The 1,095,711-nt window shown below is 43.8% G+C and overlaps 9 protein-coding genes and 6 long non-coding RNA genes across 50 annotated transcripts in view; 7 read left to right on the top strand and 8 right to left on the bottom strand.

Annotated features, from left to right (window-relative positions):
- Positions 1-105,015: 105,015 nt before the first annotated feature.
- Positions 105,016-135,548, bottom strand: LOC120409577. 5 transcript variants are annotated; one of them, XR_005601354.1, is made up of 6 exons: positions 130,862-131,307; positions 109,736-109,889; positions 109,159-109,219; positions 108,926-109,055; positions 108,240-108,467; positions 105,016-105,891 (listed from the first exon to the last, which is right to left on the bottom strand). It is a non-coding gene; the product is annotated as an uncharacterized LOC120409577 (long non-coding RNA). The 5 variants fall into 5 exon arrangements; XR_005601355.1 differs by lacking the exon at positions 109,736-109,889; XR_005601356.1 differs by lacking the exons at positions 109,159-109,219; positions 109,736-109,889; positions 130,862-131,307 and adding an exon at positions 135,431-135,548.
- On the top strand, positions 107,092-111,385 carry TRH (thyrotropin releasing hormone). Its single transcript, XM_039547919.1, has 3 exons — positions 107,092-107,274; positions 108,329-108,540; positions 109,803-111,385. Exons 2-3 carry the CDS (start codon positions 108,351-108,353, stop codon positions 110,396-110,398), a joined length of 786 nt encoding a protein of 261 aa, XP_039403853.1. The 5' UTR covers positions 107,092-107,274; positions 108,329-108,350; the 3' UTR covers positions 110,399-111,385.
- RBSN (rabenosyn, RAB effector) lies at positions 135,516-159,893 on the top strand. Of its 3 annotated transcripts, none has more exons than XM_039547916.1 (12): positions 135,516-135,653; positions 137,666-137,981; positions 143,146-143,289; positions 144,660-144,760; positions 145,533-145,578; positions 145,693-145,854; positions 147,074-147,315; positions 148,344-148,414; positions 151,065-151,151; positions 153,696-153,798; positions 154,446-154,550; positions 156,100-159,893. In XM_039547916.1, exons 2-12 carry the CDS (start codon positions 137,819-137,821, stop codon positions 157,246-157,248), a joined length of 2,373 nt encoding a protein of 790 aa, XP_039403850.1. In that variant the 5' UTR covers positions 135,516-135,653; positions 137,666-137,818; the 3' UTR covers positions 157,249-159,893. The 3 variants fall into 3 exon arrangements, with proteins under 3 accessions (XP_039403850.1, XP_039403852.1, XP_039403851.1); XM_039547918.1 differs by having other exon boundaries at positions 145,693-145,873; positions 147,141-147,315; XM_039547917.1 differs by lacking the exon at positions 135,516-135,653 and adding an exon at positions 135,870-135,947.
- A 2,741-nt stretch (positions 159,894-162,634) lies between these two features.
- On the bottom strand, positions 162,635-166,101 carry MRPS25 (mitochondrial ribosomal protein S25). The gene is made up of 4 exons (XM_039546360.1): positions 165,619-166,101; positions 165,260-165,366; positions 164,335-164,422; positions 162,635-163,069 (listed from the first exon to the last, which is right to left on the bottom strand). Exons 1-4 carry the CDS (start codon positions 165,750-165,752, stop codon positions 162,877-162,879), a joined length of 522 nt encoding a protein of 173 aa, XP_039402294.1. The 5' UTR covers positions 165,753-166,101; the 3' UTR covers positions 162,635-162,876.
- Positions 166,102-172,122: 6,021 nt separating this feature from the next.
- Positions 172,123-239,350, bottom strand: NR2C2 (nuclear receptor subfamily 2 group C member 2). Of its 7 annotated transcripts, XM_039482235.1 has the most exons (18): positions 239,045-239,350; positions 225,310-225,393; positions 209,454-209,564; positions 204,595-204,795; positions 202,079-202,181; positions 200,412-200,591; positions 197,694-197,841; positions 195,819-195,912; positions 194,609-194,742; positions 192,864-193,041; positions 191,638-191,759; positions 191,009-191,148; positions 189,568-189,656; positions 187,630-187,648; positions 186,537-186,674; positions 184,224-184,329; positions 182,462-182,664; positions 172,123-178,948 (listed from the first exon to the last, which is right to left on the bottom strand). In XM_039482235.1, the coding sequence occupies exons 2-17, from the start codon at positions 225,367-225,369 to the stop codon at positions 182,490-182,492; spliced, it is 1,998 nt and encodes a 665-aa protein (XP_039338169.1). In that variant the 5' UTR covers positions 225,370-225,393; positions 239,045-239,350; the 3' UTR covers positions 172,123-178,948; positions 182,462-182,489. The 7 variants fall into 7 exon arrangements, 6 of the variants coding, with proteins under 6 accessions (XP_039338169.1, XP_039338168.1, XP_039338171.1 ...); XM_039482234.1 differs by having other exon boundaries at positions 172,123-182,664; XM_039482237.1 differs by lacking the exon at positions 225,310-225,393 and having other exon boundaries at positions 172,123-182,664.
- Positions 190,704-201,100, top strand: LOC120369216. The gene is made up of 3 exons (XR_005583003.1): positions 190,704-190,801; positions 194,866-194,916; positions 200,805-201,100. It is a non-coding gene; the product is annotated as an uncharacterized LOC120369216 (long non-coding RNA).
- Positions 238,245-267,887, top strand: LOC120369215. Its single transcript, XR_005583002.1, has 4 exons — positions 238,245-239,015; positions 239,635-239,755; positions 263,972-264,072; positions 267,741-267,887. It is a non-coding gene; the product is annotated as an uncharacterized LOC120369215 (long non-coding RNA).
- FGD5 (FYVE, RhoGEF and PH domain containing 5) lies at positions 255,292-408,339 on the bottom strand. Of its 3 annotated transcripts, none has more exons than XM_039482230.1 (21): positions 408,006-408,339; positions 390,510-393,522; positions 343,958-344,087; positions 330,533-330,591; positions 330,388-330,418; positions 310,814-310,965; positions 308,603-308,759; positions 301,990-302,077; positions 298,959-299,009; positions 296,652-296,710; positions 288,134-288,205; positions 286,483-286,551; positions 277,597-277,680; positions 276,420-276,499; positions 267,649-267,748; positions 266,096-266,233; positions 264,015-264,117; positions 262,651-262,781; positions 260,606-260,734; positions 258,339-258,487; positions 255,292-257,481 (listed from the first exon to the last, which is right to left on the bottom strand). In XM_039482230.1, exons 1-21 carry the CDS (start codon positions 408,016-408,018, stop codon positions 257,445-257,447), a joined length of 4,845 nt encoding a protein of 1,614 aa, XP_039338164.1. In that variant the 5' UTR covers positions 408,019-408,339; the 3' UTR covers positions 255,292-257,444. The 3 variants fall into 3 exon arrangements, with proteins under 3 accessions (XP_039338164.1, XP_039338167.1, XP_039338165.1); XM_039482233.1 differs by having other exon boundaries at positions 260,615-260,734; XM_039482231.1 differs by having other exon boundaries at positions 301,990-302,074.
- Positions 408,340-505,995: 97,656 nt separating this feature from the next.
- Positions 505,996-563,220, bottom strand: C7H3orf20 (chromosome 7 C3orf20 homolog). 14 transcript variants are annotated; one of them, XM_039546772.1, is made up of 19 exons: positions 561,812-563,220; positions 560,705-560,792; positions 559,373-559,522; positions 557,700-558,176; positions 556,464-556,574; positions 555,602-555,724; positions 554,584-554,686; positions 552,762-552,953; positions 548,858-549,010; positions 545,679-545,799; positions 544,338-544,469; positions 536,117-536,240; positions 534,584-534,842; positions 533,143-533,455; positions 532,152-532,241; positions 530,765-530,881; positions 521,556-521,698; positions 509,042-509,167; positions 505,996-506,268 (listed from the first exon to the last, which is right to left on the bottom strand). In XM_039546772.1, exons 4-19 carry the CDS (start codon positions 558,136-558,138, stop codon positions 506,148-506,150), a joined length of 2,667 nt encoding a protein of 888 aa, XP_039402706.1. In that variant the 5' UTR covers positions 558,139-558,176; positions 559,373-559,522; positions 560,705-560,792; positions 561,812-563,220; the 3' UTR covers positions 505,996-506,147. The 14 variants fall into 14 exon arrangements, 12 of the variants coding, with proteins under 12 accessions (XP_039402706.1, XP_039402707.1, XP_039402704.1 ...); XM_039546773.1 differs by having other exon boundaries at positions 559,373-559,515; XM_039546770.1 differs by lacking the exon at positions 559,373-559,522.
- A 1,403-nt stretch (positions 563,221-564,623) lies between these two features.
- CCDC174 (coiled-coil domain containing 174) lies at positions 564,624-584,857 on the bottom strand. Of its 2 annotated transcripts, none has more exons than XM_039546783.1 (11): positions 584,699-584,857; positions 580,897-581,001; positions 579,470-579,570; positions 578,177-578,235; positions 576,723-576,903; positions 573,906-574,001; positions 572,487-572,623; positions 571,976-572,070; positions 570,870-571,017; positions 569,134-569,283; positions 564,624-565,137 (listed from the first exon to the last, which is right to left on the bottom strand). In XM_039546783.1, the coding sequence occupies exons 1-11, from the start codon at positions 584,738-584,740 to the stop codon at positions 564,863-564,865; spliced, it is 1,389 nt and encodes a 462-aa protein (XP_039402717.1). In that variant the 5' UTR covers positions 584,741-584,857; the 3' UTR covers positions 564,624-564,862. The 2 variants fall into 2 exon arrangements, with proteins under 2 accessions (XP_039402717.1, XP_039402716.1); XM_039546782.1 differs by having other exon boundaries at positions 569,134-569,286; positions 584,699-584,856.
- Positions 582,911-605,189, top strand: LOC120409174. The gene is made up of 2 exons (XR_005601176.1): positions 582,911-583,156; positions 603,958-605,189. It is a non-coding gene; the product is annotated as an uncharacterized LOC120409174 (long non-coding RNA).
- On the bottom strand, positions 591,890-653,590 carry LOC120409175. Its single transcript, XR_005601177.1, has 6 exons — positions 653,345-653,590; positions 650,469-650,518; positions 630,353-630,437; positions 602,258-602,335; positions 593,772-593,821; positions 591,890-592,031 (listed from the first exon to the last, which is right to left on the bottom strand). It is a non-coding gene; the product is annotated as an uncharacterized LOC120409175 (long non-coding RNA).
- GRIP2 (glutamate receptor interacting protein 2) lies at positions 613,265-1,076,814 on the top strand. 5 transcript variants are annotated; one of them, XM_039546764.1, is made up of 25 exons: positions 905,192-905,463; positions 910,735-910,966; positions 995,091-995,171; positions 1,001,393-1,001,528; positions 1,002,419-1,002,564; positions 1,004,685-1,004,771; positions 1,005,088-1,005,163; positions 1,005,615-1,005,760; positions 1,016,879-1,017,026; positions 1,017,831-1,018,000; positions 1,024,189-1,024,314; positions 1,024,969-1,025,121; positions 1,025,759-1,025,945; positions 1,033,198-1,033,343; positions 1,033,969-1,034,049; positions 1,042,491-1,042,557; positions 1,044,202-1,044,347; positions 1,044,641-1,044,785; positions 1,050,511-1,050,650; positions 1,054,414-1,054,590; positions 1,060,527-1,060,680; positions 1,064,114-1,064,234; positions 1,068,940-1,069,179; positions 1,071,738-1,071,884; positions 1,074,470-1,076,814. In XM_039546764.1, the coding sequence occupies exons 2-25, from the start codon at positions 910,774-910,776 to the stop codon at positions 1,074,662-1,074,664; spliced, it is 3,408 nt and encodes a 1,135-aa protein (XP_039402698.1). In that variant the 5' UTR covers positions 905,192-905,463; positions 910,735-910,773; the 3' UTR covers positions 1,074,665-1,076,814. The 5 variants fall into 5 exon arrangements, with proteins under 5 accessions (XP_039402700.1, XP_039402698.1, XP_039402697.1 ...); XM_039546763.1 differs by having other exon boundaries at positions 905,193-905,463; positions 1,064,111-1,064,234; positions 1,074,470-1,076,811; XM_039546766.1 differs by lacking the exons at positions 905,192-905,463; positions 910,735-910,966 and adding an exon at positions 613,265-614,334 and having other exon boundaries at positions 1,064,111-1,064,234; positions 1,074,470-1,076,809.
- On the top strand, positions 777,073-788,295 carry LOC120409176. Its single transcript, XR_005601178.1, has 3 exons — positions 777,073-777,173; positions 787,238-787,342; positions 788,229-788,295. It is a non-coding gene; the product is annotated as an uncharacterized LOC120409176 (long non-coding RNA).
- Positions 1,076,815-1,083,095: 6,281 nt separating the features above from the next.
- The window catches only part of LOC120409279 (sodium- and chloride-dependent taurine transporter), a 72,595-nt gene continuing 59,979 nt past the window's right edge, over positions 1,083,096-1,095,711 (bottom strand). For all 4 annotated transcript variants that reach the window (XM_039547052.1, XM_039547053.1, XM_039547051.1 and 1 more), the window contains 4 exons: positions 1,094,649-1,094,751; positions 1,093,472-1,093,572; positions 1,091,904-1,092,074; positions 1,083,096-1,089,433 (listed from right to left, as the gene is read on the bottom strand). In XM_039547052.1, the coding sequence (XP_039402986.1) occupies positions 1,089,293-1,089,433; positions 1,091,904-1,092,074; positions 1,093,472-1,093,572; positions 1,094,649-1,094,751 (516 nt within the window). In that variant the 3' untranslated portion in view covers positions 1,083,096-1,089,292. The remainder of the gene's footprint in view (positions 1,089,434-1,091,903; positions 1,092,075-1,093,471; positions 1,093,573-1,094,648; positions 1,094,752-1,095,711) is intronic.

Raw genomic sequence — 1,095,711 nt, 5'->3', positions numbered from 1 at the left:
AGCTGGCTAGATCATTGGGCTCAGCAGGTAGTGCTCAATGGTTCGATGTCTAGTTGGCAGCCGGTATCAAGCAGAGTGTCCAAGGGGTTGGTCCTGCAGCCAATTTTGTTCAACATCTTTATTAATGATCTGGATGATGGGATGGATTGCACCCTCAGCAAGTTTGCAGATGACACTAAGCTGGAAGGAGAGGTAGATAAACTGTACGGTAGGGTAAGGGTCTGGAGTGACCGAGACAAATTGGAGGATCGGGCCAAAAGAAATCTGATGAGGTTCAACAAGGACAAGTGCAAAGTCCTGCACTTAGGATGGAAGAATCCCATGTACTGCTACAGGCTGGGGATCAACTGGTTAAGCAGCAGTTCTGCAGAAAAGGACCTAGGGGTTACAGTGGACGAGAAGCTGGTTATGAGTCAACAGTGTGCCCTTGCTGCCAAGAAGGCTAACAGCATATTGGGCTGCATTAGTAGGAGCATTGCCAGTAGATTGAGGGAAGTGATTATCCCCCTCTATTTGGCACTGGTGAGTCCACATCTGGAGTATTGCATCCAGTTTTGGGTCCCCCCACTACAGAAAGGATGTGGACAAATTGGAAAGAGTCCAGCAGAGGGCAACAAAAATTATTAGGGAGCTGGGGGAGAGATTGAGAGAAGAGACGTCTGCAGAAGAGTGAGAAGGGATTTGATAGCAGTCTTCAACTACCTGAAGGGGGATTCCAAAGAGGATGGAGCTAGGCTGTTCTCAGTGGTGGCAGATGACAGAACAAGAAGCAATGGTCTCAAGTTGCAGTGGGGGAGGTCTAGGTTGGATATTAGGAAAAACTTTCACTAGGAGTGTGGTGAAGCACTGGAATGGGTAACCTAGGGAGATGGTGGAATCTCCATCCTTAGAGGTTTTTAAGGCCCGGCTTTACAAAGCCCTGGCTGGGATGATATAGTTGGTGTTGGTCCTGCTTTGAGCAGGGGGTTGGACTAGATGACCTCCTGAGGTCTCTTCCAACCCTGATATTCTACTATTCTATGAGGGGTTTGGGATACAGGAGGTGGCTCCAGGCTGGGGCGGGAGATGGTGAGGGGTGCAGGCTCCAGGTGGCGCTTACCTCAGTAGGCTCCCTGGAAGCGGCAATATGTCGTTCGGCTCCTAGGTGCAGGGGAAGCCAGGTGGCTCTGCGCGCTGCCTCCACCCACAGGCACCACCTCCCAATGGGAGCTGCGGAGCTGGCGTTGCGGGCAGCGTGCAGAGCCCCCCTTGCCATCCATCCACTGAAGAGACTGCAGGTACTTGCCGGCCGTTTCCAGGGAGCTGCACAGAGCCAGGTAGGGAGCCTGCCAGCCCCGTGCCAACTGGACTTCTAATGGCCTCATCAGCGGTGCTGACTGGAGCCACCAGGATCCCCTTTCAACCAGGTGTTCTGGTTGAAAATTGGACATTTGTCAACCCTACCCAGAGCATCATCAACTCCTGCAGCTGCAAATGACCCCAATACTCCCAGGCACCTTAGCAGAAGTAAGGTTTAAATCAGTTGAAGCTTTTCTGGAGGGGTGACACAGACAGGAACAGGGAACACACATAGGCACATATGGTTTCAATCTTTATTCAAGATAACCCAGAAGTGACAGGGATTAGTCTGCACTATTTTTGGGCGGGGTGGGGATGAGATCTTCAACGTTAACCCGAAGTGCCTACCAGCATGGTTTTTATGCTTTTGCTGGGGGAGGAGGGTATATATGGCAGTTTACATTGAAACAGTTCAATAGCTGTCTCTTGTCTCTGCTGCCCTCGTCCAGCTAGGCTGAAGATCTTGATTTAGGCAGCTGAGGGCAGTCCCTGAAATACAGTGAACCATCTGCTCTCTGGACAGCCTCCTTTTTAGATGAGACGGGTGTTATATTTGGAAGAGAAGGAAGAATAAGAGGCAGCAGATACAGGAGAAAGTAACTTCAAGTACTGTGCTCTCCAGTAAATGGACAGTGTGCTCAAAGGTGTAGTGCATAACCCATCTATTTTGTGGGTTTCTGAAAGGCCGTAACTGCTCAATGTAAGCACTAATCAAGCTGGAAAGCAGAAGACCCACAAAATCCTTGTATGTAGCCCAGTCACTTGCATTACTGCTTCCTAGATCATATGGTTATGCTGGAAGGTGTTAATGGCTGCTATTAATCACAGGTCTGAAGCTGATGGGTGTGCTAAGGGTGTGCAGTAGGGCTGGATGGTTAGTGGTGGCGATGCTGGGAGCTGGGGATGGGACAGCTGCCACCAGAGCAGCCAGCAACCCTAAGGTCCCTAGGAGGAAATGGGGAGCCTGGGCAAATAAATTATGTAGTCTGATTTCCATCAGGAGCCAAACAGGCCCCACACAGCCTGGCCCAGAGGACTACATCTTAGTGCTAGCTTTGCCTTATCCCTGCTTCTTTATTTTTGTGTTGAGTACACCTCAGCTGGAATAGAGAATCAGGCCTAGTGAATGAATTTGGCCTATGGTAGCTTGCCCTAGGTGTTTTAGCTCTGGTACTTTGCTTCTACTCCCCTTCTTGTGATGTGAGATCCTTCTGCGGTGGGAACAGCATTATTAATGCTGTACAATAGACCCCACCAGCAGGGTGTACTGATTAGAAGGATACACGGATCAAACAATGTACCTTTTAGAAAAGACGGAAGCAACATGGTGGATTTGTTTCAAGACAATGCCACAGATCAGAACCCAACAGAGATTACATTCAGCTGATCTGTGACATTATCCAATGTGACTGTGCCAGTGTATTTTTAGAAGTTGTAGCCCTTTGTGTGGAAGCTGATTTGATGAAAAAAGTGGCCTTGATCTGTGTTTGTCTGATGCAATTAATGTAGTAATGGTGGAAAAGTCTGAAATTTATACAATGACTCATTAAAAATAATACCCATCTCTTTTGACGTTAACATTCATATTTCCTCTTAAATCACATGTATTAATCTATGCTGGCCAATATTCCTCCCTCTACTCGTCTTCCTCTGTCCCTCCTCCCTCCCCCCACCAAATCACAGCAGGCCAGTATAGCTGGAGGCAAAAAGAGAACTCTGATTATGCTATGTTAGGGTGTGGAGAGTGGCATGAACTGCATTTTGAATTTAAGCACTGCCAGCTGAATTTATAGTCACAGGAGGACCAGCAAGAACATGGATCCTGACATGCTAAAAGAACCTAAAGGCAGTAAAGAAAAAAATCTGAGGATCCTTTCACGCTAAAGCTAATAACCACCATTGACAATGGCACTGCTGAGCTGTGGACTGAATTATATGGTGGGTGTTTCACCCTTTAATAGCACCTCATTAATGCTCCATTAAATGGAGTGGCCAGTTTCAGTAGTCAAAGGACATCTTATGCTTCTTCATAAATGATTAGTCCTCTTAAGGTTCCCTGCTGTGTACTGCATGAGGATTTGAAGGATCTAGAGAAGTGGTTCTCAACCAGGGTACGTGTACCCAGTACGCAGAGGTCTTCCAGGAGGTACATCAACTCATCTAGCTATTTGCCTAGTTTTACAACAAGCTACCTAAAAAGCACTAGTGAAGTCAGCACAAACTAAAATTTCACATAATGGCTTGTTTATACTGTTCGATATACTATACACTGAAATGTAAGTACAGTATTTATATTTATATGGTAAAAATGAGAAAGTAAGCAATAGTGTGCTGTGACAATTTTATATTTTTATGTCTGATTTTGTAAGCAAGTAGTTTTTAAGTGAGGTGAAACTTGGGGGTACGCAAGACAAATTAGACTCCTTAAAGGGGTACAGTAGTCTGGAAAAATTGAGAGCCACTGATCTAGAGCTGATGTCAAGTAACTTATGGACAAAAGGTAGGTGTTTTTGTTTTATTTTGTTGTTTTCCTGTATTGTTTTTAGAAACAAGAATGTTTTAATCATGTTTTAAAACATCCGTGTAAACTATTTATGGGGCTATAAACATCTCTCTTTGGCAATGAAATCCCAAACACTAGGATCCTGTGTCTGTGCATAAGAACCAGAGAGTGAAACTGTTGGGTCCAGTTTCATTGCCTAAAACTAGAGGAATACACAAAGTAAACAAACAACATAAGTGGTGAGACGCAGATATGATTTTTTGTTATGGCTGTATTTATCATTTCATAAGAAATAAACCATTCAATAGCTTATTGATGTCAGACCCCAGGTAGGCATTAGTTTGGCTTTTTATATAAGAATAACAACATCACTAACAACCCTGTTAAAAATGCAAAAGCTCCCAGATCATTTGTGGTTTTTAATTATTATGCAAAAATGACAAACCAGGCATCCAAGCAAGTAATTACAACATGACTATACCCTATATAAAGGGATCACATATTGCATGTTTTGGCATAGTTACTTATGTTTTAAAAGAGGTCAAAAACAGCATCTGTGAAGAAGTAGTACATTTATAAATACGTATGACTGATTTTAAATATTTAGCTTCAGTACTTAGTAATCATTTTTGAGTAATATATGGATGACATTTCATATATGTTCTATTTTATAGAGCTTCTTATACTACACCCATAATATATATATATTAATTTATTGGCCTGATTTTCAGAGCTACTGAAGTCAATGGAAACACCTTTGAAAAATCACCCATTCATGTGTATGAACATACACACATGCACGCACAGTTCAGATTTTTAGACCTGCATGTGTATAAATGTGTATAAGGAGCCACATCCTTAAACAATCCTCCTTTTTAGGAAACCATCCAAAAGTATCCATGTAAAAGAGTTCAAGGGCACCAACTGGCCTCCGGTAATCGAGTGGTTAACATAAAACCAGATTCCCCCCTCTCCTTACATAGGTGCATAGGAGAGTGGGCTGGAGCATTGATTCACCATTGCCCTGCACTTTGTGTAATCATTTATACCAGGGCAAAATTAATGTAAGAGATTATTCTGATTTGGTAGCACTCTGCATTGGTGTAAATAACTGTCCAAGGTGTCAGGCAATATTGAATTAAGCCTGTAAGGGGATCTGCTTGGGAAACAGGTGGGAGAATGCCTTTGGAAGGTCTGGTCTGCACAACCAGTGATGGGTCTGGCTTGAGCCCAAAGCTGGGAAGTTTCCTTTTCTGCTACTTACTTGGCTTCCTAGAAGAAAACACCTCACTGACTAACTATTCTTTTTGCTGCTGAATCATTACACTAACCTGCAATCCACAAATGTAGTGAGCACAATTCTGCTTAACCTCTATCAGGCCACCCCCCCTGATAAAGGCAAGTCGGTAACGGGGGTAACTTTGTTAACCAGGCCCTTCAGTAAGATGAGTGTCCCTGTACTTGTTGGGATCCATCCTCACTCCTTTTTTCCTCTGGAGACTTTGCTGCTGTTCACTATCCTTCTTTTAACTAGACTTTTATATGTGCTTCTTTACATCTGAAGTTGCTGAGAAGAGCCTGAGCAGTAGATGGTAGACTGGGACTTGAAATCTCTCATCAGTAACCTAACCAAGAGCTACTGTTAATGTAATGTGTTGATAAATTGCATTCAAATCAAACCTTAGTTCTTTAGTCACTATAAAAACTAGCACTGGATGGCTGCTGGGCTATGGTTTGAAGGCTCCAACATGCATCAGCTGTATTGCCAGAAATGGTGACTGAGATGAAATCCATTGCACAAACCTGGGGACCTGAACTCTACCAAACTTTGGAAGTAGAGGGGTTTGAAATCAAGACAGTGACCCTGAGTTCCTCCCTCTTTAACTCATCTATATTATGACTCATTGACAGAAATACCAAGGCCAGGTCACTACAAACTTACATTGGTATAACCCAGGGGTCCCCAATGCGGTGCCCTTGGGCACCATGGCGCCCACGGGGGCATCTAACTGCGCCCGTGTCCTGGCTGGAGGTTGAGCATCCACTGAAATGCCGCTGAATTTTGGTGGCGACACCTTTGGATGATGCTGCTTGCCACCGACAAGCGGCGTCATCCAGAGGCGTCGCTGCCAAAATTCAGCGGCATTTCAGCGGATGCTCGACCGCTGCCATGGTCCTTCATCTGGCGCCCGCCAGATGAAGAAGGTTGGGGACCACTGGTATAACTACATTGCTCGGGGGGGTGAAAAATCCACACAGCCCTGAGCGATGCAGTTATGGCAACTAGACCCCCAGTATAGACAGCGCTGTGTTAACAAGAGGGCTTCTCCTGCTGACATAGCTACCATCTCTTGGGGAAGTGGATTAACTATGCCAATGGGAGAAGCTTTCCCATCAGTGTAGTAGTGTCTTCATGGAAGTGCTGCTGCAGGGTTTTAAATATAGACCTGCCCCAAGAACTGCATCAAAACAGAACTAATGCTTAGGGGATTGGGAAATTCCTTTGCCCTGGTGAAGTCTGGTCTGTTCTCTTGGCTATGCTTTTGAAGTGTGTGTGATAAAGGATACAGGAGATATGTTCTTGAATTTTGCCTTAGCAGGCAACTAATAAATGGCAATTAGTCATTTCATTTAGCTGCTCAGTCAGTGTTTACTTTGTATGGAAGAGACCCGATAAGGACTATACACACAGCATAGTACAACCCAAGGAAATACAAAATCACCTAACAGGATTTATCAGAGCTTGTGAATGGAGTCTCTTCTGGATTGCATTTAGATGTACCTGGAACAGATAATAGTGCTTAAATAGTCTATGTCAGTGTATTCTTCTCAAATCTTTGCTTTGGCTTCTTACCCCAGTTCACCTCTTCCTTCCCTTCCCTTCAAGGGATATTGAGAGAACAGTAGAGATGGGGACTGACCCTACTGCATGCTTTGATGAAGCAAAGCTTATCGAATCTGGAGCTTGCTTTGCTAGCTCAGTGGTATTTGGGCACCTCAGAGTCTCTCCACTTTTCCCTCCCCAACTCCTTTACCACGCAGCAGCATGTTGAAAAATCCTGGAGAAAAAACACACAGATATCTGGTACAAACCAACCTCCTGCCAGCACCCACATTGGTCTCATCCTTACAGCCACGCCACCTTGGGCTGTGATCTCATCAGATCTCCCAAACTCGGTGAAGAACTTTATCAACACTTAATTGGGAGACGTCTAAGGAAAACAGAGGCTGCAGGAAGTAATACGGATGCCTCAGCAGATGGCACTCTTCCTTCAGAGTCAAGACAGAATCAGTGCCTAATCCTTGTGCGTGGGGGTGCTGTGTTGTTTGCGGTGGTGTTTTATTTCTCATGCAAAAGACAGAGGTCTTGATGCTGGCAAATAATATAGATTCCCTGGGAACTGGGCCATTAGTTTTTGTTCCTTGGTTTAAATCCAACTGAGTTAGTACATTTGGTCTCTGTACATCCCCCTGTGGTTTCAATTGGATTCCGCTTTTTGTCCATGATTGTTGTGTAGTTTTGCTGTGTGCTATTAAACAACTGCTACTTTCCACCCCAGAGATGGTTGCATTTCAGAGGTTCATATATGTGTGTCTCTCCTCCCACTGTTCCTTTCCTTATTTACACCACTAAATTCTGCAATGCAAGCATGTGGGTTACACGTGCAATTATCCTAAAGTCCCACACAATATTTGGACATATATAAATAGACAGTTCTGGTAATTTGTTTATACAAATATGTAACATACATGCACAAAGTTAGGCACGCAGTTGCATTCTGATTTTTTTTTAAATGTTAGATGCACGATTGCACATGTAAAGCTTGTCAGGCAAAATGTGTTTCATTATCACCCTTCCTTGATAGATTCCATCCCTAGCCGCATTTGCTCAAGTGTAGGCGGGGACAATATCTGTTCTTTTAAAATTAAAAATAAAGCAGCACAGTTAGCCTTGTTAGCAAACACAATGCCCATCACTTGAGCATATTTTTTTTTTTACTTCCGTCACTCTCATTCCAGCAAAAATGTCAGCAGTCATAATAATGCTGCTTTTGTTATCATGGCAGGAACAAAAAGTGCTGTGCAGCAAAGCTTACCATTACAAAAAAAGAAATGAGTCCTGCAGGGTTTAACTGAAAATGGGCCAGCAACTGAGAAAGTATAAAAAGCAGGAGGAGGGTCAGAAGTTCACTAAGAGGATTTTCAGAAATGTGCATGCAATAATCTCACTTTAACGGCAAAACCACACCCGGTAATTGGGTAAATCTGGAGAGACTAGATAATACGAGAGCCAAGGTTTTTTTGAGACTTTTCCACTATAAGCTAGTGATGAGCCAGCTTCAAAAGGGACCCAAAATATAGACCCAATAATCACAGATGTTTGAACTAGAGCAGGAAAGGGCAAACTACAGCCCATGGGTCGGATCCTGCCCATGAGGGCTTTCAATCCAGCCCGCGGGATTGCCAGCCCCATGGCACAGCAGGTCTATGGCTGGCCCCGCGCCGCTCCCAGAAGCGGCTGGCACCACGTCCCTGCGGCCCCTGGGGGTGGGAGGGCAGAGGGCTCCGTGCGCTGTCCTCGCCTGTAGGCACCGCCCCCTGCAGCTCCCATTGGCCGGGAACAGGGAACCGCGGCCAGTGGGAGCTTTGGAGGGTGGTACCTGCAGGCGACGGCAGTGCACAGTGGAGCCACCTGCCCCACCCCACCCCCAGGAGCCACTGCTGGACATGCTGGCCACTCTCTGGGAGTGGCATGGGGCTAAGGCAGGCTCCCCTGCTCTAGTTCAAACAGGCTCCCATGCCGCTCAAGGTATGCAGTGCCAGGCTGGAGCCCGCACCCCAACCCTCTGGCCTGAGCCCCCGGCCGCACCCCGCACCTCTCCTGCACCCCAACCTCCTGCCCTGAGCCCCCCTCCTGCACCCCGCACTCCTCCTGCACCCTGACCCCTTGCCCTGAACCCCACCAGCACCCCACACCCCTCCTACATCCCAACCCCCTGCCCTGAGCCCCCCCCTCCTGCACCCTACACTCCTCCTGCATCCCAACCCCTTGCCCTGAACCCCCTGCCACACCCCACACTGCCTCGCAGACCCCAATCCCCTGCCCTAGCCCTACATTCATGGCCCTTCATACAGCTTCCACACCCAGATGTGGCCCTCAAGCTAAAAAGTTGCCCACCCCTGAACTAGAGGGTGATCCAAGCAAGTAGGAGTCAGATCCAGATGTGAACTTTGAACCTCTTTAACGGATTAGCCCAAAATTCCAGAATCCAAATGCACCCAAACTTTGGGGATACTCAGATCCATATTGATCTGGACCTGAACTTTACAGCTGGCCTTTCTCTCTATAATTATAGAATCTCAGAAATGCAGGGCTAGAAGGGACGTAGGGAGGTCATCTAGTCCAGCCCCCCATACTGAGGCAGAACGACGTAAATCTAAATCATCTTTGACAGGTGTTTGTCTAATCTGTTCTTAAAAACCTCCAATTATAAGGATTTCACAATGTCCTTGGTAACCTATTTGAGTACCTAACTATCCTTATAGTTAGAAAGTTTTTTCCTAATATCTAACCTAAGGGCTTGGCTACACTTCCGAGTTAGAACGCATTTAAGCAGCCCTGGGCACCCTAACTCATGATGCATCCACACTGGCAAGGCATGAAGAGCTCCCGGACTCCGTGGCTGTAGCGCTCCTGGTAATCCACTTCCACAAGAGGCATAACGCTTGCTGTGCCCTGGCTGGAGTGCCGTGGCGCCAGTGTGGACGCCCTGGTCTATTAATGCACTCTGACTGGCCTCCAAAAGTGTCCCACAATTCCTGTCTAGCCACTCTGGTCATCACTTTGAACTCTACTGCCCTGCCCTCAGGTGACCAACTGTCAGACCCGCCCTTTAAATTATCTGGGAATTTTGAAAATCTCCTTCCTGTTTGCTCAGCAAGGTGTGGAGTCCTCTGGACTCTCTCTCCAGTTTGTCCCCATCTTTCCAGCTGAGGCCTCACCAGTGCTGAGTAGAGTGGAAAATTACCTCCCATCCCTTACACATGACAATCCTGTTAATACACCCTAGAATGATATTAACTTTTTTTTTTGCACCTGCATCACATTGTTGACATACTCAATTTGTGATCCCACTATAACTCTCAGCACATTTTTAACAGTTCTACCACCTACCCGGGTATTCCCTGTGTTGTAGTTGTACCTTTGAATTTTTCCTTCCTAAGTGTAGCATTTTGTACTTGTCTTTATTGAATTTCATCTTGTTGCTTTCAGACCAATTCTCCAATTTATCAAGGTTACTTTGAATTTTAATCCTGTCCTCCAAAGTGCAACCCCTCCCAGCTTGGTGTCATCCACAAATTTTATAAGCATGCTTTTGACTCCCTTATCCAAGTCATTAATGAAAACATTGACTAAGACCAGATACAGGACTGACCCCTGCAGGCGGGGCTGAGCAAGAGCAGGGGCTTTGGGGAAGGGGTGGAGGTGGGGCTAGGGCGCAGTAGGAGCGGGAAGAGGCGAGGCGGAGCAGGGGTGAGGGCCATGCGGAAGAGGCAGAGGGGCTGGAGCAGCACGCAGCTGCGTAGGGCACCAGGAAATGTGGTGCCCCAAATTTCCTGGTGCCCTATGCAGCTGTGTACTTTGCGTATGGGTAGGGACGGCCCTGCCAGGACCAAGCCCTGGGGCAGTCCACTTGATACCAACTTGCAACTAGCAGGGCCGGCTCCAGCTTTTTTGCCACCCCAAGCGGCGGAAAAAGAAAGAAAAGAAAAAGAAAAACCCGATTGAGCTGCCACCGAAGTGCCGCCAAAGAGGAAGACGGAGTGAAGGGCCCGCCACCGAATTGCTGCCGAAGACTGAAGCGGAACGATTGAGCTGCCACCGAAATGCCAACGACGACGACCCGGACTTGCCGTCCCAACAACGGACGGACTGACGCCCCTTTCTATTGGCTGCCCCAGGCACTTGCTTCCTTCGCTGGTGCCTGGAGCCGGCCCTGCCAACTAGACATCAAGCCGTTGATCACTACCCGTTGAGCCCGATGATCTAGCCAGCTTTCTATCCACCTTATAATCCAGTCATCCAATCCATACTTTTTAAGCTTGCTGGCAAAAATACTATGGGAGACCGTATCAAAAACTTTGCTAAAGTCAAGATATATCATGTCCACTGCTTTCCTCATATCTACATAGCCAGTTATCTCATCATAGAAGGCAATCAGGTTGGTCAGGCATGACTTGCCCTTGGTGAATCCATGTTGACCGTTCCTGATCACCTTCCTCTCCTCCAAGTGCTTCAAAATGGTTTCCTTGAGGATCTGCTCCATGATTTTTCCAGGGACTGGGGTGAGGCTGACTGGTCTGTAGTTCCCCGGGTTCTCCTTCTTCCCTTTTTTAAAGATGGGCACTATATTTGCTCTTTCAAGGTGTCAAAGTTAAGCTGATTGGTCTATAATTCCCCGTGTTTTCCTTTCCCCCCTTAAAGATAGGTACTATGTTTGGCTTTCTCCAGTCCTCTAGGACCTCACCTGCCCTCTGAGTTCTCAAATATAATTGCTAATGGTTCAGAAGGTGCATGTTCAGTCCTTTCTGGAAATCAGGCCCCTCTCTGGAGTCTCAAGTTGGGGCACCTAAAATCATTACACAATTTTGAAAATTTAGGCTAGATTTTTAACATTTATTTTAAAGGTTTCTATTGGCCATGGACTTTCTAAGCCTTAGAGCAACAATAAACCCTATTTTAAAATAACGGTATGTTTGGTGTTTTAAAGCAATCGCAGGTGGAAGAGAATACCAAAACCACTATTGTGGCTTGTCAAAAGCACTTGTAAAGGAAAAGCTTCTATGCTCTGTTTGCTGGCATCATTGTTTGCCTGAGCCCTGCCTCCCCTCCCTCACCCCCAGCAGGGCTGGCATCGCCACTTGCCCCCCTCCCCTCTAGCACGTTCCTCCACACCCCACTTTTTTGACAAAAGTGGGTATTTGTCCCATTTGTTGTTACCAACTTGATCAAAAAAAGCCAGGACGGCTGGGACAGGGTCAAAAAAGGGACTGACCTGGCCAAAACAGGAGGTATGGTCACCTACACTTCCAAGACCTCCCTGCTTTAGGAGGGAGGGATTTCCATAGGTAGAATTATACAAACAGTGCTCCCTCCAATCTTGCCCTGCAAATACCAAGCTCCAGCAACCTATTCCCTCTGATCTCTGAAGACAAGATGGTTGATTGGGGCCTTGGAGCTTTTGCAGCCAGTACTTAAAAGACTCTAAAAGTTTCCAGTCAAAGCTTTGAGAGCCAGATTTTCAAAGCCAGCCATGTGCAGTTGCATGCATAGATTTGTGAAGGGCTTATTGTCACGTGCAAGTGCCCTGTGCCCAACGGGTGTGCAAAAATACGTGATTATGTGCGCTGACTGATTCTCTGTTTATATAACCTGCACAGTCCTAACTGTGAAAACCTGGCCTTGGATATATTTAGTCAGTCTATGTATTTTGGCCGGGGCAGGTGCTGGCAGTACAGCTCACTGGTTAGAACTGGAGCTGGGGGCCAAAGTTGAAGTTGGAAACCAGAGCCAAGGGTCACAGCAAGAATCAGGAACCAGAGGCAGGGACCAGGAAGGGAACATAAGGCTGGGGCAGGACAGGAACAAGGCAGGGACAAGAGCAATCACAGCTGCAGGCAGAAGCATTGAGCAGCTGGTGAGTGGCTGCAGCTGCTGAGCTTAAAAGCAGGCCTCCCTTTGGCCAATCAGGTGATCCTACCACAACCCAGCTGACCTTGTTAATCAACCTGGAGGCTAGCCTGACTAGTTCCCAGGCTCAGCGGAAAGTGCTCAATCTTGACACATTTCCTTCCTTCCTTCTCCTTCCCTTCCCCTCCCCTCCTCTCCCAGGTAACTTCCATCATTCTTCTCAGATATGCCTGATTATTCCCTTTGCTTCACTGAAGGAGACCAGACATGTATTTCTGTTCTTCAAGGAAGATCATGTTATGGGGGACGAAAGAATTAGAAATGGTTAACAAAATGGCTTCCAGAAGAAATGCACTGAGGGTGATTCATGTGGCCAGTCACGATGAACCTGGGCCTAGCTTAATAAGGTTGAGACCACGACAGAGCTGATCCAGGCTGGACACTTAGAGCAATTGAGACACCAGGGCAGGTTTGCCTAAGAGGTTAATTCTTCTCTCAGCAGAGCTTTGCTTACAGGAGGAAAGTGAGCTAATTAATGCATTGTTAAACACCACTTAGTACCAGCTAGAGAAAGGAAGTGGGGTTTTAAAACATGTTAGACATTCATGGTTTAACAAGGTTGGTGTGTATATATACATATCTGTGCATCCTGTCTTCCACAAGAAGAGAGATGTCAGACCCACAGAAACAGGTTTCTTTTGTATAGCACCCTACTACCTCATTTAGCAGGATTGTTCATTTTGTTAACCAGGGGGAGTGGTTTCTTATGGAGCTGAGGTTTGCAAGTTGCTGGCAGTCTGCAGTTAGGTGATGATCCTGGTGTCTGATGGACTGGTACTTACACTGCAATTCCTCTCTATGGTGATGTGAGTTACTATGCAGGCACAAAGGGAGAACACATGCCCAGAGAGGAAACATTCCAGTTTGTTTTGAATCTTCTCCTTGATGAAGCAGAAAACCCCACGGAACAAGACAAAAACCAGGCTGTGGCTGTGCTGTATTTAGTTCTGTTCATGCTCCAGAACTCCCAGAGGACATTGCAAATATGGTAAATTAAATCTGATTTTCATGCAGTTTTGCATGCATGCCGGAAAGTAGGAGCAGGGATTGGGGGAGGCATTTATTTCCTTTGAATACTATTGGACCTTATGTAACCCCTAAGCCATTCTGAAATGCTCAGTCAGTTTCAACATGATTGTTAGGAGATGCTATAGGGGCTCCCTCTGGTGGATAATGATACATAAAACTGTTCATAGAGATTTTTCTAACTGTAAAGCACTAAACCAGGGATTGGATTTCACTCTGAAGAATTGACTGTCCCATGGAAAAGCTCTCACTGGGACCTGAACTAGACTCTTAATGAGCAACATCTAATAAAAAACAATAGGGTAACAATGGTGCAACATAGCAAAATATCTCCCATACCATATGAACCAGGATGGAACCAGCCTGGATCAATTCCACCTCTTCCAAATCTTCCTCCAGAGCCAAACAGAACCCACCCATACCCTTCCCAATTTCCCCTGACTCTGTAGCTTTTATGGAGCCTCATCCTGTCTAGGCATCCATTCAAGGTGTTTTACAAGCCCTACACGAATCCCTCCACTCCCACTGCACAGGTCGCCTGCACCAAACCTATTTACTCCAGCTTTGTTCAGGGGACTGAGTTTCAGATCTTGGAGATGTAACTAGGCTCTGCACAAACAGGGGCCAATGAGTCAACACAAGCACATTATAAGTGATGCAAAGCCTGGCTGGTAACACATGCAAGTGAGCCAACAATGGGATGGATCTGCCCTAGTATAACTCAGGATCCTGGCTACTGTATTATGTACCAATTGCAGATTATTAAACATGGAAGCTGGCAAACGAATCCAGTACCCATTGCAATCACTGATTCTGGAAAACACAGTCTACGCACCAGGCATAGCCTGAGAAGGCTGGGGTCCTGCTTTGTCACTAACTGGTGTTTTTTTTTAATAGTGCCAACCTGCCTGGAGCTGTGACACTCAGATGAGAAGTATGTAAGCTAAAGAAGTTTTTTTTAAAATGTAGGAACTGCAAATTCACCACACTTTCTAGAAATGCTCTGTCAATGTGGCCCATTAGTTCTAGAGTGAATCTGTAATCTACGACAGGTTTCAGAGTAGCAGCCGTGTGAGTCTGTATCCACAAAAAGAACAGGAGGACTTGTGGCACCTTAGAGACTAACAAATTTATTTGAGCCTAAGCTTTCGTGGGTTACAGCCCACTTCATCTGATGCATGCAGTGGAAAATACAGTAGGAAGATATAAATACACACACACACACACACACACACACAGAGAACATGAAACAATAGGTGTTACCATACACGCTCTAACGAGAGTGATCAGTTAAGGTGAGCTATTACCAGCAGGAGAGGAAAAAAACGTTTTGCAGTAGTAATCAAAATGGTCCATTTGCAGCAGTTGACAAGAAGGTGAGAAGAACGGGGGGCAGGGGGGAGGGAAATAAACATGGGGAACCCACGAAAGCTTATGCTCAAATAAATTGTTAGTCTAAGGTGCCACAAGTACTCCTGTTCTTTTTGTAATCTATGAGTGTCTCTACTGGAAAAACATAGCTAAAAGAAGCATCATTCTATTTCCTTCATCCTCTCACCAATGCTTAATATCCAGAGAGACATGCAGTGGTCTCCTGCTAAGTTACTAAGTGCCACTACAAAGGGCCTGGGTGGTCTCAATCAAGCCAGAGCACAGTAATGTGGTGAGATCATGTTTTCTTTCATCAAAAAGCAAAACTTATGTGGTTGCAAAAGAAAGAGAGGGAAGCCAAAGGAAGCATAGAATGCTCTAGTCAGTCAGGAAATCTCTGGATGCTAGTTAACATGGGTAAACTTGAAGCTGACTTTTCAAAAGTCAGTGGTAGGAAGTGGACAGTGGTGGGTTTACAGCAGACAGAACTGCAAGGTTTTTGGTATTCTGAAGTGAGAAGCTATTGAGTAGCCGGAAGCCAGAGCTAGCCCAGAGCAAAGTGGTAGGAAATAGCAGACTGATAAAGTGGGAGGATTCTTGGCTCATAACTCAGAATTCCACCAATTGTAACTGTCCTTTCCTGGGTACTGGTTGCCTCGGACTTCTGAGAATGCCTCCTTAGCAGCTCACATAATCCCTGGATACCAGGGTGATGGATGAGCCTGGTGTAAATGCCTGGAATGATAGAAAAATGCCAGAACTGAAAGTTCTCAAATTTAGGGGAAGCTCAGACACAAATCTGGAGCCAGACTTCGTAGCTGGCCCTCTGTTGCTATAATTGGTTCAGTCAAAACTCTGGCTATGACAATATTCCTGAACTTTGGTCTGAACTTTACTTCTCATGCCTACTCTACCAATGTGCTATCCCCAAACTGTCATATGAATTAGACCCACCTGATGTGCAACAAAAGACTACTGCACTTCAGTGCACTCCAAAGACAGTGAAACCCTACATGTTACCCATGTTGAAGTCTTTTGCAACAAGGTTTATGCAAACAGACTTCCCCCAAATGCTGCCAACCTTTGCTTCCATTATTCTTGAATTCAGAAGCTGCCTTCCATTCCAGAAAAAACATTTCTTCTCAGCTCTTCTTCTCTTTGTTATTTCTAATGCTTTGGACAGCTGAACAGGACCTGAGAAGCAGGAACAACCAACCAGCTTCCATTACCAGATAGTCTCTGAGCTCTGACCTTGATGTCAGAGGACCAGGAAAGTGTCCTGGTGCCTGGTGTGACTCTGAGAAGCTACTGTGATTTGAAGTGCCTTTAAAAAGGTACAATCCATCTTGCCTTAATGTATTAAAAGCACTTAATCCCAGCTGGGGTATATCAGAGCAATAGAGTATCCCCAGTTGGGTACTAGAGGAGCTGTAATTTGATTTTCTGGCCCCTGTGGCTAAACTGCTGCAGCTTTGCTCTTGTGGTCCAGAAATCCTAGGAAGCCTTCAATGAAATTATAGCCTGTAATACCCAGAAGGGTGCACTTTACTTCCTGGATAATGGTATAATGCAATAGCATGCTGAAAAATAATGCACTTTTATTTTAAAAGTCTCTTGTGAGAGCTCCAGCCCTGCCATTAAAATTAATAAAATAAAAGTGATTAATATAATTAACTAAATATGTAGCCCTTTCCATCTGAGGATCTCCTAACAAGTAAAGCTCATAGCATGCATGTAACTTACAAGGGAGGAAAAGATGATTAGCCCCATTTTACAGATGGGGACCCTGAGGCACCGAGTGAACAGCCTACTGTGTTATTGACTTCAAGGGGTTATTTGTGTCTTACTCATAGGGCCCTACTCCTACAGTTTATTAAGGTGCTACTATTATGCAGCCCCTCACACCTGAGATTCTGACTCTGCTACCTTAAAGAAGCAGAGAACATATCAAGAGTCAACTAGTGCCCAACAAAACTAGTATAGCTCTTACAGATGCCTGGCATCACCTGGTCAGTCTTGTACTTGCTCTGACAGATGTCTTTTGTGCTAAGAGCAGCTGGGCTTGATTCTTTGCTGCTGTAAATCCATTGCCTTCAGCAGAGTTACGCCAGCAGAGATCAAGTCACTTACAGTCACCACATTAGAGAATAAGGAAGGCCAGTATGGATTTGCCATGCTCATGTTTCTTTCCATGGCCAGTGGAAAAGAGTAAAGGTGGCTAAGATCTTTTTTTATTTTTTTGGCATCCTAAACCCAGTGAAGCTCTGCCTCATGCTGTCATGATGGTGGCATCGGTGAATGGCTACTGCAAAGTAAATTATTAGCATTACTGGCTTCCTGCTGCTCAAATGGCAACATCCCAAGCAGCGTTGCTTATTTAGAAATTAAAGCCAGTTTGCCTCAATGAAAAAAAAACTCCTTGTATCGCTAGATAAAGTGTTAATGCTCATCATGGCATCCCAGCATTGGGGCCTGCCTTCCCTCATCTCTGCGTTCTCGTAGCATTCACTTCATAATGGACTAAGTCCTCATCCAAATGAAAGTAAAGGCAAAACTCCCATTGATTTTAATAGGACCAGGACTGGATCCAATATATTGGAATGAGCAATTGAACCTACAGTGGTGCGTTGCAGACCTTCCAAGTCTCTGTCCCCCAAGAAAAGCTTAGGTTGTCTGTAATGTAACAGACTTTATATATTTCAAAGGAACTGGGGAGCTGGGAGGAAATACAGCTGCACAGTACTTCTCCCTGATGCTGATATGCCTTAGCAACCACAGTATTTTCCTAAGAGAAGAGGAGGCAGACTCATCCCAGGGGAAGTTTAAAACTGGACTGAAGCAAACACTGGAAGGCATAGGTGCTGGAACTAGGGGTGCTGGGGGTCCTGCTGCACCCCCTGGCTTAAAGTAGTAACAACAACTCAAAATACATGGTTTCCGCCTTCAGCACCCCTACTATAAAAATAGTTCCAGCACCACTGAAAGAAGGAGACGGGTCTGAACCAATACGTGCCTCAGTTCCATTGTAGCTCTTCAGCAGCGCACCTAGCTGCACCTCCTGCTGCTTCCGTTGTGTGGCCCCTGGTGGCTACTGCAGTGGGCACTCTGGGGCTTGCTGCCATCCCTCCATACACCAACTTGGGAGGGTGAACAACTCCCTGCTGAAAAAAAAGACCTCTATACTTCTTGCCTCCATCACCCCTCCTGGGTGGGCGGGGGTCTCCAGATGTAATGGGGTCAGCTGCCTCCCTAACTGCTCTTCATAGTGGGCTCTGCAGCACCCTGCCTCCATTCCTGGTGCTGGACCTCTCACATACTCACAAGAGACATCCACAAATGCAATAACAGCCCTTTTGGGGATCTGGTTTATTAATACGAAGTTCAAAATAAACACAAGAGTCTTTTACTTGGGCCATAAACTGGCACCTCTTCTCTCTAAGGTGCTGCCTTTTCAGACACAAGGCCTGTCCTGCCTTCTTTGTCTTATGCCAGCAAAAAAAGCAGAAAGTCCAGCCAGGACCTTCTACCCAGCCACAACTCCCTCCCTCAGGACCAGTGCCAGAGACTCTTTCTGCAGCTTGCCACTGCAGCCCCCTTTCCTTGGACATCGACAGGCCCCACCTCAAGCCTGGTTTAGTTACGGGGCCATCTGTGACTACGTGACTTACTCCATTTCTCTCCACCTGAGGAGACATATCAGCTGTGCCACAACTTTTGAATATCTGGCCCTTATTTAGGTGCCCAACTGGGAACTGAGCTATTCTGCCCCCATTGTGGGAGCTGAGATTGACAATTTGGCCCTGAGCATCTTTGGAAATCTCACCCCCCGTAGGGCTGCAAGGGAAGGGAAGGTTCCTTGTTCCCTCCTTCCTCTCTTGAGCACTTGCACAGAGTGTGCCAATATGTAGCTGTCAAAGGGTTGGTCTCCAGGGCTCTCCCAGGGGCGTGAGTGGGCTCTGAACTCACCCAGCCTTGGGTCTTCAATCTCGAGACAGTTGACATTGCAGGTCTGGTTGTGGGAGACTCCACCCTCCGGCTGAGGGCATTGGGAGTCCAGCCCTTCCTGGGCTGTCAAAGATCCAAAGTGGGAAAAAAAATTGAACTTCCACAAGCCCACAGAGAATAAGTCTCTCTTCCTCCAGGAAACTGCTGGCAGGCTATAGCCCTGCACAGTGATTATATGCGAGTTACTGGTAACAGTTCTAAAGTATTCATCCAACACCAGGTCCAGCTTCCCCTCAGGGGACTCTGATAGGCAGCGGGCATGGAAGCAACCACTGCTCTCCTCTTCAGGAGCTGAGGGTTGAAGTCTCGCTCTCCTCCCAGGTCTGCCATGACGCACCTTTGCAGAGGTGGCAGGTCAGGGCTGCTCAAACCCAGAGCAGTTCATTAGCTCTTGCCTGGCCAGTTTGAGTTTTATCACAGGAGCCCACTGTGTCCCTAGGATAAGAAGAATTATTTCCAGGATTTGGTTGTAAGATTTTGGTTGATGATCCCATCCCTTTTGTATAAAAGCCCTTTGCATCCCGGCTATTCCTTCACCCCTCTTTTTCCTGATTCATTTAATTCCTATGTCTCTCTGTATGTACATATACGGGGGGGAGAGAGGAATAGAAAGAACAAGGGACCAGGGCTAGCCTGGGAAGCAAAGAGCTTTCATGCCACGTCCACGGAAGGTGCCAATAATGCAGTGGGAGTTGCACTTATGGGTGAAATTGGCCCCCTGTTTTTCAGTAGAATGCCTGGGTCCAAACCCATGCCTGGTGGAACTCCATTTACAGCAATAGAGTTCCACCAGGGAGCAATTGTATCGCTAAGAACTAGGTCTACTTTTATTATTTGATTTATAATAGTCCCTGGAGGCACCGATCTAGACCAGGGGCCCATCGCGCTATACAAACAGGAGGGGCTGTCTAAACAGTGGGTGCTATTGTTTTCACAGGGAAAAAGAAATCTCCCCTCTGTGCTAAACCAAGTCATTAGCAGAAGAGAAAAAGAGGTCAATCTTCAGTTCTGAAGAATTATTACTCTTACTGTGTACATCTCCAGGAGGAGGGAAACTATCTATCATGTACCTGTTCTCTTCTTCTTGGCACATTAAGTAGGTTAACTTCCCCATAATCAATGGGACAAATGCAACCTGGATGTAACTCTGGTCTCCAATGGAGTTACGCTGTGGATGGATTTGGCCTAGCGTGTCCCATTTTTTGTAGCATCCTGTAAACATGCAGGACTCACCCCTGCAGCACCTCCTGTTGGTCATCCTTGGGAATTAACTCATTTTCCAGCCAGGAGCACCCTCTGCAGGCCAATGATTCACTACCGGCCCCCAAGTCCCTCCCTGGACCCTGGTGCCCTTTTAACTGGGGTGTTGCCCCCTGGCAGTCTCCCACCAATCTGGGTCTCCCTTCCCTGGGGAACCCTCAACCCACTATCCCCACTTTGCCTCAATTTTGGCTACTGCCCAGTCACCATCTAGCCCCCGTTCACTGGGGCAGACTGCAGTATCAGCCACTCATCATAGGCAAAGGGGTTTGTACCTGCTGCCTTTGCCTACCCCTTGGGCTGCCCCCTGCAATCCCCAGTACCTCTTGGCCTTATGATAGGCCACAGCCTGGGGCTTTCCAGGTAGGAGCTCCCCAGCTCCTCTGCCTTTCCCCAGCACTGCTCCACTCAGGTACCCTCTCTCTAGCTCCCTACAGCCAGGCCCTTCTCCCTCTACAGGCAGAGGGAGACTGTTTGCTCCTGGCTTCCCTGGCCTTTTTATCCAGGCCAGCTGTGTCCTGATTAGGGTGTGGCCCCGCTGCAGCCACTTCCCCAATCAACCTGGGTTTTACCTTGCCCTCTGTAGGGCTTTTCCAACCCCTTCCAGGCTGAAGTGGGTGATCACCCCGCTACACTCCCACTAACTAGGACAATTGGTTGTAGATAGCTCTGCTTACTTGTAAGCCTTCCTGTATACGTGTGTGCCAACAGAGTGGGTAATGAAGTCTCACAAGACATGTGACCATATCATATGATACTGGAATCCATCTTTAACCTGGTGCTTTTCCATTTAGAAGGAGGGGTGGGAACCCAGAGAGAGAGAAAGGATTCCCGCCTTGTGCCAAAGCTATAAAAGGGGGTGGAACAGAACAAAGGAGTCCCAGGCATGTGGAATCCCCTGCTTTTCACCTAAGATGCCTGCTGGAACTAACGAGGACTGTTCCCGGGGAAAGGATTGGGCCTAGACTAGGAAGGAGTCTCGTCTGTGAAAGAAGCTTATTGGAACATCTGTGAGGGTGAGATTTTACCTGTAATCAGTTTCTTAATGTATTAGGCTTAGACTGTGTTTTGTTTTGATTTGCTTGGTAATTTACTTTGTTCTGTCTGTTATTACTTGGAACCACTTAAATCCTACTTTTTATACTTAATACAATCACTTTTGTTTATTAATTAACCCAGAGTAAGTGATTAATACATGGGGGAACAAACAGCTGTGCATCTCTCTCTATCAGTGTGATATAGGGCAGACAATTTATGAGCTTATCCTGTATAAGCTTTATACAGAGTAAAATGGATTTATTCGGGGGTTGGATCCCATTGGGTGCTGGAGACAGGAGTACTTGCTGAGCTGTTTTCAATCAAGTCTGCAGCTTTGGGGGCGTGGTTCAGACCCTGGGTCTATGTTGCAACAGGCCAGAGTGTCTGGCTCAATATGACAGGGTTCTGGACCCCCAAACTGGCAAAGAAAATGGGCTCAGAGGTAGTTTCAGCACATCAGGTGCCAGTCCCAAATGGGTCTCTGTGACTGAACCTGTAACAGCTGGGTTTGGAAATGGGGCTTTTCTATTGTAGACTAGGCCTGGAATGAGTATTTGGGGCATGCCCACATTAGCCGGTTCATTCAAGTTACAAAGACCATGCAGATAAGTATGGTCTGTTGTGTTTAATTCATGTTAGTTAACATGATGCTTTACCCCAGGGCTCACATGGCCTTTATGGTGCATACTGGAAACAGTTTTCCAAGCAAATTGTGAGTTGTCCATGTCTTGGAGCCTTTGTGTGACTAAAAGCATTATCTGGCCCTCTCTGTGTTTGGACGACTCCAGAAATTTCCCTTGCCGGGGCAAAGCCTACTTACTGGCACTTATTGATAACCTCACTCCCTTTTAGAAGCTCCATCATCTGGAACAATTTTTAAGGTCATAACTAGGCAGATATTAGAATGACGGAGAGACACTCACGCACACACACAGATGCACACTGACAGGGAGATAAGAGGGGGGAAAAATTATATTCCCTTCCCTATCAGGAGAAAGATTGAAGGTGCAGGCTGAGGAGCAGTCAGACGAAGAAAACAAGAGTGACAGACAACTGGAAACAAGCAAATCAGTGCCTCAGAGAGATACGGTTGCAGGGGTGGGGAAAAGGGTGAAGTAGATGCTAAGTCCATTGGGCTTCAAAGTTTACAAAAACATTACCAGGGCATGTTTCTCTGGTAAAGTTTTTTGGTATGACCCAAATTCCCCCATCCCACCCTCTTTCTTTTCAGTGACATGAGCCAGATTCGTATCTTAGTTGCAACAATGTAAATCTGGAATCACACCATGGAGTGACTTCAGATTGACACCAGCGCAAATGAGATCAGCACCATTGGTCTATTGTCCTGCCCTCCTCCCCAATACCACCCTCCTGGGCCAGAGCAATGAGACTAGTGTGCTAATTCCAAAGCTATGACATGCTCTGTGGTGGTCACCCAGCCCTACTCTGACTGCAGTAACCCTGGGACAGGCTCTCTCTTTACTGGGTGCTTTGGCTTGGAAATGGGACATTTTACTGCTTTGTAAACTATTTACATCCATCCAAGCTTCTCACATTCTTGGTAGTGAAACGGAGACATTACTAAGAAGCTTTCTGCTCACACAGGGTCTGATCTGGTGAAGTGCTGAGCACATGACCCCCATTCAGCTCAGCATCCTGCAGGAGGCACTCAGCCTCTGCATGCCCAGCTGTGGTGTTGGCATAGCAACAACTTCCTGACCCAAGGCTGGGCATGGTCCCTTCTGATAACAGGCTGCCCAGAGGAGGCTCTTGTTATGTTAAACAAGGGAAATGCATTGTTAACCTGCATGATGACACGGTTTCTTCAGGCCTGGCTCGGAAGGTGCTGAGTGCTGTCCAGTCCCATTGAACTTGAGAGCTCTCAGCTCTGCTCAGGATCAGGCCTTTCTGTAATTTTTACCCAGGATTCTAGAGTTCTGCAGCTGTCCCAGTCTGCCATTCTGTGCATCTGGCTTCATGATGACCAGCCTCATTCTGCTTCTGAGTACAAACATTGCCCTGAATCTCTCACACTGCCCAGTGCTTTTCATACCCATTTGATATTGTTTTAAGGTGACTAATCTGGCCTGGTTTAGAATATGAGGGGCATTTCCTAAAATTAACGGATAGTACTTCACACTTCCCATGTTAATGCACTCTTCAGAGATGGGGAAACAGCATTTCCCCCCATTTTAAAGACTGGAAAACTGAGGCTGAGAGAGGCAAAGGGCCCAATCCTGCAAAGTGCTGAGCTCTTCAAATCCCAGTGAAAATTTCTGGGGCCTAGTTCTGAACTCCCATACATTGGCTTCAGGGCCATCCCTAGGGGGGTTCAGGGCCTGGGACAAATCAGCACCTTCCAGCTTGGGGCCCCCACTCTGCATCGGCAGCTGGGCCGGATCCAGCCTGGTGCTGGGCTGCTTGCTGCTGCTGGCAGTTGCTGGCGCCTACCGTGGGGCTATTGTTGGCCATAGCGCCACAGTGGCTCAGGGCTCTGGCCGGGGTCGGGGACTGGCTGCACTGAAACATGGGCGGCAGAGCCCTGGGCATAGAGGGCGGCAGCCGTGACCCCGGGGGTGCTGCAGCACCCCCCGCACTCCTAGTTCCCACGCTTATGTCTTCTGGGACCGACTGCCCTGGCCAATTGCACCGGCCTGCGGGGGCCCCCAAAGCATGGGGATCCAGAGTGGTTGCCCTGATTCGCCCTACCCAAGGGACTGCTCTGACTGGCTTGAGTAACTCCACTCCAGTAGAGTTAATCCTGATTTCACAGGTGTACATGAGGTCAGAATTAACCACTGGAATCACTCCCGCCCCCTCCTCCCCCCAGTGAAAAGATGATGATTGTAGGGCTGGATAAGCAATTTGAAAAAAAAAAACAGCTTTCCAAATCACTGGAGAAAGTGCCACCTGCTGCTAAAATACTGCCCTTTATATCTGTATTAAATTATAACCTGGAGAATAAGTTATTTGTATTTCTATTACAGTACTGCTTGGAGTCCCTTGCTGAGACTGAGACCCCATTGTGTGATAGTATCTTTCCCAAAGAGTCTAACTAGACAAGACAGATGAAGGGTTGGTGGGGACAGAGGCACAGAGAGGTGAAGTGACTTGCCCAAGGTCATAAAGCATACCAGTGGCAGAGCTGTGAACTAGCTCCAGGTCTGAGTTCCAGTCCAGCAGATCCAGTGCTAGGCATAAGCAGACTAAGCGTTTGGTTAGGGCCCTGATCAGCTCAAGGGGGCTCCCTATTTGCTTTCTTAGTATGTGTTGGGGGGAGGGGAATATTCCCACTTAGGCCCCCAATGGGCTAGCACCAACCTCTATAGTCCAGTGTCACATCCATTGGACCATACTGCCCTTCCATAGTGCAACGGAATTCCTACAGTCTATATTCTTCAGTAAATGTTTCCATGTTCATAGAAGAATACATGCAGAGGTGTAAATCCCAAACAACTGTGGGATCATTCAGAGGCTCTTCATTTTAAGTGTGCAATTCCTGATGGACTAAAGGCTATCAGGGCCTTATCCTCTGAGGTGCAGAGCACCCTCCACTGGTCTATATTAATGTAAATTAGTGTACATTTGACAAGTCTTACGTGGTGTAGAAATCTCGCAGACGTCACCGTTGAGAGGCTTTGCAGTTTGCAATCCAAACACTGAGCATTTTGTTAATGGGTGAGAAACACAAAGTGATTTCTGGTCTAATTTCACTGCACATGCTGAGCAAGCTGCCAAAAATAAACAAAAATCAAGAATGCGGAGAAGTCAAGTCGTCTGCAAAAATTCTTTCTGTTCAGACAGGAACATAGATAAGAATTTGATAAAGCATACAATTGTCAGCTTGGCAATATCCTTGTAGCTTTCCATGGTCTCCCACACGGTACCACACAAGCTACGGAGCTGCCCATCTTGCATCATTTCCACAATGATGTACCCAGGAAATTCAAACCTTGAATTTCTTTCTTTCTGATTTCAGAATGTGCACACAAGTGATCGGATTTTCAAAAGCGCTTAGCATTGGCCTAATACTGCTCCCATAGAAGTCAATGGGAGTTTTATCACTGAGTTCAGTGAGAGGAGATTTAGGCCAGATCTACACATCAAACTTACATCAGTACAACGACTTCCCTCAGGGATGTGACAGATCCACACCCCTGAGCAACACAGTTATACCGACCTAACCCCCGCTGTCAACAGCGCTACGTTGGCAGGCAGGGCCAGTTCTAGCTTTTTTGCCGCCCCAAGCAAAAAACAACAACAACAAAAACCAAAAAACCCAACCTCCTACTGCCTGCCAGACTGCTGAAAGGGAAAAAAAAAAAAAGGCAGCCGCAGGGAGCGCGTGGAGGGCGGTCAAGGCGGCTCGCAGGGGGGTGAAGGGCGGCACTGCAGCCCGCTCGCAGCCGGGCGAGAGGGGCTTCCCCCTCCGGCCTTGGGGTGCTTCTCCAGCCCGGGCAGGCAGAGCCCCTGGGGGCTGCAGGAGGTGCTGGCTCAGCCGCTCCTTTAAAGGCAGCTCGGCCGGGACGGGCTCAGAGCGGCGCGGGAGGCGGAGGCCGGTGCAGGCGACAGGGAGTGGCATGTCCTGGGGAGCCCAGCGGTATGGTAAGTGGCGGGGATCGCTAGTTCCTGTCCCCCAGGCCGGGGTCTGTGCCTCAGCTGGGCTGGGACTGGCGGAGTGCGGGGAGCCGGCCGGGGGCTCCGGAGCTGTGGACCGGGCTGCCAAAGCAAAAAAAAAGAACCACGGCAGGGCAGCCGGAATGTGCTGCCCCAAGATTGGCCGGAATGCCGCCCCTTACAATGTGCCACCCCTGGCACGTGCTTTCTCATCTGGTGCCTGGAGCCAGCCCTGTTGGCAGGAGACATTCTCTCGCCGACATAGCTACCGCTGCTCGTTGGAAGTGGTTTAATTATGCCAACCGGAGAGCTCTCTCCTGTCGGCATAGAGCGGCTAGCCGGGACACCTTACAGCGGTACGGCTTCACTGCTGTAAGGTCTGTAGTGTAGATGTAGCCTTAGATTAATGCTGGGCTCTTTTGAAACTCCCACATTAGTAGTGCCCCCTCCAATACTTAAAATACAGCAATCCACAATTACAGTGAAATCTGACAACCACACAGGCCATCCTAATCCATTCCCATTCCAATATATCACCAACAACATATCCCCCATCTTACCCTTTCCCCAAATCCTTGAGGGAAACAACAAACACACAGAAAACCTCAGACACTCCAAAGCAAAGAGATTGCAAGGAGTCTGCAAGGTCAGAATCTGACACTTCCCCTTCTGCACAACTTCAAGTGTGTGTGTGTGTGTGTGTGAGCTTCATGCTGCATTTATCCTCTACATCAGAGAGAGGAATGACACTTTGCAAGCACAGGGAGGCAGCAGTGTCACAGATACGACTTTATGTTTTGCAGTAAAGACAGCAAAACTTCATCTCTGCCCAGTGGTATCTCATTCACCAGTACACTCTGGCTCTGATGATGGGTTTACAGCTGCTTTGCACTGGTGCTAAACTGGCTGATGAAACCAGGTTTATGGTTGGTGTGCATTGCCTGGGTGATGCAAGACAGCCAGAACATACCATCAAACCTAGCTCATTTAGTATACATTATAATTATTGACAGGTTACACACTGACCATTTCTTTGTGCTTCCCCTTTGGAGCTCAGAAGTTGCTGCACAGTCTGTGTTACATGGTTAGGTCCCTCAACTATCTCCATCCCTGTCCAACTCATCGGTCCAAGCCAGGGACTGCTCTACAAAAGGGCCTGTCAGGATGCAGGTGGTGCTTGATTTTCACTCACCACCTTATTCTTGGCCCTGTTATAGATTCCTAGGTCTATATGCTCCTGAATCCCAGCTGCATGATGCAAGGGGAGCAATTCTGCAGTGAGCCCATGTAAATGGGGAATAGGGCTAAGTGACATAATTTCCCCTTGGATTATGATGTCTGGGGCTGGATTCTCAGATGGAATAAATCAGTGCAACTCTACTTGGCCCATTATTGTTAATCAGACAGTCTCTCTGGGGTGGGGGGAATGGGGTAGACAGACACTGTACAGGCCTCCTTCCCTGGAGTTCATCTTGTTGCTGTAATGTGATACACAGCTACATTACAGCTAATGCCAAGTAATCAAAGGTGAACAGAGAACCCATCAATTTGACCTTGTGCAAGTGATTCTCATGCAGCAGTGAATCACTCAGCCTGATCACTGTCTGTTTTCAGCTCAGAGACTTCACTGCCATGAGCATACCTCACTATAGTCTCTTGTTCTAACAACTACCAGTGCTAGATCACACTTTGGCATGTGTCCGAGGAGAGGGCTGGGGAAGTCGGGGGGAGGGGAGACACTCAGGGAAGCCAGGGAGGGGTCATTTGGTGGGTATGGGGCTGTGTGTGGAGCAGATGTGCAGGCAGGTATGTCAGGAATGAGAGGAGGGGCTTGGGATAGTGAAGAGGGGCCTTATCTAAACCAATCTCGCCCCAAAATAGATTCAGGGGCTGAGTAGAGGTTTAGGTCAGTCAATAATCAATAAACAAGCCAACCGTTATTAATACCTTACAGTTCTACAGTGATTTCCATCTAAAAGTTCTTTACAAAATTAAATGCAAATTATCCCCCGGGATCCCTTTATTTGCCACTAAAATGCAGCGCGTCTGGGGCTGGAAACGGAAGCAGCAGGCCTTAGATTTAATTAGAGATGCTTGAACTGGTTCACGGAACAGACTGCAAAGGACAGACTTGTACGGAGCATTTTCTAATTGTTTCTGAGAGACTCCTGAGTGCGTAGGCTTCACTCTGGCTGTATCTATATGAGCTGAATATTCAGTGTTTGTCCCAGAGCACATGGCACCATAGGCGCCAACTTTCCCCGGCGCTGGTGGGTGCTTGCGCCCCTCCCGCCCCCAGCTCTGCCCCGACTTCACCCTTTCCCTGCCCCTGCCCCGCCCCCGTTCCAACCCCTTCCCCAAAGTCCCCACCCCAACTCCACCCCCTCCCTGCCCCATTGGACCCCTTCCCCAAATCCCCGGCCTGGCCCTGCCTCTTCCCCCAAGTGCGCTCCCTCCCAGCTGCCTGAAACAGCTGTTTCACGGTGCCAGCGCTGGGAGCTAGGGGGAAAAAGCGGGCATGCGGCGCGCTCAGGGGAGGAGGCAGAGCGGAGGCGGAGGTGAGCTGGGCAGGAGGGCAGGGAGCTGCCGGTGGGTGCTGAACACCCACCAATTTTTCCCTGTGGGTGCTCCAGCCTTGGAGCACCCACAGAGTTGGCACCTATGCATGGCACACTGAACGTGTGCTGAAAGCCCATGTTGCCTGCTCAGTGTACTGCCCATTTTAACTGAGTGTGTGGGGGAAGGTGATGGGCTGGTGGCTGTAGGGGGCAGTTTTAGGCACAGCCTCTGGCATGTATAACAGAATGTTGCTGAGGCAGAGAACAGATCAAGCTAAAGAAGTGGTGCTGATACAAGTTAGGCTGCAAAATTCAGATGTGGATCAAAACTTCTAAGTTTAGTGTGTTCAGATCCAGGACTGTAATTAAATTTAGAATTCTACAGACACTGACGGATCACTTCACCTTTCTTTGGCTCAGATTTCCCATGTGTGAACTGACAATAATAATATTTACCTTTGTAAAACATTTAGAGACCCTTGGATGAAAGGTACTAGAGACATGTCAGGTATTACTATAATAGCATGAGAAAGGTTATGCCCCTGCTATTTCCAGGCTTAGCAGAAGCAAGAAATGGCCAGAAATTTCATGCTAATAAGATTTGTAAGCCAATTTTACAGACCCAGTTTGATCCAGGTTGATTGGAGAAATGCCAAGTTTTAGGGCACTTATCAGAACCAAAGTGAGGTTGAAACTGAGAGGTGACGTCTGCAAGATGATGTAAGTTAGATCCCCTAGCACTAATGTAAACCCCCTTTAATCTACTCCCATCAATTTACCAATACGAGTGTATCTAAGTTAGTGTAGCATCATAGGTTCATAGACTTTAGGGCTAGAAGGAACCATTAGGATCATCAAGCCTGCCTTCCTTCATGACAAAGCCAAATAATTGTACCAAGTAATTTCTGCATCAAGCCACAGCTGCTGGCTGAACTAGGGCATATTTTCATAAGGATATCCAATCTCGACTTAAAGACTTCCAGGTGGTGGAGAATCCACTACCTCCCTAGGTAAGTTGTACTAATGGTTAATTACCTAAAATGTTAAAAAATTGCACCTTATTTTTTAGTCTGAAAATGTCTAGCTTCTGCTTCTGGCCACCGGTATGCAAGGTCATGCCGCTCAGAGGATGCCATTTTATAGAGCACACCACATGGAGGATGTCATTGTGTGATGTGACACTGGCGGGGGTGGAGCGGCACGCTCTGCAAAACAGCATCCTCCATGCGGGTGACATTAGGCATTAGGGACTGATCTGATTCCCCTCTTATTACACTAGTGTAAACCTTATTGCCTGGAGTAGATCTGCTGAATTCAAGTGTAGAGCCAGTGTAAGTGACAGGAGAATCAGGCCTGGTCTACACTACGTGTTTATACCGAATTTAGCAGCGTTAAACCGATTTAACCCTGCACCCGTCCACACAACGAAGCCCTTTATATCGATATAAAGGGCTCTTAAAACTGATTTCTGTACTCCTCCCCAATGAGAGTAGCGCTGAAATCGGTATTGCCATGTCAGATTAGGGTTAGTGTGGCCGCAATTCGATGGTATTGGTCTCCGGGCGGTATCCCACAGTGCACCATTGTGACCGCTTTGGAAAGCAATCTGAACTCTGATGCACTGGCCAGGTAGACAGGAAAAGCCCCATGAACTTTTGAATTTCATTTCCTGCTTGCCCAGCGTGGAGCACTGATCAGCATGGGTGGCCATGCAGTCCCAAATCCAAAAAGAGCTCCAGCATGGACCGTACGGGAGATACTGGATCTGATCGCTGTATGGGGAGACAAATCTGTTCTATCAGAGCTCCGTTCCAGAAGATGAAATGCCAAAGCATTTGAAAAAATCTCCAGGCTATGATAGACAGAGGCCACAGCAGGGACTCAACACAGTGCTGTGTGACAAGCATAATGGAAAGCCAAAGAATCAAATTGATGCTCATGGAGGGAAGGAGGGGAGACTGAGGACTCCAGCTATCCCACAGTTCCTGCAGTTTCCGAAAAGCATTTGCATTCTTGGCTGAGCTCCCAATGCCTGAAGGGTCAAAAACATTGTCGCCAGTGGTTCAGGGAATATGTCATCAATTTACCCGCCCCCCTCAAAGAAAAGGGGAAAAAATCGTTTCTCGCCTCTTTTCAATGTCACCATATGTCTACTGGATGCTGCTGGTAGACGGGGTGCTGCAGTGCTAAACAGCAGCATCCTCTCCCCTCCCCTCCCCGGTTGCAGACGGTATGGTACAAAATGACTGATAGCCATCCTCGTCATCATTCTGTGAGTGCTCCTGGCTGGCCTCGGTGAGGTTGGCTGGGAGCACCTGGGCAAAAATGGGAATGACTCCTGGTCATTCCCTTCTTTAAGCTTTGTGTCCTGGAGATTCAGTCCTGGCAGATGGTGCAATAGGGCTGGTAACTGTCCTCATCATAGCAGCTGGAGGCTGAGCTCCTCTCCCCCCGCCCCCTTTCATGTCTAATGGAGATTCTGGACTATCATAGCAGCGGGAGGCTGTGCTCCTCTCCCCCCCACATCCTTTAATGAGTAATGGAGATGTCCTGCCTGGAATATCATAGCAGCTGGAGGCTGCCTCCCTTGCATTTTATCTCACTAAAAAGTCAGTGTTTCTTATTCCTGCATTCTTTATTACTTCATCACACAAATGGGGGGATAACTGCCAGGAGGGGTGTGGGAGGAGGGAAGCAGCGGGTGGGGTAGTTGCAGGGGCACCCCCTAGAATGGCATGCAGCTCATCATTTCTGCAGGATCTCTGGGGCTCTGACCCAGAGCGGCTGTGCTCTCTGGTTCTCTAGTACACTTGCCCCATATTCTAGGCAGGACTGACTCTATTTTTAGACAAAACATAAAGAAGAGAATGACCTGGGAAGTCATTCCCATTTTTGTCCATGCGCCCCCGGCTGACCTCAGCGAGGCCAGCCAGGAGCACCCATGACAGCAGCAGACGGTACAATATGACTGGTAACCGTCATCACCAATTTCCAAAGCAGCAGATGGTGCAATAGGGCTGGTAACCATCTCTGCTACCTTGCAAAGGCAAATGAATGCTGCTGTGTAGCACTACAATACCGCGTCTGTCAGCAGCATCCAGTACACATATGGTGACAGTGAAAAAAGGCTAAACGGGCTCCATGGTTACCATGCGATGGTGTCTGCCACGGCAATCCAGGGAAAAAGGGCGCGAAATGATTGTCTGCCGTTGCTTTCACGGAGGAAGGATTGAGTGACGACATTTACCCAGAATCACCCGCGACACTGTTTTTGCTCCATCATGCATTGTGATCTCAACCCAGAATTCCAATGGGCGGGGGAGACTGTGGGAACTATGGGATAGCTAAGGGATAGCTACCCACAATGCAACGCTCTGCAAATTGACGCTAGCCTCGGTACATGGACGCACACCGCCGAATTAATGTGCTTAGTGTGGCCGCGTGCACTCGACTTTATACAATCTGTTTTACAAAACCGGTTTATGTAAAATCGGAATAATCCCGTAGTGTAGACATACCCTCAGAGGTGATGTGCAAGGGGTGGTGGTGTAAGTTACACATGGGTCGATAAATGTGAGTCTCAGTAAATAAGACTACATGAGTTTAGAAGGTGATCAAGTTGGTGCAGCAAACACTTGGAGGGGCCCACAAGAAGATTCAAGTTATGCTAGCTCAGATTCCCTTAAGACTTGCTTCTGAACAGTGCCCTCAGACTTTCTGAGGCTTGCTACTTTAAACGCTTGTGCCACTGAGCTCACCCTGTTAATGTAAAACAGCTGCATCCTTTGGGGCATTCTGCTCATTATTTCTTCATGGTAGCTGAATAGCAGCCTCTCTCTCTTTGCATTGTTTGCACGCAGCTCACAGACTGCATAAGTTTGATGTAGTGGAAAATCAAATCTCCTAGTTTTAATATTATAAAAAGATGTTTTCTATTCTAATAGTGATGGGATCTATATATCCCACCCAGGCAGTCAAAGCATCAGGAGATTGTTCAGGACTATAGCAGGAGTAAGATTATATAACCTATGTAATTAGACTGTTTTTAATTATACAGGTGGCCCTTACTTATCAATTTGTGACTCCCAGGCTCTGTAATTAATCTTTCAGAGTGTCACTGCTCATGACACATCATTATCTCGTATTGTTTCAATGAACCTCCTACGAATTCCATATTTCCCCCCTTCAGATATTTATATAAATCTGAAAGTGAATATTATTCTGTATCATCTCTTTGGACCTCGACTCATCTTCTGCAGCCAGGAGAGACCCAAACATCTTCCCATGTGCTTTTGGGGAAGGGAAGAATGCTGGAATCCAGATTTAACTGCTTGTGGTGGGGAGAAATGTAACAGTGGAGAACTGCTCCTGACCATGTTGCTGGCATATGACCTTCTTAGCTTTGACTCATGCCATGTGACTTAGGCCAGGAAAAACAATTGGTCTTTTACCAGCCCTCATTATAGAAATTCATAATTTCTGCAGGGTTTTTCTCTCTGCTGCCATGAAATACACACCTCTACCCCGATATGACACTGTCCTCGGGAGCCAAAAAATCTTACCGCGTTATAGGTGAAACCGCGTTATATCGAACTTGCTTTGATCCACCGGAGTGCGCAGCCCCGCCCCACCGGAGCACTGCTTTACCACGTTATATCCGAATTCGTGTTATATCAGGTTGCGTTATATCGGGGTAGAGGTGTATTTATTTTCATGTTCTCAGGGCAGACCCAGGTATTTCTGCAATCTCTTGAGTGGTAAGAATATTTGAGTGAGGTGATCAAATAAATCATCACCTACATTTTTGACCTGTTTTCAACATAATTTAGTTTTCAACAGTTATTCTTAAATATAGGGCCAGATCCTGAGCTGGTGTCAAACTGACATGGCTTCATGGACTACAGCCTTTCCTACACACAAGAGCAGTATTGCTTTAACTACCTTGGTATAGTTAAAGTGATACCGTAGGGTGGACGCAGTTTATCAGTATAAATGTGCTCTGCAGGAGTAAGGTAGACCAGTATATCTTTATACCAGTGTAACTACAGCTGCACTAGATGTAGTGGTATAAACATGTTGGCTTAAAAAAATCAGACCCTAAATGGCAGTTATACTTGTACAAAAACTGTGTTTAGGCCACCAATTATGGATGTGGTTCACAATGTGGCATCATTTCTGAAGTGAAGCGGTATCACCCAGTTCCAGAAATAATTTACAATTAGCCTGGACAGAGCACTCAAAGGTATGCTGTAGGTAACAATCCTGCACTGGTCCCTAGTGGATGTGACTTGTTTTCTGCTTCTAATTTCTATGATACAATTCATTGAAAAATTATGAAAAGGTTATTTTTATGTTACTGGCAAAATAATCCCAAACCTTCTTGTACACTGTACTCTTACTGGCATCCTGGTGCCACCACACCACCATTCAGCATCTAACATATTGACCCGGTCTATCCTTAAAATTTATATGGTCAGTAGTATGAAAAAAACCACACCTCTTACTGATGTATTTATGCCGACAAACCTGCCAGTGTAGACCCAGTTGTGCTGACAGAAAAGTGCTTCTGTTGGCATAGCTAATGTAATTTGGTGCGGACAGAACCACCTCCTTCTGTCAGTGTAGGCTGCATCTACACTAGGGGACTATGCTGGCATAGGTTCTGTGGTGTAGACATAGCAACAGGAAGAGCCCTGAGATGCTTACAGCCTGACAAGACAAAGGTGGGAGAGGTGAAGTGACACATAGTCAAACCTTTTGATACCTGTGTCAGTGACATGGGCCCAGTCTTGCTGTTTGTGCCCCCAAAACTCCCACTGAAGCCAATGAGTGTTGAGGGCATAAGGAATGAAGGATTGGATCCAAACTCAATGATATATTTGCTTCCCAATCCTGCCCTCTCCCCATCCCTGCTGCATAAGCTTTATAGAAGGAGAAGATAAGAACAAAGAATGGAAACCTAACAAAGTCAGAACTAACACTGAAGAGGGAAACCTGCATGGAGAGATAATTAAAGAAAGATAATAATTAACGTGAGGAAAGTCATTAGCGGAGCTGCAGCAATCAAAGAGAGGGCAGGAAAATGGCTGAAATAATAGAGTATGAGAACAGAGAGAAACAGAAGGAAATTAGAGTGGAAAGAAGCCACACCGATGACAGCAGAGATGGGACAATTTGCTAAATGAGAATCTGAAACTGATTTTGGAACAGCCCGGAGTTAGGAGGAAGGGTTGGGGTTTGGTTAAGGCAGAGATGGAAGTTTGGGCCCAGATATGGGTTTGCTTTTTGGAGTTTCAGGATGACTGTATCTAGGGTTTGGATTCAAGGCTATCTTCAGGTGACACCATAAAGATTCAGTGGGAAAGGTACACACAGAAGGTAGACAGTTACTAATCAAGGGAGCTTGTTAACTGGCAGAATGTTAACAGGGCTGCAGATACTGATGAAGGGGCCATGGGCAAATTCCTGCTTTGTCCAACAGAAGTCGGTCCAATAAAAGGTATTATCTCATCCACCTTGCCTTGTCCATATGCATTTACATAATGAGGCTGCAAATGCTGCAGGCTAAAACTTCCATCCCAAAATTCACACATTTCATTCAGATCACATGAGAGACCATGGAAATTCAACACATTGCCCTGCTGCAAAACTATTTATTTGAACCAAACTGATAAGTTTGTTCCAAGCTACTTGAGAAGGGAAAGCAAGGGAGGCTTTTCAATCTACCGTCATCATGGGAGCCAGGTGAAACTAAAGGACTTTTTCCCCTGTATGAAGCCATCTCGGCTTCTTCCCAGCACTACGTCTGGCGTACAAGGACACTGAAGGAAAATCTTGTAGCCCAAACATGGGGGACCATGTGAAGTTGATAATGAATCTCATTATGGATGAAGATTGGGTCCAGAGCACACTGGGTCCCAGCTGAGACCTAAATGAATGTGAGGCGGCTGGCAGCATTCTCACCTCCGCTGCATATTATTCCCCCAAGTTCTTGATGAACAACAGATGACTAGTAGCTGCCAAGGCATCACTGGAACACGCAGTGGGGGGCAGGAGAAAGAATATCGATCCGGTTACCAGAATTGTGAGCAGGGTTTGCTTTTGCAAGAACAGGGGATCAATACCAAAAATGAGAGCTTGGCAGGAGTGACTTGGTGGCCCAATGAATTCATCTCGTTGCTAGTAATCAAGACTAAACTCCCCTTTTCCCAGGCTGCATGTGGAGATGAAAGTTTATGGGATGGGTCGTAAGGGGCAGATGGATTTAAATATGTGACTACAGCTTGATCAGTTGTGTTTCTCAGAGGCTCAGCATACTCTTGCTTCACCAGGAATACAGGAAGGCAACGTATACAGCTCAATTACCAGTTCAATTTCCTGCTGCAAGCATCTTTATTCAACCAAAAGGTGACGGTATTCCATAGTAGCAGTCGACTGCACAGTGTGGTGTTTGGGGGCCATTGCTAGATGGAGAGATACTGAAATTGCAAAATTTGGGGCTCCTTTTGAAGAAATTAGTGGCTCTTTTGAAATGCAAGCCCTTGCTTAGCCAGTCAGTTTGTGGTCTTTATTATGAGATGCTCAGGACACCTGTGTCCCTACTCTGTTCATTCCAGATTTGTATGTGGATGAAGAATTCACACACAGATAACAGAAGCAAAATACAAGCCTACATTACCCATAAAAAACAAAATTACTGCGCCTCTTTATTTGCATTGGGGTAGCACCTAGATGCCCCAGTCAAGGTTCCTGGCCCCATTGTGCCAGGCATTGTACACCCATGTAATAAAAAGACAGTCCCTGCCCCCAAAGTTTACAACGTCTGCATATGATGAGGCACAGCAGCTGCCTATAACACACGAGGACAAGGCAACAGTGAAACAATTGTGATTAGCATAATAAGCAGCAGTCCCAGCATACCAACTGTCTAGCCAGCAACCCTAAGAAAGTCTCCCTCCCCATCCTCTTTTTTAAAAACAGAACTTGAAGTTTATCTGATATCTCAGCATTAGAGGCCTGCTTCCAAGAGGTAGTCAGCTGACTTCAGTGCTGTACTTCTCAGGATCAGGCCCTAATGTAACAAAGCCATTTGCTGCACATTTACCTGGATAGATTTGCATACGCACCACTGGAACTACAACCTGATCCTTCACTGCATAAAACCTATGGTCCTAGTGCCTACCTGGCCGTGTAGCAAGTCCCTTATCTTCCCACTGGGCAAGGGTAGCATTATGCACACAAATGACTCCGTGCAAAAGGGAAAGGGACTCTAATATTGACTAGAGCTGGGCAATTCTTTTTTGGCAAATACCAAATCTGCCAAAAAATTTCTTTGGGGAGTCCTGAAAACTACTCAGGAGTGCAGACTGAATTGGTGGAATAGTTACAGGTGATTTTTTTGTTGTTGTTGGACATTTCATTTTGAAATGTTTCAAACCAGTGTTTCCAAAGCGAAATGTTGGTTCGAAATGAATCAACTTTGGAAAGTTAGTTGTGACCCAAATGAAATTTGGAGTGGGGTGAGAGGTGTCATTTTCTCAAGAAAAACTGAAAATATTCAGTTTTGGTTCAAAAACTAACCAAATTTATGGATGATTTTTCAGCTTAAAAAAACAACCCAGTTATTCACACCTCTTTAGGACTGATGCTGTTTCAAGAGGCCAAACTTCCGTTGACCCAAAAGGACTCACTCGCTTAAAACCAGGTATTTGTCCAGCTTTAGCCCAGACACATCATTTTGTTCCTTTGTTACTTTTGAACATTTTTTCTTCTCTAATGACTAAGCCAGGGCTTGATGCTAAATATCACATGTGATAGGCATGAGAATAGCTCCTTGCAGACCTCAGAGGAGCACTGGGTGTTGAAACTAGGTCTCTGCTATACACATCTGAAAGTACTCATGAGAGGACTCATCTCTGCTGGCAGCTTTTGAAACCAGATGGTCCTGTGACCCATTCTGATACCCACACATGCAACAAGAGTGACCTTGAGAGAACACATGGGTTTGGTAGGACACCTTGAAAGTGCAGGGAATCTGCAGGTTAAGGTTTCATATGCAGTTGAGCAGAGCACAGAAGTAGCTTAGAGACAGCACAGTGATAACGGGCATTGGAGGGTCCTCATCTGCACTTTCCTATGGAGCTGTCGCTGCCGTGAGAGGGGGTAGTTGCAGAGAACAAAGGGCCTCCTCTATTTCGGGAGGTGGGGCTCTGAATTGCAAGGCGTGGAACAGCCTGACAGGCTAATGCAGGGGTTCTCAAACTGGGGGTCAGGACCCCTCAAGGGGTTGCAAGGTCATTACATGGGGGGGTCGCGAGCTGTCAACCTCCACCCCAAACCCCACTTGCCTCCAGCAATTATAATGGTGTTAAATATATTTAAAAGTGTTTTTAATTTATAAGGGGGGTTGCACTCAGAGGCTTGCGATATGAAAGGGGATGCCAGTGAAGAAGTTTGAGACCCACTGGACTAACGCTTACAGCAGGCTGTCATTGCTGTATCATGTAATGTTTAAATACAAATAATTTCCGTGTTAAATACCAGCTGTGCCTTAATAAGAACAATTTACTAAGCCTCGGTCACTCTCTCTAGCCTTGTCTATGAGTAGAGAAATTTGGCATCCTAATCCCCACTTTGTCCCTCCAATAGTCCTGTCACACCCCTCACATCCATGTACAAAAATGCTCCCCACAGCGCACAGATGAGCACACCACTGGTTGGATTAGCCTTTCTTTGAGCAGATGTGGTGTACTTCAGGTGTCTAGGGTAGATGCAGCCTTCATGTTTTGCACATGATTTTGCTGGGAGAATTCCTAATAGTCTTTCCTCTAAGAAGATACAAATTATTCCTGGACTGAGAATTAAAACTCCTGCAGGCTCAGTGCGGGAGAGCTCAGACTGACTGCAACACAGCAGGGTGCCCCCCCAACCTCCTCCCCCATATTGTTCAAAGGCAAAAATGGGGCTCTGGGTGCTCCCATGGTTTTCTAGATAATGGGCAGTAAGGAGATTTTTTTAAATGACATCTCATTTATATGCTGCAGGAAGTGGTGTTGGTAATATATTTGTATGCACTGATATGCTATAAACTATGGTTAAGAGTCTCCAAAATAAATGGGTGCCTAAAGTTAGGTTTTTAAGTCCCCACTTAGGCTTCTAAACAAGTGATCTGGTTTTCCATGGACTTCAGTGAGAGTTTTGCCTGAATAAGGGCTGAGTAAAAAGTGAGCAAGTCAAACCCAGAAGTCATTATTTTTAATCTTTATTCTCTTTCCCTTCACTTCATCATAGCTTCAGCCTCGGATGTCGGGAGGGGAAGGGGATTTTTATTTTGGAGCTATAAAGTCCTAAAATAATATACAGGAAGCTGTGACCTCAACAAGAGCAGCAAGAGTAAGTACAGTGGGGCTATAAGTCTGGTCGGAGATAATTGCTATCTGATTGGATGTTAGTCCATTCTGAGCTAGCGAATCACCACATGATCTTGGGCAAGGCTTGAGTGGCAGTCCATAGAGCAGAAGCCTCATGTACCAGCACGTGCTCTGAGCTGCCCTAGGGGAACTAATTAGGAACACCAGTGAGTACGTCACAATCATGACTAAAATTCGTGGCTCTACAAGCAATTTTTGTATGGGCTAACTCCAAAAAGGTGCTGGGCACCCACTTCTCCCATTAGCCCAGAGGCTGGTTTCAGCTACACCAATGCAGACCTGGAGAAATATCTCAGCTAACTGCATGACCGAACAGGGCTGTTCGCTGAACATCCCGTGTGGTCTTGACGTTGATTTAACAAGCAGAGTTGTATCAAAATGCTGCAGAGTCAGGTAGAGCCAGTACTCGCTGTTCCAGTGGGCGTGTCTCTTGGAAGATATAGGAGTGTCCATATTCAGAAGGAGATTTGAGAAGAGCTACTAAAAAATAAAGGCACCGTACTGTAATGACCTGGCCAGAAGTGCTGGCCAAAATTGAAATTACTCACGGTGCTGTGAAAATACATTGCAGCGAACACGCGTGCACATACCCCACTGCTCTTCTCTCTTCTGTACAGAATCAGAATGGCTCAGCTGTTTGTCACATGCCTGATACTTGAAAGAACAAGGAGTGTGTCTCCTTTAGTTCAAGGGGCTTTTGGCGTCAGGGGCGGCTCTAGACATTTCGCCTCCCCAAGCACGGCGGCATGCTGCGGGGGGCGCTCTACCTGTTGCCGGTCCCGCAGCTCCGGTGGACGCGGAAGGTCCACCGGAGCCACAGGACCAGCGGACCCTCCGCAAGCATGCCACTGAAGGCTGCCTGCCTGCCGCCCTCCCGGCGACCAGCAGAGCGCCCCCCCGCGGCATGCCGCCCCAAGCACGCGCTTGGCGTGCTGGGGCCTGGAGCCACCCCTGTTTGGAGTAGTGGAATCCTGGCTTCAACCCCACTGTCCCTGCAAGTTTTTGAGTGGCCACCGTGTGCAGGAGAGAGACAACCATGAACTCCTAGCTAGCTCTGGATTTGTAACAAGATATTCTTCATGCCTGAGGGGGCCAGGTAGCCAGAATACCTGATGCAGAGACAGCATGAACTTGATCAAAATCAGACTCGGTTATTCGTCATCATATAGTTATAGCTATTAGTGCTCAGCAGAGGCAGGTAGGAAAATGTTTGATTAGGGGATGCTACATCTTGCCAGTTTTCTTCTCCCCGTTTCCCCCCCACAAAAAAGCTAGTAAGGTAAATATGCTGCAAAATTCCTAATTCCCTCTAGCTTTGCTTCACAATGACTCATTTTTCATGATGCAGTGATTATATAGAGATCCACACACACGCATAGAGTCCAAGAAGATTTAGACGACCATCATTTTCCCAAAGTACTTAACAGTGCGAGGACCTTCTTAGTTTAGTTTAAGATGCTTTATGGAACCAGCAGCTATGTGTACATAAAGAACTGGTGTATTATATAATAGGAATCCATCAACAAAACCCGAGACACACAGACATGGCATTTTGTGCCTTTGTTTTAGAAGGTTAACTGCTAAAATGCTCATGCTCCAGAAAAGAAGCCTTCTCTCTCATTGATTTAATCAAATGTTGAGAGAACAATATGAAAGTCTTTCTTGGTTTCATATTAAGAAGCATCAGGAGCTTTTCTGCTCCATATGAAGTGTCACTGGATCTGTCCATTAAGGGCTGAAAGGAGACACATCTTCATTCTTTTCACGGAATGGTTAGGTTCCAGCCTGCAGAAGTAATGCATTGTGTACAAACAGAAGGTATGTTAATTGGGCTCATAATGAGGTAACATTAAAAGCATCTGTTGGTCATGTTCCCCTGAGTGCATTATTCAGTCAGTCAGAGGGAAGATGCATTAGTGATGTCCTGCTTTACTGTAACTTCCAAAGTGGAATGGAGAAGTAAGTTAGCAAACAAGCCGTAGTTCTTGCTGTGTACTCCAAATGATTTCTTGATTATTCTGGGCCTCACTTTCAGACAAGGGGCTTTTGGCCCTGTTGCAGGAGGCTGGAACAATTTTTATAGTGGGGTTGCTGAGAGCCATGGCACCAAACCATAAACCCTTTATATAATGGAAACCACTCCAAGCTGGGGCGGGGGGCCGGGGGCTAGTTCCAGCACCTATGACTTGTTACATCATTTTGTGGCTACCAGTATTTTCTGCCTGCAGTGGATTGCGGGCTTAACCAATAGTACTTAGGTGCCCAACTGACTAGCAGGTACAAGAGGTAATTAGACCTCTAACTCCTAATACTTGCACCTAGAGTTCATTTTGGGTGCAGAGATGTGCCTGTGAAAAGAGAGGCTGGATTGAGGCCCTGCTGAAAATCAGGTTGCGAGGAGTGGATGCCAGCACTGGAAAGCTAGCCAGGATCTATGTACAGCATTGCATAGTGCACTAGGTGCATTATGTAAGGCGTTTGCTATTCTAAGCATAGAGTAGAAGGTGTTAGTTTTGACCTACCAAGCCCTAAACTGCAGGCCATGACATGCCACCCTCCCTCCTACCCAAGGCTCTCTCTCTCTCTCTCTCTCCTGCTGTACTGCTGCAGATGCAATCCACAGTGGCATCGAAGCTGGCTCTCCCTTTCTACAAAGGAGAGGGGTGGCTTACAGGACATTCTCCATAAAGTCCACTCTCCTGTGGAATGCTCCTTCTTGTGGCCCAGAAGAGCTGGAATCTGTGGAGCTCTGGGACATGGTGCAAAAAACTTTGATCAGTCATTCAAGGAGGGCTGAGGCTGCTATGGGTAGGATTTGTGTAGGTCTGATAGGAAATTCCTACATGGCAGTGAGGAAAATACTAATGCTGTTGTGCTTTTTATGTGTTTTTAAAGTAAATAAAATCAGAAAGCATCAGGTATTGGGCACTGCTGTAGGCAGGATACTGGATCTGATGGACCGTTGGTCTAAGCTGGTTTTGTAGAGCAAAATGTGTGCTGTGGGCTGTGAGGATATCCAGTCGCTTCCATACAAATTCTTTTGCAATCTCTCTCCCTGCAAGTGTATTTGTATGCCCCATTCGCCTCTCAGCAAGGCTTGCACAGCTTGTCCTATTATCTACTTGATTAATAAGGGAACTTTGTAATTAAAGCTGAAAGACAGACTCTTGGCCCACCAAATAAAACAAAACAACAAAAAAGAAAATCCAATTTTATAGCCTGGCAGAAAGTTTGTTCCAGTGAAGTTTGCATTTTCTATTGCAGGTCAAAGAGCTGTCAATAGGACATGAACACTAATTACGGGAAATGCAGCACTGGCTGGACACTGACCAAAAATTGCAGTTACCATTGAGTGAAGCAGAGAGAGATGAAGCTTATCATATAGGCATTATAAATAGTATTTTATGAATGGATATCAGTTTAGATTGCAAGCTTTTGGGGGGCACATATTGCTATATTTATGCAACACCAATAGGATGCCAGCTTGGCTGGCCCATATATGCTACTGCCATGAATTATATGAAACACAGCATTGAAGGTAGGACTGTGACGTTATTGATATAAATTGGGACCATATAGAACATGGGTTGCAACCAAGGTCCTGTAGTGGCACCAAATCTTAGGTAAAGGGGGTCATATAAGGTGTCTAAGACCAGGTTATGGGTTGCTGGTTATGATTATGCTGTCTGTGTGCATGTATCATTTTTAGTTGAAGTTATGAATATTGGCTCTATGCTGTCTGTATTTCAAATTGGTGCTGTGCTTCTGGGAAACATCCCAGACAAGTTGGTGTTAGCTCTGCTTAGCCTGCTTGATGGCCCATTAAGGACCATCAGCTACACAATTGACCCATGGAGAGAAGGCAGAGACGCCTTGTGACTCAGCAAAGTATGCAGGGACTGGCCCATGTGACTCCAGACTCCATTTTGCTGTAATTTTCCACAGTAAGGACAAAGAGGTTCTTACACCTGGAAGAGCCTATATAAGGCTGATGCCTCATCTCCATCTTGTCTTCAATCCTGCTTCTTACCTCTGGAGGGACTTTGCTACAAGCTGAAGCTCTGCACAAAGGACTGATGACCCATCCCAGCGGGGGATGTTCTCCAGAGACTTGATTTGAACCTGCAGTTTATGCCATCACTGCTACAAGCCTGAACTACATCATTACTGTATGTAATTGATTCCATTTAGCCAGTTCTAGCTCTCATTTCTACCTTTTTCCCTTTATGAATAAACCTTTAGATTTTAGATTCTAAAGGATTGGCAACAGCATGATTTGTGGTAAGATCTGATGTGTATATTGACCTGGGTCTGGGGCTTGATTCTTTGGAATCGAGAGAACCTTTTTCTTTATTGGGGTGTTGGTTTTCATAACCATTCCTCCCCAGGACGAGTGGCACTAGTGGTGATACTGGGAGACTGGAGTGTCTAAGGAAATTGCTTATGTGACTTGTGGTTAGCCAGTGGGGTGAAACCAGAGTCCTTTTTGTCTGGCTGGTTTGGTTTGCCTTAGAGAACTTCATGACTGCAGCTCCCTACATCCCCCAACATACCAGGTGCAGCATGGTGTATAGCATTAGCCCTACCACCCCACGACTGACAACATGGAGAACAATAGCTACACACACATCTGCCTGTGAAAACCACAGGTTGCTGTATGTGTAGCAACAGCCTACAACATTATAGTAGGTTTTAGGCTCATGGATATAAATGGTCACTGTTGACTTACATTTTTACTTGGAGTTTTAAAGTATGGTTTGCCCTGTTACACTATCGGTAAAAGTTTTTTAATTTTGTGTGTTTATTGCCTGTTTCTTTGCACACAATAAAGTTCTATCTCAGAGTGTCCTTATTAATTTCCACCAAGCATTACAGAGTTCATAGTGGGAGGCAAAGACCCACAAATATTTAATCTCAATAAGGACACATGCAAGATACTTCCATAAAAGCATCAGACAACACTATTGGGGCTGACTGTTCAAATAGTCTTTTAAGGCTTTCCTCAGCAACATAGTTCTGCATAGGGCTCTTCTAATAGCTCTTGTGTCTGGCTGTTCAAATTCAGCAGGCAGACGGTCCACTTTGTCCCTCCATCCTGGCGGCAGCTTTCCCCGCTTTGCCTCACTGATATTATGCAGTACACATCATGCAGCTATGCCATGGGGATGTTTTTCTCACTGAGCTCTAATCGAGTGAGCAAACAGTGCCAGCATCCCTTCACTCTACTAAAAGCACATTCAACCCTCATTCTGCCCCTGCTGAGCTGGTAGGTGAATCTTTTGTTGGCATTGTTGAGAAGCCAGTGTATGGCATCGTGAGCCAGGCGAGCAAGGGATAGGCTGGGTCCTTGAGAATCGCTACTGGCATTTACACATCGCCAGTGGTAATCTGCTGGTCAGGGAAGAATGTCTCTGCTTGCAGCTTTTTGAGACATTCTAAGCATCGTGCACATTCCCTGAGCAGCCCACGTGGATCGTCCCTGGTGATCCACTAGTGCTTACATAACCATGGAAAAGTCTCCCTTGATGTTGGTGTACTGAGTGGCAAGGTAGGCTGGTGCCAGAATAGGACATGAATGCTGTCTATCATGCCACTGCAGTTTGGGAACCCCATTGCTGCAAATCCATTATTTCTTGTACATTACAGGGAGTCACAGCCCTGAGCAGCAGGAGACACTTAATGCTCGTATACACTTGGATAGCATTCCCCTCTTTCCCCCCAGCTATGGATTTTTCAACTCCAAACCGGTTGCCCACTGACTGACAGCAGTCCAGCATTGCAAGCTTCCGGAGAGTGATTGCCACTTTCTCCTTCACTGTCAATGAAGCTCTCATTTTGGTGCTCCCTATATGGGAGATCTGGGGTGAGCCCAGCACACAGATCCAGGAATATGGTCTTTTGCATCCAAAAGTTCTGCAGCCACTGCTCGTCACCCCAAGCCTGCATTACGATGGAATCCCACCAATCAGTGCTTGTTTCTCAGGCCTTCAAGTGGCAACCCACTATATGGAGCTGCTCCATGAATTCCAGCAGCAATCAAGCATTTTTTTTTCAGTTATTGTGCTTGCAGATCTTCTGCATCGCAATCCCGACTGTAGTACTACTCAGCCAAGCTCTGTAAATACAGGAGAATCATGTGTCCTGTGTTAGCAACACTCATGAGAATTGTGCTGAGTTCTGCAGGATCCACTCTTGTGTCAGAGAGATGGTGGAGGCTGAAAAGTACCACCTGGGACTGTAGGCGTTTTAAAAAATTATGGGATGTGAAAAATATTATGGGTTAGAAAAAGTAGCAAGGAGAGAACTTGACCCCTGGCTTCCAGAAATGCCATAGTGAATTGCTGTTCTCCCACAAAACTACACAAATGTCCCACACGGCATTGAGCCAGATGGTGGCATGGAGCACATTGGGATACCTACCTGTGGTACACGTACATTGACGTAGCCACTCCTGGTGAGTGTATGCAGTGCCGATGCAAGCACCCAAGCGTGCGGGTGCCCAAGCAATATAAAAACATTGATGCTGGAAGCCATTGTAACTTGCATGGGCCAAACTTTGTCATGTAGCTATGGCAAAAAGCAGCAAAGAGAGCAAAGCTTTCCTATTTGTGAGGAATTAAACTTATCTAAATTAAATGCAGGATCGCTAATGAAACAATAATATTTATTACACACTTCATCACCTCCCCATGGTTAAATATAATTGAGTTACGTTCTGACTAACTGCAACCAGCATGTTAAGAACACGGCAAAGCTGCCCCTTCTCCCAATGGTTCTGCAAGACACACCAGCCGCAGTTAATTAAATAAACAGTTGGAAATGTCTTTTAATCAGCAAGTAACAATCCAGGGCTCTTGTACTTATTAATAAGGAAAAATGCAATTCATTGAAATCCTGGAATTATGGGGCCAGAGTCTGGTCTCAATGACACCTGGGTAAATGCAGAACAAATCCACTGGGCTGATGCTTCAGGCCTGCTCCTGGCATCCTTTACACCTGTGCAAAGGGGCTGTAACCCTATCCAATCAATAGTTCTGGGTATTTCAAATTGCGGCTCCTTTGTGCCACTTTGCCAGTGGAAAGGGGCTGTAAACGCAGCAGAGCTGGTAACTGGGGAATTCCCCAGTGTAACAGGAATTTAACAGTGCCTTTCTTCCTCACCTCGGTGCAAGGAGCGTGGCCTGATGTAAGGGTGTATGTCTGGGACACTGCTGCAGTCTGGCTATTTCCCAGAACAAACTCCCTGGGACCACAGGCTGCTGGTCACAAGTTAGAGTAGCAGCTGGAGGCAGGAGGGGAGAAAGAGATGTGTCAGTGTAGCCCCTGGCTGGCCCCAGAATAGAAGGAACACAGAGGAGGAGTGAAACCACCTTCCTCACCTCTATTCCTGCTTTAAGAGCAGATAGTCACCATTTCCATCTACTGGCAGACAGACTGCATGCCTGCAGCCGGCCTCCATGCCTGTAGCCAGCCTCCTAGGCCCCGTCAATAAGCCATGTTGGTAATGAGATTCTTCCACAAATTTCTTATACAAGCCCTTTAACACCTGGCTGCTTTGTTTCCAGTGCCAATCACACTGTTGTCACAGATACCGCCACCTTCCCTGCCCCCCCTTCAGAAAGGGGAAAGGTTGTGGTCAGACAGGTAATCACCAATTCATATTTCAGAAAGTGCCCTTGGCAGGTGGTCTTTAAAAATTAATGGGCTGGTTGTCGGTCTCCATTGTATCTCCAATGTAGCGCTATTCACAGGCTGACAGTTCTTGGTAGTTTAGTCATCTCAACCTGGACACATCTCTGTGACCCACACCCACCCAGGCCACTCAGCGCTTATTCTCCTGCTCCCCGACACATGTCTCTGGAAAAAAGTTAATCCTTTGAGACCAAGCCCTGGTCTACCCTTAATTTAGCTTGACACAGCTACCTCGCTCACACCCCTGAGTGCCGTAGTTAAGCCGATCTAACCTCTGGTGTAGCTGCAACTAGGTCAACAGAAGAATTCTTTCATCGCCCTAGCTATTGCCGCTCAGGGAAGTGACTTAACTACGGTGACAGAAAAATCCCTTCCATCAATGTACGAAGTGTCTACACTACGGTGGTACAGCGGCAGCGCACCTGTAGTGCAGACAAGCCCTAAGTAGATAGCAACACACAAGTAAGTGGGTGAGCTGAGTCACACGTAATTTTAATAATACAGTCATTTCCAATGTTCTCCACAAATAACTAACCACTGCAGCATCTGACCCTGCAGATTTGGTAGGAGCTGAGCATGTTTACATGGTGTCTCCATTTTAACCCCTCGCTCTCCAGCTTCATGGCACTTCAATGTGCCTCCCAAGATGTGGCATAATATGTCCAGAAATTCCCCATCACATATACTGCTCAAGGTTATTAATTTGTTATTGTTGCCTGGGCTCCCAGGGGAGCCGCACTGAGGTTACTTAATTAGGGGAAATTGCAAAGAATGGGGCAGACAATCCCTAAATCTGGTGGTCATTCCAGTACTTGGATCCACCAAGCTAGCCTCAAACAGCTTTTATAATACCTTACTGGTTACCCAGAAGCCAAAACACAGTTCCCTTAAAGCAGCCTAGCCTTAGGCCTCCATCCAGACACCCAAGTCAAATATGATGAGGACTACTGAAAATCTTATTCATCATATAAGAAAGTTTTACCAATCCCAAAGGATCGGACAAAATTCCTCCCAAATACGCGCCTACAGCAGTTCTTATTAACTAAAATTAAATGTATTAAAAAAGAAAAAAGAGAGAGAGAGTATTGTTTAAAAGATCAGTATACATACAGGCACGAGCAGAGTTTTGAGATCAGTTTCATAGTAGAGATGGTGAGCTTTGTAGTTGCAAAGAGTTCTTTCAGAATTAGTCCATAGGTTATAATCCAATGTTCATATTCAGAGTGATCTAGGTGGGACTGGAGATCTCAGTTTTAGGACTCAAGCTTCCCCTGGGTAAAGCATTAAGCAGGTTTGAGATAAAAAGGATCAGGACCCAAGAGACCTTTATACAGTTCCAAGTCTTCTCTTGATAGCATGGAGTCGTTAGGTGAACAATAGGCAATCATGGAAACTTTGAAGTAGACCTATTTCCTAAGCATCATCGGTAATTAGCTATATGGATTAACATAAGACAATGACCTGTTTTCCACCATTCGCAGGTAATTTGCTATATACTTCAAAGAGAGATGAAGACAGTGATATCACTATATTTACAGTTCATTTAAATGTTAAGATCTTCTTTTGATCTCTGAATTAACAGAATACAAGCATAGACAGGAACTGTTTAATTACATTGTTAACCTCTAAGAATATATACAAAACCACAAACATTATCTAATAATATGTCCCCAGAGGTTGAATTTGGGGTATTTATCCTAAAGGATGCTTAACCCTTTCTGGCCACATGTCACAGTTATTTTAATGTTATTTTTGCTATTCCTGGATGAAAGAGATTCTTTCACCGTAAGAGATGCCCAAAGGATAAAGATCTCCCAAGCTATGCTTTCCAGACTAATCAGAGTACCCTGGCCATGGTCACAGGTCTGCTGTCTGGCCAGACGATAGATGAAAACCACTTTCCACTTCACCTGATTAGTGGAATAAATTAGAAAGGCAGAGAGCTCTTGTTTTCAAATCTTGCAAGGGAAGAAGAGAGACTTAATTTAGAGACATCTTGTACTGTCAGGAACAGCTAAGTGATCATTGATTTTTTTCCAGTGTTAAGGTTTGTGTGTGTCGCTTTAGAAAAATGGAAATGTTCATTATGTGTGTTCTCTCATTATTCCCAGATCAGATGCAGTGTTTGTGTCAGATGTACTGGGTAGAACACACCAGACTGAAGAGGCTGGGCCTGAACTCTCAGTCACACTGATGTAAGATAGGAGTATCTTCACTGAATCCTGGTGTCAAACCTGTGTGTGTGAGAGGAGGATCAGGTGCAGTCATTTTGCAAGTTCCAAGGCAGGAGAATCATGCCCTGTATCTGCTTTCTCGTATGGAAACTTCACTTCTCATCTCTTATTTTGTTGTTCTCAGCTTACAGTGAAGGCCCTTCTGACTGGAACTATCTGACTGCTCTTTGTGGATGGTAAAAGATAACCATGGTAAGATTTTTGGGAAAACCAGGATCTAATTTTGAAGTCTGCAGAGCAGCTCTCTTAAAACTAGCTCTAAAATGATATAGGGGTTGCCATTGTCTCCTGAGACTCTGGAAGTTTGTACCAAAATGCTCAGACATGTTTACTTCCCAAATTATAATATGGAAGTAATTAGTTTTTTAAATGAGAGGAAATTACAGATTATTTTTAGAGTGTTTTCCTCTAGAACATAACAGGGCAGGAAGTGTCAGGTTGTGTTTCCACATTCATAATAAACAACTGTATTAACAATGTACTTCCTACCTCTTTGCTACTGTGTTTATAATTCCCTGAAATTCAGAGTGCACTGAATGGCAGTGAAAACTGTAGGGCAACTGGGATGAGGTACTCTCACCAGGGACATGTAGCAGCATTACCCCTACAAGTTCCTAGCTAGTCATGCATTTCTGTAGACGTGTCTTTAGTTTGCTTGTTAAAGACAGCGCCTCACTTCCCAACAATCTTAAATTCTGGAAAACTTCATATCAGAGACAAAGTGCCCTTTCTCTGTATGATGGGACAAAACTACCATCCCAGAGCCAGACACCCCTGGATTTTGGAAGTGTTTCAGAGGTGGAGTTGGATCAAACTGCTGTGGTTTGGGACCTCTCCCCACTAAAATTGTTGGAAGGTAAAATGGCTCTTTTTAGAGGAAAAGCTTTCAAGTGAGCCATTGTGGTCTAGTGAATCAGGCAACTAGACTAGGAATCAGGCTACCTGCATTCTGTTCTTGGCTCTTCTACTGGGTGATCTCAAGTAACTCACTTCATCTTTCTGTGCCTCAGTTTCCTCATCTGTAAACTAAGGATAATGGCATTTACCTGCCTTTGTAAAGCACCTTGAGATCTATAGATAAATATGATTGTAAGAGCTCAGCTTATCCTGCCCAATGCTCCATGCCTCAGTCAATGGTCCTTATAGAGGTTTGGATTCACCCCTGCGGCGCCTCCTGCTTGTGACTTCTGGGAATTAGCTCAGTTGCAGCTCTGGAGCGCCCTCTGCAGGCTGATGATCTGCCTGTCCTCTGGCCCCCAAGTCCCTCCCTGGACCCAGTGCCCTTTTACCTGAGGTGCTGCCCCCTGGCAGTAACCCCTTTCTCTCTGGGTTTCCCCTCCCCAGGGAAACCCCCACCCTCTATCCCCACCTTGCCTCAGTATAAGGCTACTGCCAGTCATCATGTAGCCTCAGACCCTGGGGCAAGCTGCAGTATCAGCCTACACGTCACTGGCAAGGAGGGTTTGGACCTGCTGCCTTGGCCTACCCCTGGGCTGCCCTCTGCAACCCCCAGTACTTAGCCCAATGCTAGGCCACAGCCTGGGTCTTTCCAGGCTGGAGCTCCCCAGCTCCTCTGCCTTTTCCCAGCCCTGCTTTGCTCAAGTACCTCATGTCTAGCTCCCTGCAGCCAGGCCCTTCTCCCTCTACAGGCAAAGGGAGACTTTGCTCCTGGCTTCCCTGGCCTTCTTATAAGGCCCTGTTGCTCACTTTGGGGCGTGGCCCCAGCTGCAGCCACTTCCCCAAATCAGCCAGGGTTTTACCTTGCCCTCTGCAGGGCTTTTCCAACCCCTTCCAGGCTGGAGCGGATGGTCACCCCATTACAGTCCTCCACAGGGTTGTTTGCTACACTGATGTTTTTGACTCTCCACTAGAGGTTTCCTCTTCCAGGCATAACAAAGACCAACCAGCAACAACCAGACAGGGGCAGGCTTTCAGCACTCCCACTATTAAAAGTGTTCAAGCACCACTGCCAAGGAGTCAGCTAATGAAAGAGCCACCTGCTCAGACCTTGCCTACCTACTTCGCTGTTTCCTAAGGACTACTTCCTACCCTGCCCAGAAGGCCCTTTCCTTAGACCTCAGCATTCTCTCTTAACTCCTTCCTAAACTTTCCACAGGCTGAAGCTCTTGTGACTCCATTTCCAGACCACCAGTGTAGCTATTGTCCAGCCCCCTGCCCACCACAACTCTAGCCTTTCTGACTATACCTGAGCCAAGAGCTTTGCCTTATATAGTCCACACTTGCAGCCATGTGATCCCCTGTCACTTGACCCTTCAGTCATGTGACCCACTTGAAGGCAAACTCTAGCCTTAAAGGGCTATGGACCTGTAACAAGTGGGCTGCCCATACCTGCCCTGGCCTGAGTACAGTCTGCGTTGTTCTTTGAAATGATAGTTTGTATTTAACAATTATATTCTTTTTACTCAAGCATTTGTTCTGTGTCTGTATAGTGTCCAGCATCATGAGGGTCTAGTCAGTACCGCAATGCAAATAAATAATAATTTCAGAACACAAAAGCCAAAGCCTGCTGTATGCTACACCCTGCCACTTTCTGATCTGCTCCCTGCAGACCAAAGCCCCCACAAGCTGCTGTTTGTTCTGAGCAACCACACCCCACCACTTGACTCAACAGTGACAGATGCTCCACACACAACAAATGTGAGAGGAGATGTTGAGGTGGGTATAATTCTGCCATTCAACATTCTGAAGTTCTTACAGTGCAACATCCTCATCTTTGCTACAAACATACTTCTTTGGTCCTAGAGAAATGTTACGCCTTTAAGAGCACTCTATTTTTGGATAATACAGTCCTTAGAATTCAAAGCTATTAGAGGGTGGCAGGTGATAATGGAATCTTTTCTTTCAAGTTCTGATATTTCTTGTCATCTTTATCTAATTTCCTCTTCCTTCCCTTTGGAAGCGTGACTACATTATTGAGAACACAGATCAGAACTTGCTACAAAATGATTTGTGTATGAAAAGAGCTGTATGCTAATGTTCTGCCAATATCAGTCCACGTATTCCAGTTGTTTTCACATTAGCAGCATCCATACAAGACAAGAATAGTGATCAGCAACTCTCATTGGTATGTCAAAATCACGCTCCTTCTTACTGGGCTCAGGAGCATGGCAAGGGGTTACAGACCCTTTCACCATGTGTTTGCTAGTCTGAATCCAGCATGGGTTGGTAATGATCAACACTGAACATCTAATGGCTCTTTGGTGGTCTTGGTTAAGTGTGTTAGGTGCTACAGTGGGCAAATGTCCACCTCACAGTGAAGATCCTTGCTATCAATCTCAGCAGAGATATAGCTCTTATTAGAAAATAGTTAGGACCTTTATTCATATGGAGTAGTACCTTACTCCACAAATGGTCAAGTTTATTTCAGTGAGCCTATCTGCAGAGTAAGGTGCTGCTCAGCATGAATAATGGAATCAGAGACTGTGTATTCATATGGTGCTTGACAAACATAGATAACACCGATGCTGTGCCTCAAAAAGCTTAAAAGGACTGTGGAAGAATGAGCATGTCCTTTCACTCAGGTGTGAGGAGGGAAAGCTACTCAGGTTACGGGCTTGTGTGATATTATTATTCATGTCTTCCAAATACCTTACAACGTTTCTTTAAGTTCACCTTTAAAGATTTAAGAGGAATGCAACTTATTACTTCATTCTTTAAAACAAAAGAGCCAGACATCAACTGTCTGGTGAACCTAGTGTTCCAGTCAGTATATGTGGAGAATAATTGTTACTCTAGATAAGAGAATGTGACAAGGAAACTGGTCAGATTATGGTTTTTCTGAGTTTAACCTCTTTACTGTAGTCCTTTCCCTCTTTTCCTTGTCCCTGACACTTACTTATACTGAGGGATCTCACTGGAAAAGAGATTTTACCCTATGTGATACATCAACTCTTTAATAAAAATACTCAGAGCCCAATTTGATCCGTACTGATTTAAGTATCCATCTATTTAGTTCTTATAATGTATGCAGTGGTGTTGTAGCTGTGTTAGTCCCATGCCATTAGAGAGACAAGGTTGGTGAGGTAGTATTGTTTATTGGATCAACTTCTGATGGTGAGAGAGACAAGCTTTCCAGCTTACACAGAGCTCCTCTCAGGGGGTCACAGCTAAATACAAGGGGGAACCGATTTTTTAGCATAAGTAATTAACACATATTTCAAGGGATGTTCAAGGAGAAGTGGCCCATTAATAGCTCTCCAGTCTCAGAGGGAGAAGCCGAAGGGTGGGGTTAGTGGGTTATAGAAACTGTTGTAATAAGCCATAAATCCAGTGTGTCTATTCAGTCCGTTATTTTTAGTGTCTAGCAAAGTTATGAATTTAAGTGCCCAGCCTCATCTTTTGAAGGTGTTGTGAAGGTTTCTTTTGACAAGGACAAAGATGTCAGATATGGAGTGAAGTGTTCACCCACCGGTGATATGGTCTTTTTGTCTTTTATTATTTTTCTGTGTGAGTTCATCCAAGAGCATAGTGAATGTCTCATTTCGCTCCACAGTGTTGTTAATTATCAGAGGGGTAGCAGTGTTAGTCTGGATCTGTAAAAGCAACAAAGAATCCTGTGGCACCTTATAGACTAACAGACGTTTTGCAGCATGAGCTTTCGTGGGTGAATACCCACTTCTTCGGATGCAAGTGGTGGAAATTTCCAGGGGCAGGTTTATATATGCAAGCAAGAAGCAAGCTAGAGATAACGAGGTTAGTTCAATCAGGGAGGATGAGGCCCTGTTCTAGCAGTTGAGGTGTGAAAACCAAGGGAGGAGAAACTGGTTCTGTAATTGGCAAGCCATTCACAGTCTTTGTTTAATCCTGAGCTGATGGTGTCAAATTTGCAGATGAACTGGAGCTCAGCAGTTTCTCTTTGAAGTCTGGTCCTGAAGTTTTTGCTGCAGGATGGCCACCTTAAGATCTGCTATTGTGTGGCCAGGAGGTTGAAGTGTTCTCCTACAGGTTTTTGTATATTGCCATTCCTAATATCTGATTTGTGTCCATTTATCCTTTTCCTTAGAGACTGTCCAGTTTGGCCGATGTACATAGCAGAGGGGCATTGCTGGCATATGATGGCATATATTACATTGGTGGACGTGCAGGTGAATGAACCGGTGATGGTGTGGCTGATCTGGTTAGGTCCTATGATGGTGTTGCTGGTGTAGATATGTGGGCAGAGTTGGCATCGAGGTTTGTTGCATGGGTTGGTTCCTGAGCTAGAGTTACTATGGTGCGGTGTGCAGTTACTGGTGAGAATATGCTTCAGGTTGGCAGGTTGTCTGTGGGCGAGGACTGGCCTGCCACCCAAGGCCTGTGAAAGTGTGGGATCATTCTCCAGGATGGGTTGTAGATCCCTGATGATGCGCTGGAGGGGTTTTAGCTGGGGACTGTATGTGATGGCCAGTGGAGTCCTGTTGGTTTCTTTCTTGGGTTTGTCTTGCAGTAGGAGGCTTCTGGGTACACGTCTGGCTCTGTTGATCTGTCTCCTTATTTCCTCGTGCGGGTACTGTAGTTTTGAGAATGCTTGGTGGAGATTTTGTAGGTGTTGGTCTCTGTCTGTGGGGTTAGAGCAGATGCGGTTGTACCTCAGTGCTTGGCTGTAGACAATGGATCTTGTGGTGTGCCTGGGATGGAAGCTGGAGGCATGAAGGTAGGCATAGCGGTCGGTAGGTTTTCGGTATAGGGTGGTGTTAATGTGTCCATCAATTATTTGCACCGTAGTGTCTAGGAAGTGGACCTCCCGTGTAGATTGGTCCAGGCTGAGGTTGATGGTGGGGTGGAAGCTGTTGAAATCATGGTGGAATTTTTCCAGAGTCTCTTTCCCATGGGTCCAGATGATGAAGATGTCATCAATGTAGCATAGGTAGAGAAGGGGCGTGAGTGGACGGGAGCTGAGGAAGCGTTGTTCCAGGTCAGCCATAAAAATATTGGCATATTGTGGGGCCATGCGGGTGCCCATAGCAGTGCCACTGATCTGGAGATATATATTGTCATCAAATTTGAAATAGTTGTGTCTGAGGATAAAGGCACAGAGCTCAGCAACCAGTTGTGCTGTGGCATCATCAGGGATACTGTTCTCAAAACTACAGTACCCGCACGAGGAAATAAGGAGACAGATCAACAGAGCCAGACGTGTACCCAGAAGCCTCCTACTGCAAGACAAACCCAAGAAAGAAACCAACAGGACTCCACTGGCCATCACATACAGTCCCCAGCTAAAACCCCTCCAGCGCATCATCAGGGATCTACAACCCATCCTGGAGAATGATCCCACACTTTCACAGGCCTTGGGTGGCAGGCCAGTCCTCGCCCACAGACAACCTGCCAACCTGAAGCATATTCTCACCAGTAACTGCACACCGCACCATAGTAACTCTAGCTCAGGAACCAACCCATGCAACAAACCTCGATGCCAACTCTGCCCACATATCTACACCAGCAACACCATCATAGGACCTAACCAGATCAGCCACACCATCACCGGTTCATTCACCTGCACGTCCACCAATGTAATATATGCCATCATATGCCAGCAATGCCCTCTGCTATGTACATCGCCAAACTGGACAGTCTCTAAGGAAAAGGATAAATGGACACAAATCAGATATTAGGAATGGCAATATACAAAACCTGTAGGAGAACACTTCAACCTCCTGGCCACACAATAGCAGATCTTAAGGTGGCCATCCTGCAGCAAAAAACTTCAGGACCAGACTTCAAAGAGAAACTGCTGAGCTCCAGTTCATCTGCAAATTTGACACCATCAGCTCAGGATTAAACAAAGACTGTGAATGGCTTGCCAATTACAGAACCAGTTTCTCCTCCCTTGGTTTTCACACCTCAACTGCTAGAACAGGGCCTCATCCTCCCTGATTGAACTAACCTCGTTATCTCTAGCTTGCTTCTTGCTTGCATATATAAACCTGCCCCTGGAAATTTCCACCACTTGCATCCGACGAAGTGGGTATTCACCCACGAAAGCTCATGCTGCAAAACGTCTGTTAGTCTATAAGGTGCCACAGGATTCTTTGTTGCTTTTAGTGTTGTTAATGAGGCACTTAGCGCACTGGATGAGGGATACCACATATTCTGATGGGCATGTGTAGAACCCATGGATTATGAAAGGAGTGTTGGGGAGTTATGTCTACAGGTTTTGCACCACGACACACCAACTCAAAGTGGCACCAGACCTTGCGAGAACTACAGATGCAGACACTGGATGTATAGCTTATTACAACAATCTATAAACCATTAACCCTCCCCACCACCTTTTATTTCCACCCTTATGACTGGAGAGGTGTTAATGGGCTGCTTCACCTTGAATAGTCCCTTGAAATACGTGTTAACTACTTATGCTAAACAGTCTGTTCCACCTTGCATTTAGCTGTGACACACTGATTACATTTCCTAGACCTGAAGAAGAGCTCCATACAAGCTTGGAAACTTGTCTCTCTCACCAAAAGAAGCTGGTCCAATAAAAGATATTACTTCATGCACTTTGTCTTTCTAGTTCTTATAATGGCAGCCATCACTTATAGTATCTAAGCCAGTGGTTTTCAAACTTTTTTTTCTGGGGACCCAGCTGAAGAAAATTGTTGATGCCTGAGACCCAACAGAGCTGGGGATGAGGGGTTTGGGGTGTGGGAGAGACTCTGGGCTGGGGCAGGAGGTTGGGGTGCAGGAGGGTGTCAGGGATCTGGGCTGGAGGTGCAGGCTCTGGGGTAGGGCCAGGGATGAGGGGTTTAGGGTGCAGGAAGGGGTTCTGGGTTGGGGGCGCTCAGGGCTGGGGCAGAGGATTGGGGTGTGGGGTTGGGGCGCAGACTTACCTCTAGCGGCTCCTGGTCAGCAGCACAGCCAGGGTGCAGAGGCAGGCTTCCCACCTGTCCTAGCACCGTGGACTGCGCTGCGTCTGAAGCAGCCAGCAGCAGGTCTGGCTCCTAGGCGGAGGCATGCAAGCAGCTCCACCTGGCTCTCCAGGAGTAGACCTCAAGTCTTTTAGTTCCCAAACCTCTACTTACACCTACAGGCCAAAATTGCTGCTCTAATGGGCATTTAAGAATAGCCTTTGGCCTACTCTTGTTTTCAGCAACATGTAAAAGAAGACATGTTCCCAGGCTTGTACTTGAAACACAAATGGCTGTTTTTGGGACCCATACTTGTTCCCCTATACCTTTTCCTGGAGGTAGTTAGATCCAGTATTTTGGAGGACCCTGTTATAAGATGAGTCCAACCACAGATTAAGGCTTAATCTCTAACCACCCTTAAATCTAGAGGAAGTAGGATCCAGAACTTTGGTTCTGATTCATCTCTAATGTGATCAAAGAGAAACACCAGCTGTAGTGTTGCAAATACCTTCACTGCCTCAGCCATTAAGCAGACCGTTATGAAAATGTTTACTGATCTGCTATATTTTCACCCCATTTTTCATTCTTGTCGGCAAGACTAAGGCCACATCTACACTATCCGCCGGATCGGCGGGTAGTAATCTATCGGGGATTGATTTATCGTGTCTCGTCTAGACATGATAAATCAATTCCCGAATCGACACCCGTACTCCACCTCAGCAGGAAGAGTAAGTGGAGTCGACAGGGGAGCCATGGCGGTCGACTTGATGCCGTGAGGACAGCCAGGTAAGTCAAACTAAGATACTTCGACTTCAGCTACACGAATAGCATAGTTGAAGTTGCGTAGCTTAGATCGATATCCCCCCCGCCAAGTATAGACCAGCCCTCACTGTATGAGATGTTTTCACAGTCTTGGAGGTGTATGTGAACTAAAGTTAATTGCTTTGGGCCATCTTCTTGGCCATTCCAGAGGTGGTCTCAGCACAGCTTGGCAAGGGGGTGTGCAAATGTGGCTTTAAGACACCTTTATGTCCCCCTATGATCTTGGCCTGTCCAAGCACAATGAATTATGGCTGGCTGCCTACAGCCTCTGGACTCACTTAAGCAGCTGGGGATCAGTGTGGCATTGGGAGAATCTCTGGCCATGTCTCCCAAGCTGCGGGCCAGGAAAGAGTGTGGCATAGGAGCTCTATGCCCCCTAGAGTTTCCCCCGCGCTGAAGGAAGCTTCCACCTGGCAGGTGAGGCAGAATCATGTTGAAGCATGGCACAGCAGCCATAGAGGGCAGCCATGATCTGGCCCTTTTTTCTAACAGTCTGACACCTATTGACTCGTCACACACACAACGTTGCAAACTGGCTTGGATGATTTCCTACAAACTTATAAAACTATTGCCTGCTTTGAGACACAGTAGGTGACTGTTCAGACCAAAACAAGTGTCATTTGACATGGCTGTTGAGGGGAAGGTCACTAATGGTACTTGGATAGGTAGTTGGTTGAAGCCATATCACAGATTGGCTATTGGCAGCTTCATAAAGCAGAAACATCAGGAACAAATGCTGCTTCAATCAGAGCAAGAAAGAGACCAGGGATTATATTTGTTTGAAATACTCTGCTCCTTCTGAAAGGGTTAACAGTCTGTACTAGCCAGCTAGCGTATTGCTTTTCTGGCTGACGCAAATGAAGGAGATGCTACCTTGTCCCCTCCTGTCTTGTCTCGGCAAGATAATCAAGTTGGAGGAACATTTGGCATACACAGTCCATAGCAGCCACTGCTTCCTAATAACAAAACCAAGCTATTTCCTGATCATCTAATAAACACCTTCCCTGGGAGATCAGACAGCAGAAAGTTTGTCCTGTCTCTTTGGAGGAACAATAGAATGGACCCATTTGAACATTTTCCAATATACCCCATCTGCAAAGGAAAAAGATTGTTACAGACTTTTGCCCCTACCTTCCCAAGTTCGGAACAAAAGAATCAGCAAAACAGCGACAGCAAGTGAGCTGGTATTGAGCTCAGTGGAAGTTCCACTCAGAGCTGGGTGGGACATGCCTTTGAAGTGTCCAGCAGGGGGCACGGTCAGAGACAGGATGCCAGACTACAAGTGCTTCTGACCTGTTCCACATTAGTAGGTCTGGTAGTTTCGATGTTCCTGTCAGAGAAACAATGCAGCAGCAAAGGTGAGGGAGGAATGACTATGGCCCAAGTGGCTTCAACACATCTTTCTCCATGCATCAGAGAGACTTTTATTACTCTGTCTCTCAGCATGGGAGTCTGATGATCAGCCACATAGGAAAGAACTTGTGTTTCTTCACTAAGGGAGGGCAGGAAGAGTGAAATAAGGAGGTTGGAAAGAAGGAGGAGGAGTGGGAAATACACTATAGTAAACAGGGAATATATGCTGTAGGGAACAATCCTCTAGTAGGTCTTCCCTTCTCTAACCTCCTTGATTCTGGGACACAGCACCTTCTAAGACAGGACTGACACTACAGCAGAACAGTGATGTGACCCTGGTCAACATTTTCAGATGTAGCCACTGATTTTGGGTGCCAAACTTAAGACACCAGGACTCTGAGTTTCAGAAAGCGATGAACAATGGGCACTAGCATCTCTGAAAATCCTGGCCAAGGTTTTCTCAAGTTGGGCACCCAAAATCAGTGTGATCACTTCTGAAACCCTTGCATGCCACACTATAGTAACAACAAGCGCTCCAATAATGAGAACTGCCTACTATACACAGCACCTGTTTTATCAGGATTCTCTACAATGTCTCTCTCACTAGGATGACGGAATGATTACCATCAGCATTCTGTTTCGCTTGCTTCATCACCTTAATGCTGCTCCAGACAAATCCTAGATCTGTGCTATTCCACCCCACAAAAATGATGAGTGCTGGTGTGATGAAGCAGGGGTTTTTCCTGTTGTTTTCAATGGTTTGCATGCAGAAGGCATGGGGCTCAGTTTCCCTGTGTTTAACAAGGTGATGGGAGAGGGGGTTTGTTATTACAGAGGGCCAGCGAATAGCCTGGAGAATGGATACCCCATTGACTGGTGACCTGCCTGGAGAATGGATATCTCAGTGACTGGTGACCGGGAGGCCGAGCTTGGAAGTCACAGCCGGTTCTGGCCAGTGGGAGGACAATGGGCTGCGGAAAGAGGACCATGCCTGACCAGCTGGTTCCAGCCAGAGGGGAAACAAAGGATGGATGAGAGAAGAGGCTGAGAGGAGAGTAGGCCCAGGCGGCCTGTTTATCTGGGACAGAAGACAAAGGACAGAGGTGGGACTTGGGGGAGGAGATATCAGATGCCCAGCTGGGAAGTAGGGGGGCTTAGAACTGGAGAGCGAGAGCAGGCAGAGCCCACCTGAAAACAGGGGAGACTTAGATGTGCTGTGCTGAGGGAGGCCAGGCCTGAGGGCCCTGAGAGTTTCCTATGCTGCGTTCAGACACTCAATAAACCCTTCTGTTTTACACTGGCTGAGAGTCACTCTGGTCTAGAGATCAGAGCTGCATTATTCCCTCTGGGTGGGGAGGCCCTGGGGGTCCAGAGCAAGTGGACTTCCTGAGGGGGCCCACGGTGGGAAACAGGTGTGCTGAAGGCTCAGAGAGGTGCAGTTCCAGGAGGTGGAGCGGCCTACGGCTTAACCCCTGAAACAGAGTGGACCCCCAGGAAGGACTGTTGCACTGAAGGAGGTTCCTCTCAGGGACTATACAGAGCCTAGAGAGAGCATGAGTCCTGTGAGTCCATGACAGATAGTCAATTTGCCATAATCCTCCCTCTCCTGACCTGATGTAAGGTTACTGTGCTACCCCTTGAAAATGTCTAGCTCATGACTGCACATTTACAGATGAAAACTCTCTTTGTTACAGGTAAATACTTCTAATTTCCACTGCCACTTAATACTACTACTTAGCTCTTATATAGCACTTCTCATCAGATCTCAAAGCCAATTAAAAGAACGTTTCCTTGCAATCACACTGATTGAGGCAGCATAGTCCAATGACAGGTCAATGTCAGGATTCCTAAGTTCAATTCCTGGCTTTGCCATTAACTTGCAATGTAACTTTGGGCAAGTCACTAACCTCTATGCTTAAGTTTCCCCATCTATAAAATGGGGATTATAGTGTTTACCACCTGCTTAGAGAAGGCACTTGGGGATCTATGGCTAGATAGGCTTATGTAAGTGCTAAGTATTATCATTCTATTATTATTGATTATGTATTTTTATTATTATAGTGCCCAGAGACCCCTCTGGGCTTGGCATTGTACAAACATTGAAAGAGATGGTCCCTGCACCAAAGAACTTACTATCTAAATAGACAACCAAAGGCTGGTAGAATAGGGAGCTATCTACCCATTTCTATCTGGCTGTATCTCTAAATCTGTATTGTTTTTTACCATTGAAAATAACACAAACCTACACTGTTTTTTTAACTGTTAAAGTAACACTAAACAATGACATTTACAGAGAAAATCTAAGCCGGAACATGATTTGCAGTACAGAGAAACAGCCTGTTAGCTGAATTTCGTGGTGCACTCAGCTGCCTGTAATTTCACTGAATGTGTATGGGATTTTCCAGTCCCCTCTCCCCCGCTTCTCTTTAACAACAAATGTACAATTTAAAACTCAACATAGCAGACAGCTGCGTGGGGCATGTTAGGTAACTAAATTACAGGAGGAGTCCACTCATGTTACAAGTAAGAGGTTTGCTGCGCAACAAGTGATATGTATGACTCAGACTAACAAGAATCTGATTTGTTTGGGGCTTTTTTAGTGGTGCAGATAAAGAAATGCAGTTTTGGGGGACCCTGTCGTATTTTGCCATGTCTGTGGTCCAAACACTGCATAGTTGCCAATCCCGGGCATTCAGGATGATTTCTATATATTCCTGCCTTGGTTATGGATATGTGCCTTAAGACAAGGCCAAGTGCCAGGACGAGACTCATTATAAATAGTAGTTATGAGGAACATGTTGCATGTATAGACTCTCTCTGCAGGATGAGATAACAGAGCTGCTCCTTCAGCTTGCTGGACAGAGGCCTTCAGAGCTTGAAATCCAGTGCCTCACTTTGATGCTTTTGGATGCACATATGGTGCATGATCCTTACAGCACAAAGTTTGTTGGAAAGAATCCAACACTGGCCATGGATGGATAGCCTAGAATACGACTTAATAGGGATTTTCCATCTCAAATGTCCACTAAAGTCAATGGGAGTCATGGGGACTCAACACTTCTCTGGATGAAACTCTGTTTCTATACAACTGCAATGACAGCAGCTCCCCCTTTTCCCCACGGCGGTGAGACTCAGGATACAGGTCAACTCACTCAGGCTTTCAGGGCTCATGCCTCACAGGGTTAAAAACAGCAGTGTAGATTTTCCTACTAGGGATGGAGCCTGGCCCCTGAAACACTGTGAAAGGGAGAGTATCAGAACTTGGGATCCAGCCTGAATGGGAACGTCTACACTGCTATTTTTAGCTCCATAGCGTGAGCCCCGTGAGCCCAAGTCAGTTGGCCTGGGCTCAGACTCACTGCTGTCCGAGGAGGAATTCAGAGCCTGTCTCCCCTGCTGAAGAAGTGAGAGATTCATGAATTCAACACAACACAGTTATTAGAGAAGTGGTTGGCTTCAGTCACTTTATGTTCTAGTCTTATTTTATCTCATTAGTTAATCGATAACACTCCATCGGGGTTGGGACACTGGGGTAATCAATCCAGGCATGCATAATCAGTACTTGAATTGAGTTCCAGCGTGACTCATTAAGCGATGGAAGTAAATTAATGTCTTAGAATGCTCCAATCCCAGCCACAGGCTCTGCTGAATAAAGCTGCTGGAAAGCTTGGTATTAAAAATCATTTTTTAAAAAACAGAAAATATCTGTTTTTGTCAAAATGGAAACTTCTGTCTGAAGTGTCCATTTTTGATAATTTTTCAAAATCTTGAAAACTGAAAATTTTCAGTTTATGGCAACTGAAAACCAAAATTTTTTGAAACTGAATCATAGAAGATTAGGGTTGGAAGTGACCTCAGAAGGTCATCTAGTCCAACCCCCTGCTCAAAGCAGGACCAATCCCCAGATAGATTTTTACCCCAGTTCCCTAAATGGCCCCCTCAAGGATTGAACTCACAACCCTGGGTTTAGCAGGCCAATGCTCAAACCACTGAGCTATCCCTCCTCAGTTTTCAGCAAAATTTCATCCCGTCAGGCAAAAAATTGGGGTCTTATTGAAACAGGAAAATGTTTTAGCATAAATGACTATTAGTTCAAAAGGTTGTACCAAAAAGTGCATTATCCACTAATTGTTATTCACAATTCACTTATTTACAAGCTTTCAGTCATCCAGGCAGTGAGCAGAAACAATCCCATGTGATTTAAGTGACAACCACACAGGTCAAAGAGCAAGCAGTGAATAGCAAACAGCTTGTGAGCAAGCCATAGTTTGAAAACTATTTGACCAAATATTTCTGACTTAGCTGTCAATAAACCACCTCCTCACAGTGACTTATACATACAAACATAAATCAAATAAATAAATAAACCTAGCAAGTAATCAAGCTCTCTCTCCTACAGGTTGGGATGGAAGAAAGATAGTTATTTCTATTTTAAGATACTTGGGTGGAGCTCAGATAGTTTGGTGATAATCATTATATAAACCCCTAGGTGTTTCTCTATGTGGGGAAAAAGGCGTGCACAAGCTAACCTGCACTAACCTGCACTAAGGCCTTGTCTATATGCAGACTTAATGTGAAGCAAACTGGAGTGTAAATATATCATGAAATATGCTGCTGAGCACTAAGTTGCCATGCGGCAGGCTAGCGCAGTGTACAGTCACATCCTGGCTTGCCATGCACAAGGCCTGTGTGTGGACAAGCCCTTGACACTCTTACTCCACACGAAGAGTGCCTTTTATGCACTTACACACAATACACTGTGCATTAAGCTAAAGCGCACAGAGGCACTTTTAGTGTAGAGTAAGTGTCCGCACAGGGAGTTAGTGTAGAGTAGCTAGCACACTTCAAATTCACACACTAGCTTACTTCACATTAACTTCCCAGTGTAGACACAGACACACTTTAGTTAGCTAGCTCTTATTTAGACCAATGCATAGGTGCCGACTCTGTGGGTGCTCTGGGACTGGAGCACCCACGGGGAAAAATTAGCGGGTGCTTGGCACCCACCAGCAGTCAAGCTCCCCCTGCCTCCTCCCTCCCTCCCAAGAGTGCTGCATCTCCGCTCCTCCCCCTACTTCCCAGCGCTTCCCGCCCCCTGCCACCTAACGGCTGTTTGGCGGCGCTTAGGATTTCCCGGAGGGAGGAGGAGCGGGGATGTGGCACACACAGGGGAGGAGGTGGAGAAGGGGCGGGGACTTGGGGGAAAGGGGAGGAATTTGGGGAAGGGGTGGAATGGGACAGGAGGAGGCTGGTGCAGGGGTGGGAAGACACAGGAGGGTCAAGCACCCACTGGGCAGAGGGGAAGTCGGCACCTATGGACCAATGTAAATCAATAATAACTGCACTGAACGGTGATGTAAAAGAAATCAGAATGGGCCCCCTAGAGAAAGAACCAACAACTAAGTCTGATTCTCAGTTTCACTAGGGCTCATTTACACCCCTTTAGGAGCTTGTCTACACTTGAACCGCTACAGCGACACAGCAGCAGCACTGCTATAGTGCTTCAGTGTAGACTCTACCAATGCCAACAGGAAGGATTCTCCCATTAGCGTAAGTAATCCACCTTCCCTAGAGGTGGTAGCTAAGTCAATGGACGAATTCTTTTGTCAATCTAGCATAGTTTACTCCAAGGGTTAGATCAGCTTAAGTACGCTGCACAGAGGTGTGGATTTTTTTACACTCCTGAGCAATGTAGAGCGGGCAACCTAACTTTTTAGTATAGACCAGACCCATGAGCAGAAAGGTATCAAATGTGTGCAAGTAGAATTTAACCCCACTTTAAAGTACGTTTACATGGCCAGAGTGATATAACCGGGCGTTAATGTAAATGTGAATAAAGACCCATGATTGTGATGTTTTCAGAGAACATATTCACAGTAAATAAACCTAGTATTTTCACGGTGGGCAGGCTTCATGAAACCAGCCACCATTTTTCCTGAAGAGATTAGTGCCACATTAATCTCAGCTAATGAAGTAGGGTAAACCAAGTGGTAAAATTTACATGCAGTGTAATGAAACTTCTTAGATGGGACACCTCACTCCATTTGATTTTAGATTAACAGGAATCATACGCAGTCTGAAATTACATATGGATTCCTTACAAGACTAGGGAGATTTCCCTCCTACAGTCTCTAGGGATTGGCAGGATTTGAACCGAGGGCTACACAGAAATCAACATCCTCACACTGCCACCTGGCTGCAGCTGTAACCTAGCCACTCCCTGCGACCCACAATCCACAGAGGATGAATGCCACAGGAAGTTCCACCTCAACTGATCTGACTGACGGTGGTCTTAGTGATCCCTGATTGGCCGCTAAATCCTATATAAGCCCATGAGATGTATCAGGAAGTATCCAGCCAACAATGTGGATCCCTAACTAGTTGCCATGACTGCCCTGGTTCTCAACTCCCATTACTGACCTTGGATTCTGACTCCCAATTGACCCCTGGAATCCTGATACCTGGTATTGACCCTGAGGCCTGATTCCTTACTCTGTTTCCAGCTCTGACTCTTGTCTTAATTCCTGACTCTAACTCCAGTTTTGTCCTCAGCTTGATTCTTGACCCTGATACAGGCTGTGACCCCTGCCTTCAATTCCTGCCTCCCAAGATCCGGCCACTAGTCCTGCTTACCTTTGTCCAGAATCCTGACACAGTCTGGATGAGAAGAGTGCTCAGCAATATGGTGGTAGGTGTTGTGACTGCACCTTGTGATCCATGGACATGACCACACTCAGCAGCACTAGGTGGCTGGAGTGAGAAGTTTGCTTTGGTGGCTTTCTCATGGGATATTTGGCAATAGCCCACCTGCCTCAATTTCCTGGTGTAGCATCTACCTGCCAAGAAGGCCAAGTCTATGTTAGACTCTTAGCATGTTGGCACACAGTTGTCAACAATTGTTCTAAGTGATGTGATGCTGGGCATGGTTTCTCTGTCCTACATTGACCAGGAAACGATCCCACTTTGGCTTTTAGGCACAGTATTCACTATAGCACCTTCTTTATTCTACATCCTCTAGACAACAGGGGAGTTGGGGGATGAGTTGCACTGAAGACAAACACTAAATATGGTGGTAAAGATGGAAATATCTGTTTCATATGAGTGTCTTTAAGACATTAAAGGTTGGCTATTCATTTCAGGGTGCAGTCTGACGTTTTGTTGAAGGTTTTGACAGCTGATGTTGGTTCACAGAAAATAGTGAAACACCTTGTAACCACAAATCCATCATTTCAACATCAGGCCAGGCATCTGTCAGAGTTACTGCTGTCAAACAGGCCTGCTTGGCCATGTCAGTCATTTTATTCATCAGTTTATTCCCAAGATACCTCTTTTGCCGAGCCTCAAAGAAATGGATTATACAACTGAGTTTAAAAAGGCCAACACCAATCAAATAATTGTAAAATACATCTGTGTATCATGAGCCAGGATAGAACAAAACATGGCAGTCTCCAACATATTGGAATTGATGAGAGCACAGGGCAATCATATTGATGTTTATAGCACCAGAGTAGTTAGGGGGTTTCTTTGACACATTGTTGGGATACATCAGAAACACAGAATGATAAACCCAGTAGAGCAAAACATCACTCAAGTGTTTGAGAAGCACAGAGAGGAAACAGGATGAACATGGAAAGAAAAGATACCACTTTGGTATATAGGTTCTCTCTTTTCTGAGACATCCCACATGGGGAAGTAGTTGGGGAGGAAAGAATTAGATCAGACGCAAGCTTCACTTCTGGGAAAATCACTGGAATCAGTTCCCAAGGGCATACATTTTCTGTAAATGCTCAACCCAGAACCTTAGTTTGGTGAGTTTTTTAAAGAAAGATACACCAAAAATTCGGACGGAGCCATGCTTCATTTAAATAATGTTTTAGAGAAGACTGACCTGCAGTATGCAGAGCAATCACAGGGCAGACTGACACCTGGGCTCTGTTTGAGATGAGTAACACTGACCCATGATGGGACAGAGCATCTTCCACCATGAGGTTGCAGGTTCCAGTGAGCTGGTAGTGAGAAAGAGCTCCAGCGCTGCTCTGTGGCCAGGCTGAAATGAGTTGGTGGGGAGAGTGTGGCTGTTACAAGACTCACCATCCCAGAGCATCCCCTCCCAGCATAGCATGGTATTGGAGATGCTCTTTGCCCTACTCCAGCCATAGGTATGACCTGGCCCTCTGGCTGAGCCGCTTGAGAGCATTCAATCCCTTCCAGGGTAACAGAGTCTTTTAGATAAAGCCAAATAAAAGCCCTAAACAAAGGACTCCTCAGACCAGCTGGGCTCCATTTTCAGCTCCCCTTATAGGAGGGCCCTAGTTGAAATGGCCTGTCTCACAGCCCACCAACTGGAATCTGGTCTCTTGTCCTCCTATTGGTTTCATCCAGGCCCATCCTCCTACATAGGACTCAGGCAGGGGCGGCTCTAGCTTTTTTGCTGCCCCAAGCACGGCAGTCAGGCAGCCTTCAGCGGCTTGTCTGAGGGAGGTCCGCGGTCAAGCGGATTCGGCGGCTTGCCTGTGGGAGGTCTGCCAGTCCCGCGGCTTCAGCGTACCTGCCGCCGAATTGCCGCCGAATCTGCGGGACTGGCAGACCTCCCGCAGGCAAGATGCTGAAGGCTGCCTCACTGCCGCCCTCGCAGGGACCGGCAGGGCGCCCCCCGTGGCTTGCTGCCTCAGGCACACGTTTGGAGCGCTGGTGCCCAGAGCCGCCGATGGACTCAGGCCAATCATGGTCCTCAGTCAGCTCCTGGCCTCAACCAGGCTTCCTGCCCCCATGTAGGAGCAGCCTGTCTGCACTCCTCCCCAGCCAGCCCTCCGCTACTGGTCTTTCTTCCTCTGAAGTCCGATGCCCATCACAGGTGTAGCAGGGCAGGGCAGGGCTAATTGAACAGGGCTGACTGATTCCACACCTCCTGGCCCTTAAAGGAGCAGGTCATCCTGTTCCAGGGACTCAGTGAATTTCTTAGTGGGTGGGTATCTACATCACCCAAAAATTCACCATCCCAATAATACCCTTTATTGCCAATCAAGCAATACCCTTTATTGCCAATCAGCGGTGAGGCCTATGGCTGAATGGGTATAACGAGTGAGCCACCATCTCATCAGCCCTAGAAGAAGCCAGGTGAGGGATGTTGCATATAAGCAGGAGTTGTTTTGGGAAAACTTAGCTACACTCAAACATTGACCTTGTGGCACAGACATGCAAATGAAGAAAAAATAGATTTTAGTGGAGTTATTCCAGACTTACAGCAGCATAGCTGAGAGCAGAATTTAGTCCCTGGTCTTAACCATTAAAGATGCAGTTGGAAAGGATGCAATAAGTGGTAAAATATGACTGATTTCTTGTTAAAGTATTGAGTTGTCTATGGTTTTAATTTTCAGATTAAGGCCCCTCTATGTAATTCTGAAGGTCACCTAGAAAAGGGAAAAGGCCAAAGAATTCTTAATTAAAACCATCTACAATGCCAATGAAATTGAATTTGCATAAGGCTATCGAAAAAAGGAACCTAGGTTCAAATGTATGCAGTATTTCCATCCTTTGTTAAAGTTAACAAGGCCCCCAGGCCCTTCACAATGCAGTCCCAGAGGCTGACCTGATGTGATGTGGTAGTTATCTGCCCGAATCCATTGGAATGACTGGGTACACCTCTAGATTTGCGTAAAGATAGACTAATACTGGGCACAATGTGAATGTCAATGAGAATTCTGCTCCCTCTTCTGCATGTTTTGCTCCTTTGCCTTCTCCCTTGTGTATAAATTACACGTATTAATGTGGAAACACAAGGGGAGCAGCCTACTCTTCAGCAGGCTTAGCATCCAGCACATACATTTTAGCAGCATGGAGTATAATAGCGAATATGGAATATAATTCCTTCTTCCTGACTTTTTTTTTTTTTAACTTCTACTACTTTACCAAGGCAACGAGAGGAAACAGGAAAACACAACAAATGTGGAAAAACACCAAAGCAGTAAAAAGACAAACTGAAAACAAAATGAAAAAAAAAATATACATATAAAAAGAGACTGAATTTCTCATGATGTGATTTTAATGAAAAACTAAAAATGTGGGGGGAAAATCATGATTTATTATAAAAAATATGTTGTGGACATTTTTTTTAAATATTGCAGCAACCTTCATCGAACCCCCAAACGGGATCCCCATCTAGAAGCAAAAAGCACCGCCCCAGCTATGGGGTGAACACAGAATGCCAGCCATAGCCCTAATGAGGGGACACCAGTAGAATCCTAACCCTAACCCCAGCACAGAGCCAACATCTGGTCCCTAACCTAACCCCAGCCCAGGACCCCAATGAAGCCTCAATCCTAGTCCACAGCCTCTACCCAACCCCACCCTAGCCTGAGGCTCCCAGCCAGCCCCAGCCCTCACTCAGGACCCCCACACAACCCCAACTCTAACCCTAGCCCACAGCCTCCACTCAACTTCAACCACAATTGTAGCCTGTGGCCCACACCCAGCCCCGACCCTAACCCATAAATCCTATTAAAACAAACCCTGTTCCTCCTGTGGGGGCCTAAAGTAAAAGTAAAATAAAAAGCCCTTTGCTAATCTTGGGGTGTAATATTGTTGTTGTAACCTCCTAAGCCAGGCAAACAACATCCATGACAAAAGCCAGAAAGTCTGTAACAAAACAATAATTTAGGAAGTTTTCATCTGTGCCTCAGTTTTCCCAATGGGCACATTTGTGTTGTTCTTTTTCTTTCCCTCTTGCTTTGTTAACAGGACAAAGCAGTAATAGCAAAAGCCCAGGGACACCGCAAACAGGAGTGGTGAAACTGCTCTTGCTGCTTCAAGCCTGTAAAATTCGTCAGGGCAAGATCATGTATGTACGGTGGCACATATCTATGGGCATCCTCGGGTGTCCGACACTTTTGTCCTCCTTTGTTAATTTTACCAGTGTCCAAAATTGGCCCTGGTTTAAAAAAAAAAAAAAAGGTCAATTATCCATTGATGGGGGTGGGGGGGAATTGTGGCTTAGCATCCTAAAAATGTGGCATCACGTGTTATCTGGGATTGGGTGGTCCATCGTAACGTGTAAAAGGTGGCTCCCTCCAATAACATGGCTAAGTGGTAAGTGCTAACTACATCTTCTATCAGCACATATGGATTATAGGCAGCTCTGGCCTATAAAGCCCCCTCAAATGTGTTAAAAAAGGCTGCTTTTATAAGGTGGATCAACACATCTGCTGGGAAGGGGAGGCATCAAAATATGCCCCCAATAAGGCCCATGTGTTTACCAATCCCTCTGCATGTGTTTGGAGGGCCACTTACCCCAGTGTGCCCCTCAATTTGCTATTAAAATCACAAACAAAATTTCTCAGTGCATTGGACCGCCGTTCTGCAACAAACTGTTAACGTTTCTAACTATGTTGTGTTTAATTTTTCATAAATAACACCCAATGTGATTCTGCCATTGGCACACACCCAAGAGCAGCTTTCAGTATTCCAGACAAATGCCGCCTCCTTCACAGTGTTACAACACACGTTTAACCAGGAGAAAGCTGCGTTTGCCACTGCTACTCGAGTGGGGTATCTATGCCAACAAAAAAATGTGTTATGCTATGTAACTAATAAAGCCAAAAGTCATCATTGCCTACTGTATGCACTTGTTGCTGTTCTAACAATCGTGTGTATGCTGTATTGCTGTTTAGGTAAAAAAACAATAGTAACCCTTGACACCGTATCGGGGGGAGAATAAAAACCTAAGTGGTGATCCCTCCCAACAAAATGTTGATTCAGGGTCAAGGGGAAGAATGTCACAACCCAATAGCCCCCTCCCCTCAGGGAGTCCCCTGGGAAGGCAGATCAGCATTGTATATTGTTAATGCTGTTGCTAGCATCGCAAAGCATCTTGGGGAGGGTCAAAGGTGTGTGAGGCCGAGGGAAGAAAAAGAAAGAAAAAAGCAGAAAATGGGTTAATTCAACAATGCAGCTAGCAAGCTCAGTCCGAAGATAAGAAGCTAACTCCAGCCCAAGGCCGGCTGCTACCTGCCAAGACAGAAGGGGGGAAGTCCAACCCCCCAACCAGCCATGAGAAAAGGAAGTTGTTGAACAAAGTGCAGGGGCCGGGAAAAGGAGACAGATGGCGAAGTCCAGCCAGGAACAAACAAAACTGTTTCATGGCCCTGAAACCAGGTGTTTTGGGAAAGCTGAAGAAACCATGGAAGGCCGGTTTGGACTGCCACAGAGGGCACCAGGACCAGAGGTCCCCAAACAGAGCACACCTCCCCGCCCATCCCGAGGAGCCAGGACTTAAAACCATCCTGAGAGCTGGAGCAATTTGGAGAGCACAGCAGGTTCTTGCACAGCCTGAGCCCAGGACAGCACTCCTGTCCACCTTCCCCACCCCCTCTTCTTCTGACGTTACACCCAGACTTGGTCCCCAGCTGGCCGCCCAGGCCCTCACCCTTGCTCAGGGCCCCCAGCCAGCTTTGACCCTAACCCTCACCTGAGGCTAGCTGCCAGCCCCAACGCTAACCCTAGGCCAAGGCCCCATGCCGGTCCCAACTGTCTCTGAGGGTATGTCTACACTGCAGTACAACACCCATGGATGGCTTGTGTCAGCTGGGTAGAGCTATGGGGCTATACATACAATTGCAGTGTAGATATTTGGGCTAGGGCTGGAGCCCAGCTCTGTGGGGGGGTCTCGCCCCAGGCTCCATCCTGAGCCTGAATGTCTACACTGCAATTTTATAGCCACACAGCTCAAGCCCAAGTAAGCTAGCTCAGGCCAGCTGTGGGTATTGCATTGCAGAGTAGACATACCCTGAGTTATGCCTGGGATGGTGCATCTTATGAGTGATCTTTCTCAGGACCAAAGGCACAAGCTAGCCATTAGTCATTTAGATCTGTGCAATATACGTGTTAAATCCTACCTGTCTGATTTAGTAGCATTCTACACAGCTGTGGCTACACAGTGTGAAAGGCAATGGAAAGTCAGGTCCATTGTTTCCCAAAGCTGCTGGGAAGTAGACTGTTTGTGGATACGTATCCTGTGATATCAGCATCCTTGCAGAGTAAATGGAAACATTATGGCACACAAGACCACAGTAGGCAAATCACATGCTATTTTAAAGCAGAATCTCAAAAGTGAAACAAATAATGAAAGAGATGGCTCTTATTTATATTGGTGTAAATCTGGAATACTCCCTTAACTGCAATGGATTTACACAGGTGTAAGTGAGATCAGGATCTGGACCAGTGTCTTTCTAGCTTTAGCTAGACTGGTGACCACCTGTGACTACAAAGCCCCCCAGGAAAGCTAGTTTATTTAAAGACTCTGTCTCTGTTGTTGTCTTGTTCTCCTGTCCTGTTTGTTGGTTATCCCAGACTGTGAGCTTTCTGGGGCAGGGTCTACCTTTGCGATATTTGTTTGTATAGTGCGTAGCACCCTGGGACCTGGATACCCGATTAGAGTCATGAAGTGCTGCTGCTATAACAACAACGTTAGAAGTGTGCTAAATATTTCTGTTACTTTACAGCTTGCAAGGTCTGAATGCTATTTTTGTTGGCTTTTTTAATTACGTCTCATTAATTTTAGAGGGCCCATGTCTCCACTCCATCATCAACATCCTGAGCTTTTCACTTAATAGCGCTAGTTATTGCCTCGTGTTTGAAAAAATGTTCAGCACAGCTAAAGGAACATAAACAGTTTCAGTCTCTTTGTATGTCTACCTGAGCATACTAAAGCAATGAAAGTTGTCTCTGAATTCCCTGCTGGCTCTGCTTCAAGCTGGATAAGTCACTTGAGGCCCATCCATAGCAACGCACACAGAGAAAAATCAAACCAAATGAAATGAGATTAAGGGACTGATGATAGCTCAGGGGCATGAATTGGAAAAGCTAGTCCTCTAGGCCTGGAGGCTGGGGCTTAATATAGGAGCCTTACATGTGTGACTCAGACACCCCTGTCTTTAATGACATCTGCAACGTTAACTAGATGATCCTGTAGCTCTTTGCTCCTTTGAGTGCTAGTTTTCTTTCTAACACAGCTTGGGAATTGATTGCTGAGGTCACCCAAAGTGTTTGTCATTTAAACCAGCGATCGTTCGATAACCTATTATTTTCAATCAGGGCTACACTAAATTCTCATTGTTTTTTGTTTTGGCTTCACCCAGGAGAACTGATGCCACAATTGGTTTCATTACTGAGGTATGTAATAGACTCTAGTGTGGGCTGGAATGAAAAAAAATAAGCCAGACCCTGGGGCAGAATAGACCAACAGGTTCTCTCTTCAGCTTCGTTTGTGTAGAAAGGGAGGCCCCTTGGTATTAGGTCTCCCCTTCTTGGTTTTTTCTCCTGGCTGTGTACAAATGAAAATGGGGTTACAGAAGAGATGGAGATTCGTGAAGGACGAAGGGTTTTCACCCTGCCCGCTATTGAGAGCTGACATGGTTTGCCCCAGTTAAATCCCTGGCTCTTCCCCCCAGGAGTGCATTCAGATTCCACTCCCCTGCTGCTGCTGCTGCTCCCCTTCCCTGTACAGTGAGAGCCCCGCCCCTGCATCCTGAGTCTGGTACTATTCAATATTTTCATTCATGACTTGGATAATGAAGTGGAAAATATGTTTATAAAAATTTCAGATGACACCAAGCTAGGAGTGTTTGCAAGCATTTTGAAAGCCAGGATTAGAAGTCAAAATGACCTGAATTGATCTGAAATCAACAAGATGAAATTCAATAAAGAGAAGGCTAAATACTAAATTTAAGATGGAAAAATCAAATGCACAAATTCAAAATGGGAATAACTGGCTAGGCAGTAATACTGAAAAGGATCTGGGGGTTGTAGTGCATCACAAATTGAATATGAGTCAACAATGTGATGCAGTTGCAAGACAGGCTAATATCATTTTGGGATGTATTAACAGAAGTGTCGTGTGTAACACATGGGAGGTAATTGTCCCATTCTGTTTGCACTGGTGAGGCCTCAGCTGGAGTAGTGTCCAGTCCTGGGCACCACACTTTAAGAAAGATGGGGACAAATTGGAGAGAGTCCAGAGGAGAGCAACAAACATGACAAAAGGTTTAGAAAACCTGAGCTATGAAGAAAGGTTAAAAAAACTGGCCCTGATTAGTCTTGAGAAAAGAATGATGGGTCTTCAAATACATTAAGAGCGGTTATAAAGAGAACATGATAAACTGTTCTCCATGTTCACTGGAGGTAGGACAAGAAGCAATGGGCTTAATCTGCAGCAATGGAGATTTAGGTTAAATATTAGGAAAAACTTTCCAGCTACAAGGGTAGTTAAGCTGTGGAATAGTTTTCCATGGGAGGTTGTGGAATCCCAATCACTGTAGGTTTTTAAGAACAGTTTGGACAAACAGCAGCCAGCAAGGATGGTCTAGATTTACTTGGTCCTGCCTTAATGCAGGAGGCTGGACTTAATGATGTCTCCAGGTACCTTCCAGCTCTACATTTCTAAGATTTTATGATAGTGCTGGCAATTGTGCAATGCTGTACATAGGATGAGGATCAATTAACACCCTGAAGCATGAGATTTGATGACTCCCATCTTAGCCTTTATCGATACTGATCCATAAAGATACTGGCCCTTTAAAAAAAATCCAGATCACAATCGATAACTCAGTGGACCAGTCTCCACAAAGCTGGCACAGGGAGGTGTAAATGCCATCTCTCTTTGCTAGCTGATCCATCTTTGACCTGGGGTGGAGAAACACAAGACCAGTAGAGATGCCATGGCTGCCCATACTCTGGGTTTCTTCCTAGGGAAGTTATGGGGGGCTGCCATGCACCCTTCCCAGCAAGTACTACCCGCGTTTGGGTGAAGTGGGCCTCCTGTAGGTTCCCTGGCAGAGAGAAGGTTGGATCCACATTCCAGTTCTACAGACACCTTCCTTGATGGACTTTCTACCTTGCGCACCTGGGTTTCTCCTGACGGAAGCCAGAGCTGAACCTGGCCCAGAGACTTTAGGAAATGGTGCCTCAGAATTGCCCTTGAGAGGGTATGATTATTTTGGTGCACCATTGGCTACCGCGCGGTTCAGCCGGGACTGCTTCTACTACATTGACCCATCAATCACCTTGTGAATTGGTTGTGATTTGGAGGAATTACCTCCCCTCTGCCCCATTTTAAAGAGCCGCTGCAAAGTCACAAACCCGAACTGTAATACAAGTCACTTTATTTTCTCCCTCATATCCCAAATAAAGGCATATTTGATGTTTGTAAACGGAAACAATTTTTAAAAAAATAACCAATCCAATCTCTTCTAGAACACCAGTCTCTCATATAAACAGCTAACGCACTGATCTTAGGGATGCCAGCGAAGCATCGTGGAAGCTGGTTAACAGTCTAAATAAAGTGGCTGAATGTTTAAGAAGCTCTTTTACAGAGAATCAGTCTGAAATAACAAACTCAGTCATCTTGAGCAAACACACTACTGAGCTTTAAGAAATGCAGGGGGACATTGAAAGCAGAGGTGTCAATAGCTTGCTGAAAAGAAGGGAACAGAGTGTCGAGTCTATTAGATGAAATTGAAGATATTTCAGTTGACATGAGGTGTGATGCCAGGAAGGCACATTGCAATTTCAAGTAATGGAGATGTCAGTTATCTTGTGCATGCAAATAATTCAGACAGAGATATATTATCATCTCCAGCCTTTTCCGGAGGGTCAGCACTGACACTGGCATTTGTGGAAAACTAAGGCAGCACCATAGGAGAAAACACCACCACAGGTATTTGGACAACAGAAAACTGCTTTTTTAAAGTGGTGGGAAAATACCCATCTAGCCTGTGTGCATATGGTGTTACCTATAATTTGGAGGTATGACCTGAGGTGAACTCCTCTTAGGCTATTAGGAGGTAAAGATCATGCCATCTGCTATGTTTGCCATAAGATTTCCACTTTCAGCTATGGCTGCTACAGGGAGCTCTGCTCTTGAGATCACTGGAAGTGCATAAAAATGTCTGCCTTCTGACAAATGAATACAGTACATCATAGAACAGGCTAACGGCAGTTAAGATGGAAGGGCTAGTTTGTTTGACAATCCTGAAGATCCCCTGCTGTGAAGTCTTGCAGGATGCAAGAGATGATTTGTTTCTAGCTCCTGCAATATGAATTACCACAGGTCTTTTAAGTGGTATAGTCAGTTCTCATTTGTCAAAATACTTCCCCAGCCTCCCTCAAGAAATCAAGTCTATGCTAATGTCATATTATATGACTGATTTTCAGGCACCATCGTATTAGAAATGTCATAATACCAAGAAAGAAAGAAAATAGTATTTATTGTGTTTTTCTGGATTTGGGAGTTGACATTTTAACATGTGTTATGATAGAAATTCAGAAGTTCAATGCTACTTTGGTAATATTTCTCAATATCATCAAGTGAATAAGAGATCAAGAGCTCCAGTCACTGGGCCACACCTGTACATTTCACTTAGGTTGCAGAAAGGAGAAGGCTAGAAATAGCAAGTAAAAAAGCTACATTGATTCAAGTAAGCCTGCTCAATTGTCAGCCTGCAACACCTAAGAGAGGTGAGGTGAGGAATGGCACACTGCCTAATGGTTAGAGCACAGAACTGGGAGTCAGGATTCCTGAGTTCTTATTCTGGCTCCGCCACTGACTCGTGCAAGTCAGTTAACCTCTCCTGTGCCTTATTTTTCTCATCTGTCAAACAGATGATAGTTCTTAGCTCCCTCGTAGGGTCTTGGGAAGCTTTATTTCTCAACATCTTTCAAGGGTTTTGAGATTAAAAGGCCCTGTTTGAGCCCCACGTATCATATTATTACATCTACACTAAGACCAGTCTTCCTCTTTTACCATATCTGTGCTGAACATATTTATTTTGCTAACACTCAAAGTAAAATATTAAGTGTACAGCCATTAAGCATTCAGACAGCATCCTGTGAGTCCACTGATGCTAATGAACCTACTGGGCATTAATATGCTTCCACTATCTTCTTCCATTATAATGCAGCACACAGCATTTCTAAAGTCTTTCTCTAGGTAATGAAAACCATTTTGCATTTCTAACGCTCTCATTAAAAATGCAGCATTGTTCTGCACTCATACAACCACAGTCTGAGAAACATGTTTCAAATGTAGAAGTGTGTCAGGCTCGGTTTCTGGCATTCATTAGACAGAGTTTGCCAGGGATATTATTTGGCATCTTAACAGTTGCTCACAGATCAACTCAAATTTAATTCTGCCTGTTTGGATGAACATAATAATTAATTTCTTAATGCCCACTTAATAGGTTTGTCAGGACATCCTGCCCCATTGCCTGTTTTGTGTGGTTTTGTTATGACTGATAATTACAAACAAGCTTCTTTAGACGACAAATAATTTGTCGATGTAACCTTTCTATTGTTTTTTTCTCTCCTTGTAAATGAGCACACTCATTCGATTGCTATGTAATTACTTTGTAACGGCCACCAGGCAATTGAAGCTGAAGGAATGGTCACCTGATGGTGACTGCTGCCTTTCCTAGGTGGTAGCCACTTTTCCACAGTTTGAGAGTCTGGTGATGCAAGTGGCTCTCATAGGGTAATAATAAGAGTGTTTCTTATGCCTCATTTCCACCCCGTCCAGAGTGCAGCCGGTCTCAGCATTGAGCCCATACTGATCGGAGCACTGCATGTAGATGCTACAATATGGTTTCCTTCTGGTGTGGGCAGCAGAAGGGAAGCTTCCACTGATTGGGAATTGGTCCTGCTTTGAGCAGGGGGTTGGACTAGATGACCTCCTGAGGTCCGTTCCAACCCTGATATTCTATGATTCTATGATCTGTTCATGTGCTCCACTTCCCTGAAGAATTTATGTTAAATAACTGCAAGTCACACTGTGACATCAGGGTCTGAAAAAGTGACAACATCTGCCAGATGCTGTTGTGCTTCATGCTGCCTAATATATTGTGAAAAATATCCTCAAGTTTGCTGTTATTTAAATTCAGAGGAATCCAAACTCTCAAGCAAATCAGAGTTGAGTTGATTAGAGAGAGGTGAAAAACCAAAAGGACCTTAGCCTGATTAATGATTGATAATGCAGTAATTATTCAGTTTATGCAAATGAGATGCTTATAAGATATGATGGATGAATATTCTTTCACTCCATCATGGTAATCGGATAAGAAACCACCTGGAAAAATGTCTAAAGCAAAGAAATAAGCCCTAACGGCTGAGTCCCAGAGAAACGCTGGCATTTGATTTATAGGAATTTTGCTCTTATTCTGATGTGTGGAGCAGACATGCAGACAAAGGGGGCAACATAAATATCAGAACTAGAAGCAATTAGAACTGTTTTAAACAACCGTGATCTGGACCCACTCCTGCAACTCCCATTGAGCCATACTAATGCGACTGCTTGCATCAGTGCTGTTCCACGGTTGCAGAATTGGGCCTTAGTTGGCTACTATCAGCAAGGTGAGTCTGATTCTTCTCTGGCACTGGTTTTACATAGGTGTCACACCATTCACTTCACCAGCTTTTCTCCTGACTCATAGTGGTGAGAGGAGAATCACCCCAGCAGCACTGTTATAAGATTCCACAGAACTGTGGATAGTATTTCTGGTTGACTAGCCAGCTTTTTCTTATAAAGAAGTGTTGCAACCTGCCTGGCACATACTATACCTCGGCCCTCCAAGCAGAGGCAATCCAGGCTCTAGGGGCATACCCCCAAGGGCTCCACCCCCACACAGCAGCCTGGGGGCACCCTCCCACACAGGAGAGTCATGTGTGTCACCCACTTATCCCCCCATAAGAGCAGTACACCCCTCACTTCTCATGTAGCAAGGAGGGGCCAACCTTCTAGAAAAGCGATGGCAGTGGCATGGGGCTCCTTTTGCCCCATAGGAGCAGCAGCAGGGGGACCCCCTATCCTTCACCATACAGTCATAATGTACAGCTAGGTTCCCCCAAATCCTTACCCCAGCAGCTAGACTGCATCAGGCTGGACTGAGTGGGCCAGCTGGACTCTCCTCCAGCTGCCATGCACAGTCCTGTACGGGGATGGTGTTGGTGGGACAGTTGGTTGGGACGGAGTTGTAGAGTGGTGGGACTCGGCGTGCTACACCCCATAAAGGGGCGTGGGGCAATTCACCCCATTCTGTGCTATTGGCTCAGGCAGGCATCACTGCACTGCTCACACTTGGTTCGTGTTTTCAAGCTTTTTTCCCCATAAAGCTGAGGCCCAGAAACTTGGGTGTGTGTTTTCTTTTTTGTTTTTTTTTTAAAAAGCGATTTAAGCACAAGGCCCCAGGAACATGGCCCTGTAGTGCCCATGTCTTCAATCCAGCCCTAGCCTCGTAGGGAAGATAAGTACTGCCACTTGGGATATATCGCAAATGATTGCCCAATTCAACACCTCGGCAGGTACTGCACGGCCCGGCGACCAGTGCCTGACAACTCAGCCAAGATGTCTTTTCTGTTTGGTGCCGGGCCGACAATGAGTAGGATGCATGCGTGGATTTAAAAGGAATAGTAAATAACAGACACTATCTTTATATCAAGCCTGCTAATCCTTTCCCTTTCTCTGTGTGTGGGGGGAGCATTGCTGAATTTTGGGGTGTTCACTGTCTACACCAGTTCTCAACTTTTTTCCTTTCTGAGCGCCGCCCTCCCCTCCCCCAACATGCTATAAAAACTCCACGGCCCACCTGTGCCACAACTGTTTTTCTGCATATAAAAGCCAGGGCCGGTGTTCGAGGGTATCAAACACGTCAATTGCCTGGAGTCCCATGCCACAAGGGTCCCATGGGGCTTCGGCTTTCTGTCCTGGGCCCCAGCAAGTCTAATTCCGGCCCTGCTTGATGGACCCCCTGAAACCTGCTCACAGCCCCGGACTCCTGGTTGAGAACCACTGGTCTAGAACCACATGTTGCAGTGTGGGCCCCTCTTTCCTAAAAAAATAATCTGGTGGGTTTTAAATTTGATATGTAGAACCTTGTCCAAAGTTTTCCAGCAAATTTGCAGGGCAGGTAATTTGTGAGGGGTCCTTTTTGACACAAGCAGAGTGCAGCTATTACTAACAATCTCACCTCAACTTCCTTAGGGGTGGTTTTTCTCTAGGCAGCAGCTTACCCCATTAGGTCATGTCTACTGCCTCAGTTCCCCCTTCTTGAATCCCCATAAATGTATAAACCCCAACATCACATAACGTTTCTTTCCTCCCCATATGGGGTCTGCTTTATTAGACACACACCAAAGTATAAGCAGTTGCTCTTCATAGAGACTGTGGGGGGTGGGGGGAAAAGAGTGTCACAAATAGTCCATTCCTTGTGCCCCATAAGGCTTAGTCCTTTCTCTTTGGAGATGGTCTCACAAGCCCTTCTGGCTCTGTCATCAAAGAGCCCTCTGCTTGGTTCACATAGTCACTCATCTCTGCAGGTCTTTCTGCGGCCAAGCCCCTTTTAGACTCTATAATCCATCAGCCCTTTGCCTGGCTACTTGGAAGACCCACACTTGGACTTCCACCCACCTAGTGTATGTTGAGCACCACATCCAAAGTCCTTCCCCAACCCTGGGTCTCCCTGATCACCACCCTTCAGTGCCTAAGATACAGGAAGCTTTATGTGTGGCTTCCTGTAAGGCACGTGCTTGCTGGTAGTCATGTGTTCTGTGTGTAGAGCTCTCAGCTTTAAAGGACCAGTGTTTTTAACAGGTATTCTGAGGCATGCACTCAGGAACCAGTTTTCTCATACATGGGATAACTAGCATGAGTCAGTCAGTGAAGTTACACTCATATGAAACTGGTGTCAGTGAGAAGAAAATAGGGTCCTTTATCTAACCTGAAAACTGATAGTTTGACTGCAATACCCATATTTGCTGAAAGTAACACAGATGATGCTCAGATTCCCTGGAGTTTTCCAAGATGCTTCTTCATCATTGCTAAATTCTCAAGCTCTAGATTTCTATTATACTGTGACTCTAATCAAAAGTTTAATTATATTTCCATCTGATTCCACAAGGCAAAGTATCTCTTGGTGGGCTCCTTTCCTTCATCCCCTAACAAAGAAAAAAGGCTTCACGATCGCTATTGGAAAATTGAAGGTGGAATGGGAATACTGTATTCATTCAGTTAAGTTTCACATTGCTGCATGACTGGCTAATACAGCCTTTGCAGGCAGGCACTGAATTCAAAGCTAGAATGGTGGCGGTGGGGTGTGTGTGCAGAGAACAATTAGAGGGGTTGTTTTTCTGGCAGCTTAAATGGAAAGGGCACAGTTGAATCTTGGGATATTCAATCAGGAGATTGTGCATTTCATTTCTGATACAATGGTTAGTATTATGTGACTTGCCTCTAGGGTGACCAGACAGCAAATGTGAAAAATCGGGACAGGGGGTTTGGGGTAATAGGAGCTTATATAAGAAAAAGACTCAAAAATCGGGACTGTCCCTATAAAATCAGGACATCTGGTCACCCTACTTGCCTCTTGTCACAGATCTGGCAAACAGGTTTATTTTATTGCTAATGCACATTCTGGCTCGTATTAGATTCAAGAGAGAAGTTTAAGCATTCAGTTATATGCACACACATTTAAACCTACCTGATTGTTGAGATCAAGGTGAGAACAAATGGCATATTCTGATTTACACTGTAACAGAAATCAGCATCTAATCTATATCTCAGGTTTATATAAGTCACCTTTTCCTATGGTATCTAAGTATAGAGGATATGGTACCTGGCCCATGGCATGAAATCTTTGTAAAAGGAAATTTCAGTGCAAGATGCACTGACTGTCTGGGTGATCACAAGTCTTTGACTCTCTCTCCCACATCCACACCCACACACAGAGAGTGTGTGTGTGTTCCATTCAGGGAACTGCAAACACCGGGAGATAAAACCTTTGGGGAAAGATTTGGGAGTGCAGTGTCACCTTACCAGCAGTTTGCTTCCCTATCTGCCACATTGATTATTAAGGAACCCAAATAAACAAAGGACAATGGCCAGGTCCCGCTCTTCTTGGGGGAGAGCTCCATATAGCCAGGGCCGGCTCCAGCTTTTCTGCCACCCCAACCAGAAAAAGAGAGCAGGGGCACTTCGGCGGCGGGTCCTCCCTCTCTTCCTCTTCAGCGGCAATTCAGCGGCAGCTCAAAGAGGAAAAGAGGGAATGAGGGACCCACTGCCGAATTCCCGAAGACCCAGATGTGCCGCCCCTTTGAATTGGCACCTGCTTCCTTCGCTGGTGCCTGGAGCTGGCCCTGCATATAGCCCTTCAACTCCGGCAATGCTTTGCAGCTCAAGAAAGTAAACACAGACCAATAAAATTACATGGTTGTAAAGGATCCTTGTCTGAGGCTTTTCCTCCACACTGTGAGGGGTTCCCCCTGCACCATAGTAAATCCACCTCCCCCAGGGGTGGTAGCTGGACCGATAGAAGAATTCTTCCATCTGCCTAGTGCTGACTACACAGGGATGTAGGTCAGCTTAACTACCTCACTCCAGAGTGTGGATTTTTCACTCCTCTGAGTGATGTAGCTGGGTCAATCACATTTTCCAGCCTAGACCAGCCCTGAAAGGATAAAAGCCACTCATTGTACAGCTGAGACTGTCCTCCTTTCATTTCTCTTGCCCTGGCCCATTGTCTCAGTGAATACGCCTCAGCTGGCTGTCTTTTCACCCAAGCTGGCTGGTGGGTGTAAGCTGCAGATGGAGGACTCCTGGGTGTAAGACCCTCCCTGAAGACCAAACTCTGCCTCCAAAACCAAACCTTGTTGTTTCCCCTCTTGAGGGGCTTTGAAGCTTTTTGAGGTTGCTGCTGGTCCTTGTCCAGAAACCAAATATTTTCTATAATGGGGGATACAGGCTTTAACCCTTATAATTTCCCCAAACATCCCTCTGGCATGCCTCTCCCTGAAACTGCAAGGAAAAGGAATGGGGTCTCTGCCTGCATATACCAGGAGATTCACAATCAGTCTGTTTCAGAGAAATAAAGGAGAAAAGGAAAAGAAAAAAAAACCCGTGGGAGCTAGAACAAAGACAAACATCTGGGAGCCAGATCTCCAGCTGGGGTAAATCTAATGTACACACATCTATGCTGAAGATCTGGCCTCTGGTTCCTAATTTCTCACTCACTTCTTTCTGGAAGTCTCGAACACATACTCTGGGCCAAATTTAGTGCAAAGATACGTGACTTCCCTGGGAGCTGTATCCGCTTACAGCAGTGGTTAATATGATCACCGGAGAGGAGTCTGGTCAACGCTGTTAGCCTTTCACAGACTTGACAAAGGGCTACGCCATGTCAATTATCCAGATGAACAGAGGATTTACTTTGCACTTGCCTCTCAGATATCAGCTTGGAATTCAGGCAACGAGTAGTGCTGGTAACAGAGTATTTCTGAACTGCAGGTTAATCAGTAAAAAAACCACTTCTGAGACTTTCTCCAGCCCTTAATTTTTCACCCATTCATGCCATTCTCTTCTTATCTTTATTTTAGAAGCCAAACTCCTCCCTGGTGTAACTGCACTGAAACTATTACTCAGCTTTATCCCCAGCTTGGTCTGGAATTTGAAGTCAGTGGACTTACCCCAGGGAAGGATTTGGTGTCCTGGGTTCCTAAATGTTACTGGTGTCAATTTGAATGAAGTGGGACTTATTACCACCCAAAATCCATGGTGGTGTATTGTACCTGCCTAAATGAGTTCTCTTTGCAAGTTCAGATTTATTTCAGAAGCCTCTCAGCTTCACAAAACTATCTGGCATTTTTCTCAGCAACATTATAGAGAAAGTTTCTTTTATGAACAGAAATCAACTTCTTTGGATTTTTTTTCATTTCACAGCAGATAATATTTAAAATGGAGTGGGCAGTCACTTCATGAGTCATTGGTTTATCTGAGTCATTTGAAGCATGGAGGGTAGCAAGGAGACTGAGATACTTTTATGTAGCAGGGAAGTGAAATAAGCAAATATCTTTAGCAACCCCTAGTTTGAGATACCTAGTGAATTGGAATAATACAGAAAGTTCATCCATTTTACAGGGCTGCAGTTAGGGGGAGATTTCCAAAGTACAAAGATACTGTAGCTTGGTGTTTTTAATGCACACTTATTTTTCCACTTGAGCTTCCATAAATTAGTTTAGAAGCCAGTGAAGTGACTCTGAATTTACATCCGTGCAAATGAGAGCAGAATTTGACTCATTCAGTATAACAGAGCTCAGCTCCCATTTAGACACCCAATAAGGGGAAGATATTTCAAAAGGCCTTTGCTGCCATTCTGCTCCTATGTTCAGATTTTCAAAAGAGTAAGCACCCAAGATAAAGAGCACTTTGAAAATCTGGCCACTTATCGTGGTGCCTAAACTGGAGCTGAGATCTTTGCAAAATCTACTGCTATAAGTGCAGATTTCATGGGGGTGGGGTTTTGTTTGTTTGTTTTTGGCAGGGGGAGTAGAGTAGGGGGAGGTACTGTCACTTTGCCATTGGCCTGGGTGACTACCGGTATGTACCACTAGCGTTTGCTTGGTATATAGTATTGATATGTTATTGCAGATAACTTAACGATTATACTTGGTCCAGAAAGAAACAATATGTAACCAGGATCCTGGGCTAGAAGTCAAATTAAACTAATAATTTATTTTGTAATAGTAGTTATAAGCTCCCTACCACTACATCACTAACACTGTAATGAAATGGCCCACAGCTACCATATAAGTGAAGAACACTTAAGAACCTTGCAATGTAAATTGTAACCCACTACTGAATGAGCACATTATGCTTAGCATGATTGTCAAAGCTGAACTCCTGTCTACAGGCCAAGGAACCTCATCAGTAACTCAGAGTCAGCTTTACGACTAGCTCAGATCTTCTGTACCACCATGAAGCTACTGAGCACCCTGCTACTTCCAAAGTCCCAGGATGTGGTGATTGCAAAGCTTACATCCCCTTGACTTTAATTAGTTTCATACATTTTCTGTGTGAAATTCTCCATGCAACCCCCCATGCTTCTAATGCGCTTTCCAAAGGACGTCCATTTATTAAGGAAATGTTGGACTAAATTCGTGAACTCCACTGAGGAAGTCAATTGGGTTGCATGAATTTGGCCCTTTAACTTCAATGTATCCATACAACGGCATAAATAGAGGATGTTCAATTTTGTGTGTCCTGCAGTTTATTCTCCCATGCAGTCTCCACACCCAAAAAACTACCGGCCTGCGGCATAGTCAAGTCACTAGTCTCAGAAGGGGAAACGTTGCTGCAGTGCTTGCCAGCAAAATATCCCACACAAATTTGTGTCTTTATGTTCTGCAATTTTCTATTTTACAATAGGCCCCTGGAAACTCCTCTTGTCATGTTCGGAAGGAGGCCTGTTTTTCAAGTGGGTGGCAGAATAATGCATTAAAAAAAAAAAACCCTTTCAAATCTGTAACCATCTTTTCCCACCAAGAAAAAACAGAGCTTCCCTCATGCTTGGACTTTGGTATTTTACATGTTACTGGACCTGACCTTCCCCCTAAAGGGCTTTGAATTTGTATTTTCCAGTGAATTTAGTTATAAGTGACCCTAGTTCCAAGCCCCTGTGCAAGGTCTGAATAGATCCTGCCCAAAAGGCCACCTTGCAGCCACTGTGGTCATAGCCTCTGGGACTGCAAGTTGTCTGGTGAATCTGCATAGTTGATCCTCCACTGCCAACACCCTACACATCACTTACCCAACTGCTGTCCTGCTTCTAGAACCTCTGTGGGCCAGGAAGGGTGGAGCTCCTCTGGGCTTTCTACAACAGCCTGCCCCACCCCTTAGCAGGCAATGAAACTGCACTGGTTCTGCTGCATTCCAGCCTTTTGAAAGGTTGCCTGGTCTGCTCAACATGCTCCTCAACTTCACTCCAACCACCACAACATTCCCCCGCCAAAGCATGGCTGGAAACCTCATTTGCAAGCATTTGGCCACCTTTCCATGGGTATTAGCAGAACCCAACTCCACCCCCACTAACATAAACAATCCCATTGACCCATAGAATCATTAGGGTTGGAAGAGACCTCAGGAGATCATCTAGTTCAACCCCCTGCTCAAAGCAGGACCAATCCCCAAATGGCCCCCTCAAGGATTGAACTCACAACCCTCGGTTTAGCAGGTCCATGCTCAAACCACTGAGCTATCCCTTCCCCCTCCCAGCTATTTTTTCTCCCCCTCCCATACTCGGCTCCCAGCAAATAACCCACTCAGCAGCCAGCCTCACCAGTCCCCCACACAACCATTAAACCCAACACCAGCCCCCACCCAGCAGTCAATATCCCTACCAGTCCCAAACCCAGCCCTCCACCATTCACCACCTCCATCCCCACCCTGCAGTACCCAAAAACATCTAATTATTTCTTGAAATTCCACAAGCATTGTCACAAAGGATTATGAGATATTCTTGGTTGCAGGGAAAAAAAACATTGAGAACCATTGGTCTAAACAACAATGCAAATTCCACATTAATTCCATTTCCCCTTCTCTAGCATAAGCCCTTTGTAACCTGGAGCCCAAGTACATTACTACTTTCAGTGTTTCTTCAGCAAACCCTATGATCACTTTACATAATGTTTGTGCCCTGTCACTTAGTGCACTAACTGATCATTCAAGCCCATCTCTCCTTCGTCCAGTTGTCACAGCAACATTTCTCCTATCAGCAAAACACTTTAAGGAGATACCTTAGGCCTTTGTTCACAAGTGGGGCCTAGGCAACCTTCCACAGAAGACAAATAACTGAGGGTCAGAAGCATTTCACCTGAACCTAAAATATGAGGTTGGGTTTGGGCTCGCACAGGAATTTCAACCCGAGCGATGCTATATGAAAATCACTGACCCAGGGCCTCATCCTGAGCAGTGCTGAGTGTCTTCAGTTCCCACTAAAGTCAATGGGAGAAGAAGATGCACAAAATGTCTCAGAAGATGCTCAGTGCCTTGTGGGATTGGGCCACCAAGGAGCAATTCATTCAGTGATTTCAAACAGAGCTGAAGCTAGGAGACAGCTTGACAGTTTCATAGCTTGTAATCCTGTCAAGATTAAGGATCCCAGTGGCTCCTCCAGGTTGCACTTTCAGAGAAAACAGCATGGCCAGGGATTCGGGGAAGTAATGTGGGAAAGGAGCCAAGTGTGAAGAAAGCATCATACGAATAATGAATAAAAACGAGACACTTAATAGGATCCCAAAGTGATTTGACCACTGTATCAGATTGCCTTCACCCACCAATAAACTGGAGCTGCTGTTTAACAGGTCTCAGCAACAGTACGTGACAGGTTAGCACAGATCATACCTGCACAGATAGGTAGCTAGATGGCCGCGTGCCATAACCTGCATCTGAATGCAATATTGCTTATGAAAAACTGTGGCTAGTAATCCCACCGCTCTCCTGATATGAGCAAATCACTTCTCTCTGTGCTTTGATTCCCTCCCACCCTTTGTCTGTTTTCTCCGATTATATTTTTCAGGGCAAAAGCGGTCTCATGTGTTTGTACAGCATCTAGCACAATGGGTTCTTGGTTGGACCCTCTATGTGCTGTCATTATAATGATAATAATCCAAGTATTTCTAATAATGGGGCCATAAATGCATTAGCTTCATTCCACAGGGCAAAGTTTCAATGTCTGTGCAGGGGGTTACCTGTGTGGCTCTACCAGACTGTAACCCTATGGCTAAGTCTCCTTACAGCTGTTTGAAAACATACCGGTGTTACATGACATTGTTACTAGTTTGGATTACCACCCCCTCCCCGGCCCCCCACTGATCACAGAAACCATAATATGTTTAATACAGACAGAGGGGACACATTCACTTCTCACCGTCTGGAATTTTTCTACCAGGTTATACTGCACCTGCAACTAATTCCAAGGTATTTGGCTTGTTCTTTCTGTATTGTGTTTGTCACAGAATCTCGATTCACTGCATGGATAGGACATCACGCATCACAACTGTCTTTTTCAATAAGCATAAGCTTGAATGAAAAATTATATCGCCTGGGTATCTTTGGAGATAATCTAGTTATTTAATCTCCCGTGCGATGTTGCCAGCTGACATTTGTAAGGAAATAAACAGTTCATGTGACTTGGTGGGCAAAACATCTGGGGTATTTGTGTGTTTTATTTTGATTATATTTTCAGCATCTGCCTTTTAGAGGACTATAAAGCCCAGGTGCTCCTGACAGCATGTAGTACTTGAAAGCTCCTAGGTGTGGTGCAGGGTGATCCAGAATAGCCAGAGGACAAGGGACTCAAACCAAGCTCATTTAGTAAGAATACCACCTAACTTCTATATTGTGCTTTTGATCAATAGATCTCAATGTGCTTTACAAAGAAAGTCAGTATTATCCCTATCTTATAGATGGGGAAACTGAGGCACAAAGCTGGGAAGTGACTTGTCCAAGGACCAACAAGTAGACCACTGGCAGAGGTGGGAATAGAACCCAAGTCTCTATCCTGAGCCCTAGTTCAGTACACTATCTATTAGGCACCACTGCCTCCCTAATGCCCCTAGCTTCACCCAGCTACAATCCTGGTCCCTCTGCTGGGGTCCATTCTGCCAGCTTTTGACCATCTGGGGAAAAAAAACCCACACACAATAGGGGAATTCTGGGTGCCCACAATTCATTGCACCATTAGACCTGAGACATAATAGGGCCAAGCAAAATCCAAAATTGAAGCCTATGAATTTGCTGTGCAGCACGGTGGCCAAAAAACCACCTCATTTTAGAACTGCACCGATAGCGGCACTGCAGCACTGGGAGGCAATTGTCACCTGAGACAGCATCTGGAATACTGTGTTCAGTTTACTAGAAAGATATTGAAATATTTTATGCGTGTTGAACAAAAACCTGAGAACAGTCTGTAAATATTAGAACAGTGTAAATACCAAGGACTGAGATGAATTATTGAGGGTGAAACACAGATATAAAACTTGGGGTAATAAGAAATTAAAAAATAGAAAATGAGAGAGGGTTGGTTTTTTGGTACCTAGGTTCAGCTGAAATTTTTAGCACCGTGGAAGAGATGCAACCATTCTTTACTTCCCCTTTGTGGAGATGAAGTCACTTGAAAATTTTTTGGAGGGGGTGTGTGTCTTGAACTCTTATTGTCGTAACCCATCATCCCTTGGTAGTAACCTAGCCACCTTACTATCCGCTCCCAGTAACTGCCATTGCCTTCGGTTATGTCCCCTAGCACAACCCAAGAGCTTCCTTCTAGACCTTTGCTCTAATGTTTCAACCACACTGTCCTCTTCTTAAAACTTCTTCAGCTTTATGAACCTATCGTGCAAAGAACGTACCCTCTGTTTTCCCTGCTTAATGAGGGGGAGTGGAAGAGGAAGTAGAAGTATATTCCTTCCTGACTTGATAGAGTGGTAAAAATTCCAAATTACAGGCCACATTGCAGGGTAGCAATGAGCAATAGGGTGAATGGGCCTGTACATCAGACTATGTATCTGGAAGCCAATGTGGGTGGGGCGTCGCACCCAGTCATTTAAAAGAAAAGACAGTGGAGATCTAGTAAATAGACTATTCAGCCTTTACCTTCAGCCCCCTCCATAGAAATTGTCCTAGACTGTGTCTTAAACCATAGATAATCTTTTCTATTCAGTAAAAGAAGGAAATGGAAAAGCCAGATTTCCTTAGGCAGCTCCCCTGAAAGACCTTCCTTTCAGTCTATGGAAATCTTTGCCGATACAGAATTACTTTGCTCAATAGCTGGCCCCCATTCCAAATGGAATGAGATTCTACGGAAGATGGAGTTATTGCTTTTCAATAGGGGAGGGGAAAAAAAAAAGGCACGAGCAATCCTGGAAGGGCAGTAAAATTTACTCTGATGTTGGCTCAGAGATAATTTTTTATTCAAATGACAGAAAGATGCCTTTTCTATGTAGTGATGTTAATGAAGTACTAACGGCACCTGTTTATTAGGTAATCCACCGCATTTCCATAATTTCCCCATGCAATAAGATTTGTGCTCTACTTATTCAATTTAAACAAGGAAAGGCTCAGAAATAATCACAGATTATTGGTGAGAGCTTCCGAAAGGATTTAAAAAACAGTCGATCAACTTCCTGTTTCTGATGAGGCATTTTCTCTCAAAATGCAAAAGTGTCATGTTACATTTTTCACTGATAGGTACAGAAATATAAAGTTGAACACCCTGCCTGGTGGCCTTTCTAGAATACATTTCTAGAATTCCCAGATTTTATTTTGCACTGTACTGTGAATGAGAACTGTAAGCCTGATGCCCAGCGAGGGATTGGGAAGGGATGTAATGGGCACCAACACAAAGAAAGCATGCAACACATTCTTGGGAGCCAAGAAACATGTTTTATAGCAATCTGCTTTAAACAAAGATGACTGGAGATAGAGTGGTTAAAGTTTGTGGAGTTAACAGATTCTCCATGATAATGTTCATTATCCATCTTTGTTTCTATGGGTCCGTACATAACCCCAACGAGACTACTTTTGGAGTAAGGTTGTACTCATGAGGTATATGCGGAACAGGGTCTACCCCTGTGATATCTTAGTTGACCAGTCAACAGATGCTTTGATATTTAATAGTTACTGTAATTGGAGCTCACTTACAGGACCCATATTTAGCTATCTGGGTTGGTACAGTGCCAGTGGAAATCCATCAGTATTGGTATTCTGGTCTGTTTTGCTTATAACAAGAATCGTGTTAGATTAGTCATAACTCCCTGAAGCCATTCCACAGCAATTCACACTGTTCTTCTTAGGCCAAGATTACTGTACAATTCATAGTGAGAGGAAGGCTAAATTGGAGCATAATTAAATATAAATGTTCTCTTTGCATTCTTCTTAAATCAAACCTGAAACCCAGACCCTCCGCGCTTCTGATACCCATTCATCCACTACCTTGGAAATAACAATGATTAATAATGCTTTGCATTTCTCTAGCTTCCATCTGAAGATTTCAAAGCACTTTACAGACATTGACATAATCATGCCCTCATCGGATAGATCTAATTATTCTACTTTTCGAGAGAGAACACAAAACTCAGAGCTTACGGGCTAGCTCTGTCTTCCACTGAAGTTGAGGAGAAGGCTCCCATTGACTTCAATGGCAGTTGGATCATCTCCTTGGGTCACAGAGTTCAGTAACTGGGAGAGCTGGGAATAGAACCTAGGGCTCCTGACTCCCAGCCTCCCAGCTCAGTGCTTTATACAGCTGCACAAGTTTGCATCACAAAACCACTCTTCTGTAGCTTTTAACTCTACCTTTCTATTCAAGGTCAGCACTAGTTACTTGTGGACACTATGACCACAAGAGAAGCCCATGTTCCAAGGCCCCCCAAATGGAAGCAGGGATTAAAGTGGGCAGACATGCAGAATGCCTTGAGGAATCACCACTCAGCGGCTACAGTTTGGCTCCCGCCTCTGTCTCCCCACAGGAGTTTGAAAGGAAAAGCCAGAGTTCAGCCCTAGCCCATCAGTGCAGTTCATTTTGTAGTGGAGGTTTTTAAAAGACCGCTTCGCACAATACAGCATTGTGTGCATCGCTGCGAAGTTCCTAGGAGCCCACAAATATATCACAGCAGTCATTACTGCATGTTTCTAAACACCCGATAATAAATACATTTCTGGACTTACGGTCTCCTCAGCCTGCCTTGCTGGTCACACACCCATCTTCCCCTTCTCAGAGGGTCAGACTGTTGAGTGGGATGTCCAGTATTTGACTGATGGAAAGAGGCTTAATTATAATCTCTATTTCCAAATAGCAGCTGAGTGCCCCTTACTTCTCAGTTCATTTTGTTGGCCCCCACATAAGAGCCCCCAGTGAAGTCAGTGAAAGAAACTTATTGTTATTATGTAGCCTCAGGAAATTATTTTGAAGACGTAAATGATGTGAAGGTCCCTGTCATTATGCACATTGCAAGTCAGGACGAAATTGTGCTTTACTTGCACAAAGGGCTGGGTTTTTAGAAGTCCCCTAGTCTCTTTGTTGTGTGGTGACCTTCATCCAAATTACAGGGAATGGTGAGCTAGAGAGCCGTTTTACATGAAGTGCATCATGTGAAATCTCCGATCGCATTAGCCAGATAATTAACTCAACCCCTCAGAGAAGGGGCTGTTCTAATACAAAGACCCAGTGAACTTCTCCTGCTAAAAGCCTCCTTACAGACACATTTTGTATATGCCAACATAAGCAACAATAATACAAGGTTATTAGCAATATCTAAGGTGTAGCTTTTCCCAGACAGTTAATGGCCCCCATTCCTCAGTCTTACCACAGCTGAGGGTTGATTTTTAAAACAACCTCCAGTTGTGCAGGCACCATTACTTGTGGGCGCAAATTATAGTATGTGGATGTCTAACTATTATTTGTTGTACTCACAGATCCGGTAGTAAGATGTCTAACTATTATCTAAAGTTGATCAAAGAGTAAAAAAAAAAAAGAAAAAACCACCCACCATACTGGTGTTCGAATATTTTGACAATAAAATCTCCGAGTTGATGATTCTGCCATTTGCATGGCTATATTAGTTGCTATTCTAGAGTAGACCCATGATCAAATACTAAGTCAATAGGGGCCAGATAGGCAGGTAGATTAGATAGCCAGCCAGCCACCTGGAATTCATTAAAATGGTCACAAATCTTGATAGTTTTCTGAATTTTAATACAAATGGTTATTGTCTGAAAACTCATCCTGGAAGGTGTGTAAGTCTCTGTTCACTGAGAACGTGCATTAAATGTATCAGACACCCAATCAGAGAGCAAAAAGCTGCCTTCATTCTGCCAGCGACACCTGCTTGTTCACTTCAACGAGCTCCTTTGTGCTTTCTCCCATGCCTTCCCTTATGGAGGAGAAGAACTCCCGATCAAAATTCAGACCCCTCCTTAAAACCTGCCTCTATTCTGATGCCTATGAAACAATTCCATATGGCACTGATGAGGCTGGTCATGACCTGGGACTACTGAGACCTCTGAAATGACACATTTATGCAAAACTTCAAGAGATTTACGGTTACCTTGTCATCTCACTTACTCTGTCTGTTTCATCCACTTGTTGCATCTTGTCATACTCCTAGATTGTGAGCTCTTCCAGGCAGGAGGTGTCTTTGTTTTACTCGTGCATACAGCACCAAGCACAATAGAGTTCTGATCCCTGATTGGGGCCTGCAGGCACTTTTGCAATACAAATGAATGATATTAATAGCAATTAACATTCATTTTAGGGTGATGAACCTCACAGCCTGGGCCATGACTGATGAATAATCAAAGCAAACTGTCAGTAAAGGATTGGGACAAATAGTTCAGTGTCTACTTAGAATAACGAATATATTTGTAGAAAATAGGGATCAGTTCCTGGACAATTCATTAATCATAAAAAGGGGTTACTTGTAACAAACGTTATTTAGGGTGAATAGTTCAATCACATTGGTACCTGAAAACAAAACTGTGCCTCCAGAACTGGACCCCTGCTCGAGGCCCCTTTATAAATATGACTTTCTGCTTGCACTTCCTCTGCTTTAAGCTGAACTTAGATTAATTACTGCTATTTACATATTCAGGCACTAGAGCAACCAGCCTGCTTGTCTGGTTCTCTCATTAGCCCTGTTTCTCTTTCATATTGGATCCAGGTGGATAACCAGACATAAATGCATATAGCAACGACAACAACAAAACCCATTTAAACTACATCCTTTAGCAAGGATTTAGGGCACTATTTTGAATAATCTGTATAAATTAATAGCAGCTGACAGCAACTGAAAGCAGCAACAAACGATTCTTTATTTTTAAATTTAAAAGCTGCCATGAACGAACTGTCCAATTTTCAAGAGGAAGTCATTCTACAGTCAATCTTGAAGAGATCTGAAGGCCCAGACCCCTGAGCTCCTTACTCAGTTTATATTCATTGTCTCTCAGACACACTTCCATTGAAGTCCTTTCTCTCTCGTTTGATAGACTATGATGTGCACTACCACTGCAAGAGTTCTTTAGTCTTCCAGGGAGGATTTTTTTTTTGTTTAGTAACATGAACACAGTGTTCCAAGATGTGCAAGTGTATCCTGAGATCTTCCTCACATCCAATGACATTTGGGGGAAGTATCTCTGCTCCCATCCTTTCAGCTCTGCCAGCATAATTAGGATGTGTCAGCATCCAGGGTAAAATAATTCATCCACATGACTTAAAGTAGCACAAAAGAAAATGAGCTAATATGTTACACTTGTAAGGAGTGCACTGTTTAAGGGAAATAGCAACATCCAACATGCCAGCCCAGACTTGTCCTATACAAGGTATGAGACAAACAGTATGAATCAGAAAATCCTACCTGCTTGTCATTTAAAAGCAAGCTGGAAACCTGCCTTTTCCATCATTCATAAATCAAATCTCTCCATTATTCTGCTACCTTCCTGCACCATGAGTTTATCCACAGCTCAGCAGTAACTTCTTTACAAGGCATACTGAACTCTTGAAATTTGCTTTTTCCTATGACTAATTCCCTGTTTGGAATTGAGTAAGGATCTCTTGACTGCTGCACCATCATTAACAGCAGTGATGAGACCACAGGATGGACAGCTGTTGCTTTTGGTGCCCAGTGGTATTGGGTTCTGCCTTTTCTATTTCATTAAGCAACCCTGTTTGGTTTGAAACATGGTGGATGGGCATTGGACAATTTATTCTGCCATCCAAGCTCATAAAAATGTCCTTTCTGAAGATGATCATTCTCTCTCTTTGTGGTGCATTCACAGCCCCATTTTACTGGAATCCTATAAAAATGACCTTGCATAAACATGGCAGAGTTAATTACAGAATAAAGAAACATTACAGTGAGATCCGCTGAGATCTTTAATTCTGAACCACTGCTACCCCAGAAGGAACAAACTGTGAGTTAAACTGACTCTTAAGTATACAATTAATCCTGTCAAGTGCTGACTTCATAATGTGCTGTTTAGTATTGAAAAGTCTGTCAGCGAACTGATATGTGGGATTAATGTCATAAAGCCTTGGTTTTGCTTTCTCATTAAACTGTAAATCAGTTTAGCTGATATAAGTGACATGTTGCTGAAAGGGAGTATAAATAAATGCAGTTCTGAACTGTATGGAAGTTTTTTCCTCGCTTCCAAGTACAATAGACTTCTCTGCTCTTTATGGATCTAAATTGTTAAGGGGATTTGTTTGCAATCCAGGTGGAATTTGCTCAGTAATTCTATTAAGAACTTCCCTGCTCATAAATTAATGCCCTCATCTCATTCAGTACCAGTCCTATTCATTAGCCAAGCCAGAATATCTACTCTCTGCCTATATTAAGTTTCCTCAAAGGGATTCCTATTAGTTTCAAGGAATTCAAGATATTAAGCTTGTAGCTTTGCAAACATGAAAGTGTCCAAAACTCTCAGGCTGGCAGCTATCGAATTAGGTTGTATCATTCCTGTCGAAGAAAAACTCAGTTCTTGCTTTTTGTTTGGGTGCAGCAAAATCAAATACTTTATTATTTCTCCAGTAATTACAATGGAGGGAGAGAGTGCCATAGGACACAGGGTCGCCCCAGTCCTGGACAGGTCTCTCAACTGGTAAACAATCACAGCAAGCCTTTATACCTTTGTTACAGACAATTTTTAGCAATAATACAGACAGTAAAAAGCAACAACTACATTTTGTTTATACATAGCAGAAAGGCTTATCTTATTTGTCTCAGTTCTAAGAAAAAGCAAGCCTGCATTTTGGTTAGTGATTGCAAGGTCGTAATAACTTTGTACACAGTTCTTGTCCTGTCGCCTCGCACTATCTTTGCTTCTACAAGTCTCACGTCATTAGGGTTACAGTATGGCCTGACTCTTGCTAACTGACTGACACGCATTAAAATCCCCTTCAAATCCTTATTGAAGCTTTCCCTGCTTCCACATTCCTATCGTCTCTGAAGAACGAGGCAGCAACTGAAAGATTTCACAGTTAGGACCTCTGCTGGGCTTTTGTTCTTCTGTGACATTTACAGTTCAGTGGGATTCAGTATTAGCCATCAGAACTTGTAGGGATGTTCAGTAGCATGAATCAGTAATAACGTTCCCAAAGACTTTTGCTTTTCCTCATGCCTGATGATGTGTTTGCCCCCTCCTCACACTGGTTGTGAGCAAGAGGTGACCAGACACCCTCCTCCTAAGGGATCAAGAAACTCTGCAAGGTTCGCTCTGCAAAAGATTCCAATGAATCCACCCCCTCCAGTCTTTAGGGGGTACATCTAGACAAACAGCATTAACTCCTAATCAGATTTCCACTCCGTGATCCACTGGGGAGGATGCCATGGTGTCCATTTGGCCCTTGGCTCCAAACCCATCTGCCCCAACCCCTGCCCTCCAAATTCCACTGAGGGAGTTCTATGGGGTGAAGGAACAGTGTTTTAGACCTGCGGTTCTCCTCTAGAAGGATAATATGCTGAATCTCACTTCTGAGATGACCTAGTCCTGTGATTGTCTTTGTTTTCAAAGGAATGAAAGATTTTTCCACTTTCTCGATGGCAGCTCAGTTGCATAGGGTGGTCTGGCTTGTGGTCTTGGCATTGGCATTAAAATGCCAAACAGATCATTTTGTCCTTGTAGAGATTTCACTTGTATGCCCATGTGGGATTTAACAAGCTCACGGTTTTATTGGTCTGCAAGTGATGATCCTTCAGTTCTAAATGGTGGGGAAAGGATGCAGAAAACATGTCTTAGAAGAGGATTCTTCCATATTTATCCAGACAAAATGACTATTTTGTGTAGCATTTGCCTGCTCAGAGGTGTTAGCCCGTGTTTCAGTCACACTGAAACACTGGCCTCCCATAAGCTAATTGTTAAACTATGGAACCAGGAACTTTTTTTTGGCATCTGAGTAAACTCTTCAAGGGGCTCCAGAACCAGCTTCTATTCCTGACATCTGAGAGCTTGTGGGTTAACTGGCAACTAGAGATGGGCCCATATTCAGTGGTGATTAAGGCAGGATCCACAAATCCAGACCTTGAACTAGGCAGGGGCTCATAAATCCAGAAAAGTTGGCATCAGATGATGGTGGTGAGCCTCCTCACCGCCATCAGAGAGGATGTGGAAGCAGAAGGGATGGCAAGGAATGCCACAAGCATGTATTAAGTTGGAGGCCCTTTGATTTGTTTTCTGCGTGGGAGGGAAGGGCAGGAATTCGAAGGGCCCCACAGAAACCAAAGCCCTCCTGTTGTATTGGATCAGGACCCCATTTCATCTTAATCCACACTCTGTATACATGGTCATGTTAATTGCCAAATACTCATAGGCAATCCAGTCACATGACCTAACTCAGCAGCTACCCAGAGGCGTGTGAGTCAGGCCTCACGTCCTGAGCCAGAAACAAAACCAATAATCTCCTGCCAGGGTTTGAACCCAGTAGCTGCATGAGCATTCAGCACCATGGACAGAGCCTGAGGCTAGAACAAGAATAGAGACAAGGAAGACACGCTCTCTCCTCAGTTTCATAGATTTGCCCTCCCCAGCTAAGTATTCTTATTTATTATTTCCCAGTTTTCTGGTGTACCTGAAATGAAGCCAGGTGGGATATGGCACATTCTGCTGAGATCTCTGCCGCAGTGCTCATAGCTGGGCAAACCTGTTACACAGGGGCCCAGTTATGCAGCTTCTGCTTATGACTTCATTGAGGCAGGCTTGCACAAAGTGACTTCATACATAACTAGGTCCATTGGTGTTTTAATCTGCATTAGCTAGACACATTTTAATAGCACAGATGGGCTTCCAGATCAGGGCAGATCACTTGACCGCGTGGTCTGGAATCTTGCCTCTTGCAATGACCAGTATCTGATGTTTCAGTAATGTATGCCTAGCACACCTCTGATGCTACACAAATAAAGATAGAGGAGGAAGAAGGTGAAGCCACCCTCCCATGACAACAAAAATGCACCTGGATAACTGTGCAATGTAATATCCTGGGCAAGGAAAATCCTCTCCCCCTTGCCTACAGAATGACCAGTTTACATTCTGACACCTGAGAATTTATATTTTGGATGCATTGCCCCATGTGTCAGAGAAAGAGGCAGCTGTTCATGAACTGTGCATGACAGCAGTCTTCCTCATTGTCTCCCTGATTAGTCCCAGTCAAGGAGCAAATTAGAAGGGGAGATTTAACTTAAAAACAATTTCAGATTCTCCTGGGGGAGAGAAAGAGAGAGAGGGGGGGTCTGATTTTCCTCTCATTCATGCTCATGAAGCCCCACTTACTGCAATGGATTTACACCAGTGCAAGAAAAAAAAAGACTCCAGAGAACAACCCACTCTTGCTGCCATTTTGAAATGGTGAAACAGCATCTGGGTAACCGAGACAATACAATCATTTCAAGGGACAGGAAGCTAGATTTAGTGATCAGTGATAATTTGTATCTACTACAAGGAATGACATGCTATAAATATCTAAGACGGATATGTCTCTCCAGCTTACAGATGGAAGCAATGGCACGTAGATACTATTTTTAAGTAGAAAAGCACAGGTCTTTTTGATTCATTATGAAATATTTGTCACGGTGAATGGGGGAATTCTGCCAAACTGTAAGTGATCAGAGTGGAGAAGGGGCTCCTGGATTCTGTTCCCAACTCTTCTACTGAAAGGATGTGTGAAGTTGGGCAAATCACTTAAACTCTCTGTTCCATTTTACTAAGCATCACACACTCTGGCAGGCTGCACATTAATTTCATGCGACAATTTTTTATTCAACAGTTCAATAAAAGAAGAGCAGTTTCCATAGCAACTGTTACATTACATGATCCCCCTAGGAACTGCTATCTCAAATCAGACCAACAGTCTATCTAGGTCAGTAGCCCATCTCCAGCAGTGGCCAATAATCCACAATGGACAATTCTTCAATAATCTGCCCAGGGAGAAGTTTCTTCCTAACTCCAGGCAGTCAGCAGTTGATTTAAACCCTCATGCTTCATGGTATATGTCCCTTAAATTCATAAATCACTGAATCATATCACAGCAAGATAATGCTGGTATGATAGCAGATATGCCTCTGTGCAACCCCAAGGCTCCAGAGGGCAACACCCAGCACCAAATGTGGCCCTGTAATTTCAGAAAAACAGCTCCCTAAAATCATAGGTTCAAAATGATCATGAGTAATTGTGCAGAGAGTATTATCACTACTAATAAATTCAACCTCCAGACATCTTTTACATGACTGAAAGATCAGTTTCAGGAGAAAATTTAATACAGCAAAGGCTGGGTGATACAATAAATTAGTATATGAAAAAAGACTATTTGCCACAGGTCAGACAGCAAAAGTATTGTTAATAAAACAAAAGTCCTTTGGAAATGTTTAAATATAAGCATCCCCCTTTAAAGAAGTTCATTAAAAGCTATGCTATGCTTTTTAACACAATCATACACAGCACTAATTGCCTAGAAAGTCACTGAAAGAGTCTGATTCTCAGCCTGTATAAATTGGCATAGCTCCATTGAAATAAAATGATCCATTGAAAAAATCGATGGAGCGACACATTTTACACTACTAGAAGATCTCTGCTCAGCGGTGCACCAGGAAGGCAGGATCATACCCCTTTTAACTGGTTTCTCTGAGGGGATCCCTTTATTTAAGCTCTAGCTGGACACATTTTATTAATGATAAATGAAACTGACCTCCTTCTTCACCCCTCACTGCACAATTAGTCACATTATCTTTGAACTGATGCATTTAGGGAGTGTCTTTTTGAAAGGATGGCTGTAAAAAGGAAATGTGGGGCCCCAGGCTGTTGAATTTCACCCCACACAACCCCACTGAAGTTATGCGCCTGACTCTTGGGCCTAAAACAGTCAGAAAGTCAGCAACCAGCCCCCTGAGGAGTCTCTCGGGCTAAAGGGAATTTCTGGCAGCACAGTGCCAGTGTAGCAGCACAATGCCATGCCCCTCCTATCAGCATAAAGGGCATTCCCAGGAGCAAATGGGCACGGCTGGGGCATCCTTGCCTCCTGCAATCCCTGGCTGCTGGAACATTAACTCCTCTAAACTTCCTGAGGTATCAAGGCACGTGTTTTTTTTCCGATGCCATTCTCTCAGTGTGAATCCCAGATCAGCTTGCACCTGCGTGGCCTGGTGGGAAGGATTCCTGCTGTCTTCTCCTCGGCATTCCATTTGTCACACTGCACACTCTAACCATATGTGGTACATGGGTGCAACCCTGTGGTATGAACACATTAAATCACAGCCCCCCCTTGCTGGGTGTTGTGATGGGAGCTCTGAGCATGAGCCTGGAACTGCAGCTCACCTGGGGTGGAGGACATCTGACATCTCAAGTAATCCATGTGCTTGGCCAGAGAGGAGGGGAGCATTGTTGCTGGTGCAGCTATATAGCACCTTCTGCTGGTGACTTTGTAGATTACATTTAACTTCTGACAGACAGACACATATCCCATTGCCTGAGCCAGGAGGAAGGGACAAGATAGATGCCATTAGGAAGGTAGGATCACATTAAAAACATCAGGAAGATGAAGTCTAGGAATGAAGGGCTGGGCTGTGGCCTAATGCCACAAGTGCTGAAAAAATACAACCAATGAATTGTTCAACAATGTTTATGGTACAAATAAATGTTTACACAGAACTAAAGGCTCCTAGGCCAGATCCTCAGCTGGGGTAAATCATCGTAGCTCCATTGACTTCAACTTGGTACTTTGTGATTCAGCAGCTAACCACTACTTTGAAAGATTACAATCCAGTTGCTTTTGAAAGCCTTAAAAGGACTGGAGAACAAGACTAAAATGATTGAGAAAAGGTGATGAACTGAAGGGGGTGGGGGAAAGCTATACCAAGGTGAGATTAGGAATCCATTCAGAATTACTGAAGCCTTCAGACACATGACAAAAACATCCTCATCTTTTTAATTTGGAAAGCATGCTTGGCTTCAGGGGCTTATCAGGACAGCCTTGCTGGAAGCCAGCAGCTCAGCTGAATGTTTAACAGCACGGCTGTTGTGTTTACTTTTATAAAGGCCTGTATGAAACAAATGCAATTCTTCCTCCCTCTTCCCCTCTGGCCCCGTTTAATTTACTAATTAGTAAAATTACTTCTTTAATTCCGTGGTGGTATCATAGGACATCTTGTTGCTTTGGCTATGGCCAGCACACAAATGGAAGATAGGGTATAAAACATTAGGGCCTGATTCTCCATTGACCTGCACCTTATGTAGTCATTTACTCCTGTACAAAGTGAGGGTAAGGCACGGCCATTTGCACTGGATGGTGTTTTACACTCACTTTGCATTCATTTTGTGCTAATGCAAATGACTGCACAAGGAGCATAACAATGGAGAATCTGGCCTGTTAATCTTTCCAGGGCCATCCACTTTTGATTAAAGTCAATGTAACCCGATACAGACGAAGGAACTAGAAGTTATAGGGGACAGCACTGGATGGAGAGTGGGTGAACAGATCCTCCACAGATTCCAGACTGTATCAGTGCCTTTAGAGCCCTGGCCAGAGCTTTCTCTGAGGCTGGAGCTCCTGCTGCAACTAAGTGGCTTAGTTGCAGCAGGAGCTCCAGCCTCAGAGAAAGCTCTGGCCAGGGCTCTAAAGGCACTGATACAGTCTGGAATCTTGCTCCTGAATCTGGTGTTCTTGCTCCTGAATGCAGAGAACACCATATTTCAGAATTGAAAGAGAAGACTGATCTGTCCCAAGAACGGAGTTCTCTTTCCAGCTGACACGTGTAATGTTTCAACACCACAAAGAGCTGCCTGTGGAAGACACATAGCATCATCCCTGTTGCATGGCCATTACACCGTAACGTCAGAATTAAAGCCTTATGTAGCTCCAAAAGCTTAAGTCTTAGCTATCACATCATCTCCAGAGAGCCAAGGAACACATTATATTGACCTGCCACATCTTAAGTGAACAAATGAGATTCTATTTACCCCAGGACAAAAGACATTCGTGTGGAGAACAGAGTTTTAATATCAAGTTATTAGTTTTTCCATGAGCTAATCCGGTGTGCATGTGTTCATGGAAGCTGTCTGAACTTCTTGGTTTCAGTAGAATGCTGGAGTATCCTTGGCTAGATGAATCTGAAAATATTTCAAATACCCCCTCAGAGAGAAATCCCCCCAAAGAAAAGTGAGCTAACATAGGCCCAGGCTGTAGCTTTAAGACACTGTTGATATTGCACGAGGGGCTACACGGTGGCAGCTGTTCCCAGAAGCATTGTGTGTGAGGTCGTTCAATGCCTCTGGGAGCACTGGGCAAACATGGAGCAGAGATGCCCTTGCGTCTCCCCTCACCATTTGCCATTCAGCTCTCTCCAGTCCTTTCTCACCCCCCTTGGGCAGTCTTGCTGCATTGGGGGTGGGGTGGGGCTAGGCACAATCTAACCCATGGTGCATGGCTCTTCTGTGGGGATTTGGAAGAAGTAGCTGACAAGATGACCAAAGATGGTTATGAAATTTACCACACTGGGCATGGAAATGCTGCACCTCATGCTGAACTTGACTGAACTAAACAATCTACAGCCATACACTTGATTGCACAGAGGCTGTTCTATTGATGGCTCCCGTGCTGCCAGAGGCTCACTGTCATCTGCATTGTTCTAGGTCATTTGGGTTTCTGACCTTCCCTTTTCTAGAACATTTTCTTAATATTATTTTCATGCTTCCTTCCTCACACTTTCCAACTAGCAAATGCAGATTCCCTGCTCCCAGGCCCAGCTCATGGGACAGAAGCCCCCGCAAAGTCTCTGCTCCACTGCTTTCCTTCCTTGTGTGGTAAAGCATAGAATTTGTTCCCTAGCTCTTTTCCCTGGCTGACTGCAGCAGCAGAGAGAGAAAATAGTGTAGGGCCAGTCTAACTGTGGGTTGTGCTTTTTGTCTTGAAAAAAAGAACAAACTTTCCCAGGGCTAAATGTTCTGTCCCAGGTGAGGGCTGCATGTGATAATCTTGAATACAGAAGAATCAGTGCTGTTCTGCTGCATGTTGAGGAGCTGAGTGCAGAAAAGTTTTGATAGGGGCCTCACTAACCCTGGGAACATGACTGTCTAGGGTATTTATAGTGCATCCACCACAGTACTAGCTCAGGGATGTGCTCACCAGCAGGAATCTCCACCATGGACCTACACAGTGAGAGGTTTAGAGTCTGGCCAGTGGATGAATAGCTAAATAGGAGGTGCACCGTGGTCCCCATATGCTATTGCAGCCCCTAGAAAAGGAAAAGATAGTCAGTTGCTTCATGACCAACCTCTGATCTGAGGGGGTGGAAGGAGGATATTTGAGGGCCAGATCACCAGCTGGTGCAAATTGGTACAAATGCCATTGACTTCAAGGGAGCTACACCACTTTACATCATCTCCAGCTCTGTGTGGTTCCCCTCGGCACAGCTCATGTGCTCAGGAAAGGCTACATCAGATGAGATGGTCCATTTAGTCCAGTATCCTGCCTTCCAACAGTGGTCAATGATGCTTCAGAGAAAGGGGCAATTATGGGCAATAAACTGCTCATTGGGACAGAGAGTTCCTGGGGCACCCAGGACTGTGAGTTACCTTGTTACCCCCTGCCTCCAGTGTGAGGGAGTCTTACCTGTGCCTGGCTGGGTGTCACCTCCCTCCCACCAGGGGCCTTTCCACCACTGACTCAAGCACTCTCCTCAGGGCTATGCCAGCCCAACTTGGCTTTGCAGGTTAACAGGTGCACCCCAGTCCCTGTGTCCTTTTGAATTATTCCCCTGTGATATCCAGCTTCTCACAGAAATCCCAGATCCTCTGTCCCCACAGGTGCAGTGTACCTCAGTTTACCAGTTTTACCTTAAACCACCACTCCTGTAAACCACACAGCACTTGTGAGCACTTAAATAATCCTCCTTCTGTTTTATGATATGTCCCAATTTAACGACAATTGGTTACGATACTACAAAGTCACAAAATGCAAACCTAGGTCCTACCTACACGTATCAATGGTTACCTTGCCTGTCTAACAAAGTAGGGTTTCCCCCTAAAGTGAAACCAACCAGCTCTGCAATGGACTGAACAAGACCCAGATTCATGAAACCACCCCTGCTCCACAAGGGGCTTCGTCAGTCGATACAGAGTGCTTCTCCCTCCTCTGGGTTATACTGAGCACAGCCTTTTGTTTCTATTCACAGACCTGGCAAACCCGTCTTCTTGTAAAGTTCCTTTTTCCAAAACATTCAAGTGGTTTTGATTGTGTGCAGTTGCCTCTGATGGTTTTCCACTGAAAGTCTTAGTATTGGGCAAGCCTAAAATTTAGCATTGTATTGCATCACCAGCTAACCCCCCCTCTGCTCGAATGGACCATCACTGAGCCATTAACCCCTTGTGACTAATTTTTACTCCATTATCACCTATGTGTACGTCTCACAAGGATTATGAATCTTGACAAGTCACGAGCTTTCTGTAGATCTCTTACATGTTTCTTTTTATGGAGAAATGTCCTGAGAGACACATTTGGTGCAGTGAGTTTGTAAGGGTTGAGGTGAGAGCTGTTTGCAAGGAACAGGGGACCTTTTGCCGAGGGAACTTTACTACAGTGGATGGTTTATACCCTGAAGCATGAGGATTTACATCCCTTATACATTTTTCACCTAACTACCTCAAGGACCAGGATCTGGCCCTCATTAAAAGTGGCAGAATTTTAAAAGAATCAGATAATTCAAATACATAGAAGGAAACAACACAATAGGAACACAAAGGGCGAGATTTACAAAGGGCTGAGGATCTTTAGTCTAAAGACCTAGTTGGAAGATAGGATACTGGCCAAAGACTCCCATTGACTTTTATGGGCTATGGATCAGGCCTGTGGTTGAGTAAACTTGAATCTAAGCTATACATAATTAGATATTTATTGCTCTTCAACAAGCACCTCTCTGAAATAACTGAAGGCTCTTAAAAACCTAACACAGCATTCTGCAGCTTTCTGAAAAGCTCTAACACTTTTCTGAAAATCACCTGCCCTATGAATTTAGTCTGTGCTAGAGACTCTGCCGTTTTTGATGGGATTTCTTTATTATTTACGGTCAGAAATATAACTGCTTAGTTACAGTAAAGTAGCCTGATGATATTTGAATCTAATTTCTTTGCAATATTGACCCTGTAGATCTTGGGTCATGTTGTCTGTTATACTGCAAGCAATGTTGACAGATTCTTAGATTAGAGATGACAGCAGCTTTATAGTGCTGTGAATCTGTTTGGTTTATAAGGCATCTTTATCGCTGCTCAGGCTTCCTTAAGGAAAAGGATTTTGATCCCAATAAGAAGGAAAAAAATGCTCATTTTAAGATAGTTTTTTGTAAAGAATTTATTTAAACAATAGTCTAAATCCAGAGACACTCCATGGAGTGAAGTTACTCCAGATTTACACTTGTGTCAATGAAATAGGATTTGACGCTCAGATTTTCACTCCTGTAACTAAGATCAGACATGACTGCATATGTTGTATCTCATTCATTCCTGAAGATAACTTTAGATAGCAAGCCAAAAGTCAACCGGTGACTGCAATCCCTCATAGAAGAGTCCTTGGATGAAATTCTGGCTCCATTGAAACCAATTCAGTGGAGCCAGGATTTTACCCCTAGAGAATTTAACAGATAGTTATAACCTCTCTGTAGGTTTTTTGATCCATCATTTAGAGTTTAATAGAAAATTCTGCAAAAAAGCTACAGAAAAGTTCTCTTTTAAATTCAATTCAATGGGCATTATGGTAATTTCTATAGAAAGCTATTGGCTTCATCCATATTTGGTTCTATAGGATTTTTCCATTAGGGATTCACATGCCAAATGCTGCCTTTTCTCTCCCAGATCCAAGGCCCAAAAGACAGTGGAACTGGTACAATTGTGCTACTAAGTCAAGGGCCAGCTCACACACCAGGGATTCCCGATCCCAAATATACACCTCAGACGATGCTCCACATGGATTCCATTCACAAATTAGTTGGAGTAGCAACAAATACAATTTTGTAGGGCCAGATCAGGACCAGGTGACCTCTGCACATGTCTGATATGGACTTAAATCCGGTGCATTGTAATAATGTCCAGTACACCTTCTGATCCTGGTTTCAGGATAGCACCCTGGAGAACAGTTAAATGCTAGTGGCAGATGCAGGAAAGGGACAGCAGCATCCATGCAGATCTGGCGGCTGGTTTCTGTCAGCAACTACTACAGAGAGAAAACAACTTTATCATTAAACTCTTTGATAACAGTACAGAGAAACAATATGCAAGGCCCATTCTGTGTTTGTGACAATGTGTTAATTCATGGGAATTCAGAAGAATGTTAATTTTACTTGGTTCCATCCCTTCATTTGAAAAACTCAAATTAATAACTTGGAGTCAAAGCCTAAAAACCAATATGCCTTTGAGTAATTCTTACTCATATGAGTAACCCCACTGAGGTGAACAGGACCACTACTCTCAGTAAAGATTACTCACAAGAATAAGGATTTTGAAAGAGCTAGCCCTTTCTTTGCACCCTACTGGGACTTAATTAGCTGTGTGTGTTTTAGAGTCAATTGTTAATCTTCTTGGGTCTATTTGCTGGTGGTAGGGATAGGACTAAAAGCCTTAGAAAAAGATATATCCCTCCCCCGCCCTTCCCCAAATACCTTTCTGTCTGACCTCTTTAAAAAAAAAAAAAAGTCAGGTTCAACTAGTGATGCTCTAATTTACATTTTTCCTTGAGACTTCTTTATATTCTTGTACTTAATTTTTAATACAGTCCATTAACTTTCCAAGTTTGGCTCTCTGGTATATATGTTGACCAGTACTATGTGGAAATATTTTAAAATAGATAAATTCTTTAGAGAGGAATTATTGCCAGTTATAATAATAAAAAATACATAAGTGCTTTATGTAGCATTTTGAGATCCATTGCTATGCCTTATAAATTCTAGCATATGAACAGCGTCTCTAAGAAAAGAAGATGGAATTAGGAGTTAAATAGAGTTTTTGTAGCCACTCAGGATATTGTGTCAGATTCTCAGCTGGTATAAATCTAGCCCTGTGTGCTCCTTCCCCACCCCCATGGTTTTGTTTCCTTAGCATGGTAAATTACCTGTCCCTTTGCCTTTACTCTGCACTGCTTGCTTAATATAAAGGCATAGGAGCATCTCAGTTTAAGCAGGGGAGAAAAAAAATAAAGCAGCTCCTTTCTGTGATGCATAAGATCCAGTATAATCCCCTTAGGGGATGAAAAATAGCAGCATTTGGAGTCCAGGGCTAATACAAGGGGGTTGGCAACAACTGTCAATTTTAAAGTACGTCCAAAACTCAGATCTCTGACATCAATGAAAAAAAAAAAAAAAGCTACCTCAACTAAATTAGCTCAAAGCTATTTGCATAATGGGTCCAGAGGCGGCACAATATAAGTAGGGAGGCACTAGCCATCCAAAGAGAACTTCGCACCCGTTCTATTGGATACTGCAAGTGTCTGTAGTAAAGAAGGAAAACTCTGAAGCTCAGATGTGCAAATACATCTAAAGAAGGAATGAACTGAAGATCCTCTTGGGAGAAAGATCAACCAAACCCACAAAACACAATCCAGGTAATTTATACATTTTTAAGCTGCCTACTTTAACTTTTCTTCTTAAGATTGTACTGGACAGCATAGCATTCCTCAGCATGCCACTGTTAGAGCCACTATTCAAGGATTTTGTCAGAGTAATAGAAGCCTGCCATTAAGAGAGTTAACACTTGTTTTCTGTTTAGAAACTGGTGTATTGTCTTCTAAAACTTTTAGTAGAGAGGGTGTATTCCTTTCATTGAACAAGTCTGCTAGGGATGTTATTTAGCTAAATGGGATGTATAGTAACATAGGTTTCAGAAATGAACTTCACTGCTTGGTAAATAAATGATCAGAACTTAGAGAAAATGTACTAGGTGCTTCAGAAGTTCCAGAGACAGATCAGCGCAAATGTAGATACTATTTTTATGCATGTGCGTTGTAAAATGTGATATTCTTTGACTTGACCAGAAAGTGGTAGGTGCTTTCCAAACACAGTAGACCCTGACCTAAGAGTGCACAATTCTCTCTCTCTCACACACACACACCCTATTTTGTGTGTGTACCCACAAGAAGGAAAACTCAGTTGCTTATTTAAGGTGGATTTCTAACTAAAGGCAGAACAAAACTGTGCTGCAAACCCTGGGATTATTTTAAAGCAGTCCTTTAGTTTAACAGAGGGAGTTATTTAATGAAAGCCGTCCTTGGGGCAGGTGTACGTACATGTGTAAAATACAAAACAATATGCTAACAGTTTCAAAAGGGAAGACTAGAATAGTCTGATCAAGAGATATTAAAAATGCTAAATGTATATGACATTTAAAACCCAAATAGCTGTTCTGTACAGAAAGTGAACTAGCCCTCGACATTACTTACAAAGAATTTACAAATTCTTTGGAGCACATCAAAACAAAGTGAGAGAGAGGTCAGAAAAATTAAAAGGGACAGGAAATAATTTCCACGAGACACTCCAGTCTCTGCGGCAGCTCAGAGCACTTTGTACTTACCCAGGCTTCTTCCTGAGTTACTGGGTACGCTGTAATTGTTGTTGGTTTTGTTCCATTGCTCTCCCCTGTCCTTTACTTTCCCATGAAAGCTGCAGGAACTCCTCTCCCACAATGACATCCATCCGGCTGCTGCTGCTCTCCCTAACTCTCTCCAGTGTCTGTGTCAGTCTGGGGCAGCCCATTCCAGAGGCAAACGAGAATGGAGATAGAAGCCATTTGGATGACATCCTGCAAAGGGCAGAAAGCATCATCCTTCGGTCTATCCTCAAGAAAGCAGAAGAGGAGGAAGAGACTAATAAAGGTAGACGTGACATTGGTGCTGTTAGCACGCTACTTAGAGGGCGATCTTTAATTTCATTGTGCTTAGTTCCTAGGGTCTATTTTTCTTTCCTGAGAATAATAAATAAAAGGGGGGAAGAGTTAGGCCAGCTGTGACACAGAGAAATCAGGAAAAGAGGTTTTCTTCCCTAGGGAGCTTTACTAGCCTGGGAACTGCTGCACCAGATCAGACCAATGCTCCACCTAGCCTGGCATCCTGTAGAAGATGCTTCAGAAGGGATGATAGAATCACTGTGATGAACTTGCCTGTAGAGAAGGTTCCTGCAGGGGCAGCTCTAAAGTTAAAACAAGGCAAGCATATTCTCAGCTACTCCCTCCTTGTCACCTGGACATCAGATGCTCCTTACCACTCACACTCCCCCTGTCGGACAGCAAGGGGTCAAATTTCCATGGAGTGCCCAGGCTGCCTCTGGCAACATCTCACAAATCCTCTGCTCCCAGCAGCCACAGCAGCAGAAGCTGGCCCTGATCGGAAGCCTGTGGAAGAAAAGGTGCAGGTAGCTGCAGATCCTGTTGCCGGAAGCAAAGGGAGAAGGGAGCTGGCCCTAGAAAGCCCACCCCCACCTTCCTAGAAACTTACTTTTCTTTTTTTAAATGAAAGGGGAGATTCTCAGGTAGTCACATGAATCCAGGAGCTGGGGCTTTAAGAAAAGGTATAAATATTGCAAGACATGCAATAAAAATCATAAGAACTGGCTGCACTGAGTCCCCAAACTTTCAAGATGTCCTTTACTCCCCTGCCTCTACCTGCCACTCAGCCCTACCACCTCCCCTGGCATGCAGCTCCTGCCCTGTACCCACCTCTGCTGGCACTGCAACTAAGCGCCTCCCCCTGCCCCTGCGCATGCATCCTCCAGCCCCTGGCCTGACTCTACAGCAGCCCCCTTTCCCAAATTTCTATGGAGCAATGCTCTAGAATAGCGTATTGGGTCCTATCATTGGATTCCCTCCCAATTCTTTTCCAGACTGGATTTTTTTTTTCTTTCAAACCATCCTTGCTGAAATGATCATATGTCAGTCTGCACTTGGCTACCCCGTCCAGAGTAACCCCATTCCAGTCCACAGAGTTGCTCTAGGTTTACAGTGGTGTGACTGGGAGTGGCATATAACCCTATGCTCCCTCCAGAGCTATAATAAATATACCCCAGGGAGCTCACAGTTCAGCTTCCAGATGAATAATGATAATCACGAAAGTTCATTAACGCTGGTCATTTCCTTGGACAGAACCAAGCGCTCCTCAGCCAGACTGGTTTTCCAAAAGACAACACCCTGGGAAGAGATTTCCCAGTGACCTAGAGAAGAGGCAGCACCCTGGGAAAAGGGAAGATGAGGAAGAAGTGTCTTATGGAGAAACTCAGAAGAGACAACATCCAGGGAAAAGAGAGGAAGACGATGACCTTGGCAGCGACATGGAGCTGCAGAAGAGACAGCATCCTGGCAGGAGGTCACTGTGGGACCAGTATGTTGATATCCCTAGCACCCAACTGGCCTATCTGAATGAACTATCCAAAAGGCAACACCCAGGCAAGAGGTCTCTGATTTACAACAAGCGTCAGCATCCTGGCAAGAGGAGCTGGGATGACAAGCTGGATCTGGGCGACCAAGACATGGAGAAACGCCAGCACCCTGGAAGAAGATACATGGATTCTGAAAGCCCAGATTATGATGCCCCCTGTGACCTCCAGGATTCCTTCAACTGTAGCAAAGGCAGCTTCTTGTTCGAGTTACTAGATAATGTCAACAACGGCAGAGTAGAAGAGAAGCGGCAGCATCCTGGGAGGAGGTTTGCTTGGGAAGGTGAGGCAGGAGCAGAGGAGTGAGAAAGGGCGATTGCATTGGCCATCATTTACATTTGATTCAGTGTGATCTGCCAGGCCACTTAAAGTTCTGTTCATCCCCCCCCCCCTCCCCGCTGCTGCTGACCTGCCATATGAGTAACTCCTTAGAAATAAAGCTAAAGTCCCCGAGGATTAAAGCCCTGATTCAGCCAGATACTTAGGCATGTGCATGGTCCCACTGAAGTCAATGGCACATCTCACATATTTAAAGTTAAGGATGTGCTAACTTTGCTGACTCAGGGGCACTAGGCTTAATGCTGCCAAGTGCTGAGTGCCTTCAACTCCCACCAACATGGAAATTGAGGGTGCTCAGTATCTTACAGGATCAGGCTTACAGGATCACCAATTGTATCCCCTGAGGACTAGAATGGCCCCGTTATATGAGTTCAGGATACTAGATGATGAAGCAGAATAATTACATGGCTCTTCTTATGCAAGTGACAACAAGTGAATACAAGTGAATTTACAGAGAGGGAGAGAACAACATATGAAGTGATTTCAAAATGAAATTTAACAGGGTTTTACTTTTAAATAATACATTAGTGAAACATGTATGCTTATGCACTTCAGCCTATTCTGATAATAAATATTAATTCCTGGGCAGAGAGAGACTATGCGCGTATGTAACAGACTGGATGTTTAGCTTTAAACCTTGCCTTCAAACAAACGACTCAAAACCAAACAATATTTCATTTAGAAAACTACAGAACAAGGACATTTAACGTGTCATAACAATTCAACAAGTTGAGAAGAGCCGTGTGTGTGACTACATAGTAGGGTCCTCTAATCAATACATCTACATTTCAGTCATTTGATTTGAAACCGATGTCTTCTCTTTATTAGATAGCGACATTTTAAATTGCAACAAGCAGGCATTTTCTCCATAGGAGAATTTTTGTTGTTCTTCTAATTAAGTTTCTCCCCCTCCCCATAAAAAAATGTTTTCACTTTATGTGGTCTACAGATTCTGCAAGGTGTTTATTTAGCATGAACAATTAATAAATATCAATAGTCAATCCCATTGTAACTTCGGGTGTCCTTTATGGTTGTGCAAATGCAATTCAATAACATGAAAAATATCAAGTCCTCTTGAGTTTAAATTAATACGAAAAATATTTTTCTAGGAATCATTATCTTGCATCCTGGTGGTTACTACATGTTTGTATATAGAACTATTTTGCTATTGAAGTGGAAGGCTGATTTGTACAAAAGATAGTACAGTCCCTTTTGAAACCTTCTACTTGTGTATTATAATAAAGATATGCATCTGGAATAAACCCACAAGCATCCTTGTTACACAGCTGCACAATGAACTTTGGTTATTTGAGTCTGAGACTTGTACACAAAAGGATGTTTTAGTCTGAGTCAGACTGGTTCTACATAACATAAGAAATTTTATTTCTTTGGTACGTGTACAGGTTGAACCTTGAAACTTCGGTCAATCTGTGCAGCATGGGTATGTGTCTATACAAAGACACCCTCTCATGCCAGTGACAAGAGATGGAGTAGCTCACCATTCTTTAATGCTTGGACAACACTTAATGCTCTGCGCTTAGTAACCAGTTACACAGGTGTAACTAAGATTGGAATCTGACCTGGTTACTGCAACTGCATGAACAGATTGTGCATTTGAACACACACATCTCACATTAGATATCTAAACAGTCATTTGCACATGTACCTACAAATAGTTGTATGTGTGTTTGTGGTGACATGCAAATTGGCCTGCAATGCACACCACCCTAGGTTTATTATTAAAATCAGACACTGCGCAACTCACCTACTTCACAGTGTATCAGCAGCAGAGCAAAGAATTATTTCAGTTTTGGTACTAGAAGTGCTGACTCCATATTTCCTGGCCTTACCTCTAGATACACTGATTTTCTTGATCAATAGACATTTATCAAGTGATGCTGAGGTCATCTGCTATGTTAGAAGTAGTAGCACTATTGTCAGTATAGCCCTTGGCTTTTAAAAAAAATCTGTTTTTTCAAAGCAGATTTATCCTACTTGATTAATCTGATCAAAATATTTTAATACAAAACTTCCATCCTATAACGTAGTGTTCCTTTTCATAGGATTCCTATGATATAGCTTTTTTTCCCCCTGAAGAACTTCACTGCTTAGACATGTCGGTGGTGCCATATGGGTGTGTTACCCTGGAGAGAAATAATTAGCAATCTTAGCAAGTGTCACTGAAGTTAGAGGTTCCCAAGGCGACCCACATGCAATGTGGTCAATCAAGCAATTTGCATCTTTGGAGATAATTTGTCCTGTTATATGCCTGTGATGACTGGCAGGCATCAATTACTGGCAATGACTTTCTAATTAACAACTGGCGAGTAAATCCTCAAAGCAGATAGATGGGTACATCTTGTACACTTCGACATCCATTGGCATACTTTGTGCATCTGATGCCTTTTAAAGGAGGTATTTCTCATTTTGTAATGGAAGAAAGGAATTAGTTTAAAGACATTTTCTTGTGCATTATTCCATGCATCATTTCCGATTAATCAGGCTTTTTAAAACAGGGAGAACCCTAAAGATATGACATGTGACCACCAACATGTGCCTTAACAAGTGCAAAATAAAGAAATGGGGCTAGAATGTTTTTCATAATTTCAGGAATAGACAAACATTCCATAGCAGCAAACAAAACACAACAGAGTCCCACAAGATGGGGACCCTTGTGAATCTACTCCAAGAACGCTGAAGGAAGAACATGCAAGAAGCCAAAGTTTGGGTGAAAAAAAATAGGCTGATGTAGTTCTGCAGCTGTGGAGCCTTAGGGAAATTATCTGCTGGTCAAAATTATTTACACACAGCTACAAGGTAAGGTGCTAACCGCGAATGAAGATAAGAGGGCACAGTCAGAAAGTCAGACATCATGAAAAATACTTTACCTCTATTACTAAGAGCATTGCAGATCATTAAAAAGGTAAAGAGTTTAAAAATCCAATTTACTCTTCATTCTGGATACTTTTTGGTTTTGCACTTTTCTCTCAGAGGCGAGAATGAAAAATCAGCAATTCAGTTTCACTTTTTTCTACGATTGGTTTTTATTTCAGGATTTCAGCACTATCAGGGGGATGCTTATTTGTTTAAAGAAAACCACCACCTCCGTTAGATTTCCTTTTTAAAGGAATTATTTCTGTCAGCATTAGATTTTGTAAAAGCTTCTTTTTGGGGGGGAAAGAGGGGGTGTATAAATTTTAGGCCAAATCTGAGCTGACAATGTTTTACATTCAATCAAGTTTAGCACATCTTTTTTGTGACTGCAATTTTTTATAATTGGCATGAACTTTGTAATGAAGTGCTGCTAGCGTTGAACTAAGCCAGGCTTAATGTAAGCAGAATGAGATGTTAGGAAATCTTCCCTCACACAGTTCTGCCAGTACACCTCAATCATTAGCCACAGCTAGGGCAGGCTGGAAAACAATTCCATTTTGCAAACAAATGTTGAGGTTTCAAAAAAAAAATCTCTGTTCCATGGTGGCACAAAACCAAAACCTTTAGAATTTTGTCATGAAAAACAGATACCGAGACACCCCAGAATAGCTAATAGCCTGTTAGTGCACTTACAGAAGTGGAAGATCCCGTCCAAGGCCCTGCTGTGCCATGAAATAGCATTTTTCAATACGAAAAAAGTTTCACATTTTTTTTGACCAGCTCTTTCCACAACACTCCATCTGCTCCAGTGCCGGGCCCCTGAAAAGCTCTGGAACAGCTCCTGAAAAAAGGGATGCTCAAGCAGAGACTAAACCCAGCTGAACCTGCTGGTAAACAGGGAGTGCTTTAACCTGGTGGTCTAGTCAAAACTGGGGTCAGTCACGGGATTCCACTCAGGAAAGCGCACGTCACTGGCAAGACAGTTTGAGTGTGTCTACACCAGTGGTTCTCAAACAGTGGGTCGGGAGCCCAAAGTGGGTCGCGACCCCTTTTTAATGGGGTCACCAGGGCTGGCTTAGACTTGCTGGGGCTCATGGCCAAAGCCCAAGCCCGAGCGCTTCAGCTCTGGGGAGCAGGGCGCAGGTTACAGGCCCCCTGCCTGGGGCCGAAGCCCTCGGGCTTCGGCTACGACCCCCTGGCCTGTGGCAGTGGGGCTTTGGCTTTGCCCAAGCCACTCCCTCCCCAGGTGGCGGGGCTTGGGTGGGCTCAGACGTCACTCCCCCCTTCTGGGGTCCCATAGTAATTTTTGTTGTCAGAAGGGAGTTGCAGTGCAATGAAGTTTGTGAACCCCAGTCTACACTTTGAGCTGGAGGTGTGCATTCCAGTTCAGGGAGACAGACCTGGGCTAGCGCGTGCTAAACAGAGTGTAGCTGTGGCCGCATGAGGGGCTAGTCTCCCTAGTGTGGCGGACAGGTACGTATAGGGAAGGCTAGCCCTCCTGCCACTCCACCTTCACTGCGTTTTTAGTGCACTAGCTTGATCAGAGCTAGTGTGTGTGTGTCTCCTCTCCTGAGGCTGGAATTCACACCTCCAACTTGAAGGAGAGAGATCACGGCTGCAGCTCACCCTGAACTGTAACAGTAGTACAGTCCCATTTGAAATGCTCTTCCCAATGTCTGATATCAGCTGTGAAGTGCGCAGGTTGGATGATGAAACATGAGGTAATATTAGAGAGGAGCCTGAATCAGAGCTCCGGATCTGAAAATCCACAAACTTTGTTGGGAAGGGGGTGGTTTGGAGTGAGATCCGAACTCTGCACTTCAGTATAATTGCTAAATAGTATTTTTTCAGTTACATAACAACCTTCATCCCATACATATACAAGCATCATTGAACCTATTGCTGAAGTGCAGCTACCTCTGAGGTGCAGGGTGGCAGCTACTCTCAAGCCTGGTCTACACTAGGCGTTTAAATCGGTTTTAGGAGCGTAAAACCGATTTAACGCCACAACCGTCCACACTAGGAGGCACCTTATATCGATTTTAATGGCTCTTTAAACCGGTTTCTGTACTCCTCCCTAACGAGAGGAGTAACGCTAGTATCAGTATTACCATATCGGATTAGGGTTAGTGTGGCCGCTGATCGACGGTATTGGCCTCCGGGCGGTATCCCACAGTACACCACTGACCGCTCTGGACAGCAATCTGAACTCGGATGCAGTGGCCAGGTAGACAGGAAAAGCCCCGCGAACTTTTGAATATTTCCTGTTTGCCCAGCATGGAGCTCCGATCAGCACGTGTGGCGATGCAGTTAAAAATCAAAATAAAGAAAGAGCTCCCGCATGGACCATGCGGACGTGATCGCTGTAAGGGCAGGCAAATCTGTTCTATCAGCGCCCGTTACAGAAGACGAATTCAAAATCATTTTTTAAAATCTCCAGAAAGACGCCATAGCAGGGCTCAGCGCACTGCCGCGCGTGACAAGTAACGGAAAGCCAAAGAATCAAATGGACGCTCATGGACTGGAGGACTCAAGCTATCCCACAGTTCCTGCAGTCTCCAGCATTTGCATTCTTGGCTGAGCTCCAAATGCTTCTAGGGTCAAACACCGTGTCCGCGGTGGGTCAGGGCATAGCTCGGCAATTTATGCACCCCCACCCACCCCAGAAGTGAAAGGGAAAACAATCCTCTCTTGACTCTTTAACATGTCACCCTATCTTTACTGAATGCTGCAGATAGATGCGATGCTGCAGCACTCAACACCAACATCCTTGCTCCCCCTGCTATGGGTGGCTGATGGTGCAATATGACTGGTACCCGTCCTCATCATCAGCCTATTGGCACATGGGGCAGTGCAAAAGGACTGGTAACCATGCCGACTAGCATCAGTTAGGTCAATCAAGGGCGCCTGGCCCTAATTTTTCCTGGCAGATGGTGCAGTATGGCTGATAACCATCGTCGTCATAGCAACAGGGGGCTGAGCTCCTTCATGTGTAAAGAAAAGATTCAATTGCCCCTGGACTAGCAGAGGGATGCTGGGCTCCTCTCCTCCACACTCCTTACTGTCCTGTCTGGACTATCATAGCAGCTGGAGGCTGCCTTCCACTCATTTCTCACTAACAAGTCAGTGTGTCTTATTCCTGCATTCTTTATTACTTCATCACACAAGTGGGGGGACAATGCTACAGTAGCCCAGGAAGGCTGGGGGAAGAACGGAATCAACAGGTGGGGTTGTTGCAGGAGCACCTGTGAATAGCATACAGCTCATAATTTCTGCTGGATCTGACACAGAGCAGCTGTGCTCTCTGGTTCTATGATACAGTAGTTCTCAGTACACTTGCCCAAATTCTAGACAGGACTGATTCTATTTTTAGATACCAAAAGGAGGGATTGACTCAGGAGTCATTCCCTGGCTAAGAACAGCCAGCACTTATGACAGCAACAGATGGAGCAGTGCAAAGGACTGGTAACCATGCCCATCTTTTACCAATTTATGGATTGGTAGATGGTGAAGTATGGCTGATGACCATCTCTGCTGTCATGCAAAAGCAAAAGCATGCTGCTGTGTAGCGCTGCTGAATCGCCTCTGTCAGCGGCATCTAGTACACATACGGTGACAGTCACAAAAGGCAAAACAGGCTCCATGATTGCCATGCTATGGCATCTGCCAGGGCAATCCAGGGAATGCTTGTCTGCCGTTGCTTTCCCAGAGGAAGGAGTGACTGACGACATTTACCCAGAACCAATGATTTTTGCCCCATCAGGCACTGGGATCTCAACCCGGAAATGCCAAGGGGCGGGGAGGCTGCGGGAACTATGGGATAGATAGCTACCCACAGTGCAACGCTCAGAAATCGCCGATTTAATGTGTTTAGTGTGGCCGCGCGCACTCGATTTTATAAAATCTGTTTTACAAAACCAGTTTATGCAAATTTGGAATAGTCCCGTAGTGTAGACATACCCTCAGCTCTTAGTGGGGGAGGAATTTGGCCAGGACCTTGGGGCAGAACCCTATTCTTATGAGAGATCTAATCACCACGCACAGCAGATGGACCCAAGTTTATCAGGTCTCACCAGAAAAGACACAGAATGCAGCTTCTCAGCCTTGAAAGGCTGCAAGTCTGACTGCACCCTGGTGGCCCCATCGAGTCTATGTATTTCAAATCTGATACTGCAGGCACTAGGCTAGCCCTCCAGGTGACAGTGTTTAATAACGCAAACAACAGAGCACGTAGGGACAGAGATGGAAGTGTCAGTAGAGAGTACCAAAGATTGTGGCAAGCCTGAGAAGAGAGCTCAGCAGGCAGAGTTGGGACACTATTAATCTCCTCCATATGCGTTTGTATAATTGCAGGGTAGTGGTTGAGTCAGTGAGATCTTTAACTGTCGGGCCACTGCACACGCATGATTATTTCTAATAATGTCAACCTTGGCTCAGTGAACCTCGTTCCCTTTGAAAAGGCTCAGAAATCCAGTCAGAACTATGGCTTGGGAAAAATAAACCCTGAACTCTAGTATCAGCTTCTCAAGAAGGCAAGAATATATCCTGATATCCACACCAGCTCTTGGTTAGGACCCAAATTTAGTGGCCATATTGGGTACTGAGCACTTCTCAAAATCTGGCCCTTCTTTAGGTGCCTAATTAGGAGCTGAGCTCTTTCGAAAATATAGCCCCAGCCAGTGCGGGGTGCTGAGCCCTTGACAATCTGACCCAGAGACATTCCTCTCTCAGTATAAACCCAATATGCCCTATGAGTATGAAGAGACTCGTGTTCCCATGGTGTGAGTGTCAGGAAATGTTCTCACCTTCTTGAGTAGCTGAGGCTAGAGATCAGGGTTTATTTTTCCAAAGCCATAGTTCTGACTGGATTTCTGAGCCCTGGTCTACACTGGGGGTGGGCGTGGGGAGGGGAAATCGATCTGAGTTATGCAACTTCAGCTATGTGAATAATGTAGCTTAGATCAACTTACCATGGTGTCTTCACCGCAGTGAGTCGACTGCTGCGGCTCCCCCGTCGACTCTGCCTGCGCCTCTCACAGCGCTGGAGTACAGGAGTTGACAGGAGAGCACTCGAGAGGTCGATTTATCAATGAGCCAGGGCCAACATCATTAGAAATAATCATACGTGTGCTGTAACCGGACAGTTAGAGCTCACTGACTCACCACTAACCTGCAATCTGGCCCTGAGCTCTTTGGAAAAAAATCTTACCCGCACTGAGCTCATGCAGAGGGCAGCTGGGGCAGAAAAGCAAATAGTGACTAAGTCACCCTCATACCTTCCTTGACCCTTGTCTGGCTGGGGGAGAAGGGGTGCAAAGCAGCCCATAGTACAAATTAGGGCTGCTCTAACATGCACCAGTTAGAATAATCCCTTAAGGACTGTTCTGCCGGCCAAGAATTAGTGGAGTGTACCACACTCTGGTCCTGCCCCCTTCTCACCCTTTGCTTATCTCCTACTCTGGGAGGGGAGACAGGAGGCACCGACAAAGCCTGCAATGCTGACTTTATTCTAGTCCAGGTTTCTCCCATGCTTGTGGAGCCCTTTGGGCTGGTTTCAGGTCCCTTTGCACTTGCCAAATTTGACCCATATTATTTCTTCTGCTTTTTGCATCACTCAGTTTATGCTACTACCTCTCTTCCCTGCATGCCCTCATGCTCTATGAGAACAGCCACTATGCTGCTTATAACATAGCTATTGCCTGTGTTGTCTCACTATATATCTTATAAAGGCTAGACCTGTGACTGTGTTTGATAATGAACTTGCTTCAGTCACTCACACAGATCTGCTCTCTATTCTCCAGCTGGCTTCTCTTCTTAATGTCCCTGCTCATAAGTTTGGCACTGTTGGCTCAAGAGCCTTTCATGAATAGCCTGCAATTGCTTTTCTGCCTCAGACTCTCTCTATCCAAATCTCTTCCATAAATGTCTCTTCTCACTTGTGTCTTCAATTCTTTCCCCCTCTGCTGTCATTTCTTATTTCACTTAAGCGGTATTATTAAACTCTGTAAAGCTGTTCAGAGGATACAATTTGCATGAAGGGCACTAGGCAAAATAAAGCTATATTTGAGTGTCCTGCTTAAATCCACTCAGGATTGTCTTTTTCTGAACTATAAAAAAGGAATTTAGCAAATGGTGCAAAGCCACTGGGAAGAGCACAACACTAATTTGCTGATGTAAGCGACTCCCATGGAAGCTGGCACCATGGGTGGCAAGGGGATTGAACCCTGTTAGTTATTTGGGGTCATGCTCTATATGCACTCCATGCACTAGGATGGGGTGGGCAAACTTTGTGGCCCGAGGGCCACATCTGGGTGTGGAAATTGTATGGCGGGCCATGAATGCTCACAAAAGTGGGGGTTGGGGAGTGTGTGGGGGTGAAGGCTTCACTTGGGGGTGCAGGTTCTGGGGTGGGGCTTGGGATGAGAGGTTGGGGGTGCTGGAGGATGTGCCGGGCTGGGACCAAGGGGTTCGGAGAGTAGGATCAGAGCTGGGGTGCAGGAGAGCGTCAGGGGTGCAGGCTCCAGGCAGCGCTTACCTCAAGCAGCTTCTGGAAGCAGCAGCAGCATGTCCCCCCTCTGACTCCTACGTGGAGGTGTGGCCAGGGGGCTCTGTGCATTGCCCCGTCCACAGGTGCCACCCTTGCAGCTCCCATTGGCCACAGCTGCCAGCCAATGGGAGCTGCAGGGGCAGTGTGCGGCACCCCCTGGCTGCCCCTATGCATAGGAGGTGGAGCGGGGACATGCCGCTGCTTCTGGAGCCATGAGGAGCCACAGCACAGGCAGAGCAGGGCAAGCCCCCAACCCCACTCCCCAGGTGGAGCTTGAGGGCTAGATTAAAATGTCTGAAGGGCTGGATGCGGCCCCCGAGCCGTAGTTTGCCAACCCCTGCACTAGGAACTGCAGACTCCAGCCCTGGATCAGACTCTAACCCTCCCCCCTCTCAGGGGTTCAGAGCCCAGGCTACAGCCTGTTACTTTTAGCCCCATAGCCCCACAAGCCAGAGTCAATTGACCCAGGCTTTGAGACACAGAGTCATGGGTTTTTTTTTGCAGCATAGACATACCCCATGAAACTACAGGTTCTGAAGTGTTTGCAGGATCAGGGCTTTCAGTTGTAAGCACCTGTGATAAATAAAGTGTGTGGGTGTGTGTGGTGGGGGGGAGCTCCCTTTTGATGGGCACCCAGCCAGCCAGTTGGCTGTAAAATCCCTCTTGGTAGCTGTTCTCTACTTGCTTTACATGTAAAGGGTTAAAATGTCCCCTAAGTAAAGAAAAAAAAAGTGGGCACCTGACCAAAAAGAGCTAATGGGAAGGCTAGAGCTTTTTAAAATTGGGAAAGAAACTTTCCTTTTGTCTGTTCTCTCTGGGCTGCAGGGACACGGAACAGCAATGCTATAAGCAGGAATGCTGTGTAAGGTTGAACCAGGTATGAAAAATTATCTTCCATACCTAGAAGGAATCATTTGGATAGGGAATGTTTAGATCGGTTTATTTCGGCTTGTGGGTCTCCGCTGTGCTAACCCCAGATGCTTTTGTTTGCTTGTAACCTTTAAGCTGAACCCCCAAGAAAGCTATTTTGGGTGCTTAATTTTATTAAAAACAAAAAGGAAAAAAATACACCTTTTTTAAGAACAGGATTGGATTTTTGGTGTCCTAAGAGGTTTGTGCATATGCTGTTTGATTAGCTGATGGCAACAGCTAATTTCCTTTGTTTTCTTTCTCAGCTCTTCCCCAGGGGGCAGGGGGTGAAAGGGCTTGAGGGTACCCCACAGGGAGGAATTCCCAAGTGCTCCTTCTTGGTTCAAGGGTTTTTTTTAGCATTTGGGTGGTGGCAGCGTTTACCAAGCCAAGGTCAGAGAGAAGCTGTAACCTTGGGAGTTTAATACAAGCCTGGAGTAGCAAGTATTAATTTTTGAATCCCTGCGGGCCCCCGCCTTCTGCACTCGAAGTGACAGAGTAGGAATTCAGCCTTGAAAGCACCTTAAATCCGTGTTTGGGTTTTTTATTTGCCTACAAACCAGTGGCATTTTAGGAATAATAGTTATAATTCTCACTCCAATGCTCAAAGTCAGTGGGAATTTTTCCATTGCCTTCACTGGGCATTGGATTAGATCCATGATCAGAATATGTGACCTGGAACAATAATGCAATGTCATATGTCCAGCAGTAACAAGAACGTTTACAATTCAGAGTTGCAGAGCTAAGCAACTCCGCTAAAGTTTCACATTCCAGAATCATCACCAACTACTGAAGCATAAAGGAGTTTGATTCCCCAGCAGCATCCCTTACAAACTTCTCCAACGTGGGTTGTTTTTTGGCTGGGGGGAGATGGGGACAAGCTGCATAATTAATACCTCTCAACACATTGTAAACCTCTCTCATCCCTAAAGCCATGCCCCTCCACCCTCCTGAGCATGATGCTGTGACAAATGCTCAACCTCCATTTTATATCATTATAATTACCATTGGCTGAGCATTTCATAGGGACATGCGGTCCCAACAAAACCCTTTATTATTATTTTGTAAATGGCACTCAAACTCCTTGAGCTGATGAAACAACATCAACAAAGCTAGAAGGCATTGCTCACCCAGTGACTCACTCTGCAAAAATTACATTGCCAACTGCACTTTTGAAGTCATACACCAGTGGTCTCCAACATTTTTAAACACAAGATCCTTTTTTTGAATTTAAGTGCAACCCAGGATCTACCTCAAAGAAAATGTAGAAATAACAGTAATCACACAAACCCAAATGCTCCCTGCCCTGCCCCTTCTGAGGCTCCGCCCTGCTCCCTCCATCCCCCCTCCCTATGTCGCTCACTCTCCCCTCCTCTCACTTGCTTTCATCAGGCTGGGACAGGGGGTTGGGGTGCAGGCGGGGGTGGGCTCTGGGCTGGGGCTGAGCTGAGCAGTTTGGAGTGTGGGAGGGGCTCTGAGCTGAGCCTGGGGCAGAGGGTTGGGGTGCAGGCTCTAGGAGGGAGTTTGGGTACAGGAGTGGGCTCAGGGCTGTGGCAGGGGGTTGGAGTGTGGGAGGGGTGCAGGCTCCAGCCAGGCACTGTTTACTCAGGCAGCTCCCGGGCGGCGGCACAGCAGGGCTAAGGCAGGCTCCCTGCCTCCCCTGGCCCCGGACCACTCCTGGAAGCAGCTGGCATGTCTGGCAGCTGCTCCTGGGGGGAGAGGGGCAGATGGCTCCGTCCGCTGCCCCTGTCCGCAGACACCGCCTCTGCAGCTCCCATTGGCCATGGTTCCCCATTCCTGGCCAATGGGAGCCGTGGAGGCGGTGCCTGCAGGCGAGGGCAGTGAACAGAGACCCCCTTGCACCCCAGGAGCCACTGCCGTACATGTTGGTTGCTTCTGGGAGCAGCGTGGGGCCATGGCAGGCAGGAAGTCTGCCTTAGCCCTGTTATGCCATTGGACTGTTAGTGACTGATCTCCGGGTTTGGCTGCAGGAGGGTTGGCAACCCTAGACTGAGACCGAGATCATCTGTCAGAGGCTCCACGACTGACCAGTCAATTGCAATCTACTGGTTGGTGATCACTGAGTTAGACCATTCTAATGAACAACTCCCTGCTCCAGAGCAGTCAAATGGAGGCACCACACACCAGAAGTGCTGAGGCAGAATCAAGTTCTACTATAACCAGTGACAGTGCACAGAGAGGATGCAAAGAGAAAGTCAGCTTGTTCTTAAGGAATAGAAATGTGGCAGGCTAGAGGTGGATGGAGTTTACTCTGCATGGGACAATGTCTGCAGCGAGTTATGAGGGAGGATTGGAGACTGAAGGTTCCACCAAGCTCTCAAATGGAATCCCTATGAAAAGAGTTGGAAGGGGAAAGGTCTCTGAGACGGTGGGGGTACTGTACTGTACTCAGGGCTGCACTGTAACTCAGACTGGGGAAGGGTATTTCTGGATTCCATAAAGCCATTCAGGTCTGTTTCTCTTGATAAAAACCGTTGCTGTCTAAAGAGCTCAAGAAGAAAACTAGGAAAAAACAACTTGCTGACAGAATCCCCGTTTGTGGCTGAGCAGGTAGCAGCTCACTTGGAACATAAAAGATCAGACGCGGTAGAGATGGAAATGTCTTAGAGGATAGATTCTGTCCACCTGCGTAGACTAGACACAGCCCCCGACATGTCAGATATTAAACAGTTTGACTGATCTTAATCAGAAGGCCAAGAGCATATTTCAGTCACTGAGGCCCGGACTGGCACTTTGCAGTCTAGCTCAAGTAAGGCGTAGCACATACGGTGTAGCTGTGCTGTCCCAGGACTAGGATGGGGAGCAAACTGTGACTCAGGAGAGCTGCTCCTGATTTACGCTGGTGTGAGATCAGAATTAGGCCTTACATCCCAAAGCACGATTCAGGGGAAATGGAGGAGTCTCTCCTGGGTTTGCATCAGAAGAATGGGAAACTCCTCTTTCAAGGCTTTGATACTAAACACTATACTAGCCCCATGTTCACTCAGAACTGGGCCCAGGCTTGTGACCCACAGCAGATCTCTTGACAAAACTGAGTTTGTAATGAAACCCCAAACCAACCAAACCCCCATGTCTTTGGAGTTTTGCTGGACCTCTGAAAAAACCAAGGGCCTGACCCCCCGCTGACATCAATCAGTGCAGTGAGTCAAATGGAGCTATGCTGATTAACATCAGCTGCGGTTCTGGCCCCAAGTTAACAACAACTAAACAAACAGCTCTGTATAACTGTTTCTTCTTCAGGTGTTTGTTTGTGTGTGGAGGGGGAGGGGGCGGGGAGGGGGAGATTCACATTCGTGAGCAACATCAACATTGAAGGAAACAGCAAACACACAGAAGGTGAATCACGTTCCTGCTGACCAACAAAAGACAAGACTCCCACTTCCCTCCCTTGAGCTAAATAGGACCTCCCTTAGATGCTGATTCAGCAGTCCTAATACCTACTGCTGAACTGGGGCCTTAACTGCTAGTTAGGTCCTCCAACCTCTTTGCCGGCCCTGCCTCTAGAGGGCGACAGCCTTCTCCCTCTCATATACACAAAGCCAAAGTGTCACAGAGGGTCAAAACCAAACTGCAAAGTTTCCTGTGTGCATTGGAGCAATGAAGGCTCTCAGGAAAGAGTGGAGATTTGGTCCTAATAGGGTGATGAGATGTCCCGATTTTATAGGGACAGTCCTAATATTCAGAGCTTTGTCTTATAACAGGCACCTATTACCTCCACCTCCTGTCCCAATTTTTCACACTTGATATTTGGTCACCCTAAGTCCTAATAAATGAAGAGTCCTACATGCAGTGCGAGCACTGCTACAAAACGGAGCGGACATAAGCCAGCATCCATACCCATCACATCAAAAGGAGTTAGCTTATTCTCATCTGCCTAATGCTGTCCTAGCTGCGTATGTTCAGTTAGCCCAGCACTTGGGGGCTACAGGGACAGTGTGGGATTAGGACTGGGGAGTTGAGATGGAGGCAACTTGATTTTAAGACATTGTCTACAACATAAAAAGACAACATAGGACACACCAAGTAACCATTTGACTAATTTATGAAGCTGAGGCTATGTGAGATTATTGCCAAAGCTACTGTAAGAAGACGAAAGAGAAAGATCAAAGAGAAATGAAAGTTATAATCATACTTTTATGAAAGCTCTCAAAGTAGGCGCAGTCAAGGCAAAATGTAAGCGTATCACTTGAACAAGCTCTTTTGATGAGGAGATTGTGTTGAAAGTGACAGCAATAACGGTCTGCGAGAAATAGAAATTGATCACTGTCAGGCAGGTAGCTCCTTTTGTCTAGCAGTAAGTTGATAACCAAGGTGCAATCTGCATGTTGTTTTTAGATATGTTGCTCTCAACATTTGAGCTGGTCGCTGCGCTAATCAGTATGGAAAAGATGACAAGTAGGGCTAATGGAGACAGCTGAACCAAACCCCCAAGTCCCAAGACTCCCAAATACAGGTTTGTTTGGGATCTGAACAGGGGTCCTGAGCTAGAACTGAATTGTGCACCTTGGTCGCCCCTCTAATTATTACTTTCAATAAAATATAATGATAAATATAGTCAAATGATATTATTTGTGGATTCTGAATCTTCCTCTGCTCCCCTCCTTCACATACATCTCAGCCTCCTTTAAAGTACACCTCTACCCTGATATAACGCGGCCCGATATAACACGAATTTGGATATAATGTGGTAAAGCGGTGCTCTGTGTGTGTGTGGGGGGGGGGCTGCGCACTCCAGTGGATCAAAGCAAGTTCAATATAACACGGTTTCACCTATAACACGGTAAGATTTTTTGGCTCTCGAGGACAGCGTTATATCGGGGTAGAGGTGTACCAACATTCCACTGCAACATTGGTACAGCGGTAGGGACGGGGGAGCCAGGGTACATCTACGCCGCAATAAAACACCTGTGGCTGGCCCGGGTCAGCTGACTTGGGCTCACAGGGTTCGGACTGTGGGGCTATAAAAATGGCAGTGTCGCTATTTGGGCTCAGGCTGAAGCATGAGCTCTGGGACCCTGTGAGTAGAGAGGGTCCCAGAGCCCAGGCTCCAGCCCAAGCCCAAACATCTACACTGCAATTTTATAGCCCTGAAGCCCGATCCCTGTGAGCCAGAGTCAGCGGACACAGGCCAGTGGTGGGTGTTTTACTGCAGTGTAGACATACCCCCCCGATTCTTCTAGCAGCATGGGAAGGGTCAGCTCACACAAAGATGTGAGCCAGGTAAGTTACTTTGCCCCACATGCCGGGAATGTTAGACAACACTGAAGCACTTAATAGGCAAATCATTCAAACGAAGTTTGACAAGTTTTTAGTTGCAGCTCCTACAAACCATCATGCTGTCACTTTTGACAGATGACTCTTCAAACAGCAGAAGAATTATGGAGTCCTTCCCACACCGAGCAAGCAGACCATTTTGCTTTGTATAAAAATGTTTACAATAACCAGCTCCAGTTTATTGAGCATGTGTTAAAAGGCACTTGCAAGCTACACAGATCATCATCAAGGAGCATCTCCACTTTAAATCTTAACTCTCTTTTAATGGGATTAGATTCTGTGTAATTTAGCATCCTAAATACCACAGAGAATATTAAAACAAGGCAAATAACATGACTACACCTAGGTGGGATATATTTCTAGTGTGTTTGTGTCACAATTACCAGACTAACTGCATCTTTGACCCCTCAGTCTCAATCCTCTCTAGCAGCCACATGTCTCTTGGTGGAAGCACATGATTCTCCGTCTCTCAGACTGGGCCCTGAGTTGAGGTCCCCTATGTATCAACCAGGATTAGATTTATGTGCAGACACTGCTATTCTGTTCCCTCTGAAAGTAATGACAATGATAATTACTGACCAAACAGCCTCTTGGAAGCCCAGTATTAGTTATTTAGAACTAAAGCATTCCAGAGAAAACAGATCATAAACAATAAAGCAGCCTATTGGCACACCTGATTGCCAGCTAGGGATCTATCCACCTTCCACATGGGGATACTGCAATGACTAATTCCCTTTCAGAAAGTTTCTCTTTATGTCTCTTTATGTCAGTCTGTCTCCCTGTCAGAGCTGGGTGCACTTTGGTGGTGGGTCCCGCTTCGGCGGTAATTCGGCCCCAGAGCGGAAGGACCCCCCGCTGGCGAAGACCGGGAGCGGAAGAAGCTCCGGGGGCCTTGGAGCGAGTGAAGGACCCCACTCATGGGGGCCCCTCAGGCCTGGGGCAAATTGCCCTTGCCCCAGGGCAGCCCTGGGCTCCCTTATGCTAACTCAGGGCTTTTCTAAACTACAGAGCCTTTGCTGGTACAGCTGTATCTGCAAAGCCCCCTACTGGAGATGCAGCATACAAACAACTTTGACCTTGGGGATTTTGCAGACATAGTTATGTAGGCGAGATGTATTTAATACACACACACACACCCTATCTGACATACCTATGCCAGCAAAAAACTTAGTCATAAGCATGGTCAGCCCTACGCTCTTGGGTCTACCGAAACCATAGAGTGTTAGTGAGTCTGAACAAGTGCAAGGCAGCCAAAATCTATTCTCATTTATGCCAGTCTAAGACCAATCTCCACTGACTGCAATAGAGTTACGCAAGTGTAAATAGAGCCAGAATTTACACTTGGGGGTCTAACACACCACTTTACAGATCACAACTGAATTTGGCCTACCAATTTTATCCTAGTTGTTACCTATACAATTCTCAGTATAATATATCTTTGTAGTTACAGGACCAGTATCAACAGTCATGTAAAGCAGTGGCTCTCAATTTTTCCAGACTATTGCACCCCTTTCAGGAATTTGATTCGTCTTGCATACTCCCAAGTTTCATCTCACTTAAAAACTATTTGCTTACAAAATCAGACCTAAAAATACAAGTGTCACAGCACACTATTATGGAAATATTACATACTTACTCATTTTTTACCATATAATTATAAAATAAATCAATTGGAATATAAATATTATACTTTCATTTCAGTATATCATTTATAGAGCAGTATGAACAAGTCATTGTCTGCATGAAGTTTTAGTTTCTACTGACTTCGCTAGTGCTTTTTATTTAGCCTGTTGTAAAACTAGGCAAATATGCAGATGGGTTGATGTACCCCCTAGAAGGCCCCTGCGTATCTCTAGAGGTACATGTACCTCGATTGAGAACCACTCATGTAAAGGAGTCTGTGTACTTGATGAAAGGCTCCAAAATCAGGACAGAAGTTCAATGACATGCACACTAACAGACTTTAATTTTAAAACTACTAGGAAAAGAAAAATTTCTGTCTAGAATGACTGACACATTGTGGCTTTTTATCTCTAATTCAAACAGATTCATTAAGAGGTTCTCTCATAATCTCAGTTATACTGGTGGAAACCATAAAAACTGGAGCTTTGGCTAGTAAGCCATACATAGTAGAGACCAGTTCTTTGAAAAATCTTTGGTTTCAGACTGGGAGACACGGCATGCTCCTTCCCAGAGGATGGGTTTGGTTTGAATGTTTGCAGTGAATTGGATGCCTGCAGAAGCAGGGAACTGATTACACAGACTTAGGCTGGGGATAATGCAGATAGCTGTCATGCACAGTTACCTCTGGGTATATACTTCAGTCCCGGTCAGTAACAGTCCAGCTATTCCATTTCTGGGCTCCGTACACTGCTTTGTCAATGCAGTTAGCTCCTGATGTGTACCACGCCCACCATAAACCTGTGTAATTAGTTCCCGGCCCCATTTATAGCAGATATTAGACAATCCCATGAATAATCTACTATCTTTTTAATCTCTAACCATCCTGACTACTTTTTACAACAAGCCTTTTAAAGTATTTAACATTGCCAGCAGTTGATTTACCTGTTGGTAAAGTATTGGAGAAGGATAGAGTTAAAGCAAACCATTTGCTGCTCTCTGATTGTCACATCCTCTGGAAAATCTAATAGTAAAAGTACTAGACTGCAAGGATGATTTTGAGTCTGGTGCTCTAACTAGACAAGCCAGGTTATCTCACGTACTCCATAAATAATGAAAGCCAACATTAACAGTTAAGCAGAACAACATGCAGTGAAATGTTCTCTATGTAGTTGTGCACCAGGCATTAGGCTATTTTAGATGTGCCTATTCCGCCATCTGGTGGCATTTACAAATCATATCATAGGCGGCCTCTGCATTTTCTTCACCTACTTCCATGTATACACCCATGTTAATTTAAAATTCTACTCCTGATAGGTTACTTTGACTTTTAATTCCACAGAAAACATCCCCAGTTCTGCCCTCCAATATTTTCTCTCTTCTCCCACATTCCCAAGTTATTTCACTCTTCTCTACTTTTCTCTTCACATCCAAACTTCACTCACAGATTGTTCAGATCACAGCTCTTAAGCCATCCTAGTGCTTTTTAAGCCCTTCCAGAAATTCTAGCCTCCCTTGGACAGTTATTTTGAGACACCTCTTTGTATGAGAGATGAGTCTTTCACTGGCTCAGACGTACATATAAAGTGGGCTGGGCCAAGCAAAACAGTGGGGTAACAGGGTTATAACTGAGAATCAGCACTTTGATTCCACCTGAGAGTTCCCAGTGCAGCAAGGCAGCTTAGCACCCCTCCACCAGCACAAAGCTGCCTGTCCTAAAGCTAGCTAACCCAGACGAAGGAGGCTCCCCCCCAGAACAGGGGGACATTTGGATGGCATAGAGCCACCATTCCCTCTCTGCATCCTGGTGATCCCAAGCTGCCACTACTACTTAGATCAGCCTCCACATTGCTTTAATTTGTACCTGGGGACTAGTCCAACTCCAGGGTAGAGCAGCCCAGAATCAGAACACAAAGGTGACTTAAAAATCAACTTTTCATCCCCACCCCTTTGCCTCCAACTTGTATCAAGCACTCTTGAGTCAAGCTTCAGGATACAGTTCCTAGTATTCTGGAATGTCTATGTTCATATCACAGAATAAATACAGCGGACAAACAAATTCATGGACACCTAGGACTTCAGGATTGCTGTCAGGTTCTGCTGCATTGCTTCTGTGTTATACAGACAGAATTCAGATCCTCCTGTGCCAGAAATATAGGCCCCATACCATTTATGCTAAAGCTATTGCTATGTACCATTAGATTAGCTGTTAGAAATATAGGGCCTATAACACACCGCTGAGCAGTTCTGCTGCCATCCAGTAGAGGATGGCCACACACATATACTACGCAGTTTATTCCAATAGCTTTAAAACAGCAAATTGAGCCTCAATATATCCATAGAAGACACAAACCATAAAGGAATTTTTTTTCGTACACCATGAAAAAAGAAAACAGCTCCACAATTAATATCAAGTACCCTGGGGAGGGTGATGAAAAGTCTAAATGATGGAACTGGCATCTGTGGGAATTCAAATTCACTTCAGCATAATTGAGCATCATCCCAGACATAGCTAGCCAGAGTGGGGCCAAAATGGACAGTGAGGGTCAGATTCCCAGCTTGTATGTCCCTACCCACGAAGAACTTGACAATGGCAAATCCAGTCTGAGTATCCAGTTATGAGAACCAACGTGCCAGATCCAAACCCCACCAAACATCTAATTCCAAAATTGGATCCAAATTCTTGCATCCTGAGACCATCTCTTGTTCACATGATTGTTAGTGTATCGTGGTGACTTTAATGAGAGTGATGCTAACTTAAGTGAGGTCTGTGCCCTGTAGCTAGTACTGCAGGAACAAACAATTTCTGTTGTAACAATGAAAAAAGGACTGCATTTACACAGACTGTCGTTTTCCTCACCCAGTGACTCACTGTCTGCATAAATGCCTTGTGCTGCCTAGTATAAATTTAGATAATACCAAGATCTCTCCCCTGGGAGAGTGATAATCAAATCCACTTTGTCTACTTCACTGGAATATTTAACATGTAGTTAGGAAGCTAGGATTTACTGGACTGAGATGTCACTTGTGAGGTAAAATTATCTCTGGCAGAGGCACACCACCATTGGCTTATTCCAGCATGGCACTGGTCTGTCAGAAGGCCATCATTCTACCTCTTTGTGGGTTTTCTATTACTGTTTGAGTGCCCCGAAGTGGGTTAGATGCTTGTCAGGGTACTCACTCACCACCAGTAGCACCTCTTCCTGGCTGTTCTGGGAATTCTCTCTTTCAGGTCCGACACCTTCACTTGCAGACTCTTCCCCGTTGTCTTCTCTCTCACTCTGAAGTCCCACTCTCGCTCCAGGAGCTATGGCCAGGTCACTGTGTGACTTCCCCTTCTGGAGTATAGCGTCTCACTGTACCTGTTGTCCAGACAATACCACTCCACCGGGGGCTAGTAGGAGAACCCAGGCCTACCCACCACTCCAGATTCCAGCCCAGTGACCCTAACACACAGTCAAGGTCTGCTCAGTCCCCAGCCTTGCTGCTCTCCCCCAGGCTGCTTCCTACTTGCTTCCCATAGGCTTTCTTCTCCATCCTTCTCTCTGTGGGTATGCCCTTCCCTCAGGGCTAGGCTCACAGGGTCTTACTCTTTCTGTGGATTTCCTCTAATGCACAAAGGTGGCTACAGACTTTCTTAATGCAATCACCTTTCTACTGTCAACTTACTGACTTTATACCAGTCCCTCCTATTCCTCTTCAGCTGGGTTCCATCTCCAATCAGTCCTTCAGTCCCCAGCTCTTCCCCAGGGACAGTCTAATAGGTTACCGGTAATTACCCTAATTTACAAGCTCTGCCCTGTGTGTGGTGGACACCCCCATCCCAGTGCCTTACAGAAACAAGTAAAGGCATGCTTCCTGCCCCAGAGAGGTTACAATCTAATGTCTCTACCCTCTAAATTGATCAGTACAGGCTGACCCTTGCCAGGTAGAACAAGTCACAGGACTGCGGCCTCAGAGCTCAAATCTGCAAATGCTCAGGCTGGTGACTAACATACCTCATTGTTTGCAGAGAAAGATGCTAACTACAGATGTGAAACAACAAGTGAGGTCAGTAAACAACTGTCAGGGAAAGGGAGAGGTGGGGAAAAGGTCATAGTAATAAAATCAGATATTTACTCATCTAGGCCTGATCCTGAAACTGGACCTGCAGATAGTAGCATGACAAATAAGCTAGTTAAAGAGTTCTCCAAATTGATCCCATTTTCATTCTCATTCTTTTAATTTCTTCCTTTCCCTTACATATGGCCCCTAGGCACCTGGGTAAAGAGCACCCTAAAAATCCTTAGATAAATAGATAAGCAGCTATACAGGATGAAAAACCGATAAGCAGTGAAGTTGGATGTCCTCCAAATTTGTTGTTATACTTAAATTAATTGTCATGTCTTGCTTCAGTGCAGCAATTTACTGTTTCCCTCTTTCCAGTCCATATGGGCTGAGGCTTTTTCTTATGTTTTAAAATAAAACCAGTAAAATTGTTTTTCAAAAACGTTCAGGTTCTTAAGAGTTTTTGATCAGTGTGCCCTCTTAGCATTAAAAAAAAATCAAACACCCTTTTAAAAATCAGCTAAAAGTTTATTATATACAATAAAATATGCTAACAGCATGGGGGAGCAGTATCTGACTGGAGCAATTCTTTCTTTTACAGCACCATAAAAATCTCTCCTCTGCTTTTCAGAGCAAATGGGTTTTGAGACTGCACTTTCCATGCTAAACAGGAAAGTGACCGTAACTAGGATTCTGCATTCATTTTCTTGGCTGTTTGATTTTCTGTACATAATTGAACCAAGATTGCATTGTTTTGAAAAGGGGAGAGTAATGGATACAAGAAAGAAAGTGGATATTTAAAAATTCAACTAGTTTGGTTATTTATAACATTCAGTTATTCCTGCAGCTAAATCAGATCAGTTCTGAGCCTTCAATTTTCCTTTAGGCCAGGGGTAGGCAACCTATGGCACATGTGCTGAAGGCAGCACGTAAGCTGATTTTCAGTGGCACTCACACTGCCCAGATCCTGGCCAGAGGTCTGGGGGACTCTGTATTTTAATTTAATTTTAAATGAAGCTTCTTAAACATTTTAAAAACCTTATTTGCTTTACATACAACAATAGTTTAGTTATATATTATAGGCTTATAGAAAGAGACCTTCTAAAAATGTTAACATATTACTGGCACACAAAACCTTAAATTAGAGTGACTAAATGAAGACTCAGCACACTACTTCTGAAAGGTTGCTGACCCCTGCTTTAGGCTTTTGTAAGATTGTAGTTGTCCAACAGCAAAATGGGCTAAATTCAGTGACACAAAAGATGCTGCTTACCATTTGCACTGATTTTGGGCCCCATGTGGACCACTGAAAATGCCCCTGTACTCCACACATCTTTCCTTTTCAAGTTCTTGTGAAACATTCATTGGGAAAGGGGAAGGAGCCAGATAGTGAGATTGTATTTGCCAGAAGGGCAGTACATTCAGCCCCTAAACCAGGGGTTCTCAATCTGAGGGTTGGGACCCCTCAAGGGGTCACAAGGTTATTACGGGGGGGAGGGGGTCACAAGCTGTCAGCCTCCATCCTAAAGCCTGTTTTGCCTCCAGCATTTATAATGGTATTAAATACATAAAAATGTTTTTAATTTATAAGGGGGTCACACTCAGAGGCTTCATATGTGAAAGAAGTCACCAGTAAAAAAGTTTGAGAGCCATTGCCCTAAACCTATAGATGGCTTGAGATCTGTGACTCACAGGGTATCTGTCACTACCACATGTATCCTACTGCCTGGCCAGTTCCCACAATCTCATGGTCACAAACACACATCAAATTATCCTTTCACCAAGGTGCATATTTATTCTTTTCTTACAAATTATCTTGCAGGCTTACAGCAAGGCAACCCATATATCCCACCTTCAGAACTTTACCCTCTGAGCCCTCAGTTACTTCCTGTTCCTCCGACTTATATCCTTTCATCACCTCATTAACCCACTGATTACCATCCAGGTGCTCACAATTCCCCAACAGAAAGTGTATAATAGCCTCCAGTTGGGACTGCAGCCTTTTTCAGGCTACAGCAGTGTCAGTGGTCAGGGTGCTGCTGATAGTGCTCTGGCACACTAGGACACTGACAGAGCCCAGGGCCCTCTTTGGAACCATGCTGCTCTGTAGTCCCTAAGGGCCACTACCACAATCCATTCCCAGTGAGGGATTCATGTGGTAGAGGGGGACACTGTTCAGTGGCACAATTCCAATGCTGCAGTTACTCCACTGTACTATAGATACTTACTACAGTAATAGGAGGGGCTTTTCCTTCACTGTAGTAAATCCACCCACTCAAGAGGCAGTAGCTAAATTGATAGAAGAAGAAGAAGAATCATGTTTATTACTGTAGTGCCTAAGGACTAGGGTGACCAGACAGCAAGTGTGAAAAATCGGGACAGGGGGTGAGGGGTGATAGGAGCCTGTACAAGAAAAAGACCCCAAAATCAGGACAGTCCCTATAAAATTGGGACATTTGGTCACCCTACTAAGGACCAACCATGAATGGGGCCCTATTAGGCTTGGTACTGTACAGAGTAGCAGCCAGTCCCTGCCCTATAGAGTTTACAACTTAAAAACATACAAGACAGACACAGGTTTACATGATCATGTACTATTTTTCCACACGTGTATTAGCAGTTAGAACCCAGGAACTTCAGATCTACAGCAGACCTCTTCCACTTGAGAAAAGGTGGTAACTGGTATCAGAAAAGGGACATGACACACACCTTGCCGGTGGTTTACACAACCATTTGTGAGGGAGCAGTGAAAATTTGGTACTGGGACTCCTGGGTTTTACTACTGGCTCTGGGAGTAGAGTGTGGTCTAGTGGACCACACAGTCAAGCATTTCACTTTGACATACTTTCTTTGAATCATAGAATATTAGGGTTGGAAGGGACCTCAGGAGGTCATCTAGTCCAACCCCCTGCTCAAAGCAGGACCAAACCCCAGAATGACAGAGTGGCTCAGAGAATGAGACTTGGATCTGTTATGTTAGCAACCTTGGTTGTTTCCCGTATGCTCAGTAATAAGGCTGTGAATTGCAGAATTATTACCTGCAGTCAGTGGAAGAGGTAAGTCTAGAATTTATGATCTCCTGCCAACTATACCTAGGTTATAGGATATTTCAGGTGGGAATCTCTATCTCACACTCCCATCCTCACCACCATGGCCATCAAAGCTACTCCAAAGGGGGAAGGGGGGTGAGCAAGACGCTACGCTTTTGATCTTAGCTCCAAGGAGCCGAGAAGCGATTGCCAACACTTGCAATTTTATCTCCACTCTTGTGATACGTAGTATTTTGCGTAGTACCCCAGCTCCGGGAGTTATGTTGCCAACTCTCACAATTTTATCACAAGCCTTGAGGTATACAGTGTTCTGCTTACAGCCCCAACTTGTGAAGACAATTGATTAGGAGAGAATCTCAGCTCTCATTTAAATAAGAACAGTACGTCCCCAGCCCTCAGGGTTGCAGAGACAAGCATGAAAACGTGACTGGAATGTACCCTAAAGGCTTGGGAACCAGAAAGCAACCACCCCTGCCCTTCCCCAGTGTTAATACTGGAGATAGGGGTCTGAAATTGCCACTTTCACAAGGATCACAGCCCCAAGGCTCCCCTTCTCTCCCTAGCCTGCCCCTGCTCATAGCCCAGGGGACTCCCTGCCCCCTCCCTTCCAGCCCTGGCTCTGGTCTGCTGCAAGCCTCCCCCTCTCCCAGCATTTACTCCTCCTCGATCCATGACTCGACGCTCGGCAGCGCCTCCTCGGCCGGACCCCGCCCCGATGTCCCGGATGAACCCGCCTCACTCCCTCATCGCTGGCTCGGCGCTCGTCCTGCCGGATCCCGGGCCTTAGCCCCTAGCGCAGCCAGGCGCGGCTGGGCCGCGGCTCCTTCAGTCCCGCGCGGTCGGGAGCCGCCAGCTGCCGCTACCCCGCCTGGGAGCCGAGGTGAGACCCGCCCCGGGCTGGGCTCCGAGCCCCCCCCAGCTCCCACCCGCGGGGCTGGGCTCCCTGTCAGGCGGGGCGGAGCCCCTGTCCGCACCCCGCTTGGGGCGCGCGCGCCTCTGCCCTGCGCCCCTGCGTCCTCGCTCGCGGGAGTGGGCGGGGCCGAGTAACGGCTGCCGGGCCCCAGAGCAGCGGGGTGGGAGGGGAGCCCCCCGGGGCCGTGGGGCGAGCTGGGGGCCGTACTCGGGGGGGTGCTGACGGTGTTGCCGATGCGCGGCGGGGAGCGCCCCGGTGCCGGTGAGTCAGGGCTGAACCCGCTCCCCAGGGCGGCGGCTGCAGGTCTCGTAGGCGGTCACTGGCCGAGATCCCTGGCGCGTTTCATGCCCGTCAGGCCGTTCCAGTTTGGGTAGCTGCATGGCCACTTTAAATCCCCATCACGCACCCGGTTAGGTGTAGCACTCCTCCCTCCCTCCCTCTCACAGACTCTGTGCTGTGCACCGCTCCACCCGAGAGGTGGCTGCATTTTAAACCTATTGTGGCGTTTGGATGCCTACACTGTTCTGGGAATGAACGGTGTTATAGACAAGTGAGATGATAGTTTTAAAGCAGCTTTCTCATGTATCAAGATGTGACTATCCGAGATAGGAGGTGATGAGAGCATTAGGAAGAAATTCTAACAGCTGAGAGCCAACTAATGGCATGGCAATATCTGGGACAAAGCAATGTAATGTACAGGCGGGGACATAAACAGAAACTAAATTACACAGTAGGAAGGAGTTAGAATCAGATAAAGAATAATAGATTAGCCCTTTCTTGAACACAGTGAAGCAGGCCAGGAAGTTATACTACAAACACATGGTGGACCAGATCTGCCTCCTTCCTGGGAGCAGACCCTCAACCAGGCTCCCATTTAGGTGTACCTACCTTTCTGAACTGTTCTTTTCCCCAATAAAGATCCTTCACTGTGCTCCTCAGCTGTTCAGTACATTGTCTGGCTTGGTGTCACAGATCAGGGCAACAGCAGGTATATTTCCCCTCTGTGATCCAGCAAAAGCACCCCACTCTCAGGCTCCATACCCCTGGCTGACACCTCTTTTGCTTGGAGACACGTCTCTGTCCCTTCTCGGGGTATTTCAGTGCTGAACAGCTTCCTAAGTACATCCTACGAAACCCACTTCACATCAATTGTCCCAAACGGGTCTTTACATTAGTCATTCTCCTAGAAAATTTACATACAATCACAACACATAAATAATTGCTTTTTTAATACAATGGATCCCAAAGATATTAAACTTAATTAAGATTTAACTTAATTCATTATGGTGTATCCAGGAAATTGCCATCTGTCACATTTGATATTGCAAAAAATATTTACCAGAATGCTTCCAGCATTCCAAGCATTCTGGCCATGCTCACATAATTTTATTTCCTTTAGCATTCCTTGCCATTCTTCATAGAAGTTTTCTTCCCAAGTGAAAGAGCTTATGAGAAACTTGTGTGTTGCACCAAAGTATTGCCTGAAGGAAGGGTCCACTTTTTCCAACCACAAAATACTTGAGGATCCTGTGTGATATGAAGAGGTGAAGTAGTGATTTAGTTCAGTGGTTCTCAACCAGAAGTATGTGTACCCCTAGGGGTATGCAGAGCTCTTCCAGGTGGTATATCAGCTCATTTAGATATTTGCCTAGTTTTACAGTAAGCTACATAAAACGCACTAGCAAAGTCAGGACAAAATAAATTTCATATAGATAATGACTGCTGTGACACTTTTGTATTTTTATGTCTGAGTTTGTAAGCAAGTAGTTTTTAAGCAAGGTGAAACTTGGGGGATGCAAGACAAATCAGAGTCCTGAAAAGGGTACAGTAGTCTGGAAAGGTTGAGAGCCACTGATTTAGTCCCTTCAGTCCTCTGTGGAGCAGTGTTGTAGGCTATAACTGGATTATTAAAAGATCAGAGAGAGTTACTGAGTTAAACTGTTCATCCTGTTTAAAACTGCTCTGTGGATCTCTTTCAGAGTGCTGTTTTGCACAAGCTACAAGGGACGATGGCACTTTCTCTTCATTAGCTCAGTTGTTTCATCAGACATAATGCTACTGAACAGCATATTGCTGTTCCACTGCTGCTAAGACTCGGGGGACAACAGTCTCCCACGAGTGAACAAAACACCATGGCATCAAACTACCCTCCTCCATTTGATGACCCTGTGGAAGTGAGAGAGGGTTTTCTGTGTCCACTGTGCCTGAAGGATCTGCAGTCTTTCTATCAGCTTCAGTCTCACTATGAAGAAGAACACTCAAGTGAGGACAGAGATGTCAAAGGACAACTCAGAAGTAAGAGTCATGACAGCAGCTTTAACTTCTGCTCTGTAAAATTCCATACAGTGAAAAATGTTTGTTGTACTACAGACTCCTAAAAGTGTCTCATCTATAAGTTTCACTTCCGTAAAATATTAATTAAAATGAGTTAGAAGTAGGGTTGGTTTATGTGTAAATGGATTTAGGCCGAAGATAATTACTGTACAATTTCCAACAGAAAGCTTCAACAATGTTTTCTACCTTGGTTGCCTAACGTTAGGCACCTAAATAAGTGGCTTGATTTTCAGATGCCTAATTTTACACACCCAATTAGCAGTTATCCTTGTAACTTCCCTGGGCATAATGTCAAAAATAGACTGTGGATTTGTCAGCTGACTACGATGTGGATGCCTTGAACTTGTCAATGACACCCCTTAATTGCTGGGTGCCTTGACTGTATTTATACTGGATTTCTGTGCTGTTTAGATAATCATACTTTTCCATTTTTGTGATGATAAAAGATTGTTCTTAGCTTTTTATTCATACACACTTTCATTTTATGTGTAGAGTAAAATGTGCAGAAACAGTCTTTTGAGTGTTTTTCTGGAAAGTCGCTTAATTGTTTTTCCTTAATTTTGAATTTTTATCATTTTTAACTATAATTGACAGTGCTGCTTAAAAGGATACTTTGAGATTAAAAGCCATATATCCAAACAATCTTTTTTATTTAAAAACATTGCTTATGTTACTCTTAGACCATGTTAGATTATTAAAATTCAGTTTTATAAATCTAATTTACTTTTCACCACTTCAGCTGCTCATTGGCGTTTAGCCATTCACCCATTTTGGACAATTAAAGTAGACTGGTCAGTTTCACTCTCGGGGGTTCTCCTGCACTAGCACAATGCTGTAGTATTGGAATTGCAAGCACCACACTGGAATATTTAAACCAAAACAACAATATTATTTTCATTGGTTTAAGAAAAAGAGAACTTGCGTTAGGTTTTTCCTAACTGTTTTTTGTTTTTAAACTAAACACCTGCATTTTGGGTTCTGCTACCTCAGTAGTGTCTCTTCAATTGAAAATATAATAGTCTCACTTTTTCAAAAATTTCTTTAATTTGCATTTTTAAGGATGTTGTTTTTATCTGCCTACTTGTCATAGTTATTCATGTCAAGCCATATCCAGTAAAACTCACCCTAGCATAGAAAACAACAAAATTGCTTTTATATTAACTGGGGGAGTAGTATTCAGACTTCACGTCAGAAATATTTCTAAGTGATTTCTTGCTGAGTTCAAAGTGTCCTAAATGCGGGTGGATAAGACGATCATTTATATATGCTTTTACTTGGGCCTGTGTTAATGTACTATGTTTTTTTTTAATTTAAACTTGTATTTGTTTTTATTGTGGGGGGAGATGAAGTGGGTGTGAAAGAGCCCTATCTCTGATAGTCATGAGGAATCCATACTTTTTCTTGTTTCTGTCCCACCCTCAAAGTCCCCAGGGTACCCTGCAGCTCCCAGTCGACGTGCTGAAGTCATGGAGGTCTCGGGAAGTCACAGATTCTGTGGCTTACATGACCTCTGTGAGAAATTTTTTGCCTTACCTGTGAGATCAAGAATGAGAGGGGAGATGGTTTGCACAATAGGAAATGGATGGAGGAGATGTGTCTATGCCATTATGACTGAAAGGAGAAGTGGTCCATGAGATAAATCTCTAAACCAGATTGATATCCTCACTCACATTGAGTAGTACCTTACTCCTCAGGTAGCCCTTTTGATTGAGTAGATTTTAATTGAGATGATGTGGGTAACTGATAACAATGAGGAAAAGTGCAGCAGGTTTCCAATTTGCATGTATCCCGTGACACATTAATGTACGTGTTAAACTTTTTATGACAAATGATAGAAAAATTATGTGATTGCATGGTATTATCTTTAGTAGATACTGTATGGCAACTATTGAAGTGCATTATAATGTCACTGTTCACTTTTCATATATTACTTGTGACAGATTTGTATCCTACAGTATTCTTTAGAAACTGCCAGATATTAGCTTGATAGTAAATAGATATTTTTAAACATCGACTTTACTGGAAATTCACAGCACAAGAGACTGGAAAGCCTTTAATAAAGGCTTTGTACAACAAATGTAACAAAAGCTATTTACATAAGGTGGTGTAAATCAAGGCTGTTCCTGTAGGGTGGTGTACATCAGTTATGCCAGTGGTGAAGCTACTAAACCTATGACCTGAAGGTTAAATCTGGCCAAACAGAAACTAAGTTTCCCTCCCTTCACAGACAAAGAAATAAATAGTGGCTGTAGAAGAGCTGCTGGTGGTGCTAACTCAGGCCCAGATTTGGGTTATCTCTCTACAAAGGTATCAGAGTAGCAAAGACTAAGATGCTAATGTGATTGTACAGCATCTATCATGATGTTGTCCTGGTCCATGACTATGGTTCCTAGCGCTTTGGTAATATAAATAATAATTTAATAACCACTTTAGTGGTACTGACCTGCTTCCAACATTTTAAAAAGTGCCCTCTAGTGTACTGTTTTAAAAGACCTATAAAGAGCTGTGATCCACTAAGGCAGGGATTCTCAAACTTCATTGCACTGCAATCTCTTTATGACAACAAAAATTACTACATAACCCCAGGAGGGCCTGAGCCCACCCAAGCACCATGGGGGAGGGCAGGTAAAGACAGCCCACCACCCCGGGCAGGGGGGTCAAAGCGCAAGAACTTCAGCCCCAGGCAAGGGACCTGTAACTTGAGCCTTGCCACCCAGGGCTGAAGCCCTCAGGCTTAAGCTTCTGCCCTGTGTGGTGGGGCTCAGGCTTCGGCTCTAGGCCCCAGCAAGTCTAAGACAGCCCTGGTTACCCCATTAGCTTGGGACTTCTTGTAGAGCCTTTCCCCTGAGGGTTTCAAATGTCTTTATAAACAGAATTAATAAACATTGATATTAGCCACATGATGGCTCTGGCTGATGCTTAAATAATTCTGGATGACTTAAGGGAAATAATCTTTAGTTTGTATAATTTTTAAATTTAAAAAGTGGCCTGTCTCTACAAGAGATGGTAGTGCAGATGTGTGTAGTTTGGAGTGGCTGTGGTTGTGCATTTAGAATGAGCTACTCCCTGTGCCCTACAAACAAAACAAAAACCAAAACTGCTAAAAACAAAACAACAAAACCTTTGGGGCTAAAATTTGAAACTGTAATTTCTTAGTTTTCTCTTTCACTTCATAGTTATCAAGTATTCTATCCAGAAAATGTCCTAGAAAAGTTCACTCTGTTTTCTGAACAGTAATTGTGATAAACTGGAGACTGTCTCATCTTAAAATGTGAAACAGGGATTTTACTCCTAATTTTAAGTGAAAGTATCAGCATAACCTTAATTATAGAATTGCTACTAATGCACATCTGTAATATGCTCATAGTAATTGTTGGACTAATGACTAGTTCCTCCTACAGCATAGGTGGTGGTTGGAAAGTTAAGGTTGGCTCTTGTCTATCAAGAGTTGTCATAAAAACAGTATAACCGCCTAGTAGCCCCGATTTTTCTAGAGGAAAGTCTTGGGTGTCAGGACTTCTGGGCTATGTTCCTAACTCTGCAACTGATTCTGTGAGCCTACGTGAAACTAATCCTCTGTGCCTCAATTTAACCATCTATCAAATGGGGCTAATCATACCTGTGACCTCAGCCCACAGCTGTTGTGAGTCTTAATGTTTGTATAAAGTGCTTTGAGATCCTTGGAAGCAAGGTGCTTTAGAAGAGCAAAATATAATTATTGTTAACTGGTGGATAAATGTGATACTTGTTCTGTTTAAAACAGTATACGTGGGAGGGTCTGCAGCCAATTCACTGCAGATGTGAGCTGGTGCTTGTGAACCGTAACTTCCTCAGAACAGGCTGCTTACCTGCCCTCTAATAACTGCTAAATGAATCAGACTTGTGTTATGTTTTTAAAATGTTCTCATATCTAGTACTTTGTCCAGTGTTTTAATTTCACAGATTGCTTGAAAAATAAGTCTTTGTCAGGGTACACTGTATTCCTGTGAGCTGCTGATAATTGGGAAGATGGCACATTAGTATTCCCACCAGGTTGAGCCAAGTAAGAGTATTTGACCCATATTATCATAGTACTTACAGTGCTTTTCAACTTCAGAGCTTTTTGCATTCAGCTGATTAATTCTCATAACATCCCCATGAGTCAGTAGCTAAGTATTTCCATATCTCTACAGAGGGGGGAGCCGAAACAGAATACTAAAATGCCTTGGCCAATATCTCAGGGGCAAGTGTGGCAATAGGGATGAAGACTCAGGAGTTTGACTCCCCGTCCTTTGTTTGGTCCACTAGACCATGCCCCTCTCTCAGTAATACTCATCTCATGTGAAATAGTCTGGTACAATGCATTAATATTTAAAATATGTTCACTACAGGTGAGTCTCATCTTACGCGGGGGTTCCGTTCCGCGGTTAGCGCGTAAAGCAAAAACCGCGTATAGTCAAAATTACATTGAGTTGAATGGTGGGCGGAATCGCCCGCACTACAGGTACAGTATTAAAATTGTTATTTTTCTCTTTTTTGTTTTGTTTTTGCCGACCGCGTAAAGCTGAAATTGTTCATGTTAAAGGCGCGTAAGATGCGACAGACCTGAAGATAATATGAAGATGATAAGGCATTTGCTGATCATTGTTTTGTGGCTTTCCTTAGGGTGGGGTCAGTAAATTGACTGTGGACAGGGTTCCCTTTCTTGGAGCTCAATCCTGTGAAGTGTTGAGTAACCTCAGCTCCCAGAGAAATTACTGGGAATTGAGAGGTGCTCAGCACTTGCAAGGTGTGTACCGCCCTGCAGGATTGGACCCCTGCAATGATGCGTCAGTCAACAGTTCACTATTTTAGATTAATTTCTTTGCATAATTTTCTGGCATAAAACGCTGGTGCTTAGCACCTGTAACTCCAGTTTGTCAACAGGAGATGTGAATGCTAAACATCTCCTTATGTCCAGCCTCACCACTGTCTGACATGTGTAGGGGGATGCTTTCTGGTTCTAGACACCAGGCCAGCTTATTTTTATGATGGAGGAAAAATATTGTTTTAAAGGAAATTGGATAAATGAGCAGATGAAGTTTATAGTGGCTTCAAATGACAAGTGTTCAGAGACTGACTGCTTAGTGTTTGATCTGTTTTTCAGATCTAGTCCAAAAGGCCAAAAAAGCAAAGAAGAAGCTATTGAAACAAGGAGGAGATGACCGAACTGATACTGGGGCTCAGGAGCGATACGAGTCTTTCAGCTATGGTGGAGTAGATCCATACATGTGGGAACCCCAAGAACTGGGTAAGAAAACAGGAAAGCCATGTGTAGTAGGACAGATTTTCTGTTAACTTGCACTCAGTACAATCCAGTTGATTTCAGTGGAGTTACACAGATTGTAAGTCTACATAGAATTTGGTCCACTGTGTAGAGATCTGATGCCTTGTGTATTGTTTTATCATCTATATGCAGGCTCTTGGGTAACATTTTAGAAAATAGATGTGTTACTTTATGTCCCTGAGCCACTTAAGTATGAATTCAGGTTCTGATTTTCTCAATATTTCTGTATTGCTTGGGTTTAAGTTGGGGGGGGAGGTGTTGTTAGAGACAGGCCTGCTTGGCAAAGTTCAGGTCCATATCAAGACTTCTTTAAAGTTCAAGGGTGTCTTTTGTGTACCTCTGTCTACTTCTAATATCATTATTGGAGATTGCCTCTTACCCTGTATCCTGTTGTTATGGTTACAGTTTTCAGGGGCATTTTTGCTGTTGGGTCCTGGGATGAAATCCCACAGGACTGGTGGCAGATCTACACCTCTAGAACTCAGTCCCTTTGGTCTGCCAAAGCCTAAGTGGGTGAGCTTCGTGGTGTATTGTATTGTTCAGTTAGGCTTTGAGTGTTTTACTATTCAGCAGCAAGAGAGACCTATATTTTGTATGTGGTTATTGGCTTGCACTAGTATGAGGAGGTGAAGCGACAGATGCTGTTATATATTTATAAACAAATATTTGTAGTGTAACCGCAGCATTGATTTCTTGCTCCATCAATTGTGTTGCAGGAAAAAAAGTCATTACTTCATGATTTCCATATATCAGAGAATAAAATATGAACCAGAAGAAGCATCTTGAGCAGTGTTGAATTGCACTTTTCTTGAAGTGATTAAGCAGTTTTGATTTCTCTTATGTATTTGCAGTCGGATTTTAAAACACTCGAAGAGAAAAAAAGGAAATTAGAAATCTGAAAGAGGAATTGCAGTTGCATTTTTAATATCCGTTTGACAGCTTTAGTCCCAATTCCAGTGGTAGTCAACAAATAAAAAGGAAGTAACTCTTACATTTAGTAAGCTGTTGCTGACTGGTAATTGAGGGATCAAGAGTAATAGCAAGAGGGTTTTTTTTTTTTTGTTGCTTTTGCTGTCTTAAAATAATGCTTGTAATTTTAGTGGTTGAAATAATGTGCTCTGTTTATCACTAAAGCCAGCCTGCAGATAAGAGGTTTAATCTACAATTATACTGAAAGCAGTGTTGTTAAAATATAGGATTCCAATCTGTCTTTAAACTTCCATTTGAACCTGAGAAGCAAACAGTAAAAAGAGATTAAAGTTTCCTTTAAACTGACATTTACAAGGTCATGTGACTGAATCTGGAGACTGTCTTAATCTGTCTTTTCTGACCAGGTGCCATGAGGAGCCATCTTTCTGATTTCAAGAAACACCGAGCAGCTAGGATTGATCATTATGTTGTTGAAGTCAATAAATTAATAATCAGGTTAGAGAAGGTAAATTTGTTACTTCTTGATTATTCCTGCGAATGTTTAGAAGACTTGATGTAAAATCTTGTTTGAATCTGTAAAGTGCACAATTTGTGTAATGCCCAAGTTGTTTCAGAAATGTTGGAGGTTTAACCATAAATATTTTATCTCCCATACATTCTCCTTTTTGGCTCTCATTTTCTTGGGTGTCCTGGGCTTGGCCTGGTCCTGTACTAAGAGCTCCATTTTCAATTTGAGTTAATGCCCCTATTCCATGTTGCCCCTTACACTTCTAAGAACTTCTACTTCTCAGTGGGCCAAGCACCATCTCTTTACTGTTTTCTTCTAGTTTTGAAGTGCTAAGCCCCTCCCTCATACTGTCTGCTTCATATTTTTGCACCAAATCTTTTATTATTTATATTCTATTGTGGACCCTGTCTCGTAGGTCTACTTTACTTGTATCTTTTCGTAGATAGAGTGATGATGGGTGCTCTAGGAAAAATATGCAAGATATTGTAAGCAATCTGTTGTATTCATCGAAGTTAGTGTGAGCTCCTCAGGTGGTCAGGCACCTGGCTTACCTGTGTCATGTGCTGTTTACACTAGTGTTGCTGTAGAAATAATGGGAAAGTACAGGGAGGTTGCTGTAAAGGACAGATTACTTTTTTAGTACATAAGAGAATGCTGTCAAGGGTGAGAGGTTTAAGCTGTTAAAAATGCCATTCTTGAGGCCTGTAAATATTATCTTATGAGAAGCATGCAATTGACCTGACTAACTCCTCTGTGTTTCCTTTGCCAGCTTACGTCATTTGACAGAACAAATACAGAGTCAGCTAAAATAAGAGGTTGGTACAAGCTTACATCAAACTAACTTTGCTTATGTTTCACACCAGCTGATAAATGGATTTCATGGTGGTTCTAAGGTGAAGTGGGGTTTTTTTGTGTTTCCCTATGAACAGCTATAGAGAAGTCTGTTGTGCCTTGGGTCAATGATCAGGATGTACCATTCTGCCCAGACTGTGGCAACAAGTTCAGCATTCGGAACAGACGTCACCACTGCCGCCTCTGTGGGTCTATCATGTGCAAGAAGTGTATGGAGCTTGTCAGCCTTCCGTTGGCGAGTGAGTACAGTGGGCAGATGTGAGTTACTCCTGTCGTCCTCTCTTTGAGAACACCAACTAAAGGGGTTCAGCTTTTTCCATCTGAGCTGCTTCTGTCTGTTTTCATCAAAGATTCCTGTCTATGATTCTCCAGTTGGGTTACCCAGTTCCCAGGATTTCCCAGTGTGATGCAGTTGAATTTTTTAATGTTGGCATTTTTCATTTCTGTAGCATCTTTCCAAGGAGCTCAAAGTGCTTTATAAACATTAATGAATTCAGCCTTACTGCAGGCTAGATAAGTATTAGACCCAGGTAAACAGAACTAGAATTCAGATCTCTTGGTTCCTAGCGATATGCTCTGACAGCTACACCATGCCTTCTCCTAGCAGCCGTAGCACCTGGTAGCTTTGAATAGACAAGACAAATTGTTGCTGCAGCCCTTATACGCTGGTCTGCTAGCACTAATGACTATTTAAGAGCAGTGGGAAGAAGACAGATGGATAGTGCTATGAAGTGGTCAGCTATCAAGTCTGTAATGAACCCACTAGCCCTACTGTGAGAAAAATACTATCCTCCCTTTTACGAATTAAATGTGGATTAGTTCACAAAATTACTTGATTAACATTGGTCTTGATCATACAGTCATTTTAATTTATTCTCCTCTATGTCTTCAGGCACATGTCATATAGTTCCAGAGAGGAGCTGTGATGCCCCATAATGCTGGCTAATTATTAATATAAAAATAATCTTGGTAATTGTTAATTGTATATGCGAGTTTTACAACGTAAGATCCTCATCTATCTGATTAGCCGCTTGCTAATCTAATAAATTGCTTGCTTACAAAGGGGTGTAGGACATCCCAATAGCTAGTTCCTGCTTCCCTAACAAGGTATTTTCCTCTCTGAAATTTAAAGAACATGTCTGTCTATTTAGTCCCAATGAGAGACTGGAAATATTCATTCCCTTCTGCAGTGGTTCTCAAACTTGTACTGGTGATCCCTTTCACACAGCAAGCCTCTGAGTGCGACCCCCCCCCAATACATTAAAAACATTTTTTTTTATATTTAACACTATTATAGATGCTGGAGGTGAAGCAGGGCTTGGGGTGGAGGCTGGCAGCTTGTGACCCCCCCCCCACATAATAACCTTGTGACCCTCTGAGGGGTCACGACCCCCAGACTGAGAACCCCTGGCCTTCTGGGTATTATAGAATCATTTTGTTTGTGTGTGTGGTTTCCAGGCAAACTCACCAGTGCCAGCAAAGAGGCCCTGGCCTCTCATACCAGTCCAAACTCCTCTCCTAATAGTATCCATGGCTCCCGTCGTGGCAGCATTAGCAGTGTAAGCAGCGTGAGCTCAGTTCTGGATGAGAAGGACGATGACAGAATCCGCTGCTGTAGGCACTGTAAAGACACCCTACTCAAAAGAGAGCAACAGATTGATGAGAGAGAATACACACCGGATATTGTGAAACTCTATGAGGTAAAATAAAACCTATTACTTGTTCAGGGTGGGTGTGGAGGATGGCATGGAACTATATGTAGGCAATGCTCACACTTGGTCCCTGCCTTATCTCCCTCATCTGACTTCCCTTATCTGTGGACCATTCATTGTTCATCACTCCAGGAAAATGGAATACAGGATGGTGTTGTCTGTCCAGTAGCTGGGATATAAATGTATGTAGGGCTGTATAATAATTGGTTCCTTCTCCCTAGCCTGATGAAGAAGCATCTCACTTTGTGACCTGTTTTATCTCTAGTCATCTGGAGACAATAGTTCTGAGGTGACTCCCAAATTCTGCTCTTCCGCAGCTGGTTTGCTCATAAAATGCATTTTAAAAGAAGTTTGTATGTGCGTATTTGTGCGTCTGCACTACATTAATGGAGTGTACACAATCTATGCCATTTGCTTTTAACTGTTTCTTGTATGGGGGCTGGAGGGCAGTTGGACAGGATGTCTGAGGAAATTAGTAATAGGCTATAACTGGAGCCTTTCACTTCTAGGTTATGGGTTCAAACACAATCCAAGCCAATAGTGACTGAAAGTCATAATCTGATGGCTCTTTGGTGGTGTCTGTGAAATGGATTGATGGGTTTTAGCCATGGGGAACGGAACTAGATGTCAGTATCACATGTTAGCACTAATTGGTCCTCTTGTCAGCAATCTCAGTAGAGAGGCCAAGGACTGAAGAAGTTTTGACAACAGATATACCCCCTCAGCCCTAGAAATGGTCCCTGAACTTGGTTCAGTAGTGGGGCAGTGTAGGGGAGCTTGCTGTGCTACTGCACATGCTGAATTTGTTGTGTGGATAAATAGAGGACCTCATTGTCCTAGGTAATCAATTTGACAGCATTCATCAGCACTAAACTCTTACATGCATGTGCACATGCGCCAGATGAAAGGTTTATGCTGTCCAAATGTCTGTTTTTTTGTGTGAGGAGGGTATGTGTATAGCTAATATAGGAGAACTGCATTGTAATCTCTTGATTTTTATTGATTGATTAAACAAGAAACTCCGACTTTGCATGGAGAAGGTTGACCAGAAGGCTCCAGAATACATAAAGATGGCAGAATCATTAAAGTAAGCCTGTGTGATTTTCTTGCATGTGTTTTTCACGTAAAAAGCTGTTTTTAATACAAAGTCTACAGTAATTAAAACTGGCAACCTGTTCTCTATTTAGATTTGAGGACAGCCAAATATTAGACACTGAGATTTCATTATAGCCATATATTAGAGACAGCTCAGTGACTGAAGCTAAACTAGTAAATGTGAATGTCCTAAATTATTAAAGCATATCTTAGAGTTGGCAGGTTTCATCTTTGGCTCAATTCTGGTAAGATTTCAGATGACAGTCTGAAATGTCTGAAGCTAAATATAAATATCTCATCTAGGTGGCCTGGAGAGATACTTTGGTATATCATGTCAGTGTACAGTGTTTTAAACTGTAACATGTTTGTGGAAATGAGGGGAGGGTGTTAGGTAGAGGGTTTGAATTGGTGAATGTTTATTATGAAGTATGAGTGAAATTCTGGCCCTATTTAAGTCAGTGGTCAGAATTTCATCTGAGAAGTCTGCATAATACTTTACAGACAAGTACAATAGACTCTATCCCAAAGGGCTTTGACTCTAGGCTAGCTGTGGCAAAGGAAAAGATTCACTACTGTGTAAGAGGAGGTCTACACAGTGTATGGTCAGTATTAGGACATGAGTTATTTAATTGAGTAACAAAGGGTTCAGGGAATGACAGTGCATTTTTTATTTACAAAGCATTGGGTCAGCATTGGAAATTGAGCTGAAAAGAAACGTTTTAAGTTGGGTTCTGAAGGAGGAGAAGGAAGCTGCATGGCAAATGGATTCAGGGAGACTATTCCAGTGACAGGGCAAAGTGGGGTATTAAGTAGGGTTCCCCTTTCAATGATTTGACCTCACGTTATCTGGTCTAGTACGTTATCTTGAACTGCTCTGAAGACTTTGGAGGATCATTAGTGCAGATAACTGGGTGAACATTTCAGGGTTTTGCCCCCCAGATAAAGTGCTGCTACAAAGGAAGTCATCTTTTTTACTCTATTGTCTTTATCTTTGTGAAGAGCATTGGGATCCTCAGGGTATAGAACTACAAAGTGTGATGATTATAATCACCCTCTCCCTACTTACTACTATAAAATTCCAAAAGCCAAATGAATTAATTTATCATACTAATAGGCACTTCCAGGAGCTCCTCTTGGGACATATTCTCTCATTCAGATTGACTTATTTTGTGTATCTGTTGTCATGCTTAGACTCCTCACAAGGCTATATTTGTATTCTCTGGTGGCACATATTAAATGTAAAGTATAGCATAAGACCTCACTAACTTGTGCTAATGACTGAGAGACCCATTTCAGATCCTAGAATTTTTGCAAATTAGCGAATAATTTCACAAACTCTGACATTCAAGGCTACCACATCACTATGTGTGCTCAGTTTGTTTATTGTGGCAAGAGTATTATATGGCAATAGCACCCAAAATATTGTAGGCACTTTCCAAACAGAGTGATAGAAATTTAATTATTTATACTAATATACAAACTAAACATTTAAGTCTAATTTAAAAAAATAAGAGTTTCAGTAATGAGATCTCACTACCACACTTTGCTATTACATCTGAACAGAAAATTGGTGCAAGACTAAATTTTTTACGGTTGTGGATTAGTGAAGTGCGATATGATACCACAGTACAGTCTGTAGTACTATGTCCATCACTAAATGAAATGTCAAATGTGTTACAATGACAGTTATTTTGAGATTCAATTATTAAAAAAGGCATGTTAGCATTTGTATGCATCTTTTTAAAAAGCTATTTGCTTTTTTAATACAAGGTCTACAGGGAAGAAAATGGGCAGTATGTTGTTTGAGACTTTATTACAGCAAAATGTTAAGTACACAGTTCAATTGCTGAAGCTAAATGTAAATGTCCTAAATTACTAAAGCATATCTCAGAATTAACAGGGCTCATCCTTTCCTTGATTCTGGTTGGTTTTTCAGATGCTGTTTGAAATGTCTATGAGATTTGTGTTATGTTGGATCATTTGATATAAAATTAATTCAGAATTGTGTAGTCACTTTTTTTTCGGGCGGGGGGAGAGATAATGTGCAAGATATGAAAATGGGTGGCGGGACCCTTCATTCTTACAAATCCTTACTGATTATATTTTGTTCAATAAATATAAAAAGCAAGATGGTAGGAAACTATGGTCTATTTATGTTTATCATTTCTTCATGCTGATTGATAATTGTCCTGATTTCTGACCAACTCAAGGAGAGGATAGCTTTGGTATCACTGTGTTACTTCAGTTTAACAAAATAAACAAATATGCCATTAACTGTATGTGCACGCGCGCGCACACTAAATTCACAAGACATTACACACAAAGATACAGGCAGAAGAAGAACTGCTGTATTAAAATATAGGTACTATACATGAGTTCATAAAATCATATAGTAAACTCTTCTGTGAAATGTTAGCATTCACAAATTAACCATTGTCTTCCCTTTTGCAAATAAGAAATTTGTTTTCACTTATGAGTTTAACATATAACATTCACCCTGAAATCTTATTGGCTGCAGTAGACTTTTTATCTGACAGAAGAGATAAGAAATATTAAAAGGCCTCCTGTTAATTTTTACTATTGCATAGATTTCTGGCAGGACATAACTTAGTGTAAATGAAGATGTTTTCTTTCTTTCTTAGTGCTGGGGAGACAACCTACAATCTTGAACATGCTAATGACCTGAGGGTGGAGGTGCAGAAAGTGTATGAGTTAATAGATGCTTTAAGGTAAAGAACAAACTGTTGATTGAGAGATTTCTGTAACTATTTAGTGGATGGGCTAAACTAGAGAGACAATGTCTGAAATTGAAATGTACTGTACTTAATTTAATCAGACATAGAAAAACGAAAAATCACCTCTTCTAATAGAGTGTGAGTGAGAATATGAAAAAACAAACCAAAAAAGCAATCATGCTAGGTCATGAATCCGCTATGTGCACAGCACCCCTGTCTACATAAAAGGATACAGTCAACTTCATTCTCAACTTTCAAAAACAAGTTTAAATAGATAGTATTCCTGTCCTCCCTGTCAATATTTTGTAGTTTTACAGGCTCACTTGCTAATTTTGTAAGAATATTTGTTTCCTCTCTTACTGTATGAGATCCACTCACATGGGAAATTAACTATAATGAAAGTGACTATACATAAAGTGCTGCCAAACGCATGAATTAAGCAAATTGAACAATATTTTTCAGTAATCTTAGGTATTAGTAATTAGGGCTGTCGATCAATCGCAGATAACTCACACGATTAACTAAAAAAAATTAATCATGATTTTAAAAAAAGTAATAGCAATTTTAATCTCACTTTAAACATTAGAATACCTATTGAAATGTATTAAATATTTGTGGATGTTTTTCTACGTTTTCAAATATATTGATTTCAGTTACAACACAGAATACAAAGTGTACAGTGCTCACTTAATATTATTTTTATTACAAATATTTACACTGTCAAAATGATAAAAGAAATAGTATTTTTCAATTCACCTGGTACAATATCATAATGCAATCTCTTTACCATGAAAGTGCAACTTACAAATGTAGATTTTGTTGTTGTTACATAACTGCACTCAAAACAATGTAAAACTTTAGAGCCTACAAGTCCACTCAGTCCTACTTCTTGTTCAGGCAATCACTAAGGCAAACAAGTTTGTTTACATTTACTGGAGATAATGCTGCTGGCTTTGTATATCCATCACCTGAAAGTGAGAATATGCGTTTGTATGGCACTTTTGTAGCTGGCATTGCCAGATATGCTAAACATTCATATGCCCCTTCATGCTTCAGCCACCATTCCAGAGGACATGCTTCCATGCTGATGATGCTCGTTAAAAAAATAATGCATTAATTAAATTTGTGACTGAACTCCTTGGGGAAGGATAGTATGTCTCCTTCTGCTTTACCTGCATTCTGCCATTTATTTCATGTTATAGCAGTCTCGGATGATGACCCAGCGTGTTGTTCGTTTTAAGAACACTTTCACTGCAGATTTGACAAAATGCAAAGAAGATACCAATGTGAGATTTCTAGAGATCGCTTTAGCACTTGACCCAAGGTTTAAGAATCTGAAGTGCCTTCCAAAATCTGAGAGGGACGAGGTGTGGCGCATGCTTTCAGAAGTCTTAAAAGAGAAACACTCCGATGTGGAATCTACAGAACCCGAACCATCAAAAAAGAAAATCAACTTTCTGCTGGTGGCATCGGACTCAGATGATGAAAGTGAACATGTGTTGGTCTGCGCTGCTTTGGATCATTATCGAGCAGAACCCCTCATTAGCATGGATGCATGTCTTCTAGAATGGTGGTTGAAACATGAAGGGACTTATGAATCTTTAGCACATCTGGCATGTAAATATCTTGCAACGCCGACTACAACAGTGACATGTGAACACCTGTTCTCACTTTCAGGTGACATTGTAAACAAGAAGTGAGCAGCATTATCTCCTGCAAATGTAAACAAACTTGTTTGTCTGAGTGACTGAACAAGAAGTAGGACTGAGTGGACTTGTAGGCTCTAAAGTTTTACATTGTTTTATTTTTGAATACAGTTGTGGGTTTTTTTGTACATAATTCTACATTTGTAAGTTCAACTTTCATGATAAAAAGAATGAGGAGTACTTGTGGCACCTTAGAGACTAACAAATTTATTTGAGCATAAGCTTTCGTGGGCTAAAACCCACTTCATCGGATGCATGCAGTGGAAAATACAATAGGAAGATATATATACAGAGAGGACATGAAAAAATGGGTGTTGCCATACTAACTATAACTGTATTTTCCACTGCATGCATCCGATGAAATGGGTTTTAGCCCACGAAAGCTTATGCTCAGATAAATTTGTTAGTCTCTAAGATGTCACAAGTACTCCTAGTCTTTTTGCTGATACAGACTAACACGGCTACCACTCTGAAACCTTTCATGATAGAGATTCTATTGCAGTACTTGTCTGAGGTAAATTTAAAAATACTATTTCCTTTGTTTTTTATAGCACAAATATTTGTAATAAAAAATAAATGAGTACTGTGAAATTTGAAAATGTGGAAAACATCCTAAAATATTTAAATAAATGCTATTATATTATTGTTTAACAATGTGATAATTTTTTTTAACTGCTTGACAGCCCTAGTCGTAATATAGTAACAAAAATCATGCGTCTGTCTGAATGTAGGTTGACAGTGTTTCTCTCTGACACCTGGATCTTGTTTTGAATTTTTCTTACTCTGGGCCCTTATTTTTGTACTAATTCACTGTATGCGTATTCTGATTCAGTAAGAAGATTTTGACTCTAGGCTTGAATGAAGAGCCTCAACCTCATCCCAAAACTCTACAACTTCAGAGAATGATTAGATACTCAGCTACCCTTTTTGTACAGGTAAACAAAGCCTGAGTTGTACGTATGTGAATCTTCTGCTGTGTTCTCTTCAAAAGCAAAAATTGGAACCATGACTAGACTCAAATTATTTATTGGAGAAGAATAACTTTTCAGGCTATTTAAATGGTGAATATCCTGCAGTCTGACCTGATGAGCCTTTTAAGGCTTTCCCTTGGCATGAAGATAACTTGTATTGGAGACCTAGTACTGTACGCTTGTGCAATGTGTTTAAATGCCCTTCTTGAAATGACAGCATACTCTGCACATCTAGTTTCACCAATTTTTGCTTATTAATATTTTAAGTATCAATATATAGGAAACTAATTTTTTTTATTTTGTAAGTTAAACTTTTCAGACTTTTTCATTAATTCTGAGGAGATATTAGACTAAAATGTGTGCTCCAGAGACCGATTATTTCAGAGTAGTGTATATTCTTACCTAGCTGTGCTTTCATTATTTTCCTGAGCATTAAGTTGCTGCAGGGAAACTTTTTTTTCCTGTTGAACATTGGTTTGTGGTAGTTGAGAAACTGGATCTCAGTAAGGCACTAGATCACCTTACTGTTTTAATTGAGTTTCTGTTTTTGAGTAGGCTAAAAACCTGCAGTTTGTTAGCAGTGTTATTTTACTATTTATACTCTTCTCTAGGAAAAATTGTTGGGTCTGATGTCCCTGCCAACCAAAGACAAGTATGAAGAACTGAAAGAGAAAAGAAAACAAGAGATTAATAGAAAACTGCACATGGAAAGACAGGTGAAGATGTGGATCTAGCTTTAGCTGTGTTAGGGCCTATTCCTGCAGTCACTCATGTGTATGTAGTTACTCATTTAGTACTCCATTGTGCCTCCATGTATGTAACTGTTTGCAGCACTGGACTTTGTGTCTCATTTAGCCTGTCAGGAATTGGCCCTGTGGAATGAGGTTGTGGTATTCCCTGGAGGGAGACAGGGCATGTCTTGTGAGGAGAAAGGAGTCATTAGCAAAGAGGGGGCTGGGCTGGGTATGTCTTGGGGTAGGAGTAGAGGGAGGAATGAGAATCCTTTTCTTCAATTAGTGCATTTCCCTGAGGGAGGACACATTTGCCCTCTGTTCTCAGATTTAATGTATATTGTTATAAGATTTCTGTAGGTTTCATTATATTTATGACCCCTTTAAATTAATACTGTGTGATATTCCATTACAAGAGCGTCTGTTAGAGACAGGCTTGGTCAGTTTAATACCCAAATCAAGTTAGGATTGCTCTTTGCACAGTCTCATCAGGCACATTTTTCAGTAAGTGCACACAAGCTTCAGCGAAGAGGATGACAGTTGTATACTTGATATATAACACTACTACTAGTGTAGCGCAGGAGAGGGTTTATGTAGGCAGCTCTGGTGGGATTTGTGAAACTACTAATAAACTCAAGGAAAAAAACATCCAGTTATTGTTAGGAATTCAGGCATCTTCTGAAGTGTGATGATTGCTTCTCTCTGGGATGTGCTCATGTTGTGAGTTTGGGTGGGCACATGGTTGTATGATTCAGAAGTATCTCCATGTAATTGGCCTTCTGAACTCATTGCAAATATCTCAAATAACTGAACTATGGGTTGTTTTTAAGGATGGTAAGAGGTATTTTAACCCCCTCTACTAACAGGCTATTACTGTTTGAGGAATAGTGTATTCTGCATAATACAAATACTGCCCCAGGCATAACTACAGGACAGAAGGTTTGTAGCAACCGGATCTTAGTTTTTGGGTGGAAATTATATGTGTAGATTTTAAATTGGGGCTCTGAGTCTTGTCTTGTTTGATCAACACAGAACACAAGGATGACACCAAGACAAGCCACTTCACATTAATATCTTATTTGAGCCCTGTATATTCCTCCTGTTGTAGTAGAAATGGGTAAAAAATCTGTTATGTTGCTCCTATAATCGAAATAATCTGAGTCACAAAACAAAATAGTGCAGTAATCCTCCCTTTTTGAGAGACTTGTGCATATCGTCCAGTTCTGAAATGGACACTGTCAACTTTTTAAAATTACTTTAAACAAATATTTCATTTCGGACGGAACAACCTTCGAATAGCGCACACTGAATTTTTTAAAATTGGGTTTTCTTGCTCCTTTGATGTTTGAGCTTTTTCAGTAAAGGGGAAACTGACTTGATACAAATGCTGTCAACTGCACAAAATAACCAAAAAAGTGACTAACTCTTTTCAGTTATAATAATCTCAGGTGTTGGAACCATATAGGTACAAAAATTTCAGGCAAAAATGGGAGTTTAAGCTGATGGGTCTCCTTTTAAATCTTGTCTCTGCTAGGCAACACTTGAAACGCAAAGAAGACTGGAGGAAAAGCAGAAAGATTTGGTTTCCCGATCCACAGGTGCACCCAATGGTGAGGTTCCTTATCCAAAAAGAGTCTCAGTAAAGAAATCTGAAGGTTGGTTACCTACATCCAGCTTACCTCGCCAAAGGGAAATAGCTGACCCACTTCTTCAGCAGATTGACAATATTACATCCTTTATTAAGCAAGCAAAGGCAGCTAATCGGTTAGATGAGGTCCGTATGTTGCAAGAGAACCTGCGACAGCTTCAAGATGAATATGATCAGCAGCAGACTCTGAAAGCTATTGAGCTTTCTAAAAGGCAGGCAGAGGAGGAAGAGATGCAGAGGGAGCAGCTTCAGGTCCTTCGTGAGAAGGAGTGGGAAAGGGAGCAACACAAAGCAGTGTCTCAACACTCAAGGACACGTTCTCTAGACTTCAGAGAAGTGAAGCAGCACCAGCATGAATCTGGAAAAGAAAACTTGAACCAGATAGCACAGTCTTTGGACTTAGATACCACTCAGATCAAAAGCAGCCCAAGTTCTAAAACACCATCTCCAGATGCTGTCCAGAAACAGGTAACTAAAGAGAATTCAGTCTTCCCAATCAAACCCAGAGAAGCCCCACAGTACATCAGGGAGACAGACCAAAATCAGACAGTGTTGCTAAACCCTTTTGAAGATGAGGCAGATACTAGTCCAGTAGAAAACGACCCTGCTGATACATTGGCTGGAGACAGTTCTCAGGTGGTTTCTTTGCCCACCAAAGCCCGGCAGAGGGATAAAAAAGAATATAATCCATTTGAAGATGATGAGGAAGATCAGCAAACAAATGGGGCAACTGTTTGTGCTCCAAATCCCTTTGAAGATAATGGAAATCCATTTCAAAAGCCTGTGAATGATCAGAATTCTGGTAATCCATCTGAAGGGTTGTCTTCTACCAATCCGTTTGAAGTTGATGATAATGAAATCTCAGGAGAGGACATTATAGAAGAAGAACTCCTTCTCCAACAGATTGATAATATCAAGGCTTATATTTTTGATGCCAAACATAGCGGACGGATGGATGAGGTGGAGGTACTGACAGAGAACTTAAAGGAACTTAAGCGCACATTAGCAAAGCAGAAAGAGAAATCCAAGTGCTGAAGCAATATGTCCACGTAAAAATAACTTTATAGTCCACTGTTAATGCTGGAGGATGGAGCAGATTAAATTTAAAAATAAGGAGCACAGGTTACAAGAGGGAATGATGAGAAGAATCTTGAATTTTGTGCAATGCACTTTCATTTAGGTGTTTCCACTACTATTCGGATTTGGAGAACAAAACTGATTATTCTAATACTATGATATTATTCTCAAACATGTTTAATAATATGAACTTTGTCACAACAACATTTTTTAAATTGTTTATCATCACATGCTTATTTCTGGGCAAAATGGGAAAGTGCTAATAGGGAAATAGATGATTCAAAAATATCTGCGATGATGCAGACATCAGTCTGCCATCTTTCCTTCTTCCTTTAGTTTTGTTGCAATAGTAAAGGTCAGCCTTTAAAACTGGACTTCCATTAATAAGTGACCAACATTCTTTTCTAAAATTTTTGTGCATCAGATGTTTCCCCTGAAAATGACATAGTGCAAGTTGTTATAGGCTAGTTCAACTGCCTTACAATGCTACTAGAAAGTACTGTTCAAAAGCAGGCTGCTATGATTCTTTGAGCTGCAGAATATAAAAGCTACAGGTCAATTTGTGCAATGCAAATATGTAAAGGGATATTTAGGGATTTAAAAACAAATTTGATAACTGATCTCATAGGTGGTGTTTGGGAATTTTTTTTAATTAAAAAGCCTTGCATGCTGCCATTTCATTTCCCCATACTTTTTTTTTTTTTTTAAAGCTGCTGCCATTGCCCTGGCCATAAATTGCAGAATAAAAGTAGTGAGGGGTCTGAGCTGTGTTCAGAGGTGAATTGTTTTTATAAAAACAAACATCTAACTCCCTCTTTCCAAGGAAGGAAGTGGCAGTACCACTGCAAAATCAAATATTAGGGAAAACCATCCAATTTCTAATTCCTTTTTTGGAACCTGCACATTCCTTTGTAAACTCTGGGTGACAGAATGATCATGTGTGTGTTATTTGTGAGACTGGAACCCTGTTTACATAGCACTTAGGGAACAGAAATTTTGTTTGCAATGGAAAAGCTGAAAAGCCACTAAACTGGAATTTTGTGAAAAAGTTGAAGGATAAAGTTTGTGTCTGTATAATGCCCTTCAGCACTTCAGTTTACTACTTGATTCACTTCCTTTAAAAGATCGTGAATCTACATCAATGAATCAAACTTTATGTAAGGCAATCAAAGGTTGGATGTGTTTTAAGCTCCAAGTATGAACCTTTGTTAGGATCCACATGAATGAAGGCCATCACTTTTGAAGTGTGAGTGCTCAAAGTTGGTCACCTAAATCTTGATTTGGGTACCAGAATTTGCTTCAATGTGCCTGCATCTCTGAAAAATCAAGCCCTTCTTGTTTTCTAAATCTAGATTTAGGTGCTTAGCTTTAGGCACCCATGTTTGAAAGTTTTGGCCTAACTGTGTGTATAATTTTAGATGAAATAGAGCAAATGGTTAAAACAGACCATGCAAATTTTATTGATCAGTGAATATGAAAATGCAAAGTCTTATGTGACAGAACAGTCTTTGTAGTTTTGCCTAAATAAGTTACTTATGCCATTTTTTTAAATCTCAAGAGGCATAAGTAACATTACTGCCTGAAAGTCAAAAGTAGGCTCTTTAAGCTTTTTCATTCTGAGTAAAAGCACAGGGCGTAATGCATACCTTCTCATAAATATATAAAATTTCCTTTAGTGACTTTAAATAGTAACTGATTAGATAAATCAATTGTGATTTAAAGCAGTCACATGTGGAGGGTCCCGTGTTTCCTTTTTAAATGGCTAGTAGCACCCAGAGCTTGCTGCTGCAAACTAAGCATTTACTGGTTGTATTATTTAAAAGAAGATCCTTGAATATTAATACCATAAGACTCTCCCTAATCAGAGCTCATTTAGCCCTTTACCTGTGCTGTCCACTGGGTAAAATCCACCGGGACTAATGGTCTTGCAGAAATATCAGGAACCTCAGGTTGTGGGGAGGTGTATCATGGCACCTCTTGAAAAATGCACTACAAGGGGTGCTAGCACCAGATTAATTAAGGCAGGTGAGATGCATGTCCCTGTAGCTCTGAGATTAGTCAAGGCATGGAACTGTTTACATTTTAAAAGCATAACAATTTAGCAGTTATTCATTTAAGGCAAAACTGTTTCCTGTACCAAACCAGAACTGGCTCCTCGGCCACAATCCAAAATTTATTTTGCTGTCAACTTAAGAGTAAAAAATGGTTCAGTGGCTTCAGCTTTTTACATTGGGAGGCGAGGGGAGAAAGTGTGTTCCTTTGTTGGAAATATCCTGCATTGTTTGTGTTTTACAGTCTAATTAATACACTAAAGTATATGTATCGTACATGTAACAATGTATTTTTACAAGCAGATAAGATGCTAGTGTACCTCATGAGCTCAATCAATGTTAAATGTGATAGACTAGAACTCTTAACAGCAAAGGTGATCTCCAAAGTGAAAACCTTGTATCTGTATGTGGACTGCTGTGGAGATGACATTATAAAGCAGAATGAAGACATCTTATTGTCAAATAACTAGCATTGACATTTGTTAATAACCTTGCATGCACTACTCTATACTGAAAATTTGTAAAGAAATAAAATAACATGTTTATTTTGGGGTCTGTGTGTGCAGTAGTTGGAAAATGCTTTTAAATGTTGGTCTAAAGCCCAATAGGATGTGACGGGCCAACGTTAAGTGTGCAGTAACAGGGGAACTTTAATATAGTGCCATTATAGTAATTTTCTTTTGGGGGCATATCGAACCGCTTTAAGATGTGCAGCTTCACACTTATCCCCCCCTTTCCTCTCATGTCCTGACTAGTCAAACTGAGTGATTCTTCCACTTCACAGCACATTGAAACCAAAATAAATTCCTGCTTGTGGGTTATGCTGTCATGCAGCAACATTCAGCAGGACATGGGTGTTGATACAAGTTTGGTGAAAACTGATTGGTGGAGTCTACATATAGCTCAATCTTTGTTTTAAGTAGAAGACTTTAGGGAATAGATTCAGGGGTGAAAGTGGGCCGGTACTGGCCTGCATACAGCCCACATTAAAGCGCTGCGGCGGTGGCACTTTGTCACTGCCCCTTCCATGTCGGTGGCCCTGCCGGTGGGGACCCTACTGTCAGGGCCACCGACGGGGGAGGCAAAAGGGGCAACTGCCCTGGGGCTGGCGATTTAAAAGGGCCCAGGGCTTCAGCGGCCAGAGCCCCAGCCCCTTTTAAATTGCCACTGGAGGCTTGAGTGGCAGGGGCCAGGCAGTGCGGATGGGCTGGCTGGGGGAGGCTGACCTCTTCCAGGGGCTGGAGCCGGCCCCATACTGGTAAGAATTTAATATTACTTTCACCCCTGAATAGGTTTAATCTTTTAAAACTGGCCTGTATTAGTCTGCAATTCATTTCTTGCAACGCTGTTGCTCACAATACCAGAGCACATCTTAGACCCATTTCAAAATATCAGACTTGTTTGTTAACATACTGGATACTACCAATAGCTACTGAGTACCTCTTCCTTATACATGTAGGATCTTATCTATCAGTTGATATGGGAACTGTATTTTCTCAACCCAGAGTGGTGGTATCTGAGTGGACAAGGTAAAATACACCTCCCCCACCCACCCTGCTTGACTAAAGTTTGAAAATCCATCCTAAGGCTACTTACTTTAGTAAATAAATATAATCACTTTCACCCTGGGAGTAGGGAAAAGTATATTGGGCGGTTAGGCGCATGATAATCTTACAAGGTTCCCTGTATTTAGTTACCTGCAGTGTAACTTGTTTTCTTTCAAAACTCTCAAATCTGTTTCTGCTGCTTCTTGCCTTTCACATAGAATCACAGAACTTGAAGGACCTCAAGAGGTCATCTAGTCCAGTCCCCTGCACTCAAGGCAGGATTAAGTATTATTTAGACCATCTCTGACAGGGGTTTGTCCAACCTGCTCTTAAAAATCCCCAATGGTAAGAGATTCCACAACCTCCCTAGGCAATTTATACCACTGCTGAACCACTCTGACAGGAAGTTTTTCTTAATGTCCAACCTAAACCTCCCTCGCTGCAATTTAAGCCTATTGCTCCTTATCCTAAACTCAGAGGTTAAGAAAAATAATTTTTCTTCCTCCCCCTTGTAACAACCTTCTATGTACTTGAAAACTGTTCTCATGTCCCTCCCCCATCTTCTTTTCTCCAGACTAAACCTTTTTTTTTTTTTTCAATCTTCCCTTATAGGTCATGGTTTCTAGACCTTTAATCATTTTTATTGCTCTTCTCTGGACTTTCTCCAGTTTGTCCCCATCTTTCCTGAAATGTGTTGCCCAGAACTGGACCCCATACTCCATCTGAGGCCTAATCAGCACGGAGTAGAGCAGAACTGATTGCTCCTTCCTAAGTGGAGTACTTTGCATTTGTCCTTATTTAATTTCATCTTATTTACTTCAGACCATTTCTCCAGTGTGACCAGATCATTTTGAATGTTAATCCTATCCTCCAAAGTGCTTGCAACCCCTCCCAGCTTGGTATTGTCCACACACTTTGTAAGTTTACTCTGTAGGCCATTATCTAAATCATTGATGAAGATATTGAACAGAACCACTCCCTGCAGGACCCCACTCATTATGCCTTTCCAGCATGACTGAACCACTGATAACTACTCTCTGGGAATGATTTTCCAGCCAGTTATGCACCCACCTTATAGTAGCTCCATCTAGGTTGTATTTCTCTAGTTTGTTTGAGAAGGTCACGCAAGACGTATCAAAAGCCTTACTAAAGGCAAGATATACTACATCTACCGCTTCCCTATTTGTTCTTGACAAATCCATGCTGTTATCACCTTATCTTCTAGGTGTTTGCAAACTGATTGTTTAATTATTTGTTCCATTATCTTTCCAGGTATAGAAGTTGTCCTTATTTCCCTTTTTATAGATGGGTACTATATTTGCCCTTTTCCAATCTTCTGGAATGTCTCCTGTCATCCACATATTGAACCTTCTCTTTCACCAGCATCCTGTGCTCCCTTCTCCCATTACATGTAAGCTCCATCTCATGTCATCAATTCACTTCTCCTCCCCTCAAAGTGAATTACAAGAGCTGGCTTCTTTTGGTTCTGCTTCTTTGTGGAACTATTACCAGGGACAAGTAGATGTTTATAAGGTTATAGTCCCATTTTACAGTTGGGGAAATTGAGGCAGAACTATTGGGGCATCTCACCCTTCAGTTACAGTGCCTACTCAGAGTATATAGTTCTTTGATTAAAGGTAGATGAACCTGAGACAGGCCACTCCCTCTTATATATAAACAATTCAGCATACAAGGCTGAGAGGAAGCTTTGCTGGACAGGAGAATTTACCAAAAAATAGAATAAGCTGAAATTTTAAAAAGATTTATTTAAAAATATTTTCTTCCACTTGTCTGAGTAACCAACATTAATGGGTCCAACCATATCTACGAAAAGACCTCTTGTGAATCAAGGACTTTCATCTAATAACATGGACCAGTTTTTTTGGGCTGTTGGGAGAGGCTATGAAGTCTACCTCAGTTGCTGAAGCACCTTGTATCCTATGTCTGTCTGCACTTGGAACATCAGCAGAATTGCCTGATCTGTTAAATCAGGGTGTGGCGTTTTCCTTCATGGCAGCTTTATATTTGCCAGTCATCTCTTTAGGCAGCGGTACTAGACCAGGGCAGGGAATCTGGCCTTCAATTTCACACATACATTCACGCAGGTGATATTTTTTGGGTCCAAAGGTTGCAGGATGATAGAGCTTCTTTTTCTCTTGCTCCTCTTTTTGTAGTGTTTCCCTGGAAGAGGAAAAACAATTAGCTGTTAAGAAGGCTGTATCTCTTCCTCCCTTCCACCTGCCCCCCCCCCTAAAAAAGACTGGTGATGCATTTTTTTCATACACCAAAATTTCAAAGGGCAGCATCTCACATAGCTAGCAGCCAAACCACCTTTCCAGGACTGACTTGTAGAAAGAATTCTCATTCACTTATCTTGGAGCAGCTTTAGTTTGTCAATAGCACATTTCTCTCAGCCACAGGGGGGCGATCAAGTCCCCTTTCTTCTAAACCAGTGGTAGATCAACTCATCTAGATATTTGCCTAGTTTTACAACAGGCTACATAAAAAGCACTAGTGAAGTGAGTACAAATATTTCATAGACAATGATTTGTTTATTCTGCTCTGTATACCATACACTGAAATGTAAGTACAATATTCCAAATGATTTTATAATATGGTTAAAAATGAGAAAGTCAGCATTTTTCAGTAACAGCGTGCTGTGATATACTTATAGACTTTAAGGTCAGACGGGACCATTATGATCATCTAGTCTGACCTCCTGCACAATGCAGGCCACAGAATCTCACCCACCCACTCCTGTGACAAACCCCTAACCTATGTCTGAGTTATTGAAGTCCTCAATTTGTGGTTTGAAGACCTCAAGCTGCAGAGAATCCTCCAGCAAGTGACCCGTGCCCCATGCTGCAGAGGAAGGCGAAAAACCTCCAGGGCCTCTGCCAATCTGCCCTGGAGGAAAATTCCTTCCCGATCCCAAATATGGCGATCAGTTAAACTCTGAGCATGTGGGCAAGACTCACCAGCCAGCACCCAGGAAAGAATTCTCTGTAGTAACTCAGATCCCACCCCATCTAACATCCCATCACAGACCACTGGGCATACTTACCTGCTGATAATCAAAGATCAGTTGCCAAATGAATTGCCAAAGTTAGGCTATCCCATCATACTATCCCCTCCATAAACTTATCAAGCGTAGTCTTAAAGCCGGATGTGTCTTTTGCCCTCACTACTCCCCTTGGAAGGCTGTTCCAGAATTTCACTTGTATTTTTATGTCTGATTTTGTAAGTGAGGTGAAACTTGGGGGTACACAAGACAAACCAGACTCTTCCAAGGGGCACAATAGTTGGGAAAGGTTGAGAACCACTGTTCTAAATCTCCTGGTTTGAGAGGCCCTGTCCACTTTCAACCCATCAGCTAGTGCTGTGACATTACAGTTCTATCAGAGACGAGACAATGACTTCTCAGGTTGTGAAGTATGTTTACTTACTCGCTTTTACCCAAGATTTTTTTAACATGCTCCACTATCTCTTTGTTGCTTTTATCTTCCACATCAACCAAGACTTGCTCTCCACTGTCTGTAGAGGAAAGAGGTACAGAATAGGTACCAACAGGTGACTACCATTTTGCATTAGACAGAGTAAATATAGGAAGGTGTAAAGCACCAGCAAGACCGTCCCAAGCAGCACAATGCGCTACCTGTTTCTTGGTCAGTAACCTCTTTCGTATGCAGCTTGCAAGGGTGCAAGCTAAACTGTAAAAGGCATTTTGGGGTGGGTGTTGCTGGTAAAACTCAGTTCCTTGTAAATATTATTCCTTTTCACAGATAGGGCAGAGCTAGGAACATAAACCAGGTCCTCCAAATCCCAATCTAATGCACTATCCACTAGGCCACACTGCCGCCCAATAAATGGATCTCATGACCAGAAAGCCATGTGGGAAGCCACAGCCCTAATCCATCAATCCCACCTATTCCTATGGGCTCGTAAAAGAGAGCCACTAGACGGCTTTACAGATGCAGTGCATGTATGGTGGGAGGTCCTTATTAAGATTACCCTTGTAGTAGACTGTTACTGTTCTGCAGAACAAACCCCTACAGCTTAAAATAGTGACACTGAAGTGCAGTGCGCAGGGAACACTGTAGAGTTTCTTTTAAATATCAGCACAATGGGTGAGCCAGCAAGTCTGTTAGAGCACCCACTAGTTGTATAAGGTGCCTCAGGTCTTTGCTCTCTCGGCCCTTTTAAAGGGTGAGGCTGCAGTCACCCTACCATAAAAAGTCCTTGGCAGTGGCACCCCCTGAGAATCACAGTCCGTAGAAGGCGGCTAGGGCACCCAGTAGCTTGTGGGAGAGGAGAATCTGCTCCGTTGATTTGGGGGGCGGGTGCCCAGCACTCCAAGATAAAGGCACTTACCTAAATAGAACCGGAGAAAGGGCGAAGGGGTCATGTTCTTGAACATCATGATCTGGACCCAGGGGTTTTTGTACTGAATCTGAGGGATGTTGAAAAACACAAATTTCCTAGGAGGGGAAAGAAAGCCGGAGTCTCTCTTAGCGAGCAAGTCAGTGTAAACGCACACAGCCCTTCTGAGGCCGGCAGCAACATCTACCCCCCCGCACAGACAGAGCAATTCACAGCCGGGGTGCGGTGCCCCAGGGACTGGGGGGGGGGAAGCTCTGAATCCCCCCGGGCTGCGCTCACCTGGTCCCCACCCCAGGGCCGGCGGCGGGCTACCCGGAGCGGGCTGGCGAGGTCCCCGCCGCTGCACTCACCTGGCCCCCTCGCTCAGCTCCCCCCTGGTGTTGTAGTTCACAGTCATCACCTTCACCGCGCTCTTGAAGACGAGCTCCCCCTGGGCCAGGTACTGCAGGGTCCTGCGGATGGGGAACCGGCCCTTCATCGGCATGGCTGCAGCTGGCAGGGGGCTCCCTCGGGCACAGCCGCTCAGCCCCGCAGCCCCCAACGCACGGGGGGGATTCGGCTGCAGGGCCCGGCAGGAAGCGGGCGGAAACACGTGCTCTCCGCCCCTGTCGCGGAGCGCTACGGGAGACGTAGTTCGGCTGCCCCAGGCGGGGGAAGCGTAGCTAGGCGATTTGCAGGTGCAATGGGGGGAAGAGGAACAGTGTGTGCGTGAGAGAAGGGAAATAATGCGGGGACCGGGCGATAGGGAGGGAGGAAGAATAAAAGAATTAGGGGGATGGTGGGTAGAGAGGGGGCAGCCCTAGGAGAAGGCTGCAGTCTGAGTCTCCTCCCTGGCTCTCCTAGGCATCTGTTTGCTTAATGTGGTGACCGGATACTGCTGCTTAACTGTTTGCTGTGGGATTGATTCAGCTGCCTGTTCGTATTAACATCACCTCTCATCAGTATTGTTTAGGTCACCAGGTGGGCCTCCATTGAATTAACCCCAGGAGGAAATTGAGTTGGTGGCCTTAAAAATACTGAAAAAAAACATTATCCAGCCTGGTACATGGGCAGCAGAGTTCCCCAGCTGCTGGAGTGAAGAAATTCCATGAGACTTCAGCTTTGTTTCTTCCTTTTGTTTTTTTTCCAGTTTTTTTAAAGTAAGCTTTTAGTCCTCTTGGGTGTGAATAAAAGCTTGAAAATGAAATTTGTGCATCTAAGTGCTCAGAAATCAGAAGGCAAATAAAGAGCCTAAAATTTATGATTTTAAACAAATCTTGTTACTTTTGAGCTATTGGTAGGACTATTGTGTGTGTGTGCTTGACTCATGATTTTAGAAAAGCTGGACTTGGCAATACTGATTTACTAGTATAGTTGTTAGGGTTCAGTAATTATTACTAGCAGTGGGTTGAAGAAAGGTGACTATAATCAGTGAAAACCACTGAAACATCAAGACCTTGTTTTAGAAGCCAACGGCATAAACCAATGACAGGTTATGCATGGATGTAGTTAACACACTTGTTTATGGGGAGGTGATCTGTGATTAAAGTCAGGACTTCTGGGTTCAATTCCTCTCTCTGCTACTTACTAATTAGGTGTATGAACTGTTGAAACCACAGCTACTCTGTGCCCATTTCTCTACTTGCTTAGCTTGTGTGGTTGTGATCTACCTGTTTCATAACACACTTTGCAGTTATGTAGCACTTTTTGTCCAATCATTTTGAAGTATTACTAATGTCTAGTAGTTTAACTGTCAAAATTGGTGTGGAAAGGGGTTTTATTCAATGTTATTTACACAATATGAACTTGAGGATTGATACCCTGATCCAGGAACATTTCCATAGTTGTGGGCTACTGTTGAATACACAACAGTATTTGTGTATTCCACCTTTTTGCCTGCAGTGACTGTGCTACCAATATGATTACAAGCATTTACATGCTATTACAGTATGTGTTCCCTTTGCATGGTTTAGAGTAACAGTAATTTTCCCAACTGAGGAGCATGTACTTCCTACTTCTATCCAGCACTGAGCATTAACCTTAGAAAACAGAGCTGGGAAAACCCTGCCATCAGGCGAAGTGCCAAGAGATTCCAGAGCCTGCAATTAAGGGAAAGCTGAAATGAACAAGTTTATTATGTGCTAAATGTGGCCAACAGTCTATTTCTAGCAAACTCCAACTGAAAGGGCATGATAGTGAGAACACCCTGACCTCTGCTCCCATGAACTTGATACTTGGGCCAGATAGCTGAAAAATTCCAGTTCAACATGGGAAATTATGAGAACTTTATCTAAAGCCGTTGAAGGTTAAGAGACCAGCACCTTGAATGTCTGCTGTGTGGATTGCTAGTCAGTGAAGAGTTGAGCACAGAAGTTGTGAGTAGGACAAACAAGCAGGACTGTACATAAAGTGAGCAGTAGCAGTATTTTTCACAAGCTGAAGCTTCTGAGTTGCCCTCAGCATAGCAGTCCAGCTTTGAATAACAAAGATACAGATGACTGTGGCTAGATCTACCTTGGAAAAAAGGAAGCAATATCTTGGCCAGCATAAGACAGATGATGGGGTTTCTAGCTTCTGCTGCTATTTGGGTTTGTATAAACAGAGTAAAGTCTGCAGAATCACTTGAGATTGAGACCCATTTTATAAATGGCTGGGCAGATGCCTTCAACTAAGGAAGTGGTTATTGACTTCCCCAGGTCAATCAGCAATTCACAGACTGAGCCTGAACTAAAAACCTGTCTTTTATCCATGTCCCTGTCTTTGTCAGATATTGAAAAAGAGAAAGGAAACAGCTCCATTGCCATATGAAGAAACAGACATGGAGCTGAGGGTCCTCTGCATATTGATTACCCCACAGACCATAAGCACCTCACAACCTGCCTATGTCTGTCCTGCTATTTTTTGAAGTGTTTTGAGATGTTAGCATGAAAGATGCTATATAAAGTCAAATCCCTTTCTATATGTCAATAGCGATTATGAGCAACTAAATTTGCTATTATGCTAATCCATTACGGACAAGTTGGTTTAGGCTTAGAGGAAGAAAGCAGAGAACACTGATACATACACAATATTTTGCAAAGATTAGACTAATTCTCTGCTTACAATGTAAATAAGGCAAATACAAGACTTGGGATCACAGCACAGGAGAGGAAGGATGTGGAATTATTTATGAGGAGATATAGCTTTAAGAGAGTTGGAAGAGAAATCTGAAGGAAAGAAAAGCCAGTTTGCAGCTGATGTCAAGTACAGTGTCCCAAGCATACCATGACAGAAGGCATGCAGTTGAATGGGAAAGGATGAGATGATAGAGACAGGAGTAAGGGAAAACTAGAGAGAATTAAAGAGAAATGAAAGCTGAGATAAATGTAAAATCAAGATTATGTAGGGCCTTGTAAATGAGGCTGAAGAGCTTGAATTTTATGGAAAGCCAAAGGGCAGATCAATGGAGGAGTTAACTTGGTTGGAGCAGAGGAATAGGGAAATTATTCTGGAAGCAGTGAGACCACTCAGTAAAAAGTAATAATCAAGGCAAGAGATGGATCAGGTTTCAGACAAGGATTTAGCAATGGTTATATTACAAAAGGGGAGAAATTTGAATATATTAAAGAATATGTTGACTCAGAATTTGTAAGGTGGACATAGATACCATAGTATGAAAGCCAACATAGGCAGAAGTGACAGGAGTTAAAGAGATGGGAATTTGGAGAGAAGGGAGTCGAAGAGGGCACTGGGTATATGGATCAAGAGGAAAGTGAGGTTGCTGTTCAGTTTGAAAAAAATGTCAGTTTTTGCTGTTTTCTATCATTCGCTTGTGTGTCCCCTTCATAATAATGTCCTATTGATGCAAATTGGATTTTGAATACATGCAAGAGTCCAGATTTTGCATTTCATTTCTCCCTTGCATTCATATGGCCACAAAAGGCTCAAACGCAGCTTGTTGAATTTGTTCTTTTTTGAAATATCTGACACTTATTTTTGTTAGTGGCAAAACATACACCTCTGTCAAATATGAAGAATGAATTTTGTGCTCATAAAAGTGGGGGACCAATTATACTTGCAAGCCCAAGAAAAATCTTGGAGTCTTTGTGGATAGTTCTCTGAAAACATCTGCTCAATGTGCAGCAGCAGTCAAAAAACTAACACAATATTAGGAATCATTAACAAAGGGATAGGTGATAAGACAGAAAATATCATGATGCCACTATCTGAATCCATGGTACACCAACACCTTGACTACTGCCTGGTTATCCCATCTCAAAAAAAGATACATTAGAATTGGAAAAAGTACAGAGAAGGGCAACAAAAATGATTGGGGTATAGAACAGCTTCCATACAAGGCGAGATTAAAAAGACTGGAACTATTCATCTTAGAAAAAGAGACAACTAAGGGGGGATATGGTAGAGGTCTATAAAATCATGAATGATAAGGAGAAGGTGAATAAGGAAGTGTCATTTACCCCTCCACATAAGACAAGAACCAGCGCTCACCCAATGAAATTAATAGGCAGCAGGTTTAAAACAAACAAAAGGAAGTAATTCTTCATACAACTCATTACCAGGGGATGTTGTGACAGCCAAAAGAATTAGATAATTGCATGGAAGATAGGTCCATCAATGGCCATTAGCCAATATGGTAAGGGATACTAGCTCATGCTCTGAGTGTCTCTAAACCTTCAACTGCCAGAAGCTGGGAGTGTATGACAGGGATCACTTGATAACTGCCCTGTTCTGTTTATTCCCTCTGCAGCATCTGGCATTGGCCACTGTGTGAAGAGATGATACTGGGCTAGGTGGACCATTGGTCTGACCCAGAATGCCAATTCTTATGTTCCTAAGGTTAAATATAACTCTCAATAAATAATCTTGTATGCTTTCAGATGGGAACTCTGAAAAGCCACAGAAAGATGAATATCTTTAGTGTCAAATTTTGCTCAACTTGCTCATAGGCACGAGTAAGGTGAAGAGGATTTTGGCCTTTTTAGACTAGTTTAAATGACCACTCCAAAAGGATACTTTTATCCAATGGGGAGAAACTATCAAATTGTTTCTTTCTGAAGACAGGCATGATGCTGGTAAGATAAGTGCCAGCCTGGCCAAGGCCATAGGTGTTAGCTAAGAACAGACAAACCCATAGCTAAAAACCAGACCAGGTCACCTGTGTGTTAGTTTTGTTCAAAACAGGTATTAGTCTTATAAGAATATATTTAGTGTTTAGACTCTATGAAATGTTTCTAAGTTGCCGCATCCATTAATCTTACTTGTAATGTCTGTATTCCATGCTACAATATAGAAGTTTGTTTTATAATTGTAAAAATGTCCGCTCTGAACTTATGAATTCAGATGAGAAGAGTGGCTTCCCCCATCCATCCAGGAGGACTATCAAAATATAAGTGGGCCATTGTAGGACAAAAACTTTGTTGATTGTCCCATCCACCCATGGAGAAGTATGTGTAGAAGGCATCATCTCACTGGTGTGAATGCTGGAAGAGGAAAAGAATAATAACTAACATGAAGGTTTTTCATCACTTTGCTGTTTGGACTCTCACAAGGGCTGGAGCTAAGAAATAAAAAGGAGAGATTCCCAGGGTTGACCCGGATTAAATCCTAAAAGGACATTCAATGCTGACAGATAACTACATCTCTGTCAGCTTTCAAATCATAGACAAACTCATTTGTGCATATATGCTGGCTTGCTTTAACCTGTAAATAACTCTCTGATTTCTTTCAACTAGTTAATAAACCTTTAGCTAGTTTGTTGCAGGGTGTGGATACAGGCATTGTCTTTGTTGTGAGATGTAAGGCACAAATTGAACTGGGATAAGTGACTGGTCTCTTGGGACTGGAAGCAACCTGAATATTTTGTGATTTTTGGTGTAAGTGACCACTGAGTAGCAAGATAGACTAGAGAGCCTAAGGGGACTGTCTGTGACTCTCTGGTAAGACTGTTACAGTGATCTAGGAGCTAACACTTGTTACTGGGTTGGTGAAATCTAATTATAAAACATACCAGCAGTTTGGAGTGTCTGCCCTAAGGTTATCACTCACGGTTGTGAGCCACTCCTGATAGCGTGACAACAGGGAAGCAGGTAAAACTGAAATTTTGGCATGGATGTGAAATGATCACCTGTGATTCAAGAAAAAAATATAGCATTTATAAAAATCAAAGATACATTTAAGTTTGTAATTCACTTTAATAGTATAAACCTCATTTAGGTAGTAGTATTAAGCCACAACAATATAATGCCACATTTAAACAGCATTTAATAAAATGCATAAGCTAATTCATGCACTGCAATACTCTATATACAAACACAACAATGCAAATTTCTCTTCATGACTGAAGACACTGATTAGATATAAAATTCAGATTAAAAAACTCATGCTATTATTTTTAAATGCCATCACATATACAAAGCTGATTTCACAAAGAAGCTGTGAGAAAGCAACAGCTTTAACAGGTTTTAAACCTAAAATTAATGTAATGGCATAAACAACAGTTTTCTAAACAATGAAGAAGAGAGGGTTACAAAAAATATCCCAAGGAACTATAGTAGACAATTCCTTTTGTACAGATGGGGTATTTTTGTAAGAGCTCACAGCTCATAGGTATGCCAAATATATACAATTATACAATGAAAAATGTGCAGTTTTTCAGTTATAAAAGTGTTTGAACACTGGCTTACAATATATTTTAAAGAACAGAAGGATTATAGGAAAAAATTCCAGAACTTGAACTTAATTTCATGGATGATAAAAAAAAACAGCTCTATAAATAACACACTTTTCTAAAGCATAGTCCCACCTCTAACTTGAAATCTATTAATTCCCCTTTTTAAAATCTAAATTGTAAAACAAACTCTTTAAATGGATCTGTACCTGCTTAGCAGTAATAGATGTTTCTAGGAACAGATTTTTATGTGCAATGAGCCAATTACTGAGAGGTGCAGAGCACCTGCAATGGGAATTGAAGCTGCTCAGCGCTTCTCAGAATTTGGCTGTCTCTGAACACTACAGGAAGCTGATTTCACATCTTGTAGTTCCTGCAAGATAGTACATAACATATTTCATCCATATTTATATTTAAGCACATTTTGTCTTTCAAAAGAGAAAAAATTCAAACCTGTGAGTTCCATAACCCTTCAGTCTTAGAATATGGGCATTATTTTTTAAATTCACAGTTTAATTATTATTCTTTGAAATGGCTGCAATGCTGATCAACACCCCAATCCATTTCTTAACCTTAAAACATTTTATTGAAAAAAAACAACAAACCTTTAAAGACATTAAGGTTGCCATTCTATTTGCAACAGAAAAGCAAGAATATTCAAACAATATGATTGTCATGACACCAAAGGAAGGGCCAACTTATGCAAGAAATTCTCCCATTGATTTAAATGGGCATTTTACATGCAGAAGGCCTCAAAAATTGGGCTTGAAATGTTAAAAAGATGGGTGTTTAACAAAGTCAATATTTGAAACAAAGTCTACATATGTTTATTAAACAGTATGGCAAAAAGGAACACATTCTTAGTATTCTTCACAGCAAAGACTTTACATCCAAGGCCCTGATCCTGCAAAAGCTTACGCATGTGAGGCGTTCCCCTTGACTTCAGATGGCAATGGGAGTTGAGCACATGGAGTGCTCAAAGATTTGGGCCCAGGATATGTACAAAATTATTCTAAGGGAGAATATTTTAACCACTTAAGTTACTGAAAGGTCTTTAGATCTTGTTAATTTTCCTTTCAGCTAACTTGGATTTACATAAAAAGTCTTGTGCAAAAATAATTACATTAACCTCAGAACAAAATGAATTTCAGAAATTCTTTGTGATAGAGTTCAGTGCTTCTCATGTTTTTATCAGTAATAATATAATTGTTCAGTTTTCTGAGCATTTAATTTCCATAACTGGATGTTACTTGCATAGCTAACTGAAGTTGTTTTATTTTTTAAACTATTGAAGAAAACATTAAAAACTGAATCTCATATGGACAATTTTGTTGCCTTACCTATCTCTGACTGATCATTTTCTTCAGTCTGGTTTCCACTGATCTCTATTTTTATAGAAATAGAGCATGTGAGAGGACTGTTTCAGCACACTCCTCTCAGCCCTTCTGCGATAGAAACAAGGAATACAGTGTAGAGGAATGTAGTCTAATTCTGGGGCTTACTCTAATTTAAATTTCCATATAATCGGATAATTTAGCATACTGATTATTAAAAAAATGGACATTTTACACCACAAAGGTGGGAGGCATTGTCAATGCAGAGGAGGATCGGAATATTGTACAGGACGATCCGGATGACCTCGAGGACTGGAGTGACAGAAATGGGATGAAATTAAATAATACAAAATGCAATGTCATGCACTTAGGGACGACTAATGATAAGAATTTCTGCAACAAGCTAAGAGCTCATCAGTTGTAAGCGACAGAGGAAGTGTGAGACATGAGTGTATGGGCTGATCACAGGATGACTATGAGCCACCAATGTGATATTGCTGTGCAAAAGGCAAATGCAATCCTAGGATGTATCAGGCGAAGCATTTCCAGTAGAAATAGAGACGTATTTATACTACTGTACAAGGCACTGGTAAGGCCTCCTTTGGAATATTGTGTACAATTCTGGTCACCCAGGTTAAAAAATGATTAATTATAAGTTCAAACTGGTACAGAGAAGAGCTACTAGGATGATCAGAGGAATGGAGGGCCTCTCTTATGAGAAAAGACTGGAATATGATTACTTCCCATAAATACATTAAGGCAGTTAATTCTGGCAAGGGGGCGGGCGGTGAAGACCTATTTAAGCTCATGAACAATGTTGGCACTAGAAAAAATTGACATAAACTGGCCCTGAACAAATTCGGGCTAGAAATTAGAAGAAAGTTTCTAACCATCAGTGGGGTGAGGCTCTGGAACATCCTTCCAATATGAGTTGTGGGGGCAAACAACTTCATTGCTTTTAAGAGAGAACTGGACAAATTGTTGAGTGCAGCTTCAGGGTTGCTTCTGATGGTAGGGGGCAGGACTCAGTAGCTCTGGAGCTCATTTCCAGTTTATGTCTCATGTTCCTAAAATCTCATGCTTCAGGATTTCAGCTACCCACCTGCAGAGAGGAAGGGATTCCGTCCCACAATGTATTCTGGGTGGCTTTTTTAATGTCTTTCCTCTGAAGCATCCGGGATGGCCATGGCTGGAGATGGGACATTGGGCAGGGTGGGTCAGGGCTCTGAGGAGGCACTGATCATCTCTGTCTCAGGTGCTCGGGGTCTAATTGATTGCCATAGGTGGGATCAGGAAGGAATTTCCCCCCAGGACAGACTGGCAGAAACCTCTGGGTTTCTTTGCCTCCTTCTGTGGCATGCGGATGCACATTGCTTGCCAGGATTATCTGTGTATATCTCACTAAATCATTTCCCTGCCACTGCAGGGGCCTCAGGCACTTGTGCACCTTACTCCCTCCTATTTGCCTATGATACACGATAGTTTAGTTTCCTGTGGGCTGTAATACTTTGGTCTAATTTCGGTTGTTGGATTTAGTGTGCGGGTGCTGGATGATGATGTTGGCCTGTGACATACAGTAGGTCAGATTAGATGATCTGGTGATCCCTTCTGGTCTTAAACTGTATGACATGACTGTTATGGTCTTGTTGTTGAAGATTTTAGAAATGACATTTATTGCACCATGCATTGCATTCTGCCTTTTACTTTATTCTGGGGGGTATAGTTCAAAGATATATGGCAGCCTTTCTTCTAATTAGCCACTAATGGAGACTTAAAGAAATCACTTTAAAACTTTACAAATAGATCTCTCTCAGAGGGCTAGAAAAAGCCCCACTGCATCTATCAAGAATATAAGAGAATATTTACTATTTTTATTTTATGTTTTCCCTTGGGAATTGTAGATTCTACTAACTCTCAATTGGATGGCTCCTACCAGCCATCAGAAAAGGCTGAGAAAATAACGTGAAAACCTCAAATGACAGATTTTTTAAAAAAGCACTGCGGACAAAGTGTCAAATTCAGCCTTGGTTTAGAAACAGGTAGAACTCTACTAAAGTTAAGGGAGATGATCCTGCTTACGGCAGGGCCAAGTCTGGACCAAGAAATTAAAATTAGGAAGGCCCTGATTAGCAACCCAATCATAAACTTTCTTTTAACATATAAAAATGTATGAATACATGGCTACATATATGTACATATACATACACACTTTATATACACTGTACATAATATATTACACAGAGCTAGATATGAATACATTCAAACACACATACATACAGCTATGTACATATGCATTAGCTACATGAATGAGCTCTATTACTAAACATGCAGAAATATACAATGGTAGAAGGCACAAAGAAATATTAAAAAAAACTATATTAAAAAAAATGGGGGAGGAAAATCATGAATTTAAAGATCACAGTAATCCATTTTCAAAGCCTTCACATAACCCAAATAGTAAGTTAGACATTGGGAAATATGGAACACTGTGATATACTTACATGGATATTTTCTATGATAAATACAGTACAGATTTCACAATAAATAGAGAGCCCTACAATAAGGAAATTATAGGCAATAGTGCTTTCCAATTCCAATATATTTGACTTTTTAAAAATTTTGTATGTGTATTCCATTTTAACTTCCATCTTCATTAAGGCTAACATTTTAATTGTTTACAAAATAATTTCACATTTAATACTGATAACCATTAAGGTGGGTTTATATCACACAGGCTAAAAAGGGGATTAGAGCATCCTTAGTAAAAAAACAAACAAACGTAGCCTTATTTCTAAGGGGCTTGACAGTCCTATAAAAGACACCTTTCAATTGACACAGCAATTTCAGAATTAAAGGGGGAATGTCAAACACCTTTTTAAAATAGTTGTTGATTTTTCACTCCTCGATCTTTATAAGGCCCTCTTGCAAATTTGAAAGTAACATTTCTATTATTACTCAGTTTATCTTTCTGTATCTGGTAACTCTGACCTTCCCCCTCTCCCGTTTTGTATGAAGTAGAAGCCAACATAGCTTCTTTTGCTGGCTCTATCTGTGTACAAAGATGTATTGTGACCGCAGATGTTCTCTGCTATGCTGTGTAAGTCTATGCTTACACAGGGAGCCAACCATGATAGCTGCAGTGCTGCTGCTATCAGGTGGGTCTGGTGCACTCCTGGAACTAAATTCGGAGATGTACCTGAGGCTACTTGGTGCTTTTCTTCCAATCTCTCTGCTTTTTCAAGGGTAAGAGAGGAGGAAGGAAAAACAAACCCACACACCCTTTTTTAAATTTTCCAGATAAGGACTGAAAGAGAAAAATGTCAAATCAAATTAAGGAAAATAAAACAAAATTAAAAAGAAAATCCTTTACCTATAGGGAGATTTGAACCTTCAAATACTTGCTGATAAATCTGCATTTTAAGCCTTGGGGCAGTATTGTTATGGCATGTAGTTAGATGTCTCCCTGTGTATGGGCAGACATCCCCCAATACCAGCAGTGAGCAGCTGAGGCCATGATTGGAACTATGATATCTGTTAATTTCTTGTTTATGTCAGTGGTGCCTTAAATGTAATTGAGAATGGCAGTGATGTCAGCACAGTTCTGAGAATCTAGTGTGTTAAAAGGTTTGCTTGAAGCGTGTGTGTACACATACCAATGCTAACTCCTGAATTGTCTGATATGGATTGGGTGCCCCATCCCTTTTGCTATTGCAGAAGGGCTTTTCTGATCTCCACTTGCTATAGGTGACTCTTTAGACAGACAGGCCCCCCTCTTCCTGGCTGAAATCCATTCACAGGGGCATTGTCAGTCAGTTCTTTAAGCTAGGTAGTGCTTTTAAAATTCTTCCCTGATTAAAAATGTCAGTCAGTCAGGGAAAGATCCTAATTACCACTCCTTCCCATATAGAGGTTGAGGTGGGAGAATATTCTGAAAATGTTCAGTGTTTCCTAACATCATTTCAACAACCCCATTCGATACACCTGACAATGAAAAGGGTGCAGTTTTCAGCATTATACAACCTCCACCAAAGAAAAAACATCTCATAATAAGGACATGCTAGGGATTGGTTAGCCCCTTGTGCAGCTTAGGACCCTTATGGGTTTTGCAACATTGGGAAATCATCAGAGCGAAGCGGTGCTCTGGCCAAGCCTCCTCCTACCCCAATATACCCCAGAACATACCCAGTGCCAAAGGCTTCTATGGGGGGCAGAGCAACCCAGCTCGATTCCTGGCACAGAATCCCCCTTGAGCCAATGCTATTCATTAACGGACTTTATGCCTGCCCTACAGTCCATTTGTGTCAGGAATTACAGTGCAAGGGGGTTGTAGGTCAATGATGAGTCTTGCCAAAAATGTGACTACACAGCCAGCCAAAACTTCCATTGGCCAGCAGTCAGTTTTCTGCTGCATGGGGCCGTTATAATCTAAACATTGTCTACATTCTAACAGTTTTAAGATGAGTCAAAATCTGGGTCTGTGTGTCCCATCTAAAGATTTGGACTCTGATTCTCCTTTCCCTTCCACCAGTTTTACATCAGAATAACACCATTGGCTTCCAAGAGTGATTTCTAATTTACAAATAGTGGAAGTGAAAGGAAAATAATCTAATCTTAATCCTGCTTGCAGTCTAACAAGTCAGTGTGACTAAGGAGAATTACTTTTATTTAGATTTTTAAAATATGCCTGTTTGTTTTAGGTGCATATACAGTAAAAACTATTACAAATCTTATAAAAATAGCCCAAATGTTGCATACCCAAATTAACCCTTCATAACTGTCAATAACCATTCCTTTATACCCACATACAAACTCCAAACTCACATCTTTCTTCAAAGAATGGGAAAACAGGCCTCACATCATACCCTGATAGTCAACAGACTTGGGAGTTATTATCACTTATTGCATTCCAAACAATTTCAGCCAACACAGAATTTCAGTTTTTGTATGAACTAAATCTTACTGCTATATACGGATGGTCAAGCTTGATTCACCATGACACTTCTACTGAGTTAAATACTCTTTACTTTTAAAAGCAGCACAATGAGATTTTAGCAGGTTTTGAAGAAGGGTTAATTTTGAGGCACTAGCAGGAACTTTACCTGGATGCAAGGTTTTCTAGAATTACCATCAGGCTATGGTACTTTGGCTCCTCATTTTGTCAGGTCACATCTGGCCACACAATTAGGTTTGTAAAAGTAAGTTTTTACCAAGTTTAAGACCAACACAAATATTTCCAATAATTCTGTGGTTGCTATTTCAAAAGAAAAACAAACAAAAATATTCCCAATCTATATTTACAATACAAAAGTGCAGTCTTGTGCTTAGAGAGGAGAAACTTAAAGCGCAATTGACTAGAAACCAAAGTGAACCAGACTAGTCTATTCTCATTGTCCAATCCTTAAGAAATAGAAAGAGTACACAAACAAGCCAATAAATGGCAGAAAATAATTTACACTTGCAATACGCTTTCAGTTTTAAGAATCACATGCATTATTAGTAACATAGGCAAGGAAATTACCATTTGAACATATGGAATCAGGTCCTATGTGGCAGCCTAACTGTGAAGAGTGTTGGTCAGTGGTGTGCAAAGATGACGGAAAGCTCACCTTTGCACTCCTATGATCTTGGGAGCTGCTGTGTGCAGGCCATTCCCCCTGTGCTATGTTGAAACAGCACGTGAGTTGCAATGGCCACAAGGAACTGAAAAGACAGCCAATGATTAGCATAATGCAGGAGCAACTTGGTCATGCTCCATTTTCCCCAGACATGCCTTTTTCCCTTGCTATCCCAGTCACAGGTGGCTGGAATGGCACAAGAACCCCTAAATCAGCTCCATCCCTCCGGTAGATCAGCCTTATATTAGGATGGTCCTTCTGGAGCCAGTTAAGATGGCTCCACAGCTAGATGACCTCAGTGGTTTGGTGCAAAAAAGCCATACCACAATAGAGTTTGGCCTATAATTTTAAATAGGACAATAATATTTTAAGTGCCTCTTTTACAGCATCTCTCTCTCTCTCCAGCATACCAATTCATTGGCTCAGTGTTAATGGTAGCTCTTGAGCAGCATGTGAAAAAGAAGCATGAAGCTTATTATCCACACTTTTCCTATTATCTATAACTTGTATTCAAATAGCTGAGACCCTGAATATCTCCTAAACTGTGGGATCCACCATCTGCTGTCCAAATTTCTACCATCTAAACTGTTTGTGTTAAAATCAAAACAACATATGATTATAGAAAACATTCTTTTTTATTAATGACATGGGAGCTACGTTAGCTCGGCTCTGACAAACCATGTCAATGACGCTACACGAACAGAGTCTTCATAGTTTAAAGGTGGTAATTTGAGGGTTTTAAAATAAAAGTGTAATTATGGAACTGCTTCACTCTATCCATTAAGTACATTTACACTTTAAAAAAATAAATCCTAAGTATGGGCTCGATTGCAATACCCATACTCACACTCAGTAGCATTTTACTCTACATAAAGTCTTCCTGAAGTCCATGAAACTACTTGCAGAATAAGGTACGAACAGTATAGTCCTATGTTTGTAGGATGCATTCTATACATGTTAACAGAGCTGTGCAAAAATTCATCATTTTTGATTTATGAAATTTTATGCATAAATGTTAGCAGTTTCATGTGATTTTACTCCACAGCTTAGTTTTATGTGGGTTTCCTTTTTCAAAATGGCTATTTTCACAATGAAAAAACAAACACAATTTTTTGCACATTTTCAACAGAGAAGCCATTTTTACTCAAGCCTGGGCTCATCTTTACCAGCAAATGAGACCCTTTACTTGAGAAATGTACATGTCCAACAACATTTTTCATTAAAACGGTCTCAAGTTTATAATAAAATCTGGAAAAATGTTGATTTACAGTGGTTTACTATACTTTTTGTTTATGAATATTTCACACTCCTCTAAAATGCTTACTTGACTGTTTTAATTATTTTTACTATACAAGTGATTAAATATCACCTGCTAATCTTTTGCCATAAGCTCCCCCCCACAAAAAACAGTTCAATGTGCACTCTATATTTTTAAATAAACAAGCAAAACAGTAAACCTTTAACATTCACTTTTGCACAAAAATGGCCATAACTTTTCTTTGAAATTCTGTTTCCAACAGAACAACCTTGTATGTTAAAATTCAGGCCACAACTAATTTCTAAGGCCAGGTAGTAAACCATTAAAACAGGGGTTTTATATCAGAAGTGCTGACACAAGCCTATAACTAGTGACACTATAATATAATGGTAAGGCTTAGGTCTGCATTCCAGTTGGCCTAAGGACGTTCAAAATATAGGGCCTCTTGTCACTTTTAAAGAAATGACAAACTTAATTTACTATAATAAAAGCCTAGGAAGATGTTGCAGTATTGCAGATGTCTGCCTTTACATTGTACTCTGTCTATACCACTCTTCTTGAGAACCAAGATTTCTGAACTTTATAAAGATGGAGATGCTATTTGAGTTTAATGTACATAGGAGCTAAAATTACATAGCCTCACTTATCAGAATGAGTGTTACAAATGAGAGCCTTACAATAAGGGTGAATTGTACCAAGACAGGACTTACTAATACATTAGCAAGGAGTTGCTCAAAATCCTTTGGCTATAGTTCAGACCCTTTAGAGACAAAAACCTAGCCTGCTGGAATGTTTCTAAATCAATGCCAATACCAGAAACAAAAAAGTGCTGAATTCATTATTTATGTTTTTATCACACACAAGTAGAAAATGACACTGCCATGTAAATTCATTAAAGTAATTAATGAATGTATGTAATAAGCAAGAATCAGCTTAATGCAGCTATAACTCTTCTGACAAAATGCTTTTTTATGAATTTTGATTGTTTAAAATATTCAGTGTTAATATTAATAAATTATACTAAAATAAATGCAATATTATCAGGAACAGGTGAATCCTATAAAACAACTTGATAGGTTACTACCCAAGATAAAAACAAAGATTGTTAGTATTCTAACTCCAAACAATCATCATTAACTGTAACTGCACATGAATGAATATAAAAAACCCAGCTGACACTCCAATTTAGAACTGGGTCAGAACGGGTAGGGAGCACTGCAAAGACAGGATGCTCAGTCCCTGGGAAAGGAAGAGAATCTCATATTCTGCACATATCCCTTAGCTGACAGCAGCATTCTGGGCTCTAACAAAGTCACAATCATCCCCTTTGGCTCCTAGGATGGTGAGGGTCATTTAGGGCTGCAGACAGAAGGAATGAATTTGGAAATATAAAAAGTATACACAGAGCCTAGGAGTGCATGACTTTATCTGAAAGGATTGCTTCCCTGCCAGTTAATGACTGCTTTCCCCCATGATTGATTTCCCCCACAACCAAAAGTCATCCTGTTGGAATAACATCTATCATGACTGTGTAAACATCTATGCCAGGCTGGAATTGAAACTTTCAGGAATCTGAAAGTTTCATTATTACTATGGCAAGAAATTGGTATTCTGCCTTCCAATTTGGGCAATTTCGGTAGCATTTATTAATGCTGCTAATTATACTATAGTTATTATGATTATGTCAAATAAACCTCATTTTCACTAATTTAGCAGAGTTTAGTGCTAACAGTGTAGAAATTTGCTTTAAATTTCCACTTTACCATTAAATGCATAACATTATTAATAGCAATTTTTTGTAGTATAAATGATTGTCTCCTATAGCCTTCACAGAAATTACTAGCATTTTGACCAAAAACATATGCAATTTTCCATTTGCCCTGCTCATAAGTAAAATGTTGATGACATTATCGCTTTGACAAGAAGTGCTTAGAAAGTGCTATCATCATTATACCCTGGTAATTATTAGATATTAATTCCAAGGACAAATTTAAATATATACATACTGTTCTTCTTTTAGCAATTTTTAATACTAATCTCTGACATTATAAAACTCTATTTTTGCCCATTGATAATTTCTAAATACAAAGCATGTTAAAAGTATATTCAGTAATCTACAGCCTTTTGAATGAAAGGCATCAAAACACTCCTTGTGGCAGAAAAGGGTCCTAGCTGGAGGTGTCTTAATAGCTTTTTATACTTTGTCACTGGAAATAAATAGTCAAGGAGCAGTCTGGTAGGAAACAGGTAACATGTTGGAAATATTTGTACATACCAAAATGTCATTTTTTTTCAACTTATTTATCTTAATTGTGTAGTTACTTGTTTAACTAAAATTACTTTGATCCATCAAGATGCATTGTTCCGACTATGCAGACGTGCCAGTTATTTGACCATTATACTCTGCTGTTTCCATTTTGAGGATGTATGGGATTATGCTGTCAATCGGAACATTTCCTATGAGGCCAGTAAAAAAAAGTTCCTCTGTAATACTAGAGCTCATCAGTCTAAGTGCTGGCAGGCGAACTAGAATCCGGGCTAACCTGGAAAAGAAGTTCAGGAGATTATGAAAAGGTATAATGCAAATAAATCTAAACTACTGTGCTGCTAAAGAGCTGGGCCTGCTTTTATTATTAAAGAAACTCATGAGTGAGAAGAAAGGCAATTTATGTTATTTTAGCTTTTCTGAAAAGAATGTCTATGCTTATTCTTCCACTTTGCAAATTAAATGAAAAATGCACAGTTCTTTAAGTCTACTGTCTTTGAAATTCCCAGTGTTTTATGGCTAAAGACAATGTCTCATACTGAGTAATGAGGACATTTTCACATTTTTAAGAGCAAAATGCTTAATTAGTTTAAATAATCTATATGGCATCACTCTCAGTTGCCTAGCAACTTGTTAATCAAAAACCAGATAGCAAGAGAGGCATGAGTATGTATAAAAAAGGAAGCAGAAATATCTGAAAAGAAAGGGGAATTTTGAAGGGTCTGTTGCTCCCACTTATGCTAGTCCCAAACCCCATGTTTTGTTAATGTGTACAGACAGTGACTAAAATATACAGAAGCTAACCTTATACCACCACTGACATTTTAAAAGCAGTTTTACTTTACAGTAATTCTGTAGCATATCTACCGTGTTTAAATAGCAGGATCACATGACCAAAAAAAATCAAAATAAATTAGTTTCTTGATGAAATTATTTAAAGTATATAAACAGCAGAGCCCTCTAGTAATAAAACGAGAGACTTATTGATGGTTCATGGCTAGCTGTGGAAAACATTCTATGTAGAACCAATTCTGCTAACACAGGTACATTTGTAAAGGGACTGAAGTCTGGCATCCCTTTTTGTAGCCATAAATTTGAATACTTTCCTCTACCTGATTTATGCCTGCAGTCAATTATTTAGAAGTGCAAGTATTCTGAATTCACCCACAAGTGAACAGGAGGGTGCCAACTGCCCTCACAAAAATGGAGGCCAGTCTTTGGGAAATTTGGCCCTTTATGAATTTCCCTTCCCTCATTCTTTATTAAGAAGTATCACTGCATGGGAGAAGATTTTTATTTTTCAGTGGCGCAATTCACTTCACAGGGATAAAGCCAAAGTAATTAGGAAACAAAGGAAATGCTGTGCAACTAACATTTCAGACAAATGTCCTTGGAAATTAAAAAATGGAGGAAAAAACCAAAAACATAGGTAGGTACAATTTCTTCTAATTCCCCATATAAATCTTGGTTTTCATGTTGGTAGTTTGCAGATGCATGAAATTTCCCATACATAATCTGTTAAACTTTAAAAGGACAGGAATTGGTTCTGCCCTTTTATGGTCTCAGACTATTTGGCTCTTCTAACTTAAAAATAATAACCTCCTCCAACACTCCCTCCCACAAACCTACACCAGTCTCTCTAAAATTAAAAAAATTGCAGACAGTCAATCCTGCTCCTTGCCCTGTTTAAACTAAACCTGTCTGCTTTTATAAATGTGCAAATGAGGGCCTCAATCTTTTATCTGAGTCCCCACAAAACTAAATTTAACAACATTCTTATGTCTTTATGCTGCAACCATTGCTCACGGAATTATTCAGGGTATCAAAAATAAATACCTATAAGTATCTTCCGGATAGGTTTTTTGGACATAGTCTTGCAACTCCATCTGTGCCTTCTCTTGGAATTTTTCTATTTGGCTTGAACTTGTCAGACCAGGGTGATCTAAAGAAAGAAAACATTTCCAAATGTCTATGGTTTCATCATAAAATAAGACCTGAGTACTTACAAAGAATCTTCCACTTAATTTCATTCAACTCTTCCTCTTGGGTACCATGGTTGATATGATCGTTGCAGTAAGGAGTACCTCATTAAATCTCAATAAATCATTCTGAGATTATGTGCATTATTTTCAAAGACATTAGTATATGTTATTAAATGAATTATTTGCAAATTAATGTATTAGACACAATGCATAATGTTATCATTTATGTACCCATGCTTAACTAATATGATTTTGTTATGAGTTGTGTGTAATATGAACAGACATTGCTCATTAATATATAGGCTGATGTTGTAATTGTACTTTCTGCTCACTGTTGGTCCTGTAATACGTGTATTTGGCTAAAATTTCATTCCTGGCTTTAGAATTAGTGCATTCACTTTTCCTTCTGCAGCTGGCTGTGCCCACAGAACTGGAAGCACATAAATTCTGAGTGCACACCTGCTATCAATGGGTCCAATCAGGCTACAGAGTGGACAGGTTTTGAGGGCATAATCATTTGTTTCTGCTCCTTCTCATTTCAAATGGGTTTCCCCCCTCTGTTGTTTGAACTCACTAGGCAGAGTAATCAATTTCTTGCTTTCAACATTTTGACTTCCAAACCTCCACCGGTTTGTGTTGTCACAATTCCAGATGCTTTCAGCTCCTCACTGAGCAGTCAAATGATCAGAAGGGCAGAAAATGCCATATGTGTGGCTATGCAAAAACTTCTTCAGTGATAGGTTCATAGGGCCACAAGTGTCATGTTCCTTCTTGCTCTCTCTTAAAAAGGACTAGAGCAGGCTTATGCCTGGAGTCTTTCTCCTCCCACATCAGCTAGAAGCATCTCTTACAGTGTGGCCTAGTGGACAGAGACTGAACTAGGACTCAGAGACCTGGGTTCTATTTCTGCTCTGCCAACAGCTTGTTGGGTGATCTTGGGCAAGTCACTTCACTTGCCTGTGGTGCAATTTCCCCATCTGTAAAATGGGGATAATGAAACTTACCTCCTTGTAAAGAACTTTGAGATCTGCTCATGAAAAGCTCATAGATAAGAGCTAAGTATTACTATAACTATAGAAAAACCCAAGGCACAGTCTGTGAGAAATTCCCCAAAGCAATAGGCCAAGACTGTAAATTAATCTAATTTAAACAAGATTTATTAAGAGTACATAGAGAAAATATTAAAGCAAAAGAAAAGGCTTGCATGACATCCCTACTCTGAATACTTTGTAAAACTCAGTGAGGTAGTTAGAATTAGTTACAGTGAAAATAAAAGTAAACACCCTACATTTCTAAGAGAGAGCTTCCTTCTCACTCAGCCTGTCAGCACTTCTTATCTACCCTTTCAATGTCCCGGGAACGTTTAACTTCCCTTTCCCTGCCTGATCATAACTTTGTACTTTGATATGCCTATGGATACCCGACAAAGGTGTCCTCTCTGAGGAAATCCTCAGATCTCATTCACAATGTCCATTGTATATTTTTTAGTTATCAGCTCTTATGCTCATTGTCCTTATTAATAAATTGGTGGGGCGAGGGATATTGTGTTTATTGGAGGATGTATCTAAACCATAGTAGACTTTCAACTCACATTATAGCCAGAGGATATATTTCCCCATACCATTCTTACCATTAATTATATTCCATATTAAACGAAATGTGACAAATTCCCAGTCATCTGTCACACATGCCTACTCCCAATCCTGACATGACCCATCCACAGAGGAGGGATTGGAAATTGATAGCACAGCTTTATGCAACTCAGGGATCCCCTTACACAAGATAATCCCCAGCTGCACTATTAGAGCAGCTTTCAGGCTTTGTGCTGTCAGAGTATCACAAAGCAGCTTGGGAAAGGGCTGGGGGACTGAGAATCTGGCCTTTAAATATATGTAAGTACGTATAAAATATGTGGAATTTCTGGAGCCTTAAATCAATTACATTTGGTGCCCCAAAAGTTATTTTTTAAAAGGGGTTATTGATGCTAAAGTCTTATGGTGCTGTGAGATATTTTATGAACAACTCAGTAGAACAGTCTCTTCGTCACTGGATATTTGGTTCTCTTTAAAATCTCCTGGTGCCAAAAGATTAATATTTTGTAAGTTCAGCATCTGAACTCCAGTTAGAAACACGGGAAGGTCATTATAATGGTTGCCAAATGCCTTACCAGGGCTAAAGAGGACTATAGCTTTAAGGTATGCATATTCATATCCATCAATATCAAGCTTGGCCATGCTGTTACAGAACTCCTGAAGTTTCCAGATGTGTTCCATGACTTGCTTTATTCTGTCTCCGGAAAGCTTATCTACAAACAGACATTACACACTCTCTTAAGAGAGTTCAAATACATTTGAAAAATTAACAAAACGAACACCCATCCCCTTTATAGGAATAGATCAAATGAAATTTTAAACCTTCTGAATTGTACTATAAACTTTTTTTAACCATATAAAAATATATTGTGCATGAATTAATACTCATGGAAGTGAGGACTGAGGATCTAATAAACTGGAGTCAGGCCCAGTACTGGCAAACATAATGCAATATTTTTCCACAAAGGTCTGCCAATATATCTAAACCCTAACCAGCAACACCCATGTTATTCCAGTGATGGGCCTCTCCGAAGCAGAATGTGCTGAATGGTGCTATAAATTAAACTGGGGCTCTGAGGAGGTGAACAAAAGTGAGAGATTAGGTGCAGACTATCGAATTACCTTATTGTAACTTGTGACCCAATCGGGAGTCAGTCTGGCTGTCCAGAAGTGAAAGGCTAATGCAATATGACCGTGCCACCTTTTTCCATATCTGTTCCTTTAGAAATAAACTGTTTGTTCACTGTAGTATGTACCCTTTCCCCCTCTTGTGGAGTAGAATTAACTCTGTAACACAGGTTGATCCCTCAGCCTTTCATATTACCATGTCCTTTGTGTTGGCTTCATCTCCTTTCTGTTTAAAAATGTTTAAAAGTGCTATACCAATTATGAATTTTCTGAAGTTCCATAGTTTTAGTTGAGCCCTAAGAGGAGATATATGAGGGGCACTTTGTTTCAGGAAGCATTAGCTAAAAAGGGAAGAAAAGACTCCTACTTTGATAAGAAAATGAGAAACAGTTTTCCTTTTCCTCCTCCCCTGGCTGCATATCTGAAGACCAGTCAAAGAAATATGACAGATAGAAACATAAGATTATATTAAGACAGCTATCTGGACACATGATTTCCATTAATTAACTTCATCAAATTAAGTCAGATCAAGAAACCTACCACGTATCAAACTTTTCAGCTGAAAAAATACAAATTAAAATAACGTTACTCCATGTATGACTTCTAATACTTATATTTCATATCATTATAACTTAAGTATTATTGCCATCATCTGTACTGCTAATGGCTGCATAGATTTGCTTAGCCCTGTGTGTCCTAAAATGGATTTTTTATGTAATTTAGGATTACTGTATATATTTTATGCAACCACAATAAAAAAATTGAAAAGAAAAACCTAGACATTTTTACATAATGTCTTGAAAATGAGAATGAAAATATAATACAATTTCTAAGATAGATAAACTTTGATTCTTGTATTGTGATTATTCAGGGTGATGCAGGTGCTATCACATTTTTTAAATGTATGGGAAACAATAGTGGAAAAAGTACACAGGGAAAACAGCTGGAATTCTAGACTTTCCCAGAATGGTTACAATACTCAATCTTCCTAGATAAATTTCTAGTGTTTTGTCTTCACCATTTTAAAATAATAGTAAAAAACTTAACTTGATACCCTTACATCAGAACCTTGGAGTGACATAACATGACCTTATATAGAGCCAAATCCTCTTCTCAGTGCAAATCCCAAGTAACAAGGCTAGGTACTGAGGAGGTCTGGAAGGGTCAGGGCTGACGACGAAATTCTTTTCACTCAGGCTATGGAATGGTAATGCCATTTTATGGCTCCTGCAGCTGCTGTAACCTCCAACCCCTTGCAGGGCAGTAACCTAAACCTTCATCTTCAAGCCCCACTCCACTCTCAGATGCAGAGGAAACCTGAAGGGCACACTCTTGAGGGAATGCAGGGTATTCAAGCTCCCCTCCATGGCCTCTTCACATCATGCCCCTCTCCCTGTGCACTAAAGCAGGGGTTCTCAACCTTTTTCTTTCTGAGGCCCCCACAACATGATATAAAAAGTTCACGGCCCACCTGTGCCACAACACAACAACTGGTTTTCTGCATATAAAAGCCAGGACCAGTGGTAGTGGGGTAGCAAGCAGGGCAATTGCCTGGGGCCCCATGGCACAGGACCCCCCGCCCCCATGAAGCTAAGTTGCTCAGGCTTTGGCTTCAGCCCCAGGTGGCAGGGCTCAGGGTCCTGGGCTTCAGCCCCATGCAGTAGAGCTTAGGCTTTCTGCCCTGGGCCCCAGCGAGTCTAATGCTGGCCCTGCTTGGAGGACCCCCAGAAACCTGCTCGTGGCCCCCGAGGGGGCCCTGGACCCCTGCTTGAGAACCACTGCAGTAGAGCTGCTGCTGTAGACAGTTTGTAAGCTATGGCTGTCATTTTATTATTAAGAAATTAAATTGACAGAATTTAAAAATCATATGACAGATTCTGTGCTCAGCTTCCAAGAAGCACCCATGGAAGGCACAGCCCAGGGAGAGGAGTGGCAAAGGTGGCTTTAATACAGTGTTTTACTGCCTAGATTCTGAACTGGCTGGTGGCAAGAGTGGCTCCTGGAATATATTAGAACAGCCTCAGGAGCTGCTCTAATTTACAGCAGCTACTTCAGAGCTGCAACTGCAGTTGACCTCTGCAGCTCCTGTATCCTCCTCATGGATGAGAGGGAGGGAAGGGAAAAAAAAAATGTCTGGTGAACACAGTCACAGATCCTTTGGTTTTGCTTCTCCATCATCCCCTCAAAACCCCATGATGTGCTAGAATCTAATATAGAGCACACAGAATCCTGACCCCTTTGTGTGTTGCCCTCACATTAACAGTGGAATTACATCAGTTCCATTGTATCTAAAGGCTCTCCACACCATGGAAGAATCCTTCCAAGAAAAATTATGATTATTAATGAGGGTAAATCATTTGAGGTTTGCCTATCCTTAACTGTGACTATTTTCTGCAGTCACCTGGAAATTTAAACTGTTTTCATGGTTTGGTATTTACTCAGTCTATGTAGATTTTAAAAATGTATTTATCTTTGTACCTTCATCCTGGTACTAATCCTTGCTAGTTTCATGACATATGTAGTATTCTGTAATTTTCTGGCTACATATACGTCTGGTTCTTCTACTTCTGTAAGTAAAGATAAATTGTATTTGCAGACTTCAGGCTGTCACTACTGATTTTTTTTTCTACAGACAAAATAATTTCCCGCATTTATAAAAAAAGAAAAAGTTACCCATATCAATCATATTAATTTGCATAATCCTCCCTGTAAAAAAGCCAATTGTACCAGATCATCCTCCATTCTAGAGATAAAAATTAGCAGGTTAACACCGAATCAAAAAAGATACCTATCTTCTTAATGACGCAAGAGGCAGTTTGTTTTGAGCTTTTTTATATAACTTTGTGACACAGCCATTAATTAAATATTTATATTTTGGTAGTGTGATATACTTGTAATTATTGTGCAGTGATGGTCAGCAACTATTTCAAAAGTGTAACTGTAAACAATTTGGTGTGTGTGTGTGTGTGTGTGTGTGTTGGAGGTGATGAAACATTCCAAGAAAACTGCCCACATGAAATTCTAGGATGGGAGGAAAATTCTATGGTGTGCACTCTACAGTGCTTCCTTTGAATTCTTCTGTTGGGTGGGCAGGATTTCAGCCCATATCTTCAGAAATCTGCTGGACACAGAAGACCATCTATGCTAAAACCCTGTATCAGCACACTCTAGTGCCCTTCTAAGCTTCCTGGACTCCTGTTCTGCCTCTGCACTGCCAGGGACCCCGAATGGGGGCTTTGTTTGGAACTCTCCATAAGAGCAGTTCACAGAAAAGTTAATGTAGCTTCGAGATGCATCAGCTTTTTTTGTAGACACTCAGATGGATAAAAGAGAGGAAGGAGAGATATTGTGTGTGTCCCCTCTAGTCTGGGCCCCACCCCATGCACTGATCTCTAGGGCTATGTCTTCACTACCATGGTAAGTCGACCTATACTGTGCAACTCCACCTACATGAATAACGTAGCTGGAGTCGACATATCTTAGGTCGAGTTACTGCGGGGTCTACACTGCAGGGGGTTGACAGGAGAAACTCTCCGGTCCGGTCGATCGTCTGGGGTAGAGTACAGAGATTGACTGGAGAGTGATCTGCTGTCGATTTGGCTTGTCTTCACTAGACCCACTAAATCGACCACCGGTGGATCGATCTCAGAGCGTGGATCCTGGCTGTAGCGTAGATGTAGCCTAGAACTACGGAGAGCTCTTTGTGAAGTTGGTAAGATTGACTCATACATCCTGTTGAGGAATAATGGAGGGTTCCTTCCTTCTGTGTTTGGATCTCAGGGGGAACAATACCTGTTCCTCCTTGGAATATACTTTGTAAAAAAAAAATGTACAGACACAAGTTTTTAACTCTTTACTGCTGAAAGTAGCACATGCCTGCCTAACATGTACCTAATACCTAGCATGACCTAACACGTACCTTCCTGTATGCTGTTCTGCAGGTGGTTGACGATAGCTGCTAGGATAGTAGATAGGCTCATCACCTGGGCACATTGTGCTAGGCCTAAGGTAAATAGCTCATTCCAGCAGGCACGAACTAGGCTTGTGTTACAGTCCTGTCTATAAAGACACAAATCAAACAAACAATTCTAGCACGTATTAAACTCATGTTGGTATTATCCTATAGGTCTGACGTGTAAAATTATGGTTATAAATTATAATGATAGTATATTCTAGTCACCGTAGTAACACACAGATATTGACAAATAACAGAAATTAGAAAAAAACAGCAACAAAAGTGCTTGGGGCTGGATGCATTGGCTATGAGAAACGATCTATGCCAAGTTATATGTCCAAAAATAAGTTGCTTGCTTTTGACTCAATTTCACAATACAGCCTCATGACCCACTATAATGCCAAGTATTATCATCATCAGTCATCTTGTTTTTCATATTCTTCAAAATGTAGAAAAATGCTATATAGTCTCTATACATTTTAAACAATTTATTATAAACTAATTAATTAATTTTATCTTTTAAAAATCAACACAGTTGCAAAATGTTCAGCTTAATACTTAAATAATGACTCAATAGAAAAATATTCACTTACCCAAGTGCTTGAAAAGCAGGGATGGATCTAGCCCAGTGCATTGAGAGGAAAAGCAGTCGTGATGCCGACTCACAGATGTAATGTACATTAAGGTATTCTGGCATTGGACTAGGCATTGTTAGCTGCACGGAAATAAGAGTACAGTATAGTCTGTACAGGTCAGACATAAATCAATGTTTATTATGAATGAAATAAACTTGAATAAAAACATGCAATCTGCATTCAGAAACTTTTGCTGAAAATTGCCATTTATCATGGAGTTAGATTAGTAAAACTTCAGCACATAACTCAGTAGTAGTGGTAAGAAGAACAGGCTGGGAATGGGGAGGTGTGAAAGGAATAGTATGGGAAACCAAATGGGATGGTTACTGTAAAAGTACTTAAATATTAATTCAACAACACTTATCCTTGAATTTTCATTACTGCGTGCAGCATCATTAGCTTCACAATTACTATAAAATGGATGAGAATCAGATCTTAAACTAAGTGCAATTCTTTAAAATTACAACTCATTTAAAATCTATATTATTCTGGGAAAGCCATGCCATATGAATCTACACTTGCAAAAAACACAATTTTACTTGAAGTACACAGATTAGCTTTCCTATACATTGCTTATTTCACTAGCTTGATGATTTTTATCTGCTTAAAGGAAATGTACTTTGCCAGCAAGAAGGAACATCCTTACTGGTTTCTCCCATACAATATATCTAAAAGATGTGCTTGCTCAAATTCACTTGAAGATACAGCTGCTTCTAAGTGCAATCCTTTCTGCAATTCCGTAACAACAGTTCGCCAAATGATGACCATCAAGAACATAGTTGTAATCCTTAAAAAATGGCCCAAATTTCAACATCCTTGATGTGAGGATGCCTCAAACAACCGAAGTCGAGAGTTCAAAATATTTAGTAACAATGTATATGAATTACACATTTGATATTATTTGTTATATTTAACACTACAAGTGATTCACAGTAGTACTATATGTAAATCTAAAACAAACATCATCCCACTGTCAACTGACAGGTCCCAAGGGGAGTGCATATGCAGTGCTCCAGGATACAGAGTGCAAGGGAAATGTGGAAATATTTTATTATGTCCTTAACAACAATAGCTAGTATACTAGACAATACTGACTATGGCAAAATACAACGATAAAGAAAAACACAATACTAAAATTATTCCAAGTTATGTCTTTGCGAAAAGATATTTGATGAAGCACCCACCTTAAATGTGACATGTGTATCTGTAAGCAGGGGTCCTTCCACTTCAATGATTGGTGTTGACTGATCTCTGCTGATTACGTGAATATTCCCTCCTCCTGTAGGATCCATCCCATCTGCCAAGTTCTGAGCTACTGTGCCATCTGTGGTATTAAGTGCTTTAGCTAAAGTATCAAATGCCCTGCAAATAAATGAAGAAACAATACAAGTTTATTTCCTTATAACCATTAACAAATTTGGAGTAGAGGGCAAATCAAACACTACAAGTTCTTCCATCTAGAAGATAAGCCAGAAACTTTTTTGGCACAGATTCTGGGCCAGATTCTCCAATACACTCTGTTCTTTTGCTCTGCTCAGGCAGTGTGAAGGGGCCAGGTAGGTTCTGGCCATATATGTCTGATGGAAAATTCCCTTGCAGGGGGGAATTCTCCCCTGGCATAAGCCCTGCACCAGCTGCTCTTTCTTATTCTAGTAACGGTGGCTCCTGCACTGCTCACCCACCTTCCTCTTTCTTACCTTGAGGCTTCATTACAAAGATCCTCCACTGGCATAAGGTCTCTTGGGGATGTTATGGGAATGGCATATATTTAAGCAGTCCCTAGGCTTCTTTCTAACTAAAACTGCAGCTAGGCCAGTGCAAAATCAGGAAAATGCAACCAGCTCCTTGAGGTTACCCCACAACTCCACTCCCATAATGACCGGAGCTCAGACTTTGAGGAGAATTGAGCCCATTTCATACTCATATTCACATTATGGTATTTCATAATACTGTTATGCAACTATTTTCCAAGCAATCTGTTTACACATTAACTATTTATTCCTTGGGACCAGATTTAAAAAGTATAAAGTTGGTATCAGCAGAAGCAGCCAGGTGCTCTGCACTTTTAAAAATCAGTTAGCTTATTTAGGAGTCTAAAGATAGCTTTTATTTTTAAAAATCTTAACCTAGGAACCTATATGGAAAAGATGGGATAGAACTGCTTTAAAATCCAACTTTTTCCTGTTTTCATACATTAGCATTACATATTACCATTTTTCAGGGAAAAAAACAATTAAAAAAATGGAGCTGCAAGATTTTACTTCCCTGTTTCCTGATTTTGAAATAAACAAGAAATTGAGATGATAACTTTGGAGAGCTGGGCTTCAAATTCTGCCTTGGATTGCCATAAAAGACAAGGTTTGTTGATGTCAACCTAATCCCAATTTTTTCCACATTACAAATCACGTCAGCCTTGTCTTAGGGAAAATTTAAGAGTAAATCTGGAGACATTAAAGGCCAGGACTGAAGTTCATGACAATTGTGTGGGAGAAGCTTGCACACCATCTGCCTGTACTATACTTGACACAGCACTGTAGCTATTATTTCCTTACTTTCACAAACACTAAACAAACATGCACACTCAAAGTAAAAAACTGAAATAACACAAAACTGTTACCGATTTTCAACATTTTTGAAGAAAAGATATTTTTGTGTCACAAACCAGTTATCTTTTCCTGTAACTTATTAAATATCAAATACAGCCCTGCTTTATTATACTGCATTTGTTACTAAATAGGGGAGAGCATCTATAACAGTAAAATGAATGAAAAGAGTTCTTCAGAGTAGCAGAAGTTCAAGTCAATAGCAGCAGCCAAACATGGACCATTAACAAAATTATACAGTGAGTTAAAAAGGTCATTACTAGTGTGGCATGAACCTATAATGTATAGGTTCGCCTTCCAAATAAGCTGCCAAAGTAAATTCATACCGAGTGATCTCGCTTGCAGATTGATCCTCTTGTTGGATTTCAGAAGTATCTCCATTATTAAGTGACTCACTGAGGCTGGCAAGGGATGTTACAACATTTGCCAGTGTTCCTAAAGCACCCTGACTTGTCTCAGCCTACAAAGAAAGAAACCATATTAATGGATCAAAATTATATATAGTTAGGTGAAATGCTATATGTAATGTAATCACTTCATAATTATTAAATCCTCTGTATCTCCTTCTTCTGTTCTCACATAGGTTTCACTTCCTCCTGAATATCCACAGTGAGGGACGGTGGTTGACATTTGGGTAAGGATGATCATTAAATTCTCCAAAACCTTCCCTCCTGACTTCTGGTGTGTTTTTTTGTGATGGATCAACTACAGGGTTATCAACCTAAATTCATGCATAATTATATCTGGGGAAAAAAAGTATGTCCCCCTGAATCAGGTATGTTGAAGATGGAAAAGATCTTCTAGATCAGTGGTTCCCAAACTAGGGCCACCGCTTGTTCAGGGAAAGCCCCTGGAGGGCTGGGCTGGTTTGTTTACCTGCCGTGTCTGCAGGTTCAGCCGATTGCGGCTCCCACTGGCTGCGGTTTGCTGCTCCAGGCCAATGGGGGCTGCAGGAAGGGCGGCCAGCACGTCCCTCGGCCTGCACCGCTTCCTGCAGCCCCTATTGGACTGGAGTGGCAAACTGCGGCCAGTGGGAGCCGCGATCAGCTGAACCTGCGGACGCGGCAGGTAAACAAACCGGCCAGTCCGCCAGGGGCTTTCCCTGAACAAGTGGCGGCCCTAGTTTGAGAACCACTGTTCTAGATCATCCATTCTGTCTCTCCCAAAATATAGGATTTGTTTCAGCACACAGTGGTATTATCACCTCAAACTACATGTTACAGAAAGGCAACAACAACCTCAGGGCTGCCTGCAGCAGCCTCCCCACTCCATCTTCCTCCTCAGGGGACAATAATCAGTGAGTGAATCTCCACAGACAGAACCACTAGGCCCGCCCTCCTTTCCACTTGTGGCACTGTGGAGGTCTCTCCAATTTCTAATGCCCTCTACCCCTTTGCAGTAGGACAGCAACCGTTTGGCCGAGGTAAGGACCTTTTGTGACTGCAAAGGGATCAGAAAGATTTCTTTTTAAAAATATACCCAAAATAATTTAGTAAATAAAATGTAAGATTTGTAATAAAATGAAAGGAATATTACCTTGGAGTCTGTAGCTAGCAGGACTGTACCATCATCCCGTATCAATGGCTGCTGAATATTCACAAGCATTCCTGGATCAAGAAGACCTGTTGACCTGTTCAGACATATAAAGAATCTAAGAGTGAACCTATTTCAGTGCAGTATAATGAGGATTACTCTTATTGGGCTTTCCATTTTGTGATGTTTAGAATTTATCCATCAGAATTTGGTCCTGATGAAAACTATTTCCAAAAATTTGTGTCCTGGAAGAAACTGTACTTTAACTGGAGGGGTGGTGATTTTGCCACTGCAAATGAATGCCTTTCTTTCTTTTGCTAAAGTGCTGGTGATTTGTCAACCTGATTTTCCTCTCATTAGTTTTTTGATTTGATTTCTTCTGTCATGCTGGCAGGTGTCGTCTTCTTTATTACAACCAGTAAGCCATTATTAGCTATGTAAATTTGCATGGAACTTTCCAGAGGATCATGCCCCAAGTAAATGGCATTCCAAGTGAGACAGGGCAAAGACACATCTGATGAAGAAGTGAGGTAAAGAAAGAACAATGTTTACATAAAACCACATATCCCAATTTTACTTAAACTTTGTCCTTCTCTTTCCATGCCTCTTGTCTAATGTTCTTTCTCCCTTTTCCATACCTAACTTAGGGCCTGATCTGTGAAGTGCTTTGTAGTCAATAAGTATAATTATGATGTATTTGTTATTTATATAGCATGATAGGTTTGCATGGCACAATATAGATCAGGGGTAGACAACCTATGGCATGGGTGCCGAAGGCGGCATGCGAGCTGATTTTCAGTGGCACTCACACTGCCTGGGTCCTGGCCACTGGTCCGGAGGGCTCTGCATTTTATTTAATGTTAAATGAAGCTTCTTAAACATTTTAAAAACTTTATTTACTTTACATACAACAATAGTTTAGTTATATATTATAGACTTATAGAAAGAGACCTTCTAAGAACCTTAAAATGTATTAATGGCACGCGAAACCTTAAATTAGAGTGAATGAATAAAGACTCGGCATACCACTTCTGAAAGGTTGCCGACCCCTGATATAGGTGAATAATGCATGACAGATTCAGGCCTCAGGGAGTTTATCATCTCAGGGCCTGGCATTGAAATGGTAAACTCCTTGAGGCAGGAACTTGTCATGCATTATTCAACTGTGTTATGTCATGGAAATGTATGGTTCTATATAAATAACAAATACATGATATATTAATAATAATAGCTATTGATTATAATGTGGTTATTAGAGTTGTGAAGGAGAACATATCTTGCATGTGCCACAGAAAAAAAATATAAAAGAACAAAATGTGTTTGACCGCAGTATTTATCAGACACTTTGTTTCACACATAACACAAATGCAAATATTTAGCAGCAAATTTTCAAGGAGTTTCCAGTCCAGCCTTCCAAACTGCTATGGCATTTTTTTTTTGACGTCATTGCATATGTGCATCAAATATTCAGACTCCTAAATGCCTCAATTCTTATTGCAAATACTATCTGCACATATTAATTGTGATCTAGAACACACAAAACTTGTACCAGAAAAAATTGTGCATACAATTGTGTCTACTTTTGAAAATACGGCCTTTAAGCTAGATAGCTATTTTCTATCTATGTTAGGATATATAGTATTCATTACTATTGTATACAAATGTATTTCCATGCCCATTTGTTTGGAGATATCTGAACCCTCAAAGAATAACCACCATCATGTAAGAAGGAAACTTCCATTCTAGAATTTAAAAAGAGGCCATACTTTTGGGGCCTGATCCTACATCCCCCTGGAGTCCATTGTTTATAAAACTGACTCCACAAGACTCTAGTCTAACGGCATGTTAAACAGACCCATTTTACACCTAAAAACTTACCGGGCACCATCTTTATCTGCTACAAATGTTGGTGTTGCTATGAGAGGGCTTCTTAGGTCTTTCCTGATATAGATTTTTTCAGTTGAAGCTGCACAGTTGGTTGGTTTCTCCCGTTGTACATCAAAGGGCTTTCTTTCACTCTGAACCGCTTCATCAGAATAGAAAAATACAGATTTGAAAGGAAATAATTAATCCAAAAACTAAAGTAAAGGAAAATCTTAAAGCAGGATTTCAGTTTGCATGAAATGTGTTGGTTCATTTCAGTTCAATGCAATATTGGAAATTCAGTATGATAACTGAAGAGACATAGGCCCCAGTGTTGCAATGCACTTAATCACATGTTTATTAAGTAAGAAATCAATGGGACTAATCATAGTCTTAAGTGTTTTGTGGGATTGGGGTGAGAGCTTGCTACTGCATTGCATTTAACCAAGTTAAGCATTCAGGAAGAAATGTTTTCACACTACGATTCTGAGGAAAGGAATATGTAGATTGTAGACCAATGGTATTTCTTGAACATTTTATTTAAAAAAATCAATGCTAAAATTCATAGTAGGCAGACTAAGAGGAAATGTTTGCACTGCTATATGGCAGAAAAGCATTTAATGTCTAGGCACAGTGGAGCTGTAAATGATTTAAAGATAATGCACACATCTAGCCAGTTAAGATGGTCTAGTGGGCTCCTAAAAAACTCTCTCCAGGATTAAAAATACCCCCCGTTTTAAAGTGTAGGGAAAAAGGCTTATTGTTCAAGGTTCTAAAAGGGATATGGATGACTCTCAAGCAAAAGAATCAGAAAACAACATTAATGTTGTGATTTTAAAGAAAATGAAAATTATTCCCCTGTAATATTGGGTCATCATAGTTGAGTGGACTATGCATGGGACTGGCAGCCAGGAACTCCTGCCACTAATTTGCAGTGTGGCTTTGGGCAAGTCATTTAACTATATGGTGCTCACTTGAAACATTTTCTCAAAAATTGGGATATTAAAACTAATATTCTTCGCAAGGGTGTTGTGAGAATTAGTTAATGTTTGTACAACACTATATATACAGATAGTGCACAATATAAAATATAAAGCATTATATAAGTACAGCGCAATACTCTAGTATTATTGTACCAGTCATACATTCATACAGCAATCAGCTGTAAAGCAGTTCTTCTTCATGGACACATGAATCTAACTTTCCTCCACCTAGCCTTCCCACCTTAACAAAAATAAAATTTAGAAATAAAAAAAAAATTCCCCACTGACTGGGGACGGAGAGAAAATTATCCTAATGTTTGTTAGCAATCATAAGGCCCAGAAACTAGGTTATGAACATGATATAAATACTGTACCTTGTATAGAAAGGATTTGCTGTACTGTTTATTAACATTGGATTAAGATCAATGATTGCCAGTGCAAATAATTCACACTTATTAACCAGAAGCTTGATCCAGTGTCCACTGAAATCAATGGGAGTCTTTTCAACTGATCGTAATGGACCCTGGATCAACCTCTAGAAATGCAGCAGCATCTGCAGTTTGCCACTAAAAGTGGCATTGGGACATTTTAAACTGCCAGCTCAAAAGAGCCCTACAGTTGGCACAGCTGGCCATGGGAGGCCCATCCCAAGGTAGAAGGATCCTGTTATGGTGTATAGCTAGCATAATAGCTTCTCTGCCACCAGTGTCTGGCATTGCCAGTGACAGAGGGCATTGCCAGTGATAAGGCAGTGGCTGGTGCTTCTCTGTGCCCCAGAGATCCCAGATGGTGTAACAGCTCTTTAGGCCCACTGGCAGGCAGAGAAATTCAGAGCAGTTTTCAGATTGTTCTAATGTATATGGAGGGGGAGACTGGCACACAACTAGCCCAGGACTAAGAGAACATAATAAAATAATCCCAAACTTGTAAAGAAGGTATTGGAATAAGATTTGCAATGAATATAAAATGTAGCTTTATGTCTTTTTTTTTTAATAAAACAAATTTGGGGTAAGTACAGTGTTACGCAATAGTATGCCACAAAGGTAGAGAACATTGCACCTCATCTCACAGAACATAATATGCCTTATTTAATGGGAAATCTGCGATTTATGGTACATTATTCTATAACAGGAGAAATAAACCCCAAATCTGACAGCAAAACAAATCTATCCATACACAAGAAGTTATTCTAAAATGAGGCCAGAGAGTTTCAGAAGGAACCAGTACATCATCTAGTCTGACCTCCTGTATATCACAAGCCACCAACACCACCCAACATTCACACACTAAACCCAACAACCAAAACTAGACCAAAACATTACAACCCACAGGAAACTACACAAACATGTGTCACAGGCAGAAAATAGGAGTGTCATTCTCCATTACAAACACTGTGCTTGTAAAATGCACTAAAAGTGAGGCTCTATATATCCCTTCTTAGGGGATGTGATATAATATCACATGTAAGAGATTGATTTCAAAGTTATTCATCGCTGTAGCTTGAACTTCCTCTACAAAAGTAACCAAATAACAGGTTTAGAAAAGAAAAATGTGAAGCAGACATTTGGGATGACAAAAACTCCAACAAAGATACTTCTTGATCTGTATTCAAGAAAGTACTGCAGATATCTTAGAACTTGGTGTTTCACATGGACAGAGATAGAAAACTGAAAATATATTTAACTGTACCAATCATCTACATATTTATTACTTGGTAGACAAAGTATCAATTTGGGTAATGAACACTCACATTCCATTTTCATGCCCATCTCTAGGCATTTCTTAAGCCTACAAAACTGGCAACGATTCCGATGGTGTTTATTGATGATACAGTCCTGGTTGCTACGACAACTGTAGGTCAAATTCTTTCTTACACTCCTTTTAAAGAAACCTTTGCATCCCTCGCAACTGACAGCACCATAGTGACGACCTAAAGGAAAAGGGAATGCATGTGCAGCTCGGTTACCACAAGGAAATGATTTATATTTTTAATACCGACATTTTATTTATAGCAGGAAGGGCCTATTGACAAATCACACCTTGATTTGTTTTATATTCCTGTTTATTCCTCATATCTGCAGGCACTGATGGTGAAAGCACTATTCTAGTCTGATGTCATAGTTTTGTTTTGCGTTTCTTTCAGGAGATCCTCCAGGATCAGCCCATTTCCCACCATTCGCGAAGAGTATGCATAATAGCAACACCCACTTCAGCCCAGGACTAATTGTTCCTCTTGGAGTCCATCAGTGTAGCTACATAATTGCTAATGAAGTCACATGCATGGATACAAAATATATAAAGGATATTACATGCAAAAACAACATTAACATTAGAATTGCAAGTCAATCACTCAAAACATAGGAAATTCCAGAATAAACGTTGTCTAGGTGACATTAATTCAGACCCTTTTGCGTATGCATTATGATACTGCCTTTAATTACATGATCACATACTACTTTTTTCACAGGACCCCACCTCATTTAGTGCGTTGAATGGATGGAAAGTGCTCACTGACCAGTTGAGCAAACTCCCTGCACTGTACTCTCAGCTCAAGCTTGCCCAGGAAATGAAAGAGCATTGGACCCCAAACTTACTCTCAGGGACAGGAGTGTGTGGTCAGGCCTAATGTTTGGAGCCATGGAGGTAGCCAGACCTGCAGGTTAGACTGGAGCCAAGCTAGAGTCAAGGATCAGGATTACAGGATTCACTGAGGCCATAGTTAAGAGCAGAGCTGATGGTCAGTGACAGGAATCAAAAGCCGAATGCTAGAGCCAATGGGTGACCCAGAGATGTGGTCAGGAAGCCAGGGGTGCCAAGGATGGAGAAAGGCAGGTGCTGAAGCTGTCATAATAGCAGGCTGGGTAGGAAGCAGGAACATGCACAGCTGTGGACGTGGAACATGTCGAGCACCCAGCGAGCTCTGTTGCTGTGTTAAATAATAGGTAGCTACTCCCCTGCACCAATCAAGAAGCGCAATCAATAATGCAGCTTCCCCCCCTCCCCTACCCCACTAGGATCAGCTGTGTCTAGTGTGTTGCTAGGACACTGACCATGCTGCAGCTGGCTCCCTGACACTTGCACCCCTCACATTGTGTTGTTGCTAGCGGGTCAAAAGTGAACCTTTTCTTGCCAGTATTGGAGTTCAGACTAGTATTGGTTCAAGGAGGGTTTAACTAGTGTGATACCAAGCACAACTTGCTATAATTGAGGTCAAGTATCATGTCATTTAACTTACTTGTTCACAATTATATTCAAACCACAAGTATACCAGCCATAGGCAGTGATAGCCAACACATTTTTGTACTGTAAATTCATCCTCTTTTGACCGAGTCTCAATTGCTATTCTCAATATACATAAACACATCGTCACTCCATCTTTACTAGTAACATGTCTGTTACAAGAGTATATTTGCTTACCTGACGCTTTATCGCCACAAACAACACAATATTCTACTACTTGTGGTCGCTGGACATCAGCTTTACCCAACAAACGTTCCACTGAAGCAGAGTCTGTCACAATCTAAAACAAAATGCCAGAACAGTTAAGGTGTTGCTTTGATATATCACATCAAATCAAGCTCTAAAGAGATTTCATATTCAGATCAACTGATTGGCTAAGCATTGCTAACTCTTGCAGGTTAGTACTTGCAATAGAAGTTGTAAATCTTTTGTAAATCCCATTAGGCACCTAAATACCTTTATAAATCTGCCCCTAAATTTAGTCTGGAAGCCTGGTTTAGGCAGAGGCCTGTTGCAGTTTGGAAAGACAGAGTCCAGTCTGGGAGTTTAGCTTAGGCAGAGGCCTGATCCAGAACTGAAAGATTTATTCCTGATTGGGGCTCATCTTAAGCAGAGACCTGCATTAGCCTTCAAAGACTGGGGGCTTGTCTACATAGAAAAGTTATTGCAGAATAAAGAAATTTAAGTGTAATAGCTATACTGGAATAACTTCCCCATAAAGGTACTTTTATTCTGAAATAAGAGTGCCTTTTTCCAGTTTATCTTAATCAACTTCCAAAGTGGATTAAACTAAATCAGAAAAAGGAATTTATATCTTTTAAAATAATATCTGAGTTTTTTTCTGCTCCTCCTGTTTCACTGAATTTGAGCCTCTGATGCCATTCACATAGGTAGATCACTGTGTGACAATGCACTTCACCTCAGGAGCAAATATTATCATTTAGATAGCTAACTGGTCACTTGGCGTTGTAAATCAGATAGCTAAACATCTAACTGCTAATACTCATACCTGCAATAAAGTGTAAGTAAAAAAAAAAAAGAAGGTACAAATTTTGTGGACACAAATTTTGCTCACCAAAGGGAACACAGCCTTCTGAAAATATAAGACTGTCCAGTTTTGTTTTAAAGTTACTACTCCTCGTTTTAGACACCATAAACAAAGTATATCCACTAGTTTTGTAGTTCCTATGAAAACAGAGGGCCAGATCGTCAGTTGGCATAAATCAGCATTGCTTTATTGACTTCAATGGAGCTATGTTGGTTTACAGCAGCTGAAGACCTGGCCCACAATGTTTTGTGCACCTCACATTAGCTCTATTTCATTCACGCTCCTTTTAGAGCAGTGGTGGCCAACCTGCGGCCCGCAAGCGGCCCGTCATGGTAATCCGCTGGCAGGAGGTGAGACAGTTTGTTTACATTGACCGTCCGCAGGCATGGCTGCCCGCAGCTCCCAGTAACCACGGTTTGCCGTTCTCAGCCAATGGGAGCTGCGGGAAACGGCAGCCAGCATATCCCTCTGGCTTGCGCTACTTCTCGCAGCTCCCATTGGCCAAGAATGGTGAACCCTGGTCACTGGGAGCTGCAGGTGGCTGTGCCTGCGGATGGTCAATGTAAATAAACCGTCTCATGGCCTGCCAATGGATTACCCCGACGGGCAGTGTGCGGCCCACAGGCCACAGGTTGCCCACCACTGTTTTAGAACTTTGTGGATATCATTCAATGATGCGAACATACAAACAAGAATGCTTGGCAAGACAAAGTGCTATATGAAAGGAAGTTAAATAATGCAATAATATAAAATTCTGTTCAGTTCAAAATACAGGATGAAAATAGTCCATCCTTAATCCTTTGCATACCAATAAATCAGAGGCAGGATTAAACCTAAAAGAGAAGAAAAGGGAGGAGAGGGGAAAGGAAGAGAGAGTGGAAGGAGGGAAGTGGGGGAGTATAATCCAATAAACTCATAATTCTTTCATGGTATCAACAAGGAAGTTAATCCTGACAAAATTAAACTCACTGACAAAGTTTTTAAAAAACTTTTAAAAAACAGCTTTAAATTAATTATGTTTATTAATTTAAAAAATTAAACTTCCAATGACATCCAGGACTCAGGTTATACTAGCACAGTGCTTGCTTTTATTGGCTTTTATTAACTGGGGCATAGAATCAGTGTATTATATGTTGCAGACCATTGTAGTACTGGAAAGAAACAAGGTCTCATCTTTAAATATTCACTTACAGTTCATGTTAACTCCTATGAATTATTGTTTATTTTGGTACAATGTTTCCATTGTTTTTGTGCTGAATATAACATGATTATTTTTGTTTCTTTTATGGGTCTGTCTGTATTTTAATGCCCAAATCATCCCATTAAATACAGACACTAAATAAAATTATGATTCAAAACAGGTTTTCAGCTTCAAAATTATGTACACAGAAAGTTTAGCTTTTAGAAAACTATCAGAATTTCTAGGGGTTTAGAGCTATTATACAATTAAATAAAAAGAACAGGAGTACTTGTGGGACCTTAGAGACTAACACATTTATTTGAGCATAAGTCTCTAAGGTGCCACAAGTACTCCTGTTCTTTTTGCGGATACAGACTAACACGGTTGCTACTCTGAAACCATACAATTAAATCTATTTAAATAAAAAATTGAAGCAGGATAGCCTGTTTTAATTATTGTATTTACCTGAATTCTGCCTGGTACAATGTTGTCAGTGGTAGTAAAGATAAGTTGCTTGGCATTAGATGTTTCAGGTGCTGCCAATATCACCTTTCCTGTTCCAGTTCCATCTGGACTGGTCAAGATAAACTGTTGCTTTGGAGACACTGATGAGTCCACTGCTGTAACTATCTGGATTTTCTGTCCTGTTTGCTGATCTGTCACAATCTGCAACAAATGTTGAAGGATTTCATAATATACGATTTAACATTCTAAAATCTTTGGTTCTATCTCAGAATTATATCTTATTACCTGATAATGGCTCTTCACTGCCTTGCAACTTACATAGTCATTTATACTTGTGCAAAATAAGTGTAAATGATGACACAAAGTGCAAGGCAGTGGAATCAGGCCTTTATGTATACATAGTGCTTCTGCAGAGAAGGGTACTTGTGGAATGGGAAGCATTGGTGATATGAAAGGTGAGGAAGTAGCTGGACTATGGTAAATCACATTAAACAGGTCAAGAAGGAATCTCTCTAAGGGTAGGTCCATACTTACCTGCCGGGTCGACGCGGAGAGTTCGACTTTTCGGAGTTCGAACTATCGCATCTAATCTAGATGCGATAGTTCAAACTCCGAACGCACTCCCGTCGACTCCGGAACTCCACCACTGCGAACGGCGGTGGCGGAGTTGATGGGGGAGCCGCGGAGTTCGATCCCGCGGCGTCTGGACAGGAAGGAAATTCGAACTAAGGTAGTTCAACTTCAGCTACGCTATTCGCGTAGCTGAAGTCGCGTACCTTAGTTCGACCCCCCCACCCTGTAGTGTAGACCAGGCCTAATATGTAAACAGTGAGGTGGCAAAATTTGCAGATGATACAAAATTACTTAAGATAGTTAAGACCCAGGCAGACTGTAAAGAGCTACAAAAGGATTTCTCAAAAGTAGGTGACTGAGCAACAAAATGGCAGATGAAATTTAATGTTGATAAATGCAAAGTAATGCACATTGGAAAGCATAATCCCAACTATACATATAAAATGATGGGGTCTAAATTAGCTGTTACCACTCAAGAAAGAGATCTTGGCGTCATTGTGGATAGTTCTCTGAAAACATCCACTTAATGTGCAGCAGCACTCAAAAAAGCAAACAGAATGCTGGGAATAATTAAGAAAGGGATAGCTAATAGGACAGAAAATATTATGTTGCCTCCTTATAAATCCATCCATATAAATACTGTGTGCAGATGTGGTCACCTCATCTCAAAAAAGATATATTGGATTTGGAAAAGGTTCAGAAAAGGGTAACAAAAATGATTAGAGGTATGGAATGACTTCCGTATGAGGACAGATTAATAAGACTGGGACTTTTCAGCTTGGAAAAGAGATGGCTAAGGGGAGATCTGATTGAGATCTATAAAATCATGACTGGTGTAGAGAAAATAGATAAGGAAGTGTTGTTTACTACTTATCATAACTCAAGAACTAGGGGTCACCAAATTAAATTAATAGGCAGCAGGTTTAAAACAAATAAAAGGAAATATTTCTTCAAACAACGCACAGTCAACCTGTGGAGCTCCTTGCCAGAGGATGTTGCGAAGGTCAAGACCATAACAAGGTTAAAAAAAGAACTAGATAAATTCATGGAGGATAGGTCCATCAATGGCTATTAGCCAGGATGGGCAGGAACAGTGTCTCTGGCCTGTTTGCCAGAAGCTGGGAATGAGCAACAGGGGATGGATCAATGGATGATTACCTGTTCTGTTCATTCCCTCTGGGGCACCTGTCATTGGCCACTGTCGGAAGACAGGATACTGGGCTAGATGGACCTTTGGTCTGACCCAGTAGGGCCATTCTTATGTTCTTATGTGATCCAGATAGTATAAAATGAATACCAATGAAATATAATGACCCAAGGTTCTTATGTTCACCTAAGTGAAAAATATGTAACATTGTACAAGGCTATGTATGACCAAGCACATATCCATTACACATACACAGAAAATCTAATCTGATATCATCATAAAGTTTCCTCACTTAAAGAATTAAAAGTGAAAGTAAAAATACTTTGGAAAACTCTATGAGGTCAAACTCATCCATTCTGAAAAAGGGAAACGTATTAGTAAACTGTGAAACTAGCCTCTTCTGGTCAATACTAGAGACAGAGAGGCAAGGTGAGTCAGGTAATATCTTTTTATTGGACCAACTTTTGCTGGTGAGAGAGACAAGTTTTTCAGCAAACATAACTCTTCTTTGGGTCTGGGAAAGTACTCTGAGTGTCAGAGCTAAATGCAAGGTGGAACAGATTGTTTAGCATAAGTAGTTAGCATATTTTCTAAGGGACCATTACAGGTAGAGTGGCCCGTTAACATCTCTGCAGCCATAGGACAAAAAGAGGAGGTTAGTGGGCTAGAGATTGTTGTAATAAACCATAAATCCAGTGTCTCTGTTGAGTCCATCATTTTTAGTGTCTAGCAGAGTTATGAATTTAAGCGCTCAGGCTTGTCTTTTTGTGTTGTGCACACAATACTAGAGACAGAAAATGAAAAGCATTCCACCTCATGACTATAGCTGAGATTTCTTCTATTTTGGTTAAAAATAAATACCAATTTCAAAATATTTTGTGTGTGTGTAGTTAATTTACAGTTAAGGCTTCTGTGCTAATCTGACCACTTGTGTAAATAAAGTTTCGTAGCTCAGAACACATAATCCTTATCGAATAAACATTAAAAAAAAATCTAAGCATTTGGAACAGCCAATTATGATAATTAAGGAGCTCACTAGGCAAAAGATCTCTGGGCTATCTTGCTGCTCCACAGAATTCCTACTGGCCATCACAGTGTTTTATATTGAAAATCTTAGCTGGTAGCATGAAGTCACACTGAAATCTTGTCTATGGGGTCAAGACTGATACCTCTATGATGTTGCCTGTAAATTTTTTTTACAGAGATCGGAATTGTTCTTTTCCCATTCCAGTATTCTCCCTCAGCATGGACTGGTGGTTCCTTTAGAAGCAGTAGAGGTATGAGGAACAAGATTAATTGTTCTGCCCACGTGGGCCAAAACTAAAGCTATGCTGGGAGGAGCTGCACTATGAACTTCAGAATGTCCTAGTATTCTTCAGTCATACATGTTGAGGAAATATAAATCTTATGATGAGGTGGTGAGATATATGCTGATATTGTAGATCTGCTAGGTAAAAATGGTTTTTTGCTATTGTTACTTAACCAGAAATATGTCTGCAAAGGAGAATCCTTCCATAGTGATAGAATCTAGAGAGTAAGGCTAGGTCTACACTGGGGGGGAGGGTCGACCTAAGATACACAACTTCAGAGCTGAAGTCGGTGTATCTTAGATCAATGTACCTGGCCGTGAGGACGGCGGCGAGTTGACCGCTGCCGCTCCCCCATTGACTCCGCTTCCGCCTCTCGCCGCAGTGGAATTCCAGAGTCGACGGCAGAGTGATTGGGGATCGATTATATCGCATCTACACTACACGTGATAAATCGATCCCAGATAGATCGATCACTACCCGCCGATCCGGCAGGTAGTGTAGTCGTATCCTAAGACAGTGAAGAGGCATAAATTGTCTGAATTTTCCTTTCCTAGATTTAGAGGGAATATATAGGCAAAAACTGCAGGTAAAATATATATATATATACACACACCACAGGACAACTCTCAGTGCCTATCTACAAATGACAATCACAGAATCACAGATTCTAGAAATGTAGGGCTGGAAGGGACCTTAAGAAGTCATCAAGTACTACCCTCTGCACTGGGGCAGGACCAAGTAAACCTAGACCATCCCTGACCTAGACTAAGTGTTTGTTCAACCTATTCTGAAAAACTCCCAAAGATGGGGATTCCACAACCTCTCTTGGAAGCCTATTTCAGACCTTAACTACCCTTTTACTTGGAAAGTTTTTCCTAATATCTAACTTACATATCCTTTGCTGCAGATAAAACCCATTATTTCTTGTCTTCCATCAGTGGACATGGAGAGCAACTGATCACAGTACTCTTTATAACATATTTGAAGTCTGTTATCAGGTCCCCCCATAGTTTTCTTTTCTCAAGACTAAATAATTGCCAGTTTTTTTTAATGTTTCCAAACAGGTCAGGTTTCTAAACTTTTTAATCAGTTTTGTCGCTCTCCTCTAGACTGTTCCCAATTTCTCCACATCTTTCCTAAAATGTAGCACCTAGAACTGGACGTGTTACTCCAGCTGAGGCATCACCAATGCTGAGCAGAACAGGACAATTACCTCCCATGTCTTACATACAACACTCTTGTTAATATTTCCCAGAATATTAGCCTTTTTCTCAAGTGCATCACATTGTTGACTTATACTCAGTCTGTAAAAGCAGCAGAGTCCTGTGGCACCTTATAGACTAACAGACGTATTGGAGCATGAGCTTTCGTGGGTGAATACCCACTTTGTCGGATGCATGTTAGTCTATAAGGTGCCACAGGACTCTGCTGCTTTTACGGATCCAGACTAACACGGCTACCCCTCTGATACTATACTCAATGTGTGATCCACTATAACCTCCAGATCCTTTTCATCAGTATTATCACATACCTAGTTGTTCCCCATTTTGTAATTGTGCATTTGACTGTTCCTTCCTAAGTGAAGTAATTTGCACTTGATCTTTATTGAATTTCATCTTGCTGAATGCATACCAATTCTCAATTTTGTAGAGGTCATTTTGAATTCTAATCACTGAAAGGACCTCTGTGATATCTGGTACATTAAAAACAAGAGCTCACTATAGTTTTCAAACATATTGTACATGGCTATGCACTGGACAATAACTGAATGATGTTTGCTTTCATAATAAGGGCCCCACTGACTGAGTTATTTAAATTAAAGATTTTACCTGAATGCGCTGTGGTGAAGCTACAGAAGAGTCTGTAGAGATAATTTGGATGCGTTGAGAGGGGCTGGTCATCACTGGAGATTCAGATAATGATGTCTGAACAGTCTGTACCTGTAAATAACAAGATAGAAATTTCACTTCATGTACTGTTATAGTGGATATTTTTTATCTTAAACATTATACAACTCCATCATGGATGTGAGACTTATCAGAAAAGGTTTCAGTAGCTAAAACACACTAGTATCTGCTTCCACTGAATTGTCAGAATATGTTTTTGTTCGAAAGAATGAATCTATTATACTACAGAACAATCACTGTATAATTAGACTTGGCAGAATTCAATTTTTATTTTTTATTATTTTGATGGATAATATCAATGTTTATTTTTAAGTATTTTTCTACTCTTATCTACTTTAATTTTCCCAGTTGTGCAAAATTATGGATATTAAGCATTTTTTCAATTTTATCTATTTACATTTTCACAGTTGCAGGAAATTATGGGCAGGTCAGAAAATTATTTAATGACAATAGACACTGAGAGTCAAAAAGTTAAAGCTGTATAACCACTAAAACAGAAATTGTCAACTTCATATGTCAACATATACAATGTAAAATAATACCCTTAAATCAAACTATTAAGTTGTCAAGCAGCATTTTTCTTACTTTGTCTATCAGTAAGTTTCTGTTAATATCAATTGAAATTTTTTTCATCGGTTTGTATGTGTACTGTGTGAAATTGATGTTTACCGACAGTTACTAGTAAAAATCTAATCTTTCCAAGTCTAGGTATAATATTACTTGATCATGCTTCTCAGAAGAGGAATACAATTTAAACAGTGTGGTCACTATTACTGAAATGAAAAAAACATATGTTTTTTCAACGTCCAGTTATTTACTTGATAAATCTTTTTTTTGCTTCTTTTTAAAATAAAGCTTTTCAACATATTAGTAATGATATTTTGTACTAATATATCACCTTTCATCTGAGGATCTTAAAATGTTTTATGAACAATGAAGTCCAAAATTTTCAGACTTGTTTGCCAAAAATTAGACTCCTTAATCAATACTCAGGCTCCTAACTAAAAGTGGCCTACTTTCCGGAGGCCTGAGTGCCTGACTCTCCCATTGATTTCAGTGGGAATGGCTGAGTGTTCAGCATCTAATAAATTTAAGGCTTTTAGTTAGGTGCCTGAATATGGATTTAGATGCTTAATTTTAGGCAAACAAGTTTGAAAGTATTGGCTATGATCCTACATTAACCCTTTGGAGATAGGCAAGTATTGTTACTTTTATTTTACAGATGGTGAAAGCTGGGCATACAGAGGTTAGTGACCTGCAGAGTGCAGAGTTTTGAGACCACTGCTCTATCCACTAGACCAGGGGTTCTCAAACTGGGGGTCGGGACCCCTCAGGGGGTCACGAGGTTATTACATGGGGGGTCACGAGCTGTCAATCTCCACCCCAAACCCTGCTTTGCATCCAGCATTTATAATGATGTTAAATATATTTGAAAGTGTTTTTAATTTATAAGGGGGGGAGGGGTTGCACTCAGAGGCTTGCTATGTGAAAGGGGTCACCGGTACAAAGGTTTGAGAACCACTGTACTAGACCATGCTTTTAAAGCCACCCTCTCCAGCGTTGGAGATGGAAAAGAAAGACCTTTCTGTCTCAGATTCCATTCCTCCATCCTACCTTTTGTTATGTAGCTCCAAAATATTCTTGGGAGCCAGGAGGTGTCTCGACTCTTAGCCTGGACCTAAATAAAAAGGTATTTAGGGGTAAAGGAGGAGAATGTTCTGGGGCCGTCCATATGCCTTGAATCTGCCCAAACTGGCATTTACCCCTTTTATTTTCCTGATCTTATGTGGTCAATCCAAAGTCTCTCATAATATCTAGTTAAACTATGTAGCCTCCTTGGAATAAGTGGCAGCCTCATTTTCCAAGCTGTTGTGAGAGCAATTTTCAACTGCAGTGAGTGTTATTTAGACATTTATTTACAGTACAGTAGTGTTTGGATAAGCAATTCTATAAAAATGGTTTAGTGAAGTTTGAATTTTATTGTTTGCTCAATATGCAAGTGTAAAAAGTTGTTTTTTAAACTAATTATCGGTGCTGCAGACTTAGACCTACCTTCCTGCATATCATCACCAGAAATTAATAATAGGCAGCCAATTTATCTCCTTAGTTAAACATTTAATTACTATTATCCTCAGTGAGGGTTTCACAGATGTAACGGAGGGTAAAAATTGACCCTCCAATTGGAATTCAGTTAACAATTCTGTTGGTGTGCAAAACAAACAGATACCATCTCCCTCTACAATACCTGTCTGCATTGGCCCTGCTGCAGGACTAACAGGTGTAAAATGCAGCATAAGTCTATTTTGTCACGTTAGTAAGCAGATCTGACTCTGGATACATGCAGGAAGCAGATCAGTTTCATAACAAGTGCTATTTTTACAGTTAATTTTCAGAGCAGAAACTGATTTTAAATACAGTTGTTTGAGGCTGAAGGATGCCCCATGGATGCTTAGGAAGTGCAGCTGTCTCCATCCCTGGAAGACTCTAGATATACTGGAATCAGACTCTAGGAATTTTGTGACCATCAGAAGGATATGTAGGATTTAGGATATTGGTGGCAGAATATCCCATAGAAGATTTTGAGGGTGAGGGCTTTAACTGAAGTAAGAGTGAATGAAAGATGTTGGCTTGACAATCTTGAAGACTTCTATTAGTCCACAGAACTTATACAGCACAGGCAATGCAAATTTGCACATGTACAACTCGGTCAATTGTGATTAAACCCCAACTCAGAGGAACCATCACAACAGGAAAGTTCAGTCTCCATGTCCTATTTAATCTTCACCCTTGTTGATGCAACTGCCAACAACAGGAAACAATCAGTACTGGTTATTTGAGGTAGACACTTTTCCACAAGGAAACAGACAAAGGCCTCCAAATGGATTTCACAAAGGCCACTTAAGAGGCTATCTGATGATAATGACTTTCAGTCACAATCAACTTACAGATAAAAGGTTTCAGAGTAGCAGCCATGTTAGTCTGTATCCGCAAAAAGAACAGGAGTACTTGTGGCACCCAGTTCTCCCACTGGTTTTTGAATGTTATGACACAAATCTGACATCAGGAATCATAACATTCAAAACCCAGTGGGAGAACACTTCAACCTCTCTAGCCACTCAGTGACAGACTTGAAGGTGGCAATTTTGCAACAAAAAAACTTCAAAAACAGACTCCAAAGAGAGACTGCTGAACTCGAATTAATATGCAAATTAGATACAATTAACTTAGGTTTAAACAGAGACTGGGAATGGTTGGGTCATTATACTAATTGAATCTATTTCCCTATGTTAAGTTCTCCTCACACCTTCTATGGGTCATCTCAATTATCACTTCAAAAGTTTTTTTTCTCCTGCTGATGATAGCTCATCTCAATTGATTAGACTCTTCCTGTTGGTATGCATACTTCCACCGTTCCATGTTCTCTGTATGTATAAATATCTCCTGTCTGTGTGTTCCATTCTATGCATCCGAAGAAGTGAGCTGTAGCCCGCGAAAGCTTATGATGAAATAAATTTGTTAGTCTCTAAGGTGCCACAAGTACTCCTGTTCTTTTTACAGATAAAAGGTGCTGTATGCCATTACTAATCCCCAGAGCCATCCAACACTCTGTTTGTTTTTGTTAAGATTTGCTTCAGTTCTAGGGACCACCAGGGCCTTTTAAAAACCACCTTACTTAATCTCACTTGGCTCATTTATATCTAAATATGAACTGGGCCTAGTATATAATTCCTCACTATTTGGAAGATGCTGTAGAAACATTTTCAAGCCTATTTGTGTTTAAGCCCAAATAACATTCACAGCCATTGTGTATCTATTATATATACTGTATATAATTCAGGACCTGGCCCTACAAACCTTCCACACAAAAGATGCCATATGAAATCAATGGGAATTCTACACTTGGATGGCTTGCAGGATTGAATCCCTTGGCTTACAGTTAGTGTAAAATATTTCAGGTTAAAATACTTTAAGTAAAAAATTTCAAAAATTCCTTTAGCTAGTTCCAAATTATAGAAAATTTCAGCACAAACATTACATATACTTATTTGTGCTGCATTCACTAAAAATGGCTCTATTTTACATTTAAATTTTGCAGGTCAATAATTCATGATGTGGACAAATGCCTTTGCCTATTCTCAGAAAATTTAAAACAACGGTGAAAATATGATTAGAAAATCACATATCATGAATGTGCAACAATATTTTTCACAAAAAAAATCTTAAAATATCGTTAACATATAGATTTTATATAGATGTGAGGCCATTGCTTTCATATTAAAGATTGTAACAACTTCTCAAGATAAATTAATATAATTTTAATTAGTTAATAAATATTTACACAACAGAATGTAGTAGCTCCAGAGGTGTCATTACAATCTGTCAAATCTGTCAATAGTCTGCAACATGGTTACTTTTTTCAGTCACATGTTTTCTTGAGAGTAATTATTATTGTTATTGATTCATTTTATCTTTTTGTAGAAAAACTGACAATATATTTTATATACATGGCATAATTTGAATAACTAATACTGTAAATTATTATTACAGATGATACAAAATGACAATTTATTTTTAAAAATCCCCTTTAATCTACAAATTAAACAGTCAGTTAGGGAACTCAGATACTAAGGTGATATGGGCCATAGAAATAGACAAGATAGACAACCATAATAAGTATATCATACTTAACTTAAATAATAAGGCTTACAGAAGATTCCAGTTTCTGCCATATCTATTTATTTTAAACCAATGAGGCACAATTGGCCACAACTCTGCCCTTCTGATAGCTGTTCTTTCATCTTAATTAATTAAAAGTTTGGGATTCCTAGTTAAGTCTATCCCGATATTAAATGACACCTGTCACAAACATTATCACATAGATTTTGAATTGTAGATTAACTCAGAATCATATGTCAGTCCGTCCCTTCTTCTAATAAAATTCTATAAATTATGGGGTTTCTTAAACAGTCTTTAAACACACATTTATACTGTCCTGAGGTAAGAGTCTGTAATGCTGTATTTACAGTGCATGACTGATACTAACGGCTTCATATTAGCAATGCTGAATGGAAATGTCTTTTCTGGAAATCTTCAAGAGAATAATTAAACACTATTTTTGTAGTTTTGGGACTTGTTCTTGGATTCACTATCTCCCTGAATGATCTTATTTGGAGATAAAACCATTGATTTTCCAAACTGAAATATATGAATCTATTCAATTTAAGTGATGACGACAGGTCCAAAAGCAGCAAGCTTACAAATTTTACCAATCAATCCCAGAAGTACCTGTTGATCAAAGTTTGCATTGCTGGAGAACAGTTAACTATGCACCTAGTCATAAACTAAGTTTGTATAGAAAGTCTTAACCTTCTGTGACTTTTTGTGGTTAACACAAAGAATTAGCTTAGCTACTCTATGATTTAAACAAAAGAAAAGAACTTAAGGCACAAGTCAGACATTACTGTATAATATCTCGAGACAAACCTGTTAAAATAAACATTACTATTAACTGAATCATGCAGTTTCACTCTTTCGTGCTTGTAGTGCTAGGTAATACTGTGTAGTGTAGAAGTCAAATCCAATAAACTAAATCATGAAACAGCAAGACAGTACCTCATATAATTATCTTTCATACATACATACACCTCTACCCTGTTATAACGCCACCCAATAGAACACAAATTCGGATATAAAGCGGTAAAGCAGCGCTGGGGGGGAGGAGGGGCTGCGCGCGCCGATGGATCAAATAAAATTCGATATAACGCGGTTTCACCTATAACGTGGTAAGATCTTTTGGCTCCCGAGGACAGCGTTATATCGAGGTAGAGGTGTACATAGATTCCAATGGCACAAAATTGTAGGAAGGATAAATCAATTAGTAGGATCTCTCAATCACTGGCAGATATAGTATATCCTATAGCTAAAAACAAGATGTCTGACCAACAAAAAATTAACTGTTAGTATCAGAAGGCTACTGGAAGATCTAATTTAACTGTAATTTCCTTATCCTGCGTGCCAAGTCAGTAACTGAGATCCACACATTTTAAAAGACCTATTTTTTAGTTGTTAGGATCTTTTAGCTGTTTCATCCTCACCTGTGGAAGGGCTAATCTTTTTTGAAGTATTTTAATTATCTTAGACCACAAAAGCACCTGGAGTCTACTCTTGCCCTGATGTATGGGGATTTGCAGAGGCATGCATGAAATAATGTCACTATGCAAACAGGAACTAGAGTATAACTCCCCTGTAAACTCTTTGGGGCAGGGGCAGTTTTTGTGTTCTGTATTGTATAATGCACAGCAGACCATCTCACCTATTCACCATCAACACATAATTTGCCTGTGGGATTGTTTATATGAAAAAGCAACATTAGTGAGTATTTATGGGAATTATTTTTAACTATTTTAAAGAAAATTCAACAGATGGCAACAAGGAGAAAGCTAGTACAACATGATCAGCCAGGTGTCCACCTATAAGAGTTCTGTAGACCACTGGTGGACCACATTTTGAGAACCATTGCATAAGTGATGTACTGATGTGTCATTTTCATTTTTCTTCAGAAACTGAAAAATATTTATGCACCTAAATTGATTAACCTGAAAAACAAAACACTATTTGGTCCCAAAAGCTTATGCTGAAAAAATGTATGCTGTATCAATAAAGGATATATTGCATATTTTGTTTACTTAATTGCTGTCTGAATGTGTATCTTATATTTTAGGATTCTCTTTATGTCCTTATTAATGTACAGCTTCTTAAGGCTCATCTATATGATGCCATATGAAATAACGATCATTTTATATGCCTCAACTGCTGAATATTTCAGGTGCATCTACAGAACACACTTGCCGTGCTACGGAATATACCAGACACCTCTTACCATTCCACTGATTTCAATGAAATGTTAATGGTTGACAGCAGAACAGCATGTGTACTGGAGAATCAGAAGCACGAAAGGTTAGTTTTTCTGAAATAATCAAATTGTAGGATTGAGAAAAGATCCAGCAGCTTCCTATAGTAAAGCTTAGTTTCTCCCCTAACCATTACCACACACATACAAAGAATTAGAATGTATAACACTAAAATGCTGTATTACCACCCTAACCAATTAGCTATAACTATACAAGTTTTAAATATTTAATTGAAAAAAAAATACAACTCTAAAAATATATAACTTTTTTGAATGGATTTAAGTAATGTTACTATCAGAAACTGTCCAGCTTCTCTTCATATGGCTATTACGCAAAAATGTTTTTTCTACCATATTTGGCTGTAAGTAGAATTCAGCTTATATGAGAAAAATATTCTCAACAAAGAAGGTCTGTGAATATTTATTTGAGACAAATAACAGTTTTGCTTGATATTAAGTTTATTTTTAAGATGTGAGATCATAACTAGCATTCACTATTCAAATTTATAGACATCACACACACTGTGGAACTTGTACCACATGTTTAAAGCAGCCACAATGGAAGCTGTATAAACTGTAAGCAAAAATCTAATCCACCAACTTTAAGTACGGTAGGTATAATCTATTATGCAAAGAATGAAAATGAGTTTAAAAAAATCAAGGACTTCTATTTTTTGTCATTTTAAAAGAAAGACTTCTAATTAGTTGATAATTTATCAGTAGATGATAAAATAAACAAAACAGGCCTTAAGTTGTAAGAAACTTCAACATACTCAATTTTAAACATGTTTAATCAATAACTATTTAAAAGTAATCATTAAATATTTTAACTAACATTTGCTCTGAAATTAATCCATTTGCTAAATAAAAGGCCTTTTCAAAAATAGATTTCTTTAAGCAAAATTATTGAATATACATAGTTCAAAAGAAGATAGAAAATCTGCTTCAATAACCTTTGTATTGTTTGCTTCCTGGCGCTCCCTAGCTATATTTTGTACAGACTCTAGTACTTACAGTGTCAAATCCTTCCTGCAGCTTTTTTACATTTTTCCTCAGCAAACCTCTCAGGCCAAAACAATCCAACAAGAATACAGAGGTCAATTACAATCTATTCACAGAATTTGCATCCAGGGTCCATTAGTGAAGATTCCAATCACTGAAACCAGACAGAATTGTTTAAAAATGCCCTCTCTGTGACCCTGCTCCTCTGAAGGTCAAGTGTACTATCACTCCCTGTAACCAAGGAAGCAGAATCGACGTGTTCCTGCTGTTTTGCCAGCTGCTGAAGCAGTTTGTCTAATAATACGATTAATTTCATCTGGGGGAAGATGTACCCAGGTTACAAAGCTTTCTCCCCTGTTTCTCTTCCTCAGTCCCCAAACTTGCTACCTCTCCTTAAGGCAGCAAAAGAGAATTCTCTGAGAAAAGAGTTTGCCCTGCTCTTGAATTATTTTCAAATCAGTAAATGGAAAAGGAAAACCACCATGTTCCCCGTGGAGCATCTTTATCTTTACAGTTCATTAAGCTAATGTATTTAAAGGAGCATGGGCCTCTCTAAATTCCTATGTGCCACTCACACATGTAGTAATGTAATCAGTCTTATTACATATTAGACTTAATATATTAAATACATGATGCATGTGAGAAAGTTATGATTCATTATTTTAATTCCCTGACAAAACATTTGGATCAGACTACAGTGAAATCTGGCAAATTAATGCAACACCACCCTATTAATAATATATTTTTTTTAAATATCAGCAAGGAGGAAATTTTTTTTTTGCCCTCATAATATGAACTACACTTGGGGGATGAGGGGAAGCTGAAATCTTTGAAAAGTTTTATGACAATGAATTTCATTACAGTGAATTTCCATTACACAAGCTTATGTAACAACTACATGACTTACCTGACTTTAAGTAAAACTAATATTTTATTTCTACTTCAAGGACTCCTAACCTGAGTATTGAAATGAGCTCACTGTTAAAATTAGGCCCTTTTCACAACAGTGAGAAAATACTGAAGATACAATTTATGTACTGTGTAACATTATGAATTTGGAAAGGTTAAAAATTATAGGCAACATCTATAGAATAATTTCTTCTTACTCATTATAGGTGCATATTTGCAACACAGATCCAACGGCAATATTTAGTCAACAAATCTATGTCCAGATTCAGAAAGGTATTTAAATACATGCCTAAATTTATACACGCAAGTAGTTCTACTGAAGTCAATTGTAATACTCATGTGCTTAAAGTGTGATGCATACTTAAATACCATGTTGAACTGGGCCTTAATGTGTCTACCTCGCTAAGGGAAGTGTTGTGTAGATAGTTTTATGATGTCTGACTGGCAGATGCCTTTCAACTGCAGGTCACCAGTTGGAATCCAACCCAACTCCATAGGGATAAAAAATATTTTTCTCTTCTCACTGAGGAATAGCTTTAGATAACTGTCGTGAAAAGACCATTCTGGATCTTTGTAAAAAGGTCGGAAATGTCAAATGCAGCATCAGGGACAAAGTGCCCTCAAAGCAGGATGCCAGCTGTGCAACCAAGTCTAACTGTGTTCAGATCACAATTGTAGTCCCATCTTTTTGATAAACTCGCCTTCCCCTCTCAACAACATCCTTCATAAACTTAACACAGAAAAAAAATGGAAACTGCTTGGAAACTGTGAATTCTTTACATAACTATGTTTGTCTTTTGCATTCCTAGGTGACAGGTGCCTAAAAAATACAATAGGAAGGTTATAGTGAGAAAAGTACATAATTTACTTCGTTAAAGGCTTATTGAGGACAACTTAGAAATATTTTTCTAAGCAGAATTAATCAGTATGTTGGTTTTCTTTTTGATATACAGCTACAATAGCAAGCCATGCATGATTTTATAAGACATGATAATATGTCAACTCTAGCCTCTGTAGAGAGAACTTAGATAAACAGCAGCCTCAGCCTCAAACTAACAAACATGTCTGGGTATGGCAATTATTCCTCCTTTCCTTACAAACAAAAGGAGGATGAGATTTAAAGAGTCATGGTTTGGGAATATGAGAAATACTCCTACAATCTATTGTCCACAACAAACGTATATATATTATACAGGACTTATTTGAATAGAGACAAGCATTAAATGTGTTCAAACATAAATAATGTTTAGAATACCTCAAACATCTACCTTAATTTTTCATATGTAATACCCAAGATTACTGTTTCACAATCAGTATTATTTAATTTACCAAGTCACCTTTGTCATTTAAATCTAGACTGCACAATGCACTATTAAAACCTACAAATAAGGCATAATCCTACACTGGTCTGATGATGGACTAAATTATGTACCTCTCTCCCCCCCATTTCAATGTTTGAGTCTATAAATTGAATTCATTGGGTACATAAGAATGGCCATACTGGGTCAGACCAATGGTCCATCTAGCCCTGTATATATTGTCTTCCGACAGTGACCGATGGCAGGTGCTTCAGAGGGAATGAATAGAACTGGCAATCATTAAGTGACCTATCCTCCTGTTGTCCATTCCCAGCTTCTGGCAAACAGAGTCTAGGGACACTCAGAGCATGGTGTTCCATTCCTGCCCATCCTAGCTAATAGCCATTGATGAACCTATCCTCCATGAACTTATCTAGTTCTTTTTTAAACCCTGTTATTGTTTTGGCCTTCACAACATCCCCTAGCAACAAGTTCCACAGGTAGACTGTGCGTTGTGTGAAGAAGTATTTTCTTTTGTTTGTTGTAAACCTGCTGCCTATTAATTGGGTAACCTCTAATTCATGTGTTATGTGAAGCAGTAAAAAATATTTCCATAATCACTTTCTCCACAGCAGTCAAGATTTTATAGATCTCTATCATATCCCCTCTTAGTAATCTCTTTTCCAAGCTGAAAAGTCCCAGGCTTTTTCATCTCTCCTCATATGGAAGCTGTTCCATACCCCTAATAATTTTTGCTGCTCTTCTCTGTATCTTTTCCATTCTAATGTATCTTTTTTGAGATGGGACAAACAAATCTGCATGCAGTATACAAACTGTAAAATACTAAAGAAAGGATTTTAATCTTTCTCCCCCGTCCCCTTCCCACTACATATTAGGAACGTCCATATAAGGTAATCATGACTAGAATGTGGAACTAAAATTGACCGCTTTAAATATTTGAAAACTGCTAGAAAAACCAGTCAGCAACAAAAGGACTAGTTACTTGTATTCAAATTTGCATAAAAAGAAACCTAGATTGCCCAAATTCATTTCATGACTGTTACATCCTTTGAAAGTAACAAGATTTCTTCATAGTTGCACAGTTGCATACCTAGTTCATATGTTAATTCACCAATGTGAGTTGCCCATAATTTTATGTACATGTAGCCATATAGAGATATATTTAGATATATATTTATCTCAGTTTGCAAATGTGACTGAAAGTTCATTTTCCAAAGTTATAACTCCACATATTTATACACTGAACCTTCAATCCTTTTTTTCAATAGTTTATTACCAGTCAGCTCATTGCAAAGGCAAACAACTACATTGATTATGAGAACATTATTTGAGAAATATGTTGAAAGAATAAATCAATAGTCAATATAGTTAATGGATTTTTGAGTTCATGCTTTTTCACAGAAATCGCTACAGATATTTTTGCTCATGCCAGTTGTCACGGAGTCCCCAGGTGATGCTTTGGAACTGCTCCCCACAAAGCCAGTCAGGACTTTGGGGAGCCTCCTCTCCCTTGGAGCAGACTGTCTTCAGGGCAAGAAGCTCACGTGGCTTCACCTTCCTGGGTCTGACTTTGGAGCATTCAGCATATGCCCCTCCGTGTGCTTCCCACAGTGAGTCCGCCCTGGCGGGGTCCTAGGGAAGCCAGAGGATCCTGCACACACCCCCACTTCGCAGTCAGACGTGACTCTTAGCCAGCCAGTAAAAACAGAGGTTTATTAGATGACAGGAACACGGTCTAAAACAGAGCTTGTAGGTACAGAGAACGGGACCCCTCAGCAGGGTCCATTTTGGGGCCCAGCGAGCCAGACAACCCCGTCTGCACTCACTTCCCATCCCCAGCCAGCTTCAAACTGAAACCCCCTCCAGCCCCTCCTTCTCTGCTGAGTTCCTTTCTCAGGCCAGAAGGTCACCTGACCTCTTTGTTCTCCCACACCTTTAGCATCCCCTTGCAGGGAGGAAGGGCCTGGGCCATAAGTTGCCAGGAGACAGAGTGTCGGCCAGAAACTGAGGCACCCACACAGTATTCAGAGGAAACATTAAGGACAGTCCCACTTCATCACACCATTTAGTGTTTCAGATTTAAGGAGAGGAGCATTTGCTTTATAAGCATCACTAAAGATCAAAAGTAATTGTATTTCTTAAATACAGTGATCAATCTCTCTTAATTTGTCATAATCTAGATATGAGCAATGTTAGTGCAAAAGAGATTCTTATAAAAGTTAAAGTAGGAAATAATTACAGCAAACCCGGACTAAATATATCCAACTGTTCCACAGGAATTTACAATATTTTACAAACTTACTCTTGCAAAATGTACAGCTTACAGTAAATATTTAATTGGAACAGTTATAAAGTTCTATATTCAAAAACATTACTGCTTAAATTAGATCTTAGATTTTACAATTTGGCAGGTAAGCAGGCAAAGGAGGAGCTAATGCTACTCTGACCTCATAGAATCACAGAATCATAGAATATCAGGGTTGGAAGAGACCTCAGGAGGTCATCTAGTCCAACCCCCCGCTCAAAGCAGGACCAATTCCCAACTAAATCATCCCAGCCAGGGCTTTGTCAAGCCTGACCTTAAAAACCTCTAAGGAAGGAGATTCCACCACCTCCCTAGGTAACCCATTCCAGTGCTTCACCACCCTCCTAGTGAAAAAGTTTTACCTAATAGCCAACCTAAACCTCCCCCACTGCAACTTGAGACCGTTACTCCTTGTTCTCCCTCTACTGTGATGCAGAAGGACAGCTAGTGAGCAGTTAGAACAGGGTAAGGGACAATATCAGCAACTGCTCATAGTGCTCCTTGCTCCCATTAGAGCTGGTCCTGAGACTTCAGGGAAAGAGGTGGGAGGCACTGCCCTCTACCTCCAGTCCAGAGTGACAGGCCTGATTGAAACACTTCAATTTAAAAATTGCAGGGCACAGTTCAGAAAACACACTTTCATACAAATTTTCTTCTTAACGGACTTGCTCTCAAGGGCTGAAGTTGAAGCCTCAAGTGGTCCCTCAGCTACAAATTGGACACTACTAGTGTATAGCATACTCAGAGTACAAGATAAAACTTTGAGAAAAGTAGTGGTAGTAGTTTATACACGAAGGATAAAATGTAAATGACATTTTGCAAAAGCTGCTCAGAATGTGAAACAACTGCTGACATTTCCTTTCTTGGGCATAGCTGTTCTCTGTACTCCAAGCTAATGAATTCTGAGTAAAACCAACTGAATAACACCTCAAGGTGTAAGTACTGACACGAAGTGTCATTCCATCTCATCCAGCTGGAAGTAGAAAGTTGGAGAAATGGAACAAGCAATAAAGAAAGAAAGGAAAAAAGATAAGCAGTGAACTTTTAACTACTCAGTAGAAGAAACCATCACAGGAGCTGCTTTAGAAAATCATTCTTAAAACAAGAACTGATTCCATGTTTTTCACTTATTCTGAGTACACAAAATACAAACGGTATTGGGATATAGTGTCATTAATGGCCATGTTGGAGCAATAATTCAGAGAGACAATAAAACCTGACAAATTACTGCACAGGAGAGAAAAACACAGCACTGCTAACTCTTTCCTTACAGGACAACCTAATGTTTGCTGCTTGACATCTAGGTCCCCAGTAAACCCATGTGCAACATAGGCAGCAATCAGTTTGAAGAATTACTGTATATATAACTAAAAATGCCAGTATTTGCATTAAATTATCTTGTTCATAACTGACCATTTAAAAGTCATATCTTAGGATTCAGTATATGATTAATGGCTATATTTCCCTTCGCCCAATTCAATTTTCCTTGATGAAATATCTGGCTTATGAAGAAAGCTCTCATTTTTTAAGGCCAATGCCAAATTTTTACACTACCCCAAACCAATTAATCATTTCCCTTCTTGCCAAGAAACTACTATGAATACAAATACACAGATCTAATATATTTCAAAAAGATTAGTCATTTATTAAACTGGACTAAAAATATATCTGACTTAGAAAGACACACAGCAGTAAGCCAATCTTTTATAACAAAGATGGCTCAAGATTTAAAAGCAACGTTGTCTCCTTAAGAATTAACAGATGTTGTGACCATGTTGTTTTTTAATAAATATTTTTTCCATGAACAAAAATATCATGGTGTTATGCATCAGACAATCACATAATTTAAGGAGGAATCGAATAGTGTAAAGAGAGGAAGCCCTAGTTACCCACCGGCCAGGAAGAAATCACAGAGCTTCACATGCTCTTGGGAAGGACCGAGCTCTCCAGTGGCAAGATACAACCATCACATTATGTTACCACGGTGCATTTCCTGCACGAGGAATTACAAATGTCATATATTTTATGTGCCTTAGATGTGATTATAGCATCACCATTCATACTAAAATAGTTAAGGGTTTGCCTGTCTTTCCATTACACATTTTTTGGGGGGGCTCTTCTAGGACTAGTTTGTAAAAATTAATTCTGGGGTGAAATTTGCTTGTATAACACCTGAAAGAGCAAAATAAAACAAAACAAAAATTATATTTGTCAGTTTCTAAGGTGCAATTTTAGTTTGTTCTTTAAACAGTCCTTAAAAGTGATTCTACTGTACTTTGCAGCCCTTAGTCCAGATTGTGGCTTAATCACTGTTGCCATAAAATATATTTTAAAATGAACAAATTAATATTTCTTTGTAGAACAAAGTTATTGGATATAAAAATGTATTTGCAAATCCTTTTCTGAAAGTATTTTTGCCTGTGGATTTACCTCAGACACGCAGCTCTCACATTAGTCCACCAAACTGAGTATCTTCAAGGTGTAATTACAGTTCACTGGGTCAGAGATCTATGAACTAAAATCTCTAACATGGCCTTGATTATGGAGATGTCACAAACTATTGAGTACAGATAATTTACAAAATTCCTTAATTATGTAATTATATGATAGGCTGTAGTAACTCTCAAGAATATTAAGCCAAGCAAAACACCCACAAACCCTATACAGTTAAGGACATGATTAAAATTAGCAAACTAAAAGAAATATGTAGGTTATCTTCTATTTCCATAATAAAGTGCATTTTCAGTGCTGAGAAGCTGATTTAGACATTTTAGCCTTCTACTGTCCAAGTTATGGTGAACATAAGTAAGGCCATTAATTAATGTTACCTTAAAACTGTTTTTGTGCTTTTATACATATATACTTGGGACAAAAATCCAAACTATGATTCACAAGATTCTCACTACTGCATGTTCACCATATTCACGATGTACTATAGGTGGTACTTGAAACATAGTTCAAGATTTAAATGCCATATCAACTAAAGAGTAGAAACCCTTATTTATTAAACTATGTCACTCACATGCATTGGTTTTCTCATATCTTTTATTTCAAATTATGAGAATTATAAAATAGGCAAAAGAACCAAATTTCTATGTAGGTCACAGGTGAATTTCTTGTTTTACACATCTAATATGGAATCCACTAGAATGAAGTAATGTGACTGAAACAAATATTGGCTACATTTCTTACATGTTCTCATGTAAAATAATTACTGTTCTATATTTACCTTCTGCTTCATTTCTGATCAGCTGTAAACAATGGAAAACACTGATATATTTTTTTCTTTCAAAATCAAGTGTGCCAGCTACTGTAGTATCATCTGCCACTCACCTCAGCCACCTGCTGTGTCTCCACTATCTGCTGAGCCAGCACTTCCATATTGGTTGCCATGGTGAAGCAAGATCATTAGAGAACCTGTTTGGAAAGATGCCAGCAACTTCCATCAGGCAAAGAAAATTAGACTTTTTGTCACTGTTATTAATTAAAATTAAATCTGTGGTGCAGCTTTATATGAATTTACACCACTGCCAAATACATCTGACAAATAAGAAAGCAGTGCACATATTCCCTGCAAATATGGGAATACTGTTTTCAAGACCCAGATCTTCTAAAATCATAAGCAAAAAATATAATTTTACCTTGTAATATTAATCCACAAAATATTTGTACTCCACCATTTAAAAACTGGCAATTAAGAGATCTCTATTTTGAAAAATGACATAGGACAAATTTGAACGTCAACTATTGGTCCAATTTGTGGAATTCACAATTCTTAAAAAAGCTTTAATTAACTCCTAGAGTGTGAGGTGAGGAAAAAAATACACTTAAAATGAAAAGCTTCTATGTCTTGCTGTGCTGGACAAGGATGTGGCTACCAGAGGAAGGTATTTGAGCAAATTCTTATTGAACTCTTTTGCCAGACTACCATTATCACCTGTGTTTTTGTCACAATCCTGCATTGGCAACAAAATGGCCTAGAATATCTAATTCATCTTTTCAATCTTTAACTTCTATGTTATATTTTACAATGATACTATGATACCATTATAACTGTGAGAAGGAAACTCTGTAAAGGGGTTACTTCCTATGACTGGTGAATGTAACTGCAAGTTAATTCTCTGACAAACCCACAAAGAAAAACAAGATGTAAAACAAAAAGAAGGGATTAATGACCAGAAGACAAATATGTCCAGAAAAATTTAAAACTATGGTCCTTAATATGGTTTGGTTTCTCCATTCCTATTTCAAATTAAGGAGTCTTTTGTGCCCTCTCTGCAAACGTTAACAACTGAAACAATCTATTTAAAAATGATTATATTAAAAACTTTGCATGATCAGCCCTAGAAAGTTAAGTACCAGTGAAAGCCAATGATGGCCATTGGCCAATGTTCTGGCAAAACGTGCTTGATAATGCTAAGATAACCAACTCCTCTCTTTCTTGCAATAGCCATATTAGACAGACTCGCTACTTGTCTGTAATCATTTTTAGTCCCAATTTGCTACTAAAATGGTTGCAAACCCTAACCTAAATAACCATTTAAAAGGTCAAAATATTCACCTTGAGCTTTAAGTTTTGCACATCGATTTTAAAGAAACTGGAGGAATGGCAAATGGATATTTAAGGACAAATAAAAATGTTCCACTTTTCTAGTAATATTTTGTACCATGTCTTCACAGACAATCACAACACATCTTAGTGAAGCATGAAATTGACTAGGAGTAGTAAAAATCCCTGGTAGAGCAGGGAAGCTAGGAATGTGAAAATAAACATTTCTGATTTTTCATCTTAAGTCATTTTTAGAGAAAGCCATGACCTTAATTTCAGTGGACTCTTCCTGGGGGGAGACGGTCGGGAGAGGGGGGAGACGGTCGGGAGAGGTCCTAGTGCTCTCCACGCCAAATTTTCACATTGGGAGTGAGGACAACAAGATAACAACAGATATAGCCAGAGGGGGGCGGTTACATGTAAGGAAGAGGGGGGGGACAGATACTAGATCTACAAGTCATACTGGAAGTACTGTGTCTCTACCGAGTTGGGTGAAAAGAGTGAGAGGAGCCCAACAGGAAAAATTAGGATGTTTGTTCACCAATGCGAGAAGCTTAGGTAACAAAATGGAGGAACTGGAGCTCCTGGTCCGGGAATTGAAACCGGATATCGTAGGAATAACAGAAACATGGTGGAACGGTAGCCATGACTGGAGTACAGGTATGGAAGGGTATGTGCTGTTTAGGAAAGACCGATGCAAAGGTAAAGGTGGGGGAGTAGCACTGTATATCAATAATGAGGTGAAATGTAATGAGATAACTAGCACTGCAATGGACAATACAGAGTCTGTTTGGGCAATGGTCACATTGGGGAAGAAAACTACCAGAGCCTCACCCGGGATAGTGATTGGGGTGTGCTATAGACCGCCAGGATCTAGCTTAGAGATGGATAGAGAGCTCTTTAATGTTTTTAAGGAGGTAAACACTAATAGGAACTGCTTGATCATGGGGGACTTTAACTTCCCGGATATAGATTGGGAAACAAATGCTAGTAATAATAATAGGGCTCAGCTTTTCCTAGACGTGATAGCTAATGAATTCCTTCATCAAGTGGTTGCTGAACCGAGGGGATGCCATTTTAGATTTGATTTTGGTGAGTAACGAGGACCTTGTTGAGGACATTGTTGTAGGGGACAACCTTGGCTCGAGTGATCATGAGCTAATTCGTTTCCAAATAAATGGGAGGATAATCAATAGTGCATCTGAGACTAGGGTGTATGATTTCAAAAGGGCTAATTTTACTAAATTAAGGCGACTAGTTAGGAAGTGGACTGGGCTAACATATTTAGGGATCTAAGGGCAGATGACGCCTGGGGTTACTTCAGGTTGAAGTTGCAGGAGTTGTCAGAGGCATGTATCCCGAGAAGGGGGAAACGCGTCAGGTAGCAGTTTTAGACCGAGCTGGATGAGCAAGCGTCTTAGAGGGTCATTAAGAAAAAACAGAAAGCGTACCAGGAGTGGAAAATGGGAGGGATCAGCAAAGAAACCTACCTTATTGAGGTCAGAGGGTGCAGGGAAGCTGTGAGAAAGGCAAAGCGACGAGTGGAGATGGACCTGATTAAAACCAATAGCAACGGTTTTTAGCCATATAAATAGGAAGCAAACCAAGAAAGAAGCAGTGGGACCGCTTAAAACTGTAAACGGAGTGGAGATTAGGGATAATCTTGGACTGGCACAATATCTGAACGAATAGTTTGCCTCGGTCTTTAATGAGGCTAATGAAGGGCTAAGGAATAGTGATAGAGGACCGATGGGAATGAAGATGTGGGGGTAGACATTATGGTATCTGAGGTAGAAGCCAAACTTGAACAGCTTAACGGAAGTAAATCGGGGGCCCGGATAATCTTCATCCTAGAATGTTAAGGAATTGGCGAGGATATTGCTAGCCCGTTAGCGATAATCTTTAATAAATCCTAAATTCGGGATTGTACCGACTGACTGGAGATTAGCTAATGTAGTTCCTATATTCAAGAAGGGGAAAAAGTGACCGGGAATTATAGGCCTGTTAGTCTAACATCTGTAGTATGCAAAGTCATGGAAAAATCTTAAAAGAGAGAGTGGTTCCGGAGCATGAGGCCGATGGCAACTGGGATAGATTACAGCATGGATTTACGAAGGGTAGATCGTGCCAAACCAACCTGATCTCCTTCTTTGAGAAAGTAACAGATTTTTTAGACAAGGGAAATGCGGTGGATCTAATATATCTGGATTTCAGTAAGGCGTTTGATACGGTACCGCATGAAGAATTACTGGTTAAATTGGAAAAGATGGGGATCGAAATGAAAATCCAGAGGTGGATAAGGAGCTGGTTAAAGGGGAGACTGCAGAGGGTAGTATTGAAGGGGAACTGTCCGGTTGGAGGTGACCAGTGGAGTTCCTCAAGGCTCGGTTTTGGGTCCGATTTTATTCAATCTATTTATTGCTGACCTGGGAACCAAGAGTAGGAGTGGGCTGATAAAGTTTGCGGATGACACCAAGTTGGGGGGTATTGCCAATTCGGAAGAGGATCGGGATATTCTCCAGGAGATTTAGATGACCTTGTAAACTGGAGTATTAGTAACAGGATGAAATTCAATAGTGAGAAGTGTAAGGTTATGCATTTAGGGATGTCTAACAAGAACTTTAGTTATAAGCTGGGGACGCACCAGTTGGAAGTAACGGAGGAGGAGAAGGACCTAGGAGTCCTGGTTGATCGAGGATGACTATGAGTAGGCAATGTGATGTGGAAAAGCTAATGCGGTCTTGGGTTGCATTAGGCGAGGTATTTCTAGTAGGGATAAGGAGGTGCTAGTCCCGTTATATAAGAGACCTCATTTGGAGTATTGTGTGCAGTTTTGGTCTCCCATGTTTAAGAAGGATGAATTCAAACTCGAACGGGTACAAAGAAGGGCCACTAGAATGATCCGAGGAATGGAAGGCCTTTCGTATGAAAGGAGACTTGAGGAGCTCGGTTTGTTTTCCTTAACCAAAAGAAGGATAAGAGGAGATATGATTACACTCTTTAAATATATCAGAGGATAAATACCAGGAAGGAGAAGAATTATTTCAGCTCAGTGCTAATGTGGACACGAGGACAAACGGATATAAACTGTCAGTCAGGAAATTCAGGCTTGAAATTAGACGGTTTCTAACCATCTGGGGAGTGCAATACTGGAACAGCCTACCGAGGGAAACAGTGGGGGCGAAGGATCTCCATGACTTTAAGATTAAGCTAGATAAGTTTATGGAGGGGATGGTATGATAGGATAACGGGCTTAGTCAATAGGTCAATTAAGTGCCACACTGGTAAATAGTACAATGGGTCAATGGTATGATATAACCTTTTCCAGAGGGTTTGGCTGGAGAGTCTTGCCCGCATGCTCGGGGTTCAGCTGACCGCCATATTTGGGGTCGGGAAGGAATTTTCCTCCAGGGAAGATTGGCAATGGCCCTGGAGGTTTTTCGCCTTCCTCCGAAGCATGGGGCAGGGGTCGCTTGCTAAGGAGTGGGTGGATCGGCTTATGTGGCCTGCATCTTGCAGGAGGTCAGACTAGATGATCATAATGGTCCCTTCTGATCTTGAATTCTATGATTCTATGATTCTATGATCAGTTTAATTCCTCAAACTAGATGCCAGCCTCTATGTGGAAAAGTGGTGACAAGTCAATTACTATCCCAACAGAAGATACCACTAGAACTTACTGTAACTGCATGTTAGTATTTACATTATGAATTATAAATTGTTGTTGCATCATTTTATTGTAGCATTATGATGATTTAGGTTGTTAAATAAAATGCTGAATTATATACCAGTGGAGCTTGCTAATATAATAGGCATACAATATTATGATGTAAATAGATGGCGGGATTGGGACAGGGATTTAAATAACTTCCTGATGAAAAGAGAAACAGACCTCTTAAACATACCAAATTATAACTGGTTATGTTAATATTGCATTTGCAGTATATGCAAAAGTCTAGTAGCCAAAGGAAAATGTGTTGATTGCATGAGGGCATTGGGACCTGCTGATACTATGAATTAGATGACAGTTGTTTGCAACAGTAGCAGCTGAATATTGTGCAGCAGTAAGCTTAGAAAAGAATAAATTATGTTCAGCACCATTTTGGCTAGCCATTGTTAAACACTGGTGAGCAGTGCCTATCAATGGTCAGCTGAAACAGCTGACTAAAGTTTGTCCTTTTCAACACATTCCAAGTGGCATCATGGACTTATTAAAGTCTATGGGAGCTTTGCCACTGATTTCAATGGGGCCATCTTTAAATGGTCTCCTCCTCTTTACCAGTGATTTGTAAGAGTACAGTCATTTCAGTGTTCAGAGCTTTATCTGTGCATCTCCTGTTAAGCATTAAATGAAACTGCACAGCTGAAGACCTGCTCATCAAGAATTTAATTTACATTTTAGGATTTGGGATCCACCTTCTCCTGTTCCTGTGGATTTTTGAATTCACTCCCACAGTGTTGTATATTATTATTTAATATATATATTACAGTAGTGAGAAAAAGCCTAAGCCAGGTTGGGCCCCATTATGCTATGGACTGTACAATAAATATTATAATGCTACTATATAAATCCATGGTACACCCATACCATGAATACTGCATGCAGTTCTGGTCATCCCATCTCAAAAAAATATATATATTAGAATTCACTTATTCCTAACTCACATTCACCACACTATTTGTGATTTAATAGACCTCTATTATATCCCGCTTCAGTCATCTCTTTTCTAAGCTGAACAGTCCCAGTCTTTGCAATCTTTCCTCATATGGAAGCTGTTCCATACTCCCTAATCATTTTTGTTACCCTTCTCTGTACTCTTTCCAATTTTAATATACTTTTTTTGAGAGGGAGTGACCGGAACTGCATGCAGTATTCAAGATATGGTTGTACCGTGGATTTATATAATGGCATTATGATATTTTCTATCTTATTATCTATCCCAGAGGTTCTCAAACTGTGGTCCGCAGACCACCAGTGGTCCATGAGTTCCATTCAGGTGGTCCACAGCTAGTTCCCTCTAAGGTGCATGCAGGCATGGCTCCACAAATTAGGTGCCTGTACCCTGGAGAAGACACACATGTAAGGTGAGGTGGTGGCCTTGGGGGGAATAGGGGGTAGGTGGGAGGGGGAAGTGGGGTGAGAAGAGGGGGTGGGGGGAATTTGGGATGTGCAGGGCTGTGGAGGCCAGAGAAAGCGGTGACTTTTCCCATTGGGCTGTGGCTACTGTGAAGAGGCGGCTCTCCTTCCCAGCCTCAGCTCTGTGGCTGCTGTGGTGAGGGAGAAACCTCCCGCCTTCCCAGCTCCAGCTCGGGAGCTGCCACGGCAGGGGAGAGAGGGCACATCCATTGCATTAGAAAGGTAGGACTACTGATATTAAAATATGAGTTGTGTGCTTTTATTTGTAGAACAAAAAAACTTTTATTATTACCGTGTTTACTCATTCATACGCTGAATATTTTTGGTAAAAAAGTGACGCATCAAAGAGGGGGCGTTGGCTTATAAACAGGTCTACACCAAAATTTGATGATTTTAAACTCTATGGAATCATTGAATTGAATATCTAATACATTGTCGTTTTGTTTACCTGGAACGTCTGCAGGCATGGAGCCCCTCAGCTCCCTGTGGCTGCAGTTCACATTCCCAGCCAATGGGAGCTGCGGGAAGTGGCGTGCCACTTCCTACAGCTCCCGTTGGCTGGGAACAACAAACTGCAGCCACTGGGAGCTGAGGAGCTCCATGCCTGCAGACACTGCAGGTAAACAAAACGTCCAGGCCTGCTAGAGGCTTACCCTAATGGGCCAGGACCCAAAGTCTGCCAACCCCTGGAATACAAGATCAGCTTATGAAAGGGTGTCATGGAGTTTGGGGGAGACAAGGCCCTGCACTCCTGGCTTCCTGCTATTCACCGTGACTCTCAGCCAGACAGCAGAACCGGTGGTTTATTAGATGACAGAAACACAGTCCAAACCAGAGCTTGTAAGCATAAACAGGACCCCTTAGTCAGGTCCTTCTGGGGGGTAGGGAGCTTAGACCCCAACCTTGGGGTTCCCTCCAATTCCCCAGTCAGCCCAAGACTGAAAACCTCCCTCCAGCAGTCTCACTCCCCCTCGCTCCACCAGCCTTTGTCCAGTTTCCTGGGCAAAGGTGTCAACTGGCCCAACCCCGCTCCTGGCTCAGGTTACAGGCTCAGGTATGGTCCCTCAAGTGAAGTCACCCACTGCTATCCCAGCCCCCATGCAGACAGTCCCAGTAAAACTAGACGACATTCCCAGGTCAATCCGCCCGCTCCCTACTGCGTCACCAAGGGTCATACAGTTTTTGCTATTTTTACCTAACCATCTTGGGGGTTCGGCTTATAAACAAACGGGCTAATGAACGAGTATATACGGTAAGTTTTTTTTATATAGCGCTTTTATCCAAAGCACTTTACAACAGTTAGCTCACCGTACAAACAACATTTGGAAAGATCATTAAGTGGTCTGCCGAGACCCTCAGCAATTTTCAAGTGGTCTATGAAAAAGAAGTTTGAGAACCACTGAATATCCCTTTCTAATACTGTTTCTGCTTTTTTTTGCCTGTTGTTTCACACTGAGCAGATGTTTTCAGAGAACTATCTATGATGATACCAAGACCTCTTTCTTCAGTGGTAATGGCTAATTTAGGCCCCCTCATTTTGTATGTATATTTGGGATTATGTTTTCCATTACTTTGCACTTGACATTGAATTTCATCTGCAATTTTCTTGTCCAGTCATGTACTTTTGTGAGATCCCTTTGTAACTCTTCACACTCAGCTTTGGACTCAACTATCTTGAGTAATTTTATATCATCAAATTACACTACCTCACTGTTCACCTATTTTTCCAGATCATTTATCAATATGTTGAACAACACTGATCCCAGTACAGCTCCTTGGGGAACCCTGCTATTTACCTGTCTCCACTGTGAAACTAACCATTTATTTCTACTCTTTGTTTCCCATCCTTTAACCAATTATGGATCCATGAGAAGACCTTCCCTCTTACCCCATGACTGCCTATTTTGATCAAGAGTCTTTGATGAGAGACCTTGTCAAAGGCTTTCTGAAAGTCCAAATATACTATATCCACTGGATAACCCTTGTCCACATGTTTGTTGACCCCTTCAAATAATTCTAATAGATTGGTGATGCATGATTTTCCTTTACAACAGCTGTGTTGACTCTTCCCCAATAAATTATGTTCATCAATGTATCTGATAACTCTGTTCTTTATTACAGTTTCAACCAATTTGCCTGGCACTGAAATTAGACTTACTGGCCTGTAATTACCAGCTCTGCCTCTGGAGCCTTTTTTAAAATTGGGCCCTGTTCCCAATTTCAGCCCAAGCAGGGGAATTTTGGGGGAGGGAAGAAGGGATGTAATTTCCAAGGCCGATGGCAGTGGTAGGCCTTGCAGTAAGGAATGTCAGAAAGGAATGTTATGAGGTATAAGCAATCCTTTCCTCAGAACAGGGAGCAAATAGGGAAAGAATGTGAGTCTCCCTTCTGAGAAAGGGAGAGAGAGACTAGGAAACGGGCAAGAGCTGTGAGTCTCTCCAGTTGACGGACCTGGGAAAGCGTGGGATGGGTTTTTGAAAAAAGTGGTGACAATGCCCAATAAAAGACCTATAAAGACAGCCAGACACATGAGTAAGGGACCCTTAGGAGGGAGTGTTGCTTTAGCAAAACAGTCAAAAAGTAAGCCATATCTTGAGAGGGGAATAAAGGAACTGTGGCAATCTAGGCCCAAAGCTGGAGCTTGCAAAAGGAGAGCATGAATAACCCTTTGAGAGACCAAATAGGCAGCATTGCTGATAGATCCTGGAAAGAGAATATACATAATCCATTGAAGGAGGGCTCAGACCCAGAGAAAGGTTGGGCAAGGTGTTGTTATTCTTTGGGAGGAGAGAAGACTGATAGATCCATGGAGGATTCTGAATCAAGGAAGAGTCTAGATGAAGCCTTTGGACTTTTATTATCCTGAAGGGGTGAAGTATTTTTGACTTAGCCAGAGGGCTAAACTATCTTTCTAACAAGGGAGAGAAAATGGGGCCGCAACTGAAGCAATGAGACAGTAAGCAATAAGTCCTCCTGAAGCCTGACCCTCTTTTTCCTGTTCCAATTATCATACTGTCATCAGTAGAAAGAAGAAAGAAAGTAGAAAGATAAAAATATTATCTCATTACAATAGCTACAGAACATCTTAAAACATGTTTGGAATCACTGAATGCAGTGTGGATTACACTGATTTATTTTCAACACAGAGCAACTTAACTTCTCAACTTATGTACAAGTGAACTATACCACTGGTTATGGTTTCTTTTGAATTAGAAAAGACAACACAATCCATTGGATAGTATATAAAACTGTCTAACTGGGACACCTGTCTTAGATAATACTAAATGAGATCAAACTTAAAAATTGTGTGTGCTGATACTGACTTCTATAAATAAATGGAAAAATTCAAGCAATTGTTAATAAACAACAATAAGGTTAAACACAGTCAATCTCTATGCAGACTTTTGTTTATTATCCTATAATCTTTATTTTGACCATTCTGGATCTATATATTAGTTGAAGGCTGCAGTTTTGTTCATCTTTATCTTAACTAGCAAGGACATAAGATTTTTCTAAGAACATTTAAAATCCATGTTTATATGTTTTCCTTCCATACCAAATATTAAGCAGAGAGAGGCTTAACTCAAGACCTTGTATCTAAACACCAGATTTGGCTAAGAGTTTGCAGCTCAAATCCTTCTCTAAAATGGACAGAATCTGAACACTAAATCTGTACATTCCAAAACTAGGGGAAATTTTAATTCAGATTTGCATCTGGGATTGTGTGTAGCTAATTATGAAGATAGAGTTTAGATACAAGGTTTTGTTTCAGGCCGATTTGTACAATTAAGTACATCTGGAAACATGTTCCACTAGGTTGGTAAGATATACATGTTACCGCTTGATAATCCATTGAAAATCTGCTGCTGACATATGCACAGTGTCCAGCAGCATTTGATATAGTTAATTCAAACAAAAGTATTAGAAAGGCATTAGTTCTGATATTTGTTTTCACATAATTAATTTAGGGAAATCTTCTGACTTGAACAGAACATTTATTAATGTTTCATGGTGTTAAGTTAATCGTAGCTTATGATCTTTTTCAATCAATTTGAACAACTATCCATCATAGACTCTTTTATAAAAGAAACTTTAAAGGTTTGTCAGAAAAAAAAGTTAAGATATATATGGGATGGGGTTTTCCATCAGAGAAAATGTCACAGAAAAAAGAGGATTTAAGATACACCAGATTTGCCAGCACACTGAAGATGTTATTTTCTGGCAGACACTGAGTTTCAGTAATAGTAATAAATAAGTAATAATATCTAGTTTTTATATAGAGCAAAGCAAGGATGGTATCATTATCCCCATTTCATAGATGGGTAAACAGAGACACAGAGCAAGAGGTGAAGTGACTTGCCCAAGGTCACTCTGAAGGCCAATGGCAGAGCTAAGAATAGAAACCAGATCTGCTGAGTTCAAGTTCAGAGACCTACCACTAGACTATACTGCCTACAGCTATGTGATCATTTGCATATACATAAATGGGTGTCTAGCAAGTACATGAGTACAAATCCCAGACTCATGCATGGACATGGCTCGGTGAATATTTACATAGCCATATGCATGCATACAAATTGTTGTCTATCAAATGCATGAGTACAAATGCCTGATTCGTGAACACACATTGTTAGTTACGTATTTACACAGTCATACGCATGGTACTTGCATCTAGTCAAGAATACGTGAACGTGTGGTTACCTAGTTACTCAAAAGTTGCAGATTTTCAGAAATAATTGATTTTTGAACGTCAATTTTGCTGAAGCTTTCCTTTAAAAAAAAAATCTCTAGATTATGTGCAGTTGGAAAACTGTTTTTTTAAACTAGGCAGCATTATCTAGTAAACTGAACATGAATGTGAACACTAGGTACTCCTAAATCATAATCCTGGCTCTGGCATTGGCATTGTGTGACCTTGGGTAAATTATTTAACATCATTACATCCAATTCTGGAACCCATACTTAGGACCCATCTACAAGAAGACTTGTGCATGGCAAGCACAGGCATAAATCTACAGTGCACTAACCTGCCACGCCCTAAATTGTCATGTGGATTCTGCTACCATGCACTAAAATTTCCACAGTATACTTGGAGAACTGTATCAGCAGCACTTGCTAAATGGGGATAAATGCCTCATCTCCCTACATTGTGCTCTATTATTTTACTGGGAACAAGCTAGTCATATTTAAAATAATTTGCATATTGACACCAAAAATGTGACCACCTGTATCAAAATTCTATCAGAAAAATGCATTTATCCAACACAAAGAAAAAAATCCTTATGGAGTAAATGCTACCAAATTAATAAATGTCATTGTTGAAAGACATAAATGTCAAAATACATTAGTTTTAGAAAATAAGAATAATAATGTGGTAAGTTGCACGTGCAAATAATGATTTTGCATGTTAATATGACAAAATACTTGACATAATACAAAACAAAGCCAAAAATAAGACAGGTTTTCTGTTAAAACCATACAGTATTTGTATTTCTCAGAATTGTCTTTTAGTTCTCCATTTTTTCCCCAGGCTGTTCAATTTGTACATATAAGTTTACAAACCATTTCCACCAGGACATTTAACATCTTTAGCTCAGGAGGAACAGATATTAATATGTACTCATCGCATTTTTTTAGTTTTGTAACAAATATGAAAGACCCCGAATACCAGATACCCCATTCAGCAACAAATTCTTCAAGGCACCCTGGGCTTGTGTTTCATGGGATGCAATCTCTCTCATGCCTCCCCTCTCCTTATTAGTTTTTTTAATCATATAGTGGAGATTCCTGGTGCCTTTTGTATTTTATAAAAAAATTAACAGCTAAATAAAACAAGTCATCAAGAAGTGTGTATATTGAATAAATAGCTCATTCCCTACCCCTTCCATTTTCATAGTCAACAGTTGTGTGACACCCTTCATTGTGACAGATCCAAATGTACTTTGCAAAATGCTGTGCATAAAAGTACATCACTCTAATGCTGTCTCAACAGAGGTGGAAGAAACAGCCACCTAATTACACAGCAAAGGACACAGGGTTGACCAAAAACTTAGTGTAAAATTTGTTCTACGAAAAATGCAAATCTTTAGTCTCAGAAGAAAGCAGTGACAAAGCACTCAGGTGAAATACTCCATTTATTCCACTGGGTGGAAGTGAAGCTGTGTGATTTCAGGGAGGAAGGACACATAGTCCAACAGTGCTGGGATCCGAACTTGTAGGTCCCAACAGACCTGATGCTCAGGTCACAAACTATCCAGGAGGACAGACCATCACGGTTCTCCTCAGTTAGACTGGGGAGTCGAGGTTGAAAGCCTGCAGTGGAACACAGTTACTCCAGGAGCCAGCTACTTCACTACTTAGGGCAGGAAGAAAATAACTGGCAGTGCTGGACCCAGGGAAGGGGCATACTAGTTAGGCAGGACCAGAGCGCAGCTCTCTTCCCGTTGGTCACTATACTCGTGCACCCCGCAGGCCAATGCTGGGCGCCGCAATCCCAGCCCTTCCCACGCCCCCTCACTTGAGCCGTCTAGAGCGCGTCTTCGCCCTATGCCCATGGAAACCACGCCTCCCTTTCCCGCCTCCTCTCCCAACCAATCGGCTCATTTTAGAGGCAAAACTGCCCAGCCCCAAAGAGCGGATTGGCTAACGGGTGTGCCAATTAGCCCACCTGGCCCGCCTCCCGTCTAAGAAGAAAAACACTCGAGGGACGCGGAAAAGCACAAGATGGCGGTGCTGGCAGACGGCCAAGTCCCAGGCAGCGCCGCCGCCATTAGACCCTCCCTCCCCTCCGGTGTGCTCTCTGTCGAGCTCTGAAGGGCCTGGCCACGGCTGTGGGGGAGCGGCCGGTAAGATGGCGGCGGTCTCGGCCCCGTATGCAAAGTACCCACCGCCCCCTCCCCTCCGCCCTCCCGGTGGCAAAGGTAAAAGGGTCGGGTTCAAGCCGCCGCCTCCGCCCGCTCAGACTCCATCTTCCCTGTGTGTGTCCGGGGTTTCTCTACAGCGCGGCCGGACCCCTTCTCCCGCAGCCACCCAGCCCGCCCGGACAGCAAGTTGCTCGCACGAACGCCAGACCGGCTCGGAACCTCGGCGGGCCCGACTCCGCCGAGCGGCTCCGGAGCGGACTCCGACTCGATCGGCCCAGCTGCTCCCAGAGACCCTTTCAGGGAGCCACCTGTGAGCCCACCCAGACCTGGGCACGGCCGGCTCTCCGCTACCACCGAGACCCGGAATCCGAACCAGGGTGCCCGCGAAGCCGGGCCCCAGCCGCTTAAAGCGCGCGTGCTCTTTTCCCAGGGGCGGCCTGGCCCGGCCGCGATCCCGCCGCCCGGCCCCGTTAAGATCAGCCGGCGCGGGGTATTTTGATTTAGAAAAAAACAGTTTACCTCAGGCTTTGGCGCCAAACGTGCCCCGACGGTGACCCGGGTCCAACCGGGCCTGTTAGGCAGCGGTGCTGGGCGACGGGCCCGAGAGGGCGGGGGGTAGGGGGGGGCTCGGGTAGTGTTATTTGTTAGTGGGGGGGGTTGTTTTGGTTTTGTGCCGTGCCCCTGTGAAAGGTCAGAGTTCGTGACCCCGCCCGCCGCTGCTGCCGCCTGGGAGCGTTTCCCCGCTTCCTCTTCCCAGCCCCACGCCGGCCACAGCCCCCTCCTCCAGCCGCCTCGCGGGGCGGGGCCGGGGGACGGCAGCGGCGGGGAGGGGCTACCTGAGCGCCTGGATGGAACGTTCCCACACCAACGTTCCAGCCGGCCCCGGGGGCTGGATAGGCGCTTTCCCGCCCCCCTTCTGTCGCCTCTCCCCGGCCTTGCTGGAGACGGGGAAGGAGCGGCGCGGAGTGTGTGGTATGCGGTGCTTCCAGCGCACTCGTGCTGCTGGAGAGGTGGCTCAGACTGTGGAAAGCTGCGTGTGTCAAACTCCCCATTTGTTGTTTGGTTGGGGTGGGCAGATGCATTCATTCCTCCAGTTACTGTTGTGGCAGGGAGAGCATCCGAGGAGACGTCCTAGACGTGAAGATCACCCTTATCACCTTGGTGTGAGGAGAAACCCTTTATCCCAGACTGGTACTGTGGGCAGTCATGGTTTACCTCCTGACCCATAAGGTTTGTGTGTACTCTGCTACTTCGAGATAACTGGTTGTCTATGAACTTAAGGTGGGCTATGTGTTTGTAAAGGCCAATGTGGATGCGTCCCAAAGCTTTCCTGTGGTGTCTGCATAGCAATCAGAGGTGTGACTGCAGCATGAGTAGGCATAGTCAAGATACCTTTAGTCTAGGGGCCTGGTCTACACTAGGAAATTAGGTCAGTATAACTGCGTGTCAGTAAGGAGTGTGAAAAATCCACACCTGTGAGTGACACAGTTAAACTTGAACTAACCGCCAGTGTAGACAGCGCTAGGTCGATGGGAAAATTCTTCCGTTGACATAGCTACTGCCTCTGGGGGGAGGTGAATTACCTATGCCAATGGGAGAACCCCTCCTGTCTATGTAGGCAGTGTCTTCACTGAAACACAGCAGCGTTTTATGCGTAGACCAGCCCTAACAGGCATACCAGTAGCAGTGAAGCTGCAGCAGCACAGTCTTCAGTGTAGACAGTGTAAGCCTACCAGGGATGCTTGGTACTAGTTACTGAAACAGCTAGCCTGCACTGAAACCTGTGCTGTCATGGCTTCACTGCTATTGGACTCCTGCTGGCAACATTGTCCCTTGTGATATCCCCAGACAACTTCAGAAGGCATCTCTTGAGGACTCTCCTTGAATTCAGTTCTTTCTTTGAGGGGGGATTAGCTGAGTGGTTTGTGCATTGGCCTGCTAAACGCAGGGTTGTGAGTTCAATCCTTAAGGGGGCCATTTAGGGATCTGGGGCAAAAATCTGTCTGGGGATTGGCCCTCCTTTGAGCAGGGGGTCGGACTAGATGACCTCCTGAGGTCCCTTACAACCCTGATAGTCTATGATTCTATGAACGTTAACTAGTTAGCATATGTCTAAATGAGTATGAGTTAACTGTGTAGATGTACTTCCATGCTGTGTCTTCACCAGTAAAAAGGTGTGCCTTTTACAATGAGGAGCTCTATATTGGAAAATACACTTTCTTTCTTTATACATACATACATACTAGTGAAAACAGTTGAAGAGGGAGATGCCCTGTGCTTTTACTCAGCATAGTTTGCTCATGAAACCTTAAAAAGCTATGTCTTTGCAGCCAGAAAAGGTGTAAATTACAGTGAGAGATCTCTTTAAAATCGTAGTGGAGACAAGGCACATGTAGTTTTTTACTTCAGTGAAGAGAGGCTAATACTCTTGATTCACATAAGGATGGCCGCACTGGGTCAGACAAAAGGTCCATCTAGCCCAGTATCCTGTCTTTTGAAAGTGGCTGATGACAGGTGCTCCAGAGGGAATGAACAGAGCAGGTAATCATCAAGTGATCCATGCCCTGTCGCCCATTCCCAACTTATGGCAAACAGAGGCTAGGGACACCATCCTTGCCCATCCTGGCTAAAAGTCATTGATGGACCTATCCTCCACGAATTTATCTATTTTTTTCAACCCTGTTATAGTCTTGGCCTTCACAACATTCTCTGGCAAGGAGTTCCACAGGTTGACTGTGCATTGTGTGAGGAAATACTTTATTTTGTTTGTTTTAAACTTGCTGCCTATTAATTTCATTTGGTGGCCCTTAGCTCTTGTGTTACGAGGAGTAAACATTTCCTCATTTACTTTATAAACCACTTTCAAATCCCCCTTTAATCGTGTCTTTTCTAAGATGAAAAGTCCCAGTCTTGTTAATTTCTCCTCATGGCAGCTGTTCCATACCCCAAATCATTTTTGTTTCCCTTTTCTGAACCTTTTCCAAGTCCAATATATCTTTTTTGAGATGGGGCGACCACATCTGCACACAGTATTTAAGACATGGGCATACCATTGATTTATATAGAGGGAATATATTTTCTGTCTTCTTATCTATCCCTTTCTTAATGATTCACAACATTCTGTTCACTTTTTTTGACTGCTTCTGCACATTGAGGTGATGTTTTCAGAGAAACTATCCACAATGACTCCAAGATCTCTTTCTTGAGTGGTAACAGCTAATTTAGTCCCCATCATTTTATATGTATAGTTGGGATTATGTTTTCCAATGTGCATTACTTTGCATTTATCAACATTGAATTTCATCTGCCATTTTGTTGCCCAGTCACCCAGTTTTGAGAGATCCTTTTGTAGCTCTTCGCAGTCTGCCTGGGACTTAAGTATCTTGAGTAGTTTTGTATCATCTGCAAATTTTGCCACCTCACTGTTTACCGCTTTTTTCCAGATCATTTATGAATATGCACAGGACTGGTCCCAGTACAGACCCCTGGGGGATACCACTATTTACTTCTCTCCATTCTGAAAACTGACCATTTATTCCTACCCTTTGTTTCCTATATTTTAACTAGCTACCAGTCCATGAGAGGACCTTCCCTCTTATCCCATGACCGCTTACTTTCCATAAAAGCCTTTGGTGATGGACCTTGTCAAAGGCTTTCTAAAAATCTAAGTACACTATATCCACTAGATCCCCCTTGTCCACATGCTTGTTGACCCCCTCAAAGAATTCTAGTAGATTGCTGAGGCATAATTCCCCTTTACAAAAACCATGTTGAGTATTCCCCAACAAATTATGTTCATCTAGGTGTCTGACAATTTTGTTCTTTACTATATTTTTCAACCAGTTTGCCTGGTACTGAAGTCAGGTTTACCGGTCTGTAATTGCCAGGGTCTCCTCTGGAGCCCTTTTAAAAAATTGGCATCATATTAGCTATCCTCCAGTCATTTGGTACAGAAGCAGATTTAAATGATAGGTTACTGACGACAGTTAGGAGTCCTGCAATTTCACATTTGAGTTCCTTTAGAATTCTTGGGTGAACACCATCTGGTCCTGGTGACTTATTACTGTTTAGTTTATCAATTTCTTCCAAAACCTCCTCAAAACACATTAGAACCATGTGTCTAGGTAAGACTCCTGGATTAACAGTTTACTCTATTTCTATTCACCCACTTCTTTCCTCCCTTTACCAAATCTTGGCTGTCATAGCAGAAAGGCATCTTGTGTATAGACCTAGTCTCTGAATACACACATAAAAGTAAAGTCTTCAAAAACTAGTCAGTGTATTTATGTAATGCATTTTTATAAATGTTTTGTAACTGCTTCAAGTTGGGTTGTCTCTTTTCTGGGGGTGAAGAGGGTTTAATGAGGGGAGAGGGTATTTTTCATTGTATGAAGTATTTTAGTTATGATGGAAAAGCTTTATTAGAGGCCTGTCACATGAGAGAATTACACACATTTTAATACATTAGCTCAGAAACTGATTAAGTTAAATTGGTGCAGTCACTGTGTTGGACACTTTTATTTTGGTTGGAGTGTCTTATTGATTTAGCTCAAGTTGATTTCTTTTACTGTATTGTACTGTGTTGCTGTCTACTACTGTCTCATTGTTTCCTTGTTACTTCCCCCTTGGTCTTTATATATCAATATGTTATCTCTTGGCCTATACTTAAATTGGTGCAGGGACTCTCTTCCCCTTCTCCCCCATCAGCTTTCCTGTTTCTGCACTGCCTAGCACAAGGGAGTCCTGTTCTATGACCACAGGTCCTGAGGTCTACAGTAATACAGAAATAATAAGTGTTCTGCTTTACTATATTGTCAGCACCTTGGCCTTGTAGTTAGGAAGGTTGCTCCCTAAAACATACATACCAAAACCACAAGATTCTTGTTTGACTGCCTTTAAGCATTCTGCCTGTTCTTTTATGCTTAACAGTGCACCAAAGCCATGCTCCTCAGACTCATAACTGCAGCTTTTACTTGGGGAAAACTCTCGCTTAAGGCAGTGGAAGGTACAATGGGTAGCCTTTACTCTAATGAGTGTATCTTAAAACCCACACACACCTTGTTGTTTTTCATGTAAACCATGGCAAATTCAAATGTTTGGTTACCCTTTTTATTAGCTATTGTTATCTAACAATAGAAGAGGAAAAATAAGACTAAAATCATTTTGTCTTTTGGTAAAAGTGAGTTAAATTGTTTTGTCTGTGGTGTTAAGTTTCACTTCAGTATTTGTCATTCAACTAAGTATGGACTTTTATTCAATGGGAGGCAGTTTCCAAGGTGATGAAAATTACAAACTATAAATTATAGATGTTATTGATTGATAGAGTTTTTGCTGCAAAGATTGCTTTTTTCAAAGCATTTAACAAAAATATTTTCCTTGCTCCACCAATTAAATCGGAGATCAATGTTGGGTGGGATTTCTAATATTCTGTTGAATTATTAACCGGTTGGGGGTCTGATCACAGTTTAGCAGACATTCTATTAAACTTTTTTTTCTTGTCCACGAGCAGGGCTATAAACACCCCCATCTCAGGATATTTACTGTATTGAAAATTTTATCCGCCATTGTATTTTCTTAAATAACTTCTAAGGTGTGTGAAAGTCTTAATTAATAAACTCATAAGTAATAAGTAAGGGATATTTGTCACAGTGGGATGTTGCTTTTTTATTTACAAATTTGTCAAATCAACATATTAAGCAAATGTTATTTTCTCCTCAGTCTTTACATGCAACAAACAATTCTGTTCTTCAAAAAAAAAATTGTAACTAAGGTATAAGAACAATATTCTTTGATAATGTCAGTATCACATGAAAAGAAACAGTAGAATCTTGCTAATTCATATTAATCAGTTTGAGATGCTTTGCTAAATAGTTTACATTAAGGAGACTTAAAGGGACTATGGAAACTTTTTTGTTTATGTAAGAAAAAAAAATCTTCCACAATATGAGAACACGGTGTCACTCAGCTAAATTAATATTTGTATCAGTATAGAAATCTTACCCCACTATGGCCCTGAATGGGTCACAACACTATGGGCTAGGTATGGATGATGCGCACACAGTGTAGTGACTATACAGCAAGGGCTCTCAACCTTTCCAGACTACTGTACCCCTTTCAGGAGTCTGATTTGTCTTGCATACTCCCAAGTTTCACCTCACTTTAAAAACTACTTGCTTAGAAAAATACAAAAGTGTCCCAGCACACTATTACTGAAAAATTGTTTACTTTCTCATTTTTACCTTATAAAATAAATCAATTGGAATATAAACATTGTACTTCCATTTCAGTGTATAGTAGTATATAGAGCAGTATAAACAATCACTGTCTGCTTGAAATTTTGTTTTGTACTGACTTTGCTAGTGCTTTTTATGTAGCCTGTTGTAAAACTACGCAAATATCTAGATGAGTTGATGTACTCCCTAGAAGACCTCTGCGTACCCCCAGGGGTACACATACCACTGCCATAGAGCATCTGTACACCACTGATAGTAGGTTGGTTCCCCCTGCAGGTGTGGCTGAGTGCACTGCCTGTTTAAGAGGTGCACTTGTGGTAACAGAGGTCATATATTTAAACAGTGCAGATGTTTTTCCTAAAAGTTGAATATGACCTGTAGTAAGTAAATTAATAATCGTATTTGGTACGAAAAGGTTTAATCAAATCTCATGTTTCAGGGTTTAAACTAATACAGTGTCCATAAGGTCATATCTTACTGCATTGTACAATTGAGTATACATGCATTTCATTAATTTTTTATTTAATTTTAAATCCGAAGGTCAGGGCAACTATCAGAGGCAGGATATTGAACTTGAGCTAATGTGTTGAAGCAAATTCTCATGTAGCTTTGAATTTTGTAAATGATTGAATGAACTACTAATACTGCTTGAGGGCACAGAAGACCAAAACACATCTTTAAACCATTTCTGTTTATCAGATAAATATTATGAGACTGATACTGGAAATGAATATGTAATAAACTTATTGTGGAAAATTATATGCCATACTAAACAAGTCTGAAGGCATTATAATAAAGAATATGTTCTGGACAGTCAGTTGAAAGAAAACTGAATAGGAACTATTTAATATTGTCTTGCACAAAATATTCTAGCAGTGGTTACAATACAATATCTGTCAGAATGGAGCTAAATCTCTTGAACAAATAGAACTTGTGAAATTGGAGATACCGTCTGTAGAATTGCACATTTCACTACAAGCCGAGTTTTGTCTCTGTTGGACACAGTGGTATATTAAAAACTTTATAGGGTAGTTCCATTGTCTCTTTGCTACTTGAGACAATTTGTGTTGCCGTATATTTAAAAAACAAAAAGGTAATTGAAATGTGATAATAGCAGTAGCTGAGCTAGTTCTAAAGACCTAATGGTTGAAGAAAGTCTGACAATTCAGTTACTTTAGGGTACATCATAGCCATATCATACAATAGAATGCTTACAGGTAGAGATTGTTTAATGAAAAAATCCCTGCAGAATTTGTCAGTAATTAGGAAAGATTAATCAAATAGACACTCATACAGCTGCAGTGTATATATATTATATTTGTCCTCAGAACATGCTGACTTTATGCCAAATGTCCTATGCAGTACTAAGCTTTATATTTTATACATCTCATTGATAGTGTTCCATTATTGCCTATTGTTCCTTCTTACTCCTGCTGTACTGCTGCAATAACATCTCAGGTAAAAAGTAAAGTGACACCCATTATTATCTCCAGGCTGTTAGTCAATGACAAGGAACAACTTTTAGCCAAAATTTGTTACTTGTGATGTAATACTTTATTGCAGATATCATTCAATGCTTTGAAACTAGCCATACCACCTAGTGTGTCAACAATATTTGTAGGAATATTTTTTGGAGTTCTTTGTAAAATTCAAAATGGCCAATTGGTATGTTGACTACACAACAGTAGGTGTCACAGGAGTGAGGGATATACAGCACTGCAAACTTAATTTGGTCCCCTCGTGCATATGTATTACTGATAGTCTTTTGTTCAATGTTTCTTCCACAGGACCTTTTTCTCATTCAGTGCACAGGATATATTGTGCTAATTCAGTGATTTTCAACCTTTTTTGTCATTTGTGGGCCCACAGAAAATTTTGAATGGAGGTACAGACCCCTTTGGAAATCTTAAACATGTGTGGGTCTACAGACCACAGGTTGAAAACTACTGTGATGATTGAATGGGTAATTTCTAAGTATGCCTTCAGTGAGAGAAGGGGTCATGTGGAAAAAGTAGTATGTGATCATATAATGAAAGATTTATCACAGTGCATTTTCATAGGCAAATTATGGCTTTACAGTTGACTTTAATGCAGGCACTTCCTGACTTCTGAGTGCCTGACAGTGCAGCCATAACATTCTTTTACTGTAGTTTTTTTGGTTACTTTTTGAAAAAACAAGATAGTTAAGCAAAAATTAATTCTATTATGTGAAACCATATAAATCTCTGTATAAGTCACCAGCAAATTTGGAACCTTTAATACCACAGCACAGACTTCTACCAATTGAAATAACAGAGTAACTGATGATGGTGGCAGTAGGCTATTATCTTTTAAGTGGGCAAGGCACTAGAGGTGGATGGCACATACATTTTGCTAGTGGGTTTCAAAGACGTTTGTTTAAAGCAGGGGAATTTTGTGACTTAACAATTCTGGATTCTGTTTGAGGCTTGGAGGGGAACGTGCTCTAGTCTAGTGGCGATAGGTCCTCTGTCCCTGTTTTCCTCCTCTTCCTTGTTTTCCCCTGTATTTGTATTATTCTTCCAGCCTACACACCCTTTAGCTTGTCCTACTGTCTGCCCATGGTGTTTACCATTCTTCATTTGAGTTAGGATGCTTTCTTTTTCCACTGCAGGAGGAACATTAAGCGCAGAAAAAAATCTCCTTCCTTTCATTTCTGATGCCTGATGCCAAAATGTCCCCTCAATGAAGTGGTTGTAATGATTATTTAACATGGCAAAATATGAGTTTTCCTTAGCCTCTTTCTCAGAACGGTCTAAACAGTTTTTCGTGAAACTTCCTAAATTCCAAAAAACAAAACCGTTTTTAGAATGAGGCAGATGTTTAGTATGGAAAATTTCAGCCTAAATGGTTTAAGTTGGGCAAAGCTCTAAGTAACTGAAAACAGGCTGTTATAATGAAAAGTGTTAGGCAACCCTTTCTATAGACCAGGGGTCGGCAACCTTCCAGAAGTGGTGTGCCAAGTCTTCATTTATTCACTCTGATTTAAGGTTTTGTGTGCCAGTAATACATTTTAATGCTTTTAGAAGGTCTCTTTCTATAAGTCTATAATATAAACTATTGTTGTATGTAAAGTAAATAAGGTTTTTAAAATGTTTAAAACTTCATTTAAAATTAAATTAAAATGCATCAGCCTGTCTTGACGTACTGCAAATGATTGGGGAATGCTTATGTTCTTATTGAACTCTAGCATTCTCAGTTTGCATAGATTCATGAAAGGCATTCATTGTCTATTTTGTGTGTGTGTGTGTATATATGTGTGTGTGTGTGTGTGTATATGTGTGTGTGTGTGTGTGTGTGTGTGTGTGTATACACACACACACACACACACACACCAGTATCCTAATTATTCAGTAATTTCTTTATTGCTTTTCCCTCTTCATTACACCAATAATACTATTTGAGTAGACTTGAAAAAAGATTTGTCTATAATTTGCATGGATTGCTCTAGATAATTTGTCTTTTAGTTGCTGGGACAACTTGATCAAATTAATTTATTATCTTGATTGTCTGCTAGCACCTTAAAACAAACTTTGTTTACTGGGAGAAGAAGATTGTAGCTTCTCTGTGTGTATTTTCTGTAGATCTGAAATCAGTGTTTTTGACAGTAAAAAGTATGTAACGGATTGACATGGTGTGATATACCTAGGTGTTCAATTCATACCTAGGTGTTCAAAGGGGCAGTTCTCAGTGTGGAACAACAGGTCATCAGAAACACAAGAAGTGAGCCAATAATGCCATTTTGGTTAATCTTTACATATCTCTGTATGTATACATATACACTTTGAAGAACTATCAAGGTGTGCATATGCAAAAATAAAATGTTTGTGGGACTATTGTTATATGCCTTTTTCCCCTCATCCCTTCCCTATGTGTCGTCTCATTGTGTCACATCTTCTATTTAGATTATAGATGCTCTGGGGGAGAGACCACGTCTTTGTACGTCTTCTGTGATGCATCTACTATACTTGTGGGCACTATAAAAAATAAACACAACAGTACAAGGGGTTTCTAGATTTATAGATTAAGGACAGAAGCCACCTTTGTAATCATCTAGTCCACTGGTTCTCAAACTTTTGTACTGGTGACCCCTTTCACATAGCAAGCCTCTGAGTGTGGACCCCCCCCAATTAAAAAACACTTTTTTGTGTATTTAACACCATTATAATTGCTGGAAGCAAAGTGGGGTTTGGGGTGGAGGCTGACAGCTTGCAACCCCTCCATGACCCCCTGAGGGGTCCTGATCCCCAGTTTGCGATCCCCTGATCTAGTCTGACTTCCTGCATAAAACGGTAGAATTTCACCCAGCAATTCCTGTCTCAGTCCCATAATTTCTGGATCTTTATCACTCTAGTTTAAGAAGAAAAGGAAGGAGCAGTTGTATCAGATATTGGATTATGGCACTCATAGTACAATTGGACAATTCTATTTTTATTAAACTGATTTGTTTTCTAAGAATATTTGGGAAAGGAAAAGGCAATATTGATGGTAGACTAAAGACTTCTCGTTACAAGGAATAACAGCTGACAGTATTCCTGGAGCTTGTAGATCTGCTACAGAATTGATCCAATATTAATTTGAATTCTGTTTTTTAAACCAAATATTAAATAGTCATATTAAGCAAACCCTAAACGGTTTCAGAACTGCTTTCTTAACAAAGAAAAAATAAACTTATTGGGAAGAGAACATGATGCTAGGGCGCTGACTCAACTCTCATTGAAGCCAGTAAGGATATATCCGTGGTTGGCCTGGGTCAGCTAAGTTGGGCTTGGGCTGCAGGGCTGTACAATTGCTGTGTAGAGGTTGGGCTGCAGCCGGAGCTCCGGGACCCTGTGAGGGGAGAGGGTCCTAGAGCCTGGGCTGCAGCTGCAGCACACATGTCTACACAGCAATTTTTAACTCTGTGAGCCTGAGTTAGCTAACCTCAGCAAGCCACGGTCATGCTATGCAGGTTTTTTTTTATTCCAGTGTAGACCTACCCGAAGAGTCTTTCCATTGGCTTCAGTAGGCTTTGGATGAGGCGGTAGATCTTGTTACTATCTTCTTTGCTAGCCATGGGAGTGAGGTTCTTATTTCTAAACAAATCTTTGCTCTTTGTCAGTATGTTACAGTGAGCTGCATTTTTGAAGTGAAATACCACAAGCAATAGTGTGGAAATAATTGTTCCCTCTTGTTGTAATTTCTTGTATCATGAGAGATTTTTTTGTAATACGTTTAGTGCTTGTTAATGATCTATTATCATCCCTAGAAACTAAATTCCTTTGTCTACAGAAATGGTAAACCAAAAGCACCAGCAGTGCAACTTTTTAGTCACTGTCCATTCAGTGTACCCCAACACTCACCTGCATATATGACCTCTCAGCATGACAAACTCATTTGAGACGATGCAGTACTTTTATTCTGTTGGGAGTGTCAGTGTGGGGTTCAAATTATTTCCAGTTCCTGTGGTTCATTCATTATGAGGGCACTGTCTGTTAGCAACTTGATTACAACAATAGTGCATTTTCTGATTGATCTGGCCCCTTTTCAACTAGTAAGATAAAAGGCTGTGTAAAGTGTTATCAGTTTATTTAAGATGTCCATATAATTCCTTTTAAAATTGATGTCCATTTTCGTGGTCTGGGCATGTTAACGAGGGAGAAAAGGACATAAAAATGAAAGGAAAACAGTGGAGAAATGTATCCCATGAATAAAAGTCCTAAAGCAATCTTCGTCACAGAGCATAGCTCCAACACTCACTTACCAACGTGTGAACAGGGCTACAAACTCTGATTTTTAAAAGTCTCATTTGCAAAACATAGTGGTGATATTAGAAATGGTTGGAAAACAACACTTCCTTTTCATGACCACTTTTAAGGCCTTGAAACTTGTTTTCATTCTATAGTGGGATGGAAACAAAACTTAAATGTTTTTATGAAACACAATTGTGTCAGAAGTCAGGGTTGGGGTGTTTTGTTTTTTGTTTTTTTTTGGTGGTGGTGGTGGTTGTGATGGTGGTTGTTTAAATTCAGGTCTCTTTAACATCATCCTGGACCTAAGAAACCTCATTGAAAACGTAGTCAAAATTTGTCTCCATGAAATTTTTTGGCTTTGCGAAAACATCTTTTTCATCAAAATAGGCTTTTGTTAAAAAAAATTCTGACTAGCTCTACTGTGAATTAGGTATAGTACGTAGAAGGTTCACATGATGCCCAATCAATACGGCTTGTCTTCCCACCAGTAAGTATTGTATCCTCTCCACCCGTGGTTTAGGAACCATTCTGTGTATAGTGCTTAATCTTGCTTTCTTATGATCCTTTATGCTAATATAGGTTATATGCCATATACACTTACACCCCTTCTAATTATGGTCCACTGAAAAGTCATATTAATTGGTGTGAATTTTGATGCCTAACATAATACGGAGTATTTTGTCATCCTTTTCATAAAGGTTAGTACTAACATTGGCTTAGTTTTTCAGTGCAAGATACAGATTTCATAAGGGTTACAGCGGAGAATTAATAGACACCTTGTCAGACCATTACTGTTTAGGAAGGAGGTGCAGCTCATAAAATCTGCTCAGGTAAACTGCATGCAGGGCAAAAAGAAGCTTGATGTCTGCAATTAAATTATCTCTCCCAAAATCACACCCAACACATGTTTGACTGCTGTACTAAAATAAACTGTCAAATATTACAGAGTCCCTTACTCCCCCTCCCCAGCACCCAACCACACCAGATGAACCCCATCCTGCAGTTTCATGTGTATTTTTAAAAATTCCCAGTAGTTTCCTAGAGATTGCTGAGATTAAGGGCTTGATCTTGCAGCACTTACACATGAGAATAGCTTCACTCATGTGAGTAGTTCCATGGTTTTTATATGTGAATATAGTTACATACATAGAGAGTTTGGAAGTTCAGGATCTACTGGCTTTAGATCCTGGGCTGAGTACAGAGCCTTGGTTCTATCAAGGTAGTCACAAGTGAAAGAAGATTTTAGTAGTCTCAGTATAAAGTCCAGATGACATTTGTTCACATTACCTCATTCTTTACCCTATTCCACATGCAGTTTGGAAGTGGGCTAAAAAGAGGACTGTTGTTCTAATAATTTGGTGTTGCAGATAAGCACCCCGAGTTGCACTGGCAGATTTAACCCCCTGCGCTTTGACATTTCATTTTCATGAGCATTAAAATTCACCCAAGATTCTAGTTCTTTGTATGCTGCCCCAGTTTGTGGGGTCTGTAGTAGCCCCTAGGGGGATCCCTGGGGCAGGAGCAACATATGTTTAGTGTACATAGTTCTACTGTACCCCTACCCATACATCCCATTGTACAGGCAAGCCAGAACCAGATCAGGCATATCGGTGATTGGACTGCAAAGCTGTGGGGAGTCTGCCGTAAGTTAAACAGCCTCTGAAACTGTTGTAATTTGTCCCAGGGCTGCACTGATGCCGGGAGCAGTCCACAAACGTGGCTTAAGGCCATTTTGTTCTTAATCAGTGACACTGGTGGTATTCCTGTGATACAATTCACATAACTCTGTAATTTGTTCTTCATTTGGGCTCTTTTTAAATAGGGATGCAAATGGGACTGCTTGTGGAGTAGTGCTGTTCACCTTAAGCAAAGCTATCTGAATCTATCCCAATGTTAATATATATGGCATAGCATGAGTCCTGGGGAGTGGTAGCCAGTAATAATCTAAGAGAAGGGATTTATGAGAAGGTGTACATATTTACAGATATGTACATATCAACAGTGTTAGTGCCAAGAGGAAGGAGAATAGCTTCAAAGCAACAAGAAAAAGTGCTGAGCTAGACGCACAAGTGGCTTATATAATTTGGCATGGAAAAAACTGAAGAGGATTTTAAAAAAAGTTTTATGTGGGCACATACTGCAAGATGTAGGTAAAAAGACTGCTTGTTATAGCAGTTAAAATGTCTTTCAGCAGTTAACAAAGCAAACAGAATGTTGGACTAAATCACTGGAATGACATCAGATCACTGCCACTGACAAAGTGTCTGATGTATTGGGCACAGTTTTGGGTGCCTTATTACAAGAACTATAATAGCAACATTTGAAAAGGTACAAAAGAGAATAACTGGTGATAGAGATTATAACAAAGTGGAGACAGTTATTATCCACAAGGAAATCAGGAGGGACATAACTGAGATGTATGTAACTTAGAGGGGCATAGAGGCAGCAGAGGCCAAACCAAGGTTTTAAATGCCTCTGTTCTGAGATGATGCACCTTTTTGTAAAAGGGATTTACCAACACTAATCCCAGTCTGGATTACTGGTTTAACTCAAATTAAGGTCATTTCTGCCTGCTGTATAAGTGTGCGTGAGACTCGGTCCAGTAGGGATAAAGAGTTAGACTGAAATTGAATGAAATCTTCCCCTTCCTTTTTGTCTGTCTGTACTAAAACGGTCTTTTACATCCATGCCCAAAGTGCTGGTGATAGGTGGGAGGCGGTTCTCTAGAGGGAACAGAGTCCTGCGAAATATAGACTAAACGTGGTTACAGCATTATGTTAAGATCTCTTTCTACTTGAAGACCTCTCCTACCAACTTCAGACTTGATGTACCCCTCTCCACCCTAACACTCATGCTACATTGTCTCAGTTTGCTACAAACATGTCTTTTTTGGAATGCAGGTGACATTGGGAGTTTTAAAGGAAATGCCTTCACAGGATCATTCAGGGATCTGACTGTGAGCAAAAATTCAGCCTTGTAGATTGAATGATTTTGAGAAGTACTTAAAGGTGTGTGCTGGTTTCTTTCTGAAACTGCTTTGAAGTTAGCTGTCAAATGTATAAAAGCCCCAGATTTGAAGACTTGAGCTGTTGCTTTCTTTTTATTTTGTTTTCCCATTGCCCTTATTCAAGCATTATATTCCAGTGTAGGCATGTGAATATGTGGCAATACTCCATCCTTGGTAGGCTGAACTGTCACTTCTGTTACATTTGTGTTGGGCAAAGGAACACAAAGATGAATATTTCCATTCCATTTCTTCCCTTCCTAATGAAGGGATTACTCAAATTTGAGGTGCAGACTTTGAGCCAAATCACTTAGCATTCATGAAATAAGATTAAGAGCAATTTACTCTGTAATCTGCAGGAAAGGAAAGATCTCATATCAGAGAAACAAATACTATGTGCCTTTTGATGACTCTGTCTATGCATATAATTTCGTCAGTAGTAGTAAAATGCTTTAAAACTGATGGATGTATTCCCTGATAACAATTTGCAGCCGGTCTGACTGCACTGAATGCAGGCTACCTTAGAAATAACACTCTGCTCTGAAGATGATTACTTTTAGAAAGTGTAGAGCACCTGCCTTTTGAAAAGTAGGACCTATTAAGGTGTCTCCATTCAGGCACCCAATCATTATTTTTGAAAAATTAGGCTCTGGTGGTAGCCTTTTTCCCCATTTCCCGAGCACCACTACTGTCCTGGAGCTGAGCTATCCTATCATAGGTACTTATAGGCTCCCTATTATGATAGTATGAGAACACTTCACAATCTTTAATGTGTTTATCCTCAACACCCCTATGAGTAAGGTCCTACCAAATTCATGGTCCATTTTGTTCAATTTCATGATGGATTTTAAAAATAGTTTCCCAGTTTCAGATGTTTACATCTGAAACTTCACAGTGTTGTAACTGTGGGGGTCCTAACCAAAAAGGGGATTTTAAAGCCGTTGTAGGAGGGTCGTGGGATTGACACCCTCACTTCTGCGCTGCTTTCAGAGCTGGGCCTTTGAAGGCAGCAGCCATGGAGCTTCCTGCAGCCAGGGAAGGTACCCAGAGGTGGGTCTGATATTCTCCCCCCCCGGTGAGTGGTTGTGCAGGGAAAGAGGAAGTCCCATTCCTCACCAGACCCAGTAGGACTAGTAATTAGAGCCCAGTGCATGGTAGGAGCCCCTGGCTGGGGTACCCCAAACCCTGCCTCTCCTACTTCCCTACAATAGCTAGATTTCATGGGGGAGATTTGATTTCGCAGTCCAGGGTGCATTTTTCACAGCCATGGATTTGGGTAGCACCCTACCTGTGAGGTAGGGAAGTGCTGTAATCCTCATTTTACAGATGGAAAATGTAGTCAGAGGCTAATGTGACTTGCCCAAGGTCACATAGGAAGTCTATGGCAAAGCAGGGACTTGAACCCAGTTCTCTCATGTCCTAACTAGGGTGACCAGATAGCAAGTGTAAAAAATTGGGGCAGGGGGGCTGATAGGCCTCTATATAAGAAAAAGCCCCAATTATCGGGACTGTCCCTATAAAATCGGGATATCTGGTCACCCTAGTCCTAACTAATATCCTAACTATTGGACCCATCCTTCGTTCTCTCCTTTTCAAAATTGGTGGTATTGGAGATTCCCATTTTTAGAGATTTGGACACAACAGCCTCAAAGTAAGTGCTAGTTAATACCATAGGAGTGTATGAAATGCTAAGGTGGAAAAAGGAAGAAAATAATAATGTACTAATTAATAAAAATGTAAAGGAAAAACCAGTGAAAGTGGAATTGTATGTTGCTTTTTAATTTTTCCACGTTACTTAAAACAAGAAGTTTAATAGCACTGTATTTTTTTACAACAAAATATTTTCATGTATTCATTTCCTGTCAGTTACTGAAAACTTCATACAAGTCACCAAGGCCCAGATCGTTTAAGGTAGTTAGGGGCCTAATTTCCATTGATTTCAGTGAGAGAGTTAGGTGCCTAAATACCTTTTTGAGGATCTGGGCCTAAATGTCAGCACCTAAATGTTCATAATACTGTTATTTGTAGCACAGTTTTTTTGAAACCTTGGTTAGTGATTTAAATTTGTTATACTTTGTATTTAACATTCTTTGTTTTTGTCAGTGCAAATCCAACAAATGATTTTTAAAGGGAAAAAAATTAAAACAAAAGAAAACATTTACAGTCTAATGGAAGCAAGGCCATAGTTGTAACACAAAATGTACAGAGTTAACATTGGAGTTTACCCACTTATAAGATAATACAAAAGCTTTATTCTTTTTATAATTAATTCCTCTTTGCATATGACTGTGCTTTATGCAACAGAGTATCAGATATTGAGATGTATCAACAAAACTACACCACTGCATTGCACTGATAGATTAGGTCCATATTTGATTTTTTTAAACTTGTAATTATTTTTTCAAATGGTGAACAGAACTGACTATTTAGTTTCACCTGAATACATTTTGTAAACTTTTAAAAAATATGGACAATTCTAACCAGTCACCATTTGAACCAGAAATTCAGGTTTTGATTCAAATTACAGAAGAAAAATATAAAAAATGCTAGTAATAAACATTTTCCCCTGAAAACATATTTTAATGTAAGTAAATCTTTGATTGTTGTATTTTATACAAAGATCTACTTTAACCATAACTGCCATTCTATTCCTCAGTCTAGTATTAGGAGAAGTGTATGACATTAAATCATTTTATTACAATATTTATAACATTGCTTTTTTCTCTTTATATTAAAAAAAAAAAAACCTCAACCTATAGGGCTAAATCCTCAGCTGGTGTAAATCAGCATAGCTCCATTGACTTCAGTGGAGCTATGTTGATGTACAGCACCTGGGGATCTGCACAGTAGCATTTAGCCACAGGAATTCCAAAGCACTTTGACAGACCATGTTCGGACAAGTGTTTTTCAGCCAGCCAGCATATCTATTACTATATGCTGGTAACAGGAATTAAAGTTTTGATGACATTTATCATAAGTTATCAAAGCAGTAACAACATGGCTTTTTTAAAATAAGATTCTATCAAATATTTAAATAATTAACACTAAGTCAACCGGTGTCAAATGAAAACTGTCTTAAGGCTTACAATAAATTAAAATATCCTTTGGATTTCAGTCAGATACAATCTACAGGGGAAAACGGTATTCAGCATGTGGGTTTGGAGAGCTACCGCAGTGCATTTTAAAGTACTGTAGTGGTAAGAAATGAAACTTAAATAAATTATACAGTGATTTATGAAAAATTATAAATTGGTAAGTAATCACCCTGGATCCTAGCCATTAGAGTACTGGCAGACCATACGTAGTGCATTGCATGTATTTGTTCATTGTCTGTGGAAGCAATTTAATGTATGCAGTGCATGACTTCATGCTGGCACTTGTTAATGGACTGGTGGTAAATCAGTCCACAAAATTCCTTGGAAACACTGAAAAAAATGAAGCTGTAATACAATAAAACAATAAAGTGCTTTAAATGAGAATCTATGGTTTACTGCATTTTCTTATTTCATGATAGACACCAAAACCAACAAAATGAAAGTTGATAGTTCTCTAGGGTAAATAAAACTGAGCCTGTTACTTACAGTCAGCCAGTACTTCCATGTGAGTTCAGAAATAATTTGTATCTATTTCTTGTCTTGATGTTAAAACTTAATTTACTGTGGGATTATGGGAGTGAATTATAGCGCAGGTTGAACTCGCACAGACAAAGAGGACTATGAATATTCTGTATTTTAAAGTTTTCAACTTGCCAAAAAAAGTGGATTTAAAATGAAGGAAGCAAAAGAAAGATAGCAATCTGGAAACAGTCATATCCAGTGTGTGTATAGCCAGAGTGTTTGAAATACACTACTCAGCTTCTTGAAACAGAAATGGGCTGATGGGAATGTAGAGAAATCTGAGAGTTTATTCCAAGTCCTCTTGATTGATTACTGCTATAATATGGTTGCTTCTTCCATGGCTTCAATCCACCTGAAAAAGAAAAAAGTAGAGGAGCCAGATTTTATTTTGTGGATCAAGCCAATGCATATTAAAAACACAGGGCGCAGAGAAGACTGTATTGCATATAATAGCTGCGTCTAAGGAGGAAATTTAGATTGGTGATTAGAACAGGGTCCTGAGAGCCAGGACTCCTAGATTTCATTCTCAGCTTTGCCACTGACGTACTGTGTAATCTTGGACTGTCTGAGAGTGGGTGTTGAGAGAGATGAGACCATGCAAATTGGGGGAAGAGAAACAAACCTCCATAACCACCCACTCTCCTGCCTGTATATTTTAAGGCATCATCATTTTATCATTAGTTCCATGACTTTATTGTGCAGCAATAGTAATAAAGCATGTGAAGTATAGAAAATGTTCATTAAAGATCAAACTTGAGTCAAATACACTGGATTAATATGGCTATCCTTATAATCACATCTGACAGATTGCTACATGTGGATCTATGAATCTGAGCTTCTGTGGTTGCACCTATTCAAAGAAGTGAAATCTCCATCTTGCCAAGATGAAGTAATTTCTACCTGATGCTTTAATGCCATCCAGGCAGTTGTATATAATTGGCTCTTATTAGCATATCCAAAGATGCTTCAGTTTTATCTGTAAAAGCAGCAAGGAGTCCTGTGGCACCTTACAGACTAACAGACGTTTTGGAGCATGAGCTTTTGTGGGTGAATACCCACTTCATCGAATGCATGTGTTATCAGTTTTATCTGTAGCTGAGGTGCATTCAAAAGGAAAGGAAATGGGAAGAGGCATGTTAGAGTGAAGAGTGCTGCTTACATTATACTCATTCATGGATTAGTATGTAATTGCAATTCCACACGCAGTACCTCTGTGCTGAATTGTTATCCTCCGTGCGGAAGCTATAAAACAAGGTTTGCTTGTGGTAAAGATGGAAAACTGCATCCGTGCTTCCATCTTCCTTTTCTGGGGCAACTGTGAAACCCAGCAAAGGCAGACTCTCTGTGGCGACCTTATCCTAAAATCAATGTGGAGGGGGAAATACACTTTAGAAGGAGCACTTCAGAATGGGCTGCAGTCTGGGGCAAGGGATGTCTTCCCAGAATCTACAGTGCCTGATAGGGCTACCAGGAGCTTCTGCAATAATAGTATTAGAAATGAATAATCTAGTGCTGGATTGAAAATCCTAGAGAATTGTTGTTTAGTTACTAGGTGCAGCCTTGGCAGCAGCAGTGCAAGCATCTCTCACACATTGCTCTGCCAAAACCCTGAACTCAGAGAACCCCTGCTGAGATGGAATTCTCCATATCCATTCAGCCCTCTTTAGACTACTAACAGGAGGTTCTAATTTAGTACTAGTGGCTTATGTGGATCAGACTTAGTTCATGAATCTATAGGCCACGGAAGATCTGATGGGAACAATATCCGGTTACTATTATCTTTTGGCTAAGTTTGTATCAAGGGTATAGAGATGAAAGATCCTATATTTTACTACCCGTCCCCTAAGCCATTTACTGTGTATCACCTGTGTTTGGTGGCATCCGACTCCCCCTCCCTCCACAGCCCCAGCAGTTTTTTAACAGACTCATTTTCACGGTCTCACACAGCATGCTTGCTTCTAATGACACCACTTTACAATTTATGAGTTGGTAATGCAATTCATTGTTAATTTACTCCCAAGAAACATCCATGAATTTCACTTGCCAGATCTGGAGTTCACTGTACAAGTGGAATAAAGAAAAACAATAAGCCTTAATTGAATTGCAGTTTAACTGTTACTGATGGCTGCAATTTTGGTCCCTATACCTCTATTACGGTAATGTTGGGGTTTTGGTCTTTGTCTTTTTAGATTAGTTTAGTTTATCTGTTTAAGATATTACCAAGGTGAAGCATACAATGCAGTTAGGTACCCGCTGCTCTTTCACATCTCAAGAGGGGTTATCACTAACACCACGTGCAACTCTTTAAGTTTAGTGGAGTTGTCCACCCCATGAGAGGCAGGACTTCGTTCTCCGGGCCTGATTTTTCTGATGAGCTAAGCTCAGACAGCTCCAGCTGAAGTCAGTGGGAGCTGTATGTTGCCTGCAGTTCTGAAAATCAAGCTCAAGATGTTTTATTTTAACCCTAGAGGAAATCTAGGCTAACAGATAAAACAGAAGAATGGGTGTCAACTTTACTGTAGTTCTAGTCCTTGATCTGCCCTGACTTGGTTTGTGACCTTGGTCAAGTAATGCAACCTCTTCATATCTCAGTGCCATCTATTTATAGGTGATGATAATACTTCCCTACCTCTCAGGTATGATAAGTTTAAATAGTTAATGTTTGCAAAGTGCTTTGAAGATTTAAAATGCCAAGTAGTAGTATTACAGTTGCTTGTGGTCTGAGCTCTGTATCTTTCATTCTGCAAAAGTGGCTCTGTTTCAGGGCTTTCAGTTATAAAGCCCATCAGTCAGATCACCCTTGCATCTTCTTTTTCTACAATGGAGGTGCAGCTGGTAGCCACCCTTCCTTTTCACAGGGAGGAGGGGCCTGCAGAGGCTGCTCAGATCAATATGGAGCATGGCATACTCCCCCCTCTATTCTTCACCAGCTGCATCTCCATATTGAAGTTCATAGCTGCAGTCTAATCCCATGGGCATATCCAGTCTACCCCGGTGAAATTGGGGCAGTTCACTAGTTCCTGGAAAGTTGCCCTTTTGAACTTTGATTGGGCAAAGTTTGGGACTTCCTTTCTTTAGAAAGAGCTCTTATTTATGTAACAGTTCTCAGCTACTATCTCAAAACATATAGGTAGTGCACCAGAGAAAAGTCAAAGAGGATTTTAAGTCTTTATATTTTGATCTGCAATAGGTTCCTGACAGATTAAACCAGGCCTCTTGTAACTGAGCATTTATAATCAGCATGAAATGTAACAAATGTACTGAGGCTAAGGAATTTGGAAAGCAGGCCATCCAGGAGTGGGGCTGGGATTCCAGTCCTGGGGCAACATAACATATTGAGGTGATATAATGCCACTGCATCAACACAAGCTATTTCTGAAAAGAACGACTACACAAGAACTTGTAAGTACACCCCTCAAATTGCATTTGTCACATGTAAGGAGTGGGAAATTCTGTCACGTCAGGGCAGGCAGTACCTCACTTGCCGTGTAGGTGTAGAGGACTTTGCCTTTGATAACAAACCAGAGCTTCTTCCAGTGCCTTTTGCCTCTCTTACACCTGCTGAGATAGCCACTGATAGATGATCCCTCTCCTGAAGCTGCCACCTGTATAGGGGATAATCAAGGGATCCATGACATCAAATGCTTTTTCCCCTCCAAAGCAGCAAGCATGCCATAAACAAGGCCCATTTTTTTTAAAAACTACATAGATATTCCTGTTTCCTTAAGAATATAATCAAGGAGTGAATAAAAAAAAGAGATGGCATGAATCTGAGAGTAATGTAAACACAAGAATGCTATTCTGCATAAGAGCATAGCAGTATTTATCTTAGGCCAAATACTGTTCTCACTGACACTAAAGAAGCCAATTAAGTTATTCTGGAAGCCAAGTCATTGAAGCCATTTGCTTTATACTGGTGCCCTAGAGAAATTGAATTTGTTCCCTTTTCCTTGCCTTGTTTTTATATATTCAAGGGTGCATGTTTCCAGAAGGAAGGATAGTGTTATGGCTAAAGCAGAAGGGATATGGGTTCTGTTGGCTTGACAATGGATTTGTGGTGTGCACTTGGGTGGGCCACCTCTCTAATACTCAGATTCATCTGTGAATACTCCTTTCCTCAGTATTATTAAATAATTGCCACCCTGGAGTAAGGGAAGAAGTGATGAAGCTTAATTCATTAGTGTTTGTAAAGATTTTTGAGATCGGTGGGTGAAAGGTGCTATAGAACTGCAACAAGGTGTATACATGATTAATTATAATAATGCTGACATCTGAATAAAAGCAAAGCGTCAACTAGGGGAAGTGACTTGAAAATCAGCCTTTGATAACAGACACAATAGGGGAATTAACTGTATTTATTATAATGTTCTGTAGCAGGGTGGAGCATGAGAAAGTCCACCATACCCCATGTAAGTCAACTGGGAATGGTTTTGGGATCAAGATTGTTATAGAAAGCTTCATTTTAATAAATGTGTGCTGCCACCTTGTGGTTAAAGAGGCAATCTCTATTTTTCATAAATAAATGGAGCTGAAATGTTACTTCTCTAACTTGGTCATTGGTTTATGAAGTATCTTCCATGAATGTTTTACATACTGTGTTTGTACATTTATCCCTGTTTCAATTCATCACAAAGTTATGAGAGTTCCTTCCTTTCACAGAAGTTAACTACATGCACAGCACAAGGTCCAGATCATGATCTCACTGAAATCAGTTAACTGAAGTTAAATTCCCTGGATCGGGCCCTACATGTTTAGTTGGGTAGACAGCATGGATAGTCAGAGGATATTAATGTAGTCAGATTTTGAATCTGATGCTTAGTTTCAGAAGGGAAAATAATATATTTGGGTGAAATCAGGGCTCCACTGAAGTCAATGGGAGTTTTCCCATTAACTTCAGTAGGGTCAGGATTTCATCCATTTATTTCAGATAGGCTAGGGTGAGCTACAGGCAACACAATTAAACAGTTGCATTCACCAATTGCTTTGAAAGGGCTAGCTTTTACCTCCCCCACCCACAACTCACGCTGACTGGATTCAAACGTAGTTAGTTCGATTGAAATCCATGGGGCCACATTGGAAATAAGGATTGTAGTAAGGCCACAGAACAACTGCTGGATGGCAGTGACTTCTGGTCAATACTAAACTCCTGTATTCAAACTAGTGACTTCTGTAACCCATCACTCTGATGCTTCCCCTGAGCTTGTTGTTAGACCTTCTGGGGTTGATGTAGATGTTAAGATTTAATTTAAATTATTGGGAAAATGAAGGTTAAATGCTCAGCTGACTTGGTCTTAATAGGATGCAGAAACTATAGTGATAGCATCCGATCTTGAAGTGTTTTGTATTTTGCCCTGTTACACTGAGTAAAATGTAATCTCATGATACAGAGGATCTAGACAGTGGGCTGATCCTGCAGCATATCGAACAAATTCTAAACAATGAGAGTGAAAGCTACTGTAGTGCCAACACACAGTCCTCTCAGGCTAGTTCCTTGCCTTTTCTCAGGCAGCGTTGGTCCTACCTCCATAAGAGCAGAAGGGATCTTCTTTTGTTTCTTGAAGGATGAGTAGTGAATATTGTGGAAGACGGAGGAGAAGGCACTGCCTGAAAACCTGGATGAAGTTGGAGGGAAGCTCACACTTACTGGCCGCTCTACAATATTAGGAGAAATAGGAAGTGGGAAAGAATGGATTAACTGGTGCAAACCCTTAGGTTAAGTCTACAACAATAGATGTTATCCAGGCTAATGCAAATAGGGATAAGAAAATGCAATGCCTAACCTATAGTTGCTTAATCTTCCTTTAGCTATTTTCTATCAAACTCCCAGGTTAAGTCTGGTTAGCAGAATTACTGTTCAATGAACTTTATGGCATTGTATGGTGGAAGCATCCCTACAAATACATACAGCTTGTATGGAAGATAATCAGGAAAATAATTGTGTTATGTTGTGTTCTCACACTTAATGACCTTTCAAGAGCATTGATCATGTGTCTCTGCCATCTGTGCACTCTACTTATTCTGATTGCTTCCTGGGCCACCAATAGTTTCATTTTGGCGATGTTCTTTCAAGCCTGAATGTGTCTCCACTGTGTTCTGAGAACAGAAGACAATTTATTCCATCTCCGGGACATACTCTATCAAGAAACCCTATAGCCCTATCAGCGAAGACACTATTGTACCAGTCAGTGCCATCACCTGAGTTACAATCCTTCTGAGTCTCACCTGTGTCAATACATGTCACCTGGAAAATCTGAATGGAGCACAGCCCTGAGTCAGTACAGCCTTGAGTTGTCACGTGGCTCAGTCCACTCTGACAGGTTCAGAGCATGTCTTCCTTCACTAAGCAATAACAGTGCATGTCTGCTATGCTGTTAAAACTGGTGTGTGGATCTCTTTAACCAAGAAGAAAAAACTAAATTGCACCTGTCCCTAGTGCCTAAGCCCTTAACAAAAAGGCTCTTGCCTATAAGTTGTCCATACATTTGACCTTAGCCCTGCACAATGGGAAATGCTAACTCCTTGCACTGAGGCAGATAGTTGTCGATAGCTTCTTTGTTTTTAAGCCATTGCTTTGCTTTCATTAGCACTTCACTGGAAATTACAGGGAAGGTGCTGTTAGCTGTAAACAGCAAGATCGTACCAAGTATTATTGCTTATTATTCTAGTGCATCAAGAGGTCACAGGAAGAATTTGAGGTTCCAGCTCACTAAAAGCTGCTCAGCCATCATGCAGCCTGCTATTTCCCCAGAGCTTGCATTTGTATCACTCTTAATACAGCTCATATCTCTGTCTGAAGGAGAAATTCCCTGTAATGAAGCAGACCCTTCTCTCTTCATATGCAGGTAGCATTTTCATTCAACTCATCAAGGAATGAAGAGGACTCACCTCTTTTTCTCAGTTCCGAGTAGCAGCCGTCACAGACTTTTGCTAGTCGGTCTTTGAGGTACGTCAGGGGATGTTTATTTCTTGAACAATTTCGACATACAATCTGCCACAGAAAGGATAGATATGTATATATGTACATTTCCCCATACCAGTGTACATTACCAAACAGATTCTCTGGGCTGGTTGGCAGGGGAAGAGGCAGAATGGGCCAAATTTGGCTCTTGGCTAGACCAGTATGAATAAGGATTACTCCCCTGATTTTAATCATAATTACTCTAGATTTCTATCATTGTAACTCGGAGCAAAATTTAGCCCAATACATTTAATTGCCACTTCATTGTTCTCCTTCAGTTCTCACCTTAAAATTCTCCTTTAGCACGATGTCTACAAAAAGCTTGACAATGGTTAGGCTGCTAGTGTGGCAAGACCACGGTCTATCATGCCGACCCACGTATACTCCCCTGCCGGTTTGTCAGCATTCATCTGTTGTGCCTTGTCTTATACCTAGAGTGTAAGTTCTTTGGGACAGGGATTGTCTTTTTGTTCTCTGTTTACACGGCGCTTAGCACAATGGGGACCTAGTCCATGACTGGATGTCCTAGCTGCTACAATAATATAAAAATTAATAAGCATAATTGTACAATAGTCTTATGGTTGTCTCCATGGGGATGACACATTCCCTGATATAAAAATTCATGCTCGCCATGGTACCATTAAACTGGAGTTGATCATGCTGTTAATAGCTTCGTTTTCAGAAGTGGATTGGCATGTCATACTACCACTCTGCAGGCAGAGGCAGAGAAGTATTTTGTTTGTGAAACTGAAGGATCATTGAACTAGGATTAGATTTTTAGTGGGACAGGAATTTAAAATTAAAATCCAGATTAAAACTGACATAGTGGAACATTAACTGAAATTGAAAGGTGGCAAATTTAAAACTGATAAAAAGAAATGCTTTTTCATACAAGGCATAGAGCCTGTGAAGCTCAATGCCAGAAACTATCACTGAGGCTAAGAGCTAAACTAGATTCAGAATAGGATTGTGGCTATCCAGAATTTATAACAGAAAGAATTAACACAAGAACCAAGAACACTGAAAGATATAAACCCGCATGTTTCAGGGCATCAACCAACCAGTAACTAATGGGGGTTAGGAAGAAATGATCTCTGGGGGCAGATTATCAAATAAGAGCCACTGCAGTTTCTTGTACTTTCCTCTGAAGTAGCTGGTGCTGGCCACTGTCAGAGACGGGATACTGGATTAGATGGACCACTGGTCTGATCCAGTCTGGCAATTCCCATGCATCACTCACGTGTGAAGTGATTTAAGAACAATGGCCATAGAGACTAGGAGCTTTGTGTATCTACATTCCCAAAGCTTTGGAGCTTTCCATATCTAAAATGTAACTCAGCAACTGGAAAACTGTAGTCTGATTGCTGCATTGCCCCAGTGCTACCCACATGTCCCATTTGAAAGCTATGTTCAGCAATGTATAACCCATGACCCTTTCATTTGGTTGAGTACCTAGTCTTTAGGATTAGTTTGCCACTCAGCAGAATCTTAATATTGTTCCAATCAAAGTCACTAAGGGTATGTCCAGACTACCCGCCAGATCGGCGGGTAGCGATCAATCTATCAGGGATCGATATATAGTGTCTTGTCTAGACACGATATATCAATCCCCAAATGTGCTCCCGTTGACTCTGGAACTCCACCAGGGCGAGCGGCGGAAGTGGAGTCGATGGGGGAGCCATGGCCGTCGATCCTGCGCCATGAGGACGAGAGGGAAGTCAAAATAAGATACATCGACTTCAGCTACGCTATTCCTGTAGCTGAAGTTGCGTATCTTACATTGACCCCGCTCAGTGTAGACCAGCCCTAACAATCTGAATGCTTAATTCTCATTTGCAAAGCTCTACTGGCAGTCTTTGTGAGGAGTCAGATTCTCTTCTCTGTATGCAGGTGCAACTGTGCTGAAGTCAGTGCAGTTGCAGCTAGTGTAATGAAGAGGAGAACTTGTCCCAGAGGCTTTCCCTACTGTTGATGAGTCTGAGTGAAGCTGAATTTATGTGACACTTACCTTCCCACATGCATGGCAATGATGGCGTCTCAGAGTGAGGGTAAAATCAGAGCCGCAGTTCATGCACATCATGACATGGGACACAGGTACCAAGGTTGGAGGCCTCTCACCCAAGGATATTCCCAGCCTTTCCCTTAACTTAAAACAAAAAGTGAAGAAATATCCAGATTTCCAGAGCATACCCAGTTCTGCTAATGCAACTCCCACCTTACCTGCAGCAATATCTGCTGAACTGCGCTCGCCTTTCCCCACCCCCATTTCTGCCAATCTACCTCGTTCTTGGCACACAATCCCTGTTATTCCAGTCCTGGGCTCCACTTTCATTCTGAAGGATCCCAAAGTGTTCCACAAACTCTACATGCAGCAGCACTGAGATGCAGTCAATTCTGGGGTGGAAGGTGATCACAACTACTACACAGCATATGATATAACAGCAGAGCCCCCATCTGCAGCTGGTATAAATTGGTTCAGATCCACTGAAGTCAATGGAGCTGTACTGGTTTACATTAGTTGAACATCTAGCATCTATGTGCAATTTTGGCTGAGACCACCTAGGCATACTCATATTCTTATTACAAGACTCATGGACAGTTTAATATCCAGGAAGAGTAGATGTTTTTTAGGTCTCAGTCAAAAAATTCCTCATCCCCACCATACGCTGCATGGCACTCAATATATCAACCTCAGAATGAAGAAGGCTACGTTGACTATTGTGCTGGCCACTATCTTTTGGGATGGTTTTATGACCAGTGGCAGGGACTGTTTAGAAGTCACCAAACTCCTTTCACTTGTAACTCAGACCATGATTTGGACCCAGATCTCCACGGAAGACAGTGGAGTTACTCTGAATGAATGGGACCCAAATCTGGCCCACATTTTTTATTACCGTTCGGCACTCAAACTGCTTTGCTGTTTACCCATATTTGCACAAGTCTGTTACCCCACCTAGGTAGGTTTGGTATGGAGAGAATTAGACTCATGCAGGAAGAAGGAAAAGAGAATTCAGCCTGAGCAAAACTCTTTTGGATCTGATTCTCCTCTCATGCTGGTATAGACAGGAATAACTCTATTGAAGTCAATGGAGTTGCACCAGTATAAACTGATCGTTAGGTCTCAGTCAGGCCCTTTTGCTGCGGGCTTTAGTGGTGGTGAGTTAATGATCCTTTGTGATATAATTGTGACAAAACCATTTCTGATGGCTCAAATGGCTTTCTTACAGTCATCTGCGAGGCATACACTTATTTTTTGATAGCATCTAGGATGGTAGCCATACAGGGCTAAATCTGGTTAGTGTTACTCCAGCAAAACTCCCACTGACTTAAATGAAACCCACAGTATGAATTGGAATTGCAACATGTTTAAAATTCCAGTAGCGGCCACAGCAGGCTGAATATTAAACACAAGTACTGTGGTGACCTTTGTCATTTAGCCCTAGCATGGTGATTTATATAAAAATAATCAGAATACTCTGCCATTAGGAACTTTTTCCTTTTCCCTTTTTTAACTCTTTAGATGGCTTTGCATCCTCTTAGGCAATCAGGACTCATTCTTACCTCAATACTGTTGTGAAAGGTAGATGCATTTGGAGCTTTGTAGTCATCTGGAATGGTTCTGCTGATGCAGCTATACCACTCGTCCCTTTCAGAGCATGAACTGTGGAATGAAATACAGCAACACAATCAATGCCATGACCTTCAGTGATTGAATCAAGAGGCTTCTGGATCAAGGGAGAAGGCTCCAATCTACTGACATTTTGCTTCTCCCATCAACATGTTGAATTATTAATTCTTTGGCCAAGAACAAAATTAAATGTTGGACTTCTGATATTTATGATTGGATTGATGATACCTAGGATGCTTGATACATTATGAACATGACTGGGATGGCTAAAATGCAGTCTGGCCATATCTGGCCCACAGATTTTCCAATGTGGCTCAAGGCCACTCTTACTGTAATATGGAGATTCCAGCCTAAACCACAGGTGGCAGCATTCAATGCTGCTTCTTTCATCTCTGTGCTTGCCACTCAGAAAGCAAGAGAATTGCATCCCAGGGCATGTAACCTCTGCTTGGGTTGCTCAGATCAAGGTAAAGTATTTCATGTTGATACTTGTCACCTCTGTGTTAGCTGCTTAGGTAAAGAGGGAGAATTGCATGTTGGGACATATCTATATTAAAAATGAGACTGGTTTCAGTTTATTCCATTTCAGGCAAATTAGATACTGCCCTCAAGAAACTGGCAAGATGCCAATGTGACATTTTGTTAGAGAAATTTTGCGTTCCCCTGGATTGGAGAAGCTACCAGAATGCAATCCTGTGATTCTTTAAAGTGGCCACTAGATGTCACCCTTGCACCATCAAAACAAGCTGGTAGTGCATTTATCCGCCATCCAGCTCTCCTGCCAATCTCCCAGGTCCTGAACTGAGATTCTGCTGATTCCAGAAATGAAACTTGGAGCTTAACGTGTGTTGTCTTGCATACACAAAATCCCCATTTAGCCACCTTCCCTGTATCAGTTAGTTTTCCTGCAGGGACTCAAAGTTGCTCACCATCTCAAGCTGAGATAGGAGTAGTGACTTGACTGAGGTTCACCGGTATACCAGTGTGTGCAGGGAAGAATACCACTGTGCCAGGCTATGTAGCAGCTGTGTGTGTGGACCCCTCCCTGAATCCTGTCTGTACTATGACTTCCCAGTTCGGACCACTCTTTCTAAATTCTATAAACATCAAATTAATTTCCAAAAGCCAACAGGGAAGCCAACAGTTCCATGCAGGTTGAGGCAAGGGAATGCTGTACTTCATTCTCCATTGTAAATGGTGCCACCTTCCAGTTACATCAGGTGTAAATTCCAAGTGTGAACTTGGGTCAGAGCAGTCTGTCCTCCACAAGCTGTCCCAGGCATTTACATTAAAGCTAAGCGCTCTTCCCACTGGGGATCCCTTTAAAATTAGTAGTGGCATTAATGCCAGCTGCTGCTGAGCTGTGATTTCCTCTGACTGTGTCCAAGAAGGCCAATGAACAAGACATCTGAGAACAATTTGTCTTTTATAATCTTAAAAAAACTCAACCATGGAAGCACATGAGTTGATCAATGACCTCTGGTTTAGAGTCCCTGCACCCCGTGAGCAAGCACTCATCTGTGAAAAACACCAGCCTCTGTAAAACTTAACGACCCTGTTGGAACAAAGAGGGTCTGGGACAGGTGTATAATGCACACTGGTCTTGAATTAGCTGCTGCATGACAAAGAATTGCAATATTGTACATTACCTCATTGCCAACACTTACAGGACTATTCAGTCCCTTCTACTAGTGAAAGCCAACTCTGCTCCCTTCCCCCCAAAATTTCACTGCCAGTGCAGTTTTTGTGGGAAATATGACTGGTTTGAATGGAAAGCATATTAAGCCTAAGATGCCTAGAATTCCCAACCTATGAGCTCAGAGGTTCTCAAACTATGGAGGCGCGGAAATGTGTCAAGGGAGGCGTGAGCTGTGTGCCTTTTTTTTTTTAAAAAGAGCTCCGGCTGTCAGCCCCCAGTGGCTGGGGCTTGGGGAGAAGGGCCGTGCACACCCAGGAGGTGGAGGGAGAGGATAAAGGGGACAGCTGGAGCCCTGCTACCTGAGTTTGGGCTGCCTTCCCCCCTCCCCCCTCCCAATCCTTCACTGGGAGGCAGCCTGGGCTCAGGCTCTCCTTCCTTCCCTCTCTCTCAGTCTCTCACCTGGAAGTGGTGGCAGGGTTTCGGTTGTCAGCCCCGGGGTGGCAGCAGCAGCACAGAGGTAAAGGTGGCAATGGGGTGCTCAGTCTGTGAACAGTGATATTGACAAATACCACTTTTCACATTGCCGCCGTTGCGCTTGGCTCTGCCTGCAGAGCTGGACAGTGCTATATGTACTTGTGTAACGGGTGGGAGGAAGGGGCATAAACAACTACAGACACAAAGAAGGGGGACACAATCAAACAAATTTGAGAACGACTGTACTAGCCAAATGAAGACCCACAAGGCTGTAGTTATGTCCCCAGTCTCCAAAAGGTCAGTGGAAGTGGCACCAACATAGGGTTAACCTCCTGAGCTGGGTAAATCATGGATTTGTCAGTTCCTTGGCAATTTTGAAAAGTCCCTAAAACATTTGTATTGGGTCAAACAAAACGTTTTATTTCAACAACATTAAAACATTTTGTTTCAATTTGACCAATTTGTGAGGTGTTTGCATTTAAAATTTAATACGAAAGGAAATTTAAAAACGAAAAGTCATTTCAAAGCACAAAAAAACAAAACATTTCAATTTTTTAAAACAATCAATTTGGTGAAATTGACACAAATTTGCAAAACACTTTGAGGTTGCTTAAAATGCATTCTTCATCAAAAAGTGTTGTGGATGAAAATTTCCCCCTCCTTCTGTCAACCTCTCATTTGCCATAAAATTCTAGCCATTTGAGGTTCAAGACCTGGCTTTAAAAATAATAAAAGCATGGCTGACTTAATGGTGTGAATTAAAGTCATTTTGGCAAGGACAGCTGATTAGGGATGATCTGTCAATAAAAGCCTAATCTCCAACAGGCCCTTACCACCTACTCTTCACTCCATTAAACATCTCTAGGCAATAATCACAGACTGTTATAGTGTCTAAGTGTGAGGATAACACATGGCTGCTGGCTTGTAAAATGAATTATGTCAATTGGCACTGACCTGATCCCAATTAACTAGCTCACTGGTTGTATGAAGGATCAAAGGGATTTTTGCTGAAGTTTTGGAGGCTGTGAACAGCTCAGAGTGCACAACCCACAAACTTCAGTATTGTCACACTAGGCAGCGGAAAAGATTTTGGGGGTCTAGCCAAGGTGACACATCATTTACTCTTACAGTAAGCTTAGTCTAACAGAAAACAGAAGGTCAAATGTCACTACACTGTCACTGACTGCAGGGGATACCTGTGCAGCAAAGAAACTGGCCTGGAATAGGCAAGGTATGCATTCAAATTTGTTTGGTATGAAAATATGGGGATGGAATGATCCCGTGGGATTGGAAGTGATTCAAAACTAATTTTTCATGAAGATTCTTGGTCTTTCAAATAATACTCCAGTTGCTCTTCTTAGAGCAGGACAGGCATGAATTCTAGTCTGTCCAAAGTGCAGTACAGTAATATTAACGTTTGGCTTTGCATTCAGCATGCATCCACAGTGTTTGTCAAGGTTAAGCTTAGAGAAACAGCTCAGTAGGGCTTTCTCATGTAATTTCCTTGATTAGAGTCTATTCAATATTGTTTGCATTTTTTAGGTTTCTCAGATTTGGAAATGATTTGATATAAATTTAAAAATGTGAAATTAATGTGTAATTAAATAGAGGATATTAGCAAGCAAACGGATATGGCGGTTGTTTCTATGTCAAAAACATCACCTTCGTCCCCCTTGTTAAAAAGGGTATGCCAGATATTTAGATAGTTTGTTGTAATAACATGTTAAGGAGGGCCTTTGCAGCTCTCCATTTCCAATCCATGCAGACAGTTTTCCTAGAAGGTTGATATGCTGGCACTGAGAAAGCCACTGCCTTTGTCCATGTGGCTCAGGGCAGTTGAACGACCTACCCCACTATTTATTACACTGTAATTATGTTGCCACTTGAGGTCAAAAGGGCTTTCTGTGTTTTTACCCCAGATGCCTTTTTCTATGGTCTCTCAGGGCAGGTCCATACTCACCGCGTGGGTCGACGCGGTGAGTTCGACTTCTCGGAGTTCGAACTATCGCGTCTAATCAAGACGCGATAGTTCGAACTCCCCGCGCGCTCCGGTCGACTCCGGAACTCCACCACCGCAAACGGCGGTGGCGGAGTTGACCTTGGAGCCGCGGAGTTCGACCCCGCCGCGTCTGGACGGGTAAGTAAGTCGAACTAGGGTACTTCGAGTTCAGCTACGCTATTCGCGTAGCTGAACTTGCGTACCCTAGTTCGACCCCCGCCCTTAGTGTAGACCAGGCCTCAGAAAACAGAGTATTTATTAGGAACAGACATAGTACCTGTGATCCAAGAGATTGCCCTATTTGCATGGTCAGCCGCTAAAATAAGGAAAATGGCACAGTGATTATGTATGGTTTATTAGTTTATGTATTTTTAAATCTATATTTACATGTATTTTTGTATTTTATAATTATGGATTTAATTTTCAGTTTTATTTGAATATACTTTTGCTTTCTGTATATTGGCCTATGGCTAAGTCACTATTAGTAAAAGCTTGACTTGGTCTGGAATAGGATTCTGTCACTGATTGTAATGCCACTGCAGCCTTTCTGTATCATTGTACTGTGACTGCATTCTCACTTGGCTTTCTTAGGGTGTGTCTACACTGCAATTGGAAGTGTGATTGTAGCATTCATGAGCGCCAATAGTCGTGAAGCCGTGACCGCACAGGCTAGCTGCTTGAATGAGTACTGGGTGGGCTTGTACAGCTGCTTCATTGCTATCAGTATGTGAGCTAGCTAGATTAAAGCTAGCATGGATATGTCCACATGTGCTGCAATGCCTTGCCTTCCCCCCAAACGGCAGTATAGACATAACCTTATTTAGGTTTCATATGGGTACCACCTGCTTACGATTCTGTCTGAAGAAGAGGATTCTGAAATGTGTGTAAAGGTATAGCAGCATCCATCTCTTCTCTGCAAGGGCTGCATGCTCAGTACGATCACCTGCTCCCTGTAAGCCAAAGAATTATGCTCTCTGGGTGGGACATTTTCAGTGGTAGATGCAAGTGCTTGCCACTGCCATCTTTTCATACAGCAGTGCTGTATGAACCAGAACCACAGGTCCTGCTTATCATCATTTTAGTGCCTTTTCTGTGGTCTTGGTCTTTGCTGCTTATGCCATGTTCTCTGTTCATCTATGTGTATTTCTTGCCTCATCCAAGTGCAAAGGCCTTAAGGGCTGGCAGCTGATAATTGGCCCTTGTCAGGGGCTTGTATCAACCCAGAAACAATGGAAGTCATGTTACCTCAGGGAGGTCCAAAGCCTCCTGGCATTCCCTAGTGCCCTGTGGAGTGCACCCGTGGTGCCATCTCTTAGGAGAGTGTAGCATGTTCTCCCATCTGTGGTCAGTTCTGTCAGCCAGAGTAGAGAGGAAGTGGGGCAATAGCCAGGCTCCCTCTCTGCTCCCTAGAGGTGACTTGTGCCCTAGGGCAGGGGTGGGCAAACTTTTTGGCCTGAGGGACGCATCGGGTTTCAGAAATTGTATGGAGGGCCGGTTAGGGGAGGCTGTGCCTCCCCAAACAGCCAGGCATGGCCTGGCCCCTGCCCCCTATCTGACCCCCCCCTGCTTCTCGGCCCCTGATGGCCCCCCAGGACCCTATCCCCTTCCACCCCTCCTGTCTGTCCCCTAACCACCCCCAGAACCCCACCCCTAACTGCTCCCCGCCGCCCCATCCAACCCCCCCCTTCCTGACTGCCCCCCGGGACCCCTGCCTCATCCAACCACCCCTTCGCCCTGTCCCCTGACTGCCCCCAGAACCCCCGTCCCTGACTGCCCCCACCCCTATCCACCCCCCTGGCCCCTGACCACCCCCCTGTCCTCTATCCAACCCCCCTCCACCATTCCCTGCACCAGGACAGGCAGCCGTGCCGCCCGGCTGGAGCCAGCCACGCAGCACAGAGACTGGGTCAGGCCGGGCTCTGAAGCTGCACTGCCCCAGGAGCTCACAGCCCCGCCACCCAGAGCATTGCGCTGGTGGAGGAGCGAGTGAGCTGAGGCTGCAGAGGAGGGGGAACAGCGGGGGAGGGGTCGGGGGCAAGCCTCTCAGGCAAGGAGCTCAGGGGCCGGGCAGAGCAGTCCCGCAGGCCGTAGTTTGCCCACCTCTGCCCTAGGGTGTGTTAGCAGGGACTTCACTTATGGTTGGCCCTTCAGTGAACAGCACAAGGAGGGAGAGGCTCCTTGTACTTGTGACTGACCCCTGTGAAAGAGCACTATCTACCTATAGTACCCAAAGGGCAGCCTCTCCGCTTCAAGCCCTAATTTCACACATGACTCTCACTGGAGTCACTGGCTCAGCCTTTACAAGAGCACCAACTGCATGTCAGCACAAAAAGAACAATGGAGAATCCAGGCCAGGATTGCCAACTTTCTACTCACACAAAACCAAACACCCTTGCCCCACCCATTCTCCGAGGCCCTGTCCCCACTCACTCCATTCCCGCCCCCCCCCGTCGCTCACTCTCCCCACCCTCACTCACTCGCTCATTTTCCCTGGGCTGGCTCGGGGTGGAGGCTCTGGGGTGGGGCCAGAAATGAGGGGTTCAGTGTGCGGAAGGGGGCTCTGGGCTGAGGCAGCGGGTTGGCATGCAGGAGGAGGTGAGGGCTCCGGCTGGGGGTGCAGGCTCTGGGGTGGGGCTGAGGGGTTCAGAGGGTGGGAGGGGGCTCTGGCTCAGGCAGTGGTTTGGGATGTGGGGGGGGGTGAGGGCTCCGGCTGGGGGTGCAGGCTCTGGGTTGGGGCTGGAGATGAGAGGTTTGGGGTGTAGGAGGATGCTTTGGACTGGGACTGAAGGGTTCTGAGGGCAAGAGGGGGATCAGGGCTGGGGCAGGGGGTTGGGGCATGGGATGAGGTCAGGGGTGCAGGATCCGGGCAGCGCTTATCTGAGGCAGCTCCTGAAAGCAGCGACGTGTCCCCCATCCCTGGTGGGGCCAGGGATGAGGGGCTTGGGGATCAGGAGGGGGCTCCGGGCGAGGGCTGGGGGTTCAGAGGGTGGGAGGGGGTTCTGGGCTTAGGCAGTGGGTTGGGATGTGGGGGGGTGTGAGGGCTCCAGCTGGGGGTGCAGGCTCTGGGGTGGGGCTGGAGATGAGGGGTTGGGGCATAGGAGGATGCTCTGGGCTATGTGGAGGCGCAGCCAGGTAGCTGGAGGAGGGACATGCTGCTGCTTCTGGGAACTGCGCAGAGCCACAGCAGGTGGGGAACCTGCCTTAGCCCCACTGTGTCACCGACTGGACTTTTAATGGCCTGGTCAGCAGTGCTGACCGGAGCCACCAGGGTCCCTTTTTGACTGGACATTCCAGTCGAAAACTGAACACCTGGCAACCCTAATTCCAGGCAAAGCTCTCAGTATGCTCCAAAGTAAATCTCTGCCTTTACACATGGACTTCATCTGCATTAGAACTTCTCTACACTAAGGCAGTAGGTGTCTAGTTATTTAGCCAACACAAATCCATATACCTCCTGCTTTTTTTTTTTAAACTGACAGTGGGTAGTGCAGATGCACCCTTTGGACCCTAAGGGGCACTGGATGGGCATCCAATACTGATAATAAAAGTACCAGACATCTTATTACTTAGTGTGAAAAGATACTAAATTCAAGGGCTTTGGCAGAGTTCTGAGCATTGGGCGCAGATGACATATGTTCCTTATAAGAGAAGGATTTAGATTTCAAAGTGTGTTGAAAAGAAATCACCCTCCCAGTCTATTAGGTTGGTTCCAGTGTGCATGCCATGCATGCTGTGCTTCCAGCCATACTGTAGGTGGAGACTTGAGATGGGAACTTCAGTTCTCAAAACTTTGATAACCGCATCAGCGCGATCAACTGTCACCGAGACTAAATTATTTTAATTTTAAACAATGTATCTGAAAATCATACACTGCCCCTTTTTTGTTGTTGTCTCTCTTGTTGACACCTTTGGAATTAAAACCAAGAAGAACACGGTATACTCTCTCCTCCTGCTCAGAAATTAATGTACAAATTCTCGCTGCTGTCAGCATGTGATCACAAGACAGAGAATGCCCTCCCTGACTGTGATCCGTACCAACTTTGTCCAAACTCATTAGGAAAATTCCTTTTAACAAAAAGACCTCATTACATCGTCAGTAAAGTTTAATTTCTGTTTTAACTGTCATTTAAGTACCTTTAAATGCCTTTAAATCTATGGCGTGGAATTAGCTAATTACTATTTTTCATTAGCCCTTGGGTAACCCCAGTGATGTGAACTGACAAGTAAAATTATAAAGGGGAAGCAGACAAAGCTGGATTCTCAGCGTGACAGGGAAAAAGTTGTAAAAGATCAAGGAAGAAGGCTCAGACTTATTAGAAATGGATTTTCTACTCTGCTCAAAATCTTATCAAGTGCTGAGTCCCAGCTTTTTACTCATTATAAGTGTTGAATTAGTTGTGTCTTATGAGCCTTACATTGAAATGAATGCCCTCTTTATAATCAAGCACTTGGCCATTATCTATCACAATTGTATAGATTGAAATGGAGTTTAAAAACAGTGGGACACCAATTAAGTCTTGGACAGTGGTTGGACTGGTCTAGAGATATAGCTAAAATAAACACCCTCTGCCATGGCTGGTATGAGAGAATACCTTGCTGACAGGGTCAGGCAGTGTTCAGCGTATTCAATCTTCAGGACGTTTTGGGCTTTTTCTGTCACTGGGCGGCTGACCTAGAAACAAATGACACGTAAATGAAGGACAGACCGATTTAAACCATCTATGGTCAGCACATGGTAAAACTCTTGATGCACAGGGATCTGTGAAACTCCAACAGTTTGAGTGTTAACCATCAAAGTCTAGTACTCATGATGTTCTCAGTTGCTAAGAGGCTAGTGGGGACAAGGTAGTGGGCAGCCCAGCACAATGTGACAGTGGGGTGCAGGGTCAGTTGCACTGGTCCTGGTGGGATTTTTGGTCCATATTATTGCCAATTTGGGGTGTGTTCCATGTATAGATACTATGGTGATGTCTTGGATATAGAGACAGGTATAGCCAGAGTTTGTGTTTGGCCCATTATAAAGATAGGGGACAAAATTTGTGTTCAGATTTAGATTTAAATAAACCCAAACTTAGTGGGTGTTCAGGTCTGGTGTCCTGTTACCCCTGACAGGTCTGAGCCTTCTTTCCTCTCAGCTGTGGCATCTTCTCACAACTGTTCCCTAGATGAACATCCCGATCTCATTCCATCTCAAGTACAGAACCCACACCCAACCCCCCGCTCTCCAGCCTGATTCCAAACTCAGCCTCCAACATGCCAGGTGGAATACCGAAAACACAGGGAATCTCCAACTAATCATTTCAGCCTTGGTCTAGCAGGGTGGTCTGCCCCATAGGCTGAAGGGGATGGACGTGAAAGCTCCCGGAGAAGGGAATGACATGAGTGTGAATTTTTAGGAGGTGCTAAAACCCTGGTTAGTATATTGTAGGGAACAGGGAGAGGGAAAAGGACTAGATGGGATGTCTTTTCACAGAAGCTAAAGAGGGAAAAGTCATGATCAGATAGTAACTTTGAGTTTGGTTTGCTTTATTCATCACCAGCCCAAATGAGGCAGTCATGATAACCTGCAACCTTTTAGATATTCTTTTATTTGTGTACTTTATATTTTCCTCTTTAATTCCTGGAACACGCAAGGGACTCATTAGATAAAATGCCCTTTTTCCTTTCAGTCATCTGGAAAGGAGACATAAACTGGCAAAGCATTAACAAGGCAGCCAGTAAGCCCCAAATAAACTTTAATGCCAGGTTGTTGTCTGAACTAAGCATTACCCTCATGCCGGACACAGCCAAGGTGTTCTTCAGTCGGTATTTGCCATCCTTCTGGGGATACGTGTACAGCAGAATATCATTCATCTATGTGAAGAGAAAGGCAAAATCAATAATTTGCAATATGTCTTGCAAGCCTAACCATTATTCTTGGGTGGGAGGGAAGCCCAGAGCCAGCAGTGACTTAACGAATTGCATGAATTGTTACTAAAGACAGGGATGAGCCACGAAATTCAGATCCAGATCCAAACTTCTACAAAGCTCCAGAGTGTTTAGCTTTTGGTTCAGACACATTTCGACTGTTGTTAATTACTAAGTGCTCAGTGTAGGTGGAATGGCTGTTTGTGTTAAGGGAAAGGCTACAGATGGTCTGAATGCACCATCTCAGCACATACACATCCCGGCTAACCCCTTTCGAACCTGCGGCTCTGGAGCTCTTGCCATTGCACATACACATTAGTACTCAGAACTTGGAGAAACTTTGGCATCCACCATCAGAGAAATCTTGAGAGACTGGGTGCAAGAGGCTCGGGTAGGGTGACCAGACAGCAAGTGTGAAAAATTGGGACGGGGGTGGAGGGGTAATAGGTGCCTATATAAGAAAAAGCTCCAAAAGTCAGGACTGTCCCTATAAAATCAGGACATCTGGTCACCCTAGGCTCGGGAAAGGCCATGGAGATGCCATCCAGTAGTATTGAAAATGTTATCCTTCACACTGAGCCGTGAACAACCTTGCATTATCTCCCCAATGAAATGTGATGAGGGCTGGGCCTTGGCATGTACAGACCCCACAGAATCAGATGGTCTTCCATTCTCTGCGGCCCTTCAGTGAAAACAGTGAAATGTGGGTGTAAGTTGCAATGATCTTGGGGAAGGTGCCAGAAACCCTACTGTGATATTTTCCAAGGCCCTACTGTGGTCTGACTTAACCCTACAAGCATTATCTTCAACAGACCACCATATCACTGAGTGCTTGTGCTGCATCTGATATACACCAAAGGGCTGAGAGAGCTCTTTTCCATTTATGAGAAAAATCCATCTGCTTCTTAAAGTCCCATCTTCCTGCCTGGAACTTGTTGGTTTATAAAATAGCTTCATACAAAAAGGGACAAATTCATCCCTGGTGTAACTCTGCCAGGCTCAATGGATCTAGATTTGAACCCTGCTGACCCCCTTCCTGATCACGAGGATGTCATTGGCACTGGACATCACGAGAAGTTGAGCTGCCACCTAGTCATTTCCTTTGCTGGGCCCTAAATGTTTTTCTGTCCTCCTCTGCTTCCACCAATGCCTTGCCTGAAAAAATGGAACCTTTGGGACCCTCTGAATGTTTTCTTAGAAGGTTGTGGTTCAGCTTTCTTGCAGAGACAGAACAGTTTCTAGTGGCTAGAGAAGGGAGACTTGGAGTTAGGACTCGTAGGGTGAAATCCTGGCTACACTGAAGTCAATGGCAAAGATCCCATTGACTTCAAAGGGGTCAGGAGTTCACCTGTGGGTTCTGTTCTTGGTGCTGCCACTGTCTGACTTTGGACAAGTCTGTGCCTCAGTTACTCATCTTTAAAATGGGGTGCCTACATCCCAGTGATGAGGCTTAATTCATTAGTATTTGTAAAGCTCTTTGAGATCCTCAGACGAAAAGTATTATTATTACATTGAAACTATAACTCTGAGAAGGAAGAAAAGTCTCAAGCTGTAGTCTCTCTATTCTGAAGTGAAGTGTTTACTCCTCTAATGGTATAACAATAGAATTTCCATAGAACTGGGTGACAAATGGCTTGTCATGGAGTTTTTATACCATTTACTTATTGCTTCATAAATTACCATCTGTGCTAACATTAATCTAATCAGCGCAGTGACACCTGCACTGTACTGATCATATTATGATTCTCAGTTTAACCGGGGCTGTGCTAGCTACAGAGAGGAATTCATCACAGCCTATTGGAAATTGGGGATCAGAGAGGTTAAGGGAGGTAAACCTATCAAACTGTTCATTGAAAAGCAGCTGGAATAAACTATTGTTTGCTTGATCTCACTGGAGGGATGAGCTTTTTAACTGAAGTTAGTATCAGCTGGGATGGCAGCAATTGCTAAAAAAAAGAAACAAACGCTTGTTTTTTTTATCATCATCTGAAAATGACCTCGATTCTCTTCTGTTTACTTTCACCTCCACCTGGAGATTCTGCCAGAGAGTTGGGGGATGAAAGCATCCCTTGAATTTTCAAAGGTTACTGGATTACAGAAGAAAGCAGTCTCCTCCTTTGCCAGTTAACAGTGCCACATACTTCGGGGTGATTCCAAACCACAGAAAAGGCAGCGAATGAAGGGCACTAAATCACACAAACACAAAAATCTCATAAAAAACATAGGATCTTCCTAGCATGAACTGCTGTGCCTCATTGGCTGCAAACCCTGTTTATTTTATTTATAAAAAAATATTTAAAAAAAAACCCAAGTGCATACTGTTACCATGGCAGCTCTGATTAGTATCCCAAGATTTTATTAATCATTGATGATGGCTTTGTTTTGTAATTGCCCACTGGAGGTGGAGTTTGTTTTTCCTTCTGTTTTGCCATGCTGCACAGAGGAGAAATGTGGCTCCAATCTCTTATAAGGTCCCACTAGCAATGACTCCTTGCAATGAAATTAGGATGAATATTTCATTGTTTGCCAGGAGAGGGATGCTATGTAAAAGAGGCACAGAGGCGCTGCCCTGCCTGCTGCTTTCCCTGGCTGTCTACACTAGAGAATTGAATTGCGGGTAAATGAATTGGTTGGCTAGTACTAGTCTTAGTACCAGCAGTCCAGTGGTCCATAGTAGCCGGAGTATTTCAGTTGTAGCTTTGCCTTTTGTCCCATGTACGCTTTTCTACACCATTGCAGTTGCCCTGCCCACTGGGTACCTATCCCTGCACAGCTTCTCGAAGTGGCCTCTGAAAGGTAATGAAAGACCTTCTGGCAGCCTTCAGGAATCCCAGGGGAATTGTGGTAGCGGAGATCAAACTGCTCCAATCCCTTGGAAAATCCTGGCTGCTGACTCCATTTCCTAGGCCTTTTCTCAAAATGTAGGCCAGAATGAATGTGCTCAGCTCTCACTCCTTGCTTGGTTTCCAGAAACTCCAGCCATATGTTTGATTGTCCTAAGGATTTTACAGTATTTTTCCTCTATGGGCCCTATATTGCTTCCATTTATGTGAATGGTAAAACTCCTATTGACTTGATTTCTACTGAAATTTTGAAAACCAGTTGTTGGGCGTCTGAGGCAAGGAGGTGGAGGCTCTTCTGGCAGTGGCTGTGATGAGCCAGAGACCAAGACTAGCAGCTGATGGAGTTTTTGTTATAATAGTGAGGCACCATCTGCTCCAGCATAGCCAACTTCGTGCAGTACCCGAGGGTGATAGTCACCAGGTGGAGCACAGGTTTTGGGTCCTGACGACAACTGCATATTGGTGGAGTAAGTTGTTCTCAAGACTTGGGATGAACAGAAGTAACTATATAAGCTGAAGGAGAGCTAGCCTCAATACTGCAGTGCCAGACCACAAGGACAAAAACTTCCAGAAAAAAAGAGAGTCCTGTGCAAATTGGCTGCCTTGGATAGTTACTAGTCAGTTGGGCACCAGTTTGGGATCAGGAAGTCCACAGTGAATGCAACTGTCATGGAGGTTTGCATGGCAATACATACTGTATTGTAGGGGTGTGAGATTAAGGAGAGTCAGTGCCAGAGATCACTGAGGGATTTAAATGTCTGTGGTTCTTGAACTGCACAGGAGATATTGATGGAACCAGTATTTCTATTCTGTGCCCCTCAATACATACGCACACTCCACAAATACATTCCCTGCTCTAACTCTTCTCCCTCGGTTCCTTTCATCACAGTCCCTTCTAAGTGTGATGTGAACCCAATAACATTTGAGTTCACACTGAATTTCCAAACCTATGATTCAAAATTAGGCCTGACAAATTCACCCACCCCTAATACTAACTACATCCAGTGCATTTATTCTCCAGAAACTTCTGCCACACATTTGATTGTCCTAAGTTTGTTCTCTAAGAGCCCTATACTGCTCCCAATTCAGTCAATGATAAAACTCTTATTAACTTCAAGGGTGCAGGCTCACTTCTCAGAATCCTGCTAAACTCCAGCCTGGTTGTCTGGAGTGTTGAACAAAATCTCCCAGTCAATGGCAGCTTCCCCCGCCTCACGTCCAACACAAGCAGCTTTTGTAGAGAAATTCTTGGAAACGTGAGATAAGAGATAGTGTCTGAGTCGAAGAGTCCTGTAGTCGGGGGGCGATTAGGAGGCCTGCCAAGCTTCAGCGGCCCATTCTGTGCTCTCTGCAAAGAGGCTCCAACATCCGTGTAAACAGAGACTGGACTCAGGAAACAGGCGCCCAGCAAAACACACCAAACATCCTGCCAGGAAACACCAGATTCAACAATACCATCGGCCTACACAAGACAGCCAGCTCAGTAGCCTCGCAATACACACAACAGACATTCATCAACTTACGCAGGTTTACACACCTGCATAAAATACATGCATGTACATGCCACACACTTGCTTATACACACACACAGAACCACACATTACAGACCTATGCCCCACATGTGAACACAAATACACACAACACCAAGACTTACTCAAAGCGTGATTTGAAACACATGAGGCATGGCACACATACACACACCATTTTAACAGCATGTTCTAACCACAACTTGAGTTTGATTTATTTCTAGGGTAAATTGGGGGATAAAATCCCTTCTCAGGCTTTTGCTCCAGCATGTGCTTTCTGGGAGAGGTTCTCCAAAGCACTCAGCTTTGGCCAGGGCCGGCTCCAGGGTTTTTGCTGCCCCAAGCAGCAAAAAGGAAAAAAAAAAAGCCGTGATCACGATCTGCAGCTCTACCACCGCTGCTTCAGTCTTCGGCTGCAATTCAGTGGCTGGTCCTTCGCTCTGAGAGGGAGTGAGGGACCTGCCGCCAAAGACCCGGACGTGCCGCCCCTCACTGTTGGCCACCCCAAGCAGCTGCTTGCTGAGCTGGTGCCTGGAGCCGTCCCTCGCTTTGGCCTAACTTGATGTCAATGGGAGCAGAATTAGGCCTCTCCCGAGCACTTCTGAAATCCAATCCTTTCTTCCGATTTTTTTTTTTTTTTTAGGTCTATTCAGACACATTTACTTATTTCACCCAAACAAAATCAAAGCAAAACCCAAATCACACGTATCCCATTTTAATGCACTTTTTGGCATAGCAATTGACACATTAGGGTCCATAAAAAATCCGCAAAGGATCTGAAAATTACGTTTTGGAAAACATGTCAGGCCAAATCCTGGTCCCCCTGGAGTTTTGCCAGCAACTTCAATAGGATTAGGATATCACCCTTAGAAGATTTGTCAGGGTTTTGAATGAATGATGATTTTAAAATCTAGGCTTTCCCCTCCTTTGGGAGAGTATTAAGTTATTTTTTCTAGTACAGTTAGAAGTCAAATCCAGAGGATTCCGAAGCTGGAATAGCTGGGGCTGCTGGAGGTCAGAATTGAGATGGACCCCTGAGCCAGGGCCTCAGGACTGCTATTGCAGGGTCCTGCAGGTCAAGGATGAAGTGCATTGGCAGAGCCAAGTGTAATATGGATACATGTCCAGTGCTGGTGGTTGGATGGGGTGCTGCAGGCCAGGATTGCTTGCACTGGCAGAGATGTACGGTACGGGCAGGGCCGGCGCTTCCATTTAGGCGACCTAGGCAGTCGCCTAGGGCGCCAGGATTTGAGGGGGGGGGCGGCATTTTGCCGGGAGGGCGGCAGGCGGCTCCGGTGGACCTCCCGCAGGTGTGCCTGCGGAGGGTCCGCTGGTCCCGTGGCTCCGGTGGAGCATCCGCAGGCACGCCTGCGGCAGGTCCACCGGAGCCGCGGGACTGGCGGCGAAATGGGTAGAGCTGGCCCTGCGCCTAGGGCGCCAAAAACCTTGGTGACGCTCCTGGGTACGGGTTCAGGGCTCATATAGGAGGTGTGCTCAATATCAAGAATTAGATAAGTGCCAGAGCTGTGCAGCAGTCTCCTTCCTGGTTTAACAGGACAAATAGTCCAATAAGCACACTCCCTGAGTGACTGACAGATTCTGCAGTATTACTGGGGACAGGGAGATAATGCAAACACATTCAGAGTTTAACATGAGAGTTACTTTATTTTGCAATCATTTCCCCCTTTTTCATGGGCTACAACAGTGGTTCTCAACCTATTTACCATCGTGGGCTGCATATGCAGCTCTCTATGTGTTATATGGGCTGCAGTCACACCATATATATATTACCTGTATGGCCCTGAGGATGTCACATGGGCCGCAGCTATGTGCTGACTGGGCTGCAAGTGGCCCATGGGCCACAGGTTGAGAACCACTGGGCTACACAATGTAATATCTCCATCTGCCAAGGGATTATTTCACTCCCTGCAGCTGACACCCAGCTTTGAGCAGCAGAATCTTTAGATGAAGCGTGATATTGTTCCTCAACTGGTAGTTGCCACCACAAAGCCGCCTAATAATAAATTTACACTTATTTCAGTGCTTCGTTCATGTTGGTAGTATTTTCTGCCTCTGTGACTTTCAAGCTGAGGATAAGCTTTCAAGTATATCTTATTTGAAACTTGGCTCAGCTTACCTTTCCCCATGAGTTTAAATTACTCTCCTATCCCTGTTTATTACTTAAACTAGATTTTCTCTCTATCTGATTCCTGCTCCTCCTGTTTGGTCCTGTAGTTCAGCCGTAATAGTAATAGCCACAGATTCTGATGGTGGAATTGTGACCATATGAATATCATGGCAGTCTGCTCAAATTCTGTCCACAATTCCAAAATCCACCCACAGCACCAAAACAGTTAGCTATTTCTGCTAAAATAATCAGCAGTAAAACAATTAACAATATCAACATTCACACTGGCATCAGTAGGTTTCAGAGTTAACCACCATAGAGCTGGATGGGTCACTTTCTTAAGGCCTAATCTTGGTCCAGTTGAAATCAATGGCAATTTTGCCACAGGCAGTAGTGCTATTGTTTCAGATTGTCCAGGAAGATTCAATAAAAGAGCACTGCAGTGATATCACATCATGAAGATTTTGGCTAGACCCATTACTTCCAATACATAAAAGTCTGAGTTTTGCAGAAATCAATGAGGCCATCAAAGAAGCATAAGGGCAGCACGGTGTCCCACACAAAATCAATCAAGCCTCTCATGATGAAGCAGGCAGAGAAGCTGAGCACTGAGCAAGGAAGTTTTTTCACATAACTATGAAATAATAATCAGAAGAGGAAATATGAAGAATCCATGGCAAAGTATGTGACTTTGGTATAAGTATTCTCTTATTTTAATATTTGCCCCAGTGTAAATTTCCCTGTTCAAGATTTAGAAAATCTGCAGAAAATACAGTATTTTAAGCATTTGTTCCATGACTTTAAATTAAATTTTGCAACACAGTATTGTAATAACACTACTCAGTATTTCTATGGCACATTTCCTTTGAGGATCTCAAGAACTTTTCAGTCATCAATAAATTAAGCATCACAAGCCCTTAGAAAGCAAGTAAGTATCATTATCCCCAGGGTATACAGGGGTTAAATCAGATGCTGAAAGGCAAAATTATTTGCCTATAATTATGGAGTGAACTAGCTGCAGATCTGAGAATAGAACCCAGAAGTCTTGATCCCCAGATCTCTGCTCTAGCCATTAGCCAATACTACCTAATACAAAGGAAAATCATTAATGTTAAAAAAACCACCACAACAAAAAACACATTAGAAAAGATGTTGGGGCAGCAGTTCCTCTAGCCAAATGTGCAGAGATGCTATGTTTCCAGAAGAAAGAATGTGCCACAGACAACAGATATAACTAGATACCATACACTCATGCACAAATGGAGAACTGGGACTAGAACTCACATCCTTGAGCTCCAAAAACAAGGCTCTACTTCTTGAGCCAAAATAATTTTTTTAAGCTCTTGCTAGTAGTGGCTTCCTTATCCTCCCTGTTGGTCAGACACTAGGGACCAAATTTCCAAAAGAGCTCAGGGGCGGATTTTCAAGTTCTTAGTTCCCCCAATTAGAGTCTGGTTTTCAGCACCCAGCCTTTCACAGGGTGATTGGCCCTTTAAGGGGAGATGGGTCCAGCTCCACCTATGACACCCTTAGCTCACCTTCCATGGTGGAGAAAAAGAGCAGTCATGGGGCAGACAGATCATGTAGCTAAGTCTGGCCTTCTGGTGTGGAGATAAGACAGAAACTTGTGGAGAAAAGGGAGACTCTAAGTAGGAAGGCCTGAGAGTCACTGCTTGGTAGAGAGCAGGGAGGGTCTCAGAGGAGCCCAGGAGGGCCTGAGGGGTGAGAGCAAAGCCCAAAGCGTAGGTTGAAGAGTGTCTGAAGTTCCTCCTGACCGACCCTCAGGCCGGAGGGGCTGTGCCCAGCTTGGGACTGGGGGTGGAAGACTCTTGTGTGTGTGTTTTGGACTTGAATACCCTGAAAAGGGTGAACTCTTTTCTTTAATGGCTTAGCTGGAAGGTCAAATCACTGGAGCAACCAAACCAGGCTGGAAGATTGGGAGAGTCAACCTGAGGAGAAACTGAATTAACTGTTAGCCCAAAGTCAGAGCCACTTTCATTATGCTGAGCTCTTCTGAAATTCTGGTGCCAGTTGTAGGTGCTGAACCCTTCTGAAAATTACATCCTAGAAGTCAACATCTCACTCATTGACACATGCCAATACGTTACGTCACCAGGGCTATTTAAATTACCTGGCAGCCCCAATATGCACAAGCTCAGCTGTAGTTCAGGGCCATATTCAGTCTCGTTAGTAGTCATGGAAACCCATGATATGATATGAGAAAGGCAACAAACCAATGAAATATCCTTACCAAGAACAAATGCCGAGGATGCCTGTTTTTCCCGGACACTTTCATCAGCGTTCCCTCTTTCAGAAACTCCTGAGGGAAGAAACAGGGGCATCAGTATCATTATTGAGAACACCAAACACCTCTCAAAGTGAACGGAGGGAATTAAATGCTTTTGCCTTTACTGGAAGAGATTCTAACACTCCTGTCTCTCTAGCCTGATCCTCCTCATGATAATAAGGTCTATTCATTATTCAGATCAGTCTTATCTGTCCTGGATCAGCCAATTGTCAGTGTTGCAACTTTTTACCATTATTTTCATATCAGTACTATACATTTGTCAGAGACAGGGCAGTTTCTTGCTTACTTCGCTTCCCCACTATCCGCTGTGTTTATACAGAAATGACTCTGTCAAGGGTAATGGAGTCAACATTTAACGGACTCCGAGAAAAGGACATTCACCTTTTAAATATCCCCTACAATGAGAATGAACCAACAAACACCAGGTGAACATGGGCTGCAAGAGTATTAGAATCACAGCATATATGCAAACACACACATAGACAATAGACTCTCTCTCTCTCCTTATATAATTATTATTATTTATGCAGCACCACAGATACATATGGCCCTTCTCACACCAGTCAAGACAATGGATTAGATTCTGATCTCAGTAACTCGAGAGTAGATCTAGAGTAACTCCGTTGAGTCAATGGAATTAATATAGATTTACACTGCTGTACATGAGATCAGAATCTGACCTAGTATGCCCTTCCAGAATAATTTACAGAACGGCCAAATCCTGCAAATCTCATGCGTTAGGGATGGTAAAATCAGGCCCCAAGTTAAAACATTACCTAGCGTGGTAGAGGAAAAGGTAGATGAGGTCTGCAATGGTGAGATTCTGCGGTTCCTTAGGTTAGTAGTGTGAACATTTTGAAAGTTGCATAAAGTTTTTGTTTTAAGATGTTGTTATACTGAAGGGAAGTTTCATGTTTGTAGGGCTCAAGAAAGGAAGATTAAGCTGAGGGATAGGGGAGGGAAGCTGAACTGTGCAGGCTTAAAAGTGAGGACAAGCAACTTGAATCTGATGTGGAAGACAAGGCAAAGCTAGTGAAGAGATACTTAGGTACAGTGTGTGTGTGTCTGTATGTGATACAGACACTTCTATTTCTGTATCACTTATAAATTATATATTACTTGAAAAATACCTCTGGGGAATGAGAAGAATAACAATAATGAAAACAAGTCATTTCCCCTCATTCCAAGCTCTTCACCCAGCCAAATACAACTGCAAAGCTCCGAGGCCGACAGTCTGTACTTGCCAGCACTTGAGAACTTTAAACATGGACATTATGGGGAAAATGATAGCGACTCTAATGAAATACACTGTACCGGTGAGCTTTGGGGACAGCTACAGCGGGAAACTGATTGCTCCTTTGCTTAGAAAATAGGGGCTGCTCTGTCACTCCTAACAAGAGACACTTGGCATGTCTGTCTCAGTGCTGGCAGAGTGAAGGCCTTTTACATAAACCAGGGCTTCAACTCTTATCGGAATGGCCCAGTAAACAACACCTGTAGACATGAGGGCTGAAATCTCGCCATCCACCCAGACAGAAATAAAGCTGGTGGAAAACAATGTCCTTATCAGAGGAGATCCGTCTGCAGCACTCACCCTTCCTGGCTGGAGGAGGTCGCTTTGCCCCCTGACACTGTGCTCAATGTGTACCAGCTTCTGCAAGTTTTCCTGAGGGAGAGAAAGAGAGTTTAGGAGGTGGGATGGTGATTGTTCTTTAGACAAGCAGACGTACCCTTCCCTCACTCCCCACCAAGAGATAACATTGACATTAAACAGTTTGGAGTCAAAGCAGAGACACCCAGACAAGGTTGGGCCAAATGGGATATTAGGACCAGATTGACCTACTGGGGCCTAACAGTTTTGTGGGGCTTTATCGAGCTGCTTCCCCACCTATGGTTGGGTTGCCATACATCTGTCTGTCCATGATACTCCTACTTGCTGCTTCCTATCCCCACACAGTGCCCATTACTGATCACAGAATCATAGAAGATTAGGGCTGGAAGAGACCTCAGGAGGTCCAAGCAGAACTAATCCCAGCCAGGGCTTTGTCAAGCTGGGCCTTAAAAACCTCTAAGAATGGAGAGTCCACCACTTCCCTAGGTAACCCATTTCAGTGCTTCACTACCCTCCTAGTGAAATATTTTTTCCCCCAATATCCAACCTAGACCTCCCCCACTGCAACTTGAGACCATTGTTCCTTGTTCTGTCATCTGCCACCAGTGAGAATAGCCGAGCTCCATCCTCTCTGGAACCCCCCCTTTGGGTAGCTGAAGGCTGCTATCAAATCCCTTCTCACTATTCCCTTCTGCAGACTAAATAAGCCCAGTTCCCTCAGCCTCTCCTCATAAGTCATGTGCCCCAACCTCCTAATCATTTTTGTTGCCCTCTGCTGGACTGTCTCTAATTTGTCCACATCCTTTCTGTAGTGGGGGCCCCAAACCTGGACATAATACTCCAGATGTGGCCTCACCAGTGCCAAATACAGGGGAATAATCACTTCCCTCGATCTGCTGGCAATGCTCCTACTAATGCAGCCCAATATGCTGTTAGTCTTCTTGGCAGCAAGGGCACACTGTTGACTCATATCCAGCTTCTCATCCACTGTAATCCCCAGGTCCTTTTCTGCAGAACTGCCGTTTAGCCAGTTGGTCTCCAACCTGTAGCAGTGCATGGGAATCTTCTGTCCTAAGTGCAGGACTCTGCACTTGTCTTGATGAACCTCATCAGATTTCTTTTGGCCCAATCCTCCAATTTGTCTAGGTCACTCTGAATCCTATCCCTACCCTCCAGTGTATCTATCTCTCTCCCCAGCTTAGTGTCATCTGCGAACTTGATGAGGGTGCAATCCATCCCATCATCCAGTTAATTAATGAAGATGTTGAACAAAACCAGCCCCAGGACCGACCCCTGGGGCACTCTGCTTGATACCGGCTGCCAACTAGACATCGAGCCATTGATCACTACCCATTGAGCCCGACAATCTAGCCAGCTTTCTATCCACTCTATAGTCCATAGATTCATTAGGCTCTGTAGTGACATTCTTCCTCCCCGATCCAGGAAGTGAGGAGCTGGAGGCAAAGTATGCTGCTCCCCTCCCCCGTAAATACACCCTCTAAGGGCCCACACATTGCTGTCTCCTTTTACCAAATAGCTGCTCTTGCTGAGGTGACAAGGGTAATTGAAAGCACGTCTTTACACTTTAGAACCTTTCTAGGATTATCTGGGGTTTTACATTCAGGATTAATAGATTTGTACCAGGGGTCTGAAAGGTTAACTAGCGAGCACAGTCCTTCCTTTCAAAAGCCTGGCAAAGATCAGGAATCTCATTACCAAAGTCTGATACTGTTAACTGCTTACCTGGCCTGAGCAGCACAGGCACAATAAATGAGTGCCAGCAAGTTGTGTCAACTTAGCACCCAGCATGGTATGTACAATGAATCTAACCAAAACAATGTTCCCATTAAAGGAACGATATCAATCAGAAGGCACCTATTTATGCTGGGGGAAGGGAAGAGGTTTTAATTACACCTCTACCCCGATATAACGCGACCCGATATAACACGAATTCAGGTATAACACGGTAAAGCAATGCTCCAGGGGGGCGGGGCTGTGCGCTCCGGTGGATCAAAGCAAGTTCAATATAACGCAGTTTCACCTATAACATGGTAAGATTTTTTGGCTCCCGAGGACAGCGTTATATCGGGGTAGAGGTGTATTGTCATTACTTTGACAACTTTGATAAAGAGTCTCTATCAGCATCTCAGGTCTCCTCTCTGTTATAGGGTGACACTCCACCCTCCCCAGTCCCTTTTTATTTGGCAAATGGTACTGTTGATATCCTGGATACCAAGAGATCTGGATGACAAACTCAGGCAATTTAGTTAGGATTTCTTCTGATCACTATTGCAGTTGGAGACCAAAAGAAGCTGCCCAGCAGTGGCAATGGGACCTCACTGGGCTACATTCAGGACAGGTGTCTAAAACTGAGGACTGTGCTGCCTGTAATAAACTGTAGAGGTTTAAAGGGTAATACAGCCCTTTCTTAGCTCAGAGTAGTGAATGTTTCTTAGAGCAGTAGGTTCCTCTAATACTGTGTGACAGTGGTCTACTTTGAGCTTCTGTTTGTGCATGTGTAAAATGCAAATATTTTCGTACCTCACATGAGTGCTGTGGGGCTAATTAATATTTGTAAAGTGTTTTGAAATCCTGGGATAAAAGTTGCTAGAGGAAAAGGTGCTAGAGTATTGTTACCGTTAAAGAAAATGCTAATAAATTAATTCTTGCTGTTCCATAGAAAACATAGGCTGTAATTCAATGCTCCTGTCAGATTTGGAAGTGTAGTATGATGTGTTAGTACCAACAGGACTCTCCCTCCTATCCCAAGTCTAAATTATAGTCTAGGAATTCATCCAGGTACATGTCAAGTTATTAATACTGTATTCTGAATGACTCTGTTGAGTCTGTTCCGTAATTAGAGTCAGCTGCTAACTGCTTTGCATTGATAATCTATGAAAGAGAAGAAGGAGCTGCGGATTTGTGTGTGCTTGTATATGAGTGGGTTACGATAGCGGGAATACAGCTTCCAAGACCAGCAATTTGACTCTCATGAAACCTGCCCCTCAAGAAAATGAAGTGCATTTACAGAGGTTGGGGAAGGAGGAAATTGTGTTTAATCTCTTCCAGGTCACTGCTTTAACACTATGATATTATTATTGCGATAATAATACAATAAAAATAAAGTGCAAAAGTCAATATGGAAGTTTAGAGGAAATGGTTCTGAAATAAACTCTTAATCAGCAAAAATTATACAGTCCACCACTTCTGTAAAGCCCAAAGAATCTCCAGATGCTGTGCAAACTATGGCCCAGATTCTCTGCTGTGCCCTCCAGGGGAGGAAGTGGGGGAGTGGTGGCATTAGAGAGCCAGTTGCATAGGAACTGAATCTATGCTTCAAAGTATGGAAGAGTTCACCTTTCTGGTGCTATTTTTCAGATGAAGGTGTAGCTTCTGCAGAATTTGAATGTGTCATGGAGGTCACGTACATACACTAATTGGGCCAAATGTGTGACACTGTTGTACTAAGGCAGGGGCAGGCAAACTTTTTGGCCTGAGGGCCGCATTGGGTTTTGGAAATTGTATGGAGGGTTTTTTAGGGGAGGGGGTCGTGGCCTGGCCCCCACCCACTATCCACCCCCCTGGGACTCCTGCCTCATCCAACCCCCCCTGTTCTCTGATGCCCACCCCCAGGACCCCTGCCCCATCCAACCACCCCTTCTCCCTGTCCCCTGACTGCCCTGGGAACCCCGGTCCCTGACTGCCCCTCATTAGCCCATCCAACCCCCCACCCCTCATTCCTGACTGCCCCCCGAGACCCCTGCCCCCATTCAACCCCTGGTCCCCACCCTCTGACCTCCCCGACCCCTATCCACACCCCTGCCCCCTGATCATCCCCTGCAAACTCCCCTGCCCTCTATCCAACCCCCCCTGCTCCCTGTCCCCTTACCACACTGCCTGCAGCACTGGTGGCTGGTGGCACTACAGCCGCACCGCCCGGCTGGAGCCAGCTATGTTGTCGCCAGCGTGCAGCACAGAGACCGGGTCAGGCCGGGCTCTGCAGCTGCGCTGCCCCAGGAGCTCCCAGCCCCGCCACCCAGATCATTGCGCTGGTGGCGGAGTGAGCTGAGGCTGCGGGGGAGGGGGAACATCAGGGGAGGGGCCGGGGGTGAGCCTCGTGGGCCAGGAGCTCAGGGGCCGGGCAGGAGGGTCCCACGGGCCGGATGTGGCCCGCAGGCCGTAGTTTGCCCACCTCTGAACAAGGGGATAACAGAGATTTGTTCCCAGATAGATGGCAAAGAAGGAGGAATAAACTTTAAAACAAAGAAGTGGAAATGGACTCACACCAAACATCACATATCCAAACATCCCCGAACTTTGGGATGTTCGGAATCAGATCAGAATTTTGCAAATGGCCTCTATCTGTGGTACTGGTAATCAGGGCAAACCAAAACCCTAGATCCTAAAACTACTTATCCAATTCTCATGGCTGGAGTCCATCTCTGCATTAACAGAGAAACCTGCTTAGGGCATATAGCAAAAAAAATGTTTGGATCAGTTCTGATCCTCTGGAATGCTACAGAGGTTTTAATACTGGCTTCAGGGGGAGCTGGATTAGAGTCTCAGTTTTTTCCCCTAGCACTGCTCACAGCGGCTCTGCTAAGGCAGCTTTTCCCCTTTGGAAACATAGGAACAGTTTTATCTGCTGCCTATCCCTCTGCTGTACAAACATTAAAAGTTGTGGCAGAGCAAAAATGTATTGGTCTCGATCCGTGAGGAAAGTGTCACTGAAATCTGTGCCGTAAAACAGCTGGCGAAAATGCTGGCTGTGTTTATTGCCTTGGTGCACATATCAGAGACACGACTTTTAAACCTGAGCATGAGAGCTTGCCAGATGTGAGGAAAAGTTAACATTCTTGGCTCCAAGAACTCATGTGCTGCAAACAGCTGCTTCCACTTTTCCTCTGAACAAAACATGAAGGTTTCATTTTTAAAAAATGAAAGACAATTCTTACCAAAGGCTCTCATTCCTCATGCTGGCAGAGCACCGAGAGAATCCCTAGGCCAGCAGGTGACAAGTACGTTGCTGCGGCAGCCCCAAAGGGGTGGATCTCATGCCCCATAGCTTCTGCCTAAATCCATCCATTTTGTCAGCTTTAAAATCATGTCTGAAAATAAACCCTTTCTCAAAAGCATTTGTTTGATACTTTAATTCACATCATTCTCCTCTTCCTTTCCATATTGATGCCACGATGTTTGTCTATTTTGCTCATCTTTTGGATTGTGCGTTTTATGAAGCAGGGCCGCCCGGGGGCGGGGGGGGGGGCAAGAGGCCCCGGGCCCCACAGGGGCCCCCACGAGAGTTTTTCGGGGCCCCTGGAGCGGGGTCCTTCACTCACTCTGGGGGGCCCAGAAAACTCTTGCAGGGCCGGGCCCAGGAGCTTCTTCCGCTCCCGGTCTTCGCCGGTGAGGGGTCCTTCCGCTCTGGGGCGGAAGGACCCCCCCACTGGTGAATTACCGCCGAAGTGGGACCCGCCGCCAAAGTTCAGCTCGGTCTTCGGCGGTAATTCGGCGGCGGGGGGCTCTTCCATTCCGGGACCCGCTGCCGAAGTGCCCCGAAGACCCGCAGTGGGGGCCCCCCCGCCGCTGAATTACTGCCGAAGACCGGGCTCCACTTTGGCGGCAGGTCCCGCTTCGGCGGTAATTCGGTGGCGGGGGGGCCCCTGCCGCGGGTCTTCGGGGCACTTCGGCGGCAGGTCCCGGAACGGAAGGGCCCCCCGCCGCCGAAAATCCTCTGGGCGGCCCTGTCATGAAGTATGAATGATTGTCATCATGGTCATCATTATTATTATTTAGCTTACTGAAGAGAAGGGTAAGAGGTGATTTGATGGCAGTATATAATTACCTGCTCAGGGAAAAGGTATCTGGTACTAATGGGTTCTTTGTCTAGCAGACAAAGGCGTAACAAGATCCCAAGGCTGGAAGTTAAAGTCAGTGAAGTTCAAATGGGACATAAAATGTGTTTTACAGGGAGGGTAAATATGCATTGGAACAGCTTCCCCAGGGATATGATTAGGGCCCTACCAAATTCACGGTCCATTTTGGTCAATTTCATGGCCACAGGATTTTAAAAATGGTAAATTTCATGATTTCAGCTATTGAAATCTGAAATTTCACAGTGTTGTAATTGTAGGGATCCTGACCCATAAAGGAGTTATGGGGGGTGGGGTCACAAGATTATTGTGTGTGGGGAGGGTTGCGGTACTGCTTCTAGCCTTATTTCTGAGCTGCTGCTGGGCAGCTGGAGGGCACTGGCTGCTGGCCGGGAGCCCAGCTCTGAAGGCAGAGCCACCGCCAGCAGCAGCAGCACAGAAGTAAGGCTGGCATGGTATGATATTGCCACTCTTACTTCTGCGCTGCTGCCTGCAGAGCTAGACCCTCAGTCAGCAGCTGCCACTCTTCAGACACCCAGCTCTGAAGACAGCAGCGCAGAAGTAAAGATGCCATGGTATCATATTGCCACCCTTACTTCTGTGCTGCTGCTGGCGGGGCACTGCCTTCAGAGCTGGGCACCTGGCCAACAGCTGCCGCTTTCCGGATGCCCAGCTCTGAAGGCAACACTGAAGTAAGGGTGGCAATACCGCAACCCCCCAGCAACTCCCTTTTGAGTCAGGACCCCCAGTTTGAGAAACACTGGTCTCCCGGTGAAATCTGTACAGTATAGTGTAAAAGCGCACAAAAGACCATATTTCACAGGAGGAGACCTAATTTCACAGTCCGTGATGTGTTTTTCATGGCTGTGAATTTGGTAAGACCATAGATATGATACATTCCTTGTCACTTGAAGTCTTTACATTCAGATTAGAGGCTTCCTAAAAGAAATGCTTCATTTCAGTCACAAGGTATACAGAAGGTCAGAATGGTCACTGGCCTGAAAATCTACATATTATTTATAATAAAATAATAATAATAAATAATAATATTTGAATGGTCAGTGTAGAGATCAGAGTGCCTTGGTGAGAGAAGGAGCATATGCTTCATAAATAATATTATTAATATTTTATGTTGTTTTTTGAAGGTATTTCTAAGGCAATGTTTCAAGGCACTGTAGAAAACTGTGGTGCTTTTAGCTGTCTCTTTGGGTTAAATTCTGTCTCTTGTGCTTTAGCTAAAGTCAATGGGATTGAGAACACAGAACATGAATCCAGGGATAGCAATTAACTCAGAACATGCATCCATGGATAGCATTTAGCCCCAGATAAAATTATATAAGATAAAAATGGCTGGTATAATTGCAGTATAGAGAACCACAGTGGGACTCCACTGGAACCGGTGGGAAAGTACTAATTACCAATAACTCGAGTGGAACTTGTTCCATTGTTATAAAACCAATATATGCAAGGTCAGAATCAAGCCCAGTACGTCCTGTATTCTGAACTTGATATTGCTTCTTACTAATGTAAATAGCAAATCTCCTATTGACTTAAATGGAAACAGGATTTTGCTTTCTGTGAACAAATGGCTAGAACAGTTATCTGCAGACTATCTTCACTAACATCCTGGGGCTCTAATCTCCAGTCACAGGGTGCTAGTAACCCACACTGACCTCAATGGGGGCTGCTGAGTGCTCTGCACTTTTGAAGATCAGATCATTTAAGATATCTAAATCTGTATTTAGACACCTAATCCTATATTTGAAAATCTTGTCCAACTGTACTGGATTGTGGTCTACATGAGAGTAAATCAGGAGTAACTCCTCTGAAGTCAATGGAATTATACACTAGTAAAAGCGTATAACCCACGTAAGGGTATGTCTACACAGTAAAAGCTGTACACGGATGTTAACCCTGATTCTGAACTCACTAAGGGTATGTCTACACAGCAAGAGTTGTGCATGGGCTAACCTACCAGCGCTAGCTTGGAGCAGCCAGCTCAGGTAACAATAGCAGTAAAGACAGCACAACCCAGGCTTCAGATCTGGCTAGCGAGCCAAATCCATACCCAGGGTCCATGCCAGGCTTCTACTACCTGCACTGAAGCCCACACTGTGCTGTCTTCACTGCTATTGTTACCTATGCTGGCTGGTCCAAGCTAGCGCTGGTAGGTTAGCCCATGCACAACTCTTGCTGTGTAGACATACCCTTAGTGAGTTCAGAATCAGGGTTAACATCCGTAGGCGCAAGATCAGACCAATGATATCTTCAACTAAGGTTACATACCTATATACATCCCAGATTGGAAGCAGAGTCCATGAAATTTCCAGTGTCCCACTCACTCATTCCTTAGTGTACAATATTAACACACCCACAGCCAAGGAGAAAACAAAAATTGTGCACTGACTAATTGTGCAAACTATACTGAAGTCAGTGGAGTTACTCTAGATTTACTCCAGTATAAACAAGAGCAGAATTTAACTCATGGAACCTAGATCTGGAGCATACCATGGAGTACTTACCCTCGGCTAAAGGGATCTGGGTTTCTGGGATAGTACAGTGGGGTGCCACATACTCCTCAGCAAACTCACAGAGAAGACAGTACCAATCATCAAATCACAACTCACCCCTTGCTGCATGCTGTCGTTGGCTCGGTCCGTAATTTCAGAGACAATGAGTAAGGCAGCTGAGGGGTGAAGCAACACAGAAAGGCACAAAGCACATGAAAGGTTAGAAAAAGCAACCTATATCCCACCTTTTTATAAATATATCTTTTAAAGAAATGCATTGGCTAAGTTGCATTGGCACCTTCTGGGGCAAGCTGCCCTTAATAACTAGGATCCCAAACAGTCCTACTTGCTTTCCACATCGGGTCCCCTCTTTCCTTCCCTTTGTCTCCCTCTTGCTATAATACCATGAGTCAAGCTTGCCCCAAACAAGAAAGCTCATGGGACCATCTTTAGGTGCTTTGGAATTTCACCAAATCATCTTGTGACATATCTTCCAGTAGCAGTTTTTTGTAAGCATGACAGTTTATCTTTATCTTATGGCTAGTGCTTTAAATGGTGGGCCAAGTTCTGCTTTCAGTTATATATAGGGTCAGTTAAGAGTAACCCAATTCATTTCAACTGATTTATTCCAGGTTCACACTGGATGTGCTGAGAACAGTATTTGCTTGATTAATATAACATTAGCCTTGATCCCCCTGTGACCTCATACTGACTTCAATGGGAGTAGCCCACGAAGATTATTCCAAAGCAACTAGAAGGCCCTATCATGATAGGTGCTGAGCACCTCATTGGTTCTTTATTTTGAACAAGCTGATTTTGATATGTTGTCTCTCAAGTGTATGTGTGCTGGTCAGAGCTCAAGGAACAAGTACACCGCTACCTCGATATAACGCCACCCGATATAACACAAATTTGGATATAACGCGGTAAAGCAGCGCTCAGGGGGAGGGGGGAGGGCACACTCTGGTGCATCAAAGCAAGTTCAATATAACACGGTTTCATCTCTAACGTGGTAAGATTTTTTGGCTCCCAAGGACAGCGTTATATCGAGGTAGAGGTGTATAGACCAAGCCTTCTTGCTGATTCCAGACCTCTGCAGCATCAGCACCAGTGTAAAACAATGGTGAGCTGCAAGTTCATTCTGGGTAATGGCATGCAAATAAACACATAAGCCATCCCATTTTGCTTCAGAAGTATCATACCCAGCATGGGTATGCCAAGACTGGATTAGGATTTAGCTGGTGGCTGAGCTCTGGGAATGAACCAAAAAGTTTGAGCTAGGCTTGTGTGTGCACTCAGTTCTCTTTCTGTAGGCTCTGCATGCCGGAGCTATAGGAATTCCCCAAATCTTAACCTCCAGATCTTTACTGCATGTGCTTGTGAAATAGCAAGGGACCGTCAGAAACTGTGCTCTGCTCTCGTTCTAGAGTTGGATATGAACCAATCCTTAATCAACCAAATCCAGATCGGGATTAAAATTCTCTGGCTAGCACAATGTGCTGAGCCCAAACAATTCAGAACTTCATGAATTATTTAAATCTGGGATTGAATCCCAGTTCTGTGGCTCATGCTTGCTTTTATTTATTCACAGGCTGAGAAGGCAAGGTAGGAGGCAGACAACAGCAGTCTGACTTCCCTCTTACTTGCCCTGCACATGACCTCAAACCTGCTTTGAAAGGTTGCCTCCTCCTCCTTCCTCACAGTAGTAGAAGGTGGGTCAAGTTTCCGTGTTAATGTGACCATAGGCCTCTGATGCTGAGCAGAAACGACCGACTGGCAGCTGAATTAGAATTTGAACTTCCATTTCAGTGAGAAGACCCTGCCTCAGGCCATTCCACATGAAATACGGAAACAGGACAGAATGCAGCTTTACATTGTGCCTTTCACACTCATTGTGCCTGAGTTTGATCTTACTTACACCATTTATACACTGCTATAAACTCCATTCCCTCCAGTGGAGTTACTCTTGATTTACACTAAGAGAACAGTGAGACCCATGCAACCTGAGATCACTCTGTACTAATGAACACAGCATCACTCTGGCCAATATTTTCTCCTATTAGAAAAATCAAACCGCTTAATTTTTTATCCAGAAGTTTCAGATTTTTTTTAGCAGATTTGGTCATTCTGAATGTATGACTGGTCAGACACAGACTGCTCTGATACCATTGGGAGTTGAGGGTCATGCAATAAATTGTTGTATTAATAATTAATATACTTGGCCCTGTATAAACCCAAAAATGTATGGTCTCTGCTCAAAGAGTTTATACTGGAGAGGCAATCTCCCCTAAATTAGCAGTGAGACCTCAGATCAGACCTATGCCATCGCAGTCTGGGCTTCATTCACACATTCCTGGGACAGATCTCACTGCTAGTTATTTATAATACTAAATAAAAGTTTCTCTTCTACCCATTTGAAATTACCTTGTGTGTCTTCATACTCTGCAGAGTCAGGACAAAGGTTATTCAAGTAATCTGTAGGAAACAATCAGATATAGAACATCCAGTAAATTCCCAGATAATTAAAGAGTTTGGTTTGACTAGTTGAAACACACAACTGTAATACCCCATAACCCTTTACTCTTTTATAAAATCACCTATATGGGAAACAAAGGGAGGTCTGGACAGATTTAATTTCCTTCCAAAATTAAACCTGGCTTTTTTTTAAACCGAGTTTTGTTTTGATATTTTGGGCTCATTCAAATCTGAGATTCAAAGCAAAGACTGTCAGGTGTAAAACCTCATGAACTGGAACTAACTAAAATGTTTCTCAGCCAAGAGAAGCTGCTGAGTGTGACACAGTTTGATTAATAAATGGTCTTCTGATGAATGTTTTCTATTTTCACATTTGAATGCAAGGTACTAGATAGAATGACTGTTTTTCCTATATTAATAGGAAAAGGGACATAGTACAATTCAATATTTCTCAATGTTCCAGTAACATAGAGAATTTAAGTAATGATCACAGGAGCTAAATTAAAATTTGAAAATAGATTCTGTAAACTATATATAATAGGAATCTTACTTAGAGGCCAATCTTGCAAACCTTTACTCACTCAAACAGTTCCATTGGCTTCAGTAGGGCTACTCATGAGAGTCGGGGTATTTCTCTCTCTCTCTAGTTCCTTATGTGACCCTCATCACTGCAGTATCTGGGTGCTTTTATTTATTAAATCCCAATCCTGAAAATATTTACTCTTTTAAATTAGCTCTTTGATTAATGCAAGCCCCCAAATGTCACATTTGAGAATCAGGTCTATATCCCAAAGTGCAACATGGATCATGGAACCCCCCAGTCCTCAGTCTCCCCCACTCATGTGAGTTCACTTCTTCCAGGCCCTCCCATACCTCTTAACTGTACTGGTCTCTCATCTGGATTCTGCAAGGTTAAGAGGAGTCTGCTATTGTGCCTTTCAAAGCCTAGTCTGGCAGGGAGGTAATGTGTGGTGTTGGCATGCCGTATTTAGGTTTCCCTTTCCCAGCTGCATGCTCTGCACTTGGCTAGAGACATTTAACTAATGTGGGCAACTCCTTTTGGCTGTAGCACAGTAACTGGCAACCAGTGTTGAGATTAAATACCTTTCCTTATCTGGGTAGAAACAGCTAGTTGTGAACATAAGAGCCGGTGTATTTTATTTTTCACACTGTGCAGAGAAATTGAATGACTGTACCTTAGCAAACCCTGCCTGTCCTATCATCTGAGGGCATCTGCTAGCATCCATGGACTTCTCTAAACCTAGATGAACTGCTGCAGCCACCCATTGTTTAGAATGTCTTGCAATGCCTATACAATACCTTGTATCTGCATGCAACAGCCATCCTAGGTGATTTACAAGCATTGGTTATACCAGGTGGCTGCAATGCCCGGAACAAAGACTATCTCATGTCTGGGTGTACCAGTGCTATCTACAATACTATCTCCTGAGTGTGAATGGGAATCCACAAGCATTGCAGCTGCACTGCTTCTCCTAACTTTGTCTGACAATGAAGTTCCTCGTGTTTGGTAACCGCCCTAAAACTCTCAGCAATAGTGCTGGCTCCCATAGGATTAAGTGCACCTGAAGTCCCAGAATATACTGTGGTGGTAAGGGGCACTGTGTGTGTGGACACACCAAATCCATTCTATCAGAACAGTGTTGCTGTATGGATGCACGTAACCTCTATAAGGACAAAGCATGACAGCTAAATGTCACATACAACTGTTGTTCCTTGAAAGGCTCCATCGCCTGGTATAGATATACCCAGAGAGGGAAGCAAGTCAGTCCAAAATATCCTCCTACTGGTATGTAGTGCTCACTTGAGTCACTGTTACTAAAAAAGCAGAAACAGCTGTGAAAAATGAGTTGCATCTTTGATCAATGTGTTTGGAGCAAGATGAAACTGCTGCTAATCTGTGCTGTGAATAAAATTTCAGACAATCCCTTTGTTCTGCTGCATTTATAGGAGTCCCCTCTAATATGCTCTTCCTTTTATCAGCTGTTGAGTATGGGAGGGGTTTGCTGCTTCCTTCTCACTGTCCCATACTTAGGTCATCTCCCATCTTTCCCCACCCACACACATACGTATACCCAATATGGTTCTTTATCTTTACATCTAATGATCTCTGGTTTCCTGTGATTCCATCTGATGTACTGATCTGCCCCCACTTCTGCTGTGCTGTGCTGTAACATCCCTCCCTAACCAATTCACTGCTGTTCCCTTGTAGGGAGCCTCAATATCCTAATCCAGTGCACTGAGTGTTCATGACATGTTGCTGGGTCCTATCCCTGTTGGAACGGCTGCTCCTCCCACAAACTACAGCTTTGGCTGGAGCGGATTAGCAGTGGGCAGGATGAGAAGGAGCAGCCACAAGGAGCCAGAATCTCAGGGGACATTCTTGAGGAGAAAAAGAGCATTCCACAGAGTGTGTGACACATGTCAGGGATAGGGGGGAGCATAAAGAGAGATTTTGTGGTGTGGCAAAGTTTAGACTGGAGTTTTTCCAGAGTTCAGAGGTGTTGGCTCAGGATCATCTCTAGCTTTAAGTGATCCAGGTATGGGCTAAGCTATGAATGGCATCATAAGTAAAATCAAACATATGTGCTGACAACAAGTGTCTGGGCACTCTTCCTTCCCTGCCCATGGATACCAATATGGGTAAGTCCAGGAAAATGAGGCTTATAAGAGTCTGACTTTGCACACTCCAATCCTATAGTTATACTTCAGCATGATCTCACTAAACAGGGGTCTTTCTCCCTTCACTATGTCCATAGCTGTCATTAACCCCCAGTGGCCTGTCCAGTGTGCAATTCAATCATTCGCCAGAGCTAGATCACACATTTGGATTCCAGCCCGTTGTTCTGTCCGTATTCTGTCCTCTGCAACCCTGGCCTGCTATCTACATATGGCTCCAGCACAGTGCAGGAAAGACGGGTCTCTGCTATAGCAAGTTTAGAAGTGTTTTAATCTTGCTGACCTGTGAGTAGCACGCGGTACTGGAATATGCGCTGCACCACTTTCAAAAACTGGTGTTTCACATTCAGGGGGCTGCCGCCAGGATTCTGCTGTCCTCAAGAGAAGGGGAAAAACACAACAGTCAGTGCTCTGTAGTCTGAGTCCTGGATTATAACCTCACATGCCTAATGCACCCCCTGGAGATTCTGCCATGGCGACTACATACACAAGTGCTACTGAGCTGTTTCCCATTTATCCTCCTAGCTGCATATATATCGGAGCTTAGATCTGAATCTTCATCTCTATAAAGAACCAATACAGGAAAATTTAGCATTTGATAGCACCATTCATATTCAATATCACAAAATAGTTCAGGCCAAGGTGGAGGAAATAAGAAAAAGAGAGGCAGAGAACCAAGCAGAAGCTAAGGTCAGAAGAGAGATTTTAGAATGATATCCAAGGAGCCAAAGCAACCAAATCAGCATGAAGCTTGCTGGGTTCCCATAGGCCTTTTTGCCATTTTTCAGATTTTATGTCCATTGGGTTTCACGTTAAGAATCAGGCTTGCGTGGGCCAAATACAGCAAAATACCCCAATGAGACTAAATTAGGGAAGCTGATCCTCCAAACACCTTGCACGGTCCTCCAACAAAACACAAAACAAAACAAAACCCAACAATCCCTCAGTTGGTTTGATTTCCATATCCAACTCCCAAAACTAGCTGAGTTGCATATGGCTTCAGCTTTCATTGTTCAACGTTTGCACAGCTCTAGCAGCGACTTGGAAAGAGAGGAAGGGGGACAATGTTAATAGTGATAGGAATATGATCTAATCAAAGAAGGTCCGGTTTCAGACAGCAATGATGCTTTATGTTATTGCTATATTTAGCTGCTAGCGATGAGCACTCTGGAAATACGGTGGTGTAGATGGAGAGATAGAGATGACACTTTAATGTTTTTGTTGTCACAGGGTGACACTGGCCCTTTAAGAGGCCAATGCACCTGTTCTTGGCACCTAGTGGTGTGTTCAGTCCACTAGCTCTGCCCATCATCCCATGCTATAGCAAGTTAGATGAATGGACCTGTACAGATGACCTTCCCTTAACTGTGGGGAGACATGGGAAAGGATCAGCACATTGCCCTCTGGGTGGCCAATCCTATCAACCTTTAAGGCATGATTTTTGTCTGCAATTAAGAATCATTCAATCTATCAGCAAAAGGGGAGCATGTTGTTCACTGAAATAATGGCAGCTGTGAAACTAACCAGTGGATAATTACACCAAGACAGTGACTGAGATGGACAAATACAGACTGATTTAGCCGAGGGAGTATATAAATTGAGCAATAAATGTCACAGTTTCATAGATTCCAAGGCTAGAAGGGACCACTGTGATCATCTAGTCTGCCCTCCTATATAACACAGGCCCTAGAACTTTCCCAAAAGAATTCCTAGAGCAGATCTTTTAGGAAAACCATCCAATCTTGATTTTAAAATGGTCCGTGATGGAAAATCCTCCATGACCCTTGGCAAATTGTTCCAACAGCTAATTACACTCATTGTCAAAAATTTTCACCTTATTTCCAGTCTGAATTGGTCTAACTTCTACTTCCAGCTATTCAATCACATTGTACCTTTTTCTGTTAGATTGAAGAGCCCATTATTAAATATTTCTTCCCCATGTAGATATTTACAGACTATAATCAAGTCATCCCTTAACCTTCTCTTTGTTAAGCTAAACAGATTGAGCTCTTTGAGTCTATCACTGTAAAATATGTTTTCTAATCCTTTAGTCATAGGTGTGGCTCTTCTCTGAACCCTCTCCAATTTATCAGCATGCTTCTTGAATTGTGGGCACCAGACCTGGACGGAGTATTCCAGCAGCAGTTGCACCAGTGCCAAATAGAGGTAAAATAACCTCTGTGCTCCAACTTGAGATTCCCGTTTATGTTTCCTAGGATTGCATTAGCTCTTTTGGCCACTGGGAGCTCATATTACGCCAATTACTCACCATGCTCCCAAATCTTTCTCAGAGTCTCTGCTTCCCAGGCTAGAGTCCCCCATTCTGTAAATATGGTCTGCATTCTTTGTTTTTAGTTGAATACGTTTGCATTTAGTTGTATTAAAACACACATTGTTTGCTTGTGCCCAGTTTATCCTCTGAATCAGTGACCTGTCCTCTTCATTATTTACTACTCTCCTAATTTTTGTGTCATCTGCAAACTTTATTAGCGAGGATTTTATGTTTTCTTCCAGGTCATTGATAAAAATGTTAAGAAGCATAGGACCAAGAACTGATCTCTGAGGGACCCCACTGGAAACACCCCCGCTCGATGATGATTCCCCTTTTACAGTTACATTTTGAGACCAATCAGTTAGCCAGATTTTAATCCACAATGTGTGCCATGCTCATTTTATATTGTTCTAGTTATTTTAATCAAAATGTTGCGCTACTGAATCAAATGCTTTACAGAAGTCTATTACGTCAACACTATTACCTTTAGCCACCAAACTTGTAATCTCATCAAAAAAGATAACAAGTTACTTTGACAGGATCTATTTTCTATAAACCCATGTTAATTTGCATTCATTACATTACCCTCCTTTAATTCTTTATTAACCGAGTTACATATCAGCTGCTCCATCATTTTGCCTGGGATCTATGTCAGACTGGCAGGCTCATAATTACCCAGGTTATTCCATTTACCCTTTTTAAAAATTGGCACAACATTAGCCTTTTGCACAGTCTTCTGGAACTTCTCCAGTGCACCAAGACTTACTGAAAATCAACATTAATGGCCCAGCAATCTTTCAACCAAGGAAACCTAGTCAAGTTCACTGATGTATCTAGGCCACTCTAAAGGTTCATAAGGATCATCTACATTAGGGGTCAGCAACCTTTCAGAAGTGGTGTGCCGAGCCTTCATTTATTCACTCTAGTTTAAGGTTTCATGTGCCAGTAATACATTTTAATGTTTTTAGAAGGTCTGTTTCTATAAGTCTAATATATAACTAAACTATTGTTGTATGTAAAGTAAATAAGGTTTTTTAAATGTTTAAGAAGCTTCATTTAAAATTAAATTAAAATGCAGAGCCCCCTGGACCAGTGGCCAGAACCTGGGCAGTGTGAGTGCCATTGAAAATCAGCTCATGTGCCGCCTTCGGCACGCGTGCCATAGGTTGCCTACCCCTGATCTACATGCATCCGACGAAGTAGGTATTCACCCATGAAAGCTCATGCTCCAATATGTCTGTTAGTCTACAAGGTGCCACAGGACTCTTTGCTGCTTTTACAGATCCAGACTAACACGGCTACCCCTCTGATACATAAGGATCATCTGGCATTGAAGGACTATTTAATGGCTTGGGATAACTTGGGCTGCCTTGGTTCTGGCTAGAACTACAGAAATAAGATCACCCCCGCCCTCCCATGTAATTTCACTCTTAAAACCCACCACAGAGGTGCAAATATTTATGCACCTATTTTGCAATTGTCACCCCAATCCTGTTTTTTGAAAAATTGGTCCTTTAGCACCTAAAGCAGTGAAAACGACAAACAGCTGTGCCAGCTTAAAAATCAGGGGGGAAAAACCCCCTCACCTTTCTTCCTTTCTTTTTTAAATGCACAATTAATTTTATGATTATTTACTCCTCTCTTTACACAGTTGTGAGTGAACAGAAGCCCCAGGATAGAAAAAGCACAGTACGCTCCTGAGCTTGGATTTATGACTCAAATCAAAATCCTATTAACTCTGATTGTAGCTGAACTTCAAAGCAACACACTGCTGAAAAGCATTAACACCGGAGCCCTTATCCTTTGCTGTGTACCAGGGGCCAAGGTGCACCGCTATGATTGCTTTGCCTCTGCCTCCAGAGGCATTGAGTGGATGGCAAAGGTGACAGTCAGAATCATTTGGAAAACTCCAAAGACAGTTTGAGAAGGAAACAATTGAACTGATTAATGTCCTAAACCAGAGGTTCTCAAACTGTAGTCTGTGGACCACTAGTGGTCCGCGAGCACCATTCAGGTGGTCCCCAGATAGTTCCCTCCAAGGTGCACACCTGGGTGGCCCCACACGAGAGAATGGCGGACCACTCACCTAATTAGTGGAGCCGTGCAGGTGTAGCTCAACTAATTAGGTGCCTGGACCCTGGAGAAGGTGTAAGGTGAGATGGTGGGAATAGGGGGTAGGTTGGAGGAGGCAGTGGGCTGAGAAGAAGGGGTGGGGGGAATTTGGGATGTGCAGGGCTGTGGCAGCCAGAGAAAGAGGTGACTTTCCCCAGCTCCAGGGCTGTGGCTGCCGGGGAGAGATGGCCCTCCTTACCAGCCACAGCTTGGGGGCTGCTGTAGTGGGGGAAAGACCCCCCTCCTTCCCAGGCCCAGCTCGGGGGCTGCCGTGGCGGGGGAAAGACCCCCCTCCTTCCCAGCCCCAGCTCAGGGGCTGCAGTGGCGGGGGAAAGACCCCCCTCCTTCCCAGCCCCAGCTCGGGGGCTGCCGTGGCGGGGGGAGAGAGGGCGTATCTATGGCATTAGAAATGTAAGACTACTGATATTAAAATATGAGTTGTGTACTTTTATTTGTAGAACAAAAAAAATTTATTAATAAGGTTTTTTTATATAGCGCTTTTATCCAAAGCGCTTTACAATAGTTAGCTAACAGTACAAACAGCATTTGGAAAGATCATTAAGTGGTCCACTGAGACCATCAGCAATTTTCAAGTGGTCCGCGAAAATAAAAGTTTGAGAACCACTGCCCTAGACAACATGACGAGGATTAAGGGCCCAATCCTGCAAAGTGCTGACCAACTCCTGGGTTATGTGTGCAGGGGTGGCTCCAGGCACCAGCACGCCAAGCCACTGGGGGCGCTCTGCTGGTTGCCGCGAGAGCGGCAGGCAGGTTGCCTTCGGCGGCATGCCTGCGGAGGGTCCGCTGGTCCCGCGGCTTCGGCGGACCTCCCGCAGGCTGCCACAGAATCCGCGGGACCGGGGAGCTCCCGCAGGCAAGCCGCCGAAGGTAGCCTGCCTGCCGTGCTTGGGGCGGCAAAATACCTACAGCCACCCCCGGTTGTGTAGCGCACTCAACCCCGAGCATTAAAGTCAAGGGGAGCCAAGTCTGCAGCAGAATCAACATGGGACCCTAAGCTCTGAGTTGATGAGCTAGAAGGGTAATAAATTGTAGGTGCTCCCATTTCTAGGAATGAGATATGAAGGGTCTGAATGTTACCCCTTTTTTCTGGATGAGCCTTGTGTTCAAATCCTGCTTATCTTACTCATAGGAGCAGCCCCACTGGCTTCTTTGTCAGCAGGATTTGGCCCTCAGTTTGTATCAGGAAGACAAGAAGGTGCAGGGTAGATTGGCTGAGCATGATAAGGAGCACAGTGGTTGTCAATAAAAAGCCTGCATTTGCCAAGTTTCTGCCTAGTGGAGTGTGAGATTCCAGCCCTTCCCTCTGCTTAGAACAGGAAATTACATCAGTAACCATAAGGTATCTGTTGGCAAATGTTGACTTTCAAATGTCAGGCATGCTGCAGAGGAAGACATGATCCATACCTCATGGAACTGACATTCTAAATAACCTTTAAAATATCAGAGCCTATTTATCCTCACAGCCTCCCTATCACCTAAATGTTGTTTATTCCCTTTTTTACAGATGGCGGAAATGAGAGAGAGAGAGAGAGGCCTTATATTGATGGGCAAAAAAAGGGCATCCTTTTCAATTGTATTAACTTAGTCAGGTTAGCTTAACTTGATTGAAAAGCCCCATCAAGACACAGGCTAACATATCAGCTGGCTATGTTGTAGCTAGTCTAAACTGTGGCCAGCCATTATGGCTTCAGAGGCACTAGCCTGCGTCTTGGTGGTCTTTTCAATCTGTTCTGTATAAGTTCTTATGCCACAATTATCATCACAGTATGTTAGGTGTGTGAAGTCAGCTGAGCTAAACATAATTGAAGAACACTTTTTGCCCACCAGGACAAGGTCAGAGAGGTTACTTGACTCACGGAAGACCACAGAGTGAGTTGGTGGCAGGGATGGGAAGAGAGCCTAGAAGTTCTGACTCCCACATTTCTCTGGTCTTGTCAGTGGATTTTTTGCATGCCTTTTTTCCTATTATTGCTTCCCTGCCATGGCACGCCCTATTGGTTATTATGGAGGCATGCTGGCTTCATAGGGCAGCAGGACAGACAGATAAGTAGGGGTAGCAGCAGAAGGAGCAGTAAGAGGTTTTAAAAAATGTAATGAAATGCAGTTTTAAAGAGAAGGAGGAGAAGAGACGGGATGATGATGATAATGTACATCTTATTATACAATTATATATTATAACATTTATACAGCTTCAAAGGGCTTTAAATATGCCAATTAATGAAAGGGGAGAGAAAAAGAGGGCTGAGATGGATTCCCCCAATACACACATGAGCAAACGTACTCACATATCCATGGACATATACACATGCAAATCCACACACACACACTTCACTCCATGTGTCTCTCCAGAGCGTGTTCTGCAAGTGATCATTAAGATTCTTCCTCCACACCTTGTCTGAAGGCTGGTGAAGTTGCAGACAGGAATATCTTTGAGAAAGCAATGCAGTGCAACCATAAATTAATGCAAGTAGAGAAGTGAGAGGTGCCTTACCTCAAACTCCCGGATGACAGTGGCCAGCTGGGAAGATTTAAGGCAGGTTTCATCTAGCAAAGCCAAATTCCTATCAAACTGCATAATATATGCTGTGTGGTGATTGAACCTTGATTCTCTTGAGAGAAAAACATCGGCCACTTTCTGGTGTTCCTCCCTAAAGCCACAGAAAGAGAAGAACAAGCCAATAAGTAACAAAAAATGCCCCACTTCATTCTGGTAACACAAATTCTATTCATCAGCCCCATACCTGCTAATGCCATTAGGAGATCTCAGTTAAGGCATGGGTTTAACTGTCAGGAAATGGACAACACTGCACCGAAGTGCTGAGCAATGGAATGGGCTGTGGAAGAATGGGCCTTGTCTGGGGCCAGTCCCCTTTCTGTAACCCTACCTACCACAGCTATATATGTACATGCTGGGCAGAATGGGCTCACATTTCTCCAAGCAAGCTTTCCAAATCCACCAGGGTGAACAAGAACCTTTACTCTGAGTGCTGGTGTTAGTGGGAGAATAACTCCATCCTCAGATCCCCTTCACTCACAGCTCCCTCTTCTTACCCATGTTACAGTTCCTCATCTGGGCACACAATGTAATTATTTACTGAAGGTGAATTATCTACAGGAGAGAGAGCCAGCCAAAAATGGCAGTAACGGAGGGTACAGGGCTGCTAATGAGCAGTGGCCAAGGAGACGTCAGGGTAACAGAGATTGTGGTTTTAAACAGCGGCCTCGTTAATTTCAGGATGATTGAGAATACAGCAGAGGGACTGGCCAGCAGCCCTGGGAGTAACAGAGGACGCACTGCCAGATGTGGGGAGGGGTACTGAGGATTCAAGGGCCTGTTTAGTATTCAAAGTCTAACGCCAGTGCACATTTTCAGATTTTCACTGCACATTTATTTTAGGTCCCTGGAACATCTACAGCAGCTAAAGGGAGCGGGAACCCACATTTCTTAATAGCATACTTAGCATAACCATTTACAGAATTGTTTTCAACCTCACTGTTGTTTACAACAATTCCCTTGGAAGATGGAAACCCACATATGATATCCCCTTAACTTTTCCTCTGTTGTGCACTCTGATTTGTTATTGTAGAGCTGCTCAGGAGTGCTGCCTGCACTGTGCATACAGGCTTGTTACTATTATTTATGGATAATCTATTTTGTGGAAGCCCTGGGATAGAGTGGTCTGTCACTGAAAGTGACTGCTGATTGGCTGGAGTTCAGTGGGGGTGGGGTTAAGGAGCTATAAAGCTTGCCCCAGCTTCTGAAAGAGTCAGATTAGCATGGGAGTTTGGCTTAGATAGATGCCTTCCGTGGATTTCATAGATTTAGTCAGTTTGGGACTGAAGCTAGCCTGACTTAGTCAGAAGCTTGTCCCAGCTAGTTGATACATTTTAGTTTGGAAGCATGGCTCAGACAGGGGCCTATCTAGCTTAAAAGATTTGCTCTAGCACTGATAGCCTTTGTCTAGGCAAGACAGAGACATGCTTTATCCTAGTAAGATTTAGTCCAGCTAGGACAGTTTGGTTTAGGCAGAGACCCTCAGCAGCCCTGAAAGATAGTGTTTAGCCTGAAACTCAGCCCAGCAAAGGCTTGTTCAAACTCTGAGTGGGTTTCCTTTGACTGGGAGCTATAATATTAGGAAGTTGCCATGGGAATTGTTCTAATTTATTCCAATTTCTATGAGATCTAAAATTAAAAAAAAATCCTATATTTCTTAATGCCTCTGAGGGTTTTTCTCTGCCTGTTCCCCCTTCCTGGTATTTGAGTTTTTGACTCATGGTTCACACACATTAGACTGCTTTGTGACAATCAGCTAAGGGACTCAATCAGATTGGGGCCCCCAATGGGCTAGACACTGTACAAACAGATAGCAAATGACAGTTCACGTGAGATGGGCTGCACACACACTGATTTATTGGGCTGTATACAACGGTTTATCATTGTAGGGTAGCGCAGGAGCACTGAGACGTTTGTATTTTTTGGGAGGTAAAATAACAATACAGAAACATGGCATAGACAAGAAAATGCAGTCTCCCAACCTTACGGTGTCCCTGTAAATTTACCTCCCTCAACCTATGCACAAACCCTGTTAAAGGTGTTTAGCATCTTTTCTTTCTTCTGTTGGAATCTTAACCCTGTTGACAGTGGTTCTTGGAATAAAGAAATAGATTGAGGATGAGATGAGGCCATTAAGTTGTCACTTACCAATTGAGGACTCTTTCCTCCAGCTCTCCCAGTATCTCCTGGTGTAGTCTGTAGATTTCAGGGATCTCACTCAAGCCCTGCTTGAGCTTCACCTCCTCCCTCTCATTTTCATCCTCATCCCCCAGCACTTTCAAGACTGCTTCATGGAAATCCTGTGAATACATCACCTGTTATACAGCAGCTAAGGCAACAGATCAGAGGTTCTTTATGGCACTTAAACCATTACTATTTTTCCTTTAAATTCCAAAATTCATTTACAAACAGTCAGAAAACTTTATGGGAATTACAAGATGCACCATAAATACTAGCATATCATGGGCAAAAGAGGAAGGAGAACATAGGATGCATTTTCTTTCACCCATTAGTTTCATGGTTACTGTAAATTTCAGGTTAAAGTCCACATATTGATTACCCAAAACATTAAAAAAAAAAAAGATAGCTCCACCTCCCCCCAATCCCATCAGATTATTAAAAAAAATAAATTTGGGTACTCTTTGCTTTCTGGGTTTTGAGCCTTTAGGTTGCAGTGGGGTTACATTTTCAAGAATTTGTCAGCTAGAAACTTCCTTTTTAAAAAAGAAAAAAAAAAAGATGTGAGTCTTGTATAACCCCATGAGTCCAGCAGCTGGGGCTTTATGGAAAAGATCAAATATTGCAAGGCTTGTCATAAAAATTGAAAGAATTGCCAACACTGAATCCAATTCCTAATTTACTGAAGGAAGGATGGTGGAGATATAAATTAAGCTACAGAACCAATCATTTCCTATATGAAATCCACTTTGTCTATCCACTATAACTGAGACCCACTTTTCAATAATAATAATAATAATTAATAATGATAATATATTTGGAAAATACCTTTAATTTCAATATGGTTTAAATACTATATGCACATAGGAATAATTTCTCCAGAAGTCAAAAGCAGCCATTCTAGTGTGGTATGTGACAGCTGTTTAACAGCATACTACAAAATCATCCAATAGTTTAGCACTGGAAGTGAAGAATCACACATCCAACTAAAACAGCAGGGGGACTTTACAGTAGGTGTGCAGATTAGAAGATGGTCAAAACAGTGGTGCTAACAAACATATTCTTGCAAAATATGGCACAAAATCAGTTAGAACTTTCATACAGAAATTGACTTTAAAATATGTCCAGGTCAGAGTCTGTTTAGAAAATGAAGACAATATAATACTACAGCATCATGATAGTACCTATTACTACAGTATCATTATGGCATCCCACTCTTCCCAATTAACACTGACATCAGGGTGTTTGATCATATTCTAGTCTAGTTAATACAAACGTCATGATAGAAAATACATATATTCCTGAAATACCGTCATGACATGAAAAGAGATAAAAGAATGAATTAGGTGAAAGAAACATATTGTACTGGGAGCTCTTATTTTTCAAGAAAGGTGGGGGATTCCATACGTTACATTCACAAGAATACAATTTACATGCAGCTCATCAGGACATGTAACATGGGTAGCAGGATTTTAAGAGGGATGAAAAAATAAAAGAAAACCCTTTACTAGGGAGTTTTCCAGGGAAAACTTCGAAAAAGTCTTGGACACAGTAATTCTTATCTCTTTGTTGGTATTGTAAATCAAATTCCCAATGTTCTTTGCTTTCTTCTTTAATTCAGAAATTTGTTGATATCTATTCATCTCTTTCGCATTCCCAAAGAATCTAACTGCACATACCGGTATATCAGGGCAATGCATTGGGCATAATTAGAGGGTCCATTTCCAGAGAATTTATGTGAGACTAAAAATAGGAGGTAAATCACCAAAACTGCTGAAACTGCAGATAAAGCACCTAAACATCATTATTTTCTGAAGCCCTGCTAAACAAGGTATGAGAAATCAAAGAAAATATAGTAGTTCAAAATCATTCTACTGTATCTATAGACTGATGTAATTACACAAGGGATACATCTGGGGCAAGGCTTTAATGAAGTGACTAATTTTCTCATGGGACCATTAAAGATCCCTAATGCTTCCCCCAATTTTTCTTTACTTTAATATCACTTTGAAGCCACCATTTTTTTTCAGCCTGAAGTCTCACAAACATAATATTCTACTCTACCACTCCTGCGGAGCTGGGGGTGTTTTGCTGGGTGACTGCCTTTCCATGGTGGGAAAGTAATTCCATTTTGTGTACATATAGTTTTGGAAGGACATTGTTATGCAAAGTACTATATAAATGAAAGGTGGTTGTATTCGATTAAATGCATCCACTAGATTCAGTGGAAATGAGGAACATCAGGGAAAAATGTAGTGTATTATCTCTTTTGCTCAAGGTCAACTGTATGGAACGCCCTTCAGAAGCCATTTTAATGGCTTCAGAGCTGATAATCTATCCAGTTACGAGCTTTCTGAACTAAAATGCTGGTATTCCATTAGACTAGTGTGTCCTTATAAGAATGCATAGCAGCAAAATCATGTTCTGTAGTAGAAAGGTTAATAGTTTCTTGTTGAGTGGGGTGAATCTTTACCCTAAACTAGTGCTACTGTTGTGTCAGCTGTGGGGTTAGACATCAGGTCTCCTACATAGTAGCACAGATTATTAGAGAGTAGCAATCGTAGCTCAAGACAATTCTAAAGAACAAAACTAGAAGTATTGCTGTGACACAACACTCCAGCACCTAATTCTTCAGTATCACTACAACAACAAAGCATTATTGGACTGAACAGAGAGGATATTTGCCAATCCATAAATATGCCTGGAGAGCATCATGCAGAACTGTTAATGGATACAAATTCTCCTTTTTATTCCCCTGAAACGGATGTTAGGAGATGAGCCTGAGCCAGGCAGCTGGGTGTTCCTTAGTCTGGACCAGGTAGGGCTCTTGTGGTCAACTTTCCTGTTTTCCACCAATGGGATCTTTATAGGTGAAATAACTGGATCCCACGTAGTCTACGAAAATAAATCAGTATTTGGGAAACTGGAAGCACATTCCAGCTCGTGATGAGAGCAGGTGCTGGAGAGCCATACGGAATCACTTAAAAAGTCATACAGAACTTTTCCCAGTCCTTCCTTTGCATCCCAATAAACCAGGAAGTGTCTGGGGTTTTATTGCAGAAGTGGGTGGGAGGAGAGAAAAACGGAAAGAAAGAGAAAGAGGGAGCACAATTAATTGCAAAGCAAGCTTGAAACCGAGGCCCATTAATTGGAGGGTTTGAAAGCTCCCAATGACTACTTACAGAGCAGCAGTGGCAGATGTGGAGATTATAAAACTTCCTGTTTCATAAAAAAGATGATCTGTCCTTATCTGAGAGACCATATAGCAAGGGGGTGCTCCATTAGCTCTCGCTAAAGGTAAAGATCCTTGCATGAGTCTGAAGACAGCACCAGGAAGGACATAGCCTGGTCAGTCAGATAAGCAGATCCTGGAAAAAGATGTAATTGACCACAGGATAGCCTGTTTCTTTTATTACGATGCTCATGATCTACACCTTCTCTCCTGCTGCCATTCCAGCATTGTTTTCATCTGTAGAAATATTTTACTCTCTGTGTGTATGTGTCTATGTAGGTCTTGATGATGTGCTGTCACCTACCAGGTGGGGTTGGGGTCTATTTCACATATTTTAACATGCATAAAACACACAAGGAAATACTGCAATGTGAGAGATCCAAGGGAAGCTTAGAATCATGAGACACCAGATTGGTTGCCCCAGTCACTGAAACTCATAGAATCATAGAATCATAGAATTCAAGATCAGAAGGGACCATTATGATCATCTAGTCTGACCTCCTGCAAGATGCAGGCCACATCAGGGCCATTGCCAATCTTCCCTGGAGGAAAATTCCTTAATATGGCGGTCAGCTGAACCCCGAGCATGCGGGCAAGACTCTCCAGCCAAACCCTCTGGAAAAGGTTATATCATACCATTGACCCATTGTACTATTTACCAGTGTGGCACTTAATTGACCTATTGACTAAGCCCGTTATCCTATCATACCATCCCCTCCATAAACTTATCTAGCTTAATCTTAAAGTCATGGAGGTCCTTAGGCTGTTCCAGTATTGCACTTGACTGACAGTTTATATCCGTTTGTCCTCGTGTCCATATTAGCACTGAGCTGAAATAATTCTTCTCCTTCCATTTATCCCTCTGATATATTTAAAGAGTGTAATCATATCTCCTCTTATCCTTCTTTTGGTTAAGGAAAACAAACCAAGCTCCTCAAGTCTCCTTTCATAAGGCCTTCCATTCCTCGGATCATTCTTGTGGGCCTTCTTTTTTTCCGTTCTAGTTTTAATTCATCTTTCTTAAACATGTGAGACGAAAACTGCTAACAATACTCCAAATTAGGTCTCACATCACATTGCCTACTCATAGTCATCCTGCGATCAACCAGGACTCCTAGGTCCTTCTCCTCCTCCGTTACTTCCAACTGGTCAATGCCCCAGCTTATAACTAAAGTTCTTGTTAGACATCCCTAAATGCATAACCTTACACTTCTCACTATTGAATTTCATCCTGTTACTAATACTCCAGTTTACAAGGTCATCTAAATCTCCTGGAGAATATCCCGATCCTCTTCCAACTTTATCAGCCCACTCCTACTCTTGGTTCCCAGGTCAGCAATAAATAGATTGAATGACAGTTCCCCTTCAATACTACCCTCTGCAGTCTCCTTTAACCAGCTCCTTATCCACCTCTGGATTTTCATTTCGATCCCCATCTTTTCCAATTTAACCAGTAATTCTTCATGCTACTGAAATCCAGATATATTAGATAAAATCTGTTACTTTCTCAAAGAAGGAGATCAAGTTGGTTTAATCCATGCTGTAATCTATCCCAGTTGCCATTGGCCTCATGTTTTCCATGACTTTGCATACTACAGATGTTAGACTAACAGGCCTATAATTCCCCCTTCTTGAATATAGGAACTACATTAGCTAATCTCCAGTCAGTTAATATTCTAGGATGAAGATTATCCGCTGTTCAAGTTTGGCTTCTACCTCAGATACCGTAATGTCTACCCCATATCTTCATTCCCATCGGTCCTCTATCACTATTCCTTAGCCCTTCATTAGCCTCATTAAAGACCGAGGCAAAGTATTCGTTCAGATATTGTGCCATTCCAAGATTATCCCTAATCTCCACTCCATTTAAAGTTTTAAGGTAAGCCACTTCTTCTTTCTTGGTTTTCTTCCTATTTATATGGCTAAAAACCGGTCCATCTCCACTCGCTTTGCCTTTCTCACAGCTTCCTGCACCCTCTGACCTCAATAAGGTAGGTTTCTTTGCTGATCCCTCCCATTTTCCACTCCTGGTACGCTTTCTGTTTTTCTTAATGACCTCTAAGACGCTTGCTCATCCAGCACATGCCTCTGACAACTCCTGCAACTTCAACCTGAAGTAACCCCAGGCGTCATCTGCCCTTAGATCCCTAAATATGTTAGCCCAGTCCACTTCCTAACTAGTCGCCTTAATTTAGTAAAATTAGCCCTTTTGAAATCATACACCCTAGTCTCAGATGCACTATTGATTATCCTCCCATTTATTTAGGTTGTCCCCTACAACAATGTCCTCAACAAGGTCCTCGTTACTCACCAAAATCAAATCTAAAATGGCATCCCCCCTCGTCGGTTCAGCAACCACTTGATGAAGGAATTCATTAGCTATCACGTCTAGGAAAAGCTGAGCCCTATTATTATTACTAGCATTTGTTTCCCGGTCTATATCCGGGAAGTTAAAGTCCCCATGATCAAGCAGTTCCTATTAGTGTTTACCTCCTTAAAAACATTAAAGAGCTCTCTATCCATCTCTAAGCTAGATCCAGGCGGTCTATAGCACACCCCAATCACTATCCCCGGTGAGGCTCTGGTAGTTTTCTTCCCCAATGTGACCATTGCCCAAACAGACTCTGTATTGTCCATTGCAGTGCTAGTTATCTCATTACATTTCACCTCATTATTGATATACAGTGCTACTCCCCCACCTTTACCTTTGCATCGGTCTTTCCTAAACAGCACATAACCTTCCATACCTGTACTCCAGTCATCCACCATGTTTCTGTTATTCCTACGATATCCGTTTTCATTTCCGGACCAGGAGCCAGTTCCTCCATTTTGTTACCTAAGCTTCTCGTTGGTGAACAAACATCCTAATTTTTCCTGTTGGGCTCCTCTCACTCTTTTCACCCAACTCGGTAGGGACACAGTACTTCCAGTATGACTTGTAGATCTAGTATCTGTCCCCCTCTTCCTTCCACTCTGGCTATATCTGTTGTTATCTTGTTGTCCTCACTCCCAATGTGAAAATTTCCCCAGTGTCTAGTTTAAAGCTCTTTTAATCAGATGAGCCAGCCTCCCTCCTAGAAGTCTACTTCCTTCCCTACTTAGGTGGAGCCCATCCCTTGAGAACAGTTGTCTGTCCCCAAAAGCCTCCCAGTGCCCATACATCCCAAAGCCCTCCTTGTAACACCACTCCTCAGCCAACTATTAATCGTCACGATCCTCTCACCCCTTTGGCGCCCTTCCTAGGGACAGGTAGAATCCCACTGAAGATCACCTGAGCCTCATACCCAACCTGGCATAGTCTCCTTGATCCTCTCTAGCGAGAATCTAGCTGTGTCATTCGTTTACATGAAGGATGATCAAAGGGTTCTTACCCGCTCCTCTTAGGATCCTTTTCAACCTCAGGTCCACATCCCGTATTTTAGCACCCGGTAGACAGCACACCCTTCTGTTCTCCGGATCGGCCCTGGTCACAGGCCTGTCCAACCTTCGCAGTATGGAATCCCCAATCACGTAGACCTGCTCGCCTGGGGACAGCACGGTCCTCTAACCTATCCCCGTTCCCCTGGTTGCAAGCTCCTTCCATTCCTATCATCCCTTGTGGTTGCCATCCTGTATCCTCCTGGGCACAAACTTGGTGCTACTTCCATTGACTCCTCCTTTCTTAGGCCTCCCACTGTCAGCTACCACTTGCTGTACCCTTCCTCATTCTCCAAACCTTCAAACCTGTTCCTTAGCTCAATTTCCCCTCACTGGCTCTCCTTTTCCTTGGCCTGCTTCTCACGGTCACATGCCTCCACCGCCCATCTTCCTCCTCTGGTGGTCCCCCTTCCTTGGCCTCAGCCCCTGCTCCCCCCTGTGCCCCTGGGTGTTCCCCCTCAGTTACTGCTTGCCATTGCTCCATCAGCCTCTCAAACCCCCGTCTATTCTCTATCAGGGTTTCTACCTGCAGCTCTAGGCCCTGGATCTTTTCCTCCAACAGCTCTATTAGGCGACACTTCATGCATATATAGTACTGTTCTGGCCAAGTACATACCACAGCTGCTGCATGCTCATCCTCAGTGTGTCCTCTGCTGCTTGGCTCATGGCTGCTGGCTGCTGCTGTCTCCTTCCACCTCCCCCTCCAAACTCCCACTCAAAACTCAGTGTCTACAGAATAGGTATCAGCAGAGCTAGCTTCCCCCCACACTGCCTCATGAATGTGCCTCTCATCTGACCATAGCAACCACCTCTAGAGACAAGAGGGGAGCTCAGCCGCCATGGTCCACTTAGTTTCTCTGCTGAATGCAGTTGCCAATCAGAGCCAAAAGGGGGTTGGTGGTTTTTGTGATGTGGATATCTGTGCCCAGGGAACTATTTGTTTTCAAATTTGCTCTTAAAAATATACTTAAACTGGGATTTAGCTGCTAAATCTAGCTCAGGGTGGGTGTTTGTACCTGATACGAAGACTCTGCTCCACTCTATCCTGACAGTGACATATAGAATAAGCAGGAGAAACCTTTTAAATCATGAACTATTCCAGTGATGGTTCTGTTGACACTGCATACGAGGAGACCAAGGATCAAGTAAGCACAACCCCATTGATAGAATTAAAGCCCTATCAGTTAATATCGAGAAGTGTATTACACAAGTCATGGTAGAGCTCAGAATAGAACCCAAGTCTGCGGTCTCCTAATGCAGGGCTTTAGCCAAAAGACCAGAGTATCAGGAGTCACTATTCCAGTAGGTTCAAACAGGCTGAATTCTGCTTTAGTCTGAACAATCTGGCTTGAGACAGACAGAGTCAGGTATCCTAATGGTCCGGGTGAACCCATGCTGTGAATGTATTTCTTCATACGCTACTGTGCAAACCGCAAGTTATTATTAAAAACAACATTCCACTTTTTAAAAAAATGACATATTAAAAACATACACTGTCTGCCCAAATAAGCTCATTCATCAGATGAAAAAAAAATGCAGCTGTTTTAACACTCCATGGGAAGGTGATTCTGCTGGGTGATTTAATAGAAATGGCAGCAAGTTTTTTCCACTCAGAGACAATTTCCTGGCCTCCTGCCGCACCGTATGTAGTGTGGTTGAATGTGCTGAGAAAGGAAGCAAGGGCTCAATAAAAAGAAACCACTACGGTCATATATCTCATTCAACGATGCACTGCTTCTTCCATCCAGCCCTGAACAAGGAAGAGTAAATCAGTTTGGAGACGCTAAGAATCTTTTCCCACTAGATCTAGTAGACATGATCTAGTAGCCTCCCAACAGGTCAAACTTTTAGGGATTGAAAAATTATCTTTTTTTTTCCATTCCCTTTCCAGTGGAAGTACAAACCTCCATGAAACCTCATAACCTCCAGGTACAAACACCCACAAATTCTGAGGCTGTTCCAATGTGGATCCAAAAAAAAAAAATAATAAATAATTGGAGATATACCAATCTCCTAGAACTGGAAGGGACCTTGAAGGGTCATTGAGTCCAGCCCCCTGCCTTCACTAGCAGGACCAATTTTTGCCCCAGATCCTTAAGTGGCCTCCCCAAAGGATTGAACTCACAACCCTGGGTTTAGCAGGCCAATGCTCAAACCACTGAGCTATCCCTCCCCCAAATTTTACCTTGGCCCCATCTCCAATAACTGTGATGGCCAGCCCTTCAGCTCATGTAAATCACGGTAGCTCCATTGACTTCAGTGTGCTATCTGGATTTACCCCAGCTGAGGGCTATGTAGGTGTGATTTTAGTGCTGGTGAAAGGTGCTAGGTTAACAGTACCGGGATCTGAACTGCTCTCTCTATCTGCAGAACAGGCACAGCATGGACAGAGACAGAGCTGGGGGAAAAAGCTATTCTGAGCAAAAGGACAACACTGGCACAAGAAGAAATGGGTATAAAGTGGCCATGAATAAATTTAGGCTGGAGATTAGTTGAAGGTTTCTAACTCTCTGAGGAGTGAGGTTCTGGAACAGTCTCCCAATAGGCGCAGTGGGAGCAAACAACTTAACTAATTTTAAGATGCAGCTTGGTAAGCTTATGAACAGAATTATATGATGGGGTTGCCTCTGATAGCGGGGGACTGAATTCAATGATCCAGGAGGTCCTTTCCAGTCCTATGGCCTAATGTAATTCTCCATCTTACCCGGAAGAACTGACTATGGGTAAGAGTGAATATGGTCCAATCATTCTTTGGCTTCTCTTTTGCAACAGCCAATTAGTGCCAGGCATGGTGAACATGCTAGTTCACTGGGAACCAGAATGGGACTCATTTAATTTAAACCACCAAACAGTGCTCAGAAGCTGTATCTACACTGGGAACATTTGGATCGGTAATTCTCCTCTTGCGGACAAACAATAGAAGCTGTAGTGTAGACGGGGGCAGGTGTTTTTACCACTGCGTCACTACAGCTGGTAAAAAAAAAAAAGAGGACCAAAAATCATGAACATTTCCACCTATATTTTTGAATTTTGAAATGTTTTGACCAACTCTGTGGCTGGCCCCGAGCAAGATGCAAGTCTCATGAAAATTTTCATAAAGAATTTAATTGCATTTTTCCATCAAAATTTAAAAAATTGTCCAGTTCTAGTTGTAAAGTCTGTGCCACATCTACATTAATCCACCATTGATCCTTCCATCATTGTTATCTCATTACAGGTCCAAGTTTTCCTCATTTAAACATGCCCAGCTGGTTAAATTTCAGACACTAAAGATACAGAGGTGGAAGACTTTCATATTCTTTTCTCCTATTCTTTGTAGCAACCAATCCCCCTTCTAGGTGCCTCTCCTAATTGAAATGAATCTACTAATCATTTTGAAGCTCCTCAGTCATTGCAATTAATTCAGGGTTTAGAAAAGAGAAGCTTAGTAGCTGTAGCAAGCATATCCCGAATCTGCTTAAGTAACTAATTAGAATGTTACAGAGTTGCCACCCATTCCAAATGAACATCCACAGAACAAATAACTGCCCATTTTATACCATAAAGGAATGAAAAAACTAGCACCTCTTTTCCACTCAATCTCAGCAAATTTAATTAATCATTAATTGCCCAGACTTGTGATTATAATTAACTCTCTGAGAAATTATTGAATTCCAATTGCCCAGATAGCCAGCCTTACAATGATTAGTACCAAATCTTGAAATATAATAGTAATAGCTAGAAACATCCATTTCCAAAAAATTATGCCATTGCTGGAAGTGCCGAGTTCCTGGGAAGCCATTAATCAAAGGTAAAGTGCTTGTGCTGTCCAACTCCAATCCATTATGGCACCTGAAGGTCTCCAAATTCATCATCTGAACAACCCAGCCAAACACAGAAGATACCAAACATTGAGTCCATATAATTTCCTGATGGATCAAAATTTCCTAAAATAGAGGCATGAACCAAAATCAATCCATTTCAGGCTCTGCTCATAGCAACCGATCCCCAAAAGGACTCAATCTTGCACTCTGATACGTGGGCACACAGTACTACACTACATTGTAAAAGCTGCTCGAGTGTTATTACCCCCAGCATTGCTCAGATTTAAAAAATTTATTAAAGTGAATGTTTGAAATGAAATATACACAAGTTGAGAGGGAAGGTACTGTACATCTGGGGTCAGGCTTGGGTTATGGGGGGTTACAGATATCGTTTGCAAGGATGAAAAGATACATACATATCGCATAACAGGCATAGACCCGGATGGGGGTGCAAGTTTTTTTTTAAAGTGTCAGTGGATAAGTGGGCTTGGGTACGCCACCCATGGGATGAATAAGGAGTCCAAGTCAGTATCAGTGTAGCGAATAAGTACATGGGTGGGGTGCGTCCCTTGGTCCATTGGGGAAGGAAGTGGGTTATTTCCCTAGTTGGCGGACTCGGTTACTCGGTGTGGTATTGGCGGTGTCCGGGGATGTGTTCGGTATAAATGTCTCTGGACCACCTGACAGCTGGAAGCCCTAGAAAACTAAGTTGTATAGATTTGGAAGTTGAGGAAAAGGAGGCACAAAGATGTTCACAACTATCATGAAAGCAAAGAAAATGTTTTGCTTTTTCATTTGTGCCCACAGCTACTTTTCATGATATATTTGCCTAGGGAAAGCACCCAGCAGCATCTCTGAGCCTCAATCACCACTGGAAACGTACACTTCGTATAAGTGGGATCTTGCGAAAGTCATGGAGCACAGAGAGACTAAAGCTATGTCTATGCAGCAATTAAACACCTGTGGCTGGCCTGTGTCAGCTGACACAGGCTCACAGGGCTCAGGTTGCGGGGCTATAAAATTGCTGGGTAGACTGTTGGGCGCAGGCTGGAGCCTGGGCTTTGGGACCCTGCCCACTTGCTGGGTCCCAGAGCTTGGACTCCAGCCCAAGCCCAAACATCTACACTACAATTTTACAGCCCCACAGCCTAAGCCTGGCAAGCCCAAGTCAGCTGACACAGGCCAGCCGCAGGTGTTTCATTGCTGCGTAGACATAGACAGTGAGATGAATGTTCATAGCAAGTGGTGCTGGTATATCAGTATGTGGCACTCCTCTCTCGGAGTAAACATTGAAGTGAATACCAGCTCTAGTGAAAATTCTCATCCAGAGCCAGAAGTGTGTTTGGATTTCAAACACCCCAACAATCTGGGGTGTTCAGATCTGGTGTTCAGGTTTGAGCCCCCTCTTTACTTTGAACCAATATCCAGCACAATGTTAAGGGACACTCTGCAAGGGGTGGCATGTGGCAGATGAGGCTTGAAAATGAGGTCCTGACCACCTGTGGCCATTACAGATTCCATGGCTCTTTCTATCAGAATAGTTAACCCTCAGGTGCTGGCTATGTTCCTACTTGGGTAATTCTATTCTGCCTACATAGAGTGTTTATCCTGATCCCAGCAAAACTCCTGTCCAGTTCTACACTTTTCAGTCAATAAAGACCTACATATTAATGGAAATTGCCTTGTGTGTCTATGTAGAGTTTTCATTATCTAAAAAAACAAACTGATAATCTATATGATATATACCAATACTGGGAGGCCAGTAGTGTCAGCCCATTGGGGAGGTATGAGGGATGGTGTGGGAGTATAAATATAGGGGAGCCCTAATCTTTGTACAATCAAAGTCTTCATTGAACATAACGATTTGCATACTTCTAAAGCCACCCTCTCCTCTAATATGGTGGAGTAGTCTCTATGGGCCACATGTCCCAGGATGCAATGCTCCAGTCTTCTTTGACTGTCCCAGCATTATATGCTAGGGGGACCTGTAGTCTTTGATTTCAGCCATGGGCTGCCTTTTAATATTTTGTGAGCCATGTTTGCCTTGCGTGTGGCTCTTTGGGGCCTCCTCATTATCACCTTCAACCTCTCTCCTGGTCTTGAAAGGGGAAGTGGCACCTCTAATTAAAAAGTGGCACTTCTACGGTGGCAGAGTGAGTGGCCTACGCACTACACTGAACAGTGATCGTCCCAAATTTCTCATTACTGAGCACAGCAGAAACAATGCCAGATGAACGGCAGGAAATTCTAACTATCGCGGCAGACACAATTAGTCTCTTATCCTGCTATTGCTAGGTACAATCTAGGTCAGGGACCCTGACCTCAGCGTGCACACACACACACAAATTAATCCAAAACACTGCAAATGAGTTTAAGAACTGGCAAACTGTAGTGTGCATGTTTTGAATACTGTATCAATAGGGCTTGTTACAAGGAACTTGACCCAATGCCAAGCGTGATTTTTTTTTTTCCTTTTAAGAGATGTACAAAATGGTCTGACAGCCATTTTGGCTCAGGGTTCCCACTGTAAAATTACTCTAGCCCATGCAAAGTTATTTTCCCACTGCAGATGAAGAGAACAATGAATAAATAAATAAGGAAAATAAATTCAGCCTAATGAAATTGAGGATGGGCTATTGTTCTCTGACACAATTTGTCTTTAGGCTTTTGTCAAGCATTTCAGACAGTGTAACAGCCAAACAAGCTCTTCCTTTAGCCAGGCTTCCCCATTCACTAAAGCATTTCATTAGGAAAATAATCACTTGATTGGTCCAACCAAACTTTGAACAGTATCCAAGGCATCCACAGCAGAAACAAAAATATGCCTCAGCCACTCAATCACCAGGTGATCTCTTCCAACCTTTTCCATTTAAGTAGTGATTAAGATATCATTGGTCTATCAAGGTGTTAGGGCCAAAAATGTTACTTTTCTGTAAACGTTGGTCCCAACATAGAAGTGTGCTGAGAGTAGAGAGAAGATTGCATGCTATGTTATCTAGCATGCCTGTCTAGGTCTTTACATGAGGTCCATCTAAATAGTACTGAATAGATGTAGTGCACTGTACACTGTATTTGATAACGTATAGTCACAGCTCTGTTTGTATCAAGGAATTAAATCGGGAGCTGCTTATTTTCTTGTGCATGAAAGAACATTGGTGAGATAGTGCTACCTCAGAGGAGTTCTGGAAATTAAACTCAATCAGCACAGCAAACTTTGAAGGTAAGTCATATTTAGACCTTGAAAACTCAGGTTTGCTACATTTTCAAGTAAACAGCTACAGCATATTGATATATTTTTGCGCTCAGTTGTTTCCTCAGTGTTACTTCTCTATTACTAGCCTTGGAGAAGCTATGGAGTCCAGCCCAAGTCTGGGTTCCCAGCTTGTGCAGAGCCTGGCATAGTTTGCATCTATTAGTACACTGCCCTTTGTGCAATCTGCTCCATTCTGTGCAACTCTTTGCTACCCAGGGAGAAATTCTTTGTGTAAGATGGAGGGATGCCTTTAGCAAACCTTAGCCACATGTTAAAATTAGAGGTGAGGCCAAATTGCAACAGAATACCCAAACCACCTTGAATGTTGATGAAACTCATATTTGGATCTTAATATGAGCGTAGAAGTTCTGACCCATCTTTATGAAAAGAACCTGAACCAGAATAGAAGATCAGATCTCCTTAAACTTTGGGGAATGTAGGGTGTCGGTTTTTCAGTGCAGACCAATCTCTTGGGCTAATTTCATTCACTCCTTGACTTGAAGACATAAGTGATAATAATTTCAATAGGAATTATGCACACACATTGGAACGAAGAATGGATTGAGGCTAATTATGGCCTAAATTAAAAAAAAATGAAAAATGCAGGAGAAGCAACCCTGGAATGGGTGAGGAAGCCAAATCAGATGCTGGGAAAGACAGCCCCATTACCAAGAGTTTGGGGGAATCTTTGGAATGCAAGGTCCAGACTGCCTGATTTGTTCACCTGGTATGAGTCCTGTAAAGAACATACCCCAGAGAACTGCATTACCTTAGAGTAGGGCAAATAACATCAAACTCTCCAGATTATTATCACAACTACCATGCCAACTGATACAGAATTTCTGAGTTAACACAATGTTTCCACTCTTTCAGCTCAATAGCAGAGTGGGTGTATGGAAATGTCATCATTTTGGCAATCAATCAAACTATTAAAGTCTCTGCTGAAAGGCCAAACAGATTCTGTTATGCTGAACAAATAGCTGCTCCGGACGAGGCTGCAAATGAGATGGAAAATGCAGCTCCTGCTGCAGTCTTAAGAAAAGAATTCCTCGCCCCCCCCAAAACCAGTCAGGGTGTGGTTTAGTTTTCAGTCTTCATTATTGAGATGTGGATTTGTAAAAGAAGACGAGACATTAAAAATAGTACTTTCAAAAGGTTTTGTTGAGAGAGATGGTAATAAAACAAAAATAATAGTTTGTCCAAGCTCAGTTTTCCTCAGGGGCACCCTCAATGCCACTTTTGTTGTGGATAAGGAGCGACTGCTTTTCTTGGGACATTTATGCACAACGGGGTATTTGTGCCAGCTTCAGTTATGCAATGTGGTACTTACACCAACCTGGGGTGCAAAGAGAAGTCATATTTTGTATTTATAGCGGCATCCCCAATACTATGCAAATACACAAAGCAACATCTTTATTAATTATTATTATTTATTTGTATTACAATAGCATCTCAAAGCTCCAATCTGGGGTCAAGAACCCATTGGTCTCAGGACAGCACACACATGCAATAAAGAAGACAGTCCCACCTCCAAAGAGCTTACAATTTCAGCATATGCTGAGAGGCAATAATTGGATACAACAAATGAATGGCAGTGGGAGAAGACACGGTCATAATGACATGATCATGTTTAGTATAACAAGCAGCTGTCACAGTATATCAACTGCCTGGCTATTTTTGAGTGCCACTGTGCTGCGGTAGCCAGCAAGGGTACCAGTTGCTGCCACATGTGATGAAGTTTGCTTGTGATGTAGGCACCTGTGCACTAAGGATGTGAATGAGACCACCAAACTCATTTCACAAGGATTTCCATCCCTGCTAACCTGAGGTGGATTTGAATCAGTGACCAAGAGGTGAAAGAATCTCCCCTCTCCAGTTTTCTGATGAATTCATCCTTCTCATGATGTTCTTTCCAAGGAACCATTTACACCTTGTCTCTTCACAAGAAGTGGGATAGTTAACGAATAGAAACAATCAAGATTAATCTGAAAAAACAAACTTGCTGATTATTTCTATGGACAACAGTCCTCCGGAGTTTTGTGCTCTTTCAGCAACTGTATATTTCTGGGAAGATGGAGGGGCATATTTCCAGCACAGAAACATGACCTAACTAAAGTTGTGAAGGTGGAACCTTATCTTAAAAATGGCATCTGACTGGGATGAACAACATGGAAGTGTAGAAACTGGTTAGGGGAGGAGTGCACAGCCAATATTAATTGTGGTCTTTTCTAACTTTTGAGTGCCTGGCTTTGCAACCTTAACGTTCTTTTGACATGAGTAACTTTGGTTTTGTGTGTATAATAATATTAAAGTGAAATACGGCTAACAAAATAAACCCACTTGAAGCAGAAGCTTCTCAGCACCCCACAGATGAACCCCAGCTGCAAGGTTCAAGACCAAAGTTTGAGGTTGTTTGGATCCTGAAGTTTGGCTCATCAAGGAAATTGAAAGGGTGTCGGGAGAAAGAGCTGTGAAATATGGATCTGGAGTCCTTCAGAGTTTGAGGTGTTCAAACGCAAAGGACTGGCATGGCTCCAACTCTCCTTTTAAATTTAAAATTCTTCCTTTATTTCCCTAAATTTTTAAAAATTAATGTAATAAAGCACAAAGGGAAACAACAATGCTTCTTCCTCCAGGAGTGAATGAATGAATGGCAAGGAAGAGAATGAAATCCCTAGTTGAAGATCATTTAGTGAAACATTGAGTTACAGACCCAAACACTTACACCGAAAGCAAAACACCAACTGTTCCGCATGAAATTGATGACTAACAAGAACACAGAGAATCACCCAGCATAATAACATAGCTATCACAGGTATCCTTTCCCCGCTCTAATGAGGCTAACCGGCTGATCTAAGCCATATGTTTTAATCATCATGAAAACTAGGCTGATTTCCCTCCTGTCTTAAAACAGCATTTCAATATTGGCTAATAAACCTACAGCTAATGCTACCCAGTTTCTTCAATACACATTGGCTGTGTGGAAACTATACTCCTTCCCCCAAGGGATAACACTGAGTGGTTTACATTTTGGGGTCAGACCAGGAAAGCCCTCTTTGTTTTCATTCACTTGTACCTTCAAGCCAACTTTGTGGCACTAAGTAGATAAAATTAGCGTCAAAGCTGAGTTTTCCAGTAACTAGCCCACGAGCTGTAATTTTTATGGGAGTTCTTTCTATTATGGATTACCAGCAGTTTAGGATTCTTTCCAGCTGGAATGGAGCGGCGCGCACTCTTTCACACGAATGTTTCTAAGCTAAAACCTTCTAAGCACAGGCATAAAACAAAAGCCCCATCCCCTGGATATAGCTGTCAGCTTGGAAGTGAGAGCAAAAAAGACATTTCCTGTTCTTTCCAAATGGTTTTCCCAGGCAGTAAATGCTCTTATAACTTGCACACCACCCTAGAATCAAACACCCTGTAAGATTTGGTGCTATTTAGCTTTCAGTTGAGATGAACTTTAGCATGCCTCCAGCCAGTTTAGCCAGTGGGAAGCTCCCCTTTGGCTTATCTCACAGAATTCATAGAATCATAGAATTCAAGATCAGAAGGGACCATTATGATCATCTAGTCTGACCTCCTGCAAGATGCAGGCCACATAAGCCGATCCACCCACTCCTGAACTAATTCTCTCCCTTGACTCTGCTGTTGAATGCTCCAATCATGATTTAAAGACTTCAAGTAGCAGATAATCCACCAGCAAGCGACCCCTGCCCCATGCTTCGGAGGAAGGCGAAAAACCTCCAGGGCCACTGCCAATCTACCCTGGAGGAAAATTCCTTCCCGACCCCAAATATGGCGATCAGCTGAACCCCGAGCATGTGGGCAAGACTCTCCAGCCAGACCCTCTGGAAAAGGCTAACAATATCCCAACATTGACCCTTTGTACTAATTACCAGTGTGGCATGTTATTGACCTATTGACTAAACCCGTTATCCTTAAATACCATCCCCTCCATAAACTTATCCAGATTAATCTTAAAGTCATGGAGGTCCTTCGCCCCCACTGTTTTCCTCGGTAGGCTGTTCCAGAATTGCACTCCTCTGATGGTTAGAAACCTTCGTCTAATTTCAAGCCTAAATTTCCTGACTGACAATTTATATCTGTTTGTCCTCGTGTCCACATTAGCACTGAGCTGAAATAATTCCTCTCCTTCCCTGGTATTTATCCCTCTGATATATTTAAAGAGTGCAATCATATCTCCTCTTATCCTTCTTTTGGTTAAGGAAAACAAACCGAGCTCCTCAAGTCTCCTTTCATACGACAGGCTTTCCATTCCTCGGATCATTCTAGTGGCCCTTCTTTGTACCCGTTCCAGTTTGAATTCATCCTTCTTAAACATGGGAGACCAAAACTGCACACAATACTCCAAATGAGGTCTCACCAACGCCTTATATAACGGGACTAGCACCTCCTTATCTCTACTAGAAATACCTCGCCTAATGCATCCCAAGACCGCATTAGCTTTTTTAACGGCCACATCACATTGCCTACTCATAGTCATCCTACGATCAACCAGGACTCCTAGGTCCTTCTCCTCCTCCGTTACTTCCAACTGGTGCGTCCCCAGCTTATAACTAAAATTCTTGTTAGTCATCCCTAAATGCATAACCTTACACTTCTCATTATAGTACTGCTGCGAGTGCCCATGGAGACAAAATTGGCAGCAGATGCTGTTTTTACCAACTTGTCCAATGGATGAGAGACTCCACTAACTGGTGAAGTCTCTTGTAATGACTGGCTACCAGTTTGCAGGCTCAGCAATCTCCAGTTTGTTTTCTAAAAAGCAATTGTCTGCAAGGTGTTCATCATACTGGAGACTGCTGTCCTGCTGCCCAAGCTTGGGCAGGCTTTTCAGCCTTGGCAACTGGCCCAAGAGAGGCACAAGGAGGAAGCAGAAATGCTCTGTTGACTTCCTCTTTTCCTTATTTTGTTCTTTGTGAAAGACGCTCCCCACTGTTAAGGATTGGGAAATTTTCCAAGGACACCCCAGTGCTATCTTTTGCATTGTCACAGAGTTTATTCCTCAGCAGTGGCGGGTAAACTCTCTTCATTTGCTCTCCCCTCCTGCCTCCCAAACACAGCCATGCAAGACTTTGGAATGAGATCTAGTAAGCTGTGGCACAGTCTCTAGGGAAGCAATGTGGATTGGGACACTTAGAACCAGTATGGACAAAACATCAGAGGACCTAGGAAACAGGCCTGCTTTGGCCAGGAGATGAACAGGATGCTTTATTAGGTCTTTTCTGTCCCTAATTTCTATGATTCTGTGAGCAAACCTCAAGCACTGCCTACCCTGCCTGCTCTCCATTAGTTGTCTCTGGCTTGGTGGGGGCCTAGCCCTGGCCATGGCATGATAGTCTGTACCCCAAACAAAAAACACAACTTAATGGGAGCAAAATGAATCCCCTCAAACAAGAACCAAAAGCTAGTTCGCATGGACCCTCTGCAAGTCATCTTCACCTACATTTCTTTCCCCTAAGATAGAATTCTTATCTCTCTATCTCAATCACAATCTCCTTCTCTGACTCACTCTCCTTCTCTCTTCTACCTATGAAATGTTATTCTCTAAAGAAAAATACTCTCCACAAATAAAAGCCTGGTGAGGTTTGTTGCCCATAGTTCTTTCTTATGGATGAGAAACTCCAGACATTTGGCACACACAGAAAGAGTAGTTTATCAGAAGACAGATTTCTTTGCAATGCCTCAGCGAGCACCTCCCCACTGTAAGCCACTCCTAATAGAATTCACCTCAGTCTCTTCAATGCTTTTTCTGTCTCCTAAATTACAGCTAAGTAAGAGGGCAATTAGGTTTCAACAATTAAAATGATTTACTTACCACATGTAACAGCCGGAGCATCTCCACATATCTGCAGAAAGAGACAGAATTATATTAATTGCCATCAAGCTAGCGCTGAATGAATCAGGGTGGAATGTGCAGCTTCATTTGCAAGATAACAGCCAGATTTTAACAGTGAACTCACACTTTCTCCGAAGACACCAGCTCCTGGGCGATGAGGTAAGCTCTGGACTGTCCTTCCTTCTGTTGAAAAGGAAACCACAGGTGTTAAGAAATCTCCCATCCCAAAACAGAAAGGGCCAGAGAATGCCCTCAATCTACATGATCCTTGAATCTGAATCACAGGGTTGGAAGGGGCCTCAGGAGGTCATCTAGTCCAACCCCCTGCTCAAAGCAGGGCTAATCCCTAGACAGATTTTTGCCCCAGATCCCTAAATAGCCCCCTCAAGGATTGAACTCACAACGCTGGGTTTAGTAGGCCAATGCTTAAACAGACTTCAATCCTTGAGGCTGTCCAGTCTGAGTTTGTACACTGCCTAGCAGAATGGGGTCCTGATCCACAGCTGCAGCTCTGCTACCCTAATACAAATAAATAAATAAATAATATACAGCCTGAAATGGGGTCATGCTCTCAAGATTCAAGAAGTTGTTTTGGTGGCTATGGACTGACTCCTCACCTTACTGAAGTCAGAGAGAAATTTCCCATTGATTTCAATAGGGCAAAAATTCATCAGAAAGAAAGACAGAAGGGTAATTTCATGACTGTAGGAGGCAAAGCTCATCCAGTTTCTTCAGGCCAGTCATGTGCAAGGAAAAGGTTTTTGTTTTTTAAATAGTTATATTCCAAACTGTTCCCACTGCAGTGCAAGCTACAGAAGCAAACAAGTTCAAAGGGCTTTACTGCGTGCTAAGCAGATTTGATGAAATTAAACTGTGGTACCTATATCCTGAAAGCAAACAGTGCAGTATTAAAGCAAATAACATCATTTTGAGATCACAGTGGTATGCATTTAAATCAGCAGAGATCTCAGAGGACACAGAAACCTGCCAAAGAAGCAATGGCAGTGGTTCTTCAAGGCTCAAGAGGCTAATTATGCTGCTTTGCTCTGGTTTCATGAATCATTTGTTTTTAATCTATTTACTTATTTAGTCTATTTATTTATTTAGGACATTTTAACAGGTTTACAAAACATTGCCATATAAATATCAGAGACAAAATGCTAATCATTACAAGAATGAGTTTTTGTTTAGAGAAACATTATATAGTGATATAATCAGCAGGTCCCTCTTTTTAACAGGTTGTTATCATATTACAGAGTGAGCCTCTTTACCAAGGTAAGAAATGGACAAAGCGTTGAAACCTTTATTGAGAAAGAAATCTTATACTAAAGTAAGTTTGACTTATACAGCAGGGATAATAAAGCAAAGAAGCAACTTTCAATGAACAAGAGGCCATACAACATGCCGTTTATTCTTAACAAGCAGGAGGCAGCATCAAGTGTATTGTTTAAAGGGACCAGGTGTGTCATTAATCCATTGCTTAAAGAGCCTCCTTTAGAAGGTGGAAGATGCTGAGCTGTCATGCACTAAGCTGGTTATTGTAATTCAGGTGGCAGCCTGAAATGGTGTCCTTCATCACCACTGATTCTGGATGAGAATTGCTTGGGTTGTAGGGATCATGGTGAAATCATTTAATTCAGCCCCTCAATGAAGAGAATTTGTAGGGCCCAGGACCAAAATCCCAGATTCAAACTCCATCAACCTTTGCTAAAGTTTAGGGCACATTCAAGCTTGGCAGTTCATCTCCAGTGTTTAAACATTAGTAACAGAAATCTGAACAGTAATTCCCCAAATTCCCCAAGCCTTTTGCATATCTGGACAAGTAATCTTGTGACATCACGTTTTTTTTAACCCAGTGTTTCTGCTCCTTCCTGCTTCCACTCAGACTGGAAATAAGAAAGGTTGAAAACAGCTTAGGGAAGATTTAAGCATTCCCTGGAAGTGCTGGAAACTGAAATCCAGCAGCATGATAGCTGGACCATGAAAACCCAGATGCAAAATTGACTGAAATGAAACCAACCAATCTTGTTTCCATGCCCATCATTAATAAATCACAAAAAGAAAATAATTGGAATAAGTAATGAAAAGCAAAGTTACATTTTAAAAATTCTTTCAGTTTTAAGGTGCTGTTCCCTACACAAGTAAGGATTATTTTTTTTTAAAAGTAGTGCATTTTATATTGTCAGTGCCCCTTTAATATAAAAATGTTCAGCAGCAACAAATGAGTCCTAAAATTGTCTATAACAGAGCAACAGAGGGGTATTCAAAACACGCTGCAAATAAATCTCTTTTTACTGTACAAATGAGTGAAGGGAAGGAATGACTTTCCACCAGGAAAGTCATCAGGAACCCCATTCTGTTAGGTCATGGGTTCTCAACCTGGGGGTGGTGATCCCAGAGTGGGGAAGATTATGACCAAGTCCGGGAGGGTTGCTATATAGAAAAGGATATGAACCACTGTGTGAGGTGAATGAGACTTCAGAAGAGAAGGAAATAACCTGTCTTTTCCATCTTTAATCTGTTTCACTGTAATTTGATGGGGAGCCAAGTGGAAGATTTAGAGACTCAAAGAAATTAGTGATCTAATCATTTGTTAGATTCAGTCATCTAATCCATCTCTCTGCCAATACAAGATTGTTGCCTACGGTATGCTACCTAGTGCTTTGTTGATTCTTGTTTAAATGGTCCAAAGAGTGGTGCTTCCCCCATTTTTCTTTGGGAGACTGTTCTACTACAGTTGAACAGATCTCGTATAAGCATTTTTTTCCTGAAAGTCATCTTTTCCCTTTGTTAATTTCATTCCACTATTTATAGTATGCTCCTTGTACTACACTATATATTTGTGTTTACACTTTACAATCATTCCTAAAGGGTTACCCTGTTTCTCTCTTTTTGTCACCAGTGACGATACATGGCACACACTAGTGTTGGCACACAGGAGCTACCACATGTCGCTGGTCAGCATCAGGATATTCTGGGCTCTTTTTCTTCCTTGCCCTTTTAACTTGCAGATATAAATCAACTGAATGGGAATTTTATTTCTGGATTACCAAACCTAATACTGGCCAGTTTGCACGTCCTCTATTGACAGGCTTGACCAAGAAGCGAAGTATATTTCACCATTGGTGTGGGCCTCCTCGCCTTTTATGTATACAGATTGTCGCAGTCTGTAATTCTACTTGTGATTAATATGTCTTACTCGAGAGACAAAACACTGGGACCCCTGGTGTCACATGACCAGTCTAGGGCGAGTTTTGAGACAGTGTCTCTAGGCGTTGCCCGTCTTGTGTTATTTAATTACTGTTTGCTTAACCAGGAAATGAACTCTGAGATTGACGACAGTGTCCGGAGACGGACTTCTGCGAATAGCGGGAGGTAGGGGGTGCGGGTCCCTCAACTATCAACTTTCTAAAACAAAGCCCAAGTGATTATTAAAACATGACTGAGCTACCCCATTTGTAGTGATCTTTACTGTGTACTCTTCAGCCCAGCAGTAAGCACTTCTGTACGCTTCCTCCCCAGGCTGCTGCTTCAGTAGCTGTGTTCTCCAATCTCTGCTGTTTGTGTGTACTCAGCAGATGGAAGAGATCTGAGTCTTGTTGTCCTTATTAGCCTCATCTGCCCCACAATCTAAAATATATGCTATATACAAGCAAAATGGTTCCTCAGATTGCCTGCCCTCAACAGTCAATGGAGTTTTCATTTGATAATGATGCTGCTCCTATATCAGGTATAACTTCCTGACAGTGAGATCTCTGACTCTGGGTAATGGTCTCTTGAGGGGTGTGGTGGAAGCCTCATTGGTAGGTTATTTAAAACTGGACTGAACAGAGCACTGGAGAATATGCTGGGGAGCACTGACTAGACAAACTACTCTAAAGGCCTTTTCCATCTCTAAATACTATGAACCCTTATTGGTCTGGGGAGGGCCATGTAGTGCCCTGTTTGTTAAGCATGTGATTTCCATGCGGCTTCCAACTCCCATTGGCCTACGGGAATAAAACCAGACTCTCTGGATTTGAACTAGCTCTTGAAAGAGAGTGCAAAGCAGGAAATCTAATCATCAAGCTGTCTTGCACATTTTCCTAGACCAGGGGTCGGCAACCTTTCAGAAGTGCTGTGCCGAGTCTTCATTTATTCACTCTGATTTAAGGTTTCACGTGCCAGTCATACATTTTAACATTTTAGAAGGTCTCTTTCTATGTCTATCATATATAACTAAACTATTGTTGTATGTAAAGTAAATAAGGTTTTAAAAATGTTTAAGAAGCTTCATTTAAAATTAAATTAAAATGCAGAGCCCCCCCTGGACCGGTGGCCAGGACCCAGGCAGTGTGAGTGCCACTGAAAATCAGCTTGCGTGCTGCCTTCGGCGCCCGTGCCATAGGTTGCCTACCCCTGTCCTAGACAAAACTGATATCCAACACCTACCCAAAGAATATGCTTTTGTGACTCTTCCAAAACTGTACCCAAATAGTCAGCCACAATATTCCTCATTCAGTGGCAGTCTCTAGTTTGCATATCAAACACTGCGCTTTAACTATCATATATGGATACTAACAGCTGATCGCAAGTCACTTGACATAACGTAGTCCTGTTCATAGACGGTGAAATAGACAGAAGGGGCAGATGTGGTGCCTCAAATTACCAGAAGCATCTAATTAACACACACAGACTCTGTATTAGGATAAAGAATCAGCAGATTAATTGGTTACACACTGTGCATGGTGGGATAGCAACCTGAAACTTAGGGCCCAGTCTTCTGCCAGAGCAGTCAATGGAAGCAGGATGGAAACCTAAAACTCGAATGGCCCTGATTTTGCAAGCCTTTTGCATACAGAACTCCCATTGACTTCCGTAAGACACAGAGCTTTGTGTAACTGACAGCTCACTGTACCAGACTTGGGAATATTGAGTTTGCTCAGCCTAGTCACTGTCCTTCATTTAGAAAAGTCTGAAGCCACATCAGTGGATTATTTCTTAAAGATTGAAGGTCTTGCTGGACAGGAAAAAGACTACTCGACCCAGAAAGCAGCTAGCTCTGGTGTATCTCTATCCGATCTCCCTGCTCTGTTAGTGCTTCAGTGCCTTGTTCTAAGAACTCCTCCACCTCCTTGCATTTCTCATCTCAGTCTCCAAGCTCTCGAGGATTATAGCAGCATGGTCTGGTCACAGGGGAACGATGATGACCTGGATATTCTCCACATGACCCCTTTTCAATTCATGGCACCCCAGTGCCCTGATCTGGGTCACAAAGCAGCGCCAGAGGAATGTCCTCCTGACTGAGAATCAAGGTCTCACAATATGAAATGGGAACAAGATAAAATGAAATAATAAAAAGGATTAAATGAAAGACAAAGAGAAAGAAAAGAAAAATAGATATTGTACTATAACAAAACCATGGCCACCTAGAACAACACATTTGTCACTAGGCTATATATCGTGGCCACCCAGAACTTCACAGCAACAAATATACAGAATTCAGATTCCATCCTGCTCCAAAAGCATAGGCCTTGAGCCAATGAGAACTCGCCTCTCAGCTGTTAGCAGTATAGGTTTTATGACACACAATTCAGCAATTCTGATTCCATCCTGAAGAGGGCAGTGATGTGTGCACACACATGGTCACACACACACAAACCCTGATTCATTACAATATTAAGAAAACTAAAATCAACTTTTTTCTTCAGGAATTGACTGTCAAGTGTTAATGCTTTTAATGTTAATACTCTAACACAATTACTACATTTATTACCTCAAATAAAAATAACAACACATACCATACATAGCTGCTTTCATCAAGGATCTCAAACTGCTTTTACAAAGATTAATGAACTATGCCTTACAATCCCCCCAACAGATGGGACAACTAAGGCACAGAGATGCTATGTGACTTGCCCAAGGTCAGTTTCTGTCTCTAAGCAAACTCTAGCAAACAGCATGATTCACAATTTGTGTAGGACTCCACATCAAAGCTCTAATGGCCTTCAGTAGACCAGTAAAAGGAGGGTGGCAACAGTGCTGGAGAGGCAGACCTTGCCTGCTGAGACTGAAGACTCCAACGAGGGTTGCCAACCCTCCAGGATTGTCTGGGAGTCCCTCAGGAATTAAAGAATAATCTTTAATTAAAGATTATGCCATGTGATGAAAGCTCCAGGAATACGTCCAACCAAAATTGGCAACCCTAACTGTGTCCTCTCCTAACATTCTCCACATTGTTATTTTCCCTTGCGTTTCTCAGAGTGCAATTAGCTTGTTTGAGACAGTGTGCGCTCAGGTGGCATCACACAGATAAAGACAGGAAAAGTCACAGACAGCCTGGCTAAAAACAGCAATTTTCTGCCTTTGATTGAATAGACATGTATTATTGATATTATTTCATTGTCTGCCAGGGAGCTGAATAACATGATGAATAATGAGGAAACGAAGGCCAGTGGCTGATGCTCAGCATTGCAGGCTATCAAAAGCCCAGACACACCAGGAGCCCATGAATGCTTCACAACAGAGCTGCACTTTCACCGGGTGTTAACATGCACAAGGCACATTGATCACATCCTCCCATCCCATTGTGTTACTCTTGATGGGGGTGGTAGGGTCTTTGCTTTCCAGTGCCCATGCTCCCTGTTTTCCTGCAGGATAACCTCTTTCCAGGTAGTCGTAAACTAGACTTGACGATTAAAGTCCTGTTTCTGAGGAGACAGTTATTGTTAGGAGAGTCTCAGCTGCCTGCTTACAAAACAGACAAACTAGGAATGGGCCAAACCAAAGGTTACCAGTGTTGTGGAAAAGGTCTAGAGATCAGCTCAATGGTGGCCAACCAGTTCTTTCACTTTTGCAGACTAAGGTCTAGATCTGCATGGAGTGCACAAGCAGGGAGCACAAGACTGTGGCACTCGTGCGCAGGGGTGAGCAGAGGTCATTGTGTGAGCCCAGCTGAAGTTCAATGCTAGGCTTAGTGCTCTGCATTGAGCAGTCTTGGGTCTCATGTCCCTTCTGCATCTACTTCCTTAATATCAAGGGTTCAGGCTAAAAAAAGAGTGATGGTGAGACTGGGGTGAGCAGAGTATGAGCATGTCTGAGGAGAAAGGCAGGCGAAGGTACCATTCTCAGCATGCTAATACAGCACTTAAGCATCCTGTTAGGCTTCACTGCTCCAGTTAGACAGCAGTGGCATGGAAGAGACAAAGCCGTAAACTCACTGAGGCAGGAACGGGGCTGTCCCTCCAGAGCATCATATTTGACTGTATTTATGTACTCTGCACCTGTGCTGGGCAATACCAAGCCTAGGACAGCTATTGGACCTGTCAATACCATTGCCTACCACTCGTCTGCATGCTTAACATGTCACTTGCCCAAGTGCCACTGCATAGCATGGAGGTGGACATCTGATCACACATTTCATACATGACACAAGAATAGGGAGATCCAAGTAGCTTGAAGTATTAGCACTTTGTTCACCAGTTCTCAGTGCTCCAAGAAACAGAGGAGTAATAAGAATGCTTTGTGTTTTGTCAGAGGCAGCATGGCATAGTGCATAAGGCACTGGACTGGGAGTCAGGAAAGCTAGGTTTCATTCTTAACTGTGCCACCGGCCGGCTGCGTATCTCTAGCCAAGTCGCTTTGTCCCTCTGCTTCCCCTCCTACCATTTGTCTGTCTAACTGCTTTAGATTATAAACTCTTTGCTGCAGGGACTGTGTGTCTGTACAGCACCTAGCACAATGCTGCTGTCATAATGATCAGAGGACTTTAAAGTAATTTATAAATATTAAATAACCCTCACAACACTGCTATAATGGAGGTTTATTCTTATTAATAATTGTATAGATAGATAAACGGAGGCACCGAAATAGCAGGGGCCTTGTTTGAGGCTGCATAATGAAATAGTGACACAGTTGGAGATGGAACCCAGGAGAGTCGTCTTCCAATGGCTTGCTCTCGGGGCTCAAGTGCAACCTGTCCTGGAGAATCTGTTCAATTACAAAAGGCCAAAAATGGCCCATTAAGAGCTGTCTAAATTTGTCGCTTCCTTACGGGGCATAAATCCATTGCTCCCAAGTACAGCTTATGTTTGGGTTTTGTGTGTGTGTGTGGGGGGGTGTTTCAGTGTATGAAAGTTAAAGGTTTGCAAAACAGAGTGATTAATGGAGCCTGGAAACCGACCCCACCCAGTGGAAAGATAAGGAACAGCAAAGGCAATTTGCCATGCAGTTAATAGTGAGATGGTTGCTACCTTGGTCTTTGCAAAACCTTTGTATTCTAGCCTGATATTTCCTTCATTACACACAACACAGGTCGCCTCTGTGTACTGTGATGGTTCACGGCCTTCCCTGTCCCACTGCTGCCATACATTCCTGGCACCTCAGAGAGGATCATGGTAGTTTATCTCCAACGCTGCCCTCAGGATCAAATAATTTACCAATCTCCTCTATTAAGCCTCTGCTACGCCAAGGTATCCACTAGCATTACACAAAGGTAAGTTACCTGTGACCACTTCTCCAGCATGACCAGCATTGGATCCACATATAACAGCACCCTGTCCTAGGTGAGCCGCTAAAATGATTTGGGACATCTAGGGCCATAAGGCACAGCCTGATTCTACTCTCGTTTACACCATTTGTACACAGCTGTAGGGCTAGTGGGTGCCTCTTGATTTCCCCCAGTGTGAGGGGAGGATCAGACTATTTGTGCACTGCTCTGTGCATAGTTCCATGCATCACTTTACGTTTTTATTCTGAAACACTAAGCAGTAGTTAAATGTGATCAACTTTACTATTTTATTTTCCCTATATTGAGGTTAATTGGCAGATAGATCCACGTTGTGGATGCAAGTGGCTCTCTCTGCATTTAAAATATGGCCTTATTATTTGTATTACAATAAAAGCACTTCGGTATTTGTATCCTGATGCTTTATAAACAATCATATTTTTGCAGTATCAAACTAGGCTAATTGAATCTTTCCTGGGAATCCCTTCAATTCTTCATGTCAAACACCCAGCCACGTTTATTAACAGACCCTTCTTCCCTGAGTGCTGGTTTAATGTAGGACTCACTGTATACCACCCTTGAGTATAACAGGAACACTGAAATAGCTGATGCTGATACAATATTCCCTAGCGAGCTGATATTTACCCTGTTACTACTATACCCTTCCAAAGCCGCCATTGTATAGGAAGGTTGGCTCCTTATCAGCAATGGTGCAACTTGTCAGTCTGAGTCTAAATGCCTTCCATTGACTACTAGGGCTATTTTAAACTCATTGCCTTTTCTTGTGACCAACAGCTTTTTCGATGTGTGCGACACCCAGGCTGGGTCAGGCAGCCAGACATCACAAAACACAGCCTGAGGCATCCTCATGCCTTGCAGCTGTCACATTTCCCTTGGCCTGGCTTCCCAACAAAGGAGGCTGGAGAAGTTAACTCCCAGTTCAGGGGCTGCATCTCCACTACATCCCCCACAAGCTCACACCCTGCAATCTTTGCTTCACAGCCTTATATTGCTTGATATTGGAGTTTTGTGGATGCAGTGAGAGCGCACGCATTGTTGTGGGTGTGTTGGAGGTGCACGCATTGATGCGTGCATCCCCATTGAACCCTCTGAAAAGTGGTTCTTTTTTACTGGGCTTTTGTTTGTCCTTGACAGAGCTCTCAACATGCTGGCACTACAATGCAGAAGAAGGATGGAGGTGTTTCAGGGGCCAGGGAACTGAAACCATCCAGCAAACTCCATAGGATTTGAACATAAGAACATAAGAACATAAGAAAGGCCGTACCGGGTCAGACCAAAGGTCCATCTAGCCCAGTATCTGTCTACCGACAGTGGCCAATGCCAGGTGCCCCTGAGGGAGTGAACCTAACAGGCAATGATCAAGTGATCTCTCTCCTGCCATCCATCTCCATCCTCTGACGAACAGAGGCTAGGGACACCATTCTTACCCATCCTGGCTAATAGCCATTTATGGACTTAGCCACCATGAATTTATCCAGTCCCCTTTTAAACATTGTTATAGTCCTAGCCTTCACAACCTCCTCAGGTAAGGAGTTCCACAAGTTGACTGTGCGCTGCGTGAAGAAGAACTTCCTTTTATTTGTTTTAAACCTGCTGCCTATAAATTTCATTTGAAGTTCTCCAAATGAACCCCAACACTGGCCCCACCACCCCTTCCAATTCGCCACCAGCTATTAAAGCTTAAAATGTGACCCCTAGTCTACAGCATCCTCTCACTTGCTCTTTTCATGATCCAGTGTGAAGTGACTCCCTATCACACAGAGTCTCTTGTCTTCATGGGCAAAGTGTCAGGCCTAGCAAAGGAATTGTCCTTGGAGTCACTTCAGTTTCAGGGTGAAGATTGCTGAGGAGATAAAGGTGTAGCTGGGAATGGGGTCATGTCAGGGAGGGCAGCTTGTCTTAAGAGGCAGCTAGGAGGGGTGATCTGGCTGAATACTCCCCCTGGACTCCCAGAGTCCTGACACTGAAGTCTGAGGCCTTATCTCTGGAAGAGTAGTTACATTTAAACCTGGGCTGTGGTTCAGACCTTCTAAGTGCAGGATCCTCCTCAAGCTTTCTGGGATGCTCTGAGGCATTCAAAGCACAGCTAGCATGGGAGAAGCCCAAAGGCTTGTGCTTCTCCAAACCTTCTCTGAATCTCTAGAGAACAACACTGGACTGGTTATCTCACAAAAGCAGCCCTTCTGAGGGCATCTTCTTGTTTCTATTTCTGTTCCTGTAGGAATTTCAGAGAAAGTGAGAGGGCAGTTTGAGTCTGCGGGCTAGTGGGGTCTGAACTGTAAGTTCATATCCAGATCTGAGCACCGCTAAAGTTCACAGCTATGCGGTTAGTTCATCTCATTGTAGCACAAAGAACCAGCACCAATTTTAGGTCTGGATCAAGTTCAAAGGGTGGGATGGATTTGGTTTGGAAGTTTTTCTAGTACTGAGTGAAGGTTTGGAAATGAAAAGATCCCTTATTTCACTTGAACCTGTATATGCCTATACCTAACTGGAACCCAGATTTGCCAATTGCCATCCCTAATTCTGATACTCTCCTCTATGCAGGCAAAGAAGACTCCAAAATCCATTGTTTATCCTTCGGAGTCTGCAACAGAAAAGTCAAGTGTCACCTTCTTACCAGTTGTGTGGATGTAAGTAAATAAGCATATGTAGCAGGCACGCACATTGGGGATGATTCCAGAGCTCCTGTAAATTAGCTAAGTAGGGGGCGGAAAAAGAGAGAATCTCCCTCAGTTATGTAAGAGACGTGCACCCCTTTTGGTGGTTTTAACCAAGTAGAATCACAGAGGTTAAAAAAACTACAGCATCCTCATCTGGGAGTTTTCTAACCTGATACCATCTGCCAGAGATTTAAAGAAGGGGATTCAAGTGCATAATTAACCAAAAAGAGCACATTCTCAAAATCAGCTTTAACTTGAATAATGAAAAGCACCAAGTGATGTTACCAAGGGTTTCTGGATTGAGGGTGCACTTATAGAACCCTGACCAAAACAAAACTTGGAGAAGACAGGCTTGCTTTTCTACTTCTTTACATCATTTTTATGCCAGTCCAATTCCAGCATGGTCCAATGGAGTTAGACTGCTGTAAAAATTATGCAACCCAGTGGAAATCAAAGCCCTTGGTTTTTTTATAAAACAGATACACCAAAACACTCCAAACGTATCATTTTGTCCATCATTTAAATTGTTTGCAGAATGGAGGTGCCGGCAAGTCCTAAAGGTTCCTTCGTACTCACACAGAGCTCATCCCCAGGAGAGCAGGGATTCAAAGGGGGCCAGCTGTTCAAACAATTCCAGGAAACCTGTGTACAAATCTGACTTTTTTTTTTCTTCTTCTTCAGAAAATGAGCCTTAAAAAAAGAAACAACAGAAAACAACACCTCCCCCACCCCAAACTGGAAGCCTTGGAAATCTCCAACGAACAGGCAAAAATCAAGCGTGCAAAGCAAATCATAATACTTGGGGATCGACAATCCACATTTCATCAGAGTGAAGTAAGTATATCCCAGCTAGACACCAGTCAGAATCACATGTTCTGGACACAGCAAGAAGATCTTATCAGCTAGGTGATTTCATGCCTTTATTCAGGCTAATTTTCCCTCGGGAGGGGGAAACCATAAACCAAAACAACCAACTCCAGTTGTTGGAGTTTTTTTTTTTTTAATCCAAATTCAGCTCTGCTAGGCCAGCCCAAAACAGTTGTTTTAGCAAGATTAGCTCATTTCCAAATCCATGGTACTATTTTTGGCATCCAGACATGTGTACCTCTGCCAACTCCCCAAGCGACTGTGCTTCTGAACTCTTTCATGTTTTACAATTGCTCTGTGTTGTCTGAAGATTTTGCTACAAGAGGGAGAAGACATCACTTCATTGGGTAGTTGGACAATTTTTCTGCACTTCATCATTGCAAGGCTGTGTTTTGACAGGACAGCTAATGCTCCCTTGGCACCCAGAAGACTTGTTTGAGAAGACAACAAAAGGAGGCGGGAGTGGTGGGGGTAGGAAATACAATCCACTGTCAGTATTCTTTAACTATACCATCACTTTCTGAGGGAAGGACAACAGAGGGTTGAAATTTATTCTATTCACCATCAATCACAATGAGCCAATAATGGCCCAAGGTTTTTGTGGGGAGTCTGGAAAGCTGGGTATGCAGGGCCACAGGCAGAATTCCATAATCCTGAAATTCTGGAGGGTGGAATTCTCCATCGTAAGTGGAGGGCTCAGTGCTGTGACCCCTCTCTTCCTTCTGCAGATTAAGTTCTATGGCATGGGCTCTTCTCTGGCCATCTGTCAGCAATTTCTCCCCACCTCCAATCCCCAGAGTGCAGGACTAAGAAAGAGGCTCACAACTTTTCAGATCAGATCTCATTGCAACGATCACACGTGTCATCCCTCAACCTCCAAGAGACTCCAGATCTGTGGATCTGGTGCCATATCCACTCATGTCAATAGATAGTCTCCCATTGACATTAGTGGGCATTGGATCAGGACCTACCTGAGCCTGCTGGCTGGTTGCCTCCGCTTCCCTTCTTAGGTCTGTGGGCTCTGCCATATTCAACAGAAGTAACTCCTTACCATAGTTCTGAAGAAATGCAATGATCATAGCTCAGATATTCCTGGGCTAGCTGTAAGCACGGAGCGGGGAGAGATGGCTACTTGAGGGTACACCTACACAGCCCACGCCAGTGTGTCTCCCAGCCCAGGTGGACAGACTCGTAGGGCTTGCACTACCATGCTAAAAATAGCTGTGGAGACATTGCGGCGTGGGCTAGAGCTTGGGCTCTGAAGCCTAGAGAGGGGGTGGATGTCAGAGCCTGACCTCCAGCCTGAGCAGCAATTTCAAAGCACTGTCTACACAGCTATTTCTAGAGTGCTACCGTGAGCCTCGCAACCACGTGTCTTTCGACCTGGGCTGGGAGGCTCGCTGCCATGGGCTGTGTAAACATATCCAAGAGTCAAGGATGTTTTCGTCCTTGTTTTTCTTCCCTTCCCCCTTGAGTGTTTCCTATATTCCCCAGATTGTTCCAGATCTCTTACTTTATGGACGAGGCTGGGATCCCCCTGGCTACTCTCCTCATCTTCTGAACTCTTCTGTTCCTCATCTGATGTGACGTCCTCCACGGGTACCACAGAGACAGGGCACACCTTGTAAGGCTCGGTATAGGCACTGTAAGCAAAAGGAACAGATCAGCCCATCACATTCTCACCATGCACTCCTTGTCACTGTTACTCAGACATAAGTATTCCATAGGCAGCCCAGACACAGCTAGTGGCAGGTAAACCCTGTAGGTCTGTTAAACTTGGGAAGCAGGATTCCTGGAGCTTCCTGCTTTTTGATAGTAAGTTCATAGGCTGCCAAGAATGTGAAACATAATAGGAGGAAAGTTAACGAAACTCTTTAAACCTCCCAAAAAGTTTGGTGTTTTGGTTCAGTCCAAGCTTGGGACAGAAGTTTGACCGGGTTCATATTTTACGGCCACAATTCGAACTGGTTTACCCTTTGCTAGATCCAACTACCCAAAATGAATATAATAAAATAATAATGACTAACAATGATAATTAATTATAGAGCTTAGATACTGTGATGCTGGGTTCTCTAGGGATACTTCAGATCAGGGGGAGGCAACCTCTGGTACGAGTGCCGAAGGCGGCACGTGAGCTGATTTTCAGTGGCACTCACACTGCCCAGGTCCTGGCCACCGGTCCTAGGGGCTCTGCATTTTAATTTAATTTTAAATGGAGCTTCTTAAACATTTTAAAAACAGTATTTACTTTACATACAACAATAGTTTAGTTATATATTATAGACTTATAGAAAGAGACCTTCTAAAAACGTTCAAATGTATTACTGGCACGTGAAACCTTAAATTAGAGTGAATAAATGAAGACTCGGCACACCACTTCTGAAAGGTTGCCGACCCCTGCTTCAGATCAATAAAACAGCACAATAGTAACACCAATAACCATAGATAAAGTGCTAGGAATGGGCTCAAACCAAATCCTCGGATCTAAATATTTATGAATTGTTTCAGTGGAATCTGAACCCAGATCCAGATTCCACAGCTCTGGCTCATCTCTGTATTTCATAGCACCTTCCACCTGAGGATCTCAAATAATTTTGCCAATGTGGATGAATCTTGAGCCTGAATGCCAGTCACAGAGCACTATGAAGATGGCCATGGGTGAGTTAGTGTGACTAAGTGCTGGATTTGCCCTGGATTTCACCTAGAAAGTCCACTACGAAGGGAGTTTACAACAGTACATATAGGCTGCAATTTCACTGGCACTGGGGTAAAGGTAAATGGGGCACAACCCCAACTCCACAACCCCAAATGTGGTGAGCACAGGCTAGGGAGAAGCCATGGCCAGAGAAATCACTGATCTCCTGCGGAGTATCTATGGTGGGGGCTTTATGCATTTCCCAGCGGAAACTAAAGCTGTCCTACCAAGGTGTAATCCCCCAAGGAATGGCTGCTGGTGGAAACATCACCTGCCCCTCCTCAATATGAATCAGCACTACAGTGACTGGACACCCACTGACACAGAAAAAGTTTTTTTTGCCAAAGGTAGAGTATGAATCTAGCCCTTAGTCCTTATTCTCTGAGGGCCCAATCTAAACCTGCTGAAGAGAATGACTGAGGAGACTCAATGGGCTTTTTTCATTCAGGCCTGATTTTTCATTCAGGAATGCAGCTCCCTGCTGAGGAGAAATTGTTTGATTTTTACATTTATTTATAAACAGTTAGACAGCCCTGCCACAGCTCCTCCAAGATCCTCATTGCCGGACTGCAGCGGAGATCGCTCCAATGGCTCAGAGGGGAGAGAGGCTTCAGGGAGCTGCTCTGCATACTCTGCCGCAAGAGGATGGTGGTAGGTAGAGATTGAGCCTCTTCTGCTCCTAAGCATTGTCTTCCCTTGTTTATTATTAGTGTCTGTGGTTTTTCAGTGTGGGCGGCATCACTGCACTTCCTAAACCCTGCCTAGCTGCAACAACAAAGGAGCCTCTGTGGATCAGCTCCACCCCTCACTTCCAAGCTTTTATTGATGGTAATTGCATTATTACTTTACTTTCCTCACTCCCAGTGCCTGAAATATATACAACTCGAAGGCTAGCTTATCTTCACTAACCCTCTCATCCATCAGGGAGTCTGACAATGTGGAGTCACAGGTTGCTATTTTAAAAGTGATGTATGTGGGTGGCATTGGCAGCAGAACGCTAGGGGCAGATGCTCCCAAAGCATATCATTTTAAAGGGGTGTCTAGACAAACTCTATTAGTATTTCTACTGCTGTCCCATCCTCCTCTGGTTCTGTTACCTATGGTCTGTCCTCAAGCTGAGTCAGGCTTCGAGGCGTAACTCTCTTCTTGAATCTCTGATTGTCTTAAACTCTTCTCCCATCCTAATACCCAGATCCAAAACTCATTAAAATCAATGGCAGGCTTTCCATTGACTACAGCGGGCTTTGGATCAGGCCCTAAATACAAATGTCTCCTTTTCACGTATTAACTCTGCTCCACCAGCTCTGCCTCATTTCATCCTACACCCTGTCCTACTCCCTACCCACCCCCCCGATCTTCTCTCCTCATTGCTCTCTTTGACTTTTCTGTCCACTCCTTTCTCCCTCGCCTACATATGCCTCAGCCTCCCAACCCAATATAAACCTCATGCCCTCTCTCTTTTCCTTCAAAATCCTTCTGAAAGCCCAGCTGTTCCTAATGGCCATAAGTCCTCTATGAGGGGGTGCTCATCCCACACTACAATGGAGGGGTTAAGGTGGCTCAGAAGGGCTAATTAGCTGGGTAGGCTGCACCTTGGGGGAGATTAAGGCTTGATAGCAAGCGCTAATTGAAGATGTAGCCCATCTGGGCAGGAGTAGCTGGAGGCTTGATAAAGCCAGGAAGTCAGAGTAGAAGGGGAACAGAGTGGAGGTCTGCAGTCACTCTCTGGGACTAGGGAGGAGTGAAGAAGGAAACCCAGGGGCAGAGCAGATGCCTGGGGATCCACACATTGAGGGAAGGAGTTACCCAGAAGGGTGTTGGAGAAGAAAGCCAGCAGAGGGCAGAGTAGGAAGAAGCCTATGGAAATGGCAGCAAGGGTTGAGATGGTACAGACCTTGGCTGCTGATTGTAAGGTCCCTGGGTTGGAACACAGTGGTGGGCAGGCCCAGGTTTCCCTACCAGCTATTGTGGAAGTGGCACAGTCTTGGCTGGGAAGACTGTGTGGAGTAGTACCAGACAGCGGGTCTGATGAGACTTTGTTACTCCAGGAGGGGAAAACTGCATAGTGTCCTGGCCAGAAAGCCAGGCCTCGGAGAGGAAGCACTGCGACTCCTAGGCAGCAAGAGGGGCTGCAGCACTAGCGAGTAACAGAATGAAGCCTCAGCCCAGGCAGAGCTAATCCCCAGATGCAGCCACAAGGGGGAGGCCCAGTGGTGAGTGGACCCTGTTTGGTGGAGAATGCAGGCATGACAACTGACCAACACGAGGAGTCTGAAGGCCTGCAATTAGGGTTTCCAATTTTCTAATCTCACAAAACTGAACACCCTAGCCCCACCCCTTCCCCAAGGCCCCGCCCCTTTCCCAAAGCCCTGCCCCAGCTCACTACATTCCCCCTCCCTCGGTGGCTTGCTCTCCCCCTCTGTCACTCACTTTCACTGGGATGGAGCAGGGGGTTGGGGTGCGGGATGGGGTGAGGGCTGTAACTGGGGGTGCAGACTCTGGGGTGGGGCCAATAATGAGGGGTTCAGGATGCGGGAGGGGGCTCCGGGTGGGGGCAGGGAGTTGGAGTGTGTGTGGGGGGTGAAGGCTCCAGCTGGGGGTGCAGGCTCTGAGATGGAGCTGGAGATGAGGGGTTTGGGGTGCAGGAGGGGGCTCCATGCTGGGGGTGGGGCCGAGGATTCGGAATGTGGGAGGAGACTGCAGGTTGAGGCAGGGGTTGGAGTGTGTGTGGGGTGAAGGCTCCAGCCAGGGGTGCAGGCTCTGGGGTGAGGCTGGGGATGAGGGGTTTGGGGTGCAGGAGGGGGCTCCACGCTGCGGGGGGGCGAGGGATTCAGAATGTGGGGTGGGGGCTGTGGGTTGAGGCAGGGGGTTGGGATGTGAGAGGCGGTATGGGCTCTGGGCTGAGGGTGCGGGCTCTGGGGTGGGGCCGGGGATGAGGAGTTCAGGGTGTAGGAGGGGGCTCTGGGCTGGGGCAGGGGGTTGGGGTGTGGGGGGTGATGGCTCTGACTGGGGGTGCGGGCTCTGGGGTGGGCCCGGGGATGAAGGGTTTGGGGTGCAGGAGGGGGCTCTGAGATTCTGGGGGATAGGGCTGGGACAGGGGGTTGGGGCATAGGCTTACCTCGGGTGGCTCCCGGTCAGCGATGCAGCGGGACTAAGGCAGCTCCCTGCCTGTCCTGGCTCCATGCTGCATCCTGGAAGGTGGTACAGTTCCTAGGTGGGGGGGGGGGGATGGGAGGGACAGGAGACTCCACACGCTGCTCTTGCCTGCAGGCACCGCCCCCCAGCTCCCATTGGCCACAGTTCCCAGCCAATGGGAGTGCGGAGCCGGTGCTCGGGGCGGGGACAGCACATGGAGCCCTGTGCCCCCGCCCCACCTAGGAGCCGGAGCTGCTGGCTGCTTCTGGGGTGCAGTGCAATGCCAGGACACATAGGGACCAGCCTGCCTTAGACCTGCAACACCGCTGACTGGACTTTTAATGGCCTGGTCGGCGGTGCTGACCAGAGCTGCCAGGGTCCCTTTTCAACCGGGCATTCTGGTCGAAAACTGGACACCTGGCAATTCTGCCTGCAATAGGGAAAGGACAGGGAAAGGGGACTATGGAGCCACCATGTACGGAAGCCTTCTTTGCAGTGGAGAGATATACCCTACTGAGCTGGGTACCTAGGCAAGGAACTGACTATTGGGAATTAAAAATTGGCCATGCTGGTTAAAGAGCCTGAAATAACATACAGTTGGGAATAGAGTATCCACATCTTTGATGCGTAATAACATCTGTTTATTCTCAGGACACACTACCAAGAGCAGAGAGCACATTGGTTGGTGAATGACTTGTGCTAAGTGATAACTGCTCTAATGACTGCGTGGGCTTTTTGTGTGATATCACAGCACAAGGTAGCTGAAAATCTCTGTTAATTGTTGGCACATGAGTCACTAGTGAAAAGAGTGAGGCTTTTATTTTTCAATTCCTCTTCCCACCCTTGTGAATAGACAAGGATTCCCCCATTTCTCTAGCCCGCTGGGTGACTCTGCCCTCTGATAGAGCCGCACATTCTGATCCTTGGCCATCACCAGTCCTCAGGTGAACAGTGACAGAAGACTAAGTATAAGAAATAAAAACATGCCACAATCATCTACAGAAATGGCTCGAGGCAAAGCCTGCTTAAGTCTGATCTCACTCACACCAGCGTACAGAGGGAGTAACCCTGCTGCAATCAATGGAAAACGATTGTAAGTGAGAGGAGAAGGAAGTTTGGCCACTAGAGCCTCTTAAGTTATTTTGCCTCATTAGCTATGGAAAGGACAAAGATAATGAACTTTGTCCTATGATGATGTATAATGAAGATGCCTGGAAAATGCAGTATTGTTCTGGCTAGATCCTCCAGCCTTTCAGGACTCCTGATTCCATGAATCAAGGAAAATATTGGGAACTGGAATGTAATATGCTGTAAGGCAGGGTTCCCTTCAGGATCTTTGTAGGTTCTGAATCCTTCACTTCCTGACCTGTCTAGATTTACTTTTCTGCGTAATGCACCATCGATAAACTAGGATGATAATTATGCTAGAGTGCTAGTCAAAAGTTTGCACTCACTACAGTGCAGCGTCAATTACCTGAAGCTGATGACACAGAAAGTATTGAAATATCCACATCTTTCTCCAAGCTTTTCACTAGCTGCCAGATCTTTCTCCTGACAACACTTACTCTATGGACAAATTTTCCTCCTCCCTTTATAATTACAGTACTGAGGGCAAGATAAGGTCATGGGGTACTAGTTCCGTATACTTGGGAAATATTTTTGATGAGAATCTAAGCTGTGCAAGTTGTGTCAATGTACTATGGGGATGGTTGTCCTGACAATGCATGATGATGATTGATATTTTGGCACTTCAACTTCTGATCCTGGGCTGGGGGGAGGAGGCAGAAAGTTCTGAGGCCAGGCAAAGGTGAATTGTGATAAAAAGAAAAGTTAAGAGAACTCCTCTCTCTTCCGCTACCTCCCTTCCCTACCCAAAAATGTGCCATTTGAGTTTGGCTGAAGAGTCATATTTTATCTGAACTGGTTCACTCCTCTCTCATTATAAACGTCCATGAGTTAAACAGAAGGAATTCAAGAGCCTTTTTGTTCTATCTCCTTCTGCCAGTTTTGGTTTGAAATTTGCCTGTTTAAAAGATTAAAGATTATTTAATTTAGGATCTACCATAACATGTTATCCAAGATCTTGGGGATGAGGAAAGACCTGGTAACCTAAAGCTTCTTCCCAAAGGATTATAATAACAATTAATAATTTAATAATATCTCATTAATTCCATCATGCATTTTTAAAACGACAAGTGATTTAGTGGCATTATCTTCTGAATGGGGCTGGAAAGAAATATGAATGAGAGATGGGTTTTGTTGCCATAGATATTCAGGGCACACAAACTGCACACTTACAAATGTATCCCTTCTGCAACCATTCATATTGGACCCTGATTATTTATGGCGGGCAATATGTTCTCCTCCTCAGAAGCTATTATTCTCTACAGTGTACGAATTTTAAGCAGAAAGACTCTCAGAAAGGGCAGTGGAAGAAGACAGAGTAGCTGGGCTAAGTTTTCTTGCCTGCTCAGGGATATGAACTAGGGGGCGATAGGCCAGTAATAGAGAAATAAGTGCTCCTAAAATCCCCCTTAGTCCCATGTCAGAGATCAGAAAGTATATGGGTTTGAGATATCAGGAATTCTCTCTTTCTGACAAGCTTATCTGTTTACCTAATAGATCTTGGGTACTGCTCGGGGGGCCACCATAAAAGAAATAAACAAAGTTGCAAAGCCACCTTGCTTCACCTGCCACGCCAGAGTCTTGATGGGAAAATAAAGAGCAATGACTTGTTATGATAGTAATGTCTTGGATCACTGAGTCTAGAAATTAAAATACATCTCACACACACCAAGGATTGTCTTATATTCATATATGCTCAAGGGAAAAATTGCTCAGGATGCTGTTGTGCCATGATATCCCAACAACTGCCTACTGCTAACCTATAATTGCAGGGTTTCTTTCATCTTCCTAACTCTAGAGTAAGTCGGTATTGGCCGCTGGTGGAAACAGGATAGTGGACTAGATGGACCATTGGTCTAATCCAGTGTGGCAGTTCTTATGAAGTTTATATCAACAAGATGAAATACACCAGGTTGCCCTTCCCTCCCCCGCTGTCGCTTCATGATGATGTACAAAGGTGTCATGTACTGATGAAGTCACACTGTGAAGGTGCAATATCATCGCATTTAGGAGCTGCATTGCAATGTTAAACTGATTATCTGACTGCTGTCGGAGTGCTAGGCTGGCAAGATATAGGTCCTAGGAAAATCACAGATGTCCTGTATGTTTGGGGACAGAGGTGACCAGAGTGTGTGAAATTCAGATGGGTTTGGTTCACAGAGATTTTGTGTACATTGTCTCCCCAGTTTTGTTGCATATGCATTTGACTGCAAGATCCAAAGATAAACTCAGACAAAAGGGGTTTGTCTGATTTTAAGTTTGTACCAGGCAAAAATCAGCTTTCGTGCCATTTACCCCCAAAACCTCAAATCCTTAGGATTCACCTGAAATTTGACTCCAAATTTGCTTGAAACTCCGCTCCAAGTTTGCCGAAAGGTTCCTAGATCTGGGTAAATTTAGAGTGAGCTTTGGACTGGCAACAACTGCCCTCTATATTTCCTCTAGTTTAAGGTATTCAATCAACCCCGCATCTCAGAACCCCACAAAAGTGGGGGAAAATCAGATTAGATATTAATTTAGCAGCTGGTCCTATGTTTATATAACAAACCAATCCAAACTGCTCCCCCACCCCAACCCCAAAAATCTGAACCCTCTTGATCTTTAGACAAGTTTGGATTATGTCTAGTTTTTCCATAAACTTTTCACACAGTTCTAGTAGCAAATGTTTTTATTCTGCTTCATATCCTTAACTGCTGTCTATTACCACTGATAGAATTATGTGCCCGTGTGGGAAAGAAGGTAAAGAAACTAACTGTTCCTTCATTCAGACAAAACATCTGTGGATTTAGACCTAAAATAATGATGGATGATATTTTGCTTAGCCTGTTACGTAATCCATCCATTGACCATGTGGACGGGAAAGCTAATCATGTTTTAATCCTATTTACTGCTCATGGTTTCAAGTTTTCAATCCAAGTCCTGGAGTTGTACCTGCCGGGAGCTGTACCTGTCACTTTTTATTGAATGTGTATTATTGCCCTCGTTTCCTCACATTCACTACAAGAGTCTCAGAACTCAAACTTTCTCCTTTCCACTGTATAGTGCCGGGGGACGCGAGCCATTCTGGAGTCCCTCCATTTTCTTCTCCCATTTACTAGAGGGAGTAAAACTAGAACTTTTTGCTCCAGCCCCTTGAACTTCAATGATCCAGATAAAAAGAAGCCCAGGTTGGAATCACGCCTCATTTTCATTCTGCTTTTGAAACCCCAAACCATTACTGAGATTGGGCGTAACTGGGCCCTTCACCTGACAACTCCCCTCCTTCCCCCTGAATGTAGGTGGTTCAGATAACTTGGAACCCAAATATGCAAACCCCAAACCTGGTCTCATTGACTGCACACCCTTGCCATCTACGCCTTCCCGCTCCACAGGTCCTGCATAATAATGACCCTTGCTCCAACCAAAGAAGGATGGACGTGGTTCTCTACAACTCATCCCACTGCTCTTGTCCCGTGTGCAGAGAACCACGGGATGCTGATATAGGGTGTTCCCTGACAAGCAGGAGCTGAGCAGATCACGTCTCAATCTCTGTCCAAATTACAAAGGAACATGCTCAACCTTGAACTCTGATTCCATCTCATTTTTTCATCCCAAACAGACCATTTATTATCACTTGTAAGTAGCTCATTACTTTAGCTTTACCTAACTAGGACAGAAGATGTTTGAGTATCAGTGGGATCTTTTGATTCTCAGACTCAATGTGCAAAGCCTGGTTAACTCTGCAGAGCTCTCTTTATGCTAAAGGAGACAGAACTATGTCAACTGCAAACTTGCCCAAGGACTCTGCCAGCTACTCTGGTTGTGCAACTGCTTCATTCATAGAGTAACTCCAGAACGATTGCTTTTATAGCCATCCTGGGAGGCAAGCAGTGCTGCAAACTCAAGACCATTCCACTTATTGCTTTGTTGGCTTCTCCCCCATCCCCCAAACTCTGGGCTAAGCATGAGGACTCAACACTGCAGCGCGGGGAGAATGAGCATCCAGAGGAAACGCTGGAACACAGAACAGAAGTCAGCAGAATTCAACGGAGGAGAACAGTGCAGCCATTGGGAAAGGAGAGCAATTTGTGAAGCCTTGGAGGGAAGGCACAGCTGAAATGCAGTTTCAGTAACAAAAATGCCAATCTCAACTGCTAAAGCCGACAGAATTTCCTTTTCATTCTGTGCCCCTCTCCCTAGATATGGGGGCCTGATCCTGGAAACTTTCTTTAGGCAAAAACTCCCATTAGAGGACTGCCTGCAATGAGGTTTCCGTGCTCATTAGAAATGCAGTTAAAAATACATTGCGGACTGGTGGATTGTTCTGAAATGTTCTGTTCGGTGATTTAAGGGACAGATACTTAGACTTGCCCCACATGTCCATGCAGGGAGTAACGGAGAGTAAAACCCCTTTATGTCCCCATGCAGGCTATCAGCTGCATCCATGTTGGAGTAACCAGTTGCCTCACACCCACTTACTCCTATCCTGGAACAGGTGGATCCGGAGAGTGTGGGGAAAGGGTAGAACCTTAGCCTCACCCCCCCTTGTTTGAATGTTGTCATTCTCTGCTGATATAGCCCAGAGGAAAATTAGCACTACCTGGGGCAAAGACAGGGGGCGAGGTTTAGTGACTCAGTGGGTATATGTGAGGCAGACTGCTTCCTGGGGCTACCCAAGGGGTGGTGAAAGTCTACCTCTGAAATGGGTGGGGCAAAATTCTCTTTTCTAGTCCATACAGAAGACAGAAGTTCCATCAAAGGTAAAGAGATCAGAAGTTCAGATCAGAGAAGAAAAATGTACCCCATCTATTTCATCAGTTCCCAAAGTTCACCAGCAGATTTGGAGCATATTTGATTCTATTATTTCACCCAGCTTCACTTGTAAAGAGATGGGCGTGCCTCCTTGTCCTCTTTCTTCAACGGAGAGCTGATTGTTTGAAACATTTCTGATGAGAAATGGCTTTTCCATCAAAATAAAAATGTCTATGGAAAATGTCCCTTATGGCTGACATATTCTGGGGTTTTAATGAAAACCCCAAAATAAAATGAAAATTTTAAATTTTCAGTAAAACTTTTTTTTAGCTAACAACAGTTTTTGAAAACCTAAACATTCTTGGTTATGGTTTTTCAGCAAAAACCAAACAATTTGCAGGAACATTTTTAAAAAATGAAAACATTTTGATATTTCCAGTGAAAAACAATTGGCATTTTTTAGACCAGCTCTCCTACATCCCAACAGTGAAATTCCAGGGTCATGGTCCCCTTCTCTCATAGGTGAATGATTGAAACAGAATACAGCTTACAAGAATGCTTGGCTGTGTAGGGAGACAGTTCTACCTGCTCCCAAAGAAGAGTACCTAATAGCATGATGACAGCTGTGAAGCCAGAGAGCAACCTATGGGAGATTGTCTTGTTAACTTGCAGATGATATTTACGTGGCCCTGTATCTTTCTTTATTAAAAACTCACAAAAGAGATGAGCTGTGAAGTGGCAAAGAGGCTGCAGTGTGGCCTGCCATGGATCTGAGCTGCTAGCTCAGCACAAGCCAAAGCACCAGCGAAGCAGATAGAGGAATAGATTGGGAGGCTTATGAACAGCTTAGCCTGGTTCTCTCTCCCGCCTCTCTGAAACTGCCTTTCTGCAATTTGTAATTGTTTGTCCCAGCAGACGCAGAATTAAGTTTCCCGCTCTCTCCCAAAGATAAATGACTACATTATGCTCATGTAAGAGCACATTATAATTTGGTAAGAATGCCGGAGTATATTACTGTGGTAATCATTATGAATGAGGCTATTAAAGGCTAGTACACTAGCAAACCTTGCAATATTGCCTTCCTGTGGCACGGGACCTCATTTACAGGAGCACTTCATTCCAGCAGCACTGGTTTATTTTTAAAGGGATGATAGTGGATTGCACTGTTATGAAATTAGTAGGCCCTCTTGTCTAGCTCAAGAACCAATGCAGGATTGTTCCTTACAATATATTCTCCAGCACCTTCTCCTGACCAATATGACTGAGGTCCTGGGGCATCTTCCATCAATTTAGGGAAACTATTCCATAGTCTAATAGATCTCAGTGTCAGAATGTTTTTCCTGACATTCAGCATCCATTTTCCTTTGCTTAACTACATACCGTTATCCCTAGTTATGCTCCCATGTTCTTATGCTATGCTAAACATTTCTCCCTCCTGGCGCGTGGATCCTGAGCTGCAGCTGAGAGAACACTAGGCAAGGGATGTGTTGTGCAAATGTGTCTTTGTCATCCTTCCACTCCCTCATTCTTGGTGTCTCTGCACTGGGTCCATTTGCCTGGGGCTGCTTAGAGCAGCCTGTGGGGTGCTACAAATTGTGCTGATTGTCTAAGAGCCCATGGGGCTGTTCCGCTGGTGGATAATCACCAGGGTGCAGGGATGCCCAACCCACACACCCTTTCCCATGGTCATGCTGCCTGTGCCAGCTGCAGGGGTGATTTAAGATCCAGTGTGGCAGCTCCACCATGTGAAGATCCCCCTGTGAAAGAAAGAGCCTTTTTAGGGCCAGATCCAACAGGTGTAAGGCAGTTTTTGTGTCAAGGAGTGTGCAGAGTAGCTTTATTGCAGGGCAGAACGTTCCCCTCAGTGCTTAGACCTTTCAGTTGTGAACAGTCAGTCAGTCATTTATCTCATGTATATCTTTTGACAATCACCTGGCCATGACTTGGCACGTGATAAGCTGCTATGTAAGTTGCCTTGAATTTTGTTAAATTTCTGCTGCTATGGGAATCTTCTCAATCTGGATATTTGAGCATGGAAAAATAAGCATGCTCAATCAAGACAAGTGAGTCAGTCTGTATTCATGAGATTTTTTCCAGTGATCATGACACACAATCTCATCTCTAACTCTAGGGCTTTGGAAAACAATCACAGCCAACTTCATTGCAGTTCTATTGCAGTGGGGAACTTGGTTTGGGCCTGTTGACATTTTCATTTCCAGGTGTTTGTCAAGGATTTTGGTGTAGAATATTGGTGACAGTAGTCATTCATGGACAAACTATGACCAGAATTTGTTCCAGGGACCCCAACAGTAAGCTATGGTAAAGCTCTGCAGCCTAACAAATTAAGGTTCCTTGAGCCTTTCACCTCTAAAGTGCCATTCAAATCCAGCCCAGGACAAAAACACTGAGCTGTGTGAAATGGGTTAGTGGATCTCAGTCCATTTCCTAAAGGGCAGGTGTACATATAACAACTGGCGCTAATTGGCCCCTTGCTGATAGTCTCTGGAGAGAGGCCAAGGATGGAATGGACCATGGAGAATGAAATCACTTCTCACTCATATATGGTGCTGTCAAGTGTGTGTGGGAAGTTTTCACTGCAGCTGACCAGGCTATACCTGCTCTATAGCTAAACGAAGGACTTAATTGTCCAGGACTGTCAATTCAGCACCTTCCATCATCATTACATTCACACACACACACCAAAAACTCAAAATTCTGATGGGTACTGGGTCTTGCTAAAGGGGTGAAGAAAACTGGAGATAAAAAAAATTGTCATATTCAAGAAGTGGCTACATTTCAGAGAGGTGTGTGTGTTTCTTGCATATGAGTTTCTAAAGTATGTTAAGATCCTCCAGAATTACAGGTAAGACACTATTATTACCCAGGAAAGAAATGAATGAAGGGGAGCGATGGGCTAGTGAATTGAGCAAGGAAATCAAGAGAGCTAGGGCTAAATTCTATTATGGCATAACTCCACTGAGTTCAGTGCAGTTACGCCAGCAGGGAGTTTGATAGCTAAATTCTAATCCCATCCCTGACACTGACTCACTGTGTGATCTTGGGCAAGTCAATTAACCTCTCTTAGGTATTCAGAAAAATGGGGATAATAATACTTGCCCACCGTTAGAAGGAACTTTGAGATCTAGGATGATGTGTGCTGTACAAGTGTAAGGAATTATTATGTAATGAGGAGCACAGACCATCTTGATTGCCAAATAGGAGAATAATCATGTTGAGGAGAGGCCAGGGTTTGTGATCTACACTGTTCTGTCCTACTAATGACCTCATCATTGACTGACTTGGGCCTGCCTTTTTACTTTCACATCAGTCCCCCCTCCCCATACTATGCTTTGGAAGTCTCATGGTTTGTTCAATTACAAGAAAGTGTTATTTTAATTACAGGTAAATAGGGAAAAGAGCCATGAGCAGTAGATTGCAATGCTGCATCTTCAGCACACATTTGCATTAACTTCAGTTTCATGGGTAACGTCCAATTTGTGGCTGGGATTTTCAAAGGTGCCTGGGGCACCCAACTCCCATTGAATTTCAGCTCCCTCAGATGACACTGAAAAACTCATCCTTGAACTTTTCTCTTTGCCTCTGGAAGCCCTGGGACTCACACAGAACTAGCTGGCTGTTGCAGCTGCTCAAGTTAAATCCATCCAACTACTCAGCTGACCCTGGGCATGGAGTAAACTCCTTTTTTTGGGATCCAAATGGCTCTCCACTTTTCCTAAATACATGTTTTGTTACTGTCGTCTGGCAACATTGGAAAGGTTGCAGTCCAGAATCAAAGCTGATTAACATTTACTCTCCAGTGATAATTTTCTTTCCAGTCCACTCACATGTTGGCTCTAAATAACTGCATGGAAAGAGCACATGTTTATTCTATCATCTCTGAGAACATACTGCAGACTGCTGCGCACTGTGGTCCTTTTGTTTTGGTTCTCATGCTGGCAGGGGTTGCCCATCCATACAGGCGAACTAGGCGGTCGCCTAAGGTGCCAAGTTAAATGGGGTGCTAAATTTGAGGGAAAAAATCAAATTGTAAAAAAAAATAAACATTGGTTGGACAGATGGATGGACAAACTGAATAATTAAGCCTCTCTTTAAAAAAAAAAGCTTAAAAACATTAAAAGGAAAAAAGGGGCAAAATGTTTCCCAGTTTACCAAAAACCTGAGCCTAGATCTGCCCTTGGGGTTTAGGGGTGGGGGGCGCCGATTGCATGGTTCACCTAGGGTGCCACTTGCTGGCAGCTAGTCTAGGGCCGCCCCTGCCTGCTGGTTTCTCTGCACCACAATATAGGGCTTCACTCTCTGATATCCACCAATCTGGGAAGCTGGGATCTGCAATAGGCCTGCTTCAAACTATTAAGAAATGGACCTGGGTTGGAATGCGCTCACTCTAGTAGCTTGTGTTCTATATCCCTGCAGACAATCTCTTCTGCACATCTGGCCAAGAGCAATGGGATTCCTCCATGCTATGTGAGATTTTTGAAAAGCAGCTTAAGAAAGAATTCCTTGAGATGCTGAATCTGAGAACTGATCATTCCTTTTACTTCAGCGGGAGTTTCTCTGGTACCATGTGCTCCATTTGAACTGTGGGACCTCAGGAGAACCCATCTAGTGAGCAGACTTTTCCTCTGTCAGGGAGTGTAGCCCATAAAACCACACACTTCAAATGTTCTCAGCATCTCAGATCATCCACCCCAATTTTATTCAATGGGCCTGAATAGTTTATTAAAGCAATGAGGCATGCAACAGTATATATAAAATGTTGGAGCAATTACATGCTCTATTTGTGCATGCAACTAACTTTATATTATGTGTGCGAATGGGGTAACTGAGTAGCCAAACAGTCATGATTAACATGCACCTACTTTTCACACACAGTCTTGGCAATTACACATGGCCTGGGCATGAAATCACAAGTGCATTTTTCATGTGGAATTGTGCATCCAATTTTTTTTAATAAAGTGCTCTGGCCCAGAGCTCCAAAGGTATTTCGGCTCATGCATGCTTATGTATTTCCACTGGCTTCCACCCTTGGAACAGTGACCAGTGAAGGCTGCAACTCTGCTTGAAAAGCATCAATGCTGAGTTTACTGTGAGATTCTCTCACTGAACCCCTTGAGTGGGTCCCACGAGATAGCTCCCTTTTAATCTCTTCTTGGCCAAACATCTTTTGCAAAGGTCAGTGTCATTAGGAAGACAGGGTAAGGCTGAGTATTCAATAGGCACTCTTAAGATTTTAAAAGCAACCTGGCCTTTATTTTCTATTGCAAGGGGGTTTGAATCTCTGCTGATAAGGGAACTGGTGCTACTCTTGATATTTCAATACCAAATCTGTTTAGAAATTATTTTGAAAAGATAATAGTAGATAATAGACCCTGACTGGGTCTTTGGAACCATTGAAGATGAGATTCCCTCCCCCCCCCGCAGCGTCTCCTTCCCCCCACACTGCCAGGGAATCCATGCCAGGTTTCACAGTGAGCCCAGGACATGCTTAGACAGGAGTTTGGTGAGTCAAGTGCAGCATGAATACCCAAGTGGTGCAGCCATGATCAATAAAACTCATAGTCATGCACCTCACTATCCAGTCTCAGTGCTTTGAATTAAGAAGCTCTCAGTAAAGTGGGGCACCACAATAGTTACACATTATCCCCAGCAGCTTCCTATTTCTTTTGTCTTTTGCCATGAATCTTGATCAAGATGGACAGTACCTCTGCCTAAGGGCTGATTAGCAACTTGTTATTAGCTACAATCTTTTGCCAAATTGCCTATTCAGATCTAATAGCAGCTGCCCCAACTAAATGCTGTAGTTTGAACTATCTTTGCTAGGGTATTTCTTATCTCAGCTGCCATCTGGTGTTCCCTTGGACCTCGTTAAGAAAAGATCTTGATGCTTCCTTCCCTAACACCCCACAGCATAGGGATATAGGGCTTGCCACACTAGATCAGCCCTTAAGTCCATCACATCCAGAATCTTATCTCTAAAAAAGGCCAGTATTTCAGAGGGAGGCAAAAATCCCTCATAATGCACCTGGCCAATATTATATGTGGTGGGGAAAAAATCCTTCCTGACCCTTGCAGATGATCAGCATCAGATTACTCCAATTGGGGCATACAAAGCTGGGCGAACTTGGATCTCTTTCTAGAAAGCAACCAGCTCTTTGGTTGTGCTGCAGTGCAGACAAAAAGAACAGCAATGGGGTTCGTGTTTGTTTGCCAGCCTCCTGCAAAATAAATGTCCCTTTAGTGGGATTGGAGGGGAAAATATGCTACAATAGGAAATGTATCTTCACTTTCCCTGTTATTTCAGCTCAAAACCCAGCACCTCTAAAGCCATCAGGAATTTGCATGATGAGACTGCTATCTATTAAGATACTAATGTTCATCTGCTACTCTAGTTGTGTTACCTTTCTCACATTGTGTTCAAATGGACTCTGGTACTTAGGTCAACTTAAAAAGCACATGCTTTCAGCATGTAAAATGTGCCCTCCCCGAAGTTATTATCGTAAACTATCCCTGAAATGAGGCTAAGATTTTCTATAAAATTAACCATTATAGAGTCATAAATGTTCAAAGCCTCTGTAAAAGGCGATGTGCATTTCTTAAGTCAGCTAAATGATACTCTTCTTTAGATCATTAAAATTACTGCAAAGTAAAACTTAATGTAAGCAATCAACTTGAATGCAGCAAAAGATGCTAATAAAAGTGGGTGGACAAAAGTTCCTTGGCTGACAATATCTCAACAGAGACCGTAATCCCCAACTAATTCTCTTGCTTGTAGCAATGATATGGCTGAATGAGAGCAGATTGCAGACACATTATCTGCGGCTCCTCCAGCAATTGCCTGTAATCATTCCAAGAGTTAGCCAGTACAACAGAGGAAGCAATGGGCCTACTGGGACAGGCTAACCTTAAACTGACTGAATCAGTACAAAAGGAGGCTTTGCAACAAAAGTCATTTTGTTCAGCAGCACTTACATCATAAGTAGCTGAAGAGTTGATACATCCAGGATAAGAGAACTTGTACACCTGCAGCGTAACAGGCTGGCAGTGTTTGCCTGAAATACCTTACGCCATTAGCAGCTATTGATGCTGCTGGGCAAGGGTTAAAGTAACTTGCTCATTAGATATAAGGGAGAGAGGAGTAACTCTCAGGAGAGAAAGGATCTAATATGTGGCCTCAGCAATCCCAAGCAAGAGGGGAACTATAGGAGCAGGAGAAGGCCTGAGCTGATCATTATATTATTGATTATTTGTTACTAAAGTGAAACCCCAGAAGGGGCCAAGTGTGGACTCTGCATAGTGTGTGCTCAGTGTCTGTACAGCAGGTTGGCAGAGGTATCTGAACACATGCACTAAGTGGACAGGAAAATGCAGTGAGCACTGGTATACGCAGCAGAGGGAAGAGCTGGTTGAATGGTGGTCACAAATAGACAAAACAAACGATCCCCAAATAAACGATTCCCAAAGAAATATTTTTGTTGTTCAAGCATTTCTATGGATGGCCAAATATGGTTCATCAAATAACTTGCTTGCAGACTTTCGCCCCATTGATGAGCAAATGATTTTTTTAGACTTATTTTTTTAATTCACCCAACACTAGAGAGAAATATGACTTTGACTGGGGGCTTTGAGAGGGAAGAAGGGAATCAAAGAGGACTTCAATAATGAGGGGCCCACATTTCAGTGCCCAAGGAGGCCACACATTTGTGTTCACGCACTGGAAGTGTGCATGCAAATCCACAACTGCACACACACATGGCTAACTGAACACCTGTCTAGCCACGTACATGCATGATACTGGGGATGGAAAGCAGCTTCTCAAATGTCTTGCTCTGGAATCACCAGCTGTCTCAAAAATAAAATGGAAAAGGAAACATAGGCCAAAACCTGAGGGGTGCAGCTCCCATTGGTGTCAGGGGGATTTGAGGGTGCTCAGCACCTCTCAGGATTGGCACACTGTGATTTGCTTTAAATGAGTTTTTACAGCAATGACATGTCTGATCAGATAGGAAAGAGAGTTCATCTTGTTTGCCTTCCGCTTCATGGTTCTTGCTCCTCAGATGCTCCTGGGGTAACATGCCTTTCTGATAAGGTGTCTGCATTAATGTCCCTCTTGGGCTCTCAGTTATGCTTTATGATACATTTGAAGCATGCTCCTCTCCATCAGATGGCTCCTTAGAAGCCTGGAAGGCAGCTGGCTACCAAGATGGAAAAGACCTATTAGCCTATGTTATCTAAATGTTGGCTGTTAAAGGATGCTCAGCGCAGTCAATGTACCTGCAAACTCCAACACCGCAGTTTCATAAGAAATAATATCTACAGGCTGTGCATAGGCGCATGACCTCAAAACACCAGAAGACATTTACAAGGCATTTATCTCTTGCGGCGGAATGTGCACTGATAGCCTAACTGTGAAAGAAATTGTCTGGCCAGGCGGGAGGTAAGGACTGATTCAGTATCTTCCCGAGGTGAATAGAGGTGATTTGGCACCTCCAGGAAGCTGTGTAAGGTGGATCTAGTGATCGTTTCCGCAGGATCTATATATTTTGTCATTTTGGCCTTGGGGACCCTTCCTGCATGAACCCTGCGCAGGGGAACAAAACAATGTGACAATTCTGTGGCTGTACGAGATCCATAGAGTCTACACATTCTGGTCCCATGCCTCCAGTCTGCAGGACCAGAGGGGCATGGCCTGGCCAGAGGATGAAGTCCAAAAAGACAGCTGAACTGCTCACATTCCAGCTGCCAAACCCCTCCCTCATTCTTGCCCCTACCTCACAGAGACAGATGGGCCCCGGTTTTCTGTTTCTAAAATTTGGACCCTTGGAAGTTGCCTTACAAGTATTATAGAATGCTGTGTCTGGAGAAACAGATATGGATTGTTGATGCCGTATTCCTAATCAAAGAACATGTAGGAACGTTACACACCAACATCAGCTAAGTTAAGGTAGCTTCCTGTAACTGAATCAGTTCTTTTGGAAGGTGGATTAGGATGCCGTCTTACGGGTACAAAAAGGTGTAGCACTTAAGGAATCTCTGTTTCATTCACACTTGGACCAAACTCATAACTTGTTGTTATGACTTATATACAGTGAAAAGGACACCACTAGCTAACAACGTTCAGAGGTCAGCCAAAGGATACCGCCTGTAACTTTTCCCAGAAACATGATCTAAAACGTATGCCTGGTTTTTAATATTGTGGCAGTATTCAATTAATTACAAAAAAACAAAACAAACCTCAAAGTCAGTTGGCGTTTCCAGGACAGAAAAAAAAGAGAGAAATGTCTTCATTTGTTTATTAACAGGAATGCCTAAAATATATAAATAAATAAATAAATAACAACAACCTCCACCCCCAAAAGACCACAAACAACATTTTCAAGAGAGTCTCTCTCTCCCATCCCCCATTCCCCCTCCCCCTCTTTTTGTATTCACAGCAAACTGCAGAGTGGATGATGCAATTTAATTATTCCCACCATCATCAAAATACTTAAAGGGCCAAATAATCCACTGATTTATTTCCTTTGAATTACAACTGGCTTCACAGGGGCTTGGAAAAGTGTAAATCAGGGCAGAATCTGATTATGTAAGAAAGAAGGAACGCAAGCAAGCACATCCATTGAGCCATTTCTACAGTACAATTGCCTTTAAAAAGTCGCTATTGGCCACCAATTATCAATATATATATGATACTCACATTTCCACTGTACTTAGAATAGGAAGTAACTGTGCTCTGTGTGAGGTATCTTTTGATAAATGTTGATTTATAATGGCTACCACTGTATATTCTCTGCTGTCATCAGGGAATATAATGCTTCTTCATCTAATATATGTTTTGTCTATATATGCAGCTTCACTGAAGTCAATAGAGTTGTACCAAGAATGGCTTTGAGGCATCGGTTTAAAATCAAATGTGTTTGATTCACTAGTCAAAAGGAAGTTGTTCTAGCTGCCATTGCTACAAACTCTCCTTGGGGTTGGAGAACCCAGCTGTGCCCTTTTTACATCCTCCATCACAAGATTCTCCCGTCAGAATGTAGCTGACAATGCATCAGAATAAACTCCAGCTCCCTCACCTATACCTATAAGGGCCAACACAAATAAAACGTTGTGAGCCCAGATCTCATTAAAGCCGGTGGGAGATTTTCAGTTAGCCCTTTATCAACAAATTCAAAGAGAACAAGGACTAAATTCAGCTCTTGTTGTAAATGCAGATCCACTGCCTTATTTTTAAAGGCCTGTGACCAGCAATTAATATATCAGATTCCATCTTTTTCAGACAGTGACTTCCCCTTTTGTAATATCTTAAATAGATACCCACTTAATGTACCAGTGATAATTGACAGAAATTAATAGCCATGGAATTTCCTTGTTTTAGAAAAACTGCATATTTCTTTTCTCTTTTTGACCCAATTTGTAAATTAGTTTGGAACATTTTCTGGGAAAAAAACCCCAATGATTCATTATCTGAGGACATTAAAGGCCAACCAAAGGAAATAATTATTAATGTAGCATGAATTCCACCAGCCAACCCACTGCTAAGGCAGATCATCAGGACAAATATTGCAGCTGGGTTCTGAAGGATGCCAAAATAATTTTATGATTGCTAATAATATCTGCAGCTGTGAAAGCCAAGGTAATGAGAGGATAATCAAAGTTCATGCTTCAGGGCATTAAGTCTGTGCCTGCAGGGGTCAGGAAGGAATTGTTTCTCCCAGATCACAAAATTGTGCATTAGGTACATTTCATTTTTGTTTGGGTTTTTTTTAGTCCTGATGTGGAGCAATACAAGATTTGATAGATGAATTGTCTGATCAGATATGGCAAAGCCTAGGCTCCCATGTGACCTACTTTGAGGTAAAATTTTCCCCTTCTCCTCCCCTGCCCCCATACCGATCCCAGGTGTACATGCTGCCAGCTGGGCAGTTTCCCACTCTCTGAGATAGGGCAGGATGCAAGGAGCACTCAGGGGAGGTCTGCATTCCATATTTGTGTGTTGCTTCTACTCCAGCCTGTAGGGGATATGGGAGTAGAGGAGAGATAAGGGCATAGTTGTTGGATCTCTGACTGTGTGAATTCACCAGCCAGAGCCCCACAAGTACCAGAAAGGGGGTGCACATCGGCTGCTAAAGTTACTGTAGCCCTGAGGCTCCAATGGCTGCAGAAGCCTGTGAGGAGAAGCCTGTTCTCAGCAGGAACCCCTGTACTAAACCTATTTATTGGGCTTGGCACATGATCAGGATCTGGATCTTGATTTAAAAAGAGACACCCCCCCGCCCCCAACTCCCCGAGTTAAGGAGGGGAAACCTAAAGCTTCTGAGAAAAACAAAAGTACCAGTAAAATTTAGGGAATTTTGGAAAACAAACACAGCGTCCTTGGGACGCTGACAAGCTGCACACACCCACGGTTCCACCACGCACTTTGACAAGGTTTTCAGCCGCCTCAGACCTCTGCCTGCAGCTCAGCCTGGCTCACAGGCCCTTGTCCTGCATTTCCTGTAAACAGGGAACACTTCCTCCCTAGAGATGACCTGGCAATGAACTAGCAATGGCTGACGTTAGGATGCACCACACCCAAAGCCCTGCTGTGCCAGAAGGTACAATGGGAGGCTGATAATACATAATAGGTTATTAAAATCTGCTGTGCCCTTTATAGACTCCTCAGCCTGCATTATTTACATTGAGTGTTAGCAATTGCAGAGCTTTTGCTTTCATTAAATTGTTAGCTTTCCATATAAAGAGCTTTTTCTATCAAAAGAAAATAGCAAGGGACACAGTTGGCAAAGCCTCTTCTAAAGGATCAGCACAACTATTTATACTTTGTCAATTCTCTCTTTTCTCTCCTCCCCTTCTTTGTGGATGGGTCTCACACTTGAACAGCTCCAGTAGTTAACCATGAACAATGCTGAGGCACAAACCCACTGGTACCACTCGGAAGTCTTAGGTAGCGTTAAGTAAAATGAAGATCTTACAAGCTAGTAACAATAGGAATCTCCATTTTGTTCATGTGAAACCCCTCTGCCTTCTTCAGACAGTATGGGCCATTTATCTGTATCATGTCTGAATATTCCTCTTATCTCATCTAGAGAGAACTAGAGGAAAATAGGGAAAATGCCCACTATTCAGAAGGACCTGCCTGAATTGATCCTGTACCTTCAACTCAAGTACAACTGCCACCGACAATGAAATCATATGGCATTTTCTTCCCTTTCTTCTCTGTCAGATGACCACCCTGGGTCATACTCTGGTCTCTGATACACTGATGTAAATCTGGAGTAACTCTATGGTCTTTACACTAGTGAATTGAGCACAGAATATGGTCCCCCTCTGTCTCTGGTCATATCCTTCTGTCAGTCATTTCTCCCATAAACCCTGACAGTGCTATGCAGCAAAGAAAGTAGTGCATAATATTATATGAAAAAAGAAGAGGGTTATTTACACCTTTGGGAGATCTGGCCATCATCCTGTCATTCAGTGGATATTTATGTTTGAGAGGAAGGATGGCCCAATGGTTAGGGTACTAGCCAAGGACTTGAGTTCAAGTCCCTGTTCCACCACCAAAATCCTGTGTGACCTTGGGCAAGATACTTAGCCCCTCTTTGCCTCAATTCCCTGTGGGGATAATAGCAATGCCCTGCTTCACAGGGGTATTGTGAAGTGCTCAGATACTACAGTATCTAACATAAAACTGTACTGGCTGTTTAACTTGGGGGCACAGTCCTGTTCCAGTGAAGCCAGTAACAAAACTGCCATTTATTCCAAGGTAAGTAGGATTCATCCCCCATGGCCCTATCCTGATGTGGCAAAGCCATGTTTATTTAAATGTTTTGTGGATTAATGATAACATTCCTGTAGTCAATCAGGGATGCAGAAATGTATCTGGAAGTATTTAGCATGTGTGTTTGCTAATCTCGTCATTTCTTGCTGGGCGGTTGTCTTGAGTTATGGGCGCTCTGAGTTCCTTTCGAGCAGACAGTTGGCATGATGCTTTCTGTACAAATACGCATGGAGGACAAGAGCGCCAAACAATGGAAAATTTATCTACTGCTGTTGCCCATAGAATCGCAAGTTAAAGAAAAATGCAGTAAAGCATCTTAGAGCACATTAAAATCATGCCATCCTGAGGAAGTTTCACAAGGCTAAGAGGCTAGACAGAGTGGAGACATAATAATGGCATGCAGTGGAGTTTGCTTGAACTGCTCAGTGCTTGGAGAGTAAATTCACACAATAGATCTTGAGTCAGATATTCTGCTGTCTTGCTCCATGCGTGCAATTGACTCTCAAAGAATGTACAATGCACCAATGCCCTGTGGGTTGGAAAGAGAATTTAGCCTTGTGGGAGATACATGGATCAAGTGTTACTTTCCAAAGCTCTGTTCTCTGGGTGGCTTTCGGTGTAAACAATATGGCAATTGCACATGTATCTTTGCACATGCAGTTCTATAACAGTAGGCCTTGATATGCCCTGCATTGATTCATCTACTCTGGAGTTTGATATGAGGAACCCAGTTCAACAGATTAGGTAAATCTGATCATTAAACAGGGGAATGGAGCAAGGCAACACATTATAGTTCTCACAGAAAACACAATTTGGCACAATTCCCCTAGAGTTAAGAAGAGTGAAATCTAAAAAAGAAAGATGCCACCTTAGAAACAGACTCAGTGGGATGCAAACAACACACTGTACCAGGTTCAAGCACCGCTTGCTGTAGTCAACATTTTTAATATTCTCTTTATTAATAGACAGCCCTAAATGTTTGGCATCTAACTCAACAGGCCTGAGATGGCAACAGAGTTGGCTGAAGAAGGAGGGCAGAATTTTACAGTGAGATGAGTTCTTGAATTTCTACAACTGTTGGGAATAATGCCAGGAGAGAGGATAAAATTTAGTGCTCCTCAAGTGTTTATGATAATAGAGTCAGAGATCTTTCCATAGCAGATGATGAATTTCCATATTTCATCTTTTTTCAAGAGTTCTGTAACCTAGGAATGATCTTTTTCAAATCAGGAAAGGTTGCCAGGTATATCAAGGGAAAACGATGCACTGCCAGAATTTTCACAAAGGCTGAGTCAGCAAGTGCAAGTGAATATGAAGATTCCTCAAAAGAATCAACCTGCTTAGAACTGGCATTACAAGCAACCTGCATGTAAGTAAGCCCAAATCAGAGCATGACCTCTAAACATTTACAGCATTATTGATTTCAGTTCACTTTCATCCATGCACAAAATAGGCCAACAGCTGGATATGTGCAGAGAGGGAAAGACAATGGAGAACAGAACTTGGAATTTCAAAAGCAATACAGTGCCACATATATGGAGAAACACACAGTCTGTTTTTACCACTTCTAGAGTGGAGACAACCTCTCTATTAGGCTGGTTAAGGGTATTTTCTTCAGTGCAGTAACAACATCAATGTCTAAGGTCCAAGGGCTATCCCTAAGGGAGAGAAGATGGGGAGTGCCTCTCAAAATTATTAAGCTTTGGAGTTAGCTGGTGGGGATCTCCCACAGTGCATTTCGTATTGTTGTATTACACCTGGAAGATCCAATTCCAGTCATCAAAGGGTTAACCTTTTAGTAACCAGGCAGAAATCAATGACTTCCGGTATGTTTTGGAGAGTGGTAAACAATCACCTCCAGAACCATGAGGAAGAAGTGAAATTTGGGTGAGGTGTTCAAGAGGAATGTGACTCTGATGAAGAGTCAAATTGGACCTAAAGGCAAAAGCAACAAGAATGCTGCAGGAAGGAAATCTAGTAATAGGCAGCTACCACCCAGGCTTTGTGTGAGTGTGAAGGGTACCCCCTTCTGCTTCCATTGAAACCAACAGTAAAACTCACATGGGCTTCCATGGGCTTCAGAGAACCTAACTAAACAAAGGGTTTAAGGTCCCACATTATTAGCAGACCCCAAATGCCGGTTTTAAAACTCCGTAGCTATTAGAGATAGACATAAGCTGCAACATTCAGATGCTGATTTCAACTCCTGTATCATGGGTTTTGGTTCAGGCCCAGATCTACATGTGACATTTGAAGATGGAATATTTAAATTCAGTGTCCCCTCCACTTAGCTACTAAGTCCTGAGGCTAGGATTCTGTGGTTCCCATGCAACAAATAAGGACACTTAAAAACACTTACAGCAGAGTGGACACTTCTGGAAAATACTAACTGCTTAATTTTAGGTGATTGTTTGATATCATCAGCTGCTGTAGGGATATGGAACTGAGAACTTTTCATGACACGCAGATGATGGACAGTTCTAATACATGTGATGCTGCTCATACACACAATCATTGAATCCTGTATCTTTATTGCCCAGGTCCAGAACTGGAATGTTGACACAAAGTGTTGAAGGAGGGAAGAACGGGAGACACAGACAAAACTTAATGGACATATTTATGTTAGGGTGAAATACCAGGAATCTGCCTGGTCATTTCTTAAGATGGAGACCAAAGCTCTCATCAAATGTATATGTTATAGTGATGAGCTAGTATAAATGTCTAGATAGATAGACAGATCGATGATTTGTGGCAGCCTTCCAAGGGCTTACAGCAACAGGTTTCAAAGACAAAAATACTTGCATTATAAAGGAACAAGATCAGAGGGGAAATAAGCAGAGGTATAAAACAGAACCTGCTGCCATAAGAAGTGCTATTGGGACAGAAAAACAAATCTAAGGAGAATTGTAAATACAGTAACTCCAAGAAAGAGATCAGCAGTGCTCTACCACACCACATATCACTCCTTTCCAACCCACAAACAACTGATCCAGCAATACAAGCAACATCAGAAGTGTCAGTTCATGGAGCCTGTGTAGTTACATGGCCAGAAGCCATGGCCCAGTTATAACCACTTTAGGCAGGAAAACAAAAGACAAGAGCTAGCAATAGTTCTTCTATTTCTTAAACTTGATTCTGCTTATGTAACAAAATGCTCTGGATGCCAATTAATTTTGGTTTAACTCAGTATTTATTGTTTTACCTGCCAGGGGGCAAAATTCTCATCTTTGAGTGACCATACCTGCCTCTGCAATGTATTCTGCCATCATTTTGTGAGTGGTACGTCCACTGACTTTACTGAGAGCTCTGCAAACTGACAAGTGTGGAATCCTCAGCTCAGATCCATAGGGTGAATCAGAAAGGTGAATTTTGCCCTAGAAGATGTGATCTGTGAGAGCCTGGATAAAAGCACTGAAGCTGTCTAATCTCATCACAGGTTCAGAAAGTGTCCAAGTATACTCTGCTATAATTCTGTTTTGTGATTCTCTACAGCAATACTCTACACTGATTGATAACAGTTATCCCTAAACCCTATGGGAGCATTGTAGTGAATTATTTGTTTTCTCTTTCTCCGGGGATGGAAGCATACCAGTATAATCAGTAGTCCAGCCATCTCTGCTCTTCACAGATACCAATTAGTCCTACACATAAAGTAGATGCCTGAAAAAAGAAAAATGCTGCCCAATTCAAGAATATCTTTGTGTATATGTAGTCAGGCACAAACCGCAATGCTGAAGACACTGGCAGAAAGGCTACAAACAGACAAAGGCGTAGCTCCAGCTAGCAAGAGAAAGAGCTTGTCCCAGCTCCGTTCCAGATCACATGAGGTGAAGCTGGGAAGCAAAATCATGGGAGATCAAAAACAATCTGTTTGTTGAAATGAAACACACCACAAATAGAGGCATCTTTCATCTGGGACCACTCAACGAATTCCCAGTAAATCACTCCTTACCTAACAAGCTTCCTCCCATACTCCAAAGACTTTCTTTTCTACTTTCCTTCAGTCCCTCCTCCAAAAGAATCCACCCACACGTCTTAGCCATGGCTCAGGTGATACCACCGTCATCTGTGGAATATGCATTCCAGACTCTCCCTCAAACATCCTGTTGTTTCTCTTTAGTCCTGTAGCACACTGGGGGGAGGGTTATCATCCCATTCTCTTGACTTTTCATCAGAGACATTTCATCTCATGCAGAGCCTGGATATTCTCTTGCTTCTCTGAGTATCTCTCCTATGAGATGAGACTCTCTGTAACATGTTACAATGGGGCAATGAGGTATCCCACAATTAAGTGTCATGCCTTGAGAGGTACTGCTGCAGCTTGTGGCCTGTTGCACTGACAAAATGTCACCTGACAATGATGGCATGGATCCTGTAAAATCTTGGAAGAGAGGAAGGAAACCCTACAAAAAGGAAAACTGACTGTGAGTTACTATCATTTGATGGGTGCTTGTTGACCTATTTTAAAGGAATTGGTGGCTCCTCGGCATAGTTCCTAGGGATTCAGTGTTTATACCACAAAACTCATCAGCACAGTTGGGTCTAACTGGTCCCCTTCTTGGCAGTCTCAGGGTATGTCTATACTACAAGCACTACAGCTATACCACTGTAGTGCAGACTTTTGCTACAGCAATGGAAGGTTTTTATTTCTTCTCTGCAGTAAATCCACTCCTTCAAGAAGCAGTAGCTAGGTCAATGGAAGAATTCTTCTGCCGACTAGCAGTGTCTACACCAGGGTTTTGGTCCGTTTTACTCTGTCTCACATGGTGTGAATTTTCCACACCCCTGAGTGACACAGCTAGGCCAACCTAAATTTTAGGGTAAACCAGGCCTCAGTAGAGAGGCCAAAAGGCCACGGAGATGGAACTACCCTCTATCACCTAGCTGTGGTCCTCTTATGTTTGAGTTGAGGCTTATTGTTGGGGCTGAATTGGGGATACTTATACACCTGGTGCCCATGCATTTCTCTGGGTAAAAAGAAGTTCCCATATCACCTTAAATTCACATGAAGAGGTTAACAGAAAAAAAAAGAGAAAGATAATTGTTTTAACACAATCATTTCAAGCTCTGTCTTAGCTCCTGAATGCCGCCAACAATAAAAAACTCCAGGGCCTCGGTCATTCAAGTTAGTGTCTAAGAAATGTACTTTCTCACTCAACAGATCTGCAACCCCATGTGTACGCAGTCGCATACCTCCTTTGTTGACAGCGTAAGATTTAACTTCCGTAAGCACTGCAGAATCAATGCTGCGACGGGAGAGGAAGCTGCATTCTATTCTGCTTCTTGCATAACCAGCAGAATGGTAAATTCTGATTGCAGAATCTTTGTTACTAGTGATAATATAAGTGGCAGAAAGAACCCAATGTGGTGTTCAGTAGAGCTGGCCAGAGGATGGCAATTCCATTTTGCCGGAACTTTCTAGGTTTCAAAATTTGGTTTTGTCCAAAACCTTAATGTTTTCATGAAAACGGGATTGTGTCAAAATGGCCATGTTTGGACTGAAACCTAAGTTTCTTGATTTGAGGAGAGGGGTGTGTATAGCTTGGCGGATAGGGCACTGCCCTGGGATATGGGAGACCCAGGCCCTGGTCTGTCTGATTTAGAACAGAGTTTTTCATCCTCTGACATAGTAGATCAGGTACTTGAACCAGGCTAGTACACCAACCACCAGGCTATAGCATCTGAGAATCACATATCGAAACCAATCCGACTCTGAGCAACATTTACCATTGTCAAAATTTCATATAGTCAGAACTGTTCAGACCAGCTTCAGTTTGCAGGTTCTACGCTGAATTAGCGCGGCTGACAATTAGAAATATCAGGTCAGATCTTCAGGTGGTATAAAATGATGTAGTGCTATTTAAGTCAATAATGCAACACCAATTTACTTTACTTGGAATAAGCATCTAGCTCATTCTTTTTTCATCTGGATTCATTTGTGTGGTCCCTTTTCTGACTATAACAAAGGCTTCTCCCTGTTTTTCTGACTCTGTGCTCTAGATTCACTAGGAAGAAGACAGAACATATCACACAAAGTAATTCACTGATAACATGGCACATATTGTAGATCTGGGACTGTGAGCATGGCCCTGATTATTCTTTTCCTCCCTTTCCTTTCCTTTTTTAGCCAAACGATTAATCTTCCTTTGTTTACTTTTGGCACCATAACTTAGTAACTAAAACTTGGAACAAGACTCTTTACATTTTATTTTGGTTTTATTGCCAGTTTTCTATTCCATACTTTCCATGAAAAACACCCAACACAAGTTCAACATAATCAGCTCCATTCTGCTCTGGAGGACTCTAAGATGGAAGAGGAACTGTCATTCCCCGGAGCAGTATGGACTTAACAGGATCAGCTACTTTATTAACTGAGTGCAGCCAGCTTGGGAACAGGTGGAACAGGGAGAGGAAAATGTACCGTGGTGGGCTCACATAGAAACCTGTAAAGATCACAGAAGTATTTCCCCTGGTTAAAAAACCCCCCAAAACTGTTTGCGACTGGAGTGAGAGATTAAGCAGTGCGTCTACCATAGCCCACAGCATGAACCTGCCAGCTGTTTGCATTGTCAATGAAAAGAGATCTGTACAGGTTACACAATCTTGCTTGTTCTTGACTGAAAGTCTATTGCGCTTTGTGAGTGGTGCTTTTGTAAGCATTCAGCAAGGCCTAACTCTGCTCCCATTGAAATCAGTGGGGAGTTTTACCATTGCATTCAATGGGAGCAAAGTTAGGCCAGTGCTGAGTGCTTTTGAAAACTCCATGCTATGAATGGCAATGTCCTTTTGTTACCAAGAGAGCACCTTAGAAGGTTTAGATTGCAGGGCAGCACAAGCAAATGTGAGTCCCCAGGTCGTTCTCAGCCCATCATGCTGTTGCCCTGATATTTGGGCATGAGGCAGGAGAATGTTTTCATTGTTTATTAACTATCTTATTCTGATATTCATATATAATAGCAGTTTCTAAACTCCATCATGGTGGGAAAATGAGCTCAAGAAAATGTAGAGATTTTCATGAGATTGCCATCCATTTCCCTTGCACCTGTCTGCAACTAGCTCCTCCAAAAACTGAAAACATGACATGGGTCCTATGCTTCAGTGTTATTAGGCCACTTTACCTGCATGTGATGTGAGTGTGTCCATATCAGAAGAAGGGGAAGGTGTGGCAGCCTTTCCTATCAAGTGTCAGAGGGAGGGGAGGACATTGGAATGGAGTAAACTGCTGGCCCTAGTCAGAAAGCTGTTATCTTCATGGATGTCCTTCTGGCAGGGATTCCCTTTGGATATGAAAGCACATGGCAGATTTAAGACTTAATGACTCAGCTACTGTGAAAATAAATTGAGCTTCTGGAATGTTGAAGCTGCTCAGTGGTCTCTTCTGCAAGTGCACGAAGGCAGATAATTGGGGCCTTACTCTCTGGCTTATATCTCCCGAAGACTAGGGGGCAGCATGTAGTAACATTAATTTCCCTGTATTGCAGTAACCTTCTCTGTAATAGTGGAGGAGCTGAAAAATTCTCCAAAGCAGAGAAGCAAAGTGAATGCTTAACATCTGGGACTCTACAAGAAGCTGTGTGACTCTGAACACTTCCTCCTATCCCCTCATCTTTCCCTTATACCTCCAGTCTCTGGAAATCAGATTTGCTAACGTGTGTGGTGTAGGAAATTGGGCCTCCAATTATCTGCTGTAATGTCTGAAAGCAAGAAATCTGGACAGTGAAGTGGTTGCACAGTTAGTTCTGAAGGCACTATATGCATTTCCTAAGTCTCCCAACCTTACGTAATAGTCACAGAAATCCCAGGCTAGCGTTGCTAACACTTCACCTCATCAGTCCTCCAGCCCCCTTTTTAGCTGTCAGCTTAAAATGTCTTTTTCTTCCAGGGCTGCCCAGAGGATTCCGGGGGCCCGGGGTCTTCGGCGGCGGGGGGCCCTTCCGTTCCGGGACCCGCCGCCGAAGTGCAGCCCGGTCTTCGGCGGTAATTCGGCGGAGGGGGGCCCCGCCGCGGGTCTTCGGGGCACTTCAGCGGCGGGTCCCGCTCCGTCTTCGGTGGTAATTCGCCAGCGGGGGCCAGAAGAAGCTCCTGCGCCCGGCCCCGCAAGAGTTTTCCGGGCCCCCCGGAGCGAGTGAAGGACCCCGCTCCAGGGGCCCCGAAAAACTCTGGTGGGGGCCCCTGTGGGGCTCGGGGCCTGGGGCAAATTGCCCCTCTTGCCCCCCCCCGGGTGGCCCTGTTTTCTTCCCTTGTCTCATAAAAGGTAATAATTGGAGATATACCAATCTCCTGGAACTGGAAGGGACCTTGAGTCCAGCCCCCTGCCTTCACTAGCAGGACCAATTTTTGCCCCAGATCCCTAAATGGCCTCCTCAAGGATTGAAGTCATAACCCTGGGTTTAGCAGGCCAATGCTCAAACCACTGAGCTATCCCTCCCCCCTCATTATGTGGCCTGAATTTATTCACCCAGTAATTTCTTTACATCACTGCCATATTCTGTCTTGTATTAATTATTTAAGTCTGTGAAGCATTTGGGGTTCAAGTTTATAGGAAAGATTTTATAGTGGCCAATCCTACAGTACTTACTCAGGCATAATTCCTGTTGGTTTCAATCAGAGTTTTACCCATGTAAGGTCTACAAGGTCTGGCGCTTAGGAGGTGTCATACTATTTACAACCCATTGCTTCTAAAGTAAAATTAGCTGAGGAGGAAGAAATTTCTGTCCTCTTCTGACTCAGAGCTTTGCTTTAATTTCATGGAATTCAAGTTCCATTCCAGAAGCTGGAGTGATAGTCTGGATGGGGAGGTCAGAAGGTCAGTCGGTCAGTCAGTCAAGGTGAAGTTGGCAGGGAGATGTAGTGGGCTAAGACATGATTTGCTGTCCCAAACTGGCTAACTGTGTCCAATAGATGGGTTCAAGATGAAGAATAAATGAAGAAGCCTTTATTATCAGAGGGGTAAGAAGGAATGGTTGAGCAGATGGATGAAGACTGCCAGAGAAATAAGGATCTAAAAATTAACAGCCTGGCAGGAACTGGTAGCCTATTATGCTCCCTTTGAGGCAAAGAATAAGCCAGAAGAACCCCCGTGTGCTACCCATAAACCAAAGGTGAAGTAGGTTTAGCATATGCGTGACGGCACAGAAAGGTGTTCACTGCTGATAGGTCTCAGTCTGCTTACTTTAGGCCTTTGAAGAGATACCATCTAATTAAGCCAACCAATTACTCAAGTGAAAGGGTCCTTTTATTAGCTCTTTAAAAGGGGGTCCTGGCAAAACAGACAGTGCCTCTTAAATACCTTCTCCCATCCATTAACTCTAATTAGTCCATTAAGATAAAATTAATTGTTGTGTGCCACTGAAAAGCCAATATTAAGGCCGCTTTACATTAAACCCCCATGGGTCCCATGAAAGCAGAGTTCTTGCAGGATAATTAAAAGTGTACTATCAGCTATAAATAACTTTGTCGGAGTGAACAACAAACCATAAACTATTGGATTAGATTTGTAACAACAACAAAAAAGCAATTGCATTTTTAATGCTATGGTATATATACACTGTATTATTTAGCAGCGAAGGAAAGAGGATTCTGGAACGGCCTCAGAATTGTGATACCAATCTCTCACTCTATAAATCTCAAATATAAATATAAAACTCAACCAGGGTGTGTGTGGGAGATAACACATGCCTGGGATACTCTGCCACAAGGATGGACCTGGCAATTTGAAATCTGTACATGCACTGGCCAGTCTCTCACACCTCATCTCCCTGCCTCTGTTTGAAGCTGAGCTCCTTCCACACGGTGTTGAGTACCATTACGCCTCACTGACTTCATCCTATGTCCTATAATCACCATCCAAGGTAAAGCTGTTGTTATGGACAAGAGGCCCAGTTCAACCCTAGTTTAACTCCTTGAAATTGATGGAGGGTTGACATTTGTCCCATATGATTGCGAACAGATTAGTTCAAGGAAATCTGGCATGTGCCAAATAAAGGAGTAATGTGCTGGTCACCGTAATCAGAAACATTACGTCCAAGAAATTAAGAATTGTACCTTGTGGAATAAATGGCATATGGGTTCTTATATCCATGCTTCGGGTGATACAGCATGTGCAAGCCCCTTCGTTTTCAGTTTGAACCAACTTTTATCAAACAAGTCCTAGGTTTTACAAAAAGAATTATTCATTTTTTTTCTGATTTTCACCCTACTTTTGTATCATTCAAATATATAAAAGATAACTTGTTTTATTAGGAAAATATAATACATGGCATGAGATATATGTATTACGATAATACATTAGTCTGTGTGTAGATGCAAAGCTGCCTGTTGAAGTAAGACTATGTATTAGTCTAGAAGATACACACAATAAACAAACAGGCGTGCATGCAAACTCAGAAATGCATGCGCATCTGAATGTACTGATGAATCTCACCCCCACCATGTACACATTTCAAGCTGTTAGCAGATAACAGTTTAAAGATCTGACACACTAAAATGGGAAGTGTGATGGGGCGCCTGCCCCACACTGGGCTCTAAGGGATTAATAGAGCCCTAGGGAGGCTGTGCAGGAGGCAGCCAATCAGAGAAGGGCTGAAGGGAGCGGCCAGTCAGGGCCAAGTAGGCCCATATAAAAAGGGAGCTGCAGGGCAGAGGAGGGTAGTTCTCTGCTGGGAGCCCAGGGAGGAAGGGCTGTGTCTCTGGAGGGCTGAGAGAACTGCCAGCATGCTGGACAGAGCAGTGCTGCTAGCAGGGACCAGGGGAGTGAGAGACAGCTCCTGGCTGGCAGCTGGGGTTTGCAGGCTGAGGTGAGGGCAAAAAGGATGCAGGGTCCATGAGGAAGTGGCTGGACAATTTGCTGCAGTTGCCACTAAGGGAAGTGGTTGAATGGCGGACGGCAGGTCCCCCAGAAGGGAGGAGCACAGTGTGTGGTATGGCTGGAGGATTGTGTCGCTGAAGAGGATGCTGCAGTCCTTGGAGACCCGTGGGTCGTAGAGCAGGAGTGATGGTGGTGAGCCACCACTCAAAGAGGGCGCACTCACATGCACAGCTAATTCTCAAGACAGCCAGAAGGAGGCACCACAGTGGTGAGCGAACCCCATTACAGGAAGAAAACGAAAATCTATAGCAGAATACGTTTCAGAACACAAGGAAGTATTCAAAAGTTTTCTAAAAAGTCCAAAACAGAAGAAAAGGATGAAGTTGAGAGTATGCTCTGCAAATGGTATGGCCCAATTATTAAATGTAAATATTTACAGGCTAATAGTTCTAAGTCAACAACAATAAACTGTTTTTCAAATGAAGTTTTATTTGGGAATTAGAGATTTTATTGTTTTCTTAAACTCTGAGGTGACATTGTGTTTTGAGTTCTGTTTTAATTCCGCAACAAACCACACTGAATTCCATTCATCAAAGCATGAATCTACCGAATAGTTTCCCCCCTTGTCCTGCCATCCAAAAAAATAAACCTCAATATTTACCCAGAAAACATATTAATAGTTTTTTCCACTAATTTTCACCTGTTTTTGTTGTTGGAGTAATAAACCCTGATAAATTCCAGTGAAAAATTAAAATAAAACCCCCAAATGAAGGGCCCAAGCATGTGGTGGACACCCTTCAGCACTCTGATTTTGATTACAAAGTCACTCTCTGAAACATGTCCAATTTATAAGAAAAATGATATCGAATTAGAATGTGTTACAATTTCTCAGATTGCTGGGAGCATGTACTGTGAAGGATGAGGAACCAGGGTTACCCACGAGTAGAAGTACCAGACAACAAAGCTTCACTCACTAAGAAATCAGCTTACATAAATCCAATGTGCCTTCTATTAAATTGTACATTTATAGATAAGCTCAAGGTGCTCTCTGAAGGGCTAATGAGCACTTAAGGGCTCAAATGAAGACTTAAGTGGTATGTGGGACTTGTGCTGGATTTTACACCTTTAAAGCATTACAATGCAATATGCCAGTGTTGCATTTCATCTGCAAAGCTCACCTGCTATTGCATCCAAATAGTTGCCTTAAATTCACCTGGCTCTGGGTTTTGCATTTCCCACTTGTGGTCTCCTGGCCTATGCAAAGAATAATTAATTTATAACATCTTAAAGGGCATCATGTTTTGAGAAGTAACACCCCGAAAGGGGTTCTTTTTGATGATATAATTAAAGACACTTCATCACATTGGGTAGGTACAAATTTCACCTCCAGGACCATACATAGTTTGTATTTGCAAAGTCTGTGGCTATATCTACACTACATAGCAATGTTCCCTCTATTTTTTTACATCCAATACAAGGCAGAGGCACAATTTCTGCCCATCTCGGAGTATGGAAGGATTCTCTCTCCATGCAGACTGCTCTCCACGCTGAGCAGCTGGAAATCCTGTGTTAATGCCATCACCTTCTAACTCCCAGTGGCATTTCAAACAACTTTAAAGTAAACAGAAGGAAAAATGTGACTCATCTCTGAGCTGACCATATCTATTGTCAGGGGTTTAAATAGGAGGCTGTGTGTGGTCTGATGGCCAGCGTAAAGCACTGGGAACCTGGATTGCAATGGGTGAACCTCAAAAAGTTTGGTTCGGAATCCCCAAAAGTTCAACAGCTGATCTAAATCTTCTGAGGTTTCCTTCTTGCATTGTTTTGCGTCCTCTCCCTCCACTGACTCCAAATGGAAATCTGCCTCTTTCTCCACCCCACTCTGGACCTAACACCAAACCCTGCTTCCCTTCCTTGAAGTACACTAAGCTATAGTCTCTGTTTACAGAGCTTTCTTCCATTCCCAGACCCCCAACAGGCCCAACTTTGGTGATATTTGCATCTTGGGGTCCTAACAGGTTTGCAAGGTCCAGGCTGGTTTTCCTGTCCATATTTTGTATTATCTGGGGCTCCAAAATAGCAAGGGTCACATATGAATGGCACAAAAGTGTCTTCAGTAGGAATCACCCTTGCATCTATCTAGGTATAGATAGCACCCCTATCAGCTTAGTATCTGAGCACCTCCCAAACACTAATGAACTTGTCCCATCCCCACCATCTTAATGGAGGTTTTACAGAAGGGAAATTGAGGCACAGAGAGATCTCATGACTTGTCTAGGGTCACATAGGAAGTTTGGAGTAGAGGCAGAAATTGAACACAGACCCCTGGAGTCCCAACTATAAGACTATCCACATCACACCTGAAATAAGTCTGTCTAGGATACTGGTCTTCTATTACCCTAGCATCTGGGCACCTCCCAAACTGTAATTTATTTAGCCTGACAACACCCCTGAGAGCTACGGAAACATTCTAGCCATTTTACAGCTGGGAAGTGCAGCACAGAGAGGCTAAGAAACTTGCCTCAGGTCACAGAGGGAGCCAGTAATATGGTAGGGATTAACCCGAAGTCTCCTAACTCCTAGAGTAGCACCCTGCCCTTCTAACTAGCCTTCCTTTCACCAAACTGATCCTTTCATGCCCTGCATTATACATGAGCAGCCCTTGGGCTCTTGTCAGTATGGAGCATCCTGCTCCAAAGCATCCCAGAAGGTAATGTGAGCACTGTCCCTGGAGAAGTCTCAATGGAGCCCAGAAAGGGGGAGATTTGAGCACAACCATCATCCCAAGATCAACACAAGGAAAGCCTGGCTGACCCACTGAGGAGCTGCACAGCCACCCCACAAAGTACCTACTAAAAATGTCTTCCTGTAGCCTGTTGGAGGTGGTGGTTTCTCTGCTGGACAAACGTGAAATAGCCCATTGGGCTGTGTGGTACTGGAATATCCACAGCACAGTGCTACAGGTGCAGCATGCTATAAAAATCACAGAAGCAAGAGTGCAGGAAAAGCTCCATATATATTTTAAAAAATCAGCTTAGAGCAACCTAATATGCCTTGTTTCTCCCTTGCCTAACCTTCTGCAGAGCCTGAGGAGCTACTTTGCTTTAAGGGCTGGAACTTCCTTAGGGCATCCCAGCTCCATTCCTCTCAGAAGCAATCCACTCTCTAATTAACATAGTCCCTACCCATGGGCAGGGCTTCCCCTATAAAAAACCATCCTCCATCTTGGGAATTCTCTCTCAGCACTTCATGGACACACAGTAGCTAGCTTGATGGTACAGCAGATGACTAGAGGCAGAGAAATAGGCTTAGCTTCTACTTATTTATTTATAGGTAGAATTTCCTACTAGTAATGCTGCTCTTGAGAAAGAAGGGAGGACAATATGGGAGACTTTTCTCCAAAAATGGCTGCTTAATTTCTCTGTTCACATTTTAAATGGTGGTGAAGAGAGGAGATGGGGTGAGCATGAGCTGAGGGTGCATCATGTGTCCAGCCCCCACTCCCTCAATCAGAAGAGAATGCCCAGAGGAAAATAAGGAAGGCAAAACCCAACCAAACCTTCTTTAAACTCTAGCTGGGCTCACTGCTTCCTCATGTAACTTTAGCAAGTCTCTTGGCTCCCTTGTGTTTCAGCCTGCGCAGCTGGAAAACCTGAGACCACCCTGGAAACCAGCTGCTCTATCTGAGCTGACTCTTCCTGGGGAAGTGACTCACAAACACAAATCCCAAGCTCTAGTTCTCTCTCTTTGCTGGAAGGTTGGCCCTGGGCTCCTGAGTGTGTAGCAGGCCCAGCCCTTTGAGCTGGAACTTTGACTTCTCCCTATGTAGCTCTGATATTACTCCTCTCATTTGCCATTACTACCCTTTTTGCTCTCACCAGAGTTGTGAACCACAGTAACAAAAAAGGCAGGCGGTTCCCTTTAAGATCAGAGTTTCTGTCCTTCCATTATCTGCCCAGTCCATGCTGGGGCAGTTTTCACCTTCAGAGACAGAGATCATGTTTCAACCAAACTGATTGCTTGTTCTCTGCTAGTCCAGGAAATAGAAGCCCCAAGTGATGCTCCAGCTCAGTTCTCCCGTGTAGTAGTAGTAGTTATTTGTATTGCTCTAGCACCTAGGAACCCTAGTCATAGACCCAGGACCACACTGTGCTAGGTGCTGTACAACTACAGAACAACTAATCTAAGTATGAGGCAGGAAACAGCAGCATGTTGCCCAGCCACACCCTTTTTGTTCAGTCAGAATTGATCCTTTGAGCCACCTGTGGCTGATGGGACTTTCTCCTTCTGCTAATCACATACAAGCCTCCTTCAAATGGTAGACAATTGCATTACCTGCTTAGTCCATCTGCTACTAATTTACTGAGGAGCCTACGCTGGCTTGATCCTCTGTGGGCAGCAAATACATTAGCAACTAGTGATCATTTCTGTTTGGTCAGATCCTGCCCCTCCTCCTCAGCCACAGAGAGCCCTTGCTCGGTGAAACTGTTGCAGAAAACTGCTGACAGGAGCCAGGCTAGCCTTGAGTAGTCCACACTCTTTGTGTACCACAGAGCACTGTTCCCTGGAGAATTCTTGCACTGCACCACACCACACCGGGTTGCAGTGGGGGTAAGGGTGGCTGGTGCCACTGAATGCACAGCTATATAGATCCACTAGCTATTCTTCCCTTGGTGTGGGATCATCTGACAGTAGTGGCGGCTGGACATCAGCTGTGCTGCTGTCATAGAAGGGAGATGCTTTTTTCTTTCCCACCCCTGCGGAGATCCCCTATGAAATAGCCCAGACACGTGGCTTGGTGTTGGGATCCAGGAGTTTGTCCTTAAAATGAATTTGTGCATTACATCCAAGACAATAGCAGTATCTGGCAAATGCATACCTGAGAGGAGGCAGTGTGGTCTAGTAGATAGTTCACATGCCCTTGTTCTACAGCTCAGGGCTTCATTCTCCAGGGCTACCAATCCTGCACCTGTCACCAGCACTAATTCCATTTTAAAATACAGAGGCTGGGGTTCAAGTCCCAGCTGGGCCCTGGACCAGCTGTATGTAGCCTCGGTCAGATCACTGCTCCTCTCTTTCTCCTCCTCCTCTCCTTTGTCTCTATTGTCTGTTTATGCTGTCAATGCTTTAGGGCAGGGACTCTGTGTTTGCATCTTGTAATAAGAAAAGAAAGACCGTGTGGATGTGGGATATTCATGCGCAGGGCAACAGTAAGGAGAACCCAAGATACGCTCACTTAACGCTAACAGGTAACCTCTGCTCCTGGAACTGAACCATGGGCAAAAATCCCCCCTAACCCTATTTGATTAACATCTTTACCCTGTATGCTCAAGGAAGGAGCAGCATAATTAAGCTTTTAAGACAACAAATCTGTGGTTGCAAGCCATTCCCCCTTCTCTTTCCCCCGTGAGAAACAACCTGCCTCAATTATTAACAATTGCCTCTGCAGTAGAGACCTTTTGACTTCCTCGCCACATTCACCTTTAATAACAACAACTTGCTTAGAGCCATCGCCTCTGAAGTCAGTGACCTCTAGGGCTACACTGGGCAGCCAGTAAGTTTGGGGAGCAGCACAGCTAAACCCACAACAGATGGAATATCTGCGGCTTTGCAGTGTGTAACCACTCTGCTTCCCGCCCCACTCGCTTCTGCCAGCTTCTACAGACCCATCCACTTGCTACTGCAGATCCAATCAGGTAAAACAAATGCAGCAGAGGAGGAGGTGGCCCAAGCATAAGCGGGTTGGCCAGAAAGCGCAGGAGTGGAGGGAAGTCCTACGTTCTTAAAATGTTATTGAAAGACAAAACTTTTTAAAGAATAAAATGCAGCTATATTTTTCAAGTAAAAAACGTGCTTTGCTTTATAATCAGAAGAGAGCCTTTTTCTGAAGAAACAGGGACAGATTCTGATCTCTGTGATGCTGATGTAAACTCCATTGAAATCAATGCTGTTTGATCAATGCTAAGATCAGAATTTTTCCACCAATGTTTAAATCTGAGGGATCTTTAACCTACAAATCATAAAGAGGAGATTTCCAACATTTCCAAAATACACTCCATGGAAACCTTTTCCAGTTCTGTTATATTCTTGGAAGAAGTTCAGCTGTACTGTGTCTGTTCACAAAAGCACTAAAACAGACCTCACTCCTGTAAACAGCTTTCATCCCTTTTTCAAGGGAAGCAAGCTGTTTATGAGCCACTGTTGGAGCTACATTTACTTGACCGACAGCCTGAATGTGCAAACATTAGGCTGCCAAATAGACAAAATTTCAGATGCCAGTAATGAAGAAAGAGCATGCATATTATAGACGTAGTGCACGTGTTCAAAAGCATCAGTCTATCAGGCTTGGGGATTAAATCTGTGTTAAGGGGCTTTGATCTATTTTAAAAGTTAAATGAATTTGTTTCAAATGTGTTGCTAATGAAAAAAGAAAGAGAAGAAAGTAACAAAATTACAGCTGTAAATCTGGTTTATTTGATTAATTAAAAAAAAAAATCCAGAGAATGACCCTGGGTCTAGGCTCCACTTTACTCACTTTACGCAAGTGGCCTGCTCTTCGCTGGATTTCAACAACCCTACAGTAACAAACCAAAGCCCGGTGCTGCACATTCACAGGGGCGTGTGTACTGGCATACATTGAACGTTTCCTCTTGTGGGACCCTCCTGCTCTGATCACCAGGCAAAATTCTCATCCGTACGTGGACTTTATTGAGGCTCCAGTTAGGCAATGTACTTGTCTAACTTTTAGTATATGGCTAGTCTGAGTTGAGAGTTCACTCCACATCTGCCCCACTTATTCTCTTCTGCCCTGCTCCCCTCCCCTCACCTCCCTTCCCTTCTCTTTTAGCTGAAATCTTTGTAAGTAACCCATCCAATCCCCACAATCCTGTGGAACTAACATGACATTTGCTGCTACCACATTGTTCACACTGCTTGTGAGTTCTACCTTTTCCCCCTGCCTGTGTCTGTCTTGTCTATTTATTTATGTTACAAGCTCTTGGGGGCAGGGACTGTCTACTGTGGTTGTACATAACACAAGAACGAGGGGTCACCAAATGAAATTAATAGATTGCAGGTTTAAAACAAACAAAAGAAAGTATTTGTTCACACAACACACAGTCAATCTTGCCAATGGCTGTTGTGAAGGCCAAGACTATAACAGGGTTTAAAAAAGAACTAGATAAGTTCATGTAGGATAGGCTCATCAATGGCTATTAGTCAGGATGGACAGGGATGGTGTTCCTAGTCTCTGTTTGCCAGAAGCTGGGTACGGGTAACAGGGGATGGATCACTTGATGATTACCTGTTCCGTTCATTCCCCCTGGGGCCCCTGGCATTGGCCACTATCGGTAGACAGGATACTGGGCTAGGTGGACCTTTGGTCTGACCCAGTATGGCTGTTCTTATGTACAGTGCCTAGCTCAGTGGAGCCTCATTCTTGGCTGGCCCTGAGGCACTGCCGTAATAAATTTGATTAACAATAATTGCAGAGAAGAGCTGAATTGGAGGTCTGGCTAAGTATCAGATAAAGAGCTGATGGTAAAAGTGTGAATAAAAGCATTGAGATGCCCATTCCAGTTACTTTCATGGCTGCCTCCCATAGTCTGCACATCTATCCCTCATCTCTCTAGTATCTGGCATGGCACAGTTTTGGCCTGACAGTCTCAACGGTGTCCCTTTGAAATGTTTTCTAAGAACATTCTGTTTACAAGCTAGCTAGTGTGTTACATACACTAACATATTGTGCACCTCTCTGCTATATCAACAATAGTGATTCACTGTATTTATTATTAGGCAAATGATCTATAGAATTCCAGTAGGTTTCTTGCTCCACTTCAATACACAAACACTGATCATCCTTTCCTTGGTTTGGCTGTTTCAAAATGTACATCACTTACACTGGACCATCCATTGCATGTATTATCTCTCTACCTGCACTTTAGCCTTAGCATACTGCACGTGGACACCGCACTCAGTCTCCGAAGTGAGAGTGATTTTATCTTATATGACATATGTGCTGGCAATTTCAAGGAACAACACAGAGTGCTGAGGATACAGCTTCCCGATTATTGGTCAAAACTAGGTTCTGAATGCTAGTTGGGTGAAAGTCACCACCGTGGCTTAGATTAATCTCCCCTCTTTTAAATGCATTTTAAGGTGCACAGGCTGTTAACCAGGCCCTCTTCAATGGAGTGAATTTCACCTTCTAAGTATATTTTTGTGTGACTTTTCTTTGAGCCTTTTTAGTGGTCCTTACAAAAGGGAAAGGGGGAAAAAAGTGATAGGATGGTTTGGGGCCTCACCAATGAGATCTGGAGCCTATCACCCCTAGCTTACGGATTTGAATCTGCCCCCAGACAGCAGTGACTAACCATTTGTACCATTTGATAGCTGCTTGGTGACCTACATGAAATGGAGATGATGGTTTCAGTCCACTTCCTAGCAGCAAGTGTCTGTACCACAAAGCCACCATCACCAGTGGCACTAATTGGTTAGACCCTCTGTCAGTAGATTCATCCTGGAGGCAGAGGAATAAACATATTCTGGAGATTAAAGTGCCTTCTCACCCCATTGTTGATCCCTATTCCTATCTTGGTGGAGTGGGGCAAGTGTGCATTTCTACTGCCCATTGTGCCCCACGTCTCTTGCTAGAGGACTTCATTCTGCAGGGCTATCAGTCCTGTACCTGTCACCGCCACTAAATCCACTGTATAGATAAAAAAAAAAAAAGTCTGTGTGTGTCAGGGGAATCTCCCATGGAAATGAACAAGTATGGAAGAAATTAAAAACTGCGTGTTCTTTTTAGCTGTTAAAACCAATTGTTCAAATGTAACGTTAGATCTGGTTTATTTTAAATGTAATTTAAGTGCCGGGTAGACCATAACAGCCCTACCTAGCATGGAACTTTGGAATCTGGCACTTTATAAATTTTAGATTTTTGGATCTACTTGAGCTGACAGAGCCCTTGTGTGTGTACTTATTGTGGCACAAGTACAACATGTATGTGCAGTCAGTATTTGTGGGGAAAATCCATGTGAAATTTCTTTACTGGGCAGTGACTGCACGTGAGCTGTCGGTGCTTTGCAATGTTAAATATTGTATCCAGCTTAAATGTTTTAGATTTTAGCTCAGCCACGTTGCTCGCTGATCACTGAGCAAATGCCCAGTCTGGATCGGGCAAATCAAAGGCCAAATCCCACTTGCCTTATTCATGTAAACCTTCCTGTGGCCCCAACTTTCTCCTAAAGACCTGTAGATAAATTTACTCCCAGACTCAAACTCTGTGGGATCCCCACACCATGTATGTGAGAGGGATGCATGTGTTCACTGAGAGAGGAATGTGCCACTAGCTGAGCAAATGGATGACCAGATTGTCCCCTTCCATAAAGATATCTGTGGAAAGGAACCTGGACTTTGTTCCAAACTGTCCCATCAGAGGATTCTAAACCCTCATATATCGTGAGACCTACTGGGAAATGCCCTGGGCCTTGGGCCATCTGCACAGAGGCACGGGGTCTCCACACCATTCCTTGGACCACTTAGCACCACAACCTCAGGACTCCTGTCCCATATAGTCCCTGCTGCTGGCTATCCCCAGTCCTCTGACTATGGCTCACTGTGTGCAGAATGGATCACCATTGTGGATGGGAACCCTGTGGACTTTTGGGTGGTCAATGCCCAGGAGGGACAGCAGCGTCTTCCCAGCTCATCTCCTCCCAGGAAGTCTGAACTCCCAGGTGAAAGCACACTATATGGGGCTGCTGATATCTTCCTTTTGCTTCCCTCTAACTGTTTGAGCAGAGAAGCAGAAGGGACTATTTGGGCCTAGCAAATTTATTGGAGCCAAGTGATAAACCCCGGTAACAGGAAGGTTATGATGGAAATGCAGTTCTGGCAGATGCTTAACTGCCCCATTTTCCTGCCATCACTCTAAAAACTGTGGCAAAGGCACCCTTCTGTTTCTCCTGAAGTTTTGTGACTGGAGACAGCCTATGAAACAAGTGTTTGCTGTGCCTGTTTCCCTCCCCCAAAATAGCAGCTTCTTTTCGACCATTATCACAACACATGGGGCCCTCTGGGCAAGGCAAATGAAATGGTTCTTTGGGATACACCCCAAACTTAATTAATTTGTTTTCCTTAACAGGCCATATCTTTAGCTAGTTGTAAATAGGCATAGCTCCATTAGCATCAGTGATCTAGCCCAAAATGTGTGTGTAGGTGGCAAGGGGACGCTTAGGCCAGAGCAGCTTCCTACTGCAGATGCGGAGCCCAGCTGAATGTTCCTTTCCATGCTAGCGGTTGTTTTGCATCCGTTTACATTTTCAAGGCCATCTCTACAAAAGGAAAGGACTGGACTCTTCCTTTCTAAAAACTAAGTGAAAGCTGAAATTTACATTTCTTGGCTGCCCAAATCAGGAAGGGTTCATGGGTAAGGGGGTTTGAGGGGCCTAAAGGCTGGTTCCACATACGGCTAACTCTTTTCCCCACAGTGCAGCGTGCTAATGACCATCTGTATTGTTGCATTTCTGAATCGGATTTTAATTATTAATACCACATAGCTAAATTTGGGGGATCTACAGTAACTGCCCATCAGGGGACAATATTGCAAGCACTAGCCTCGCAATGGTAATTGTAAGATAAGATGTATTTCTAGCAGACTTGCATTATTGAGCTCTTTCTAGAAATTTGATTGCATTTAATTAAAAATTATTGGTTTAAATCTATTCCATATGGTTTTTCTTTTACGTATTAAAATTAAAAAGTGAATCTTCTCATCCGTCAGTTTCAATGCCCCCCACCCAATCACAAACATTCAGAACGTGGTGGTTTCCGGATCATTATAATTCTATATCCTCTTCAAATTCTGTTAATTAAAACTTTAATGAAGATTTGCACTGGTTCATTCATCAAATATGTAGCCCTTCACCAATATACTGACCGATGCTAGCTACCAACACCATGTAGGTGAATATAGTGAGGACAGGAAGTGCCACATGTGTTACATATGTGCTGTGTCAAAGAAGTCAGGGTCTCAGATGAGTGAAATAAGCATCATAATAAAAGTAGGCCAGGAATTTTAAGTTAATAGAATCATGAGGTATTCTGTGGCAGGGTTACTTCTCGTATGATTCCATATTCTAAGGTTTAGGTCCCTTGAAGTCCATTTTAAGAAGCAACATTTTAACTATATATACACACACATACACACACACACAATATGTATAATTACCCTGTTTTGAGATTAGACTATTCTGTTCTAACCCAGGGCATTGTGTAACTGAACTATATTGTTTACCCATTTTGATAATCCATTTTGGGCATGGTCTTTTTCCATTTTGTACAGCACTGAATACATGAATGAAGCTCAATAAAAACTTGTTAGCAACATGCACATCTCTGCTTCCCAAACAGCCTTCTACCGAGAAAGGGGCTATTTAGAATGGCCAATTTTCATTTCTCCCCTAGCAGCAGAAACAGCATACACAAAAAACAACATGAAATATCATGTTCAAGCCTTGACCTTGAGACTTCCTTGAGCCAGTTCTGATTGGCTTTTCCCCTGGAAACAAATATGTCTAAGTCATAGCAATTTACGTAGTTCGATATTTTTACCTTAAAGAATAACCCAAAATGGGTGGTATGTCTCTGATACAAACAAATGGCCCAGTTGCAAAGCAAATGTCAGTTTTGTCAATGGAAATGGAGCTGCTGAAAGGAAAATGACTAGCGGCTCATTAGTGAGATCTGACTAATGTGAGCTTCCCCAAGCAGTTAATATTTTGAATTCCTGCCCCATGCAAAATGTTTGGGAGGAGGAGATTTGAAAATACACATTTCATGAAAAAGTGAAACATGAGTGTGAAACAGCTCAGGGGGAAAGAACAAAAGGTACATTTAAAACACGGTTGGAAGACTCATTTCATTCACCCCAGATTTTTCATTCAGTTGCTTTTCCTTTGTTTTCCCTGTTACCTGTTCTAACTGGAGCCAGTGGATTAAATTCCCTTCTCCTTTACGCTAGTCTCACCCCATTGGTTTGATTATAAAATGCTAATAGGGAGGTTATGGTGGAATATCAAGGAGAAGACAGATGGTCCCAAATAGAGTCACACTAGAACAAATAGTTACAGCGAAGCTCAAAATTCACAAAATGCAACACATGCAGTTTCAGACAAACCATTTATGTAATTCATTCAGAAGTCAGATGCTGCCAAAACTCCATAATGAAAGACTTTAAAGCAACTTAATAAATTTATAAACTGTTCAGATTAGGTCCTGGTTTGCTTGGCATTTTTTGGTCCATATTTAATTGCTGTACTTTGAAGGATAAATTAAGTACACAATGTTGCATATGGAAATTGGCAAGAATGATGAAATGAAAGCAGAGATTCCAGGACCCAGTAAGATAGTTTGTATCTGTAATAAATTCCATTCAAACAAGAACTCAGAAATATTGCTCATAAAAAAATAGATCCACCAGAATAAAATGATTACTTTTAAATGAACTTTGTTTGACTTATGTCCTCTGCCCAGATATGATCATCCAATTCCACTGGGTTTGTTAATATGTGTTTACAAAAAGAGTTTCAATACATCTTAATTTAGTCTCTTTTCACTGATAATGGTTTATCTTGTATTCTTCCAAACTCTTTCTTGAAAGCATTGCCTGAACAAGGAGAATAAGCCAAGCAAAACGGAGGATCTGCCTATGACACCTAACAGAGGAAGTCTTGATTGGTCAAGGCTAGCAGGTCTTACATAATAATTTACTACAGTACCTTTCTGTTTCCTGGTCTGTGGTTTGCTGCTTGTTCTCAAAGGCTGTGAAGCTGCTCATATCCACATAGCCGTCATTCTCATTAGCAGCAGATAATGCCCTACTGGGATCTTCAAAAAATTCTGTAAAAGTTCCTGCTCTGGTTGGTCTTCGAGGAGGAATTTGTATATTTTCATAATCAGAGCTCACAGCTGGAATGTTCTCATAGTCAGAAGTATCAGCATTAGGGAATGAAATAGACCTAGGTTTAGTTAAGGGGAGTGGCATGAAAGGAGGTCTGGATCGATCCTCAAAGGACTCCACTCTCGACACACTCCTACTAAAGGTTTTGGGTATTCCTTTTCTTTTACCATCCTTGTAGAAAAGAACAGTAGAGGGAGACTCAGAAGCTCGCAGCTTCCCAGTATGGGACTTTAGCTGAGGTGAACTACTCAAGCTCCTTCTGTCCAGTTCCATAATCCTAGAAGTCCCATGATAGCTAGACTCTGAAGAGGACCTTGAAGAGGAAACATTAACATCTACATGGACCTTATTTTCTGTCTTCTTCTTGAATTTTAGGGTGAGAAACCTCTTAAAAGATGATTTCTTTTTCTTAGTGTACTTATCAGGAGATTCGTTCTCTATTAAAAGTGAGGGGGAACTTTTAGTGATTGGCTTTTTGGTGATACAGGCTAGTTCAAAAGGAGGTGGTATATCAACAACTGAGGATGGGGTGGACACACCACTTGATGAAAGGTGATTCCTCTGTGAAAAGCTACCTGAAGAACCAATTACACAGGGCAAAAAGAGGTTGTCTTCTGTTCTCTTTATTCTATTGTCATCCAATGTAGAGCCATCGGTTTCTCTGTAAACAGAGACTGGTATATCTCTCCCTTCTACCGAGTAAGACCGTGGGTATAAAATAAAGCGTCTTGACGTGGCTGGTAAGGCCCTATTGACTTCCATTGGTTTTCCTTCCAATAGCGGTAAGTTATTGGTTAAATATTCAGTCAGAGAGTCATCATTTGAGGACTGTACTTCCGTTTCTGGTCCAGTTTCTTCTGGAACAGTTTCTGGCACATAGCCAGGCACTTTCCCAGAGAGTGACCTTGTTCTAGTGACTATACTTTTTCGATCAATGGATAGCAGGTTGTTTTCAGTGTCTACAATTAGTTCCTCTCTTATGCTGTAATCACATGGAATATCTTCTAATTCAGTCGGCACCACTTCTCTAACATGAGGGGTTGCGTTCTCTGAGGGCATCACATAAGGATCATCTAGAGAATCACTGGTTGTTTCTCCTTCCTCAGGTACAACAACCACTTCAGGGACTGCTAAATACTCACTAGACTCATGTTCGCTAGCACAGTCTGCTTTATATTTTCTTTGATTACATCTAGCTAAATCTTCTGCTGTATGGTATTTATCCTCAACCGATGCTTGTTCAGGTGGATTTGGGGAGCTTTCTTCAAAACTACTATGACTGACCTTATTGCCTTCAAGGACTTGCTCATCTGATTCAGATTCTTCCAAGACACATTCATTGTCACCACAATCTTCAACAAACACATTTGGTTTAGATTCCACTTCCAGCTCTGGCTCACTAACAGTTTGAGAGCTGGAGAGCTGGCTATCTTTACTCAAAAAAGTCCTTTCCAGTTGCAAATTCTCATCTAAGTTTTCTTGGGGTGATTCAGTGACATCTTCATTGCATTCACTCTCAAAAGGAACAATTTGACAACTATCATCTATATTCTCTGCTTTCACCACTTCTTCCTCTTTTTCAGAGTCTTCTCTAGCCTCACATGTTGTCTCTGATGTTTCCTCCTCACTCTTCATCTCAATGGTTTGGTACCCATCATCTATATAGTCTTCCCTTTCCACATTTGTTTCTTTGTCACTATCTGGACTTACTTTTTCTTCTTCAGCAGCAGCTTCACTGAAAGAACCTCCCAAATCCTCTTCTGCATCAGGTTCATTTTCTTTCAGTCCTAACCCAATGTCTGTTTCTTCTTCATCAACATCATCAGGAATTATATCAGGATTTGCACAACCATAATTTACTAATTCCGTTTCTGTACTCAATACAAACTCTGCATTATCATCCAGGTCACCATTGTTTGGTGGACTCACTTCTGTGTCATTGTTTGATAGCTCATCTTCTAAAGTTTGTGGCAGTTCATCATTCTCTTCTGGTGTTGGCTCATCATCTACAGGTAAATGTGTTAGAATAATGTCTTCACAGATATTGCCCTTCAAATCCTCATCTCCATTCAAAATCTTACAGTTTTCCAGGTTATACTCATTATTGTCCTTTACCAGATCGAGGTTATTAAATGTTTCCTCAGCCTCACCTTTGAAATAGTTTTTGGGGTCATCTACACAGTCCACGTCTTCATCCATATTCTTAGAAGCAACATCTTCTACTTCAAGGGCTCCTGAAGACACTTGACTAAGTGCTTCAGACCTGTCACAGTCTCTCATTTCTGTTGCTCCAGCTGAGTCTGGTTCCACAGCATCTGAAGAATCATTGTCCTCGGTTTCAGTTATTTCTGGATTACAGATCTCCTCGTCATTAGCTATGCTATGATCCTCTTCCTCCCCTGATGCTTCTGCAGTTTCTAAGACCTCATTCTCTGCAGATGACTCTAAACACTGGTCGTGTGCATGTTCAAAGTCATCACAGTCTTTATCAGTCAGCTGAGCTTCAGGAACTACAATGTATTCATCACCAGCCTCAGATTCCGAGCACTCAATGTTGCACTGATTTCCTTCATACAGCTCTCCATCGGGACATATCAGTTTTCCATTTGTGACTTTATTTAAGTTATTGTTGGTATAAACACTGGATCTCCCCTCGGTGTCAGCTGAGAGTTTTGGCTTGGGAGCAATGGGTGGTTTTGGACCCCTAGACATAGAGTTTGGATTATGAATAATATCAGGCCTTGACAATGAAGGAGGAAATTTGGAGACAGCCACGGAAGAAAGATGACTGATAATCTTTGGTTTTGGTGCTAGTGGTGGTTTTGTGAAGTCTGGAAAAGAAACAAAGAAAAGCCATATTAGCAGTTTGCCATCCTGGTTTCAACAAATATCTATTCGCTGGTTTAATAGAAACATAGTGGCAGTGAAGCCACCAGAGAATCCACCCAAATTAACTTTATTTGTTTATAGTAATTTTGACTAGAATTGTAGTGTAGCTGGTTCATAGAGGAAAATGGTGGCCCGAAGCACTGAACTACAACTCCTATGAAGCACTGGAGCCACTCAGGAGGACACAGTTTAATATTAGGCTGAGCCAAACAGAAACTTATCAAGACAGGAATGTCAAAATTTTTCATTTCAATCAGAAATGTAGAAAAAATGTTTCAATATTTCCAAAATGAAATGTTGGGGTTTTGACCAAATGTTTTAAGTTTTTTGATGTTCAGATTTTCAAATAAAAATCAAAAGTGTCAGTGGAAAGAAGACACTTACAAATCTTTATTGGAACACCCAGTTCCATCATAAAACAGTCTTTCAACAGAAAAAAATTGACCAGTTCTAGTTTTAATCCATAAAAATGCAGTGCAAGCAATTTGTAGCAATGCTTTTATCTGTATTGTAGACTGCAAATAAATAAATAAATAAATAAATAAAAATCCAATGCTCAGTTTGTTCTGCCAGCAATTTAAATGGTTAATTCAGACTTGTAAAACTGACATGAATGTTTACCAGCACAAAATCTATTCTCCCACCTTTACTATGGTGACTGATAATGAAAAGCTGAATGATATGTTACTTGCTGGTCAACTAATTTATTCACCCAGGGTGAAAGAATTTCTGAAGGCTTGGTTAAGTCTTTACATTAATTATGTAGCTGAGCTACAACACACTGAATGGAATCCCTGTACCCTAAAATGAGGAGAGGTAATTGGTGTCAACTTAAGTTCAGTTTTCAAAATGTATAACTTCTTCAGTTGCTTCACTGTTCAGAAGACACAACAACAATGTAAATGACGATCCCACTTGGTAAGCAATTCTCTTTTATTTAAAGTAAATTTTGGTGCTCATAAAAGTTGAACATGGATGGCCCTGGAAACTGAAGACCATGTTTTAGCTGAAGAAGACCATAGGACACTGCAAGCTTTTTCCAGCCCACCAATATAGATGCCAGTATGTCAACCTGGGCTTGCCTGGCCACCCACCTATAGGGTGAGGTGGTATTTAATTATCCATGTACATTCAGCCCTCTGGTGGTATACTGCCAACAAGAGAGCCATTTAATGCCAATTTGTGGTGAGTTTTGTGATGTAGAGACTCATTCACTACAAACTAGACTGAGACCCTCAGTTCACGTCACACAGGCCACAGAATAGCCATCAGATGACCTGGGCAAGGCATGAAGCAGTGAGGTTGAGATGAAAGGCTCACTATCTCATCACTATTCATATGAGCTATCCAATCACCTTTCTCAAACAATTTAATTTACTAGTTCCTTATCTGGGGGGAAAATGTGTACAGTACTAAGGTCCTATTGGTACTTTAAAAGCCCATTGTTAGGCTGTATTCATCCCAGCATATGCCAATGTTTCCCTGGTGACAGAAAGTTTATTCAGAGAGGGGTTGGAGCAGTTCAGGGTATCTGCAACCTCCCAGTCTTTTTTGGGGGAGAGCTCTGAATTTGGATATCAGAGCCCCCAGATGGGTGCCATTGACCATGCCAGGGTTCATGGCCAGTGTGACTAGCAGTTGCACTGACTCCTTTTCCTAGCACCAGAGCTTAAAGCTGCCTTCCCTTGTGGAACTGCCCAGCAAGTTAGCAATGAACTGCAGTTTTGTAATACCCTGCACCTCAAGCATTTCATGGACACTTGCAACATTTTGTGACAAAAGACATTTTACCAAATGCAATTTTTGGTGATGATTTTTAGAATGCTAAAAGCATTGTTTTGAAACACCTTAATCAGAGCCAAGAAAACTATCCTGATTAAAATCATCTTTCTATTGGGATTCCCACCAAACCCAAAGATATTCAGAAGCGAAACTGCAGGGCTGCAATATTAAAATTGTCAAATATTATCCTGCAACTTTTTGGATTCACCAAGACTTTTTCTATATTAGTGTTAATGGCCTATGTGGACTACAAAGCGTTAGGTCTCTTTGATACAATTTGTGGCAAGCTATGTGATTTGGGAAGTTTTCTACATGGTATCACACACACTGCAGGCTTCTGAGGTGAAATGTCAATTTCTTGCACTCTAGGTTTGCGTTTAACTATGCTGGTCATCTAGGTAAGCACCAGAATAAAGTGACTCAAGGATGGGGGATCTAGTCTGTTAATGAACAGCAGATACATCATTCACAGATACATCATTCACGCCTGTATGTGGACATGTCAGGAACACAAGCCAGAGATTTACAGGTGCCCTGCTCATCCCTGGAACAGGTTCAGCATGGAGAGCATTAGTGCAAGTTGCTATATAGCCCAGGCAAGATGTCTCATTTCTGTAATGGAGGAGCCACCTCAATGAGGGAGAGGGGAGGAGAGCATCTGTGCTGTGCCCATTCACACTGCTCCCCTGTGACTGCCAATCAGGTGGTCAATATGTGCGAGATGTGGTGGTGGTCATCGTGCCTGTGATGTAGACATATCTGCCCACTGCTACTGGACTTGAGACCCCAACCTGTGCCACTGAATAGTCAACAGATGGTGACAACTTTACCTCACAACCATCCTGGACTGGATTTGACCCAACAGCCTAGAATGGAAAGGCTCCTTATCCCATAGTCTCCATGGTGCCCCATTTTTAATCAAAAGTCATTTGAATTACTATCTCAGAATACACTGATAACTCCATTCAACAAAATAATGTTTTGCTCACAAGTAAGATTTTATATGGCACTGCTCCCAAATTTCTGCAACCAAGGTTCTGTTTCTTAAAACACATGCATAAGTAAACATTGTTATTAGATAAAGGGTATATTTGGCTTATTGGATTTTCAGAGACATGACTGGAGTATTTTTCTGACATTCCTACCCTTGCTGCAATTGCTTCTAATATGCGGGTTGATGCTGTTGATTTGCATTCTTTGTTTTATTCAGAAAACAATCTTCACAGAACCATAAAGCCACATCTTGAAGCCATTGGGATTTAAGAACTGAGTTAAAACTGAGCAAAGGATCTCAGAATTTGCCCCATAGAAATTAGAATTAAAATAAATTTGTTCATTGGGTCATCCATCCCAATCTCACAGAAACCAATGAAAAATTATTACAGTACATTCTGTAATGATTTGTCCTATCTAGTTTCCCATTTCCCAAGGAGGAAACCCTATTCAAACAAAACTGCTGCTGCTGAGGTCATCAGATACATGTCTCCTGATCAGGAAGATAGAGGAGAAATCCTATCTAGAAGTCACATGTATAGCAGCAGGGTCCAGACTGCCAGTAGTTCTGGCTACTTTAAGATGAACTGGATGGACGTTACAGGAGTGCTCTATAATGATATATCGGTAAATAGTTAATAGATAAAATGCCAGTAGATGGCACTCAGGAATATGTAGCATAGATCTGGAATCTTGTAGAACTAATAAAACTTGTTATACAATGCAAATGACTTCTGGCAGCTCTTTATATTGGCTTTTAATTGGGGAAATGCAAATGTAAGGGGCAAGGTCTCTGATGGTTGGGTAAAAGGAAGATGAGGAAATCCCCGCATTCTGCATGGGCAACTATAGGAGGTCATTCAACACACTTATCCTTGCTTCAGCTGAGCCAGTTGCAAAGGCACTGACCACTAAAACCAAGCTCGATAAGGGAAGAAGATTACAGTTACTGGATGCTAAGAAGGAAAGAAAAAAAAGTCTAATTTCAGTTAACTGTCAATGTTGGGCATTTTGATGTACTTTTAACATGCCACAAAATGCAACTAAATGTATAACAATGGCCGGATAACATATATGCTAGCTCTAGAAATATCACACATAGCAAAAAAACTGAGCTACATATATTCAAAGGTAAAATGACAATATGAGCACATCCTTATCCAACATTTAGTGTAGTATTTGTAGCTTCCAGTGTCCAATCTCTATGAAGATTCCTTAATACCAAATCAGACAGTTGTTCTGAAGACAAAGGGAGTTGGGCTTCTGTTATTTCCATCTTTGTCTTCAGTATCTGCATCAGAGATGTTCCTCTGCTTAGTAGTCAGAGTATAGCATTCTGCAGGTGCTTACCTCCTCAAGCTCCAGAAATGAATTCAATCAACACACTCTGCAACTGGCATCTTTAAATGAGCCTGTAAAAATAAAAATCCACCGATTGGATTATTTCAGCTAAACAATGATCATTTTATTCACTTTAGGAATCTGCTACACCAGTGATTCCATTAATAAAAGAGAACTTTTTCTTTCCACAAATCAGATGGTCTCTGGAGAATCTCAGCATGTTGAGGGTCCATCAGAAGACAGAGGAATCGCTCTTCACCTTGATCGCTCCCCCATCATTAGCTGGGCTGGAGACTTAGGTGCAGAGTGAGAGATAACAGCTCAAAAAACAAGAGAGACAACTTCTCTGCCTCTCAACTGATTCTGAGACCTTTCTTCCAGTCCTCTACCTCCTTAGTTTTCTTTTGAGATATCTGCGACTCAAAGGTAGTCAACTGTGTAGCCAGTTGTTTTGAAGGAGCTAGACATTCCACGCCAAGCACAAAGCACACATATTGAAGGAGATATCTTGCCTCAGTGGATTTGAAGAGAAATACCAATGTATGGGGGGAAATAAGAGAGGCTTAAAGCAGGTGTGCAGTAAGAAGAGAAAGTTATATAATCTCACAGTCTCCATCCAATACAGTTGTTTTCTTCCTCTCCACACCATCTTCTGCTGCTACTAATCAGGTTGTATGACTAATAATGTCTTAAATGTTATAGACCACTGTTCACTCCAAAGCACTTTACAAACTTTTTGGAATTAAATAATTTTACCACCACCAAAGCAACCACTCCATGTATCGTTTCGGCACAGGAAGTAAAGAATACTGTACTCAGCTGAAAATGAAGGCACACAGAATGTATCTGAATCTGGCCAGGGAACCAGGATTTTTCTATCTATCCATCTCATGCATGTTTAAGAGATGCATTTCTAGAATTACATACAAAACTCCCAAATTTTTGCCAGCTCTATGTGCATCATTTTATGTAAAGTATTTAAGGAGTATTTAGTTATTCTCAAATAATTTTCATATACACAAACTTCAATTGTTTAAAAAATGGTGTGGATTTAGTGATTACCAGAAGAGCCCTTCAGTGGCATGACTGGTACAGTCTGTAGCCTTGTTCACAGTAATTTGCTGGTATGAATTAGCGATCAGTGGCCTAATTTTCCCACTGTGCCAGCCTTTGTTCACTTCAGGATGCTTCCTCTCTCTGTTATAACTGCTCACCATGTTGCTCTTGCCCTTCACAGAGTTTGTGCAATTGTTTGTTTACTTCTTTTTTTTATGTACAAATGTTTATTTTTCTTTTCTTTTTAAAAAATCATGAAATAAAAGCAAATCTGTCCCAGCACAATGGATCCCTATGAGCCTTTGATGATCAGGGCAATTCCACTTTGGGTATGTTTGTTTCTGCTTCCGTTGGACTCTGAGCCACTTAAGACGATTCTAACATAACTTATTAAAGGGCAAAAATAACATCACACCGTAAGAAATGTGCTTGTTTATAAGTAATACATATGCATGTTTATTTCAAGTTGTGAATCTTTGTGTTTGGGAGAGAGAGACACCCTGTGCCTAAGGGAAGCTATTTGGGACCAGATGCTCTTTTAGTCTTCTCCTCCCCTTATTGTTTGAAGCTTCCTAGTTAGCCACTGTTTCTTCCTCTCCTTGACTACCTTCCTCTTGGTGAGCATGAATTCCAACAGGGCTGCATCCCTTTCACAATGCAAATTAAATGGCAATCCCTGACCACCAGCTGAGTCATCAGGGAGTGAACGGCAGCTCATTACCCATCCTGTAATGGCATCCAAACCACACGGCCATCATCTCAAAGGTCTTTTTAATGATACATAGATTTGCTCATGAGTCCCTTTAGATATCTTTTGTGCTGGAGCTTGAAGGCAAGAAAAGAGAAGGAAAGTGCTCTTCAGGGTGCAGCTGTTATCACCTGAAACATTGCAAAATGTCCATTTACTAATATTCTCCAAACCTGGTCATTCGTCAAAATGAACATGGTTTCATATTTACTGAAGGTTTAAGTAAAGCCATCAGGGACTTGGTGGACTTGGTTTGAATATCTAGTTGAATGCTGATATTTCAAGCAAAGCAGGCACGTTTGTAAATATGTTCTAGGCCAATGGTTCTTGAGCTGTAGTCTGCAGTGCTGCTTTGGCTACAAGGGTGAAGCACCCATGAGTCTTCAAGATGCTGTTAGCAACAGTCCAGGTTGTTGGTAGCTAGGATTCAGTTCAGGAGTTTTTTAGAATTCCAAAAGGCTTTTTGTGTACCACAGAAATTCAAGCACCTCTGTGTAGCCCATTTAGCGGCTCCACCTTTTATGTTGGATGTTTCTTTGGCATAAACTTGACAGAACAAGGAGCAATGGTCTCAAGTTGCAGTGCGGGAGGTTTAGGTTGGATATTAGGAAAAACTTTTTCACTAGGAGGGTGGTGAAGCACTGGAATGGGTTACCTAGGGAGGTGGTGAAATCTCCTTCCTTAGAGGTTTTTAAGGTCAGGCTTGGCAAAGCCCTGGCTGGGATGATTTAGTTGGGAATTGGTCCTGCTTTGAGCAGGGGATTGGACTAGATGACCTCCTGAGGTCCCTTCCAACCCTGATATTCTATGATTCTAAATTCAATCACGAGCAAATATTCAGACAACCCAAAACTGGAGAGGCAGCTAGCACAGAGGAAGACAGACCAAGCTGCATAGTTCATTGATTCACAAAGTTTAAGGCCTGAAGGGACCATTAGAACATCTAGTCTGACCTCCTGTATATCACAGGCCGCTAAATTTTACCCACTTATTCCGTATTAAGCCCAATAATGTATGTTTGACTAACGCAGGCTTTCCAGAGAGGCATCCAGTCTTGATGTGAAGACATCAAGCGATGAAGTCTCCACCATGTCCCTTTATGTTCCGTTCCAGTGGTTAATCACTCTCACTATTAAAAATGGGTGCCTGATTTCCAACTTAAATTTGTCTGGCTTCACCTTCCGGCTATCGGTTCTTTTTATGCCTTTTTCCATTAGATTAAATAGCTCTTTAGTACTGAGTAGCTTCTCCCCAGGAAGATACTTATACACTGTAATCAGGTTACCCCTCAACCCCTTTTTGCTAGATGTCATTATAAGGCATTTTCTCCAATCGTTGAATCATTTTTGTGGATCTTTTCTGCGCTCTCTAATTTTTCAACAGCTTTTCAGAAATGAGGACACCAGAACTGTATTCCAGGATCAGCCTCACAAATGCCACATACAGAGGCAAAATCACCTCCATGCTCCTATTCATTACTCCCCTATTTATACAACCAAGGATTTCAGTAGCCCTCTTCCCCACAGCAGTGAACTTGGGAGCTCACGGTGAGTTGCTTGTCCACTGTGAAACTTAAATCCTTTTCAGAGTCATTGCTTTCCAAGACACAGTCCCCAATTACATAGGTACAGCCAGCGCTCATCGTTCCTAGATGTAGAGCTTTGCACTTGGCTGTATTAAAACTCATTTTGTTTGAATGGGCCTGGCTTAGCAAGTGGTTCAGAGCTCTCTGTCTGACAGCCCTGTCCCTGACCTCATCGTTATTTACCACTCTGCCAAACTTTGTGTCATCCATAAATTTGATCAGCAATGATTTTATATTTTCTGCTGGATGAAAATGTTGAATAGCATCAGGCGCCGTACTGATCCCTGCAGAACCCCACTAGACACATCGCCATTCAATGATGATTTCCCATTGATGACTACTTTGAGATCTGTCAGTGAGCCAGTTCCTAATCCATTCCATGGGTGCTTTAGTGATATTGTATAGTGCTAATTTTTTAATCAGAATGTCAGGTGGTACTGAGTCAAATGCCTTACAAAAGTCTAAGTTTTTTTTCTCCTGCTGATGATAGCTCATCTCAATTGATTAGACTCTTCCTGTTGGTATGCATACTTCCACCTTTTCATGTTCTCTGTATGTATAAATATCTCCTGTCTGTGTGTTCCATTCTGTGCATCCGAAGAAGTGAGCTGTAGCTCACGAAAGCTCATGCTACAATAAATTTGTTAGTCTCTAAGGTGCCACAAGAACTCCTGTTCTTTTTTCAGTAACCTTTATAAACCAAACCTGTAATCTCTTCGAAGAATTAAATCAGGCTTGTGACCTGGGCAGCTTCCACATTTACAAATCCCTTCCCAGAGGGACGGGCAATAAGTAGCACAAATATAAAATGAATGAAAGGGCCAGAATCACCCAAAGCAAACTCATTTTCATCTCATGTAGCCAAACACTGTAATTGCTGTAAGGAATACAGAGGATTCAGGGAAGGAAATGAAGAAACAGTGCGAGGACCAGCCTTCTAGGCAATTTAGAATCTCTGCATGTTCATGTTGCTGAAATAGTCTCTCTTATCTCTCAGCACTATTATTAGTATTTATGTATTTGTATGACCATAGTACGTAGGACCCCGAGTGTGGAGCAGGATCCCATTTGTCCCAGGTGCTGCACAAACACAGACCAAAAAGGCAGTCTGTGCCCCAAAGTGCTTACAATCTAAATCTATGACAAGAGACAATAGACACAGACAGATGGGGGAGTACAAGGAAACAGTGGTACAATATTCAGTTTGATAGGCGATGGTATGAGTTCACTAGTGGTCTAACTGTTGTCACGGTTTGTGTAGGCATCATGGAAAAGGAGAGTTTGAAGGGGGGATCTGTAGGAGGATAGTGAGGTAGTTTTGACGATGTTTCCCAAGTGTGAGGGCCAGCATGGGAAAAAGCACAAAGGTGCTTGTTTGAAAATGTAACAAGTGAGCGATGGAGCCTGGCATCAGTGGCCTATCAGAGGAGGGAGCTGACATCTTAATAGTGAATGAGAGATGATAGGTAGGGTGGGATAGGCAATGGAGGGTCTTGAAAATGAAAACAAATAACTCCTGTTTGATGTGTTGGAGAAGGCGGAGCCAGTAGAAGGATGCAAAGAGAGGGCTGACATTGTCAAAGCATTCTTTGCTGGATTCCCACAGTGGAATTCTGATCATAGTCAATCACTCCCCGAACACAGGGGATGGAGCAATGGAATGCTATGTCAATCACTCCCTGAACACACTATGATGGAGCAATGGAAAACTGGGCCATGCTTTGAATCTGTCACGTCATAACATTCTGGACCTGAATGAAACATAGGAATATAGATGGGTCCCAACCTCTAGCTTGGAAAGCTCAGAGTACTATCCATTAGCATGAAAGGCAGAATGGATGTGTCTTTTCCTACTCTCCAGCTGGCCATAGAACTACCAGGGGTCTCCTAATCACTGGACACATTCCTTCTCTGTTCTTCTCCTTCCCTCTGGAGTTACCAAACCCAGCCAAAATGCTCAACTGAACCACTGTAATTTGCTCCTCAGACCTGTATTTACTGGTGGATTGACCAAGCTCCTCAGTTATGCAGCTGTGATCACAACTGAAGAAAAGGTATCTGTCAATAATGGATTGTGTTAAGGGCTAACATCATCCCTGGCTTACCTCCATTTGCCTTTAATGGAGCAAAACCAGGAATGAATTTGGTCCCATGTGCGTATGGTAAAATGATGCTCTCATTCAGAATAACGTTTCCATAGAAAGTGTCATCCTGAATTTGTGCACGGGGGGGAGAAGAGGGAGAGGGCAGCAAACGATTAAAGTTCTAAAATCAGAGTTAGCTTCTCAGCTGGTCAGCCTGTTGTCAACCCCTCCCCCCGCCACCCAATAACGCTGTGTGCTATGTGGTGTATAAAGTAATCAGAGAATGGAGTCCTAAACCTCATTTATTTCATGTTCACACTGAAGCGCTGGGTCCAAAATGGCAATTATCATTTTGCAGGCTACCCAAACCCACCAATAAACCAGTGTTTAATAGGCCTTCCTAGATAAGCCATTTTACCATCATTCAGAATTTAGATAAATATGTAGCATATGCTGTGGAACCTGCTCTGATACGTTACAGAGATGAAATTAGATGAGCTAGAGTGATTTACAAGGAAAGTGTAATTCCATTGAGGGGACTCCACTTGTGTTATAAACCACTGGAGTTGTCATCACCAGGACTCTAGGATGTACGGTAAATAACTCCAAGATGTCATTAATTTCACACCACTGATGGCAGATCTTTTGTTGTTCTATATTTATGACATATGGGTCCCTCACTGTGTGTTTCAAATCATTTGAAATAAGTGAAAGTGACATAGGATGGGATTTTCAAAAGAACCTAAATGATTTAGGAGCCTAGAGGTAAAATTTTCAGTGGGACTGAGGATCCTAAGTCATTCAAAATTTTTACTCTCACTTATTAGAGTCTGTACGTTAAGGGCCTGTCAGAATTCAGCAGACATCAGTGGGCTTAGATCAGGCCCTACCTGACTGTTTTCAAAATAAGGTCCCCTGAATACCCATTTAAGTGACAGATCTGAATTTTCAAAAAAAAAGGCCATAATTCTCTCATGTCATTTTGTCTTTTAATTGGAATGTTAGCAGCCAGGATTTCAGAGCAGATACCACTCTGCAAAGATAAAATGCATTCTAATACAGTTATTGGACTCCGTTGTTCTGAGATAGGATCAATGGTTTATGACTTTGGAATATCAAATCAATAGGTTCCAACTTTCTCTTACTATAGAACTTTATTGCCGCAATTCATAAACATAATACAGTCATATACCATCCTACAGAGGAGCATTACTGGGGAAAGCTATAACCTAAAGTCCACATGTACCAAACTGAGTGGAAAGCCTCCTTTTAAATGGAAATGATTCATTCGAATACCAAAAGCTCTGGTCCTTAATCATGTATTGAAGTTTAGTCACGTGAGTGGTATCATTGCTTCAATGGGTTGAAAAGTTATACACCTGCAGATATTTGCAGGACTGGGGGCTTAGACTGGATATCTAGGGAAAAAAATATGTACAACATCCAAATGATCAAAACTTAATATATGCCATTAGTTTAATATCCCAATAACTAAACGGCTCTGGTGTCTCAACGAAAGTTACAATTTTACAGCTACTTCCCAACAGGAAGCCCTGCCTGCAAAAATAGAGAGCTTATACCCTCCTGTCATTTCACATGCTGAGATTCCATTGAAATCAATAGGAGTGTTTCATGAAAGTCTATGGCAGTAGGATATGGCTTCAGTTTAAAGAGCAGGTATGCTGGTAGCTTCCTGCAGCTTTCTTAAAGTGGTTTCACATTTAGTATATTTGATAAGAATTTTTAAAATGATACCACGTGGTTTACATTTTTTAACAACTGGAGGTGTTTTGATTTTGTTAATTGTAATTTTCCTTTTGTGTGGCATGATTTCAGCCCCCACAAAGCCACTGAATAATTAGAGGAAGGATGGTCTTGTGGTTAAGGATTGGATTGGATCTGAGGCGAGCTGATTCCAATTTTTGGAACCTCCATGGACTTCCTCTGTGACCTTGAACAAGTCATAAGAAAAGGAACATAAGAATGGCCATACTGGGTCAGACCAAAGGTACCATCCAGCCCAGTATTCTGTCTACTCACAGTGACCAATGCCAGGTGTCCCAGAGGGAGTGAACCTAACAGGTAATGATCAAGTGATCTCTCTCCATCCATCTCCACCCTCTGACAAACAGGGGCTAGGGACACCATTCCTGATCCATCCTGGCTAATAGCCATTAATGTACTTAACCTCCATGAATTTATCTAGTTCTCTTTTAAGTGACCAAGTCACTTAATCTTGATCTGCCCCAGCTCCCCATCTATGGGGATAATTATATTTCCTTTCTCCCTTGTCTATGAAGATTGTCAATTCTTTGGAGGCATAGAGTATGTCCTAATATGCTAGTACAGTGCCTAGCACCATGGCACTCTGATCTTGGTTAAATCCACTAATTGCTACTGTAATATAAATAATATATTGGAACACATGGACTTGCATCAATTAATAAGCAAAACTCTCCCCTGAACTCAATGGAGAGTTGTGCTTCACACTGATGGATACATTCTTCATGTTGGTGTGGATCAAATAACAATTATTGCTAATAAAACGTATGGTCTTATAAAGTAATAAGCCTGATAGTGCTGACAGTGCACATTGCTCTGAGACTGGGATCAGGCTGGAGTCCCTGTGTATTAAATTGTGACAAGATGAAGTTTTTAAACCAATGCCAGAAAGCCACTCTTCACCAGATGGCTAAACTTGGAATGAGTTTCTCTGGCACAAAGCAGAAAGGAGTCCAAGCTGGCCAGGGAGGGTTAGGAAAAAAGAATTAAAATGTTACTTTTTGAGTGGGCAAAGAGAATGCAACCCCCCCCGCCCCCACCCACAGCACCACACACACACCCCCACCACCTCTCGAGGGAGCCTTTAGTTTGGTAAACACCGATTCACAGTTCCCAACACATGTGGGTCTGAAAGTGAGTGTGACTATGGCAGGAAAACCTCTGGGCTCCATGATGCTTCATCTCAAGCAGGGCACTGAATAGCCTTCATCATCTGAGGGAATGAAACAAAATGGAAGAGTTGGGGGTTGGGGCAGGGGACCTGTTTGTCTCCTCCAACCCCCTGGATGTGGCACTGTATTTTCAAAAGAGTTCAGCACTAGAGCTGATTGCAAGTTTTCATTGACTCCCCTCCCCCCCAAACAAAAGGGTCCCTGGGAAATTTTCATTTTGGCCAAAACATTCCTATCGTTCAATGAAAAGCCAAACATTTTTTATTTTTAAAAATTAGGGGGTTAGTATTTTTCCTCGGCCCCCCTCTCCCAGTAGGAGAAAAAAAAGACCAATAGAGGGGAAAACGCAATAACAAAAATATGTGTTGTCAAAAAATGTGGGGAATTCTGACTTTTTTAAAAGTTGTCTTTCCAAAATGTTCACCATAAACACTTCCATTTTCGCCAGCTCTACTCAGCACCCAGCACCCAGCTCTGAGTGGGAGCTCTTAGGTCCTGAGCACGTCTCAAAATCCGCCCTCTTCATTCTCAATGGGAGCCGAGCAATTCTGAAATCTGTCCCCTAACTCTGGGCAAAGAGTGAAGCCCCTGTGACAATGCTTATGCCCGCTGCCGGGCAGGGTCGCTTTAGGACCCGGCTTTTGGGAACTCAGGGCAGGAGAACGGAGGGGAGACACGGCCAGAGACAGACAGCGGAAACTCGTGTGTTGCAATACATGACGGGTCGGATTAAAATCTGCCTGCTCTGAGGCGCGCAGTTAGGAGCGCCCTTTGCTTGCATCAGGTGCGTTCTAGGTGCGCAATCCCTGCTTTTGGCAAACGATGCTGTGATCTTACAGGTTCAAAATGTCTCGTTTATGTCACATGCGCTCAGCCCCCCCCCCCCAGCCCCCGGCAGCCAGCACTTCGCCGCCGAGGGAGAAGAAAAAGGACCCCCCCCCCCCCAGCCCACGTTACTCCAAACCGCAAATCTGGTCACAAAGTCAACCGCAAAATAAACCGCAGTCAGACAGGACCTGGGTAACAGACACCGCACTAAAGCACCGCTCCTCCCTTCTCCCAGCCCGGCTACGCGCCGAGGAGCAAACGGGGCAAGGCGGGGCAGAAAAGTTGGGCATCTCCAAGTTGCCACCAAATCAGCCAGGAGCTAAACCAGCCCTTAGGGCGCCAGCATCGAGGTGTCAACTTTCCAGCCTGCCAAAGAGTTTCTCACATCACCCCGCCACCCTTCCCGAACCTCCAGCGCGTTTAGCGCTGTGCGTGTGCCAGGCAGCTCCCGGCGAGTGATTAATCCAATCCACCTTCCAACCACCTACTTTTCTAGTGCACCTAGGGGAGCGGCCCCACCCCCGGGCTGGAAGCGCTTTCCACGCTATCCAGGTTACAGTTCGGCTCAATGGCTCTCAGCGCCCCACTGCTCCACCACCCCCGGCAGCCCCCAGCACTGTTTCACTGGACCAAGGCACCCTTTATAACCCGCCTCTTGAGCAGACCAGGACCGGGCCATTATTTCGGAGTGGAAGCCAGTGCGTGCCTAGCCTCCCCCCGCCACAAGCCCCTTGCCCCTGCTTCTGCTTTGCCAGGGGCCAAACACCACCAAGAAGGAAATGGGGGTGAAGGGCTAAAGAAGAGAGAGGGGAGGGGGGGGCGCAGCGCGCTCCCCCTTGGTTGTCCTGTGGCCATGCTGAGCACAGCCCTGTTACACAAGAGCTGCGCTCAACTTTAGCGAGGCAATAATCTCCCATCGGAGCAACTTGTGCAGGCAAGAGGAGACACCGCACCCGCTCAGCGTGGGTCAGATCCGTCCCCCAGGAGCGAGCCCTTTGCCGCCCCAGACCCCCCCTTCCCAAGCCCCATCAGGCCCCCAGGAGCCGGCACTCACCTGCGTTGCTCATCTCCCCCAACTTTCAGCTCTCCCGCCCTCAGATCATGGTCCGGCACGCCTGGGTCGGGCGCGCCTCCTTCACCCCCGAAGCTGGGGCGGGGGCCGGTGTGGGGCTGAGACGGGAGGGGATAACCAGTCAGCAGTGGCCGGAGCCCTCTTTGGCTGGGGTGTGTGTGTGGGGGGAGATCACTGCCGCTGGCAGCCTTCGCCCTGCCCCATGCTTAGCCTGGCAAGGCAGACTGGCTGCAGGCAGCTGGTCGGGTCCCGCTCTGATCGCAGCGCACTGGCCAGGGCTCGCCACCGCCTCCTCCTCACAGGCATTTCCCTTCCTTTCCTGCAGAGGAAGCCCTTTGGCTCGCTCAGGGATTGAAAGCTGCAGCGAAACAAGGGCGGGGGGGAGGGGGGGGAGCACGGATGCCAAACAAACAGATTTAAAGGGACAGCAGCTGTTCTGTCTCCCACCCCCTGTATGTCACACACACAGAGTTCAGGATCTTGCATACGCTTCGGGAGTGTGAATGGGGCTGGCACACGCGGGGGGGGGGGGGGAGAGAAGCTTCTCCTCCCTGGCTGAGTTTGGAAAAGAAATCAGGCATGTGGAAGTTTGTGCATGGAGCTAAAAGGCCAGGGAAGCCGGCACTCTGGGCCGTTTCCTCCCCAGGTCCTGCAGCCGCAGGGTGCGCAGGATTGAACGAGACTTTGCAAAGCACCGGTTGTTTCCCAGCCGAGCCCGGGCTGTGCATTCCCCGCGGGCAGAGAGGGCGGCTCACCCACCTCCCCTGGAGCCCAGAACAGAGCATTTCTGCCCAGCCGGGCTGAGGGTCGCGCCCTCAGCCCGGTTCCCGCACGACACGTCCCCGCAAGCAGAACCAAAGGCACTGGAGTGTCTGTGCGAAACGATCGGTAGCCACGGGGCGAGTGTGTGGATAAGGGGCAAGCGACAGGGCGTGAAAACCAGAGAGGAGTTGCCCGCACAAAGCTAGAGCAGCCCCTGCCCCGACGCAAGGGCATTTTAAAGGAAAGGTTTGCGTGGTCTCCCCCTCTTTTTAGCCAGCCCTGCCTTCGCCTCTGTGATCAGCCTTTTCTGCGCAGGAATAGCGGAGGAGACAGCAATTCTCCCTCTTCTTCCTTCCTTCCCACCAAACGTGTGTCTGTGACCTGGCTCTGAACACGCCGTGAATCCGTCTGCCCCCGCCCCATAGTTGTGGGGTTTGCAGTAGACTTTGCTAAATAGAGCCCCGACCCTGCAGTCTTTACTCAGGAGAGTAAGGATTACTCGTGCGAGCGAGTGCTGACAGCTCGGGTCCGGGGTTCTTATGTGCTACTAGCTTCAGTCCAAAGCTTCAAAGCTTGGCGTGGTCCCCCATTGTCCTCAGGAATTTCAAAAATAAATACGTGAGGCTAGAAAATGTCCATTCCACAAAGGTGAGAGATTCCCCCCAGCCCCCAATTTGGTAAACTCACTATTATGAACTTATGGGGCTAAGAGAGGAAACGCTGGGCTCTTGACCCCCTTGTCACGGTAGGATCATGCAACTCCATGAGCCAAGGGATTCAGAGTGCAGGTAGGTGCCCCATTCACACCTACAGGTCTCTGCACTGGTGTATCACAGAGCAATCTGTCTGGTCCCAAAGATGGCTGGGTCTAACCTGATTTTACTGAGCAGCAGACTATTCAGGTGTAAGATTGGAAAGTGAGAAGGTCAGAATACTTGGCCCCAGGATATCTTACAAGTGACATAAATATTTTATGCACCAAAAGGATTATTTGTGTTTGGTGGTTTATGTCGGAAGACAAGTAGTATCACTAAAGGTGGTTTATCAGTGAGTTGATGGTGTACAGCAGCTTTCTTTCATGTAGCATTGTTTCATGTTTATTTTATTATAAAGCATCTAATAACAAACATCATTATTATCCACCAGTTTATAATACACAGCTGAAAAGAGAGAGACCAAAGACATTCCAAAGCATTCTTCACTGTTGTTTCCTTGGGACTGATATTAAACAGATTTCACTCCAAATCGGTACAGGTAACAGGAGCAAAACAGTTAGGACTAGACTTGTGCTGAGTGCTCCTTGTCCACTGTAGATAATCTGGTCCTGCACTGCGTTCATCACTATGGTATCTGGCCAGGTCAGGCCCTAATCCACTTAGTCAAATCAAATCAATCTAAGAAATGTTTCCAGAACCACCAGTTTGTGTGAATCCAAAGTGTCTGATCATCTAGGGCAAAATATGGATCCTGAAAATGAGCAAACTTAATACTTGCTTTCCAAGTAGCACTCAGGTGGGTTACAGAGCAGAATGTCTGGCATTTTTGCAAGAAACTAAAAATGTCAGAAAAATGCTAAATATAAACCTACATAAGAGGAAACTGGGAGTAGAAATTAAGAGCACAGCAAGGCACGCTGCACATCAGAGAGGCTTTGAAAACCAGTTTCATGACTGGCCAGGCTTCAGTGTGACAGTTGTGTGTGTTTCTCTTTGATGCAAACCCATCCCCTTTGTTGATTTTAATTCCCTGTAAGCTAACCACCCTCCCCCCTTCAAAATAAAGTAACTATTGTTTTGAAACCATGCATTCTTTCTTTATTAATTAAAAAAAATGAGATAACGGACAAGGTAGCCCGGGTGGGGTGGGGGAGGAGGGAAGGACAAGGCCACATTGCTTATTGTAGCCACACTAAAAATCAAACTGTTTGAATGACAGCCTTCTGTTGCTTTGGCCATCCTCTGGAGTGGGGTAGCTGGGTGCCCGGAGCCTCCCCTCCCACCCCGCGTTCTTGGGCGTCTGGGTGAGGAGGCTATAGAACATGGGGAGAAGGGTAGGTGGCTATACAGTGGATGCAGCGGGGGTCTGTACTCTTGTTCCTGCAGCTCCAACAGATGCTTCATCATGACCGTTTGCTCCCCCATTAGCCTCAGCATCATGTCCTGCCTCCGCTCTTCACACTCACTTAATTCTTTCCTGGCCTCTTCCACTGAATGCCTCCATGCATCAAGCTGTGCCCTATCGGTGCGGGTGGACTGCATGAGCCTGGAAAACATGTCATCAAGAGTGTGTTTTTCTCACCTTCTAATCTGCGATAACCTCAGGGATGGAGATGATAGAGGGAGCGTAGAAACATTCTACGCACTACGATTTTGGGGGGACTGCATGGTCACCTGTGCTGCAAAGTGCTGCTGAGTTTGTCATGCTGACCAAACAGGAAATGAAATTCAAAAGTTCCCGGAGCTTTTCCTGTGTACCTGGTTAGTGCATTGGAGTTCAAAGTGCTGTCCAGAGCAGTAACAATGGAGCACTCTGGGATAGCTCCCAGAGGCCAATACCGTCGATTTGTGTCCACATTACCCCAAATTCAACCCAGAAAGGTCGATTTTAGCACTACTCCCCTCACTGGGGAGGAGTACAGAAGTCGATTTTAAGAGCCCTTTAAGTCGACGGAATGGGGTTGGTTGTGTGGATTCATTCATATTAAAATCGACCTAACACGGCTAAATTTGACCTAACTCCATAGTGTAGACCAGGGCCCAGAGACTGTAGTTATCAGGTATTCAAAGCAGAAATGATTTGAAAAATGTCAATTGAAACACATTTTTGAAGAAAAATGGCCTTTTGATTCAATAGCAATATTCATGAAAAAAATCAACTTTTGTGAAAAAGTGGTTTTTGGTTGGAAAAAATGGAAAACGAGCACCAAATTTCTTTGGGTTTTCAGTGACTGACATTTTTTGCTGAAGACAAGAAAGAAAGTGTTCTTCTCAAAATGTTTCATGGGAAAAATAATTGTTTCCTGATCAGCTCTTTTAAAAAAAGTTTCTTACTATTGAGCAATGTCAACCAACTGATTTGCAGCAGATTTACTCTGAATCAGATGAATTCATGTCATTAGCTTGGTTATCAGATTTCATTTGGCATATTTTTAGTAAATTTAAGAGCTGTGCTCATTATTATTTTTCTAATATTCATGCAAAGGGAACTTGTTCAAAGGGAAACAGGCAGTTTCTACATATTGTAACACACAAATGGAGATTTTCTTATCCTGTTTTTATAGGAGATGTCCACTGAAGCAAGCTTGGGTGTGGTTATACTGTGCATAACTAATTCTGAGCAGCAAAGGTCCTAACTTGAGCTAGACAGATAATGGAAAAAATATTTGACAGATGTTTTATTTGAACAATATTGGAAAGTTAATAGAACAATCAGTGTCACAAATATTAGACAGATCTCATAGAAGCTTCTCCAACACAGCTTGTCCAAAGTTCTCTTCACCCATAATGATTTGCAGTTTTCTACAGGGTAAAGAGAAGCCGGGAAAATTCACAGATCTATGTCCCAAATCTCCATAGCCTTTTCATGGACTGTGTGATTGAACTGTCCCCTTCTCCTCTGTTTGTGGAACCAGAGTGGATATTTCTCACATACATCTGAGTCTCTTCAATTGGTTTTAACTCTGCAGTTGGTTCAAGAGGGCCAGCAAATATGTCCTCCAGTCACAGAGCCCTGTTTTTTAGAATTTGAAAGGATCCTGTCCAGGTTAAAAGTGACTACAGTTGTTGTTGGTTTTTTCGGAGGTGGGGGAGGATGTGAAGAATTTATTACTTTTCATAAACAAATAATGACATACCAAAAGGTAAATGACTTACGGCTTGTCTATGTTACGAGATATCACACATTTCTCAGGATATCCAATAAGTTATGCAATTACACAACTTTACAACTTGTCAAAGCTCTAAGACCGGATAATACAAAATCAGGCCATTTTGCACAGCCACAGCATGTTAGGGTGAGGGTAACAACAACAACAATAAAAGCCATACACAAATAGGCACCCAAAGGAAGTAGGGGACTAGAAAGGTGGGAGGAGGGAAAAGCAGAGGGGTCAGGTGGAGTGGAAGTTTGGCTTTATTTGAACTACCCCAGCATTCTTTATTCAAATGTATCAAGAAACAGGGTCCAAATCTTTTTGAATTACGTAATTGCTCTCTACATTGATAAGCTGTTCTTTCTTCCACTGAGAATGCAGACAGGTCTGAATACTGCTGCTCTTTTCTGGGCATACGCGTACCCCTCTATTTTTGTAACATCATGCACCAGGGCATCATTGGGGCCTTCAAGCACCAAAGTCTTTGTGGTGGGGTAAACCCGGTGTGGTAGGTACATAACCTAGGATATCATTTTCAGCTGAGGTTTGATTGCTGACCATAGATGACTCGTGCCTCCCTATATTCAGGGGGCACAATCTAAAGGGGAGGACACATGACTGCCCCACATGTTTCCTTTGCCCAGCAACCTCCTGCCCTGTGCCCAGCCCGGGGCTGCTGCGCTCTCCCCACCCAATGTTACCAGCTGCGGGGAGGGAGGGCTCTGTCCTTCTCCCCCTGTGCCTCAGCCCCAGCATGTTCGGCTGCTCTCCCTGGCAGCCGGGCCTGGGCAAGGAGTGGAACAGAGCCACTTTTCATGCAGCTGAAGGCTGCTGCTCCAGGTCGCTGCTCTGTGCAGCGCAGCATCTGCCTGAGACAGCCTGGCTGGGGAGATGGTAGGGGTTGCCCGCTCCATGCCAGGTCCTGGCTGCTGGGGACAGGGGATGAGTGAGCTAGAAATGTGCCAGGGGGGAGAGTGGACTCCGGCTTGCACGGTCCCTGTCCTCAGCAGCTGAGCCCAGGCAGGGGGCGGCCGCCACTGCCACCTCTGCAGCTTGGTTCTCTCAGGCAGCCTCCCTGCTGCACAGAGCATCCACCCACAGCAGCCAGCGGGAGATGTGACTAGTTCCACTCCTTCTACTCCCCGCCCAAGCCCTGCTGGCAGGGACGGGCCGAGGGTGCCGGGGAGCAGGTGCAACAGGAGAATGACAGAGCCCCTCTCCCTCCAACCGCACTGGCAGGCCAAGCAGCAACCTGGGGGGGAGGGCACTTGACCCCACATTACCCCCCCCGCCCCCACGCATTGCCTATGGCTGAGGCCAAGCACTACTTTCAGCCCTGTGTCCACCTCTTTCCACAGCTGTCTGACTGTTGGACAGCCCCACACAGCATATGCATCAGGGTTCCTTTTTCTTTCCTGCAGCGCCAACAACCATCAGAGCCCGAGGCCCCTGTCTCGCACAACCTCTGTAGTGTCCACTACATTTTGAATAGAATCTTTTGCTGTATTAGGTGTAGCCTGAGGTCTGCAGAAGTGTTTTTAACATTCCATAATATGCTCTGCCCCTGGAGTTCTGTTAAGGGCTGTGATAACTCCCCTTCCCACATTTTCACAAAGAGCTCCAGAGTAATGGAGTTCCTCTTTCTCAGTGGACACGGGCCTGGTGAAGTTATGAAGCATTTCCAAATTTCCCTCTGGCAATCCTAGGGCATCCGGACCAAACTGATAACGTTAGCAAGTGTTTGAGTTGTAAGTACTGCCCCTCCACTGAGGGTGGAAGGTCATATCATTGCTTTAGAGCAGTGGTTCTCAACCTGCGGGCCACGTTCGGTGGCCCCATCAGCACACGGCTGCAGCCCATATGACACCCTCAGGGCCATACAGGTATTGTGTCTATTCTGTGGATGCGGCCCACATAACACACAGAGAGCTGCATATGCGGCCCGCAATGGTAAATAGGTTGAGAACCACTGCTTTAGTGTTAGAAGAGACCCAAAGCCCTTATCGCTGACTAACTGGGAAAGCCACATGATGTTGTTGCTCAGTCAGTTCTTCCAAATCAGGCTGTTTCCCAATTTGCAAGTCTGGGTTACTCCAGTTAGGTGCTTTTTCATGATGGTGAGAATGAAAGTGGTACCTCTTCACTAGGATAGCCCAGATACTTTGTGCAGCCATCACTGCAGGCACCTTCTTTTAGTCTGATGGAGACAAATAGGAACCAAGCAGACCCACAGGGAGAACTGGATGTATTAATACCCATTCAATTTCCACCCATGTGGGAATAAGGGTGTTAGCATGCTGGGACCAATTTGACATTTGTGGCATGATAAAAACATATTAGTAATTTTGGAAGTCCCTTGACTATAGGGAGCTGGTGTTTTTTAAGTGATAGTTGTGGACATTGACCAGAGCCCCACAGAAGGGCTCTGATAATGTTACATTTTCTAAATTAAGACAGCAGGATATTATATGTGTGTATTTGTATATATATACCACCTATTTGTATCGCTAGTTATTTGAGAGAGTACAGGATCTGAGTTTATCTTCACTAGTTTATTAAGGTTTCTTGGTACTTTTATACCTAGGAACTTATTTGCGTCAGTTTGTCCTATGGAAATTCCATTAAGAAAAAGCCCCACTACATGACAACAGGGAGATTGCCAATGGTTCCAATTTTTTTCCAGTGTATTTTGTAACCAGGTATTGCTCTGAATTTTTGAATTAGTGATAGGAGAGTTGGAATAGTGGCTTCTGGTTTGTGCATGCACAAAAGGGTGTCTGCACACAACATCAGTTCATACTCCATGGAGCCAAGTTGAATGCCTCAGATATCTGGATGAGTCTGTATAGCTATTGCCAGGGCTCTAGAGCCAAATCAAAAAGTGATGGAGACAACAGGTATCCTTGCCTGGTGCCCAGAAGAGGATGGAGGTATCCCAGGTCACATTGTTGATTGTAATGCAAAAGGATAAGTTAGAATATAGCAGTTGGATCAGGAGTTAAATATGAGTCAAAATCCAAATTCTTGTAGGGTATGAAACATATACCTCCAGCCCACTCTATCAAGCGCCTTTTCTGTCTCTAAGGCTAATATGGCTTATGGTTCAGGGTCATCATATTTCACTGATAAATGCATGTCCCCAAAGTTATACAGTATAAGTTTGGCGCACCAGAGATAACCTAATTCTGTAAGTAAGTTAGTAACTGGATAACTTCATCATTGCAGGTGGGGAAAACATAACAACTGGGAAGTAAACTTGGGATAAAACAGAACAGGTACTCAAGCTATTTAAAGAACAGGTTATTTAAAAAACATTCTGCATCTTGTGGCTTTTGGACCAGATGCACTTCCTCACCTGGAAACTTCATACAATATTTGAGCCCTTGCTGCTTGGCAAGTTTCCTTGATCATTTAAAGGCTGATCTCTGTTTAACCACATCTTTTGCAAAGTCTTGAAAAATCATTATCTTATTTTGTGGCATCCCCCAAAACATTATAGCATTATTATTTCTTTTACGGTAAATCTTAAAAAATTGACAATCTGTGCACAAGGTTTGGCATTTGAGGCTGGGTTCAGAGCCAGGGATCTAGGAGCTAATTCTAAATCAAATTTAAAATCATTTGGCAGACTGAGCACTTCTGAAAGGAGCTGGTGAACTAATTGTAGGGGGTTGCCTTTCTTTGTTCTTTCACATACTCCTATAATTCTCAAATTATTGTGGCGAGACCTTCCCTCAAGGTCTGCTACTTTAGATTTAAGAGAAGCTAAGTTTGTGAGGCTTCTCTGCACCTGGACTGAGAGCCCTTGTACCTGATCTTCCCTCCCATTATATTCTTCCTTCCGCTTCATTCACCCATCTGTCAGTGCTTGTAGAGAGGAGTTAATCAAGGTAACCATCAGTTGTCTTGTGGCCTTGATATCTACTGTGTCTGCAGCAACTTTTTCCAGCATGGTCATCATAGACACAGTGCCCTCAGCAGCCAGCCATCTTGCTCAGGGGGTGGGTGGTCTCTGTTCTCCTTGTTTTTTGGCAACTTGTAGAGCTCCCACTAGACAAACCTTTGCCTGCTGAGATTTTAGGGGTACCTATTCCTTTATTGCAAGGAGGATTGGTCAGGGCCCTGGACTCTGGATGAAAATGGATATTAGCAGATGTCTCAGGAGCTCAAGACATCTGTTCTGCTATTCTGTACAGCACCCCCTGGAAACCAGTAAGAATCAACACATTAATTTCAGGCTTCTTGGGGGCTAATTCTAAATAACTGTGAGAGAAGAAATAATTTTAAAAGTTACAAAAATATATGTTGTTCTTTAATATAAGAAAAGATGAACATATAGTCCAGATCGCTTCAAACAATAGGTGTGTTTGCCTGTTTTTGCAGGAGTAGAGCGCAGAATATGAGACTTATAATACAAAGCCAGGTTCCATCTCACTAATATGTCAGTTTCTCTCATATATTTTCATTTAACTTACGTTAAGAGGGAAGATGCTGTGTGACGATTATAAAGCAAAATGGAAAGAGCTGCTTTCTTCTACTGCTGAACAAGGAACTCCTCTCTCCCACTTCCTTGCTTTCGGCAGAAAACAGTCTTTAAAAGCAATAGGACTGGTACTTTGATGCCCTCACGCCATGGTTGTTATTTTACACCAGTGAAAAGTGGGTGTAAAATGCTACCAGATCAGAATGGTAGTGGTTTACCCTCGCGTTGCTCCGATGTAAATGACTACGAAAGATGCAAGGCAAAGGAGAATCAGGCTCAGTGCTCTAGGACTGATTCAGAGGAACACTTAAGCAAGTCCTTAAATCTCTCTGCAGTCAAGCAGGTGTTTAAATTGCATTAAATCCTATGGGACTCAGTTCCAGAAGGTGCTCAGCACTTTGACTCCAATCCAGCAAAGCACTTAAGTATATGCTCAACTTTAATACAATATGACTCTTCCCATGCTTAAACTGGCACGTGCCTTAGAGCTTTGCTGAACATAGGCCTTATTTAACAGTGCCTTTGAGAGCTGCTCCTTGGAGATGTTGAGTGCTTCGAACAAGGTGCTGAATGTCCTCAACTTCCATGCACTACAGCAGGGATCGGCAACCTTTTAGAAGTGCTGTGCCGAGTCTTCATTTATTCACTCTGATTTAAGGTTTCGTGTGCCAGTAATACATTTTAACATTTTTAGAAGGTCTCTTTCTATAAGTCTATAATATATAACTAAACTATTGCTGTATGTAAGGTAAATAAGGTTTTTAAAATGTTTAAGAAGCTTCACTGAAAATTAAATTAAAATGCAGAGCCTCCCGGACCGGTGGCCAGGACCCAGGCAGTGTGAGTGCCACTGAAAATCAGCTCACGTGCCACCTTCGGCACATGTGCCATAGGTTGCCTACCCCTGCACTACAGTGAGAGCTCTACAACCCTGGGCATCTCACAAAAAGCACTCAGAACCTCGTAGACTGGGCCCTTGGGTAGCAATCAATCCAATTGTTATTGAACTTGGATCCCTGTTGGTTCATATTGGGTTAAAATTGCCATTAATAGATAATTCTGTATTTACTAATTTACCAAATAATTTCTTTTTGATCAGTTCAATCTAATTCTTGAATCAGAGAACTAAATTCAATAGGGAGTTAGGCTACAATTCAGGAAGGGAAAAAATACTCCATGTAGCGGTTTCCACCTTAAAAGATCTGAAACTGTTGCAGCAAGCAAAAGGCCCACGGTCTTTTTATTGTCAGTTTAAAAGATAATCTAGGGTATAATTACCTATGCCAAAGACAATGAAAAGATTTAAGAGCTTTATAGCTAAATGCAAATAAGAACCATAAAACTGCTTACATTTGTCTGTGTGTTTATTTATTTTTTTGGCCTCACACCAACAAGCAAATGCAGAATAGAATTAACTGGATTAGCCTTTATTGTTAAAAATAAAAGGACTGAAATGGTCCTGCCATAAGGGCAGGAGAGTGGACTCGATGACCTCTCGAGGTCCTTTCCAGTCCTAGAATCTATGAAAAAAACGTGAACACGTTCAAGGAACAATGGTGGGTCAAAACAAGCTTTTAAAACCACCAAAAAACTTTTCTTTACTCCCCTCCCTTAAAGTACAATGAAAAGAGAGAGAGAGAGAGTGTGTGTGTGTGTGTGTGTGTGTGTGTGTGTGCGCGCGTATGTGTGAAAAATAGTAGTAAACATTCCCCTGCAAGATTTGCAATCCAACCATTCTGGCCTTGTGTTAGTGGATGAGTACCTGAATGAAATTGACTAGAAACAAAAGTGAAACTGACTAATCCATTTTCATTGCCCAAGCCAAAGAAATGCAAAAGGTAAACAAATGAAGTAACAGTGAAAACTAAATGAGATTTTTATAATTACTTTCAGTTTAATAATCTAAAATTCTATTAAACTACTCTGTAATCTAAACAGGAGTATTTGTGGCACCTTAGAGACTAACAAATTTATTTGAGCATAAGCTTTCCTGGGCTACAGCCCACTTCATCCACAAAAGCTTATGCTCAAATAAATATGTTAGTTTCTAAGTTGCCACAAGTACTCCTGTTCTTTTTGCGGATACAGACTAACAGGGCTGCTACTCTAAAATCTGTAATCTAAGTGTCCTTTTGGTAAGTCTGACTAGCTTTAAATTGCTCAAACCAGCCAAACAGTTGAGCACATACTTAATTTTAAACATGTGAGCAGTCCTATTTACTTCAGCAAGGTTACTCACATGCTCAAGTACTCTGCTGGATCAGGACTCTATAGCAGTGTGGAGTTCTTTTATTTCCTACCATTGTCACATTATCATAGACTACCACTGTTCTTGCCATCTTAATGAAGTTCCAAGACCTTCATCCATCATACTACACTAACTATGCATCCTAATTGCTATTTTTAAAGCTTCTCTGTACTATTACAGATGGGGTTACTTAGGACGAGGTCTACTTCATTATAAGCAGCCTCCTCTGGGCATTTTTCATAGTCTTTCACCCTGATGCTTGCACTTCATTAAAGAACATAAGAATGGCCCTACTGGGTCAGACCAGTATCCTGTCTTCTGGCAGTGGCCAGTGCCAGGTGCCCCAGCAGGAATGAACAGAACAGGTAATCATCAAGTGATCCATCCTCTGTTGCCCATTCCCAGCTTCTGGCAAACAGAAGCTAGGGACACCATCCCTGTCCATCTTGGCTAATAGCCATTGATGGACCTATCCTACATGAACTTATCTAGTTCTTTTTTGAACCCTGTTATGGTCTTGGCCTTCACAACATCCTCTGGCAAGGAGTTCCACAGGTTGACTGTGTGTTGTGTGAAGAAATACTTCCTTTTATTTGTTTTAAACCTGCTGCTTATTAATTTCATTAGGTGACCCCTAGTTTTTGTGTTATGACAAGTAGTAAACAGCTCTTCCTTATCTACTTTCTCTACACCAGTCATGATTTTATAGACCTCAATCATATCTCCCCTTAGCCATCTCTTTTCCAAGCTGAAAAGTCCCAGTCTTATTAATCGCTCCTCATACGGAAGTCGTTCCATACCCCTAATCATTTTTGTTGCCCTTTTTTGAACCTTTTCCAATTCCAATATATCTTTTTTGAGATGGGGCTTACATCCAATAGCATCCCTTCCACTGTTAGGGTGTAAACAGCCACAGAAAAGGCCAAAATAAACTCAGTGGCAGCTGCACTAAGAATACAATAAGTTCTCCAAAGACACCACTGAATGTCCTACTTCCTTCTGGGTGCAATTTAAGAAACTAACATTGTTCTATAAATCTCTGCATGGATCAGGTCTTGGCTGCCTGCGAAACTTTCTCTTAAGTGCAGTCATGCATCATACTATTTGAGATCATCTGGGGGCACTCTTATTAACAATCCATCAACTGGAAAATCTAGGCATTGGGTGTAATCAGTGGGAGGAACTCTTGACTTTGAAATTTACTTCCATCGGTGTCCTGACAAGCCTGAGTCTGTTGATCTTTAGGGTACATTGTAAGGTGCATTTAATCTTTCAGGTTTTTTCCTTAAAGGAGTAATTGGGTTATATAAATGGGTTAATTTGTGAGGTGAATCCATTAGTCTGGTATCAATCAATTTATTTAATATTGCACTTTGATATTTTAATTATTCAGGGATAACTGATGAATGCATTTCATAAATTCAAAATAAGCTGAATAAATGTCACTGGAGCTGGTTGGAACATTTTTTGATGAAACTTTTTTCGCCAAAGCCAAAACATTTTGCAGATTTGTATCCATTTCAGTGGGACGGTTTCTGAAGTCCACGGTGGATTCTTTGGTCATTTCCAGAGAAAAAGAGAGAGACCCAAATCAAAACCCTGATCTCTGCAATCCAAAAACATACATTTCAATGCAATTCCAATTTGGGAAATCTTTTGAAAGGTTTTGTTTTCATTCCAATGCAAAATTAAAACCTTGAAAACTGCTCCAAAACAGAATTGTTGTTTTCTGGCCAGCTCTGAATGGCATTCATACATCCTGGGCGAATGCGATCATACTTTTTATGGAACCACATTACTCAGATTTGATTTTATTGGTAGACTATATCATATAAAGTGCCAGTGGGAGACATGGATGTTAATGGCACCTCCTAGAGGTGCTGCTGTAGTATTCAAACTGTAATAAATGAGAGTTTAAACCTGTATCAACCTTTGTGATGAATCTGACTCTAGCATGTTAATTCACTCACAGCTGATTTTTTGAAACAGAAGAATAATGCAGGGTTCAGAAACAGTTTAAAGAACTCTTTCCTCAAAAGAGTGATAATCCAAAAGCCTGTTGCTATTCACTGTACAAGTCAGTATGTCATCTCTTAAAAAGAGGCTGTTAGAAAATATTCAGGTGTGTTCTCCATCTTGCACATTCCTAAATGGCTTATAATACACGAATCACAGGGTCCTATAGGCACCCACTGAATGTAAAACTTGACACACTTTCTCATTTTCCCATCCACCATACAGATCACCCAGAAGACTAAATATTGGATATGTCAGCTCATGATATTAGTGTAGTTCATCAACTTATGGAGTAAATCTACATCCGTGGAGCTTGAAGAAGGCTATCTGGGAATAGCTGGCATGGCCTCCCTATGCAGACATCCTGTTACACGATCTGCAAAAAGAAAAACCTTTTGATCAGTTGCTGTGAGAACCCTTCCCCTGCACCCAACCCTTTGTCTGTCTTGTCTACTTAATGGTAAATTCTTCGAGGAAAGGTCTGCTTCATATTCTGTGTCTGTATGGGGCCCTGATCTCAGCTGGAGTCCCTAGGCACTACTATAAGACAAATGAACGATAACTTGCATTCTGAATGACTGGAAATAAAACATATGTTAAAAGTTTGGGTGACTTTGACCAGCTGCATATAGTAATTCCCCTGAGGCCACAACAGCTGGTGACTTTGTGTTTCAGGACATATCTTTGTTTTTATGACAATGCTAGAGACAGTTGTAAGCTGATGTCATTGCTGCATGATGACAACTTCCGTGTGTTCCTGGTATTTTGTCTGCCCTGCAATGTTTGATGTGTCATCTTTCCCTCATTTCCTATCCCTTGTTTCTTCTTCTTCTTGGCTTTGGTTCTTTTTCCCTAAATTTTCTCCCAACATAAAGCAGTGGACAAATGGAAAACAGTTTTGTGTGGAGTGATTAATATGGCTTGATACTGACATTACCTTTGTATTTTTTCTTACTTCACTGCAGTTGCTACTGTTCCTTTTTTGTTATCATATGAATTGGGGGTGGGGGAGGAAAGGATGTAAACCTCTCCAGCCCTCTTCCCTACTCCACAAAAGTCTTTCTTTTCATGAGAGGGTCAAAACCAGAATAGAAGGGAGTGCTGTAAATCAGGACTGAGCAGCATTGGCAGAGTTTCATGGGGACCCAGGAGACCATTAGCAAGGGATGCTCAGTATTAAGATTTGAGGAGTGTTGGGAGGAATGCACATGTGACCTAGGATTGAAATACCAGGTGGGACGTTGCAGTTCAGGACTGAGGTTCATTAACAGAACTTTGTTTGTGTGTAGGTAGAGTTAAGGCTTGCCGGACACTTAGTTACACTTGGCCTGACTGAAATCAGGGTGATTGATCCCTTACTTTACTGAAAGGAATACATTAATGCAAATACCTGCCAAAGAACCATTCTAAGTCTCTCGGGTGGTGAGCTGAGATCGTTGACTTTCTGCAGTGCAGAATGCCACAGACTATTTAGAAAGACAGTCCTGAGTTACCGCTGTGTTTTATCAGATATTCTGGGCTTGCTTTTGCTGAAGGTAACAGGGTTAGTTCCTCAGCTCAGTGAAATGCTCAATACATTCTTGAACGCAAAATTCATCTCTTTTCCCCTGTGAGTCAACATGCTTTTCATTATAGACAGCTTACTCAATGTCTTTGCTCCATTTTATACTCTTCTCCTTCTACCCAAGACGAGAGCTAGGAGCTCGACCAGACAAATAAGTCACATTCTCAGCCTTGAAGAATTATCATTCTACACAAAGACAAGAAAAGACAAGTGAAGACGTACAGAAAGGAAGTGGGTAGGGAGAGAGGAAGACGAGGGTTACAATGACAAGATGATGAATTTTCTTTGATGATTCCACACACACAACTTGGCAGTTAGTTATTTTGATCTGTTGTAGGCTTTTAAAATTCTTTTGTAAATAGAATTATGATGACCAGTTACAAAAGGGAGTTTGCACATAATAGCATGTTTTCATTGCTATTCACGAGTAACTGGTCATCATAATTGTTGTGAACAGTGTGGGTATACCTGCACAGCAATTAAACAACTGAGGCTAGCCCATGTCAGCCAACTTTGGGTTGCAGGGCTGTAAAATTGTGGTGTAAATGTTTGGGTTTGGACTGGAGCCTGAGCGCTGGTATCTTTCCCCCATGTGGATCCCTGAGCCTGGGTTCCAGCCTGAGCCCGAATGTCTCTGCTGCAATTAAACAGCCTCTTTGCCTGAGCCCTGCGAGCCCAAATCAGCTGATGTGGGTCAACCACAGTTGTTGAATTGCTGTATGGACATACCCTAGGAGGCCAATAGATTTTGAAGGAAGTTTGAAATATAAAGACAATTAGTGCTTCAGGGAAGCCTAGAATGATGCAAGCATTAGTTCTCAGAAAACTGGTTTTTCCCTTTTGAATTTCTTAGCAAACTTCCACACTGGCAAAGAGCACTCACCATGCACAAAAGGGCTGACAACTGAGTCACCAGACATGTCCTTGACTGTACCTGCACTTACTAAAGTAACTGATGAGTTGCAAACACAGTAATTGGGTAAGATTGGGTTCTTTACTCCAAAACTCAGCCATGGGTGAGCACATCTGGGCATAATGCTTACATTATCCAAAAGGGGCAAGTTTGGTTTAAAAAGTCTTAATATGCATATAGTACATAATCTGCAATATCCCAAATTAGGGTTAATACATTTAATAGTACAATTTGAATATCAGGATTCAAATACTCAGGTATATCACTCCTAAAACTGATATAAGTGAAAGCAAAACAGGCCCTGAGTTGTAAGAGCTGAATCTTGCTACAACTGAAATCAACAGGATCTTGAACTTCAGTGGGGCCTGGAGCTGAACTTTAATTTTTGAGGTAAACAAATGTGCACTTAACTTGATCTTACAAAGAAAGGAATGCGTCTAGAGTAATTGATTTGCTTCCTGCATTTGACACATACGGACACATACATAAGTCCTCACCATACATAAGTCCTTCTCAGCGATGAATCGTTTACTAGAGAGAAAGTGACTACGCTGTCGGTAATTACACTTGTTTTGAGTCAGATGCAGTTATTTAAACTCCGGCTAGCCCCTGTAGCATGTTTATTGTGGCTATACATTAGGTGTGATGTACCGTGTGTGAGATACGTATATGGAGGAAACTAAATGCCCACTTCCTTGGAGTATTTGGATTTGTTTTGGTCTTTATCCAGTGTCATTCTCAGATCAGGCCTCCTTCCACAGCAAGTCCTTCCCTTAACTCAGTAACCCGCTTATCTTATGAGGCTTGGTGTAGGTGTTGTAAACTTTGCCTATTACAACAGTTAAAAAACCCAAACTGGTGTTGGCAGCTGTGTTCTCCATTTCCTGTTCAGGCAGCCGCTGTCTGATTGGAGGAAAACAGTCCTTAAACCTTCTTCAAAACAGGAAACTGCTCTCCCTGCTTCCTGAAGTACAGGAACTGTTTCCCTAGCAACCGCTGGACAAAGAGGACTTCTATTAACCACTGGGGTGCCATAACGGATACTGTAGGAGGTAATAATTTAAACCACAATCCTGCCCTGAAGGGTGGAATGAGCCTTTACTGTGTAGTCTCTACCTCATCATCACAACTCAATGTCCTTTTCTATATAATTTGCTGCATCATTAAATTTGCTGGAGGCTAATTAGAGGATGACTGTCCTAGTTAACTATGTGAAGCATTTTAAAGACACCTTTCACCTTAGTGTCTAAGTGCTGACCCTTTGTCAACTATATCTGGAACATAATTTTATAATACGGTACATCAAACCTCATGGGCAAGATATGATGTTAAATAGCAATATGGTCACAATCTGTGAAGATGTTGGCATAATATTTATTGCGCAGTCTAGGCCGTATACTATACATTTATATATTGTCAATATAATTCAATATATCTGATACTTCAGACTTTGAGCACCCGCCCTAAGAAAATCAGTCCCTTTTAAGAACTCTTAAGTTGGGCATTCAAAAAAATCACTAGCAACTTTTGAAAATTGTAGGCCCCCAATCCTGCAAAAAATTATACACATGCATAAAGATAAGCATATGTGACTTTGAAGGATCAGGGTCTGAGACTATATCTACATCTACCATATCCATTAGAGTTTGGTCAAAATTTGGATATGGATTAAATTTGATAATTTCAGATTAATATAAACAGTCAAATTTTACCCACTTAGCTGTGAAACCCATTTCTGTTAAAGACATACAGATCAGATAAATCTGGAACACGGGCAGACAAAGTATGACAACAAGTAAAACAACAGTTGTGTTAAATCTTTATTCATAACTAAAGTTTGCTTCTTTGTTCACCTTCACTATCAAGTGCAAAACCACAAATCTGTCCCAACCTATCTCCAAAACTCAGATACTTATGCAAACTGGTCAGTGTTTATGACATTTTCTGTACTTTCTGTTATGTCTTCCATATACACAGAAGGAAATATCTCCTTTTAGTATGAATGACTTTGAATTTAAATTAAGGAAAGCAATGAGACAAGAAAAACTAGAGACATTACATTTGTTCTATCACAGTAAGTGTGACTTATTCCATAAGAGTAGCCATCCTGAAAATGAAACTTGTCTAAAATAGAGGGCCTCATAGCACGCAGGCAGCCTTATTCCTTAGAAATGTAAAGAGCAGTATTCGGAAAAGAGAGCCATAACAATTACGGGTCTATACCCCATATTTCAGAGTGAGCTGGAAATACTGCAAGAACTGCCTTTCATATGGTATTTCCATCCTCTGCTTCCAGTCCTGCCAGGGCCCAGAAGTATGAAACAAAAAAGAAAAGTTAGCTCCACAATTCTGAACCCCCAAAATATTAATTTTGGCTTTATTGTGAGCTCTGGCTGATGATTCATATCTGCTTATTTAATCTTATATGGTTCTCCTGTCCTTATCAGCAAGACCATTTGTTTTTTATTCCAGTGTGTTTAGACCCAACCCTGTGCTTTCTTGGTTGCATGTGGGTTAATATATTGCTGTGTTGCAATGCAGCCCAATGCACTTCAAGTGGGTGCGCTTCTGAGGAAGGGCGTGAGGCATTCCAAGAATGTTGACTCACTCATCACTGCACTCTGTGATAGTTTTTTCAGATTGCTCTAGGGCATTGATCATTAATTAAAGCATCTGAGCATTGATCTGGGTTTGCAGGGAAAACAACACAGAGGACATGAAACCTACTGCACAGAACCAACCTTGCTTTCTGCACCTCTGATAAGCTCCTCCTCTGGAGCATGAGCAGAGCGTGATGGCCTTGTTCCATACGGAATGATTGTGCCTCACTGAGCATTTCACAAGAAGCTTTTCCAAAATGCTGCAGCCTTTCAAAGCTGAACTGTTATTAAAATGATCCAATATGTTCTGATTGGCTTGAAAGGCCAGCCGCAGTGATGTGCGTTGTTATTTATCTTCCTGGGCTCAGATGGCTTAGTCCAGGTCAGCTCATTAGTTGCTGGGTGGTCTGTCTGCTAAGGGTGATGTGATGTGTTGTGTCATTTATGTGTGTGGTGCCCCAGTGAGGGAATTGCTTGAGGCTGCTCAGGTTCAGGCCAAGGTGAAAGAATATGGTCAAGTAGATTGGTGGCATAAGTACTCTCCTGTACAAGTGATCTAATAGGCAAAGGCCAGTGGTACCAATGCCAGCTGGTGGGGAGGGCAACTAGATGAACTCACATGTTCCTTTCCCTATCCCTAATGCCTATGATTAGTTCAGGATCAGCTTGAGAAACCACCCACCTACCATGCTCCTCACACATACTCTTTCCATCCCAGGCTTGCTCCTTCCACCCCGGAGAAGAAGAGGTGAGTCAGTGGACGAATGTGGGGAAACAAGCCTATGGGATTTGAATACGGGGTGATGGTAGAAGAAACTCGGAGAGAAACTATCACCATTCATGCTGGGGTTCCATTATTTATTGCTGTTCTAATCTTGAGCCAGAGTTTCCACACCAAATGTAACTGGAAAAAAGGGGATGCCATTAAATCAAGGAACATTATTAGAGGCTATTTAATTTGCTGAAGTGTTTCAATTTACAAGCAGGGATATGACAACCCAACTTGTTATTGATGTGCTTGCGCAGCTCTGGGGCTCTCTTTATTCCCTCTTTTCAGATACCCATTAATATAATTAATTGAATCTAATAATGGGGATGGTGTCTCCTCCCTCAGTATGAGCTACCTGGTGGCAGCAGTGTGTTTGAGTGTTCTGACCTTCACCCTTTATGGGCTGATTTTCAGAACTGCTGAGTACCTGCCAACTCCCCTGGAAGTCAGGGGGCTTTGTTTAATGTCCGCACCTCAGAAAAATCAGGATTTTCACTTCCAGGGGGAATTCGTTCAGCCTGAGGCAGGCAATGTTTTCACTGCCATCCCTTGGGGTTATGCCAGCACAGGATAGCTTCAGTTTCCTCTGCAGGAGAGCACTGAAGGGATGCACTGAATCAGTGCATGTCCCGGCCTTATTAGCCATGACCCCTCCCTGAACATCTCTGCCAAGTTTTACTGGTGGCTCAGCAAAAGGGAGATAGCAGGAAGGAGCCAGCCTAAACAAGGAGTGGATTTGGCCTATTATCTCCAGATAATTCCAGCCAGCAGATACATTGGTTTCTTTTTATCTCTTGCAGTGCTCTACACATCTTTTTATTGAAGTCATTGGGATTCTGGGCATGGCAGCCCTGGGAGATTTAAGCCCTGAAAGTGCTCCACATTTTCTCAGAGGCCTTCTCTGTTCCATAGTGAAGTGCTCTACACAGTCTTGAGAACTGCTGCAATTTCAGCATAATGGACACTTAGGAAATGGAGTGGGAAAAGAAGAAAAGAACATTGTTCCAAATTCCTTTTTCAGGGCACCAGGAAGGAGAATTTAAGTCCAGTTTGGAAGGTAACACTGAGCTCTCTTTAGGGAACATTCAAAATGTTTGTTTTCTTTGGGGTCAGAAACAACTTTCCCAGCATAAGGTGAACCAAGAGAGACAGAGGAGAGAGCACATTTTTTTAAGACTCTTACTTGGGCAGCGGGGTATGATAGGAAAGTGGCTCCTACTTTGTGTCGCTCTTTTCCAAGACAAAAACCATACCAGATGCTGAGAGCTGCCATTAGCCAAGCTGCTGATCAACAGCGTGCAGTGAAGCAGGGAATAGTCTCACTGATCATCAGGTTATGAAGGAAAACAAAGGAGATGGAATTTGAGATAATCCCCGCCCTCTTAAACTAACAGGAAAATACTCAGAACACCCAGGGTTTCAAAGTCAGAAACAACAGCCTCCTGAAAAAGGATGGTCAGGTGTTGAGTTTCTGAAGAAATCACCTGTAAATTGCTCTTCTGGAGTAGGATCAAGTTGCATTTCATCCATATGTAGCACTGGTAATAATTATACTTTGCATCTGTACACCGTATTTCTTAGTCTAAAGGATTCCAAAAGCACTTTAGAATCTGTGTAGACAGGATAGTGTAATGAGCGGTCTAGTGTGTATGCACACACCATCCCTTTTCAGGAGAGTCTTAACTAATCTATTGTGTCATAGCCCCGTGAGGACAGTCACTAAGGATCTATGCTCTTGAAGCAGGAAGAGCTGATATTCACTTTTTTTTTTATTAATCCAACAGCTCTGAATTCCCTTGGTATACAGCACATGGTATACAATGCTGTGACTAACCTCAGTTTGCTGTAATAGTATGAATGAATGGCTTTAACTACCATTGAGATGCAGCCATATTAAACCCCAAAAGAAAATCTGATTTGGGATGGTTCTTATTTTAGTCAAATCTGTTTTATTCATTAATTATTGTATCATCATCATTATTATTTAATATTCATAATCCGGGTCCCTTCAGAAGCCCCAGTCAAGTTCGAGCCTCACTGTGGCAGAAATTATAGAGCCCTATAAACACTCAGTCCTTTGTTAAAACACATTGGTTCAGATTCTTTCCTTGGATATGCAAATCAGGCTTCCATTGACATTAATAAAATCACTGGGAGTGTCTAAATATGTCTTTGAACACAGAATTTGGCCAGCTCAGGTTAAATCCAGATACGTTTTCCCTTTATGTCATAACCCCTGAGATTATTATAAATGGGCAAATGTTCTAAAAAATATTTTCTGCATTAGTGCTGAGTGTTCTTTTTTTTTTTTTTTGCTCTTTGCTTCGCTGCTGAAAATAAAGGAGTTGGTTTTGTTCAGTCAGTTCCTAGCCAGTTTTGCTCTCTGATTCTCATGGACTGTCAGGTTGCTTTGCTCATGCCGCAACAGAATGTTCAAAGCCGGACATCATAATTAGTTTTATTTATATAAAAGTAAAACCTGAAAGATACTGAGATCTCTGCAGTTCTTGCTGGCTCCACTCACAGATTGGCTAGCACCGTCCAGAGTGCCTAATGGTCCCCACATGGGGGCGGATTGGCATGTGAGTGTAAGTAGTTCTAGGGGAGTCTGAGTATATGTAATTTACATGGTGAGGAGCTGGAAATAGGTATACATTGCAGTGTGTATGTGTGGGGTTTATTGTACCTTATGCCATCTCACACCCCTTTGCTAATTGTTTTTTTCTGATTACCCTCCCCTCCCGGCATATAAATGATAAATATCCTTTGGACTCATTTATCCCCACATACACATCACCTCTGACTTTGACCCAGGTTTTCCATAAGTCCAGCCCCGGACAAAGTAGTCATGTTACCTACTGTTTATTATTTAGACCGAGACTCCTAACTTAATCACATCCAAATAGATCTGAAGTATCCTAAATGAATCCGGCCCTTAGCCTTCTTTTCCACTTCCTTAAAAGCAAGCCGTTATAATTCTCTCCTGGCTCATCTCTCTTTGCCCCAGCGTAGAAGTTGTGATCTGTTTCAGGGACAGGACTTTTGGGACTGGACGGCAGGATGCTCTCATAACAGAAACATGGCTATTAGCTCTGGAGTTCATTCCCTCTGGCAGACTATGAAGTCTTCAGTTCAGCAACTTTTAGAGCGTGGTGCAAGATACATCCATTCAATGATGGCCACCTGTGTGTGTGTGTTAATATCAGTTGGTGGGGGATTTTGTGTAGTGTTTTGTTCTATCAGCGGCTATGTTTGTCCCCGCATAATGGGATGGGCATGTAATAAATGAATGCATAAATTAATAAAAGCTCTTGGATGGCTTTTTACCAGGGGCTAGATCATGCCTGGCACAACCCTGGTCAAGGGGTGATGAGTAAACTGCACCCCTCCTTGGGAGGCAGTGTGACCCAGAAAGACACCTTTGAGGAACCATTCATGTCTTGCTTTCCCCTTGCTCTGGGAGTGTGCGTCTAATAATTTGCTGCTGGCCTGGGGCAACAGGGAATTATAGCACTCCATCTGCCTTCTCAGCTGTGCTGGCCAGCTCATGCAGAGGGAGGCTTTGGAGGCTTCAGCTGGCCCCCTTGCACTGCTTGTCCACTGGCTTTATGGGGCATACACGCGTACTGTTGCACACCTAGACCCAAGATCTGGGTGGACCATCCAGGGGCATCAAAGGGATTCTTAACATCCACGGCATGACTGCTCTGTGTTTGTACAATACTTACCTGGTCCATGGCTGCGGCTGCTCCCAGGCACCATCTCTCTCATGCCTGTGTTATCTTTACCTGCTATAGTATAGCTACAAATCGCAGTGTATATGCAGCCACACAGGCTTCACTTCCGCCAGGGCTAGCAACATGAGTATGTACTCCGGATTCCCAGCATGCCTGTGCAGCTTCCCCTGAAGCCCACACCACCACATCTACACTGATGTCTTTAGCAATGCTAGCTCAGCTACGTCTACCCGAGCTGAACTGCGCTGTAGACATACCTACAGGGTGAAGATCGTGTCTGGTCAGAACAAACCAATCCATTGTGGGGTTAATAATATTTCAGCCTGGGGAAAACAGTCGAGAGGCAGGCGAGGTGAGTTCAACCACTTCTAATGGGCAAGAAACAGAAAAACCAGCAACTGAAAAACATGTTTTCATCGCAAATATTTCAAACATCCTCTGTTTTTCAGAGAAAGGGGGCACTTTTGTTTTTGACTTTTTCCTTTTTTTGGTGTTTTCCCAACAACTTATAAATATTTCTACAGACGGACTCGCAAAGGAAAACAGGAAAACAGTTTTGCAGTCGGTCTGAGCCTTTTACTTCCTCATTTTTACACCCGAATTCTAAAAGAGCAACTATGAAAGTGTAGGGGGTAATCCTGCCTGTTACCTTTAGGTTTCTATTCCCCAATCCAATTTTGCTTACAGACATAAGACAAGGCAAAACATGTTTTCCTTCACTAAGAAAGGAAATTACAGCTATTTTTTCTGAGAGCTCAAAAAAAAACCCAACAAAAAACAAACACCCCCCTTCCCCTTCTAACCTAGAAATTACCTTTATGACCTGCATCTCATTTGTCAATATTTTGCAATATGCCGGCACTTTCCTTACTGATAACCATATGAGTGCTTGTGATGACTTGTAAATGCAAAAAAAGCCCCGTGTTCATGAGACTTAACTTTACATATTTAAACAGAAATTCCCGGCTTCTGCTTTCATTCGCACCAGTGTATATCTGGAGTAAATCCACAGGCTTCGTTGGAATTAGCCTGGATTTTAATTGGCAGAATTGCAAGCAGAATTAGACAGACCCAAAACATCAGCAATACAAGAGTTAAGAGTTTCATAGTAACATCAGCTGGTTTACACTGCACATGCTGTATATATTTAGGTAAACTTTTAATAGCTTAAGTAGTAATCAAAAACATTACAGTATATAGGTACATATTTGTAGGTAATAGATGTGTGGGTTACTTTATATATGTATACAGCTATATGGGGCTGATTCTCCATTGTCCTGTACCTGTTGTAGTTAGTTACACTAGTGTTCTAGAGTTCTCAGCTCAGAATGGTAGTATTTTACATGCACTTTGCACTGGTGTAAGCTAATAGAGACTCAGGGCCATATGTGTATGTATTATAGATCGCCTATGTGAAGTTTCAAATACAGTCACTGATTATGGGTGCTTTCATTTCGTGGAGTCCAGCGTGAGACCCCTCGTGCTCAATTTTCGGCGGGGCTGAGCGTGTGATGTTCTAGCTAAGGTCAGAGAGGCTGTGAAAGTTCAGCAGGTCCAAATGTCTCAAAATGGGCTCCCAGAAATGGAGGCTTTTGAAAATGTATGTTCCTGATCTTGCAGGTGTGTTCCATCACTAAATACTCTGTTAAACTTGGACCCTACGTCTGCATCCTTGTTCTCATGCAAATACCCTTGCTGATGGGATTACAGATGTGAGTGTGACATGACCATACATTTGCCTGGAAATGCCATGCCCATTTATGATGAGGTACTCCAGCAAATGGTCCTATTATATTATATAGCAAAATATAGGTTTCATACAGGCAAACCAGGAATAATGTATAGGTACCTGCACCATTGTAGTGATCCTTGAAAGCTAGTTTATGAGTAATATAGCAATTGTATGGCTAGATAAAAAGATCTGGGCCAGTTTGGAGTCCTGAAAGGTGTAAAAGATCAATGGGGATAATAACATTTAGAGCTGATAAGTTAGAGTTAACATTGCAAATGTTGTGGCAAATGCAATTCCCAGGTCCCATAATTCACATAGTCTATAACAACAAGCATGCATCTCCTCCCTTCACCACTTGAGCTGCTGGCTTTCATCCCTATTGCCATTAATGGACACTATGAAGATATATCTCTTTCAGCTGACTCTTTATTTATTGCAATAACTACAGTGTTTAGAGGTTGTTAGTAAAATAAAGCCAGCTGGAGTTTTATATGCCAAATGAAGGATTTCTTCCTTGATGGTTACTGGAAGAATTTACATTTGCAAGGAAACTGGAGGGATCAGGAGGTAGGAAGCACTTCACTTCTAGGCCACTACTTGTGTCAGCAGTGAGCAAAAGTTTAATCTTTGCTAACAGTTTGGTGGTCTCAGTCCAGGTGTTGACATCATAAATCCATGCACAGGTATCACCATTGAAAATGGAATAATTGGAACCATCAATATAGATGTGGGATGATATGCTCAGTTAGGATAAATTAGCATAGCTCCATGGAAGTCAAGCCATGCCATATTGAACATGAGTAGGATTTGGGGTCAGAAAATTAATTTGAGGGGCAAGCAAAATATTATTTTTTTTCACTGCTATACTTACGGTAAGAATGCACAAGCTGAAGCTGATCATGGGGATGGAATGCAAGCCACATGGGCAAAGGCTGAAGGAACTGGGTATGTTTAGTTTGGAAAAGAGGAGATTAAGGGGGAACTTGATAGCGGTCTTCAAATACTTGAAAGGCTGCCATAAAAAAGATGGAGAAAAGTTGTTCTCTCTTGCCACACAGGGCAGGGCAAGAGGCAGTGGGTTCAAACTATAGCATAGCAGATTTAGATTAGGTCTCAGAAAAAAATTTCTAATGGTAAGAACAGTAGGACAATGGAACAGATGGCTTAGGGAGGTTGTGGAAGCTCCTTCACTGGAGGTTTTCAAAAGAACATAAGAACAGCCATACTGGGTCAGACCAAAGGTCCATCCAGCCCAGTATCCTGTCTACCGACAGTGGCCAATGCCAGGTACCCCAGAGGGAGTGAACTTAACAGGGCCGCCCAGAGGATTCAGGGGGCCTGGGGCAAAGCAATTTCGGAGGCCCCTTCCATAAAAAAAAGTTGCAATACTATAGAATACTGTATTCTCGTGGGGGCCCCTGCGGGGCCTGGGGCAAATTGACCCACTTGCCACCCCCCCACACACCCTCCCGGCGGCCCTGGAACCTAACAGGTAATGATCAAGTGATCTCTCTCCTGCCGTCCATCTCCACCCTCTGACAAACAGAGGCTAGGGACACCCTTCCTTACCCATCCTGGCTAATAGCCATTAATGGACTTAACCTCCATGAATTTATCTAGTTCTCTTTTAAACCCTATTATAGTCCTAGCCTTCACAACCTCCTCAGGCAAGGAGTTCCACAGATTGACTATGCGCTGTGTGAAGAACTTCCTTTCATTTGTTTTAAACCTGCTGCCCATTAATTTCATTTGGTGGCCCCTAGTTCTTATATTATGGGAACAAGTAAATAACTTTTCCTTATTCACTTTCTCCACACCACTCATGATTTTATATACCTCTATCATATCCCCCCTTAGTCTCCTCTTTTCCAAGCTGAAAAGTCCTAGCCTCTTTAATCTCTCCTCATATGGGACCCATTCCAAACCCCTAATCATTTTAATTGCCCTTTACTGAACTTTTTCTAGTGCCAGTATATCTTTTTTGAGATGAGGAGACCACATCTGTATGCAGTATTCAAGATGTGGGCGTACCATGGATTTATACAAGGGCAATAAGATATTCTCCATCTTATTCTCTATCCCTTTCTTAATGATTCCTAACATCCTGTTTGCTTTTTTGACTGCCGTTGCACACTGCATGGACGTCTTCAGAAAACTATCCACGATGACTCCAAGATCTCTTTCCTGATTAGTTGTAGCTAAATTAGCCCCCATCATATTGTATGTATAGTTGGGGTTATTTTTTCCAATGTGCATTACTTTACATTTATACACATTAAATTTCATTTGCCATTTTGTTGCCCAATCACTTAGTTTTGTGAGATCTTTTTGAAATTCTTCACAATCTGCTTTGGTCTTAACTGTCTTGGTCAGTTTAGTATCATCTGCAAACTTTGCCACCTCACTTTTTACCCCTTTCTCCAGATCATTTATGAATAAGTTGAATAGGATTGGTCCTAGGACTGACCCTTGGGGAACACCACTAGTTACCCCTCTCCATTCTGAGAATTTACCATTTATTCCTACCCTTACTCTTTGTTCCCTGTCTTTTAACCAGTTCTCAGTCCATGAAAGGATCTTCCCTCTTATCCCATGACAACTTAATTTACATAAGAGCCTTTGGTGAGGGACCTTGTCAAAGGCTTTCTGGAAATCTAAGTACACTATGTCCACTGGATCCCCCTTGTCCACATTTTTGTTGACCCCTTCAAAGAACTCGAATAGATTAGTAAGACATGATTTCCGTTTACAGAAACCATGTTGACTTTTGCCCAACAAGTTATGTTCTTCTATGTGTCTGACAATTTTATTCTTTACTATTGTTTCAACTAATTTGCCCAGTACTGACGTTAGACTTACCGGTCTGTAATTGCTGGGATCATCTCTAGAGCCTTTTTAAATATTGGCGTTACATTAGCTATCTTCCAGTCATTGGGTACCGAAGCCAATTTAAAGGACAGGTTACAAACCATAGGTTAATAGTTCTGCAATTTCACATTTGAGTTCTTTCAGAACTCTTGGGTGAATGCCATCTGGTCCCGGTGACTTGTTAATGTTGAGTTTATCAATTAATTCCAAAACCTCCTCTAGTGACACTTCAATCTGTGACAATTCCTCAGATTTCTCACCTACAAAGGACGGCTCAGGTTTGGGAATCTACCTAACATCCTCAGCCGTGAAGACTGAAGCAAAGAATCCATTTAGTTTCTTCGCAATGATTTTATCGTCTTTAAGTGCTCCTTTTCTATCTCGATCGTCCAGGGGCCCCACTGGTTGTTTAGCAGGCTTCCTGCTTCTGATGTACTTAAAAAACATTTTGTTATTACCTTTTGAGTTTTTGGCTAGCTGTTCTTCAAACTCCTCTTTGGCTTTTCTTATTACATTTTTACACTTAATTTGGCAGTGTTTATGCTCCTTTCCATTTACCTCACTAGGATTTGACTTCCACTTTTTGAACTTTTTATAGGTTTTCAGAAGGTTTTCCATCTGTTTTGGATGGTTTAGACACAACAAATCCTGCCTATCCTGGCAGGGGTTAGACTAGCTGACGCTTGTGGTACCTTTGAACCCTGTGATTCTATGATTTTATGCCATAATCCATCTGCTCTCATGCTGCCAGTGCAATCACTAGCCCGCTCAGCTCACTGAGTCTTTAATAGTTCTCTGAGCTAGCTTCTTTAGTAGCAGGTCTACTGTGGTTTAAACAGGGCATTTCCTCCGCAAACATTTTAACGTCTTTGTTATCTTTGTCCCCATTGACTTTTCTCTCACTCTGGCACCTTTGCTTTCATTGATTCTCATTTGCTACGCCATTAACTGATCATTGCATCAGCTTTGCACCATACACTGGTCTAATTCTGCAGAGAGCAACCCCTGTAAACCTGCCTATTGGTTATGATGTTGGGCAAATGCAATGGTCCTTATAACATGCCTTCTTAGCGAACCCACGAAGCAAACCACGATCACGCTGGGATGGCAGCAGAGGCAGCAGGTCTATTTATTTGTTGTGTCCCAATAAAGCCATTGTTCTTTTGTCCTTTCCCTGTCTGAATTTTGATCCAAAAGGATTTCTAGAATCATTTGTTGCAAACGAGAATTCCAGCCACTGAGATGCACCGCCAGCAGAATCCCAGCTCAATTTTTTTTTAATAAAATCAATATATCGTATTAAAAATGCAACCGTGCTCACTGTAGAGGGAGGCTCTCATGCAGTTTGAGCAGTTCAGCAGAATATTAAAAGCAGCTCTCCTGTTGAGTTGCTAGTTGCACCATTTGTCAAACAGGATTTCCAGAAGGACCAGATATAAGGAGGCATGATAGAGACATCTAGCTACATAGAACTGAGGAAGCTAGATACAGCTTGGAACACGAAGGATAACAGCCCACATGCTTCAGGGCATAAGTGATTAAATGTGCAAAGAATTGCTTCTCCCCTCCCCCCTTGATAAAGCTTTGCACAATTGTGCAACTGTGGGTAGTAGATTCAGCTTTCATCAGGCACTGGCCACTCTGTAGGCAGGATACGGGACAGGATAGAACAATGGTCTGCATTTGTATGGTAGGTCCTGCGGTCTGCAATAAAGGCTAGAAGCTCAGTCTGTCTAGCCCTCAATGTGACGAGCTCCCACTTACTTCTAGGATAGTTCCTTATGAAGATCCAGGATCAGGCCCTTTAACACACACAGCACAAATATAATATTTAGTCTTTGCCTTCAAATGCAGGGTGGAATGGCTTTGAGAGAGAGCTTACAGAGAGTTCTCAATAAAATATTGACACCTCCTGTCTCAAGCTTATTTCTAACTAACTCTAGCATGTAATTAAGTTTGTATTAGTGACAACAAAACAACCAATGTTATTACTCCTCAGACCATGTGCCTGTCACTGGATTTCCCATAGGAGAACATGGAATTAATAGGGAATGTATTATTAATGTGTGGAACTCACTGCTGCAGGGAATTATTGAGGCAAATATGTTAGTAAGTTTAAGGACTAGACATAGCATCTGCAGTGCTTCTGGCAAAGATAACTGAATCTTCATTCTTCTGGACATAGACTTATCATGACATGGGGGTTCAGGAAGAAATCCTTACATCCAAAATGAAATGCATCATGGGGTGCTGTTGGCGTTGATATATCTTACCCAAAAGCATCTGGCAGTCTCCATTGAAAGACACATGATTCTTGATCAAATGAACCTTTGCTCTATTCCATCATGGCAATTTTCCCGTTTCTCCATTTAGCGGTAACTGCTTGTATGCCTCAGAGGGAATTGCTGTGGTATTGAACAAAAGAGCCAAAAAATCCCCTTTATACATTTATTTCCTAAGAAAATGAATTTCCTATTCTCAGAACCTCTCCACAAGAACTTCATCTAGCCTGATTGACGCTTCCACTTTGAGTATGTGTCTTGTCTCGGGGTGGCTTGCTTCACTAACAAAGCAGCCGAACCCCAAAATGTCCTGCTTGAGCTACTGTAGAGGGAACCAGGGCTTTACAGATCAAAGAAGGTTGTGGGCAAGCTCCCAGCTGGAACTATTGCATACATGACAGACTCTGGATTACTACCAGTGTTTTTCTTTACTTCCTGATTCAGAACACACACACAGACACACACACTCTCTCTCTCTCTCTCTCTCTCTCTCTCTGTCCCTCTGTTGACACCCAAAGTGGGTTAGGTTTGCTAATAGGTGAGTGGAACAAAGGTTTAGAAATATTTTTAGAGGTGCTAGTCAGATAAAGCCTGCACCTTCACATTTGTTGAGAAAGAAACTGCCTACTGTAAGCTTAACATGTAAATACAGCTGCTGTTTACCTCCTTGTTTTTCAAGAGCAGCCTCCAGTACATTCAGAGACTTAGGGAATTTCCACTATTTTTCTCAACATTTTTTTCCTCTTGGCCTTCAGACATACACATTGTGTTGTTTTGACGTAATTTCAAGCAAATATTTTGCCACCAAGAGGCAGTGCAGGGTCATGGAGGTCCTGCAGGCTTGGGCTTCAGTCTTTCAGCCCTCCCCAGTAAACAATGGCTCTATAACTCATTAAACTCCCCTTTGATTACTTTTTCCTGTCTCTGATTGTTTTGGAGCAACAGGGGTGGATTCTACACTCAACAAACTTTTTTCCTGCTACTAAATTTACACGGCTTTCGAAAGCGCTTTGACAATAACGCCATCAAATAGAAATTAAAAGTGTAAACAAGATCCTGGGAAATCTGTAAATGCTACAGGGGAACTGATAATTTGACTATACAGAACAACTTCTGCCTCCGTGACTTTTCTAAGATCTGTCCTCTCCTTTCCAAAATTCTTCTCCAGACCCTCAACACCTTCTTTCTTGATTTCTGTAACATCTTCCTTTCCAGATTCCCTGACACACGCATCACCCCTACTCCATTCCATACAAAACACAGTTGATAATCATCTTCCTTGCTTGCCATTGGGGCCAAACTACCCCACGCCCTTTGAATTCCTCCATATTTCCCCGTTTCATCGCACCCAATTCAACCTTCGGGTCCTCACTTTCATGATCCTTCACAGCTCTGCTTGTCTGTTACCACATAGGCTCCTCTGCTTCTTTGACTCCACCTGCCTGCAAGCCTCATCTGCCCTTCAGCTTCCCCTGCAAATAGCTCCACATCTCCTCCTCCTCCTCCTTACATGGAATGCCATCCCTGAACCAATCCACACTTCCTTCTCTTTTATAGCCTTCCACAAGACCCACCTCTGCCACAGGCCTGTAAGAAATCAGCCAGTCAGTGATGGCTTGATGGGCAGATAGGATCAGCGGGAATTTACTTAATCTATTGATAATAATTAGCCCTTTTCTTAATTTTCTTTAATCATCTAAACACGAAATGGAGATTTCATTTTCAAGGATTATCTTCTGTCAAGGAAAATGTCTGTCTGTCTCATCCTCATGATATCTAAATCCCTAATCTCCTATTCATAATCTAGATTAATAGAACAAATAATCTACTCTGTTACAAACAGTCTAAAAAGCAGTATTGTTATGCGTACAAGAAACCCAGGACAGTGCAATCCATATTAACACTAATCAGTACTATAAAGGTGCCTCCTGCCAAAATACTCAGTGACCTTTAGCACTCAAAAGCCCTAATCAGGATCAAGATCCACCTGGACATTTTACAAACACACTAGTAGACATGGTCTGTGCATTAAGGAGCTCTTAGCTGGAGTTTCTACTAATATTTGTTAAGCACCCTCAATGTGCTCAGCACTACAGAGCACATGAAAAACAGATAGCTCCTGCCCCACAGAGTTTACAGTCTACACGAGACAGACACAGAGCAGACAGGAGGCGAGGGGAAGCTCAGAGGCAGCATTGACTTGGATGTTTTATTAAGGTCGTCATTAGTATTGACTCATTCTTGTGGGCATCGCAGAAGGAAGAGTATGGAGATGGTGGTTGTAAGTGGATCATAATGTGGAATGGATTCTGTGACTAAGGGGCAGTGCAGAAAAACAGGCAGAGAGTGGGGACATTTATACAAATGGCTCTGACTCTGATCACCTTCTGCATTAAGATCGAGAGACAAGGAGAGATTTGCTGCACCATTCGCAGTACCATGTAACGCTACCAGTATTCCTGTGATAAAAGAAGGGCCATGGCACCTGCCCTAAGGTCTGTGGATTCAAGAGTAATTGACATTGCTACATTGGGTAATAATATCAACCCTGCTCTTTGCAGAAGTCCCCCATAAACCTCCCATCTCATTACTGAAATACAATAGAATGATTGTAAAGATAAATTCATTTTGCTACCCTGAGGGTCTGACTGACTCACCAGGTGACCCTCAGCCAAAGCAATAGTTGGCTTATCTGATATAATAGGATACATTCATCCCTGGTGTAACTCCAGTGGCTTCAGTGAAGTTACACCAGGAATTAATTGGTCCCCGGGTCTGCTCTTGCATCCCCTTTCAGCTCAGTGCTTCTATCATTGAATAATTTTGAGTGTCACATAGTCGACCTCAGTTCATTGAATTAAACTGTATTGGTCAATGGATTGTCTAATACGTTGGTTATTGTATTAGAGTCAGTTGCTCTGCTAACACCAAGGTGATACCATCTGCCAACCCATGCAAGCTCTCATTGAGTTCCGTTTGCTCGTTAAGGGCCTGGTCTTGAAGGGTGCTGAGTTAATGGGACTTGCAAGTGACACCCAAATGCTACTGCGATTACTTCTGAGAAATACATAGAGTAATAATCTTCTGTTTAACAGAACAATGTTCATAGGGGCAAAAAAAGCTACAAAAATAGCTTGAAAAAGAAGATGAATTTCAACTAGAATAAAAATGGCTGTGTTTTGATTATGTGTGTGTGTGTGTGTGCGCGCGTGCGTACACTCGTTTGCATGCACTGTGTAAGAAGTCAGTCATGTTTTTGTGGAACAGTTTTTAAAACAGAATAAAAAAAGCTCATAAGTGAGATGAATGTTTACAACTAAGATTCAAAAACCGTCTTTTCCACTCAACACCTTGGCAAGAAGGTCTAAATATAGGAGCTGTGCAGAAGCAGAAACAATTAAATGTTCCCGTTTGCTACAGTTCTCTCCATTTGCATTTTCTATTTTGATTTGACCACGCTGCGTGCAGCTTGACCTTTTAAAGATAGCAGTGCACTTCCGAAGCATCTTGCCAGCATCCCTGCATACAAGGTGACCTTGTCAGCTGCAAAATCCAGATGTGTGAAGGTCTGGAATGTATTTTTCCCAGCAACGGTGTTTGGGTCGCTCGCCAGCTTCCTGACTGTTCTGTTAAAAGCATTTCGTGTTTCTTGGCTAAGTCGAGAGCTTGCTGTTGTGGTACTTGTAGGACTTGTAGCAAGGATGATCCATTGTAGGAAGGCTTGTGCTTCACACAGTTTAGTGAGGAGAGGGAATTCACTCTTCAAACACACTCCTCTTTAGAGGTTTCTGCAAACAATGGAAGCATTTAGGGCAGGGGAAAATGAGGGTGTAAGCCAGATTTTTCTTTTTATAATCATGTCACAAAGCCAGACTATGAGATGAGACGTCGTCAATTTGTAAAAACCCATTAGTTGCTGGGGTCTTTCAGTCTTCTAGGTCGGCAAGGTCCAGAGTACTTTCACTCCCCACTAAAAGTCAGTAGGATGCACAGTATCATACAGGATGGGTATGGGTATCATTCTTCTTGTCTGGTAACCTTTTTTTGCAGTTTCCTCTTTTCCGCAGGAGGCTGGTGGGTATGTATCTTTCTCCTCCAACACACAGGGAGAGCAGGTGCCTGGCTCTCAGAGGCAGATCTAGAGAGTAGTTATTCAGCCACTTTTTGCGGCTGGCTTTTCATGGAATTGTCTTGAGGGTGGGTGCAAGAGAGAGTGAATTTTGCCACTTTGTGGGTTTGATGTTCCACAGAGAAACAGAGGATTATAGCAGTTACCAGACCACTAGTCCATCTATGTCTAGTAGGGTCAGTTGAAAATTTCCCATTTAAACTGTTTTTCGGTGGAAAATTGGGGCTTCAACTAACTGAATGCTCACCTCCCACTTCCTACTAGGCTATTGCAATCACCACTGGTTCCCTCAACTTTTCCACATGTTGAGGCAGGTGGGTGGCATTCTCACTCCTTCCTCCTGCCTTCCTCTATCCCTTCCTCCTGTGCTGTCTGTTCCATTGGACATTGGGGGCTTAACTTCTCTTGCTTGAATTGCTCTGGTGCTGTCAGGGTGGCCTGCTATTTCTGGAAGCCGAGTCCTTTCTCTCTCACTGACTAGGAGCAGGTGCTGCTAGTGCTGCAGAGTTAAGACCTGACTAGCAGGTTAATACCTGCAGCAGCCACTGCAGTTCAGAGGACTTCTGAAAATGGTTAATTCCTAACCTTCTAGGAGGAAATGTGGCCTCGTGGCTGGAGGTTGGGACTGGGTCCAATCCCAGTTCTGCCACTGACTTGTGTGACTTCAAGCAAGTAACTTAATCTCTCTGGGCTGCGGAGCCATTTTTACAACAGAGATAATATGTATAGAAGAGAGGTGTTGAGGCTTGCTTAATAAACATTAATAAAATGCTTAGAGCTTCTCAGATATAAAGAAGTTGTAGAAATGCAAAGTGTTTATTATAAGGGTGCAGGTTTTTCCATAGGGCTTTGTGGGTGTGTATGGGTGTAAGGCCACAGATATGGTTGTGATCCATTCTCTGAACTTGTAGATCACTTAGCATATATGCTAATTAGGTGGACAGTCACTGAGGATTTCATTTGTAGGCACAGCTATTGAAGTATGCACACTGCTACTGTTTGAAAGACGTCGTGTTTCTATTAGAGATGGGCACAAACCGACACCTGAATCCAAACATCTTCACACTTTGGATTTGAGGTTTGTAGCTTGGGCCTGTTTCCAATTTTTATGGCTTAGCTCTTCTCCAGAGCTACAATAAATGGAAACAACACGGTGAAAAAAAACATTGCGTGAAAGTGCCCCCATGTGAGACATGGTACATGTATTATGTATCAATTAGCAATACAACAGCACAATGGCCTGATACCATTGCCAGGGGAGACTCCAGGAGACCATCATCAGCCTAGTGAGTGGGGATTTGCTGGAACTGAAGGCATGCTGTACCATGGGAAAAAAGCTGCTGTCTGGCAACACAGGTCTAATTTTTGATGAAGAAGAGATGCTTTCCAGAAACTAGGGAAGAGAAATGGGAAATCATTTGCCACTGAATGCCACACATTCTGTGTGTGAATAATCTAAGACCAAAAGGATGGGCACCATGTTCTAAAGAGCTGTCATCTTCCTGTATGTGCAAGGTGACAACACAGCAGATGAAATGCAGGAGTTTCTTGCTGCAAAAGCAGCAATTCCTAGCCATCTATTGAAGAAAATATAAGTCAGGGCAAATCAGATCTGGTCAGAAAAGGGGGAAAACATTCTGAGAAAACTTTTGAAAAGTTTCCTTTCCTCCTCTCTGCCCCCCAGTAGAAATCCTTAGCCAATATGAAAGTAAATAGGAGGATTGTATTTATAATCTCTATCTAATCTTCCAGAGAGATGGCCCCAAACCTAGACCCTGGGCCTGAATGGACCTGAAAGAAGGGAGTTTTGGAATCTGATCTGAGATCTGGATTTGAATTGTGCAGGAGGCTCTTCTCTCTATAATGGGCTGAACCAAAATCCTGGATCCAAACACTCCTGAACTAGGAGGTATTCAAAATCCAGATCCAGATTTTGCACCTCAGATGCATCTCCAATCTACAGGAACACTCAGACACAACTCAAGTCAAGTGCTGCCATTGGGAATCTGGTGAGTTTCAAATGTTGGACGTCCAGTGTCATAAAGTGTGGACTGCATTAACCTACAGCTGTGTGTGTGTGTGTGTGTGTGTGTGTGTGTGTGTGTGTGTGTGTGTGTGTGTGTGTGTAGAGGGGAGGGAGGAGACATTATTTCTTCAGTCTGAATTACTTTAAAGTAGTCCCCAAAACTCTGACTGCAACTGCAAATTCCCCAGTGCGGCACCAAGTATTTCTTTCTTACTAAACATAGGAGAATAATCAACATGATATGGAATGAAAAGCAAAAAAATCTCAAAGCAAATATATAGGATCAGATCCTCAACTGGCGGTGGCATTAACATCAATGGAAAGATGCTGATTTACTCCAGCTGCAGATCGGGCCCATAGACCCTATTTTAGCAAAAATGGGTCTGATACGTTCCAGCTGGACCTTTCTCTCTATCTCTGCAGGTGGTAACGTCCCTCTTTTCCTGCTACCCTCTGGCTGTGAGCCTCTTTCCCGTCTCTATTGCAGTTTGGCTTCTCTCGCTACTCAATGCCTCTCCTGTAAGTCCCCTTCTGTCCTTCAAGGCCTCTCTCTTTCTGCTCAAGGCCTTTCTCCGTGGTCCAGTTACCCTTCTGCCTCCACCACTTCCATTACCTTGCCACTTGACTGCGCTCCCTTTAGATAATGGTATCTTATCCTTGCCACTTCCCCGTGTATTATCAGAGTGTGCAGCTGGAAAAGGAGCAGCTCATTACAAAAGTGTTTCCTACTGAGAAGACTAGAAGATGGGAGGAGCTGCAAAGATTTGAAATACATCCACACACACACACACACACACAAGACTTTGTGGAAATTGATTTTTCTCCCATATAATTAGTTCCCATTAAATTGAAATTGCTTTCCACACTGAGCTGTTGCCAGTCAAATATCGTGCAACCTCCTGGAGGTGAATGATCAGTGGATTTTGCGCCTCAGATTTAATTGTGGATTACTCATGCCCAATATAATGTTAGCAGGAGCTAATAACTACAGCTGGAAGCTTTACGAGCTATTACAGCCCCCTTGGAGTAAGAGAACTCTGAGGAAACGTGGAGTACATTTTTGTGGTGAGGCAACAGGGGTCTCCCAACGTTGCCTTCATGATGGTCACAATTTTGGGGACACTAAAATTAGCAGGCGACTGTCTGGAATGAGAAAATCTGTGTTTGTAATCAGCAGTGTCTTGTGAAATTGAGATGGAGGCATGTTGTTGCCCTGCCAATGCAACTAGCATCTATCCAGGAGCAAGCTTTTGCTTTCAGGTGCCAGAAGAGTGTGTATGTGTCATTGTGCTGTTGGGAATTCCTTGGCATCCCTGTCTTCGGTGGTTGGAGCAATTTATTCAGACTAGCACCTGAATGGAATTCTGCTACATTTTCTGTCTCACAAACTGGCTTCTTGGAGCTAAGTAAATCAAGTCCTGGGCAAAGCAGCTGTTTTACTGGTTATATTTACTGACCTTAGCAAGCCAACAGTGGAAGCGCATCATTACAATTACAGAGCAAAAAGAGTTTTACGGAGAGAGCCAATGACTTTTAAAAACGAATATAATATACACTGTATTTTATTCAAACAGAGTAAGGAAGAGGATGAAATTGACATCACAGCCCTGAATCTAAATAAGTTTCCTCTTCTTTTTTCATTTCACAGCCTCAAATTCGAATGCATGCTGTCTCTCAGAATCCTTTGCATTAGTTTCCAGGTGCTTACGAATGGGAGATTAAGGAGGAAACTATATTAGAGTATATAAAGGATTTTATACAATGCATTTAAGGGACTTAGACACTATGGTAATGAGTGCAAAGTGAATGCTTTACTTGGATAAAAGGATAGATTGTAAAATATCTGAACTGATCCATTTCATCAGAAGGTCAGAGATTGGGGCATTGGGAGCAGGTTTTCAGTCTTACATCCCTACATAAAAACCAACCAACCAAAACCTCAGCAGCTGGCCATACAGCCCAGAGGTTCTAAAGCAAAAATGCTTACACTCAGAAGTTTAAGAAAATAGACAATGTTCTTGTGGTGTCGCTGATATAGCTGATTTTATATGGTGTACACACACACGATCTGAAATAGCTGATTTTATATGGCACACACTCTCTCTCTCTCTCTCTCCGGCCTGGAGGACACTCTATCAGATCATAACAGACTATTCTAAGAGAAGTGAAAATTCAGGCCCTACACTCTATGATAATACCTCTGTCTTAAAAAGAAGAAAACCAATACTGTCTTAAGTGACCGAAAACAAGCCATCCATTTAAGTTTGAGTTGAATTTCACTCTGGACATTTAAAGATACTTCTGGGGAATGGGGATCATTTGGTGTCTAGTGGATTCCCAAAGTTTTAGAACTGATGATATATCCACATTGGGTTAGATCACAGCCCACCGAGGACTATACACTAAATTGTCCGCAGTCCATCCTCCAAAGGTATATCTTCTGGGCAGTATTCTACTTCTGGGTTGATCTCCAATCCTGCACTCCTGGGTTTTTCTTGAAGTGATGAATACATAATATATTAAACAAAGCAACTCAGATGATCTAATGTCCTTGATCTCTCCTTGGGGCAGTATTCCATCTTCCTTTTTACTCTTTGCTCCTTCTCTGCCTATGTTGGATATTATTACTTGTTAAGTTAGATGTTTAATTTAGACTGTAAACTCCTTAGGGTAGGGAGCTTGTATTCTTCTTTGCTGCTAATATGACATGCTCATCATTGTCATATTAACAATAGAAGCAGCTAGCACCTTGGCTCAATGATGCCTCCTGCCTTGCTGTACACAAAATGGATTGCTGCCCTCTTCCACTGGGACCTTATAATGAGGAATGTTACTGAGGGAGAAGGTGTTTAAGTGAAGATGGTAAAGATGATTGTTGAACCTCCTTTTCATTAGTGATTGCATCTACATTGATGAGCAAGTCAGGCATGTTATTGTTGGTCTACACCTACAAATTAGATTGACCTAACAACAGTGCTCTAGGCTGTAAAAAATTTTGCTCCCTGTGTGATGTAGTTAAGTTAACCTAACCCCCACTGTAGACGCAGCTAAGATGATGGAAGAATTTTTGTTGACCTAGCTATTGGCTCTTGGAAAGATGGATTAACTACATTGAGGAAAAACCTCTTCCATTCATGTAGGAAGCATCTGTATTACAGTCCTGCAATGGCACAGCTGCAGTAGTGTAGATATGGCCTAACTGTCTTAACCCTCAGTAGCTGAGGGAAGGGGTGTACCTTGCCTCTGTGGCTCCCTACAGGAGGCCCCATGGTCCTACTACATGCCCCCCTCTCCCAGAAGCAATGAGGTGGAAGGAAAAGAGCAGTGAATGTGGGTCCTCCCAAGCTTCATAGAATATTAGGGTTGGAAAAGACCTCAGTAGGTCATCTAGTCCAACCCCCTGCTCAAAGCAGGACCAACCCCAACTTAAATCATCCCAGCCAGGACTTTGTCAAGCCGGGCCTTAAAAACTTCTAAGGATGGAGATTCCACCACCTCCCTCGGTAACCCATTGCAGTGCTTCACCATCTCCTAGTGAAATAGTGTTTCCTAATATCCAACCTAGATCTCCCTCACTGCAACTTGAGACCATTGCTTCTTGTTCTGTCATCTGCCACTACTGAGAACAGCCTAGCTCAATGCTCTTTGGAACCCCCCTTCAGGTAGTTGAAGATAGCTATCAAATCCCAGCTCACTCTTCTCTTCTGCAGACTACATAACCCCAGTTCCCTCAGCCTCTCCTCGTAAGTCATGTGCTCCAGCCCCCTAATCATTTTTGTTGCCCTCTGCTGGACTCTCTCCAATTTGTCCACATTCCTTCTGTAGTGGAGGGACCAAAACTGGATGCAATACTCCAGGTGTGGCCTCACCAGCGCCGAATAGAGGGGAATAATCACTTCCCTCAATCTGCTGGCAATGTTCCTACTAATACAGCCCAATGTGCCATTAGTCTTCTTGGCAACAAAGGCACACTGCTGACTCATATCCAGTTTCTCATCCACCATAACCCCTAGGTTCTTTTCTGCAGAACTGCTGCTTACCGGCCAGTATTGACTGTGGGTATTGACTCCAATGTAACAGTTTTTGAAGACAGGGAGGAGAGATATAATAAAGCCATACAGCAGTAAATACCATCAGAGGTTATATAAGGATTTAGGAAAAGACTTTGTCAGCTTTCAGAGAGAGAGCATCACACGCGGTCATGACTGGAAACTTAAGAAGGAGAAGGTTTAGGCTAGAAGTCAGGAAGAGTTTTTACTTTCAGAGGGTTACAGGAGTCTGGAACAATCTGTCCAAGGAGTAGCAGAAGCAGTTAGTGCAAAGGTGCTTAAGAAAATGGTGATTTGCTAGACTTCCCACAGTATATCAGAGTATACTGTACTAATATAGGTAGGATTACCTGCTAAGAGCACGAGGATGCATTTTGGTAGATAGGTGGCTCTCTCCACCCTAAACTTTCTATGCAACTCAGAATCTCTGGTTCAGATTAGGTTAAATGATCCTTTAGCTCCAGTAGCAGGTCAGCAAAGTGGATAGAATGAGAGTGCCTCACCCCAGAACACTCTATACCCTGGTGGGTAGGGCAGAGACCCCTGCACCAGAGAGGGGATTTGAACTCAGGTCTCCCATATTGCAAATGTGTGCCCTGGCCACAGGGTTTAAAGGGGTGTGTGTGTGGGCATCTCCTCTTGTTGTAGCTTGTGAAGCTAGCTCTGCTCAAAAGCAAATGTTTCATTTAAGCCAAACTGATTTTTTTTTTCATAACTGCCAGCGAACTAAAAAATCAATTGTTTGCCCAGCTCTAGTGAAGACTCCAAGAAGTCGAAATGAAAAGAGTACGCAAACTATCACCTGGCCTTCACAATAGTTTAGGGATTTTATTACAGTGCCACATTTGGTAGATGCATTTCTTGTGCCGTTAGCAGCTCTCATTTGAAGAAGTGAGTTTAAATTAAATTAGCCTTGAATAGAGACTGGGAGTGGATGGGTCATTACACAAAGTAAAAACTATTTCCCCATGCTAATTTTTCCCCTATTGTTACTCACACCTTCTTGTCAACTGTTTGAAATGGGCCATCCTGATTGTCACTACAAAAGTTTTTTTTTCTCCTTAATTGATTACAGTTGGTATGGCAACACCCATTTTTTTCATGTTCTCTGTGTATATATATCTTCCTACTGTATTTTCCATTGCATGCATCCACTGAAGTGGGTTTTGGCCCACGAAAGCTTATGCCCAAATAAATGTGTTAGTCTCTAAGGTGCCACAAGTACTTTTTGTTCTTTTTGCAAAACAAAGTCATTCTATGGACACTTAACAGGACACATTTGAATCCTTTGGAAACCATTAAGCCTCCACATCACTAGCTTTTACCCCATTAGTTCTCTATGCTCAAATAAACTGTGCTAGCGATCCTCAGGGAAGTTTCCTTCACAAAAAGAGGGATAAGAAAGGTTATTATTAAAGCATATTAGCAACCACAAAGGATCAATTATTGCATTGTGAAGGCAGTGGGGTAGAACAAGCCATCTGCATTTCCACTGGGCGCCAAAGTGAAAGAATTCGTATTAGTTCCATCTGCTTACACCAGGGCTGAATTTATCCCTGTTGCTAAAATAGGGAGCTCCACTGGTAACACAGTTGTATCTTAGCCTTTTCTTATTTATATCATCAACGCAGCATAGCTACACCGAGCACTATTAAGAGCTTGACAATTACTAGTGGCAGTCTTGACATTTCTTCTGGCATCCCCATTCTAAGCACCGGGAATGCTGCAAATACCATGGTAAAATTAAATGTGATGATTTAAAGGCCCTGAAAGGCAAATGCTCTGTCTTCTAGTTTCCCATTGTGGATATTATTGACATCCAAGGACCTGCGAATTAAAAATACAGCCATTGCTTCCCCTCCCCCAGATATGACATCAAATTCCTTTTAACCATGCAAGCAACAAAATGCTTTCTGCCCTTTTTCAAGGAATGAAAGAGGAGGCCTCTGCTCTTTGTCTAAGGAGAAAGGGTTCCCCAGGTGACAACCAGTGGGTTTATCTCTGAATGGCAACTTAAATGTCACCTTGACACGACGCCAGGTACTCAGATGCTGTTGCTCCCACACAGGCAAAAAGTGTGACTCTTGCTCCTACGTGCCTCTCTAGTCGCTAGCTTTGCCGGTGGTTATCTTTGGGGAGATAGATTTCTGTGTGTCTGTCATTGCCTCCTTCATGACAAGTCATATACCACCCTGGCCTAAGCTGTCAGAGATATAGATCGCCTGATGAGCAGACACTTCATGAGTTTTTCTTTACAGACAGTACCGATAGCGGGTTACTAGGTTAGCTATAAAACAGCAGCTCATTGGCCTGTGTGCATCAGGCTAATACCTAGCGGAGGGCCGAGGAGGCCATGTTTTAGCCCAGTATAGAAATGAGCTACAAAGTTCAGAGCCAAAGCTGAAGAAGTCTGTGGTCATTAAGATTTAGGGATTTGGTTCAGGCACCTCCATCATAAGAAGTGCTCAGGGCAGTGACCAAAGACTGCTGAGCACAGTTACCTGTGATTGGTGAATTCCCTTTCACGACCAGCGGTCCTAGTCTGTTACAGAAAGGCAAAGTCGGCCAGAGAGAGGCGGGAGAGAGAGTACAGGTGCTTTTCCGGCACTAGGCCAATTTTCTACAGGGCACCTGAAAGCTTAAAATGACAAGAAGGAACAGAAAGGGGGAGCCTGATTAGATCAAGTATATAAACCAGCCGCATTTGGGCCCTATCAGTAAGCAGTCCTGCTAGCAAGGCCAACAAATTGAAATTCAGTTACCATATGGATTGTTTGCTTAATAAACAGATTTAACGTACTTTGGGGGGCCGCCATCTATGGGACGCCGGGCCACGAACACAGCACGCTAGTGAATCTATCTTCCAGATGCCCTGTGCTGGGGTCTCACCACATGGAGTAGCCTATCACAATAATTACAGAGCAGCAACACCATTAACGAAGGTCCAAATGCCCAGATACCTTTGCTAAGAATGGTCCCTGTACAGGTGATTTAACAGGCAGCTGCGGAAGTGAACTACACTCCAGAGTACCATTGTTTTAGGCTAGCCCAGGCACTAAGGTGATTACAAAGGCACAGAGTAAGTTGTTCAATCAAATAAGGCTCCAGACACTGGGGTCTATTGCCAGGTTGAAATACCACACAGCCATCAAGTGCTGGGGCAGTGTAATAATCTCCCAATAAAGCATAGTTTATTCAACAGCACTCTGCTGTAAATCCCTGGCATTGGCAAGCTGCCACACCTATTATCGTATCTCCCATCTGAACCCACATGAGCACACTCCAGCAGCCGTTGTTTAATTTACAGGCAACTCTGCACTGTCCGTTACCAGCAAGGAAATCCTTATTGCTTGTATTAAATACTCCAACACCTCCTCTTTTTGACCTTATTGCCTTTAATCTTCCCTGCATCTGTTCCCAATCCTCTCAGCACAACATACCCGCGGACATGCCGGCAGTTATGTCCCCACCCCAGCACTTACTCCTGAGAACACTTTCTAAAGGCCACATGCTGAGGGCCTCACCCAGGCAAAACTCCCCTTCAAGCCAATGGGCCAACACAAGAGATTTGTAATTCTCAGCGACTTGATGGTGCTCGGCACCAATCAGAGTTTGGGCTTGTGTGAGTTTTGCCTGAACAGGGGTTTGTCCCTGAATCTGTCATTTTCATATTAACAAAAATGAGGGATTAATAGCATGGAACGGAGCTGAGCTGTGAAAATACCCTGCCCTTCATTTTGCCAATGCACCTCAACTCTGACCCGCACCGCAGCCTTCCCGCCCAAATCAACCCCACACCCAGCTTTGTGAGTGTAACTCCATTCTGACCTACAGCACTAGGGCTTCTCCTGAACAGAGACTTCAGACTGTCTCAGAAAATATGGTGGTTTTGTGATGTGACAAATGTAGACCAATTATTGTCATTTGAGATCTACACCAGGAGCACAGCTCTCAAGATGCACAGGGATTACTGGTTAAAACACCGGGTTAGAAATCAGAAGAGGTAGGTTCTATTCTAGCTTTGCCACTGATTTCCTGTCTGACTATGAAACCGGCTCTCTGCCTCAGTTTACTCATCTGTAAAATGGGAATAACACCACAAGTCTCACAAAGGGACTGTAAGGCTTAAGAAGGTTTGCAAAGTGCCTTGGAACTCTTGGATAGCAATGCTATAGAAGAGCAAAGTATTGTGTTAACTCACTATGCCACATTAGTTCTCAACCATTAAAAAAAGAACAGGCCCAGATTTTCAAAATTGCATGTGCAGAAAAGCCGAAGCATGGTCACTGCATGTGCCAATGGCCAACGGCTCAGCTGCTTGCACATAATTTGAGTGCACTTTTGCGCATGCAACTGTGCTCCCATTTTTTTGACTGTCAGGGCCATGCAGTATATAAACCAGTGGGTGCAATGGTATGTTATGCTCACAAATTACAGGCTTGCACATCATTATCATGACTGCCAAGGCCGTGGGTATATTAGTAAGCTATAAGCGTCAGCGAGGGAAGATGAATGCATGTGTGTCTCAGCAGCAACGACGTGCATTTCCAGCTCCCATCCAGTCTTTTTGAGCAGTGGCAATTCTATTTCTGGAAGTCCACAGCCAAATTAAGCCGTGTCACTCTAAACCCACTGATAGCAGAAATTTGTGTGTCCTAAAAGGTATTCTAGATGTTGATATTTACTGGATATCAGAAGAAACGTCCTGTGCAGCTACAGTAGACTCACATCCATAATACATACACACGTCAGGATGGGGAGTCAGCTGGGATTGCTATCTACTATAATAATGTTGGGGATACCAGCAATGTTTTCTCTAGTTAGCAGAGGTGAAAGTAAGCCGGTACTGTGTACTGGCAAGAGCCGCTACACCATGCCGTGCCATGTGCTTAAGCAGCTGGAGCCCCTGGCCCTTTAAATTGCCACCAGAACCCCGCTGCTGGAGCCGCTGGACAGCGGAGATGCCCGGGACCCCTGGGGGTTTGGTGGCAATTTAAAGGGCCCAGGGTTCCACTGCAGTAGTGGCAGCTGGCCCTTTAAATCACCACTGGAGCCCCGCCGCCGCTACCCCAGGGCTCCGGCAGTGGGGCTTGGGTGGCGATTTAAAGGGCTCTGGCCGCTGCTACTGCCCCGGGCCTTTTAAATCTCAACCAGCTCCAGCAGTGGGGCTCTGGCAGCAATTTAAAGGGCCCAGGGCAGTAGCAGCGGCCAGAGCCCTGGGCCCTTTAATTCGCTGCCTGAGCCCCACTGCTGGAGCCTTGGCATAGTGGAAGTGGAGCTCTGGTGGTGATTTAAAGGGCCCGGGGCTCCCAGCTGCCACTACTGCAGCCAGAGCCCTGGGTCCTTTAAATTGAGATTTAAAGGGCCCGGGGGCTCTAAAGGCCCCACCTCTTCTGGTTGAGGCCACGCCCCCTGCTTAGGACTCCGGTGTACCGGTAAGTACTTTTAAGTTACTTTCACCCCTGCTAGTTAGAGACATTGTAAAGATCTTTTTAGACTCTGGTTTCATTGTGTATTGCCTGGGAGGCACAGAAACTGAACAGAGTGATGCATTTTGTGTGTGTGTGTGTGTGTGTGTGTGTGTGTGTGTGTGTGTGTGTGTGTGTGTGTGTGTGTGTCAGAGATTCAACATGTTTGGTTCCTGTGGGTGTGCTCTGGGGAGGTGAATGGTTCGGAAGTAAGGATTAGTGGTCCCTGAGTCAGATGTTCAGGTTGTGACCTGATGGAGACAGCACTCAGAGGAATGCAAATAAAATGATCTATCAGGGAAATGTACAAGCAACTCACGGCTTAATAAAATCTCTTTCCTAATGGATATACCTGCCCAAATGTTCAGGGCTAGATTGTGCTTAAGCCTGCATGGGTGAGAGAGGGCGTGTGGCACTAGTCACAGTCTCAGCCTTTGAACCCCTTGCAGAGGAGGCTGGAGCTCTGCACCAGGCAGTGGAGCTAAGCTGTGCAGGGTAGGGAACTCTATGCTACCCCTTCTCAAAGCGAGTAGATGCTTTGGCTCCTGCTTCCCCTCAGATGCCCCCAAGTCAGGCCCAGTGACTCTGGGAGCTTCCGCTGGGCTCGTGTACCTGTAGAGCGCACCCTTCCTGGCACAGGGGCTGTGATGTTGTAGCTACAATTTACCCCCTAGTTGTCTCTAGAGCTCTGTATTTTCTACTGTATTTTCTTTAGAGTCCCCTCTGTGTACCAGTTGGTGGATGACCTGTCCCAGTGAGTGGCTCATCTGAGCTGGAGATACATTTTGCAATCTTTATGGGGTGTTCTAGCAGCATCTGCTTGGGTTTAAGGGTCTGTCAGCATTTCCATTATAAACTCTGTTTTACAAGAGTTTATAATTTAGTTGTAAAAATGTGCTCCAGGCTGCAACTTGGAACATACTGTTACAGTTCAGCAGCAGAGAGCTGTGAAAACATTTCATAAAGGCACCTTGGCTGTCCCTACGAGACAAAAGGAAAGAAGGAAGGGAAGACAGATTGGCTATCCCTGTGCCCCAACCTCCTCCTAGCAATGCCCTGGGAAAGACTAATTTTGAACCTCAAACCTGATTGAACTGAGCCATGGATTCAGTGTTCCACATGTTAGGGAACCTCGGTACCGAGTGGATCGTTGGCAGGAGAGATTGAACTTGGGACCTTGGGATTTTACCACACGAGCTTCTACTGCTTGTCTGTTGGCCCAGGCACTAGCAGGCTCATTGAGCTCCATGTGGCCCAGTCACCATTAGAGACGGACAGAGTGCCACACTCTGGCATGGATTATAGTATTCTTGCCAGCAAGTTAAAGAAGTATGGGCTGGATGAATAGACTATAAGGTGGATAGACAGCTGGCTAAATTGTCGGGCTCAATGGGTAGTGATCAATGGCTCCATGTCTTTTCTATATCTCTGGGTGGAGTGTTGTATGGTGGGCCCTGTATCAAGTGAAGTGCCCCAAGGGTCAGTCCTGGGGCCGATTTTGTTCAGTATCTTCATTAATGATCTGGAGGATGGCACGGACTGCCCTCTCAGCAAGTTTGCAGATGACACTAACCTGGGAGGAGTGGTAGATATGCTGGATGGTAGGAATAGGATACAGAGGGACCTAGACAAATTAGAGGATTGGGCCAAAAGAAATCCGATGAGGTTCAACAAGGATAAGTGCAGAGTCTTGCACTTAGGAAGGAAGAATCCCATGCACTGCTACAGACTAGGGACCAAGTGGCTAGGCAGCAGTTCTGCAGAAAAGGACCTAGAGGTTACGGTAGACGAGAAGCTGGATATGTGTCAACAGTGTGCCCTTGTTGCCAAGACGGCTAATGGCATTTTGGGCTGTGTAAGTAGGGGCATTGCCAGCAGATCGAGGGATGTGATCATTTCCCTCTATTCGACATTGGTGAGGCCTCATCTGGAGCACTGTGTCCAGTTTTGGGCCCCACACTACAAGAAGGATGTAGAAAAATTGGAAAGAGTCCAGCGGATCGCAACAAAAATGATTAGGGGGCTGGAGCACATGACTTATGAGGAGAGGCTGAGGGAACTGGGATTGTTTAGTCTGCAGAAGAGAAGAATGAGGGGGGATTTGATAGCTGCTTTCAACTACCTGAAGGGGGGTTCCAAAGAGGATGGATCTAGACTGTTCTCAGTGGTACCTGATGACAGAACAAGGAGTAATGGTCTCAACTTGCAGTGGGGGAGGTTTAGGTTGGATATTAGGGAAACTTTTTCACTAGGAGGGTGGTGAAGCACTGGAATGCTTCACCACCAGGTTTTTAAGGTCAGGCTTGACAAAGCCCTGGCTGGGATGATTTAGTTGGGGATTGGTCCTGCTTTGAGCGGGGGGTTGGACTAGATGACCTTCTGAGGTCCCTTCCAACCCTGATATTCTATGATTCTATGATTACACAATGAGAGGCTGATGACGCTCACTCAGATCTCCCTATCCCTGTCATAAACCCTCTCTCCCCAATTCCTGGACCCTCCTACTTCCCTGGAGGTCACTGAAATGGAGGTGGTCTATTCCCTTCTCCTACTGTGTTCTAGGGCTAGGTGGGAAGTTAGCTCATTTGCATTCCTGTTTATCCATATGAGTAGAAAGGTATAGCTGAAAATGGCACTTAATTAGTCCTCTGCTGTATGCTTCAGTGGCTGCTGCATCCATCCCTTTTTCTTCTGAACAAAAGGTGCTGTGGAGACTTCAGTCACTGAAAATGCTCTCACCTAACTTAAATATTGCATCCATCCCCATTTCTCCATTCTGTTTTCAAGACAAAGGCAATCTGGCCAGCTTCCCAGACTCCATTTAGCCCCTCTTGTCCAGCCTTGTGATGTTAACAGGGTTTGTCCGACTCCATAAAGATTTCTCGAGGCAACTGCTCAAGGGGTGAGTCCATCTACATAATCTGCAGCCTAAGCACTGAAGGTATCAGATGGCTTTAACACTGTGAATATGAACATGCCTGGGGATTTGTGTTAGACCAGACAGGGAAACCAAGTGCCTAAGGTGCTCAGAACCTAGTTTGTTTATGGCAGGAACCTTCAGACTTTACCCAGACATGGATGGCTCTGGCAACTTGCTATGGAACCTGAGGGCTATACATCATTTATATAAAATAGAATTGAGTGCATCAGCCTTGGTCTTTTCTATATCTCTGGGTGGAGTGTTGTATGGTGGGCCCTGTAGTATCTGTGGGCCATACCTGTTTACTGAAAATGAGGACTACTGAAACCTACTTTATTATACAAATAAGAGACACTCTTCAGGAATCCGGTCTCATCCAAAGTTTGGATGCCTCTGACATAAATAAAAGCAGGATTTCAACTAACCTAAGCCAACATATGCCAAAGAGCTTGAATGGAGATAACTTGGATCACAGTGGAACCTTGCATGCTAGGACCTGTAGTTGCTGTGAGTTACAGGTTGGCATCAATGTAGGGTAGCGGCACTCTGTCTTGTGGCACTACATAGTCTGCAGGCTGCCTTTAGCCACCTTTGTTCTGTAAGAATTCCTTCACTGTTCTTATTCAAGGGAATTCATGTGTCCCGCCCACCAAACATAAGAGAAAAGAGAAAACACACATGAGGAAGGGGAGCCAAACAGTCCAAGCAACAATAACTGTGATGGGTTTTCTCATTTTGCAGATCTGAATCTATGTGCATTTGGTCTCATTCCTAACTGCTTTATGAGGCATCTCAAGCTGTGTAAACAGTAATGCAATAATGGCAGCTCACAATGCACTTATCACAGCCGATGAAGAATGGCCTACCAGCCAAGCAATATGCTCGCTCTAAACGATATAATGCTTCTTGCAGACAGGAATATTAATCACCCTGGGAACTGACAGGATCTGATGGAACAGACTGTTATTAATACTATCTCCCCTGGAAGCATTTGCAATGGTAATAGTAATTTTAATAATGCCTGGACAAAATAAGCTGGGTTGGGCTGTTTCACAGCAAATGGGAATTATGAGAGCGTGAGAGAGGCAATACATAAATACAATGACTAATTCATGAAGGGGCTGGGCCAGATGTCCCTGCTTGACAGTTCAGACATGGTTAGGATGGGGGAAACCTTTTTTTTTTTTAAGGCAGTATTTGTTTCATCAATCGTTGAAATCTCGTTAAAAGTATAATTCAGTTATCATGTTCTTGTTGCTGTCCAGAGACTGAATGTATTAGAGAGACTTTATATACAAATTCTGCTGCGGGCAATTTGCTATTATTTTATTATTCTAATCTGGCCGGTTCCCATGGAGCCTCTGAAACCAAATCATATCAGAGGAAGATGAATATTAACGACGCTTCTAAACCCTCTCGCTCTCCCAGGAGGCCTAATAAAGGAATGGAAGCATGTGCCTTAGGTCAGCAGAGAGCACTAGGAAGTGTCCTCCATGGTGATAGCATTGGTTAGTGTGATTACTCTTTTATTTATTTAGTGGCGTTACTGAGCACGGGGCTTTCTAGACAAGTGCCCTGACCCAAAGAGATTACAGTGTAAATAATGAATTTATGAGCTAAATAATGAGGTACACCACAGGAGGGGAAGATGGATGGTCTCCTAGTTAAGTCAAAGATTGGGGCCAGGAGAACGGGATTCAATTCCTGCCTCTTCCTCATACTCCCTAGATTTTATGGTTAGCTGTTTTACATATCTGACTGGATGAGCATAACTGTTTTAATCAGCCATTGGGCCCTTGAATCTCTCAGGAAACGGGGGAAGATAAACAGGGTTATGGATAATTAGACATTTTAAAAACTTTACCTGTCTGTGCCACACTGCTTTTGACTGAAGAGACATCATTCCTAGAAACATTCAGCTAGTGTAAAATCTATGTTAGATGCGCAGAAAATATTTGCACACACATGTGCTGTCCTAGCTGTAAATGGGTAAGATCCTTATTTAATTGCCTCTGTGCCCAGGCTCTGGATCAGTGTTCCAAAAACCCACACACCCCTCTGGCTTGTCAAGCAGCGTCACAGCCCAGAAAAAATATTCCAGATATGTAACTGTCTCATCACAGTTGCCCACACAAAGCCAGCTGTGTGTTACTGTGTGAACTTAGTGCTACGATCCTTGTCATCTAATGGCTTCTGTACCAGGGCTATGTTGTGGGGTTTTTCCTCATGCCTTGTTAACCAGGATCCCATTCACAAGGACAGCTGGCAGGAAAAAAATTGTTGAAAGAGTTTTCTATTGGAAAATACCATTCAACAAAACTGAATTCTTTTTGTGAAATCGTATAGCGTTTGACAACACTTTGTTGAGGAAAGCACTGGGGAAAAAGTTTTGAAAATGTCCAACTGTCCCATTTTGACATTTTCTGAAGCAAGAAAATTTAGATTTTTTTCATTTTGAAACAACTTTCTTTTTGAACTGTATTGTATGTAAAACATTTTAAAAAGAAAAAAAAACATTTTGACTGACCCCAAATTAATTTTGTGTGTATGGGGGGGGAAATTTCAAAATGTTGGTTTTTTTGTCCCATTTCAGGATAAAAAAAATGTCAGAATACCTATGTTTTTCAAACAGTTCTTTTCACAAGTACACCGAAGTGCTAGCTCTTTGTGAGCTGGTCACTTGAATGCTCATGGGAAGCACACATGAAGGGGGTACAAACTTGGACAGAGTGTGAATATATCTGGACAATTTTTGATGGTGGCTGCACAGCTTATAGATACAGAATTCTGAAGACTTGGAAGATACCACACCCTTTGCTTTGCTCAGATGCTCAGCCTTCCATTGAGCTGTGGTTTTGCAGTGCCACAGTGTAGGTCATTTGGCAACTTTCCACCACTGCTCTGTGTACCACAGACCTGCACAGTCAAGGCTGATCTCCTTATAGATAGAGCCCGACTCATGTGATGGGTTCTGAAATCAACCTCAACGAGCCGTCTTTTCCAATAGAATAATAGAGTTATCATATTGATCAAAAAATAAAATGGATAATGGATTGTGCTGGCTCTGTGTAGTCAAAATATCTTTCTAGTCAATAAATTAAAGATGCAGACTAAATGCAGCGTGTTCTTGCCAATCACCCAGTCAATTCAATATGCTACCATGTCTTTCATTAGCCTTCATCACTATGGATAGCAAAGCACAGGCACAAGGGGTGCTGTTCTCAGCACGCCGTAGCTGAGCATTTTTTTCTCCTTTAGTATACAAAACTGGTATTATTAATGGATCTGAGTTAAGGTGACATTGCAAAGTGCAAGGCTAGTAATTAAAGAAAAGGACAAGTGCAGGCTTATCTCTCAAATGTCCCCTTTTCAGGCCCAACTGTTCCTACCTTCTGCACAAATGTGGCATCTCCTCAGTTTTAATGCTGGAAATTGTTTATATCGGGTATAAAGAATCATGGCACTGCGGTTCTAGAAGGAGCTGTCCACACCAATGGTAGGAATAGCGCAGCATTGTAAGTTTCTGGCATGACATCTTTTTTTGTTTCGTCTGTTTGGGGTGTTTGTCATGCATTGCGCCCCATATCTGGGGCTTAGCAGGTATAGAGGTAAGTACAGAGATAGGAAAAAAAGAAGTCAGTAGAGAGAAATGCTTGATCAGCAGCATGTTACATATTAGTTAAGGTTGCCATTCCAGCATCCCTTCCTGTCTTTTTCAGGTCTGAAAATAGCCATTTGGTCTTTCACAGTATTCATCATTTCATTTGGTGCCGCCTCATTTGGGTTTGCCACTCTTGAAACTTTCCCATGTTTCAGCATGAGGCTGGATTTTCATCAGCATTGAATTTTGAAGATTTCTCTCAAAACCAGGACCATTTTGGTATGAGAACAGGCTCATTTTCACTTGGAAATGGGCCTATTTTGGACTGAAAAAAATCTCAGCATGTCACACTTTTCGCTGAGGTCGTCAATTTCACAAAATGGAAACAAAACACAAAAATCCCAAATGTCAAGGTTTTCAACTTTCATTGCAAATATTTTATTCAGTCCTCATTTCATGTTGCCTGTTGTTCAAGACCACATTGAGAGACAACAGAGAGGTGGTTTTGGGAAGTTTCATATATGAAGGGGGGGTGGTCTCTGATGTATTCTCCCCATCTGTAAACATGCAGGGACAAGCAGAATAAGTTATGGCAGACTCAGGCCTGATTCTCAGCTCACAACAGCTTTACACTGGCATCACTTGGCCGGGCTGCCCTGGACTTCCTCTGACTTACATGAACGTAGAGCGAGAGCACAATCAAGTCCTGACTCTGCACTAACTTATATTGCTCTTCCCTCTGTGCCATGGCGCACCCTCTGTCCCTGAGGGCAGGGGCTGTGCTAGGGTCTCAGGGATCTGAAGGAGCCAGACAGCAACGTGGCGATAAGCTGCCTTCTTGCAGAGGCCTCTTGCCCATAGCAGGTCCCCTGAGGTCTGCAGGTCAGTGACAGAAGTTGACTCCATGTCACTGCCCTGGGATGGAGTGAAGGGAGGAGAAAACTTTTAATCCTCTCCCTATCCATGGAGGGATTAAAAGCAAACCCTGAGAAATTTGCCCTGCTCAGGTGGGAATAATCCCTGGAGGGGGGAATGTGCCCCCACAAAGGGGGAGTGACTAGTGATTCCACATTGTAAAGCTCAAGACAGTATTAATGAGATAAAAAGAGCAGAGTGTCTGTGGCACTTACACCCTGTGCAAACCCGTTGTCTTTCAGCCAGACCTCGCTGGTGTTGGAGCCAGGCACTGTTCACGAACATTTGTCTCCCCATACAGCCCCCTTCTGAAATTTACATATGCCTTCTGAATAATAAATGTGAATGACTGCAATCTGAAGCCAGTGCATGCCGGTGAATGAGTCACAGATAAATTACTGGCACTTGGAGACTAGGGGATGCTGGAAACATGTCAGAATTGACTCCCCTGACCCCATGTTCACTGTGCTCAACTTTTAAGTAAACTTGTAGTGGCCTCATAGTCCCAACAGGGGAGTGTATAGATGAGATGGACGGGTGTCCACCTTGCCTCCTTCACCACTGTATTTGAGCACCACAAACATTCATGTATGTATTCTCACTCCACCCCCGGAGAGGTTGGGAGATTTTATCGATGGGAAACTAAGGTGCAGAGCTTGTAAGTGACATGTCTACAGTCCCACAGGAAGGGCTTCCGAATACCAGTCCAATGTCTCATCACAAGTCTATCCTGCACCTCTCTACAGGATGTAAGCAAAGTCCCTACTTCTCTCACATTCTTTATCCCTGCGTAATAGAAAGTGACTAGTTTAAACAGGGATTGGAAAAGCAGCAAACTTGGCAGAAAAGAAGGAGAACATTTTACTTATTGATCTGCCGTAATGTATTTTTCCCCCTGCCTGTTAAGCACAATTGCCTCACAGGGAGTTTCTATCTTCTAAATGAGAGAGGCAGTTTAATTAGTGATTCCAGCCTACCACAGCCCTTTGCACATCGTCTGCTGGCACCAGGGGGAATAAAAGCAAGCGTGTTGAACTGAAATGAATTGAAACACATAACCCATGCATGCCCCAAACACAGATAGTGCCCAGGAAGGTGCATTCGTTCTGCTCCAGTGGGTTCACTTATGATCTACCTGGAAGAAGCAAGAAAAAGAGACTCCCACAGACCTGTGAGCTTTCTGAGGAATTTCAAGTGGTCACAACTTTGATACATATGTTAAGGAATGTGGCTAGGTCGCATATGCAAGAATTTATCTGCTACCTGATCTACCCCAGTTCCCACTCTGATCAACTAGAGGATAATCACATATGCTAGTAGAAACAAGGCAATTCAAAGTCATAGCTGGCCAGATTTTGTTCCATCAAAGGCCACTGTGACACCTCCCCATGAGCCAACTCACTGCACCTGTTTTGCAAAATTGTGTCTGAATATAAAAGCGTAAAGTCATAAAATCTACAGAGACAAAGAAGAGGTGAGGTAATCTTTTATTGCAGCAAATTCTGTTGGTGGAAGAGAAAAGTTTTTGAGCTCTTCTTCCACACAGAGCTCCTCTTCAGGTCCTGAAGGTTATAAGGGTTGTAGATTTGATGTTTGCAGTAGTGCTGTACCTGTGTTGGTCCCAGGATAATAGAGAGACCAGGTGAGTGAGGTCATATCTTTTACTGGACCAACTTCTGCTGGTGACTCTTTCACCAGCAGAAATTGGTCCAATAAAAGATATGACCTCACTCACCTTGTCTCTGTAATATCCTATGGACAACAGTTACAACAGCTCCGCAAACATCAAAGTTGCAACCATTATAACCTCTAATGAACAGTGGGTTTTTAATAGAAGTGAATTTTATCTTACATTTTTCACATGATGTTGAGCAGTGGTCCAATCCCACAAAGCAAGACATCTTGGATGTGGGGTTCAGTGATCACTCAGCACGTAAGGTGCTTGCAAACTCTGTGCTTTATTCTGTGTCTGCCTGGTTCCAACTGCCTGGGCATAACAGCAACTAGCGCTTCATAGCCCTCCATGCAGACTCTGCCTAGGAAACTTGGCCCTTAAAGGCCAAGTCCCTGATACCATACTGTGGTGTGCGGCCCCATGCTGATATGCACCCCAATAGTGCAATACAACGGGATCCAACTCCCACTGGCTCAATGAGAGTGTCTCCATTGACTTCAGTAGAACTTTGAGGAGAGAGGGCAAAACTCTTCAGGTTGCACTGTGATCACTCATATGTTAAGCAAAGCTAAGCCCGTGCTATGAAATTCAGACCCAGATCTGCCCTTGTCTCTAGTTCAAGAGTATTTGGATCTAGGATTCTGGTTTGAACATTACTGGGATAGGCTGTATAAAGAAGGTATGTTATGCAGAGAGTCAGCTGATTAGACAGATAGAAGCCAGGTATGAATTACCTTTCTCCAAGTCTAATGGGTTCAGATCCAGGGCTCTGGGCACTCTTAAGTGGGAACCACTCAGACTGTGAAGAACACCATTTAGACTTTACTTGGACAAATGTGGAATCACTAGTCACTCCCCCTTTGTGGGTGACAGAAGCAATAGACTGTCTTCTCCTCCGATGAAACCTCCCCAGTGTCCCCTCTGCCAATCTCAAAAGCTCTGCAACTGCATCCTTGAACTTCAGTCTGGGTTACCTGCTCAGCCTGTATCATCAAATGAGGACTCAAAGAAATAGAGATAGGGAACACCGCAATCACGCTGATTGAAACAAGCACAAACCCCATCCCCTAAGCACCAGCAGAGTGTCCTGTATCTATGCATCTCTCAGCACCAGCCAGGCATTGTTGACAACTTATTACACAATGTATTAAGATATTGTTGCTTCATAAATAAGAGCGATAAGTCTACGGAGCTGAGAGTTTCTTTACCTTGCAGTAATTTATTATCCTATTATCACTCCTTGCAAATGGTCTGCACTCAGCACTTCCTTCCTTGTAGCCCTGAAATACTGCAGTGCTTTTGCAAAGCTTAACCATCAGCCATAAACTCGATAAACTGCTGCGTGCACTAACATGGAATTAAAGCCTTTATTTGGGTGATTTATTTTAGCCACAGATGTGACAGAGGAGGCCATAAAAATTATCATCAGCTTGTTTTTATTTTCTTCTCATACTGTAACACTTGCGATGATTAGTTGGCATATTAAATAGAGGGGGTTTATGATTTTTGACCCTCAACTAAACACAGGTGACCCAATAAAACTGATAAACTAAATAGTGACTCTGGCAGTTTTTACAGCCAGCATTTAAGCCACTGCTCAGTTTAATTGGCCAGCTGCGTGCCTGTACCAAACGCCTGATGTAATGAGGATAAACGGGTGGACCCACAATGTTTCTGTGCAAAAGATTAGCAAAGGGATGGGAAGAAATAGAAAAGTAGTATGCAGTCTGGGTTGGCAGCATTAGAGCAGGAAGTATAGCACAGGGAAAACAGGGAGTAATCATACAACTCACAGCCCGTCGGGAGTAAAATTCCAGTTCAAATCCAGTAGCTAGCAACAACGGCCAGCTGCTGGCTGGGAAGGAAAGCAGAAGGAGAGAAGTCAGATCATGAGTTTTACACCACCCAGAACTATTCAGTGAATGACTTTGAAATGCCCTGTGAGTTTGGGAGGCTTGGAGAAAAGATACTTCATTTGGCTTTAACACCCATCATTAGTGGCAAGAATTACACCAGGGGCGGCTCTAGGCATTTTGCCGCCCCAAATACGGCAGGCAGGCTGCCTTCGGCGGCTTGTCTGCGGAGGGTCCGCTGGTCCCGCGGCTTCGGGACCAGCGGATCCTCCGCAGGCATGCCTGTGGGAGGTCCGCCGAAGCCACGGGACCAGCGGACCCTCCGCAGGCAAGCCGCCGAAGGCAGCCTGCCTGCCACCCTGGCGGCGACCGGCAGAGCACCCCCAGTGGTTTGCCGCCCCAAGCACGCACTTGGTATGCTGGGGCCTGGAGCCGCCCCTGAATTACACAATGTTCCAGGTCTTAGAAAAATCAGGGATCCATTTTACCCTGTTACACCAATATAACCCCATTAGTAGCAAGCAATGGGGTAGTGCACATATTAGCTAGGGCAGAATTTGGCTTCTTGTGTGTTCCATTGTGTTCCAGGTTACTGAGAACCATTAGTTAAGATCTGAGTTGGGTTCAAGCAACAAAATCTGGAGCTTGATCTGGATTTCACAGACCTTAAAAGTTTGTGGCCCTATGATCTGATCCCATATTGTTACCACAGCTCAGTATTAGATTTCAAAGGTGTTTACTGGTCACAGTCAGTATGGCTGGCCTGTAACTAGCCACAGTCCTCCAGAGGGTCAGCCATGCATGCACCAGGTTTCATTTTAATCATGGGGTGAATTATGTGAGAGTTCTTCTTCAGTCAGTCCAATGTGCTGATCCCGAACATAGATGCGGATCTTTCCTTGTTTTACATAACAAACAGCAATTTTTATTTGTCCTTCCTTGCAGGGGAAAAGTCATGTAGCCAACTTCTAGAGCATAAAATATAAACTTTCCCTGAATATTCTCTAATGAAGGAGAGACTTTTAATAGTCAGAGCCAGTAGCAGTTAGTTTGTTCCCTGTGAGCTGACCTCAGTTTTCATCATGTAATGGGTTAGCATTGATATATGAATGTGTTTATGCCTTGGAAAAATGGCTGAAGGCCTTGAAGGACAATAATGATATAGCCAAGCATTATAAATAATAAAGGGGCATTGTAAATAAATCTGAAAAGTTTGAATGAAATTCCCAGAATTCTACAAGATTCAAGAGGCCTCCACAGAATGTAGTGCTTTGCGCCGAGAGATCAAAATGAATATGAATTAAAGAGACAGAGCTGTGTACATAGATGCAGGCAAAGCTGAAAATTCCAGATCCAAATCTATATTTTGAGTTTGTGGGGGGATTTGCATCAAGGGGTTTAGCTTAACTCATTTTGAAGATGGGAACCAGCTGGAAAATTAGATCTGGAAGCAGATTTGATTCCCAAAAGTTCTCAAAGTTCAATTGTTCAGGTTTGGGAGTGTCTGAGTGTGTGGTGACAGGTTCTTCTCTAAATGAAATCAGATCTAAACCTGATGACTCACTTCCATGTTCCATGTGATACTTAGGGCCAAAGAGGTGTTACTTTGGTGATGCAACCTACTTACTATGGGCTTGCTCAGATTAGTGATGTGTGAACCTCCCAAGGCTCAGTTCAAATAAGCATCCAAAAATCTGGATGCAGTTGTGAATGCCTTGAGTTTGGAAAATTAAAATCACTTTCTTACAAGCCTAGCTGGCAGCATTCCCAGAAGAGTGGCCATTATGATACATAATTTTTTTAAACGCAGGGCCAAAACCTTTTTGCAAATGTAAAGAAATCACACCTAAGGAAAATAATGGTTGAAGTAAAATGAAGAGCCTCCAAAATCCTACGGCTTGAATTTTTCATACAGTCTTCGTGGTTCTATAGGTGGGCTATTTCTAAGTCGATACTTGGGTAATGCCCCAGAGCGCAGTGGCAGCTGGAGGGGCTAAGTATTAGATACAATTTATAGCCAAGCCACTGACAGCCGGGGGTCATTAAGGAGCTCACCACAGGTTCTGCAAAGATTGGCATGTTAACAACAGTCTCTTGGCCAAATTTTCACCTAATTCTGCCAAATTCCCTTCCCCTTGCCATTTCCGCTGGATGCAGTATTCTTCTTCACTTCCTGTCCTAAACTCTTGTGTAGTGTTAAACAGCTTCTGTGTTCCACCCTCAGGAGTCCTTGCATTTCAGTGCTGGATGATCCTTCTGGTATCATTACTTTTCTCTGTTCCCAATATTTCCTCCATTATCCCCAATTATTTTTCTTAAGCTAATCTCCTTCCTCAGAGCCCCTTCCTGAACAGGCAATTTTTCTTAGCTTGTAACAACCAAGCTATTCCTCCTCTATTGCCAGCTTCTACCATAAGGCACATTTAATAAAGGCACTTTGTAGAAGAGTGTCTGATATGCCGTGTATCGTCAATAAATTCGAACATAACTCAGACTGTAAAGGTTGCTTAGTGTTTCTGGGAAGGCTGCTAGTGCACCAGACAGTACCATAAATCCTGTTATCATTTTGCATAGCAGGACAAATGAATTCCTTTTGCTTTGCAAATTAGCCAAGGACAGTATATCCTGGTAATTGACATTTATTTAGTAAGCCCTCCCAGAATGTCTATTGTTTAATCACTATGCAAATCACACACTTAGAAATGACAATTACATTTCATACTCCTCATTTGCCCCGTCTGTTTACATAAAGGTCTTTTACAGACTCATTCCTACCTATTCATAATGCAGAGTCAGCATCTGTCTCCAGCATCAAACCATAGATTTCTGGGTTTGCTATCTCAGCCCTTTCAATTTGCATTGGTCAAGGAATCATAGTGCATTATGATGATGATTATTATTGCACCGTAGGTATGGAAGGCAATCTGAAGACATATTGAAAATGATCGGTCCCTGCCTAGAAGGATTTACAGGCTTAGATCTTGAGCTAGTGCTTGCTGAAGTCAATGGAAAGACACTTATAGAGGTCAATGGACATTGGATCAGGACCAAATAATGATTGGTAGGGCCCTACCAAATTCACGGTCCATTTTGGTCATTTTCATGGTCATAGGATTTTAAAAATCATAAATGTCATGATTTCTATTTAAATCTGAAATTTCATGGTGTTGTAATTGTAGGGGTCCTGACTCAAAAAGGAGTTGTGGTGGGGTCTCAAGGTTGGTGTGGTACTGCCAGCCTTACTTCTGCGCTGCTGCTGGTGGCGGCACTGCCTTTGGAGCGGGGCAGCTGGAGAGCGGCAGCTGCTGGCCGGGACCTGAGCTCTGAAGGCAGAGCCACTGCCAGCAGCCGCATAGAAGTAAGGCTGGCATGGTATGGTATTGCCACCCTTCATTCTGCACTGCTGCCTGCAGAGCTGGGCCTGCAGTCAGCAACCGCTGCTCTCTGGCCACGCAGACGGAAGTGTGGCAATACTGCGATCCCACCCCCAATAACCTTGTGATCCCCCACAACTCCCTTTTGGGCCAGGACCCCAATTTGAGACAGGCTGGTCTCCCCTGTGAAATCTGTATAGTAAAAAACACACAAAAGACCAGATTTCATAGGGGGAGACCAGATTTCACAGTCCGTGACGTGTTTTTCATGGTCATGAATTTGGTAGGGCCCTAATGATTGGATATGGGGAGAGGATTGTATCTTCAAGCTCTGGACACAGAGAGGAACTTCCACATGCTGATCTCATCCCTTCCAGATGCAGGAGGAGTTCATCTGTCCCCATGGCATTGTCCTCATCCGTCATAGATGCTGCTTGTGACCCTCCACAAGTCTGGGACTCCACATGTTGGGAGAGACTGGGATTGGGCGTGGGCTGGTTGTGTGTGGGACATGAATTGTTCCCCCACCAGCTGGGCAGAGAACACTGAAGTAAACAAATCTTGCCAAAGGTTTCATTAACCTTCTTGTGGATTCTTCTCTGAACTGGGTGCTCCTCCTTCCCACGCCCTGGGGGGGCATGGAATTCCAAAGGCGGTGACTGGCAGAGGGAGTTTTGGAAGCAAGGTTCCATTAGGGCCATGTTTTCAGGGCCATGGGGAGAGATGCAGGGCAGGGGGGTACCAGCCACGGTGGAGGCACAGGTACGGCCCTAGAGTCTGGTGGATCTCCCTATATAGCCACAGATATCCACATACCCACAAGCAGATTACATAGAATGAGGATGTAAAGCCCACAAGTTTCAACATGATTAAAGGATCAAAATATTTACGTAAAGCAAAATCTAGATAAAAGTTCCTGCAGAGTCCATTAAATCAGATTTTTTTTAATCAATGATTTGCAAGTGATAGTACTTCCAGAGTATGGATTTCTACAATTATTGAACCTCACCTGGTAAAAGCAGAATCCTGACATATACTAACAAGGCAAGACACAAGCTCTTTTGAGTTGTGGCATTGTTTCCCCTGGAGAAATGTGACACTTCATTATTGCATGACATAATTTCTGCTATAAGGAAAACTCTCTTTAGTATTTATATATCAAGTTAAGTGTGGGCAGCACACAGGATCAGGGTCCAGGAATTTCTTGGTTTAATCCAAGCTCTGGTGGGATGTTCAGATGATGGGTCTTTGGCCAGTTATAAAGAGTCATTTGCAAAATATAGATACTGGTCCTGCTTTGCATTTTGAACATTCTTGAGTACAGGAGTGTTTGCGTCTACAATATGTGTCTCAATACTGGAATCACAGCTTATCACCAGCATATTGAATTCCTTAGTGTAACTACAACTTAACTCACAACTGTTCACTTAATAAGGATTTGTTCCCATTCACCAAATGTCAATAAACTTTGATCACATGTAAAATGACATTGTACGAAGAGCAACTGCCTGCACTGCATGGCTCCTATCTGCTCAGCCAGAGAAAGGGTTCCTTCTTGCTCACTGTCAGAGCAGTTTCTGTATGGCCCACAAGATGCCCTGCGTGAATATGAGTTTGAGTCTGGATGAGTTCACAGCTTGAGCTGATGCAACTGCAGTTCCATTTTTTAAAGCAATAGCATAGGGGGTTAGAATGGACCGCAAGGGTCCTCTAGTCTAATCCCCTGCCAAGATGCAAGTTTTCAGAGCCATTTGCAAAAAAAAATTTTTTTTAAATCACAGCATTGTAAGAAAAACAAACAACTCCCCCCTACCCCCTAGAACAACAAGCAACTAATTTGGAAATAAATATCTGCACTGCCATGAATTACTGAGGCTTGTGTAATTGCTTCTTCACAAAAACTGCCTAGCATTCTTTAAATTAAATCCCTGTTCTTCTTCCAAAAGACATCAAAGCTTCTGACTCCCGCCTAGCTCACAGTGAGGTGTGTATTATTGGCTTTCCTCCATGTCCTCGACCATGTAAAAGCTGACACTAACATCAGCCACACTAGTTCATTTACAGTTGATATTTCATGCATCAGCAAAGCCATTTTTTTCACAGCCTTGACTCTCTGTCCGGGTGGATTTATGACATGCTTTAAGTTAGGTTTGTCTGCATTTTTAAGTACCACATCTGAGTGATAAAAAGCTAACATGGCTGTAATTAGTTTGTCTGAATGAGCTGTTTGCATGGAGGGGAGAACTGTGCGAACTGCCTTCGGCAAACCGCCTTCAATTTATCTTTAAATATTGACTCGTGCTCTTGCGAGGCTTGTATCATCCCAGAAACAGTGGCCCCATGTGCAGCATCTTGTGGCCTAGTGGGGCTACTTCAGAGATTGCAAGGCTGGGACAGGGAAGGCGGGGCATTGAGGGAGAGAGCCAGAGGCACCCTTGAGCTTTGCATCGAGTGCAGTAGTTGGGTTTCTTTGTAATAATTTTGCCCTATGCAGACTCTGGCGAAGGCATAAAAAATTCAGTAGCTGAATAGTTAACTTCCTTCTGAGCTGTCCCTGGAAAGGTCATTCGCTGCATAACTGCTTACGTCTCTGGATCTGCTGGGTGGTCGCCAGCCCTCCCGCACCGCCACTAACATACACATTGACCAGATGCTGTCTTCAACCAGAACACACACAGCCTCCTATGAAATTTGAATGAGCATGAACCACTAGCATGTAGTGGTAGTGGTGTAGAAATAAACTTGGATTCTCCCTCGCTGGTGGTTTTCTTTTCTTTCCTCTGCTGTTGTGGTTCGGAGATGCCAAGAAACCCATCCACACTGGGGCTGATTGGATGTATGCACGATGCAGTTCCCATATCAAAAGAGACATTCACGAAGGACATGGAGTGCAATCTGAAGCTTGTATTCATGTAATTCCCCCTCCATTGCTGATGCTCTTGGTTAACCTTTAACTCGAGATGGGCCTCAGCTCTAAACTTCAAAGTTTTGGGGGGGAGTTTCAGATCCAGGATGTGGGTTTGCATCCATCTTTCTCTCTAACCATCACAGTCACCAGAGGCACTTATTCCTTTGTCTTGCTGTGCTACTCTCTTCTACCCTTGGCTTTCAGATGCACAGAGGTGATGGTAGTAATAACAAATAATTAATTAATAATACAGCCGACATTTATAGAACAATTTCTATCCCTAAATTTCCCATGGCACGTCACCTGCTGTATATCATATATACACCACCAATGAAATGCAGCCAGCTCTGGGTTGGAGGGCAGCCGCTGAACGGATAATCAGTGAACAGCACACTGTTGGAGTGGAGGAGAAGGAGAAAATAATACAGTGCTAGAGTAGATCAGCTTTCCATGCTCCAGGTTTTCTCCTTCTGCTGTGCCAATTTAGCCATTTTGCATGGTGACTAGCCCACTTGATTCTCTCTGCAATGATGGAGAATCTTGCCTCAAAACTGGAGCCACTCACAGAGTTTTCTCTGGGCAGGGAACATGAACCTATTGATGAGCCTGATTCTCAGATCTATGTAGAAGACATCCTAGAAGATGTGACTGTATGGAAATAAAGCCATATTGGCTTATGCTCAGTGAGAAACAGGACAAGAAAAACCACCCAGTGCTTCCCTAATGGGGAAGGACCATACCAGGGGGGAAGGAAATATCACAACTCTAAATGGGTGTTACAGATATGTACTCTTCTCACTGCTGAATAGGGAGCATGGCATCTCACCACCCACAGGCAAAGAGTCCTGGCTACTCACACCATATATATTGATATTCTTTTCTTTTTTTTGGGTGAGGCACTAGAAGATACATAGACAATTAACCGCCCTATATCTGGTGACCACACTTTACCATGTGTACATGCAACATGTTACAGCTGCCAAGACTTGAACCAGGACCTTCACAAAGTAGGGATAGCAGCTCTACCAGATGGCCAAGCCACAAGTGAGCCTCTGCCTGGCTGACGTGGTGGCAGCTGTGCTGAACTTGTCTGAGCTGGATGTTGCTGTGTGTCTTACACCTCTTCGTCCAGGAAACCAAACTGGCCGATGAGTTAATTTACATTGTAAATTTCCTGCCACACAAGTGATATACGGTGTATGTAGCAGATTCCAAACTGTGAGAATTTCAGGGAGAGGACAGTGCTCATGCAAGAATAATAGGGTAAAACAGATGGGATCTTTTGCATCATCTCCCCTGAGTAGAACCCTAAGTAGGATGAAAGCTTGTTTGCTCCAGGAGAGGTTTGTCAATAAGAATGAATAGAAAATCTGGCATTATGGACTATAGATTTCTACTTCCTGCATTAGACTTAATATAGGTCAGAGTTCTTGTGGAGCTGATCATCAGCCACACCAATGATTCCCAAGGCAGCTTTTGTAGAAATTGAATCAATTCTGTTTACTCATTTCTATAGCGTCTGTGTGAAGAAGTTATCCTCTTCCTGGAAACCAGGGCACCAGGATGGGACCACTGCCTAGCAAAGTGAGGGGGAGGAGCCTATGGGTTACATCCCCACTGGCATGGTTCCAATGGAGAGGCACTATTGGCATCATCTGAGTATCTCACCCTTCTTCATATTTTGGCTGAAGTGAATGAGCAGTGAGCAGAACGACACTGGATTCTTCACTCAAAGAAACTCACGGCATGTTTCTCTTCCAGCAGCTTGCTAGGCCTGGTCTACACTAGGGGAGGCATGTATCGATCTAAGATACGCAACTTCAGCTATGTGAATAGCGTAGCTGAAGTCGAAGTATCTTAGATCGATTTACCTTGGGTCCTCACGGCGCGGGATCAACGTCCGCAGCTCCCCTATCGACTCTGCTACCGCCGCTCGCTCCGGTGGAGTTCCAGTGTTGATGGGGAGCATATTCAGGATGAGATGCGATATATTGATCCCCGAGAAATCGATCGCTACCCGCCAATACGGCGGGTAGTCTGGACGTACCCCTAGTTTCTTATCTTCTTCCTTATCCTCTCTCATGCAGTCTGTCTGCCTGATACACCATAGTCTCCTGAGTTCTAATCCCGTGGCCATCCCTTGTGCTTTTGGGATGCATTCCACAGTGGAATCTACATTCCCTCCCTAGGCTCTGTAAAGGATTCACAGATTTGTATCACATTTACTTTTGTGCTATTCACTATTCAGCTACCATTAGACACCACACTACGACATGCACAGCGGCACACAATGCTAACTGCATAGGAATGTGCCAAGGATGGTTTCCCAGGCTTCGGGAGAGACGGAGCCAGCAACAGGGGAAAGTGACATGCACAAGTGTCAGATACAGTCCCACAGGGTCCCTGCGGGTGTCCTGATGTCAGGGGAAGAGGGGTCAGCAGCAGGGAACTAGAAACAGCCTCAAAGAGAGGGAAAGGACTGACCAGGGACAAGAGGAGTGGAAGGAGGCAGAGGAGAAAAGTCAGACTGAAAGGTCAGGGAACGACAACTGAACCACTACTAAACGTGGCAACCAAGTAACATTCATACTTGGCACTACCCCTTCTACAGATCAGTGTCCTTTCAGGTCCCTCCTCATGGATATACCCCCAAACCAGATTCAGGATGCTGCTGTTTGAAGACTAGCATAATAACGTGGTCATAACAAATACATGTGTAGAATGATACTTTGTTGGAGGACAGCTTGTTTGTTGCAAAGTTAATTTTCGTAGGGCATGTCAAAGGTGCATCTTGCTTACTCTCTGTAGCCTTTGCCTGGGCTGGAGGCATCCATCTTTCAGAAAACAGATCTCAAATCAATAGTCTTCTAACCTTTGGAGGATGATCCAGGGATGTTGATGAATTTGGAACAATTGTTGACGCATAAGAAAGCTCTAATTACACTGCACTAACTGTGCACCTAAGGTGGAAATGTTTGCATAATAAGGCCCGCTTCTTGTGACTCCTTACCCGGTAATGTGAAGGTCCCGCCCCAATGTGGAATTTCATATTCATAAGCATGCCGTTATGCCAAGGAATTCAATATGCCTGTCAAGAGTTGTGATTCCAGTCCTGTCTTCATCCTGGTGTTGTTTATCCCTTCAAAGAATGGATATCTCTCAGATGGTTTATATGGCTCTCTGAGCTCAGGGCGGATCACACATTAATAACACTTTGCATGTATGCAGCATCTATGTCTGAAGATGCCAAAGCATTTTAAAAACACTAATTAAGCCTCACCACATCATTGTGAGATAGACATTATTATACCTGTTTTGCAGATGGGCAAACTGAGGCATAGAGACGCTAAACCGCGAAGTTTCCCAAATGCCAACTGATCTGGGGTATCTCCATTTTTGAGTGCCCAAGTTAGACTCCAAGGTGTCTCTGAGTGGATGCCCCAAAGCACTGCCCGCTTTTGAGAATTTTGGTCCATGTGACTTTCCCAGTATCATAAAGTTAGTCAGTTTCAGAGGCAGGGATAGAAACCAGGAGTTCTACCTTGCAGGATGTTGTGAGGCTCCATTAACTAAGGGCCAGGAAGCATATCGATAGAGTGAAAAGTGCTACAGAAATTGCCAAAGCTTATTTATTACAAAAATGACAAGAAAAATGTCAGTGTATATTGGATTTCTGTGGAATGCAGGTAAACTCGGCCCTTTAAACTCAGTGACCTGACCGGTCTAACTTCAAGGATGCACGATTGGTCCCACCGAGTGCTACTCAGGCAATGTGTCATACTTGACCTTCCTTAGTCCCTGGAGATATGTACCAACTCTACTCCCTACAGAATTTTTCACCACACCCTCCACCTTTGTGTCCCAACATTGGTCAGGTTATTAAAAAACAAAATGAAAGGAGAGAATTGAGTCACATATGAAAGTTTGGACCCTCTGTCTCAGAAATGCACACACATTACATCAATTTAAAGGGAACTCCTGCCACAGCTCCTAGAATTATTATAGCAACTTAAACATTTCACTGATTTGTTGCTCTGTTTTATTTGGCTTCCAGCAGGAAAGGGTCAGCCTAGATTTTGCCCCTGCAATGTGCTGCAGCTTCTGCAAGACATTTTGAGCCTTTCATTTCTGATCTGATATTTATGAGGGGGATGATGCAGTGGCTATGTTCACTGAGGAAAGAGGTATCGTGTTAAGAATGCGCAAAGGAGATTATTGAGCAAGTGAAAAAAAACGGCACAAAAAACTCAGCAGGAAGAGAGACTTATGCTGTTTGCTACTTCACTATCCCAGTCCTCACTGAAGACCTCTCTCTGCCCCCACCAAGAAATCCCCATGTTGCTTTGCTCTTGCCTAGCAGAGGAGGCTGGAGACATAAGTATTTTACTCTTCTCGAAACTATAGCCTAATCCCTCTAGTACATTGGATCTGACAGCTATCGTTAACCAGCTAAACTGGCTTAGCTGCAAAACCATCCTGCACCAAGATGCACTTGACAACAATCTGCCAATATGGCACCCAAAAATAAGCTCTAGGAAAAGAAATAGCCATTGCGGAATGAAAGGGTGAAGGACCAGGAGTCATTAAAATTCACAGACACCTCACAGCCAATTTCATGTGGCCTCCATCATCATTATATATATACTGCTGCTGTTGGGGCTGTTTCATTTCCTACCGCCTGATCTACTGGGAGATGAAGTGATTATCAACAGATAGAGAAACATGCTGACACCTTAGTTGTTTTAAAAGCTCCATATGAAGCGAAGCCAGGGCTGAGCACTTTAACCCTTGGTGAGGATGGCAAGAGCTGGGAAAACGTACTGTGACCACAACAGTAATAATACCTAGTTCTCGCCTGGTGCTAACGGAGGCACATAGGTGAAGTGACTTGCTACAGGTCATCCAGCAGGCCAATGGCAGAGCTGGAAATAGTTCCTAGCGCTTTTGAGCTCCAGTCCAGTGCCCCGCCCACTGGAGACTCACATTGGGATTGGCAGAAATGGCGGAACAGAGAGGATGTGCATTTTATTTTCTAAATGAATGACTTGTTGTTTTCCAGTGACGTGCAGTTCCATCATGCATTGTAATTAATAGAAAGGGCAAACTGAGGTGGGTGATTGCTGAAGGATGGTCTGGAGTCAGATGCTGAACCTCTGTGACATTATCTAGTTATCAAATGCAAAACTGCTATGATTATTACCTTGACCATTGTACGTCTAGGAGATGATTTGAGCTTGATACACAAAGTCCCTAAGTAGTTTCAAGCATTGCTATTATGTAATTTTCAGTTTCTTGGTCATCTTAATTTCTGTGTCAGAAGACAGAAATAGGTTATATCATTTTGCACTTATCTAGCATCTGAAGGTCTCAAAGTGCTTTGTGAAGGTTGCATTATTATTTGCATTTTACAGCTGGAGAAAGGGAGGCACAGAGAGTTAAGTGACCTGCTTAGCATCACCTAGTGAGTCAGTGGGGCAGGGTCAAGCTTCCTGACTCAGTATTTGCCTAAACAAGAAAGTTGCACCAGTTTTTGAAAACAGATTTAGTTAAACTGGCCCAAACCCTCTGCAGACCTCTTTTTGATTGAAACCTGATTTATTTTGATTGTGCATAAGTTGCTAAGGAATCAATTAATTGATATAAACCATTCTTAAACCAGAATAAGAGTGTCTACACACAATGAGTTTAAAAACACACCATTATTTAAACAGGGGCAAGTTTTTATGTAGGCCCCATCATGGGTCTCCTGACTCCTACTCTAACCACAAAATATGCTGCAAGTGTGAAAACTTGGGGCAGGTGGTGGGCACTGGTGGGTAATAGGAGCCTATATAAGAAAAAGACCCAAAAATTACGACTGTCCCTATAAAATCCGGACATCTGGTTACCCTAGCTGCCTCCCACACTGCACCTCAGAATTATGCTGCTTTCATGTCCATATAATGTCTTAATTTAAGCCTTGTGACTTGAATTCACAAGGGGGTCATGTTTATTTCTAAAAGACTCAGCTTAAATATCTGTCGTCTTTTTTTGGGAGCTTAACCCTCCCCTAGCAGGGGGACACAAGCTATGATCTAATAGGTTTTATCCATCTCTTAACGTCTATAACCCTACAATACAGGTCATTTTCTAGAGTATGATGATTAGACAGTATGAGGTGTTATATTCAGCTCCTGAGAAAATGCCATTTAGTGGTGCATGAGAGAAGCAATGCATAATCAGGAGTTTATGCATAAGAGAACAGAAAAGCAATAGATTGTAGTTACACTTGGGACCGTAAAGGACACCCTGGCTTCAGGAAACGGGATCTGTATATAAGCATCAGGTGAACGCGAGCAGCAGGGAATGGCTCTGTCCTGAGACGTGAAGTCTTATTGTGGCATTAGCATTATCAGCGAGGCTTCAAAGAGAAAACATTTCCATGGAGCAAATTGGGTTTTAATGGATGTCCCCTGGATAAAGCATTTCCATTTCTTGTGGAGTTCTCTCAGTAAAAAAAGGGAACATGAATACAAATGGGCAATGCAGCGTGGAAACATTTTGCTTCTGGTTTCAGAGGCTCATTGTCAAGTTATCACCACACAGGAGTGATGGACAGCCACAAATCAACCATGCATGCCTCGTATAACTAGAGTCTATGTGACAGGCACATGGGCATTGGCAGAGAACAGCTGCATTGGTTATACATGTAATTCACCTGGCTATGTCCCATATAGTGATGAGGGACTTGTCCAAATATCACAGTACAAATCTTTAGTTTCGGAAGTTGAATGCAGTGTTTCATAACTAAGTACTGGGCATGATCTGAAAACTGTCAGTCTTTTTATAATAAAACTCCCCATTAGAGAGAGAATTGATATACTCCAGACGTGTTATGAACAGCGAGAATGTCTTTTCTGTGGCGTGTGTTACTAACAAATTCTCCTCTGTTATACCAGTGCAATGTTTCAAAAATCCATGGGTTTGTACCAGTGGCTCGGAAAGGAGAATTTAGACCCTCAGTGTTTACTGTCTATGAGAGCAGACATTATTTCTTCGCTATTATTCATAGATTTGCATTACTTCTATGCTTTTTTATGCAACACAGAGAAAATCGATCACATATTTCTTGATGCTTATTGGCAAACTTCAACAAATATGGGGTGGGAGGCTTCCTCACAAACCTGGCCTCTGTATACTGCTGCCTGAGCAAATGGAGGAAGGATGGCCCAATAGTTAGGACATTCACCTAGGACTCAGGAGACCTGGGTTCAATTCCCTGTACTGCCAGACTTCCGGGGCAACCTTGGGCAAGTCACTTAGCCTCTCTGTGCCTCAGTTCCCCATCTGTCAAATGGGATAATAGCACTGCCCTACCTCAGAGGGCTGTTGGGAGGATAAATATGTTAATGATTGCAAAGTGCTTGGATACTCTAGTGATGAATACTGTATATGTACCTAAGGACATGTCTATGCTTACCTCTGGAGTGATCGATCCAGTGGGGGTTGATTTATGATGTCTAGTGAAGATCTGACAAATCAAGCACTCTCCCGTCGACTCCGGTACTCCACCAGAGTGAGAAGCATAGGCAGAGTCGACGGGGGAGTGTCACCAGTCAACCGGGGTAAGTAGATCTAAGTACATCGACGTTGCGTAACTTAGATCAATCACTCACCCAGCATAGACCAGGCCTTAGAGAGTTATAGGGATTGTGACAGTCTTGCATCTGTGTCCAGGGTGGTGCTGAGCAGGGCTGGCTTTTAGGCGGATTCCCCCGATTCCCCAGAATTGGGCCTTGCACCTAAGAGGGCCCCGTGCCGTAGGTGCCTTTTTAATTTTTAATTTTTTTTATATACCCAGCAGCGGTCCAGGTCTTTGGCGGAACTTCAGTGGCGGGGGGGTCCTTCACTCGCTCTGGGTCTTCGGCGGCATTTTGGCTGCAGGGGGTCTGGAGTGAGAGAAGGACCCCCCGCTGCCGAAGTGCCGCCGAAGACCAGGACCGCTGCCGGGTATTCGAATTGGGCCCCGCAGTTCCTAAAGCCGGCCCTGGAGCTCAGAGGGGGCTTTCAGGGAGCAGAGCCTGAGCTAAATTATGGGGGGGGGGGCTGTTTCAGCCTGAATATCTCTGGCAAAATTTTGTGAAGCTCCCTTTGCCCTTCCTCCCCCAAAGATGCAGCCCAGAATCTCAGCCAGCAGGAGTGGTTGGTTTTTAAAGAAAAATTCTCATTCATTTTACAACAATGTCTTTTTCAGGTTGCTTCCTGGCACAATAAATAAAAAAGGAAGCACCTAAAGAGGAGACAGAGAAGAAATTCAGCCAATCTCTAGATTCAAGTGGACATAGCGAGTGCTTGATGGGACTAGCCTAAGAAAGAAAATTGCTTTGTCTTAGGCTACAGATGAAACAAGTTTGGTGGTTTCAGCTCAAAGGACTTTACTGCTTATTCCCAAACCACCCGACTACAGCTGAATATGGGGTGGGGGGTGCTGCTTAGGACCTGAACATCATGGAGAACTGCAGGTGAGGAGAGAGCATTGCAGAGTTGCCTTGCAGGCCTGTGCAACAATCTTTGAACTTGTAGGCAAAATCCTCAATGTGCTGGTTTTTGGAACACCCAATCACACCTGGATGCAACAGACTGTGACACTGGGAGATCCTGAGCCATTATAATCAAATATACCAGAGTGGTTAGTTGGATTATTGTAATCCATTTCCGTATTCTGAAACAGAAGGGAGACTTGGGGTAACTTCTAATAATCCATCCTCCAAACCATTTCCTCCTGTATATGATTAGCCAATTTGTCAGTCGTGTGACTCCTGGCTATTGGCTATCAGATCAAATTAGAAAGTGGCACTTCGTAAAGCAAAATGCTTTCCTACCTCCTGAGTGGTGAGAGCCTCTAATGTGTGCAGTTCACTTAGCGTAGGCTTGGTGCAATGCTAGAGAAAAAATGTATTTGTTTGTTATGAATGGATGCAATGTGCACCATTAACTCAGAACTGGCTAACCAAATGAGTAACATTAATGAATGTACAAAGGTGGATGCCTGTAATATCCAGGAAAAAGAACAGGAGTACTTTTGGCACCTCAAGAGGCTAATTAATTAAGATGAGGTATTATCAACAGGAGAAAAAAAAACTTTTGTAGGGGAAATAGATTAACTTGGGTTTGAATAGAGACTAGGAGTGGCTGGGTCATTACACATATTGAATCTATTTCCCATGTTAAGTATCCTCACACCTTCTTGTCAACAGTCTAAAATGGGCTATCTTGATTATCACTAAAAAAGTTTTTTTCTCTCCTGCTGATAATACCTCATCTTAATTAATTAGCCTCTTACAGTTGGTATGGCTACTTCTACCTTTTCATGTTCTCTGTATGTATATATATTTCTTACTATATGTTCCATTGTATGCATCTGATGAAGTGGGCTGTAGCCCACGAAAGCTTATGTTAGTCTCTAAGGCTTCCCCCATTGTATTATACTTTCTTTTTAATGGTCTCGGTCCTTGCTGAGCGTCACCCTGCTCATGGCAATAACAAGATGGGCAGTAACTCATCTCAAGAAGGCAAGTACTACCTCACGGGAAGTAAATCCAGATACAGAGGGCTAATCAATGGTGGATGGGAGGGTGGTCAGGTTAAAGTGCAGGACTGGGATTCAGGACCTGTGAGGACCAGTTCTGCAACCCTTACTCACACTTATCTTCCTTACTTAGGGTGTTTAGTTCCACCGAGCAATCAATAGGTCCACTCAAGTGGATCAAGGTTATATGATCAGGCCCCTGGCTCTACCATAAACTTTCTGTGTGACCATTGGCAGGATCTCTGTGCCTCAGCTTTTCTATCTGTGAAATGGGAATAAAAATATCTCTCTCTCTCTCTTGCTAGAGTTGTAAGACTTAATTTAGTCCTGTTTGCAAAGCACTTTGAGATCCTTGGATGAAGGGCACTCTGAAATTGGCCAGTAGTAATATTTATAAACCCAGCAGAGGATGGACTTTTCATCTTGCATCTCTATGGTGTCCTTAAATGGACACCCCGTTACACTATATAGTGGCCACTGAGTGACATAGCGCTACTACATGTAAACACAATCCAAACCAGCTGTGGGGGAGTTACCCAGCCTCAGCTAGAGGAAGAGGAGCCAGTAGATGATCTCAACATTTATTCGCACATATGGAGATGAGCGTGGGGGCTTTGTTTCCTTTAGCGAGCATCATAACATTGCTGGGGGAAGAAGAGAAAAAATACTCCGAATGCAGATTAAAAGATTTGAGCGTGGAGTTTATTTCCTGCAAAGCAATCAGATAACGTGTATTTTGCCCAGATGGTTATGAATATTAACCATTGCTTTTGTCAGATATGAGCAATTCCACCTTTGCTTTGCATTCCCTATACGATCGGCAGAACCACTGTGACTCATAAACCAAAGACGTGTCACTGATTAATTTCCCCTCTTGTCGTATGTACTGTATGAATTTTTGAAATGTGCTATAAGATGTCACCGGGCATGAAGTGTGGCTGAGGCCTGGAAGGATCTTGTGCCCTTTGTTACAATGTTTATGGGTGATGAAAAATACAAGAGCCATGATGTGATTATCATTAGACAGACAGAGCAATTAATTGTTTCATGCATTAGCGCAAACCTCCAAATGAAATAACCCGACTTCAGAATTAATGTTGTTTTTGTTATGGTTTGAGGTGGAATATTTGTTTGTTTTTGTAATATAATAATAATATAATAATCTATAATAATAAGATTGGCTACAATTTATATTTATAATATAATATATATTATGAGATTTGCATAACTGCTTCCAGCTCTTCGTTTTCATGTTAGAAAAACCCTTTCCTGGCTTTTCTAATCTTTGCCGTACATTGGAAACAGGGAAATCCAGAACAATTAATCCTTCAAATCTGGGAGATCAGATAAAATTGGACTCAGATCTGCACTGCCTTGGGTTTTGCAAAAATAAAAGCACCATTGATTTCCCCCTTTTCTGTTGCATACCTACCCAACAAATAAACTGGCCAGCTGTGTTTTCATTTGTCTAGTGAATGGAAGGTACATCTATATGGCAGCTGTAGGTGTGATTGCAGCATACCTGTGCTAGCTTTAATCTAGCCAGGATGAGTTCCAATAGCAGTGAAAATATGGCAGTGTGGGCTTCCGTGCAGGCTGTATAACCCTTAGTAAGTTTTCAGATTCCTATCCCGCACAGGGATCTGTGCTGCTGTGTCTTTCTGCCCATGCAGGTATGCCTACATGCGCTACAATCGCACGTCTGATAGCAGTGCAGTCATCCCCTCCGTTGTGGTGAAAGGTCCTGAGGCTGACCGCATGGGGTACTGAATACTTTTGGGGCAAGTACAGCATTCAAGTGTCTTCTCCACCATCCTGCCCATGTGCCTCTCCCCTGTCCTGAAATGACTCCTTGCAAGCTCGGGGAGCGTTCATCTCCATTCAGTCCCTGATCTCTCTGTTGTCCAATTGAGAGGGAGCTAGTAAGCTAGTATTGTAACGTGCATACTTGTTTATATGTGGACTGAAATCACTCATTTATTGTATGTGTATTCCCAAAAAGCCCTCAGATGGTAATGACATTTGCTCACTGCTGACCTGGCTGGATTTCAACCTAAAGGTGACAGGCTCTATATGCCATTATCAACCCCGAGCTATCCAGTCCCCTCTACGCATTAATCTCTGTGACATATCCAAGCTTACACTCAGCCGTACAGCCTATTTCACTGCGCAATGTACATCTCCATCACCTACTGGTATATTCAGTTAAATACAGTTGGCTGGGTCTGGGAAGAGTGTATGGATTGTAGCAATCCCAAAGAAAGGTTAATTGTATCTGGGACCTAGACATTAATCTCCATTGGGCTATAAAATGAAATACAATGGACACTGTTTCAAACTTTCCTGTTCCTGTTGGTATAGGGAGCAGTGAGACAATGCATTGTAATGTAGGTTCCACTGATTTGTGCCCAAGAAACTTTTGAATGAACTGTAAGATTAATGAACTTGGTGTCATGCTGGACAAGGGATCATAACAAAATGTAACTACTGTAGTGTTCACATAAGGTATTGTGAGTTTCTTGCATTGCTTACACACAATCAATAGAGCAGACCAGGAAACTTAATGCAGTTTATTACTATGGACATACCAGAACTAGCCAACAAAATTAGTAGCATTAATGTAATAAATGAAGATGGATCTGAACTACAATCTCAATCCCAGACACCCTAGAACTTTGGGGATATTAAAAATCCAGATGCAAACCATCCAGATCCGGCAGAAATATGGCTGCTTGAAACCATCTCTAATAATAATACACTGAGAATAATAATTACATTGTTATATTTAGACTGTGGTTGACCCCGCAGGACCCTAGAATTAACTGTGGGCCCCGTTTTCAGACTGTGGGTGTCAACTGGAAATACAAATCATGCAGCTGGATTGCAAATCAACACTCAGGCATGTAAACTATGAATTTCCACACCTAGCCCCTGAAGTGAGCATCAGAATGTGGGACATGGATGTTCAAAAGAATATATTTGAAAAGGGAGCTTTCCACATACAATATAGGGATCATCCACTCACCAGTGAAATTGTAGCCACCTCTAGGATGGAACATAGCAGCCCTTCTGCACACCATGGTGCAGCCTTTATATTTTTAAAAGAGGGAGAGTGGAATAACTTCTCTAGCCGAAAAGACCGGGGCAGTTTTTTTACATAGGTGGAAGATGTAAGGAGCTAACTTCTTTTGCACTCTTAGCACTGCCCTGGTGGGCTGAAGAGAAGGTAGAGAGGACAAGCAGAAGGAGAAGCCAGCATTTTGCATTTGCCGAGCAGCACACAGAGCCCTGGTTTTAATACTGTAAATCCCCAACACCTCATAAATACTAAATTAATCCCTACAAATTAAGAGCACATGCCACAGCAGGATTCATTGCTGTGCTACTCAGTAGCAACTGTATTTAAGACTATGTAACTATAAGCGAAAATCCTGAGCTGGCACAGCCTGCCAGCATCATGGTCCCTTGACATGTTTTCTGTTCTCCCAGTATCTTTTGTAAGAACTACTCTCAGATGCTAAATTCTCCCCTCATGTAACCAAGAGGGGAATTTGGCCCTAGATAGCTATTAATAACTTTCAGGCTGCTTTTAAATCAGGGTGTCTTGAAAACAATTAGTGCTTTGGTTAATTATATAATACAGCTGGGGTGGGAGAGAAACTTTTTCCCTTGATACTGGTAAGGGACACTTTCAAACCAACCCTCTGATCCAAACACCCATAAATTAAGGGAAATTTTAGAATCAGATGCGAATTTGTCTCCCGGTCTCCTGAACAAAACAAAACAAAACAAAAAAAAGAAAAACAACCAAAATTAAAATCTCATCTTTTTGTGGATGTTCAAATCTGGGTCAGCATCTAGATCCAAACGCGTGTGTGTGTGTGTGTGTGTGTGTGTGTGTGTGTATTCATTGTTCCATCAGCATAAAGTTCTTTGGGTTTATTCAGTGTTCGGACATATAGAATCCAGCCTGCAAATCACTAACCTAGGCTTTTTTTTATATCCTGCATTCTTTAGTAAACAAGTCCCTGCTCTCTCTGTTCAACTCTAGATTCTGAAAGCAACTGGTGTGTGGGTCACCTGAATGTTCTCAATAGATTCCCTCAAATTTACAGTTTAAGGAAGCTCCATACAGTAGACTTCCAGTTGGCGCTAGGGTAAATGCCAGGAACTGTCATTCAGCTTTAAACGGTGTGATCTTAATCTTTATGGACGGAATGATAGTAAAGTATAGCTGTGTATATTTCTAGCATATTTGTTTAGTGGAAAGGGGAAACTGCACAGTCCCAGTCACATGTTAGGAAAAGCAGACATCAGGGAGTTATATATTCAAACAATGTGAAAACTAACTGCCATTCGTTCCCACTCTAGGCTCCCCCCTTCCCTATTTTGTCCTCATCCATACAAATTGCCATCTCCTGTGTGTAAAAGCCAAAAGCAAGAGAAAAGCCATCAGAATCTGTGTCTAATTGTTAACACACACTTACCTTAACAAAGCAAATGCAGTTATTAACCAGCCCTTAAACGATAAGTGGTGTCTATTGGAGAGACTGCCCTGCAGTCATTATGGCTCTAGGGTATTAATAAAATTGTATGTCTGTTACTCCAATCTCCTGGTTTCCATACACTGTAATTTTCACTTTATATTGAACTCCTCCCCAGAGCAGTAAAATTCCACATTGCTTTCAATGTTGTCTCTCTCTCATCAGAGTGTGAAAGAAGTGAAGCCTGTAATAAAAATCAAGATATATTAGCTTTTCTCCCCTGTCCCCAAGGCTTGAGAGAGAAGCTTATTGGAATTACTACGTCAGATAGTCCAACGTTCGTGCAACAGTCATAAAACTTCTATTAGATGCAGGGGGCAGGCGTAGATATTTACTTCTGATGCAGCAGCAACCCGGTGCCAAGACCTGCAGTAAAACCCAGATATTGGTTCCCTTCTCAGCACTTTGAGTCTGACTGTGTGTGAAATAAATAATGGAGAATTAAAGTGAATCCCAATAAAAAAAAGAGGATATTAATGACCCTATTTCTTAAATGGCAGGGTTATTGAACGTGAACAGTCAAACACACACAAAGAAAATGCCTTTGGATTTTTTTTGGGGGGGTGCGTGGGTTACTTGCACAGACCCGATATCTTCAGGCAGAGAAGAATGTGATAAGTTATTTGCCTGGCTTATTATCTAAACAGCAGGGTCCTCACGCCTGCTTGCTCACCCTAAGATAAACTTGTGCATTTTGGCACCCGCTCCCACTCCTATGGTCGACAGCGAGAGCTTGGCCATTGATATAAACGAAGTGGAAGCAGCCCTTTAAGAGGCACATGCTGTGAAATAATAATGATGAATACTTGGTCCCAATTCCAAACTGCTGCAAGCAGAGGCAACTCCATTCATTTGAATGGAACTGCAGCTGCTCAGTCCAGATCTAAGTTTGACTGGATGAGAAAAATCTGCCATTCGGCAGCTTCTCCAAGTGTGTTTCCCTTAGGGTGCTGCTCCCCAAGACATTGTATGTGACCCTCTTTATCATTCCATAGCTGGGGATATGGCAAAGAAGGAAATTCCTATAGATGGGTTTGAGCCACTGAATTTGGCTCTGGATTTGGAACACCCCAAAGTGGAGCTGAGAGTCAGGCCAGTCTAGAGATCTGGTCTTGCTGCAAAATGTGGCTGTGGTTCAGGATTCAGATTCTAGCCCTTCTCTGCCATGAAATGTGTTGGGATATCTTGTTCTGAGCTCATTTGTAGCAATTGAGTGCAGGCGTGCACTCACCCACCCATCCCTCTTTCTCTCCCAGAGGCAGACAGGCAGACAGATAGCCATAGCCACTGTCACGCTGTCTGGAGTGGCTCACGACCGTGAGTGCCAACCTCAGGGCAGACTGTCAAAAAAGCAGGGCAGACACCCCAAGCTGGTGGATGTTCTTTAATTAGCTTTCACCACCCAGTAACAAGCGTGAACTCCTAAATAACAGTCTTACCATGGAGTCACCGACAGTTCTCTTGGGCATCCCAGACTATCTGGCCATCCAGGCAATGTGACAGATGGTCCCTTACACCAAAAATCACAACAATATTCAGGTTACTCCTTGTCCCAAAGGACCAGTCACTTACCCCAGGTCAACTGGATGAAGATCTCAAACGAAAGACAATGCCTGTAACCAATCCTGTAACAAACTAACTAAAAATTTACTAATGAGGAAAAAGAAATCTTAATTGGTTACAAGGTTAAAACAGGAAATATACACGCACAAATGAATTACAGTCTTAGATTAAAAAATGTAATATCAGCTTCTGTAATAAGCAGCTCTATACGTCCTCTAGGGCTGACCCACGCCAAGCAGCATGGGGATCTCCTGCTTATGTTTAGGAATCTTTGTCCCTCAGAGCTCAGACAGCATAGATCCACCCAGTTTCTCCATGTTTATTCCCCCCTGACCCCAGAGTCTAAGCTGATGGGTGAGTTCATGTGTGGGCTTTTCCTTCCTTAAGGGAGTTAGGGATGCAGATAAGGTCTTTGTCCTCTGATGCTACCCAATGCCTCATTTGCCTTCAGTGGGCCATCTTGAGTGCAGGACCAAGCACTTTGCCTTAATTAATGCTTTTTCCCATTTGGTGAGTTACACAATTACAGAGGGTTACAATACAAACACTCAGCATAACTTCATACCATGTGGTACAGATGTTATAAGCAAGATTAACACATGGAGCCTCCTACAAGCATTCCATAAATACACTTTTATAACACTACTATCTATTTTAACTACACTAATCCACAGATCATTTGCAGCTATGTATTTGTCAGTGTTCAGCAAGGCCCTGGGCCTTGCATGAGCTGGCACATGGTCGGCCAGTGTCAGTCATGTTGACTGCCCTGGAGAATGAAAAAACACTCTTTATCCACACCTCAGACAGTGGCAGTGCAAGATCTACCCAGTGTGCCCCAGCCTTCCTGGATGGGACTGCCTTTAAGGGACAAAAGAAATATACGGTTATTTCTTCTGCTGCTGCACAGGCTTAGCTTTTTATACAAGCATAGCTACTTAGCACCAGAGGTGTGCATGGTGCTGTGCATATGAATAAAACACACGGTCACTGCCCCAAAGAGTTTGCAATCCTTAGAGGTTTTTAAGGTCAAGCTTGACCAAGCCCTGGCTGGGATGATTTAGTTGGGAATTGGTCCTGCTTTGAGCAGGGGGTTGGACTAGATGACCTCCTGAGGTCCCTTCCAACCCTGAGATTCTATGATTCTATGACAAATGATAAGACACATGGAGTCAGTAAGGGAATAAAGGAGGGTGGTTACTATAAAGTAGTTGCATCTTTGTTGACACATGTTTCTAGCCTAGCGACAGATTAGGATATTTGGAGCAAGGGCAATGGGGAAGAGCTTTTTATCATTTTGTCCTTGTTTTAAAGTCATCCCCAAAATGCCATGAATCTTAATTAATGGAGTGACTTTCAAATACCTAGTGGACAGTAGCACACATGGAAAATGCTACCCCCACACATTCACTTGCATTCAGACTCCTCTAGGTGAGGACTGAGTGAATGTGGTTACACTGGACCAAGAAAGCCAGTGGCAGAGAGATATAAAAGCTGATTAATATGACTCCTTTATAGGTCTCTGTTTAAGATACAGGGCCAGATTAAGCAGAATACTCTGGTTGTTTTGAGCCTCTCCAATGATGCAGAGCAGCCATAAACTCAGCTCAACTTGCCAATTAAGTTGATTTTACTGTTGCTTTATAGTGTCAGAACAGCACAAAGCAGTGGGAATTTCACAATGAATGAGGGCCACAGATTATAGGTAGAAAGGCTAGAATAGGACCATGCTGTGATTTTGCAGGACTCCTCACTATATTAACATAGCATATAGATGTCATACTCCCTCCTCATCTGAGCATTGTCTAAACCTTTACATTGCAGTTGGTTACAAGAGTGAGCTGCAGCTCATGAAAGCTCTTGCTAAAATAAATTTGTTAGTCTTTAAGGTGCCACAAGTACTCCAATTATTTTACTGACATTTTTAACATCGCATTTGCCTCTAGCTTGGTGTATGTGGAGATGAGAATAAATGCAAAGTCAAAGGAAGATCTAAAAGTCACATTGAAGCAATTGTGAGAACCTCACGTGACAACTGGAGACCCTCAAACCGCTTAAAGGTTCAGGTCAGGTGACCACCTATAAGTTTGGATGTTTATCCCAACTATCTGCATCTCCTGCATTTGCAAAACTGGGCTGGAAATCTCTTGAGACCAGATATTGAGAGAGTCACTTTGTTCCAACTACCATTGCACTTTGAATTCAGAAGAGTGATTGCATAATTGGGATTAGTTAGCTGATTAAAACTTTTTTCAGGAACCCCACCCCCACTTTTTTTCTGTTGAAATTTGAGATTTCAATTTAAAAAATTCAGCAACATTAGAATTGTTTTTACCATTTCTAGTTGGGATTTAGAGATGGCAAATGTGAGGGAAAGAGGACTTGTTCATTCAGTATTACAGGGTTGTTGTGAGATCTCTAATGTTAACTTTCAATGCCTACCAGCAGAACAGAATTCTGTAGTCTCTTTCAGTGACTCCAAATCAAATTTGCTCATTTTGCAAATAAAAACATGATTTTTCTAATTGCTACCACAGCAATCTCCACCAGGGATCTGAAAACCAAGCTGGGTTCTTTCTGTTTCCCACGCTATTAGTAATGGCGTGGGAGAAAGAAGAAGTGGGACCGCTTAAAACTTTAAATGGAGTGGAGATTAGGGATAATCTTGGAATGGCACAATATCTGAACGAATACTTTGCCTCGGTCTTTAATGAGGCTAATGAAGGGCTAAGGAATAGTGATAGAGGGACCGATGGGAATGAAGATATGGGGGTAGACATTACGGTAGCTGAGGTAGAAGCCAAACTGGAACAGCTTAACGGAAGTAAATCGGGGGGCCCGGATAATCTTCATCCTAGAATATTAAGGGAATTGGTGAGGGATATTGCTAGCCCGTTAGCGATAATCTTTAATAAATCCCTAAATTCGGGGATTGTACCGACTGACTGGAGATTAGCTAATGTAGTTCCTATATTCAAGAAGGGGAAAAAAAGTGACCCGGGGAATTATAGGCCTGTTAGTCTAACATCTGTAGTATGCAAAGTCATGGAAAAAATCTTAAAAGAGAGAGTGGTTCCGGAGCATGAGGCCGATGGCAACTGGGATAGATTACAGCATGGATTTACGAAAGGTAGATCGTGCCAAACCAACTTGATCTCCTTCTTTGAGAGAGTAACAGATTTTTTAGACAAGGGAAATGCGGTGGATCTCATATATCTGGATTTCAGTAAGGCGTTTGATACGGTACCGCATGAAGAATTACTGGTTAAATTGGAAAAGATGGGGATCAGTGAAAATCCAGAGGTGGATAAGGAGCTGGTTAAAGGAGACTGCAGAGGGTAGTATTGAAGGGGGAACTGTCCGGTTGGAGGGTGGTTACCAGTGGAGTTCCTCAAGGCTCGGTTTTGGGTCCGATTTTATTCAATCTATTTATTGCTGACCTGGGAACCAAGAGCAGGAGTGGGCTGATAAAGTTTGCGGATGACACCAAGTTGGGGGGTATTGTCAATTCGGAAGAGGATCGGGATATTCTCCAGGGAGATTTAGATGACCTTGTAAACTGGCCTATTAGTAACAGGATGAAATTCAATAGTGAGAAGTGTAAGGTTATGCATTTAGGGATGTCTAACAAGAACTTTAGTTATAAGCTGGGGACGCACCAGTTGGAAGTAACGGAGGAGGAGAAGGACCTAGGAGTCCTGGTTGATCGCAAGATGACTATGAGTAGGCAATGTGATGTGGCCATAAAAAGCTAATGCGGTCTTGGGTTGCATTAGGCGAGGTATTTCTAGTAGGGATAAGGAGGTGCTAGTCCCGTTATATAAGGCGCTGGTGAGACCTCATTTGGAGTATTGTGTGCAGTTTTGGTCTCCCATGTTTAAGAAGGATGAATTCAAACTAGAACAGGTACAAAGAAGGGCCACTAGAATGATCCGAGGAATGGAAGGCCTTTCGTATGAAAGGAGACTTGAGGAGCTCGGTTTGTTTTCCTTAACCAAAAGAAGGATGAGAGGAGATATGATTACACTCTTTAAATATATCAGAGGGATAAATACCAGGGAAGGAGAAGAATTATTTCAGCTCAGTGCTAATGTGGACACGAGGACGAACGGATATAAACTGTCAGTCAGGAAATTCAGGCTTGAAATTAGACAAAGGTTTCTAACCATCAGGGGAGTGCAATACTGGAACAGTCTACCGAGGGAAACAGTGGGGGCGAAGGACCTCCATGACTTTAAGATTAAGCTAGATAAGTTTATGGAGGGGATGGTATGATAGGATAACGGGCTTAGTCAATAGGTCAATTATGTGCCTGGTATGATATAACCTTTTCCAGAGGGTTTGGCTGGAGAGTCTTGCCCGCATGCTCGGGGTTCAGCTGACCGCCATATTTGGGGTCGGGAAGGAATTTTCCTCCAGGGAAGATTGGCTATGGCCCTGGAGGTTTTTCGCCTTCCTCCGAAGCATGGGGCAGGGTTCACTTGCTAAGGAGTGGGTGGATCGGCTTATGTGGCCTGCATCTTGCAGGAGGTCAGACTAGATGATCATAATGGTCCCTTCTGATCTTGAATTCTATGATTCTATGATTCTATGATTAATTAACATTCCTCAGGTGTTCTTGACAATGCAGAATGGAATCTAACTTGCTCTCCAGAAGCTGTATTGGCTCCTGGAGAACAGCATAAACTGCTTTTCTCCCAGTAATCAGATGTGACTTTAAGACACCCAGGGAAGGATGAATATAAATTGAGTAAGATGGTGCCATTTTTACACTATCACTATTCTGACCATAACACATTAATTCTTGACATTACCAAATACAGGCTACAAACACATGGTCTAAAGGATGTAGGCTTTCCTCTGCAGAATGACCATCTTTTGTATATATTTATACTTCCAGTACTTGAATACCAAGGTTATAGGTGCTTTGCAAATATGATAGGTAAAGAATCACTGATGGTAGCTTTTCTGCAGAGCAACAATGTCCCTCACTAGAATACCTGACAGAAATAGGTCTGAGCCACCATATTCAGACCTTGAGCAAAGTTTTGGCTTTTGCTTCAGACTAATCACTAATCTCGGACATGTTGACACCCCCTATATTGTTACAGGTAGCGGAAAGGGTGAGAGAGGATGGAGGGGTCCAGTATTTTTGCTTGAGGTTATCATTGATCCTGATACAGGCTCTGAGAAGAAAGTAGGAACTTTTTCTGCCTGCTGCATTGGTAAGCTTTGTGCATATGGAAATTAGCATTCTTGCCGGGTACATGCAACTGTCTGTCAGGGGCATATTTCATTAATCACTCAATTACCCAGACAGGCAGTGAAGCTTCCCTGCAGAAGTCTCCATGGCTGGAGGCTGCTGTGCTCCTGCCTGGATCAGGAACACCAATCCCACCAAGCAACACGTTCAACACCATTAGTTTAATGGATTTTCAGAGGAGCAGCAAGAATCACCTGAGGAAGTGTCTGTCTCCTTACCCCTCTAATCCATCTGGCCTCACACTGTGAGGCTCCTGCACTCAACCCCTCCCAAGGAGGTTCCTGCTCTTCGATCTTGCTATTTAAAAGAGAAGTACACATTTTCACAGCTGCTGCTTCTGGCCTGGGCTTCAGCCACTGAGGGGGGCTGTCTGTCATAGGATGTCATAGGATGGAAGAAGTTGTAGTCACAGAGGTAATATCTGAGGGAGTTTCCTCTGTGCTGGACTGGGAACCAGCAGACGTGCTATTATAGCCGATAGAGACATCCACTTTCTTTGACAGCTACCGATGGGCTTGAGCACCTTGGATTCCCCAAAATTCTGGGGTGTTTGGATCCAGAATTTTGGTTCAGGCCCATCTTTTTAGTGACAATGTAACTCACACCAACAGGGTAGCTCTTTGTCTCCCTCTGGTGGCTGGACCACAGAAGAGTTTATGAATCTCATCCAACTTGTAGCTACTAAACCTGTTATCGGTCCAAATGTGAATCAAAACCGGTTGAGGATCGGCTCAGGAATAGGACAAGCATCTCAGTTCATCTCCCTATTACAACAGCACCCACAGAGGGCCAGAGCACTCCATTAGCTGAACGCTGTTTTTTCAAACAAAGACATCTCCACCTAGTGAATGTTCTGCTGCTATAGTTGAGGGGGGATTTTATTTAATTATTTTTTTTAACCGTAGAATGTTTAGGCTGACAAATGTAAAGCTCGTTAAGTATGTAATAATATGGTCCTGAGGACATCGCTCATATTAGCCTACTGCCCCACTCTCAGATCACATGAGAGCCACCCATTCTCTCTCTGAAAATATTTAGGTTTCTTTGGGTTGCCAGCAACCCTCCAAGAGAAGATATTGTTGGGTCTATAACTACATTAACACACTTACAACAATTAATATATAGATGAGGTTAGATGATCCTTTCACTATTAGGCCTCTGCTTTAAATCTAAGCCAGGAGACCAATCACTGAGAGTCATGACTATATAATGGCCAAGGCATGACCTATATGTCTCAGGGGCTCTAAGCCCAGCTCCTAGTGTGGACAGGTTCCCATTTTATAAAACCCACCAGAACTATATCTGGTTTCTTTGTCTTAGCAGAAGAGTGAGTGGGCCTGGAAAAACCAAACTACCCTCTAGCCCCTAGAGGTGATTCTTCTAGCACAGAGCTGAGTGGGTCAGAGTAGGGGAGGTTTTTCTGCCCTTGTGCTTGCTTCCTTTGTTCTGTGGATGAGTAGAAGACGTCATTTCCCTGTCAGTCTGGTGCCTTTCACCAGCACTAATTAAATAAATTCAATGAAATAGAAAAAAAAATGAAGATGGGTTGAAAAATACAACAGGAAAGTGAAATCCATACAAAGCAACCAAAAAGCCTCAGCAATTAGTTGTTTGTTCATTGTGAGATTAATCTATTCCTTTGTTCTAACACAACAACACAATGTTTGCTATCCCCTCCAATATATCACAATACCCAAGAAGACAGTTACCACTGACAAACCAAACAATGTTGTAGAAAGAATAACAGGGACTCCTGAAGTGTTTGCTTTGTTGGGAGAGCAAATGAAATGAGTTTCCTTAATAGAGAAAAATAGGTAACATTTTAATATAATGAGCTAATCATTATTCACTCCTATGGTATATTCATTATGCCTTCTGAAGTCCTGTCATTATAATCTAGGTGCCAGGAATCCTTGTATCGGATTTCCACTGTAATTTAGCATTCATTAGCGTCACCATTATTTTAAAGTGTTACAGACATGGGACTCAAAATTTATGTTCTTTCTGCATTTTTGGCCTTTTTTTTAAGGGGACACTGATGGTTTAAGTCATATAACAAATGATTTTACCTATGTAACCAACTGCAAGAATTTTAAAAATCCAATTTACTATTCACTGTTTGTGCCTGTTTGCTTTGTATACTTCTCTCAGTGCGGCAAAGGAAAGCAATGAAGTCAGCTTCACTTTAGTGTACACTCCAGTTCACTTTCAGGTTCTCAGTCCTGAAAAATGTTTGTTCCACACAGAGCAGGGGAATAAAAAAATGATTATTTAAAATCATTTATTTTGATTGGAGTTTTTAAATATTAACAGACACATTTCCATTGGGCTTAGGGTTATATGGCTATTTATTGGGTATTATGAGAGGCACCGACTTCCTCTCTATCCAGGAGGTGCTCAAACCCACCTCTGCCCCAGGCATTGCCTCCACTCCACCCCTTCTTCCAAGCCCCTGCCCCACACCCCATCTCTTTCCTCCCTGCCTGTTCCTGCCCCAGCTCCCCTCCCCCTCCTAGCGCCTCCTGCACGCCACAGAACAGCTGATGCGTGGTGGGCAGGAGGTGCTGGGAGGGCATGGGAGGTGCTGATCAGCGGGGTCATCAGTGGGTGGGAGGCACTGGGGGGAGAGGGAAGCACTGACCCACAGGGCTGCCAGTGGGTGCTGAGCACCCACTATTTTTTTTTCCGTGGGTGCTCCAGCCCTGACTCCACCCACAGAGTCAGTGCCTATGTTATGAGATGGGTGTGGTGTGACTGGAAGGCAGTTAGAAAACTCCACTGATGTTCAGAATTCTAAGAATTCTGTTTTGTTTGGCATGAATAAAATGTAGACTTTGTCTTACGGTTGATTTTTCCCCTCAGTAATATGATATGTCAGGAATGACTTAGGTGCTTTTTCAACAAAGCATTTATACACATGCTATTATTAAGCATAAGCTCTTTGAGGGCTGTCCGTTCTGTATTTGTACAGCGCCTGGCACAAGGGGTCCTGGTCCATGACTCGCACACTACTAGGCATTATTGCCATACAAATAATAATAATAATTAAAATTAATGTGCTTAACTCTAGCCCTATTCAAAAGACATTTAAACACAGCCTTAAAGCCCACTGACTTCAATGGGACAGAAACACATTTTTCAAGTGAAGCAAGTGGGTAGATACTTTGCTGAGTCGGGTGGCCTTAGTGCTGGTGGTGGTCAAAAGTGTCAGTCGTCAGACTAAGCAGCAGCAATAAAAACATCCCCACAGCACCCCAGCAATGTGCTTCCCTGCCAGACTGGGAGGGACCCCTTGCTGGGCTGAAATAATAATTGAGTCTTTGTGTCCCATCGATCTTTGGCCTCTCTGCTCAGGTGCACTTTGTGCCAATTGCAATGGTGGCCTTTAGGATAACATTACAATCTATAAATTCTAACAGATAGTTTCCTCCACTGAGGCTAAGGGAACCATGTAGCTGTGATAAATGAACCTTCTTTAACTGTCCACTATTAATTGGGTTTTTTTTAACCTTATTACAACCGGTAAATCTGGGGTGGGGGGTTAAGCCTGTTATTTCTTCCACACATCTCCCCCACCCCTCCACTTTCTCCATTCTGCCTTATTGCATCCACTAAATCTGTTTGTTTTTTCCTAAACTTGTTAAATGATTTTACATACACAGATGAGATTTCATTGTGCACCAAACCTCTTCTATTGGATTAGTGTCCTGGACCTCTCTGGGAACATCCAGTAATTGGGTGTTATTGTCCTTGAAGCACCACTTTCTTTGCTTTTTTTGAACATGTATGAATAATTAGCTTTGGTCAGTCATCTGGAAGGTACTCCTTTATACTGTACAGCAAGAATCAGTCAAGTCTAGTGTCATGATAGGGGAACTCATCATTCTTAACAGAACATGTACACAGGGTCCCTCTAACAGAAGTCCTCTAGATGTGCTCTAGCTTTGACAGTAGGAACTCCATTAGCCTTATCCTGGTTATTTCACTTCTTCAAATGGCTATTCCTGGCCTCCCAAAGTTGCTGTTACATTGCAGGAGTGGTTGACAGCTTTCTTCACAGCTGTCACAAGGTACTATGTCTTGCAATGCTTCTGGTGTAAATGAATGGATATAAATTGGGGGCGGGAGGGTGTATGGTATAGGAGATGACCTATATAGCCTCAAGCACAGATATGAGAGGAAAGAGGAATGTAAACTTTGACTCATTGTGGCACCTAAATAATGGACGGGAAGAGCATACTCAGGAAGGTATACAGAAAAGAGTGCATCCACTGTCTGAGCTATTCTGATTTTCTCTCAGGTGTTAGCCTTTGGAATTCTCCGTATTCTGTTTAAAAGTGGTTGGAAAGCCAGTTCTTTGTTATCTTTTAATCAGGAGAGTGGGTGTACAGCATGGCTCTTGTTTCTCTAGTGCCTTTCACTGAGGGTAGGTCCATACTTACCCGCTGGGTCGACGCGGAGAGTTCGACTTCTCGGAGTTCGAACTATCGTGTCTAATCTAGACGCGATAGTTCGAACTCCAGACGCGCTCCCATCGACTCTGGAACTCCACCACCGCAAACGGCGGTGCCGGAGTCGACGGGGGAGCCGCGGACTTTGATCCCGCGGCGTCAGGACGGGTAAGTCAGTCGAACTAAGGTAGTTCGACTTCAGCTACGCTATTCACGTAGCTGAAGTCGCGTACCTTAGTTCGATTCCCCCCCCCAGTGTAGACCAGGCCTGAGTGTATCAAAGTTCTTTAAAGGCATTAATTATTGAGCCTTGCAACAGCCCTGTGAAATGGGTTCTTATGATCCCTGTTTTGTAGATTGGGAAAGTGAGGCCCAGGGATGTTAAGTGACTTGCCCAAGTTCACATGGAGTGAATGCAGGGCTCTGTTTTTTTTAGTGCTTATACATACGCATTGTTTAGGTCTGCAATTGCATGGCTAATTATGGTAACTGCGTGTGCAAATTATGCCTGTGTACAATTTTAAAAATCTGAGATTAGTCCTCTTGGTCCCTGGTCCTGTGCTTTAATTAGCAGACACCATTACTACAAATTCCCACAATGGTTGCAGAGCATATGAGTTGTCTGTGAGTGTGGCAGATCAGGTGTCCGCTCTTGCCAAAGCTTTAGGCCTCAGCTGAGCACTGACAAATTCATTGCTGGAAATCAATGTTTCCATTGATGTTTCTATTTCACCTGTTTGTTAGTATGGTTAAGATGGGTGCTGAATTTATAAAAATGTGTTATGACTTGTAAATTACTGCATGCACTAATCTCACTCACAATATCGTTATCACGTGCTGTAAGGTAATAGTTAATTTTTTTCTTTAGGCCTGTAAAAATGTTTGTTCTGAAACTGTGAACCCAGTCAGGAGGGATTGTCTTGTAACCATCAAGAAGGCCTATCAAAACTAACTGGGCCATCGTGGGACATCACAATGCAAAAACTTTAATTGCCTCTACACACCCATGAAGAGGGTAGTGCAACAGGGATTGTCCCGCTATCTTGAATTCCGAACGAAGGAAATAAAAACAAGAAAAATGTTCCTCTCTCTTTGCTGTTTGGACTGTCACAAGGCCAGAGCTACAAAACAGAATCAGAGATTCCCCAGGGTCAACCTGGGTTAGTCCTAAAAGCCATTCAGAGCTGACAGGTTACTGGAACTCTGTCACCTTTTAAAATCATAGACTATGGTTTTAACCATAGAGATTAAAGAGGCTAGGACTTTTCAGCTTGGAAAAGAGGAGACTAAGGGGGGATATGGTAGAGGTATATAAAATCATGAGTGGTGTGAAGAAAGTGAATAAGGAAAAGTTATTTACTTGTTCCCCTAATGTAAGAACTAGAGGCCACCAAATGAAATTAATGGGCAGCAGGTTTAAAACAAATAAAAGGAAGTTCTTCTTCACGCAGCGCACAGTCAACTTGTGGAACTCCTTGCCTGAGGAGGTTGTGAAGGCTAGGACTATAACAGAACTAGATAAAAGAACTAGATAAATTCATGGAGGTTAAGTCCATTAATGGCTATTAGCCAGGACGGGTAAGGAATGGTGTCCCTAGCCCAGGGGTAGGCAACCTTTCAGAATTGCTGTGCCGAGTCTTCATTTATTCACTCTGATTTAAGGTTTCACGTGCCAGTAATACATTTGAACGTTTTTAGAAGGTCTCTTTCTATAAGTCTATAATATATAACTAAACTATTGTTGTATGTAAAGTAAATAAGGTTTTAAAAATGTTTAATAAAATTCACTTAAAATTAAATTAAAATGCAGAGCCCCCTAGGACCGGTGGTCAGGACCCGGGTAGTGTGAGTGCCACTGAAAATCAGCTTGCGTACCGCCTTTGGCACATGTGTCATAGGTTGCCTACCCCTGCCCTAGCCTCTGTTTGTCAGAGGGTGGAGATGGATGGCAGGAGAGAGATTATGTCTCATTTGTGTATATGTGTTTGCTTGCTTTAACTTTATAATAATCCTCTCATTTATTTTTCCTAGTTAATAAATCTTTAGCTAGTTTATTATAGGATTGGCTACAAGCATTGTCTTTGGTGAGAGATGGGGTGCAAATTGACATGGGGTAAGTGACTGGTCCCTTGAGACAGGAAGCAACCTGAATCTTTTTAGATTGTTGGTGTATAGCAACCAACTATAACTAAGTCCAGTTTGCTTGGGTGGCAAGATAGACCGGCGTGTCCGAGGGGACTGACTCTGACGCTGTGGTAAGACTGTTATAGGGCTTCAGGAGTTCACATTTCTTGCTGTGTTGGTAAAATCTAATTATAGAACATACAACCAGTCTGGGGGGTCTCCGCCCTGCCTCTTGACAGCCTGCCCCGAGGTTGGCACTCACAGCTGAGCGCATGCCACTGGCTAAATATATTGATTTTTATGGTGTTGTACTAAATGGAGGCTTGAATTTGTTACACGCCAATGATTTTCAGTATAAATAATCCAGGCTGTCTACAGAATATATGGCTGGGAGGTGTTCCACATGGATTTGGGCTGCTGGGATGAGTTACATTTTCCCATGCTGAGATACGTTACATTTTCCCAGCTGGCATTGGTTTCCCTTACCAGAGCACATCACTGAGTTGCACAGATTGTAAGTGTCTCCGGTAGGGAGATGTGGTGCAGCATGTCTTCGTCATGGCTGATGATATCCCTTTCTCAGGGCAGCAGGCTGCGGCAGACCCAAAAGCTCTCTTGTTTCAGTCCTTGTGATTCGGGAAGCTGCTAAGAAACTATACAACAAAATTCACTTGAAAATCACCCTGACGAGAGGGCGGTTTTTCTTCCAGTGAGAGACGATTCTATGGGAAATTGCGTGGCTTCAGCTTTAAGGCTAACCCAAGGGGTGGTGGGTGAGAGTCTGCCTCATTTTACTTCCTGGATGCATAGCCGCAGCCCGGGTTGAGGCTCTGCTGTCAGTTTTCAGATGGAGGGAGATGCCTGGAGATAGGGTGACCAGACAGCAAGTGTGAAAAATTGGACAGCAGGTGGGGGGATAATAGGAGCCTATATAAGAAAAAGACCCAAAAATCGGGACTGTCCCTATAAAATCGTGACATCTGGTCACCCTACCTGGAGATGACAATCCAGACAGCTGTTGTTCCTGCTGAAGCTGGGTGTACATTGAGGAATTACCTATATCCAATGTGCACCAGAGCAGCACTCTAGATCAGCTGGAACAAAGTGTGGGTGTGGGAGGTTGCGTCACGAATTGAGAGGATCCAGAGGATCTGTGACTGTATCGATCCAGTAGCCAAAACCTCCTTGAAGGGGGTACAGAGGGGCAGGGGCACTAGTTGTTATTCCCGCCCATGAGCTTGCAGAAGGGCTGTGCTGTTTGGAGAATTCCAGTCCCTTGATGTCTGCCTAGTTCCTTGCCTGAAGTCTGATTACCTGGGCTTTGTGAAGGGAAGAGATTAATTTCCCCCTTCGGGAGTGTAGTTCCTTGATAAATAATTGGGCTATTGTTTAAAGGTCTGGGGATGCTGGATTCTCCTCTCACACCAGTTTTACCCCAGTGTAACTCCACTGAATTAAATGGAGTTAAATTGGTTTTACATCACTGCAAGTGAGACATGCATCAGGCCTAATATCTTCATGCTCACTGCTTTAGAAAGATTAAATCTTAGGGCTGAGTTTAGTAGTAGCAATCCAGTATGTTATGTTCTCCAAAAGCATGGTGGGGTAGATTGTTTCCCTTTGGTCTAGTGTGATTATACTGCCTAGATACCATGGTGAGTGACTCAAAAATATCATAGATAGATGATAAACAAAAGGATAATTATTCCCCTGTGATCTTAACTATTCATCTAGATTCCTTTCTGTCCTCCTCTGCCCCACAGGATTAATACAGGCATCAGTTGTGTAAAATCACGCAGCGTCGCTTAGATAATATGGGGAAGAAATAGACAGCTACAGCAATAAAATGTTGTTTTAATGATGGCAATTTTCTGGCCCATATTAATTTATCACACGCTCCAGAGGGCACTTTGTTATGAAGCTATTGCATCCAACACTTGCCTGCTTTATTGAAAGGTGAAGAACAAAAAAGCTCCGAGAGCTGGCAGAGGAATTTTATAACTGTTCTCACAATCTTGATAACTTGCTATCTGTATTGAATGGATACGGAAGCAGCCACTAAAGATCACCAATGGGAGTGTCAGGAGGAGTAACTCTGGCCCATTCCAAAAACAAGGAAAGGGCTCAAACTTCTGCTCCCGGAAAGGGCCCGGGAGCTGAGGTAGGTGAAGAGGGGACCTGAGCCTCTTGTTCCCAGCCGCTTCCCCCCTGCATCAATTTATCCAGTTCAGCAACATAACGAGTCCCCTTCCAGTGTCATTTCCCTCCCAAAGACATCCCTGTTTCTATTCTAGTCATGTTCACCTGGTCTCCAGAATCCTTTGCATGGACTCTAAGGAACTCCACAAATTATTCTTAGATGTAGCTGAGAATCAAGGCCTCAGATGCACATGGTGCCATTTGGGGTAAGCAGAAGCTTCACAGCCGAAGAAGGGAGATTTGGGTCTGTGTGACTCTGGTGGGCCCAGTACTACAGCCCTCAGATGGGCAACCCTACGTAACTTATGTCTAAAGCCATCTGTGGCGTCTCCTCAGTAGTTGTGCCCTTGGGTAAAAATGTCCAGTTTTCAGAATCTGCTGTCAGAAAATTACAGATATAATCTGTCCCGTTGATACCCATTAAATACCCACAAACATCCATAGGAGGCCCCTGTAGCATGTGTTTGAACAATTATTCCTCACTCACCCCTTGTAAGCAATGCGGGCTCATAAGGCTGCATCACCAAAACAGAGTCAAATGATGTTCCATCCAAGTCTGCCTGCTGGCACTGGCTCTGGTATGAGGAAGGCCAAGAAGAAACGAAAGCTTAGCTCACTCCACACTATTAGGTCACATTTACATATCGGACTTCTGGAAACTATTCACTGTCCCCTGGAGAGCCCCAAGGAACCTGTAGGGCTGGAGACGCAATTCAAAGGGCAAATTTCACATAACAATTGTCCTGAATCATAAAACTACAGCACAATACCAGGGGAGACTAAAACTCTTAGCACACAGAAAATGTAAGATCAGTCACCACTGTTTTGTTACCTCTGTTTAGAGTCAGAACCTTCCTTACAGTATTTTTCCTCTTCCTATTGGGAATGCACTGGAACAGAAGTCACAGTGCTTCTCAAGGTTCCATTTGGGAACCTTATGGTATGGAAAAAAATCCAGATGTTTACACTATTATTGTCATCCGTTGCTGAGGTCAAAATTAAGAGAGGAAGCGGAGACAGAAGAAAGTGACAGAGGAAATGTTCACATTGATTTTATCTGCTTTTCCAACTGTAAATGTTTTTACAAGCAAGTCTGTCACACTGTGGGAGTGGGTGATGGTATGAAAGGAGCCATCGCAGTGAATTGTGTATGGAGAAAAGCAGACAAAAGACCCATTCAAAGAGACCGAGGAACAGAAGAGGAGCCAAGAGATACAGTTTGGGATGGAGCAGGGACGTCTGAACTTTTGATGCTTATCTGAAACTCCAAAGCTGTTGAGGTTCACTCTCTCTATTGCTAGTCAGAGAAGTGGCATTGCTATGTAATTATAGCAAGTGACTTGGAGTCAGGCTTCAAATCTCACCTTTGTCTTGATGGCTGTGTCTATGCACACTATGTCCAGGCTCTGACGCAAGTTTGAGCCAAAGCCTGTGCTTCAGTCCACATACAAATGGACTCAGTTCAACTCAGCTCAGCAAGCATTCAGGACCTGGGTCCTAGAACCCCGCTGTGGGGTGGATCACAGCTTTAGTCCTGCTGTAACTAGGGTCCAAATCCTGTCATTTTGCAGTGTGGATGCAGATCAAACTGCAGACCCGTATCAGAAGGTCTTCGTAGTGCAGTGTGGCCACGTTAGCATGTCTGTGACACCCAAGTCCAGCGATTGTAAGCCAGGTTTACCATGCAATGTGGACAGACCCTGGGTGTCTTTGAGCAGAGCATTTTAATCTCTGTTTACTTCATTTTCTCCACTTGTAAAATGGGGCTAATAATTATTTCTAAATTGCGTTGCGATCCTCAGCGGAAAGGTGCTATATTAGCGCAACGCATTATTATACGCTACATAATAAGGAACAATAATGGTAATACAGCCCTGACATCCAAGCTGTACATCATGCTTTGCTGATAGAATATTATCATTTAAAAGGTCAGCAATCTGATCCAGAATCACTATGGTTGCAATGTGCGCTCTTCACATGAGCTCTTTTGGCAAGCACATTTCTCATGGCAGGGGCTTTTTATTTGTACCCTTTGTTCTATTTAAAGATCCATGTTTTGCTCCCAAGGTATCTTTATTCCTAGAGAAGAAAAAAAAATTAACAAAGGAATAAAGGTCACAGCACATTTCAGACAATGGCTTCGTACATCTCACTCTCGTGCCCATCTGCCCTGTCAATCCACACAGGATACATGTAGCAGTTGGATAATAATTAGGAATTATGGCTTGGAGGGCAGCTTGTAAGTCTGATGGATAGTTCATGGCACTGATTTTCTTCCTTGCTGACACTAACAAAACACGACAGGGAAATAATCAAATGAAGTCAAGAATAAAATCAACGCAACAAGCTGCCGGCAGGGGAGACTCTTCAGCCCTGCACGCCCCTTCAATTACTGAAACACAGAGGTGTCTCCCAGATACTCAAGATTGGGTCCCCATTCTGTGAGGAGCTGCGCATTCTCAACTCCCCACGGCACTTGAGGGTATTCAGCACCTTCCAGGAGGTGCTCAGCACTGTAAGGGTGGGGCCCTTCCTGGGGAGCACATAACCCTCTCCCCACCACACACATCTGTGCTTTAGCAATGCGCTCACACCCAGTATTAGTCCTTTGCTTTTTTCAGTTACCTTTAAGTGAACAAATTAAAGGGACATCATGAAAACAGAAATTACAATATAAGTCAGGGCAAATTCTAGACCTAGAAATGTAACAGAAAAAGCTTTATCTGTGATACCAACAACAGAAAGATGAAAGAATTTTTAAAATTCTAATTTGTTTTCTTCACTATTATTGTTTCATTCCTGCCCCCACCCCCCTTACACTTCATATAACGTGGACAGTAAAACTAAGTGGATCAATTTCATTTCTCAATCATAATCAGTTTCACTTTGGGTTTTTTTCAGCAGCCCTAAGACAATTCTGATACTCTTTTGAGTTGCAAACGATGTGTGTGAATGTTTAAATGAAACAGAAATGTTCTAAGCATATTACATCTTAGTAAATTACATTAGATGATAATATTTACTACTTACACAGTTTTTTAGAGATATCCAGATTGCTTTATGTTAGTCAATTTGTATAAAACGCTTTTTTAAAATCCGGAATCTGAATTGTGGTAATGTCCCTTTAAATATGATGACATATGTCCTTAATGGTCTACAGAAAAATGTTACACTAAAAAATGTGATGAAACAAAGAAATACTGTAATACTCTGAATGAGAAATATTGATCTCCAGCGTCTGCTTCAGAAAGAAGATAAGAGTTCTGCTACTACTACTAGCTGAAGGAGATCTAAAGTGGCAGAGGGCTGTGTTTTTGGCACTAAGGCTGAGGTTCTGGGCTCAGTTCCCCATATGTATGGGTGTGCAGTTTATACAGCAATTGTAGCTGCTGTCTGCAGCACATGCATTCATTGCAAGATGAGTTTCAATATTTGCTATTCAGCGAGGTTCATTAATCAGGCTGACCCAACGGTACAATCTCTGTTCAAGATTTCTGAAATCTAAATCCCTTAGCTTGTGAAAATCTTAACCTCTTTTACTTTTCTTATAATTAGACAGTGATCACATCCATTTTGTTTCACCCATTCCTTCTTTTAAAGTAGATGCGCCTCCCATTGCTTGCGGATACCCTCTTACTCCTTTGGCTCCTAGACAAATGGACCATAGTTGGGAGCCCTGAAGGGACACTTTAATTCAAGAGGAAAATCCAGATCTGTGTAATTGGTGATGATCTCCTGGACAATTCAAGTCTAATAAGACAAGAGCTCATGGGATGGCAAAGAGAGATGGACACCCATAAAAATATGTATCATCTCAAAAGGCTGTGACAGGATGAGATTAGGGTGGATTTTTTTTAATATATATATATACACAAAGCCAATCACTGAAGTGCCATGCCAGATTGTGTGCTTAAATGAAAGAGCCAAGATTTTTCTATCACCCCTTGTCTGGACAGATGTTCATAACAAATGTATCAATAAAAATCAAACAACAAATATTGCTAAAGAAACATTGGCATCTACAGGCATTGCAGTGGCTGACTCTGAACTGGCTTCTTTGAGGCTGCTGTGCCCCTGGAAGCCAAGTGAGTTTGATGAAATGTGCTAGAACAGGGGTTCCCAATCCGGTGCCTGCAGGTGCCATAGTGCCCGCGGGGGCATCTAAATGCGCCTGCGTCCTGGCCGGCGGTCAAGCATCCGCCAAAATGCCGCTGAAATTCTGGCAAGTGACAAGTGACATCATCGAGAGGCATCGCCACTGAAATGCCACCAAATTTTGGTGGTATTTTGGCGAATGCTTCACACTGTGCTAGAGAAAAGCCACCACGGTCCTTCATCTGGCGCCTGCCAGATGAAAAGGTTGCGGACCACTGTGCTAGAGAAAAGCCTACCTATAGGTTCTGATGAGGAAAGAAGCCTGCCTTAAATGCCACTGCAGTTGTGCTGTAGCTGGGTCAGTCCCAGGATATTAGAGACTCTTCTTCAGGTCCGTGTAAGCTCAGAAGCTTGTCTCCCTGACTAACAGAAATTGGTCCAATGAAAGATATGACCTCACCCACCTTTTCTCTTTAAATGCCATTGTAAGGTAGCTCTCCATATGTATTTAAAAACCAGGGCGCTATGCCAGTGCAGTTTTGTTATGTGTTTAACCTTAGATAAACTCCACCTCCAATCAGCTGGGAGCTCTTCCCTCATGTCCTTCCTCTTTTATCCACAGACGATGGGGCAGGTTCACTTCTGCTGGCAAAGGGATTTGAAATGTCCTCCTGACAGACACAGATTGCACTGGACAGGAATCCTATTTCAGGGGGTGGGCGGCAGTTTTAAATTCTGACCAAAGCGCCACCTGGCAGGAGCCCACTGGTTGGGGTTGCCTGGAGATGCACTGAAGTATCTCTGCCAATGTGCCTTCATCCTGACCTGGATCAAACTCAGTTCTTTTCCAGTTGTGGGGTCACCCCCACAGCTCTGTCAAAATCCCTCTATCCTGACCTGCTTTATTCCTAGTTATTTTGGAGAGTCCCCTTCTCACAACTCTGCCAGGGCACCTCAGTACCGCTCACCAGCATCTCTTGTTTATCCCAGTCCTGGGCCTCTCCAGTCATATAGAACTGAGTGTACTATCACACTGGTTGCTGGAGTATTATCTAAACAGGCTGTTATCCTCTCCTTTTTGCTTCTTGCACCTTTACGGCAAGCCCTCAGAAATGCAGGTACTCAAACCAGCTTGCTGCAGAGATTCCTCTATATTCCTGACTCACCTGGACTTGTTCAGTGTCAGCTCATTCCCCTACCTCCATTGCAAAGACATGCTAGGATGTCTTTGGACACTGGTTAAAGCAGACACTTCGTTCACATGAATCCTCAATGATTTGGTTTCTCACTGGTTCTTCTGTTGAGCTGGAATTCTCCAGGTATTGTGCAATCACCGGGGCCAGTGCACATCGGGAGGAACCTTCTTTAAGTGAGGAAAACAAGATCAAGCAAACCAAGAAGCATTTGCGGACTGCAATTTTATATTGAGAATTGAAAAGTAAATATTTCCTGTTACTAACAATCAAAATATAACCGATTGGACAAAATGGCAGAGTAGGTTTAGAAAGATGTAGCTATGTCTATATCTCTGTACGAAGTAGAGGCCTGGGGTGTCTATTTATTAGTGTCACTATTTTTTCTGCTGTCTTTTGCTTGTGCTATCTGAAGTTTTTGGTTTTTCTTCTGCTGCTCTTGCATTGAAAAGATGCACTTCATGGCTGTCAAAGTCTTTAATCTAATAAGGAAAATACAGAGAGGGTAAAGGGGGTTGAACTGTCTTGTAGTTTGAGGGAAGGTATCTATAAATCAGATCCTAAATATTTCATATGGGAAAAATAAAGCTGTGTTAGGAAAAGCACAGTTCAGCAATATAAAGATATGATACCTATTAATACAGGCTCCTTAGAAATGGGCTAACTCATTTAAATGCCCAAGACAGTCCTAATTGTGTCTTATTTGACTTGACCCCACACTCCTACTCCACCCATTGGGGCTCTGATTAGAAAACAGGAGAGGGCTAGATTAGTCTTACCCATGAGGGTTGGAGCAAAGTGCATACAAACCAAATGAAAGCCACATCATAAGGTTGACTTTAGCTCTCCATTATACCAGAGAAACTCCTATCAAATCAGTTAGTCCCATTTGAGGAGGAGTACATTAGCGTGAACTAGGGATGTGTAAATCTGAGCCCCCAGCATCCACATGGGGGAGTTACAGCGCAGCATTTTGATGCATGCTGCTATTCACACCTTCATAGTCCAAACTGCGGGGCAATGTAGACATGCCCTTAGAGCAGAATTCAGCCTCTAATGTCTCATTTTAGGCTTTGATAGGCTCTGTGGGCAGATTCCCATTGTGTCCAGTGGAAGATTCACAGGCATATGTCAGTGTGGAATCTGACAGAAATTTAGAGTTGGGAGAGGCCTATGGGCATTAGTATTCACCTATTCATCCAGAGCCATTCTCTGGCGTGTACAGTCAATTGCTTTGTCTAGGCTAGTTCTAAATGGCTCGAGGGATGGAGTTTCTATCCCAGGCAGATTATCCTACAGTCCGAGACCTCACTGTGAGGACATTTTACTAATAATCACCCTACATGTTATTTTTTCAGTTTCTTCCCACTGCTCCTCGTTAAATCCTATGGGCCACTCTAAACAATTTCTCGCCCTTACCAAGGATTATGATGATTGCAAAAGTTCTACCTATTTAGAGTGCCTAACAGTTTAGACAGCACCCCTCTAAAACTAAGATCTGCCATCCTGAACTCTACAGATGAGGGGGATGTTTCTCTAGTCACACCACTTAACTTATTAAGGGCTTCAGAGGCACAAAATCAGATTCCCTTCTCCCCCTTATTGTGGAAACACTAAAAAACCTGTGTCATTAATTTTAAAAGAATTAATTTGCAAGTGGTTTTTCACAAGACAATGCAATTTTACTCCTTTTAGAAAAGCATGTTTTTTAATTCCCCAGGAGTGAATGTCCAGTCTGTTTGTCCTGTTTTAATACTGACTACCATAACATGACTGATGTAATCAGTACTGACTCATCAGAACAAGAAGATCTAAGGGTCCAACATCTAAGAGGTGATGTACCGGTCAGCTGAACTACAGGACCAAGTGGGCTCCTCCACTTCTGTGCAGGCTTTCCTCACCCACCCATAGCTTGGTAAATGCATCTCAATATCATGGCACATAGCCCCACATATCCCTTGTTGCAATCTTCAGATCTCTACACAGGTCTGCCAGTGTGCCTCATACCTGACCTGTTTTACCCCTTGTTAAGCCACTGCTGGGCCTCTCCTAAGCAGAACATATCATTTATGCTAAATGTTGAAGCAGTTGAGTGATGGACAGATATGGAAATTATGATGACACTGTAAATAAAAGAAATTTTGGGTTGACTTGAATTTGGGCAATCGTAGTTATGGAAGCCACTGATGGAAAATTAATGTGGAACAGTAAGATAGCTCGTCAGACCATCCAGCACCTTTTAAATAGTGGGGAAAAATTCATCAGCCATAACTGATCCCCACATCCATCCTGCCATCAGTACCAGCCATCACAATTCGAAGGTGCTCATCATCACAGTATCTGAGATAATGCACTGGCCTAATGCACGAGATAATGTCTCCCTCCACTGGTTAGTTCTAGTGATTACGGAGCCTCCTACTATTTCACAACTAGAAGGGTTCTCCTTTAGCTAACATGGTTGAAGCCCATTTTAGGTGCTGAAAGTACCACGAAATCAATGAACCCAGTTCTTCATGCAACACAACCCCGTTGACTTCAATGGGAGCAAGTGAGGGCATAATTGGGCCCAGTGGCAGAATACAGCTCTGTCCTTCCAAAACTCTCATACATATATGATGCCTCTCACAAGCAAATCTTCTACTGACTTGAGCTCAGTTTTACAGTCACTATGGTAAAGTCAGCATCTACCAAGAGGTATCACACGGTGGCATGATATCCAAATGGAATCAGTGGGTGAAGGGTGAGACAGAGGAGAGACCCTCATCAGTCCAAACAAAGAGTGTTTAAAAGTTCATCTTCACTAACATAGCGGTGCAGGCAGAAAAACAAATGGCATGTTTTCCTGAGGATCTCTGTGCATCACCACATTCCCTGCAGCACTTTTAAGGAAAGGTCAGATTACACAGAGTCACCTTTTCCATTAAGCTCACCACTTCCGCTGTAGCAAGTTGTCTCCTGAGTGGAGGGAGAGAAATGGCATCCTAAACTAAAAAGACACCAATACTTTCCTTAGCCTCTCCCTGCACCAATTTTTTTAAAAAAGATGTAGTTGACAATCAGGGTTACAGAGGAACTAGCAGAAAACCCAGGAGGCCTGCAAAATAAGTCACTTCCATGCCTCTTCTTTCTCTAAAGACCAAGCCTTTGGTTTAAAAAAAGTCTTTAACAGAGGGCAGCTAATAGGGAACACCTGCAGATGTTTCAGCTAATTCCTGGCTTTTTTAGGCAGCAGCCTTCCCTGGGACAGCTACTTACATCTTTAGCTTTGAGCGGGGAGTGTCTTCCCTCTCGGGCACTAAGGAAGGCTCTTCACTAGTTGCCTCCGCTGAATCTTGTTGGCTCTTCAATTTGTCCTGGTCAGGGTCCTCCACAGGGATAGCACTGCAGAGACAAAAGGAATTGCATTTGGCACTGCTGACTAGCATTTCAAGAGCATGTTTGGCATTGCCAGCGGAGAGCCAGAACCAGATGGCCAGACCTGAACACAGGAAGACTAGGGCAAAGCCAGGAGCAGAATCCAGAGTCTGCTGCCTTGACCACAAGATCATCATCTTACATCCTGAAGAACGAGATTTTGTAACTGTTGTTACCGAAGCCTAAACAGCCACTGAATATTGGATCTAAAATTATCTGGCCCTTTTCTGAATCCCATCAATAGCCAAATGGAGAGGGGCAAGATGGTGTAGTAGATAGGACACTGGACTGGGAGTCAGGAGAGCTGAATTTTATTCCCAGCTCTATCACTGACTAGCTGTGTGATCTCGGGCAAGTCACGTCACCTCTCTCTGAGTCAGATTCCCATCCCACCCTTTGTCTGTCTTGTCTATTTGGATTGTAAACAATTTAGGACAGGGATTATGTCTTCCTCTGTGTTTGTACAGCATCTAGCACAATGGGAGCCTGATCTCAGTTGGGGCCTGTAGATGCTACTGTAATATAAATGGTAGCAGTAAACTTCAGAGTTACTGTGTCCACAGACACACCATTTACTCCAGCGTCGTTCTTGTTGCACCCAGTTACACCAGTTCTGAATCTTGTCCACTTGCTATCTGGTTTCTATAAAAGTGAGGGAGACTAAATCCCTGCCAACTGGTTAAACAAAACTGGGCTCCACCATGGAAAATGGCAAAAATTTGCTGCGTCGAAGCGAAAGGGGGAAAAGAAAGCTTTTGCCCAAGTTGATATTTTGCCTTGTTCCCAGTGAAGCACCATATTCACTGGTGGAAATGATCCAAAGTTTGTCCTGAATGCCCACACAGCTGTGAGTGGAATCATGCCTCAAAATAAACGTGTGGTCTTTAAATGCGATGTTATTTAAAACAAAGCCAAACACACAGTTCCTTATCATCACTCCCTGCAAGCTGGAACTAAAACCTTACCACCCATTTCCAATTCCCTCCAGAAGCTCACAGCGGTTTGTGAGGGAGGGACCATCGTTCTGCGGATAGTGCACACGGTGCCTGAATATTTGGGTCCTATTCCCAGCTGTGCCACTACCTCACTGTATTAGCAAAGGTAAACCTCTCTGAACACCTGTAAAATGGAGACAGTTATGTGTATTCATCCTTGTAAAGCACCTTCAGATCTGTGCTGATAAGGAGGGCTGCTTATAAGTGCTAGACTTTCATTCATTTTTGCAGCGGGACGCATGAGAACTAAGCCAGGGCCAGTAGTTTGTGGTCAGAGGGTTACTGCGGTGGTGGTGTAGATTTTAGGCACTGTTTATAGAAAAGAGAGCATTGGGCAGTGGGGGCGGGAAATCACATGCAAGAATCAAAGAGAACAAGGTGAGACAAAAGTCAAGTTTGGGGCTCATTGAGCTTAACAATTTCCCTTCAAAATGCATTTTTCCTAACTAGTTCTTTATACCCTTGCTAGCCCCCAGATAAAGCAGCACTTGCTTTACAAGAAACCAAATTTCCAGAGGGTTGCTAAAGGGTGAAGTGAATAGTGAAACTTCATTACACTAAATGGGGCTGATAGCTTTTGTGTAATGAAGTGATGAGCAGAGTCCATTAGGAAATCCACCTGTGATCACATTCTCTTGTTAAGGGAGAATGCATACCTGCAATTCCCTTCTAATAGTTTCTGACTTTGTGTCGTTTATTTTTCCTAGCTAAATTAATTCATAAGCCTTATTACTCACAATCCCAGCAGGTTCCTGATGTACAATTTAGCACTAGTACTTGAAACAGACCATCTGGATCAGAGGCATCAAACTTTGCCCAAGTAAAGACGGCACTGACAACTCCTCGTAGGCAGCACCCCTGCATCAGCAATTAGGCTGGCTGCGCTATAGGACTTCACGGGTCTTAGTTCTGTTGTCCATGATCTGGACGCTCGCTGTAGCTTACCCAAACCATTTGTAGCTAAACACAAACCATTAAAAAAAATATGCTATGGTAGATATGAACAGTCACAGACCCATGCACACGTGAACCCTCTTTATAGGGTGAAATCATCAGGAATTTTAAAAGGACACATAAGGGCCTAAAACAGTGGAAACTATGTGTTTCCATTGGCTGGGGGAGGGAAGGGGAGCAAAGCAGCAGAGAACCTATCTGGGAAACTGTACGTCCACCTTGCATGCTGGGAAAGTGATAGCCATGGTGTCTCCTTCCAGGGAAATGGAGGCAGGGTTTGGGAGAGAGAAATGAATGTGAAATGGCCACATGGCCCAAAGACAATATGGATCTACCTTATGGAGGGGACAGACGAGAACTGCGCCCATGTCTATGTAGAATATAATCTTCGCAGGGCAGGAAATTTAGTCATTTGCATCTCTAAAGTATCACACACTCAGTATTAGCCTCCCATAGCCCTAACGCCCAGCACCAGGCATCAGTGGGCTGGCTGGACACATACACCAGGCCCTATGATCAACATTGGGCTGAGGATTCACCCCTTCAACTCTGCTGTGCTTTAGCACATTTTCATGCTACTCCTTTAACTGGGGTTTGCTCGGTTTTTCAGGATAGGGGCTCACAGAGAAGGAATTTTTTATCCCCACAGAAGACTTACATGGTAGGCAGACGTCTCATTCAGCTATAAGTAGATATCTGTACACTGTAATGCATTGAAATAAGTCAGGGCTTTCGTTCTACTTCACTACAAGTGGAGTTTCGCTTTACCCAAGGTCACAATGACCCATCTAGCTGAGTTTTTTCTAAGACACCTGTCACTGTGGTATCATCTCAGCACGTATAGAGGCAGATTCTGGTGTATGGAGCAAGAGAGAGGGACTGCAGAGTTGCAACTGAAATTGATGAGGAAAACATGTCAAAGGAGACTCTATACCACATTTGGAGAGCTAGATGCTAGCAAAGAGCCCTCAGTATATAATATCATATCAATGGCCTCAGCTATATAATACAATAGCAGTGCCAAGGGAGGCCCTGCTGTCCAAGTTAGAAGCTGCAATCTCGCTATGTCATTCCAGGTCAGAACCTGCAGGGCCGGCTTTAGCAAGTGCGGGGCCCAATTCGAACTGTTTCAAGGGGGCCCCGGCAGGGATGACTATATATATAAAAAAAAATGTAAAAAAACAGATGGGGCTTGTACTCACCGGACAGTGCTCAGCTCTTTTCAGTCGGGTCTCACTCACACTCAGGTCTTTGGTGGCCAAGTGCTGAAGCAGCTGCCTGCTGAGCGACAAGACCAAGAGCACAGCTGCAAAGACCCACAGCGCCGCCCGCTGCCAATTGGCCTATGTCATTCCAGGTCAGAACCTGCATCGGCACTGAATGAAGGAGAGTGACACTGCAACACAGACGACAGCAGGAGTCATTGCATCCCTCAGCTGGATGCACGTCCTTTGAGAGGCACCCCAATCAGCCTGCTTTATGAGATCCTTGGGAGGAAGATACTGAAAGTTTAGTCCCCTTTTTCAGTGACCTGATATAGTTATCACATGCTGTTTTGCGGGATAGATTGTGGAAAAATCACAGCTTGGCGGAGGATCTCTTACATTAAGGGTGGAAATGCTTTGGGCTTTATTTTTCACTACTTGCCTCGTTTTATCTTGGATTGTTCCTGATAAAACAAAATGAGATTTCTCGTTGAAGTATCCATAAAGGGACTTGCAGCTCAAGCCACAGAAATGGCTGCTATCCAAGGAGAGCCAGCAGTCCACAGGTGAGACCATGCCTTGGAGCTGCTGCCCTTTCCAATCAAGAGCTAACAGCTTCAATTTCCAGTGCTCCAGCTGCCATGGCCTGTTATTTAGATACTGATGGTATCTTGGGCGTAATGTAATGAGATGCTTAGCCGTGGTAATTCCTGTCAACATGGGCATGGTTAAACTGAGTCCCAGGTTGGGGAAAATGTATTCACACGGGCTTTAGGGTTTTGTTGTCATCTTCCTGTGCAAAAGGGGTGTAGGTGGGTATACATCGTGGATGCCACCATAGAATAAAACCTCTAATTTTCCAGAAGAACAATATTTTGTATTGCAACTGGCAGGTTTTTCATTATTCTTGTCAGAATTTTTATTAACATTAGTACTGGGTCTTTCCAGCTAACTGCACCGACTGTGTCAATGATCATATTGTGTGCGAGGGTGACGGTACCTCAGGAGACTTATGGGGATACTGCAAAGAGGAGGCTGATGGATCAGCAAGTCTGATACACATTTTAAATGGTCAGCGGTAACCCTGCTTTCAGAGCACTGGACAGAGGCTGCCCATTTGTCTCAGACAGACGCATTCTATATGAGCTGTTTATTACCAGTGCCAGAGTGCATGGAGCAATTAGCAGTCGTTTACATCTTCTTTTTCTGTTCCTTCCAACAATGTCCACATTATTCGGAAGTTGGAGGCACTGTGATTGAGAGGCGAAGACAAAGGACTGGAAGACAGAAGATCTAGGCTTTGTTCACAGATTTGCCCCTGACTGGGCTTGGGAAAGTCACTTGATAATAGAACTGGTTGGAAATATTGGAGAGGGTGCAGTTCCGCTGAAATGTTGAATTTTTGGCCAAAACTCAAACCCCGAAATCTTTCAGATGAAAAATGAAATATTCAGTGTGGAAATGCAGCTGCTGTGCCTCATGGGAGTTACAGTTTGGGTGTTCCATGCTCCGATTCTCCTCTATAGGCCAGACTCCCTGATCAGACTCCATCTCTCACGATGAATCACACCCTTCGCTCGAGGGAAGGCAGTACATCAGGTAAGGCCCATGGCCACAGTGCATCACAGAAGATTAAGTTTAGTTGAAGAGTCCAGCTCAGGGAGGAGAACGGGGACATGTTACAACTAAACTCCATTCAGTTTTCAGCCCAAAACAACACACTTTTCAGTTTTGGGGCACCTGTTTGATGAAAAAAATCAAACATTTCCAGAGAAAGGTGACACTTCACCGAAAGGTTCATTCTGTCAAAAACCAAATTTTCCTTTGAAAAACAGTTTTGACAGAACATTTTTGACCAGCCATACTTAATCTCTTTACTCTGCAGTTTCCCTGAAGAATGGAGATGACACTTTCCCACTGTAGTAAAGTGCTTTGAAAGCCATGAATGAAAAGCATCCTATAAAGTGTTATAAAGCTGAGGAAATCCTTCACGCCAGCATAGACTCTTGCCACCTGGTATTTGCCTGAGCAAGAAATTGCTCTGTGGTTGCATACTATGGGAGAGGATTTCCTGTGGTTTTAAGCACTAAGATCAGTCAGAACTCAAGTTCTCCGAAGACCTGGATTCAGTTTTCAGTGGGCTGTGCTTTTCAGGGAATATTCCCATAAAATTAATGCTTGAAGTAACATCATTCTCAGGATTCTCCTGCATGGTGCTTTGAAAGTTTCCTCCAGAATATTGAAGAAAAGCACCAGGAAAGAAATGCAATACGAAAATGAATGTCAGAAGAAAAGAAAAGCTGGGATCAAATCAACATTTGGCTTTATCCAAGAGCCTTTAAAAGGCAGAAGTTGTTTTGGTTTGATTTTGGGGGATGTCAGAAAGTTTCACCCCAATGTACATGGAGGGCTAGTCAAACTTCCAACAAGAACAAAGCTCCAAATGACCCGCCTATGGACATGATTTTCAGTCAGTTTCCTTTGTTCCCTCCATTACTTGCTTTAATTTGAAAGCATTTTAACTATTAGCAAAGTTCCAGCCTGTGTCACCGCACTCAATTATTCACAGCAATGGACAGAGACATTGACGGACTGCACAGGCATTAATGCAGTTTAGGACTGGGGGCGCCTGGCTCTTTGATAATTTATTACAGCCGATTATGCAGACCAGCAGAAACTCAGGGACTTTACTTACGATAAATGTGCAATGCATAATCCATCACTACGTTACATTAACTGGATAACCCAGTTCCTTAGTCTCGGTGGGATTTAAGGCGCCAGTGGTTGCCCAAGACATAGTCTTGTATTGTTTTCTGCATACCCTCTCCTGGGATAAATTTCACTGTAGGTGCATTCAATGCAATAGCAACACTATTGCAATATTATTAGTGCTAATAAAAAATAATAGCAATAGCACTGAGAAACAGCAGGGACCTCAGACTCTTAAAGCAGCTGAGCAAATCTTATGACTTCTGCATATTTTGCTGCTGTCATTCGAGCCTTTAAAATATATACTACAAAATGGGCAGTACTCTAGGAAGCTCAGTTCTCTTAGATTGTCTATTTGTCTTATGACAAAGCCATTATGTATTCACCTTCCTCTTACTCCCACTCTCTGACTTGTTTCAACAAGAGAAATATTGATCACTTGCTATGACTTCTGAGGAACCCAAGCGGGTGGGGTGGGTCTTTAAATGTTTCATAAACAGTTCAGCTACCTCTGACCTTTCCTGAAAACTCAGTGCCACAGATTTGTCTCACTGACCTTCAGACTGACAGGTTTTCCTTTTTCTTGCCACTTTCTAGCATTCCTTTTCTATGTTGAATGCATCCTATTATACAAGCCTTCAGCTTATTTTCCTGCCCACTCCCCAGGCAGTTCACAATGGCACGCACAGAAGAGAACACAGCTGTGGTCATTTCCCGTTACTGGCTGAACTTGGTAGCATGGTTCTGTTTTCTTGTTTGTTTTTTAAAAATACACCACCACTAACCTGCATTAAATCCTTGGGAGACTCCAGCCATTGACTGCAGCCCTTGTTCTCTTCTTGTCTATGACAAGCCATCTTCTAATTATTAGGTTCACGTAAAATTTGATGGCCCTGACCTCTCCCCTTCTGCACGGTCCCACATCTCCAATTACTCCCGCTCCCAAGTCAACTTCAGCACAACTGAACTCCTCCGCGGTCTCCTTTCTCCATCACCAAAGGTGCTATTCTCCCCATTACCCATGTTGGGTAATGGGGAGAATAAGTCTGACCACTGACCCATAAGTCTGACCACTGCTGTCAGACTGAGCCCTGTTCATCTCCCTCGCACCTCTAGGCTGTCGCCAAACCCTATTCGTTCTTCCACTGCAGCATCTAGCCAAGCTGTGCTTTCTTCTCCAGTCTGACAGCTAAAAGACTTGCCATTTATTGAGCCCTCCTCCCTGTCTCACCTGCGCCTGCTGTAGTCTCTAGGGGTCCACAGCTGAGGCAGGAAGGAAGAATTTTGCGTTACATTTATACATTTTCCACACTACAGATTCCTGGCTTCAGACCAGCAGAAGGGAAGGTGGAAGCCCTTAGGAACAAACAGTTGATCCTCACTCTCGTTTTTGTGAGCCAATATATTTATGACCATGGGAGGGGTTGGGTGAGGAGGAGCCACATTCCACCTCACTCTCCCACCCGTCCTTCCTCCCCGCTCAGCACGTTCTGCAGGGAGAATGAATGCTTGCAGCCACGACGCAATGTTTCTCTGCTTCCTCCCTTATCTCGGCCTCATCCGTCAGTCCGAGGGTAAGATCACGGACAAGCCCCGGTGACGTAAAATGGCTTCCTGATTCCTAAAGCTCTGCCGTCCCCGCCGCACGGAGACATCTTGTTATCAGCATGCTACTGCCCCACTCCAAGAGGATGCGTGCTGAAACACTCTGTCGCGTTCTGCCCCGGGGCTGTGTGAAACACTGTTCAGTCTGAAATACAGCAAACATTGCTGCTGAGGGTCACTCCCTGGGACACAACAGCCCCCAGATAGACCTAAGTCTTGTGCCATCATTGTGCCTTCTGCACAGACCCCACCCCCCCAGACATCTGAGCCTCATCGCACTTGGTTAGTGCCTGGCTGTCCGTCCAGATGAGGTTCCTCTACCATCTTTTTAATCCAATTTAATCTATGCTGTGCCTTTATTTGAAGACTAGCGGGCTGGCTCCCTGTTTCCCTCCACAGTGAGCACAGCCTCACATGTAAGCTCCCAAATCCATTCCAAATGCACAAGGGCTGGGAGCACACTCAGACCCGGAGGAGAAATGGGGCCAAATCTATCCCAGGTTTAGGCCTGTTGACATTCATGGAAATGGAGCAGGGATGGATTTGGGACCCGAGTACTTTGTGTTACTCTTGACTGACCATCACCCCCACCCCCAAGTCATACAGCCAAGCAGCATGGACTGGCTCCAGAGTTGGCTGCACTGAGCTCTCCTCCTCTAGAGAGGGGGTTTGCAGAATGTGCATGCTTTGGGTCAGCGGCTTTCCTCACAGCTCTGAGAATGCATTTTATTAAATCTTTATACCCAAACGCACAGTGAGAAAGTATGATGGTCCCCAGACAAAATCTGATAAACTACCTGTCTACCTGGAGGCCATGCAAAGTAGTGCCCCTTTGAGGTGACCCCTACTACATGTAAGCAGCCTGGAAAATGTCTATGGTCCTGGGTTTAAAAGGGCTGATCCGTTTAGCCCTATACCAGAGATTGGCAACCTTTGGCACGTGGCCTGTCAGAGGAATCCTCTGGCGGGCCGGGATGGTTTGCTTACCTGCAGCGTCCGCAGGTTCAGCTGATCGCAGCTCCCACTGGCTGCGGTTCGCCGTTCCAGGCCAATGGAGGCTGCGGGAAGCGGTGGCCGGCACATCCCTCAGCCCGCACTGCCAGCGGATTTCCCTGACAGGCCGTGTGCCAAAAGTTGCGGATCCCTGCCCTATACCATAGAGAACCTGCAGGATTTTCTATGCTCTATTCACAGTGACATAGGAACTGCCATATCACATCAGACCCAGGGTCCATCTAATCCAATATCATGTCTCCGGTGATGGGCAACATCAGATGGCTTGGAGGAAGGTGCAGGAAACCTCATAGAAAACAGTCATGGAATAACCTGCCCAGAGAGAAAGTTCCTTCCTAAACCTGATGTCCTTACTCAGGCAAACATCCATTGAAGTCAATGGGAATTTTGCTTGGAGCAAGGACTGAATAAAATATCTGGCCCTCAAATTTTAGTACAGATCAGCAATATAAGATGCCAAGAAAGAAAATGAACAGAGAAAGAAAGAGAGCGCATGCACTGACCTCTTCAGTGTCTTAAAGGGAACCTGCAGTTATAGAGGTTTCAGTTACCTTAGCCCTTCAAAGGCATAAATTTCCTGCAAGCAAACCACTAGTGCCCAGCAGTGAAAGGGTCAACCCCCCTTGCTGTATCCATCTACTACACGGAGACAGGTTCCAGTACACAGTGTAGTCTGTGCTTCCTGTCCAAGAGCAGCAAGATTAAAGTGAAAAAGAAAACAAGTTAACACTGTTCCTGGATATTTTTGCTACCCATATTACAGCCGCATTAAAAATAACTTCGGCCTCCATGAACATGACAGCAGAGAACGTTACATACCACAGGAACGAACAGGCATTAGTCAGCGGTGGGGAAGGGTTACTGTAAGAGATGGCAAATGAGTTCATACCCTTCCTATATAATACGTGCAGCTCAGGGTTTTCTCCTCTGGCCTAATAAACTCCCGACACCCAGCAGCAATTAACCCTTTGGATGCTAGATGTGCTCTTTGGGGCACACCGTTTAGCATAGTGCAGCGATTGTGGATGGAATCTGGGCACATACCTTTCATTGCTAGTTTACAGACCAATGCCCGCTGCATGCACAGCATGACATATTCCCTTGAAGCACTGGGAAGATGTTTATTTGGAGTTACCTGTTTTCAATAACGGCTAATGTTTAATGCTTTTCCTCTGGGCTCTGTAAGTGCTTTGCCAAGGGGATTCAGCATTATTGTCCTCATTTTACACATGGGGAGGTCTAAGGGATTTTATGGAGCAGAACGCTCACCGAAAGGTATTGGGCGCCTAAATCCATTAGGTGCTTTTGAAAATCTACCTGGTGACTTGCCCAGCGTCACACATCAAGATAGTGGCAGAGTGGGAAATAATATTGGGATCTCTGCACTGCCAATCTAAGTCCTATCCGTTGGGCCATGCTGGCCCCCAGTTCAAGTAGGCTGTTACCTTTTGAATACTGTGTTTATTTGATTCATTTGTATATTTATTTATTTACTGTAGATTTCATTTTATTTTACTTATAGTCGAGCTGTGGTTTTAATTTGCCTAGTGCACCTTTTGTGCATCCATTTAATTGGATTTAAAAAGGGATTTTCAAAAGTATCCATGTGCACACTGTAATCAGAGGTGTGACTGCAGCATGTGTAGACATTCACTTTGGAAGTGAAATTAAGATAAACTGAATTAAGGCCACTTTAATTTGGAATAACAGCATCCGCACAAGAACTTATTGCGGTTTGACTAGCCCACTTCAAATTCACACCTTTAGTTGATCTGGATTAACTTTCTTGGATGTCCCCCTGTAGACAAACCCTGACTCAGAAGCACAAATCTCATTGAAAATCAGATTGATAGCTGCTTGAGTACATAGCCAGGGTCCTAGGCAGGCTTGTGCAGCCCGGCCCTGGCTTCACTGCTATTGTTTGCTAGATCGAAGTGACCTCTGGATTTTTCTGTGCCTGTGGGCAGGGCCGGCTCCAGCTTTTTTGCCGTCCCAAGTGGCGAAGCGAAAAAAAAAGGAGATAAAGCTGACCAGCGGCACTTAGGCGGCAGCTCAGTCGTGCTCCTCCATTCTTCAGCAGCAATTCGGCAGCGGGTCCTTCTCTCCCTCTCTTCCTCTTCAGTGGCACATTGGCGGCAGCTCAAAGAGGAAGAGAGGGACTTAGGGACCTGCCGCCGAATTGCTGCCGAAGACCCGGACGTGCTGTCCCTTTCCATTGGCCACCCCAAGCACCTGCTTCCTTTGCTGGTGCCTGGAGCCGGCCCTGCCTGTGGAGTGGGAGAAGGGGAGCAGGATTTGCCTCTAAAAGCAAAGGGGCTCAGAATGGGGAAATCTTTCCATGCGCCTGGCTTGTAGACACTGAAGTCAAGATACTCAATAGCATAACCCAAACCTTTGAGTCAGGTGCCGGAGCTCAGACTCCAGCCTTGCTATAAAACAGAGAGGAGAAGAGTGTTGATACTGAAGCACCCTCGAAGGCCTGGACTGTGCTTGAGGTGGAGGTGGAGAGGGAGGGAACTAGGTTCCCATCCCTGCCTGTATAACTGGCTTTGAATTAAGTGATAAAACTGCCATTTCCTCGGCACCTAATATGTCATGTAAATTGGCCAAACAAGCACACACCTGATGCAGCTTGCATGTGCCAGGCAGTTCCCCTGGGAGCTCTGTGGACCACTAAAACACCATGGGTAGAGCACAGAGGCCGGAGTGGTGCAGTGAAGTAGATAACTGCCTGTGGGTTACAATTTAAGGGCTACATTTAATATATATATTCTTCAAATATAAAGGGAGAAAAACCTGTCAATTAATGTGAAAATATATGCATAGTAGTAAATGTCTCAAGGTGACTCCAATTAATGCATCTCCCTACCTAAGAGATACAGCCTAAAGTATGGGAGAGTTTAAGGGTTTGTCTACACAGAGAATTATTTTGGAATATCTATTCCTGAATAATTCCTTGTGTGGATGTTCTTATTCTGGAATAAGAATGCCTTATTCCAAATCAATTTAATTCAGAATACTTCTGGAATAAGAGCATCCACACATGGAGTTAATCCGGAATAATTATTTTGCTTTAAATTCACACCCTACCTTAATGTGAATTAAATTCTCACTGTAGACATGTCCTACCTGTGGTATAGTTCAGCTATGTCTCTGAACTGCAAGGGGGGCACGATGTTACGATGTAGCTCCCAGCAGAATAGTGGTGGGCCAGTAAAAACTGCAGTTTGACTCCCAGCAGTAACTAAATTGAACGGATTCCCATTCCAAAGATAAGGAAACCCGCAAATACCAGAATAAAGGTGAACACCTCAGTGTGACAAAATATCCATGTCTCGATGGCAGGCGTAGCAAAGTAAGGGATTGTTGAAATCTCGGACAGTCAAGATGGAGATGTTCAGTTGTGGTTAAATTCTCAAATTGGCTTTGAAAAGCTCAACCCCAATGTGTAAGGCAGCCCACTGACTTCGTTAACTGAAATGTAACAATATGGCGGCATCTCCTCCACATCCCTCAACAGCATCCTTCCCAGTACGTGGTAGGTCAGGCCTTAGGGAGTTGTGCCTGAGCTCTGGGCATGCCCACACAGTAGGGGTGATCAATAAAGCTCTTAGTTATGCCTCAGTCACAGAGCTCTGAATTAAGGAGTTTCCAGGAACACATGAGGGAAGAATATCCCACTTGGTCTTACTTTTTTTCTTCCATTATTTTTTCCGTTCACCCTGTTTATTAACTGGAATGGCCGACAATGACTTTATCAATGCGCCCACGCTCCTTATCACAGCCCCCTCGATTTCTCCTAGTTAGCCAGGTTCATGTCACAAACAGACCTCAGTGTGACATGGGCCCCCTTCCCCGCATTTCCTGCTTTACCTAAATTTGAAACTCTCTGGCAGGAAGTGACCCATCTTGCAGTCGAGGCGAGCTTGGCCGATCTGCTTCAGCAGGTCCTTCTTGCTGCAGCCATATCCGTTGAAAACACAGCCCCCGAAGAGCAGCTTCCCTCCAGCGTACATCTGTTGACAAACAGGCAGGAAGAAGAAAGAGGAAAAAAAAATGCTTTGCCATAAAAAAAAAATAAAACCAAGCGTGAAAGCTTGGGCCAAATGGCTTCCCTTTCCTGTTTTGCACAGGACTCTTAGATGTTTTCACCCAGTGGTTAGGGGCTCTGAGTGCTGCAAACACACTTTCTGCCTTCACAGCAGTTAACACCATCAGTGCTGACTGGAATTCAACTTATTTTTGGAGTGGAAAAGTATGGGACTGTCCTCCACACTGTGAAAGCACTTTTGCCGGCAATGTTTCTGTGAAACCGCTGGACATTAGTGACAGGTAGATACTAGGGTAGATTGGATGAGATCATAACATACATATGGCTGCATGAATTCTGGAGCTATTCAAGATCGGAGAGCTGTGCAGAGTTTGGTGATTTCCTTTCTCAGGAGTTTTTTTGGGGAAAATATTGTAAGTTCTGATTTGTGGTAGTTTTACACCCAATGAGTTTTGTCTGAGCCAATCTCAAATCTCAAAACATTCCCTCTTCTTCCTCTGGAATAACTGTTGTAAGCATCACAGAGGCTGGAGGACAGGATGTCTGAGCAATTAATAGACGTGTGAATGGGACAAATATGAAGCTGGTGATGTGAGTGTGTCAATACAGGACAACTTTTTTCCATTTGCCTCACTTCATTTATAAGTGCTGGTTAGGAATAGAAACAGAAGCCTGAAAATTCAAGATGGATGCTGTTTATATGATATCAGGTAGCTCCTTGGACCTGTTTTCTTGAGACCTCAAGCCTAATCTTGCAGATCAGAGGATCAAGGAAGCACTAGAGTAGTGCAAAAATTAAGGGTTATTTACATTTTCTTTTGATCCTTTGTTTTAGTCTGTGTGGGTTTATTAACCCCTTCCCCTGGAATTTAAGGCCAAATGAACCCAAATTATCAAAATAATAATACCCACTGGAAACAGCTGTGTTTTTCCTGGGTTGGGATGAAAACTGCAGCCAGCTGAAAAATAGGAAGATTTTTTGTGAAAACTTTTGCGAAAATTCATCAATTTAACTCTGTCTCTGTGTGTGTGTGTGTGTGTGTGTGTGTGTGTGTGTAAATTTGAATGTTTTCAAGCATCTCTTGAAAAATGGGATGTATTTTTCACAAAAAAATATTCATGAACATTTCACCCTTTTTAATCAATGACAAGTTAACTCTGAAACATAACTTCTTTCACTGCTGACCATTTTAAGTTAAACCTCCAGATAACTGGGGATTGTGGGCAACCTTTTTAGTAATGGGTACCTCTGCTTACATTCCATGGTCTGATCCCTAGTTAGAAACCATTTGAATCCAGAGCGTCCTGGTTTTTTTACTCTAGCCCAGAAATCAGTCCAAAGCTGGGCCCAGATTTGCAACTTTCTACAAATCTGGGTTCTAAATTCTTGGGTAAAACCCAAGCTGAACCTCTGAGTCTGCTGAGATTCATCAGTCTCTACTATAGGGAGTCTTCTAGCCCTCTCTGCAGTTTCTTCATACCACTCCAGTGACGTATTTGTGTCAAAAAGGGTTGAAATGGGCCTAGGGTGACCAGATGTCCCAATTTTATAGAGACAGTCCTGATATTCTGGGCTTTTTCTTATATAGGTGCCAATTACCTCCCCACCCCCTGTCCTGGTTTTTCACACTTGCTATCTGGTCACCCTAAATGGGCCTGTGGAAAATTCCCTCAGGAAGGGGATGACATAGGCAGTCCTACAGCACCACCTGTGCAACCCCGAGCACAAGGGGCTGGCTGGGTGCAGGAAGAGAGGAGTGACTAGCGCAGGGGTAGGCAATCTATGGCCCGCGTGCCAAAGGCGGCACACAAGCTGATTTTCAGTGGCACTCACACCGCCCGCGTCCTGGCCACCGGTCCGGGGGGCTCTGCATTTTAATTTTATTTTAAATGAAGCTTCTTAAACATTTAAAAAACCTTATTTACCTTACATACAACAATAGTTTAGTTCTATATTATAGATTTATGGAAACAGACCTTCCAAAAACGTTAAAATGTATTACTGGCATGCAAAACCTTAAATCAGAGTGAATAAATGAAGACTCGGCACAGCACTTCCGAAAGGTTGCCGACCCCTGGTCTAGAGTATGAAGTACTTCATTTGTTGTGGAATACAGAAGAGCATAGCGGTGGTTGATGGCAACTGCCTCAGTTAGAGCAGCCTTAGGATCTGCTCTAACTTACACTGGGGGCCAAATCCCTATCCTCAAAGTTGCCTGGAATATCAGAGGTGCAAAGTTATCACAAAGCTACCTTTGCACCCACTTCTCCTGGGCTGAGCCTCCTGCTAGGCACAGCATGGTAGCAGGCCCTTCAACTTCCACTTTCTACTTACAGCAGGATACATTCTGCAGCAGCTTTTGTGTAGTTCAAGATTTGCAGTGAATAGATATATATATACCTGATCAATAATATAATATAATATAATATAATATAATTATAATATAATATAATATAATATAAATAGCCTTGACAGCCCTAGAAACTCTGTTCCCTGGTTGGGGCACTGCAGAAGAAGAAGCATTGCAATTCAGTACTGTGCATTCTATTTTTTCCATAGTGTCCGTTGCACATAAACTCATAAGAGAAAGGGAAGATTTCAAGCCAAGACTTAACAGAGGAGAGGTGATTCAGTGGAACACAGCCCAGGGGGTAGCACAAATGAAGGAGCCACCCTGCTCCAGCTGTAGACCACCCTGGGGAGGAGATTTGGAATGAAGGTGGCAAAGATGGGTGGAGAAGTGAGATGGCAAGTGGATGTGGGGGACAACAGGTGTGGAGACCTGTAGGGTCGAGTGAGTCAGTGGATATGAGATCAGAGCAGCAGGGTGGAGACTGAAGGAGCACAATGATTAGGCAGGGGGAACGGGGTGGAGTAGGAAGACGTGAGGTCAAAGCAATAGGGTGGAGGCAGGGAGTAGGTGGATATATGCAGGGTGGGACAAAAGGAGTGGAGTGAATGGGTGGAGGGTGAGGAGTGGGGAGTAGAAGGATGAGAGATCAGGATGGTGGGGCACAGCATGCAGGGAGATATGGAAAGTGCATGGGCAATTCTCAGTGGTGGTCACTGGATACCACATGCTCGCTCTATTTGTACATCTGTGTGAGGAAGAAAAGGGTTGTTTCAAAGCTGAAGCTCACTGATTGCCTCACAAGTTAATCTCTCTTCTGTTCAAAGTGCAGCGTGTGGGCAGCTGGCCTGAGTTCTGAATGCCAGCAGCTCCCTCTGGCGTTATCCGACGAATCTCTCTGAACTGTGAGGAGCAGCAGCAGAGGGTGTAGAAAGGCACCGAAAGCCAGCGCTGATGTTAGGATTGCTACCAGCACTTTCATACCATCTCACAAAAGGAAAGCCAGAAGGGCTCCGTGTTTAGAAAACCAAAGACATCAGGCATCTAACTACAGAATCTGGAAAAGGAGCAGGTGTGTCTGAAACCAAGGTGCAATATACCCATTTACTTGAAAAACTTTCATGCTGAATTGCAGTGTTCCTATCCCGCCTACCCACACTTTACAATATTGGGTAGATGTTTCCATGTCCATTTGAACAAAGCTAATGTGCCACTCAGTGTCTCCTGAGATAGTTATAGGTACATATCCTGATTTCTCTCTGTAGATCTACCCTCCGTGTGAAAGAGGTGGGAGACGTAGGGGGGTTGGGAGTTGAAATATCTTCCTCATTGCAGGGTGGTCTTTCTAAATTGGAATGAGTCTCAATGTGTTCAAGTATTCTGCATCTCTGGCTGCTGTATTCATCAACCCCTGGAGCACAGGGGACTGCAGGCACTGAGGGAATGTAGTAGTGTTGAATGAATTAGCTTATTACCTTGAGGCTTGAGCAACTCTGTTTAATTTGGCCTGTACCAGGTGGCCACCTGCAAGTTACAGATGGGTGAGCATGCAGCATCCTGTCTGCTAAAAGGAGCAAGCCAACCAGAGTGCTTAATGTCCCCAATGTATGATCTACACTGGCTGCCCATCAGACCCTGCACAATGTTCAAGCATCTGTTGCTTAGCTTCTAAGCCCTGGAAAGGGGAAGGACCATGTTATCCCAGGCACCATCTCCTTTTCCACTTTTAATTGCAACTGCATTCCACAGGAATGTTACAGATGATAGAGTCCAGGTTCACCATCGCAGGAGGCAACAGCAGGGCCTTGTTGTTGGAGGGCTCATAGCAAACAACCTAATTATCAGGTTACGCCCAACTCTTTGCATCTACAGATCCCGCAGCAAACCTCAGCTAGTTTGGCAGACATTCAATTGACAGCTGTGTTGAAGCAGCCCCAACAACAGTCTGGTAGCTTCAACACGGGATGGAGGACCAGGACTCCTGGATTCTATTCCTAGCTCATTCTGTGACATTGTGTGTGCTTCTGCCAGAAGGGACTTAGAAGGAAAAACAACTAACAGGAAGGTGGTAAGAAAAATAATCAAGATTCCCTAATTGATTTTATATGTTATGGGACAGTTCCTCAGCGGGTATAAAGCTGGGTAGCTCCATGTAAGTTAAAGAAGGCAATGAGGCTACACCAATGTACACCTGCTGAGGATCTGATCCTATCAATCTATTTACTCATAAGCCCCTTTCAGGGAGATGCTTAATTTCCCAGCCCACCTGCAGGCAAAGCAACAGTTCAGTAAAATGACTGCAGCTATTAGACTTTTAAAAGTCCCTTCCTGTGGAGATATCACGCTCTGAGGAGGGTTTGTCAGGTCTTTTGGAGCGGCCACACTCTTATTGTCCAGCCAGGACTACATTCCTTACAAGTATGTTGGCTATTCACAAACAAAGTTCCAACACACCGTTTGTTCAGGAAATCTTCAGTGTAAGAATTCTCCTAAGTACAGGATAGTCACAATATGATAATCACACTATAGAATTGGTCACCTAAATTGCATGGGCCTGTTTCTACCCCCGACAGACATTTCAAGATGGCCACCTGAGCACTCCTATAATGAACCTTCATGCAAACACACAGTCACACAGGTGTCAGCAGGTAAACCCTCTCTGCCTCAAATCTGTACTTGAGGCATTACATGAGTGCTTTTGCTGTGCACAAACAGGAAAAGAAATGGCTTGCAGGAGTGCTTGTGGGAAAGGGCTGTGCATGATGGGAAAGGGAACGTGATTTAGATGTCACCAAATTATTTACAAAAGACTCAGAGCGGTGTTTGTTTGGCTCTGTTCTGCCTGATAGTTCTTTGCTGTGGGGCTAGGCTGGAGAATTCTTCAAGTGATTAGCAAACTATTAAGTTCAGTGCTAATTACACTGGGGGTACAAGCAATGTTTAATTTATGCCAAGGGTTGCCAGGACTGAGCCCAAGCACCTCTAGGCTCGGCTGCTCATAGCCCCGGCACCTCTGGGCTTGCTGCGTCAGTTTTGAAAGTAAAAAGAAATTGCTTGAGCCTTGGCACCTAATTGCTTGAGTCCCGACACCTCTTTCGTTACCCATTAAGCACTGGGTACAAGGGTCAGGAGGCCAACCCTCAAGGAGAACGAAGGAGATGTCAGGCAGTATCAGCATCTCAGGACCAAACTCATTTCTGCTTTTAATAACGCAGCAGAAAGATTGAAACTGCAAACATCACAAAAGACAATTGGGTGGTTCCCATCACACTAGTACCTATTAGAGTACATGTCCACAAGCAGCCCCATGCAAGAGGTTCGGTAACGCAAAGCACCATTATCAGTCCATAAGAGTCAGTCTCTCTGTGACTGTCATGGAAGAGGAAGGGGAATCAGGAAGGGTCATTTAGAGTGGAATGGCCAATGTCAGCTTCATCTGTTCAAATACTCCTAGATAAAGAACTCCTCCCTGGGCGAGAGCCTTACAATTTTGCTTTCTACTCCAGCCCCAACATTAGCTCAGCTCAGTTATTCAGCACAGCACATGATACCCACCAATGCTGTTGCTGTCAAGAGGCATTTACACATTTTCAAACAGTGGCATTTGTCCAGGAAGAAATCACAACATGCTGCCCAGACAAGCAGACCAATTGACCTTTCCTAGACACTCCTCTCCCCTTTCCTGCCACCACCCACACAGGGCTTTTTAAATCCTCCCAAGGGATTTGGTGCATTTCATGGGGTCAGACACGGGCATGTGTGGGATCTGTTTACTGATGGCAGCAAAGAGAAAAAAATTGTGGGGCAGGGACAAGGGTGTGGGAGCTGGACTTAGTGGCATGATGAGAATTGGTGCAATGTGTCACATGAAGGGGAGATTAAACAGGCATAGCAAGAGCTATTGAACATCTGCCTCCTAAAGCACAATTGGAATAACTGGCACTTCAGCAGCTATCATTTCGGGCTATCAAAGCACTTTACACAATGGTAAATTAATATTATTGTGTCCATTTTACAGATGGAGAAACTGAGGCACCGATAAGCTAAGTGACTTGCCCAAAGACATACAGTGAGTTGGTAGCAAAGCTGCAATGAGAATCCATGCTGTTTTCTTGGCTCGGCTCAGTTTTTCTATATTTCTGTCTCCCCCAACCATCCCTAGTTTTCTTTTCAAAACTGTAATCCTCCCCCCTCCCTTGTGCTTTAAAGTTTCTCATGTCAGACAATGATCAAAACCTTATTTTAATAACTACACTTAAACAATTCTGTCATTAAAATTTCATCCCTTCATCTAGGTCCTTACTTTGGAAAAACTTTAGCAGTAAATTCTTGGTTACACAAATCAAAGTCCTTTCAAGCAAAACCATTTCATGAAGTTCAAATGCTTCTGCAATGACCTCTGTTTTGACCATAAAATCTTATTTGCCTGTACATCCAGACTGTATGTTAACAATAAGCTTAACTGTGTTGAGGAGGTCAGCCAATGGATTCTGGTAGCTAAAGGGAATGAATAATAGCCTTATAACCATTCTAATCCCTGGTCTTGTCTGTCCAATGAAACAAGAGCGTTACACTTCCACAGTCAGAGATTTACAAGGCTGTAAAAGAGCCATTCTAGAACACAGAAGGGCATTCATTAAAAGGCTTTCTAATAGTCTTATCTGACTTGGCACCTCTTTCAGTGAACCCAAATAAAAACCTGTGTGAGCCAGGACTCCCAAGAAAGGAACTGCACTTCCATGTACATGGCCCTTCCCAAAGCAGTGGAATGTCAAGCCGTTCAATATCATGGTGTTTCTTCTGTACAAAACATGGGCCTTTAGCAAGTGAGTTCTAGTCTCAGCTCTGTCACTGACTCAGTGTGCAATACAGGCAAAGCCCTTAATTTCTTCCTGCCTCCGTTTCCCAAGCTGCTAAATGGAGATGGTGCTTATTTCACAGGGCAGCTTGAGAGACTGGATTCATTTTAAATTGTGTGATCTTTGGCTAGATGGTGCCATGTAACAGCAGAGACTGGGTGAGGGCAGGGTTTTGGCTGGATATTAGAGAGGGCTGGTGAAATTATTCACAGGCATCAGCTGATTAGGAACAGCCAACATACTAACACTGACTGGCACATTTTTGGAGTAGAACAGCTGAAGAGTCTATACTAATAGAAATTCACTGAGTGCTTAAATATTGAAGGCAAAATCCTGAAGTCCTTATTTGGTTAAAACTCTCATTGACGTGAACGAGAGATTTGACCCACAGGGATTATCTAGAATATCTGCTGAATACTTATTTATTCGGTGAGGTAGCTGTCAGTGTTAGTGTTGAGATGGCTGTGTCTATTATTTGTAGGGCGTTTTAATCACGAGTGAGTGCGCTTTAAGGTTACTTATTTCACTTTAAGCATGTTCTTAACTGTTAGGCTGGATGAGGGCTATAAAGGCACAAAATTACCACACAGAGCGCTTGACCCTGCAATACTGGATGGGAATTTTGCCGTTGGCTTCAGTGGGAGAAGAATCAGAGTGAGTATTTCACAATAAAATCCATTACTTAGGTGAGACAGGGCCACTTGTGGTCATTAAAAGCCCTTTAGGAACTTTTCATAATATAAGGATGCCAACCCCGGTGTCCTAGCCAAATTCCAGTGTGGGTAACATTCTGCCACCCTAAATTGCTATGACCCTTTGACTGCACTCCTGTCCCTGTTCTTTTATTAGTTGTCCCCCGAAATTAGTGGGTTTCTGAGGTCCTGTAGATCCTCCCCTTAGGCTGGGGGCGGGAATCCTTTAGCATTGGGCGGGCTTCCGCCCACCCGGTTCCCAGAAACCCAATAGATACTACAGTTTCATCCAGATGCCTGTCCTAAAGTGTTCAGTAGTCTTGCTGGGCTGTGTAGGCTTGCTCTGGTGCAAACCACCACAGAAGTGGCTTCATTTCAGGGAGGGGTAAATTGAGTCCTGACATAGCTTGTACATCACTGTAAGTTTGTGCTCAGATAGCCTAGGACAAAAGGTGCTGGATGAAGCTGAACAGCTATTGTATTGGTAAAAACAAAATAAGGACGACTTCTACCGCCGAACCGGAATGTAACTGGTGACCGAACAGAAAAGTGCCTTCTGTTCTTCAGTTGTAGACATTCTCCTGTCACACATTCACCTCCTGATTTGGTAATGCATATGGATAACGAAAGAAGACAAGATGTGCACTGGAGGAACATATATAGCATGGCCTTGGGTTCCTCTTAGAGGCATTGGATTCAGCTTTCTTGAAATTTTGGGGGAAATTCATGGTGTTGTCCCATCTTTATAAGACGGATTTGAACTGTGTGACATTAAATCTGAATCCACCCAAAAGTGGGGAAGTTTGAGTCAGGATCCATATTGAAATATTTCAGCTTTGGCCCATCTCAACTTTTTGTAAAGGAACTTCCCTCCTACCTTAAACCACCATCCTTCCTAGGGTTAATGCAATTCATAGCCAACAAACAGATGTTTTAATGAGTCAGTGACTCTTTCTCCTTCAGCTCATGCTGGTACTCAGCCTCGTTTACAATGGAGCTGGCTGGCAGGCAGCACTATGTGTAATGTAGTCACCCATGAGTACCATACATCATAGAGACATAGTGTTCTGACTGAGTCACTGAGTCAAAGGTTCAGGGTCCTTCCAAGCAGCAAAACTTCCAGACTTACCAGCACCATTCCCGGAGTGACAGCATGCTTCCGCACAAGCAGAGGTGGCAGGGGGGGCTTTCGTCTTGTGACACTGTCCATGTCATACCTCAGCAAGCGGTAAGGGTCACACCTGCACTAGAGATGGACAAACACACTCATTCTTTCCAGATGACAGATGCACTAATGGAAGGGACTAATACTACAGTGATGAGCACGGTATAAAAACTTGAATAGAATAAAATAGGTCTTTGGGAACTCTAGTGCGGGTCTCAGCTAAAAAATTAAGCCCTAGTGTTGGTCATTGTCATTTAAAAATGGAGAGTGTTAGAATCTCTGAAATTGACGATGGAGAAGAATGTAAGTGATTTTTGTCAGCCCCTCTCAATCCCACTGATGAAAAGGTATTGCTCCGTACTAGTATTTCTGAGGGACGTATCCAGTCTAGTTTTAGATGATACAAGTGACATAACACTAGTTAACAGGAGTCACCAAAATATTGTATCTGTGAAGGTCTCGATAGAAATGAGTTGCCGCACTGTATTTGTTGGAGCAGAAGAGGTTGACATCTGTCTATTTTAGCAAAAACAACGAGGAATCCTTGTGGCACCTTAGAGTCTAACAAATTTACTTGGGCATAAGCTTTTGTGGGCTAAAACCCACTTCATCAGATGCATGGAGTGGAAAATACGGTAGAGAGGTATAAATACACAGCATATGAAAAGATGGGAGTTGCGTCTACTGTATTTTCCACTCCATGCATCTGATGAAGTGGGTTTTAGCTTATGCCCAAATAAATTTGTTAGTCTCTAAGGTGCCACAAGGACTCCTCGTTGTTTTTGCTGATACAGACTAACACAGCTACCCCTCTGAAACCTGTCTATTTTAGGGTTTTCTGCTGCTGCACATCACCATAGTATTTGAGCGCCTTCCATATAAAACCAATAGCAACAATCAGAGGCCCGACTGGACTTCCTGGAGTCTCTGCCACGTCCCCCTTTTCAAAGTAGGGGGAGGGGTTGAGGTTTTGATTTGGGGGGGGGTCGGGGTTTAGGAGTACAGTGTTATGAAATTACAGTCTAATTACTCTACCACATCTGGGGCCAGGTGCAAGGTTGTTTTGGATCAGGCCCTTGAAGCACTGCAGCAAAAGATATGTCATTTAGCTAGCCTTAGCGGCACACAAAATGCTCTTTGACTGTATCATTTATTTCTTCTCACTGACTGTGACACTTTGCCAGATACGCTAAAGAATGCTGGGAGGTTCAGACTTGACAACATCATGTACATACAGGACTGTAACCTCTCATGTCACCATGTCTGGAATCCAGGCCAGCATTTAATGACTCCCTTTAAATCGTAGGGCTGTGTGTAAAAATGGTTGGAAATTCAATTCTCAAATCCTTACATATATATGCTGGATCTGAGCTCTGACACTGCTGTACCATTTCACTGTCACTGTTGAGTGAAACTTGCTTGGTTTTATTATTAATCCAGTCTGGAATGACATTCGCCATAAAGTGTTAACTCAGTAATTAATCTGATACTCTCATCTGAGTAGAACCTATCTTCTGAATATGTATAATACGGATGTAGCAACATTCTCAATATTTGAACTGGACTGAAGACATTGATGTACAGTTTGAGTTTCTTTCTTTAAGGGCTGTTTTTCTTATAAGTGCACATGCAGCTGGTTCTGAGACATCAACAGTGACCCCTAGTGAGATTGAGATAATTGCACTTGCAATTGTTTCTACTAGAACAGCAGCACAGCCTGGTGGCTAGTTTGCAAAATGTGGGTGCAGCCATTATGAAGCTTTATCTTTTAATAGTAGCAATCAGAATGACATCTTGTGTTGGTTAGACATCTCTTCCGCCTGGGCTCTGCATGTTATCACACCAGTGACATTCTGCAGCTCAGTAGTAAGCAAAAAGCCTCATATTTATCATTTCAAGGGGAAATGATCAAGTAGTTTGGGAACAAATTTTATAATTTAACAGTGACGTAATGAACGTGGAGTCTGAACTCCCCCACTCATTGCTAGTAATGGTTCCCCCCACACCTCAGGTCAAAGTTGGAGCACATTAGTGGACAGCATGAGAAAACTTGAACTGCTGCTGCTGTGTGTTGTAGCTGCTCCACAAAGAGTTCTTCCATCTCAGATTCATAGATTCCAAGGCCAGAAGGGGCCACTGTGACCATCTCATCTGACCTCCTGTGTAACACAGGCCATAGATCTTCCCCAAAATAATCCCCAAGACTGTCAGTCTAACACCATTCACTAGTGTCACTCACTCTGCATTTTATGTTTCTTGAAAAGCACTAGGCAGTCCCCTTTGCTGTGGGTCACCTGTGTGCATTTCCTGTCCTCCAGTCCTTAACCCCGACCACAATTTACCTGAACACAAGGAGATGGGCGGCCATGCTGTTTTTCCATGTACAGGCTTTGTAACATCCACTCCAAGAAGGGAGAATAGGAAGGGTTTTGGGATGACAGGACAAAGATCACCAGGACCTGATCGGACTTTCTGGGGGCTGAAATAAACTTGTCAAACTCCAAGTCGGTAACAAATGGAATTTTCACGACACACTTGCAACCCAGAGCAGCGTCCTGTTTTGATAGTAGCCTCCGGAGCACAACTGGGCAGTCAGCAATAGACGATGCCCAGGTCCTGGCAGGGCATGCACCTGCACCTGAAACGGTTTTAACTCTGCAAGGCATATGAAGTTCAGTTTAGATACATATATACCAGAAGTATATATTTGTGTATTCTACGGTAATCCAAGAAAGTAGTTAAATACAAGTCACTTTGTTACCATGATTTCAGGCAGAGGCTCCAGTATGTCTAAGACATGGAAATCTGACCCTTTAAAAAGTTGAGTGGGCTCGCATGTAAAATAGAGAGAGGCTTAAAAAAAACCAAAACACCAAAAATACATTCAATTGAACCTCCAAAATTTTGCAGAAGGCTTTGAACCTGCATCCAGAGCCTGATTTTGCATCTTGGGGCTGTCTCAACTTAAAAAGCATCATATTCCCTAACATCAAAGGAATGTGGCTCTTTAAGAGGCAGAAGATGCAAAACTTCTCTCCCACTAACAGTTGTGTTCATTCAGGAATGTGTGGCAGAGGGGAAGAATCCTCCAACAGGTGCAGATGAACCCTTGGAAACTAACACTAGGGCATCAGGTCAGATTGAGCTGGTTCACTGTGGTTCACTAAGGCTTGATCCTACAGTCTTTGAAGTCAGTGGTGAAGCTCTCATTGATTCTACTGATGCAGGATCAGGGCCTATACCCACACTCTTTTGATGGCCCTTTATCAGGTCTTGTAGCACCTAAGCTTTATCTTACAGGAACATTCAATTTCTAGGGCTTGTGGTGGTGAAGATATTCTGACTCGTCAAACAAACTGGGCAACTGTTGTTAAATGATTTCTGTAGGATGTGATCATAAAACTCTCTTCAGTCTTCCTGTGTATAGAGATCTATGGGGATTTCATCTACCCACTGAGGAATAAATGAACTATGCACTTAGAAATTCTAGCGGGAACTGCAGCAGGAATAGTGGAGCAGGTTGAAAAAGACGGCAAGATGTAAAGGGCTGGCTCCTCAGCTAGTGATTGTCAGCAGAGTTCCATTGAATCCATTAGAGCTATGCTGATGAACACCAACTAAGGATTTATCTCAAAGAGTCCAATTTAATCCTGCCAGTTGCCTGCTTACCTCATTCGCCACACAACCATTTCCTCTATGATCAAAATAAACTGTGAACCCAAAATTTCAGTGACACTGTGTCCTCTACCCAATCAGGAAGAGTGTGTGCATCTCCAAGCAAACCTTGGTGCAGGCTTTGGTTGGGTCATGGTATCCAAGTGACTGGAAGGTTTCCTTTGATCCACGGGTCTGCGAGAAGGCTTGGGAGGAATCCTTCGGTCAATCGGTCTGCTAGGAGGTTTTTGAGGCCTTTTCGTTTCTGAAGCTATTGGAGCACGTTCTTCTTTCACTCTTTTAGCCCAGGCCTGAGATGACGGTTCCTTCCTTTTAAATTTGACATACTTTGCTCCTTCTAGGATTGGATATTCTATAGGAATCATACCTGACAAATAAAAAACAACACTTAAGGATGTGCTTGTTAGAGAATTTTCTTTAGCTCAAGTTGAAGGGGATGGTTTGGGCTTTTGGTTTGAAAGGCCCCCAGAGTTTTACCCCTGCAGAAATCCATACAACTACTGTGACTCTTTAGCTGTTGACCTATGAAATCTAAACAGCCCTGGACACACTATGCCTACACTCCCCTCTTTCTGACAGGTTGTGCATGATTGGCCTTGTCCTGGCTGCACAGATTGGGTGCTCTTAATTCACTTTTTAAAATTAGTTCATGTTATTCGCTCAGCCTTGAGTTCCATGATAGTTTGATGAAGCAAAATGGGGTATGTTCACTTGGGACCGGAAGAGAACTTGAACAAGGTTCCCAAAGGTGAATGGGACACTGAGTAACTTGTTGATTCATGTACCTTCCCAAGTGTATGTAGGTATTCTGAAGTTACTCAATCCACCTCCAACTTGTATGGCTTTATTCAAATTTTCTATTAGGTCTTCTAGTTCACCCCTTTGAAATCTGCTGTTCAACATACCCATTAATATTTCAGTATTAAATGACTTCAAATATTTTAATCAAAGTAACTTCAGCTCTCGTGCTGGTTGAAATTTTCTAGATGAAAAAAAATAATTCCCTGAAAAATTCAGAGTCAATCGAATGTATTCACGAATTCAGGTCAAATCTGGATAATAGTTTTGGCTCCAAAAAATAAAAGTTGTTCAAAAAAATTCAAAACATTTTGATATGTTACATTTTGAAAATGTAACTTTTAGTTTTGAAACAATATTTGTTTAGAAATTTAACAAATTAAAAAAGGATAAAAACACACAAAAACGAAAACAAAGAACTGGGGGGAAAAAATCATTTCAGATCAAACAAAACATTTCATTTGACCCATAACAAGATTTTTTCAGGTTTTTTGTTTCAGCAAAAAACCCCAAAACATTTCCATTTGGGGTCAATCCAAGATAAAAACATTTTCTGATTTGTTTGGTTCAGCCACTGAACCAGAAATCAATTATTTGCTCCACTCTATTCAGTACCCACATCATTCTTTCCCTTCAGCTCATTCCTTTGAGCCCATTTCTCCTCCAGAAAGCCTTTCTGCAATTCTTTCTCCCAGCCTCTCCAGTACTTTGACCTTACATCATCATCCTTGCATTAATATGTGCCAGAGCTAAACTGTAAGTCCCTTGGTGGAGACACCAGACCTTATTATACATATGTACAGGACTAATCACTTTGTTGGCATGCAGCAAAAAATACTATACCTGAAGCTATCAAAATGGCATTTATAAATTGTTTCACTGTCTTCTGAAATCGCTTCTTAATCTCTTCCAAGGCTCTCTCCAGTTGTTGCTCCTTCTTCTCACTGTCACTTGCTTTTGCAAGTATCTTTAAAGAGTGAAAGGAGAAACCCAACCATTGTTAGTTAAGATTAGAATCAGGTTTCCAGCACTGCAAACTTTGAATGACATCATGACTGAGGGGAGGCAGGTGCAGTCCTGTTAAAGACCTGTTCAGTTGGTAACAGTCTTACTTCCTAGTCAAGATCCAAGGTTCTGTTCAAGTCTCACAGAAAGAGTGGATCTTTTACCCACTTAACTGGTAGCCCCTCCCAGGATGAGGAAGACTGGGTGATGATTTCGTTTACCCTCATCTTCTCCTTTAATCGCTGTCCTCTGCGATAATAATGGATCTAGACTGTTCTCAGTGGTAGAAGATGACAGAACAAGGAGTAATGGTCTCAAGTTGCAGAGGGGGAGGTTTAGGTTGGATATTAGGAAAAACTTTTTCACTAGTAGGGTGGTGAAGCACTGGAATGGGTCACCTAGGGAGGTAGTGAAATCTCCTTCCTTAGAGGTTTTTAAGGTCAGGCTTGACAAAGCCCTGGCTGGGATGATTTAGTTGGGTTTGGTCCTGCTTTGAGCAGGGGGTTGGACTAGATGACCTCCTGAGGTCCCTTCCAACCCTGAGATTCTATGATTCTATGATAATAGTTCATTATTAGGTAGCAGGAATATGATATCAGAGATAAATCACCTAATCACATCCCTCCTGTGTTATTCCTCTTTCCTTTCCTATCCAATGGAAACGTGACATCAAAAATAAGTTAGCCAAATAATCAATCTCCCTCTTTTCTCCAATGCCTTTGCATCTTGAAACCCTATGGATGGAAATGTCTTCAAATTCTTGCAGCTCTTTAGAATGTATAAACTACATTTTTGATTCAGTTTTATTTTAGGGCCATGAACAGCTACAGAAAAATGCAATTTGAAAGGCCACTCTCTCCTGCAGATTGGTTGAGAATGGTAGAAGGACTTTTCTGCACACAAGTGCAGACAGATAACAGATTGCCATTAAACAACAATGTTTCTCTAACTACGGTCCCAGAGCCAAAAATAGTCCACAAAAGGAAACTTTCTGTGATGTAAGTGTTGGGAAAGTGGATGGAGAGGTAGATCCATAAGAAAGTCTCTCTCTTAAGAAGTGATCCAAAGGATTTTAAAAAAAAGAACCACAGCCACACGACACCATTGCAAACCAAAGGTGAAGGAAATTGCATGGTCATAGATGCCATCTTTCAGATGCGACAGTCAGTGTAGAGTTTTTCTGACCATCCACACTGACTGTCCTGGAGGAAATAAAAGATCTCTTGGTACTATTTGAAAAATAGAAGGGGGTAATTGGTATCACAGCCAAAATTCCCTCTCTCACTAAAGCAGATTTTGATGTCCAGTATTACATTTATATGGAGCTTTTTAAACTAAGGCATTCCAAAACTCTCTAGAACCTAGATATACAGGAAATGCAGCTATATCTACTATGAAACACATTAGTTGTTTAACAACAGCCAGCAATATCACATGACAGGTTAGGTCAGGAAGCACAGAAGAATAACATCTCCAAGGGTATGTCCAGACTACCCGCCGTATCGGCGGGTAGCGATCGATTTATCGGGGATCGATATATCACGTCTCATCTAGACGCGATATATCGATCCCCGAACGGGCTCCCCGTCGACTCCGGAACTCCACCGGAGCGAGCGGGGGTAGTGGAGTCGATGGGGGAGCCGCGGACGTTGATCTCGCGCCGTGAGGACGGGAGGTAAGTCGGAATAAGATACGTCAACTTCAGCTACGGTATTCCCGTAGCTGAAGTTGCGTATCTTACATCGACCCCCCCTCCCCCCGGGTAGAGCAGGCCCAATTGAAACTGCAGGGGGAGTTTAGGAAGGCACAGCAGAATATGGCTGTCACCAGGGCTAACAAACCTGCTGATTTTACTGCTCATCTGAAAGATGATGACCTCAAACTCAAAAAAGAGTCCTACAGAAAGTGGAAATTAGGTTAAATTACAAAAGATGAATATAAACTACAAGCATATAGGAACAAAATTAGAAAGGCCAAGGAAAAAAAACAAGATTAAACAACTAGCTGGGGACATAAAGGATAACAAGAAAACATTTCACAAATACATGAGAAGCAAGAGGAAGACCAAAGACAGGGTACATCCATTCCTCAATGAGGAGGGGAAAATAAATAACAGAAAACACTGCAGTGGCTGTAGTGTTAAATTACCTTTTTGTTTTAGTTTTCGCCAAAAAAGTTAGCAGTGACTGGACAACTAACATAGCAATCAGCGTAAATGGGATAGGATCTGAGGCTAAAATAGGAAAAGAACAAGTTAAGAATCTTAGACAGGTTAGAGTTCTTCAAGTTGACAGGGCCTGATGAAATGCATCCTAGAATTCTTAAGGAACTGGCTGTAAATATCTCTGAATCACTAGTGATTATCTTTGAAAACCCACAGAGGACAGGAGAGATCCCAGCAGACTGGGAAAGGGAAAATATAGTAATTCTCTATAGAAAGGGGAATAAGGACAACCCAAAGACTTATTGACCAGTCACCTTAACTTCAGCACCTGGAAAGATAATGGAGCAAATAAACAATCAATTTGTAAGCACCTACAAGAAGATAAGGTGATAAGTAACAGTCGTCAAGAGCAAATCATGTCAATCAACCCAATATCCTTCTTTGACAAGGTAACAAGCCTGTAGGAAGCAGTAGATGTGATATATCTCGACTTTAGTAATGCTTTTGATATTGTCTTTCATGACAGTCTCATAAATAAACTAGAGAAACATAGCCTAGATGAACCTAATATAAAGTGGGTGCACAACTGGTTGAGAAGGAGTACTCAGAGCATAGTTATCAATGGTTCACAATCAAGTGGAAGGACATATTGAATGGGGTCCTACGGGGATCGAGTTCTATTCAATATCTTCATACATGATTTGGCTAATGGCATAGAGAGTACACTTCTAAAGTTTGCAGACAATTCCAAGCTGGGAGGGGTTGCAAGCATTTTGGAGGACAGGATTAGAATTCAAAATGACTTGACAAACTGGAGAAATAGTCTGAAATAAATAGGATGAAATTTGATAAGGACAAAGGAGGGAATAATCAGTTGCTCAAATAGAAAATGGGAAATGACTGCCTAGGAAGGAGTACTGCAGAAAAGGATCTGGGGGTTACAGTTGATCACAAACTAAGTACAGTCAACGACGCAATTCTGTTGCAAAAAAAGCAAACATCATTCTGGGATGTATTAGCAGGAGTGTTGTAAACAAGACATGAGAAGTAATTCTTCCCCTCTACTCCACACTGGTAAGACTCAACTGGAGTATTGTGTCCTGTTCTGGGCACCACACTTTGGGAAAGATGTGGACAAATTGGAGAAAGTCTGGAGAGCAGAAGAGAAGACTGAGGGGGGGACGTGATACAGTCTTCAAATACATAAAAGGTTGTTATAAAAAGGAGGGTGATCAATTGTTTTCCTTAACTATTCATGACAGGACAAGAAGTAAGGGGCTTAAATTGCAGCAAGGGAGATTAGACATTAGGAAAAGCTTTCTAGCTGTCAGGGTAGTTAAGCACTGGAATAAATTGTCTAGGGAGGTTGTGGAATCTACGTCACTGGAGGTTTTTAAGAACAGGTTAGACAAACACCTGTCAGGGATGGTCTAGATAATACTTAGTCCTGCCTCAGTGGAGGGGGCTGGACGAGATGACCTATTGAGGTCCCTTCCAGTCCTACATTTCTATGATTCTGTTAAATGAAAAGGACAAATCCAGCATCCAGGTTTCAGTGTTGAGCAAATGGTGTTATGAGGCTGTGAAGGCGCCTCCTGGCTACTGCTGTTCTCTATCTCAGAGGTGAGGAGGCCCTGCTTAATCACTTCACACCTGACTGTATCTCGTACTCAATGCTTTGAGGAAGGAGCCTTGAAAGTCTGGGGATTTCTGTAGTGTTCTTGTCTGAGCTTCTCCTGGCTTCTACTACTACAGGGAAACTGGAGTGTTACTACAGTGGAAACAGGTGTTACAGGTGCATCCTCTGGGTACACAGTAAGATGGATGAGCTGTACCTGATGCTTGGTGTTTTGGGGAAGGAGCCCTTAGCATCTAGGATTTCCATAAGTCACCCAGATGAACACTTTCTGGTTGTTTCCATGTGAAAGAGGGAAGGGATGGTCTCTGGGTCTAGTTGGAAGGGAGTTCGGTTTATTGTTGGATTTTATTAATTAATATATATTAGTTAAGACACATAATGATGTGTGTCTGATATTGTTACTTATTACTGTTTTGCATAAAATAGTTTATTTAGAACACTAAACCGAAAACTCTGAAATAAAGATAATAATAAAAAAACCAGAGGCACTAAACATACAGCATAAATTTGTATATAGTTTCTTTCCTACCAAGTATCAAGCACAACAGTGAGAGGTGAAATAGAAAAATTGGACAGAGTTGGATACAGAGAAAAGGAAAGTGATGTACAAAACTGAAAGAGTGATTTTGTTTTAAACAGAAATTTAAATGGGATAAAAGATGGAGGTAAATATTCCTACAGGCTGATTATTGTATTTATTTGTAGTGAGAGATGTCTTGAAGGATGTAATTATAGAAAGGAAAAGTTGAGTAGAAATGTGTCCGTTTTAAACAAAGTTAAATGAAGTTTTAAGGTGAGCTTTAGAGAGGATTTAACTCACACAGAGGGCATTGAAGTTACTGTATTGTGTTGTACAAAGTGAGACTGACCACTAACTCTGAAGAGTTTGGGGTATATAAAAGAAGAGACCAAGTCCACAGAGACTCAAATAAGCGGAAGGATTATTTTTGAGAGAGAGCTGGACAAATGCACGAGTGGGATTGTATGACAGTGTCGCTTGTGATGGTGGAGGACAGGGCTTGGCAGCCCTGAGGGTCTCTTCTGGTTCATGTGGGATGTTCCTAAAATTTCCTGCTTCAAGGCTTCAGCCAGTCACCTGCAGAGATCGGGAAGGGATCTTGCCCTCCTGCCCTCCTCCCCCTCCATGTATTCTGGGGGGGTTGTCTCCTTCCTCCAAAGCATCAGAGATGGTTACAGCTGGAGATGAAACCTTGGACAGGATGGGCCAGTGCTCTGAGGTGGCACCGTGCATTCTCTCTCTCTCTCTCATGCTTCACTGGCTTGTTCTTGCTCACATGCTAAGGGTCTAATGATTGCCATATATACATTTGGAAAGGGATTTCCTCCCCCAGGTTAGATTGGCAGTGACATTGTTTTGTTTTTTGCCTTCCCCTGCAGTGTGTGGATGTTGCTTGCTTGCCAGGATCCTTTGGGTACATTTCACGTAAACAGTTTGCTGCCATTGAGGGGCTTCGGGCATTGGTGCACCTGTCCCTCCTGTTCTCTGCCTGTGACATATAATAGTCTAGTCTGCTGTGGGCTGTAATACTTTGGTCTAATTTCAGTTGTTGGGTTTAGTGAGCGGGTGCTGCGTGGTGTTGGTGGCCTGTGATATACAGAAGGTCAGACTAGATGATCTGGTGGTCCCTTCTGGCCTTAAATTCTGTGACCTCCTACAGCGTAACAGTTCCATATTGACTCAGCACTGACTTATGAAGAATGTTTCCTACTGAATGCAAACTCTCCTTGACAATAGTGGGAATAGATTTTTAAATATTTAATAGATATTTATATATTTCAGTGAAACTTGCATTTTCAAACATGGAGAGCAAGAACATTTTGAAAGCTATCCAGAATGTCTAGCATCTACATATATGTGATTTAAATTGGCCAGATCCCTAATTAGTGTAAACTGAAGTCAATGGAGCGACACTAATTTACACCTGAAGATCTGGCCCATTCTCAGATACCAGAAAAATGAAGCTAGCATTCCACACCAGATCTAAAGTTCTTAAAGGACACTATAATCAGGCCCAAAATTTAGACAAGCTTTTACAAATCTATCACCACTAAAAATGCTTCCAAGATTTTACCCTCTCTTAATTCAATGGTAACATTCATTTTCCCATTAAATGAACATTCCCCTGCAGTCCTGCCTTTTCAGCATTGAAAACCTGAAAATGAAGTTGACCATAAACAAAAATGTCACCGAGAGAGAAATGCAAAAAGCAAAGAAAAGATTTAAAACGTAAATGAGATTTCAAACATTCTTTCAGCTTAAACTGGCTAAGAGGTTAGCAGCAAGTAAAGACGTATTTATTTGCCACATACTGTTTGGTTTTGACGTTGACAGATTTCCTCTCTATATGATGAATAAACCTTTTTATTTTATCTGTCTTCTAAAAGTGAGAATAGTAAAAACAAAAATGCCAGCTGGGAGGATGATGAATTCTAAGTAGAAAGTCTGGGCCAATTAACACCAAATGGTGGAGAAATATGTCACTCAGGCAGCCTATGAAGGCTGCCTCTGGGCTAATAAAGCATTTTAATTGAAAAATTGTCTTTCTATAAAAGTGCATCCACAATATAAATATTTAGGGGAGGACCTGTGAATGGTTCTTAAGAGAGGGTTGTCTTTAAGGCAGGTTTCAATGTAGTTCCTAGGGGTTACTTTTCAAAGGTCAATGGGAGCCTTGGGAAGCAATTTAAAAACATCCAGTCTTAAAACGGAGATGTATTGTTTATCTACTTTCCTTAAATTTAATGTTTGCTTTTGCTGATAAGTCAAAACCTGAGATAAAAGCATCTGCAAGCAAAACAGCACTGTACTGTAATGCCTTGGGCTCAGGGGGCAATCTCTCCAGTACAGAGGTCCCATGCAAGGTTTATTCCTGCTGGCTACCTACTTATGTACCATAAAAAGCCCCACTCAGACAGACCCTTAACACAGGATTTCAAGTGCATAAGGCTTGGCACTAGCCCCCTTGTCCTAGGGTAAATTTCAGCACTAGGGCATAGGAAGGGTGGGTGAAACATAGCCCCCAATTTAGCTACACCCCCCTCAGATCAGGAAATAGGCTGGAAATTGGAAGAAAACTGCCCTTTCATGTGAATTCTAGCATTTCTGGTTGCAAGTCAGTGGGAAATATTGCTGATTGTTATTAGTATAGTAATACCACAGTGCAATAAGTACCTCCCTGCCTGAAGAGCTCACAGTCTAAGAATTACAAATGCAAAGGACGTCTCTAACACCCTGTAGTTTAGAAATAGGTCATTTATGCCTCACTATGGGCCTGATCCTGCATTTTTTGCACACCCAAGGCCAGATCTTCAGCTCCCTCCTGCAGTCCCTCCCTCTGCTCCTTTGCACTGCTTCAGCAGCACACTGTAATCAGAAAGCTAGGGTAAGGAGACCCCACGGGTGGAACAGAACTGGTACGATGATTCTACACTCATCCTCTTCACAGTCCCTGCGTAAAGGGCAGCAAGGTCAGGGAAAGATGGTGGCCAAAGTTCTTGCACCTGCCGGCCAACAGTGGGTGCAAGAACAACCCTAGGGGGGCTCTGTTGTAGTTGGCCACAACTTGGTGTGGCCATGAAGCATCGGATACCAGCTCAGTCACTGGATCGGGGGGACAGAGGTAGCAAAAAGTTATCTTTGCCTCTTTCTCAGTTACACCAGGTGCAGCACCAGTACAGTCTGTCAGTTCATTGCGTGTTTGGGGTATACAAGGAATATAGGATCAGGCCTGACACTGAATCGTTTCTGCTTCTGGTCCACTTCAAAATCAAGAAATACAAAGTCACATGCAAAACAATAGTTCAAAACATTAACTGAACTTATCTAAAACTAGAGCAGACACCATTAAACCCTCAACATTTGCCTCTTTAGTCCCCTGCGATGACTATGGTACCTTCCTCTTCTTAGAAGAGGAGATAGCTCCTTAGTAATTGCACTGTGTCTCATGGTGACCTGCACCTTTGAAAAGCCTGAGAGAGGGAGAGAGGAACCAACACTGAGAGTTTTAATGGCTTCCATTATACAAAACAAGTTTTATGTTTGGTTCAAGTTTAGGATCTGTCCTTATTTTATCACTCTAGTAAATAGGCTTGACTAGGTCAGTGAAAACAGCAATAGTTGAGCCATATTTCACATAATATGGCTGGTTAATTAATTTAAAACTGGTTAGCAATTAGTTGGGCACCCGTCAGCCATCCTTCCGGATGTAATTCGTGCATGCATGACTGCTGCTTACCCGTTTGTTAGCTTTGGGGGGGTGTGCGCATGGAGCTCTTGACAAAGACATATTGACGGTCTCATTCAAACAGGAAAAAGAAAGAGTAATGGAATTTTGACCAAGTACCTTCAGTTTTAGCTGTTCATTTATCTGAGGAAGATAATGGACAGGGTAGATTATGCCTTAGTTTTTGCTGCCACTATTTTCCTACTACATGCTACTCCAGGAGATTTTTATCCATCTCTTCACCTGACAGCTTCCCAGGTCTGTGAAACATCTCTAACACATTTTGCCAGGGTTTATGCCTCCTTAGAGCACAACTGAGTTCATTTGTTAATCAAGGGCAGGTTCCTATATTGAAAACATGCAGACATTCAAATGATTTTGATGGGAAAATCTCTCTTCTGTCAAAACTGTGACTAAAAAGAAATGCAGAGGGTTCTGTAAAATGAGGAAGTATGAGAAACTCCTCAAAGTTAAACTATGTGAATTTGTCACAGCCCCACAGGGTTGTGATTTCCGACATGTACGGTTGCTTCATTCAGACCAGAAGTTGAGGGTGCTCAAAACAACATCTCACAGGATTTGGGCTTTAGTCTGCAGTTTTCCAGGAGAACACCCTCAAACAGAAACAAATTAGAATCATGGGGTAATTCATTCTTGGGAGATAGCCTAGCGTCAGCTACATTTTCTTCAGTGAGCACAAACCAAAGAAGCTTCTGGTTCGCAAATCTTCGGTCCATTCAACTTGTCCTGAGTTAACGTTAAACAATTCAGCGGAGATTTTTAGAGCCACCTACGTGATTTGGATGCCAAATTTCATAGAATCATAGAATCTCAGGGTTGGAAGGGACCTCAGGAGGTCATCTAGTCCAACCCCCTGCTCAAAGCAGGACCAATCCCCAACTTCCATTAACAGTAATCAGAATTAGGCACCCATATCCCTTAGGAGGCTTTGGAAATTTCATCTGAATTTATGAAGGTCTCCTCAGTCTGGTGGCACACAGCTTCTTTTCGAACTAATAATGCCGCAGACCCATCTTTTCCAAGAAGCTATAGCCAGAAACCAAAATGACAAGTTACATCTTTCCAAGGCCATATTATTGCAGGTTTGATAAATTAGAAATAATCTGCCGGTTAAGACTGGGTGCAAAAGTAGTACGAAAGGGACTAGGCAGAAATAAAACACAATGCATCTACCATCATCACATTGAACAGAAGAACTCAGACAGGATCACAGGTGTTTCTGTTGCAAAGCCACACTACACAGACAGCTAGGCTATAGTCTGGGAATGTTCATAATTTTTGACTCTGTTAGGTCTGTGAATATTGGCACTTAGCCAGAGTTCCGTTTTGTACCTGAAATTCTAAAGAATGTAGAGTCTGGGTCTTTGAAGCCCAACTCCACTTGTGAGTCAAATATCCATCTCTGTCCCTGACTGCTCCTCCTTCAAGATCCATCATCAGTGCAAGTGAACAGCTGGGCAGGACAGAAGGGGAAGTACTTGTTAGATTTGTGTTGATTGGATGGAATGATAATAATAAACGTCCAACACTCAGGGGAGAATTCTCAGCAAAGATCTTTACACTCTTACGGGGAGTCACATAAAACCAGTGCAACCCTGGGCTTCACTACTCAACAGCTTTGCTCGGTTCTGCTCCCCTCCCCTTTCATACACATTGCTCAGCTCTCTGATGACCTTTTCTACCTGAGTTATGGCCTGCATTGTAACCATCAGTTACGCCCACTGGGATTAAACTCTTACATGCACCATTAATAAGCACCAATACCGCTCTGTGCAAAAGACTAATGGTCAGGAGAATTAATTATCTTTCTTAAAGAAAGAATGATGGGGATGATCATCATAAACAGTAAGTAATAGGTCAGGTTAAGATTCTATGATGGGTATTTTTAGTAAAAGGCAAGGGGCAGGTTGCGAGCACTAAATAAAATTGCATGGAAGCCCATGACCTGTCCCTGACTTTTACAAACAGAGCACTACTAGGGCTTGCAGCTGCTCCCCTCCAGCTCCACCACAGCTCCTGTGGCAGGGCTGACTGCTGCTGCTTCAGCCCCAGATGGGCTGACCCAACCCCAGCCACTGGTCCGCAGGCTGGGGACTGCTGCTCTGCCAGCCCCAGGACTGACCGCTGCTGCTGTTCTGGCGGGGGCTGTTCGGCGGCCAGCTGTTCAGTGACCCCAGGCCTGACCGCCGGCCAGCTATTCGGCGTGACCTCCGTGACAGAATCTTATCCCTAGTAATAGGAGACTCTTTTTATAGTATATTCAGTTATTATTAATGAGAAGGAACCATTTGATTGGAGTTGAGACCTCTGGGTTTTGTTCCTTTGTTCCCAATCAACTAGCTATGTGCAGGGCCGCTGAGAGCAGGTTCAGGCCTTGGTGAAAAAAAAATTTTGGGCCCCCCCAGCAAGGGCGGACCAGCTAACTAGGGCTGATGAAGCCAAGGAAGCCAGGCCCCGGGCCCCCTTCCAGACCACCGGGCCCCGGTAATTTGTACCAGCTTCCCCCCGCCCCCAGCTATGTGACCTCAGGAAAATCATTTAACTTCTTTGTGCCTTAAGCCTACTCATCTGTAAAATAGAGAGGATAAGGAGTACTTCACAGGGCTCAGAGGCTTACGTAGGTAATATTTGTAAAGTATGCTGGTGTCCTCGGATGGGAAAGCACTCCAGGAGTGTAGAGTCTTATGCACAACAATATGGAAGCAATACAGAATTAGCAAGAACCCAGTCTTGCAAACACTTGAGCACATGAGTACATTTATGCATGAGCTGTCACTGGGATAGTTGCACATGTGCATAAAGGTAACTTGGGTGCTTAAGTGTTTGCAGGACTGAGGCCTAAACTGACGAGAACCCACCAAAATAACCCACTAATCATTAAAATGTCCTTGCACACCTCTTCTTGAACTGATATGGGAACATTGTCTAATGAACGTCCAGAGCAGAAGATGGGGAAAGGCCTGTGAGATAAATGAAGGGGAGTGGGGGGGTAGCCCCTGTTTATGAACACCCAGCCAGCCAGTTAGCTGTAAAATCCCTCCTGGTGTCTGTTCTCTGCTTGCTTTACCTGTAAAGGGTTAACAAGCCCACAGGTAAAAGGAAAGGAGTGGGCACCTGATCAAAAGAGCCAATGGGAAGGCTAGAACTTTTAAATTTTGGAAAGAAACTTTCCCTTTGTCTGTTGTTCTCTGGGCTGCAGGGACGGAGCAGCAATGCTGTGTAAGGCTTGAACCAGGTATGAAAATTCATGTTCCATACCTAGAAGAAATTATTTGGATAGGGAATGTTTAGTTAGACGCTATCAGGTTTATTTTGGCTTGTGGATCTCCTCTGTGCTAACCCCAGATGTTTTTGTTTGCTTGTAACCTTTAAGCTGAACCCCCAAGAAAGCTATTTTGGGTGCTTAATTTTTGTAATTGTTTCTTTTAAGATCAAGCAAAAAGCCTAAGTTTACCTTTTTAAAGAACAGGATTGGATTTTTGTGAGGTTTGTGCATATGCTGTTTGATTAGCTAATAGCCACAGCTAATTTCGTTTGTTTTCTTTCTCAGCTCTTCCCTGGAGGGGAGAGTGTGAAAGTGCTTGAGGGTACCGACAGGGAGGAATTCCCAAGTGCTCCTTCCTGAGTTCAAAGGGGTTTTTTTGCATTTGGGTGGTAGCAGCCTTTACCAAGCCAAGGTCAGAGAGAAGCTGTAACCTTGGGAGTTTAATACAAGCCTGGAGTGGCCAGTATTAATTTTTAAAATCCTTGAGGGCCCCCACTTACTGCACTTGGAGTGACAGAGTGGGGATTCAGCCTTGACAGCCTGCAAGGGCCTTGAAAGTAAAGACAAGCAGCATCTGTTTGATACACTAGAGAAGAGGGTCCTGATCCAAGTCTGGGGCTGCTAGGTGCTATGGTAATACAAATAAATAAATAATGATAAAGTATTAAAAACCAGAATCTGAGAGCACTGGCGAGTCCTCAGACCATGAAATGTTACAGTTTAGAAAGACTTCTCCCCCAAGCCCCATTGCCATCAGCCCTCTGGATGCTTTAAAACCCCTGGGGTTGCCATGTGTCAGCTGTGTGCTCTGACAGGGTTGCACCTGTAACAGAAAGTCATTGAATGCACTAGGCATCAGTAGGCTTTCTCCCTTTATGTACTGCATAGCTTACAATGCTAGCTGCAAATATTTTAAGTTCTCCCACGAAAGATGCTCTTCTGTATTCGAGCTATGGTTCTTGTTTCTTTCAGTCTGTTTTTTATATATGCCACTGTATCATTTACTGCTCCGTCCACTGTTTCCACCACCATCTATACCCGTGCAATAAGCCACCATTTCTGGTTGTTGGGGACTCAGTAAATTACTTAAATTAGATCCCCCTGGCCTGATTTTTCAGAGGTGTTGAATTCCCACATTTCCCAGGGTTCAATGGAAGCTGCTCAACAGCTCTGGAAAATGGGTATCGGTATTCCGGCCCCGCGAACATATTATCTACACTATAGAAGGAGGTTAAAATCCACTCACCTGGCTTTGAAGGAATAACGCACACATGCCTGATAGTCAGCTATAAAAGAGGCCAGGAGAGCTAGACTTGGAGCATTATTAAACAGAAGGGTGATTGTTTTTCCCACACAGCACATGGGGAACTGGCAAGCAGCAATATTTCCTGTTGGGTAACTTATACATACTGTTAAGTACTGTTAACACTTGTATATAAGAGACCTTCTGAGATGCTCTGTCCAACTGCATCTTGCCACATTATAAGTAGCACCAACTCCAGTTCTTGCATTTAGACCTCACAGTGCCCAAGACATTTTTGGCCTCCCATGGCAATCAGACTGTATTTGTTTTGTTCCCCTCCTCTCCCCATCATCAGACCAGCCCCATTTCCTGAAGCTCACAATACCCTGGCAGAAGCGTAAGTTCTGGACCACATAACAGCCTCTAAGTGAATACCTTTGCCCTACATCTCTGGAACCAGCTCCATTCACATGCCCACTCGAACCAGAGTTTGACAATATTCAGGGCACAGTATGAGATCTATGATTCTGGGCTATACTTTTGATCAAACTTTTGTAATATTAAGGAACAAGAGCATTTTCTTAGCGAGCAAGGAGTTTGTTAAAATGTCTGTTGTAATTGACAGCTTTACTGATGAACACCACCAATATCCATTTCTAAAATAAATAATGTGTGGTGTCTGTAGTTAGGAAACTGTAATATCTTTTCTCATGTACTTCAGAGGACTTTGTTTATGTGTAGAGACAGTAGCTATTGTGTTCTCATGGTTGAGGCAGATGAGAGCTAGCTGGAGATCTCAAAACTATTTTTCAACAGAAAATTGACTACGTGAAAATTTTTGCAGGGAGTGTCTGCATCCTTGAAAATGGTTAATTTTTCATCAGAAAAAAAAACACCTGAAAATTTGCAGTCAAAAATCTCCATGTTTTTGGTCCTGAACATTTTTGGGTGTTTGGGTGGTATGTTTTCCAAAAAATGTGGGGGGGGGTTAGTTTTTTAAAAAAGTCAAAATTTTGAAATTACAATTTTGACAAGAATGATTTTTTAAAAATGTTAATGAAAATCGTGTATTTTTAAAAAAAAAATTCTCCAACCAGTTCTGCTGCAGACTGTCACAAAGAGGGTGACATACACACATACACCATGTTCTTGTATGGAAACTTTACTTTTGTTCTTTCTTGCTGCTTTTCTGAGGCTAAAATAAGTCACTCAGCCTGAAAGGTAATTGGGTGGGTCTTTGTGTGCAGAAAAACATAAGAACAATTTCTCCATCTAGAAATAACTATCAGCTACAAAGTTACTGCCATGCTACCAATTACTCCCATTATATAGCATCTTGGCATAGTGGCAAACACTGGATCCTGGCTGCAAATACTTCCAAAGCTCCTTTCCATCTTTAGTGATGATATGTGCATGTTGCTAAACTATTAGAGATTAGCCTGAATTACTGGCAGCTGAATGACTGAGCACAGGGTCTGTCTCTCGCTCGAGCGCCAGTTCTTTAAGGGCTTAATTCACTGCCGTCTTCACAACCAGCACTGCAGCGATTGATTCTATTAACCAAAGTGAGGAGCTAGAAACAGAATCAACAAAGGAAGCATGTCGCCAAATGAGCCCTTTGTGTTTTATATACGGTATTAGAAAGCAGAGACTGGATAAAAAGTGATGAATGGATTCATTTAAACTAGAGAAACGATATGAATTTTTTGACGAGCTTTAAATTCTTAATTCCCAGTTCAGTCAAAAGGTCAAACTGAACATGAGCTCTTGTGAAACAACCACAGATTGAACTACAAAGGAGCTGAAAGGTAGTGGGAAGAAATTGCCTTCGAGATGGAGTGAGGGATTCAGTGGTAGTTCAGACAGTACTCTTGTCCCTCCTTCCCTCTTAACAGTCTGTGAACTCCCAGAAGGCCTGGAACTGAAAGTTTAATTTATGAAAATTAAATTATGCTGAGCAAGGAGCTGCATTTCTCCCCACTATCCTCAACAATTTCAGGGTCTTTTGGGGGATGGACGGGGTTATTAATTATGAATGGCAGCTGAATGCCAATGTTTCCAGCTATGCTCTGCAAAAGTGTTTTCAGTGAAAAATCACTGGCCTACAATTAGCATTGGGAAAACTTGCTCGGGTAGCACAAAAAATGGATCCAAAACTTGGTGTGTTCTTTGAACCTGAACGGGAATTATCTGGGGATTCAAAACAGCCTGGTTACATTTCTAAACATACTAAAGTGCATTGTTAGCACTTTCAGGCAGGGACCATCTTTTTGTTCTGAATTTGTACAGAACCAAGCACAGAGGGGTCCTGCTCCATGCCTGGGGCTCCCAGGTGCTACTACCATATGAATGATAATACCTTAAATGTCTTTGAGCTGCCTGATCGTAATTAGGACCAGAAGCAAAAGGGACAAAATCTAATGTAATCTATTCCATCTATCTAACCTAAATGTTTACACTACCCCAATCATCCCGACATCTGAGCGCCAGCAGTGGTTGCACTTTCTACCAGTTTGAGAGATTCTACCAGTTATAATAGAAATCTTGCTGTGGCCAGTAAAATGTTACTGTTCATTTGAAAGATTTTAAGTGTGACCGTTGTCAATGTCATAAAAGGGGCTTTTCTTATGGTCTTTCCAGCCCAGGAAAAACCCCTAGGAATCGCCTGCTCTCATGAGATTCACATCACAGTTTGGCAGGCCAATGATATTTGGATGTCTTAGGTGAGGTTTGGCTGAGTATCTGAGCTTCTTAGTGCCTGGTAAACCAAATGGTTGAGTCTTCTGGCGTTCACCCATCCCTAGCTGTTAGCAATGGTTCATGTAAGGACCAGATGGGTGACAGGGGATGGATCACTTGGTGATTACCTGTTCTGTTCATTCCCTCTGTGGCACTGGCCACTGTCGGAAGACAGGATACTGGGCTAGATGGATCATTGGTCTGACCCAGTATAGCCGTTCTTATGTTCACATGGAAAAAGCAAATTACCTTCTCCAGTTCCCACTGACTTCAATCAGAGGGAGATTAGGTTCAAACATGGGACTTCATCCAGCAGTCAGGAGAGAACCAAAGCAAATGCTATACAATGCTTTTATAGACCATGCTTCCACCTTTTGTTTCAACGTGGCTTGAGCACACCTTTTATTACAATCCATTGGCTGGCTCTCCGATCTCTTGGATCAAGACAAATGCAGTAGGCTGTGTTGGAAGGGTGGCACAATTTAGTTTCAATTGAGGGACTAGGAAAGGTTAATCTGCCATTGGGTGCTTACAGGAAATCAGATCAAAGTAGCCTGCAGGAATTCACTGAGCCACATTCTGTCTCAAATGTGTTATCCTGAGTTGTTATGTAATACAAGGGTGTGTAATAGTCAGAAGTGTGTGTGTGTGTATGTGTGTGTATGCCTGACTAAATCGGATCACTTTCCATTCTGAATTTTCTCTTAGACCCATGAAAAAGCACTGTTCTCCTTCCATTTCAAGATCTTGCCACTATCAATCCTCCCCTCCCAGTCCCTCACCAAAAAATATCTAAATCATGTATGAATACTATTTTCCTCTAGGATATACCATGGGTTGATTTCTCCTTAGTATGAGCATTCAGTAACTATCTACAATATTTTGTTCCTCTTTGGACATCCATAGAGAACTAATCCGAAAGCCTGGCTCCCTCAGCAACTCGTTCTTTGTACTGTGTACCGTACGTTTGGATACTTCACCAAGGAAAGGCAATGGTACTTGTGCTGCTACTATGTGGCTCAGTGAGATTAGTGTCAAAAGAGCCTATGTTAATCTAGGTCCAGATACTAAGTGACCAGTTTGTGGCTGTGGAACGGCACAGAAGAAGCATCTCCCTGTAAATGCTGTTATAACCCACCCTTCTCCCTTGGTTTCAGTAGAAGGATACAAAATAAATTCTGTCCCATCAGGAAAGGCAAAATAGAGCTTTGGTGGTTTAGGCTTGCGTTCTGTTGGCAGTGGGACCATCTGCCCACCTTTCCTAGAGGAGATGGATGGTGACCCGAGCACAGTGGCATAGTTTCGCACTATTAGGGGCTTGGTATGGCCCTTTGCTTTCATTGCAGCCTTCTCTTCCTCTCTAAAGTGAACAGGAATAAAGGAATTGTCTGTCTCTGAAACAGTCCAAATTCATGAAGGCAGGGGGCAAGGCCCTCAGCTGGCATGAACAGGTGTGGCTCTATTGATTTCATTGATTTATACCAGCTGAGGGTCTGGCCCTCTGCATTTATTTTGAAATTATTATTGTACAAGTCAGGCTTTTTTTTTTTTTGACTCCTTTGTGAAGAAAGGGCTCTGCCCACTTTTCTTTTTGAAGAATCTTACTAATTTTTTTTCTCTCTCTCTCTCTGTTTTAAAGTAGTGAGTTTACTGCTTCTGAAAGCTACTGGATGAAAAGAAATTCATCCACAAAATAAATAACACACAATGAGATACAGTGCAAGCTACTGCCAAGCCTCTCCGCTTGCTAACGTGCTTCATCCCTGACCCTGGGGGGGAACATCTCTAGATGTGAGAGGGACGTTGAATTACAAGGGCTCTTTCAGTCAGTTCTTGGCCTCTCTATTGGGATTACCACACACAGGGCATCCTTCAGTGCCAATTTTTTGTCATGTGGATATCTAGCCAATGGGAACCAGATGAGAGACTGGTCACCAACTAGCCATCTGATTGTAACAACAATCAGCCTGGCAATATAGACATGAAAAGTTCATTCCTCACTAGCAATTCTCTGAACCACCCATTCCTTCTTTTTACAGCACTCTATTGGCTATAGTTTTAATTTTCTTTTTGGCCTCCAGTGATGTAATACTCTATACATCTTGAAAGTAATATTCTATTCCCCTACTGAATTCATCCCTTTCCATTTTCTAATACTGATCATTTCCCCCGCTTTACATTTCTAAAAACAACTATCTTCTTGTGGTCAGGAAAGATCAAAGGGAACATTTCTCACAAATAGAAGCCTTAACCGTAGTATCCTCAATCAATTCCAATTTGGGTAATTACAGAGTGTGTCATCATAAATTCCCCCTGCAGTTTCAATTTCAGAAAACTAACCTTTTGCTTCCCCTCCTCTGACACTGTTGTATTAATTTTATATATATATATATATATATATATATATATATATATATATATATATATATATATATATATATAAAGGTTCTCTGGAAGATAACTTCTCACAACATTATATACATTATGTTCTATTCCAGAGATGGAATACATAATATTGTGAGAAGTTATCTTCCAGAGAACCTTGCTGGCGTTCTAGTCTTTCAATTCAAGCCAGCTACCTGGGAGGGAGGGCCTATAGCCCACGGCCTATACAGAGTGTTATGACAGATAAACAAACACAACTCTTTAAAATGCCTATTTCCTTGAAACCTGAAGTTAATCAGACAAGAGAAACCTATCAGCCAAAAACAGTTTTAGAGATATGAGCCCTCATGCTTCAATGTAAACCAGCCACTAACTGAGATGGATTAGGAAGAAACTTCTCCTGTGGGTGGATTATTCCATAATTGTCCCTTATGGGGTTGTCTGCCTATCAAAAATCTATTGCTGGCCACCGCTGGAGACATGATATTGAACAAGACTGACCATAGATCTGATCTGGCATGGACTTTTTTATGTTCCTATCCCACCACTTAGTCCTTTTTCCACCCATGCCTTAGGCTTTAGCCTTGGTCATTGGAGATGCTTACATATGTCGGCACATTTCTCTGAGCTTCTGCCTGGCTTCAGGGCACGGGTCATGCTGATGGTCAACATTTATCGCTTCCTGCATCGGTTTGAATTTAGGGGAACCTGCAAAAGTAAATGTTGAGACAAAGACTAAAACCGTCCCTCTTATTGCCCTTGCCCTGAGAATCTGCGCAAAGGGATGGGGGAGCTGAGATTACATTAACCCCCTTTTCACCATAGACAAGTTGTACCTATCTGAAAGCTATATTAATCCCCCCCCCCATAGTACCCTTTTCAGCCCCTGCTCCATCACATCTACACGCTACTGTAATTAAAGCCATCTGACACATGGGAATATTTTTCATGAAAATGTTCTCTCCTTTTTCATCAGAAAATTTATGAGCAGTTGTAACTGTAATGGAATAAAGCAGAAGTCAGTATATGCAATACACACATGGGAACACCAGAAGGGGTTCTGGGAAGAAGCCTTGAAGGGAAAAAAGTAGAATACCAGAATGGAACACAATGCTACATTCATTTGAATAAAAAGATCCTGAAGACTGCTTGTTTAGATGGGGGGAGTCAAGGTGATCCAGGAGTTAGGTTGCTAGCCGGGAAATTGGAGATGTGGGATCAGTTCCTTGCTCTGCTACAGATCTCCTGTATGAGCTTGGACAAGTCACTTAACCTTTCTGTGCCTCACTTCTCCATCCGTAAAATGGAGAGAATAGCACTGACCTATCTCACAAGGGCACTGGGTGGGTAAATAAATATGTTAAAAAAGATTGTAAGGCACTTAGTATAGTAATGGGAGCCATATATGTACCTAAAATGGATAGTTCAGGGCAAAACTTCACCCAGGCTGTAGAGCATCTCCCATTGTTTGCTGGTATATTTGCCTGTGTAGACTGTAGTCAGGAGTGAAGCTGATATTAATAATGCAGATGAGGGATCCCCACCCTGGCTGCCACAAACTCCTATATGGGCCTTTCTTTTGGCTGAAGCACTTGCTACTCATGGTGAGGACATGGCGCTTACCTGGGGCCTTTGGTAGTTTGCTTTCCTTTGATGCGAGTGAGAAGGTGAGGCAGGACACAGAGACTTGGCGTATTAGTTGGATGGTGGAGGAAATAGGGATGGGCTTGCAGCTGCCGTGTGACACTGGGATGAAGCAGAAACCAGGGTTTAGAAGTTAAAACCGACCAACCAAGAACTTTCAAATGAAACTAGCTATGGAAATAAAGACAGATGCCTCAGTTGTGTCACAATTCTTGTCAGCCTGATTCATAAACCCGGGGCTGGAGGAAGAAAGGAAAGATATTCCTGGGGTTAAAGCACTGGACTCAGGCGATCTGGGCTCAATTCCCCACTTTTCATAGCCTTTTGCATGACCTTGGGCAAGTCACTTAATCTCTCTTTGCCTCATCTGTAAAATGGGGTTATGGTTATACCGTCTTCTCCACACCCTTTGTCTGTCTTGTCTATGTAGCCTGGGAGCTCTTCTTTGTTCACAGCTTAGCACAGTAGGGTCCCACACTTGGTTGGAGCCCTTAATAATAATGAATATAGTACCGTGAATAGTACTAAAGAGGTGGGAAATCTATTTATTGTGGACAGAGGAGGGCACTATGACTGAGGAATCCTGGGTTCTTTTCCTAGCTCTGCCATTAATTTTCTGTCAGGTAATTTCTCAGTGCGTCAGTTCCCCGTCTCTGTAAAATGGATACCTGCATGGAATGTTGTGAGAATTCATTAGCATGTGTAAAGCCCTTTTGAGATCCTTGTAAGAAAAGGCACACTTATACAGGCAAACTATTAGGCTTATTTATTTTATTTCCCATAAGAAGGATACAATTGTATCAGAGTCTTCAAAAACCTGGATACCATTTTCTATCCCCACCTCTTTTTCTGGGTGCTTGTGCCATTAATTCAGCAGCCTCCTCCTGGTTCTTGGGACATAGCAGCTGACCTGCCTCCAAAAACTTTCTGGCAACCTCATCGGAACTACATCCTGAGGGGGAAAAAAATCAGGTTGAAAAAAATTAGAGGTCTCTTCCTGTGAATGCTGTCTTCTATCAATAAATCAGAGTTTCTCCCTAAGATAATAAGTGCATAGAAGTGTTAATATGCTTTCTCCTCTAGAGCTGATAATGATGTGATTCAAAAACTTTGACATATGAGGCTGTACAGAGAATTCTCTCTCTCAGATGCTTAGCTGGTGGGTCTTGCTCACATGCTTGGGATCACCATTTTAGAGAGTGGGAATGAAGTTTTCCCCAGGTCAGATTGGCAGGGATCTGGGAGAGGGGGGTTTCACCTTCTTCTAACATGAGGGGACGGGGGGAGTGTTTGCTTACTAGGCTCATTTGGGCACACTCAACACATCGGTTCTCTGCCATTGATGCACCTAGCTCCCTTCCATTCTCTGCCTGAGGCACACAATAGTTTACTCTCCAGAGCAGGGCCGCCCAGAGGATTCAGGGGGCCTGGGGCAAAGCGGGGGAGCTGCGGCACTTGTACTCACCTGGCATCGGTCCGGGTCTTTGGCGGCATTTCGGTGGCAGGGGACTTTCAGTCGCTCCGCGTCTTCAGCAGCACTGAAGGGCCCCCCACCGCCAAAATGCCACTGAAGACCCGGACCACCATTGGGCCAGGACTTGCGGGGCCCCGGCAGGGCCCGGGGCAAATTGCCCCACTTGCCCCCCGTCCAGGCAGCCCTGCTCCAGAGGGCTGTAAAACTTCAGTCTAATCCAGGTGACTGGGCTCAGTGCAAGAGTAACTAGGTGTGGGGAGTGGTCTGATGTGCAGGAGGTCAGATTAGATGATCTGTGGATCCCTTCTGGCCTTACATTCTATGACTGACAACTATGTAGAAAGTTACCTGAATTGTCGTATCTGCTCAAAGGCTTTGAACAGATGTAGAGATAACTGGGTTGAATGAATATCTAAGGGTTTCTCCATGCTAGGGTCACCGGCACACTTGCTACAATCATATTTTAACACGGTTAATGGGGGCACGGGGTTACCATAGAGGTTCTAGCACAGTTTCCCAGACAAGGGGCAGGTTCCATTGTGGTGATGGCTGTGTTCTATCGCTGTAGCGAAAGAAAACTAAAGGTAACTGAGGTGTCCTTACCAGTGACAGAATCAATCATCACCTTCATCTTCAGCTTGAGGAGTTCGCTCAGCAGGTGGACTGACCTTCGCTGAAACTTGAGGAGTATTTGCTGATTTTCTGCTGAAGGAGACAGATAGCTGGGCTCTGACACTGTGCTTTTGGGGATAGATTTCCTCCCTGTATGGCTCTTGCAGGGAGTGCTAGAGAAAGATGATTCCATGGTGCGGACTAAATGGACAACAGGACAGTACTCTCCAATGATGACTTTCCTCTCTGTCGTTATTGTTAGCTCCTCCCATGTGAACTCGAAGAGGTTCTTGACCCCTTGTGGCACATGGATGTCCAGTTTATGGCATAATGCAAGCACCTGGATGATTTGGGCCAGCATTTCCGGTGCTATCACTTTGAACTTTTCATATAACTTGGCATCACTTCTTTTGGCACTCATATCACCCATGTAGCTATTTCCCTTGCGGGTATTTCATTTGATGTGATCTATGGGAAAACAGATGATAAAACAAAATCTATCTTCCATCATAGGCCTATGCTGCAGACGAGGTGACCAAAAGGAATATGTTCCACTGGAGTAATAGTAAAAGGTGTTAGTAGTGGTTAAATTTGTATAATAGCTTACTGATGAAGGTATTAATTGATCCTGGTGAATTACGACATGGATTAGCTTTGCAAATGGATGCTTCCCCCAGTACGGAAACGAAGCCACCTCTGTTGGAATGTGGCAGTTGTTTAACCCCACACAGGAATTTCAGACTGTTTTCTTGTTGTTTCAAGCATGCCCCGGGTGTGCATAGGTTTACAGTTGAAGTTGGCCACATCAAAACGAGGGATGGGGTAAAGCATGGGAGAGAACAAAGGGTCGCAAGGTGAAAGATAATAAAATCCATCTCTAATGGCTACGTACTTGACTTGTTTTGACTTTTTAAAATTAATGTATTCAAATTTATGGACAGTGGGCCAAATCCTGACGCACTGGATCTACTCTGGATTTGGCCTCTACAAGTTACTGTTTTGCTTGCTACAAGTATCTTAGATAAATCAGCTTGGCTGACGTGAGTATTAGTGAGAACAGAATCTAGTGCAATGTCTCAGCTGAAGGACAAAGTGAACGGGAATATCATATGCAGCTGAAACAGCAAAGAGAATTTAAATGTATATGAGATATAAAAACAGTTCTCTGAATACGTGTCATTTGTGGTACCAGGTCTCAGAGGCTGTCAAACTGCAATGCTTGTCATAAACATACAGATTACCTCTATAGATGATTTTGGCAACCCCTGTTCTGTATACATGAGGCTACAGCAGGTTCTCTTAATTGAATATATGAGTATTTGTTTGGCCAGCACTATGTATTTGATGCCCGATCTAACTCCGTGTGCAAAATTTAAATCAACTGAAAGATAGGGTTTGATTTTCATAGTTGAGGTATGCAACTGTAGATGCAAAACAAATGCACAGCTGTATCCCTAATTTGCATAGACAGTTGCTATACCTGTATGCAGAAATCATATAGATGTTGCATGCACGTGTGTTTAATTAGCTAATTGCATGCACAAATACTTATGTGTAATCATAGTACTGGCATTTGAAATATTGGGTGCACAATTGGATGCTAAACTATCTGATGCACTGAATATCATTTATTTATTTTTAGGCCTGCTTTTCAAAGTTATTACCTTCTGACAGCTTTTTGGTGGTATAGGAAGAAAGTTGGCTGCTGTAGTTCCTGTTGCACAGATATGCACCTCAGAGAATCAGTTCCCAAAGTTAGGTACTCTTGTTGGCAGACCCAGCAGAGATGCTGAGAACTGTATGGGTCCTGGAGGCTGAATTACAGATACAGAAGGGGCAAGGAGGCAAAGAATAATTGAAGAGGAGAAGGAGATGATAAAGACTTTAGGTCATTAAGAAGCAAGGAGGTGAGCACACCTCTTCAACGTGAACATGCCGACCTTACCACGTTGATGACAGTGGAGTCCAGGGCAAAGACTGGGTTTCAAAAGACCAAAATGCATTATAAGGCCACCATCACCTTGCACTTTCCCATTAATTAATTAGTGAATTTATAAAGGTGGCTATTGCAAAGTATATCTGTGCCACAAATTAAGCCATTGAGTGAGTTAGTGGCAGAGCTTAAGTCGGGTCTCCTGTCTAGACCAGACTACCATCCTGAAACTAAAGATATTTTAAACTTTCCAGAGTGGTAGTGGTTACTTTTATCCCAAATATAGTTGCAGGTGCCTCAGTGTGAAAGATCAAATTACATTTGGGTTAATTAGGAAAAGGAAGCAATTTTTCTTAATTACAAAGTAAACTTTCAGCTGGAACTAACGAAGTGTCAGTCTGATTTTTTATGAAAGTTCATATTTCTATGGCTTGTTAGGGGGTTAGCTAATCCAGACATTGGCATGCAAATTGACTCCTGATGAATTTTTACATTCATTTTAATTTCTGTTCTGCCATTTTTACTATATAAGATGGGAAATCTGTACCCTTTGCCTTCAGTTATTCTATTTTATTCCAAGTCTAGCTTTTCAGGCAAGTTTTCAGAACCAAACCCAGGACATTACAGTTCCCAAGTCACATATACCCAAGAATCAGAAAGGTCCAGAAAACAGGAAGCCTGAGTGGAATGGGGATGGTGGAAAGCTTTATGTCAGTGATTAAAATGGGAGGCAAAATAGGAACATAGAACAGGAACAGACGTGAATGTAGTTCAAAGGAAACAATAACGAACAACTTGTTATTCAAGTTGATGCCAATATTTAAAACATCCTGGCTGCTGTTTTGCAGGAGTCTGCTCAGATCCAATTAAATCTCTGCTTCTACTCCAAATTATGATTTACATTTGCTGATTTACATAGTGCCTTTAAAGGAAGCATTGTCTAGTAGTGCACTAAGCTCAGACCTGGGAGACAAGAGCCCTGAGTTCAAGTCTCTGCTCTGTCACAGACTCGTTGTGTGACTTTGAATGATAGACATTCATTCATAGTGTGCTACAATTTCACCTCATCTGTAAAGTAGGGACAGCAACCCTCTGCTACTTCAGAACAGTGATGTGAGTCTTGATTCATAAATATTTGCAGTGTTGAGACCCTAGGAGGAAAGTAGTAGTACAAACATATTACGCAGAAAATCAAAAAACTTGCATGCAGGAATTGCTTCAACCACTGCAGAAATGCAGCCACTTCTGGTGTGGAATCCAATAGGAGTGTAAAAGTGTATAGCAACACTGCACACCAGCTTAGGACAATAAATAAATACTAGTGTGGTGTTTAAACTACGCAGGCCGGCTCCTGCTGGAATTTGAGTAAGATTCCATGATTAATACCCTAATGAGTCACATTGCTTGGGTCATTTAAAACTCAATTGGACAAAGTACCGAAGTCTGGGCTGGAGGAGACACTCCTACTATGGAGGATGAATGGACTAGATGGCATACTACTGCAAGTCTATTACAGCACTCACGTCTATTTTTCCACTTTAAAAGAATGTTAAATGTCCAACACACAAGGCATTTTGCTACTTTCTAGCTGCCATATCTTTATGTGGGCTCACCATATACCTTTAGGCTAGGATTTTTAAAGAGGCCCAAGGGAATTAGGTACCTAAATCCCATTGAAATTTACCAAGAGTTGGGTGCCTGGCACCTTTAAGCGCCTTTATAAACCCACCCTTTATACCTAATTGCACAAGATATTTAGGGTCAGATTGTGATAAATATGCAGAAAAATCCACTAGTGAGCTCATATGCACAAGTCCAATACTGAATTATTCAAGCCATTCAGACAAGGAAATCTGCATTGGGCCTCTAAACATCATGTTTATCAGCTCTAATTGTGTCTTGTGTTTTAACCATGACATAACCCTTTTCCAACCTGGGTAATTTGCTCACTTAGCTGAAACCAACTGTTAGTTTTCCTATATATATATATTTTTTGTACTCTGGATGTGGTTTTGATCCAATTTTGATCAGAACACAAGTTTACTACAAACATCTAGTTAATAAACACCAGAGATTTTATTTTTCAGTAAGTAATGACAAAACACAGCTTCAAAATGGGAACCAACAGTAGATTAGAACTTTTTGCAGTAAAATATCTTGTATTTCTTACCTCGATCATTTGAGATGCATCAAACCCACAGCTTTAAATGCAGCCTACTCTTGATTAATAAAACCAACAACCCACTAAAAGGTATTCCAAACATGAATGTTGCTATTATAAGCTATATTAGTTGTCAACGAGAACAGAATAGGTGATTTGCTCCAAGTTCTACATTCTAAAATCGAACGTTTACATGTCACAATAGGTCAGAACCCTACAGTATAAACCACTTGGTTGGTACAGAACATTGCTCACCTACATTTCAAAACTACTCTGGCCTAAAATTTAAGAATGTGCACAATGGGCTTAGGCTTCAACTGATTCTGCGAGAGGAGAAGAGTTCTTCCCATATCTTGACTGGTAAATTAACAAGCAGTAAATTAGGGGGAAGTATGGCTTAATGCCAGAACATAGGACTGGGAATCAGGAACTCCCAAATCCTCATCCTCCTCGGCTGGTGGTTCTTTGTGGCCTTGAACAAGTCACATAACTGGTCTCAATTTCCCTTCTCATAAAATGGAGATGGTAATATTTACTTCCCTACCTCCTGAAGGTGTTATTAGTTAATATTTGTAAAGGACTTTGACACCTGAATCTCTGATCAAAAGCCGATTGTGTTTTTCAAGATTCCATTACCATACATTCTAGCTACCATTACATTCTTTAAATATGTCAACATTTCTAGGCTAGCAAGCCATTCTCCCCTCCCTCATACACTGAGCCGTTTGTTTATAAGAGGAATCTAGGTTATTTATTCCAGGGGCACAGTGCTGGGGACGTTGTATAGCTGAGCTATTTGCTACATGAGTTCAACCATGCATTAGTTCCTAAGTTTGCAAGATTTAACTTCAGCCTGATGTCTGCGAATTCCACAACTGATGGCACTCCATTGAGACTACCCTGCCCATTTCACGTTCAGCTCTGGGTTCCATCTGCAGGTGGCGTTGTTGAATGCAGCTGCCTAAATGTAGAAATAGCTGTGTGCTAGCCCAAAGATCCTGAGCTATACATTGTTCGGTGTACCATTTGGGATAATTGTTATGGGTTCTGTAATAGTCTGTCAATGTACTGGAGATACATACAGATAATTCCTCAATGCTACTGGGAAGGGAATGGTACATAAATTGCCCACACATGGATGAAAGCAATTGCAGTGAGTTGTTACTAGCAAGTAAGTACTAGACTGCCATCTGGTGGACATTAACTTTGACTCAAAAACCAGAGAGATCAGAGCTGAAAAACATCCATTTTTGTTGTGCCACCTATCATTATAAAGAAAGTTAAACTTTGACGGTCAGTAAAAATGGCCAGATTTAGAACATTTTCCTCTCATTTTACTTCAGTGTAAACTGGCTAATTGTTTTAAGTTCTTTAAAAAGAAATCCATAGTTATATGTTTTTGTTTTGCATGAAGAGAGGTGATTGGATGGCCCAAACAATTATCATCAAAGAACTGTTTGCTTCTAGTTTGCTGCTTCAAATTAATTCACATTGGGAGAAACTCAGGGGATGAGCGGGATATGCGGATGGACGTCCCCTCTCAACCCTTAAAAATTGGTCCAGGTCAGAGTTGAAACATCAGCGAGGAAGGCACAGAAGTGTGCACTGTTAGCTGAGCTGTACACACTGGGTGGATTAAACTTTTCATTCTGCAGCACCTTTTACAAACACTAAATCTATTAAATAGAAATATGAAACTAAAGTTACTTTGGCACTCCTGACCCTATTGGTAAAATAGGGATACTATTACTTACCAACCTTTGTAAAGCACTCTGAGACCCTAGGATGAAAAGCACTATTACAAGAGTAAAACACTGACAATCTCCATGCCAACTTCAGTGTTTGCTGCCATGCTTATCACTTTGATAGTGTTTATAAGGTTAAGTGACAATGGTAATCTGGGAAATTTCATTTCAAATGTACTCCATCTTGATGTCTTTGTATAAGCTTTCAAAATATCAACTCCAATTATCAAAATTGCCCCTGAAATCAAATGTATTTTTTCTAAATATCAAATACCACCGTCTATTTAGCTAACTGAAGTGTAGTAGTAGCATATCAATTTGGTTATACAATAATTATTGCAATAGCATATAAAAGTAATGTCAGTATGTTGGTAAATGGGTTAAACATAAAATAAAGCCACATACACTTAGCAAGAAAAATTGTATTTTGGAAACTCTGATATATCAGATCTGTTTAAGCTATTAAGATGGTAGTATCAAGTGCCACGGCTTCTGCTTGAACTGTGTGTTTATGATTGGTCTATCCCTTCATGTGGATATTATATATTGATTTATGCAGTGCCTCTCAAGCTTTGAAGGGCTTTACAGAGTTACAGATTATACACACATCTCCAGAATGCAGCAGGCATAACAACAACATGAGGAACCCCACACAACTATTTAGGGATAGGAAGTGAACTACCCTAGCCAGTAAAGTCAACAGGTGACATTAGATAGGCAAATAAGTTTCTCATAAAAAAAATAAAGGTTTTGTATTTAACATCAGATGGTTTAATTAGCAAATAGGAGTAACTAGCTGACTGTTGTTTCTTTAGAAGTATTTGACCATATTATCATTGGACTTGATTTTCAGTTTGTCAGAGTATTCTCAATTTGACACTTCTTAGAAGTTAGCTCTTATAAAAATGTCCTTTTGGGGGGGGGGGGGGAAGGGTCTCATTGAAAAAGGACTAAAACAAGCGTTACCTATTTAAAATAACACCTCTATTCATAAATTTCAAAACGGACAAAATGCAGGAGAATCACAAAGAATAGGGTTATAGGGTAAAAAATAAGTGTCAAATACCACAATCAAATACCACCATCAAAACTTATCCTTTTAATACAATACAGCACTGATGAAGCAAATGTGTGGCTGTTGTGTGATAGAAGTCAGACAGCATTACTTCACAGGACAGATTTCTTTAATTAATAAGGTATCTACTTACAGGAACCTTATTTCCCCAAAACCTGGGAAAAACAATAGGTGAATGCTACGAACATAAATAAGTGAAATAGAATTAAGTTAAGATTCTTGCTTATGCTTTTGATAAGCTCAAGTCATTTGTTTGTAGTAAGACAACATGTCATCTAGACTTTGGTAAACTGGTTGCTGATCCTCCGAACTGTTGCAGTAATTCTGCGTCGATGGAAACGGCTTGTTCTGTGTTGACTCCTGTCCCAGTTTCTCATGAGAGGATCCAAGCTTGTTCCAACTCTGGCTTTGGTAGTTATTGGCTCTCTTTTGACAAACAAAGTAATTGGAAGGTGGTGCAAATTCCGGATCTCGTTCATCTGCACGTTTCTTTGACCATTCTCCAAAAGTAAATTCTATTAGATAGGAAAAACAGGGTGACTTGAAAACAAATTTTACTGTACAAAGATCATTTATGTTCCCTTCCTGTGAAGGAATTTATTCTTCAATGTTTAACAGAAATGGAAAACTGAATTGCTTGAAGTAATCTGCACTAGAGTCTTTCACTTAATTTCATCAGTATTAAGCTGACACACCACTTGCTTCAAACCTCAGGAACCAAATCACTTTAAAAAAATGTTAAGACAACTTTTACCCCTTGTAGTAAACAATGTTGGTTATTTTAAGAAGACAGTTGCTAATTGTAAGGGGAAGCCCACGTTCTAAATGCGATCAAAGCAGTAAGAACCCACAGATATTTAAAAATGACCATTATGCTAGGGTAGACAACAAGGTCAGAATGTGCTATGACCTGCGATGGTGCTTATTTCATTACAATGGTAGGCATTTTAACTTCTATTAGTCAATCATTTCCCATGACAAATTTTTAAAGGTAGCTATGAAATGTGATGACAGCTCAAGTTCACGATAAATACGTTTTACATTGAAGATGACCTGAACAGCTTTTTACTCCATGTACAGTGGTACAGGAACCTAATCAACTGATTAGAAGCTCCTGGGGGCAGGTGCTGTGGATTTGTACAATGTATAGCAAAAAGGCGCTCTAGTTCTGAAGACGGATTTTTTACACTATTCCAATACAAATGTTAACTGCAGCAAACAAAAGTTTCTAAACAGAGCAAGGAACTGCTCATCTTACAGTGCTTTTGGTGCTACAAATTGATTTACAAATCACTGACTTGTAACTATTTTTTCAAATTTTATTTGTAATTTAGGTCTACACACTATTTGTAGAGAAGTGATTCTCAACCAGGCGTCCAAGGCCCCTTAGGGGGCCGTGAGCAGGTTTCAGGGGGTCCCCCAAAATAAACCAGAGTGCAGGGTCGACATTAGACTCGCTGGGGCTCAGGATAGAAAGCAAGAGCCCAAGCTGTGCGGGACTGAAGCCAAAGCCTGAGCAACTTAGCTTTGTGGAGCTCCCTGTCGTGTGGGGCTATAGACAATTGCCCTGCTTGCTACCTCCTGGCTTTTAATCTACTGAATATGCAGAAAACCAGTTGTTGTGGCACAGGTTTTTATAGCATGTGGCTGTGTTTGTTTTTTTTTTTTTTAATAGCATATGTGGCGGGGGGGGGAGGGGCAGAAAGAAAAAGGTTGAGAACCCCCTGTTGCAGAGTACCATTTATATTAGTAGTATTGTGATAGTATAGAATCATAGAAATGTAGGACTGGAATGGACCTCGATAAGTCATCTAGTCTAATCCCCTGCACTGAGGCAGGAATAAGTATTATCTATACCAGTGGTTCTCAACCAGGGGTCCGGGACCCCCTGGGGGGGCAGTGAGTAGGTTTCAGGGGGTCCGCCATGCAGGACAAGCATTAAACTGGCTGGAGCCCAGGGCAGAAAGCCGAAGCTTCACTGCCTGGGACTGAAGCCAAAGCCTGAGCAACTTAGCTTCACAGGGCCCCCTGTGGCATGAGGCCCCAAGCAATTGCCTTGCTTGCTACCCCCTCATGCTGGCCCTGGCTTTTATATGCAGAAAAAACAGTTGTGACACAGGTGGGCAGTGGAGTTTTTATAGCATGCTGAGGGGGCTTCAAAAGAAAAAGGTTGAGAACCCCTGATCTATACCATCCCCGACAGGCGTTTTGCTAACCTGTTCCTAAAAACCTCCACTGACCGAGATTCCTCAACCTCCCCAGGTAATTTTTTCCAGTGCTTAACTCTCCTTACACTTAAGAAATTTTTTCCTAATGTCTAATCTAAATCTCCCTTACTGCAATTTAAGCCCATTACTTCTTGCATCTAGGAGTCCTGGTCATAGCCCATGTCCCCATTGTAGTAGGTGCTGTACAAACACAGACTAAAAAAAGATGCCCCTCACAAGTATGAGCATAGGAGGCTTAACTAAGTTTTTTTCCCAAGTTATAGAATGTGACGAAGTTTTTGTCAGAGTGCCAGAGGTCCTTACAATCTAACCACAAAGACAAGGAGTGGAACAAGGGTCTCCCACCTCACAGGAGAGCACTCTAATCACTATGCTGTGGGCTATTCTGATGTGGGGCCCTCTGTCTCCCGTGTTGAAGCTGTTCCACTGTGGATAAATAATGGAATGATCAGAGTAGGGGGACTGGACCTGGAGTCGCCTACCTCCCCGGTGGGTGTCTTAACCATTAGGCTACAGAGTCTCTCTCTTGCTCTCTGGCCCAATGACTATTTAAGTATTTATCCACAGTGGAACAGTCACTGGGTGAGAGAGAGTGAGCGCGCAAATGTATACAGCCCTCGTCAGCATTCCCCCTGGGCTAGGTTAGGCAGCTCTCCGCCTAGCGTCTTGGCTTTTGTGAATCAGAGTCTAGGGTGCCTAAGTGCCAAACTCAGGCTTTGTAAATCCCAGTGTTGTTCCAGTAGTTTTCTAGCGCCTAGAGGTCAGGCGTCATGTCACAATGCTCCTTTGGTGCACTCTGGCCAGGGTGCCTGAGATTAGATTAATGGCAGGGAGTGAGATGGAAGGAGTGAGTTTTGAGAGAGGATTTGAAAGACAGCAAAGTCACTTAGCATTGGGAAAAGGAAGATGCTGCCAAGTGTTACCACAGCATGAATAAAGGCAAGGGCAGAGCGGAGGGCACACATACATTAATGATTCAGATATAAAGTTAGTTACTTTCTTCATAGAGCACTTCTGTTCCCTTCTAAGAAAAAGTTTGGCCAGTTAAACTAAGTTTACCCCCATGTGCTGTAGTAGGGTTGATGTTGCCTCGTAACCAGAAGGCCAAAAGCCAAAAATTTGTATTCAGTATAAATTAATATGGTGGTCCTAACTACATCACTTAACTCTTGACAATTTAATACAAATTGCTGTAGCCACATATTTAACTATACCTCATTATGAGGGAGGGCCACCTCTTCAGTACCAAATTTACTACTTTCTACCACCCACCCACCCACTTCTCTTGCATTAATTTCAAACTACTTGTCCACATCTTCAAGGATCTGCCCACATCTCTCTCGCTGTTTCCTCTTTTTCCCCTTTTCCTATCTTCTTACATGCACCTTCCTTCACAAGAATCATGGAACAACCTCTACTCACTGTGTGCCAACAGCCTTTCTGCCTTTCCTTCACATCCTTCCCTCAAAATTCACTTCTACCATGAAGCATTTTAGGGAAAGTGACCTCACACTACATTTGCCTCCATGGTGTCTGTTTATGTAATTTGGTGCAATACTCTACCTACTCATGCATTTAGAGCTTAGGTCTTCTGTGTGACACATCCTGCCCATCCATACCGCATAGTGCAGGGGTCGACAACCTTTCAGAAGTGGTGTGCTGAGTCTTCATTTATTCACTCTAATTTAAGGTTTTGCGTGCCAGTAACACATTTTAACGTTTTTAGATGGGCTCCTTCTATAAGTCTGTAATATATAACTAAACTATTGCTGTATGTAGAGTAAATAAGGTTTTTAAAATGTTTAAGAAGCTTCATTTAAAATGCAGAGTCCCCTGGACCAGTGGCCAGAACCCGGGCAGGTGAGTGCCACTGAAAATCAGCTCACGTACCGCCTTTGGCACCCGTGCCATAGGTTGCCTACCCCTGGCATAGTGTAAAGTTACAGCAATTATTTTTGCATATCAGGATAGGTTATAAACTAAAAAAAATTCACACTTCAACCTTCCTCCATCAGTATCTTTGTATGGAACGCAATAACCTGTGTGAAGGGTAAGACTATGTTATGTTACAGCAGCTGCTCATGTCATGGTCAAGGCTGTCAATCTCTTTCTAGGGCTCACCATAAAGTAATGACAATGTAAATTTAAAAGGGAAGGGGAAAGGGAAAGTATATTACTTTACTTCTCAGGTTCATCATGTATAAAAATGACACTAATTCTGATCCCATTAATAAACAGTGTTTTTGACTATACCATGCTACGTTCATAGTTCAGTTTTCTTACCTTTCCCTTTATCCCACTCTCGAACATAGGGCACACCAGCCTTTGTATCTTTTCTCTCCTGAATGATGACCTCCACTTTTCTACTTTCTGCAACTCTTGGAGCCACAGGGGCTTCTGGTTCAGCTGGTAGTGGTCCAATAACGTCTTCCTCTTCTTTTGAAAAAGGGAAAAGAAATTTGTTATAGGTTTATTTTTCAAATATTATAGGATGAATACATGACACGAGCTACTCCACATTCACACTGATAATGTCTACAGCAGTTATCTAATTAGAATGAAACGCACCTCACTGGGCAGGTGTTTTTTGTTGGTTTGTTTTTAATTTACTGTGCATTAGTTCAAAAGCCATAGTGGATAAACCAGATAATCTAGAAATGAATCTACGACCCTTCATTAGCTTTTCACTGTAAACAGGCTGAGTGTTCTACTGGCAATGGGAAATTAGGAAAGAGTGAAAACATTACTCGCACGTATCTCCACTTCAGTGATCTTAGAAAAAAGTTGTGTTCTTATTCTGCTCTGTAAGAATAATACTTAACATTGATATACTACTGTTCTGCATTTCCAAAGCACTTTACATTTAAGCACTCTCTCATTACTGGGAAGTGGAAAGTACTAAATCTATTTTACAGATGAGGAAGCAGATAGTGTGACTTAATACCATAGATGGAGCCAGTGGAGAGCTGGGATTAGCACTCAAAAATTCATGTCTGCAAGTTGTGAAATGGGGCCATATTCCCTTTACATGATTTCTGACATTCACCTTTTTCAGAGCTTGTAACTTGCGTGTTGCCTCTAATTTGAGTTTATCCACACAAAAACCCTTAATTTGAGTGTGGTTGCTGACCCATCAGAGCGTCTAGGTTAAAGGTTGAGATGGCACAACTTAGCCACGAATACAACCACTCTGTGTAGCTTGAGTGTGATTTCACAGTGTGGCCACTCTCTCACTCAAGTGGAGTTAATTTAAGTGTAGATAACTCAAGTTAACTCTGCAATGAAGACATACACTCAATTGTGTAGCATTATTTAATGTCATCATGCTCACCCACAGACTGCTGTTACCAGAGGGTATTCTTTTTTGTACCACCAAGTTACAAATAAGCTTTGGAATGTGTCCATTTGTACATACTGAACCTTTTACTTAAAACAGCTCTCACAAAAATCACATGGCAGAAGGGGTTTTTCTGCTTACATAAATTAAGCTATAGGCTTAATAGCAAACGTATGCCTCCTATAGCTGTGCACAGTCATCTGAATACAGATTCTGGCCCTTAATTATCACCTGCAATCACTTTAATTCTATGAATATACAGTATCTGACATTCCCTACAAGACAGCTCTAAACAAATTGCTTGTATTTCTTCATACCTCAATTAATTGGCTATCATTTTTATTCTCGCTCATTAAAAAAATTATTCCAAGCTAGAATTGCATATATTTAAATGGTGACCTGCATAATTCTTCCTGGCAGGTGTGAACCTAAAAGGCAGGAGAATGCACACAACAACAACACTTTCCTGTCCACAGAAAGAACTATTTTTAGTATATATGATTTTATACCTATGTGCAATTAATTTCAACTGCTATTTTTTTCAAAGCCACATAATTTAATATAGTCAAAATATATAACGTTGATATTCAAACACAGATATTCAATCTGAACAGAACACTTTTTCCACGATACTGAGGGAGAACGATTGTTTTAAAACAAAGATACTTGTTACAGACCATACCTTCATTTTCTAGTTTGTTTGCTTCTTCCTCTAGTCCATCTTCTCTTAGTCTCTTTATCTTTCTTGCTTTAAGTTTAGAAAGCCTTGTTTTCAGAACTGCCTTTCGTTTTTCCTTTAAATGTTCACGTTTAGTCCTTTGGTCTGTGGTCTTAACAGTAACCAAAAATGTTCATTAGTTAATCCTGTATTTGGTTATAGTCAACTGTGCATTTCCTTCAATTATACCCAGAAATGAACTGATTACCAGCTCCATTGTCTCAATGGGGAGGGAAATTACCCCATTCCTTGAATTCAAACTTGCACACACTACCAGGCATAATACTTACTACCATTGGTTTAAGCTGTGAGCATGGTACAGTAAAATTTGGCTAAGTATGCCAAACAAAACATGTCTCTGTTCTAAGTAGCTTGCTATAGAGAGGCATGTGGAAGAGGTGTAAAGATACTTATTTCAGATACAAGATGAAAACTTCTAGAGAGTAGAACAAACAGATTTTTCACTGAAGCTACACCTAATCTCAACTCAAAAGAAATCCATGAATGATAAGCCAAAATGGGGGAAGGGGTTTATTTTAGGATTTCAACATTTATTTTATGCATGTAACTTTGTACCTGTTCTTGCAACCCTTTCCCTATATTGATAGGATAAAAGCCTTTTAAACATTTTTTTATACTCAGAAATTAATACAAAAATGTAATAATTGAAAAGTGGTTCCTCAACTTTAAGGGCCAAATTCCAGTGGGTAGGAGTCATGGCTGTGTATTTATCAATTATTGCAACTGTGCATGCAAGTGGCTTTCTGAAGTCTAAATATCCATTCACTGACACAACTACAGTAACACTTTCTTGCATGCAGACTTCAGGTTACTTCCATTGAAAATTTATTTCTAAATATTTTGCCTTTCAGCATCAAAGATCATGAGTGGACAACTACAGGTGTTGATGCTCTGCAGTTCAACATCTTACACAAGTAGTTTTGGTTTTGCTACTATTTTCCAACACATTTACTACATGGTATACAGTGCAAGGTTCCAAAATTATATATAAAGATGGGGAGCCAAGGCTGTTCCTAGCACAGGCTATGGATCTACTTTTAGCTTCATACCTGCTCTCTTAGCATTTCCAAAGTCTCCATTTGCTTATTTCTCCGCGCTCCATCACGAGCAAAGGCAAAGTAGCCAACACCAAGCTGTCTGGCCTCTGAAAGGAACAATTTTCTACAGTTAGGTTTCATCAGATTTACAGCTGCAGCAGCCTTGAAATCACCAGGGTATAAGTTATTGGAGAAAGACTCATTAGGTCATCTTGCCCACTGCCCTGCCTGACAATAGCATTAGAGTGTTATGTCCAGTCTAGTTTTAATTGACTCACGTGATGATGCTTCCCAGCAACTTCTCTTAGGAGACTAGGAGGTTTTTTTCCTTATTTATTTTTTCTGTCAGTAGATGAATGCATGCTATCCCTGTGTAAATTAAGTGGCTATTTCTAACACAGTTTAACAAGGTGAGAATATACTTATACTGGAGTATTTTTTATACTTCGTGATAAATTACACCTTCTTCCTCTAAAAACTATCTTCCAGTGAAGATAAACCATACAAAGGAATGAATATAAACCATTTTCTCTAATGTCCTCATAATGTATGGGTCCCACAGGTTTCTTTAGGGCCTCTTCTTCCTCTCTTTCCCATTGCTGCCGCTGAAGTTCTCGTCTCATATCTTCAGACAATAGAGTCGTCTCCTCAATGCCTTGTCTAGTAAAAAACAAAACCCAAACAACAAAGTGTAAAGGTTCTTTGGTATTGAACAATGAAAGTATGACAACAGCTAAGCCATTTTTAATTACTCATCAGAAGTGTGGACATAGTTTGCAGAACACTAATGGAAGGCACCAAGATACTACAGTCGTGTGCACAGTATGGGAATTTATTGTACATTACAGAATAGAGGAGGGAGGAAAGGTATGATACCACATCTGGCACAGCACAGTAAAATAATTCTAATTAAACATCCTTAAAAAGAAGTTGATACCATTTTCACAGGCATTGTGAAGTCACTAATAACTGAAAATAGAAGTGGGAGATGACCAGTGCTCAATAGAATAGTCACCAAAAGTAGAATAACAGCAACACTTTCACCAATGTGAAGTGGATACAAAAACGTGAACAGCATTTATTTGTTTAATGTAAAATAACGAAACATTTAAATGAGGAACATCAGTAGCTGAGGAAGAAAATACTTTTATGTTTTCCCTTGGGAGGCAGAAACATTTCTCTCCCTCATAATCTAGCTAGGCTAGAGCAAAATATGATTGCAGACTACTTATCTAGGTGAATACAGAGAATGTACTTCCTATGCAATTTTATATTCTTCATTCTCTTTTGAATTATAAAGAACAGGCTGCAGAATTTTCAAGGAGGAAAACTTACAATTCAATAATATAAGTGCTCAATTATGGCACATTTCATTCCAATATAATTTTCACTTCTGCTATTAGTTTTATCAGAATAGCTGTAATTAACTATTCAACTGGAGTTCTAACAAATTCACTCAGAACGTCATGTATTTGACTTTATTAAAAGCCTTGAAATCAGATCATCCAGGACAAAAAAATATTCATCTGCTGGGATTCTTTAGGTTTAGGGCACACTAAAATACAACTTCTATAGAAGGACCACAGTTCTTAAAAAAACAAGTCAAGTACCCGATAGGCTGCTAAATTAAATTTAATAAACCTTTGTTTGTAGGACAAATACGAGCCAATGCTCTACAGTGAAGTTTTTAGATTTCATTAGTATTTTCCATCAGAATCTGAGCTTTAGTAGTTTATAAAAATTCGGTGTGTTTAAGTTTGGCATACAAGGCCTCAACTCAGGCACCATTTAAAATGTGAATCTACCACACACTTTTCAGAGGATTAATTCAGTTGCCAGTGAAATAAATAGTTTAGGACAAATGCATGTGTTCACAGAGGAAGTTTTGATAAAACCACTACCAATCTTGTGGGAGAAAATACTTTCTTTAGAGAAGCCATACCTTTTCCCCTGAAGTTCTTTATCCATTTTAAGCAGATCTGGCAAATCCTTCTTCATACAGCGTCTAGATCGGCCTAAGGAATCCACATAATCAACCCTGTAATGAAAGTAAAAAGAATTTCACACAATTTATATTCTCAGATTTATAGAACTCTTATCCAAAGGATAAAAAAATCAACTGAATACTTTCCATAGAGAACATTCACATTCAGGGTGCTAAAGTTACCTCCATCCTAACAGTTAACAGGCCCAGTTTAACAATTAAAAGGACATATTTTTAAACAAGGTTTCTGACAGATTTATCACATTGAATGAAATATCACTCATTTTGAGCCAACTGTCTTCCTTCATAAGACAGTTTGAAAACTGTTTACAAGTTACAATGTCACGTAGTTCCCAAGTCAAAATAACATTGCAAGCATAATATTTGCTTCCTGTGGTGAAAATAATGATGCAGCACGGACTTCTCACACAAATACTAAATTGCTATAGTATAATGCAATTATCAGTCTATGGCTCATTTACTAAGAGCTTCAGTAATCATTCAACTGGTTTAACAAAAGCCTAGGAAATCACGCAGAATGTTGTTCCTTTGAAGCTCCCTTTACATAGTGTGCTTTAGGTAAAGCTCTTTATCATAGTGAATGCTTAAAGATGATAAAGTCATTGCGGAGAAACTAAATGGCTTCTTTGCTTCAGTCTTCACGGCTGAGGATGTTAGGGAGATTCCCAAACCTGAGCTGGCTTTTGTAGGTGACAAATCTGAGGAACTGTCACAGATTGAAGTGTCACTAGAGGAGGTTTTGGAATTAATTGATAAACTCAACATTAACAAGTCACCGGGACCAGATGGCATTCACCCAAGAGTTCTGAAAGAACTCAAATGTGAAGTTGCGGAACTATTAACTAAGGTTTGTAACCTGTCCTTTAAATCGGCTTCCTCTAGTGACACTTCAATCTGTGACAGTTCCTCAGATTTGTCACCTACAAAAGCCAGCTCAGGTTTGGGAATCTCCCTAACATCCTCAGCCGTGAAGACTGAAGCAAAGAATCCATTTAGTTTCTCCGCAATGACTTTATCGTCTTTAAGCGCTCCTTTTGTATTTTGATCGTCAAGGGGCCCCACTGGTTGTTTAGCAGGCTTCCTGCTTCTGATGTACTTAAAAAACATTTTGTTACCACCTTTGGAGTTCTTGGCTAGCCGTTCTTCAAACTCCTCTTTGGCTTTTCTTATTACACTCTTGCACTTAATTTGGCAGTGTTTGTGTTCCTTTCTATTTGCCTCATTAGGATTTGACTTCCACCTTTTAAAGGAAGTCTTTTTATCTCTCACTGCTTCTTTTACATGGTTGTTAAGCCACGGTGACTCTTTTTTAGTTCTTTTACTGTTTTTCTTAATTTGGGGTATACATTGAAGTTGGGCCTCTATTATGGTGTCTTTAAAAAGGGCCCATGCAACTTGCAGGGATTTCACTTTAGTCACTGTACCTTTTAACTTTTGCCTAACTAACCCCCTCATTTTTGTATAGTTCCCCCTTTTGAAATTAAATGCCACTTGAAAGGGCATTAAATTACTTGAAAGGGAGCAGGGTTGTTTCAGTAAAAATTAGTCTAGTTAAATAATGCTTCCAGGCAGGAAGTCTGATGTACCGTCTGCATCGATAAGGGGATCAGAACTCCCATATCTTCAGCAGGAAAACATATAAGCCCTTTTAATATCATTCTTATTTACAGCACATTTTCTTGATCAATACATCTCAAAACCATGGGTACTTAAAACAGCATCTATTGTGGGTCAGCAGTTTAAAATTCATAGTTGTGCAAGGAAATGTTATTTGCAAATATGTTAGCAGTTTGAGAAACTTTGAACTTCTGGATCTCTTTCTGGAAGATCAAAGGTTTTCCCTTTTCAATCTAAAAAGGCTCAGTTTAAATTAGTTACCTTATGCACTAGATAAGAATGATTTAGCTCTCATACAGCCCAGCCTCCCCCACACACTGAAACTTCTAGAATTCCCAAGTCCGGCTGCACTAAGCAAGTCAATGTCGTTGAGAGATGAGACAAAGTAAGGGGAAATAATGTGTTCCGTAAGGCATATAAATTATGTTTTCTAAACCTATTGCATTCTGCTCTTTTATATAATGGCATTAAAAGAAAAATAACTGGTAGATTACCTAGTTTAACATTTTGTCTCAGTGATCTCAAGGGTAAAAAACAAGAACCCTATGAAGCTAAATTTTAACTATTTGAAAATCAAACAGCTACACAGGTACAAAAAAATCTTGTTTGTGAATAGGACTGGCGTCTAAACATCCCATTTCCTCAATTTGAAAATGTAACCCTATTTTAGAAAGGAGGTCAATCTACATAATCTGGTCTATGTAATGGAAGTCTTTCCCTGAACTAGTTCATAAAGCTCAATAATGCCTGCATGGTTATCCATCCAAAGGAAAGAGTTGGATTTGAGGAGGTATCTTCACATGATTACATGCTCTTAGTTTTGACATAAGAAGAGAGACTATAATTGCGCTTAGATAAAAATAAACTAAAAATTTTACATAGATTTAAAAAACAACTTAATCTTAAACTATACACAAATAACCTATTCTACCTGGAGTCTTTCCTGCAGGTTGAGAAGACACGTGAAAAAATGCTTCTTAAAGGGAAAGAATGTTATAATCACAAGTGATGGACTCATATCAGCCAGAATGATTCCTTATTCAAGATGTTTTATAAACTAGACTAAATGCACATGAGATTATAAAAAAAATAAAAACAGATTTGTCAGACTTGTTCTGTCCATACGGTATTACCAACCATTCTTCATTTGGGTCCTGTGGGGGTGGTATTTCTATTTCAGGTAGTGTCTTTTCTTTATCTTCCTCCTGTTCTGATGCCTTTCTAGCAGCTTCACTCTCGCACAGATCATGTATTTCTCTCCGTTTGTCTATGATCTTCTGAGCGAAATCCACAAGGTACAAATCCTCAGTTTCTTCATCTAGGGCAGAAAAATCAATTCTTAGATAACAAGCATCAAAAGAACACAACTGAGCAAGAAATCAATATGGAATAGCCACAATCAGTTTCACAGCTGCCAACAATGCCCTTGACTATACTATCAGACAATGCTTTAATCTCATCTAGTGTCAAGGAAATTCAGCTATATGGGATGAATCGTATTTCTGTATGTAAACTTTGTTTGTTTAAAGCAATTAATTATATATACACCCTAGAAAAAAGTTCACAGCAACTGTGCTGATACCATCTTTAAAAAAATATATCTTTATGCCAATTAACAGTTACAATACTAATTCAAGTCCTAACATGAAAATGAAACTGGCAGTAACAGATTTAAAATTGCTAATTTTATTAAAGAGAGAACAAAGTAGTTCTTTGACAAGTAAACTGTGAATATGAAAGAGATGAATGGGTACAGCAGGCTACTACATTCAATAGTTCAGTTTCCAATGATGGTGTTTATAGAAGACAATTACTTAAGACTGAGTTTAACTTAAGGATGTACTCTGCATGTAGAATGCACCTAAGCAGTCACTTGAGTTCTCTTTGCAAAAGGGAGAAGAATGATGAGACTACATTTTATATGATGGATCTTGCACATAGAAACTAGTGAAAGTGATAGCACTGAAGGATTAAATTGAATCTGAGCCCTTCTACTATTAACTGTCACATGACACAAAGGTCTGGACATGTGCTGAGAGGAAAGTGGAAGTGTGTATATGCATTAGAGATGCTTAAAGCTGAAAGGTGAGAAGTCAGACCCTACTAGCTAGTGGCATTCACATATGGACCAGCCAGTCACCTCCTCTCTTTCCCAAGTTAAACTCTTCATATAGTGAAAAGGAAGCATGCAGAAGCATAGATAAAAGCCAAGGATGTCAAAATGACAAAGTAACTTTACTTTTCTAGGGTTCTATACTAAGAAACCAGAATATATTTCTCTCACTTGATGATCAAGCCAAATGATTCCCATATTTCTTTCCTAGGGCGGACTGTCCTTCAAAAAGTAATATTTTTTCCTTAGCACTGGCTTTTCTCTCTCAGCAAAAATAATCTTTATCAATCAGCTTGTACTCTGTGCCTCCAAAAAGCTTATTTAGTATAAAAGCTACATTTATTGACTAACAGAAGTACTGTATTTTATAGCATAACAGCTGTCAACTATGAGACAGTTAAGGTGGCCAGCTTCTAAAGTGACCAAATAAAAGCAAGTTTTTAAAAATATATACTGGTTTTATGCAGGTTTTGTTCACCTGGAAAGTCTCCTTTTGTCATCTTCTCATACAGCTTTGCTTTCTCTTCCAGTTTCTGCCTAAAGAAAAAGCAGGTTATATTTATAGTATGATTCCAAGCACATCACAAACAGAATAATCTTTCAGTATTTAGACCGCAATGGAATAAATGACAATAATGTTTGATATTTTCCCTTAGAGATGAACTGCAAGAGTTTTTAACCAAACAATGGCTTAGGGGACAATGCAGGAAAAGCACCATTTTTCTTATACTGCTGAAGGTATCAGTGAAGTTATCAACGATAGCAAGTGGAATCGTTGAACCCAGAATTCAGATCTTAACAGCTAAGTAAAGGAGGAATTTTGTTTTAAACTGTAACTGACATTTCTATGAACATACAGATTCCTGATTAGTCTATATTGTGAACAACTTTTTAATAAGAAGTAACATAGTTCACCTTCAATGAAATGATCAAATAGGTAGCAACATATAATGTAAGTATTGTACATCTCTGTAATTACAATTATCTAGATGACAGACCAAGATAAACTGTACATCGGCCCAGAACCTCTCTATGGTAATTACTTTCAGGCAACAAGATATGGAGAACAGTGTACAAGGCATGAGATACCATTTGCCGGGAACGGCGAACTGTGGCCACTGGCAGCTGCAGACAGCTGTGCCTGCAGATGGTCAATGTAAACACTGTCTCGCGGCCCACCAGCAGATTACACTGATGGGCCACAGGTTGCCCACCACTGATCTAAATGGACCCAGAAACCAGGGAGAATATCTTAAAACTAGCTCCTGGAATGGTTTACACCTATGTATTCATAAGAGATGGGGAATTTATAGCAGAGAACCAGCAGATGTCACATTTTCAATGTATATTTTAATTGTACAACTAACCAAAACAGGTCATTGACCTGTAATTTTCCTCAAAAATATATATATTATTAAATAGGTAAGAGACAGTTTTCTGCAAAAATTATAAATAAGTATTCTTTGGAGCACAAAATGCTGATTGTGATGTTTGTATTCATGCTTTTACTGAAATGGAAGAAAATGATTTAAAAGAAAATCTATACTCCGTCAAATTTCTGTGGATACAATAATGTAAGTGTAGATGTCTCACAGTGCAGCAAGTGGAGCAATGAACCAGCTGCATCCCCATAGAAACTGAATAGCTACCACTTTTACCTGCATTCTGCTATTTGCATGATTTCTTTTATGCAATTTGTTACAAATGTAAAAAAATTCTACAAAGCGTTTGTTCCTCTTATTTATTTGTATTGCTGTAACTTAAAATTTACCTCGCTTTCTCTAATGTTTGATCTTCTTCTATCTTCTGCTCAACATCTTTCTCAGCTCGACTTGAAACCCCTGTGTTCTGCTTATTCCAAATGCTTGGTTTCTGTGGAACATAGGTTTTTAAAACACAGGATTTCAACCTTATTTGACCACTAAAAAAAATAAAAATAAAAATAAAAGGCTCTGGAGTTATTTATCTACTTAAACATTCTTCGTATAATCCTGCTGCTGTGATGTGGCAAATAGCATGTGTGTCTTAAATTTATGACAGCACAGGAAGGAGAACCAACAATGAGGTTAACATGAGTTTATGATTTTTTATTTAAAAATTTTGGAACACAAATTTTATTCTTGAGCAGCTATAGATAAAGATAACAGTTGCTTACTGGACAATATTACTAAAGGAAAGCAAATCTAAGAATAAATTCATATTGATCTTGGAAGTGAAGATTATCAGGAAGAATGATGCCAAAGACTTAGTGTGAGAAGTACCGATACAAGTATAGTGTAACAGTATCTCTTATATGCTATGAGAACTCGGGTTCTTAATTAGACACGGTCAACAAAAATAACATTTTTAAAGCTTCATATACCTTAGTCACTGATCTTTTCATACAGAATTACATAGCCTGTTATGGGACTGATATTTTTCAGCGTTATAACCTGACCATTTTCTTCAAAATGACACCTAATTCCGATCTGTTTGCATAATTCTTCCAGATGTCTATTTCTAGTTCTACACATAACATAGTGACAAGTCTAACTTTTAGCATGTAAAGGCAAAAGTGCTTCATGGTCTTCAAACATAGCAATAATACTACAGTCTACAACAAGATAGCCACAAGATTACACAAATTCATTTGGTCTGAATGTTAAAAGTAAGTCTGAACATGACTGAAAAGTCAGGTTTATGCAATACGTTATTTTAGAAAAATGAACAGAGGTTTTACTGCAGTAGAGATTGAAGTATGAGATTGCAGGGCATCTGATATTATTTCCCTCAATATAAATGAATAGGAGCTGATGGCAGGGCATTTTCCAAGAAGGTTCATTGACTCTGGAAAGTGCTTTCCTAGTCCAACTGATCATGGATTTGTCAAAATTCAAAGATCATTTTTTCTTGCTGGCATTTAAGGAGGTTCGGGCTCACAGATGGGTAGAGTACATAGATTAAGAGATTATTTAAATGCAGATTTGCAATATAATTGAATGGTGAGTTTTGTTTTTTGAGAGAGAGACTCAACTGGAAATGAGTCAATAGAAATTTGATAAACAAAGCCATCACAACCTTTGTCCTACAACTGGAAATGAAACATTGTATTAATAACTTTTTAGATTTTCTAACGGCTTGTTCAATTCTGGGAGATGCCTAGAAAAACTGAAAGAAAAACAGAAAAATAATGAGTAATGATGGGTATTTTATTTCTACCTTGTTTGTTGTTTGGGGTTTTACAGAGAGTCCAGCATCTTTCAGAAGTTTTTCCTTCTTGAATTCTTCTTGCTTTCGGAAGAGTTCAGCCTTTAAATCTACCAACTACATCAGCCACAATGAAAAACAACAAAAAGTCATTTTAACAAAATAATTAGGGAATTTCTAGTCTTATGTGAGAAATCAAGAGTTTACACCTGTAAAAAAATAAACTGATTGCATTTCTGATGTAGAAAATAGGAGCAGTGATTTGAACAGGAAGAACGTTGTGACATTTGCAGCAATATGTAATCCAAAATAATGAGATAGAACATAATTTATGATTAGGTGGTTAAATAAATTAATTAATAGCTTCCATTTATATTATTGATCCTTCACTCCAAAATGGAAAATCTGCAGGAACAAAATGGGCATAATCCCCTACAAAGTTTTCAGCAACCAAAGACTGTAATAAACAATAGTTTGTTTTTAATTTAAAAAGTAACCCCTAAAGAGATTTGCTGGCAAGCAAAAATTTTTTGGTTTTTTTTGTAAAAAGGAACTAGCTGATAGACATTACTCTTTTTTAAAAGTACGTTCTTCCCTGCTGCTTTTAGGCTTCCTTTTTTATAAATATGAATATGTAACTCCCATTGGTATTAATCATCACCACAAATGTTAGTTATCAAGGCCCACATTCTCGAAGGTATTTAGGTACCTAACACCCATTGACTTAAATGGGAGTTAGGTGTCTAAATACCTTTGAGAATCTGGGCCCAAGAAACTTCACTCAGCAGGTGCATTGCTTTTGAACAATTGCCTTCAGGAGTCTGGGAGGCCCTTTTAAAAACAAACAAATAAACAACCAAAAAAACATTTATGATCTGATGGCTTCTTCAGCCAGTCCTACAGTAAACTGATTTCTACAAGAAATTTAACCAGGCTGTTAGTTGTCCTTGATATTAAAATTTTCCACAAACACAATGGTGCTAACCATCCAAGCTTTTCCTGAACTGTCAGAAATGCTAATGCAAAAGTTAATTAGATGTATGTTTTGGATACAACCCTATTTATTTTCACTGCTGTGTTTCAATTAAGTTGCTAGATTATATTGACACACAAAACGCTGAAGCAGCATTAATAAAAATGAAACTATCAAAGACTTTAATGAATCAATGAAAGATGCTTAGACTCAAACATAACCTGAAATAAGGTGGCATTTTGCTGTTCATTTATTTTCTTTTGTATACTTTTGTTTAAGTTCTGACAACCTCTTAGGTATGAATGAACTTACCTACTGCTTTCATATTTAGGACTTTTGTAGAAACTTAACCTCCCATGAAGGATGCTCCATAAACAAATGTTTAATGTTTGATAGGAATGTCTCACTTATCCAACCTTAATTCCATTTAAGCATACCCTTAACAGCAAGGGAATATATCAAGCTATTGGAAATTACTTAACTGTACCCTAATGTCCACAGAAGACATTTCCAATGAGTCAGAGACTATGCATCTACACAAAAATTCCTTCTGCCTCCAAAAAAAAAAAAAAATCAGAAAATATATTCACATTCATCTCCTTCACAAAATACAAACCCTAAATATAGCCTGAGTAACATTAGCAAATTCAGCACTGACATAGGTGCACAGGTAAAGTGTTCAGTGTGCTGTGTTTGAAGGGGAAAGTGTAAGGTCACAGGGCTACAACTGCCATGCCAAACCACAGCAGCATCCCACAGAAAGACATACTTTGAGATATTTGGATAAAAGGTATTAAGTGCAAACTTAATGTTTTACATTAGGATTTATTTTTTATTAATAGGGTTGAGGTGTTGGGGATGAGGCAAGAGACAATACCCCATGTTTACTTAATGGCATTTTGTTTTCTCATGAAGGATGGAGAAAGACTATTCTTAGATGATGTTGAACCTTCTGTATTTAGACCAACCCAAGGATTATACAACTGTGTGGGTATGTAACAGGGCACACAGACCATTTTACAGCTCTTAAGGGAACCTTCATTGTCCAGTAGCACCTCATCCCTATTTCAAATAATAAACACACTCAATAGGTAGAGGAAAATAAAGATCACCAGCTGGGATATACAAGGCACAGCTGTTTCTCCAAACCTACTCTACATGGGGTATAAAGTAGCTGTGTTCTTACCAGGACCCAATCAAGGCAAAGAGATGAGTGCTACAATTCTAATACAAAGCCTCTCAGAAAGAGGCACTACCTGGGTAGGAGGAAAGAATTCCTAGAGGGCTCTTAAAAACTGGGTAAGTACAAGTTTTGCTTAATTTAATTTGTGTTGCATGTAAGTGTGATTACCAACTACAATAAAATAAAATAGCTCAGATACAAAACCATTTAATTTATCTGTAACGAGCTACAAACCAACTGATTAAAAAACCCAAGGGAACTTTCCAGGAGGAACTAAAACTGATGTGAATGGCCTTCTGTTGTTCTTGCCTGAACCTTGAACATCTTATAAATAGTTCTAAAATCCTTTACTGTTGCTGTAGTACATCAGAAAGTAGGAGTTTTTTATATTTGGCCTTCAGGACTGGGAAGGAATTTTCCTCCAGGGCAGACTGGCAGAAACCCAGTTTAGGACACAGGTCACTTGCTGGAAGATTCTCTGCATCTTAAAGTATTTAAACCATGATTTGAAGCCTTCAATGGCTCAGACACAGGTTTGATACAGGAGTGGGTGGGTGAGATTCTGTGGCCTGCATTGTGCAGGAGGTCAGACTAGATGATCATAATGGTTCCTTCTGACCTTAAAGTTTATGATTCTGCCCCCCCCACACACACACACACGTTTGCATCTTGGTAACACCCTGTGGTGCTGTCTTATGATGCACCACACCACTTTAATCTGTGTCTTCACATAGCAGAATCACTGCATCCACTGACTCCAGCCAGGTGGAGACTTGCCATTCACACACCCTGGCCAAAAGGGGATGAGCTAGAGCTAAGGCCATAAATGGCTATTAGCCAGGATGGGTAAGAATGGTGTCCCTAGCCTCTGTTCGTCAGAGGATGGAGATGGATGGCAGGAGAGAGATCTCTTATGTTCTTATGTACAGTCACAACATGACGGTATTTCCTGCACCGTGCAGAACCTTGGCTCTGATGCGCTCACCGCGCTAGGAGGAGCCAGGCTTGTATCTATTGGGTTTCTGGGAACCGGGCAGGCAGAAGCCCGCCCAATGCTAAAGGATCCCCCCAGCCTAAGGGGAGGATCTACAGGACCTCAGAAACCCACTAATTTTGGGGGACAACTAATAAAAGAACAGGGACAGGAGTGCAGTCAGAGGGTCATAAGAGGGGAGCTTGATGGGGACACCGAGCAGAGAACCCCGGACAGCGCCCACTGCTCCTCGAAGGTGTCAAGGGAGCCAGTGGACGCCGCCCAGAGGAACTCCGCCCGGAGACGTGAACAGACTAAGGACTGGAAACAAGCCCCACAGTCGCAGGAGTCTCCATTGGCCAACCGCCTCTCCCTGGTCACGTAGATGGCCATCTTAGCCAGGGCGAGGAGGAGGTTGACCAGGAGGGCCCGTGACTCTGTGGGGCGATGAGCAGCTAGACCCAGCTACCCTGCTCGGCCCACGGGGTGGGTTTCTTCAGCACCTTTGGGGGGGGGGGAGGAGAGCGAGTGTCGTCTTCCCGCTTCCTCTCCCCACCCCCGCGGGCCCAGTCCCCAGCTGGGGCAGGGGGAAGCGGTCTGGGGATCGGAGCAGGGCGGGCAGCGGGAACCAGCCTAGGCCATGGGGCTAGCGGGGGAAGAGGCCAGAGACCTCCCCACCACTCACCGAGGCGACCGTGACCTCCAGTGGCTTCTTCCTACGGTCCATGGCGCCTCTGCGCCGGGGCACGGGAAACCGGCTACGACGCACAGAGCGGACCGGTAAACAACACAGAGCTCGGCCCCCCGTTGGCCGCCATCTTGCCGTAAAGCGCCGCTGAGCGGAGCCAGCCTGACTGATCGCGACAGCGCCGTGAAGCGCGAAAGGAAGGGTGGTGGTTTCCCCGGCGCCATGATGGGGAGGTCGGCGGGCGTTGCTGTGGCCCAGGCCCGCGGGGTTAGAGAGCCTCCCTCAGCCTTGCCTGGCGTCCGCACCGCTGCCGCCTTGTGCGGGGATCCGCGACCGTCCTGCTGCTGCGCTCTAGCTCCTCCCTCCGGGCAGAGCCGCCCCGCCGCCTGCGCTGCAAGGGTGGGGGAGAGTCGCCGCCCCCCCGCCGAGAGACCCCCGCCTTCCTCAGCCCGCCCTGGCGCTGCCGGCAGCAGCCCGGGCGGGAACCGCGCGCTAAAGCCGACGGGCCAGCCGGGTGCCGCCCGCAGGGAGCCTGCGCAGCGCCCAGAAACCACGGCACAGGGCTGCCCATGGACACCCTGAGATTTGGGTTGTTTTTTTTTTTTTTAAGTCGGGGGCTCTATTTGCCTTTGGGTTTTGAGCCCTTAGCGGTCACAGGGGCCATTCTCAAGCTTTTCTCTGCAGCCTGGAAGGCAAGACGCTTTCATTATCTAATCTGAGGGTTTTTTGTTTATAGATCTCAAAATCAGTTGGGGTTCAGAGAAAAACGGTCAAACATTGTGAGAGAGGCAATTGATAAGGGTGGGAAGGGGTTGCATGGTTTTTCTTTTTGTTCCTCATTAGCTAAGAATCCAGTGCCCTTTTTGCAATGGCCACTCATTCATGTGACAAGTGTAATGATTGATATTTAACAGCCATAGTTTCACTTTACCTGCCAAGTTTTATTTATATAATATATATATGAAGTGCCACACACAGGAAATTACACTCCCTGAATTACAGTATACACGATTTCCATTATTTAAGAATGAAATGCTATGCTGGAGTAATGATCATCCCCTAGAGTGTTGTCCACTAAAAATTTCAGTGAATCCCTACTGTGTGCTGCATAAGAGGAAAAAGAGTAATTTAAAGGGATACTGGCAACTTGAAATCTACTCAATTTCAAAAGTATGGAGTATGTTCCTTATTGCCCTTCCTCCTGAGTCTCACTGCCAATTTGGGAGGCTTACATTTTTTTCCCATTTAAAAAATGATTTCATGCAACAAAAGGGAAGAAAGCTTGTAGTCCTTTCGGGTGATATTCCTACAACAACTACATAACAGAAGGTTTTGGTATTATTTTTCTTTTTAGTTGACTGTAACTCTTCAGAAAAAAATCCTAGTTCTATCGTATATTGATTACCAAACCCCTGATCCTGCAGTGGGCTCTGTTAGGGTGGAACACTGGACCTGAATCAAGCCCTATTAACTTAATTGCTTCAATGGGGATCTTTGTGGGTGCACCCCTGGAACCCCACTGTGGCCATGAAGTAATGGGATCCAGTGCAGGTGAAAGCATCTGAATTCACAGAACTCAATTTGGGCCTAAACCAGGATACTGGTCTTAGTGGATTAGGCATTAGTTTTGCAGTACCTACACTTATTTGCAACAAGAAAAGAAGACTATATCCCTACAGCAGTCAATATGTGAGTGACAATGAGAAATAAGTGAGATTTAAAATGTCTCATTGAACCAGACTACAACAACCTTTAACACAGTGGTTCTCAACCAGGGGTACATCAACTCCTCTAGATATTTGTCTAGTTTTACAACTGGCTACATAAAAAGTACAAACTAACATTTCATGCAGACGACTTATTTATACACTGAAATGCAAGTACAATGTTTATATTCCAATATCAGTTATATGGTAAAAATGAGTCAGCATTTTGCAGTAATAGTGTGCTGTGACACTTTAGTATTTTTATGTCCGATTTTGTAAGTAAGCACTTTTGAAGTGAGATGAAACTTGCGGGTACGCAAGACAAAACAGACTCCTGCAAGGGGTACTGTACAGTAGTCTGGAAAGGTTCAGAGCCACTGCTTTAACACAGCTTTAAAATCTGCCCAAGAAATACTCCCTTTTTGGATTATCTCCCTCCCTCCCTGAGAGTGAGCTTTTTGGAATAGCTGTTCAAATAGCCACAGGACCAGCTCTGCACTTTGTCTTGTTCAGATAGATAAATCAAGTTACATTTCTGTCTGTCTCTCTGGAGAGAGAGAAAAAATTGAGGTCCCGTCTGCTTGGCCATTAAGGATGCTGTGGCCTTTCGTGTAAGACTGGGGGTTGTCCACTGGTACTTATGGATGCTCAATATCTGTCCGGAATCTGGCTGTTTTTAAAGGTTGGCAATACAGTACAACCTGAATTAGTGGAATGTCATGAAGGGGTGGAGTGGAGGGCAGTAGATGGAGAATAAGTTTGAATAATCAAGGTTTTTAGATAACTGAAGGAATTTTCAATATGATTAGTAATGTTGGGAGACATAAAGTTGTTTCATATGACAAGGCATTTTGGGTAGTCTAGGTTCTGTGTATGTATGTGTATATATAATATTACAGCATTTTATTATTGTATTTCCACAAAGACCAAGTGTCATGGTTGTGGGGAATACAAAGAGTTGTTTTTTTTTTCCTTTTTTGATCCTGTGATTGCCATCCTTGTGGCAAACACAGGATCAAAAAAGGAAGAAAACTATTTGTATTCCCCACAACCATGACACTTGGTCTTTGTGGAAATACAAACACACACAAAGCATGAGCCAAGGCTCTATGGCCAGGGGTTGTAACAAACTTGTATCCTCTGTGGATCAGCACAGAAGGGAACCTGTAATGCACATTCACCTGTGGATTACAATCTCTCTGAGCTGTGATGAGTAAGGGATCTGATACACAATGTATTGTGTATTTAGGGTTCCAGTTATAACACCATGGAAGTCCAGTGGGTTCTTTCAATTGATTTTATTGGTTTTTGGATCAGGCCCAGAGTGGACAGACCTAAAAATGGACATAGCAGGAGGAAAGGAAGAAGAACTCTGATAGTTCTCAGTTGGCTTGATTCCAATTCCCTTATGTGTGTTGAGTAGTTCCTTACTCCACTCATGTTCTCAATGAAGAAATGGGGACCATTTGTGGCAGTAGATGTTACTCCATTTGAGTAGAGGAATAGGAATTAGTCCCAGTGTTAGAAAAGGAATGTGTAAATCTCATTTAACTCATGGAACAAAAAAAAAGTAAGATACTAGACCACTGTGGCCTTTATTATGTATGACAGTTGTTATTAAACATTACGTCTAAAATTTAATTTTGATGTCTCCAACATTTGTGTTTGGATCTGGGAATTTGGTTCAGGCCCATATCTATTTAAGTGTATTTAGATACATTTATGGGAAAAATCAACAAATCATCCTATTTTTAGATACTTGGGAATTAATACAGTATGTCTGTATTCTAAGAGATAAGTGAATAAACATGGAATTCTGAAAGAGCAAATTGAATAAAGCTGACTGAACTCACTTATGGTTCACTAACAGAAAACTAAAGTTGCAGGGACAGAAGCAGAAGGTTATGGCCATAATATCATCTGCAAAGTTGGCCTCCTTCAGACTGCGGGGGAGGAAGAAAAGTGAGCATTGCTGGAAAGTAGGGAAAAAGCATAGATTTCCCCCCGCCAACCCCACCCCTTCTCATTTCAGTGAAATAGAACTGCTCCAAATCACACCAGGACATGCATATACATGCGCCCCACCCACAGGAAAACTGTTAAATATAAATTGCCCTTAACCTGAACTGAATGTAGGTTCTGACTTTTTAGTAACCTATCCATCTCCCCACATCTTTTCTGGGATGGGGAATTCTCCACTTGAGATCCTCTTACTCTTGCAGCGCAATGCATCACTTACAAAGAAGCCCTCATGTGGTCTACTTGCAGGTGCCATAAGCATGCACATTTCTAAGCCTTACATAACTCCTTTAGGAAAGGCGCTACAGAAGAACTGTATCCAGGTGAAACTGCAGGAGGAATTTAAGTAGTTGCCTAAAATGGAATTTTGGCCAGGACTCCAGTGCTCACACACCTGCTCTTGCAAAAAGTGTAGTGGAATCTTCAATACTGGGAGTGGGAAAGGCCTCGGTTTGCCATCTCTGCAATATGTTGTGGAGCAAGTCAATCAATTTCATTCGTTTACACTGTATAATTTATGGACTCAAGCTATGAGATAACCATTAGCCAGCATTCCCTTCCTCAATCAACATCAGGAAGACCAACAGGCAGTAATGAAAACGTAGGCAGATGTGATTGTTGAGCTCACAACGGCTGCAGGATTGGTCTGCACACGAGCTGTTTTAAGTGTGTGATTCATTGCTCTGTAGTGTGCATTCAGACAGTTGATTTAAAAAGCACTCTATAAATGTCAATTCAATAGTCCCATTCTTGCTGTCTAAGAACTGACAAGCTTTTACGCATGGTTTCATCAAGAAGGCTTGATGTTAACTCCAACCTACTGGGGACCGTCTTAGTTTAGTCTCTGGCATACAAGCAATTTATCAAGGGTTTTCACATGTGTATATAGTGGTTGTGGGCACCGGGGGGGGAGGGGGAGGAGAGGGAGACTAAAATAAGAACAGCTCTGAACTTTTGTGAAGCAAAACCAGATGAACCGGATTAATAAAAAAAGTGATGAATTTTTCAAATTCAATGTAGCTGGCTTCTGCTTAACACCAAATTTCTTATCAGAAATGTGAAGTCTAAATAAACTAGCTTTTATAACGGAAAGCTGTTTGATGGCCATGATTCCCTTAGGAATAATTGATTCAGTATGTCTCATTAGTATGCTGCTCATTTTAGCATAAAAGAGGCCTAATTGTGTTTACTTCTATGTAGCTGCATTAACACAGGAGCTTGTTTATTATTTTTGGTGACGATAATGCTCATAGTGGATCGCATTAAAGGAAATTTAAAAATAAAATCAGTGGGAGCTAAGAAGTTTCAGCACCTTGCAGGATTCGACCCAGAATCCTGAGCATCTTAAAATGGGCCATATGCAAAGTTAGGAATTTTTTTTGTATCAACTAAAATTAGAATATGTGGCTTAAAAAAAGTTGTAATTTTGATGGATTGTGCTATTTTGAGACTGATGCTTATACCATAGCCGCTAGGAACAGTGAAGCCTCAAAAGACAATAAAACATGTCTATTTTGCATCTTTGCTTTAAAAAAAATGCTTAAGATTCAAGTTACGGACAGGTAACAAACACACTTTGGGCTTATAAAGTCTCTGGTCTGGCACACCACCTTCTCCCACAACATCTCATCTCATGTACCACACACAACTTCTTTTAGGTGAGAGAAATTCCTCATGGAATTTTCAAGCCCCCCCCCCCCCCATTCATGTTCAAGTTGCTCTTAGGAAGCAATCTGCGCCACGTCAACATGCACCTTTTAAAAGTGGGTATGACACCCAGGGTGCAATCCAGACCAGTGAGGGGCTGTGTCACCACTTGCCCTGCAACCTGGGGTGCCTTCCTATGCTTTTCTAATGTACCTCCTACCCTAGGCTACTCACGAACAGCTGAACAGCATGGAGGTCACACCCTGACTGTCTGTATAGCCATAGCTCTGATTCCAGCAGCCTGTCAACAAACACCAGTCGCACTCTGGCTTCCAGCAGCCTTGGTTACTACTTACAGGGTGAACCCAAACCACTCCCAGTCCCGGACTTCCTCCCAGAAGCCTGTGTTTTGCACTGTCCAGCCTTCTCCTGGATGGTGCAGATACGTTGCCCCTTTAAGGAGATCAACATACAACAGTCTGCTACCTTAAAGGGAGTTACCCAAACAATTCACAACACTAGATTAGTTTCAATTAAAGAAAACAAGTTTATTTAACTACAGAGAGCTAGATTTTAAGTAAGTACAAGTAAGGAGGCATTAAAGTCAGAAATGTTTACAAGAAAAATTAAGATTAAAAAAACTTAAGCTAGCTTTGGTTCAGAGTGAAGGCCATTACCACGTTTTCAGCACATTGCTGACCAAACTCTCAGGCCAGGATCTCCTCCCAAAGTCTCTTTGTCTTCTTAGGAGACAAAAAGAGATGGGTACAGAGTGATAATCTGGCATATTTTTGCCTCACATTTATAGTTCAGTCACCGTTTGAAATGCATTTTCCTGAGAGTGACCCCTAGATAAGAGTAATGAGACCTGGGTGTGGTGTGGGAGAGGTTTTTGCGGTTTGCTAAGATGCCGATCTATTTGTTCCTGCCCCCTTCCTTGCCAAAGAATGGCCACTTGATAGGTGATGGTCCATCAGCTTTAACACTTGGCTAAAGGCATCAACTTGTCCTTTGTCTTTGAGAAACAGTTTACCCACTCCCAGACTTGTCTGGTAAACACACTTCAGTCATGATTTCAGCAGAGGTTAATACCTTTGTCTAATGTTGCTACATATACTTCACCATGACATTAATGACAAAGTTGTTGTTTTTCAAATGATACCTTACAAGGCATATTTTGTACAAAGATTATTACAATAGTGTGGTGGGTGTGAATACAGGGGTGCATTTCGTCACACTGGGTCACAAGAGTTTTCCCACTTTCTACTGACAATCTCTCTATACAACCACAGCTCATTTTTAAGAAGGCTTTGTGGTAGTCCCTTATATTTAAAAAAAAAAAAATCACAGCACAAATAGAGTTCTAACTCGTTCTGTATCTCATGATTCCACACTAGTTCCTAATCAATATTTTTACAGATTTTTATGTTGTAGAAACTGCCAAATTGCTACAGGTTGCTAATGTGTATTGCCAATTACACTGCATTTGATCTAGAAGTGGTCTTCTGGTTGTACTGAATACATTTGGGGATGCATTAGGGTAGTCTTTGACAGGAGGTTTTCTAATAAAATGGTCTCTTGAGGCTTGATCCTGCTTCTGTTGAAGTCCATTGGGAGTTTTGCCATTGACTTCAATGGAAGCAGAATTAGACCCTTATTCATATCTGATAGTATTTGGATAGATTGCTGTCGTCATAGCAAAGGGAGAGAAGGAGGAGCAATTGGATTACAAAGTGAAGAATGAGGTTCACAACACATCCAAGGAAGTAACTACATTTGATTCCCCCAAACCTAAATCTCTGTGGTTCACCTGAAGTAGAATCTGGAAGTCTGGATTGTAGTGTTGTGGTTGTGGCAGTGTCAAGAATGTCTCCAGTAAAAATTAAGATGTCTCCTTCACTGGTCAAAACTGCATTTGCAGATTAGAAGTAAGGAGGGATGTTCATTTAATAATGTCTCTTTTCCAAAAAAGAAAGAAAAGAGAAGACTTTATTATTTTTCAGTTTGATACAATCCTCTGTAGATGGACATGGGTTCTGAATGATTGTGTTTATTATACACTACTACTTCTGTTGTCTGAGTCTAGGTAGAAAGTCAAAACCTCTGTTCAGGAGTAGCACATAAGCATTGAGTGTCTGTAATAAGTACCTGCCTGAACCTTCAGAACTAGGTTTAAAGGATGCTGCTATGGAATACTTTAGCTTCTTTCTGCTCATAGACTACAGTAACTCCTCACTTAAAGTCATCCCGATTAATGTTGTTACATTGCTGATCAATTAGGGAACATGCTCATTTAAAGTTGTGCAATGATCCCTTCCAAGATCATTTGGCAGGTGCCTGCTTGGTCCACTGCTTGCAGGAAGAGTAGCCCATTACAGCTAGCTGGTGGGGACCTGTAACCCTCTATGAGCTCCTCACTCCCTTAAGTTCTCTGTGCTGCAGCCTCTGGGAGGCTATCAATCAACAGTTCAGCTCTCCTGCCCCCCACTGCCACATGCTGCTCCTGCCCTCCGCCTTGGAGCTGCTCCCAGAGACTCCTGCTTGCTGTGCGGGGGGGTCGGGGGGAGGGGCTGCACCCCACTTACCCCTTCTCCATATAGAGCAGGGAGGGGACACAGACAGACAGAGCGAGCTTGGGGCAGCAGCTGCTGTCTCAACATCCTGATCCACTTAAAAAGACAATGCCTTTAAGAGTGGATCAGCTTACTTAAAGGCAGCATGCATCTCTCTCTCTCTCTCTCTCTCCCACACACACAAGGTCTGTGTGTCTGTCTGCTATGCTGTCTCCCCTCTCTCCTGTTTGTGCTGCCTCGATGAGAGGCTACATTTAAAAACGTGTTAACCCTTGAGGGCTCAGCTGAGGGCTAGTTCATCATTTAGCAGCAGGGCATTCCCTGGGAAATATCCCTCCCTCTTCCACCCTCTAACTTCACCACCTCAACCAAGCTTCACAATCATCATAGCTGTGAACAGTATTAAATTGTTTGTTTAAAACTTATACCGTGTGTATCTAGATAATATAGTTTGTTTGGTCTGGTGAGAATTTCCCTGGAACCTAACCTATTTACATTATGGGAAAATTGAATTAGCTGAAAATCGTTTCACTTAAAGTCACATTTTTCAGGAACATAACTACAACATTAAGCAAGGAGTTACTGTATTTGGTGAGCGGACAAGACAAGTATGTTATAGTTCCCAAGTTGTTTAGTGCTAAATTGAAATAAGCTGTCTTAACTAGCCTTGAACTCTCTAGTTTAACCCCCTCTTCCCCTCCAAAAAACCCTGCATTTTACATACGCTGTGGTTGTCTTAACTAAGTGCATTATAAACTTGTATGTCCTAAATTTGTCTCTCTCTACATATGAGAGGGCAACTTTTTATCCAGAAGGACCCTGAGGCACTTTATAAAATATATCGAAGTGAACTGTATTTCTCCATCACTGCAACACAGCTAGAAAGCAACAGTTCAACAGTGTGCAACAATTTTGATAGGAAATGAGACTAATACCATATAGAATAGAAACTGGAGGAGGAATGTAATTCAATTATAATTTTTCTAGTAAACTTGTGTTGACATCCTTAATCTTTTATTTTTAATAAAATTTTTGGTGGGTTCTTTTGAACATAGGAATATTGAGCTCTACTTAAGAAGGCACCTATGCATGTTTTTAAGTCTCATTGGAGTCAAAGGTCCTTACCTGTAAGCCTGGGCTTAAGTCCACGCTCAAGTGCTTTCATCATCTGGGCCCTGAAGAAGCAGGGAAAAATAATTTTAAAACAAAATATATAGCTGTGTACTGTGATAAAGTGTTTTTAAATCTTTCACCCCCACTGATAAGCATTCTCTAAGCCATTCAAATATTTTGTATCATGTACCCCTTTGTTCTGCCATCATCAGTGACTTTTGTAACCGGAATTAAAGGTTCACCTGCCCTTTAAGGAACTGCTCAACTTCTTGAAACTTGCCGGTCCATCCAGCCTTCCTCTCTCCAGCCATCTGTTTCTTTTGCTTCGGACAGGAAGTTGCTCCATCCCCGCAGCAAAATTTGGTCTAGGTGTTTCACATCAGAGAATTTTCATGCCTTTGCAAGCACTGAGGGAACTGCCTGCGCATCAATGTCTAGCTCTATAAATGAAGCTGGATTTCCAGTTCCAGCTGCACATCTACAAGCCACTTTACAGACTTGCAGTTCTCTGTCTGTCTTGCACTGGGATGCCAGGCTGGAGGAAAAGCCTTATTCTTTGTCTGCAGAGAATGCAGCATGGAGGTGAGGCTGGAGAGGAATACTACCCAACTAAGTGGAGATTCTAATGCTTTGTAATCTTGGGGCAGCAATGGGAAAAGAGGATCCAGTGTTCCCTTTTTTTTTATTCATGGATGATTCAACCAACTCCAAATCTCTCTTCCAAAACCTTTGCCTACTGAGTATTAAAAATATAATTCTGATAGAGCTTTCTTTAAAAAATGGAAGAAATTTTGTGCTGCCTCCAATCAAATGATCTTTCCAAAGAAATCCTTGGTGAAGCCCAATTCCAATCTCCATTACACTGGTGTAAATCCAGAGGAACTCTGATAACTCCTGTTAGACTAGTGTTCCTAAAATCAGAACCTGGCCTAAAAATGTAGCTTTACACTGTTGAAGTGTACATGTTAAGTGGTAGTTACAGCATGATATCAAATGGCTGGAAACTTAACTAAGATCATCATTAAGCATGATTTGATTTTCTTTTAAAGAAATCTTTGGGGTACTGATTGTGGCAGGCAGAGAAGCACATGCTACCTTTCACTGTGGATGTTTCTTTCCAAAGATGCTGTTTTCTAACCTCCGTGTTTAAACCCTGTTGTTTTACATTCCTCCAATGACATCCTCAGGGTGATGTTATGAGCTGTATCTATAGCAGTGGCACTGCCTGTGACATGATTCTGTTTTATATCCCACTGTGTTTGATAGAATTATTTTTATACCAGAAGGTTCATGGCTGCATCCCCACAAGGTGGCAGGAATCTGGGTCCTATAGAATGTTCCTTGGCCTCTTTCAATGGAACGCTATTGGGAATTTACTAGCCCTAGTACAATGCCTCTGAACTGCTATTAGGGCATTACAAATATAAATAGCTGAGAAGTGATAAATATATATTGAACTTGAAATGGGTACATGGGCAAGATTGCAGTGAACTGGAAAGTAGCAGATTCTGTTCTGGGAATCTGAGCAAACTAGCCTGAGGTTGTCTTTAGCTTTTGAGGCTGGAAATTCCTTTTAAAATACATGCAGTGCACTTAAACCCCAAAAAGCCCTACTTAATTTTTTTTTTTCTGTTGCCATGTCAGTTTTATCAACAATTGCTGACATGGGTTTTGATGGCTAGTGCATAAAGTCCAAGTATTCTGCACAATTTCTGCTTATGGAGGGTTTAGTTCTTGATGCTCAGTAAAGAGGAGGTAGACTGGCCTAATTAATCAGACTGGCTCCACATGTGTGATGTGATGTGATTCCTTGATGCACAGAAATGATTAAATCAGGGTATTTGCCAGAGAAATACCCAGAGGTGAAAGTAAGTGGGGGCTGGTAGGGAGGACGGGTTAGAAAAGGAGACTGAGGGAGGGAGAGAGAAGCCTGCCCCCTGCATAAGAATAGTTTAAACTCAGCTGTTCCCTGAGTGGTTCTGCCCTCAGGGTTAGGAGTGGTTTCTGGCATCCTTGTTAATTTCACTCACAGTAGCTGGGGGGAGTGGGGAGGGTGTGTTTGACCATGGCAGGGGCAGTCCTTGTCTGCCCCCAGGATGAAGGGATCTCTCCAATACTAAACACAACAAATACAAGCATTTGGCTACACAGCTTACATCCAGAGCTAATAAAAGCAGGTGGAAGGGGAAAATTTACTGTCACATTGTTTTCTCATCCTCTTTCCCCCTCCTCCAGCCAGGCTGCAGACAAGGCTCTGCATTCCTCCCTGACCCCCCACCAGGGGTTCTCCTCTAGGCTCTAGCTTGCAGTAGGGACACTGGCTGAGATGCCTGCTGCTGCTGCCTGCATAAGCACAGTTTAAACTCAGCTGTTCCCTGCACAGTTCAGCCCCCAGGGTTAGGAGACATTTCTGGCATCCTTGTTAATTTCACTCCCAGTTGTTGGGGGGTGGGGGGGGTGACCATGGCAGGGGCAGTTCTTTTCTGCCCCTGGGATGAGGGGATGTCCTAGACACAGAAAACACAATCAAAATCAGGAACCATTTCCAAGTTCAAATCTTTCCCATTCACTCCCCAGCAGAAGATCATGGTTGTGATGTCCAAACTACTTGCAGATCCTCTTTGAAATGTTGCTGAACCACACAGGAAACAGCTGAATTTAAACTGTTCTTATACAGGAAGCAGGCTTCTCCCTCCCTCAACCAGTCTCCCTGCTGCAAGCTAGAGGGAAGCCCCTGCAGCTGCTGCTCAGTACCAGGCAGGGAGAAAGCATAGAGCCTAGTGTCAGCAGCCTGGCTGGAGGAGGAGGGAAGCCACGGAGAAATATGTGACAGTGAGTTTTCACTTTTTCAGGCTTATTCCAATAGTAAAGTTTTATTATAGACAGTACTGGTAGTAGTAATAGTAGCTTTATTTTCTCTATCTATGTCATGCAATGGGAGGGATCCATGAAGTACGTAGTAGAGGCGGGTTGCTTGCAATTGGACCATATGGGTAAGAAATGTAAATTACTGTCACCCCTGCCCAAACCCCAGGGCTCCCAGCTGCCTCTGCAGCTGGTAGCTCCAGGGGTGATTTAAAGGGCCCGGCTCCTAGCTTCAGCTGAATCCCTGAGCCCTTTAAATCCCAGGGCTTTTAAATCAGGATTTAAAGGTCCCACCTCTTCTGATAGAGGACACGCCTCTTCTGGTTGAGGCACCTCCCCCTCTGCAGGACTCTAGAATGCTGGCAAGTCCCTTAAGTTACTTTCACCCCTGGAAATACCATGCCCACAGGATTACCTGTCAACCATTCTTGCCAGCATGGGGAGGATAACAGGCAACTATTATTTGGTTCAAGAACTTGCTGTTAACCTGTATATGTTTTTACATTAGAAAACATTTTAGAAATGAAGGACTTTTCATAGTGTATCAAATCACTGGTTAGTCTAGTTTGGGATCATCTCTACGTCTGAAGTAAATAGCTGATCACTTAGAAGAACATGCCCCTCTGTCTCCCCCTTCCCTTCCAACATCCATGCACCCTGAAATTTAAAGTGGCTAGGTATATTGTTTGAGTCTGGATCTGCTCATTTATTATAGCCTATGTAAACATTTTCTCAATTAGATATTTTATAGCACATTTTGGGAAGGGGAAGGAATTATGTTTGGTGCCAAAGCAGCTGGGTGTGTGTGTGTGTGTGTTTTTAACACCTACTGTTGAGATTATCAAGTAAAACTTACCTAGAAAAAAGGGGTCCATCTGTTGGGGGGAGGGGGGGGGAAGGGGCTAGCTGTAGGTGGTCAAAAACACATTCCTGGTTTCCATCTGCATCAACAGCCTGGAGGTTAATCACCCCTCTTTGGTAAGTTGCGCTCTCTCTCAGTACAGTAGATGGCAGTACAGGCCGGTTAGCTCCACGCAGCACAGCACTCTTAGCAGAATTGACTCTACATAAATGAGAACATCTCTACCTTCCCATAGCCCATCCTCTCTCTCAAACTGCTATATTTATGAGAAATAAATGGCATTGATCTTCTATTTCCATAGTCCTATAGAAATAAAATAATGCTGGAAATATGGCAAAAGAAGAACTCAAAAATGTGAGAGGGACTAACTAGTTCGGATGATGGGCTACGGTACCTTTACTATAGGTTGCCACTGCCAGTTCAGCATGGGTCAATAGGGGCTAAAAGTCATTACCCTCTAATGGTGATTTGGTAGCCTATATGAAATGAGCCAGTGATCGGAAGACAAGTGCTTACATCTCCAATCACCCCCATAATTGGCAGCAACTGACACTGGCAGTCTCTGCAGCAAGGCTAAGGACCAAAGAGACATGGAAACTGAATTTCTCTCTCCCCCGGGGGTAACCCCTCTAGAGCAGAATTGAGGCACATCAGTGAGACAGTTTGTGGGAAGCTAGCACTTCTCCTGCCTGAGCTATTCCTTTTCTGTCATTGGATTGGAGCACTCCAATCTCCAGGACTGTCACTCCAGCACTAAATTGGCTTAAAATAAAAACCCAGAAGGCACAAAAAATGTGTCTGTGTAGCTGGCTGGCAAAAGAAATTCAAAGTAAGATTATTAATACCCCCCTAGGAATTGAAGTAAGAAGCGAAACTAAACCAGGCTTTACGCCCCTGGGGAGCTTACAAGTGCATGTTGCATGCTATCACCAGCCCAATACAGAGGAGCAGAATGAGACAGAATTGTCATTTCAGAGGAGATGAAAATTACATTGGGTTAAGGTCCATGCTGGATCAATGCCAAGAAACGACTCTGCTAAACTAAGGATCCACAAAGACTTTAAAGTCCAATATTTTGCAGAACATCAGAGCAGGATATTATGCAAGTGTCAGTAGAAGGCTGGGGGTAACCTCAGTTCTCTCACTCCATCATAACACTTTGTTTTCACTCGGGTTGGGTTGTGAGGCATTAGAACATGTAATCAGGATGATGTGATTTCTGTTTTGCCTCCCATCCCCCTCCCAACACCCCCCCCCACTTCCAATATGATTTTAGTCATTCTCTTGAGAGCTAACTTCAAGCTTCCCCCCCCCCATTTTGAAATGGTTTGATCTGTTCATATAAAATTCTAACCATTCGTGAGATACTGAGAGCTAAAATCGATGTCCGAATGAAAGGGGTGCAGAAGTACTGACAGATCGGTGCATATAGTTTCCAGACTAGTACATTTGTCAAACCACTTCTGGACTGGCAATCAGAAAAAGGAAAGTACCTTAGTGGATTGGGGTGTAGGATAGCTCAGTAGTTTGCACATTGGCCTGCTAAACCCAGGATTGTGAGTTCAATCCTTGAGGGGGGCACTTAGGGATCTGGGACAAAATCAGTACTTGGTCTTGCTAGTGAAGGCAGGGGGCTGGACTCTATGACCTTTTGGGGTCCCTTCCAGTTCTGTGAGATAGGTATATCTCCATATATAAACCCCAGGCTACAGAGTGTGTCTGTGTCTCTCTCACTGGCCTAATGACTATTTATCCAAAGTGGAACAGTCAGGGGGTGCATGCACACACATGAGAGACTCCATAGCCTGGTGGTAAGGGCACCTGCCTGGGAGATGGGAAACCTAGGGTCCATCCCCCTGAGTCAATCATTCTTGAATTAATCATCCACAGTGGAACAGTTTCAACAGAAGAGTCACTGCAAGCCCCACATCAGAAAATCCCACAGGACAGTGGCTAAAGCACTCTCCTGAGAGGATTTGAGCAGGGTCTCCCACCTTTCTCATGCTCAGGCAGAAGGGGAAATTAACCTGGCTCTCCTTCATCCCAAGTGAGCGCTCTAATCACTGGGCTAAAAGTTATAAGGTGGGTGGCACCATCTCCTTCTCCTGCCGTTGTGCGCAGATGCCAAAACTCATTTGTACAAGCAATTTCTGAGGCACTTGAGCCCCCTGCCTCCAGGAGACAGGTGCCTGTTCATGGATACCTAGGCAGAGAGAGGTGCCTCCCTGCAGCCCTGGCTCAGGTGCTTATCTCCAAGAGAGGGGTGAGGCTTAAGACACTGTTCTCTTGTCAGCATCTCCCATGGCTAGCTTAGGCAGTTCCCTGTCTAGAGTGGTGGCTTTTGTGGATTGCATTTGAAGGCCCCTATCTCTCTCTGTTCTTTGTATAGGGAGCCTAAGCACTTAACTCCAGCTTTGGAGATCACAGTGGTGTTCCTGTGATTCTTCTTCAGCGTTGTGATGCCTATATCTTTTTGTGGATCGGAGACAAAATGTTTTAATATCTGTTGTTAATGGAGGTGGCTGCCTTTATATAAGATACAAGATCTGAAGTTGCTCACTGTGAAGTGTATGGTAAATACACCAATCATTATAACTTCAATAGCTCAGTAGGCAGAGTGGTCAGGGTGTCCATTGTCCTCACCACTGAGGTTTTTTTATGTTCTCAGCATGGCAGGCCTGGCTGTTTTTAGTAAGGAGGTCTAGGAGCAGCTGCGAATTGTCACCATGTGGAAGTGTCACAGGCATTAGAACGCTCCCAGAAGATGATAAAGATCCAGCTGAGGAACTTCTTTACTTGCAGGGCTGGCAGCCAAGAGACACGTACCAATTGGGACAGTGACTGAGCAGGTATAGGACAGACGTACTCAGCAAGGACTTATTCCCCCTCAAGTGAAAATGTTTTTATAAAGCTGAGATCGAACAAAAAAAATCACGTACTAACTGGAAACTCTCCCAGACTGGGGCTCAGCCAAGTCCTAGAGCTGAAGGCCAGAAGGGCCCACCCGATCTAGTGTGACCTCCTGTATATCACAAGCTACCAACACCACCCGGCACCTACTCACTAAACCCAACAACCTATGACCTGAGTATGGAATGCTCACTTCTCATGCAATGCCCCTCGCTTTTGCAATTAGCTGATTTATGAAACTTTCCCTGAGCACCTGTCCAAGGAGAAGCTGAGTCGGGGTGAAACCTTTATGTACTAGGTAGCTGTTAATGCCACTGAACCTTGTAAAAATGTGCATTGCTGGAGGGGATGCTGTGTAATTGTACAGGGAGCTTGACAACTGTGGTAAATCCATTTTTAGTTGTATGTTTTACAATGGATATAATTGCACCCAGCAGCAAGGGCAAAATGTGGTCTGGTGTAAGCAGGTGCAACTTCTTTCCTGTCACCATGCCTGAATGTGAGGTTGAAGGTGGATGGGGGAGAGAGAGAAAGAGATAGGAGGAGTTAATAGAGAAGAAGGAAGGAAAAGAAGGGGGATATTGAAAGGATTGCGGGGGAGGAAGCACCCATTTGTCTTTTGAAAATCTGTATGTTTTCTTGTAGTGGGATGGAAGCTCTTTGGGGAGGGTGGGGGAACCTTCTGCTAAAATTCTGTGGATATTTTTTTCATTCTTACAGACTGGATGTTAACACCACTATTATCTATTCCAAGGAAAGGTTGAAGTAGCCCTTAAATATACTGCTGGCTGAACTCAGGCTGGTTTAGCAACACAAAGTTGTGCAGTAGCCTCGCTGTACCATGAGGAAGATGTCGACTGGCAACCTTGTGACTATTCCAAACAGAAACAACTGGACCAGTAGCTGTCCCCTACATTATACAATTACAAGCAAACATTAATGGTGTTAAGCAATTGTGTCAGCAACTAGTGCTTCAAGCGCTTTGCTGACTACTTGGAATAGGAGACTTTATAGACTAACATGGTCAGTCACCTCAGTGTATTGAATTACAAGAATCTGCCTCAGCAGACCTGAAATCAATACACAGCAGCTGCAATGGAGCTGTGTGCACAACACTATTATAAACAATACAGTCTTAGCAGGAAAAAGGCCAGTCCTCTCTGGCTTGCTTAAACACTGATGTTTTCGAGTAAGCATTGACCAAGACACAGGCTCCTCTGGCTCTGCCTTGCTCTCTGCCATAGTCCTACAGGCCCATAACCTTTAGTGTCAGTGAATAATTGGAAGTAAGAAGTGTGGAACTCTTGCAATGTTGTACTGCAGTCGTCAGCTGTCGGGGGACAAGATTACATTGAAGTGGGAAACAGCATTGCAGAACAAATCCTGTTAAGACTCTCTAATAGATCCCAGGGTGTTATCCTGATGGAATGGCTCAGCAGAATCCAAACAGCTGTGCCACTGTAAGGTCTGTAGTGTAGACATAGCATGTCTGTAGACCTGTTTGAAGACACCACCAGCCCTATCCACAAGTGCTGATCGACTACAGACAGGCCGTGTGATAATGAGAAGAGGCTGAGCTGACAGTTTTTTTTCAGAAATAAGCAAAGATATCTTGTTGGGGTTTTTTTTTGTTCGTTTTACCAATCAACCCACTCTGACTTTCACTCTGTTTTGACTGGCTGGCAGGCAGACTTGCTGCTTCAACAGCAAGAACTTTTTTGGGTCCTTATCTTGCAAGACCCTCATAGCATGGACACACTGGAGAGTACCCATGAACTGACCTTAGCCCTTTGCTGCTCATGCTGTAGTTCTCCTGTACAGCGGGGATGGTGTGTGGGTGTGTGTGTGTGTAATAACATACCTCTTGCTGAAGGCAACTTAACTGTTGCTGTACCCTCTGGAAACACAGCAGGCAAATGGATATGTTTCCACTTCCATCCTGTAGGAACAAAGGGTGATGATTACAATTGCTTGGGGACAAATTTCTTGAACCCACAGTGTTTCCTGTGGTTTGTTTGTGGGTGCTTGTGAACAAAGCTTATACTTGTTCATAAACTCTTGGTAATGTAAGATGATTCTGTACTTTACACAAGTATCTTGGATGGATAAGGTTTTCTCAGCCACAGCTGAAAGGCACAAAATGTAGATTTGGTTTAAAAAAAAAAAAAAAAGCTTCAATAGGAATATCTTCATGAAACTACTCTTTAAAATTCCAGCGAACCCTGTATGCATTCCCCAGCAGTGTTTGTTTGCAACAAAAGCACTGCAGCAGTGTGATTGTGTATGAGAACCTAACAATGAAACCTAGGCTTTGTCTACACTTAAAACTTACACCAGCATAGCTCTGTTGGTCAGGGGTGTGAAAAATCCTCACTCCCTACCGATACAGCTATGCCAACAAAACCCCCAGCGTAGATGCAGCTATGTTGACAGAAGACTCAGGGAGGTAGTGTTCCTACACTGGCAGCAAAGCTCCCTCACTTGGTGTAAACTGCATCTATACTGGGGGAACCACCGGAACAGGGTCTGCAGCATAGACATAGCCCCACTCTACACAAATGTGAAACTGACTAGTGTATTATTGTCCATACTGAGTGAAGTGCAAAATGTAAATAAGCTGCACCAGTAAGTAAATTTTGTATCAATCTTGCATGTTGTCAGTAACAGAATGACGGTGATTTAATATTTACAGTGATTTTTAAGCCGGTAGTATTACCTTTCAAGGTATGTGATTTATGCAGCAAATGTGAATCACTGCTTTAGATGAACCAGGTGTGTGTGTGTGTGTGGGGGGGGAGGGGGCGTGTTTTTTGTTTTCCCCAAGGCACAGCGCCACATAGGAGGGAGTTGTAACAGTAGCCACTGAAATAAATTGATTCTGACCCCCTGTTCTGTAAGAAGGGTCAGGGCCGCCCAGAGGGGGGGGCAAGAGGGGCACCCCCCCCCCCCCCCCCCCCCCACCAGCCCACCCAGCCCCCCTGGGGCCCCTGGGCGGGGGTCTCCCGGGCCCGGGGCCCGCAAACGCGCGCGGCGCGCGCGGGAGCGCTCGCTCGCGCGCTGGCGGGGGCGGGGGCCCCTGACAAGGGTATTAACCTTTTGTAACCATGACCCTTTAACATATACACAGAATTTATTCTGAGACAAGCCTTGGAAGGTTTTGACAAAGAGGAAGGCACTGGGAATTCCACTGTGGTGCCTCTTACCTGACCTCGTATATGCTGATGACATAATACTCTTTGCTACCACCACTGATGCAATGCAACAAATGTTGTCGTCGTTGAGAAAACAGAGGAATATGGACTATTTCTGAATGTGACAAAACAAAATGCATGTATGGTGACATGACTAACAAAAATGAGATGCATGCAGACATCACGATTAATAGACAAGCTGTAGAGGCAGTACATGATCTGGATCATATATATCCAATCAAGGAGGCTCTTCCAAAGAAATCTGAAGAAGAAGTAGGGATGACTTCTCAGATATGGCCTCCTTTAAGAAAGTGGGGGAGGGGGGAGTGGCATCTTGAAATTGGTGAAAAGCCTAATTTTTTTTCCATAGTGATTTATGGATTTGAATCATGGGAAGTTTAATGCTGCTGACAAGAAGAAAATTGAAGCTTTTGAAATGTGGCACTGGTGAAGACTCCTGCGTATCTCCTGGACCGAAAAATATGACTGCTGATGTTTGAAATATTATGGGAGAGAAGCAGACCCTGATGTTGGAGATCAACAGATGCAAACGTTTGTCACGTTATGTGTAGAAATGGAAATAACCTTGTGAAAGTTTATAATCGAAGGAGTGGTAGAGGGTCATTGTAGTAGGGAATGACCAGCAAGGAGATAGACGGATCATCTGAAGATCACTGGAAGGTCAGTTGCTGAGTGCTCGAAGTTAGCAATCGTAAAGTCTTCTGAAAATTCTACTGGGATGTTTCCAATATTTGGACTTACTTACTTTTAACAATGACTCATTTTCATGTGGCTGGGGCCTGGAAATAAACATTTACTTAATACAGCAGAGTGGAGGCAGATTGCTGCATGACCAACTTCTGGAGAGATCCTGCTTTACTCAGACACAAAGCTTCCTGGAGCTGTGGGGAACGTTATAGAGTGGTGGATTAGTCAAGATGCAGAGTGTGCTTCCTCTCCATCCCCACCCAGGGCCAGCTGAACTAGCCAATGAAGGAGAGGACTCTGTTGGCTCTTAGTGAAATTAAGTGCAAGGACCAGATTGCATCCAGTCCCTTGTGCAAGAACCTATGGCAAAAATGGTTACTCATAATCTCTTCCTCCTGTGCAGGTCTGGCCACAAACTATTCCAAAGCAAGTAACATTTTGTAAACAACTACTAAATATCTATTATCAGCTTAAGTCTCTCATCCCCATGGTATCTGAGCACCTCACAATCTTCAATACCCTTGTGAGGTAGGACAGTGCTATTATCCCTGTTGTACAGGTAGGGAAATGGAGCACAGAGGTTAAGTGAGTTGCCCATCACTATGTAGGAAGTCTGTAGAAGAGCAGAGATTTGAACCTGGGTCTCCTAGGACCCAGGCTAATGCCATAACCACTTGGCTATCCTTCCTTTTCTTTACAATGGTGCCCCAACCAGAACTGGGGCTCTTTTATGCTAGCCATGGTGCAACCATAGAGTTATGCAAGGTCCCTTCCCCAAAAAACCTAGTTTGTATTAGTATTTACATTACAACTGAGAAAGTAACTAACATAGCCATGTAAACCCACTTTAAAATCTGAGGTTTTTATAGTGTTTACTGACAAGTTATACTTGAATTATATGTGGAATCAATTTTAAATACTAATTTACAGGGACGGCATAATTTACATGCAATATCTTGCCATCATTTTGTGTGCAAAACTCCTACTGAGCGTCAGTGGGAAGTTTGCATCAAAACAATGACCAGAGATGGCGCTATGTAAATGTTGTTGTTGTTGTTTTCCCTTGATGTATTTACAAAACACCGGTTGCCCTGCAAGCCACTTAATGAAAGAAAAAAATAAGTGGAATGAAAGAGACTAAGTCCAGTAGTGCGAGAGAGGGTCTGGAAATAGGAAACATTCTTGGATAATTATCTGCAGAATTAAACAAAACTAAGATAGAAACGAAGCCAGCACAATGTTACTAACTATATGTTGTATGGCAGCAGTTCACTAAGGAAGGTAAAGCCTCCACATAGATATCTAAGCCTGCTCAAAATGAAATGCACCTTGGGAGGGACTGCTGAGGCAACAACCCATTTCCCAGAAGGGCTACCCAGGAACTCCGTCAAGGGTGGGGTAACATGGTTTAGAGGACAGGGAGTTTGCTTGGAGGGAATACCAAAAAGTACTTATTTAAAACAAGGCAACAAAAGGGGTAGGAAGAATGCACCACCAGTCACTAAGTTGGGATCAAACAGCCAGGCAAACAAGCACTCTCCACTCATGGAGCTCAGTGTGGGGGTGAAGGTCCTTGCAGATTCAACATTTATGACAGAAGGGTACTGCTTAATTTGTACCAGGGCTGAGCCCCAGCATCTCTGGGCCTGGCAGTTCATAGCCCCAGCACCTCTGGGCTCTTTGCATCATTTATGAAAGTGTGTTTAAAAAAAATATATTGCTTGAGCCCCAGTACTTCTTTCATTACAAATGAAGCATTGCAGAAAGAAGCTCTCAACCCACTTGGTCAGAGGTTAAAGGGGGACAGCGGGGGAGCTCTCACTCCACTGCCTCTCTCGGGGGCGGGCAGCTCAGCTCCCACTCTTCACAGGCTGATGAAGTGAGGACTCCTCTAATGAGCTCCATTATTATTGCTTGGAAGACCTCTTATGATGCCATGCAAACACTACTGTCATCAGCTAACCTCGTGCATGGAACAGAACTTCTGAAATGGGCTGTAAAACCCCTTGAGTTCCATCTTAAACTGCATTGGGCCAAATTCTCTCCTCCGTTACACCTGTGAAATGCTGCTGTGTGCCCACTGCAATGCTTATAATCAACTTCACCTCTTAATCACTTGCGGTTTGCCATATTCCAGCCCCCCTGTCCTGGCCATTTAGACTGGAAGCTCTGCAGGGCCAGGCCCTTATGCACCTACTTGTCTTTAAAGCAACTCGCACACAGCTGGGGCTCTAGAAATACATTTCTTGCCCAAATGAAAGAAGCAGCACGAGAAGCCTCACCTGACTGAGCCTCTCCTGGTGAGATTTTTCACTTGAATTTTTCAAACAAGATTGGCTTGGGGGATAACAACCCAAACACCATGGAGCTTAGCTGAAATGAAGCTTTGATGTTTCCTCCATCGCTAGCTCCAGCCCCTGTGAGTTCAACAAGCTGCTCCACTCGAGCAGTTGTGATATTGAATCCAAACTGATCATCAGCTTCATTCCCCCCCCTATTCAAGCAGCATAACTACCTATCTTAGATTGTGTCCTTCTGTCAGCCTCAGCACCATGAACTTGGCTATAACTGTCAGCAAAACAGCTCGTACCGCTATGAGGACTTCCGGGCTTTTGTGCTGTGTCTTGCAGTCTGCCTGGGTCCTCCTTTTAGCAAGGAGGGGAGCACCAGGCAAGCGTGAAGACACACGAGGACATATTCAGTACCATCAGCAGCCGACATGAACTAGTCACCAGGTCCCAGTGCATGTCATCCAGGAGAAATCATTTGTCTGACAACAACCCTTGCAGTATGTTGTACCCAGCTGTAGCGTGCACTTACAAGTCAATGCCACCTGTTAGGCTTATGTCAGTGTCATCGCAGTATCCAAGCCGACCTTATTCTTTCAGTTAGGTATTCTAAAAATGCAGCACTGATTCTAGAGGCCATGTGGGCAGAACACAGCTCAAGAGATGTATCCAATCAGCACTTCTCAATTTCCATTTGCCTGAAAAATCAGTTGGTGGTTGCCAGTGAAAGGATAGAACCTTCTACCACCAGGCTGGGGCACTGATTCAGTACTGACTCAGAGGGAAGATTTTTCGAGGAAAAGCCAGAATGCAGCAAAAATGTTAGTGGCTCAATAGGTAGCAGTTTCCTATTCAAGCACTGACTCATTGATTTCAAGGGAACAGTGTTACACTCATATTAGCCGCGTCTGAAAATCCCAGCCTAGTAGCATTGGTGCTTTAATTGTAATGACTATAGCACGTACAATTGTAAAACTCATAAGGCAATATTTTCAACTAGTACTCTGCCTATTGTATCTGTATTTATTTCCTTGGCACTCAGCTGTTTTAAAAGGTAGACACTTGTCATCTTCATGTTCGCCCTTTCAACACAAGCACACTTCTGAAAACTCTCGTTGACTTCAGAGGGAGCAGAGGAGTTGGGCCACCATGGACCTTTTTTGAAAATCCTTTCCTAATAATTCTGTACCTTTCCTGTGAATATTTTTGAGCAGCCCATAAATGCTGAATAAGCCCCACTTCCATGTTTTAACTACTAGAAAACATTGTCTCCTTTCATTAGCATTTATTTTGGCTTGATAAGGGTCTTTCTAATTTTTTTGTTGTCAGATTGAACATTTGGTGTGCATCACAAACTTTCTGCAAGTTAGGGTGATGTTCACTGATCAAATTCAGCTAAAGAATTCTGATTTACTGTAGCTCCCCAAGTTATCACATACTTTTGCACCAAAACTACAGAGAATTGTTTTTCCAAGAGATTTTTGCATGTCAGATTTCCAGCTGGTGACAAGAGGGGTATTCATCACTACAGTATAATTCCAGTTATCTGAATCCTAGTTTTCTGTAGAACTCTCAGATGTGGATACCCAAAGACCATTTTTGCAGTTCACGGCTGCATGCAGATCCAAATTTTATACCTAAAGCGCTGCAAATCTGTGGATCATTGTTGCAGATCACAGACTGGATGCGGATGCAAAATTTGTAGGGCTCTAATTATCTGAATCCACAGTGTGTTCCTTTGTAGCACTATGTTAGGCTACAGCCCTTCCATGCATCCGAACGCCTGGTTAGCCAAAAGTTTCCACTTCCCCCCCATACATTTGGATAAACAGGAGTTTACTGTAGTGGGGTTGCAGTCTAGCTATTCCTCCAGTAGCAGGTCAGACAAGAAATGTACCCCTCCCCATCATCATCTGTGATTCAACATAACCACCCTATCCTCTGTAATCTTTGCTGCTGTGCCACCACTAGTGGATGTGCCAGAGTTTGAGAGATAGCGGTGCTGTTGCTGCCAGCTGATTTTCATCATGAAATGTCCCTTAGAGCTGGCTACAGTGAAAAAGAGGCAAGCTGCACACCTTTGCCTACAGACTATACTAGCTGATTTTCTAAAATATATCTTTAGTTGCCTGCGTCTAGATATATTTCCCAGTTGGGGATGATGGATAGCTCCAGGAGTTAGAAATTACTGGCAAAGGGAGCAATGTTTGGGGTAATTCACTGCATCACCATGTTGAGAACTTGAGTTCAGTTCCTGGGCTTGACTGCTTATGCCTCAGTCCCGCAACCATTTACGCATGTGCTTAACTTTAGACATGTGAGTAGTCCTATTGAATACAATAGGATTACTCATGTGAGTAAAATTAAGCATGTGCTTAAATGTTTGCAGGATCAAGGCCTAAGTCTGCAGGAACTGATGATGTCACTATTCTTTGAAAAGAGGGGGACAGTTTTGTGTTCACCACCACTCGTTCCTCTGGCCAATACAGACGTGACATTCAAAAGGAATCCTCTTCAGCCAGGGGATGGTAGCTGCAGCACTGGTTCCTTAAGGGGGCAGGGGGATTAAACTGTCTGTGTGTGAAAGTCCTTTACGTTTCACAAGAATGCAGAGGAATGTTGCTCATCAGTTTGGTGGTGGGCTATGTTATCCATCCACCTTATGTTGCCCTTAAAACAATTGGCTTCTATGCTACACAGAGGTGAAAGTAAGCCGGTACGGGCCAGTATGGAGGACCGGTAAGAAAAGATGCAGTAACTACAGGCAAGAAAATGGAGCATTCTCTTCCTCTCTGACTCCTCCTCCTGGCTCCAGCAATATTGAGGGTCCGAGCCCGGCTGCATAAATGTTCGGGGCCGGGTCACCCCCCCCGGCCCCACCTGCTGCCCCCCCACGCCTCCCCTTTGCTGCCCCCTATGCACCTCCCTGGGTCCCGGAGCAGAGTGTTTGTCTCTCCCTGTCCCCTGCAGCTCCATGCTGCCTACCTGCATTAACTGCTGCCACGGGGTCCTAGTGCCCCCCTCCACAACTGCCAGGGCAGGCTGCCTTTCCCCCTAGGATCCTTTCATTTTCCAGTGAGACCCTCCACCAGTACAGCTGCCCCCCTGCCTGCAGTCACTGTTCTTGCCCCACGCTGGGCAAGGGACAGCCCCAGTGAGGCTACAGTGAGGGGCAGCAGCAGGGGAGGAGGCACACATGTGATAGCAGCCCCCTCCCCCGCATGGCACCCACCACAGGGGAGGCGAGGGGGATTCTTGGACCTGAGAGGGGCCCTAGGAGCTCGTGCAGTGATGGGGGGTGAGTGTGCTGCCGGGGGGGGGGAGAAGGGGGTCCCTACCTCAGAGCTCGCTGCTGCCAGCAGAGAGAGGGCTGGGGGGAGTCCTTCTCTCTGGCTCCAGTCCCAGGGCAGCCTGCCTGCACCCCAAACTCATCCCCAGCCCTGCCCCACCCCAGAGCCCTCACCCCCAGCCAGAGCCCTCATCCCCTCCGCACCCCAACCCTCTGTCCTAGCCCTGAGCCTCTCCAACACCTCAAACCCCTCATCCCCAGCCACACCCCAAATCCACCCCCAGCCTCACCCCACAGCCTTCACCCCTGCACCCCCTCCCTCCCCACTCCTTCCCATCCCCAAACTCCCTCCCAGAGCCTGCACCCCTCCTGCACCCCAGTGCCCTGCACCCCAGACCTCCTTCCTCACCCGAACTCCCTCCCAGAGTCTTGGGCAGATGGGGGGGTGGAGTTGGGGGGGGGGAAGAGTTTAGGCAGGGGCAGGATCTGGGCACCATCAAAATTTCTACAAACCTACCACCCCTGCCGGCAAGGGCTGGTGCACCACACCGGGGTGGACCAGCTTCCTGAGGCAGCAATTTAAAGGGCTGGAGCCCAGGGCCCTTTAAATTGCTGCCGGAGCCAGAGCCCCACGGTAGCGGCTGTGGGGCTCGGGTGGCGATTTAAAGGGCCCAGGGCTCCTGCCGCCGCTACCGCCCCGGGCCCTTTAAATCACTGCTGGAGCCCCACTGCCACTACCCCAGGGCTCTGGGTACAATTTAAAGGGCCCCCGGAGCCTGCCAAAGCCCTGGGGTAGTGGCAGCAGGGTTCTGGTGGCTATTGAAAGGGTTTGGGCTCCCGCTGCCTCTACCACCCTGGGCCCATTAAATAGCCACTGGAGCCCTGCCGCCGCTGCCCCAGGGCTCCGGCAGCAGGGTTCCAGAGACGATTTAAAGGGCCCTGGAGGGTAGCGGCAGCCGGAGCTCCGGGCCTTGCTGCTGGAGTCCTGGGGCTCCGTTGGCAATTTAAAGGGCCCAGGGTTCTGCTGCGGTAGCAGCAGCCAGAGCCCTGGGCCCTTTAAATTGCCCCATTTAAATTGCCCCCGAACCCCAGGGCGCCCAGCCACCTTTGCAGCTGGGAGCTCGGGGATGATTTAAAGGGCTTCCAGCTGCTGCTACCACAGCCCCAGCCCTGGGCCCTTTAAATCCTGATTTAAAGGCTGCCTCTTCCGGTGGAGGCCACGCCGCTCCTCGGGATTCCCGAGTACCAGCAAGTCCTTTAAGTTACTTTCACCCCTGATGCTACACATTGTAAACATTCCGAGAGCTAACCCAAAGATGCTAGGAGACGTTACTGCTACCTCAGCAGCAATCATGGGTCTCCGAGCTGCAGACTTAGATCACTTGATGATTACCTGTTCTGTTCTTTCCCTCTGGCACTGGCCACTGTCAGAAGACTTGCATCCGAAGAAGTGGGTATTCACCCACGAAAGCTCATGCTGCAAAACGTCTGTTAGTCTATAAGGTGCCACAGGATTCTTTGTTGCTCTTACAGATCCAGACTAACACGGCTACCCCTCTGATACTTGTCAGAAGACAGGATACTAGGCTAGATGGACCTTTGGTCTGACCCAGTATGGCTGTTCTTATGTTCTCTTTTCCCTTTCTTACCCAAAGGGAAAACAAAACTGCAATTCCTTTTTCCTGCCTCCCCCACCAGCTAAGCTGCAATAGACAGTCACTCTAGTTACTGTGTCCCTATAGTGATGCGGCTGTCCCAACCATCCAAAGTGGGCCAGAGGGACAGCTCTCTGTAACACAAACTGGCTGATCTACTGCACCCTACCTTCTGGGGTCTGAGTGAGAATTTGGTCCATAATCTTATAAGGTTACAACTGCCATGACACACATTAAAATAGCTACCACCATGAAGGCAGAGATATACATGAAGGCCTACCAGTGCTTGTAAAAGGCCTGACAAAGAACAAAAAGTCTGTCAGTCACTACTAAGAAATGTTGCCCTCAGGAAATTTAAAAACATGAACATTGTGGCATATGCAATAAATGTAACTGCATGTTCAAGAATGAACAAAACTCTGGTATCCTTAAAAAAAAATCAGAGATAGTTTGCAACCACCCCCAGATTTTTTAAATACTTGTGAATAGTCATTACAATTGGAAAAAAACATTATAAACTTTGGTTCAAGTCATGCAACTTTACATAAGCAGTTTCAAATATGTAGTCCTACGCATGTGAGCAAAGTGTTACATACAGGCATGTTAGCAGGATTGGGACATAGGTGCAGAATCAGGGCTTTAGAGACCATTTTTGGATGCGTCTTCACTCCAAAGTGAAGGTGTTACTGTAGCACAGGTAGGCACAGCTTAATTAAAGTCAGTCCAGCTAACACAGGTAACAATAAGAGTAAAGACATGGTGACATAGGCTAGCAACAAGAGTATGTACCCAGAGTCCCTGATGGGCTCATGCTTGGGTTGCTAGCCTGTGTCGCTACATCTTTGCTACTATTGTTTCCTGTGCTAACTTGTTTAAAGCTAGCATAGGTATGCCTATTTGTGCTAAAATCACACCTTTGTGGTAAAAACACACACAACATGTCAGATTAACGGGATACATTCAATTTAGTTATTTATCAAACTTCTTTCCCTACGTTACTAATAACTTCTTAGTTTATGAGGTGAAAGAATTTTTACAGTCCTATTTACTGGTCACTCTTTGTGCTCCTCATTTACTCTTTGAATTTCGTTCAGCTTGGACTGAAAATCGACGTTTCACTTTTTGTTTATAGACAGTTTCACTTTCAGGGTTTGAGTTTCAGACATTCCAGGAAATGCTTATGTTCAAAATCAATTATATTAATTAATCATGCAAATATTTCTCTTGGTCTCAGGTTTTCATTATAAAATGTAAATGTTAAACAATCTTTAAAAGGGACACCGTCAACTTAAAATCAGTCTGATTGATTTTTAACCTACCATTGTTACAAGTAATGCCTCAGTTTAGAGAAAAAGAAAAATATTTTCCTTTAAAAGATCTGTTTACATTGTGCATTTGATTACACATGGTAAAATAGACAGTCCCCTATTGTTTATGTGGGGTTTCACACTGCAGTGGGGGAGAGAAAATAATGGAAAAAAATAAGAAAATGTGGAAGCCAGGACAATTAGCAGGAAAGAACTAAGAAGCAGGTGTAGTTCCTTTAACTACAGTTATTCAGACAGATTAGATTGCAAACTGACAGTGTCCATTGAAATGGCTTGATCAGAGAGAAAATACCTAATTAAAATAACGTGTGATGGGGTTGTTTTTTTTTTGGTCTGACACCTCTGGAATCTGGCGGGGGCTGAATAATCCGCAACGTGCGATCTTCTAAGACCTGATGACACACACCTGCCATGGGGCTGAGGCGGCAGCAGGTTCATTTGTGCTCAGCGGAGTGGGTGGCTGCGTGTGTTTTCTCCCTGTCTCCGTTGCCAAACAAACCAGGCGATGATACAGTTATCAAAGGCACAACTCAGAGGCATCGCTCCCTATCACCTTGCGAGCGGCGCCTGGTGTAATCGGGCTCAGTAGAGCCTCTCTGGCAGCGGTTTCAGGCCCTCAGTCGCAGCTCCCGTTTAGACACAAATGGTCCATGAGCTCCCCAAAGCGCCCTTTGTCGCCTCCTCCCTGCCCCGGCTCCCTTCGGGGCGCACCCTCCTGCCATGCACAGGGCTCCCCACGTTAACCAGAAGAACATCACGCCCAACCCCGGGGGAAAGGCTCATCCGGCTGCTCTTACCTGCCCAGCTGTGGGAAACGGAGTGACTCGGCTCCAGCCTGGAGCCGGACTGTACTACCCCGGGCACCCCCTGGCGGGAATCGCAGCCCCGGCGGCACGCGGCTAGGCTCTCCCCGCAGGACAGCCCCCCCCCCCCCCGGGGGCCCGGCAGCCGCACGCTGCTCGCGCTCCCCTGCCCGAAGGCTTCGCTGAGGGACGGAGGGAATTCACTGCCGTGCCGCCCCCCTGGCTTCTCCTGCCACTTAGTACGATCCCCACCCCCACGCCGGGAACCGCAGCTCGCGTGGCTACACTAAGGGCAGGAACCAGCCTCAGCGGAGCCACAGTCCCGCGCCACGGGTCGGGAGAGGCTCGGCTGAAGCAGCACCAGCCAGCGGCCCGGCGGGGTGTTTTTATTGGCTACCCCCCCGCTCTCACTGCCCCCCCCCCCCAGCCTTGTTCCTGCACGAGCACCGATGGAGCACAGCGCACATCCATGTCTAGCCTTGTGAAGCCCTCGGTCTCGCCGCTGCTCGCTGCGCTGTACCCACCGCGCTCCTGGAGTGGGGGCGGGGGCCCTGTACAGACTTGCCGAAGGAGGAAAAAAAAGGCCCCCTCGCCGCCTCAGCGGGTTGCTCCGGTGCCGGGATGCCAGGCTGGAGGAAGAATCTGACCCTGTGTCTGCAGAGAATGCAGGAGGAAGGTAAGGCTGGCTACAGAACCAGGGGGGATGCTACGGGGGTGGGGGGATATTGCACTGCTCTGAGAAACTGCCTTGGAGTTTTTCATGGGGTTGTAAGGAGTGTGTGTGTGTGTTTCTTTGTCTCTGGAGGGATGCTTGAAAATGCAGCCTCTCTTTTGAGGCCCCTGTTTGAACTGCGTGTTTACAATGGTTCTGGTAGGGATCCCCCCCTCCCCTCCCAAGAATACAAATCACTTTGAGCCCTGCTTGGTGGTTACCTGTTTGCCAGGAACAGCAGCATAAATCAGATGTCTGATGCACTGGCTGAGGGGGTGAAATACACCAAATGCCAATAAACTTTAAAGCAGCACCTCTGTCCTCCATCCATCGTGCTGGGTGTAAGATTGGAGGTGGTGCTCTTTTACGTGTGTTTTGAGTGTTGGGAGAAGATATGAGAGAGGGGAAATTGAATATTTATTTTTGGCAGTCGAGTAGCATGCAGCATCTTGCATGTAACTTTCTAAAGCTGCTGCTGCTTCCAAATGGCAATTATTCTCAGTGCTTAACTTCAAACAGGGATGTGGGTCTTGTGAATTTCACTGCGCTCCTGCAAGCTTACTACTACTCATATTCTCTTTCATACTATTACTCCCAGCATCTGGGAATTATGTTCTACAGTGTGATGTTAAATTAATGTTGGATCTGCAGCTCATAAAAGTTGGAAGGAAACTCCCACAAGGTGGCAGAACTTAAAGAAGGTTTAAAATCTTACATGCCAGTTTATTTTGGTTCATGGGGAGCATGTATGAATTGGGATAATAGTGTTGAGGACAGTACCTGTGTCAGAAATGGAGAATAATTCTGTCGCGATCCCATGACAGTGGTTTCAGGGAGTTAACCTGAGACAAGTTTTTAGGGTCAGAGATGAGCAGGAATTCCTTTTCTGGTTGCCTTTGCAGCTTCTCCTTTCAATGCTGCCCTGCTACAGTTGGTTAGCAGTGAGTTGTGTTGCAATGCCAAGCAGGGCTCAAGAATGATTTAAAGCATTACAGTTGCACCGAGTAATGCAAAAATCAAAGGCTTTTCAACCCTGTTGGTTACCAGACATAGAAACAAATTTCACTGTTACCTGCTTTGTGACGTTTCAGGTTTGAATGGTTAAACTGATATATTTAGTGAGTCTTTTTTCTGATGCTACTTATCTCTTTCTTGCACTCTGTTTCAAGATAACAGCATAGTGTTTTTAACCTCTTGAGTCCACTGCTTCCACTTAACTTGGACTCCAGGCTCATTAAACTGAGAACGTGAATTCTGCTGAAAATCAGAGATTTTATTCTATTAAAAAGCATCTTCTTCAACAAATCCATAGTGTCTTCAAACTAGTCCTTTAATGCAGTCACCGTGGGGTACAGTGCTATGTAACACTGGTCTGCAGTAATACATATGGGTGCTCTTGCACCAATGGAGGTTTGGAGACCAGTAATTCTTAAGCAGTATTTACAGTACTGAGCTCCTGAAGTACTAGCTGCATTGTTTTAACATGATTGGTTTTATTACTTTCTATGACTTGCACAGATATTTAATGGTTCTTCCTTCCCGTGTCTTTGAAATTGACTTTCCCCTCATTTGTCCCCCCCTCCTCTGACACACACAGCACTGCAGTGGGTTTCTTACCTGAGTATGCTGGTACATTATCCATATTCTTATAGGCTGTTTACCAGATTCCCCTATAACATTGTCCTTAGTTCCTTGCACAGCTCAAGAGCAGTTTGTCTTTGGAAGTTATGACTTAACTACTGTCTGATTAACCATCTGAAAGAAGAAATCTTGCAGGATAGGGAGCGTGACAAGCTGGTTTGATGTGTAGAGGACAAGCTATATGTATGGCAATGGACTAGTGGTGAGGATATGCAGGGAAGAGATCTCCTTCCCTTTTCTACCAGGTATTTTCTTTTTTTACAATGCTAAATAGTCAGCTGTTCATATTTCAGTGCAAGACTCTGTTGCCCTTCTATGGGGAAAACAGATATGGGCCCAGTTAAAATTTTGTAGTACTAATATTTTAACAGACACAGTACAATGTATAACTAAGCACCAGAGAAAGTTTCACATCTTGTCTTGTATAACAGCATCCTGAAAACAGGATTTTGTTTAGATTTTTTTTTTTTGGTCAAGCCAAACTCCAAACATCCTATTAATATTATTTTCTAGTTATCCTTTTTTTGAACAAATTATCTCTGCCTGTTGTCTCTTTCTGATTGTTCAAATGTGGCATTTTCAGTTCAGCCATCCCACGACTAGGAGCGACAGCACTGCAAGAGCAACACACACTCACCACGCAGTGTGTAAATTTTGCACATAGCCCATAGCCCTGAGTTTCCGAAGTAAATGTTCTGCTAGTCATGAAAAGGACTATATTTAAGTCTATGAAAATGAGTGGTACGTTTTGATTACTCCATATTGCTGCAATGGGCATCGCTTGCTACTTTCAGCTATTCTGTACAAGAGTGGGAGCTTCATTAATCGAGAATGGTGTTCAAAGGGTCAAGCGTATTAAGTAACATAGTTAAAATACACAAAATTCACACGGGCTGTGCTGAAATATGGCATTCATTCATATTTTAAGCAAAAACCAACAACGGGTATTTTCTTTATACACTTGTTTTGCTGTATGATCCCAGGAGAAAGCACAAAACGGCTGTGATCATGAATAAATTCTCATTCTCCATCAAAAAAGAGTTTCATGGTATGTACAATTGTTGGGTTTTTTTTTTAATTCTGAGAAAGAATTGACATTAATGACTTTAAAAAAGTTGAATGTTGCCAGTAAGATTCCAATTTACCTTACCCCCAACACATGTGCTATCTATGTAAACGGCCTTGTTCTTTCCAAGTCAAGGACCAGTTCCTGTGACTACTTCCTTATTCACGTGAAAAGGTCCATCAACACCATTATGGGCCAGATGCAAAGCACATTGAAGTCAATGGAAAGACTCCCATTAACTTCAGTGGCTTTGGGTCAGGCCATATTGCATAAGTATCGCTCAGCTGACAGTTTGCAGGATCTGGCTTGAAGGCTGGAAATTCCCTGGTAAGGCAGCCACACAAACAAATCTACCTTGCCTGCATGCTTTATAATCATGTCCTTAATTACACACTTTGTACTCACGCTTTATAATCATGTTCTTAATTACAGTATCACACAGTAAGATACAATTCCCTTATTATAGTTTATTATATTGGATTATTTGCCAAGTAGTACCACATAAATTATAAACTGATAAAGGCTGGAGCAATATTATGTGTCGCTGAATTTCTAACAATCATGATAACTCAAGAGTGGCAGAACAAACTATATCGTGTTAATTCTGCTCATCACTGGTTAGTTGTGAGGCCACTTCCTGCAGTCCTGTTGGAGAAAACTATCCTGCTGATTTCAGTGGCTTGTGAATGAAGCCTATGTGAAGACTGCAGGTTATGGCCCACAATGCTTGTAAGGAGGATTTAACTACCTGATGCTGCAGTTCTTAATGGGAATTTAGCTTGAGTAAGGACTGCAGGACTGTGCCCTTATTCATGGTTTTCTCAGCATGTCAGTAGTGGGGAAAAAATAAAGGCCACATTCTGATTTCAGGGTTGTGCATACATGTGGGTGGGTGGGTAGGAGGGAGAGTTCCCATTGATTTCAGTACCTGTAAGCAACCAAGGGCAGAGTGTGGCCATAAAGACATAGGGCTAAGTCTTATCTACTGAACAAGAGAATAAGACATTTTTGTCATAACAAGTATGAGTAATATAATAGCTATATCTACCTATGTAGTCACTCTCATATCTAGACACCATTACACAGTCCTTAGATGTGATTCATATACTACTGGGGACAAGTATAGGCTGTGATTATAAAGGTGTAGGTCACTAATATAGGACCAAATCATGAAATCTTTACTGTGGAAAAACTCCCACTGACTTCAATGACATTTTGTTTGAGTAAGGACTTCAAGGTTTGGCCTATAATTTGTACATTACAAAGCCCAGTGTGGTGATTTCCCCCCCTCCCCCGCCCCTTGGAGTAATACAGGGGGATTATAAAATCTAAACTGAGTTACTGACTCCTCACATGCAAATGGACTGGGGAAGATAAAAGAATAAATTTGTGACAAGTTAAAGCTGTTCTTGAAAAGTCAAAATGTTACAGGATTATGTCGCTGCTGTTTATTTCCATCCACTGCATCCAGTCAGTTTATGTGGCTTCATGCTGGTTACCTAGGAAACAGCTGTAGCAGTGTACAATGTAATTTTATGGGCTTTGTGGTCACGCTGATTGTTAGGGTTGTGGGCAGAGGTTTCCCGTGGTAGATCCGTGCATATGCAGCCTAGGAAGAAGAAATGCTTGATGATGTGTTTTGATTTGTAAAATGAAAGAATAAACATGGAAATTATGGGATAAAATGTTACTTGCGTACCTTGCAGTGGGATAATCCATGCTAAATATCAGTGGGTTAAACTTGACACAGTAAGTGGGAATCTGGAAGTAGTTTTCGACTGTTACAAGCAGTGTTTTTCATAATTTTGATGGAAGTGTTTAAATTTACATTTGAAATGTAACAGCATCTATATGTTGAAGATCTCAGCTGCTGCTGCTGTGCTATAAAAATCTAGTCCAGATTCTGCCCTCAGTTACATCCATAAATGATGGCAATTTTTTTTCAGAACTGTGAAATGATATGATCCTGTCTAGGAATGGGATTCTATTTATGTATGATAACATCTCGAAGTGCAGTGCCCCAGTAAGTCAAGGATGGGGAATTTGTGAATCTCACAATTAACTTATCAGAAAATATACAGATTTTTGAGGGACTTCATAAAAATGGCATCTGTATATATATATGTAGTACATGAGACTGTAAGACAGAATAAAATATAAAAAGAATCCGGCAAATGGAAAAGAACTTGCATTATTTTTTAATGTGCTTGTTCACTTACCCCTGAAGACCCCAATACTGCAAACTCTTACACACATGCTTAACTTGAAATCAGTTGTACTATTCACCTGCTTAAATTAGTGTGGGTAGGATCAGGACCTAACTCAGTAACTCTCAATACATCTCCTACTTATTAATGAGAATTAGCAAGGTTTTACTATAAATGCATTTAAATAGCAGGCTGATGCTATGCAGTTTTAGCATGGTGTCTTGCTTTGAAGAATCCCCGTGTTTGAACCTACAGTAATGTGGTTTAATATCTTATTGGCACCTTTTTAATAAAGAAGTTCTGCTGGATTGCAGTAGTTACAAATAGTAAGTGTTTGGGTGCCAAAAGGCTGAAAAGACTTTACGGTTGTCTGTATATACAGTGTGTCTTCTAATATATTTCTAGATACCAGCACCTAACTTTACAGTGCTGCAAACTCTTACACACATGCTTAACTTGAAATCAGTTGTACTATTCACCTGCTTAAATTAGTGTGGGTAGGATCAGGACCTAACTCAGTAACTCTCAATACATCTCCTACTTATTAATGAGAATTAGCAAGGTTTTACTATAAATGCATTTAAATAGCAGGCTGATGCTATGCAGTTTTAGCATGGTGTCTTGCTTTGAAGAATCCCCGTGTTTGAACCTACAGTAATGTGGTTTAATATCTTATTGGCACCTTTTTAATAAAGAAGTTCTGCTGGATTGCAGTAGTTACAAATAGTAAGTGTTTGGGTGCCAAAAGGCTGAAAAGACTTTACGGTTGTCTGTATATACAGTGTGTCTTCTAATATATTTCTAGATACCAGCACCTAACTTTACAGTGCATCTAAGCTTTGCCAGAGATGAAGAGCTGCACACATGGTGCTTAGAAATTTATGGGCCGCAGTTTGTTGGCAATACTAATTATACAGGCCACTGCTTTTAAACAAAGTGTTCAAATAGAGGTTCTGACCTCCAACAACGTATGGTAGGGAATTAGAATGGCTTTAAGTCTGTGGTAGTAATGCTTAAAGGACAATGTTCATTCATCAAACTGATAGGACAGGCAGAGCAAATCCTACTAGACCGTGATCGGTTCTTTTTCTTTCATTAAAATGTTGATGTGCATGCGGCACCACTTAAAATGAGGGACAAATAGCTGTGACATCAGTGTGTTTTGGGTAAGTGCTTCCCGGGACCTCTCCCATCCCCGCCCCCCCCAAAACTCTCTGGCACACTGTGCCTGTTTCAGGTGTGGTGTTGGTCCCTGACTTTGCCATAACAGTCAACCCTTATGGAAAAGTCTTTCATAGGGATGAAACCTGGGATTCTGAAAAATGGCTATAAAAACAAGATAGTTTATAACTGTCTTTTTGAACAAGGCTACAGAATTCTCCAACATGGCTATAATTTTGTATTCACTTGGATGGGCTATTGTACAGGTCTTTCCAGAAAAGAGGCTTTTCATGAGCAGTGACAAAATGTTAATCCTGGCACAATACTACATGCAGTGGCATAGTGCTGGCTGCAACGACTTGGCACTATCTGACTTCGGAGACCTCCACTCTGCTTGTGCCATACTGCGGCAGTTGCAATCAGTGGAGACACCTCAAGCTGGTTCAACCTTCATTTCAAAGAGAGGAAGCTGGGGGAAGAGTACTGTCCACGAGGGTCCTTCAGCTTTGGAAGCTACTCTCCCTGTTCTCGGGTTCGGGAATAGCCTGGGTCTGTTGGCGCTCAGAGCACGCTGCAAGGAGGGTAAAACTCTGAAACAGCTTATGGGGAGTGAGGGGCTTCTTGATGGGGGCTGAGAATTTTGTGGGATTGGGGAATTTTGTTAGTGGGAAATGGTGGGGTGTGTGGATTGAACATTGTTTATATAATTTATATGAGAGTTCCCAGTAGTTGCCTTTTTATAAATAGAAATTAATAACAGTAATCTAGCGTGGGTGCTCTGCAAATCCGCCACGCTTCTAGCTGCTGGCACCCTGCCTTTTCCATTCCTGGGCTTGTTCTGAGAGGCTGCTGCTGATCATGCCAAATTACCACAAAGTTGTGGGCAGCTTATATGATGTGGCCCAATATCCAGATGGGCTCGAGAGGAGATTCAATGCTAATTTTCACTGGCAAGCTAGTGACGTCCAAACCTGCTCTTGGAGGGAAGGATGACTTGCACGATAGAGTCCTGTCTCTAGTGCCATTCACTTGTATCTCAGAGTTTCAAATTCAGATCAGCATGTTAGTGACAAAACCACCCGAAGGCTGTCTGTGGCCTTAGTTCTTTAAGTCTGGTTCTCAGTAGAGAGGCCACTGGGGCGGGGGAAAAAACAGGCATTGCCATTCATTGCTCATATTATACTTGTTTTGTGGGTGAATAGAGCCCTTCAGTTCCAAAGGGCTTAGAACCATAGAATATCAGGGTTGGAAGGGATCTCAGGAGGTCATCTAGTCCAACCCCCTGCTCAAAGCAGGACCAATCCCCAACTAAATCATCCCAGCCAGGGCTTGGTCAAGCCTGACCTTAAAAACCTCTAAGGAAGGAGATTCCACCACCTCCCTAGGTGACCCATTCCAGTGCTTCACCACCCTCCTAGTGAAGAAGTTTTTCCTAATATCCAAACTAAACCTCCCCCACTGCAACTTGAGACCATTGCTCCTTGTTCTGTCATCTGGTACCACTGACAGCAGTCTAGATCCATCCTCTTTGGAACCCCCTTTCAGATAGTTGAAAGCAGCTATCAAATCCCCCCTCATTCTTTTCTTCTGCAGACTAAATAATCCCAGTTCCCTCAGCCTCTCCTCATAAATTATGTGCTCCAGCCAGGGGCGGCTTTAGAAATTACGCCGCCCCAAGCAGGGCGGCGCGCTCGCCGCCCTTCCCCGGTCCCGCGGCCGGGGCAGAAGTGTCTGCGGCGGGTGCGCTGATTCTGCGGCTCCGGTGGAGCATCTGCAGTTGTGCCTGGAGCCTGGTCCCGAGCCGAAAGCGCAGCACGCCGCCGCCGCCGGCCCCTGCGGGGCTGGGAGCTCGTGAGAAGAGGGGACTCTCCGCAGTCATGCCTGGCGGGCGTGCTGTCTGCTGGGCCGGGTGGACCTCGCTCCGGCGACTGCATGAAGGGCCGCCGGCCGGATGCCGCCGCCGCCGCCTGCCGGGACAATGCCGCCGCGCGCCTGCTGGGGTGCTGGGCCGCTGGAGGCTCCAGCTCCCTAATCATTTTTGTTGCCCTCCGCTGGACTCTTTTTCCAATTTTTCCACATCCTTTTTGTAGAGTGGGGCTCAGAACTGGACACAGTACTCCAGATGAGGCCTCACCACTGTCGAATAGAGAGGAATGATCACGTCCCTCGATCTGCTGGCAATGCCCCTACTTCTACAGCCCAAAATGCCATTAGCCTTCTTGCAACAAGGGCACACTGTTGACTCATATCCAGTTTCTCGTCCACTGTAACCCCTAGGTCCTTTTCTGCAGAACTGCTGCCTAGCCATTCGGTTCGTCGACTGTAGCAGTGCATGGGATTCTTCTGTCCTAAGTGCAGGACTCTGTACTTGTCCTTGCTGAACCTCATCAGATTTCTTTTGGCCCAATCCTCTAATTTGTCTAGGTCCCTCTGTATCCTATCCCTACCCTCCAGCATATCTACCACTCCTCCCAGTTTAGTGTCATCTGCAAACTTGCTGAGAGTGCAGTCCACGCCATCCTCCAGATCCTTAATGAAGATGTTGAACAAAACCGGCCCCAGGACCGACCCCTGGGGCACTCCGCTTGATACTGGCTGCCAACTAGACATGGAGCGATTGATTATTACCCGTTGAGCCTGACGATCTAGCTAGCTTTCTATCCATATTATAGTCCTTTCATCCAGACCATACTTCTTGCTGACAAGTTAAAGAATACTGTGGAAGACCGTATCAAAAGCTTTGCTAAAGTCAAGGAATAACATGTTCACTGCTTTCCCCTCATCCTCAGAGCCAGTTATCTCATCCTAGAAGGCAATTAGGTTAGTCAGGCATGACTTGCCCTTGGTGAATCCATGCTGACTGTTCCTGATCACTTTCCTCTCCTCTAAGTGGTTCAGAATTGATTCCTTGAGGACCTGCTCCATGATTTTTCCAGGGACTGAGGTGAAGCTGACTGGCCTGTAGTTCCCCCAATCCTCCTCCTTCCCTTTTTAAAAGATGGGCACTACATTAGCCTTTTGGCAGTCATCCGGGACCTCCTTACCTACATGTGGAAATTTCCTGGCATAGCTATACTATAATAGCTATAATAAAGCAGAGTATTTATATTGGAATAAAGTCACTTTTTTATTCTAGTATTGAGTGTCCGCACAGAGACTTATACTAGTATGACTATAATGGGATAATTATTCTGGTGTAGCTACACCAGGGAACTTCCCCATATAGGCAAGTCCTAAGACTGTCAACCAGGCAGGTTTTAGAGCACTAAATTCACTTAAACAGAGCCCTGGCCTTTAGAGATTAAAGTCCAGTATGGTAACTTGTGACTGCAGTCCTAGTTCTTGAGCTTTAAAGGTTCCCATATCACACATTATGTTGGGAAAGGTACATAAAGCACGACTTGGAATGTCCAGCAAACCGTTGGGTTGGTTGCAGGGGAAGGAAAGCTTATTTACTGTAATCTTCCCTTAGTGGGTACAAACAACTGGCATGAATGTAATGGGAAATAACCCCTGAATCATTAAGGGCCATTTTTTTTCATATGAACTGAGCAACTCCAGTTCCCACTGAATTCCACTGGAGTTGCAGACACTAAGGCCATGTCTACAATACCAGCTAAATCGGCACTGCTGCGATCAATGCAGCAGTATCGATTTAGCGGGTCTGCTGATAACATGCTAAGTCGATGGCAGAGCACTCTCCCGTTGACGTCTGTACTCCACCTCCCCGAGAGGCAGAAGCTATGTCGATGGGAGACTGTCTCCTGTCTACATAGTGCGGTATAGACACCACTGTCTGAAAGTTGACCTAATTTATGTTGACTTCAGTTACGTAACTGAACTAGTATATCTTAGTTCAACTTAAACTAAGGGCTGGTCTACACTAATGCTGTAACACATGCCTGCTGGGTGTGGTGCTCTGTCCCCCTCTAGTGGCACCTAAACCACCTAAAGATTGATGAGCTGGCTACAGCCTTGGCTAAGAGGCCTGTGACTTTTAGCTCATAGAGTAGAAGCTCAGGCATTAGCTCCAGAGGTCCCAGGTTCAATCTTGCCTACCAACAACCGTGGTCTATTGGCGTTACATTAACACTTCTGAAAATCAGACCTTGGTTGTCTATAGATTGTGCTTCTCTCTCACCAACAGAAGTTGGTCCAATAAAAGATATTACCTCACTCATTTTGTTTCTCTAATATCTTGGGACCACCATGGTTACAACAACACTGCATATGCTTCTTAGACCCACATGCTGGGGAAAATACAGATCATTACACCAATGTAAATCAGGAATAACTTTCCTGAAATTAATATATCTATTGTGGATTTACATCAATATAACTGAAATCAGAGTGAGTCCCAGCCTTGACTGAGGGTTATGATGAGAAACATTGCAAGGGAATAGATTCCACACTGGTGCACTGGTCCTTATAGAGGATGGTAGGTTCTCTTCTTTCCGGTGCTTAAGTCAGCTGAATCTCACGCTGTGATAAAACAGTTTCTATTCAAAGGGTTTGCATTTTGTCCAATTACTTTTGATGTTCCTGTGGACTTGTTCCATAGAAAGAAAGAGTAATGAAGCTTTTTGTTTTAGAATTCATGTGTAATAATTTTTCCAGTCATCTTGCTTTGTTAGGGGAGTGAGCTACCTCCTCTATCCTTTTATTCCTGGAATATGAAGTAATTTATATAGAACAAAAGAAACATACACGGTTTCTAAGTTCATAATTATTTCCATTTTATCTATTTTTTTCCCCTTTCATTAATGTTAGATATTCTTGGCATCCGGTAACTACTGGCTCTGATTTTTCCAGCCAGAACTGTCTTTGGCTCAAACTAAATTCACTGATTCCAATGACAGTTTTGAAAATGTTGCCTTCCAGCAGCGAATTCATTCAATCGAACATGCTTTCCGCTGACATGTTCAGCGTCAGGTGAGCCTGCACTGCATTTAAGCAGAAGGGGCTACTATGTGCTGTTTGAGTTCAAAGGAACGTTAGGGATCAGGATGCAATTAAATCCATGCATTACGTGGAAGATGTCATTGACCCTGCCAACTTAATTGCTCCCTTCTGGTGAGCAGAGGGCAGAAGACTCTCTCCGAAGCTGCAAAATAAATTCAGTTGCACAGTCTTCAAGTTGTTGTGTTGTCCTGTTAAATAATGTACATTTTCTGTCAAACTATTCTATTGCTATAGTGACCAAAGTATTACAGAGCTTCATTTTAGTAGTTATATTAACCTTGGTGTGCTCTTGGTTGCAGACGTTAGAAGATACTTTATATATTTATTCGGATTATAGATGTTGTCACCTTCTCTGCTAATGTGATGCTTTTAGTCATTTGAGTGACACTTCATTTCATCTGCACAAGGAAATAAGGGTCTCAGCTAATGTCCGAACACTGCCTGTGTAATGAAAAGGGGAGGAACTGCTCCCTACATGGAATAATTAATTAGAATCATAGGACTGGAAGGGACCTCGAGAGGTCATCTAGTCCTGTCCCCTGCACTCATGGCAGGACTAAGTATTATTTAGACTATCCATGACAGGTGTTTGTCTAACCTGCTCTTAAAAATCTAAAATGACGGAGATCCTACAACCTCCCTAGGCAATTTACTGCAGTGCTTAACCACCCTGACAGTTAGGAAGTTTTTCCTAATGTCCAACCTAAACCACCCTGGCTGCAATTTAAGCCCATTGCTTCTTATCCTATCCTCAGAGGTTAACGAGAACAATTTATCTCCCTCCTCCTTGTAACAACCTTTAATGTACTTGAAAACTGTTATCATGTCCCCTCTCAGTCTTCTCTTCTCCAGACTAAACAAACCCAGTTTTTTCAATCTCTCCTCACAGGTCATGTTTTCTAGACCTTTCATCATTTTTGTTGCTCTTCTCTGGACTTTCTCCATTTTGTCCACATCTTTCCTGAAATGTGGCACCCAGAACTGGACACAATACTCCAGCTGAGGTCTAATTAGCACAGAGTAGAGTGGAAGAATTACTTCTCATGTCTTGCTTACAACACTCCTGCTGATAGATTCCAGAATTATCCTTGTTTTTTTGGCAACAGTGTTACACTGTTGACTTGTATATTTAACTTGTGATCCACTGTGACCCCCAGATCCCTTTCTGCAGTACTCATTCCTAGGCAGTCATTTCCCATTTTGTATGTTCAGCTTTTGGAGACCCGTGGGAGATTTCAACTTGGATCCTATGGGTATGGCTACACTTGAGAGTTGCAGCGCTGGTGGAGGCTTTCCAGCGCTGCAATTAGTAACTGTCCACACCTGCAGGGCACATCCAGCGCTGCAACTCCCTGGCTGCAGCGCTGGCTGTACACCTGGGTCTGCTTGGGGTATAACGATTGCAGCGCTGGTGCTACAGCGCTGCTCATAAAGTGTGGCCACACACCAGCACTGTTATTGGCCTCCAGAGTATTAGGAGATATCCCAGAATGCTTTTAACTAAATTACTCTCTTTGTTTTGTTATGCTGCCTCTCTTTGTTTTATTGTGAACTCGGGGCTCCGGGAGCTGCTTATCTAAAAAACAAACACAGCTCCTGTTTGCTGTGATCAATCTGTAACTGATTGTGAACAATCAAATGAGATAACCCACTACCTTGCTGTGAATGAGGCAGGCAGGGGGATGAGTGTTTGCTTGAGGAGAGAAACAGCGGGGGGAGGGGGAGAAAGGGAGTCCGTTAGAGCAGCCGCTTATCTGGTCTGCAGGCTGTTTGCAGTTAAGAGTAAGGGGTCGGGAAATTTTTCTGATTTTGCAAGGCAGGGAGCTGATACAGTGTCGGCTCCAAAAATCCACTCTCTCTCTCCCCCCGGTCCCTGTCACACTGCACCCCACCCCCCTCTTTTGAAAAGCATGTTGCTGCCACTTGAACGCTGGGATAGCTGCCCATAATGCACCACTCCCAACTCCGCTGCAAATGTGGCCACACTGCAGTGCTGGTAGCTGTGAGTGTGGCCACACACCAGCGCTTTCCCTACACAGCTGTACGACCAGCGCTGTAACTCCCAGCGCTGCAACTCTCAAGTGTAGCCATACCCTATGTGAGATGAGTTGAGGGGGGAGGGGAGGAGCTCAGCACAGTTTCTCAGATCTCTATCAACATTTGTCCACACTGACTCTTTTTGGTGCAAGGAGGACTATATGATTATGCAGCATCTAGTGAAATGAGGCCCCTATTTGGGTTGAGGCCTCTTCCACAATACGGATAGATAATAATAATCATTGAAACACCACATAGTTTAGCACCGTTGGCAGCGTCTGCCCAGGAAAATCCCAGCAGTGGAAGAGTAGAATGTTGTATGATACGGGGGAAGGCAGAATGGTCGAGTGGGATGTGGGGAATTTTGTGGAGGGCTTTCCTACATGCCTGTCTGTCTCTAGCGAAGCTTTAGTGAAACTATTGGGCAAAAGGGGGTAAAAGATAAAGCGCAACGAGAGAGTGAAACAAGGTGTCAGTGAGTGCAGCAAGTGTCACTGGAGATGGAGAGTTCCTGTTAGGTACTTTGGGTGTGTCTGCACTGCAGAACCCTTCCCCCTGGGGCAGCAAGTTTCAGAGCCCTGGTCAACTGACTCAGGCTTGTGGGGCTTGCACTACAGGCCTAAAAATAGCGGTGTAGTTGTTCCCACTAAGGCTCTGAGACCTACCCCATCTCTACGGGTTTCAGAGCCTGGGCTCCAGCCCAAATGGAAGCATCTACACTGCTGTTTTCAGCTGAATAACATGAGGCCTGTGAGCCTGTAACGATGCTGCCCGTGGGAGCCCACTGAGGTCACTCAGTCAGGGTGAACTGCAAACAAAATGGGGCAGAGAAACCCCAAACGCTGGTGGATATTCCAATATTTAGATTTACCAAGCCAGCACAAAACAGCCTCTATATTACCTCACTGGTTACTCAGAAGTCCAAATAATGCAGTTCCCTTAAAGTGACCAGCCTCAGGCCTCCGTCCAGACACAGATGTCAGATATGATGATGATTATTGAAAATCTTATCTCATCATATAAAAGAAAATGTTCTTCCAACCTCAAAGGATCAGCCACGCACCAGGGTCCAATTATAGTTTAGATCTTACCCAAAATACACACTTATAGTCAATTCTTGTCAACTAAACTAAAATTTATTTAAAAAGAAAAGATATAGAGTGTTGATTAAAAGATCAATATACCTACAGACTTGAATTCAGTACTTGAGGTTCAGATACATAGCAGAGATGAGTTTGTAGTTGCCAAAAGTCCTTTTAGAAATAGTCCATAGGTTATAGTCCAATGTCCATATTCAGTGTGACTCCAGTCAATGACTGGGGACCTCAAACCTTGTGGCTTAAGGTTTCCCCCTCTTGAAACCCAAAGCAGATCTGAGATGAAGAAGGATCATGTCCCAGGTTTTTATACATATTCAGCAGCCTTTTGGCCTGAGAAAACAATAGGCTTAACTTTCCTTCTCCTAAACATTATGGCAAATAGCACAGGGTAGTTTATCCATTAAACAGTTCAGATACAGGTTATCACAACCTTCAAAGAGACATATAGACAATAATACTATTTCACTCAAGTGTCTTCCTAAATATTAATACTCCTTTTTTTTTTAAATCAAAGCCATAGTAACAGACAAGAGTTGTTTGCTTACATCACAAGACCTGAACAAGCATCTACCCTTCTATCTCTAACAATGCAGCCTTGCATTTCAAAGCTCTATTCATTTACATATCTTCCTAACAAGTCTTTAAAGTTCGGCCATGGGTCAGGTCAGTCTGTGAGTTAATTAACTCTTTCTGGCCCTATGTCACCTTTCAGTGAGATATTGTATTACACTCATAATGTCACAGAGCCCAAATCAGTTGGTCCAGGCTCTGAGAATTGCTGCTGTGGGATATATATATATTTTGCAGTGTTGACGTACCCTGTGGCCACACATACCTGGCCAGGGCAGGATCATTTGCTATTGCTTCTGTTCCAGACAGTCCTGGTATCCTGCAGGAGGAAGCACTGCCTGTGCTATCCTTCAAAAATTCGCTGTGTTGTCTGGGTGCCTGAAACGAGTCCCCAGGTTCTCTGCTGAGTTGCCCAACTGAGGTCCTTTGAAAATTGCCATGCACATGAATCTGCCTGAGTTTCCTTGTCACTATTTTACAGGGGGGCTATGCGGGCTAATCAGTTAATGTTTGTAGATGGCTATATCCATGCTAGGGATTAGCACCTTAATAGGGGCCCCTGCTAGGATTTATTTTATGTTCAGATTAAATTTTGCTTGCTTAATTTAATCTCATAACCTGAAACAGTGATCCTCTTTCTTGCATGCCCAAATGTGCCCCCGAGATCCACATGGACTGCCCCCACCTCTGCTTGTGCAGGGGGTGGGCATTGACTACAGGACCGATCATCCTTGTGACAGAGCAATTGGGGGAAACCATATGGAGCTCTCCTCCCCTCAGGACCCCTTTTTGTGGGTTTTCCTTTAAGAAATGGTAATTTCCCACTTCAAGCAGGCCTAGTTAGCTATCTGTCTTCAGTGGGGACATGAGGGTCAAATGTCATGAATTCCTACAGCAGCAAGATGCTCTATAGCCGGATAAAGAACTGCTCCCGTGGTCCTGATGTCCGGGGAGAGAGCTTGTCAGAGAGCAGGAGAGCTCACCACTGGTAGGGGATTAATCCATAACACCGTTCTATGCTCTGAGGGACCAAGATGGTGAGTAGGAACCTGCGGTACATCAGCATGGCCCTAGTCACGAGCCTTGTCTCTTCTATGCTTTGATTACGTGAAGGTTAAAGAGCAATGTCTTGCTCATTAGTCTTGTGGTTTGGAGGCAGTAATGAAAGCAACATTATTCTCTTTTCTTTTCCTCAATTAGACCCCGGCTTGTATGTTTCTTTCTTTCTTTAAACTCACCATCACATCATGCAGTCACTCACAGCAACACTTGCAGTCTTCGCTTGGCTTCTGATTTCTGTTGACGGCTGGGCTCCTTGTCGACCTACAGGATGATTTAAAATAAGGAACAGTCTTTAGTTTAGATCAGTTGAAAGATCCAGGCTCGGAAGAGCCAATCTCAGAGCTAATGCTCTGTCCCAGGAAATATGAGTGAATCTCCAGTGGAGTTGTTTGCATTGAGAGGAGATGAAAGACAAGAGCCGTTTTAACTCCGTAACACAGAAATCAATAGCAGTTGCTGGAAAGTGAATGAGGATTAAAGAGAAATATTTTCAGCCCTTTTTTAAACCAGCATTTGCAACCAGCTTTTGGCTAAGTGAACGGGTTAAACTGATGATAAACACAGGAGCCAGGCTCCTTTTGAGTGAGTTGGAGGCTGTCTCTTTCTCCACCTCACTCCCCATCCTGCCTGTGTAGGATTGAGACACGCCATTGTGCCCAGAGTTTGCAGTTTGTATTTTTCTTTTTCAGAAGGTCCTGAGAACGAAGGGCCACCTTATTTATCATTTTACTGAGCAAACAATTTTTAGTGCCCTAAAAGTTGCAATCAGTGTCACCAATTTACCTTCTAAGTGTCTGTATTTTGGGCTCCTGACATACATATCCCATTTCCAACGATTCTGCCAAGCAATCAACTCCTGACAAATCAGGGGCTGTTAACAACTCAACCCAGAACTCTAGTTGCACAACTGCCTTGGGGTTTAAATTTGTCTTCTGCAGTGCTTTCTCTTAGCCTGTACTATCTGAGCTTCAGGCGTCCAGTGCAAGGATGATCAGTTGTTTCTTTCTTTCCTCCCCCGCTCCCATGTGCTGTCAAGGATGCGCAGTATTTATGGAGATGTTTTTTGAATGTCCATTATAATTTTGCTTTTGACACTCCCTGTCCCACTTTGATTGCATTGTCTGTTCGCTCCTCCAACATCAGCATATTTATGAGGGGAGTTGGCGGGGAGCAGAGCCCAGAGTGGGAAGATAAGATCTACATTGTAGAAATCAGGCAGTAGCTGGAGCTCTTCTCCTTGCCTTGCTTCCTAGGACTCACAAGTGGATTATAGTTCAAAGGTTTATCCACTGAAACATTTCCCTTTCAGCCCTCACCGGGAGCATAGCTGCCAGAAGTGAGCATATCATGGCCTCTTAAATAAAATCTGAACATACTCCATGGGCCTGCATATAAATCTCCCTTGCTCTGCCACTCCAGATGCCACCCTAACAGAGAAGCAGTTTAGGGTGGCGTGCCTGGGCAGTGAGTTTAGCTCTTGCCAAGGCTCAGGCACTGCACAGTAGTAATTTAGGGCAGACAAAACTGCCGCAAATGGCATCCTCTTTATGGCTTTAAATAATTAAAAGAAGAAATTGTGCCTTCAGCAAGGGAGCAATTTGTGCCATTCTTTGCTATCCATCTGCTCCCCCAAATGCTAACTCCCATACAACATTGTTGTCCAGAGCAGCTGTGGCCTGTCGTATATGGGGACTGGGCTGGCAGGAGTAAGAAGCACAATAAAAGGAGTGTTGCCTAGTGGTTTGATTATGAGTCAGGCAATCTGAGTTCTGATCCCAGCTCTGCCACTGCCTTGTTGTGTGACCTTGGGCAAGTCATGTGTGTGGAACCTCTGTGGGTCTCTGTTCCAATCTGTAAAACGTGATGTGAGGTTTGTGAGCTTTGAGTGAAAGATGGCAATAGTTAACAACACTGTGCTTTGTATTTATTGCCTGACTGCACAAAACCCATGCACTGTTGGAGGAGAGCAGGGAAATAGAACGTGATAAAGAATGGATTGGGGAGGAAGGGGGCAAATAGGACCCAGCTGTTCAGGAAGAGTGGAGCTCCAGCAACGCTCTGTTTTGCCAGTTATTTCCTATTTGAGGCTGCTGACTCGATGGGAACTGGGCCTCTCGCTCCCTGCAACTCCTTTGGAAATCCCAACATTAGTACCTATTCAGCAGTGGGCAATAGGTGCCATTCCACTACTTGTGTGAATGAGCTCTGCTGAATTACCCTGGGAGGAGGTCATTTGTGCTCAGGTACTAGAATGATCGGGTGTTTATAACATGCCCATCTAAATAGAAATGGGAGACCGACTTCTTCAGCCAGTCTGTGTCGGGACTTACATTAAAAGGGACCAGGGGAAAGATGGCCTCCTTTGCTAAGGAACTCCCCTGTTTTAGTAAATGTAATTCTGGATTAAATTAGACCTGGCAGTAGAGGTCCTCTCTGTATCCAGAGAGCAAGTGTGTTGGGCAGCAGCAGTGCACGTTTCCCCCATGCTGTCGCCTGGTAATGTGGCCTCAAACCTGATCAGGAGACTTTTGGAGAATGGTTCAGCCTTCAGGACCAACTCAGTCCTTGTTGCCATGGCTCATGATAGTACCAGTTAATGCCAGTTATGACAGTGGCTTTTTCTGTGATGTGGACTCTTCTCCACTAGAAACTGTGTTTTCAGACCATCAGTTAATTTCACTTAGGCCACAAAACAGCTTCCAGGTAGTCATGAGTTTTGGTTGCTACAGATTTGGGCTACATTTGAACCAGTGACTAAAGGCAAGTCTACACTACAAAATTAAGTTGACTTCAGTTATGTCGACACACAGCCACTGCAGGAATTAAATCGGTTTTGCATATCCACACTAGCTTCTTTTGTCGGTGATGCATGTCCTCATCAGGAGTGCTTGCACCAATTTAACTGTCAGTATGGGAAATTCACCCCAGGTGGGAGCTGACAGCAGGGCCGGCTCCAGTGTTTTTGCCGCCCCAAGTGACAGAAAAAAAAAAAGGGAAAAAAAGCCGTGATCGGCAGCACTTCGGCGGCAGCTCTACTGCTGCCGCTTCATTCTTCGGCAGCAATTCGGCGGCATGTTCTTCCCTCCAAAAGGGAATGAGGGACCTGCCGCTGAAGAGCCGGACGTGCCGCCCCTCTCCGTTGGCCGCTCCAAGCACCTGCCCTGCTCTGCTGCACTGGTGCCTGGAGCCGACCCTGGCTAACAGCCAAAACAGGCTGATGTAAACAACACAGTGTCTACATTGACACTGCTTTGACCTAACTGCATTGACCTAAGTGCTACACCTCTCACAGAGGTGGAGTTATTACGTCGGCACAGTGCGTGACTTACATGAGTGGGAGCAACATTGTAGTGTAGACACTTAAAGAGTTAGGTCGACGTAAGGCAGCTTATATCAACCTAACTCTGTAATGTAGACCAGGCCTAGGAAGTGAAAGATTCTGTGTCCTATTGCCAAACTGCTAAACCCCCTCCTCCCTCTCTGCTAGGAATTCCCCTTGTTAAAGATTTCAGAGTGGTAGCCATGTTACTTTGTATCAGCAAAAACAATGAGGAGTCCTTGTAAAGCAACCCCCATCCTTTCATGTATTTATACCTGCTCTGTATTTTCCACTTCATGCATCCAGTGAAGTGGGTTCTAGCCCACGAAAGCTTATGCCCAAATAAATTTGTTAATCTCTAAGGTGCCACAAGGACTCCTTATTGTTTTTCCTTATTAAAGATTTACCATATGAACGCTGCAGATTATCCTGTGATAAAATACTCCACAGAGCTGATCTGACAGTTTATGAAGCCTGCTTTCTAGCAGCCTGTCACCTTGTAAACCTGCTGCTAGCCAGCTTAGTTGGTTAGCCAAGGGCAAGATATTAAAATATTAGACAGTTCCGACATACTGTGTTAGCCAGGGCTGCATGTTGGAGGTAAAATAGCTCCTATCATGTAGCATAAATACCTTGATGTTGTGGTATTGACACAAGGTGGGTGAGGTAATATCTTTTATTGGACCAACTTCTGTTGGTGAGAGAGACAAATTGTCGAGCTGCACAGAGCTCTTCAGGTGTGGGAAAGGTGCTCAGAATGTTAAAGCTAAATACAAGGTGGAACAGATTGTTTGGAGTAAGCAGTTAAAATATATGTTAACGGACCGTTCAAGGTGAAGTGGCCCATTAACGCCTCTGTCATAAATATAAAGGGAAGGGTAACCACCTTTCTGTATACAGTACTATAAAATCCCGCCTGGCCAAAGGCACAAAATACTTTTACCTGTGAAGGGTTAAGAAGCTCAGGTAACCTAGCTGGCACCTGACCAAAAGGACCAATAAGGGGACAAGATACTTTCAAATCTGGGGAGGGGGGAAAAGGCTTTGGTTTGTCTGTTCTTTGTCTGTTCTGTGTGCTTGCCGGAGACAGATCAAGAAGGCAAGCAATCCAACTCCATTAGAATTCGTATGTAATAATAAGGGAATGCGTTAGCTTCCTTTTATTTTGACTTGTGATTTTCCTTGTCTAGATGGAAGTTTATCCCTGGATTTGTAACTTTAAGGTTTTGCCTAGAGGGGAGATCCTCTATGTTCTTGAGTCTTTTGTTATTCTGTAAAGTACTTACCATCCTGATTTTACAGAGGTAATTCTTTTACCTTTTCTTTAGTTAAAATTCTTCTTCTAAGAACCTGATTGTTTTTTTCATCGTTTTAAGATCCAAGGGTTTGGGTCTGTGTTCACCTGTACCAATTTGTGAGGATATTATTCTCAAGTCTCCCCAGGAAAGGGGGTGTAGGGGCTTGGGGGATTATTCTCAAGACTGCCCAGGAAAAGGGGTGTAGGGATTTGGGGGGATATTTGGGGAAGGTAGGGCTCCAAGTGGCCCTCCCTAAATGTTTGTTTAAATAACTTGATGGTGGCAGTGTTACTTAATCCAAGGAATAGGGGAGTTTTTAACCCAAGCTGGTAGAAATAAGCTTAGGGGGTCTTCATGGGGGTTCCCACATCTGTACCCTAAAGTTCAGAATGGGGAGGCAACTCTGACAGCCTCTGCAGGGGGTTAGTGGTTTACAGATTGTATTAAGCCATCTATACAGCATCTTTATTAAGACTATGATTTTTAATATCTAGCCAAATTATGAATTTAAGCTCCTACACTTGTCTTTGAAGGTGTTGTGTAGGTTTCCTTTGAGGATGAGGACTGAAATATCAGATATTGAGTGAGCACTGTGTGAAAAGCGTTCACCCACAGGTGATATGGTGTTTTTGTCATCTATCAGTTTTCTGTGTGAGGTCATTCCAGAGCATCATGATTGTTTCTTGATCTCTGGCATGTGAGGACTTGGTCCCTAGGAGCATGTGGATAAACATTAACTAAGCAAAAGGGCAGAATAACTTTTTGGGGTGGGGGGAATTGGTGGGGTTTTAAAAATGTTTTCTCTGTTTTTTACTAATTGGATTTTTGGATGTATTGGAGTTTGCTGAGTTTTGCAGCTAAATGTGACATGTTTGAAATTGTGACTGCTTTGTCTGAATGTGAAATTGCCATATTTGTTATGTAAAATTCAGCTCGGCTCCAGTCAGAGTTATTCCCATTTTGCAGAGGAGGGAAATAAGAAGCCGAGAGGCAAAGTGACTTGCCCAAGGTCACAAAATAAGTCAGTGGCAGAGTCAGGGAACGAGTCAGGTATCCTGAATCCCAGCCCTTTGCATAACTCACAGCAGTCTCCCACTGGAGCGTAAGTCCACTCTTGTGTCTTATCACAAGTGAGCAAGCACCACAATAGAGGAGCCTAACCTGGTGTGTGCTTTCAGTGTCAGAAAGATGGTAAAACACCACCCTGCTGGGATAATGTTATTTCAGGGGCTCATTGATTTCTTTTAGTAGGGGAAAGTGGGTTAAAATAAGGAGCTGTTGGAAAAGGAACAACCCCCTCATGCTGTCATTAAACGCTAGTGATAGATTAACCTGAATGAGGTCTGCTGAAAGGGGAATTACAGATGCTCCTTCACGCCAGCCATTGCTCTTGACCAGTGGTTCTCAACCTCAGCCCACAATGTGTCCACAGAACCACAGTGCCCTCCGAGCTCCCCACAATCCCCATGCCCAGTGCCCCACACTCAGAGACCCTTCCACAGAGTTGTGCCAGGAGCAGAGCCCTGGGCATGGGCTGGGCAGCTGGGACCCGCACTGCAGGTCTGGACCCAGCACCCCACACAGCAGGGCCAGGCAGCCAGGACGCGCCACGTGGGGCCGAGCAGCCTAAAGTCTTGGTGAGCTGCAGCACCACCACAAACCCCTAGTTTCCAGCGTCCCCCACCCCCTCACTGCCCAGAGTGTACCCCCTCCCCAAAAACCTGCCCAGACACCCACTCTCCTACACCCTGCCCCCCTGCAACACTCACCAGCCCCCTGCTGGCAGGAGCGCTCCAGCAGGCTGCCAGATGCTGTCTCCTCCTCAGCCAGCCCTGCCCCCTTTCAGATCAGAGCCGCAAATTTTGATTTTTTTTTTTTTTTTTAGCACACAGCTAGGCCGCAGCTGTGTGCTAACTGGGCCGCGGGTTGAGAACCGCTGTTCTTGACTGTGTGCCATGCTTCTACCTACTGTACTCTGGGCAGAAGCAGGCGGCTTCGAGAGTCATTAGCATCAAGGAAACAAATCCCAATGCCGCTATATGGCTGGGAGGCAAAACTGAGGATACACGCTCTCTATTTAGGGCTCATCGCAGCCCTTCCCTGGAACAGCTGGTCTCCCATGCTGCACTCTTTCTGTACAGTCTTTGTAATGAAGGACAGGCAACCAGGGCAAAGCCCTGGTACTGGGGAGGTCCCACCAGTGCGCTACTTGTCTGGGAATGTTTGAATTACCCAACGGCCATGGTTTTAATTTGACAAATCCCTCTGTCTCTCTCTCTCTCTCTCCAACTTATGCCCTTGCCCTTCTGCTCCTCTCCACCATGGTATCACTGCTGGGTGCCTGACTGCGTTCAGAGCATGGAGTGAGCATGAAGAGTGCTCAAGCAAGAAAGGAGAGAGCAGAGGTGGAGGGGTGCTGGTAATTCTGGGAAGCATCCGAAGGCTGGTGCAGAAGCACTTACCAGCAGCACGAGGCATGAGAGGAGCAGTAATTGAAAGCTGGGCAAAAGGTTAATGTCAGAGTTTATTAATAAAAATGGAGATGAGGCAGATTCCTAATGGGCAAAGGGATCTCAAGTGACAATGCAAATAGGACTCAATTGGGAGGATCCTGTCCCGTGGAAGATGCAGACATCCAAGAAGAGCTCAGACAGGCTTGTTGCGCAGAGAAACCACATTCTTACTGCTTCCCAGGGGCTATGTTTTTTCTCAAGTTAATGCAGTGTAAGGTTCCCTCAGCTTCCTTCTCAGGACATAGGGTGTTAGTGTCCTGGTTTCAGCTGGGTTAATTACATTGGGCCATGTCACCCCTTTCACCACTGCAGGGGGATTGGAGGAATTTGACTGCTGCCTCTGTATCCTAGTCTTCATCTTCCCTCTTCCCCAAGATAAGTTCTTCTGATGGGGCATCATGGATAGGAAAGAGTGAAAGAGAAGGGGGCAGGTGGACTGCTACTGTCTGGCTTCTTACACTGTCAGGCTCCCCCGATAACCTGGGGGAACTTTAGCAGGTAAGTTACTACATGAAATTACCTGATTTCCCCAAAGAGAGTGTAGCGCCAATGCAAAGGCACAAGGGATCTGTAGATCTCAGGGAATCCACTGATTTGGTGCTACTAAATGCTTGCTACATCTGCAGGGTGGACCGGGAAATGGCAGTGGGGCCATGGCCCTCATCCCTCTTGGGCAAAGCAAAGTGTTTCCTGTACTTTGAGATGTTCACTTCCTGTCTCAAACTGCTGAGTAGTATTACTGGCACTGCTTCATATAAATGGTAATCAGCTTTACAGCATGTTTCCTCTTCAGAGAACTTTGCAGCCTGTTTAAACAGTCGGCATGTAACACCCCAGACCGGGATACATTATGTAGTGGAAAATGAAGTGATCCACATGCACCAAGGAAATGTTGTCTAGTGGATAGAACAGGAAACTGTGAGGCTGAATCAATGTTTTGAGCAGCATCTTGTGATATTTATTTAAATTGAAAATGCTCTGTAAATGTGAATCATTATTATTAATCAGTTTGTAAAATGGTCTGGGATCCTTTTCTATGAGAAGTGCTAAATAAATGTAAATCAGTGTGAGATAAAAGTGAGCACATTTAAATAATTCAGACCAGTTCCCGTGGTTTGAGATTAATATTCATCCTGTGCTTATTTGCTGCTGTTCTCCGTTTTATCTTACAGTTAAAATCCTAAACCATCTTGCACCTTCATCACTGTCACCTTCTCCTGCCTCTAGATTCCTGAGCTTGATAACCAAGGAGGAGCCTGCTCCCAGAGAATCCTTCACAGGTTCTCCACACTGCGCCCAGTGCATGCTAGGATTGGACTTTGTGAGATCAGTCAGTGATGTAGTTTATGTACATGCCCGTGAAGTGTAGATATGATCAATAAAGCTTATAGTTTATTTACTTCGCCGCTGAGTCTCAGTGCCTTGATTTAAGGAGTACCCCAATAACTAGGGAAATAATGTGGTTAATTGAGTTAATTAGAGTGTAAGATCTTTGGAATGGGGATTCTGTCTTTCTGTGTGTGTTCTCTAGCATCTAGAATACATTTGGTCACAATAAAATAAGAATGTTTCTTTCTTATACACATAATCTGTTTTATTCCCATTTTCAATATAAATGCTTAGTTGCTTTACAGCCAATGTGCACCAATTTCTACATAGAGGCTATAGGAGCATGACATTCCTGGAGTTTTAAAACTTTAGGCAATAGAAATGAAAAGAGCATTATTAGTATTTCAAGGGCTTAGCTGGCTGCTCTTGATGTGTTCCAGATCCCTATGTTGTTTTCCAACAGGTTCTTGCTAAACGGTTATTGTACACTTAGCAAAAAGTCTGTCACGCTGGCCTAAGAGTTTAGTTAATAATAATTACATTTCCGCTTGCCATCCAGCAAGGTACTCTAGGAAATAATATATTGTACTCTCAATAAATCCATTCCATGGCATCCATTTTTTAGCAAAATAAGTAAACAGCTCTACCCCTGTCTACAATGGTAATTTATTCTGAGTGTATAAAGTGAAATCTAGCAAGGAGGTATTCCTCTGGAGCATGCATTTCTTCTAATTTATGGCTTCACTTCTGTTCCAAGTGAACTGGAGACTTTAAACCTCCCATTATGGGTCTGTAATTTATGTTTTCAGAATTTTACAATTGTTATCTTTTAGTGTTTTTATGAAGCCTTGCCGTGGAGGTGCTTGGATAAGGTTGTATTTTAAATGCTGGCCACTGGGAGTAAAATTGAGGTTATAAATTACCAGAAACACACACACTCTCAACATGTTGCTCGTTGTCATGTTAACTATGTGCGCCTGTTTGAGAAATTAAAAGGAATGTGTAGATTAAATCAGAGCTCTTGAGGCTTGGTCTACAACTCGTACAGGCTGTTGAATAAACTGGTGCTACCAGCTTCCCAAATTCCTTCCTGGTTTTAATGGTTACTTTTAAAAATTTGGTACTTCAGTTGTCCTGCTCAGCTTTCTCCGGATGGGGGATGTACATAGCACCTAACATTGTGTGTGTGTGTGTGTGTGTGTGTGCAGGGGGGGGGGGGGGGAATTTATGTTTGTTTGTTTGATTTAAGAAAAGAATCCCTTTGATTCCAAAAGCTGCATTATATTTGGATCAGAAATGTTCTCATCTCGAATCACTGAGATTTCTATATGGTGGTTCTATCCTGCTTCCTAACTATGAAATCCTTTTGATTTTTCTCTCCCCTCCATGGAAATGAAGACCATCATCTACAAGGAAGCACTCACTCTTTCTCAGCCTCATGATTAATGTTAACTGGTATCTACTGCAGGTCCCTAATCCTCTTGACCAAGGATGCTCAGTTTGATCCACTTCCCACCTGACCTAACACCATAAATCCTCATGCTCATTCTTGACCAAAACACACACCTGATCCTTCCTCCCAGATGCCAGCAGTCCTTCCCAATCAAGAAGTCCATCTCAACTCCTTCCTCTACCACCATGACCAAAACACTCACCTTAGCTCTCCCTTTCCAGCTATTGGAAACTCTCCCAAATTCTCCCCAGCCAAGGAAGCCTAGCAGATCTGAACCCACCAAATGAAGAAAACTCTGTATCTGAATCTGGTGTTACATAATCCTATTAGTAATGAATAAACCTCTAAAGTTTGGCTCAGGCAAACACCTGAACATTCAAATGCATCTACAAACCTTCTCCACAATATCCAAACCTCTCAGGTCTACAAAACTGAATTGGAAATCTTGAAAGCTCATCTCTTCTCTGTCTAGTTGTGGCTGGAAACAGCAGTTTGTCTCCAGCAATTTAAAATTAAATTTTGTTTTAATATTGGGTGAAGTCTCAAATATGTTCTTAATTTATCTAAACCAGTTCTACCATCCCATATTGAGATACAGTAGCTATTAGCTTTTCTCTTTTGCTTGACTATATTTCATTGGTACAGCTGATCAAAAATGGGGAAAAATTGTTGTGAAAAATTTCAGTATATCCATGTTGTTCCCATTTCTCAGGGTACAACTGCCCACTCTCCACTTTTTTTTTCTGGAAAATGTTGAGCATAAATTTTTGATGAAAACATTCTTGAAATTGGCCTCCATAATTTGTTTACCAAAAATCCAGTTTTCAGTCAATTTTCCTGGAAAAACTTGGTTTTCAGTAAAAGAAAAAAATCAAGAATGTTTTTAATTTAAATTTTGTAAAAAAAAAAAAATAAGGAAAAAAGTTTTCAAAAGGACTCTTTTTTTGTAGGGATGAAGGGAAGACCATGTTGTAATTGAAAAAACTTTTCATTGAAAAACTTTGAACCAAGTCTGTTCATTAGAGTGTGGAACATAGAGCCTTGCCCTTCACGATAGGTATGAAATCTGAAGCATTCCAAAGTTGCCTAACTGGAGAGTAACCAAACTCCATGAAACCAAGTAAGGACCAGGTTTCCTGATCCTGGCTTTGAGTGTCACGCTGTTGTAACAAAGAAGCTCTTCCGACACATTTGTGTGATTCTCCACATCTACCCATTGATGTCTGCATTTACAGACAACAGCTGCCACTCTAATATAAGAAGTTTTCTCCAGGTCTACCTTGCATGATGTGTTAGTAAACTTACCGCCAACAATGGCAAATTTATGGCACTGAGATTAGACTGAGGGCAGCAGAGTTTGTGCCTGACCTTGTAGAGCTATGTCAGTCCACTTGAATGGATACAGAATCAATGTGGTCTTGTGGAGGAGGGAGAGAGAAGAGGTGGAGGGGTGTGGGGTGCAATCATTGATTATTCACAGAGCTTGGCAGCGAATGTCAATCATTTTTCACCAGTTTCCTGAACAGCCAGTGACAGTGGGTTCTCAGTGCTGAGCCAACTGTGCCTATTTCCATGAGGATGTGCAAGCTGAATGTCTGATTCTTTTCCCCCTCTCCCAGCTTAGAAAGGCCATAGAGGGTGAGGGTCATGGAGATAAGAGTACAGGAGCAAGTACATACATTTCAGGCTCCAATTTAGAACAACCCTCCTTGGTATCTATAGCCTCACATGGACTTGCTCCAGCTACCTTGTCTTTAATTTCCTCCCTGACCATCTACCTGTGACCTGCACTTCCAGCCCCATCACACAACATCACTGATGCTGGTGTGAGAGCTTCTCCTCTAAAGCACTTGCCATCCAGAATAGCCTCCCTGCATCTCTCTGCCTTATCATCTCGTTGCTATTTCAAATGTCACTTGAAAATCTTTGTCCCTTCCTTATTTCCTTTGCCTCTTAATTTCTTTCTCCCTTCTGATAAGCCATTTACCTGTGCAGCTATATGATTTAGCTTCCTAAATGGTGTCGAGATAGGGTGTGCTTGACAGGTATTTCACAAGAGGGAGTTGTATGGGAAGATGTTATCTGACGGCTGGAGCTCAGAGCAGAGTGGGTGAGCTCAAGACACTTGGAGTGCCAAAAGGCCTATATTTTTGCCTGCTCTAAGGAACCTGTGACCCTTTCAGGCTATAATTTCTGTAGCCCCACAGGAGATATAAAGCTATGTTGTACCACACAGGGAGACCAGAAGCTGTTTTCTAGACCTTAAGAATCACATTCTTCAGATTACACTCTGAGCATTACGCTTGTGGAATTGAATCAAGCCAGACCTCACAGGATACTGTGTAATTATCAATTTCCCCCCTGCCCCATTTTTAACAATTGATGGAGTGGAAATATTTTCTGAAAATATTTCATCCTTTTGCATTTGTCATGAACCTTTAGCCATATCCATATTTACATCTGTCTGCTAAAGCATACACATGCAGTACCTTCACTAGAACGCGGGATGTTCAGTCAGAGAACACAGGTTTGCCTCACGTGAGCAAAAGGCAAATCTCAATTAGCAATCGATAATGTTGGGGCTTATGGCCTCCTGTGATGAATGTGGGGGTGCTCAGCAATGACTATGGATCTGTGCCCCAAAATTTGATGTATAGGATTTCTGAGGTGGTGTGTTGGAATGTCAAGGAAGCAGACAGTTCCAGCGTGCCCGCCACAGGCAGGAGACCTGTGACTGCCACAAGCCATTAAGGGTGAGTGGATCTACCTGGGAAATGATGGAGCAACCCCCACAGGGGCATTCTCTGAGATGGCCTAGCTGGTTGACAGAGAAACCAGTGTGAGGCAAAAGGAAGACTTCATACCCAGGCCCTGTAACAAAAGCCATTGAGCAATATATTAATTGGGCTCAGCAAATACAAGGAGGGTGGGGCTTTGGGATTAGGAAGTCTTCCCTGGGAGAAGTAAATCAATTGGGAAGTCACACTGTCTGGAAGGAAACTGCACACCTGGCTGGGTCCCAAGAGCTTTGGGGCCTCCTAAAAGAATGTAAGTTGGGAGCATTCTGTTCCTGTGTAACTTGAGAGGGAAACTCATTTAATTAGCTTGTAGGGAAGCCTAAGATTAGATAAGACTAAATATGTGTGTAAACTGTCTGTTGTTTTGAAACCATTTTCTCTAATGCTTTGTTTTGTTTGCTAATAAACAGACCTGTTATAAGAAGGTTGATCGTCACTTCTGTGTCACTGGTCACAGGCTCCCAAGGGAAAGAGAAGCAGGTGTCCAAATTGGCCTGCATAGTAATAAGTGATTGGCATACATGGGATGTTGTACCCAGACCCCAGTCTAGGAGTGGGGGAGTTGCACTAAGGCAGGTAAAGGCACAAGGCCTAACAGCAGAGTGGGTGCATTCAGAGAGACCGGGAAAGGGGCAAAAATGAAATCAGCACACCTCCATATTAGTTGCCCACCAATAAAAGGTAGTAGTCAGAATTCAGTCGGAATAGAACTTGAGCAGTTCTGTGCTGAGTGGTACAAACACACCAACTAGCATATACAGCCTGTTGTACTAAACCAGGCTGTATTTACCAAGCTTTTTGCAAGGTAATCTCAGAAGCCATGTACCTTTTGAAAGTGACTAGGAGAGAGAAATTGAAAATGAATGAGTCTGGATTTACAGGTGGCTTGCTGCTGCCCTTTTTAAATTTTTTTCATACTCATACGACCAACTGTACCATCTAAATCTCTCCTCCCACCCCACCATTTCCTTCCAAAGGATCGAAGTGCACTGTGGCCTCTTCTGCCCATAATTCCTCCAACATAATGCAGGCATCCGTTTAATTAGAAATAAAAATTGATTAGTGTGATCCCCAGTGAATCTTTTAGAGTTTTGGCAGCAATGGCATATCATATGTATGCAGCTGTTTACTAAAGGAGAGAGAAAGTGTTATTTCCTTTAAAGATAGATCAGTGCCATTCCTGGCTATTGATCTATGCAACCTTAACAGGAGGCTGCTATATTTTAAAAAAAAAAAAATAGGCACCTACATCAAGGAGCAAATGTGGATGGCAGCCTCTCAGTGCTGCAGAGAAAATAGGTTTGGTGCAGCTGGTTGAATAATTTGGGGGAGGAGTTAAGGTTTGGGTTTCCCTCACCCTTTCTTTCTCTGTCTCTTGTATGATGTGTGTCCTATTTAACATTTATATTGTGGTAGCACTGAGAGGCCTTGTGTAGGTCAGGGCCTCATTGTCCACGCAGATAGTAAATGACAGTCCTTGCCCTACCGTTCTTATGTGCATAGATAAATATAATATAGAGAGAGTGCATTTTTAAAATTATGTACTTATGAATTATTGAATAATATGAATATTATACTTATGAAAATATAAATTATACTTCTCCAGCTCAATGTCCCACTGGCCTAGGCAAGCACAATGCCACTGCATGCAGTGACCTTGATCTCATTTCATTTGGACCATTAGGGGCAACAGGTTAATCTGAATCCATACTGGAGCAATGTGAACTCAAGATGACTCAGGAGGTGTTTGCCCTACTCTGTTGTGTTTTATTCTAGGGTCTCAACATGCTATGCATCTCTCACCCATAACATCTTCGGAGGGTTGGTAAGTCTTTTTATCCCCATTTTACAGATGAGGAAACTGGAGGTACGGAAGTAAAGTGACTTGCCTAGGAAAGGGTGTATCTAGGGACTGTATGCCAGATGCTTCCCTCTGGACAGCATGTGATAATGTATAGTATTAGATCTCTACACATCATGTGTGGCAGGTGGCTAGGAATGACATAATGATTAATCACCCTTCCTATTTCACATACTCCCCTGGGCTGAAGCTGAGTTTGCCTCTTCCTTTGTAATTAAAGCTCGTTTGTCAGGGATTCAAACCCAAATCTCTCACTTTATAGCAGCGTAACCCACTGGGTATGACATGTCCCCTTTCTGTGCCCAATCCAAAGAGGATACAAATATGTTACAGCCCCAATTAAAGAGCTTTAGCTGAAGCTGGAGTAGCTCATCCTTTCAGCTCTGAAGGTGCCCAGATCAATCCCCAGTGTTGGTCAAGATGGTGGTCATTACAGCACCATGTACAGTGATACATGTGGCATACTATACCTTGGGGGAGCATCTTGTAACCCCCATATTCCTCATTTTTATATAATCATCATTATATAATCACCTAGAAAGTAGGTCGGGGCATCTATTCTTCCTGTCACGTGACACATACAAAAAAGGGGGGACTGAAAGGTGACAAATTCAAAACTGATTAAAGGGAATAGTTTTTCATTCAACACATAATCAGACTGTTGAACTCACTACCACAGAATGTCATTAAGGCCAAGAACCTAGCAAGATCCCACTGGGGATTGGATGTTTACCTGGGTAACAAGAATAGCCAGAGCTATTAGTTCATGCAAACAAAGAATTTTGGAAGGGATAAAAAACCGCTCATGCCTCAGTGCTTAAAACAATCTCAAACTATTAGGGACTAGGGTGAGACCTTCATGGGAGGCAGATTATCCTGCAGGATACTAACATCTTCCTTTAAAGCATCTGGTGCTGGCAGATACAGGCAGGACCGGCTCTACAGTTTTCGCCGCCCCAAGCAGCGCACCGAATTGCCGCCGCGGGCGGCGGGGGCAGTCCATGCGCCCTTAGGGCGGCAGGCGCGTTTCCGCGATGGCGGCAATTCAGCGGCAGCTTCTATGTTTAGCTGAAGCCGCCGCGGACAGCTAAATATAGAAGCTGCTGCCGAACTGCCGCCACTGCGGAAACGCACGTGCCACCCTAAGGGCACACGGACTGCCCCCGCCATCCACGGCGGCAATTCGGCACGCTGCTGGGGGCAAAACAACAGGGACTGCCGTCCCTTGAAGATTGCCGCCCCAAGCACTAGCTTGGAATGTTGGTGCCTGGAGCCGGCCCTGGATACAGGACAGTTGAAAAGGTGAAGCATGGGTCTGATCCAGTACAGGGCCGCCCAGAGGGGGGGGGCAAGAGGGGCAATTTGCCCCAGGCCCCGAGCCCCACAGGGGCCCCCACGAGAGTTTTTCGGGGCCCCTGGAGCAGGGTCCCTCACTTGCTCCGGGGGGCCCGGAAAACTCTTGCGGGGCCAGGCGCAGGAGCTTCTTCGCTCCCGGTCATTCGCCGGCGGGGGGTCCTTCCGCTCCGGGGCGGAAGAACCCCCCGCTGGCAAATTACCGCCGAAGACGGAGCGGGACCCGCCGCCGAAGTTCAGCTCGGTCTTCGGCGGTAATTCGGCGGCGGGGGGCCCTTCCCTTCCGGGACCCGCCGCCGAAGTGCCCCGAAGACCCGCGGCGGGGGCCCCACTCCACCGAATTACCGCCGAAGACCGGGCTGCACTTCAGCAGCGGGTCCGGCTTCGGAGGTAATTCGGCGGCGGGGGGGGCCCGCCGCGGGTCTTCGGGGCACTTCGGCGGCGGGTCCCGGAACAGAAGGGCCCCCTGCCGCCGAAGACCCCGGGCCCCCGGAATCCTCTGGGCAGCCCTGATCCAGTATGATACCTCATCTGATGCTTCAGAGGAAGTCAACTCCTTCTGGCCTGATAACGTACCATAGCGAATTGTGTAATGTTGTAATCAGCTGCCACAGGAAAAACCCAGGGTTGTGAGTTCAATCCTTGAGGGGGCCACTTAGGGATCTGGGGCAAAAATCAGTACTTGGTCCTGCTAGTGAAGGCAGGGGGCTGGACTCAATGACCTCTCAGGGTCCCTTCCAGTTCTAGGAGATTGGTATATCTCCTATTATTATTATTATAGCCTGATCAAATTCCCATTAAAGTCAGTGAAAAAACTCCCATTGAGCTCAGTGGGAGTTGGCTCTGGGCTTAGGACACCAGTTCAAATCCAGCCCAGGTGAGAAGTGTCACAGATAGGTTCATCATCTTACAGCTGATTCTTGCTTAGTTCCAAATAGCAAGTAGCCAGGTATCCAGGCCCTCTTTGCATCACCACAATGGCAGTGAAAAGTCAATGGGCCTGTTCTCTCTCTCTCTCTCTCTAGCTTAACCACAACTACTTTTCCTTCAGCATGGCAGTAAATCCAACTCAGATTGGGAGAAAGTGACTGGATTCTATGAGGTGGTGGTAGTGGTGGAATTACCATGATCTCAGCTATGTGGCTAATATTAGAAGAGGAATGTTTCTCACAGTCACACACAGAGACTGATGAACCAGCCAGCTGCTGAGTCTTTATATAAAATGATTAAAACAAACTAACAAACAATCCCTCCAGACCTTAGATAATAGTGTGTGAGGTTATTTTTAGGCAGAAAGAAAGGAGGGTCATGGAACATTTGAAGTCCAAAAAGCATCCATTGTAAGAGAAAATTTGGAAATCTGTAAAAATACCAAAACAACCAACCTCTCCCACCTTTCATGTAAATACAGAATTAAGATAGTTTACAATGTTTGATTATATACAGCCTCTAGACAACACATACTGATACCTAGCACTTATATTGCACTTTGCATCAAAGTTCTTTACAAAGGTGGGGGCACATTTTACAGATGGGGACACTGAGATGTGAAGTGACTTGCCCAAGGTCGCAGAGCAAGTCAATGATGCAGTAGGACTAGAGCAGGGGTCGGCAACCTTTCAGAAGTGCTGTGCCGAGTCTTCAGTTATTCACTCTAAATTTAGTGTGCCAGTAATACATTAACGTTTTTAGAAGGTCTCTTTCTATAAGTGTATAATATATAACTAAACTATTACTGTATGTAAAGTAAGTAAGGTTTTTAAAATGTTTAAGAAGCTTCATTTAAAATTAAATTAAAATGTAGAGCCTCCCGGACCGGTGGCCAGGACCTGGGCAATGCGAGTGCCACTGAAAACCAGCTTGCGTGCTGCCTTCGGCACCCGTGCCATAGGTTGCCTACCCTTGGACTAGAGCCTCAATATTCCGGCTCCCACCCCTATGCCCTATCTACTGGGCCACACTGCAAGTACTCTAAATAGAGCGGAGATCCTCTGCAAGTGAAAACTTTGCAATGAAGGATCTGTAGGTTTTACTACCAAGAGGTTCCGCTTCCTGTGTAGAGGAATCTCCAAGGCTCTGTAGGGAATGTCCAGTAGGAGGCACAGTGTCCTGCAGAGTGGGATCTGGTGTAGAATCTCTGTCTCACTTGTTTTGTACCCATCTGCCATAAGGTCTATACACCTCATGGTGGTTTGGCAGCCAAAGGATTAATGAAGCAACTGCCTGATTGCTCAGCCAGAGCTGATTGGCGGCCTCACAGCAGCTGTGAGGTTAAAAGGGCTGCAAAGCAGGAGAGCGGGGCAGCTGCCAGAGCAGGAGAGAGAGGATCCCTTCTGTGGAGAGGTGAGAAGCTGCCAGACAAACCAACACTCCAGAGATGGAGAAGCTGGGCAAGACACTGGGGGAGTGCACAGAGAAGGACTGGCTCTGGCTGTTCCAAGAAAGGGGCCTAAGGTGGGATCCAGTGGAGTGGGTGGGCTTGGGTTCCCCTTCCTAGGCCAGCCAGGGGCTTTTGGAGACACACCTAAATCCAGGAGACCTAGAGCTGATTAGCCCTTGCCAGAGCCACAGAACTTCTGACTCCCCACCATCCTGAAGGAGTCAGAGGTTATTGAAGATCCAGCCAGGATGTCTCAGGTCATAAAAAGGATTTGACAAATGCAGAATTGGTGACAGAAGGGGGATGGAGCCAGGGTGGTGTTACTCCCCATCTCGCCACAATGGGGTGCTAACAGACAAAGGCCCCATACTATACCATCACATAATGGCCACGCTCCACATCCTCATGTTCCCCAGAGGTCAGCCTTGAAATGGCTCTTCCCTGGAGGAAAGAGAAGTATTGAGGCTCTGTGGTGATGCTAAACTGGGCATAAATCAGTTTGGTTTCTCTGTGTCGGCCTGTTCCAGTTCTGTGGGCAAGGTGCCCAGTCACCAATTCAGCTTCTTCTCTGTGATGTTTAAATCCAAGGAGGGAATTCATTTTTCACAGGGTGAGGGTGAGAGGTTGGTGTTAAACAAAAATGGATCAGTTCCAGGCTGACACACCCAATAAAAGCTGAGCTAAGGATTAAGTTGGTAGTTGCACTGTACACAGTGTACTTATAAATCAGTGCTGGCAATATCTGGCTTTTATTGCCTTTGTATTGGGTGTTTTCGCTGCCTTCTGCCACAGGAAATATAGTCCAGTCGGGTGCTCAGCTCTTTGAGAGGGGCTGAGTACTCAAGTCACAATGACTTTGCTAGATCGGACCCACTGTGTTACTTTCACATACAGAATATAAGGGAATGGGGAAACAGATGGCTCAGGAGATTGGGAACAGGATTGTATAGAGCCTTTTGCTGCTAGGTTGTCTATTTAAATGGAGCCTAGGTCAGCAGAGGCCAAAAATTGTTACTATATTAATTTGTGTGGTGGTCCATGTAAAATGAATTGGTTCTTGTCTCAGCCCACCTCTCAGGAGGCTGGCCTTCACTTCACTAAAACCATCATTTTGTTTGGCCACCTCATGTCGACACACTTGACAGAGAGTGAATGGGCCGTAGAGACTGTGGTTCCTGCCATGTGAAGGACTTCGCTTTGTATGGCTGACCTACACAGATGGGGAGACTGTAGAAGTACACCTTTACCTCGATATAACGCGACCCGATATAACATGAATTCGGATATAACGCGGTAAAGCAGCGCTCCGGGGGGGGGGGGGGGGGAGGGAGGCTGTGCACTCTGGCAGATCAAAGCAAGTTTGATATAATGCGGTTTCACCTATAATGCAGTTTTTTGGCTCTCGAGGACAGCATTATATCGGGGTAGAGGTGTAGCTTGTATGGATGGCAACCACTGAGAGTGGATAGATAGAAGATTTCGGCCTCTAGTGTTGTCGACTCAGAACCTCACTGTGGCCCCTCCCTTATCTGAGGGGGCGGGTCTTTAGTTCTGTGTGGGCTCCACCCACCTTTCCAGGATTCTAATAGCTCAGCACCTCTCACTGTGACCCATGGGTGGTGCATGAACTGTTGGCTGAGGGAGGCTAGACCCCAGCCCCGCCCCTTCTTCCTGAGGCTCCGCCCCTTCTGCGCCCACCTGCCAGAGTCCAGAGGCCCCCACCCCATCTGCCGGCCCCCACCGCAAGCTAGCGTCCTAGCCCTAGAGTACTGGGAGGGTGGGCGGCGCAGCCTGATCCAGGGCCATAGCACGGGGGGAGCCACAGAGAAGGAAGCAGGAGGAGGGCCTGAGGATGGACTGTGGGTGGGGCCACATCTGACTATGATGCCTGCCGCCCATGCTGTGGCCTCTCTCTCATCTAGAGTCTTTGTATATTTTGGTGATCTTTACCCACCAACCCAGAACTGAAATTGGTCAGCACCTCTTACCAGCATGAAATTCACCTGAAACGAACAAAAATGAAATAGCCCATATCCACCTGCAGAATACAAAAGAAGGAGGAAAATTAAGTTGTTCTCAGCACATAGTTATGATTTAGTATATTTAAAAGACTACGTTGACGATGTGCTATGATGCATATATAAATTCAACGCGTGTTAATAACCAACCTGTATTTACATTTCCTTGCTCTCCACCAATCATACAAAGTGAGGTGTTTCTAGTGCATGTGAAGATGAGTTTTAAATTCATTTCCTCCACTGGAATTGCTGCTGTATGAAAAAGATACGTAGTACGACCCCCTTGCAACAATTGCCTGTGGAAGGCGTGTGTCTCATTGTCTGCAGGCTATGTGTGTTTGCTCTTGTACTGAAAATTTCACAGTACTAAAAGCCTCCAATTAGAATTACACGTGTATTCAAAGCAGCGAATTAATTTGAGGTCGATTATTTAATGCTCACAAAACCACAGCACTTTTCATTATCCCAACAAATATCAACACTTTTCCAGTTCAGTTTACAGCTGTGTGGTGCGTGCTTTCTGAAATCATGATCTTCAGCTAGCGTGCCTCGTACCGATCAAAACAAGAAATGTCAATCATTTTATCAGTGCTGTTTGGCAAATATTTTTTAAAATCAGGGATAAAATGAATTGTGTGTAAACAAAAAATGAAATAAAACCCCAACCAAGGAGGTAAGTGACAGGGATGGATTCTTGTGTTGGCAAATGGAATTTGAAAAAAATGGATCTTCAAATGCACAAATGTCCATTTTCTCTTCCCAAGGTGCATTTATGCACTCACACAGTTTCTCTAGTTTAATTGAAAGTGTGTTTTGGGTTTTTTTTTTAAATTGATTTAGTTAAATTGGTGCAAGACCTGGTTGTGTAGACACTCTTTAAATCAGTTTAACCTTGGTTTATATCAATTTACTTTATATTAATTCCTTGCCAGTTTAAGATAAATTGATATAAAACTAGGGTTAAATTGACTTATGAATCTCCAGACAGGAGTTGAAACGAGTTTAATTAAATCAACCCACTTGTAGCGGAACTGATTGTAATTAAATGCGTGCAACTTTGTGAAGATAACCTCTAAAAGTTTCCAGGAAATCCCATCCCATGTTCCTATTAGTGCATAAAGGAGTCTCTGGTACAAATTTATAGTTGTCTTCTCTGATTCTTGTCCACAAAGCAGAGCTCACTACTGAGGCATTCTGTGCCTAGTAGTGGGGTTAGTAGGTCAGGACTGCGGTACATTAGCACAGCTGTGTGTAGGACACCTCTCTAGTGCAGCCACTAATAGGGCCACCTGCAACACATTCAGTCAATCTGTCACTTTCCTGGGCATCCAAATCTATCCCATTATAACCCTCACTCCAAAAAACAACCCACCAGGGACAGACTGAAAAGGGAGCAGACTGAAATGGGTGGCTACCTATGCACAAGGGATGTACATGTGTACTTCATACTACTTTGCAATTGCATAGCATCTTTAATCCGAGGCTCTCAAAGCACTTGTCAAAGGAATTTTCACCCCCATTTCACAGATGGAGAAATCAAGGCTCAGACTTGCCCAAGGTGTCACAGGGAAGCAATGGCAAAAGTGACATTAGAACTCAGTTCTTCAGAATCCCAAGATGCTATGAGATGCTGCTTCCTCCTTTTTTTTGCATTAACACAAATAGAATAAATGTACATACATTTTTACCCATCCTTTCCTATCTCTGCCGCTCCTCAAAGGGTTGATAATCCCAGAGAGCAACTGAGCTATAAAAAGAGCAGCTCATCAGAGGTCAGATTTTCTGAATGACACATCTTTTAGCCTCCTTACAGACCTGCCATTTCTTAGAAAATTAGGAAAAAATGCCATGTAGGCATAATTATGCCCCCCCCCATATCCTATATTTTCAAGTGTCTTAAGTTCTTTCTATCGTATCCTGTTCCGAGGACATTTGCATTTAGAATATCTCCCTGGCTTAGGAGATCATTTGCTCCTCTCATTCTGAATTTCCCTGTTTCAAACTAATCCAAGGTCCGTGGTGACATGGGGCCCGCCTATACTACAAATGCTTTGTCAATACAGCTATGCCAGCAAAGCCCCCTCGTGTAGGCACAGTTTATGGTGACAGAAGGAGATTTTGTGCGGGCATAGCTCATGTCATTCTGGGAGGTGGCTTAGCCATGCCGCCAGTCCAGCGTAGTTGTCTACTCAAGGGGTTTTGCTGGTATAGCTATGTCAGCTGGAGTGTGTAATTTCCACTCCCCTCCCCCCACTCCTAGCCATTGTAGCTATGCTTTGTAGTGTAGACTAAGGCATAATCCTTGTGTCTGTGTTATGGGGTTCGCTCCCCACTCTGAACTCTGGGGACCCAAATGAAAGACCTCCTAAGTTTATTTCTACCAGCTTAGGCTAAAAACTTCCCCAAGAAACAAATTCCCTTCCTTGTCCTTGGATGGTATTGCTGCCACCACCAAGTGATTTAGACAAAAATGCAGGGACGGGTCACTTGGAATCCCTATCCCCCCAAACCCCTTTACCCCTTTCCTGGAGAGGCTTAAGAATAATATACCAATCAACTGGTTAGCAATGTGAGCATAGACCAACCCCTTTATTTTTAAGACACTAAAATCAATCAGATTCTTAAAAGAAGAACTTTATAATAAAGAAAAAAAGTAAAAGAATCACACTTGCAAAATCAGGATGGAAGGTAACTTTACAGGGTAAAAAAAAGATTTAAAACACAGAGGACCCCCCCTGGACTCAGTTTCACAGTTAGAAAAACAGGAATAAAACTACCTCTTAGCATAGGGAAAATTCACAAGCTAAAACAAAAGATAATCTAACGCATTTCCTTGCCTTACTTACAATTTTTGTAATCTTAGATGAATCATTTCAGGTATGTTTTCAGGAGATGTTGTCCCTGCCTAGTCTCTCTCTCCATCCGGAGAGGGGAAAAAAACAAAGAGAGCACAAACAAAACTTCCCCCCAACCCTCCGGATTTGAAAGTATCTTCTTTCCTTATTGGTCCTTTTGGTCAGGTGCCAACCAGGTTATTTGAGCTTCTTAACCACTTACAGGTAAAGATTCAGTATAGTTTCCCAGGAGGGATTTTGTGCTATCCTTATCTGCATGTTTGACACCTTGCTACACCACCTAATTGTGATGGCGCAAACAGCAGGAGATGAGTAAACAGCTGTGCAGGGAAAACTTAAAGGAGTTTTGAGAGGCAGGTCCAGTCAGTAGAGCATCACAATGGGAGTGGGAGACAGGTGCCCTAGTCTTGTTTCAGTCAACGAACGTGACCTGGGGCAAGTCTCTTCACCTTTCAGTGCCCCAGTTTTCTCCTCTAAAAGTGGGTTGATCATGCTTACCCACCTCTCTAAAGTGCTCGGGATGAGATGGTGCAAAGTATTATTTAAAGGAGGGAAGATCCTGCATTAGCAAGAATTTTTCTCACTGTGAATAACCGGGGAAGGAAGTACAACAGGAGATCTACAAACCAGAATAATCCCTCACTAGGCAGTTTTGGTTTTCATAGTGTTCCGTGAAGCCTCATTGTGTCTCCTCAGTGATACTGAGGGAAAGAGGGACGCAAAGTTTTTTCTGATGTAAACATCCCTGAATGTGCAGGGAGGGAGGAGGGGGAAGGGAGGCGCAGTCCAAGTCTGCACAAGCTTTTTGTTTTTTTCTCTCTTTCCAGCTCAATCCACACATTAAGAAAACATTAATAGCCTCTGATGACAGTTTCATGCTCTGTTTGCATTCTTTCTAACGAGCTCCGTTCGCTTTTATGGGAATGTTTTCGCCAAGATCCAAGGTGCCATCTGCAGACGAGCTGCTAAATTACTGCTCAATAAATTAAAATAGAAATGCATAGAGATTCCTGCACAGCCAGTCAAACTCTCTGGGCCTGATCCTACATTCCTGGTGCACCTAAGACCTCCCCAGATTAGGCCCAAAGGTGGTAAGCATCGAAACGATCTTCTAACACTACAGTGTTGGGGATGATTGGCAGCTCAGCTGGTCACAGTTTCTGCTACCATGGCTACGTGGCTATATTTAGTGCTATAGCTTGATGAGCGCTAGCGTGAGTATGTCTCCTCAATAGAGTTGCCAGTTTTGGTTGGACATATTCCTGGAGGTTTCATCACATGACATAATCTTTAATTAAAGATTAAATCTTTAATTCCTAGAGAGTCCAGGACAATCCTGGGCAGTTGGCAACTCTGGTGAGCTGGGAATCACACCGGTAGCACTAAGTGTAGGAGTACTCCGAGATCAGCGCTCAGGGTTTACAGAGCTGTATAAAGTTCTTAATTGAAGAGAGAGAATAAAATGAGATAAAAGGAAAAAGTGGGGAAGAAGATGATTGTCCAAGCAGCTGTGCTAAAGAACACACGTCCTCCATGACCAAGAAGTCAGGGAGCCAACAGGGCCTTTAAGAGACAGCAAGAGATGATCTCTTGACAGATCAGAGAGACATTGATTAACAAAATAAATAAAAGCAATGGTTTCTTTGCTTTAATGTTCATCAGAGAGAATGAGGGACAGATGCCAGAACCGATTTTCCAGGGCATGATGGAGTTACTGAAGGAAATTAGGGTCACGCTAAAACAGCTGATCACAAAATCCAAATGTCTGAAGGTTGCAAATCCCTAGATCTCGAAATAAAGTGTCAAAAGAGATAGGGGAGCCTTCAGCAGATGTATTTCAAAACAGCTTTGGAAAGAGGCCAGGCCTGCATAGGCTGGAGCGAAGCTGATGTCTTGCAGCATGGACAAGGATGGTTGGAGTGAAGAGGCAGGGAACTAAAAACCTGCCAGCATGACTTAACGGTCATGCAGAGATGGAGAGAAACACTCACAAAGTAGGGAGAGGAGAGAACTGTGGGAATCCCTGTGAAGGTGGGATACAGGAAAAGAAATACCACTGATTATTTCCTTTCCTTTGGAAGAAATAGGAAAATAACTCACAGAGGGCTATAATTCATCTGGGTACTTGGCAGAACTGGTTGGGTTGGTTTTTTTGGTTGGAAAAATGGCATTTAAAAAAAAATCCTTGACGCTTCCACCAAACATTGTTAGCCTTTATCAAAATTTTCTTTTTTTACAAGAAATTTTTGGTGATCATTTTTATTGTCATGGTAACCAAAATGATTTTTGAATTTTTTCATTTCCCACTTTTAGGTTTTCAGTAAATGGAAAAAATTTTTAAATTACTTTGATTTAATTTTTTTGTCCAAAAAAAAAAATCATGCCAAAGTTAACAAAGAACAGAAAACGGTCCATTTTAAACCCTGGAATATATAAACAACTTAAAATGGGAAAGGAGCACTGTGGCCAAGGTGCCATTCAGAGTGGCTAAGCTAGGAGCCTGTGCAGCCAGATGAGCACAGGGAAACACTGCAGGGAACATGACTACTGGCTGACTGTAGTAAATTAGAGCTGGTCCGAACTATTTTTCCCCACAGAAATATTTGACAAAAACCAACAAAAACTCAATTCATTTTTAAGTTTTCCAGGGAAATGTTGGCGTTTTGGACTGAAAACTCAAAAACTGAATGATGTTGGCTGGAAATCAAATCTTTTCTTGGCCCAACTATTCTGACCAAAAACCTGAAATTTTCAGCTGAAATCAGTTTTGACGGAAAGTTTTCGACCAGCCCTACTAGTCCCTCGTTGGTGGGACTGTGCCTTTAAGTAGCCAAGAAGGAAAGGCCCAGGAAAGTGAGGGATGGCACTTGGAAGTGAGAGGATGAAATAGATGCTCCCACCTCTTATGTGTGGGGGAGAGAGAGGAGGGATAAGCGAGAGGAAGGGGTAAAGGAAAGAAAGGAAAAGGAAAAAAACAAGATAATATACACAGGCCCAAACAGATTTTAGGTTGTATTTAGGCTCCCTTACTTTACTGTACTTCCCTGGCAGGTGTCCTATAGCTCTGTACCTTCTGGGGACGGGTGTGTTGGCAGGTTTGAGCACGGCTATTCATACTGCTGGCGACTCTGGAGTTAAACAATTTAATAAAACGATGGGGAAAATCACTGTAAATTGACCTGGATGTGCATGCAGCTCCTCGATGGTCTAGGCCTGGCAACCAGCCAGATCCCCAACTTATGTGGAAAACTGATGATTGGAAACATTTTCAGATGGTGGCAATTCAGTGTTTGGGCTCCACCTCTCTTGTAGCAGAAGAGGTTGGCAGTGGTTAGGATTTCTCTCTACCCCCTCCTCACTCCTTTTTTACAAAAGTCAGTTGAGGGGAGAGAACTCGGCAGCTCGGCTGCAATATTCCTCCTGTACAGAGCATGGGCTCACGGCTAAGTGTGAGGGGAAGTTTCAAGTGCTAGTAAATATCTGATGCTTTGGGGATCAGCAAAGCAACATGAAAGAGTCCCAACGGGCAGAAGATTGTCATGCTGCAAATTAAGTACATGCACCAAAAATACCGCCTCCCAGACAGGCAAGTAAGGAAGCAACCAAGCGTGCATGAGCAGGGCTGGCTCCAGGCACCAGCTGAGCACATTGGGGTGGCATATTCTATGGGCCGGCATTCTAACCCAATCCTAGGGCAGCACGGCCGTTTTTTTGTTTTTGTTTTTGGTTTGCCGCTCCGGCCGCCCTGTAGGGGGCGGCAGTGCGGAGGAGGGGAGCGCCCTGCAGCAAACTGGGCAGGGCATTCCCTGTTCTTCCCTCTCCCCTGACTGGAGCGGCGCGGGGCCCGCCCGGCAGGCGGCGCAGTGGTCGGGACCGCGGGACAAGTGCCCCGCTGAAGTCCTGGTCACCCCCCTGCTCTCTCTCTCCTCCGCTCCTTCCCCTTCCTCCCCGTTAGACTGGGTGCGCACTCCGCTGCACGTCTGTAGCACAGGGAGTCCCCCTGCACCCTGGCTCCGGCTGCCCGGCAAGAGTTTTTTTTGTTGTTTTTTCCCCCTGCTTTGCCACTCCGGCCATGCCCCAGGTGTTTTGTTTTGTTTTCTTTCCCTGTTTTGCCACTCCAGCCGCGCTCCAGTTTCCCTCCTACCCCCGCTTTGCTGTTCTGGCCCCGTCACAGGTTTTTCTTTTGTTTTGGTTTTTTCCCTCTCCTGCTTTGCCGCTTCGGCCATGCCCCAGGTGTTTTTTTTTTTGTTTTGTTTTCTTTCCGCTTTGCTGCTCTGGCCGCTCTGCAGGTCCCTCCCTGCAGCTGCTCTGGCCACGCCGCAGGTTTTTTTGTTTGTTTGTTTTTTTTCCCCTCCTGCTTTGCTGCTCCAGCCGTGCCACAAGTTTTTTTTGTTTTGTTTTCTTTGCCGCTCCGGCTGCGCTGCAGGTGTCTCCCCCGACTTTGCTGCTCGGGCCGCGCCAAAGGTTGTTTTGTTTTGTTTTTTTCCCCTCCTGCTTTGCCGCTCCACACTCCCCCGCCCACCCCCTTGGGGCGGCAAAAAAGCCAGAGCCGGCCCTGTGCACGAGCAATTGAGCACCTAGGCTTTTGATGCAATTTTATTCCATTAAACCTAAAGGTTTTCTCCTATACCCTCCTCTGCTACAGAGAGCCTGTGTAGCAGGCATTTTCGTATTTTGATGCTTGGCAGACCAAGAAATGTACTTAGTCACAGTGCTCTGTCCGTGATCACAGAATCATTATAATCTCCCGCTAAGAATATATTTTAGCCCAACATCTTTATTCCCTCCAGAATATGAACATCCCCTCTCTCTCTCCAACACAAATCCCTGCAGCTCCTGGACATCCTCTCTGTAGTCCAAGACTCAGATCACTGAATGGGGTTAAAACTTAAGGGGTAGGGGGATGATAAGCACATTGGACCCCTGTATGGAAAGTCCTGGCCTCTCTGTGGACCTTGGGTTGGAGAATGTGATTGACGTTAAGGTGGTTAAGCACCTCCTAAATTGATGCTGACAAATTGGGGGAACCACTGTCACTTTTCTCTCCCCAGCGTCAAGCAACTACCGTGTGAGTCCTTTCCCAAAATGCAGTTGGAAAATAGGAGCTAGGATGAGAGGTTGGCACAGCCCAGCTTCCCCCTGCACACTTCACTTGCATGAAAATATCTGGCAAACACTCTTCAGCATGGATCCCTGTTCCTGCTTTGGCAGCTCCTGCAGTTGTGGAATTCAGGTCTGTTTCTTCCACATGCACACGGCTTTATCCTCTCCTTTAACAGGATTTCTTTCATCTTCAGGGCTGACCTGTTTTGCCACTGAATTAGTATATCTTGCCAATACCCTTCCAGATTCCCAACCAAGAGTAGCTTGCTCCCAGCGGATCCTTTGCAGGTTTGACTGAGAGCACAGTGCGTGCTGGGACAAGATTGTGAGTGGTATAGTCAGTGGCATGCGAATAGCTGTGCAGTGCAGACATGATCAATAAAGTTCAAAGTCTCAGTACCTGGATTTAAGGAACTCCCCAGCAATCCATGGTGGACTTGTCTGCTGCCTGAGCCAACCTGAGTTAATCTGCAGCATCTGGTACAAATGGAGCGATCTCTGCTAAAGTACTAGTAGCAGGCTAATTTCAGAAGGCTCATGAGTTCTGTTCACACCAGGACCCAAAATGTAGTACATGAAAGAGATGACACACCACGAGAGGGGTATTCTGGCTAATTGGGAAAAAGGAAATCCCCAAAATCTTGTGAGAGAGGCGCTTTCTGTTAGGCTTTGCAAACTCAAGTGGCTCTGTCGGGGTCCAGCTAAACAGCCAGACCTTTGGTTTTTAGGGTTATATTATTATCTGAATCAAACATCCAGACCATTACCCAGAAAGGCATGTGCTTATCATTCCACACCATGGAGGGGGCCTAATGGGATGCATGGCATGCAGATTAATGGTGTGTGGAGTCCCATGTCCTAGAGCAAGCAACTGTGATGATACAGTCATTTGCATTAACAGCTGTCCTCCGCCTCCTTCAGCCCTGGGAGGGCGGGAGCAGAAAGACAAGAGCCCTTGCGGCAGATTTCCCCATCTCAAAGTTGACTTTAGAACAGCTAACAGCAGCCATTTAACCTTCAGGCCAGAAACTTAGCCATGAAGGATGTCTTCCCCCTGTGGTGGTTGATCCCTCTGGTTTTTAATTTCACTCCCCACAGAGGTCGTGGAACTGATCAAACAGCATCTGCCGCTCGTTCCCTGGGGAATGTAATTACTTTGGAAGAGCAGGTGACAGGGAGAGGAGACGAAGCAGAGGAGAGCAGCAGATAAAGGTGCAGCCTTAGAGGGACTAGTATTTTATTCCTGAATAATTTATCTATCTGCCTCAATCGCTGTGCTATCCCAAGGCTAACACCAGAGGATGGAGGGGAAAAAATAAGTTTATTAGGAAATTTCCAATCTATGGTAGCTTTATGTTGTTTCCTAAGGGTTTCTTATTTTGCAAAACTGACAGGAGCTTCTATGTAAGTTTCCATCCACTATTGCAAGGGCAATAGGAATGTTCGCAGTAGGAAGTTAAATTAGTATTAGGTTCAACAGGCTTGGGCTTGGGCTATCACACTAAAAATAGCTGTGTAGACATTGTTTTAAAGCTGTGGTCAGACTGCAGCTGTGGCTCTGAAGCCCACCCCCCCTCTCTAGGCTTCCGGAGCTGCTGCCTCTACACAGTTATTTTTAGCATGGTCGTGTGAGGCCCCCACAAGCCCGAGTCTGTCAACCCGAGCTAGGAAGTTCCCTGCTGCAGGCTGTGTAGACATACCCTCAGAGCCAAATTCAGAAGTCGTAGAAGTAGAGGAGTAAGCTACATGTTGGTACGTGGGGGAGAGTCTAAGGGGAGGTCTACACTACAAAGTTTTGCTGGCAGAGTTTTATGTTGATTTGGAGTGTGAAAAAATCTCACCCCCTAGTGATGGTGCTCGCTGACAGGCGACTTGGCTAACATCATTGGGTGGTGTAGCTGTGCTGGCAGAACTCCTTGTATCAGCTTTGGCTTTGTCTCCACTAGGGGGCTCTGCTAGCTTAATTACACCAGCTAAGTCTTGGGAGTATAGACTGGGCCTCAGAGAGTGCAGTTAGGTGGCTTTGCATCTTCTGTCAGCGACAGTACACATGCACACACATGCACTCACTCTGAGTCTGGTCCAAACTTTTACCCCCTTCCAGGGATTTGTCTTTAGTGTGTGCAGAAATGACACCAACAAAGCATGAAACTCAGACTGTTTTTCTCTTGCGCTTGCTTGTTCACGGGGGTTTTCCCTGTACAATCCTTCTGTCCTTTTCCCCCTACTTCTCTTTGCCTCAGATAGACGCTCAAACCCACAAGCAAACAGGATCTTACTGTTCTGGACAGCAGCAACAAACAACAGCCCAGCTGGTGCAGGGTTCTAGAACCTTGTGTGCCGTTACAAGGGGTCTGCGGGTATTGTCTACACTGCAGTAAAATACCCAGAATTCAGAGCCCAGGCTCTGAAACCCAGCAAATGGGGAGGGTCTGGGATTCTAGGATCTAGCCAGAGCCTGAACATCTTTGCTGCTATTTTGAGCCCTGCAGCCTGAGCCCCGCAAGCCTGAGTCTATTGACTTGGACTCTGAGACTCTGTGCTGTGGTTTTTCTTTGCAGTGTAGACGTGCTGTGAGACTGTTAGTGTGCCTGTCATGCTGAGGAAGCCACAAGAAAATGTAGGCCCCAATTCAGAAGTGAGTCTCAGTGAATCTAAGGGAGTCTGAGTTTGCCTGTTCAGGGCTTTTTTTTTGTTTGTTAGTTAGTTGTTGCAACTACAGCATCAGGAGATCATGCAGGTTGCATATTACTAATCCAGTTCTCTAGGATTGTTGAGGTGGACTGTGTTACAATGAACTGCCCCTGACCTCTATTGGATTTTTGTCAGAACAGCTCAGCTGTGTGTCATAGACCCTATACTGCTACAACAAGGCAAAGTATAATAGTTCAAATGGCAGGGCACTGGGCTTTGGAAGGAGGAGGATCTAAGTTTTATCTTTGTTGCCACTGTGAAGTTTTTAGTAGCCACGGCATGCAGTAAAGTGACTCACAACCTTGAAATCCTAGAAAGTCAGACATCTTATTGAAAAATTCATCATATTCAGAAAGAAATGTTCTCTGCCTCTGGGTGGTCAGGAGCATTTGTAGCTTTCTTTGGGATGGATCTACAGCATCTTTGCAAACAGATTCATTTTTCTGGAGATATTCTCCTGACATCTGTTTCCTTCTGCTATGCCCACACAATTTGGACATCTGCATAGATACTAGTGACACTGGTATAGCAAAATAACACTTGCCAGTACTCCCATTTCTCCTTCCGGAAAGCTCTTGTGGCGTATCATCCTGGCATATCAGCAGCCCTTGAGATGCTTGCAGGGAATGTGAATGATTGAGAAGAGGCAGTGGTTTGACTATGAGAAATTCTCCCTTGCTCTTTGTGGTCTGCAGAAAGTCAGTGTCTGAGAACCACTCTTTAATGGCTCTGTGACTCCTGCAAACCATCTCACTTAACAGGCTCAGCATAATGACGGGTCCAGCTGTTATAATTTCATGTTATTTTCCTAGTTAAAAAAATCCTCTCTGCATGGGGAAACACTACTCCAATCTTACTATTGGATTAATTATCTAATCCTTAGCAGTTCAGCAGAACTAGATTGTTCACATGTGTTTCCATCATTTGTTCCCTCCCTCCTATCTGGACAAAATATGTAAATTGTCAGACTTTTTCTCATTGGAGAAGCTGTATTATTCAATGCATTAGTGTCTCTGATATAAATCAAGTTAGAACTCCCTGTTATGCTCTGCTATAAGGCAGTTTACGCAATAGCTAGATAACATTCTTTAGGATGAGCTAGATTTGATATTGAATCCATCTCAGAGCTCAGTCATTTGACCGAAGTCAGATCAAATGCTGATTTGATGGCTTCTTTTTCTTTACTCCTTAGGACCCACCTGGTTTGGATGCCGGCATAAATCAGCAAAAGAGCTCTGCACACATGGCTCCTACTTGTATGTCCATAAAATTGGAAAAGTACATATGCCCACTCTTGGTAGGTCCGACCACTGCATATGCATTGCAAATGGTAACACCTGGGCACGCACATGCAGGTGTTAGAATTTGCAATGCAAAACTCATTGCGGCAAGTGGAGTGCAAATTCTAACACTGTGTGCATGGGTATTGAAAGTGTGCATACAGATTGTTGCACCTTGTTAAGTGCCAGTGTGTACATGAGAATGTTCATTTCTGCACACACGCAGGGACCTTACACGCAAAAGTCTCAGTCAGACATTTTCAATTTCATATAAGAAATGTTTCCCTCTCAAGCCCGTATTCCCACTAAGAAAGAGTAGATAATCCATGGGTTAGAGTTAACCCATCCATCTCAGGAGCTAGCACAGAGGGGGAAGTGGTAGCATAGATTATATCCCCGCTTTTTCCAGCGGCAAAGAGTCCTGAGGAACTGGACTGTTCCTTTTAGGTAACACCTGGGCACGCACATGCAGGTGTTAGAATTTGCAATGCAAAACTCATTGCTGCAAGTGGAGTGCAAATTCTAACACTGTGTGCATGGGTATTGAAAGTGTGCATACAAATTGTTGCACCTTGTTAAGTGCCAGTGTGTACATGAGAATGTTCATTTCTGCACACACGCAGGGACCTTACACGCAAAAGTCTCAGTCAGACATTTTCAATTTCATATAAGAAATGTTTCCCTCTCAAGCCCGTATTCCCACTAAGAAAGAGTAGATAATCCATGGGTTAGAGTTAACCCATCCATCTCAGGAGCTAGCACAGAGGGGGAAGTGGTAGCATAGATTATATCCCCGCTTTTTCCAGCGGCAAAGAGTCCTGAGGAACTGGACTGTTCCTTTTAGGATCATCAGCTGGTTCCTGTCCTGCTCCTGTGGCAGTGTAGCTATGCACTGCCCCATTTTCAGGCTGCATTGTAGGGTTACAATCCAGCCCCATGAGATTAACAGGAGTTACCTGGTGATATATCATCTCATGGTGTTGCATGAGGAGGTAGTTTGTACCATCACTATAGCAGCATTCTGCCCTCAGGTAGTGACTGCAAAGGTCTTTTCCCATCTAGTCCTGATGACAGTGACAAGTGGAATGCGTATGTTTGTCTATGTGACACAAACCAAACAAAAATCCAGACAAACCAAAAACAATCACCCCTCCCTGCACTGCTTGTTGTTGGAAAATGTTTCCCTATTGGCGAAGAATTCCGTTTTAATTGGAGATGAGCACAGACCAAAACTTTGCACGCAGACATCCCTGAGCTTTGGGAAACCATGGATGCAAATTTAAAGTTGAGCTCCTCTTTAAAGTCAATAATAAGATTCAGAGTAAAGAACCATGCATGCCTGTGCATCACAAGCTTTGAAAAGCATTCCCATTGGAGAGGGCTGTGCTGGTGCGTTATCTGTTTTTTACCTTCTCTTGTTCATTATTTATTGAGCACTGACAATGCGTTTGCCCATGTGCAGACATACAAGGTGAATGATACAGTGCCTTGCAAGCAGCTGTATTAAGGATGTTTACATGAACACAAGAAGACCTCTGCTGCTTATTCCCCACCAGAGGACCTCACTTCTCCTTATTACATTATACTCCCCTCAAATTTGATGTCATGGATAGAGGATATAATTTCAGTTGGGGAATAGGCAACAAATTTCCAGGGCCTGCTGTACACACATGAGGTTTTTTGGAAGGGGTATATGTATGTAAGGACAGGTGGACACATTGAGGTTTGCTGCTAATGATACACCACACTTTATTTTTCTCTCTGCATGCATGTATAACACTGACAGACCCCGGTTGTTGGTGAGTGGGATCGAACTGGGATCTCCAGAGCTTAGTGCAGGAGCCTCTACTGCATGAGCTAAAAGCAATATGGCCCTTAGCTAAGGTCTGTAGAGTAGACCCATTAATCTCTCTTGAAGTGGTCTCGGTGCCACTAGATGGGACAGAACACCACACCCAGGAGGTGTGTGGGTTACATATAGACATGCTCAACTTCCTGCTAGAGCAGGGGTGAGCAAACTACATCCCAGAGGCCGGATCCAGCCCCTCAGGGCTTTGGATCCGGTCTGCGGGATTGCCCCCCGTGGCGCAGTGGACCCCGCACTGCTCTCAGAAGCAGCTAGCACCACGTCCCTGCCGCCCCCGGGTGGAGGGGGAAGAGGGCTCTGTGTGTTGCCCTTGTCTTCAGGCACCGCCCCCCGCAGCTCCCATTGGCCGGGAATGGGGAACTGCAGCCAATGGGAGCTTCGGGGGAGGTACCTGGAGGTGCGGCAAGGGCAGCACATGCGGAGCCTTCCTTCTCCCCTCCCCTCCCCCAGGGGCCGCAGCGCTTCCTGGAGTGGCATGGGGCCAGGGCCAGGGCAAATGTGCAGGGAGCCTGCCTCGGCCCCGGTGTGCGCTGCTGCCTCCCCGGAGCTGCTTTAGGTAAGCAGCGCCGGACCGGAGCCCGAACCCTGCCTGCACCTCATCCCCCAACTCCCTGCCCTGAGCCCCCTGCCTACACCCCACTCCCTGCCCCAAGCCCCCTGCCCCACCCCACACCCCTCCTGAACCCCAACTCCCTGTTGCACCTTGCACCCCGTGCACCCTAACCACCTACCCTGATCCCCCTGCTGCACCCCTCCTGCACCCCCACCCCCTGTTGCACCCTGCACCCTAACTCCTGCCCTAACCCCCTGAAGTTCACACCCTCACCCCAAACCCCTTCTGAGCCCCCCATACATCCTGCATCCCTCCTCTGCCCCAATCCCTTGCTCTGAGCCCCTTCCTGCACAGCACTCTCCCTTCCATACTATGCACTCCTTCCCGCACCCCATCCCCCTGCCCTGGCCCTGCATACAATTTCCCCATCCAGATGTGGCCCTCGGCCCAGAAAGTTTGCCCACCCCTGTGCTAGAGGATTCTGACTAATGTTGGCTGACAGGTATTTCCTATACTGAGTCTATAATTTGTACTGCCAGAAGGGGGCATTCAAGATATTTAGAATACTTAAATTGTACGTTCTTTCATGCTGGACTGTCTCTTTGTTCTGTATTTGTACAGTACCTGGCACAGTGGGTCCTGCCTCAGGCACTACCATGATAGAGAGAAACAGTAATAATAATGAGCAAGATCCACAGTTAGTATAAATCAGTGTAGTTCTCAAAGCTTAATGGAGATGCACTGTTTTACACCTGCTGAGGATCTGGCCCAGGATATTCTTATATTGTTGCATTACAAGTCTAAGCATTAAATCCTGGGCCTGATTCTCCACTGCTTTGCACGTTGTATAGTCACTTACACCTGTGCAATGGGTAGCCTTTTGTATCCACTATGCACAGGTATAACTTACTATACCTAGTGCAAGACAGTGGTGAAAGCAGGTGTCTAGTTTTCATGCAGATGATCTCTCTTCATGAAACAATAGAGAAAAGGGAAGGAAAAGTGTGATCCTAAATCATCAGAATAATTTCTAGAATATAAGTACTATGAGACTTCTCTTGGCAGTTTAAGGACTGCTAGGAGCATTCAGTATAGCTTATTAGCTTAGTTTAGATTGGAAAAACAAAATAATTAGGGAAGCAACAGAGGCCAACCTTTAGACACTAGCTTTGCAAAGGTGGCAGTTGCCAGGCAGAATTTCACAAGACCTATGCACAGTATAGCAAGATTACGCAAACCCTTGCATTTGCAGCCAGATCTGACTCTGTGAAGCTTGCTCCAAATAAATAAGCAAACTCCCCCTAAAACACACAATACTAGAAAACTTTTGGTATCCAACCTTCCTGCCTGGAGTCAAGGCTAGCGTCAAACTTGTTCCAAAATGATAAATGGGGAGGACAGATAAACCTCTGCTGTAATTGTTTCCTGTCTTAACTTCAGCTACACTGTATTAATTAGGGAGACAGAGGAAGTTGGAGATATGAGTTGAAGGCTGCTGGGCATTTGTAACGGTAGCTTTAGTAGGTGAATTTGAGCAGCAGCAGCAGCATCAACACAGCAAAGGGAATAATATGCTCAACCCAATTAGTTCTATGGGTACAATGCCAAGTCATTTTCACAGGCTGTACCTGCAACAGACAAGGTTTTCCAGCTTGTGAAATATTTGTGTGTTGCTCTGAGAAGCACAAAAGCCAGCAAACTTGTTCTTATTCTTCAAATTTATAAAGGATGAGCCATATTCACCTCGAGTGTAATTCCATTGATGCCAACAGAGTTACATGAGGGATGAATTTGGTCCAAGCTGTTTTTAAAATATACCTTGTTCTCCAGGAATAAACTCTCGAGATCTCTTGTTCCTCAGGGCGGTGTAACTTTTTCCACCTATCTGATCAACGTAGGGTGTTAAAAATAGCAGGCTATTTACCCCGTGTAAGTATTTGTTGTTGTTTGATATGAAAGAGTTTATTGTCTGCTATGTTGGGAGCAATTTTCCATCTTGACTTATGAACACATGACTTATGAGGAGAGGCTGAGGGGACTGGGATTATTTTGTCTGCAGAAGAGAAGAATGAGGGGGGGATTTGATAGTTGCTTTCAACTACCTGAAAGGGGGTTCCAAAGAGGATGGAGCTAGACTGTTCTCAGTGGTACCAGATGACAGAACAAGGAGTAATGGTCTCAAATTGCAGTGGGGGACGTTTAGGTTGGATTTTAGGAAAAACTTTTTCACTAGGAGGCTTAGTGAAGCACTGGAATGGGTTACCTAAGGAGGTGGTGGAATCTCCTTCCCTAGAGGTTTTTAAGGTCAGGCTTGACAAAGCCCTGGCTGGGATGATTTAATTGGGGATTGGTCCTGCTTTGAGCAGGGGGTTGGACTAGATGACCTCCTGAGGTCCCTTCCAACCTTGATATTCTATGATTCTATGATCTTGGAAGCATCTGCATCAAGCATAAGTCAAAGAAAGGCATTTGAACTACAATTCCCAGAATACCTGGTGCAAGGCACGTTCCTAAAATTAAATGGAAAGAGAGCAGCAGCAGCATAGTAATCATCACTGTTAGCTTTTCAGAGTTTAATGCTTTCACGGTAGCAGCTTGATCAATAATTCAAATAGCAAGAGAAGCATAACTCTTGAAATTCATACAGTCAATCTTATGCTTGTAATTCAAAGATAATTCTGAAATCAATAGCAATATGACTTTGTCATGGAATATGAATGATTTGAGTAGGTTCAGCTGTATTTGCTTTTATGTTGAAATGTGTTCCACTCTGCCATGGGGAATTTATTGATAATCCTAAAGGAGGCTGTATTTACAGCCATAAATGTGATCAGCCCCATCACAGCCAGGGTGCTCTCTATGTCTTTGGGGTTGCCACAAGTCACCCCTTTAATGTTCCACCTCCTTATCCTGCATACTGGGCCAGTTCTGGTGGCCACAATTCAAGAAGGATATTGATAAATTGGAGAGGGTTCAAAGAAGAGCCATAAGAATGATTAAAGGATTAGAAAACATGTCAGATAGTGATAGACTTGAGAAGTTCAATCTGTTTAGCTTAACCAAGAGAAGGTTATGGGATGAGTTGATCACAGACTGTAAATACCTACATGGGGAACAAAACTTTGATAATGGGCTCTTCAATTTAGCAAACAAAGGTGTAATAAGATCCAATGGCAGGAAGTTGAAACTAGACAAATTCAGACTAGATATAAGGTGCAAATTTTTAACAGTGATGTTATTAACAATTGGAACAGCTTGCCAAGGATTCTGGTAGATTCTCCATCACTGGCAACTTTAAAATTAAGATTTTTTCTAAAATATACACTCTAGTTCAAACAGGAGTTAATTCAGGGCAGTCCTATGGCCTGTCTTATGCAGAAGGTCAGACTAGATGATCACAAGGGTCCCTTCTGACCTTTTGTTCTATCAGTTCCTCAAGGGCCTCTCCTGATCTGACTTCAGGGGGTTGAAATCACATCTCTCGCTGAAGCCAATGATGGTCACTCTTACTATCAGCATAAGGTGGGGTTGCTAGCAGCTGGTTGTGGCCACAAGGTGATACCTCCATTTCATCAGCTAAGCACACTGCCTGTGAAGACCTCTCAGTCACTGCTCTTTTGCCATCACCAATACACACTAGAGGGAAGGACAGAGCTGGGAAGCTATGTGCGCCGATGTGATCTGTGCTTTTGTGTCTTTCAGATCAGATTATTTCAGTGTGCTCTGTAGTCAGAGTACTACCGGTGTGGGGCTCTGCTTTCTCCAGTGTTGATATCACTCGGCTGCGTGCGTGTGTTCCCTCTGTGTGCTGCCCCAGCTCTTCGAAGATAACTGACACAGCAGACCCGACGAGAACCCCCAATAACCACAGAGTCTAGTAAGATGCAAAGTCACGTCGACTAGGTTTATTGCGACCTTGGACACAATGGCAGTTCCCCGTAGATTACTTAGTCTACCGGGCATACTACTAATAGGTGCCTCTTGGCAATGGACCCGGCTCAGTCAGTGGCGGGACTTTCCACTGCCCCCTCGGCCGGACAAAGACACCGCCCGAGGGATGCATTCTTATACACAGGTACAAACAAGTTACACATCACTCCTGACGTATTGAGGTGCAACCCCTCTACGTAGCAAGGTACAAACCCTCTACGTAGTAAGGTGCCGCCTCTCACCTTGTACATGTTAGTTCGAACAAAACAACTCTATCCATCATATTACCCTTTTGGCCCTGTCATTGGGATGGGCCAGTCTGTTCCTTGTTATCTGTGTGGCATGTGCAAGTTTGTGAATGTTCAGTACCTTTTAGGTACGTATCTTCTTGCAGCATCAGCCCTTTCCTTGCCAGCTTCTGTGAGCAGAGCCTGCCTCTGGCTCACAGCTTAACTTTGCTTTATGTTAGCAAAGTCTTGACCATTACTTTAGTTTAGGCCTCAGGCCTCATACCAGGCCTCTGATACCAAGGTTTATATCTTAGGGCCTCCTCTTACTACATTCCCCCACTTTTTGTCTTTTTATGGGGAGGATGTTTACCCATCGTCCCGGAAAAGCATAGTGCATGGACTAAAGATAACCCAGTGGGCTAAACACTGTTATGTGGTTACCTTATTTTACCATCCATACACTCATGCCCCATCTGTCTGTTTAGTCTGCACATTCCCTCGTACGACTGTTAGGCAGATTTTATTATTAAATTATTTTTTAGTCCCTTATGGTGGGCCTAGGAATGTTAGGCCCGGGACCATGACTGAGGAATGTAATATTATGATTGAGCCTTAGAGGCACTCCCAAATAATTAATATATATGAATTATATGGGTATGGCATATATAAAAGCATGTATGGGCATATATGTATAGTATGTATGTGTACATATGACACCACCTTATATCTGTTCCGTTGGTTGATGTTTAGGCCTCAGATATGGGGTATGTTTGGTGGCTGCAGCTAGGGCAGAATGGGGCAGGCTGCCTGCCTGGCAGTGAAGGCCATAGGGAACATATTGCTATTGTGATAGCAAAAGACATGCTGTGAATTCTTGATCTGAGTGTTTGATCTGAAACATCTGTACAAAAAGGGTTAAGTAGAGAGGGTGTTGCCCAAAGGGCTTCAGCAACTGCACTTGGATGGTTGTTAAGGAGGTTGTGTGGGATACAACTCTCTTCGGTGTGGATGGAGGCTCACACTGAAGCCAGCTCGTGTGGACACTGATTATGGCTGAACCAGTCTGAAGAGGCCCTTTGTGCTTCAGTGTAATTGGACTAGAGCAGGTTAACAGCCAGGCCCATCTGAACTAGCCCGTGCTCAATACTGATAACAGTGGCCTCTGGGTGATCAGGTGGGTGAGTGAGGTCTGATGGTTTCCTAGTGAACTGTGCTGAGAACTGGAGAGAAAGGCCAGAGAGGAAGTGGCTATAGGACTGGATTCTGTGGTGTCTTGACTGAGGTTTCTACATGTGGAATTCCTTGCGTGTAGCCTTGCAGTGGTTTTTCCTGTCTGTTTTTAAGGCAAACATGTCTTGTGTCTATATTGTAAATAAACAAATTAGCCTAGGAAATATCCTGAATCTTGACAACTAACTTTTCTTCCAACAAGAACCTGCCCCACTCTGTAGCCTCCCAAACTATTGCTTCTCAGCAAAGGAGAGAAAGTATTGTCTCCCTGCTCACTTCTAGGGGTAAGCCAAGCTATTGATGTTGCTTTATAAAGCCCCAGTCTGGGTGCTGGTCACCTGAAGAGCTCTACTCTCTCCCCAAGCACTGCACCCAGATGAGGTCAGCTGGGGCTTTCAAGCAAACAGTCCCTATATTTAATGGTCTGTGGGTTGATGGCTGAGCTTACTCACTGGAAGACCTCTGACTTTGGAATTCACTTCCTCCCAAGTGCAATAAAGGCCATACTTGTTGACACGGTGCAAGGGGCATCTACTGTTTAGGCTTTTCCTGAGATGGTGGGGTTCAAATGGTCTCTTCACAGTGCCTGGGGACATATAACAGGGTGCATTTTAGAACCTCAGATAATATCTGTCCTGATTTTATAGCTTCTGCATAAAACTTTGAAGCTGATGTGTGCTTTGCCCCTGAAGGGATTACTGGATTGGTTCCTTAAACTCCTTTGAGCAGGAATCTGGTCTTCCTATGGACCAAATCCTGTAGTCCTGATTAATTCCTGCTCAAAGTAAAGTCCTGTTGCTTTCAGTGGAGTTTTGAATAAATTTGGTTTGGGGCTTCTGTGCATGTGAAGTACCAAGTAGGCTTTACTTTGGAAATAACATTCAGGTATCCTCAGAAATGACTCCAATGTGCGATTTCTAGCTATTGCCAGAGCTTTTAGGAGGAATGTCTAAGTAGAGAAACTCTCCGTATCTTCTGCCTTGTACTTAGATTTATTAAACTAATTAGCTGAACTTAACAAGGGTGGCTTTTTCCCTGTGCTGAGCTCTCCCCAGCCTGAGTCAAGGGAAGGCACCTGCAAACATTTGGAATTGACTCCCACAGGTTTGTGATCCCCCCTGCTGGGGATTGTATGGTAAGTGAGCTGATGTTCTCCCATTCATTTTGTTTCATTATAATCTTGCTGTCTTCACCCTAAAATGCAGCCAAGGTACATTACAGGTGCAATAGCTAATGCATGCAATTACAACTGTCCACATCAGGTTAGCAGATTGGATTAGAAACAGTCAGGATCCCAAAGTATTGGAGTCTTATTGCTGGGTCTCCAATGCAGCCACATCTAATGAAATTCAACAGATCGTGTTGAATTAGATTGAATAATGGGATCCTCCTCTTCTCAATTTAATGGAATTCTAAACTGTATGTCTTTAGTTTGCTGTTAAAATGCATGTTTACATGAAAAGGACATGACCTAAAACTTTAGATCTGAACTCCTTGGGCTTTGGGGAAGTTTGTATCCAGATCTGCATTTTGTGGCTTAGGCCTATCTCTGGTTTTTACTAGACCTGTGGTAGTAGGGCCTGGCAGTCGTTTGAAAGCTGCGGTCTCAGATCATGGGAGGGGGAAAGAATGCCTGGCATTGCTCGACGGCGATGCCTCCAGGATGGTATTGGTTGGTTCTAAGGAAAGTTCTGTGTGTTTAGATGGAGCATGACTGGAATCTGGAGCTTTGAAAGTGAGATTTCACGGAACCTAAACAGTGTGCTTGTGGATTAACAATAGTAACACTTAGCACTGTCATTCCTCTGTATAATTCAGTGTGCTTTACTAAGGGCAATGGTTAACATTATTACCCCTGTGTTACAGAGGGAGAAACTGAGGCAATGGCAGAGGCCGCAGTATAACCCAAGTCTTGTAAATCCCAGTCCATCCTGCCTTCTCTCCACTTCACCATGCTGCCTGTAGACCAGTGTGGTTCCACAGGACATAATTTGACAATGACTGACCTAAAATAATCTCTCCTGATGTAGCTTCCATTTATTGTTGTTTAAAAGAATTTGCAGAGAAGCCGTGTAGCTCGGTCCGAGAAAGTGGCCCTCACTGTAGTGTGCTCCTACATGATTGCCCGAAGGTGACTATTAGGTTGTCTCATCTGCTCAAGTGATCGGATGCACAAACTAGTATTAGACAAAGCTGAAGAATGTAACCAGTGCCAGAACGGTAACTCCCCAACTCTTTCCACAATCGTAATGATTTCCCCCCCTCTTTTGTTTCAAAATAGCCCAGACTCAAGGACCTTCTGGGCCTGCAGCAAATGCCATTTATTTGACAGGGTTTTGGGGGAAGGCTGCGGTGAGGCTAAGGGGGTGTTTTGCTGCTCTCATTTATTGGCTGGCTGAGTTATTTCATTATTTGTGTCTTGGTTATTTTCTGCTGCTTGAGTGGACCTCCTATATGGTTTTATCTCTTATTAATTGTTAAGGCACCTGGAGTTTTGCATGGGTGTTTTCTGTTTAAATTTCAATATATAAATAATGAAAAATATTCTTTCCCTGCAAGCAATGTATTGGCTATGTCTTCAGCAAAGCATTGCCCACGCAGCTTAGTCAAACTAAACCTAAGTGAGCCCGCAAAGAAGCAGCCCTTAGAGCTCTGATGTGGAACAGAGGAAGTGCATAGGACTCCGCAAAGTAGTTAAAATGATCTCTTTGCCATTATCAGAGGGGTAGCCATGTTAGTCTGGATCTGTAAAAAGTGACAAAGTGTGGCACCTTATAGAAGTATTGGAGCATAAGCTTTCGTGTGTGAATACCCACTTCATCAGACACAATTAGCCATTAGCCATTCAGTAATCAGCAAGGAAACTGCCATGATGGAGCGGAAGGTCCCTGACGACTCATCACTAGCATGGTCACAGCCTGTGCTGGTGGGAGACAATGAAATATCTGAGAGATTTATTGGGGATGGCAGGCTACCAGAACCTTGCTGGGTCTTGTTGCACTGACTAATGGTCTATGGTGCATGGCTGCTGTTAATCTTCAAGCGGATAGAACGCTTGTGAGGGGCCATTGCATCATCCCGCTGGTGGAAATGACAAAAGCTGCCTCTTTATTTACTTGCAGCGCAAACAGTGTGAGTGAATGGATTTGTGTTTCAGAACCCTCTGGCCTACAGAAAACCAGAAAGATGCAACACTGGAGTGTTTGCTACCAAGAAACATGGAATTTTCATTTCTTCTCCCGTGAGACGAAATCAGGAAAAATAATGGCTTCCTCGTACCAGCTCCTGCTTTTGTTGAAGTCAGTAGCAAAACACCCGTCAACATCGGTGGCGCAGGATCAAGCATTGGAGAGGCACGATAGAATTTGCCACGGTTGTAGTGGGCCATGGAATGTGAACTCCTGCCTGAGTCCTAGAGATGGCCTCTGTCAACGAGGGCCCATTCTCTGCCTCCATCCTCTTTGCTTAAGCAGAGGGCTTCTGTTTCCAGTGCTGTCAATCTGCCACCTTTCACAAGTACTACATTCAGTTAATTTCCAATGAAATAGCACGCGGGGTTATTCAGCATTACTGGAGCTGGCTGACAGTATGAAGGCTTTTGAGAAGCCATTAAGACTGTGTGCTGAATTCAGCATCATTCCCTTTCATTTGCCTTGTTAAACACAATATTTTGTCCGATAGCACAAATTCTGCATGCTGGCACAGGACAAGTGTCTGTATCTATCAGTAGTTATCTTATTTCCACTGGGGTTTGGGTCTGGAACATTTGATTTCTCTACCCCTCACTCCCCCTGCAAAAACCCAGCTAGCAAGTAAGTCTTATTTAAATCAAAAGTAACTTCAACAAATGTAGCTGTCTGTCTATGTCTGTGCCAGGCACTAAGGGAATTTGTGCCCTTAACTCCTTTTCCTACTATTTGTTTTCTTGTCACAACTTAGCTCTGGTGGCACCTGCGGTAAAAGGAGGCCCTGGAGCAACAACAAAATCCCTTATGGAGACTTTCTTTTCTTGCGTTTCCAGCACTGAAATATTTGTATTCTTGCCTCTATGGACATATGTGGTTTGTGTCACTCCCTTCCTCCCCATCCCACGTATCCACCCCCTTGCTAAGGCCAGTGCTGCAGTGTTGCTAACACAATTGCATTATCGCAAGTTATAGCTCACTGCTGGGACTAGAAACCGTTATTTATATTGGCACGTTCGCTCCTTTCGTAATACACTTTTCTTTGTGGCAGCAAATCCCATTGCCAGCGAGATAATTGTTTTCATTGCTTCACTGGGAATAGTGAGGTTAACATCTTGAGCAGAGGCTAAAACAGACAAGAGCAAATGGCACAGTAGCTTAATCCGATGGAAATTACATTTTTTGGAATGGAGTTACGCTATTTTTGTGTCGTCCCCCCCCATACCTTTTTTTAAAAAAATGTCAGGGTAGAATTACATTTTATTTACAGCTCATCCCAGGATTTGAAGTCTTCCGTTCCATAATATACTGACTCACTGAATATTACTCTTTCCAGCCGCAGGTTAGGAGAAATCCTGCGTTTCAGTTGTGCAAATTCACATAACTCACAACCAAGTCATGAATATATGGGTTGAGTTCCAAGTTTTAATCATAAAGATTAGTTGGTGAAGACCTGTCCATCTGTCCTGTTCTCTCCCTAGTATATGCAGGGAGCATATGGAATACCTAACTTCAGGTTGCCATTATAAAAAGGTCTTTTCATGTTGCTAATAACTTTTTACCTGTCTGGCTGAAATTTGGTACTCCTACTCTGAGCCAGGGAGCAATTTTCTTCTGAAAGCTCCACTCAAAACAGTTGAGCTGCTCTCAAGCACTGAAGGAATAAGGGGTAGGGGTCGGAGGAAATCACTTTTCCTGCTAAGAAAAAATGATGTTCCCTTTTGAACAGCTCTGATGGCTCAAAGAAAGGACGTGGCCTGTGATGAGGTGTACAGACTGCACACCGCAGAGCAAGGGGTTAAGGAACAGATCTAGGCCCAGGCAGCTCCGCCCAGGCCCACCTGCCAAGCCTGCACATGCTGCAGGCAGGACTTTAAAAGGGGAAGAGGAGCAGTTCAGAGACAGGCAGTGGAAAGGTGCAGACGGCTGCGCTGAGGGGAAAGTGCTGCCCAGGGGCTCGTTGCTTGGGACCTCACAACGCAGACCTGTGTAAACCCACAGAGGAGGAGCAGGGGACAGAATGTGCCAGGGTGGTTTCCTCTGGGAAGCTGAAAGAGACTGGGGTAGGAAGTGGTTGAGGGGGGCAGTGGCTTAGCACCCCAAAGTGTTGCGTGTAGCTGCCCATCATGGGGCCCTGGACAGAGCCTGGTGGAAAGAATGGGCCTGAGCTCACCTACCCACTCCGAGAGGACAATGCAAGAGCCTTCAAATTCAGTAAGAGGCCAGAGGGAAAAGACTGTGAGTGTTAAAGTGCCCAGCCCTCAGAGCCTCTGTGCTAAAAGGAAGGACTGGGAACCCTCGGGGCAGGGGCACTGAAGGAAGGCCAGTGCTTCAGTGGGGAGACGTCCTGCCAACCCCGCCTGACCACTAGGTCAGTGGTTCTCAAAGCCGGTTCGCCGCCGGTCCGGGAAGAGCGGCCGGCACATCCCTCAGCCCGTGCTGCTTCCAGCAGCCCCCATTGGCCTGGATCGGTGAACCACAGCCAGTGGGAGCTGAGATTGGCCGAACCTGCAGTTGTGGCAGGTAAACAAACTGGCCTGGCCTGCAGGGGCTTTCTCTGAACAAGCGGCGGACCAGCTTTGAGAACCACTGCACTAGGCAGCACCTTCTGCAGGCCCCTACATTGTTGATTTGCCTTTCATCAATCCAGTCAAAATCTGATTAACTTTGTCAGAGTTGTAAGGTTTTGAAAACATACTTTGCTCAAGTGAGCTGGATTATGTCACACACACACACACGCACCACCCACCCCCGGTAGTGATGTGCATGAGTGTGTATGTAAACTGCGTGAAAATGTCCACCTCATTGATGATGTCTTGGGAATCCATTGGGTGTGCACATATGTGCATCACTGTGTGGGATAGAATTTCAATTTTCATAGATAATTTTTGTGATTGTGTAGCTAAAGAGTGCATCATAATGCAAATGCAGAAGGAGCAGAGTTAAGGTTACTCAGGCTGCCTTAACCTTGACATTTCCTGGCTGTTTAGCACTTCACTTTGCAACCTGAATGATGCTCTAGTGTGGTTTTCTTATATCAAATGTATCTGTGATATACTTAGCTACATTCCAGGATGTGTTCCAATGAAACCTTGGCAGCAGGAAATCCATAAGAGGACCGGGCGTGGCATTAAAGCCTGTAGGGAGCCAATGAAGCCCCAATGATGGATGAAGTTGGATTGTAAGTGGATGCAGCCAAGGCTGCAAGCACCTCACTATACCTGCTCCTATCCACAGATCCCCCATAGAACCTCAACAGGAGTTGCAGTTGCTCTTGTCTGGTGGAAACTCTGAGGATGGATGGGCAAGTAAACACCCTCTAGCCCCACTCAAAGTGAATTTCCCATCCTGAGGGTCAAGAGACCTTATTGGTTCAGGGAGGCACAACTTACCACATTGTGCAGCAGCATTACTGAACCTGGCCCGTTGTGTACTGCTAACCGGTTCCTTAAATGTTTTCCCTAGTCCCAACTCAGCTGGGAGTGAGATCAAGTCTCCAGTATTTTTGGAAGCTCCTCATATCCAAACGCTCTCTGTTGTCGCTGTCTCTTTTTCCTTACAAACATACACACAGTCATTTTCGGAGCCAGCCATCTGGGTTTGACAGATGTCTCAGGCTTTTTCTAGGCCTATTGTTAAAGGGGAGAAAGGGAGGGAATGCTCTGAATTGGAGGAAATAGCTTCCGATGGCAGTCTGCAATTTCATGGGCTAGATGAACTGCCCTTCTTTCAGTCAATTGCCATCAACTCCATTCATCGTAATCTGCATTTGCCGGATGGGAAGCCTCGGTTTTTTTGCTTGAAGTGTTGGAGTTGTCATTTTTTTCAGGAGAAAGCTCTGGTATGATTTTAAGCTTATTACGGGGCTGTTGAAAGATTTATGCTGCTCACTGTTTGTACAGGAGACGTAAAGGAAGGTGCAAAATGAGATTCCAAAAAGCCATAGGAACAAATCCTTCGTAGCCTTTGCCTGAGAATAAGATTACCACACCTTGGGTGCTCTTTACCCACCCTTACTGCAAAGGCTTGGCTCCTCTCAGGCACATTGCTGTGTAAATTCCCCTTCTTTGGCTTAGAAAGGTGCATTGATTTCTTTTTTCCATGCCCTCCTTGCTAGCATCTTTAAACTTTTATCTTGTGTTCTTTGTGAGTAAAAATATTCCTGTGTCAGATCATCACAGACAAATGGCAAAGTTGACATTAAGGCTAAATACCAACATCAAATGTCAGTTATGTTGTCTGTCTGTGTGTGTGTGTTTGTTTGTTTGTTTTGATCAGTGAACTTGAAGTAGATCAGCTGCCTGAAAGAGATGATATTCAAAAATAGAAGCGAGGGCTGAGACATTTTGTACAATAAAGGTCACGCATTAGGGAACTAATTTCCAGTGCATTTCCAAGAAAATATTCAGATGAGGTGATGTGAGGAGACCCTTCATTTCACAATTGGGATTGTAGATGGACGTCAGCCCCAACTTTCCATTCTCTGACACGTGGTCAGACTCGGCTTTGGTCTAAATCCTCCACACTCCTCAGCTCGCTTTTGTTTGTTGTTTTAAGTCATCTTGCACGGAAGCCTTGATTTTCAAAATTCCAGGGTTTCAAATTTAAGCATGCAATTTACCATGATGCTTTCATGCGAGCAAGGCCCAATGGGCACATTTAGGACATCTGTGCTAAAAGCACAGATTTTTATATTTGCATTTAGAATTTGTGGAATTAGTTGGCAAGAGGAGGAGAGACACTGGGGGATCATTCAAGTAATTACTCAAGCATTCCATTGATGGCCTCTCTTGAAATTGGGAGCTTGTCAAAAATAGCAGCCTAGGACAGATATTTATTTATACTGGAACCCACTTCGAGTTCTCTGTTTTGTCCTCTGGAGTAGATGGGGGAGGAGGGAGATCACTGAATTATATCATCACACAACCTTCATATTGTCTAGATTTAAAGAAGAATCCTGAGCATAAAGAGAGTTCATTTCAGTTGAGAGAACTGTCATGTCTACATGTAAACTGCAATCACTGAGCAATCAGAAATATTTAACTTTTCTGTGCACCCAGTATGAATCATGCAGCCTTCTGACACACCGGCTGTCATGGCAGATGGGTAACTAAATCAGAAGATCAGGTTTTATCCCTTTTAAGGTGGGGTCTGAAGCTTACACATTGCAGTCAAGGGTCCTGACCCCACACTGGTGACAGACCCTCCCTCCTCCCCAGCGCAGTGCTCTTAATGGCCTTACAAAAATCCATGAAATAAACCAGTCCACAGGTTACATCCAGTTTCCTAAGAGTTAAGTGAGTGGATGTCATTTGAATTTAGCGAGCAAGCCCATGCATCTCTTACTGTGTTCGCGAAGTGGTTCTAAGAGAGAACCACACTGAAGAACTGGATTCTGAAGGCACTGACCCACTTGTGCTGGATGCAGAGCACAGTCTCCAGATTTCCATCCCATTGCAGCCAAGTAAATGGGAGTTTCAGTAAGAATGTAACTCATGGGTTCTCAACCTGGGGGTTGTGATCCCCTCCATGGGCCAGGGGGATGTGGTTGCTGGCAAGAACCTAAAAGGTACCTAATTTGCGTTTCAAAAAGTCCTGTTTGAAAAAGGACTTTGTTAAAGCAATGTAGGTACCTTTTAGTTCATGCCAGCAGCATCTACCCGGGGCAGTTAGAACCCTGCAGTTCACACCCATGTGGTCTTCAGTGCAGTGTAGACAAGCCCTTCGGAATCTTAGTCCCTTTTGGAAACAGGATTTAGGCCAGGTCTACACTAAAAAGTTAGTGAAAAATCCACACTCCTGTGTGACATAGTTTATTATTAACCCTTGGTGTAGACAGCTCTAGGTTTGATGGAATTCTTCCATTGACCCTGCTACTGCCTCTCAGGGTGGATTAACTACAGCAACAGGAGAACTCTTCACGTTGCTGGGATGAGTGTCTATTCTGAAGTGCTACAGTGGTGCCGTTGAGCACTGTTGCTGTGCCGCTGTAGTGGTTTAAGTGTAGACCTAGCCATAGGCTATTAAATCACTTAGGGCTTTTGAAAATGTTACCTGCCAGCTAGCACTTCATGTTGCCTAGCCACAATTTTCTTTGCCATCTTCTCTGTGGGCTTTCCCTTGCAGTCTTCTTTTCTTCGCATTGTTCCAGATTCTCATCTCTTCTGTGCTGATCTGAATCTATAGCAATTGCATTGAAGGCAATGGATCTACTCCAGATTTATATCAGTGTACATGGGGCCACACTCTGGGCAGGTTTACACTAGAAGCTTGCATTGGCACAGATGCACCGATGCAGCTGTGCCACTCTAGCGCTTCTGGTGAAGACGCTTTAAGCCAACAGGAGAGAGCTCTTCTGTTGTCTTAATAACTCCACCTCCGCAAGAGGCAGTGTGATGGGTTACCCCCTACTCCGGGGTGCCACCTGATATCCTGGGGTACCACCGAGCCCACCTGTTCCATCAGCTTGGGCTCCCTCATGCTGTCCTGCTGAGACAGGTTCTCAAGGCTCCTCCAGCACACACAGGTAGGGACACACCCAGCTGCAGAAAGACACAGACATTGAGATCAGCTCTGGGTGGGAAGACTCAGCTCGGGGATTGCCCAGCACTCAAGTGCACAGCCCCCCTGGAGTGGTAACCCCCAAATTGTCTTGTGTCACACACAGATCTGTATGGCGTAAGCTCATGAAAATTGCCCCCTCTCTCAAGGTGGAGGAAGATCTGCACAGCTTTCCCCTACCCCCAGTTATGAATTGCACAAACTGGTTTAAACAAAACAAAACAAGTTTATTAACTACAAAGAATAATTTTAAGTGATTATAAGCGTTAGCGAACAGATCAAAGCAGATTACTGAGCAAACAAAACAAATAGGCAAACTAAGATCAATACATTAAAGAAACTGGTTACAAGTGGTAGTTTCTCACCCTAAATGTTGTTTTAGGCTTTTCTTTTACAGACCAGACACCTTTTCCATCCTGGGCTCAGCTCCCCCCAGGTCCTTGTTTTATAGATGTTCTCAGCAGTCATCCTGGGTGGGGATTCAGTGAAGAAAGAGCCCTGATTAACTCACTTCCCTGCCTTAAATAGGATTTACATATGGCAGGAATTCTTTGTTTCCCAGTTTGATCCCCGCCCCCTACTAGTGGAAAAATACTAGTAGGCCAAGATGGGTCCAGTACCAGGTGACATGATCACATGACCCTGCAGTGTCAAAGCAGCATCCCAGGAAGCTTCTCAGGAAGGTGAGAGATTAGCATCTTCAGAGTCTGATTGTTCTCCCTAATGGTCCATCCAGGCTGATTGCCTACTGTCTGGTGGGTGTTCCTCAGGTGCAAACACTTTTTTGTAATTAATACATAGTCAATATTCCTAACTTCAGATACAGAAATGATACATGCATACAAATAGAATAATCAAAGTCAGTATATCATAACCTTTCCAATGATACCTCACATGACCTGTCTTGCATAAAACATATTTTAGTTATGCCATATTCATATCATAACAATATCTCTATGAAGACTATCGGGTGTAGTCTCATAGGTGGTAACTACATCGGGCAGAGAAGCTTTCCCGCCGACGTATAGCTGTCTACACGGGAGGTTATGATTGGTATAATTATGTCGCTCAGGGGGGTGGATTTTTCACACCCCTGAGCTGCATAATTATACAGAAGTAACTATGTAGTGTAGACTTGGCCTCTAACCTTTGTCTTCATTTCTCTTTGGATAGCTCTAAAGTATTTAATCACTTCCCCCCTTTGATCCACCCCAACAGCAAACACTGTTTTTCACCTTGTTCAATTTTCCACTCGTGTGTTTTTTACTTTACTTCACCTGGGGTATTTTAAGCATATAGAAGGAATGTCCTATTTTAGGGCTTCTTATCTTCTATCTGCTCTCTGAATATTATTCTGTGGTTTAAGGTGTGACCTGATGTTCCTGGCCCAGTCTGCTATTTGCTCAATTCCAGTGGCACTTCAACTGCAGTCACCTTCTTGCTCATTCTGCATCTTGCTTGCATGAGAAATGAGCAAGATATTACTCTTGAATTCTTGCCCTACGTGATCTCCATTGTGTGCAGTGGAAATGAATTCCTGCTTTGCATCAATAGTATGGGCATTGGCCAGCTTTTTCAGGGGCCTCACCAATGCCATGTAAGATATTGTTGGTATCCTTTGTCACCAGTGCCTTTTGGGCCAGAATCAGAGACTTTAATGCACTTTGGGTCAGGCTCTTGGACCCTGATTCAGCAAGATACTTAAGAACATATCTAACTTTATGCATGAGAGGAGTCCCAGACTCAGCTGCAGGCCCTGATTCTTGACAACAGGTACTCTTGACTTGCAGACTTACCTTTGATGTCATTATTTATCATCTTGAATCTATAGAGACCCCACCCACTCTCAGTTCTAAATTAATCAAACAAACATTAGTATTCTGTGACTGCTGTGGGGAAATTGCTTTTTTTCCCCTCGTAATGTAATTTTAAAATATGTATTTAATGCAAAACTGTCTGCCCAGCATTGTAAACCATAATGAGGAGATTTAGTTCCTATTGCATGGTACATACGTAGTGTTCTGTTGTCTCTTGCAAATTGCAATAGAACTCGGGTTCATGTTTTTAGGCGACTCCTGGGAAATCGTTACTTCTACAGAAGGATCTGACTCTACAGTAATTGCAGGGGATACACGGGCAAAAGAGAAATCAAACAGAAATAAAAAGGTCAGCATTTTGCATCAGCAGAAGTTCTCTCGTGTTCAGGTCTATTTAAACTTCATTTGCATGTAAGGTGGAATTCAAGGCATGTGCACATTTCCCTTAAGCACCTTCTCCTCTGTCTCTCCATCTGTCAAATCTTTCGCAGCCAGCACTTGCAGACTCTCCTATAGGTGCCAGTGAGGGCACCAGCCTGTGCCCCTTCCCCCCACCACCCCAAGAATCTGCAGTGGCTCCCTTAGAAGCCAGGGAGCACCTAGACAATACAGCACTCTCCCCTGCCCCTACCAGACTCTACTTTCAATCTGTGACATCATTGGCATCTACTTCCAGTTGTCTTCTCATTTTCTGCACTATCCTTACTCCTTCCCCCATGCCCCCCCCAGTTTTGATTTTCTTTTGTAACTCTCCATGATGTACGTTATCCTCATACAATGCTGCTTCTTGAATGGGCCCATGAATCCAGGAAATAATCTGTAATTGGGTCACCCAACCAAATGTCACATCTGCAGCTCTGTGAAGAGTTGGGAGCTGCTCAAGGAAGGGATTTGAGGGGCTTAAACACTAAATAAAAAAAATAAATAAAATAATGGAGATATATCTATCTCCTAGAACTGGAAGGGACCCTGAAGGGTCATCTAGTCCAGCCCCCTACCTTCACTAGCAGGACCAAGTACTGATTTTGTCCCAGATCCCTAAGTGGCCCCCCTTGAGGATTGAACTCACAACCCTAGGTTTAGCCGGCCAATGCTCAAACCACTGAGCTATTCCTCCTTCTAGCTGACACTGATCTAGCCCTAGATCAAAGGCTCATTTTTCCTCCTCATGGTAATTTTAGCAGGTGCCAGGGTAAAACATGAAAAAGCCACTGGAAAATTTTGGAATGGGGCTGGGGAGGAAATCAAAAGTCACAGGTGCTGTTTGGTATCCCGAGTGGAATCCATGATTTCCAGGATAAAATTAAAGTGAGCTGCAATCTATTGCTTGATTTGTCTATCTAAACTAATCTGTCTGCCTGTCACCATGATGTCTAAATGCTAATTACTCTAAAGAAGTGGGCAGTGACATTAAGGTTGGGCTTTTTAAAAGGCTCCCATTGGAGTTAGGTGCCCAAATACCTTTGAAACTCAATAGTAGGCGAGTGCCTAACGTCCGTAGGATTCTTTAAAAATCCCTGCTTAAACACACAAGTCAGATTTGGCACCATTAAGATAAGTGGCCATTTAAAATTCCTAGACAGCCAGAGAGGGAGAGAGTCTAAAGACCTCACACCGCCAGGAATCTTCCGCACTGTGAGTACTAGGTGCTGAAGTGCTGACTGAATCAGCAATGAGATGAGTTGAGTTTATTTCAGGGGTCAGTGCCCAAGTAAATATTTGCCATGAGATGTTCACCAGCCTTTAATAAAGTTACAGCTAGATGAGCCTGTACTCCCTGAGGAGGCTTAGGAGCAAGAGATGAGATAAAATGTTTGTATTAGAATTTATAGTGACGTCTGGGCAGTGTTTATGCTTTACAACAGGGGTAGGCAACTTATGGCATGCGTGCCAAAGGCGGCACACAAGCTGATTTTCAGTGGCACTCGCACTGTCTGGGTCCTGGCCACCGGTACGGGGAGCTCTGCATTTTAATTTTAAATGAAGCTTCTTAAACATTTTAAAAACCTTATTTACATACAACAATAGTTTAGTTATATATTATAGACTTATAGAAAGAGACCTTCAAAAAACGTTAAAATATATTACTGGCAAAACCTTAAATTAGAGTGAATAAATGAAGAGTCGACACACCACTTCTGAAAGGTTACCAACCTTTGCTTTATAATTTCAAAGGTAGATGGGGCCAGGAGCCTTTGTGAGATTACACAGGAAGCATATGGGGACATATTTTTCTTGTGTGTGGCTGAGCAAATTTCCAAAGCATCTGAAACATCTGTTTCTGCAAAAACTTGCCACAAAGTCAATGAAGCTCAGAACTTATAGCAAGTGCTGAGATAGCAGGTTGTAAACCAGGGGTGGGCAAACTTTTTGGCCCGAGGGCCACATCGAGGTTGCACAACTGTATGGAGGGCCTCCCCAAACAGCCCCAGCCCCTATCCGCCCCTCCCTCTTCTTGCTCCCTGGCTGCCCACCTCAGAACCTCCAACCCCCCCTGCTCCTTGTCCCCTAACCGCTCCCTCCCGTGGGCTGTAGTTTGCCCACATCTGCTGTAAACAAACACAGTTATACTTGCATCCACACTAGGGGGTTGTACTAGTATAATGATTTCAGTAAATCACACCCCTAATCAAAATACTTATACTGGTACAAAAACTGTATGTAGAGCAGCCCTTAGCTGTAGTGGTTGTAGATGCAATAAGATGTGAACCACAGGAACAGATGGGAATTAGTATAAACACACAACAAATATTTAATGGAGTGTCTTTTGGGTAGTGGATGGGCATAATATGCAAAGAGGTGTATGCTGGGCCCGTCAATTTTATTTCTTCTTTCTGTGATCTTGTTTGTAATGGTGGTCCAATCTGCTCATTGGTTGATGTTTGCCCCATCACAAGACCACTTCTTGCTTGGCAGTTTCTCTTCAATAATAGCTAAGGTTATCATTTAGTCATGGGTATTTTTAGTAAAAGTCATGGATAGGTCCTGGGCAATAAACAAAAATTCACGTCCCTGTGACTGGTCTATGATTGGCACCATAAGTACCCCTGATTAAATCTTGGAGGAGGGGGGCGCTGCTGGGGAGGGGAGCCCTGGGGACCTGCTGCTGAGGACCACCAAGCAGCGGCTGCTTCAGCCACGACTGGGGGCTTCTTCCCACAGGGACCACTGCTGGGGGCTTCTAAGCTATGGCTGCTCTTGCCATCCCCAGGACCGCCGCTCAGGTGGTCCCCAGAGCCAGCCACATCGGCTGCTGCTCAGGCAGTCACCGGGGCTGCTTCTTGGGCGGCCTTGGGGTCAGCCACACTGGCCGTGCAGAAGTAACAAAGGTAGCGGAAAGTCACAGAATCCAGGACTTCTGCAACCTCTGTGACAGACACAGAGCCCTAATAATAGCCTAGACTTTGTATTAGAAGGGTGTGCTGGAGATCCTGGGGGATAGGTTGTGTCCTACATTCCTGTGTGGACACCGCTCCCATTAACTTCAGCAGAAGCTAATGGACTTCAGACAAATAGATGGAGGGCTTACGCCTCAGGACTGGTGGAACTGCATATGAGAGAGTCCTACCTGTATTCGCCTTATTTGGTCTCTGGCTTTTATGCATAGTAAGACATGCTGTGCCAGATTCTGCACTCAGCTATGGTGATGGTCTCCCATGTTTAAAAAAGATGAATTCAGTAGGAACAGGTGCAAAGAAAGGATACTAGAATGATGAGAGGAATGGGAAACCTACCTTACAAGAGGAGACTTAAGAAGCTTGGCTTGTTTTATCTAATAAAATAAAGGCTCAGGTGACAGATGGAGGATAAACACCAGGGAGATATAGGAGTTATTTAAGTTAAGGGCCAGTATTGGCACAAGAACAAATGGGTATAAACTGACCATCAATAAGTTTAGGCTTGAAATTAGATGAAGATTTCTAACCACCAGAGGAGTGACATTCTAGAACAGCCTTCCAAGGGGAGTAAAGGGAGCAAAAAACCGTAACTTGTTTCAAGACTGAGCTTGATAAGTTTTATGGAGAGGATGGTATGATGATAACGCGTACAATGGCATATGGCCCATCTGCGACTGCTAGCAGCAAATATCTCCAATGGCCAGAGATGGGACACTAAGTGGGGAGAGCTCTGAGTTACTACAGAAAATCCTTTCCCCGGTGTCTGGCTGGTGGGTCTCACTCATATGTTTAGGGTCTAACTGATCACTCTATTTGGTGTTGAGAAGGAATTTCCCGCCAGGTCAGATTGGCAGAGACTCTGGGTTTTGCCTTCCTCTGCAGCGTGGGGCAAGGGTCATTTGCTGGTTTGAATTAGAGTAAAGGCTGGATTATCTGTAAACTTGAAGTCTTTAAATCAAGATTTGAGGACTTCAGTAATTTATCCAGATGAGCCTATTACAGGAGTGGGTGGGTATGGTTCTGTGGCCTGTGAGGTGCAGGAGATCAGACTAGATGCTTATCACAGTCCCTTCTGGCTTTATAGTCTGAGACCCTATGATGCAGTCTTGGAATAGCTCTGTTTACACCATTGGATAATATACTTCATTTGGAGTTACTCTTGATTTACTACAGTATAAATGAGGTCAGACATTGGGCCAAAGTATCAAGGGCAAGACGCTGCTCTTGGATATCATTTTTTTTCCATGTTAAAAAAATAAAAAGTTAGAGGAAGGGGGAAAAGGCTTCTAAATTCATTGCACCTTGCCACTGACACCCCCCCAGAAGAGGACTTTAGTGTTAAAATACAGTGGGGAAAAAAGTCCCAGTGCTGTATGTAAGTGTTTTTTTTTTTTTTTAGAGGGCTCATTTTGGGATTTGTTCTCTGTTGTTAGCTCTTATTTGATTGGACACATTTCCATAAGTATCCCTAAGGTTGCCAGTATAGTTCATGTGTTACTGTGCTGCTTTTTAGCACAAACTGCTATTCCATTTGCTTCCCTCCATCTTGTTTTTGACCTTTTAACTCCATGTGATTGCTCTGGGAATCTGTGCCTTTTTGCTGGCTGTGTAATTATTAACGTGACCATATGCTTACCTGTCTCTTGGTGGCGTCTGAAATCTGTGTGGATCCAGTCACGTCACACTCATGGGAGGGGAGCATGAATGAAAAGGAAGAAAGAAGCTCTCAGTGAGCCAAGCCAGAGTGACGCTCTTCTTACACATCCAATATTTTGTTCTACTTGAATTCTTTCCACCTCTGGCTGTGATCTTGTCAGATCTAACAAGCAACAAGTGGGTGCCTGGTAGTAGGACTCGGTATTTTTCTCCACATCCTGCCCTAAACGGTTGTGAAGTTTTGCAATGTTGTAGTTGTAGCTGCTGTATTCCGCAGCAGAGGTGGCTGCATTTCAATCTTGGGGGGAAATCAGTTAATAGAGTGAATCACTTGGAGACTCTTGGGGATGAATGGTGCTATATACCGGTAAATGTAATAATAATGTATTGTATTCCTCTTCCATATTATCGTTTACAGATTGATCCATTCACATGAGTTTGTCTGACTAGTCAGCACGCTAAGGCTTTTCTAAGAGTACTCTTTTTGGCATTTTGTCGGTATGCATACATCCTAGAGCCATCTGCATTTACTGTTGCATATAAGAAAGACAGATGGCTGCCCTACAAAGAAACACAGCATATTTCAGTGAATAGTTTTCATTGCATGCTCACATAGACACCAGACAGATAGAATGTGTGACCCATCTAGAACTGTATGCCGCTCTTAATGTTACTGTTTTTCTCTATGCTTGTTAAAGTGGTAGGACTCCTACTTGTTGTCTATTTGCTATTAATGTTGTACTTCCTGAATTGCTTTTGTGGGAAGATTAAGATGGGGGCAGTGGGTGGTTTTCATAAATGTGTAGGAACTTATTGGCTCTTTGGGCTGTATCCTTACTCATATTTATTTCTCACATACTTTCCTTCCACTTGTGTGTGGCTGATTTCTTTTGGGTTTCTTTTTGAGCATTTTTACCCAATTTGGCAGATTCACGGATTCTGGAGCGTTCTGATAACTCTGGGATAAGAATCCCAAAATGTAGATGTTTATGAGAAATTAAATGAATTAGAAATGAAGGAGGCTCTTGGGTTATCGAATCCAATCCTCTCCTATCACAGACAGCCCTGCCATATAGTCCCATTCATATATTTATCAAAATTAACCTGCTGTTTGAACCCTACACCCTCAGATTAAGAGCCTGATGCTCTGGCAACTGAGGGCTAGCTGGGATTTTGATTGCCCCACTCCCCCAACACACTCACTCCTATAAATTGCACTCAGAAAATACCCTGTTATGTTTGGATTTTAAAAAGAGCTTTAGTGAGTTAGGAGCTCCAGTCTCAATTGGGTGCCTAGCTCGTGCATGCTCCTTTGAAAATCCCAGCTCTAATCTCCAAGAAAAATGCAAATTTAAGCTCTTCAGCCAAACGAGTCTGTAAAAATGTAAGGACTTCTGGATACTTGACCTGAGATTTCTCCTCAGCTATTGTCTTTCATTGAATTATTGTAATAAAAATTTTAAGAAAGGGCAAAGTTCATAAAGGAAACTCAATCTCCCACGAACTAAGTTTGTGAATTAATAAATACAGGATTAGACTCTTTTCTTATTTAGGCACATAAAAGTAACCATACTGTACAGGAGCTGACCAAATATTTTTCTTGTCCAGTGACACACATAACGTGCTCCAGATGAAGGTATTTAACAGTATGTTTTTCATACGTGAGTAACACATGGTACAAGTAGGACTGCATTCTTCTTTCTTCCATGCTGATTAGAACTACCAAATGTTTCATAACCAAATCTACACTTCTCTGGAAAGGTCACAGAAATGTCTTGATTTTCCAAGTTCTTTGGTTTTAAAGGAACAACTGTAAAAAATCTTAAATCCAGGCATCAGAAATTGAGCATTTCACTCAGGTTCTTACAGGTAGATAAGACCTAGCTAACCTCCATCTCTGGAGAGAAAAAGAGAGATGGTTCCTGAGAAGTCCAATTAAGTGCTGCCTAGAAGGGGAGCTGAGAACACCTTGCGTTCATTAAATCTATCCTGTATCCACAATACGTAACCTGATAGGTATTGAGCCTGAGTTACTGGCAATGCACACTCTAAGTGAGATTGGAAATCAGACCAACTGGCCACAGCATGTCATCTGATATGCAAACACACTCTTCAGATACAATCCCTGAGAAACAGAGAGACCAGACAGTGGAAAGTTTCCCAGAAAGGTCTCAGAAGAAACATTATCTGTTCAGGTTGATTTGTCATTTTTGCAGCTTCTGTTGTGTTCTAGGCAAATTGTGAAGGGAAAGACAGAGTGAATGGCTCATCTAACAACTTTTTGTTTAAGATATGTGTGCTGGTGTTCAAGTTCTTTCAGTAGTATTACAATGAGAGGACGGAACAGGTTAGGCTAGTTGTTACAAAGATTCTTTTAACAAAGATTTTGTCACTCACACCTAAGTCTCTGCTTGGTGTTCTTTGGAATAGCACATTTAGTCTCTGCGTATGTGCGAGAGCCACACTCTTGGTCAACACACCAGGGACTGACCCAGCGATCTCCAGAGTTAAAAGCATGAGCTGCTACAGTTTGAATAAAAGAGCCCAGGCTCTAATGCTGGGGACTGTAGCAACTCATGTTCTGTGTGAATCGGCACAGAGGAGCAACTGTACACACAGTCACAAGTGGATTTCATGTGCATTTTTGCCTAGTTTGGAAATTAACTTCTTATTGGTTAGCCAGATTTTTCTAGTTTCACATGCTGGCTAACCCTTCTCTCCTAGAAACTAGACACCTCTGTTTATGCACACAAAGGGTCCTCTTTGTGATGATGGATTTCATGGTGTGGACTCCTTAAGGAATTTGGTTTGAGACACACTCCTTACAACCTGCTGTCTGGTACTAAAGACCTGAGCCAGATCAGAGCAGGTGATCTAAGAATGAATGAGCATCTTCATGAATACGTTTACACTGAATCTGGGCTGCGGCTCAGGTTTGCGCTCAAGCCCCTCCTCTGTGCAGACACAGCTCAGTCTGACTCAGGTCAGCAAGCACTCATGACCAAGGTCCTAGGACCCTGCTAGGGGCATCGATCAGAGCCTGAGTCCTGCTGTGACTCTGGTCCAAGTCTTGTCATTTTGCAGTATGGACACAGCTCCAGCCACAGACCTGAGTTAGAAGGTCTGCATAATGTAGTATGAATGCGTTAGCATGGTTGTGAGACCCAGTTTGGAAACACCAAGTCACCAACCCGTGTCCCACAGATCCAGATTTACAGTGCCATGTGGATAACTCCTATCTCATTACCAGCTCTCCGAGCTAACCAGATCTGTTATTGACTGCCAGGTCTGCCATTTTTGTCCTCCATGCTCATTTCAGAGAAGAGTTTGAGATGTAATTCCAACCCTTCCTGTCCATCCAAATGGCTAAAACATTTACCCACTTCCTTGTTAGCTGCTGTAACCTCCCCCTCCTCCTTTGGCCCACCTCACATGAGGATCACTTCAGTCTGAACTGACGAAAAAGCAGCAGCCAAAACATGGCCCTTTCCAATTGATGGGACTAGGTCCCTCTTTGAACTGCTCCACTGGTTCTCCCTTGCTCAATGTAGCAAGTTATTGCTTTTGCCTTCAAGGTCCTACCCAGCTCTAACCCAATCTATAACCCAAATCTCATCTACTATCACATTCCCCTGTCATCCTCATCACTTAGCTTCTGTACCTCCTTAATTTCCTTCATCCACTCCCATCATCACTTCTCCTTAGGTTCCACCCCTGCCTATGGAACTACTTCACAGTTACCATCCACCAGGAACCCACCCTCTCCTCAGTCAAGCCCCTCCAAAAGACTGACTTCTTCCATTACATCTACGCAAAAGACATAATATATTAGTACATTTTTTAAAGGATCCTTGGTGATTCGTTCCTGTGAATCTCCCAGTGTGGTGGGTAGGAACCCTAACCATAGAGAGAGGTGCCCTACCCATAGGAACCTTAACCCTAGCTCCAAATGCCCTACCCTTAGGAACCCTAACCCTAGGACGGGAAGCCCTACCCATAGGAACCCTAACCCTAGCTTCAAGTGCTCTACCCTTAGGAACTCTAACCCTAGCTCCAAGTGCCCTGCCCTTAAGAACCCTAACCCTAGGGCGGGAAGCCCTACCCACAGGAACCCTAACCCTAGCTCCAAGTGCTCTACAGTTAGGAATCCTAACCCTAGGCCGGGAAGTCCTACCAATAGGAACCCTAACCCTATCTCCAAGTTCCCTACCCTTAGAAACCCTAACCCTAGAGTGTGAATCTCTACCAATCGGAAACCTCACCCTAGCTCCAAGTGCCCTACCCTTAGGAACCCTAACTCTAGCTCCAAGTGCCCTATCCTTAGGAACCCTAACCCTAGCTCCAAGTGACCCACCCTTAGGAACCCTAACCCTAGGGTGGGAAGCCCTACCCATAGGAACCCTAAACCTAGCTCCAAGTGCCCTACCCTTGGGAACCCTAACTCTAGGGCTGGAAGTCCTACCCATAGGAACCCTAACCCTAGCTCCAAGTGCCCTACCCTTAGGAACCCTAACCCTAGGGTCGGAAGCCCTACCCATAGGAATCCTAACCCTAGGTCCAAGTGCCCTACCCATAGGAACCCTAACCCTAGCTCAAAGAGCCCTATCCTTAGGAACCCTAACCCTAGGGCGGGAAGCCCTACCCAGTAAAACCCTAACCCTAGCTCCAAGTGCCCTACCCATAGGAACCCTAATTCTAGCTCCAAGTGCTCTACAATTAGGAACCCTAACGCTAGGGTGGGAAGCACTACCCATAGGAACCCTAACCGTATCTCCAAGTGCCCTACCCTTAGAAACCCTAACTCTAGCTCCAAGTGCCTTACCCTTAGAAACCGTAACCTTAGAGCGGGAAGCCCTTCCCATAGCAACCCAAACCCTAGCTCCAAGTGCCCTACAATTAGGAACCCTAACCCTAGCTCAAAGTAACCTACCCTTAGGAACCCTAACCCTAGGGTTGGAAGCCCTACCCATGGTAACCCTAACCCTAGCTCTAAGTCCCATACTCATAGGAACGCTAACCCTAGCTCCAGGTGCCCTACCCTTAGGAACCCTAACCCTAGCTCAAAGTAACCTACCCTTAGGAACCCTAACTCTAGGGTGGGAAGCCCTACCCATTGCAACCCTAACCCTAGCTGCAAGTGCCCTATGCATAGGAACTCTAACCCCAGCTGCAAGTGCCCTAAGCTTAGGAACCCTAACCCGAGGGCGGGAAGCCCTACCCAAAGGAACTCTAACCCTAGCTCCAATTGCCCTACCTTTAGGAACCCTAACCCTAGCTCCAAGTGGCATAACCTTAGGAACCCTAACCCTAGGGTGGGGCGCCCTACCCATAGGAACCCTAACCCTAGCTCCATGTGCTCTACCCTTAGGAACTCTAACACTAAGGCGGGAACCCCTTCCCATAGGAACCCTAACGCTAGGGCGGGAAGCCCTACCCATAGGAACCCTAACCCTAGCTCCAAGTGCCCTACCCATTGGAACCCTAACCCTAGCTCCAAGTGCCCTACCCATAGGAACCCTAACCCCATCTCCAAGTGGCATAACCTTAGGAACCCTAACCCTAGGGTGGGAAGCCCTTCCCATAGGAACCCTAACTCTAGCTCCAAGTGCCCTACCCATAGGAACCCTAACCCCATCTCCAAGTGGCATAACCATAGGAACCCTAACCCTAGGGTGGGAAGCCCTTCCCATAGGAACCCTAACTCTAGCTCCAAGTGCTCTACCCTTAGGAACCCTAACAGTAGGGTGGGAAGCCCTTCCCATAGGAACCCTAACCCTAGCTCCAAATACCCTACCCTTAGGAACAGGGCCGCCTTTAGGAAGTGTGTGGCCCAATTTGAACAGTTTCAATAGGGCTCTGATAGGGAAGACACAAAAAAATATCATGTAAAAAAAACACGTTGGGCATGTACTCACGTAGCGGTGCTCCAAGTGTTTGGCGGCACTTCGGCGGCGCGTCCTTCACTCGCTCCCGATCTTTGGTTGCACTGAAGGACCCGCCGCCGAAGACCCAGAACAAGCGAAGGACCCACCTCCGAAGTGCTTCTGAAGACCCGGAGCGCCGCCAGGCGAGTAAAAATTAAAAAGGCGCCTCTAGCCAGGGAAAAGATTCTCACTGGGCGCGGGGCCCTTTTAGGCGCCGGGGCCTGATTCGGGGGAATTGGTGGAATTGGCCTAAAGCTGGCCCTGGTGGCGTTCATCTAGATCTCAAACTCTCTTGACCAAGCACACGGACGGAGCTTAACAATGAGTCCAGTAATGTCGACGGTGGCACATACCTGTGCAGTACCATGAGCCAAGCCCGTTTTTAAGAGTGCTTTTTAATTTGTCCTGTAACAAACACAGTCCCAGGAGCCAAAGTTGTTAGGATGTGTGTTTTCCTCTCCCACTGTGCAAGAATAATTACCTTCTATCTCAGCAGTGCTAGTGTTTCTGTTTCCTCTCATTTATGGAGGCAAAGAACTCATTTGGGAGGATGAGTCATAAGTAATTGAACTCCGGGGGGCTGTATTTCATTGCCCTTCTTTTCCACCGTGTACTGTGCCTCCCATTTACTAGGGCTTTGGACTTTCAGTTAACATATGTTATTAGTTTATAGCGGGCTTGCCCTATGCCCTGTCTAATTCTCATTTAAAAATAGACCTGATTCTGTAACTCCACAGCCTGACATGGAGATAAGCTATGATAGTGCTCTTAAATGTTTGTAGTAATAGCACACGTGTATGATATTTTTCATATTGGGGTATCCCAAAACACTTGACATGCTTTATATAATACAGTGCATATATACAATAATTGCTTCATTCAGCACTAAAATGCAGCCACCATTGGGATAAAATTTAGCATCTGTTTAACTGCAGGCAGCAATACTAGGCAGTAGTTTTGAACAGAAAGTGAGTAAGACTGTTGTATGCAGTTGAAACATTAAGGAGAATTTTAGGCATATAAAATGTGTGAACCTAAAATGGAGTTTGGTCAGGATGCTGAAGCTATTATTCCTCTTTTTGAAGTGGCATGAGATGTGTTGTCACCAGGAGTAGAAAGGATCTTAGTTTTGTATCTCATCTGAAACACAGCACCTCATAGCCCTTTGTTTGGGTAGTGGTTCAGTTCTGTTTCCTTTACTGAACCACTTCCAGCAGCACCTAGATTTGACTTGTCACATGGTGTTTTCCTATCCAAGGATTGACCAGGCCTCTGTCTGCCCAGCTTGTGAGATCTGATCAGTGGCTCAGCACTCTGGTCCTGATCTACCAAAGAACCTAAACACATGTTTAACTTTAAGCATGTGAATAATCCCACTGAAGCCAACCACTTGACCAAAGTGGCGTGGCTTGGGCTGCAACAGACTTTCTCTAAGTCAAGGGGCATTTCTCCCAGTTTCAGCTGGCTGCATTGCCGAGCTCCCACTCTGTTAGAAATTACGTCTGGTGGCTGTGATTAACTCTCTTCTGTTGCTCACATCAAATTTTCCCACAGCAAGAAAACATGCAGTTGGAAGTTCACGTTACCATTATTACATGTCCCACATCACCCCACCTCATCTAGGGCCACTGTGCATGGAACATTTTGTGTCTCAGAAAGCAGAAAAATAAATCAGGCAGTTATCACGATCAGGTTCCTTTGCACGTCAAAGCATTTTGATGGGGTTCTGACATCCACTCTTACCTCCCACCCCTTCCTTTCTCCCACTATCCCCTTCTTCTCCATCAGAGCTATTTATCAAAGTAGCTGCTTGGCAGTCCTTGATAGCTGTGATGCTAGTACATGAAACCTCATTCACCACTGTATTTTCTAAGCTAAAATTCCACAGTCAGAAACAAGAAACTCACCTTTTCAAACTCAGATTTCCATGAACAGAGCTAAGGTTGTGTCTCTTTGCACGGGGGAAAATGAGGATGGCAGAACTGGCCAATTCTTCTTGGTTATCGCCATTGGCAAAGATAATGCAAGGACAGAACTTGTTCCTGCTCCCATTGAATTCCATGAGAGGCTTCCCAAGGACCTCAGTGGACCTCCATTGTTTGGAGTATAAATATGCAACGTTGAGGAGCTAATGAGCCATCGCTCTGCACCATATGTAGTCATTTACACTAGTGCCAGGTGTGTGTAGAACACTGCCAATCTGGGTAGTTTTGACTCCCACTTTGTGCTCACTTTGCACTGGTGTAAACAACATCACCATATACAAGGCCACAGAGAATCGGGCCCCCAACATTTCATTCACTGAGTACCGAATCTAGAGAGGCATATTTTATGGGATTATAAACTGTCAAAATGAATGAGCCATTTTGATCACCTGTGAACCAAAAAAGAGGAAAGAGCATCTCTGAAGGTCAGTATGTTGATCTAGGGGGAAGGCATTTGGCCTGATTGACTTTTAGAAAAAAGTGACTGTGGTCAGCTTTGGAATGAGAAGATTTACAATGATTTTGAATGATCGTTTGTGTTGCATTCTTCTTGTTAGAGAGGCCTTAAATTGTTTACACAGCTGAGCTTTCACGTCTTGTTATGACTTGGGGATTTTGCTCAGGTTTCTCTGTGAAATAATTCATTCTCTTCCCCACCTCTCTTCACACTCACCCTCTCCATTTTAGCCTCTTGTGTGAAACTCTTCCATTATTTCATTTATCTCATGTCACCAAAGGACTCAGAGCTCAGCTAAGTTTGTCAGGTTCCAGTGGGTTTGTTCTTATGAACTGCAGCTACATGTCTTTGATTGGACTTCTGTGCGCCAGTGGATATGCCGTGTTGCTCACATTACATCCTGACCTGTAAGCGTAGGCATGGCCAAAACTTATCAGAAGGCCTTTGTGAAGGTTCACATATGGACTGCATCTACAAAATAAATGCAGGGCCAGGCAGATTAATTTGCACAATACCAAATCTCTTCAGGTCCCTCCTCTCCAAATGAGCCTGCATCAGAATGTTAGGCTTTTGGAGGCGTATACACAGCCCTTCCTCTGACTCACACTGGCAGTTAGAGCAGGTGGGCCTCATTCACTCAAACTCAGGTGTGTAAAAAATAGGATGAATCTTTCTGAGGCAAGAGGAAGAAATGGGGAAGTATTGGAGGTCCTGCAGGAAAAACCCCTAAACATGGCCAAACCAAGAGGGCAAAGTTTTCTACAGTTTGTCTGTAAATACAATCTTCTTGCAAGATTTGGTTGCTTGAATTAATGATAATGGCAAACCCTGGAATGGGAGTGAATTGAGATGATGATGATGATAACCATTGCATATTCAGTATATCAAGAGCTGGGAGGAAAACCCAACTGTTTACTGAGCCTAACCTATGAGTAGCAGCATTGCAGTGAATCTATTTAGGTTTTTCTTGGTTGAAATCTATTGGATCACCCTCACCGCCAGTTGCTGGGGCGAAACTGTCCAAGACCAGTGACCAGGGGTCCCCAGTGGAAGCTCGCACCTCTGGCATTCTGGTTGTCTGCCAGAGACAGACTCTCTGGTGAGCTTTGGAATGAAAAGTAAGACCTCTCTGTTTGTTTAAGCCTTTGATGTAACCCATAAGTCAGTTCAAGAGCAGGGAATGGGGGTTTTGTTACAGTCTTGAAGTAATTCTGTTCTGTAGCTGGTAGTGAGCAGAGAACTTACTGCTTGCCAACAGGGAGCTAACTCCTTGTTCCACCTTCCTGCTCCCCACATCCAAACAGGTAGGGATTTGGGTAAGGAAGTGGGGCATCCAACCGAAGGCTCAATCGGGAGGCCAAGTCTCTCTCTCATTCTAGAGGCATGGGAGAAGATCAGTAGCAAACTAGCTAAGTAGGCGCCTTGGGTAAGCTAGTTCAAGGTAGAAAGACTAGTTTTATGTCTGTCTGAGCAGTCCTGGTTTCTGTTTTTGTTTTCCCTTCTTGTGTCAAATCCCTTGTTTTAGTTTGAAACTTGATTTGCTAAAATTCCCTGACAACAAGGAGCTGTGAGAGAGCTCTCTCCCTGCACTAGACTTCTGTTGGGTGACCCTGCCATTTTACATACTCCTGTTGTGAAAAAAAGAGCTGAAGGAGTTTGATTGGAACAGAGCACAGGTGGGCTCAGTAGTGCCAAGGGCTTTTATCAGTGAGAAGGCAGGAAGGTGTAGGCCAGGATATATTGGGAGGGAGGTTCTCTGGTACCCAGATGTCTGGCAGTGATGCCCAACTTCTGCAGTTCGACTTCATGCTATAGTTCTGGCTCATGCATATCTCAATAATCTGATCTAAAGCAAGTTCAACAAAAAAATAGCTACTAAGGAATGGAACCACAAGGCCTTGGAAATGGGGACCCAAGGTGGCATTTTCCAGTCTTGAGACTGTGGTCTTTTTCCAGGATTTCTGCTCCTCAAATTAACCCTTGGGTGCAGAAAATCCCAGTTTTGCAGCATCATTCTCATCGGCAGTGATCATGTCATTGAACCAGTGTCATCTCCGAACTTTTGGACTGACTGACAAATCTCTGAAACTGCAAAAGTCTGAGCTGCCTGACGACTCAGCCGTAGCTTTTTCCATTGTCGTTTACAACTTAATTTATCTCTTCTCCCTTCCCACTGTGTGTTTCTTCAAATGATTTTGGTGGCTGTTCCCTTCAAGTGTAACAACGCAAGACGAAAGAATGCCTGCTGTCAAGAAGGCAAGCTGGTATTTCTTTGTTGTGCTAAATAGCCTACTGTTCTGATTGATTATGATGGAACTGGTTTATAATCTAACTAAATGGTGATGTACAGCAAAAAAACAAAAGCAAACACCAAACTGATCATACAGATTATTTGCAATCTCCCTTTATCTATGGGTCATGTTCATTATGGAGCTGTGTGGCTTAGTTATGATAGGTCACATAAATCACGTGGTATTGTTTTGGTGCTCCAGTTGGGTTGGGTTTGTACTGTGAATGCTCACGGAAAGAAAACTGAAAATTCTGTTTTTGTGAGGACTTGGGGCAAGCTTAAACTATCTTTCCTCGAGTGCGCCTGTTCATACCATGCCGCTGCAAGAATCTGGATTCTAGAATGCAAACGTGGCTCAAATGTAGCTGAAACAAATTCCTTAAATCATTAAATAGCCATGGCAAGTTTTCTGCTGTATCTGCCCAGCTCTCTGTAATACATTTGGTAAGTAGAATTTGCCCACAGAGCCACCCATGTTACACAGTGTACATAGACGTGTAAAGCGAATCCATGTTTCAGAATGATTAATGTGATTAAAGTTTTTGTGCCCACTGTCATGTACATTATTCCTCTTGGGTGGAGCTAGTGCCCCTGTCGTCTACATGGGAATTCAAAGATAAGTTAGTGTGAAATAGTGAGGGTGTAAGTTCAAAGCACAATAGCTATTCTGCACTCCCCATGTGGACTGAGGGCCTGTCTAGACTCCAGGTGTTACAGCTGCACAGCTGTAGTGCACGGCAGGCAGGACAGTGGTGGTATCCTGGAATATGGGGCAGATGCAGGCAGCGCAGTGGCTGCCCGGTGCAGGTAGGGTGGTGGCAGAAGTAGAGCCGGATTAATGCAGGGGCTTTAGGGGTTAAGGGGGGCCCCGCAGGCGGCTTGCTCCTTCTTTTCATCTGCCCCATGGCAAGTCTCCACACTGTGGGCCAGACACTGGTCCCTGAGCCTCATCACCCGCCCCTTCCCCTCCCCCCCCCGGGGCTGGAGCCATGAGCGCCGGCTCACCAATGTGCCCCTGCAGCCCCTAGGCGAAGGGTGTACATGGAATCTCTGTGCGCTGCCCCAGCGCCGTCTCCACAATTCCCATTGGCTGGGTACCACAGCCAATGGGAGCCGCAGTGGCGGAGCCTGCAGACACATGCAGCGTGCACCGTGCATAGCAGCCTGGCCCCTATGCCTAGGGGCCGGACAAGCCGGCCACCTCGAGGAGCAGAGTAGTGCAGAGTCAGGGCAGGTAGGGATCCTGCCTTAGCGCTGCTGCGCCGCTGACCAGGAGCCGCCCAAGGTAAGCTCCTCCCAGCCGGAACCTGCACCCCAACCCCCTGGCCCCACCCTAGAGCCCACCTTCCCCCAGCTGGAGCTGCACCCCCTCCCATATCCCAATCCCCTGCACCAGCCCTAATCCCACTCCCCCACTCCAAACCTCCAGGGGCCCCACAAAATCTAATAACTCCAAGCCCACAGGAGAGTTAATCCGGCCCTGGGTAGAAGTCTGGCACTGGGGACAGGTACAGTCAAAGCTGGGGTGGTGTCCTGGCACAGGGGACAGATACAAGGCAGGGGCAGTGGTGGCCTGGCACGTGGGGCTGGCACAGAGAGGACAGTGGCATTGTTGAATCTCTTAGATCAGTCATTTTGCCAGTGAGATGCTGGCACAGTGCACAAACAGGCTTCTGTGCAGGAAGACAAAATACCTGCAATATAAGAAGTCCAGCTTTTTTTTTTACATCGTCCGTCCAAAGGCTTCTGATCCCCTCAGCAAAATCCATACATCTCCCCCCCACACCATGTTAAATAGGAAGGATTTCATACTCCTCTTAGTTTTGTAGCAGAGCCCATTCTGTCTCACACCTGCACTGGATAAACCTTAGTGTAACAGCTAAAACTACTTGTCCTGACAAGGGTGGATGTACAAGTGCCTTGGAGATTTCTCTGAGTGCTCATGTGTGTATCAGCACCCAGCATTGTCTTCCAGCTCCTGGCCACATGAGAGCAGTGATGATGTAGCAGCTCTAGATATCTCATTTCATGGTCTGGAGTGCAGATGGGTTCCCTGAGTTGGGTGTGGATACCCTACAAGCCAGAGTTGTGGTGGAGCTTTCAGGTTCTGGGCTAGAACTTGTCAGAAAATGGAATTTCCATCCCCAGGTGAATTCTGATATTTTGACATTTCTTTCACTTGATTGGCTCCCTGCCCTATAAGAACCCAGGAGCCATTCCAGGAAGTGTCTGGACAACCAAGCAGATCACTAGCTATCTAGCTGCCAATGACTACACTGCACTGTCTGTTCCTGAACTCCTCTGCTCTGCCTTGGACCTTGACTCCCACTTGAACCCTGGAACACCCTCCCACACCTTGATACTTGGTATTGATCCTCAGTCTGATCCCTGACCTGTCCCCGGCTCTGCCCGTTGGCCTGACTATTCACCTGGATACTGACTCCAAACCCCAGTGGTTGTTCCTGCCTATTTAGCTCCTGCTACTAGTCCTGCCTACCTTTGCCCAGGATTCTGATACTCAGAGCAGAAATTTCCAAACCTTGGTTTATGGCGCACTTGCTGGTGATCCACAGACTACTAGGTGGTGGTTCTGGCTTCTTTCCATCAGTCCAGCTAGTGCATGCCATTTAAAAGCAGCTGGAAATACATCAAATGTTTTCCTAAAGTTACTTTTCCATATGGTTGCCACAGGGATGATATGTGATTATGACGGGGAGATGGTGCTTTTGACTATAGTTGTGGCTCAAATCCACAAAGGATGATGGGATGGATTACACCCTCAGCAAGTTCACGGATGACACTAAGCTGGGGGGAGAGGTAGATATGCTGGAGGGTAGGTATAGGGTCCAGAGTGACCTAGACAAATTGAAGGTTTGGGCCAAAAGAAATCTGATGAGGTTCAACAAGGACAAGTGCAGAGTCCTGCACTTAGGATGGAAGAATCCCATGTACTGCTACAGGCTGGGGACCAACTGGCTAAGTGGCAGTTCTGCTAAAAAGGACCTGGGCATTACAGTGGACAAAGAGCTGGATATGAGTCAACAGTGTGCCCTTGTTGCCAAGAAGGCTAACAGCATATTGGGCTGCATTAGTAGGAGCATTGCCAGCAGACTGAGGAAAGTGATTATTCTCCTCTATTCAGCACTGGTGAGGCCTCATCTGGAGTATTGCATCCAGTTTTGGGCCCCCCACTACAGAAAAGGATGTGGACAAATTGGAGAGAGTCCAGCGGAGGGCAACAAAAATGATTAGGGGGCTGGGGCACATGACTTATGAGGAGATGCTGAGGGAATTGGACTTATTTAGTCTGCAGAAGAGACGAGTGAGGGGAGGTTTGATAGCAGCCTTCAACTATCTGAAGGGGAGTTCCAGAGAGGATGGAGCTAGGCTGTTCTCAGTGTTGGCAGATGACAGAACAAGGAGCAACGGTCTCAAGTTGCAGTGCTGGAGGTCTAGGTTGGATATTAGGAAAAACTATTTCTCTAGGAGAGTGGTGAAGCACTGGAATGGGTTACCTAGGGAGGTGGTGGAATCTCCATCCTTAGAGGTTTTAAAAGCCCAGCTTGACAAAGCCCTGGCTGGGATGATTTAGCTGGGGTTGGTCCTGCTTTGAGCAGGGGGTTGGACTAGATGACCTCCTGAGGTCTCTTCCAACCCTAATCTTCTATGATTCTATGATTTGTGCATACGAGGGACGGGGCCCACAAAACAATCTATCAGGATGTAGGGAGCTACTTGTGAATGGGATGAGGAGGTGCCTAAGAGATTAAATGTCTACTAAAGGGTGACCCACACTATGGAAAAGTTTGTGAACTTCTGAATCTTAGAATTCTGATGGGGTTTATGGTTATAATTGTGTCCAGCTATTTGTGCATCACTCCAAAGGGCTTGGTGATGGAGAAAGAGACTTTAAAAACCATGTTATTACAATGTATTAGTGTTACTGTGTGATAGACAAAGGCCGAGAGACAAGGCTGCACAGTAAATGCTGACTGTAACAAGATCACAGCATGCTGATGAGTCGGGTAGTTGAGCGGTGCTTATGGTTGTCGCGAAAGGCTTTATGACAGGAGGGGCTGTGGCTTTTTGTGATGTCGTGTTGCCAGGAGAATGGCATCTGTAATAAACAGAAGGGAATCTGAAGCAAAACTGCTTATAAATTGAGTTTTAAATGAAGGGACCAGCTCATAGCACAGTTGGAAGGCTGGAGACATTGACAGTAAAGAGGCAGTAGAAGGCACGCTCGTTACCAAGGAAGAACTTCCCTTCTTTTTAAACAACCTTTCCTGTGTATAGCATGAGGGTTTCCTGTTGCTTCTGTGTTATGTTCTCTGTGACTAGCTTTTTCTTACCTGGGGGGAGGGGGAAGTTTGTCGTGGGTTAGAGAGAGAAGGATTTTTTTTTTCCAAACTAAAAAAGTGTGTCTGAGTAGCAGCAGCAACAATTTTCAAAAGTGGCTAAGTCCCATTTTCAAACTGGCTTAACTTTCAACAAGTCTTTGACTCCTACATGCCCACATGGCTTTTGAAAATGGGACTTAGACACTTTTGAAATTTTTACCTTTTGTAATCAAGACAATTGCGAAAGGTTATTTGTAGATTTCATTGGAAGATGCAGAACTGTCACATTTTCATGTTGGAGGAACTCCCCTCCCCCAAAGATACACAGGGCTGGCTGATTTTTACGTGCCAGAGTACAAATGGGAAAATGTCCATTAAACAGGATTTAGTTATTACATACATAAAAATGTGGTACGTAGCATCTTTCACATCTAATGATCCCTAATGATTCGTTGAGTCTCATAACCCAACTATGATATAGGTTTTTATGAACCACTTAACAAACAGGTAAATACAAGTACAGGGTTGTTAAGTGACTTACTAAAGGTCACACACAAATCCACTCAGGGCTGGAAACAGAACTGGAGTGTCCCGATTCCCTGTGCTTCTACTCTGTCCACTAAATATACTGCCTCCCAGAGGTGGAGCACTGGAAATAGAACCAAGGGATGTCTCTGCTGCAGAATAAACTCAAATGATTAGCAACCAGGGTCTGGACTCTTGGGTTAACCTTGCCCTGTTGTGAGCAGCAACACTGCAAAGCCTCTCTTGAGATACTGGGTGCTCAATGGTGCTTCACTCCCTGGTGTGTTAATAGGACTTCTGGGGGCATACCCTATGGTTCTTTGTGCTGCAGTAAGTTGAGTTGCTCTGAGTGTTCCTCAGTGAATTGTGAGAGAACTTGTCTGTCTTTCTGGGCACCTGGGTGGAATTGTGGGAAGACGTTGGAGGACTATCAGCACTTGAATGGTTTAGCCTGCATCCTCATTTCAAAGTGGGCAGGTAAATAGTCCAAGTGAATGCGGCACTTAACCCACACTCCCAGTCATGCCAGCTAGCCCAGCTTGAAAGCACCACTAAACTTGAATCAGAGGGCTTTGTGTCTGGACAGGAGGGGTCATGGGGCAGCACCCGAGTAAAAGCTTGAGTTAACTCTGCAGTGAAGACACACTCAAAAGGTATGTCTACACTGCGATGTAAGCCCAGGGTTTGAACTCAGGCTCAAGGCTAACTCCCCTTCCATCTACAAACAAATCACACTAACCCAGGGTCCCAGGACCCCACGGGGATGGAGGGTATAAGCCCGAGTCAAGCCAGGACCTAGGGTTCAAGCCCTATTGCTTTGCAGTGTAGATGGAGCCCCACTGGATGTGTGCTCTGGGAGTCCACCAAATGGGCCGACTTTTTGTCCTCTGGACAGTCAAGTGTTCCCACCATCACCACAAACAAAAGGCTAGAGTGGCCATGTTTGGGGAGGGTGCTAGGAAGCCTGGAATATGAGTGGTTGGACTCAGGCCTGTATAATACAGTGCAGATGCTGGAGCCTCAAGTTGGGACCCAGGGTTCAACAATTCCTAACTTGGGTTTACAAATGAGTATAGATGCTGAAGCTCTAGGTTAACAAACCCAGGGTCTGTTATCTCAAGTTCTACTAATCCACAGTATATGTTGCAGTGTAGATACGCCCTCAGGGTCCCTGAGCCCGAAGTCTACCCTGCAATTAAACAGCCCCATAGCCCAAGCACCACGAGCCCAAATCAGCTGACATGGGCCAGCCATGGGTGTTTAATTGCAGTGTAGACATACCCTAAGAGTCCTGATTTTCATTTCCTCTTTTCTAACCACTTTCCTAACACTGCCTCCATCATAAAGTAATAAAAATCCAGGTGGCGAAATGGGTGCAAGTTTAATTTCTATATTTTTGGAAACAATGAGATTTTTTTCTCTCTGTCTGAGGCCAGCTGAGTGAATTATGTCCACCATGAAAGGGCGGGGCAATCTCCTCAAACATACTCAGTGTTTAAGGATAAAAACAAGATGTCTTTTTTGATCACTTTTCCTGTAAGAGCCAATTGTGAATATTTAGAAAATTCACTCTGTGTCACTTGGTTATGATTGGTCAGGTAAGTCAAACTTTGTTTCTGCTGCTACTGGCTCTTGTGACTTTGCAATATGCTTTTCATGAAGGTTGGTGCCAGTAAAATGTTTGCAGACAGAAGGGGCACCATTCCAGTGGAGATGCCCCCAAATGGTTTTGCATTATTCACCCAGCTCTTGTCACAAGTGAGCAGTGCTTTGCATGAGCCTCTCTCCCATACGAGAGAAGTAGTAAAGCTTTTGAGCAAATACCCACTGGCTGAGCATATTTTGAGGACACGACACTGTTCCCAGCATCCATACCCCAGCCAATCAGGACTTTGTTTCCCAAACACCAACTGCAGCGCAAAACAACAGTAACAGAGAGATTAGAATGTTTTCAGAATGCCTGGATTGGCCAGTCATGGTTTATATAACACACCTGATAATGCTATCTAGAGCAGGCACTCCTGGCTCTGTTTTACGGCCGTCAAACCAGAGTGCCTTCTGTTGGAAACTAAGCCCCTTGCTTCATTTAGGAGGAAGGAAGATCAGATGGTTAAAGAACTGGATGAGGAGTTAGGACTCCTGAGCTTTTTCCTGGCTCTGCAGCTGGCTCACTGTTGAGCAAATTGGGTTTAACCTCTTTGTGCCTGTTTGCCATGCTGTAAAATGGGGCTATACGTCCCTTCGTTAATATTTGTGAGATGCTCAGGTACCCTGGTGATGAGTGCCCCAGTAATGCCTCTGAGTTAAGCCAAGTGGAGCCTTTGGAAACTGAAAGCAGCTCAGCACAGTCCCCTCCGAGTGTAGTTTTTTCTGTAGAAAAGCTTTTCTAGGCTCCTCATAATCAAAACCACTCTGCTGATAACGTGTGCGTGGAATACATCAAACATCACATAAAATAGTGCAATATTGTTTAGCTCCTTACACAGCAGGGGTGGGGGAAGGGACCTCTTTAGTTTGATTTTAAACCCTTTTGCTGGTAAAGATCCAAAATATGCATGCAAATGCTCCCGCTGATGACATTTGAAAATCAGTGCAACTTCTTTAGATTTTACCCTAAGGGTTCATAGCTATGTGTATGCTAAGCAACCACAAAATCCTTTTGCACAGGGCGAAGGTTTGGTTGAATTCCTCTGCATGCATGATGAGTTTCTATCTTACTCCCCACCCCCCTTCTTTTTCTATTATTGTCAGAGCAAAATGAATTTAAACAGGGAAATCAGCAGACACTAAACCCAGACAGCTCAGCATGTTTTTCTTACTAGGAAGGTCTCGATGGTAACGATTGTGAGGTTTTTTTCTCCTGGATTATTGTCAGGATGAGCCGTCAAGCCCAGTGGGTAGAATTGCTATGGCATGAAAACCATGATGTTTTTACAGGGACAAGGAGTGCCACAACTGTTCTTCAGAGCTATCCCATCATTTTGTTTGGACTGTTAAAAGGGCAATCTTAATGCCTCCCTCTTTGATCAAAGAACTCAGGGATCAATGCTTCCTGTCATCTGCAAGAATTCTGATACATATGGATAAAAGGGAGAATGCAATCAGGGCTTTCTCCTTCATCCCCAGAGTGCTGCAATGGGGCTACTCACGTGCCCTTCTACTCAAAGATGTAAAGTCAGGTAACGACATTTCACAGCCATTTTGAACCACTAAACCTGGTTCTCACATGCTGTCCTCGTGATGTGACTTGGCAAATCCCAAGGATTAGAGATTTCTGGTTCTGTTTGACAGACCCCGTGTGACAGATCCACAGCCAGTGTGAATTGGTGCAGCTCCATTGACAGCAGAGTAGCTATGCTGGCTTTCACCAGCTGAGATCCTGGCCCTGTGGATTTAGTGCTGATGAAAAGTTCTAGGCAGACAGCCCTGGAGACTGAAGTCCACTATTCAACCACAGAATGAGTGCAACGCAGCAGGCTCAGCACACACAACGCCACCAGTGTGTGTCTGTCCTTACCTGGAGGAAACAGCTCTAGTAGTTAGCGGAGGAGCTTGATTTCCATGGGCCATTCGATCTTCAGCCTCTCTGCTGATACTGCCAACAAAGGAGCAATTATTGCCAAGTTTGGTTCTGGTTTTAGTGATACAGACACCTTTCCATTGCAGATTCTTTCTGCATAACATCTGTAACTCATGGCTTTTCCTATCCATCCGCACAGCTAAAACTCACTCAGGTTTTCATCACCTTGTGTCTCAATCAATGCAACATCCTTTTCTCTGGCCTTGACAAATCCAATCTTACCCCACTCATAATCATTCAGCATCCAGTTACCGTGCATTCATAATGCATCCCTCCACTGGCTCCCCGTTATCTATCATATCAAACGTAAGCTGCAGCTTTTCACTTTGAATACCCTTCATAGCCTATCAGCTCTTCTTCAGTATGAAAATGTCGATGCCACCCTCCAAGGCCAAATCTATAACAGGGTTCAAAAAAGAACTAGATAAGTTAATGGAAAATAGTGATGGTCTTCCTAGCTTGTTTGCCAGAAGCTGGCAATGGGCAACAGGGGATGGATCACTTGATGATTACCTGTTCTGTTCATTCCTGCTGAGGCACCTGGCATTGGCCACTCTTGGAAGACAGGATACTGGGCTAGATGAACCTTTGGTCTGACCCAATATGACCTCTCTCTTATTGCTCACTTGTTGAATTTTCAAACATGCACCTTCATGCTTTCTCCCGTGTTGCCCCTCGCCCTTGGAAGGAGCTCCCCATAAATATCAGCAAAGCTATCTTATTCTCCTCCTCCAAATCCCTCCTTAAAATGCTCCTTTGTCATGACACCTACAATAAAGTTGCTAACGTTAGGCCTTTGGTGTGGCGAGACCACTGCCTATCTTGCTGACCAATATTTTCTCATTGTTTTCTTGTACTCCCCTGTCTGTGTCTTGTCTTATACTTAGATTGTAAGCTCTTTGGGGCTGGAACCATCTTTCTGTTCTGTGTTTCTACAGGATCGAGCCCAAGGGGGCCTGATTCCTGACTGAGGCTCCTAAGTTGCTCTAGAAATACAAATAGTAACTAGGTGAAAGCCTATGCTGTGGAACAGATATAATTCGTAAGTGTAAACAAGCCAGAAAATGCTGTGAAATTAAAAATCAGATGCTAAGAGACTGCGAATCCCCGTGATGATTCGACCTGGTGATATTCGATACGAAAAGAGATCTCAGCCATGTGTGTAGCTATTTACATCACTTCACACAAACTCGACAGACATTCTAGGCTTCTGAGTGACACAAGGAGTGACAATCCTGGAATCTTTTTATATAGATGATAATAACCAAATTAATTTGATCAAGCCGCTGAATGCCCCTCACTTGGTAACAAGTTTTGTTTGTGAATGATCTGTGTTGGATCTGAGCTGGCAACCTGGCTCTATAGCAATATCCTGAGCTGTCCAGCTTCTCTTTTATTGTGTACTTGTGGTGCTGTGAGGGTAATTACTTATGATTGTGAGATGCTCGGATTCTATAGTGATGGAGGTCATATAAGTACCTACAATAGATAGGTCACAGATATGTTCTGTCATCCCTCCCACATGAGGATTATGGCTCTTCCAGTGGGTTTTGTGCGCTGTGGCACATTTCATTAATAAAAAATGAGTTTTAAAGGGAAATTCAATACTGCACTTAAACATTTTTCATCATAACACCCACAAGGAATCCTGAAAAAGACCTTGAAGCACAATTCCTCTGGTAGTGCCAGAAATGGATAATCTGCCAAATGTACCGATTTGATGGGAAATTTAAGGGGGAGAGAGAGAGAAAGCTAAGATAAAAAAGAGCCCAAGAACATCTGCACTGCTGTTACTGAAATGCTGATGGATCTCAAAAAATACTGCCTGTGATCTTATCTGGTAATGAACCAGAGGATTATATTGTGTATTTTCTGCAGCAAGGGAATTTGATAAGACTTTGCACCATGATGCCTGTTTGGCTTCAGTGAAAATGGGAAAGGAATTGGCTGTCTGATGGGCCAGTGGCAAGCAGGTCTATCATCAGCTTTAGAAATTCTACTGGTAAACTATAATGGATGCTTCCTGGGGCTGAGGAATCTAAATTGTCTTCATATTAATTTCCCATCCAAGCTTTTAGTGTCAGCTTGAATAACAGGACAGCTTTGTCAAGGCCTTGATAGTGGTGGGTACTGGGGAAGGAAAATATCAGCAGTTCTGGAGATGGTGGCGTTTTAAATGTTTAAATCCCAATAAAAAAAAAACAGGAGTACTTGTGGCACCTTAAAGACTAACAAATTTATTTTAGCATGAGCTTTCGTGAGCTGCAGCTCACTTCTTCGGATGTATCTAAATCCCAATAGGTTCTTTAGATACAAAGAAGAGCACTCCCACCGTATCCATCTCTAAAGAGGCACTCGCCCCTCTAATCTGGGATGCTGCTGCCTCAGGGAAAGAATCTCAGGAGGAGTGGGGAAGGCAGACAGCTGCTGTGACGGTGCACCCCATAATGCTTTATGGAAATATGCTTATGAATGTATATATGACATAACTGGAATATGTTTTATGCTACATATGCCATGTAACATATCTCTGTAAAGGTTATGCTATACTGAATCTATTCATCCTATTTTTATGCATGTATCATTTTTGTATTCGAAGTTATGAATATTGGCTGTGTGCTTGCTTGATTTTAAGTAGCCTTAGTAAAGCATTTGGTCAGCTTCTTCAGAAAGGAATGTGCAAATTAAGTGCCCAATCGAGAAACACTTAACAAACAATGGATCTTGGAAGCTCCAATCCACATAAGAAGTCTTCCTGGAGACATTCAAGATAGCATGTGGGTAATGGCTGCTGCCTGTAAAAACTGAGTCATGCATGGACATGTGACTTGCCCATGTGACTCCAAAACTCCATTTTGTAGCTGGATTCTACACAGGGGGAGGAAGGGGTGTCCACCCACAAGAGAGAGTCTATTTAAACCCTTGGGAGACCCCTCCATTTTGTCTTCAGCCGGCTCAAGAGAGAGCCTCTCCAGCCCCAAAGGATACCTGAAAGAAACTGGAACAAAGGACAGTGACTGCAAGGGGTGTGAGTGATTACTGGACCCAGACTAGAAGGAGACTAGTCTGTAAAAGGAAGCTTACTGGAACTTCTTGGAGGGTGAGATTTTATCTGTATTCAGTTTTATTACTGTATTAGGCATAGGCTTGCATGTTTTGTTTTATTTTGCTTGGTAATTCACCTTGTTCTGTCAGTTACTACTTGGAACCACTTAAATCCTAATTTCTGTATTTAATAAAATCACTTTTTACTTATTATTTAACCCAGAGTGTGTATTAATACCTGGGGGAGCAAACAACTGTGCATATCTCTCTATCAGCGTTATATAGAGGGCGAACAATTTGAGTTTAGCCTGTATAAGCTTTATACAGGGTAAAGCAGATTTATTTGGGGTTTGGACCCCATTGGGAGTTGGGCATTTGAGTGTTAAAGACAGGAACACTTCTTAAGCTGCTTTCACTTAAGCTTGCAGTTTGTGGGACATGGTTCAGACCTGGGTCTGGGTGTGTGGCCAGCAAGCGTGTCTGGCACAACAAGACAGGGCTCTGGAGTCTCAAGCTGTCAGGGAAAGCAGGGGCAGAAGCAGTCTTGGCACATCAGTTGGCAGCCCCAAGGGGGTTTCTGTGATCCAACCCGTCACAGCTGCCAGCTCTGTAAGTGCCTCTGGGTACATCAACATTGGAATAAAAGACCAGTGGCATGTTGGCCCAGGTTACCTGACTCAGGTTTGCAGGGCTCGGTCTGTGTAGACATTCAAACTTGGGCTGGAACCCAAGCTCTGGGACCTTCCCCCACCACTGCAATTTTACAGCCCCACAGCCTGAGCCCCATGAGCCTGAATCAGCTGACCCAGGCCAGTCCCAGGTATGTAATTTGTGTGTAGACATACCCTCTGTGGCTAGGGTTCCCAAGTGTCCAGTTTTCAACCGGAATGCCTGGTTGAAAAGGGACCCTGGTGGCTCCGGACAGCATTGTTGACCGGGCTGCTAAAAGTCTGGTTGGTGGTGCAGCAGGGCTAAGACAGGCTCCCTGCAGATCCCAGAAGTGGCTGGCACGTCCGATTCCTAGGCGCAGGGGCTGCCCCCACCTCGATCACCGGCTCTGCAGCTCCCTTTGGCCAGGAACTATGGCCAATGGGAGCTGTGGGGGCGGCGCCTGCAGGTGAGGGCAGTGCGCAGAGTCCCCTGACTGCCCCTGCGCCTAGGAGCCAGAAGTGCTGGCTGCTTCTGGAAGCCGGATGAGGTAAGTGCTGCCCAGAGCCCTCACCCCGAACCCTTTGCCCCAGCCCTCAGCCTTAAATAGGCTTTGCATATGGCGGGAGTGCTTTGTTTCCTAGTTTGAGCCCACCCCCTTCCCGTGGAAAAGCACCAGGTATCCTGTACCAGGTGACATGATCACCTGACTCTGCAGTGTCAAAGCAGCATCCCAGGAAACTTCTCAGGAAGGAGGAAGATTAGTTTCTTCAAAGTCCTATTATCCTTCCTAATGGCCCATCTAGGCTGATTACATACTGTCTGGTGGGCATTCCCCAAGTACACACACAGTTGTAATTGTTACATAGTCAATATTCCTAACTTCAGATACAGAAATTATACATGCATACAAATTGGATAATCACATTCAGTAAATTATAACCTTTCCAATGATATCTCACACAACCCATCTTGCATAAAACATATCTTAGTTATGCCATATTCATATCATAACAATATTTCTATTAAAAATATGGGGCTTAATGTCACAGTTTCCCCCCCGCCACCCATGAGCGGGAGACTTGCTCATGCTTGCCTGAGAATCAGTCTGTCAGTCACCCAAACAATCTCCTCTGGGCTATGCCAGCCCTTACTTTGCCTTGCAGGCTACCAATAGATGTACCCAGACCCCCATCCCTTTGAAGCATTCCCTTGCAGTGTCCAGACCTCCTTATTACTGAACAAATACCCGGGCTGCTGTTCCCAATGGAACAGTACACACACCAACTTGAATGATTCAGCACAGGATCAGCTCCTTGTATAATACCACAGCGTTGAGCTATCGTTTGTTTTCACTACAAATGTCAGTTTATTATCAACGCTCAAGAAAAAATGAGTGAGGATAATTGAACCAAAAGGGTTACATATAAAACAAAATCATAAGTCCATTTCTAGAGACTAAACTTAACAGGCTAAAGTTTATCTGACTCAAAATGCCCTTTGCAGTGTTTCAACCAGGGCGGGTTATGATCCAATTTTCATGAATGTAATCACACTGCCTGATTACTTCTTAGGCACAGGATAACGGGTGTCTTCTTTGCCTTCTCCTTATATCCTCCAAAGTTCATGGTTTGTACCGAGAGTCAGAATAACCCCCCGTAGCTTATTCTCCAGTGTGTTGCCTCCCTGTTGATTTCTCATTCATGTGTGGGACTTCCCTTGTGTTGGCTTTCAAGGCTTAATTTACATGCGAAGCAAGAGATCGATGCATAAACATCTTTAATCTGACAGAAAGCCTTTGTCAACTCTGCCTTGAGACAGACTTCAGGGCATATTTTCAATATATACACACATGACTCCTTACGTGGTATCTGTACATACATTTCACAACTATATTGATGAGCCATGTGACCGTGGCTTTTATTTAATACAACACATGACATTCTTTGGTGTATCAGAATGTATGTACTCAGATCACAATGTTCTTATACCCCCTTGCTAGTTGGCATTGAGGCGTTTGTCTCATATAACCATCCAATTCTCAAGATGATTTTTCTTGCCTATAAATGAATGAATGGTATCATAGGAGGCATTGTGGCATCCTCAGAATGCCTGTTTAGTACCTGAGAAACTACAGGGCAAGGCCCATGAGACTTTTAATGTAACAGAAGAGTCAGTTTCCTCAGTCAGTGAGGAAGCCAGTCAGGAGCCAGAAGTTGTCATCAGAGAGAAGAAGGGTATAGAGCTGTTCCTAAGAGAGTGTGTAAGACAAGTAACTGACACCAGTGTGCCGGAATCTGCCCTGGCAGATGGAGTTTAAGGTATTGGTTATGAGCTATGAAGCCTAAATAGCCTGGGACTAGCCTACCTGAAGGCTTGCCTCTCTCTGTACCCAGCCACAGCAAGGTCATCGGGGTCCTGAACCAGCATCCCCCATGTTATAAAAGAACAGGGGCAGCTGGCCAGGCATTCGCTATGAGGGGTGCAGGTCTCTGGAACATGCTTTTCCACTTGATCTGAAATAGTCCAAATTTGATGACTTCACAAGCATGTTGCAACAGAAACCTGTTCCATAGTGCATTTGGAAACCGGCAAGATTATGCTTCCCATATGATGAGAGGGCAGAAATAGGAATAAGTAAATAACTTTTCCTTATCTACTTTCTCCACACCACTCATGATTTTATATACCTCTATGATATCCCCCCTTAGTCTCCTCTTTTCCAAGCTGAAAAGTCCTAGCCTCTTTAATCTCTCCTCATATGGGACCCATTCCAAACCCCTAATAATGTTAGTTGCCCTTCTCTGAACCTTTTCTAGTGCCAGTATATCTTTTTTGAGATGAAGAGACCACATCTGTACACAGTATTCAAGATGTGGGCATACTATCGATTTATATAAGGGCAATAATATATTCTCAGTCTTATTCTCTATCCTCTTTTTAATGATTCCTAACATCCTGTTTGCTTTTTTGACCGCCTCTGCACTCTGCGTGGACATCTTCAGAGAACTATCCACGATGACGCCAAGATCTTTTTCCTGATTTGTTGTAGCTAAATTAGCCCCCATCATATTGTATGTATAGTTGGGGTTATTTTTTCCAATGTGCATTACTTTACATTTATCCACATTAAATTTCATTTGCCATTTTGTTGCCCAATCACTTAGTTTTGTGAGATCTTTTTGAAGTTCTTCACAGTCTGCTTTGGTCTTAACTGTCTTGATCAGTTTAGTATCATCTGCAAACTTTGCCACCTCACTTTTTACCCCTTTCTCCAGATCATTTATGAATAAGTTGTATAGGATTGGTCCTAGGACTGACCCTTGGAGAACATCACTAGTTACCCCTCTCCATTCTGATAATTTACCATTTATTCCTACTCTTTGTTCCCTGTCTTTTAACCAGTTCTCAATCCATGAAAGGACCTTCCCTTTTATCCCATGACAGCTTAATTTACATAAGAGCCTTTGGTGAGGGACCTTGTCAGAGGCTTTGTGGAAATCTAAGTATACTATGTCCACTGGATCCCCCTTGTCCACATGTTTGTTGACCCCTTCAAAGAACTCGAATAGATTAGTAAGACACGATTTCCCTTTACAGAAACCATGTTGACTTTTGCCCAACAATTTATGTTCTTCTATGTGTCTGACAATTTTATTCTTTACTATGGTTTCAACTAATTTACCCGGTACTGACGTTAGACTTACCGGTCTGTAATTGCCGGGATCACCTCTAGAGCCCTTTTTAAATATTGGTGTTACATTAGCTATCTTCCAGTCATTGGGTACAGAAGCTGATTTAAAGGACAGGTTACAAACCACAGTTAATAGTTCTGCAACTTCACATTTGAGTTCTTTCAGAACTCTTGGGTGAATGCCATCTGTTCCCAGTGACTTGTTAATGTTAAGTTTATCAATTAATTCCAAAACCTCCTCTAGTGATACTTTAATCTGTGACAGTTCCTCAGATTTGTCACCTACAAAAGCCGGCTCAGGTTTGGGAATCTCCCTAACATCCTCAGCCGTGAAGACTGAAGCAAAGAATCCATTTAGTTTCTTCGCAATGACTTTATCATCTTTAAGTGCTCCTTTTTTATCTCGATCATCCAGGGGCCCCACTGGTTGTTTAGCAGGCTTCCTGCTTCTGATGTACTTAAAAAACATTTTGTTATTACCTTTGGAGTTTTTGGCTAGCTGTTCTTCAAACTCCTCTTTGGCTTTTCTTATTACATTTTTTACACTTAATTTGGCAGTGTTTATGCTCCTTTCTATTTACCTCACTAGGATTTGACTTCCACTTTTTAAAAGATGCTTTTTTATCTCTCATTGCTTCTTTTTACATGGTTGTTAAGTCACGGTGGCTCTTTTTTAGTTCTTTTACTTTGTTTCTTAATTTGGGGTATACATTTAAGTTGGGCCTCTATTATGGTGTCTTTAAAAAGCATCCATGCAGCTTGCAGGGATTTCACTTTAGTCACTGTACCTTTTAATTTCTGTTAACTATCCCCCTCATTTTTGCATAGTTCCCCTTTTTTAAATTAAATGCCACAGTGTTGGGCTGTTGAGGTGTTCTTCCCACCACAGGGATGTTAAATGTTAATATATTATGGTCACTATTTCCAAGCGGTCCTGTTATAGTTACCTCTTGGACCAGCTCCTGCACTCCACTCAGGACTAAACTGAGAGTTGCCTTTCCCCTTGTGGGTTCCCGTACCAGCTGCTCCAAGAAGCTTTTCTGTGAGTGGCAGGCTGGCAGAATTCCTTTAGGAATAATTATTTAATGCTGCTGGTATTTTGTTGTAATATTGTGTGTCAGAGGGCCTAGAGCTTTGGATAGGTGTCTTTTTAAAACAATTATTCAAACGGAAATAAAAAAGTGAAGAATTTGAATCGTAAGTGTCACTAACAAAAGTCTGTATTTCATACTAGAAAGGAGATAAGCTTCCAAAACTTCACCTAAAACTTTAGGCTCCTCCCCTTCTGCAAGCCTTGGACACTTCTCTTTTCTCCCCCTTCCTAATCCCAGCTGATCATGTCCTTTTTCTTTCCGGCTGGGTGGATCTCCCTTTCCAAAGTGGGTGGGGGTTCTGGGATGGCTGAACAAGGAATCTGTGCTCCCAGAGGGAGCAGCTACTCCCGGGTAAACTGAGCTCTAACATTACAGCTACTACAGACATGCTGATAAGCACAGTATCCTGGCAATTGGAGACAAAAACAAAACAAAACAGGGCTTAGTTCTATGTAGTGCACTCCCTGCACTAATTATTATTGTTGTTTTATAATGGCTATATTGCGGGAATGCCCAGAGGCCTCCATCAGGATCAGGGCCCCATCATAGGCACTGTATAGTGGTTTGTTATTGGACAGAATTACTGGACACAAGCAGCAGGAGGAGGAGAGGACTGTGACTTCAGGTGAGGAGTAAGCAACAAGGGCCAATGGTTGCAAAGCAGAATTGCCGCTGAACGCAATGTGTTCCATAAGGCATCAATGTCTTCTTGGAATGTTTGATGCTAAGTAGACTAGGTTTAGCCTAATACAACACCAGGGTTGCCAATTTTGGCTGGATGTATTTCTGGAGGTTTAATCAAATCCAGGGGCGGCTCTAGAAAGTAGGCTGCCCCAAGCAGCGCGGTGCGCTGCGCTGCCCTTCCCCGGTGCTGCGGCGGGTCCTCTCTTCCCGGGGCTCCGGTTGAGCTCCCGCCGGCATGCCTGCGGCAGGTCCACGGGAGCCCGGGACGAGAGGACCTGCCGCAGGTATGACTGCGGCGGGTGCCGTGGTCTCGCGGCTCCGGTGGACCTGCCGCAGGCAGGCCTGTGGGAGCTCAACCGGAGGCGCGGGAAGAGGGGACCCGCCGCAGTCATGCCGCCCCCCCGGGAAAGGGCCGCCCCACGCACCTGCTTGGCGCGCTGGTGTCTAGAGCCGCCCCTGATCAAATCACATAATCTTTAATTAAAGACTAATCTTTAATTCCAGGAGACTCCAGGACAATCCTGGAGGGTTGGCAACCGTATAATGCATACGTGGAAATTACTTGTATGTGCACTTGATAGTCTAAAAATCTGAGCCTGGATACTTAGATTCGCAAGCACGCATCCAGGTAATTCACATGCCCAATTGCTGTGACTATATGTATGTTCACAGTGACTGCACACAAATGATGCACTTGCAGTTTTGAACCTGGAAATCCATGCCACAGTTTGCTCTCTTTGGATCTCTGTTCAAGCAGCAAGGCTCAGACACAGCTCCAGAAGTGTTGTTGTCTCAGCTTTATTTGCATGCATGAAGGGGCTGGCGAGACCTGGAGAATGAGGGAAGCACTTTGTTTCAACTCTGTATCTTAAGTTCTACAACATTTAATTAATTGTTGGGTTTTTTGATCAATTAAACTGTTTTTCTGTTACATTTCCAGAACTCCCTCTGGTGGCTAATTTGATAGCGTAAAAGTCTATTTTGTTTTATTTTAAATCAAAACTAGTTGTAGCTTTGTCAGGAGACGGACTTTGGTATAGAAGGCCAAGATTTCAGTCCTGTTGGGGTTAAGTGTTCATTACATACTCAGCTTCTTAAATTTGCTCTTCACTCTATGGATGAGTAAACTCTCATTCCTTGATTAATTGCTCCCTGCCCTCAAGTCCCTAGTGCTTGTCTGTATCAATTGAAATTCCTAATCAAAATGCTTTGTTAGCTTTGAGTTCAGTTGCCCGTTCTGCAGCTGGTGTAAATCAACATAGCTTCATTTGACATCAGAGGAGCTATTCCAATTTACACCAGCTGAGGGGCTGGCCCAAGGTTGCTAAATTGTTCCCCTCTTACCCAGAGCTCTGAAAGGGAGTCAGCATTACAAAACGGAAGCACACAAAAGTTTGAAAGCTCTTATTTAAGAATTACAATGGATATGAATTCTAATTTGGGTATCCAGCTATGCCAACCTAAATGCAGCCCTTCTGTGTTTTATGAGCACATGTTCCAGTTCCATAGATAGAACTCAGAGTGTTCTGATCTGCTCATTTATGGCCTCACGGATTTTTGCAACTGAACCACCGTCACTGTTTTCTGAGGTAATTGTCATCTTTACAAAGCAGGCAACTGGTGTCTGTAAAGTGCCCTGGTCTACTTACGTGTTGCCTTGTGTTGATACAATTTACATTATTCTTAGTGCATTTGAATCTGGCAAAAATTTCAATCACTAATGGTTTTAGGGCCAACATTTCAAAAATTGGCACATATACTTATGCAGTTACATTCATTCCTGTATTTATGTGCATGCCTGATTTATGCTTGCAAATTCCTGTTGTACCCATTCCTTGCTAATGTAGGGGATTTTTCCTTACAATACATTTCCTAATGTTCCACCCAATCTAATTTTAAACCTGGCAATGATGGGGCTTTTACCACTTCCTTTTAGAGACCCCTCCACAGCCTCCTAGAGCTCACTGTTTGGAACGTGCATAAGTGGCACTTTACAGACTCCAGTTGCCTGCCTTGAAAAGATAACAGTATTATCCTGATACTCAGCCTGTTTTATCTCTTTGGTTTCTTCCCATCAGCCCTAGTTCCATATCTCCATCTATTGCCCTAAATAATCCTTACTTCCTTAGCATTTTGCTCTCCAAATTTGTACAGCTAGTAGGGGTGATCAGACAGCAAATGTGAAAAATCGGGATGGGGTGGGGAGTAATAGGATCCTATATAAGAAAAAGACCCAAAATTGGGACTGTCCCTATAAAATCGGGACATCTGGTCACCCTAACAGCTAGTCGACATGTTTCCCCAAGTCCTCTCTACTTCCCCACTTTGTTGTCTTAAGCCAAACTATCCATGTTTAGCTCTTGTAATCGTTCCTCATGCATTTAGTTACAGATGAGAAATATAGCAGCTCTACATTGTTGTTAGAAAATCACGTGTTGCCAAGTCTCACGAGAAAAAAAAAAAAGTGGCACTGCCTTTCAAAACAAGCCCGACCTGCTTCAGAGGGAGAGCAGTGGGGGTGTTTATACAAATTCCAAGTTCTAGTTTTTCTTCATACAACATGATTTAGGGTGACCAGATGTCCCAATTTTATAGGGACAGTCCCGATTTTTGGGTCTTTTTCTTATATAGGCTCCTATTACCCCTCCAACCCCTGTCCTGATTTTTCACATTTGCTGTCTGGTCACCCTAACATGGTTACACATTAAAAAAAAAAATCAAAATAATAAATTTGTGTGCACTTATATTATTTAAAAAGGTCATTCTTGCTCTTTCCATCCTTCATGGTTTCTTGCCTGAATGTGGTACATTCCCATGTTGACCCTTTGAAGCATATCCCAGGGTGGGACAAAAAATTGGAACATGGCATGTGCCGAGTGGACGGGCCAGAAAGTTCACAAATTTAGGTGTTTTATCTTAGTTGAACGGGAGTGGAGAAAGAAAGATTCTAAAATTCCAAGGATGTGCATATACATTGACACCAATCAATCACTGAAACCACTCCTACAACCATTTTTAAACTATAACTTTGTGTTGGTCACCTATTACAAAAAACCCAAATAAGCAACCTCCTAATGAAACAAGCCCCCAAACCCGCAGCTCCCTTTCTGCTCTCTAACAGAAGGGATAACACTGTGAATTGGCTCCCGGGCAAATTAGCCTAGAGGTGTGTCTCTTTCACATGTGTACCCCTGGGGGTATACAGGGGTCTTCCAGAGGCTACATCAACTCATCTAGATATTTGCCTAGTTTTACAACAGGCTGTAAGAAAACCATTAACGAAGTCAATGCAAACTAAAATTTCATACAGACAATGACTTGTTTATACTGCTCTATGTACTATACAGTGAAATAAGTTCAATATTTAAATTCCAGTTGATTTATTTTATAATTATATGGTAAAAATGAGAAAGTAAGAAATTTTTCAGTAATAGTGTGCTGGGACACTTTTGTATTTTTGTCTGATTTTGTAAGCAAGTAGTTTTTAAGTGAGGTGAAACTTGGGGGTACGCAAGACAAATCAGACTCCTGAAAGGGGTGCAGTAGTCTGGAAAGGTTGAGCGCCACTGATTTAATAAATATCAGATACCAAGTAAATGCCATGTTCCTACAGTGGACTTGATCATTAGGTTTTTGAGCACTGTACAAATAATAAATAATGAGCTGTCTACACTCCCACTTTGGAAAGAGAATTAGACACACATTTATCTTTTCGTTATCTGCTACCTGCTTGGTTTGGTTTGGTTTGGTTTGGTTTGGTTTTTAACAGGCAGTTGCTTGGTAGTGGATTTATTTAATTAAACTCCCGACATTTACCCTGTACATAGGATTGGTAAGCTATATATAAAACTAATAAAAGTCCATATAAAAGGAACTGTAGGAAACAACGCTGCCTCGCTGAGGAGCCATTAGTTGATCTGATAGGACTTTCCCATCCCTGGCTTATATGGTCTAGGACATGACAGCATTTAATACTAATGTGCCATGTGCCTGATCAACAGCAAAGGGAAAGAGAGAGAAAAGAGAGATTATATGGATCTGATCTGATCTACATCCTGGAATGTTTTGCATGATTAAAAATTAATCCTAGGGCCTGATTCTCCTCTGTTCCTTACACCTGTAACACTGGTGTAACTTTGTTGAATTTAGTGGCATTACATCAGCATTAAACCAGTGTAACAAATTGGGAAACTCAGCTTTTTGCCTTCAGTAGAGTTTCTCCTGATTTACACTGGTGTAAGAAGAAAATCAGGCCCTCTAGTCTCTTTCTCTAGTCACTAGGCGCACTAGTTTAAATTGGGTATTCACTTACACACATGCAACCCTGTTAGTGTCTTCTGTTTCACAAGTGTAACTAAGAGAAGAATTTGCCCCATTGTCTACCAAAAAACAACAACAAAATCCCCTTATGTGCAGTATGCTAATATGATGCAATCAGGGCCAGCTCCAAGGAAGCAGGTGCTTGGGGCAGCCAATGGAAAGAGGCGGCACGTCCGAGTCTTCAGCAGCAATTCGGTGGCAGGTCCCTCGATCCCTCTCGGAGGGAACAACCAGCTGCCGAATTGCTGCTGAAGAATGAAGTGGTGCAGTAGAGCCACTGCTGAAGTGCTGCTGATCACAGCTTTATCTTTTTTTCCCTCTTCGCCGCTTGGGGCGGCGAAAAAGCTGGAGCTGGACCTGGATGCAATGATATGTTACAATTAGAGATAGACTTGAGCTGCAAAATTTGAAAATGGACCTGATGTTCCCCAGAGGCTAGTAGACTTTAGATTCAGGGTTGTGGTACTGATCCATGTCTAGTTATAATATGGTGATGCAATGGTTATTACTTGCCCCATGCAGGGAAAGCATTAAACAGTGGTGAAAGGGGAGAGATGGCACACGACTGTTTCAGCGACGGATAGGGAAAACACACTGACTGCTGGACAGGCGTGAGATTTAGATATCACGGCTGAGATTCTGGGCTGGGCCTCGGGAGACTGCACACACTAATGCACTGCCTATGGGGAGGGGAGACCAAAGTGGCGTTAAACCCATGTTGAGCCCTTCTAATTCTGCTCCAGATCCTAGTATGGTCCCCCCGCATAAAATAGAGCAGCCAGGAGCTGCTTCAATGTATGGTGGCCCCACCTTTTCCCCACAGGACTGTCTATGCAGAGCTCTACAGCAGCAGAGAACTCCCTTCTCGCCTAGACAGGCCCACTGCAGCAGGGCCTGTGGGGGGCCTGTGTACAGCAGCCGACTGTCATTGTACACAGTGCCTGCACTGGGTGAATTCTCACTTGTAAAGACTTTTGCAAGTGTGACCTAGAGGCTAGAGCATCTGGCTGGGACCCAGGAGACCTTGGTTCTAGTCCTTGCTCTGCTTCTTGCCCGGGTGTGGGACCTTGAGCAAATCATGTCACTGCTGTGTGCATCAGTTTCCCCATCTGTAAAATGAGGTAATGATACTGGCAGCTAGGGTGACCAGATGTCCCGATTTTATAGAGACAGTCCCGATTTTTGGGTCTTTTTCTTATATAGGCTCCAATTACCCCCCACCTCCATCCGATTTTTCACATTTGCTGTCTGGTCACCCCACTGGCATCCCTCCATAACACACTTTGAGATCTACTGGTGGAAAGCACTATATAAAAGCTAGGCATTATTATTATATACTATTATTACAACCCTTTATGGCAGCGCAGTGGCTTCAGATTGTTACACAGAGAACCGTTGATATGTAGGATAAACTCCCAAGGGCAACATTAGGAGAATTCAGGTCATGTAATTCTCCAAAGTTCTTTGACACACACACACAGGATCAAATATGATGGCATGTGCATGAAAGAGAAATAGATCTGGATGAAGCTGCCTGGAGTCATCCCTCATAAAACTTACTGTGCACTGTCCTGGTGGAAAAGAAAATATTGAACCAGCAGAAAAGCAGAATACATTACAATAATTAACTGAAGAGCGAAGAAAGTGACGGACATCCTGAGCGCTGAGGAAATTAAATGGAAAGCAGTATTGAACTTCATGGTGGATGAAATTATAAAGAGCTATTTCTGTAGGCTGGAAATTAATTATTGGATTTTTGTGCAAAACCAACCTGCACGACAGAGGCATGTATCCTACGTCCGGCTCTGCCATAATAACTTTTCAAATACGACTCTTTGTTTCCCCTACTTTAAAAATGTTGTGGGCAATATTCCACCACTAAGGGTTGGCCTATATGCCAACTTGCTCTGATTTAACTAAATCAGCTTTCTAAAACTGATGTCATTACTTTGGTACAAGTCTATGTATGGCCACTTTTAGTTTAGAATAAGAGTTGGTTTAACTAAGACCAGTGTAGCTAACGATTTTAGCCGTTCCCATTCTGAAATACGAGTGCCCTCAAACAGACTTGCAGTGAAATAACTAAAGCCATTTTAATTCGCAACTTTGGGAATTTCGGTGCAAGTTTGTGCATACAATTTGTAACAAACTGAAGAATACAGACTCGGACGTTTTTTTAGCTGGCCACTAGATGTCGCAGTTGATTCATTGATGCACAATTGGCAATGCCTTTTTCTGGCAGCTAAGAATAGCGGGCACCATTTGCCGACATTCCCCACATGTTGGTTTCTGCGATACCACAGTTCTTCTCTGTGCTCAGGATAGGCAAATAAATGTGGTACTTCTGGGATGTCTATTGGCAAAGATTGACTCTTTGTAATGGTCACTGTGCAACTGCTAAGAACGGAAGTTCAGAAACGTGAGATTTGGGTGACAATCCCAGCAGCTGCTGTAGTAATAATATTTATTATTATGTATTTGAATTGCAGTGGCACCTCGCTCCTGTTGTGCTAGGTGCTGTACAAACACAGAAAAAAAAGACAGTTCCCACCCCAAAGTGTTTAAATAACTTAATTTGTTGTTTATTCTGTCAGAACCCTGACAGTAGCTGTCTATCTTAACACACAAAGAGCAGCTGCAGAATGTTTTCATTTCCATTGACCTTTATTTGAAATGAAGGCAAAACCAAGAAGGAACTAAAGTGTCCCTTGTCAGAGAGTCTTCCCCTTAACATGCTACATCATTTCTCTCTCTCAAAATGGCAGCTAAGTAGCAGACCCCTAGAAACCTCGGTACTAGAATTGGTTGAAACGTTTTCATTAGAATTTCATTCACTATGTAAAATGGCTTTTCAAAGACAACAAAATATTTAGTAAATATTTTTTTTCATTTACAAATTTTGATGTTTTGACCAAATGAATCAAAACAAAGGAAACTTTTGTCCTTGGTTCATTTAATCACAAAATAAAAATCTGTGAAGATGTCAAACAAAAAAGATGTGATATTCTTGAAAATTTTCACAGAAAATACTTACCCATTTTGACCAGCCCATGGTAGAATACATACACAAAAGCCTAAACATTTGCATATCTACCTGGTCAAAAAATAGGGTTGGAAAATGAGAGGTTTGCCACAGAAAATTTGATGAAAATGAACAAAAGTCTTCGAGAGCGAAGATGATGCAACATGGGTGTCTTTGTGGTGCATCATGGGAGAAGTAGTCTGGCCAGAGAGTCCAGTCCACAGAGGGGAATGGGAACAAGAGGCACCCAAACTACTTCTTCCAGCAGGCACTGCAAGAGTATATCCAAATCAAAATAATTCGGTTTTCAACCAAAATAATTTGGGTTTTGCATGTTCAGTTTTTCAACCAAAAATCTTTTTTCCCCCATGGAAAGCAGACGGTGTGTATAAAATTTCATGTAGTTGAAAATCCTGTTTTCTTGCAAAAACAATTTTGATGAAATTTTTTTGACAAGCTGTACTACAAAAGGAATTTAATAACATTGGGGTTAATGGTGTCATGTGAAGGAATGATGTCAGTGGACCTAGGCATCATGAGGGCAAATGCTGTGTATGCATCTGAGGCAGCTGTTAATGGATCTCAATTTGGAACCTTTGTTAACTCCAATCTTTCCTCTCACTTCCCCTAGCTGTACTGAAACCCTTCTTCCTGCAGGTGGGTAATATCCTTGTTGCAGTCTCCTGGGCAGAGAGGTGGAATTGGGTTAGATTATTAGATATTTTTATGATGTCTTGGTCTGAGGCCATTAAACTTGTGTTCATGGTCTCCAAAGTCACCCTAACCTCTCACCCATATCTCCTGCACAGCATGCTGATGAAACCCTGTATTCTTCTTCAAACAGGAGAAAAGGCAGCTAGAATAGGCTCCACATATCTGGCCGTTGATAATCTTTCTGTAGGATTCCTAAAGGTCAGACATGAAAGATGACCCATTTATTTAACCTTCTATTGGGTGTTGTCCATGTGATTAACACAGCTTGGAAGAATTGCTGGTGGAACCAGAGACCAGATCATCAACTAAACTAAACTAAACACAAAGAGATGTGCTCTAACACAGTCTGCTTTTATGATCCAGGTGTCTAGTGTAACAGAAGCTACTGCGGAAAAATAATGGTAGTTTCCAGCATTGATTAGTGGCTTCTGATCAAAAGGCTCTGCACTTCAACTGATTGAGTGTAATATGTGAGGGTGGCAAAGAACTCTGCAAGTGTTAAAGGTCGGCAGGGATGAATTCAGGCTCAGCCTGCAGGAAATCAACCACAATGAAGGGTCTATTTATATATTTCCGGAGTGGAAAACGTTGGAGTCACACAATTGGGGAACCTTTTAATGGAATTTGTGGGACCCTTTGAAGCACATGGTCTTCATCTGCTAATCTACTCAGTCCTGCCTATCTGCAACTATCTCTACCCTGGTCTGCAGCAGGATAACAGACTTGCTGAATATTCTAAGAAATCCCCCTGGGTTTGCTGCTATTTTCTTGCTTTGGAATACCCCACTAGTCAATTATACCGCTATGACAAAGCTGCAATACTTTTGGAGACTCCCAAAAGGGGAGGTCTAGCAGAGCTGATCAGATTCCATTACATCACTTTAAAGTGAACAATGCATGAGTTTCCAAAGTGGATTATGAAATACCTGAAAAAGTGGTGTTATTCTTTTATTTCTCACTTTGTATTATGATGGGGACAACCATGGCAATGGAAGATGGTGAAAATGATGATCCTACTTTAAAATGCTCACAATCTCTTTCCCTTTACTATTAGCCAAGTTTCTTCTTGATGTTAATAATCACTGCTCTCTAATAGAAACGATGTAAAGAGCTGGACACTCTGACACGGTGGGGAGAGCACTATCTAAAGTACCAGGGGGCAGATCCTCAGTTGGGGTCACACTCAGTGGGGTTCCATATGATCAAAATACAGCTGGAAAATTACAGCCATACACCCTGTTATCTTAGGCACTCGTAAAATAATCTCCACCGTTGTGGAGCTAAGAAAATTATACCAGCTGAAGATCTGCCTCCTGGATGGATGCATAGATTCTCCAACTGTAGAACAAAGTACTGGAGAAAATCTATAGTAGGTTAAAAGTGATCAAAAAGAGGGGAAAACGTTTGTGCCCTTTTCCCTTCTTTATAATATAGAAATTTCCTTCTTGTTTTATTTGAACTTTAGGACATTATTGATATTTCTATCTGGTCTCCCCTGATATTATCTGAGAACTCATTAGCGATCTCAGACCACTGTGTTGTGAGCTTTTTCAACACTATTTGGAGAGAAAAAGAGAGTGAGAGTGAGTGAGTGAGTGGGAGTGTATACATGTAACCCACACACCTACTTGGTGTGGTGTTCTGTCCCATCTAATGGCACAGAGGGAGAAGAGGAGAGAGAGATTAAATTAGATTCTATATTATGAGTCTGTTCTATGGCCTTTAGCTCATGTAGTAGAGGCTCATGCACGAAGCTCCAGAGATCCCAGGTTCAATCCTGCCAACGAGCGAGGTCTGTTGGTGTTACATGCACACTGAATTTTTAACAACAAAAACATGGCTAGTAGGACATTTGCATTAAAGGTTTGTTAATTAAAAAAAAGGAAACACTGGAAACTCAGTTCTGTTCTAAGCTACACCAGTATTAGACTTGTGTAAATCCATTGATTTTTAAAATGAGTTTCTCCTGATTTACACCAGAATGAGAGCAGAGTCAGTCCCAAAATTGTTTTTTGAAAGCAGTCTGCGTTTAAATCACTTCACTTCTTTGGAATCTGTGATATCATGAACCTGACAGTCCTAACAGTGCTCCATAGTGATTCCAGGGTATTCCAGACCTAAATTTCTCTTGTTGAAGATAAACTAAATACACATTTAATTTTCGCTCCATGCATCTGAAGAAGTGGGTTTTTTACCCACGAAAGCTTATGCACAAACAAATCTGTTAGTCTTTAAGGTGCCACCGGACTCCTCGTTGCTTTGGCGGATACAGACTAACATGGCTACCCCTCTGATAAGTAAACATTGTCAGGCCTACATCATGAAGAAGAAAAAAGGGGACAAATCCCCCCTTCCTCCTCCTCCTTTTTTTTTTTTTAACTTTTAAAAGTGACCACTCTGGATATGACGGTGGAGATTATTTTATGAGTGCCTAAGATAACAGGGTGTATGGCTGTAATTTTCCAGCTGTATTTGATTATATGGAACCCCACTGAGTGTGCAGTTCAATACTCTTTTATATGTGTGTGCTGGATATTTGATTTTAGTGTTGTGTTGAGAGACGCTGCACAAACATATATACAGGTCAAGCTGAGAAAGTGTTCAGTACAAGTATGTATACTCCTGTGCGTTTCTTTGTTGCCTTCTGTGGTTCACAGTGAGCCTTTACTGCTGTCTCATTGCTGCATTGATCTGTACTTGCCTTTTCTGTTGGCTGTTCATGGTTCTTAGTTTCTGGGTGGTTTATGCTGATTGCTTCCCCTCTTTTGATTGTTCTTTGTTGTTTAAAAAATGTAATCACTGCTCATTCTTTGGATCCTTTGGAACTGGTGTTATGTCTGTCACTGGTTTCTCCTAAAACCAAGGCATTTGAAACTCATCAGTAATGAGATCCATGACTGTGTGGTCCACTGATCCTATCTGTGCTCAGGGGCGGCTCTAGCCATTTCGCTGCCCCAAGCATGGCGGCATGCCGCGGGGGGCGCTCTGCCGGTCGCTGGTCCCGCAGCTCCGGTGGACCTCCCGCAGACGTGCCTGCAGAGGGTCTGCTGGTCCCGCGGCTCCGGTGGACCTCCCGCAGGTGGACCAGCGGACCCTCCGCAGGTACGCCTGCGGGAGGTCCACCGGAGCCGCCTGCCGCCCTCCCGGCGACCGGCAGAGCGCCCCCTGTGGCATGTCACCCCAAGCACGCGCTTGGCGTGCTGGGGCCTGGAGCCGCCCCTGTCTGTGCTGCATAGCTTGGGGTGCTGGAACAATTTTTTTAGTGGGGGTGCTCAGAGTCAATGAATCAAGCTGTAAACCCTGTATGTGATGGAAACCATTTCATGCCCAGTGGTGCAGCAGCACCCCCAGCACCTCTAGTTCCAGCGCCTGTGTGCATAGGTACTCATATAGCAACTTCCCAAGTCCTCTCCCAGCGTGCCCTAGGCTCAGAATAAAGCAGGGGAAGGATTTTATGGTGGTCAGTGCAGTCTTCTTTAGCCAGTCCAAAATCCTGGCAGGAATATAACAACTTTGATCACTCCAAAGTCTGCGAATGTTTGGATCCAGCATTTTGGTTCAGTTCATTGTGAAGAGGGGCCATTTACAAAATTTGGATCCAGGTTCAGATTTCGAACAGCTTCAAAGTTTCAGGTGTCTGGGTCCCAGGTTTCAATTCAGACCATCTCAAGAACTAACCTAACCAGGTGCCCTGTAATTCAATCAAAGTGAACTTCTGTTGTTTTCATGTATATATGTGATTTTTGAAAAAGATTTAAAGCTACTGGCCGAAGTTCTACATAAACAGGCCACGGAGTGGTACTAGACAAGAAGGCAATGTTGAGATGACTGACTGATCAGGGCACTGGTAGCATAGTGGGATGTGTGTCTCTCTCTAATAAATATGTATGTTATGTGTGTGGAAGAGAGCAGTGGCCACCAATAAATAAGTTCAGGACTGGTCTTATGAACACCCAGGACAAGAGATTGCTGTTGCCTTCAGACTTTTGATAGCAGGAGGACCCCATCATACCCACAGCGACTCACAGCCTGAGTTCTTTCCTGTGACCGTGTCACTCAAAAAGCCATCTCCTGCTTTTTTTTTTCTTTTTTTTTTTTTAATTTGTATGTGTAATTTATCTTATCTCCTTTCAAAAACCCTGTTTGAGTTCAGCTCTATTTTTTTCTGCTGGTGAACAAGGAAAAGGAGAGTGGGAACAAATTTCTATTAGGGTGCAATTTAACTTAATGAAAGGAACAAACAGAATCAGAGGCGCCAGCACATGTCCTGGAGGGAGTGTGAAAAAGTAATGAGAAGTGGATTTATGGTGCTCTATAAAAGATTTAAAACCATGTTTAAACTCTACAGATTCCATTGAATTAACATCAGTAGCACTTGGGCTATCAACTCCCGCCCTTGCTGTGTGTCCCTGAGAGGAGGATACAAAGTCCTTGGCATAAGAATATCATTAGCACAACACCCCACCTCCAACCCTCCGGCACAATCACACTTCAAATTGGACCCTTTACCATGGAAATGTAAAATGACTGGCTTGTGAGTGGAGCATCTCTAGTGGCATACAGAAGATGGTTCTGGAGGTAATTGCCTTCTCCTTCTTGCCCTGCAAAGGAACCGGATTGCCTTTGGCCTCACGTCAATGATTTACTCTGTGAGGGGGAGAGTTGCTTTGATTCCCGTAGTTATTATGATACTGGTGATTGTTTTTTCGAAGCAATTACGTGTAATGCCTTTTTAAGGATTCCTCCCTGTAGAGAGGATTCACATCTTTTCACGGTATCTTTATTTCCCTCCTTTCTCTCTATTCTTTTCTTTTAAATGACAGTAATTTCTGGTATTGAACGGCAATGGTGGTGGTCTTGCAGCGGTGATCGCTGATGGTGTTGATGGGGCTGTCAATAGAGTCACATGACACAAGATTCTGTGAGGAATCAGAGTTTGGCTCTGTGGCTGGAGCTTGTCTAAAAGTGGATAAGGAGTGTGGAATCCCTCTATTTTGAAATCTCAGCTCTCCGTTTCCCCCTTGTCTATATGTCTCTCAGTCTAGTGATGCGTGACTGCTTTCCTAATGTTTAGGTAAGGGGGCTCTAGGGAGGATAGCGTCTGGCTTCTGACAGGCTGGGCCACTTGGGAGCCATAAAACGCAGAGGGACTTCACTCTGACCGGCTCTCCCCCACCTTACTCACAGTATGAGGATCCTCACCCTGCTGCTACTCCTTGGTCTCTACCTGTGTACAGGAACCAGCAAGAGAGAGGGTAGGAGGGTCCAATCACGAGGTCAGGCTCAGGATGGAGAGCAACAGGCATGGATATGGGATGGCACTAGGGAGCCTGAGGCTGCCAGCCCCCTGATGAAAGGATGTGGCTACACATTTATATACTTGCAGCAAAGAGTCCTGTGGCACCTTATAGACTAACAGACGTATTGGAGCATGAGCTTTCGTGGGTGAATACCCGCTTCGTCGGATGCATGCATTCACCCACAAAAGCTCATGCTCCAAAACGTCTGTTAGTCTATAAGGTGCCACAGGATTCTTTGCTGCTTTTACAGATCCAGACTAACACGGCTACCCCTCTGATATTTATATACTTGTGCTCTATGGGATTTAGGAGGGGCGGTAACTTAAGTGTTCTGGCCACATTCCAGCTTGGGTGATGACATCCTGCTAAGGTAAATTTCCCCTGTAGTTTTGTCTGGAAAAAGGAATTAAATTTCCTGCCCTAAACTGTGGGTTAGTGTTGCCCTTTGTAGCTAAACAGCCACTACATCCCACCTCGGAGTTATGGTTAAGCAAATACCAAAATAATTGTCAGTGGGGGAGGGGAGTGATGTCTGTGCCTATTACATACGAAAAACTATAATGAAAGAAAGGGAAGGTTTCAAAGTCAATAAATCAAATGTTAAGAATTGCCAGAATTAAGACTGCCCGTGGCTGCAGCAGGCGGAACACTAAGGGCACAGGAGAGATGGTCTCCCTGCCCTCAGGCCCTGTGCCCTCAGCAAAAAAGAGGAGCAATTGCAGGAGGTGCCCAGTGCAGATGGAATAGAATTTACTGCCAAACCCTAAGAAGTTTCCATTGAATATGTGTGAATGGAAATTTCGCAAAGGTTTCTGATTTGACCAAATTGGGACAGACTTTCAAAGGAGCAGCAAAAGACACATCCCTGATACCAAGGTGACCGTAACCCCTGCCAAATTTCAAGCCTTTGCTCCAAAGCTTGGTGTCCCAAGAGTTTCTCAATGAAACGCTTGTAAGAATTGTTTTAACGCAGGTGAAACAACACATTTTCCTTAACCTCATTCTGAGAAACAGCCGAACCATTTAAACAGAAACTTTAAAAAAAATGAGCCTGAGAGAGACACCCGGCATGCAAAATTTCAGCCTGATCAGCTAACATTTGGCAAAGTTATAACTTATAAGCAACTGAAAGCAGGGTCTTTCTAAAGGAAAGTGCTGAGCAATCTTAAAGACCGATGACAGCATCGCCTATAACATCCAGAGAATTGAGATGCTTCGGGAAGGAAGATGCCACTTGTATGTAGAAGTATTACTGTAATGAACAGCTCACACTGAGAGCCTCTCTCTCAGATGATGAGTTTTAGTGGCTACAAGTGGGCTTTTGATATATGCCCCACTTTTAGGTAGCGTGTAGTTGAAGCCCAGTGCTTGCAGACAGACTGGTGCACATCAGCTTAGTTCTGTTGCGTTCAGTGGAGCTCTTGTGATTACACCAGCTGAGGATTGAGCCCGTGCTGAGGGAGTTAGCAGGAAATGCCAAGTTTTCCTTAAGTAAGAAGAGGATGGTAGTTTTGAAAGTCAGTTCTTTGTTCCTTGCGTGTTAATTGCAGCTCTTCCACGATCCTGTGTCTGTATCTTGTCCATTTAGGTCAAAATTACCAATGTTGACAACCCCAAGTGCTCAGAATCATGACCCCGGGTTCAAAGAATCATGAGATTGACTTTAAAAAAAATCACCATTAAAAAAAAAATCCGTATCTTTATATTTGCCTTTTGGTTTTTGAACCTGTAGGGTGCGTGTGGGTCATGTTTTCAAGATTTTCTCTGCAATGATGATTAGAAACTTATATTTTTTGTTAATGAAAGCTGAGATTCTCTTTTGGTCACATGATTCCAGGATCTGGGGCTTCAAGACAAAAACAAACATAGTATGTCTCATGATAAAACTAAGTTGGTAACACTGAACTGCTAACTCTAGAAAGAGCTGAAGTCATCATGATCAGGATTTTCTGGAACCTCAGAAAAAGTTTGGTTCAAGTTTTGGGCAAAGGTTGTGGTCAGCTTCTGCTTTATTAATTGCTATTAAATTAACATGAACTGATTGTCTTATTAGCCTGGCATTTAAAGCCTATTTGAGATCCTTAATTAAAAGCTTTATGATGGTTTCCATTCTGAAGCCTGTTTTAATTAACCAAACAAAACCTTTCTCCTTTTCTTCCCCATCAGCCCAGCAAGGGTGGAATTGCCAGTTCTGAGCTGTGAGAGCCAGGCATGTCCCAGTGGGGTTTTTTATCTACTCTTCAAAGCAGTGACATTTATAAGCTATAATAAAGTGAAGAATATTGTATCCCCTTAAAAAGTAGGCATGCAGGGCAGTAATGGCCCAGTAGCAGAGGGTAGTCACTGCTGTACCACTGGCTACTTGGAGGTTTTTTTAGCAGCAGGCAGATTCTTTGCTGTGATGGTGATTGCTATATTTCTGGACTCTTAGGACCATTAAGGAAGCTCCTAGGCTGTGTGTGGTGATTTTTGGTCTTGGTCTCATAGCACAAATGGCAGTGTGCTATGTAATCACTGAAAAATGAACTGCCTGGTTTATATTATACTAGTGCTCAAGTGTGCAACTCTGACTGCTCAGGAAGGGACTGTGTTGGCATTGGCATCTATGAGCCCCTTGTTACAATTTTGCCATCATATACTGCTATATCATCTCTGCCAGAGAGAGCTTGTCCCTAGAACTCATAGACAGTGTTTCAGAGGGGCCTTTAGAATGCACCGGATTCAAGGCCAACACTGGTAGATGCTTGTGCCAGCACTATCAGAAGTGAGCACTGATTTTAGGTGCCACAGATTTTGGGTGACCAACCTGAGACACCCTGGGCCTGATTTTCAGAGGCGCTGAAGGGCTCACATCTCCAATGGAAGTGTTTGAGAGCTGCACATATTTATTGCCTCTGAAAATGAGGCCCAAGGCAGCGCCCAGTGCCACTGGCCTCATCTGAAAATTTTGACATGTGTCTACAAAAAACCGCCACAACAACCCGAGGAGGATGCTGATACAAAGGGACAGATTTCCAAATGCACAAATGGTAGGTAGGTGCATAACCTTCACGTGTTTCTGAAAATCTCCTCTAAGGTCTTCACTCACCAACTCTGTTTCAAACCACACAAGTTGAACACTATCTGAGCAACATACTTAGAGGTTTCAGGAACAAAGTGTATATAAGAACACATTTATTTATTTATTTATTGTACAGGTTTTTCCATGGCAGTCATCACCTTGGCATGTGAACAGGTAGAGTCATAGAGTCATAGACTTTAAGGTCAGAAGGGACCATTATGATCATCTAGTCTGACCTCCTGCACAAAGCGGGCCACAGAATCTCACCCACCCACTCCTGTGACAAACCCCTAACCTATGTCTGAGTTACTGAAGTCTTCAAATTGTGGTTTGAAGACCTCAAGCTGCAGAGAATCCTCCTGCAAGTGACCCATGCCCCATGCTGCAGAGGAAGGCGAAAAACCTCCAGGGCCTCTGCCAATCTGCCCCGGAGGAAAATTCCTTCCCGACCCCAAATATGGCGATCAGTTAAACCCTGAGCATGTGGGCAAGACTCACCCGCCAGCACCCAGGAAAGAATTCTCTGCAGTAACTCAGATCCCACCCCATCTAACATCCCTTAATAGTGCTTTGATTGTCAAATGCTTGTAGTTACGAGAGAGTGATTTTCTTTAAATGGGACAGGAAGTGAAATGATTTCCCTAATCAGAGGTGGCTCTAGGATTTCCGCCGCCCCAAGCAGGGTGGCACGCCGTGGGGGGCGCTCTGGCGGTCGCCGGTCCCGCGGCTCCCGTGGACCTCCTGCAGACGTGCCTGCGGAGGGTCCACTGGTCCCGTGGCTCTGGTGGACCTCCCTCAGGCACGCCTGCGGATGCTCCACTGAAGCCACGGGACCAGCAGACCGTCTGCAGGCACATCTTCGGGAGGTCCACCGGAGCCGCGGGACCAGCGGACCCTCCGCAGGCATGCCTGCGGGAGGTCCACCGGAGCCGCCTGCCGCCCTCCCGCGGGACGCTGCCCCAAGCGCGCACTTGGCGCGCTGGGGTCTGGAGCCAGTCCTGTCCCTAATTTCTCACCCCTTTTCTCTATAAACAGCTTCACTCTTGAGACACAGGGTTTTCACAAGCTAACAGGAAAAAAAATCAGTAGGTGATAGTGTCTTGTTAAAATATTGGAAGTGCATCATTGGCCAGTTAAATCATTTGCTTAAGTATAAACATTAACACTCTTAAGGAATGCTGTGAAGATCACAGCCTCTGATCATAAGACTGATCCTCAGATAGCAACATCGTTTTGATCGTTCAGTATTAACTTACCTCCCATCCTGAATTCCAACTCCTGATTTTCATGTGCCTCCAATGACCTGCAAAATTGTTTCATGTTCTTACACACACACACACACACGCACGCCTTTTAGGATTTGATTTGTGTGCGCGCGTACGTACGTATTAGGATTTGGTTTGCCAAGGAGTATATAGCTAGAGCTGGGTGACGTTTTCAGACAAAACATTTTTTCAACAAACTGTAGATTTGGGTTGACCAAACATTTTGTGAATGTGTGTTGAATTTGCCAAATTGTTTCTGTCAAAAGAAAAAAAATTCTGAAATATAAAAACATTTCATTTTGACCTTTTCAAACTGAAACTTTTTTTTTATTCTAAATGACTTTTCATTTAGAATTTACGTAAGTTTTTTTTTAAAGAGCTTAAGAAACCTCAAAAATGGAACCAAAACATTTTGTTTGACCTGAGACAAATATTTTCAAATTTTTCAGTTTGGCTAGTGAACCAAAAAGTTAGTTATGCACACAACTCTAGTTATAGCATGCCAGGACCTTATGTCATCGTGATCTATCATGACATAAAACTCAGGGTGCTATGAGGAACTGTGTTTTGCCCCATGGAACTAAAGATGACTACCCTGCCACCCCTGTGCTGTCAGCAAAGCTCTGCCCACTGCCCCTCTGTCACCAAGTTTCCAGGTATATGCACTTACTCAGGCTGGAAGAGAGGTGTAAGCACCAAACGAATGATATCACCAGTGTGGAAAGATCACTCACTGCCATAGGGCATGAGGGTGGTTTAATTTAGGCAGATAGATGTAGACAACAAGTAATTTATTTCTCCCCCTTCTCTAATAAATATTCATATTTACATAAATAATATATCACACACAACCGGATACCTAAATAAATAATGACCAAGGTACAGCATGATCAGGCATATGAGTTGCTTTGCTTCTTTTTGCTGCTTTGAATAGCAAGAGAGTTAATGAGCTCATTATTCAGGCATTAACGGAGGTTGCTCCTCAACACTGTGTGATGAGAAGCCATCCCGTCACTCTTCAGTGCTGACAAGGAAGACAGGAACAGCCACGCTGAAACAGACCAACAGTCCATCTTGCCCAGCGTCTCGCCTCCCACCGTCACCACAATAGAATCAGAGCCTGAACCTTTGAAAAAAGCTGTGCTTTCTTTGCAGTGCTGAGTACTCTCAGTCCCCACTGACATGGAAGTAGAGTGCTCTGCACCTTGCAGGATCAGGCCTATAGTTGTGCAATGCTGTATCACAGGGAGGTATGTAAGAGAGGATTTCGTCCTAACCCCAGCCTGTGATCAGCTTTTTCTCTGGAGCATGAGGATCAATATCACTTGCCATTTTTTAGCTCAGCTCCTATCATTGCAAGTGTTTCAATTATTCATATGCCTGGTCTAATTTTTTTAAGCATTGTACTAATTTTTTTGCTTCCATAAATCCTGTGGCAGGAAGTTCCATAGGTTAAATATACCTCTTTAGCGGTTGATTCAGATGTACCAAAATCTCTGATGTTCGTGGAGCTAGAAGTGCTGAAAGGTTCTTCTTTCCCCTGGAACACCCAAGAGAAATCGATAGCAGACTGTTTATACCTGAGCTGGCTATATTTTGTACATTCTGTGTACCTTTCAAGTTTGTGTTTCTTTTGCATGTGAAATTTTCAAGGTTTTTATATTTTTAAAAAATTATTATAATTTTTGAAATGCTCTTCCTCTCTTATTTTGGAGAATTTTCCAAATGGAAAAAGTAAGCCCTGACAATTTATGCCAAAATTTTCAAAAAATGTGTGGTTAAACTTAGGCTCCTAAGTCCATATTTAGGCACCCATATAAGCAGCCAGATTTTCAGAAAGTGCTGAGCACCTAACAGCTCTCACTGAAAAGTCAATGGAAGCTGTTGGGTGCTCAGCATTTCACAACATTTGGCCACTTATAGCCAAAAGAGATGTCTAAATATGGATTTAGGAGCTTAACTTTAGACACATGTTTAAAATAAAAATTTGGCCTTGGAGTTCTACAGTATTTTCAGATAGAATTGAGCAGTATCTTAATTTCTTTAACACATACATAGGAATGAGGCTTTGCAGGTGCAGATGTTGGAAGGATCAAAACCACTTGTATTTCAGTGTATGAGCATTTGAATAGCCCCAAGTGCATCTGCTAGATGGGGATATAGATATAAGGAAATATCCTCAGAAGGAATTGTTCCTTTCATTTCCATATAAACCAGGAATTTTTTGTTTTAATGTAACTTTCTTTTCAAGACCCCTCTGCCCCTCAAACAAAGAGTTACGACCGAGTCTGAACTAAGAGCAAAGTTCTTAATTTAACCCAATTGGATAATTCATTCCTAATTATAATTCTGTGTTTCCTGAGTCCTTCTATTTCCTTTTACTTGTCTCGTGATATTTAGCTAGTAGTAGCTGCCTTCAGAAACTGCTTTCAGAATATTAGCTGGTTTTCTTCCCAGGCTGGTGAAGCTAATGGCCACTTTAAATATTAATACCTTTTTACTAATCATATTCATAATATAGCCACTGCTGCTTAAGAGTAATCCAACAGCCGTAGTGGAATGAAATACATTAAATACCATTCCCCAGTGGGAGGTTGTAGTTCTTGAAAGTACCATGGACAGTATGTTGTGCCTGTCGGATATGTCTTAGGGAACATTCTCTGCTGATGACTATGCTTTGGGAAATTGCAAGTATATTTCCCCAGGAAATATAAACTGACTGTCAATTAGGGAGATGTAGAGGATTTCTCAGGCTTGTGAGAAATGTACTAGAAAGTGAAATTAGGTTGGGGAAAAAAGATGCATTGAAAAAAGGAAGGCAAAACCCTTTCCAAGGTGGATACTTTTGAGTTCTGTTGAGGCTTGGAGTTTTAGAACTGTTTGTGCAGAATTACACGTGTTCATAATTGAACGTTGCAATTGGCTGGCAGTGTTGGTCTGAAACACTCACATCCTCTTGACAAGTGTTGATTTTGCTGGGATAAGGTCAAGAGGGTTCTGCTGGATCACTGAGGCAGGTGACTTGTTTACCCTACCAGGGCATAAGACAGGATAGAACAGGGATGGACAAACTTTTTGGCCCGAGGGCCACATCTGGGTATGGAAATTGTATGGCGGGCCATGAATGATCACGCAATTGGGGGTTGGGATGTGGGAGGGGGTGAGGGCTCTGATTGGTGGTGCAGGCTCTGGGGTGAGCCTGGGGATGAGGGGTTGGGGGTGCAGGAGGGTGCTCCAGGCTGGGACTGAGGGGTTCGGAGGACTGGAGGGGGATCAGGGCTGGGGCAGGGGGTTGGGGCATGGCAGCAGGTCAGGGGTGCAGGCTCCAGGCAGCACTTACCTCAAGCAGCTCCCAGAAGCAGCAGGAAGTCCCCCCTCTGCTCCATGCGGAGGTGTGGCCAGACATCTGTGAGCCCTGTCCCATCCGCAGGTGCTGCCCCTGCAGCTGCCATTGGCTGTGGTTCCCAGCCAATGGGAGCTGTGAGGGCAGCACTTGGGGTGGGCACTGTGCGGAGCCCCTTGGCTGCCCCTACGCATAGGAGCCAGAGTGGGGACATGCCATTGCTTCCGGGAGCCAAGCAGAGCCATGGCACGCGTGAGAGAAAGCACCCAACCCCGCTCCCCAGTTGGAGCGCGGACGCGGGGCAAGCCCCGGACTCCACTCCCCGGTGAGAGCTGGAGGGCCAGATTAAAACATCTGAAGGGCTGGATGCGGCCCTCGGGCCGTAGTTTACCCACCCCTGGGATAGAGAGACTCTCTGGAAAGAAAGGACCATAATTCTAAGCCTAGACTTTTTCCTGCAAGGGAAGGAAGATGGAGACAGTGAGGGCAGTGAGTGAGGGCGTAAGCGATGGGTGGTCCTAGAGCATAAAAGCCTGGACAGACCGATGACAAAATCTTTAGCAGAGTCCAGGCTGTGCAGTTATGCAATGAGGCCCCTGCAGTGCAGGATATGCTGAGCCTGGGAAGGCTTTTGTGAGCTTTGGCTTGGATTGGCTTTGTACTTCTAAAGTTACAACGTGCTTAGAACAAGCTATCATCAGTGTCATAAAAGGGAGCCGGGGGACAAAGGAGAAAAGTACTAGGATGTTGGCAGTGTTGTAACCATGTTGGTCCCAGGATACTCGAGAGACAAGGTGGGTGAGGTAATATCTTTTGTTGGTAAAAGAGACAAGCTTTCAAGCTTACACAGAGCTCTTCTTAGATCAAGAGCTCTGTGTAAACTCAAAATCTTGTCTCTCTCACCAACAGAAGTCGGTCCTACAAAATACACGACCTCATCCCCCTTGTCTCCCTAAGTACTATGAGTGAGGCTTGCCCAGTGGGAGAACTTAATCCTCGTCTTGGCCTCTCACTCCTTGAATAGTGAAGTGTTGGACAGAGGTAGCACTTTCAGCTGCATTAAAGGATCCCCTTATTCATTTAAGAAATAATTAGTGCATTGATGAGTGCATCCTTGGCTGTAAGGAGTGTAGCTCTGGCTTGTGACGTTGAAGGAACACAAAGGTTAAAATTCTGATTATGGGAAAATTTTAGGAGCTCCACCTGGGATATGGAGGAATCCTCTGCCCAACTCCCCCATCCCTGGGAGAGAATACAGAGTGATGAGTAATGGAAAGAACCATTATACCTAAATTGAGTCGTGTCTGTGATTGCCTGTTGTGTGGTTTATACCGGTGAGGTTATTTGCTCCTGTACTAAAGAGTTTCATTAACATCTAACTGATGCTTGTTTTCTTCATTCATAGCATCCAGGTGTTGTGCACTGTTCTAAATCAGTAGTGTGAAAAGACCATTTAAAGTGATAGCTCGCATTCCTGCAGCGATGTTTTGAGTGTCTTCACAGGCTGCTATCTTTACCTGTCCAGGGAAAAACAACACTGCAAAAGGAGGTCTTGAACTTGACCAAGGTTTTGGCTCGTTCTTACACCCATTATCTCTGCCAACAAAGCAATTGAAATGTGGTAGCATAGCAACAATGTTCCTATTTGTTGGAAGAGCTGAAACATTTAACTGTATTAAGAACACTCATGTCGGCACCAGCAGAATGAATGGCTGGCTCGGGAACTTCTAGGACAAGCAATTTGCTGATAGGGGGACCAGACAGAGGAGTAACATGAAATGTTAATAGAAGCCTAAAATCATTACACTGCTTTATTGGGAGCCAGTGTGAGGAATGTAAATTGTGACTAAATGTCCCGTGGGCGGAATTGAGAAGAGCTGAGATTTGGATTTGTGGTGGTCTCAGTATCTCCTGCATATCATTTCAGTGGGAAGGGATAATGTATGAGTCATGCCGGTGAAATCAGCTAAGACTTTCAATGTACTCAGTGTTACTAGAGAGGAATGGGCTGCCAGGCTATTCCTATTATTTTCTTTCCTTTTCAACCTAGGCAGTAGGATGCTAGAACAGCCATTGCTCTGGAAGCTTGGTGTTCCAAAGTCCTTTGAAGAGTATCAGGGGGTAGCCATGTTAGTCTGTATCCACAGAAACAACAAGGAATCCGGTTGCACCTTAAAGACTAACAGATTTATTTGGGCATAAGCTTTCGTGGGTAAAAAAAACCTCACTTCTTCAGATGCATGGGGTGAAAGACTCTCATTGGTTTCTCTGGGCTTTGGATCAGGAAGTCCTCGCCACCCAGCTGGAAGAAGCATAGAAGGGTTGGAGCTGACACACTGGGATCTGCTCAGCAATGTATAGAATTAGCCTGAATGGTGGAATATTAAACCCAAGATCTAAACACAGGTGATGGATAAAGAGTTCGCCCTGTCACTTGAAGCTCTAGTAATTTCTGAAGGGTAACCTGTTGGGGGCGGGAGTAGAAAAATCCAAAGAAGCCCCAATCATAGGCAATAACTTTCTTGGCGCCAGTGGGTGCCCGCGCCCCTCTGCCCCTTTCCCCACCCCTTTCCCCACCCCTGCTCCACCCCATTATGGCCCCTGACCCCACCCCCATTCCAACCTCATCCCCAAAGTCCCCACCCTAATTCCGCCCTCTCCCTGCCCCTATTGGATCCTTTCCCCAAATCCCTGCCCCAGCCCTGCCTCTTCCCCAGCGCACCACGTTTCCCCTCCCCCCTCCCTCCCTGCCCCGCAAATCAGCTGTGTCATGGCGCAAACTCTGAGAGGGGGCGGGGAGAAGCAGGACATGGCAGCGCGCTCACAGATGAGGCGGAGGTAAGCTGGAGCAGGGGGGCGGGGCGGGGCCATGGGGAGCTGCTGCACCCACCAATTTTTTTCCATGGATGCTCCAGCCCCAGAGCACCCAGAGAGTCGGCACCTACGGCCCCAACAGCTGTAGTAGGTTTATGAAAACACTACCTTTTGTGGGAAGGGGGGACTCATTCTCCCCAGCATGGTTGAAAGTGACTATATAAAGGACAGATTTTTATATTCAGTTACATGGAATAAATCCATTGTAGTCAGTGGAGTCACTCTGGATTTACACCAGCATAACTTAGATCAGAATCTGACCTGATTCTCTTGTGTTACTAGGATGTCTGCTACCTACAGGCCAGCTACTCTGCTGGTGTGACTACACTGAATTCAGTGGAGATAGGGCCAACTTCTCCATTAGTGTGTCTTTCATCCAGTTCATTTTCTAGCAAGGCAGATGGTTTAGCTGGGAAATAAACACCCCTCTCTGAGAATGTAATATCCTTCATTACTCCACTGGGTTTGCAAGGTTGGGAATTGTGTGCAGTAGGTGATCTACTGCACACAATTCCAGATATCTTTGACTGCCCAGCCCCAAACAAGCCTCTCTGACTGTCTCATGTGGTAATATAGACCTCTGAACACAGAGCAGGAGTCACTTCAGAAGAGCAAGTATAACCTGCAGTCGTATTGATCAGTTGCCTGAAAATGTGCACAGCTTACTGAACCGCAGTGGCACAGCAAATAAAATGTATGTTTGAACAACAAGCTATATATATCTATATATCTACAGTAGCACCTCAGAGTTATGAACACTAGAGTTATGAACTGACTGGTCAACCCCACACCTCATTTGGAACCAGAAGTATGCAATCAGGCAGCAGCAGAGAGACACACACACACAAAAGGCAAATATACAGTATGGTACTAAAAAAAAAGAGGAAAAGTTTAAATTTTTTTTTGACAAAGTAAGAAAAATGTTTCTGTTCTTGTTTCATTTAAATGAAGATGGTTAAATGCAGTATTTTTCTTCTGCATAGTAAAGTTTCAAAGCTGTATGAAGTCAATGTTCAGTTGTAAACTTTTGAAAGAACAACCATAACGTTTTGTTCAGTTACACACAACCTCCATTCCCGAGGTGTTCGTAACTCTGAGGTTCTACTGTATATATCTAGCTTGATCTGTAGATAGATATAAGATCCCTCCCAGTGGAAATCAAATCAGCAGTGTGTTAGTCAGTACCCCAGGTTGTCCTGATGGCAAACCTCCAGGAGAACAGCTGGAATGGCTTTGCTAAGCAGCAGCAGCACCCAATAGTCAATCTGGGACCATAAACTAAATGGTTATTTTCCTATTTAAAATGAAGACTTTCATTTATTTGAGCCAAAATAGGCACTTTGCTTAGAGCCTGGGGAAGGTGATGATGAATTTTAGCATGTGTGTGCGCGTGCGTGTGTGATTGAACGAGAGAGAGGGCACCAGGGATGCTGGAGGAAGATTGCAGTGCCTCTGACATGTGAAGTGAAGGATTACACCCCCAGTGCGTTTGATGTAGGAGGACAAGGATTATAGCCTGTGTGCGACATTGCATGAGAGAGATTACAGTCATCCTAGGCAGTCAAGAATTATGGAGCGGAGCAGAAGAAGAAAGAGGATTTGCCAATGGGAGGGGTTTAATATAGGCAGGAAGAGTGTTTGTGTGTGTGAAGTGCAGGCAGGGTAGGGTGACAGCGAGTTGAATTTAGAAGGTGCAGACAGTCTGAGTTGAGTTTGAGGTAGGAGTACAGAGACTGAAGAAATGTAGAGGAGGGAATGGATACTCTGATCGGGTGACACTGGTTGTCAGAGTTTAGTGTGCATCTGGTACAGGAGAAATCACCAGGTACTGGATTGGAGAAAAGATATTGGAGAAGGAGAACTGTGCAATGTACCTTCCTCAGGAGCAATGAGCAAAGATCCAGCCTTTAGTATAAAGTGGGCCTATCAGCTAAAGAGAGTGTTGTCTACTAGTTAGAGCAGGGGATGAGGAGTCAAGATTTCTAGCTCCATTTCTAGGGTTCTCAGATATTAGAGTGATGGCTGCATTAGAAATATGTAAGCCAGGAAAGTAGAAACTTTGCTACTAACTTTCTGTGCCACCTTGGGCAAGTCACCACTCTGTGCCTCAGTTTCCCTAGCTGTAAAATGGCAATAATGATACTCAACTCAAAGGGATGTTGTAAGAAATAACCAGATCAGCCACACCATCACCGGTTCATTCACCTGCACGTCCACCAATGTAATATATGCCATCATATGCCAGCAATGCCCCTCTGCTATGTACATCGGCCAAACTGGACAGTCTCTAAGGAAAAGGATAAATGGACACAAATCAGATATTAGGAATGGCAATATACAAAAACCTGTAGGAGAACACTTCAACCTCCCTGGCCACACAATAGCAGATCTTAAGGTGGCCATCCTGCAGCAAAAAAACTTCAGGACCAGACTTCAAAGAGAAACTGCTGAGCTCCAGTTCATCTGCAAATTTGACACCATCAGCTCAGGACTAAACAAAGACTGTGAATGGCTTGCCAATTACAGAACCAGTTTCTCCTTCCTTGGTTTTCACACCTCAACTGCTAGAACAGGGCCTCATCCTCCCTGATTGAACTAACCTCGTTATCTCTAGCTTGCTTCTTGCTTGCATATATAAACCTGCCCCTGGAAATTTCCACCACTTGCATCCGAAGAAGTGGGTATTCACCCACGAAAGCTCATGCTGCAAAACGACTGTTAGTCTATAAGGTGCCACAGGATTCCTTGTTGCTTTTACAGATCTAGACTAACACGGCTACCCCTCTGATACTTAAGAAATAATTGTTTGTTTTGAGTTGCTCTGATGGTAGATGCTATGGAGTCTGCAGTGTACTGTCCAGTTCATGTGTCACCACAACCCTCTACTAGATGGAATGTCAGGTCTGCTCAGATATATGTGGGCATGTTACCCTCTGGTGGCTTGAGAGCCACAGAAAATAAAAGCCCTATTATCACAACAGCTACTGGAGATCCTCCTTGATCTCAGATATTAGGGGCTTATGTTTTTGGAGTACAGGTTCCTGGGCTCCACTGCATCCTTACTGACACCCAGAGGGTCCAGTCTATCACAAAACTTACGGTTTTGAGGCACTACTTATTACCTTCAGTTTCAAGGACAGTGTGGGTGACAATGTGAGGATCTCGGTTCTTCCTACCTTATTATTTATATTGTGATTGTGCCTACCAGCCTCAACCAGCTTGGGTCCACTTTGCGCTAGGTGCTGTACTGACAGTCCTTCCCCCCAAAGGGTTGTGTTTCTCTGCCACACTCAGTAAGGAAGAAACAAGGTGGATTATGAAGGGAACCCCATAGAGCAGAGGGACTGCTGTGCAATGCCAGAGGAGTTTGTCAGTGTATCATGTTATGAAGGCAAACAGTGGTGGGTCTGGTGGAGTGGGAGGACTCTACAGCATAGATCGGTAGAACTAGACTAGCCAGGAGGGTTTTGTGGTGAATATTTATTGTGTGCTAAAGTCCTGGAGATGCCATCATGCAAGTGTCTAAAGCCGCCGCTCCAGTTGTGTTTCATGTACTGTGTCTGCTTCATTTACCCATGTTTAAAATCCAACCATAAAATTGTACTTGGAGTGGCTGTTACACATTTCCTGCTCCAAGAGCAGACTCTCAAAGCCCATGAGAAATATTCGCTTGCAATTATGTTGGATTTAAAGGGGGAAAAAATCTGTCGCTTTCGACCCTTAATAATTTGCTCAAACAGCTGTAGATTAATGAAAGTGTTGCTCAAGGCATGTTTCCTGAAATAGCGTGCAGTTCGGCCTTCTGAAGTCACATTAGGTTAGGGAATATGTTTGTGTGTTTAATGCCGGGAGTACACAGTTTTACACTGCAAGAACATAGGAGCTGACATACCACAGCACGCTGTATTACTCGTCCACCTAATCTGGTATCCTGTCTGCAACAGTGGCCAATGCTGCCTGTATCACAGGGTGTTGTAAAACCCATATGCTGCAACTAACCATGCGGTACTGCATATCACAGGAGACATGCCTTCCTGACTCCAGCTGGTGATCAGGTTCTGCCCTGAAGCCTAAGGATTGATACGCCATGGGAATTTTGTTGTTGTTGTTGTTGTTCCAACTACTGTGACTGCAGATGTGGTTCTGATTCATTTTAAATGTCTAACTTTTTAAAAATCTTGTTAAGCTGTTTGCTTTGATCATAATCTGTGACAATGAATTCCACAGGTTGATTATAATTGTGTTAAAAGAAAATACTTTTTTAGTCTATTTTAAATGTGTTGCCTTTTAATTTAATTGGGTGAACTTGTGTGTTTATAGGATAGAGTGACTAGGATCAACAGACTAGTTAAAGAGAAAAATCACAGCCATTACATGTAACAAAATCCTTATTCCTTTACTCCCTTTCTCCCATCTCTCCCCACCACACACCAGACGAAAAGGGACCCTATTCCTTCTCACAGCAGCATCTCTTTCAGAATGTGGGTTGCAGCCTATGAAGATTCAAAAGCCAAGGAAAAGCTTCAATCTGGCATATCTTGTATTGTGGTGAGTGGAAAAACTTCCAGGGGTTAGTTCCATGATACTGTATCCACCCAGGCACTAATATGGCCCTGTCACCACAGTTGTTGACAGGGGTGACTCTAGCTTTTTTGCTGCCCCAAGCACGGCAGTCAGGCAGCCTTTGGTGGCTTGCCTGCGGGTGGTCCCCAGTCCCGCAGATTCGGTGGCTTGCCGGCAGGAGGTCTGCCGGTCCCGTGGCTTTGGCGTACCCGTCGCCAAATTGCCGCTGAATCCGTGGGACCGGCGGACCTCCTGCAGGCAAGCCCCAAATCCAAAGGCTGCCTGACTGCTGCCCTCACAGGGACCGACAGGGCGCCCCCTGCGGCTTGCCGCCCCAGGCACGCGCTTGGAGCACTGGTGCCTGGAGCTGCCGCTGGCTGTTGATGATATTGCAGCAGTGCCTAGAGGCCTGGATCAGGGCTCTGTTGTGCTAGGCACTGTATAAAGACATGGTTCCCTGTCCTGAGGAGCTTACAATGTAAGAGTAGTGTCTGAGCACCTCACAGCACCCCCACGAGGTAGGGAAGTAGTGTTATCCCCAGGTTCCAGACGGGGAGCTGAGGCACATAGATTAAGCAGCTTGCTTCATGTCACACAGGAAGTCTGTGGTAAGCCCAGATCTCTGGAGTGTTCCCTTCCAGTGCCTTAATCACAAGACCCTCCTTCCTCTCTAAAGCAAGCCAGATCTCCGTAGGGATCCAGACATCTGTGCTGCAGCTGCTAGCATGTTTTAGATTAGCCAGGTTGACTCTGATCTTGTGTTGCTAATCTGCTACTTGCGCGTACATAAATCCTTCCTTCAGTTGTTACACAAGGGGGGCTTGCTATTGGAGGTGTACGTCTGACCTTTGCCAATACAGTTTGTGGTCTCATGGTCCAATCCAGAGCTGGTGGTTTATGACCAGTGGCAGCTTTCTCCCACTACCCAGATCTGTCTAATCCAATATGTTTACTCCAGGGACCAGATGTCTACAGTGCCTATTGTGACATATCTAAGCTAAGGCAGGAATTCATTTCAGCATGCTACCACCTGCATCCCACAAGATCATTCTCAACTCAGAACAGAGGGAAGGGGTAGTGATAATGAATAGGGGGCTGCAATAAGCTTGAGGTGGCTTTGGTTCCAGCGCTCTGAGCAGGAAGAGTGTCATGCCAATCATTCTCAGATGGGTAGGACCCACCCTGATCTTTGCTCTGACAGGAATTCATGAGCTTCTTGATGCCAACTGAGGTCCAGAAGTAGGATCCCTCATCAGAAGTGGTATAAGGATAAGTCTAGGAAGAGATCTCCTTGACCTGTGATGTACATGTGTGTGCCTAGCAAAGGGGATGACTAACTTATCCAAAAGTTCTTGCTGCCAATCATTTCCACTATGTAGAACAAAGATCTACTCCCGCTTCAGGCTGATAAGAAACCCTGCTGCTTTGGCTTCAGTGTGGAAGCTTCTACAGTACTGCCTCTGAATACTGAGTAATGAGAAACCAGCTAATCTATTCAAATGCTGCTGCCCTGCAATAACAGCACACTTTTCTTCACAGAAGCTCACTTGATTGAGATTTTCCCACTGATGTCTAGCCTGGTTTCTCTGCCTCAGACAAATAAAAGAGCCATTCAGTGAGTTGTGATAGCCAAGATCCAGAGTGACCTGGCAGATGAAATGACTAGAGACGGTCAGAAAATGTTTGTTTTTTCCAACAGAACATGTCAGTTAAAATGGGGGCGAGGACGTGTTTTTTGTCTAAATTTTCCACAGCAGTCTCCCACTTTTTGTTGAAAAACCAAGAATCAAAAATTTCCGGCCAAAAACTGAAAAGACCTTTTGGCTGAAAATGTTTCAGTTTTTGGCCAAAACCTGCTAAGGTTTCATTTGTTGGGGACAAAACTTGACATTTTCTGCAGGCAGCAAACACTTTATGAAAAATTCTACTTTGTTGAAAAAAAACAAAAGCAAAAACAATTTTCCTTTAAAAAAACACCAGACAATTTTGATGGAATATTTCAACCAGCCTTAGAAAGACCTAACCTTTTGGGTTGTCTTTCTGTGCTAGCTGATTGAAACAGCTCTCAGCTGTGCAGTTCATGCCCTAGCATGAAGCAGCAGGCTTCGTTCCAGTGTGATTGCCTTAGAGGTTCAGAAAGGTCACCAAACTCTTAATTGCCACAAAACCCCTAGACCCAAACATGAAACAACGATCTACTTTGGAGGGGCTTTGAACTCATGCGTGTTGGGCCATCTCCTTGGTAAAAAAACAAAACGGGCTCTTCCCCTGAATACTGACAAAGCAATATCTTCAGAATCTCTGAGGGAACTTAGGGTAGCCTAGTTTCGGGAAGTTCCATTGAGATAATCTCCAGTATATACCGCAGTTCAAAATGGTGAGCGGGGGATGGGAGAGAAATCTCTCTGTACTGCACTATATTAAAGAGGGGGAAATCTAATTAATTTCTGTAGGTATCTCCAGTTCATTGGGATTTCTTGGTATGAAAACTTCAGCAGTTCTCATTAACAAGCTTCTCATCAGCATGACCCTTGGTGATGATTAACCCCTTCAGGGATGCTGGAATCTGCAGATGTTCTGGTAGCTGTTTCCTCTGTAATGTCCATTCTGATGAACATTCAGAAGCACCAGACAGGATCTTCTAAAATCCCACAGCTTGCAGTGTGTGTCCTATGCACTGGGTTCCTGTGAAAAAGAACCGCCCTTCCTGCAGGAGAAATGGAATGACTGTTAGCCAACATGGTCAGGGATGTAACCCGGTGTGTAGGGTGACCCTATACCTCTGGCTGCCGGAAACTGGGAGGGGAAGAGAGGCGTGGATCTCTCCAAAATTGCCCTGCTCTGTACATTCCCCCTGAAGCTCTTGTACTAGCCACTCTTGGAGACAGTCTACTGGACTAGATGGCCCTTGGTCTGACCCAGTATGGCAGTTCTTATATTTTTAATTTGAAGGCTATAGAGTGGGTCTATTTGCATGGGAGGAGCACATTTCTGGGTGTCATGTTGTCCAATCCTGAATAAGTTAGACTAACTTTAGTCTGTCCTCTATCTGATTGGAATCACCTTCCTCCTTCCATGTCTGAATGGCGAAATGGTGCAGCCTTTTATAGGGCTGGAAATGCGTTTAATAACTAAAAGAATTTTCCTTAAAACTGCTAATACAAAAACATTGCAGAGTGTATGTGTGATGCAGTGAGTGTGGTGTGGATAAGAGACACTGAGTGTGTGTAATGCATGTGGGAAAGCAGAGGGTGGCTGAAAATATTTTGTCAAAACATTTTTCCAAAGAAAAATGGCTTTTCAACCAAAACAAAAATATTCATGAAAAACCAGGAGCTAAAAGTTAAATTTTAAAGTTGAAAATGTTCAGTTTAAAAAATAATCGTATGTATCTAGTTTCCAAAATTGTGTTAGTTTTCAGTTTTTCCATTGAATTCCCCCCCCCGCTCTAGCCCTTCCCAAAAAGTGCAGGAAATTTGTGCCTCGGTTTCCCTATCTACAGAATAGGGATATGTCCCTTTCTCCCAGAATGCTGTATCCTGAGACATTGCAATGATGAAAACCAGAGTAAACCCTGTAAGCAAGCAAGCAAACAAACAGAAATTGGGGTATGTGTTGGTTTTTAATTCACTGGGCAATATTGTGGCAGAGTGTTGCATCTCAGTAATATTGGTATGTGTTTTAGGGCCTGATCCTGTGAAATGCAAAGCACTTTCATCTACCATTGAAGTCAGGTCAGAGCTGCAGGTGCTCAGTGCCTCTTCAAAGCTAGGCCATAAATCTTTAACATCTGGTTGTCTTGAGTTAATGTTTGCTTCAGCGTCTAGCCTAAGAGGAATAACTCCTGCACAAAATGATGGTTAAAAAAAAAAGCAAGGAATTTATTCAGAGCTATACACAAATCAGACTGTCTCCTTCTTTGAGACAGCAGCAGCAACATAATTTCCCATCCCCATAGTTTGCAACAAGCCCATTAGTTCTAATGTTGCTCAGCTGCTGTGGACAGCATGCAGAATGGCAGCTTGTTCTCTGGAACACCGATCCATCACCATCCCTCAGAAGAGTTCCCACACCGAGCATCCTGTCCTGCTTCGATAATCGCCACTCATGGACACTAACGCTCCTGCCGAGGGCCTCTTCCATACAGCCTCGTCTATGGTCTGGCAGCAAACCTGAAAGTCTCATTCCTATGCGTCAGGCAGGAATATCAGAAAAACATCTGCAGCCTGTCAGATCCCTGACCTGAAATCTCCCTACTTGAGCAGACTTTGAAAGCATGGCATAGGGACCGTATCACTTATCCCTTGAGACAGCTGGCATTGTGCATCAATGCTCTTGAAAGTTCTGGCTCTTAACAACCCAAATTCTAAATCTTCCAGGGCTGACACCGTCCTATTACTCTGAGCTTTTCGCACTGTGTATTTTGGCCAGGGCTCTGAACTCATCTAGCCCAGGCCTCCCTCTTAGTTTGAAGGGCCAGAATTAGTAGATCCATGGCCTATTGGGGCAGCTATTGCTCCCTCTCACAACTTCTTCCAACCTCCCTGACTTACTGGCTATAAAAAGTCAGTCTGAAGAGATTTGGATGAAGCCGTGAAACAGTTTTTCAGCCCCTCCCCTCTACGTATCTGACTCCTGTCCATGGAATAACACCACTCGATGTAAGTGGCATTTTGGATTGTTTCTGGAGTTTGGGAAGGGGGGAGATGCACCCAAACATAACTAACTATTTATATATAAAGAGAGTCAGGGATCTAAGACCATCTCCCTCCGCCCCTCCTGTAGTTGAAGTGGCGCCCAACTGCCTGCTTTGGGGTCTCTGCATAACCACCAAGGTTTAAACCTCTCCCCACCTACCCCCCAAAGAACAACCACTCAAATAATGTGGAGGTCACTACGTTACCAGCTGCTGGAGCATTTCGTTTGCATTCAGGTGATTGTGAGCACAGAAATAGTAGGAATTTATAAACATTAGCTACCAATCCTGACCCCCGTGTGAGGGAGGGAGTAACCGTCCCCATTTAAAAATGGGGAAACGAAGGCAGGTTGGTTCAGTGACTTGACTAAGGTTGCTAAGGGAGTTGGTGTCAGACTAAGGTGAATCCCTTGCATAATCTATTAGTCCAGGCGGCCCCCTAAAATACTACACTGTGCCTCTCCTGTCCAGATGCCACAGTATCTGTTCACTAGAGGAGACAGTCAATCAGTAAGCAGCTCTGGGGACATCAATGACAGCTAGCCGCCCCATAGTGGAGAACTGCTCTGAGCACACTTCTAGAACTGAGAAGTGATGGGCATGGGATTCAAAGGTCAAAAGCAATCCTGGGTGATCAGTTTACATTTTCAAGGCCAGAAAGCTCTAGAAATTTCTGTGTTCATTGTTTAAAAGAACAGGCCACGAACATAAGAACGGCCCTACTGGGTCAGACCAAAGGTCCATCTAGCCCAGTATCCTGTCTTCCGACAGTGGCTAGTGCCAGGTGCCCCAGACATAATGAATAGAACAGATAATCATCAAGTGATCCATCGCCTGTCTCCCATTCCCAGCTTCTGGCAAACAGAGGCTAGAGACACCATTCCTGCCCATCCTGGCTAATAACCATTGATGGACCTTTCCTCCATGAATTTATCTAGTTCTTTTTTGAAACTTGTTATGCTCTTGGCCTTCACAACAGCCTCTGGCAAGGAGTTCCACAGGTTGACTGTGCATTGTGTGAAGAAATACTTCCTTTTATTTGTTTAAAACCTGCTGCCTATTAATTTCATCTGGTGACCCCTAGTTCTTGTGTTACGAGAAGTAGTAAACAACACTTTCTTATCTAGTATCAGGAGGTAGCCGTGATAGTCTGTATCCACAAAAACAACAAGGAGTCCAGTGGCACCTTAAAGATTAACAGATTTATTTGGGCATAAGCTTTTGTGGGTTGCAGCTGAAGAAGTGAGGTTTTTTACCCACGAAAGCTTATGCCCAAATAAATCTATTAGTCTTTAAGGTGCCACCAGACTCCTTGTTACTTTCTTATCTACTTTCTCTACACCAATCATAATTTTATAGACCTCAATCATATCCCCCCTTAGCCATCTCTTTTCCAAGCTAAAAAGTCCCAGTTTTATTAATCTCTCCTTATACAGAAGCCGTTCCATACCCCTCATCATTTTTGTTGCCCTTTTCTGACTCTTTTCCAGTTCCAATATATTTTTTTGAGATGGGGTGACCACATGACCACATCTGCACACAGTATACAAGATGTGGGCGTAGCATGGATTTATATAGAGGCAACATGATATTTTCTGTCCTATTATCTATCCCTTTCTTAGTTATTCCCAGCATTCTGTTCTCTTTTTTGACTGCCGCTGCACATTGCGTGGATGTTTTCAGAGAACTGTCCACAATGACTCCAAGATCTCTTTCTGGAGGGGTAACAGCTCATTTAGACCCCATCATTTTATATGTATAGTTGGGACTTTCTGAGAAGAGGGATAATTCCTAATGTGCACATACCTGTATTTGAATTCTTGCCCTTGATGAAAATCAGCTGAGATAAGAAATTGCACACTTGCATTTTAGCCACAGAGTGGTGTCTTTACTCCACAAATCACTCACCTGGCTATCATTAGCATGGAGCAGAAGAATTGCTCTCTTAAAAAATATGCCCTCATTGTCTTGCTTTGCAGTTTCCTCATCCCTAGGCAGGCAAAATGAGATTGAGCCATCAACAATTTAATGTTTGTCTGTACCCACTGCTGGAAAGGGGAAAAATGTTATTTCCAGGGTATAATTAACATGTTAAATTTAAAATATTTAAAATGTGGAAAAAAATAAGTGGGACTGGAGCTAGAGCAATGAGTACATCTTCTTTTAAGAATGTCTGTAAAGGGCAGATTTGGTTTCAGGAGTGGAGTTTGTGCTCCATACGTCCTCTTTTAATTATATCCACCACCACAGTCACCATCTCCACCACTCTGATCCAGTGTGGTCTTCAGAATTAGCACCTAGGCCCTGATTCTGCTCCCATTGAAGTCAATGGGGGCTGCAGGAAGCCAGTGGGAGCCGCGATAGGCCAAACCCGCAGACGTGGCAGGTAAACAAACTGGCCCGGCCCGGCAGGGGCTTTCCCTGAACAAGCAGTGGCCCTAGTTTGAGAATCACTGGTCTAGTGGATCAGACAAAAGACTTGACATAAGGACACCTGGTTTCTCTTTTGTCCTGTGCTACTCACTCTGAGTGTGACCATAGTCACTGAACCTCTCTGTCCCCCACTTTCTTCATCTGAAAAACAGGAACTGCAATACTTCTCTACCTGTCATGTGAGGCTACATTCATTCATGTTTCCCAGGTGCTTTGAGATCCATCGGCAGGTGGTGCTTTAGAAACAGATGAATAATAACAGTAGACAGATGAGAACTGACAGGGTTAAAACAGATTGGAACAGGAGGGGGAACAGTATCAGAGGATACAGTGTTTACTGAAAGCAGGGAGGAGAGAGGGCAGTCTACCTCTGCTTTCAGTCGAGGAGAGGAAATGAAATGTGGTTGCCATTTGCTTCTCTGCAAGTGCCATGCTGAAGAAACTATTTCTTGTTTCATGTTGTTTTCTCTCTTGATTTTTTTTTAAATTTTAAAGCTCCTCTCTTAGTTTTGCGGCGAAAGCTCCTTGATTCACTTCATTCCCCCCTCACTTCTTCCTTTCTCTCTCTGTTTCACACAGACAGACACACACACTTCCTTACATACACACACAATTCCAGTTGTGCAGAGTTACTCTCATTAATAAAAAACCTGTCCTTCTGCAATCTAGTATCAGAGCCAGGGCTGCCCGGGGGGGGGGGGGGGAGAGGGGCAATTTGCCCAGGCCCCGGGTCCCACAGCGGCCCCCACGAGAGTTTTTCGGGGCCCCTGGAGCGGGGTCCTTCACTCGCTCCGGGGGGGCCCGGAAAACTCTTGCGGGGCCGGGCCCAGGAGCTTCTTCAGCTCCCGGTCTTCGCCGGCGGGGGGTCCTTGCGCTCCGGGGCGGAAGGACCCCGCACTGGCGAATTACCGCCGGAGCGGGACCCGCCGCCGAAGTTCAGCTCGGTCTTCGGTGGTAATTCGGCGGCGGGCGCCCTTCCGTTCCGGGACCCGCCGCCGAAGTGCCCCGAAGACCCGTGGTGGGGGCCCCCCGCCGCCGAATTACCGCCGAAGACCGGGCTGAAGTTTGGCGGCACGTCCCGCTTCGGTGGTAATTCGGCGGCGGGGGGGCCCCACCGCGGGTCTTTGGGGCACTTCAGCGGCGGGTCCCCAAACGGAAGGGCCCCCCGCCGCCAAAGACCCCAGGCCCCCGGAATCCTCTGGGCGGCCCTGATCAGAGCTTGTGATTTGCATGCTGTGCATATGGTGATGAAGGCAAGTGTGAATTGCCCAGATAACATGGCTTTGACATCCTTTCATTAGAGTGCATGCAGTATATAAAACTATAAAGAGATCATCAGGGCAGGTTTAATGGCATAAAAGCTTTTGGGCTGCCACTGTAATACTATCAAATCTGAATATATGTGTTTTATGTTTGTGCTGGCTTGGGAGCACTGAAGCTGTGATTGCAAGGAATACAAAGCAGGGAAAGTAAGTTTGAGAACAATCTGGGGCGACTGAACATCAATAACATCTGTTAGTATCCATGGCCTCCTTATAAGGGACAGAAAACTCTCGGGGGTAGGAGGAGCAAAGGTGTTTAATTCATAGCTGACAATGAAATTGCACCCCACATCTGCAATTTGGATCTTGTTTTAGTGACCCCACACCTTGGTTATCTAGTGACTTGGCTGCTGCAATGGGCTATATCTTAGAGTAACCTTGAAAGCCATCAGAATCCCTACCTAGTGCAGAATGGGCCTTCCCAGTCCAGTGGGCTGCTAGAGCACCTGACAACTATGTTCTCGTCCCTGCACCTGCTGGCTGAAATTCCAAATGCCAGTCAGTAATTAGTTAGTAAGATCATTGGAATAAAGACTCTCTCTCTCTCTCTCTCTCTCTCTCTCTCTCTCTTTTGGTCTACCCTTTATACCCTTTGGGACTGGTAGGGATCTAATTTAAGACATGTCAAATGCACACAGATACTTAGATTGTAAACTCTTTGAGGTGGGGACCATCTTTTTATTCTGTGTTTGTACAGCACCTTGCACCCTGGGGTCCTACTCTGTGACTGGGGCTCCTAAGCGATATGATAATACAACTAAGACATAATAATAATAGTCATATAGTGGCAGTAGCCTGATTAATGCAAGCAATGATATTTGCAACTTGAGCATTATTGACTTGAACTTCCAAACCCATCGAGGTTTTGTTCAGAACAGTTCCCAACCTTCTGGCCGCTTTTCCAAACTGTCACCATCTCTTGATTTGGCAAAACTGGGTGAGAACGTCATGAGAATGGGCTTTCTGGGATGATTTCGGATACTCTTTGCTTCCAGTACCACCAAGAAATCCACCTTGTGGGGCAGCAGTCACCACTCAAATGTCAGCATTTGCCAAGTTCCTGCATAGTCAGCAGTTGCTTGCTATTTTATGTGGGGGAGGGAGCCAGCATCTGTCTTTGATACCATTGTGCAAAAAGTAGGCAAATGCTTATTTTTGCCAGTAACACCCACTGTGTTCTTTGTGCCTCCATTGTGCACTGGAATCAGTAAATGGGAGAGTGGGGGAAAAAATACTTTTAAGCCCAAATATGTTAAACTGTCATGAACTTTCCAAAAGATTCTGTTTTGTTTTCATAGGACACAGGAGTGGAAGGGATCTCTTGGGTCATCAGGTCTAGTCGGCTACCCTGTCACATAATCCCATTCATAAACATATCAAGCGGCATCTTAAAACTAGTTAGGTGTTTGCCCTCCTTACTGCTATTGGAGGCTGTGTTTTCCCCTCCTTTCTGGCTCTGCTTTCTGTGAATATTCTAGCAAATAAGTTTACATGTGAAATTCATATAAATGATCAATTGCAAATCATTCACTCAGCTCTGCGAAATATACAATGGGATATGAACGGTGAAAGCATTCTGGTGTATTGATGGGAATAACTAAATATAAATAACAATAGGTGGGTTGTCGTCTCCATTCTGGTTTCCCTGTCTCTACCATCTGACTAGAGCTAGGCTGAATTTCAGGTTATAAATTCAGATGGGATTAAATTTGGCAAGAATTTGGATAAGAATTTGCAAATTTGAATCTGTCTAGCTCATCTATCTCAGTATTCTGGTGTCCCCATTGACATCAGGTAGTTAGGATAAAATCAATCCAGGCAGGTTGAATTCAGTGAAGAGAAAAACAGGTGAAAATGAAAAATTGTAGGAGTCTTGTATCTATACTGAAATTCTCCCTCCTTGTTTGTTTCTATCCCTGGTTCTTATGGCTTCCTAAACTGGATTTTTAGAATATCGCTGTTCAAAGAGAGCTCTCCTTTAATAGCTTCAGGTACTATCACCAGGAACTAGCCTGCCGGGCCTCTCATCAAAGCTGGATATGAAAAACACCTATTGAGTTATCTACTTCTGCCCCATCCAAGCAGAGCAGGATTGGTTTTTGACATTATCTTTGTTTAATGCTTTGTCAAGGTTTTTCTGTAGTTCTTCTGCCTTCAGTCAGGGAAGCAAAGGAGGAATTTAGTTGCAGAACAAGGTGGCATTTTTATTGACCGAGTTAAGGAGGCAAGATGTGTATTGCTGTCCAGGAGACGTTAAGAAGTAGGCTGGCTGAGGCCTGAGCTTACTGTTCATAGAAAGCTTTCAAAGGCTTAAACCACTGAGTGATGTCTTGGCCACTCACCTCATATTTGAGACTCTCTCTTCTGCGCACTCTTTAAATCATCTTCCTTTTACAATTTCCATGTGAATTTATTACTGGTGAAAGGTGTCAGATTATAGATATCCTAATAGCAGCCGAGATTAAAAATTTCCTTTGCACCGGAAAGACTCCTCTCATCTCTGGGTAGGTCTATCCTGAGCTTGTATGTGTTTGAGAGAATAAATGCTGCCACATAGGAAGCATTTGGGTCCATTTCTTAACACAGTAGCTGGAATGTTTCTGTTAATATTCTCAATGCACTATAAATATTAATGTACCTTAGGTCTTGCGAAACTACATTGTAAATAGGTCAAGTATCTTTTTCTAATTTTTGTGTCTATGCAGAAGTTTGTTTATTTGCATTTAATAAATATTCAATAAAGTGTTTGAATTGAAGGGGCAGGATTGATTGCCCTAGAGAGGGGCATTCTCTACTTCTCTACTAAGCAGATACCACATGGGCAGTAGTAGTGTAAGTTCTCCCAATGCTGCCCCATTGTGCTGCCTTTCCCCTTATTTGGAAGAACCCCCTTTGAAATATAAATTTGCACTTGTATAATGCCTTTCGTCTGAGCTTCATAAGTGTTTTCAAACAGATGCCATTGTTATCAGTGAGCAACTGAGGCATGTGACATTTAAGTGACTGGCCCAAAAGTCACACGGCACAGCTAGGAATAGAACCTGTGCTCGTGACTCCCAGCCCCTTGGTGCTAACTTCTGGTGAGGGAAAAGGACGACAATCTTGTAATTAAGGCACTGGTCTGAGACACTGGTGACCTGACTTCAGTTCCCTTGGAAAAGTCACTTAATCTCTCTTTTGCCTCAGTTCCCTTTCTGTGAAATAGGGATCATACTCTCCTATCTCACAGGTGTATCATGAAGATAATCCCTGTAATGTTTGTGAGGGACACCTAAGAACCAAGATCTACAAATACATCCTGCTACTTCCTTTTGGGATAACTGGTTAGTTAATTTTCTGGTGAATTGATTTTCTGGCCTTTCTGCTGAGATTTCCAACATGGGGGAGCTGCTAATGCTCATTGTGATATTGGCATCTGTGATATGGACTCCCCTTCCCTAATAAGCAGGGAGCACACCTACTCCTGATATTGAAGTCAACATTATCTGCCGGGCTAAATTCTCTATCTGCCTCTTGGACAATGTCCCCTCATGCAGAATTCATTTGACTTGGAAAGCCTCTATTTTAGCCACACAGGCCTGCAGGTTTGTTTCTGATGGCCCCCACTGGTGCCAGAGTTAATGCAGTGAGAGTCACTTTGTCCCAGGATGTGAGGCGAGGTTAACGAGGAGCAGATTTATAGGTGCTCAGTTTTGCTCTTGAGAATCTGGAAATGGCTTTGCACCATTTCAATAGGTAATTGGCTTGGCAGTCTGGAAGGGACTCTGCTTATTCTTCCGTGAATACAGGAGAGATCGATGTGTGGCTGCATAGAAACACACTGAGTCAGCCAGTCAGTCATTGTTTGAACTGAGTATAAGCTGATGACCTGAAGTTAACATTGATGAGCACTGACTTACTACTCTAGCTCACTGCGGACTCAGACCCAACCTCTTGCTAGCAGTACAGAGCCTGCCTGCCCCATGGCGAGGTACAGAAGTAAAAGATGCGGATGATATATATTTATATATTGCTTCTCTGTACAGTACATTACACATGCACATAACTGCCTAGTTCTGATTCATACTATTGCCAGAAACTTCTATAAAAATACAACCTTCTCCTTAATATATACTTTACTATTGATTCTATATTTATGATGATACTAATATATATTTGTGTATTATTTTGCATTTAAGGTTTTGGAGACAGGTGTCTTACAAATGCTTAGAAAGCTTATTTTATTAAGTTTATTGTGTAAATAATAATGATTGCAGAAAAAAGGAAATGCACTAAATTGAACTTAGCATGAGTTGAACTGTGTGAGCTTGACTATCTGGGAGGGCTTTTTTAAAATATGGATCTCATAAAAAGTCCCCACATTTCAAGATATCTTTACACATTTAGAGTTTTTTTTAAATATTTTTTCCATCTTTGATATTTCCCAAATTTTGTTATATCTACATGTTGCGTGAGGAGTTTTTTCTTCCAGTGATTTGCAGCAGAACCGCTAGCTGCTACTGACGTGGGATATCGGTTCTTTATGTTTCAAATATTGTTGATTTTTTTTTCCAATGGAATTTCCTTGTCTCCCCCAAATTTAGCTTTCTGTTGTACAACTGTGTGTCAATTTCTGGGGTAGATTCCAATTACATTTACACCCACCCATGTCTATCCAGAGTCACTTTAGATTTGCACTGGTGTAACTGATCAGAATCTGGCCGTGTGTGTGTGTCTGTATGGGAGAGAAAGAGAGATTACATATAATATAATTTTGCTCTTTGTAGCTTACAAAGACGCGTGTGTTACCATGCAAGAGCCTGAAAATCTCTCTCAAAGGCTTTGGTTTATAAGACTGCTGCAGAATTGTCTGCTTGTTTTATTCCAATAGAGTTAGTTATTATTTGTAATTTGTTACCGATCCACATGCCGTTTGAGGGAATCGCTTAGTAAAGCTGGTAACTGGCCTGCTTTGTTCTCTGCAGACCCCTTTTCCTCTCTTGCTCTTTCTTTTAATAATGAATTGGGGTTTCTCCTTTCTTTTAAGACTGACTTTTCAGGAGATACATGACAGTAAATCCACGAGTGCGGGAGAGCTGAGGCCTTGCAGACTTGCCTGCAGGGGAGGGTTCTGCTACCACTGCACTCGGCTCGTCGAGAGAAAGGGCATTTTGAGAGGAGTTGCTGGCATGAATGAAGTCCTGCTCTGATTCCTCTTGACAGCTCGGATCACATCCAGAAGGGTTTTTGAACAGGAGTATGTCTTTGCCATTCACTCACGTTTGCTGGCTGTGTTGTGAAGAATGAAGCTTTCCAAGACATTAAATACTCATTTGAAAAAAGCACCATCTTATAGTTATGTGTCCTGTTCTAAAGACTGAGCCTAGTCATTTGCAAAGGACAAGACTCTTTATTAGGTTGATGGCAAAGGAGGGCTCAGGCATAGTCAGTACTGGGATGGAAGACCTCTCAAGGAAAGCCCTGCTACAGGAAGGGGCGTAGTAACCCGGCGGGTGGAGCTCTGCTCTGTGCTTTAGTGAGCTAATGCCCTGGCATGGTGCTGGGGAGCAGTGTCGTGGTGGAGGTGCCTTCTTCCGGGTTAATCTTAAACCAAGGATCTTGTGACAATTTGTAATGATTAAATATCCCAGGGTACCTTTCACAGGAATAGAGGTGCTAGCTGTGGTGCCTTGGCTTGATTCTAAGTCTGTATTTTGCCTGGCTAAAACTTCTCTTTGCCCTTTCCTCTGGATGCAATATTCTTCTTCACTTCCTGTCCTAAAGCAGTATGTAGCACTCTCGTACACTGCTACAGAGCTGCCATTTATCACCCCAGAGGCAACACTGGCCAGTAGCAACACCCGGCACTGATAAATATGGAATATGCTCAGTCTTGCCTCCCCAAGTCTTGCCTCCCCAGTGGGCAGAGCCAGCTCCAGCTTTTTTGCTGCCCCAAGCGGTGAAGGCAAAAAGAAAAAGAAAAACCTGATTGAGAGGGAGTGAAGGACCTGCCGCCGAATTGCCGCCGAAGACTGAAGTGGAGGGATTGAGGTGCCGCCGAAGACTGAACCAGAGCGATTGAGGTGCCGCTGAAGACTGAACCAGAGCGATTGAGGTGCCTCTGCCGAAGAGGAATACAGGGACTGAAGGACTTGCTGCTGGAGAACCGGATGTGCCGCCCCAATAATGGACGGAGTGCCGCCCCTTTCTATTGGCCGCCCCAGGCACCTGCTTCCTTTGCTGGTGCCTGGAGCTGGCTCTGCCAGTGGGGAAGGGAAAGTGCGAGGTGATGAGTCACTCCTGTCCTGGACTCAAGCCAATCCGTAAGCCAGGGCAGGTATATAAGCCCCACAGAAAGAACAGCAGCTCAGTCTGCTCAATGTCACTCCAGGGCTTGGAACTTTCTCCTGCCTGATGGTGGCAATAGACTCCCCAAGCTCTAGCCTGCTCCAGCCCTGTTCTCACTCCAGTCCTGTTCCAGTCTTGCTCCAACCCAGCTCTGGACTCTTGATTCTGGCTCTGACCCCTGACTCTGACCACTAGGCTCAACCATCCCCATTGTGGTTTCTGACAGAAAGGAGTGAATGAAAAAAACAGAACTGTTTGATAGGAGAAAACGAGAAGCCCCATATCTCCCGTGAGTTCCCATATCCCCTCGGGAACCTGCCCCATTTGAAACAGTTACATTTTCATATGTGAGGACTGAGCAATCTGTGAAGAAGAAAGTGGGGGGATTGCTATATATTCTCATCGTGTTGCATGTGTATGGCAAGTACGTGTGGGAATCAAAGGTGCAGGACTAGGCTGGTTTCCTTGTGAATGCGGGACATGGTACTCCCAAACACAGTTACCTGACAATGATATGGCCCTAGTGATTTCAAAACTAGCATAGTCTGTGCACTACTGTTCCCTTAGATGTGATGCCCAAGATAGTGGCCCACACCTAAACTCAGCTGCACTAAGGGGAATTACCAGGCCCCTAAATGTCAGATTTGCATAATATCATATGTGTGACCGTGTGCCATGTTTGCACATTGATTACTGCCATTGTGTGTGGAGTGGCTGTAGCTGTGTGCGCACAAATGGGTCACAATTTTACACACCTGCAATTGTGAAAAATCTGACCCTGGCTGTCTTTGCCCAGGCTGAATGGGAACAAGATTGCTTTATGGAACTGCAGCCAGTTGGTCTGTAAAAAAGGAAGAAAAAACCTTTCAGCATGTAGAATTTATTGTTGAATGGATGCCATAGACCCAACGTGCATATGGGCCTGTCTCTCCTTCCAGATGAGTAGCTCTGCCAGGATTTCTGAATATGGACAAAGTCGATGTTGTAGACATGTGACTCATACTGAAATTTGCAGCTGGATTTAGATTGTTTCGTTTGTTTGTTTTTTAAATAGTAGCTTGTTAATTATCTCAAAATAAATCTGTGTTTATTCTCCTAAAAATAGCAAATCCGTAAATGCTTTTGTGTTTGAATAATCTCAGTTTGGTGACCTGCAATCTATAGGCAAAGACATAAACAAAATCATTTTCTCTTTCTCATAGGAACCAGATGGTTTAGTTTAATCTCTGTAACTTTCTCCAAATGCAATCGTTTTGCAGAGCTTCAGTAAGAAACTCGTTTCAGGAGTTTGGGGATAGAAGGACAACAGAGATTGAGCTACATAACTGAGCAGGGTGCAGGAGAGAAGACGTGGGAGGGGCAAATAATTTGAATCAAGTAATTTATTCCATGAATTTAACTTCCTCTTTTCTCTGTGAAAAAATTGCAAAATTCTCATATTTATTCAGCACTCAAATCTATTAGCAAACTTTTACAGCCTATAATTCCTTATCTGCAACTTGTTCCTTACAACTATTTGCAATTCATGCTGTGTTGGCTAGTTATGTAAGTCACATGGCATTGGTTCTGTTCCCTGTTTGGACAATTTATGTACCTACTATCCACAGCATGATTTTTTAATACCCTATCTGAGTATAATGTTTGCAAAGGGCTAGTTTGCAGTTTGGAAGTTGTGGCCTGCAAATATTTGCACACTTGAGCATAAAATTTGCTTTTCCTGAGTATTCACACTTGTAAAGCTCTTTCAATAGAATACTTGAGGAAAGGATGCACTGGAATAGGCTCCCAATGGAGGTTGTAGAATCCCCATCGTTGGAGGTTTTTAAGCACAAACCTGTCAGGGATGATCTGGGTATACTTGGTCCTGCCTCAACACACAGGAGGCTGGACTAGATGGCTTCTCAAAGTATCTTCCAGTCCTATGTTTTTATGATTCTATGAAAGGAGTGCCAATGTATGCTCATAAAATATAGGCCACAGTGCCTGGCTGCACTTGGTTCATTGGTGCTACAAAAAATAGTTGAGGTTTGAGAAGAGATTGGGAGGAAGAAAGGAGTGGCCTGTATGACAGTAATTGGAAGTCCCAAGTATACAGAGGAGGAAGGAAGGCAAGTGGGAGGAGTGATGAGGAGAGTGACTTGTGGAGACAGAGGGCTTGTCTTCACGTACAGTGCTACAGTGGTGCAGCTGCACCAGTGCAGTGCTTTAGTGAAGATGCTCCTGCGCCGACAGGGAGCTTCTCCCATTGGGTGTAGTTAATCCGCCTCCACAAGAGGTGGTAGCTATGTCGACAGGAGAAGCTCTCCCATCAACATAGCACTGTCTACACGGAGGGTTAGGTCGGAATAACTACGTTGCTCAACAGTGTGGATTTTTCACACCCCTGAGGGATGTATATACTGATACAGGTCTGTAGTGTAGACCTGGCCTGGCTGGGTGAGAACATAGGAGGAAATGAGGACAGAGGGAGAAGGTGGAGGTGGAGTTGTCAATAGCTCTGAAAGTGAGGAGCAGAAGCTTGGAGTGGGGCTTTCAAGAGCACTCAATGTTGGCCTAACTCCGTTGCCATGGAAGTCAATATGAAAACTCCCACTGACTTCAGTGGTTAGGCCCGTGCTGAGCACATTTGACAATCCCAGGCTTAATCCTAGTGAAAGGATTCAAGAGGAGCGGACTGCAGGAGCGGACTGACTTGCAGGAGTGGACTGTGATCTGTGTCCTCTGTGTACTGCATTATCACCGGCTCAGATGGCCCCTTGAAGGGAATTGAGTGTTGTCCTCACGTGCGACTGACAAGCTGCCTCCCAGATGGCGAGATAAAACACCACTGAACAGGTCAGTTGGGGAAAGAGTTGCAGGGAGGATCCTGGAGGAGACCGTGGTCAGGGAAGGGGCCTAGAAGGGGAATTGGCACACCAGTTAGGTGAAACACCTGGCGAGGGATATCTGCTGTGTAGGCAGTAGGAGAAGCCTCAGAGGCAGAGGTCTTAGGAGGGACTATGTGACAGGGCCTGGTTTACATGTTTAAACTATGTTTGGGTGTGAATAATAAATACATCCCTGGGAAAAGGGAAGGAAATACTGGTGCTGGTGGAACTTCATTGATACAGATGGCTTCAGTGTATGAGAGTGGGGAGACTGAGGTAGAGACTGTGTCCAATTGTGTAGGAGAAACCTTGTTACATGAATAGCCTGACATCAGATTGCCTGACATCAGTTTGGAGGAGAAGGTGAAAGGCCAGAGTTGACTCCATTGTTGAGCAAGTTGCCCCCAAGGGGGAGGCAGAACGAAAGGTGAACAGTGTGTCCTCTTGTGTTTGGTCATCGTAAGCTAAAATCTGACCTAGCCACAGGGAAATCTGTTGTTGGTCAGCACGACTCAGACTTGACACTAGTTATTAGTGGGACACTGGGAGAACAGGAATTCTCTGCCAGGTAGATAAATAAAAACATTTGTCAAACCTGAACGACCTCTTCTACTCTGTAGTTGTCTAACTAGCGTCAAAACCCCTCTGCCTTTGTGCACAAAAAGACCAGTGCTTCCAGAGATGACAAAGAGCTTGCCAAACATGTGGCTGGGAGCTTCTGCTTATGTAGGACCTGACACAAGCCAGTGACTGGTATAACTCTACAGAGGGGTGAGTTTATTCCATTAACAGTCTGGGTGTGGAGCTAACACTGCATATAATGTCAGTGCAATACGCAGTGATACTAACAGGGAAGCTTTAAGTGACAGCTCTCAGCTTTGTCCAGAACACCGAACCCGCATGTGGTTTGGCACAATCCAGCCCAACCGGCAGTATGTGCTGAGGGCTAGTGTAGAACAGGGTGCTGCAAGGCAGGACGGAGATGCACCATGGGGAAGCTTGTTGGACTCCTCCCAGCACAACAGCTAGCTTCTCATGAGGCTCCAGTCACTGTAGTATCTGTGCACTTGAGTTATTTCCGTGGCACAGCAGTGAGGTAGGAAAACATTTTCACTCCCATTTTACACATTGGAGAGAGATCAAACGACTGCTATGCTTGGCTTACACTGCCGCTTAGTTCCTTCTTGTGAATAGCACCAAATTCAATCAAGGACTTTTTAAAAAAAGGGGAAATTTAGCAGCTTTGTTTTGCAGGAAGCATGAGCATGAATCACCATCCTTCTAGTCATCTCTGGCTGATTCGTGTTCATGACGCTGACAAGAACCCTGCTTTCCAGCCTTGCTGGTATGGTTAGAATCAGGAAACTAGCCTGGAGTGAAAAGCTCTGGACATAGGCTTTGTAATTCAGGAAGGTTTTTTCCCTCCCAACCAGAGGATCATTTTATTACTATGTGGAATTGCTGACCCCACAATGGGGTTACAGGACAACAGAACTGAATCCTAGAATGGATAAGTGCTTAAGGAATGACAGTATCACAGAAGATACTTACCTGACAGGCAGAGGATGGAGTGAATAGACTTCTAAGGCCAGATTTTCAACGGTATTTAGGTGCCTAAAGATGCAGATAGGCATCTAGTGGGACTTTCAAAAGCAGCTAACTCCCATTGCTCCTTTCCACTAGCCAGTGATGGATTTTCATCCCATTGGTATGGATAATATTTGTAAGAGTGGTACTTATTAACAGGCACCAGTGCTGTCTTGTAGCGTAAGCACTAGGATGGGCGTTGAGAGATGTCCAACCCTGACCTTCTGTGTCCTTGGACAAGTCTCTCAACCCCTCTATCTCCATTTTCCAATATATAAAATGGGGATAATGAATATTTACTCTTGTTCTGTGAAGTGCTTTAAGATTCTCTGATGAATAGCGCTATATAACCGTAGGGAACTTATGGAGTTAACGTGTATGGTTCTGTTGGAATGGGATGGCTATAGGGAAGAAGGGTCTTTGCCATGGACCATCTCCCTGCAGGAACCTGTTTCATCACAGGACAATTTGAAGACAATAGAATAGAGTGTTAAAGGAGCAAATGAAAGAAATGAAAGCGAGTTCTTGTTTATGTTCCAATGAAGCACTCTCTGTTTCCAATGGCAAAATAAGGTACAATTAAAGTAATAAAATCTGACACATTAACAGAGAGGTGCAAAGGTTTGTGAAGCTGTGGAAGTAATTGGTTTGACTCTGGTACTGAAAGGCCGGGGTAGATGAAATGCTGAATGATATTTTTCCGCCCCCTTCTCTGCCTCCTCGCTCAGCACATTACATAACACAAAACCATTACCCTTCCCACTGCAAACACAGTTTGAGAACTGTGGAGTGCTGCCTCCTGACCATTGCGGACTGTTCCTGTAATAATCAGTTAGTATTGACTTAACTGTGGTTTTCATAGAAGGGGAGAACGTTTAGTCCAGCCTGCTTCCCAAGGACCCCCAATTAGTCCTTGTTTTTAACCCCTCTTCTCCTAGACTCAAGTCCTCACATCACATTTGCCATTCTCCCAAGCAAGGATAAAAGGGCTCTCTCTTAGAGCCGGAGTGGTGCATTCTTTAGGAGTTAGCAGAGAGGGAAATGGGATGGTTTCCAGTTGCTGAGGCTTGAGAATTGCTCTCCCTAGGACTCCACTTACCACCGGGCCCCCAGAACCCCTGTCTTGCTTTTAGCCCCAGTGTGGGCTGCTGATGTGACTCGATTTTTCCCCTACTGGTTCCTGACCTGACCCTCAAGGTGGGAGTCAGCAGGAGAACGTGGGTCACATTGGTAGTTGAGGCCATGGCAAAATCACCATGGAAGTTGAGGAAGCCGACAAAAAGCCTGGGGTGGGGAAGAGGGTGGAAGAGTGCAGGCATTGGCAGTTTTCAGAGGGGACTGGGGGAGAAAGGAGATGTGGGAGGGAACAGGTTGGCTTCTGAGAAGAGAGACAGGCTGGACCCACACGTTTAGGATCAGGATCTGTATTCACACCAATACTTTCCCAACTCAGACTAGATCTGGGGTTCTGTTTCTGACCCGTCTCTATGGGAGAGGAAGGGTTCATGGTGTAGTGGGGGATTAGGGATGGCACGGGAGAAAACTGTACTTGTCTTTAGCACCTCAGCGCATAATAGTTCAGATAACAGAGAGTATTTAGAAAGCTGCGAGGTTCACCGGTCTCTGGCAGAAAGCTGAAGTGCTGTCAATACTTGTGTGTAAACTTGGAAGGTTATACAGTAGAGACCCATTTACACGCGGATATCAGAAGTCAAGCCGTCACGACCACGTGTTAACGGACCGCGGGTTAAGAGGGCCATGCTGAAATATCTTAAGGTATTGATATATACATGTATGATTATCTAGGATTATGTACGTATTCGGCAGCTGGGGGCGGGGGGCAAAAGGGGCTGGGACCTTAAAGTGCTGCAGGGTCCTTTGCCGCGGCAGTGCTTTAATGTTGCTGCCCCCCCACCCCCTGGTGGCAGCCCAGCGCTGTTGAGCAAAGGACTGTCCTTAAAGCGCTGGAGCGCCAGTGCTTTAACATTGCTGTCCCTCCGCCCCTCCCCCGCCATCGGCAGTAAAGACGTACAACACGTTCCCGCTCCGCACTTCCTGTCGATTTCTATGTCAGTGAGTTAGTGAGCAAATCTGTAGCGCTACATAGCAAGTTCCTGTACCGCGTGTTAACGAGTCTCGCTTGTTAAATAGGTAGCACTGGGAGGCATGGCGCTACCACGCATTAAGCAAATTTGCGCGTAAACGGGTCTGTACTGTATTTGCAGCACTGCACTATAATGAAAGCAATGAGGGATATTTGTATCCAGTGCTGCACTGTTTAATCCTGGGCAACTTCTTCATTGAGTGCAGAGTATAGGGAAGAAATTAACATTCACAGGTGTGGGCTCCTCTCTCTCTCTCTGGATAGTCAGATCTTGAGCAAGAGAGAGCAAAACGCCCCCTCTTTCCCATCCTCCCCCAAAGCTAGGAAGGTCTTATGTGAAACATGCACATGGTTCAATTTTACATTGCTTTGCTTCTGAACTTAAAAAGAATAGGGGGGAAAAGGCAATTAATCTGACTAGTAATAGTAAATCCATATATCTGAATCTGAGGCTCGCAAAGCACTTTGCAGACATTAAGTCTCACATCCTCCCTTTGAGGTAGCAAAGTTTGATTAACGTCATTTAACAGAAGGGGAAAGTAAGATGGGGAGAGATTAAGTGATTTAGCAGAGGTCGTATGGAGTCTCTTGCAGAACTAGGAATAGAATTCAGGTCTTCTGAGGCCCAGTCCTGTGTCCTAGGCACTAGACTGTCCTTCTTATACCCCCTAACTCCAATAATTAAAACGCAGCAAGGATTTAGACCTCTTCAATTAAAACAAATCAAGTGAATTTAGTGCTAGTGAAGGGAGTTGTACTGACAATGCCTGGCAATCTTTTGCCACAGAATAGGTACCGCAAGTGTAGTAGCAACATGTGCTTCCCTCACGCTCACCTGGGGGATTATGTTTAGGGATGAGAAGGTAGCTCAGTGATCATGCCCATTAAGTCTTCCCTACTGAAAGTATCTAGAAGAGCTGAGCTGAGGATTTGGTGTTCAAAGCCAGAATAGCCTTAGGCTAGGAATTGTAGTCAATCACACCAACATTTGGCACGCTCACCTTACAAATTCTCTGCCCTAAGTGGTGGAAATTTCATAGGATCAGCTGTTCTCCCGAGATTTCCAGCACCTCCAACTGATATCTCATGAGAATTGGTGTGACTGGGATCCTTAACAGGAAAATAGGACAATTCTGGGTTTGGAGCAGACCTGGAACTAAAATTGTAGGGGCGGGTTCAGATCTGGAGATTTTAAATCTGACCTCCCCCTGTCACCTCCAAAACTGAGAGCAGGTGAGATCCAAGGTTATTCTTATCTCCGCTGGTAACTTACGTCAGTAGGTATGGTAATGGCTTTTGCTATATAGACACGTCCACTGGGAAGCACAGCGAAAGGCAACCAAACCCATATCATAAGTGACCGCACAGGCGTCCGATGCGGAAATGGTGGCTTTCTGCCACTACTGACCTGAGCTGGATTTGAACTGATGTCCAGATGTTCTCTGAGACATCAATCCTCTGGGAGGAATGGACTGGGTTTTCTTGGACTAATACTAGCTGCATTCTTTGAACATGTTGTATGTGGAAGGTGAGCACTAATCTATTATTTTATTTAGTTTTGCCAGCAGGATCAGGTTGTTTCTGTTCAGCATTATTGATTGTTTTTGGTAGTAAACCCACAGCAATAGAACACAACTAATTGCTGACCTTTCAGACCAGCCCTGCTGTGCTGTAGGGGAGACGTGCAAGTCTGGAGTGGGGACAAACCTTGGTGTGCGGTTTAGGATCAGGCAAAAGATTGTACAGATTGCGCCATAATATGATATGTAACTGACAAGTAAATGTGTTCTGGGCCTCAGTGGTCTGTTCTGGCTCCTCTCGTGATGAACTTATCTCCTGCCACCTCGGTGCTGATTATTCCCCTCTCTGCAACTCCCCATCTGTCCAGCCTCTCCTCTTTGGTGACCCCTCTTCAATGTTCAGCTGCCATCTCAAACTCAATCTTTCTAAAACTGAAGTTCTCCACTTCCCCTTCTCTCTTTCCCCTGTTTCCTTTCTCTGTCCAGGGCCGCCCAGAGGATTCAGGGGGCCTGGGGCAAAGCAGGGGAGCTGCAGCGCTTGTACTCACCCAGCGGCGGTCCGGGTCTTCGGCGGCATTTCGGCGGCGGGGGGCCCTTCAGTCGCTCCACATCTTCGGCAGCACTGAAGGCCCTCCTGCCACTGAAATGCCGCCGGAGACTTGGACTGCGGCCAGGCCAGGGCTCGCGGGGCCCCTGTGGGGCCTGGGGAAAATTGCCCCACTTGCCCCTCCCCCACCCCCAGACAGCCCTGTCTCTGTCTCTGCTGAGATCTTCATTATCATTCCTGTCTCTCTGACCCATATTTTCAGTGTCCTCTTTGGCTCTCTCTCTCCTCTCTCACATGTGCAGTTTCTTCCTGAATGCTGTCATTTTTTTCCTCTTTCATGTCTTTCAAAGCCATCTTTTCCTCACTGTTCCCACAGCTGAAAACCCAAAGTCATCATGTAAAATAGTACCAAATTGTACTCACTGTAAAAAAAAAAAAAAAAAAAAAATGCTTTGTGGGCAAGAGTGATCTGATTAGGACTTAGCAGGGCCACCCAGAGGATTCCGGGGGCCTGGGGTCTTCGGCGGCGGGGGGCCCTTCCGTTCTGGGACCCGCCGCCGAAGTGCCCCGAAGACCCGCGGCGGGGGCCCCCCCACCACTGAATTACCGCCGGAGTGGGACCCGCCGCCGAAGCGCAGCCCGGTCTTCAGCGGTAATTCGGCGGCAGGGGGGCCCCCGCCGCGGGTCTTCGGGGCACTTCGGCGGCGGGTCCCGGAACGGAAGGGCCCCCCGCCGCCGAATTACCGCCGAAGACCGAGCTGAACTTCGGCGGCGGGTCCCGCTCCGTCTTCGGCGGTAATTCGCCGGCGGGGGGTCCTTCCGCTCCAGGGCGGAAGGACCCCCCCGCCGGCGAGGACCGGGAGCGAAGAAGCTCCTGCGCCCGGCCCCGCAAGAGTTTTCCGGGCCCCCCGGAGCGAGTGAGGGACCCCGCTCCAGGGGCCCCGAAAAACTCTGGTGGGGGCCCCTGTGGGGCTCGGGGCCTGGGGCAAATTGCCCCTCTTGCCCCCCCTGGGCGGCCCTGGGACTTAGTTGCTCCTTTTTGGGGTGGCAAAGCAAAGGTATGTATGGAAAGGACCAATGCAAAGCAAGATGCATTTTGTTAGCCCCTTGACTCTCCAAACTCGGACTGGAATTCAAACTTCCTGTCCTGTCTGCTAACAGGAAGTGTAGAGGAGGCATAAGAATGAGAAACAACAAAGAAAAATATTCTCTGTTTTTCTGAACATTGATGAAAGAGTCAGTTTGTATTTGAGGCAAAGATTCAGGTCTTGTTATTCAAATCCCTTCATGCCACAGAATCAATGTGCTGTAGCTGTTGAAGAGTGAGTTGGAGCCAGTCCCGCTCATGCATCTTTAATGCCATTGCCAGATTGGTTCGGATTTCTTAAACTGAATGGTCAGCAATGATGTGTGAAGCATAAAGAAAGTTGCTTGATTTTTCTGATACCAGGCTGAGCATGCTGGGTTCTGTCTGTTCAGGAAAAATCATGTTCAGATTTCTAACCAGAGCAAGTAGGGCATGAAAATCATTGGGAGGGAAATAAATATGGAACACCAAAGTTGTTGTTTTTACAGCCATGCAGCAGTATCACCCTGTGACAAGCTAAGCAGCATCCGGTTTGCACTGTGTTGGAGGGGAGACCTAGGAAAGAACAGGTGCTGCCAATAGTCATATTGGCTGATTTTTGGCTGGCACTCATCCCTCTGGGTTAGGGCTAAACCCATGCTTGGGAAAACAGACAGGCTTTGCGGTGTGACCTGAAAATCAGTGAAATCCAGGCCTAAGGGATTGAATTCCAGGGTCAACCCCCCACCACACACACACACACTGATTAGATTAGGGGGCTGTTACCTCAGGAGCCTTAACTGATCTCAACAACTGCTTTATGACATAAAGGAAAGGCACTATCAGAGGTAATGAGGACCCACCACATGTTCTGAAAGGGCTCATAGGTTAAATGCAACACCTCCAATTGGAGAAACAACGCAGATCGTGGATCAAGGGCTCAATGTGGTCCCGCCAGAGCCGGCTCCAGGCACCAGTGCAGCAAGCAGGTTCCTGGGGCGGCCAACGGAAAGGGGTGCCACGTCCGGCTCTTCAGTGGCAGGTCCCTCAGTCCCTCTCGGAGGGAAGGATCTGCTGCCAAAGAATGAAGCGGCAGCGGTAGAAGCGCCGCCAATCACGGGGGCTTTTTCTTTTCTTGCCGCTTCGGGTGGCAAAAACGCTGGAGCTGGCCCTGGGTCCCGGAAGGAAATGCCCTTCCATGGCTAGGCTGCTGTGTTCTGCGCAGGCTGAAGGCTCGTGCTGGTGGAAGGCACGCTCCCATGTAGCACGCACTGCAGCAGTCCAACCTCAGGTGACAAAGGCAGGGATCACTGTGACGAGGTCCCCACAGCTGAAAGAACAGTTCACAACCTTCTAGCCACATGATCAGCAGCACTCCTGGCCGCTGCTGCTGCTGGAACATCTAGAAACAGACTGGGTCCGGGTGAAGCCAGAGGCTGCAAACCTAAGTGACAGGTGTTGGACACACCACAACTTGTGCCACTTCACTATATCCCCTATGGGCTTCACGTTCCTTCTGAGCAGTAGGAGCCCCCGAACCCTGCCTTTAGGGCAGAAAACAGTCTCTCAATACTAACCTCAAGGTCTTCGCCACCAGAAATCAGGCCCCCCTTAATGCTTCCATCTCTTTGCCAGGATGTAGCTGTGTCAACAACACGTTTTGGTCGACAGCATCACTGGCAGCTGATAGAGCGAAAGGAATCAGCAGAGACAGCTGATTTTCATCCATCATTAGTAGCAGGTTATTGACAATTAAACTAGTCCAGTCTCTTTACCATTCCCCCCCCCCAAAAACCACCTTTGCGAAGTGTGACCACTCAAAATCCAAAGGGCTGGTGGTTTTGTTTGAGGGGAAGGGTTGGTTTTTGGTGGTGGTTTTGATTTGTTTGGTTTTTTGCAAGAGATGGTTTCCCGACCAAATCCAAACGTACGCAACTTTGAGCCTGATTTAAAACCTATGGAAGTAATTGGAAAGTTTCCCATTTACTTTGATGGGCTTTGAATCTGGCCCCAAGTTGCGATCTTCCCCTTTGATTTTCATTTGTGTGTTATTTCCTACTTGTCCTAAATAATAATCATCCTTGGCATCAGTAGTTCTCAAAGTGCTTTACAAAGGAGGTCAGGACCATTATCTCCATTTCACAAATGGGGAAACTGAGGCACGTAAAGGTTAAAATGACTTGTCTACAGTCACCCATCAGGCTAATGGCAGAGTGAGGAATAGAACTCAGGTCTACTGAGCCCCAGTCCAGGACTCTGTCCATTAGCCACACTGCCTCTCAGCTGTTAGATGGTGCTGCTGCTACTACAGAAGAGCTGCTCTTTTTCCATCACAGAGGTGGATGCTTTGCAGTGCTAGGCAAAGTGATCCCTGCATGCACTCTTTAAAGCCTTTTGGGACCTTTCAGAGTATAAGGGGCTGTTTGTTATACATGTCAAACAGTAATATTTTTTGAACGATGACAATAAATATTCAGGCTTTGGTAGGTTTTCCGTTTGGATTAATTATATCCTTTTCTGTTTCAAATACAAAAGACTGCCGGCAGCAGACATTTAAGTTCATTCATCTACAAGTTCATTAATTTGATTTAATTTGCTATCATTATTCCGTGAAACACATTTGGCAGCTAAAATGATAACCTACTGGTCCAGTCCTGCCTGCCTCTCGCTTCCATCGATTCTCCATGTGACATTGTCGCTGGGAATGGGGAAGGCTGTGGTAATGCCACCTGAAATGTCAAGCACACAGATGCTGTATGAGTTTGTACAGGCAAAGGGCAGATTGCACAGAGCACCTTCACTTAAAGGCTAGGCTGAATGTGAAATCCACACAGAGGTTGTGGCGTAAGCCTACGCAGTGCAGGAAATTCAAAGCAAAGGAGGCTGCTACAGCTGTGGCCTCTAAAGAGCAGGTTTCGTTCAACGGATAAACATCCAAGTGCTTTCTGACCTTGTTGCTTTGGGTGGTAGTGGCTTTAGGTTTCTAGGTATTTCATTTTAAATACTGGGGATTGGCACAATCTCTATTTGAAAGAAGGAGTCTGCTCCCTTCCAGTCTATCTGCTTTTTAATCTGGATCCGTCACTGAATGTTGTTGGTTCCCCAGGCCTGGTTCAGAGCTAGGGTGAATTAGGGTGACCAGATGTCCCGATTTTATAGGGCCAGTCCTGATATTTGGGGCTTTTTCTTATATAGGCTCCTATTACCCCCCGCCCCCGTCCTGATTTTTCACATTTGCTGTCTGGTCACCCTAGGGTGAATTGGCATGAACACGGAAATCGTGTACACTTAAAATATCCCTTGGGGGAAATTCTCCACAGGGAGCTTAAGGAAGCTTGTCTTCAAACCAAACAATCTAGGGCCTCTTGTGCTCGCCAGTGTTTATTCCATTCCCCGCAGGATCCAAAATGATGGCTCAGAGGCCATGTCTACACTCTGAGCTAGGGGTGTGAGTCCCTTTCTTGTGTACATGCTCTTGTGCTAGCTCTCGTTGAGCTAGTGTGAGTATTGGGAGCAGTGTAGCTGTGGTGGCACAGGTAATGGCAGTGGAGGCATGGCTGATCCGAATACAAACCTGCCTGAAATTGGTGGGTACGTACTCAGCACGGCTCAGCTCTGCCTCTGCTACCGTGGCTACGCTGCTGTTTATATGCACGCAGGCTCAGTAAGAGCTGGCATGAGTCTGTGTACATGAGATGGGGAATTATACTCCTAGCCATAGCAGAGATGTACCCCTAGATTTATGATTTTCATAGGCCTGGTCTAGCTTCCCCTTCTGGACACTCACCAGGCAGCTGGGTTTGGATCCCAACACTAGCCCCATGTGCTTTCGGCTTGCTGGGTCTGAGCAGAGTCCAGGCACTGTCTCTGGCTGTGGGTCCCTAGGCACACGTTCAAGGTACAGATCCTCCATTTAGACCCTCCTTTTGAGAGCTGGGACTTCTCCGCCCTGATACTAGTGCCGGCTCCCCCAGGCTGACACTAGTGCCAGGCTCCACACCTTTCTCATAGTGCCAACCTTGGGGGCACTCTGGTTTACAATTTACTCCTTTGGGGACCCATCACGGTTGAAGCAGATAGAAATGTTGTATAGATAGAGCCCTACCAAATTCACGGTCATGAAAAACATGTCACAGACCGTGAAATCTGGTCTCTCCCATGAAATCTGGCTATTGGGGGGTGGGGGGTGTCACTGTATTGCCACCCTCACTTCTGTGCTGCCTTCAGTGCTGGGTGGCCAGAGAGTGGCAGCTTCTGTGTGGGTGGCATGGTATGGGGGAGATGGTCACTTTTTGGGGGGCAAGACTGGCCTTATGGGTGGGTAACTGCCCAGGGCACTGTGGTCAGGGGGTGCTGTGGTAACACCTCCCACCCCACCTCCACACAGCCAGCCCAAAGACCATTTAACCCCAGAGCTGGGGAGGGCTATGGTTGGGGCATCCCGGCCGGGGGCTCCTACCATGCACTGGGCTCCAGCTTCTAGTCCTGGCTAGGCTGGGGAGGAATGGGACTTCTTCCCTTGCATGGGCACTCCCAGGGCCAGGTCAGACCCACCTCCAGGACTCTCCCCCGACTGCAGGAAGCTCCACAGCTGCTGGCCAGGAGCCCAGCTCTGAAGGCAGCATTGCCACCAGCAGCAGTGCAGAAGGAAGGATGGCATGATATGATATTACCACTCTTACTTCTGCGCTACTGCTGGCGCTGGTGCAAAAGTAAGGGTGGGAATACCATACCATACCACCCTCACTTCTGTGCTGCTGCTGGCGGCGGCACTGCCTTCACAGCTGGGCCAGCAGCCGCTGCTCTCCAGCCTCCCAGCTCTGAAGGCAGCACTGCTGCCAGCAACAGCACAGAAGTAAGGATGAGATACTGCGACCCCTTACAATGCTCTTTTGGGTTGGGATCCCCATGATTAAAACACCATGAAATTTCGGATTTCAATATCTGAAACGGTTAAATTTAAAAATTTTTAAATCCTATGACCGTGAAATTTACCAGAATGGACCATGAATTTGGTAGGGCCCTATGTATAGGATTTCTCTTTACTTTACTTTACTTTAGATGACACGAGATATACAGATCTAGGCAGAATAAGAAACACCTGCACACAAATCCCTGCTTCAGTTTCCTCACTACCCTTGAACATCCTTTGGGTTTTGGGTTAGTGTCTTTTCTGGGTTCCAGATCCCTCTCCGGGACTCCACTTCTCCAGGTTAAATTTCTCTTCAAAAAGGTGTGAAGATACTTAACATGGGGAAATAGATTCAATTTGTGTAATGACCCAGCCACTCCCAGTCTCTATTCAAGCCAAAGTTAATGGTATCTAGTTTGCATATTAATTCAAGTTCAGCAGTTTCTCCTTGGAGTCTGTTTTTTAAGCTTTTCTGTTGCAAAATTGCCACCTTTAAGTCTGTTACTGAGTGGCCAGAGAGGTTGAAGTGTTCTCCTACTGGTTTTTTAATGTTATGATTCCTGATGTCAGATTTGTGTCCATTTATTCTTTTGCATAGAGAGAAGGGAGGAGGGTGGGCTGGAGGGAAAAAGATGGGGGAGGGGGTGGAGGAGAGAGGATGAGGAGGGAAAGAGGCCAAGGACAAGAGCAGGGCGTGGGTGAGAGGGGGCAGAGAAGGAGAGAGGAGAGGGTGTGGGGGGTTTGTGGGGTGGATCGGGATGCAGGGGGAGGCAAAAGGCTACAGGTGCATGAGGATGTGGAGGGCACAGGGGTGCATAGGAACATAATGGGAGTGCAGCAGTGTATGAAGGTGAAAGGGGTGCAGGGCTGTGGGGAGTGAGGGACATGGGGGTGGCGGCTCTAGGAGGTGGAGAAGATGGGTGAGAGAGCACTGTAAGGATTACAGGGGTAGGTGTGGGGATGGGAGGGATGCAGTGAGGGGGATGGGTGCGGGGGAGTTAGGACAGGGAAGGATGCAGTGAGGGGAATGAGGGGGTGAGGGGTGGTACAGGGAGGGATGCAGTGAGGGGGATGGGGTGCAGCCCCATTCCCAGCACTCGGAGATGGGGATACACATACCTCTAACTCCTGGGTGCCAGCAATGGAGCGATAGACAGACCGTGGTTCGCTGCAGGGCATGCACCGCAGCTCAAGCCAGCCACACGAGGAGAAGAGGGCCTGGCAGCAGCGGGAGAGGCACATGCACCACGTGACCCCTCAACAGCCGCCTGCCGAGCACTCATGAGTCGAGCTTGCACTAGTTCCTCCCTGGCCCTGACCCAGCCAATGGGAGCTGCACCTGCGGTCGTAGGGCGGGACAGCATGCGGACCCCCCGACAACCTCTAAGGCTAGGAGCCGGACCTGCCGGCTGCTTCCCAAGCTGGGAGCTGCGCCACGGCTAGCAGGGAGCCTGCCAGCCCCGCAGCATGGCACAGTGGCACCGCCAACCGGACAGTCAACGGCCTGGTCAGTAGTGCTGACCGGAGCCTCCAGGATCCCTTTTTGACCGGGTGTTCTGGCTCAAAACCGGACATCTGGTCAGCTTAATCTAGACCTGATGTAATAAAAGCACCTCCAAGTAAAATTTCATCTACTTTCTCAGCTTCACCTGGAGCTATAATAAATCCTCTGTTGTGGATGTAACAATTGTTCTGTCAATAATCATGATGCCACACACAGGGGAGGAAGATTTAAAGAGAAGAATAAGCAGTAGGAGAGGAGCAGATGAACTGGTCCTCAGTGGACACCTCATTTACATATAAACACCCGTAAGTAATAACAACAGGTGAAGCAGAAGAACAGAAAACATGATATACTAGCAGAATAGACCCTAGGCTTCAAGTTTTGCATAACAAGTTGGGAGATCCCTGTGATCTTTGAAGGCAGAAGCACTGCAGTAGCATAGGAACAGGTTTCTCTAGCTGCAGGCTCATCCTGAGGTGATGGATGAACAGGGTTTGGATCTCCTGTATCCACACATAGGACCCATGCATTTATTTATTGTGATAGAGCCCCCGTGTGAGAGAGCCCCAGAGAAGCATATGCATTTAACATTAGGTAGCACCTAATTTATACAGACACTGCCTAAGGTCAGACCCATTTTTAACACCAGCCAGACTGCGCTTGGAACCTTTTGCAAAGATTCTTGCATGATTTTTCTGAGTTTTTTGTTTTTAGCATTTACTTTTTCTAGCATCTCTCCAATCTGCCTTTGAAGCTAAGCACTGTTTTCCCAGAACTAAGTGCATTATGAAATCAAATTTAATTCTTCCTTGGGCCCTTTCAAATGTAAATTAGGGTTCAAAATATCTGGAATTTGGATTCATATCTGGAAAGCATTTAAATATTGGACTGTTTAGCTGAAGTTTATCTGAACTTAGCTGACTGTGCTCAGCAGAAGTGAGCAAGGAATCTTGAGAGAACAGCCCATTGTGTGAGATTTCTGCTTTTGGTTGGGACAAAGGCCTGGTATCCAGAAGCAGCGCCTCTGCTGGAGTAGTTTGAGACTTGTGCTTTGATCCCTGGAAGGAAACAGACATGAAGATGCCCAGGAAAATGATAAAGAACAAGGGAGGGAATAGTTAGATGAACATTGTGGAACTTTCCAAAAGGTTACATTTGGGTTCAAGTCTAGAGGTGCACAAAGATTTTTATTTTTGTTTTTCTAAACCAGTTCAGTCAGCTCTGGTCCATTAGCACTAAGTTTGTGAGAGAGATTTCTTTACACTGACAGCAATTTTGTTTCCTGTGTATATATTTAACAAGGTTATTTAATTGATTACAAATCTAAGGTGATTTTTTTGAATTCTGAAATACTGCCTGTCTCATCAGATCACAGACTAATAGTTTGTGGAGACTGAAAAGACCCATTAAGTCAGCCTATCCACCTTTGTTCCCCACCTCTGGCCAGTGAAGATATGCTTCCTGTTTTCCAGGGTTGTATCCAGCCCAGATTCTGAGACATGTTAACCTGGAACCTGCTTGAACCAACATTTCTAGTATAAACCTCTCCCTCCTCCCCCCCCCACCACATCTGCGCCTCCGCCCCCCCAACACACACACACACACACTCTGGAAAGCATATGTGTCAAATCATGATAAATGACAGAAGTGTGACTGACTGGTCACGATGCTGTTGACCGTGTATCCTGCAGAGCTGTCTCTGAAATGAAATCTGTGCTATGTCTAGCTGACCCAGGGATTTGTCTGGGCCAGTGTTCTCAGTGCCACATGCTCATTGCAGGCAAGACCAGACCCTGAGTGGGATTCAGATCAGCTGAGACCACAAAAAACAATTCCAGTGGCTCCAGTGCTGCGTTTTGGTGCTGTGTCTGCCAAGAACCAGAATGCATTTGATTTCTGTACAATAAAGGAGGGCAGATCTGGATCAGGCATCCATAGCATGAGCGTCTGTGTTGCTGGGAGTGCTGAATACTTTGAACTCTTGTCTACGCTACAGGGGCTAGAGTGGCATAGCTACAGTGCGGTAGCTCCACTAACCTGGTAGTGGAGATGCAACCTACTGCAATGGAAGGGGTTTTTTTCTGTTAATGTAGAAAAACCACCTGCTGGAGCAATAGTAGCTTGGTCAATGGAATCGTTCTTTCATGGACCTAGATGTGCCTACTCTGGGGGTGACGCCAGCATAGTTACAGCACTCGGGCGTGTGGATTTTTCACACCCCGAGCATTGTAGCGATGTTGAGCTAAATTTAAGTGTAGGCCAGGCCTAAGAGTAGTCACCATTCAGTTAAAGACGGAGCAGCTTTATTGAACCATCCAGCATGGGCTGGAGGCCTCGGTTAGAATGGTGTAAGGGCTAGATTCAAAAAGGGTCTGGAGCGCCATGATGCCGAGTGTCACCACACTTCACTTTTGGCCACCTAGCAAATCACTGGGATTCGCACAGCCTGAGTTTGGCGCCTAAGCTCCCTATACCACGAATGGGGGGAGACGGCGCCTCAGAATGGGATTCACAAAAGTCAGCATGCTAGGCTGCGCCATGCATTAGCCAGCCAAAAGGGGGTGTGAAGCAAAGAGCTGTGAGCTAAGCCCCGCCCGTCTCTCAGAGATAGGGGCCTAAATCCGGACTGCCAGGAGGCGCCTTCCTCTGCTTGTGATTCTCAGCGTCTCTGGGGTCAGGTGCCCACGCTAGCAAGAAGCCAGGGTGAGTATCTTAACCAGTGGGATAAATAGTTATGAGGGATCTCCTCCCCTGCCTGTTTTGTATAAGATCTCTGCCGAATCGGGCCCTGGTAGACGATTCTGGGACTTAAGAGCCTAAAGTGGCAGTTAGATCCCTGCGTCCTTTTGTGAATCTAGCCCTAAGCATGAGTAGGACCACATCCTAATACAGAAATAATTGATAGAGCATCTTCTCTGCCATAGCTGAGCACACAGAGCACCTCCCTTCCATTCACAACTGCAGAGCTACCCCGTCCCTTTGAGTCCCCAACAAACCTGTGGCAAGGGCAATTGTTTACATGGCAAAGTGACATTGGCAAAGTATTTTTAATGTATTTGTAACGCCATGTAACCAGGCAGTTCTATGCAGGCCATCAGCTAGTGCTCTGAAGAAGAACTGTTTGAGGACCACTGGTCTGAACATTCCCAAATGTTTTGTCCTATCAGGCACTGAATCTCATGTAAAGCCCCGAGTAGACTTCTTGAGGTGGGGGGGTCTCTCTTTCTTCTGTTGGTCAGTCTACAGACCTGGTCAAGAACACAAGGGAGCTCTTCCCTGGACATTCATGTGATGAACCCAATTGGACATCCCTGCCCATCCCAATTAGACCAAACTCCAGTTGCAAAACTGCCTCATGCTTGTAGGGCATATTTTGCATGGGTTCTTTGGGTACATTCTTTCCATTTAACACATGGGTACAGAAGCTTTCCTCCTTATTGCAATTATTGCTGGTCACAAGTTATTCCAAAGGCTGGAAACCACCTCTGAGCACTTACCAGTGAATCCAGAGACCCTGGAGACCTTTAGGAATAATCAGGTCCTTCTGGACTGCCTTGTGGTTAAGTCACAGGACTGGGAGGTGGGAGACCTGGGCACGCCCCTGCCTTTCCGGATGACCTTTAGCAAGTTAATGTCACCTCTCTGTGCCTCAGTTTCCCCCTATACAAGGAAGATGCTTCCTTATTTCACTGGCATGTGTGTAGTTGAATTTCCTAGTCCTTGTAAAGCACTTTGGGATCCTCAGGTGGATGGCATTATATCAGTGCAAAGTATTTAGTATTAACTTTCATATCACTTAGTCCCTCTGTTCCTTCCCCGTGAATTCTTTTCCCCCTTAAACTTCTACATTTGATTGCACTGTTGATGTGGATCACAAACCTGGTTAGTTGCATCACCTCTGGGACCTGTGATGAATGAAAGGTCACTGTGGGCCAGTTTGACTCGCTGTTAATGGATTCTGCTTTAACCTTTCATTGCTTTTCAGATGTCTGTGAATAATATTTCTCTCTCGCTCGCCTCTCATCCCTTTGAATAATGTCATAGCTGAAATGCTCCTTTATACACTTGCCTTGATTTTAAATTAAGATGAGACGATATTACAAAACAAGTGTAACTGACGAAAACCATTGTTCTTTTCATTAGTTTTACATTCTTTCCCTCCCTGCATACTAAATACCAAGTAGATGGGTAACATACAGGGCTGGGAATCTGGAGATTTGTGTTCTAGTCCTGGCTTCATTGCTACACTGTTATCTTGTGCTCTCCTGATCTGTGGGTTGTATCCACCTGTTGTGTCTCAGCTTATAGATTGCAAAATTCTTGGGGCAGGGAGTGTCTGTTAGGTGTGTGTATAGTGCCCAGCATAATGGGGCCCTGATCCTTTATTGGAGCCTCTAGGTGCCACCAATATAAATATTTATATATTTAAAATGGTTGTGTTGGGTGACCTTGGGCAAGTCGCATCATCTCTCTGTGCCTCGGTTTTTCCATCCATAAATGCTAGATTATGATGCTTAACCTTCTTTGTATATAGCACCTGGAGATCTGAAGAGCTAATTGTTGTTTATTATAGCAATATTAAATGTAAGGTGGAGTCCTGTAGCAGGGTGGATCCCTGCTCCTGGTTTTAAGGGGTTTAAAAGTGGTCTGGCAGGGCTTGAGAGCTGCTGCTCTCAAAGCTGGGCTGACTGGGCTGACAATCAGGCCACAGCTGGCCCCTATAAAAGGCTGTGAGCCAGGAGCCCAGTCACTCTCTCTCTGTTTCTAGAGGGAGATGGGCCTGGCTGCAGGGAACTGAGACAAGGTACCTAGGGTGAAGCAGGGCTGGGGAAAGGCTGAGGAGCTGGGGAAGCTCCAGCCTAGAAAGCCCCAGGCTGCGGCCTAGCAGTGGGCCAACAGGTACTGTGGGTTGCAGGGGGCAACCTAGGGGTAGGCCAAGGCAGCAGGTCCAAACCCCCTTTGCCGATGATGAGTGCTGGCTACTGCAGTCTGCCCCAGCGAACGGGGGCTAGATAGAGACTGGGCAGTAGCCACTACTGAGGCGAAGTGGGGATAGTAGGGTGGGGGTTCCCCTGGGAAGGGGAAACCCGGTTAAAGGGGCACCGGGGTCCTGGGAGGGACACGGGGCCAGTAGCAAACAGGTGGATCACCAGCCTGCAGAGGGCGCTCCAGGGCTGGAAAGAGCTAATTCCCCAGGGTCACCAGCAGGAGGTGCCGCAGGGGTGAGTCCGACCCGTTACAAGTCCTTAGACCAGAAAGAGAGTTTCCTGCTTTGGCTTTGAAGTTTCCAATCCTTAACTGCAGCAGGGGGACAAAGTGCTGAACTCCCTTAAATCTCATTGAAGTTGGTGGGGTTTGAGACAGCGTAGCATCCTGCAGGTGGTGGTCAGAACCCCAGTTCCAGATCTTCAGAATTCTGGAAGCAAAGTCTGCACTGACATGCATGCCAGCATCCTGGACAGCTCTTCCAGCTTGCAGCAATTTCACAGATGTTGTCTGAGCCCTGGGAACTGATGGAAATTTTTTTGCGTGTGCTCTGCTCTTCACTAGGGGATCATTTTCTCTTCTCATCTCACGGTGCACTGAATCTTTTGTCTCTAGATCACTGGTTCAAATCCATGCTGGGCCAATAGTGGCTTTAAGGCATCCCCCGGGCCCTGCTAATAGCTCTTCAGCATGTATGTGAAATTAGTTGGTGAGTCTTAATTTAGTTCCTAGTGGGACAGATGTAGACATCACAGAAAACACAAGCACTGCTTGGCACTCTTCTTGGGCGTCTGCTCAGAGAGGGTGAGAATTAACTGAACTGTGGAGGCTGGTCTCCCCTCTCAACTTTCGAGGTGATCCCAAACATAAGGTGTGTGGGTGGGATATCAACGGGGAGCTTGCACTGCTGGAACTGACGCTGTGTCTATTCTGTGGACAGACTGCATTCTCTAGGGCTATAAATATGGAACCTTTCCCCATCACTAAATTCACTAAAAAAAAATAAAAATGTATAAAGGGGATGGGGGGGGAGAGAGAGAAATGCCAGCTGACCAGAACTGAAAATCAGTAAATTATAATAAAATTCCCATTTAATTTAAATGCTCAAGGAACCTCCAGGAAATAGACAGCTTGACTCTCTGCCTTGAAACGTTCATGGGTGACTTGAATAAAATCATAATGCAAGCCGGTCTCTCTCGCTAGCTCTAGTTTTAAGCAGGCTTTTATTTGTCGGCCTCATTTTCATGCCCATGTCGCACTTCAAATCACTTTAGAAAAGCGTACACGTTTAATCTGACTCCTGGTGCCATGTGTATCTCATTGATTACAGACCCTTTTTAAGAAGCCATTATGACTGACTCTTTGCGTGCCCTGCTGTCAGCAGCTTTTTGCTTCTTTAAGCCGCTTGAATGTCTTTGCTTGCCAGATTATAAGCCTTCCAACAAATACAGTATGATTACTGAATTACTGTAAACTTTGCTCTGGGAATGCCAGTCATTTAGCGTGTGCAAAGCAACAGCAAGAAAAGGCAGTTGTGGTTTGCCATGTGCACCCCTGAGAGAGGGGCTATCTGGGGAAAGAAAATAGTGCAGAGGAATCCATTTCCTTATAAATCATTTGAGGAGTTGGTGTCAAAAGAGGGAATTTTCCATGTACATTTTCATGGTCCAAATGCATTCACAAATAAATTGAATAACAAGCAGCCCTCTCTGAAGATGGATCATTCCATTTCCACAGTATAGGCCACAGATATGGCCCAGAAAGGGCCCAGAGAAGGTAGGGAATGGAAGGAATTGATTGGCTGAAGAGTGATATGAATAATTAAGGTTCTTGCGTGTCTTGGCACGAGGCACAATACCAAATCTTGGGCCACACTTCCACCACTAGACAAGCGCATTGGGGTGTGCCCTAGTGCTATGTGATATAAGTGATTTTTTTTAAAAAAGAAAAAGATAAATGCAGGGTTGGGGGGAAAACTATGAACGCATTTGCTATTAGTGGTTTGGGACCAGGGGCGGCTCTAGACACCAGCGCCAAGCAGCGGCGCGGGCGCCCTTCCGGTCGGGCGGCATTTGAGTCCGTGAGCTCCGCGCGGCATGCCTGCGGGTCCACCACACGGAGCGAACGGCCCGCGGCTGCGCGGGCATGCCATCCGCCAGTCCCGCGCCCGGTTTCCAGGTCTCGCTGCATGATCCGCGGAGCCAGGTCGTCAGTCGGCTGGTCCCGGACCTGCCGCAGGCATGCGCGCCGCAACCGAGCCGAGCGAAGGGGAGAGGGGGACGGGACCGAACCCGCCGCGCGGCGCGCTGCTCGCGCTGGGGCAGCAGCCGCAGCCCGCGCTGTTTGGGACAACACCTTTCAACAGCAGCTAACTACAACAACGAATTAGAGAGGAAGCACAGTCTAATACACAGTCTAAGAGTCCGGAAATCTGTATTCTGTTCCAGCCTCTGCCATAAATTTCCTGTGTGACCTTGAGCAAACTGCTTCACTGCTCAGTGCCTCAGTTTCCTTTATTGTAAAATGTGTCAGGACTGGAGCTTTAGGTGCTTTCAAAAATCCCACTCACAATTCCTATATAAATCACACAGAGAGACACTTGGGGAGTTGTGATTGTTGCCTTGATTCTTCATCTCCAGAAATGTTGACTCTACTTCATGAGCTAAAGGAGAAATTCCTTCACAAAAACTAATACAGTAGAAACTCAGGGTTACGCACATCAGAGTTATGAACTGACCGGTCAACCACATAGCTCATTTGGAACCGGAAGTACACAGTCAGGCAGCAGGAGGGGGGAGGAGGGAATGCAAATACAGTATAGTATTGTGTTAAACATAAACTACTAAAAAATAAAGGCAGAGTTTAAAAAAATAAAAGATTTGACAAGGTAAGGAAACTGTTTCTGTGCTTGTTTCATTTAAATTAAGATAGTTAAAAGCAGCATTTTTCTTCTGCATAGTAAAGCTTCAAAGCTGTATTAAATCAATGTTCAGTTGTAAACTTTTGAACGAACAACCATAATGTTTATTCAGGGTGACGAACATTTCAGCGTTACAAACAACATCCATTCCCGAGGTGTTTGTAATTCTGAGGTTCTACTGTAGTAGTGCCTACATTTTACCTATGGACCACCACTAGAGGGCATGATATTCATTCACACACCACATTGTGCATGTTGGGTGGTATTTTCAAAAGCACCTAAGTGATTTTGGAGCACAAGTCTGAGTGAGACCTGTACTCCTAAATCACTGAGCTGCTTTTGAAAATCCCACCTGTTCTGCTTAGCAGAGGGACTGGGGGAGAAAAGGAACAGCGGTAGTGAATTGTAATGAAAATGTGTTCCAGTCTACTGAACGTTCATTCCTCAGCTGTATGCTGCAAGGCATCCACCCATATCAACTTAGGTTTTTGGGGGTGTTGGTTGTGGTGTGGTGGTCTATCCACAATATGAACCACAGGCATCCCTCCAGCTAGAAGAAATGTTTTAAAATAGTATTTTATTTATGTTTAGGTTTGTTTTTTAAAGGCTGATTCTATCGTGGTTTCAAATTCCAGGGGGAAAGTGTTCATGAACTCGAGCTCTGTGCACCTCTGAAAATAGTTCTGGAAGGTTGCACTGCCTGAGGTTCGACCAGGCCTACTGTACAAAATCTGTTTGCACGCACTGTTCCCCAATTTACACGTGCAAATGCGGGAGCTAAAGGGTTGCACGAGCCCTCTGTGAGCTTGAGTTTATCTCTGATGGCTGAATGATATGGATTAATTTTGATAGTTCAGCCAACAAAGTCCCCCCAAAAGATTCCCTCCTCTCCCAACGCGCATGCACAAATTCCAGTGCCTCCTTGGAGCACTGACATTAGCATCTATTCTGGTTTGAACATTACGTGCATGGATGGCAGGCTTCAGCAGATGGCGTAAAACCCCAGAGAAGGCGTACAGAGAGTGAAATATTCCAGAGACGATAACGGATGCAGTTTAGATTAATATGCAAGCTAACTGATAACTAATATTTGATGCAGAGGAACGATAGGTGGAATTATTACCACGTGAGTTTACCCTCATGTCAGAAGAGGCCGGTGTGGGCAGTAGTTAACTCTTCTGGCACTAGGGTACCTTGCAAATTCAGTTTTCAGAGTGGTCGCCGTGTTAGTCTGTATCAGCAAAAACAACGAGGAGTCCTTGTGGCACCTTAGAGACTAACAGTTTTATTTGGGCATAAGCTTTTGTGGACTAAAACCCACTTCATCAGATGCATCTAATTCAGTTGCATTGTTCTTGGTGCCCATGTGAAGAAATGCTCATTCAGGAACCAGAGAGTTAGGGTATGTCTACACTGGCAGAGTTACAGTGCTGCTCAGAAAGCGCTGAAGGGAAACCGCTGTTGTGTGTTAACACTGTCAGCTGCCTGCACAATAGCGTGTTTATACTTGCGGCACTTGAAACAGTATTCGGAGCGGTGCACTCTGGGCAGCTATCCCACAGAGCATCTCTTCCTCTTCTGCCGCTAAGAGTTGTGGGAAGGTGGAGAGGGTCACGGGGCATCCTGGGTCCTGTCCCAATGTCCCGTGATGCATTGCTTCTCATCCCAGTAATCCCTGTACTTCCGTCCACATTTGGCACCATCTTTCAGCGGTTTGTATATTGTGCGCTCTGCCTCTTCAGCCTGCAGGAATGGCTCCCAAACTGTTGATCAGTATGCTGCTCACTTTCACTAACACGTCGCGAGTGGCAGAGAAATTATTCCTTACACTACAAAGGCAAGAGGAGTACGACATTGATCTCGCCACATGTAGTAGCTATGACACGAGATTGCTTGTGGCATTCACGAAAGGTGCTGACCACAGTGGAACGCTACTTAGGCTTGGGAAACAAGCACTGAGTGGTAGGATCACATCGTCATGCACATCTGGGATGACAAGCAGTGACTGCAGAACTTTTGGATGAGGAAAGCCACATTCATGGGACTGTGTGATGAGCTCACCCCAGCCCTGCGGCGCAGGGATACAAGAATGAGAGCTGCCTTGCCGTTGGAAAAGCACGTGGCAATTGCACTGTGGAAGCTGGCTGCTCCAGACTGCTACTGATCACTCACTAACCAGTTCAGAGTGGGAAAGTCAACCATTACACTCGTGTTGACGAAAGTGTACAAGGCCATTAATCACATCGTGCTCTGAAAGATCATGACTCAGGGCAATGTACGTGACATTGTGGATGGCTTTGCACAAATGGGCTTTCCTAACTGTGGAGGAGCGATAGATGGCACGCATATTCCAATTCTGGCACCAGACCACCTAGCCACCGAGTACCTAAATCGCAAGGGGTATTTCTCAATTTTTCTCCAGGCGTTTGTGGATCACTGTGGTCGTTTCACAGACATTAATGCAAGTTGGTCTGGAAAGGTGCATGATGCACGCATCTTTCAGAACACTGGCCTGTTCTGGAAGCTGCAAGCGGGGACTTTCTTCCCAGACCAGAAGATCACCATGGGAAGTCAAAATGCCCATTGTGATCCTGGAAGACCCTGCCTACCCCTTAATGCTGTGGTTTATGAAGCCATACATGGGGAACCTTGCCAGAAGCAAGGATCAGTTCAACAACAGGCTGAGCAAATGCAGAATGACTGTTGAGTGTGCTTTTGGACGTTTAAAGGCCCGCTGGCGCTGCGCATATGTGAAGCTGGACCTGGCCGATGACAATATACCTATGCTTATAGCCGCGTGCTGTACACTCCATAATATTTGTGAAGGGAAGGGTGAAAGCTTCACGCAGGGCTGGACTGCTGAGGCTCAGCACCTGGAGTCTGAAGTTGAACACAGAGACCAGGGCTATTAGAGGGGCACAGCACGGGGCCATAAGGATCAGGGGTGCCTTCAGGCAGCAATTTGAAGCTGAAAGCCACTAATATTTGTTGCTATGCTTGGGAGTTCAGTGCTTGTAATGCTAGGAGGTGATTGTGATTGGTGCAGATGATGCACTATGAAGGTTTAAGAAAATTGCCTGTTGTTTTGCAGGGCTCTGTTTACTTTCAATTAATGGAATAAAGATTGCTTTCAAACCAAAACTTTTTATTTTATTAAAAAACAACAACCGGAGGAGAGAGACTAACAAAAAAACACATCACCATTGTGGGGGATGGGAGAATGGAGGGTCCCAGAAGGAGGTGGGGTCCCAGGACAGTTAAAGATTTGTGTATGTCCAGGTATCATATTCAATCTTGTCTTTTGGAGTACAGTGCAGCTGGTACTGTACTTCAGCAGAGCTAAACTGTAGAGGGATGGGTGTTGAGTGCAGTGGGTAGTGGGAGTCCACAGTGCTGGACTGTGACGGGGGAGGAGTGGAATGCAGTGAGTACAGACTGGAGCCAGGAGGTTGATAACAGTGTATTGGTGGTGTCTGGGGGGCACATAGGAAAGAGTTTTGCGACAGTGGCTGCAGGGGAGGGCGAGCACAGACCTGTTCGGTTTGCAGTGCTAGTAACGCCTGGAGCGTGTCCACTTAGCACTCCATAACTTTAAAGAGCCGCTCCGTGGCTTCTTTCTGGTGTGCCGCATTCTCCTTTCAGTCTCTCTTCTCGCTGTTCCGCCACTCCTTCAATTCTTGTTTTTCAGTCACGGAGTGCATCGTGACATCATACAGAAAATCCTCCTTAGTTCTTCATGGCCGCTTTCTAATTCTAAGCAGCTGTAACAAAGAGGGAGGCTGGGCTCCCAAGTCATATCTGTGAAGTCAAAATGCAACATTTTACAGTAGCAGGATTGTTTGCAACACACAGACCACTGATTCAGTGATTTAAAGCACAGCCACTATTCACACACCTGTCACTATCTGGCTGAACCCAGGCAAGCACACACGAGCCACAAGACCCCCAAAATGGTGACCAACCGCAGGGGCAGGGGAAATCAGTGTTTCAGGACCGTACTGTCTTGGGAAGAGCCAGCACTGTAGGGGGAGCCTTATAATGGGGTAAGAAACAAAGCAGCTCTGCCAAAGAACCTGCGGTGTCTACACTGGCACTGTGGTGCTGTAGCACGAGTGCAGAAAGCTGTACGCCTCTCGTAGGGGTGGTTTTTTTACAGCTGTGCAATTGTGCCGTTTCTGCGCACTAAGTGGCTTGGCAGTGTGTACGTCTCGGGAGTTACAGCATAGAAAGCTGCTTTACTGGTCAGAAACTTGCCAGTGTAGACAGGGCCTTAGTTTTGTGCAACAAGCTGCTGGGCTACAACCAGAGCTGGAGTTTTCTGATGGAACGTCTTTCCATCGGAAAATGCAGATTTGGCAAAAGTGAGATGTTTTGTGGAAATGCGTCAAGTGCCACTACATTTTGTTTTGAGGGAAGAAAAAGAAAAAAAAATAATAAGGTTTTAAATGTATCTTTTGGATATTTTCAGAACAGAGGACTTGGAGTTTTCATTTTTGAAACAAGTTTTAGTGTCAATGTTATATATTTAAATTGGAACAGAATGTTTTCACCTGAAATGATTTTTCCCCAAAAATTTCATTTTGTGGGAAATTTTGAATTTTTTCTTTTCTTGTTCCAGACTAGAAAAAAAATTCTAATGTGCAGAATTACCTTCAAGATGAACAACCCAGTTCCCACCTACCTCCAGCTGTAACTGAGGAATGAGGGGGGGGGCAGGCATGGCTGCCAACCAACCCCTCCCCCTAATTTAAGAAGGATAGCTCGTGATTTTGAGCAGGTTACTTATCATTCCTTCACTCTGCCCTTGCATAGAGCTGGATTTCAGTGATGTTAAACCACGTCTCTACTCTTCTCCTTTCAGATACCCTACAGGTTCAATGTCAAGGGCTTGACCTTAGATGTGTCTCACATTTTACTACATCGATAAGCTGTTGGGCTATTGCCGAGGGTTGAACCCGGACAATAGGTAATCCCTGCCGAAGAAAATGGGCGAGTATTTGAGCAGCAGAGATTTCAATGCATTGTTCCCTGCAGAGAGAGAGCAAGGGGGGTCTCTCACATTCCATACAAGACACTAACCTTTTTCAGAGGCAGCAGCTGCATACATTTGGCATATGTCTGATCAAATGTATTGCACATTGTGTGTAGAGAGAGTGTGTGTGCGTCTGCATACAGTTGCCCTGATTTGTGTGTGTGTGTTTGTGGGTAATAAGAGTGCCTACAGATGCCCTGATTTCACCTCTCAGAAATGCAGGCTATGAATTCTGCAATTTGATTTTTTTTTTATGTAGCAAATACTAACCAATGTAGTAAATATGAATGGAGCAAATGTTAACACTTATTAAACAGTGTTCTTTACTTCCTGTCGTAAATTGTGTGGTATTCCATTGTGCCGTTAAACTGCTGTCATGTTACACCTTGTAGTGGCTGCATGTCCGTAACTGGTGAACTGCTTCCCATCTGTATGTTTCCAAAAGTGCTGTTGAGATGAGAAGTGCTATGTAAATGTCTAACCATGTTCATTGTCTACTCTCGATATAACAGGGACTGGTTCACTCTGATTGGCATAGCAAGTGGTAATCTGGTACCCTGCAGCACAGGGCAGAATCAATGTGAGGAAGAGCAGGGGATAGTACTGTCACCTTCATCCTCAGGATTTTCCTTGGTACTTTAGGGAAAACAGCTTAATCTGTGTCTATAAAAGCTTTGCTGGTGGAGGATATACAAAATCATCATACCCTTAGCTATGCCCTATTCCCAGCAGATCTTCCTACTGTGGGTGCTTAGCACCTCCAAAAATTAAGTCCCGCTTATGTAACTTTTGCAGGTCTGACCCTTTTTTCCATTGACAGATGAGATAAAACCCAACTGGAAGATTGTAGAGGTGAGTCCAAGCTGAAGTGAAGCACAGAGCACCCCCGGGCAAGTTTATTTCCCTCATGCCCCCACTTTTTTGTTGAAAATGGCCACTAGTTATAAAACAATGGATTCTTTGGAGCTGCTTGCCCACCCATATTCTCCTTACAACATGTCATGTACATTTTCTTGCTTTAGTGGTAACAAATGAATTGGAAGAACTCTGTGCCCTACAGGCCTAGCCTGGCTTCTGAGCACCCAGACTCGTTTCGTTCTGCTAACCAGATATGTCAGTGTTGATTTTCTGATAATTGTTGCTCGTGATAAATGAGGCAGAAACAATAGAAATTATGCCAGTAGTCTTAGGAATGATACATTTTACTGGGGGCTGTGAGTGGTAACAATATTGATTTTTGTTTCTTTTGTTGATGTTGTTCAAAAACTGATTATTTGTAACATTAAACTATCCACTCTTATTCTGACATCGCGTATATTTTCTCAGTGCCATAGGGATGTCATACACCACTTCCTATCCGTAGGAATTACATACAGCAGACTGCAAACTAGCTGGGGACAGATTCCCTCTTGCTTACACCACAGATTAACAGATTTCCTCGGAGATAAGCAGGAGTAGTGTCTGGTCCTCTGTGGCATGTGATGAACAGACGCTATACAGCACTGGAATGCAATGGTGAATGATGTTAGTTTAAATTATGGAATGTAAGTGTCTGAGAGTAACTGATCAATTAGCTTGTATATGTTCTTGGAATCCTTTGCCTGTCGGTTCGTTTTAGGTATGACTTATTTATATGCATTCCCATTTCAGTTTGCAAAGTCAGCTTAATGTTACATGTCTTATGGTCACCGGAATTAAAGAGGTGAAAAGTACACTGAGTTCAGGGGAGGACGCAGACAACAGCCTGCAGGCTGAGTTGAAAGGCTGGCTTGTTTTCAATGTAGTTTACTGCAGGATCTTCAATATAACACTGACAGAGGCTTTCCAGTTGGAGGGGAGTGAGAATAGAAGGAGACATTAATTGCATTGGAGGCTAGTGTATATTTATTTGGACTTTGATCTGTGCCATCCAGTGTCACTCCCGTGGTTAAAATGAGTGGATCGGGTTGTGAACAATAACAAATCAGCCAGAACCTTCATTCAAAATTCAGACAAAACCTAATCAAATCCTTTGCGCTGTAATAATGTTGAGTTAACTTTTTTTCTTAAACACGTAGCTATTTACTTTTCATTTTTATGCTATTTCCCCATCTCCGGGTTCCATCGGACATGCTGAAATGCTTTGAAACGGACAGTTAAGAAGTTCCAAGCTCCACCAGCTGGAAGCTTGTGATAGTTCCCACCTGAGAGATTATCCTCCTGGGGCAGATCATCTGAGAGACCAAGCTTGTGTGAAACCCTGTTTGGGGGGCCCAATCCTGCAAGGTGCTGAACAAGAAGTGGAGATGCTCAGTATCATCAACTCCACTTAGCATCTCCAGGAGTTACTCAGCATTTTATAGCCTTTTACAACAGGGATTCTCCAACTGGGGGTTGGGACCCCCCAGGGGGTCGTGAGGTTATTACAGGAGGGGTCGTGGGCTCTCAGCCTCCACCCCAAACCCCGCTTTGCCTCCAGCATTTATAGTGGTGTTAAATGTATTAAAAAGTGTTTTTAATTTACAAAGGGGAGGTCACACTCAGAGGCTTGCTATGTGAAAGGGGTCACCAGTACTGAAGTTTGAGAACCACTGATTTACAAGGTTTCTAGCCAGATTTTGCTGAGTTGAGGGGTTTGGATGAGACTTGAACCAGTCGACCAACATTTCTGAGGGCTGCTTTTTCCTAGCTGCTGGTTTTTGACGATGGAAAAAGCCACCTCAGTGATATCTGAAGGTGTAGGAAATGTCATGATCACTTTTGGGCCTGCATTTGGAACTTGGAAATATCATTGGTAAAATTATAGCCGATTTAATTGAGAACCTAATTTGGACTATCTGGTTATCGGATGAAGATGAAGAAATATTAAGGATATTAAAGTCCCCACCCAGACATTTCCACCACTACCACTGCAATATGCTATGGATGATCATGTGGATGAACAATTTGGTTCTGTAGAAATAAACCACTATCTCTTTAAAATTCTAGGAGGGAAGAAGGATCAGACCTTTTGATGTCATTTCTTCCCCTCCAACCAGGGATTGGACAGAAGGAACTGATAAAGTAAGAAATTGGGTGTGTTTGATTGAACAATGGCAGCAGAAAATGCAGAACACTTATGGGGATGAAGGACCCTAGCATCTCAAGACACATTATGTCCATAATAAATAAGGATTAAGTGAAAGACTGTTTCATTCCATCCTGAATTTGTGACCTACGTCCTGTTTATAAAGACACAGCATAAGAATTCTTCCCTAGTGAGTTTCCTGTTAGCTAGGGAGGTAGGGTCACATAGAATCAAAGAATCATAGACTTTAAGGTCAGAAGGGACCATTATGATCATCTAGTCTGACCTCCTGCACAATGCAGGCCACAGAATCTCACCCACCCACTCCTGTATCAAACCTGTGTCTGAGCCATTGAAGTCCTCAAATCATGGTTTAAAGACTTCAAGGTGCAGAGCATCCTCCAGCAAGTGACCCGTGCCCCAAGCTGCAGAGGAAGGTGAAAAAAACGCAGGGCCTCTGCCAATCTGCCTTGGAGGAAAATTCCTTCCTGACCCCAAATATGGCGATCAGCTAAACCCTGAGCATGTGGGCAAGACTCACCAGCCAGCACCCAGGAAAGAATTCTCCATAGTAACTCAGATCACACTTCATCTAACATCCCATCACAAGCCATTGGGCATATTTAACGCTAATAGTCAAAGACGAATTAATTGCCAAAATTAGGCTATCCCATCATACCATCCCCTCCATAAACTTATCAAGCTTGGTCTTGAAGCCAGATATGTCTTTTGCCCCCACTACTCCCTGAAGCTGAAAGGGGATGTAGGGACTCCCTACTGCGCAGTGCCAAAGAACTCTGAGTATGAAATTCTGGGTGGCCACTTATCACTTTGATCCAGTGACTGGCTAATTAAAACTGTACCTTACAGGACTGGATTTTAATTAGGTGTTTAGTGTCTAGGGGGGAAAAAACAACAAAATAAATCCCAACCATAGAAACGCAGAACTAAGCACCGTTTTCATCTCCTTCTAAGCTAGAGTCCGGAGATAAATTATCGCCGAGGATCCCAGCCTGCCATTCTGTTTTAGTACAAATAATTCATATGATAATTACGATGGGCCTGACCGCGTCTTTATGCTACAACAATCACCCTAAAGGCACGTCAGTTAAGAAAGACTTGAAATTGTAGGCAGCAGCTCCAAGAGCTTCAGGTACTTTTGTTGTCAGTACTCAAATTCTTAATCTGTACATGGATTATATATTTTACCCCCTTTCTGTGAATCACCGTACTGCTTTAGTAAGGCCCTTTGAACAGCTGTGTAGTTTTACTTGGGAGAACAGAGGGGAGTATTTTATACAGCCTGAAAGCACCCAGCTTAAAGATCTAGTCCCTAAGAGTTCACAGCCTGTTGACGGAGAAGACTTGTGCACAAGTGATTTCTTCAGCAAAATTCTGAGAAGACTGGAAACTTTCTGAGCTGATGATATTATAATCCATAAACCCCATTCCCTCCCACTCACCCTCTATTTCAACTTTCTAGAGTTTCTATTCTTTTAGCTGGGGACCTATTTAAATGACTTATCAAGGTTTTTAATTTCGGGCAATGGAAATAGTTACAGATGCTGTAACCCCCTCCTCCCCCCCCCTTTTTTTTTTAACAAAGAGTTTGTGAAAGGGGCTGAGTTGAGAGACCTGGAGACCGGAGTCCTGCATTTCTCTGCAGATCAGGTAGAGCATGGCCGAGGCTGGTCGCACTTCCCCCCAGGCTGACCCCCCAGCCAGTATATCTTAGCCTGTGTGGCCGGCTTCCCATTGCCCAAGTCTGTCACTGAGCTCTGCAGAGGTTACCAACACAGGGGCAACACGTGGCAGTGGCCTGTGTGATGGGAAATGCACTAACACAATTGGCCACTGAATAGCCATTGGATGGTAACAGCTTTCAGTTGCTAGCGAACAAAGTGAGCTTTAAATTAGCAACCTGGAAGTAAAAGGCTCTGGGTTCAATCCTCAACTGTATCCAGCACTGGGTGTAGCTCTGCAAGGAAGCTGCAAGGAAGGTTAGGTCAATGAGCCAAGTAACTGGCCAGGTAACACACAGCTCCCAGCAGCAGCAGAATTTCACTTCCTTCCCTCTGGGATGCTTTTATTTTTCAAAAGCAACACAACCCAACAGAAATTAGCCAGGCCGTGCTGCCTGCCTTCTTTCCAGGTCTTTGCCTCTTACCTGCAACCTGCAGAGCTCTCTGTTAGTTGAGCTGCCTGTTGGCTTTTTACCTAAGGACGAGGTGACCCACAGTCTGTCTCCTGATTCCTGGCCTTAGCTGCCTCACAGGTGATGGGTCTAAATAACCACAGGTGAGACTAAACCCACCTCCCCAGGATAGAGATATTAATGGCTGCCTAAGCCTGGAGCCAGTCTTCTGCTGTCCCTGTTCTCAGCATAACCTAGAGCAGCGTGGGGGTTCATTCAAGCTTCTGATCCAGTGGGTAGATCTGCAGCAACAGCGTCCCTTGCAGCATTTTGACATTTCAGCTTTGTCCTGATCCAGGGAGTACTGAACCAAGGTTGTGCAGACAGGAAAAATCAGTGTGAGAAATTACCCGAATCTCAGACCCAGGGGGGTTTGGGGTAAAATTCAGGTTGGTTTTGGGGGGTTGCTTTTATCCAGCCCAGTTCACCTGTCCCTAGAAAGTCTTTTTAATTAAAAAAGAAAAAGTAAATTGAACCCAAATCTGTGTTTTGCAGATAAAACGTTGTGTGTATTGTAAGGTATTTTTCCCCACTGGGACTTAAATTAGGGACCTAGAGATCATGAAGAGCAGCTCTACGATTTGAACTGAAGGAAAATCCCTAACAGATCTCAGTAAAAGTAGGACTGATAGTCTTTGTGTCCTCAGACAGTTGGCAGGTGAGACTGCATTTTGCACCATTATACCTGCACCATCATTAGCTTCTCCATTAGCCAGCGGTCCTATATGCCATCTGGATAAGGTGGAAAACCAAGGCACTCTGGTAGGAGGAATGGCACTAGGGAGCAGGTACTCTCCTTACTCCAGCCCACAGATTTCCGACTTGAAAGCTGACTGGGGTCAAGATATCGTGAATGCCTATGTAGAGCCAACCAGCCATCAACAAGGGAAGAGTAAGGGAGATGAGCCAGCAACCACTGCGCCACCATGCTGACAGTGAGAGAAAGCCGGCAGTGTGGCTGTTTGGAAACGGAGGGCCTTTGTAGAACTCCCAAGATCCTCCAGGTTCAAAGAGCCATTGTTCCCTCTCCTTCCCTTTTGGGGTCCAACTCCTTTTTTTTCCCCATTGAAAGCGTGGCCAGGAATTAAAGTTGAAGCTGCGGGACTTTTCTGCCTTCTCTGTGGGTGGTGTCATAACACAGCGATTAGAGCCACCATCTGTAGAGCGTTCCGGGACCCTGAGGTGAAAGGCAGGGTGTGGATAGATAATATATTGTTATTTTTACTTCATTCCAAAAAGCCTCTCAGATGTGAACCCCAAACTATTCAATTTTCTGTGAGAGTGTATCTGAGTGAAAGTGAGCTTAGTCCTCCAGTCACTGGGGTACATGGGAGAGCAACTGGAGCAGCAAGAGCTCTGCCTGGGGGCAGCCTTTCAAACTCTTCAGTCCTGTCCTGCTTGCTTCCTCAAGCTCTGATTGCAGCAGAGGTGACATGGAAAGGGTTTTCCTATCCATGGCCTAATTCTGTGGCTCATTCAGCTGGTGTAAACTGATGTCTCATCCCTGAAGTCAGTAGAATTATGCTGATTTATACCAGATGAGGGATGTGTCCCTCAGGTGTCTGTAAATAGATGGATTGTGGAGCAACGCTTCTGAAGTAAACTGTCTGGAATGCTTCTCACACCAGGCACAGAGTCGCCTTCTCCTTTGAATCTTCCCCCAAAGATCTTCCTTTGTACTGTATATTGCATTAGGTTTTATGGATTACAATTGCTTGAAGGAGGAATATGAGTTAAACTTTCGTGAGTTTCTGTCCAAAAGGTATTGGGGAAAATACAAGTTATTCTACCTCCTTTCTCTCCTCCTCGAGCTCTTGCTTCCTCCACCCACCTTGCATCTGAGCAATCACATGCTGAGTAAACCATCCGGCCTAACGTTCTGCACACGGTGTAAATGGAATGGTAATGACAATCAACACAGATTTTCATTACTTTTGCTAAGCAAGTGTGTTAACAGAGCTGTCTCCATTTGTGAAGAGCGGCGTTGTGGCATTGCCATTGCTATTCTAGCTGGCATTGTTTCTGCTGCGAGGCAGGTGAGCTCGTCAGGGTGTGGGTGGTGAACAGCAAAAGGAAAGGTGGCTCAGTTTGGGCAAGGCCTCAAAAGGTTGGATGGGTCTCAAACTTTGAAGGCCTTTCTCTGTTCTCCCACACAGATCCCTCTCCTTTTTCTGCCTGGCTATTGTCAACCCCAGTGTGGGAAGGGAAGAGTTGTCTTAGTTCTGGCACATTTTGTCTCTAGAACTTTGGTCAGCTTCTGTAGTGAAATCTTGCACCTTCAGAGTTTCTGCAGCATTAAGGGGCCTAAGAGCATATTGGCTTCCCCCTGCCAAACCTAGAGCAACCCCTGAATTTGCAAGATTTAAAGACAGCTGCTGGCTTCAGACTGATTTCAGCAAAGGTAGGAAGTAGGGTGTTTACACCATGCCCGTAGTTCTGCACAACAGGGTCAGCACTGCATAGGCTTTATGTGAGAGTGGGGGATTTGAACCCACAACTGCGCCTCAGGAGAGGGTGCTACCGAGTTAAGTCACAGTGATACCTAAGTTTCTGGTTTGGAGAGTCATTGTAAATGCAAATGCAAGTCTCAGTTTTGAGGGGAGGCATTTTCCCAGATGTATGCGTTTAGCTAGTGTTTTTGTGTCTGGTATAAGATGCTGTCAGACAGACTTTGCCTTCGCTGAAATCCTTGCTTTGTTGACACTAGCAGGAGCGAACTTCAAAAGGTTTGGAGTTCAGGTTCAGTCAGGGGCGGCTCCAGGCCCCAGCACGCCAAGCGCGTGCTTGGGGCAGCAAGCCACGGGAGGCGCTCTGCTGGTCGCCGTGAGGGCGGCAGGCAGGCTGCATTCGGTGGCTTGCCTGCGGAGGGTCCGCTGATCCCGCTGAAGCCGTGGGACCAGCGGACCCTCAGCAAGCAAGCTGCGGAAGGCAGCCTGCCTGCTGTGCTTGGGGCGGCAAAATCCCTAGAGCCGCCCCTGGGTTCAGTTCAGAAAAGTGTCTAAAAGTTTGGGTGCTAAGTGCTCTCCTGGGCTTAATGGGAGTGGGAGCCCGGGAGGGGAGGGGCACAGCTTTTCCATCTTTGCTAAAAGTAGAAGGGATCTCGCCTGCTTTCCTCATCCTCCTTGGTTGGCTTGGCTACTCCCTCCTTTTTCAATCTGCTTTAACCACTGCCCATCTCCAACTCTCCAGCGCTACTCTGGGGTCTGTAACATGCAGCTACTCCAAGGTTTCCCATATCTGCTTCTGACTGAGCTGCAGATCCCATGAGAACCAGCCTTTCTCGCAGTTTGTTTTGGTGCCAGCTCAAACCCAGAGCTGAAGGGCAGAGGTTGGGCAAGGATTTGAGAAGTGGGGATTGTGGGAATGTGTGTGAGCATCTGGGACAAGGGATATAAGCTGCTTGAGCAGTGACAGAACAGTCCTTAAGATTTCAAGTTGGAGGCCTAGGGCGTGTTGGGTTGCAATAAGACGACAACAAAGAAAAATGCTTTTGTGTAACTGGAGCTCCTGCCTGAAAACCCCCAACCTGAGTTATAACCCGTCCTTTTGCATTCTCTCTTCAGAGGTATGTGCTGCTTCTGATGGCTGTTTTTATCATTTCCTGGGTTCCCTCTGAGGATCTGCCTTGGTCTTTGGTGAGAAGTCCTGCCTGGTTAGTCAGGCCTGAGTCCTGCATGAGTTAACACACATGCTCCTTTGTGGAACCAAGGAAAGTTCTCTGGCCTCTGGTTGGGGTTGTTCATTTGACTTTACCTGATTTGGTGTCATCCCTCTCCCATTTGTTTGGGATTGTGTGTGTCCTGGGATCCCCCCCAGCGGTGGCAGTATCTCTGGCACCTGCCTTCGATTACTGATGTGCTTCCTTAATCTCTGTTGCAGGAGAAGAGTTGGGGAAACAGCAACTATCTGTCATGAGAGCGTGATGGCTTTATCAGAGAGAAGGAAATATATTTCTTCCACCCTCAGCCCCCTTGCAATTTCTTAAAGCATTTTGTGGCTCTGGCACAGCAGCAGAATTTGGAGTTTACCTGTCAGACATGAGTCATATTGTTTGCTGAAGGGCAATCAGAAGAAATGTATTTAGTGGAAAATAGGACAAAACAGCAATAATGATCTGGGTTTCAGAGGGATTTCTTTGTGCTGTCCTCCCACATGCCCTCTGCTTGCTGCTAGCCAGCAGCAGCCGCATTAGAACCAGCTCAGTACGTGGCAGACTGGGGGCCAGAGACTAAAATGGGATCCAGCTGGATTCCTGTCTGGTAACCAGGAGTATGTGCGTGTCTTGCATGTTTCCACAGTTGAAAACATAGCCAGACCTCTTCTTTCTAGTGTTGTTATTTTGTTAATTTATTCTTTAATGTATTGTTAAGCACCAGCAATGTTCTCAGTAATATTCAAAACGCACACTGAAGATGACCCCTACCCTGAGGATCTTGCCATCTGAAAGCGAGACTTGGAGAAGATGAGACGCTGGGGGGCCCAGAGGAGGGAATAACTTGGAATGTTGTCGACTTTTCTTTTTTCTTTCTAGGAATCAGGCTGAAAAACCTGAGATTTGGTTTCCTAATGCAATGTCAGGTGCTTCCTAATTGTGATGTAGGCTGCAAGTGCTAAGAGACTGGCTCTTTTCAATGGATTTGTACTTCCTGTTGTGACCAAAACTAGGAAATACTGATGGCCAGGGAAACTAATGAATGTCTTTCATGTCTTAACCAAGTTCCAGGGTTTCAATTTGACTTTCAGGGGCAAAGATTCAGAGTTGCTCCGATTTTATTCAAAGCTGGTGTGTTCATCCCTACCATTAGAGCCCTGCGCGGCTCTATTTTTAACCCTGCTCCTGCTCCTGCCTCTGCCTGCAATACCCATTCCCACTCCCACCCGCTCCCGCTATTATGGCAGTGGGTCCTGCGGGTCTCATGGGATCCCGGTTCCACTGCAGGACTCTACGCTAATTCCGCACAGAGCTCTACCTACCATTAACCAGAGAGAGGTTAAGGCACTGGGTTGGGAACCAGGTTATTTGTGTTCAATTGCTGGCTCTGCCACAGACCTGCTGTGTGGCCTTGGCGAGTCCCTCAATCTCTGTGTGTCTGTACAAAGGGAAATTTAAAAAAGAACTTCTTTCCTCCTATCCTTTGTCTGTCTTAGTCTGTTTAGATTGTAACCTCTCTGGGACAGGCCCAGCACCTAACACAATGAGGCTGATCTCAGTTGGGGCCTCTCAGAGCTGTAATAATGGCTCACGGTTTTGGGGGGGCACTGACTCTGAGCTCTATCTAACATGTTGTCACATTGGGCCCCTGTGTATACCAATGGGAGCTCTCAGAGTCTTCCACAGGTCTAGTAACCTTTGTGCAAAGAGCAGAATAGCAAAGCATTACCTAAGCCTCGCTCTGTGTCAAACTTACCAGGGGTCTGGAAAACAAAGGGGCCTGCCTAATAGCTAAATGGTTCTGGGCTGAATAAGCAATAAAGAAATGGAGAATTTGCCTAAACATATACAAATATAAACCCTTTAATAGTCCACTGTAAAATTGCTGGGAATTGTACAGGTCTTTTCATGCATTGTGTATCCGTGGTAAATCCATACATTATGCTGCTATCAGAATGAGCGATACCCTGTTTTGCTAGTAACAACAGGCATCGTTCATTACTTCTAGGGCTGTATTCAGGTGGCAGCTTGCAGTTGCAATAGCTTTTTTTTTTTAAGCCCAAAATGTCATCCTCATGTTACCAGGAAAGATTGTTCACTTAAAAATAAAAGGCCTCTGCTCACAGGGTTTTATACCAGTGTAACTCCAGTGAGTTCAATGGAGTTAACTCTTGACTTACAGCTGTGTAAATGAGGTCAGAATCCTGCCCAAATAATTTCAGGGATGATTGGTTCCAAGGTTTTGTGCTCTAGCAGTTCACATCAAGAGACTTGGTTTGAAATCCTGATTTAGGGTAAAAATTTCAAAAGAACCTAAGTGACTTAGGAGCCTAGGTCCCATTGAAAGTCAAGAGTCTTCTAAGTCACTTTGGAAATTTTACCTCCGGGCTGTAAATGAAAATGTGCTTGAGGATCTTAACCTAATCACCAAGCCCAATATTTGCAAAAGTGGCTAGGGAGTTTGGATATCCCAGCTTGATTCAACTGGTTTTCAAAAGTACCGAGCACCCATTGATCCTATTGGCTTCAAATTAGAATCGCAGGTGCCTTGCACTTTTGGAAACCACATTCACGGTGTGCCAAGTTGGGCACCCAAAAAGGGAGGCACTTGCAATCAGTACATTTCTCCACATCACAGCACCAACTCAGAATATCACACAACTGACCCTGAGTGTGTGGAATGGCACCGGGGCGGTTTCAGAGGGAGGTGCGTTGGCGGTGCTGTGGGGGATGTGTAGTGCGATAGCAGGGCACTCCAAGAACTAGCATAGCGGGGGGTGATGGCTGAGACGCAATGACAAGTAGCTGTGTGTGGAGAAGCCTTGCACGAGAGACTGTGTTGTTAGTGCTAATTAGTGCCTTGTTTTCAAGAGCGCCAAAGAAAGTTCAATAAATAATTCATTAACGGAAATCAACATTCTGGATGCGTAATTGCTAAGGCCCTGTGAACTGCTGTTTCCAGGTGTACGGTGCTGGTATCGATTCACTAGTGCACTACAGACTTCCTTGTTTCAGGCAGGGGCTTGAATTGCCTCGCACGTTTTGCAGTGCTATATAAAAACAACATTGTCTCACCTGACTGGACTCAGCACTTGTTTTGAAGGCTCCCCATTTCCCTGCCCCCCCACTGATAAATAGGCTGCCTTTTTGTTATCATAGTGTTCTCAGTGTCTCAGCATGAGTTTCTGAGGACATTTGCTCAAATACAATATTGACTTGACTTGGACTGTTTGCGCCCTTTTCATTTTCAGGAATATTCTACTAAACAAACCTGTACCAGACGGGAATACAGTATGGCTAATGCCACCTGCTCAAAACTTGAGTTTGGCTCCAAGATAAATAAATAAAAACACTGGGGATTTTTAAAAATTTCACTTTGGGTTTTGTAAGCCTTTAGGGCACAGTTGGTTCACATTTGTAGGCTTTTTTTCTGTCACCACAAAGGCTAGAAAGTTACTATTTTCTTAAAGGAAAGCAGAGGGTCTCACATAATCACTTGACTCCAAGAGCTCGGGATTTAAGGAAAAAGACCTAATATTGTGAGCAGGGCTGCCCAGAGGATTCAGGGGGCCTGGGGTCTTTGGCGGCAGGGGGCCCCCGCTGCCGAATTGCCGCCGAAGACCCAGCACTTCGGCGGCGGGTCCCGGGGCGGAAGGAGCCGCGCTGCCAAATTGCAGCCGAAGACCTGGAGCGGAAGAAGCTCCGGGGGCTCAGGCCTTGTGGGAGTTTTCCTGGCCCCCGGAGCAAGTGAAGGACCCTGCTCCAGGGCCCCCAAAAAACTCTCGTGAGGGCCTGGGGCAAATTGCCTCACTGACCCTCCCCCCCCCAGCGGCCCTGATTGTGAGACTTGTGATAAAATCGCAAGAGTTTGCAACACTGGGGATATTCATAAATAAGGCTCTAATTTGATAGTTTAAGTGGTGCATTGGCCTCTGCTAACAGCTCTGTAAAAGTGGCAATTTCACCCAGAAAGAGGAAATGTTAAGAGATAATTAGAGAATATTTGCCAAACTCTAATTTTGAACTTGTAAATGTGAATAGTCGCACAGGAAAGATAATTCCAAGACATATCCGATCAAGGAACAGAAACAGTGCCGTGTGACATATGAGTTCAATCAGAACAAGCCAGCCCAATTTGAATGGTCACAATGACTGATTGCAAACAATCTACAGCCATATTCTTCTTGCACGAAATCTTGATTCCATTCCAGTCAATGGCAAAATTCCCACTCAGTTCAATGGGGCCCAGATTTCATCCCTTATTATTCAGTGTTTATTTGTATTACAATAGTACCCAGGTGTTAGGCTTGTGGTATGATTGTATTAGGTGTTGTGCAAACACAGATGAAAACCCATCCCTGTCCCATACTGTTTGTAAGAGTTATTCACAAAAAAAAAATCACAAATAATTTGAATAATAAATATATCCAAAAAATCGTAAACTGCTAATGGACCGTTGAAAAACAGAAAAAAAGACGAAATCGTTGAATACAATGTTAGCGCCAATTATTTGTTCATCTTGCATGATGTTGCATGTTAACTTTGGATACCATTTGTCACATGTGACTCGATGGTTGTGACACTGACGTGTGATATTATATATGACAATGAAATGGCTGTGCTAAGAGCAAATTAGCAATTTTAATGCATGGAAACTTATTAGGCATAATTCAGTGGTGTGTTTTTAGTGGCAAATACACTACTGTGGTTATGGTGAGGCTCTATTATAGCCCTCCAGGACCGGGTGGCATGGCGCATAACCTGGGGGGAGGCTGTCTCTCTCCAAACAGCCCGGCCTGGCCCCGCCACGCTCCTCCCTGAAACCCTGCTTGCCCTTCCCCCTTGGCCCCAGCCCGGACAGGCTGCTCCTCTTCAGGGAAGTGTGCTGGGGCTGGGGCTAGGGTGGCCAGGACTTGGGGTGACTGGGGCTGCCTAGCGCTGGGGGACCCCGAGTGTTGGGTCGTGCTGTCTGGCACTCGGGTGGGGGAGGGGTGGAAGCGCTGAGGCTGCCCACCCTGTGCTTGAGTGGGATGGGGGGGGCTGCATACCGCCCACCCGCCCTGCACTTGGGGGCTGGGGTGAGGTGGGGGGCTCCGGCAGGGGAAGGAGGGCTGGTCCTCAGGCAGGGGGGCAGGGCCAGTGGCTAGCGTCCCCCAACTGGCGGTTCACCCACCCCCCATGCTGCAGGAGATTTGTGGGTTTAAAGATTTGCAGTGGACTTCCTCCAGCACATCAACAAAAGGCCTTTGTGCACAGTGCATGACCCAACACGGGTGCTTAACTTATTTGTCCACAGCTTTTGAAGCTCCTTAGATGTCCAGCAACTTCATTTTAAATGTGCCCCTTGAAATGCTAAGGGGTTCTTTCTTCCTGGCATGAGGTATCCTCCCAGAACCTCTCTGTCCCTTATTCTTTAGAACCATTTTTTTCTTTTGTATCAAGGATGCTATGTAGAAAATAAATTGTATTATGTTATGTTCCTGATCATTAGCCTCACTGCCTGAAGCACTGAACCATCTGGCACACTGAGAGTGTTGGGTCATTTTTACAGAGGTTTGGATGTAAAACTCACCATTGAAGACAGAAATGAGAAATCTCTTTACAGGATTGGGAAGGTGGAGATCTTCTCTAGATTTTTGGCCAGACCACTGAATAAATGGAAAGCTGAGTTACTCCAGAGAAAACCCTTTCGTGCCTTCACATTCATCTGCACCTGCCCTAGAGGACTCAGTTGAAAAGATATATTATGAAAAGAAATAATGTAAAATGATTGTTGGTTTCTTAGATACAGTATGCTACCTGCCTTAGTGATATTGCTACAATTTTCCTCATATTTTTAAGAATCTCAGCCTCAGAGATCAATGGGTAAAATTTTCAAAAGCACCTAAGTGACTTTGGAACCTAAGGACAGGTTGACACTAGGAAGTTTTGCTGGCATGGCTGTGTCACTTAGGGGTGTCATTTTTTGCAAGCATAGTTATTACAGTGATCGCCCTAATGCAGACCCAATTATATCTATATAAAAGTGCTTTTACTGGTATGGCATATGTCGGTTAGGGATTGTAATAATCATTGTAATAATGATCTGTGTCTACACTAGGGCGGTTTTGCTAGTTTAAATATATTGGTATAATTAAACCGCCAAAATCTCCTTAGCATAGACTAGATCTAGATCATTTCCAAAACAGACTTAGGCACCGGGGAGCCCAAATGCCAAAACTGCTTTTGAAAATAGGATTTAGATGCTTTTGAAAAGGTTACCCAATGTAAATATTCCTTCCTCCTTCTCAGCACATAGCCTGAATGAGCCTTATCATATAGACATTCACAACCTACACTATACACATCAGACGGATCTATTCCCTAAGATTAATTTCCTACAGTTGCAGGGATGGTGGGTGGGCATTGATGGATGCCTATATCTAATCTCTCTCTCTAACCTACGTATGCCTTTCTAATGTGCCCATTACTGGAGTAGCTTGATCCTGCTAGCATTTGCCTTCTTTCTCTCCTCGTAATCCCAGATATCGCTCTCATAGTGACAGTGCATTTTATGTATCTTTCATGGAAGTATTGCTCCTTAAAAGATAGACCTGTCCTGCTTCAAGACTGGACTTGTGTTTCTTGTGGAGAGATCTAGAGCTACAAAAATGACTCGGTTTAGAGACTCTACGTAGGGTGCTCTGGATTTCTATTTCTGTTGCGTGCCTCTGTTGACACAGATTGAGTTTGCTTTGCATCCCACTTTTAAGTATAATGGCGCTTTGATTGAACCTCTGTTTGCACTACTCTGCAGCTATTTCTTCTGACTATTTCTTCTGGCATGTGCCATGAATGATTCTGCATCTCCGTGATTTATGTGACTGCTCTCCTTTTCTACTGATGACATGAAAATCAGTCTACATGAAGGTGGTGGAGCAGGGGTCTTACATCACTGTGGGTTTTTTTTTCTGCAGTCCACATGTGTCCTGTTTGGTACAGTGTTGCGTTAAGCTTTGTTGAGTGCAGGTTATTTGTCAGCACAGTGAGAGATGGTTAACTCCCTATTATTGTGACACTTTATCTGAGTCGCTAATGTCACAGAGTTAGAAAGATGCAGGGTTGTTTGGGGGGAATAAAGCAATAGTTATGATTAATACAGCTCATATACATGTAGGACTGGAAGGGACCTCGAGAGAGGTCATCTAATCCATCCTCCACACTGACACAGGATTAAAATACCTAGACTATCCCTGACAGATTGATAGACACAGGGACAGTTTGTTCCAACAAGGCAAGTTTCACTGCATATCTAGGGAGAAATCCAGGCTGAAAAGACTGACAAAGTGTTTTTTTGCTCATACAGGATATATCTGAGATGGGCTGAGGCAGGTGGTGCTTGCATCTAGATTAGGCTTATCAATGTTCATGTAAAATGGCACCAAAATCTCATGAGCAACTTTCATGAGATTTCAGCCCCAAATAACAGAAATGTCATTGGATCAATTTACCTCATGTCTTGAGAGATTTTATTTTATTTTTTTCCTCCTCAAGAGAGCCATTTTCAGGAGATTCTTGCCACATCCCAACTTGAACTGACAAGGAACCAAACCTGGTTTGAATTCAGGAATTTGACATTGAAATTGCCAGTGCATTTCAAAGAGATTCAGATTGAAATGACCAATTTTAGCTCATTTGGAGCATATATGAGAAAAAGGGAAAGAGAAAATATCAGTGCTAATTAGTTCCCATTAGCATTAGACCAGCACACAGATTTGTTTGTTTGTTTTTCTGTGCAAACACCCATAGTGCATAAAGAGCAGAGTGAAATTGCGGTAGCTGTCATATACAATAAGATCTGACATGCCAGCGTAGGAGATCAGCTGCTGAACCAGTTCTCATGATGGCATGGTCCCGTCTTTTTACTTGTATATGTTTACATTTTGAAACAGGGCCATTTGGAATTAAGCTAAACTGGAGAGAGAACAGAGGGGAAAGAAAGGGGGATGTGGAATGAGAGGGAAAAGGAAAGGAATATGAGGGAACATGGGTGAGTATGATCAAGTGGGAGATTGGAGGGGACATAATAATAAAATTCAGAGACATGCACGGCATCAAATGTAAAAAAGATGACTTAGGAAAGCCTGGCTCGAAGCTTTATGTCAGCACCATAAAGATCGCAGTAGCATTATAGCCATGTAATTCATTGTTCCCTAGCTAAAGTGTTTCTTGTTTGGGTAAGCACTGTGCTCACCTATGGCACTGAGTAAGTAGGCCAAGATTTTCCAAAATGGCTGACTGAAGTAGGCTCCTAAGTCCATATGCAGGTCTAAAATAAATGGCCCAATTTTTCAAAAGTTCTGAGGAATCTGTGGAAGTCAAAACTGGCCTTAATTGATAAGCACTTGGGGACTTTTGCACTATCTGAGTTTGTGCGAATTGCAGGTGCCCGATGCTTTTGAGATTTGGGCCATTTATTTAGGGGCCTATTTCTAGATTTAGGAACCTGATGTTGGGAACAGCATTATTGAAAATCTTGGCCATAAGCACACTATTGTCACACATGATTTGGAAGCCATCCATATTCTGTGAAGAGACCCCGTGGGAATGAATAAATGTTGTTCTTCCTGCAGAAAGGGAAATGCACAATGTTGGCTCCATGTAAAAATGATAGGCAGGGCACTGTGAACTAAAAATCGCTGCAGGGTTCAAGGGAGACACACAGTCGCCTGGGAAATAGTAAAATTCGGCATGCCAAGTGCAACATTCTGGTGCACATTAGGATACAATGCAGTGGACCACATTAATCCCCAAACACTCATCCCACATCTTGCACGCTGCAAATAGCCTGATTGTCCCAAAGGTGTAGTCCCCATCTCAACCCTTCAAAGGAAAAACTCTGTTGATCCAAAGATAGCCCCACGCTCCTGGAGGGAATGAGAAATATCTTGTGCTTATCATTTCAGGGCAGTTTTGAAAGTGTCCCTTAGTTCTCCAGTGTGGCTGGCTGTGGAAAGACAGGCAGTTGCCACTGTCTGGAGTCCTGCTTCTGTTCTGAGTATCGCTATGGTATGTACCCAACATCACCTGAATCACTTGACCCACTGGCTGGAGAGAGTTACACTGTTAATTTATGATTACTCTGAATTATAATGGAGGCATTTTTATTTTACTTTAATTTGATTGCATTTTCCAATATTTCCTGAGTGGGGCAGAGCCCTAACAGTGAAAGACCCACTGGGATTAGGCTGGATTTAAGTCAGAGGCATCATGCAAACTTGCAATATGTTTTAAAGAACGTAGTTGCATAGCCAGGGCTTAGGTCCCTGAGGAAGAACCCACGATAATTAGAGAAGAGCTAGAAAATGATCCAAAAGAAGCCAATTTTCCCTTTTACTAACAGGGTGGCTATACATTTATAGGAAGTTATTACATACTGTTGGAATCAGTTTATGAGGTTACATTATTGTATAACTTCTGGAATTGTAGCCACATCTCCTCAGAGTCTACTTTTTCCATTTAGCTGAAAAATGTTTTTTTTTCCGATTTGCTAAGTCTGCCATCCCAGTGTATCACTCTGTGACATTTAATTCCTTTGCCAATTTCCATTTGTGTCAAATCAGGCTCTTTGCTGTACAGCTCAGTGAAAACACCCTTAGTAGCAGTTAGATACCATGGTGATGGACACCATGATAGGGTCTAGAAGCCCATTGGGGTTCACTGGAATAACCCTTCTGAAACAACATCTCCATGTCCCTAACTGGTCCATATGAGGAAATCTTGCTACCCCTGCCACTGCAGGACCAACAGAGTTGAACAAGAGGGTTGACTTGGTAGGTGGGCCTTGTTAACTGGCTAGCTCAGAATGGTATAGTCTTCTGGGTGTGGCCAGGGAGCGTACAAGGACTCCAGAGTGGATTGTGGAATTGCTCTCCTGTACTTTTGATTAGGTATGAGGGTTTTCTTTGTTACAATTTCTGGTAACTATAAAGAAAGAGTGGGTCTGGGACTGGGGCGGGGGGGGGCGGGAGGCTATGGTGAGCCTTATGTTTTCTGCTTGTTTTGTTGTGCTACCAGCCTAAAAGAAACACAGCATCTTAAGAAACAGGGAAGACTTTAAAAAAAAATCATCCAGAGGGTCTGATATATCCGTAACTTGGGGAGATCTGGGCCTTGGTTCCATTGGATAGCTCTTTGTCCCTTGTAGGTGAAAGAGGGAACATTCAGTGAAATGGATGACACATCAGGCCATGCTACAGCTGGTGAAAGATCAAGCAGATGTTCTGCAACAGCAGCAAGCACAAGTCAAGGCCCATGAATGAGCAGAAGCAACAGGAGTTCCAGGATCAATTAGTCCACAAGCTCACCAGTCTGTTATCATCCTCTGGCGAAGTCCTACCTCCTGGTTTGGCTAGCAGTCCCAGTCCCCACCCTTCCAGATTGGGATCTTGTGATGACCCCAAGAGGGCAGCTACCATAATTGTGTGGAAAGGGATACCTGCGTCATCTGGGTGGCTGTCTTTGACAGGAAAGATTCAGACAATTTATTGATCCTGGACAAGGATTCTGGAAAAGACTGTGACTGGCTGAAAGCAACTGTCCTAAATGACATGGGGATTTCTGAGTAAAGCAGCCACTGACAGTTTTACACAGAACACTTTTATTGCAGCTAGATGGGCAGATGCAACTCGAATTGATCTTGGTTTTGGGCCTCTACGTGCTACTGTAATACAAAGGACTGTCCAGTTCATCCAGAACTCGTCCTGGGACTCTGGAAGACTGCACGCTGCAATGGGACCTCTACCACCTCTCCCCAGGGATCCAGGCACACGCTCCTTCCTGTGCAAGGCCAGTGAGTGGTGCAGAAGTTGGGGCAGAGCAATCACCTCATCCCTGCCCTTCCCCATCCTCTTTGAAGAAGGCCTTGTGCTGGGATTGTGTCTGAGCCCTGAGTACTGATGCAAGGGGATAAAGATTGTTCCTTGTCCCCTCTCTTCCCTGTCAGCACCTTGTTCACCCACACAGAACCAGCCACAACCTTTAAAATGTAAAGGTAATTCTCTATTGATGAAAGGTGCCAGATTAAAAACCCCACAGACTGACGTCCTCTGTTCAACCACAAAACAGCGATGGGGCACCCAGCTCCTGTACAAACAGAGCCTCGTACTGCTCTGTCTCCTGTTTTGGAGAAACCAACTCTATGGATGAGAAGATAGTTCAGTTTCCACATCCATTCTGCTCTAAGTCCTCTCTCCTTCGACTGCTATGAAGGATGTGTGGCAATACTGTGATGGCAATACAGAAATATAACTGGCAATTGGATATACCTGATGAATAGAGAGATGGAGTGGACAAATGGTTCTCAGTATCCACATATTTGCGTTTGTATGTGATTTGGGTTGTGAACAAACAGGCACTAAAAACTAGGACTGCAACCTTACTTCAAACAAGCCAGCAAAGAAGCATCTGATGGTAGCAGCTTTTCCCACCAGGCTGGCCCAGATTTGAACCGGTGGCTTAAAGGTGATAACTGTGGATCACAGCTTTCTGCCTTAATAGCTAGGAAAATAGGCCCTATCAGAGTTACCGTTGCAATTATCTACTCTGGCCATTCTACCACTGATTTTTCCTGTGGACATTCCTAGTCACATTTTTTTCATGGATAAACTGAGAAAGCAGGGAAGGAAAATCTTGCCCTTTAGCACCTTCAGTTTGTCTCTTTTTAGTCATTTGAAATAACATAGTTGTTTAGATGCTGGATTGGAAATGTAGGCAGCAGTTATTAATACTTTTTTAAATAGATAGGCTCTGTTTCTAAGTCTCCAGTCCGGCAAACACTTAAACACATGTGTAACCTTGATCAAATAGTGATGTGTATGTGTGTTTGCAGGACTGGGACCTAAATTTGAAAGTGTGGCTTCAAGCAAAGTGTGGCGTCAAGGACAAATATTCTGTGGTGGGCATTTTTGTGCAAAGGCTGTTGAACAGCGCGATTCTGAAAAGCCAAGAAATGCATCCTATGCATTATAGGTCAGAGTGGTACTTAGTGGACAGGTTCTGGTCAGGTATTGTATTTACTAGCAGCAAGAGTACAGAGTACACTTTCCTCTGAGAAGGTAATGGTTTGGATTAATCAAATATCGAAGTGATGGCCCCTGTCAGTTATATGGCACTGCAGAGGACAGAGCTTTTGGGAGAATGGCTGTTCTGATCTCTAGCATATCCTTATAGGCATATATGACATTTTAAAAAAAATGTTTTTTTTTCCTGATCAAAGAATTTTAATGAAACATACAAATTCTGAGAGGACAAGCCAAATGTTCACATAAGCTTGACTAACATGATCTATAGGCATAAAATCATTTATCTGGGCTACAGATCTGTGAGGAGGATATGATTTAACACACCAAGACAACATCCAGTTTGTATCAAGGGTATTAGTTTATTAGGACCTTTGATAGGAAAAAAGAAAACCATCCGTTCTTATGTGGAGAGAAAGGAAGGTCACTTAGTAGGAAGAATCTCAGGATGTCTCGTTGTTCACTCAAGTAGAGATAAATCTTACATCTAGGCATCTGTCATGAACTTTTGGGATAAAGGGAGAATTTCTATTTTTGTAAGGTATTTGTGTTAGCTAACAGCTTAGCCTGTAGCAGATGTGTGTCTGTCTCTCTCTCTGCTGAGTACAAGAGAAGTTTTTTTTGGATACTGATGGGTGAACTTCAGAGTTTCACATGTCAAGGGCAGATAACCAGACTGATGTCCAGATTCCTATCCAATCATTTATCTGAGCCCCTTTGCACTAGCTTACCGAAAACAAGACTGAAAGGTGATTTGCTTACAACGTATAAGTAGCTTCACGTAGGGGCACCAGAACAGGGTGGAATGGGGGGCTGGGACTCTTAAAAGTGGGAGGGATATGCCCTCTCATTTTTTACCAGCCATAAGGGTGAGCAACGAGGGAGAGGGAAGAGTGAGCAGGGGGCAGCGCCTTGGGGGGAAGAGGTGGTATGGGGGTGGGGCTTCAGGGGAAGGGGAGGTGAGAGGGCGGGACCTCAGGGGGAATGGGCGGTGTGAGGACAGAGCCATGATTTGGGCACTGGTGGCCACCCCACTTTTAGCAAGCTTCCACCGCTCCTGCCTTCACAGGGTTAAAATTCTAGGTGCTAAAGGGCTCTTGCATCTAGCAGAGAAAGACATAACAAGAACCAATAGGTGGAAGCTGAAGCCAGCAAAATTTGAATTAAAAATAAGACACACATTGCTAACAGTGAGGGTGATTAACCACTGGAACAAACAATACCAAGGGAAGTAGTGGATTCTTCATCTCTTGATGTCGTCAAATCAAGATGGGCATGCTTTAGCCAAACACATGTTACTGGGTTCAATGTAGGGGTAACTGAGTGAAATTTAATGACTTGTGATATGCAGAAACTCAGACTAGACCATCTAATGGTCCCTTCTAGCCTTAAAATCTATTAATTTAAGCAATCAAGTTGAGAATTTGATACATGTTGGCTCCAGCTAGGTCAAAAATTATGAGAAGATAACCTTGTTTTGGTACTTTCCTTGTGGTCTTCCAGAGCCTGTTCCTGACCAAAACCATAACTTTCAAAGAGACTCTTTAAAATGAAAAGCGAGAAAATGTGAACTTTTTTTGAACCTCAAAAAATTGTCTAGTTTCAGGTTTCAATCACGTATTGCTTCCTTCATCCCCTATCCTCTCAAGCCAGGTCAAACAGTTCTGGGGGGAACAGCACTGTGGACAGAGAGGAAAAATTCAGTTCTTTAAAAACTGGATGTATCCTTGTTTATAATACAGGAAGCCTGTAATGCTTCACATAAGGAATTGGGAGCCAGGACAGCAAGGTTTTATTCCCAGCTTGCCATGTAACTCTGGGCAAGTCCCTTAAGTCTCTTGGAGTCTCATTTTACAGAGCTGTAAAATAGATATAATATTTGCCAATCTCACAGGGGTTCTGTGAAGTATCATTAATGTGTGCAAAGTGCCTTGAGATCCTGATCCTCTGATTAAAGGGGCAGTATATGTAGAAAACATTGAAAGGGATTAACCCGCATGCAAAAATACCTACAGTCTCTGCATTCCCACAGAATCTGCACTGGAAGGTCTCGTTTGAGTGCTGCACATGAGATTAGAATGGAGCTGGTAGATGTTTGATTAAAGCCTGAATATGAAGGGCATGTGTTTGTGGCCTTTGCGCCACAGGAAGGGAAAAGTGTGAAGAAATGTGAAAGATATAAAGAGACTGTGCAGCCACCTGAGGGAATATGTTTCATCTCTCACTCATTGCTAAGTGATATATTTATACAATAAATGTGCCAAGATCTCTATCCGCAGATTATTTTCAGTAGGTTCATGTCTTGTTTCTTTTCTGTATGTTTAAAGAAAGACACTTGCCGGCTTTTATTGGTGTGAAAAATGGTGGGGACGCTGATCTCGGCATGTGAGGTGCTACCCATGTGATCTGTGATGCCAAGTATCCGAGCTCGGAACCACTGAGTCATGACAAACATAGCCAGGTGGGGCTAGAAGAGTCAGTAAGGACTCCCAAGTGCTCTCTTCCTCTTTTTCAGGAGCTGATAAAGCGTTTCATTTTACTTCTGAACCGAGGGAGCAGCTTCCAAATAGTTTTCTGCATAGCCACCAGCTGGGAGTATCAAGGTCTTTGTCTCACCTGCAGCCAATTACGTTACTTTCCTGAACTCATATTGTTTTCTTTGTATCACACCTCCAAAGAGACTTCCCAGCTCACCACTAAAGCTTCACAAATATGCATTGGCTTTACATGCTGGCGTAACCCCTTCTAGCCCCCAGGGACTTGAATACTTCCAGACAAGGCAATGAGCAAAGCTGGTTAAGCTTAGCAGGTGTCGCTATAGAATGATGCCAAGATACCTTTCCCTCTGAGAGCTGAGCGGCGAACACAGCCTCTGGACTTTTTATTGTATCCTTTCACCTCTAAAGCCAGGTAAATTTAAGCCAAACAAACAAACAAACCCTATATCATCTGGGTAGCCTTAGAGTCAGAGAGCAAATTATTTATGGGAAGAATCTTTCTCATTTGCATAGCATAGGTTTCCAGTAGTTAGAAACATGCTTTTTAAAAAAATTATTTTTCCTCCAAAAACTACAGCGGGACTATTGAAAACAATGAAATTATAATTATTATTTATATATATAATTAAAATCTCTTCAAAATCTCATGCCAGTAAGATAATTATATCCCACTACACCAACATGTCTTGTATATTTTCCATATGATCATAAATATCGACTGACTGTCAGTATAACAACATTAAAGTTTACTGTCCTTGGAAGAAATAGCTCCTTCAATTTTCCATATTCCCCTCGGTCTGCAATATTAACCAATATACTACACCAGACCCCAAGAACTATATTATTTTTCACTGAAGGCCATATTTTATTGATTGTTATCCAGTTAGTATTTGACATCTAGATATTGCAATGATGGGTGCCTTGGAAATGCCTTAGACGGACACAATTTTTGACCCTAAAAAGTAAAACTTGTTGTTCTTCGAGTGCTTGTTCATGTCAATTCCAATCAGGTGTGTGCGCACTGTGTGCACAGTCGTTGGAAAGTTTTTCCTTAGCAGCTCCCATCGGGTCAGCTGTGGAGCCCTCTGGAGTGGCGCCTTCATGGTGCTCACTATATGACCCTGCTGACCCGGCCCCTCCTCAGTTCCTTCTTACCGCTAGTGACGGTTGTTGGAACTGCAGTCACTTGCTTAGCAAGTGCTTCCCTTAGCGTTCTTTCATATAGTTAGATTAGCCTAGTTTAGTTGTAGTTAGTCTTAGTTGTTAGTATATATATTGTATATAGTGAGGTTTGGGAGTGGGGTTTCCCCAGTCCCTCCTCTCCCCACCCCCCAATGGGCTCCAGGGCATACCGCAAGCCCAGGGCTTTAAACCCTGCGGAACCTGCAACAAGCCTATGCCAACGAGCGATTCGTGTCTGAAGTGTCTGGGGGAGGCGCACCAGACAGAAAGGTGCAAGATCTGCAGGGCTTTCCACCCCAGAACTAAAAAGGAGCGAGATTTCTGATTGAAGCAGTTGCCCATGGAATCCGCCCTTCATCCCCAGTCTGCTGCAGACCGCCAGGACTCTGCACCGAGCACGTCCATACAGAGTGTCCCGACATCGGTACGTGACACGGTGCTGAGGAAGGATTCTAGTCTAAGAGACCTTTGGCACCGGTGCTCTCCAGCACTGCAGGATGAACAGACAACCAGGCACTGCTCGCATTCACCGGTGCTGTACAAGTGGCATAGGAAAGCCAAACAGGGGGTGCTCCCCGATGCAGAAAACAGCAGTACCAGGATATCCTGTGAAGGAGCCCTCGGTGTCAAGGCAGCAAGAATTGGCACCATTGACTTTGGTTCCCACGGGGGGGACCATTGAGTCCGGCACACAGCAGCTCTGAGGATGGGCAGTGCCAGGTGGAGGAGTTTGAGTTACCCTCCACCCTGGACACTTTTGAAGCTGCCAGAGACTTAATAGCGATGATGGCTCCTCAGCCCCTGGTGATCAGAGATAAGCCCTCAGTGCCACCGTGATTGATGCCATCTGGAAGCAAGCCGGCCATGATGCAATGGTCACCGTCTCCTGCCTGGCACCATTTGCCTTGGCACCGCTCCAGATTGCCATCCTCAAGGCACCGCTCTCCAGGACCGGTCTCCGTGAGGGGTTCCCTGGCACCAGCGGCATGAGGCTCCCCAGCACCGATGAGGGAGTAGCAATGATCCCCGGCTCCAAGAGAGGACCAGCACCAACCCTCGGCACCGGTCCCCGGCACCAGATCCATGACACCAGTCTCTGACGCTGGATTCCCGGTTTTGGACCCCAGCCTGGGCATCTCAACACCTGCCCCCTGCATCATCAACTCGGCACAGGTCCCCGGTGCAGCACCACGTGATGCCATCATGATCATCTCAGTTGAGATCTGTCTCTTCAGACTCAGATGGTGACTCGTACTATTCCCATTGCAGCAGGCATAGATCCGATAAGTGACGGAGGGAGGCACCAATAGCATGGCAACCCCAGTGGCAGCCTCCAGCATAATGGCCTTTTTGGACCCCCTGGGCTTACCATCAGGCCCAAGGCTTCTTTTCCAGGGGCTCCCATTTGGTCGCCTCGAGCACCGACCACCTCAGACAGCCAAAGATCGGCCTATGCCCCGTGGTTCCGAGGCAACCTTGGCGCAACCCCCACAGCCGGCCCAGGTCACCACTGAGGCAACTCCAAGGCATGACCCATTGCAGGGCCAGGCTACTGCCCCCTCAGCTACGGTCACCATAGAGGCCTGAGACAGGAGGAGGTCAGGGAGGTGGAGGGCAGGAGGATCCCGTACCACCTCTGGCCTCCTCATCTTCATCCCCAAATGAAGCGGTTGCAGGAGCTTCAACCTCGGGCCCTCCCCCAATTGACCACAGGGCCCACCAGGACCTTCTACGAAGGATTGCCCACAACATGGGGTTACAGGTGGAGGAGGTGGTCGAGCCTGAAGACCCCATAGTGGACATCCTTGTGCCAGAGGGACCATCTAGGGTAGCTCTGCCACTAATAAAAATGATCCAGAGCAATATTAAGACTCTGTGGCAGACCCCTGCCTCAATCCCACCCACTGCCAGGGGGTAGAGCACAAGTACTTCATTCCCTCTAAGGGATACGAGTACCTGTTCTCTCACCCGCAACCATGCTCCCTCATAGTATCGGCGGTGAAAGAGAGAGAGAGACGAGGCAGCAAGATCCTGCCCCTGAATCCAAGGAGTCGAAAAGGATGGATCTTTTCGGCAAGAAAATCTACGCAACTGGGGACCTGCAGCTAAGGATAGCTAACCAGCAAGCTATTCTCTGCAGGATACAACTTCAACTCATGGGCCTCCATGTTGAAGTTTAAAGAGCTGATTCCACCAGACTCCAGAGCCGAGTTCTTGGCTATCATTGATGAAGGGAAGGCAGTGGCACAAACCTCCCTTCAGGCTTCATTGGACTCTGCGGACTCGGCTGCCCGCACCCTTTCCTCAGGATTAGCCATGAGGAGGAGCTCATGGCTACAGGGGTCCGGGTTGCCCCTGGAGCTGCAGCAAACCCTACCATTTGAAGGTGCAGGGTTATTTTCGGAGCAAACGGACTCCAAGCTTCACAGTCTCAAAGACCCCCAGCCAACTATGAAGTCGTTGACTATGCACACCCTGGCAATCCAACAACAACATTTCAAGCCCCAACCTCTTCAGCAGTGCCCATATCCTCCTCGGCCAAGGCAGGATTTTTATAGGCATAGGGGCAGGAACAGCAGGTGCAAACCTTCCAATCCCCCTTCTGGGCAGGGCCAAGGCCCAACAAAACCTTCATTGGGCTCTAAATAGGCCTTTTGAAGGTGCACCTGAGGACGGTGCACCTGCCATTACACCGGATCCTTCCCCCTGTTTTATGAATCATCTGTCCCACTTCTACCATGCTTGGTCCCAAATAACATCAGATCACTGGGTTCTTCACACGGTAGAAGTGGGATATTCTCTCCAATTCTGCTCCTCCCCTCCCTCCCACTCCCCTTCCCTGTCCCTCTTCAGGGACCCTTCTCGCAAGCAACTCCTTATCCAGGAGGTGCAGACACTCCTCACAGCAGGGGCAGTGGAGGAGGTTCCTCAGGAGCTAAGGGGCAAGGGGTTCTATTCCCGCTATTTCCTAATCCCCAAAGCCAAAGGGGGTCTGTAGACGAGTGGACTCACCCCTGCGGCGCTTCCTGCTGGTCTCTCAGGGAATTAGCTCATTTTAGCATCTGGAGCACCTTCTGCAGGCCAATGATCCACCTGTCCTCTGGCCCCCATGTCCCTCCCTGGACCCCGATGCCCTTTTAGCTGGGGTGCTGCCCTCTGGCAGTAACCCCTCAGTCTTAGGGTCTCCCCTCCCCGGGGAGCCCCCACCCACTATTCCCACCAGCATGTCGCAGTGTGGGACCTCAACCTTGTCCTCTCCAAATTAATGTGGCCTCCTTTTGAGCCAATAGCAACTTGCTCCCTTCTCTATCTATCATGGGAGGTAGCCTTCCTTGTGGCCATCACATCAGCTAGGAGTGTGTCAGAGCTAAAGGCCCTTATCTCTGATCCACCCTACACAGTCTTCCAAGGATATGGTGTAACTCAGACCTCACCCAGCCTTTCTTCCCAAGGTAGTGTCATTCTTTCATACTAGCCAAGACATTTTTTCTACCTGTTTTCTATCCTAAGCCTCATGCCAGTAGCCGTGAGCAGAGGCTACACTCATTGGACATTCGGCGATCACTAGCATTCTACATCGAGCGCACTAAGCCATTCAGGAAGTCGAACCAGCTGTTCGTAGCGGTAACAGACCGGATGAAAGGACTCCTGGTCTCATCTCAAATAATATCTTCCTGGATCCCGTCCTGCATCCGCATGTGCTACGAGCTGGCCAAGATCCCAGCCCCAGCACTTATGGCACACTCCACGAGGGCACAAGCCTCGTCAGCGGCATTCCTGGCCCAAGTCCCGATACAAGAAATTTGCAGGGCAGCAACATAGTCCTCGGTGCATATATTTAACTCTCACTGTGCTGTCACCCAACACGCCAGAGATGATGCAGCATTCGGCAGAGCGGTACTCCAACCCCAACTCCAGGGTGGGGCTAAGGAGTCACCTGCTTGGAATTGACATGAACAAGCACCTGAAGAAAAAACGGTTACTCACCTTCTCGGAACTGTTGTTCTTCGAGCTGTGTTCTTCATGTCCATTCCAATACCTACCCTCCTTACCCCTCTGTCGGAGTAGCTGTCAAGAAGGAACTGAGGTGGGCCTGGGTTGGCAGGGTCACATATTGAGCGTCATGAAGGCACCACTCCCAGGGGCTCCCTAGCCGACCAGATGGGAGCTGCTAAGGGAAAACTTTCTGACAACTGTGCACACAGTGCGCGCACACCTGATTGGAATAGACATGAACAACGCAGCTCGAAGAACAACAGTTACGAGAAGGTGAGTAACCATTTTTTCTTATGAGATTGAATTAATTAGGATGAGTTGGAGGTTTACCTATTTTTCAGATGAACTATCAAAGTGTGATGATTTCAGTGCCCCGAGAGACTGATTCTCCACTCTATACCAGTTCACACTGGGATTTACACTGATGTAGAAACAGTGTAACACATTATAGAACCGGACTGGTACTATTTATTTATACATAGAGCAATGTAACTCCCATGACCTACTCTCAGAGTGAGGCATTTATATCAGTGGGAGGCTAGTATTATATAACTAATAGTAACAGGGCAACCACCGCATGCTGACCGCATGGTATAACCACAGTATTTAGATAAAGCCGGCAATGTAATAACTACAACTGTGGAAGACAATTTGCTATGACCAGCAATGTAACTGTACCCTTAGGGTATAACTAACTACACAGATAATAGTAGCAAGGTAACAATGCTCACAGGGAAGCATAAACATACAAATAATAGCCACCATGTAAATCACAGGATCTCAGCATTGGTGCAATAGCAGCCGTGTAACTTTGCTCAGCTATCCCAATGACCGCTATGGGGTAACTGCACCAATGGGAAGGTATAACTCTATGAATTATAACAGTGTATATAACTCTTCCAATAAGAGGTGGGTCACCCGAGTATGGGTCAGAGCAGTGTCTCTAGGTGTCAGGGCATGAAACGCTGAAGAGGTGAGACTTTAAAGCACAGCTGACTACTTGGAGCTTGACTACAAAAAGGAAATAAAGCTTATTGGAGATGAGTTGCACAATCTGTGTCTAGAAGACAAATGAGATAAACCAAGCAAGGTGTAGATTTTCTGTTTGCTTCCTGTAAACCCCTCAGACATTGCTTAAATATATTTACAAACCTAGCTTTCTCCCTCAGGCATCACCACAAAGAGACGAGAATAAAAATGTAATAGATCCATCCCTCTCAGGAACAGAAACCGTACATGGATGGATAAAGCACTGAACCAAGTGGTTAGACTTCAGTCCAGTCACTGAATCGAAGAGAAGGACAGAGCAGACACCAGATAAGAGTGATTTATAGTAAGTAATACAAGTAGCTAAAACAGCCATTCTTGGAGGATTAATATATAGAGACGTGTACATAGGCTCTGATCCAGCTCAGCCTGAATTCTTCTCCCCATCCTGACACCCTTGAGCATACAAGTGAAATAAGGCCCCAGGTTGATATCATCATCATTGTTCAGTAGTCTACATGCGGTGAGTTGGTTGCTATACTCCAGTTCCTAGTGAGCAGGTGTCTACATTACAGAATTGCCATCACTGGCACCCTTGTTGCGCTCTCAGAAAAGAGGCCAGGGATTGAATGGCCATGAAGATTGATCTCATCACGTGCCTCTAGAAGAGATATCTAGATTGGTAGGGCGGTGTTGTGCTACACAGGTGATCTGTGATACCAAGCACTCTTCTGGGCCATCCACTAGCACTAAATTCACTAAACACTTCAAAGGGGAAAAGTTGAATCGTCCAGTGTCTCTACAAACCCTGTCCCAGACTCAGATTCCATGTTGGGTGATTGGATATTCAGTCCCTCCAGCAGAGCAAAGAATTATGAGGCGGCAAACCCTCTCCAAAAACAAACACACACACCACCCAGCACCTTCAGAGATTCCACCGTCACCCTTGTTTGGTTTCAGCACAAACCTTTGCTTGTGTGTAGCCCTTGAAACACAACACTGTGGACCATGTACAGCCTCACATGGCTCTTACACAATTCTGCCATGTGACTATCAAGAGCCGTATATGGACCAATTACTTTTAATTGCTAATGGGTTTTTTTAGTTAGCTTTCACTTTGTCTTTCTATTATTAACCTCCTAGCTACATGAGGGAACAAAGACATAAAATAAAGGGAAACTATCAAAGATAATTGTTCCCACCAATTTGTTCTTATTTTTCTTATCTTTTTTTCCCCAAGAGATTATTAGAAACCATGAATAAAATAAATGATTTTTAAAACAGGAAAAATTCCTCAGCACTACATCATTTTAGGAAACATTGCAATGTAAATGTTTATCGACTTGATTTTATTTCCCTTTGCCCTTGCTACAATGTATCAGTACCAGAACCACTCCATAGGAATTGGTGTCCTGGAACAGACCAATGGTCTGCCATGGCAAAGCTGTATCTTCTGAATGGCTCCCTGAAAACCTAGGAATAACCCCATTATAACTGGTCACTTTACCACAGTGTACCAAGAAATGTCCCCTGTACTGCAAGGGAGATAATCATGAAACCCTGGAGGCTCAAAGTTTAACCCCTAAAGGGACTAGGGATATGGGCGATAAATGCAAAGACCAAATGAAATTAAAGAGGTAGATTTTCTGCTTGAAGCCTTCCACTTAAGGGAAAGAGGAAGTGAACTGTCACCAAAGGAATTTTCTATAGGAGAACCTCTCATTAGCAGCACGTTTTCTCTTTTTTAAAGTTTAAGTCTGGAGCCTTTCCTGATTCAATATGACTTAAATGTAATGTGGTAGTATGCTGGTGAACTAGGCCTAAATAGCAAAAGGCCCTTCAGGTAGAATGAAATGCCACTAAGAAGAGGGAAGTCGAGCTGAGTGCAGCAGAGATGTCAGATACATTATTCACCAATTTCCTTCAGGCCAGCTGGAGGATTTGCATTCCACTCTGTTGCATTCTGAAATCACGGTGGTGAATGTTCTGCACAATCCTCAGGCTGACTTAACAAAGCCAATAGATAGGTTTACCAGATGGCATCAGACATCAGTAGGAATGTCTGACAGCCCCCGATAATCACAGTTTATATGATTGAAACCTGTTTATATTGATTGTGTCTGGAATGACACAAAGTGCTTATATATTCGCTACATGATTGGCGTAGGTCCAGTCCTAATCACACTCCTGAACAAATCAGTAGCTGCATAGATAGAGCAGACAGGGACATATCTGTTTTAATAGATAAAAGAGGACATTTTGGGGTATTCTTCCTGGGTCAGTGATGCTGGCATCACTCTCATTTTTGCCTCAGAGAAGGAATACTCTCTTACCATCTCCAGAACAGAACTTTGTCCTGTTTTTGCTTATGGAAAAGAACATAAATCTTTGAGAGATGAGGGAACTAGTTTGAGAAAGAACATAACTGGCCTAAATCCCAGCTAGATTATCAAATTGAATCAGACACTTTAAGATTTTAACTGGTTTGGACTTCCTCATTCTCCTCCCCATTTCAACATGTATCTGCTTCCATAATATCCCTCTTTTTCTTTCTTTTTCTCATTTACTGCTAAAAGAATAGCCATAGTTAGTAATACATACTGAAGAACACTAGAGGGAGGTTGAAGAAAAACTCTGGAGAAGAGCAAAGAGAACAGTATGTTGGAGAACTGTTACCTTTGCAGGGTTTGCTTACATTCTTAATCCAGTTTAGTCCTAGAGGCCTCTTTCTTACTTCAGCCCAAAATTCCTTTGCCAATGTTCCTCACCATGTCGTAGTGTTTCTCAAAGTCTGAGAAAGGCCTGCTGCTGTTTGTTAGCGATTACACGTTGTTATGATCGGATGGCTTCCTGGTAGCCTATATAAAATTGTGTTAATAGTCTCAATTCAGTTCCAAGTGGATGGAGAAATTCCCCAATCCTCACTGGAACTCTTACTGACAGGCTCAGTAGAGCAGGGGTGGGCAAACTACAGCCCAGGGGCCACCTTTGGCCCATCAGACATTTAAATCCGGCCTTTGAGCTCCTGCATGTTGCCCCCGCCCCAAGCGCTGCCCTCACAGCTCCCATTGGCCAGGAACCACAGCCAATGGGAGCTACAGGAGCAGCAACTGTGGATGGGGCAGCATGCAGAACTGCCTGGATGTGCCTCCGCGTAGGAGCCAGAAGGGGGACATGCTGCTGCTTCCGGGAGCTGCTTGAGGTAAGCACTGCCCAAAGCCTGCACCCCTGCAGTAGAAAGATGGGGGGGAGAGATAGCTCAGTGGTTTGAGCATTGGCCTGCTAAACCCAGGGTTATGAGTTCAATCCTTGAGGAGGCCACTTAGGGATCTGGGGCAAAAATTGGTCCTGCTAGTGAAGGCAGGGGGCTGGACTCAATGACCTTTCAAGGTCCCTTCCAGTTCTAGGAGATTGGTATATCTCCAGTTATTACCTATTTTACCTAGAGACCAAAGATCTGATTGTTCAGGGAGCATAAACTCCCTTCTTGCATGTAGAGGTGGCTCCTTCAAGTCAGGATAAAAGCAGAATGGCCGTGCATGTTCTATTGGGGAAGATTACATCAGCACTGTCTGTGCTGTACCAGATAGTTATCAATCCGGCATCCTCCTTGAGCACACACTGTAAAATATAAACATAGTTGCTCTCTGAAGGGCTTGCACTGGTGAGCTGCATTATCTTCTGTGTTGCTGGGGGCTGACGACAATGCGTTCACACTGACTTGCTTTGGCACAAGTTGCCACTTCAAGATGCTGACATGCACAATTACACACCAGGCTGGTGTTGCTGAAGATGTCCATGTTAACCGTATTCACTGCTGTGGGGCATTTCAGAATCCATTTTAATGGCACATCCATTCAAGTCAATGGGACAAAAGGGATTATTTACATAGCATTAGGGTGACCAGATAGTAAGTGTGAAAAATCAGGACCGGGGTGGGTGGTAATTAGCACCTATATAAGAAAAAACCCCAAATGTCGGGACTGTCCCTATAAAATCGGGACATCTGGTCACCCTACATAGCATTGATTTGAAAGGATGTTCTAACAATCTGCTGAGACTCATCCTTGGCCTGGCAGTATTCCAGAGAGCTATGTACCACCTTCCCTTTTCTTCTTCTATGCTCCTGCTGGCCTCCATTCATTTGCCCGTGAAATGAGTAGAAATCAAGGACACGCCAGTGCAGAGCATAGAAAGTATATTGCTCCAGGAATGACCAGGAGGTGCATTGTAAATGGAATGTTAATCAGTAAGCAGGTGTGCTGTGCCTGGAGCTATCTGGAGTGTTTGGTAGCAATCAGGAGTGCTTGGTTAAGGATAATATAGAGGTATGAAAATGGAAAGTGGAAATCTTGCCACGCCTTTTGTACAATTGATTATAGTTCCTTTTAAGATAGTTAGAAATTCTTAGTCTGGCTAGTGGCCCTGCAACCCTCTTTGTTCAAATTCTGCTTGCTTAGCCACTGTGATGGGTACTTTGCCAGTTTAGACTTTTCCTTTTCCATCTGAACAATTAACTGGATGTCTTTTGACGTTTGGTTTCTTCGTGGGATTTTTTCTTGCTGGTTAAGTGGTCAGTATGCTTCCATTTAGGTAATGACCAGAAAGTGAAAGAATGGTATTTGCCATATCTCAGCTATCAGGAGAGTAAATGAAATCACAACTGCTCTATACTATCATTAACATGGTAGAACATAAAGGCAATATGAGCTCTCTTTAGAGCAAGGGACTGGGGTTTGAAACTCCTGGGTTATGCCACTGAGTTGCGCTCTGTACCTCGGTTTACCCATCTGGTAAATGGACATCATCATCATCCGTGTCTCACTGAAAAGTGTGAGGTGGTGGTGAAGTTTAATTAACTTTAAAGTCCTGGAGATTCCCAGATGAAAACACTACAGATGAATGGTTATTGTAGACTCATCATCTGTACACTCTGTTACATGGCAGCATCACTGCTGTGACCGTTCCTGTGTAGAACAGGTAGCAACTGTGGTTTAGTGTCAGTGTCATTATCAGTACTTGTCGGCATTTGGATCATTTTACATGAGCCCCATTCATACACTCTCATAATCTTCCTTCTATAATCACCTCAGTTTGTATGAAAGAGAATGAGTGTATTGGCACCATCCACTTTATCTGACCTATGCTGGATAAGCATGCCATGCTATGGACAGAGGGATACAGAGCAGTGTTCACTCAGCCAGCTCTTTTAAAGTGCGGCCTTTTGGTGTTAGTCTCATATATACGTATTTTTAATTGGAGATGCTGCTGTTACTATGCAGAAGTGCTCAAAACTATTATCCTGTGGCTCAGAGGTTACTCTTTGTAAAGGCAAAGTGAAATGCTGAAGGCTTATCTTCTGCGGAGAGCAAATCCACATCCTAATTTGACGTGTGCTGACCTGTATAATTGTTTTCAGGCATTTATTGGTGAATTGCAGCCTTTTCACTCTAGGTCATTAGCTCATTTCCAGATGAAAGTCTTTATCATAAAATGGCTATCAGTGGCTTATGTGAAATGACTTGGTGGCCTCTGTAAAGTCCCTAGTGGACAGGTGACCATGTCACAAAACTGGAACCCTTATTGACATCAGAGAGGTCAAGGATTGAATGGGAATAAAATTAGTCCCTCAGGACCAGACATGAGTTTTAGTGCTGTGGGAGGGGCTTGCCTTGTTGTTGCCTGTCCTGCACCTGTTTTCTGGGTGAATATGAATGGGATTATATGACAGAGTTTCCAGCAAACACAGGGGACTAGACTCCATGACCCAGAATGCGCCTTCCGGTCCTGCTTTCCTAAATAGAGGATTTCAGTTTTCAGGGCTGCCGATCCAGCAACTTCCTTGCACACTAAAATTTAATTGAATATTAAAATAAAGAAAAAATGCTACCCGGGAGGCTGATTCTTGGATGAACTTAATGCTCCAGCCCCGTGTGGATTAGGGGAAGTGTCACCTTTTGTTCTTTTGCTGTAAGAGAAGAAGGGGTGAGCTAATCACAACCTTAGACTAGCAACGACCAAATCATTTGCCTGCCCTTGGTAAATGAAAGAGATTGTTTTTAATTCACGATTCGTTCCCCTTTGTCATTGTTTGTGGGCTTGTAAACTATTTGTTTGGGGGCTCTCTGCCTGGCCACAGGTGGAAGGTTGACCTGAAAGCCAGCAGAGATGCCGTCCCTAAACAAAGTTGGAAAAACAGTGGTGGGCTGCTAAGAGTAAGGAGCAGTGGGCTACTCAGCGGATCTACCACTAGAGTGAAGCAGTTGTCTTTACATAACTGGAGTCTGATGATCCTGTATCCTAACATACAGCCTGAGGAAAGTGGATAGCTCACCTGCTTAAGGCTATGGTATGTTTTTCTGCACTTTTTGTGTGTGCGCACATTCGTGTGCACGCATTTAGGAGCTTATACTCCGATACACTTTTCCAGCAATGTTAGTTGGTTCATGAAGCTAAAAAGTCTTTTCTAACTTTCCCTTGAGGTTCAAACTTGAATTTATATTATTGAATTAGCTGAATGTATTCTAAGAGAATCACACTTCTAAACAAGTATCAGAGGGGTAGCCGTGTTAGTCTGGATCTGTAAAAAGCAACAAAGGGTCCTTTGGCACCTTATAGACTAACAGATGTATTGGAGCATAAGCTTTTGTGGGTGAATACTCATGTGTCTGACGAAGTGGGTATTCACCTACGAAAGCTTATGCTCCAATACATCTGTTAGTCTATAAGGTGCTACAGGACTCTTTGTTGCTTTTTACACTTCTAACAGAAACCCAAATGAAATATCCTTTCAGCAGCAATCAGGTTAGACTTGGAGAGTTATCCACGGAGGTGAACTTATATTTTCCCTTCCATCATGTGTTCTTTCTCCTCCGTCCTTTCATCAATGGTGCAAAGCTCTGTTGTGAGATATTCATCCTGCTATGTCAGTTGTACCTGAGAGACATCTGCGTCCTCAGTTTGCTTCCCTGCTTTTACGCTGCAAGCATTCTTGGAATAAATGCTTTCAAGCTAATTGCAAAGTGCTTCCATTCATGGATAACCTGAGCTATACACATGAATAGCACAATTTGTAGTTGTCGTGACCTGTGGAGGGGGAAGATTAAGAAGGATTGGCTCTTTAATTAGCAGTGTCCCATCCATTAGACTAGGTATTGTCAGAGGTTGGAGAAAGATTGACACCATAGAAATCAGACCTCTAAGGGTATGTCCATACTACCCGCCCGGGTCAGCGGGTAGCGATCGACTTCTCGGAGTTCGATATATCGCGTCTCATCTAGACGCGATGTATCGAACTCCGAACGCGCTCCCGTCAACTCCGGAACTCCACCACCGCGAACGGCGGTGGCGGAGTCAACGGGGGAGCCGCGGACTTCGATCCCGCGCCGTGAGGACGGGTAAGTACTTCAAACTAAGGTACTTTGAGTTCAGCTACGCTATTCGCGTAGCTGAACTTGCGTACCTTAGTTCGACCTCCCCCCCAGTGTAGACCAGGCCTAAGTGGTCAAAGAATCGTGTCCTCTTGTTAGCCAAAGTGTTGGCCTCCAGGCCACCTGCTTGGATGGGATCAGTTACCCGAGTACCCACAGTCCACAGGAGCCGGCCTTGAGTGCCATACTTGGCTGGGCTTCTGTGAAGCTGCTGGGAAGGATAACTTATTTGGGACCTAGAGCCCTGGCACTTGTCCCTGATCCACTTATCTAGTGAGATCTTTACATTGCGTTGTCACTGCTTTTGCAAAATAAAATGACCGTTTTTCTTGCTGTAAAAATCCTTTATCTTTGCAGAAGTAGCAGGCTATCAGGAATTTTCTCCTGAGATCCAAGATGGATCTTGGTAAATCCAAGTCTGTGGCTCTGTAGTGAGCACCATGTATTACTAATAACTCCACGTTCAATATGCTGGACTCTTCGCTTCCCAAGTTTCAGGACTTGGAGCATAGAAAAGTCATTCTGTATAACCTGCATAACAGGGAAGCATGTGGTTCCATAGTAACTCATCTGAGTGAATTAGAAGCAGCCCTTCTCAAACAAAGAAGGTTGCAGAAAAAAGGGCATGGAGTGGGGAGAAGAGGAAGCCCATGCTCAGGTCCTTGATTAAAACATTTCCTTTAGAGGAGAACTGGATACAGAAAGGGGGGTATATTTTTGATTGAGCAGGGGCTTAGCTGTGTATATGAGTCAGGCCCAATGACAGAGTATTGCTGTGAGCGGATGGACACAACATGGTCTTTTTCTGGCCCTTCTTGTTCTTGTGTCATCTCTACCATCCTGAGGCTGGATGTGTTTGAAATGTTCTCCATTTACACACCTGAGTGAAATGCACCAGAAGGAAAGGGAGAGCAGAGAGAGGTCGATGGATTAGCTGTCTGAGGGGGTAATTCTCTCCTTCCTCCTTGTTAAATTCACAGGAGAGCTAATATATTAGCAGTAAAGAGAGAAGAGACTGTGTTAATTTAAAAGTAAAGCCAAAAAAGTCTTTCCCTGCTTCTTTTATCCCCAGAAATAGATTTTGTGTTCTGTGAGCTACTCGGCTAAAGGCTAAATCATATTGTGTTGTACATATTAACTGGAAACAAAGCAAGTCTCAACAGACGCTTGAGCAGATGCCAAATGTCAAATTTGATGGGAAATGCTTAATTGCTTCTTGCAAACCTTTTGTTTCTCTGAAAGTGCATCCTGCGCAGTGTAAAACGCCTTCTCTCTTTCAAACATCAGTTCAGAGCTCCAGCCCTGGGGCTCCCTGTCCAGTGGAACAAGCCAGCAGACTCCAATGAGAAAGTCTGGCAAAGGAACTGGATTGTGTTGTGTAAAATCTGTTGGGTTTTTTTGGTTCTCTTTTTGTTTGTATGTGTATTTTGGTTGGTTGGTTTGTTTCTGCAGAGTTGAGACTCATTTTTACACCTTTGTTAGGGATATTTCTGCTCAGTTTTTCTCCAGAGGATCATTTTCATTATTTATTTTTCTTTTATGTCCACCAGCCCATTCCCCCAAGATCAACTTCCCATTGTACACCTCCAGATTTTGTATAAAAACCCGCTATGTTCCAAGAACATTCACTGCAATTTGCAGTACAGCAGTGATACAATAATAACAATACTTAGCTGTTCTACTTGGAAACCACAGTGACTAGCTCACCTAAAGTATGTAGAAAGGTGGAGGCCAGAACGTTCATATATGGCATATAATTTTTGGGTGCCCCAGGTTTTGAAGCCCTACTTTAGACACTTAAGGGACTGATGTTCAGAGATGCTGAGGTCCCAGAAATTCAACTGAAGCTCTTCCCCTTTCAGAAAAAAAACAAGAGGGTCCTATGAACCAGAAACTGGGACAAAGAGCTCCGCAGCCATAAAAAGCTGCCCTGTTTATATTGACTCATGTGGTTATATACTGTTCCTTGCTGCACCAGGAAAAAATGAAACTTCAGAGAGAATTTCACTGCTTAACTTTGGATGTCTGTTGAGTATCTGTCCAGCTGTGTGTGGATCCTCATTCCTGCCACAGTCAACTTGTTTCTTTCTATAGCAAGGAAGTTGTATAAGAGAAGGCGCAATCTAACTGGGATGTCTTTCTAAAACGTGTATTCTAGTTCAGCGGCAAGCTGGTAGGCTAGATGCAGGAATCATGGGGTCTGTTATACAGGATGTCGGACAAGATGATCATAATGATCCCTTCTGGCCTAAAAACCAATTGATTGCAGTGGAGCTAGGACTTCAGCCTATGAATCTCTGAAACTTCTTCCAAAGAGCACGGGTTACTGGAGGCAGAGTAGTCTGTAATTTCATCTCAAGCTGAGGGGGCATACAGGAAAGCTTCATCTGTCATGCGAAGCAAGCGCAAACCGAATGGACAGAGCGGAAACAGAGTGACCCTGTTGCACTGGCTGGGTTAGGGGAGCCAGTCAATCAAAGCAAAATATCACTAGAGCTTAATCAGGAGAGATGTCGGATTCAGTGTTTGACTGGAACCACCACAGACCAGAGCTCCTCCTTTCCTAGCATTAACAACCTCCACACACTTATCTAAAGGATAATGGGGGTGATTGTTAACAGCTCTGTGGTCTGCCTGGCAGAAGAACAGAAGCGGTGACTCTACTATTACGCGGCAAGTCATTGCGAATCAATAACTAAGAGAATGACAAGGGGGCTGCATGTCTTAGATTATAGAGCTTGTCACTAAAGTGCTGTTCAAAAAAGGGATTATTTCCTGTTTTTCTTTGTTCAGCAAGGTAGGAATCAAGGGGCCACCTTCTTAATTGTTGTCTGGAGCCCTTTGAATCATACATTCTTGGCTAGCAACCTGCAGTAGCAAATGATCATTTTGTCCAACCTGATGAGCACAGGGGAGAATGAGACGCAAGAGATGTACATGTGAGGGTCGGTGTGGCTAAGTCCACACTGCAAAAAAACCAAAACCCCCCCCAAAAGAAGCAGTGAGTCTCAGAGCCCAGGTCAACTGACTCAGGCTTGCACAACAGCGTATATGTTCCCATGCAGGCTTAGGGTTGCCAGGTGTCTGGTTTTTGACTGGAACGTCTGATCAAAAAGGGACCCTGGTGGCTCTGGTCAGCACCGCTGACTGGGCTGTTAAAAGTCCAGTTGGCAGGATTGGCAAGCTCCCTACCTGGCTCCATGTGGCTCCCAGAAACAGCAACATGTCCCTCTGGCTCCTAGGCGGAGAGACAGCCATGGGGGCTCCGCGTGCTGCCCCTGCCCCGTGCGCCAGCTCTGCAGCTCCCATTGACTGAGAACCACAGACAATGGGACCTGTGGGAGTGGTGCCTGCGGACCGAGGCAACACACACCGCGTAGAGCCGCATGGCTGTGCCTCCGCCTAGGCTCCAAGGGACGTCATTGCTTCTGGGGAGTCCCGTGAGGTAAGCACCGCCCAGAGCCCACTCCCTGCATCCCCTCCCACACCCTAACCCTCTGCCCCGAACCCTCTTCCACACCCATACTCCTTCCTAGAGACCACACCCTGCACCCCCCCCATGCCCCAACTCCCTGCCCCAGCCGTGAGCCCCCTCCCGGAACCCGCACCCTGCAACCCCCCGCATCCCAACCTCCTGCCCCAGCCCGATGAAAGTGAGCGAGTGAGTGAGGGTGGGGGAGAGCGAGCAATGGGGGTGGAGGGGGGAATGGAATGAACGAGGCGGAGCCTCAGAGAAGGAGTGGGGTTGGGGGCAGGGCAAGGGTGTTCAGCTTTGGGCGATTAGAAAGTTGGCAACTCTACGCAGGCTCTGAAGCAAAGGGGGAAGGTCTCAGAGCCCAAGCTCCAGCCCAGCCCCATGCCCTTCCTCTTCCCCCTGAGGCCCCAGCCAGGCCAGAAGCTGGAGCCCGGCCCGGGGAGTCCAGGCCGCTGTGGGGTGCCACAGACTCTCCATCTGCCTGGGATGAGGGGGGCCGAGAACAGCCCCCAAACTGTGTCCCTGCCCCCTTGGTCCCCCACCCAGTGCAGATGGAGGATCTGCGGCTCCCCACAGCTGCCCGGGTGGCTCTTACCATGGCCCAGCTGCATCTCTTTGGCCCCCAAGGTCCCACCCCCAGGCTAGGCCAGAAACGGAGCCGGGTTGGGGGAAGAGCCACATGGGCAGCTGTTGAGAGCCACGGATCCTCCACCTGCCCTGGGCAGAGGGCCCAGAGGACAGGGGAAGAGGAAGGGCAGAGGCAGGGCCACGGAGGGAGCAGAACCTCACCCCCCCCCCACCCCACACACACTTTTAGGAAGAATCCATCGCCTCTGGCTCCGGCCCAAGCCCAAATGTCTACACAGCTATTTTTAGCCCTGTAGCACGAACCCAAGTCAGTTGACCCAGGCTCTGAGACTCACTGCGGCAGGCCTCTCTTTTTATTGATTGATTGCAGTGTAGACATACCCTGTGTTGTGTGAGAGGAAAGAGAGCGCAGTGTAGATTTCTGCAGTGCAGGAAGACATTGTAAAAATCTCTGTGCAGCATGCAATTGCTCACTGACTTCTCCTGGGGAGCACGTTCCAGCTGTGCTCTTGACCTATTGGGGTTTCGGTCCTGGGCATCTAAGACACCTCCTCTCTCACTCTACCCGTCATTGAGAAAAGAGGTGCTTAGGCTTTGACACTCCCCAGACACTCCCTGAGTTGGAGTTTGCTGATCTTCTGGGCACATGGCGAAGCTGATGGACTGTATTTGCCAAGGAATCCTTCTACTGAGGCAGTGCTTGAGTAGGAGTTGTTGGTGGTGGTGATTTTCTTTCTTTCTTTTTGGTGTATTTTTGGACATGATTATTGTGGGTCTGTGCTAGGTGCATTAAAATGTGAGGAATGTGTGTGCGTGGGAGAGAGAGAGAGACGGAAGTGTTTTGTACACATGTCGTGTCTCTCTCTCTGGAACATCTACACTGCTATTTTTAGCCCTATAGAGGAGAGGTTCTCAAACTTTTCTTATTGCGTATCCCTTTCCAGATCTACCAGCTGCCTGCATATCCCTCCCTTCTCATCACTGATCGTTATAGTGTGATGTATACAACTGAAAAAAACAACCCTAAGTTCCGAGCTCAATTAAACTGGACAGTTGCTGGGCATCTTAACCCGCGCTGTACTATGATTGGAGATGAAGGCTCTGTACGTCAGTGTCTCTTCGTATCTGTGTTCTCATTGGTACCTCTTGAAGTAAATTAACTACACTATTTCATAGAACAAATTCCCACAGAGTTTTAAAGCTTCATCTGAGGAGCCTATTATGAAAATGCAATAAATAAAATAAATCCACCATTGCACAATTTCTCCCACTTAACCCCCCGAGATGTCTCGCGTACCCTCAGGGTACATGTATCACAGTTTGGGAACCTCTGTTCTAGAGCAGTGGTTCTCAATCTTTCCAGACTACTGTACCCCTTTCAGGAGTCTGAAGTGTCTTGCATACCCCAAGTTTCACCTCACTTAAAAACTACTTGCTTACAAAATCAGGCATAAAAATATGAAAGTGTCACAACACACTAGTATTGAAAAATTGCTTACTTTCTCATTTTTACCATATAATTATAAAATACATCAATTGGAATATAAATATTGTACTTACATTTCAGTGTATAGTATATAGAGCAGTATAAACAAGTCATTGTCTGTATGAAATTTTAGTTTGTACTGACTTCACGAGTGCTTTTTATGCAGCTTGTTGTGAAACTAGACAAATACCTAGATGAGGTGAAGATCTCTGTGTACCCCCAGCAATGGTGGATTAGCACTGGGTCCATGGGGTGGGGCTGTGGGCAGGGCCACAGGCAGAAGGGGCACAATGGGGGTGGGACCACAGGCAGAACGGGTGGGGAAGGGACCCCCACTTGCTCTGGCCCAGGGCCCCGGGTAACCTTAATCTGCCTTTGACCCCCAGAGGTAGATTTACCTCTTGTTGAGAACCTCTGCTTTAGAGCAATCTGGGGAGCTGATCCAAGGCAGCCGACCCAGGCTCGGAGACTCACTGCCTCAGGTCTTTTTCTGCTCTGTAGATGTATCTTCTCATGAGACATGATTCTGTGAGATCTTCCTTAATGAATTGCTAATTAAACTGAAGGAGGCTCCTTGAGTCGACCATTCAGTGTTTGTCGCTCATCAGCCCAGTCAGTATTTCTGCTCTGCTTTCCTATTGCCACCTAGAATGTTCAAATCATACTCACACAAGCCTTTCTCTCCCCCCCCCCCCCCGCTCCCATTCCCTGCTTAAACCCTGCATTGCTTGAGGTATGAAATCTTGAGATGCAGGGTGCTCTGAATCACTCCTGAAACTGGAATTAAAGTGCTGGAAAGGGAAAACAAATGACACCTCCTTTCATCAGTCTAACAATGCCCTGGGGCTGCAGTCAAGATTGTCACCCCTGTATTGTCTTCTTCAGCTCTTGGCAAGAAATTGCAGAGCCAGGTTCCTGCTGTCTCCTTCCTTGAATCAGTTTCTAGGTCCCAGGGACATGTGGTTGAAAGTCTCATGTTTTCCCATGAAAACTGAAAACCCTAGAGCTGTTGAGTGGCTATATTCCAGAGATCTCATCTACACTACCAAATCAGCCACATCAGGGAACCATTGATATGGCTCAGTCTTTTGGTGTTTACACTATGGAATGGAAATAAACAGGAAGGTATAACTAGTGTCAATAGTGGAGTTGGATGAAAATGTTTTCATCAAAATGGTTTTTTGACAGAAAATTGGATTCTTGATAGAAATTTTTCACAAAAAGTGTCTGTAGACATTTTCAGATTTTCAGTGAAAAACATAAAAATGCTTGAAAAAATGAAATATTTCAATTGGATATTCTGCTGTGATGCCTCATGGGAGTTGTAGTTCAGTTTCCTCATGTCCCCCTTCTTCTCTATGAGCCAGGCTTCCCAGCTGGGCTACATCTCCCATGATCTACCTCAGCCAGCGACTCCCTTGGTGCAACTGCCTGCCCTCGTGATGAGGGGAGAACATGATGCACCATAGGAGATGTAGTCTGACCAGGGCACCCACTCTATAGGTTGCTGTGAGGGCAGCAGTCAGGCAGCCTTTGGCGGCATGTCTGTGGAAGGTCCGCCGGTCCCGTGGCTTTGGTGGCAATTCGGCGGCGGGTGCGCCAAAGGTGCAGGACCGGTAGCTCACCCGCAGAAACACCGCTGAATCCGCGTGACCAGCGGACCGAAGGCTGCCTGACTGCCGTGCTTGGGGTGGCAAAAAACATAGAGCCGCCCCTGCCTACAAACCATTATTTCACCAATCGAGTGGCCTGGGCATGACAAACTGTGTTAATGGTGCAGCCTTTTCTCCAGACAGGGGTGCTCCTAATACATGTAACCACTGCATGTGAGCTGTACAGCTATTTGCCATTGGAAAAAAAGTCTCAGTTAAATGAATGGCTCTCATTTTTCTAGAACTTCTGAAAGCATCCCATTATGTCAGATTGCATCGGGTTAGGTCATACAGTCCATCATAACTTGATTTAATGAGGCAATTAAAAACAAATGCATTTCATGGGCAAATTGCTGGATATATCCTTTTCTTGGTTCCACTTGGCTTCACATTCTTTTAGGGGTGAAGAGTTTAAAAGACTAAAAGGAGCTGTTTATTTAATTTCCCTTGGAATAAAAAAATCCAAGAGGGCATATATTAAAGGGCCATTCTCCGGCAAACAACAGGTACGTATCTATATACTTCAGCAATAAAGCTCTTAGTCTGATGGAACAGCTTCTTCAGCACAGAACAAAAACACTGATAGCAAAACAAGAAGCTATTTGACCCAAGGGATCCTTTTCTTTTTGATATGTAAAATAAAATGCATGACAACAACAAAATGCTGCAGGAAGACAGAAAAAGGACTTCGGTGCCTGGCATAGAAAGAGAGATGTGTGGCTCCTTTTCAAATTAAAAAGATTCCCCACAGCTTAAACCCACACAGCTTCTAAAAAAACAGGGGTTGGTTTCTTCAGCAAGTGCAGCACTAGGGACTTGTTTTCCACTTGCTCTTGAGGGATCCTATTACACTTATAATACCGGGAAGCAAATGGAATGCTTCAGGCCAGAAGCTGATTGCTTGCTAGAGTCATGAAGAATTGCCTCCACATACAAATAGCTACATGCATTATGGAAGCATTTCACTTTTCTTTAAAGCACTAGTTATTGGCCACTGCTGGAGACCAGATAATAGCCTAGATGGGCCAACATTCTGATGCAGTATGACAAATTGTATGTTCCTATGTTTTACACACACTGGATCTAGGCAGGATGGCCATTCATGCGTTGGCAAGTGGCTACAATCAGCAGGCAGGCCAGCCTCCCTCAGTAGCATTTGTTCCATTAGGGCTTGCCTGCCTTCTTCTATCCCTTGGCTGTTTGGCGAAGCACAAGTTCAATTGCTCAGCTGACAGCTTTCAGCACAATAAACGATATACGGGAAGATTTAATTTGTCATTGAGGAAAGTGCAGGCTTCCAGCTTTATTCGTCACTTTCACTGGAGTATTGAACCAGAAGCAGCATCCAGAAGCAAACACACACCTCTTACAGCTTCATTAGCAATTTCCGAATCACTGGATAATCAGCCAGGCTAACTCTTGGGCTCTCTGGCCTTTTCCTTCGTCTAGGTTCCTTCAATGATATCAGAAGGATATCAAGATTTGCCCAAGATATTCCCAATTCCCTCCTTGCTCTCCTGTTAATGGTGCAGTTGCCTACATCATGGGTGTCTCAAAAGACACAAACCTATACTTCCTGTTACCTAGGGCCAGCTGCTGCAGCAACATCTGGAACTGAATAGACATACTGGACAGAAGCAGACTCCAAAGTGAGCATGACAGTTCGTTCTCTCTCTCTCTCTCGCGCGCACACACACACAAAAGGCTGGCCAATGCTAGAAAAATTACACATTGCTTACTATGGGTATTAGTAGTAGGTGCAGCTGAGCCTGAGAATTATCTGCAAGTGTTGATCCATGGCGAGCTATGCTCTGCATCCATTCAGCTGCAGCTACTCCTGACACTTGTACAAGCAATGAGTCATTTTTCCTTGTGTTGACTAGGCCATGTGATGAGTCACCTATGTTCTTTGCAGATGGATACAATAGTAAGAAGTCACCTGGTAATAGAAAACACTGCTTTTCTCTGGGTCTTGGAATAGATGGCTCAAAATGGTGGAAGGGGATTCTGAAAGGCAGTGGATCTGAGGACACAGTGTTCTCTTGGTATGTCAATTATGGGGCCTCAGTGGGGAGGGAATATTCAAAGGTTTGGTCATGTTTAGTAAAATATACATATTTTTTGCAAAATAAAAAAATATGAATTAATTTGTTCAAAACAGTCAAGGAGCTGGGTAGCAGAAGCCTTACCTCATCCCTCATGGCCTATCAGTGACCTCTGTCTCCGGACCATGGGCATCATTACCTCTTGTCAGTTTAGCTATCTCCTAAAGAGGACACAGAGAACTGCAATTCTCCTTGTGTGTGTGAATTAGGCTAGGGGGCATGTGTGCTGACTTCCAGCTAGTCAGTGCTATGGGACATATTTATTTCTCTGTCTCTCCACAACAGGGACAAATCAGTGTATTATCCATTAAGCTACTCAGTTCATTTTTCTCAAGATGAATGGAAGACAGGGCTTCAAATGGGCATGGACTCCCTTAATCCTCCAATCAAATATCTCCACAGCTACAAAATTGGATGACCCAAAGATATTACTTATTCAATAGAGAAATTATAGTTTACTAAATAAGAGAACTACCAAATGAATATTTAATGTTTTCTGTACATATCTCTGTTCCTTGCTTGCAATATTTAAGCAAGAAGTCTTATCAGGGAGTGTGCTAGCCATGAGCTAAATACATCTCTGAGGTATTTGGATGCACAAGGAGCAGACAAGTGTCTGTAATATCTCAAGCGTATGATTATGTCATGATTATAACATCCTGTGGAATTAGGTTATTGCCACTAAGAAAGCTCCCTACACCGTGCCTACTTCACCATTTTCTTGACTTGAAAAATAAGCTAACAGCATTCTCTTTCATTGGCAAAGTAACAATTCCAGCTATAGCATTGTACGAGCGGTGAAATTGTTATTACTGACAAGGCACTTTCATTAGAGGGCCTTTTTTCAGATAACGTTCCAAAAAAGAAAAAAAAAAAGAAAAAACAATATCCTTTGGGATGAGAATTTCTCATGTTTATTCCTAATTCCAGAGGAAATTTTTGGGAAGTTTGGAAAAGTTCCATTCAGCCTTTTCTGCTGTATCTGAGTTTAAAAAAGAAAAAGAAAAAAAAAAGGGTGTTCTACTCAGAGAGGCCTCACATCACCTAAAGCACTAAAGCAGGTGGTTAAGTCCTGGGTGTAACATTTTCCAGGGTTGTGAGGCACCACTTCCTGTCCTTAACATGAAGCAGTCTTGTCCGTGCCTGCCATAGAGCAGCTCCCTGAAACCAACAGCCTCTGGCCACCTTCACCTGCCTCCTCCTCAAAATCATCATCTGACCAAACCAGGACAAAAATAAAAGGAAGAAAGACAGAAGGCTTATTTTGAGCAAGGAGGAAACACCGACTCAGGTGTTCAGATCCAGTTTTTCTGTCAAGCCTTTTTGGTCAAGATTTATCTAGATGGAACCTAGAAGGGACAGAAGAGCTGGCAGGATGAAGATCTGTCAAGGTGAATGTTCAGGCCCGTAGGGAAAAGGAACGAATGCTACAGTGACCCCCTGCTCCTGTGTCATTGGCTAGCCCCAGAAGGAGCTGCTATCCAGTCCTTGTCAGGTCACAAGATGAGCAGACACAATGCAGGGTCAGAGGAGTACAATGAAAGAAATGGGAGGGGGATCATCAGAGCTCTGACAGGGCCTTGGAAGAGTTCCCAAGAGGAGCTGGGCCATGATTTCAAGTTGCGTTCCTTGCTTGTGCCATGAATCAGCGACTTACTGGCTGCTTGGCACTCCCCACTGCCATCCCCATCTGGGCAGTTTTCACAAATCCTTAGAAAAGTCGTAAGTTGGAATCTGAGCACGAGAGGAAAGATTTATTGAGCTGTGTGGAACAAACACAAAAACCATTTACCGCTTCCCGGAGCAGCAAAACTGATTGCAAACAGTCAAAAGGAAACAGGCTGTCTCACCCTTGAGACCGTTTCAGGATTGGAGCATTGTTATTCAAAGCTGCTAGATGTGGTCAAGTGTCCCCGGAAGAAAATATTATAATCTCGATAGGTTTCTACCTGAATAAATAAAGATAATGAAGGGGACCAGCTAGCAGTCAGGAAATCTTGCACAGGGACAATATCAGCGTATTCCTCCCCTCATTTCAAGCCTGTTCTGTTACTTTAGATTACCATTACCTCGGAATCAATTCCCAAGAGCATTTTGTGTGAAAAAAGAAAGAAAAAAAAAACGAGCCAAAACCACATATATTCTCCCAGCAATGAGGCTCTCAAAGAGTGTAATGGAAAGTAATCAGTGTTATCAGAGAAAAATGTTACAACTCTTACAACAATTTTGTATGGTAGGAGAATAAAAGATCCAGTCTTTCAGAAGAAGAAAAAAAGTCAAGCCCCCCTATTCTTTTCCTGCAATTTCTAGTTGCTGCAGTTATGGCAATAATTTAGGGCCTGATCCTGTGAGGGGTTGAGTGGCTCCTTCAAAATGCCGAATAACTCCCTGCCAACGACTGCATTAGGACAACAGAGTAGTTAGCACCCTGCAGGATGTGGTCCACAGTTTATAAAAAGGAAGAACACTGTGTGAATCTGAACGGAACAACCAGGGAATTCATTTGCCTAGCTTACTGGGGGAAAATATAGTGTGTGTGAGGGTACATCTACACGGCAACTTCCCTTCCCCTGCGGCAGCAAGTCTAAGAGCCTGGGTCTACAGCAGTGGTCTCCAACCTTTTTCGTCTGGCGGGCACCAGACAACGAGCCCCATGGAGGACTGTGGCGGTGGACGAGCATCTGCCGAAATTCCGCCAACAAGCGGCAACGTCACTGGGTGTCACTGCCGAAATGCCGTCAACAAGTAGCATCATCCCGAGGTGTCGCCGCCGAAATACCGCCGAACATCGGCGGCATTTCGGCGGCGAAGCCTCTGGATAACGCAGATTGTCGGCAGCATTTCGGCGGGCACACTTAGACGCCCTGGCGTTGGGGACCCCTGGTCTACAGACTCGGGCTCACGCTGCAGCACTAAAAATAGCTGTGTGGACATTTGGGCTTGGGCTGCAGGGTTGCTCTTGGGCTCTGAAGCCTGGGGAGAGGGATGGGTTTCAAGCTCCAGCCAAACCCAAACATCTACATGGCTTTTTTTCATGCCGTAGAGTGAGCCCCAGAGCCTGAGTCTGTAGACTTGCTCCTATGGGTTGTTTCTTTTTTTTTTTGCCATGTAGACATAACCCTGGGAGAGCCATTTTACCACATAGGCAGAGCCCTGTGGCATGACATGCTCCTCCCACATGGGGAAATTTGATATGTAAATAGGCCCACTGACTCAAGGAACAAGGAGGAATTACAGTTCTATGCCCTGGCCAGCTATGGTTGAAACTGTACTAGAAATAACATTATTTAAACGCTGTTGTTGTTGCTAGTCCTGTTCCATAGCAGTGGACAGAAATACAAGTATACTACATACAAAAACACATTAGCATTTCACCCTTAATGTTCTTTTAAACAATCAAATGTTAGGAAATGCAGAATTAAGCTTGTCTGTGCCATGCATAGGCATTTGTGCGTATGCATTGCGATACAGTCTTTCATTACATGATCACGTGCATTTTTCCACAGGACCCTTATGTCATTCAGCGCACATGTTAGATGATGAGCAGCTATTCAATGTTTTGTTTTAACAATACTCTTCATCGGTGACTCTGTGCCCTATTTGCTGCATTCTATTCAAAGTCTGCTCTGAATACAGAATTACTGATTTCCTCATGGGCTTTTCTATGGTGCTCATCTCTGTAGCGTCTGAGTGCTTCAGGAATGTTAATGAATGTATGTTCAAAACATTTTACTGATGGGGAGTAGAGGCACAGAGACATTAATGTCAAAAGCGTACACTAATATTGGTTGTCCAATGTGAAGTTCCTATGATTTTTCAGATAATTGAGCATTTTATAGCTCTTTATATGTCCAAAGCACAGCTCCTGCTGACTTCAGTTGCTGTTCTGAGTGCTCAGCATTACTGCAAATCAGAGCCCAGCTCTCCCATTGGGAATCCAGAATATGAAGAACATGCAATTAATGGCCACCCACCTGTGAAAAGTTAGGTTCAAGTGACTTGACTAGCATTATCTAGGAACTCTGTGACACAGGAAGGGACAGAATTAATTGTCCAGGGCAGCATTCTCTGCTCTCAATTCCTGTGCATGTGTCCAGCAACCCCTGGTTTCCAGAAGGAGCAACGGAAGGCAAAGTCCTGCTCTGCCCCTGCCATCCTAGGAGAAGCGTGCTCAGTCACTCTGGGGGCATGGCACATGAGTAGCCTGCTCAGCACAAGGAAACTGTGTGGGAATGGAGCAGGCTCAACCGAGACTGAATATTCAGAGTATTTAGAGGCCAAATTCTATCATATCGCTGCTGAGCATGTGCAAACCGAGAGGGTTTATTAATCTGATTAAATATAGGCCAACAGGGTCCCCTTGCTCTCCTCCCAAGTGACTCGAAATGTTAATTCAGTCATTTCATTAATGCAGACTTTACACATCAAAGTGAACGCTCTGGGTTTATTTCTAGATGAGGCAGAAGATGCTCTAAATATTAAGGTCCAATGGGAGAGAACATCTGAGCCACAGTGTAAATCTGAGCATCCAGATGTGGGTAACAATATCTGAAATTTACATGGGATGCCCATGTAAGAAGGTCAGCAAGTTAGTGTTCTTAGGAGAGGGGAAACAGTTAGAAAACAACCCATTTCCAGGAGGGCAAATCCAGGTTCATTTGATCTTGCACCACATTATATAGTTCAATGTATTCTTTCTATGCTGATGTCATTCCAGAGAATGCAATGCTACAGGCTGCTGTAATCCTGCAATATATACACAGTGAAGGGGAAGTGAACTGTTAAGCTTAGTAAATGTCTGGTGTACTGAATAGCTTTGCATGCCTTTGAACTCCCACATGAATGAATGAGCCTACCTATATCCCTTCCTCTCCCGCAGAGTGGTGTCACCTTTCATGTTTAGGGAATCAATGCACCAACAGCCCTTCCGAGGCTGGGGTGTGACACCTTGCAAGTGAAGAATCAGGAAAACATCTGGGGAAATCTGAAGAAACAATGACTCTGGAGCCCGGAAGAATCATTTGTCAAAATAAAGAGCGAGAATATGAAAGCAAGGAACTAATTTATCACCTCTGTATATTCAACATGCAGTCTGCAACTAGCAATAATTGGATGGGACGAGAAATACTGCGAAGAAAGATTTCAGAGTAGCAGAGTAGCAGCCGTGTTAGTCTGTATCCGCAAAAAGAACAGGAGTACTTCCATTCTATGCATCCGAAGAAGTGAGCTGTAGCTCACGAAAACTCATGCTGAAATAAATTTGTTAGTCTCTAAGGTGCCACAGGTACTCCTGTTCTTCTTGTGAAGAAAGAGACAAGAGAGAGGCAGCTTGAAGAAGAGAATGAATCATCTACCCCATCCGATCCCCCAATAAATTGCTCTTGTTTCCAAGCTCCCCCTCCCCCTTTACACACTAATATGCTTTATAGAACTTTTTAAATAGCTGCCATATGTTATTTGCTAGGAAGGTGTTGAGGGTTAAGTCTTCTGAGTAACCTTGTGGGGTGAGGACAGGCATCTATCTCACCTCATCCATCATTCCTGAGGGGGGTTTGGATAGAGGGCAGGGGAGTTCGGGGTGTTGGTCAGGGGCAGGGGTGTGGATAGGTGTCAGAGCGATCAGGGCACAGGGGGGTTGAATGGGGCCAGGAGTCCCGGGGGGCAGTCAGGAAAGGGGGGGTTGGATGGGGCAGGGAGGGCAGTCAGGGGCAGGGGTTCTGTGGGCAGTCAGAGGGAAGGGGTGGTTGGATGGGGCAGGGGTCCCGGGGGGGCAGTCAGGAACAAGAGGAGGTGTTGAATGGGGCAGTGAGGGGCAGTCAGGAGTGGGGGGGTGTTCAGGAGACAGGGAACAGGGGAGGTTGGATGGGGCAGGAGTCCTAGGGGGGCAAGAAGCAGGGGGGGTCAGATAGGGGGTGGAGGCCAGGCCAGGCCTGGCTGTTTGGGGAGGCACAGCCTCCCTTAACCGGCCCTCTATACAATTTCAGAAACCTGATGTGGCCCCCAGGCCAAAAAGGTTGCCCACCCCGCTCTACATCCTACTTGATTTCCTCTTGCTCAAAATGCCCCTGCTGCTTGTCTTGATCTGTCCTCCCTTACCACTCTCCTGTTCACCACTAGGGGCCATCTCATTCCCACCTTCCCCTGAGGGCAGGAGCATGCAGGTCCCACACCAATGGCTCTACTTCTTCTCTGCTCCTCAATGATGCTGTGGTGGACAGTGCAGAATGGTGCTCCAGGGAGCCTGCTGTGTGTCTGGTCCTGCTGGCAGGGGAAAATACTGGACTAGTAACACATTGCAAACACAAGATGGGGTCAAGTATGTTTCTGGAGGCCTTAAGTCCCCCAATCACCACCACCTGCTGCCAAAATGATAATGTAAATAATTCAGTTGGTGTTAGAGAGAGAGAGCCATTGAGCCAAATCCTAATCCTGACAAAGTCAATGGGGCTTTTACCGTGATAAAGCTTTGCTGTAAGAGCAATAATCTCCTGCTTTGGCCTGCAGCATGATGATGAGTTCCCATAAAAGCTTCAGCTTCACGTTGATATTTCTCTGGTGTTTATGACAGGTTTCAGAGTAGCGGCCGTGTTAGTCTGTATCTGCAAAAAGAACAGGAGTACTTGTGGCACCTTAGAGACTAACAAATTTATTTCAGCATGAGCTTTCGTGAGCTACAGCTCACTTCTTCGGATGCATAGAATGGAACACACAGACAGGAGATATTTATACATACAGAGAACATGAAAAGGTGGAAGTATGCATACCAACAGGAAGAGTCTAATCAATTGAGATGAGCTATCATCAGCAGGAGAAAAAAAACTTTTGAAGTGATAATTAAGATGACCCATAGAAGGTGTGAGGAGAACTTAACATAGGGAAATAGATTCAATTAGTGTAATGACCCAACCATTCCCAGTCTCTGTTTAGGCCTGAGTTAATTGTGTCTAATTTGCATATTAATTCAAGTTCAGCAGTCTCTCTTTGGAGTCTATTTTTGAAGTTTTTTTGTTGCAAAATTGCCACCTTCAAGTCTGTCACTGAGTGGTTAGAGAGGTTGAAGTGTTCTCCCACTGGTTTTTGAATGTTATGATTCCTGATGTCAGATTTGTGTCCATTTATTCTTTTGCGTAGAGACTGTCCGGTTTGGCCAATGTACATGGCAGAGGGGCATTGCTGGCACATGATGGCATATATCACGTTGGTAGATGTGCAGGTGAACGAGCCCCTGATGGTGTGGCTGATGTGATTAGGTCCTATGATGGTGTCACTTGAATAGATATGTGGACAGAGCTGGCATCGGGCTTTGTTGCAAGGATAGGTTCCTGGGTTAGTGTTTATGTTGTATGGTGTGCGGTTGCTGGTGAGTATTTGCTTCAGATTGGGAGGCTGTCTATAAGTGAAGACTGGCCTGTCTCCCAAGATCTGTGAGAGTGAGTGGTGTTTATGGGAGTTATGCATGGGTGTTGGGGGGGGGGAGGCGGGAAGGGGGCGGAGAATATGCTAGCCAGTGTCTTGAACAAAGTACCTTAATAACTGCCTCCCTCTCCAGTTGTGAATGAGCTGTTTGCCAGAAGCTGGGAATGGGTGACAGGGGATGGATCACTTGATGATTACCTGTTCTGTTCATTCCCTCTGGGGCACCTGGCACTGGCCACTGTCAGTAGACAGGATACTGGGCTAGATGGACCTTTGGTCTGACCCAGTAGGGCCATTCTTATGTTCTTATAGATATAGGGTGATGTAGCTCTGTTTGGGACAGCTGCAAACTACACCCCAAAGTGTATTACAGAGTGAAACACTAAATATTTCTGGGGGAAGGACAAGAAATGTCAGAGGGCTTGGCAAGAAAGGACAGGTATTATTTGCATGGAAGGAATCAAAACAGACGGTAAAGTGAAGGCTATTCCAAGATGGTAGAGGCTGCACCACAGCAGGGTTTTGACCCCACCAGTAGAACGGTGGTGTATTTGGGACACAAAGGCCTCTGGTATCACCCCAACACCTGGGATCACATCCAACCAAACGGAGCTGAAATAAGTGGGTGCAACTGCAATGAGTGTATGTGAGCCAAATTGAATGGCAATGTAAACAGCAATGTTAATGACCTGTCTGGTGCAAAGAGGTCAGGAAATAGTGTAAGTGGCATTCTCTGGGTAAAACAAGTGTAAATTATATATTGATGTGGATAAAAGAGGAGCATGAAAAGCAACTAACAGGGCTTGTAAGAGAAAGCACACTCTTCTCCACACAGTAATTTACATGGCATTGTTGCCAATGCTCCCAGGGTCAAATCCAGATGTAAGCCAGTGCAACTCTCATGGGAGTCAGTGGAGCTGCACCGCCATAAACGGGAGCAGAATTTGGCCTGGAGATTTTATCCTTTCCAGCCCCCTGGAATTTCAGTCCCTTCATTTGAAAGCATTAAAGTGCCTTTCCTTCCTTTGTGGCCTTATCTTTTCTGAGTATTAAAAAAAAAAAATCTGCTCAGCACCGAACCCAGAGAGCAGAGCTACTGATCAGCTGCAATAAGCTGCTGAATTTATTTCCCAATGATCTCTCAAGTTGAGAACATTAATAGCAACATGGAGTTTTACAGCAGCGAGCTGGCTGCATCTCAGCTGCAAAATAGGGGCTCCAGGGTTCAGACAGCATGGTAATTAATAGGGAGCAGAGAACCAGCTGGAAAATGTTGGGACTGAAGTTCATGCATTCTTGACTCCCTTCTTGACAAAAGCAGCTGGGAAGGGCAGAGAGATATTCAGGAACAGCCCTTTTGCCACAATAACTTTAGCTAGAGCTGAGTCATAAACTCCCGTGGTGCTAAACTCTAGGGAATTAATGGCATCTTTGAAAATTTTTTCATCCTGATCTATCTTGTATGGCACCCATTACCATAGTATCTGAGCGGCTCACACATCTTTAAGGCATTTATTCTCATAGCACACCTGTGATGTAGGAAAGTGCTATTATACCCATTTTACAGATGGGGAACTGAGGCACAGAGAATCTAAATAGCTTGCTCAAGTCACACACAAAATCTCTAGAAAAGCACTAGGGAACTGAACTGGCACCCCATCCTTCCTTCCTCTTATAGTTGTTCTCACTATAGTTCCTTTTAATTTTACATCAGTGTTTGGTAGGGTTTAAATTTTCATATACTATTTCCTGGAGCCCCCGCATGGTCCATTTTGGACTCCTGGCTTCAGCTGCAGGTCAGGAGTTTCGGGGCTTCTGGTCTCGGGGCTGAAGAGGTGCTGGGGCTCAGGAAAGTATTTACCAGAGCTCCGCTCCTGAGAGCTCCAGCTGTATTTAAGCCCTGATATTTGGTTTCCGTTACAGCTTAAGGACGTTTTAATTATCTGTTAGCTGAGGTATTTATAGAAATAGTGTTGCCATTTAAGGAGCATATCCCAGCATGAATAACAAACCAAAAATGCCTCACGTATACTTTCCACTTTCTTGACTATTATCAGAAATTACAATAAAGGCTCATAAAGGAGTGTCTCATTTCCTAAGCCCCTCGGTACAGCACCAGTGTAGGTTACCTGTAGAGATGGCAATCCGCCCTTCCCATTGGTTAAGAATATGCCTCCTTGTTATTTTTTCTATAGAAAGGGAATGATGGTCTGGTGCCAGACTCAGAGTCGGGAGATCTGAATTCTATTCCTCACTCTGCCATGGGCTCTTAGGGCCTGATTCTAACCTGATTTACACCAGTGTGACTCCATTGACTTTAGTGGAGTTGTTTCTAGTTGACACCAGCATGGGGGAGAGCAGATTCAGCTTTACCTAAGACTCTGGGCAAGCCACTGTGGTCTCAGTTTTCAGAAGGGAACACACTATTATTGGCTGAGACACTTAAATTGAAGCTGTTGAGAATTTAGGCTTCAGCTTCTACATCTGTGGACAAAGGATATCAACACTTCCTTGCCTCAAGGGAGGCATGGTTCATGTTGGAAAAGTGCTTTGAGAGCCTCACATGGAGGATGTTCTAGTAATTCACAGTGGTGGTGGTCTGTCTGTCTACAGAATAGATGGCTTGGGAGGCAGTACAGCAACCTTCTCCCACCCACTGCCCCATGGGGTACTCCACTTTGCCAATATGCCTCAATGCTGTTACAGAGCAGACACCCTCTGGATCCTCCCTACCAGAAACAATGAGACTCTACTCGGTGTTCGGTTAAGCCTTGGCCTCCCTGTTTGAACTGCCAACAAGAGTATCAGTTAGTGCTGTTTGTGAGGTAGGCAGCTGTTTACGAGGGTCTGGGCAGAGTCCAGCAGCTCATTACCACAAACAACCCACAGATAACGCCTTTTCTGCACTGTAGGCTAGAGCTACATTTGACCTGGCAAGGCAATTTCCCAAGCCACTCTGCTTTTTAAAAGCCAAATGTCCATCTCCACTCCCTTGCTTTGGTATTGCTTCTTTCTCAGTACAATAATGCCCATATACCATTTCCTTTTTCAGCCCATAACTGATAAGCCTCTGGGGCTGCAGGGACGCGAAGGAGGGCAGAATCTGGCCCATTCATTTTAGTGTGCAATTTGCCAGCATAGGGGCTGCAGGTCAGGCCCTATAAAAATCCACTTAATTCTAACAGAAAGAGCGTGGCTGCGGGCTCAGGTCCATTGGGTTTAATGATGGATGAATCCCAGAGTTCCATGTGGATAAGCACCTAAGAGCTCAGATGCTTCTCTGAACTTACTGTAGTCGGTGTGGAAATCAGGTTGGAAATTGTACAAGAAGGGATGTCCATTGGTGAGATTTCTGGTATTACCTGGGTGTGGACAGATCAGCCTTTTTTCTGTGTTTAATTGGGTGCTTCAGTGCAGCTGAACCTAGGAGCTCAGCTTGTCTGAAATCTCAGAAAAGATTTGGGGTCTAATTCTAGGCTCTATTGCAGTCCCTTTGCTCCAGCTTAGCCATGGTAACGGGGCTGGAAAGCCCACTTAACCGGCCCCTGGGGAATACCCCTATGCAGGGGCTGGCTTGAGTGCCTTTAGCTACTCCCCTGCAGAGGGACATACTAAGAAAGTGGCCATGGGCATGAGGGGGAGTGGATGGAGCACTTTGAATAATCTGGGCTTCACGCTTCAGAGCAGCCCAGTGGTGCTTTTGGGTAGCTGCCATAAATTAGAGCAGCCCCAGAGGCACCTGCCCCAAATGATGGAGATGCATAGGTGACATGAAACCATTTTTGCCCCCACCTCTCCAGGACTGCATCTCTCATCCAGCCTGCAGGGTTTGGATTAGGATTATTAATTGATTGATATTAATGTTTACATAGGGCCATACAGGGCCGGCTCCAGGTTTTTTGCTGTCCCAAGCAAAAAGAAAAAAAGGCTGGAGCGCCGCCCCTTGAAAAGTGCCGCCCCCAAAGAGCTGGAACGCCGCCCCTTGAAAAGTGCCGCCCCAAGCACGTGCTTGCAATGCTGGTGCCTAAAGCCGGCCCTGGGGCCATAACAGTTTTCAGCAGCAAAAAAGGACACAGTTCCTGCCTGAAGAGCTTCCCTTCTAACATCAGACACACACAGGGAATGAAGATAATGTGCAAGAAAGGAGTAAGGAGAGGAAATATGTCAGATGGAGCAGTGTGACTGAAAGCAGCCCTGTGTTCACACCCTTGGGACTGGGTTGGGGTCACCTGCTAACATTAACCAAGTCTGATAAAGACAAAAGCATGTCTGTGATAACTGCTGGCAGGCTTGGATTCACAGTGAATCAGAGCTGTACAGCATACAGAACTCAAAGCACATGCTGGCTGTATGTATGTCCCAGGCAGGGAGCCACAAGCAGCAGAAACATTTTGGGGCACTCAGAATGCAAGCAGTGACACAACCTCTTCCTGGTGTGAATTACACCCCAGAACCTGACAAGCGTTTATTATTTTACCCAGAGAGATTGGACCGTCCCTAATGGTACATGCTACTCACATGGCTATTCTCTCCTGCAGTCTAAGCATTGCTCTTATTCTTATAGTAATAGCATTCAAGCTACCATTTTGCTGTTGACATTGTTTGCATACTGCACCTTGGCCTGTAACAGCCCTTTAGTCCTCCATGAATAATTGAAAAAAACTCGATTTGAACATGAGACCCAAAGTCCGGATCTGGATATGAACGTTTACTATCCAGATCTGTTTTTATTTTGATCTCATCTTTCCTAGAAACATGTGATGTGTGTGTATGGCCTCTGAACTTAAAGTGAGAGGCTAGAACTATCGGACTGAATCATAATTCCTCTGCCCCTGGGCTTCTGATCTCCCATCACTGGATTCCTTTGAAATTCATGGCTGTTACTCCTGTGATTGCAGGCCCCCTGGTTACATGGTGCGGGTGGGGAAGTTCAGTCCCTACTGCTTCCTCTGTTGTGTTAGGTTCATTGTTACTTTAACACCACGCGCGCACACACACACACACACACACTCAAACTCTAGCTAATTCTCACTTCCCAACCTCAGCAGTTACAAACTGAGCAGGTACATTTCCAAAACTTTTCATGGCCTCAACCACAGCTAGAAAAATATCCAAAGGAAGCAAGTTAAAGGCCACAGTGTCAGCCGAAATCTGCAAGGAAAGTCAATGATACAGATTGGCCTAAAAGTAACGAAAAGCTTCTTGAGAGCAAGCCTGCTGCCTTCATGCATGGTATGCAGGGTGACCAGATGTCCCGATTTTATAGGGACAGTCCCGATTTTGGGGTCTTTTTCTTATATAGGCTCCTATTATCCCGCACCCCCCTGTGCCGATTTTTCACATTTGCTGTCTGGTCCCCCTCTATCAATGGTATGATGTATAACTTCAATAAGCTAGCAGAAATTTCATCCTATAGTCCAGGTAGCTACATTTTAAAAAGGATGCTGAAAAATTGGAGACGGTGCAGAAAAGAGCCCCCAAAATGATTTTCAGGCTGGAGAAGATAGAGTGAGAGACTTATACTGCTCATCTAGCTTATCTGAAAGAAAATAGAGAGGTGACTTGATTATGGCTTAGAAGTGCCTTCACTGGGAGAAAATACTGGGACTAAAAGACTCTCTTCAGCCAAGCAGAGAGAGGCATAAAATGAACTAATGGCTGGAAGTTAAAGACAGACAAATTTAATTAGAAATAAGACACAAATATCTAGCAGTGACAGTGATGAATTGCTGGAACAAACTCCCAAGGGAAGTCGTGGGTTCATCTCTTCCAATATTTAAATCAAGACTGGATGCCTTTCTGGAAGGTATGCTTTAGCCAAACACAGTATAGGAGTAACTGGGTGAAATCCAGTGGCCCGTTTTATACCAGAAGTCAGACTAGAGGATCTAATTGTCCCTTTTGGCCCGAAAGCCAATGAGCGCCTCTCAGATGCACTCAGCACTTGATGGGATCAGGCCTTTATAGGCCATCATTTTACATTAGTGGACTCATCTAGGATATTGTGGCCATCTAGTCAGCAGTTCTACAGTGTCTTTCATCCTGAAGGGTCAATGGCCAAGAAATGAGCCTGAGCCCTGCCTGGACTGCATGGTGTCTTTGGGCTATTGGGGAGACTCATTCTCCTTGGCCCATTCCAACCATAGTTTCCCTTTTGATAAGGTTGGCCGTTGTGCTGGTGAGTTTTGTGGCATGAGTCCCTCCGTCACTAGCAACTGGTCTGAGAGAGACAGTTTGTTTCACATAGGTTGGCAAAGAAGCCTTTAGTTTATCTTGATTTTCAATATCTTACCAACCTGGGCTGGGTTTGTAATCCCAGGTGTAAAAGATTCTGCGTCTCATTACCATCCCCCAGTATAAGAAAGATTTAACCATGCAGCCCATCTAGGGCCATAGTCTGTCTAGGAGGTCTGGTTACTGGGTGAATACTCTGTCCTTTCTCTTCAGCTCGGGGGCATTGGTATAGATAATTTCCTCCTGTCTGAGGGAGAAGTGGCAGGGGGAGGAGATCTCAGCCAGGATCTCCCACCCACATTGCCCTTGAGGAAAGGACAGGGTTTGTCTGCTCCCAAACCTGGCAGATCTCCAGAGACCCACACAGATACTAGAGCCACTGGAAGTGCCTCCTCATTCCAGCACCATGAGACCAAGACCCCGTTGTGGCTGTAATATCAGGGATGTCTTCTGGTGGCAGCTGCCTACCGTTCCAACTGAGGGCTTCATCGAAAATTTAATACTGGGAAGGACTGTATTATGTTTTCTGAGTCCTATCTGTGGGGCAGATGTGGTTGGGCGTGATGTGCATTATTTCGCCCGCCCTGGCCAGTCTCTCAATGTGGACCACTCAGAATCTGCACCATGTCATAGAGGAAGCAGAGCTCTTCCACAAGGCTCTTCCACACTGGCATCTGTGCAGGATGATCTGGGTCCATGAGAATTATGAAACAATGGTAGAAAAGCAGTTAGGTGTCAGCTTTCTCATCCTAGAGTGCACTGGCCTTCCAACATCTGAGCAGTAACAATACTGCTAGTTAGAAAACAGCATCTTTCTTGGTGTGCATGGCAGTTCATCTCACAAGGGTGTGATTAAGAGGTGTTTGGGGAGGGGAGAACTATGGTTCAAGCAGTGTAGAAGGGCATTTTCCCCTCAATGACAGTCATCAGTTTTCTGCATTGTCAAACAAGAGACATGCTGCTGACTCATGTAATGGCTCTTGTGTTAACACTATTGCCCTATCATTTAAAAAACAAAAATAAAACTGCTACTTGGAGACCAATTTGAAATGACTGGTTTTGCTTTGGAAAAACGTAGAGACATTGTAGTTTGCTCCACAAATTTTGTGATCAGAGGAGGCGAAGGAAATAAATATTGCATTGTAATTAATGATAATAAAAAACCTTCCGTATTTTAATTTTTCTAAATATTAATGAACCTTGAAACCCAAATCCAAATGCCTTGAATTAGAAACATAAAGTAAAGCTAACTAGGAATAGGCAGTGAAATGGACCGATCACTGGTCAAGTCAAAATGCTTGTGCTGCCAGCTTTGGCTATTTTATTTTGAGGCTTGCAATATTGGGTGTTTTTCCTTAAAGACACAGCTCCTGGAAGCAGGTGATTTTGCAAGAACTTCAACTTTCATATTAAAAAATAAGTAAGTTTCTAGCCCTCATGGTCACAGAGAACAGCTTGAAAATGTGACTTGTGTGCAACTTAAAGCTCAGAAACTAGGATGCACATAAAAAGAACCCAAGGCTTATTTTTAAAAAAAAATCTCATGATTTTTTGGTATCCTGACTCATGATTGTTGAATGTCAGGGTAGGCGGTACTGTAAATGTATAACCTAAAGGGAATGAGATGATTAGAATTGTTCTTTCAAATCAGGGATGGAGCCTGCCTTTGTATTGTGTTTCTCAGCCACACATCAACACATGCATACCATTGTGGCAGGAAAGTGCCGTTTTTGCCATTTCCAGAGCCTCAACCCAGACAGACTAGGGAAGAGGAGCACTATGTCCCTTCCTCCATTCTTCTGGCGAGGCTGTTGTCACAGCGCTATGACATTGTTATCTTAATATCAGTGGAGTTAGCAGCAGCGAGCTGAATATGAATCATGCTGCTAAATGAGGAATGCCACAATTGCTAATCCCACTGCGGGGAGTCAACTCCGAGGAGCTGGGCAGGCCTCCAAAGCACCCAGGGACACTAATCTACACTGTGGATTAATAGCCTACAAAAGGTCACCGTAGAAAACCAAAGCTATTTTGGAGTTAGGGAAGGAAAGGGCTCGAAAAGTACTAACTTCCCATAGGGAGAGGGGGACATTTGCCACTCTTTAAACCCCAAAATAGAGACATTGATTTGTGTTTTGCTTCAGCCATTGCTTACACATTTTGTTTTGGGCTGAGATCTTGCTTGGCATGAGCTCCAGGTTATGATATCTGAGATCATAGCCAAGGTTTTATGGCTACCTGTGTGTGTACCGCAACCCACCCAGTATATATTACGTCACTCATGGTGTGATCAGTGGCTTCTGTAATTCTCCTTTAACCACCTGACCTTCTCTCTGCCCATTATTCTTTCTTTGCCAGGACCACTTCTAGGATTCCAAATCTGTGAGCAGCTTCAAACAGCTGTCATTTAACAAACAAAAGCAAACCAGAGAAACGTTTCAGATTGGCACCTTAGAATTGCACCGGCCTGCGAGGGGCTGTGTTCCGTATTGAACCACTGACACATTTGCAGTGTGACATCTTGCAATCTGTCAGCGCTTCCCCTTTCTAGCAAGAGAAGGCTTTTGGGTTTAGCATTGTTAGCCTGCGAGGTAACAAGCCTTAAAATGACAAGATTGCTATACAATGAACAGTGATGTTCGGTCATTTAGAGAGACCTCAAACATGGATATTTCTTCTCTCCTTACAAGGCCTATTGTTTTTGTGGTTTGTTTATTTCTATTACAATAGCACCCAGTCAGGCCTCATTGTACAAATATGTCCCCAAAGCCTGTTCTTTTGGACTACTGGAACTGGCTTTACAGGCAGATACTAACCAAGTATAAGAACAGTGACATTTAAAAATTTTTTTAATACATCTGTAACGCAGTGTTCTGTAAAACATATGGCATGCACAGGATACATGAAGGTCTGATACCAAGGTTACGTCCACACTCAGGTGGATGTGGGATCTTGTCAATCTGAAGCAATTCAGCTGTCACAAGCTCGCTCTAGTAAAACCTTTATACCCTTCCAAACCATCTTGCAGACTCTCTACACGTAATCCTTTGAAGACTGCAATAATATTAATTATAGCATCACAAGAGGACTGACCATCGCCTGATATTCCATTATATCACTCCCGCTGTGAGAATCCCAGCTACCATACATTCCTGAGCCCAATTTTTATTTCAAGAGAAAAGGGCTATTTCTGGCTTGGCCCAGTGAGTGGCAATGCAAATTGATTATGTCAGCTCTAACTAATGATGCTGGAGGCCAATAAAATGACTATTAGATTGGTTTGGCATTATTAGTCTTGTTACTAATTATGTAGACGTGCCAGCAGTATTAATGCTAATATTAACCATCAAAATAAAATGGAATTGTACTCATAAATCTCCTAAACCGATGAGGAATTTCTGAAGGATTACAACCATCATCCACGGGAAAGAACAAAAGAAAAGAATAGAGAAGGTTGGGAGTTTTGAAGGTAGGAATGGAGGGTAGTTATTGGAGGACAAGGATAATATTTTGTTCTCAATCCTGCGAGGTTGGGGCTGAGGTTTGGTTGATGTCTGGATCCGATGTTCTAAGATGACCTTCGCATATTTTTTGGAATTGAATATTCTCTCAGCCAGGATAGTATCCGACTATTTGCTACCAGTAAACAAAATAGCCCTCCCTCCTTCTTATATATTAAAGTTACTGCTGGGAAGGAACGTCATCTAGCGGTTAGGGAAATGGTGGTGGAGATTTTGCATTTCATCAGTTGCTGTGTTTGGATCTCAAAGGGCTAAAGCGAGACTGAATGTGGCTTAGCTGATGGGCAGCCCTTCGCTTTGTGGCTGGCTCTCACTCTGTGTTTGAGGAGGAGGATTATGGGTTGATCAATGATGACAATAATAACTCTATTTTATAATGCCTTAAATGAAGCGCATAGTAATTTAATTTGTGTGTCCACTTATACTATCTACTGCAGGATTTGTTCTTAATTATATCACTATAAATGTAGTTTTAGGCATATTAATGGGCTCCAAATCCTGCTACTTGGCAGACCCATGTAAATGTTACTTTTGCTTATGTTCTTTCTTGGGAGAAGAACCTTTTTGTTTGGTTAACCTCTTCCCTCCTGGGAGTGGAAGATGCTCCTTCTATTTATTAGTTCATTGGCCAGAATATAGCTTCTGAATTTTCCCCCTAAGAAACAATCTTTCCTCCCTTCTGGCCCAGAAATTACTGGGAGACAATTTCTTGGAAATTACCCATGGGTCAGTTTGATAGCTTTTTAAAACCAGTCTGTTTAGAATGTTTTCAGTGTCTCGCTGGGGCGGGAGAAGGGATGATGCATCTCTGGGAGCCTCTACTGAATTCACTAATGACCTGATTTTCATGGTGGATGACCACCTACAGCTCCCATTGGCTTCCACAGAAGTTGTGGTTATATAGCACTTCAGAAAATCAGACCACAAGAGCTGATATTAGATTAGCCGTTCTAATGAATGTGCCCAGTATTGCTTGCGATCCACCTAAAAATGCTAGCTTCCCAAACAGCCTGTCCTGAGCATGCAGAGCTATTTCTCCAATCTCCCCACACCACAGTTAAAAAATGTTTCTTTCAGGGAAACCACACATGTTTCACTGTATTTAGACAGTGCTAAAAAAGAGTAGTGGAAGGAATATAGAACCTCTTGCTTCAGGGTTTAAGTCAATCCCTAACAAATAGAGAATAGCTGAGACCTTCATGAGGGGCATGTTGTGCACCACCTGCCGACTATGGGATTCTTGCACCTTCCTCTGAGGCATCTGTTTCTGGCCACTGTCAGAGACAGGATACTGGACTAGATGAACCACAGGTATGATTCAACATGGCAATTCCTATGTTCCTGGGGATGACCAGCTGAGATGATGGGGGATACCTTAACCTACTCTAGTCTATACTCTAGATGTCATCTAAAGTTTACAGTCAGGTAGACTGTTCTCAGGGATCTATTACATATGATCTTGGGCAAGTTGCTTCACCTCTTTACACTTCAGTTTCCACCTCCGAAAATGGGGATAGTTCTACCTTCCTGCTTCCAAAGGGTCGAATGTGAGATCGAATGCAATAAGGCTTAGAAGAAAAGCGCTAATGCAAATATTTATTAACATGAGGGAATGTAAAGATTCTTTCCCATGGAATGGACAGATATTTACCATTTCCCAAAGACGCTATGTTCATTCTGCATTAGCTATTTCTCATTGTTGAAATGAAGCCAAGTTTTGTGTGTGTGCATGCGTGAGTGTGTGTTTTGAGGAGTCATTGCTTCTTCTGAGCTGATGCCGACTCTTTTGCCTGAGGAGCATTTGAAATCTGCCAGAATGTATGTATAGTTGAAAACAGAAATTGAAAACCTTATAAAGGAGCTGCTGCCCCTATGAGTTATTAGCTTTCATAAGTCATCGGAGAGGAGACATGCCTGCCCACACTTTCCGAGGGAACTATGGACTGGTTGTGGCTACAGAAATCATTCTCCCTTGTCCCCGCAAACACTCCCCTGGGCTGGGAAGAAGCTTTGGTATACACACCAGTGCTTTCATGCCTCCAAGTGACCTGGCTGCTTTATAGCTGTCCCTCCTTCAAGAAAAGCTGGAGCTGCTGAGACATAGAAGTGGAGAAGATTTGTAACCCTCTCTGTGGCTGTGCGGACAAATGAATAAAATTAACAAGGTCTTGAAGATCGTTAAAAAGTCCTCGAGAAGGAGAAGATGGAAAGAGGAGCTCAGGGTAGAGGAGGAGGTGGAAAGCCAAAGATCGTGTGAGCCAGGTGGCTTATGCAGTCTACGCTTCTGCGTTGGTGGTAAGGAAAAAACGTTACTGATCTTACTGATTAACGGGAGATATGCATCTATATTTAAAGTCAATCTCTGATACTACAGGAAGACGCTCCTAAAATCAGACTTCACTGTTCAGTTTTTCCAGAGCTTAAAAGTGTTGGAGGGAGTAGTGTTTAGAGCAGAGGACAGGGAGCTAGGAACGCTGGGTCCTCTCCTCATTTCTACTCTCAACTCTTTGTGATCTTGAGCAAGTCATTTTATGACGTTCGTGAAATTGGTATAATCCTCGTCTCTTACAGGATGCATTCTGAGAACTAAAACAAGTTTGTAAAGCTCCTCGAGACTTTTGGTTGAAAAGTATTGGAGTTATAAAAAGCATCCAAGTCCTGTGCTTCTATATTCAGAAAAATGTGCAGGAAACAATGTGGAATGAGCAAAATGGGGGGTTGCAAATTCTCCTTGGTCAATTTATTTGCAAAACCCAAGGTTGATTTGGACTCAGGTGCCATTTTATCTGTCCCTCCACCTTTGCATAAACTTTCACAGGAGGGTGTTAATCAGAAAAATGGTTCTGGGTTTTTTCCCACTACTTAAAAAAAAAAAAGGCAATTGGAACAATGATGCATAGAAAATATGGAATTCGCCGGCACCTCCCCAGTGTATCTGTGCTTCCGTCTATTCACCTTGTGTGTATCATCTACCCAATCTTGTACCAGGCTAAAGTACAAGAGGATGATCCCAGAAGCTGGTGGACTTGGTTATTAAATGCAGCTTTTCTTTGTTCCATATAGAAAGCCTCAAAGGGATCTTACCTACTTATATGGAACAGATGAAACTGTAGTGGTGTTTGATTTATGTCATTCTTCTTTTCATATTTGATAGTATACTTACAATAGTACCGGTGCAATTTTCCCATGCTTTATGGACTCTCTCTTTCCCTCTCTAATCTATGTATTTCTTTGTCTCTCTAACTCTATACAGCTACTTTTATGGTCCCATCATCACAGTATCTGAGCACCTCATGCACATGATTCTCAGTGTCTCTGTGAGGTTGGACAGTATTATTAGCCTCATTTTCCAGATGGAGAAGTGACGCACAGAAAAGTTCTGTGACTTGCCCAAGGTCACACACACAGTCTGTGGCAGAGCTGGGAATTGACTCCAGCGTCTGCTGAGTCCCAGTCCAGTGTCTTGATTTGAATCCCTGGCATTTCTCTCGCTCCCTCTCTCTTTGCATGTATGTACAAATATTTCATACTAAAATTTATATTAAAAGAATAGGTCACATGACTAACCCATTGAAAGTCAGTAAATAGCAAGATTACGGCTGCATGCACAACCCAGACTCTGTCACCTTATGTTTCTGCTGTGTAATGCCACCTTTGATTCTATCACATGAATTCTCAAACAATACATTGCAATCATATTATACAGTCTTTCTCTAGAAGCTTAAGTCAGACCCAGCTAGGGTGACTAGACAGCAAATGTGAAAAATCGGGACAGGAGGTGGAGGGTAATAGGAACCTATATAAGAAAAAGACCCAAAAATCGGGACTGTCCCTATAAAATCAGGACATCTGGTCGCCCTAGACCCAGCACACGTTACCACACATCCCTCAACTCCTCTTAACCCCTTTGATCTTACAAGAAGTGCAAGGACTGAGTCAACCAAGGGTTCCTGTGTGATTCTTACCTCTGTCCCACTGCAGCTTTGTTGTATCTTTCAATATGCAGCCACCCTTCCTTAACTGTGTACTGTACAAATTTGGTCAAAGAAAACCAAGGCCAAAATATTCTGTGCAGCTGCAAAGTGTGATTTTCAAAGGCTCAGAATGCCGTCAAATCAAAATCAGCAGCTCACCAAGATGCTCAAAAGTCTGTGGCACATTTTTTTAAGTGTATTTTCCCCCACTCTCTCTCTTTGCTCAAAAATACTGGACCATTTAACTGGAAACTTACGAGCAACAGAAAACGGGAAAAACAATGAGGAGTCCTTGTGGCACCTACAAATGTATTTGGGCATAAGGTTTCGTGGTCTATAACCCACTTCATCAGATGCATGGAGTGGAAAATACAGTAGGCTGGTATAAATACACAGCACATGAAAAGATGGGAGTTGCCTTACCGAGTGGGGGGTCAGTGCTAACGAGGCCAATTCAATTAGGGTGGATGTGGCCCATTTCCAACAGTTGACAAGAAGGGGTGAATAGCAACAGAGGGAAAATTACTTCTTGTTAGCACTACCAAAAGTAATTTTCCCTCTGTTTTTCACCTCTTCTTGTCAAATTGTTGGAAATGGGCCACATCCACCTTAATTGAATTGGCCTCGTTAGCACTGACCCCCCACTCGGTAAGGCAACTCCCATCTTTTCATGTGCTGTGTATTTATACCTGCCTACTGTATTTTCCACTCCATGCATCTGTTGAAGTGGGTTTTAGCCCATGAAAAGCTTATGCCGAAATAAATGTGTTGGTCTCTAAGGTGCCACAAGGACTCCTCATTGTTTTTGCTGATACATACTAACACAACTACCACTCTGAAAAGAAAACACGAAGGTTCATGGAAAATCCCATCCAAACCTAGCTTCAGTGGTAGCTGTAGCTAACTTTAGCTGCCACTTCCACTCTTACATGAATTTTGTTCTATATTTATAAGAGATGAGCTTCAGCTGAAAAAATCATATCCAAACTTTCTAAATTTAATATGCATCCTTCGAAGCATTCACTTGGCTCTTTGGTTGGTGCTTGTTAAGATCCCATCATTCTGAGGGCTTTTAAATGCAATGCATTTAAATTGAGCTATGAAACCTGGAAGTAATGGTCCACCCTTATGACAACTCCTTAGATTGCATGTGTAGGGGGTGTATGGGCTATGTGTGGATTGCTTATGTGCAGTGGGTGTATGGAGACATTTGGCTTTGGTGTTTTGAGCTGGTCCGTTATAGAACATTGTTGCCCGTCATGCTGGTACTTTCATTTTTGTTTTTTTAATGGGAGCTAGGCAGTGGGTCAGGACAACCTGCCACCGTCTGGAGTATGGAAATGGTAGAGATGAATTGCTGCAAAGTCATCTGTTAAAGCAAAAGCCAAGAAAATTTGAGCATTCTTGCAGTCACGTTCTCTGAAGATGGTTATTCTAACCAATTGTATCTCAAAACTAAAATGAGAACGAATGCAATAAATTATCTTGCAGCCCCGAGTGAAAAGATAAGACAGCATTTTCCATTGTTTGTATAATGGAGGTGCCTCTTTTGCTTCTGCTTCTCTCTCTCTGATACCTTGCCAGCATTTAAATATTGCCTTTGTTATTAAAAAAGACATATGTGGTAGTGTAATGCCTTAAACAGATTAGCATGTCATTTACATAACTGTCAATCCCCAAGGTGCCTGCATTCATATAGATTCTTTAGAAGCACCTGGATAACCTGGATTGATCGGTCTTCAGCTGTCATTAAGACTGCACTGATCACAACACGTCCACCATTCGTCTTGCCTCCTTGCCTTGCTTCTCCATGTTCGTCCGAAACGTTTTACAATGTCATCTTCCCATCTTCTTGGAAGCCGACAAGGTGGTCTTTTCTGTTCTCGCGGGTACCACTCAGTAATGATTGCGGTCCACCTATTGTCCGTGAACCATGCTATGTGGCCTGCCCATTGTATCTTATTATATCTGCTTTCCATGACAATATCTTTCACACTGCTGCATTCTCTAATCATTTCATTTGCGATTCAATCCAGAAGGGAAATTCCCAACATAGCTCATTCCATTGCCCTTTCAGCTACCAACAGCCGCTGTTCTTCTCTCTTAGTCAGTGCCCACGTCTCAGTGCCATACAGCATGGCTGGCAGCACTGTTGAATTGAAGATATTTGTACGTGTGGTCTTGTCGATTTTTCCTTTGAGGACGTCTTTGATGGAATTAAATGCACACCATCCTGCCCGAATCCTTCGCGAGAGTTCTCCGTTCATGGCTTGGCGCATATTAACTTCTTGGCCCAAATATATGTACTGTTCCATTTCTTCAATTTCTCTTGGAGCATTGGGAGAGGGACGTTGATTCTTGATTTGAACAGTACTGTATAGAAGTCCTTGCAGACTTCCTCCATCCCTGCTCTGTCAATTACTGTCTCTCCATCCTTGTTCTTCAATGCTGTTACACTCAATCTATACTGCACCAATTCCCGCTTGCATGTCCTAAGGCTCTTGCATGATTCAGCTGTTTTAAGGAGCTTTTCTTTTCCAAAGTTCTCAAAGTCGTCCTTCAGTTTTTGCCATATAAGCTTGCACAGAATGGAGTACTCAAGGTTGTTATCTGAGCATCTTTTCATATTTCTCTGCTTCTCGAACAAAACGAAAAGCTTGTTAGAGATTCTTCCCTTTGCCTTCTTCATCTTTTCAATTTCAGCTGCTTTTATGAATCGTCTCAGCTTGTCAGCAAAGATACTATAGTCCTCGTCAGACTTTTCCATCTGGCTCTAGTCAAACCCAGAAATCGCTTTCTTCAGCTTTGCTTCATCAAATGTCTTTGGGCGCTGTTTCCTGTTTGCCATCTGTAAAGCTTTCTTTTCCACTACTTCGTCGAAAATCAACTTTGCTCTAAGCAGGCGATAGTCACTACCGGTGTTGAAGGGCTGCACCACAGAGACGTCTTGAACGATGTGCCTTTTATTGACTAAAATATAGTCGATTTCATTCTTACTCTTCGTGTTTGGTGAGATCCACGTCCATCTTTTTGCAATCTTCTTTTTGTACCAGGTGTTTGCCACGTACAGTTCTTTCATGACTGCCATTGTTACCAGCCTTTCTCCTCTTTCATTTTTTCGCCACTGCCGTATCTCCCTATGAACTTTTCACCAGCTTTCCTTTGCCTGACCTTAGCGTTGAAATCTCCCATTGTGATAGTGTAAGTGGACTTTTGCGCTCTTGGTAGAATTCTTCCACTTCTTCGTCTTCACTTGCACTTGTGGGAGCGTAGGCCTGGATGACCTTGAGGATAGCTTTTGACTCCATTTGAAGATGCAGCACACCAATACGTGATGATATTAGCTGGCATGATATGACTTTCAAAACCCAATCCTTACTGACGATAAATCCGACTCCTCCAACATTTCTAGCGCCATCTCCCTTTCTGAGCCTCACAGTGCTTCAATCCTTCCAGTTGACTTCCAACTCCTTCTTTCATCGGGTTTCGCAGATACCGAGGATATCGCATCTTATCCTTTTCTTCTCCTCCATCAGATGGTTTAACGTTTCCTCTCTCGCCAGTGACCTACAATTGTAAGTACACACAGCGAGGATTGTCCTTTTCCATGTTGGCCTAGCACCTGACATTTTTAGCAACCTCTTGTCACTCAATTTCCACTCCACCACTGAAGAACGGTTTGATGACACGCAGGGAACTAAGACCCATTTACTCATGTTGTTTTAGCCATTAACTTAAAGCCATCCCACTGGCTATGCGGGCAGGCATACGTACCTTCTCAAGCTTAGCTAGCCTTCAACCTCTAAGGAGAAGGAAAAACGCTCTTTCCTCTGATAGAGCAATCCCCCTCCTTGGATTGGCTAGTCCAACACCTTGTAGCATGGTTAAACCTACCAGGGCATATGCTCCGCTACCATAGTTGTCAGATGGCCAGGGTCACCGCTGCACCACGATGAGGCACTGAGGTAGGATTTTGCAGCAGTAGGATTTTAGAAGCAATGCACAGAAAGCAGAAATGTCATCGACTGGCCCAAGATTGGTAAGAAATATTTCAGCAGACAATAAAGACAAGTTGCAATGAGATGGTAATTTGTTCAGTTGAATTAGGTGTGAAGGAAGAGTAGGGGACTCTTGGATGTCTGAGAGCTGCTCTTTGATAGGCTGAGGAGGGGGAAGAAAGAGAAGGGAAATAACAGTAAGACATGGCAGTGGCATTTGGATAATCTGTGATCTTGCTTTTAATCTTTTAATTGGCCTGTCATTTTTCCTTGTCTCATACATTTTCATAAGATCTCTCCCTGCCTCCCCTTTCTTCTTGCAGTTCCTCTGATTTCCCCACTGACATTCCCTCTTGGTTTTTTGTTTTTATTTTGTTTTTGGTTTGTTTTTGTTTTTGTTGTTTGGTTCGGTTTTGGGGTTTGTTTGTTTGTTTGTTTGTTTTTCTTTCAAAGAAATGCAAGTTGACCAGCTTTGCAGTGTCTGTAAACAGCAGCAGACTGAGCAGTAGAGGAGAGGGCCACTTGGAAGAATCCATCTGATTCTTTGTAGGATGTTGCCTGATCTATTGATTGTGTGTTAGTTACACTGATTACTTGAGAATTCCCAATTAACACTCTGAAGTTTGGTAGGCTCTGGTCCGTAGAGCTGGACCAGAGTTACTGGAATTACTATTAATTTGGGAACCTGTCCTAAAAGACCACACTGGCATCAACTGATTTCTTGCAGTTACCGGTCAGCATATTCATTCATTACAGCAATTTGTCTTATGTTATCTTGTGACTTAAAGTCACTGCTGGTTAACTTATGCTAAAACTTGTAGGCCTCACATCCTTATGCTGAGTGCAACCCCCCCGATAAATTAAAAACACTTTTAAATATATTTAACACCATTATAAATGCTGGAAGCAAAGCAGGGATTGGGGTGGAGGTTGATAGCTCGCGACCCCCCATGTAATAACCTTGTGACCCCCTATGGGGTCCCAACCCCCAGTTTGAGAACCCCTGTCTTACAGGCTTGGGCCTGTAGGTCTCTTGCATTACTGCCTTATACCTTTAATTTATACCCCTCTACCCCGATATAACGCGCCCCGATATAACACGAATTCGGATATAACGCGGTAAAGCAGTGCTCCATGGGGGCGGGGGGGGCGCACTCCGGCAGATCAAAGCAAGTTCGATATAACGTGGTTTCACCTATAACACTGTAAAATTGTTTGGCTCCCGAGAACAGCGTTATATTGGGGTAGAGGTGTATCTTGTATACTTGTATTTAATACCTACAGACTAAAGGGAGGAGGGGAAATCTAGTTTGTGGGGACTGTCCTTCACACAAAGTTATTTATATTCTACTGTGGTTTTCTTTATACGAGATTTGGGGTCTGAATCAAAACCCTGCATCCAAACAATCCTGGATTTTGGAGAGAGTTCAGATCTACATTTGACCTGAACTCTGTTGCTCAGACCCCTTTCTACACTGAAATGCTTTGAATTTCTGTCACTTCCCAATAGAGTATCAGGTGCCTTAGACGTATCAGAGATAGGAAGGTAGATTCACCTTCCATGTTGAAAAATTGTCTTTAGGTTCAGAGGAATACTGCACAGCCTTTCAGATCATCCCAGGAAATATTCCTGTGCTCCCATAGCTAAGTCTAACCATGCCATCAGTAGCAGGTCGCTTCAGCCTTACAAAAGAAATCCCCAAGACACATAATTAAAACTGAGCTGTCTTCATAAATCCACTCACATTGCGCCTAATATTTGCTCTCCAATGGCTTTGAAGTTCGCTGTTTGAAAAGGTGCGAGGATCCCACTGAGACGTTCTGTCTTTGACCGATAGGAAAGCATGATCATTGTGGTAATAGCTTGTATTTTCATAGCGGAACGCACCTTTGGTCCTGACCAATCCCAAAGTGCTTTACAAACTACGGGTAGAATTTTCAGAGGGGGTCAACACCCACAAGTGGGGCCAGATGTTCAAAAGATCTCAACTCCCATGTAGGCACCTAAAATAAATGATCTTCAAAAGAGCTCACAAGATTGGGTGCATGTTGATTGCTGAGCTCTCTCAAATCTGTCCAGACGTGTCACATTGACAGTGGCTGGGTGCTTCACTTTGTTTGAAAAGCTTATCCCAGTTGTGTGTGCAGATCAAAACCAGCCCCTGGACATGCCTCTAGAAATGAACTGGGAGCCAGTGCAGACTGAGCCCAGGTGTCATGTTCCCTGCAAGGAGACTGTTAAGCAAGTAGGTGGATACGTGTTGTGCACCAGCTGAAGTTTCCATGTGGTCCCAGGATTTGATAAGAAAGGCTCAATCTCTCTTTTTTTTTCAGGTGGGGGCAGGTGGTCAGTTTTGGCTACTTGTGTTTTCATCCCCATTTATCAGCTGGGGATGTTCCTGTCCCCCAAGGTAGCATGCTCTCTACTGAGGGGCGGACATCAACTACGACATCTCTTCCAGATGCTTCCCCCCCTGCCAGCCTCTGCCTTGACTGGGTTGAACTTCAGCCAACAAACTCTCATCGGAGCCCCAGTCTTGGCTGGACGGTGGGGAAGGCAAGAGATTGCACCTTCTGGATCCGATGAAATAGAGACGTAGGGGTGAGTGTTGTCAGCACATTGATGGCAGTGCAGCCCAAACAGCTACAATACCTCATCCAGCACTGATCAGGAGAAGTGATGGACACAAATCCTGCCGTACCCCACGCTAGAGAACCTGTGGGGCAGAAGAGCATTTGCCTTACAGGACCTCTGGGTCCCCACAAAGAGAGGAATGGAGCCACTCAACCAAGTTTGCATTCACTTGCCTTTTGTTTTTATTACAACAGTTTGGCTTGTGACAGACAATTTACTGTCCTGCCTGGTTCTCTCCTCTGTTTATATCTCACATGTCTCTTTGCGCTGCAGTAGATCACTGGGAAGCTGATGCTTTTGTTTCAAGGAATAAATCAAGTCTTTGGGAAAGGAGATGTGTTCCTTCCTACATCTCTCTTAGTTGAACAAGTATCATTCCCTATATAGCCAGTTCTCCTCCCCTCAATAAGTAAAGAAGTTGTTGTTTGGATAAAAATGGCAGTAGTAATAATTTGTATATAGATGGTGCCTTTTAATTGGAGAACCGCAAAATGCTTGCTTATGATATAGATGTTGTTAGTTTTCCCATTTTATGGTTTCCCTATCTATAAAAGAGGCTGCACAAGAGGTTAAGTGACGTGACCCAGATCACAGATCAAGAACTGGGAGTGGAAGGAGTGGAAAGGTGGTCTCCCTGATTCCTTGCCCCTGCTCTAATGATTAGATCATGCTGCCTGCTTTGTTTCTTAGAGTCCTGCCCCCACCTTCATCCCCTCCTACATGTAGTAAAAATGATAAATGTCTGATGTTGTTCTAGCGGTACACAAGGAGATTTGCACATAGTAGGGACATGTTTGAATGTGGGGGGTGGGGAGCAGGGGTTTGAACTCACACAAGCTTGAAAATTCCAGATAGAGCCAAACTATTTGAGGATGAAATTCTATTTCACTGTTCTGTTTCTTTAAGGCCAGCTTGGGGACGGGGATGGGCAGAAGTTTCAGTGACTGCTCATTATGTCCTCCTGTAATGGGCACCCCATGCTGAGCATGGACAGAAGGGGGAGCAGAGCCTCTCCTGTTAACAGACAAGCAGCTTGACCACACCCCCACCCAGCTGATAACTGCCAATCATGGAGTCAGGCACCCACAGCTGCAGTCCAGAGAGGAAACCAGGACGGCTATAAAGGAGATAGTACAGAGCAAGAGGGAAGGCAGAAAGGCGTGAGACAGCAAAGGTGTAACACCCCCGCACCAGGCTGTCTCTGCAAATGCAGCCAAGGGACTGAAGCAGACTAATTGACTCATTTAGAGGTGAGGGTCCAAGAACTGCGGGCAAACTGGGGTGGGGGGCAGTCAGGAGCAGCAGAGACCCATTGAAAGACCCCACCAGGAGCTGGTGACACCCCCCCAGCCCTTCAAACCTTAGCTGTTGAGTAGTGCTGCAGTGCAGGCAGGAGGGTATAGGAGAGTGATATCGGAGAGCGCTGTTGAGACTGGAATGCAGTGGAGAAAGGGGTGCAGCCTGCAGATATTGTGGTGAGGTTAAGAGGTAACAGGAAAGGAGATCTTAATGAGGATCTGGCAGCTCAGAGAGAGGTCCCAAGAGTGGTAGCGGAGACACGACACAGAATGAGGCAAAGCCCAAGAAAGAGAAAGCTGTTGTGTGGATCAGAAAAGGAGAGTCAGTGCTATGGAGGCATAGGAGACACACACAGAGAATGGGGTCGGGGAAAGGGTCCTTAAGGATGGAAAGCAGGAAAAGGAGCCAAATATCCTGTCCACACATGAGTCCAGCATTGGAGGGCATGCTGTCAGCTGGAGGATTTTTTGACAGTTATATTTATGTGCTTATGTTACAAGATGTTTTATAGAGCTAGCAAGAGTTGCCTTTTTCTACCTTTCAGAGTGATTTCCCTTGTGGAGGCTTGTTGAAAGAGAAAACTATATTTTCTATACAAATCCTGAAGCTCTTTCAAAGCCCCAAACATCTCTGTTTCCTTTCCTCTCTAACGCGGTCAGAGAGTTAGGTTATTAATGGCCCCCCTCAGGGGACCACGTCTCCCTTGTTTGCAACAGTCATTGTTTCAAAAAGACAATTGCTACTCATTGTTTCAAAAAGACAATTACTAGTACATAGCGGAGATTTGAAAGTGAAAACGAACAGCTGACTGTGATCTCTGCAGCTTCTAAGAAAGAAGAGATAGGACTGCTCTACAGATGGGATCGATCTAAGTTATGCAACTTCAGCTACGTGAATAACGTAACTGAAGTAGACGTACTCAGATCTACTTACCGTGCTGTCTTCACTGCAGTATCGTTGATTCCCCTTGCGCTTTTCGTTGAGTTGGAGCACTGGAGTCAACGCTAGAGTGATCGGCGGTTGATTTATCGTGTCTATACTAGACACGATAAATTGACCCCCGCTGGATCGATCACTGCCTGTCAATCCGTCTGGTAGTGTAAACAAGCCATACTGTTGTACAAACATGGCTTTTTATCAAATAAAATCAGCCCATTATAACAGAGAACAAATTTCACTGTGAAATCATTCTCTGTTTCAATATTTCCAGTGATTAAAATCCTCTTCAGCTGGAATCCTGTATGGTGCTAGAAATTAATTAGCCAATAACGTCCTCCTTAGACAAGGGTTTTTATGGCTTTGCTGAAGGCTAATATTTGCCAGAAAAGAATGGGCTAAGCCTTTAAATTGCACTGTTTTTAATTTGATGAATATGCTTCTCACTCTATTAAATCTTCCAAAAATTTTCCGTATGCATCTTTCCTACCTTTATACGTCCCGAAGAGCTAGAGATGGGCCCAAACTGAAATCAGGGCTCTGAACAGCTCTGAATTGGGGAATAGTTTTGATCAGTGCCTAGATCTGTATCCAGCCTCATCATCTCTAACAAAGCAGAGGGATTGGATGGTGAAGAGAATGAGCAAAGGCCTAGGAAGCCTTTCACATGTAGGTCAGACGTTATCTGATGGCTGTTCGATGGAAGTATGTGAAATGGATTTGGTGGTCTCCATCCAGTGCCCTTTGCAACTGGCACTAATTGGACCCTGTGTTAGTCTCAATAGAGGCCAGTGACCAAGTAGGCATGGAGACTAAACTGGTTAAATGCCTTGGAACTACAGCAATGGATGCTATAGAAACCCAAAAGGAAACAGAACTACTGCACCCTCTCACCTTTAGAGGTGGTCCTTCCAGTGGACTGAGCAGAGCGGGGGAAGTTTGTCTGTAAGGTATATACTCTGTGTGTAAACAGAAGACTTCAGTCTCCAGAGCTGCTGCTTCAGCAGCTTTTTTATCAGCCTGAAATTCCCTTGAAGAAAAAAACAAAACAAAACAAAATAAAATTACCACCAGGTGGTAATAAAAGTTAGTTTTAAAAGCTGCAAACGAGTAACCTTGCTGTAATCAATATGGAATCCCATCAGCACTGTATAATGTTATTGACTCGAAAGCAGTTTTAACTCCTTGTTTTCTTGGTGATAGGACCTGTCCATTAACAAGGAAAAACTAATAGCAGAAAGTGCTGATTCCAGGATCTCTGTCTGTAAAGTGTAGGTCTTTACACTGATGTTTTAGAACAAATATAAAGTAACTTAAAGACCAAACCCCAGCCCGTTCTGGAATCAGGGCTAAGCCTGACATTGCTGGTTACAGAATCTGAGTGGAGCAATTACTGTGTATGTGAGGCAGTAGGCACTTTGGGATCCTTTTGGTTAAAAGGCACTGTGTGAATATAAAATGAAATATGTTTATAAAGTTAAAAGAAAATGGAGATAAAATCAGGTAAGTTGTAAGCAGATGTTTAATATGGGATTTTCGAAAGCATGTAAAACACCCAGTGAGGACAGTGGGGGCAGAGATAGGCCCATGATGAGCAGTTTTCAAAAATCCCAACGGTATAATAGAAATGGGAGAGAGGGGGAAACCTTGTTATGGGTTGAGTTAAAACCCCATTGAGATTGATAGGTGTGAATTCACCATTCAGTTAACATAACTATAAGCATAAGCCCCCACCAAAGACAAAAGGTGTGTGAGAACCCACCCATGAGATCTTGGCCGAATATTGCTTTGGGTAGTAGGGTGTGAGTGTGGGACGAGAGATCACACAAAATGAGAACAGAAAAGAACAGAGAGAGGGAAGGAGAGGCCAAAAAAAGCCAGACAGGAGCCTGTGAGCACAGTGTGACCCTGGAAGAAGCAAGAGAGAGAGAGAAATTTTGAATCTGGTGCTGGCAAAAGAGGCTTGGGGGCTGTAAGCTAAGAAACTGCTTCTTTTGTTCTTGGTTCCTTCTGCATTCAGAGACACAGGACTTGGTACATTCCTTGTAAATAAATAAGATTGCATTGAAGAAAATGACTCTCACCAATATACATTCCCAACAGGGACACTCAGGGCCCCAAAGTAGCAGCTTGGGTCGAAAAGGAGCAATATTATCCATTTGTAATGATGCCATTGTAACACTATAGTCCTGGTTAGAAGAGGCTTTTAGATGGCAAACCACCTAAATGCTCCCAGAATTAATCACCCTCACTATTACAAATTTGTACATTAGTCCTCCATCTGTAAAATGGGGATAGTAGAACTTCCTTTCTCCTGCTCGCTGGCTTGTTTAGATGGTAAGCTCTTTGGGACAGACTGCTGCTTACTGTGTGTTTGTACAAAGTCCAGCAAAATGAGCCTTTGATCCAAGCGATGCCATAAAACTCCAAAATTTGTGCCTCAATGCTACATCTGCAGTTAATTGTGATAATTGTGGGAAAACATTTAAAATAAGGTGGAGAAATCATTTGTTTTTAGACAAGAAGGATGGTCTCATGATTAAGGCACTGATCTGGCAGTGGTTTCTATTCCCAGCTTTGCTACAGGCTCTCTGTGAATTTCAGGCAACTCCCTTAAGGCCAGATTCTCTGCCAGAGTACATTGGCACAGCTCCACTGGAGACAACATGCCAGTAATACCATCAGAGAATGTAGATCTCGGATTCAGTCATAGATTTTTAAGGCCAGAAGGGGTCATGAAATTCTCTAGTCTGACTTTCTGTATAGGTCAAATAACTTCATCCAGTTGTCCCTTTACTGGGCCCAATAACTTGTGTTCAACTATAGCATCTCTTCCAGAAAGTATCCAGCCTTGATTTGGAGACATCCAATCACTTCCGTCACAATCCAGCATTTCCATTGGTAGTTTGTTCCAATGATGAATCACCCTCACTATTAAAAATGTGTAAATTAGTCTCTCTGTAACTGATAATCACTTTGTTGCCACCTTTTTGTTTACTTTTATATTTCGTTCAGTTGGAAAACAAACATTGATTAGTCAGTTTTACTCTATTAATCTAATCTTTGGTATTAATAAATTGCCTGTTATCTTGGAATCTAAGCAAAATCTAGTTTATAACCCATTTTACTTTCTGAAAACACTGCATGAGAATGTTTAAATGCAAACAAAAGAAAAACCTGTTCTCACTAAAAAATTATTAATCATTTTCAAAATGCAGTTTGTAGTTATATATTCAATAACTATATCCATATTCACTATAGAATTGAAGTCATGTATATGCAGTAAAATGTGTTATTTTTAAATTTATAAAGAATAAATTTAAAGAATATAATCTGAACATATTCACAAAGGAGATAGTCAGGTTCACACAAGTCATTAATTTAATAATGTATAGTGTATTTTTGCACACTTGAGGAGTAATACTACTTTTTGTAATACTTTTTAATGGTATGTGTAATTTTGTCAAAGTATGTGAAACATACATATACTATACAATGTTTTATATTGTTATTTCTGAGAAAAATTGCAAACCGCTGATCAGCCTCAAGAAATGCATGAAATAAGTCTGCACATAAACAAAGTATTTAACCCACATTACTTTTTTGTGTGTCTTTATTTTGTTCAAATATGTTTTTCAGATAGAATATATGCATAGTGAAAGGCTATTTTCTTGCAATCCATTGTTTTGCAGTTTGTTATTATTGAATCACTATAATCATATCCTAATAACCATGTTCAACCTTGCTTATAGGTTTCTGGATATTGAATGTGCATTAACCACGTTGGATTTCACACTATTTCTGTTGCACTCCATGTATACATCTTTTCATCATTCCTTTGTATTATTGGAAATGAATTCTGTGGCTTAGTGGAGACGTTTCAGATTCCGAACGTGATAAATGGTAAAAGATATTTCCCTGTAAAAAAAGTTCTTTTATCCTCTTTATCTAATTGCTCCATTCCTCTCTCCATGGCTTGTGCACTTTCAATGGCCAACGTCCCTGCAACCATTATCAGATGAATGTGCTTGAGAGCTGGAAATGCATTGATTTCAACATCAAGAGAAGCAGCCCTCCTTCCTTTGTGGCTATAATTGCACCTGTTGGATGTGGTGGTGGGGACAAAACACCAGTATGGGGGAAACCTGGTAGTACCACAGAATGAAGAAGTTTTTTGAATCTACTGGTGGCAGAAGGTAAACAGTAATGAAACACTCAGATGATACTCTAATGGGAGCAGTTGTGAACTCCAGTCAGAACAGAGAAATAACACATGGGAGGGAAAGACATTAATATAGCCAGATAGTAACAGAGGGCCATGTTCTATCACAATCTTATTCACAGAGAAATGTACCACTCAGTGAGAGTAAGGGAGGCAGAAACTGGTCTAAAACATCATTCAGCTTGGGGGCGGAGGAGGGGGGGAGAATAAATTACTGTAATAAACTAGGGAGAAGTAATCTGAAAGATAGCTGTTCAATGGGAAGGAGGAAGCAAAAACTTCTGAATCAGCCTAAGTATGACAGTAGGTAGCAAACTGGACAGTAATTGGCAATGTGGTATGAACGCAAAAGGATCCAGTTTGGAGCTCTGTATTTTGTGGCATCTCCTAATGGCATAGCAAGACTGTTGTTGTAGGTGCCACAGATAGTGACATCTATCATTAAAGTTGCCCAACACTTTATATTAAAAAACCTTCTTTTTAGGTGATTATAATCATGCTAACCTTTAATTGTCCAGCTGAAAATTTCCATGCCATCTGTCTTCCAAATTGTTTTGGGAAATGTTGTCTGAAACAGTTCAGGTTAGGGAAAAATATGTTGCTTTCCCCACATTAATTTTTTTTTATTAACTCTTTTGGTTGAGAAGCTGTAACACATCCATGCTTTGGATCCAGGACTTGAAATTTGGCGGGGGTGGGGGGTCACTTTAGCAGGCAGGGTGTGTCTTTGCCAAGTTATAAGCCTCTGAAAAATTTCAGTTTGCATATGGTCAGTAGAAACTTTTTAGAGTTTGGCAGCTAAGTTCTCTGAAGATTCCTTATGCATGGAGCATGCGTCATCCCCTCACAGTTCCTATTTGCCAACCAGACTGCTCCTTCACAATCTCCACAAAGAGACTGAGCATGTCCCAGTCCGGCACTGCAGGAGCTGAGCAAGGACAGTGTGTCTCCTGGGCTCTCGGTGCTCCCACTGCTGGCACCAAGGCAGCACAGAAGTGGAGGAAACAGCCTGACTCAAATGCAGAGGGGTGAGGAATGAGGGGAGAGGGAAGAGTGGCAGGGCAAGGAGACAGGGGCAGGAGATTGGGGGTGGAAGGTAAGAACTGAGAGGTGAAAGGAGAAAGGAGGGGCCTGGAGCAGGGGAGAGTGACAAGAGATGGGGAGGATAGGAGTGGGTTTGGGAGGATGGAGCTGTGGGGGATAGTCAGTGCTGTGCCTGCACTGTAGAAATCTTCACTCAGCTGCATCCAGGACTTTTAGGGCCTCCTTATACCAATCTAGTCTTGTTATCTGCTGTAAAAGAGTGAGGTGATGGTCTCACTGCAGCTCTCCTGACTCCCAGTCCAGTGCCTGATCCAGTAGCCCGTGTTGCATCCCTCTGTAGAACATTGCAACTGGAATATTACCACCAAGATGTTGGCAAATCCAAAGGGAGTTAATAAAAGACTAACAATGATTAGGGTTCTGGAGAGGTTGTTGCTTTCATGACAAGTTGAAGCCTTAAATATGTATAGTGATTCATAGATTCCAAGACCAGAAGGGACTATTGTGATCATCTCTTCAGACCTCCTGTATAACACAGGCCATAGAACATCCCCAAAATAATTCTTAGAGCAGATCTTTTAGACAAACATCCAGTCTTGATTTACAAATGGTCTGTGATGGAGAATCCACCCAAGCCTTGGTAAATTGTTCCAATGGTTAATTACCCTCACAGTTAAAAATGTATGCCTTATGATGACTAAGTAGAGGCACAATAAAAGTCTACAGATGGTTGCAGATCAAATGCCATGTAGGGAGTGGAATTTTTAGGATGGTACAATGGGCAGAAGTAGAAGTAATGAGGATAGTAAGGAAAAGAAAATTAGGCTGAATAAATAAGACAGTGAGATCTATGAGGCTGTAGAACAGTCTCCCAAGGAAAATCACTGTCACCAGCAACATTAGAAACTAGACTGGACAAAGTATTAGAAAATGATCTGTAAGAAACAATCTTGCATTAGCAGCTTGGAGGGGTGACTGGATGAGCTAGTAAGTCATTCCCGTTTCTCTCCAGGCTGGTCTGTTTTGGGCTGGAGGTAAAGACAGAGAGACGTGAAGTTGTGAAAGTCTCAAGAAAGTACTCGAGCCCCAAAGGAAAAAGAGAGTGAATCTGGATCCTAGCATGGGCAGCCCTGTAATCCTGACAAACCCTGCTCACCTGGGACATCACATTATGCAAACAGAAAGAGGAGAGAGACCATTGGCACTTGAGCAAGTGGAGCAACTGCACTTGTAACCACTCGCTGTGGGGAAATAGCCGAATGAATTTTACCAAGTGCTCCTTCTTGCTGGGAAGTTTTTTGAATCACTCTGTGTAAGGTTTTGCTTTGGGTCCAAATTTACACCTGGCTTCATTTCAGCCTCTAGTTCTAGGCCCTTCCCCTCTGCTTCTGGAGTTACATCTCTCTCTTTCCCCCTGTGAAATGTATTGAGCTCAGTCTTTGGCGTGTGTGTGGCTGAAGAGGCGCAGTTGGTGAGGAAGCTTGGGAAGCCAATAAAAATAGCACCAGAATTTGCTCATTGTTGCCTGATGCAGATGTAACCCGCACACCTCCTGGGTGTGATGTTCTGTCCCATCTAGTGGCACCGAGACCATTTAGAGAGAGAGATAACATGAGTCTGCTCTACAGCCGGTTGGCTTTGAGCTCATGCTGTAGAGCAGGGGCGGGCAAACTTTTTGGCCTGAGGGCTGCATCAGGTTTCAGAAATTGTATGGAGGGCTGGTTAGGGGAGGCTCTGCCTCCCCAAAGAGCCAGGTGTGGCTCAGCCCCAGACCCTTATCTGACCCCCCCCCCCGCTTCTCGCCCCCCTGACAGCCACCCTGGAACTCCTGCACCATCCACCCCCCCTGCTGTCTGTCCCCTAACCACCCATGGACCCCCCCACCCCTAACTGCCCCACACCGCCTCATACAACCCCCCCTCTCCTTCCTGACGGGCCCCCCCACCGGGATCCCTGCCCCATCCAACCACCCCTTCTCCCTGACAGCCCCCAGAACTCCTGCCCCCATCAACGTCCCTGTTCCCCACCCTCTGACTGCTCCCACCCCTGACCATGCCCCGAACTCCCCTGCCCTCTATCCAACCCCCGTCCCCCACTCTCTGCCCCCTTACCGCGCTGCCTGGAGCACCAGTGGCTGGTGGCGCGACTGCACCAGGACAGGCAGCCGTGCCACCCGGCTGGAGCCAGACGTGCAGCACAGAGCACCGGGTCAGGCCGGGCTCTGCAGCTGCGCTACCCCAGGAGCTCACAGCCCCGCCACCCAGAGCATTGCGGCAGCGGAGGAGTGAGTGAGCTGAGGCTGTGGGGCAGGAGGGACAGCAGGGAATGGGCCAGGGGCGAGCCTCCTGGGCCAGGAGCTCAGGAGCTGGGCAGCTCAGGGGCCGTAGTTTGCCCACTTCAGCAGTAGAGGCTCATGCATTTAGCTCCAGAGGTCCCAGGTTCAATCCCGCCCACCAACGACCAGGGTCTGTCAGTGTTACAGTCAATCCATTGAACCAAATTGCAACCTTCCAAATCATGTCTGGGATAGATGAACAAGTTTGGATAGGAAAATGACTCAGGTGTTTTCCTTTTGCTCACATCAAATCCGAACCTGCATCATTTGTTTTCCCCTTCAATTTTACCTTTGAATGTTGGGGTGCTTATCCAACCATTGTTTTGAAAGTTCCTCCTTCATCTCCTGGGATACACTCTGGAGATTCCCCTAACATCAGCTGGGAATACTCTGGCATGTCACTCAAAACCTCTGCTGCCATTGTATGAATGCAGGCCGTGTAGGAGAGGTCAAGACAGTGCAGCTTTATTCAACAGCTAAACACTTTGGCTGAAATTCAGCCCTGTGCAAAGGGTCAGCCAAGGTCTATGTACCATTCAAGTCCCATCTAAAAATAGGACTTAAGTGGGATTTAAGTGGCACATAGGCTTTGTGTTGGTCCTCTGAATGGAGGTACATTTCACCCAGGCAGCAGCACTCCAAGAATAATCAAAGCTAAGCTGATGCAGAGGCCGGGATCTCTGCCCCTTGGATTGCCAACCTACCTCAGGTTCATACCTCCAACAATTGAGAGAGAAAAAGGGCTACACTTCAGATAAAGGATTGCAGCCCTCTGAAGCCGTCAATGATTTGTATAATCAGGCAGGGGAGGATCTAGGTGTGCCTGGGGTTAAGAAAGGAGCAGCTGGTAGTTGGGAGTGGGAAGAAAGGTGCAGAGGAAATAGAAAGGGATGTAAGGAGGCCACTGGGAAGCTGATACATTCACTAATGTACACTGTTCTAGCCCTGAAAAACCCCTGGTATTGCACTGAGAATGTATTTTGTGGGTATGCAGATAACATAAGGCAAAGAAAACCCATCTCCCACTGGTACATTTCTGGAGATGGTGTATAGAATGGGGAACTGTCCAGTGATAATGCAACCCATAACCCCAATTATCTTGCACCATATTAAAATTGTACCCACTGAGGCTCTGTAACCCACAGCCTCTAGGAATTGTTCAGTCTAGGTGATTATATGTGTCTGCATTTGCCACAGGCTTCAACCAATGAATATGGCCAACCACTATAAATACATAATACACCTTCTTTCTTCCCATGGACAGTCAAAAATCCAGTCTTGTTAATTGGCTGTCTGATGTTCAGTGCTAGTAGTATAACAACAGATAACAGTGTAATTTGCTTTGATGTTAATTGGATCTCTCTGTATCCCAAGTGAATTTTGTGTGTGTATGTGTGTGTCCGTCCCTCTCGTGTTTTATTCTGGATTCAGAGTGCCTGATTCTCCACTCTGCTGCCCCGGTTTTGTGCATGTATAACTCCTTTGAATTTTAGCTCTAGTGTGTTACATTCAGTTACGCTGGAGTAAAATGTAACCCAGTGGAGTGGCATACTTGATATTCCATTTCCCTTCCCAGACTACACAGGATTTCTTCACAAAGGTAGGGAATGGAACATTTGTTTTCTTCAAGCATTTATTTACGTTTTACATCCTAAATCCACTCTGTAGTTTATACCTTTGGGTAAAGGCAAAAACCCTCTTTCCTAAGTCTTTCTGTATGTCTCTCAAACACATTCTGCTCCCCAACCCAGATAAAAACAACAAAGCAAGGATGGGGCTGTCACAGATTTGTGATGGTTCTTACTCACATCCAGCACCCACCCAGAGTTTCCTAGTAATGCAACTGGAAAATAATCCAAGCCATCTCTCAAGGGGCCATCTCCATATAGCATTGCTTGCACTAAATTTAAGAATGTGGTTCCATATTAGTGGTTAGCATTGAGTGAATGCACTGAAAAGTTCATCATCAGTACTTTATTGACAGTAAAGGGCTAACACTAAGAAGCCCAACTTCAGGGCCTTGCTTAGTCTTACTAATCTGGGCACTGCCATTCCCTCTGGAAAGGCACACTACTGCTCACAAGACTGGGTGCCACCGCTCAGTGTGGGATGGTGTCATTTACTGAGCCACCATAAACAAAAGTGCTGGTAGTTCTCCGCCTCCCGCTTAGCACTTAGAACTCTTGCCAGGTGCAATGGGCTGTATTAAGCCACACTGGTGAATCAAAGATTGTTATCCCCATTTTACTGACTGGAAAACCGAGGTACAGGGAGGTTAACAGTGATATTGTGAAAATGTTCACTGACTTATTAGAACTATGTACAGTAAACCATGGAAATCCCTGGGGTCACTGCCCAGAACTAGCCCTGTGTTTTCCAGTCCCCTAAAGTCCCAGGGAATTCTGCATAAAACAAACCCTGTATTCTCTATTACCCTGAAATCCCTGAGAGTCCTCCCCAGAGCCAGCCATACTCTTTCTATCACATTGAAGTCCTCAAGGCTCCTGCTGAGAACCTGTCCTGAATTCTCTACTAGATGCAGTGACCTACACATAAAAAACAAACACACAAATAAACAAAAAAAACCCTAAACTCTGCACTAGCTACAAGACGCAGGGCCTGATTCCCCACTGCATTACTGCAATTTGACACCAATGTTACTCTATTGGAGCCAACGTCTGTATTTATTTTCATACCTGGTTGTGGAACTGTTTTGTTCTTTTCCAACAAGGAAGTCAAAGTCCGGGTATACCAGACACGTACACTGAAGTCTAGCTCTAATGCAGGTCACTTGAGTGCTATAGTGTGGCTGACTGAGGAGGAACAGCAGATGCTGTTGTACTGAGAAGAAAGGTTAAAGCACTTTCTGCAGCCAGTGTAAAATGGGAACCCACCCATGTCCTAGCCTCTGTAGAAAAGTCTGCCCTCAGCCAGCTGGGATTCCAATCCAGCCCTTCAAAGGAGGATCCTAAGGGCCAGATTCACTGAAACTGGTAGGGGAAGCCTGGCTCCTCCGCCCCACCTGGAATTCACCCCAAGCTGTCTTACTGCTGCCATCTTCTACCAGGGGTTCCACATAATGAGGGTGGGGAGCAGCTTTACATGGTGCTCAGGGTTCCACATGAATCCTGCCAACCCTTTAGCAGCTGAACCAGTGCATCCTTTGCCTGTCCTAGCTGCACCCCTGGCCAGACAGTGCCACCCCCACTTTGAACCATGCTAAACCCCTAACTGAGGGGAGATTATTGATGCTTTTCACTGTCACGGCCTCCTCCTTGGTGGGCTTTCTGCTACTGAGGGCCTTTGCCAACACAGACCCAAGGCTGAATCTGGCCCTTGCTACATGTGGGTTATTTATTTGTCTAAGTCCCACAAAATGAAGGGCTCTGAATCTTTGCTGTAGTAAGCGTGTAAGTATTATCTTGATGACAAAGTGTGAGTGTGCATGCACACCCAGGAAGGAATAATACTGCTTTGCAAAGTGGTACGGTAATGTACTATAGGATTCCCATCCCTTAAGAACAAGAGGACTGGATATAGATTTATAAATATCGATTGGCGATTTCATGTTCATCTGGACAAAATGACAATAAAACAGTCAGCACTGAAAACCATGTCCCCTGTCTTTCTGTCTCTCGCTTTCCTTTCCCCTCTCACCCTGATCTCTCTGGCTCGCTCCCTCTGCCACAACACGAAGCGCGACTCTATTTCACAGTAATCATAAATTAATTGAGAGCCAGCAGCCCCTCACAGAGCCAGGCAGAGGTGTTGAGGGAGATGCTGCACGGAGCCATGTGAGTGGAGCACTGGAGGCTGTGATACGGGAAGATGTTTGCTGTTTCGCTGAAGTGCCGGCTAGGGGTGATGAGACGGAAGAATAAAGGTACAGTGGGATGGGGGCGGGGAGCAGCCTACTCCTGTCTGAAAGAGGGACTCAGTGGGGACCAGTTTGAATATTTACTTTTTCTTAGATGGACAAGAAGAAAAATAATGTATAGCCTGTGACTGATCTGCACCATTGGTGTGGATTGGGGGGTTATTTTATTTTTTTATGTATAATATGTTTTCAGGGGGAGATCATTTGACTTGTGGGTTTTGTTTTATCCATCTGTTGTGGTTATCATTGCAATAAAGTAGATTTAGATGTGCCTCGGACCCTTACAAGAATCCCTCACGCCCCCAGAAGGGAGTTATTACTTTGCAGAGACAGGCAGTTTTGTGTTTTGCTGGGCTGCATAGCATTGTTTGCCAGTTCTGATGTTTGACCCACCCGTGAGCAGCTTCTGTAGGGTGGGTTGGAATAGGGGACTCAAGGAAAAGTGGGACAGAGACATGTCAATAGAGTACAGGGGAAATCTACTTCTGGGAAGAAATCCCACTGTGAAACGAGAAGCTAGTAATATTATAAGTAGATCTCAGGCAAAATCTATTTCCAGGCATGGCTGGGTTTCTCCTCCTACTACTTACAGTATCATGCTAGACAAATTTAATGACTGCATCTGCTGGGCAAGTAGACCCTAGCTGCAAGCCTTTTAGTTTTAATAGTGTTAAATTGATTTCAGAACTTCGCTGCTGGAGTGACACAGTTTTCCTGTCATCGTAAAGTCCTGCACTTGCTCTTGTGCTCTGCAGCAGGCGTTCAGTTCAGTTTTGTCTTGTTTTTTTAAATGTCTAATATATTAATGGACTGAAAAGTTCTCCTATAGAGTGGAGGCTATACTCCACCATATGAGCCTTTAAGGTGGTCAGAAATGCCAGGTCTACCTCCTGGGGATCAAAGCCTGCTTCACATAAGGGAAAATGACATGCATTTTTACAAGGACCTTTAAAGAGCAGTGGCTTTTAGAGGCTCAGTGTAACTCAGGTATTATTGATTTCAGGCATCCTGGAAGGTACAAACTCAGCTTTTCCCTCATTTAGAGAGAGCCTTATTGCCTGGTGCAGAGAGTTGATGCATCAGAGGCATTTGGAACTCTGCCAGGACAGCAGTGGGCATTGATCTGTATTAGCCATAGGGGCTACATTTTATCGCATATATGTCCATGAACTAGACCAGCGCTAGAGTCCAGAGCGTAACTCCCGTGCACACCTTGTCCCTTTAGCAAAAGGGATTTGTCCAGATAAAGGCCCCAGTGCCGTGGCAGCTGTCCTCTGGCCTATACTGTAAATCAGAGCAGCCCGAGGGGCTGTGACCGCAGCCGGGGATGGGTTGAGCACACAGATGTGATGGCCGTGTGCCCAATGCCAGCCACAGCTCGACCCCCCCAGCAGATAATAATGTGTAGTCTGTGAGGGCCAGTTGTGCAAGCTTTACACTCACTTTGCACCAGTAAAGCAGCCTCAGCGTGACCCAGGAATAGCTCAAATCCTACGTGAAAAATAAGAGTTTCCTCACCTAATAACACCTTAGAAGTCTGACCTTGTGAGTCCTGAGCCCCCTCTACTGCCATGGAAGTCAGTGGGAGTTAAGGGAGCTCAGCATCTTGCACCATTTGGTCCCAGATTATTAAAAATGTACAGATTTTATTTTAAGCTATTTGCTTTTTACAATGTATGTTTGTTTGTTTGCTCATTGCACTTCTATTTGAGCAAAGTAACTAACCTGGTCAGTTTCAATGTCAGCACATAGTCCGTTTCCTACGCCCACTCTGGTGCCCAGCTCTGTTGTTTGTATTCAGGATTCCAACACTGGAAGACATTTAGAAATCCCTGGATCCCAAATACATCCAGTGTTCTGTTTAGTGCAGTTATTCCAGGGGAGAGTTTGGTCCCTGGGTATTAGGTTTTGCAATTCCCCTACTTCACCCCTCCCCCTTTATAAAGAAAAGCCTCTATTTGGGTCTTAAAATACACCGCTACCTTGATATAACGCCACCTGAGATAACACGAATTTGGATATAACGCGGTAAAGCAGTGCTCCGGTGGGGCAGGGCTGCGCACTCCGGTGGATCAAAGCAAGTTCAATATAACATGGTTTCACCTATAACGCGGTAAGATTTTTTTGGCTCCCAAGGCAGCGTTATATCGAGGTAGAGGTGTACTTGAAAATGTCTGTTGAATGAAACCTGCTAGAACAGTTTCCTCTGACATGGATTGTGAGGAATGCTAGGAAACGCTCCTAAAGCAGAGGGAGGGGTAACGGTGTGCTGTATGCTAGGGCCAATGAGGTTTAGAAAAAATGTTACTCCAGCGCTACCTTAGAAAGTTTCCCCAGCTTTGGTTAAGTTGGAGTTGGCTTGGATCCCCTGCATTTCTTATTCATCACTTTAAATATGAGAATCACTAATCTGATGCTAAATTGTTCTGCTTTGATCAAGGATTAAGTTGAGCTGGAACTAGCTTTTGGGGCTAGAGCTTTCAAATGAACACACCCAGTGCCTGTAAATTGGGATATCTGGTTTAAAGTTAAAATAATCCCAGAACAATCAATATAAAAAATGTATGAGCCAGTCCCACCAAACTGAACATATCAGTGATATCACTAATGGGAGGTATCCAAGAACTAGTAGCCGATATGAACGGTACCAGCAAGGAATGAACTGTGCAGTTTGCCCATCAATAAATGTTCTAGTCCAGGGGTTCTCAAACTTCATTGCATCACAACCCCCTTCTGACAACAAAAATTACTACACAATCCCAGGAGAGAGGATCAAAGCCCTGGGTGCGGGGGCCAAAGCCCAAACCCTACTGCCCCGGGCTGGGAGGCCAAAACCATATGCCAAGGGCTTCAGCCCCAGGCAAGGGGCCTGTAACCTGAGCCCCACCACCCAGGACTGAAGCCCTCGGGCTTCAGCTTCAGCCCTGGACCCACTTTGCTCTAGTCTTTGCATACTTTCTAACTGCCCTGGGGATGCTCAACCCTGCAAGAGCCATCTTTCAATCTCAAACCCCACACCCCTCCTCAACTAATCAATCAGTTTATGCTTCAAAGAACAAAGTCTGTACAGAGAGGGAGAAATATCCAATGTAGCCAGAGAAGGATGTAGACATGAGAGCAGCAAATATACCTTCCCAACCCCATCACATCTATTTATCATCTAACTAAGGTGTTTATGTAACCCACTGTTCCATATGTGTTCCACTCAAGTGGCAGGCCCATACTGGATATGAGTCTACTACCGCTACCAGCTAGAGGAGTTATTCCTTCAGCTTAAGTGGCAGAGGCAGATGTTTTCAACAGTATCATTCCTGGATTCAGTCCTCAGCAATGACCAGGGGCGGCTCTAGCGATTTCGCCGCCCCAAGCACGGCGGCACGCCGCGGGGGGCACTCTGGCGGTTGCCGGTCCCGCGGCTCCGGTGGACCTCCTGCAGACGTGCCTGCGGAGGGTCCGCTGGTCCCGCGGCTCCTGTGGACCTCCCGCAGGCGTGCCTGCGGATGCTCCACCGAAGCCGCGGGACCAGCGGCCCCTCCGCAGGCACGCCTGCGGGAGGTCCACCGGAGCCACCTGCCGCCCTCCCGGCGACCAGCGGAGCGCCCCCCGCGGCATGCCGCCCCAAGCACGCGCTTGGCGCGCTGGGGCCTGGAGCCGCCCCTGGCAATGACCCATAATAGCAATTGTCAGATTTAAACTGCATGATATTGAGGGTGGTTTGTTGGACACACCAGCTTCATCTAAACTAACTGTAATTCCCTCCCTACAGACAGACAGACTGTTCTCCCAGGCTAGCCCTTTCCCCCCTCCTCCTTCCTACTCACACACTAACCCTGAGACACTCTTCTTCCAAGTTTATCTCATCTTCACTCAGCAGGCAAACTCTCAGGCTCTTCTTCCCAAACTGGCACCAGGACCTGGGAGAAATTATTCCTCTTAGCACACGTGAATGCCTGTCTTCCTTCCGTTCCTGAGTTCTTGATCTTCCTTGGCAAGGGAAGCATCCCAGCTTAACCCAGCAGGCATCTGGCTGGCACCACTACTGCCTACCACTCTGGCCCTGACTCTCTGCTGCAGCCAGCCATTCTCTGGCAGGGGAGCCCAGATCCAGGGCTCCACTTGACCCTGATCATTTCCACCATGCAGTCACGAACCTTTCCTCAGCACTGGCGTATTTTCCATTCCAAGAATAGCAAAAACTGTAGACGCCATGGTGCAAGCATCTCTTTTAAGAGAGTCCCCTTTGGACGGTGAATATTGTAGCTGTGCTATTACAGTATGTCCATCTGCCAGGCATTTCCATATGACCTACTCTGATGTTCAGCCCGTCACCAAATCTGGCCTAAATTCTACTCTGTCTTGGCTTCTCTGAGTTGTTCTTAAGTTACTAAAGTGAACTGACACGATTTTATAAATAAATAAACCTGTTAAGAGATCCTAAATCATTACCAAGATACATGTGTAGGCTTGAAAAATACAAATGAATGGAATTTAAAGGTGAACCGACTGACTTCTTATTTACTTCCCACAACCTTAGTGCAGAGAGCTGGGTTGTCTTGCAAGAGCTGATAGGATCACTAACACCTGCATTCCTTGTGCTCTTGGTGTTAGTGGTGTCTTCACCTCTGGCAGCGGAAATCCAGAACCCTGAACTCATTTCCTGTGATTAAAGGAGAAATGTATTTTCAAATATTTTGTTTAAAAATATATTTACTTTTGTCATGTCTAAGTCTTCCTATGTGCAGCGCTAGGGGGGAACAGCAGGGGAGGGGCTGGGGACAAGCCTCCCAGGCCAGAAGCTCAGGGGCCGGGCAGGAGGGTCCCGCGAACCGTAGTTTGCCCACCCCTGCTCTATAGCATCACCACAATGTTACATACAGCAGACTGTATTTTCTCATATCAAGACTGGTATTCTCACAAAATAAGAATTGCTCACTGCAGAGGAACTGGAAATATCCCATTATAAGGGACATGTCGCGATAGGGCTCATATCTGCTTTAATCTCCACCATGGTGCTGAATCAACGTTTTTCATTTTTTAAAAAGAGAGTGAATAGAGCTGTCTCTCCAAGGTACGTACAGCTCCCCCATTACGATAGCATCTCAGCAACTAACAGTCTTGAATGTATTCATCTTCACAATGCTCCTGTAAGTCAGGGACGCTATTATTTTACAGATGGGAAACTGAGGCACCAAGAAGTAAGTGTCCCACAGGATGTCTGTGGCAAAGCAGGGACTCCCAAGGTCTCCCGAGTCTTAGGCTAGGGCCTTAATCAATTGTTCCTTTCTTATACACCTTCTCTTCAAGGGGAGCAGAACCTTGCAGGGTTTGACTTCAGATGAATATTTAATAGCAGGTGACATCTCTGAAACTGCTACAGTTAATACTGATGGGGTCATTCCTTCTTCAGCAGCAAAAGCAGGATATCCTCTAATGTGGGACTAGGGAAAGTGACCGGAATCCAAGCCAGCGATTGGTGAGCACGTTAGCTGCCCTCTCTCCATTCTGCTCTCGTAAGCATAGCTACGCTTCAGCAGTTTCGATAATTCATTAATAACTAATGGCCAGGCATGTTTTATTTATGTCTATTAATGAAGCCAATTTTTCAGACTGATGGAGAGGCCTCCCAGGTGAGTATCACCTGCGCTATACTCTCCACAGCTCCCTTTGCTCCATACTCATCCCTAGTCTTTCTCTGGGCAGCAATAGCAAAGAGTATATTACTCTGTTAGACCGGTAATCAAATTAAAAGCAATAAAACCTTGCAGCATTGAGGGTGAAAGAGTAAATCCTTCCTGGAGTGAGATGGAGAGACAACTCCAGGATGCAGGATACTGCATCAAAATATCTGGGCCAAATTGTGGTGGGGCCTATGTGCCCAGACCTGGGGGTGATAACCCGCTAGACACTCCAGCACAGTCTATCTGGACTTTGGGTCCAGGGACACAGGGGTAAGAAGGTGTGCTCCCCCCACCTCCATGACATGTGGGTGGGTAGTGGGTGCAACCTGGGCTCCCACCCCTCCAATGTGCCAGTCAGCTGAGCCAGCATCATAATTTGCTGTTGACCAATGCCAGCAAGGGGCAAGAAGCATGGGTCCGATGAAGTGGGTTTTAGCCCGCGAAAGCTTATGCTTAAATAAATTTGTTAGGGTACGTCTATACTACCCGCCGGACGGGTAGTGTTCGATGTATCGGGGATCGATTTATCGCATCTCGTCTGGACGCGATAAATCGATCTGCTAATTGACGCCCATACTCCACCTCGGCAGGAGGAGTAAGCGCAGTCGACGGGGAAGCCGTGGCAGTCGACTTGCTGCCACGAGGACAGCCAGGTAAGTCGAACTAAGATACTTCGACTTCAGCTACATGAATAGCGTAGCTGAAGTTGCATATCTTAGTTCGAACCCCCCCCCCCTTGCTAGTGTAGCCCAGGCCTTAGTCTCTAAGGTGCCACAAGTACTCCTCGCTCTTTTTGCTGATACAGACTAACACGGCTACCACTCTGAAACCTGTGCCTAAGGCGTGTCTGTAAGGCGCAGTGATTCCCAGTAGTGTTCCTGCAGGGGTGCAGCTTACACACCACCCACCGCTCAGGGCTATGCCTAAAGCAGTTTTTCTGTTGCACATGGGAATCAGAAGCCACATTTCCATGAGGACAGAACCTCGCTTCTAAATTTCCTTGTGGAAATGTTGCATAAACAGGAGTAGCTCATGCACACTTCATCTGCACATGCAAATAGGCTAGGTCAGTGAAGTGTCCCCTATGCATAAATGCAAAAAAAAAAAAAAAAAGGGAAAAAAGAAAGATTGAGATCGCAAATCTTTAACAGAATGTCAGTGTTTAGTAGACTTCACTGCCCGGCTGTCTAATCTAATCTAAGCTTTCAAGTGCAAAAGACTTACATGTGGAAAATGGTGTGTGCAGAAATATAAAGTAAAAAACTGCACACGTAGTGTTAGATTCTGCTTTTGCAAAGTGGTACTTCAATGTCTCCACAGTAATTTAGCACAGAAGAGGGTGGTGCTTTCTTTGTAATATCAGCTAATAAATGTGTAGACATTTTTTTAAAAGAACCTTTTTAAAAAGTGGTGCTAGGGAGCCATTGGATTAATGCACTAGCTACTCAACTGGGGAGTTCTGGGTTCAGTGAGTTTTGTGGCCACAACTGAGGGTCCTTAATGGATCTTTTATTTTCTGTGTAAAACAATTACCCATTTTACCCAGTTGAGAATCTCTGTTCAAGAAAGGCCCAGGACTGAAACTGCAAGAGAGGTTGCATGTCAGGACTAATGTACATTGGCAGAGCTTTTGAGAGCCTCAGGACTGGAATAGCAAAGGGCCGGCTGCAGGTCAGCATTTGAGACGCATTGGCAGAGCTGTGTGGGGAAACTGCAGAGTGCCTGTTTCATGCTGTCAGTCCCTTCTACCATTACTAAACAAATTCTCTATCCAAAGCTAGGATGACCCACTTGATTTCTGGCACTGTGCCAGTGCATTCCATACTGGAGAATTCATGCAGTGGCATTGACAGTATGTGACTACAAAGTCCATTGTCATGTGGCATTAGGGTGACCAGATGTCCCAATTTTTGGGTCTTTTTCTTACATAGGCTCCCATGACCCCCACCCCATCCTGATTTTTCACACTTGCTGTCTGGTCACCCAATGTGGCGTGAAAGTGCCATTGCCTACCAGTGAGAGGGGGAGTGGGTGAGAGGTTATTGAGAACAGAGTGTTTTCTTTAAATGCTGTCTGTGGAGGGCCACTGAGACCCAAAAGACACGAAAGCAAACCTAACAATGCTCAACGTTTCATGCAGATGATATGTATATTTAGGCTTGATAGAATTCGATTTTTATTTTTTATAATCTCAACGGATACTATGAATGTTTATTTTAAACTTTTTTTAATATATTAATTAAAATTTTCACACTGGTGCACAATTATGAGTTTTAAGCATTTCTTTTTGATTTTTATTGATTTAAATTTTCACAGCTGTGGGAAATTATGGGGCAGGGTGAGACAATAATTATTTAACAACAGTAGGTGTTGAGATTCAAAAAGTTAAAAGTTTGTAACCATTAAAACACAAATTGTCAATGTCAAAATATGCAAAGTATATTAAAGTATATTAAATCAACTGCAATAAGTTCTCAAGCAGCATTTTTCTTACTTTGCCTAGCTGTAAATGTTTATCATCATCGATGGAAATATTTTTTTCATCGGTTTGTATGCGTACAGTGAAATCAATGTTTATTGACGTCTACCAATAAAAATATAAATCTTCTAAGCCTATGTATATGGTAGATCTGGGGTAAAAAATTCAAAAGGTCCATTAAGGTCCTAAGAACCCATCGCTAGTAACTCTTAGACATCTTAGGCACATGCCCATGTAAGTCTTTAAGGTGCCTAAATACCTATGAAAATATGGCCCAAAGTGATTCAGGAGCCTTTTTCCCTTTTCACAAGTGATTTAGGCACTTAGGAGCTTACATCCTAACTTACAATGAGGCGTAGGCTCTAAAGTGCTGATTGTCAGATTTCAAAGGTATGTAAGCTCCTAAAGATGCAGATAGGCACCTAGAGGGATTTTCCAAAGTGCCTAAGTGGGAAAAACAATGCGGAGTCTGGTGGCACCTTAAAGACTAACAGATTTATTAATAATCTGTTATTAAACAAATGTAAATAAATCTCTTAGTCTTTAAGGCGCCACCAGACTCCTCGTTTTTGTGGATACAGACTAACACGGCTACCCCTCTGATAAGTAAAGTTAGGTGTAAATGCCATTAGTTTCAATGGGAGTTAAGCACCTAGGGAGGTCACTAGCCACCTCTCTATATGGGTGCATGTTATGGGTTGGATTAAACCTCTCGGAAGCTCAGGGTGTGACCACTGCCCTTAATTTAGGATACAGAAGAATCCCATTTATCCAAGCTAATTGGGATCAGGGCCAGATCGGATAATAAAAAATCCAGATAAACTGGAGAATGGGACAGTGTCATGCAGCAGCGCCACCTAGAGGTCACAGTAGAGATCGCCCCCTTCTAGATCTGTGTGCACTGGTTGTTTGGTTAAAACGCAGAGCCTGCTAATGGAGGGTCAGATAAACGGGGTTCTGCTGTAATTATAAGAAGCCTTTATGCTCCTTTATGTAAACAGGTAGCTAAAGCAATAGGAGCACCCCGAAAAACACAGGCACATGGCAAGTCTTGGATAGAATCTTAACCTTATGGCCCAATGGGTTTCCCTGGTATGGCAAACACAAGGAGCTAAGGCATTGATTGGATTGGAGCTATATTTTGTTTGTGTCTGTGAGAGAAACAGCGGACAGATCAGAGAAGCTGGGAGAGAAGGCATCAGGGAAGCACCAGTCACCACCACCGCAGCACTGGTAGCGTGACCCTGAGCAAAGAGCTAAGAAAGAGAGCTTTTGGGCTGAGTGTTGGCAGAAAGAGGCTTGGAACTGTGAGTAAAGAAACTGTCTCCAGTTGTTTGATCCTCCTGTGGTCAGGGAAACAGGACTTTGGGTGCATTCTTTGTAAATAAACAGGATTGCATCAAAGATACCTGATTCCACATACATTTCTCCTCCTAACAGAAATGGCCCACAGGGGGAACTAGACTTTGTCTAGCTGCTCAGGTCAAAAAGGGGTAACACACGTAAATGCCTTTGAAAATGTGGCCCCTAGGCCCTTTTGAAAATTTTACCCCAGGTCAAAATGTTTTCACTGAAATATTTTTTCCCACAAAAAATACATTTTCTGCCAAAATGACAAATTTCACCAAAAACAATTTTTACATATATAAGTGGGCAATAATAATAATAATAATTAATAATAATAATAATTGATCATAAACAACGAAAAAGAGCCAGTTGTAGGATTTGGAGACTGTGAGGGTATTTTGGGTGTGTTCTTGTTGGGCTGGGGAAAGTGGAAGGGGCCCCTACGTTGTGGGCGTGCCAGGGCAGCACGTGTGTCCTGCGTGACGTGGAAAGCCCTTAGTAAAAAACACTGATGGTTTATCGATATGTGATGGAAACTGACAAACCAGTTAACTGGCTGTAATTAGGAAGTGGAGAGCCTGGCTGTGAGTTGAGAGAGGTACATTAGGGAGGCTGGGGTAAATGAAGAGAAATGAGCTAATGGCAGAAGTGAGCAATATAGGGGCTGTGCTAGAAAGGGGATTGATGAGATGAAACACACTCACATGGCTAATGAGAGGGACTGTGAGAAGAGCTACTTTCTGATGCCATTATTGACTGAGGGGCAGTTCCTCAGACGGGCATAACCTGGTCAGTGTTGCCAACTCTTTCTATTTTATCACAAGTCTGGTGATATTTGGTGGTCCCACTAGCTGCAGTCAGGGATTAGGGGAGAATCTTATCTTTCATTTAAAAAAGCATTTCTAATGCTCATGATTGCAGAGAAAAGCTTGCAGACATGACCGCTAAAGGCAGAAGGATACATATCATTTTTCAAAACCTCATGATTCTAAAGATAATCGTATGATTTGGTGAGGGGGAGGAGGGGAATGTCACCTGATTTTTTAACACTTAGGGTTGACAGTACTACCACGTTCCACCCGCACCATTTCAGCTCCCTTCTGTTTTTCTTTCCCAGTTCACTTTGAGTGAAATAGACCAATTTTGCCCTTTCAAAATATATTTTTGATCCTGTCGCGTGCACCATTGGCAGTTTTTCAAAATAATGGTAAGCCCTTTAAGTGGATGATGTTTAGGGATTTTTTAAAGGGGGAATTATAACCCATGCTGAGATTATGGGCCAAATTCACTGGTGATGTAAATGGGTGCAACTCTTTGTCAATGCAACTGCACTTGCTTATCCGGACTGTAGACTCTGGGACGAGGACTGTCTGTTATTTGTCTGTACAGTGCCTAGCACATTGGGGCCCTGATCTTTGACTGGGGCAGCCAGGTGCTACTGTCATACAAATAATACTACTAATAGTAACCCCAGCCATGAATTTGATCCAGTGGCTTCAGGTTTGTCATTCTGGAAATGTAAATTGATCTTAGTATGTGGGAAACCAACTTTCAGGGTTTATTTCAATGGGCAAAGGGCTACGGAATTACCTTTGAGAAACGAATTATGGACATTGCTTTTCCCCCCCCCAGGAATATACAGCTTTTCAAACAAAATGTCACATTGAAAAGAGGAAAGCATGTCAGAATGTGGAAAGGATTTGGAGAGTCTGACAGGCACAACAAAAATATCTGATGTCCATCACAGAGCAAGAGTGATTTGATCATAGTCCTGGGAACTGAAAATTCCTGAGTTTTAATTCCAGCTCTGATTCCTTCTGTGACCTTGCACAAGTCACTCAGCCTGTCTTGCTAGATCTGAAAAACAGGAATAACAACAACTACCTGCCTCATAGGCGTGTTGGGAGGATTGATTAATGATTACAAAGTAGTTCTCAAATGAAAATTGCTGTTTGATGGCTAAACTACAGTATCATTATCTTTCTTCAGAATGAATATTCTGACATTCCACTCACTTCCAGAAAGAGATCTTTGTTCATTGATAATCTTTCTTGGTGTTTTAAAGTAGCTTTCTGGCTGACTTATGGTGTATCAGAGGGAGTATGGTGTGTTAGCATGCGTCATGCTCTGGGGTGCAATCCAGACTGGTGAGGGGCCTGCCCTGCAAACCTGGGATTATAAACAGGGACTGAACCTGGGGCCTCTTGCACCAAAAACATGAACCTCTAGTACAGGGTTTCCCAAACTTGGGACGCCGCTTGTGCAGGGAACGCCCCTGGCGGGCCAGGCCAGTTTGCTTACCTGCCACATCCACGGGTCCGGCCGATCGCAGCTCCCACTAGCCGCGGTTCACTGCTCCAGGCCAATGGGAGCTGCTGGAAGCGGCGTGGGCCAAGGGACGTACTGGCTGCCGCTTCCAGCAGCTCCCATTGGCCTGGAGCCACGAACCACGGCCAGTGGGAGCCGCGATCAGCCAGACCTATGAAAGCAGCAGGTAAACAAACCAGCCCAGCCTGCCAGGGGCTTTCCCTAAACAAGCGGCGTCCCAAGTTGGGAAACACTCCTCTAGTACATGAGCTGGAGAAGTAGGGCCACTTAGGTAGTAGACTCATAAACCTCTTATGAGATCACTAGCCTGCTCTATGGTAATATGGGTTACGTTAGGCAAAGGAAAAATTAGTCCACATGTTTCATACAGGCATCTTACGTGGATTGCAAAGATGTGATTTTAAGGGCTGAACACTACACTAGTTACACACTCTATTGCTTCTGTAGGCCAAGGACTTTGCACACACCAGGGGTTCCTTGCATCCCTCCATCCCCACCACAAGTTCCTATATGCCATCCTCCCATTCCCCTCTGTTTCCGGGACTCCATGCAACTCCATCCCCCTCCCACATATCAGTGGTTCTATGTGTCCCCCAATTCCTCCTTCTCCCCATGCTAGGGACTCTGTGTACCTCCATTTCCCCTCCCTCATATCAGGGTTCCCCATTCTCTGCCTTTCATTGAAGGATCTCTGTGCACCCCCAAACTTCTCCCACCCCTACAAATTCTTCTTTCTTTTCTTTCTATCTGGGAGATAGGTCATTAGGGTTGTGAAGCTGTCTGGAGTGGCTCAAGAGCATGAGTACCAACCTCGGGCAGACTGTTAAGAAGCAGGGCACACACCCCAAACTGGTTGTGAGTTCTATATTTAGATTTCACCAACCAAGAATCCAGTGTGAACTCCTCAGGCACTATAACAACCTTAACATGGAGTCACAGACAGTCCCGTTGGGCACTCCAGTCTATCTTGCCACCCAGGCAAACTTGCCTTGGTGAGAAATGGTCCCTTACACCAAAAAAATACAACAATATTCAGGTGCTACCAGTCCCAGAGGACCAGTTGCTTACCCCAGGTCATTTGCAGCTCAGACCTCACATCAAAGACAACACCTGTAGCCAATCCAATAATAAACTATCTATAGATTTATTAACTAAGAGAGAGAGAAATAAGAGCGTTATTTACAAGGTTAAAGCAGGTAAACACACACACAAGTGAGTTAAAGTCTTATGTTTCAAAAGAGAAAAGAAGCTTCTATAATAAGCAAGCTTTATATGTCATTTAGGGCTAACTCAGGCTAAGCACCTGGGGATGCCTTGCTTATGCTCAGAAATCTTTGCCCCTCAGAGGCCAAGCAGCATAAAGAGATGCAGTTCCTTCTTGTCAGAGATTTTATTCCCTTTCCCCAGAGTTCAAGCTGATGGGACGAGTTCATCTGCATGTCTCCTCTTCATTGGTGGGGGGAGCAATCAGCAAAGTCCTTGGGCCCCTGAAGTTTTGCAATGGTTTGTCTGGTGTTTACGGGCCTTGTGGTGGGCAGGAGAAGACACCTCTTGTGGAAAACTAGTATTTCACACTTGGTGATGGGTCTCTCCTGCCTGTGGGGTTTACTGTTCAGAGCAAACACTTAACTACTACCTTATAACATGGGATACAGTTACTATAGGTGAGACTAATGCAGACAACAACTCACAAGCATTTCATAAAGTCTAAACACTAAACACGTTTTTATAACTCTAATCCCTGTTTAACAATACTAACACATAGGTGATGCAGACTGGTTTCCAGCTATACATTTGTCAGTGTTCAGTGAGACCTAAGGGGCCTTGGCATGAGCTGGCACCTGGTCAGTGAGTGTCCCAAGGGTGTCAACATTTTAAACTGTATTGGGATGATAGGCAGAGCTGTGATGGGAACATTGTTAGGTTGTAATGTGCCAGTGGCTGCTTTCAACTTTTGTGTGTGTGTGTCTATAGACAATTACAGAGCTGCTTGAAGCTTATGCTAACCATGTCTCCTCCCTGTTTCCCCCTTCTTATTTTCTGCTTTTTACCCAAATTAATAGGCTTCTGCCCATTGATACCAAGAACATTCCATGACATTTTGGAATTGATCAGATGTGGCACTGAACAGCTAACGCGTTACAGACAGACAAACTGAGCAGTGCCCTCGAGTTTAGTGTAGGGTCGGACAGTGATCATCTGGATGCTGGGGAAATTGACATTCATTGTCCTCAGAGAGCATTGGCCATCCCAAATTAAAACAGACCGAAAAAGAACAGATCTGAAATGTGTGATGTTGTGGAAAGTCAGCGAGATCACTGCTGACCAATGTACGGTCTATGGAAAATATACAGAATCTCATTGCGAGAGGGAAATAATGTACTTGGCTGATAATATTGTTTGACAGGAGCCATTTAAGTACAAAAAAATTCTCCAAAGCTTCCAAGATGCCAGGAGCCCAAGGGTCAATGCAGACAATACATTCTGGGTATTATTTAAATACATGACAGCTTTCTGTTTACAATCCCAAGCCAAATTTGTGTCAGAGGTTTGACTTTCTCCATTGTGTATGGACAGCCAGGAACTTGGGCGTGTGTCGCACATTAAAACACTCGACCTGAAGTCAGGGTTACAGGCTTTTCTTCATAACACAAATTTTTGTTCAGTGTGCAATGACAGCAGTGCTGTGCCACTGCCTAACATCCTGTTCTGCAAGCTTGCCTAACTTTTCTAAGCCCATGAACAATGTAAAGCAGACTGGGTGCTGTCGCTCAAAGAAAGCAAGGACATCTACTCTTTCCCTGTCATCTGTAGAACTTTTTTTCAGCATCCGTCTGTCTCTCACGCATACGAACAATTTAAATCAATATTCCAAAGTCATACTTTTGCAGAAATGAGCAAAAACAGTTTGATAACATTTAAGAACCTCCATTCTAAAGAGGCTGACCAAAAGGTGTGCAGCTTGAAACTAGTGTAGGGGATCCAGGCTACCCCAAAATCCAGTCTGCTTACTCTCCCCAGATGGCCTGATAGTGGTATTACTGAGAATGATGTTTCCATATTAGGAAGATGTGTTAAAAAATGCAGATACTCAGCACCCTCAATTCCCAGTGCAAACAGAGGGCACTCAGCACCTCACAGGACCAAGCCCATAGAAGGACAGGACCTTTTCGCTTCCTGGATAGATTAAGGGTTATCATGAAGTTCTCTATCTGAGTATTTTTCCTAAAAGAAGTGCTTCGGCGCTCATATGTATACATGTCATTCTAGGCAAAATGAGATCTATTATTAAGGTTGCCTAACACTTTGTATTATGACTGTCTGTTTTCAGTGGCTTATAACTCTGTCAGACTTTAAAACCTGACCTGAAGTATTTCAAGATATTTTTGGAAATGAATGAAATGTGTGACACAAACAGGTACTTTTGCCACTGTAAAAACATTCCCTGCCTTTTTTTTTTTTTAAACTGCCAAAGCAGCGCTGTGGTTTGGATTAGGGCCTTGAAGTTTGGCGGGGGGACAGTCCTGTGGACATAGAAAAGCCTTTTGCTGTTCCCATGAAAATCCATCCAAATCTGGCTGCATTAAAAGCAAAAATCACTATTTGCGCATCCCCAGTAGAACTTGTACAATGTTCTGTCTCAAAGTCTGACTTGTTACCGTGCTATACCACCCGTGCTCCCATGGCCCTCTAAACCTCCAGTATGATTTTGAAGTAGCATACATGCACAAAATACACCCCCAGACACAGCCAAAATGAATCCTCTTCCTCTGCTTCTTATTTGACATTTGGTCTAGAAACCAGAGCATTGGCTTGGGAGCCAAAAAATCGAGTTCTAGTCTTCCTCTGACTGGCATTAATAATTCTGTGTGTTTCGCTGCCCTTTTGGTAGATGTAGACCTCCTTCCTCTGTCCCAGTGGAAAATGTCTGAGGAGAAAGCAGGTTTCTGTTTCATGTTTTCCATGAGTTGTTATGAACCCAAGTGAATATCGAAGCGTTTTTTAATTACAAAAAAATTCTCCTGATAATGTTTCTATTAAAAGTTGGGGACAGAACATGTCAATAGCATTAGATAAGGGTTCAGCATTCAGCTGAACTGAATTTGTGCTCCCAGAAAGATATTTAAGCTGATGGGGACCTGAATTTAATAATAAGGCTGTAGGATAAGCACTGAGGTCTGTATTTTGTCTGTTCATAATCTGGCAAGGGAGATGTTGCTGCAAATTATTGGAACAAGCACAAAGCTGAACAAGATTAGCTTGCTGTAGGCTAAATTTAGGGATATTTTCTAATGAGTGCAACAATTACGGTGGTGACTGGTAGCACTACCATTGCAATAATTGTCTGATAACAACAGACACTCCCCTAACTTCTGTTCCTTCCCCAGATGCATAACACTGAACCTCCGGTTTTAATAAGGAGAGCTCTGTCCCCTTGCTGTGTGTCCTGAGCGGGGAGCTGGAAAAAGGCAAACAGAGTGATACACACAAAAGAGGACTCAAGATTGGCAGTAGGATATTGAAACTAGGGGTTTGACCCTGTTCCAGATTAAATCAATGGTCTTCAATGGAAACTGGACCAGGCCTTAGATCATTGATTCAAATTCAGCCCAGGTTAGAAGAGTTTAAGGAGCAAAAATCATGGCCTCTCTATTTCCCCTGCCCAATCCTTTGTAGGCATGGAAGGCCCAAGAAGCAGTGGAACCAATGTGGTTCTCCTGCTTAGGGCTGAAGGAAGTCCAGACGTTTTGCATGCCACAGAGCTGTGTTTTGCTTGGGTCCCTCCAACCTAGTTTGCAATATGGGCTGAGGGGATGGAGTGTTTTTGGAATGGGAACATTGTATGTGGGTCTGGCTTGACAAAGCCCTGGCTAGGATGATTTAGTTGGGGATTGGTCCTGCTTTGAGCAGGGGGTTGGACTAGATGACCTCCTGAGGTCCCTTCCAACCCTGATATTCTATGAAACATTTTGTTTCAGGTCAGTATTAATTTCTGTATGAGCTGCCATGTTGCCTCTTGGGAGTTGTAGTTCCAGGTCCCCTCATGCCCCATTCTCCAATATAGTTTCAGCTAACTGGCTAGACTACATCTCTCATGGTACATTGTGACCAGCATTGCTGAGCTGCTGTGATGTGTCCCTGGGAGACCTTTCATTTTGCAAAAAGTTTTGCTGTCTCAACGTTGCATCTGATTTGGAAAAAAAACCAAATGTTGAACCATTGGCATTTTCCCCAGGACCAAAAATCCATTTTTTTGATCTGCTCTAACAGTGTTGTAGTCGCTGGGTTTTTCAATACTAGGCGCGAATGTTTAAAACAAAAAAAATATTTTCAGGGTTCCCCCCATTAGGTTTTGTAAAACTTTTTCTCCTAACAAAATATAAATATCAGGACCTAAATTAATGGATTCTGTCCCTTTAAATAAATGACACTTGCATCATGTCATGCTTCCTTGGCTGTGTCTGCCATCTTTTGTCATTGTCACACTTTTTAAAATCCTGGGTCGCATATTTGAACTTCTTCAGCATGTTGAGTGTTCTGGAGTTGGGATTGCATCTCGGTCCACAGCTGAAAGCCTGAATGCTGAACTTTCTTCCCCTTCCTGATTTCACGCAGACCCCGAAGGTTATTTTATCCTAGTTTTGTGTGTGTGTGAGATTTCCTTTTCTTCCTCTTTCCCCTTTACATAGTGCAGCCGGATTAATTATGAACCCAGAGAATTCTCCAGCACTGTATAATTCAGGGATTAATTATTGATATGGTACGGACTCTATTCTTTATTAAAAAAAAAAAAAGCCACACACGTTGAACAGTGCCCAGGATAGTCTGTCTGTATGTCAGGTGTTTTACAGGGTTTTTAAGAAACACTCTGCAACTCCCATTCTCAAATAAATGGCATGTTGTCGAGAGCCATTATAGCCACATTACATGAGGGCACAGTGCCATTCAACTCCTAGAGTCAGGCAAAGAAGCAGCTCTGTAGCTTAGGGAGGAAAATGAGCATCTCTATTGACAATGAGTTATTATCTATGTCGGTTAGAGCAACCCCCAGGGGTCTGGGTGTGGCTCAGGGCCCCATTGTGCCAGGTGCTTTGCAAACTCATAGTAAGAAAACAGAAGCAATTAAAAGTCAATATATGCCAACTGTCTAGGTATTTATGCCGTACTCATTTACCCATGCAGTTCCATCTACTCCTTTAATGCTGTGATGATCATAGAAAATCAGGGTTGGAAGGAACCTCAGGAGGTCATCTAGTGTGACCCCTTTACCCATGCAGTTACCAGAGGTACCTCCTGTGCTAAGTGACGGGGAAAACAGTGCTCATCTCAGCTCCCTCTATACAATAGCTGTTGGCAAATGCTCTCTTATCTCCGTATTCTCTCTGATTAAGTTCCATTCAGGCCATACAGACTCACTAACCTATCTCATACAGGCCTGCCAGTATAACAAGAAATAGGTACAAGATGTGGGTCCAATAGCACAGGCCTTTCTCATCATCGGAGACGCCCTTCCTCACCCCCATGAGTATATCTCCACAGTGATCCTAATTAGAAAACACAACAGTGGGCAATCAGCAAACCTAACAAATACTGCCCTTCTGCATCGACCAGACCACCTCTTCTTTTGCCCCAGAACTATGGGCAGGGTCTGCTGGTTTTGTTGGGGGGGGGGCATTTGACAAATTTACCCCAGAATGAAAAAGTAGGGGGAAAATCATTCCCTCTTCCCTTTCTTGTGACCGAAAAATGATCATTCGAAGCTGCCATAAAAATGAGAAAACTGCAGAATGCAAGTAATTTAAATATCGATGTTATATTCATGTTCTCTCTGCAAAGCGAGAGTCCCTTCCCAGAACAGCTGATCTCTTGTGCATTTTCTTTCTTTGAATTTCCTCTCATGCTTTCTGATTAACTCCTTAATATCCTGAAAATGGCCACTGCTTATGCACGTCACCAAGCAATAGTTATATTAAAAAAACAAAACAAAGCAGGCTTAACCTGAGAAATTCAGGCACTTGTGCACTCGGAATTCCTGTTCTTTTCTGGCAAGACCAAAAGCCTAAAAACTAGGGGACTAGGATAAAGCCCTTTCTATGTTTAATATTAAACAGTAGCCTGATATATGGACTGGTTTGAAGAATAAGAAGCAATTCCAGCAGATCTGCTCTGATTATAGTGAATTAAAATGATTGGAGTGATCTAGATATTTGTGTGAAATGTTTCATTGGTAAGAAATCAAGAATCTGGGCTTTTGCCATGCCAAATAATTTCAGATTGTGTGTGTGTGGGCGCGCATGCGTGCTAATGTGTTATTGGCTTCAGGTCATAAGCAGTGTAGGGAATGTATTGATAGTTAAAACTGCTGACATTCACAATGGGATCTAGAGTCTTTTAGCTCTAGATCAACAGGTCAAATCTGGCCTAGAAGAGCAGCGATTGGTGTCACCACCATCTGAAGGCTATTTGGTGCTCTGTGTGAAATGAGTCAGTAGTGTCAGTCCAACTAGTGCTAGTGTCCACACTGCACAAAACTTTGTGATCTACTATAGCTCAATGAAAAGTTTTGGGCTTGATGCAGGAGTTACTTGGCCTGTGCTATACAAGAGGTCAGACTATGTTATCATAATGGTCCCTTCTAGCCATAGAAGCTATGAATCTGTGAACATACAAGTGCAATTAACACTACATCCTTCCCTGTACCTCCTTTGGAATTCTCAGCAGAAAGCCAAAGACCAAATGGGCCATGGAGCCTGAGATCCCCTCAAACCACTGCTCCCATCCAAGGTAGGATCCAGTAAGGGAGAGAGGCATGGCTGCTGCTATGCTATACCTCTTCTGTGGAGAAACAGAGGGCTTGAGGCCACCATTTTCAAAGCTGATTTCTAAAGTTAGGCTCCTAAACACATACTTAGGCATCTACCTGTATTGTAAGTGGCCCAATTTTTAGAAAAACCGCACACTCACCCAATCAGTTGGCAGATCCTCCCCTGGTGTAAATTGTTATGATAAGTCAATGGAGGTATGATAATTTACACCAGCGGAGGATCTGCACCCAGGCCACTTTTATCTCCGTGCCTAAATATTGTTTTAGGAGCCCAGCTTTAGACACTGAATGTTTGAAAATGTTGGCCTCAGTCACCAGGGTTGCCAGTTCAACACCCATCACTGACACAAAATGTCCATAAGAAAACAGCTGAAATCCTTTCAGAGCTGAAGGAAAAATTCATACTTTAGACATGAAGTTCAGAGGCAGCCCTGGCGGGTCTACTCCTTGTGCATTTTGGTGTCATAGGCAGGCGAGGTCCCGGTTTCAATCCCTCCCTTTCCAGAACTGCAGCGATTAAGCCTTCAGGGAGAGGACCAGAGGAGCGACTCATGTCACTGTTGTGCAACTCTGGACCCTGCTTAGAGCAGTTTTTGATGGGACCTGGCGGGAGTCCAGTGCAACCACTCCCTGCCAGAGGGTGGGTTGTCATGATATGACACTTGGGGAGTAAATGGGGCAGAAGAGTGGAAAGTGTGTGTGATGGGGAGCCCCAGAACACCCTTTCCATAGGAAAAATACCTATCCATGTGAGTCAATCATTGCATCATTGCACTGAGCCAAATTCCTGCAGGACACCACAATTACTGATGCAGTCGTCAAAACTCCTTAACACACAGTATGTTTGCAAACAACCAATTTCTCCGAGTCTTTTACTCTAGCCCGGGGTAACATGATATGGCCAGTTTCCAAGTGTTTCATTGCTTCTTCCCTCAGTACAGAAGTATCAAATGTTGTTTACTGAATATTCCATTGGTTCTTATTTGGGCTGAAGGTGTCAGTTACCACGAGCACTCAGGGGATCAGTTTAGCTGCACTGAACCTGTTTTGGTGGCTCAATTCCTCATTTTCAAAGAGAAGCTGCATTTCCACATCAGCTGAACCTTTTATATGTTGGCCTTTTCTAGCCTGCCGGCTGAAGGAATGCTTGGGAAGGAGATGCCTTCCCCCTCGCACCTCCCCTAACATACACACGTACTTCAAGGATAGAAATGGAATGGGGGACATGAAAGTAATTCAGAGAAACGAGGGAGTTTTTAATGTAAATGATGCACCACAGGGGACTTGACCTCATTTTAGATAAGAGGGGGGAGTGTATAGAGAAATGCAAATGATTATGTTAGTGCCTGGTTGAGATTCCCCAGCACCGTGCTCCGAAGTCAGGAAGTGAATAAGTAAAGCCTGAATCTGCACCCTTAACTCAGAGCCCACCCCCCAAACCCTTCCTGCAGTCGAACCCCCTGTCCTGAGCCCCTTGCCGCACCCTGCACCTCGACCCCCTGCCACACCCCTCCTGCACCCCAACCCACTGCCCTGAGCCCCCTGCCACACCCCAACCCCCTGCCATACCCTGCACCCTGCCCCCCTGCCCTGAGCCCCCTGCTGCACCCCACACCACTCCTGCACCCCAAACCCGTTCCCTGAGCCACCTGCCGCACCCTGCACCCAATCCCCTGCCCTGAGCCCCCTGCCACACCCTGAACCCCTCCTGCACCCAACCCAGTGCCCTGAGCCCCCTGCCATACCCCTCCTGCACTCCTCACCCCTGCCCTGAGCCCCTGCCACACCCCACACCCCTCCTACACCCCCTGGGGGCAGGGAGGGGGCAGAGTTGGGGCGGGGATTTCAGGGAAGGGGTTGGAATGGGGGCAGGGAAGGGGTGTGAAGAGGCAGGGCAGGGGCGGGGCCTCATGGAAGGGGTGGAGTGGGGGTGGGGCCGAGGGCGGCGGGGGGAGGTGTCAGTAATGCAGCCTTTGGGCCAATGTACTAGTCCTCATGTGGCCCTCGTGGTCATTTGAGTTTGAGACCCCTGATCTAGTCTGACCTCCTGCACAACGTAGGCCACAGAATCTCACCCACCCACTCCTGTGACAAACCCCTGACCTATGTCTCAGTTATTGAAGTCCTCAAATCGTGGTTTAAAGACCTCAAGCTGCAGAGAATCCTCCAGCAAGTGACCCATGCCCCACGCTGCAGAGGAAGGCAAAAAACCTCCAGGGCCTCTGCCAATCTGCCCTGGAGGAAAATTCCTTCCCGACTCCAAATATGGCGATCAGCTAAACCCTGAGTATGTGGGCAAGACTCACCAGCCAGCACCCAGGAAAGAATTCTCTGTAGTAACTCAGATCCCACCCCATCTAACATCCCATCACAGACCATTGGGCATATTTACCTGCTAAAAATCAAAGATCCATTAATTGCTAAAATTAGGCTATCCCATCATACTATCCCCTCCATAAACTTATCAAGCTTGGTCTTGAAGCCAGATATGCCCCCACTACTCCCCTTGGAAGGCTGTTCCAGAACTTCACTCCTCTAATGATCCTTGACTTGCAGTAAGACTTGTAATGATACTTGTGCTCCAAAGTCACTTAGATGCTTTTGAAAATCGCACCTTGAGGTCTTATTTGAAACACCATCACACACTCAACTGCATTCAAATCAATCTGTCCACCTCAAAAGGATTAAAATGCCAAAATCAAAAACAAACAAACAAACCAAAATACCACCGTGAGGTCTATTTCAGTGGTGCATGTGAATGTACCTTACCAGTAAGTATACAAAGTTACACCGATTATTACAAGTTCCTGTGTGCGGTTAAACAGATGCCCCTTCCATTTGTGGCTCCATGTTAGTGATGGATAGCGTTATCTCTGTCTGTAGGTAAGTTTAATTTTGCAAAGTCCTTTGAGAAAAAAGCTACTGTATAAACAGATCTCAGTATTTAGACTATTTCTATAGCTACTGGCATGGTGGAGCCCTTCAGAACTATCTGTACAACTGATCTTATTCTCCCTGGTAGGCACAACTATATTACTGACGGGTGAGGAAAATCTGACAGAAATAGGTCAAATACATTCAGTGAGAATGGCTGTATTTACTTCAGAGATCATCACTCCAAAGTGAAAGGGTAGGACAAGGCAGCGGGGCTGTTCCCCCAGTTTGCCGACCGGAGTCACGTCCTGGCAGGACGGATTGTCCCGACCTAGTATGGTGACTTGATAATGTTTATGCTGTAGTCATGACATAGTGTAGCATCTTTGTGGTGCAAATAGTACCCACAGGTACTAGGGTCAAGAATGGGCAATGGCAGCAGTGTAAAATAATAATGAGAGAAACTCACCAGCTTTATTATGGACTGAGCTGGGAGGTGTCTATCTGTTTATCTATCTAATCATCCCCTACCCATCACCATGGCATCAACCACCAGACTTTTGCAACTAAATCCTGAACTCCCAACCCCTTCTAGCTAGAGATGGAACTGAGTCAGCACTATATATATCTGGATTTCCCATTCACTCCACCTCATCCCAGACCATTGGAATACAAGGGGTCCCAGATCCCAGCAGCAATCACAACCTCTGATACAGGAGATTTTTGCATGTCACCCTTCTTTGCTCTGCCATCCCCAAATGCTGATTTAGGCAGATGCTGGTCCAGTTCGAGGGAGCAAGAGATTTCAGTTACTCTATTTGCGTTCCTTCTCCGGCAGGAGAGGGCTGGTGAAATCGAGCTGGTATTTTTTTATTTACAGCCTATCCTCTGGAATCCTGATAGTAAAGTTATTAAAATGAGATGTGTCAGCATATTGAAGAGGGTTGCGGGACTCTTGCATCTTTCATGCAGTTTGATCCAGCTCGGCTTGTTAACACTCAGTTACTTTTGTGATTAATTATTTAATCCTCTCCCTCGGTACCAGGGTATAATAGCAGCCCCCGTTTTTGCTGAGATTCACATTTCTTCAGTTTTCCTGCGAGCGCTTTATGCCATGTTCAAATGCAAAATGATGAGCTCTGTATTCAGGCTCTTAAAGGAACAATGCGTCATTTTCCTCTTCTTTCCCCCGTCCTTGACTAGCTTCATTGCTTTGCTCAGCCTTGTGATGCTGTTGGCTCTTGTAGCCTTTCTTTACTCCCAGGCAGCTGAAGGTGTCAATCAGTTCCAACTAATGCACATAATAAAGTTTGTGGCGCGCGCTGGAGAGTTCGGTCCCTGAGTTCTCTGTCAGTAGCAATGTCATCATTTTCACTATGAGGTGGACTTGCATGCCGCAGAAACATTAGATAGCGTCTGCTCTGACTCCAAATGTAGTCGGACACGCGAACCACAGACAAGAGGATACGTTGTCGGAGAAGTGACTTTATTCCAAAAGCCAGACATGTCAACCACCATCTCCCCACACACCCTTTTTTGTTGTTGTTGCTATTTCAGATGCATTTTGAATGGCTTTCCGTTCAAGTGTCTGTACTCTTTTCCTTGTAGCGGCTTCAGCATTTTTTTTTCTTGTTTTGCTTCACGAGTGCACGTGTGCAAGTGATCTTTGTCAGTTACTCCGTGTAGGTGTGTCTGCACATGAGTCTGTGGGCATGTCGGGGCCAGGCGCTGGTGAGACCTCATCTGGAACACTGTGTGCAGTTCTGGTCTCCCATGTTTAAGAAGGATGAATTCACTTTGGAACAGGTTCAGAGAAGCGCTACTAGGATGATCTGAGGAATGCAAAACCTGTCTTACGAAAGGAGCCTCAAAGAGCTTGGCTTGTTTAGCCTAACCAAAAGAAGGGGCTGAGAGGAGATATGATTGCTCTGTATAAATATATCAGAGGAATAAATACCAGGGAGGGAGAGGAATTATTTAAGCTCAGTACCAATGTGGACACAAGAACAAATGGATTTAAACTGGCCATCAGGAAGTTTAGACTTGAAATTAGATGAAGGTTTCTAACCATCAGAGGAGTGAAGTTCTGGAACAGCCTTCCAAGGAGAGTAGTGGAGGCAAAAGACATATCTGGCTTCAAGACTAAGCTTGATTAGCTTATGGAGGGGATGGTATGATGGGATAGCCTAATTTTTGCAATTAATTCATCTTTGACTACTAGCGGTAAATATGCCCAATGGCTAGCTGATGGGACGGGATCTGAGTTACTACAGAGAATTCTTTCCTGGGTGTCTGGCTGGTGAGTCTTGCCCACATGCTCAGGGTTTTTAGCTGGTTGCCATATTTGGGGTCAGGAAGGAATTTTCCTCCAGGGCAGATTGGCAGAAGCCCTGGGGGGTTTTCGCCTTCCTCTGCAGCATGGGGCACGGGTCACTTGCTGAAAGATTCTCTGCACCTTGAAATATTTAAACCATGATTTTTGAGGACTTCAATAACTCAGACATAGGTTAGGGGTTTGTTATAGAAGTGGATGGGTGAGATTTTGTGGCCTGCATTGTGCAGGAGGTCAGACTAGATGATCATAATGGTCCCTTCTGACCTTAAAGTCTATGATTCTATTAGAACGTATGTGAGTCTCTCTATTCTTTTTGTGTCAGTCTGTCGATGCTCAGGTGTCAAACAGCAATAGACGAATTTAGATGCTATAGGTATGTACTAGAGTGTGTGAGTTTCATACATTGTGTATGTGTGTGCGCACACGTGCCAAATTGAGCCCTCATGTAAGTGGGCACAACTCTACTGACTTCAATGGAGTTGCACTTACTGTGTGTATGCAACATAACACTTCCACATCTATACAGCTTTTGCATTTAGTAACAACCCAATAATTAGGAACAAATTAGCCACATTTTCTTAAGGGGTTGATTTCCCCGTCCCCCTCCCCCTCCATGTCCCCACCCCAGGCTTTTTATCTGCTATTCTCATTGCAACTTCCTGCTACAGCCTGTCAGTAGTGCTTTGGGGAGTGCTGCAAGAGGGCAGCAGAAGGTCTCAGTATCCTAGTCACAAGGGAAGTTTTGTAAAAGTGGAAGTATGGTCTAGAGGTTACAGCCCAGAACTAGGCACTGGGAGATTTGAGTTCTATTCCTACACGGCTCTACTGCATGGGACCTTGAGCGGGTCTCTTTGTGTTGGGGATAAGAATGCTGACTTCACCCCGCCCCTTCTTAATATGAGAAGCTATGTTTTATCCCCTGTAGACTATTGACCAGCAATGTCTGGTACGTAGCTGAGAAATCTGTGCCATCAGTAGATTAGAAAAACTACTGAAATTTTTATAAGCCCCTGAGCATTTAAACATTAATTTTCACATTGAAAAGTCTCTCAATATAACAATAATTTCATTTATGAAGTCAAAGTGCTCAGGGCACCATACAACATACAAAAGCAAATTAAAATGCAATAAAATATTTATGGAGACAATAATTTGAGCGCTCTTTAACAGTCTTCTAAATAGGACTTACGAAGCTGTTGCACAGAATGTGTATTTTAAACCTGGCCTTAGCCCAGACACAGTTCTGTCAGAGCACTTTGGGTTTTTTTCCCTCCCATGTTCTTAAAAGAAAAAAAAACAATTAAGAGGATGAAGGTATTCACATCCCTAACATATTTTGAGTTTTAAGGTCCCAGTCCTGCAAACACTTATGCATGGGAGGCACCTGTGTGCAGTTAAGCAGACTTGTAAGATCTCAATTCTTCAAATATTTACATATGTGCTTAACTTTAGTACCATGACTAATCCCATTGATTTTACTTCACAGTGTTTGCAGGATCTGAACCTTAAAGGGCAGTTCTGCTCTGAAAAGAAAATGGGTCTCTCCAGGATTTGTCTCTCCAGGATTTGTCCACATTGCCAGTAAAATGATTTTTTTATGCAATCTAACTGCCAGTGCTGCAAACTCAGCCTGAAATCTGGAAGTCAAGCTGGATTCTTTCTGGCTCATGCGTTATCATCATCTGCTCTGGCCCAGCTGAGTAATTTAGAGGCATAGTTAATGTAGGCTTGAGGTGGACACCTCTGTGCACCGTGGTAATGCTTCTGCAACTGGACCTGAGGCCAGGACCAGCTTCAGGCACCAGCATCCCAAGCAGGTGCTTATGGCGGCAATCTGCAAGTCTATGCGTTTTTGGCCCCAAGCAGCGCGCCGAATTGCCGCTGCAGACGGCAGGGGCAGTCCGTGCGCCGTTAGGGTGGCATGTGCGATTCCGTGGCGGTGGCAATTCGGCGGCAGCGTCTATGTTCAGCTGTCCGCGGCGGCACAGCTTCTGTCTTCCAGCTGAAGACAGAAGCTGCCGCCGAATTGCTGCCGTGGACGGCGGGGGCAGTCCGTGTGCCGTTAGGGCAGCACGCGCATTTCCGCGGCGGCGGCAATTCGGCGGCAGCTTCTATGTTCGGCTGTCCGCAGTGGCGCAGCTTCTGTCTTCCGGCTGAAGACAGAAGCTGCCGCCGAATTGCCGCAGCTGCGGAAACCCGCGTGCTGCCCTAATGGCAAACGGATTGCCCCCGCCATCCGCGGCGGCAATTCGGCACGCTGCTTGGGGCGGCGAAAACAGTAAAGCCGGCCCTGATCCTGCAAACTCTTCTGCTTGGGTAGATGCATGCACCACTGTGGAGCTCCAGTCACTTCAGTGGGATTCCACTCAGCCTCAGGGATCTGCCTATGTGGGGTAACTCCCATGGTATGATCATTACGACCAATCATTCATATAAGTGTAGGACTGGAAGAGCCCTCAAGAGGTCAAATAGTCCAGTCCCCTGCATTCAAGGCAGCACTACATAATAACTAGACCATGATGCACAAGCCAGAAAGAAAAACAGCTGGAAAAAAAATCTTCCATCGGTAAACTGCAAAGTTAGCACCTTGAAGAGACCATAGAGTTCCACAGTGCCAGTTTAATAAAGGCATTTTCCCAAAGAGAACAATATATTAGATTTACAAAAACAAACCTCAGGCAGTAAAAGTTAGGGTTACCTATGCCGTGACTTACTATGGGACACAGACTCACTCCCTGATGCTGCACAAACCCATCTGCAACCCAGTCAATTTCAAGTCAATTAACAATGAAACAAATCATTAAAACAGTTTGGAAAACCTCAAAAAACCAACCAACCAAACAAAAACCCATCCACCTATCCTAATGGAGCCTTAATATAATTCACAGAGGCAAAGAGCTGAATTAATGTGCTGCTCTTCAGTGGTTTGGTTTGAACTAGCAAATTACTTATAGCTTTGATCCACCGCTTGTGAGGTATCTAGTCATCCCAAGCAAGGCAAACAAATGCAAACCACATGCTGTGGCCCCTTTTATAACAATAACCACAGCATCTAAGATCCCAAGCATTGGTAAGTGTAGTTCTATGATGAAGAATTATGAGTCCAGACGAACCTGTTAGGACAAACCTGAACCTTCCTCCCAAATCAGCCCAGATTCTTCTGAGATTTAAAAGTGTTTGAGATGCTTGTATTTCAGGGGGTTAATGAGCAAACCCTTGGGGCATGTGGGCATTACACTGCTAGCAGAAGCAGAAAAGGAGTTTATCAGGCAGATGCCTGTCTTTGCCATAGAGGCCAAACTTTGATTGCCTTGTTATAAACTATTTCTGTTAGAGTTGCATCCCATTCCTCTTTCCGGCTGGTCTCAGCTTCTACTCCCAGGATGCTTAGCCAGCAGGCAATTCTGTTCCAACCCCTCAGGTCCAGTGCACACACCTATTTCTTTGTAAGCATCTTCATCCATTTGGAAAGAGAAGTTTTGAACAGCAAACTCTGGCCTCCAAGTGGGGATACAAAACACACGCCAGGCCCATTTTTCTCTGGACTCTGTGTCTGCTTAAAGGCCCCCAGAGATAAAGATTTTACAGATTTACACTGAAGCATAGGCCTGGAGGTCAAGCAATGCATCCACAATGGAGCTGTCAGGAATGAGCCATTTGAAAAAATTATAACCCACGCGGAAGCCACAGTGCTCACAAGCTTTTGACAGCGCAGCCAGGTCTGGGGCCAGGGGGTAAGACGCAGGATTTACTGCGGATTCAGGCCTCATAACGCAGTAGTCTGGATCCAGGTCTAAAGGGTGCAATTTACTGTACAGTTCCTGGTTATGGATGAACTTCTCCATTTACGATCTTGGGAGTGAAGGACCCCTGATTATTTTGCTGTTTACCCTCCGTCCTGGTACCTTTGGTTGTTTCTTTGGTAAAACTTCCAGTGCTCTCAATTAACACAGTGAAAACATCAGTTAAGTTCAGGACACACATGCAGTGTCTCCATTCCACCCAGTGTAGGACTTTGATCTCCTCATGTAAAGCGAATTCCCATGTGTTGTGGAAACTGTTCCATGCCACTCTCTCTGGACCTCCTGACACGAACAAGTGTGGCCAGACCACCTCTGTACTCAACTATTCCAGTCCACTGGAACAGGTCTGTGGGCAGCCACCTGCCAGTTAGAATAGCCTTCGAGCTTCTTTTGTTATGCTCAGCTCCCCGGGCCCATACTGTCACTTTTACCCCTGCTGCCTGCAACTCATATGCAGCTCAGAATCTGTGTCGCTAAGTCTGCTTTAGTGTCTGGTCACCAGTTAGCATCCAGCAGAGGCTGGTGATGTGATTTTTCCTGTTGGGAATTCTCTAAAGGGGAGGAGATTGTAAGATACACTGTGCAATTGAGGTGCCTGAAAATGATAGAAAGGGAAAGGTCCATGAAGGAGATGCCACAAGCTCTTAATTCTGCTACGTAACAGGGGGGCACTGTAAAGAACTGGCTAGTATGCGCACAGATGTATGCATGTACACCACTCCCCTCTCTACTGCATGGAATCAGAACTGCTCTGAAGTGTGTCATAGACCCTTTACTGCTCACAGCGCCTCTCATTAGGTCACATGGTAGGGGCCTCTGCTTTTTGAAGTAGGAGACTCTGCATGTAACTGCTGCAGAGTTCTGAATGGTCAACAGTTTGTCATCCTGTGGTGCTGTAGGCAGCCTCTCACTACGTGAGGGGCTTGAAACATAGGATGGAGCCCACCCATCCCCTCCTCCAGACACTACCAACTAATTGCACAGGGAGAAAACTAAGGCAGCTTCTTTCTTCTCGGTAAGCCTGTGCCTCTAGTGCCAGGTTTGGTAAGTGAGACATGACATCCAGCTTCACAGACAGATTTCCAGCTGGCAGCTACCTGACCTTTTCATTCCCACCCTCTTTGCAAAGCCTCTTGGCAGCTGGGAGGCATCCCCAGAAATAGCTAAATAGCCCCTGTGCTATTTCAGCCTCAAACTGATCCCCAAGAAAGAGTTAATTACAGTCTTTTCCTCTCGCTCAAAGGTGGCTGGGTATTATCATCAGAGCTGTAATTATTCATGCTAATTGCTTATTTGGAAAGGGAGAGAGAATGTGGAGAGAGAAGCCCCAGCCTCCACATCAGTGATTAGCGGATCAGACCAGGTGCACTTCATTAAGCCTGGCCTGAGGAGCCTTGAGGGGGAGTGGAAAGAGCCTGGGGATGCTGGAGTGGTAGTAACTGAGTAGAGCGGATCACATCTGGCTAATGCTGCTACCTCCTCTGGGGCTGAAGAAAAAGAGCATGCACTTCTTGCAGACCTTCCTCCGAGGGAGGGCACTAGCAGGTAATTAGTAGCAAAGAATCCTGTGGCACCTTATAGACTAACACATTTTGCAGCATGAGCTTTTGTGGGTGAATACCCGCTTCTTCGGATGCAAGTGGTAATTGTGCTCTTGGTTGCAGTCTTCATTTGTTTTATGGCTTTATTAATCCCATTTCGTGAGGGACCTGGGTGGGCTGCTAAATGTTTGTCCATGGCTTGTATTTGAATTGTGCTGCTGATTCCTCCTAGAGATGCATGTGCCTCACATACTGTTAGGTAGTGGTGCTTTATTAACCAAGGGAGAACTTTACCTTCTCTTGGCTGCCTGGAAGCTGACATGCTGGTTGAGTTAATTGGGGTGGAGTGGGATCTGCGTACAAGGTTCTCATTCTCTTTTTTTAGGGTCTTTCTCTTGTGGGCTTTGTAATATCAAAAGATTTCCACTGGGGGAGGTTTTTTTTGTGTGTGTGTAAATAGCAGTGGATTTAAATTGTGTTGCTTAATAACACAAGGCTTTTCCTTGTGAAAAGCTGCCCATTAGCTGTTTAGAGGCAGCAGTGTGGCAAAAATGTATCATCACCCAGAGGGGAATTGATTGGAAGTTGCTTTTCTAGTAGGGAGAAGTTTTGTCAGTGCTACTGTATATAGAAGCAGTGTCTGGAGCATGCCTGTGCCTGCTCTTGGGACAATGACAGCGGTGTATCACTTGTAGTAATGGGCCTAAGGGCAGAGGCAGGCTTACTTTGACATGCCCATCCTTAAGAGTCAAAGGGAATTGAACCAGAACTAAAGCATGAGCCTGTATGCTTTGAGCTGAAGCACAGCATGGGCTTCACTTGCACTTTGAGTGCAGTGCTATTAAAATACTTGGCACTTTCCTTATTTCCATTGCTGTAACACTACAGAACAGTCACTACAAAAGTTCAGCGTTGAACTCCCTGCAGCTTTGATGATACGAGACTCCTTTTTTGTTAACGCCTGGTGCGGTGAGAAGTATGGCTCAGAGTTGGTAAGACCTAAACTTGCAGACTGAAGTTGAAAGAATTCTCCAAAAGGCTCCCGTGACTTTTCCCTGCCACCTGCCTTTCACGATGGTAGCCACATGCTGCACGAGCCATCAGCTTTAAAAATGAAGGACGGCTCTTCTTTCTGGAGGCTTAAAATATTACCCTTGTCACTTTAACATCCAAGCTCTGGAGTGACTTGCCATAATTATGTTTTTAATGTACTGTATAATCTTTTCATCTGGATGTTTTACTACTTAGATTATACAGGCTTTCTGCACTTGCACTCTAGCTGCGATACTAATTCATTTCCTGCAAGGTGGGGGGTGCAGAGCTACCCCTGGGATCCCCGTCCGCTCTGTCAATCTACTAGAAAGGGGTACAGAGAGAGCAGGGGGCGATTTCCCCCCTGTCTAATCAAAGCCAGGTTTGTTTTTGTAAGGCTGTTGCACAGGTTTAGATTGCCTGTGTGGCAGTACAGCACTCTCTAGCAAGCCTTCAGCCCAGCTGCTGATGGCCATTTAAGTTTCAGTGCCCTGTGGCTTACTAGGAATGCTTGGCACCCAAAAAGCATGTGTATCCAGTTTTGACAGGGGCTGTAACTTTACCAGCATGGTTGCCCCAGCTTGAATCTGAGGTTGGGAGGTCTTCAATGGATGGCTCTAAAAGACTGTCTCCAGCGTTCACTTTGCGTAGCAGCCACTCGCTCCATATGAGCCCTGCTAGCTCGGGACGATGCTGTACTATCTGTTGGCAGAAAAGCAGTGAAAATTGGGAGACGGTGGGTTCGTTGTTGCTCAAAGCTGAATTCCGTGGCCGTATGGCTGAGCATGTTGTTAAAGGTTTCAGAGTAGCAGCCGTGTTAGTCTGTATCCGCAAAAAAGAACAGGAGTACATCTTAGAGACTAACAAATAAGGTGCCACAAGTACTCCTGTTCTTTGTTAGTAAAAGACTTTGCTTTTGTCTTTGCTGTGCCAAAGCAATGGCCTTTGGTAAGCTAGCTGCACCTTGGCTGTTTGCAAGGCACAATGTTCTCATCACATCCCTCACCCATCCCTTCACGTGTCTTCCCTGGCCCTATCTTGATGGCTATGGTTATGGCTTCTGCAGTTCTGTCTCCAATCAAGCTAACTGTTTGGCTGATCAGGGAGGTTTCTGGGGTTAGTCAGTGGGCATGCATAACTGCTACCCTTCTACAGAATTTTATAACTCTCTGAGACCTACTGCATAGCTCCTAGATCAGGCACGGCTAGCAAGAAACGTTCTATTTGTCTGCATGCTGATATAGCGAGCTTTCATTGTGCTGCTACTAACACCCAATTCCCTTATTCTAACCACTATCATTTATCTGTGGGATTAGGGCAAGTTTTCTGCAAAGAGCTGGTGAGCCAACTTCTGCCCTTGATTACCTCCTGGCAAGTTCCCATTGGAGTTGCTGGAGGCTGTGAGGGTATAAATGGGTACAGAATTTAGTCTTTGTTCCCCTCCTTGTAATCAATGCCTCACTTCAGTGTGTAAATTAATATTCTGGTAGGGCAAGGAGCCCTCTTCCTAATTACAGTACTACCTAGATCAATTTAGCTAAGGCTTATATCTGAAACATCAGGTATTGGCTGTTGTCAGAAGGAGGTTATTGGCCCAATTGCAACAGTATAGAAAGTACTGATTGTACCAGACCAGTGGTCTATGTCCTCTAATCTTGAACTTTCTTGGGATGAATCTCCAGCACCCATAGTGGGCATCTATGGGTGTGCAAAAATCAGCATGTGGTATTGCCTCTCCCTCCCCCCCCTAAAAAAATGAAATTAAATGCCTTAAAACTCCCTTGCATCTGAAGAAATGAGCTGTAGCCCATGAAAGCTTATGCTGAAATAAATTGTTAGTCTCTAAGCTGCCACAAGTACTCCTGTTCTTTTTGCGGATACAGACTAACACAGCTGCTACTCTGAAACCTTAAAACTCTCTGACTCTGAGGGTACAGGGCAAGAGATAATGCTTTACTTTCAGCTTGGCCAAATTCAATTCCATGCCTCAGAAAAGGCAGCCACACCTAGGGAGATTTCCATGTAGCCTCATTTTGGCTGAGGTTAAATGGTAAAAGATGCACATGAGGGCTTGGGTAGTTTGGAGGAAGATGAGGCAGATGGTTTGTGTGTGTTTTTGGTTGAGGGTGTAAGTACAATCAGAGCTGCAGGCCATGGAATGTGGTAGTTCCAGATGCTGGCAGCAGTTGGATGTTAAGTATTTGCTCAGTGCTTCTTGACCATTCCTCATACTATTGTTGCTATTAACGTGTGTGTGTTGGGGGTGGGGGTGGGTGTTTTTTAAAGGACTCCAGTTTACCTCCACTCGCGCAGCCATACCCGATATCATTGTAACCCACTGATGCGTTACAGGCCTCTCTCTGGGGTGATAGCCCTAGACTTCAGAGCTTTAGCTCAGGCTGTAGCAATTTATGCTTTTTAGCTCTGAAGGTCCCTGGTTCAGTCCCTGATGTGTCCACCCAGATGGTGGCTGTCTCATCTCCCTGGCAAATTATTTGCATCACATGTTTGGTTATAGAAATCTTTGTGCTAAGGAAACGAAGTTCTCAGCCCCCATCATGGGATTAGTCCTGATTTATCGCAGCTTGAGATCAGAAATGGGGTAGACTAGGAGCTCTAGACTCTTGGCTGAAATCACGTTTCCTATTAACCGGCATTGCCTGTTCAATTCAGAGAACCTATTGCTGCTATTGAAAAATAAGGAGACTACCAAGCCTCCCCAATTAATGGTTCTAAACTGATTTTAATAAGTGTTGGTGACAAGTTGTATGATGGATGGCATCCTTGTTGAGGGAAGCAATCAGTTTATCCACAGAACCAGTACAGCACTGGCAGGTGATGATGGAAGCTTCCTCTAGCCAGCATAGTGTTTGTCAACCCTGCCCTGAAGGAGTCAAAGCTAGGGGTGAGAAGGTAGCCCTGATTCTATGGCCCAATCAGTATTTAAGTACTCTGCAAGTGACACCCTGTCAGCTTCATGTAGGAACTAACTGGATGACAACCAACACCCATTCTATGATGAACAGTTGATGGAGGATGATGCCCTCTGCATCATGCTTCTGTAACCCCTTTCATTGCAAACATTAGCTTGTATTGTAAATGCTGAGGGGCAGGGGCTGTTTTTTTTTTTTGATGTGAGGATGATGTCTAGCACAATGGAGCCCCCACTGGTCTCTCGGCATTGCCACAATATTCATCAGAATACTCTAATCTCCTGACATCCCGCTCTAGGGATGAGTAAAAAGAGACGTAGAGCAGGACTTTTGCAAGTCACATAGAAAACCAGAGCAGAACCAGGTAAAGAATTCAGGAGTGCTGACTTCTAGCATCTGGGTCTAACCACTAAACAGATCTCCCTTCTTCCTTTATTATTGACCTGGGCTGGATTGAGTACTAACCAAGAGAAATACAGAAACAAATGTATAGGAGTAGATTGGTCTGAACAGACTCAGGGGGGCTGTGATCTTGGTCTCTTCCACAAGCACTAGCCAGCCTTTCAGGTGATTGCTGTGGGAAAGACGTTTTGATGGAACTAAATGGTGTGGTTGGTTTTTTATTTTTGTTTTACTTTCCATCCATCTTCCTGAATTCATGTAGTTGATGGTATGAGAAAGGAACCAAGATCTGTCATCAGAATGAAGCAGAAGCTTTGGGGAAAGTCACATCTCCAGGCTATACTGAGTGTTTGGGCAGTCCTGTAATCTTCCTCCTTTTTCCTGACAAAATATATTAATTGGAAGGCAACATCAGTCAGTGCTTATTGAGTTTGACAGACCTGGGACTATGCTAATTCATGAAGCTGCTCTGGCTGTATGTGTACGTTCTTTCTTTCTCTCCCCCACCCCCTTTTTTTTTTTTTAAGGGGCCAAGATGACTGGCAGGCAGCTATTTCTGAGAGAGAAATCAAACTGACAAATATCAGGAAAAGCTGACTTGCAAATCAAGGGCTTTAATATAGGCAAGTTCTAGGCAAAATTAGCCCACTTCTCAGGAAAATGTCCATGCTCTAGCTGCCTAATCAGCCAAGTTGAGAGAAGTGTGTTGGCCAACAGCCAAATGACTCTCACAGGGGAGCAAATGTAAATCAGAACTAGAAACAAATGTTCCTCTCTCTTGCTCTTAACAGCGAGCCTGATCCCAAGCCCGATGAGGTCAATGGAAGGATTCCTATTGACTTAAGAAAGCTTTGCACCGGGCCCGAATTGCTTATGATTGAAACTTGACTTTGGCTTTGAAATTGCAGGGAGCTAATTCGTTGAACATACTGAATGCTGCTGAGTCAATGTGTGCCCCAGAGAAGAACTGTCTCAGCAGTTTCCCACGTGGACGGCTTTCCCTGGCACTGTACCTGTGGCCGTGCCTTGAGGATGAGCTATCAGCTTTCCAGCTCTTGGGATTTCATCTTGTTCCACAAGAAAATGGGGGTGGTGATGATGATATTCCCTTCCCCAACGATCAGAAGATACAATTATTGTGTGTGTGGCTTTAACCTCCTCCCATCATAGCCCATGGGATTTGGCCTGTTTACTACTTGTGAGGCTTAACTTTAAGTAGTAATACTTGGCTCTTATATTGCACTTTGCATTGGTGGATCTCAAAGTGCTTCATAGTCTGTAATGTGTGGGAGGCAGGGAAAGAGTATTAGCCCCATTTTGTAGAAGGGTGTCACACAAGCTAAATGGCTTGTCCAAAGTCACATGGAAAGACTTGTGGGAGAATAAGGAATTGGACCCAGGGCCTGCAATGTCTTAGGTTAGGGCCCTAACCACTGGCCTATCTTGCCTCTCATGAAAGAAGTCCCTGAATCAGGTTGCATCTCTTGTATATTTTTTTCATAAGGCTCCCAATATTTGAATTTTTTTCCCTTCCAGACCCAGTTTCTGGAGTCATGTGACTGCATGAGTCTTGGGAGGGGCGGGTTTAAGTAAATTTCTAGCCCTCCTGGTTGTAGAAGCAGGCTTGACAATGTGACCCCAGTGCCTCCTAAAGGCTCAGAAACCAGACAAATAAAAGGAACCCAAAATTTATAATCTCTTAAACATCTCATAATATTAAAGCCAATCTTATGACATCTGAGGGCTTGACTCATGATTTTTTTTGAGGGATTTGGGTGGGGGGGAGGGGAAATAGTGCTGCATATTTGTCTTTGAAACCTTATTTTTTCTATTACAAGGCTTTTTTTCCTGCATTCTTTCTTGCAGAAAATTGTCCAGCAGCCTATTTGAACTGGTAGGATATGCGTTCTACTCTTGCTTCATGTACATGTCTGTATAATATACTTCTGGGTTTCCTAGTTTTCCCCCTCACTATTTCAGTGGCGCCCACCTTCCTTCAGCACAGCCAAATGATACTGCAGCCTGACTTTGGAGGGGTGTTTAAAACAAAAAATAAATCTTAACCCCCCACTATAATAGCGTTAGCCATTTAAAAAGGGATGTTGTAGACTAATGCTATCCCAAATGAAGGCACACACTGCTCCCTAGTGGATCCTTGGGTACTGCAATGAGACGGGCTTCTGTAAGAAATATACCACATCACTTTCTTTTGTACACTACCAGACTCAGGTCTTTAGTATCATACTGATTCGCCTAGAGATGTGAATAACTTCACCTGTCTTCATTTATCTCCCATACACTTTCTTAGGAGGGAAAATGCCTTGCCAATAGTGTGGGAGGAGGGGGGGTTGTTTTATTTCTTCTTCAGCCAGCCCTTGTCCTTGACTAGACAGTATCAATTTAAAATAGTGGGGGTTTTAAGTGATTGCGATTGTGTTTCCTGTAACGCAAGAATAGAAGATATTGCTCCTGGGGAAAGCCTCCTTCAGAGAAGTCAGAAGGAAAGCTGATGCACAGAGGTTAACTTGTCATTGGTTTGAACAGCAGGTAGGTAGCCTAAAGCTGCAAAACCTGCTTGTGTACTTCAGGAAAGCGGGGAGATGCTGCTCGTTCTAACAGCTAAATTTTCCTTGTTAGCCTCTGATTGCACCCTGTGACTTGGGGTGTATGTGCTTGCAAAGGGCACGAGGGACTGGGGAATCTCTTAAATTTTGTTGTAATGGGAATCCACATTGTTTCCTCGAGCCATATTCCAAGAGGGACAAGAATCGTGGTGTTCTCACTGTTGGTGAAGTGCCTAGTGCTAGGCAAACTGGGGAGCCCAGGATTCAACTTCTGCACTTCAGAGCTATGCATGTGAGACTTCCCTAGAAGAACTAGGGAAGTATCCTCCCCTGGGAGCTTTCCATACCAGGCACTTGGGCTTAATCTGCATGCCAAAATAAAAGCTCATTAGGTGTGTGAGGCTGAATAAGTGATGATGACTATTGGTCACCTCTCTGGGGAATTCTAAGTGAATCCGAGAGGGGGCAAATGCCCCAACCTTCCATTTGGGGTGGAACTCAAACCAAGTGGGTTGGTGGCATGAGCCTTCTAACACAACACTGCTGGAAAGCAAGAGCCCAGGAACCGTCCCTCATCTGACCGAACAGAAATGGGTCAGGGGCGAATAAAGCCTTCTCTTGTGAAACAGTGGCATCTCCAACGTGGAACGGAGCTGTGCATGAGATTCTGCAGCCAGCTTTGCTGCTAGAGAGAAGGCACTAGCAGGGCAAAATCCTTACTCTCTACCCTGCCAATCTTCTCACGCTTGTGGAAATGTATTAATGGTCATGGGAAACTTTCTTTTTTTTTTTTTCTTCTACAGCAGGGTGATTAGACCAATAACATTTCCCAACCTGGTCAATAGGCTGCTGTCTGGTGCAGAATAGAGTATAGCTGATCTTTGCAATCCAGTTTTGAACAAAAAGGTCATCCTTCAGCTGCGATTCTCTTGTTAAAGGATTTCTGGTAGGTCAGGGAGTTCAGACAATAGCCGGTGTCTGCCTAGGGTTTGGATTGCTCCCTGTCTCTCCAGTTCAGTGACAGTGATTTTACTGAGCCCTTTAAGGCCTATTGTATCACAAGAGGGCAGAGTTGTCATACAGCTTCCAAATTCCCTAATCCCATGGACCTGCTGGATGTTAACTGGAGCAGGCCTCGTCCATGGCCTTGATCACAGCGGGACCAGCGTGCTGTTGGCAGAAATGTGATTCTCTACTTTTGACTGGCCCTCAGCGCTGATGTCATCAGTGGGTTAAATAAATAAATAAAATGTTTGACCAAAGAATGTCCTCAGTAACTTTGAAAGGTCAGCTATGTATCCATGCAATTCTCCTGAGCGTTTGGCTATAGGGACATTGCAAGCAGCATTATATTAATATTGATGTTGGACTTGAAAATATAAATTGGTACCCAATTAACATCTGAACGATGACTTGAATGGCACTGTTAATATTATGCATTGGTTAGCTCACCATAACGTCTGTCCTTGACCACATGAGTGTGATAAATAAAACCGACAGTCTGTACTTCTATTTAAAATAGCAGAGGTGCCATACCTAATTAACATTTCTCATTAGCAGATGCCTGTTGGATTTGCAGCAATAGGACATTCTGAACAGTTCCTTGTCTAAGAATATATCATGTGACCTACTGCATACAAAGAGTTGGGAGAAACTTTCACGAATGCTGTGTGTACCTTGGTCATTACTACTTGGTAAATAGACTGCATAGCTAATGTAGCAGTTAAGTTATTTTAATATGACTTTGGGGGGTTGGATGCAAGTGGATGTGGTGTGTGGTGTTTTGTCGTCCCCCCCCCTAGAAGGAGGGGGGGGGGGAGAGACAATCCATGGGCTGCCTCTCATAATAACCATACTCCCAGCCTAGATACTTTAAGAATATTTTTAAAATACACCTTTTTATTTTAAGGCTGCTCTCAGAGGAAGGCAAGCACCTGACGGTTGTCTTCAACCAAGAGACTGGGTTTTTGTCCTTACAAAAGGGAGGCAGTGTAGTCTAGGGGATAAGCCACGGGACTGGGATTTGGAAGACCTGAGTTCTGAGCCTGGCTCTGCTGCTGGCCTACTGATGGGTGATTTGCCCATGTGCACACCATTTGTTTGTTCCTCAACTTCTCCTCACACTTGGATTTGTCTACTTAAGCTTTTGGGGAGGGGAACTGTCTCATTATGTGTTTGTACAATGACTCACACAATTGGGGGACTTTGGCTCCTAAGTGCCTAAATCTCTTTTGGAAATGAGATTAGGCTCCTAAACCAGTTAGGCATTGCAATGTTGAGTGGTGCCATGCCTAAATACCTTTACAAATCTGGGTCCTTGTCTACGCACACCACTTATACCAATATAATTAAAGCAGTACAACCTCCTGGTATGGGTGCAGTTATAGCTGTATAAACATTTATACTAGTGTAACAGCTTATTTCTGTGTGGGAAGGGGAATAGAGTATTCTGGTATAAGGTACCTTTATACTGACGCAATGGATCATGGATGCAGTTATATCATACCTCAAATTGAAGAGGTTATACAGTATAAAAATCTGTGTGTGGATCAGAACTTCAATATAATACAGTAAAACCTGAAAATGGTTCAATATGTCTATAATGTGACTTCTGCCCCTCCCCACCCCCAGAGTGTGGGTTGGATGTAGGAACCTGGATAATCACAAAGATTTCAATCAAACAGGCAGTGCCGATAGTATGCATTGTGCTTAATTATGCTTCAGCCTGTGCAAATTAGACAGGGCTGGATTCTATGACCCTTGCAGAATAAAATACTACTGTATGGGAATAAGGGAGGCAGAATCTGCCCTTGTGTAAAGGGACAGCTAAAAAGGTGTGGGCTTCTTTTCCTTCCTGTCCCACACAATGGATTTCAGTGCGGGTTTGGGCATATTAGACCTATAGTATCATAAGATATAAATGATGCTTCACAATGCTTAAATTTTCAGGGGTCGGCAACCTTTCAGAAGTGGTGTGCCAAGTCTTCATTTATTCACTCTAATTTAAGGTTTCACGTGCCAAGAATACATTTTAACGTTTTTAGAAGGTCTTTCTATAAGTCTATAATGTATAACTAAACTATTCTTGTATGTAAAGTAAATAAGGTTTTTAAAATGTTTAAGAAGCTTCATTTAAAATTAAATTAAAATGCAGAGAGTTGGCCAGGACCCTGGCAGTGTGAGTGCCACTGAAAATCAGCTTGCGTGCCGCAGGTTGCCTACCTCTGGCTTAAAACATGACAAAAGAGTCTCTGCCCCAGAGAATGGTAGTGACCAACCCTGAATGGATGCTATGGGTGCTCAGATATAATCTGAAGTTGGCCTCCTCTAAATGACCAGAAAGGATAAGGGATCTATTGTTGTGCCAAGGGCCGTGAGGGGTAGAAATATCACTTAACTCATGGGTCTTTTTCTTTATAGCTAAAGCACTTGGTTCTAGTCCTGGCGTTCCAGGAGCAGTCTGGTCTGCAAATCACTGATTCTGAACAGCCAGGGAACACACTGACAATACACTACGGGTGCCCTGAAGGAGCAGGTTCAATGCAGTGCAATGTATGAAGAAAAAATGTAGCAGGGAGGGGGGGCGTGGGGCATGCAGAACAAATGTGTGATCCTTCTAGCTGAGCTTACCTAAGAACAGGTGTGTATTTGGAAGCTTCTTGCAGCATCTTGCTCATTGCCCTTTTAAGAATTTAGCTTGGGTGTAGTCCCCTCTCTTTGACAGTGCTGAAACTGTAACCGTTTGCATAGGCTTTCAAATACAGTGAGCTAGCAACAGAAATCCCAGCTGTATGATGGCTCCATCTGCCCAACTGAAGGGTCTGGGTGCTGGTGGTTAGGGCAACTCTGTTGCATAACCTTTCTGATGTTGTGTATTGAGGAGGAGCCTGGAACTTTCTCAACAGACCAGCCCTGACGTTCATCTTTATAGGCCAGGTGGCACATAAAGCTGCAGACTGTACAGAGTTACTCTGAGCAATTTGTGTGCTGAAGCAAACCTGTCATCGATTAGCACAATATCGAGGGTCATACTGCTGTGACCAGACCAGCATGGAAAGAGTACTGGGATAGCTTCTTACTGTTCACTAGTCTTCTGAGCAGGGCCGGCCTTAGGGGTGGGCCATCCGGGTGACTGCCCAGGGCATCATGGCCAGGGGGATGCCATGCAGCAGCACAGATGGGCATGCTGCTGCCTGGCAGGGGAGCTCTGTAAACGCGCAGAGGCAGCGTGTGGGGGTGGGGGCAGATTTCTCCCTGCTTCCTTCTGGGGCAGAAGTGCAGGGAGAGTGAGGCATAGATACTGCTTGCTCATCCCCCGCAATGTTCCTCTTCGCCCCCTAGGGTACTGTGAAGTGGGGAGTGAGGAGCAACACCAAGTGTTCCATGCATCAAGGTGGTCACTTTCCCCACCTGAGTTGCGCTGTAATGTGAGCATCAGGAGCTGCTGCTCTTCTGCCCTCCTCTTAGGCAGCGCAGGTGGGGAAAGTGACCTGGATGCAGGGAACCCTGATGTTGCTCCTTGCTGCCCCTTACCATGAACACATCTGGGGGGGGTGTGTGTGTGTGTGTGAGTAAGCAAGCAAGCTCTGTACCCAGTCCCTATCTGGTACAGAAATGTGACACCTGAGGAGATGAGTTAAATGTCCCTCCTAACTCTTGGCCCCAATAATACTTTGGTGGCGAGTTTCCCCTGGCTAATTGTGTTGTGTAATTTCTGTTAAATTCATTTGATTAGTCTTGTTCTCATAGTAGGGAAGCTAGTTTGGGAGCTACCTGTGCCTTTTGCTGCTTCGCCTTCTACTTCCAGTCTGCTAGTGCAGCATTGCCACATCTGGGCTGCAGACAGGGAGGAAGACTCTTTGTTTAAATCCAAGCAAAGTATTTCAATTGTCACTTAAAGTACAACGGAGACATCTATTAATTAAGGAGGGTGGGTTTTTTTTTAACAAAACAGAGTTCTATGCCATCAAAATGTCAGTCCATAAATGACCCAACACTGTTCCCTTAAAGCTGGCTTGAGTCCAGACTTATTTCTGTTGCAAAATTGTACCCAACAGTCTGAACTCAGCAACAAATTCATAAGTGATCCATGCAATTTGGGTAAACACATGTAATTTTCACAGGACTTCATTTTAATTCTTACTGACTGGATTTCATGCCACTGGCTGGGAAATGGATCCAGTTCACAAAAACTAACCTCACTGAAGTTAACAATACTGTATAATTATTCAATAAAGTCTCCTCTGACAATATAAAGGCTGTAAACTGAAGACTTGTCCATGCTACAGTCCAAATGACACTGGTAATTATGGTTCTGCTGTGGAAAGGGATTAGGATTAGTTATTCTGTATGGTTTTAGTAAGATTTGCAGACAACCATGCTAAAGCTAATCTAGTTGTCAATCTCCCAAACGGGTCTCCAGTGTGTCTCTGCTAATCAGGCGTAATACATGCACTAACATTCAGATTCCTCTTCTAATGAGGTGACAGTGGCTGTATCTTGCCATTAACCTTCCTGCCTTGTTGTAATTTATTCAGTTTCTGATCAATCAGCTGCTCACTTATTAGAATGTGAGAGCTACATTTGCCATTGAGTCAGTGGGAGAGGAGGAATATATCAGACTTTTTTTTTTTTTCCCCCTTCATTTAAAGCTGACGTATAAACCCATCTTGGCAAATGGATGGGGAAGAAAGAACTGAGGGTAAAATGTTCAAGTGCCTACCGGTGTCCCACTGAAAGTCATTGGGATGTAGGCACTGTTGTGAAAATTGGGGCTGCGCATTTATCTGAACTATGAAATTTCACTCACCTTTTGAACTCGCAATGTGTCACAATCTATAACAATAAATGTTGATGGGGGAAGAGGTGCAAAAGGGAAATGCAGACTGAATGAGGACCGACAAATGGCCTACTGATATAATTCAAGGACGCTGTTAAGATCCTGTTTGGTAAACAAGAAAAGTGTAGGACTGGAAGTCAATGAACCAAAACGGATGTCTTGGAAATGAGGCCTAACTGGTGGATGAAATAATGAGATCATGGGCTATTCTACCCATCACTCTTTGGGGTTTTTAAAACTAAAAGACTCTGGGGGGGGAAATATTAGTGAAGGTGGAGCAAAAGGGGGACAATTGTTGGCTGGGGGGGAGAGGGAAGTGGTGAAGTTCACTCCTTTTTCTCCCCCCGGCTCCCTGCTCCCCGCTGGGTTCCTGACAGAGAGCTGCAAGTCCTCGCTCTCAGCTCCCCCCACTGCCCCTCTAAGTCAGTGGAAGTGCTCCTGGTGAGGACACACACCACCGATGACAGAAGAAGGGCAGCGTGGACATGAACCAACACAGTAATTACTGCAGTGGTTCATTGACCTAACACAGGTTGACTTTAGTTTTATAGTGTAGACATGCCCTTTATCTCCCCAACTTGCCCTTCTTATCCACTTTACTACTTCTCTGCTATCTTTCTTTTGCCTTCACTCTAATAAGATTCTGGCTTAACTGGCCAAGATTGTATAGTTTACAGCACTGCAGTAAGCCTGTGAGAGATGGCTGAAAGCACTGCCCTTAACAGCCTGATGCTGGTACAAATTTGTGCCAAGGTCTTGGCTTGGCTGATAAGACTGTGTGCTGTACCTGTATTTTTCCAGCCGCGAGGCTGCAACTGAAAATCAACACCAGAGGCAGAAGCTGCATTTTGCTGGTTTTCTTTCCTCTTTTCTATATGTGTTGTCTTGTTTTGCCTAGGAAATGGGGATCTGGATTTCCCACCAACAGCTTCAGCCCATCTCAACTAACTTCTTCTCTTCTCCCCTCCCTCCCCCAGCCCAAAGAACAGTTATTGTCGTCTTTAATACCAGCTAAGAGACTGTCAAACAAGGGTTTCTTCCTTCTAAAGCCTCTCTCCGGCTAAAGGGCAGAAGGGAAGTTAGAGAGCCTTATTTAATACTCAACTGTGTTTTCCTTCTTTTCTGTGTGTTTAATGAAAGGTTAAAAGGATTTCTAATGGTGTGTTTACCATGGTACTAAGCAGGCTGTGGTCTCTATACCAAACCCCAAAATGTTAACACTGTTTAATGTTAGACAGAGACAAGGTCATGTTCATACCATTAATGCGTCGGTCCCATATATTCCATCTAAATCCAACAGCTCCTGAGTTGCCTAGACAATTTTAGAAAATTTTACCCTGAATAATTTTTTTTGCCTATTCCTGCTGCAGATGCAATGTGAAACTTCTATAATAAAGGTTAACATGAGGCAATTGGCAGGAAGGGAGATTCGTGTAACTGCACCAGTTCTGGTCTTTAGGGTGCATGTCAATAATAAATGTGCTTTAAGCCTCTCCCCAAACCTTGCAATTTCATGAACACAAGAGTAAAAGAATCTACCCCATCATTTATCTGTTGCTCTTGTATTCTCTAGCCCTCTGCCTGTGAGATTTGGTGACTTAATCCTCCTCAACTATGAAATCAATTGATGAATAAATCATTTAAAGCTGTACCTTGTCGGAGGCAAAGAGCTACGCTCATATTCTAGATCTACAATAGCTGATAGATCCTGAAGCCATGGAGGGAGGGGGGGAGAGAGACAAAATGTGTTGGTGCCTTTTATATGCTGAGAGCGAGGGAAGGCAAGATTGCCCCTTTGCCATGTGGGCCTGGAAACTAAGCCTCAGGTTTTTCATGTCACAAATGAAGAGAATATATTTTCTAGGATGCATGTTTTACTCTTTCTTATTGCTGTACGTATGTGCTGAACAAAGCCCTGTGATGATATAGGAGGCCATAACTCCAGGTATGGTTTGGTTTAATTATTAAAACCTATTCTACAGGGGACAAAAGATTTGAGGTCCCCCAAAGGCCTGCAGGGGGAGCTACACAGCAGCCATGCCCGGTTGAGAGTAGCATGTCTGCAGTCCTTTGCATAACTGCGTGACTTGTCCCTTTCATTATATGATTTAGGGAGACAATTTGGTAACCGTAGACACAGCAGTTCAGTTAATCAGGGAAATGAGGGCAACTGTCTTGAGGGGCAAAAAGTGTGTGTTCAGCTGTGCTAGCACAATCAAGTTAGCTTAGCAACATGATTGAAAAGCCCCATCAAAGATGCAGGTTAACATGTCTGGAGCTGCTTTAGCCTAAACTTCCTCCTAGGCTGCAACAGCAACCTCAATACAGAATATTCTTCTGTCTTCATTACAGCAGAATTCTGTTTCTTCTATACCATGAGTCCTACTGAAATGACTTGTGACACTAGTGCTTTGTCCATCCCAGCAATAAATAAATGTAAAAGGGGGATCAATCCTGCATCAGTGTCACAGAGTGACTGGCCCCCTGGAGGGAGATGAGCCTCAATCCAGCTGTGACAAGCTAACTCATCTCCTCAGGTGTCACGTCTGTGTACCACAGAGCTTGCTTATACACACCAGATGTGTTCATGGTAAGATCCTTTAATGTTCTGCTAGGTATGGCTAAGGTTCATTTACATAAGTGACTGAAGAGTATAATACAACATAGCGTTGCATAACGTCTCATCCTTTAAGTTCTACATTCCTAGGATTTAAACTATCTCACGGTCTTTGAAGTTCAGTCTGTTAAATGTCTCTGGATCATACTGGTTTTCTAATTACGTGGCCCGAACGTGTAACAACTTGGTCATCAAGCTGTCCTTTAGTTGCAATGACTGGCTGTGGTCAGTTTGGAATCCTTGAGTCGTCATTGTTGTCTTGTTCTGAATCTGCCATCTGTAGAGTTTGATCTTTGTTTTCTGAAGACCAAACTGTAGATGTCGGTGGCTTCTGTTGAACTCTCTATCAGTCTTGATGACATATGATGTGGGCACTGAATTCTTCCCCCCCCCCCCCCCCCACGACAGCTGGAGTTGTCCATCCCTTTTCTCCATTAAATTTGACATGAACATGGTCACCAGGTTCTAGACCTGGCAGCTCTCTGAGTGGCGTCTATTGTAAAAGTGCTCCTACGTACTTACTTTTAGCCTTTTTTATTTGGCTACTCTCTGCATGTCTGGCTATTTTGGAAATAGATCACTTTCCAAAGTTGGAACAATAGTTCTGAGTTGTCTTTCCATCAGGAGTTCTGCTGGGCTATACCGCTGTTGGTGTTGATGTGTAACTCAGAAGAGCACAGAATAGATCTTCCTTCTGTAGCATATTCTTGGCTGTCTGGACAGCTCTCTCAACCTCTCCATTCATTTGTGGGTAATGTGGGCTGCTAGTAATATGAACAAAATCATATTTCGTTTGGAATGACTTAATTTCTGCTGCAATGAATTGTGGTCCATTGTCAGTCGGTAGTTCTGGAATACCAAAGTGAGCAAAAGTGCACTTCACTTTTTGATAACACTGTGCCATGTTATGTCTTTGAAGTACATTATTTCTATATATCTGGAAAAATTGTCCGTGATGACCAGGTAATGTCGTCGTCTGAATTTGTATAAATCTGCAGCTAGTCTCTTCCAAGGCCTGTCTGGGAAAGGTGGAGGTAAAGGTATTTTGTGTTGATCTGTTAGTTCTGCAATGTTCACATGCAAATACTTTATTCTTTGTGTCCTTGCTGATCTCTGGCCACCATGCTGACTTGCTGACCCATTCATGGCATTTAAGTAGCACTTGACATCCTTCATGGATGAGGTTTGATTTCTCCTTTTTACGTCACGTGGAATTACAATGCAATTGCCTTTTAATCATGAGTCCATTTGACCGTAATTGTCCATGCACCACAAGTAGTCTTTTGTCACTTCCTTAGTATCCTTTACATACTTGAGTCAGACATCCCTTAGAACTTTCTGAAGTTGTGTGTCTGTGGAGGGTCGCTTTTTGTAGCGGGGGAGGGAGAGACTAATGCTGATCTGTATGAATCCACAGCATAGGGTGACCAGACGTCCCAATAAAATCGGGACTGTCCTGATATTCAGTCATTTGTCCTGCATCCCGATGGATGTACGGTCGGGATGCCATTTTTCCCGATATTCTGGCTCAGGGCTTTTTGCTTCGGTGGTGCTCCAGATCTGCCCCGCAATGTGTCCCAATATTTTGTTCATGTAATCACCCTACCACAGCATCCACGTACCCCTTTGTCACCTTTGAAATCACAGGTAGTTGAGTGCGATGCTGGGCTCTGTGCAGGGCCATCCCTAGCTATTCTGGGGCCCTACACTGCCCCCTGGCCTGTGTGTGTGTGTGTGGGGGGGTGCTGGTTTGAGGGGTGGGGGGGAACCACCCCTCCAGCACTCACCAGTGGCGCGGCTGGGGCTGGGTTGCTGCACTCCCACTGCTGGTGAGTGCAGTGCCCCAGCCCTCAAGGGAGTGGGGGTCGGCAGGGGCGGAGCAGGGGGCCGGTGCCCTACGCAGCTGTGTACTTTGGGAAGGACGGCCCTGGCTCTGTGACAGCGTCTGCAACTACTGGATTTTTCCCAGAACATATTTAGCAACTGGGTTGAATCACATTTAACCTTAGCAATAGATATGGGCATCTCAGTAGTGCTTCATCCAGATATTTTCCCATTGATGAGGGTTACAAGCAGCTTATGGTCAGTGTAAATGAATCCAGTCCACACAGATATATCTGTAAAAATTCTCACATGCCCATGTGCTTGCCAAGCATTTTTTTTCTTTAAATCTGTGCATATCATTTTTCAGCTTCTGTAAGTGAGAGAGTAAAATGCAACTGGCTTTTACTCGGAGCCATTTTGTTGCAACACTACACCAGTTAAGCCACAGCTGCTTGCATCTGCACTGCCCCGACCCCCTCCCCCTCCATTGTGGGTTTGTGCACACCGTAGTACTTGAGAACTGGAGCTGTTGAGGGTTTTGTTGTGCTTTTCCATTGGAGATCCATATATCAAAATATCGTCCATGAAAACTACAACTCCAATGGTGTTCATTAGCAGTTTTGCCATCTTTTTTTGAAAATTTCAGGTGCACTGGTAATCCCAAAGGGTCATCTTTGAAAGCAAAAATCTCCCAAAGGGGGTGATAGTCCGTTTAACACTTTCTTTGGCTAAAGGAATTTGCCAGAAACCATTCAAGGCATCCAACTTGAACTCTATAGCTCCTTTTACCTTGGGGCGGAAGTCAGCCAGTGTCAAATCTGTATTTTTTCCGTATTGTTTTTTCTTTATAACTGGTGCCACTGGGCACACCATGCTGTTGGCTCAGACTTTTCTCACTTATACCAGTTCACTCCATTCTCTTTGCTTCATGAAATGGTAACTGAGTTAATGGGATAGGAATCCTGTGAGAGAGATGTACACTATATGGTTCAGTATTGTTTCTTAAAGTTATTTGTACCAGATCTCCTCCTTTCAAATGTCCAAAATTGCCAAATATTTCATCGAGTGCTTTCACCTTTCTCACTAGCGCCATCATGGCTGCCATGGTGCAGCTGAGAAGGCCGTTGGCCTGTAGTTCTTTGATCACATACTCTCTGAATGCATAGCTTTTGTCTGTGTAAGTTGTTTCTTTGGTGAACTGGCCCATGCAAATCAGAGTATCACCAGGGCTAGTCAGAGTTGTCAGGTGACTTCAGCTCTGGGAGAGGTTGAAGGTGGTTGTAAGTCCTTTCTGAGATGACTGTGATGTCAGCTCCTCACAGTATTAAAGTCAGTAGTCTTACCATGAATATTCAACTTTGCTATCCAGACAGGCCCTATCATCACAAGTGATAGATCCCAGAAACTATTGCTCTTGATTGATTGTTTGTCTGTAATATGAATCAACACCCTCACCGCTTTGGTGCAGCAAACAACTGCAAAATGTCCATATTTCATACATTTATTACACCACCTGCCTCTGGCTGGACATGCATCATCTCTTGGGATATGACTTTTCCATGCCTTGTGCATAGAGGCTGGAATTTGTCTGGGAGTTCTCTCTGCTTGCCTCGGGGGGGTTTATGAAAATGACTTTTTAACATTCTGGTGTCTCTAGCTTCTGAGCTAGTTTTAGGTTTTTCAAGTTGATCCTGTCTTTGTTCTGTTTTACTAATTCTGACTGCTTTGTTAGCTGTGTAGCTGTCAGGAATGAGGGCCTGCAACAGAGCAAGTCTCCAGGCAGCCTCATCAGTACAGCTAGCCTGCTGCAGGCTGCCTGATTAGCTGTGCTGCCGGATTGGCTGGCTGCAGATGCCAGCACGATGGCTGCTCAATGCTCATGCCCGCCGCTGTGCCTGCTCCTGTATAACCTTTTTCCTGCTGCTCCTGCTTTGCACCCAGCCTTGCCCTGCCTACTATCCTGCTTGCTGCAGTTCCTGCCTTTCAGTTTGACCCTTGGTTCTGGCTCCTGACTGCAGACTTGGGCTTGACTCTTGATTCTGCTATCCAGTTCCTGTTCCCAGTGTGACCTTTGGCTCTGAACTACTGACACTCACTCCAACCACTAGGCTAGACTGCCCTCAGCCAAGTTGCCTGGCAATAGTTGTGGGTAAGGTTAAATCGCTCGTCACTTGTAGCTGCCATGAAAAGGTTTTTATCTGTTACCAGAGACAGGCTGATTATTGGGCTATTTTCATGCTTTGCATTTCCAGATTCACAGTTTTCAGCCAGTGTATGCAGAGCTGTTATAAAACATTCAACACTTTCCCCTGGTTCCTGAAAACATGCTCTTCCATAAATCCCATTTCTCTGGGGTATGAAGTATCCATCAAACATAGCCAGTACCTTTTCATAGTTTTCTTTGACTGTCTTCAGTAAAGTCAAAGGATTTGAAGAGAGACCCTGCTTGCTTCCCCATAGCATAAATTACAGAAGGTACCTTTTTATATCCTGTTTCTTTGTAGAGTTTGTTTGCAACTTGAAATCTTGCAAAATACTGCTTCCAGTCTGTCCATTGCCCATGTGTCCAAAGCTGAAGTTCTCTGGGGCATTGGAGAATGGCATGTTGATGAGATCCTATAACCTTGGTTCCTTCCGTTTGCAGGCTTTGTTGCTGTTTTTCTTTCTGTTTCTGTTCTTGGTTTACTCCTGGACTGGTCACAGAGCTTGCTTAGACACACCAGCTGTATTCATTGTAAGATTCTTTAATACTCTGTCAGGTATGACTGGGGGTTTATTTAAATAAGGTATTTTATATATAATGCCACTTAATGATGAACAGTATAATACAGTTTATTTCCATTACACAGAGTGCAGAGAATGAAGGTTCTGTGACCAGTGGGTCAGGTGACCTGAAGGAGCTCCAAGGTTGAGGTTGGGTGATGCCTGTGGACATTGCAGGATGTACTAAGGTTCCTGCAGGACCTTGAGTCAGTGTGGGGGGAGAGATACCAGTGAAAAGGCTTGTGGAGAAGGCCAAACTCCCAGTAAGGTGTGCTGGGAGGGCAGAGAGATGGACCTCAGGAAGAAGGGTCTGAAACTGGGGTGGATAAGACTTTATTTTTGAGGGTTGTTTATGTTAATGGTGTGAGAGACATTCCTTTGTGGAGTTACTGGGGAGCCAGAGAAGGGGAAACCGAGGCAGGGCACTGCAGAGTCATGCGTGTCCAGTAGGATATGCTACACAGCAGGCATGCCCTGTTACAATCATCAAGAAGATAGGAACAGGTCACATAATGTCTCTTCCATCTCAAGATTCTGATCCACTAGAACCATAGCACCTGCAAGAACTGCAGAGCTCTGATCTGAACTTGGTTTGATCTGGGCTGATTCTCGCCCATCTCTTCTTGAAGGAGAAGATGGCAGTGACTTGTGTCTCCCTGACAACACAGTGATCCACATACTTGCCAAGTGCCTTATGCCAGCAATGATCTGGCACTACACTGAACAGAATAAGTGATCAAAACTGCATCTGGTATGTCAGATTGTTTTAGAATTCCATCTACAACTAGTCCTGTAAGTGGGGATGGACACAGACACAGACACAGACACAGACACAGACACAGACACAGACACAGACACACAGCGGGGAGGGATGAAAATGTGCTGTGGTCCAGAAATGCAATTTGTGTAGTGTGTGGATGGGGGCGCGGTGCTAAGAGACACTGGCTTGTGAGGGAGGTCAGCTCAGTGGTTTGAACACTGGCCTGCTAAACCCAGGGTTGTGAGTTCAATCCTTGAGGGGGGCCTATTTGGGGATTTAGTTGGGGATAGCTCCTGCTTTGAGCAGAGGGTTGGACTAGATGACCTCCTGAGGTCCCTTCTAACCCTGATATTCTATGTGTTACTTTGTTAAATTAATCCTATTATGGGGACCTTAAAGGTCACAGAGTGCCCCATTGCTGATGCACTGTAAATCCCAAACTTCAACTTGTTATATAAGTGAGATTTTTCCCCCCAATGAAAAGGGTTATTTTAATCCCCTCATCTATTAAATGGGCTTTTCTTTTCTTTTAAACTGAGCTGAGAGAACTCAATCTCATAATTGGATAGACCCCAGCTTTCTGTGTGTCCCTGACTGAGCTGTGAGCCTACATTTTTTGTTTCTACCCTTGAAACAATACTTCTCAGACTGCTCCATGCTGTTACTTGACTTTGTGTATACTAACAAATCCATGGTCACGGAGGACTTGACCGTCACCACTGTGCAGCGCACTACAGAGCCTCCGCACTGCATGGGAACAGCAAGGGTAGAACTCTGATCCTCCTCCAAAGACCAGGCTCCTACTTTTCCAGCTGAAAGAGACTCTAACAATGTGGGGCCTAAGATGCCAATGATTCCATCCAGGGTGGGGAAGCCTTGTTCATATACCTAATTTAGTAATTTGGTGGCACGTATGTAATAAACAGTCCTCTCCACCACCCCTGCCCAAGGAAGTGGCAGAATTAGTATTGGTGAGAGAGTTTTTTTTTTAAGGGTTAAACATGATTTCTGCACCCCACCACGCAAATATAAAAATTTACATTTAAACTGAATCTCGTCATTGTTTCTTATACGGCCAGCAGCGCTCTGGCCTGAGCCATTGGATGGCATTGCACCACGGTAACTAATCTGAAAGACACTGGGTTAGTTTCCCCAGGGGTGAGTGGGCAGCACTTGCACACGAAGTGTGCATGGCCCTACGTGAGTTTTCCCGACCTGTCCGGTAGCCACCCGCATTAAGGCAGGAGAAGACCCCTTGGGGCTGCTCCATCAATAAGCCATTCCGTGCCAGCCAGGATTGTTGGAGTACATTGTACTCCGGCTCTGCCCTGACCTCCGCTCTAAGGGGATTCTTAACCATTGCTGCTACCGTGTGTCCCCTTCTGTGCCATAGGAGCAGCTCAAAGGGTCCTTATATCTGGCTGAGGGTCTGCTCTGGAGCTCAACTATTTTTCCTGTCAGTTTGCAATGAACACTTAGGCACATGACACCAAAACAAAGGAGCTGCTTAGGCTGCTCCTGCTGCTGGAGCCCATTCCCTTAGCAGAGTGCCTAAAAACTAGTGTAGATCTCAAAAGCTGAATACAACATACACAGTGCATTTAGGCTTCTTTTAAATTAGAAATGTTGGTTGGTAGGTAAATCCTTAGAGCCCTTACATTAAACTTGAAAAGCCATCTAGGTCCTCCTTAACCTCTTCTCCCCCTCCATAAAAAAGTCACTGCATTATTTCTTTTGTTTTTCATTTCTCCAACTTTTAGCTTTAGGCCATGGGTTGGGGGTTTTTCTTTTGTTTTTTAATGATGGTTCAGTGCAATTATTACTGGGGCTTATGAGGGTCAATACTGTTAATGTAGGATGTACGCTTCATACCAGTGAGGGGTGGGGCTCCAATGGGGGGAACAGATCAAATTCCCAAAAGTCACCAAAGGTTTTTATCTCGCTGGTGACAAGATGTTTTATGTTTGTGCACCTGTATGTGCAAAAAAAACCAGAAAATGTTTATCTCAAGGTTTCCATTTTGTTTTTAGATTGGTTTTACCAGTTTTTGGCATTGGTAACATTTGTTTCATGTGTTTTCTTCTCCTTCCAGAACTCTAGTTGGATTTTAAATGCAAAAGGCCCTATTATAAATCTCTTGGGTTTTGGTAGCGCAAACAAAGTTGCTGATGGATCCTCAGAAATCCTAAAGCAAGCTGGACCCTATAAACTCAATGGGAACTGTAGGTGCTTGGTGCCTCTGGAAAAACAGGCCACAACTCTGTTTTGTGTTTTAGTGGGGGCTGAGGGAGAGGAGATTTTTGTCTAGGTGATGGGGTATGGAAACTATATTTCTCTTCAATAGGCATCTTGTCTCTTCTTTGTGTCTGACAAGTTCACACAAGCTTTGTGTGTGCGCAGATGAAAGGGGCCAGATAATATAAGGTTCTTTCATTTTCGGAGGAGAACATGTCTGAATTACGAGTTTAACTTTTTTTTATTTTATTTTATTTTATTTTTTTAAAGATAGCTGGTTAAAGACAAACCAACCTGATTCTCAAGTGGTTCTCTGTGAGAGAACCACTCGTCCCTTTGACTATCTTTAGGGAAGGTGTCTGCTCTGCTTCCTGGTGACTCCTTGCTGCCATTCCCAGAATTCATACTGGTTAAGGGAGACCTTAATTCTAGGCACAGCAGCTTGAAACAATAGATCAAGGTTAGAGGAAGACCTGAGGGTCACCTCTAAACCTGTGTGGGGCTTGCCCACTAGAAAGTCTTGCAAGGTTGTCCTGAGTTCAGTGCCTAAGATCAGCTGAATTTCATCACAAAGGCCAACACACACACACACACACGTGTGGTGCTTTTCTGACTTGTCCTGGTACTTGCAGTTTGGCTCCTTGGAGCATGTAGAAAGGTCAAAGCCTTCTCCTTGCTGTCCTCATATACTTGCTCCTCTGAAATGAAACTCAATTGTTTCCTAAATTTAGCTGAATAAGAGATGTGGGTGTTTTCTCCCCCCCTCGCCTTTTTTTCCCTCAGAGGGGTCCAGAAAGAGCTGCAGAGTGATCGTAAATGGCAGCATGATGGGAACCCAGTAGAAAACGACTCTGCAATTAGTAAATCTCTCCTATTGTGACAGCTCTATTATTAAACTGTCATAAATGTGAGGCTATTAATCTGCTCTCGCCTCAATCCACACATTTTCTCTCCTTGCCCACTCCTGATTTTAACATATAAACTGCCTGTGCACCACGCTTCCACGGGGGGTGGGGGGGAAATGTAGAGGGGGATCTTTTCAGAAGCTGAAAACATTAATACAAGGGGAATGGGGGGAGCCCTCAGGAGCTGTCAAAACCTGCTCGCTTTGAGGTTTTTCGATAGCTCTTTAAAACTGGAGGAAGCACAATGCAGGTGCCTGACCTCTGAAAGCCAAATCAAGCTTTGCCCTTGAGGAGGCTGTTTGGAGGAGGACAACATGATAACAAATCGGTGGTCTTGTTGCCTTAAGCCTTTAGGAGAGGCTGAATGGGGAAAATGTGAGTCCCAGACAAAGCTAGGTGAGTCTAGCAGCCTGACTTTTGTTGGCTTAATGCCAAGAGCTCTCATTCTCCTCAAGCCCAGGACTGCGGGTGGTGCTAACTGAGCTGGAGCGGGAGCATGTAGACTCACATCCAGGAATGAAAATAAAGCACCTATTTCACCCCAAGAAGCCCCTCTGCAGTACAGATGTCTACTAGTAGCTGGCAGGCCTGAGTCAGATGGGCCAATTCCACCTGTATTAGCAGAATGTTGCACATGGCCCAAGGGAAGGAAAAGCATGAGACATGAAGGGTGTAGAGGTGTCAGGAGGAACAAGAATTTAAAAAGCATCTCTCTGTTAGAGGGAAGCTTCCTAATATAGGTCAGGTATTTGGCTGGTATCTTGTAGCAGGGATCGCAGGTGTTACTGTACTCAATACTAATCCCCCGGGCTATCCTAGAAGAGGCGATGTATCTATTTAGGCATTTACATTATGCTCATTACAATGGTAGGTGAGTGGGGATTGTGGGGAAATTCTCTGGCCTGTTACTGTGTTCTGCAGAAGGTCAGACTAGATGATCACAATGTTCCTTTTTGGCTTTAAAAATCTCTGAATTACACTGAGTTAGTGAGTCTGCTGCCTCTGGCTTAAAATCACAATTTGTGCACTTCAAAACTTTGCAACAGAAAGGTCCTGAGAAGTATCATGATGTTTGTTTGAAGGCCTCCCTGGTGCTCTTTTGGTTCAGGAAATCCAGTTGGAAGTAAGGTGACCTGCAAATATTTTTAGGACTTGCTGACTTTGTCCAGCAAACGATCATAAGATGAGCTTTTCCTCATAGTATTCTTGCATTTCTGCCTCTGGACTTGGATGGGGGGAAAAAAGAAATTTAGAGGCATGTATAAGTCAAAGACCAAAGCTGTTAACCAAATTCTTTCTAAACATTCAGATCCAGATTCAGATCCTTTTTTTCCCAAATCCATTTGCTCAATTCCTTGCTCACATTTGAAATTCTTCAGAATCTTTTTTTTTCTTTTTTACTGGCAAAGCAGTCAAGCTGCTTAACATTTTCAGCCTCAAAACAAGAAAAATTATCTGAGAAGCAACACCCTCTATGCATGCTTCATCTCCTTTGACTAGGTACAAACGGGCCTGAATCAAAACTCCAGCTATGAATCTTAGAAAATTTTTTTTTTGGTCTTGTCTTGTCTGGATCCAGTTCAAACACAGCAATTCAGCCCATCTCTACTTTTAACTTTTCTGAACCTCCCTGATTGTGGAGGGTCTGCCTCATGAATCTTAAACAGAATAGTAGATACAAGAATTGGAACATGCTGCCCATACCAATGTGGCATTCTGATCTGTGGAAAGAGTTGGAGAAACAGGTAATGTGGAAAAATTAGTGAGTGAGATGGAACACATCTACACAGTCTCTTACTGATGGCCAACCTCTTAAGCCATGGCTGAGGTCATCTTTCCTAGTTTACAGAGAAATTTAAGTGAGAGAGTGAAACCTACTGATCCGTGTGTGTTACGTCTCCCTCTGTGCCCTATCCATAGATGATAGGGGTGTAGAGACTCATGCTATTAGCTCTGGAAGTCGCTGGTTCAATCCCTAGTATCAGTCAAGATAGTAGCCATCACAAGACCTCAGCCTCATGCGAGGAGAGACTTCTACCTTAAGGAAGGAACTCACTTTGGTACCTAATGGTATATTTATTGCTTCCATGTGATTATATGGGTGTGATGACATTTGTCCATAATTGAGATGATCAAAGGCCATTCATGTAATGGTTATGTGCAACAATGGCCTGCAAGATATCCACACTGGCAACAAGATGCGCATGACCTTTTGTCTTAATCTTCTGGTAGCAAGAAGAAACACTTCCTGGAGAACTTGTTTAGATGCCTTAATGGAACGAGGTTATTTTTGTGCTTCTCTGCTCCATAAACTAATATAGCCACTGTGATCCTTCATTTCAGTTTGTGATATTGAAGCTGATGAGGACCTGTAGACAATTCTTTGCCTTAGGCAGCTAAGGGACTCTAAAGCACTGCATGAGCAAGACACAGCTTACCACCAGTTTAAATGGCAATTGTCTGCAAGTGTCTGTCTCATTGGGGCAGAGGCATGTTACCTCAACCCCTGACATGGAGTAACAAGCCCTTGTGATGTTGCAGTCTATATGATTTTATTTAAAAAAAAAATTGCTGAGTGAATATAATGTAACTGGAATATGCTTCATGCAAAAGGTCTCTTGTAAGGTATCATTACAAAGCTTATTATCTACTGAGTGTGATCAGCCTATTTGTATAAATGTATCTGAAACTAGAAATATGAAATATAACTCTGAGGGCATATTGTAATTATGCAAAGTTTGGGCCATTAATGGTGGTTTGGAATCTTGATGACTCCCATTAACCAGGACCATTGTCTGCAGATGGGTGTGTTTTTACCTGTAAGTCTTCCTGTATACGTGTGTGCTGGCAAGTGGGCAATGAAGTCTTGCAGTGACATGTGATCATGTGAACTGGAACCCTTCTTTAATCTGGTGTCTTTCCATTGAGAAGGAGTGGGTGGAAACCCAGAGAGGGACAAAGGATTCCTGCCTTATGCAAAAGATATATATATAAAGGGGTGGAACAGAACACAGAGGAGAGAGGAGCCATCGTGAAGAATCCTCTAGATACCACTTGAGCTGGAAGAAGAGCTGTACCGGGGGGAAAGAATTTGTACCCAGGCTTGGAAGGTGTCCAGTCTGAGGAAAAAACGTACTGAAGCATCTCTAAGGGTGAGATTACCTGTATTCAGTTTGATTAGACATAGATTTGCGCACTTTATTTTATTTTGCTTGGTGACTGACTTTGTTCTGTCTGTTACTACTTGGAACCACTTAAATCCTACTTTCTTTATTTAATAAAATCACTTTTTACTTATTAATTGACCCAGAGTATGTATTAATGCCTGGGGGGGGAGCAAACAGCTGTGCATATCTCTCTATCAGTGTTATAGATGGCGAACAATTTGAGTTTACCCTGCATAAGCTTTATCCAGGGCAAAATGGATTTATTTGGGTTTAGACCCCACTAGGAGTTGGGCATCTGAGTGTTAAAGACAAGAACACTTCTGTTAGCTGCTTTCAGGTAAACCTGCAGCTTTAGTGCAAGTAATTCAGACCCTGGGTCTGTGTTGGAGCAGACGGGAGTGTCTGGCTCAGCAAGACAGGGTGCTGGACTCCTAAGGTCTTGGCTACACTGGAGCTTTACAGCGCTGCAACTTTCTCACTCAGGGGTGTGGAAAAAACACCCCACTGAGTGCAGCAAGTTACAGCGCTGTAAAGCACTATCGTAAACAGTGCCCCAGGTACAGCCACGCTCCCAGCGCTGTAAGCTAATCCCCTCGGGGAGGTGGAGTACCTGCAGCGCTGGGAGAGCTCTCTCCCAGTGCTGGCGCCACGACCACACTCGCACTTCAAAGCGCTGCCACGGCAGCGCTGTACAGCTGCAAGTGTAGCCATACCCTGAGCTGTCAGGGGAAGCAGGAGTAGAAGTAGTCTTGGCACATCGGGTGGCAGCTCCCAAGGTGGGTTCTGGGATCCAACCTGTCACAGCCCTGTTTGCTGCTAGCCACTTCTTTAGATTTTGACCATGCCATGCTCAGGGGAGAAACCATTTTGCACAAACGCTGTCATTTCGCTTCCTGCATATTAAAGCCTTCAGCAGAGCTACAGAATGGAAACTTTATGGTCACATCAGCGATAATGACTTTGACACTCCAGGGGGATTTTCAGGGAATTCTAAGTGGATATTTAGACACTATGCAAGCAAAGCTGTCCTGTTCTAATGTCCTTATGCAGCTTTATCCTTTTTCAAAGTGTTTACCCACTTCTTGGGATAGAGGGCAGCTAAGTATGTAGGTGCTGTCTGGACTAGATGTTTCCAAAAGCTTAGGTAGCCAAGAAGATTTGATAGAGTTTTTTTTTAAGCTTCAAATCTGCCCAAGCTTATGCAAAGCAGTCACTATCCTACTCCTTGGCTGAGTTAACAGGCAACTCTCTGATCTATAGACCGGGGAATGAACATGATCTAAAAGCTCTCTGGTGGGTGGAGAGTCTGAGACAGAGGAGGAGTGTCAGGTGGGGGAGGGAAAAACTGTCCAGATAAATCACTGAGATTTGTTCCAAAGCACCAAGGTAGCGTCATCACCACCACCCACTTCTTCAACTACTTACCAAGGCTGGGCTGGCATAAATCATCTGTGCTGTGTAAACACTTAGATTACATTTGCATTATGTTGCTATGGTAACTGAACTGGAAGCCTTGGATAAACACACACAAGCCATCTTGCTGCTTTGAGAATGCCTCCAAGCTGCGGGGAATCTGGTCAAGGAAATCTGTTTTGTTTTTCCCTAACCTTTGTGAATTGCACAGGGTTTTTGGGTTCCTAACGTTGTGAACAGAAGGGTTTGTCCTGAGGACACCAAGGTCTTTAAAAGCAAAATAAAGAAAAGCATCTAGCTAGTGCAACCACCACAGCAGAGCTGTACCAATGCAGCTGTGTTGCTGTAAGATCTCCCGTGTAGCTGCTCTATGCTGACAGGAGAGAGCTCTCCCGCCGACACACTGACAGACATCACGATAACTCAGGGGCAGCTCCAGGCACCAGCGCACCACGCGTGTGCCTGGGGTGGCAAGCTGCGGGGGGGGGGGTGCCTGCCAGTCGCCGTGAGGGCAGCTGTCAGGCGGCCTTCAGCGGCTTGCCTGTGGGAGGTCCGCCGGTCCCTTGGCTTTGGTGGGAATTCAGGGGCGGGTATGCTGAAGGCGTGGGACTAGCAGACCTCCCACAGGCAGACTGCCATGCTTGGGGCGGCAAAATACATAGAGCCGCCCCTGGTGTAAATTGTTTTTTCACACCCTTGTGCGACATAAGTTACACCGACAAAAGTGCTAGTGTAGACCTCGTCTGACTCTCCTGCAGTAAGGAAGAAGCCAGTGCCATGCACGCTGCCCTTCAGTGAGCTAGGACAGTGGTTCTCAATCAGGGGTGTGTGTATCCCTGGCAGGACACAGAGGTCTTCCGCTCATCTCGATATTTGCCTAATTTTGCAACAGGCTACATTAAAAAGCTCTAGCGAAATCCGTACAAACTACAATTTCATGCAGACGACCTGTTTATACTGCTCGATATACTATACACTGAAATGTAAGTGCAATATTATATGGGTACAAATGAGAAAATCCGCCATAGTGTGGCTGTGACACTCCTGTATTTCTTATGTCTAATTTTGTAAGTAAGTAGTTTTTAAGTGAGATGTAACTTGGGCTTATGCAAGACAAATCAGGCTCCTGAAAGGGGTACAATAGTCTGGAAAGGTTGAGAGCTACTGAGCTAGGGTACTTTGTACCTATTTTGCTCTTAATGATGCAGAAATCCTTTGATCTGGCCTGTTTCATCTTGGATTATGTTTTCTCTTGCTCGTCTGTAAAATCCTGCCAAAGAACCTCCCTGTTTAGACAGGAGAGTGAAGCTGGTGAACCCACCCTGCGCTCTGGAGAGGTTCAAGCCCCTTTCAGAGCCCTAAGCTGTTTGCTCTCCTTTGATGACATGGCTGCTTATTGCAGGATCATGTGTGGCTGGCTCCTTCTGCCCACCAACCCCTGGGTGCTGTGTGTATCATCTTTCTCCCGCCCAGGGCCGGCTCTAGCTTTTTTGCCACCCCAAGCAGCAAAGGGGTGTGTGGTGCGGGGGGGAAGCTGTGATCAGCGGCACTTTGGCAGCTGCTCTAACTTCATTCTGCAGCAGCAATTCTGCGGCCAGTCCTTTCCTCCAAGAGGGACTGAGGGACCCGCTGCCGAATTGCCAATGAAGACCCAGATGTTCCGCCCTTTCCATTGGCTTCCCTAAGCACCTGCTTCTTGCACTGGTGCCTGGAGCTGGCCCTGCTTCCTCACTTCCCCGCCCCCCCATGCACACTTCGTGGTGTCACTCCTCCTTCCTGATGCATCAATCAGAATTCTCTCTTGTGAAGAGTGACCCTTAGCAAGTTCTTGGCATTTGTTTCAAATACACGTTGAAAATATTGGCTGCTTCTCAGAACTTCAGGATTCTGCAAATCGTGAAAGCTTGTTTCCAGAGGGGTTTCTTCCCCTGGAGATTTCCAGCTGAGAAAAGTGGCATGTTGATCTGTAGACGTGTTTAAGAAGAGGGTAAGGGGAATATCTGAGATCCTTACAGGTGTGATTCTTAAAAGGAGTGAAGGTTTGGGGTCATGATTCTTCCTTCAAAACTAGTTTGGCCACGCCTAAATTTTACTCCTTTGGACCAACTTCTAGAATTTGTGTGGTGTTCATTTCTTTGAACACTGCAAATATTTCATCAAAAGACCATTTTTCATTATGGGGCGGGGGGAAGTTTTGTTGATAGAAAATTTCAACCCATTCACAGAAACTCCTCTGACACGATGCCAGGAATACATTACAACGGATGGCTGTCTCTCCCTGAGGTACTCTAGAAGCAATGAAGGTGGGTTTTTATGCAGTCTTAATCCATATGCAATTTAAATATCAACACTGATTTGCAAAAGAACTATTGCTCCCAAAAAGAAACCCTTGCAGACCCAAGAGAAAAATGCTAGTATTTCCAAATAAACGAGCCACTAATTTCAATTGAAAATTATGGGGAAAATATACTGTGATTTCTACAGGCAATTACACCTGCTTCTCCATCTGTTTAGCGCACAATCCTTTCCAGAAGAGTGTGCTAATAATGTCAATGTGCACCTGAAATCTTGTAAGGAAACATTAATATTCCCCACCATGGCTTAGTGGCTGCTTGTTAGTTCAGCACATCTGTAAGCTTTGTTGGTCTTTTTTAAAATCCCCCTCAAGACACCTCCAACCATTCCTCATCCATATACAGAGGAACCTTGCAGTTCTCCCTCCGCTAAACTCTCAAACCCAGCAATTCTCACACATATCCGGGCAGGTTCACACCATGTCTTGGCAACTAATTAATAGCAGAGTGTGGTCTTGTGTCACTGAAACTGTTGCTTGTTGGACTTGTATAGATTTGAAGCATAAATCTTAATAAACTATCCTTCCCAAAATGAACAAAATAGCATCTTTTGTGATAATAGTATATTTTGAAGGGGCAAATATCATTTTCCTTAGTACTCTATAAGGGGCCTCCTGATCAGAAGTGTGGGGTATTGATGGTTTGGACACAGGACTAGGTGACATCAGACCTGGGTCCTACTATTGACTCTTCCTGTGACTTAGGCAAGTCACATCTTCCTCTGTGCCTCTTTCCCCATCTATAAAATGGGGATAATGCTACTTGCCTCTCTTTGTAAAGTGCTTGGAGATCTGCATGTGAAAATGCTGTGCACCGTATCACTAGTAGCAGTTACTGTATCCTCTGATTTTTAGGACAGGGTAACAGCTTTTTGTTTAGAAGAATGGAGGGATTTGTGTGGTATACAGGATTTATCGCAAACCCTTAATTCCCTACTGTTTGTCCTACCCTGCCTCTTCTCTTTCTCTTCCCCCCACCCCAAAATGGGAGCAAAAATAGTATTTGAAAGCAAAATGCAGTTGTTCTGGTTAATGGTTTCACATTCTCCAGTAGCACCCCAAAAGTCAAAACAAACCTGCCATGGCTTGGCTGATGCAAGCCAGTGCAAGGAGTTAGCTAGATTCTGTGTGCAAATGAAATGGGCCAATCTTGTTTCCTCTGGGCTCCCTGTACAGTTCTAAGTATGGGTTGCACTTTTGCTCACTTTGCTCTATTCCAGAGGTTCCCAAACTTTTCTTATTGCATATCCCCTTCTAGACCTACTCGCTGCCCATGTACCCCGTTCCCGATCTAACCGCAGCCTGCATTCCCGTACCTTTCTCATCACTGATACTTTGTGTGTTCTTCTTAACACTACCTGTCTTTAGCCATCTGTCCATATTTCACTATTACGTACAGATATTGTGTGACGTGTATACAACCGAAAAAAAGATTGGAAGTCCTGAGCTCAGTTAGACCAGAGAGTTGCTGGGCAACTGAACCCGTGCTGTACCGTGATAGGAGATGAGGGCTCTCTGTACATTAGCGTCTCTGTGTATCTCTGTTCTCGTTGGTAAATCTTGAAGTAAATTTAACTACCGTATTTTATATAACAAAAATTCGCACAAAGTTTTAACGCTTTGTCTGAGGAGCCTATTATGAAAATGCAAGAAATAATAAATAAAATCCACCATTGCACAATTTCTCCCACGTACCCCCCAGAGTGCCACAGTTTGGGAACCCCTGCTGTAGTCCATTTGCATGACACACCAAAAACTTGCTCAGAACTGCAAAGCTGAACTGGCAGGGTACCCCCTCCATTTTTCTTTAAATAACCTCCATCAGTTTGCCAAGGTTTGGCAACCCAGGCAAAGCTCTGAGTAGGTAACACAACCTGGCAATGTTTGCTTTGTGAGAGCTTTTGTCTCTCCTGTGTTTGCTCATTTGTAATAGTAACTTGTGATAAGAAGATCTTAAAAACACAAGAAGCTTTTGCTACCCCAGGATGAAAGTTTTTTGCTGGGGTTTATATTTTATGACTGTCGGTATATTATTCCATGTGGGATTTTTTCCCCATAGCAACACACTGATGTTAGAATAGCAGGTTTGTCGGGGGGACGGAGCTGTTTCTTAAACACTGCAAATGCTGATACAAGGAGGACAGAAAATGACATGCCAAGGAAATGGCTCCTGTATAAATATTGCCCTACAAATTTGGGAACAAGTGCATGTGAAAAACTGAAGGTCATTTGTGTGCCTAAGTGGCTCATGCAAATAGCCAGTTGGAGAAGTAACTGGTTGAGTGCACATGCAAATGATTGCATTGGGGGGCGGGGAGAAAGACCTCCCAGTCAAGGTGCACAAATGCCAGGCCTTTTTTTCTGGAAAAGTAGCCCATTAGGATAGTAGGGTGTCCCTTTTAAGATACAAGACCTAGTAGATGGTTAATAAGATCATTTATCACTGTGTTGCTGGAGAGCCTTCCATCTCTGCTTACTCTAAGGGGTTTTTGTACTTGGAATAAAAAATATTTATTGCAAAGACAAGGGATGTTGCTCACTACAGTTACCATGATAGACTTTCTAATAGACATGGCAACAGAAATTCTTTGTCAGTTGAACACTCTACATTCCATCTTCCTTGCAGGTGAAAGGCCTGATGTAGGACGACTGCAGTGTTGGGCCAGTGACTGTTCATCTTTTTACAACCACTTTTTATAGCCCGAAACAATCAGAAGTTTTAAAGTGACTTTGTCCTTCTAGAATCAAAACTATTTTGAACTTGAACTTCTGATATTTCCAATTGTCGCACCTCCCCTCTCCCTCCCAGTTTTTAAACCTTTGAATAGCTTATTTTTTATTGTATTTGTACTCCATTTCATGACTATGCATGCAAAATTTATCCCTGTTATATAAGATTTGTGCACTAGGATCTGTAAATCTGTATTTATTCATGCCATGTATAAGCAAACAGAGGCAACGTGTAGAGGGAGCATGGTCAAATGCCCTCCTGATTGGCCTGCTGGGGGTGAGGAGGGAGAGGGGTTTTCTTCTTCTCTCGCCCGGTACGTTTGGCCACTCTCCCTGGCAGCTGGGCGGGGAGCGGGATGGAGCCGTTCCTGCCTGAGAGCCCAGCACCCCCAAACCCGGCACCACAAGCGGTCACCTGGATCGCCTGCCCCTAAATCCAGCCCTGTGTGAAGTAGACACCAGAAAGCCCAGTATTTTGATCCAGAACTCTTCTGAGCCTTTCCTCTTTGATAGTAGCTGTGCCTTTCTCATATGGGATTTGCAATGAAGTAGAATGCCTGGACCCTTTCCCACTGACTTTTGGTCTATTTCAGAAATCTCCATTGAACTGGATAGTTCAACAGATGTTGGAGTGGGAGGTTGTTCTCTTTTTTTTAAAAGAGCTTTACAAATCACACATTCTCTCTGCTGTTATCTCATAGTATCTCCTGTCAGGTGCTGTTGATGTTCAGTGTTTTGCTGTTTGGCGCAATCAGGCCTATGATGTAACTAGGCCTGGTGGATGTAGGAGAAACCTCTGCATAAATCATCCCAACCTCACTGAAATTTATGGGAGTTTCTCCACTGATTTCAATGGGATAATTTCCCATCGTGTCAATTTCCACATGACACAAACTACATATCATGAGAGGAGAGAAGGGGAAGTTCATCTGTTGTCCCACATTCCCGATATATCTTCTTCTCACCCATCTGCCCTCCCCATATAAGGGAACTTATTGTTCTCTTCATATCCGGATGACTGGAATCTCCTTTCAGAACAGCCACTTTATGTGGGGGAGAGAGATTCTATTATGTCACTGTACCGCGTCGGGAGCATCTGTGGCAGTGCAGGCATTTGGATTAAAGAGAGCAAAGGCTGCACATCTGCTGCCCCTCCATTCATAGAACGTAGTATTAATCCTGAAGACAAAAAGAGAACAATTAGCTTGTAAACCCTTCATGAACCCACTGGAAGATTAGTCTCTTTCAATTACAGCTCTTCAGCTGGAAAGATAATGGCCTAACATTTCCAGATTTTTTTTAAAATACTGTTGACTGTGGTTTTTTATTTCGAATCATTTACGTCCTTATCGCTAGCTGTCCTCAGATAACAGGACTGTTACTCTCCACACTACTCCTCTCTACTCCCTTTTCCCTGTAAAACAAAGCTGAATCACTGGGCCATATTCTGGCCTCTTATAACTCATGCTAATCCGCTACCACCAATGTGCAATGCCGCGGATGGCAACTGAGTCAAAATCTGCCTTCATTGATTATATGTCCCCCTCATGCTGTGACTAGCCAGAAGAGGATGAGTTTATATGGATTTAGGTACTGTCTTGTCTCAACACTGCTCTAAACATTCAGATCTGGTTCCAAACTGTGTGCCTTGTGCTCATCTGATGGAATTTTAGAAATATTTACATACATGCCTTGGTATGTGTGTGAGCTTTTAAGGAGATGCTCTGTGAGCCCTAGCAACTTCGGTTCAGAAATATATTTTGATACCTTCAAGAACCACAGTTTGACTCCTATAACTAGCAAATGCTTTATGTTGCATAAATCTGATCCAATAACAAGTGATCACAAAATATTACATGGGATTGGAAATTTCAGACTCAAACACTTTTTTGCTTATATTTAGCACATACGAAAGGTGTCTGGTTGACAGCCTTAGAGACTGAAGGCAAATGTGGCTGTGTCCCTGGGACAGGTATAGCATCACCAGCAGTACTGGAAACTTTTCTGTAGAGCTGTGCACGTGTGTGCTGTCTTTCCAATGATCCCTGACCTGGAGGGACAAACTGTAGCAACCTAGGGTAACTTAATTTCTGTGGCCTGTTTTGAGGGGGTGCAGTTTGGTGGTGAATTGTGTAGTGATGTGTCATAAATGATGAATAGCTATAGTGAGCTGTTGGGACAGCACCTTTTGGTCAGGTCTGTTTGTTCTGAACCATTATACCAAGGATATCAGTGTCCCTTCACTTCTCACAGGTAAGACGTTCTTGAGAACGTTCTGATGGATCTGGTTACTCTTATTAGGCTGTAGTTTGTTTTTTTTGGGGGGGGGGGGGGAGATGGGGGCAGGCTCTTGACTAGACCAGTTAAAACGTGCATTCTTATTATTACACAGTAAAAGGATCATGATGATAAAACTTGGCACAAACATGTCACTGTGCTCAAAGCTCCAAAACCTAAGTAGATTTGATCACATTTTTCCACCAGCTTGGGTGCTGATCCTCTGGCCACTCCAGCCTCACATCTTCAGCCCCCATAGTCTCACTGCATCGCCCTGTTCTACTTTCTCTAAGCCAGCTGCAGGAATTTATACATACAAAATTCTTCAGTACCTTGGATGTTAAAGTACTTTTCTTACAGGAATCCCTTTACCTGGTACTGAAACAGTGTCTTGCCTGTGGTGGAAGGTGACAGCTGTTTTAATAGTACGCAACAATGCTACATAATTAAGAAGACAAAGTGAAGAATGCTTGAAATGGCAGGGAATTATAATACACTGTAGTCAACTGCCCCAAAATGGAATTAGCCCCTTTTGTCTGAGCCCATGGAGCTAGTCTCATTTGTCCACCTTGTGGTTTAAAACCTCTGTTTTGCATTTGGTTTGCATTTAGTGTGTAGTGCTGACTGGGGGGGGGGAGGAATACTACCTTTAAGTGCGGGCAGAGACCACCTAATAGAGTGTGCACTAGCTACTCCTGGGAGAGTTCTGCGTCACTGCGCATGCACAGAATTTATGTCCCCTGCAGATTTCTTTGCTTTCCCACAGAAAAAATGACTTTCTGACAGGGAAGCCACAAGAGCAGTTATGAGACCCTCCCCAGCAGTATGTTTCAGGTGCCCAGGGCAGCTGGCAGAGAGGTAAATCACTGAGTCAGAGGGTGGGACTGGGGAGGACCCAGCTGGCAGCTCCTACCCTGTGCTGGGCTCAGCTGCTAGTCATGGCTGGGCTGGGCAGGATGGGACTTCCTCTTCCCCTGCATGGAATCCATGTCAGACCCTCCCCTGGCTGTAGGAAACTCTACAAACTTTCTTTCTCCCCTCCCTTCCCTGCCTGCACTTCCTTCCCCCTGCAGCTGAGGTGTGATGGGTTCAGGACCACTGTACAGGGAGCTGCTCCCCCATCCACCCAACCCCTGTGCATCCAGACCCAGGGCCGGCTCCAGACCCCAGCGCGCCAAGTGCGCGCTTGGGGTGGCGTGCCGCGGGAGGGCGGCAGGCGGCCCCGGTGGACCTCCCGCAGGCATGCCTGCAGAAGGTCTGCTGGGACCGCGGCTCGGGTGGACCTCCCACAGACGTGCCTGCGGAGGGGCCGCTGGTCCCGCAGCTCCGGTGGAGCATCCGCAGGCATGCCTGCGGGAGGTCCACCGGAGCCGGGGGGCCAGCGGACCCTCCGCAGCTCCGGTGGAGCATCCGCAGGCATGCCTGCGGGAGGTCCACCGGTGCCGTGGGGCCAGCGGACCCTCTGTAGGCATGCCTGCGGGAGGTCCACCGGAGCCGCGGGGCCAGCGGACCCTCCGCAGCTCCAGTGGAGCATCCGCAGGCATGCCTGCGGGAGGTCCACCGGTGCCGTGGGGCCAGCGGACCCTCTGCAGGCATGCCTGCGGGAGGTCCACCCAAGCCGCGGGACTGGCGACTGCCAGAGCGCCCCCCATGGTGTGCCGCCCTGCTTGGGGCGGCAGAAATCCTAGAGCCGCCCCTGCCCAGACCCTCTCACTGAGCTGCACCTCTCCCCACACCCAAAAGCCCCCTGATGAGCCTCACTTCCCCTGGACCACCCCAGCAAGCCACCCACACCAGGATCCCCAGCCTACTCAGCTCCAACCAGCTGCACCTGGATTCCCCACCCCACTGCACCAGCATCTGGATCTCCCCCACAGAGTCCCCCAGTACCTCCTGCTGAGCCCCAACCACCTTCACATGGACCCCCCTGCAGAGTCCCATTACCATTGCACCCAGAATCCCCCAACAAGCCCCGTGCATCCAGATCCTGCACTGAGCTGCCCACCCCAGATTGCCCCACACAGAACCCTCTCAACCCACACTTGGATCCCCCCACACTAACCCCCTCCACACTTTCATCCTGCCTTGCTGAGCCTGCCTGCCCACACCTGGTGCACCTGACACAGAGGGGCAGGCCCGGTCCTTGCACTGTGTAAGGGTTGGGTTCAGCCTCATCACTGAGCCCATGTCCGGGGAGAAGCCGCACAGTGATCTCCCTGTGGGCCTGTGCTCGCCAGTGCCACGGTGTAGACTCCAGAGTTTATTTCACAAATAAAATTTGCAGAATTTTTAATTGGGGGAGACATGGGGACGGACAGAATTTTAAACTTTTTTGGCACAGAATGCCCTCAGGAGTAACTAGCGCAAGGCTTTCGATTTCTGATGACCATCTTTCCCCTGTTGTTAACGAGGAGGCAGGGCTGACCTAGGAGAGAAGCAACTAAAATGATTAAAAGTCTAGAAAACATGACCTACAAGGAATGATTGAGAAAACTGGTTTGTTTCTTCTGGAGAAGACGACTGAGGGGACATAAGTCTTCAAAATCCATAAAAGGTTGTTATAAAGAGGAGGGGGTGGTGATGGAGTAATTTTAAGTAATGGACTTAAAATGTAGCAAGGGAGATTTAGGTTAGACCTCAGGAAAATCTTCCTAACTGCAAGAGTAGTTAAACACAGGAATAAGTTACCTAGGGAGGCTGTGGAATATCCATCATTGGAGGGTTTTGAGAACAAGTTAGACAAACAGCTGTTAGGGGTGGTCCAGATAATACTTAGTCCTGCCTCAGTGCAGGGGACTGGACTAGCTGACCTATCGATGTCCATTCCAGTCCTACATTTCTGCGATTCTATGTGAATGCTCTTTAAGCTGCTGTGTGTAAATAATGCTGTCTTGTTGCTTGCGTTACCATAATGCAGGTTTCAGTTTCTACTTCTTCCAGCTCTTCTGTAAAACTTCACTATCAGTCTTCCTCCTTTTTATTTCTCTGTTGAAATGCTTATTAGAATAAACCCTGCAAAATATTTTACATCTGCACTAGTTTATAGCACCTTGGAGGGAAGGTGTCTGATGCACCAGCGTACAAATGAAGCTTTATTAAGCAGAAACTCAATGATTTTGCTGAATACCTTGGCAATTAAATTTCATTTTTGATTCATATGCCAGTCAGGAAGGTTTGGAAGGAGACTAGAAAAGCAAAGCATCGTGGTTTAATACTATGCAAATTCATGTTAATGTGGTGTTTCATTTCTCGCTAATGCATTGTTACACTGCTACTTATTGAAAAGAAACTATGTGACACCTATTAAGAGTTGTGACCTGCTTGCTTATTTTTCCATTTGATTTGGCACAATGTCCCTGTGAAGATAGTGGTGCCAGGGGAAATCTTGCAAGTGGAAAAGAGCATTCTTATGTAAATTGGAGGAAGGGGTGCACTTGAATTCTGCCTAATGATAGTACTTGCCCTTGAAACTATAAAGAACTGTTTCTGCATGTGTTTGAGCTACTGCCCTCCACTGGATAGAATTAGGATGTCTCAACTTCACATCCTAGGCCCTATACTGCTAATAGCTAAAGGAAATCCTATTTTAGCTCCAGTGGTAAGGACTTATGCTCCTTCAGCAGGAGGATGTTGAGTGCTGCTGTTGTGAAGTCCTTGAATTCTCATTACATGTAGCACAGGCACCACTGCATTTTTAGGGGTCTGTTACAAATTACAACTAAAGGTGAGTGACAATTAGAATTTCTGGAGGGATGGAAATTGACACTTTTAAATGTTGGTTTTGTCCCAAATTGGGATGAAAAGTTGAAATTTCAAAATTCAGAATTTCTGTTCCATGGAAAGAGAATTCAATTAAGAAAGTTGAAATATTTTGTTTGGGAATTTGATTGGGACAAAACAAACATTCCAAAATCAAAATGTGTTCGTTTTGATTTATTGGACTGTCCTGAAATGCTTCATTTAGAGTTAATTGAATATGAAACTGTATTTTCCCATTGTGGCACATTAACTTATGGGAGTTGTAGTTTGGGAGCCTGATGCCCCCATTCTCCTGTATGGGCCAAGCTCCCTGGCTGGACCACAGCTCGCATAATGCACCACACAGCTCAGTTAGAGGAGAATCTGCATTGCATTATGGGAGATCTAGTCCTCTAGGGAGCACAATCCATTAGATGGAATGGAGCCTGAATGACCCCTCCTATAAGTCAGTCTAATGTTTTGAATCATTTTCACAAAACACTTTAAGTCAGTTAAAGGAAATATTCTGCTTTTGAATCTAACTGACTTGAAAATTAAAGGTCATTTCCATTTTCCTGATGGAAAATAATTTTCATATGGAAACTGCATTTTCTGTTTCAAAATCCATTCCAATGCAAAATTCTTGATCAGTTCTATTACAATAATAGTATGTCATTCAATGGAAAAGGACTAATAGTCACTGAACTATGCTCACCTGAAGAGATGGAATGAGATAGTGGAGGATCTTGACTTTCCTCATTCTGTTTGCGAAACCTGAGCATTGCTCCATAAGCTTGGAGCCACTGACTCCGTAAAACACCATCAACGGCCAATATTATTGTTGGTCTTCATAATTCAAAGACCTAAACTGATAAAATGGTTATACAGGAAGTTCAGAAAAGAGCTGCAACTTCACCACTATCATCTCCATATGCTGTAGAATAGTGGATTTCAACCAGTGGTGCATGGAACCCTGGGTGGGGCTGCAGACTGCCGAAAATTTCCAAAGGGATCTGCACCTCCATTCAAATTTTTTTAGGGGTTCACAAATGGAAAAAAAAATGAAAACCACTGCTATAGAAGAAATAAATGAGGCTCTTCTAGCCACTAGAAGCAGAAAAGCTGCTGGCCAGGACTGTAATTCTCCTGAATTTCTGAAGAATTTTGGCCCAAAGGGACAAGCATGGTTGGAGACCTATTCAGTGGTGTAAATAATAATGACTTACTTGACAATTGCATGTACATTCACTTATGCTGATGACGTCCCTCTGGCAGTACTATTGGCACTATTCACCACTATTGGCAACATCCTCTCGACTGACTTCAAAATGGTGGAATACTTTCAATATTGAAAGCTCTGCCCCAATACCTCCAATATTTCAGTAACAGCCTTTCACTGAACAACAAAGCTGCCAAGAAACCACCTCATGTCACCTTTTGTGATCACCAGGTCTGAAATAAGCCTTATCAGAAGTATTTGGATATAACTTTTGGACAGAACCTTGACCATTTATTTATTTATTTTTTAAAGCTCATCAGGAATGACGTGCCAAGAATGAGCCTCATTCAAACACTCATGCACAATACGGGGTGCCAAGGTGCACACATGTCAAACAGCAATTCTAGTACTCCTCTGCTTAACCACAGAATATATAGCACACCATAGACTTTAAGGTCAGAAGGGACCATTATGATCATCTAGTCTGACCTCCTGCACAATGCAGGTCACAGAATCTCACCCACCCACTCCTGTAACAAACCCCTAACCTATGTTTGAGTTATTGAAGTCCTCAAATCGTGGCTTAAAGACCTCAAGGTACAGAGAATCCTCCAGCAAGTGACCCGTGCCCCATGCTGCAGAGGAAGGTAAAAAACCTCCAGGGCCTCTGCCACCAGACTGGGCCAGCAACTCACATACCAAATCTCTGGATGCGCAGCTTAATGCCGCAATGAGTGTTATAACTGGAGTATTAAATTCAATGCCCACTTGGTCGTTTCCCACTCTGCCATATACCCCACCCAAGATGTGGAGAGAGAGACACGCGTCCAAGTGAACTGTGGCCAAACAGAATTTACCAGTTCATGAGGACCTTTGAGTCAAGCTGTCTGAAGTAGCTCATGAACATATTGGCCTCGGGACAGACTGTTAAGAAATAGGGCACAAACCTCAAACTGGTGAAATCTAAAAATTATTACAAAGAGGAGGGAGAAAAATTGTTCTTAACCTCTGAGGACAGGACAAGAAGCAATGGGCTTAAATTGCAGCAAGAGGGGTTTAGGTTGGATATTAGGGAAAACTCACTGTCGGGTTAGTTAAGCCCTGGAATAAATTGCCTAGGGAGGTTGTGGAATCTTAGTTTTTTGTTTTTTTTAAAAACTACAATGGACTAGATAATATTTAGTCCTGCCTTGAGTGCAGGGGACTGGACTAGAGCAGTGGTTCCCCTGGGGGGCTGCAAGCAGGTTTCAGGGGGCCTAGGGCAGAAAGCCAAAGCCCTACTGCATGGGGATGAAGCTTGGGGCCCAGAGCCCTGCCACCGGGGCTGAAGCCAAAGCCTGAGCAACTTAGCTTCATGGGGGGGGGGGTCCTGTGCCATAGGGCCCCAGACAATTGCCCTGCTTGCTACCTACCCTACTGCTGGCTCTGACTCTTACATGCAGAAAACCAGTAGTTTTGGCACAGGTGGGCCATGGAGTTTTTATTGCTTGTTGGAGTGGGCCTCAGAAAGAAAAAAGTTGAGGACCCCTGGACTAGAAGACCTCTTGAGGTCCCTTTCAGTCCTATGATTCTCTTCCCACCCAGGCAAACTTGCCTTTGTGATAGTCTCTTATACCAAAAAAAGGTCCCAATAATATTCAGTAAAAGCAGCAAAGAGTCCTGTGGCACCTTATAGACTAACAGACGTATTGGAGCATGAGTTTTCACCCATGAAAGTTCATGCTCCAAAATGTCTGTTAGTCTATAAGGTGCCACAGGACTCTCTTTGCTGCTTTTACAGATCCAGACTAACACGGCTACCCCTCTGATACTTGAATATTCAGGTTACTCCCAGTTCCAGAGGGCCATTCACTTACCCTAGGTCAACTGCACTGCAGATCTCTCTCCAAAGACAATGTTTGTAGCCAGTCCTATAATAAACTGACTAAAATTTTATTAACTAGGAAAAAGAAATGAATTATTTACAAGGTTAAAGCAGGTGTACGCGCGCGCACACACACACACACACGATTTAGTCTAGGAAAAGAAGCTGCTGTAATGTGCAAGCTCTATACGTGCTTCAGGCATAGGGGCTGAAAATTAGTGGGTGCTTAGCACCCACCATCAGTCAGCTCCCCGCTTGCCCCCTCAGTGCCTCCCACCCACCTGCTGCCCCACCAATCCACTCCTCCCCTCCCTCCCAGCACCTCCTGCCTGCCACGATCAGTTGTTCCACGGGGCGCAGGAGGCGCTGGGAGGCAGGGGGAAGAGCAGGGATGGGGTGCACTTGGAGGAGGAGGCTGGTTCTTGGTAGGAAGAGGCAGAGTGAGGGTGGGATGGGGGCTTGAGGATTAACATCAATAAATGTAAATCTCACCTTCTCTCCGCACTCCAAGTCTCTAGGGGAGATGGCCTTGAAAATGTAGGGATCCAACAAGCAACTGGGATCAACCTCATGCTGAAGTGATTAGTTTTCAAAAGCTTAATTGCAAAGTCAATGGTTAAACTCCCAGTGACTTGAATGGCAGTCCCATTAGGTCAGTGTTGAGCTTTTGAAGCTCCTATCCACACTATATACAAAAAGGAATCCATTAAGTCTGGGCTGTATAAAATGTACTTTACACAAGACAATTTTATGGTCTTTCACCCTAGTTTTGTAAGGGATTTTATTGTATTGATAACTGGGGGGATAGGGCAAAGATTGGACCAGCAAATATTGCATTTTTGCTGAGGGTAGGAGTAGAACTGGCCAGAAGCCTTTCAGGGAAGTGGGATGCCTCTCCCCCCATATCAAGGTATTCCTAGAGAGACTTTATGGACTACTTTGCAGGCCTTTTATGCCAATGAGGCTAACACAAAAAGGCCTCAAGGCACTGGTGAGTTCAGCCCCCCACCAATGCCCAAGCTGAGCCAACTCTTTGCAGAGAGAAGTCCATATGAGTGCTATAGAATCCAGAGCAATGCTGCAAGACAGATGGAAAACAATGTGTTTGGCAGGGAGGGTGAGAACACTTCCCGTACTGCTGTGCAACTCTGCGTTGAGAGCAGAAGACAGCCCAAGGCATTAGAACAAGGTAAGGGAGGCACCTAGAGAAGAGAAGGCTGAGGAGGAACAATGGAGATTTAGGTTAGACATTAGGAAAACTTTTCAACTCTAAGGTGTGACACAGTTCCTCCTCCTACCTTGGTGGGTCCTGCGCTTATTGGCAGATTTGCTCACCTCAGTGATCTTCCCCTCTGGTGGAACCCACAGTCTGGGTCAACTCCTCCTGTGTCTGATCAGGAGTTGGGAGGTTTGGGGGGGAACCTGGGCCCACCCTCTACTCCGGGTTCCAGCCCAGGGCCCTGTGGATTACAGCTGTCTATAGTGCCTCCTGTAACAGCTGCATGACAGCTACAACTCCCTGGGCTACTTCCCCCTGGCCTCCTCCAAACACCTTCTTTAGCCTCACCACAGGACCTTCCTCTTGGTGTCTGATAATGCTTGTACTCCTTAGTCCTCCAGCAGCACACCCTCTCACTGCCAGCCTCTTGCTCCCAGCTCCTCACATGCATACCACAAACTGAAGTGAGCTCCTTTTTAAACCCAGGTGCCCTGATTATCCTGCCTTGATTGGTTCTAGCAGGTTCCTGATTACTCTAGTGCAGCCCCTGCTCTGGTCACTCAGGGAACAGAAAACTACTCATCCAGTGACCAGTATATTTGCCCTCTACCAGACTCCTGTACCAACTGGTCTGGGTCAGTCACAAAGGGTAGTTAAGCACTGGAACAGATTACCTAGGGAGATTGTGGAATCTCCATCATTGGAAGTTATAAGGAACAAGTTAAACAAATTCCTCTCCAGGATAGTCTAGGGACACTTAATTCTGCCTAAACAAAGGGAATGGACTAGATGACCTCTTTAAATCTCTTCCAACCCTACATTACTATGCACACGTCCAATCTGTCTCAAGAGCTACCCATTAAATGTGCTTTGTTCCTTAATATCGAGTCATTTTCTGTAGTCTTCCAATATATCCTACTCTTCCAAACTTAGCATCTTTTCTTGCATCAAATGAAAACAATGCAACTTTCATGTTCAGAGACAAATGGCAGCTTCTGAGTACCTGAACGTTGTACAGGATATTCAGTTTCGGGCAGGGAGGAGGGGGTGGGATACTCTCTGGGGCACCATACTAGACATAACTTGCCCTCTCCCACAAACACTTCTCCTTTTCTATGGAGCACAAGTAAATTGAGCTCTGCTCTGTTTATTTCTTACTGCCTGAGCAGTAGCGTCATTGCAGGTTGGGAAGGAGGGCTGGGAACTAGCCTTTTCTCTCAAACTAGTGCTTCCTCTTCCGGTTAGCTCTGCACTGAGCGTAAACAACAGGGCAGGGTCTGTACTCACACCAGGCCAGTCTCTTGTCTCATTCCCCACTTCAGATTGACCATGTAGAAGGAGAAACACCTCACGCACAAGCCACATGTATTAGAATGAGAAGAACATGTCCTCCCACTACAGAGATCTTTAAACTAGGGGAAGTTGGGGAATTAACTCTTGGGCAGTTGATTATTTAAAACTGTAATTTGACCTTAAACATCTAATTTAGTTGTTCCTCTAACTAAAGGTGAAATAAAGTTAAACACAGAAACTTGGGAGATACCATGAAGTGGTTTAAGACAATTGCTTGTTGGAGGCGTTTGGTTCGTAACGCTGGTTTCACTGTAGCTGCAACACCAGCACAAGAGTTGTATCCTATAACTTATGATCTTTGGCCCACATTTGAAGTTGTTAATTTTGCCTGGTGCTACAAAACAATCTGACACATCACAGTGGAATGTTCAGACCCCAGGGGCTTTTGTAAAAGTTCCTCTTTAATAGTGGGGCGTGCATGTACAAAACGCTACTCCGCCTCTGCCATGACTGTTTGTTTTATAAATTGTCATTTCTAATTAAAAGCACATTTTCTACCTGGAAAAAGTTGACTTTTATTGTTAAAAGTAACCACAAGATCATTATAACTGACAGCAACTCTGTGGGGAGAGAGCTTTTCTGGTTTGGTTACTACGCCCATTTGACAGTGTTTCACGTAGTCCAGCTCCATTATTTTGCTGATGGGCAGTTGTATTTCCTATCTCATTCACTTGCCTGCTGACTTCACTCTCACCCTGCTCTGGAGGGTGTACTCATGCTCCCTTTTTTTTCTCCATGCCCTGCAAGGGAACATTCCCCAGGAATGGCAGCACCAAAGCTGAATTTGCAGAGGCAGCAGGCAGGTGAGTGCATAGAGAGGAAGGCAAGGGGATGGAGAGGTGGGCCTGAACGTATTTGGTGGTAGTGCTCTTCAATCTACCCAAAAGATGTTTCTAAACTTCAGCAGGGGACAGGGAGGAAAAAAACTATTAAAATGTTAGGCAATAAATTAGGTAGGTTTATGTTAATCTGTGAGAATATTCTCGGTGGTGTTTTTTAAAATTAGTCCATTTCAAGTTGAATGTTTCTAACAGGATATGTAGTGGTGTTGTAGCCTTGTTGGTCCTAGGATATGAGAGACAAGGTGGGTGAGGTAATATCTTTTATTGGACCAAGTTCTGTTTGAGAGAGACTCAGAAGCTTGACTCTGTTACCCACCTTGTCTCTCTGTAACAGGGCGGCTCACTGCTGGAGGACTGGGGCTAGCCAGCCCTGAATACGCGAGTCGCACCTGGGAGAGATCAGGGTGATTGCCCTATGAAAAGCAGGAAGTAGCTGCAATGAAGGGGGGGATGCTGAGGAAAGTGTAGAGAGACTATAGGGAGTGTGAAGAGCTCCTGCAGGGAAGATCCTGAGACCAAGGGAGTTGTGACACAGAGCAGCCCAGGAGCAGGAGGCTCTTGCGGGTAACCTGGATGGAATTTGGGGGTATAGACATTTGGAGGCCCACAGGCTAGTGCCGGAAGGCTCAGCTCCAGATAGGAAGAGCTGGGAGGGCAGGTTGTGAGACCAGACTGGGACAGAAGAAGAGGAGCTTTGGCGGTGAGAGAAGACACCAGAGAGAAGTATGGACCTTTGTGTGGTGATGGGCGCTTTTTTGGGACCCTGAAGATTAAGAACTGTGTGTGTTGTTAAACCAGCTCCAGGCAGTGGGTGTTTTGTGCATATGAAAGCCTGCATGCAGTTCTTAAGGGGCCCACGGGGGGCGCTGAAAGAGACAGGGTGCCTGAAAAATGAGCTATCACAAGTTGAGTGTTATGGCTTGAATGCGGGATCAAGTAGGGGAAGCTGGGCTGGTACTTCCATACCTGGTGTAAACCCCAGGAGGCCAGTGGAGTTTGTCCTGGGATGAATTCTATCCTATTTTTGTTTAAATGCATCTTGCACACAATTTCCCCTGGCAAAGTTATGCATGTGAAAGAGGAAAGACACTTCTGCCCCCATTTTATTAGTGCAGCATGTGTTTGAATTCACCAGGAACATGTAACTCCAAATGGCCTCTGGCTTCTGAATGTGTGTGTGTGTGTGGGGGGGCATTGTTTTTATTAAAATCTGATCTTCCGCTTACAGTAATGTAAGGGGGGTTGATATTGAATAAGAGTCTATTATCTTAATGTGTATCCCAGCCTCGGTAGGGATGGCTGGCAGACATGTGAAATGCGTAATCCTCGAACTTCCATGAGCCAGTGTCAGATGTGGGGGTCACTGCAGCGCTCCTTTTTCACCATTAATCACACTCTTGGGAGGCATCCCCTATTCAACTCCCGTTTTTCTCCCACCCACAGACACGGCCATTCCTATTGAGCAACGATAGATGTGAATGTTGTTGTTTAAGGAGAAAAATGTATAGTTTATTTTTTATTTCCCTTTAATGATGAGGAAAATAGATTGGGGGTTCAGAAAGCAGCCCCTTAAAATACTCTCCCTTTTGGTGCTCTAACAGCCTGTATGCCTTTGTGAAGCAAGGGCCTTAACTGCCTATTAGATGGGTCAATTTATTGTGTAGTATCCGTTTATTGATAATAAATTTGCTTTTAAGACTAGCTGGTGGAATTTGCTCTTAATGGATAGAGCAATACAGAAATGCTTGTCCTCTGGCTCTGTATCTAGGTTTCTTGGATACAAGGCGTCTTTAAAGATCAAGGCTTTTTGCTCATGGGAAGAAAATTAGTGGTTGTGTGTTGCAATTTGGCTCTATGTAGCTAAAACTCTGCATCTGCTTTCCCCATTAACAGGTCTGAATCTGACCCATAGGTGTCCAGCTATTTTAAATAAGCACGGCTAGCTAAGTGTGGTTTCTGTGGCAATAGAATGGAGTAATTACAGTAGGTGGTTGCTGATTAGGTAACCAGCTAGGCACTCCTGTTAATAATATATAGGGAGAGCGGGGCAAACCTCTGAAAATGGGTGAGGTTGGGATTCATTATCTAAACTGTCTGAACCTCTTTATTATGCAAAACGAGGTTGGGAGGTCTCACAAATAACTGGCTTTCTTCTGCAATGTCCAGTATTTCTTACACTTCTAGCATGATTGAGACAAAAAGTGGCAATTTTGGATCTCCTGTCCCAGGTGAAACCATAGATCGATATTATGTAAATGGGGAAAAACAAGGATTGGGGGTGTGGGAGGTCATCCAAACGCTCTTGAACTTCATCTTTTTAGCTGAAAGTTTCTGGATCATTTTCTTATAAAGCAGCCCTAACCCAAGCACTTCATTTGCTGCTAATATGGGTTCACGTGTGGTCAGATTCTGTGTCTCCTATGCAATGTGTTTTTCTACTTGCCATTTTTTGTGCTTGCTGTTTGTTGGACAGCAGCAATGTAGCTGTCTTTGGAGAATCTCCTGGGATATGCTACCGTAGAGTGATATAAGATACTTTTACATTTTTCCAAACACAGTGTGTATTTTTTCCTTGATCAGCCATTACAATATTTTGCTGTAATGTCACACAGGGTTTGGATCATTGTTGTAGGACCAGGGGGAGGGGGAGACGCACGTTGTTAAATATGCGTTGGATCAGCACGGGGCAGCAAACTTCGGTGGTTCACAGCAGAGAACCATATCAATGTTTTGAATAAGCTGCTTCTCTGCCCGCTTCTACCCCCATGTCTGTTGTTTGTGTAAAGTGTATTCTGTATTTACAATGTGCCAAGCCAACCTTGAGCCGATGGAACTTACTTTTAGTGAACTTTACATTGGACTAGATGGTGCTCAGTGATTGGTTACAAAATTTCAGAGGTTGGAAGACTAGAAATGGCAGGTATAAACTTAGTTTTTATGTTTCTTTGTGAATATATGCAAATCTAGATATTCCTGGTTGCTGTTGGCCAATAGTTAGTGCAAACTAAATTTTAAACAGATGGCTGGTGAGTGATTTCTCTAGGGACCACCTCTCCCTGAGAAAAAATCGCCCTTTTACATAAACTTAATGGCCTTTCAGCTGGCTTTCATCCAGGTGTAGTAGTGTGTAATTCTCAAGAAGCTGGACTGGGAAATGTGTTTTACTATGGACCATGGAATCTAGTTTTGTGATGAAGCTGTCTGGAAGTTGTGCTGTCTTCAGCTTAGCATTTGAAATAAGATGTGAGGCCTGATTTTGCATTCTTTGCACAGCCCACATTTTCACAAAAGTTAGTGGAAGTTTTGGGAGTACTAAGAATACAGAATTCCCTGTAAACGGTTTTTGGTATTTCATTTACTATTCAATTCACTTATTTCTCTCTAGCTAAAAGATCCCAATTGGCATCCAGTTTCAGTAAGAATCTCTTTTTGTTTGTTAGGCACTTCTATACATACATCAGTATAGGAGTAGGGTTGGATAGCTATTTAATTCAGGACACTTCAATCAAAGTGACTGTCAAGAGGCAGAGGATGTGTAGATTATCACAAGTCAAAGCTCTACTTACTATTGCTTTCGTTCATCCAGCCACAGTTTAGATTGATGCCTCATACTAACGTTTCTGGTAACCATACATGACAACATGAAGATCTATATATATATTTTTGGCTGCATAATTGGTCTCCACATATGTGGTGTACTTTTTTAAAAAAATTATTATTATTATTATTTGGAAGAGATTCAAGCTGTTCACTTCCACTATAAAATATTGCTGTCATCAATTTCAAGTAGGCATAGTGTTTATATGCATTGGCCTGTATCCATAAAGTAAATATCTTCATTCTTTCTTCTACCCTCCTCCCATGTCCTCTATGGTTGTCCTTTTTAAATAGCTGATCATTTTGACGGCGGCAGTAAACATATCAGGGTATTTATACTTTTTAAAAGCAATCTATTGTAGATTTAATGTCCATTTCATTTCAACCAACACAGTGCATCTTCCTCAAATTATCAGCTTCTAATTATATTTGTTGCTTAAAAAGAAATCTTCAAGTATAGCACAATATAATTTTTTTAAGACACAGTTTCTCCACTGCAAAAACATTAATAGCAGTATGAAAAGATTTGTAATTACAAACTTCAGCTCAATTACTAACTACATCTATTGTCAAACAGAACTTTAAAAAAAAAAGAAAAGAAAAACCCATACAAATTGTGGACCAAAATATCATGTGTTTGTTTTACTAATTATATCTCTTTTGTGTAAGGCATCTAAGCACAAAGCAGCTGCCTTCATGCCAAGATAAAGATGTTGCAGCACTTCAATCCCAGCAGAAAGTTTAGGCTTCCCTCCGTTAAGCCCACTTGTTCACACTCCACTGCTAAGCCCACAGGGATCTTGAATATTTAGGCCAGGTCTACACTAGAAACTTTTTTTGGTCAGTACAACGTTGGTTATGACATTGCATCTACAGTAGAACTTTTGCTAGTATAACAGTTATACTAGCAAGAAAACAACAACAAAACCACTACCACCACAAGAAACCTCTTGCAAATGTAACCCCTCTGCCAGGCTGAAACGATAGCAGCAAGGGCCGGGTCAAATACATAGGGGTCCCTTCCCCACAACGTAATGCAAACCAATTCGAGCCCCCACCCAGTGACCTGGGAAAATCTTACACACACCCCTGGGCGCCTCGAGGAGGCAATACTTCCCCTCTCGCAAGCACAGAGTCTTGGTGTAACAGAAAAGGTTTAATTACATGAGATAAACAAGCATTAAATTGGGAAAATACCTCAACTAGAGTTCATAGGTCAAACCGTGAGCAAAGACCCACCCCAGCAAATTGGGCTGTGTCCTTCTCTCTGGGCCCTTGAGTCCAGCAACCCCCAAATCACCCACAGTCCCAAAAGTCTCACAATCCAAAAGTCTCTGTCCCGGGTCAGCGCAGCCCCAGAGTTCAAGAGTCTCTCTGCAGAGGTCCCCCTCCCCAGCCTGGGTAGAAAGGGGCACCTTACGTGGTTCAGGGCCAACTGCCCTGCCTCTTCGTGGGGTTCTGCTTCCACTAGTCATCCCCACAAACAGCTCAGCTCCGCTGGCTCTGTGGGCTGCTCCACTCTGCCAGCTGCTCTGGTCCACCAGCTGTCCTGTGATCTGCTCCGGCCGTCCTCGCGAGCTGCTTGGCTCCACTCACGCTGTGGCTGCACAAACTGCTCCACTCCGCTCTGCCAGCTGCTCTGCTCCACGGTATTGCTTCAGGCTCCCCCCACTCATTAGCACAGTGCTCTCAGCTCAGCAAGTCCAGCTCTTCAGTGATTTCAGCAATTAGTGATTCCAGCTCATAGTAGGGGAGCCCCAGTGCCAGTGAGTTCAGCTCAGTAACCTGTATCTAGATTCTTAAGGGAATCAGACATTAACTCTGACATTTCACAGTGGAGAGAGGCATAGGTGGAACTGGTGCTTCTGGCTCACACAAGGAGCCTATACCACCAAGTACAGATATCTGTCCCCAGCCTCTCTCTCTTCAATGGGTTTTGGAACCCATGTCCCCCATCTAGCAAGCGCTATCCAGCTGACAATGAAACCCCCCCATCACAAGACAATTTTGTAGTTCTCCATTTACCCAATCAGGTAAATTTCATTCCTCCTGCCCCAATAACAAAGAAATTGGGCATCCCACAGCTGTGAAAATAGCCATCCCAGGCTGCTGTGTGCTATCCTAATTGGAGTGGGAGTGCCAATGCAAATAATTGAAATACCAATGCGCATACTTGAAACTTCTTTCTGCACTCCCCATAATTTACCACCAGATGTCAGGGTAGAGCTCATCCTGACTCTGCTTACACAAATATATGACTTATTTTGTTTGGAGAACTAGCATAAGTCATGAGTAGGGCCCGATCAAATTCATGGCCATGAAAAACGCATCGCAGACTGTGAAATCTGGTCTCACCCCATGAAGTCTGGTCTTCTGTGTGCTTTTACCCTATACTATACAGATTTCACAGACCAGCGTTTCTCAGATAGGGGGTCCTGACCCAAAAGGAAGTTGCCAGAGGATCACAAAGTTATTTTAGGGGGGTTGCTGTATTGCCTCCCTTACTTCTGCACTGCCTTCAGAGCTGTGCAGCTGGAGAGCAGTGGCTGTTAGCTGGATACCCAGCTCTGAAGGCAGCACCCCACCACCAGCAGCGCAGAAGTAAGGGTGGCAAAACCATACCATGCTGCCTTTACTTCTGCGCTGCTGCTGGCAGGGCACTGCCTTCAGAGCTAGGATCCTGGCCAGCAGCCACCGCTCTCCAGCTCTGAAGGCAGCACTGCTGCCAGCAGCAGCACGGAAGTAAGGGTAGCAGTACCACAACCCCCCATGCAATAACCTTGTGACCCGCCCCAAACTCCTTTTTGGGTCAGGACCCCTACAATTACAACACCGTGAAATTTCAGATTTAAACAGCTGAAATCATTAAATTTACTATTTTAAAAATTCCATGACCATGAAATTAACCAAAATGGACCGTGAATTTGGTAGGGCCCTAGTCATGAGCTATTCCGCCAAAAGCACTCTTAAGCTGTGTCTGCCAAGATAGCTATCCCAGCAAGAGCTCTTCTAGTGTAGACTGGACCTTAGGTGTGGGACATGGAATAGGAGAAGTTCTGACTTCACAGCACAGCCTTTGTTCAGCATTAGAAGAAAGTGGGGCAGGAACACAGAGTCATTCTCACAGGACAGCATGTGTGGCTCCTTGTCCAATAACGGAAGGAGGCAGTTTGTAGGAATATTGGTCTGTTACAACAATTTCTTGTCCGGTGACTCGTGTCTGATGCTTCAGTGTAACACGCCAAGCATCCTATAGCAGAGGGTAAAATTCTCTGCTGTTGATCAGTTTATGCCCTAAGCACGAGACTTGATCACCATTTTATCTTGTATCCTGCCTACTCAAATTGCAGACATTACTATTCTTCCTAAAAGTGTCTGAGAGCTTATGTTCCTTTTGCCCTTTCTCCATTTCCAGAACGTATATGGGGTTAGGGTGACCAGATGTCCTGATTTTCTTTTCTTTTCTTTTTTTTAATAGGGACAGTCCTGATTTTTTAGTCTTTTTTTCTTATATAGGCTCCTATTAATCCCCCGCCCTCACCCCCATCCCGATTTTTCACACTTGCTGTATGGTCACCCTATATGGGGTTCGGGCAAAACACAGATCTTTCAGATCTGTTCTGTCCCTTGGTGCACTTGTGACCAAAGCCTCCCCCCACCCCCACCCCAAAAATCTTAATCCTTTCTCCTCTCCAGAGAGTGTTTCCTTTGCTCAATTTAACTTGCAGAGGTTGCCAGGCTGCCCTTCCAAGAAGGGGTTAAATTGAGTTTTCAGAAAATGCAGTAGGCAGGACCTAGAATTGCAGCTTCCTTCTCTCTTGCGCTCAGTTTTGGGGAGGGAGTCGAATGCTTTGACAGCAGCTTGACATTGCCTTGAAAGGTGCTGGAAGCTCTCTAGGCATTTGCCAAAGAGGGTGGGGGAAAGGAAAGCCTGCCAAGCAGTACTGCAGTCTCAGCCTTTTCCCATGCTCGGAAATGCTGCTGCAACTTGGAGATTTCCATAAGGTTTAGCTGCCGTCCAACTTCTGCCACTGGGATCGTGCACAGAAAGATCCTGGAGGCACAGAAGGGAATCTCCTCCAGGGCAGGAGCTTCACCATCTCCAGGATTTTTTGTGAATTCCATGCTGCGGGACAAAAGGTTTTGTGCAAAGGGCAAGGACACTGTCCATGTGGAATGATGGCTGCTCTCAACCAACATGGTACAAGTTGAAACATTGCTGGGAATGAAGTGTGTGCTTCATGTTTGCTGCATCTGCCAGCGAGCCAGTGCTCAGCTGTCGCTGCTCCTTCAACCAGCTGTTCATTTTAATCATTGCATTTAGAACTTGTGCTCCACAAATGCCGAGTGGCCAGTCTGACAGATCTATTGCTGGATTTTTAAGAACAGCTAAAAATCCTTTAGCCTCTGGTTTTGTTTTGTTGTTGTTGTCAAACCAGACTGGATCTTGAGATTCTCATTTTAACTAGCCCTGTTTAGAATTTTGTTAAAGGAAGGGCAACATTTGCTGGGAGTCTTCCTAAAGTGGAGTCAATAGGACTTTGTTCCCTTTAAGTGGAGGAGCATAGAGCGCATTGTAACCCTGCTCTGCTGTGGGAGACAGACCGAAAGTGAGCTTGCTGTGAAGTGATTCCAGTACAGCCAGGGAGAGACAGAAAGGAGCTGGTATTGCAATTAGCTGAATGCTTTGATAGATAATAGCAAACATGCTTTGTGGACTGAAAAAGGATTTGCAGTCAGACTTCGGTGAGTGAGCCTGTATTTTCCCCCCCTCCCCCACCAGTTTACTTTCATGTCACTTGATTTCTTTTTACTACTATCAAACCCAATAACCAATATATGGCCACCTTTACTGGAGTGTTTCAAAAGAGCTTGGTTTTTACTCTGACTTAATTGCTTTGATTTGTAAAATGTGTCTCTGCTCCTCTGAAAAGAATTTCTCTCTAACAATTGGAGAGCACCGTACATACCACTCTGCCTCTCCTCTTATCCCTTATCTGACTAAAAGCTGCATGGTGTACGGTGTGCTCTTAAGGCACCCAAAATATTGTATTAGCTCTTCTGTGAACAATTGTATGGCAATTACGTTTCGTGGAGGCTTCATGTAACTCTGTACTCTCTCTTGTTCTCTCTCTTTTTTTAATTTGTTTTTTTGTTACTTTAAAGATCAAGGTGTATAAAAGCTGAGATGTGTGTGTTAGTGTTTGTTAGTAATGGACCCTGCTGAGTAGAGCTGGATCCCTGACACCATTCTGTGTCACAGGTCTAACCTACTGTTATACTGCCTACCATGATGTTGGCTCACACTAGAAAATTGCTAGTCTAAGATGATGATAAACCCCTGTTTGGACATACAGGGCTGTAAACTACTAATATGGATCAAACAGGCCTCCTTTATCCCCCATATTCCTGTGCAGAGATGAAGGCTTTAAGAGGATGAGGCTCTGGATACAGAAGCCTGGCACCAGGCCTTTCAGAATGGCATGGTCCTGAAAATGTATTTGGGTTAAAATGTTGGAGCACTTTTGTGGTTGCATGCTACAGCCCTGCTTGTTGTAGTTTTCATTTATAATGCTGCATGAAGTGTTCTCCCACCCCTTGTGAAAGCAAAAACATCAGAGCCTGGAGAAAGGGGTTATTTTGGATTCCAAATAAATCTGCATTGCTTGAAGCAATCTAGTGGAGGGGGGATGCCTTCTTCCCTACCTCCTGAATGAATGAACCCAGGTCAATCAACCTGAAAAAACTATGCTACGTTCTTCCTCCCTCCACTCCAAAATCTATAACATACACTTGTTAAATCTCCATAAAAGGATAAAATGAAACTGGCATAAGCCAGTTTACCCTGCTTAAGTGATGGCTAATAACATTAATGGAGGTTAGATACTGAGAGGCAGTAAGTGGAAATCTGCAAGTTAAGATGTCCATTTTTCAAGCTGATTGAACCATTGAAGTATCTCTCTCTAGGCAGAGAGAAGCTGCTCGAACAGGCCATGGATGCAGGCACTACATGAAGAGACTTCTGGAAACTTCTTGGTAGGACCCTGATTGGCTCTGAGAATTAGTATGGGATATAGGACTTTTCACCTCTGCTGGTTGATATCTAGTGATGCAAAGTGGTTACCAGTGGGCGGATGTCCTGTAGTTTATATGAAATGTTGGTGAGGCTCACTCCAGTTCCTGAGATTGTGCCACTGATGACTAGGGTCCTACCAAATTCACGGTCATGAAAAACACATCATGGACCATGAAATCTGGTCTCTTGTGTACTTTGGTAAAAGAACACAGCATTTCTCAAACTGGAGGTCCCAACCCAAACTGGGGGTTGCAAGCCTATTGTAGGATGGTGATGGTATTGCCACACTTACTTGTGCGTGGCCTTCAGAGCTGGTCAGCCAGAGAGCTGCGGCTGCTGGCAGGGCACCCACTCTGAAGGCAGTGCCGACACCAGAAGCAGCACAGAGGGTAAGGGTAGCAGGGTATGGAGGGTATCGTCAGCCTGAAATATTTTCAAAGGGGATCCCAGCAAAAAAACATTTTAAGAGCCCCTTTGAGAATCCTTATCCAGGGTGACTTACAAGTGTAACAGTAATACAGTGCAATACTTGTGTGAACACATCTGCGAAATTTGCTATTTATGCTGTGACCAACCTGTGGAAAAATGTGGTGTTTTTGTGATTATTTTTTTATTTATTTTTAAGTAGACCCCTGCCTGAGAGTTGGTACCCTTTGATGGTGTAATGTGACACTCCTAAGTGGGTCATTGGTAGTGGGGATTAAACATCAGACCTCTGGATCTCAGACAGTGGAGACTCACAGCTTGAGAAAAGGCCCAACGCTCTTGGATAAGGCTGCAGGAGGCTTATCAACCTCAATATAAGGTCCAGTCACCAGAAGGAGACAGAGCACCACTTTGAATGGGTGTGTTACAGTATCTTAAAATCAGAATTTCTCTGTATGCTAGAGGTGACCCTTTCAGATTGCAGGTGGGGCATTTCACTGAGCAACTAGGGCCAAGCTTACACTTCTATTGCCCAGGAATTCACCGTTCTGTGAATATATAGCGGAGCTGTGATCTCGTTTACCAGAACTAGACTCACTGTATCACAAAGGAGAAGGGAAAGACAGCTGACAGTTTTGTCTCCCAGCCCTGTCCTCCTCCATTCTCTTCAGACCCCTCTTTTAGACTGATGTACACAGAGTAGCATTCCGTGGATCTTTAATGTCTGGTCAATATTTTAATTGCAGGGTTTTTTTAGTAGTTCTTCCTTGAACATGCAAAACAAAATGGGATTCTTATTTTTTTTTCTCTATTAGAAATATTTAATCTCTCTCTCTTGAAATCCTCTTGGTGGCTGGTGAATGAGATGAACGCATTAAAATCACTGTTTCCATTTTTTCAAGTGATTTGTGTATGAGTCACTCTACTTGGCATTTAAAAGTGATGGGCAAATATCAAAGTCCAATGGCTTATTTTGGAGAAGCACCCAAAAGTTCAGATGTCTCCAGACCGGTTGGGCCAACCACTCCTAATTTTTGGTGGTCCCTGGTAAAAAGTCTGAGTAGGCGATTGTCATGATATTTTCTTACAGTTCCAGCCAGCACCAGGAAATGCAAAGCAGCCCAGAACCATTTTTAAAGATAATCTGACTTGCAAGGTAAGGGAGTTGTTTAAGATTTAGAGGGAAGTTTGAGTCAATTCTCACTTATTTGAATGAGCTTCTCTCCCGATCACAGTGGAAGCCCTGATGGAGAATTTTCAGTGTTTTATATATTTGGCAAGCGATATGCACATAGGGTTTGTGTTTGCAATGTAAGGCATCTGGCTAGCGTGTGTAATTTTTTTTAAAAAATGTGTAAGGTAGGAGAGGTTTTTTTTTTTTTCTCTCTCTCTTCCCCCTTCTCTCCCCTCTCCACCCCATAATTAGGACTTTTTTATTTCTAGTGCTAGTGAAAAGTGTTGGATTGGATTGATATCCCTCCATTCCTCCATCCACAGGAATAGTGGTAATGCAAGCTTTCTCCATGCTATCCCCAAACAATGTGCTTCAGACCCCATCTGTAGAGACTTCTAGGGCTGAGCAAGCACTTCATTCTTCATGACCAATAAGTCTTTGGCCTCTCTGCTGAAGCTGCCAACAATGGTGTCAATTATGATGGTGGCTTTTGGTGTGAAAACTTTAGAGACCACCAAGTGGCTTCATACAGGCCACTGAACACCCCGTACGTGGTATAATGACTTTGAGTCTCTTCTAACCCAGGCTAGACTTTCACTGATTGTAGAGCTCATCACTTCTAGGCTTTCCGTTACAAATCCCCTCACCTAGTCAGGCCCTAGCCCTAATTTTTCTGCGCTTTAGCATAGCAGTTACAGTTAATACGGTAACTATTGATACGGTTGATGGGTAACTTTACAGTTTTGTATAGTCATTGCAGCACTCTCTGTTGTTAAACAGTCAGCCATGGAAAATGAAGTTGCTTAGCACTATTAACCGGGAAGCCGCTGAGCCTTGGCAGTTAAGGAACTGGCATATCGGATGTGCGGTGTGCTGAGATCGTTTAGTCTCTGCTTTGTAGTAGATATCCATGAGGGACCACAGGGAACCCTGGCATTTTCTAGCAGAAGTCCTTTTATTTTTTTTGGATTTTTCAGGGTGGTGGTATCAAATGTAGCTTTTATTCTTGAGGGATGTTAACTCAGTTTAACCACTTGTTGGCTTTGGCATAAGTGACAAAGAAGAGAAAGACGAGATGCAAATCTAAATTTCATTTAACAGATTAAGCGTCTCTTAGCTGATAACTCAGTAATGCCAAATAAACAGACCACCTTGCTTCGCAGCATTTGCTGGGCCTGCAACCAGATGTTCTGCTTTGCCTGGTATCATTAAGTCATTCTTTGCTAACTCTGAAGAACCTTGTCTACAAAATGCAATTGGTCTCTAGCTTTCTTGCAAAAGTAGCCTATTTCTGTTTAAACTGTTTGTTTGTTTTTCTCCACCGTAGAAAACGTGCAAAGGAATGAAATTTCAGGGGTGTGAAAACTGGCAAAAGAACCAAGTGTGCATGTTTGGGGGAGGAGAAGAATGTTAGGAAAACTTTCCCACCAGTTTTCCCAGGGCTACCAAACAGGGTGGCCAGTGGCCTAAATTTCTTCTTTTTGCCCTTTTACTCAGTGTGCCCAGCAGCCCCTGTTATCAGACACAGGGCCGGCTCCAGCTTTTTTGCCTCCCCAAGCGGCGAAGTGGGGGGGAAAAAAGGCCGATTGATGGCACTTCGGTGGCAGCTCAAACGCGCCACTTCATTCTTCTGCGGCAATTCGGCGGCGGGTCCTTCGCTCCCAGGGACTGAGGGACCCGCTGCCGAAGACCTGGAAGGGCCACCCCTTTCCATTGGCCACCCCAAGCACCTGCTTCCTTCGCTGGTGCCTGGAGCCGGCCGTGATCAAATAGTCTCTGGACTCGTCTGCATTCCATTTCTGTGTAAGTCCAGCATTGCAAAGATGGTGTTAACCCCACTGACACCACTTAGCATTGCTAATAGAATCATTATTTTGCAAGGTCAACAGTTCAATAAATGCCAGAGTCCAATTTCTAAATACCTGTTTTCACATCGCTGTCAAACTAGTAAAAGTACATCTTTCGTATGCGCTCTGGCTTCCTTTTGACTAAGATGTCGCGGGAGATGCTATTCCAGCCAGGATGCCACATGTTAAATATGGCTTTTTGGTTTTGTATCCAGCTGCATATTTTTTTTTTAATTTTATTTATTTTGTAGGCTAAAAGGAGCCAGTTCACCCTGTTAGTGAAGAAGCCAGCAATCGCTGCACTGCAAGAGAGTAGTTTAAAAAAATGTAAAGTCCCTTTCGGCAAGCAATCCATGCCTGACTTTATAAATGCATTGGGTAATGCATGAACTTCTGTCTTTACAGGATGGGGGCTCCAAGTTTTTCTTTACTGTAAACTCGCCTCACCTGAAGGTGGTTCAGTTGCTTAAGAGCAGATGGCTCACCTGGTACGTGTGGAAATCTCTAGTTCTGGGCTGAGTCCCTCTTCCCAACTACAGATAATGGACAGCCTGTTTCTGATTGGTTTGTTCTATTTGCGTGTGAGCAACATTTTTATTCTTCATTTCCTACTACATTAATATTTTTATCACTATTATTATTAACTAACATGAATGTTCTCAACTTCCAAACTGGTAACTTCTTTTTCAGCTTTCCTTTCAACTTGTGATTTGGAAAGTCACTTGCGTAACTTTACCTAGAGATGTAAAATCATATAGGAGTTAGTATAATAGCCTTCCTCTCCATTCCCACCAACAGCCATCCCCACCCTTTTTTTATTATTGTAATAAGAATGGGTTTTTTTTTCCTGTTGGTCGTGTGGTTTTGTTCAAGGACCTGGTAATTATATGCTTGGAGATGAAGGCTTTTCAAAGGTATCTTTCCCAGCAATTTTCAGCTGGAGATGTGGGTAAAAATATCTCTCCAGTTTTTATCAGAAATGTTTGCAGTAATGTGCAATTATGAGCTCTGCCTTCACTCAATTCATCCTGGAAGAATTTGCTTCACAGAGAAATTTGTTTCCTAACTGCAGTAGATGCCAGCATAGTTGGCAGATGCAGGGTTTTGGAAAAAGAGACCAGAAATGAAAATTGCTACGAAGCAAATTGGTCCCTACACCTGGAAACCATGAAAGGGTAGAATATACACTTTTTTTTTTCTTCTTAAATCATATTAATTTGCTTTGCATATCCGTTCCCAAAATGGCCTCGTCAAGATGCGAAGATGATCTCACTTAATCATGCCTTGCAACTGATCCAGTTCTTGTCGTGCAAGTTCATGAAATGACACCAGAAAGGGGAGAGAAATTGTCCATTTTCTTCACAGCAGGTTCCCAGTCTGAAAATATGGATATAATTACACCGCTACCTTGATATAACACGAATTTGGATACAACGTGGTAAAGCAGTGCTCCGGGGTGGGGTGGGTAACACGGTAAGATTTTTTTTTTTGGGATCCCAAGGACAGTGTTATATCGAGGTAGAGGTGTATCACCATTCTATATAGTCAAATGAGACCACATTAAGTGCCAATTCAGTCTGGAGAAAGGAATAATGGAATTAGGGTGGGAGGCATTTGGGATATTAAAATGTGAGGTATAAGGGTCTTGTTGTGGGAGGCAGTACCTTGCTCCATTAGAACTGTGTGTGTGTGTGTGCGCGCGCACACGCATGTGCTCTTCCTGTGCAGATTATTCTTTCCACATACCCTCCTTGTCAAAACTGCTGAGTATTCCTGAGCTGCCTTATGAATACACATTCCTTCCCACAGTATATTGTTCTTCCCTATTCATATTGCAGTAGCACCTAGAAACTCCAGAGGCAGCCAAATCATCCCCTCCTGCATTAAAAATCAGAGGGAGATTTTAGGATGGGACTCTCCAGGAGGATTTCCTTGTGGCATCTCCCCTGGAAAATGGTGGGAGCCATGCTCCCAAACTTGGCAGATCCCAGGAAGGCCAGGACTATCCATGCTGGCTCTAACCCCCGTGGCTTCTCCCAATACCCTTCCCTTAAGATGCCTGTGGGACTACATAGACAATAGTACAGCCCCAGCCTGTGTTATGTTGTTTCTTCCAGACAAATTCTGTGGAAGAACGAAGAATTATTTGCGGTCTCCTATGACTTGCCTAATCTCTGCCCTGTCATCCAGACTGCGTGGCAAGGGCTTGCTAGATATGGGGATGGGGAGAAGATGGGTTTTATGAGCCCCCTTTCCATGCATGTAGAGTCCACCTCTTCCACAAGTGGATCTGAAGAGATGGAGATGTTCTAGTCCTGATTCACAGGAAGAGACATCTGTGTCCCAAAAAGTGTTCTTGTAAAGCCATGATCTGGTAAACCTTCGTTAGAGTGAGTCTTAACTGGGGAAACGTTTTTCTTCAGTTATACTGCTCACTATTTCATCATATCCCATGTTTATCTTGTGTTTTGTTCCATCCTTTTTCCTTTTTCCAGCCGCTCTAGCCAATTAAAAAATGTTTTTTTTTTTAAAGTAACATTGGCAGGCACCAGCCAATTCTCACCTCCTTCCCTTAAGTTCCCTGCATTGAAGTTGAAATACTGAGTATTTCAGTCTCTGTCATCATCATGTTACTCAATCCAGTGTTGTGACTCTATTGCAGGAGTTTACAATTGAAATAGCTGCAGTAATGGCACGGGAGGTATGAAGAAATTAGGTGAATTTTTTTTTTTTAATCCCTCTCTTTCATTTTGCCCCTATGATCTTACCTTAAAATTGAAGGGAGCTAGGCAGAGGGATCCTGACAATTAACTGGAGGGGAAATAGAAGCACTTACCTCGGTTGAAATTGGAGAACCAAGCTTGTCAGGCCGTGCAAGCTCAGGCTAACAGCGGTTGCTCTGCTAGCTTTCTCTCCTTTTAAAAAGTCGCTTTATCATTCTGTGCTGACTCTAGCAGTACCGTGAGCTATAATAGACAATTAGCTCCTAGCAGATTTATGTGACTTTGCATTTTATAAGCAATCATGTGTGTTTAATGATTGAACAGATCTGTTGTATCTAATGTTCACAGGGCCTGATTTTGCTCCTCTGTCACTGATGTAAATGGAGAACAATTCCTCTGAAGTGAGTGGTGTATGTAGTATTACATTTAGGTTCAGTTTAGATGGTGAGCAGAGACAAGTCATGTAAGGAAAAACTTGTTAGCGACTGAGTACGTCAGAAAGCAGACACTGCTATCTAAAGGCTGGGGTTATGTTGTCCGAGGAAATCTGGATTGCACCAGTAATAGGGATCTCCCGCTCTCATTCTGATGAGACAGACACCAAGGTTGGTTGATTAAAATCATGGCAATTTAAAACAGTGATGCAAATCATTATTTAAACCAAGTGGAAAGCCCTGATTTTAATCTTTTACTCAAATTTCCAGTTGGTACTTCCTTTCTTTTCTACAGAAAGGTGCATTCTCGTTGGTTGATGTAAATCAACATGTTTTAATTTTATAACTAAATAGAGCCTTTACACTTGATTTGGTACATCTTTTTGCTACCAAGGAAGGTATGCTATAAATATATACATTTATATAAGCAATTATATAGCTTAAAATTTCAAATTCTTATTAATTGTACATATTTAGTAATGTTTAGAAAAGATGAATGCTATATTACTTATTTGCCAGATTATTAACTTTTTGCTTATGGCTTATGTCAAGCTGCATTAGGATGGTAACTGGAATTTAATTAAAACACACAAAACAGCAAATACCATTTATTTTATTAAGCAAAGCTACCTTAAATGTTTTGGCTATATAAACTTCTCTTGTCAAAACCTATATCTTTTCAGCTAAATTATTTATTAAAGGAACAGAAGAATTAACTGTACTCTGTGAATTAAACTGATTTCTAGTCAGCCTGAGAGAATTTTCAAATATGTCTATGTGAAAGTGACTAGAGTTTAAGTTCCTACTCACTGAAGTCTCTTGAAAAGGAGACTATAGTCTTGTAAGTTACTTAAGCTGTCCTTCAGACTTTTAAAACTAGTAGTTCTCATCCCCTCCCTTCTGGTTTTTATTCATAGATTGAAAGAGAGAGACACGTTTTCCTGCTTTAACGCTGTGACATTACCCAGGGTACAATCTGGACTGTTGAACAGATGTGTCCCCTCAGTTCTCCAACCTGGGGTGACTTTTAGACTACTTTTGCCGTGAGAGTAGCCACTCCTGGCCGGCTCCCATTCAGCTTCCAGCATGTAAATTACTCCCAGCTGAGTTATAGGAGGGCTCTTAGCCAGCAACTCCTGAATTATATTGCAGAGTGACACCAAAGCGTCTTGCACTACCCACCTCTTTCCTTCTGAACAAGCTCACAGAAAGTCCGTCATTTCATTAATAGAAAATAATATACACAAACCCTGTTTTCTCAAATGGCTTTTCCCAAACACTTCAATCCAAACACACTGGCTTAGATAAAAACAAACCAAAAAAAAGTTTATTAACCACAGAGAGAGCCTTACTCATTACTTGTAATGACTTGTAAGATTTTGTCACAGATATTTTTAGTAAAAGTCATGGACCGGTCACAGGCAATAAAGAAAAATTCATGGATGCCATGACCAGTTGGTGATTTTTAATAATTACAAAAAAATTGTAACAAAATGGGGAGCTCATCTGCAGGGTTCCCCCACCACCAGGGGTAGCTGGGAGCTGCTCGGAGCTCCGGGGGACCTTGCAGCTCCCAGCTGCCAGAGGCTGAAGTCACGGAGGTCTCTGGAAGTCACAGATTCCGTGACTTCTGCAACCTCAATGATAAAATCGTAGCCTTAGTAATGAGGCATAAAAGTCAGAATTGGTTACAAAGAAATAAAAGGTAAAATGCAAACTAATACCTAATTTAATAAGCCAAGAGAATTTAAAGCAAGAGGGTTTCTTACCACATGCATATAACAGTCTAACTGGATTTTTTTTGGCCAGGGACCGTCCCCCAGTGCAATGATGCTGCCTTTTGTCTTTCAAATGATGCCATGAGTAGAGATGAGGAAAGAGAAGTGATTTGGGACCTGTCTTCCTCATTTTTTATACCTTTCCCGCCTCTTTGAGAATCCTCTCCAGAAGGGGTTCAGGTAACAGCCAGTCTGTCTACACAGGAACCCCCAGCTGTTCCATTGCCAAGAGTTCCACCCTTTTTCCTGCCAAAGAATGGTGGCTTAACCAGGTGATAGTCCATTTGATTTTGATGACATCTGGTTGAGGCATCAGTCAGTTTGCCTTGTGTCTGTGAGGAATTGGTTTGTACCTGCTTTTCTAAACTTGGAGCATGTCTCCATAAAGTCATACAGTAGAATCTTATAACTTTACATACAGTGTTGCCATGCCCATTTTACCAGAACAATAATCAGCAAATTATGAGTTTTCAAAATATACCTCACAGGGCATACTTTGTACAAAATTTATCATCATTTTGAAAAAAAAAATGAGCCCTCTGAAACTCCCAAGCAATTTCTCAACTTTGAATGAATCAGTCCGAAGAGGCTACTGCTGTCAAAAGCTGGTCTAGTACTTCAGTAAACTCTGATTCTAGATGCTTAGGTGGTGGTTTCCACCCGATCAGTGGTGTGACTTTCTTTAAAACATCATCAGCAACAGGGCCGGCTCCGGCGTTTTTGCTGCCCCAGGCGGAAAAAAAGAAAAAGAAAAAAAAAAAGTTTATGTAACTCCTACCACCGCCGCTTCATTCTTCGGTGGCAATTCAGCAGCAGGTCCTTCCCTCCAAGAGGAACTGAGGGACCCGCCGCCGCCGAAGAGCCAGACATGCTGCCCCTTTCCTTTGGCCACCCCAAGCACCTGCTTGCTGCCCTGGTGCCCGGAGCTGGCCCACATCAGCAAATATGTATTGCTTAAATAATTTACGTCCAGCCCTGAAATTTATTATGGTTGGCATGACTGATGGGTACTTATTAGATGCCTATATCATAACGGTAGTTAGGCATCTGTGCTAGTACGTCGGGTTGAGAATATTGGCAAGAAAATGAGGTGGAGTAGGTGCTTGATCCATCCACTTCTTCGCTGCCTCCAATTTAACTTTGTGGTTGGGTATTTCTTTCTTTGATGTCTCTTGAAATTCTTCCCATATCTCAACAACACCAGCAATAGCGCAGCAATCTTTCTGCAGTTTCTCCAAGGCTATAGAAATAGGGTTCAGGATATTCTGCATATTGTCTACATTTCTCTTCAGTTCTACATTGACTGCTTTGGCTGTGATAGTTCCATCTACTTTGTGATAGTTCTCCGAAAACACTTGCTCAATGTGCAGCAGTAGTCGAAAAAGCTAACGCAATGTTAGGAATCGTTAAGAAAGTGATAGAAACTATCACAATGCCTCTATATAAATCCAGAGTATGCCCACACCATGAATGCTGTGTACAGTTCTGGTCTTCCCTTCTCAAAAAAGATGTATTCGAATTGGAAAAAATACAGAGAAGGGCAAGAGAAATGATTTAGGGGTGTGGAATAGCTTCATATGAGGAAAGATTTTAAAAGACTGGGACTGGTCATCTTAGAAAAGAGACAAATAAAGGGGATATGATAGAGATCTACAAAATCATGTGGAGAAAGTGAACATTGAACCATTATTTATCCCTTTATATAACCCAAGAACCAGGAATCAACTGATGAAATTAATAGGCAGCAGGTTTAAAACAAACGTAAGAAAATAGTACTTCACACAATCAACCTGTAGAACTCCATTGCGAGGGGCTGTTGTGAAGGCCAAAAGTATAACTGGGCTCAAATATAATTAGATAAGTTCATGGAGGATAGGTCCATCAGTGGCTATTAGCCAAGAAGGAATGGGACGCAACTCCATGCTCTGAGTGTCCCTAAATCTGACTGCCAGAAACTGGGATTGGATAACAGGATGGATCACTCAACAAATTATCCTGTTCTGTTCATTCCCTCCGAAGCATGTGGCACCAGTCAAAACAACGAGGAGTCTTGTGGCACCTTAGAGACTAACACATTTATTGGAGCATAAGCTTTCGTGGGCTATGACCCACTTCTTCAGATGTATGGAATGAAAATATACAGCACAAGAAAAGATGGGAGTTGCCTTACCAAGTGGGGCGGGTGGGTGGGTGTGTGAATGATTCAGTCAGGGTGGAGGTGTCCCATTCCTATAGTTGACAAGAAGGTGTGAATGTCAACGGAGTAAACATTAGTTTTTGTGTTGTTAACGAGGCCAATTCCATCAGGATGAATGGCCCATGCTCAACAGTTTCTGGGTCACTACAAGAAGTAATCTCCCATCCATTCCCAGTCTTTATTCAGGCCTAATTTGATGGTGTCAAATTTGCAAATGAATTCCAGCTGTGAAGATCACTGTCCAAAGACTGGTCCATCTAGCCAAATATCCTTTGGTCTCATCCAATATAGTGTCTCCTGAAGTCAGAGGCTGGGTCCCAATGCCTATGATCACTTTGCCAGTCTCTTGTACCCAGTAGCATAACTCCTGGGTCCAGGGGCGGCTCTAGCTTTTTTGCTGCCCCAAGCACGGCAGTCAGGCAGCCTTCAGCGGCTTGCCTGCAGGTCTGCCGGTCCCGTGGCTTTGATGTACCTGCCGCCGAAACCGCGGGACCGGCGGATCTCCCGCAGGCAAGCCGCCGAAGGCTGCCTGACTGCCGCCCTCACAGGGACCAGCAGGGCGCCCCTCGCGGCTTGCTACCCCAGGCATGCACTTGGAGCGCTGGTGCCTGAAGCCGCCGCTGTCTGGGTCCCCTCAGGATCAAGCCCTTAATACAGTATATGATCTATTTGTGCCATATATATATATGTATATGTGTGTGTGTGTGTGTATATGTGTGTATATATATATATATGTGTATGTATATATATATATGTGTGTGTGTATGTGTGTGTATATGTGTGTGTGTGTGTATATATATATATATATGTACGCACGCTTATAAGCACAATAGGTCATGTACTGTGTTAAGGGCTTGATCCTGAGGGGAATAAGGGCCTGTGCTCTTGGGTACAAGAGCGTGTGTGTGTGTGTGTGTGTGTGTGTGTGTGTGTGTGTGTAAAATAAAAGCTTATGTTTTTCCCTAGATTCTTTTTTTACATAGAAAAGTAACTTTTAATGCCAAGTTTTTGATAGAGGCTCATGGGTTCCTCATATTTTTTTATTTAAATATTTTAAGAGATTATAGTTTTAGGCCTTAACATATTTTGTATATAAATTGAAATTTCATTTTAAACAGCTTCATTTTTTTAAAAGAAAAAATTATTTAAATCTGATTATTTTTTTATTTTTCAAATAAATTATCGATTTTTATCCACCTTGTGAGACATTCACATATTACACACCGATACTTAGATAGTTTGCGTGACTCCACCCAGTATGTGTATCAGGATGATGTGTTTACGTGATGTTTCAGAGGACACTTAAAATTTTGAATGTAATAATGCAGCTTTAGTAGTTAATTTTATGATTACCTTCATATGCTGTGAGACACACATGCATCTATTACACACTTGATGGAACTCACTGTTTTTAATTTTTATTAACATGCAGTTGTCTTGTTGAATCTAAATTAAGTGCTTATATGGGAACCATAATCTGAAGCATTACTCTTAATGGTGTGTGTTCTAGAATGGTAAAAGTATATTATGTCTCCTCAAAACATTGGAGTCTTTAGTTGCAGCTGAGTTTCCCTTGAATTTGTCACCACTCATAACCTAGTCTAAGCCTATAAAGTCCCAAACGGGATGTTTCATAAGAAACTAAGGTTTTTTAAAAAGAGCCAAACTGAAGCAGGATACCAAAAAAAGTTGGGCTAGGTCTCTCTTTCCAGAAGACAGGAGGTACAGTAGAACCTCAGTTACAAACTAACCTGTCAACCATACACCTCATTTGGAACTGGAAGTATGCAATCCAGCAGAGACTACCAAAACAGAACCAAAAGAAGGAAAGTACTGTACAGTACTATGTTAAATGTAAACTACTTTAAAAAAAAAAAAGGTAATTTTAAAAAAACAATATTTGTCAGGGTAAGGGACCTGTTTCTGTGCTTGTTTCATTTAAGTTAAGATGGCTAATAGCAGCATTTTTCTTCTACATAGTAAAATTTCAAAGCTGTATTAAGTCACTGTTCACTTGTAAACTTTTGAAAGAACGACCATATCGTTTTCTTCAGCGTTAGGAACATTTCAGAGTTACGAACAACCTCCATTCCCGCGGTGTTCGTAACTCTGAGGTTCTATTGTAGCTGATGCTGTTGAGCGAAGCTGCTGTTGTATGACAAGTGGTTGGGTCATAGCCCAGGTGGCTCCCCAGCTCTGCATATTATCCAGCGCCCTAAAGCTCTTTGGAGCTATTAATGTCTGTTGTGAGAATCTGTGTTTTAAACACAAGTTTAAACTGAGTTTTAGGGCGAGGCATTCTGAGATCATCTTAGATACTATTTTTTTAAGCACTCTTTCTTGTTCTTTGTAAGATTTAATAGGGAAGCCTGCACCAAACAGTGCAATCTTTCTTATCCTGTGTGCTCTGAAATGCTAAAGGGTTCACAAACCCAGAGTCTTTTTAAGCAGTGTGTCCTGACTTTAGCCAATGTGTTTCACTTGGTTTTGTTAGGAGTATTTTGCGCAGGCTGGATTCACCAGTTTTGCGTAAAGCAGCTAAAGCCCAGTACAAAGGGTCAGTTGTGTTCTGTTTGCAGCTGCTTTGCATCATGGGAGCAGCACAACACAATCCGGGGATATTGGTGAATCTCACCCCAATGTGGTAAACTCTGGGAGGGGCCATGTACAATGCTGAGCAGAATCTTGGCATTCATCAAAAATTCAAATTGTTAACTTGCGTGTTACTACATCTCAATCTGCCATTCTCCATCTCTTTTTTGATTCTTTTTAAGGGGGCCATTGCCTGAGGATAGAGCATGTGCCCTGGTTCTTTGCTCATCTAACTACAAGTTTATTCCATCTATTCAGCAACCCCTATGATTCTTCCTCACATAGAATCCCAGCTGCGTACGTGGGCCATTGCACAGTGGATGGTTTGTGTGCCAAAGTCTAAAACTGACATATGTTTAGATCAGTTGTGAAGTGGAAACACTGTATATATTCATACATAACGGCTTTCACCACCTACATGAATAATCCAAATCCAGCAATTCAGTATTTACTATTTGCAATATCACGACCAACCAGAATGCTGGTGGGAAAATCACATTTGGGGCATTAAATCTTAGTAAGATTTAGTGGAGCTTCACAGAGACCCTAAAAAGCTAAAAACGGTCCTAAATGGAGCATGGGAACTTTTTTTTGTTGATGCCATTCTGAAGCCTCTTCCCCGTTCCTGCTCTCACTGTTTTAAGCTCATGGAATCAAAATCCAGTCCAAATCCTATTAAAGCAACTGATTTGCAACCTCCTGCATTGAACATTTTCCCACACCACTCCAGTTTGCAGTACTAGATGTCCGCCTTCACCGTAGGTAATCTCAAAATATTTCAAATCATTTTTTGGCTGTAAAGTGGATTGGAGTTGGAGGCTAAAAATGGGGATTGCTCCATTCTAGTGTAGCTTAACCAAATTCTAACTGGGCTTATTGCAAAACAAACTGGTAGGTGGCAGCTTCAAAAACAACCGCCGTCGGGCACCTCATCTCAAAGGACTGGCGGTGAATTCCCAGATCTGATCTCTTGTGTTGCAATGATACATTTTCGTTCCTAATCAGCCTTTGCTTTCCAAAACAGAGCCTTTGCTCCTGTTTTTTTTCTTTCCCTACACTTCCTCTGCCCCCGCCCCCACCATACCCTATAGGTGCAAGATATCAATATCCCAGCTCCCCTAAGCAATCATTGTATGGTGTCACGTATATCTACCTGGCATAAGGCTATTGTTGGGCAGGACTGTCTTGGATCTCCTAAATGCCCTAATTTTCATTATTCTGTTGCAGACATAGCGTAGCAATAAGATCAGCACAATAACTAACAGTATCTTAGACAGCCTTGATAGCTGCTCCTCATAATTCATTTGATTTTTTTCATCCTAGGGCAGATGGCATCCACTCTGTTTGTTTGTTTTTGTTTTTATATGCATCTGTTCTCTTCTTCCCCCCGACCCCGCCTGTATCTCTCATTCAGACCTTTATTAAATGTCATTGTATTTTAAGAATGTGTTTTTTTTCATTTTACCTTCTGTATCTTCTCTTCCCCCCCACCACCACCCCAAAACCCCCTTTACCATCAAGATTGATTCACAGGACACCTGGACTAGCATAAATCTCAGCTACAGACCTGACGCAACCTAATCTTTCATACTGGTTCTTCATTTCATTCTCTGGGTTTGTACTGCCTTCCTAACCAGCCTTTTCATTTGGGGATGAATCTGGTACGTGTAAAAGTGCCACAGGGCTGTGTTGAGCCAGTTGCAGTGTGAGCTTCCTCACCATGGCTTGTTACTCTCTCGTTGGGTCTTTCTGGAGCAGAGGCTGCCAGTTGTACCAAACGATTGGTATGTTTACACATCCCTCCGGAGTGATTGATCAATCTGGGGGGGGGGGGGAGGATTTATCAAGTCTAGTGAAGACTCGATAAATCGACCACTGAGCGCTCTTCTGCTGACGGGGGAATGTCAGCTGTCGACCTACTGCAGTGAAGACACCGCGGTAAGTAGATCTAAGTACGTCAACTTCAGCTACATTATTCACGTAGCTGAAGTTGCGTAACTTAGCTCGATTTTTCCCTTTACTCCCCCCCCCCCCCCGGTGTAGACCAGGCTTATGTATTGATCTGGGATATGTACACAGGAGTGGGGTGAGGAGTACAAGAGGACTAGGATAAGATTCACTACACTAAGGGGTATGTTTTCTGTCCTATCCAAGGGTTAATATTGTCTACACTACATGTGAATTAAGGAATTCAGGTTTCCTTAAGATTGCTTTATCATACTTGGCTAGACCTCACATAGCACTCTGAAAATTTAGCACAGGAGCTAAAACTTTATGTATACTCTTAGGAGCACTTCTATTTTGCGGGGTAGCACACTTTCTCGGAAGTACTGAACGTGTTTTTTAAAAAAAAATAAAAAAGCTCTGCAGTATGATTTTAATGCTGCCCCCTTTTTTAATTACCAACCTTAAATTCACATTGTTTCCTATAAGTGTCTTGTAGAATTCTGGGGATATGAAAGCTGATTTTTTTTCGATGTGTACTATAAATATCTATATCTGAGAAGGCAAGACTGGCTGAATTCTGCTCAGAGAACCCCACTGAACTTGGCATGGTAGCTCAGCTGTAACCAAGAGCACAATGCAGCAGCCCTCTGTTTTTAATGCCTCTGTCCAACAAATAGTTGCTGCCTCATAAAATATATTTTGGGCATCTAGTAAGGAGGTCTACAGATCCCGCCTTATATTTGTATTTCAGCTCCATGCTCCAGAGCTATTCTTTTACACACTTTCACTCTCACTCACTCACTAGTAACAGAAGGAGCAAAACTTTAGCACAACTTCAATGTGCTGTCCAATGCTTGTCTACTCCAGATGGATCTTAATGCATCATTTAATTCTGGTGGGAATTAGAGCTCAAATTTAGAGCGGGTTGAAATCCATGAGAACTTTTCATGAAAAAATTGTCACTGTGTTCATCAAATTTCAAACTTTTGTTTTCAACCAGCACCACTCAGAATGACTTTCTCACATTAATATATTTTAAGATCAGAAGGGATTGTTATGATGGTGTAATCTTACCTCTAGTATAACAGAAGCCAAAGAAACTCATCATTCATTGATTTCTGGTTGAGCTGTAGCATAGCTTTGAAATCAAGCATGGATGTCTAAGACTTCAAGTCATGGAGCATCCATTAATGTTCCAAAGGCTAATTATCCTCACTGTAAAACTAACTAACTAAATCTGTCTTGTTTCTCATCTGAATTTGTATAGCTTTAGCTTCTGACCATTAGCTCTCATCTCTTTCTTTGCTAGATTAAAGAGTTGTGTACTAACTTTCTCCCCTGTGTAGGTACTTGTGGACTATGATCAAGTCACCTCTTGACCTTCTCGTAAATAAATTGAGCTGCTTCAGATTCTTAGGATGAGATGTGTTTTCCAGACCTGTAATATGTGGATTCAGAGTGGAGCTCTTTCTTTAAAATCAGAGGAAGTTGTTTCTCCTAGATGGCAAGTTAATAACCCTTACTCGTTGATTTGGCCTGGGAGAATATCATAATACAACAGGTAATTCTTTAGCAGGTGCAGACTTACCAAAGCACTTAAGGATCCAAAGTGAGTTCACAAAAGGTAAAATAGATCAAAGAATTTATTTTTATTTCAGCAAGATTGCTGTTTAACTGGAGCTTGCGTTTTAAGATCCACAGGCCTCTTGTTATCAGTACCACAAACACAGAGCTTTGTTCTTTCCCTCTTATTTCTGCCACTCAAAATTTTGTGCGCACTTGTACAATTTGCAGATGTACTGTTGTAACAGAGTGATTGCACTAACCTAATTTAATGATCAAGCTAACACAGTGCTAGGGGGAGCTGGTCGAAATCTTTCAAAGTGCATGTGTGTGTGTGCCGGGGTGGGGGTCATAAAATGCTCTTTTCAAAACTAATCAATATTGTTGATGGGTTTTTTTGTTTTAACACATTTTTATGCAAATAGCAACTGAAATCGTTATCAAAACTTTTCGTTTACCAAAAGCTTGTTTGTTTGGTCAGAGCTTTTTTTGTTTTTTATTTTGACATTTTGTCATTTCAAACCTTTTGAAATCTATTTTTACTTTTTAAAATCAGTTTTGGAAGGGGGGAAAAGAAGAGAGAAATTGCTTTCATTTCACAGGTGGTAATTTTCCTTTCCTTTCCTTTCCTTTCCTTTCCTGACTGACTGACTATGCTGGAAAGCATTTTAGACAAGCAGGAAGAAAAGGCCCCCTAACAGTCATTCCCAGTTAACCAAAGGATCCAGTCCTCGATAAATTTAGATGCTAAATCTCAAAAGAATAGTCATTAATTTGACTTATTTCTTTGCAAGAAATTCTGTGGCTTCATCCAGGTCAGAAATACCAATAGTAGCATTTCCTCCACTCCTACTTATCAGAGTGTGTTTGTTTTTCCCCATGAAAGTCCAAAAGGGTTTAGATCCATTCCCAAATACAAGAGAATCAACCACAGATCGTAACTAATAGGAAGAGATGTAGTCCCTTGCTCTCTGATTTACTGCTGTCTATTCCACTGATTAACAGACCCTGTTGTATCTAGAGAGGCATTCTTCCTGTGAAATGGCTTTAGATTTTAGTCATCATTTCTCACTGTCTGTGTCACTCAGTTGGATAACTTTTAAAAGACCGACCTAGAACTATAACTTATTTCTTTTTAATGTTTACTTTGAAAGGTAGTTTCTTCAGGTGCACCAGTTGACTGTATTATCACTATTTCAGTTTCCTGTCCTGTTGCTGGATTCTCCCCAGTACAGTCTGCAATGCTGAATAAGAGAATTTGTCAGATTGACTGGAAAATGCAACTTTCATAAGATCACTTTTATTATTTTTCAGTAGTTCTACACCCAGACTTTTAAAGCTATTTAGGTGTTACTGTGCACAGCATTGCAATGCCTAACTGATTTAGGAACCAAAAGGGGTTTAGATACTTAGGAATCTAAATTCCATCAACAGTCAATGGGAATTTGGCTCTGAAGTGCCCAAATCATTTTTGAAAATGAGATTTAGTTTCCTAATTCAGTTAGGCATTGCAATGCTGAGCGCAGCAACACCTGAACTCCTTTAAAAATCCGGGCCCTGGCATATAATCTCACAATGAGTTGGGAGGTTTCGATTCTGAACTTTTTTTTTGTCCCTCATGCAAAAGGAAACTCTCTGTGTATTAAAGGTGTCCTGTAAGTGGGAGAGAAAAAGATTTCCCTCCTTCCGCCCCCCCTTTAAAAATACTACTTCATGCTAGAGAGCGGTTTGGAAAAGGGTTGGGTGGAGGAAGGGTTGTTGCTGCTTGGTTTTTAGCACAAAGTTAAAGTCTTGTCTAGTGCAGGGGTTCTCAACATTTTTCTTTCTGAGTCCCTTCCCCTCCTCCCCCCAACTTGCTGTAAACACTCCATGGGCCACCTGTGCCACAGTAACTGGTTTTCTGCTTATAAAAGCTTGGGACAGGGTCAGGGGCGGCTCTAGACATTTCGTCGCCCCAAGCACGGTGGCATGCCATGGGGGGCGCTCTGCCGGTCGACCGCGGAGGGTCCGCTGGTCCCGCAGCTCCACTGAAGCCGCGGGACCAGCAGACCCTCTGCAGGCTCGCCTGCGGGAGGTCCACCGGAGCCGCCTGCCCCACTCCCGGCGACCGGCAGAGCGCCCCCCGCGGCATGCCGCCCCAAGCACGCACTTGGCGTACTGGGGCCTGGAGCCGCTCCTGGGCAGGGTTAGAAAGCAGGGAATTGCCTGGGGCCCCCTGTTACAGGGGCTCCCGTGAAGCTACATTGCTCAGGCTTCGGATTCAGCCCTGGGTGATGGGGTTCAGAGCCTGGGGTTTCAGCATTCTATCCTGGGCCCCCGCAAGTCTAATGGTGGCCCTGCTTGGCAGCCCCCCTAAAACCTGCTCAGGCCCCTTCTCCCCCAGTTGAGAACCTCTGAACTAGTGAAATAGTAATATGGCAAGATCGTAGAGTGAAAAACCAAGCAGTTTGGCAGGGAAGGTATAGTTAGTTGGATACTTTGTGGGGAAGGGGTGTGTGTTTTTGTTTGTTGATATCTGTTTAACTTCAATGAAAAATTAACAATGCCATCCCGTCTCCAAAATGTTAAAGTAGGCCTTCTCTTTCAGCTCAGGTGGGAGGGCTCATAATGCATGTGCGTGTGCGCGCGCGCGCTCTCTCTCTCTCTCTCTCTCCTCCCTCTAGCAGAATCAGCCATTCTTGATTTTTCTCAAGATAAAAGAACCAAAACAAGCAGGAAAAAAAAACACAACCTGTTTTTGAAGAAAACTTTTTTAAAGGAGTGAAAACCTCATTAGAAGAGCAAATTAGATAACGAGCTCAGTTTAATGAAATTCTTTGCGGTCACATTTTTAAGTAATTCTTCTCTTTTTAATTTTCACTCAATGTCTACTAAATGACTGTGTTTTGTTTTTAGAAACTGTGTATTATGCATTCTCCAGGTACACTGATTAGATAAATGACGTTAGTTTGGACTCCAAACCAATAATAGATGACAGGCAATGCATTTGTGGCTATAACTCTTAGCCGTGTCTGGTGTTATAAGGCTGACGGCAGAGTGAGTTCAAATACTCAGGTCCTTGGAGTCTGCTCAAAATCCTGTTGAAGCCAACGGGCATTGATGTCAACCCTTACTAGTTAGACCAGTGGTCCCCAATGCAATGCCCGCCTATGTGCACCCGCCTACTGGCTGCTGGACAAGCAGCTGCCAAAATGCCACCAAGAAGCGGCAACGTCAAGAAGCGATCAAGAAGCCGCTGATTTCGGCGGCATTTCGGTGGTGACACCTCTTGATGACGCCGCTTCTAGGCGGGATTTCAGCTGCTGCTTGTCCAGCGGCCACGCTCCTCGGCGGCTAGTCGTCTGGCACCCGCCACACGGAAAGGTTGGGGACCACTGCGTTAGACATTGAGCCAAAGCCTGGACTCTGTGCAGAGCCAGAGTAAATGGGCTCTGTGCACACAAGTACAGAGGGTACTGAATTTCCCCTCCCACTTTTCCCTGAACAGCAGAAATGCTTTGTGTGGAGTGGTTATAGAGTTGCTAGTCCTATACTTTTTGTTCCACTGGCTTTATACGCTTGCGGAAGGCATGCAGTAGAGAATAATTGCCCTTCTGATTTCTCAACAATGTCATATCCATCAGAATCCCACTTCTTTTGATAGGAACCCTCATTATGGACTGTTGTGCTAAGTGCTACTGCAATACAAATAATTTCCAAAGTCATTACATCAGTCATGATTTCAAATAGCTGCTTAAAATGGTATTGAATGAAATGTGCCTTTAAAAGTCAACTCTTATTTTTTTTTAAAAGGAACAAATACACAAAGCAGGTATGTAGCTTTTTAGTTGAACAATAGCTATTGTCTTTTATAGACCTACTTGCCATGAATAAAGCAGCAAGGGGTTATGAAACTGACATGCCTTAGTAGGGTTCGTAGGAGAATGGATAAAGACATGAGAGGAAAGAGAGGGGGAAAACTGAATGTGTTCTGTGTATATTGGAGAAAAGGAACTAATAAGAAACATAACCTGCTTCTGGAGTGGACTGGGACACTCAGACTGAATCTCTGTGGCTCAGGTGCCGAAAGAAGCGATTGCACAAATAGATGACGTAGACATCTTTAAAATCTCTACAATTGCTGCCATAGGTAATTGCAATAACTGGGGCATTTTTCTATGCTAATAATAGGACCTGCCATCATACAACAGGCATTACAGAGTGGCAAATTTGAGACTTCCCTGGTCTTCTGCGGAGGGGTTACTTGTTGAGTAACAAAAGCAAGTGCTTTACAGACAAGTAAGATGACTTTTTGTTGTTGTTGTTTTTATGCCCTGAAGAGCTTACAACCAGAATGGATTAAGGACAGGAGATGGGATGCAAGAAAAGCAGATGTTTGAGACGTGATAGTTGGAAGAGGTTTTGTCGGTCATATGGCATGTTTTTATTTTGAAGCTTTTTTTATTAAGGCAAAGTTGCTATAAAATGTTGACCTGCTACATTGTACGTTGCTTATTACTTAGGGTACGTCTTCACTACCGGCCATATCGGCGGGTAGCAATCGATTTCTCGGGGATCGATATATCGCGTCTCATCTAGACGCGATATATTGATCCCCGAACGCGCTCCTATCGACTCCGGAACTCCACCAATGCGAACGGCGGTAGTGGAGTCGACATGGGGAGCCGCGGACGTCGATCCTGCGCCATGAGGATGGTAAGTAATTCGATCTAAGGTACTTCGACTTCAGCTACGCTATTCACGTAGCTGAAGTTGCATATCTTAGATCGATTTCTCCCCCCCCCCCCAGTGTAGACCAGCCCATAAGTCAAGATCAGGTTAATGTTCAAAGAACCTGACTAAGGATTCTGGCTTTCTAGCTGGGGAGCCCTCCTCCTCTGAGTGTGCTAAATAGGGTGACCAACTTTCTAAATACCTATTCTCTTTTTGCCGCCACTTTTGTGTATGTACTCGGTATGAAAGTTTTTTCCATTACAGGGACAGTCCATATTTTACTATACCATGACTGCACAGGAGAGATCACATTTTTCCAATAATGTGCAATACAAGGTCTTGCTGCTAAGAACAATAATAATAATTAAGGCTACGTTTTAGTCACAGGTATTTTTAGTAAAAGTCGTGGATGGGTCATGGACAGTAAACAGAAATTCAGGGCCTGTGATGTCCATGACTTGTACTATATAGCCCTTACTAAATCTTGGGGGGAACTGGGGGAGGCGGCCCAGAGGTTCTGCTGGGGGGAGGGTGTTGGTGGAGCTGGCAGGCTCCCTACCCTAACCCAGCTTCGCGTGGCTCCCCAGAAGGGCCGATATGTGTCCCTCCCTCGGCGCCTAGCTGGTCTGTGCACTGCCTCTGCCCTGGGCGCCGGCTACGCAGCTCTCATTGTCCGAGAACCGTGGCCAATGGGAGCTATGGAGGCGGAGTCTGCGGGCGGAGGCACCGAATGGCCTCTGCCTAGGGGCTGAGGGAGGGAGGGACATGTCACCACTTCCAGGGAGCCCCCCGATGTAAGCATCACCCATAGCCCTCACCCCCTCCTGCATCCAGCTCCCAGCCCTGAGCTTCCTCCCACACCCAAACTCTTGCTGCTGCTGGAGGGAGCCACGGTGGCCCGAGACTACCCCAGCAGCGGCCGGTGCGGCTGGCCCAGAGCCACACCAGCCGCTGCAGAAGTCAGAGGTCCCAGAATGTCACGGAATCGTGACAAACTTGCAGCTTTAATAATAAAGGGTTAGTTGTTCTGTTTAAAATGTGGATCCTTTACTGGAGCATTAAGTAAGCTGCTCAGGGGATCTCTAGGAAGATGGCATTTTGTCACACAATGAAGACAACTAGGGCCCACTATGCTTTTTGGAAGAAGTATGTTTGTATGTTGGAGGCATAGCAGATGGAAGGCTGAGTGGCCTCCAGATGTACGGAGCCGCACGGAAAGAGAGTGAGAGGACACTGGGGTGGCGGGTGGTTGTGTAGCTGGGATGCAGTGGCTCTTCAGTCTAGCAAACAGCCTGGGTATGTGCTGAATGATGACCTTTCTGGGGTGGGGAGGAGAAACCCCTTTCAGATGGCTCCAGCAATGTTCTGGAAGATCCTGTCAGGAATCCCTAGTTAAAGTCCCACCACCAAATTGAAGAAAAGATTTGAGGGGTTAGAGGGAGAGAGATTTTTCTCTGCCTCTGGAGTCTCCCTCCCCTCTGATTACTGCTGGATCATTGCTGCCAGAGATTACTCATCCCTAGGCCTCAAAAATGCTGATGAAGAGTAAACAGACTCTGGAATTCACTAAATGTCAGGTATTATCAAGATGTTTTCCCAAGGGAAGGTAGCCCTGGAGTTTTCCACGAGGGAGAGACAGACCACCCCCCCCCCACCATCCGACTGCAAATTCTAAAAACTGAAAACTCTGCTGGTCTATTTCTTAGGAACAAAGTAGAAGTTTTGCACTCAATATATGGTATTGCATCCTTCCTTGGTTATGCTATCATGAGAAAACATTTGTGTGGCTTTTGTTTTGTTAGTTTTTAACAGGGAAGCCAAAAGGAGAAAAGGTCCTCTGCCTCCCTACCTAATCCCTCATCTCTCTTCTCTGTTTTCTCCTGAATACCTGGCACCTGTGGGTTTATCACAGGCTAAATGGGAAATTTTAAGCCCTTGTTTAAAATATTGTCAGCCCATCACTGGCTGGCCATTGAATTGGTCAGTAAATATGTTCATTTAACACAGAAATAACGTTGAAATTGCTCAGGCTGAACTGCACAGTGGCAATTTTAAGAATCTCTGAAATGCAAAAGACGGGAAGAACACCACTTTCAAAGGCCCATTCAGGTCTGAGCAGCTCCCAACGGGAGAATCATGCTGATAAACACCTGCACACAGTTTTTGAAAGCGTAGGCGCTTCCTGGATGTAAATGTATGTGAGTTGTGAAGTTTACCTGTGTGGAGGCTGAGATAGCCCTGTGCAGTTCTAAATGCTTCCAGCCAGTTTCCTAAAGAATAAAAATGCAAAACACATTTTTAACACTTTTTTTTTTCTGGTGCAATGAGCAAAATATTGAGAATAATAAAAAGAGCATGTGCTGCAATAGCCTAAAGTAAAAGTGACTCTTCCATTTAAAACCTCAACAGGAGCCTGGAATGCCTGGCATAAGAATTCTATATATTCATTGCTATAGATCTATGCTATGTTTTTTGTTTTTGGTTTTTTAATGTACAACAAAAACATCAACTTGGGTTTAACTTTGTAATTGACCAGGCATAGGATGCTGGCATCACTATAGCAAAACCAGGAATGTATAAAGGAATTTAGGCACTGAGTACTGGGGAAAGCTTCCTGACAGTGGAAATCTGTTCAGCTGTAGTTAGGGATTTGATCCAAAGCTGACTGAAGTCCATAGAAAGACTCCCACTGATGCAGACTTTGTTTTTTTTTTTTAAAAGTACATGTTCTGCAGTCTTCCTTCTGATTGCTGTGTAGACATACCCTGAGAGTCCACTGCCAAACAGTCTGAGATCTGTGGGAATTTTGTGTGAGAATGTGCATGTTTGTGTGTTCTTTGGTACCTTTTAGTGGAGAAGAAACATGGGGGGGCGGGGGAGGGAAATGTTTGAATGAAAAATTACCTTTATTCAAAATGAGACTGTGGATTTCATTTCCCACACCCCCAACGAGATTTTTGTGATGTGGTTTATTTTTGTTTATGGTCCATTTCTGTGGGGGAAATATAGAAATTTTTCATGGAAAATGCTATTTTGAGACCAGTTCTTTGTTTGAGACTATTTGTTGGATGCTTTGTCTCTAATTTTTTAGCAGATCAAACACCTGCTATTTGTGCACAGATCTGTTTTGGATTGAGAACAGTTTCTTGAGGGAAGTTGTGGAAGTTCCATTATTTAGGACATGATTTAAATCTAGAAGGGACAAACTAATAGAAAATATACGGCAGGGAATAGTTCTGCATTAGCAGGGCATTAGACTGTGGTGGCCTCGAGTGCTTTCCATCTATCTAACATGCATATAAACCCTACTACTGTAGTATCTGAGCACCTCCTCTTCTCACAATGGTGCTCTTCCTTACAAGGCACACGTTTCAGATGGGGAACTGAGGCACAGAATGACTAATTGACTTGCCTAAGGTCACATGGGAAGCCTGTGGCCAAGTAGAGAACTGAACCCTGGTCTCCTGCATCTGAGGCCAGCACCCTAATCAATGGACCACCCTTTCTGTACAATATTCAACCATTATGATTGGTGTGGGGCATAATTCATCTTCTTTGCTAACCTGGGTGTAAAGCTTGTGTGTTCAAAATCATTCCCCAGCCTGTAATCTTTGAGAGAGTTCAGATCTGAACTGGGCAGTTATCAGTGCAACAATCCATTGGATTCGAAAAAGACAGTCAAGGAGACCTTTATAATGCAGATCCATTTTTCCCTCATGTACTAAGTTGATTGGATTGATATCCCCCTTACTATGGATTCTCATTCTCATCCCCCCACCACCAACCCCTCCCCCCTCCAAGATATTGCAAAGCAAAAGATCCTCAGCTAGTGAGGCTGAAGAAACAGAGAAGGGAGGCACTGGCTATTTGGAGAGCAGGTAGCAGTAAATTTGTAATGCATATTTGACATGACCAGCACTTTGGTAACATGGTGTTTGTACAGTAAGCAATTCAGTTCTGACTCTGTAGTTCTGTGTATTTAACAGCAGGCAAGAGCACCTGCAAGTCCTTCTTTGCAACAACCTAGCAACACCTAGGCATGGATCTGTGTACAGGAGTTGACGGCAATAAGTTCTGAATATGAAAAGGGGAGGCAGGGGAGAAGCACAGTGGTGCTTCACGGGCATGGACCCTGGTTTCCTGGCTAATAAATTCTGTGTTACGATGCAAAACAGCAGAATCTCCCTTATCAGGGAATGGAAAAGACTCCAGTAAAGCACAAGAAGACAGTGAAAAATTTAACTGCGTATCTCTGACTCATTACTGCATCAGACTCTGCCATTCACAGCTGCTTTCCAACATAGGCTTTTAGACATACCTGCTTTCAGATACTCAGTGTGATGTGCCATTTGTTCTTTCGGTTATAGTCTTTCCTAAATAGACTCTTGATGTCTGAACAGATGATTGTCTATTGACGTAATGCTCTGTTGTAGCCGTGTAGGACCCAGTATATTAGAGAGACAAAATGGGTGAGGTAATATCTTTTTACTAGACCAAATTCTGTTGGTGGAGAAAGAGAGAGAGAGAAGCTTTCAAACTTACACCAAGCCCTTCTTCAGACCTTGAAAGCTTGTCTCTCCACCAACAGAAGTTGGTCCAATGAAAGATATTGCTTCACCTACCCTGTCTCTCTCAGCAGTTTTTAGAATCAGGTTGGTTTCTGTTGCCATAGAAGAAAGTGAGGTGATAGAGATATAGGAACACCTGCCATAATTCTCAGGTACTCCATCCCATCAAACACAGGGATGGGTGGGCCTGCCTCCTATGCGTGGTAGATGGGTATTGACTTACTAAACTTACTATCTATCTGCTTATATTTGGGTGACACCTTTTTTTGAATGACATGTACTGTCTTGACCTCTACATCCTACCTTATACTGATAGGCCATGAATTTGGTAGGACCCTATTTTGGTGAATTTCATGGTCCATAGGATTTTAAAAATTGTAAATGTAATGATTTCAGATATTTAAATCTAAAATTTCATGGTGGTGTAATTGTAGGGGTCCTGACCCCAAAAGGAATTGTGGGGGGGTCACAAGGTTATTGTAGGGGGGTTGTGGTACTGCAACCCTTACTTCTGCACTGCTAGCTGGGAGCCCAGCTCTGAAGGAAGAGATGCTGCCAGCAGCAGTAAGGATGGCATGGTATGGTATTCTCACCCTTCTGCGCTGCTGCCTTCAGAGCTGAGCCCTCAGTCAGCAACCGCCCAGCTCTAAAGGCAGCAGTGCAGAAGTAAGGATGGCATGGTATGGTGGTGCCACCCTTACTACTGCACTGCTGCTGGCGGGGTGCTGCTTTCAGAGCTGGGCACTCAGTCAACAGCTGCTGCTCTCCAGCTGCCCAGCTCTGAGGGCAGCAAAGAAGTAAGGGTGGCAATACTGCAGCCCCGCGCCCCCCAAAATAACCTTGTGACACACCCCACCCACCCCCCGCAACTCCTTTTTTTGGGTCAGGATCCCCAATTTGAGAAACGCTGGTCTCCCCCATGAAATCTATATAGTATAGGGTAAAAACACACACAAGACCAGATTTCATGTGGGGGGAGACCAGATTTTATGGGCCATGACATGTTTTTCATGGCCGTGAATTTGGTAGGGCCCTACTGATACACTAAAACTCTGGCCTTGGATTTCCATGTTTGCATACTTTTGTCTTAGGCCTGGAATATGTAATCCAAATTCTCAAGGATGAAAAGTGGGTTAGACTGCTAGCAACAAGGAAATTACTTTACTTTACTTTCCAGTATCCACTGTGTGGGTGCCAGTAGGTACCTTGTGATCTGGCACCCAACTGCATTTACTGGTGGTGGGGCTTCTGTTGTTACAACTTGGCATGAGTTTAATGATCATTAAAGCCAACAGCCTGGCAGCTCTGGAGACTGAAGTCCAAGGAACAGAAAATAGCACAGCATGCCTGGATGATGTTGCCCCAGCTGTGAACTGAAGGGAACCCCTCTAGTGGGATGAGATTGCTCTGTCTCTGTGGCCCAGCCATCCTTGGACTGTCTGCTGTTGACAGGGGTTAGTCAGTCACGGAGCTCTAAGAGGAGGGAGTGAGGTTAGCAGTAATATTTAATAGTAACTAATATTCATTAGTAATTTGGATCAAGATTACTAGTTTCTTTCACATAGACCACCAAACAGCTGTACCATAGGAACATCTTTTGGTCCCTACTAATCTGGGCAAGATTTGAACTAGTGACGTGAGCCTGAATTCAGCAGGGTATTTAAGCAGGAGCCCAACTTTCAGTGTGAGTAGTCCCATTAAATACAATAGAACTCTCATGCTGAAAGTCAGGCACCTGCTATAAAAATATGAGGATATACCTATCTCATAGAGCTGGAAGGGACCCCGAAAGGTCATTGAGTCCAGCCCCCTTCCTTCACTAGCAAGACCAAGTACTGATTTTGCCCCAGATCCCTAAGTGGCCCCCTTCAAGGATTGAACTCACAACCCTGGGTTTAGCAGGCCAATGCTCAAACCACTGAACTGTCCTTCCTCCTGCTCATATACCTTGCCGAATTGCAGCCTTGGGGTGTGAAAGGCTCTCTATCCTGTTACCAACCCCTGAGCTATCTCCTCCCTCTCTTTGAGCTGTAATGTTAATAAATGCATTGCAGGTCTTCGATCTCAAGGCAACTCCACTTGTGGAGGCTACTTGATTGATTGATTGCAGCCACACAGAATTTTCAGTAGGTGTTCAGTCTTTGAATTTCCATTGAAAACCTATAGATGTTCACAGAGCTGCAAGGAAACCTGATTGGAGTGTGTTACCATGGCGTCTCATTCTTCGATTATCCTGTGATAGATTTTCTGGTATCCTGAGACTCTGCACTCAATGGTCATATTGCCACTGACCTCACAGACTGAAATAGACCTCATCTGTTGCTATGTCATGAGAGCATTTATAGCCAGGACAAGTTTGAAGGGATGCTGCCGAGATTTCTGTGTGTTTCTACCATGAAAAAATACATAATTAGCAAGACCTTTGTGTCCTGATAGTTTGTTTTTTCCTTAAAAATAAACAGTAAGTTAACTTAATTTTAGGTTGAATTTAGGATTCTCAGACCTCTCTCAAATTCCCAATATGCACAGTCTGGCTGGGTAGCACCTGTCTGTGAGGTATCCCTGCATGTGGAAAATTTAGCAACATTCTTCCACCCCACCGCTCCCTCTATGATGCCATCACAAGGAGCAGATTCCAGGGACTATGGAGAGAAACCTGCTGGGAAGAGGGAAGCACCACTGTTTTAAGGAGAAGTGGGGTGGCACCTTGGTCTTGTCCGTATAAGCAGAACCATGACCTCCATTCTTGTCTGATCTATGTACGATGATCAGTTCTTGAGCTGTGCCCTGCTGCAGCTTTTCTGCTGACATGTTTGTGCATCCACACCTGCCATGCTGCTTAACTATGTTTGCACCTATGCATTCTGGGAAAACTTCAGTAGCTATCCCATACTGCCTCAGCAGGGGATAGTGCCCAGTGGAGATGCTTGGAGAGTGCCAGCAGTAGTATGTGCAGCTGCTGTGATGTCCTAGGCACAGACCTGGGAGATAGGAGCACAAGCCAAGCTGGCTAGATAGGTGTGGTCTAAAATGATGTGCTGAGACCAGGAAGACACCATTTGCCAACCTAGGCCTCTAGCTATACCTAACTGCTACTAAGCCTGTGGTGTCTGCGCATATATCATGCTGAGTCAACCGTATCATTAACTGTCTACTCACTGTGGTAAGCATTGTAGCCTTCCCAGGGCCTTACAGTTGACTCCCGACTCTGGTGCATGCTTCTGCCTCCTTTCTCATCTCCCTAGTGGTGACTTCCAAGTGGTTTTGTCACCGTTCTTGTTTCCCTACTCCTCCCACCTGATGCTTATTACTGCAGGTGTGCTCCTGTTATAAAAACATGTTCACACTGCAGCAGAACACCAGCGCCATGCCATGGCGCGAAGGGTATGTGGGAGGTTGTCCTGTGTTAATACCGGAACTGAAATTTGGAAAAGGCATCTAAGAATTTAGTAGAACCCTTTTGATTGGCACAGATCCTAGTAGAAAAACATGTGCAGTGTTGCTGTCTCTCATGATTTTATCACTAGTCTTGTGATATCTGTTGGTTTTTAAAACCCCAGCCCCTGGATTCACATGACTATTTGAGAATCTCAACTTTTTCTCTCTTAATGAGTTTCTAGTGTCCTGGTTGTGAAAAGCTTGAAGACATGAACCCCGAAGGCTCCAACACCAGAAAGTAATCTATATTGGGTTCTTTTTATTGGCTAATATCCACACCTCATTTATCAATTTTGTTATTTGGGTGGGGGAGGAAGCGGGGACTCATGAATTTTGAACACTTGGGGTTGGCAATACAATGTATGCCGAAAGAAGTGATTCTCGTGCTTACCAGAGCCTCTTAGGAATATGTTTTGTGTAAGGGAACAGAGATAAGAAGAATGGAGATCCCTAAGCATAGAACATTAAACCTTTAACAAATTTAACAACTCCGTTAATGCCAGTTTGAGTGGCAGAGCAGGAAATCGGCCGAAAATGAACAAAGGGCTGCTCAGTGGGGAATCTAACGCAAGCAAAAGCCAATTCACACTTCGACAGCCTCCTGCGGCAGCTTCCTTAACAGCACAAACATTTTAGCCAGATAATGAGCAAAACCAAACATTTTAGCATAATAAACTGCTTTGGAGGAAAGAACCTTGGTGCTAATTATTTGCCAGCTGATCTGTCTGTCGATGAAATACCAGAGGATTTTGTTGACAGGCTTCCTTTCTGCAGATCTAATCATGAGCACTGAATGGAACTTCATTACTTGTCCTAGCTGTTTAGCTGTTGATGATGGCTGCCATTAATATGAGGGAAATTTAGTTACTTTGGGTTGTTTCCTAGAATGGGAAGCCTATTTGTTTGCCAACAGCTATAGCACTTTTTGGATGTGAGAGGATAGTAGCTACTAACGTGAGACTTCACATTTAGTGTTTATTTGGGCTACTGCAGGGAAATTAAGCATAGAAGTGCTCTGGTGGTTAACTAGTCTGGGCTGGTGTGTTTATGTGAAGCAGATGGTTGGCTGCTGTACTTTGCCATCGGATTATTGAGCTGGCTTCAGATCCTCTTCTGTGGTTTCCCGGTAATGCTGGCTTTGCATTTGCTATATACAGTAGCATTTTGCCTCAAGGGTAGCACCTTGTGTGTCTCTGTCAGGCCAGTTTACACTATACTTCATGTGTTTTTTCCTCTTGACAAGTTCATAATGCAAATGGCTTGGTGTCATTCTGGATTAATTGGCCGCCTCAGACCCAAAGATGCCATTTCCTAATGACATGATCTTGATCTATTGTGCTCCAAGCATGGCAGAGCTCTGTTCTGACGGCAGTTGCTGAAGCAGAAATCCTGTTTGAAACTTAGCTGTTGGCCTGCTTACTCTAAGATTGAGGCTATGGTGAACAAGGGAAATGCCCCAAGTCCTGCACATTGTCATCATGGCAGGGCATTTTATTCAGAAGGCTGGATGTTCACATAGTCAAAGCAGCATTCTCTTGCTTTTGGATTCCTCTAATTTTGGCTAATATGGACACTGCTGTGTGAGCCTCGGCATTGCGTTCTATATGGCTTAGTCAGCAGTGCTAGAGTGGTTGTTTAAAGAAAGGAGGTGGCCCTGTGCTATTATTCCGGAAGTCTTCATTCAGTTACTAGGCACTCTCACTCCCTTGACCGCTAGGGAGATGGAGAAGACCCGGAGTTTCATACCCGTTTGTAGTGTGGAGCCCCCACTCTACATGGTGGCGGCAGTGCTGTGAAAACTGGCTTGCTCCCGGAGCCCCGATTAGTTAAGGGGTAGGCAAACAAGGGGAGGTGGCCTCTCCATCCCCCTAGAGTCTTGTTACCTAGAGGGCAGGCAGGAGATCCCCTTTCTACTTCCTGTTCCTCCCACGGGATGGTGTTGATGCTGTCTGAGAAGAGACTGCATGGGGCCCAGCAGCTGGTATCTGCTGCTGTTGCAGGGACACAGCAGGCCTAGAGTTTGAGGTCAGGGCTGGGAGATGTGCTTGGGGAGCAGCTGGGGTGCCTGGCAATACTCCATGCCCAAAGGAAAGCGGTGCCTCAATTAGTGACTGAGGGACCGAAACTGGAGGGGCAGTTTGGACTGTATGTTGATGCATTTTGAGCAGCATTGTGAAGCACTGAATTCCTTATGCTGTCCTTAGCTGTCCCTTTCAGTGACACTGTGAGGCAAGGAGTCAAAGTTGGGGGCTCCCCTCTAAGGCAGGTGGTTCCTATCATAGTAATGACCTTCATGGCTGAGGTCACGACAGTGCAAGGTCTCCTGGTGCTTATGGCTTCCCCATCAAGGACATATTGGTGGGGAGAAGAGGTCAGGAGAGTGACTTATATTTATATATATATATATATATATAATATGTGTGATTTTTTTAAAACCAGGTGTTGCAGCTAAACTGTCCTTAGTAAATTAAATCTATATCCAGAATATTAAACCCAGATTTAACCCTGCCCCCCACTTCTGCATCACCCAAGGGATTGTTTTCATTATAAATGCAAATTAACTTTCACACCTTTTTTGATCCTAGAATTGGGGCCAAGCTATACAAGCTCGTATCAGCAATCAGTGTCTTGGCCTGATTGCTTTAATTATCTGAACAAGTGTAGCCTGTTTCAGTGCTGGTGTAGACTGCTTGTGTTGTGCTGTCAGATCTTGGAAGGGGGATTTCACACCGTGTGGTTTCATTCCGAAGAGGCCTTACCTGCTCCACTCATTTATTTCTTTTTAAAGGAAGTGCCTTGCATTCCATTTTAGAGATCATCATTACATGTTGTGCTAACGGCAAATTTGTGGATTGGCAAGGCAATTGGTTGCTGTCTAGCTCCAAGACTGCTTCAGGCGGGCTGAAAATCTTGAGTGCCTGTACTTGCTGGGTTCCTGGCATTTGATGACCTGGTCAGGCAGGAAGTGCGTAGACTTGCATTAATAACAACAGAATGGTAGCAGTAGGAGGTAACCAAGCATTTTTCTTTGCTCATGTGGGGCCAAAATCTGCCCTGATTTATACCCCATAGAAGCCTATATCTTTCAGCGAGTTACAAGCTAATTGTCTTTTGATGGAGTTAAATGGAGTGTAAATTGGGTCCTTTACCTTAGTAGAGAGGCAAAACTCCTGTTGTCTCTGACCCCTACATAAACTTACTGGGGGAGGGCAAATAAGAGAGATTGTTCTCCAGATTTTTATTTTAACTAAATGTTGTAATCTTTCCAGCTATTGAAGATAAGAGTTTCAGGATACCGCAGGAATGCAGTGAATGGGAATCGGGTTTATCTGATCCTGCATTGCTTTAGTATAGTCTCCCTAACTTTCTAAACCAAGATTTACTGAAAATGTATTGAACTGCAATGTTCAGCATTTTATAAAGTGCCCAGTTACTAAAGGCACTTCATGTATGTGTGGTAGTGGAATGAGTGGGAGTGTTTATTCAGTTCAAACTAAACAAGAACTTTACAATTTTTAGCTTTTTCAGTTCTGAGTGATCAGTTTCATTCTTTATCTAATCAGTTCTTCCATCCTAAATGATTGGAAACCCATCCCCAGAGGATACTGCAGTGATTAGAAACTTAAAAAATACCTATGTTGTAGAGAATTATTTTTAAGTCTTTGTTGTCGATTTATAGAAACCAGATACTGTGGAATACCAATCATTGCATTCCTAAGTTCCTTGATGTTTGCTTTGCTTTAACCTGTCCTGAAGACTTAATGACTGGCATATTTGGTTCAGTCAATTTTAAAAACCTCTTTTTTCCACTTCTTTTTTTTTCAGTATCCTGATTTTCCCCATGAATAAACTATATGCATCTTCCAGTAGGAATAGATAAATCATACTTAATACTTGCATTTGGATTTAAATTGATGTCAGACAATTCTCTTTCTAATACCATTTCCTTCTCTTCCCGCATTTTTAAGCCTTTTTTTTTCCTGAGAAGGTGGTTTCTCTACTGTACAGTAGCTGAAGCTTTAGCAAGGAAATGTGACTTTGAAAGAACAGGATCTCTAAGAATAGGCAATTTAATTCAAGTATGGTGATTTAGTGCCCTGTTAGTATCCTGATGTATTACTCCATTTCCAAAGACCATGCATTTCTTCACAAGCATGATGACAGGCTTAAAACTTGAGACTGATGTTACAGCTTTTCCTCATCGCTGCTGTTGCACATGATTACAGGACTAAGGGAATTTGCTCTCTCCTAAAGGATTAGCTCCCAGAGAAATAAATCAGTGTGTGTTATCACCCCACTTATCTCTTCTTTCCCTCCCTCCCCCAAAGGCTGTAGAGCCAATTTAGATTGTGAAGTGGTCCTGTGGTTAATAACACCTTTTTCTCACCTGAAGCCAGGAACTGGGATGAGACACTATCTATAGAAATGGTCATGGCTGAACTCTCTTTTAAAAGTAGCTTTTGCTTTCAGTATAATCTTAGCTTCTGTTTGTTTTTTCTTCCCCGGAAGATGATGGCCCTTACTCGAAGGGGAGCAAAGACTCAGGTGGACTGGACACAGCCCTTGTCTCCAGAAGGCAAAGCATTCCAGGTAAATGAAAGAACTATTGCTTGTTCCCACTCTAATGTAGCTGTCATCCCCGACCAGTGATGTAGCAGTAATCAGAGCATCAAGCTGCGGTATGGTTGGTCTCATTGTGGGTGGAATGTAACAGGCACTAAGCTGTGCAGGTTTGTTCTGCGTTGTTCTTATTACAATAGTGGTTAAAATGTGCCAAGCGTTATACAGGTCTAGAGACAGACGATCTGTGCCCTGAAGATCTTACAATTTAAAAGAAGTGTGGGGGGTAGGAGGTGGAGGGAAAGGCAGGAGGAAAGAAGTGGTGAGGGTGGTAGGCAAATGTCTTGCTAGTTCGATATTTTAATGTATTTGGTAGATATGATTATGCACATCTGCCTGTCTCCCCAGCAATTTTTGTTGTTCTGTTGACTGCCGTTATCTGTTACTTGCTAACTATTCCTTGCCTATTTTATACTGGTAACTTTTTTACCCCTTACCTATTAATTCAAGCTTATAAAACGTTTTCCCTTCCACTTAGACTAAGACTCTTTGATCAGGACATCAGCTCCCTCATTGCTGCCCCATGAGAAGTACAGCCACCCTCCACTCTGCCATCCGCTCCAGAGGTTCTCGCTCAATGGACAAGTCTACACTGTACTCTGGAGGTGTGATTGCAGCACGTGTAGACGTACTCAAGCTAGCTCACTAAAAATAGCCGTGAAGCTACAGCGGCACGGGCCCGTAAAAGCCCACCCAGGATCCTGGGTATGTGCTCAGGCCGGTGACCTGGGCTGCCATTGTTTACTGCTGTTTTTAAAGAGCTAGCTCAATCAAAGCTAGCTTGGTTATGTCTACACAGATTCCCGTCACACCTCCTGACAGCAGTATAGACGTACGCAGTGAGAAGACAAGAACTGGCCACTTGCTCATTTGGTGCATGATGATCGGAACCCGGTGAAAGGAGTTTGTGATCTAGGCCTAGTTCTGAATGGGCAAGTATCTGCAGGGCAGCCGGTCTGGGAGCTACAGCTTGAAGCTGGAGATATGAATAAACTTGGAACTCGAGACTCCATTTCACTCTTAAATTTGGGCCCTGGTTGGGGCCTGCGGTCGCTACAAATGTACTGAAGCTGGCTGAAGAATGAAAACATGAAACATTTAAAACTTCAAAGCTTTTTCTATTTCACAGGATTCCAAACACTCATTTTTTTTTGTATTTTTTGGGACTTCGTTTAGACTGAATTTTTAATCAGAACCATTATCAAAATGGTGCTTGATGTTTTCCGTCTGCCAAACCCAGGTTTTTCAGTAAATGGTTTACCAAATACCTGGTGTTTCAGTAAATGAAAAACTTCTATAATAGTTTTTTTTTTTTTAAGGCTATAGAAAAATTGCAAAAAATTAAACCTTTTCAAGAAAAGTCTGGTGGGGGGAGGGCAGTTCCTGTGAAATTCTTCATTTTTAAAAAACTTTTTTTTCTTTTTTTGCTTTGACAAACTTCTACCAGATTTTAAAATTTCATTGAGGCATCATGGGAGCAAACAGAGTGCTAAACACTTGGTGTGGACTGGGACTGAGATGTTTAGCAGCATATCAGCTCTTGGTGATCCACTCTGAGTTCACACTGTAGTTAGTTGTGACCAATGTCCTCTAGGGTTAACCCTGACTACGTGCAATGTTAAATATGACAGTCCAAGTCTCTGCCAACCTCTAAATTGTGTTTAACATTGTGTTAGGTAGCGTGACTCCTCAGTCACATTCTAACATGATGTAATTTTCCAGTGCAGAAAAGCCGATAGGGGACCAAAGATGTAGTCTGGAAATAGACTCTTTTACTGCTGTTACTGGTGGTGGACCTCTTCTGTAGATCATTACAATGCTCTTGAACAGTGTCAGAGGGCCACACTGGCCAATGAACACACATTCTAACAAAGATTGGGGCTTGGTATCCTCGTATTTATGTTGAAAGATGAAAGTAAGAAAAGTAGAGCGAGGATCTGTGGGATTTGTACTGAATGTGTTTTGGGGGGGTGGGGATGAGGCAGATATTTGGCCCTGCTCCATTGCTTTTGTATCCCTTGGGAGTCCTCAGATGGAAACAAGCTAGCGTAGCCAGGTCTGTGCCTCCTGCTCTTGGCCTCTCTGGGGTAGTGGGTATTCCAGGGATGGGAGGGTGCGCTGTGTGCGCTGTGCTGTTGTAATCCTGGGCTGGAGCAAGAAACTATAGACTATTCTAACTCATCCCGGAGGTTGAATCAATCCCTGACTGTACGTGACAGGGATGAAAAGGTGTTGGAAAGCCATGTTGATGTAACTTATCCCTGACCTGGAGGGGGTCACTGTTAGGAATGAGAGGGTGGTTAATTCACCAAGCCTGGCCAGTCACTGGTCTCTCTTCTGAGACTGCCATCAAAGGTGGTGGTGGTGAATTATGATGGGAACCACACTGGAACCCCAAACTCATTTCAGATGGGCCCTTGGTCAGGTGTTTCATAAAATGATTTTGCCGGAGGCTCTTGGGTGTCTTGCCAATAATTAGCTATCTGTCTTCGCTTGTCTTAGGTATCTTGGAAGACCTAGGTCCCATTTAGTCAGCTCACTAAATGGACATTGTTTATCTTGACAGATGGATAAAAAAACAATTCTCCAACTTCATTCTAGGCGTTGAGTTTCTTCTTGAACCCACAAGATGGATAATTGCACAATGGGATTTCTCATTTTTAACACTTGTCAAGGACCAAAATCAAGCCCCATTGAAGAGCTAATAATTACCCCTTGTGGCACCATCTGTGTTGATTGGTAGTCTCTTTAGTCAAGAGGAAATTTGCAAGATAGTGCCGGATGGCATTCTGTTTAGAACAGTGGGGAAACAGTGGGAAAGTTTCTGGCAGTTACTGAAATCCTGGATTGGTGAATTGAAAACTGTTACTGTACTTGGCGGTGGATCAAAACTGTTTGAGTTTAAAGACCAGGAGCATAAGGAACATAAAATTTGAGAATGAATCAACGCTTGCCATGTTAAATGGGGGCACAGCAGAGATTGAATACCTTCCAAACGATGCTAGGTCACAAAGGGGTTCCCTGCTCACATTAATCAAGTCCACAGGCTCCTGGTGGGGGGCGCGGGGTGCTTTACAAAACAGCAACATGCAGAGTGACTTCAAAGAAATTGCACCTTGCTTCGTTACTGTGGCATCGCACTAAGAGCAAAGCGCCAGCCAGACCTCGCAGACTGATTGTCATTTGGCACCACAAGTATTAAAACGATGTATACACCAAGCAAAAGGGGAAAAAACAACCCTACAGTTGCAGAGAGCTACTGTAGTGATAAATGATTCCAGCGATATTCAGGGCCTGAAAATGCAACCTCTACAAAGCTTTAAATATTCCCCCTCTCTGTAGCAAATCTCATTTGAGCCTCCTGCATTATTCCATCCAGACAAGCTCATTGTTGACCATTCAGTGTAAAGATGCAAGATTTTAGCTTGCAGCCTCCAAAGCCCTGATCTGGAGCTGCTCTTTACAGTGCATTGAAAGTGGCCGGCGTCCCCTTCTTGTGAGTCTCTTCTGTATCACAGAGCGTATTTTTCCCCTTAAGGTTAAAAATTGTCTTTTTTTTAAAAATTGTAAATGATTTTAAAGCTTATGAAAAATGGAGACTAATAGCTCATAGCATAGGCAGATGCTGTGCAAGTTTCCTTTACCAAGCTCTGTCAAGAAGACACCCAAGTTCCCCCCCCAACCCCGCCAGTGTCTTCCGCTGTTCCTAGTCTTCTGCCTGAGCAAAGAGAGCCCATAATATGTTGTTTCTGTCATGTAGACAAATAGCCCCAGGAGACTAGTCTGAGGCTACCAAATTCAGCTGCAACCCAACTGAGATTTGAATCCCAGTGTCCAGAGATAGGCAATGCCCTACCTCTCCCTCTGCACCAATGCCGGGCACTTCTGAAAATTCCACCAGAGTTTATTTTCCTTCTGCTTCCCTGTCCATGTAAAATACCCAAATGTAAATTGTTAGGGAGGCTGACTTTAAACCATTCGAACATTAGGTGTAAGGTGTCGAAAACTGGAACCAAAAAACAGTGTTTAACATTTCTTGTGTATGCAAGGGCAACATTGTTCCCCAATTGCAAACAAACAAATATTCTCTCTTAAAATAATGGAAGGGGCGGGGAAGTGGGAATGTCATGTCCACAGGAAAAAGAGAACTGACGTTAACACGGTAGACAAGGGGATTAAGTACCACATAATTGACTCAGTTATAAATATTTATAACCATTATGTCTTGTAAAACATGCTCTGCCTATATCCATTATAAGTGTGCAGTACTTTTGACTCCAGCTGGGTATGGAAAATGTCAAAATACCTGTGATAAGCCAGGCAAGCTGAAGAAGGGTGGACTACAGTTGCAACTGAAAACCATCCTAAATGAAAGGATTTTATCCATCCATCCATCCATCCATCCATCCATATCTCCCTAGCTGCCTGGCCATACGCCAACAGAATCTGACTCCTTCCCATCTCGTACCCTGCACGTCCGAATCTTACCACTTCTTCCACCCCAAAATTTCTAAGATCAGTTACGTGTTGTCTGTCCAGGCCCACATCTCCCCTCTTGATTACTGTGACCTCCTCTTCCCCAGCCGCCCTCACACCCACGCTGCCCCTCTCTGGTCCATACAAAACAGAGCTGCTGAGACAATTGCTCTTGGCCATTGCTCTGACCTCATCACATCTCATTTGAATCCCTCTGTTGCCTCCCTTTATTTTACTTGATCAAGCTCAATCTTCTTGTCCTCACACACAAGGTCCTTCGCAGCTCTTCTCCTCCCTAACTGTCCGTCTTGTCTGTGATGCCGGCCTCCCTTGCTCCATCTGCATGCCTTCCATGCTCTTACAACCCCCCGCCTTCTTCCATCCCACCGCTTATACATGGAATACTTTTCCTCAGCTGATCCAAACAGCCATGCCTACGCCAAATCTCTCCTAAGGACACAATTCTACTTCAAGGCCTGTAAGGGTATGTCTACACAGCAGCTAGACATCTCACAGGGTCCTAGAGCGAAGTCTACACAACAGTGAAACAGCCCTGCAGCCTGAGCCCAAGTTGGCTGGCACAGGCAAGACGCGGGTTTTTCTTTGCCGTGTAGACACCCCCCCACACACCCAGAAATCAGCCAATGTAATGGTGCACTGTGTGGGCAGATAAGATGAGCTGGCACTTCAGTTATCATTTATGTTTTTAAAAGTTGCATATAAAATCAATTGTGTGCATATTTGGTTGCATCCCACTACCCACCTCAACTTCTGTACATCACTTGTTTTAGAATGTAAGCTGACAGGGGTAGTCAGTTATCTTTTGTCAAGGTTCAGATTTCTTGGTCAAGGTATAGTCAAGGTCCAGACTCCAGAGAAACATTTTTCGCACAGCAATAACAATAAAGATAAGTAAATAAAAAGGTCCATTCAAAAGTATCCCAGGGGAGGGATAGCTCAGTGGTTTGAGCATTGGCCTACTAAGCCCAGGGTTGTGAGTTCAGTCCTTGAGGAGGCCACTTAGGGATCTGGGGCTGAAATTGGTCCTGCTAGTGAAGGCAGGGGGCTGGACTCAATGACCTTTCAAGGTCTCTTTCAGTTCTAGGAGATTGGTATATCTCCAATTATTTTTCTTTTCTTTTTCTTTTTTTTTTTCATCTGGCGGTACGGATTTGGCCCACGGTTCGCCTATTGATTGCCCTGAGGAGTGTGACTTGAGACAACACCCACCATAACTGGATTCTGATTCTGTTTGGAGCCTCTGGGCACTAGTGTAATATTTAGTAGTAATAATTGTTTACAATGTGGTTTGGGTTACTCTGAAGCATCAAATGTCTAAATAGATACAGATATTTTTGTCATGATCCAAAATAGGTAGGAGTGACCTGGAAGAAACCATCAGTTTTTTCCTGAGTTTCCGTAAAAGGGAGATATTGCTTCAGAAGTGAAACGGGAGAAATGAGATGAACAAGTTGACAGGAAAGGGAACCATTCTATTGTCCTTTTTTCTTTTTTTTTCTTCTCCCCCTCGTCTTCCTTTCCTCTACCCTTCTGCTGCTGATACCCCCATCTCAGTTTTTCTGTATTTTTTTTCAAAGAAATTAACTAGTTCTATGCTTGGTCCCACCATACACTGGGATATAGTGCTCCCAGGGTGTGAACCTTCCACTGAAACAGTCACAGGTACAGTTTTTGTTTCTGATATTTCTCTTCAGAGGAATTCAGAGGGGTCACCATTGTGGAGCTGATTAAGAAAGAGGGAAGCACCCTTGGCTTAACTATATCCGGTGGCACAGACAAAGATGGAAAGCCAAGGGTCTCAAACCTGAGGCCAGGAGGGCTGGCAGCAAGGTGAGAAAATCTGTGTGGAAAGTGTTGTATGTGGATGTATTGAATACCTGATGGAATAAGGACAAGTGAGTTGGCTTTGGATTATTTTTAATAGTACCATGAGATGTCAAGTTATTCATCTCATAAGAAAAGCCTGTTGCTCCATTTGGAGTTTTTTCCTGTGAGCCATGCAATGATCACGAAACCACGTTTTAGAACAGGTTTTGGAATGGGTAAACAAAACCAGTTTCTGTGGTTTCTCTCAATCCCATCAGTTACAAACATAAGTGGTTCCACAAAACCCAAGCAGTTTTATTTTTAAATGCATCTAAATAGTAGATTATATCCTGGCTAAGGGGAGTGAATACACTTAGCCTAATTCTGAACCAACTCGAACAGTGGGCTTAAAAGTTTAACTCCAGCACTAACATTGTCATTGTAGGATACATGATCAGTTAGGCAACTGTGGAGCGGAGTGGGGGAGCAGACAGGGTGAAGGAGAGGAGAAAAGGAGGGGAAATAGTAGAATAATTTTGCAGGGAGCAAGCAGAAAGAGGGGAAAAAAACAGAGCTTGTCTTGTTTGCTTGAACTTTTTCCAGATGTTGCACTTAACATTGGTCTCTTGTTTTCCCATGATAACCTCTCACAGCGGGGTGAGTGGCATGGAGGGAAGTTGCAAACATGTATTTTTCAATTATTATTATTTGTCTGAATCTGAAGGCTTGCCCCTAGAAAAATAGTCGATGGGCACATTTTCCAGCCAAGTGGAAATATTTCCTATTCCTTTTGATAATACAGCTAAAATTGGTTAATCTTTGGTGGCATTTTTTTTTACAAAATTCTCCAGTAGAGATGATGTCCCAGGCAGAGCATAATGGAGAATCTTATTGTTGCTGTTGTTTCTTTACAGAAGTGATCAGTTAAACGTTGGAGACTACATCAAGTCAGTGAATGGGATTAACCTGACTAAACTGCGGCATGATGAAATTATAAGCCTGTTGAAGAATGTAGGGGAAAGGGTGGTTCTGGAGGTGGAGTATGAACTGCCCCCAGCTGGTGTGTGTCTCTAAGATAATGTTACTTTCTTTGCTTGACTGTCTCATTCTGTGATACAGATGGGATTTGTTTGTTATGCCCTTTACCAAAAAGGATGTTTAATGGGGCAGCATTATGTTCTGTCTTCATCTGTCTGTGAAACATTGGTAGAGGCTGCAGATCCACTCTTCAAGTGCAGTTAGTTCTCTCTCTATTTCCAGTATAATGGGTGCCTGCTCATGCACACTGGCCGGAGATGGTTGATTAGATTTCTGTTGCCTTGCTGTGACTTGGCAGCAAATCCCTGATCTGCATCCCAACGCTACCCCTCTCTCTCTCTCCTTTTTTTTCTTTTTCTTTTGTGTATCGTGGTTATAGGAAAGTATTCAGAACCCTAACTACCCAATTAGTACTCCTTTCTGCTTTCTCTGTTGAACTGTATTAAATGTTGTTTCTTCTGAACACTTCCATTTGCTACATGTCTTCAACAGGTAGGCTGAAAAACTGTTCTGTAGCTAGAGGGTCTTAAAACCAGAAGCAGATGAACCACTTCAGATAAAAGGATTCTTTTTATGAGGGTTGAATTTTTTTTGGCTTAATATTTATTAAGAGCAAAGCAATAATGCACAAAAAATTTTTTTTTTTTGAAAACTCATTCATTGAGGCCTTTCCATCATAAGAATGATAATTTCAATATTGACGCCCATCCCCTGTGATTTCCCTTCCCGCCCCAACCCCCCCCCCAAAAAAACCCTAACTACCAAAAAAATAAAATCTTGAAACAAATCAACCTAAACCAGAAAGGAAAAGTAAATTAATAAAATTAATCTCTCATTCTACTGAGCATGCTCACCCTACATCTCTCTAAGGGCTTGGCTACACTTGTGAGTTACAGCGCAATAAAGGAGCCCCGGGCGCACTAGCTCACTCCCCGTCCACACTGGCAAGGCACATAGAGTGCTCTGACTCTGCGGCGACAGCGCTGCTGGTACTCCACCTCGCCAAGTAGAATAACATTTGCTGCGCCCCCGCTGGAGGGCCGTGGCGCCAGTGTGAACGAGGTGTTGCATTACTGTGCTGTGATCAGCCTCCGGAAATGTCCCATAATCCCCTTAAGTCAATTGGCCACTCTTGTCATTGTGAAATTGGCTGCAGGAATGAGGAAAAGCCCTTTCAAAGCTCCGTTTCGGAGAAGCCTGCTCCGAGAAAAAGCAAACATTTACTGTTTGCTTTGAGTGAGTGGGGACGGGGAGGGGGATCTGAACTTACAAGACAACATGCTGACACGCTCTCAGTACCCCAAAAACCCACTCTCTCCTCCCCACATCACACAACACACTCCCTGTCACACTCCACCCCACCCCGTTTGAAAAGCATGTTGCAGTCACTTGCATGCTGGGATAGCTGCCCATAATGCACCACTCCCAATGCTGCTGCAAGTGCCACAAATGTGGCCATGCCAGTGCGCTTGAAGCTATCAGTGTGGACAGACTCCAGCGCTTTCCCTACTGCGCTCTCTGAAGGCGGGTTTAACTCACAGAGCTCTACATCTGCAAGTGTAGCCATGCCCTAAGCTAGTTGGGTAAAGAACCCAAAGTGAGGGAGAGTGGCAGGGAGCACCATTAATGGTAAAATGAATACACTCCTTAATGGCTGCGCATCAGAGAATGGACATTTTTGTTTTTCCTCATTCACTGTACTTTCTTGACCTTAAGTGGAGCAGTATATTCAGCATGAAGTTACTGATTTTCCCCTAGGTTCAGTTTAAAGCATTCACTTCCATTTTTCCCCCTCTAAAAGTCAAAATATGGCGGAGGGATCCTCCTTGCTAAAAGGTTGGCTTAGGAATTTTTTTATTTTTTAGGTCAACAGTTGACTGTATTTGTGTTTTAATTAAAAACATCAAGAACTTTGCATCTCTATGACTGAGGCTGCTGGCTTTTGAATGGCACAGAACACAGTGAAACTGGTTGAGATATGGTAGGGTTTCACTTCAGTGTCCAAGTATTAGTCTAGGCAGATTGGGGGAAATCTAGAATATAAATGCTGTATTTTAATGCTATTATTTCCTAGTCTTAAGAGGAAAAGACGCTTATGTTTGGGTTACAGGCATCTTTCTCCTTTTTTCCCTCCGCATATAGCACCGGAGAGCAGCTCTGGCATTATTCCAAAGACCATAGAGGTGTGCCTATACAAGGAGGGCAACAGTTATGGCTTCGTGCTAAGAGGTCAGTGACTTCTCAGAGGAGGATGGTACAGACTGGATGTGCAAAATGTTGGTTGGGGTGCCTCTGAGAATGCAGGAACGAAAGGGATGAGTGAAAATGAGTGTTGAAAATCTTGTATGAGAGACAAAACTGCCTTGAAGTACGTACTGACCAACCTTCAAGGACTGCTGGCTGACTATCCAGAGCCGTCTTTGCTCGCAAGCTTTGTCAGCTATTAAATGAAAAATGTCCCTTGTCCCTTAACACCCCTATTAAGACAATAAAGGTGTGCAGCTCTAGAGATTAGTTACTAATGGCTTTTCTGGTTTTGTTCTAGGGGGAGCCCATGAAGATTGGCACAAATCCAGACCATTAGTACTCACCTACGTAAGGCCAGGTGGCCCTGCAGACAGGTAATGCTCAGGTTTTATCTCCTTTCGCAATTGAGGTTAACAAAATGTATGCACAGCTCTAACCAGACTTCAGGATATAAAAGCCCGTGGCCCATCTCATCTGTCTCCCCTGGGTATTTAATTACGGCTTTCAATGTAGAGGTCTTGTGAAGTTGTAGCCATAGGATGGCTATCTTGATATATCTTGGTTTCCTGTAGGGATGTCTGTTATGCCTAGGAGTACCTCTTCCAAAATGATCCCTTAATTAGCTGAATGTAAATCTCTCAAGGACCACCATTGCTATGATAGAGAGTAACATATTAAGGGGTCTGAGGCAGGATCTTTAGTCTCATACTGCTAAATAAACACGATGGACATCAGATTATAAATACCCTAAACTATTGTCCAGGGGAATGTTCAGATCATGTTTGATCAAGATTTGTACTGAATTCTGCCTCTGGCTTCCTGCAGGGAAGGGTCCTTGAAAATTGGGGACAGGCTGCTGAGTGTTGATGGGATTCCCCTTCACAGCGTAACTCATGCCGATGCGCTGAACATCCTGCGTCAGTGCAGCCAGGAGGCGCTCTTCCAGATTGAGTATGATGTCACCATTATGGGTAAGGACAAGCAAATTGAGGGCGCTGAAAGAGTTGCTCTGGGATGGACTTTTCAACGGGTGCCTGGGAGGTTGATTACTTGATCTTAGGGGTTATGCCAGCTGCGTTAGTTGATTTCTGTGGGAAATCACTGAGTAAGGTACTTCTCAACATAGGAAAGGCAGACTCTGGCCCGTGGTTGGTAGAGCTCTGAGTAGGTTTAGATGATAAAGGGGTTGGAATACCTGGAACTGCTGATGCTCTGTTTTCATCAGTGGTGGCAACAGTGGTTCATTTTATGAGAGGAAATAGTGTAGACAAGGCCACAGACAGGAAGTCCCAGGGGCTGGGACTGAAGAGGTACAGAAAGAGGGGCTGTATGGCTGTGCAGCAAATGCCTGTAGTAAATCTGGGCAGGAGACTGACTAATTGACTAATGGATACTGGACATGGACATATTTTGGTTCGGGAGCTTGAATGTGTCTGTTGGGAGAGGTTCAGTTTCATGGTTTTAGTTCAGATCAAATTCTAATAGAAACAATAGGAGGTCAATGGAAACTCCCAATTAAAGAACACCTGCTAGAAAAGTACAGAGGATGAGGAGGTATTTCTAAACAATTTCCTTGAGGGTCTGAGTTTCAGACCATGGGGGAGGGGTTGGAATTAGCTGCTGTATAACAACTTAGAGCTGCTCTGTAACACACATGTTACTTCAGCGAGCATAGTTAATGAGTTTAAAGTTACCAGAGCCCAAAGCTGTGTTGGCTATGAAGCCCAGTGAGCTGTGGTTAGATTCTGGTGCCATGTACAAGTCACAATTATTTCTGGAGCCTTTTCTGCCAACACCATGTACCAGGTCAGCATGTCTGGAGCCAGCAAGAGAAGAGGCTAATGAGGTCAGATTGTTTCCTGATTTGCCAGCAAGGTAGGAAATCAAAGGTGGCTGCAGTCCAGAGAGCATTCATGAGTTTCTCAAGGAGAAAAGGATTAGAGGGCTAAAGAGCTGTTTTCCCAGTTGAAATCTTTTGAGAGCTTTGCACAATGTGTTTTGGGTCATAAGAAAATGTCTCCAGAATTATTCACTCATTAGACAAAGAAACAAAATGTCAGAGGGTTTTTTTTTCTTGTGGTTCCCTCCCACACACACTTTCTTAAAATCTCTCTTTTCCCATTCCTGTTTCTCTTGCTTCCAACAAAGTCTCCTCACCAATAAATACAGTCCACAATCACTCCTCAAGAGAGACCCGGGACTGGAAGAGCCAGGGGTGTTGGAAGGCATCTCTACTCTGACTTGCATTGGCAGAGGTGTGTGAAGGAAGCTCGCACAGTAGTTACCTGCCCTCTCTGCCCATGTTTCAAATGCAGTCTCACTTTCATAGTTTATCTATCTATTGCCACAAGGTTTTTGAGCCCCGTAACAGGGTGGCATGCCCCTTTAAGGGCCAGATGCCTGGAGCCAGCCAGCCCAGGTCATTAATCAGATATGGCTATGAAAGGCATAGGTGCTCCTTTTAAAGAGCTGCAGCAAATGGCTGGGAAAAGGATTGTCTGCAGAGAGAATCTGCAGGCAGACCCTTGAGCAGGGGAAAAACTCCAGGAAGGAAGGCTCAGGGGAGCAGCCCTGTGGCCACTGTCCTGTGTAAGGGTCAGAGAATTGAGAGAATTGAGTGTGAAGAAAGCCAAGGGCCTGCAGATGGCAGAAGAGACATTTGCTAATGATCTCTTTGAGTGCTTCGGTGAGGGAAGGCCAAAGGAAGCACCTTGTGTGCTGTCCTGAAGAAGAGCTAGGGAGCAGAGAGAACGCCCAGGAGGCACAGGACTTGTATTAAGCCCAGTGTGGGTGAACATTGTTATTGCCTTCTTTGAAGAAAGACTGAAGAAGAGTCAAGAGTGGGAAAAAATGTGGCAGACTCTGAGGTGTTTTGAGTTACATTAGTCAGAGTGTAGTAGGTTACCCCATGACAAGGGTCCTCAACCCAAGAAAGTGGTATTTCAGGAGCATAGGGATTGACACCTAGGAAGGATGGGAAACTGAGACTAGGTACCTGTGGGGCACCTTCCAGGCATGAGGGGGAACCAGAGAGAGGCCTGACATGGAATAAGTCCTTTCCACTGTTTCTGTGGTGGTATTTATCGCTCTAGTTTATTTGTAGTTTTCTGAATACTAACAGTTCCAGAAATCTCAGTAGGGAAGATCCTCTCTCTTTATTAGTTGTTGCTATTTTTCAACTGTCGGACAATCAGGTGGACTGGATTAAGGAACGTTCTGCAGAATGAAGCTTTACACAAGCATTCCATGACTCCAGGAGTCTGTGCAAATGCAAACAGCTAATGGTGGGTGAGAAGCAGGCCTTTAAAGATACATCCGTGGTTCATATTTTGTATAGGGTTGATGGTTTTAAAACCTGACTTGGTCACACTAAGAGAGATCAGTTCAAGTCTCTTGCATTTCTTCATAACTTGACACCTAAATATTAGGGTTGAAGGAGCATAGAATAGTGGTCTGACTTTGTACAGCCAATCTTAGGGTGTGTGTGTGTGTGTGTGTGTGTGTGTGTGTGTGTGTGTGTAATGGGACAGTTTCTCCATAAAGAGTTAATTTCTAATCCCGTGGAAGTGGAATCATGATGTACTTTCGTTGTCTGAGATTGGAAGGACAGAGCTTTTATTTATTTATTTATTATGGGAAGCACAAAAATGGGACTTATTATTTTAAATGTTGTGGTCTAAAGAGGATGGTTCACCAGCCTGCCACAAGGGAAGTGGGGTAGGAGGAAGGTGTGAGACATCAAAGTAGCAGCTAATATGCGAGCGAGCTCCCCCTGCCACTAGTCCTGTGGATAGTAATGTTTGTTCCTTTGTTTTTGATTGCCTCTCAGCATCATTGACCATAAGGTGAAATTATTTTAACTCTCTTTATTACTGTAATCCAAATACAGGAGGAGAGATGTTGCTATTTCTAAGCTTCTGTCCGTTGGGCAAATTCATTTTTGATTGGATAGTGTTTTACATTTTGAGGTGGGGCAGAGAAACCATTAGAAGTCCCCTCTCTTCTGCTCTCTGTGAAGGCAACAGTCTCCCCACAGGAGGTGCATGTTTATAAATGTGCAACCAATGTGCTGTGAGGAACTTCTGTCTACAGAGCTGGCAAGGCTGCCTGTGGCTCGGCAGATGCTGGCTTCGCCCCCTGAAGCAGGATGGAGCATTTTTAGTTATACTGATTTAAAGTGAATTAAAAATGAGTCTTTAATTGTCCCTCTGTGGTTTTTCCTTAATTTAGTTTTTACAGTTCCTTGCTTTATCACTTGTTCCTCTCACACTGGTTTAACTCTTCCTGAGATTGTTTTGGTCTGAAAGGAGAAATAACCTTAATTCTTTCAGACAGAGGGAAAGTGTGTGTTGGCAGTGTGGATTTCCTCCCTCCCCCCATTCACCTGTTAGTTCCTAGTTTGCTCCTGAAGTAGGGTACATGGACCTCCACAGGGCCAGAATGAACATTGGCAAAATAATAATTTGTACAGATTGTATTCTCCATCTGAGGCCATCAAAACCCCTTCAAACATTCAATTAAATAGTCCCCATTTTTCAGCTGGGAAGCATAAGGCACAGAGCAGCTGAGTGACTAGTACAAGGCCCTACAGCATATTGGTGACAGAGTTAGGGATAGACCCCAGAGCTTCTCACACATGGGCATTGCTCTAACCACTAGGCTTTGCTCCCTCTGGTTGAGATGGCAGGAAGAAGCTGAAGTGCCTTGGGTACTTCCTGATTCTTCACTGGGGCCATGGAGACCCATTTGCCTGGAACAGTGAAGCAAATGAACTTGGACACTGATAAGCTATCTGGGAAAATGTAAAATATAACTAGTGTTGAGGACTGACCGCTGTGGAGTGCAGGTATTGTTTTGATTACTGTCCTTCATAGGAGCCCGGTCAGTAGAAGGTGCTGAGGGGATCTTCTGAATCATAGCGTTTCCCAGATGCACTGGCAGTTTGTGTTCCTGGTCAGCACTGCCCACTTTTGAGAGCAGCTGGGCTCCATACAGCTCTTCCAAACGCAAGGGAGATTGCAGTAGAGTTCCATTGCCACAGGACTGTCCCACCTCAGCAGATGTTTCACGTGGAGGAGGGAAAATTGGCAGGGCCTATGCGCCAAGGTTTTTCACCAGTGGAATTGGGCCACATGGTGTGCTCTTTTAACTGGTGCTTTCATGGTTAAATTGCTCTCTTACCTGAGATTTTTCAAAGCCACCTAAGGAGTTAAATTGGACTCCCATTAAAATGAATAGGAATTCAGTGTCCAAATCCTGAAGGCAGCTTTGAAAGTCTTTGCCCTGGTATTTACTGTAGCATTTATCTAGCAGCAGCAGTAGCAAACATTTTCCTGTGTCAACATTATATTTCATGGGCTCTTCTAAAGCAATATGCAGCATTTAAATAGTGACTTTGTAAACAAGCCGTATCTGCTGCTGCACAGGGCTGAAGGCTTTTAAGATTGACTCACTGTTTGGGGAAGCTATCTGCTGGAGAAGATGAATGGACTAGAGGGTTGCTGTGTTTCTCTACCCTCTCTCCCTTCCCAGCTGCCTACCAGCCCACTAACATTAGCTGGAGACTACAGTTCTGTATGACTCTCTGCTTTCTCACCAGGAGAGAGACTAATGTCCTGCAGCATTAAATGAACTCCAGGTCTTCAGCAGCAATTCGGCAGCAGGGGGGTCCTTCCACTCCGGGACCCGCCACCGAAGTGCCTCGAAGACCCGCGGCAGGGGGTCCTTCCACCCCGGGACCCGCCGCCGCCGAAGTGCTGGGTCTTCGGCGGCAATTGGGCGGCAGGGGCCCCCCGTCGCAGAAGACCCCAGGCCCCCTGAATCCTCTGGGCATCCCTTGTTGACTGCTCTGCATGAGCTGAGTAGTGGCAGTATCTGTCTGGCCTTCAGGGGTGTCCCATGAAACTGTGTAAACTTACATGAACTCTGAGAACCGAATGAATTTACAGCTGACTTAGTGTCAGTAAGCAGGAACCTCTGTATGGAGGTGCATTTTCAGCATGGGATATGCCTTTTCTCCCTGCTCTCCTCACGGTGCATGCTTGGCTGCCAAAGCATCTATCCAGAGGGAGTTTAACAAAACTGGGAGGGGATCGAGAGCTACATGCAAAACAGAAAAGAAATGCTGTTGTGCCTCCTATGTATGTGATTGAGGACAAGGGTCTTAAAATGCAGCCACAAAACCCACCTGTGGGGCTAGCTGGCTGACAAGTTCTTCCTGTACTTGTGAAACATTTGTCTTGGCAGACTGAACTGAACCAAGAGGACACTGATTCCATAGCATCCATGAACTCATCCCATGAGCAGCCTGTCAGCTGGCAGCCAGTTATCAAAACCATGTGTGTGGGGGGGACACAGCCTGCTGTGGTCTGACTTGGGATGCTTCTCCTCCAGGTTGACAGGGAGATGGATTCATTGTACCTAAACAACCTTGATGGTGTTTAATGCTTTGTTTTTGCGGAAGAAAATTAGGGTTTAAGAGATTGTTGGGAACAACCCAACCTAAAGGTTCAGGCAGCTCTTAGAAGCTAGTGCTGGGCAGCCCTTGACAGGGTCGGGAGTTGGGTTCAGTATGGACAAGCGTGGGAAGGATTTGGCAGCATTTGTGAACTGTTAACGCCTCTTTGAATCAGCTTGAAGCCTCACCAAGGGCCTTTCTCCTGGTATACTTGAACCTGTGCTGAAATTCATAAGGCCCTGATTCAACTCCTCATGAAGTCAATGGGAGCATTTCCATTCATTTCAGTGGCAGTTGTATCAGGCCGTAAATATGACAAAGGTCGAGGAGTTAGGGATTCGTTTGGGTGTTATCCAGGCCAATAAGGGGCTGTGTCAGCACCTGCCCTGTATCCCTGAGTGCTTCTGTGCTGTGCAGCTTTGGTTCAGCAACCTGCTCACAGCTGCAGTGGCCTCACCCTGGCTCCCCTCAGCCTGGTTACTCCTTGCAGGGTGACACCAATAGCCCTTCCACTCCCGAGTCTCTCCCAAACCGTCTCCTCTGCACTGTCCAGTCCCTCTAGCTGGGTTGTCACAGAAGTTATGAAGTTCACTGCCAACGAAGAGACAGAGCACACATCAACCTGGTAGTTTTAGCTGAGGGCTTCATCCTTCAGCTGAACACACAGCACTGCGATGGTTTAGTAATAAAACACGAGTCAGTTTATTAATAAAGAGCAGAGATTAAAGTGAGAGGTAAAACCAGAAGAGACAGCCACAGGTACAAGTAAAACAAAACAAAACATGTGTTCTTCTGGCTAAAACTTAACTTCAGCAAGTTACAGTCTTTGTCTAAGCAGGTTTCTCACCTATAGTTGGGCCCCAGAGATTTTAATCCCTTTGGGTGAAGGATCTGCCTTTCTCAGAATACAAGAGTTCTGACCTCCTTGTGTCCCACAAGTTATGGATGCCAAAATGCCTTTCTGATTCTGCTTATGTTTCCTAAAGTCTATTGTCTCTGTTTCAAGAGCCAGGAAGACTTTCTGGGGTGGCTTCAACCCCCATCATAATAGTTAAGCGGTCTTCCTGCCCCGCCCCCTGCTCATTTAGCTTGATGGCTTTGTTTGCCTTTTATGTAGATGTACTTTTCATTGTCCTCTGCGGTACTACCTGGCTCAATTTACATTGGAGACACTGGAAACCAGGCAAAACAAAATTCTTTTGTCTAGGAGAGGCTGGGCTTAGGCACTGCTTTCCAAACACCTGTTAAAAGCATATTTCCAGCACAAACCTTTATGCACTGCCCGTGCATCCGTCATACAATTAATATTAATGTCCCGTGTGTTACCAATTTGCATGCAATACCTCACCACATGACACCTTTTAGACACAGATTGTGACAGCAGTGAGCAGGGGCAATGAGTGTGTCAGCCTGATGTGGATTATGGTATGCTGTGCCCTCTGCCATTTGGCATGGAGGGATTCCCTGGATCACAATTGGATCATTTCAGATTTGCTTCTAGAGAGAGGGGAAAGTGTGAGGGTAGAGAATTTTTCCCCAAGCTGGCACACCCATTCCTATCAGGAGATGGATGATTTTTTTTTTTATTTTTGGCCAAAACAGGGAATTAGGGGTCAGAAGGCTTCTACTAGTCACATCTTCGCTACCAATTGACTCGCTATGTGTCTTTGCGTAAGTCGCTTATCTCAATGTCTTTGTTTCCCCATCTGTAAAATGGGCCATAAAGTGTTTTGAGATCCCTATGTGAAAGTCAATATAATAGTGCAAGGTATTACTTGCTTTACAGGGCCTTGGCTCCTTTAGTGATTAACAAAATATGACACGCATTAGAAAAGCTGCTGGGTATGTTTAGGCTGTGCAGCAGTGGGCTCTGTTCTGTTAGCTGAGCAGTAACGGATGCATAGCCCTGGGGGACACTGAAGGTTTGAGCTGGATATCTCTTAAGCTCTGAGCCTCCAAACAGCTGATTAAAACTGTGTTGGTTTGTGAGAGAGAATCTTACCCACAGTGAACTGGGCTTTACTCTGATCTGTAGTGGGATTGGTGTCCTTCCCCCTGTTACGGAGCACAGCGCCTAGTCTGCCTTGTTCTACTTATGCTACACACCTGAAATGCCCAGATGACTAATTTTTTAGGGCTTCTTTATTATCCCTCTCTGCTGCTGCCACTAGCACCTTCTTTCCATGCCTGAGGAAGGTGCTGAAATGCCTAATGCCACAGTAATATCTCCCTAGTGCCGAAGGGACTCATAGAAATTGATTCAATCATGTGCACGTTCACTTTGCCTGCTGACTTTTCTCAACAATTCTTTTAAATTAGTTTTGAACTTAATAGCCCTGTGCTAATTGCTCCGTACTAATTTTGCTAAATTGCAGGTGTCTGATCCTAATTTGGGAGAAGAGTAAATTGTCTTTCCCTAGCACAATGACATAAGTTTGAATGGCTGGTCTCTCCAACTAATGCCTTTTTTAAAATGAACAGAGGGCAATCCCTGGTCATTGTCCTAGAGGTCAGCAGCATGTGGTGACTCAGGGCTTGTTTACACACACAAGTTTGCACCGGTTTTACTAATGGTGTGTGTTTGTTTAAACTGATTTAGTTAACTCTGTGAAACTGTGTGTGTGGAAACTTTGAGTGGATTGCCCAGTATCTCAATGAGAGTTTCCTGGAGATCTCCAAGGCAGATTCCTGTTCCACCACTCAGTCTAGGCATGTGGTGGTAGGTGCATCATACAGACACAAGCCTGCTTTCTGCAACCTTCCTGCCCCCAACAACTCTGGGGTAGAGAAGAGCTCCTAGTATGAGTCTCTGGCCTCCAAGTCATCCTCTGCCTCTGGGCCCCCCTCCCCCTCCACATCCTCGTCCAAGATTTCCTCGTCCTGGCTCAGTCCACTCTCAACTGGCACGTGAGCCACCAAACTATCCACAGTGGACTTCTCAGTGGAGCTGGGGTCGCCACCGAGTATCGTGTCCAGCTCTTTGTAGAACCAGCAGCTCGTGGGTGCAGCACCGGATCGGCAGTTTGCCTCCCATGCCCTGTGGTAGGCGTTGCGCAGATCCCTTCACTTTTACCCTGCACTGCAGTGTGTCCAGGTCATGGCCCCTTTCTGTCATGCATTGTGAAATCTGTCCATAGGTATCGTAATTCCTACAGCTGGAGAGCAGCTGGGACTGGACGCATCCTCTCACCAAATGCTGATGAGGTCCAGCAGCTCGGTATTGCTCCAAGTGGGGGATCGACTGGTGCATGGAGCAGGCATGGCCACCTGGAAAGATGCGCTGAGACGACTGCACGCATCACTGAGCAAACAGGAAGGGGACTTTCAAAATTTCCTAGGAATTTACGGGGTGGAGATGATTGTTGGTCACCTGAGGGCAGGGCAGTAGAGTTCAAACCGATGATCAGAGAGTCAAGAACAAACATTGTGGGACACTTCTCAGGGGCCAACTGCAGTGCTGTAATTGAGCAGGGTGTCTACCCTAGCACAGTGGCTCTGTACCCCTGGCGCAGAAAGCTGTACACCTCTCGGTGGGGGTGGATTTTTTACAGCGCTGCAGCTGCGCAGTTTCTGCACCCTAAGTGGCTTGGCAGTGTGTACACCTTGAGAGTTACAACACAGAAAGCTGCTTTACTGTGCAGAAACTTGCCAGCGTAGACAAGGCCTAACACCCACAGGCTGCAAAACCAATATCCTAAATCCCTGAACCCAAATGGCTTAGCTCTAACCTAGAAGGTCCCTTGGGCAGTACCTCTATTGTTTGTACTCAGCTCTCTACTACCAAAAGAGGCTTAATTTAATTGCTCCTTTCATTGCATCCTGAAAGAATGTGTGACACACCCTTTGGCACACTAATTGACACTAACACGTTAAAACTATTTTAGCTCGAATCTTGTTCAAACCAAGCTTAAACATGGATCCCCACGGGGAGTAAAAAGCCATTGTGAACAGGGCCTAACTGAGATCTAGAAAACTGAAGCGCTGCACATCTCCTGGCAAAAGCCCAGGTATTGGAAACTTCTGCTCATCTAGGCCTGGTCTACCCTGGGGGGGTGGGGAGGGGAAAGAGAAATCGATCTAAGTTATGCAACTTCAACTACATGAATAACATAGCTGAAGTCAACGTACTTAGATCTACTTACCACGGTGTCTTCGCTGCGGTAGGTCGATGGCTGACGCTCTCCCGTCGATTCCGCTTCTCGCTCCAGTGGAGTACCGGAGTCGACAGGAGAGCACTCGGTGGTCAATTTATCACGTCTAGACTAGACGCAATAAATCAACCCCCGCTGGATCAATCGCTACCTGTCGATCCAGTGCGTAATGTAGACATGTCCCTAGTTGTGCCCAGAGAGTGAGTATCTATGAGGAACAGTGTAAAATCACAAGGAACAGCGACACTTCTGAGACCCGCGTCAATGCGTTCCCATTTATCTGAAAGCTGGAGTGAGCCCTGTCTCTCATTGTAGTCCGATAATATCAGCACTTTAGTGCAGAGTAGGTGTGCACACACTGTAGAAGAGAAAAGCCTTGCCCAGAATAATCAAGGGCCTTGGAGGCACCAAATGCAGGAATTCTCAGAGGTGAGTCTATTAGCATCTCTTTTGAAGCAGATGAGTGGCTTTCTGTGAAGTTCTCTACCTACACACATCCCAAAGTGCTGGGGAGGGCTCCAATTCTGGCTGTGGACTGCGTACTGTAAAAACTTTTATCTGCTTCATAAATCTTGCTGCTTTACAATGGCCTTAGGTAATCTCATAGGGTGAGGGGGACCCTTATCTAGGTAGTCAGATGCCTGGTATCCAGATTTCCCCCCCTCTTTCTCTTGAAATAGTTTATCTGATATGAAGGGAGTTAAGATATTAATATATGAATCTGTGTGTGTCTGTGAGCAGGCACAGTGTCTAATACGGCATCTGATGGTTCGTTATAATGAAAATACATTTGCAGACATTAACGAATAACAAAATTTCCTCACTTCTGTCAGGTAATAGGTAAGTCTGGGTCTTTAGCCCCATTTGATTGATTGATTGATAAATAGATTAAACTGAGGCAGAGAGGTGAAATTACTTGTCCAAGGCCACAGAGGGAGTCTGTGCCAAAGCCATGATGACTGAGGAGTTCCTGGCTCCCAGTCTTGTGTGCAGACCCACCTGCCTGTCTCTGAATAGCTGGTAATGGAGGATTCTATTCTCTCCCTGGGTTTCTTTGTACCTTTCTAGGAAGAGAACTAGTGCATTGTCTCTCCACTCTGCAACCCTCTCTAAGCTCCCAGGAGACAAGCATTGTGGCTTGCTTTTAATATTATTTATGCAAGTATTACATGGTCTTAGAGTACTGTCTGGCCTGACCTTATTTCATCAATGTAGTAAAAGGTGGTCATGTGGAAACTGGTGAAACTTTGTAAGAGCGCTAGATCCTATTACCACATCTTTGTTTACAAGCCGCAGAGCTTACATATTGACAAGAGGAAGTAAAAGTGCAGCAAGGGGCAGATACAGAGAACTGGGTATTTAAGTTTCCATCTATACTGGCGAACGTGCAAATTGCCAAGTCATTGCCTTCCTCGATACTTTATAGTTGGAAAAACTGAAATAGAACAGTCTTAAAACTCCATGCGGTTTTTGTTTTTCAGATACTGTAGCCAATGCTTCTGGTCCATTATTAGTGGAAATAGCCAAGACTCCTGGATCGACACTAGGAATCACTCTAACAACAGGCACACATCGGAATAAACAGGTCATAGTCATTGACAAGATCAAGCCAGCCAGTGTAGTAGACAGGTATGAACCCAAGCAAGATGGCAGTGTTGCACTTGTCTTCTCTGCTGCTTCCTTTGTACCCTTTTAGTTACATTCCACGTCTCCCCCTTTTGAAATGAACTAGTTTCTAGAAAAAATAACGTTGTGGGTTTTTTTTTAGCGATGTCCAAGGATTCTGTGCAAAATTTGTGGGATTAAAAAAAATCTCACTGATCTTTATTCATCAGGGACAAAAATTTGATCCAACGCATATGAGAATTGAGCCTAAATATAAAGCCTACATCTGAATATCTTCAAGACTTGAGATGTTCACAAATTTAGAGCTGACGTTTCTGGCTTGAGCCCATTTGTTAGATACACTTTATCGCTTTATGCTAGGGTATAGGAAATACAGGCTTTTCTACAATCATAGGTCATGATTAGTGTAATAGTCTTGTAATTGAATTCCTTCACTGGCTGCCAGGATTTGATTTACACCTGTAACTCGACCTGTGTTCATTTAAAAAAAAAAAAAAAAAAAAAAAAAGAGCTGGCTGGGTTTTCATCCAACCTATCCTGCCTTAGCTGTGGGTGCAAAATATTAGAAACTCATAGGTTTTTGATTTGTGTTCAACTGAACCAATCCAGACTTGATTGTCACCCTTTGAGGTTTTGGCTTCATTTGCTAGAAGCTGGAAATTAAAGGGGAGATCAGAAAACTGAGAAGAAAACTGGTTCACGTGAAAGCCCTGGTAACTAACATTGCTAAATTTTGCCCAACTCTCGTCCTAACCACATGATGCAAATCTGTGCTCTTAAATAATGAGCTGTGTCTTGTCTCTGCAGATGTGGGGCCTTGCACATTGGTGATCACATCCTCTCCATTGATGGCACCAGCACAGAGCACTGTTCCTTGTTAGAGGCCACTCAGCTCTTAGCCACCACTTCGGAAAATGTCAAGTTGGAAATACTCCCTGCTCACCAGAGCAGACTCCCCCTGAAACCTCCAGACACAGGTGTGTGCTTGCAGTAAGAAGCCAAACTTTGTTTGTTTTTAATGCTGATGTAATATCTGTATCGTGGTTCTCATAAAACATTGGATAGCTCCAGGGAGAGACACCTGGGGAGAAAAATAGACATTCTGCTGAAACACGTTGGATGAGACCAAGTTTGTCAAGTAAATGAACAGAAAAATTGACTACCCTCTAGGCTTGTATGGGCACATTGGATTTGGGAATCCATTGCTCTGCAGTGTCACAAGCTGTGCTAAACTCACATCCTTAGTACTGTTGTATTAATTTAGATGGAATAAAAGGCTAAAGGTTTTAACATACCTACTTACTGTTTAACATTAAATGCAGGTTTGGTTTACAGGGACTTTCCCCTTACTTACTCTTGTGCAAATATACTATTAACGTTCATTATTAATAGGAAAAACAGTTAAAGGATTTGAAATATAAAGTATTAAGTAAGGCTTTAAATGAATTTTTTTTATTTCAGCTGGAGAGAGTTTAGAAGGAAAAAAAACCCTTGTTTGACAGTGTTTTAGGTAATACAAACAGGTTATTGGGTAAAGGAGAAAAGTTAGTTGGGATAGTCTGGAACTGCCGTTGCTGCTGCTACTGTTAGTCTGATTTCATTTTATTGTAGGTAGTGTTTGGGATTTAGCTGGAGCTGGTAGAGGAAGTGATGTTGTTCCTTGATGATGATCCTTTTGCCCTGTTTGGTCAGGACATCATAGGGTGAAGGCCTGGGCTGATGTAACCTGGGGCCTTAGCAGGTGTTGGGGCTGGCAGTTATGATGGTGAAAATGGCTTTAGTTTCTTCAGCTTTTAATTTGTGTTTTAAAGTTTGTTGTTGTTTCTTAAGGACTTATAAAGGGACTGGCTGGTGGAATAGCTTATTTTTGTCATTCTGTTTATTAATTGGGCTAAACATTTGAGATTAATTTTGATTTATTTTTGGTGTTAGTTTTTTTGTTTTTACTAGGTATTTTAAGTTTTCTTGAACTATATTAGTTTTTTGTTTAGACTAATTTAGGAGATTTGGGGGATCATACTTTTTAATATTTGTTATAGGTTATTGTGATATTTTTATGAACTTGTGTATATATAAAATAATGAGATTATAATTGAGTTTACAATTAAAATAAATGTGTAAACCCAATTATTACAAGGGTACCCCAAAATGATTTTTTTCTATTGAACAGTCCCTAGGCATCTGGCTTTCAAGGTGCATCCTTTACTTGTGCAGGGCCTGGCACTTGCCTTGTAAATGATGCAGGTAGATAGAGAATTAGACCACAAGTTGTTCCAGTTATGGAAAAAATGCTGAAACATGAGTGCTGGTCTTCCAGCTCAGCACTGCTGTAATTGCTGCTGTGTCTGAACAGAAGAAGGTAGTGGACTGGAAGACTCAGTGAGAGGAAATATTCCTAAAGGAAGTAGTCAATGACAAAACTCCCATTGACCCTAATGGAGCCAGGATTTCACCCTAGGAAGCCTCATCGTTATCCATCTTCGGGTAAGTCTCTACTGCAACCCAAGGTGCGATTTCAGTGCAGGCAGACTTACCCACACCAGCACCACTAAAAATAGCAATGTAGATGCAGTGGCATGGACTTCAGTGCAGACTGGACAAGCATGCCAGGGACCCTGGACATGTACTTCTGTTACTAGCCCACGCTGAAGCCAGTGCTGCTGTGTCTACGCCGATATTTTTAGTTGGGATAGCATGGGTATAGCTACCAGTGCTGCAGTCACACCTCTGATTGCAGTGTAGATGTGCCCTTAGGCTACTTCCATACTCTGAGCTGGGGGAGTGATTCCCGGCTTGTGTGGGCATACTGGTGCCAGCTCCAATCTGAAGTAGCTTGCTAAAAATGGTAGTGTAGCCATGGTAGCACAGACAGTCGTGGCACAGGCTAGCTGCCATACCAACAGGGTCCAGGTGGGTTTACACTCTTAGCTGATAGCTCATGCTGCTGTGGCCCATGTGACTGTGGATCTGCTATAATTTTTAGCACGCTGGTTCAGATGAGAACTAGCATGATGATGTCCACGTGAGCTGGGAATCACACCCCCAGCTCCAAGTGTAGACCTTGCCTTAATGTTTCCTTCTATAAAACCAGAGCTGGCAGTGGGTTGGATCCTCACCTAAACCTAGGCTGACTTCAGTGCCGATACCATAATATTTAATGCAGTTCCAGCCTGCTCCGTTATGGGGTAAACGTCACATTCTGCACAGCAGGCCTGTTCTTTCTGGGGCCTGGATAAGTCGAGGCTGATTGTTCGTGTTTCATGGTGCCCAGGGTCAGATAGTATAAACTCCAGTTCCAATCACCTCTGCGGTGCTTTCTCAGTTGCCTGGTTGCTGGGCACCAATCTTGCTCTCACACATTCAGTTGTTGGTGACCGATAGTAGCCCAAGGCGAAACTCGCGTTTCATTACCCCTCCAGGATAACTTGGAAAGGGGGAATTTGTAATGTCCTTTAGCATAATCTACTGGAACATAAAACTCTAATAACTGCTCCTTTTCTAGAAGTGTAAAGCTCTAAAATGCCTAGATTAATTTGTGCAGAATTAGAGCAGTTGAACAGAGGGGCTAATGACTTGACCCAGGTGCCCCCCCCAAAAAAAGGGAAACGAATCCTTTTTCAACAGCTGTTAAAATGAGCCATTCTCCTTCCTGCTTTAGTTCCTAGTCTCCTTTCAAAACACATACATTCAGGAGGTACGTTTAATGGAGGGATGGCTTTGTGTATGTGCCCAGTCATTTTCCCCCATCCCCACTTAGGAGATCAGCCAACCGCGGTAGCAATCCAGAGTGCAAGTTTCTTAGCATGAGCATGGCACTTCAAGGCAAAGGGCATGAAAGTGACAACTGTTCCCATGTTATTTAAACTCTTTAACGACCGAAGGGTCAAAACAAACATGCCCTTGAGCTGCACATTGAATGGCCGTTGATATGAAGCAGAGCTCTGTGTGCTATGGATCCAGGGCAGTGTATGTCCTTAAATGTTCCCTCCTCCTATGTATCAAGGAGGGTATCTCCTAGCTGCACAGTTCTGACCCAAGAAGAGCTGACCATAGTGCTGAGCACTTAGTGGGGTAATCGGCTGCCATCTGCGGGGTCCAGGAGCTGGAGAACTGGTGAACCATGCCGCCTTGCAGCCATCTGCAGCTTTCTTGGGGCGGTTGGTCCTGCAAAAAGCTGAAGATGTTCTGCTCCCGTTGACCTCAGTGGGAATGGGTGGCCCTCTGCATCGTAAGTGATTGAGCTCCTAGGGCCAAACTGGTATTTCCTCGGCAACCTCTTTATGCCATCTAGGTTGGTGCAAAGGGGCTGTAGGGCAGAAACAAACCTCCACCCCCCAAGAATAACTCCTGCACAAAGGGTCTTATTGCCCCCTCCATGGGAGTCCCTCCCTCACTGCAAGGGCAGGGTTAGGCTGTAGGAGGCTGGAGGTGGGACCCTGGCTGCCCAGAGTAAGGGAAGCACAAGCTGCCTCCTCTCTGTCCCTGCACCAGTGCTCGCACCAGCACAGGGATGAATTTTCCTCATAGTGATTAACCCCCAGGGCCACATAATAAACTTCAGAGGTTGATCTTGGTCAGGTACATAGTGCTGTACATGGAGCAGGGTGTGAGTGTCACTCTGCCTCCCTCTTTGCAGTAGCTTGTTCGCGTGAATCTGGGAACAAATGAGGGCAGTAAGAAAAATGGGCCATGCAACGCAAAACGGGTAAACTTCAGTTTTTGGCAGGTGTGTAAGGCCTAGAATATCGCCTTCTGGAGAGCAGCAGAGCGTAGGTGGGTAGACACCATTGACATCCCATAGAGACAAAGACTGTTCATTACTATTCATTCAACACTGTTGAATATTTGGTTTTATAAGAACAAAACTCCTGTGTTTTGGATCTGAACTAGGGTTGCCAATTTTGGTTGGACGTGTTCCTAGAGGTTTCAACACATGGCTTAATCTTTAATTCCCTGGAGCCTCCAGGCCAAGCCTGAAGGGTTGGCAACCCTAATCTGAACTACTGAACAGTGTTCCTATATTCACAGCATGCAAACTTCATAGCTGGAGCCATGTCTTTTAATAACCAGATGAGAAACTATCTGCTCAATTCACTGAATAAATCACAAGGGAAGCAGAGAAACAAGCACACAGAATTGCAGAGGAAATGCCTGAGCTGAACAGCGTGATGGGTATAAAGTGCCCGTGGAGGCCTATGGTGTGATGGGTATCACACAAGCAGAATTTATTTCCAGTGTTTAAATCATCAGGGAAGATGACTTCTGAGATCAAATCTGTGTGGCGAAGTCACTAGTTGAGCGGGTGTCCTTGTCAGAGATCTGTTCCTGGGTAAGATCTGATCCTGCTTGCGCTGCCAGCAATTACACTTGGAGAGAGAGTTCAATTCGCAGCGAATAGCTCATCCGTGAAGGATGGTTATCAGTCTGTGCAAGGTTAAAAGAGCTCCAGTATAAGTCATGGCTACAGTGACTGTCTGCTGTGGGATGCAGTTTTGTATGCTGCTGAAAAGAGGGACTGTTGCAAACTTGCTTGTTTTGTCAAGCATTGCCCAGCAGGAAACACAAATAAATATAGATAGATAGCACGGTGCCCATAGCCTGGGAAATAGATCCCAGTGCTCTGGGCATAGGAAATCAAACCCCGTCAGTGCTCATGACTAGTTCTTGGTCCAGGCCTTGGTAAGAAAATATCACTTCAGACAGAAGTGAAAATGTGCATGCATCTTGGTGGTCCCTCCTGCATGGAGACTATGCTCTAAGGCCCTAATCCTACAATCAGATCTGCACAGGCAAACCGTTGTGCCTGCATGGAACCCCCTGAAGTGCTGGGCTGGAGGAAAGGGATAAAAAGCAAAGCCGTCGAGTGGCTTCCTGCATGTTTGCCAAGTGTCATGTTAGTGCCCTGGTTCTTGAAGCTTTTTTGGTAGACTTGCTGTAATGTAGGCCTCTTTTTCCTGTTTGGGTGGGGGTGCAGCAGGTGCGGTTTGTGTGTTTAATACGATTTATGAAAAACAAAACAACAAACCCTTCCCTCTTTCTTCTGCCTTGGTGAGTGCTCTGGAGCCCACAACTCAACACGACAGGAGTCCCTCCCATCACCATTAGCCTTGGCCTAGGTGTGACGTTATCTGTTGGCTGGTGAATTTAATGCTGGTAAAAGGTGCCAGATGAAGCTCTAAAATCTGACCTCCCTTCAGCATACACACACAGTGTTCAGCATTGGCAGGAATCCCCTGTGGTGCCCTGTTAATAAGCTCTGCCCTGGTAAGAGGGTGGTTCTGTCACCGAGACCCTTCAGTCTTTGGCTTTTTCTGGTAGTCCTTTTTTATTTAGATGCCCGCTCACCGGTGAAAGAATAGGGCCAATACAAAATGAATTTGTGGTCTCTATCTACACTACGGGCGTTTTAGGGGGGAAATCTCACCAGTGCTACTATTAGTTCCACTGCACCAGTGGTAGTGTAGTGTGAACCCTACAGAAGACAAGACTCCCTATCAAAACCTCCTGCAGCCTCTGAAGCCTTGTCTACAGTAGGGCTCCCAGTGCATGGTGCCACTGAAGTAGTGTTAGAACCAGCAGGAGCCCCAGTGTAGACCAGGCTTTCAGGAGTTCTTGCTAAAATGCTCTAGTGTAAGCAACACCTGTGATTATACAACAGCTTTCTGATGGTAATGAATCTTGGGCACTACCGACCTGGGTTACATTCAGGCCAGCGGCTCTGAGGTGAATGGAAGCCTAGTTCTTGGGGAGCAAATTTCCGACATCCGCATCATCCAATTGTTGTGCTGTGACATTACTCAGTGACACATCCCTGCTGCTGACACTCTCTGTCAATGCACCCTGACACTGCTTTTCTACCCAAACAAAATTATGGATGTTCTTACCAATGGGACGTTGGTGGGGATGTGGAAGTTTGGTGTATGTTGCAGCCCTTGTTGAGACTGGCAGAACTGTGTGCACGAGAAGCCTGCATGATGCCTGGCTCAGTAAAGTGATAACATGACTTGATCCTAAGTCCCCAGTGGGGAAAGGCTAGTGCATTGACCCACTGATCTACACAGCTCTCCCAATGGCTGACTCCTCAAAGGCTTCTGTTCCTTGTTGCTTATCTTCATTTTCTTTTCCCTGTCTCTGTGGTTTTGTTTCTTGTGTGTGCTGATTGCAGTCAAGGTGCAGAAAAGTGACCATCACCATTGCTGGGATCCCTGTGTCAACTATTGCCACACCCACCATCCAGGGCACTGCAAGACACCCACCTGGAACCAGACCTCCGGCCAAGATTATTGCAAATGTAACCCATCCACTTAGCATTTGTGTGTGTCGCTCTGCAAGAGCTAGTAGCTCTGCTGTCAGGCTGACTGACCGCTCCCCTCCCGCAGTAAGCTTAAAAAACACTTGTTGATCCAGAACGTGACCCACCGCTTCCTTGGTCTCCAAATCTGTGTCCAAAAATCTGTAGTAAGGTTTTTATTGTTAAGTGAGCGTGTGCAGTCCAGCGCGTGGGGGAGGTGAGGAGACAACCCTACAATAAAGCCAGTGTGCTGAGCAACCCTATAATAACGCACCAGTGTCCCTAGCTAGGCATGCTCTGGGGCAGCTCTACAATATAACGATGACATGCTGCAAAGGAGGCAGCTCTATGCTAATGATACCAACATATTTGGTTAACGAGGAGACAGCCCTACAGTAACGCACCAGTGTGCCCAGCATATTCATGGGCAACCCTACAGAAAACACGCCACTGTGTGCACACCTGATTAGGCAATGGAAGTTTGCAGCAGAAAGCACGTCCTGTTTTAATCTGCTGAAGTAGTTGCTTGCTTGATGTATAACTGGCGAGATACCAGTTTGCATTTAATCATGCGGGTGAGCTAGGTTTGTTGTCTCTTACTGCTGAGTTATTTGTTCTTTGTGTGGGTATGTAACATGTTCCGTGTTTGCATAGCTCTTGTGGCTGCCAACTTCTCATCGCCCACCATGAACACGCAAGGTTTCCCCTGCCAGAATTCGAATACGCTACCTCGGAGCTCCCACCCCATGAGCCCGCGTGCCACCATGATGAGGAGGAGACAGAGGAAGAAGGACCACAAGAGCTCATGTAGGTGGGATGCCTGGCTAGATGGGTGTGTTGATCTCAGTGCCACCAACACCTCCCTCTTCCTACTCAGGTGCCCTCACCAGGGCCAACCTTGGACACAAGCAGTGGAAGAGACTGTGGTGGGCCCTGTGCTTTTGTGAATGCTGTACTGACAGCATCTTGCAGTCCCCTTTCCCTACCCACCTTTTGCCAGCAGGGATCAGAGTTTGGGGAAACTTGTCATGAGTTTAGCTCCTCTCCCTTAATTTGTACTGCTCCTCCTACTTCAACCTTTCCTGCAGTGGGGCCAGAGGCCTGGCCCAAGTAAATCAACGCCCCCCCTTGTCCCCCAGTCTCTCCTGCCTGCATCTTTTTAGGTCTTGCTCTCGCTTGAGACCTTGCAAATCATGAGCTTGCCCCTCCTGTCCCTCTTGATAAGTGTTGCTCCTGCGACGTACTGCATCCACCTCCGTGTGTGTGTTCACGGCAGGCTCCCTTCCCCTGGCAGTGTTCCTTTACCGTGGAACGATGCAGAATGGCCAGTTGGGACTGGCTTGTGGGCGCTTGCAGCCATGAGGCAACATGGGAGCCATATTTCTACAGACCTTGCACCAAGCTGGCTGCTAACCGGAGCCTCTAATGCTTTTTCTCGTTTCAGTGTCGCTGGCTTCTAGTACAGTGGGTCCCGGTGGGCAGATTGTTCACACAGAAACAACAGAGGTGATCCTAAGGGGAGACCCCTTGAATGGCTTTGGCCTTCAGCTCCAGGGGGGGATCTTTGCTACTGAAACCCTGTCTTCCCCGCCCCTCGTCCGGTTTATTGAGCCCGACAGCCCAGCAGAGAGGTTAGAGCCCTTGCCCTTGATCACTGCATGACATTGCTGATGGTTTCCTTTTTCAGAGATGTCTTTCACCCATAATTCTTCTTTTCATTTATCATCTTTTCATTATCACCAGTTCTTCACTGGGTGCGGCTTAGTGCTTGTGCATTCAGTACAGAGAAGGGAAACTGTACTGTATTGGAGGGCCGACTTGCTGGTGGTTTGTTTCAGACACTGCATTTCCTCATATTCCAGCATGGAGCTTAATTTTAATCTCCTTCCCATCTAGGAGAGTGTGAATATTTCTTTGTATGCGCTGGCCACTGCAGCGGCATTTGGGTTTTCACAACAATTAAAGCCAATGTACCACGAACCGGTCACAGTTCATTTAAAATTAACTGTAATTGGCCCAGCAGGCCCGTGGTTTGACTAATCAAAGACCTGTATAAAGAAACGCACTTTGCACTGTGCCCTAAATCAAACTATGCGTGGGCTCTAGTGAAGCACCATCTTGTGGCATTGCACGGGTGCACCCAGAAAAGCACCTTGCTCCTTCTCTGGGATGGCTCCATCACCTCCTGGAGGAGTTGTGCTTGCTGCTGTCTGATATCCATTTTTCAATGGAAGGTAATAGCCATTTTTGTGTGAGCGTTATCTGAAGCGCCTATTTCTGTGGCAGTTGGATGCTGGTGTTTATCGTTCTGTCTGTCTGCCATGTGCTTTGTGACGTCTTTTTTTTTTTTTAAAGTTCAGTTGGAAACAGAAATGACTCTAAAAATGATGCTATTGATTCCATGTGTACATCCCTGAGACTCAGGAGTAGGTTAGTTTGCTTCACAGACCAGAAGAGAATATTATCCTGCTCTCCAGCTCAGAGTCTCAACGCTCTTCAGAAAGGTGGCTAAACTTCATTATCTCCATTTTACACACAGGGAAACTGAGGGACAGCATAGTTAAGTGACTTGCCAAAGGTGGTGCAGCAAGCCAGTGCCGGAGTTGGGGCTAAAATCCAGATGTCATGAACCCACATTATGTATTCCAGCCAAAGGGCCACACAGATGGCTTTTTCCCCCCCAACATAACTCTCAAGCTCTAAAAATCAATCTGTTCCTCCTCCCTCTTACATTACCACCAGTATAAAGACCCTTGCAATTCAAATTTAGCTGACAATGTTGAGTGAGGCAGAGTAATTAGCAATGATTATTCATAGAGCAGAATAGAATCCAGATTGTACTTCTAGAGTTACATTGGCTCCTGTGGGATAACAGGACCAAATATTGTCTTTAAATATTGCCAGTAAAGTCACCAGTGGGGACTCAAACAAGACCACCACTGCTTTGAATAAGAAACCATTTTTACATAGCATTCTCTGGCTACAGCCTCACTTTTAATTCCCACTGAACAAAGTACATTAGCTTCAAAACTAATGGCACACACCCACCCCATGGACAAGTCCTTAAACCGCCTGTGATTTACACTGATGATCTGTCCTGCCTAATGCTGTGATTGGAGTAACAAATAGCTCCCGGTACCTACTGTGGATCTTTCCCTAGCACAACAAATCTCTGCAGGCTTGATTAATGTTTTATCTGCCTGGCAAGGCTTCAGCTGCCACAAACCACACCACACAAATAAAACATTGATCACACCACAGAGAGGGCCGAGTGGCATTTAAGAGTCCCTAGCAGAAAAAAATCTGCATCTTTGCCTTGCGGTATCCATGTCGTGCTGCAGCCTGTGTTGTACCTAATCACAGCAGATATAGTTTATGTACTTAGGATCAAACTTTGTGAGACTGTGGTGGCGGCAAAAATAAAAGAGAAAAGAAGTATCTTCTGTTCTCCGAGGTCTCCCTGAAAATATTGTCCTGCTGTGGCACCAGTTGGTAGGAATGCTAAAGCCTTCTGAGCCTTTATTGTTTGGATTTAAAATCCAATTTGTAAAAGCGACGGTGGTTTTATTTCCCATTAATGTGGTGGAGTTGGACCGTGTTGTGAAATCCCAAACTGCTTTTATAAATCAGGCATTAACAAAGCCTTCTCTCCCAGGAGGGTTTGGAATCAGCGCTGCTTCTCTTATCCTCTTGCCAAGCCCCAAGCGAGAGCAGAGACTTGCTGCATGGTCTTGCCTGGATCTAACATGTCATGCAGGCAGCTTTTCTTCTTAGCTGCCCACCCAGTCGGATTCTCGCTCCGCCAGTCACCTCCTTCATCCATTCAGGTTGCAGAGAACTATCCGTCCTGCTCTGCAGTATGGATTATTTTGATGTTGAAAATTACCTTCTGAAATGTGTGCTAGCTTCAGCATGGCAGGCCACTTTTCCTAGCCTCTTAGTCACTGTCAAATACCTTCCTCACACGTTGTTGCCCTCCTGGTGTAATAGAATGTGGTCGGTGGTTGCGGGGGAGGGAGAGAGGAGATATGTAGGGAGTCCAAAAGAAGATTGTACTAACCTCCCGTCAGGCCAGGAACTTTATTCTCTCCTCCTTGGCCGGTACTGTTCTAACTGCTACTCCAGATATCGCAGCCATTTTCTTACACTTACAAGGCCAAATCGTCATTCGTGGCTGGCCTTCATTTCTACATGCTCACCCACGTGCGTGCAGTCACTATGCTGCACAAAAGTTGGATGGCCACCTGTGCAAACAAATTATGCTCCCCGGTTTGTATGTGAGAGCGCGTGCGTTTGCCTGGTCGGCTATGCTTGTGGAACAGGAGGCTGGCTGAGCAGTTGCAGCAGGGGGAACTGTTCTGGAGCAGGGAAGGAAAGCCCTTTGAGTGTGAGTAAGGACACAAGGCCCAGGAATGTAACTTTTCCTTCCCTGGCCTTTGTTTTTTCTCATCCTGCTGTCCCTCAGGGGCATGCAGTCTGCCTCGTGTTGTGATACCATCATAACTCTCTCTCTCTTTCTCATTGGCTGGTCTCACCCGTTCACCGCCTCTGGGTTTTTCTCTGGTTAATGGGGTGGGACGTTATGCAATTCAGGTGAGTTGAGTCAATTCCCGGTATAGCCGCTATTCTCTTGAAAGCAACTAGCCAGTTCCCAATAGCTACGGAGTGAGAGATGCAACATCTGGCTGACAGTGCTGTGTGCCTGCTGTAGAATGATCTGTGAGAAGCCAAGCGAAGGGGAGAGGATTTGATTCCTATCCCCTCCAGAGCGCTCTGTTTCAGGTCCGCCTCATACACTAGGCAGCAGCACCAGGCTGTGTTTAGAAAGAGAATTTACTGCATCTTTCAGTTGGTGCCGGAAGAGGCTAAGTTCTCCTTGGCAACAAGTCAAGGTGTCACCCAACGAGTGTTTGTTTTCTGTTAACTCGTGAGAGACATTTCCAGGGAAAGGCACCCCTGTGATCAGTTTTACAGCTGGTGGTATCTACAGGTCTTCCCTCACCATCAGTAACTCTGCTTAATGGGGGCAGGTTGAGCCAGGGCCACCCACAGGATTCAGGGGGCCTGGGGTCTTTGGCGGCGGGGGGGCCCTGCTTTTGCGATAATTCGGCGGTGGGAGAGGATCCTTCCGCTCCGGGACCCGCCACCAAAGTGCCCCGAAGACCCCCGGCAGGGGGCCCCCTCCGCCGAATTGCCGCCGAAGACTCATCACTTCGGTGACGGGTCCCGGGGCAGAAGGACTCCCCACTGCCGAATTCCCGCTGAAGACCTGGAGCAGAAGAAGCTCCGGGGGCCCTGGCCCCGCGAGAGTTTTCCGGGGCCCCCAGAGCGAGTGAAGGACCCTGCTCCAGGAGCCCCAAAAAACTCTCAAATTGCCCCTCCCGCCCCCCCCGGGCGGCCCTAGGTTGAGCCCTCTGGGCTTGAAATTAGACTGACTCAGCCCTCTGCATCAGCAGCTGGTGTGGTATAAGCTGGGTGTCTATCATTTCCTCTTGGCCTCTAAATTAGTCCATTTCCCCCTCCCTCGTGTAACTAAACGTGCTGCTGAAACAAGTCAGGCCACCCTTCCTTACCAGAGTGACTTCAGGGCACCATCTGTGGGAGGATGAGTCTGCAGGATCAGCCCTTTGGAGAGTTCAAGTTTGCCAGGAGAATGGGCGAGGCTTTCTTGTCTGTGTCTGGGTGCCAAAAATCTAAGTCTATTAGGTTCTGAGTCCTCCAGCTCTGCTCAGATTTTGTCATTTGATCATAGCACCTGGAAGCCAGTAACACTAAGAGCTCACATGTGAGAAAAATTAGTGGCCAGTGAAAGTTGCCAACAAGGTTCAATCAGGTTAGGATGCGACCTGCGCATTGTATCAGCCACAACAAAATGTAAAGCTCATTTAGAGCAGACATTAAACCCAAGTGAAGGCATCCAAAACTGCGAACTCCAGTGTTACAAGAAGTGTGTCCTTCACTCAAGAATACACCAGCCTCCTTATTCTTTTCATTGGTAGCACTTTTCATTGGTAGCACTTTTCAAACACTGATGAAAGCCACGCAGCCCACCCATAAGGTGGGTGTCATCTCAGTGGGGAAAATGACTGAAAGAGAGTTTGGTCCGCATAAGGCCAGCATGTCAGTGGTAAAGCTAGAAAAATAACCCCAGGAGTCTTGACTCCCAGTCTCCTCCTCTCACCATTAGATGATACTGTAGAGTTAACAAGGCACATCTGGCTTCACACCTTCATCAAGGGGAACACGAGGTCACTGCTTCACTTCACTTCACAACGTTTTATAAACCTGCGAAGAAAATCTAACTTGAACAAAGTTCAAGTCTCCTGTCTAAGCAGCTCGAGTGGGGGAAATGGCAGCTATCGTTTCTGATGTTGTTTGAAGGCACCCAATGACCCTGCTGTCCCGTGATGAAAACAATGGCTGTGTCACAGCTAGTTGGGTTTTTATCTGACTTTGTGATGATAACGTAATACCTTTTTGTCACGCAGCTGTTGGTTCCTTCTAAGTAAGACATACTGCTGCAGCAACAGAGTTCATAGTGCTGAAGGAAATATTTCTGTCACAGCCATTGGGAGTCTTAAGTTCTATAAGCCACAATTTCCACATCTAGCCATATAAAGTCATAGTAGCTGCACATAGTTAAGCATCTAATTGATTGCACAGCCAATTAATACTGCATTTATTCACATTTATAGTACACAGAAGAGTGCCTGGCATCATCTCTGGGTCTCCTTGACAAACACTTTTTAAAAATACATCTCATAGACGTCTTCATTTTTCCATGGATAATGTAACCTAGGCAGCACCATAATATAACACAGATTTAATAAATGCCCTCCCGCCAGCAAAATCACCTCTCCAACCTCTAGAGAGAGAAGATGTTGAGCATGTGCATTTTTCAACACCACAATGTAAGCGTGCTCTGATGACAACTTGGCCAATTGCATCCAGGGCTTGTTTGAAGTGACAGCTACTTCCTAGTCTTCTTTGTCCATGATGGCCTCTGTAGTGACAAACCTTGATACCACAGGTAATTTGTTCTCTTACAGTCCCATCATGCTTGAAGTGAGGTATGGGATTGTTAAGATATGGTTGCTCTGTGAAACATCAGCAAAGTCTGATATTTGAAATTGAGCAGGTAAAGATTTTGCATGGTTAGTAACAGATAAAGATCCTACGGAGCTGGAGAACCTAAGCTCTGAAACATGGCTTTAAATGTACAAGTGGAGAAAGAGAACTCTCCCAATACCTATGGAGAGATTTTGGAGACCATCCTAACTTGACTGAGAGAAGAATTTGCTACAACTCCTGGAATTCTGCACCAGTGCTTGGCTGTAGTAACTAAAGAGGAATGCAAGAGAAGAAAATTTTGGAAAGATTTCATGTGTTTAGTCCCTTCTAGCCATAACTCAATGGTTAAATGTTTGTGTGTGAGAGAGAGAACTGTCTAATGGGCAATGGAAAGCCCAGGTATAGCACTGCACTCATGCCTTTCTGGAATAACGTGGTAGGTCAGATGAGCTAAAAACTCTGCTCATATGCACAGATGCAACCCACAATATGTGGCATGCATGCCACAGTTGTGCAATTCCAACCCAACTTTACAGATCTTTGGTTTCTTCCGAATTAAAAAGTTGTTACACAGTTATGTTTAAAAGGAAGTGTCAGTTGTGGTTATATTGGAAGAGTATCAAACAATAATAATATTGGCCTTTCAAGGCCATTAAACAGTATCAATGAACATTTGGCTTCAGGAAATGCAATTACAAGGGATGAATGATTATCCAATTTGCTGAGACATTTTGGAGAGTTCATTGGATTGTAACTTTGATATTAGTCATATATTAATCAGAGGACTCTGTAATTTTCAGTGTCATTACTTTGGGTTCCAGGAGGCTCAGGCATGCACACATGGAAAGCTGTGTACCATTAGATATGGTTAGAGAGAAAGGCAACTAGTTTTTATCCAATTTCACAGCTGTGGGTTTGGTTTCTGGGGGTGGCAGGGAGATTTCTCTGTGTACACTGCAGGAAACCTGAAGAACTGCTATTTGCGAGCAGAACATGACTGAGCAAAGAATAGGTCAAACTCTGAAAATATCCATGCTTGCAAGTTTGTTCCTGATGATCTTAGTAGGTTCTCTACATTGGGTTGTGTATTTTAGAGCTATGTGTCTTGTTTTTGTGACCTAATGTTATCATTTCTCAGTGGTCAGAGATGACCCATGCCTGCTGGTGTCGGGGGGGGGGGGGGCTGGCAGAGTAAGGGCAACTGGCTTCAGCTGTGTTACAGAGCATGCTCAGTACAAGCCAAGTAGCAAATCTGGGAGGGCACATGACCCCGCATGGCTCCCCAATGTGTTGTCTGTCAGCTGTTAGTCTTCTATAAATAGACTTGGAAGCATCAGATTTTTATTGGTAAATGTCTAGCTCACTGTACACGCACAAACCAACAACAACAAAAAAAAATTCCATTGATAACTGAACTTTGCAGGTAGGCAAAGTACGAAAAATGCTGCTTGAGAATGTATTAGTTTAATTTAAGGATGTTTACTTTGTATATTTTGATATGTTACATTGGCTATTTGTATTTTAACAGTGTATATAAAGCTTTAACTTTTTGAATCTGATCAATTACTGTCATCATAGTTATTGATTTGCGCCCCCCCCATTGTCTTATTTCCCGCAACTGTGAAAATTTAAATGGATTAAATTTAGGAAAAAATGCTTAAAAATAAACATTGATATTATCCATTGAAATGGTTGGAAAAAAATAAAAATGGAATTCTCCCATGTAGCTCTGTAGATTGTGACTGACTTGTCTGGCAAAGGTGGCTCATCGTTGTCTTTGAGCTTTTTCTCCTTTTCTGATCTGGACTGCAGGTGTGGGCTGCTACAAGTCGGAGACCGAGTCCTTTCCATCAATGGCATCGCAACTGAAGATGGGACCATGGAGGAAGCCAATCAGCTCTTGCGCGATGCAGCGCTTACCAACAAAGTTGTGCTGGAGTTAGAATTTGACGTGGCGGGTATGTAACCAATGCATTCACCTCTCTCAGAGCATCCCCCAAAAGGCTCTGGTAGTTCTTTATTAGCCCCAGTATAGGGAAAGCCTCCTCCATAAACATTCTATAGCTTTGGTAAGAGTCACTGATTGATGTGAGCTAGCAATGGAGACATACATTAGATCTCTGTCTAAATCCTGTTTTATCCAGAAACCACGTCTCTTAGTGGGCATGCATGCTTAATAAGTGAAGAGGTCATCTTTCCCCCCCACCCCCTCAGATATTTTATGAATATATGGACTTGAGAGTGGGGGGACTAATGGCAATGGCTGGTGCCAACATGTGATTTGTGTGTGTGTTGGCAGAGGTGCCTCTGAATCCTGCACCTCCTGATTATTCTCTCTGTACTGATATAGTGCACACAATTATGTATATTTTTAATAAATCCGATTTTTCTAAAAAATCTAGACTGCCATTGTTAACCATGAGTACATTGAATGGATTAAATCATGTAGTATGTTACATTTATCAACACCTATAATATGTCTTTAAAACTAATTTTCTCTGGGGGTTCAGAATGGTCTATCAACACAATTGAAAAATCTGTCCTTTCCCACTTTTTATTCTTTTCTCTGTTTCGGTTTTATAGAGTCTGTCATTCCCAGCAGTGGTACTTTCCATGTTAAACTGCCCAAGAAAAGAGGTGTGGAGCTTGGAATTACTATCAGCTGTAAGTATTGCTTAGACACTAGCTACAACAGCTGGCAGTAGCAGCAGCCACTGGCTTCCAATCTAGCTTGCTAGAGGAACACAATAAAAACAGAAATTACTTGCTTTTTTGATAGTGCCCACAATGTGCTAGAAATCAATGGGGCTTAAGCACATGCTTAAAGATAAGCATATGCTTTGCTGAATCAAGGCCTGGGTCATGTTTATATATAATGTGTGTTTAGAGAGAGAGAGAGACCCCAATTTACTTCCTACTCTTTAAACTGCCAGCCGGAAAATACAGTGACAATTAAGAAATGGCAGTTAGATTCACAATTTTATCTTTATGTCAATCTTTGTGAGTTTTAGATCATTTTCCTCTCTATCCACCATGCACCAGATGAACACAACAGTTGCAAACCTTTAGGTATAGAGAAGAGGCACATGCTGGATATAAGCAGCAAATGAGAAGAGAAAAACAAAACAAAACCCTCTGTCTTGTTCAGTTTCCATCACTGCTGTAGATTCAAATGCCAAAATAAGATTTAGAAATTACCTGTGAAGCCTTTCTCCTTTCAGGGAGGAAAGCATATCTAGTGCTGAGAGCTGGGAACTGGACATCTAGGCTCCTGATTTTTATTCACATGCTTACACTGACCCACTCTATGAATTTGGGACAAGACATTTGGGCAAGAATTTGGGTATAGATTTTAAAGCCATATGGGACCAATGTGATAATCTAATCTGACCATCTGCACAGCACACAGGCCATAGAATTTCACCCAGTAATTCCTGTGTGTTGTATAATAACATCTAAGTAGAGCTAGTCTGATGGACTAAATAGACAGGAGGAGAGTAATTGTCTACACAGGAATGCTCAGGAAAACGATTCTGAATTCACTTCTGAATTGTGAATTGAAGTTCCTAGGTGTTGAACACTTCTGTATGTCAGGCCTTTTATTTACAGGCCTAAACATGAGTCTAATTCTAGACTCCTCTCTCTGAAAATCTTGACTTGTTGTTAAAGGGAAAAATTAAAAACGATATTTTTCATTATTTGTTCTGGCAGCTCATTACTTATATTTCAGTCAGGTGAGGCACCCAGAGCCGCAGCACAAGAGAGTGTGCACTTGTTTTTAAAACAACTGTTTTTATGGACTCCAAACAGAATCCTTTATCTCTCCCTGATTCAGATCAACATGTGGGTTGGGAGGCTTAATTGTTTGCAAAGGACTCTGAGGTACAGTTGAAAGTAAGTGCAATGTTTGATTGTAGACCCAACAATGTAGAGAACAGGCTCATAATGACCTGTCTACCCATCTAGACTGCTGAATGTGCGCCTTGAAGTCCTCTCCTCTATTTCTGGGTGCATTCTGTTCAAATCACACAACTTTGTTCTAAATTTTCTACGGATTAAAATCTATGGCAGTAAGAACTAATAATGGTTCTTCAAGTGATGGTCCCTATATGTGTTCCAAATGAGGGTGCGCATGCAAACTAGTAGTTGCGTTTTATTGTGTAGTCAGTATCTGATCTCCTTCAAATAAGTCATATGATTGTTTTTAGCCTCAGGAAAATGCTGGTTGATTAGAAGAAGGAATTTTTTTTTAACCTATATAAAATGTTTTTCCCTAATGGCTAGTTGAGGTCTTAATGCAGGGTGCATTTTTGTTGTTGCTGTTAAATAAGCATTTAAATTGTCCTCCTTCTTAACGATACAGTAACACTTTATATAGCATGTAAGGTAATTTGAAAATTAAATAACAAATCTATCCCAGAGCCCCTGGCAAGGTGCCGTAGGTAAATCTCTGTATTATTCCGTTTGCAGATGATGGAGACAGAATTTTGAGATGAAGATTAAGTGACTTGATCAAGGTTACTGTGGGAGTCACTGTCCTAACCAGGATTAGAACTCGTCCATGTGCTCAGACAACATCTCTCTCTCACATACTGGGACCACTTTAGGGGGTCTAGGGAGGGGCCCGTGGCCTATGCCAGCCTGCAATTTACAGTGGTCTTTTCTGGTAATATTACAGTTTCAGCTAACACATGGAACTGTTCCACTTTAGCACTTTTACAGAAACAGAATATTCTACTTTGGCCCAGTAGCTAAAGATTGTGAAAATAGATAGATACATGGTAGCGTAAATATCCTGCTGGAAGCAATTCTAATTATGAACCTGTCGTTAAAGTTAATGGATGATACAGGAATAAGCGAGTAGTGGGAATTGTATTTTGACTAGTTTATTGTAGTTGATTCAGGTTCACCTTTTTTTTTTTTCCCTGCTCCCTTTGCTTAGGTATCACGGCCCCCCCATTATACATGTTTATTCTTAAATGCAGTTTTATGACATCAGTGCCATTTCTTTAATTACACATTGGCAAAATGCTGCTTTGTCTCAATCAATAACAAAAGGTGTTTATAACTGGTGGAAGCGCTGGTGCGTGAGAGTTATGTGCTCAGACTCCTTGGAGGGGAATAATTTACCAATACGAATCATTATGCAGCCTATTAAAAACACCAAGTGGACGTGTTGTGAGTCTCTTCATCCATCATATTGTAAACACTGAGATCACCAGAATCCCAGCAGACGTGGCAGGGGACTGAAAGCAGTTTAAAATAAATGAGGGCCTGCACTGATGGCAGTCTTTGTATTTTAGGTATTAACTGACCCCCCATTTCTGTAGTATTTCACACTGTATTATTTATTTAGTGTATTTATCCTCTCAACACCCCTGTGAAGTAGGATGTGCTATTATCCCCATTTTACAGATGAGGAACTTGGAGCGTACAGTGGCACGGCTGCACTGGTGCACTTTAGTGAAGACGCTACTACGCCGATGGAAGAGCTTCTCCTGTCACCATAGTTAATCCACCTCCCTGAAAGGTGACAGCTATGTGGACAGGAGAAGCTCTGACACAGCGCTGACTACACAGGGGTTTAGGTCAGTATAACTACGTTGTTCAGGGGGTGTGGATTTGTCACATCCCTGAGCGACATAGTTATACCGATATAGGTCTGTAATGTAGACCTGGCCTGAGGCGCAGAGGGATTAAGGCCTTGTCTACACTAGAAAACTTTACCGCTTTCATTACGCTAGTATAGTGGTACAACCTCCCTATTGTGGATGTAGTTGTACTGATGTAAGGATGGTTTATATGGGAATAGCTATTCCCGTCTACGATGGGGAATAACTGTACTGGTATAAGGCACCTTTATATCTATATAATTGCACCCACCTTAGGGCTCTTACCTATATAACTATTTCATTTTAAAAAATCACACTCCTGACTGAAATAGTTGGTTAAATTTCAAGTGTAGATCAGGCCTAAGTGACTTGCTGAAGATCACGCAGGAAGTCTATGGCTGAGGATGGAATTGAGCCTGGGTCTCCTCCAGGCATGTCTACATTACACCCGCTACAGCGGCACAGGTACCGCACTGCAGTTGTGCCACTGTAGCACCATAGTGTAGATGATTCCTACATTGACAGAAGGGGGGTTTCCATTGAAAGAAATCCATCTCTCGAAGAGGCAGAAGAATTCTTCCATTGACCTAACCACGCCTCAACTGAGGCTTTGGTCTACCTAACTATGTTGTGCAGGGCACACAATTTTTCACAGCCCTGAGCAATGTGGCTAGGGTCGATCTAATTTTTTAATGTAGACCAGACCTGAGTCCCAGCCTAGCGTCCTATCCACTGGGCCACCTTTGCTCTCTCAACTGACTTGGTGAAGTCAGTATAATTTTCTTGCATGGACAAGGCGTCAGTTATACAAAAGACCCCTCACACCACTTTGGCAGTTTAAAGGGGTTTGAAAGTGAATGTGAAGTGAAGTATAAAGGGACTTAATGTAACTGAGAATCGGGAAAAATCTGTATTCAAGGTTTGGAGGTAAGGAGCCCAGTTCTTCAGTGGACTGCAGAGAATGGGAAGGGCGTTGGAGACTTAATTTAGTTAATAAGAGCTATTCTGTGTTAATTGAATACTAAGTGACTGTTAAACACCTTGAGGGTTTGTTCTGATATAATAGACTTGTATCTCTTGCCATCATTGGGGCGAAGTGATTATGGCATTAGATTATATTTAACAAACCTTTCATTTCTATAGCTGTTGCATCTTCTTTAGAATTAATAAGGTTGGTTTTTGTACAGATTGCCAATTATGTGCCAAACTGATTATTTATTTAAAATGAATTGGAAGGCCTACCAGTTGTTAAAATTTAATTTGGTTCCTCTTTAATTATCATTATGTAAAATAACGTACAAGACTTGTTTGGTTACATCTAAATTAAATATCAGTAAGCGTATTTGAAAAATGTAATTTAAACTGTTAGTGTAGATCAATTCCCTTTTAGGAAACAATACGTTTCAGTAGGAGGACAGACTATCCTATTCTGCTGCATACTCTATTCTGGGAGTGCGAAGTGTCTTGCTTCACTCAACAGTGACACCTATTGTTGAGTAATAGAATGATCTAGTCCCGGCTTCTCTTTGAAGGACAGCAGCTATGACAAAATGTTGCAGGGATCATAAGGCAGGGGATGGGGCCAAAGGGGAGAGGCTGAGCCTTCAGCATCTCCCATGGGCTTCTATAGGGATTTGTGAATGCAGCTGGCAAATGCTTGATACCACCAGATAGCTGTGCGGTCAATCATATCACAGTATTTTTAAATGTATTTCTAAAGGGAAATGTAATTGATTAAGCGAACCCTCATTTTAGTTGGCTGTACAGTGATCAAGACTATGCATCCTCTCCCTCATCCCATCTTTGGTCACATGACATTGCTTCTATTCCCCCTTCATTACCATTCCTTATGATTACATGCAGCGGACACAAGGTGAGGGGCAAAATTGGCTTTTATTAAAAACCCCAAGAGGATTATAAAAACAAGAATATGTATGTAGACATTGTAACAGAAGGGAAAGCACATGGTATGCCCAGGAAAACACCACAAAAGAAATCTATTCACCCCAAACTCCTAGTCATTTATTTCTTTTATTTTGTAGTAGCAGCTAGGTGCCTGAGTCCTGCCCCAGAATCCCATTGTGCTAGGTGCTGTACAAACATAACAAAAGATGATCCCTGCCTCAAAGAGATTGCAGTCTAAGCATCAGACAAGAGACAACAGATGGTATAGATGGAAGCAATGAGACAATATGAGTCAGCGTGACAGGCAGAGGTCTCCGTGTGCCAGTCACCTAGCCATTGGCAAGGTTGTTTTTTTGTTTTTTTTGTAGGCATTATGGCAGAGGAGAGCATTAAGGAGGGATTCAAAGGAGAACAATGAAGTGGCTTTGTGGAAGCTTACAGGGGGCTTCTCCCAAGCTTGTGGGGCAGCATGGATCTGAGCCTCTTTGTCAACAGAATCTCCCAAAGACTAGGATCACCCAGGACATGTTCCCAGGTGTTTGTTCACACAATGGGGCTCTTCCAGTGTTACCCCCACTCCCTTAAACTCTTAGGTTGCCATCGGACGCAGAGGTTAGGCTTGAGGTTCCAAACTCTCTTGAGCCCTGTCTGTGCTCAAAAAGCCACTTCTGTTGGGAAACCTACTTACAGCAGACTTGTCTCCATTCGTTCCCCCAACCCCGATGGTCAATACACAATGGTGTTTTAGGAGGCTGGTTTGAGGATCCTGTTAAAACACCATTAGATCCAATCTGCATCACAAGATGGAACCAAGTTTAACAATGGTGAAGTACAACCACGTGGTCATTTGATCCCTTTCGTGCTTGGGTTTACAATGGACCTGGGTCTTTATGCTAGTCAAGATACTAGCTCGTTTTTTCCTTCTTGACTCTTTCTACCACTCAGTGAATTGGAGCAACCAAACCATCTCTCGGTTTAGCTTCCGGCTCTAAATGGAACTTGAGAGCACTCAGTCTGCAGATAGCAGATGCATGGAATGTGCATCGGTGCGTTGTCAAAGAGGCTATGAGGACAGCTCTTTCGGGTTCTGTAGCACTCGACAGAAGCACTCCTACAGCACAGAACGCTCAATTGTGTTTAGTCCTCTGCTGTGCTTGAGCATGGATTGGTGACATTTTACACTATTAAATACGGCCGACTGTGCAGTCAGGCAGAGTGTATCCTTAACAGTGACCCGCAAAGCTTTTTTTTCTAATAAGCTTCATATTAGCATATATGTTTTTAAAGCCCACTAATAAATTAAGACCATCATGAAAAAAAAAGACCAACAACTTTTCCTGTCTTTGGATTCCTCTGGAATTTCCTTTTTGACTGCTGTTTTTTCGCAGCAGCTCCTGTAAATTCCTTCCCTGTGAAATAGTGACATCACAAATCCTGAACATGTTCATCGCTGGCTGTGAGCTTTCTTTGCCCTCCACTGTCTTCTCCCCCTTCCCTCCCCCTGTGTTGGGAGACAATAGCAACTGTAACCAAGGCAATGTAGCAATGTGTAAGTGCAGAGAGTGTGAAAGAGAGAGAGGAGAATGCTATTTGCATATGTTCTTGGCATGTGACTAGCAGTGAGGTCAGGAGGGGGCAGATCCCTTACCTGGGTTTTTCTGAGTGGGGAAGGGAGCCCACAGCCACTATCTTTAATGTAAACAATCATGAAAATGCAGGCTTCGACTAAAACAAAGCAGACGTGGCTCTTCGTGGATCACAAGTCTCGTGAGCTGAAATGATCAAACTTGAAAAAGCTTTGCAGATCACCTTTTATAAAGATGTTGGGAGATAGGTCAGGTCATGGTAGGCAGCGTGCTCCCATCTTGTTTCATTTAAATGTTGGCATTTTGGAGTTCAGCTTCTTAGATCAGCTTCCCCTCCCTTCATCTTCTTGATTGCAGTGGCCCCACTCAGTCTATAAAAACACCTGGGGTTTGGAGAACCAGTTTAAATGTTGCTGGTGTGTACTCCCTCTCTGCAGCACCATGGGCAGAATCCTCACTCCAATAAAGTCAAGGAAGTTTTGCCATTGACGTCAGTGGGGCCAGTATTTCACCCCTCTTATGTTCAAGGTGCTATAAAATTCAGAAAATGTACAGACAACACATTAGGCAGTTGTCTGTACCAGCAGATTTAATGAAGCTGAGCCATTGGGTGGCCTGTAGGGGTGGGGAATTTATGCAGCCACAACGCTGCCTGAATATGACAAAGGACTGGCCACTCTTTAATGGCTAAAGGCTAACTATTAAATGGTTTAACAATGCTATGTTGAAGTTAGTGGACAAGTAAAGACTCTGCTAGATTCAGGTTTGGGATCTCTGTGCTTTGCCCAGAGGCTTTGTGGTTCATAAATTTTGAGTCAAATGAGACCCAGTGCATAACTGGCTTAACTACCTCAGCTGTGGGGAGAGAGAATCATGACCACCTTATGCGTTATGCTAGATCTACAGCTCTTCCTTGCTATCAGCGTTTCATGAGCTAGGTGGGATTCAGAGATGCGTGTCTTGGTAGAGCAGGGGTTCTCAGACTTTTGAACTGGTGACCCCCTTTCACACAGCAAGCCTCTGAGTGCGACCCCCCCCCACCATACGTTAAAAGTCCTTTTTTTATATATTTAACACCATTACAAATGCTGGCAGTGAAGCAGGGTTTGGGATGGAGGCTGACAGCTCACTAACCGCCATGTAATAACCTTATGACCCCCTGAGGGGTCCCAACCTCCAGTTTGAGAACCCCTGTGGTTGAGGGATTGATTCATGGTCGTCACATGCTCTTGTCCCATACAGATCATTGGCCAAACACTCCACTGAGTCACACCAGTGGGGTTAAATCTGCATCAAGCTAGTGTAACATAGTGACAAATTAGGCCTGGTCTCAGACTAGTGCCAGAAACATTGAACTCTGAAACTACAAGTTACAGGACACTCTGTACTGGAGGGATTCAGCTCAATGGACACGTTTATTAAGAATGGCCACATTTTTGTGATTTAGAATTCAGGGAAGTGGGTCGCATCCAATTTCTTACAGACAATATAGGAGGAGAATGACTATTTAACACTTGCATGACTGCCAGCTACTAACCGATCAAGCAGATTTCCAGGCTGACCATTCATTTTATTCAGAACATCCAAATAATAATAATGTACAGAGAGATTCAGGAAACAACTGCTCCTAGCTGCCTCATTGTTATCTCCCTGTGAGGCTCACTTTGGGTGGCCTTCACAGATTTTGGAAGGTGTGGACATCCGTGTTAAACCTGGGCAGATGGAGATACACAGAGATCAGAAGCTCTTGCTTTGAATCACTTGATTCCACAGTTTTATCACCTTGGAACCAGCTGGCTAATTTAGACAGGATGCAAAAATTGCTTGGGCCCAGCCCTTATTGTTGCAGGTCTGTCTTTTATAAATTCCAAGTGTGAAGCTGCACTTGTGTCAAATTAATGTAAATTTCCCCTCCCTGTAACTCCTTTTTCTCCCCTTGGCTGTCACTCTGATAGATTCCAGAGTCTGAAGTGTGTTTTATATGCATGCATCTCTTTTGCAGCTGCAAGTAGAAAGCCTGGTGAGCCTTTAATTATCTCTGATATCAAGAAGGGGAGCGTAGCTCACAGGTGAGTGCAGCAGTTTACTGTATGACAATATGCAATGCAGTAATTCAATCACGGCCGGCTCTGGCTTTTTTGCCACCCCAAGTGGGGGGTGGGGAAGCAAACCTGTGGGGCGACCGGAGCGGAAGAGCAAAAAAAAAACCATGCAGGGGGACTCCCAGCGCTGCAGATGTGCCCCAGGCGGGAGAGGGATGGAGTGGGGGGGGAAGGGGAAGAGAAGGTGGGCGGCCAGGGCTTCCACTGCGCCGCTTGCCGGGAGGGCTCCGTGCCACTCCGGTTGGTGAGGAGGGAAGGATGCGCAGGCTGCCCTGCTGGGCTTGCTACAGATCTGGCACCAGCTGGGGCAGATGGAGGGCGCAGGACGCTCCCCTCTGTGCTGCCGCCCCTACAGGGCAGCCGGAGCAGCGAACCAAAAAGAAAAAAGCCTGCAGTGCGGCTGAAGCAGAGAGGCCCAAGTCATAGTGTTTGGTTCTGGAATACATCATAGTTCAAGGGAACGTCGGTTACAGAGGTTTGGTTCAGTCCATTATAGAGTTTGGGGTTCAAATTCTCTGCTGGGATAACTCCACTGCAGTCAAAGGAATTAAGCCAACAAAGAAGTTAGCTCTGGATCTTGAGCCAAAGCTGTTCAACTGGCCCCTCTGCACATGGATGTTTACCTCCCCTTCTCTCTATTTAAGGGCAACGCATTCAGTAAAGGTGGCTCGTCAGACACAATGCATGAAGTGTCATGCCTTGTCCGTCACTCTGTCCCAATGCGCAAGCATCTCCTGCACAGGTGAACAGAGTAGTGTTCCCTTCCGTAGAGTTAAGTGATGTTATGAGGACACTGGCAGAGTTTTATATAGAAATCTGGGAGTGGTCTATTTCTCGAGAAGACCAGCTGGTTCCAAACTCCTTCCCAGGCTGCCCTGGAAGTGCTCTTTTTGGAGAAGTTTTCACTGTGGATTACTTGGTCTATGCAAACCGTGCAGGGTTCAGTTCTCAAAGGGGTTTTAATGCTGAGTGTTGCTGCAGCAAACCGCTGCAGCTTCAGTGGAGCACAAATGAAATAAATCCTAGCCTCTCAAATAGGTCTCTTCCCACTCCTCCACACGTCCAATCACCGTTCACCATCTGCCGTCCAGCGAGGGGCCTTACTCCTTATCTTGGCTGTCTTATGGGGGGGGGTGGAAAAAAGGAGGCCACTAAGATATAGGGGTAGCTATTGTGGGGAGAGAGAAGCAGTGGTGCATCTCAACTGGTGTGTAACCTGAACCTTTATTAGCTAAACCTTTATGAACCTGGGCCTGAACTCATCTAAACCAAGGCTACCAAAAGGACTAGTGCTCTTGGATATGCAGCTTCTGAGATCATTTTGAAGAGGGCTGCTTCTGGAAAAGCACTGAACATCAGGCCCCTACACGGTGCCTCAAATTGGGCACAAGTGGTCTGTTCCAAGCAGGTATGGGGTTGAATGTGAATATTTTTACACAGCTCTAGATTGACCCAGGTATTGCACCCACACTCGATTGCTCCTGATGGGCGTTTCTAGGTGGTCTTGGAGGATAAAAGGCAATATTGTTGCCTTAATCCCTAAAATGAACGAATGGTCAGAAGATCTGAAAGGCTAACAGAAACAACCGTTTTTTGTTCTTTTCCACACAGAACAGGCACCTTGGAACCGGGGGATAAGCTGTTAGCCATCGATAACATCCGACTTGACAACTGCTCAATGGAAGATGCAGTGCAGATTCTAAGGCAGTGCGAAGACCTAGTCAAACTGAAGATTAGGAAGGATGAAGATAACTCTGGTATAGAAATCCTGACGCAAAGCACCGTCTGACCATATTAATGACATTTGCCCAGACATAATGCGAAAGAACAAAGATGAGGCTGGCAGTCAGTCTGCTGACCACTTTTCAGTTGATTATAGAGCATCTTCCCCCCCCCCCTTTCTTCTTTTAAATACGGCATGGAAAGCTTAAATCCTGTTCATCCTGTGCACAGCAGGAGACCTCAGGATTTCGCCTCTAAATGTTCTGAGCTTTCCTCGTGGCTTATTTATTTTTAAAATACTTTCCAGCCTCCCTGTTTCCCATTTCAGATGAGCAGGAGACGACCGGTGCTATTATTTACACGGTAGAGCTAAAGCGGTACGGCGGCCCTCTGGGAATAACGATCTCCGGAACAGAGGAACCTTTTGATCCGATCGTCATTTCAGGCCTGACCAAACGAGGGCTGGCTGAAAGGTGAGGTGCAAAGCAAAGACAACCCTTGCCTGCTGATAGTGGGGGGCACACAACCCTGGAATAGCTGAGTCATGCCCCCCCCACAGACAGCCCCCCTCTTCCTGGAAAGCAGCAGCCCCTCCCTGTAGCTCCCAGCTCTTCCTCCTGTCTCCCCCAGCACAGTTAAAGCAGCTGCCTCTCCTTGCCCCTTGCTGCTCAGCTGCCCCGCAGGGAGGGGGCCTGGCCACACCATGTGACTGAGCAATCATGGGGGACATGTGGCTCCCTATATGCACACGTTGTCTCTGGTGCAAAGGAACCCCAGCAGGGAGAAGGTTTACGGTGGAAGCTGGAGGGGGTCGTGATGTATTGCAAAATTTAAAAAGGAGCAACAGAAGGGATGTTTCTTTGGTCTAATGTGCTCTGAATGAGTGTCTCGTCCATAGAGTCCCGAGGCCTACCTTTGCAGAGGAAAGGTGCTATAGTGGTGCAAAGTATTATCATACCTACATACATGTAGGGCTCTCCACTCATGCCTCTGAGGTCCCTACACGGTGTGCACCTGGCAACCAGCAGGAGCACCATCCCCGAAATCCCATCTGTGGTTCCATTTTAGTTCCACCTCCCCTTCTATTAGGAGACTGCCCTGTCAGCTCGGGCTACCACCACCTCGTCTCATCTGGGGAGACGTTTCTGGAGATTCTGCCTAAACACACGTGAGGGTGGTAGCAGCACTCCCTGCTGCTAGTACCACCTGCTGAAGCTACAAATCCCAGAAGCCTTTGCCACTGTTCCTGCTAGATTTCCATTATTTTGGTTGAAATGCTGGATCCAAATGTGAATGGGCCTGCTCATTTTGTTGCTGGTTAGGTCTGGATTTGGACAGCACTACAGTAGGTACACTCTGTAACAAGGTAAATACGGCTGCTATTTTGGTTCTAACAACCAATAAGATGGAGAGAAGGGTGGGGGCAACCTAAATAATTATGGGGAGGGGAGTTGAGGCTGCTCAGAATATAAATTGTTCCTTCTGTAAATTTAAGGTGGAGTTGAATCACACTTTGTATCTTAATTAATTTATTCTTCTTATGTTGGAGCGTAGGTAAGTATAGGTATTCCGCACCCCACCTGCTTGTTGACTACTTTCTGTAGGATTGCAGCGCCCCCTATAGCATGAAGGGTAGAGCTGCAGCAAGCATCAAAACATGAGTCTCCAAGTTAGGGAGGGTGCGTAGGAGCTAGGGGCTGGCATAAATCAAAACCCTGCACCCCAGATCTGAACTCTGTTCATCTTTCTTTCTGTGGCAAATTTTCTCCTGCCGCTGGGTTTTTTAGAGGAATTCTGCACATAAAGTCTTTGCTTACCTCGGACGTTCATTTTCACTTGGCAGGTACCAGCTAAATGTTTCCAACAATGTGCTTCATTTTGTACAGAAGGCAAATCAATTCTGTGCTCTGGGAAAGAAGGGGAGAGAGATACGTAGAATTAAATTGCTATATCCAAAGGCTTTATCTACCTCTTGATTTAATTTGTTTTGTTTATTTTTGGATTTTATGCTGCAGCCCATCATAGCAGCTATGTGTCTTCCATGTAAAATGAAAATCAGTAGCAACGTCCTCAGTGAACTTGATGGACTCTGGCATTTTTCTCCTTTTTCAGGCTAAAAACTCTGCATTGTTTTTGGAAGCCGGACCATTCTGCACAGCATAAAGTAGCATTGGTATGAGAAGCTGGAATACTGTTGGGATCAGCACACACTGGTCTTATACCCATAATGCTTTCTCTTCCCTTAAACAGCATTCCTGGCTGTTCCCCTCTTTCCTCAGAGATGTGCACAGCTGATTGGTAAAGATCTGTATGCCACACAGGGGCAGGCAAGTGCTGCAGTGATATTGAATTCTGATTGGTACTGGCACAAAGCAAGAAATAAAAACCTTTGAGAAGAGCGGTGGAGTCATTTAGTGTGTATACTGTAGCAATCTAGCAAAGAAATGCCTGTCCATAGCAGCAGCATAGATATAAAATAGAAAAGTCACAGCAGGGACTTCTCTGTGTAACCTTGGTTTCCTTTAGGGAATGATTGGGATGAAGTCTGCCAGGAGGTTAGGGCGAATATTATTGTTCCAAGATGCCCTTCCCAAAACAATAAAGGGGCTAGGAAGTTAGGAGCGGAGGGAGGCATTGCCAGGTCACATCTGGGGAGGCGGGGGTGACAGGGAGAAGGAGGATGGGAATAGCTAATCCCAAGCATCCTGTTCTGCCCCCTCTCCCAGCATCCAGAAATCCTCCTTCCCTTCCTCCTTAGCGCAATGCCTCTTGGAAATGAGCCGGGCCCTCAGAAGACATACCATAGGTTTATAGCGAATTCTGAGCTAAGCCCAAGCCTATGTATATAGCTTTTGCAGAAGCACAGCGTGTCGCTCGGTAGACATCACATCATGCAGTGGATGTGTTTCCTGTGATCACAATGGAGACGTTCTGGCCGATTTGGCTCATAGTCAGACTGCAGCAGCTACTGATTTCTGGATAATGGGGAAGGCAGAGTGTCCTCTAGGATCTGCCACATGTATGTCATACCAGGCGACTGACTGTCTGGCTGGGTTTAGAAGGCTCCAGATTCAAGTGACTAGTTTTATCTCAACCTTGAGTATTTTTATGTTGCAAATGTCTGATCTGGTATAAACCTTACAGAGGAGGACTCAGGGTCATTGTGAAGCAACAGCTGTCTCCCACCATTAATCCTTATGCCTGTTAGCACAGCTGCACTACCCAAGGGCAGTCACAGTCTGTGGGAATGCAGTGCTTTCTCCCCACCCTGAAACACACACAACGGTGAGCGCTCATGTCAGGTCAGCACTGCTTGGGTGAGATCCTGGCCAGGGTTTAAATCGGTCACCAGGAAGTGTTGTGTGTCTCACTGCCAGAATTTTCAGGTTTGCATGGGCTCTTCGAATACCCTCTGGTGGAGTGCAAAGCTGCCTTGCCTCAGATCCACATCAGACCACTGCTAGAGCCACGACCCTATCACTGCAAACCAGTCCTCTGTGTCTTGGTTCTGGCAGCAGATGTCTATCGTGTCGTCAGCAGAAACTCTTTAGACTGTTTTGCACTGGAGCAGCATTAAAAGAAAGGGTAGCATGATTCACAATAAATAGGGGTGTGAGAGACAGGGTATCGGGACCTACATCCTGGGTGCTGGCGGGTGAGTCTTGCCCACATGCTCAGGGTTTAGCTGATCGCCATATTTGGAGTCGGGAAGGAATTTTCCTCCAGGGCAGATTGGCAGAGGCCCTGGAGGTTTTTCTCCTTCCTCTGCAGCGTGGGGCACGGGTCACTTGCTGGAGGATTCTCTGTACCTTGAAGTCTTTAAACCACGGTTTGAGGACTTCAATAACTCCAAACATAGGTTAGGGGTTTGTTACAGGAGTGGGTGGGTGAGATTCTGTGGCCTGCATTGTGCAGGAGGTCAGACTAGATCAGTGGTCCCCAACCTTTTCGTCTGGTGGGCGCCAGACAAAGGACCACTGCGACGGTGGAGCACCCGCCGAAATGCTGCCTTGCTGTCGACAAGTGACGTCATTGAGAGGCGTCGCCGCCGAAATTCGGGAGCGACGCCTCTTGATGATGTCACTTGTCGGCGACAAGCGTCGTCATTGAGAGGCGTCCCCGCCAAAATGCCGCTGAAATTCGGCGGCATTTCGGCGGGTGCTCTCCCGGTAGCCAGGGCGCAGGCGCATTAAGATGGCACCGCATTGGGGACCACTGGACTAGATGATCATAATGGTCCCTTCTGACCTTAGTGTCTATGAATCTGAGTCTATGCTCCCTGGTTAACAAGGGGTTAGCTCCAGCTCAGCTTCCCTCTCCCTTGCACAAGTGCTTATGGGACAGGCTAGATCAGCGGCTGCTTAGGAGGAAGCCTTTGGTTAGGCCGTCTCCACACCCAAGGTAGTCTGAGTGTTTTGATTTATTTTTCCTAATACTTGAGGAAAAGATCTTGCTAACTGTGACTTTTTTTTTCTTCCTTCTGCTGAGTCATTTAACCAATTTATACATGCTGAACAATAGTTGCGTTATTCAGATTGCTTCTAGCTAGGCTGGTTTATGGTGTGAGTGGGAGGGGGGGAATTTGGTCCCATTCATGGTTCAGTGGTTGATTTCATTGCTAGGAGAGGTTGTTTCTAACAAGTGTTAGAACTACTGTAGCAAGTTAAGTGTCTGCTGTAATGTGCCACCATTTAAAATTTTTTTTTTAATTTGGCTGTATAGATGAAACTTTAAGGCAGATACTCCAGATCCAGTTTGACTCGGTAATTTACTTGAATGACTTCTATTTTTCCCTAAGCGTTTTTCAGCGGAGCTTGAGTGGAAATATAGTGACATCTAGTGGCCAGTTAGAGAGAGAGTGTACTTCACCTGAAAATTCTTACCTAAAATATGGCTTAATTTTGCACCTTTGCGATTGTAAAATACATTTTTAAAACTGACAGGTGGTGGTTTTCAACTTTCATTTGTCCTCACTGTAACAGGATGTGATTTTAAAGGAGGAGATAAGTATCTGCTCTTGTCCGTAGCTGGCAAAGTGCAAAAGGCTTATATTTAGAGGAACTGCAGTCAAATGTAATTTACTAAATGAATGGAAGTGACCTAGCTGCGAACTCCAGCTGTGATGGAAAGGTGTGATGATCCAGACTTGCATTCTTTCTGATTCAGTCACATGAGCTTCCCATGATATGGCCAAAAATTGTGGAACTGCTGGGGAAAGAAGCTTCTCCTTTGATTTTTATCATTAGGTAGCATTAACATTGGTACCATAAGTAAGAGCCAACAAGCACCTAGATCTTCCCTCCCAGTTGCCGGTTGTTGGGGTGAGTATATTGCTGTATTTCCCACAGTTACCAGAGCTGCCAGCCAGCACAACAATCGGTGGCAGATGCGAAGTGAATGTGTGTCACTGTTGTAGATTAGTAATGCAATAATTGAGCAATAAAGAGTGAGACTTGGCATGATTCATTATTGCTTCCACAGTGTGTAATCAACAAGCTGAAGCCAACTGTAGTCATTTCTCAAGTCTGAAAACTTGGATCGCAGATGTTAACAATGGAAAAACTTTTTTAGAGTTGTAACCAAGTGTCTTCCAGTAGAAGCTCGGCACTGTGGTCCTCACTCATCTAAGTACATGTGCACAAGTCCTTTTTGCTTAGGGGTGGACTTAAAATCAAGTCACCTGCTTTGTTGAATCGAGGCCGGTAACTCAGCTAGCCAAGCAAAACAATTTGCACATACGTTGGTTTGAATTTTGAAAGTCATTTGCTTTGTCTTTGGTTTTGCCTTCTTCTGTGTTCTTTCCATGAATGTGAAAATAAATATTAAAAGTTGCATGCATGTGTATTCACAGAAATCACACGCTGGGAATGCTTGTGTCCTTTTCATATAGATTTGACTTACTTATAGGAGCTGCCAATTTTAAAAGCTGAACTTCATTTGCACTCTTACAGATTCACAGCTATTCTGGTGACTGGGCCGTTCTATAGAGAGATTCCTAGTGATGTTTGATTTAGTATTCTGCTGCCAGCCATAATATGATAGACACTCTCCACACATACAAGAAGATGCTGTCCCTGCTTTTATAAAGTACTGAAGGCTAGTTCACCATTGTTTTAAAGCAATCTGTTAACGGCCTTTTATATTAGGGAAGACAGCAGCCTTCCTTAAAGTTTCTAACTTTGTGTCTTTCCTCTTTAGGACGGGGGCAATCCATGTGGGTGACCGGATATTAGCTATTAATAATGTGAGTCTCAAGGGCAAACCACTCAGTGAAGCCATCCACCTACTCCAAATGGCAGGAGAGACCGTAACGCTGAAGATCAAGAAACAAACCGAAAGTAAGGGCAGAAGCCTTTGCAACCTTTTTGTCCAAAGTCTACAGCTACGGTAGAAATGAGGTTGGCCTCATGATGTAACAGGTAGTGTTCTGCAATGCTATAGGAGAATCTGGATTTAATTCCACACCCTGGTTTTCTACTACCTGGCTGTCTAGGGGCAAAATGTCCTGCAGAGCCCATATATTCAGATCTGAAAAGAAAGGCCTGGGGAGCAATTTTGGGGAAAATAATTACTAAAAGTAAAATATTTATTTAAAAATATATAAAGGGACACAATCAGCAATAAAAATTACACCTCGGTTTGCAAATGTTAACTTGCTGCTATTCCAAGTAACACCTAAACTGACTAGAGATGAAAAGAGATTAGATGGGAAATGTATAATTTAGTTAAAATGTACTTTTCAAGATAGCACTTTGTGTGTCAGTGGTTTCACAGTTTCCTCATCTGTGTGGGTGTCTCACACCGCAAAAGGGAGAGCGGAGAGGAATCTTTTTAAAATTAAAAATGTGATATTTTTTTTTTGTAAAGCTACAAAAATTAGCAGGTGTAGTTTCTGGAAAAACAACCTTTAACTCTTCCTTTTGAAACTGACGCGGTGTCACACTGGCTGTTATCCTTTAAAAACCTCTCCTAGCATGTGGTCCTAAGATCTTCAAAGCTACTTTCCTTTTACATTAGAATCCTCCCACCTACTTACCTCTGTGTAGCTTTGAAGTCATTCCACTCTGATGTAGCATCAAAGGAGGAGGAGGCGTATATAGGACAGACAGGTCATTTTTAAAATTGATTATCTTGTCCTTGCTAAAAAAATATTAATCTGGGTAAGTTTAAAAAAAAAAAAATTTCTTCTCCAGGTCCCCTGCCAAATGCAAACCACACAACTCCTCCCATCCATATGCAAAAATATTGTGACCAGTCTCTAATCCCCCCCTTCCCTTTCCCATATTACGTATTGCCTTATCATGCCTTTGCACTTTGTAGGTCTGGCTGGAGCCAGTTATGGAAGTGCCATGGGAGAGACAGTTTCTTCCTGTTCTACTTAATAGCAGGAAACATCAGAAACTCTTCCAAGGAAGCCTATTCCAGCCTAGATTTGCAAGTCCAAGAGGTTTGACAAAATAATAATAATAGTACCTTGCTCTTACTTAGCTCTTTTCCGTAGATTTCAAAGTACTTTACAAAGGAGGTCAGTATCATCATTCCCATTTTACAGATGGGAAAGCTGAGGCATCGGGAGAGCTGTGACTTGTTCGAGGTCACCCTGCGAAACAGTGGCAGATCAGGGAATTAAACACAGGTGTCCCAAGTCCGAGTCCAGCATCAATCTGCTTGGCCAAACTTCTAGGACCTTCTCCAAAACAAACCTTTTCCCCATGATGCTCTGTGAGTGCTTTCTCTGTAGGTCACTGAAATAGTTGAAGTGCCAAGTTGTGGTCAGAAAAGTGGCTTCACATTAACATTCTAAGTATAATGGCTGTGTAATTGAAATCTCAAGGTAATCTTAGCTTAATCATAGCAAATGATCCTTTTATTGCTTGGGATGCAGGGACTTTTTAAGGCTAATAAACTTTGCTTGGCAAAATTAGTCATCTGTCCTCATGAGGAAACTGGGGTTATTTAGTTTGCAGAAGAGAAGAGTGGTGGAGGATTTGATTGCAGACTTCAACTACTTGAAGGGGAGTTCCAAAGATGATGGAGCTAGGCTGTTCTCAGTGGTGGCAGATGACAGAACAAGGAGCAATGGTCTCAAGTTGCAGCGGGGGAGGTCTAGGTTGGATATTAGGAAACACTATTTCACTAGGAGGGTGATGAAGCACTGGAATGTGTTACCTAGGCAGGTAGTGGAATCTCCATCCTTAGATGTTTTTAAAGGTCAGGCTTGACAAAGCCCTGGCTGGGATGATTGAGTTGGGGCTGGTCCTGCTTTGAGCAGGGGGTTGGACTAGATGACCTCCTGAGGTCTCTTCCAACCCTAATCTTCTATGATTCGATAGACAATGCTGATGCACTGAGGGTAAAATGTTGGGGGTGGAAGGCAGAGGTGGTGCAGCCTAACAAGCTGTCTAGTTGATGAGGCATTAAGTAAAGTTAAATCATGACACACAGAAACTGATCCCATCAGTAGCTTCTGCTAAAAGGGGGATGTAATATAATGGTAATCGGGCCTGTTATCTCTAAAATAATATAGAGAGAGGGGCCTGCCTGAGCTGTGACATTCAGATCCTGATCCAAGTTTGAATTTCCTCAGGCCCTCTCCTCTGATGGGGGATGGTTCATTTGAATTTAAATAAACTCATATTCACCTTCCAGCATTTTATTACTTTAACCAGGTGGCTTATGTTCCCTGTCCACATTGCATTTGTATCCCCATTGGGGTAACCTTGCTAAAATGGTTTCAAACACAGTGAAACCCCACATTGTGTCCAGAACGCTGATCACATGCTAGACCACTGTTCGAACACAGGTTGGGTCCTGTCCATGCTGGCAAACCATGTTAGAAACTGTTTGCACTGAAGCCCTGTCTAATCTAAGTAACATGGAGGTGAGGAAGAAGTCCCTGACCCCTTCCTGATAGGGAATAGTCCTATCTGAGGTGAATCTGATCAGTGATGTGTGTAGAAAGCCTCCAAAACAGGGTGGGCAAACTTTTTGGCCCGAGGGCCACATCTGGGTGGGGAAATTGTATGCAGGGCCATGAAAGTAGGGCAGGGGGTTGGGGTGCAGGAGGGAGTGCGGGGTGTGTGTGTGTGGGGGGGATTGTGGTGTGCAGGAAGGAGCTCAAGGCAAAGGGTGCGGGGTGCAGGAGGGGGCTCAGGGCAGAGGGGTGAGGGGTGGGCTCCAGCCAGGTGTCACTTACCTTGAGCAGCTCTGGGGTGGCCAGCATGTCCGGCAGTGGCTCCTGGGGGTGGGGCAGACGGCTCCGCTGCGCACTGCCTTCACCTGTGGGTACCACCCCCGAAGCTCCCATTGGCCACAGGTCCCCATTCCCGGCCAATGGGAGCCTCAGAGGACGGTGCCAGCAGACGAGGGCAAAGCACAGAGGCCTCTGTGCCTCCCCTCCCCAAGGGGCCGCAGGGACATGGTATCGGCCATTTCCAGGAGTGGAAGGGGCCAGGGCAGGCAGGGAGCTGGCAATCCCATGGGCCAGATCTGGCCCTCAGGCCGTAGTTTGCCCTCCCCTGCTCCAGAAGGAGGAAGGGGTAGATTTGGGGATTTAGTGTAGCTCTGAAGTCTGTGCATTCTGTAATTCCCCAAAAAATCCCAGTCATTAGTTTCTTATGTACAACATGTATATAAGAACATGCACAACATAAAAAGATGGCCAGTTTTTTAGGGCTCTGTGAGAGCAGCCATATTATGTATGGAGTCATCCTAACTGTCCAATAGTATAATCTCCCTTCTCAGATACAGATGGTCCAAAGACTTTCCTCAGATTTGCAAGGCCAAGAATCTACTCTTAATACCAGTTGACCACCTGGTGGCAAAGTTTAGTGTATTTTAGCAAAATATAAAGGTTGCAGTTAAGGGTGATGATTCCTTTCATAGGAGGCCTGTTTTTCCAAGAAGCAGGAAGTGGATTTTTCTGCTCTGGCTTGCTCAAATATCTGAGCATACACCCCTCTCTGATGCTCACCCATCACCTTCGTAAATATGATCTTTATCTGAACAGGTCTTCAGTCTCTGATGGTCTTTGACAAGTAACATGTGTCTCATCTATACTCAATAAAATGCATAAGAACAAGTGACCTGTTTTGGTTCCAGGGTCTTATCCCAAGAAGTCGGGGAGTATGAATGAAGTGAGTGACCCAGAAGATGAACTGACTGACTCTCAGAAAACTAGCAAACTCTCTGACATTTACTCCACCACCATCCCCAGTGTGGACAGCGCTATGGAATCCTGGGATGGTTCAGGCATTGACGCAGGCTATGGAAGCCAAGGTGAGTCTGGGTCTCTACCGTAGATGTGGGAGCCAAGCTGGATATAATAAGAGCTGCCCCAAACCTAGACTGAGCCTGACCCTCTTGCATGATTTCTTGGTTGCAGTGGGGCATTGAATTGCTGAAATACCATGGGCAGGATTGCTCTTGTGGTATTTTCAGCCTAATGTGAAACAAGATTTCCGGAACAATTACGTGCAAAAGCTCAAGAGTCACCAACATTTGGGTGCTTATCCGAGCAAGCCCTTGCTACCATTACTAGTTCTACTATTGTTGTTTTGCACGGATAGTGCCTTTAGCCTGAGAATCTCAAAGCCCTCTACAAAGATAAATAAATATTATCCCCATTTTATAGATGGGGAAAACTGAGGCCACTAGAGGTTGTGACTTGCTCAGGATCATACAGTGGGTCAATGACAGAATTGGGGATAGAACCCAAGTCTGTTGACACCCAACCACTTCCTTTAGCTTCTGGATTATACCACTTTAAATAGCTGTCATACCTGATGCATGGGTTTATTTTCATCCATTTGAAATATTATCTGTCTTAGCCAGTAGCAAGGAAGGTTGCTTGAAATCCATAAGCTCTTTGTGTAATTAGTAGCACTTGGGTTCACCACACACTGAATACCTCATTCAATGAAGTATGACTATCGCTTCGGATCTTTCTAACCTCTGCAAATATGTCACTTTATATCTGTGTTAGGGATAATGAAACCAATATATTAGAATCTCTTCCCTAATCGCTGGGGGAAAGGGCTTAATGAAACCATTGCACAACAGCAAAAGATGCTGCAGAGTAAATCAATATCATTGGCTCTCACAAACACGAAAGAAGAGACTCACTATCTGGAGGCAATGGAGCCAGAGGCAAAAAGCAGCCTGGCTAAAGGGGACTTTCTTGTATTTTCTGTTTATTGCATTATGCTTCATTGCATTATACTGGACAGAGGGATGCTCAGACGTAGACTCAAATGCCTGGCGGGCAGAAGCATTGAGTAGTAATAGTGAAGAACTTGTCCTCACCCACTGCAGGGCCAGAAGTGTTGCTGATGCCATGGTGTGTGTGGGTAGGGTTAACAGGGCTGGTTGTGAACCCCATTCAGCAAAATAATAGCACAGGATCAGATTAAATAAATGTACTTCATGTTCCGTTTGTACTTAACCATTCCCAGCTGTTAACTGAACAAAATAGCTCTGCCATATGAAGGATTTGGGTGAGGCTGTTGCACTAGACTGTGTCATGACCGTACCACCAGGGGGCTCCAATGCAGTAGGATTTTATATTGGATTTCCCAGGAGAAAAGCCAGAGAAACACTTGTGCTTATGGGACTGAATGGAAGGCCAGAGCTCAGGGACACCCAGGTTGACAGCCAGATATATTGCTGTATTCTGGCTCTAATGCACTTGGGGGGATTTTGACTCTTAGCAACATAGGGGTTTGGGCAAAGGGACCATGATGTTCTCCTGACCCAGGAAATGGCTGATGCTCTCGGCTTTTGTGAGCTGCTGGCAAGTAGTTTCTGGGGCATTCTCTCTGGAACGCTCTAACCTTTAAGCACAGAGAACACGCAGCTAAGAAATATAATGGACCTTGACATTTTCATAGGAATTACTGGCATTGTCCCTCGGCATTTCCATTGCTCTTGGCTGTCCAGGAGGTCAAGTCTCCTTTAATTATGTGTTGCTCCGCTACCTCTTCCTGTTGATTTGGCAAAGCGTGTATGGCAGCGTGCAACTTTTCTTGGAAAGGCTGCTAGAATTTCTCTGAAAAACGCACTGAATAGGCCGGGGAGTGAGGAAGGTGGGGAGGGGATGCGAGTGAGGTTATTTCCTTTGCCGACAGCACCTAAATTACCAGTGAATGCTCTGTTTGGAAAAGTCACCGACTATGCTGCTTCGGGGGCCATCAAATCTTTGTATCTCAAATTGCGTGATAAGTGAAGAATTATTCTTAGCGTAAGGAATAGGGGAAGCTTGTATATTTTCATCTTTACTATGTGAAGGGGATGGAGGAGTTAATCATATATGGGATCAGTGGGGCTTTAATGTGCACATAGGAGGTATACTGCTTTGAAGCATACTGCTTTGTACTAGCTATGAACCAGCTTCTCTTGCTGCTCTTTGGGCGCACGTGTAGATTTTAGTTACACTTCTTCATATCTCCTCCAGATAAATTGCAGTCCCTGAGCCTGCAGTGACCTCTTCACAGGCACAGGGGTCTGTACTGGGGCACTCATTGCAGGATCAGGGTCTAAAGGTATGTCCAAACTACAGCTTCTGTAGCGGCATAGCTCTGGCAGTGCAGCTGTGCCACTGTAGAGCCATAAAGTAGATGCTTCCTACATGGACAGAAGAGGTTTTCCCATTGACGTAGTTAAGCTACCTCTCTGAGAGGCAGGTCTGCAGAAGAGTTCTTCCATCTGTGGTGCTCCTCAGGGGTAGGAGGCACCTCACCATCACCTGCCCTGAGCGTGAAGCTGTCTTGTCTGTGCCTGCTGTGGACCAGCATCTTGAAACCAACAGCCTCGGGCAGCACAAGCACTGACTGCCAGGCCCTCGCGCTCTCCGTGCAGGTAGCAATAGGTGCATTCCAACTCCCGAATATTCCAAGCGTTTCCTGCACAGTCCAGCCCCTCCTCTGTCCATGGACACTCACAGAACGATCAGGCCCACTCTTCCCACCAGTACGCACCAGCCTGGAAGACTCAGCTCCAGAGCATCGCTTGGCTTAACACCACAGCACTCAGATATATTTAAAGTGAAAACAAGAATATGTTTTATGGTCAAAGACCAGAGATTTGGGTATAGCGAATAAAGAATATTGGAAACAAATAGTTCTATATCAAACAAAATCGTAACACACTTTTTTTTTTAAGACTAAACTTTAACTGACAAGTTGTCTAAAGAAGCTTATCTCACCCAAAGCTCTCTCCAGAGTTTTCAGCCAAGCCTGGCTGAGACCCTATGAAGCAAAACTACTGTCCTTTTTCCCCCTCAGTGAAGGGTACCAGGGCATCCTGTTTGCCTCCCAAATACAGTGGAGCAAAGCTTTGATATGTATCCCAACAGATGGGGTTCTCTCCCCTACCCTTGCTGATTTTCTCTCCTTATTAGTTTCTTTCTGAAGTCCCCACAATCCTTCATTTGCCTTCAGTTCAGACTGGTGATAGGAGACCTATTGTGAATGAGGCAATGCTCAGTTTACATGTAAACATATAAACATCTTATCTGGCAGAGAACCTGTTTTTTGCCTTTGCTGGTGACTAATCCCCCCAGACAGACTTTAAGAACATATTTTCAGTGTCTATACAATGATATTGATGATTGATGTGACATCAGGGTTCATTTCAGACCTCGCATGGCATTCTGTGGTAGTCAGAATCACAAGATTCCTGTAACCCCTCTGCACTCCATTGCCATTTGGTAATAGGAGGTTGTGGGGTCACACCATCGACCCAGCTGCAGCTACACCAGGGTTAGGTCAACCTAACCACAGCCCAATGACATTTTTCACAGCCCTGAGTGACATAGCTAGGTCAATCTAATTTTTAAATGTAGACCAGGCCATACTCTCTTCCAACAAGAATTCACATTTTCTGCAGCAAAATGGCACCTAGGCAGGTGACTCTGATGGTACCAACCAATGGATTCCATCAACATGGATAAATTCCTTGAAAGGAGAGTTCCATTCACCATGAGGGATTTTTAGATATGAAATGCAACATTTGGATGCTATTTCCCAAACTTGTGTTGTCCTGCTTCTTGTGGCTTTCTCTCCCTTGTGTCTGCGGCAGACTGACAATATCCTGTGTTATCCTGAACAAACCTTATGGAATTAAGTTAAACTTTATTGAATTAGTGTTAATACCTTTTGGGTACATCATATTAAAAATGCAATCGTGTACGGGTTATCGTGGTATTGCATGCACCTTCTCTACCAGGGAGGGGGGGATGCTAATGAACTGCCTCCTTTATGAACCCTTTGCAGCCACCCATTTGGAGAGGTGGGGTTGGAAGGACGGGGTGCTTGTTCTGAGCTGAAGCTGTGATGAACTGCACAAAAATAACCTTTGGGTGGGGGTTTGAAGGACTGATCTTCCCAAAACTCCATGTTATGGTTAGGGTTAACTCTGGCAAACTTATTAGCATGTGTGAAGGTTCTTCTGTTGTTTTATTATGTTTTATGTAATGCTTTTTACCTTCAGAATAAAGTAGGCTTGCATAGGAAGTGCTGTTTGCTACTTTTATAACTATAGCTGTTCACCGTGTCTGACGAGAAAGCAAGCAGGTGTCCTTGGCTAACATCTTTGTGGTGGAAAATGCATTGAAGGCAGAGACCTATGCAGCCTGAAAATTCCCTGCTTTGAAGGGAGTGGGCCTGTCTCCCCGTCGGAGGGAGGCAACAGCTGGGGATTTGGAAGCTTGAGAGTGGGTCTGGGACACTAAAGTGAACTGCGAGAGTGTTCATTAGGACTCTGGAATAGTTAACCTACAATAGGTGTGACAGTGTACCGCATAAGGCTTTATAGGGGGTGCTTATTCCTTTTAGCCTGGGTCCAGCAATCACTCACACCCCTTGTACACTGTCCTTTGTTCCAGTTTCCTTTCAGTATCCTGGGGGGTGGAGAGGCTCCTTCTTTAGCCAGCTGAAGACAACATGGAGGGGTCTCCCAGGGATTTAAATAGACTCTCTCTTGTGGGTGGAGACCCCCTCCTCACCCTGTGTAGAATCCAGTCACAAAATGGAGATTTGGAATCACATGGGCAAGTCACCTGCCCATGCATGACTCAGGACTTGCAGGGAGCAGCCATTACCCACATGCTACCTTGAATGTCCTCAGGTAGACTTCTTATGTGGATTGGAGTCTTCCAAGCTCTTTTGTCTGTTAAATGCTTCCCGACTGAGCACATTCCTTTCCCAAGGAGTGACCAAATGTTCTAACTAAGGCTACTTCGAAATCAAGCAATTATACAGCCAATGTTCATAACTCTGAACACACAAATGGTGCCTGCACACAACTAGGATGAACATAACCAGTAGATCATAAGATATGTTACATGGCATATGTAGCAAAACTATTCCAGTTACATCATACATACCTTTATAAGCACCCCCCATAAAGCCTTATGGGGTACACTGTCACAATGGGATTTTCAGAGCTCTCAAATGGGACCGGGCATCCAAATCCCTTAAAAGTAACGGGAATTGAGTGTCCAAATTCCTTTAAGCAGCTTTGGAAATTTTACAAGATATAATTCCTGCATCGAATTCGCTGCCATTAAGAATGATCTCTGCCAAGTACAAAGTGTCAACTGGCAATAGTCCAGTTCATACTGCCGGCTGCATTACCCCAGCAGGTGGGTTCACATTAAAAGTTCTGACCCAATGGCAATGCAGAGTTTTGGACCCACTTCAGCACTTAAGGGTAACTTTGCTCTTAGTCGTAGTATCACAGTATAGGTATCTTCCTTCAGCTTTCCTGTTACTAATGGGCACAGTTATTCCTGCCTGCTGAGGTGGGGATGATGGAAACAACAGAGGAGCAAGAAATATTTGGTCAGGTTTTATTTTGATCTCACTGTTTATTTGTATTATAGTAGCACATAAAGGCCCCAGTCAAGATGACACCTAGTAAGAGATGGTCACTGCCCCAAAGAGCCTACTGTGTACATAGCTACGGGTGGGAGGAAAAGTATTATAAATTCCCATTTTACAGATGGGAGAAACCAAGCACTGGGGGATTAAGTGACTTTCCCAAGATCATGCAGGAAGTCAGTGGCAGAGCTGGAATGGAACTCAGATCTTTTAAAGAATAAATCCAGTGCCTTCACCACATGACCATCCTTCCCTGGGATCTAATGTTTCATTATGACTGTCTAACCCAGTGTGATTTTTTTTTCCCCTCTCTTCCTCTCTCCCCACCTTCCCTAGGTACATACATACCTCAGGCTGTTGGCATTGCTCTACATCCACATGAATGGAGACCTAGCAGGCAGAAGAACAGCACCCCTCCTGGGGATCCCAGGAAGAACTATCCCTATCTGGATGGAAGCTTCAGTGAAGATGACTGGGACAAACCCACCAGGTATGTAGGGGCTGAAAGAAGCAGGGAGGAGGTGGGTAGGCGTGTGTATATGTGCATGTCCATACTGACTGTGTTGTCCATCATATTGTATTTGCAATGTGTAGGGTGTGTTTGTGCATGCATGTGTGTGGTGGAGCAGCTGAGTCAGGGATGGAGAATGGACAAGATAGTTCCTATTAATCTCTTCCCAACTACAATCTAATAGTCACCCAGTTCATATAAACTCTTAAGTTGTGTTGTCCCTGCTGAGAATTCAGTTATCTACAATATTTAACACATACAGTGCAGGGTGTTGATGACCTGTCTTGCCATGGGTACCATGGTGACAGTCTACAGTATTCAACCATCTTGTCTTTGAGATTCAAACCTGAGGTGATTTGTAAGTCTATGCACTGTTGGGAGTATGTGTGTGTTGGGGGTAGGATGCAAGTGAGGGATATCAGATGCATGCAGTACTGCAGTTTGCTACCAAATCTCAAATTTCAGTTAGGTAATCTATTTTTTTTTAAATTAGACCTGTAGTATATTGATAACTTAACCAACAGGCTTTGATAAAGATCATGCACCGTGAATTATTCACTTCAGACTGCATTTGCAGGACACTTTGTATTAACACTGCAGTTTCCCAGGGACATTATACAGTGAAACGGTCTTCAAAGACCAGCAGAATATCTCTTCCTAAAGCAGGCGGGTCTTCAGTTGTTATAACAAAATTGTATCGCAACCCCTCTGGAGTTATGTTCATGGTTGCCTAAAACCGTGGATTACCTGTTAGAGGCAGACCTTACTGCTGGTTTCCCTGTACTTTACAATGAAAGAATAACTTGGTAGCACTACCTCCTAAAGCAATGACCTGTTGCTCCCACTCTGGCTCACCTTGAGTTGTATCTTCTTCCACCAGTTAGTCCAGCTGAAGAAGTCAAGGTGACCCAGAGTAGCAGAATCAATCCCTTGGCTCAGGCTACTGCAGGTGCTACAGAAATGCCTGTAAATAAACACTGAGTGTGCAAGGGAACAAAGGTACTCTTCACTTTCCCATGGAACGTCTGTTGTTGAGATTCACAACTGCTTTTCCCCTGCTCCTACCCCTAATATTGCTAGGCAGCTCTGCACAGGGCTTCCCGGGGGGGGGGGGAAGAGGGGCTGACCCCTCACTGAGTGACGCGCAATGAAAGAAGTTCCTACTTCATTGACTTATCCTGCCCTTGACATTCTCCAGACGCCCCATAGTTGTGTGTGTTGCCTGGTTTTGGTTTTTTTTAATTTTTGTTTGTCAAAACAAAAAATTAGACCATCTCATGGACATTTCCACCTATTTAGAAATAGTAAAGCTGGAAGGAAAGCCATCAGTAGCTGATATTTTGTATATATTTTGGTCCTTCTAGAACAGCTTGCGTCACAGAGGCTGTTAAGCTTTAAGGGTTCCTATAGGGTGGCTGCGTGACAGCTGTAGCTACCATATTTGAGCCTTTGTAATGGCTCTTGAAGCCAAACCCATTCTGACTCAGCTCTGGAAAACCAACACGCACAAGTCAGAGGGCCAATTCGACCATGTCGTCGTCTTGGGGAGAAAACAATTAACCTATCTAACCCCAGCTGTTTCCAGCCCGGAAAAGGCATTGGTGCCAGTGATGTAAGATCCACAATCTAGAGTTCTGAATGCATTTTTATAATGATAGATTTGACTTACAGATTGAAGACGCGAGGGACTCCAACTGTAGGGAGTGTCTATCTCACCGGAAACTTTACAGCAAAGAAAGAGACTGAGGAGGGGAAGGGAAGCAAAGTTCGAGTCTTTGGCATTATAATAGCAGGTTTCAGTCTTAGTCTAAAGGGGTTTTTGTTTATTTTTATGAAATCGGTCACTGGGTAATTTTGGACCTCTCTAGGGGAATAAACTAAGGCCCTGGTCCTGCAAAGACTGACTGACTTGTGGGCTTAAACTTATGCAGTGGGAATAGTCCCACTGACCCCAATGGGGCCGCACACAGTGCATTAAGTTAAGCATGTATTTAAAACCTTGCACGATCTGGGCCTAAATTAGTATGGATCTGGAAATGGGCCTTTTTAAATGCGGAGTCTTCCGTTAATTGGATGGAAAAAAAAACAACTGCTTTTTGACTGGTGTTCAAATAATAGAATATTTGATCTTTGTTAAATAGCATTGACTGATGGAGAAGCGTCTCTTATTTGAAAAGTTAATGACTCCATTTTAGCTATGTAAATTGTCACCAGATACCACAGAGATAGAATCTTAGACATGCAGTTACTAATAATATTGGTAGAAGATAGCGTTGCTGAGGTTAGAGACAGTAGAACTATCTGACTGCTGGGTTTATAATGCGTTGCTGTTTCTCAGTATGGCATATAGGAGAGGACTTTCTTGGAGACCTTAAGATATTAGATCGAGAGTTCCTGGTCTCAGGGGCTGTTTTACGCAGTGCCTGGCATATTTTAGGCACTTCCATAACCCACAAAACAATGCTAATAAGTCCCTTGCCATGAATCTCTCAAGCCACTTCAGTGCATTCAATTACCATTCGCTTTAGAGGTCTAAATATTGCACTCCCACATCATGTCTAGTGGCTCGCTAGTGGAGATACTGATTTCCCCATCACGGCAGTGTCTGTATCTGCCCAGTATTGCACTGCAGTTTGAGAGAGTTTTCTTCCACATGTACCAGTATTCCCTGGTACATCTGGTGAAAACATTTAAACAGGTAGTAATGTTCTAAGTGCAGCCACTGTTTCATAGACATAAGAGAGAAGATCTATTTGACTATATTGTCCAGTTCCCCTCGTTACTGTCCATATGATAAATACATCTTAAGTTAAAGCAAATGCTGGGTCATATGAGTTGCCCTCTAAAGTTCCCCATGTTGTTAATTGCAGTGTTATTGACTTGTCTAGGCCAGGGCAAATCATTTTATATACATCTCTCTACATTATTTACTCTCACAGAGACCTAATGTATTTATCATTTTCTCACCACGTCTGTTACCCTCTGTGTTTTTCTCTCTCTTCTCAGGTGTTCTGTGTCTCAGATCTGAACTCTGTCCCATCCGCCTTTGTACTAACAGTCTCTGAGGCTCCTGGTTTACCCATAATGCATCCTTTTTTCTTTCACTTCTCTGTTTCACCAAAACGTCTTCCCAAACCTACAGTCTTCCTACAGGCATTTTTTATTTACCCTTTTGAACGTGACATTGCTACACCAACTTAATTCTTCCTTTGAAGGACTTTTGCCCTGTTAGTAAATGCATGGAGGTTTTGTATTTGGACTCTCTTGCCTGAAAAAGTTCATATTGTTTTGCTGTTGTATATGAAGACTCTTCAAGTCTCTGCTTTTACTGGTGAACCACTTGCTCTAGCCTTGCGGCTTTCTTCCTGCTGCAGAAGAGTGCTGACCATTTTTGGTTCCTACGTTACAGCAGATATCCCAACCGCCAAAACGGCCTCGAGACTGCTCACGAGGATAGTTTTTGGCGTGTTTTTGGAGAAGCTTTGGAGGACTTGGAAACATGCGGCCAGTCTGAACTTTTGAGGGAGATCGAGGTAAATCAACTTGGAATTGTTCTAACCACTCCATTCTCACCACTTGTAGTAAGTGATTTCCCCTTGTATGCTAAATGTTGACCATATCTCTGCGGGGGAGGGGCCAGGATTCTATCCGAGTTTGATCCCTTGGAATATTTCTACTTTCAGATCACTCGACTCATCTGTTAATAGTCTGTTCAGCTTTTTTCTCCGTCAACTGTCAAATTATTCACAAAAAGCATTTCTTGTTTTGACCAGCTTCAGAGCTCACCAAACAATAATCATAAAATGTCTAAATCTTCCTATCAAATGGCAAATACTCTATTGAAGAAGTATTTCTGATTGACAAGCTCTGCAGATTGGCCAAAATGGGTCCAAAAAATGTAGGTACTGAACAGTTGAGTTACTTTAAATGTCTGAGAGCCCAGCACGTACCTTGCATTCAGATGTCTACACTCACTGCTGGTTCAGTAAGATGGATAAATGGTAGGTTTTCATTCAACCCCGCTACTCCTCTCCCCTCCCCCTCCCCCCGGAAAATGTATAAGAAGGTGACAGCTTCCTGTAGACATAGTGTTTCCTTTCTTCATGAGCTTCTCTCTCTTGTCTTTATCCACAACAATTTGGAAGTCCTGTTATTGTCTGTGGCTGTGGGATGGGCAGGTTGGAATTTAAAACCTTGTGGAGAAAGTAAAGCAGGAAAGCCCTCTTCAGAAACCACTAGAAAGTTCTATAAGGAACAACCCTGCACTAGCAGGACTGGCTGAGTATCCATCTTCTAATCTAGGAATCAGTCATTACAGAAGACCAGATTGTAGCCTGGCTTTTGCAGTGATGCAAAGGAGTGAGGGGTATACGGTGAGCTGCCTGTATCACATTTTTCAGTGTGGGAATGGAATCAGGTTCTGCACAGGTGCTTCTCTCCCTGATCTGTGCAGGGAAGTGAGGACTGCATGGATCCTTGGCTCCACTTTGCTCGCCCCCTCATCCCCCACCTAAAAGATGCTTGGCCAGCAAAGCTGCATTGGCACGCAAGGTGATGTATGCTGTACTGGGGATAGGTCTGGAGCAACAGGGAGACCAGGAGGAACTTTGTTACTTTGCATCCCAGGCTGCTCTTGGGGCAGTCCAACAATGGACTGCTCCCTACTTAGATCACATTGTAAAGTGACTCTCTAGACTTAAGATTGAAGTCCATGGAACGATTCCCATTTTCTCCAGGGAAGTTTGGATATTTGAGTTTTCCAGTTCACAAGGCAGTGAAAGTGGTAGGGAATTTAAAAAAACATAAGGTTTCCATTCACCGCCCTCTTTAGGAAAATGAGGATATTGCAGATCTATTTCACACAGCCACAAGAATCTATTTGATTATTCTCCTCCTTTGTTCCAAGCCAAAGCAGACTGATCTTCTCTAGCTATCTGACACTAGCACAGGTGAATTAAATCCTCCATGGGGGGGTGGGGATTTGTTTAGATGCTTAATCAGATGGCTCTTTCACTATGTACACCAGTGACTGGTCACTGACTTGCCACTGCTGAGCTTTGCTTTGCTATATGCTCCCTGCCTTTCTTTTTTTTTTCTTGTGCCTGTTGACATTTAAGTGAACTTCTGACATTCTGAGCTTGAACCTTGGAATTAAGATGTTCGTTACTAATTTAAATAGATTGTGTGGCCTGGAGCCAGTCGAGGTTGCATACACCGATTTCTTGATTCATTCCTTAGCTTTGAGCAGTATAATCCCTTTAATGAAAAACATTGCCAAATAGAGACTTTTCTACATAGAGGGCTCTTTAAAGGGATGCTGTGAAGGGTGACTGGTCCTAAATGCTACCTAATTTCATATTATTAACTTTTTTAAAGGCTTGATCAATTTTCCTAAATGAAGGCTGCCACCTCTTGACATATATAAAATCCATTGGTATCCCCGCTATACAAATTGTTCCAGCACCCCTGAGAAAATCCTAATTTCTTTGCTGGAAAAGCTTAGCCATTGCGGACAAATGCACATGCAACATACTGCAGCTCTGGAAGCAGGTATAGTATCAAAACCCACCAGAATCCTTCTCTGTGATCCAGATTCTGGTATATTTCACTTCCTTTCCTGCTCATAAGAACAGAGCAGGCTGGCAAACTGGAGGGATGGGGGCATGCCAAGAAACTATCCTCTGATCCTTTTTAATGCCCTAAATTCCCAGAGCTATGTTATAGGGACATGGTGCAAAATCGGAGTGCAGCTGGCTTAAGGTTTTATACCTGAGTAGGCAGGCACAGGCATGGGGTAAGCATGTTGCTTGCTGTCTTTGTTGTATCTCTAGAACACATGTAGCATGTGCTCCCCACATGTCTGCCTCCTGCTGCTTGGATCCACAGTCACATCTCTTCAGGGTATTTAGCCCTATTTGCAGTGTTAGTGGCTCTCACTCCCTTACATTCAAAGAGTGCTGGCTTGAAGCATTCTGAGCTCTTTCTGCACAAGGATGCTGAAGAGGAGGGGATTTCCTGTGTGTTTCCATAGTGAAGAAGCCATAATTTGCCCCATAATCCATAGAAATGTAGGTCTGAAAGCGATCTTGATAGGTCATCTAGTCCAGTCCCCTGCATTGAGGCAGGACTACGTATTATCTGACCATCCCTGACAGGTGTTTGTCTAACCTGTTCTTAAAAACCTCCAATGGTGGAGATTCCACAACCTCCCAAGATAATTAGTTCCAGTGCTTAACTACTTTTGCAGTTAGGAATTTTTTCCTAATGTATAATCTAAATCTTTCTTGCTGCATTTTAAGCCCATTACTACTTGTCCTGTCCTCAGTGGTTAAGGAGAATAATTTATCACCTTTCTCTTTATAACAACCTTTTATGGACTTGAAGACTGTTACAGTAAATCCTCACGTAACATTGTACTTATGTTCCTGAAAAATGCAACTTTAAGTGAAACGATGTTAAGCCAATCCAATTTCCCCATAGGAATTAATGTAAATAGGGTGGGTTAGGTTCCAGGGAAAATTTTCTCACACACACACACACACACACACACACACACACACACAGTTTTAAACAAACAATTTAATACTGGTACACAGTGATGATGATTGTGAAGCTTGGCTGAGGTGAAGGAGTCACAGGGTGGGCTATTTCCCTTACTGCTAAATGATGAACTAGCAATTGGCTGAGTCCTCAAGGGTTAACACTCTCACTCTGCAAGGCAGGGGAATGGAGGGAGATATGCGCATTTCCCTTAAGTACACTGCCTTGTTAATTAGATCAGCTTGCTGAGACCAGCTGCTGCAAGCTCCCTCTGTCCTGAGCCCTGCTCTATGGAAGATGGGGTAAGCGGGGAGCAGGAGGGAGGGGGACACCCTGACATTAGCCTCCCTCTTCCTTCCCTCCCCCTCGTCCCCCAGCACAGCAAGCAGGAGTCTCGGGGAGCAGCTCCAAGGCAGAGGGCAGGAGCAGCAGGGACAGTTGCAATTGGTAGCCTGCTGGGTGGCTGCAGCACAGGGAGCTTAGGGAAGAAGGGAGCTGATAGGTGGCTGCCGGTCCACCCTGGTTCCAAGCCCCCACCAGCTAGCTGCAAGGGGCTGCTCTTCCTGCAAACAGTAGACAAAGCAGGCGGCTGCCAAAGGACGTTAGAAGGGAGCATTGCGCAACTTTAAATGAACATGTTCCCTAATTGATCAGCAATGTAACAAAGAAACAACGTTACCGGGACCGACTTTAAGTGAGGAGTTACTGTATCATGTTCCCTCATCAGTTTTCTGTTCTCCAGACTAAAAACCCAGTGTTTTCAGTCTTCTCTTGTAGGCAATGTTTTCTAGACTTTTGATGAAAATTTTTGCTCTCGTCTGGTCTTTCTCCAATTTGTCCACATCTTTCCCAATAATGTGTGTGCCAATATCCTTTCCCTGGTGCTGCCTCCCTGAACTGTTAGTCTACGAACTACAGTGGTGTCAGCAAATCAGTGTTTCAGACCCTATAATGTCCTTCCCACGATGTCTATAGAATGACCTAGAGTTTCTGTGAAACAAAAGCAAAACCTGTCACTTAAGAGGAAAGTCAGTTTCAGAAGCAAAAAGATCACTTCTCCAGGCCCAGACTGTTTGAAGGAACCTTCTCTCTGTCTTGAAAGCCTAACCTCGCTCAAAACAACCTGTAGCTAGGAGTATAACTTGCATATTTTGATGTATTGAAAAGATAAAGAACTTTACTGTACAATAGTTTGACAATAAGCTTGTTCCATTGTCTGTTGACCATTCTGAATGCATGAAAAGATAACCTTGAACTCCTCCTAAAGACAGCTGGGAGTTGATGGTTGTGTTAAGGGAATTGCAGCTAGATCTGCACTAATTTCAGCATTCTTTTCTATCAGTTCCTTGAGCAAGTACCTCCATTTTGTGTATGTACATAAAATGTGTACAAGTGTGTGTTATCAAAAATGATCCGTCCGTTTTTCCATGGGGGTGAAAAAACTGGCTAAAGATTTCTGACAAGAAACAAAGAGCATTTGCCAAGATGTCTGCCCTTTCTGTAAGTGGCTCCTATAGTCAGCCAGAAGTGACTCCATTTCTACCATTGGGTCAGAATTACATCTCCTATGGTTAGTGCTGAACATTGTGTGTCACCTGCTTCTCTCTCAGTTGCTTTTGTTCTTCTAGGGTCCGTCAGTCTCTTGCCACTCGAACTTTTGTTTAGCCCAATTGAACTAACTTATCACCTTATCCACAGGCATCCATCATGACAGGGAGTGTGCACAGTCTAGGCCTGGAAGGGAGCAAACTGCTTGTGGACTCTGTTAGTGAGTCTGGACTGAGCCCACTGAGGAAAGGAAACTCCAACTGCTGCGATGAAGGGCAGAGTGACAGCAGCGTCGCTCCCACCAAGAAGAATGAGAGGAATCTGGAGATGAAGAAGATTGAGGAGGTGGTGCAGGAAATCATGTCTCCAACCCCTCTCGAGTTGCACAAGGTCTGTGTTTAGAACGAGTTCACTTTAGTGTTATTCCGAGGGTCCCTCGGTTACAAATAACATTGTCAGGGTTACAGTGGGAATTGCAAAGACCGACTGTCGGGGAACTTGCCCTTATACTCAGGGCCGGTTCCAGGCACCAGTGCTCCAAGCATGTGCTTGGGGCGGCACTTTCCAAGGGGCGGCACTCCGGCTTCTTTTTTTTTTTTTTGCTTGGGGCGCAAAAAGCCGGGAGCCGGCCCTGAGCGGAGGTGAGCTGTGGCGGTGGAGGGCATGAGGGGGGCCACGGGAAGTAACCGGGGAGGGGGGCAGAGGAACCGCTCCCCCCCCCACAGCTCACCTCCGCTCCACTGCTGCATGCTCCTCCCAGCGCTCTGCCACTTCACTTCTCCCCCCCTCCCCAGACTTGCTGTGCGAACCAGCTGTTTTGCGGCAAGCCTGGGAGGGGGAGAGGAGTGGCAACGCGCTTGCGGGAGGAGCTGGAGGTGAGCTGGGGGGGAGCGGTTCCTCTTCTTTCCCCCCCCCCCAGGGTTACTTCCTGCGGCTCGCCCCACGCCCCCCACCACTGCAGCTCACCTCCGCTCCACCTGCTCCCCTGAGGCTTATACTGCACGTTCACTGCCAAAAAGGGGCAGCAGAAGAAATATTCTGCTGGGAAGTGGGTTTCCTGTGATTTGTTCCCAACATAATACAAGTCAGCCATGCCTACAGTTGAGCCAATCTTTTATTTATTTATATTTCCCCGGATCAGCTACCAAACTGAAAAATGAAATAAATTGGTTAGTTTTTAACTGAAACTGGAGGGGGAGGAAGTGTTTCCCTCCCCCACCCCACCCCCAATGAAAAATATTCCATTTGGGTCAAACAAAACATTTCAAATGTCACTTTGAATTAACACTTCATTTATCTCTTTGGTACATGTTAATCTGACACCCTGAGAACGGGAAGGCGGCCTCCCACTAGAACACAGCAGCAGAGGTCTTTGCTCCCAGCTAGAGATGGACTCAGACATATTGACCCTAAATCTCTACCTCACATCGCCAGACTTTGGGAGAATTCTCATGCCAATTTTGGCTCGCACCCCTCTGTGTTTACTAGGCCAGGCAAAGTCTGACACTGAGCTAGAGCATAGCTCCTGCATGCCAAGCTCCTTGGGGGCGAAGGGAGACGACGATGGTATTCGTCACAGGTAGCTAATGAGGGTAGTGATGGCAATAATACACTGCCTCCACCTTCTGGATTTAATTTGTGGGGAGATGTTGTGCCCACAACCCCACAATTCCCAACTGTGTTGCCAAAATATGACTCAAAATAGAGTGTGCTGGGCTTGGCTCCTGGCTGAGCTGGCTCTCACTGGCTGAGAGCCACTGCTTCTCTGGCTGGGGGCACTGAAAAGAACTGTCCTGATGTGTCTCCTGTCAGGCAGAAATATGGCTTTCAGTGGTGGGGTGGATGAGCTACCAGCTGCCTCTGCTGCTGGAGAGGAGGGAAGAAGGGAGGAGAGAGGCTTACAGTGGGTTCAGGACAGTACAGCAGCTCTTCTCTGATCTGACCCCAGGCGGCTGGCTCTGTGTCAGCTGTCTGAATGGCTGGTGGTGGAGATGCTCTAGTCCTTGAGAAGCAGGAGGGAGGCAGCAGCTCCTGGCTGGGCTCTTTTGTCCCAGCCAGCACTGTTATGAATTTGGTGCTACTCACTCAGCGATTGGCTGTCGGTGCTGATAACACCACAGTCTGGCAATTCCTAACATTGAAGCGTCCAGGAAAGAGCAGAGCAGGTTGAGGCGGTAGAAGGACAAAACCAAAATGGCGCAAAGCCGAAAACAGGACCAGTTTGCAGCCCAATCGCACCCCGATCCACTGTCACAAATTGTGAACACTGACCCAATTTTGAGGGGACTGTGGTTTCATCGTTTTGCTACATTTTCTTAATGGTGGTAAAACTCATCGGTGTGATGTCTCTGAAGCAAGCTATTGGATAAGCCACCAAGATTAAAAATCTGTAAGAGCTGTAAATAATTCAACAACCTGCTTGGAAATGCTAATGTCTGTCGATTAATTTCATTCAGATTTTCAGCACCGTAAGCATGCCTGGTGGACATACAAGATGCCTAGAGTAGCTCAAAGCAAATATGAGTTGCCCCATTGATTTAAAAATTCCATTATTTGACCAGCACGGTCCACCTCTTTGTGACTTAATATAGAAGTTGTAGGTTATCTAAAAACTTGTGATTTATAACTCTACTTAAACTTTGTTCTTCTTCCCCCCCCAGCAAGGGCAGAAGATTTGTTTGTGATTTATGTGCCCCTAGCAAAGCATCTGAACATGTGACCTGTATAAATAGCTGGCCCTGTGTGCACAAGTTTAAATTAAACTCCTCCCAATACTATCAGACAACCAATGTTTACCCCCTAGTCCAAGTAAAACCCCATCAGGAGACCCAGAGCGGAATCACACCACTGTACTGCACATATTACCTGAGGAGTTCCTGCCATGCTTTTCTCGTGTATCTGTGGCTCATACTGCATTAGAATTTCTTGTTCAATGCCATTCCATGCAGATGACGCTCCACAAGGACCCAGAGAGTGACGACTTTGGATTCAGCGTTTCTGATGGCCTGTTGGAGAAAGGTGTCTATGTAAATATGATCCGTCCTAATGGGCCGGCTGATCAGTGTGGCCTCAAACCTTACGACAGAGTCCTTCAGGTAAGGGATGCAAAGTACAGCTCTGGGGATAGGAAATGAGTGAGTGACTGAGAGGAAGAGAGAAGTTTGTAAGATTCCATTAAGGTGACACCAGCTTTATAAAAGCTAGTAGGTAGGCAGCTAGCTATGCAGCCCTTAGCATTACAGTGCATCTGGAGCCAGCTAGAGTTTTACACTGAGAGATTACTATGTAGCAGAGAGGACCTGAGCTCCAGATCAGAATCTCACATTTTGGGGTAGTTGGCATCCAGATCCAGACTACACCACCTAGATTTCTCTCTAGTGCTAGGTGGAAAGTCTTTTTCATCCTTTCCCTGGTGCATCAGGGGGAGTTTTCAGGTACACCAGAGTTTCACACATCAGTTGAAGTAAGACAGCACGTGCAGTTCCATATGGATTTAAATGGTATGCTTGAAGTTCAGCACAGAACCATTTGGCGTAAGCATAGAGAATTCTAGGAAACATACTCTTCAAGTGAACTCTTGTTCATAGACTCACTTCCCCTAATGACTCCTGATCCCCTGAATATTTGCTGCAGAGACTAAATACAATATGCAGTAAACACAGTCAACAACCTATGCAGATATATTTGACCACCAGGGAGAGAATAATAATGGGGGATGAGTGAGGATTGGCTTTAGATATTTCCAAGAGACTTAAATATATAGCAGTAGTGCAGCAAGCTCAACTCTGATAACAATAGGGAGAGCACAGTCAGCTAGAGAAGGCATTGCCGCTTGGAAATGTGGGTTTTGTAACCATGTTAGAAGTCTTGAAACTCTCATAAGGATGTTTTATTTTTACTAATTTTAAGTGAGGAGAGGGGTCAGTGCCCAAATTAGCTGAAATATATTATGTACATCCGGTAACTGAAAAACTGGCAGCAACACAGGGAGCCTTATTTGAGCTTGTGATGATCTGTAGCCAGTTGGCTGCTATACAGCTATTCCTTCTCAGCCTCAAATAAAAGATTAGCATCTTGTACGTTCTTGCACCAATTAGGCTCTGCAGCCGCATTTCTGGTGAATGCTGGATGTGTCGTTATCCAAGTGAATGCCAAGCGTTCTGTGTGTATGTGCATGAAATCTTAATGGGAGCAGAGACTTTGACAATCCCCAACGTCAATGTCTCCGCTTGGTCCATTGTAGACATAGAAGTAGACAAGGTTGTCTTCTGTTATAGCTATTGTACTGGCGTTGAGTGTTGTGCTGAATGAGGACTTTGCAGAAATAGTGCTATAGATGAATCCAAGGGAAAAACACAGAGAAGGGGCATTGAAGATGCTTCAACATGGAGCTGATAGTCTAAAGGTCTTCCTAGATCACTTCTCAGTGAGGAGTAGATGCTGTCAGTCCTTCCTCCATAGCTATGAAGGGGCCTGTCTACCTTGGAACCAGAGCAGTTCTACAGCACGTGTGCCAATTGGCAATTGGGGAGCCCATCCTGTGTCACTGAGTGCAGCTCCATGGGCACTTAATGAGCCCAGAGGAGCCTGCGGAAGGGAGCTACATGGATCCACCATCCATTGCCCTGTAAAGGAGGCCCAGCCTTGCTCCAATGCCACTTCAGCTCTGGGGAGGTGGGTTTGAGGTGGAAGGGAAATTCCATTCTCCAACCCTGGGGACATCCCTGCATCAAGCTCCTCTACCCTGGCTAATCACAGGAGGGGGAGGGTTTGCCCCTAAGTAGTTCATATTGCAGGTGATTTAACCTTCGAATAGGTTTGAACTTCCACTGAAGACAGCTGGAAAAGTTGGCTCTTTCTTCCGAGTCCTGCAGGGAGGGCTTGCAGTCTCCAGAGAATGCCTTAGAAACCTCCACTACGCACCAGCTAGGCTCTGCAAACCCCTGGAAGAACAGAGCTTGTTTCTAGCAGTCTCTACAATGCATGTGTATTTTTTTTTTAGTTGAGTATGTATATAAGAGAGTCTGAAATAGGTGCCTGTAATCCACACACATGCATGTCTGCTGAAAGATGCTGCTTTGTTCATCTAACTGTAGAGCGTTAAAAGACCAGATGTGTGATTCTCCCAGTTGTTGAGCACCCTTATTTTCAGTTAGTCAGTGGGAGCTGCAGGTGCTCAGAATCTCTGAGAATCCTAGACCACCTGCTGCTGCTTGTGCCGATAGGTGGAGTATCTGTTGTGGTTTGGGGAGCAGCTTGATGATGTTGGGGAGTAGGACGGCACTTCAAAGCAGGCAAAGATTCTGTTTTGATACCAGATCCAAGATCTGATGAGATTGGATTAGAGATCAGCCTGAAACAAACCCTGCAGATCTGAACCCTGCAGAATGTGGAAGCTCAGTGAGTTTTTGTCTTTTCTATTTGTGGGATTGTATAGTTTTCCTATGAAGGAGACTTTATAGCTGGACTAGGTGGTGCATTGATCTGACTGGTGCTGCAGTTCCTACCGTCCTGGTAAATCCCATTCAGGGCTGAAGGAGTTTCAGGGCCTCAGGACAGACTTTATTCCTAGGTACTCCTCTTCGTGCCAGGTCTCAGTTCTAGTGGCATTCTTGGGTTTTGCAGTTAACAAATGTGTTTTTGCTCTTTCCCACTACACCCCCTGGCCTCCCTCTGGCAGGTAAATCGCATTCGAACAAGAGACTTTGACTGCTGTCTGGCTGTTCCACTGATTTCCGAGGCAGGAGACAAACTGGACCTAGTCATTAGTCGAAACCCCCTGGCACTCGCTGCCAATGCCCAGCTGGAGGCCAGTGGGGAGTTGGTCCCACAGTCCTTGGGCGTGGAGGTCAAAACGAGCATGCAGACACTCTGAGGGAGGACTGGAATGGAAGGTACCTTTGGGCCCTGCCATGGTGGGGAAAGCTGATGAGTATCCATTGTGGTTTTCTGGTTTTGCACTGGTCACTGTGATGCTGTATGGAACGTAACTTGGGGGTGGGTCTGCATCTAGCTGTGACTCTCAGACCACCAGGCTCTGCTCTGAAGGTGCAAGCTAAACCAGATGAGCAGCTTGGAACTTGGTTAATGCAAATGGTAAAATGGGCTGCTGATAGCAGAAAACAGCATCCAGGGTAATTCACCTTTGGCGGGGCAACCTTCAGTCATCGTTCAACTCCGGTAGGCCTGAGCTTTCACTGTGCATGGGTTCATGGAGAGTGGATCATCTCCTTGCCCCTGTAACGCCCTCATCCTGAAGGACTTGGCCATCTCTTAAACACACATGGTGCTATTTTTTTTTTGTTTTGGTGATGGTGTTTGCTTTCTTAATCATGTACTGATTTCTTTGAAAGGAAACCCTACTTCATTTCCCAGGCCTCTTTAAAACACTACCACCAAATCTGACATTTGAAAATCCCCTTTCCACCTGAACATTCACCCCCCACTAGGCAGCACTACGTCCCATTTAAAGCACAGCTCAAAACTCACTTGCTAGTGGCTAGATGCACTTTCTTTTGAAAGCTAAATCCTTTTGATGGATCAGCATCTCTGTCTCTAGTCGGAAATCCCACCCTCCTCATCCACCCCTTTGGAAATGCAAGGAAGCACTTTGTCCCCCTAGTTGACTCCAAGACACAATTTGGTTGTCTGTCTTCATACATTTTTATAGAGCACTTAATAGAACACAGCATCCAGGAAAGCCACTGAATGGCTGTCCTGAATCACTAGCCTTCTTGTTCACATAGACCATCACAGAGATTCCTCTCATTGAAAACCTGGGCTGTTCCTCCGAGTAAACAGCTGAACAACATTCATCTCAGGCCAACTTTGGGGTTATTTTTTTTCCAATGTTTTGAATAAATAAATCCTTGTTGTCTCCTGCCAAATGCTGGCACGAAAAACCCTCTGCTAGATTGATGTTGTGTTTCCAGTTCCCAAGCGTGCCCCAGATTGGGTCACCTTAGTGCAAGTACAACTGTGTACACTTTTTTAAATGTCTCTAATGGGTTTTGGACACTTCCCTGTAGTCTGCCATAGCTGCCCTCCTTTGCCTATCGTTAACCTCTCTGTGGTTTGTAAGCACGATGCCTTTTTCGGTAGCTCTCCCTTACCCTGTGTCTCCCTGCAGCCCAGCTCCTTGTAGAAGATATGGGTGTGATATTTGAATTGGTTTAAAAATCTGCCTGCAGCAAACTAGTTGCGATGCAACCAAGGGCGTGATCTCTTCCTTTCTCGTCTCCAAACACACAATTGCTGGCATGTGTCAATTTCTTCACATGGCAAATGTGATCGCCTGCTCCATGTTTCATGTATTTGCACTTTATTATGATTTTTTAACTGATGTCGTAAGGGCCTGTTTTTTTCCTGGGGGAGGGGAATATCCTTTAAAGATCCCTGCTTAACAGAACTGGGTCTCCTCCTTCTGCTTGTTCTCATTTTACTTATTTATTTATTTATTTTTGTTGTTGTTGTGTATTTGGGATGCCATGTAGTTTTGAAATGTTCATTGTTCCACCAAGGCTGAGCCAGGACTAATTCCCATGTCTGTACTCTAGCCTAATTTGCAACTGTCTCTCACATCCAGCTATTCGTAGGTGCAACCATTCTCGTCTCAAGTATGCAATATCCCATACCATTGCTGCCATAACTAGATAATGTGCCATAACTGATACTGCAGAGCATTGACAATACAGCCGAAAGTGTTTTTATATGCAATATTCTAAAAGGCGGAAGCTCAGTGTGGCTTCTAATGGGTTTTTAATGAAGACTTTTATTAAAAAGGCTTTAAAAAAACAACAACTTGGTCCTTGTATCCCTTCCTATGCATTTTGAATGATACTAAACTGAAATGCATTACTTAAATGTGTATTTTTATCCATATATTAGAGTGTATTCCTTGTAAAGTATTTTTATATGCTGATTTTCTTATGTATCTATGAAAGCACAATATTTAAAGGTACAGCATTTCAAAGAATATTTTAGTCCTGTTTTGGACCTATTTGTAAATCTCTGTATTTAACTGGGATTGCAATGACTTTGTTTGTTTTTTAATTAAATAAAAACAAGTGAAATGCATCTGGCCTTGTTCTTGAGTCCATTTCTGCTAAAGGTTGGAATCCAGATAATACTGGCTGGTTGGATGGTCCAGTGTGCTCCCTTGCATGTACGTTCATTCACTCAATGTAGAGGTGATTGGGGACGTGGCCTTCCCTTCTCCTCCCTTCCCCTTTGTGGGGAATTCAATTTCCTGGTTGCTAGGATGGAGAAATCCTTTCCCTTCCCCCACATCAGGACAGGGTCTTTCTCTTGTCCCTGGAACTTGTGGGTAAAGGCTCCTTGAACCTTCCCTACATGTTTGGACCAGGCCCAACCTGGCTGTAAGTTTGACTGAAACGCTTTGTGAGTTCGGATCTGCTCTTAGGCAGCGTTCCGACTGGCGAAATAGGAGTGCTTTTAGAGGAGGGCACAAATTCAAACCCAGGATGTAGTATTTTTCAACATCCACGGGCTCCAACTCCAGATCTAGCCCATCTGTAATGGTTACCTATGATGCTCCATGTGTGGCTACCCCTAAAAGTAGCTCTCAGTCTTTAGTATAACTTGGCACAATAAGCTTGAAGTAGATGACTCTTCTGTACCTATGTCAAACCCTCTGATTCAAAACCTTGAGACTAAGGTGACTACCCGTCCTGAATTGGGTGGGACAGTCCTGAAATGAAGAGTTCAAGTTCCAGTCCCAGGTTGAATTATTCCAGGACAGCATTTGTCCCGGATCACCTGTGGCACCGTTCTGCGCCTGCCCGAGGCTCAGGGGAAGTGCCAGCCTCTTCCTGGTGGGGCAAGGAGGGGTCTGAGGTGGGCCTTAGCGCCCCCCCCTCAATATGAAGCCCTACCCCATGGCACGGCCGGATGCCAGAGCCAGGCAATAGTAAGGAAAGCTCTGGACCCTCTACCTACCCTGGGCGAGTGCCCCAGCGGGTGAGGGTGGGGGCGGACAAAGGCCGGAGGCTGCTCTCAGGCAACTGATCCCCCACCCAGGGCAAGTGGAGGGTCTGCGGCTGCCCACAGCAGCCTGGGCTCCCTGGGCAGTTCTGACCACAGCTCTGCTTCTGGCCTTGTCAGGGGGCAGGGCCTCAGGGGGAAAGGCGGAGTGGGGGCAGAGCCACGGAGTCCTGCATGTGTCCCGCTTTTGCCTTTTGAAAAGATGGTCACCCTACAGCATGTGCTTAACGTAACAGTGTGGCTGTACAGTTTTGCTGCCCAAGCCACTAAGTGCATGTCTACACTGCAATTAGGTGCCAACAGACCCAGGAGTGGGAGTGGAAGTTTGGGCTTGGGCTCTAGGACCTGAAAGGTGGGAGGGTCCCAGAGGTCTGGCTGCAGCCCAAGCCCTAACATCTACACCGCAATTAAACAACTCCACAGCCCAAGCCTGTTGGCATGGGCCAGCTGGGGGTGTCTAATTGCAGTGTAGACATAACCTAACGCTTGTTCAATTTGCTGCCTTGGGCAGTATCATTTTACAGTCACACTATTACGCTGTTAAGTGTGTCAAGGTTTAAGTAGATCTGTAGTTCCACTGAAGTCAGTAGGAGCACTTGGATGCTTAAATGCTGTGCTGGATCCGGCCCAGAATGATCAGTGCCTTGCAGGATCAAGCCCCTGATTGACTTGTGATAATTCCTCCTCATTTACCTAATCTTTGTATAGAAATATTTGTGGTCAGGTCATTGCTACAGTAAACAGCTCTTATCTGTGATCTTTGGCTGTCTTTCTAGGTAGCAAATTCTTTAGAACAAAGACCTTTAGATGTTTGGCACCTGATACTTGGAATCAACGGCCAAAGCACCGCAGGGCAGACCCGAGGGCTCTGTATGCATTGCATAAAATCTTGTTACGTGTAATGGAGCAAATGTGGTTTCAGCAGTTCAGTATCCTCTTAACCCTGCCTCCCTTGTACACAAGGTGGAAGTTATCACATTTGGCAGCTTCTCTGGAATGCTTTTGATTGTCTTAATGTTGGAGGCACCTACCCTGTAATAAAATAGGTTTTGTAGTACAAAACCTTACTTACAAACCACACGGCTGTGAGGTGGTAGTAACTTTACAAGGTCATGTGAAGAATCTCCTGGGACTTGGGGACTTTCTTGTTGAGGAGGAGTAAGTATTCTGCCGTCTGGGTGTGTCACAAACTGCACAGTGGCTCCTTGACATGGGCTGCTTGGTGACACTGGCGCTGAAGGTTGAGCAGATGTTTTAGATTCTTGTTCTGCAGGTGGGTGGAATCTTAAGAGCATGCTGAGCGTGTATGAGCTAAATTCAGCCCTGGTGGGACTCCTTTAGCTCACCTGGAAGTTATGCCCCTGAGGAGTAATTTGGTCAAATGAGCTCAGTGTTTGAGGGAGAAGGGGACATTAATTCATAGGGATTATCATTCTCTAGCAACCCTTGCTTGTGCTATGGTTGGGGCTTAAATCACCAGTAGCTCAGAAATGAGTGTGGAGGACACTGAGGTGGGGAAAATTAAGGAGGCATTTAAAGTTAAAGGGGTCAGAGGCTTAGAGGGCTCCATCAATACCCAGTTTGAGATGTCTGGTTCGGTGGTAGGCAGGTAACCTACCTGATTGATCAAGCCTTTAAAATAAATAAATTAAAAAATTAAAAAAACACGGGTGGGGAGGGAGGAGTGTCTAAAATGTTGTTTTCTCTTAATTTAAAGATGATCTGTAGGCACAGTCTGGACACTTGTCATTGCACTAGTGCAGGTCCTGGGCATGGGCCTACTATCTACAGTCTTTAAAGGGTGCCTATCACTGGATCTCTCTCTCTGAAAAGAAATCAGCCCTAAGCTGCATAATAATATTGATGAAAACTATTTAAAGGAGTTCAGCTACTAAATCTTAGCTACAGAAGGAAAACTAGAGACAGAAACAAATCCCAAATCTGATCCTGATTTCACAGTCAAGAGTGTGACTGCATGCCCCGGGCTTCAGACAAGTTAGAGAGAGAGTGGCATCCCTGTAGGTGTGTGATGATCTCGTGATGTCCATACCGGCATGAATGGATGTCAATATACAAAATTCTTCTCCCTAAGTTGCCATTTGAGATGCTGCTGAAGACGGTAACGGCAGAAGGTTGCTGCCCTAGAGAAGTAGTTCAGTGAGATATGTGAAATAAACTGGTGAACCCTCGTGGTCCGTTCCCTAGAATGCGTGATGTGGAGACTTGTCTGCCACCTCATTGTCTGTGGAAACTGAACTACCCTCTCAGAGAAGGAGGCGCTGCTTCCAGCTACTAGATAAGTGGCAAATGTGTGCTGGTGAGGTGGGGAGCTAGCCCTTAGGTTGCCTGTGCTGTAGTCTTCTGGGGATAAACAGAGTGCAAATCTCCAGGGCTGGTAGTTCTTTTCTCCAGCTCTCCATTCATTTTATTTTATGCCCCGTAGTGTAATGCCCAATATAACTCTGTTCTGAGAGTGACTGGGTGTGTTTGATGCAGTTTCCATGTCAAACAAGTCCAGTAATCTTTATTAGAAGATGGGCACATATTCCATATTTTTAGCTCACAAACTTCACTTGAAAACACCAGAACAGTACATGATAGTTCAGAGATTCCAAGACCCAAAGGACTACTGTGATCACCTCATCTGATCTCTGTACAGACGCCCCCCAACTTACGCAATCGTTCCGTTCCAGAAAGCCTTACGTAACTCACATTTTGCGTAAGTCGGAAACATGTACCCGTATGTTACGCAAAAAATTCCGCAACTCGGAAATCCTATTACTGGCTTATGGAACTTTTTCCGTAAGTGCAAATTTGCGTAAGTCGGGTGTTGCGTAACCTGGGGAATGTCTGTATAACACAGGCCCTAGGCCTTTCCTGAATTGATTTTCTTCTGTTTGAACTGCAACATATCCATGTAGTTAGTCCCTTTCTTTGAAAGAGCAAACGGGAGCTGATCTGATTATCCAAGGCTGAAAGCTCTTTGTGAAATAACTGATTGTGCAATTCCTCTCCACTTGTTACTGAATTCACTGTGAACCAGATGTGTTGTTATTTTCAAATCACGGTATGTATCTAATTCTATATTTAAAAATGAAAAAACATGCCAATTTAAGAGTATGGACTTTCTTGTTAATCCTTCATATGTCTATGACTAAACCCATGTGCAGAAGTCTAGTCTCATAGTCTATAAAGCCAGAAGGGACTGTCTCTACAGTGCAGGCCACAGAACCGCAGCCATCCACTCCTGTAATAGACCCATAACCTCAGCTAATTGCATGACCTTCACTAGAGTTGTTCCTGATTTACACAGGTGTGGGGGTCAGACTCAGATCCTGTCTCCACTTGCCCAGATATTCAAATCTAGAGCCTTGTCAAAGCAGTCCTGCTGAGCTCAAGTGTCATAGCAATAGAATGGGCAAGAATCTCTGATACACCCAGGGTCATATAAAACATACAGATGAACACCATGAAGTGCACTTTGACTAGAACCGGAAGCCAGTGCAATCTATGGAAAATTTGTTGTACCCATAGAATCATAGAAGTGTAGGAGTGGAAGGGACCTCAGTAGTACATGTAGTCCAGTCCCCTGCACTCAAGGCAGGACTATGTAATAACTAGACCATCCCTCACAGGTGTTTGGCGGTTTTTAATAACAGGTTAGACAATGACAGAGATTCCACAATCTCTCTAGGCAATTTGTTCCAGTGCTTAACTACTATTACAGTTCAGAAGCTTTTCCTACTGTCCAATCTGAACCAACTCTGCTGCAATTTAAGCCCTTTGCTTCTCACTCTAACCTGAGAAGTTAAGAAAAACAATTTTTACCATCTTCATTACACTATTTCCTCCACAGACAAGGGAAATGCATCATATTCCCCTGCGGGACTTCTCTGCAGCGTTTGATACCACTGAACACACGTATGCCTGTCCTGCCTCTAAGTTTTGCTGGGAGTCTCCCAGAATTGGGCTTTAGCTCCCAGAGGCTACTGAAGCCAAATTGGGAGATTTTAGACTGCTAAAAGTCCAGGGGCACAGTGGGACTAAGGCAGGCTCCCTGCCTGCCCTGGCCCCGCACCGCTCCCAGAAGCAGCCAGCATGTCCCTGGCCCCTGGAGGGGACAGGGGTCTCCATGTGCTGCCTGCACCCTGACTCCATAGCTTCCTTTGGCCAGGAATTGCAGCCAATGGGAGCTGAGGGGGCGGTGCCTGGAGGCAGGGGCAGCATGCAGAGCCCCCTGTGCCCCCCCCCCCAGACCACAGGGCTGTGCTGGCCACTTCTGGGAGCAGCGTGGGGCTAAGGCAGGCAGGGAAGCTGCCTTAGCCCTGCTGCGCCACCAACCGAGGTAAGCACCACCCGGCTGGAGTCAGCACCCCTCACTCCCACCCACACCCCAACCTGATGAAAGTGAGTGATGGTGGGGATGAGGGAGTATGGAGTGAGCAGAGCTGAACTTAAGGGAAGTGTTGGGCTGGGGGAATCCAAAGCAAGGAAGTTATGAAACCTTGAGCAAGGGTGAAATGAAGCAGATTGGGGGACATCACCCCAAACTTTGGGTGAGTATGAATAATCATCCACTGTCTTTGGAACTTGAACATGTTTGGCGGTGAGTTCACCGACTGCTAAGTCTAACAGTAGTGTAGCTGTGAGGACCCAATTTAATGAAATACGGTTATCTGAAAGTATCCTATTCTGAAATCTATTCCAAAGCATAAAATGCCCTGTGCGTATTTTGCAATGAGCATAGAGTATAACAGGTTGTCTCCTGAGGTTCATTTGAAACTTAAAAATAACTGACGGATGCATTTGATTTATAAAGGAAAGATTTATTTTCTGTTATAAGGTGATTACAAACTCCATCTAAAAAAGCAAAGATGACTTAAAAATATCAATATACATTTTTATCTAAAAGTCAAAACAGATACTGCAAAATACAAACATTTACTGTATACACAAAGGCTAGTTTTAAGGATTGAATTACACTCCAGGATCTTATTCAAATACAAACAGTCCTGCTCAGAACAAAACCAGAATTATTTTTTTAACAATTATTGTTAGTCTTTTAAAAGGTCAGGTGACTTAAACATCCTCACTCTTCCATGTGCTACTTATCACATACTGTAGTTACAGTTATTAGGAATTTAAATAAAAAACAAAAATCACCACCACCACTGTTTTTTAGCTAACTACATCCAACAAGATGGACCACCGCTTACTATGTGAAGTCCCTGGAGAGACATCGGGTAACAATCACAACACCACACTGGAAAAAAAATCCTAGCAAAACAATGAGCATTTCAGATCAGTACTTCAATTAATCCAATGCTAAGAGAACATCCTTGAGTTCTTGGACAAGAGCAAATGATGGACCACCTCAATCTGTCCCCCAATGTTCAGCCTCCTAACAAAATTTTAACACTGGTGTTCTGCCACTTTTTCTATTGTAAAAACCTTGTCACACCTCAGTTGCAGAAGATTTACAGACAAGAAGTGCCAAGCTAAAGAAATACAGTTTCTTTTCCTAGTTGTCTTGTAGCCTCTGAGTGGGCCTAAAATTCTGATTTTAACGGGGAAAAATGGAAGGCTAAATTAACAGAATTTTTCACACACATTTTTCACAGACTTTGATCCTTGCTTGTTTCCAGGTTTAAAACCAACACTAAAGCTGCACTTTGGTTAAGCTTTTTCAGATCTTGTTTTAGCTTTTGATTACAAATGGTTGAAAAAAATGCCACCTGGGTGGAGTTTTTTTTGTGTTTTGGGTTGTTTTTTTTAATGGAAATTTTGAAGATTCTTTTTTTCAAAATGGTTTTTTTATTATTAAAAAAGTGGACAAGGAAAAAACTGAAAATGTTTGCCTTTGGAAAAAATAGACCCCTTTGAATGAAATAGTTTCAGTTTGGTGGTGGTGGGGTGTTTCCTTAAAAAACAAATTATTATTTTTTGCCCAACTGTAGTCCTGATTGGACAGTGTCTTGGGTACAATTTCTGCTGAAATTAAATTGTTCATTGAAATCAGTGAGCTTTTTAACCAAGGCCTGCAGGATCAATGTCTTATTTTATGCATTTGGCTTGCTCTCTTATGTTCTGTGTCCCCAGATGCTTGAGGCATGTTTGCTTTGTAGCTAGGGATTTGATCTGATGCTTTGAAGTCCTTCTTACAGTAGCTTAGAATAAACTCAAGAGTAATACATCGAAAAGCTGTAAACCCAACATGTCCTATTTAACATTAATTCCTCAGTAAACAAATTAGTACAATTAGGAGCATGTTCATCCTAGATTAAAAATGAATAAATATCCTAGATTAAAGGTTGTGTCCTAGTAGTTCCTGAACGCTTCTCAGCTGGGTGTTAATAATAACCTTTAATTTTAAATACAAGGCTTTGGCATCTAACTCTGGAAGAAATGGGCCCAAGCTGTGACCTTCAGATCCATAGCTGAACTCTTGTACAATTTGGGGGTATTTTGAACCTGGGATTTCAGTTCAGCCTATGACAGAGGCAGCCATGAATGTTAACCTAGGTTCCCCCCAAGTTCAGGGTGGTTGTTTCTGAGCTTTTATTTCACCCCATCCCTAGTTAAGAAGAGGTGATCTTGGCTTCTTGAGGTTTAGGCTTCTCACCTATGAATACTGGCTAACCTGTCCCACCCTACTTCAGTGCACTCCTGTGAATCATCAAACAAGGTGGGGTGGCACTGGTGCTGCAGTGCATTCAAAAGAGCTTTTCCTTTGTACAGTTTTCTTTGCCAGCAATACCTGATCACATCATCTCCCAAGAATGACATAAATACGTTGAAGACTGGACATAGAAGCACCTCCCCTAAGGCTGTTTTTAATTGTGGTAGGGGTCTCATTTGAGATGTTAATTGAAAATAGTTGTTTGCTACAGGGAGTGTGGCAAATGCACTGAATTTCCTGGATGTGAGGTGATGGCCATCTTTCTTCCCAGTGCACTTGAAATACCTTAGTAATCTTTGCCCTCCACTCAATACACATCTTATTTACAGTCTCCCCACCTGATCCCACAGTGACCACAAGCCATGGCTTCATAACCATTAATCCAAGTGTTCAGTCCTTCGCCCACTGAAGACAAATGGTGGTTAAGCTATTGTTATCAATGGGTACAGGAGTTGAAAGCACTTATGACAAAGACGGACATTACCAAATTGTCAATTCTGCTCAACAACGTACTACTGGCTGCTGGACATTTTCACGCTTCTTCAGATCTGGAGCTATTTGGGACAGAGGCTGGGTAGCCATGTCCACCTGCAGGTGTGCAGTTAGGGCACATACTACATTAAAAAAACAAGCCAGAGTTCTGATCAGCCACTGATCATGTGATTAGAGTGACGATATAAAATGCTCTGCTGTTTTCTTGTTAAAACAATTAGAAGGCTGCGGCCTTTTTTTTTTATTCAAGTGCATCAGTGCAGCTTAGTTATGCTGATCCACTTCCTGAACCCACATTCAAAAGCTGACCTTCCACTGCAGCTTGGATAGCAACGTATTTTAAAGTGGTACATAGAACTACTGTGCTTTTTTATTTTCATTTGCTGCATAGGGACAGATCCATGTTGGCTTTCAGATCTCAAACTTCATTGAGAACATATGGAAGCTCATAGATCTGTTTGGATCAGAGTCATCATGAAAAGGAAAATTAATGAGACTCAAAACAAATTCTGTTAATGAAACCATGTTGTACCAATACAGTCTACTGGATACATCGTTATACTGCGTGACTTTTAATGAGATCACGACTAGTGACAGGTGAACTGCAATAGTTTGGATGGTTTGGTTTAGATAAGAATCCTAAGTTTCGATTATCTGAACTGCTTTGGGCTGAAAAATCTTATGAGTGCAAGATTTCCCCCATGAAATTTTCAGTACTTGATTTCAGTGAAGTTGGAAATATTGCCATTTCCAAACCCAAAAGAAACCACAAAGTATAAAGATGCATGAAATGAGAGAGACTTTTTCCCCCCTCCAAAGATTTTGGGGCCAACGTCTGGGGTACTTTTCCCCTTAACTGAAATCAGTTCACCTATGATTAGTCATGATATTTAGTGCCTCAGCTGCAAAGGACAGGTAAAATAGGTCACACATGGCTACGAAGTAAATTAGAAAAGTAAATTAGAAAATTAGTTATTGTTGCAATCATAAATATGTAGAAAATATAAACTTGAAAGAATCATTTACCGTTTGTTTTGTTTTTTGTTTTCATTTAGCAGACTATAATGTTGAAATGCACATTTACCACCAGGTAAAATTTAGAAATCTGATAAAACATTAGGAAACATTCTAAAATGTGAATAGGCTCACGTGCATTGAAAACCATGGGATTGTGACCAGCATTGTTCTGGGTGACTGTTTTACAGAAATGATTTAATAGCGCATCATGAATCTGGCCCTTTCTTGCAGTCAGGCTGAACAGCAGAGTCAGGGCCAGCGAAACGTACACCAACAGAACGTCAGTGAGGTCATTGCATATATGTGTGTGTGTGAGACACTTTCCTTTGGAACATGGAAGTGACTGATTTGAATGGCACAGTTTGAGTCAAAATAGAGCTGGGCTCTCGGTCTTGTTTATTTGTAGTTTTAAAGGTGTAGTATTAACCCTCTGGTTCCTAATGCAAATCTCCCCTGCACCATGTGTGAAGCATGGTGAAATATCCATCTCTGACGCACCAGCTACTTATGAAATTTCAACCTTTAAACTATTTTTCTAATTAGCGTCCCTCTCAGATATACCCCTTATAGAGTATGTGCGCACACACAAAATGTGAGTCTATAACAAAATATGCTACTGTAATTTACACTAACTGAAACGAGGAATTTAATGATTGGGTTGCTCTTCTGACCTTAACTCGGGCCATTGTGCCTCTACACAAAGTCTGACGAGATCTTGGGAAGGACAAAGGGCCTGATTCAAAGCCCACTGAGAATCCTTCCATTGACTTCAGCAGGCTTTGGCTCAGGCCTGCTCTGTTGCCACAAAGGCCGGAATACATAACAACATGCATGATAGAGTTTTAGCTTTAATTTAGTTGCCTTTTGATGCTTAAAGGGAAAAAAAATTAAACGCAGGACTTGGTTTAAATTTTTTTTCCTTAAGTAAAGTTATCAAAATCCAGTTGTAATCACATTGGCTTAGAAAATTCTTCTGTTGAGATGGTCAAGACACCCAGAGTAGCTTTAGGGTATCTATTACCATCAGGCCAGCATGTGAGATGTGCTATTTGCCATAACAAATGATAAAAGTGTTTCAGCCGCAGCTCTCATAATACAGTAATTGGAAAAGAAAACAAAAGCAATGTGGTGTTGGCTGTTTTTGTTGCTGGAATTCAGCCTCTCTGACTTCAAAACAGAGACTCAAAGACTCTATCTATACAAGACACTTTTTTTGGTCCCTTTCTGACTTCTAAATTGCTCCTTCCGTTTTACATTAATACTAATTTGACATGTGCTTCTGCTGCAATGACCAGTTAGTGCATGACCTGCAGAAGAGTTCTGTGTAGCTCAAAAGCTTGTCTCCCTCGTCAACAGAAGTTGGTCCCATAAAAGATATTACCCCACCCAGCTTGGGACCGACATGGCTGTAACAACACTGCCTACAGTTAATGCATGGGACATCTTTTTTAAAATGTCCCATGTAGGAATGTTAAGGACTGGCTCTGTTCCCATTTAAACTGCAAAAATCTACCTATGGACAAACTGAACTGGCCATAGTATAAGCAGGGACAGACTCGGCTGCTGAATCTCTCCCCAGATCCCTTTGGCTAGCCTAACTGTGGTACTGTGATTAGGAGGATTATCTCCCAAGTACAATATCCAAATGGAAAGGGCTGCATTTCTTCAGGGAGCCTCTTCTCAGCGTGTGTTGAGGTTTATGAAACAAGAGTGATCCAGATTTTTTAAAATTCTTCAGGGAGCAAATATCTACTGGAATTCTTGACCTGGCCTATGTGATCGGTGGTTAGTTCACCTACAGCCACCCAGCTTTAAAAACCATTGAGGAGCTTTGTACTGCATTCAATGCTTTCTTTTTATTTTTCTTAAGTCTAAATTGGAATGGTATGTAATGTTTTTTTAACCAAAGAAAAATTACATATTTCCTTCTCTTAATTTACATAAAGCCCTAGTTTATAGTAGGTTGAATTCCCCCCTTTTTGTCCCCCATAAATGCATTACCCAAAAAACAAAATGGTGGTGTTAGTATGGTCCTCCGGGGCAAGCCAGTCAGGAGAGCTGAGTTCTAGTCCTAGCTCTGCCAGAGTTGCTGTAACCTTGGACAAGTCACTTTCCCTCCCTGGGTCCTGCTTCCCCGAGTGCACCAACAACAGTCAAATAAATAAATAAATAAATAGGGATACCAATTTGAGGTATGCGGATGAACAGCGCCGATGGGGGTGCTAAGCATTATTGTCCTCTTCATTTAATTACTATTATTAAAGCTGCGCCTGCCTGAAAGGCCTGGTGCACAATATATACGTGGGCTGCTTTGCTCCTGTGGTAATGAATAACATGCTGGGTGTTAAGCTTGGTGAGAGCATTGTCCTCAATCTATTTTTCTTTTGATACCAAAGCCCAACAGTTTACAAAATACATATATATTTTAAATTCCATAAAACACGAACGCTGCCTCTCTATAATTCAGATCTTAGCTATCACACAGGCTCCTCCTACAGTTCTGTTCGTACAAAGTGCAAGTTTAAACCAGTAACAACTCAGCTAACCTACGGTGCGCAGGAAAACTAAAGGGTATGTACACAAAACTCCTTCCTCAGGCAATATGTATTTTGTCTTCTACTGTGACTGGACTTTTTACGCGATGCTCAGGAGGGACAGGCATACTGATTGGGTATTTAATTCCTAACTACATTCCCCCCTCCCCCATAAATTTCTCTCCTCCAGCTGAACAGATATATATATATATTTTTACATGGACCATAGCAAAGGTAACATCATGACTCAGAAATCTGTCATTCACCCTGCCTGAACCAGAGGAAGAAAAGCACTACACCTTTGAAAACCAATCCCTTGAAGCAACATCCACCTTTTTTCTTCTTTTTTTGCAATTTCTCAACAGAGCTCACTTGTGAGTTCTAGGGTTTACCCTATTCCCAACCACACCAGCACCTAAAAAATTGCTTTCTGAGCTTTGAATATATTGCTGGCAAGAAAATCAATTTCAAGTGATAAGATGTATAATAGTCAGAGAGCTATTAACGTGTTAAAAACCCGAATGGTAGTACGTTCCTGTAATAGGTCTAGTCTGATATGAAAACTGCCTCCTGCAAGAGGCTTCTGCTGTGATTACTTTACAAAATATGTTTAAAAAAAAGGAAAAAAAAGAAAAAAAAACACCACAAAAAATAACTTTCTCTGTGAGAAATAAAAATAAATCCTAGTGCAAATATAAAGCTCTGTAAACCCGGTCCTATGAGAATCTATGGTTAGTAAATGGCAGTTAAAGCAGGTTTATCCTCTCACAGAGAGAGCTCACATCATAGTCTCCACAATGACGTGAGTTGGCTTAATCAATCCACCATTAGGAGTTCCATTGGGGCAGAACGAGGTGGTGCTTTCCGTTTCTTTGGCCCACCGAGTCACTTCCCTAGGGGCAGCCACTGTTTTTATTCTCTGAAAGGGGAAAGAGCAACAGCCGAGGGTTAGAAAAATGGCCACATCGAGCCTAAGAGCAAGAGTCTAGAAAAGTGTGTTGTCATAAAACATAAAACAAATGATCTTGAGCATTTTATGACGGGCTTAATCTTGCAGCTGCTTTGCCGCAAGCATAGTGCCTACTGCCACGAGCAACTCCATTAACGCTACCAGTTAATCTGGGATCACTGTCAGGGAGTCCATGTTCATCTTTAAACCCGGTATCTGAATTAGGCGAGGTCATTAGTAAACACCATACTAGCTCAGCCCATAGTCCAGTAGCCTGAGTCCAAGACTGGCTGGTACCAGCTGCTAACCAACCTGCACAATAGGGAGCTTGCTTCCTTAGCCACTTCATAGCTGGTGTAGGCTCTGAAGCATACGGATATATATTCCCCTAAAGCTATTTTTAGCCTAGCTAATGTAACCATCTCATTATCCATGTAACAGTCCAGTCTATTTTTGAGCCCTTGGCCTCAATTAGAGAATGAAACCTGGTATCTTTAAGTACTGGAGCGCAGAGGAAAAGCATGCTAGTAATTCAAGAAAAGTTGTGAAATTTCCATCATTAGAGGTATTTGAGGCTAAACTTGGCCAACAAATATTCAGGGATGCTGTGAGACTAATGGAAACTGTACTATTGCTATGCAGCAGTGTGGCCTACATGACCCAGAATGGCCTTTCCAACCCTAATATTTTATTCACCCAGGAGCACCAGGGCCTCATTGGATGGGAAGTCAAACTGTCTGACTAATCACAAGTTGAATTTCAGTGCTGTAGAGTCTCCTCCAATTCATGTGTTCTCTCTCATATTGAAAACAATCCTGCCTTTAAACAGGGTAGTTCATTGGCAAGCTGCAACCTTTCTTCTAGTTCTCAGTTCACAAAGCAGGAACGAGACAAGTGGTTAACTCCTCCCTTCCCTAAGATGATCTTAAAAGGCAGCTTTGGCTACTTTTAGACCTCTTTTTGAATAGATGGTGAGAATGCAGGCAGGACAATAACACCCCCCCAACAAAATGTCCTAGCCAGCACTAAAAAAGACCATTAAAACTTGGAGAACACACAAATTAAAGTGTACTACTGTGTTCTGGGAAAAGCTACTTTCTTTACTGAAAAAAAAGCACAGTTTGAAGAGAAGATGAAGAAACACTGTGAAGAGCGAATAGAAGAATGTAGTTGTCTTTGATCTGCACTAAGCATATATCTGCCCGTGGTAGGATCAAGCTATAAAGTTCACATCTGAATCCAAGTTTCCCCAAAGTTTGGGAGCATTTGGAGCCAATGTTTCATTTGGTTCATTTTAGAGAGCGAGAGAGAGAGAGAGAGAGGGAGAGCGAGAAGAGCCGAAAAGCGTTTTTCCTAAAATTCGGGAATTGAGTTTTTGACTAGAGATGAGGTCAGGCATGGCCTTCACATGTGGTACTAAACAGCCTCAAAATTCCATGGGTTCTTGGGTGCAGGATTTAGATTTGGCCTTCTCTCTACTATTTTACCTATTCACCTGTGCGTTGAGCTCCCTTTGCCTTGCGAACTGAGCTCTGGTGCACGTAGGCATAGTTCAGTTTTTGTGTGAAATTAGACAAACAATACAACTGTGCTTAGAGAGGGATCATTTTGTTGAACAAAAAGAATACAGCCCTGGAAGGCAAGTAATATCAGCTGATATTTTTTTTGAGGCCAGATGGCTTAGGTTTTAATTTAGTTAGATAGGATTCATAATTTGCTGAAAGAACTGGTGATCGGAAAAGTGATTATTTATATTGGTTAAACTGAGGTATTCAACTTTGCCCTACCAAGAGCCACAATGGCAGCTTTCCAAGGGTTGTGATTACAGGTCTGTCGCATCTTACGCGCATTTCAGATGCGCAATTTCAGCTTTACGCGGTCAGCAAAAAAAATAATAATAATAATAATTTTAATACTGCACTTGTAGTGTGGGCGATTCCGCCCGCCATTCAATGCAATGTAATTTTGACTATACACGGTTTTCGCTTTACGTGCTAACCGTGGAACAGAACCACCGCGTAAGATGAGACTCGCCTCTATTTTGCACAACATGACTCAGGCTGCAGCTGGCCTGTCTTCTGTACAGAAGGCAGCTTCATGTCACATCACGCCATGCTCCAGCTTTATCAAGATGGAGAAGGTGGAGGCTAGCATGCTGGGCTCTGTATTCTCCACTGGCAGCCCTTCCATATTAAAGACATGGACAAGTGTGTGCCATATTGTACCTCGCCGGTGTGGCTTGCTTTATCCATTGTATGTTAAAATAACTGGAGCCAAATCAACAAAGCAGATACAAAGAGAGTGCCTCCCCCCGCCCCAACTCAAGCCACCATTTACTCTTAAATGTTAAAGTGTGTGTGTGTGTGAGAGAGAGAGAGAGAGAGAGAGGGAGACACCCACAGAGTAACCATCCACCCACCATTTATGTGGTCATTCTTACCTCAATAAGTGAGCCATCCGACTGTAGAATGCGGATGACCATCACCAGTGGGATGCAGATCATGGAGGAAAGAGCAAGAACCCATCCCACGCCAACTGACCAGTCAGGGTATGTGTAAACTTTGTTGTAGGTCAGGGGTGTATACTTGACCAGAGAAAAGATAAAGCACGCCTGTGAGGGAGGGAAAACAAAACGTGAAGAAGGGTTATAGCATAGGTACAAGCATTGTGGATCCACTGCAGCTTACACAGGATATGGTATCACTGGGACCCAGAAAAGGAAGGCAGTAAAAGGCAGCACCGGCCAACTTTGCTACACGTTTTAAACTATGGGAAAGATATTCTACACTGAAACTGTTACAAGAGAGCTTTATATGTGAATATGTATGTAAATAGCCAGTTAATATGCATATTTATGTAAATTGCCACGTAATAGATATGGCCCCAGTAGATAGCACTCAAACGTAGCACAGTTCCTACATTTTGTAGAAGCAATAACCCGCACGCATTGCAAATGAAGTTCTCTGTGCAGTTCTTTACCTCGTTTCCTAACACTGACCAGCATAAAGTGCTTTATTTCAGTACTGGTTACTTTGCAAGGGAAAGATATAATGCTCTTCCCCCTTGCAAAATTACTTATTTCTGCTCTGCAACCAACACAGCTAGGTTTTGTGCTTCAGTTTGTATGCCAGGTTCTTGGATGCTCTTTAAATCAAACAGCCACTTAACAGTGAGGTAGCTCGCCATAAGCCCAGTGAGTCAGGGCTGCACTGCATGGGCATCCACACACATGCTCAGTAGAGACCTGCTAGAGCTCAACACTAAAATCTCCAACGATTCCATCTTCACTGAGCATGCTCAAGCCTCTCACAGGTCTTAGTGCTGACCAGATTGTGCAGGTACCATCCACACAGAGCACAGGGTCAGGCACCAGAAATTAGAATAGGGAACCTATCTCTCCTACGCGCTCAGTGATTCCCCTGGTTCTCAGGCAATGCAGAGGAGGAAGCTGTTTAACTCTTATACAGAGGGGACAAAGCAGGGGGAAAACGTGGCTTGAGACAGGAAGCCTAGTGAGACTGGAAGCAGAGGTGGGAGAGTAACTGTAACTGGGAGATGGAGGAGACTGGGACTTGGAGCTGAGGACTAGCTGGATCAGGAGCCATGGACAGGGAGCTAGTGGGGGGGGGAGGGAAAGCTGGGTGTGGCTGGTGAGAAGGCTGGTACTGGAACCAATGAGGGAAACAGGGTGGGGTAGGGTTGGGAGCCAGTTGGCTCAGGGAGAACACTGAAACTGGATAAGGAGCTACAGGGGAGGATCGAATGGACAAGGCAACCTTAATTCTGGCATTTCCTAACTTCTGAATGCTTGACTTTGCAACTAGCTTTTTGTGTTATATATACTACTGAATGAGAAACGGAGCATTTCCAACCTACATGTACCCCTTTCCGTTTGGTACCCACACACAGTGGCCCTCTGGGATGTTCCCCTTTACAGGATAAAAAACAGGACAAAGGTTGGAAGGAGAAACAAGTGCAAGATGAGACATAGTGTGATTCTGTACTTACCACGCAAAGAAGTGGTGTGATTAGAATCCAGCTCCATTTCATCCAGGGACCAGGTCTGTATCCAATCATATCTTCAATGGCATCGTAAATATTATCAGCGCCTGGAATACATAGTCACTTGGTGATTTAGGGAAGAAAATAATATTTTCAGGATCCTGTATATGAAAGCCACATAGTATAGGACATGAGTAACCAAGTGGTATTGCTCTAATACAACTGCACAGTTGGGGGCTGAGAAGGTGCTGAAGGGGGAAAATAGTGGCTTGTTTTGAGTCTATGGGCGCTGTTCATGTTTAGAGAGAAGTGTCTGTAGCTAAGTGTGGATGCTAATATCCACAGTAAAGAGGAAATGTTACATTAAAGGGCTGTGTACGGTGTTGTTCAGGAAAGGTGACGCACAGGACTTTCAAAAAGACCTCGCATGGTGGCACTGAAAGGTTGAGGGAAGTCTCTTTTCTCATACTGTTGCAGTAGAATACTGTGTTAGTACAGCAGAATACTAACCCCAGAGCTACCATGGAAGTTGGCAAAAGTTAGGACTGAGTAACAACTGATACGGCCCATTTCAATCTAAATTTGACTGTGGTTCAATATGAAGTAAAAAAAATGGTATTTATAGTTAATACTATAATATTAATAGTTCATGAAAAACCATGGAAATGACCAGTCTTAGCCAGTTAAAACAGCAACATAGGTTATTGTCAGACTTAGGAAATTTGAAACACCTAAAAATAACCAGACATAATACATTTTTCTGTAAGCTCTCTTTTAGCTGTTTTCTATTTGGCTGGCTTGACCCATGTAGGGATTGGTTTTAGAAGATAGGTCTTTGAGACACAATCAGACCTTTCACTATCAGCCGAAAGTTTGGCTCTGGACCTTAGGTTTACACATGCAAATGCTTAATTGCACATCTAACTCTCAATGAGCATGCAAAAAACATTCAATTCTGTGTGAAAAAATTGGAGGCTGGCTTGAGCCCAGCTGAAAATGTGGCCCTCAGAATGAAGAACAAAATGACAAAAAGGGAAAATACCAGGTGCTTCCACAGAATATTCAGGAACGGATGGTTCAGTCTGCTGAATGGCGTCTTGCTATCTTTAACCAACAAATGGGTAAAATTTGGTATTATTGACTCACGATAAGATTCATATTAGATCTAGAGATCCTTACTTACCATAAACCCAGGCTACAGCAACACATTCAAAGAATGCAACCCACAAAAGGCATACACCACTAGCTGCATAGTAGTCAAAGAGTTGAAACACATACATGCCACCCTGTAAAAGAGACACACACAAGGGTTAGGATCAGTCACTAAAACCATGAGTGCTCTATACTCAATTCCAAATAAAATATCCTTATGAACAGAAAACCATGCTGTACCAAATTCTTTACTGTTTATAAAAAGTAAAATTCTGCCAAAATATCTTATTGCTTTTTAGCAAGTACAAATGTCAATCAACTATTAAAGGTAAGTACTTAGCATCAACCTCCCTAGAAAAGATGCTTGTTTATCACTGAAAGCATTTTAAAGCAGAAGATTATTGAGCAAAATTAAGCCACTTAGAATAATCGACTGAGACACTTAAGTCTTTCCTTCTTAAAGATATTTTTGTATGGGCATTTATAGAAACATATGATGGAAAGAAATAATTGGTCTTTAACATAAACTCCTCCAATGAGACTAATGTCATCTCATTAGGAGGTATTCCATTTATGATTCTAATGGAAAGATATTTTCTCAGCATGACCTCTCTCTCTCTCTATTACTTTTAAATATTACATAGATATGTCCAGTCTCATTGCCACATATTGCTCTAAATATGCTGAACTGTATTTCAATATGGATGTCATTTTCTTCGCTCCTTATGTTAGTTTCACATAAACATTTCTGGACAAATTGTCAGTGTATTTGAAATGTCAGTTATGGACATTCTTTTAATTCCTACGGAGATCCCTCAGATTCTGTTTTAAATCTGATCTTCAGAAGAAGGCTTGTGTTATTTCTAAGATAACTATCACATTAGTGCACTTATTGGAACAGATTCTAGGCTCACTTATACCAAGTTAAATCCAGAATAACTTCACTGATTTAAATATCTGTAACCAAAATCAGAACCTACTTCACTGAATGTACTAGACGGAAGCTGTATACCCCAACACATCATGCTAGATTTGAGTTTAAAAATCTCAACCTATTTTACCTTTTAATGATTTGGGGCCAGATTTCTGGCATT

The sequence above is a fragment of the Mauremys reevesii genome, linkage group 7 (genome assembly GCF_016161935.1).
Source record: "Mauremys reevesii isolate NIE-2019 linkage group 7, ASM1616193v1, whole genome shotgun sequence".
NCBI lineage: Eukaryota > Metazoa > Chordata > Testudines > Geoemydidae > Mauremys > Mauremys reevesii.
The sequence above is the reverse complement of the archived record's forward strand: the minus strand, read 5'-3'. Positions and strand labels throughout refer to the sequence as shown.

What these genes read in the sequence shown, in the direction of transcription:
- TRH (XM_039547919.1), top strand. Translation starts at nt 108,351, where the DNA reads ATGACATCCATCCGGCTGCTGCTGCTCTCCCTAACTCTCTCCAGTGTC. An exon ending in GGAGGAAGAGACTAATAAAG is followed by an intron (nt 108,541 to 109,802) that starts GTAGACGTGACA and finishes TTCCTTGGACAG; the next exon opens with AACCAAGCGCTCCTCAGCCA.
- RBSN (XM_039547916.1), top strand. Translation starts at nt 137,819, where the DNA reads ATGGCATCAAACTACCCTCCTCCATTTGATGACCCTGTGGAAGTGAGA. An exon ending in GTGGGAACCCCAAGAACTGG is followed by an intron (nt 143,290 to 144,659) that starts GTAAGAAAACAG and finishes TTTTCTGACCAG; the next exon opens with GTGCCATGAGGAGCCATCTT. An exon ending in GAGTTAATAGATGCTTTAAG is followed by an intron (nt 151,152 to 153,695) that starts GTAAAGAACAAA and finishes ATTCTGATTCAG; the next exon opens with TAAGAAGATTTTGACTCTAG.
- MRPS25 (XM_039546360.1), bottom strand. Translation starts at nt 165,752, where the DNA reads ATGCCGATGAAGGGCCGGTTCCCCATCCGCAGGACCCTGCAGTACCTG. An exon ending in GAGCTGAGCGAGGGGGCCAG is followed by an intron (nt 165,367 to 165,618) that starts GTGAGTGCAGCG and finishes TTCCCCTCCTAG; the next exon opens with GAAATTTGTGTTTTTCAACA. An exon ending in AAAATCTTGGGTAAAAGCGA is followed by an intron (nt 163,070 to 164,334) that starts GTAAGTAAACAT and finishes TTCCTCTTCCAG; the next exon opens with GGAAACACTACAAAAAGAGG.
- NR2C2 (XM_039482234.1), bottom strand. Translation starts at nt 225,369, where the DNA reads ATGGCAACCAATATGGAAGTGCTGGCTCAGCAGATAGTGGAGACACAG. An exon ending in CTTCACCACAGCGCATTCAG is followed by an intron (nt 204,796 to 209,453) that starts GTAAAATCTTTA and finishes CATTTGTTGCAG; the next exon opens with ATTGTGACAGATCAGCAAAC. An exon ending in TATCCGGAAGATACTTATAG is followed by an intron (nt 182,665 to 184,223) that starts GTATTTATTTTT and finishes CTTCTTTTCCAG; the next exon opens with GTTAGCCCGGATTCTAGTTC.
- FGD5 (XM_039482230.1), bottom strand. An exon ending in TGCTCCGGCTGTTACATGTG is followed by an intron (nt 310,966 to 330,387) that starts GTAAGTAAATCA and finishes ATGTATTCACAG; the next exon opens with GATTTCCATGAAGCAGTCTT. An exon ending in CCTTTCACAACAGTATTGAG is followed by an intron (nt 266,234 to 267,648) that starts GTAAGAATGAGT and finishes TTTTGTTTTAAG; the next exon opens with TTAAGGGAAAGGCTGGGAAT.
- C7H3orf20 (XM_039546772.1), bottom strand. Translation starts at nt 558,138, where the DNA reads ATGGGTGATATGAGTGCCAAAAGAAGTGATGCCAAGTTATATGAAAAG. An exon ending in CTCAGATCCAGCATATATAT is followed by an intron (nt 530,882 to 532,151) that starts GTAAGGATTTGA and finishes GTCCATCTCTAG; the next exon opens with TGCAGGTGTGACCCTTACCG. An exon ending in CCAGAGAGTTTCAAATTTAG is followed by an intron (nt 509,168 to 521,555) that starts GTAAAGCAGGAA and finishes TTGTCTCTGCAG; the next exon opens with TGCTATCCCTGTGGAGGACC.
- CCDC174 (XM_039546782.1), bottom strand. Translation starts at nt 584,740, where the DNA reads ATGGACCGTAGGAAGAAGCCACTGGAGGTCACGGTCGCCTCG. An exon ending in CAGGACCCAAATGAAGAATG is followed by an intron (nt 574,002 to 576,722) that starts GTTGGTAATACC and finishes CTTTCATTACAG; the next exon opens with GGTTGATTATGTGGATTCCT. An exon ending in TGGAAATGCTAAGAGAGCAG is followed by an intron (nt 571,018 to 571,975) that starts GTATGAAGCTAA and finishes GTTACTGTTAAG; the next exon opens with ACCACAGACCAAAGGACTAA.
- GRIP2 (XM_039546763.1), top strand. Translation starts at nt 910,774, where the DNA reads ATGTGTGCCCCAGAGAAGAACTGTCTCAGCAGTTTCCCACGTGGACGG. An exon ending in CCCGACAGCCCAGCAGAGAG is followed by an intron (nt 1,025,946 to 1,033,197) that starts GTTAGAGCCCTT and finishes TCTGGACTGCAG; the next exon opens with GTGTGGGCTGCTACAAGTCG. An exon ending in GCTTGGAATTACTATCAGCT is followed by an intron (nt 1,034,050 to 1,042,490) that starts GTAAGTATTGCT and finishes TCTCTTTTGCAG; the next exon opens with CTGCAAGTAGAAAGCCTGGT.